The sequence below is a fragment of the Drosophila sulfurigaster genome, chromosome X, assembly GCF_023558435.1.
Source record: "Drosophila sulfurigaster albostrigata strain 15112-1811.04 chromosome X, ASM2355843v2, whole genome shotgun sequence".
Classification (NCBI taxonomy): Eukaryota; Metazoa; Arthropoda; class Insecta; order Diptera; family Drosophilidae; genus Drosophila; species Drosophila sulfurigaster.
The window spans coordinates 28,588,087-29,572,500 of record NC_084885.1 but is presented as its reverse complement, the minus strand read 5'-3'; the positions used below and the strand labels follow the sequence as shown (position 1 = coordinate 29,572,500).

The 984,414-nt window shown below is 37.6% G+C and overlaps 55 protein-coding genes and 1 long non-coding RNA gene across 85 annotated transcripts; 33 read left to right on the top strand and 23 right to left on the bottom strand.

Annotated features, from left to right (window-relative positions):
* Positions 1 to 5,805: 5,805 nt before the first annotated feature.
* LOC133848610 (uncharacterized) lies at positions 5,806 to 9,820 on the bottom strand. 2 transcript variants are annotated; one of them, XM_062284245.1, is made up of 3 exons: positions 9,562 to 9,820; positions 9,226 to 9,492; positions 5,806 to 7,195 (listed from the first exon to the last, which is right to left on the bottom strand). In XM_062284245.1, exons 1-3 carry the CDS (start codon positions 9,711 to 9,713, stop codon positions 5,989 to 5,991), a joined length of 1,626 nt encoding a protein of 541 aa, XP_062140229.1. In that variant the 5' UTR covers positions 9,714 to 9,820; the 3' UTR covers positions 5,806 to 5,988. The 2 variants fall into 2 exon arrangements, with proteins under 2 accessions (XP_062140229.1, XP_062140230.1); XM_062284246.1 differs by having other exon boundaries at positions 9,555 to 9,724.
* A 7,822-nt stretch (positions 9,821 to 17,642) lies between these two features.
* On the top strand, positions 17,643 to 20,500 carry LOC133849096 (farnesol dehydrogenase). The gene is made up of 3 exons (XM_062284971.1): positions 17,643 to 18,348; positions 19,249 to 19,389; positions 20,427 to 20,500. The coding sequence occupies exons 1-3, from the start codon at positions 17,701 to 17,703 to the stop codon at positions 20,466 to 20,468; spliced, it is 831 nt and encodes a 276-aa protein (XP_062140955.1). The 5' UTR covers positions 17,643 to 17,700; the 3' UTR covers positions 20,469 to 20,500.
* A 3,536-nt stretch (positions 20,501 to 24,036) lies between these two features.
* On the bottom strand, positions 24,037 to 27,026 carry LOC133848718 (transcription factor SPT20 homolog). Its single transcript, XM_062284375.1, has 3 exons — positions 26,623 to 27,026; positions 24,746 to 25,060; positions 24,037 to 24,679 (listed from the first exon to the last, which is right to left on the bottom strand). The coding sequence occupies exons 1-3, from the start codon at positions 26,817 to 26,819 to the stop codon at positions 24,097 to 24,099; spliced, it is 1,095 nt and encodes a 364-aa protein (XP_062140359.1). The 5' UTR covers positions 26,820 to 27,026; the 3' UTR covers positions 24,037 to 24,096.
* A 20,436-nt stretch (positions 27,027 to 47,462) lies between these two features.
* On the top strand, positions 47,463 to 273,296 carry LOC133847353 (uncharacterized). Of its 3 annotated transcripts, none has more exons than XM_062282329.1 (5): positions 47,463 to 47,537; positions 222,701 to 222,922; positions 237,262 to 237,288; positions 264,494 to 266,384; positions 269,025 to 273,296. In XM_062282329.1, exons 4-5 carry the CDS (start codon positions 264,839 to 264,841, stop codon positions 270,329 to 270,331), a joined length of 2,853 nt encoding a protein of 950 aa, XP_062138313.1. In that variant the 5' UTR covers positions 47,463 to 47,537; positions 222,701 to 222,922; positions 237,262 to 237,288; positions 264,494 to 264,838; the 3' UTR covers positions 270,332 to 273,296. The 3 variants fall into 3 exon arrangements, with proteins under 3 accessions (XP_062138313.1, XP_062138315.1, XP_062138314.1); XM_062282330.1 differs by lacking the exon at positions 47,463 to 47,537 and adding an exon at positions 222,355 to 222,491; XM_062282331.1 differs by lacking the exon at positions 237,262 to 237,288.
* A 6,840-nt stretch (positions 273,297 to 280,136) lies between these two features.
* Positions 280,137 to 284,985, bottom strand: LOC133849520 (N-alpha-acetyltransferase 16, NatA auxiliary subunit). The gene is made up of 6 exons (XM_062285657.1): positions 284,554 to 284,985; positions 283,505 to 283,993; positions 282,639 to 283,426; positions 282,139 to 282,566; positions 281,412 to 282,067; positions 280,137 to 281,344 (listed from the first exon to the last, which is right to left on the bottom strand). The coding sequence occupies exons 1-6, from the start codon at positions 284,608 to 284,610 to the stop codon at positions 281,072 to 281,074; spliced, it is 2,691 nt and encodes an 896-aa protein (XP_062141641.1). The 5' UTR covers positions 284,611 to 284,985; the 3' UTR covers positions 280,137 to 281,071.
* A 543-nt stretch (positions 284,986 to 285,528) lies between these two features.
* LOC133849521 (small ribosomal subunit protein uS14m) lies at positions 285,529 to 286,128 on the top strand. Its single transcript, XM_062285658.1, has 2 exons — positions 285,529 to 285,685; positions 285,741 to 286,128. The coding sequence occupies exons 1-2, from the start codon at positions 285,623 to 285,625 to the stop codon at positions 286,062 to 286,064; spliced, it is 387 nt and encodes a 128-aa protein (XP_062141642.1). The 5' UTR covers positions 285,529 to 285,622; the 3' UTR covers positions 286,065 to 286,128.
* A 44-nt stretch (positions 286,129 to 286,172) lies between these two features.
* Positions 286,173 to 290,244, top strand: LOC133849519 (probable ATP-dependent RNA helicase DHX34). 3 transcript variants are annotated; one of them, XR_009895382.1, is made up of 7 exons: positions 286,173 to 287,350; positions 287,405 to 287,775; positions 287,831 to 288,028; positions 288,093 to 289,018; positions 289,075 to 289,307; positions 289,362 to 290,002; positions 290,063 to 290,242. XR_009895382.1 is itself a non-coding variant. In XM_062285655.1 (6 exons), the coding sequence occupies exons 1-6, from the start codon at positions 286,258 to 286,260 to the stop codon at positions 289,928 to 289,930; spliced, it is 3,366 nt and encodes a 1,121-aa protein (XP_062141639.1). In that variant the 5' UTR covers positions 286,173 to 286,257; the 3' UTR covers positions 289,931 to 290,244. The 3 variants fall into 3 exon arrangements, 2 of the variants coding, with proteins under 2 accessions (XP_062141639.1, XP_062141638.1); XM_062285655.1 differs by having other exon boundaries at positions 287,855 to 288,028; positions 289,362 to 290,244; XM_062285654.1 differs by having other exon boundaries at positions 289,362 to 290,242.
* Positions 290,245 to 290,962: 718 nt separating this feature from the next.
* Positions 290,963 to 299,770, bottom strand: LOC133847350 (5'-3' exoribonuclease 1). Its single transcript, XM_062282326.1, has 12 exons — positions 299,550 to 299,770; positions 298,303 to 299,406; positions 297,781 to 298,101; positions 297,245 to 297,709; positions 296,642 to 296,910; positions 296,252 to 296,571; positions 294,310 to 295,206; positions 293,318 to 294,243; positions 292,437 to 293,246; positions 291,632 to 291,754; positions 291,465 to 291,545; positions 290,963 to 291,398 (listed from the first exon to the last, which is right to left on the bottom strand). Exons 1-12 carry the CDS (start codon positions 299,622 to 299,624, stop codon positions 291,330 to 291,332), a joined length of 5,460 nt encoding a protein of 1,819 aa, XP_062138310.1. The 5' UTR covers positions 299,625 to 299,770; the 3' UTR covers positions 290,963 to 291,329.
* A 75-nt stretch (positions 299,771 to 299,845) lies between these two features.
* LOC133847363 (NADH dehydrogenase [ubiquinone] iron-sulfur protein 4, mitochondrial) lies at positions 299,846 to 300,814 on the top strand. Its single transcript, XM_062282349.1, is given in 4 exon segments — positions 299,846 to 299,987; positions 300,054 to 300,335; positions 300,337 to 300,500; positions 300,574 to 300,814. Coding segments are annotated over 3 exon segments (603 nt in total). The 5' UTR covers positions 299,846 to 299,987; positions 300,054 to 300,077; the 3' UTR covers positions 300,755 to 300,814.
* A 45-nt stretch (positions 300,815 to 300,859) lies between these two features.
* Positions 300,860 to 301,780, bottom strand: LOC133847362 (arginine/serine-rich coiled-coil protein 2). Of its 2 annotated transcripts, none has more exons than XM_062282348.1 (2): positions 301,604 to 301,780; positions 300,860 to 301,540 (listed from the first exon to the last, which is right to left on the bottom strand). In XM_062282348.1, exons 1-2 carry the CDS (start codon positions 301,706 to 301,708, stop codon positions 300,875 to 300,877), a joined length of 771 nt encoding a protein of 256 aa, XP_062138332.1. In that variant the 5' UTR covers positions 301,709 to 301,780; the 3' UTR covers positions 300,860 to 300,874. The 2 variants fall into 2 exon arrangements, with proteins under 2 accessions (XP_062138332.1, XP_062138331.1); XM_062282347.1 differs by having other exon boundaries at positions 300,860 to 301,543; positions 301,604 to 301,770.
* Positions 301,781 to 302,034: 254 nt separating this feature from the next.
* LOC133847369 (protein kish) lies at positions 302,035 to 302,631 on the bottom strand. The gene is made up of 3 exons (XM_062282354.1): positions 302,482 to 302,631; positions 302,312 to 302,421; positions 302,035 to 302,244 (listed from the first exon to the last, which is right to left on the bottom strand). The coding sequence occupies exons 1-3, from the start codon at positions 302,482 to 302,484 to the stop codon at positions 302,139 to 302,141; spliced, it is 219 nt and encodes a 72-aa protein (XP_062138338.1). The 5' UTR covers positions 302,485 to 302,631; the 3' UTR covers positions 302,035 to 302,138.
* Positions 302,632 to 302,818: 187 nt separating this feature from the next.
* LOC133847349 (serine-rich adhesin for platelets) lies at positions 302,819 to 327,057 on the top strand. 2 transcript variants are annotated; one of them, XM_062282325.1, is made up of 6 exons: positions 302,819 to 303,754; positions 317,470 to 317,832; positions 317,890 to 317,966; positions 319,440 to 319,882; positions 321,008 to 325,421; positions 325,461 to 327,057. In XM_062282325.1, exons 2-6 carry the CDS (start codon positions 317,648 to 317,650, stop codon positions 326,948 to 326,950), a joined length of 6,609 nt encoding a protein of 2,202 aa, XP_062138309.1. In that variant the 5' UTR covers positions 302,819 to 303,754; positions 317,470 to 317,647; the 3' UTR covers positions 326,951 to 327,057. The 2 variants fall into 2 exon arrangements, with proteins under 2 accessions (XP_062138309.1, XP_062138308.1); XM_062282324.1 differs by having other exon boundaries at positions 321,008 to 327,057.
* LOC133847356 (6-phosphofructo-2-kinase/fructose-2,6-bisphosphatase 1) lies at positions 307,295 to 315,900 on the top strand. 2 transcript variants are annotated; one of them, XM_062282339.1, is made up of 2 exons: positions 307,295 to 307,778; positions 313,768 to 315,900. In XM_062282339.1, the coding sequence occupies exons 1-2, from the start codon at positions 307,619 to 307,621 to the stop codon at positions 315,843 to 315,845; spliced, it is 2,238 nt and encodes a 745-aa protein (XP_062138323.1). In that variant the 5' UTR covers positions 307,295 to 307,618; the 3' UTR covers positions 315,846 to 315,900. The 2 variants fall into 2 exon arrangements, with proteins under 2 accessions (XP_062138323.1, XP_062138322.1); XM_062282338.1 differs by having other exon boundaries at positions 313,672 to 315,900.
* A 3,301-nt stretch (positions 327,058 to 330,358) lies between the features above and the next one.
* LOC133847372 (uncharacterized) lies at positions 330,359 to 331,394 on the top strand. The gene is made up of 2 exons (XR_009895160.1): positions 330,359 to 331,160; positions 331,201 to 331,394. It is a non-coding gene; the product is annotated as an uncharacterized LOC133847372 (long non-coding RNA).
* On the bottom strand, positions 330,727 to 334,061 carry LOC133847361 (probable isocitrate dehydrogenase [NAD] subunit alpha, mitochondrial). 2 transcript variants are annotated; one of them, XM_062282344.1, is made up of 6 exons: positions 333,902 to 334,053; positions 333,456 to 333,542; positions 332,625 to 332,792; positions 331,998 to 332,392; positions 331,796 to 331,931; positions 330,727 to 331,733 (listed from the first exon to the last, which is right to left on the bottom strand). In XM_062282344.1, exons 1-6 carry the CDS (start codon positions 333,926 to 333,928, stop codon positions 331,395 to 331,397), a joined length of 1,152 nt encoding a protein of 383 aa, XP_062138328.1. In that variant the 5' UTR covers positions 333,929 to 334,053; the 3' UTR covers positions 330,727 to 331,394. The 2 variants fall into 2 exon arrangements, with proteins under 2 accessions (XP_062138328.1, XP_062138330.1); XM_062282346.1 differs by lacking the exon at positions 333,456 to 333,542 and having other exon boundaries at positions 333,902 to 334,061.
* A 473-nt stretch (positions 334,062 to 334,534) lies between these two features.
* LOC133847355 (REST corepressor) lies at positions 334,535 to 345,006 on the top strand. Of its 5 annotated transcripts, none has more exons than XM_062282334.1 (11): positions 334,535 to 334,682; positions 335,728 to 336,114; positions 336,179 to 336,226; positions 336,291 to 336,425; positions 336,493 to 336,707; positions 336,785 to 336,958; positions 341,276 to 341,766; positions 342,102 to 342,333; positions 342,878 to 343,168; positions 343,240 to 343,992; positions 344,061 to 345,006. In XM_062282334.1, exons 2-11 carry the CDS (start codon positions 335,835 to 335,837, stop codon positions 344,127 to 344,129), a joined length of 2,688 nt encoding a protein of 895 aa, XP_062138318.1. In that variant the 5' UTR covers positions 334,535 to 334,682; positions 335,728 to 335,834; the 3' UTR covers positions 344,130 to 345,006. The 5 variants fall into 5 exon arrangements, with proteins under 5 accessions (XP_062138318.1, XP_062138317.1, XP_062138319.1 ...); XM_062282333.1 differs by lacking the exon at positions 334,535 to 334,682 and adding an exon at positions 334,825 to 335,177; XM_062282335.1 differs by lacking the exon at positions 334,535 to 334,682 and adding an exon at positions 334,826 to 335,177 and having other exon boundaries at positions 342,102 to 342,324.
* Positions 345,007 to 346,408: 1,402 nt separating this feature from the next.
* On the top strand, positions 346,409 to 347,158 carry LOC133847364 (deubiquitinase DESI2). The gene has a single exon (XM_062282350.1). The coding sequence runs from the start codon at positions 346,573 to 346,575 to the stop codon at positions 347,122 to 347,124; it is 552 nt and encodes a 183-aa protein (XP_062138334.1). The 5' UTR covers positions 346,409 to 346,572; the 3' UTR covers positions 347,125 to 347,158.
* A 3,197-nt stretch (positions 347,159 to 350,355) lies between these two features.
* On the bottom strand, positions 350,356 to 369,162 carry LOC133848800 (ecdysone-induced protein 74EF). Its single transcript, XM_062284493.1, has 7 exons — positions 368,611 to 369,162; positions 364,743 to 366,117; positions 361,826 to 362,004; positions 360,102 to 360,209; positions 353,174 to 353,350; positions 352,998 to 353,103; positions 350,356 to 350,670 (listed from the first exon to the last, which is right to left on the bottom strand). The coding sequence occupies exons 1-7, from the start codon at positions 369,160 to 369,162 to the stop codon at positions 350,564 to 350,566; spliced, it is 2,604 nt and encodes an 867-aa protein (XP_062140477.1). The 3' UTR covers positions 350,356 to 350,563.
* Positions 369,163 to 384,660: 15,498 nt separating this feature from the next.
* On the bottom strand, positions 384,661 to 389,226 carry LOC133847352 (gamma-tubulin complex component 2 homolog). The gene is given in 11 exon segments (XM_062282328.1): positions 384,661 to 385,100; positions 385,746 to 385,856; positions 386,094 to 386,390; positions 386,392 to 386,416; positions 386,474 to 386,645; positions 386,713 to 387,460; positions 387,523 to 387,651; positions 387,718 to 388,314; positions 388,387 to 388,729; positions 388,795 to 388,950; positions 389,048 to 389,226. Coding segments are annotated over 11 exon segments (2,868 nt in total). The 5' UTR covers positions 389,119 to 389,226; the 3' UTR covers positions 384,661 to 384,881.
* Positions 389,227 to 389,742: 516 nt separating this feature from the next.
* On the top strand, positions 389,743 to 393,803 carry LOC133847351 (probable ATP-dependent RNA helicase kurz). Its single transcript, XM_062282327.1, has 5 exons — positions 389,743 to 389,912; positions 389,981 to 390,196; positions 390,256 to 393,272; positions 393,344 to 393,546; positions 393,619 to 393,803. Exons 1-5 carry the CDS (start codon positions 389,838 to 389,840, stop codon positions 393,705 to 393,707), a joined length of 3,600 nt encoding a protein of 1,199 aa, XP_062138311.1. The 5' UTR covers positions 389,743 to 389,837; the 3' UTR covers positions 393,708 to 393,803.
* A 1,798-nt stretch (positions 393,804 to 395,601) lies between these two features.
* LOC133847348 (protein pecanex) lies at positions 395,602 to 411,207 on the bottom strand. Its single transcript, XM_062282322.1, has 9 exons — positions 411,038 to 411,207; positions 410,568 to 410,949; positions 406,438 to 410,499; positions 403,725 to 405,176; positions 403,403 to 403,563; positions 402,928 to 403,327; positions 401,935 to 402,281; positions 399,105 to 401,870; positions 395,602 to 399,024 (listed from the first exon to the last, which is right to left on the bottom strand). The coding sequence occupies exons 1-9, from the start codon at positions 411,188 to 411,190 to the stop codon at positions 397,705 to 397,707; spliced, it is 11,043 nt and encodes a 3,680-aa protein (XP_062138306.1). The 5' UTR covers positions 411,191 to 411,207; the 3' UTR covers positions 395,602 to 397,704.
* Positions 411,208 to 412,100: 893 nt separating this feature from the next.
* LOC133847365 (histidine-rich glycoprotein) lies at positions 412,101 to 413,671 on the bottom strand. The gene is made up of 3 exons (XM_062282351.1): positions 413,525 to 413,671; positions 413,397 to 413,464; positions 412,101 to 413,320 (listed from the first exon to the last, which is right to left on the bottom strand). The coding sequence occupies exons 1-3, from the start codon at positions 413,540 to 413,542 to the stop codon at positions 412,930 to 412,932; spliced, it is 477 nt and encodes a 158-aa protein (XP_062138335.1). The 5' UTR covers positions 413,543 to 413,671; the 3' UTR covers positions 412,101 to 412,929.
* Positions 413,672 to 414,776: 1,105 nt separating this feature from the next.
* LOC133847310 (AP-1 complex subunit beta-1) lies at positions 414,777 to 418,373 on the top strand. Of its 2 annotated transcripts, none has more exons than XM_062282272.1 (2): positions 414,777 to 414,899; positions 415,312 to 418,373. In XM_062282272.1, the coding sequence occupies exon 2, from the start codon at positions 415,346 to 415,348 to the stop codon at positions 418,139 to 418,141; it is 2,796 nt and encodes a 931-aa protein (XP_062138256.1). In that variant the 5' UTR covers positions 414,777 to 414,899; positions 415,312 to 415,345; the 3' UTR covers positions 418,142 to 418,373. The 2 variants fall into 2 exon arrangements, with proteins under 2 accessions (XP_062138256.1, XP_062138257.1); XM_062282273.1 differs by lacking the exon at positions 414,777 to 414,899 and adding an exon at positions 414,974 to 415,244.
* A 628-nt stretch (positions 418,374 to 419,001) lies between these two features.
* LOC133847311 (transmembrane protein 198) lies at positions 419,002 to 425,479 on the top strand. The gene is made up of 5 exons (XM_062282274.1): positions 419,002 to 419,648; positions 421,682 to 422,050; positions 422,112 to 422,276; positions 423,666 to 424,010; positions 424,072 to 425,479. The coding sequence occupies exons 1-5, from the start codon at positions 419,460 to 419,462 to the stop codon at positions 424,249 to 424,251; spliced, it is 1,248 nt and encodes a 415-aa protein (XP_062138258.1). The 5' UTR covers positions 419,002 to 419,459; the 3' UTR covers positions 424,252 to 425,479.
* A 2,077-nt stretch (positions 425,480 to 427,556) lies between these two features.
* On the bottom strand, positions 427,557 to 432,476 carry LOC133849402 (uncharacterized). The gene is made up of 2 exons (XM_062285458.1): positions 432,318 to 432,476; positions 427,557 to 428,214 (listed from the first exon to the last, which is right to left on the bottom strand). Exon 2 carries the CDS (start codon positions 428,190 to 428,192, stop codon positions 427,959 to 427,961), a length of 234 nt encoding a protein of 77 aa, XP_062141442.1. The 5' UTR covers positions 428,193 to 428,214; positions 432,318 to 432,476; the 3' UTR covers positions 427,557 to 427,958.
* Positions 428,683 to 432,290, bottom strand: LOC133849396 (pre-mRNA-splicing factor 38B). Of its 2 annotated transcripts, XM_062285450.1 has the most exons (3): positions 431,980 to 432,290; positions 431,301 to 431,682; positions 428,683 to 430,500 (listed from the first exon to the last, which is right to left on the bottom strand). In XM_062285450.1, the coding sequence occupies exon 3, from the start codon at positions 430,420 to 430,422 to the stop codon at positions 429,184 to 429,186; it is 1,239 nt and encodes a 412-aa protein (XP_062141434.1). In that variant the 5' UTR covers positions 430,423 to 430,500; positions 431,301 to 431,682; positions 431,980 to 432,290; the 3' UTR covers positions 428,683 to 429,183. The 2 variants fall into 2 exon arrangements, with proteins under 2 accessions (XP_062141434.1, XP_062141435.1); XM_062285451.1 differs by lacking the exons at positions 431,301 to 431,682; positions 431,980 to 432,290 and adding an exon at positions 430,560 to 431,265.
* Positions 432,477 to 432,742: 266 nt separating the features above from the next.
* On the top strand, positions 432,743 to 433,469 carry LOC133849400 (ribonuclease P protein subunit p20). The gene is made up of 2 exons (XM_062285455.1): positions 432,743 to 433,012; positions 433,077 to 433,469. Exons 1-2 carry the CDS (start codon positions 432,833 to 432,835, stop codon positions 433,467 to 433,469), a joined length of 573 nt encoding a protein of 190 aa, XP_062141439.1. The 5' UTR covers positions 432,743 to 432,832.
* Positions 433,470 to 433,473: 4 nt separating this feature from the next.
* On the top strand, positions 433,474 to 433,963 carry LOC133849401 (transmembrane protein 203). The gene has a single exon (XM_062285456.1). It carries the CDS (start codon positions 433,474 to 433,476, stop codon positions 433,906 to 433,908), a length of 435 nt encoding a protein of 144 aa, XP_062141440.1. The 3' UTR covers positions 433,909 to 433,963.
* A 408-nt stretch (positions 433,964 to 434,371) lies between these two features.
* On the top strand, positions 434,372 to 436,521 carry LOC133849397 (beta-parvin). The gene is made up of 5 exons (XM_062285452.1): positions 434,372 to 434,576; positions 435,007 to 435,096; positions 435,157 to 435,428; positions 435,551 to 435,735; positions 435,799 to 436,521. The coding sequence occupies exons 1-5, from the start codon at positions 434,456 to 434,458 to the stop codon at positions 436,232 to 436,234; spliced, it is 1,104 nt and encodes a 367-aa protein (XP_062141436.1). The 5' UTR covers positions 434,372 to 434,455; the 3' UTR covers positions 436,235 to 436,521.
* An 81-nt stretch (positions 436,522 to 436,602) lies between these two features.
* LOC133849398 (FAD-linked sulfhydryl oxidase ALR) lies at positions 436,603 to 438,266 on the top strand. The gene is made up of 3 exons (XM_062285453.1): positions 436,603 to 437,293; positions 437,363 to 437,604; positions 437,667 to 438,266. Exons 1-3 carry the CDS (start codon positions 436,940 to 436,942, stop codon positions 437,827 to 437,829), a joined length of 759 nt encoding a protein of 252 aa, XP_062141437.1. The 5' UTR covers positions 436,603 to 436,939; the 3' UTR covers positions 437,830 to 438,266.
* A 768-nt stretch (positions 438,267 to 439,034) lies between these two features.
* On the top strand, positions 439,035 to 440,746 carry LOC133849399 (peroxiredoxin 2). Its single transcript, XM_062285454.1, has 2 exons — positions 439,035 to 439,194; positions 439,852 to 440,746. The coding sequence occupies exon 2, from the start codon at positions 439,852 to 439,854 to the stop codon at positions 440,434 to 440,436; it is 585 nt and encodes a 194-aa protein (XP_062141438.1). The 5' UTR covers positions 439,035 to 439,194; the 3' UTR covers positions 440,437 to 440,746.
* Positions 440,747 to 443,994: 3,248 nt separating this feature from the next.
* LOC133847366 (small ribosomal subunit protein uS8A) lies at positions 443,995 to 445,463 on the bottom strand. Its single transcript, XM_062282352.1, has 2 exons — positions 445,343 to 445,463; positions 443,995 to 444,656 (listed from the first exon to the last, which is right to left on the bottom strand). Exon 2 carries the CDS (start codon positions 444,652 to 444,654, stop codon positions 444,262 to 444,264), a length of 393 nt encoding a protein of 130 aa, XP_062138336.1. The 5' UTR covers positions 444,655 to 444,656; positions 445,343 to 445,463; the 3' UTR covers positions 443,995 to 444,261.
* LOC133847360 (nuclear speckle splicing regulatory protein 1) lies at positions 445,459 to 446,910 on the top strand. Its single transcript, XM_062282343.1, has 2 exons — positions 445,459 to 445,586; positions 445,648 to 446,910. Exons 1-2 carry the CDS (start codon positions 445,576 to 445,578, stop codon positions 446,834 to 446,836), a joined length of 1,200 nt encoding a protein of 399 aa, XP_062138327.1. The 5' UTR covers positions 445,459 to 445,575; the 3' UTR covers positions 446,837 to 446,910.
* A 5,830-nt stretch (positions 446,911 to 452,740) lies between these two features.
* LOC133848828 (uncharacterized) lies at positions 452,741 to 463,615 on the top strand. The gene is made up of 6 exons (XM_062284522.1): positions 452,741 to 452,978; positions 455,476 to 455,752; positions 457,338 to 458,611; positions 460,220 to 460,373; positions 461,449 to 461,841; positions 462,795 to 463,615. The coding sequence occupies exons 2-6, from the start codon at positions 455,546 to 455,548 to the stop codon at positions 463,179 to 463,181; spliced, it is 2,415 nt and encodes an 804-aa protein (XP_062140506.1). The 5' UTR covers positions 452,741 to 452,978; positions 455,476 to 455,545; the 3' UTR covers positions 463,182 to 463,615.
* Positions 463,616 to 466,679: 3,064 nt separating this feature from the next.
* On the top strand, positions 466,680 to 468,489 carry LOC133848916 (doublesex- and mab-3-related transcription factor 2). The gene is made up of 2 exons (XM_062284660.1): positions 466,680 to 467,364; positions 468,030 to 468,489. Exons 1-2 carry the CDS (start codon positions 466,965 to 466,967, stop codon positions 468,431 to 468,433), a joined length of 804 nt encoding a protein of 267 aa, XP_062140644.1. The 5' UTR covers positions 466,680 to 466,964; the 3' UTR covers positions 468,434 to 468,489.
* A 248-nt stretch (positions 468,490 to 468,737) lies between these two features.
* LOC133847717 (thioredoxin-2) lies at positions 468,738 to 469,800 on the top strand. 2 transcript variants are annotated; one of them, XM_062282905.1, is made up of 2 exons: positions 468,738 to 468,882; positions 469,047 to 469,800. In XM_062282905.1, exon 2 carries the CDS (start codon positions 469,088 to 469,090, stop codon positions 469,595 to 469,597), a length of 510 nt encoding a protein of 169 aa, XP_062138889.1. In that variant the 5' UTR covers positions 468,738 to 468,882; positions 469,047 to 469,087; the 3' UTR covers positions 469,598 to 469,800. The 2 variants fall into 2 exon arrangements, with proteins under 2 accessions (XP_062138889.1, XP_062138890.1); XM_062282906.1 differs by having other exon boundaries at positions 468,863 to 468,878.
* LOC133847714 (U1 small nuclear ribonucleoprotein A) lies at positions 469,766 to 470,813 on the bottom strand. The gene is made up of 2 exons (XM_062282903.1): positions 470,368 to 470,813; positions 469,766 to 470,306 (listed from the first exon to the last, which is right to left on the bottom strand). The coding sequence occupies exons 1-2, from the start codon at positions 470,718 to 470,720 to the stop codon at positions 470,009 to 470,011; spliced, it is 651 nt and encodes a 216-aa protein (XP_062138887.1). The 5' UTR covers positions 470,721 to 470,813; the 3' UTR covers positions 469,766 to 470,008.
* Positions 470,814 to 470,933: 120 nt separating this feature from the next.
* LOC133847713 (cyclin-dependent kinase 7) lies at positions 470,934 to 472,198 on the top strand. Its single transcript, XM_062282902.1, has 2 exons — positions 470,934 to 471,129; positions 471,192 to 472,198. The coding sequence occupies exons 1-2, from the start codon at positions 471,064 to 471,066 to the stop codon at positions 472,194 to 472,196; spliced, it is 1,071 nt and encodes a 356-aa protein (XP_062138886.1). The 5' UTR covers positions 470,934 to 471,063; the 3' UTR covers positions 472,197 to 472,198.
* Positions 472,199 to 472,343: 145 nt separating this feature from the next.
* Positions 472,344 to 473,179, top strand: LOC133847716 (uncharacterized). Its single transcript, XM_062282904.1, has one exon. It carries the CDS (start codon positions 472,437 to 472,439, stop codon positions 473,067 to 473,069), a length of 633 nt encoding a protein of 210 aa, XP_062138888.1. The 5' UTR covers positions 472,344 to 472,436; the 3' UTR covers positions 473,070 to 473,179.
* A 1,519-nt stretch (positions 473,180 to 474,698) lies between these two features.
* LOC133848091 (uncharacterized) lies at positions 474,699 to 497,689 on the bottom strand. 2 transcript variants are annotated; one of them, XM_062283481.1, is made up of 6 exons: positions 497,322 to 497,678; positions 484,749 to 484,808; positions 484,103 to 484,688; positions 483,892 to 484,042; positions 474,946 to 475,062; positions 474,699 to 474,856 (listed from the first exon to the last, which is right to left on the bottom strand). In XM_062283481.1, the coding sequence occupies exons 2-6, from the start codon at positions 484,806 to 484,808 to the stop codon at positions 474,739 to 474,741; spliced, it is 1,032 nt and encodes a 343-aa protein (XP_062139465.1). In that variant the 5' UTR covers positions 497,322 to 497,678; the 3' UTR covers positions 474,699 to 474,738. The 2 variants fall into 2 exon arrangements, with proteins under 2 accessions (XP_062139465.1, XP_062139466.1); XM_062283482.1 differs by lacking the exons at positions 474,699 to 474,856; positions 474,946 to 475,062 and adding an exon at positions 482,357 to 482,668 and having other exon boundaries at positions 497,322 to 497,689.
* LOC133848090 (AF4/FMR2 family member lilli) lies at positions 476,920 to 482,194 on the top strand. Its single transcript, XM_062283480.1, has 2 exons — positions 476,920 to 477,362; positions 479,916 to 482,194. The coding sequence occupies exons 1-2, from the start codon at positions 477,203 to 477,205 to the stop codon at positions 482,006 to 482,008; spliced, it is 2,253 nt and encodes a 750-aa protein (XP_062139464.1). The 5' UTR covers positions 476,920 to 477,202; the 3' UTR covers positions 482,009 to 482,194.
* A 20,067-nt stretch (positions 497,690 to 517,756) lies between the features above and the next one.
* LOC133847367 (GATA zinc finger domain-containing protein 21-like) lies at positions 517,757 to 588,375 on the top strand. Its single transcript, XM_062282353.1, has 3 exons — positions 517,757 to 518,247; positions 543,408 to 543,424; positions 587,964 to 588,375. Exons 1-3 carry the CDS (start codon positions 518,077 to 518,079, stop codon positions 588,139 to 588,141), a joined length of 366 nt encoding a protein of 121 aa, XP_062138337.1. The 5' UTR covers positions 517,757 to 518,076; the 3' UTR covers positions 588,142 to 588,375.
* A 1,987-nt stretch (positions 588,376 to 590,362) lies between these two features.
* LOC133847371 (neurobeachin) lies at positions 590,363 to 701,457 on the bottom strand. 3 transcript variants are annotated; one of them, XM_062282358.1, is made up of 31 exons: positions 701,013 to 701,457; positions 668,182 to 668,286; positions 647,494 to 647,620; positions 641,319 to 641,515; positions 636,759 to 636,880; positions 636,536 to 636,662; positions 635,393 to 635,512; positions 635,158 to 635,304; positions 633,810 to 634,431; positions 633,546 to 633,634; positions 629,245 to 629,385; positions 627,689 to 627,828; positions 627,405 to 627,618; positions 621,873 to 622,125; positions 621,632 to 621,774; positions 620,473 to 620,663; positions 620,070 to 620,260; positions 616,991 to 619,624; positions 616,337 to 616,701; positions 615,963 to 616,277; positions 615,766 to 615,873; positions 614,771 to 614,921; positions 612,002 to 613,231; positions 605,186 to 605,295; positions 604,608 to 604,799; positions 596,039 to 599,015; positions 595,801 to 595,974; positions 595,440 to 595,703; positions 595,147 to 595,343; positions 594,911 to 595,062; positions 590,363 to 594,732 (listed from the first exon to the last, which is right to left on the bottom strand). In XM_062282358.1, the coding sequence occupies exons 1-31, from the start codon at positions 701,325 to 701,327 to the stop codon at positions 594,642 to 594,644; spliced, it is 12,204 nt and encodes a 4,067-aa protein (XP_062138342.1). In that variant the 5' UTR covers positions 701,328 to 701,457; the 3' UTR covers positions 590,363 to 594,641. The 3 variants fall into 3 exon arrangements, with proteins under 3 accessions (XP_062138342.1, XP_062138343.1, XP_062138344.1); XM_062282359.1 differs by lacking the exons at positions 604,608 to 604,799; positions 612,002 to 613,231 and having other exon boundaries at positions 621,873 to 622,095; positions 701,013 to 701,453; XM_062282360.1 differs by lacking the exons at positions 604,608 to 604,799; positions 612,002 to 613,231; positions 633,546 to 633,634 and having other exon boundaries at positions 621,873 to 622,095; positions 634,375 to 634,431; positions 701,013 to 701,452.
* Positions 701,458 to 701,561: 104 nt separating this feature from the next.
* Positions 701,562 to 734,843, bottom strand: LOC133847358 (probable basic-leucine zipper transcription factor Q). 2 transcript variants are annotated; one of them, XM_062282341.1, is made up of 4 exons: positions 734,690 to 734,843; positions 715,614 to 717,411; positions 714,603 to 714,671; positions 701,562 to 701,650 (listed from the first exon to the last, which is right to left on the bottom strand). In XM_062282341.1, the coding sequence occupies exons 2-4, from the start codon at positions 716,780 to 716,782 to the stop codon at positions 701,647 to 701,649; spliced, it is 1,242 nt and encodes a 413-aa protein (XP_062138325.1). In that variant the 5' UTR covers positions 716,783 to 717,411; positions 734,690 to 734,843; the 3' UTR covers positions 701,562 to 701,646. The 2 variants fall into 2 exon arrangements, with proteins under 2 accessions (XP_062138325.1, XP_062138326.1); XM_062282342.1 differs by lacking the exons at positions 701,562 to 701,650; positions 714,603 to 714,671 and having other exon boundaries at positions 715,402 to 717,411; positions 734,690 to 734,842.
* On the top strand, positions 708,052 to 711,106 carry LOC133847357 (trichohyalin). Its single transcript, XM_062282340.1, has 2 exons — positions 708,052 to 708,845; positions 709,716 to 711,106. Exons 1-2 carry the CDS (start codon positions 708,156 to 708,158, stop codon positions 710,841 to 710,843), a joined length of 1,818 nt encoding a protein of 605 aa, XP_062138324.1. The 5' UTR covers positions 708,052 to 708,155; the 3' UTR covers positions 710,844 to 711,106.
* Positions 734,844 to 787,975: 53,132 nt separating the features above from the next.
* Positions 787,976 to 883,870, bottom strand: LOC133847370 (neurobeachin-like). 2 transcript variants are annotated; one of them, XM_062282356.1, is made up of 3 exons: positions 883,575 to 883,870; positions 877,018 to 877,954; positions 833,256 to 833,282 (listed from the first exon to the last, which is right to left on the bottom strand). In XM_062282356.1, exons 2-3 carry the CDS (start codon positions 877,174 to 877,176, stop codon positions 833,271 to 833,273), a joined length of 171 nt encoding a protein of 56 aa, XP_062138340.1. In that variant the 5' UTR covers positions 877,177 to 877,954; positions 883,575 to 883,870; the 3' UTR covers positions 833,256 to 833,270. The 2 variants fall into 2 exon arrangements, with proteins under 2 accessions (XP_062138339.1, XP_062138340.1); XM_062282355.1 differs by lacking the exons at positions 833,256 to 833,282; positions 883,575 to 883,870 and adding an exon at positions 787,976 to 788,489 and having other exon boundaries at positions 877,018 to 877,283.
* LOC133847908 (proteasomal ubiquitin receptor ADRM1 homolog) lies at positions 806,767 to 807,355 on the bottom strand. Its single transcript, XM_062283201.1, has one exon. It carries the CDS (start codon positions 807,338 to 807,340, stop codon positions 806,822 to 806,824), a length of 519 nt encoding a protein of 172 aa, XP_062139185.1. The 5' UTR covers positions 807,341 to 807,355; the 3' UTR covers positions 806,767 to 806,821.
* Positions 883,871 to 886,398: 2,528 nt separating the features above from the next.
* LOC133849220 (breast carcinoma-amplified sequence 3 homolog) lies at positions 886,399 to 911,917 on the top strand. Of its 2 annotated transcripts, none has more exons than XM_062285135.1 (8): positions 886,399 to 887,807; positions 893,397 to 894,505; positions 896,396 to 896,699; positions 896,765 to 897,698; positions 897,774 to 898,083; positions 899,056 to 899,318; positions 899,395 to 899,544; positions 902,767 to 907,415. In XM_062285135.1, the coding sequence occupies exons 2-8, from the start codon at positions 893,610 to 893,612 to the stop codon at positions 906,318 to 906,320; spliced, it is 6,411 nt and encodes a 2,136-aa protein (XP_062141119.1). In that variant the 5' UTR covers positions 886,399 to 887,807; positions 893,397 to 893,609; the 3' UTR covers positions 906,321 to 907,415. The 2 variants fall into 2 exon arrangements, with proteins under 2 accessions (XP_062141119.1, XP_062141120.1); XM_062285136.1 differs by lacking the exon at positions 902,767 to 907,415 and adding an exon at positions 908,803 to 911,917 and having other exon boundaries at positions 886,400 to 887,807.
* A 2,415-nt stretch (positions 911,918 to 914,332) lies between these two features.
* LOC133848953 (probable cytochrome P450 28c1) lies at positions 914,333 to 919,066 on the top strand. Its single transcript, XM_062284713.1, has 5 exons — positions 914,333 to 914,572; positions 916,129 to 916,474; positions 917,145 to 917,555; positions 917,620 to 917,746; positions 918,533 to 919,066. Exons 1-5 carry the CDS (start codon positions 914,385 to 914,387, stop codon positions 918,961 to 918,963), a joined length of 1,503 nt encoding a protein of 500 aa, XP_062140697.1. The 5' UTR covers positions 914,333 to 914,384; the 3' UTR covers positions 918,964 to 919,066.
* Positions 919,067 to 921,252: 2,186 nt separating this feature from the next.
* On the bottom strand, positions 921,253 to 925,517 carry LOC133848799 (putative uncharacterized protein DDB_G0271606). The gene is made up of 2 exons (XM_062284492.1): positions 925,417 to 925,517; positions 921,253 to 924,113 (listed from the first exon to the last, which is right to left on the bottom strand). The coding sequence occupies exons 1-2, from the start codon at positions 925,420 to 925,422 to the stop codon at positions 921,300 to 921,302; spliced, it is 2,820 nt and encodes a 939-aa protein (XP_062140476.1). The 5' UTR covers positions 925,423 to 925,517; the 3' UTR covers positions 921,253 to 921,299.
* Positions 925,518 to 937,005: 11,488 nt separating this feature from the next.
* On the bottom strand, positions 937,006 to 939,413 carry LOC133847236 (acanthoscurrin-2). Its single transcript, XM_062282139.1, has 2 exons — positions 939,303 to 939,413; positions 937,006 to 937,992 (listed from the first exon to the last, which is right to left on the bottom strand). The coding sequence occupies exons 1-2, from the start codon at positions 939,306 to 939,308 to the stop codon at positions 937,303 to 937,305; spliced, it is 696 nt and encodes a 231-aa protein (XP_062138123.1). The 5' UTR covers positions 939,309 to 939,413; the 3' UTR covers positions 937,006 to 937,302.
* A 5,698-nt stretch (positions 939,414 to 945,111) lies between these two features.
* On the bottom strand, positions 945,112 to 946,471 carry LOC133847238 (transmembrane emp24 domain-containing protein 7). Of its 2 annotated transcripts, none has more exons than XM_062282141.1 (2): positions 946,306 to 946,471; positions 945,112 to 946,207 (listed from the first exon to the last, which is right to left on the bottom strand). In XM_062282141.1, the coding sequence occupies exon 2, from the start codon at positions 946,150 to 946,152 to the stop codon at positions 945,475 to 945,477; it is 678 nt and encodes a 225-aa protein (XP_062138125.1). In that variant the 5' UTR covers positions 946,153 to 946,207; positions 946,306 to 946,471; the 3' UTR covers positions 945,112 to 945,474. The 2 variants fall into 2 exon arrangements, with proteins under 2 accessions (XP_062138125.1, XP_062138126.1); XM_062282142.1 differs by having other exon boundaries at positions 945,112 to 946,195; positions 946,297 to 946,464.
* Positions 946,472 to 946,987: 516 nt separating this feature from the next.
* Positions 946,988 to 949,384, top strand: LOC133847228 (nudC domain-containing protein 1). Its single transcript, XM_062282129.1, has 2 exons — positions 946,988 to 948,323; positions 948,394 to 949,384. The coding sequence occupies exons 1-2, from the start codon at positions 947,120 to 947,122 to the stop codon at positions 948,876 to 948,878; spliced, it is 1,689 nt and encodes a 562-aa protein (XP_062138113.1). The 5' UTR covers positions 946,988 to 947,119; the 3' UTR covers positions 948,879 to 949,384.
* On the top strand, positions 949,150 to 970,452 carry LOC133847222 (glutamate--cysteine ligase). 2 transcript variants are annotated; one of them, XM_062282118.1, is made up of 6 exons: positions 949,150 to 949,384; positions 949,841 to 950,429; positions 966,843 to 967,489; positions 967,548 to 968,662; positions 969,337 to 969,518; positions 969,582 to 970,452. In XM_062282118.1, exons 3-6 carry the CDS (start codon positions 966,865 to 966,867, stop codon positions 969,763 to 969,765), a joined length of 2,106 nt encoding a protein of 701 aa, XP_062138102.1. In that variant the 5' UTR covers positions 949,150 to 949,384; positions 949,841 to 950,429; positions 966,843 to 966,864; the 3' UTR covers positions 969,766 to 970,452. The 2 variants fall into 2 exon arrangements, with proteins under 2 accessions (XP_062138102.1, XP_062138103.1); XM_062282119.1 differs by lacking the exons at positions 949,150 to 949,384; positions 949,841 to 950,429 and adding an exon at positions 962,826 to 962,947.
* A 1,951-nt stretch (positions 970,453 to 972,403) lies between these two features.
* Positions 972,404 to 980,711, top strand: LOC133847220 (NCK-interacting protein with SH3 domain). 6 transcript variants are annotated; one of them, XM_062282112.1, is made up of 10 exons: positions 972,404 to 972,560; positions 973,167 to 973,730; positions 974,641 to 974,996; positions 975,066 to 975,215; positions 975,277 to 976,596; positions 977,339 to 977,536; positions 977,615 to 977,723; positions 978,586 to 978,795; positions 978,870 to 979,042; positions 979,106 to 980,711. In XM_062282112.1, the coding sequence occupies exons 2-10, from the start codon at positions 973,727 to 973,729 to the stop codon at positions 979,295 to 979,297; spliced, it is 2,712 nt and encodes a 903-aa protein (XP_062138096.1). In that variant the 5' UTR covers positions 972,404 to 972,560; positions 973,167 to 973,726; the 3' UTR covers positions 979,298 to 980,711. The 6 variants fall into 6 exon arrangements, with proteins under 6 accessions (XP_062138096.1, XP_062138095.1, XP_062138097.1 ...); XM_062282111.1 differs by having other exon boundaries at positions 974,638 to 974,996; XM_062282113.1 differs by lacking the exons at positions 972,404 to 972,560; positions 973,167 to 973,730 and adding an exon at positions 974,338 to 974,498 and having other exon boundaries at positions 974,638 to 974,996.
* Positions 980,712 to 982,034: 1,323 nt separating this feature from the next.
* On the top strand, positions 982,035 to 983,874 carry LOC133847230 (trichohyalin-like). The gene has a single exon (XM_062282132.1). The coding sequence runs from the start codon at positions 982,266 to 982,268 to the stop codon at positions 983,781 to 983,783; it is 1,518 nt and encodes a 505-aa protein (XP_062138116.1). The 5' UTR covers positions 982,035 to 982,265; the 3' UTR covers positions 983,784 to 983,874.
* Positions 983,875 to 984,414: the final 540 nt, after the last annotated feature.

Genomic DNA, 984,414 nt, shown 5'->3' with positions numbered 1-984,414 from the left:
GCCTTGATTTCTAGTTGAATCAAAGTTTACTTTTGGTTGCTTCAACTCGATTAATCTAACGCACAGTATAGCTGGAATTTTGTGATTTATTTGAAGAGTAAAGTTTGCAGTTGTGGTTAAATTGAGTTGCTGCTTTAAACTGCACTCGCAGTCGCAGTCGCAATCGCAATTGCCCTTGCTTGACGTTGTCCGCCATCAATGGCTGTCCATTGTCCAATGTCCCGGGCTTCGGTGGTTTTGTTGGCTGTCCTGTTCATTAGTTGCCCCCAAAATGCGGAACAATCACAAAACGCTTAAGGCCAAATGCGGGCGCGCGCGTTTCGTCAACGGATCTGATTTTGATTCTGACTCTGACACAAGCTCTGGCTCTGGCTTTGGCTCTGGCTTGGCGTTCAGCGTTTGGCGGGGAGGTGACTTGGAATCACCTGGCTTTTGCCAGGTCGACAGGTCCCGCGGCGAATTATCGCCAATCACTTGAGCAATAAATGAACCAAAAGTCGTTATGCGACAAGAATGAGTGGCGGGCGCTCACTTGCTTCAAGTTGCACTCGCAGCTTGCGCACAGTGGAACACGCCTATTGATGATTGCATAAAAATGTTATGGTTGCATATGAAATAAGTTATGTTGGCAATCACTTATGTTTATACTTTCCAAATAGTTTTGCACTCATTTTGGAGAGTTTTGTCCAGTTGTGGAGAGTAGTGGAGAGTTTTGGAAAAGTCAAAAATTACATATGCATCATGTGTAAGAGCTTTGTAAAATGTTTAATTTTGTTGAGGAGAGTAGTGGAGAAGAGTTTTGAAAAATATGAAATAAGTTATGTTGGCAATCACTTATATTCATACTTTCCAAATAGTTTTGCATTCATTTTGGAGAGTTTTGTCCAATTGTGGAGAGTAGAGGAGAGTTTTGGAAAAGTAATAAAATACATATGATGAGTGTAAGCGCCTTTTGGAAAGTTACATATAGTTGAGGAGAGTAGTGGAGAGTTTTGAAAAAGCGAAAACTTATGTATGGAAGCTATTTTTTATCACGTAAAATGCCTTGGTCTAGAGCAGACTTCTGCACAGTTGCGGAGAGTAGTGGAGACTGAAAAATTACAAATTGTGGAGAGTTCCCAATGAGTGAAGAGTAGTGGAGGGTTTTGAAAACGCGAAAAATTAAGCCTGCGAAGCGTTTTCGAATCTTTTGGAGTGAAGAGTTTTTCAATTTAACAAATACATATGTTGGAGACTCTTGGATGGTAGTGGAGAGTTTTGAAAAAGTGAAAAATTATGCTTCTAAGCTGTTTTGGTTTCACGTGAAGCGTCTTGGAGTCTTGTGGAGAGCTATACCCATTTTTGGAGAGTAGTGGAGAGTTTTGAAAATGTGAAAAAATACGTGTGTAGCGTTTTAAAGTATTGTGGAGTGTTATAACCAGTTGTGGAGAATTTTGTATAGAAGTGGAGAGTTTTTCAATTGCAAAAATTCGTGTTTGCCTACGAGTTGTGTCTCAAAAAAAAAATGTGCAAATAACTGAAAAGGCCAAGCACATAATTTGATCAGTGTAGAGTTTAACTTAGTCCAACGTAGGAAGCGTTAACTTAATGCGTTGTGCAGACCAATCTCATTTAGTGTAGAGTTTTATTGAACCAGTACTTGTGTTAATGTCTTTATGCAATTTTTGTGATGAATCACTCTTTGCAGCGGCTCCTTAAGTGTGGCGCCACTGTGCAATGCCTGAGAGCGTCCTTGACAAAGTGGCAACGAAAAATTCGTAGCACAGTTTTGGGCGCTTTGCCATTGCAAGCGCTTGACGACAACGACGACAACGACGACGCTCGAATAATGCTGGGTCATAAGTTTGCGCTGCAGGCATGATGTCTCTATATAGACAGACCAGCAGACCAAAGAACCTTTAGTCAAACAGCTGCCACGCCCCCCGTCCGTCGACTGCCTTGCTGCCTTGCTGGCTTGCGAAGTTCCATGCAAACGCACTTATTCATTTAACCTTTTTTACGGCGGGGCCAGTGAACGAGGATGCCAAACGATGGCGACGACGGAAGCGCGTTACAAGTCAAACCAATAAACTTTTGTTGTTGCCTCCCTCCTTGGGAGAGGTGAGTTTTGGGTAGTTCGGTTGTAGGTAGTTCGGTAGGTAGTCGAGGAAGGGTCCGAGGGTCACGCTAAACGATAGCACGTAGAAGCGTCAAGTAAATGGGAAAAGTTCCAGTCAAATTCTGATGAAATGAAATTAGTTTTCGCTTGAGTGTAACTTCCGTTTGTCGAATGACTGGACACAAAAAAAAACAAACACACACACACACTCACACACACAAACCGCACACACACACACACACGCGTGGAAAATCCTGCAATTTCATTGTGGAGGAGTGTGTATTTGTGAGTGCAGAGGATAATCTACGGGCGAGCCGCAACACACGCAGCATATGAATGAATGACGGCCAAGTGACATCAATTCGCCTTCAAAATCGTTATCTACTACTGTGAGTGTGAGTGCGTGTGTATGTGTGTGTGTGTGTGTGACAGCAGTAAAACCACAAGAAGTCGCTTATAAACGACATACTCTTTGCCACGAGAGCAGAGTGGAAGCAACAACAATTACGACTTCATGTTGCTATTGCCACAATGTTGGCCAAAAGTTTCAAGTGCAACGTCACCGCACAGTGGTAAAAGATATCACAAACAAGAGATCCTTTTATTATTCTATTTTATAAAAGTTTGCTTTAGTTTTGTGAAAGTTTTTTTTAATTTCAATTTTCAAAAATATTAAAATCATGATATAGCAGTCTCAACTTGATATTTTACTGATAATAATATGAAATTATTGTTATTAATTGTGGTTAATGCTTAATAATCCTTCAGTTTTGTGTGAGTTGAAAGATGTATTCATTTTTTTTTTTATTTTATATATTCAAGCAGTCATAACTTGATTTGTTTTTTTTTAATATTATTATTTCTTTGTTGTTGTTAATTTAAAAAAAAATATATCACAAATAAGAAATAATAGATTAGTATACTTTAGTATTTATATATATATTATAGAATATGTATATTAGTTAATTTGAATTTTTTTAATATAAACATAAAGGGTCACTAAATCTATAAAAGTTTTTTTTTTTATTTAATGAAACATATGTAGTAAAGGGTCTTAAGCAGTCATAACTTGAATTGTTTGTTTATAATATTATGATATTATTGTTATTAAATGTAAATATGAATGCGTTTTGGCTTTAGACAGAGATGCAGATGTCCTTAGAATTATTATTATTATCTAAGTTTGTAATATAAATCGAGGCCAAGTTTATTTTCTTCTCTAATCAAGTTTATCAAAGTTAAGCTGTTAAGGCTTTCTATTAAAAGATTATACGAAATTGTAACTACTCGTATAAATTGATAATTTGAATGAATTATAATAAGATCATGTGCCACTGTGCGACTGTCGGTTTATGAAGTGGACCACATTGATGACTCGGCACAGTAAGAGCAAGCGAAAGAGAGAAGCGAGAGCGAGAGAGACAGAGAAGGAAAGAGAGATGGGGAGAGAGAGAGAAGGAGAGAAAGAGTAGCTAGCTAGCGCATATACAAAAGTTTGAGTATCAATCAACGACAGTCAATCAATCAATCAATCAAATGTTTGGAACAATGAAGCCGCCGACGATGACGACGATGGCGACGTTACAACAACAACAATAACAACAACAACAACAACAACAAAAGGAACAAGAACAAGCGCAACGCAGCCAATGAAATTTTCCACTTTACCCGGACGCATTTTCCCCGTTGAACACTTTGATTGCTACTCAACATTGTTGTTGTTGTTGTTGTTGTCGTTGATGTTGTTTTCGTGTTCGTGTTCGTTCTCGTGCAAAATTTGTACCTTTAATAAGCGCAACAGCAGCATTAAAAATTTACAAACTCCCAACTTTAGAGATTAGAATTTTAAGATGGTCTAAAAATAACTCAAAGCAGTCCCCGAACAGTTGAGCTAATTAAGCGCGGGCGTTTCGATTTTCTTCTTCTTCTTCGTCTGTCCGTCTGTCCGTCTGACCGCAAGTGGAAATGCCGCGATCTGAGAAACTGTTAAAGCACAGATGCAAAATATGATTAATTTCAGTGTTGATTTAGGAAACAGCTCAGATCATAAATCTTGCATGTTGTAATTAGAAAATGCCAAATATAACACTGAATTGTTGCTCAATAACTTTAAATGATTCCTTTTGTTTTTTAATATCAGTTTAGTTCGAGGGCTGCTATTTATATGAAATGAAAATGCGAATATTTATCAAAAAAATCGGATTTATTGTTTGTCACAGTATTCTCCAGCAAGATTTATATACTTTTGAATGCACTTTTCCACTATGATTGAGGCACCTCCAAAACATGGTTTTTGAACGCTTTAACAGCATCATCTGACATCGAAAATCGATGACCACGCCTTTTTTCCTTGATGTGCTGTGTTGTTTTGGGCTCATAACCATTGATCCATGATTCGTCACCTGTGACAATCTTATAAATGTCTTTTGAAGCACAGGGAATTTATTTTTTTCAAAATTTCTTTGAACCAATCCACACAAGCCTTTTATTGAGCAACGAGAACAATCCTTTTTTACGACCAGGTGTTTATGCAATATCGAATGTATTCTGGTGGAAGAAATGTCAAAGGATGCCTCTATCTAACGATATGTCACATGACGATCTAGCATTATCAGTTCACGCACGGCATCAATGTTTTCTGGCACAACGACCTTCACAACCTTCGTCTTCCATCGAGCATCGTCCACGATAGAATCCATTAAACCAGTTTTTCACAGGGCTATAGGATGGCACTTAATCGCCTTATAAAGATTTAAGTTCATCGGTGCACTCTTGTCGTAATAATCCAAGTCGAAAGTTGTGAAAAATTATTGCTCGAAAGTGTTCACAAGTAAATTTGATTTTTCTGCCGAGGTAAGTTTTTGATTAATCGTTTATCGATATCAAACGTGCTCGCACATGAAAAAGTTATATGGAGCTTTTATCGATAAAAGTCCAAACTTTTTTTGGGAAATAGCCAATTTGTCCTAATATGGCTAGAAGTGACCTAGGCCAGAAACTTAAATAGCAGCTGTATACTGTTTTTTTTTTTCTTTTTCTGCAGGCAGAAATCTATAATACCTTTTTACCGGGTAGAATTTGTAGTTTACTTTAGAATTCGAATAAATATAAATTTTATATAATATATATATAACAAAATTGAAATTTTATTTTTATTACTTTTCGAGAGCATTGGAATATAGAGAAAAGAAATGCAATCACTTTTTGTAGATTACATTAAAATTGGAATACATTTTTATTGACAACGAAATTATAAATATGAGGAATAGATTAATGTAAAAAATGGAAATTTTATTTTTAGACTTTTAGGGAAAAGAAACGCAATCGCTTTTGGCATTATAATTCCTAGGAGCAGTTAAAACTTAAATAAAATAACAAAAACTAAACAAACGCCTTCAAAACGGAGCTAAGTAAGAATTACAAAATATATAGGAGTGAAGTGTGTTCGATGATTGTTAAAAAAATATAATATAATATAAATATGAATTTTATTTTTAGATAAAGAAACGCAATTGCTTTTGGCATTATAATTCCTAGGAGCTTACAGTTAAAATTTAAATAAATATGCACGAAAATAAAATAATAGAAACGCCTTCAAAACAGAGCTAAGTAAAAATTATAAAAATATATAGGAGTGAAGTGTGTTCGATGATTGTTAAAAAAATATAATATAAATATGAATTTTATTTTTTGATAAAGGGAAAAGAAACGCAATTGCTTTTGGCATTATAATTTTTAGGAGCTTACAGTTAAAATTTAAATAAATATGCACGAAAATAAAATAACAAAAACTAAACGAACGCCTTCAAAACAGAGCTAAGTAAGAATTACAAAATATATAGGAGTGAAGTGTGTTCGATGATTATTAAAATATATATATAAACTGGCGATTAACGCCAAGGTCTCGACTTTGACGAAGTTTTTGAATCGCGCAATTGCTTCAACTGTCTTTCCTCCATTTCATTGCTTCTGGTGCGCTGCACCGAACTGAGAGAAGTGGCTGCTGCTGCTGCTTGATGATGATGATGATGATGCTCGGATCGCTGCACGGTTGTCGCCGTTGTCTCCACTTTGGAGTTGTTGTTATTGTTGGCCATGCGATAGGTGAGTGCACCTCTGTCCGGTTGGAGTTTGCCAGCCTCGACCCAAGGTTTGAGTTTCTCGCGCAACTGTTCGCGTTTCATTTGATATTTGCGAGGCAAGACTTTGGTGTTTTGGATATTCTGTTGCTGTCGCAACTTTTCCAGCTGATCGTCGCGCAGTTGACGTGGCACTGGCTCATCGAGTGGATTGAGAACTTCACGCAATTCACGCACTCGCTGCGCATTCCGATTGCTCCAGATAATTGGCTTGCCACGCGGCTCCGCTAGGGTTGCATGCAGCGTCTCGCTGGATACCGACAGCCAATCAGCTTCCGGTGCACTCGATTGTCGTCGCAACTCTGGCTGCGTCTTCAGACTAACAGCTGCACCTGGAGGCGAAGCATTCAATTGTCTTCGTGGCTGCGCCAAGCGCTCAAGTCGCTCATAGTCGGGCCCTGTGCGATGTTGCTGTTGTTGCTGTTGTTGCTGTTCTTGTTGTGGTTGCTGTGGTTGTTCCTGTTGTGGTTGCTGTCGTCTGCTTGTTTGCGGCAACAGCGTTTGCCATTCGTTTGGATTGGTGTACAGCGGCGCCATGCTCGCCCGCAGCGAGTCCAGCCCCTTGCCCATCGGCACGGGGCGTGGCCTGGAGCGTGACGCATCCATCCATTGCTCCACAGCCTCCGCATTGCGTTCGCGTCGCGTACTTTCGAGCAACTGTTGCTGCTTGTCCTTTGCCTCACGCTCTTCGCGTTGCGCCTTCAGCGCAGCCAACTTGCCGCGTTCCCATTCGTTGTGTCGCTGTTGCTGCTGCGCTTCGCTTGATTGTGAATTTGTCAGAGATGGCGTTGTTTGCTGCACCGAACTCAGATCGGATTTGGCGCGTCGCATTTGCGTCGATTTCGTCACGCACCACTCTTCGAATTGCTGCGTTGCGAGACGCGCTCGCTCCGCGGCTCGTTGATCCTCCTGCTGGGCGGCAAGGCGACGATCCTGCGACTCACGCTGCTGCGCCTCACTTGCAGAGAGAGGAAAAGAGAGAGAGAGAGGAAGAGGGAGAGCATGAAAAAGAGGTAAGAAAAAGAGAGTGGTAGTGAGACAAAGAGAGCGAGAGAGAGAGAGAGAGAGAGAGAGAGATAGAGGGAGATAGAGAGAGAGATTTAAAGAGAGAGAGATTTAGAGAGAGAGAGATTTAGAGAGAGAGAGATTTAGAGAGAGAGAGAGAGATTTTGAGAGAGAGAGTTAGAGAGAGAGAGAGAGTTAGAGAGAGAGAGAGAGAGAGAGATAGAGGGAGATAGAGAGAGAGAGAGTTAGAGAGTTAGAGAGAGAGAGAGAGTTAGAGAGAGAGAGAGAGAGAGAGAGAGAGAGAGAGAGAGAGAGGGATAGAGAATGATAGAGAATGATAAGAGGGATAGAGAATGATAGAGGAAAAGTGAGAGAGCATGCAAAAGGGGTAGAGAATGAAAGAAAAATAGTGAGCGAGACAGAGAATGATAGAGAAAGAGGGAGAGAGAATGATTGAGAAATATTGGGAGAGAATGAAAGAGAGTTAGTGAGAAAACGAGAGAGATAGTAATAGAGAGAGAGAGAGAAAGACAGATAAAGATAATGACGGAGAGAGAAAGTGAGAGAGAATGAAAGAAAAGATGAAGAATGAAGAGGGATAATGAAGGAGAGCTAGTGAATGAGAGAGAGAATGAGTGAGAGAGAGAATGAGTGAGAGAGAGTGAGAGAGAGAGATAGATGGAATGATAGAGTACGAATGGGAGAGAATGAAAGAGAGGCAAATAGAGCTAAACAGAGGTAAAGAGAGGTTAGCAGCAATGAAGGTAGATTGAGTAATTAAATACCTCAATACGATCCTGCGACTCACGCTGAGAGGAAGAGGGAGAACATGAAAAAGTGGTTAAGAGGTAAGAAAGTGAGAGAGAATAAAAGAAATGTAGAGATGTTGGGAAAGAGAGGAGAAAGAGAGCAATAATGAAAACAGGAAGAAACAGAGGAAAGAAAGTTAGAGTTAGAGAGAAAGCGAGTAAGAGAGAGAGAGAGAGATCAAGAAAAACAGAGAAAAAAATTACAGAGAAAGAGTGAGAGAAAATAAAAGAATAGTACATGGAGAGGGAGCATGAGAGAGAATGAATGAGCGGTAGATAGAGAGAGAAAGAATGAGAGAGAATGAAAGAGAGGGAAATGGAGCAAAATAGAGGTAAAGACAGACAGAGAGCTGTAAAAGTAAATTGAGGCAATGAAATACTATATGACTACTAAAAGTGTAAACTGAAAGCAAGCAACAACATTGTTATCCAATGAAATGTTCATAATAAGTTTATATTTATCAGGATACTCGTAACCCATTTCGAATATAAAGCAAAACAGTGCGCAAAAATACTACAAATATATGTATAGCAAAATCTATGTTTGGTATGCTAATATACATATATACCAAAATATACCAGATTTTAAATATGGTATATTTAGATCGTCAGCCAAAGCTAGTTAAACCCCATTATAGGTAGGTTTTCCTCTTACAAAAGTTTTTCTTTGACAACTTTTACAATTTTTTTCTAATGGCATCAATATTTTGAGGAATCTTAGATACTATAGTTATTATTGTATCAATTATGTATATACTTTACGAGGTCGGAGATGCTTCCGTCTGCCTCTTACATACATTTTATGGAGACATAATGTCATAATATCCTTCTACTCTTTTGGGTAGCGGGTAGAATAAGTAAAGTTTATTGTTATAAGTAGCACTATATTTAAATTTGATTTCAAAAATTCTCACACCAATATCTCTTTATGGAATGCAACAGTGTTGTGAAAAAAAAAATGTGAAAGCTCTATATCTTATAGTCACTGAGATATAGCATATCAAACACGCGGACGGACGGGCAGCAGGATAAAGAATTTTGAAGATATATCTCTAATAAGAATAGAAAAGTGTCTCTTACTTGAGTTTGTCATAAACTGGTAAGAATATATTGTATATTTGTATATTTGCTTTAAAACGTCGAAATAAGAACAAATCGTGTGCCTCTGACTTACTTTTTGGCCGCCAGCCAGCAGTGAAAATCGCGTCGCTTTTCGGCAGGCTTTTCCAGCGACACTTTGATGGGATTAACCAGAGTGCTATGCGCAGTGATTTCGTCCGTATGCCAAGACGCTGACTCGTCAGCATTGTGATGTTGCATCGACTCCAGTTGCGGTTGCTGTTGGGTCTCGTTGCGTTCCCGCTGGGCTTCGATTATCTCGCTTGGCTCTGCATCCACAGCATAAGGATGAAAGCGTTGTCGATGATCAAAGCGTCCATCACTGCAAACAAAAAAAAAAGGGAAAAAATGATTGAAGTTGACTGGCACTCGACTGACACATACCCTGTACCTTGTGTCGGCGTCGGCATCCAACGGCTGAGATGGCACACAATTGATGCACAGATTCTGGCAGGTGGCAACTGTTCGTTTGCCCGGCTCAGGGGAGAGCATAACGCGCATTATTTCGTTGCCATGCTGATCGTTGCGTGCCACAAAAGCCATCACAAACACACACTCCTCAATCAGTCAATCACCGAACTTGTTTTCGTACTTTTAGCTTTTATTTTAAATTTCTTATTGTTCTAGTTGCTCGGCGTCTGAGACAATACTGAATTGATTGGGGAGCAAACAAATCAAGGATTACTACGATGATTTCGTATAGAAAAACAAACTCAACGCGAAAGCGACATTAAAATGTGTTAACTTAATTTAAGTCAAGTTTAATATGAGTATATAATATAGTGAGGAGGAAATAACAAAACATAAAAAAAAAATGAATTAAATACATTTTTCCTCAAAATGTATTAAATTTTGCTTTTCAAACTTCTTTTTTATTCTTTGCTTCAATATTCAATTGTTTAAGTATACATAAATACAACTGCATATAAGTATATTTATAATATAAGTGCTCTTTATTTTATATTTTCCAACTCATTTATCGCTTGGGTAATCAAGAAATGAATTCTATTACATAAAATAAGATAAATTTAAAAATAAATAAATAACAGTGGTTTTTAAAGATACAAACGGTTTTTAAATATATATTATAAATAAAAATATGTAAAAATATAATTTTTATCAAAACTGAGGTATAAAAAGATTATTAGAAATTAGACAAAAAATATTAAACGCCCTTAAAACAAATTAATAACAAATAGTGAATTAGTTTATAGTTCCGAATAATCTATTCTCATCAATTTTTTCATTCTAAATATTTGGAGTATAAGAATGCAACTTGCGGTGTTTGATGGCACTTTAAAGATGCTTTCCGCTTGCCACTTTGCTGCTGATAAACCTCATAAGCAGTTTAGCATTTAATGCACTTACTATGCAAGTGCGACCTGCATTGCACTTGCACTTGCAGCACACGAAACACGACAGCAAGAGCAAAAGCAACAACATCAACAAGAGCAACAACAAAAGTTGCCTCAACTAAGTATTTTATATGCAACCCCATTGGCAAGTTGTGGCATCACTTAAGACAAAAAAGCTGAACGAAGCAGACAACGAACTACAAATGCTCTATGAATAATAATATATATATTGAATTTACTTTTACAATTTACTTTTCACGTCATATTTATAAGTTATTTTAAATTTGAAATTTAATAAGAAAATTTGTGCTTTTGGGTTTTCTTAACATTCTATACTCACAATTTGGTTTATAATATTCTGGTTGAAAACCGAGAGCTCTTATGTATATCATAGATAACAAAATATACCAAAAATACTAAAATATACTGTGGCTTCAACGACAATCTTTTATTGCATTTGTATGCTTCAGGCTTTACTTTATGCGAGAAACAAAAAACTATAGCAAATTAATACCAAAAACACTAAAATATACTAAAGGCTACATTGTCATACTATAATACAATAATGAACAAAATATAGCAAATTAATATAACAAACATACTAAAGTATACTACATCGTCAAAATATATATTGGACTTGGATGCTTCAGATCTTACTTTATACCAGAGAGAACTAAATATAGCATATTAATATACCAAAAATTCTAAAATATACCAAAAAGCATAAACGACATATAGTATTTTGCATTTCTATGCTTCAGATTTTACTATTTTACCATATTAAAAAGTATTTTAGCAGATTAATACGAGTATACTATAAATACTAAAATATACCAAAGGCTACATTGTCATACTATAATACAATAATGAACAAAATATAGCAGATTAAAATACCAAACATACTAAAATATACTACATCGTCATACTATATTGGACTTGGATGCTTCAGATCTTAATTTATACCAGAGAGAACTAAATATAGCACATGAATATACTAAAAATACTAAAACATACCAAATCGCATCATCGACATATAGTATTTTGCATTTCTATGCTTCAGATTTTACTTTACCATATTAAATAGTACTTTAGCAGATTAATACGAGTATACTATAAATACTGAAATATACTAAAGGCTACATTGTCATACTATAATATAATAATGAAGAAAATATAGCAGATTAAAATACCAAACATACTAAAATATACTACATCGTCATACTATATTGGACTTGGATGCTTCAGATCTTACTTTATACCAGAGAGAACTAAATATAGCACATGAATATACCAAAAATACTAAAACATACCAAAAAGCATCATCGACATATAGTATTTTGCATTTCTATGCTTCAGATTTTACTTTATACCATATGAAACAGCAGATTATCAGATTAATATACCAAAAATACTAAAATATACCGAAGGCTTTGCAGTAATCGTCGTCATCATCATCATGCCCGTTTCGCCTGCGAGGTATGAGGTGTGAATACTCCGCTGTCAACTCATTAAAACATATTTGCCGTAAGTTCTTTTGTGAAATATTTAACAGGCAAGCATTTAGCACGAGACTGAGGCGAGATGGCAATAGTTACACGGCCACCGGACAGTGTCCATGTCTCTCTCTCAGTCTCTCAGTCTCTCACTCTTTCACTCGCTGCTCCAGTTCCCTTGCCCCCCAAACTCTTGACCCAGCTCTGCTTTGTTCAGTTTGTAGCGTTCATATGCCCTGCAGTGTCATTAAAAAAAAAAGAAAAGAAAATGCAACGCCAAAGTCAACGGCAGCTGCTCTCCTCACTCTTCCACTCGTTCTCTCTCTCTCTCTCTCTCTCTCTCCTAGGGGAGCTTCATTCCTGACTCTTGCCAACTTCGTTGTCTTTCTGTGTGTGTGTGTGTGTGTGTGTGTTGTGTCTCGTGTCCCGGTCAGGTACTTAACTTTTAATTATGCCGCCCGACTGAGCGACAAACCAGTTGACCAGCCGGACAGGTGTCACGATTAAATCGAGCGCGCCACATGCCACATGCCGCATGCCACACTGCAACACTGCCACATGCGGCATGCCACCACCCACTCAACTGGCCACATGCTGCGGCGCACATCTGTCCGCTGTAATTATGCAATAATAAAGCCAGTCCAAAGATTCCTCTTTCCCTCTTCTCGTTGGCAAATAACATTGCATACTTTTGTGCGTTTTCAATTCCACTTTCTCTCTGCGCTCAGCTCAGCTTGCTTCTCTAATTTGTCGCAGCAACATTCAACCGCCAAAAGTTCACAAAAAAATGCACATCTCAATTTTTGCAGCTCAACTAATTTGTGCTCCGACTGCATAAACGATCAACGCGGTTGTTCTCAATTGCGAAAATGCCAAAAAATTGTAAATGAAGCATTGGAAAATAACGAATTAATTTCGGTTCAAAACTACACAAAAATACCAAATAAAATCCACTAAGATAAGATCAAAACATTGCGGTATTATTTTTAAAATATAGCAAATTAATATACCTAAAATACTAAAATATTTATATACTATTCATTATTTTTCAAATATACCACCTTAAAATACCAAAAAAATACTAAAATATACCGATTATATCGATATAGCATTACGTTCTAAATTTACCAAGAAGAACAAAATATATCTGATTAATATACCACAAGCTATGTCGATATACTGAAATATTCTAAATATATACCAAATAAAATCCACTAAGATAAGATCAAAACATTGCGGTATTATTTTTAAAATATAGCAAATTAATATACCTAAAATACTAAAATATCTATATACTATTCATTATTTTTCAAATATACCAACTTAAAATACCAAAAAAATACTAAAATATACCGATTATATCGATATACCATTGCATTCTAAATCTACCAAGGAGAACAAAATATATCAGATTAATATACCAAAAGCTATGTCGATATACAAAAACATTCCAAATATACCATATAATAATATAGAATATAAAATATATCACGTTGTCAACCAAAGCAACTAAAACTAACATTTTTTGACTTGAATGCAAAGCAAATCACTTCACATTTAATATACTGCCTCAAAAGTGAAAACTGTCGATATACTATAATAATCAAAATATACCATAGAGTATAAAATATACCAGATTGACAATGAAAACTAATAAATCTGAAACTTTTTTTTTTTAATATGAAGCAAAGCAGTTCAAATGTAATATACTACATGAAATTTGAAAACTGTTGAAAATAATTACATTTTGTTGTTCTATTAATAAACTAAAAATAATAATTTCATTGGAAATTCTTGAAAGTAAAGTAAAATAGTATTTTTAAAATGTTTAAAATACATTTTTTGACTTGAATGATAACACTTTAAATAATAAGGCAATAAAAATGAAACCTGTTCAAAATAATGAAAATAAATTATGTAAATAAGCATAATTATAACTAATAACAATAAAAGAAAATAGCATTAAAGGAAAGAAGTATTTTGTTGAGCGTTTTTCAAATCGCCAAAGTTGCCACAAGCTGGAAGATGACAAACTGTAGTTTGCTAACTAACCACGAACACGATGAATATATTATGCTGTATTTGTATATACTGTGCACTGACTATCTAACATATATATAGACAGATAGATAGATAGATAGATAGATAGATGGATAGTAATGTATGTCGTGCATATAGTTAAGCACTTCTTCAAGTCCAGGCCAATTTGTTAGGTTGTTATGCTTGCTCTTCACAGTTCACAGTTTGTTGTTGTTTGTTTACTTGTTATGTTTCTTTTTCTTCGTTGCAGTTGTTGTTGTTGTTGTTGTTGTTGTTATGCATTTTGCATTTTCCGTTCCACTAAAAGTTGCTCATTTCATGCTCAGTTTTGTGCTGTTGTCGCATCCCAAATGATTTTCGTGGAACCCCAAAAACTTGACTGTCATTTGAGCATTGAAGTGCATTTCACTGGAATCGAGGAAGGTGAAGCAAAATGGTCGCGAAGAGGAGCTTGACGTTGAGGTTGAGGTTGAGTTTGAGGTTGCATGGGTTAGATTGCTGAGGGGTTCGAAGAAGAGTGTGCAACTGCGTCGTCGTCCCAACTGTGCATGCGGGGTCTAATGGCATAAATTCCAGCTCTCGAGTTCTCATTCTCATTCACTACTCGTTGTTGTTCTTGTTGTTGTTCTTGTTCCTGTTGTTGTTGTAGTTTTCTTCTTGACTGGTTTTCCCAGCTACTTTTACCAGTTGTAAATAATTTCGAATGCTTCTGCAACATTTTTGTCGACGTCAACTTTCGCTAGCAAATGGCTTTGCCCTTCTCCGTCTCCTTCTCCACCCCAATCCTAGTTTTGCATTTACCTCTTTCATTTGCCACTCACTCGAAAACCCACACAATGCAGCCCTGGACGAGGCCCTGGTCGAGGCCAATGGCCTATGTCAGCCTGCACCTTTCAATTCACTCCACTCTCTCCACTCTCCACTCGATGTCTGTCTCTGCCTAAGTCCTATATGGGTCATGATGTTATTCGGTTTCAAAGTGTTTCTCGATGCGAACACGACACGAATCATCAATAGCGAACATGTCGAGACACGCACAGTTCTGCAACATTGAAAAATTTGCTTCAATTGCGACAGCAGCAGCAACGATATCTCTCAAACTGAACATGTTCAACATGTTCTACTTGTCTTTCCTGGCTTACTAATCAGTTAAAGCAGCGATTCATAGCTGGCCTTAAAGACCATTTGGTTTTGCACTTGAAGATCAAATTACATTTTTATTATTTAACAGCTTTTAATAATTCAAAGTCAGCCCAACTTATTGAGTTTGTTAAAGATTAAAGTTAAAGATCATAGTTCAGAATATCTCCTATGGAGTTTGTACTCGTAATTAATATTAAAGCTCAGCAAATAAATAGCTTAAAAATAAATTGCTTTCCTATAAGGATTTATCACAAATTGACATATTTCTCTAAAGTCAAAATCATTTGTAAGAAGAATTCTCTGATGAACTGTTCTCTAAATTTCTATCTAGAACTTTTAAGGTTGCAATTTTAAAGACAGCGAATTTTCTCTTTATAAAAAAACATTTGCAGTATTTCTAAAAAGGAATACAAAACTAAAAAACTGAAAGTGATGTTGCTAAAAAGTAAATTTAATAAGTAAATGTGTTTTTTAAGAGTTTTTTTTTTAATTCGAACTTTATTTGATTTAAAAAGATTAGATGTAATTAAAATGAACACTAACACTTCGACTTGATTTGAAATTGAGTTGTTCTGATTGTCTAAGGAATTCCATCGAATTAGATTATATTTTTACCCAAAAGACTCAATTGAAGCAACCACAAAAAAGTGGAGCTTAAAAAGCCAACCAGCAACTGTTTGGCAGTCAATAAGGCAGCCGAGATGCTTTATCGACGCCGTTGTCTAGCAGCGAACACACTTCGATGATTATGTTTAAGACCAGCTTAGTCTTAGAGTGCAAGAGGCAATTTGAATGGCTTTTGCCGAATGGTAGTTAATTCCTAAAATACAAATGTCTTCTCTCTCTCTCTCTCTCTCTCTCTCTCTCTCTCTCTCTTCTTGCTCTTCTCTTCCTTCGGTAATCGTAGACAATTGAAGGACATGTGTATGCGGTAATTAAACGAAGTGAGTTGACGGTGTAGAGAGGGGAGAGGGAAAAGGGAAAGCATATGCCGCCACCGCTAAGGATGTATGCCAATTAGGGTCGTCGAACAAGAGGCGATTACCTTAGGAGTTTACCTTTAATGGTGTCAGAGCAACGCTGCCAGCAAATACACTGCGAGAAAAAAAGGCACCTTACATAAAGAAGAACGAAAGTTAGAAAAGGTTTTTAGAACAAAGTTTTATTATTTATTGTACAAACTCATTTGCAGTATTAATATCACAACATTGATTCGAATGTTCAAATTGGTTAATCATTTTTATTTAAAAATTGTGTTTGCAATTTGTTGGTAAACTTAAATTTATTTTAAATATAAAGAAGAAGAGTTATATATATATTTTATGCTCCTTTACTAAAAAAAGAAAAGTGTAATTTCAAATACACTAAAAGAAAAACCCAGTTTATAAAATCAATAAGTAAGAAAGAAAGCTATAGTCGAGTGTGTTCGACAGTGTTCACTTTGAATAAAATCAAAACAGTAATATACTGCAAAAATACTAAAAAAAATATATATAGCAAAGACTATATTTTGTACAATGATACAGAACTACCTTCAAAATATACTATAAACTACAAAATATACCAGATTGTCTAACATGTTTGACTTACAAAAGTAAATAAATATCTTAAATATCTTCTAAAGATTTTAACTGACGGCAACCAAAAACACGGATCTAGCATCTCAATTAAGCTTGCTATTCAATTTTATTCAATTTATGGGGCGCATGGGGGCGTGGCAACAATTTGAGACAACCTTACAGTGATATATCTATCTCTTATAGTCTCTGAGATAAAGGTGTTCATACGGACAGACGGACGGAGAGGCAGACAGACAGACGGACGGACAGACAGACGGACGGACAGACAGACGGGCAGGCAGACAGACGGACGGACGGACAGACAGACGAACAGACAGACGGACAGAGAGGCAGACAGACAGACGGACGGACGGACAGACAGACGAACAGACAGACGGACGGACAGACAGACGGACGGAGAGGCAGACGGACAGACAGACGAACAGACGGACGGAGAGGCAGACGAACAGACAGACAGACGGACAAAGAGGCAGACAGACGGACAGACGGACGAACGGACAGACAGACGGACGGACAGACAGACGAACAGACAGACGGACAGACAGACGAACAGACGGCCGGAGAGGCAGACAGACAGACACACAGACGGACGGACAGATGTACAAGATATCGTTAACTTCATTTACAGAATTTCAACTTTTGCTTGAATCTTCAAATTTGGATATTTTCTTCAAATTAATATTTACCAAAGAGTTTATAGTAGTTGAATTGAGATCGTTTTTCTCGCTGTGTATTGATGTTGCTGAGGCCAAATCGATATGGCTTAGACTCAGCTCAATTCAGTTCAGTTCAGTTCAGCTGAGCATTGCTCTGGCTTCCATCGCAATGGGAGCTGCCAAAGTCGAGCTGGCAACTCGCGCATTCGTTGTTCAGAGTGCAACAGCAACGCAGCAACGCAGCAACACAGCAACACAAAGCAATGGAGCGTTGGCGCAACAAAGTGGCCATCGTGAGCGGCGCCAGCTCAGGGATTGGAGCGGCATGTGCTCGAAGTTTGGTGCTCGCCGGACTCCAGGTGGTGGGCTTGGCTCGCCGCCAGCAGCGAGTGGAGCAGCTGCGCGATGAGCTGCAGACGGCGGAGCAACGTCAGAGATTGCATGCACTGCGATGCGACATCAGGCAGGAGACGGAGGTGGTGGAGGCATTTCGCTGGGCACGAGACCAACTGGGCGGTGTCCATGTGCTGGTGAGCAATGCGGGCGTCATGGCGACAACAGAGTTGAGCGGTGCTGAAAATACGTCGGCGATACGTGAGACCATCGAGACGAACATCATGGGCGGCGTTTATTGCGTACGCGAAGCATTCCAGACCATGAAGCAGCAGCGGGTGGAGGGATTGCCCGAAGGAGAGCAAGGCGAAGGAGTGGGAGCCGCTGGCGAGTTGGGCTGTGGCATGCAGGAGGGTCATGTGATCATCATCAATAGTGTGGCCGGGCAGCAGGTGCCCAATTTGGGGCCTCAGCTGCCGTCGCTCAACATTTATCCAGCGACAAAGTTTGCTCTGCGCGCCATGCAGGAGATCTATCGCCAGGAGTTTCAGCGCCACAAGACGCGTGTTCGTGTCTCGGTAAGCAAGTCACGTCGAAGCTGAAAGAGTGAAAGAGCGATAGAGAGCTGGCTTTGTAATACCCGCTACCCATAGGGTAGAAGGGTATTATAACTTAGTGCCGGCAGGAAATGTATGTAACAGGTAGAAGAAGGCAACTCCAACCCTATAAAGTATATATACTCGTATTCTTGATCAGCGTCAACAGCCGAGACGATCTAGCCATGTCCGTCTGTCCGTCCGTCCGTCTGTCCGTATGAACACCTAGATCTCAGAGACTATAAGAGATAGAGCTATAATTTTTTTTCGACAGTATTTGTTATGTTTGTTAAGTTTGTTTCAAATTTTTGCCACGCCCACTCCCGCCCCCTCAAATCAAAAAAGGGGAATAACAAGCGTAATTTTAAAGCTAGAGTTGCGAATTTTGGTATATACAATAATTATTATAGTAGTTATGATTCCTGAAAATTTGGTTGCGATCATATAAAAATTGTCGCAGTTATTACAGAAATTCAAATACACCATTTGGTATATTTTCAGTATTTTTTTAGTATTTTCGGTATATTTTGATAATAATACCGCAATATTTTGCCTTTATTAAAAATGGGTATATTTTTAGTATTTTTTAGTATTTTCGGTATATTTTGATAATAATACCGCAATATTTTGCCTTTATTAAAAATGGGTATATTTTTAGTATTTTTTTTAGCATTTTCGGTATATTTTGATAATAATACCGCAATAGTTTGCCTTTATTAAAAATGGGTATATTTTTAGTATTTTTTAGTATTTTCGGTATATTTTGATAATAATATCGTAATATTTTGCCTTTATTAAAAATCGGTAGCGTGTATCTCACAGTCGAACACACTCAACTTTCTTACTTGTTTTCTTTCATTCTTGTTTCTTTCTTTTTGGCAGACCATCAGTCCAGGTATTGTTGATACGGACATTTTGCCAGCGCAGTTGCAAGGCGTCATCAAGGAGCACATGCCCATGTTGAGCTCGATGGATGTGGCCGACGCAATGCTGTGGATACTCAGCACGCCGCCGAATGTGCAAGTGAGTGTCCAAAAAGACAGAGAGGCGAATAGCAAAGGGTGAAAGGTGGCGACAAAGTGACAAAAGGGGAACACAGAAAGACTGAACTACGCGCTGTTTAACAAACTGACAGATAGAGAAAGCTGCAAAAAACTAACTGAACGGATGCCTAGAAATATAAACAGAATCAAAATAACGTTATAACGGCATAAATAACACTTTTTATTTTTGTGTTATGTCGAATTTATTAATTTAAATTATTTGTACAGTTTTTAAATATTTGTATCTTATAAGGTAGACTGTCATTATAGCTTTGTGCCCACAGCAAAAGTATGTTAACGGCAGAAGAAGACATCCTTGAACTAAAATATTTATGACTTCTGACACTCGACTGTAGCTTTCTTACATGTTTCATTAATTTATTAAATTAAATAATTTCATTATTATTATTTTCTAACATATATTATTATATAATAATATATTTTTGCCATATTCGATCAAGTCGACAACTATAGCTTTTGACTCGATGATTGTTAAATTCAGTTTATTAAGGGCTTTATAATTCTACTTGGGTTGATCATTGAAACACGGCAAGAAATTTGTATATGGTTTTTATATAAACAGTGAGTTGCAAGCTCAAATGTATTCTGATCTCTTTTTCTTATTTATAAATGTATAGTATATTGCGTGAGTAACTGCAGATGAAGTTGGCATCATAAAACTGAGCTGAAGAAAATGAATCATCAGCAAATCGGACAAAGTTATAGACAACAATCATTAAAAAGGACATTCAATAGAAATTTAAATAGACAGACATATAGGTAGACAGACATACAATACTATAAGGAGACAATCATTTCAAACAAAGAAAGCGAAATTCGTAAATTTCTTGCCGCTGTGGGCAACACTTTATGCTTATCGATAACCTAAAATATCTACTTTTATATCGTCTATATTTATATATTAAAACCATATGCAAAGCTGCATTAAATGCGCCAGCATAGAGATAATATATCGTCATATATTTGTAACTCTCATATGCTTGTCTACTTTCGCAGGTGCAAAACATCACAATCAAGCCGCAGGGTGAAAAGTTCTAACTAGACGCAGCATCGACAACCCTTCGCAAAAACGTAAAAAAAAATAGAAATGAAGAAAAGAACATTCTGAACATTAAACGCATTTGATAAACAACTCGTCTACTTTATATGCCAGACATAATACTGGGGGAAACACGTCTAAGGTTGCACTTTCAGCTATCAGATCTGAGCTGAGCGCTTCACACGCAATTTACTCGTCTCCGTTGCGTATACTTGATGTGCGATTAAAGAGTTAAAGCGTTTTTCATTCACTTCTCTGTTTTTCTTTTTTTTAGCTCAATTAATTCGTGTATAAGCTTTGCCAATTTTTAGGTTTCTTATTGCATTTTAAGTTTCTTGTTATTATAAACTATTGTTCCACAAGTCGTATACTTGATATTGAAAAAAAAAAGATTTTTCTACTTTTTAGCTGAAAATAATGTTTTATTGTAATGTTTGTAAGGATCTGTTGTAATGTTTGTCATTTAAATTTGAAATTTTCTACGTTGCGTATACTTAATATTGTTTGGTGAACTTTACAGGTTGCTTTTGAGATTAGTTTCGCAACTAAATAAATTCTATAACACGCGATTGATTTATATATTTTTGAATAATATTATTTGTTTTGTAAATGAGAACAAACACATTGCGTATACTTGATGTGCGATTTTAGCTGCAATTAAGGGTTGAAGCGATTGCCATTTTCTTTTTAATTCGAGTCGAAGATTTTTCGATTTTGTATTGCATTTTACATTTTCTTGTAATTATAAACTTTTGTGCCACAAGTCGATGTGACAAAGATTTTTCCTCTTTTTTACTTAAAAATTATGTTTTACTGTAATGCTTACAGCATTGCTCTGCTGCTATTGAATACTATTTGGCTTGTCATATAAATATTCATTTTATCTACGCTGCGTATACTTAATATTTTGTGGAGTGCTTTAGACACTGCTATCGAGCTTGCTTTCAGAAAAAATAATAAATAAATAAATAATAATTCTTGCTTTATATATTTTTAACTGTAACTGATGACAAACACATTGCGTATACTTGATTTTTGTGTGACTAAATATTAAGCAGAGACAAGTGAAGTTAGCGTAAATTTAAGTACAATTTGGGAAAAGTTTTAACAAAGTGGAAAGATTGAAGTAACTCTAGAGGTACTTTAAATACCCAATACTGATTTTAAAGAGCGGGTAAATTAACTTTATAAACAGGTATGAAATATAGTAGATGAAAGTTAGCATTGATAATTGTTGTTTGATTTAAATCATAGCGAGTATTAAAGAGCTTTATTCATTTGTTCTTTAACTATAGTTAATGTTCGCTTTTTCGTTGCTTTTTCTTGCCTTCGCTTCATTTTTGATGTGCTTGTTTCATCTCCAATCACTGCTTCATTGATTTCAACTATAGAACAAAGCTTGCTGTCCTGTTTGCTGTGCTTTCTCTATTCTCTTCGAAGTTCTCCCTAATCACGACGATTAAATTCGCACAGCTTTGAGAGTCGACGTTTTGACTGTTGATTGCTGTTCGATGGTAATCAAATGGGCGAAACTCGACACCACTTTCGTTAATTAAGGACTGCTGATCAATGCCGTGCAACATGCGGCATGCGGCATGCCACATGTCATCGAGATCGATCAGCAGGCATAGTTTCGCAATTGGTTTTTCAAATGAGGCAGACAGAAAGATCCGTTGTCGATGCAAGCAGCTGACAAGCAGCTCATTGCATTTGCAAACAACATGCAACGTGTGCAACGTGCAACGTGCAACGTGCAACCCAAAGCTCCACTCAAATCAACTGCACCATGAGACATCATGTGTGTGTGTGTGTGTGTGTGTGTGTGTGTGTGTGTTTGTGCTGCTGCTTCTTCTGCTTCTGGCCATGTGACACACAATGAAAATGGATTAAATGGATAAGTGGGCAAAGTGAATGCGTCTCCTTCTCCATCTCTCTCTCTCTCTCTCTCTCAAGCAGCCTAGTCACAGTTTTTGAGCCCCAAAGTTGCACTCGCACATTTCGAGAGGGAGACAGAGAAAAAGAGTCAGAAAGAGAGTGAGTGCCAAAAACACAGACCCTGAATGCCTTGGGCCATCGTCTACAAAGTCACAAGGTGTTCGGCTTTTGTGCGCTTAATTGAATAAACCAGCAACTCGACTTTAAACTTGGCAGCCAAAAAAAAAACACACATTACTGCTGCAATAAAGTTTATTTTTGATTGAACTTACAGCTGGATGCATGCACAATGCCTTTTTTAATTAAGCTGCAATGCCAACAACAACAACAACAACAACACTTAGTGTCAGACTCAAAAGGTGCTTTAAAGCAGATTGCTTTTCATTTTTTGGCATTTAACATATTTTTGTTCAACTTATTTCCAAGTTGAAAGCTCGCTTTATATATTCCTTATCATCGATTTGATGTTCAACTTTTCATACATTTCCTTTTACCTAGTTTTAATTATCTTTTTTTTCATTGCTAAATACTTAATAACTTGGACACTAAAAGCTCATTAAACCAGCAGCTTTTTGAACTTAAAAAGCTCTTATATGGATTTAAATGTAATTGGCTAAACTATATTGCATGTTTTTGAGTGTAATCATAATTATTTTCAGCTGCTTCCATCAATCACTCTTTTGATTGCTTTCAAGCTATTTAGATTGATTTCAATTTCAAGCAGCACACGTTTTTAATAACTTTAATGTACTTCAGCCTCGGGTAACTTTTCTTAGCTTTTCACCAGCTTTTACTACTACTACTTTAAGCTATAAAATTTGTCAAGATTTACATTTTATAGCAACTTTTAGGAGATTTCAAAAGTGTTCCAAGTTCATTACAGTTTTCAACAGCTTTAAGTTTTTATGTAAGCTTCTAAGAGCTTTGTAGATTTTAACTATAATTGCGAAGCTTTACACTTTGAACTTGGAAGCTTTAGTTTATGAGCTTTCATGAGTGTTTAAAGTTTATTTAAAGTAAGCAAACAACTTGCCACTGTCTTCAACAGCTTTAAGCTTTGGTGTAAGCGTCGAAGAGCTTTGAGTAGTTGTGCCACTTTTAGCTGCAAAATTTGTCAAGGTTCACATTGGAGACTTTAGCAGCTTTTAACAGCTTTCAACAGCTTTCAGCAACCTTCATGAGTGTTGAAACTTAATTTCAAGTAAGCAAGCAACTTGCAACAGTCATCAACAGCTATAAGTTTTTATGTAAGCTTCGAAGAGCTTCGTAGATTTTAGCTATAACAATTGTGAAGCTATACACTTTCAACTTTCACAAGCTTTTAGGAGCTTTCATGAGTGTTCCAAGTTCATTTAAAGTAAGCAAGCAACTTGCCACTGAACTTGAAAACTCAACTTGAAACTTTAGCAGCTTTCAACAGCTTTCAGCAACTTTCATGAGTGTTAAAACTTAATTTAAAGTAAGCAATCAACTTGTCACTGTTTTCAACAGCTTTAAGCCTTAGCTTGAAATTTTAAGCTTTTAACAGCTTTCAACAGCTTTCAGCAGCTTTCATGAGTATTGCGCATTAATTTTAAGTAAGCAAGCAAGTTTGAAAGAGAATTTTGGAATTTTATTGTAGCAAAAGGAAACTGATGAAACTTGTTGTTTGAGTTGGGCATATTTGGAGGCAGGGTAATAGAAGAAGATAAACTACTTGCGACGCTGCATGTTGAGGCCATCGATGCTGTCGAGTCGCTGTCGCAGCGAATGCTGTGCCGCCGACAGCGGAACGTGCAGATAAAGCGACTCGATGCCGGCCATCGATGGCTTCAACAACGAATTCGAGCTTAATCGCTGACGATGTGGTTTCTCATTCCTCAACTGCTTCTCCTGCTGTTGTTGTTGTTGTTGTTGCTTGTCCTGTTGCTGCAGCCAGCGATGCCAGGCAAGCTGCGACAGCTGGCGGCGCAAATGATCGCGCACTTGTTGCTCGTGTCGCTCTCGATTTTGTTGCTCCCGTTGACGTTGCATCTCGAGCAACTTGCGACGCTCCCATTGCTGCACCGTTCGCTTTGTCTGCTCCGCACGACGTCGTGAAGCCTCCACGAGCATCGTGGGTGCCCCCTGTTGCAACATGTTGCAGCTGCCGGTGTTGCAGCTGCTGCAATGTCGCCGCTTGGCACGCAACCAATCCGCGTAGCATTTCTCGCTCAGCTGCTGTCGCATCTGTTGCATGTGACTCAGGCGATTGAGTTCACGTCGATCATCGCGTCGCTTTTGCGCATCCTGCTTTCTTTTTTGTTAAGTTACTCAATTAGCTTACTTTATGTTTATGGGGTATATACGTCTTCACACTTACTCTTTCAACAGCAGCCAATCGTCAAAGGTCAAGCGATGCAGCTGCAGCGACTCTCGCGATGTCTTCGACATCAACTCGGTAATGGCAAAGTTCTCGGTTGCAGTTGCACTTGCAGTTGCTATTGTGGCTGCCACATTCGGCGATGACGGCTGCTTGCGACGCGGCTTTGTCACCGCCTGACGTGGTCGTCGACTCGGAGACTTGGAGCGCGTTGCAGCTGTGGTAGCCACAGCCACAGCCACAGCAGTCTCTGCGTGCGTCGTGCTCTCAAGCTCCTCCAGGCGCAGCCGCAATGTTGGTATCACATCAGAGTAGCTGAAAAGATGAACAACTTACAATAATAAAGTCAGGAAAAAGCTACAGAAAATTTGAAATTAATAGAATAAGATAATAATACAGAAATAAAGCCAAGATGAAGCAAAAGAAAATTTTTATTATAACTTTGTGCCGGCAGGAAATGTATGTAACAGGTAGAAGGAGGCATCTCCGACCCTATAAAGTATATATAATCTTGATCAGCGTCAACAACCGAGACGATCTAGCCATATCCGTCTGTCCGTCTGTCCGTCTGTCCGTCCATCCGTATGAAACACTGGATCTCAGAGACTATAAGAGATAGAGCTAAAATTTTTTTTGGACAGCATTTGTTATGTTTGCACGCAGATCAAGTTTGTTTCAAATTTTTGCCACGCCCCCTTCCGCCCCCGCAAATCAAAAAAAAATCGAATAGCGAGCGTAATTTTAAAGCTAGAGTTGCGAATTTTGGTATATGCAATAATAACTATAGTAGTTATGATTCCTGAAAAGTTGGTTACTATCAAAAAAAAAAATGTAAATGTATGTAAATATTACAGAAACTCTAATTTAAAAAGTGGAAAAATGCAGTTTCAATTAATGTTCAAAAGTGCGGTATTATTCTCAAAATATACCAAATTAATATACTAAGAAATTACATAAAATTAAAAATTACTAAATCAAAATATACCGAAAAATGCAAAATATACCGAATTGACAGCCAAAGATACTAAAATATACCGACGGCTATATACTACTATATTTAAAATATACCATAGAATAAAAAAGTATGCCCGATTGTCAACCAAAGCTACGGAAAAAATACTAAAATATACCGAAGGCTGTTTTCGGTATATCGATTTACTATTATATTCAAAATATATCAAAGAGTACAAAATATACCATATTGTCTAGCAAAGATACTAAAATATACCTATGGCTATATTTGGTATATACTGCTATATTCAAAATATACCATAGAATAAATAATATTCCAGATTGTCAACCAAAGCTACGGAAAAAATACTGAAATATACTGTTTTCGGTATATCGATTTAGTACTATATTCAAAATATATCATAGAGTACAAAATATACCATATTGTCAACCAAAGATACTAAAATATACCGATAGCTATATTTGGTATATACTACTATATACTAAATATATCAAAGGACACAAAATATACCATATTGTCAATCAAAGATACTAAAATATACCGATGGCTATATTTGGTATATACTACTATATTCAAAATATATCATAGAGTACAAAATATACCAGATTGTCAATCAAAGCAATTAAAACTTGACTGCAGCAGTCGTTTTTTTGTGCTCTACGAGTTTTTTTTTGCAACCATTTTTTTAAGAGTCATAATAAATTTAGTTACGATTGTACATAACAAAAAAAAAATACCAACCATCTATGGAAACATGCGAGACAGCAATTTTTATGAGCGTAGCTTAGAATTTTTAATATAAGCGGACAAACAGACGGAATAAGAATACAATTAAACAGCCTCTAAAACATAATTCTAACAACTTTAGTTTGTTAGAAATGAAATATTAAATAATGCATCTCACCTCATAACAGTTTTTGCCTTGTTGTCAGCCACTTTTACGAGAGGAAAAGTGTCGACATTTTCCATTTGCTTTTCCTGTGCGTCGCACTTTTCTCGTTCCTTTTTTCTAGCCAATTGGTTGCGGGTTGTGATCGCCGTAACCGGCGCCATCTTGACGCCGCTGCTCGGCGATCTCAGCCGCTTCTCCAGCTCAGCCATGCTCTCTCTCTCTCTCTATCTCTCTCGCTCTCTTAATGTCTTTCCCAATCTTCCCCTCTCGCTCTCTCGCGCTCTTTCCCTGCTCACTCACCAAATGCCAAGTTGCTACGTTTTGTCGATCTTTGTCCGAATCCAAAGCCAAAAAAAATTACAAATAAAAACGAAATTTTTCATCCAAAAATGTCGAATTTTTCCTTGTCTCCTTAAATCAAATGTTTTCGTTTTCTCAACTCGACATTGTTATACCCTGTATTGACTTATTACATACTTAGCAGCTACTCTACACTCTTACAGTGTGTTTGTCTCCACTTTTTTTGGGAAACTCTCAACTTGACACGTTTTTACTCCCTTCTCTTATTTATGCCTTTTTTTTATGTCTCCACTTTTCGCACAAACAACACTTTATTTTGCTTTTTGTTCTTTATGATTGCTTTTATTTTAAGCTGTTCAGACTTCATACTTGAATTAATTGAATTTTCTCCATTAAAATACTTTTAATAAATTATATTTGCTCTCTTTTCATTTTCTAGTTTAATTTATTAACATTTTGTGTATTTTACACATGCTTTCATTGTTTTCTCTCTACTTTTAACTCTCAATGAACTTTATATAATATAAACCCTTAAAACATTCATTTTCATTCCTTCAGTATTTAAGACTCTTCACACTCTACACTTCATTTGTAGACCTTTCACTTTTATCACTACGCAAAAACTCTACACATTATATTTCATTCCTTTAGTATTTTAGACTCTTCACACTCTACACTTCATTTGTAGACTTTTCATATTTATTTACTCACTTTTATCTCTACGCAAGAACTCTACACATTATATTTCATTCCTTTAGTATTTTAGACTCTTCACACTCTACACTTCATTTGTAGACTTTTCATATTTATTTACTCACTTTTATCTCTACGCAAGGACTCTACACATTATATTTTATAACTTCAGTTTTTTAGACTCTTCACACTCTACACTTCATTTGTAGACCTTTCACTTTTATCACTACGCAAGAACTCTACACATTATATTTCATTCCTTTAGTATTTTAGACTCTTCACACTCTAAACTTCATTTGTAGACTTTTCACTTTTATCACTATGCAAGAACTCTACACATTATAGTTTATAACTTCAGTTTTTTAGACTCTTCACACTTTACACTTCATTTGTAGACCTTTCACTTTTATCACTACGCAAGAACTCTACACGTTATATTTCATTCCTTTAGTATTTTAGATTTTTCACACTCTACACTTCATTTGTAGACTTTTCACTTTTATCACTACGCAAGAACTCTACACGTTATATTTCATTCCTTTAGTATTTTAGATTTTTCACACTCTACACTTCATTTGTAGACTTTTCATATTTATTTGCTCACTTTTATCTCTACGCAAGAACTCTACACATTATATTTCATTCCTTTAGTATTTTAGATTCTTCACACTCTACACTTCATTTGTAGACTTTTCACTTTTATCTCTAAGCAAGAACTCTACACATTATATTTCATAACTTCAGTATTTTAAACTCTTCACACTCTACACTTCATTTGTAGATTTGTTATATAATATTTAGTTTCTCACTCTAATCTCATGTCTAATTATACTATTATATTTCATTGCAATTTATTTAACTTTAACACTATTTAAAAAATTATTGTTTTTATCTTCCTTTTTCTGTCTTTCTTCAATTACTATTTTTTGTAGCTCTATTTTCCCTACACTCAGCACTCTTCACTTTCTATGTGCTCCACTTTCACTATCTCTACACTTTTGCTATTAAAGTGTCTACACCGTAGTCTCCACTCTCCACTCTCCACACTCGTTTCGCATGCCACTCGTTGAGGTCACGTCAAGTGCTTTGGGTCGCGAATGAAGCTGCTTTTGTGTCCAGCAAAAACGGGCATCTGGACAGACATGATACACAGCGGAAAGAAGGGCGTGAAATGGGGAGGGGGTTGGGGGTTGGGGCAAGGGTTGCAGGCCAAGGGTTGCAGCACTTAGCTGCAGCTGTAGCCAGGTGAAGGTCGCTCGCTACATCCATCAAGTATTTGTCGTCGTCGTCGTCGTCGTCAACAACAAATAACAATAACAACTAACAACAACAACAACAACGAGGACAACAACAAAATGGCGACGTTGCCTGCACTTTTGTCTTTGGCGTTTTCTCGTTGACTGTGTTCGCAACAATTTGTTGCAAGCATTTGGGAGAGAGAGACAGAGAGAGAGTGGGAGAGAGGTGCAAGAACTCGCGAATCGTTTATAAAAGCGACAAAATATTTCATTGCAGTCAGTCCAAATGTCACAGCCACGCCCCCATCGCTTTCAAACGCCTCCCTTCGCAACGCTTATTTGTATTATTTTAATTGCAGCTACGCAGCGAACAGCAATCAACAGCAGCGACGTCGACAGCGACAGCGACGTCAACGCCAACAGTGTGGCGCCCTCTAGCGTCTGTTCGGAATACTTACAGTTTGATGCGTGACTGCAGCAGATCAAGTAGAAAGTAGAAAGTAGAAGGGAAGGAAAGAGATGGAAAGCTATACCCGACAGCTTAAGCGGAATTGCGACTAATAACTGAATGGCTGAAAAATAAAATCCGTCTGTCCATCTGTCTGTCCACGTGGTTTTATGTCCACTGTTTGCTCAGTTTTGCAGTTAGCTTGATGAAATTTTCGACAGCTTGTCAGTTTCGTTCGGAAGAGCAGGCTGTGATTTGTCGATCTTAGCAAAAGCTGTCGTAGTGATTATTTGTATAGGAATATTTCAATTGAAAAATTTGATTAATGAATATGAATGAGCACAAAAGTTTTAATAAAATACTAAATAAATTTTAAAGTACTATTCGAAGAAGATGATTTGGATTTGATTATAATAAGATACTAAAATAAAAATACTACATAATATTTCAAAAGTGAAAAAATACTAAAATGAAAATTCTAAATAAATACTAAAGTACTATTCGCAGATGATGTTTACATATAGTATTTTAAAAGTGAGGAAATACTAAAATAAATATACTAACAAAATACTGAAGTATTATTCAAAGAAAATGTTTGCATATGTTATGATGAAAGTGAAAAAATACTAAAATGAAAATTCTAAATAAATACTAAAGTACTATTCGCAGATGACAAAATACTAAAATAAATATACTAACAAAATACTGAAGTATTATTCACAGAAAATGTTTGCATATGTTATGATGAAAGTGATAAAATACTAAAATGAAAATTCTATATAAATACTAAAGTACTATTCGCAAATGATGTTTAGTATTTTAAAAGTGAAAAAAAAAACTAAAATGAAAATACTAAATAAATTCTGAAGTATTATTCACAGAAAATGTTTGCTTATGTTATGATGAAAGTGAAAAAATACTAAAATGAAAATTCTAAATAATTACTAAAGTGCTATTCGGAGATGATGTTTACATATAGTATTTGAAAAGTGATGAAATACTAAAATGAAAATACTAAATAAATACTAAAATATTATTTCTTGCTACCGGGTGATTTGCAGTTGAGCAGCCTCTCGACTTGACGTGTTTACTTCTAGTTTTCGGCTGCTCGCTTGACATTTGACACTTGCTCTGAACTGTAAACTGTGAACTGCGAACTGTCAAAGTGTCGCTGTCGACGTCGCAGTCGCCGTCGCAGTCGCAGTCGAAGTCAGCAGCGACGTTTTTAGTACAATAATAATGACATTTTAATTAAATAAAAGCCTCAACTACTGTTCTCGTTGTTGTTTTTGTTTTTGTATGTTTGGGTTAGCTTTTGCCTTTGACAAAACTTGAAACGAATGCAATTTTCTTTTAGTGTTGTTATTGTTGTTATCCTTTGCCCTTTGAAGCATTGCAAATGCAATTAAACAAAATTATATTGGCAAAATTGCAAAATCAACTTGAGCATTTTCTCTCCACTTTCCACTCAGACTTCAACTTCAACTGAAACTGAAACTGATTGCTTCATTTGACACCGTTTATTCTATTTACACTTGACTACTTGACATCGTTTCTATGCAAATAAAATCGCTGGATACAATTGATTACTTGACATACAACAAACATATTTATATTTATTTAATTACAAGCATTTTCAAATATTTGCTGTGAATTCATATTATTTCATTTCCCAATCGAATAAAGCAAATTCCTTTTCTAACAAACACACACACAAAATGTAAAGCTAAAGTTGAGTGCGCCCAACTGTGTGATATCCATTTGTAATAAGACCGTATTCTTTAAAGATGACACAAATATACCGCAAAAATACTAAATACTAAAATATACTAAAATATAACGATTACATTTCAAAATACACTATAAATTAAAAAATATACCAGATTGTATGATGAGAGATACAAAAAATTGATTTTAAAAATACCAAAATATAGCACAAAAAATGTTTCTATATTTATATATTAAGAATATACTATAGCATAAAAAATATACCGAATTTTTTATTATAAAATACCGACAAATTCTGAAATATACCAAAGCCTGTAGTTGGTATAACGATTACATTTCAAAATACACTATAAATTAAAAAATATACCAGATTGTATGCTGAGAGATACAAAAAATTGATTTTAAAAATACCAAAATATAGCACAAAAAATATTTCTATATTTATATATTAAGAATAAACTATAGAATAAAAAATATACCGAATTGTTTGATAAAATATACCGAAAAATTCTGAAATATACCAAAGCCTGTAGTTGGTTTAACGAGTACATTCAAAATATACTATAAAGTACAAAATATACCAGATTGATTGATAAGAGATACCAAGTATATATAAAAATACTAGAAAATACCACAAAAAATGTTTGTATATTTATACATTAAGAATATACTATAGAATAAAAAATATACCGGATTGTTTGATTAAAAATAGAAACAATATACCACAAAAATGAAAAAAAAAAAATATTTTAATAAAAATTAAAATTATTTAAAGTAAAAAAATAATAATAATAAATAATATTATAACAAAAATTAAAAAAAAGTCTCTTAATTAAAAAAAAAAGTTAAATTTATTTTAAAAAATGTAAAATAAGCTATACAAAAATTTTGTATTATTATGTTTATTATTAAGTTTCTAAATTTTAAGAAATTCAAATTTATTTTAAAAGCAATTCAAAATCAAGCAATTATGTATTATTATAGATTTACATTTTAAATGAAAGAAATTCAAATGAATTTCAAATAAAGAAATAATAATAATGTAATGAAATTAATGAAAGGCAAATTCGAAATCGTCTTTTTTCTCCTTCGAGTTGTTTGAAATCAAGCCTAAAAGTATGCAATGCAATTTTTTCAATTACAGTTCGACGGCAATTTCACATGGCTGAGAGAATGAAAAGTGAGAGAGAGAAAGAGAAGGTACAATGCAGTGCTGTTGGTGGGAAAGAGAAGGGGGGGCAGGTGAGGTGAGGAAGGGGAGGAAGGGGAGGAAGGTGAGTCTGGGAGGGTGTTGGTTGCCAACGTGGCGAATTTCTTGCTGTTTCTCCGTGTTGCAATTGCAATTGACAATTTATGCGTTTTTTGTTCTGTGGCAAGCGAACAGTGGAAAGTGTAGAGTGAGCAGAGAGTGTGCAGGGAGGGGGAAAGTGTAAAGTGGAGAGTGGAGAGTGGAGAGGAGGAATGTGTGGAAACGTAGGCAACTTCAATTTCATAAGCCAATCGATGCCGAAGGTGCGCAACATTTGACAATCGAAGTGAATTGTGAATTGAAACACGGCATTATTAAATGAAAACGAATTTCCATGCAATTGAAAATATACAATTTAAATTTATAATTAACTAAATATTCATAAATTTGTACAAAGAATGTCAAAGTAAATGATAAACTACATACAACTATATAAAACAAAGCAGAAACTAAATTTAAGTTTAATTAATCTTAACAGTGTGACCATATTACATGCATAAAAAAATTAAAAATACCAAATATTATTTAGTATTAATTATATTACAAAACTTAATAAAAAATTTTATATTTTTATAATAAAAATTTTAAATTACGAAGAAATAAAATCATATTGAGAGAAAATTTAAAAACTTGAAATTAAATGAAAAAAATTGAAAATTTAAATAGAAAATCATATTAAGCAAACAGTTCCAAAGCTTGCAAAATTAACAATGTGACCAGCTTTTCTGAAATTAATCGATAGTCAATCAAAAAAGAGAGAAAAGTTTTAAGTCGATTATAAAAAATAATAAATATTGAATTTTTGGCTAATTTTGAAGACAAAGTATTAAAATAAAAAAGTACATAAAAATATTTAAATTAAAAAACTCAATTTTATATTATTTATATCACAAAATTATCAAAAATTTGCAGAATACAAATTTTTAATAATGAAGTAAAAACTAACAAAATTAGAAAATCATATTAAGGAAAATTCAAAAGCTGGCCAAAAATAAATTAAAGTTAAAATTAATCGATAGTAAATAAATAAAAGTCGATAGTCGATTAAAAGAAATATCAAATATTTACATAAGTCAGTTTTCTTTGGCTGATTTTAAAGTCGAAATATTTAAGAAACGCCGCAAAACGAAAAAGGGAAAAGTCAATTGCTGAGGCAAATAATTTGCTGTTCTCATTGATGTTGCTGCTGCTGTTGCTGTTGTGTCAGCAATTTTTTGGGTGTTGCTGTCGTTGTTGTGTTGGTATTGGTAAATGCGTCGAAAGACAATAAACGTGGCGAGCACATGCATAAAAAAAAAATACAGACACACACACGCACACACACACGCACACACAAACGAAAGCCGAAAAGTAAAAGCGACGCCCAAATTGTCGCCAGGCGAATTCAGTGCGTGCTTTACAACAGCAACAAAAGCAACAGCAACAAAAGCAACAACAACAACAACAACAACGGCAACAACAGCAATGAAATTAAGAGGAGAACAACAACAATCTGACTGAACAGGAGTGTTAACTGTAAGCTCTGTCATAACAACATCGGACTGAAGAAGCTGAAGGACAACAACTTTCATTTCGATTTCGATTTCGATTTTCACGCTCAGTTCTCAGTTAGTGAATCGCCCCAAAAACGCCATAAAATTAAGCATATATTTAACACATTCACATATGTTAGATCTGGCAACCCTAGCAGCGTTCGTCTGGTCACACTGTCAGTAAGAATCTCCAGAGAGATTTGCAATCTACTATCTAGAATAAAACATTCTTGAATCAAGAGTATAATCTTAGAATAATATGATAATATATATGTTAGATCTGGCAACCCTAGCAGCGTTCGTCTGGTCACACTGTCAGTAAGAATCTGCACAGAGATTTGCAATCTATTTTTCAATCTAGAATAAAACATTCTTGAATCAAGATTATAATCTTAGAATAATATGATAATATATATGTTAGATCTGGCAACCCTAGCAGCGTTCGTCTGGTCACACTGTCAGTAAGAATCTCCACAGAGATTTGCAATCTACTATCTAAAATAAAACATTCTTGAATCAAGATTATAATCTTCGAATAATATGATTTTAATCATAAACTTACCATAAAATCTTAATTTAAAACTATTTTTGAACCTAAAAATCTTATTTCAAGATTGTTTCTTTTAAGATTGAAAAAAAAACGTAAATCAAGATTTGCAATATTTTTTTCAATCTAGAAAGAAAAACATTCTTAAATCTAGATAGTAATCTTAAAATTAGATGTTTTTAATCTTCAAATACAAATTTTGATTTAAGATTGTTTCAACCTAAAAATTTTATTTGAAGATTGTTTCTTTTTATAATCAAAAATATGTAAATCAAGAATTCTTGAAATAAGTTGTTTTTAGCATAATTTAGCATAAAAATCTTGATTTAAGATTGATTTACCCTAAAAATCTTATTCTGTGATTCTTCTTTTTACGATCGAAAAAATATGAAATCAAGATTTACCAACTATTTTTCAATCTAGACTAAAACATTCTTGAAATTTGATGTTTTTAATCTTAAAATGCAAATAAAGCTTACAAATCTTTATTTAAGATTGTTTCTTTTTAGAATTGTAAAAATCTTACATGAAGATGTCTCCAATCAAGAATTTGTTCTCCCAGTGTATAGTTTAATACAATCCTTTTCGAAGTTATAGTTTCTCTTCAGTTGGTTTGTTTAAAAGTGAAATTGATTTATTTCTTCAACGAAATAGAAGAAAGAATAAATGATGACAATTTGTTGAAAGTTTATAGTTTTGAATAGAAGCAAGAACAGGTTAAATCAAGGTCTGACTTTAAGCTGAACAATAGTGGAGGAGGCCATTCATCTGGAATCCGTAAATCCCACGTCCATGTTGATGTTGATGCTAAAGCTAAAGCTGAAGCTGAAGCTGATGTCCATGTTGCTGGTGTCTCAGCTGTTGCTGTCATTCAACGTGTATTGTTTTCATTCTCGAGTCTTAACAAACTTCCAGCCCATATCATACCCAGAGAAGTGGAGAGGTGGGGAAGGGTGAGGGGGAGGGGGAGGGGTGTGTTGCCACCTCCTCTCAGGTTCGTTTTTCTTCAGTTTCGTCCTTGTCGGTTCCAATAATTTCGAGTGTACGCGCTCATAAAATGTTGCGTTCTTCTTCTTTTTTTTATTTATGCGTGGCGCTCACCAGGTGAAAGTAAAAAGAAGGAAGAAGAGTGGGACAGAACAGTGGGACATTCAGAGAGCGAAAGAGAGAGAGAGAGTGAGAAAGAGGGGGAGAGAGAGAGGGGCAGCTGGAGCCACAGCGAGACAGCGGGATTCACTTGTCTGCTTTGTAACTTTATTAAAAGCATTGAATCCATCGAGAATGGTGCGTGTCCGCTGACACCCTGGGATGCCAGGGATGCCACTCACAGATGCCAGGGGTGAGTGTGTGTGTGCGTGGGTGTGGGTGTGGCAAGTGTGGTAAGTGTGAACCTCTTAAACAAGTCCACTTACACTTCGCGACGGGGAGCGAGCAACTAAAGCAACTGATATCGAGCTGAAATTTGGCAGATTTGTATCTGCTTACGATAACTGTGTTTGCTGAAAGTTTCAATAAAATCGGTTAGGAAATACAAAAAATAACAAAATTATTTCTCTTATACAAGTATTTTATCATAAATATATCGAACTGAAATTTGGCAACTTTGTAGTTCCACATACTAACTATGTTTGCTTAAAGTTTCAATCAAATCGGTTTAGAAATGCAACAAATACAAAATTAGTTCTCTTATATCATATCATAAATATTATATTATATATCGAGCTGAAATTTGGCAGATGTGTAGCTGCATATAATAACTGTGTTTGCTGAAAGTTTCAATGAAATTACTTAGGAAATACAAGAAATATGAAATTATTACTATTTTAAGAATATTGTATTCTAATAATTCCATATTTATATTGTTAAAACTATTTTTATAAGTTCAAATTAATCTAAACTGCAAAATCTTTTTATAATTTATTCTAAAAACATAAGAATTACAGTTTCAGCAACCCATCAATCAATGATTATTGCCTTGATTGATTGAAGTATAGCTTAAAAAGTTGACTCATAAATAACAAAAATAAATATTAATAACAATTTCTAATTTAATTTAAGTAAGAAACACAAATTTGAATGTAATAAAAGGTTTTCTTAATGATAAATGATTGATCTGTTGATTGATGGGCCTATTCAATTATTTTGTAACACCCTTGAACTCGTTGACTTGAAATATTCAACAAAAAACATTAGTTTCATTTTCTAATTTTCATGACAATCACGTCAGAAGCACAGATTTTAATAGAATAATAGGGTTTCTTAAAGAATAATTATTGATTTGCTGATTGATTGACCTATTGATTCATGTTCTAAGACTCTTATACACTTTGACTTTTACTGCTTTTTGTGGTAACAAACATTTACTTTATTTTTGTCTATTAATAGCCAATATTAAAAAATATACGTATTTTTTTATAACTAATAAAAAGTTCTAATCAATCATGTGATTGATATGAAATGGTGCTTAGCTCTAAAAAGATTTATGCTGCAGCAAATTTGACAATTTTTATTTGGCTTGTAAAGATTTTACTTTAATAATTTTATAGGCTCAATAGAAATCAAAAATAAAATATGCTCTTAAGAGTATCACGATTGATTGATTGACTGATTGATTGCAAAGTAATACTCAATGGCTTTAGTAGACATTTTTTGCTGTAGACAATGTCCAAATCGCATTTTATTAGCTTGTAAAGATTTGACTTTAATAATTTTATTATTTTTTAGAGTATCATGATTGATTGATTGACTGATTGATTGCAAGGTAATACTCTTTGGATTTAATAGACATTTTTTGCTGTAGACAATGTCAAAATCGCATTTTAATTAGCTTGTAAAGATTTGACTTGAATAATTTTATAATTTTTAAGAGTATCATGATTGATTGATTGACTGATTGATTGCAAGGTAATACTCTTTGGATTTAATAGACTTTTGATGTAGACAATGTCAAAATCGCATTTTAATTAGCTTGTAAAGATTTGACTTTAATAATTTTATAATTTTTAAGAGTATCATGATTGATTGATTGACTGATTGATTGCAAAGTAATACTCAATGGCTTTAATAGACATTTTTTGCTGTAGACAATGTCAAACCCGCATTTTAAATAGGATTGTAAAGATTTGACTTTAATAATTTTATAAATTTTAAGAGTATCATGATTGATTGATTGACTGATTGATTGCAAAGTAATACTCAATGGCTTTAATAGACATTTTTTGCTGTAGACAATGTCAAAATCGCATTTTAATTAGCTTGTAATGATTTGACTTTAATAATTTCATAATTTTTAAGAGTCTCATGATTGATTGATTGACTGATTGATTGCAAAGTAATACTCAATGGCTTTAATAGACATTTTTTGCAGTAGACAATGTCAAACCCGCATTTTAATTAGGATTGTGATGAGTTTTCTTATTTTCCTTCCTTTTTCGCTCTTGCTCATTTTTTTCACGACCTTCAGATTTGCGTCACAATGCGTTCCCATCTCTCTTCTTCACTTTCTCCGCCATTTCTCCGCTGTCTTTTGCGCTCCTTTCAACAAAAATTGTTGTTGTTGTTGTTGTGCGTATTTTTCTTGGGAAATTTGTCGGCGTATATTTCCATAAATTGACAAATTTTATGATGCCAATAGGCAGCGGCGTCATTGACGCTATCGACATGTCAAGCGATAGAGGGGAGGAAGGAGGAAGGAAGAAGGAGGAAGAAGAAGAAAGAAGTAGAGCGCAAAAATACAGGTAAATACGCATTAAGAACTAATGGGCTGTACCGACTTCTTGATACCCTGTAGGTAAGTCAAATATGAACTTTAAATGTGATTTCTTGTACACCACTTTTTTTTACAGGGTATATACTAGAGTAAACTAAATTTACAGGGTATTAATAAGATGTAACTGACTTTTGATGATATTTATTTCGGTTCATATTTGATTTTTTACTATGTAACAAATCTCGTTTGTAGTCTGGCATCATTTTTAACTGTGCAGCCCGTTTTACAGGGTATACGCAAAGGTTTATCAAGTTGAGTATGAACTTTAAATGTGATTTCTTGTACATTGCCCTCAATTTTAGAGGGTATATATTAGAGTGAATTAACTTTACAGGGTATTCGGGGTATTGTACTCTTTATTACAGGGTATATATTAGAGTAAACTTAATTTACAGGGTATTCAGCAGTTGCAACTTACTATTGTTAACATTTCCTTAGAGTGAACTAACTTTACAGGGTATTCGGGGTATTGTACTCTTTATTACAGGGTATATATTAGAGGAAACTAAATTTACAGGGTATTCGGCAGTTGCAACTTACTCTTGTTAACATTTCTTTTAAGTTGACACTTTATTTTTCACTTAGTGTTGCATAGTTCATTTGAAGTCTGGCATAGCCACTTGCTGTGGTGCTCGTTTTACAGGGTATTCGTAAAGGTGGCAAATTTCCGGCGCCACTTCTGTTGTCGCTGCTGCTGCTGCTGCTGCTGTCGCTGTTGCAACAATAATTGATAATTTGTTCTCAGGCTGTCAGGAAGTGCTGATATGCCACGCCACGCCCCCTTCCTCCCCCTTTCCTCCACTGATAACGCCTATCCGAGCGACCTCAGTCTGTCCCCCTTCCTCCAAACATGCCCTTTTTTGACACCCCCTGACAGCTTCCCTTCTCGCCCTATGGAAAATTCCGCTGGCAGTAACTTGACAAATTTACGAAACAAAGGCCAAGGTCTTATCTGCAAAGTAGCTTCGACACCCCTCCCCCCAAAAAACTACCCCTCCCTCCCTCTCCCTCGGCTTCATTCATATTTCGCTTTTCTTCTCTTCGCTACTCTGATAACTAAATGGCATCAAAAAAAAAATTGACAAAATGCGAATTGTTTGTTACCTTAATTAAATCACATATTGTTGTTGTTGTTGTTGGCTGTTTGACCTTGACGCATGATGTGGCATGGCATGTGGCAAGGTGGCATGTGGCAGCTTCCAATACAACAACAAGTTTCACTGTTCGCTTTACTTTTTATATTATTGTTATTTCACTATTTGCATAGCTGTTGCATGTGGCATGTGCGGCACGTGCGTCAGGTATTTGTTGCACTTACCCGCAATTAGGTGGCACGTTAGCGCCCGCTTCGATATCGGCCACAAACACACATCAGCAGCAGCAAAAAAAAAATACGATAAAATTTCATTGTCGCCACCAAAAACTTCAGAACAATGCGAAACCACAAAAGCGAGCGGATTGCACTCGACTAACAGATACCCTGTAGCATAAAGAACATACATTTTGATTAATATGAACAGTTTTGTTAACATTAAAGGGTATTGACTGACTATAAATTGACTGATTTACAGGGTATCCATGGACAGAATAATTTAAATTCCAAATATTTGCTGCACTTGTAGTTTTACAGGGTATATGTATAAGCAGATGCGTTTGGTTGCCATTGATCAATGCTTTTTCTTAAATTACAGGGTATATTTAGTCGAAATTAAATATAATGTACATTAAATCAAATAAATTCAGCTAATTTTCAGCACTTTTAAATAATTGTAATAAATTCTAAACAATTTTACTCTCATTCTAAGCTACCCTCATGCCTTATATGATATTTTGTAGGGTATAAATAAAAGAAATTCAAACCGCAATAGCTGAAATTAACATCTGGCAAATAAAATATAATAGACAAATACAAAATTTTAAATAAATGCATAAATAAAAGGGGTTTGGTTTATTACAGGGTATTAAAAACGAAAGAAAGTGGGGAAAATTATTTAATTGGCTTACTATAAAAGTTTCAAGTGTAATAACTGAAATAAATATGTTTCAAATAAGAAAATTTCACTTAATTCGGTATAAAATGCAAAAAACAATAAAGGAAAACTCCTTTCACCGTCTTGCATACCTTGTAAGATCGTGTTTTGCGCTGATGTGGCAACGCTGCGTCGCGGTGAGTGTCAAGAGCGCTCTTAGACTGAGCCTGCGGCGCTCTTAGAATGCGCCTAATGGCGTCTAATTAAAGTGTGGCCAGCTGCAGCTAAGCAATGTGCAATGTGCAATGTGCAGTGCACTCGAGCCACAAATCAAGCGGAATAACCGCAACAATTGTAACGTCTATTGCCAATTACACGGACCCATACACACACACACACACACACCCACGCGTGCATGCATAAATGCATATTCATATAATAGCATTGTTTGAAGCAGCACAGCACAGCACAAATGAAGAGCATCACAAACACCCACGCCACATTCATTTCGTTCGCTCTCTTCGAACGCGCAAAGAGAGCGAACAAGTGCTTAACAGTCCACAGCGGGCTTAACAGCGCGGTTGCAACGCACACTGTTGTCGTAACAGAGGTTCGATGGCCACAACAGCAGCGCACGAACGGCAGCCGCTGTTAGGCGTACGCGCGCTGTTAACAGATGCAAAAGCAAAGCCGAACGACGCGGACGTGCATAGTGGTTTTACGGTTGCGGTAGCGAGAACGAGAACGAGACAGCGTGTGTGTGTGCGACACAAATTCGTAGTCTAAATCGAAATAATATCAAAAATATATCGTGTAATTAAATTCTAATACGCCGGTTTTGCAACTCCATTCAACGCGAACGAAGTAAAAGCGAAAGAAAAGAAAGAAATCCACGACAAAAAAGCCGCAAAATGCGCGCGTGTTTCTTGTAACCAAAAGCAAAGTTAATTCGAAAGAGAAGAAGAAGCAGCAGCTGCAAGCGAAGCAAGCAAATCAATTCTTCAGCTGCAGCAGCATTGTTTTTTTTTTATTGTTGTTCTTGTTGTTTTTTTTTTGTTTTGAAAAGTGAGTGAGCGTTGAAAATGCAATTGAAAAATGCATAATTAATTAATACATAATTCAAAAGCGCTACAAAAAAAAAAGAAAAAGAAAAGAAAAAACGCAGAAGAGAAACAGGAGCAAAGTGGTGAAGCCCGAAAAAACGGAAAGCAAAAAGAAAAAATAAAGGTAACCAGCAAAATCCAAAACCAAAAAGCAAAATGCAATTCCAAATCAAATTCAACAGCATCGCTGCAAAGGCAAAAGTGCAAGCGTGTGTGCGTGTGTGTGTGTGAGTGTGTGCATAGAGATCGCTGTGTGTTTGCAGCGTCAACCGGTTGGACCGGTTCAGCACCAACAACAACAACAACTACTTGCGAGCATAACAAATAGCAGAAGTAGAAAAAAAACACACTATTATGTTTTGGTTTTGTTATTTACACAGTACAAGTGTACGTGTATGCGTGTGTGTGTGTGTGTGTGAACTAGTTCTCTTATGCATTTGCCTAGCATGGATCACTTGCCCTCTCGTTCTCTCTCCCACTGAGCTGTGCCTGCAGCTTAATTAACGCTGTTTAGCGCTCTGCATGTGTGTCGGTGTGTGTGTGTGTGTGTGTGTGTGTGTGAAATGGCAATAATAACGACGAAAAAACAACACAGAATGCAAAACGGGCGCAGTTAAAACAATCATTATGCTCAATACCCGGTTCAACCGGTTCAAGTAGCAAAAAACGCAAACAAGTAAAATAAAAAGCAAGCGGCGATCATCACATACAATAAAATGGCCAATTTAAAAAGCCAAAATGAATCACAATGCAAATTGCATTTGCATGGCCAAAACATACAGAAAAACGAAAAAAACAAAAACGCAACGCTGCAAAAAAAAAAACTGCAACTCCAATAACAACAACAACAACAACATCGGTGGCAATGATAACAACAATAACAAGAAGCAGAACAAAACTTGTTCTTGTTGCGTCCGCTGTCGACGTCGCCGCTGGCAGCGCTGCTTGGCTTGCTTGGGCTGCGTGTAATTGACGTTTGCCAAAAGTGAAAAAGAAAGCAGCGCAGCAGCAGCAGCTGCAGAATACGTTGACTGCGGCAGCGATGTGTGCTTAAAGCTGTCGTTGTTGTTCTTCTTCTTGTTGTTGTTGTCGTTGTCATGTTTTTGGCAAAGCAGCGAGTGTGAGTGCGAGACAGAGACAGGGACAGAGAAAAGGACAATTCCCATGCCCATGTGCTTTTGTGTTTTACTTATGTTTGTGTGTGTATGTTTGTGCTCTCCGTTAATGAAGTTGTGTCTGACAGAAACAGAAGGAGACGAAAATAAAGAAGCAACATAATCATAATAATAATAATAAGAAGCACTGCAAGCAGATGAGGTAGAAGACGAGCAAGAAGAAGCAGCGAGCAAGGTGATTAGCAGCTACAAAAAGACATGACCCCTAAATGAATGGGGGTAGGAGAAAGGTAGATGGAGAGGGGACAACAACAAAATTAAAACTGCTGCCAAGCACTAAAAATGTTAATATTCCCATGTAATTTGAGGTGAATTCACTGTTAAGCCAAATGTACAACAACAACAAGAGACGAGACAGCAAAAAAGAATTTAATGGAAAACGAAAGAAATGTAAGAAATGAAGCACAGGACAAATTTTTAAATTGGAGTATAAGAAGAAGAAGAAGAAGCAGTGTTAATTGGAACTGAAATTAGTGGAATGTATTGGAAAGTTATAGCAAATAGAAAATCTAAGAATAATATTAAATTCAAAAGAAATAGAAACTTGAAGCAAATAGAAATATATAAAAAAAGTAGTAATTAGAAAAGTTTTTCGCATTAAGAGACAATCTCAAGTTGAGAAACAAGAACAATTTGCTTTTACTCTTTCTGAAAGAATTCGCTGAGTAAACAAAAAAGATTTCACAGCCTGCGGCAACAGACAAAAAAAAAAAACAAAAAAATGCGATAATTACAAAATTAGCATATAGCGTTAATGGAAATCGAATCGATTGATTTAACTTCATGAGAAAGAGTTATGGAAAAATGTTTAATTAAAATTATGTTTCATCGAGTCTATTAAAACAATTTTCTCGGTCAAAATGTTGAGGAATGCGAAATTTGCCAATTCAAATTCAATTTGAATCACACGACTCCACTTGACAGAGCGAGATAGAATGAGAGACTGAGAGCATGATGATTAGAGATAGAGCGAGAGCGAAGATCACGATGCTTTGCAAGTAAAGTGTTGGGCAGAGAGAGGGGGAAGTAAGAGTCTCTTTTGCAGCTGCCCCAAAAAAAAAAAGAAGCTTTTCCCCATCCTCTTCTATTGTTGCTGTGTTGTTGTCCTCTTCTGCTTCTTGTGCAGCATCTTCGTGCTCGCCACTTCTTCTTCTTCTTCATCTTCGTGGTGCTCTTCAACTTTCAACTTCTTTGGCTTCAAGTCGTGTCCAAAGCTTTGGCTGCGAAATTAATGTGTTCGTTGTTGTTGTTGTTGTTGTTTGTATCTTCTTATTTTTCTCTTTATTTTACACACACACATGTGTGTGTGCTCTTAGTAATTTTAGGCTCAGGTTATCGCTTAAGCGTTTCTTCCTCTGTTACGAAAAGCGGCTGGAGCATAACACACACACACACACACACACATAGACAAACACATGTGTGTGCTTGTTATAAAGGAAACATTGCAAAAGCAAAAGCAAAAACAAAGCCAACAAATTCTAAAAGGCAGACGCTTCAGCTGCAGCGCAAAATCAATTGCGTTTATGCGTGTGTTTTTAACGCGATAAAGCATTTAATGAGATCACAATAATTCAATTAATTGCCAGCTGTGTTGGTTTAATTCAAAATGGAAATGCTCGAAAATAGATTTTATTATTTTCTATTACACTTTTTAAATGCCTTAATCGAACGTTATCTATATTATTTTAATTGTATATGCAAACTCACAACAGTCCCTTAGCAATAATAATAATATAGTAAAGTTGATAATGCTTCTTTTTTGGCATTCATAAAAAAGTTTCGCTTTTATCTAATTTTTATTACAATTTAAAGTCTATTTATGACAATTATGCCAAGTTATTTAGTTTATCTGCCAACGGTTGTTTATAGAATTTAACATTATCAATATAGTTAAAAAACTCAGTAATTGCTTTTGTGCAATGAAAAATTGACAGTCTTTTTTCGGATTCGTAAAAACGAAACTTTTATCAATTTCCTATTACACTTTAAAGTCTATTTATGATAATTATGCCAAGCTATTTAGTTTATCTGAGTAAAAAATTTAACACTATAAAAAAAAAAATTATTTATTATGATCATGCATTGTAATAATATAGTAATGTTGATATTGCTTCATTTTTGGAATTCATGCAATGTAATAATATAGCAAAATTGATAGTGTTTGTTTCGGATTCGTAAAAACGAAACTTTTATCAATGTCCTATTACACTTTAAAGAGTATTTATGATAATGGTGTCAATATATTCAGTTTATCTGCCAGCAGTCTATTATTGACTATAACATTATCATTTCAGTTAAAAGACAAGGTAGTTATGATCATGCAATGTGCTATTCGTAAAAACGAAACTTTTATCTATTTTCTATTACACTTGAAAGTCTTCGTATGATAATTATATCAAGCTATTCAGTTTATCTGCAAAAAGTCGTTTATAGAATTGAACATTATCATTTGAGTTAAAAAAAAATAGTAACACGCTGATAGCGTTGTTGTGTTTTTGTAATCATGATAAGTTCATAACAATGCTCATTATGGCGATAATTCGCAAACATTTTCAATGCACACAAAATATGCGAGTCATGCTCAACTTGAAGCGCAACTTCTCATTTCATTTCACTTTGCTTTGGTCATTTGGTGTTTGCATGCTGTCGACTGTCGACCACGTGTAAACGGCATACAAAACGGGAACATGGAAATGTTTTGTACCTCGGGCCAGCGCCAAAAATGGAGCGACAACAACAACAACAACAACCAGAAGAAGAAGTGGAGGAAAAAAAAACACTGACGACGACGACGACGAACAAAACCGAATGCAACAAGCGAACGACACAAAACTGGACGTTGGCTTCCAGAGAGTCCGATAGGAGTAAAGTGTGTGTGTGGTGGGGGGAGTGTGGAAAGGGGTGGGGGACGGAGTAGTGCAGTGGAGTTGTCAGTGTGTATATGTGTATATGTGTGTGTGTGTGTGTTGTGTGGAGTTTTGGAGTTACGCGCTAAGCCAACAACAATCAAAACTTGTTTTTGGCGATGATTAAGGCAGCGCAGCAGCAGCAGTAACGACAAAAAGAAGAAGCAGAAGAATTACAGCAACAACAAGAAGTAAAAGAAGAAGCAGAAAGAGACGTTGTTGAGTCCCAGGCCAAAGGCAAAGGCAGCTGGAAGTGTGGAGGCCAAAGCTAAACTCGTGTCGATGATGAGGCAACAACAACATTTCTTTCTCTCTTCCTCTTCTTCTCCATCTTCTTCTTCGTGTTTGCCTTTCAAACGTCGTCGTCGCTGTTGCTGTTGTTGTTGTTGCGTTGTCAGTACAGTTTGCCGTTTCTTAGCTTCCTGATCGATGACTCTCGATAAGGAAATTTTTAAAGACACCCCAAATAAGTTGAGCAAAAAGAAAACTGCTACTAAATGATAAATGTATACTATAATCTCTACATTATTATAGTATTTTTATTATTATATTATAATATATTTAAATGAAATTAAGTTTGAAACTATATTACAGAACATTATTTTGATTTCGCTGCAAATTTTCATAATTATTGTATGTATATTTGAAATTTTGAATTTTTGAATATAAATTTATATGAACTTAAGTTCAGGAAATATTAGGAACTTATTGAGCATATTTTTGTCATTTTGACATAGTATTTACTTGATAATTATAAAGTTCAGGAAATATTCGTTTATTTAAAGTTACTTTTTAGGAATATTAATCGGTTTACCAATTTCAGTTTGAATAATAGTCTATCAAAAATGTTAAATCAATCGATAAACTAATTGACAGTTGATTTGACTGCGAATTAACGGCAAAATATTTAAAATCAGCTTGTTATATGCAAAACGAGATACTTAAAACAGAATACTTAAATAGGGAATTTGAGACACGAACGTTGAGCATTTAGTGTGCTAATAAACATGCTCATCATTTTTATATATTTTTTTTTCATATAAAAACTTAAGAAAACAAAATTTTAAATGAAATTATTTGCAAAACAATCGTATAGATAATAATAAGAGTGATTAAAAGTATTTTATATATGTATGCAGAGTTCTTCGAACTGAATCAACAAAAGATTATAATCGAAATCGAGGCATTTATAGATTTCGTCAGATAAGGAAGATAATAAAACTTGCAGCAACATTTCACAAAGACAAATATTGACTAAATATAATCGAAGACAATGAATTGAGTTCGTGATAAAAACACGAATTTCTGTAGAAAATATGAATCAGAATTTCGAGTTTTGCATGAGTTCACAGCTTGGCATTTCTTTTATGAACTTAAGAGGTGTTGAGCATATTTATGTATACATATATTTTTATTCATAGAATTTTCTTATTATCTTTAGATAGATAGATTGTAAATAAATAAAGAATATATATAAAAAAAATATATATTTTTATTGAAATACATTTGTTATAAACAACATTTCATTTACTAATTTACTTATTGGCAGTTCTCAAGTAAATTACAGGGTATACTTCATCGCATAAACAAACTCGAATTTATCATACATATAAATATTGAATCATAAATCGGAATCGACGTCTTGATTGACATTTTGCTTCTCCTTTTAATTCATCTCCGTCTTTGTTGTTGTGTCTAAATTAACGCGATGCTTAAATAATTTTTTTTTTGTTTTTTCATCATTTCAATTTCAGTTGTAGTTTATTATCATTGTTGTTGTTATGCTTTTGATTCATCGCTCAACATTTTTCTTACACTCGCTGTTGTTGTTGTTATTTTTATTGTTTATTGTTCTTCTGCTGCGCCTACGCGCCAGTTACTTTTTCTTCTGCTTTGTCTCACACACGTTTCCCCCGTACCTGAATTTTTATTTGCTCTGTCTCGCTCTTGCTCTCAGTCCCGCATTCTGTTTTGTTTACTCCTTCTTTTGTGCATCTCTTCGTCTGTTACTTGCGCTCGCTCGCTCTCTCTCTCTCTCTCTCTCTGTCGCTCGCATTTCGGCGATCAATCAAACTCCAACTCAAACTCAAACTTGAACGCAACACGCAACTCGAACCGCAGCTTGCAACTCAAACCAAAAATAAGATACGCTCTCTTCATATCTTCTCTTTTTCTCTCTTTCTGATCTTTGCAGTGTTTCAAATTGTGAATCCTTCGAGGGAATATCCATGGATCGCAGCCATTTGCCATGCAAATTCTTAACAATAAGGTGAGTCATACTATAAACTGTTTTTAAACATCATTTCAATTAGGGGAACTCTTTGGGGATTAAAACGTTTCAATTTTTCTAATCCCAGCTGTATATACACAGCTCGATAAGAAAACCATTTGTTGAAACACAAATTGTTATTGGTTGAAGTTCTTTTTTTTTCCATTTTGGAAATCAGTTTATCCAACTCGCGTAACTCGATAAGACTCGACAAATATTGAGTTACGGAAAAACGGAACCAATAAAAATCCAACCAAACACAATAAATTTCAAGTACCTGTCAAAAGGGCACTCGTTTAATTGATTTATGAAAACCAAAGTGGAGAATGGAAAATGCTGAATGCCATGAAAATGATATCGAACTTCGATAACCACAATTTGAGGGTATATAGAGTTTTTTAGAGTTGTAGAAAAATGAGAGAAAAGAATTAAGTTCTTCAATAACCAAAAATATATATATCATATTTTTAGAGTTAAAGTTGTAGTAGAAAAATGTGATCATCAATGGTAAAAAGAATCAAATTCTTAATGAAATGATATCGAACTTCGTTAACCAAAATTTGAGGGTATATGTGTATATAGAGTTTTTTAGAGTTGTAGAAAAATGAGAGAAATGAATTAAGTTCTTCGATAACCAAAAATATATATATCTCATATTTTTAGAGTTAAAGTTGTAGTAGAAAAATGTGATCATCAATAGAGAAAAGAATCAAATTCTTAATGAAATGATATCGAACTTCGTTAACCAAAATTTGAGTTGTAGAAAAATGCGATTATCAATGATTAATCAAGAAAATAATTAAATTCTTCGATAACCAAAATTGAGTTGAAGTTATTTGAGGAGAAACAGAATCATATTCTTCAATAACCAAAACTTGAGTGTATAAATATATATAATATATAATTTTTTTAGAGTTAAAAATGTGATCATCAATGGTAATAAGAATCAAATTCTTTGGGGCGTTAAGAAGAAGAAACAAGTGTAACAATAGAAGAGAAGGAGACAGGGAAGAGAGAGAGAGGGAGAGGGAGCAAATGGCCCACATATGTTGAACGTTTCGGATATCAAATAACGCGAAAAAATGCCCCGTCTGAAGTGTCAGAAGTGTATATGTGAGAGTCTATAAGGGTATGAGTGTGTGTGTGTGTGTGTGTGTGTGTGTGTGTGTGTGTGTGTGTGTGTGTGTCTGTGTGTGTGTGTGTGTGTGTAAGTGTTGTGTGCGGCTATTGAACTTGAGTTTTGGGTGCAAAGGAGCGAACGCGTCAGGAAAGAAGCAAAGTGCTGACAAAGTCGCATTCAATGCGAATGCGACTTCAAAAAGACACTTCAAGAGCGCGTGTGTGTGTGTGTGTGTGTGTGTGTAAGTGTGTGTGTGCCTGTTACTCGTATATCATTTACTCATAAATTTAAACGTCATTTGACAAATATGGCGTCACACGAAATGTCTTCGATAGCGAGTGGAAAACGAAGCGGAATTCAAATGATTTATACACACACATATGAAGAAGTAGAAGAAGAAGAAGAAGTTGAATAAGAAGAAGAGAAGGTAGTGAGCACCGGAATATTTGGCAACTATGTACAAGGCAACTACAACTACACAATGGGAATGGAAATGGGAATGGGAATGGCATCTAAGCAATAATCATTATATTATTTTAATATAATAACAAACTTCAGACACGAACACACAACAACTGTAACTCTAACTCTAACAACAACAACAACAACGACAACTCTGGCAAGTACAACTCCTAACGGTAGGGAAACAGGAAAGGAATGGAAAGGAAAGGAAAACGCAGTCAAGCAGCTGGGCAACTCCTTGGGATCGCTTTTGCCTTGGCGTGCTTGGCTGTCATGATTATAAGGTTTAGAATTCACTCCTCCCTACTTCCTACTTCCTCATTCCCCCCCTCTCTCTCTCTCTCTATCAACAAGGAGGCAGAGAAGCACCCACAGTACAAATACAAATACAAATACAAATACAACTACAATACACACTTACACGTCATGTGGAAGTCGTTATGAGTGGAAGAAGCCACAACAAGAACCGCACAAGTCGAGCATTTGTTGCAAGTTGGCGGCTAACCAATAATATTGGAGACCATTTGCTGGCAAAGCTCTCCCTCCGACAAGGGAATGACAGCTGATGGAGCTCCCGAAAATGAGATGGCAATAGATAAACAGAGAGACCGAGAGAGAGAGTGAGAAAACTGGGAGAAAAAGGTAGCGAAGAAGTCAAGCAAGAGTTACGATGTCTAGGCAGGAATTGGGGACAGAGAAGGAAGTTGAAGGAGGAGAGAAATACGCAGATAGATTGAGAGAGAGCAACAGAGAGAGAGAGAGAGAGAGAGAGAGAGAGAGAGACAGATATATATATATCTCTCTAGAGAGATAGAGAAAGGTATTGCGAAATGTTTAATAGAATTGAAATATAATAAGTTAAATGATGTTGAAAGAAAGAGCTGAAAAGCACTTAAGATGTTAACGAAATAATTAAATAATTGTATTTTATTTAATAAGAAAAAATTAATTAAAGATTGTCTATGAAAGTATTCGAAGTTTTTAATTGAAGAATACTAAAAAAGCTAACGAAACAGCTTTAATATACCATATAATGCACATATTTGATAATCTTGTATTATTTGAAAGCACATAAGATTTTTTTGGAAAGAATTAAGTATTATATAATATTTCGTTTATTAACCAAAATACTTAAAAATTTAGAGATAGTTTTTCAAGTGGAAGGACGCTAAGAATAGCTTACAAAACATAGACTAACTATAAGAAAGCAGCTTCAATATATAATGTGTATTAAATATATATTACTCAAAATACTTTGATAACTTGGGAGAAATTTTCCCACAGCTTTTTCAACTTTGCAAAGAAATACTTAAGGTTGTTACAGAAATAAAACCCCATATACTATATTTAGTATATTAAATGTGTAATGGTATATTTTCACGTGTCGGTCGATGGAATACTAAAAAACGGTATATATTTATATATGTATAATATTTAATCGACTATTTAAGAGTCGTTATTGTGCTTCAAAACTAAACTACAAAAATGTTTTTTTTTAAATAATCTTAAACTATTTCCAATTTTTTCGCCTAGCATACAAATACCAATAAAATACCAAAGCAGACTTATAATTTTGTATTTAATGAACATATTTGACAGTGAGTTGATATTTAATTACAAGAATTTTAAATGTCTTTAAAAATATCCATAAATTGTTTCAAATCTTTTAGTTGAGCAATCAAAAACAAAAAATATACCAAAAGCAGACTTAGTATTTAATGAACAAATTAGTATTTTAAGAACATATTTCAAAGTGAGTTGATATTTAATTACAAGAATTTGAAATGTTTTCAAAAATATCCATAAATTGTTTCAAATGGTTTAGTTGAGTAAACAAATACCACAAAATATACCATAAGCAGACTTAGTATTTAATGAACAAAGTAGTTTTTTAAGAACATATTTGAAAGTGAGTTGATATTTAATTACAAGAATTCTAAATGTCTTTAAAAATATCCATAAATTGTTTCAAATGGTTTAGTTGAGTAAACAAATACCACAAAATATACCAAAAGCAGACTTAGTATTTAATGAAGAAAGTAGTATTTTAAGAACATAGTTGACTGTAAGTTGCTAAGCTTTTGTCTTTAGTTAGCTGTAAGAACTGTCTTTGGTAGTTTTCCGTTTCGGAGCAGACATTTAAATGAGGTTCTAATGCCCGTTGGAATCCCTTGGAACATTTGTCAGTGTCAACTTAAATGGCATTTTGTTAAAGAAGCGAACCTGAGAAGCTGTCACAAAACATATGTTGCACACTAAAAGGTTGATAAGTCTCTACACACTATTGTGTGTATTGATGAAGAGAAATGAAGATGCTTAGGGAAATTGGGGAAATGAAGACCAAAAGAAAATGTTTGAATTCAAAATGTGACTTTGATCGCGTAGGTTTTTCCTTTTCCTTTTTTCTTTATTTGCATTTTGCTTCTTCGTCGTTGAAAAGTGGAAAAAGAGAGGAACTCGCTGCTGCACTTGTTGCAATGTCTGGGGGTCCGGCAAAATGCTTTTGCTGCTGCTGTTGCTGGTCATAAATCAAGTGCCAAAACTGCAGACAGTAGCAGACAGAGGGGGAAGAGAGGGAGATAGAGAGAGAGGGGGGAAAGAGAGAGACCGTTATGTCAAGTGGCAGTCAAGCGAAGGAGAACGAACTTGAAAAACTGCCGCACATTTTTGCCTGCCACAAGTGCAACTCATATATGTATCTTTTTTAGTTGTATCTGTATCTGTATCTGTATCTGCATCTGCAGCTGCATATCTATAAGTATGCATGGCCAGCGACAGCGAGAGAGAATATTCAACCCTCAGCTTCATCTCTGGCATAAACTATTCCCCATCGCGCAGCCTTTTTGTCGCTTTGTGCAAATTTGCAGACACAAAACGCAGATATTTCCACACACACACACACACACACTTACACGCACATTTAATCATTTCTTTTGTGGCCCCAAAGCAAAGAAGAAGAAGAAGAAGAAGAAGCAACAACACCCACCCAAGAAAAATATCTCCGACTCTGGTCTCGGAGCACAATTATAATGTCAAGTTGATTGTACTCTATCCAAAAGTAAATATGAAGCATTATCTCGATGAAGCTGAAGTTCGTTCTCTCTTGTCACGATTCACATCGCTTTCTCTCTCCCTTTCTCTCTCTCTCTCTCTTTCTCTCTGGCGAAGAATGCCACTCTAAACAAGATAATTGGCCAGCATTTTAAGTGCATTCTTTGCCGAACAAAGGTTTCTCAGATCTGCAATTTATATACTATTAAAAGTCTCCAATGAAAGGGCTTTCTAAAGTTTATTTCAATTGCATTGCAGAAATTGTTTTTACAATATTTTAGAAGAATAACCTCAACAGAAACTTACAAAATGCATTATTATATTGTGAACCCAATTAATTTAAATTATTTCGGAAGAATTCTCTTTTGAAAAACTTAAAAATTGATTCTTGAATTTTAAGTGAAATTGTTCTAGAATATTTTAGGTGAATAATCGGAAGAGAAACTCTGAAATATATTATATAAAATGAATAATTATAATATTTCTCTGCTTTCTTAAATTGTTTGACAATGTTATGGAAAAATTATCTCTAAAAAGATTCTAAAAAGTATTCTTATATTTTCTAGTACATTTGTTTTACAACGTTTTAAAATTTGATTCTTGAATTTTAAGTGAAATTGTTCAAGAATATATTAGAAAAATAATCGGAAGAGAAAATCTGAAATATATAATATTATTATTATATTCTTATCAAAGTTGTTTTTTATAAAAATAACAATTCCTATATAACTCTTCTTTCTATGGAAAAATAATCTCCAAAAAGATTCTAAAATGTATTCTTATATTTTCTAGTCAAATTTTCTTACAACGTTTTAAAATTTGATTCTTGAATTTTAAGTGAAATTAATGAAAAATAATCGAAAGAGAAAATCTGAAATATATAATATTATTATTATATTCTTATCAAAGTTGTTTTTTATAAAAATAACAATTCCTATATAACTCTTCTTTCTATGGAAAAATAATCTCCAAAAAGATTCTAAAATGTATTCTTATATTTTCTAGTCAAATTTTCTTACAACATTTTAGGAGAATAATCTGAAGGAAAATTGCAAACTTGTTTTAAAATATTTTATAATAATAAGGAGGAAAACTGCTTTTAGTAAAATTGTTTTAGAATGTCGTAGTAAAAAATCTCTCGAAAAATTGTAAAATATATTCTTATATTTTATTGAAATTGTTTTAGATTATTTTAGAAGAGTAATCTAAATTTGTAATTTAAAATTGTTTTAGAATATTTTCAAAGAATACTTCTATTCTATTTTAAAGTATTTCTATTATTTTGACATCTGTAAGATTTCTATTTAAATTGCTTTTGACTAACTTCAATACTGAGTTTCAATGCGATTAGCAAATTATTTAGGAAAACGAAAATGAAGTGCCTCAACTTTCCAGTTAACTGAGTTGAATCTAAAGTGTTTTCCCCTCAATTGTTTTTTTTTTTTTTTTTGTGTTTCTTCCGTAATGTTACTTTTGCATAATAAGCTATACGAATTTTCATTGTTTACGCGAAATGTTGCCCCCAAAATGATTTTCAAGTCGAAAGAATTTGTCAAGTTGCCCGTTCGCTTCAATAATGATAATTTCCGTCGATTTTCAAGCTGATTAACGAACTGAATTTTCCTTCTCTTTTCTTTTTTGTTGTTGTTGTATTCCTTATTTTTGTTGTGTGTGTGTGTGTTTGATTGTTGAAATTTGTTTGAATTTGTCAATTCATTATTTAGCATGAAAATGGAAAGTGTGTCGCTGATTTAAAAAGTAAACAATTTCCATGAAATCGAATGAAAATTTCGCACAAAAAGGAGACGAGAAAAAAAAGGACTTTTTTCAGGCGTTAGGGGGAGGAGAAAGGCGAGTTGAAATATGTGCAAAATCAATCAATAAACTCAAATTGCGTCCGAGTTTGGCAAGCAAAATATTTAAATTGCATTTTCATGTGATCCTTGCTTGCGTTTCTCGTTTCTCGTTTTTCCATTTCCCATTTGCACATTTCTTTCGCATTGTTTTTGGTTATTTTTTGTTGTTGTTGTTGTTGTCGCTGTGTAAAATCCATATGTCAAATGTTTTCATAAATATGTATGTACTCACGCATTTATTACAAAACATTTATGAGCTTGACTTTTTATTTATGTGTTCATCGCTGTTTTTTTCCTCTTTTTTTTGTTGTTGTTGTCTGCTCGTTACTTGCTTTAAATAAATTTCAATTGTTAATCTTATCGCTCGCCGCGTGGTCTTGTTGAAATCAATGCCATAAATTTCACAGAAAACCAAATCAAATGAGTGTAAAAATAACGAAGAACTCACTTCATGGAGATGCCTTTCAAACAGCAAACAGCAGAAAGCAAAAAGCAGACATCGTGACAGCAGATAGCGTATCTTATTACACCTGGAGCCAGATTGGACTTGCCACAAATCAATGAAGTAGTTATAGTCCTACAACTCACTCCAAATCGCAACTCACAACTGTATCTTGTTTGGTTCACTTTCAATACTCTGCACTCATCAGATGATCGAATGGGGAGTGTTCAATGCAGCTGGCAGTAAAGGGTTAATGATCAAATAGTAGAAGAGAATTCTATTTTTTATTTATTTTGTATTATATATTAGTTTATATGAGTTGAAGTATTTTTGCTGAGTATTGAACAAAGGTATTATTAAATTTTAAGAGCTAAGAGTTTAGGCAATAAAGGGTTAATGATGAAATAGTAGAAGAGAATTCGATTTTATTTTATTTTTTATTTATTTTGTAGTATTTTTGCTGAGTATTGAACAAAGGTATTATTAAATTTTAAGAGCTAAGAGTTTAGGCAGTAAAGGGTTAATGATGAAATAGTAGAAGAGAATTCGATTTTATTTTATTTTTTATTTATTTTGTAGTATTTTTGCTGAGTATTGAACAAAGGTATTATTAAATTTTAAGAGATAAATGTGAAATATCAGATGATCGAATAGGGAGTGTTCAATGCAACTAGCAGTAAAGGGTTAATGATGAACTATGGTAACAGTTTTTTTTTATATTTTATTTGAGAGTTCTTTTTGTAAAGTATTGAATGCAAGTATTAATATTTCATTGGAGTAATATTGCAAAAGAATTTTCTTTATTTCACTAATTTTTTTAGTTTCATTAATATTTTATATGAGTGTTGAAGTGTTCTTCTAGAGTATCGAACAAAAGTATTAATACTTTTTTGAAGATAAGAGTTAAAGTTTAATTGTGAAATGTCAGATACCATATTTTCCAGATCTTAACGTAATTGAAAATGTTTGGGGCTAGCTAAATCGAAAGATAAGGAAACAATAACTGAAGCTTTAAATGAGCTTGGAGTGAGTTTTCTTTGAACTACAGAGATTACTTATATCATTCTATGATGGACCGGGTAGATGAAGTTATTACTAACAAAGGAGGCAGTATTCATAAGTGAAATTATTTTATTTCATTTCTTATGAATCACATATTAACACAAACCAAAAAATTTAATGAAAAAATGGATTTTTTTATAAAAAATTAAAATGCTTAAATGCATCTATTGTTTTGTCCAAGAAAAATGCTCCTTATTTTGGAGTAGCTTGAAGAAAATGTTTGTAAAACCTAATTTTGTTAAATTTGAATAATCATTTGAATATAATATTAAAATTATCATTAAATACCAAATGCATTTGCATATTCACTTTATTTCAATTCATGCTTTTTAGCTACTAAATTTGTGTATTTTCACAAATGAAGCATAACCGGTTTTCATACTCACTTTACAGGGTATCTGGTAGTTTAGCATTGTGTGTGTACGTGGTAGCACTTTTCTAGTATTTGTTTAGTCTATTTTTACGATACTTTTGTTTTATTTTTAGCTGCTTGTCTTGCTGTCTTTCGGTGCTTCAGCTTCAGCATCAGCTTTAGGTTTAGCTGTATCCATCTCTCTGGGCACAAGACAAAGCCATTGCCACAGGCATCGCAGCAGTCTGTGTGCCTCTTGTTGCTGTCTCTTACTTTGCGGTTCTTCTTCTTCTTCTGCTTCTTCTTCTTCTGCGGCATGCAACTCGCTCTTTCGCTAGCAACACGCGCGCATCAATTTTACGCATAAAAGCAAAAAAAACAGTGCTTATATGCGGGAGAAGGGGAAAGGGGGAGACAAGAAGTAAACGCTGAGAAAGCAACAATCGCAGCAACAATTTTCCCCTCTCCTGCTTCTTCCTCTTCACCCCCAACTCCATTGCCCGCAGCCCTTATCACAAAGTGTCGAGGTATCTTCAAGTGTAATGAGGCGCGGCCGTTGGAATGGCAAATGCCAAGAAGGGGAAGCGTGCCGAGAGGGGAGTGGGGAGAGGAAGGTAGTGTGTGAGAGCGTTGGAGGCGTGGCAGAGGCAGCGAAGGCAGAGTGTGGGGACAGTTTAGGGTCGTCGGCATCTTCTTTTCAATTTGCTTTTCACTTTGCTGGCGCATAATTTTTTTTCTGTTTATTTTTTTTTTTCAATTCTTTAGTTTATTTTCTTTTTTCCATTTTTATACTTTATTTTTTTTTTGGCTTTTGAAGCTTGACGACGACGACGACGTCGCGACGTTGTCGCTGATAACACAAAATCAATAAGTAATAAGATAACGGTAACCCCAAATAGCGAACTGTGTGTGTGTGTGTGTGTGTGTGTGTGTGTGCGTGTGTGTGTGTGTGTGTGTGTGTGTGTGTGTGTGTGTGTGTGTGTGTGTGTGTGTGTGTGTGTGTGTGTGTGTGTGTGTGTGTGTGTGCTGTATTTGCTGTCTGATAAGCAGCGACTTCTCGCCCTCATCTCACCTCGTCGGTAACGTGAATGCAGCAGAAGCGGCAACGTTTGCTTCTTTAAATGACAATCGCAATGAAAATGTTTCGTGGCAACACTGAAACAACAACAACAACAACAACAGGAACAACAACAACAAACCTGATGACAACAAACAGCTAAGAAGAAGCAGCACAAGATGTTGTCGATATCGATGATGATGATGATGATGATGAAGACGACTACAGACAGCGGTTCAATAATTGCGCCGCTGCACAGTGGTGTAATTGCATAGAAAACTGCACAGAAATTAAAAAAAAAAAAAGATTTGTTAAACAAAACTTGTCGATTAGCTAAGCAACTTTGCTGCTTGCATATAGCTTTATTTATTTTGCTAGGCTTCTTTTTAAGATTTATTTTTTCTAGAAATAAATTTCTTCTTAATTTATTGAAATACGAGTTTAGTACCTGCTTTGGCTGACAATCTGGTACATTTTTTACCTTATGGTATATTTGGAATGTATTACTTTATCGATATACCAAAAATAATGTTCAGTATATTCATTTAGTTAAATAAATTGGACATATTTTAAGAATAATGCAAAAGTGTATCGATATATCAAATATATATCATATGTCGTTTGGTATATTCTTAGTATTTTTGTAGTATACTAATTTGACATATTTAAATAATGTATAAGTATACTTAAATACCAAATATAAAAAATTGGTATGTTTGTATTTTTTATGGTATATTAATTTAGTATATTTTAAGAATAATACTGCACGGTTTTGGGAACAAATTTGAAGTTTTCTACACGCTTCGCAAGATTTGCTATTTTGTTTTTTTTTTTGGTAACTCTTTGTTTTGAAGATAAACTGCTTATTAAAAACAATTTTGTGATCTCTTAAGAGTGGCAAACTTTTGTAATATTTGGAATAATGCAATTGATTTGTTCTTGAATTTATTAATCTATAATAATATTTGACATTTTTTGCTAACAAAGCTTTCAATGTTCGAACTAATGCAATTTATATTTATAAATGCCATGAGTCAGTCATTAATTCGATTAGTTAGTCATGATAGATTGATAACGTGTGAAACCAGTCACATGATTTATGAACTATATATTAATTAATTAGTCATTTTGTATGCACATTCTCGCAACTTTTTGTGTGACGCATTTGAATAGTGAAAGTAAACTCATATAGTTTAAACGAAATTGTAAATTGCATTAAAACAATAGCTTTTGCACCACTGTGGCGTCAATTGCAATATGCTCGACTGCATCGCACTGTGCGTTGCCGATGATTTTGCTGTTGCTGTTGCCATTGCTGTGTTCCCGTTAACCATTCCCATTGCCCATTTTCGACGGAGCCCATTTTGGATGCTCATTCTCGTTCCCATTTCTCTTTCTCTCTCTCTTTCTCTCCATTTGAGTGCGAAGCAGAACTGAATGTCGAACTCGAGTCGGAGCCAATTCCATTGGCATTTTTCTTCTTCGCTGTCATCATCATTGTCATTATCATCAGCATCAGCATTGATTGTGTGAAGCGTTCTGTATAAAATAGTTGGCATTTATGTGAGCTTCCAACCCAACTCTTGCACAGTGTCTGCCAATCTCCTCTTACACAGTGTCTCCCAATCTCCTCTTTACCTCTTTCAATTGCTTCTTCAATTGCGCGCTCGCTTTTTACCTGTTTGTGTTGTCTGTGTTGTTTTCTTTGCTCGACTTGTCAAGAGTATCTTGTCGTCTCTCTTTGATTATGACTAGCTTGTTCCCCTTTTTGAGGTTCAATGTGGTTCGGTTCGGTTCGGTTTTTAGGTTCAGATATCGGCTTCGCCTAGTTCTGTTTGCTCAACCAGCCGCAGACACTTTTGCAAAATCATTTGCTCTGTTTACCGCATTCTCATTCTCATTCTCTCTCCCTATCTATATCACGCTTTGCCTGCACTTTGATAAGCGCTTGCATTTTACTTTGCAAAAGGTAAATATACAGTTTATTGCTCTGTTCTCGATTCTCGGTTCGCTTGATGTTTGTATTTATTTTAATGTCGCAAAATGCGACAGAAAACACTCGAAGCTGCAGCTGCAGCAGCAACAGATATTGATATAGATATAGCTGTAGATATGATTATAGCTGGATAAATACTCGACTCGAATTGAGCTTTAGAAAACACTCAATGTAACTGTTTATGTCCAATAAACAAGCAATTGTTATAGCAGTCTTGAAAGGCAACTTATTTATGCGATTTCAAAAGATAAGCATTGACTTGTAACCCTCTGCAATTTCTTAAAGTTCTTCGGTGTAAACATTTTGAAAGCATGAAGGCTAATATTTACCCCAATCAAAGATAAATGTGTTCTCGTAATATTCTGAAAATTTCATGATAATTGCATAATTAATAGGGTATTATTTTGCGACTTGAACTTGTGCGATTTATTTAATCTGGCATTTGCAGTTTATCATCCGTTTTTATTGCCTTATCAGCTGCTGCTGCTGCTGTTGCTGCACTGCGATACGAAAAGTATTTGCGCATAATTAAAGCAAACAATTTAATCAATTTTCGCAGAAACAATAATTTCTCAACTTAACGCAACTCGAATACGTTTACGTTTGCTTTTGCTTTTACCATGTTTGGGGGAGAAAGAAGTCGAAAACTTTTTGCTCCCCTCCAAATGCGAAATATTCGAATATGCCAAACTGACAATTGAGGAAGCTTTTAACTATGTTTCTTTTCCTCTCTTTCTATCGCTCTATTTTCTCTCTCTCTCTCTCTCTCTCTCTCTCTCGTTCTCTTCAGTTTCTCTTGTGCTCTCCGTTGGCCATTAAACATTGAGCAGCCATTAACAAATTAGCAAATCATTTCAGCCAAGTCCAAGAGCTGCCATAGAGACAGCTACAGATTATTGTTGTTTGCCTTCTTGTTTATTGGATAAATGTGAGAAAATTCAAGGGATAAACTGTGTTGGTTAACTGAGGCGAAGGGAAAGGGGAAGGGAAAATTGTAGGTCTGTCTCTAGTAATTGGCACTTGGAAGTTCGAGTAACATTTGTCATTCAAAGTGATTAGCAAAAGTTTAAAGTAGCGCACAAAAACTTTTATTCATTTCATTCATTTTTCTGACAGCAAAGTTCAACTAAAGGGAAATAGTCGAAAAAAGTGCACTTATTACTTAATTACTTTTAATTTTTTGGCGAATGCTTCAAATACTTAACTAAAGGAACTACCTTATGAGATATGTATAGATAGAAAAGAAAATAGTACTAAAAGTGTAGCTAAATATATATATTTATTACTTTTTATTAATCTTTTCATTATTATTATTATTATTATTATGATTATTATTATTATTATTATTATTATTATTATTATTATTATTATTATTATTATTATTATGTATGTGTATATGTATGTATTATTATTATTGTATTATGTATGTATGTATGTATGTATTATTATTATTATTGTATGTGTGTGTGTGTATTATGTGTGTGTGTGTGTATTATTATTATGTATGTGTATGTATGTATGTATGTATTATGTATGTATGTATTATTATTATTATTATTATTATTATTATTATTATTATTATTATTATTATTATTATTATTATTTTCATTGTTATTATTATCATTATTTATTATTATCATTATCATTGTCATTGTCATTGTCATTATCATTATCATTATCATTATCATTATCATTATCATTATCATTATCATTATCATTATCATTAGCATTAGCATTAATACTACTATATTTTTTTGTATTTATATTATTATTGCTATTATCACCTCTTTAGACGTTCCCTATAATTACAGGGTATCTCACGCATGTCTTTTGCAGTGTTGCACATAAGAAATGCTGTTAAATCAAATCTATGCAATGAATTCATCAAATATTTAAGCATTGAAACTTAAGTAATTGCCCAGCACAGACCGAGCAAGAGACGGACGGACAGACAGACGGACAGACAGACAGATGGAGAGTTGAACGTATTCGTTGTGTATTTTTAATGCCATCTCTGTCGCTCGTCGCTTGCTTTTAGTGACTGTTGTTATTTTTATTTATTTACGATTTGAACTAAACGCACAAAAGGCGCCTTTGCAGGATATGCGAGGACACAAATGCCTGCTCCCCCTCCCTCCCTCCCTCCCTTCCTTCTACTCTCCACTGTCGTGTGTCCTGTGCGGCGTCTCGCTCTCATTCTCATTCTCTCTCTCCCTCCCTGTGCGCCTCTCCATATCGCTGTCTGTTTGGACCTTGCCTGTGCGTGTGTTTTATCTATTGTCCTTTTAATTTCAATTCTCATGTGGGTTTTACGCTTAGTGCACATTATTCATTTATGTTTGTCTCTAACTCCCCCTGAGAGCTCTTGCCTCTCCACTTCTCTCCCTCTCCCTCTATCTCTTTCGCTCTCGTTCGTTTTTGTTTTACGCTGAGCTAATTTTTGTTTTCTTTTGCTCGCTCTCGTTTTTTTCCGCTTTTTTTTTTGCTGCTGCTGCGGCTGCTGATCGCTAATCTTATGTTAATTTATCATACACACAGCGGGCGTGTGTGTGTGTGTGTGTGTCAGTGTGTGCCAGTGTGTGTGTGTGTTGTACACTGTCAGCTGTTGGCTGTTGGCGTTTAAAATGCGACGCTCGCACATCAACCAAAGCGTGCAGCAAACGAGCTGCGCACAGCGAAACCAAAAGACACCAAAAGGAGGGGTGCTCAAAAAAATCGTGAGGGTGTCTCTGAGTGTGTGTTTGGTTTGACGGGGGAGGCGACACTCAGTAGGGACAGCAGGAGACCCACACACCAAAAACTGAAAAAGAGAAACATAAGCAAAACACGCAGGCAAAACGGCTATCCGACTAATTTATCATGGCGTTTGCCAGGCATGCACAACAAACACACACACACACACACCTCTCCTCAACACTCTGCATACACTGCGCATAAGAAATCGATGCTAAATACTTGAAATCCTTCACAAAACAAACGCAACGACATTCATTAAGTTTCACATTCACATTTCTGGCATTTTTTGTTTGCAAATGTTTCTAGTAAAATATGCTCAGCTTATTTAATGTTTATTTTACAATTTAAAAATTTGTACTTTATGGCAATTCATTAATTAAATTCAAATAATACTTTTAGCTAAATCTTGTAGTTATTTAAAAATAAAAAGTAAATTGAATATTTACCATTTTCAAGTAGTAAAAATGCAATATTTTTTGTTGTGAAATATTCCAATTAAATCAACAAGATATTTGCCAAGAGAGTGCTAACTGATTTCGTACAGTGTAGATAAGTAAATTTGTGCTTGGCTTTTCATTTGCACATATGAAGGCGATTTGTGCGACCAGACAACAAAAACAACAATCATAATAATCAGAAAGATGATGACACTCTCTCTCTCTCTCTCTCTGCCTCTGACTTCACCCAAAGCAAAGTAAACATGAGAAAGGAGAGGGAGAGAGAGTGGAGAAGGCATCTTTCTCTCTCAAGGCGTATCGAGAAGTTGTCGCATATTTTTCGCATGCAAATTTCAAGAGGTTTTTGTGCGCCTTTGGAAATATGTCAATGCCAAAGTGTCAGAGCGTTTGGGCGTTAAATCTGCATTTCCTCAGGGTTCCGTTTTAATTATAGCAGCAGCTGCAGCAGCAGCAGCAGCGGCGGCAGCTCGTTCACACTCGGTATATCAATAAACTATGATTACTTTTGCACGTATACGCAATCGACGTATACGTAATGTGAGCGCATGTATGTATGTATGTGCGTTTAAATCGATGCAATACTTTATGCAATTTTATGCAATGCATCTCAAAAAGTTTGTCGGCCATCTGCAATTAGAATAAAAGTAAAATGTATTTACAAATTCATCTACAAATTATTTCGCATTTTTACTCTTTGACTCGAAATGTGGAAATCATCATGCACGAATTTGCATTTAACATACCAAAAGTATTTTATCATTTGATTTCGTTTGATTTCAATTTCAATTCTCTTCTCACATATTTTTCGTGACTTTGGTTATTTGTTTAAGATGTTGTGTGAAAAGTTGTAGCTTTAAAATATCAACTGAACGCTTGTTTAATGCTTCTGCAATAAATAACAAGTAGGAAAGCTACTCGAGTCGAGTGTGCTCGACTATGAGTTACCCGGTACCGATTTTAAATGGAAACAATAAACAATGTGTTATTATTCCTAAAATATACTGAATTAATATATTGGAAAAATACTAAAAATATACCAATTGATATATTCGGTATACATGCTACATATTATTCTTAAAACATATCAACTGAATATACTAAAAAAATACTAAAAATTTACCGAATGCAATTTGGTATATATATCGTATATGTTTCATTAACATTACTAAATTCATATACTAAAAAATCTAAAATATACCGAATGCTACTTTTGGTATATCTATATACTATAATACATATTATATTATTCTTAAAACTTATCAAATTAATAAATTAAAAATATACTAAATACTATATGGTATATTTTTGGTATGTCGATAAGCATTATTCTTAAAATATGTCATATTAATATGGTATTTTTTGGTATATATTTCGTGTATGTTTCATTAACATTACTAAATTCATATACTAAAAAATCTAAAATATACCGAATGCTACTTTTGGTATATCGATATACTACAATACATATTATATTATTCTTAAAACTTATCAAATTAATAAATTAAAAATATACTAAATACTATATGGTATATTTTTGGTATGTCGATAAGCATTATTCTTAAAATATGTCAAATTAATATGGTATTTTATGGTATATATATCGTGTATGTTTCATTAACATTACTAAATTCATATACTAAAAAATCTAAAATATACCGAATGCTACTTTTGGTATATCGATATACTACAATACATATTACATTATTCTTAAAACTTATCAAATTAATAAATCAAAAATATACTAAATACTATATGGTATATTTTTGGTATGTCGATAAGCATTATTCTTAAAATATGTCAAATTAATATGGTATTTTATGGTATATATATCGTGTATGTTTCATTAACATTACTAAATTCATATACTAAAAAATCTAAAATATACCGAATGCTACTTTTGGTATATCGATATACTACAATACATATTACATTATTCTTAAAACTTATCAAATTAATAAATTAAAAATATACTAAATACTATATGGTATATTTTTGGTATGTCGATTATCCTTAAATATTATTCTTAAAATATGTCAAATTAATTGCACAACATTAGTATTCAGAAAAATACTAAAATATACTGAATGGTATTTTTGGTATACTTTATCAATATACTACATATTACATTATTCTTAAAATATGTCAAATTACTATAAATATATCAGATTCCCAATTCACCGAAAGTATTTCTTAAATAACTTCAATAATTTTCTTCTGATTTCCTTTGGCACAAAGCTATCATACCCTTCTACCCTAGCGGTAGCGGGTATGAAAATAGCATTAACACGGCGGCATATGGCTGCAATTGAGCGGAGCATTAAATGCATTTATTTGCTTGCATCAAATATCACAGTCCATCAGGCATTTACTTTAATTATATATGTTGATATTGAGCCGACAATTTATGCATGCATTACGCATAATATTTTTGTATTAATTAATTGCTGGCAGGTATAAAATAACTAAGTGGCAAAAAGGGATCATATTTTATGCTTCTCTTTCTTTTTTTTTTTCTTCTTTTTTTATGCCACAACTTGCACAACTCGATGCTGCCTCTGTGTGCGTGTGTGTGTGTCTGTAAAATCAATTAAAAGTTTTAATTGAAAGATTTAAGTGAAATTAAATGCGCCCAGCAGCAAAAGCAAAAGCAGCAGCTCGGGGATTTCCCCAATTGGTTGCGTCTCGAGTTTCTCACATATTCTATTGTTGTTGTTGTTGTCTATGATTTTGGCAAAGACAACTTTACAAAATAGTTATGTGTGTGTGATGTTCAAATGATAATGATCCAGATAATCATGTTGATGAGCAGGAGTTGGAAGAAATAAAAGTCGAGTCCCGAGTCTCAACTGACAAACGGAACCCAACCCAACTCAGGCGTCAGTCAAAGTCTTGTGAAATAAATCAAATCACCAAGTTGACAGCCTGACGATGACGACGACGACGACGATGACGATGCCTTTGCAGCATCTTTTGCGTGTGGTTGGAGGTTGTGGATGTTGCTTTAATTACCTAATTTAATTAACGCAAAATGTAAACATTTTGAAGACTTTTCGTGGAAATTATGTGAATTATCTTTTCTTTATTTTTTTTTGTGTAAGTTCGTTTGCTATTTCGCATCGCGTCGGTGCCATAAATATTTGATTCGCAGCGCTGTGTGTAAAACTCAAATAATAAATGCCAAAAAAAAACAACAACTCGAAGAGAGCACGTGTTGAAAGCATTTCTTCGCTGCGGTTAAAATGACAAAATCAAGTAAAGTGGCAATATTCGGTATATATTTAAATATTCTCAGCAAACACATTCATTTTAATTAAAAAAGCACACACATCTAATGTGATAATATTCCTTGCTGAATTTCCTGCTCATTCTGAGTGCAAATCAACTTCAAACTGAGCTGCAACTATTCAATTGTGAAAACCCTTCATTGAAGCCATTTTGCAGCTACAGAAATCGACGAGTTCAAGTGGCGTTGAAATATAACGTATACGCAGCGTTGCAGCTAATTATGCTCGTGATTTTTTGGGATGCTTAAAACAATGGTACAGTGGGCGCCAAATGTATGTAAACAGGCAGCAGTCAGTCAACCAATTAAAAGCTCAAAACTAAGCTAAGCCGAGCAAATGCAAGCGGGGGAGTCAAAGTGAGAGAAGGAGTGATGGAGATGGAGACTGAAGCGAGGGGAATAATTGGAGCAAACTGGCATAAAACAAAAGCAAAACCAGTAAACAACTGTGGAGAGAAAACGAAGCATGTCAGCTGTGGTTGCGAGATTATGCACAACGGAAATAAATAAATAAACAAGGCGGAACAAAACAAAAAAAAAACTATAAACTAATTTGAAGAGTTTGCAGCTAGCAAAACATTTAGTGGCGCAATGTGATGATACCCTCTAAAAAAATAAAAGAGTTTGTACTTGAAGTTGATAAGCTAACGAAAAAAGAGTAAAGCAAAGTTGATTGAGAAGAATAACGAATTAAATAAATAAAATGTGGTTGAGTGTCCGCTTCGTGTGACATACTTTAAACAAGGTTCAGCTGCAGCATGAAACATATTGCTTGTGTATCAAAAAAGAAATGATATGCACAACACCTACAACAATAAAGAAGCAGGGGAAGGATGTGAAGTGTGAAGTATGAGGGGGGCAGACAGAATACAAATGTAAAGCTTAGCCGCAAGCTTACAAAGTGGAACGCTCCTCTGACGGGTTGACGTATGGGTCTAGCCACTAAGTGGGCTTCTCAATGTGTCCATATTCCTGCCCTGCTCCCTCTTTCACTCTCTCTTTTTCTGTGTCTGTCTGCCACACAAAACTCTGGCTGTTGGGGGATACAATTGTCAAGGCTAAAGGTAGCAAAGCACACACACAGAATAAAAACAACAATGCGACAGGAATTGAAACTGAAACAGAAAGAGAAACAGAAACAGGAATTGGACTTGGTGGGGACAGAACAGGTATTAAAAGGCATCAGGAAAAACTGCTGTGCTCTCTACTCGAATCTCCTTCTCCAAGAATGTGTGTGCAGAATGTGGCATGCGAGATGCAGAGAGGTGTCAAAAGGTTGTGTCTGACACCCAAATGATTTTGCAACTGTAACGCGATTTTCGTTTTTGTGTGTGCCCCACAAATTTTTGAACAATGGAACAGTTTGTCACAAGTTGTTAAAAGGGGTTTGTTTCTCTTTTTTTTTGCGTGAAAGTCGAATAGAAACTTTTAGTAAAGAAGAAGATGATATATTTTGGATGTAATAGTATATTAATATACCAAATATAGCATTTGGTGTATTCTTAGTTATTTTTCAACTTATTAATTTTACATATTTTTAGAATAATGTACTGTAATAGTATATTGATATACCTAATGTAGCATTCGGTATGTCTTTAGTATCTTTTCAGTATATTGATTTGACATGTTTTCCGAATGTTATAGTATATCGATATACCATATGTATCATTCAGTATATTTATTATATTTTGGGAATAGTGTAATAGTATATTGATATACCAAATATGGCATTCGACACATTTTTAGTATTTTTTCATAATATTAATTTTGGTATATTTTAAGAAAAAAATGCCACACTGTTTTGCTTTTATCGAAAATGAGTAGATCCATATACCAAATATATCATTTATTATATTTTTAAGTATAATATAATATTTAAAGAATAATGTAATAGTATATCAATATACCAAATATATCATTCGGTATATTTATTTGACATATTTGAAGAATAGTGTAACATAATATTATATCTATATACCAAATATATCACTTGGTATATTTTTAGTATTTTTTCCATAATATCAATTTTGATATACCAAATATATCATTCGGTATATTTATTTGACATATTTGAAGAATACAGTAACATAATATTATATCTATATACCAAATATATCACTTGGTATATTTTTAGTATTTTTTTCATAATATCAACTTTGATATACCAAATATATCATTCGGTATATTTAATTGACATATTGAAAGAATAGTGTGACATAACATTATATCTATATACCAAATATATTACTTGGTATATTTTTAGTATTTTTTCCATAATATCAACTTTGATATACAAAATATATCATTCGGTATATTTATTTGACATATTTGAATAATAGAGTAACATAATATTTTTGGTATTTTTTCATAATATTAATTTTGGTATATTTTAAGAAAAAATGCCACACTGTTTTGCTTTTGTCGAAAATGAGTAGATCGATATACCAAATATAACATTTATTATATTTTTGAGTATAATATAATATTTTAAGAATAATTTAATAGTATATCGATATACCAAATATATCATTCGGTATATTTATTTGACATATTTGAAGAAGAAGAGTAACATAATATTTTTGGTATTTTTTCATAATATTAATTTTGGTATAATTTAAAAATAATGCTGCTTTCACACTTGTTCTTAATATAAGTAAATATATCGTTTTTAATAATGCATAAATCACATAGAAAACAAATCTAACTTGGTCTACGCTTCAACAAGAATCCCAATTAGCTATGCCTCAATTACATTTCTTATGCTTAGGCATGCATTACTTTTTTCTCAATTCTTAGAGCACTTTAAGGTAACGATGCACAAGCGACGAAATACGATCGCGTTGCGGAGCCTTGACAAATGCTGAGATACTTTCTCAGGGTCAAGTTGAATATTAGAGCACTCAAATTGTTGACCCACTGTGCACACACAAACACACACAGAAACACACACAGGCACACACACACATGCTGCTCACATGTCGCACTCTCTGCTTTATGTCTCTGATCGATCGATAGATACGAAACTGAGCAGCTGAGCGAGCTCGAGTTGTCTGCAAAGATAAAACACAACAAAAAATAAAGGAAAGGAAAAAAGTGAGAATGTAGAATTATCGCACTTGCTGGCGAGGAATATTTTGGAACATGTGCTTATAAAATATGGGCTAAAATAAACATCAAACGAAAACACGAAAGTTAAATACGAAAAAAAAAATAGAAAACGAACGTGAACCAAAATTGAAAATGAAAATGAAAATGGGAAACGGACTCGTGCAGCTATTTGCGCCTGTGGCTAACCTGCTGCCGTCTGCACTTGAAAAAGAGAAGGCAAGAAAAAGCGAGTAGAGATAGAGACAGAGAGAGGGGAAAATATTTTGGACATGGATCGGGGTAGTTGTTGTTGTTGCTGTTGCTGTTGGCCTGTTGTTTGTTTGTTGCTACAAATATTGCCGGCAGCTATTGGACATGAAACGCGAAGCGAGCAACAGCGACGCAGCTGAGAGCGCTACCTGAGCTGTGACCTTTGCCGCTGAGCTACCTGAGCCGCAGCCTGTCACTGACATGATAGAGACACCGAGAGAGAGAGAGAGAGAGAGAGAGAGAGAGCGCTGGCTAGAAGCCAACCAAGCGTGCCATGGACTCTACTCGACTCTATTTCATTGTATGGGCAACATGCTGCATGCAACATGCCACATATTTCGCTCAACCCGAGGCCAGCTGCTGGCTAGATACGTTTTTATAGGTAAACGTAGTTGGTGCCAAAACATCTGCTTCAATTCTCTCTCTCTCTCTCTCTCTCTCTGGCCACATTTTCATTAGCAATGAGCTAACTTTAGTTAATTTTAAAGTGCAGCAGCCAGAGAGTGAACCTTAAAGCACTTGCTTGTTGTTCCAGGTGCTACATCTGCAACTATATTGTATATGAGTACACTCATATGTGCATATTGTATTCACTGCTGCACTCGAGGCCATTGAAACGCACTGCAGCAGCAGCAGCAGCAGCAGCTTATCCTCAGGTTAAATACTTCCACTAACTAAGCACTAATTACGTGCAATTTTTTTTTGCTCATACCTTACCTTCTCCTTGCCCTTTTCCATTACGTTTTCCACAGTGCAAAATCGCTCATTTTGAACTTAGCTGCTCTACTCGTATTAAATCAACTTCTTGTATTGTGCCAAATCTTATCCAATTTGCTATTTTTGTGGGGCATTTCTTGTGTTTCATCTCAAATACCTTTTGGTTCATTTTGGGCTACAGCTTACAGAATTTACTGATGATGAAAGGCAACGCACAATTTTCGCCCATTTCCATTTGATTTGAAGCCTTTTTTTTTGCTACCCTCTGAAGCGGATTGTTTCTTAGTTGAGTCGATAGAAGTTTCGTTTATTTGCTGCTTTGATTTTAGAACTTGTTGTTTGATATTCCAACAAACCGTTTGAAACTTAACATCGCGTCTTTTACATGGATATAAAATATCATTAAGTTAGCAAGAAATAATATTTTAGTATTTATTTAGTATTTTAATTTTAGTATTTCATCACTTTTCAAATACTATATGTAAACATCATCTGCGAATAGTACTTTAGTATTTATTTACTATTTTTATTGCAGTATTTTATCACTACTATCATACCATAAGCAAACACTTTCTGTGAATAATACTTCAGAATTTATTTAGTATTTTCATTTTAGTTTTTTTTTTCACTTTTAAAACACTAAACATCATTTGCGAATAGTACTTTAGTATTTATTTAGAATTTTCATTTTAGTATTTTTTCACTTTCATCATAACATATGCAAACATTTTCTGTGAATAATACTTCAGTATTTTGTTAGTATATTTATTTTAGTATTTCCTCACTTTTAAAATACTATACGTAAACATCATCTGCGAATAGTACTTTAGTATTTATTTAGAATTTTCATTTTAGTATTTTTTCACTTTTGAAATATAGTATAAATGTAAATATATTTTATATAGATGTACAATATCATTAATATAATATATAGATGAACAAATATCTTTTAAAAAGATGTCAAATATCATAAAGTTATAAATAATCTTCAGTCCTGAAGCATTTAATTTTTCATAATTAATTCATTATTGTGTACATACTTTCTAATATATAATAAATATTATATAAAGGTTTATTTGTGTTTAAAATTAATACTGTAGCTTAAGAACTAGAATAACAAAGTAGGATATTTTGTGGCTTTCGATTGGGATATAAAATTGAATGCTGGGTATTTCATAGCTTGGCTTTTGAACTCCTTTGCGGGTTGTTTAAAAATTCCGTGTGCGAAACTGCAAATCAAAAGCAATTCATTACCTAATTATGCCATGTGCTGAACTCAACTCAACTCATCGATTTCTCTTTCTCTATCTCTTTGCAGGTAAGCCTAATATTTAACTGCCGCATCTGTTGATTTTTTTTTTGCTGCCTGGATCTTGAAAATTAATGGAGCATAGACTGACTCTCAGAGCGTATGTATGTTTATACTATATAAATATAGTGGTATATTTGGATCATCAAACACATGCTACGACTGAGAGCGAAAGCGAGAGTCTGTCATGTCGAAAGCATGTAAACATTTTTAAATTTGAATTACGTGCTCCGGTTGCCAAAAGCGTTTCGTTCGTTTTTCGTACTCGTAGGTAACTTTGGCTTCCAAATCGCTCGCTAGCCAGGAACAATTTTTGGTGTGCTTTTGCAAATGAGCCAAAGAGCAGAAAGTTGCGAGCTCTGAGTTTTGTTGAGGGAAGCATCCTCCTAAAGAGCCAGAGGGCCTCTTAAAGATGTGCTCTCGATGCGCGGCAAATGCTTCGAGGGGGGCATGGATAGGGAGAGGAAGGGAAGCGGGGGAAGAAGTATTAGAGTTTGGTCTTAAGCTGCGTCTTTTGATGGCAATGCCGTTGGCGTTGGGAACTCGCAGCAGGAAATAAAAAGAAAAATTACGAAATTTATTAAAGTGTTACAACACACAGTGAGCCAACAGATACAAATCAGAAAGAGAAAGCGAGAGAGACAGAGACAGAGAGAGAGAGAGAGCAATTGGGAGTGAGGGAGATACACACATCAAATGTAATTGACTCGGAAATCTAAGACAAATGTGCTAAAAATAAGAAGGAAACCGAATGCGTTGCCTGCCTGCCTGCCTGGCTTCCTCTTGCTCTCTTCCGTTCTCACTCCCTCTCCCTCTTCCTCCCTCTCTATCCGTTGTGAGCATGTGTGTGACTGTGTTGTGCGTCATCAAATTATAGCATAAGATGTTGCTTTGGCCGCTGGCGCCCCAACAAGTTGAGATGTTGTTTTCTTTCGCTGCTGCCAATTGATTCTGCAAGATGTTGAATCGGTGGTGCATAATCCACCACCACTAACAAATTTCTACCACCAGTCTGCACACACACACGCACACACACACACACACACACACACACACTTAGTTGCTGCCGCCCCCTTTATGTTATTAACCCTGGACAACCGAAGAAAACAGAAAACTGAATGCCACAAAAGCAGCGAGGCGACGCGACTCAACGACGTCGGTTGCATTGTGCAAATCGAAGAAAGACCCAGACCAAATAGTGTTCAACTAGAGAGAGTAGAAGTTGAAGCAGCCAAGAACAAGCAAAAGAAGCGGAACAAGAAAAACAGAATGCGCCAAAGCAGCTGGCAATAAGTTGATGAAGCGGAAAGCCAAATATTTCGGCCAAAACGACCAATTTGAGGTGCTACCGATGAGCGGCAAATGCAACAAAGAAGCCCACAAATAAATGTACTTCCATTTGAGAAAATATTCTAGCACTCTTGAACCGGTTCACGGCTGAGAATTGTTCTTTATAATTGTACCATTTTAAACTGGTTTAATTTATCTTACCAACTACACTGACTTCATCATTGAATTCCAAAAAAACTAAGCTCTTAAATCAAGCTCTAAATTAATTGGAATTTTTTTCCTTTTTAAAGCCACAGTGAACCGGTTCACAAACAAATAAAAAACAGTTTTTTCATGAATAAGATTTATTTATTAGCTGCACTTTAGCATACAAATTGACTAAATAACTACTTTATTATCAGTTTTTTTTGTGGCTTAACTATTCTTTCAAAGCACTGCGAACCGGTTCACTGCTTAAACAAATATTTTGGTTTAATCATTTTTTATTGATTTGTTGTGTTTAGTTCAGAATACGAAACAAGCTCTCAATTAACTGTATGTACTTTAAAGCTGAACCACGTTTTAAAGCTACATCGAACCGGTTCACTGTGTTACTAAATATTACACCACATTTCACATAATGTTTTCATTAACATATATATAATGAATATACTTGTCAAAACGGGTTCACAAATAGCTGTCACATGTTTTGGCTGAACCACTTTTTAAAGCTACATCGAACCGGTTCACACTGTAAACACATATTGAACCATATTACCCACAACGTTTTCATTACATTTCATTTAGTTCAGAATACGAAGCAAGCTCTCAATTAACTGTATGTACTTTAAAGCTGAACCATTTCTTTTAGCTACAACGAACCGGTTCACTGTGTTACTACATGTTTTCATTAACAAATGAATATGAATATGTAATAATTTTTGCTAAAACGAGTTCAACATTACTTTCAATTAGCAAATCAATCTCACAAATAGCTGTCACATATTTTGGCTGAAACACTTTTTAAAGCTACATCGAACCGGTTCACACTGTAAACACATATTCAACCATATTACCCACAACGTTTTCATTACCAAATGAGTATGAATATGCATTCACTTCTGCTAGAAAGGGTTCAATTTATTTGTTCAACACTCTACCGAACCGGTTCAGCATAATTACAACGCAATTGCATTGAACTGAAGAGCTCGCTTCGTTACGCTGTAGCGCATAAGAAATTTTCAAAGAATATAGATGGCAAAAAAAAATATGCATTATCTGGGCGGAGATCGGAAGAGGGCAGGGTTGCTTTGTCAATGGGTGGATGGTCGGTCTGCTATGTGTGTGTGTGTGTGTGTGTGTGTTATGTGGTGTACTGCGTTGTGATGTGGTGGGTGGAGTGGAGTGGTTGCAATGGCCATTATTATGTATTGAGAGGGTGGTTTGCATTGTGTGTGCGGAGCTGTTTTAATGCTGTTATACCCCGCCGCCGGCCAGACGATTGAAAATGAATGAAATTTTATATGCGACTACAATCTAAATGAATGAATGAATGAATGTGCGAATGAATGCGTCGAGTCAAGGCGAGAGACGAGACGGGACGAGAGACGACTCAAAAACTGGCCCTCAGGGGCGGCCCAATATGTTGCCCATTTTCAACACGACCAGCTGCAGATGGGTGGGGAAAGGGAAAGGGAAAGGCAACGCAAGGGAGGAGGAGGAGTCGTGAAACGGTAAAGCGACTTCATTATGCCTCCCACCCACTCTGCACTCTGCGCTGTGTTAAGACAAAACCCAAAATTCGATTTGGATGCTCGGCTAATGCGAAATTTGTATGCAGCCCGAACATTTGGCCATTTCTTTTGTTTTGGCCGTCGCTCCCCACTCTCTCCCCCTCTCCCTCTCTCTCTCTGCTCCAGCTCACGGTTCATCTGTGACTCGTCTGGGATTCTTGGCCAAGGCAATTGACGCTAGAGGAAATAACAATCAAATTAAATGGCATCCAGAGCCTGAGCCTACAGGAAATTAGGAATGCGCGCCTATTGCTGCCAAACGCGTTCTGTTTTATCCTCTCCCTCCTCCTCCTTCTCCTTCTCCTCTTCCACATGCTGTTTTCATCAGCTGTCCATTTCGCCCCCGTCCCCCCAACAGCTTCTTCCGCTTTTGCTCTGTGCTTTTTAACACTTTCAGTGCATAAATTTCTTTGGCATTTTATTGACTTAATTTGCTGGGCGTGAAAAAAATAATGAAGCAACCGAAACGAAGCCAAGAGGAGGTTGTGTGTGTTTTTTTTTTCTTCATTTTATTTTTTGTTGACCAGCCAGATACAGTTACAGTTACGGTTACGCTGACAATGGCCGGCCGCCCACAATAAAAAAGGGTTTACATTCGGAATCTCGCATATCATTTAAATGAAAAACTAATTTAAAATGTCATAAAATACCTTACGCTGAGCTCTTAAGTAGCTCAAACTGCACAACATAAATAAAGAGACGGTTATGTGAATTGTCCAGGACTTTTAAAGAGAAAAAAAAAATGTAAATAATAACTTCATATTTTACATGATTAAAGCAGAGCGAGGCATGCTGCCTCTTAAGTGATTATAATTTTATGTTTCGAGAGCGTATTTTTTTTTAAATTTATTTCATGAATTCATTTCGCACGGTTTATGAAGATGGTTTCCTTTAAAAAGAGCTCAATTTTTAAAAGTAAAAATCACATAAATTTGCAAAATTAAACATCTACCTAAATTGCTGTTGAATTGAGTTAAACATTCAAATTTGCTCAAAGTTGAATAATCTCAAATCTAGTTCACCTACTAAACACAATTTTCGACATTATCAGCGACTATGTTATTTGTGTTAATTCTTCGGGTTTTCAAGCATAACCTAGGACAACGTTGATAATGCGACGTTTGGAGAGATTACGCATTTCGATTGCAGTCGAAAGCCTTGGCTCATTTCTATTTTCTTGTGTGATTATTTTAGCCCAGGTATTTCGCGTTATCAGCGTAAGCCAAAGTCTATTATCGAACACAAATATGACACGTAATTCAGTCACAGTTATTTCAACAACAGCAACAAAAAAAAAAAAAAATAATAATAATGTGTTGCTTTTACCAGAGAGAGAGAGAGAGAGAGAGATCTTCGCGTGGCATTTCATCAGCTTTTAAGCTGATTAGCTTCTGGGGAATTATTTGATATTTTCTAATGTCTAATGTACGTATTTCTTTTGCTCGCTCGCGCATTGTCAACGCTGCTGTTCCTGCTGTGTTTCTCCCTTAACTCACTTCGCTGCTCTTTACTCACATATGCCAATTTTCGCTGACTTAATGCGAACAAAAAAGTCAAATAAGACAAAGGAAAAGCAACGCGTAATAAAGTCGCACTTTGAATGCGCTAAATACAATTTAACAGCATCCCGAATGTTAAGTGAATGTTAAGTCTTTTCTGTTAACAGCTACTGTTAAGATGTTAAATGTTAACTCTTTTCTGTTTAATGTCTTTGAATGTTAAGTATTTTAACAGCTGCTGTTAAGCTTCTTTTGTTAACAGTCAGCAGCTGCTGTTAAGCCTTTGAATGTTAAATGTTTTCTGTTAACAATTAACAGATGCTGTTAAACCTTTGAATGTTAAGTCTTTTGCTGTATTCTCTGTAAATGCGTCTGCCATAATTGGAAGAGCTCATGAATTCTGATTCTTAAGATGTGAAAGAGGAAAATATTGCATATCTTTAATTTTTGAACTCCCACTTTCCATTTTTCCTTCTTTTGCGTCGTTGTTTTTTTTTGTTGCCTGCTGCTAACGAAACGAAACGAAACTGAAAGAAGAAAAATGCGATTTTTATGCGCACAAAATTACAAAAGGCCGCGTGTGTGTCGTGGCAACGTTTTGGGACTCCGGGTTGCAGCTGCCCCTGTGTCTCAGATCTCAGGTCTCAGATCTCCACTCCACTCCTCTCCTTCCCTTCTCTACGCTTTCCGCCCACTTTTCCAGCAGCAACGGCAGCCGCTTTTGACGTGTTTGCGTCTTGTGGTTGTCAGCTTGCCATCCTGACGTCCGTTCGCCCTCTTGAGGTGTCGGTGTCGGTGTCAGTGAGTCGCTCCCTCAGTCACCATAGGCATATGGAGCGCATTTTTTTCTTTCCCTGAAACACCCTGTAAATAGAATGTTAGGGCATTTAAGTTACAGTAATTTGGGTAAGGTTTTTTTTATTCAATATTGAATAAAGAAAGTGTTAACATTTGGATTTGATTTAACTAAAGAATTTGTTTTCAGTTTTTTGCTGTGCTTAAATACCCTGTAAAAACTTCTACGTTATTGAAACAAATTTAAGGGAAACTTGATTGATATAAATTTCAATAAAAATATATGAGACCAACTTTTGAAATTTCATTTAAATGAAATAAAAATATAATTTGTCAGTTTTTATAAAACTATATAATAATTACTGACCTAAGGAAAGATCTTGGCGGAATTGTGAGTAACACGCGACTGTAATGCCAATGTTAGTTAACATATGTCTGTAGAATGTTAATGTTAATGCACTAATAACATTTGTTATCGATAGTGATGTACTTATGGTACATTCATATTATTTTCCAAAAAAAATATATATTTGTGGCCAACTTTTGACATTTCATTTGAATGAAATGATAATTTCAGCTGAAATTCTTAGATAATTTTCGGGGTATTTTTTTAAACACCCTGTAAACACTTCTTCTTTGCCTTGCTATATTTTAAAAGGATATTACTGAATTTGAGTTAGTTCAATTTGCGTGCTAAAATCTGTAAATACTTGCACTATTTTTGGCTGCAGGGTATCTGCGTAGTCGTGCATGCTGACCAATTGTAGACTGACTTCTTGTCATATGTGTGTGAGTGGTGTGGAAGATGCTGAAGAAATGAAGAAAAATCGCATTATTATGGCATGCGTTTAATTTTGCTACAAAAACACACACACACACACACATATACACCAACACACACACACACACTTAGAGAGAGAGAGAGAGAGAGAGAGACGTGATTGTTCTGCGTTGATTGCGTTCAAGTGGCGCGTCAGTTGTTCTCCTCTCACCAACTCCTTCTCTTGTTCTTGTTCTTGTTCTGGTTCTGGTTCTATGTGGGTGCCAGCTTCGTGCCTCCAATCTTTGCTGAATGCTGCTTCATTATGCTAGCTATCTGTTGCCCCCTTTTTTTCCCACCCTCTCCCTTCCCGCTAGCTGTCTTAGGCTCCAGCATTTGTGCCGTGTCTTTTATGATTTGCTTTGGCACTCATTTATTTATTTATTTTTTTCTTCTCGTTGTTTTTTTTTAAATGTGTTTTGCATTTAATTTTCCATGTATGCGGCGCACATATGTGCGAGTGTGTGTGTGTGTGTGTGTGTATTTTGCACTTTCCCTTTTTTCATTGCGTTTCGCTTTTTTGATACGTGTTCGCCCCTTTTTCGAGGCAATAGCATTGTAATAGGCAAAGGCACAAGCCGCAGATTGGCATAAGGCGGATTGTTGACTGAAGAGCGAGGAGTGGGTTCAAAAGGGGAAAGCGGGGAAGCGGGGGTTGGGTTGCTGCATGTAGATCATTAAACGGGTCGTCTAGACTTTATTTTGTGCCGTTGATTGACAGCTGCCTCCCATTCTTCCTCCTTCTCGCTGTCTTCACGTTTTGTGTGGGTTAAAGAAGGTTTTTCTATTTTTTTTTTTTGCGTTTTTAGCGTTGCTTGCGGATTCAGGGCACTTTGTCATCTCCTTTTTATGGTCGAGCGCTTCCCAAATGGTTCGACAAGCGTGTGAGGTTAATTGGCAGGCAAATCTGTGGCGACTGTTGCATACCTTGAGGCATCTTCCAAAAGTGCTCAACACACACACAAACACACTGAGAGAGCAGGAAATGCTAAAACGTACGCCTAATACCATAAATTACACAAGAGCCAGAGCTTAATTTGCTGACTTTATAGTACTGTGTGCCCTGGCATCTCGCAATTGGCATCTCGAAATAACGCCACTTGGACGACATTTTGTTGGCTGAGCTCGTTAGGCCATTTAGCCAAGCTGCGAAATGCAAAACTTCGTAGCACAAATTAAACAAAATTCTCCCCGAGATTAACTTTGTGCAATTGAACCGGTTCAAATGTGGTTCGGCTTCATTACGACGCAAGCTTATGGAGATTTATGTTGATACTTGCGCTATTAACTGCTGATATGATCGTTTACAAAAAGCTTACTAAGCTATGAGTAAATCTTATTGTTGTCATCTAGTCTTGAACCGGTTCAAAAGTGGTTCGGCTTCATTATAAAACAAGTAAGAAAGCTACAGTCGAGTGTACTCGACTGTGAGATACCCGCTACCCATTTTGCGGTATTATTCTCAAAATATACCGAATTTACTGCAAAAATACTAAAAATATACCAAATGGTATATGTGGTATATCGATATAGTACCGCATTCAAAATATACCATAGATGGCACAATATACCAGATTGTCAGCCAAAGCAACTAAGACCCCTAGTAATTAGGCGTTTTTGCCCATACAAAAGTATTTCTTTAATAGCTTCCACAATTTTCTGATCGCAACCAAATTTTCAGGGATCATAACTACTTTAGTTATTATTGCATACACCAAAATTCGTAGCTCTAGCTTTAAAATTACGCTTGTTATTCGATTTTTTTGATTTGCAGGGGCGGAAGTGGGCGTGGCAAAAAATTGAAACAAACTTGATCTGCGTGCAAACATAACAAATGCTGTCGAAAAAAAATTATAGCTCTATCTCTTATAGTCTCTGAGATCCAGTGTTTCATACGGACGGACGGACAGGCGGACAGATGGACAGACACACAGACGGACAGACGGTCATGGCTAGATCGTCTCGGCTGTTGACGAGTCGGAGATGCCTCCTTCTACCTGTTACATACATTTCCTGTCGGCACAAAGTTATAATACCCTTCTACCCTATAGGTAGCGGGTATAACAAGCTTATTAAGATTGATGTTGATAATTGCTCTATAAGCTGCTGATATGATCGTTTACAAAAAAGCTTACTAAGCTATGAGTAAATCTTATTGTTGTCATCTAGTCTTGAACCGGTTCAAAAGTGGTTCGGCTTCATTATTGGCTTGATTTATAAAGAAGTATAACGATATTTGCTTTTTAAGCTGCTGTAAAAAAGCTTATGAAATAAGCAATAAATTTTATGCTTATCATACACGATTGAACCGGTTCAAAAGTGGTTCGATTGTATTATGAAAGTATTTTAGTGAAATGCAAATGAGCCTAATAAAATAGGCATTCATCCTTATAGACATATTCTCTACTGAACCGGTTCAAAAGTGGTTTAGCTGCACAATATTTCAAAGTTTTCCCTAGAGGTTTATTTAAGACCCTTGCTATTCCTTGAGATCAAATTTAAATAGCTGTTCCATAAAGCTGTTGAATTGTAATAAGTACAAGAAAACCAGTTCAAAAATATATGCCACAAGCTAAAGTGCAAAATAAAATGCAATCACATTAGAAATGTAAATATTCAAGTGAAGTAGTTGACAGCTGTTCCTTTTTTTTTTTTGTATTTTGTTTCTTAGCCAGCTTGTTACGTTATTAAAGTGTCGCAAAAACATCAAGAATTGCAAATAGTTTTTCCCATTGCAAATGCAATTAGTCTAATGCTTAAATAGTCTAGTTGAGAGTCAACAAATGCAATTGCAACGTATTAAACTCCCATAAGCCTTTTAAAGTTTAGATCATTTTTCATTTCGCATAAAACTGAATGCTATTATAGAATGTTAATCCATTTTGGGGGGTGGTAAAGAACCGAACCGAAGAGAAGAGAAGAGAAGAGAAGAGAAGAGAAGAGAGGAACGTGCTGCTGAACGACAGCATAAATAAATGTTTATAGTTTTATGGCTTTTTATAGTTTTCATTTGGGATTGTTTTTAATAGATTTGAGCAGTGTCAAGTATGCTTGCGCGTGGCGTCTGCCTCGTTTCGACTTGTGGTGTTAATGTCTTTATTATAATCCCTGGTTTTTGTTGCAGTCATTTGGCAGCACGCTTCGAGCTGCGAGCTGAGCTGAGCTCCCTCTGTCTGTGTGTGTGTGAGTGCCATTTTGTCGTCTAAACCGCATAAACCGCAATGACAAAGAGCGTAAATGCAGTTAGTTTTCTTCATGGACTTTTATACCCTCTCCTCTTGAGGGCAATTGCCTTTGGCTTAGCCGCAAAAGGAACACAACAGCAAAAAAAAATGAAGTGAAATGAGAAATGAGGCAAAAGTTCAAGAGTGTGAGTCTTGAGTTTATTGTAGTCACACACATGAATACGAATGTGAATGTGAATACGAATACGAATGCGAATACGTTACGCATACATTTGACGCATTGAACATTTCAGCATTCACCGTACACATCGTTCAGCATTCACTATGAGCATTTCCTGTCAATTTCTTCCACAAGTTTCGCACTTCCTCTCTCTCTTTTTGCCCCCGGTGACGCGCCTCGTTTCATTCCGTTTCATTCCGTTTCGTTTCGTTTCGTTTTTATTTGCGTCCCTCAAACATTGCGACAGTTAATAATAAACGCAGCAAGTTGGCAGTCCTTCTGCCTTCCTCTCTCCTTACAAGGCTTACAATAACACCACAAAAAATGAAAGGGAGGGGAACAAAATGTAGGCGCAAAAGCGAATGAGCCCATAAAAATCCAAAAGGCTGGAGGGGCACAACAACGACAACGACAAAAAAAAACGAAGTAAAGGAAAAGAAAAGAAAATATTGTCGAATAAAAGTCGGAGCTAAATTTATACAGCGCATTTCATGCGATCAACACATAAATATTATTATATATACAGTGCGTATATTTATAAATACACATTCACAGGTTTTTTTTTTCTTTTCTGTTCTGTTTTGTGTCCTCTCAACTCTCCCAACAACGTCCATGTCCTGAGTCAATGTTCCCAGAATTGTTGCCGCCTACACTGTGCAAAAAACTCAATTCATTAGGCTCTCGGTATTTTGCATGCCTGTTTTTTCACTTTTGTTTTTCACATTTCAATGCGTAATCCGTTCTTTTTTTAAACATCATAAAGTATAATCTCTTTAGATTCCAAATGAAATTCTTTGGACGGGTTTTTTCCCTTTGTTTGTTTATAGAATGTATTACTTTGATTTTTTACTGTTTTTTGTTGAACATTTCAATTCAATAACTTATTTAAAATTGATTTAATAAAATTTTAAGTGAAAGAAATATAATTAATCTATGTAATTCATATCTTCAAAGTTTCTTTTTAGCGCTCAAATTGTGTGAAAATTATGAATGGGAAAGCAATAAAAAAATTTGGCAAAAACTTGTTAGTTCGAATCAAATTTTTCTATGTCTTCAAAGATTAGAAATTCTTTTTGATAAAGCTCAAAGTGTGTGGAAATTATGAATTAAGAAACAGTAAAGAATAGTTGTCTAAACTTGCTAGTTAAATTCAAATCAAATTTTTATATTTCTTCAAAGTTTCGAAAGGTTTCTTTTTAGCTTAAATTGTGGGGAAATTATGAAATGAAAAACAATTCAAATTAGAGATAAACTTGTTTGTTCAAATTAAATTTTTATATTTCTTCAAAGCTTATAAATCTTTTTTCATAGAGTTAAAAGTATGTGGAAATTATGAATTAAGAAACAGTAAAGAATAGTTGCCTAAACTTGCTAGTTAAATTCAAATCAAATTTTTATATTTCTTCAAAGTTTCGAAATGTTTTTTTCTAGATCTTAAAACAGTTAAATTTTAAGACAAACTTCTTGGACTCAATCAAATTTTTATAGAGCTTAAATTAAATGGAAATTGTGAATCGAAAAGCAGTGATTATTAGTTAGTTATCTTTTAATGAAACTTGATAAATTCAAGTTAAAGTTTTACATTTCTTCCAACGTTTTGAAATGTTTATTTTTAGGGGAAATTGTGAAACGAAAATCGGCGATAAGTCGTTAGGTATCTTCAAGAAATACTTGCTAGAGATCGTTTAAATTCACATCCATCATAAGCAAAGGTAGAACATATCGTTAAGCAGAGTTAATTTGTCAGGCTGCAAATGATAGACTTGTTAAGCGAATGTCTTCGCTGATAGATGACTGAGGCAGTGAAAGAGAAAGAGAGAGAGAGAGAGAGAGAGCTAGGAGATGTGGCCCAGAATCCTACATATTTCTCAGCGATGATATCTTATCTCTTGACGCTTGCAGTGTGGCTCCAAAAGGCTCGATGCTCGAGGTGTGCGTGTGTGCCACATTTTGCAGTGCTTGACGCGTGTCTAGAGTTTGCCTTGAGCTGTCCCTCTACAGTTGACAGTCGAAGGTGTGTGTTCATGTGTGTGTTAGAGTGTAAGTGTGTGTGTGTGTGTGTGATAACCACAAGGCAAATGCGTGTGTGGCACATACAAATTTGACAGGCAGGTTTTTCGTTTGCTTCATTCTTTTCTTTTCTGTTCTGTTCTGTTCTGTTCTTTTCATTTCGCTCACAAAATAAATCGACGACAGCAAACCGAAATATCCGAATGTAAGCTACGAGCTAACTTGAGAGTGTGGCAAGGGGCGGGGTCAACTAAACCTGCGCCCAAAAAAGGAAAAAAGCAAAGAAAACGAAGCCAAAGTAATAGAGCAAGAAGAAAAAAAAAAGGAACTTGCAATGTCAATGGCTTTTCTATGGCGGGCCTACGACATACAATTGCGAGTGGCGAAAATTCGGAGAAGGGGCGGAAAAATGGGAAAGGGAGAAGGAGGAAAGGTGGAAGGGGAAGGGGAACTGCAAGGGAAACTCGGTTCGGTTGGGTTTGAGAGAAGACGTAGACATAGTCAAGGATGTCAACAACAACAACAACAACAACTAGAACAGCAACAATGGCGGAAAAGCAAAATCAATTTGAATCGATAAACCGCAAACAGAGTGGGCGTGGCACAGAGGAAGAGAGTGAGAGAAAGAGAGAGAGGGAAACTGAGAGGTGTGCGATACAAAAGCAACAACAACGAAACGAAACCAAACGAAACGGAAGCAGCAAGTTCAACAAAATAACGATGGGCCATGTGTGAAGTTTGATTTGGCTGGGGCTTAGCTTTTTTTTATGATGTGGAGCGAGTGTGTGTGTGTGTGTGTGTGTGAGAGTGTGTGTGGCACATTAATACAAATGACTGTCACATGAGCGTCATAAAAATGATGAAGAGGCAACAACAGCAACAACCAACAAGAACAACGACAAAAAGGCTGATCGCCGGGCAAAGTCGAATGATGAAGTGCACGAGCACGAACGAAGCCAAAAACCTCACAGCTCACACTGCGTATGTGTAACATCAAGTATACGTTCATACTCACTGTGTGTGTGTGTGTGTGACAAGTAATAAGCGGAAATGGCAGCTAAGAAGCACCATGCCCATCGCCCTCGTGTTTTGTCCTCTCTCTTTGGCTTTGTGTTGACGCCCACGCATTTCCTTAGCCATTTTGATGCTATTAATCCATCAATGAAATATGTGTGTGTGCTATCAAGAAGGCTTAATGTCAGTTAGCTGTAGAACGGTCGGACGGGGAGGAGCAGCTTACAATTGAAACAAAATGAGCAACGCAGCGTCAAGTTTTATGGCCAACGACAGTTTTGCAATGCCAAAAATTGCACTGCCAAAGCAACGTTGACCAACTTTTTGACTACCCAATAGCCCGACACACACACACACACACGCACGCACACAGTGGGAGACCATCGTTGTAGTCGAGCTAAAATGACAGCAAAAACTTTGCAACGAGTCAAGTTTATGAATGGATTTCTGATAGATCCTGACGCCAACAGATAATGAGAAAAGCTGCGCAAATTGCGTGCGCCCAAAATGCAATGTATAAAAATCTAATGAACGAAATGACAATAGAACTTTGACTCGACATAATTAAAGCTGCAACTTGACTTGGTTCTACTACAATATACTGACCCAAAAGTCGTTAAAACTTGTGCAAATGTGTGTCACAGTGTAGAGCACGAATTGCTACTGAAAAGCATTTAAAATGTTCTTAACAAAGTCAAAAGTAGTGATCATATTAAAAGGGTGAAGTTTGGCAACCATGTACGCAGAAATTTGGCAACAGCGGAGCTAAAAACCCTTTTATTTACCCTATACATAAAAAGGGCAAAGAAATTAGTCAATTAGAAATATACAATAAATGAAATATAATATGAAATAAATATTATAAATAGTGCTTAGAAATGCGAGAAATAGATTTAACATGGTCATTGGGTATGAGTGGAAACTAAAGAACACAGAGCACACTCTCGGCAGCTTATCGACACATGGCAAAGTTTTGCGCCGGAGAACGGGAAATTCACTCACGCTTATGGCAGTGATTGAAGTTCCTCTTTTGTGGCACGCTCTGAATTAAGTTGATTACCCTAACGCGCCCTGGCAACTCCACTCCAACTCCGGCGGCAGCTCATCAGGTAATCTGATGATATCAGAGAGCGAAACGAACGAACTCGGCAACAAACTGGAGTCGCATTGCGCATACGCCCCGTGTGACCCGCTTAGTAAGTTGATTACCAACACAGCTCCATATCCAGTGTGTGATTGTGTCTGTGTGTCGACATATATTTACCTATGTGGCAAGAAGACGAACCATCAGTCAATTGACAGCAGTGGCAAGGTGGTTGCCCCAACAAAAAAACAACGAGAAGAAAATCAAACGTTACATGAGGCGTGCTGCATCGAAATACTGTTTGTGTGTGTGTGATGCCAAGCTTCTGACAACTTGGCTAATCTTTGTGACATGAAACTTTGTCAACGCATGGCAAGGACTCATTGACTACTGCCAGAGGAGAGTGAGTGACTGAATGACTGACGGACGGACAGACGGACAGACGGACGGACGGACTGACAGACGCTCTGAATGATAACTGAAATTGCTTGTGACTGCTACTTGGTTTCAGTGTCAGTTTCGGTTTCAGTCTGTGTTCAAGCTAAAATCGAAAGCGCCCACAAAAACAACAACGAATCCGCCTTTTTTTCTCCCATTGTTTCCCGGACTATTTTCGTATTATTTTTTCTCTTCTCGTTTTTGTTGCTGTTTGTTGTTTTTTTGGCCCCCTCACGATGCGCTTTTCATAGACTCTATGAAACCAAAAACTAAAAACCCGAAACGCAACACAGACCTAGTTCCCAGCCAGCGTTCAGCTCTCAGTTTGCCCAGTTTTCGAGTGTCATTCCCCAATTCCAATAGCAACAGCCGCGACCCTCAAACCTCAGTTCTCTGTGTGTCCCCTTCTCTGCGTCTCCTTCTCCTTCCCGGCCCGACGCCGTCGCTTCTGGTCCATCTGTTTTGTGGGCCTGAGGCAAACTGACTGGCAACAGGCGGAAGCCGCTCTTAATAGATTTTGGGTTGTCGTTTGGCATTTGACAGATAAGTTGCCTCAGTTGCCGTCGTCGTCGCTAGTCGGAAGCTCGCTGAAAGCGTTCGAGAGTTGTGTACATGTTGCAGCATTTTTCCTACCTCTCAGTCACCCTCTTGTCCTCGTCGTCGTCGTCATCACGGCCTTGCTTGGCTGACAAATGTGTGTCGACTGTTGATTGAAGCTGCCAACTGGCAAAGAGCCCACAAAAAAAAAAAAAAAGAAAAACCACTCACTCACACACACACACACACACGCACACAGCAAAATAAGAAGAAAAAGAAGAAGACAGATTGCCACAAATCTCAGCTTTAATAAGTGCTCAAAGAACTTGTAGAACAACTCAATTTACTTGTAAATATATGCACTTGAGTCTCTTAATAAGTACCGCCACTTCAAACGGCAACAGCAAATGGACAGCGATGTTATTAAATTGGGAACTTTTGTTGCTGCTAATCGATTTGCCACAGTTGTCTGTGCAAAGTTGGTTGGTGAAGTTTGGCAACCATGCACCAAAGCGGAAAATTGACAACTGCGGAGCTACAAAACCCTTTTGTATACCTATTGATGTCAATAGGAATTCAATATATACATATATAAATGCGCACAAACATCGTGTACAATGCATGTATTCATGCTGAAAATTGGCAACAATGTCAAGTGAAGTTTGTCAACAAAGCATTGATAAATGATTTGCCCAAATAAAAAGCAAGAGCAAGAACACAAAAATAAGAAATACGATGATATCCAACTGGGAAATCATGCGAGCCAAGTACAAATATTGAGCTGTAGCTAAAATCCACAGACATCTGCCAAAGACATTTCTCTGTGTGTGTGTTGTGTGTGTGCGCAAGGTAATAACAAAAAGAGACAGAGTGGGAAGAGTGTGGGAAGGGGATGAATACTAAATGCTAACATAAACACAAATTAATATTTGACGCCATAAATGTCAATTGAAGAGGAGAGAAGACTAATAAGCCAATGTGTATCATTCAATATGTATCATTCATGTGTGAATGACAATGTTGTGCAGCTGCTGTGTGTGTGTGTGTGTGTTCGTGAAGAGGCGGCATCGAAAACGATTAAGATAAACAATTTCCAGTATTTTGCGCTAATGGAAAAACAGAGAGAAAAATGGAAACGCCTCGCGCCTCGTGTCGTTTGCTGCGTCGCTGCGTCGTCTTTCAAATGAGGCGAGCGATGTGACACGACCACGAAATCTCAATTTCTTTCGCCCCATTCCACGTTGTGTGTCTCTCGGCCTGTCAGTGTCAATATTGAGGCGATAAGGCAAAGAAAATGCCATAAAAACAACAACAACGAAGGAGAAGCAGAAGAAGTAGAAGGAGGCAAAAAAAAAAGTTGCCATTGCCGGTTGAAGAAAAAGCAAAGAAAATTCATTAATTTATTTAAATGAGCTCTACGTGTAATGACAGTAGGCGTATGCGTATCGGCTACAGGCCTTCTGCCAGGTGGGCGTGTCTGCCTAATTAACCAGTCGATGGCCCATTGATAAGCCCACCTTCCACCTCCCATTTGGTTTGCCTTGATTTCGTTGTAGTTATTGTTGCTGTTGCTGTTGCTCTTGCTGCTGTTTCGTTTTTCGATCACAGCCTTTAATTAAATGTCGTTTGCCATTTGATTGTTTGTTTGACTCGCAGACTTGCAACGCGCTTTTTGCACGCACGACTGACGGCCATCTTGTTAAATATACCCTCTACTCGTAATGTAGCAGAGGAGGGGGATGAGTGAGGGCAGATTGCAAGGGTATTTATTAGGTTTGTTTGTGACAACAATCGAGGCAAATTGTGGCACAACGCATCGCAACTTTGTTTCCAATCTTAATGTATTCTCTCGCAACACAGCGACAGCGACTCCTTGTATACATTAATTATTTATTAGCTTACAGGGTATATCAGCTTATGGGGTATGCCAATTGCTAGCTTATAGTGTTGAGAAAGCTTTTCCGTTCATTCTTTTCAAATAACTCAACTATTTTTTATACATTTGCACTTTAATTTCCAGTGTCAAAAAATGAGAATTATACTACAGTGTATTTTATGCCTTTAGTTTAGTTTACAGAATATGCTATTTGTTAGCTTGCAGTGTTGAGAAAACTTTTCTGAAAATTCTTGTTAGCTAGTTCAGCTTTTTATTACAGATTTTCATTTCAATAAATTAGAGGGTATTTTTAAGGATTTTTGTTCAAAGTTCTGCGAACTTATAAAAGTCAATTTGCAATACCAAAAAGAATGACCCAACATTTTTATTGTATTTTCTACTAACATATTGCATTTTCATATAGTATTTGCCCGTCAAGCAGTTGCTTCAATTGTATTTCCTCTTCTGCTTCTTGCTAGTTTCTTCGGATTCTTCTTCGTCTTTCGCTTTTTGGCCGCGGTCCATGAAGCACGACGACGCAACAAGCAGACGGCAGAGTCAGCACGTGCTTAAAATTGCATTCATTGCGCTGGGCCTTTTTGAGAAGCGCTGAGAGAGGCGGTCGAGGCAGCCGCATCAAATTTCTGCTTCACACACACAGACACACACACACACATACTGAGACATAGTATATATCACAATCATGGAGCTGCTGTTGCTGTTGCTGCTTAATTCGACTTTGTAGTCATTCAACTGTGCAGCGAACGAGTTTATTCGTTTCACTGATTCATTCATTCATTCACGGCTCCGTTCTGCACGGCTCCACGACTCGCAAACTGAACTCAACTCAACTCAACTCGGCTTGGCACGCTCATCGCATTTTCAGCTTAATTCTGTTTCAATTTCTTCTGCATCCCGTTATTGTTGTTGCTGTTGCTGTTGTGTTCCATAGAGTATTGCATATCATAACACATTAGGCATTCACTTTGAATTATCTATAGTGTTGCGAATACAAGTGAATCAAGTGAGTGACTGATGTGCCCAACTGTTTGTTTGTTTGCTTGTTGAGCCTCATCAACGAAACAACAAATAGAATTTCAATTGCATTTCACAATTCCCAAGCTAAGACTTGATGATTACCAAAATTGAAAATGTGAAACTATCAAGGGATATTGTGAGAGAGTTCAAAGAAATTATGAAATTGAAATGAAAATGCAAATTAACAGTTGATTTCATTAAGATATTACTTTTCAAATACAAAATTGCATAATAATTATTTCTTAAGTCTTTCTATTCAATAATTCCCTTCAGTCAAAGACTATCCATACCATAACTCAACCCATTGAACTCAGCCGTAGTTCAAGCTATTCATTTCAACTTAATGTGCATTGCAAGTTTGGGCACTTTAGATGAACTCCACAAAATCTTTCTGGTTTGCTGTACGTAGTTGCAGAGTATACTCGATTCGGTTTGATGACTGCATGCAGACTAGTTCTTATTATGGCTGCGCGTTTGCATGGCGCATATTTCGTGTTGCCGTCGCTGCTGCAACTGAAATATTTATATGCCGAGCGCCCTAAGGCCAGCGGAATTACTTATGAGTAATTAATTATGCTTGCAGTACGTTTTCCATTTTCCGCTCTTCATTTTTTTTTTTTGCTTTTTCGTTTTTTCTTGCACGTTTTGTTGTTGTTGCTGTTATTTTTTAAATTGAGTTGCATTTGCAGTCGGCTGCTGCTGCTGAATTTTCCTCTTTTGCGCCTAGGCAAACAGCCTGGAAAATTTTATGCCGTCTTCAGACTCAGACCTTGAGTTACTGCAAGGTGATGAGGATGTTGATGTTAATGTTGATGGGAGGGGGAATGCAAGGGGAGAGAAGAAGGGAGCTACTAACCATGTCTGGCTGTGACTTATGGACCACTTTGTGGGCGCTGCCTGTGCGTGTTTGTGCTGTAAATGTTGCAGTTGCAGTTGCAGTTGCCACCACAGAAGCCTGGCAAAATATTGAAATTGGGCAACGTTCGCTAATAAAATATAAACATGTGGCAACGCCACAAATTGAGCCTTACGCTATTTGCAAAGCGTGCAACGTGACAGCCAGCAATTGACTCCATTTAACCAAATTAATTGAGTTGTTCAAGTTGTTAAACTCTTATTTAATATTATCTGCTTGAAGTCATCTCTTTACTACTCAGGGACGGACCTTTTTTTATTTTTCAGTATTAATTTAATACTGAATTCACTTTTTAGAAATAATCATTTCTTGATCGAAATTTTATAAATAATATAGGAAATACTTTTGTATGGACAACAATCTGATAATCTGGTGCATTTACCACTCTATGGTATAGTTTTAGTCTAAAGCTATATAAATATACCATATATAGCATTTGGTATATTTTTAGTACTACTTTTGTATGGACAAGAATACCTAGTTCTGAGAATCTGGTGCATTTACCACTCTATGGTATAGTTTTAGTCTAAAGCTATATAAATATACCATATATAGCATTTGGTATATTTTTAGTACTATCAATATAGAAAATTCGGTCTTTGGTATATTTTAAATGTGTTTGTGGTATATTAATTAAGTATATTTTAACATTAATACCGAACTGCTTTTAATCAAAATTGATTTCGGGTATCTCACACTCTCGACTGCAGTTTTCTTAAATGTTACTATTTAATGAACTATTTTATTATCAATATGATCTCAAGATTAACTCCTCTTTATCAATTGTTTTCCAAAATCTTGCATTCATGTTTGTAATATTTTCTAATCAATTTTATGTTCAATATTAATTGAATACAAACTCGAATTGATTAGTCATATCTTTTATTCATTTCTACCCTATTTTACTATTTTCTATATGAATTCAATATTATCTTTCATTTCTGTACTATCGCATTATCTATTTTATTTTCAGTATGAACTCTTTTTTATCAGTCATCTCTTTACAATTTTATGTTCTCTTGACTAATCCATTCTCTCCATCTCTCTTTTTGTATCTTTACAGGTAAGCTGTCAATTGAAGTATTCCACTTTGTTGTCACTAGAACAACACACAAGTGAACTCTTCCGCATGCCTTTGGCCTTTTGGACTTTTGGGTGAGATTCTTTTTGGGGGTATAAATAGCTGATGATTGTCGACGATCTTGCATCGGATGATTTATGGCTTCAATTTCTATGAAAAGCTAAACAGATGACGCTTCCAATTTTCCTCAACTTGACATGCAAATGTTGTTGTTGGCAGACCTCGTCATCTCTTTCTCTCTCTCATGCAGACACACACTCTTTTGTGTCTGAGTCCATCAGTGAGCCAATTAAAATTCCAAAGTGTTTCAGATGAAGAAGAAAAATAACAACAACAGAGAGAGAGAGAGAGATCTGCTCGATTTCTTTCTTTGTTGTTGCTTCGCTTCGAACAATTCACGATTTACGAAGGCAAAGTAATAATTTATACTCGTGTGCATCTCATAGATACTTTCTTTTTGCTCCCCCTCCCGCCGCCTCGTGATCATCATCATCTGCATTGACTGCGACTGCTCTTCTCTGGCTTGCTTTATTTCCTACTTAAAGTTTGATTGTTGACTGTGTTGTGCTATTTTTGGGAGACTCTCTCAACAGCAACCAACAACCAACAACCAGCAACCAGCAACTAGGCAAATGACTTTAGCTGTTGCTGTTGCATTGTTCCACTCCATGCCACATCCACATCCACTTGATGTGCTGGGTCAAATGAAGTGAACGGGTGCCCCCTTCCCCCCTTCCCACCTCCTCCATCCATCGCCTCTGGCGGTTCAGTTTGTGTTCAGTTCAGTCCCTGCAATTGTGCTCGTAATTGTTTATCTAAATTGACTGCAGACTGCCAAGATGTATGGGAGTGTGTGTGTGTGAGTGTGTGTGTATTTAAATTCACTCGGAGCTGAGCTAGCGGTTTTACAGTGAGCGCACTAAGTTATCGCCAGACTGCAAACTCCACAAAATAACGCAAATTCCTGACAATCACTTCCAATAGTCTGAGTAATTAATCATATATATTCTATATTGATATTAAATGTCGTTTGTCATTATATTTAATAGTCTGATAAATTATATATATTATATCTGTAAATATGTATATATTAGAACTTCCCTCTAAGAAAATCTATGAACTCGAATTGAATTCGTCTCAAATTAAAATATATTAATTCATTCTCTTCAGTGAAGTTGTTAAATATAAATTACATTCAATTCGATTCTTTAATGGACTTTGAATACTTATTCAATTTATGTTTAATGCAACTTAAACTTGTAACTTATTTTGCAATTTATAGCAGAATTGCTTTATTTTGAAATCTATACCAAATACAGCTATTGGTATTTTAAGTATTTTTGTGGTATGTTAATTCTATAGCTTAGCTTCTAAGCTTCCATTTTTAATTATTGCTTGGTGCAAATAATTTACAAAATTTCATTCTTAACAATCTTTTGTCGATAAATCTATATACCTCGATAGCAATACTCTGTTCAAGCTATTCATGAACTATCCATACCATAACTTTACCCATTGAACTCAGTCGAGCTGCAAGTTATTCATGTGCAATTAATGTGCATGGCAAGCTTGAGAACTCTAGATAATCTCTACAAAATCTTTGTGGTATGCTGCACGTAATTGCAGAGTAATTCCATTCGTTTTGCTTTCAACTAAACTTAGTTGCATTCCTAACAATCTACTGACGATATATCTATCTGGTTAGGATTATTCAATTCAAGTTGTTCGTAAATAAGATTATAATGTGGAACGTATTTAAATACAAGTTTTCTTCGCTTCTTAACTTAATTTTCCAACTATTCTTAGTCATTCAATTCACATTCTGCAAATTTGCAATCTTCGGGAAATATTCTTTTGTAATTTGCAAAACTTTTTGACATATTAACCGTGTAGTTTGCCAGCTAATTGCAGGCAACCAAACACATACTCGGACAGCTTTTAACGAGTTGCAATTGCTGTCGGCTTGTACGTAAACTTTTGACAGCAACTGTGCACAGACGACTTGTGTTTATCTTAACTCAATCGCTCGAATGGTTGTGGGGGAAAAAACAAAATAGTATGAAAAAGCATGAAAAAAAACGTGCAGACAAAACCGGGTAAACGTTGAACTATGAAGTATTGCCATGCAATAATACAGTGCAACCGAAAAGTATAGCAACAACAACAACATGAGTAGCAGCAGCAGCAGCAGAAGCAACAATAATAATAACAAATTGGTTTGCTAAGAAGTTGTACAAGTTGCTTGTGTGTGTGTGTTATGATTATAAAAGTAATTGACCCAATTTTTACAACATTCGGTTTATTTTCTGTTTTTTTTTTGTTGTCGTGGTGTGAGTTCACTTTTTGTGGTACTTCGTGGTACTTTTTCTTTTTATTCGGTTTGCTAATACCACGTAAACAGTGAGTTAAAAAAAAGAGGAGTTTTTAGGTTCGTTGTTTAAAGTTTTGTCTCTCCTCTAGAAAACTGTTCTAATTTCCCGATGCTAGGGTATTTGCTTGTTTGATTGTTTCCTCATTGTTCTCGTTCTTGTGAAAAGTAGCGAAAGAAAAGCTCATTAAACTAAACACTAAACAAACTGAAAAACGTTTCGCCTTTCTCTCCGCTCTTTGCCCACTTGATACCATTTTCATTTCCACATTTCCATTGCCATTTTCCATACGATGTTATGCTATGGCATCGCATCGCTTCGCTTCGCATCGCATCGCATGCCACATACTTTTCTTCATACTTTTGCCATATTTTCTAGGCTTCTTTTGCCATTTGCTTTTGCCTTTTGCCTCGCATGTATTTTCATTTCGGCCCCCTTTTTTTTTTGTTTTGTGTTTTTTGCGCACTTTTGCTTTGTGTCAGTTGGTTTCAGGTCGTCATCGTCGCCCACGTCTCGTCGTGTGCGAATGAAATGCAAAGTAAACAACAATTTGTAATTTCCGTTGTTTTCCCACAGAGCTCAGAACAGAAATCCAAAAAAAAGAGAGAGAGAGAGAGAAGAAAACATCGACCGAGACCGAGACCTAGAGCAGAAGCTAAAGCACAAGTTGAAGCTGAAGCTGAAGCTGAAACCGAAGCTGAATGAAGCTGAAAGCCCAGTTCGAAGTCCAACACAAGCTGAGTCCAGTTTGTTGTGCCCCATGTGCCCCTTGTGCGGTGTGGGCGTGTTGGGAAAACTTTGCCACGCTTTGTTACGTGCAATTTTCTGCTTCAACCGGGTGAAATAAATCTTTACCCTGTGGCCAAAAACCGCACCAAGCGGCCGGCCAAGCCCACCAAAAAATCTCTCATTCTCTCTCTCTTCACTTTGCCATGCATTTTTTGGCATATGACAAGCAAAACCCAACATCAAAACAGCGAAACCAAACCCTAGACACAAAAAGAAAAGCTTCAAAAATAATAAAAAATTACCCTGGAGAGGAGAGAAAGAGAGAGACTGAGAGAGAGAGAGAGAGAGCGAGGGGTCAAGTGTGATAAGCGAGGCGCCTTCTTCTTTGAATGCCAACTCAGCTCAGTTCTTCGTTGGCTTTAAATTGCATTACGTTTTTTTTGTTTTTTTTTCGGTTTTATTTCTTTCATTTTTTTTTTTTTTTTTTGTGTCTGGCATTCAAATTGCACTTTATGAATGGCTGGCCATAAAACTGTTTTTCAACACTAGAGCAGCAGTTTTTTTTTTGTATCATGCAGCTGCTCAGCTGTTCAACCGCTGATGTATGTGACACGATTTGTCAGCTATTGCAGCAGCTGGCGGCCAATGTGCTTTCGATTAATCTCAGCGCAAGCTTTACTTTCGCAAAAGAGCTTAAAGGGTCTTGTATATTTTGTATTATATTTAAAGAGCTTCAAAGCTCGAATAATATAAACAGGATTTACCTTATTGAGCGTAAGAATTCAGCTTCAAAGCTGCATTAGGATTAAGCACCTCATAAGCTTTCATATAAAGAATAGTCTATAGAAAACTTGTGTTAAATTAAGAAAGCTACTTAAAAGCGGTAATTCGATTAATCACAGAATTTTTCTATTGAATATTGAGAATAATGGAGAAGCGAAGAAAGCAGCTTAAAGAGAGTTGACAAGCTTTCTTAAAAGCTTGACTAATCTAGATCAAGATTGAACCTATTGAGAATAATAATATGCAATGCTATTAATCATCGTGCAAGTTTTAATATTGAGAATAGTCTAGGGAAAACTTGTGCTAAGTGAAAAAAGCTGCTTAAAAGCTGTTATTCAATTAATCTCAGAACTTGACTATTGAACATTGAGAATAGTGAAATAACGAATGAAAGCTGCTTAAAGCTTTTTAAAGAGCTTAAACGATCGATTTATCTAAGCAAGAATTACTCTATTGAGAATAGTCACTAACTAGCTTCCAGCTGAAGCTGACAATGGAATAATTTTGATAGAAATATACGATTTGTAATTTAATGTAACAAAACACATAAAATCTCAGATAATCTTACAGTCTTCACTTGCCCTGAGCTACTGACAAAGATTAAACTTGAAATTTGGCATTCCATTGTTCAACTGCAACTAATTGAATATTTTAATAGAATAGTTCTTGGTTTTTGTGTGTGTGTGTGTTGTGTCAGTGTTTGGGTTTGGGTTTGGGTTTAGGTTTGGCTTCTATTTGATGTAGCTGAACAGCTGCCACAGATGATGCTCTAATTAAGCTCGAGATAAGTTAAAAATGTGCATATTCCATGCACAAATTACAAAATCCAAAATTTACATTCAACATCTCAACAATGGCAATTATTTGGAAGCTAAGAATTTGTATTGATAAATTAAATGGAAAGAGAAGTGCAGTTGTCTGATTATGCACGCTATCTACACATGACTCGCAAATCTGGGTCAGTTAAATAATGCTGGCTCAATAAACGAGCGAAATCGTATGCAAAAACAACGTAATTAGCACTCAAGATGAATTAGCTGATCAAATATACAATACAACCTGCGAAGGGCCGAGAGATAAAGATGCAGAATGCAGAATGCAGTTGCATATAGTATATTCAGTTAAAGATACATAAGCAGCAGCTAAAGATACAGATACAGTTGGGCATTATTAGAGATTGCGAGTAGAGTTGACTCATTAACATGTGGCGGCTACTTAAAGTTCGCCTTGAACTGTTACTTAGTTTTATTTGCACAATTCCCTTCCCTCTCTTCTTCGTATGTGTGTGTGTGTGTGTGTGCAACAACTGAGGCGGCACTAAAAGCCAAACAATACATGAAAACTGTGCAAAGATACTCGCATCTCCATCTCGGAGCCTTTGCCATTCCATGGCCAGCTCTTTGAGCAAACAATGTAAAACGCAAGCAAATATTAACACGGCCAGACGATAGGCCATCTATCTACACTGCGCTATACAAACATGCATGGATAGAGAGGGGGAGGAGGAGGCTGAGGAGGAGGAGGAGGAGACATACACTACTATGCCATGGACTGTCCAGCTATTTCGACTTCAGGTTTCAGGTTCAGCACAAATGCTCATGGCTCGTTGCATGCTTGATGGCCGCACTATTTGATTTAGTGCCACTCAAACGATTCCATTGCATTGGCGGCTTCTTTCTGCCTCCTTCCCGTTCCCGCTCCCTCTCCCTCTCTCATTCTGTCTTTTATAAGAAGCAGCAGCATGCATAAATAATTATGCATACAACAACTTGGCCAACCACAAACCAAACAACTGCAAATAGAGCAGCAGCAAAACTGCTTTGAGCTGATTACAGCTCCACTTTGATACAAATATCTTAAAGCGGCGATAATCAAATTACATTTATTTTTATTGCTATAATTCATTGAAGAAAAGTATAAAAGAGTACAGTTTATTGCTCTTAATTCAACTTTTGAACTTGTCAAAAAAAGAAAAGAAAAGCATGGAAGAAAACTACAGACAAGTGTGCTGTAAAATAAAAATAAAACACTGCTGTGTTATTCTTAAAATATGCTAAATAATATACCAAAAACAAAATACTTAAATATACCGAAGGTCATTTAAAATAAAAGCAACACATGGCGGTATTATATCTGAAACATATCAAATAATATACCGCAAAATAACGAGAATATACCATACTTGGTATATCGATTAAATGCTACATTCAAAATATACCATATAGGTTTGAATATACCAAATTGGTGATCCAAATTTGCAACTAAATTAGCAACACAAAGAAAAATTCATGTGACAGTTAGATATTGAATATTATTTACTTATTATTATAAGAAAAGAATATATTAGGGAATATTAAAAGAATATAAAAACTGTGAAGACTTAAGAGTAGGGTAGCTTACATTAAACTTGCGACGCCTTCATCTCTGTAAATTTGTTTGATATTTAACATTAGCAAGCAATAGTTTGATTGGCATTGAAGTGCATTAATATTGATAATAGAATGGGCAATCTAGAATTGTAGAATTTTTATACCCGCTACCCATAGGGTAGAAGGAGGCATCTCCGACCCTATGAAGTATATATATTCTTGATCAGCGTCAACAGCCGAGACGATCTAGCCATGTCCGTCTGTCCGTCCATCCGTATGAAACACTGGATCTCAGAGACTATAAGAGATTGAGCTATAATTTTTTTTCGACAGCAATTGTTATGTTTGCACGCAGATCAAGTTTGTTTAAAATTTTTGCCACGCCCACTTCCGCCCCCACAAATCAAGAAAAAATCGAATAACAAGCGTAATTTTAGAGCTAGAGTTTCGAATTTTGGTATATACAGTAATAACTATAGTAGTTATGATTCCTGAAAATTTGGTTGCGATCAGATAAAAATTGTAATTGAAGTTATTAAAGAAATAGTTTTGTATGGGCAAAAACGCCTACTTACTAGGGGTCTGAGTTGCTTTGGCCGATAATCTGGTATATTGTGTCGTCTATGGTATATACAATTTGGCATATTTTTAGTATTTTTACAGTATATTCTGTATATTTTAAGAAAAATACAGCAAAATATATTTCTTTTATTCAAAATGGGTAGCGGGTATCTCACAGTCGAGTACACTCGACTGTAGCTTTCTTGCTTGTTATCTGTATTTTAGATTAAAACTTCTTGTTTGAATTTTGACATCACACAATCTTCATTCAAGATTTTATTCTTGATTTAAGCACTTTTTCTATTCTATATACATATTTTTGAGAGGCGAAATATTGAATTTTATAATTGTAAGTAATACTTGATTTATTTTGTGACTGGGAATTAAAGGTAGAAAAGCAAATAATATATTACGAGTATTTGTAAATTCGAATAGAATTTGTAGAAGCTGCCGCTTGAGTTGTTTGTGTTGAGTTGAGTTGAGTTGAGGATTTTGCCACACTTGTGGTTTACAAGCTGTCTCAGTCCGTCAGAAAGGCGTCCGCAGAGACGAAGACAGAAAGAGAAAGCAAGAGTGAAGTGTATTCTACACTTTGCACTTTACACTCTATATAGAATATATTGTGCATAGTGTCAAGCTGTCAAATAGATGGCGTTTTGTTCTTGTTGACGACAAAACAAAGATAATCTAGTGAACTTTGTGATGGACTGTTTTCAATTAGGTAAATGAATATGTATCCATTTGTGATTAATTTAACCGGAAAACTTTACAAATGTCCCAGAGTCCGACCTTCCTTCCTTGTAGCTAGCAGCTTGTTGATGTCCCTGACTGCATATTAAACACACACACACACACACACATAGGACAAAAGCTTAGCCCCAAGTGCAGTAGAGAGCTATTAACTCACACATGCGCTGAAAGAGATGGACAGATAGTAAGAGAGAGAGAGAGAGGGAGAGACGAACATCTAACTTAATTAAAAGAATAAGAGGCAACAGCTATGTGACTTTGGCCACCGCCCACGGCTGTCACATTTGTATGCAATTTAATGCGCATGGTGCTAACTCGATATCTCCTTTGGAACTCGGACTCGGACTCTCGACTGATAAAGGAGGCAACGAACGCAATGCATTTGCATGGGCTGCCACGCCTGCAAAGTGCTGCAAGTGGGAGTCAGCCACTTCATTGATTGCCTTTGAGTGTTCAGCTGCAGCTGCACTGTCTATCTCCCTCTCTCTCTCTCTCTCTCTCTCTCTCTCTCTATCGTCTGTGTCACTTTTGCCCATTGGCTTCAACTGCAGGAGACGCATTAAATATATATATATGTATATACGGTATATATGCGGTAACATGGCGTATGCGTAATATGTTAAATGCCAGCATTTAAATGGCCACACACACACACACACTCGCACATTCGCTGGCCACATTTTAGAAGCCTGAGCAGGAACACGGACACCAGGGACACACACTCACTCCTGTGTCCTGTTCCTGCTCCTGCACAGCGTATAAATAATGTATTTACAGTTTGACTCGAGGCGTAAATTAAACGCCCAGCAGATATAGCTGCAGTAACAGCAACAACAACAACAACAGCAACAACATATATCAGTATCAAGCAGTCCACATGGAGTATCAGTCAGTACTCAGTCTCTCCTCGCTGCTGTTGTTGTTTATTTGTTTGCACGGGGCAGCGTGGCCAACATTAAAAAGCAATTTCAATGACCAATGCACACGACTGCACATCCGCTCCTCTCTCCCTCTCCCTCTCTTCCCCTCACTCTCACTCTTCGTACACATGCCAATTATAAACAATGCGCTTCAGCTTCTCTGCTCTTCTCCCCTCCCCACATTAATGAGCTCTAATTGAAAGGCAGCCTCTGCCTTCTGCTTCAAAGAGGAGCCAGGTCGTCAATAGATGGACCCGACCGCATTGCGTTTTGATAAACAAAAAACAAAAACAAAAAGAAAGCAAAGCACAGCAGAGTAGAGTATAAAAACAAAAAAAAAAAAAAACAAAGCAAGTAAGAAAGCTACAGTCGAGTGTACTCGACTGTGAGATACGCGCTACCCATTTTGAATACAAGAAATATATATTGCGGTATTTTTCTTAAAATATACAGAATATACTGTAAAAATACTAAAAATATGCCAAATTGTATATACCATAGACGACACAATATACCAGATTGTCAGCCAAAGCATCTCAGACCCTAGTAAGTAGGTGTTTTTGCCTATACAAAACTATTTCTTTAATAACTTCAATTACAATTTTTATCTGATCGCAACCAAATTTTCAGGAATCATAACTACTATAGTTATTACTGTATATACCAAAATTCGTAACTCTAGCTTTAAAATTACGCTTGTTATTCGATTTTTTTTGATTTGCGGGGGCGGAAGTAGGCGTGGCAAAATTTTGAAATAAACTTGATATGCGCGCAAGCATAACAAATGCTGTCGAAAAAAAAGTATAGCTCTATCTCTTATAGTCTCTGAGATCCAGTGTTTCATGCGGACGGACGGACAGACGGACATGGCTAGATCGTCTCAGCTGTTGACGCTGATCAAGAATATATATACTTTATAGGGTCGAAGATGCCTCGTTCTACCTGTTACATACATTTCCTGTCGGCACAAAGTTATAATACCCTTCTACCCTATGGGTAGCGGGTATAGAAAAACCAAAAAATGAACGAAAATAATACTGGTAATAAAAAAGCGAACCAAAGAACGAACGTTGTTGTCGTCTGCTCGTGAACAAAGACTTTATGAACCAAGTGGATAATTAAACGATGGGCCGCCGCCGCCTGTCGAAGAAGACGACGACGACGAAGTACAAGAAGTAGTATAGTTGATTGGCTGGAGCAAAAACATTGCCAAGCGAGAAAGAGGAGGAGGAGGAGAAGAAGAGTTGAGCCAGCAGCAGGAGGGCGCTGCGGATATTGAACTTTTCTTGTAAACAAGAGAGATAGAGAGAGAGGGAGAGAAAAGCCATGTCGAAAAGGAAAACCAGAAAGAAAGACACACAGCAGCAGAAGCAGCAGCAAACGGCAAACGGAAAGGAATGGAAAGACAAGGAAAACCCAACAGGAAAATCAAAACGAATGTAAACAAAGCCATGAAAATGTCGTCGTTATGTTTTTATGGCGCCAATGGACACAAAACACCAAAAATTTTTACCCAGCACAATTCTGCACAACATTTTTGGCGCAACCAAGCAAATTGCTACAAATACCCGGACAAACAAACAAGCAACAACACACACACTCACTAGGGTACGACTGACAGATGCCCTACAAAAACAAATGCAGGGTCATTCCTCAATTCATTCATCAATTGAACTCGACTGCAAATTAAGCAAAATAACTGCGACAATGTTGAACTCTCTCAACTCTGCTTAATTGAAGTTCATTTATGCTATGCTATGTGTTAGGGTATGCTTTAGTCGGTATGTACCGAGTTTCTGAAAAGTGCTGCAAAAGTAACTCTCATTTATAGAAAAGGCACTTTGAAAACTGCCATGAATGAGTTTTTATTTCATTGCATTTCACTTAAAAAAAAAAAAAAAACGTATCGCGAACGGGTGCAAAAAGTGGTTCAAAGACAGGAGATTGAAATTTTGGTATGAGAAGTAAATGTAATGTCTCTAGTTTTCCAACATCTTGCGATTATTAATTTGTTGTTTTCATTTAAATTTGTTATCATTAGTTCAAAGACATTAGATTGAAATGTTGCAAAGTTTTGGAAAAAACTATGAAATTCACTCAATTTATTTTAAATTGAAGTTCACTATGTTACTGAACCGGTTCGATAGTGGTTCAATGACTCACCTGAGTACAATTGCTAAATTCAACAACGAATGTTATTATTAAATAACAATGTACATATATATTTACTAAATAATGAACAATCCTTCCATGATTTCTTATTGGTTTGCAAAAGTGGTTCAAAACAAACTGACAAACTGAAAGTAAATTCTCTAGGTTTCCAACGTCCAATGAAACTAGCTTGTTTCTAGTTATTTTTATTTTATAATTCTGTCTTTGTATTATTTAAATTTGATCTTGTTATTTTGCCGAACCGGTTCAGTCCCTTACTTGAGTATATTTATGACCTTTCGCTCTATAAATTAAAGGATTTATTAGCTGTTAAGGAATGTTGAATTTGCTATCCTTTTTAGAATAAAAAAGATTGCAACTAACATTTCAAAGCACTTTGACATATCAAATATGCAAAATTGTTGTTCGTCTTTGGCATTCAGTTGTCACAAAAGTAGCCGAAACTCAAGCTAAACATGCATTTGTTATGCTGTTCCACGCATGAAATTATTGCTGAAATCTTCTTTTTGATAATAATCAACAAACAAAACACAATCTGCAGAAAAAGAGCAAAAATCTCATGTCAGCATTTTCAATTTGCCTATCAAATGGCATTTAAAAAGCCGACGCATAAAATTTGTTGACAGTTTCAATTATTATCTCTGCAATGGCAAGAGGAAGAAGCATGCAACAACTTTGATTGCAGCAAAGGAAGAGAGAGAGAGAGACATAGAGATAAAATGCGATGTACTATATGTTGGATTTTAATCAATAGGTTTTTATTATCATTATAATATGAATATCGTGAGCTTTTCCATGCTGTTCCAAATACAATGCTAATTGCAGTGCTTGTTTTTTGCGCAATAAAACAATTTATACGTTTCAATTTATACGTTGCAACAACTATTCAACAACATTCAAAGTGTTCAGCGTAACAATTGTCAGTTAAAAAAAAAGCAGAAAATTACTTTATTGCAAACTCATTAAATACTTGCCCATCAAATTGTTGGACTATTTTTATGGGGACTTTTGTTGTTTTCGCTAATTAGCAATAATATTTTATTGGACACATTGCACTAGCAATAATTATGTTTTTAAGCATTATTAGCACTTAAATGCTAAATACTTTGCTGCATAATATTCTTTTTAAAAGCGCTAGCATTTAAATGGCATTTTTTTTATTTTCATTTTTATTTGTTTAACATTTGAATGTCGAAAAGACTATTTTGAATGAATGTCAAAAATAAATATTGTGAAATTTTTTATCGTCAAAAATACTATTTATAATAATTATGCTCTTATGTTCTTCTGCATTTAAAAGTTGAAAATACTCTTTTCTATAATTACGTTTATAGTTGTGAATTATTATGTTTTTAAAGTTTTGTTAATAGTATTCAAATGCCAAAAATACTATATTTCATTCAAAATACCTTTCATGTCTTCAACGCAGCTTTGAGTCTTTAGAATCGGATTTCAAATGTCAAAGAATTATTACTCAAAAATAAATGATAACGTTATATTGCTTTCATATTAATAAGATCTTTTTGTGATCCATAAATTGTAATACGAATTTTTCAATTAAATGAATATTTAAATGATAATAATTGGAACACTTCACGAAGATTAAATATACAAAAAGGAAAAATTCGTTTTTTGGGGTTTTTTGTTTTTCTTTTTAAGTAGATTTTAGATTCCTTTACTAAACAAGTAGTTGCAAAATCTCTTACATATTTAAAAATATATATGTATATGTTAATTATTTGATCTGCCGACTTAAACCTTTAAAATTTGCACTCTAAGCGCTTAAAAGTATGCAAAGGCCATAGAAAATCTATTGAATGAGATTTGCCATCATTCATTCAATTATGAGTCAGACCCCATTCAAAAGCAGAGACACGAGTATGGAGACAACAGCTGTGCCACAGACACAAAGCAATAGAGATAGAGCGCGAAAGAGTGCCAGAGTGAGAGTGAGAGAGAGAAGGAAAGAATGTGAGACAAACAGATGCAGAAAGTGCAGAAGAAGCGCTGTTAACGAGTTTTGGGATTTTGTTGCCCGACGCGACTCGAGGCGAGGCGTCGCATAACTTTGTACGTGCCTGGACCCAGGACTCTTCTCTCTAGACCCGTAGACTCCTGGACTACGTCAGTTGGCTGGCAGCGTGCAGCGATTTACGGGAACGCGTGACAAGCAAGGAATAGGAACAAAGCTGAACTCGAACTCAACAGTGGCTCACACAATTGAATTGAGAGCCGCTTAGGCCGAGCATAAAGTCCACAAGTTGTCAGCTGCTGCTCTGTTTGCCAGCTGGGGAGCTTTTCTTTTTTGGTTCTACCCAGCAAAATGTGGCAGCTAAATGGGGTATACTCTTATTGTATACCCATTTCTTTTCAATAGTTTTAATAAGTGATCAAACGAGTATTCACAAACAACACATTCGAGGACAACTTATTCAGGATAAACTTCAAGTTTTTATCGCACTATATATTCCGAACAAAGGGTCTAAGCAAGTCGAACCCTTGGGCTGCCTTTGTGCTTTACCTGTTGTGTTGGGCTCTTATTGGATTTGTTTGGCATTTCGCTTACGTTACGCTTACGCTAATGCTTACGTTACGTTTCGTTTGGTTTCGTTGCAGATTTTGTTTGCTTTGCTCTGCTCTCTTTTGTTTTTCGCTTCTTTTTTTGTTGTGTGTTGTGTCGTTTTTGGGCGGCTCTAATTAAATTGCTTGTCTCTAGGCAATTATCAAGGGCATTGTTGTTGTTGTTGTTGTTGCTAGTGTCGCTAGCTGGCACGTGACTCACGCGAAGGTCACGTAATTGACACGTGAAAAGTGTGCGATACTCGTGAGTCACACATGGTGAATGATTGCAATTAATAGTATACACCTTTCCCATGCATATGTTTTTCGTATACATAAACTATATGCTGTGGTTATACAACTATCTTGCTTGTACTCTCTACCTATAGAATTCGAAATTTATGCCTACTGGAAATACATGAGACAAGCAGTAGGAAGCATCTCATAAAGTATATGTAATCTTGAATATCTCAAATATTTTGCATATCATATTGATATACCAAATATATGTAGGTTTAGGTTATTATAATACTGTAATGTTTTGCTTATCAGTATCTAGAACATTTTGTAAATTTTGGTATATTTGCAATGGAATAGTATATCAAAATACCAAATACATATGTCAGTATATAATCTTGAATAATTGGAATATTTTGCACTCTATGGTAATGGAATAGTATATCAAAATACCTAAAATAGCTTACAGTATATTAAATTGGTATAAATATGTTGCTTGTATATATAATCTTGAATAATTGGAATATTTTGCACTCTATAGTATATTTGCAATATTGCAGTATATCGATATACCAAATATAGCTTTAGGTTATTATAATACTCCAATGTTTTGCTCATCAATATTCCTAGAATATTTTGTACTCTATGGTATATTTGCTATAGAATAGTATATTAATATACCAAATACATCTTTCAGTATATTAATTTGGTATATTTTAAGAATACCGAAATATGTTGGTTGTACTATATATAATCTTGAATAATTGAAATATTTTGTACTCTATGGTATATTTGCAATATTGCAGTATATCGGTATACCAAATACATATACCTTTTAGTTTGTCAATCAACAAACATCAATATCTGGAAAGTTTCTGTATTCTATAGTATATTAGCATATCCAAATATACCAAATATAGCATTCGGTATATTAATTTGATATATTTTATATTTAGCTTTTAAAAGAAATCTTTAAAGAGTCGTTTGATATTTGGTATATCAATTTCTTTATTACATATAAATATGCTTTCCATCACGGCAAATTTAATGCTTCGTCATCTTGATTTATCAGCGCGATTTGTGTGGGATATGGCGTCGGTTTCCGTTCGAGTCTGTGTCTCTTCTTCTTCGGTTTATTATCGAAGGGATTTTCGTTTTCTTTTTGTTGGGATCCGAGATGCCAATGACCAGCGGATAAGCCCACGAAATGTGTAGACTCTCATCGTTAGTTGCTTCAGACGTTGTCTCCGAGTCGATATCCATTCTAAGAATTTTGTAAAATTGCGTTTAAAAAAATATAAAATAAAATACAAAATAAATATAAATGTTCTTTACACGTGTAAAACTACAATGAAACTGAATAATTCTTTAAAATTTAAAAGACTATAAATTTGTTGTCTACTTTGGTAGCTTTAAATGTGGTTAACTTTGTTGGAGATTTCCCACAAATTTAATTTAGATCAATTTTATTGACAACCAACTCTCGGCATTTTTCTATGCAAATTTCATACGAAAACTCTTTGCATATTTGTTTTAAATATTTTTTTAAAATTCTATTTTCGTATTATTTTCTTTTGTTATTGGTGTGCTGATGATTTTTTGTGTGATGTTGTTGTCATTTTTTTTTCGTTTTTTTTTCGTTTTTTTTTTTTTTTGGGTAGTGCAAGTTTTAATTTGGTTGCACGTTTTTCCGACACATGCAAAAAGTTTAGCAAATTAATAAATATTTAAATAAGCACAAAAACGGAATGTACTGGCATTTATTAAGTGCTTTTTCATAATTTTCAATGAGTTTTCTTCACATGTGAACACACACACATATATTTGCCCGCATTCTGTTTTCCTTTCTTCACTGTATATTTTTGGTGTGGTTCGTATTTTATTTTTTAATTTTAATTTTTATTTTATTTCCATAAATTGTTGTTGCTCTGTTGTTGTTGCCGGACGACTTTGCAATTAAAAGTTTTTTGCATGATTCTGACACGTGACAACAAAAAAAAAAGAAAAGAAAAAAAGTTGCTCGCAATGTGTGTGTGAAGTGTGTGTGCGTGTGTGTGTGTAGGTAGATGAAATTACACACGGCACGTGAAAAAAAAAGACAGCAGCTGACGAAGACAACACAACAAAAAGGCTGAAAAAGAGGCCAGCCAGGCAGCAGAGAGATAGCTCGCTAGACTGGCAGATACCCTGTAATAAGTTTATGCTTCATTTCAATTACTGTGTTCTTCAAATGTACTATCGAATAACTATCGATAGTTTAAGCGATAGCAATAGGTAATTCTTTCAGCAAAATCATGCTGATACTTTTCCTTGGATGTGATATCGTTGCACTATCGATTGATAGTTAATTCTTTAGGCAAAATCATGCTGATACTTTTCTTTATATATACTATCGCTGGACTATCGATACCTTACGCGATAACGATGGGTAATTCCATTGAACAAAATCATGCTAATACTTTTCCTTGTATTTGCTATCGTTGCACTATCGATTGGTAGATAATTCTTTAGGTAAAATCGTGCTGATACTTTTCTTAAGATATATAAGATATCGCTGGACTATCGATATCTTACACGATAAAGATGCGTAATTCATTAAACAAAATCATGCATAATACTATCGTTAGACTATCGATAGTTTAAACAACAACGATAGGCAACTCTTTAAGCAATATCATGCTGATATGCTTAGTCAGCATACCCGCTGACAAGGTCAGTGCAGGGTATGCGAAAAAACGAAACGTAAGCTGAGTGAACGCGACAAGGACAAGCGACATGAAGAAATTGAGCTGCGGCTTAATGAAAGCGGCTTGTACAAGCGTCACAGTGCAAGCGAGACAGCAAAAGAAGAGTGAGGGAGACAGCATAAACAGCGTGTCAGTGTGTGTGTGAGCTTAGAAAGCGCGCTTAAATGCACATCAGCCGCAGATGCGATTCAAAGCAAGAGCGGAAGGATGCGCAGCAGCGTGTTGAAGAAGTGGAGAGGGGGTGTGTGTGAGAGGGAGAAAGGGAGAGGAAGAGGGAGACAGAGACAGCACAGACAGCGGCGAGTCACATTCTATGCAAATCACGCACAAGGCTCTCAATTTGCCAGCTGCGTGGGCAGAAATATAAAATGTTGATGCATTCCCGCGCCATGCGTCGTCGTCTTTCACATTGCCCCCCTCCCCCTTCCCCTGCTATTCCCCCACCATCTGCTAAGCCTTGCCTTTGCTTGCATCGCTTTTGGCCCCCAAAAAAAGTGTTGAAAATGATTCCAACAAATTCGCCAGCCACAAATGCGTCGCCTAGAAAAGCGAGTGAGTAGAGTGTGGAAACAGGGGGAAGGGAAGGGGATGAGTGCGGGGTGTACAGTGACACCTATTAAATGTCAACGCGTTTGTGGCAAAGTTTCTGACAACCTCCCCTCCCCACCCCACCCCTCACTCACACACACTCTGAGTGTGTGCTTGTGCAAGTGTTTTTCTGCTTTTCAGCACTTGATTTTATTTCCCATTTTTATGGTCGAAGGGCGGCGGCTGCCAAGCTGCAAGAGAGAAATGTAGAATTTCATCGATGCGCCCAGCAAATTTTTGCCGCATTTATATTGCAGAGAATGGGGGAGGAAGGGGGAGGGGAAGACTGCTATAGGCAGAGTGTATTTTCATAACGCAGTTGATTTTTTATTTATTATCAAGCCAGTGTTGGACAGCAGCCACAGCAGCAGCAGCAGCAGCAATGTTGCAATGCCACTTATGCCACAAACACACACGCACACACACACACACACTCCCGGCCGAAATTCTCTCCACCTCAATACATATATACTTAGTCGTATATGCATAAACATAAACCGACTTTTCATGCATATTTAAAATGCAATGGCAAAGTTTTGTGGCTCAACTTTAGTGTGAAAATTGTGCAAAAAGGGTTGGACGCAAATTCAATTTCCCAGAGATTTCAAGCCCGCTAACAGAGAGGAAGAAAGGGAGAAAGAGAGAGAGAGAGCGAGAGCGAGAGCGTGCTCAAATCTCGGAAAATGGAAAATTCCATGTCTAGCTGTCTGTCTGTCAAAGAATGTTTTCTTTGCCGGTTCTTTTTTCACACACACACACACTGTGCTAAAGCAATCGTAATGCAATTTTAAGACACATTCAAATATACTATATATATGTATATAAATATATTTATGATTTGTTCGCTGAGCAGCTTTGCCACAGATTTGGCCAGCATAAGTTATCGATTGCCCATGGCAAATTAATCTTCTGCACTCAACTCTCAAATTAAACTGCATTTTTGTTCAATTTGTCATCGAGATTTTGATAATTACTTTTTATGTATTTTATGTTTTCTAGCTATTGTTTTTGTTATTGTCATTTCATGCAAATGTTGCAAATCAATTTCTTTTTTATTCTACATAAATAATAAAAATGTTCCACTCTGTTTCGTATTTAGCTTGGAGGCATAGTCTTATTGAATATTTATCTTGATCTTTTTGCATTCAATCTTTTATAATTTTCTTCACTTTTGCCATTAGGTATGCTCCAAATTTGTTCATTCATTGTTTCAAATTGTTACCACGCCCTGAGAATTTACAATAATTAATTAAGTATTATGAAAATTTGGATTAAATAAATACTTTTGTATTTGCAATCGTAGGGTATATATTTTTAATGTGGTTCTATGTCAATATACCAAAAATATCATTCAGTTTTTTAGTATTTTTGTGTGTCAATATAATGCGGCATATTTTTAGTATTTACGATATACCGAATATAACAAATATGTATATTTTAGTAGTTTTACAGTATATTAATATAGCATTCAGTTTTTTAAGTATTTGTGTGTGTCAGTATAATGCGGTATATTTTTTTTATTTAGGTATATTAATTTGACACATATTAAGAATAATGTAATATGCAGTATACCGATATACCGAATATAACAATAGGTATATTTTAGTAGTTTTACAGTATATTAAGTATATTTTAGAAATTACCGCGCTTTTATTCAAAATGGAAAGTATCTCATAGTCGAGCACTCTTGACTCTAGCATTGTGCCTTTGATCATCTTTTAATTTTGTTTTTTCGATTTGAATTTCGATTTTACTTATTCAGAATGAATACTTCAATAAGTTTCTTCACTTTTTAATTCTTTATATTATTGAATTTATTTCGATTTTTATACATATATTTAATTTCTTAGCTACAATTTTCACTTTTGCTTTGGAGTTTCATCTCTGGTTCCACATTGTTTAAATGCAACTACATATTTATTATTTATATTTGTTTAGAGTTTCAAATGCAATTCGATTGCATTTGGTTGCGTGTTCCTTAACATTGTTGCTTCTGTGCCACTCTCCGTTTTATTGTGGCTCATCCTTGAAAGACTCGAGCTCTACTTGATTGCAACTGGTCTCTGGAGACTGCGCTCGCTTAAGCTTGCGATGCTTGTCTTATTGCCGCCTCATGGTCGGATGGTCGGATGGTCGAATGTTACCTCTAAATGGGTTGCTTTTGCTAACAAATTGAATGACAAATAGTTTCGGTTTGTCCCCCGAGAATGGAGGGGAGAGGGGAGGAGAAAAGCATTCAATTGTGTTGAGTGGTTGCAGAGCTTAGTCAAGATTTGTTTTAGTTATAGATTTTGCGATGATGTCACACAGCGAAGGAGACGCAAAAGTTTTGCGTGTGCTAAAATATCAGTAAAATGCGCTTAAATTCGCACAAGAAAAAAAAAAAAAAAGTGCTTTGACAGTGATAACAGCAACTACAACAAGTGGACATTGCCAGACTGAAAGAGAGAGAGAGAGGGAGGTAGTGAGAGGAAGACGGCGAGAGAATGTCATAAAACACAAAAAGGCGACGCCTGCAAAGTGCTTGACTAAGCAATTTTCTTAGTCATTTGGTCAAGGGAGCACAAAATGCGAATAAGGAACGAGAAATGTCCTTTTCGCCCTCTCTCTCTCTCTCTCTCTGCAGGATTCACATTTTTTTTCGGCGCTGCCAACTTGGCTCGTTTCTTGAGCATGCTTCTTCTTTTTTTTGTGTTAGTTCAGTTGTCTTTTTGTTCTGAGTAATTTGTTGCACTAACAAGCAGCTCGCTTCCATTTCATTTCATTTCTTTTGCTCGACTGCCCAGCCACACGGTGTAGAAAAGCAGAGAGAAAGAGAGAGGGAGAGGAAGGAGGGGGAGGAGCTGAGGTCAGGAAGATGTTGTGTCTGTTGCTCGTTGCTGGCGACTAATAAAAAATTATTTCATATCTGTGTGCGCTCGCTTCGTAATGCATTTGTTTTCATTGTTGTCCAGAGCAGCGCCCAACTGCGACAGAGATGGAGATATGAAGAAATACGAAGAAAACGAAAAAGAAGGAAGATGGCAAAGATCAAGATGACGAAGTGCAGGTCACGCGAGTGTCGCATTTTTCTTTACTTTACTTTAAGAGTGAGGGAAAATGACTGTTTCCCCTTGGCTGCATCATCGTCATCATCATCATCATCATCATCATCATCATGATTATTATGATAATGATAATGATTGTCATCTGTGCAAACGAGCACAAACAATGCGGCACTGTCAACGGGTTGTTGTTTGTTGGGCCTACGAATAAGCAACACAATAACAACAAATTAAGTTCAAGAGTGACTCTGGCTCTTACTGTTGTTCTTATTAAGCTTTTCATCGTTGTTGCCCCACAAATGACCACAAAGCGTAGCCGCACTTGCTTTTAGAAATAAGTCGAGTATGCTCGACTCTGGGCTATCCGCTACCCCTTTTGAATAAAAGCAAAAGAGTGCGGTTTTATTTTCAAAATATACCACAAAATACTAAATATATACCAAAAAGGTTTACTTGGACAAGTAAATAAGAGCAAAACAGTGTGGTACTCATTTTAAATATATACTAAAATGTACCAAGTGATTAAAAGTAAAACAGTACGGTATTATTTTCAAGATATACCACAAAATACTAAGTATATACCAAAAAGGTTTACTTGGATAAGTAAATAAGATCAAAACAGTGTGGTACTCATTTTAAAATATGCCAAATCAATATACCGCAAATATACTAAAATATACCAAAGCTTATATTCGGTCAAGTGATTAAAAGTAAAACAGTGTGGTATTAATTTCAAAATATACCAAATTAATATACTGCAAAAAATACTAAACAAAATACCAAAGGCTGTATTTGGTATATTAAACATTCAAAATGGAAAAAAATTTGAAAAAAAAGATTATATATTTTAAATATACCAAAGCTTATATTCGGTCCTGTGATTAAAAGTAAAACAGTGTGGTATTAATTTTAAAATATACCGAATTATTATACTGCAAAAATACTAAACAAAATACCAAAAGCTTTATTTGGTAATCATTCAAAAATGGAACAAATTTGAAAAAATATTATATTTTTATCTCTTATATTCACTGAGAAATATGTAGGTGTTCATATAGACGGACAGACAGACAGACGGATATGGCATTATCGTATCGACTGTTGACCCTGATCAAGAATGTAGATATTATTAAGGGTCTGAGATGTCTCCTTATGCTTGTTACATACATTTGATGGAGTCATAAAGTTATAATACCCTTCTACCCTGAGGGTATCGGGTACCTCGGATAAAAAATGAGAGCGAAACTCAGCTGAGTGAGTTCATTACAAAACGCATGTTGAAGTGCATAATTCATGCAACATTCTACATTCTACAGTTGTCCCATTTCGGGGGCGTGATGAATGAGTTTTGTTTTTGCGGCAACATCGCCTAATCAAAGTTCAGCTAATGTCACACAGTCAAAAGGATAAAGACAAAAGCAAGACGAACTAGCTGAAGATTAAGCGGCAAAGACAAAAACCAAAAAAAAGCATCTCTTGGTTTTCCCTACAAAATGAGCACACCAAATATTTGCATGCAATCCCAAAAAAAAAAGGAAAGAAAAAAAACCAAAAAGAAAAAACAAACATAAGATAAGTGAGCACAATGAATGGTGGCGAACAGCAAGAAGAAGAAGAAGAAGAACAAGAAAGCGTGAACAAAGACTGAGAAATTGGCCAGAAATTGAAATTTTTCCTCTTTCGCCTTGCTGTTGTCGGTATTATTCCTTGACACGAGCTTACACCATAAGAAATATGATGTATGGCTTCAGTGCGTTTTTTTCTCTTCGTCTTGTTTTTTAATCTTTCCAAAAAATTGTTACTTGAACGAATGAATGATGAATCACATCATGCTTCACTTCAACACAATGCAACTTTTTTTTTTTTGCTGGTGTCGCCTTCTTACATAATTAGCAATCAGATTTATTTTCGTATTTATTGCCAGAAATGTCCATAAATATCTTGAAGCTAATAAAGCAGCAAATAATAGAGGTAAAAATAAAATATACGAAAATACTTTTTGGCTTTGACTTTATTTATGCAAATGAAAGCCAGCAATAAGCTTCATTTTATCATCTTTTTTTGGCCTCAAAGGAATATTTTCTTTTATTGTTCGACTGCTGTGTGTAATTGCTATTTATTTGTTGCCAAATATTAAAAGTAGCAATAAAACCAAAAAATAACATATTCAATTTAAAGTCTCTGGGCAAAAAGAATAACCAAAAAAAAAAAATATATACACAAAGTTCAATTTAGTTGCAGTTTCTTTCACTTCATTTCCAATTAGTTTAAGCCCTGTTCTGGCCATTAGAATATTTGAAATTTTGTGCAGCAATTTGTTGCACTCTTAAGAATTTCAACAACAATCCACAATTTAGAATCTTACAATTTACAGCAGTACAACAACAACATTTCTAATGCTCCTATTATTGTGTATTTTTATCATTGCAGGTTAGTAGCACACACATACGAAACGCACCACAGAAAACGTCCCTTCCCCGGGCAGCAGCAATGTCACCAGGTGTTGTCTCTCTCTTCCTCTTTATCTTTCGTGTGCTGCTTGAGTGGCATTGTGCATCTCGTTCTTTTGTGTATTTTGCTTAATTTTGAGGCTCTGTCATGGCTTTAAACAATAGCACAAGCAAAAACTACATACACAGAGACAGAGAGAGGGAGAAAAGGTGAGTGAGTGAGAGAGAGAGAGAGAGAGAGCAATAGAGCAGAAGTGGAGCAAGTATGAAAAACTTGTGCTTGTCGCTTGGCACTTTGGCACAACGTGTCGTATACGTGTCATGAGGCGCTGAGAATTTGCCACACACACACACACACACGCACACACTCGACAAACTGGACACATTTTGTATGCGTGCGTGTTACACATTTTACGCTGGGCCTACGAAAATTTTTATGTTTTGTCAGCACAAAAACAAAGTGAATACCCCATTTTCCAAGCCAAGAGGAGGGGTGGTTACAAGGAGGGACGGGGGACGAGGATGAGCAGGTTACAGACAGTTGAGTTGAGTTGAGTCGTCCTTCGTTTTGATTAATCTTGTCATGTCGTTAAAATTTTTGCAAATGTCATTTCAAGTTGTATTCGTTCATTCGTTCGTTCGTTCGACTTTTGCCCACCGCACTTCTCAGTCCGCTGATGTCCTGCTGTCCGTCCTTCCGTCCGTCCGTCCGTCTGTCTGTCTGTTCGTCGCCTACTTCGATTGGCCTAAACGACGCGCTGAATGTGCACAAGTGAACAGCACAAGAGAAGAGTGTATTAAGACCAACAAATACCGTGTAAAAATAGTCTAGGAATAGGAAAAGAAAATTCGATTTGCTTGATATTTAATAGACTTCTTCATCTTGGAAGCAATTTGAATTCTCTTCACTGTGAAGAAAACACAATTCACATTGAAGAGAAAAGTTTTCTCTTATATTTGATAGACTTCTTCCTTTCAAAAGTTGTTTGAATTCTCTCCAAAATCAAGTGCAATTCGTGCATACCCTTTAACCAGCTGCTACTAGGGTATTGAAAGGAAATTCCTGAATGTTTCTCCAATGTTTCTGAATGCTTCTGGCAGCTAGTCGTCATCATCATCATCGACAGGCAGGCACCCCCTTTAGGGGGCCTGAAGTGGGGGGTGACTTCTTCCCTTCCCCACCGCTTCAAGTTGACTGGCAACCACGGAGTTTTGTCTGTCGCCAGCAATCGCAGTCGTACAAATGGCCCCTGGAATTTCTATAATTTATAGGCTTTGAAAGCCATTTACATTTGTCATTTATGCTGGGCTGACTGCCACAGGAAACCTATACACAAAGCACACAAAGGGGGTGAGGTGGCAACGGAAAGGGGAAGGGGGGGAGACGACACAGACACACACACACACACACTTCAATATACATATATTTATTGTATGTATAGGAAGTCAAGTTGGCTACAAGAGCTTTCTTTGGGGGAGGAGTGGAAAAAAGTCATAATAAAATCATTAAATGAAATTTCGCTGCCAATGCTACTGCTTCTTCTTATTCTTATTCTTGTTCTTGTTATTCTTCTTCTTCTTCATAGACAACTACTTTGGTGGTCTGGCTCTGATGTTATTATTTGAGTTTCTTCATGTTGTTTTTTTTTTCTTTCGACTCTCTTGATTTTATTATATGACAATCGTTTATTACACATAAACCCAATAACCTCTTGCACTTCAATCAGCCAATTTGATCGTATAACTCAATACGAATTTCTTTTTTTTGGTTCCATCTTATCAATTAGCATTAGACTCGATTCCTGGTCACAGCCAAATAGATTTAACGAGCCTCTCATAACTTTCATTTGTCATTGATTCTGCCTTCTTAGAAGCGTGACGACATTTCTCGATAAACGACAATTGTTGTTTGCCAAAACGAAAAGAGAAGAAAAAAATAATAATAAAATTAACAACAACTATAAAAAGAATTATTGATATCCCAATATAGCTCCAAATGCCTGAAGGATGTCTTGTGGCATTGGTCCAAGGTCCTTTTTGATTTATTCTTAGTCACAACTTGTAAGCAAACAAGATTGAATTCAGATTGAGCTCAAGAAGAGAAAAACTCTCAATTTAATCCGAGCTGAACAACTTGGGCCCAAGTTTACTTTATAATCAGACCTTCTTCGTTTGGCATAAAATATGTATTAATCCTTTTGCTTAAATACAGTTCTCTGTTCTGTGCTATTAATGGCACCTGTCGTAAGGTCAGCGTCTTGACGTTGACTATAATTAAAGAACGTTTCATAGCTGTCGATTGGGTATTAGTTCTTTTTTTTTTTGACATTTCTTTGCGTGTGATGGACGCTGAAAAACAACAAGAAAACAACAACGAAAATGGCGAGAGAAAAAAATGAAAGTCAACAATTTTGTCGGGCAAATAAATATAAATAAATATTAATAAATTAAGTGAATTACACGGCGAGAGTGGCAAAAGGCAATAAAGGACGCAAAATTAGCTGTCAATTATGAAGTAAGTTGCACACACACACACATGGAGAGGAAAAGCAACAATCGATGACCAACTATATGGGGGGAAAGGGAAAGGGAAAAAGGACGAGACAGGACGAAACAGGAAGATGTTGGCATAACACGCGATGGAGCTTACATATTATATTATGCCATATTTGTGGCTCTGTGGCCTATTACACGTTCCATTGAGGAGTCGTGAAGGGAAGGGGAAGTGAAGTGGGAAGAGGGGGATGGAGGGGAAATAGAGCAGCAACAGAAGTAGGTCCTGTGCCTTCAGTCTAACACTTCTTCAGCTGGTAAATTGCTGTCAATTAGTGAAAAAAAGCAATAAATAAAACAGCCGCCAACGCTGGAACTCGACTACACACACATACACACACAGACACACACTTAGACTACACACACAGACATACTTTACACACATGAGTGTGGCAAGTCCTTTGTGGCACAGGTGTCCTGTTATGCCCTGTCTCCTGTCGCCTGTCCAAGCTGCGTTTACTTTTTTCGCTCTTCTCTCTGTCTCTCCCTTGCATCTGTTCTGTTCTGTTCTGTTCTCTCTTATGCTTTCTACTCCATTACCATTCGACCTTTATTACATTTTTCGCCTAGTTTTATTGACATTTTCACGTGTTGTGTGTTGTGTCCTCACACAGGACACGCACGCGTGCACAGCTGCGAAAAAATGGAGAAATACGTGAACGGGCCACAAAGGGGGGTCTCGGTGGCTGTTGGGTGGGTGGTGAATACACCGCTGCCACAGGGAAAGGAAGCGGTCGGCAAGGCAAAGGAACGAAAGGGGGTTCGACTTCGTTTTCATTGTTATTGGCCGCATGCTGTAATATGTTATTGTTGGCCAGCATTTTTATTGGCTTTCTACAGGTGAACCCATTGCCATTAACGCCATCTACCGGTCAATCCTTGCCCCCCCTCGCCCGTCTTCCTGCATTTCGCTCCCCAAGGAACAGCTTACATTTTTAGTGAAGTTATTTGATTTTGGAGTCGGCAAGCGAAAGCTTACCACACACACACACACATGCCACGCCATGTGGCATTTGCCTCGTAAAGTGGCAAGCAAAAAATTGTTAGCGCTTCTTCTGCTATAGCAAAACAACAACAACAACAAAAAAGTACAAAAAAGTTTCATAAAACACCTGGCTGGACAATAAATGGCTTGGGATTAGCTTGTTGCCTTTGCTGTGGCTGTGGCTGCTGCTGTTGTGCTTGTCAGCTGGCCAAAGGGGGCAACGGGAACAGCATAGATCACCGTTAGCTGGCAGATGACTTAATGGAAATGGAGCCACTCATGGCCAGCAGAAGTGAAAGAAGAAGCTGCAGCAGCAGCAGCAAACACATGCACTAAATTATATCGAAGCCAAAAACTGACGATAACTTTTATCGGCAGTTTGGCCAACTGTGAATTACACTGCGTGAAGCCAGCTTAAAGAGCTTTCGTGTGAAAGTACACAATTAAGCTGGCAAGTTGATTAAACTAAAGGCGGCCTTAGCTTTAAGACTTTATCTTTTGAATTGATCAACTAGAGACAACATTTTTTGGGGGAAGAATTGCTGTCAGTACTTTATAAAAATTGGTGGAAGTAGCTCAAAGCTTCAAAGTACATTGAAAGTAGCTTAAGCTGAAGAAAAGAAGAAGGGCATAAAATGTAAAAACAAGATTAATTTGATTTTTACTCAATCATGTTTATCTCTAGCTTCCTTATTTGTTTCAAGAAATCAATAGCAAGTTGCTTAGAGCTTAAAAGCACATTAATAGTAACTTTGCTGAGGAAGTTTTAAGTCCGACGAATAGAGCGCGAAGTCAAGGCAACATTTTGTAAAGTAGAAGGAAATGTACAGCAAATTGCTGAAAGCACATTAACCGCTAAGGAAGTTTTGAAAGCTTGTGGTTCAGAGTGTTTCAAGAAATCAATAGCAAGTTGCTTAGAGCTTAAAAGCACATTAATAGTAACTTTTCTGAGGAAGTTTTAAGTCCGACGAAGGCAACATTTTGTGAAGTAGAAGGAAATGTACAGCATATGGCTGAAAGCACATTAACCGCTAAGGAAGCTTTGAAAGCTGTCTGGCTCATGGAAAGCTCATAAATTAATCAAATTAAAAGCACTTCAAAGCAAATCCAGCAAGGCTTGAAAAATACTCACTTGCAACTCACAGAGCAATATTTGTCGAGCTAAAAGCTGATCGTAATCAAGTTTTATGGCATGAAAAGCTCTATGCGAAATCTGCTAATTGTAAGGGAAGAAGACAAGACAAACAACATCCACAGCAGCAACAGCAACAGCAGCAGCAGCAGCATCAGCAAGAGGACATAACAATGGAAAGCCCTTGACAAACAGCACACAGACCACAGACAGCTAGCACCTCTGGGGATAGTCGAAGAAGGAGAAGGAGAAGGAGCATGAAGATGTAAAAGGTGCCAGCTGCGTGGGTGAATACTAGACCAAGTCCAGTGTAAAGATATGTTAGAGCAGCATGAAGGAAAGAGCTAGAAAGAGAGAGAGAGAATGGGAGAGTGGGAGAGATCATTAAATATGTACAAATAACTTCACTTGCGAGAGGCAAAGGCCGTTGCTAAATGGGTTGTCTAAGCGTTCTGCCAACTAGAAATTGTGCACACGAGACTTTATGAAACTAGCAGGAGTGAAGATTAGAATGAGAGTTGTGGATGGGATGGGATGGGCTCGGGAGGGAGGGAGGGAGAAAAGGGAGACATACATATAACCTGAAGGCGATGACAAACAGAGCGACAGTTTTCGGGCTCTGTGTAAACTAAAGGTAATGCACAGACAACAATCTTTCTCTCTCTCTCTCTCTCTCTCTCTTTTTATCGGTCTTTGTGTAGGTGTCCTTGTGAGTGGCATAGAGAGCAGCCCAATTCCCATCTACTCTTGTGATACTTGCTTTTTTTTTGCTGTCGCAGCCCCCCTTCACCTCGTTTTGGGGCGTGACTTTTGCACGTCTGGCGGCGACCCTTGACTTGTATTCCTTTTGGGAACTTCTGGGCCAGTCAGACGCTGCGCTCATCAAGAGCACGTTGCAACCACAGTCCGGGTACAACTGCCACAACATGTTGTACGTTGTACGTTGTAAGTTGTTCTTTGGCATACCACGCATACCCTAAACCCGCCTTCAACTTGGGGCGAGCATGATGACTGCCTCAGCTTGTTAGCAACTGATAGCCAAAGCCTTGTTTAGTCGACCACAAACACAAAACCGAAAACCGACAACCGAAAAAGTGACCGCTTAATTTTTTTGATTTATTTGGACGTTGACGTACTAACGGCAGTACCATCAAGTGGCCCAGCGATACCAAGCACGGGCTTGTTGACGCGCGGACAAAACAAAATAAATTTGTAAATTTGTTACCCAAATTAAAGCAGAGCGACAATTCTTGTCGTGTTGATGCAGCTAAAAATTAACTTACTTGAATAATGCAAATCACATAACGACTACACAAAATCATTAAGTTTTACGAAGCTTTAAAACAACATTAATTCAAATTGCAAAGTCAATGGCGTTCCTCATTCTGTCAACTCATTATTAACTCATAAGAGCTTGCTAATTGATTGCTTTAATCATTAATATTACAGAAATTGATTGACGTTAAGGCTTTACTAATTCCCTATAATCCTGAAAGCTTAGACTTTAAATTAAAAGTACAACTTGAAGTTGCAATTTCATTAAACGAATACTAAGCTCATTTAAAGCTTAATCGCACTCTTCCTTCAAAAGCACATTAAAGCTCTTTTTAGCTCTTCATTTTCAATACATCAAAATCACTTTAAAGCTCCTCTTCATTCATTGTCTATACTTCAAAAGCACATTAAAGCTCTTTTAACTGTTTAATAGTTAAATTTTCTGTAGCCAAACCATGTTGTAAATTATATAAAGCTCATTAAAAGTTCACCAATTCATTTTCAATACATCAAAAGCACATTAAAGCTCCTCTTCATTCATAATCAATACTTCAAAAGCACATTAAAGCTCTTTTAACTGTTTAATAGTTACATTTTCTGTAGCTAAACTATGTTGCATATAAAGCTCATTAAAAGTTCACCAATTTATTTTCAATATATCAAAAGCACATTAAAGCTCTTCTTCAAAGCCTATTAAAGCTCTTTTTACTTTTAATAGTTACATTTTCTGTATCCAAACCTTATTTTGCGCTTGATGTTAAACACTTTGCCCAGCTAACATTTATGTTTAACCCACTTTTCACATTTAAATGAATTGCTGTTATAAAGTGTGAATCAATTATGTCGCCTCATCAATTCTAATAAATTTTGCAATTTGCTGACATTATTGATTTGCCATAAATTGCAGTCATTTAATTGCCAGCCATTTATGCAATTTAGCTGCGTTTCAAATAAAAACCTCAATTGAGCAATTTGCTCTGAAAAGCGTATTAACTATTCGTTGGTAAATGTTTTTCTTTTTTTCCTGGGTTTTTTTTGTGTTTTTTGTGTTTTTTCTTCATTCATTTCTTTTTGAAGCAGTGTTTCACGAGTTCCATATAGTATCAGGATCCCAGTGGCTATTGGTCGCTGCCTACACGAGGCAAACTCTTGAGAGAGCAGTAAAGTTTACGACTGCATCAAAGGATTTCGATGGCACCTGACATCGTGTTCTCTACTCTAGCGAGAAAGAGAGAGATAGAGAGAGAGAGCGAGAGCGAGAGAGTGCAAATGTGTGTGAGGGAGTGAGAGAAGTGGAAGAACAACTTTTGCGGTCGCTACATGAAACTAATGAGTTGTAACAACAAGCCAAAGTACATGACAAAGCAAAGGACAGAGAAACAGAGCACTAGAAGAAAAGAAAAAAAAATCAACTACTGCATGTAGTTGATAGAGCAAAAAGGGGGAATCAAACAGGAGGAGGATAAGGAGGGTTCCAGTCGAGTCGAGTCGAGTTGAGTCGAGTCGAGTCGAGTCAGTCAACCTAGAGTGAAGTGAGCCATCGAGTCTGTGGCAGGGTTGCAAGGCAAAAAGGGCGACGTGTGGCACATAATTTAATTGTCGTTTCTGTTGTTGTTGTTGTTGTTGTTGTTGCCCCTGGCTTGTGACGTACTGCGTCCTGCGTCCTGCGTCCTCCACGCTCACTTTTGGCTTGATTTAGCAATTAGCACACGCCTCAGCAAATCCGCGACGCGAAGCGACATTCACGTTAATGAGCTCGACACCCAAACAGAGAGAGAGACAGCGAAAGAAAGAGAGAGAGAGAGAGAGCGATAGAGAGCGACTTCATTCACTTCATAAAATTGCAATTTTCACTACGATTTCGTTTCCGCATTCACCAGGGTTGCCATTACACATTACACAAGCAGAGATTTAAATGACACGTGTCACACCCAAAATGAGGAGATGAGCAAGAGAGAGAGAGAGGGCGAGAGAGAGAGAGAGCTGCGCGGTGGCGCATTAAAATCCTATTAAATATAATAGTGCAATGCAAATAAAATATGTTAATTTGCATATTTTATGTGCGATACATTTTTTTTTTTTTCACCCCATTCTTTTCATTTCTTTCATTCCAAGCGCCAATCGAACTGATTTTCCTTCTTTTTTTTTGTGTGTGTGTGCTCAATTTTTCTATTGCAGTTTCAATTAAACTTCATTTAAGCCGCTTAACTGATTTGAATGCTCGCTGATTAGCGGTTTTAAATTCCATTTACGAGCGCTTTTTTTCTCCACTTCCTATACCCTGTATTCGATTGCCAACATGTGGCATATTAGTTCATAGCTAGCACTTTCATTTACCTCCCTTTAAAGGGTATCTTTTAGTCGGCTATTCGCGTTAGAAGCTCGCTCAGTATTTGCTTTCATTCGGTTTTATATTTGATTAACGTTTGCTGGCAAATTGGAAATTGTTGCCTGATCGGGTTAATTATTTTAATGAAGTATTTAATTCTTTTCTATTTTTTTAGTAATCAAATGCGCCACATAAATTAATTGTGCATGCACAATAAGTATTGCAAAATAGATGTGCACTAAGCATCCGCTAAGAATGCGCAAAAATAATCTGCTTTTAAATGCACTTTTTCCATATTATAGAGATTACTTGAAAATTCCCATATGTATCTATAAGATACATATTTGCTAAAGCAATAATTTCGATTTCGTTCTGTATTCACTTTGGAATTTTGAAAGTGCATTAAAGCTTACCTAGCATTGAAGTTTCTATTCATAATTTAACAATTTTCTATTTATTTATTTTACATATTTCATTAATAAAATCACACACATTCGATATAGCAATAATGAAATGCTTTTTGTATTTGTTTTTATTAAAGTTTGACTTTGATGTACTTTAAAGCTTTTTAGATTGTTCAAGTACATTATAACTCACCTAGCATTTGACAAACATTTATTAAAAATAAATATATCTTTTACTTTAAAAGTTTTTGGAAGCTCAATAGCTTTTGACAACAAAACTCACTTAGCATTTGTCTCTTATTTCATATTGTATTAATTCTTTCTATTATATTACATGTTTCACTTGAATATATAAACATTTGGTATAACAACAATTTATTAAACATAAATTTGATATAATTTTACTACAATTTGCAATCAACTTTAGAAGTACTTAAAAGCTTCAAAGCTGTTGAACTACTTTAAAGCTCAGATAACCAGTAAACGCACTTAGCATTTGACTTGCATCACTTAAACTATTACCTTTTATTGATTGCTTAATCAATTCAAAGCAAACTCCTTTACGAGTATTTATGCTTTAATTGTTTCGGGCGCAGGAGACAAAAACAAATCTCGTTTGGCAAAGCTCTTGAGAGCGTTAAAGACAGCTCATCAATTGTAATCGACTTTTAACTGGTGTCATTATCGAGTTAGCCACAAACTTTATGCAATTTACTTTTTGGTTGCACAACAAAATGTGCTTTAATTCACTTTTAATCAACATTTGTCAATATTTAATTGGAATTTCAATTGAGAATGAGTTGAGCACAGTTGGAGTTAGGAATTTCGATTTGCTGCTAATTGAATGCCATCGAAGGCAGAAGAATTCGTTGTCTATTTTGTAGCAGAATTTTTTAAAGTTGAATTTTACTGTCGAATTTACCTACCACAGTAATGGGTGTGTGTGTCGAGTGGTTTTAAAAGTGGGCGACTCGAACTCCAACTCGAACTCTCGAGCTCTCGTCTGTGGCTTGTAGCCATTTGTCGCATTGTGCATTGTGCATTGTGTCGTGGTCACAAAATCAACGCCAGCTAATTAAACTACATGACAACGTGTTCATAAATGTGGATATATATTGTTGTTATTAAATATACATATAACTATATAAAGTATATAAATATATGTATGCATACTCGTATACATATTCATTCTCATATTCATGTTCATGTTCTCGTGTTCATGTTGCTGATGTCCGTTTACAGGCCCTGACATTTCCTGTCCTGTTGTCCTGTCCTGTCCTGTTCAACCCCATTGCTCAACAACCAAAACCCCGACATGCACTTTATGCACTTCATTGCGTAGACTAAGTAATTTGTGGTTCGAGTGCGAGCTGCATTCTTTTTTTATACCCGATATCCTTAAGGTCGAAGGGTATTATAACTTGGTGCCTTCTTGAAATGTATCCAACGTCACCGACCCCATTAAGTATACATTCTTGATCAGCGTCGACAGTCGAGACGATATAACAATGTCTGTCCGTCCGTCTGTCTGTCCGTCCGTATGAACACCTTTATCTCAGAGACTATAAGAGATAGAGATATCATTTTTTTTGTTAGAGTTTGTTATGTTTGCACGCAGATCAAGTTTGTTTCAAATTTTTGCCACGCCCACTTCCAATTTTGAAGGTAAAATCGAGACTTTTGATACAATAATAACCAAAAATTACTTGTGCATGGGCAAAAACGTCTGCTTACTTCGGTTCTTAGTTGCTTTGGCTGACAATCTGGTATATTTTGTTTGTAGTACAATATTAATATACCAAATATGCCATTCGGTGTATTAATTTAGTATATTTTATATTTAATACCACATTATTAGTTGCTTTGGCTGACAATTTGGTATATTTTGCCCCTTGTGGTATATTAATTTAGTATATTTTAGATTTAATACCACATTATTAGTTGCTTTGGCTGACAATTTGGTATATTTTGCCCCTTGTGGTATATTAATTTAGTATATTTAAGATTTAATACCACATTATTAGTTGCTTTGGCTGACAATTTGGTATATTTTGTCCTTTGTGGTATATTAATATACCAATAACAGCCCATTGACACCATTTTGGTATATTTGTAGTACAGTAATTTAGTATATTTTAAAGTTAATACCGCACCATTTTGATTTTATTTAAAATAGATAGCGGGTATCTCATAGTCGAGCTTACTCGACTGCACCAAAATACCCTGAAAAAGACTTGCAAAGTTTTTTTCCACACAATGACGTTTCAATTGCTGGTACTTAATTCGATCATTAAGTTGTCTCTGTTTACCTTGAATCAATATCAATATTTAGCTGGTCTGCATTAATTCATTAATTTCAATTAACATTTTCATTGCCGAAAAATCGAAGCAGCAACATTAATCAATGTGTCAATAGACATTAGAGATTATTTCTCAATTTATTAATAATGTTCATCAATTGAACTAAAATTCCAATGAAATATTTCGCTTAAATTGTGCAACGACGACGTGTGCACAAAAGTCGAGCAGTCTTAAACGCAATTTTTACTTGTTTAATCTCTCTCTCTCTCTCTCTCTCTCTCTGTGCGTTGTGCGGCCGCAGCGATAATAGCTCATGGCATGTGGTTCTTCTTCTCCCCCCCAAGCCAACAGTGCGATGTGGCATGCGGCAACACACACACATGGAAAGAGATATGTGTTGTGTGTGAGTGTGTGTGTGTGTACAAGTATTTTTACGAGCATAACAACATCATATAACATCAAAGTGTGCTCTATGGCATACAAAAAGGAAGCCAAGGACCTGACACACAGAAGTGTAGAGAGAGGGGAGGTGATTGAGGGATGGGGGAAGGGAGGACAGCATCACCTGCCAGCTGGGCACGTCCTTGTTGTTCCAGCGAACTGAACGTTTCTCGGTCGCAACGTCCTCGTCATCATCGTCGTCGTCGTCGATGTCGATGTCGAATGTTTGGCCAGCTCTCTACAAAATTTCGCTCTGTTGTTGCTCTCCTCGTTTTTCCGCCTTTTGTTGTGCCACACACACACACACACACCGTAACACGCACACAGAAACACACACACACACACATCGAATTGGTTAATTTATATTATCAATTTATCAATTTATGCGTTCGAAAGTGCTTTTTTATGGCCTCCAGTTTCAGTTACAGTTACATTTACAGTTACACATCAGCCCCCACACTTTACCTGTGTATGCGTGTATGTGTATGTGTGTGTGTGTGTGCGTTGGGGGGAGTGCGGGCACACTGTCAGTGTGGCCAAGTTATTGTCAGTTGGTCTTTGGCACGCTAACGTTTTGGGTGTTAATGTATTCCATTGTACTTCTTGTTTGTTATGTTGCCTCTTTCCTCTCTCTCTCTCTCTCTCTCTCTCGCTTCCTATATATAGATCTCTCTTTCTCTTTGGCTCCCTTGCTCGCTCTTTATGTATTGCAGTTAATTTCTCTCGGTTTTTTGTAACACAAATATGCGTTATTTATATTTATTGAGTTTTTAAACGGACTGCGTTTGTTAGCATTCGGCTGCGAAAGGGGAAAAAAAAACTCCCTCTGCCTCCCCCTCCTCCTGTGGAAATGCGCCACGCTATGGGGAAAATTTAATGGAAAATACAGAACAAACTGTACACAACAGAGCCATGCATGACTTGCCTAAAGCTTATTGAGTCATTACTAACCTATATATTTCTGGTTGTACTCTCTCTCTTCAGCAAGGTTTCGATGGACACTAACCTTAGGCAACACTCTGGGTTCGATTGAAAATATCATACTACAGAAGTATTTAGTGTTTGATAAGTTGACGATGACTGCACAACTCCAAGACAACAAACAGACTGTAGTTTCAAAATCCTAAATTAAAGATTGAGTTGCAATTTTGTTGACAGTCAAGTAAAAGTTTAGTTTAGTAACGATTTCATAATTTTCTTTAACCTAACTTACCTCAGTAAATATCTCCGACACTATAAAAGAGTCTGGCAAGGAATTTGATTTCAATTAAACTATAATCGATATAATAAAACAAACTCAAGCTCAAATTCTTCATTCTGAACCCCTCTATAGATTCAACTGAAATGTTGTAGAAAGGGTATTAAAGGCAAACATTATTTATAATCACAACAATATGATAAATGATTCCTATCCTTATCTGGTACAAAAAAAAAATTCAATTAGTATAGTTACTCAAAAAAAAATTAAAGCGGTTGTCAGTTAATATTTTCTATATTTCAAGAAACTATGGCATAAAACAAGCGACTGTCAGTTCAACTATAATTCGTACAACCAAACACACTCAAACTTCAATATTTTAAACTGAATTCCTCTATAAAATGAGCTGAAATTTTGTAGACACCTCTAAACAGGCAGCTTAGCTAAATCAGCTCAATAATCTGACAAGGTTTTTTTTTATCATTTACCTAAGCTTAATCATAACTAACACTTTGTATGCCAGCTTTTAACTCGAAAGACAGCTGACTCACGTTGCATACAAGTTGGCTTCAATCTCAACTCAATTCCCCGTTCTATATATATTCGAGAACCTAACGATAAAATCAGCTGAAATATATTTTTCTGTGTAAGAGCGCAGTTTGTCAGCATAATTTTGCAATTGTTGCGAGTTGTTGTCTATTAGGAAATATGACAAATGATAGAACATATGTTGAGCAAGAGACACAGAGAGAGAGACAGAGAGTGAGAGAGAGACAAGATAGTGATATATATCATTTGTTGTCTTTGTGTGTTTACTTGCATAGCCTTGGGTTAAGCTTGTTGTGGCTTTTTTTCTGTATTCTGTATTTTGTGTGGAGTTTGGGGTTTCTTTGGATCACTTGTAAAGCTTCAGCTTTGGCGTCAGCTTCGACTTGAGTTTCTCTGTTTTGCTACGACTTCGGTGACTAAACAGACGCACTTATCCCCTTCGGCACAAGTAAAAAACCTAATAATTCTTCTGGTAATTTGATATATATATTCTTTTTTTTTTCTCGCTACGGTATGAAAATTCCGCTGAAGTTGAAGTTGAAAGAAAGAGAGAGAGGTAGAGAGAGAGAGAGAGACAGTCAGGTAGAGATTGAAATATGCCGACAAAAGCAATTCTATGCAGCCAAAGACATTCTATTCTATTCAACGCTCTAGCTATATATCTCTGGCTGGTTTTAGAGAGAGGCAGAGAGAGAGAGAGAGATAGAGAGTGAGAGCTGATGTCTCTTGTCCTTTAAGTAGACGCGATGCGAGCGCAAATAAAGTGAAATATTTTTATTATTTACAAGAGTTTTTTGTCGCCAGCTTTTGTGTCAGCTGCAGCGCGTTCGCTCGCTCGCTAGCTAGCTGGCTGGCATTCTTTTGCAACGTGCAAATAAATTACAACGCCTTAAACGCGCCTCCCTCTCTCTCTCTCTCTCACTCACACTCTTTCGCTGTCATTTGCCATCTCTGTCTGTCGCCCTCCTCAGCTGTTGAGCCTCGATGCCTGCGAGTGGATTTCATTTTAAACAAAATACTGCACGCCTCACTAAGGGCGTGGCATGCGTGTGATATATGTGTTATATCCTCCCCTTCCCCTCCACTGCCACTCCTCTGTCCCTCCCCCTTCCTTGCACTCATGTGAGTGTGTAGCATTCTTGCTGCGAGGATGTGCTATGAATGTCAGGCAAAAAGCCGGCAAATTGTCGGCCCATTTTTGTATTTTTTTTTTCTTCTCTTTTTTGGGTAGGCGTAAGCCACCGCAAATCAGAAATAATGAGACGCAGCTGAGAGTTAGATTTGTATGTGTGTATGGAGCTAAGAATGGAGCGGGCTGGGTAAAGGGGAATGCAGCATATGGAAATACGCTAAAGTGAGGGAATACAAGATGTCTTAAGTCTTAACTTAAACATACAACATCTTTGCGAAGAATTAATGCTGCAGATCATGTTATTTAGTTTACAATATTAACACATTAGAAGCCAACTGTAAATTCTGAATATTTCATACAAATCTATCGGGGACTGGGATCAACTAATAAAAAGGAATATGCAAAGAAATACGTTCTATAGTTCTGCTTCTGTCGCACTGCTATTTTAAAGTTCACAGCTGTAGATATCAATTAAACCAATCAAAATACATTTATATTTCAGTGTTATTAGATATACAAATAATTCTTCTAGTTTCACTTTTTAATTAATTTGAAATATTTTCTTCATTTTATAGGTTGAAAATCAACCAATATTATTTCATATACTTTGAATTTATTCCTAAAATGTACTGAATTAAAAGAAAATATATCGTATTGGAGTCTTATTAGACATAAAAACAAGTAAGAAAGCTACAGTCGAGTGTACTCGACTGTGAGATACCCGCTACCCATTTTTAATAAGGGCAAAATATTGCGGTATCATTTTCAAAATATACCGAATATACTGCAAAATTACTAAAAATATACCAAATGGTATATTTGGTATATCGATATAGTACACCATTTAAAATATACCATAGACGGCACAATGTAATATGATTGTCGGCCAAAGCAACTCAGACCCTAGTAAGTAGGCGTTTTTGCCCATACAAAAGTATTTCTTTAATTACTCCGACAATTTTTATCTGATAGCAACTACATTTTCAGGAATCATAACTACTATAGTTATTACTGTATATACCAATATTCGTAACTCTAGCTTTAGAATTACGCTTGTTATTCGATTTTTTTTTTTGATTTGCGGGGGCGGAAGTGGGCGTGGCAAAAATTTGAAACAAACTTGATCTGCGTGCAAACATAACAAATGCTGTCAAAAAAAAAATTATAGCTCTATCTCTTATAGTCTCTGAGATACAGTGTTTCATACGGACGGACGGACAGACGGACATGGCTAGATCGTCTCGGCTGTTGACGCTGATCAAGAATATATATACTTTATAGGGTCAGAGATGCCTCCTTATAATACTCTATAATAATAGTTTATGTTAATCTCTACTCGTCTAGCTCCACTTTTTTATAGTTAAACATAATTTTGATTAGTTTGAGCCGACATTTTCTTGACTTTAAGGCCAAGATATGTGATTTCATACTCGGAAAGTAAAAGCGTGCTAAAACCAAGACTATGATACAATCCTAATGATGTCAAATTTGAACCAAGTAGGTTTATTCCTAAATCAAGATCGAAGTTTTATAAAAATTCGAAATTGTCCAATGTTGCAATTAAAAATTCAAGATTATAATCTTGTTTCAAGAATAGAAAAATATCAAGATTTTTTCAAAAATATCTTGAATTAAGTTTTGCCATCTAATTTGCAATCTAATTTTTTTTCCTTCTGTATATGGTTAGAACCGATTCCTAATCTATAAAAATTTGTAACGAAATAATATTATCAAGTGGCACTTTAGAAAGTTTGATATGCATATTGTATATGTATCTGTTGTTGCAGTTGTAAAATTGTATAATGCTCAAGTATACTCGTATATAAATATGAATTAAAGCTGTTCAAATGCAGTTTGTATGAAATGTATAAAATTCCATTAAAGCGACCCTTTTTGCGGTCACTGAGTGTAAAAAATGATGCAGCAACACACATATGTATGTGTGTGTGTGTGTGAAGGCGCCTCGAATGTCGCATGCCACATGCCGCATTGAGTGTTATCCAATGTCAGACATGCATTAGAAATACTCAGCAACTCGTGTGTACTTTATGAAAATAATTACATTTCACAGTCGCAATACATATTTAAATTAATTCTCTCTCTCTCTCTCTCTCTGTGTCTTTTGCAGGTATGTGTGTGCATTTTATTTATAAATCGAAACAGTTCTTCAAGCAAAGTCATCATTATAATGCGGTGCAGCGCATTTCCCTTGGGGTATGTAACGAGTACTTTGAAAACACTTGGGGGAAAGAAAATCGAAAAACGAAATACGAAAAAAACGAAAACAAATGCCAAACAAAACAATCTCGAATACAGTTTTTCGGTTTTTTGGGAAATGTTATGGAAAAGTGGGCAGATGTCCAATTCCATTGGATGCATCATAAATTGGCTGTCGCATCGAATTATGAACTAGAACTTTGCCAGCGTGAGAAACTAAACCATTAGAAAACCATTTGTCTAAGGGGAGAGGAGGGGAGGAGGCAACAAAATACCTAAGACTGTGGGGAGAAATTAAGGAAATGAAAATAAAAATAAATACAGATTTAAGACGCTTAAAATCCCAAAATGAAAAATACCAAGAATTGAGTTCACAAAACATATTCTCAATGGGCATCTCTTATTTTAAGTAAGGTGACAAAGGAATACTTGGGAAATCCAAACTAAGAAAATCGTTTTTCCGTTTTCCACGAAATGGGGAATTGTCCTGGGTCATTTGCATGTGAAAATCAAAGATCAAAATATGCAAACTTTTAGTTCAAGTTTGCATATACTTCAAGCACTGAATAAAGCACAATAAATCAAGGTTTAAAGTTGTCGACATTTTATAGAAAATTAATAATCGAATTTTTACATGTCTGCAAGGTTTTACTATAAGAATTAAAATATTATTAAAATACAGAATATATTAGGATATAAATTGTGAACAATTTTATAAATTGAAAGTGAATATTGATTAGTATTGAAATATGTATATTAAAATACAGAATAAATCAGGGTTTCAAAATGTTGAAAATCAAATAAAATTTCATAAATTGAAATACGTCTATTAGCTTCGTAGAAAGTGAATATAATATAAACTATTGTCAATAATTTTGCTACGTTTCACAATTTATCGCAACAGATTAAAATTGATAGCTTGTCTTTTTTTTCAAGAATCCATTTGATATTTGGCATTAAAGTGCGAAATTCTTGGTGAAAAGCGCAGCTCCAAAAGGTGACGAGTGACGCAAGGAGAGAGGGGAAGCAAAGTAGAAGAAGGCTCATAAATTAGGCAGCGACAGGGACTGGGACAAGGACAGGGACAGGGACTAAAGCTCGACGAGCTTGACAGTTCACTTTTCTGCTGTACTTGGTAATTCCCAGTGGCAGGCACTCGAAGGAGCAGCCCCAAAGCGAGACGTCTAATTGACTGACTGAATGACTGACTGAGTGAATGACTGACTGAGTGACTGACGGCTGATGGTCCGCATCATCATTCAAAGCGGCGAAAAGTCTCACAGTACTTAAATAAATATATATATATATATATGGGGAAAGAGAGGCGGCAATGAAAAATGTTTGTCAACTTGTAAGTTATTTCCGACATTGTCGAAAAATGCGCGTGAAAAATTGAAATTATTGTTTTCCTTCCATTGTTGGCAGCGGCTTTCGTTCGTTTCATGTTGCTTCTGGTTGTTGTCGTTGTCGTTGTTGTTGCTCTAGTTGTTGTTGTTGTTGCTGCTGCTGTACGTGCGGCTTGCAACTTGATTTCAACATGAGTCATTGCGCGATGAATCAGCTATATAATATGCAAGATACATGCTGTATATGGAGCATAAAAATTACAACTTACGACAACTTGTCAACACCATTAGAAAGGGAAGCACTCAACGAGTGAGCGAGCAAGAGAAAAAGAGAGAGGGAGAGAGAGCGAGAGAGTGGAAGATGGTGTGTGGCGGCGTCTTCGCAGTGTGACGCCTTGACAGTGAGAACGAAATTTGACTTAATGGGCAACCGCATACAAGCACATACACACACACACATACACAGTACCATAGTTGTACATACATGAGTACGAGTATTGTACTATATAGTCACACACACATACATTCACACTCACACTCATACACTCCTCGTCGCAGTCAATTCGAAAATGACATTTACAATTTTCGACACGTTGTACGCTTCAAATGTGCGTAAAAATCGGCCAAGAAACTTGAGGAACGCGAGAGGTCATGGGAACTTACTTTATTCGTTCGGGAACAAGTTACTAAGTGGGGGGGTGGAAACGAGGGCGGCACTTTAAAGTTGCTTGTATTGCTGTGCTGCCAACTTATTGGAGAAAGCGTGCTGCCAATTTAGTTGCAAATTTTGAGGGAAAAGTATTTAAGTTGCATTTTTGGAGACAGATAAATTATTAGTAATACTATCATGACATTTCTTGTATTGGTGCTGCCAACTTATTGAAGATAGAGTGTTGCCAATTCATTGCAAATTTTATTTAAAATTACTTTAGTTTTATTTTTTGATGCTGCCGAATTATGGGCAATAGTGTCTTACCAACTTGATTCTTGTATTGGTGCTGCCAACTTATTGAAGAAAGAGTGCTGCCAATTCATTGCAAATTTAATGTAAAAGTATTTAAGTTGAATATTTAGATGCAGATAAATTATTGGTAATAGTGTCTAATCAACTTGTTTCTTGTAATAGAGCTGCCAACTTATTGGGGAAAGTGTGGACATAGTGCCCTGCCAACTCGTTGACAAAATTCTCGCTTTGTTGATAACTTCCATTAACAAATTTGCAATATAAACTCGCTGCAGTTTACTAAAAACAAATCTGTATATAGATTTCTGTTTTTTCGGGCTGCCAACTTATTGGCAATAATGTGCTGAACACGAACTGAAAAATAGATCACTTTATTACACATTTCTCTGAAAATTAGTGCATTAATTTCAAATAAATTATAACATAAAAAAGTTTGTATTGTTTTTTACTAAAAGTAGTAAAGTTGAACGTTTTTGGTGCTGCCAACTGAATGGCATTTATTGCTCTTAGTTGTTAAATCTCTGTTAATTCTCATACACTGTGAACTTTACAGTGTATTTTGATATAAGCTAAAGTTGAGTTCCATATAAGTACTATGTATGTGTATATTCAGAAATGAAAAGCAACAAAGTGCTTTTTGGTGCTGCCAACTTTTGGGCGCTGGCGAGGGTGCTGAAATTGTGTTGGCACTTTTAATTAACATTTGAGTAGATTGATATGGCGAGAGCTGGCTTAAAAGTTGGCTGCGATGCGTGCTGCGAAAAACTCGTTAAAAAATAGTTGCAAATTATGTGCAGTGATTACTTTCCCCACATGCAACGACCAACGAGCTGCGAGCTGCGAGTTCTCGTTCGCTCCTTTTCTCCACTCGCTACTAACTCATGTTGCTGTTGCTGTTGCTGCTGGAGCACGATGCTTATGCATAACTTCTAATAGCTGCGACGTCGCCTTAGTTCACGTTCACGTTCACGTCGTTGTTGTTTTCTTTTGTCGTTTGTTTTTTATCATCTATGAAGCGAAACGCGTAAATCTTGGGAAGAGCATCGTCGCCCTGGTCCATGGGTCTAATCAAAAAACCACTTAACAGTCTGCCCGCAAAGCCCCCAAAAAAACAAGCTGTGCTCCAGCTTCAGTTTCGGCTCTCCAGCTTCAGCTTTAGCTTTGGCTTTAGATTTCGCTTTAGCAACGATGCCTCAGTCCAGGTCCAAGGCTCGTTATTGTGCTTAAAAAACTGAAAAATATTGTGCCACAAAATTTCATTTATGAAAAATACAACCACACTCACACACACACACACACCACTCATCCATATACATAGGGCGCCAGACGGCGCACAGCACGTCAGCAGGTTAAGTCGTTGTTTGGTTGTAGCTGGGGGAAAGCACAAGAATATATATGTATATGGTATGTGTGTGTGTATGCGTATGATAAAGCATTGTCTCATGTGCATAGACGACGACAGGCTAAGGAAAAAGCAACGCAAGTAGAAGCAGAAGTCATGTGAGCGGAGCATTAAAATGTTGTCTACATAAATGAAAGAACGCAAGCTACAAATATACACATAGAACATACATATACTATATGTATGTAGCTAGTCCGACCGCCCACTTGGGTGTTATAAGTAGCAAAAATTGACAAACTGCCGCAACGAGAGCAAAAGCGACGAGCAGCGAGTAAAAAGAACGATCTGGGCGCGACATTTTCTTTTCTGTTCCTTTTTTTTCTTTCGTTGAGTTGGTTGCTAATGTATAATCTCCCCTTGCGTTCCGTTCTGACTTTGGTCATGAAAATTAATATACAGACTATATAATAAACATATATAAGTATATATATATATATATATACGTACACATATACTTGTACTCGCTAAGCATGGGAGTCACGCATTGTAATTAATTAGGAAATGCAAACAGTCGACTAAATAGATAAAAGCAAAGGCTGGTCAAAAAAAAAAAAAAAAAACTCGGGCAGAAGGCCATGAAACATGTCTAGCATGAAAAAACCAACAGCCAACACAAAATGCTAAAAAGAAATGCGACAAACATTTAAATGTCAACACAAGCAAAGCACAGAGGGCGAGAGTGTGCTTGAGAGGGGAAAGGGAGGGTGCAAAACTCTGCCCCAAGTAAGAAATTAAAAGCCAAAAATTAGGTTTCCATATTAAAAAGTAAAGTGAAGATACTCGTCGTCGTTGTCGTCGCTGCTGCTGCTGTCAAGTCATCGAAATGTGTGTTAATCCTTTTCAAAAGATAACAAATCAACAGAGCTTAACTACAACATTTAAACAAACGTCTCATCAGTAACGCTACAAAAATAAAACAAGAGAATATCGAAACGAATTTTGTGTGATATGCAACGAGTGCTGAATGAGTGCTCAGGTTGTCAAGCAACGTGTGATAAGCTTGAAGCTGTAATCGCAATAAATCCCAGACTTAGTCATAGATTTCAGTCAACAAGCAAAGCAAAAAGTCAACGAGTAATATTTGCTAGAATAAATCAATTTATTTTAATCAGTGAGCTTTCTGATCTTAAACGACTAGCAACAAGTGGTCGACTCGTTGGTTTTCACAAGTAACGAGTAAGTAGTTAAATGAACTATTAGCAGTTGAATTCATCGTTTGATTCATCATTATAATTATTTGAAATCCTTTTACTAACACTCTTTGTTGCTTTCTTTTGCCAAATATTTGAATATTGAATGACTTTCTTGGGCAAATGAACAATTACCCAAGTCGAACATAAAATGTCAAGTCTTTTGCTTCATTCCCAGGCTTTCTCACCTTGTTAAACAAATACAAGTACACTAATCGCACACTGTACTTTCGTACATTCGTTGTAAACAATTAGCAAATGTAAATAAAAGCGTGTGAAACAAAAATATTGCCACACAGCGAGCCGAGAGCCAAGAGCCAAGAGCTTTGCATGACTGACGGCTCTTCCATCAGTTCGGACTTAAGAGCGAGTGAGAGGGGGAAAAGAAAGGCTAGAGTTGTAATGGCTGTGCGAGAATTGCGATTACCGATTTCATATTCCCATTGCCATTTGCACTTGCATGTGGCATCAGCAACGACACAACAACGAAAAAAAAAAACGTCAATGGCAACGAATGTAATATGAGTTTACAAAGCTAAACTGACTGACTTTCAGTTACCCTATTGAATGTAATGCCCAGAAAATCGTCAGCGAAGTCGTAAAGTGTATGCAAAGCTTCCCAATGATTACTCATCCGATTGCGTGGTATGCAAAGAGTTGTTTGCAAATGTGCAAAAAATGGAGATGGCCAGAGAGCCAAAGAACATTGTGAAAGCCAGCGCACAGACGGACTAACGATAAAAATTGACAGCAATTTTCAGTTTTTAATTGTTATGGTACGCAAAGTGACAGCGAATTGACGTTTCACTCGCTGCTGCTATCAGCTGCACTCGTTCGTTTGCAACTGAATGTGTCAAATAATTAATTTCAATATGCAAAGGTCTGCAATAATAATTCATAATTAATTTCTTGGGGCGCGGGGGAGTATCTTCGTGAGTGTCTGTGTGTATGTGAAAAAAGTGACGAGTTATAAGTGGCAAGTAACGAGTGACAGGCGACAGGTAGTTAATGACTTTTGAACTATACTATGAACTGTTGTTGAAATATACTTTTATTCATTTACAACAGAATTAACACTTGCGGCGAGTGACAGTAGACAATGAGGTTTAAGTTTACTGATAACTGAAGGATAAGTGTTAAAAACTGTGCTGCGAGTAACCAGCAGAGGCAAATCGAAATAGTATTTAGTTAAGACTTTAGCTTAGTAAGAAATCTCCATGAAACTTATTAGTGACGAGTACATAGTGGCGAGTACCGAGTACATAGTGGCGAGTAACGAGTACATAGTGGCGAGTAACGAGTTGAAGATAATCATTTTGGTGATAAAGACAGCACAATTGTTAAAAAAAACGACGAGTTACGAGTGGGGAAAAACACTAAACTATTACGTGAGTTCGAAATAGCTTTACAAACGACGAGTAACGAGTAGCAAATAAGCACTTACTGTGCTTGGCGCCTGGCGAGTGTGAAAAATCACTGAACTATTATTTGCGTTGGAAATACCTTTGGAAATGACGAGTAACGAGTAGCGAATAAGCACTTATTGTGCCTGGCGTCGCACACGTGCTCAATTTAATCACATTCGTGACACAGTTCACCGTTCAGCCTGCTGTTGCTGCATCCCAATTTCAATTTGTAGTCGCCGGCAACAACTTCTTGCCACACACGCGCCTCCCCTCTCCCGCTTACCCACTCACCCGCTCCTCCCGTTACTAGCGAGAACATCGTGTACTCGTCCATGGGTCTGGCCTGATCCCCTGCTGCTTTTGTCAAGGTTAACACTGCGAGTGTCACGTGACTTATTCAAATTAGCAATTTTATGTTTGCACTTTTTGTGAGTGTGTGCATGTGTGTGTGTGTGTGTTCTTCTGTTTTGTGTTGTGTGTGCTCGGTGTTTGTGTTTTGTTTTTGTTGTGCTTCTCGTTCTGTCAGCGCTTTGTCATTCGCTCTCGCTTTCACTCTCGCTCGCTATTTGCTGTCTCTGTCTGCATAGTGTGGTGGGTGGCGCGTGTGTTGTTGTCACATAAATTCTACAGCAACACCCAAAAAATGTTCTAATTTTTTTGTTTTTTCGTTGGCCGCATTTGTGCCTTGTGGCTGAAAAGCAAAGGTCAGAGTCGGAGCTCTTCTGGCTGAGATTCTACACACTACGCCACATATGTTGTGTGTGTGTGCGAGTGTGTGTGTATGGGATGTGGGTGTGTATTTATTTGCTTTCCTGTTGCCGTGTGGCGAGACAACACTGCGTGTGTGTATGTGTGTGTATGGTGGGGGAATAGCAAGCAGCATGTTGAATCTGTTAATAAGAGCCACGCGCCCATTAAGTTGACTCGCTCTCTCTTACTCTGTTTCAACTGTGGTTACTCCGCCATCCCTGCGGCTGTTTATCCAGCACCAACCACAACTCCGCTCTGCTCCTTGCAACTTGTACTCTATATATGTGTGCTGTGCTATACTACTATTCCTTTTAGCCACAATCGCTGCTCTGCCATTTGGCATTGAATGAAACTTTGTGCTGCTGCTGCTGCTGCTGCTGCTTCTGTTGCTGTCCACATGCCATAAAGAGTTTAAACGCACTTAAAGTTACCAGGGATACCGCAGAGCATAGTTTGCTCTATATATAAGCATATACTCGTATATATATAGCACACAGACTCTCCTTATATGTAGGTCAGAGGCAGGGCTAAAACTGAAGCTGTAGCTGAAGTTCAACTGAGCTGAGCTTAGCTGAGCTTCAGGCGCAGCTAATTAGCCAAACTTGTTGGCAACATTGGATGCGTTAAGTGCGTGCGACACAGTGAGAAAGAGAGAGGAGGGGGGAATGTACGGGAATGGGAATGGGAATGAGAAAAGAAATAGAGGTTGTGGCGTCATAAATATGGTGTTGCTTCTTCTTCGTGTTGGTGGCGGCGGAAGTGCCAACTTTGGAGGAAATGTTGCCAGATTGCCCATTAAGACTGGGGCGAAATGTGCATAAAACCACTTAAATCGCACATTTCTATGCTCGGATTTTAAGCCATAAAGTAGCTGTCAACTGAGAGAGCATCCACATTCACATTCACACTCATTCGTTCGAGTTCGTTCTTAAGTAATACACAGACATTCCATAAGGCAGCCAGAATTATTTATTATAACTCACTCAACCCTACCAAGAGACCGATGCGATGCGATGCGAAGCGAAGCGAGTCAAAAGAAAAACAACTTTAGACAAAACTTTCGTTCGCCCCAAAAATCCCCATCAAAAACATAAAAAAGTAAACACATTGAATAATAGTTTTGTGAGAGTTTGCTGTGCTTGATTCAAATAATTCGAGACAGCTGTCCAGCTGAGTACACAAAACTGCAAATATACCATATATATTGTATAGTATATTGTATTATTTCCCACCGTCAACTGTTGTATCATAATATATTGACATTCCACTCTATTATTCACAATGATGTGCCGCATGCCACGACACAAACTGGCTACTAACATTTACATATGTTATGTCCAATACTTTTTCTCCACTTTTTTTCGTCTTTTTGTTTTTTTTTCTGTTTTCTGTTCTTCACTCAAACCATAAATAATTGAAGCCATCGTTCGCATGACTCCACTCTCGATTCTCTCTCTTGCTCACTCGGAGAATTGTTTGACATATTAAAATGAATAAAAACTCTTGAAATTGATTGAAATTATTATTGGTATGGAAAAGAAAAACAAGTGAGTTTCGAGTGGCGTGTGCTCTGCAGCATTTTCTTCAATTTGCAACTCACTTGAGTTGTGGAAATTCAAGCTGCCATTTTCAGTGCAACATTTTGAGAACAGAACTGTATTTAAAATTTACTGACTTTGAGCATATAAATTGGAATTGCAGTTGCAAGTATGTGTTATTAGTTTCAATACTTAACTGCTGTAGTCTGGTATTTACGGTATATTTTGTATGTTTTAGTATATTGACATATCCAATATAGTTTTCGGTATATTATTTCACTTTTATTGAAAATGATTAGTAAGTAAGTCTTAGTATATCGACATACTAAATATATGCCTTGGCCTATCTTCGGAAAATGTTGTATGTTGTAGTATATTAATATACCAAATAGAGGTTTCGGTATATTATTTCACATTTATTGAAAATGGTTAGGAAGTATTTTACAGTCTAGCACACTCGACTTTTAATTTTATTAAAAAATCAAAATTGTATTTACAAAAATATTGTTTAGTTAACAAATACAGCAATTTAATAGTTTCTATTTAAAGTCCAAATTGAAGAATTACTTTTCAATTAAAAAATAATTCATAGTTTGTACATTTTGTATATAAATTATATTTATAACACAAATGAAATGAAATTGTATATTTGAGGCAAGCGTAACAAATTGTTGAGCACTAAAGTGTTTTGGGTCAAGTTACGTAACTCTCACTGATTGCCACTTTGCATTGTTCAGATATCGTTAGAGTGTGTGTGTTTCAATGCGATTCGTTGAGGTGGCGAGAAAGCACAGGAATAAACAAACAAACAAACTGTGTTTGTGCTGACCTAGCCCAATTGTGATTCGCATGGGTAAGCCGATACCTTTTTGGCGCACACACACTTCATACTAGTACAATAAACATATACACATATATATATTCAAATCAAAATCAAAATTTAATTTATGGTCAAGGGCCGCGTCATCCGTCAAGCCAATGACCGGTCAGACGAGTGTGAAGAGAGCGAGAGAGAGAGGGGCGAAGGTATACGCTTGTCACAGTTCGAGTTAAATATTTAGACGCGCCTGTTGGTTTCAGTGTTCATTGTTGATGTTGATGCTTGGTGCCTGATGCTTGATGTTGATGTGACACAAAATATTACAAAAACCATACATCATGCCTGTCACTCCTGTTACACGCGCCACACTCTCCCCCAGCCCTGTGAACTGTGCAGCCCTGGACTAGCCGGTAGTTACATGTTTTTGCTCTGTGTGATACATTCGTGTGCATTTGCTGTCAAAAGGCAAAGCAACAGCAGCGGGATGATGATGATGACATCGAGACAAGCATGTGTCGTGGACATGACCACAGCGGAGGAACAGGCTCCCCTCTCCCCCTCTGCTTCTCCACTTGGTGTGGGTTGCCCAATTGAACAGAATTGCACAGCATTTCGCACAGATTATGGGGCTCGATGAAAGCGGCTAGTCTCGACTTGCAAACACCCTGCGAGACTACGATAGAAAGTCGTGTCTACCCCACGCAAATGTTTGCTGACTCTTTTTACGACAATGCGAAAATACTCGTTACAAAAGGGAGTCCAAATAAAATTCCTTCTTCCAGGCCAAGCAATGAATGGAGCATATTGTTTCTCTCTGTCTCTCTGATCGCAGTGCGACATGTGTGACTAACAGCTCAACTGTAAACGTATCTCTTCTGCTCTGTGTGTGTGGCTAAAGCAATTGCAATGTGTGTGTGAGTACTAAATGCGAGTTGTACTCATTCCCCTCAGCGCATCTTTTACGCATCTTCGGGCAGAGTTTGTGTGCCGATTTGTGTGTTCTCTGCGTCAGCAGTGTGACAAAATCTTCTACTGGACTGACCATAAACAAGCAAATGCAAAATGTTATGAGCAGCATCAGCAGCAACAAAAAAAAATAAACCTTATCTATGTTTAGTATATTTATATATGTATCAGTTAGTCGTAGCATAGCTTCAGCTTCCTATCTGCTATCGTCAGGATACACGCATGGATACACGTTCGTGTCCGTGTCCGTGTCCATGTCCGTGTTCTAGTGTCTGTCACTTTGGTGTCGCTTTGACTGACAACACGCAAAATTCTCTGTATATTTTGTGTTTGTTGTTGGTTGACATTTTTGTCTACAGCATTGAGCAGCATCAGCAGAGTTCTCAATTGCTCAATGTTCGTTCTTCTTGTTCAGTTTTCAGTTTTCTTCTCTTATTTTTTTTTGCTTTTTCTCTTCGGCAAATTTGTTGCATATTTCATGGATAAGTTTTTTGCGTTATGGAATTGAAATCGAAGCTGTCTGTCGCAGTGCATATTAAAAATTGAAATTGCTTCGAGATGGCTTGCCAAAATCTTTTGAGTTGCTGCTTGATGATTCTGATGCGGTCCCAAAATGGAAATCACAAGGACAAAGTCATTTTTATGATGATGCTTATAAGTAAAGCGAATGCAATCGAAACAAAGAACTTGACTTAAAGCTGGAGGTAGGAACTGCAATATAGCGAACGAAGCTATTGAGATTATTTGTTACGCGTAGCCTCAATTAATAACCTTATATTGTAACGAATTAAATATAGCGAGTGGCTAGCGGCGAGTAAGCTCAAGTTAAATTTGATACTAATAATTATTACAAAATCTGCAAAAGATTATCAAGTAAACAAGCATTGAATACATATGTATATGTGGAAGATCAATTATTGCTCTTTATAAACTAACGAGTTAGTGGAACAATATGAGCGAGTGATGGAACACAATATAGTTAGATTGATGTATTAGCAGTTGTCAATAATAGAAGCAAGCCCACGACATATATTGTACTTTGAATGGGTAACGTTGAATAAACAACGAGTAGCGAATTACTCGTTACTCGTTATATTGTAATTAATATATGTTTAGAAAAGGGAAGACTTATCATATATTGTACTTTAAATGACGTTGAATGAACGTTGAATAAACTACGAGTGACGAGTTACTCGTTACATTGTAAATAATATAAACAACGAGTAGCGAGTTACTCGTTACATTGTAATTAATATATGTTTAGAAAAGGTAAGACTTCTCATATATTGTACTTTAAATGACGTTGAATGAACGTTGAATAAACTACGAGTAACGAGTTACTCGTTACATTGTATGTGTATAAAAGGGAAGATTTATCGAAATACATGGTTGATTTGCTGTCCTTAAAGCAACGCACACAGTTCACAGCAGGCGCGGCATTTGCCAGCTTAAATCCAGACGAAATGAAAATGAAACTAAGCGACTACAGTGTTTGACCAACCAGAGGCAAAATGGCCCGTCTCCAAGGCACACAGAATAACGTAAAAACTAAATACAATTTCAAGGCTCTTTGCATTAGCTGTAAATGCTGAAAGAACGAGACGCATCCCGGTTCTCCCAGTTCTCCGATTGCCAAGTCCCAGTTCCCAGTTTTTATCAGTAGAACCAAGTTGGGTGTATTTTCTGTTTTCTGTGTAATTTTTTTCTTTTGGTGGGCTTCAAAAGACGCAGCTGGTGGCTAATGCGAGACACGTTGACCAAGTGGCCAGCAGGCCAAACAGGATATGAGGCTGTATACAGAGCTATACAGAGCTTTGTATACGCCACTTTCCTCAGCTGCTCAGTTGACTACTCGTTTGGGCATTATATATCGTGCATTATTATGATATCTGTGTGCGCGACGGATTTGCTTCTGTTCTCTGTTCTCGTTTTTTTCGTCGTTTTTTTGCTTTGCATTTCGTTTTCGGTTTCTTTGCTTTTCTTTGTCTCCCTGGATATATTTTCATATTTTATATTGTTTAAACTTTTGATTAAGGGTTTTCGACAGAGGCTCAGCCTCTCAGTTCAGTTCAGTTCAGAGTCAGTCAGTCAAAGATATACACAGAGAGTGAGTGAGATTGCGAGGCGGCTGCTTTTTGCCTCTGCATTTATTATTTATGCAAATTTTTGTGTACTGTGCTTCAACAGATTCGGCTGCTGTTGCTGCCTGTTTGTTTCGGGCTTCCCTTTGAATGCAACAAGAAAAAAAAAATGTTCATGTAGATATACTATATATATACATACATACATATAATATATATAAAAAGAGTCCAACAACAACAGCGACAAGCACAACTAAAAACAGATGATGAACATGCCACAGAAGAGACAGAGACAGAGAGAGAGAGAGCGAGGCAAACAAACAAATAAATGACAAACATGGCATGAAAGGACTTTCTACGCATGGCCATGAGGGCGGCGGCGTACTAAGCTTCCCTGGTTGTGTTCTCCGGGGTACGAGGCCATGTTGATTTTGAGGTTATTATCATTTTAATAATAACCGAAAACAAAAACCAACCACACACACAGCACAGCACACAACCCCGAAAAACTCAACTCAACTCAAGCCACCCACTGCTAAAGGCATTTTTTGGGTTTTTAATTAGAAACTTTTACGAATAGAAATGAAATATGTCCCTATCTCTATTCTCCCCACATCCTCCTCCTCCTCTACACAGATTGCGGATTGTGAGTTAGCTTGAATAGCTTTCGGTTTTTAGCTTTTAAATGGCTAAATATGTATTTGGAAAATTGGAAAATGCTTAGTTGATGCTTCTTACTTGCATTTTGCAAAATTTGCAACGTAATTGTTATTTTATTTGACACAGCAAACAAAGAGGGCAATCAAAATGAGAATAGACCCAGAGTGATAGAGACAGCAATGCACAATGAGTGAACGACAGAGAGAGAGAGAGAGAGAGAGAGATAGAGAGTTGAAACAAATCTGCTGCTTAGTCACGTACAGCTTAGAGCTTACAGCTTTTTGCTCGTCTCTCGTTGTTATTGTGGCTTTTGAATTGGGTCAGTGTTAGATATTAAAATAAATACTGCACTCAAAGGTAGCCCAAAGAAACCATGAAACAAATACACAGCAATTGCAAAGGGTTCTATTTATTTGCCAAAAAAGAAAAAGCATGAAAAATAAATACAAATATAAACGAACGAACGTTAAATGAAACCAATTTGCTAGCTGCATAAATCCGAACGAGTTACCGTTTTATTTTTTTGCAGTTTTGCAGCTCAACGAGTGCGGAGAGCACTTGAAAAATTAGTTTCTTAAAAGTGGCTCGTTGAGAGCCAAACACTTTGCGTAACTAGCACAATTACACTAAGTAAACTGACGAATACGGCAGCAGCAGCAGGTGCGAGTTATGAGTATGCAACTATTACTCGTTAGTGCCACTTAAAGACTACTGAGCTTGGCTTCTCAGCCAATGAGGGTAACGAGTAGGCAGCGATTAATAGCGAGTAACGAGTAGACGTTAATGAATGCATATTATAAGATGTTCCAAATTACTTTAGCATATAAGCTAACAAAGTGACTAGTAATAGTAACGAGTGAATGAGATACAATAACAGCTATTACTCGTTAGTGCCACTTAAAGACTACTGAGCTTGGCTTCTCAGCCAATGAGGGTAACGAGTAGGCAGCGATTAATAGCGAGTAACGAGTAGACGTTAATGAATGCATATTATATGATGTTCCAAATTACTTTAGCATATAAGCTAACAAAGTGACGAGTAATAGTAACGAGTGAATGAGATAACTTACAACAATGAGTAAAGTAGCGAGTGTATATGCAGCTAGGCATTCTTAAGGCTCGATACTTTCACATTCATTGCAACTTGATGCATTTTGTAACGAGCAGAAGTAACGAGTTAAAGCATAAACTACTAGCAGCGAGTGATCCTAGTCTTTCCTAAGGCCATTCTGAGCTCGTTACATGCAAATTGTGGCGAGCAAAAACTTTACTTAGCTCTAGTTAATTGCCTGTTGATGCAATGTATCGAGCTAATAACCACAAACTTGCTCCTCTCTTGTGGCTAAACAATCGACATTAACTATTCATAAATATAGATAATTGATGCGATTGTGAGGCAAGCCAAGACGCTCAGAGGTGTCCTTCTAACCGTAAAGCGTCAGCAAATTGCTACAAACTGGAGGGAGTAGGAGTTGGGAGTTGGAAAGGAAAGGAAAGCGAAGAGGAAAAGGAAAATAGAGTGGGCAGAGCACAGCACGTGAGTGGCAATTACACCGTCATTATCGTTATTTGCCGTAACTGGCCACCGTATTGTCCCTTTCCTGCTGGATATCTCGATACGCAGTCAAACTGTGCTGTGCACGTGTGCAGCTCAGCAATCGTACTATATATAAAGAGAGTTTATAATTGCATTTGATTGATGGTATTATGCATGCGCTTAGAAGCGTCCACCACACAAGTCAGGCAGACAGCGAGACAGACAGCAGATTGATATCGGGAAAAATAGTCGAAGGCATCGAGACTATAAGTCAGCGAAGCATTGAGCCAATGAGCTGGCCAATCAATCGAGCCAGCCAATGCCATTAAACAGATTAATTAATTGTGATAAAAATAAAAAATAAAAATAAATAAATACAGGCAGCCAGCCAGTCAGACAGTCAGCGACGAACGAGCGAGCGGAAAAACGCACAACACACAAAGTTAAGAAATTGATATCCCTGAATTTGAGAGCCTACTAAATGAGTGTGTAGCTAATGAAAATGGATGAGACGAGAGTCGTTTATTTGGTTCGATGGGTAAATCGAAGCGTTCGCTTAAGGCTGATACAATTAGCACCCCGCTTTAGATGAGATAAAAGTTCATATCACACACATACAGACACACACACACTCGTATAACTAAATAGACAACTCGGGAACGAACTCGCATCGAATCGCATCGACTCGCTGGGAATTGCCCATGTTTAGTATTATGTATTTTCTTCCCTTTTTTTTTTTTGCTTTCGCATCGTTTTTATTTGCGCTTTTTCCTGTATTTTTGTGTATATTGTTTTTCCAGTTGGCTAAAAGCTTTTTCTAATTTCCAAATGCTGCTGTTTCACAGTTTCTGTTACTGTCGCTTTTGCTTTTGCTTTTGCCCATGGATATGGGATGTCACATTTAATTATGACAATTGACATTTAACACGCAACTAATAATCCGACCGACCGACTGACGGTCCGACCGGGTTTGCGATTCCAATGCCAATTTCAATTCCAATTCAAGCAACGACTTGAGCATATCCTATGTCAAATTGTTGCTTTGCACATTTGATACTTTATATTAGTTGTTCTTGTTCTTGTTGTTGTTGTTGTTCTCGTTGTCGTTTGACGATGGTATAAAAAGCAATGAGAGCATTTCCGCTTAACATTCGTCGCTCTCCTTTCACGCTTAATATTTACTTCCGTTCTATGACGCTGTCATTTCCTTCCTTCGTTGCCGTTGTCGATGCCAATGTCAAAAGTAGCTTAAATAGTCGCTTTCTTTTTGCTCGTTCTACTTATTGCCGGGCCTCATTAGGTGCGTTGCGAACAGAACCTTGTCTATAAATAGCCAAGGAATGAGCAAAAAGCAAAGACAAAAGCCACCGTAAAACGCACAAAATTGTAATAGAAACCAAAACCAAAAAAACACCGAACCTAAAAGAAAAAAATTAAATAAGCAAGAGAGAGAAAAAACAAAAAAAAAAAAGATTGAAACTGGCAAAGCATCTCTTAAGACGGTCTCTTAAACGGAATTCGCAATGTTGAGCCAAGCATGCAAAGCAAATATTACAAAGTACTGTGAATTTTCAGACGAAACTCAACAGCAGAAGCATCATCATTATCATCATTATTATCATCATCATCATCATCAACATCATCAGCAGCAGCAACAACATGTTGAATACTTGAGATTGTGTACATATGAGTATGAAAACGAGATGAAAAACAAGGCAAACTCACTGAGCTATATATAAATGTCTAGAGCAAATAACGAGTGTTTAAAGCAACGAATATGCGCAACTAGTAGCAACTGCTTAAATCCCAAATTATGCACCAACAAAAAAAAAATGCTAAAAGTTGTACTAAGAAGCAAAATAATGCAAGCACTTAATGGGAAAAGTAACGAGAATTTAAAGTTTATTTGAGCTCGCCTCAGTAAAAGTAACGAGTTGTACAATCGAGCTAACTAATAGCAGACTAATATTTTACTTTAATGATAAAACTAGTTAGAAAATAAAGAAATTAGAAACATATGATAGAAATATTAACGAGAATCTAAGATAAAAGTAACGAGTAGCGCAATCAAGTCAACGAATATCAGACATTTGACTTTAATGCAACAAAAAGTTAGAAAAATAAAGAAATTCGAAACACTTGCTGGAAATCAAGTCAACCAATACTTTTTGTAGACATAACGAGTAGCAACAAAATGTAACGAGTAACAAGAAAAGGAGTGAGTAAATTCAATAGATTCTCTATACACAAAATAGAGAACTTCATTACACACAAAATGTACAAATTAATGCACAAATGACTTTTTAGGTATGTCAACGAGTTGGTAGTGGGTTTAACGAGTACATTTGAAAAGTATATTTGTTGGCAATTATAAAACTATTAGCTGACGACTGCAGGACTTACGCATCCTATGAGAGGCTTAATGACAATATGCTCGCTTCGGTTGTGTGTGTGTGTGGTGTGTGAGCTAAGCTGTGACCTTCTCTGACACCAACGGTCACACAGCTCTCGTCGGATGTGTAGCGAGCAAAATATAGTACACACATATGTATGTGTCACTGGGCTGGGCCTATGACACTCGTAATCCTGTATGATAGTGTGAAGAGGAACGGACAACGACCCATGCACACCGTGCTTAACCCAACTTAGCCGCTGTAATCGCTTCAACAGCTTGCTACGAGTATTAAAAAAGGACGACAGCCAGTCAATCTGAAAAGCTCGAAAATTAATTGCCTAAACAACTCGCATATCGGAGTTGAATTGAGTTGAGTAGAGGCAAAGTTGGGTCGGGTCGAGTTGCGTTGCGTTGCGTTGACTTGTGAGAAGAGTCGCCTTCTGCTTCACGGTCTCATTGTTGTTGTTTTCGCTCTCTCAGCGGGTCGTCCCAAACAAAGCCACATAAGTAGTTGGCATATAAATAGATTTGCATACTCATTCAGCTGTACATATGTATGTTTGTGTGTGTGTGTGTGTAGCTATAACCTGATGTAGGCCAGAGACTTACAAGCGAGAGAGACGAAGAGCTAAACGCTGTTGATGACGATGATGATGATGATGATGGTGATGATGATGACAGCAAGCAGCGTTGAGGAGGCCAATGACTTTTAAGGATAATGACATCAAAATGCGCATAACAAATTCGTTTGAAATCCTTTTTGAAGTCACTTTGCATAAACACACACACACACACACACACACACACACACACACACACACACACACACACACACACACACACACACACACACACGCATTGTTGGTGTCCCGTTGAAGAAAACTTGGCGAGTCGAAGACAAAAACGTGAAAAGCGACAAGCTGCCTTTCGACTTGCTGCCTCGTTTGCCACCCACAGAGAGCGCGCGCTGTGAGTCAGCCTCTGATTCAGTTTCAGTTTTAGTCTGAGGCTCAGTCGCAGTCTCAGTCTCTGAACATCAGCCGTCGTGCTGCGAATACTTGCCACATGCCGTCGACCAATTCGACAACGAGGCAACGCACGAGGCACATGGAATTTGCACAACAACATTCTCAAATATTGGCACAGAATTTCGCCCAGAATGTGTGCGTTGTTCTCTACTCTGGGCCAACAAAACTATACGAGCCACCCTCGCACATTGCATGCATGCCAGTCGACTCAACGTGCCTCTCGCATGCGTTTCCCAACACTGTAACAAGTTCTTAGCTCCCAAAGCGAGCAACCTTTTCTATGTTTTTTGAGGATTACTTTTGATTTCGATACTGAACACACTAAGCTTTAAATTAAATCTGCTTTAATAAGCTGATGTTTGTTTGCTCTTACTCGCAGCGTTTACCAACATTTCATTGTCCTGAGAGCTTTGCTCATTAAAACAGCTTTTTAAATCGAGCTTTCTGATTGTTGCTAAAGATCTCTTAATTCTGTTTTTTCGTGCACATATTAAGCAACTTTTCTATTGACTCAAGCAAAAAAAAGTTTCCCACACCTTTTCGATTTTTCTAATTTTCTATTTATTTCTTCACCTATTTGCACATATCAATCAGCTTTTTCATTGACTTTACAAAGTTAAATCCTTTCGTATTCTTTGTCAACGTTTCTAATTTTTAAATATCTTTTTCAATACATTTTTAAACGTTTTCTGCACTTTGATTATTACTCAATTTGTTACAAGTAAAACTTTTACACTTTTTTACTTTTATTTCTTCAGTAAGTTCTTTGTTTTAAGCAGCTTTTGACTGGCAAGCTTTCAGCTGCTTTAAGCTCACGATTACAAATGAAACTCTTTTGAACTTTGCTCCTTACATTTTCACCTCCACCTCCATAAATTTGATTCGAACTTCGCTGCAATTTGACACTAAGCTTCGAGTTGCTGATATCAGCTATCAGCTCTCTGTCGTTTTTTGTCTTATTTATGAATCAGCTGAGCCTTGCTGCACGATTTGCGCTTGATTTCGCCTTGCGGCTGAGGTTTCAGCTATCACAGCGCGTTATCACAGAGCTTCACAATTTTAAGCGCCTTTGTCCGCGCGATGTTTGTTGTCTTGTTTCCGGGTTTTTGGTGCACAAAAGAAATATTTGCGGCCAGGCTTTTAAGAGTCAAAAGTCGTGGCTGAAACAGCAGCAGCGACTGCGACTGACAACCCAACAAAAAAAAAAAACAAGTAAGAAAGTTGCAGTCGAGTGTGCTCGACTGTGAGATACCCGCTACCCATATTTAATAAAGGCAAAATATTGTTTGGTATGTCGATATAGTACACCATTCAAAATATACAATAGACGGCACAATGTAATAGATTGTCGTCCAAAGTAACTCAGACCCTAGTAAGTAGGCGTTTTTGCCCATACAAAAGTATTTCTTTAATAACTTCGACAATCTGATCGCAACCAACTTTCCAGGAATCATAACTACTACAGTAGTTATTGTATATTATACAGTTATTTAAAAATACGTTTGTTATTCGATTTTTTTGATTTGCGGAGGCGGAAGTGGGCGTGGCAAAAATTTGAAACAAACTTCATCTGCGTGCAAACATAACAAATACTGTCGAAAAAAAATTATATCTCTATCTCTTATAGTCTCTGAGATCCAGTGTTTCATACGGACAGACGGACGGACGGACAGACGGACATGGCTATATCGTCTCGGCTGTTGACGCTGATCAAGAATATATATACTTTATAGGGTCGGAGATGCCTCCTTCTATCTGTTACATACATTTCCTGCCGGCACAATGTTAGAATACCCTTCTACCCTATGGGTAGCGGGTATAAGAAGAATTACCGAATGAAACGTAGATGGAAAATGAAGAAAATCGTAAGAATTGTAGAAGGCCAAATGCCAAACAAGTTGGCCAAATGGAACGCATATGGTTCAGCTTCCGCTCTCAACTGTGCTTTGGTTTTTTTCGGGGTTCGATGCGAATGCGTGATGTTGTTCTGGTTCAATGCGATTCGCTTAACTTCGCAGTAGTCGCTAGTCTTTAGTCTTTCTCCAGTTTCTTGACTGCTTTTTAGTCGAGTGAGTGAAGTTCGCTCAACTTGCCACATATGTACCCCTTCTCTCTCTCTCTCTCTCTCTCTCTTTTCTGTTAAGGTCAAGGGGTTCAAGCTTCTGCTTCGGTTCTGTTCTCTGATGACCTCTCTCTGTCTCCCTCTCTCTCTCTCTTTCCCTCTCTCTCAGGCATTGCATTGCGATACGCAAACTTTGGTTTAATCAACAACATTTGCTTCCATTGAAGTTTCTGTTTTTTCTTTTTCGTCCGTCTGTCCTGAAGCTATTTCAATTGCCAACTGATAACTCTTGATGAAACTTGCTTGCAACAATGTTTGTTTTTGGCCTGTGGCCAGATCACATATACATATGTAGGCGTTGCAAATGAATCAGTGTACCATATATATATAGCTTATAGATTTCGTAGTGTAATGGAGTCGCCTTTTTTGTTATGCTAAAGTTTGAGTTAGTTTTGCTAGCTAGATTAAGACAAGTTGGCATCAGATTGATTGCAAATACTTTTCTATTATTTTTAAAGGTTTCTGCATACAGTATTTGTCGCCTTATTAGTTTAACTTGGTATGATGGAAATATTACAAGAATTTTTATATTATTTTCTGAGTACATCTCTTAAAATTTCTTGCGTTATATACATAAGTAAATTTCTTGTATTACATAACAGGCCAATTGAAAAGTTCCTGGCTTATGATAGTGAAACACTTATTGTTAAAAATTTGTTTTCTCTATACAACATTATTCCATTTAAGATCGATACACTGATTATAGCAAGTCTTCAACATTTAGGTACCATTTTTGTAGTATGATACACCTCAGTTTCAACGATCACTTCATCATTCGATAAAAGTTACTACACTCAAAAAGCTAAAAACCACAAGTGATCTCAGAGTCTTTAATATATACACACATGTTTTAAAAGTTAGCACTAACTAAAAAATAATCAGGATTTGATTTTAGGCTGGGGAAAAGAATTTTTATATTATTATTTAAACTTTTCTTACTACATTTTCCAATCAATTTATAGCGTTCAATTTCCAAAATTTGTATTACCAATTTCTTGCTTTATTTTGACTTAATTTCTGTGTTTAATTGTTAGCTATGCTTGCATTAAATTTGCTTAAGAAATGCCGACTTTATCAGAATGAAATAATCATTGTATGCTTGGTATCTTGATGTGCTTGCAGTCAAAGGATATTTCAAAGTCGGGGCACAAAAGCAAGGCTGCACTTTCTTCTTTCATTTTGCTGCTGTTTTTACATGTTTCCTATTAATGCGAGTGTGCGTATGTGTGTGTGTGTGCTTGTGGCAGTTGCATGCTTCAGTCGGCAGCATCGTTGATTGGCAGCTAGAAGACCAGGCCAAGGGGCATACTAATCAATGATTAGACTAGGCGAAGGCGTTACTGAAACAATAAAAACAACAACGAGCTGGCAAAGGAAGCCGAACGAAGAGGCAGCAGCAGCATAAAGTGGGGCATGCCTCATATGTGTGCAAGTGTGCAAGTGTGTGTGTGTGCCCATTGTTGTCCCATCAAGTTGCTCTATTATTTGTAGCATGTTATAAATTTTGTTTGCCAGCATCGACAGCTCGAAGCCAAGTGGCAAGTGGCAAGTATATGTAGTAAGCACTTTTCTCTGCCTCTCTTTCCTCTTTCCACCTTCCTCTCTCTCTCTCCCACTCTCTATATATGCACATGCTAAATATTTATTTGCCAGCCAACCAAAGTGTTAATTACGTGGGCGTCTCTCTAGTCTCTCTCTCTCTCTCTATCTCTCTCTCTCTCTATGTGTCTCGAGTGTATAGAGATGCGTATGCGTATGTGTGTGTGTGTGTGTGTGTGTGTGTGTGTGTGTGTGTGTGTGTGTGTGTGTGTGTGTGTGTGTGTAGTTAATCCGCTGAGCTCATCACTTTCTCAAGGGAGCAACAGCTGCGCTTTTTTGTTTAGCATGTCTCGTCCCCTTCCTCCTTTAAAACAGCAGCCACAGAGTCAGATTCAGATTTAGATTTAGATTCAGATTAGATGACGCACTTTATTCCCCACTTGTTGCAACCAGAGTCGTGCCCCATTTGCCACAGAGACTGAGAGAGACACTTGGGGGAATCGTATAGTATACAAAACATTTGCCACATTACCTATTTTGGCCATACATTATTCAAAGGCAAGTCAGCACAATCCCAGTCCACAGGTCACGTCTGTAATCAATGGGCAATTAGACTGAGCAAGAGAGAGAGAGAGAGAGAGGGAGAGAGAGAGAAAGCAACTCATGAGCACACACTCGATATGCAATTAATGCGGAATAAATGCACGAATATTATTAATATATCCCATTAATCAAATCGCAAAAGCAATGTGTGTGTTCTTGTCTCAAATCTATTGAGATTTCCATTGCAAGAGAGCTAGAGAGAGCGGGAGAGTGGGAGAGCGGGAGAGTGAGAGAGCTAAAGTTTGGTTGCTTGGCATGTCCTAGAACACCAAATTGGAACTGGAATTGATTTAACATATCACATGCATGCCCCTTCAATCAATCATGACCATCAATCACTTAAGCCCAATGACTATTAAATATAATAAACCCAACCAAAACAAACTCAATGATGTGGTCTCGAACTACGTTTACAACATTTGCGATTCCGATTGCGATTGCGAATGCGATTACGATTGTGATTTCGCTGTCGATTTTACTTGTTTACTTCTCTCTCGAGATTAGTGCAAAATGCTGACAACTCAGCAAACGATGAAATCAAAAATGTTTCAACAAAAATCTTCGAAAAGAAACATTTCGAATAGACGTTAAGAGTTGGTTTTCAATGCTGCCAAAGATTTAAACATTAACTTAACTAAGTGGAAAAGCTGAGAGCTTAACAAATAATGAAATCAAAAATGTTTAACAACAATCAAGAAATGTTTCAATTAGAAGTTAAGAGTTAGGATTCCAGCATCAAATTGAAGAGCATATCTAAGTTGGTTATCCCATAACGTATATATGTTACATACATATTCTTCATCAGCGTCAACAGCCTAGACGATGAAACTATGTTCTCATGGCTGACAGTTTGGTATATTTTGTAATTCCTAGTATATTTTCATTTTACTACTTTATGAATATACCAAATATGGCCTTTGGCATATTTTGGTGTTTTTGTGGTATGCATCAATATACCTAAAAAATACCAAATCGTATATTTTATATACTGATATTTGGTATATGGATAAATACCATAAATATATTAAAATATAACAAAGAGTACATTTAATATACTGATACTATCAGTATGGCATTTATCCATATACCAAATATCAGTATATAAAATATACACTTTGGTATATTTTAGTATATTTACGGCATGTATCAACATACCAAATATCATTATATCAAATATAACCTTTGGTATATTTTAGTATTTTTGGTGGTATGTATCAATGCACCAAATATACCCTTTGATAATTTTGAGTATTTTTTCGGTATATTCATTTAGTATATTTTCATAATAATCCCGCAATGTTTTGCTTTCATTAAATATGTGTAGCGAATATCTCACAGTCTCACAGAACGTTCAACTGCAAGCTTTCTTACTTGTTCCTCCTCACTTCCTCCCGCTGCAGCTGTTGTAATGTCATCGTTAGATTGCCAGTCGATAGCTCAATCTAGTTTATGACAAGGTAATCTATTCGTTAATATACTACGAGCGACTCACTCATATTCATGCCACTCACTGACCACCTACACACACACATTCGCAGTTATTCATCCATTCATTCCGTCTAATGGCCATTGCAATTGTATGGAACAGGAGACCAAGGAGGGGAGGAGGGAGCAGGCCAGGAGAGGGGGAAGTGGATGGCTTTTGGCCATTTACACGACACTACACGAAATTGTTTTATGTTTCCCCGTCGCCTCGACGCCTGCGTCTCGCCTCACGGCTGGCAATATGTAATTTATAGCCGGCAATTTTCACAGAAAATTAAAATTTCCCTTTCTTTTTTTTTTTCTTTACTGCTTTCTGTGTGTGTGTGTGTTTGTGTGTGTGTGTGTTTGTTGTGTTTTTCGTTCGAAGCACGTTTTGAATTCGGCGACCGTAAATAACGTGTCGAGAAGGCTTTTTTTTAATAGTTGTTTTTCTTTCGGTATTTTTTTTTTTGTTACTGCTGCTTGTTGTGTTTTGTTTTTTGGTGTCCCTTTTTTTTTGTGTTGTTTTGGCTTTTATTAATTTAGCATTTTTTATTGCATAATTGGCAGTTGTTGGTCGAACCGTCGTGTCAAAGGTCAAAACCAAGCAGAACACTTCACTGCAGGCAAAGTAACACGATATCGCGATATATGTGACACAGATAACTAGCCATATATGTACTACATGTATGTATGTAGCCTTAGATACAGCTAGAGCAAAGGGAGAGAGCTAACGAGAGAGAGAGAGAGAAAGAGAGAAAAGGTTATGACAAGAGAGATAAGCTCAGATAAAGGTGTGTTGATAGAGAGAGAAAGGCGTGAAGTGAGCTAGAGATAGGAGAAATAAAAACACAGATACATTTAGATTAGCATATATGTAGATAGGGAGAGATAATGAGCTGAAGATACAGACACAGTCCAAGAATAATAAAAATAAGCATAGACAATTGTCTTAAGCGTTGATAGTGAATTATGAAAAAAGGTTATATATGATACATATATAATATAGTAGAAATGTAGGCGAAATACTAAGTGAAATAAAAGAACGTTTCATTTGAATACACTAAAAATATGAAAGAGATACTTAATGAAATAAAAAGAACGTTTCATTTCAAAAAACAGTTTCGAAATGGTAACTTTTAAAGCGTACACTAAAAATAAACTTGATTCCTTAAATCATGTATTTATAAAAGATTTGAATGGCTTTACAAGAGCTAATAAGAATATTTAAAGACTGCAAATCACAATATAGATCTAAAATTAAATCCAAACAATATTTCAATAACACTGTTACGTCCTCTTTTTATCTAAAGATGAAGGAAAAACAAAAGTTGATATAAGGATGGAGCAAAAAGAAAAGTTAATTTAATAAATTTCGATTTATATCGAATGAGTTTATAAAAACTTCAATGTATGAAGTGTCATATACATTATATATATATATGGTATGCATATATAGATGTATATAGAGTGCAGCTTGCTGAGCTTAAACCCTTAACGTTATCGATGTCGTTCGAGGTCTTGCTTTTTGGTATTGGTCTCAGTTTCAGTAGCAGTCGCAGTCGCTCGGGTTCAGCCTCGGTGTCGGTGTCGGTGTCATGTGGACAAAACTGATGTACAACGTGCGACATGACGCTACATGAATTGCAATCAAAGTATGAGCTGGATAGCAGCGAGAAAGAGAGCAAAGAGCAAGTAGAAAAAAATGTGTAAAGCATGCAGCTAAGCAACGACTAAGAAAATACTCTAAAAATATGAAGAATGTAATCAGCAAGTGATGCAAAATAGTAGAAATCATGCTGAAGCAAATTTATAGTTTATATATCGATATACATATATCGATAACATTTAAAGTGCAGAAATATGAAGAATGTAATCAGCAAGTAATGCAAAATAGTAGAAATCATGCTGAAGCAAATCGATAGTTTACTTACTATCGATATACATATATCGATAACATTTAAATTGCAGTAATTATCATCAAAATACGCTCTGCTAATGGCGAGCGACCTTTGCAAGGGTATCGGCTAAAGGCCACTGGAGCTCTAGGGCTTGGCTTTTGTGGGCGTGTTAAGCTTGCCGCCCCCTGATACTCATCTAAGTATAAGTGTGCCTATCTATGTGTATGTGTGTGTGTGTGTGTCTGTGTGTGTGCTTGAACATGGCGTGACGATGCCGCGTGAACCTTTTGAACCCTGCGATACGGATTACGGTTACGGTATGTCCGTCATAGATGACCTACATACACACTCAGAGTGATAGAGACACAGAGTGAGAAAGAGGGAGACTGAGGGAGTGTGTGTGTGTGTGTGTTGCCGGGTGTCCGGCCGTTTGTCTTTTGATTAAAAAGCCAATAAAAATGAAAATGAAAACGAAAAGCTATGAAAATATGTACAAGTATTACATGCTCGCCAGCGCATAGATTAAATTATTTTCCAATTTAGCATTCGATTTGTCTGTCCTCCCTCCCCCTCTTCGCTCTGCTCTAGCTGCTTCTTCAACATCGTGTTGCCCTTTCCCATAATATACCCAGCACCCGAAGTGTTTGTGAAAATGAGCATTAGAAACTGAGAAGAGTGGACAACATATAAATTATATTCTTTTTACGAAAAGGCAATTAAGATTTCGTATTAGAATCAACAATCTGGTTTGATTGCTCAATATGTTACTTATATTTAATAATAGTTTATTTCATGTTTTGCAAATGAAATCTGTAAAACTATTTGATATTTTCCTGATTAAATTTAGCTCAAAAGCTATCATTCAAATGTAAATGTCCTTAATTAACAAGCTTTTTAAATTGGCAAATTTATTAACAAATATTCATTTATATTGGGGAATGAACTGTAGGAAAAACCTACTCAAGATTTCTACAATATTTTGAGACCATGTTTTTTATAAAGTTTAGCAACTTTAATGCCAAGTTTCAGCAAAATTGCTTCATTGAATACAGAGTTCAAATAGGTTGTTCAACAAAAAATAACTTTAACTATAAGATAGAGTAATAAAACTTTACATTTTTATTTGACAATTACAGGGTATTTGCTAGTTGAACTAATCTTAACTAGGCCAAGCTTAGTACATTTTTTTTGTGCCCTTTGTACTCACAATTACCGCATCACATTCGATTTTAGGTTTTTTTTATGTATTATTTTCATTTATTTTTTTCGTGTGTGTGTGTTTTCTTGTTACTGCCTTGTTGTCGATGCCTTTAATATTTAACAATCAATTTTATTCATTCGATTTCTCATGTTGTTTTTTCTATCTCATTGCAGGTATGTAACATTCGTTGTTCAGAGTCATATTTCGAGTCGACATGTGTTTGCGTCCGTTCGTCGATGGATGGCATCGTGAGATTGAAAACAGTATGTGCCTTGTTCATGTAATCATAGAGTCTCGCTGCTCGACTATTTATAATCGTCTTTGCTGCTTGTCAATGCATTTCATTTGATTATTAGCGTCTGTCAGTCAGTCAGTCAGTCACTCAGTCAGTCAGTAGTACTTGTCTCTCCATACTTTTTTTTTGTGGCGTTCTCTGTGTTGTTGTGGCTGACCTTCAGCTTTAGCTTGAGTCCCAATTGACGGGTTAGTGATATGAAAATTGTCGACAAAAAATAAAAATACGAGTTTCAAATGACAGAGGAGCTAGCGATAATTGCAGCACATCGAATGCGAAATACGCTTAATCAGTTATCCAGAGATCGCATGTTAAACTTATTAAAAGTGATTATTATAGTAGAGTTATGTACAATCTACAAACATTTTAAATGGAGGAATATATTGACAACTTTGCGTGAATATTGGAGAATTAACTTTAGGAAAAACTTGTTCCGAATTTTATTAAATTAGCAGTTATTTTTTCTATAAATTTTTGCAACTTTAATGCTAAGAAAACTATGTGCCAAATTTCAGACTAATTAACATAGGACGTTGAATCACTTTCAATGCAACTTTAACTTTTAGAAACCTTTATCCCATACAGTAATTGTAAATCTTCACATTTTCAATAGTACGAAATAATTGACTGTTCTCAAATTTCTAGTTTTGTAACTTTAATGCTAAGAAATCTGTGTGCCAAGTTTCACTAACATTGATCCACTGAAAACAGAGTTCAAATAGGTCGTTGAGTTAATTTTGCTTAAAAATATTGCAGTTTTAACTTTAAGAAGCCTCTATGCCAAATTTCATGAAAAACGCTTCACCAAGAGCTGAGTTCAATGAGACTAGTTCAGTTAGTGCTGAAATTAAAGAAGTAAAGTAGCGTATAAAGTAAATTCAATCTAATTTCGTTAAAAAAATATTGCAGCTTTAACTTTAAGAAGCCTCTATGCCAAATTTCATGAAAATTGCCCCATCAAGAGATGAGTTCAATGAGACTAGTTTAGTTAGTGCTGAAATTAAAGAAGTAAAGTAGTGCATAAGGTAAATTCAATCTAATTTCGTTATAAAATATTGCAGCTTTAACTTTAAGAAGCCTTTATGCCAAATTTCATGAAAAACACTTCACCAAGAGCTGAGTTCAATGAGACTAGTTTAGTTAGTGCTAAAATTAATGAAGAAAAGTAGTGTATAAAGTAAATTCAATCTAATTTCGGTACAAAATATTGCAGCTTTAACTTTAAGAAGCCTTTATGCCAAATTTCATGAAAATTTCATCAAGACATCAGTTAATGTTGAAATTAAAGAACCCTCCGTGTAGTGTATAATGTTAAATGAAAATCATATTTGAATGTCTGCTGTGCTGAGCTCGAGGAGCTTCAGCTGCATGCACTTGATTCATGTTCAAAGAAAAAACAAAAAAAAAACGCAACATGAGCTTCGATTGGCAGTCGAATGTGGCTTCAACTGAATTGAGGTTATCGGATCTAATAGATATGTAGCTATATTATGTGCAAATGTGTGTTAGTGTGTGAGTGTGTGTATGTGTGTGTGGTTTGCTTGTATTTGTTGGCTGCAGTCTGGTGTTTTTAGAACAAACTAATATTGGAATCATTAGCATTAGTGAATGGGTGCTATAGTTATAGCTATTTCCATAGCTGTTGCTGTTGTTCTCGATGTTGTTGTTGTTGTTGTTGTTAGTATTGCTATTGCAATTACAATTACCATTGAAATTCCCGTTTCGCTTGGCGAGTATTATGCGAACCCATTTAATGACCAGTAAATTATACATAATAGCTCCAAACTACAAGCCATTTAGACACAAACTGCCAATGCTCTTTCTCTGTCTCTATCTCTATCTCGCATCTCTCCGTCTCTTCTTCTCTCTCTCTCTCTCTCTCTCTCTCTCTCTCTGTTCGCATAACGAAAGCGAAATTAGTTAGGGACACAATAATCTATTGGCTCGAAGCTTGCAGCTTGGAAGAGCCAGAAGCACGCATGCGTGGCGCCCCCCAAAATGGTTTATCGTGGTCGTATATTCGTGGTCTCTCCCTCACCCTCTCCCTTTCTCCTCCTCTCCCCCTCTCTCTTCCACGCTGTGTGTGGTGGGATCATCAGCAACGCTGTTGTCGTTGTCGTTGTTAATGTGGATGTCCATGCGTTTCATGTCTCGCATTCTCAATGAGCGTTGCATTGAGCGCTCCAATAACCATAAAATAAAACAACTGAATATTACTTTAAACTTTCACGAGAGTTTGTGGCTAGAAGTTACCACGGGAAAATCCAAAATACACAATTGCATTTCTAATTATATGTGGTATATATATATTTTATATGGTAATTAGAACACTTTATTGGAGTAATAAAGATAAGAAAGTTTACAACTAAACGGATATTATACATATTTCAACAAAAATAGGAAAGTAATCGTACTTAAGCATATAAAATTAACAGATTAACTTATGTATAGCAGACTAAATTTAAAAAATAATACATAATACTCATGTATTCGTTTTCTTAGATCTGAAAGTATTTTCAATTTAGTTTAGATTGACATTTTTCGACTGAAAATTATTAGTAATTTTTTAACTAAGTATTCTTTACTAGATCTGCTCAATATTTAGCAAGTTTCTATATGTTTCATTCAACTTTCCTAAAATATATTTTCTGATTACGATTTGCATACATTTCTATTTTGAATTCGCAATTCGAATATCGAAATATAATTGCTTAAAATTGTTATACATTTAATTATATTATACGACACTAAGAGGGAGGAGGAAGAAAACATACTACTATATACTCCAAAATATATCAGATTTTTAACAAAGTGAATAATCTGATCATTTTGGAATACTAAAAAGTATGTTCAATGGTATATTAATATAATTCGTATATTGATAATATTCTATACTATTATCAAAATATACCAAAGGCCACACTTGGTACCAATTATCATCATATCATTCTGTATAGTTTAGTATATTTTGGTATATACTATGTAGAATAACACCGCACTGTTTTGTTCTTTTAAAAAACTGATCATTTTGGAATTCTAAAAAGTATTTTGAATGGTATTTTAATATAATTCCTATATTGATAATATTCTATACTATTATCAAAATATACCAAAGGTCACACTTGGTATCAATTATCATAATATCATTCTGTATATTTTAGTATATTTTGGTATATACTATGTAGAATAACACCGCACTGTTTTGTTCTTTTAAAAAACTGATCATTTTGGAATTCTAAAAAGTATTTTGAATGGTATATTAATATAGTTCGTATATTGATAATATTCTATACGATTATCAAAATATACCAAAGGCCACACTTGGTACCAATTATCATCATATCATTCTGTATATTTTAGTATATTTTGGTATATACTATGTAGAATAACACCGCACTGTTTTGTTCTTTTAAAAAACCTGGTTTTCTTACTTGCATCAAATGTAATAGTATTTCAATATACCATTTATACTTATTGGTATATTTTTTAATAAGTGTTGCTCTTATTAAAAATGGGTAGAGAATATCTGGCTTTCTTAGTTGCTTCAAACAATTCTCTAATAAGCTACCCCTTTTGTCAGCAACTGCATCTAATGGGTATTACACTATTTCGAAATAAAAACAGAAGGAAAATGAATAAAAAAAAAAATAGAAATGAGTATAAACAAAAGAAAACACGACGATGACGACGACGATGTCGACGTAATGACATTCATTTGTATTTGAAGTGTGTGTGAACGAATGTGTGAACGATTTGGTTAGGTTTGTTGTCATTATTGCTGTGCGAGTCTCGTAGTTAACTGTTAATAGTCCCATTGCAAGCAATTAAGTTCATTAGCGCGACGAACGTCGACAGCGACAGCGACAGCGACAGCGATAGAGCGAGATACATTTATATAGAAATTGAAATAAACATAGTGAGGGTTCGGTTTCGGATTCAAGAGATTGGGAATAGCCATAGAATAGAAGAGTTTTTGGGTATGGGGGTAAAAGTATGTTGTGACAAAATGGTAAATGGTAAATGGTAAATGGTTAAGAGCGTCAGCCAAGCACGCATTGATCATAATCAAAAACCCAGCAGCAAACAGCAAAAAGGGGAAATACTATAGCCTCGATGAGGAGTGGAGGGGGAGTGGAGGGGGAGTTGAGCATTGCCGACGACGACTTTCATAACAAATCAATTTTCATTTCGCTGTTGTGTGTTTGCGTGTTCTGCGCTGTCCCCAATGGACGCAGTCATTGCATTCAGATCCCATGCCACGCCTCCACGCCCCCACGCCCGGCTAAATGGCTAAATGTCGTTGCTTTTATGCTCAGCACAAGCGTTCATTGCAAGCGGGTAGTTAACACAGGGATTATTCCACTTTTTTTTGTGCTAAATCAAAATTTTAGAAACAAAATAGTTCGAAATTCTTTGCTTGAAATATCCTAAAAATTTCAGCGTAATATGTTTAGAACATCCATTTTTTTTGGACTCTTTTTATACTTTATTCCTTTAAAATACAAACTCGCAAACTACACTTTTTATATTATACAATGTTGCTGGTAATACTTAGCTTGAAATATTTTGAATATTTCAGCACAATATGTTTAGAGGATTTCTTTTTTTTCGGCAGTTTTTGAGCTACTATTTTTGAGTTCATTCCTTTAAAAATAGAAATTTCAAAACTGCACTTTTAATGTTATACAAAAGTGTTGTTTATGGTTCGCTTGAAATATTCTGAAAATATCAGAACAATATGTTTAGAATTTTTCAGTTTTTGGGCAGCTTTTGAGTAACTATTTTTTCGGTTGTTCCTTAAAAATACAAACTAGAGAACTACATTTCAAATGTAAGACAAAATTGTTGTTTATGGTTCGCTTGAAATATTCTGAAAATATCAGCACAATATATTTAGAACTTTCCAGTTTTTTGGCAGCTTTTGAGTAACTATTTTTTCGGTTGTTCATTAAAAATACAAACTAGAGAATTACATTTTAAATGTAATACAAAATTGTTGCTTTTGGCTTGCTTTAAATATTCTGTGAGTTTCAGGACATTATGTTTAAAATTGTTATTTTTTTTTGCATTTTTTGTAACTACTGAATTAAAAGAGATGAAAAAGTTGTGGGTGCTTCATCGCAATGGAAAGTTAAGCCAAAGTAATGTGTATTTGATAATCTCAAACCTGGAGCTGTTTTGTTTGACAATCGATAGAGTTGTCGCTCTGCTTGGATGGTTGTTGGTTACAGGATATCATTGGGTTTGTTATCTCGCTGTCTGCGTTGTCGTCTCTGTTGTCGTTGTCCCTTAGTGCTGCTGTCTAACCGAATGTGTAATTCAAAGCAAATGCCTTGTAAATGCAACGGCTGATAGCTGCCTCCCCCTCCCCCTTCCCTCTCTCTTCATTTGCCCAGTGGGGAGCTGATGCTTTCCTCTGGCTGTGCAGAGGGACCAAAGAGAAAGAGAGACAAAGCTCTTTGTTGTTGTTGTTGTTGCTTGGCTTGGCATGCACTACATATGTTTGTTGTTTTATCTGCTCCACTTAGAAGCCAAATGTGTCGCAGCATGACGTTTGATGTGTGTCATTAAGCAACAAACAACAACTAGAGGCAACAACTGCCAACAAGCCACAACGAGAACAACGACAACATGGTTATAGATCTACAATATACTATATACTATATACTATATGTATGTATTGGTGGAAGCATTATCAATAGCATTCAACTTTGAATCAGACTCGAGACTCGTTCACAGTTCGCTGTGGTCAATTATTGTGTGTGTGTGTCGAATCGAATAATTCATGAATCATTCAATTAGAAGATCTCTCGCATAGCAGCCAGAACAGAGCAGCAACTGATTACTCATTCAACTGAATTTCCGACCATGCAAGATAAACTAATTCAATTTCAATGAGCTTCCCGCATTTTTAGGAAAAAAAAAGCATTAGAAAATATTTGCTGCAAAAGTGCAGTCGACTTTAATTCAGCAGGGAAAACTGTAGAAAATGTTTATCCTAGTGAATACGTTGTTAATTCTCTCAATCTGTTTTTGTGGCACCAGCGAAATCGATTTATGAAAAGTCAAATTAAAGACAAACTTGGATTATAGAGCTGTACCAAATCGATTGTCCTGATTAATTAGGTTGGTGTACAAGAAAGAATGGGAATTGAATTGCTCATGCAGCAATCATTAATGTTGAAATATATTTATTGTAGAGCAATGTGAGAAAAACCATTGTTGGGAGATTTGCTTTCGTGTATAGCTTGGATTCATATAAAAATGTTAAATCTTCAAATATTTGCTTAACATATAGTTTACATAAAACACATCTAATGTAGAGAAATGTTAGAAAATCTTTTCATAACACTGGTCTTTGACAATTAAGATTACATTCTACGTGAATGCTTCAATTCATGTTAATATTTTATACTTGAAAATATTTATATTTCTGAGTACTAAATGAAAAATTGTATGAGCTAAAATCTGCTCGAAGTTTCCTCTAACATTTTGTTAACATAATGTTAGAAAATATTTTGTAAACTGATTTTCTTAACAATGAATATTATATTCATGTATAGCATAGAATTTTGAGCTTACATAAGTTTCTACTTCTAAGTAGTACATGGAAAATTGTATGAACAAAGATCCAACCTTAAGTTAACATACAGTTTACATAGTTAAGTTTTAGTTTTAGTTGCTGTAAAGTTCGAAATCATATTGAAAAGTTAACATAATATTAGAGAATCTCTTGACAGTTAACATAGTTTATGAGCTCTGCAATATTCCATTTGCAAAAATTGTATTTCAATGTGATAAATGAATTCAGTTCAGCTCTTACTTTCTGCTAATATAACAATGAAGTTTTCACTGGTAAATATTTGCAGCAACAGAAGAGTTAACATTGTTAGATTTCGCTGTTGAGTTGCTTTCATTTTCATGTGCTGTGCAGAGTTCTTTTCATTTCTTGCTTTCTTGCTTGAGCTGCGCATTCCCAAAGAGTTAACTAATAGAATTAAGTGCTAAGAAAAGTGAAAAGCTTTTCAAGCAGACATTTCCTCGATATGTGCTGAGCACAATGACGGATGACTTGAAGTCATTTTTCAAAGGCTGCTCAACAACAGTAGCACTCTCCCTTTCCCTCTCTCTCTCTCTCTCCCTGTCTTTCTTTCCTGGTTGCTGGGTGTGTGAATGATAACTTCATTTCATTCACTTTTGCGTGCAAGTCTTTCTGCAAGTCAGTTCCATTTAATCATCATCATCTTGAGGAGCAGAAGTAAAAGAGAACTGCTATTCTTGTGATCATTATGATAATGAACGTCATTATCCCGATGGCAGACGGTAGAAGGCAGAAGGCAGAAGGCAGCAAGTTTTCAATGTGCTGGCGGCAGCTTCTACTTCTGCAGTCCAATCATCTTTCAAAATTAGTCTGCTCAGCAAACTTGGCTTATTGGCAAGGGACAAGCGACAAGCGACAACAATAACAACAACGTCAACAACAACAACAACAACAACTCGATGACAACGACAAATTCCAGTTGTTGTTGCCACATTGAGAATAGTCTAAAGCCCAACCCATTTGGTTGCTTGACGCTTCAAGGAAGCAGCCGCCGCACATTTCATTTCGTGCTGCAAGTATTTATCATTTTTTAATGGCAACACCTTGAGCCAGAAGAGCGTGCTGCCAGCCACGCCTACCGCCCACAGCCCAACGCCCACTGTCCCTCCAGCACATCACAAAAAGGCAAAAGCACATTATTAGAAGAGACGTCGTCGTCGTGATGACAAAACTGAGGCACAAAAAGACAAGCTACAAGCTCGTAACTCAGCCAAGCAGAAAATACTTTCCCTCTCTCTCTTTCTTTGTCACTCTCCCTTTCTCGCTCTAGCTGTAACTGTGTTATTATCACAGAGTCCGACAGAAAGTGATGTTAGTCGAGTTCGTCAAAGATGCTGTAACTAAGTACCTTTTGCCTCAAATAGCTGGCGAGTCATTACATGGCCACAGTTTGCTGTCATAACTTATTTATTAGACTTCAAATGTCAAATTTCGTTAAAAAGCAACTTAACGCAGACCAGACAAGTTGCCTCCCCCCTCCCTCTGTTCCCCCCCTCCCTCTTTGCTCCTCTCTCTTGGCAAATTGACTGCCATTTGGTGTCGCCAGATGCGAGAGAACTTTGCGCCTTCGCCATCGCCTTCGCCATCGTCGCTACTTTTATTATTTAATGTAATTTCATTTAATGTAATTACATTAAAATGTGCGTCCAAGTCGACTCAAGAGAGGGGATTGGGGAATGGGGGCGTATGTGTGTCGCCTTTGGCACGTGTCTAGAACAATAACAATAACAAAAAAAAACGTAGAGCAGCTTAGTACACAATATTATACGCTATTCGATTTCACAAGTTTACTTAATGCATTTAACGCTGAATTTAACAGATTTTCACAAGCGAAATTCACAAGCTAATCAAGTCAATGATGCTTAGTTGTTAACTTGTCAAAATTTCAGCTTGATAATTCGCATATTTTCAGAGTTTTCCAAAAATATTTTTTCAGTTACTTTGCGTCTGAAACTTTTCCAAATGAAAACTTTGGGCAGCTTAACAAATTTTACGGCAAATGTTGGCACAGTTTTAGAGTTCATTTTTGGAATAGAATTTGTTCAGTTTAATGACATATTTTTCGGTATATACAATAATAATTACAATGTTTATGATAGGATGAAAAATATCGAAATAATTTAAGAGCTACTTTTGTATGGCACAAATTGTTGACTGCTGACAATCTGGTATATTTTCGGTATATTATCTTCTGGTTGAATATATCAATATCAATATACCAAATATTGCATGCAGCATTATTTTGTATTCGGTATAATTTTAGTATATTATATTCTATATTTAAAGAGAATGGACTTTAAAAATTGTATTAAAAATGTCGAAATAATTTAAAAGCTACTTTTGTATAGCACAAATTGTTGACTGCTGACAATCTGGTATAATTTGGTATATTATCCTCTTAAATATCAATATACCAAATATTGCATTCAGTATTATTTTGTATTCGGTATAATTCGAGCATATTATATTCTATATTTATAGAGAATGGACTTTAGCTTTTATACTTGTTCTCATTCCAATATACTTTGGGACACAATCTGGTATAATTTGGTATATTCTTTTCTGGTATATTCTATTTTATTTCTTGTATTTTGTTTTTATTGAAAATTAGTTAGTGAGCACACTCGAATATAGCTTTTATACTTGTTGTTATTATATTTTTGTATGCATTTATTCATTACTGTTATTTTATTTATTTCTAGTTCTATTTATTTCTATTTTATTTATTTATTATATTTTTTTATTCATTAATTTATTACAACTTAAATGATTTACACTCCTTAATAAGTTATTTATTAAACAAATTTTATAAGTTGAATTATTGCTATCAATCAATTTAAATTACTACCAATAAATTGGGGAATTTTTTAGGACTATTCAATTTAGTTGCTTTAAGAAAGTCGCAGTTCTTTCTTTTGCCTCGCCATCATTTGATTTAACATCTCAACTTGACTTGCACTTACTTGACTTGAACTCAAATCTCAGATTTTTTTCGCTTTTTTTTTTTGGCGAATGGAATGAGAACCATAAATATTTAATAATTCATTTGCAATGTCCCAATGGTGATGCGTTGTAGCGAAGTTTGACTGTGAGAGTTTGAGAGTTGCCGTGTTTGTGTTTTAGTTTCTGATTGTACGCATACTTTTGCACAGCACTGTCTGGTCATTTGATTGACAGCACGCTCTTAGCGGTTCTTTCATTCTTTCTCTGCTCCTTGCTCCTCTCAAAGTTGTTGTTGTTTTGCTAAATTTTTATGTGCCGCATGCGTGCGTAGCCTAAAAAAAAAAAAAAAGTCTGCCCCGTTGGGCACACTGTACGGTAGTTAAAAATGCAAAACTAATTAGTTGGTGGCACCAGAAGAGCATTGGGGGACAAGGATGAGGATGAGGATGAGGAACTTTCATAGGACTCGTGCCTGAACTGGACACGACATTGGCCCTGAGGCAGACTCTGAGTTTTTTTTTTTTTTTTGTTGGCCTTGATGTTGTTGGCTTCTTTTTCACGTAATTTTTTGCTCTGATTTGGACTCGGATTCTGATTTTGATTTGGCTTCTGCTTGTCGTTTGTTTTTGGGTTTTTTTTTTTTGTTATTCGGTCAAAAACTTTCTATTTATTTTAGTTGTTGTTGCTCAACCAAATAATTATACAGCGCAAAAAAAAAAATGGAATGAATTTAATTGAAGTTGCACGAACTTAAACAAAGCACAGTCCAGTTGTCAGCATCAGAGCAACGACGGACAAAGAAGTTGGGGAAAACTCAGCGAGACATCAATAAAGGACAGAAAAGTAGGGAGCAAGTACGGAAGAAAAAAACAAACTATTTAAAAACGATGTTGTTGCAAATTTTTGAAGACAATAATGAGAGCCATTTACTTCTAGCAGGGAAATAAAAGTTCTGCGGACAATTACAAATTGCTCATATTTCATTTTTAATTCCCAATCGATTCTCAAAATAAAAAAATCTTTTTAAAATTCCTTAAATTTCGAAAGTTACAAGATTGAATATTCCCTATTTTAATAGTTTCTTAAAACGATTCTCATTACTCTTTAAGTAATAACATATTTAAAAATCTTTATAAAATCTTTTAAATTTTCGAAAATTCTTAAATCGATTCACATTCCCATTAAACTATTCAAAATCTTTCTTAAATTACCATATTTAAAATTCTATATTTTTATAGTTTCTTAAAGAGATTCTCATTCCACTTCAAGTAATATTAAAAAATGTTAATAAAATCTCTCAAATTATTTAAATGAAATCCCTATTTTCCTATAGTTTCTCAAATCGTTTCTCATTCCACTTCAAGTGATGATAAAAAAGTCTTTATAAAATCTGTTAAATTTCTACAATTAGCAAAAAGTAAGTTGAGCAAACAACTTCCTAAGTAAACTCTTGCAAACTCTTGAAGATGAATCATCTTCAAAGTCAATTCAATTTCCCATGAGAAATACTTGCGATATTTCGGTTGTTGAAAAAGTATTTGTCAATAATATTTGTGTTATTTACCACACAAGTTGTGGCAAACTCTTTTGGGATGACAATAAAGTTGTTTATGGTCCGCAACTCTTTCGGTTTCCAGTTTTCAGTGTTTGGTTTGGTTTGGTTCCGCGAATCGCCATTCGAACGATGAAAGCCAGAACTCAAAAATATGGCCTATAAAAAAAGTAAACTGTTGGCGGCATCATTTTTTATAGCCCTCTCCCAACAACGACGACGACGACTATTTAAATCAACACAAATTAGACAATTTGATGAGCTGACGACTGGGGGAATGAGAAATGAGGATTGAGCGGAGTCTTTTCATTTCATTCATAAAAACGCTTAAAAATAACAACAAAAGAGAGAAGAAAACAATTAACGGCAAATAATTTAATTTGTTTACTGCGAGAGCAAAAAAAAAAGAAAGAATGAGGGAAGTGAAGAGAAGAAGCGGCAAATAAAATTAAATTTTTTATGACTACGCATATATTTCTATTGTCTGTGCTCATCGTCTCTTCTCTGCTTTTGTTGTTGTAGTTGTTGTTGTTGTATTTGCTTTGCACACTTTTGGTTTTATTTGTTTATTTTGTTCACGCATTGCCTCAACCCCCGCCCTCGTCATCTTCCCCCCTCTGGTTGTCGCCTCTTTTCGACAGTTTCGAGTTTCCAATGCGCTCCTCTTCTCCCCTCTCGCCTCGTTCTCATCATTTTGATGCGCTTGAACGCGTCTTTGTCGTGAATTTTATTTATCTTTATTTAATTTTTAAGCAACTTTGACAGATTTATGCGTTATTGTGGCGTAAATTATTGCATACTTCTGCTTGCTGGGATGCCTCCTCTTCCTCTTCCTTCTCCGCACCTTGGGTGCCAAGTTGAAATTAGCCAACGTATTTTTTGTTGTTGCTTTTTTCATTCTTTTCTTTGCGATTTTTTGATAATGTGCCCCACACACAACACACGCAAAGTTCGTCTTCTTCATGTTGTTGTTGTTGTTGCTGCTTCTCAGTAAATCGCGCTTTATATATGGCAGCAATTTGATGCCTTAATGTTGGGTTGTGTGTTTCTTCTAGCCGCAGCACCACAGGCAATCTAATTTAATAAGTTAAACAGCCTCACAAGGCTCGGGTCATATATATGTATGTACATACTCGTATATACCAGCTGAAATTGGAGCTCGAACTGTAGATGGCGCCAGCCTCGATGCCTGACTGGCTGCTTGGCTAGCTCGATGGTCAGGTCGGGTTATTGTTAGTGCCGCATAAACGTAAAATTTACTCGCTCTAACTGCAGCAGCTGTTCAAAGGCTTTTGTGAAAGCGAGTGTACTCTGTCTGTGTGTGTGTGTGTGTGTGTTTGTGTGTGGGCGTGACCATATCTATGCGGAGCTATACACAAACATTTTACGACGTTAACGGCATAAACTGCAATGCCACGTTTTTGCCTGCACACAAAATGTACTACTAGAGAGACAGTCTTAAAATAAAAGCAGGCAACAGGAGAGGAGGGAGAGCAATATTGAAAGCTAAATCAATATATTGATAGCGAGCGCGTAAAAGGTTAGAGCTAGAGCTTCAAGCTCCTCACGCTTCCCATCACTCAATTCCATCTCCATTTCCTAAGCCATCTTTCAACCATCACCACAAGGCAAACTCGAAGTCAAGTCAAGTCAAGTCAACTTTGGTTTGGGTAAAAACCACATGCCAAAATATATGTTGTTGTGTGTGTGTGTGTGTACTGTAGATGCGAGGAAGGTAGCCTAAATCAATCAAATGTACAGCATGATATGCTTAATCTCAGCAGTACAGCCCCCACCCGCATGTTGGGCGCCAAAAGTAAATCACATGAATTTTGACACCAGAATCCCAAATCTAGGTACATTTTAAATTTCATAATACATATCTGATATTTATATATTTAAATGTATAAATACAAACAGAAATTTGGCAATTTTTTTGTGGACCGCACGTTGGGTGCCAAGAGTAAATCACATGAATTTTGACAGCTGAACACCAAGTCTAGGTATATTTTAAATTATATTCCGCATATATGATAGTTTTATATTTCAAAGTATAAATGCAAACTAAATTTGGGCATCGCACGTTGGGCGCCAAAAGTAAATCACATGCGTTTTGATAGCCGAATATGAAATCTAGGTACATTTTAAATGATATATTGCATATGTGATAATTTTATATTTAAATGTAAAAAAACAAACAAAAATTTGGCCATAATTGCGCCGCTTCATCATGTTGATATTGAGGCTGAAAGAGGATGTGCACACAGGCTCTTAAGATTTGCAATTTCCGTGTGCTCTTTCGTGAGTGTAATCGCATCACGTGCTCATCTCGAAACGCAAAAAAAAAAACCAGGCAGCACATTAAGCGTAATGCTCGAATTGCTTCAGTTCCGATGATTCCGGCAAACAAATGTTGAGAAAACGAGTGCAAAAACTAAAGTTGTACCTCGCCCCCCGGCCCCCTCGCTCTGCTTTCCACTAAATGCATATATAAGTATTATACACACACACTCGCACACTCTCACACACACACTCTTGCATATGTATCGATGAGCGGGGAATGAAATCTGGCAGAAAATTTCAAATAAAGCGTCGAAAGAAACGACAAAACAGCAAAAACGTTGCTCTCAAGATGCTTCTTCTCTAGACCTACTACTGTCACACCCCCCGCCCCTTTGTGGGTGCTCAACCTCACCTTTGGGGCGAATGCTGCAAAAGAAGAAGCAGAAGAAGCAGGAGAAGCAGCAGCAGCAGAATAAGAAGAAGAAGAAGAAGGAAGCGCGCATTGCAAAAGGCAAAGCCAAAGGAAATGAAATATGCGCATAAATTTCATATCGTTTTTATGATTTTCTGTTTCGTCTTTTGCCTTGTAGTTTTTTTCTTTTTCGTTCTTTTTTTATGAACATTTCTTCTTTTTTATACACACACACACCCATACACACTTACATATATATTTTTGTCTTGTTGCTTTACACTTTTATTGGTTTCCCAATGGGTTTTGGCGTTTTTCTTGCGTTTACACACACACACATCTTTGGGAATTGAGTATACAACGGGAAAAGAGAGAGTGAGAGAGAGAGAGGGTTGCGGTTTGTTCGCTGATTTGACGTAAATGCATTTCATTAGTGCAAAGAAGATGGAGAATATTAAGCTTTAACATTTCATTGCATTTAGCTTGATGGCGATTGGGTCGGACGCAGGAAAATTCCTCAGTCGAGGAAAGGGAAGGGTCAGCACACTGAATGTGGATGTTGGGTTCTTGCGACTTGTATTCTGTGTACTGTGCTGTGTAATCAGCCAAATGACGACTCTATTTACGGCCATTGTACGTGTTAGCTGAAGTATTCTCTTCACTCGCTGTTGTTGTGAGTGTGTCTGTGGGCATCCTTAATAGATGCAAGTATGCCATAAAAATGAAGAGCCACCTAACGGTAGCCGCAGGGCCCTTAAATGTTTATGGCCCATACTTATGAATGAATGCTCGAAATCGTTGCCACAAATCGTCGCGAGCTGATCACTAAATGCATAGAAACTAAATGCTTATGACGGCAAAAAAAAATAATAATATAAAATCTATGTGTTCAGAGGGAGAATGAAAACAATTGTCTTAATGCATGAGTAAAATTGCAAATCAAAATTAATGTGCTACAAAATAAAAAAGAAAATGCAGCTCTTTTTGGTTCACATTAATCTAGCAGCGACTGCTTAACAAATTACCATATTGTTGTTATACATCTGGCAATGGGAGACAAATAGCTATCGATTAATTTTCATTAATTGAACATGGGGATAACCCTCGAGTCGAACACTTTCAACTAGCAACGAGTTGTTTTCCCTTATTTTTATTTCTGTTTGCCCTTTGGGAGTCTGAATGTTCGGGCGAAGGACAAGCATAAGCTGTGCAGAAATCCTTAGCATACAGACAGAGAGAGAGAGAGAGACAAGACAATATGAAAACATGACAAATCTGTCAAATGTAGAACAAATTGGAAATCGATTATGACAACAACATACAAAACAAAACAAAATACTAACAAACAAAGCGAAAGCAAAGTCAACTGAAATGAATACACGCACACACAACTCCATTCAATTGACAGCAGTTAAATTGAGTTACAGGCGAACCTAATGATTTATCTTGTTAGTGAAAAGCTCAACAAGAGGAGGTACAACTATGTACAACAGTAGCGCCCTCTAGGGATGGCTGAAAGTACTAATACTACTACCAACCAGCATACAGCTTGTCCCTGAATGTGTGTATTTGAATACCTGCGTTGATGCCCCTTTTACAAAAGCGACAAACTTCCTCGAGCGTCTGCTGCTGGATACCGAAAAACTTTATAACTAATATGCCATGACGAATGGAAAAACTGCTAACTGCCAACTGCCAACTGACAACTGACGACTGTGAACTGTGAACTGGCGACTGACAGTTCAAAAGAGGGCGCATTCAAAAGCAAAGTCACTCGGGTGCTCGGTTGTTTGTTTATGAAAAATGCTGAGCATTCAATGGAGCTTGAGCTTGACTGCCAAAAGCGATGGAAGAGGGAAGAGGGGACAGGATGATGGACCACACTGAATAGGTTTACGATGCGAGTTTTTGCTTTTGATACCCTGCAAATCATGGAAATGCCTAAAAAGTCATGACCAGACGGCAGAGCTTACCTTAAGCGTTCACTACAGCGTAACGCGTTGTCGAGTCAACTTCAAAAAGGAATTTTCTCATTTACGCACCCGTTTTTGAATGATAGTGGCAGGCAAAAATCCTTTAGCTTTAGCTTTTTGCCCTAGTCCAAACACAAGCATTCATGATGTCAGTTCCCAGCCACTAATTACAAAATGCGAAAGCAAGTTGGATCGTTATCAATAATTGGCGCATCAAGCCTGACATCAATATACATACCTAGACAAATACCTTTGCCATGTGCAACGTGTAGTTCAATCTCTCTTTCTGCCCAGCAAACTGTAATAACTGTAATGCACATATGTTAACTGTTGTTGTTATTTTTGCGGTCAGCTTCTATGAATGGCGCTTGATGTGGGTATCCATCCTGCAAGCTGTTTCATTTGTCTGCGGTCTGCCTTTTTCTCCAGTCGCCATTCTAAATTGATGGGCATACATTTATCGCAGCTGGCAAATAACACCAAGAACTACAAGCAAACACACACTCATGCACTCTACGCTTCTGCTTGTTATACCCGCTACCCTGAGAGTTGAAGGGTATTATAACTTGGTGCGTCTATGAAACGTAAGTAATGATCAGAAGGAGGCATCTCCAAACCCATGAAGTATGTAGAATCCGAGACGATCTAGCCATGTCCCTCTGTTCGTCCGTCTGCCTGTCCGTCCATTCGTATGAACAATTAGATCTCAGAGATTATAAGACATAGAGATGGAATTTTTCTTCAAAAGCATTTGTTATGTTTGCACGCAGTCAAGTTTGTTTCAAATTTATGCCACGCCCACTTCCGCCATCGCAAATCAATCACAATCGAATAACAATCCTGAAGCGAATTTTGGTACTACTTAGTACCAGTATTTCTGATTCCTTTCTATTTGACTGAGATCGGATACAAATTTTAAAAGTTATGTGGTATATTTTGAAGTTGTCTGATATATTCTGGTATAATTTCCACTTTATATTATAATTTGAATGAAGTCCTACATAAGTATACCATTTGTTATATTTTTACTATTTTTACAGTATATTAATTTGGTGTATTTTAAAATGAATACCGCACTTGTTTGCTTTTATTCACAATGGGAAGCAGGTGTCTCTCTTACTCGTTAGTTTTTTCATTGTAACATATATTTGGTATATTTGAAAATAAATACCGCACTGTTTTGCTTTTCATTGTAATGGAGAGCGAATGTCTCTCCTACTTGTTAGTATTTTTGCGGTAAATTATTTAAGTATATATTTTAAAATAAGTTCCGCACTGTTTGAATTTTATTCTAAATGTGTTTGTATTTGTATACTTACTTGTTAGTATTTTCGTGGTATATTTGGTATATTTTCAAAAAAAAAAATACCCCACAGCTTTGTTTTTGTTCACAATGGGGATCGAATGTGTCTCTTACTTGTTAGTATTTTTGGGTAGCAGGTATCTCACAGTCGAGCACACTCGCCTATTGCGTTCTTACTCGTTATTAATATGCGCCGCCTTTCTCAGCGCTTCTCACACCGTCGACCTGATGACGGCGAGTGCTCTGCTATAGTTTTATTCAAATGCGGCGAACAATGAACCAAAAATAACATTATCTGCGGCTTTGCAGTCGCAGCTTTGCCGCCTTTTCTCGCCTACTTTCTACCACCGCCCCCGGCCCCGTCCCACCTTCTTACCTCCCCCACCTCGCTCGCTCGCTCGCTTTGCTGCGCTGCGCTAAGCTTCGATAATGGCCAAAGCGATTTCCGGCCTGTTATGATGCAAAAGGTAGACACTTTGTTCGTTTCGTTGGCTGCCCGCCCGACTATCTGTCTGTCTGTCTGTCCGTCTGTCCGTCTGTCTTTCTCTTTGTCTGTATTTTTTGGGTGTGTTTACCCTTCGGCAGCAGCAGCAGCGGCGTATCAACAATCAAAGCATCAACAATCGAAATGGAGCTTAGCGCATTAGCACAAATGCGCTGAAACTTCAAATAAATGCCCCTTCTCCAACACTGCCAGCTTTGCGTTTGGTCATTGTCAGTGGCCGAGTGGCAAGTGGTAAGTGGCAAGTGGTAAATGCCGAATGGTAAATAGAAGTATGCGCCTAAGACATAAATCCGCTTAGCAGACAAGGCCCTGTCATGGCACGCTCTTCCTCTCCTCTCCTCTCCTCTTCTTCTCTTTCTCTGCGTCTTCTCTTTGTGCCATTCGTTGAGTGCAAGGCTCAGCGTAAGCCGCATTTGTGCCAGGGTTGCCACCCAGCGGTCCAAGTGATAATATTTTGTCGCCTAGTCCGGCTGATTGTTGTTGTCGCTGTTGTAGTCGCTAGTAGTTGGTTGCATCGCATGTCAAGCTCACAACGTGGCGCCATATAAAACCGCAAACAAGCAAATTAAGTAACTCATCCTCCTCCACCTCTTCTCCCTTCTACCCCTCGTCAAACTTGCAACTTGCCACTGCAACTGTACTTGCAACAAAAGCAACAACAAGAGCAAAACTTTTTTGCTTTTTCTTTTCTTCTATTTTTTTGTGTAGCTGCTCCCCGCAAACCAGGTTGCTATAAAAGTGCACACTTACACCTACACACACACACACACACACACACCTACACACACACTCGCTCGCACACATTTGCAGTTGTTGAGACGACAGCGAGAGTATTATAATGCCCAGATGATGATGTTTGCATTGAGCCCAAGTTTCGTATTATTTTAAATACCCTGTAACGTTGCAGAGCAAAAGTGTCAGCAGGCCGATGAACGTTTAAGAAGAGAGCTAAAAGTAGGCAAAAAGAAAACACTGAGAATAAGATAATGAGATAAAGACTGAAAGAGCGGATCGAAAAACGTTTAAGAAGAAAGATAAAAGTAGGCAATAAGAATAAAAGAGAAAAAGCAAAGTGTGAGAGAATTAGAGATACAATAAGAAATGATAAAAAAAAAGCAAAGCAGATATAGTAGCAGTCAGTGAAACGTTTACAAAGTGGAGAAAAACGGCGATAGAGCCAAAACTCAAATGAAGACTGTAGTTAATATTTAAATAACAATATTCAAATACTTAAAATATCATAGGTAAAATAGACAAAGAAGCCACAAGCATCCAGTGAAACGTTTACGAAGTGGAGAGAAATGACAACAGAGCAAAGATTCAAATGTAGACATAACACAGAGTAACACAGGTTAAAGTAGACTGCGTGAAAAAAGCAGTAAAAAGTATTAAGAAAACAAATGCGCAAAACAAAAAAGAAGCAGTTAAGAGCTAAAGCAAACTATGGATAAAGAATAGACAAATATAATCGACGAAACGAGCTAGACTCGAAAAGGATAAACACCGAAAAGAATAAAGAATATGCCTGTGAAACATTTTCGAAGCGTAGAGAAGCATATTAAGAGAGCATATAGGATAAACAAGTGTGTAAGCTATCAAACAACATGTACAGGGTATGTGCAGGTCGGGCATGCCGCGAGTCGAGCAGCGAGCGAACTTGTTATTAGAACTGCAGTTGGCAACTGCAACGCGCCAAAGTTGAGTTAAGACAAAAGCGACAAAAGCCAGCGAAAGTTTTACTTCAAGTGCTTTGTTTAAGACAACGCAGCAAAGTCTGTGAAGGGAGACAGAGAGAGGGGAGTGGAGTACGGAATAGAGATGCGTGGGTGTTGTGTGTGTGTGTGTGTTAGTGTGTGTGTGTGTGTTAGTGTGTGCCACAAAACTTGGTGGCCGTTGGCAATACTTTTCACTTTGTTCGCGCTAACTGTCATTGCAGGCAAAACCTCATTCTCACACTTATAACGCCTCCTTCCCCCTCCTTCCCTCTGCCCCTACGTTATCAGCAATAGAGGGAGGGGTGGATAGAGGGGGCCGGGGGCGTGTTTGTGTGGCAGCCACTCGGGTGCTTTGCAGGCAATAAAAAAATAATTTAGCAGCTTTTTGTGAGGATCCCGGGGACAACAGCGCATATGAATTATAGACACAGCCTCACACCCTGTACACCCCCGCGCCACACCCCCGAGAGAGGACCACAAGTTCCCCTCCCGGTTGCTAAAGAGGGTCGACTGACTCTCTATGCATAAGTTGGTCCCCATTTTGAATTATGCCGCCAATGACATCGCTTATTTTTCGTGCGTGTACAATTTATAAACCATTCGCATTTTCCCCATTTTTATTTACAACACAAAGAGCAAGCGCAAGGGGAGGAAAGCGAACGCTTTTCACTATGTGTGAATGGGAAAGCGGCCCAAAGATTTGCCGAGATTTTCGTTTTTTATACCCGCTACCCATAGGGTAGAAGGGTATTATAACTTTGTGCCGACAGGAAATGTATGTAACAGGTAGAAGGAGGCATCTCTGACCCTATAAAGTATATATATATTCTTGATCAGCGTCAACAGCCGAGACGATCTAGCCATGTCCGTTTGTCCGTCTGTCCGTCCGTCCGTATGAACACCTAGATCTCAGAGACTATAAGAGATAGAGCTATATTTTTCGACAGCATTTGTTATGTTTTCACGCAGATCAAGTTTGTTTCAAATTTTCGCCACGCCCACTTCCGCCTCCGGAAATAAAAAAAAATCGAATGTATCAAAAATGGATAGCGGGTATCTTACAGTCGAGCACACTCGACTATAGCTTTCTTACTTGTTTTTTATATGCAACGAGCAGCCGCATATAAAAGCGTTGCGCCCAAGGTCAATGGATAAAGTTTTGCCCCGATTTGCCCCGCAAAAAAACACGAACACGAACATTTCCCTATTTTCCACGCATTTGTATTGAGGAGCTACTTCGACCCTCCTTCAAACTGCAAACGCTGTTGTTTAGCGACCTCTATCTCTCTCTCGCTCTCTGGCATAAATATTGCCCACTTTTATCATCTTTTATCTGTTTGCTCGGTCCGTCGTAAAGCTGCTTAACTTATGGGTCAGCCCGGCGGCTTCGTGGCCCCAAAAAACTTTTCACTTTATCCCACTTCGGCTCCCCCCCCCCGTCGCAAACTTGCAACAGAGACCACAATAACGTCGTGGCTTCAATTGATTTTCGACAACAAATTTCAAGTCAAATTTGAGATTTAAACTCAAACCGAAAAACTAAAACCAAATTTATATTAAAATGAAGAGCAATTGTGTTGCAGCTTTGTGCAAGAAACAAAAAAAAAAAACTTAGTTTATAACAAGCAACAAAGTTCTGGGATTAATATGCTGGAAAAGTGTAACAACAATTTAATACTATGAAATTTATAATTTCGTTGTAGCAAATTTCCATTTTATAGACAGCAATATTAATAGATCAGTTTAGGAGCATTTTAGTTGCGTCGTATACGTAATATTTACATGAAAATGTTTCACAGCTCGTATACGTAATATTTCGATTTATATTTTATGCAGCTACATAGTATATAAACAGATTATTATTCCTCTGGATAGTAAATTTTAATACCGAATATGCTTTGAGTTTTTATACACTACGTATACGTAATTTTTTGTGCTTCTTTGCTTACAATAGAAGCTAAAAGAAACACATTTTATACTCGATATAGCTAAAAGCGTATTTCGACTTAAAATTTACAACTTTTCTCGTTCTTTGTCTTCTCGTTTCTTGTGGCAAGCAGCTTTTGTTTAGCTGTTGCGCCAAAAGTTTCATAGCAAACAGCTTAGGCGCTTTATAACTGCACAAAGTGTTGATGGCTTTTAACCGACTTTTGTTGTGTGTTGATTGATGGATTTGCTTGAGCAACAAACTAACTGACTGATTGATTGATTGATGCTGCAAATTATAGACGAATCAATATACTTAAGTAGTGAATGTGCATGGCAAAAAAACTGCTGGTTGCAGGTTGCATCGTGTTGCACAAACGGTTGCTGTTGCTGTTGGTCACTCGCCACTTGCCACTCGGCCAGCTGCCGCAAGCCACTTAACCCTTTGATGGACAGTCTCCACAGTAGCCACAAATGAGAAGAGCGAACGAAACGAAGCGAAGCAAACGTTGGAGAAAGGGGCTTAAAGTACTGAACTTGTGTTGCCAAGCGAGCCAAGTTCTCGTTCTCGTTATCGTTGTTGTTGTTGCTGCTGCTGTGTTTACACAACTTTTGGAGCAACCGCAAAATCTGTTATTAGTGTCAAGTGGACTTGTGAGAGACTTTGCGACCTGACCACCATCACCATCACCATCAGCATCACCCAGCTGCCAGCTGCCAGGGCTGAAAGCTCTCTCTTACACCCTCGATCACAGCCCCAACACTCGTTGCTTCCATTCGCTACAAAACTTTTGCGAGATGTTGCAAAAATATTAAATTTGCGGTCTGTAAAATCCAAAAAAAAAAACACTGAGAACTAAAAACTAAAAGCTAAAAACTTGAAAGAAGAAGGGGGGGGAGGAAAACTGCCAACTGCGAAAAGCAAACTGCCAACTTGGTAGCAGAGTAAAAAGCAGTTGATATCAAATTGTAGCTCTCCAAGTTCAATTTAATGGGCAGCTCTTCAAAACTCACCAGTTTCATAGCAGTTGTCCAGCTGAGTTGACAGTTGATTCCTTCCTTCCAACTATACCAAAGCATCCACTCCACTCCACTCCATCTACTCCTTTTTTCTTTCTTTGTGCTGGGCAAAACTTTTGCAATTGCAATAGAAATCAATTTATGGCCAAGACAAAATGTGCGCAGCAAAACTACTGAATGGACTTTACTCGCATAAAAGGAACCTAATCGCCAGCCATTATAAATCAAAAAAGGCTAAGGAAAAAGAACGAAATTTTTACTATGATTTCCCCTTTTCAAAAGGCAGCTTAACAATCGAGCAACACTTGCTTAATTGTTGCAGGGTATTTTAAGATTGTATGTTATGTTGTAAGGCGTTTGGGCAAACAATTGTTGAGTCTAAGTATCAACGAACAACGCGTCCCCAAAGCGGATCCATAAGCTCCCAATAGAAAAATACCAAATAACAAAATACCAAAGTGGCGCATAAAAAAAGAGAAGGGAAAGAAGAGCGAGAGGAATAAGCGAAGCGAGTTGAAAGCGCATTGTGGCAGCAACACAAAAGCACTTTGCATTGAAAAGCGATTTGAAGAACAAGTCAAAGTCGGAATCGTCATCAGCATCGGCATCGGCATCGAGAGCCAAGAGCCAAGAGCTAAAAGACGACCCTAGAGCAACCGCATTCGTCTAGGCTTGAGCCGATTTACTCAAGACGTGAAGAAGAAATGCGAAACCGTTTGGCTTTGGCCTTTCTCTCCCTTCTACACGCTCTGTGGTCTCAAATGACGCCAAAGACTGTCGACGACGACGACGACGACAACAACAAGAATAAGGACATGGCCCAGGGACACAAGAAGAAGAAGCAGCAGCAGCAGCAGATGATGTAGGAGGAGTCAAGGCAGCAGACAAAGCAGCAGCAGCAGCAACGGCTTTTGAATTTATGAGCGTATTTAATTAGCCAAACAACATTGAGAGCGCAACGCCAAAAAGCTCTGGCAACACTTGCTAAAGTATACTAGAATATATATATACATATATATATATATATATATATAGAGAGAGAGAGAGAGAGATTGAGAAGGACGCTTCTGAGGACAACTGACGGCAGCTGCTTGGCTTTGATTGATTGATTGAGGCATTGCCTGAGTGGCAGCTGAAGTGTAGCATATTTGATTTCCTCTCTCTCTCTCTCGCTGTCTTTCGGTCTGCTTAGCTTCTCATGAATCTGAATACAACTCAATAGCGGAAAGCCTTCAGAGCGAGGTGTCCATTGAAATTTGCGGCTGATTTATTATGCGTTAAGACAACAGATTTGCCCCGAGTTCCGTGTACACTTATGCTTATGAATACACACAACACAACACAACACAACACTAGAGTGCACCTCGACGAAAATGCCCTCTAGCTATTTATTTATGTTTGTTGCCTAGATCAAGCGAAATGCTTATAGCGGCTGTCAAATCAAAAACAAGCAGCAAGGTGCTAAGAGAAAAGCGCTTATGCTAATGCCATGACTTCGAGACAGCAAAAGTATATTGATTGCCCAAAAAAGTATGCTACACAACATTTAAGCACATATTTTAAGCAAATCTATATTAGGGTAACTATTAGCTTAACACATTATTTGCCACTTATTAGGAAAGCTGCTCAATGTTTCTTTATATTTCGTATAATTCTTGAGTTGCTGTTGAGAGCAGCATTTGGATTTATCAAATTGAACGGAATTAACATAAATATTTAACTCACTCACAGCTGTTATTTAGATACAAATTGTAAATATTATATCTGATTGCTATGCAATCCAAATGTTTCCTCAAAAAAATTAAAGTCATCAACTTTATTTATCTTTTTTTGAGCTTGAAATGCATTTTGCATTTTAAGTGTTTTTTTTTTGCTTTTGCTCATTTTTTCTCACGTACTATTTAATTACGCTAATGAAAACAAATGGTTAGATTCGAAATACCAATTTCATTTAAATTGCATTAAAACTGAGCGATGTATACTTAATGTACAAACTATGTTGCGTATACTTAATGTGCAAACTATGTTGCGTATACTTAATATATATGAAATATACTAGGCATACTTCTTAACATATGCTTTATATCGAAAATATACTGCATATACGTTATATACAATATATAGTCTGTATACTTTATATTCAAAATATACAACGTACATATACTTTGTATTAAAAATACTTATACTTTATATACAAATTCTCTACCTACACTTTAAACAGAAAATATACTTCGTATACTTTATATATAAAATATACTGCATATACTTTATATTCAAAATATACTACGTATACTTTATCATATTGAAAATATACTACGTATACTTTATATACAAATTCTCAACCTTCACTTTATATTCAAAATATACTACGTATACTTGATATGGGAAATACATTGCGCATTTTTTGTATACAACATATATTACGTATACTACATATGCAATATATACTTTACATACAAATTACATTGCGTATACTTGATTTACTAAATATTATAAAACAAAGTATATCAAATTCCAAATTATACCAACGTTAATGTTAATATACTGAAAAATACATAAATATACCAACTGTTATATACGATATTCTTGATAGACTATTACATTCCATATATACGGGCATAATTATACCAACTGTTATATTTGGTATATTGCGTATACTTCATATGTTCAGAACAACTTCATTTGATGAATATCTATTGAATTGAAAATAGATTTGTTTGCAACTAGCTAACAGAAGTAGATGAAATTCCGAAACATTCTTGTACTCGAAAGTTGTATCAACTTTATGCAGTATAATAAAATACTGAACTTTCTGCTAAGTGGAGTTAAGCGCACTTAACTGGATGTGGAAAATCGTCGTCACTTGCACTGCACTTGAGCTATGTATTTTCTTGGCGATGTGTGTGTTGCTGCGGTTTATCTGGCCATGTGCGACAGTGGCGCTGTCCACTTGCTACCTCAGTGCTTGCCACTTGCTTGGGCCATAATTTTGTATTATTTATGTTTTATACGTGTTTAATTTATGACCGATTCCCAATACGCCTCGAAAAAGTAAAAATACGACAAAAAATACTGCTCGCTACTCGATGAAACTTTTGTGCTGAAGTTTTGGCAGGCAGCAAAAGACGCGGGGCTGCCAACTCGCTTATCTACGCGTTGCTTCGAGGATGCCTCTGCTGTTGGCAAGGTTCTTCGACTGGCGCCCAAGTCACCTCGAGTGGTGTGTATGTGTGTGTGTGTATTGACTCTGCTCGTTTTTCACATTTTTGTCAAGCGCAACAGCAACAGCAACAATAACAATAACAACGATCGGGCAGCAACAAGGTTGTTGCAAAGAGGTTATTTAAATTAATTTCTGCGGTTGCAATAAATTTGTTTTTGTCTCTTTGTTGGCCACGCTTTTTTGACTGCTGTTTGTTGTTGTTGTTATTGGTGTTGTTGTTGTTGTTGTTACTCGTTTGGCTGGCAGCTGCATAAACCGTTATTTACAGCCTCTTTCGGTTTGGCTGGCCCCAAAAGGCCTTCGGCGCCAATCTTGGCCCGAATATCTCCCACACTTTTTTTTTATATTTCTCCCACTCTCGCTCTCTCTCTGTATATGAATGAGGGACGCGTTGGTGCGAGGTGTTTGCTGTTGCTGTGCGGGTTGTATAGGTTATTACTTTATTTATTGGCTATCAATATTTAAAGGTTTAATATTTGCTTCGCTCTCTCGTGTTGTTGTTGTTGTTTGCGCTATTGTGATACATTTTCAATTAAATTAATATCATAATTAAATTTTGTGCATTATGCGGTTCAAGTGGTTGACCCAGCACCCTCCCCCCCTCTCTTCCACCTCTCCCTCCTCTTGCCTTAAGTGGCAGACAATTGCAAATGTTGCTAAGCCGCTGGCCGCAACACTTTTAATGCCATTTAATAAAGCGCCGCTTGCCCAAAGTTTAATTAAATGCAAATTAAACGCAACAACTAAAAACAAAAAAAATCCCACGCAAATTAATTACGGTTAGAACTGAACGTGAACTTTGATAAATGTTTATATATATAGTATTTATTTCATATCAAACTCGAAATATGCATTTAATGAGCCACAAAACAAAAGCTAAACAACATTCTCCCTCTCTCATCTCTCTCTCTCTCTCTTATATATTTCTCAATTGTTTGACCGCATTTGTAAATCGCTTTCACAATTTACACATTTAATTCTATTTACAATCCCTCAAGCCTCATTTTGCGGTATTCGTATTAATTTTTAAATCCATTCTGTTTTAATCATTATCGGCAGAAATACTCGTATTGAATTACACTCTCGAAGTTGTAATGTTTGCGTGTAAATGTTAAACAAATATGCGCTGAGCTCTTGACACACACACACACACACACACACACACACTCAGCTTAGTCGCATTACAAATTGATGAGCACGACTTTGTTTCTGCATGTGATTGACAATCGGGAATTAAATTTGACAATGATATTAAAATAAATACAACAATTGTATTAAATGAAACATCTTTTAAGCATTATAAATGAAATGTTGATTTTATACCTAATTTGTAGCTACGCAATTCTCATGAAATCAAGAATTAAATTCAATAATTGAATGGAAATTATGTTAATTCCAAAAAATGTATTTTTGGATTTATAAATTAAATGTTGATTTTATGCCTAATTTTTTGCTTTGTAATTCTAAATTAAATCTGTCGTTTTGCTTGTGACTGACAATCAATAATTGAATTCAAATATCAAATTAATATAAATTTAAAAAAATGATATAATATATCTTCTAACAATTGTGAATTAAGTTTCGATTTTCTACCTAATTATACCCGCTACCCATAGGGTAGAAGGGTATTATAACTTTGTGCCGGCAGGAAATGTATGTAACAGGTAGAACGAGGCATCTCCGACCCTATAAAGTATATATATTCTTGATCAGCGTCAACAGCCGAGACGATCTAGCCATGTCCGTCTGTCCGTCCGTCCGTATGAAACACTGGATCTCAGAGACTATAAGAGATAGAGCTCTAATTTTTTTTCGACAGCATTTGTTATGTTTGCACACTGATCAAGTTTGTTTCTAATTTTTGCCACGCCCCCTTCTGCCCCCGCAAATCAAAAAAAATCGAATAACAAGCGTAATTTTAAAGCTAGAGTTTTGGTATATACAATAACTACTATAGTAGTTATGATTCCTGAAAATTTGGTTGCGATCAGATAAAAATTGTCGAAGTTATTAAAGAAATACTTTTGTATGGGCAAAAACGCCTACTTACTAGGGGTCTGAGTTGCTTTGGCCGACAATCTGGTATATTGTGCCGTCTATGGTATATTTTGAATAGTAGTATCGATATAGTATATCGATATACAAAACATACCATTTGGTATATTTTTAGTATTTTTTGTAGTATTTTCGGTATATTTTAAAAATAATACCGCAATATTTTGCTTTTATTCAAAATGGGTAACGGGTATCTCACAGTCGAGCACACTTGACTATAACTTTCTTATTTGTTTGCTTTGTAATTCTAAATTAAATCAAGATACACAACTTTGTTTTTCTTGTGACTGACAATTAAGAATTGAATTCGAATATCAAATTAATATAAATTTAACAAATGAAATATCTTCGAACAATTGTGAATTAAGTTTCGATTTTCTTCCTAATTTTTTGCACTGCATTTTCAACTAATTGTGATTGACACTCAAGTATTACATTTATTTATCGAATTGAAATGAATTTCAAATTTACAATGAATCAATTTCCAATCTTCTAACAATTGCAAATGAAATTTTGATTTTCTAGCTAATTTTTTGCATTGCAATGCTCATAAATTTAATGAAACACGAATCCAATTTGCATTGTCAAACAAAAAATGCTAGAAAACAGTTCTAGTATGAATTTTGCAACTAAACCTCATTCATTTCTTTTATTTGCAGGTGAGTGAACACGACATCAACTCTCGACATTCGTTTGGTAAGCTTTTGTGGCTACGTTGGAATATTTACGTAGGCTTCACTGTAGGCAATTAAAAATGGCAATTTCAAGGGATCGAAAATGAATAAATAATATTAAATGGTGTTAAGTGCAAATGCAGTTGCAATTGATTTGAATTTGTCTAAATGGAAATTACGTTTAGTGTTTTGGTAAAAGCAAACAACAACAACAACAGCAACAACAACCTAAAATAGACGACACACAAAATGGCGAAAAGAGCAAAAGGGAAGCGGAGCGGAGGGGGAAGGGAAATGGGGGAATTAACGAATTCAAATCAATGAGAGGAAAATGCCATTCGCATAATGCAATAAATAAATGCGTAATGCGTCAATAAATGCATTAAATTAAAAGCACGCAAATTGAAATCGACACTGGAAGCCAATATAATGCAGTTATTCACACGCACACTCACACAAATACAGATACAGATACAGTTCAATACATTTGTGTGTGTGTGTGTAATTGTAATTTGTAAAGCGACGAATTTAAACAGTGCAAAAGATACAGATACAGATACAGATACTCCAGCAGATAGAGTTACAGATACAGTTTGTATTTCAGATTTTATTTTATTTACCATAATGTTTGCTCGATAGCTTCAACTTAATCTAGAGCAAACAAAATAACTTTTCCCACTTTTCTGCTTATACTTAGAAGTATCTTGAAGCCGATATTCTGTACATACAATAATAACTATATTCTTTATGATTCCTGAAAATTTTGTTGCGATTTAATTGAAGATAATAGTTGTATAAGTTATTTAAGAAATACTTTTCTATATAACGAAATAGCAATCTGGTTTGTTTTATACTCTGATATATTTGAAATGTATGTCTATATACTAAAAATACCATTCGGTATAGTTTTTCAGTATATTCTAGCTTTCTAACTTATTCAAGAAATGCTTTTGCATAGCGAAAAACGAGTGTTAGTTACTTTGGCTGGCAATCTGGTATATTTTATATTTTATGGTATTTTTTGAATACAGTACTATATCGATATACCAAACAAAAAACATTTGGTACAGTTTTTAGTATTTTTGCGGTATATTAATTTGTCATATTTATTAATATATAAAACCATACTCTTTATCTGTTATTCATAATTTGGTATATTTTGTATTGTATGGTATATTTTAAATACAATATGTCAATACACCACAAATATCATTCGGTTTATTTTAGTATTTTTTAAGTATATTAATTCAGTATATTTTAAGTATAATACCGCACTGTTTTGCTTTTGTTTTAAGTGATTAGCAGATATAGCTTTCTTACTTGTTATTTAACTTTATTTGACTTTACTTCAAACATTGAAATATCTTTTAAAATATGTTTAGAGAAGCCGAAGACGTCTGCAGTCAGTGTTGAATTTGAATGAAATCCAACTTATATATATATTTAAATTGAAGCTTTGAATTTGACTTGATAACTTTTATAAATCAGAAAATATGTTTAGAGCATAGATCAATAATTGAAATTTGCCAATCGAAAAGCTTTGAATTTCACTTGATAAATGCTTAATTTCAATTACAAAATATGTAATTAAAATTATATATAGCATACCTGCAAGTCAAGCACACCTGTCACACACACACACACACACAAAGTTGTTTTTTGTTACTTGTCGCTTTGCCATGTAATATGCAGCGAAGTAAAAAGCGTTAACAGCATTTAATTAAATTGATTTATATATAGTAAACATTTGTTCTGCATCTGCATCAACAGCAACAACAACAACAACGACAGCGAGTAGCGAGTAACGAGTAACGAGAACCTCTCATCATTGACACTGAAAAAATCGTATCGTAGCAATAAATAAATATTGTGTGGCAAATATCAACGAGGGAGAGAAACATTTAATGCGGCTTAAAAAAAAGTTTGCAAATACCCTGTAATTAAGTGGCTCTTAAGGTATTTTTTTTTTAAGTAAAATTCAGTTCAATTTTATATTGTTTATTTAATTTGAAATCAAAGCAACGAATTGTGCTGCATTTTTTTTTATTTTTGCATCTAATAATCAGTTAAAAGTTGAGGTTACATCGAAATTCCGTAATATCCAATTGTGGATAATACTCTCGCAGTTTATAAATACACGAATAAGAAAAAAATTCGTAAATGCGAAAAATGTTTCCGGCATGTTGAAATGGAATCTATTGTCGTAGTTGTTGTTGTAATCTTTTTTTTTGTGCTGTGCTGTGGCATCGCATGTGTAGCACTCATATATATTTATAGGGCTGTGGTAAAAATAATTAAGAACATGCATTAAAAGTTAAGCGCAGAGTTTTTTTTTTTTTGTTTTTTTGCTCCAAACAATTTTGCAATATTATGCAATTTTATTTTATTTCATTTCTCACGCTTTTTGCTCCCGTGTAATAAAAGATTAAAGAGGGATACCGAAAGGGAGAACGGATTTCTGTGTGTGTGTGTGTGAGTTAACTGTGACATTTTCGGTCACCCGAAACAAAAAAGAGAGAAAACAAAAACAAGTAAAAAATTAGTTATTTATGTTGCAGATTTTATTCGTGTCGCTTTTGTCAAAACTGTCAAATTCGTTTGCTGTCTATGTCAGTCTCTTTCACTCTCTCACTCTCTGTCTCTCTTTTGCTGCACGTTTTATTGTTGCTGTCTTTGGCGCTTATTAGAATTGCTCGACATTGATGGGGTGAAGGAGGAGGAGAAGAAAGAGAAAGAGAAGGCGTGGGGAATGCACATTAAATACAAGTATACGAGACAAAAGCTGAACGCACTCTCCGACCTTCTCTGTCTCTCTCTCACTCTCTCTTGCTCTGTGCTGTCTCTCCTCCTCTCTCTCTCTCTCTCTCTCTCGCTCTTGGCAGGCATCTCGTGTCGCCTGCTAAGCGAGTCTCCATTAAAATGACATAAATCGACAGCATCCACGTGAGTAGCGCACATTTTTGGCATGCCATTGAATAGCATACACACATAGGTACACACACATGCATACACACACACACACACACGCTTACACACTATCGCACACACTCCTCTACTCAGCTGACAATAGAGAGACAAAAAAACACGTACAGACAACGATAGAGGGAAAGAGAGAGAGAATGATGAGAAACACTTTTGTCTTACAGCGAACGTGCGTCGGCATTACTCAAACTAACTCGACTGCAGGTTACCCTACAAAAAACAAAAAACAAAAAACATATACATATACAGTGCAAACGAAGAAATTTATTGAATTTATTTAAAGGCACAATTTTTGTTTAATGTTTCAACATAAATCATACTCATTCATTTATATTCGAACTTTTTGTTTACTATATAAAATAATTTAAAAGCACAAAAAAAATATATTTACGTGGCATAGCAGTTGAACTTAAAACATTTTGCTATTCAAAAAAAAAAGAAGGAGAGTTAGAAAACTAATAATCAAACTACTAACAAGAAAAATTTAACAGATTCTGGCATTAAGCTGAGTTTACATATGGGTAATTGTGTGGATGAATTTGACGGAATCAAAAAAAAAAAAACGTAATCTAAAGCAATTTTAAAGTTAAGTAGAAGTTATTCTTATAGATCTAAATTATTTAGATTTTTCATTACTTTTATGATCTGCGGTTGAATTTGTTCATTTTTGCCATACTCTTAAAACAGAAAAATAGAGTCTTAGCTCTTATTCATCTTTGCTATACTCAGTTCTGTGCGTATATATACGAGATTAACATTAGAAGAACTCTTTATGATGTTTGCTCTATGCACACATTGCTGATTTGCGTTCGCGTTTGCACGTCGACTCGTTACTGTTTGTTACTCGTTACTAAGTTACTCGTTAGTGCGTCAAACCCGCAATTTGGCGAGGCAGCGTTTTTGATTGTCTCACGACTGCGAGAATCACAGACTAGAACTTTTGGCTGCAAAAGAGAGGAGCCAACCAGCAACAACAACTACAACAAAGAGAGAAAAAAAAACGGCAGTTGGAAGAGTTGAGCAAAGGAATTTTAAGGAAAGTTGAAACTCGTTTGGCTTTAGACTCCGTTTTTTTTTTTATGCATATTTTATCTAATTTTTAACACTCTCATCAAATTGCCAAGGCAACTTCATGTGGGAGTCTGAATACACACTGAGTTCTGTGTGTGTGTGTGTGCGAGTGTGTGTGTGTGTGTGTGTGTGTGTGTGCTGACTGCTTGCCTGGGTTTTAATTAAATACAGCTAACAATGTACATTCATTCATTGCAAGAGTTTTTGCTGCTAGTTGGTTACTTAGTGCCAGCCAACTTTTTACCATTCGCAACTCTAGCTGCTCTCTTTTGTCCCCCTCTCCCTCTCGTTGCCTCTCTTTCTTTTCCGCTCTGTCTCTTTCGCACTTTTTCCAGAGCCTTTTTCTTCTGCATTATGTGTGTCGTTTTCCATTAACTCGCATTACGCTACAAAACCTGCTCACTAGTTCACTTTGCTGCCACCCACACACACACACCTATTCACACCCACACACACACACACTTACATACACACCCACACACATACACACACCTATACTCATATTGCAACTGCTGCGTTTGTTCCCTTTTTGCTTCGTTGTATTTTTAATTAATATTTTCCTTACTTACTTCCTGGCCACCAGCTCACCATATGCTGGCATTTAACAACACTGGACGCCAGTGTTGTACTGCAGACGCAGTTGCAGTTGCTGCTGCAGCTTCAGTTGTAGGTGTAGGTGTAGGTGTAGTTATAGCCGCGTCCACGCTCGTAAATAGCCCATTAACTATACTCTTACCTGCATGCATATCGCATAAACAGGTCGAAAGTGCAGTTCCTAATTGCTTTATTATGACACAACAAGGCCAATATATTTTATGCATTGTGGCAGCAAAAAAAATTCTAGCGAAATAAACCGTTCACTTTGGCCAACTTATTACAAAAATCTCATACTCACACTCGTTAGTTCGCTGTTAGCCAAAGACCACTCTGGAATAGCTTCTTCCTGTCTTTGTTGATGATGAACTTTTTGCTTGGTTTGTTTTTACTCGCTGCTCGTTCGAAATTTATCACATTCGCCTGGTTCTCACATTGCTTGCATTTACTCGTTACTCTTGCGTTATAATTTGCAGTTGTTGCATTTACTCGTCACTCGTTACTCTTTACATAGTACATTTTAAATTGAAACTATCTTTTTATTAGTTTTTGTTTCGTCGTTTTACTTTACAATGTCAATATTACGCAATCGTTACTCGTTAATTGCAGTTGTTGCATTTACTCGTCACTCGTTACTCTTTACATGGTACATTTTAAATTGTAACTATCTTCTTATTAGTTTTCGTTTCGTCGTTTTACTTTACAATGTCAATATTACACACTCGTTACTTATTACTCGTTACTCGTTGCCAGCAGCTGAATTATTTTCTAGCCCACTCTTCTTTTAACAACTCACAAACTTTGTGTATTGTCTCCAGTTGCTCGCCAAACTGTTCTTCAAATTGAAAATCAATTTTTCGAGCGACATTACTTACTCGTTACTTTTTGCTTTCCTTAGTAACACAGACAACAAATATAAAGAAACTCGTTTGGTGCACTTCAAAGGATTATAAACCCTCTACCTTTTACTTTTTCAGCCATTGCTCATACACTTCACTGCTTACTCGTTAATCGTTACTCGCTACATTGTATGCCATAACTATTTATTTTATTTGCCCACACGCATTTCGTGCCAATTGCAGCACATTTTCATAGCGGTATCATTTAGTGGTTGCATGCAGCATTATGCAGCGACACTCGTTGTGGTTGCCTCGTTCACTCGTTACTTTGTAAGCGAATGATATTGAATCGTTATGCCAAATGGCCGCAATTGAAATGGCAAACAGATGAGCACCGAGATTATAGCGAGCGAGACAAGTTCTTCCGCAAAGCGAGCGTGAAATATGAAATGTCCAAAGGAGTAAGGACAAAGGAGAAAGGGGGAGGGAAACAATGTCAGTCTGTCTGTCCAAGTGTAACTGTGACCGTAACTGCGACTGTAACTGTGACTGTGACTATGACTGTGGCAGCGATTGTCACGTTTGCAACAAATGGCGCATGGCACGCAAAGTGCAAATGTAATTCGTGTATTTTACTTAATTTCATGTTACGTGCACAATCGTCCAAATCGCTGGCAATCGACTCGACTCCACCCTCCACTCCGCCTCCCCCTTATACTCCTCCCACACACACACTCTCAACTGACAGCCACTAGCTACCCTAATTTTTCGAAGGAAAAAAGGAGAAAAGGCAGCAGCTGCAATTTGCCTTTTACCTGCTGCAGTCTGCGTTTCTTCTACAAATAGTTTTCTTCTTTCTCTCTCTCTTCACACGCATTTATTAGCATTTTTATGCCGCAAATGTTTTTGCACATTTTGGCCACATTTTCGGCAAAGAGTTTTAATGAGGTTTAAGGAAGGAAAAAGGGTTAAGTCCACTTTATGGAAATTTTTGCAAACGAAATGCATTTTTCATCAGCTGTGATAATTATGCTGGCAAACAGCAATCGAATGCACTCATGAATCATTATCATTTCAGTTTTGTGATTTGTCAGCAAAAGCTTTTGACTTTTTGACTTTTTGCTGCCTAATTTGATTTGAAGTGGCACAAGTTATAAATCGGGTGCAAGTCGCATTTATGAATCGAACCGACTCATTCAAGTGTCTCATTCAGGTCGTTCATTCATTCAGGTCGCAATTCATGCAGCACAAAACGCAAATTAAGCAATTTTACTCTGCATAATCGTGTCAGCAGCAACAACAATGGCAACAATTATTTATTTGTTTGATGCGATTTGCCATAAAAAGAGTTGGATACAATTTTTGTCTCATTTTCGTTTTGATTTTGATTTGCATTTCATTTCGCATGCGTTGCAAGTCAATTTTGTGGCATTTGTCAGTTTGCCAGTTGCCAGTTGCCAGTTGTTGTTGTTGCGGTTGTTGGTTGCTCTCATTATTATTGTTGTTGTTATTCTTGTTGTTGTTGTTGCGGTTGCGATTTATCGTTGATTCAGTTTTGTTTGTTTGCTCTGTCGGCTTAGTGCATGATAATCAGCCATCAGCAATTGCCCAATCTGCTGCAAATAGTTTCAAGAGCAACGGCTGCGTGATACCCTGTAAAATCTAGTGGAAGGCAGTTCAATATTGCAATTGTTTTCACTTCAAATAATTCGTTTTTATTATGAAGAACTTAAAATGGTACAAATCAAGTAAAATTGTTTTCACTTAAAATAATTAGTTTTTATTATGAAGAACTTAAAATGTACAGTGTGCTCGACTGTTAGCTATCCGCTGTATTATGCATAAAATATACTGCGTAATATACCAAAAAAAAATACCAAAAGTTATATTTGATAAATTGACATTGACTATTACATTCAACATAAGAAGCACTGCGATATTTGCTTAAAATATATCAGTTTAGTATATTTTAGTATTTTTAGTATATACCAAAAAATACTGAAAATCAATTGAGAACTATATTTGGTATATCGATATACTATGAAATTTAAAAATACTATGCCGTGCTTTGTAGTTAATAAAATATACTAAACTAATATACCAAAAATACTAAAATTCAATTAAGAACTATATTTGGTATGTCGATATACTGTGACCTTTGTAGTTCTTAAAATATACTAAACTAATATACCAACAATTTCTCAAATCTACATAACGCCATATTTGGTATATTGATATATTATTATTATCTTCAAATTATGTGAAACAGTGCTATACTTATATGCCTAAAAATACTAAAATCGACCTAAACATATATTTGGTATATCTATTAACTATTTTGTTCAAAATATACAAGACAGTGTGGTATAATTCTTAAAATATACCAAACTGATATACTAAAAAACATACCGAGCGCTATATATGGTATATTAATATACTGATACATTTGAAATATTCAAAACAGTGTGGTATTACACTTCAAATATACTAAACTAATATACCAAAAATACCAAAATCTCTTGAAATTTATATTTGGTATATTAATATACTGATACATTTGAAATATTCAAAACAGTGCGGTATTATACTTCAAATATACTAAACTAATATACCAAAACTACCAAAATCTCTTGAAATTTATATTTGGTATATTAATATACTGATACATTTGAAATATTCAAAACAGTGCGGTATTATACTTAAAAAATACCAAATAAATAAACCGCAACATAGTACTAAAATCTACCAAAAGCATTATTTGGTATATCGATATACTATTGCATTCAAAATATACCAACAGCGGGTAAGTATAAACATACATACCCCATGGACTAAACGCTGACTTGCAGAGCATAATCATAATGTTGACATCCATTCTGTGGTCATTTAATGAAAATTAAGTCATTAGGCCAGCGCAGAGCGCAGAGCAGGAGCGAGAGTGCGATGACATGCTGTCAAGCTGGCAACACGCGTAGCTTACACACACACACACACATACACATATGTGCATGTATATATAGCACACATATACATACGTAGTTACAAATCGAGGTGCGTAAAAACTATCAAGAGCTAAGTAGACAAATTGATTTTCACGCACTTTTTGTCATTGGCTTTTGTCTGTTGTTCAATTTGTGATTGCTGTTGTCGTTGTTGTTGTTGTTGTTGTAATTGTTTTTATTGTCATTTGTTGTTGTGGTTGTTATTGCTTTAATGGCCCAACAATTTGTAATGTCAGTTGTCCTCAACCACAACACACACACACACACACACACACACAGTCGGCTATTTGCTAAAACGGATGCAAAGTGGACAAAAAACGACAGCTGCAAATTCTGTGGCTGCCACAAAAAAGGCAAACGATATATAGGATATTTATATACAAAGAGAAAGAGAAAGAGAAAGAGAGACAGATAGAGAGAGAGAGAGAATTGTAGAGAGGGGGGAAGGGAATGGGAATGGGAGAAAGCGGTGAAGTATTCACCACAGCATATCACTTTGCCATCTGTGAATTTGGGAATTGGTCAACACTCTCTCTCTTTCTCTGTCCCTCTCTTTCTCTCTCTCTCTCTCTCACTCTCTCTATCTCTCTCGCTCTCTATCTCTTTCTTTATCTCTCTCTCTCTTTCTCTCGTTCAATTATCTCAATCATAGAGCCAACAACATTTTACTTGCCTCAAAATCAATTCCAAATGGAATTCATCAGCGATTGATAAATTGTCATAAGCCAGCTGAAGATAGCTTTATTAATGGAATTATTGTTAGGGATTTCAAATGGATTGAAATTGTGACTGTCTGAAAAACGAATAAGTAAGAAACCTGCAATCGAGTGTGCTCGACTGTGAGATACGCGCTACTCATTTGAAATCAAATCAAGTGTTGAAAATTTACCAAAATTATATACCGATGGATATATATATAGTATATCGATATAGTTCTTCAAAATATACCATTTTTATCATATTTATTTATTTCTTTTTTCACTTTTTATTTATTCAGTATTTATTTTTTATTTCTTTTTTTTTTATTTATTTCTCAATTAATTTATATGAACCTCAATTCTTTTGTTGAACAATATGTTTAGTACTATTGAAAACTTATTGTAATTCGTTTTGCCTTAATCTGATGCTTTTACGCTCATTAGAAAGTTGAGATGATTTGCAAATCGCAATGCAGCCAAGGCTGTTGGCAAGTGCACATTGCGTATACGCAATTTACAATCAAATAGTAATGTAGTATTACGTATACGTAAATTAAAGTGAAATAATTTCATTTCCTGCCGCTGCTGCTGCTTCGGTCATTAGTTGATGTCTGTTTTAGGCAGTTCTCTTTCCCTCTTGGTCTCTCTCTCTCTCTCCCTCTCTCTCTCTCTCTCTTACTTTCATTTTCACTTTGGCTGTCTCTGTTTGTTGTGTCCTTATTAAGCAATGCCAAGTGACAAACGGTTAACGTTAAAGTGGGGAATTCAGCTATTACCCCTGCCAAAAACATGAGATTGTTTGTGTGTGTGTGTGTTTTAGGTGTGTGTGTGTGTGTGTGTGTGTGTGTGTGCACAACATTCCTTTTCCATTTGGCAGCAGCTTTAATTGTTTTTTAAACACATTTTAAGCGCTTTTTGAAAACGTTGTCGGCAATAAACAAAACGTCAAGCATCAACAAACACATACACACACACACCCGCACACACACACAAACACACACACACACGCGTGCGTTGGCACAACAATCTTAGGCACAACATAAGTTGGCGGCAAACATTTCAATTGCTAAGTCTTTGCCCAGCTTTTTCCTCCACCGCTTTTGCCTTTGCAATGGAAATGGAGCGTGCAACAAAATGGGCGCACAAGTGTCATAGTGTGCGTGTGTTCGTATGTGTGTGTGTGTGTGTGTGTGTGCTAGTGAGATTTACCTTGAAGTGAGCAGCTTTTTAACACTTTTACTTTTCAACGTGCAGCGACAGCGGCATTCGCAATGGCAACACATTCATTTAATTTGACGGCATCTCTCTCCCCAAAAACACTCATCACGCACAGCCCAAAAGGGGAAAGAATGGGCAAAAGGGAAGTCGAAGGGGCAGAGGAAGACGGCAGCGGGGGGGGTTGGGGACAGCAGCGAGCCCCAGCCTAATTGTCGTCTATCTCAAGTCGACAGCAAGCCGAGGGCTGAGTTGTTGTTGTTGTTGCTGCTGCTGCCGCCGTCTGTTTGCTGTCTCAGCGCAAAATGTTGCTGCTCTAATTAGAATGAAACGATTTTCATTTTGCATTTTCATGTTGTCGTTTTTATACCCTAGACATAAGCACGCAATGGGGTAGCAAGCACTACAGAGTTCTTAGTTCAAAACTGAAATTTTTGCTCCAGCTTTTATCATAGATCAAAAATGTTTACTTAAAAACAACAATAGCAAGGTTAATTTTAAAATATACCAAATATATACCACAAAAATACTACTGCGGATAGCGGGTATAAAAATCAAACAAATTTATAATGAAATTTCATTCTTATAAATACCAAATTATATACCGCAAGAATGCTGAAATATATCGAATGTCATAAAAATAAAACAAGTTGATAATGAAATTCCCTTTTATATATACCAAATAAAAAATATATCAATTAACATACCACTAAAATACTACAATAAACCGAATGCCATAAAAATAAACCAAATTAATAATCAAATTTCATTTTTATTTATCCCAAATAACAAATATACCGAATAATATACCACAACAAAATTTAGTTTTTTTTATACCGAATGGCATACAAATAAAATAAGTTGGTAATGAAATTCAATTTTTATATATACCAAATAGAATTATACCAAATAATATATCACAACAAAACTAAAAATATACCGGATGTCATAAAAATAAAACAAGTTGATAATGAAATTTCATTTTTATTTATACCAAACAAAAAATATACAGAATGACATACAAATAAAATAAGTTATTAATAAACTTATACAAACAAAAATACCGAATATATTCAAAAGGCCATATTTGGTATAAGTAAATACGAAATTTAATTTTAATGCAGTTTTTTTGATTAATTTTTTTGTAACTTACAAAGTTAAAATACATTTCAAGTTTGGTTTTTCGCTGCTCTCAATGTTCTTTACTTGTTAAAGTAGTATTTGAAAAGTATTAAGCCAGCAAAAGCAAAATCCTAAAATATTTTCCCAGGGTATCTTGCAGTCGTATAGCTTAAACATTGAGCGTGCTCTTATTTGTTGTTGCCCTGGCCCAAAATGAATAATTTACGCTGCTGTTGCCACCATCGTTGTTGCTGTTGCTGCTGCTGCTGTTGTTGCTGATGCATGCAAAATTCATAGAAATTATGCTCGACGCACAAAGATTTTCCATTTCCATTTAAATTTTAATCGCAAATGTAATGCGATGCCATGCCCACTTCATAAGGCGCAAGATGCCAGCTGATTTAATTGCTATGCCGCGTGCTGCGCCCCACGCAATCAGCAGCAACAACAGCAGCAGCAGCAACAACAGCAGCAACACCAACGGCAGCAACATGAAGCTATTGCGAGTGCCAAAAGTGAAGCTGAAAGTTTTTGTGCTGAGCCAACTTAACAGCTAAGCAGAGCGACCCACTCGCTCGCTATCTCTCTTTCTCCCACTCTTCTCTCTCTCTTTCTCTCAGTTGACCTGCATTATCTGAGTCTGGCAACAGTTATTCACTCACTCATTCACTTATTCATTCGCTTCAGACTGAGTGACTCATTCAGTTGGCCAGCAACTATTATGCTTGGTTAGATTGCTGTTGCTTCTGCTGCTGTTGCTGTGGCTGTTGCTGTGGCTGTTGCTGCCGTGGCTACTAATGATGTTGCTGTTGTAAATGTACATTTTGCATTGGCTGCCAAAAAAAAAAAGAAGAACAAAAAGCTGAGAGAATATAAATGCTATCTAAACAGTTGCTGAGAGACTTGACAGCTGCTGTTGCTGCTGCTGTTGTTGCAATTGCTGTAACTGATGTTGTTGCTATTGCAGTTGTGTTGCTGCTGCTGCTAGTTGAGTAGTTGTTGCTGTTGTTGCTGCTGCTGCTAGTTGATTGGTTGTTGCTGCTGCTGTTTGTGACGTAGTTGTTTCTGCTGCTGTTGCTCGCTTTTGGCCATGGGTCAGCAACTGGCAGCAACACACACAGCACACACAAACGCCATTGATACGATTGCTAACAGCAATTGCCATTGCAACAACAACAACATCAACAGCAATTGCTCACTATAAGCTATTTGTTGTTCAATCTGCTGGGTCAGCTATCAAATTACTCCATAAATTATAAGCAATGAATTGTGGTTGCTGTTGCTGCTGTTGGCGATTGCTGTGGGGTTGTGTTGCCTTTGGCTGCTGTTGCTCATTTCATGCATATGCAAAGTTCAATTGAATGCAATTAGTTGCAATAAACGGATTTCATTTCGATGTGTCAATTATTTATTCAGTCGCACGACTTATTTATGCATTCAATGCTGCCAGCAACTACCATCGGCAACAACAACAGCAACAACAACAGCAACAGCGAATTGCTATTGCCAATGCTTTTATAATAAATAAATTTATTTTGCTCTTGTGCGCTTACAATCTATCAAAAGATTTTCCACTGTTGCTGCGCTTCGAAATCAATTGCAGCACCAGCAACAGCAACATCTCATTTTTCAGGTCAGAGGTCTAAATGTTCATTAATTTTATCAGCAGCAACAACAACGACAGCAGCAACGACATCGTCGAGCAAATCAAAAAGAAATCGTTGCAACTGTCAGCAGCAGTAGCAGCAGCAACAACAACAACAACAACAGCAATATCTTGCATCAGCAGCAACGTATTTTATTTATTTATGCTGTTTGCAAACATAGAAATTGCATTGCCTGCCCCCTCACACATTCTCTCTCTCTGTCTCTCACTCTCTCTCGCTCTTCACGCATTTTAAGTGTGATGCAAATGCAGTGCTCAGCAACAACTTGCAACTGCCAGTGGCAGCAACAGCAACAGCAAATGTCACTCATCTGCTGCACATTGCTAATGTGTTTGCTTCCACCTATCAAGCATTGAACACGCGCCTCAAGTTTCTTATCCTTGATCCGATTTAACATGTCTTTATTTTACTTTAAGCTAAAGCTTATTAATCACTTAAAGATTTCAAGTTACTTGAGTTCTATTTAAATTAATATTATACTACATGAAAGGAAAAAAGTACATTTACATACCATATTCTATAGTATATACCATATACAATTATAATCCTCAAATTAAAGACATTTTTTTTTATATTTTCGCAAACAATCAATGTAATAAATCTTTAGTATTGCGATTGCATTAATTTACCATCAACATTGTCTAATTATTTTCTTATTTTTTCCATTCATTGCAGGTATGTACCTGATTTTCCTGACATTGTATAAAAAGCAAATGAATTGACAATCCATTTCAAGGTAACTTTATCAAAGAAATTCAATGGCATTTATACTTTTCTTTGTACAAGAATTATGTGATAGTTATTTCGATTGAGTGCTTACTGAGCATAAATACAGCGACATGCATTGCTTTTAAAAATATGTTGAGCTCTTCTTAAATACATATAATATGATATTATAAGAATAATATAATGCTGATCTGAAAAACACAGATAGAAAAAATAAAAGTCTTTCGATGGTAACATTCATAACTTAACATTCATACCTCAGCATTCTCAACTTTACATTCACAACTCAACATTCTCAACCCAACATACTCAACTTAACATTCATAACTTAATATTAACAACTTAACATTGATAGCTTAACATCAGAAACTTAACATTCATATCTTAACATTAGCATCAGCATTAGATTCATAACTAATAACTTTTCATTACTAACTTTATAAATTCATAACTTAACATTCAACACTTAACATTAACAATTTTATATTTATAAATTTATATTCATAACTTAACATAAGTTAATAATCATATCTTAACATTAATATCTTTATCTTCATAACTTAACATTCTCAACTTAACATTAACAATTTAACAGTAACATCTTAACATTAACAACTTAACATTGAAACTTAACATTTCTTGCTTAACATCAAAAACTTAACATTCATAGCTTAACATTTAAAACATAACATTTATAAATTAATATATATAACTTAACATTCATCACATAACATTAAAAACTTAACATTTATTGCTTAACATACATAACTTAACATTCATAACTTTATATTTATAAATTTATATATATAACTTAACATCCATAATTTAATATGAATAAGCTAATAATCACATCTTAACATTAATATCTTTACATATAGAACTTAACATTTCTGAGCAACAAACTGTTAACAACGCAGCTGTTAACAGCGCGTTAACATAGTTGCTTTCGGCGCTGTTAATGCTTTGTGGCCGCTTTAAGCCACTTGACCACTCTTAAGTCTCGCAATTTGCCAAGCACTTGACCCAAACCAAGAGGCCACTCTTCTAGATCTCATGCAAATGAAGCGAGCTTCGACCCTGCCTCCGTCCCCGTCTCCCTCCCCCCTCTCTCACCGTCTCCCTCTCTTTCTGTCGCTCACTTGGCGCCCCTTCAATTTGCGCAAACATTTTGCGCTTTCTTTAGCTTTCTCCTCATTTCTTGGGCCACCGTGACGAAGCCATTGAACAACACACACACACATACACAGTGGCAGAATGACCACAGTTAATAGATTTATGACATTTACATATTCCAGCCCCGCCCACAGAACCGCCCTTTTTGATTACCTACATATTTTGCTGGCAGCAATGGTTGCTGTCGTTTCGCTTGTTGTTGCTGCGCATTAAATGAGAATGTCAGCAAGTCGAGCAAACAATAAATACGACTTCATGTTGTGCTACACTACCTCCCACCACCCACCTCCTCTCTCCCCTCACGCCCTCGCAAACAAACAAAAAAAAATATGAAAAATTTGCCTATTTTTGGGCAGCATTTTGAATGGTCGTCGTTCGTTTTCAGTGCCTTTTGTGTTAATAAACAAATAATCTACTTAAGTCCAACAATAAAAAGGGAACGACAAAGTCATAAAAAGGCATAGGCAATACAAGTAGCCAGCATACACTGAGCGAAACTCAGTGTGAAAAGTCAAAATGATTTCGAGCAAATTAACTACTAATAATCCTAATGAGAATTAGTCACAAAATAATACGTTAATCAATTCAAATTGAAATAGTTTTCAATGTTGATGCTCTACAAATGTAATTTAGAGAATTTTCATCGATTTCGCACAGTGTACGCACACATAAATATGCGAACAATGCGCAAAAGAACCGAGAACATAATAAAAAAAATTATTTCCACACAATTTATTTGCACGCACACAACGCCAATCACTGCATAAATGGGCAAAGAACAAGAAAGAGACAGCACTACTAGAAGCTAGAAAGAGAGCGAGCAACTGGCATTAGCCAAAGAATGGAAAGAGGGAGAGGGGGAATGAGTGCGGACAGCATTTGTTTGGCTTCTCCACCTTTTGTGGAGCTCTTTGTGCCGTTGATTGATCGGCTCGAGGTTGCCGCTGGGACGTTAATGTGCATTTAATTGACGCTCATTAGCCAGCAGCAGCAGCAGCAGCAACAACTACACGTGCTAGCAGCCACACACAGCAACACAGCAACACGGCAACAGCAACTGCAGCCACAAATGAAGGCAACGGAAACAATGCCAGCGACTCTTAACAATGCCAGCAACAGCAACGTGCAACGACGACAACAGCAGCAGCAGTAACAAGAACAGCAGCAACTCGAATAAGTGCAACATTAACAACTGCAGCAACACCTGCAGCACCAGCAGCAACCGGAACAACACAAAAGCATTCACAGCAGCAGCAACAACAATTTAAGTTGACGCAACTTCCGCAACGCAAACTGACAATGACAGCAGCAGCAACAGCAGCAACAGCAGCAACGAGAGCAGCAGCAATATTAGGAACAACAGCAGCAATAGCGAAAGCAACACTTGTATTAGAAACAACAACTAAGATCGACTGAAACAACTACTTGAAGGCGAGCAGCAATAGCAACAGCAGCAACAGCATTGAACTCCATTGGATTGCAATAGCAACAACAACAGAAACTGCAATATCCTCAGCAACAGCCACAAACTTTAAACAGCAACAGCAACTTGATTGTCTAGAACTGCAGTAGCAACATAGGATGAACAACAGCAGCCACTGCAAAGCAACAGACAACAGACAATAGCAACAACAGCAACTGCAATATCTGCAACAGCAGCAGTACAAACAACACTGGCTGCTCCAAAAGTTGCAATATCAATAGTAGCAGCCACAAACTCAAATAGACAGCAACTTCAATTTGTACAACAGCATCAGCAGCAATGTGAGCAACAGCAAAAACTTCCACAGCAACAGATAACAGACAACGACAGCAGCAATATACTTGCAACCAACAGCAGGAACAGGCGATGTTGTAGCTGCAACCATTTCTTCAAGTACAACTAAAAAATACAACAATATTAACTAAAAAAGCAGCAATATGTTGCATTGCGAAGCTCTTAAAAGCATCTACAAATGGACAAATGAACAACAGCAGCAATAGTTGCTGTGGAAAGTGCAATAGCAACAACAGACAACAGACATTTGCAATGAGAGCAGTAGCAACAATAGATAGTATCAATGACAGTAGCAGCAACAGCAGCAATATGCTTGAAACGACAGCAGCAACAGTCGATCTTTTACCAGCAACCATCTCTTCAAGCTAGCAACATTTGCTATAAAAGCAGCAATGTGTTGCATTGCGAAGCTCTTAAAAGCATCTACAACAGCAGCAAATCAACAAACTTACAAATTCGATCACTCTGTTGCATGTTGCACGTGCCCCAGCCTCTCACACTCCATTCTCCATTCCCTTGGCTAGCTAATTAGGCGTGCGTTGTTCTTGCCACACAATTTGTTGTTGCCAGCATTTCCCAATGCATTTCTTCTCCCCCATTTGATTTATGTGCAGCTTATCACACACATGTTGCAGCACGATAAGCGACAACAGCAGCAGCAGCAGCAGCAACAACAACGGCGACAGCGACATCGACATCGACAGCGGCTTTTATCAAGCGATTTTAATATGATCAGAGCGTGAGAAGCGTCCAAAATGACGCACACGTAAAGACACCCCGTGGAGTAGCCTATCTCTGCATTATTTTTAGAGACATTTTCCGTGCAGCAAGCAGCAACAACAACAACAACAACAGCTTGCAACACACAACCAGGATATCATTTTTATGGCCCACTGATTTATGGGCAGCGATTGCATTCGCCTGGCAGTTAAATGGTTTATGACCCGCTGTTGCTGTTGCTGTTGCTATTGCTGTTGCTATTGCTATTGCTGCTGCTGCTGCTGTTTGTCGTCTGTCGAACCAAATTAAAAGCGCAGCCAAGACAAGCGACTTAAATTGTAAACGTAGATGAATTACAAGTGCTTCTCTCTCTATCTCTTGTCTACTTTCCCTGATAATGCCCGATAATGATTGACTATAAACATTTCACGATATTTGATGAGCCATCAAATCATTTCAAAATTACAACAAATAAAAATAATAACTACACAACAAGTCTTGAAGCGCATTAAAGCTGCTGCGCAAGCTTTAAGCTGCTTTTTAATTACGTCTAATAGGTGTGCAAATTTCAGCTTGATTTGCAATTAAAAAGCTTACAATTCTAATGGCTTAAGCAAACAATGAGCTTTAAGCTGTTGAAAAAGCTTTAAGCTGCCATCTAATTACGTTTAATAATTTCATAAGTTCGACTGGATTAAAGTAACTTCATTAGATGAATATAAAAGTAAGCATACACTCTTTAGTAATACAAAACTTTACACCTTTGAATATGCGATAATAAGGTTCTTAAGGCAAACATAGCATTAAAGCTATTGGGCAAGCTTTAAGCTGTTTTTTAATTACGTATAATAATGGTTGCAATTTCAGCTTGATTTGCAATCACAATTTCCCTTCAATTTGAAGAGCTTAATATTAAGTTCATATTTAAAATTAAGATAAACATGTGTTAGGACAGTAATGAGCTTTTAGCTGTAGTATGAACTTTAAGTTTCTGCTTAATTAATTTTAAGAACTTAAAAAGTTCGACTCTATTAACATAGATTCATTAGATGAATATAAAATTAAACACACACTCTTCAGAAATATAAAATGTTTCACCTTTGAATATGTCATAATACGTATCTTAATGCAAAAAGCGCATTAAAGCTGCTGCGCAAGCTTTAAGCTGATTTTTAATTACGTATAATAATGGTTGCAATTTCAACTTGATTAGCAATCACAATTTGCCTTCAATTTGAAGAGCTTAATATTAAAATTAAACACACACTCTTAAGCAATATAAAATGTTTCGCCATAATACGTATCTTGAAGCAAAAAGCGCATTAAAGCTGCTGCGAAAGCTTAAAGCTCCCTTCGCCTTAATTTGCAGCTTATATTTCCACTGCAATCGAAGATTTCAAACCTCAACTTAAATATGCCATAAAACTGTCCTAAGAGTCTATATTAAAAAAAAGAATAAAGAAAAGTTTGCGTGGAAAAACAATTGACTAAGAACACTCGTCTAAGATAGTTGCACTTTGAGATTTGAAGACATAATAAGAAAAGAAGGAAAACAATTGAGATTGCAAAAGAGCACTAAAATGGATAAGTTTGCCAGCCAACTCGCTGAAGTTGTCGAAAATTGTTTCAATTGTGATGCGACTTGATGTTTAGGACTTGTCACACAGCACAATCCACAATCAATAAAAAAAAACAAAATGCGAAGACTTTGATGGCAACCACTTCCCCGTTCCCCGTTCCCCTTCTCCTTCCCCCCCTTCGAGTTGTTCAACTGCCTTTTGAGTGTGGAATTGTGGCAGTGAAGAGAATAGAGAACTGTGGCATCAAATGTGTTTGATGCTGTTTGTTGGCTGTTGAAGCCATTTACTTTATTGTTGTGTCAAGCGAGAGAGAGAGAGAGGGAATGTGAGTGGGGGAGCGAGACAGACAGAGAGGGAGCAGGAACAAGGAAGATGAAAGTATAGTTTATTTCACTGGGAAACCCTAATGTGCAGTTAGAAGCACTTTGTCAGACGACAGCGAGGAACAGCTGGCTGCAAAATTAACTGCCACGACTACCAAATACCCTGCAGATGCAGATTTCAAAAACATTTAATACAGTGAAGGGAAATACAATCGAAGTGCATAAATGAATTGCCATTTTTCGATAATTAAGTTAAAGTTGTGCATACCCCATTTGTTCAGGAGAACCTACAGGGTATACAGACAACGGCAGCCAAGTGCGGTTGACATTTGTAACTGGGCGTGGCAGTCCATAGCAATGGCCATGGTTATGGTTATAATGGGTTTTGGCAACAGCAGGAAAGGAAAATTCCACTGGCGGGAAGGGAAGAATTCAGCAGTGAGTATGGGAGTAGCTGGGAGAGCACAAGATGAAAGCGAAACAAAATGCCCTGACAAAAACTGCAACAACAACTTTCAACTTGCAACTGCTACAGACGATGAAGAAGAAGAAGCAGAACAACTCTGGAAAAAAAGAGAACAAAAACAAAAAAAAACAAGACTCATGCAGCTCTGACAAATGTCAACAATGTTGATTTATTTGCGTTTACATTTATTTATGATATGCAACATTTTTCCCAAATGCAATTTCTCTGTTCGTTGCTGTTGCCATTTCTGTTCTGTTCTGTTCTGTTTCTTTTTCTTTTTTTTTTCGCCTCCAACTTCAGCTTGGGATCCCAGTGACAAGATGATGTTCGTTCTGCATTAAGCATTCTTGTTATGTTTCATATTTGTTGTTGTTGTTGCTGCTGCTGCTCGTTGTGTGAAGTTGACCGTCTGTTCGCTGTGCTGGCCAAGTGTTGGCATAACTCTTTTTACCCAGAGAACTTCTAGAGCCAAGAGCTGCAGCAGCAACTTCAGCTTCATCTCCATCTCCATCTCCATCTTCAACTGCATCTGCAACTGCAACAGCAGCCCGTCATTATCATCATCTTCTAGCTGCCACTTGAGCACTGAGTAAATATGGTTTGCAACTCGGCTGAACAAGCTGGGTATGCACGACTAGCAGTTAAATAGTTGCACAACTTATTAATGACAACAATCTATTAGAAATATATATTTAATGGTTTTTCATTCACTTTCGCTTACCGAGTCGACATATTTTTTTTACAGGGTATTGCTTATTATTTGTAAAATTCCAACGCAAATTCCTTTACCTCAGGTTTTCCTTGCACTTATTTGCTAATTCCTCTAGACAACTGATTTTTGTAGACAGCTTTAAGACCAACGCCATTAAAGACTTCAAAAATCATAAAGTTGTAGAAAGTTAAAAGCAATATGCATAAAATTTAATACTTTTGATATAGAAATAGAAGAAATGTAAAGTTTATTTATATAAGTTAACAGTTGTTCGACTGTTAACTTAACAGCAATCAAGCAAATGTTTAATTAACAGCAGTCGAGTGAGTGTAAAATCATAACAGTAATCAAACAACACTCAAGTGACTGTTAATTTAACAGTATGTACATTTTCTTAACATTACTTATTTTGCAGTTTAAGCAAATTGTTAATCAATCTGTTGCTTTCTTACAAACTGTGCTACCTACCAACTTTCCTATCATCAGTCCAGCGACTATTAACTTAACAGCAAAGTTAACTTAACAGCATTCAAGCAACTGTTGACTTAACAGCAATCAAGCATTTGTTCATTTAACAGCAGTCCAGTGACTGTTAAGTCATAGCAGCAATCGAACAACTGTTAATTTACCAGCGGATAATTGACTGTTAATTTAACAGTATGTACATTTTGTTAACATTACTTATTTTGCAATTTAAGCAAATTGTTAATCAATCTGTTGCTTTCTTACAAACTGTCAACTTAACAGCAACCTACCCAACATCAGTCCAGCGACTATTAACTTAACAGCAAAATTAACTTAACAGCATTCAAGCAACTGTTGATTTAACAGCAGTCCAACGAATGTTAACCTAACAGAAATCAGGCAATAAGACAACTGTTAACTCAACAGCACTCAAGTGTTAATTTCTTTTAACATAAGATGTTATTTAATTGAACTCTGTTAAGCGTGCAATATGTCAAAATATTTCATTAAAACGTTAATCAATATTTATTATAATTTAACAACAGAGGAGTGACTGTTAATTTAAAACAATAAACATTTCATTAACATTGCAACTCCTTTTGCAGTTTAATGCAGCTATTTTATTCCTTAAGCTTTTACTTATTTGTATTTTCTTCTCCATCTCATTGCAGGTACGTACAACTTTAATGCTGCATTTTCTGTGGACACAAAATGATAACGAAGCAACCGTAAGTTGAGAGTCTGCAACATGTTAGGATTCAAGAGGAGTTTTCTCACGGAAATGAAATTGGAATTTTGTCGTGCAGAGATTTTTGCACTTTACCTTTTTGTGTCAGTTTTGCTGTAGTTGTTTTTTCTTTTTTTTTGCTATTTGCCGTTTGTCGATTTCTGTTTCATTTTCCTCTTCGTTTTCGTTTTCATTTTCGTTTTCATTCTCGTTTTCGTTGATGTAATTTCCAAAATGGATTATGTTCTCCTCCTGCAGCTTCCTCCTCTCGTCCTCATCATTGTGTGTCCTGGCATCATGATTCTCTCGTTGCCTAAAATTTGTTCCATGTTGCATTTTAGTCTGTCAACATGGCTAAAAAGCCCAGCCACATACACACACACACACATATTCAAGTGGTTCGCTGTAGTACTTTAACCCCTAGTTGCCATCGCTCCTTCCACCTTAACCCTTTGGCTGCTCAACTTCGAGCTGTGCTTTTCACTAGTTATTGACATGCAAATCTCTGAGTGTGAGTGTGAGTGTGTGTGCAACTTTTTGGCAAAATGCCATTATAATTATATGTATATTGGGTTGCCTATGTGGCAGCCACATTAGTAGTAGTGTGTGTGTGTGTGTGTGTGTGTGTGTGTGTGTGTTGCAAATAAATCAAATCGCTGCGAAGCAAGGGCAAAAAACATTTTCAGCATTCCACCCAAAAAAATCGAAGCACAACTTCAAGCTCCAAACACCCCAAGGAAAAGTCTCGCATGGCGAACCTAAAGCGAAAAAATTGCTGAAATAACTTCTAGTTTCGTTAGTCCGAGAACTAAATACCCTTAAATCGAAAGTCCAGGGAATAAATCTCCTTCTTTTCTGATTGCTTATTTTTATACCCGCTACCCATAGGGTAGAAGGGTATTCTAACTTTGTGCCGGCAGGAAATGTATGTAACAGGTAGAAGGAGGCATTTTCGACCCTATAAAGTATATATTCTTGATCAGCGTCAACAGCCGAGACGATCTAGCCATGTCCGTTTGTCCGTCTGTCCGTCTGTCCGTCCGTCCGTAAGAACACCTAGATCTCAGAGACTATAAGAGATAGAGCTATAATTTTTTTTCGACAGCATTTGTTATGTTTGCACGCAGATCAAGCTTACTTCAAATTTTTGCCACGCCCACTTCCGCCCCCGAAAATCAAAAAAATCGAATAACAAGCCTTGTGAATTTTGGTATATATAATAATAACTAAAGTAGTTATGAATCCTGAAAATTTAGTTGCGATCAGATAGAAATTGTCGAAGTTATTAAAGAATTACTTTTGTATGGCAAAAATGCCTTTTTACTAGGGGTCTGAGTTGCTTTGGGTGACAATCTGGTATATTGTGTCGTCTATGGTATATTTTTTGGCCTAAAAAGTGCGACAAGAACATGAACATGAAAACTTTATTTGAATATCTATTATATAGATTAAAGAATTTTGATTTTAGAAATAGGTTTCTATTTTTCAGTGTACAAATTATATATATATTATATGGAAATATCATCAATACCATACAATTTTCTTTATATATGAAATTTTAAAGCATATACACCATTTTGTTGGACTATCATTAATACAATGCATTGATCAGGAATACATATAATATAATTTAATAGGAGCATTAGAGTTTACCTAAATGAATTTAAAAATAATAAATACGCTCTTTTGGCTTAATACGCCGCACATATTTTTCGCATTATGTTAATACCCTTTGCCGTGTGCGTGGGGTATAACACGCCCCCCAAACACCCTTCTGCTGCTCTCTTTGTTTGGCAACCGAAAGGAATAAAAAGAAGAAAAAAAAGAAGGGGAAATGTGAAACACGCATAAAAAAAACGCACGAATTTTTCGTTGGCGTCGAGCCGAAAGTTAATGACCTATTCGGCAGCTGTCTGTTGCGGTGTAAGCCCCAGCTTAGAAACGACCCGACCCGCCCCGACCCGCCCCGCCCCCCTTTCCTATCCACCCCTTTTTGCGTGGCTCGGTGGAGAATCAGTTGGCATCGAAATGCGTGTCTTTAAAATGCTGCACATGCAGCAACTCGGAGATGCAGTTGCGCCTCCCCGTTTTTATTTTTTGTGACTTGTTCTTTTCCTATCTCCCTCTCTCACTCTCTTTCTATCTCGCTCTCTCGCTCACTCTTGCTGTGTCATCTCCCTTCTTGTCTGGCAGCAACTCTCTAACAAGCGGGTCACGACTGAGTGTCTGTGATTTGGGGTCGACTCTGCGGCTGCAACTGCCACTCTGCCATTCTCAAAAGCTCTGCCACTGGCAAAGCAAGTTGCCTCCTCTCTTGCCACTCTGCCACTTGCCACTGATAGCTGCTGACATGCAAGGCATGCCTCGTGCGCCATATGAATATCAATTTCGAAGGCAAACGCTGACCAAAAACCCAAAGCCAAAGCCAAAGCCAGCTACCAGATTTCCTTTTCTCCCATTTTTATGCAATCTTCCCCATTTCTGTTGTCGATTTTATACGAATTGTGTAAACTAATACAAATTTAAATTCATTTACTTACAGTTAGAATAAGCTAACATAGTTGTTGCTTTTACAGTGCTTTAAATAACATGCTGTTAACAGCTTAACAGAAAAGTAGAAGTCCTTTGCATCTTTCCACTTTCCACTTCACATTTCTTACATTTCAAATACAAATATAAATTGAAATATAAATAATCCTTTCCATTTTTTCACTTACTTTTTCTAACATTGTGTTTACAGTTGTTGAAGTAAGATGCTGTTAAATAGAAAATGCTGTTGCTCTTTTTTCCTTTCCTTCTCTTTATCCACTTACTTTTTCTAACATAACATTTACAGCTGTTAAACAGAACATTTTCTTGCTATTCTTTGCTTTTCTGTTTTTCTATATACTATTCGTCTATTAAACTAGTATTGCTAAACTTTCGCTAAATACTTGCGATATCTTTATCGATTTGAAATAAAACGCAAGTTTTCATTGAAGCTAATAAAATGCTAGTGAAAACCTGACACCATTGGGCATCAGGAATTTCAGCAGCTGGCTGCTGGTTGCTGGCTGCTGTTTATTTTGTTTATTTCCCTCTTTTATGGACTTTAAATTTGTCTGCTATTTATTAAGCGAACTGCTCGATCAGTTTTTTGGGGGATATGCAGCCTTAGACCTTCGACTCTGGCAATAACGTTTTTTGCCATTTAGCATTTGAGCCTCGAAGAGAACCGAGAGCCACGCACAAAATTGAAAGTACTTAGTCTGGCCCACAGAATTTTGTGGCCGCGACTCGGGAGTCCCCGAGGTGGGAGAGAATGAGAAGGAGAAGGAGGAGGAGAAGGAGAAGGAGAAGCGACGACGTGGCCACAGCACGAAATGTTTAATTGCCCACAAAAACGCAGCAACTATAAAAATTATACACAATGCGATTTACATTAATCTCATTTCAGTTCAGTTCAGTTGAGTTGAGTTCAGTTCATTCCATTTCATTTCGCCCCTATATAATATATATTGTTTCATTTCATTTCGTTTCTTTTCGTTTAATTTAATTTCATTTCTTTTAATTTCGTTTCGTTTCATTTTATTTCGTTTCTTTTCATTTCATTTCGTTTCATTTCATACCGTTTCTTTTCGTTTCATTCGTTTCTTTTCGTATCATTTCATATCGATTCTTTGAATTTCGTTTCATTTCATTTCGTTTCATATTATTTCATTTTATTTCGTTTCTTTTCATTTCATTTTGTTTCAATTCATATCTTTTCTTTTCATTTTATCTTATATCGTTTCTTTTCGTTTCGTTTCATTTCATATCGTTTCTTTTCGTTTCGTTTCATTTCATTTCGTTTCATTTCATTTCGTTTCTTTTCGTTTAATTTAATTTCATTTCTTTTAATTTCGTTTTATTTCATTTCGTTTCTTTTCATTTCGTTTCGTTTCATTTCATATCATTTCTTTTCGTTTCATTTCATATCGTTTCATTTCATTTTGTTTCATTTCATTTCGATTTATTTCGTTTCATTTCATTTCGTTTCATTTCGTTTCTATTCGCTTCATTTTATTTCGTTTTATTTCGTTTCATTTCATTTCGTCTCTTATCTTTTCGTTTAATTTCGTTTCATTTCATTTCGTTTTATTTCGTTTCATTTCATTTCGTCTCTTATCTTTTCATTTAATTTCGTTTCATTTCATTTCGTTTTTCTTCGTATCATTTCATTTATATTCTTTTCGCTTCATTTCATTTCGTTTCTTTTTATTTAATTTAATTTCGTTTCATTTCATTTCGTTTCTTTTCGTTTCTTTCCGTTTCTTTTCGTTTCATTTCGTTTCATTTCATTTCGTCTCTTTTCGTTTCGTTTATTAATTGGAACGTTATGTGGTTGCGCATTTGGTTGGTTTGGAGAGCGTCAGATTTTATGGATCCCATACCCCAAGGACGTTTGTTCCTCACACGCAATGAGTCCTCGCCTCGGCTCCTGTGGCGCTTGATTACATCGAAAAATCCATAGAGCCATCAAGTGGGGCGGAGGGAGCTCCCATTAAACCTTAGCGATTGCAATCTTTATTTTGCATACTTCTTCTATATATACTTTACGTTTTATACACATACACACATATATATTTTATATATACTGGTTTCTTGTAAATCTATTATTTATGTGTCGCAACTTTAACTTTCAAGTTGAGGCCGAACTTTAACTACATTTCAATTAAACGACGGACAAGTTGACACTCAGATTAGATTGTGGAAGCGTCGTCAAATCTGGGATTTGACAAATTGCCTGAGTCGAAAATATTGTCGCCAGCAATTAATTACTTTTTATAGTAATTACATTTGCCGCACAACCAAGTGTCGCAACATTTTAATACATTAGTTTCGCCGAGTAATTAATAACTCGTTTTTTTATAACTTTGTTTATTCATGTTTTTTTTTTTGCCAAAGCAATGAATTAATTTTAAACCATTGCAGACATTATTCTAATTTACAATTCTAAAATTTACATAAATTACCTTTAATGACATTGCTTTAAAATGTAGTTAAACTACTTTTATTATTATCAATATCATCTCGATTGTTTAATGTTCATTTCACTGGCAACTTCAAGTTCTCTTTTTGCAATCCTTGCCTGTTTGTTATGCAACTTGGCGCTTGTATTAAAAACAAAACGAATTGCACTTTGCTTGGGGGCTTGAGACCTGGGTCAGAGGTCATTAATGCGGACCGTCCGTAACGAGGCCAAAATGGGGCGTCTAATGAAGCAACTGGGCTCGGTTCAACTCGGTTGGTTGGGTTGGGTTGGTTTGAGCTCTCAGCCCCTTTGGTCCGGCCTTTGTCGCGTTGTTGCACACTTTTCACTTAATAGATTTTCCGCAATATTTTCTCCAATTTTCTTGTTGTTGCTATCGTCGTTGTCGTTGTTGTTGCTGTTGCTGTTGCTGTTGCTGCTATTGTCGCTGCTGTGATTTGCTTTGCATATTTTTAGGCGTCGACAAAATATGCAAACCAGCGCCGCGTGCTACGCCAACGAAGCGCATGAATCTATATGTGTGTGTGTGTAAGTGTAAGTTCATGTGTGTGTGTGTGTGTGTGCTAGAATGAGTGTGCGACGGGGCGTGGCTATGTGTAATATTTTGTGCTATTTTGTAAATTCCAAAAGGGGGCCCAACACTCTTGTTGCTGCCGTGGTTTCTAGCTACAATTCAAGCTATTGGAGGTAACTCGCCTATTTACGAGGAGGTCGTTTAGCTTTAACTTTAGTTTAGCATGCACTCCTATATTGCTTTTAATACATTTTTAGTGCTGTCTGAACTCTACTTGTAGATTTGGTTGTGGATCTAAGATCATACTTAAGCCTTTCTGGTAACTCGCCTATTTATGAGGAGGTCGTTTAGTTCTAGCTTTTGTTTTAGCTTATACTCTTCACATGTTCATTGATCCGGCTGTTTGACTAAGACTTTAGCTGTAGAGTTGATTGTGAATCTTTGATCCAATTGAAGCCTTGCTGTTAAAGCAACTTTTCCATGGGGAGGTCGTTTAGCTCTTACTTTAGTTTTAGCTTGTACTCTTCACATATTCAGTTGTTTCTATTACCCTCAAATCATTTTTAGTGCTGTCTGAACTCTACTTGTAGATTTGGTTGTGGATCTAAGATCATACTTAAGCCTTTCTGGTAACTCGCCTATTTATGAGGAGGTCGTTTAGTTCTAGCTTTTGTTTTAGCTTATACTCTTCACATGTTCATTGATCCGGCAGTTTGTTTTCTATTTTGTTTAATGCATTATTAGTGCTGCTTAGGCTTTGGCTGTAGAGTTGATTGTGAATCTTTGATCCAATTGAAGCCTTGCTGGTAAAGCAACTTTTCCATGGGGAGGTCGTTTAGCTTTAGCTTTAGTTTTAGTCTTAGCTTGTACTCTTCAATCATCCCTTGATATGGCTATTTATATTACTTTAAATGCTACCTAGACATTAGCTTTACAGTTATAGAGTGGATCTTAGATCAAATTCAATCCTTACTGGTAAACCTCATATTTTATGAGGAGGTCGTTCAACTCAAGTTGTAATTGTAAACTGGGATTTTGCTCTGGTTTTATATTCTCATTTAACTTATATCTGCCTCTACGATGCCAAGCTTTGCTCGATATAAAGGACTACTTACAGCCTTTCAAGTCTTACCTTTCCTTTAACTTCATTAACAGTACCTATAATTGGTTATTCTTAATGCTTCACTTTTTGCCTTATATGTAGTTTAAGTATCAGCTTTAGCTATACTTCCTTCTCATTGCTTTTGTCATTAGTTCTCAAGCGACCTCCCAACTCATAGTCAATTTCAACCTTCTCGCTTTACCTCTCACTATAAATCTAGCTACATCACTCTTGCAGGTCTAGCTGCAAACTCTGTTTAGTATTTCGTGCTAAGTTCTAAAGTCTTGCTTCTTCCTCATTGCCTTTCTCATTAGTTCTCAAGCGAGCTCCCAACTCATAGTCGATTTCAACCTTCTCGCTTTACCTCTCACTCTTGCCCCACTCACATTTAACTATAGTCGTAGACCATCGAACAGGTCTAGCTGGCAACTTTGTTGCTATTTCGTGCTGAATTCTAAAGTCTTGCTCGGCAGTTCTCACTTCGACCTAAGGCAACCCCAAGTTCGTTGGAGTAGCAAACCCTTTTGCCTCGATATGCGGTCATAAAAGTCATTTGGTTTTCACCTCGAAATGTATTTATAAACAGCAGCAACAGCAACAGAAACAAGGAGGCAACAACAGCTGAGAAAAATGTTGCTATAATAACAATTTAGCTCCATCGTGTTGTCGTTCCCATTGTCGTTTGTTGTTTTTAGTGTTGTTGCTGTGTTCTTGTGCTGAAAGTGGCGCCTTGGCATGCCACGCACACGCCCCTGACCCCCTGACCCCGTGCCCCCTCTTTCAAAAGAATGCTCGACTACAGCTGCAGCCAGCAGCTCGAACAATTGCCGGGTCCGTGTCAATGTATCGGTGTCCGTGTCCGTGTCTGTGTCCGTGTCTGTGTCCGTGTCTGTGTCCGTGTCGATGTCCAAGAGCCGGAGCCGGAGCCGGAGCCGAGAGTCTGTTGTACGGTTTCAATGTCTTGAAATCCGCTTGGATTTAACAGTTTAAGCCGTTCTACTCCGCCTTCTGTTTCGCCTCCTCAGATAAACTGAGCCGCGTGCAAAGCTCTGCGGATGCTGCTGACACTCTCCTTGCCCCGCGGAAGGCAAGTTGTCCACACTCCACGTCATTCGCCCATCTTCCATTTCAATCGCGCAATCCCTTTTCATTTGCCGCCTTTTGTTCAACTCGTCCATTGACACTGATTGTCTCGCTCTCTCTCCCTCTCTCTCTCTTTCTCTTTTTCTGTAACTCTTTTTTGTTTTGGGGTGGCAGTGTGACCGTCGTGTGTGAATGTGTGTGAGTGAAGATTTTTAATGGCCTTTGGCCACTTTTGGCTTTCGGCAAATGCATTAAAGGACTAGCGACAACAACCAGCCAGAGTTGCCACCGAAAATAAAAAACAAAAAAAAAAATGAAAATGTTACATTTTAAGTGCGCATTTTTATTGTTTTAAATTTTCGGTTTCTTTATTTTATGCACATATCCACCGACCCCGCCCCCGTTTTGCCTCCCCCTTTGGGCCAATTGCGGAACATAAAATGATGCTTCCTCTTGCAGTCGCTTTAATGCTAAAAGTAAACGTGCCGCTTGCCAATCGTAAAAGTTCACGTTCAACTCAAGCGACAAAAATAATATCAGACATATTCCATCTCACTCTCGCTCTCTCTCTCGCACGCTTACTCACTTGCTATCTATCTCTTTCTATCGCTATGCCGTAAGTGTCCTTTGAGTGTTCAATTTGTCATTTGGCAGCACTGGTCACACTCACACACACACACACACACACACACACTTTCGAATGCAAGCAAAACACACTCATGCTCAGACAACCGAAATGTTTGCGTATAGCGCCATCTGGCGTTCAGGATTGCTACTCCAACTTAAGTGAGGAGTTGCTATTTATTTTAGCTTTGGCTTTTGCTAACTACAGATCAGACGGCACAGATAGAAAATGTACTTTAGAAATACCTTTAAAATGGTGTTGCAACAAAAGCAGAGCACTTAAATCGATTACAACTTTATTATTATCATTATTAACATTTTATTTCTTAACACTAAATAATAGTATTGTTTTGTAAAAATTAAATAAATATTGCAATAATAGGCTCCACAGAAATCTCACAAATTGTGTAAAGAAATTAAATATTGATTAATAATTATATCATTTCAAAAATTTAATTGATTTTCGCTGAAAAATGTTCCTTAATATTTTAAGCATATTAGGAAAACGGAATAGATATATCATTATCTTTTTAAAGTCTTTAGACTTTAGACTACATAAGTCTATAGTTAAATTTATCACTTTAGTCTATATAAATCTATAATCCTTAAACAGATTTTATTTATTATTTTTCAATATCTTTCTAGACTCTATAAAAATATTACAAATTGTGCAAAGAAATTAAATCTTGATTGATATTTGATTTTTATTCATAAATTTTAAAGCTTATTAAAGTGTATATTAAAGTGTATAATATGCTTCAAAGATTAGGAAACATTAAAAAAAAAACGAATATCTATTTAAAATGATATAATTATTATTCTATTATGATTATTTTGTTAACATGTTTAGGGAAGTTTATTTATTTTTATAGCAGCTCAAACAATATATTTTCCCTAAGCATAATTCCCTAAAAATTATTTATAAATTAAAAGCTCCTGCTTAAGATTTGCTAATTAAGCTCCCACTTAAGCGCTTTGCATTCCAATAGCCACTCAAAATAGTTACCAGATAAGATAACATAATGAACTGAGAGGATATTAAGGACCTCTCAAATAGGACACTTACTTGAAGGGCGGAAAACCTGAGAAACCTCGAATCGCTAAAACCAAAACATCGAACTTAAATGGGCATCATAATTAATAACACTTGATATCAATAAATTATTTGCAGACCTCGAAATGGGAACAAATGGGAACACAACCAAGCCTCGAAACCTCTCTCCTCTTAAGGGGGGACAAAATGTCTGTTGCTTTTGTCACCTCAACAAACTGTCAATAAACCGTTCACGCCCACCTCTCGACGTAGGCGTTAAGGGGCGGAGAGGAGAGTAGAGAAGGCGTGTCGGGTTTATGGGGAGAACTTCTAAATAACACAAAAGCAACGCTTGGCCGCTTGGGGACATATGAAAATTTGCAATTTACAACACAACTCGCAGAGTTTGGTCAAATTTTTCGACAGCCGTTCGACGTCCCTGGACGACAGGTGGCGCTTTCGTTGAAAGAGGCCATCAAGTGTTTTAATTAGCCCAACGAGCGGCCATTTGTCGGTGTATGTGTTGGTGTGTGTGTTGGTGTGTATGTGCCCCTCCTCTCCCCTCCCACCTTTGACTGACTGCCTGTCGGTTATTTATGCCTTATTTATGCACAGACATTGCGGGCGGCCCCCCGACGTGGCTACGGTTCAGATTGGCTGGGAATTGCCCTGACCAGCCGAGACTGCCCCCTCGTTTCCCTCGCTTCCCTTTCCATCCTTTGGTTTTGTTGTCCTCCCTTGAAATACCCCAAAGTGGCGTGTGCTTTGGCTGCCTGTTAATATGCAACATTGTTTAACTGATTGCAATGCCCCACAAAATAGACTCCCTGCTTCCCTCCTTCGCTTCCCACTCCTCAAAAACGCATGTGTGTCGGCAATCTTTGGCTAATTTCATATGCAATCAACTCCAAAACATAGACCCAAACTTCAGCTTAACTCCCTTGGGTGTGACCCTAACTAACTATTTCAGTCGTGTCAATCCCCTCTTTGGTTAGGTGTTGTTGGGCAACAGCTGCCATCCATCGGACATTCGGGTTGCATTCTGGGCCAGGATATTGCATGCAAAATTATGAACTTAGCTCCAAAATTGCTGTCTATCGTCTGACCCAGCTCCCGCTCTCTCTCTCTCTCTCCGTCTCTAACGCTATTAAACTTAGCATATACTATACATACATATATGCTCAAATTTAACCCCATTTATATCAAATTTTCTTGAAATTTGCAACGCAATTAAAAGTTGCTGCCGGGAAATTTGAAATAATAGGAGCTAAAATCGATATAGACTACCTCTTGGTAAATACTTTTCTTACATCTTCAAACTTTCATATGACATTCGATACTCAGCCTTCCTAGCTCTACCTGCCTCGCAGTAATTTGCTCATACTCTTTAGCATATACAACTGTTCAAATTCAAACCTCATTTAAATCGAATTTTCTTGAAATTTCTAGAGCAATTAAAAGTTGCAGCATAACAGACGCAAAAATCAATACAGCAAACTATGAAATCGCAATAATAGACTACTACCTTGTGGTACTACCGATTAATGACCCGACTCGTAAATTCTTTACTTATATCTTGTAACTTTAATACTGCACTCGCTACTTCAACTAAGATCCCAACATTACTTAATTCAGCCTTCCTAACTCTACCGACCTCCTCACTGTAGTTTACTCATTTCAGCCTTCGTAGTCGGTACCACTCAATCAACTTATAGTCGTAATTTGCTTGTTTCTAGTTCGCTTTTCACACACACACTTTTTATGTGAGAATTAGCTGCTTCCGCTGTCGTTTGGGCAACTTTTCAATCAGTTGGCAGCTTTTCATTTCAAGCGCCTTCTTCACCTTAACCTCACTTCGAGTGGTAACCTAAGCCAAAGTTTACGATGGCGACTACATTGTTGACTTTCTAGCTCGAGTAATCAGTGTTGCGCTGTTGTTGCTGACTTGATGGCCTCTTCATTTGTAAGACAGGTAATAAAAGTGCGCTAAGGAGCTGCCAACTTGCTTCAAACTGTTTCAGTTTTTATCGCCATTTTGTCGTTGAAATGTGTTCAACCCAATTACTTCTGTAGCTCGAGTTCTCTCTACCTATGATATAATTAACTATATCTACTTTTTCTAGTGCAAAAAAACCGCTGCTTCATGTTTTGCATAGCACTCGCCTCAAGCGGCATGCAGCATGCTCTTGCCCCCAAATTTGGGTGGCAAAAGAAGAGGCCAAAAGATCCGCGAAGCATTCATGCAACGCCCGTTGGCCATAAATCAAGTTGTGGCTGTTGCTGCAGCTGCAATGCTCAGCCCACGCGTTGCAAGGCCCACTCAGTGCGGCCACGCCCCCTTGTCCACACACACAGCCCAAATAAAATTGCCGTTAGGCGCAAAAGCAAACAAGCAAATGAAATGCAGCAAACAAAATGATTTCGAGACGAGTTTGAGGAGTTGCAACTCCAACTGCAACTTGTGGCAACTAACGAATGCCAGCTGCAACTGCCTCCCACCTACTCTATACTCTCTCTTCTCTCTTTCTCTCTCACACTCGCTGTGAAACGTAGCAGACGCTTTTTGCAATTTATGCAAAGCAACTGACCGAACTGACAATTTACAATGGCTCGCAAACTTTACAGTTTGATGGCCGCGATAGGACACACTTTGAGAGGCACTGCCGAAAGAAAGCAGCGAGTGTGAACAACTAGCGAATACTCTAAGAGTGAGAAAACAATAAATAAGTAGAAAAAAGTTAAGGAATGAAAAGTTTTTATGTGAAGAACTATTTCCATAATTTCACTTCCGAAGTGATATTTTTATCACCAAGCTTACTCGACTTTCATGAATATGCAACATATTCAAGGTGCATTCATACGGTATTCACCTAGCGAAGGACGCATTCATTCGCATATTTGAAACACTCACATTCGACAAATGGAATTTGACATAAAAAAAAAACAAAACAAAAAAAAAAGAAATGCATAAAAATGAAACGAAACACATTTCGATTGTGTAGAATGTGCAACTTTTTGTGGCAAGAACAAGGAATTTTTATGGTTATATAGACACACCCTGATGTACCCTTCGAGTGCACCCTATAAAATTGCAACACACACACACACACACAGGCAGGCAAACAGTGTGGCCAGCACATTTTATTATGCAAATTTCACGTAGCTGCGATTCGAGTTTGGCCAGAGGAAGCTGCTGGCTTTTGTCACACACTTACACACTTACACACACACATACACCCATTGCTTGCCACCTACATAGCTTGCTGCCACAAAACATTGCAACTTGGAATTTATTTTAATTTTTAGCCCCAGCACTCGCCAAACGCTTTTATTTACATTGCTTTAATTTGTATTTGTTTTGCACATTAAAAATTACAGCGTAAGCTTCACTGCTAAGTGTGTGTGTGTGTGTGTGTTTGGGGGTGTGGTAGGGGCGGGGAGGCAGGAGGCAGGAGGCAAATGCATTTCGTGCTGCCAAACAAAAGTCACTATGCAAATGCCTGCAACAAACTGACGACAACGACGTTGACAATGAAAATGCGCGTGAGAAGCGAAGCTGAGAGCCAAGAAAACCAGCCGGCAGGGCAAACTTGGGGACCTGGAAGGGTTGCTTTGGCATTGGGTTTCTTTTCACCTTTTTTTCGGAGGGGCACAACAGGAAGAGGATAAGTGTGTGAAGGCAACAAGGTATACTTTGAAAGCAAGCGCGGGGGACTCAACGCAAGTCCCCCCAAGTGGAGGGTTGGTAAGGTTGTGAGGGTCGGTTCGGCTTGGGAAGTGTCTCTCCTCCTGGTTCCGGATACTGGCAGCCCCCAAAGTGTAGGGAGCAAGTCCCGACCAGGTGTAGTGTTAGTAAGATGGGGAGGGTCGGTTCGGCTTGGGTTGTATTTCTCCTCCTGGTTCAGGGGAACTCATCGCAAGCCTCCAAAGTGTAGGAAGGAGTTCGCTACTAGGTGTACGATTGGTAAGGTTGCGGGGGTCGGGTCGGTTTGGGTAGTGTATCTCCTCCTGGTTCGGGATACTTGCAGGGGGACTCATCGCAAGCCCCCAAAGTGTAGGGAGCAAGTCACTACTTGGAGTGGGATTGGTAATGTTGGGAGGGTCGGGTCGGTTCGGTTCGGACTGTGTCCCTCCTCCTGGTTCCGGATACTTGCAGGGGGACTCAACGCAAGCCCCCTAAAGTGGAGAGAGCAAGTCGCTACCAGTTGTAGGATTGTTAAGGTTGTCTATTTCCTCTTGGCTCCGAATACTTGCAGTGAAGGGAAGAAGTCGCTGCCAGGTGTGGGATTGGTAAGGTTGGAAGGGTCGGGTCGGTTCGGTTCGGTTCAGGCTGTCTCCCTCCTCCTGGTTCCGGATACTTGCAGCTGTGAAATTTGCATAAGCAATTACGAAAGCGAAAGATGGACAGAGAGACAGAGAGACAGGCACAAGGTAGAAGAAGTTGAAGTAGAAGTAGAAGCTGGAACCGACGTTAAGTGTAGAGCCCCGTGAAAAGGGGACTGTAAAATAGATAGAGTGTAAACATTGTCAGCAGTGCAACTCTGTCTGTCTGTCTGTCCTAGGGTCTGGTCACATCGACACACAGCGATTTATGCAGTTCTTCCTTTGCTTTGCTTTGCTCTATCGCTAACTTTATCTCTGACCCGCTGGCATTGACATCATCGAGACACACACTCACACAGAGAGGGTGAGGTATTGCGATGTTGCAACAATGTTGCACTCTCTCACAGACAAAGGTGTGCAACATGCTGCATACAAAGAAAACTCTCGAATGATGCTGAAAATATGTTGCAATCAATAGAAGAGGAAAATACACACACACACACACACAGAGAGAGAGGATTTCAGTGTAAACAAGAAGAGACCGTGTAATGAAGTTAGTTAAGCAGTGAAAGAGTGCAAAACATGAAATTCCACGAAAGAGTAAACAAAGATCACAGTCTTTAAAAGCATTTGAGATCAAAGTTGTGATATAGTATATGTGTTCAACAAAGAACTCATACTTCAAAAAAAAAGAACAAAAATACTTTACTTTAAGCAATCGCCAAGCTAATAAAAAGCAAAACAGAAGAAAAGCACGTAAAGTTGCGCTGCACGACATGAAGTAAGACTTGAAATTAGTTCTATACGCGAAAAAAAAAAACCAGATTAAGTTCAAGAGCAAAAGCCATTAACTTTGCCACAACTCGAAATCTTAATACACTTACAGGACAGTATTCCAAATAACTTACAATATTCTCACATTATCTTCACGATTTTCACACACGGCGCAGCTGTCATCTTAAGCCACAGTTGTAGAAATTTTCATTGAAATTGTGCGACTAACAGCCGAGTTCACATAGTTAGTTTGGGTAGATTGTGATCTTTGGTTATGGGAAATAATTGTGTGCGCTTGCGTCACAAATGTCATAGAGCATGTGAGATACCTTCTCTTGTTGTTGTTGCTGGTAGTGAAATTAATTTGTGGCGTACGTACAATCGTTAAGTTGAAATCTTGAACGTCAAATCTTAACTACCATCCGTTTCGATTTCTAATGGCTCGCATTTAACTGTTGTTGTTGCTGTTGTTGTTGTTGTTCATTTAAGAACCAACAGCGAAAAACCGCAAAGCAAAAGGCAACCACAAAGCGAGAGCGAGAGAGGGAAACGAAATATTGTTTGCCTAAAGTGGAGTGAAGCAAACCTCTGCCTAAACATGATGCTAGAGCGAGAGCTAAAACACTGACCACAGTCGCATATCGTCGATGTTGTTGTTGTTGTTAGTTTTGCCCATGGGGTGATTGGAGTAGGCATTGTTTTTGTCCTCCTCTTGTTGTTGCTAGCGCAGCTGCTGACATTGCATATTCGTAACATGGCAAAAATACGAAAAACGAAATGCAACAGCAGCAGCAGCAGCTGTTAAAGGGCGGGGGGGTTGGCGACGCATACGCAGCTGCATAATATTTGCCATTGTATTGCACTTACACACACACACACACGCACAGCAGCAGCTGCACACTAGAAAGGCAGAGCGAGAGAGGGAAAGAAATACATGGGCACGCATTCTAAGTCAACCCATGTTTGCTGTACCGCTCACACGTTCGAACAGAGAGCATTTAATTGGCTGTGGCTGCCAATCAACACGTAACGTGAAACGTCTGTCGCTTTGTCGCCGTTGTTGTCGTTCTCGCTACCGTTGTCGTTGTCGTTGTCGTCGTCGCTTCATCTCATGTCCAGTGACTGAATGCACGCGGTAAGGCAATGGTCACAACAACACAACACAACACAAACACAGCAGCAAGTTTTGCTTCTGCCGTGCATGCTCCTTCTTCGCTCTCCTTGCACGCTCTCACTCTCTCTCTCTCTCTCGCCGCTCACTTGTGTCACTTGTGCGAGTCGATTAGGCGCCTAATGAGCGAGCTTTAACAGTTGCACTCAAGTGCACTGCTTGCAAATTGCAAAGCGCCAAAGTCATCAACAAGTTTCAAGTAGTTACGGGGCAGCTGCTGCGCAGGCGGCGTCGTCGGCTGGCCCAAAGTTGAAAAAAAAAATTGAATTTCGTTTCATTTAATTTGTATTTGCGTTCTGTTTAATCGCTTTTATTGCTAATCGAATCGAATCGTGAAGTGCGTGAAAATATTAATTTAATGTGTGTGTGAAAATTAGGCAAAGTGAAAAATGGCAATTCGTGTGAAGAGAAGAAGCAGCAGCAAGAGAAAAAAGAGAAGCATGGTGAGAAGAAGTAGGAGGAGGAGGAGGGGGTGAATATTTTGCAATTTTTAACGTTGAAATATGCAATCAACGAACGCAGCGAAAGCTAATTAAAACATGCACAATAAACGCAATTTCCAATGCAATTTAACGCCAATTTTATCGAATATATACAATGCACAATTTTCAACTCGTTTATTTTTTCTTTTTTCTTTATTGTATTCACACAGATTGCCATCATCGAAGCCATCAACGTTGTTTGTGTCGCCAGCTAACGGTCAAAGTTGAAAGTGAGCAGCAAAACAAAAAGCACAGCAACAACAACTACGTGCAAAAAAAGTCATCGTCATAAACTTCAACCCAACGTCAGCGTCAATATTGTACGCGTTGAATTCAATCGAACGTCAGCGCCAACGTCAGCGTCAGCGTCGCTGCAGCAGCCAAAACAGCTGGTAAGTTTCTTTCTCTACGAAACTTTTTATATGGCGTCATAGTAGTACCTCATTGCTTACACTCTGATATCGCATTATATATGTATGTATATTTTCAAAGCAGCACTTTGCTTTTAATTGCGCCCCCAAAAAACTTTGCTGTCAGCTCGCAAAAGAAAAAAAAGAACATGCACAAAAAGTGTAGAAGCAGAAACAGAAACAGAATGAGAAGCAGAAATGGCAGGCAACAAAACTTGAAAATTTCCTTACACCACTTCAGTGTGAACTTTTGATATGGTCTCTCGCTCGCACTCTCACTATTCTACGACTGGCAGTGCATAGAGCATAAGTTTTAGCATCTTATATTTGGTGTGTAGTGGTTAGAGCAGGAGAGCTGGCTTTTGGCAGTCTTTAACTAATTGCGGTTCGTTTCTTTTGCATTTGGTGTGTTAGTGAACTGTTATAACTGCGTGCAGAAGTATGAAAACTTTTATAAATATTTGTGATATGCGTTAATATAACACATGGAGTCGCTTTGATATGTGTTATATTTTATGCATGTTTCTCATGTTTCTGTTATACAAATATGAAGCGTGTGGATTTTATAATATAATATTACTGCGCTTATTCATTTTTGTAGTATGCATGAAATTGACTACATTTATTATATAAACACATATGTATTTAATTTATATCGGAGCATTGTGCCCTTCAAGCAATTCTTCATTTATTTTAACATTTTTCAGCTGTGTATTTTTGTTTTGTTTGCATTTTTGTTGGACTCTTTCCTTCATTATGCACTTTACAAAGTTCTTCAATCATTCCATTCGATTTGGGAAATATTACCCAATTGCCAGCTCAAAACTTCTGCCCTCCTCTCCTCTTCTATCCTCAGTCTGTTGCTTCTTCTGATTTCCCTTTGTTGGCACTTTGCTTTTTCTCCCATTTTGTTGTTTGCGCCGTTGGCCAAAAAGATTTTCCCAATTTATTGTGTTGTTGTTGTCGTTGTTGTTGCTGCTTTTCGCATTTAGCTTTAAATTAATTCATGCCCCCAAGTATCTTTCATAGTTTCAGTTTCTTCGTTTTTTTTTTTTTGTGTTTGCTGCTCTTTTCCTTCTTATTCTCCTCCTCTACTTTGGGGGGTCAGATGTCTTTGATGTTGAATTGCCATTCCTTGAAGACAGAGAGAACAGGAGAGTGAGCGAGCGAGAGGGCGAGATGGCGATTGTGTAATTAAAAGAATATGCATGCAATAAATAACGGCAAATATTTATTGATTGCCATCAGTTATGATTGACATGGCAACAACATCTCAATCAAAATCCCTATTCCAAGAATGGTAATTACGCACTATACGAAAAAAAAAACAGCTTACATCTGCGCACTTTGTAAATACTCTGCAATTAAACGAGAATACGCGAATTGTCGCCAGATATGAATAAAACCCGCGATTAAATAAATGTGAAAATAGTATTATTAAATGATAAAATAGTATTTCATCATATAAAATTTCAAATTTAATTCAATTTAATGAGAAGCTAAATTTAGAGGAAAGTTAATAAGCTTAAATTTGGATAAAGCGCAATTTAAATGGAGTTACCAAGAATCCTCATAGAAAAGGTATAATATTCTGCATTTATTCTAAGAGAACTGAGTGTTCTATATAGTTACCAAGCTGATATTTCAGCTATATTCAGTTATTTAAAAAGTGAAGATAAAGCAGCTTTATTTGCAGATGGTTTCCAAGAATTCGTGTACAAAAACTGTAATATTGTGCAACTAGTCTAAGTGAACTAAGTCTCCTGTGTAGTTATTGAGCTGAAATTTCAGATATTATCAGTTATTTAAAAAGTGTAAATAAAACAGTTTTATTTGCAGATGGTTTCCAAGAATTCCTATACAAAAACTATAATATTGTGCAACTAGTCTAAGTAAACCAAGTCTCCACTGTAGTTATTGAGCTGAAATTTCGGCTATTATCAGTTATTTGAAAACTGTAGATAAATCATCTTTATTTGCAGAGGCTTTGCTTATATTGTGCTTCGTTTAATTTTTATTCTGTGCCATCTCAACTCAAACTTTCAATAGTAGCTCAGCCATTCAGTTTCTATGGATATTTGTTTAAGGATATTTGTTCTTGCGGCACACGCAGCTTTAAGTTGTGTTCGTGATATGGAAATATTTTGCGCTTGGACTGCTTCAAGTTATTCAGCTGCTTATCTGCATTTCTATGGAACATGAGTTTGGGATTTCTTTTTCGATTTCCTTGCTATTTTTGTGTTGTTGTGCTGTGTTATTTTGTTTTTTGGTTCTTTACTGCTTTTTTGCCATGCTTCCTTTATTTTTTGCCCATTTTTGCGCCCCTTTTGTTTGCCTCGTTTACCCCGCTCTCTCTCGCGTCCCTTTACAGCATATCGATTGCTTTGATCTTTTCTGTTTTTTTTTTCCTTCCCTTTTCGTGTTGTTCTTGTTGGTGTTGTTGTTGTTGTTGTTGTGCACATCATTCACACGTCTCGTCTTGAGGTCCGGTTTGGTTTCGATTCTTTCACATGACCTTGCCGCCTGTTGCCATCTCCCATCTCCCACCCCCACTCTCACTTTCTATCTCTCTCTCTCTCTCTCTCTCTCTGTTTCGCTGCTCCTTCTGTGCATTTTTGTGTTTTGCTTTTGGCAGCTGAAATCGTTCTCAGCGAAGACAGACAACAAAATGTTTTATGACTCCATTCCCAGCTGCCTCCGCCTTGCTCTCTCTCTCTCTCTCTCTCCCTCTCTCTCTCTCTCGTTCCTCGCCCCTGCTCTGCGCTTTGCAAAAATGTACTGTAAAGGGAAAAGTTGGCAAGGTCAAAGCCTAAATTACGCTCATTTTCAGATTCATTTGAACACCCAAATTGTTGTTGCCAATGTTGTTGTTGTTGTTATTGTTGTTGCTATTCCGGTGCGTGGCATGCATTTAAAATATGTTCATTACAAAATGTTGTTTGCCCCTTTACACACACACACACACACATTAAAGTCGAGTTGAGATGCCATTGAATAACCTTTTTCTGTGCTGCCCACATTTTAAGGCATGGTCGAAAATATTTGGCATTTTATTAGTAAATTTATTTTGCAGTCACACAGCCCAACAACAGTTGTACCCCTAGCAACGAACCCACCCCCCTCACCCCTCCCTCTATCTACCCACCCCTAAACTTCTGTCCGCTTAGGCATAGCTTGAAAAACTATTTCCGGCATTAAATTGTCTCCCAGGTTCCACACACACACACACACACACCCACACAGACAATACCTCGCTTACTCTTCTATTGCCTTTCTCTCCTTACTTTTGCACCACATCTTTCTCCCCTTCCTCGGCTGCTCCCTTTTCCTGCACTCGCTTGCTCTCTTGTCCTGTTTTTCGGACCATTTAAATGCTTTTTTTGCATTTCCAAACACACACTCTCACATCTACATAGTTTAGTTGCATTTTCTGTGCTCAAGTGAGTGTGTGTGTGAGTGTAGGTGTATGCGCCTGTGAGTGTGTGTGTGTGTGTGTAAGTGTGTAACGCCAATTGAGTGCTCTGATTTCTGTAGCTGATTTCAATTCAAATTCAAATTGAAATTGAAATTGAAATTGGGAACAGTTTTTCGCTTCGATTTTTGTTTGTTAGCCTTTTCATCAGTTTCGATTACGAAATGCATACACACACACACACACACACACAAACACACTCATACACACCTGCACAAAGTGCTTGTCAGCTGTTGTTCTGTGTTGTAGTTGTGATACCCTGTAAAACTCAATTTTTGTAAATATAGTTGTTTGCTACACAAAATATAACTGTATTTATTATATAATTATACTAAGGATTAACTAGAATATACCCTGTACAATTATAGAGTTGCAGTTTTACCAAGATAGACTATACCCTGTAAAATTACAGGGCTAGACTTTTACCATGATTGAGTATATCCTGTAAAATTATAGAGTTGGACTGCATTTGGTACATAATAAAACTTATATTGACTAGAATGTACCCTGTAATATTATAGAATTTGTTTATTACCAATACCCTGTAAAAATATAGAGTCGGATGTTCAAAAATATAGAGTATACCCTTTAAAGTTATAGAGTTGGACTGCATTTGCTACATAATAAAACTTATATTAACTAGAATATACCCTGTAATATTATAGAATTTGTTTATTACCAATACATAGCATACCCTGTAAAAATATTGAGTCGGATTTTCAAAAATATAGATTATACCCTGTACAATTATAGAGTGGGACTGCATTTGGTACATAATAAAACTTATATTGACTAGAATATACCCTGTAATATTATAGAATTTTTTTTATTACCAATACATAGTATACCCTGTAAAAATATTGAGTCGGATTTTCAAAAATGTAGAGTATACCCTGTACAATTATATACAATTATGCTACACTATTAAACTAATATCGACTAAATTATACTTTATAATATTATAAAGTTGCATTTTTACCAAGATAGAGGATACCCTGTAAAATTATACAGATGCATTATTACCAAGATGGGTTTGACAATCTTTAGTATGAATTTAGTACAGGGTATACTGCAGTCTAAGCATTGACTGCTTCGCTTTATATGCTTACGCTTTTTTTTTTTGCCGCACCTCAAGCTTTGTTTATTAGACCAATCGATGAACTCAGAGAGAGGCAAATTCACAAGTTATTGAGGTAGACTTTGATATGACAGAGGGAAAGAGGACGAGGGGAAGTGTCTGTCGTATGTTGGTTAACTCGTGATGTTGTAATTGAGCATTTTTATGGTCAGCTTGTCAGATAATTGCCTCGGCGAGCGAGGAAGGCAGAGTGAAAAAAAATGGGAGTCAGAAGGGAGAAGTCTGATGGTTGCCGCTGTTTGCATCATTTGCTTGCCACGCACGTGCTGAACGTATTGTTCATGGGATTTTCTAAAGAAAAATGTAATTTCTTTTCTGTATTTTTTTTTTTTTGCATCACAGCGAGGGAAATGCAAAGAGACAGAAAAGGAAAAGAATGGCTGGGCAAAAGGCATAACTTATTTGTTAGCTTTATATCAATTTAAATTGGCTCAATTCATTGCGATTGCTTCTTAATAATCGTCATCGTGATTGTTATTTTTATCGTTATTGTTATCGCTTTTTGCTAGCAAAATCGTTTATTTGGTCTTTTTTCTTTACACAATTATAATTCAAAATGAATTAAAAATAAATTGCAATTTAAATGTGTTCGCATCTCATTTGCTTAACTTATTTTGTCTTTATATCAATTTGTAACGCTATCGTTATCGTTATTCCATATTCGCTTCTTCTGTTTCTCACTTTTTTTTAGGAATCATAAATACTTGTTACTGTATTAATATCGATATATAACAACTTGAACTAACAAAGGAGCACAATTCAGTGACATAATGTTCAAATCAAGGCGAAATGTTAAAGAGTTCGAAACTAAACCGCTATTCTTGAGGGTTTAAAGAACACTTAAGAGGTGAAATTGAAGCTTAAGCTGACATTGCGTTGCGTATACGCAGCGTATGCAGCAAACTTTTGCCAAAACGATGCGAGACAATGTCTGAGACTAAAAGCTGCGACTCAACGGGCTAGAGACAACAGACTAGAGGGCATAAGTGTATAACATCTACATATGATTGCTTATAAGCTCAGAACACACAGAGAAAAAGAGAGGGGGAGAGAGTAAGGGAGAGAGAGGGAGTTGGAATCTCCGTCTGAAAGTTGTTTATTGAATTCTTTGTTGAAAATGCCGCAGGCTTTTGATTTTATTATTGTTATATGAACATATATGTATTTAGATTTTTGTTCTTGTTCTAAACAATAGCCGATAAATGCATGTTTCAAATGAAATGTAGACAATAACCGAGCAACCAGAGTGTGAGTAAGCTCAAGCTCAGAGACAGACACATTCACATTCACACACACACACTTAAGTAGAGCAGCGAACCCAAGCGAACTCGACTCGAATCGCTCAACACAAAAAACACATCAAATTCCTCGCCTCGTTCTCCCTCCCCGGGAGTTTAATTTGGCGATTGGCAGCGCAGCCAATCGAGCTGAAATTTGAGATACAAATGCAGCCTGAGCTCAGGTGCAAAAAGCGCTTCAAACGAAATCATTAAAGGCCGATCCATAAGGCTTTTGTTTTCACTTAAAATTATTAAATTCCGGCAAAGCGATTAAAAATATGCGCACAAGAGACACGAACAAAAATATCACAGCTAGCAACACGACTGAAAGTTACCCTGTAAAAACAAAAAGAAAAAGCGTGCTAAAATCAAGAATACAATTTTGAATCAAAATTGTATCTCAAAATTCAACCAAGAAGGTTTATTCTTAAATCAAGATTGAAAATCTAAAAAAAATCTTTATCTTTAAATTCAAATTTTGCACTCTACTTTTCAATCTAAATTAAAACATTCTCGAATCAAGATTTTAATCTTAAAATAAAATGTTTCTAATCTTAAAATGCAAATGTAGCAAACAAAATCTTGATTTCAAATTGTTTCCACTTAAAAATCTTATTTCAAGATTGTTCTTTTTAAGATTGAAAAAGTCTTAAATCCAGATTATTTCAATCTAGATTTTTTTCTCTCCGTGTATTTATTTTAAAAGTTGGAAAAATTAACAAAAATGAAAAGTTGGAAAGAAATATTCAAAGCTACCCTTTGACCGCTGACAGTGCGGGGTATAACGATGCTTAACAAAAAATAAAAGAGTGAAACGAGCGTAAAAATAAATATTATTTAAGAGCAGTGAAAAAGTGAAAATGAAATTTGACAGGAACCAACACGAGGCGTTGCACAACGACGCTTGCTTCCTACTCCGAGTCAAAGGAGGGGAACACACACAAAGTGCGATAAAGAGGAAGAGGCGATGTGCAAAACAAAAAAGAGAGAGGAGTCAGAGTAAGAGTCAGAATCCAGTGCGTTGAGTTGCCAACTTGACATGTGGCTGATGCCAAGGCAAAAGGCATGACAAAGGGGAGAACGCAGTGAACGAAGGGATAGGAGGGAGGAGGGAGCGTGGGGTGGCGCCGCGTCGCGTCGAATCGAATCTCTTGGCCACAAACAAACAGAAACGACGACCAGGTATTCAAGTGGGAAGCCATGTGACTGTCACCATTTGTGTGTGTTGCCCTTGCCCCAAGGGGCAGGGCAGCAACAGCAACACTCGGCCTACGTGATGAGCCTTGCAACACGCACTCACAATGACAGCGAGCATATGAGGCACAATTATACCAAACAACAGCAAAAAAATACAAAAAACCAAAAAAAACACATACACAAAGGCAGTTGGTCATGGCAGCTAAACGAGTCCTTCGATCCCTCTGAAATTTGCCGAATATAACGCAAGAAATTCCAATGTGTTGGAAGCCGTGAAATTAGCGCTGCTTTTTTTTGTTTTTTCTGTTTTTTTATCTCAAAAAAACATGCTAAAATATTTCGGAATTCAGATTTACAACTCAAAACTCTAGAAATTAAGTAAATGAAATATGCTGAAATTTTGAGAATTCAAAAATCAAATCATTATTGTTGTTTAGACTGCAAGATTTAATTTGAACTTTAAGCTGATTTTTACACAAAAAAAAAAAACACCAGCATTTGTCTTAAAAGACAACAGACTCTAGAGGGAGTAAATGTGTAATATCAACATATAAACAGTTTCTGAAATCAAGAACATTCATCTTATAAATTGTTTTCTTAAAATAAGACCATTTCAAGAACATTAGTCACAAAAATATCATAAATTTAAAAACAAGGGCCCAAAAACACTAGATTTCGGTTCGAATATTCTGTTATCCATTGAAACTCCTATGAAGTTTTTATCTAGCCTTGAGTGTTTTTGTTCATAGCTCATTTAGTCGAACTTTCACGAACCATTCTTCATTGAAGTCTAAGAGAGATGGTTCTTGGATCCAAATTCTGAGCGAAATTGGAAATTGAAACAGAAATCGAAAAGAGATTAAAATGCAATGCGCTAATTTTTCTATTTATTTATTATTATATTAGCGTTTTCAGTTCTTCAGTTTAATATTTTGTTTTAACCTTATTTTAAGATTTTTGTCTTAAAACAAGAATTTTTCTTGTTCTAAATAAGAACTTGGTTCTTATATCAAATGTTCTTGAAATCAAAATGTGTTTTCTAACGTTAAGTTTTCTATATTCTTGACACACTTTTTAGATCAAAATTCTTGAATCTTGAACTTTAGAACTTTTTGTCTATGAAGAATCAGTGAAACATGTTTTTGATAAAAATTAAATTAAATTAATAAATCTTACATCAGAAATTTATAAATCGTAAGATTAAGATTCTTGAGGACTTTTTAGACCAACAAAAATTCTTAGTACTAAAACCAAAATCTTGATTTTAGAACTGTTTTTTTGGTTTTCTGTGTAGAGTATACAAATTTCGTATGTTTGATTGCTTTCTTTAGCATATTCATTGCTCAATTTTTATCGCTGGGTATTTGAATGACCAAGAGAGCGGCGTCCCAAGAGAGTTTGTTGTGTGTGTGTGTGTGTGTGTGGGGAGTAGTAGCGAGGGGCGAGGAGGAATGTGAGTTGTACGCTGAGTGGCTGAGCTTGGAAATGTCACAACTGATTCGGGGCGTGAGGAAACGCAACACCCGATTAGTTGATGTGCATGTGTGTGTATATGTGTGTGTGTATATATATATGTGTGTGTGTGTGTGTGTGTGGCAGTTGTTGGCAGCTCATAGACCCAAGGGAAACCAAGGGAAACAACAGTACCGAAAAAAAAAGAAGGAAATACAGAAACGAGGGGTCAAAAGGAAAACGGCACTTTTGGCAATTGGAATACTTTGCTTTAGTTTCGCAGCGACTGAGAATGAGAATGAGAGTGGGGAGGGAGGGGGGGGGACTTAGATTGAGATGGAGACTGTGTGTTAATCGCCTAGTCCAGAATCTAGAGGCTGCTGTTGCTGCTGACTGACCACGCTCGCATCTCTGACAACTGTCAAAGTTGCCAGAGAGACAAACAGCAGTGGAAGAGGGGGAGAACAGAGGGGGGACAGAGAGAGAAAGAACGACAGCAGGAGCTTAAAGCTGTAGCCGGAGGCTTAAAGAGAGCGCCTCCCTATGCGCTTCTCATCAGTGGAGAGCAAGTGAAGCTCAGGAAACTTATGAACAAAATTTATCACTGACACTTTTGGCAACTGAAATAAATAAGAAAACGAAGCAAAATGACAAGCGACAAAAGCGGCAGCTGCTTTCAAGTGGATTAAAGCACAACGAACGGGACAGCAACACGGCGTGTGTGTGTGTGAGAGAGAGAGAGAGAGAGAGAGAGAGAGAAAGAGAGAGTAGCATAAGCAAAGCCATCAGAAGGTGCTACCAAATCTGTTAGCAGGTAAAATCTGCTCTTAACTAATTAGCACGGCTTTGCTTTTCATTTATTTACGACACCCTCCAGCAAAGTGGACGCTCTCGCTCTCGCTCTCTCTCTCTCCTATCTCGACTCTGCGGTCATTTAACATTCTAACGTAATTGCTGAAAATTACAAATGCCAGCCGTTGTTTTTCCCAGCTACGCCCTCAGCTCACACAACTCACAACTTCCGCCCATTGCTGCAGATAGCTCAGCAAAAAAAGAATAATCTGCCATTTCCCAAATGAAGTCAATGCCCCGACACACATATGAATGTATGATGCAACTGGTCTGTTGCACGTAGGAAAATCGCATTGAAAACGCATTTGAAATACTCTTTCATCAATCAAATGTTAAAAGCTGCCTATAAAACTGTTCTTATTGAGTGTCTTTAATCTCTATACTCAATTAATCCAAATTTCAGCTACCTAGCTGCGAAAACAACATAGTTATCTATATAAAATCAAATGGACAGACGGAACGACGGATGATGATTGCATCATCAATATTACAATATTACTCCACAAATTAGCTATGCAAAGTTTAAAAAAAAGTAGCTTTATAGCTGTGAGTTTAATTTGACTATAAACAAGCGGACAGACAGCCAGCCGGATGAAGCGTTACATGTGTCTTAACTACTCGATAATACTCTAAGTTTAGTGTATAGAATGCAGTTACACCTGCTGCACGCAAAATCATCGCATTCCCTGGGGCAACAACACTATCACTATCAAATCGACAACGCCAAATGCAATGCAACAAAATCAAATGTAAAATGTGAAATGTGAAATATGAAAAGACACTAACACGAACACGAACACGCACACAAACACACTTACATGCCACATGTTGCAAATGGTGGTATTCAATGTTGCAATATGGCAAATACTTCAATCGCTGTTGACGTTGAAACACAACTGTCACAGTTTCCATTTACCATATTCCTTTCTTTTTTTTTTGGTTTTGTGTACGTTTATTGCAACAATCAGGAAAGCAACTGCCACACTCACTCCAAATAGCATCGAGCATCGTTACTGTGAGTGAATGTAACCAGGGAATTCGCTACTCCATTTGCGACTAGTGTCAATATTTACTGAAACAGTAAGACGCTGCCCTAGGGTGGCAGTAGAATCATAAGAATCTTGAAAAAAAATATGCATAAATCGTGAAAGGATATCAATATCATTTTAAAATATAAATATTAAATATCTAAAAAAGACTTTATAGCGAAAAATATAAAAATAAATAAGTTATAAGAGAGCTACATTTAATAGCGGAAGAAATATACAAAATTTTCGTTCAAAGAAACCATTTTTAAAGAATATTATCTTAAATAAACGTTAAAGTAATTAAAAAGACTTGAGATTGAAATACTTTAAATTTGAAATACGAATTTTTGAGAAATTAAAATATATATGATATAGGAGAGTAGGAAATATGAAAAATACTAGGGAATTATTTTAAAAATATACAAAATTTATGAATAGAAATGACAACTTTTAAAGAAAATTATCCTAACTAAAATTAAATACTCCATAAAAAAGATCAGTTGAAATTTGGAATAACAACTTTGATTAACAACAACAACTTTGATTTGATCGTAATTATTTTTATAAAATTATTCATCGGATTGAAAATTTATGTAAGAATATTTTCCTAAAAGGAATTAAAACTTTTAGGATGTTAGGTAAAGAAAATAGGAATGATTGGGAATTTCATAGAGTATTTAGCGTGCAATTGAAATCGTTTGACTTGTCAACAGGTTCTGAAATTGATTGCACCAAAGGCAGAAATATTCCAAGACGTACATAAAACTATATAGCATATATAACTGCATACATATGGATGTATGTATGTATGTGTGTATGTCTGTGAATATATGAGATATTCTATAACCTGGCTGTAATTGACAAGGCGCGTCCACACATCAAACAACGACAGCGACAGCGAGACAGAGACAGAGGAATAGGAAAGGGAGAGCCAAAACAGACAACTGCTATCATTAGCTCTATAAAGAGACGCGAACATAACTCAAACAACAGACACACACACACACACACACACATACACAAAAGTTGCGCTCACTTGCCATTAGTTTTGATATCAGTTTTCTATATTTGTTTCGTCGCTTGGCATTTGCGCATTCATGGAATTGTTATTACTGACACCATATTCTCCTCCTCCTCCCCATTCTCCTTCGCCCCTTTTTCTCTCCCAAAGCGATACTCGATACCCTTTTGTACGCCCCCTCCCTTGCTCTACACTCCTGCATTCCTGTTTATGTCCCTCAGTGCATTCGTTGTTGTTGTTCTGTTCTTACGCATGAAACACAAGCAACTGCTGCAAATAGTCGACTACAAACATACTCTGTATCTGTAATAGAAATATTTGCTAGGCTGTATATTGTTTTAGTTTATTTTTGTAAATTCATATGCCTATTTATTAATTATGATTTTGAAATTATAATTAAATGTTATACAACAAGTTTAATAACTCAATAAGTATCCTCGCTTGCAGGGTATTAAATGAAAAGGAGATAGGAAAATAAAAATCGAATGAAAGAAAAAAAAGTAAACAGAAATCGCTGATATTGCGCAAATAAATGGCTCGACATGGCGGATAGTAACATATACCTGACAATAAGTATTAACCCCAAGCTGAGCACAATATCGCGGGGGACACGGTGGGGGGAAGGGGGGGAATGGCAAAGAGTGCGAGAGTGCAAGAGAGAGAAAGGAAGGTGGTGGGTTAGTTCCGCTTGCCTTGTTCCACTGACAGCAAAAAAGCAATTGCAAAGCTGCGTTACATTTTGCGTGCGATTCGATTTTCAATGGATTTGTAGTTTTAGCTCTTCTTGCTTCTCCATCTCCTTCTGCTTCTGCTTCTGTTCTTTACTGTTCTTGTTGTTGTGGTTTTGTCCTGTTGCTCGTTGTCGCTGTTGTTGTTGTTGTTGCTGCTCGTTATTGGTTTATCTGTTGTTCGTGTCGCTGTCGCTTTGCTGCTGCGCTGCCTCTGCCGCTGCCTCTGTCGCTGCTGCTGTTTGTCGTTTGCTGCTGCATTTTTATCGCTCTGCTCTAACTGCAGTTACATTTCATTTTCATTTGGTTTCGCATTCGCAGTCACATTTGTATTTGTGTTTGTGTGTTGTGTGTTGTGTTTGTATTTGGATTCTCATTTATTTAGAACAATGCATTATGCTTCGACTCTGTTAGCTCTTTATTTGTTTCGAAATTTATCGATAATTTGTCAGCATGAATTATATCGAGAGTTACATGTTGCCCATGGGGCCAAATGCGACTTGCCTTTTGTTTTGTTATTGTTTACCTAAGCGCGCTTTTGTTTTCTCTCTCTCTGGATTTATATGCTTCCCCCCATTCCGGTTCACCCTCTGCTTAGTATGCGTGTGTGCTTGCGTATGTGTGTTATCGATAGCTTACTAGTCGGGTCAACTAATGCTTTTGTCTATAGATTGCTAGGCATTGATTAAAAAGGGCATTCGAAGAGCTTCAAATGCAGCACAATAAACCATTGGCTTAGCCTTGCTATCGATAACAATCGATAATCAATAAGTACCCTACCTTGAGTGTTATCGATGAACCAAAGATGCATTGCAAAATTAACAATTGTTTATATAAATGTTTTCACTTTATATACCCCAATATCCATTACATTCAGTAGATGTATCGATTGCACTGATAATCGATAGGCAATTTCGCGTTTAGTTATTGCACTCAAGCAATATTTATTACACACGCATATCGACAAATTGCCCAGGCCAAAGCCACACTTAAGCTTCTTGATGCATTATCCGATTCGCAGATCTCAGCAATCGCCTAATCCCATTCCCACACACACGCACACACACACACGCACACACACACACACAGTCGCAGGCAAATAATGTGCAGAGCGTTAAATCGAAAATAAACTTTACAACAACAAATGACAAAAAAAACGAAAAGAAAACGCAAACAAGAAACCTGAAATAATTTTTCAAATCACTTCGAGTGCAAACAAAGAAGAAGAAACAAAACCCACCAAAAAAAATCGAAACCAAAGCGGAACTGATAATAAAAAATAAGCATAAAAAAAGTTAAATGCAAAAACAGCACAGCAGCAACAACAACAACAACAACAACAATTGCGAAATACAAAAAACTTTTCAGCACAAATGCGAATTCCCCAAACAGTTTGCTGAAATCAGAGACTGAACAAAGGGAATTGGTGTGTGGTCGGCGAGGGGTGGAGAGGGGAGGCGAGGAGTGCGAAAAGTGGGGAGGGGGTGAGCGAAAGATGGCGCTGTATAAATCTAAATGAGCTTAGTGTGTGTAACGGCAAAAACAAAAAAAAAAAAAAAAAAATTACCAAAAAAGAAAAAAAAAACAGAAATGCGAAGAAAAAAAAACACAAAAAGATTTATTGTTTGATTGTGCAGCATTCGGCATGTGGCAAGTGGCAAGTGGCAAGTGTGGTAATGGCCGTGCCACACACACACACTCTCTCACACACACACATACACAAACGCAAAGCCGAAAACGCGCCCAAAAAGCGCGAATTCCCGTCGATTTTATGAATTTTATTTTGGTTTTCAAAACCATAAAACATTCAAAATACCCTTGCGAAATCCCACGCCCCCAGCCCCCAGCCCTTGAGCCCCTGCCACGCCCCCGCCTCCGCCACATCCGAATGCTGTGTAACAAATTTCGTGTGATTTTGGTGAGAATTGAATTTTTTATGATTATAAAGCCAACATCAATTTACCCACGAAAATCCCCTTGATACCACAGTTAAAACTCCATCCCCATCCCCATCCCCATCCCCATCCCCATCCCCATCCCCCAATTTTTTTGGAAGCCCCCATTTTATGGGCAGCAAGTTAAGCAATCTCATGATCTACTTCCTTATCACTCTTCTCACTCTTCACACTCTCTCTCTCTCTTTCTACTTCCAGATTAACATGCTGTTCATGCCGTAACGGGTAAGTTGACCACACTTTTCACACTTGTATATACTACGTATCCCCTCCCCACCTCTCTCCACTTTGCTCAGGGTCAGCCATTGTTGTTAATGTAACGGTTTATTGTGTGCGTGGACCAAAGAAATCGTTAATCGAGCATTTAACATTATGCCACAGCCATTGTACGCTTTTGCGTTATTGTATTTAAGTTTCACACCCAGCAGCAAGAAAGCTCGATATTTATTCGACTGATGATTATCAAATTGCAAGCAAAGAATATGTTAGCACTGAATGATTTTGAAATGATCATTTCCGAGTGATTTCAAGTCATATCTCAGGATCTGTTTGAGTTTCTTTCATTAAATTTGGACAGTAGATTATTCCAATCATATAACTTTTAATGCCTTCAGTGCAGTTCGTAGTTTAACTTTGAATGATTTCTAAAATGGTTTCCAATTGGTTCCAAGCTATTTCTAAGGATCTGCTTGAGTTACTTCCTTTAAATTTGAACAACAGATTATTAAAATCATATATTGCCTTCAATGCGGTTTAAATGAATTCAAAAATGATTTCCAAGAGATTCCAAGTCATGTCTAAGGATCGGTTTGGGTTAATTATTCAAATCATATTATCATATTATTGAAATCATATTGTAAATGTATCACAATATATCTTTTAACGCCTTTAATGCGGCTTGAATGATTTCTGAGGGGGTTCCAAGTCATATCTCAGGATCTGTTTGAGTTACTTTCATGAAATTTGTATAACAGCTCATTATAATCATATTGTATATCACAATATTTCTATTAATGCCGTCAATGCAGTTTGAATGATTTAAAATATGATTTTCGAGTGGTTCCAAGTCATATTTAGGGATCTGATTAAAAAAATTTAAAAATTTAAACAGCAGCTTATAAAAATCATATTGAAAATAACAATATGTTTGTCAATGCTAGTTTTCAATGATACTAAAAATATATAGAAGTGGTTCCAAAACATATCTAATGATCTTTTTGAGATATGTTCCTGAAATTTATCCAGCACATTTCTATAATAAATACATATACAACAGGATGTCTGTAAATGTTTGCAATGCAGTCCGTAGTTTACTTTAGTATTGCAAATGATTTCTAAGTATCTTTATGGGATAAGATTATGAAAGTAGGAAGGTAAACTTGTATATAGTTGTTTATTAAACCACAGCCACCCAATTGAAGTCCACTCATAGAACACTAAAATGTTGCATATATGTATTTAAAGAATTCTCTTCACTTGGAACACAAATTATTGCGCATTTTTCGCTGTCATGCACTTAGCATAAGTCCATCATGGGCTGCCATTAACAGACTCTCAAATGTCTTTCAAATTTCCGCGCATTCTTCGCACTTCGTTTCGAGGCATTTAACACATTTGTTTTCCTTTCTGCTGGCCATGTAAAGTGCATTTTCCAAATGATTTTCAAATTCCTTTTTTTTGTTCTTCAGACGGCAATTTGTCAGTGCATGGCGCAAAACTTCACTTTTTCGACTATTTATAGCCTTCATGTTGTTGTTTGTGTTATTGTTACTCGTATTGTGTGGTGTTGTGGAGTGTCGGCTGTAGAAATTCCATTTCGGATGGCAAAAATGTGTTGGAAATCAAAAAAAAAAAAATATGCAGCAGGAAGCATAAAAGTATTTACAGCATTGCGAGTGGAGACTTTTAGTTACACTGTCGAGTTGATAATGTAAAATACTTTGTGAAAAAAATAATCAAATCAAATTCAGAGAGATTTTTAATTAGTTTTCTTGCTCTAACATAACACAATTAAATATTGTTTGGATTGGAGACTTTATTTTTATATCTTTCACAGTTTGTTCTGTCTGCTTTAGGAATTGGAAAAGCATTTGCAGTTGGCAAAACTGGCCAAACACAGTGGCGTAAAAAAAGTGTGCATACACTTTGCTGGCATTGCTAATGAGTTGAGCCTGCTGCCTCTCGCATGTTGCACCTCTGCTTGCCACCTTCGTTGCACCTCCGACGCTGCCTCCATCTCCACCTCAACCTCAGACTCCGTTCCAGTTTTACTTGACGCGGCTCTCTTGATGCCACTTTGCATGCAAATTGCACTCGATTTGCATACTTTTCGCATGCACTGTATGTTCTACATGTATAACTGTGCATATGCAACGAATGTGTGTGTGTGTGTGTGTGTGTGTGTGTGTGTGAGTGTGTGGCACACATTATGTGCAGCCATGAGCTGCACTTTATTAAGAGGCTCAACGAGGCACTGCAAAAAGCAGCCAGAGAATAGGCTGCGGAAGACAGCGCGCGCGAAAGAGAGAAAGAGAGGTGAAAGAGAGAGAGAGAGAGAGCGCAGCTCAAGCACAGTTCAAGTCCCTTTTGCTTTTTTACCCCTATCCCTTATCACGTATACGCCACGGTAACCGATGTTACCATCAAATCGCATTGCATCGCATTCAATCCAATCAAATCGAATCAAGTCGCATCAAATCAAATCAAATCAAATCAAAACGAATCGAATCAAGTCTAGTGCCAACGAAATAAACAAAACAGGCAAACAAAACTCTCACTCGCATTCATTCTATTGATATATATTTATGCATAAGAAATGCAGCACTCCCTTACAAAACACACACACATATATAGTATATAGTATCATATTATAATGTAAACACCTCCATTATAATGTAAATAGCGCCTTCGCGCATTTCACATTCACATTCTAATATGCCAATAGCAAATCGCATTCGCTTCGCAAATAAATGCCAGCGACCGCCCTCGGGGCGGAAAACGCGTCAAATTGAAAATTATGCAATATACAATATTATTATTTATTTAGCAATGTGCAAACATCCATCAAATAATTGTGCATTGCCAGCGACTAAACAATGACTGACCATCATCATCATTTTCACTTTGCGCTTTTCATTTTTGTTTGCCCAAAAATGACAAACTTAGCAATTTAAATATTTGAAACTACCGATTTTAAGTAAATAAAACAGGGCAAAGCAAAACTGGTTAAACTCTTAAATTCAATTCGAATTTTAATAATTTACAATTTACTGCCTTGTTCAGTATTCGAATTCTTTTTTTTATATAAATTCATGATAATTTATATAAATTCCATGAACAAACTCTTAAAACGCCAGAGCTTTAATCGAAAGCACTTTTGATGAGCTTTCAATCTCTTTACTTTAAGAATCTTTGCCAAAGTTAGTTTTCCAATGCGCTGTCAAAGCTCTATGATTAGCTTACTACAAAGCTCTTGTATATATCTGTGGTAATGTGCTTTCAAAGCTCCCTTTGTAATAAACTTTCAAAACTCTTCGATTAGTTTTAAATAAAAAAGCTCGTTTACGTTTTTAAAGATCCTTTTGCAATAAGCTTTCAAATCACTTTAAAATGTTTTAAATATTATATGTGGCTCTTTGATTAGATTTACGATCAAATTTTGCTGTCGTGTTTTCAAAGTTCCTTTTATAATGAGCTTTGCAAGCCCTTCGATTAGTCCTATAGCTTAAATCTTGTTTGAATACATGTTTAGCTGCTTTCAAAGTTCCTTTCGTCGAAGCTCGTCGATCGTAACTTGGAATTGTATAATTTTATTCCTTCAAAGACAACTTGCTCTCTTTCTAAGCTTTGCACTTGAGCAAAAAGTGTTGCCTACTTTTTAGCTGATTGAATTGCTGTTTGCTTTTATTTTTGGCATTGCCAAAGTCAAAGTCACAGCCTAAGTTGTCGCTTTTGCATCCCTCCCATTGAACAAAACTGCCAACTCATTACGGACACGTGTAGACGACAGACGACGCTGAGAGTGAGAGAGAGAGTGAGAGAGTGGGAGAGATAGAGTGGGAGAAAGAGGGAAGAGAACAGTTGCGTGGCCTCGTGCGTGAATCTCATGCATATGAAACGAGTTGCGCGTGCAAACAATGCCTAAGCCATTGTTTTTGGTTTTATTTTTATTGTGTTTGCTGACCGTCACAACACAACACACCACACCACACCCCGTCGCCCCTAGCCCCCAACAGCTGCAGCTAAATTGTGGATGTTGCAGTTACCTAATCGGCTGCAGATACAGATACAGCTAAAGATACATTTGTAATTTGCAGATGTTAGTTTGTTAGTCCGATAAGCAAACACCAAGTGACTGGATGTGTAATTAAAAGTGTATTGAGGAGATGCAATATGCATATGTTTATTATTACTATCAATGCAGCGATTAAAATAGATATTAAAGATAGAGCTAACCATAGCTAGAATAGCGTATCAGTTGCAGCTGTGGATTGAGATGTATTCATGGGATACACAGATACATTTGCAGACCCAGCAGATGGATGCGTGCGACAAACGGAAATTGTTTGTTGCACATGCCACACTTCGATGCAGACACAGGTGCAGCCAAGTGTTTGAAATGAACGACTAGCTATCACCCTAGAGAGGTGCATAAATAAAGATGAAAGTGGAATGATTGTGGTATAGCTATATAGACTGATGCAGATGTAGAAAAATAAAGCAATTATGACAAATGAGTCTATCTTTGAATACATATAGACAGATATAGAAAAAGATATATACACAGATTTAAAAAATGGAAAATGGAAAATGGTACTTTAAAAGATACATAAACATTCAAATGTATTGAGTTAGACATGTAAAGATAGAAAAAGAGTTAGTCAGAAGTTAATATAAATGAAGATAGCAGAAGCGATAGTAAAATCTTTGCACTACATAAATGTAAATACATATAGAATGTAAAAAATAGACTACATTGAAGAATGAGTAGTAAAAAAGATACATAAAGACATAAATGTATTCAATTCTAAATGTAAAGGTAAAAAGAAAGACAGTCAGAAGTTAATATAACTGATATGTTGTTATGCGATACTATATACGATAGTAAACTCTTTATGCCATTTTATATTTTAATGTATACATAAAAGTATAGATATAAAGATATATAGAATGCTGTAAATTAAAAGATGAATTGTAAGGAAGATACATAAAGAAAGCGACATAGTTAAAAGTTATTATAAATGATATGTTGATATACGATAGTATAAACGATAGTAACTTATTCATTCTATATACAAGTATAGCTATGTAGAATGTAGAATATGAACTCGCAAATGAATGGGTGATGCGAAATTTAACAGCTGTAAGTTAAAGCATGAATACTTAATAATGAATCAAGTGCATTGATTAAAATGGGAGTAGAGATAAATGATGAATTAAATTTATTGATTAACGACCATCAAAATAGATAGAAACACCGTTAGGAAAGTTAATGAAATAAAGAGATAAATTGAAGAATATATAAGCATGTTTAGAACTGCATATTTATTTATTTTTAAGATAGTTATATCTAGTTATGTCTATATCTTTATATATAGTTAGATTAGTTACCTTAAAGTCGAGCTAACTTACAACTTGGGGCGCTGCTTACGCGGTGTTAGGCGTCAGCTGTCATTGTGGCTTCGTCCTGACGCTGACAATTACGCTGTCAACAACAATAGCAGCAAGGTGGCACAACGTGCAACGTGCAACGCGCCACTCACAACGCGCAACGCGCAATGTGCAACATGCAATATTCAGCGTTGAGCGTTGAGCGTTCGACAATCGACAGTCAACGTCGCATCGGTCAATAGTCAATGGTCAAAACGGTCAATGGCCATTGGCGTGATGGGGCATGTGGCATGTGGCATGTGGCATGTTGGGGGCCAATGGTCAATGGTCAATGGCAGTTCGCCGTCTGCGGTCGACTAGGAATCCAGCAAACTAATTGCGCTGCTTGTCGCCGTCAATCTGCAGGCAAAACTTCAACCGAGTTGTGAGTTCCTCTGACTTGTTTCTCTCTCTCTCTCTATCTCTTTCTGTATCTCTCTCGCTCTCCGTCTCTCCTCTTTGTGCATGTTGTGTGAGCTGTCGAGCGATGAGCGCTGTGTGCTGTGCTGTGCTGTGCGTTGCACAAGTTGCACACTTGACGCATTGAATTTATGCCTTGCCACTTGCCACTTGCCAAGACAATTTACGAGCCGCGGCGGCGCCTCGCTTCGCCTCGTTCTATTTTACAGTTGAGTGCTTTATGTCACCCGCTAGAGATGCGCACAACGCGCTCAAGAGCACTTGTCTGCATCTCTGCTCTAATGATTGCAAAGCCATGCATGCTCCTCCATAATACGCGACTAAATCAAACATCAACAAACTGCTTGGCGTACATTTTGTATTTATTACTTTGTTATTCATATTTGACATTCGATTTTTTGTTTGCTTGATTTTTTTTTATGTTTTACCTTTGACTTTTTATATATTTAATTTCTATTTGTATTGAATCGCTTTTATAATGAATTTTATAATGCGATGCTGTTTTTAGCCTTTTTCAAGCCATGTTTCAAAATGTTTGCTGTGAAACATTTCGTCTCTGATCAACACATTTCTGTTAACCACAACTAAAACAAATATTTGCAGCTGATTTCTGGCATGTTAACTACACAATTGAGAGTTTGGTGAGCAGTTAAACACGCGGACAGACAGGCAGACGGATAAAATAGCTAATATGTAGATGAGACTCACCCTTCAGTCTATTGCTTCGTGTCTAAGTCGTGCTTTGATTGACTTCTGCTTGCCAGTTTTTGGTTGATATATTTGAAAGCAATAGTGTAAGCTAATTTTTGTCACGTTAACTACGAAATTAAGCGCTTTGCAAGCAGTTCAACTAGCGGACAGACAAATGAAATAGCTAATACTAGATGAAAGTTCCTCTTCACTCCATCGCTCCGTGTTTAATTCGTGACACAAAAAGTCGCTTCTCGTGCCTTGGTATTTGCAGCTAATTTCTGTCATGTTAGCTGCTAAATTGAGAGTTTGGTAAGCAGTTAAACAGGTGGACGGACAGACAGACGGACTAGAAGTAATAGTGTTAGCTAATTTCTGTCATGTTAGCTGCTAAATTGAGAGTTTGGTAAGCAGTTAAACGGGTGGACGGACAGACAGACAGACAGACTAGAAGGAATAGTGTTGGCTAATTTCTGCTATGTTAACTGCTTAATTGAGAGCTTGGCAAGCAGTTAAATAGGCGGACAGACGGATGTAAATTGAACCAGTTGAACATGGTTAAGTATTGAAATAGTTAATAGATAAGATGTCTCGTGACACGAACAGACGCATCTCGTGCCTTAGTTTGCCACTCATCACGTGGCAAAAGGAGTTGAACCCCTGTTGTTGTTGTTGTTGTTGTTGCTGCCCCCTAGACACTCGGTGTGAGATCAGAGGCCACACAGGCTAACCAAGCTCATATATTTGCTGGCTGTCAAAGGAGTTTGCCAGCAGCCAGAGAACAGGAAAAGAGGAGGGAGGAGAGCAAGAAGAGCGAGAAGGAGAACAAGAAAGTGCAGTCACATTGTTTTGTGTAGGTTTTGTGCGCTGCCTTCGGGCCACGATGTTTGGCAAATGAACTTTTCTTCAACTGCCTCTCAAACTGTGCTCTAACTAGCTTGGGGGGGAAGGGGAGGTAAACTCTCTACACATTTGGCTAGGTTTTGGTTTTGGTAGCAACAGAAGTTTTTGTAGTGGGCTTCAAGCTTGCTGTTTCCATTTTTTTTTCCAGCAGTCAACTTCCCTTTTTTCTCTATTTTCTTCTTTTTTTTTTTTGGCGCCAACTTTGCTTTGGATTTTTTTCATTTTCCTTTTTTTTTTTTTTTGGCATGAGTCTGGCACTCATTTGTTAAGTTCATCTCTTGCTCTCGCTCTCTCTCTTGCTCTATCTCTCTCTCTCTCTTGCTCTATCTCTCTCTCTCTCCCTCTGTCAGATGTTAATGCATATGCACATAAATTGCCAGCTTACTTTTTACTCTCATAGCATATGTGTGGCAGCAGCCTCTGAAATGCCTAAATTATTGCATGAGCTGCGGGTTCTTTCGCTCTATACTCGTAGTAGAATTAGATTAAGTTTGACTTGCATTTTTGAATGGGGCTTTTGTCAACGTCGAGTTGCAGTTTTAAGGGCTGCCAGCCCTTATGGAGGCTTTTAAAGTTGCGAGGGACAAAATTTAAGCTCAAGAGTCCAGCAAAAGTCGAAGAACAAGTTTAAAAGCAGATGCAGAGGCGACAGCTTCGAGCGAAACTAATAACAAATTAAAACACTGAAACTTTAGCCAGCAAATTTCAGCTTGAACGCACTATCGACAAAATAAAAAGTGAGATGAGAGAGACGAAAAAAAAGAAAGTTATGCCAAGAGCAACAGCCGCATTAAGTATACGCCATGTAGTGCCTGCTGCTGCTCTCAAGTATCGTGTTCGACGATAAGAACACAGAGGCAACACAGAGCCAACAGCCACTTGGCCTGACAACAGTTTTAATCGAAAATTATCCTATGCAATAAATTAAAAATTTTCAACACGACAATCCCGACAGCAATCAAACTTTTTCTGTGTGTTTTGAGAGAGAAAAAAAAAACAAATTTGCAAAAACAAGAACACGAACAACAAAATAACACTAACAGAGGCTAGGTTAAAGGGCAGTGAAGTAGCAACAGGCATACGCTGCGTATGAGCAACGAAGAGAGCAAAAAAATCGAGAAGCAGAAGGTGAGCTGTTCAGTTGTCTGTGGTGTCTGGTCAATGCACCTCACAAAGACCCAAAAAAAACAGCGAGAGGGCAAAGGATAAGCGTCTGTGGCTATGGCAACGTCTGCGGCTGCGACGTCGACGTCGAGTCGAGTTGAGTTGAGTTGAGTTATTTAAGCTATTAAGCGAAATTATTTTGATGAAACGTTTAACAACGCGTTCGCTCGCCTCGAACAATTACAACGTTTACTCTATAACAAGGTATTTTCCACTCCTTTTTCTTTTTCTTTATTTCTATTTCGTTCTCTTTCTGTTTCTCTGTTGCTTTTGCTTTTTGTTTTTGGCCACCTACACAAAATGGCGCCTTTTGTCTAACGACTCAATCGTTGGCTGTTGGCTCGTGACATGGCCAATGGCTCCCAGAGCCCTCTAAGCTGTATTTACGCTTTGCTCACTTCGTCCCGCTTAGGGAAACGTTCCACACACACAACATTCTGTTCTGTACATGCAGAGAAAATACTTTAGTTGTTTAAATTCAGAGAAAAAAACATAATTAATGACGCACAGAAAAATAGCAGTGCGAGCATTTTTAAAAGCGAATGATTGGGTATTCTTTTAATCCATTAAATATATAAATATAATAAGACAGGAATCTTAGATATTCTTTTAATCCATTAACTATATAAATATAATAAGACAGGAATCTTTTTGAAATCCTTCAAACTTCTAGAAAAATTTTAGATTGCATATTCTTTTCAATAAAAATCCAAAGTTTATGCATAACATGAAATATAAATATATAAATATAATAAGACAGGAATCTTTTTGAAAGCCTTCAATTAATAGTAAACTTCTAGAACAATTTTAGATTGAATATTCTTGTAAGTAAGAATCCAAAGTTTATGTATAACATGAAATATAAAAATATAAGAAAAAAAAATATTAAAAAAATAGCAATTTTTGAGCATTTTAGGAATTTTTCCATATGGCCTTAATTTCTAGAAAAATAGTTGATCGAATGTTCCTTCAAATCAGAATTTAAAGTTTAAATATAACACTTCAGTTCAGCTTTGTGAACTTTGAAATAGCAGTGAAATGAAATATAGAGATAAGAAACAAACTAAATTCCAGTTCAGTTCAGTTTTTCTGTTATTTTAATATTTTTACACAAATGTATATGCATATTGAAGCAGACAAAAACTTCCCAAACTATAAAGGAGCATGAAATTTTTAAATGAAGGAATTAGAATTTTATTCATTTATTTGTATTTTCAAACCAAATCTTATAAGTTTTTTGACTTTAGAATTTCTAATGGGGATTTTGTATATGAGTAATCATCTGGTATTTTCTTTCCTAGTTTACTAGTTGCTGTTGTCCACAAGTTTTTCTTTATAATTCTGACTTTTTCTTTGCAAGTTTTCAATGTCTATTTCTTTAGTACGCTGATTTTCTCACAGTGTATATGAGTAATCATCTGGTATTTTCTTTCCTCTTCAATTTATGTTACTAGTTGCTGTTGCTCACAAGATTTTTCTGACTTTTTCTTTGCAAGTTTTCAATTCCTATTTCTTTAGTACGCTGATTTTCTCACAGTGTACTCACACTCTACACAGCTCTACGCTTTATAGTTCTTAAGTCTGAGCGACGCCGTCTTGTCCTTTTCCTTTTTTTTTTTTTTTTTTTGCTCAACCCTTTTTGCGCCCCTTTCTGCTGCTGCTTTCTGTGTGTTTGCTCAAATCTCGAGACAATAATTTTTATGGCATAAAATTTTAGTTCCACTTTTTATAGTTTGTTGTTGCTGCAAGAGAAGGGAAGAGAGAAGAAGAAGAAGAAGTTGCCGCTGCCCAACGTCATGTAAAACAAAAGTAAATTGCTATTTTTCTAAGCACTTCTTTTTTACAGCTGCTCAGCGGGTTGGGCTTTGGCTCTGCGCCTGTATAACAACATAAACTAGCACACACACACACACACACACACTCACATACACACACACTCACACACACACACACACTCACACTTCATGCCACAGACAGTGGCTTGCCGCCATTTGTCGCGTCTCGACGGCGCTGCTTTGCTTTGCCTTGCTTTGTTGTTGCCACAAAAAGTTGCACACTGTGAACAAAATACTACACAAACTGCAAAAGAGTTTGTTGCACAACTTCACCATAATCTTACTTTATTTTGATCAAATAATTTCAGTATTTTTAAAAGCTAAAATTGTAAAAAAAGCGAAATGAAATTAAGAAGAATTCTGCTCTTGAATTTCTATTGCAATTGCTATCGAAATGCCTCGACTTTCTATTTATATTTAATTTATATTTATTTATAATAATCGTAGATTTTTTTGCAGAGTTTAGTTAGCAACTGAAGTAAATAAATAGTAAATATTTCAGCTAGTAATAACTTCAGTATTTGCTGTGTTATAAAAGTAATTTTGAACTAGTTATTCTATACACATTTCTTATTCTCTGATGCCATATCAAACTTCTCGATTATTTTTGATTTAATATCAATATGTTTGTACAGTAATCATCCATTGATTTGTAGTCGATATCGTTTAGAAGTCAACTTGAACTTTTGGTATATGAATTTGCATAATCCAGAATAAATATCAGTAGAAGATTTTAGATTAATTTTTTAATTGTTTTCGACGATTTATCAATATGTTTGTACAGTAAACATCTATTTATTTGTTATTGATATCGTTTCATCTTTTGATATATGGATTTGCTATCGATACCGAAAATGAAGTCAGTTTTCATCTTGTCGAGACTCTTTTCAAACGGTTTATTTACACTGTCTCTTTTTTTCTGCTGCCGTCTAACAACGTCTGCTGTCTGCTGCAACTCAGCAAGCTACAGCAATTGTGGCAGCAATTGTGGCAGCAACAACAAAGCCTCGAAGAGTGGGTGGCAGCAAAGCAAGTAGCTTTGAATTTCGAGTTGGGAGTTGCCTCTCAGCTTAGTCAGCTTAGACAACAAAGGAATTCGCGGCTGCTTCTCAGATAAACGTGGCGTTAAATGCTGTTTTAATTTCACGCAAAACACTTTCCACAGACTTTTTGCTGGCGCGACGCGACAAGACAAATTTTCAATTGAATTGTTTATTGGCGCCAAGCAGCAAACGAGCGACAAAACTAACAACAACAGCAAACAAAACAGACAAAAAGGCAAAACAAAAGCCAAATACTTGGCACAAAAGACATACACAAAAAGCAGAAACAATAGACAACGAATACTAGATAAGGAAGCCATTGTGGTTGCAGTTTTTAAGCACTCACAGCTCATGAATTGCATCGACAACGCTTCCGCATTTGCTGATTAACTGCTTAAAAATAAGGCGAGGGAAGAGACAAGGATTAAGGGAGAGACCCGTTGATAAACGTTGTCATTTAATCACTGATTCATATCCATCTCAACTTTTAGTGCAACGGAGGTAAAACGTTTAAGAATATAGCTCGCAAAGAGGAGACTACGATAAACATGAAAAGAGATAGAGCTGAGAAAAGGAATAAAAGAGAAGCACGGATAGGATAGAAACTTAAACTCTGTTTTATCAATATCTCAACATCAGTAAAACGTTTAAGAATGTAGTTAAGAGGAAACTGCGATAGTCAATTAAATAAGACTTAAGGAAGAAAAATGAGTAAAAGAGAGCCATTGATAGTGTAGAGACTTAAACTCTGTTTTGTCATCAATTCAACATCAGTAAAGCGTTTAAGAATACAGAAAATAAAGCGAAGACTTCGATAGGCAATTAAAAGTAGGTTAAAGAAGAGAAGAGAAAAGCGTTAGAAGAGAAACATCGATAGAGTAGAGAGTTAAGCTCAGTTAAATTATCATCTGAACTTTAATTGCAACGTCAGTAAAACGTTTAAGAATAGAGTAAAGAGGAAACTGCGATAGTAGTGTAGAGAGTACACTAGAGTGTAGTGTAGTGTAGAGACTTAAACTCTGTTTTGTCATCAATTAAACATCAGTAAAGCGTTTAAGAATACAGAAAATAAAGAGAAGACTTCGATAGGCAATTAAAAGTAGGTTAAAGAAGAGAAGAGAAAAGCGTTAAAAGAGAAACATCGATAGAGTAGAGAGTTAAGCTCAGTTTAATTATCATCTGAACTTTAATTGCAACGTCAGTAAAACGTTTAAGAATAGAGTAAAGAGGAAACTGCGATAGTCAATTAAAAGAAGACTATTATGAAGAAGGTAGAGGCGAGAAGAAGAGAGAGAGAGACATTGATAGCGTAACGATTCAAACTCTGTTTTATTATCATGTGAACATCAGTAAATCGTTTAAGAATATAGCACACAAAGCAAGGACTGCGTTAGTCAATTAAAAGAAGGTTAAATTAAAGTAAAAACAAGGAAAGGTAAAACGCTTTGCAAAGCAAAATAAATTCAAAGCAATTTGCAGTCAGTCAGTCAGCTAAAGAAGAAGAAGAAGAAGAGAGTGCTAAATTTTAATAGCTAATTTGTTGCAATCTGATGTTAATGTCAATTTAGTTGCCACTTGAATTTGTGGCATGAAGCGAAACGAAAACAGAGCAGAGTAGAAGGAAAACGAATGTAGGGAAAGTGAGTGGTGCTTTTCCTGCCTGCGGCTTTTGCTTGCTGCTAATGAAAATGAAACACGAAAAAGCGAAAAGCGAAAAAAAAAAATGAATGGGGGAAAACGAAAAATCAAAATGAATAACGAATGCATTTTTTGGCTTCTAACGAAATGCGGAAATTAACAGATACAAAGATAAAACTGCTAACTGCTTGCTGGCTGCTTGCTACTTGCAACTTGCTACTTGCCGCATGCCACAAGCCCCACAACTGACCCACTAATTTATATCTATGGCCAAGAGCCACGCCCCCTCCTTCCTACCTTCCTTCCATGTGGTCCTTCTTGAGCTGAATGCAGATAGATGCCTGCATATTGCATTACGAGCACCAGCTGAAGCAGCAGCAACAGCAGCACGGACACGGATACAAACACAAACGCAGATACAGATACGAAAGCAATGTTGAATGCGCGCCAATGTTGAATTCGCATTGCTGCCTCGCGTTTGGCTGCCTAATTTGTGGCACGTCAGCGTAAGACACAAAAGCGAGAGCGAGGCATAGATAAATAAATAAATTGCAAACGTAGACAACAATTTGTTACAATTTGTAAATGGGAACGAATCGAAAGATACGATGGCAAACTGAACTGAAAACTGCAAACTGCAAACTGCAAATTAAAAGCGCCAGCCGTGAAACTTAATCAGGCAAATTGCATGCGAAGCGTTTAAGGATGGCCAAGCCAAAGCGGAAGCGATAAAGTAAGCTGGAATGGAGAGGGTAAGGAGAGAGGAAAAGGAGAAAGGGAGAATGAGATGAGCAAGAATAATAAAGAAAATAAAAAGTTAATATCGAAGCGTTTAAGGATCGCCAAGCCAAAGCGGAAGCGATAAAGTAAGCTGGAATGAAGAGGGTAAAAAAGGAGAGAGAGAAAGAATGAGATGATCAAAGAATAATAAAAAAAAATAAAAAGTTAGTATCGAAGCGTTTAAGGATGGCCAAGCTAAAGCGGAGGCTGGAATGGAGAGGAGGAACACAAAGAAGGAGAATGAGAATGAGAATGAGAAGAGCAATAAATAATAAAGAAAATAAAAAATTGGTAGAAAAAATGAAAACTAGAAAGAAAAAGTGAAAAAGAGAAGTGCAATCGAAGCGTTTAAGGATGGCCAAGCCAAGCGGAAGCGATAAAGCAGAGAGGGAGCAAAAAAAAAACATGAAGAAAACAAGTTGCAGGAAGAGTTTATTTAAGAGAAAACTATAAAAATTTGCAAAAAATAAGCAAAGTAGAAATCTTAAAAAACAAAGCATACAAGATTGAAAGAACATGCGAGATGTTTAAGGATGACCAAACCAAAACGGAAGTGATAAAGTAAGCTAAAGTGTAGAGAGGAATTAGGCAGAGAAAGAAGAGAAAATAACATTGAAGGAAATAAGTTGAGAAAATTATAAATACTTGCAGATAATAAAGAAACTGGAAAGGAAAGGAAAAGAAAAAAGAATAGAGAATACAAAATAGAATAGAGAAAAGATATATGTAGAATGCCAAGAGATTGTAGAAGAAAAGAAGCGACATCCAAAAGGTTTACATCAAAAGAGCGTGCAAATAAATAGTGATATAAAAATTGTAAATTGTGAAAATTTACAATGGAAAAACTTGAACTTAAAAAGGAATTTAAGGACAACAAAGAATTCAGAATTTCTGTAGAAGTTAATAACAGCAAAGTGAAGCAAATACAGTTGAAATCAATGATTAAAACTCGCAATTTAAAGTAGAGACTGTAAAAAACTAGAAGAAGTGAAGTTGAACACGTCGAAAGTCGTTTATATTAAATCGGCAAAAAGCAAGAAAGCGACAAGAGAACGTTGTAATAAATGAGCGGATGAAATGTATTAATTTCGGCCTTCATTGAATGCGGCAAACTTGACGAACTCATGCGATTGAGCCAAGCGAGAAGGAAGAGTACTGTTTGCGAAGCTTACGTGTCGTATGAGTGTTGTTCTCTGTATGTGTGTGTGTGTGTGTTCTGTACATACATCATCAAATTGGCCACATTCGCTGTGGAAAAGAGAGACAGGGAAAGAATCATTAATAAATAAATTCATAGGCCACAGCGACACCGACTGGTCGGAGGCTACTTAACTGTGGCTCCTCTTCATCCTTCGCATCCTTCGCATGCGAAATAATGTTGTCCATTTCCAATATGATATGATTGATGAACTTTTTGCCGCTGGACACTCGACGACCACAACAGCAACAACAACAACGATGGCGATGTTGCATGCTACGTGCGCAGCTTCAACGCAAACCGATCAACTGCGAGAGTGTAGAGTGAGAGAGAGGGAGGTATGGAGGGAGGGTGCTCCATCACTTTCAACAGTTTTTATTATTATGCATATTAAGCACATGTCATGACATGTTCGGCCTTCGGCGCACATGACGTATGCGTCATATTAAGCATACGCCCCACGCAAAACAAATTAAACTGTATTACAAAAAAATTGAACGAGACGCGACGCGACGAGCGACGAGGCGCGAAATGCCAACGCAATTGCGTGTAACAAACCAACCTGCTGTCCCCCTCCCTCTCTCTGCTTGCCCCTTGGCAGCTGGACAGAGAGAGAGAGAGAGAGAGGGTCGAGAGTAAATGCATCATCATAAATACATATGACCCGGGCACAAATTGTTGGCCCCAAAAGCCTGTTGACACGTTAAGCACTCGACAGGCAGCTGCCCAGGACAACGCACCAACCTGTGGGGAGGAGGGGGGATAGGGGAAGGGGAAGGGGAGCTGGTGGAATAACGGTAATTGCGCAGGTTGAGGCAGACAGTTTCGGTAATGATAGCTGATATGCTGCTGGGAGTTGCGTGCGATGCCCGCAGCTTCTCCTCGCCTACTTCTCTCTCCCTCTATATCTCACTCAGTCTCTCTCTCTCTCGCTCTCTCTCTCTCTCGCTATGCATGGCGTGCAGTGCTCATCAATCAATCAATTTAAGGAGCTGTATGTGTGCCGCATGTCATCTGCCCCAGCAAGCATCTTCATCAGCAGCAGCAGCAAAGCTGCGAATGAAACAGCTGCGTTTCCATTAAACTCTGAGAAAAACAAGAACATCAACTTAATGTCGTATGAAGACAACTAAATTAGAGTCGTGTGACGAACTCTAACAAGTTGCTAAGTAAGAGAGACAACACAGGCTTAATTAGCAGTTCAGCTGTGTGAAACTCCAGTTAGAAGTTTAAACAAACTTTTTTTTAGTTGAAAAATTGTTACTCAGTAAAGTAGTAAGTTGGCAAAACAGTTCTGCATCTAAAATAATCCTTTCAATCAAATCAAATTCCAGTCGCTCTCCCACGCAGAAATTGCAATTGAATAACTATAGACATTAAAGTTAACTTGTCTAAAATTTTAAAACGAGTTCAACAATTCGCATATTCTTCGAGAAATTCGCATTAAAGCTGACGGACAGACAGAACGACAGAATATGTTAAACTTTAACAGCACTTTTATATTAACAGCGCTGTTCTGTTCGCAGCTCTGCTTAGCAGCGACTGCATTATGTAAATGAGATGCTGGCAACGTTACTCTATAATTTCTTGAGTCGCTCTTAGACTCAAAAATTGCAATTTCAAATTAATCCTGCTAATTCGATAGACATTAAAGTTAACTTGTCTAAAATTTTAAAACGAGTTCAACAATTCGCATATTCTTCGAGAAATTGGCATTAAAGCTGACGGACAGACAGAACGACAGAATATGTTAAACTTTAACATCACTGTTATGTTAACCGCATTGTTCTGTTCACAGCTCTGCGGATCAGTGTCAGCATTATAAAAATGACTCCGAAATTCCAATTGAACAATTATACTAATTATTTTCGTAAAAAGTCAAAAGACTTTTATGATTGACTTATTTAAGTGTCAAAAGCCAGCTCAGTAACTCGCATATTTTTTGAGATATTCGCATTAAAACTGATGGACGGACAGCATCTGTTATGTTAAGCTGTTAACATAACAGTGTTGTTAACTTGAGTCGCTCTTAGACTCAAAAATTGCAATTTCAAATTAATTCTGCTAATTAATTTCATATAAATTCGATAGACATTAAAGTTGACTGGTTTAAAATTTTAAAACGTGTTCAACAACTCGCATATTCTTAAAGATATTTGCATTAAAGTCGGCGGACAGACAGAACGACAGAATATGTTAAACTTTAACAGCACTGTAATGTTAAGAATTGAATAACTATACTAATTGTTTTCTTTTAAATTCAATAGACTTTAAGATTGACTTGTCTAAGTGCCAAAAACCAGCTCAGCAACTCGCATATTTTATGAGATATTCGCATCAAAACTGATGGACGGACAGAATCTGTTATGTTAAGCTGTTAACATAACAGTGCTGTTAACTGTTATGTTAACAGCGCTGTTCTGTTTGCAGCTCTGCTTAGCAGTGACTGCATTATGTAAATGAGATGCTGGCAATTTGTGTGCGTTCAATTTGTTTGCGTTTCATCCCATGGGGGATTACATTGTCAGTGCTTTCAAGTGGGCGGAGAAATGGAAGCTGTAAGGAGTAGATAAAGAGAGAGAGATAGAGAGAGATGGAAAGACAGAGAGAGAGCAAGCGAACCATCATCACTTCATCATCAGCATCATCGTCACTGTTGCTGTTGCTTAGCTCTCTCTCTCTCTGGGGAATCGAAGAACTGGCGTCATAAATAGCTGCAATCAAAGTGGCAGCATCTTATGCCCAACACGTGCCCCATTCACTCTACCAACTGACCAAAGTTTCAGTGGCCGCTGGCCACTGTCGAGGGAGACAGGGGACAGGAGACAGGAGACAGCCAGGACAATTCCAATCAAGTCGAACCACGTACATAGTTGAGTTAAAACATAAAGCAAACGTTCCAACTGGCGACTGGCGAATAGCAGCGTTGTCTAGACAAGCGCCAAATTAAATTCAAAGTTTTGCCAACAGCACCTGGTTCTCCTTCTCTTCTTTTCTCTCTCTCTTTCTCTTGGTCTTTCTTTCTCTTTCTAGTCATCTTGACGCGGATCTTTTGCCACCCTGCGGCGGCCACTTCAATCACTCGAACTCAACTCAAACTCGGACGAGGGCGCGAACTTAACTCAAATGAAATTTGCGCAAAATAAGTTGGCAGCTAGGCTAAAACCACCAGCTAACCTCCCCTTGCTCCCCTTGCCATTCCCCCCTTCCCTAACACTCGTTCCATCATCTTCTTCATCATCCCCCGCTTAAGTGCAATGCAAGGGGAACACGAGGGGGGCCAGAACCTTCGACGAGAGTGAAAGTTTTGTCTGCTCCGCCTGTTGCTGCGACTGGGGGGAAAATTCTCTTTACTTTTACACTATTTTATACTTTACCCCGCAGCTAGTTTGAATAGGGTTTCTTGGACTGCGAGCTACAATGACTAAAACTTATACTGTGACTTGTACTCACACATCTTCTAATCTGACTTATACTTCTATTTATTCAACGAGTTAGACGACCGTATTCCAAATTGCTCTTTTACTTAGAGTACAGCAAATTCTTCTCTGTCTTACACAACGCGTTATAAAAGAGTTTATATTTTAACTTATACTCCAACTTCTACTACTGATTATTCTCTGACTTATACTGCTACTTATACAGTTAAACTACTGGCTACCAATTTAACTACAACTAATTATTCCTTGTCATATACAACCACTTATAAAATGACTTATGTTATGTCTACTTATATTTTATCTCATACGCATATGGATACTCCAACTTCTACTACTGATTATTCTCTAGCTTATACTGCTACTTATACAACGAGTTAGACGACCGTCATCAAATTAAATCGAACACTTGGAGTGTATCTACTAATTCTTCCCTATCTTATGTTCATTTTTAATATGGCTTATATTTTATACTCCAACTTATACTACAGATAATTCTCTGACTTATACCGCTACTTATGCGTGAGTTAAACTACTGTCTTCTACTGATTATGTTTTTGACCGCAACTAATTCTTCCCTGTCTTATACAACCACTTCTAATATGGCTTATATTATGCCTACTTATATTTTGCCGTATACGTATACGTATACTCCCTCTTATACTTATTTAAATTACTATATTTTCTATATATTTTATTACTGCTCTTTTCTTCTCTGTCTTATACAACCACTCATAAAATAGCTTATATGCAACTTATATTACTGCTTATTCACTGTCTTGCCCACTTTTATGCATTTGCTTGCTATATACAATATAAAATACAAAATGAATATATTTAATTTATCATTTGATGCACATTGAACTGTCACTTCTACTGCCTACCCCAGTTTCTTCTCACTCTTCTACTGGCTGCTTAACAAGTATCTGTTAGTCGAGCAGACTTTGTTATATTAATTTTTTTCGTTTTTTTTTTAATGTCTTTTTCTGAGCTTTTGATTACTTTCCCAGAGTTGCCAGCGTCGCACACACACACACATGCAGCACTTGCTGTTGCAAATTGAAAAAGGGCGTGTCCAGCGACAGCTCAGTTTTCCTCTCAAGAAAAAAAAAGAGAAAGAGAAAGAAGGAGAAAGAAGGAGAAATTGTGGATAGTGCTAGAAATTGAATATTTGATTAGAGCGCCAAAGCTTGTCGCTTGTGGCAGCAGCAAGTGCAGCAGCTGCAACAGCCGCCAGAAGTTGTCGACTGAAACAAGTTATCAAAACAGCTAGCAAAACCCTTATATTTCTAGACACAGAGAGAGAGAGAGAGAGGTTGCAATGATGATGTTGCCACAAAATGCGGCGACAATGATTGGAATTGCCAAGTGCAGCAAAGGTCCTCAAAACTGGATTCGATGGACTAGCTGAAGATGCAACATAGAAATCGACACAGAATGCAATAGATGTACAGAGGAAAAGAGATAGAGATAGAGAGAGAGAGACAAACAGACAGAGAGCGAGGGAGTTGGCAATGCAGATAGAGATAAAGTCTAGTCTATGGAGATGCAGATGCAGATTGAGATTGAGTTGCATCAGTTCTCATCAGATGGAGCAGTCTCTGCTGGTGGCATGCCACACGCCTTGCAACACACCGAGCCAGATTTCGATGCAGGCAGAGGCAGGCAGGCAGGCAGTGAGCACACACGTCTCTTCCGCTATCGCTCGCTCGTGGGAAGTTTTCAAATTTCCGGCTGGGAAATTCGGCGTGCCACCTTTTGTGGCATGCAGCACAAGCAGCACACAGATGATGCCATCAGCCATCATCATCCAGCACGGTTTGCATCCGTTTGTGTTAACCAAATCCACAGCAACACCAAAGAACAGAATGAACAAAAAAGGAAAAAAAATTGAAGAAAAAATCGAAGGTAGAAATCGAAATGTTGCAAATACAGGGGTTGAGTTACGCACGCACACACCTATAAACAATCTACCTCTCTTTGTCTCTTTCTAACACATTGATAAACTCCTTTGCACGCAGATTTTTCAATTTACGCTTCGAATTCTCAAACAGTTAAGGCAGGTTTGATTGTTTATCGTTCTTTTCATTCGTTCCAAAATGGAGTAAACGAACTAGTTCACTGTAGACAAACTAATATATAAACAATCTACCTCTCTTTATCTCTTTCGAACACATTGATAAATTTACGCTTCGAATTCTCAACCAGTTAAGACAGGTTTGATTGTTTATCGCTCTTTTCATTCGTTCCAAAATGGAATAAACGAACTAGTTCACTATTTAAAACTGATTTATTCCAAGGTGAACAAATTCTTCTTTATCGTTTATTTCGTTCGTTCCAAAATGGAATAAACGAACTAGTTCACTGTAGACAAACTAATTTATTCAATTATGTGAATGCTTTTTACTCAACACTAAATAAATATGCACAAATATGTGCGTGGCACACGCTGTTAAGCTATTTTTCTATATTTATATGGCAGCAAAAATTCATAAAAATTCAACTTAATTACTTTGCCAAATATTTTTGAGGGAAATTAGGCAATAAATAAATGTAATTGCCGTCGTAATGTTCGCCATCGAAACAATATTTTCGCAGTTAAATTAAATGCGCAATTGCAAGTGCAAATTCTTTGCAAACATTGTTTGGCCAAATATTTGATAAAAATAATTTGATTACGGTACTGTTATTCAATATAGAATATTTGTTACTTCATCCTCATAGTCAATTATAAATTTGTTCTGCATTGTGAAGTTTTAGTAATTTCAGATTATGCACTGACGTTTAGCAATTGATTTTACTATATTTAAATATGATATTCTCTTCTTCAATTAAATTCGATTTTGATTATAATAGAAATTCAATATAAAATAGTTGAGATTTCATTTCCAAAGTCAGTTTAAAATTTTTTTTTTTGATAATTTCCGTTTCTTGACTGTTATGTTGATATGTTTAGAAATTGGTTTTACTTTATTTAAATATGATATTCTTATGCTTAAAAAGAATCTTCTTTGATTAAATTCATTATAGAATATTTGTAATTTAAGTCAATTATCATTTATTTTCTTCATTGCCAAATTTCTGTTATTTAAATTTCTTAATTTTTTAGTATATTTAAATATGGGCAATTCTCTATCTAAAAAACACATAGTATAACAAAATACTTTATTATTTTGTGTAAAGATGCATCTTATAACCCTTGATTAGCAATGATTTTGAAATTATTTTTTCAGACCAAAAAATTATCGAAACCAATTAACTAAATGAATTATAAAACAGAAAATATTGTGCTATTTCAGAACTTTAAGAATAATCTTTGTTTATTTATTTCGTTAAAAAAGTTTAGCTATAATAACGATTAACATTAATCTATATTTAAATAGTGTTACCCATATGAAATTATTCTGTTTAAATCGAATCTTCCTCGATCGCCGGTCCAACAAATTCAGCTTTTGTTCAAGCATTTTTCCACTTTTTCGCTTTCTCTCTCTCTCTCTCTGTCTCTCTCTTCGGTTCTCTCTTTTTCTACACCCTTTTGAACGTTGCTTGCCTTGGGCTCTTGCCTTGACCATTGGCCATAGAATTAACCGAGCGAAACTCGGCGGCAAATGTAACATGAAACAATTTGCAAATAGGCTTTTAGCTTACAGCTTACGACTTTGTACCTTTTCTTCTTCTTCTTCTTCTTTGTTTTTTTTTTCTTTACGCTGTCGCTTCTTCTTCCCCTTCTTCTGCTAATAGTTGTTGCTGTTGCTGTGTTGTTCTCTTCTTCTTTTTATTTGGTCGTTTCAAGTTTCGGTTTCGGTTTCGGTTTCTGCTTGAACTTGAGTTTGGTTTTAGGTTCGTTGTTTGGGGTTCTTCTTCTTCTTCTTCTTCTTCTTCTTCATTGGAATGGCAATAACCATTCTCGTATTCTACGCATTGTTAAATATTTATATTGGGCAGCCATAAAAAAAATATAACAACAACATTAAAAAACAATGTGAAAAAATAGAAATATAATAAAAAGGAAAATGGCGAGTGAAGAAAGAGAAAGAAACAGAAGAAATGCGCTTCATTTGGCAACAAATTGTTGATGACGACGACGACGTCGGCGGTCAAAATGCGAATTGCAGTTGTTTGTTTGCCATTCTTGTTGTTGTTGCTGTTGCTGTTGTTGACGGTTCAACAACTTTTGACACACAACAAGAGCAACAACAACACTCTCAACAATACCAACAACAACAACAACAGCAATCGAAAGACACTTAAAAAGCAATTGGTAATTGGTAATAGCATAAAAAAAGTTATGCAACTCGTTTATGCGAGGCAGCAAGGATACCCTGTAAAAAGGGCATTAAAAGCATTGAGAATTCTGGCTTTGAATAACTGTTTTATTTGGGTTACAAGTCGAGCATGCTCGCTTCTCTCTACTACAGGGTATTCCCAATACACAAATGGACAACCAAAAAAAAAAGTAAAGGCGAAACCAAAAACCAAAGCAATTAAATTTGTTCAAATCGATTTAAGCTGACAATAGACAAGCGACCCCGCCCCCCTTTTAGCGTCGGCCCCTATGCAAAGTGCTGCGGGCATCGAGACAGGGGACAGTGGACAGGGAAACGGGGGCGTAGGGGGGCGTGACAGCATATAGCAATTACAACCGCAAATGGCAATAAAATGACAGAGAGTAGAAATGTAACAATCGTTACACAGCACTTGCTTGAAATGGAGAGGCAAAAAGTGGGCGTGTCAAACGGGCGGTGGCGGTGGCGACGGCAGCGGCTGCCCAAATGGCCGCTAGAGGGCGCCACACACACACAAACAATACACAAATTGGGACATTAGGAAAACGGGCACCCAAATCGTTATCGCAAATTGTCGCCACAATTAAGTGAGAGACAGAGAGAGAGGCAAAGCGAGAGAATGGGAACCATTTGCCACGCCCCCTACTTGCGATATTATCGCCAGGCAAAAAGGATGGCAGGACACAACAGGAAACGAGAAGCGAGCACTTTCACTTTAATACGCCATCCATTTGGCAAGTGCTTCAGATAATATTGCGTTCTCCTCCTTTGATAAGCACAACAACAGCAACCAAATTCACATTTAAATTAAGTAAACATTTAAACAAAGCTGCTCTTCTGCGCTCTCTCTGTCTTTATCTCCGTCTCTCTCTCTCTCTCCACTGGACAGCGCGACTACAAATAGACCTCTAAAAAATAAAGCAAAGAAACTAAACAAAAATAAAGCTTTTATTTTTATGATTTTCATCTTTTTATGCCCTGTAAATTGCGTATGAAAAGAATTTGAAATTGAAATAGGTTTAAAATATAATATTTATTTTATTATTGTATTCAATTAAATCTAGTTTTTAATACTAAATTTGCTGCTGGGGCCTTCGACTCGAGATTTAAATTATGTTGTCATTATTTGCAAGATTATCTTCAAGAAATAAATTGATTAGTTTCAAATCTTAATAATTAGTACAATTCTTATTTATTATATTAAGTTATTTTTATTTTAAAGTTAAAAGTTAAAGTTGTTTACTTATTGTTAAGATTTTTGGCATTCACAGTAAAAGCAAATCACAGTGCACTGAAATTGCAGCTAGCGCCATCTAGCGTGTGTAGGCTGTAAACAGGGTGTTTCGCTGTCGAGTGAATGAAATGGACAATGGAAGTAGAGGAATTAGGGAGCAGTGTGTGTGTGTGTGTGTGTGTGTTTACTTGTAAGCTATGCAACAGCAATAACAAACGAAATACACAGAGAAGTGAAAAACAAAAACGAAAAAAAAAAACGAGAAGCAAAAGGAGAAAACCATTGAGCAAATATTTAACAAAGCGCAAAATTGCAGCATTTTTCTTTTATTTGCATATTTAATTTGTTTTGAGGTTTTTTTTTGCGCTCTCGCTTCGCTACCCGTTCCGTCTCCCTTCCATTCACTCTACGCTCTTTGGCTGTGCGCAAAAACAGACAACAACAACAACAGCAACAGAAATCGAGAAAAACGCTGACACAACAACAACAAGAACAAAAAGCAAAAGCAACGACAACGGCGACAACAACGAAAAAAATCGGAGCAAAAAAAAAAAGAAGAAAAATACAGAAGTAAATGCTTGGCAATCACTCGCCGCAAAAGCAACAACACGCAGCATAGACGACTGCCAAATGCTCTATTTACTTACGACTACCCAAAAGTATGCTACACTTCTTTTTTTTTTGCCAGGCGTTCGTCTTGTGTGTAAGTTTTTGTGCGATGAAATCGATGAATTTACTCTGATGATGTTTCTGCGCAAAAGTTTACAGTTTACACTGGCAAAGGAAAGTGGCGAGGGGGGAGTTTCCCAGCCCCCCCCCCGTCGCAACTTTCTTGGTTCGCCAATCAAATGCAAACATGAAATGCCCGAGTTTTGATCAAGCAAATGTGCTTTCGATTCTCAACAGTTCCACTCTCAAATCAGACAAATCTATTTGCTATAGAGCAACATTTTAGAAGGAACCCAATGCAATTGTTTTTTAATAAACACTAACTTCACTTGGCTAAACAAATAAGAACACATTAAGTTATACAAATACAATACAAACACAGCAGTGAATAGAAATTTAAATCTATAATGAGCAAATACAAATAAATAATACAAAATACACAAACCAATACAAATAATGCAATGAATTATTAATAACATAATTAATATGTAATTTTGCATTAATTGCTACTAAAGATGAAACCCAAAACTCACTTATAATTTAATAAATAAATTGAAATTAGAACTTTGAATGGATTATAAAATACATAATGAAATGAACTCATACAAATATGTAAATAAACATAAATAGTTGAACGTGTAAAATAAATAAAAATCAGATCAATTTTCACTTCAAGTAAACTTATTTCTTATGTGAAGAAAATACTTTTAGTATAAAATATTTTCGACTAGATTTTCTGGCTGCACTTAAGCTTTATCTGTTAGCTAACTGACCCTGCATATAGCTATCATAGATGAAGAGCATGTCCATGTGAGTTCACGTATGAAGCTAACAGACACAAATGCTTGCACACACACAAACACACACACACACACACACACACATGTGTTCACGTATTTGCGGACAGAAGTAAAGCTTAACAGCAGCTTAACAGACACAGCCGCAGAGCGAAAGAGCAAACGAAGTGTCGAGTTGTGAGCGGAGAGCGGAGAGAAGAGAGCAGATAGAGAGGAGTGAAGAAAAGGCCGTTATGTTGTTTGTCAGAAAAACCGCAAGTTTCATTTGTTGCAGTTGCCTTTGCAGTTGCAGTTGCAATTTCAACATTCGACCATACTAATTTACTGTTGTTGTTGCTGCAATTGTTATTAATAAATAATTCATTTGGTTTTTGGCATTTTCATGCCTTGGTCTCTCTGCTTTTTCTCGTTCTTTTTTGTCTGACCAAAACAACAACAACAACAACAACGAGCATAAGAACGTTGTTTAATTAAGGCCAACAAACAAACAATGCAAGAAATAAATGCGAAACAAGGGGGAACCGAGAGAGAGGGGAATTTGAACGGGTCACAGATTGTTGTGTCGTCTTGTCTTGTTCACACTTTTGTCCAAAGAGCAGAGCTAAAGAGAAGACGAAGAAGAAGAAGCAACAACAACAACACAAACACAAAAGGCAGCCGCCCACTCAATTTGAAGGTTAAAGCTAGCATCCTCGCCGCACCCAGCAGGTGGGCGTGGCAAAGACAGTTAGGTACCGCAAAGTGTCACACTTTAACAGCATTTTCATTAATCAACTCACTGGCAACCTGAACAGCAGCCATGATGGGGTCGTGAGTGTGAGAGCGAGAGAGAGAGAGAAGGCAAGAGGCAATTCAAACAGAAGCGAACTTTCTTCGTCATCCTTTGTCTCTCACTTTACGGCGGCCTTTTGTTGTAGTTGTAGTTGTTGTTGTTGTTGTTGGCATTGTCAGCCGCGGTTTTGCGTCATTTGCTTAGCTTTCGTGTTGGGCCACGAAACCCACCCCCAACCCCTTTCTCACACGCTTCGTCTCTCATTCGTTCTGCTGCCGCATCATTTACTGCTCAGCACGTGACGTTAATTGAATAACGTAATGAAGTACGTAAACTGAGCTTAACGCCATTTGTCACAATTAATCAACTAAGCACGCGATACGTAACTCAAGACGTCGCGTCTTACGTCACGTAAGCAACACAACAAACGCAACGTATGTAAATAGAACAGCAAATTTGTGCATATTTCAAATTGCACTGCTTAAAAAAACAATTGTGCTGCTATATACAATAAAATAGAACAACAAAAATATAATTAAAATAAATTTAATTAAAAAAATAAATTAACTGCTCTAAAATCAATCAACTATTTTAGTATTATATTTCACTTGGCTAATTGGAAATCCCAAGTTTTACTTCTTTGACCTTTGACACATCTCTAGTCTAGTGTGAATGATATTAAACCGTTGTTGGTGCCCAGGGTTGATCCCTTTACTTTTTTTTTGCTTGGTTGGAGCATTGTTCAATTGTTCCAGGTGTTTTGGTTACCTTTTTGAACCCTAGCAAACAACTTTTTCTTTTTTTATTTAATCTCTATATGTATAAGCAGCTATTGCTGTCTCTCTCACACATATACAGACCAAAGCTAACCGCAGTTATTTCTTTTTTCTTGCTTTGTTGCGCATTTCTTTTCAGCTGGAAACTGCACTGCTAATTGCCCACAACAACAATAAGAAGGAGACGAAGAAGGAGAACAAGCGAAAACCACAACAACAAAAAGGGTTGCATTAATTAATCACAGTTTTAGCTGTCGCAAACAACAAGAGCAAGGCGAAGGAAAGCGAAAGGGAGAACACAAACGCACACGAATCAAATTAACAAAAGGATTAAAAAGCTGAACGCCAAGCGAGACAGAGAGAGAGCGAGAGAGCGCTAATAAGCTGAGATCAAGGCGACGCCCAAGCCAAGCTTTGCTTGGTGCGTGTGTGAGAGTGTGAGTGTATTGTGTTGTGTGAAGCAAAGAGAGAGAGAAAAACAAAGATGAGGCTGCCGCTGTTAACGCTGCTGTTAACGCAGCTAACAGTGCTGCTACTGCTGCTAACAGAGGCGACAGTGGGCAACACGCATCCCGACTGGATACAGAACTGCAGCAATTGCCATTGTCATTGGAATTCGGGCAAAAAGACCGCCGACTGCAAGGGCAAGAAACTGATTAAGATCCCCCAAAACATGAGCAACGAAATGCAAGTGATTGACTTCTCCCATAATCAAATGGCCGAGCTGCGCAACGAGGAATTCCAGCTGGCGGGCCTACAAAATCTCCACAAATTGTATTTGCGCAATTGCACCATTCAGGAGGTGAATCGCGACGCCTTCCGAGGCCTCACCATATTGATCGAACTGGACATGTCGAACAATCACATCCGGGAGCTGCATCCGAATACGTTCAAGAGCCTCGACAAGTTGCGCAACGTGATCATCAACAACAACGAGATCGAAGTCCTCGAGAGCGGTCTCTTTACCAAATTGCATTTCCTGTCGCGTGTCGAGTTCAACAACAATCGTTTGAAGCAGGTCCAACTGAATGTCTTCGGTCGTCTCGATCTCCTCAAATCCATTTCACTCGAGAGCAATAAACTGACGCATTTGAGCAAGGAAACGTTTGCGGATCTGCCGAAATTGAATTACCTCTCGCTGCAGGGTAATGCATGGAACTGTAGCTGTGAGCTGCAGGAGTTTCGGGACTTTACCATCGCCAATCGTCTGTACACGCCACCCACCGATTGTCACGACCCACCGCAACTGCGTGGCAAACTGTGGAGTGAGGTTCCCTCGGAGAATTTCGCCTGCCGTCCGCGTCTGCTCGGTGAGGTGCTCAACCATGTGGAAAGCAATCGCGGGAACATTACTCTTCCGTGTCAGTTCATGGGCAGTCCGCTCCCGAATGTCACCTGGATCTACAACAAGCGTCAGCTCAATCCCAGCCACAATGATCCCCATGTGCGCATCAACACCAACGAGGTGCAGTCGACGGTGCAACAAAAGTTGACCAAGATCGTTGTCTCCGAGCTGCACATCTACAATGTTCGATCCTCGGACAAGGGCATCTACATGTGTGTGGCCGACAATCGGGGAGGGAAAGCCGATGGGGAGTTTCATCTGATGATCAACGGTGATCACATGGCCATCACTGGGAATTCGGATGGTCTTAGCCTGGGCATGAGCGGTGCCATTGGCGCCTCGACCAGCGATCAACAGACGAGCATCTTTTTGTTCATTTGCGTCATTGCCACCACCGTTTTGGTGGTGCTGATATTTCTGGTATTGGGCTTGTTCTGGTATTGTCGTCACATTAAGACCTATCAGAAGGACAACACCATCGGTGATGGTTTAATCTCGTGTAAGCTGGATAAGACGCATAACAGCTCCATGCTGGAGGGTTCGGTCATTATGGAGATGCAAAAGAGCCTCCTCAACGAAGTGAATCCCGTGGAGAAGCCGCCACGACGCACCGACATCGAGAGCGTTGACGGTGGCGACGATGGACATGAGATCAAGAAGACACTGCTCGACGAGACGGCATACGGTAAGTGTTATGTTAAAAGACATCGTTATTATAATAGTAGTTGGGATAAATCTCTAATTAAGATAGGAAATTTTCATATTGCTAACAAATCAGAGCGTTTCCGACCCAAAAAAAAACGAATTTAAACAATTGTCTGTTGAATACCTAAAACTACTTAAACTTCGGTTTAATTCTTTATCTGATTTCACCATTTATGAGCCACTTCGAAGACCTAAAACAAATCGTAATCAAATGTTAGATAAATACCAATATTTGGTAAAAAAAAAAATGCCACAGTTTTTTCATACAAATGTCAGATGACTTTTCCTCAGTGTTTTTCTCGGTTTCTGCTATTTAATTCAACTAATTCAGTTTCTACAGCTTAATCAGCTGATTATAAATACACTTCAAATCAAGAATGAGATAAAACAACAACAAATTCTGCGTCTTTCAAGCAACTTCGGAATTTTCAGCTGACCTTTCAACAGCTTTTTCAGCAGCTGACTTTTGCAGTGCATATTCAGCCGCTTTGTCAGTAGTGCTTGACTGTGAGGCTGGGATTTTGTTGTGCAGTGCTTTGTAATGCGCGCGATTTGTTCATGTTGCAACAATTACAAATGCAATTACAAGTGCAACAACAGCCAAACAAAATGGTGAAGCTGCAAGCGAATTCCCTTTAGCTTTTTGTTCGTTTGCTTGTTTGCTTGTCCATCCACAATGAACGATGTGGCGACGTGTTGCCGCTGTGTGTGTATGTGTGGTGTGTGTGTGTGTGGTGTGTGCATCAGTGTAAATTGCACATTTGATCTATTTGTCGAATATTTCCAGTTGAGTGCCGCAGAGCAGTTCGACAATTCAGCTCGCATTCGCATTTTTTGTCGAACAACAGCAACAGCAATGCACTTCACTACACTACACACACACTCATACGTACTCACACACACTCACACACACTTACACACAGCCTCATACATGTGTATAGATACATTTGTATCTATTACTTCCGCCGCATTTGGCAACATTGGCCGCCAGCCCGGGTAAACACAAAGGCAAACACAACCAGCAGCCAACACCCACAACAACAACACCCACAACAACAACACAAACAACAACAACAGTTGCGGATGTTTGCTTTAAATTTCCAATTGGCAATTGCAGTTGGCAATTGAATTGCAATGACAATTGACAATTGAAAAGCCAATTGAATTGAATGCAATTGATGCACTTCATTCTTGTTTCACCTCCTTGCTCCTTCTCCTTTCTTATCTTCCCTTCCCTTCCCTTCCCTTCCATTCCCCCCACTCCTTTCTATTGTTGCTTGTTTATCCACGATTTGGCAAAAACAATCGATGACATGTGCCAAAAGCTAAGCATTCAACCATCGAACAACGAATGGACAACAGCCAATAAACAACAGCTCAATTGACAACGATGACACTGATTTATCAACTCGATTGCGAACCGATTATTGAGCCAATAATGACACGAGCTAAAAACACGAGCACAATCAATTAACAGATCAATTCGATGCCAAAGCCATTAATAAATCTTGCAGCTCAAGATTAGTTTGAGTGCATAATAATTGCAAGCGCTGACTTCAACTTAATACAATATTTCCTTCAACTCGTTCTTCCAAGTTCGTATTACAAATCTTTAACCAATTTCAAACCTTCTTGAGGAACTCTTCTAAACTCCCAGGTCCGCCTTCAACATGAACTTAAACTTCCGCTACAACTTTGACTTCTTTAGGTTGTCTTTCTACTCGTTTGCTCTCAACCTCATTCGACGTCTACCTCTACCGCAGTTTCTCTTCCTAAAGTCCTGGCTCTTAGCTCTTAGTCCCTAGAACCAACTATTTGGAAGTGTTCTTAAGTTCCTAAATGTAGGTTTTAACTTCCAGGTTCTCTATTTCCTGCTGTAAGTTATCTACAAGCTTCAAGCTTATAATACTTGACTCTTCCTTCGACTTCATACGGCTTTAGTTCCCAGCTACTCTTTGACTTCTTTAGGTTGTCTTTCTACTCGTTTGCTGTCAACCTCATTGGACATCTAGCTGCTCTACCGCTGTTTCTATTTCCCTAAAGTCCTGGCTCTTAGCTTTTAGTCCCTAGTACCAACTATTTGGAAGTGTTCTTAAGTTCTTAAATTTAGGTTTTAACTTCCAGGTTCTCTATTTACTGCTGTAAGTTATCCACAAGCTTCAAGCTTATAATACCTGACTCTTCTACGAGCTTCCCTCAACTTCATACGGCTTTAGTTCCCAACTACTCCCTTTAATCGAACTTATTCAGCACTATCTTTGTCTCTGTTAATAGGAATCGTTGCAGTTCTGGTCCCTATAACTCCCTTACTCTTACTCTTCTAAGTGACCCCAACTTAAACTTCTTGACTCGTCCAGGAGCTTCTCTATGACTAGTTCTTAGCTACTGCTAAGATCTTATAACATTTCCCTAGCTTATGCAGCTCTTTCTTCTTCGTCTGCCTCAATAGAAAGCTTAACATTCCCATTGTCTCATTTCCCATGTATTAATTAGCTCTTTTAAGGATGACCTGACATTACTTCTACGAATATCACACCTTGAGGGAAACGAGGCAGCTTAAGTTTAGCACAACCCTTAACAAATTCTCTCATTCTAATCCAATTTTCTTTTCTCTAATCAGCCAATCACTCGCGTGACGACGAAACGCATTCGGTAGCTTTATCGGACACAACAACGACGCCTCGATCACGTCACACCTACGTGGATGATACGTACGGCAATAGTTTGCCCCCGGATCTATTGGCGTTCCCGGCACGCGTTCCCCCGACCTCACCGTCGATGCAGTCCTCACAGTCGAACATCCCTGACCAGGTGCTCTACGGAATCCGTTCGCCGCCGCCGCTGACGAGTCCCGTGTACGCGCACATGACACCGCACGGCATTTATGGGACCACAACGATTGCGGCGGCCACACACAACGGATTCATGACACTGCAGCACCCGAAGTCACGCAATCTGGCGCTGATTGCCACCGCAAACAGTCGCCATCAGTTGCAGCAACAGCAGCAGCAACAGGCGCAACAACAGCAACAACAGTTGTTGCATCAGCATCAGCAATCGGCAGCAGCAGCAGCATCGCCATTTTTGCCCGCACCCGTTGTTTACTCGCCAGCCACCGCGGTAGTGATGAAGCAGGGCTACATGACAATTCCCCGCAAGCCGCGTGTCCCCAGCTGGGCGCCCAGCACCTCAGGTGCAGCGGCAGCCGCTGCCGCAGCAGCATCGCATGCTGCTGCCACACAGCTGAGCGAGTTCCAATCACCGACATCGCCCAATCCCAGCGAGACGGGCACTGCGACTACGGCGGAGTTGCAGGCGGAACCGGTTTACGATAATTTGGGACTTCGGACCACGGCGGGCGGCAACTCGACGTTGAATCTACACAAGGCACAAAGCACTCAAGGTGTTGCAACAGCATCGCCGCAACAGCAACAGCAGCAACAGCAACAGTACACGATGCGGGATCGTCCGTTGCCGGCCACGCCCAGTCTGACGTCGGTGGCATCGGCGGCGAATGCGAGCAAGATCTATGAGCCGATACACGAGTTGATCCAGCAACAGCAGGCGATGCAAGCACAGCAGCAACAGTTGCAGCAACAACAGCAGCAGCAACAGCAGCAGCAATTGTACAACTCGGAGACGGAGCCATTGTATGGAGCCAGGCATCATGGCATCACGATATTGCCGGGCTCAAGCATCAGCGGTGCTGGCCTCGGTTCGCCATCGTCCGCCTCCGTTGTATCGGGTGCTCTGGGTGGATCACCGACGCATGGAGCGCAAGGCGCGGACTCGCCGAAGATTGCAAAGATACCACCGCGACCACCACCGAAGCCCAAGAAGAAAATGTCCGTGACGGCGACGCGCAGCGGCCAAGGCAGCACAAGTCAGCTGTTCGATGATGAGGGCGAGGATGGCACCGAGGTTTAGTTTGGTCATTGCCACAAGCAATGCCACCTTACGACGAATTCATCATTCGAAATGCCTTTTTAGCAGAATCAGAAACAGAAACAGAAGCAGAAGCAGCAGAAAAAGAAAAAGAAACAGCAGCAGCAGCAGCAGCAGAGATAGAAGCAGTGACAGTAACAGCAGCAGTAACAGTAACAGTAACAGTAACAGTAACATTAACAGCAGCATTAACATTAACAGCAGCAGTAACAGTAACAGCAAGCTTAACAGCAACTGATCGCAGCTAACAGCAGAATAGCAGCTAATGTAAACTAACAGTGCTTTTAACATGGCAGCTGGAGCTAACAGCAGAATGGCAACTAATGTTAACTAACAGTGCTTGCAGCTGGAGCTTTGCAGTGTTAACAACTGCATTCTCGTTAACATCACTCGCTCTCTAACTCTCTCTCTCTCTCTCACACACTCTTTATCTATCTCTATCTCGCCCGCGCAATTAGCGTGACTTGAGTGCCAAACCGACTGATGTAGAATTTAGTAATAAACAAAAACAAATCGAAGAGTACGAATGAAGGAAATCAAGCAAGACGAACCACACACAACAAACAACAAAGAAATAGTGAAAAAATGCATGCAGTATATACTAAATATCATGTGTGGTATTTAGGCGAAAAGCAAATACATAAACAGCAGAGACAGGCAACAAGAAGAAGAAGCTGAAACAGTAGCAGAAAAAGTAAAAGTAAAAGTAAAAGAAAAGCCCAAAATACATATTTAGCACAACACACACAGTATGTAAAAATCCCATTTTAATACTAAATGAACCATATACTAATCTTTTTTTTTTTTTGTGTAGGCTAGTTAGTTTGGTACAAAATGCATAAATTACATATATAATTATATATATAAACATTTATATAAACCTAAGCAACTCTATATACAAGTATATAAAGAAATGATATATACAATTATAGTATATATTTAGAAAGTTAGAAGGCGAATAATAAGTTTTAATTCGAAACAAGTTTATTCAAAAGACGCAACAAGAAATGCGAGAGAGAAAGAAAAATACAGAAATCAATTCACGTATTTGCATAATGTTAAAAGTTTTATAAAATTGTAAATTATTTCAAGTATGTATTCACAAAAACACACATACATACATGCATATATAAATATATAAATATATATATCTAAATTAATTTAAATTACAATTACAATTACAATTAAACGGCAAGTAAATACTTAGGCATAGTTCAATCCCACAATATACATAACATATAGTATATGTATTATGTATGTAGTATATATCTTTTTTTTTTGAGAGAGAATATAATGTGTTTTTTTTTTAATAAATTAAATGAAATCGAAGCAGAAGCAGAATTATATAGAGTACATATAAATATGTATGCATTAGCTGTAATGTAATGTAATGATATAAGTGTAATGTATTATGTACTAATTTGCATTCGCAACTAAAAAACAAAACAGAAAATGAGATGGAGAAGGAAGATGGAATGATGTATGTTATAGAGATTTCTAACTACCATATGTATGTGTGTATAATTCCCCCCGCTCCCCACTCCTATTATATGTATGTGTATGTGTAAAGCAAGAGAAGAGAGAATATTAATTGCGTACATACTATATACAAACACGCATACAAAATATATATATACATTAATATACGTATGCTAAATAAATTTACATTAATCGATAACAATTACAATTAAACAGTTACAACTAATTACGATTTAAATGTTAAACGAACCACTTCATACGAGACATAAGCAAAGCATGTGTGCGACAGAGATGCATTGTATGTACTATGTCTAGGCTCTAGCTGTACAACATTACACAACACTACAACGCAACGCAACGCAGCGCGACACTACACAACACTACACGATCCTACTGCAGCAAAAAAAAAAGAAAACAGCAAATAAATGATTACAAAACAAAAGTGAAGAGAATTAACGTAAAATAAAACAAAAGAGATTAATTATTAATAATAATTAAAGTAAACGTAAAACGATTTCAATATATGAACAGAAAAACAAAAACAAAATTTTAAGAAATTAATTGTCAAAACGAAACAAAAAAAAAGAAGATAAGAAACGATAATAGTTATACTCGTACGCATAGCTAACGTAGTTACAGGTACAGTTGCCCCCTGAGTTCCACATTTGACTGCAGCACGAGACACCCTGTTCTTTTTTGCATGCGCCGCTCGAGTTAACCTCAAAAAAATAAACAACTACACATACAACATGCATTTGAAATGAGCTTAACGCACACCAGACAGACAGACAGACTAGACAGACAGCCAATTAATAATTAATTAATTTCATTTTATTTACATTATTTGTTTAAATTAAGTGAGACTCATTTAATTGGCTTAAGCGATATCCCAAGCCCAAGCCAGAGACACACACACACACACTTAGCAAAAGCTCAGTAAGGAATTTCTTTATGTTCGATCCGGGGAGGAAAGGCACTAAATAGTCTAACTGGCAAAAAGTTAAACCAATTCGTGTAGTGCATTAACAAAGTGAACTAATTCATTAATCAATTAATTAGCCCCAAACTTGCCCCCCATTTAATGAGAGTCAAAACGAAAATCCCAAAACCATGTTTTTTTTTTTTGATTCGCCTAAGCAAAAAGTATTAAATATTTTATAAACATTTTACATTTTAATTATTATAGCAAATATATTGTATTTTTTTCGATTTTCTTCGATAGTTTATTATTCCTTTTTGTATGTCAAGCTCGTCTTTGTGTAAACTAATTATTTTAGAAATTCGTTTTTTTTTTTATATGCTTCACATATATTTTTAAGTATTTCGTTAGAATTTTCTTACAAGCGCCGCACATAAAAGAAGAAAATATAGGAAGAAAGGATCTCGACAAATGCTAAAAATATTTTGCAAAGAACGAAAAAGTTGCTAAATCAAAACAAAAACAAAAAAACAAAATAATAAGAGAAAACCAATTAATTTTAACACATTTTACCTAACTGTAATCAATTACGATCGATATAAATAAAAAACGAAAGAAAAAAAAAACAAAAAAAAAAGAAAAGAAAAGAAAAAAGAAAGAAAAACAAAAAAGGGTTCTTATACATAAGTTTCATATAATTTTGCATTGTTTTCCTAACACATAATATATATATATTAAAATAAATATAAATATAAATAAAAAGACAAATTCAACAAAAAAAAAAAAAAACAACCCCAAAATGTGTTCTTCATTTATCGATCTTAATAATGATATCGAAATTTATTTCGTGTAATATCGTAAACATTTCACGAATCTGTCGCATCCGTTTCATCAGTCATCAGATTTGCAGTGATTTTCAACGACCACCACCGAGAGGGGATTACTTATTTGATGTTGACTGACAGTTTCCCCACCTTCCCCTGTTCACCTCCGCAGTCTTGGCCTGGCCTAAACGATTTGTATGGCGAGAGAGAGATTATTTGTATTCATTTGGTCTACCTCAATGGCCAGTGAACCGTAAAGCCTGCATTAAGCGCTCGGCCACTCTTATCTACATATTGTGTATGTCCCCCTCCCTCCCCCTTCCCCAGCACCCTTCCCGCACCCTATAATTTCAGGGGTCATAACAGAAGCTCATACAAATTTTTAATAAATACGCAACAAGCTTTAAAATATGGTCAAATTGTTGTTGGCAAAAAGCGCCAGAGGGCGCTGCTGTTGCTGTTGCGAATGGAGCGAAAATTTACAAAACTGCGGCTAAACACAAAAAGCGGGACGCAAGGATGATGAAGAGGAGGAGAAGGAGCAGGAGAAGGAGGAGGAGCAAGGGAAACAGTAAGAACAGCCGCAGCGATACGAAACGCGCATAAATTCATTTTGAAATCCATATTTTGCATGACATAAATTTTATGACTGCCACGCCCCGTTTACATATCGCTCGCCTGTGTGTGTGTCTATCTGTATGTGTGTGTTGTGTAATAATCAAAGTTTACTGCTTAAAATTTGGTGATGCAGCAGCAGCAGCAACAAAAGTGCCGCGAGCGCCAACAATTTTATGCACAGCAGCTGTGCGAGCCACACACACACACACACACACATTGTACACAAGGGAGTTGTCGGTGTCTGCATATGTGTGTGTGTGTGTGAGTGTCCAAAAACTGCTGGGCAAACATTGCACAGATTTTGTATCAGTGTTTTGCATGCTAAGCGGCCGAATGAAAGCAGCGCAGCAACCAGCGGCAGCAGAGCATGAGAGTGGGAGAGTGGGAGAGCGGCCAAAGATCAGACCACATACAAAACGGTAATTATTACTTGTGCCCAAGTATTTTGCAAAAGTTTGCCTCTCACAACTTCTTCTCCACTGCAGCAGCAACAAAAACTAGAGCAAATCGTTCGTACTCTCTCTTTCACTCAACACAAGGGCAGTCTATGTGTGTGTGTCCCGCTCGCACTCGAATATATGAAGAGAGGAGCATGGTAAACTTAATGTTGACCATTTTTGCGCGAGCTTCGCAAATTATTGAAGTTGCAGTCCAAGTCGAGGCAGAGGCACAAAATGTGCAAGAGAACTAGAAGCAGCAAAAGTTTGCGGAAGACTCGAAAATTGTTGCTGCCAACTTATTGAAAATGCTCGCAAACTTGTGCTAAATAACACTTACTATACATTTTTCGTAAGTAAAATGAGAGCAGCTGGAAGCAAAGAAGCCGCAGTGCATACATATGCACATACACATATTTATTAATTTGTGGAGCTTAGCAGGTAAGAGCGTGTATGCCTGTGTGTGCTGTATGTGTTGTGTACTACTGAATAGGCAAGCTCAGCTTAGACGTGTGTTAGAGCGGGTCAGCAAGCGGTGATCACGTGAGCAAGCGATGAAAGGAGTATCGAAATTCGATAATGTAAACAAAAGTTATCGATTGCAATACTCCAACTTCGATGAATATTATTTGCATTTTATCGTAGTGAATGGCAAGTTTATATTAACAAGTAAATGAGACTTGTTTAATATTAATATGGATTGGACGATAAAAGAAAACTATTTAATTGCACTTATCGACAGCTTGTTTGACGGCAATTTTCAAGCTGTTGTTCGCTCAATAAGCCCCCTGCTCCTCCCCTCCCCCCCCTCAGAAGTGATGGAAAAACTATTGAAATCAAGTGGAAAAAAAAGTTTTAGTAGCTGCCACGACAGCGTTTAATCAAGTTTGAGAGTTTAATGGCCGACAGCTATTACGAGCATCATGTTGTGCTCCGTCCACAATCTCAACACCAATTTCAATCTCAACCCGCAACCCAGCTCAGCTTGGCTGCGGCTTATTACATGCAACTTAAAGGACACAATGAGAAACTTATATTGAAATCAACTTTTCAACAAGCTTTTCCATAATGCTGCCAGTTCAGGCGTGTGTGTGTGTGTGAGAGAGCATAGGTCGCCATTTTATGCGCACGCCTAAAAGCATGCTGCGTCTTTTTTGACAACATGTTGCCCCAAAACTTTTTATTTGAGGCCTTAAAGAGATACACAAACTTTAAGCAGCAAACGAGAAACAACGCCAAAAAAAATGAATAAAATAACAAGAACAAGTTGCAGGAAGCAGAAGAGCTGAAAGAGAGCTCAAACAGCAGAAGCATTGATGTTCTGTGGCGAAAAGAGGGGAATGAAGAAGTCGTAGTAGCAGAAGAACAAGAAGAAGAAGAAGCCTCGCTCTCGCAACTTTATCTACAAATTGGACAGTTTGACAGCTCAAAAGACTTTTTCATAAACTAGCGCAACTTTTGCGTGTTGCGCCCCAAAATGAAAACGAGCAACAACAACAAGAACAACAACTGCAATAACAACCACGACACGAAAACTACAAGATGCAAGCGAAGTAGATGGTAGAAGTAACATAGAAGTGGAAGAATAGCAAACAGCAACAACGACAACGACAACAAGTTGCAACAGCGAGTTTTTATGGTGCACATTTCAAAGATTTACAACATGATTGCAACGCTTGCAGCAGCAGCAGCTGCAGCTCGAACTAATCTCAGATATCTCAATTTAAGATAGAGTATCACATGTTCAACATTACCCAATTTCCAATTTAAGATAGAGTATGGCATGCTTAACATTTGAAAATATCAAATCAATTTATTTTCTTTCTTATTTCTTCAAAGATTTGTATGTTTCTAATATCAACCTTACAATAATGTAGTTAAGAATTAATGTAATGAACAGGATATCAAATTATGATCGAATTTATGCCACCTCTTAACTGTTTTATACATTTTAATATTTTATTTCTTACTCCATATTATGTTACTTTACAAATTTGAATGCCTAAAAAGCCAGCTGAATGTCAATTAATTATCAAGTTTGCCATTCTCACAAAATTGTATTCAAGAGCAGTTTTTTTTGTGGTGTGGTGGGGGGAGCGAGGTGCTAAATTCAGTCAAACGCTAACGTCAATTAAAGAAAATTATGAAAATTGCCAGACGCGCAGATACTGGGCAAGAGGGAGAGGGTGCAAAAAGGAGAGAAAGAGAGAGAGAGAGAGGGACGTTGAGGAAGCTGCAGCAGCTTTTGGTTGGTCGGTCAGACGGAGCCACTCATTGCACTTTATGCGTTAAAAATAAAATTTCTCGAGTGCTTTTGTGGCGTCGGCGACGGCGACGTCAGCCCCCTTTTTGGTATGCAACAATTTTGTTGTTTTTGTATTTTTATTCGGCATCGTTGCAGCTGCAAAGTGTGCGCGTGTATGAGTGTGGATATGTTTTGTGTGTTGAGTGCCACTTGCATATGCAGCTCTTGGCTTTTGACACACACACACACACACAAACACACCAGCGTACACATTAACACTCGTGTGTGCAGACGCGCCACTTGAGTTGTTGTTTAAAAATGATTAAAAGCTCGAGAAAAAAACCGCAAGCATTCAAAAAACAAGTGGCATTGCCTAACACAACCACATATCCGACTAACACGTACCCTAACTTATATTTGTTGCAGTGGCAACAACAATTTTGTGCAACTTTATTTTAGATTTGATTTATTGATTTAGTGATTAAACCAGTACAGCAATAAAGTTATCCATCGCGTCGAATTACAACAAAATAGTCTCTATGTGGATCCCGAAAAAGTCCCACTTCAAGTCGCCATGAACGGCTAAAACTTTTAGTTCAGTCGGCAGTTGAAATACCAGGCGAACATAAATCAGCAGTAAGCAAAAGTGCAGAAAATCACTGCTTGCTCAAAAATGATGTGGCATACTTTTAGGATCAATGTTAATGTTAATGGCAATCAGAAATCTCTTGGGCCATCCTAAAAGTATGCAACACAAATTTGATCCTCCAAGTGAGTTTTTGCACATCTGCTTGCTGCTGATTTATGTTCGCCTGGTATTTCAACTGCTGACTGGACACTTTTCAGCCACTTCTCGAGTGGCCAACTATAAGAATACTTACATTCAAAATTTTCCAAATAAGCGCTAAAAGTATTTAAATTTTTTGTAGCATACTTTGAGGATGTGAATAGGATACTTTTTTGAAAATCCGCTATATCTCGGCCAAATCCTGTCGGATTTTCTAAGGACACATATTGCTAGAATCGCAAGGACGTCCTCTATGGATTGGCATCTAAAACTTGTAGTTCTTCTTTTCCGTTAGTCAAATGAAATATACGAAAATCATTGATTCCAGGATAACTCGAGAACCACAAGGACGATCGGGATGAATTTTTGCAGGATAATACTCCTTACGAATACGCTTTAAGTGACACAGGACTTGCAAGGATCAAAAAGGATATGGCCGAGATATACGCTATTTTCTAAAAACATTTTATTTCGGGTCCTGTAAGGACTTTCGTCCTCTTGAGTGCACCAATCAGTTGCATTTAATAAGAATTATCCTTGCACAAAAGGACATCACGATCGTCCTTCAAATTTTTAGCAATTTTCCTATACTAACCTTTTAAATTGTCAAATGTATTTTTGGCAACTTTTTCTATACTTACCTTTTGCAATATTTTCAGATTGATTATTGGCAAGGATAATAAAAATCCTTGAATGCAAATCGTTAGTACTACTTACCTTGCTTACAGAAATGTAGATCCTTACTAGACTCTTAAGGATTTGGTCGAGTTATGACTAAAAATCGAATGTTCTTTTTCTCGGCCATATGCTGTCACATTTTTAAAGGACACACATTGCTAGGATCGCAAGGTAACAACTCTATCTATTGACATGAAAATATTAGGTAATTTTCATTAATAGTCCTTCGCATTTAAATGCAAATAGTAGACAGACGGTATTCCTGACTCAAGCGAGATCCTTGCAAGGATACGTGTCGTTTAGCATGGATAATCTGCGGTCGTAGTCAGCCTAATCCTCTCTGACTGTGACCCTTGCTTAATGCTTAAGCAGCGTGGCAAAAACGAGAGGTACTTACCGGCAGACAGGACTTCATAATTTACAATCCAAGTGTGCACAGTGTCGCAAAGCATATTTGAATGAAATATTTGCGAGATGCATATAAATTAACACTTCTATAAGCTTTGCACTACTGTGCATTCAAAAGCATACTCCTGCAAACATGTTTGTTTGTGTTTTTCGGCACGTGCACAAATCATTTAGCGTTTTTATGCATTTTAAATGCTTGTATGCGCATGTTGCACCTGCCACATGCCACATGTCGCATGCCACTTGACACACCCACACCACTTGCTGCCACAAGTGCAACACAAAGAGACCACAACATTCTATATTCAGTTGCTAAATTGTCAGCAATCTTCAAAAAGAAGTAACTAAATAAACTTAGAGATCGACGGACTTCATCATAATATGCTCTGCATGAATGGAAATCATCTTAAATATAAATTACAAATTATATATCAGACATTTAACGAGTATAAACCGCTTTTGATTCCGTTTGACTCGAATTCTTTCCATAATAATCCATAACAATGTCAAGCCATTTTCGATAATCCAACTGAATATATGAAATTATGTTAACGAATGAAGAAAATAAAAAAGAAAGTTATACCCGCTACCAATTGTGATAAAATCAAAGCAGTGCGGTATTAATTTTAAAATATACCACAATAGTATTAAAAATATACCTACAACCATATTTGGTATATTGATATAGAACAACATTTCAAATATACCAAAAGAAAGAAAATTATAACTCTCTCTTATAGTCTCTGAGATCCAGCGTTTCTTTCATACGGACGGACAGACAGACAGACACTTAATGTGGTCGAAGATGACTTCTTCTGCCTGTTACAAACACAAAGTTTTAATGGGTAGCGGGTATACAAATGAAAACTAAAAGCAATATCTACATACCTCGAAGCCATTTACAAGATTTCCCCTCTGGAAGCATTTTCAATAAACTGCAATTCCCTCAAGTGGCATTAATGCAAGCGGTGTGTTGTTTCCGTTATTTTTGCGTTATAAATGGATGTTACAAAATGATTAGTTACACACTCAATCAATACTCTCAACGAGGAGTAAAAACCTATTTGAACTGCATTATACAATTTTAAGTTTTAAGCTCCGAGCTCCGAGGTTTTTCATACAACGAATAAACAAATCAATAACTATAGGCACCTGTATTTTAGCTTTAACTTATCGGCTGAAGCCTCTTTCGTCATGAAACTACACAAAGTACAAAGTATGAGTTATACGCTATAATAGTGCTTGTTAACAAGACAGTCGAGAATCGTAAGGTGCAGATTACATATTTAAAGATTTGATTTGACTTGACATGAAATTGAAACTCACATTCGATCGTTGCTGATGCATAGGAGAATCAGTCTTTTAAGTGGTTAGTTATACTATGTTATGTAGTTATTTTTGTTTTTCTATCAAGAGGAATTGCATAGTTTCTAGCATTGTTGTCAATAGTTATTGTTGTTTTGCATACGTATGTATAATTAATATTGATATATCATTATTTTGTATATACAATTCGCACATTAATATATTTAATTAAAATTGTTTATGATCTTGTGTTCTTTGCTTTTTTTTTCTTTTTTTGTTAAAAAGAAACAAAAACAAAAGGAAAGTTGTTATTAATAAAAAAATGTAAAAAGTTCTATAACAGTTTTTTAGTTTTTGCTTTTCTTTGTTGCTTTTTTTTTACTCTTTTTTTATTATTATTATTTAAGCTTTTGCGTTTTATGCCTTTCTGCTTTTCTTTGATTCTGCTTCAACTATACATAGTATGTATGTATGCGTGTGTGTGTGTGTGTGAATGTTTGACGCTGTGTTGCTATCTCGCTCGCTTAAGCGCATGCTGGCGCTGCGTCTCGCTTGCTCCACAGTGTCGCAAAGTGTGATGAAGTGTGTGATTTATGATGATTGGTGTTGATGCTGTTTTTGTTTTTGTTGCTGTTGTATTTGTATTTGTTGTTTTACATAGATTAAAAAACGGAACTATCTTCGCTGCCAAAGACCCCCAAAGTGGCATCGAAAGCAATTCTTCCAGCACTCCTCTCTCTCGCTCTCTGTCTCTATCGTTATTAGATATTTGTTTTTTGATTTTGTCTGTTTTGTTTGTTGTTTGTTAATAGTGTGTTTTTATTGTTGCTCATGCTGTTCTTCTTCTTCTTGTTCTGCATAGACTTAGGCTTACTGATGATGTTCTTGCTGTTGTTGTATACGTTTCTGTTTCTGTTGTTGCTGTTGTTGTAGTTATAGTTATTGTTGTTAGGTTGTTGTTGTTGTTTGCTGGTGTTATTGTTGTTACAGTTACAGTAGCAGTTAGGGCAGTCTCGTTGCTTCTAAGACGCTGCCGCAACAGTTGCGGGCTCGCCACCACCGACTGACGCCGACGTCTCATTCGAATCAAGATGATTCAATTGCTGTTGCTCCTCCTCGGCACGCAGCTTGGCTGCCTCCTTCTCCTGCAGCTGAGCCTCTAGCTCCTCGATATTGCGAAAGATGCGTGCGTATTGGAAACGCTCCTGGCACTTGAGCTTATATTGTTCCGCCTCCTTCTCGCAATCGCCAAACACATCGCCGTCCCGCAACGCCGTGTAAATCTTGGTGGCCTCCTATAAACAATATATATACAATTGAATGAATCAAATAGAAATTTGATATACTTAATATCGAACGCACCTCAAGCCGCAGCTTGCTCAGATTGAAATCCGTGATGAGCTTAATAGCCGCTTGCTTTTTGCTGGCATCCAGCTCGTAGAGACCACGCGCCGCTTCGTATAAATGCAGTATGGAAGTTGTATGATACTTGGCAATGAACTCATCGTTCAGCTGCTGTGGCGTCTTCTTGCCTATCAGTTCTTTGGTGGCCTTATCGAGCACCTGCTGCACATGCACATTGAACGGCTGCTCCTGCTTGGCGCTCTCCAGTGCCTTCATGAAGCGTATGATGCAACTGTGCAACACCGGATGTGAGGCATCCAAGGCGCGTGCGCGTCGTATCGATTGCAGCATTAGCAGCAACTTATTCTTGCGATAGTACACTTCAAAGGCCAGTAAATGCGTCTCGATGCGCTCTTTGGCTAATTCCTGCAGCGGTTTCAAGAAATCAATTGCCTTCTCCAGCGGCTCATCGGTGCGCTCCAATTTCTCCGGTATTAGCTCATCCAATTGTGGGGCATCGGGATCGGTTTCCTGATTTGCCTGCTGCTTCGATTTCTGATGCTGTTCCCGCTTCACTTGCGCCTGCGCCGCCTGTGCACTCTCCAATTCGGCTTTCTTCTTGGCCTTGCGCTGTTTACTGCGCAGCTTCTTCAGCTCCGATGGCGGCAGGTTCTCTGTGAATACGAATCGATTTAAATAAATATGTTTTCGTTTTTCTTTTTACCATATTTAACGTATGTCTCACCAATGTCAATCTCTTCAATGGTTGTCTCCGAGGCGAGCGGCTTGTCATACAGCCGTATGTATACCTCGATGGCGCACTTGGCTGCCTTAAAGTAAAACGGATGACGACGCAACACATCCTCGAGCCGGAGCAGACCGACATACGCACGCAGCGTCATCTTGCGCATGCAATACGTGTGGAAATCAAATTGATCCTCAATGATTTCGGCAAAATGGCGATCCACCTCGTGGCATTTCTTTAACGCCTCGCCCCAGCGTCCCATGCGCTCGTAGGCCAGCGCGCATTCGGTCTGGAACCACATGCACTGCATCTCATTCAGATTGTCCATGGCCGAGACGCCTTCGCGCGTGAACTTGGCGCAAATCTCCTCCGCCTCCAGCACCATATTGGCGCGCAGCATATACTTGGCGCACTTCGAATTGATGTAACTGCAAGAGGAACAAAAAAAGCATTAATAATAAGAAAAATGTATGGAAGAAATGTACAATATTTTTGCCTACCGATCAGCCGTGTCCATGTTCTGTGCCTCCTCGAGCCACACATACGCCTCGACAGGATCGCCGGCATGCTTAAAGATGCGTCCCTTTGTGATCAGCAGCTCAATGAGCGTGGGCGTATGATCAATGGCCGCATTGATGTACTCTAGAGCACGATCCGTATCACGCATATAATCATAGTGCTGGGCGAGAAACAGCGCTGTCCACACCAGGGCCGAGGCCGGTTCCAGGGGCACCTCTGCATCGGCATCCTCGCGTGAAAAGTGCCCCGATCGCGTCAGATTCTCAAAGTATTGCAGCGTCAGGGCCTCAATGATCGCCGTCTTTTCGGGCACCTGATGCAGCGTACGCACATTGACAAACAATGGCGGAATGCCTTTGCGTAGACCACGACGCAGATACTCATCGGCCACCTCACGGAACTCGTCGCCAACGGCAATGTCGAGGGGCAAGCGACGTGGGCAAAGGGCACGCGGATATTGCTCCTGGAATTCACGATAAACGGAGACAATGGCCCCCGATGTGGTTACCCGACGTGCGGCCATATATTGCTGATAGTAAAGCACATTCTCGGGATTGCGACGAATGAGCGACTCAAAGATGGGCACCGCCTTCTCCTGCTGGCCCAGCTTGATGTACAGATCACCCATGGTTTCGCGCACCGCCAGTTTATCGACAATTTGCGCCTCGTACTTGAGCAGATGATCGAGTGCCTGTTGCAGATGCGACGATTCGATGAGTATCTGATTCTGATAAAGCAGCAGCTCCGAGTGCCGATAATCGTGGGCCTCCTAAGCGAACGAATAAAGAGTAAAGAGTGAGTTCTATATAAGCTACTAAAACTGTTGTCAGTAGTTAGTTGTACTTACAATCGTAGTCTGCGACTGACTGAACGTCTCCAGAATGTTGTTGGCCATCTCGTAGTCACCCAGCAGATGATAGCTCATTGCGAATCCAATCCACGAGGCATGTTGCGATGGACGCAACGTGAACAGATGATGACGCGTCTCCTTGTAGCCTTCGCGATCACGCATCTGTATTTGCAGCAGCGACAGATCCTTCAATATCTGCAAGTTGTCCTTCTCCCATTTGAGAGCATTGCGATAACACTTGATCGCCTCATCGTACTTTTTATCGCTGCGCTGCAGCAGACCATAAACATGCCAGCACACATGCGAGCGCAAATCCCGACGCAATCCTAGGCGCACATACTTGTAGGCCTCCTCACGGCGGCCCAGGCCATTCAGCGTTAGACCCTTCATGGCCAGTGTTTCGCCATGTTCCGCGTACTTGGGATTTGAGAGTATCTGCTTGGCCAGCTTGAGGCCGTTTTTGTACTGCTTCATTTCGTAGCATTTCTGTTTTTATGTTTTTTTGTGTAATTGCATTGGTAAAAAAAAAAAAAAAAACGATTAATTCCAGTTACAATTTTTGGTTAGATTGTAATCGACCCCCAAACACAACCTCCACCCTCGCACGACCCCATCCACCATCCACCACCCGCTGGCCATTGGACAAGTCAGGCAATTTTGCCATTTGCCGCTTGCCGCAGACACACACACAAATGCAAAAGTTTGAGGTTATGCGAACACAATTCTCATTGTCGCAAGCCAAAACACACACACGCACACAACTCAATCAATTGCATGCGTACTCTGACTGTTGCTGCTGCAGTTGAGCACATGCTAACGCCATTTCAATTACAAATTGTCATCAAAATCCAAGTTATTTGTTGCTACCAAAAATAGGCGCAACCCGAAAAAGCACATGATGGGCATGTGTATGTGTGTGCGTCGTTCGTCTGTGTGCGTGCGCTTCTATGTGTGTGACAGCGGCAGCCATTTGACAATTTAGCCGGTGGATTTTGCTCGATTTATCCAACACGCTGGGCATATGACTGATTAATTGTGTGACTTACCAATAATTTACGAAATAATGCACCCTCCTTGGGTGGCAGTGGATCGCTGGAAGGCATTTTCTACGTTTACTGCTGCTGCTCTACTGCTGCTGTTGGTCGTGCTGCTTCTTCTGCTTCTGATTCCACTTCTTTTTCTTCTTCTTATAGTTCAGCTGCTGCGTTTTGCACCGGATTGAGAAAAATGCGTTGATTTCTCGCTATGACGGCGGGCGGAGGAGGTGCAGCACTTGTTATTATTATGTATTTCTTGTAATGTACAATACAATTGCTACTACTCAGTGTGTGAATATCAAATTTTTTGCCCAGGCACACGCACAAAAAAAAAGACACACACACACCGCGTTACAAAATATATATGTAGTGTAGTATATTTTCTACTGTGAGTAAAATAATACCCCGCGAGCGAGAACACGAGCAAACTTTTGTCGTAGTCGACGGTGAGACAGCAACATTAGCGCAATATGCCCATGCAGAGCAGCATGTGCTAGCGTCTTGCTGTGAATGGCAAAACAGGCACAATTCGATTTATTCACATCGACTACCGCGCAACGAACTTCGTTGAACGAATTGACTTCTAATTTGTTACCGTCAAATAAAACTTATTTTGAATTGTCAAAAAATTAAATAACTAAATAAACGTATAATTTATAAGCAAATTTGATTAGTTAAATGTTTTATTGCAATTTCGATTAAAGCACAAGTATCGCACAGTTGTGATACCGTCCGCGGGCCAGAAAAATAAGAAGATGCAAACAGTGGCCTCGCACTTTTGTTATATAAAACGTTTGAATTATTACTTAAAATGCTAGCAATTCATTTCAATTGTGCTTTTAATGTGCATATAAAATACATTCAAAGGTAAAACATGTGTTTTAACTACACAAATTACTGTCACTGCAGCACAATTCAAGTTATAATTGCTTACCCCAAATATTTGACATTCACACAATGCTCAAATCAGCTGTCCTATTACCAATTTAAACTATCGTAAAAACGATTGCACGACAATATATATCGAAGTTGAACAAACCCGAATCGGTAGTTCTTTTGGACAAACAGATAAAATAATATGAATTCCCTGGCCCGGTTTGGAAACTACGTTTGCCAAAGTGTGCAAATAGCTGGATGTGGCGTAAGTTAAGCGAAATTTTGCAAATTCCAAAATTTACAAATGTGCCTCTTACCAGTTGCAGCAGGTGCGCACAAAATACGCCGATTGGCGTATGATACGTGATGTGAAACGTCGCAAATGTGTCAGTGAACATGCCAAGGATCGCTTGCGTGTGAATTCGTTGCGCAAAAATGATATTCTGCCCATCGAGCTGCGCGAGGTGGCCGATGCCGAGATTGCCGCATTTCCCAGAGATTCATCATTGGTCCGTGTGCGAGAACGTTGCGCACTTACGTCACGACCCCGCGGTGTTGTGCACAAATATCGACTGAGTCGCATCGTCTGGCGCCATTTGGCCGACTACAATAAGCTATCCGGTGTACAGCGTGCAATGTGGTAGTTACTTAAGGCTCTGTTTCATTTAGCATTCGTTGAAATAAATATATAATTTCCATGTATAATAATTATGGGCTCAGCTGTTTGCTTATCGCTTAAATGTGGCTATCGATAGCCGATAAACGATAGACGCTTTGTTTACCTTGCTGCTGCCGGCTGCCAAAGTTGTTTACGTTTATGTGTTGATTTGCCATAAAATGAGCCACAAATCGAGTGGTAAAAAACGGGATGCCGTTAATTTAGTCGACTGCAGTTTTCTCGACCACAAAGCCAAACTTAGCGTTCAGCTACAGCTGAAGAGTCGCCACCAGTCAAGTCTAGTGGAGAATGTCAGCGACTTCTGGCAGTTTGTCAACAAATATGAAACGATGCTGCGCCAGCTTGGGCAGCCAACGCTGCCACCACTGCTAAGCGATGCAGAGCATTGCCAGGCACAGCCCTACCACAAGGCCAAGCACCTGGCGCTGCAGTTGAACGAGAAGCACCGGCATGACCACAACAACGATGAATTCCAGGCGCAATTCGAGCAGCTGGTGCTCATCTATCTGGACTTTAAGCAAAAGGAGAAATTCGCACGCATCAAGAAGCTGAGACAGGCGCAACGCAACCTGCCCATAGCACGTTTCAAGCGCGATCTTCGCACATCCCTCGACGCCAGCCGAGTGCTCATCGTGGCCGGCGACACAGGCTGCGGCAAATCCACCCAGGTGCCACAGTATCTGTATGAGTTTGGCTATCGCAGCATTGCCTGCACGCAGCCACGTCGTCTGGCCTGCGTCTCGCTGTCGAAGCGCGTGGCGCACGAGCTGCTCGATGACTACGGCAGCAAGGTGGGCTTCCAGATACGCTTCGAACGGCAGCGAACACAACGCACCCACATCCTGTTCATCACCGAGGGACTGCTGTTGCGACAACTGGCAATGGCCAGCAATCTGGAGCAGTACGATGTGCTCATACTGGACGAGATACACGAACGCAATCTGTTCGGCGACTTTCTGCTGGGCGTCACCAAGTGTCTGTTGCGTGCCAAGCCGCAGCTGAAACTCATCCTCATGTCGGCCACCATCAATGTGCAGCTCTTTCACGACTACTTCAAGGAAGAGGGCGCCCGTCTGCTGCAAGTGCCCGGACGTCTGTTTCCCATCAAGCTGCGCTACATGCCGCCGCCGGCACTCGAGCTGAAGGCGGGCCAAGCGAGCGCGGCGAGAACAAAGCGTGGTGGGCAGAGCGAACGTCTGGATGCGGCGCCCTTTGTTCAGGTGCTCAGTCTCATCGATCAGCAATACCCTAGTGAGTAGTAGTCAGCTCTTTAGCTTCTCCACACTCAACACTTTCTGCTTGCAGCCACGGAACGCGGTGATGTGCTGATCTTTGTGAGTGGCGTGAAGGAGATCGAAGGCATCTGCGACGCTATACGGGAGTATGCCACCCAGCAGCCGCAGTGGCTGGTGTTGCCGCTGCACAGCGGTCTGGCGCTGGCCGAGCAGGACAAGGTGTTTGACTATGCGCCCGATGGCATGCGCAAGTGCATCGTGTCCACGAACATTGCGGAAACATCGCTGACCGTGGATGGTGTGCGTTTTGTCATCGATTCCGGCAAGGTGAAGGAGATGAGCTACGACAGCAGCTGCAAGGGGCAACGACTCAAGGAGTTCTGGGTGTCGCAGTCCTCGTCGGAGCAGCGCAAGGGTCGCGCCGGACGCACAGGACCAGGCGTAAGTCATCAAAATTTGCCATCAGATTGAGATCAACTCTTAACATGTCTTCTAGGTCTGCTTTCGCCTTTATACGCAGAAGCAGTTTGACACCTTTGAGGCGTATCCCACGCCGGAGATTTATCGCGTACCGCTCGACACGATGCTGCTCCAAATGGTGGCCATGGGATTGCCCGATGTGCGTGCCTTTCCCTTCATCGAGCCACCCGAATCGGAGCGCATTGAGCAAACAATTCTGGCACTCAAACAGCACGTAAGTTGACATGTTGTTCATGCTACGGATTTCCTTTTGATGTCCTGCTTTTTGCTTTTTGTAGGGCGCTCTGACGGCGGATGAGAAGATCACACCGCTGGGCAGCTCGTTGGCCAATCTCCCCGTTGAGCTCTCCATTGGCAAGATGCTGCTGATGGGCTGCGTCTTCCCGGACGTCGAGCAGCTGCTCACGCTCGCCGCCATGCTGAGCGTCCAGAGTCCGCTGACGACGCGTGCCTTCAACGATCCGCGCTGTGATCGCGAGCGTCAACCCCTCGAATCGGATCAGGGTGATCTCTTTACGCTGCTGCGCGCCTTTTGCCACTGGCTGCAACTGAAGCTGGGACGCGAGAATACGCGCAAATGGTGCCATCGCCTGGGCATTGAGGAGCAACGCTTCTACGAGGTTTGCAAGCTGCGCTCACAATTCCAACGCATCCTCGAAAGCTGCCGCATGGCGCCACCAAGCGGTGGTCAGGCGGCGGCGGCGCTAAGCAGCTCGGAGCGTGCTCGTCGCCATGGTGAACTGCGTCAACTGAAGGCGCTGAAGCGACGCGAACGCTTCGAGCAGCCGCGTCAACGTAAGCTGCTCAAGCAGCACGCCAATCTGGAGGCACAGCAGGAGGAGGATGAGGCTGGTGAGGATATGCGTGACGTGGACTTTCGGCTGCGTCACGATGCCAGGCAATTGACGCTGCTCGAGCGTTCGTCGCGCATCGAACGGCATCGCGATGTGATGCTGCTGAAGCTGCTCCTCGTCAGCGGTTTCTATCCCCAGCTGGCGCTGGCCGATGAGTTCAACTATTGCAAGAGCGCGGGCCAGCAATTCTTTCACACGCAACTCAAGCCGTTCATCTCAATGCATCCGAATGCCCATTTCGCCCAGCACTTTGAGCTCCTCAAGCTGGCCGAGAGCGATCTGCTGGACAAGCCGGCGTATTATACGCCCAAGCAACCTCTCAGCGAGCGTCATCAGCTGCTCTGCTATCAGTGAGTAGCCTTTTGGCTTGCCTTCCGCCTCCTCCTTTATTAAGTACTCCTTCTAGATCACTGCTGGAGACTGCGAAGCCGTATCTGATGAACTGCATCCGTTTGCCGGCGGCACAAACGTTGCTGCTCTTCGGCTATGCCCTGGACACCGATCTGGGCATCACACGCATCGTCTGCGATGGCTGGCTGGAGATGCACTTTCCCCACCCCGGCAGCGGGCTGCAGTTGCTCTCGCGTGCCATTGAGTTGCAGCGACGCTGGAGTCAACGTCTCCACGACAAGCTCAATGGTTTGTAGTCCTTCCCAACACACTTTCCTAATTAAACATTTCCCCCCTTCACAGAGCTAAACAATGAAGAGAAGTCTTCGTCGGTTGTCCAGGATAAAAGCGACACGCTTTGGCATGATCTGCTGGACTTTATGAGCCTCGATGTGGCGTATACCATTAAGCGACTGCTGCCCGCCGATCTGAAGACACTTTACACACATCGTCCACCGCCAGAGCAGCTGCTGTTGGCCCTCCAAACGAATCCCTTTGCCGCCGACTTTGCCTTGAGTGTCCATGGCGAGAAAGGTGGACTCAATGTGTCCGAGCATGTGGTCTATGGCTGTCTCACGGAGCAGCCTTGGACCCTGGCCATGGAGGCAGCGTTGCAACAGCAGCCGTGGCAATGTGCCCAGTGTGGTGACTTTGAGTTGGAGCATTTCTATGTGCCCGATCAGCTGCTGCATCGTCTGCAGTGTGCGGGACGCAAACGCAAGCGTCAACGCTCTGCGACTCCTCCAGCTTCAGCTGGCAACAACAGCAGCGGAACACACGATGCCAATTATCATTGCAAGCAGTGTGGACGCTGGTTGAAACTGTCACAAATCGAGATTTTGCGACATCGTCGACAATGCATCAAGAACTGAACCGAGCCGAGCATTGCCTAATATGCGGGACACTAGTGTCTGTCGCTAGACGTGCTTTAGAGCAGTGCAGCAGTAGCAGAAATTGTGGCGGTGAAACGATTATCGATAATTGAAATTAGAGCAGTGCAGCAGCAGAAATTTGGTGCGGTGAAACGATTATCGATAATTGAAAGTAGCGCCATCTGTTGCACAAACCTATGCAACTAATTTGAATGACAATTTGTTTTGGTTGAAAAAGTCGTGTAAGAAAATTTAGAAAATAAATCATTAAACATAATTTAATGTAGAAACAAAAAATGCAAATAATTTTATTGAAATTATGGCTTATGAACCGAGCATGCCTAATATGCGAGACTGTCTGTCGCTAGACGTGCTTTAGAGCAGTGCAGCAGCAGCAGAAATTGTGGGGGTGAAACGATTATCGATAATTGAAAGTAGCGCCATCTGTTGCACAAAACTATGCAACTAATTTGAATGACGAATTTGTTTTGGTTGAAAAAGTCGTGTAAGAAAATTTAGAAAATAAATCATTAAACATAATTTTAATGTAGAAACAAAAAATGCAAATAGTTTTATTAAAATTATGACTTATGACAGTAAGCCCAAGCGAATTAAAGATCGTCTTGTTGTTTGCATATACATATAGAACTCACATTTATTGATTAAAATTCAGTTCAAATCAAACAATTTGGAAAGCTGAGATACTCGCTACCCACATCGCTGTGTTAAAATACATATACCAAATTGTAAATCAGAGCAAATGTTGGCAAAAAAAAAAGATATAGCTCAATCTCTTGCAGTGTCTCGAGATCCAGGTGTTCATACGGAAATAGCTATAATATAATTATAATGCATGTTACACACATTTATAATACCTTAATACCCTTATAGGTAGCGAGTGTAAATAAAAAGCTTCAAATTGTTGTACATCTATAAGTAGAGTCAGTTAGTTTTGAGGTTATGCTACAATATGGGAACCTCGCTTATTATCGATCTACGACTAAAAACAATGTTTTATTATTTGTATGTTTGTTTTCTTAAAGAAAGATCACTTTCGGAAATTCTTTCTAATGCTTAAAGACGTCTTTTAGTTGCATATGTTTGTTAAAATTTCATCTTTCATTCATTGTATTGTATTAGGATTGTAATTTGTTATTAATATATATTTTGTTTTGAAAGCATATATACAGTTATGTATATACTACGTTATAGACAGTTAATTCTCTACATCATTTAATAGTTGATTCGAAAAAATGCATTTTCGAGAAGGAAAAAAAAAGGAAAAAAATTGCAGTGAAAATTCAGAAATAGTTATTAATTCAATTGGAGAGTTTAACTGCTTTGTTCCAGTTCCATGTCCTTAACTGTTACTGATTATTTTTAGTCTTTTGCCAAATGCTTACGGCATATACTCTCGATCAAACTTGGCTCGAATACGCGGCACACGCGCTTTCCTTACAACTTTGGGCTGCAACAACAACAAAAGGACATCAATGAGAAAGGGAATTGCGATTTAAAAAGAAATTTCATTTACTTTGCTAGCAGCTGCTTCGTCGGCTTCATCTTTGACCGTGGCATTTGCAGCTGGGACGGACTCGGTGGTTACCGCTGGTTGCTACATTATTAAAAAAAAAAAAAAGAAACAAAACTCGAATTACATTAAAATTCCAATAATTTACAATTTCCAAAATTGATATTTACAGATATTTTCAATGTTTCGACTAGTTGATTTGTTGCCGCATCGCTTTGATCCGCTTGCGTGGTTGTTGGTGATGCGCTCGCCTTTTTAGTGCTTCTTGCTGTCTCAGTCGTCTCTGGTTTATCCTGAAATCGAAAAGAAGCATGGGGTATAAAAAAGCAATTAAGACAGGTTAAAGGCTGAGTTGAAGCGAGAAAGCTTTCTCGCTTTGTAGTTGCTTTTTTTGCTTTGCATCGCTTCTTCCTTGGCTCTAACTTTGACATTTTTCGAGAGTTCTCGTTCAATATCTTAAACTATCATCTTTTGCTACGTTGAGTGTGCTCGACTGTGAGATACTCTCTAAATATTTTCAATAATAGTAAAACACTGCGGTGTTATTCCTAAAATATATCAAATCGATACCGCAAAAATACTAAAATATACCAATGGCTATTTTTGTTATAGAAAGCGAAAGTGGAGTGTGCTCGACTATGAGATACCCGCTACCCATTTTGAATAATAGTAAAACTCCGATATTCTCCTTAAAATATACCGACTTATTATACCGCAAAAATACTAAAATGTACCAATGACAGTATTAATTTTGAAATATACCGAATTAACATACAGAAAAATGTCGAAGAATATACCAAAAAGCTATAATTGGTATATTGATATACTGCGATATTTACAATATACCATTGAGTACAAAATAAACCAGATTATCAATCAAAACAACTAAGTCCCGTCGTAAGTAGACAACTATTTCTTATTAGAAGCGCTACCCTATGGGTAAGAGGTAGCGGGTATAACAAGTTTATAGCTTACCGGTTGTTCGTCGCGTTGTACTTTCTTGGGACGATATGCCTGAATGGGCACAAAGTCCTGGATGGTTGTGACAGAGCGGCGATTGTTGTTGTTGTTGTTGTTGCTGTTGTTGCCGCCGCCGATGTTGTTGCTATTGTAGGCGCTGTTGTTGGTGGGATAAAAGTTGTTGGCATTGTTGTTGTAACGTGGATAGAAGTTGTTCGCAGCTTGTCGCATGAATTGCTGCTGTGTCAGCTGTTGTAATGGTTGTGGCAATTGCTGTTGTTGTTGTTGCTGCTGCTGTTGTAATTGTTGTGGCAATTGCTGATGTTGCTGCTGTTGCGCTTGTTTCTGTTGATGTTGTTGCAGCAATTGCTGCAGTTGCTGCGGCAGTTGTTGCAACTGTTGAGCTTGTTGTTGCTGCAATTGTTGTGCTTGCTGTTGCTGTTGCAGTTGTTGCTCCCTCAGTTGTTGTAGTTGCTGCTGTTGCTGCAATTGTTGTGCTTGCTGTTGCTGCCGTTCCTTAAGTTGTTGAAGTTGCTGTTGCTGCACTTGTTTTCCCTGCTGCTCCTGTTGCTGCTTCTGCTGCTCTTTCAATTGTTGCTGCTGCTGCTGTTGTTCCTTCAACTGTTGTTGCTGCTGCTGATCTTGCAGCTGTTGCAGTGGCTGTCTCAGCAGCGCTTCCATCAACTGTTGCTGCTGTTGATTCTGCGGCTGCTGTTGCTGTTGCCGTTGATCCCACTGCTGTGTCTTGATCAGATCCGATTGCTGACGTGCCTGTTGCTGCTCCTGCGCCTCACGCTGCCAGAACAACGGCGGCTGTGGCAATTTCTGCAAATTGTTTCGCATTAATTAATCACTTACTTAATCGGAAAAAAAAGGGAAACTCTTTATTAGCTTACCGGCATTTGACTAGGCAGTGCTGGCGCCTGGGACGGAATCATTGTTGGAAACTGAAATTGTGGTTGCAGATGCAAAGGAGAAGCTGCTTGTGCCTGCGGCAATGGAGATGCGGCTTGTGGCTGCTGTTGTTGTTGCTTCGATTTGAGGCCCAACAACAACTTGAGCGCCTGCGTTTGCGCTTGTGGCGTAGCAATTGTTGCTGCCGCTGCTCCACCTCCTCCTCCGCCAGCTGTTGCTGCTGCTGCTGCGGCGGCGGCAGCTCCAACAATTGCTGCCTCAACAGCTGCTGCTTGGGTCAACTCAACGCCGCCGGTGCTACGCTGATTCAATGGCGCCTGTTTCGATTGTGTGCGCCAATTTTGCGGCGCTGCTGCTGCTTCAGTTTTGATAGCAACATCTTGGTCTGCTGCTGGCGTTGCTGTGGGATTCACAAATTCATCGGCGACGCGTGTCTTCATTGTGATGGGATTGTATTTGGAGCCAGCTGCTGTCAGATAGCGACCATCGGGCTGCTGCTTTTGCTGCAGCTGCTGTTCACGCCAATTGTCGCGCATCATTTCCGAATACGGTTTTTGCTGCTGCTGCTGTTGTTGGCGTTGCTGACGGGATTGCTGTTGCTGTGGCTGCTGACGCGGCTGCTGTCGTGACTGTTGCTGCTGCTGTGACTGCTGCTGCTGCTGTTGTTGTGGTTGCTGTGCCTGCTGCTGTTGTGATTGCTGTGCCTGCTGCTGTTGTTGCGATTGCTGCTGCTGTTGCTTTGGTTGCTGTCGTGACTGTTGCTGCTGCTGTGGCTTTTGCTGCTGTTGTTGTGGCTGCTGTTGTTGTTGTGGCTGCTGTCGTGACTGTTGTTGCGATTGTCTCCAATTGTTTTGCTGCCCTTGATCCGCCTGCTGTTGCTGTTGTCTGGACTGTTGTCGTTCGTTCTCTACCAAAAGAAAAACACGCCATAAGTGAAACCAAGCAGTAAAAGCGACCTCTCTTCTCTACTCACCCATTGAGGCGCTGGTGACGAGCAGCGATCCCTCGGGCACCTTGCAGACTCGCTCCTCGGCAATGCCGTAGATGCTGCCGCAGTTGGGAATCGGTTTGTCGAAGAGCACCTCGCACATCGCCTCGGTGACGTTGACGCACTCGAGACGCACCGGATTCGGATCGGTGACGAAATGCACGGCAATCACAGTGCCCGTGGAGCCCATGGGCACCGAGTAGACGGACTGGACGACGACCACGCGATCGAATAACTTGACCGCTTTGCCCGTTTTGTAGGCCTCGGGCAGCGAGACGTTCGGTTTGATTAGCAGATGCGGTTTCACCTGCAACTTGACATTCTGCACCGGCTGCGATCGCACTTCGTCGACGGATGTGAGCAACAATTCGACAGTCTCCTTGCAAATGGTGCGCGAGCCGCATGTGACACGATCGGACTTCATGTGCGGCTGTTGACGCACCCAATTGGCCAGATCCTCGATGTGATGTTGGCCCACATCGTTGGGATAAATGTCCTCCTCGAACACAAACTCGCTGCGATCGTTGCTCGTGCTAAAGTAGTTGATCACCTCGGGATATTTATCGCAATACTCGGCTATCAGATCCATGGCCAGTTCGGAGAACAACCATTGGTTGTTGACGCGGCGACAGTAATCGGCTCGTTCCTCGTTCAAACGTGGAAATTTCAACTGCAGTCCAATGTTGTGCTTCGACACGTTCTCCATTTTCTGTCGTCGCGGTCCCAACACCACCCAAACAGTTCCAGTCATGCGTCCGAGGCAGCGACTGTTCATGTTCAGCTCGCGGCACACTCTGTACGCGTTGATAAACTCGCGATCCTTTTGATCCTGCAGCTGCTGTGCGGCAAACAAGTTGGGCGCTGGACTAACGAGCATGCTGACTGTGGATTGTGAAATGGGAAATGAATGAATAGCTTTTAATATTATGCTTGCTTTCAATGGATAATGGTACAAATTATGAACTGTGAGAATCCCCCTCTTCCCATTTTAAATAAAAGCAAAACAGTGCGGTATTATTCTTAAAATATACTGAACGAAATACTAAAAAATATACTGAAGGCTAAACCGTGCGGTATCGCAAAAAATACTGAAATATATACTGAAGACTGATCAGTTCGGTATTCATTAAATATACTAATTAATATTCCACAAAAATAATAATATACTGAATGCTTCTTAAATAAATGTACTAAATAATATACCGAAAAAACTACTAAAATATTCTAGATGCTAAATAGTACCGCATTATTCTTAAAATATACCGAACAAAATACTAAAATATATACTAAAGTCTAAACCGTGCGGTATTATTTTTAATTGTATCGCAAAAAATACTGAAATATATACTGAAGACTGATCAGTGCGGTATTCATTAAATATATTAATTAATATACCACAAAAATAATAATATACTGAATGCTTCTTAAATAAATGTACTAAATAATATACCAAAAAAACTACTAAAATATTCTGGATGCTAAAATTACTACAAATATACTAAAGACTGTATTTGGTATATTGAAGCTGAGACCCGATTTCATTGGGCATAATTTGTCATACTGAAGTATTTCCTAAATAACTTCTCAATTTTTATCCGACTGCTATCAAATTCTCAGGAATCATAAACACTATAATTATTATATGCATTCAAAATTCTAGCTTCAAAATTACGCTTGCTATTAATATTTTTGCAGATTTTCGGGAGCGTAGAAAAAAGTTGAAACTGTCTCTTAAAGTCTCCCAGATCTAGGTGTTCAGACGGACAGACGGACGGACGGACGGACGGACATGCCTCCTTCTGCCTGTTATAACGCCCTTCTACCTTATGGGCAGCGGGTATAAAATTGATGCTACATCTTTAGTTAGAACTAAATAATACAGATGCAGCTTTGTTTGACTCTAACAACTTGCATAAATTATATTTACCCTGTAAGCGACCGCAGGAGTAGACTAGCATCGGATCGAGGACGGTGACCTCGTTGCCGTAGTTGGGAGAACCGATGAAGAAGGCCGTGCTGCCGGCGGGAAACAGTTGTTCGATCTTGTTAAACTGCTTGCGCATGTTGTTTTGCACTTTGATGTCGGCCACAACGCCCTGGGCGGGATACGGCGTCAGCTTTGTGCTCCAGGTGTCACGCATAAAGACATTGCCACGCGGTCCGAAGTCAACGTTGCTGCCGGTGTAAGTGCGCACATAGAGGATCACATCGTAATTGGGAAACTTGATGCCCATGCGCGTCGAGAAACTGCAGAAAGGAAACGAACACGTTAACAATAACTGTGGAAACAAGAACAATAAGAATAATGTGACTCAACTGATCCTCCAGCGTAGTGCGATCCGTTTCAAAGCGTCGCGCCTCATTGGCCTTAATGCCCTGCTGATCAATAGACTGATCCTCTGTGCAAATGCGTTCCACCTTCGCCTTGATCAGATGCGGCCAGCCGATGTGCACGATCTGCTCCAGAAACATGCTCGCCACATTGAAGATGGTGTTCTCAAAGCTACGCAACTTCGGAAGCAGCACAACGCTTTGATTGCGCGAAGGCTGATCAAAGATGCGAACGCGATCCGCACGCAGCTCAAACTACAAGTAAAAAGAAGAACAATTTAGATATTTTACGACTACAAAAAGAAATCGTAAGTATTTCTAATTTAATAATAATCCAAGCGTCCACAAAATTCGATTCATTAGAATTTAAATTATGCTTCCAACTTTTAGAGTCGCTAAGTTCTACCCGTTTAAAGTGGCGGACGGACAGACAGACGGACTACAAAAGGTTACAAATTTACAAATTCGATTCTTTAGAATTTAAATTATGCTTCCAACTCGCTAATTTAAAGCGCATTTTTACAGTCACTAAGTTCTACTTGTTTAAAGTGGCGGACGGACAAAAGGATTACAAATTTCTCGCACTTACATCGAACTCGAGATGCTTCATGGTGGGAAAGCCCGGAAAGAAGACATGACGGGCCGCATTGGGCAGCTCAATGCACACCGTTTGATCCAGATTGAGTTCTACTTCTTTGGACCAACGTGCCAATTCGGTGGCATGGACATGCTGCAACGCCTTCAGCGGCTCGAGAGCTGGCAACGAACCCAACGATTTCTCACTGTAATCGTATTGATACATCGGTCCATGACGATTTCGTTCACGTTCCGCAGCCGTCAATTGGGATTCGCACTGTTGCATTGCATGCAAAAGGCGCCGCTCATCGATGAAGGGTATGAGGACAACGGCCTCCCATTCGTTCTTCTTGCCATTGAGATCGCTCTCAAACTCCTTGGGATAGAATTCGGCCAGTGGACTGTTCTCATTGAGCATCAGGTGATGATACGCTGGCGGCAAGAGAGCGCTGCTAGCGGCTGGCATCACAGCCAGTAGCTAGAAACAAGTGGGCAAGTGCAAAAACAACAATTGAGTTGAGCTGATAGCGGAGTGTTGGGAGTGTTCACCTGCTGGAACGGCAAAAACGGTTCGCCCAAATCGAATGTGACCTTCAAATTGCGTATGTTGGTCAGATCACCGATGAAGGGCGCATAATGATACGGATAGAACCAATTCCATGACTGTACGCCTCGATAATAATAGTCAAGGATCCACTGCAATGCCGTCACATACTGCAGACTCAGTTCGTCAATCAGCGAGCTGTGCAGCTCCGTCTTGAACTTGTTGCGATAATAGTTGCGTTTGTAGTTCTGAAACTCGTTCTTCATTGCCGTCTCTTCATCACTCAAGTCCACGTCGTCGCCATCCTCGAAGTCGTCCTCATAGAGCTGTAAGTTGAAGGTGATTTAATCATCAATTTTGCATGAATCAAATCAAGCAGCTGCATATATCAGCAGCTGTCTCTTTTGCACACTCACACACAGCAACAAATATGCATAAAGAAATCTATTTAAAGCGACAGTGATTGAGAGCAACCAACTAACTAAAATAAAGGGGAATCCCCTTCATATTCATGCAGTAGAGCTCACCTTCATGCTGTTGTCTATGAGCGCGGAGAGATCGTCGTTGAAGCTATTGGAGGCGCCTCCATTCTTGATCTCCTCCACATCGACATCGAATGCCTCGGTCTTGGCGTGCATATACTTGAGATCATCGTAGTGCTCCTCGAACAGCTCCAGCTCGATCTTGCTCAACGAATGCATGAACATCTCCAAGCGCGCCATATTCAGTTTGCCCTGCTCATTGATATTCCCGCCCAGCTTCGGATGCAATTCGATGTAGGCTTTGTAGAGCAGCGGCAGCGCATTCGACGAGATGTGCAGACACGGCAGATGCGGTATGAAATCGTTGCCCACCATAAAGCCCATCAGCACCCAATCGTCAATCAACTGGGCCACATCCAATGGCTTCTCCGGCGTCGAGAGCTGGGCAAACTCCAGCTCCAAATATTCGCGCAACAGTCCCAGGTGGAGCAGAAAGAATCGTGTCTCGTCGAAGGTGCCACGCTTTACATTCTTGCCAAACTTGACCTCCTCGCGCAGCACCACAAAATGCAGCTCATGCGTGCACAGGCCCAAAATGATGAGATCCGCATCCAGACCGTAGAGACAATGACGTGTGTTGGGATCAAAATTCGGTTGCGCCTTCATGTAGCGTATGTAGTCCATGATCTTGTGCTCGCCCTCGCCGGGCACTTCTTGACCGCTGAGGATCACCTGGCACTTCTTCCACAACGGATCTGTGGACACTTTGATGCGCAGAAAGTTGCGCAAACCCTTCTGCAGTTCGTCCATGAACTCGGTGCCCGGCGTAATGCAATTGCTGTCAAAGCGATCGTGTTTTCGCTGCTCGCCTCGTTTCAGTGCCTTGGCCTCCAGTTGTTCGGCTTCGCGGGCGGTGCGAAAACGCCGACTGCGTTGTTGATTCATTTTGGCACGCGGTGCAACGCCATCTATGGCAAGGAAGAATAACTTTTGTGGCTTGATCAAATAGAACAGCTTGTCCATGTAGTTGAAAATGTCTTGAAAGATTTGTGCACGATCCAAATGGAAGTGTATGTTCCCATCATCGGGATGCGAGCAATTGTGCACAATGCCATTCACATCCAAATACAGATTATCAAATTCAGGCATCTGCAAGGAAATACAAATAAGAAAAAAGGAGAAATTTCATTGCGTGCACACAGCGCCATCCAGCGGTCAATGAGAATACTGCAATGCACAGTTGCCTGCCGAGTGCAGCTTGCTTTTTTGCCAATCTCTCGCTTCACACTTACACTATGCTCACGCGCCAATTCACTGAGACACGGATAGCGTTCGCTAATATAACGAAAAAACTTTGGAACACCCATGATGATGATGAGCAAATATCGCTGTTTTCCTTGTAAACTGCTGCTGCTCTTTTGCGCGTGTCCTTGCCACGTATATTTCGCAACAAGCAACGAAACCCAACTTGTTCGCCTCTCTTTTGTTTGCGAACAGAAAAATTTGGACTTGTTGTTTTTGTATGCAGTACAAAATGAGCAGTGTGACCGGAATTTTGATTTGCCCAAAAATTCACTTCATTGCGCAGCGTGGCTGCAACATTCCGCGTATATTGTAATTTGTAGAAAAATACTAAAAACCAAAAAACAGCAGCAGCAGCACAGCTGTTTTTCGCAGCAGTTAGCTTATTGTCAACCAGATTGAACAGCTGTCAACACAACAACTTTTGCGTACGCTGCTCTCTTCCGAAATTTTACGTAATTTTGATTATAATAATTTATTATTATTCTACGCAGCGCACAGGTAAATAGCAAAAAACAATGTCGCTAATACGTCAAGTGCTATGCCGCGCTACACCCACCATGCAGTTGTAAGTGTAATTGCAAATTGCCACCCAATTGCGAAAATTCGAAATTCCAATTCGTATTTTTTTTTTGCTATGCAGCACTGCACGCTGGGCGTCTTCGCAGGACATCGCACCCATTGATCTGGATAAGGCGCTAGCCCGTCCCGAGGATGTGGAGCAACGCAACAAGTTGAGCGGCAAGATTACCGTGCCCGTGGCCGTCAATCTCAGTCCCAATTTCGGGAGTGCCCGACGAGCATGTGAAGGAGCGTCGCGTTCGCATTCACATTCCTCCAAAGAATGCGATGCAAAGCGGCACCGATAACATCAACACATGGCAAATCGATTTCGATAACCGTGAGCGCTGGGAGAATCCCCTCATGGGTTGGGCATCCACGTGAGTACAACATCGTTTTGACGACATTCAAAATGTGATATTAATCGTAGGATACATCGTTTTCTTTATACAGCGGTGATCCATTGTCCAACATGAATGTGCAATTTGGCTCCAAGGAGGAGGCCATCACATATTGCGAACGCAATGGCTGGCGTTATTATATCGACGGCGAGGTGAAGCAGAAGAAGGAACGCGTTAAGAACTATGGCGTCAACTTTGCCTGGAACAAACGCACTCGCGTCTCCACCAAGTAAAATTTTGGATATTGATGCGATGGAGTAGCAAAAACAATTACACGTTATAAAATACTTTAATGCTATATCTTTTTTTTTTGTCGCTAACTATTAAAGCCACTCTCCCCAAAAAGGGGAAAGTCAATTGTGATGTGATCTGTGATGACGGCGGTGAGAACGAGATCGGGAGCGAGAACGAGCTCGTGAGTGAGAGGGAGAGGAAGAACGGGAACGTTTCCTGCGGTGTTTCTGATGCTTGTGCCGCTTTCGACTGCGGCTGCGACTGCGTTGCCTACGCTGTTGTGGCTTGTGATGCTCACGAAAACGGGAACGATCACGGGATCGGGATCTCGAGCGTTGTCTGCGACTGTTATAAGTTGCGTGTAGTTGCCTCTGATGCTCTTTGTCTAGCAGTTGCCGTTGCTGCTTGATCATTGCCTGCATCTGCAACTCGACCAGCTGATGAAGCTGCTCGTGCAGCGTTGGTTTCGTCTTTCGATGACGCCGCTGCTTTTGATGCGCTCTTTTCGTCTCCGCGACTAGCTGCGCAAAGTTGGTATTCTCCTCGAAGCTCTCACGTTGTCGTGGCGTTCGCTCCAACACATGCTCGTAGAGCAGTAGCTTTTCTTCTGCGCTATAACTGAATTGCAAATCATCAACGCTTTTTATAGTCGTCTCTATGTGTTGCTTGCCTAGCAATTGCTGCAGTTGGCCTTCACTCAGTTGCACGCTCCGCTGTGGTGTTGTCATGCAACTGGGCGGTAGCTTCTGCTCGCTAGTTTCCTTGGATTTGGCTGGCACTCGATGCTGCTACATTTAGAAATGTAGCTGTGGCTTAATATGTTACGTCAATTTAGATATGCCAGTTACCTTTAGTACGCCTTCTTCTGTCCATTGTAGGCGATTGAGCAGCTGCTGCAAGTGCTCTTTGCTTTGGATGATGAACAGACGCAGTGCGTCCTGCTCAGCAGACATTTCAATTGGAGAACAACAACAATTAGTTGGGCGAACCAGTGTGACCGCAACTTGAGTGCTAATCTATACCAGCCGGCTCAAAATAAAATACTAAAAGAAACAGTTTAATTTGCGTAAATAAGTTAAGCAAATAATTCGCACAAAAAAATGTGTTTACCAAAAGCTATACATTTCACTTAAATTTAATTTCATAATTTCTTTCATGTAAATAGGCTCCAATTCACGAAAGCCGGCAAATTGTAATTTGGTATTTTACCAGTCACGGAAGTTCACACTACAAAATACTAAAGCTGCAAATTGTAAAAGAGGACACGACAGGCATTCAATACATTAGTAAACAAAAAAGAAGAAATGTTTATTTCCAAATAAACTAGCTGAACTTAATGCTACTTTATGCGATGCCCAATTTCCAATTCCATATTCATTATGTTCAACTTAGAAACAAGACGGTAAATGCCATTATTAAGCAGGCGGCGCCAACCCAAGGAGATTTGCGTTCACCAATGCGCGCCAGTTTATAAAATGTTCCGAGGAAACTGCAAACAAAAAAATGCGAGCAATTAGATTTGTTATTACGGTCATTCATCAAGTGGTTTTGCATACCCTTTCTTGTTGCGATCAATGATACTGGGAAACAAAGACCGCAAATACGCACAGGTGCAAATCATCAGCAGAATAACCGACAATAAGCTTTGGAAGTTGAACAGCGCACTCTAAAAAATACATAATAATTGCAAGTTAAATAGCCAAAAAGTTGCGATTTGCAATCGTACCATTGTGATGTCTTTTGCTTACAAGTAACACAATAACAAGTTAAACTAATGACGTGCCGTCTTTGGTGTGACCAAATGTACAAAAAACAGCAGCGTGACCGTAAGCTTAGATTTCCAATAAGCTAAAAATTCCCAATTGCTAAATTTTACAATCTGCATCTTTATTTTTAAATAGTTTGTGCTAAACTGTTACAATGGATTTATTTGCCACCGCAATACTTCAAACACCATTGTAATTTTACAATGGAAATTAAATCAAATCATCTCTTCCCGTTTCGGTATTTCGTTACACCACCAAAAAGTTTACTACAGCAAATTAGTATATTTTGTAATTAAACTTGCGGTCACGCTGTCCCTATTTCGACTTGTCTAATACGCTGCGGGATTTTTTTTTGCTCCTATTACTACGTTTTTTTTTGTTGTCGTAATTGTAATTTGATCGTCGTATTGCAAAATCCTTGCACATTAACGAAAGACGAAATCATCAACAAGAACCTAACAAACGGGCAACGTGCAAACTCTGTATTCAAGTTGGAAAGTGTGTCTTCCAATTGCTCCCAAATAATATGAAAAACTTTTTGCTTTCCTCTGTGTGTGCGTGTGTGTCGGTGTGTGTGAGTGAGGTGTCGGTGTGCGTGTGTTTGTGTGCGCTGCACATAGAGCGCAGCGTTCGTTTTTCGTTTGAACTTTAAAATACAAAAAAACGCAAGCAGCAAGTACAGTTATAGCTTCAATATAACAAAACCACTAAGAAGAATAAATTAAACAAATTTCGAAAAAAACGCATGCATTCGCAGCGAGCAATTTGGAGCTCGATTCGCGCTTTTTAAAATCAACCAAAAAAATATTTTTTTAAAAAACTACTCTCAAAGTGTGAATTTCGTGTTCAGTGCAATCAAAAAACCCAAAAGAGCAGCGCAAGTTGCGCGAAATACTTGCTACACATTTTCCCATCCATTATATACAACGAAAATCGGTAAAAATCACACACACGCATAATACATATGTACACATTGTTTGTTGTATATGTGCGTGCGTGTGTGTGTGAGCTCCGCGTTGCGTTTTTTGCGTTGAGAATTCTAGCCGCCGAAGACGTGTGTGTGCGAGGCGAAAACAACAACAGCAAGAGAGGAGGTACAACAAAAACAGTTTCAACTAACACAAACAACAACAACCCACACACAGTCACAATCGTCATGTTGACACTCTTACGAGCTCGGGTTGCACTTGCATAGAGAGAGAGAGAGAGAGAGTGACAGTGAGTGAGAGAGAGGTAAGTGGCTACTAAAAAATGTACAAACAAATATGAAATAATACAAGTAAAACTCTCATTAGTGCAAGGGAACAGAGCAGAACAAATGTAACTTTTAAATGTAATTTAAGTTAGGTCACACTTTCGCAATTTTTACAAAGGAATCAAAACTTATGTACATATCGTACACACACATACGCATATACTGTGTGTACGTGTGTGTGTGTATCGTCATCGCCTGTAGCTGTGCCTATGTATATAGAAGTGACAGCGGCGCGCACTGTTAAGTGTCGACTTTACAGCACAGTAACAGTCATATGTTTAGATGCATTTGAATTCATTCAAAAGCTGGTGTCACATTTAAACGTGTACAAATAAATAAATGTGTATCAACACACAAGTGTAGCTGGTATTCTAACCAAATAGGTATAACCCTCGTTTACTTGCAGCATTTAAGTATGTTACAAAAAAAAAGCTGATCGGTGTTCACTTTTTTTGGTATTTTTTTAACGAAATATACATACATTTACATATGTATATATATTTATAAACTGTTGGCGGCATTTCTTACTGCTGCTTCTTTCCCGTCTTCGTTGTCGTTGTCATCGAGCTGTGTTAAGTCGATATCGATATCTTCTCATCGCAGACATTCACCAAAAAAGTGTTGGCCGAAGCAGCAGCAACCGCAGCAACAGCGTGTTATAACAAAAAATTCATTTAACAAAAAGTGGAAAACACCCAAAAAAGCGAAGCGCATTTTTGGATATATATATTAGTAAACGAAACCTACTACTCACTCAATTCAATAAAAGTTGCTTCGATTTTTCGTGTGTGTTTAAAGTACTTAAAAAACAACATAAAAAGTGTGTGCATAAAAAAAAATTATAATAAAAAATACGACGAGAAGAGAGAATTCTCTCGCTGCGTGGCGCTGCGCCTCCTGTGTATGTGTGAGAGTGAGAGCGAGCGAGAGCGCGCCATACATTAAAAGTTTGACCAGCAGCAGCAGCAACAGCTTTTTGTCGTCGTTGTGAACACTGAACGAAGGAAAGAAAAGGTAAGACTTGCATCCAAATTCGTTTATTTTGATACACTCAAACAAACACACACATACAAAAAACAAATGCAATGCACGTATTTTTGCCAGACACATTTAAATAGAAACACATACATACATTAAGTGCAAAAAATGCATTGCAGAAACTGCCTCGTGCCGCTCTTTATTTTTGTTTTTACTTGTGCTTCTGCGTTCATCATTGCTTTGTTTTGTGCTTGCGCTTCGTTCTTTCGCTCTTGTACACTTTAAGTTAGTTTTTATCGTTACTTTATTTATGTATGTCGTAATCTGCAACATTTAACGGCTTTTACAATTTCATGAAAAGGGAAACATTGTAGCTACTAAATTCATTATGTATTTTTACGCAATTTTTTATTGGCATTTCTCTCATTTTGGGACGTGGTTATTTTTTTCTTCTGGCGCTCCCTCCCATTATTCTGCTCATCAACACGACGCAACACACACACACGCACATGCATATAACTTGTGAACTTGGAGAGAGCGAGAGAGCTTTGACAGTGTTGCATTTTAGGCGCGCACTGTAAACGCGATTCTTGCGTTTCAAATGTGCCGCTGTTAACAGTGGCCCACCACTGTTAGTTGTCGCCTCTCTTTGATGTTTCAGCAAGACTCGAACCAGTTTTGTTTATCATTTTTGTAAGCGCAGCAACAACACGACAACGGCAACAACAACTATAAACCAAATATAGTTGAAATTAGTAAACCGGTGCCAGGGGGTAATAGCCGGTTTCTAGTTGCGTTTTGCGTTGAAACACGTCGAACACAAATTCAAATGTCGTTGTCAGGATGCACTTGATGTCTAGGCTAAAATGGCATTAATATGATTTTACCTGCTTTGTAATAAATATCTCGGTAAACAAGCATTTTCGTATAATAGTATTTAAATCGGTTGTTGTACATACATATACATACACACATTGTATAAACATGGATTTACGTATATATGTATGTATATGTGAGTGCTTTTGCGCGCTTGAGGAGCGTATGGAAAATTTTTCAATAATTTCGCCATAATTAACATTTGTGCATTGCACAATTTATAATTTATACATTCCACACCTCCATTCTGAACAACTATTAAGCACAAAAAAAAGTTATCAATTGGCAATATGCATTCTTATCGATTCCGAATACTCGATTGTTGCTGCATTAGCTTAGCTGCGTGACGTCAAGACGCTTATAATCTGTATCAGATGACGAATTGAACGAGAAAAGTGCTGCCCATCAGATTGAGAGATTAACATTCTCTCATTTTTCACACACACACATACATCCGTAGAGCTGAACATCGTGCGTGGTCTGAAGCGAGAGGCAAATATAGTGTTAGGTCTCTGCAATTCGTCAAGGCCAACATTGTTGTTGTAAGTTGATGTTGTGTTGAGTGGAAAGAAGTGTGGGGAGTGAAAATGAAGAGAACTACAATTTTCGCGCTTATTCTTTGCATTTCTTATTAGAATGCTGTGCACATATTTGTTTCGTTTTCCGCTTTTTTAATAACGTTCCATGTACTATTTCATTATCGATTTGCGTAATTTGGCAAACAAATAAAAATGCCAGAAAATTAACGTTTCGTGCACAGTGGTCTGAAAAATGATGTTCAACTTTTTTTTTTATTACTCTGTTTTTGTTCGTCGATCACGATGAAAACAAATGCAAAATCCGTTTAAAAAGTCACAATACATTGTTCTAATATTATTAGAAAATACATAATTTCGATTGTGTGGTGAGCAAAAGCAATAAGAAAAGAGCAACAAAAAAATAGCACACACAAATCGTATATGCAAATGCAATTGGAATTTGAATTGGAATTGTCTTTGTCATGGGACGGAGACACGAGTTGCGCCAATTCTTATCGGTTCTCATAACGCTGCCTCGCTGCGCTGCTCTTGCTTTACTTTGCGCTTTGCTGTTGCTGTTGCTATCGTTCATAATCCACGCATTAAAAGTGCCGTTTAGCCATCGACTGCGCAGTCTACGGGCATAGCGCTGGCGTAAATGCTAAAAGTCAAGCCAAATATAGCATTTATGCGGCTGGCGCTTTTGCAATGTTCATTGTGTTCGTCACATGTGCTTTTTCCAGTGCTGCCAATCGTGTCGTCTACTGGTGTTTAATTTGAGTTTTGTTTTCGTAATTTAATAACTGCGGTAAGCTAAGCTGAATATAAGCATATAGAATATTGTGACATATTCATTAGAATTATTTATTTTTGCTTTTATTATTTTTCTATTGCCACTTTCCATTTTTTTTTTGTGGCAAAAGTTGGCAACGCTGGTCGTTTATAACATGTGCTGCTTACCTGTTTAGCTATTTGCGGCTAGTCGTCTGTTATTGCAAAGCCCAAGGGGCAGCACTGTGTTGTGACGCTGCTGCTAACGTCGACGGTCGACGTCGACAGCGATCGGCTCGCGTGCCGTTTGTTGCTGCTGCTTTTGCTGTTGCTTTTTGCTCATTCTTATTTTGACAAGCGACGTGTGCGGAACGCATTGCGCGGCGTCGTCGGCGCTCTGATCAGATTTCTTTCGTTACTTTCGCTTACCTTTTTTTTTGTTTTTGTGTGCGTACCGCGATCCAAACATACACACACTAACAGACCCCCAAATATATGTGTTTTATTTGCGTGGCTTGGTGAGCGTGTATTTACTCTGTAGTGCATGTGTGTGTGTGGATTATTTTGAACGGAAGCCGATCAAGATTCTGCAGCAGCATCAAACAAACAAAAAGTAAAATACAAGAAAATTAAAGACAAAAGAAAAAGAGTTGCGCAGCGCGCGCTCTCTGCTCGGCTCGGCAGCAGTAGATAAATAAAATGGCACAGTGCTGTGAGACAACAACAGCGGCGACAATGTCCTCACGCTTTGGTAGCGTCGCCGTCGCCGCCGCCGCTGTCAGCTCCAGTTCCAGACAGACGACGCTCCCCGCAGTTGCTGCCGCCGCCGCCTCCGCCACAGCCTCAACAACGTTGCTATGTATGTATTGGAACACTAAGGCAAACACACACGCACATACACACACATAAATTCACCCACATGAACTTGCACTTGCACTTGAGCTTTTGCTGTCGTTTTTGTTGCAGGCAGTGGTCAAAAAATTGGCTGACACAGCCAAGCTCTCTCTCTTTCTCTCTTTTCGGCTCTCCTTTTGTCTACCTGTGTCTGCTGTCTGACACACATTTTAGCTTAAATCGCGTGTTCATACAAAGTTTAATGACATTATTCCCTTTTTGTTTTTATTTTTTTTTATTTTTGGTAATTACTCTTTCTTTCAATTACTTTTGATGCTTGCTTATTGATTTACACGCAACTCAAGTATATGTGAGTGAGTGAGTAAGTGTGTGTGTTTGCTTTTATTTGTATTGGTCAATTGACTATTTTTCTGCTGCGCTCTTCATACTGTATTTTTTTTTTTATGGGCAGAGACCACATTCTAATGCACTGACTAATGTTATTGTTGGTGTTGTTGTTGTTGCTGTCGGCGTCGCTGCTCGCGTTTGTTTACGCGTCGTTGTCGTCATCATCAGCAGCAAAGCGTAATAATCATCATCTAAATGGCAGACGGAGAACATTTGTTGTTTTGTTTTGTTTTGTTTTTGTTTGCATTTTGTCGAATATATTAGAATATTCTTTTTTTTTTTTTTTTTTCTATTTTTGTGAATTTCCGCCTTCCGAACTTGTTTTGTTGTGTTATCGTAAGATTTAACAGCTTGAGAAATGAAGGTGAGACTTTCTTTAAATTTGTTGTACGCGAAATTGTTGCTCTTTCTTCTTCTTCCTCACATCGCTCTTCCGGAAAATGAAAACTTACGAAATGTTTCGACAACACAAAAATAAAATTCAAATAATAATTATCTTGACCTTGGCGTCTAGTTTTCATTTCATTCCTTTCTTCCACTAATACCTACGTTTTATTTATGCATTTGTGCAAAAACATCTCAACATTTCTTTTCTAACGAAATTCTTCGATTCCGTTGTTTTTTTTTTTTGCCAGCTCAACCATCGTATATTTGCTGTTTTTTCTACTTCTTCAGATTCGTCAAGTATTGTTTTTTTTGGGTGAAAGTTTGCACAGATCAAGCAACAGCTGTTCTACTCTGTTTCTCTCTCTCTCTCGCGCTCTTCTTGCGCTTTTACAGTTACATTGATGAGACATTGCAACTCACAAAACTTCGAGGAACTTGAATGTGTCATTCACATTTACACGACTCCTGAGGAAGAGAGATAGACAGATAATAAAGTGGCCAACGCATTGTTGCAAAACAGCACTTTAATTGACTTAAGTCATCAAAGCCCTTTATGATCAGAGTATCTATATAATTATAACAGCAAGTGAAAGCGCAAATGAATTCTGATTACAGCACTAAACTTGATTTCATCTGTAATTTTACCAAGATATTGAAAATTGCCGGTGTCAAGGTGCTTATTATTGCGAATGGCAAAATACTAGATTTTGTATTTTATTTGCCTACTAATTTTGATTTCTATATAAATAGTGTGTACAGCATTTTGCATTGATCTTGATACCGCGTAATGTGATATTTCTTTTATTATTTATCTTGTTGTTGTTGGTACTCTTGTCATGTGTATACTTCGTATCAATGCGAAATTGATTAAAATATTGCCATAATTAAGCCATAGTTTATATGTGTGTTCAATGCTGTGTTCGGGCGCATGTTATTTGAATGTTTGTTGGCGATAACAGAGCGATTAGCGATTAAAAGAGAGCTACTAAATAGCCTAATACACTACGTAGGTAGGAACTGTTTTTTTGGGGCTAATCAGGAAGTTTTATTCTATATACTTGGCTGGATTTTAATTTCATTGTTTTCTTTTATTTGTTTTTGTTGCTCTTTTTTTTATTTTGCGCCTTCTTATCAGGCATTTGGGTGTTTTTTTTTTTTGGGCCTATCGCTGTCTCTTTCGGCGTCAGTTTGGGGCCATTCATGTGAACGATAATTAACGCTGTTGTACATAAATAAATATAAATATAAATTTTGTTTTTGGTGCTTTTGTTGCTTTTTGATAAGTGAGAATAATGTGATTATCACTGGGAATAGCGACAGATTGTTGCCGCGTGCAATTTGTGACTGATGGGGGGAATTCTTCATAGATATTAAAAGTTTGCGTTTGTATTGTAGGGGGGCATCAAAGGGTTAAGCGCGAGCAAACAAGCGAAATTACGCTTTTTATCAGTGGCGAAATAATCGCATTCAAATACTTTGTAATTAACGAGTCGATAAATTTTGGAGCGACAACACTGATTATATATGTTATGTGTGCGAGTGTGTGTGTGTGTGAAAGGTGGGGTGTGGTCACACTGGCCACGCGCTTAACGTGTGATGCAAAAAACGCCCCAGATCAACTGATAAGAGGACAGAAAGAAAGAGCTATAATAAAAGGCGAGTCAGCTGTTGCAGGGGTCATGTAAACAAAAGTAAAGCTCAAAAGGATTTAAGGTTTGCAACAACCGCAATCCACACACACTCACACACACACACACACTCCTAATACAATTGATCGATAGGCGGCAGGAAGCTTGTGGACTTTGATGTTCAACAGCTGCTGCTGCTGATAGCATCCACCTTTCCTCTATCGCTCTCCCACTCTCCTTTTTTTGTGCCTATCACAGCCACAGGTCAAGTTCGTTTCTATGACGCATTTCGCTCGACGTCGTAATCTTAATGTATTTTAAACAAAAATATACCAAGTGTCTTCCATGCTGTTTCAATTGCACTTGGAATCAGTTAAGCGAACATGTCTCTCCATTCGTCTCTTTCTAACCTTCCTCCCCCTTCCTTACACAGCCAGAGAGTGATACCGCGCACTCCTTCTAACTATTTTGCATATTGCGCAAAACAGCCAATTGTGAACTAGTCCACACACACACACTCATACATACATACATTCAGAGATGCATTAAGTGGTTCACTATTTGCTGCAGCTGCAAAAGCTCAGACAGACATTTGTGTTGTTGTTGTATAGTTGTTGTTGTTGTTTTGTTGCTGTCGCTCAGCTGCCGTTGCCAATCGAAATTGAAACGAAGAAAGCTGCAATCGATTGGGCTCGACTATGAGATACTCGATAGCAACACACAGTGGGAAAACATACAGCACTATAAAACAGTTGTTTGAGTCATTTTCAATGAGTTTATGCAATCGCACTTTATGATACTGTAAATATTAGGAGCACTTTTTTCCTGTGGCGAAGATTATATGCAGACAATTTATAGTGGCACTACATTGGAATACCTTTCCTTACCAAACGAGTGCCGGGTAATAAAATCGCGCCACTCAATATTTGCGTAGTTTTGAAAAATGTTTTTCCCTTTTTTTTTTTGTTTTGTTTGCCTTCTCGTTTGTTTTTGACCTCTGGCTGTGCTGCTGCTGCTGCGACGGTTGCGTCGCTGCTCTGTCGCCGGTGTGGTTACAGTTACAACTGCGCTGCCGGGAATATTAAAGCGTCGCCGCGACAATTTGCCTCGCTTGTCTTTTTGCTGTTTAGTGCAAAATTGTTAGTATTGGCGCATTGAGCGTAGTGACTGCTTCGCATAGTTTTTATTTGCTTTGTTTCTTTTGCTTGTTTTTTTGGTTTTTGTCTTGTTTTAAACTTGGCTCAGGTAATTGCATCCCTAACACTCACTACGCACACATACACCCAAGTTCACACTTTGATTGACACCATCGTAAACACACACACACACACATGAATAAACTTACCACAGTCCAGACTTGAGCAACTGATTGGCCGACAGTCCGTCTGATAAGTAGTTATCTTCAATTGTTATTTTTATTGTTATTAATGCGCACTTGTTATTGCCGTTGTTCTTATTGTTGGTGCCATTTTACTTGTTGTTATTGGGATGCATAATTAAATGTCAATTTCCAATTCGATTAATTATCAATAACAATTACAGTGTGCATTTAAATGATATGCAAGCATTTACTCCCTTGAGTATTATTAACAAGAAATTGAATTACAAACGAATCACATGACAATTGAGTGTGAATTCAATTTAATGCGAATCAATTTGAAAATTAATAAATAATGCAAATGTTTAGACATTACTTGAGCAAATCGATTTTCTTTTTGGATTTTTCCATTCATTAGAAATCAGTGTACGCTGACTAAAAAGACGCACTGTTTGCAGCTGCTGCATCTGCTTAACAGCTGATCGATAAGCTGTGTGCAAGTGTGTGTGCATGAGTCGGACACTGTCTGCAGCTGCACATAATGTTTGGCATGTCTGGCAGCACTGACCTTGACCGAGCCAGTGTGGCCACTCTGCTGGTTTTTGTTGTTGTTATTGCAGAGACAGGCACAGACGGCATGCACAAATATGCCATTGGCCTTTACTTATCGCTCTCACTCTCTCCCACACACATGCTGCCGGCAGCACAGACACGTTGGCGATTTCTTAAGCTGCGATAGCGATAACTGATAATGCGATAAATATTTACAATTCGACTAATCCATGTGCATGTGCATGCGGTGCATTGGCAAAATGATTTATTGTTGTCAATTGTTGTCATATTACTTTATTATAAACAATGACATGCGAGCCCTTTGTGTTATTTTTATTACAGTTGTTGCATAAGTTCAGGCAGTAGAGGCAAATAAAACAAGTACATATATGTACATATACATATTGTTTTTATTTGTTTCGCATGCGTCGCAATTGTCTTCTATTGTTTCCAATACGTATTTATTTTGTATTTTCTATGCTTCTCTTTATCGCTTCTTATTTTAGTATTTTTTTCTTCATATCGTTTTGCGATTGCAACTGCGAATCTGCAGTTAAACATAAACGTGCAAAAGAGATGCCAATATAGTGTGGTTAGCAGCGTCGTTAACAGCAGTCTGGCAATAACAGCAAAGACAACAGCGGCGACAACAACAAGACAACAACAGCAGCAGCAGCCATTTTGACTCTGCAAATATTTGCGTTAATCGATCGTTAATTACAACCAGGGCTGAACTATCGATAACACAAGCAGGCAGACACACACACACTCGCAGACAAACGCAAACGTTCGTCTCATATTCATACACGCACAGAGCACATGCGCATCCCTCGCATCAGCTGTTTTGTTTTTCGTGTGCTCGCTCTTCTGTGTTGTGTTCTTAACGCCCACGCACAGCGCACGTTTTGTGGTTGTGCTTCTGCTACAACTTCTCTCCTCCTCATTACGTTTCTTGCGTTAGTTTAGCTCGTGCGTGTTTGTTTCTTCGGCTGGTTTAATTTCTTTCTTAGCTTTTATCTCGCTCTCACACTCGCTCGCTTCGTTTCTCATTAACGTTTGCGTTCTCGCTCTTCCGTTCAAGTGCAAAGAAGTCAAACATTTGGCATTCACAAACGCACACACACGCATAGAAGTACATATTCACATATCTATACATGTAGATAAACATTATTGCGGTTTTAGCGAACTAAGTTCGTGGTTAATTTGTGGCGGCTTCTTTATTGCTTCTTGTATTCTACACTTGTGTATTTCATATTTTTTTCGGGTATTGTTGTTAACACGTCTTGATTTGCAATCATCATTCTAACGCTTTTGCATACAACACACATACATACATAACTCATACTCACACTCACACACACACACATACATACTCACGCACATATTTATGAATAATATTGTTGAGCTGCTTCATGTGGAACAAACAAAAACAACAACAACAACATCATCCTCAACAACAACAAGCACATCATCAACATCAAGAACATGTTCATTATCAGCAAGCACAAGAACAACAACAACCAATACAACAACACATACAACTAAAGCAAATACTCGCCTAATTTCATGTCATACGCAACAACAACAACAACAACGACAACAATCTGCAGCGCCTACAACATCAGCAACAACAACAACAACAGCAGCATCAGCAGCAGCAGCTAGCGAGCAACAACAGTTGTCCAACACTGGCAATTCAAAGCAAATACTTTACTTTACAGCAAGCCAAAACAACAACAGCTACAATAACAACAACAACAACGACGGCGAGGACAGCGACAAGGACTTTGATGAGGACACTGTAGGCACTTTACCAACAACAACAACAACAGCAACTGGAGCCAAGAAGTCATCAAACCCTAAATCTGTGAATCAAGTCCGCAACTTGACAACCCCGCTCCCCCGCTCGAGCACATTCACCACCAACTCCTCCTCCTCCACCTCCTCCTCGTCCTCATCCACGTCCTCTTCCCCGTCCTCATCCAATTCGAGGGAGCTACTTTGCAGCTGCTGCAGCAGCGATCCAACAACAGCGACAAGCGAGTCGCTGCTGCTGCAAGAGCAACTGCTGCAAAAGCAACAGCACGCCGCAGTTGCCGCCGCCTCAGCGGTGCTAGCCAAGCATCTGGTACGCTCCGTGACCGCCACCAGCATCATGGACATGCCCTATAACACCTCGCCATCGCTACGCGTGCGCACCACCTCATTGAATCAGCTGAAGAAGACCGCCGATCTGGCGATCGAGAATGAGCTGCATGTCTGTCCCTCGGTCATGTCCGATGAGTTGCGTAAACTCCTGCCGCCCACCTCGGAAACGGTGATGACGAAACCCTTCCCCATTCGGGGTGAACGCACCATCGCGGACTGTACGACACCGCATGTAATTGCGATGGTTGGGCTGCCGGCGAGGGGCAAGACATTCATATCGAAGAAGTTGGCGCGTTACCTCAACTGGATTGGGATTGCGACACGTGTGTTCAATTTGGGCGAGTATCGGCGGCATGCAACCACCGCGTACAAGTCGCACGAATTCTTTCGCGCCGACAACGAGGAAGCGATGGCCATCCGGAATCGTTGCGCCAATCAGGCGCTTCACGATTCCTGTGAATGGCTGTTGAGTGGTCTCGGTAGCATTGCGGTATTCGATGCCACCAACTCGACGCATGATCGTCGTCAGCTCATCTATGACATTGTGGTTAAACAGCACGGCTTTCGTTTGTTCTTTGTCGAATCGATTTGCGATGATCCCCAGATCATTGAACAGAATATCCTCGAGGTTAAGGTCAGCTCACCCGATTACATCAACATGAACACCGAACTGGTTGTACGCGATTTCCTTCAACGCATCGAACACTACGAGGAACGCTATCAGCCCATCGACGAGGTGGCCGAATCCCATCTCAGCTTCATGAAGGTCTACAATGCCGGCAAAAAGGTCGTTGTCTACAACAACGAGGGTCACGTGGAATCGCGCATTGTCTACTATCTGATGAACATTCACATTACGCCGCGCACCATCTATTTGACCCGACACGGCGAGAGTGAGCACAATTTGAGCGGTCTGATCGGTGGCGACTCGAATCTCAGCTCTCGGGGACATCAGTATGCTCGGGCCCTCTCCTCGTTCATATCGCAGCAACAGATCGACGGGCTGCGTGTGTGGACGTCGTGGATGAAGCGGGCCATACAAACGGTGGCGGATGTCAAGGCGCCGCAGGAACGCTGGAAGGCATTGAACGAGATCGATGCGGGACACTGCGAGGAGATGACCTATGAGCAGATTAAGGAGAAATTCCCCGAGGAATTCAAGGCGCGCGATGTGAACAAGTTTGCCTATCGCTATCCCCGTGGCGAGAGCTACGAGGATCTTGTGGCACGTCTCGAGCCGGTTATCATGGAACTGGAGCGTCAGGGCAATGTGCTGGTCGTGTCGCATCAGGCGGTCTTGCGATGCCTCTTCGCCTATTTCCTGGACAAATCGGCCGATGAGCTGCCCTATTTGTATGTGCCGCTGCACACGGTCATCAAACTGACACCGGTTGCATACGGTTGCAAGGTGGAGCACATTAAGTTGCCCATCGATGCGGTGGATACGCATCGCCCCAAGCCCAAAATACCCGGTGATGTTAGTGAGCCGGGACTCGATGGACTCAGCGGTGAGCTGGTGGCGCCCGATGGCGTCGGCAAGGTGCTCATTGTGGGCGATGATGTGGCAACGGCAACGGCAGCGGCAACCAACGGTAACAGCGGCGGTGGCGGTGGCGGTGGCGGCGGCGGACGCGGGGAGGTGGCCCAATGACGTTGCCTTCCTGCCGCCAAAGCAGCCAAGTCCAAGACCCTCTAAACAAAAATCAGACCGACAAAAAAAACCCCCTCGCAGCAGCGCTGGACTGTTGCTGTGTTAACCCCACGTGTGTCCTCCACTTAACCCCCGTGTGCCTCTTGCCCCACATCTCCGACATCAACAACAACAACAACAACAATAATCTGCGTCCTAGTTTTTAATAAGTTTTTACTTAATTTTGATTATTCGATTGCATTGTTTTATGTATTGTTTTTTTTTTCTCGTAATCGTTCTCGTTTTGTCTCTTAAATCGTACTAAATTGTGATCAATTTACTATGCATATGTATGCGTATATCCTATATATATATTGATATATACGTATATGATGTGTGTATGCAATGTGTAACTTAAATGGAATGACTTTGACTCTGTTTTTATATATTATATATCGATGTACTTTATACGAACAACTTAAGATTGAAGATGCAAGTGTGTGAGCGTAGCGTAAGCCCAAAGTAAATATATATTACACTAGCTTTATACGCAACAAATGGAAATTAATGAAATTAACATTTATTCAAATACAATTTACATTTATACAACAACAATTTTTCGATTACAAATCTTTATGTACACACAGCACACACACACACACGCACCATTTTTATTATTGCGTCAATCAGAAGGCTTAGAAATTTGGAATTTTATATACATATGTGTGTGTGTGTTATATTTTTTTCTAAACATAATCGCAATTTTGAATATACATATATTGTAATATTTAAGAAACAATTATATGCAAACTATATTATATATTATTAACACGCTAGAGAACGCCTACGAACGGATAAAATAATGATTTCGATGAAAAGATATATCTTTAAAAGGCGTTCCTCTTTTATATTGCGTTCCCTCTTCTTTTAATTTTTACTTTTTTCTTTTTGAATATTGTATATTCTATTTAGTGTTTAGCTTGGGCTGTAATCGTTGTCTGTGTGCGTCTTATTTTCAACTAATCGGAATTTGATGCGTTTACAAAACAAGACATTATTCTTATAATTATTAAATATAGACATATATCTAGATACTTATACAAAAAGATACACACAACCAATATACATACATAAATATAAATTTAACCCAATATTGTCATGACAATTATCAATAAATGTGTTATCAATCAAGCATAAAAATAAAAAAAAATAAAAACGAACAAAAAAAATTACAACAAAACTACAAAAATACCGCAATTTTTATTCAGATTTAAGATATATGTACATAAGTCCAGGATGCGAATGGTAAACTTAGAATCGAAAGTTTAGATAACAAGAAGTATAGGAGAAAACAACAGAATATAAACATCACAATGTTAACATTATGTTAACAGCTGCTTAACATCAATGTTAGAGTTTTGCAGTCTTACTGTTAGCCTTGTGTTAACAGCTTCTTAACAGCAATGTTAGAGTTTTACTGTTAGCTGTTAGCCTTATGTTAACAGCAATGTTAGAGTTTTACTGTTACTCGCTACTTGAGAGCTGTTAACATAAGGTTAACAGCAATGTTAGAGTTTTACTGTTACTCGCCCTGCTGTTGACGCTGAGTTGAGTTGTAATTGAAATTCCCGTTATGCTTTTACAGCTACCAACTCCACATTGATATGGTGTAATCACGCATGTAACCGCACGACTAGCACAAGGACTAGGCACAGGACTCGGACTCGAACCCGGACCCGCATCAGGACTACGAACAGTAGTGTAACTTCAGACCCCCAGAATCACCCCCTTTGTCGGGGTAAGCGAAACCCAGGAGGACGAAGATGCCGCGCTTTCGCAACGAGGATTCGATGCAATCGCCGTATCGCGATGGCGACATCGTTTGGGTCAAGATACACAACTCGGAGATTTGGTGGCCCGGCGAGGTGACTTCAGCGCAGGACTTTCGCTTCGCTAACTCGGCTCGCCGACCCTTTGCCGTCGTTGAGTTTTTCAATGAGAAGACTTAGTAAGTGTTGCAGACTTAGTAAGAAAGTAAATAGTATTAATTCCTTTCTTTCAACAGCGAGCAGGTGAGCTCGTCAAAGCTGATATATCCCTTTCACTGCGCCCACAAGCGAGAGTTCATCAAATTAGGCACAAGTAAGTTTTTTTTACCATTTCGATATGCACACACATTTATTGTATTTGCTGATTTCGTGTGGATACCGGTCACCAATGAATTTAAATTGAACGCAAACACACAACACTTGATCCTCCCGCTAAGTGGACTGCAACTCATCAGCTCCCAATCCCGATCCCGACTCTTCTGTCTGAGGCAAACAGTCTCCCGTGCTTTTCTTGTCCAAGTCAAAGTCCTTCTTCTTCATATTCATCTTCAACTTGTCCTGCTCGACCTGCTCGGCAGCTGAAGAAGTCTTCGAGGTCGAGAGCCAGCGATGGCCGCAATAGATCAAAACACCCATCGATAGTCCGCCGATAATTATCGATGCTCCACGGCGATTAGCCAACACTGCTTGCTGCAGCGGCTTTAGATTATCGATCACCATTTGCAATTGCTGCTGTGACATCACGCCCAGATCAGATCCTTGCAATAACGTCTTTGATTTGAACTTTTAACGTAGAGAACAGAAATTTCACAAGCGCAACAGCTTAAACACAAATATTAACTTAAAATATATAAAATTGCCTAAAAAATTGCAAAAAACTAATTCCTTTAGCCTTGGCAATGAACACGACGAGTTCTAAAAATGAAGTGAAATGAATAAACAGCTCAATGCCCAGAGCTCAATATCTGAATTCGTCTTAGCCTGCTAGGTTGGCATGCTAAATCGAAATTGGAAACATATTTCTAATCATTCTGGCTATGCTTTAGCAATCGCTAAATTTCATATTTCAAATGTACCATTCAAAATATTAGTGTACAATCATTTAAATGTCCAATTATATCAACCCTCAATATGCAAAGTGTTCAGTACTTGAAATGGTAACATCCTAAAGGTAAAGTGTACAAAAAGGCTGAAACTGTACCCTTCAAAATGTACAACCATTTAATTTGTACCATTCCTCAATATGCAAAGTGTACAACACTTCGAATTGTACCATTTAAAATGTAAAGTGTACAATGCTTCAAATTGTACCATTCAAAATGTAAAGTATAATAATTTAATGCTTCAAATTGTACCATTTCTCAATATGCAAAGTACCATTCAAAATTCAAAGTGAACTTCAAATTGTACCATTCTTAAATATGCAAAGAGTACAATGTTTGATGAAATTGTACCATTCCAAATACAAAGTACAATAATTTACACTATACCATTCCTCCATATTCTAAACGTACAACACTTCAAATTGTACTATTCAATATGCCAAGTGTACAATTATTACAAATGTACCAATTTTAGTGAACATTTTACAAAAGAAATCTGTGCTGTGACCTCTCCAAGTGCCAAAATCCTGTCTGTCCCATCGCCAGATGGGTTCAAAAAAGACCTTTTCAAAATGAAGCGATGTCAAGAAATGAAATCAAAGCAGTTGCGTAATTTATCTTATTAAGCGACTGTTGTCAAGTGCACTAATGTGATTAATAATGTGATTAATTTGCATTAACAGGACGATCCGTTGCCCAGGACATGAAGGAGAAGTTCAACGAGGATGTGCGGCAAGCAGAAGGACGCTGTGCCGGAAAAAGCCCCGCAGCAGCAGTGACAACAACAACAACAACCGCTGCAGCTGCAGCTGCAACCTTGGCTGTGGCAGCAGCCTCCTTAGTGCCCATTGCATCGATATCGACATCGACATCGGCAGCAGCAGCTTCGTCAATTGCCACAACTGAAGCCGGTGGCGGCGGCGGCGTAGCATCGACATCAGCAGCAGGAGCAGGAGCGGCGGCAGCTTCGCGACCAGAGAGCTTAATCAAGGCGCTGTTGTCGAACAACAACAACAACAGCAACACCAACAACAATGCGAACGTCAACGTCAACAGGGTCAACGCCAGCAGTCGCAACCGAGGCAGTCAGAGTCGCAGCAGCACCTCGATGCCATCCACGATGAATGTAAGCTTAGCATATTCATTGTATTCATTTGTACCTGACGGTACCTGACGAAGGCAGCTTCTGAATATTTCTCTATCTTTCCACCATCTGGCTTCAGCTATCTTTAGAATTTACTTTAGAGTGAGCCAAATGAATTGTGAAGTCACTTCAAACAAGAAACCAGAAGCAACTTACGCAATTGATTGCGCAATTTTCAATTTAATTCGTATATAATTCGTACTTAATGTGTCATTGCTTTACAATAATAATATATTAGACGCACTGAACGAATAACGAGAGCGATGAGCTTTATCCAGCTTTATTTAAATTTGAAATAGTTTTCTTCGTTCAGTTAAGTTAAAAACCATGCGTAGGTTTCAAACTGGAGAAACTGACTAGTTAAGTAGGTAACGATACTTATTTAAAGGAAAGTGTTTAAATCATTTTACAATGTTTCATTCCAACCTGTTGAATTGTCTATGATATTTCTTCTTTAAGTTGAGCTAGGAAGCATAGCAAGTATTTCAACTAGTGCTTAGCGTAGACAGGAACCAGACGTAAGAGTAACACATAAATAGTGCAAACAGTGAGAGCAAGAAGGCTGCTTCAAACTTTATTTAACATAGAAATGAAAAATTGAAATAATTTTCCTTGACTATGGTATTTATTCGTTAAATAAGTAATCATAACACTTCATTCAACTAGTGCTTAGCATAGACAAGAACCCAAGACGGGGGAGAAGTTAAGTTAAGTTATAAAGGCGTAGATTTCAAACCTAGGTCGGGTAGAGAAACTTTGATGTGTGGGTAAAGATACATATTTAAGGGAAAGTGTTTGAATAATTTTACAATGTTTCACTCCAACCTGTTGAATTGTCTATATTTCTTCATTAAGATGATATAGAAAGCATGTAGCATGTATTTCAACTAGTGCTTAGCATAGACAAGAACCCAAGGCGGTAGAGAAGTTAAGTTAAGTTATAAATCATAGATTTTATTTGAACTTGTGCTTAGCATAGACAGGATTTCAAACCTAGATGCGGTAGAGAAACTTTGATGTGTAATAAGACTTATTTAGGGGAAAGTATATCAATGATTTAATAATGTTTCATTCTAATCTCGTAATTTATGCGCTTTCACTTCACAGGACTCGTCGATAAGGATTATGGATATCGGAGCGAAGGCTGCCGAGGGACGTCTGACGGAGCGGCTCTACGAGTGCAACATGTGCGAGTTTCGCACGAGCAGCATGAACGTGCTGCTCATCCATCGGCGCACGCACCAGGACCCCAACACCAACAGCAGCAGCAACAGCAGCGGCAGCAGCCTCAATCGCCATCATCAGCAGCAGCAGCAGCAACCACAGCAGCAGCAGCATCATCCCCATCAGCAACAGTTGCTGCAGCAGCGGGCGACGCGACGCGCCAACACATCGTCGACGAGTCGGGAGGCGTGGTCATCGCTGTGGCGCTGCCAGTCGCGTCATGTGTCCATACTGGTGGATGCACCGCTCACCGATGCGGAGCAGCGTCAGGTGGCGAACATTGCCCAGCTGACGCTGGCGAGCATTGAGCGTGTGGTGAAACCGCTGCGGGAACGCAAACGTCACAAGGAACGGGATGGCGATGTGGCTGAGGCTGAGGCAGAGGCAGAGGCTGAGGCTGACAATGGCAGCGAGGAGGTTGCTGGCGACGATGATGATGGCGATGCAAAGGGAGACGAAGAAGAGGTTGAACCGAGGGAAGAACCGAGTGCGGAGCGTGATCTCGAGCTTGTGGAGCAACAGCAGCAGCAAGAGAACGAAGCAACCAACGACAGCAACAACAGCAATGCAATGTTGCCGCTGCAACAGCGTCGCAACACCCAACAACAACAACAACAGCAGCAGCAACAACCACAACAACAACAAGAACAAAGTGCACGCAATCCGCGACGCAAGCGGGGACATCAGCTGCGATCGACGATGCCAGCGCCGCCAATTCCAATTTCAATGACGCCGCCAGCGAAACAGCGGCGTCTGACACGCGCCGCCAGCCGTCTGCTGAGTGTGAGCAACAACAACAGCTCGCTGGACTCATCCTCGCCTGCCGCTGTTTTGGCGCCGCCGCCAACGCCACAAAGACGCGGCGCCGGACGACGCTCGGCGGCTGCCAACAGACGCTGCACCATGTTTGCCAGCTCAACGCTCAGCAACAACAGCAGCAGCAACAACACCAACAGCAATGGCATTGGTGGCAGCAGAGGCGGCAAACGCAGCAGCGTCATGCGCAAGACCTTGACCATGACAACAACAAGCAGCTCTACGTCTCCAATCTCTGCGTTGCCGCAACGTGGTCGCAAACGCGCCTACTCCCCAACAGCAGCCACAATAACGTTGGCCGAGGCGGCCACTGCAGAAACTGCAGTCGAAGCGGCGCCAGTCGAGGAGGAGGAGGAGCAGCAGCAGCTGACAGTTGCCGAGAAAGAGAAAGAGTCAAAGTCAAGAACAAAGTTGGAAGTGGAGTCGCAGTCGCAGTCACAGCCAGAAAAAGAACAGCAGCAACCGGAGACGGTGACAACAGCCAAGCTCTCGCTGGCGGATGCTTCGCGTGAGCTGCAGCGCAGGTTGCTCGCCGAATGGGGTGAAGATGAGCTGGAAGAGGAGGAAGAGGAGCAACAGCTGAAGCAACAGCAGCTACAGTCTGTGCAGGCGCAGAGCAATGGACAACAGGAGACGACAAAGTCCGAGCAATCCACAAAAGCAACAGCAACAGCAACGACCAAAGCAGCAACAGTTGCTGCTGCTGCTGCTGGCGATGATGATCATGTGGAGCAGGTGGAAAAGAAGCAGCGACTGCAGGAACAGCAGACCCCGAACAATATCACAGCTGCTGCTGCTGTCGCCTCCAACGCGGCTGCGGCTTCGACTTCGACTTTGACTTCGAGTTTGACTTCCACCTCAAAGAAGCGCATACGCAACATACCAAAGAAGGATCGACGCGATGTGGTGCGTCAGGAGTTTGATGTGGGCGCCGTAAGTGAACACGATCGGGAACCCGAAGAACCCATTCTCATACAGGACAGCTCCAACGATGCCAGCTCCAACGAGAGCGTCGTCTTTGTCGACTCCGCCGAGGAGCCAGACTTGGGACTGTCCCAAGTCAAGACTGGAAGTGCAGCCACCACAGCTGCAAGCGTTGCTGCAAATGCTGCTAGTGGCAAACACAACAATTCCTCGTCGTGCTTCGACTTTGCCGAGGAGGAGGACGAGGAGCCGCCTCTGCAGCCGGACGCTGCGCCAGCGGACGGACAGAACGGCGGCGGTTTGAGCTACAGGCGACGCACCAAACCGCAACCAACGCATGTGATGATGGCGAATGGCGAGCGACAGCAGCAGCAGGAGGAGGAGGAGGAGACGACGACCGAGAATGATTCGTCGTTCAACAAGTCAACCGATGAGATTTTCAAGGGCTTCAACGAGGAGTCCGAGGTGGCCCCAGCTGCGCCAGCTGCCGAGGCGGAACTGGAGACAACCGCACAACTACAGCAGCAGCAGCAGGATGGATCCGTTGTGGATGCGTTGGCGGAAGTACTGGAGACGGAGGCGGTGGAGGCGGAGGATCAACTGAGTTTGCCCATCAAGGAGCGACAGAAACGCATCTTCAAGTCGCGCAACAAATCACAGCAAGCGGCAACAGCAGCGATGACGACGCCGCCGACGCTGACGCCCGACGATGAACAACCCGACGAAGACGATGATGAGGCGGAAGCGGAAGCCAATGGCAATCAACCGATGCAGCCAACGATGGCAGCAGCCAATGGCGATGGCAACAGCAGCAATCATAGTCAGCAGAACTTGAATCACAACAATGTGGCTCACACCAACAACAACAACAACAATACGAACAAGTTACTCTTGCAAACGGAGCAAACGGAGTTGGAATCGCAACGTCATCGTCGTCGTCACAAGACCAAGTCGGGTGGCTCCACATCGAACTCATCGAAGTCGCGACGTGCCAAGTCCAAGTCCAAGTCGAAATCCAAATCAAAATCGAAATCATCTAAGTCATTAGTTGTTGAGGAGGTCAACAACTCGAACTCCAACTCCAACTCGAATTCGAATTCACAGCTCAGCGGACTCGCCTCGCCAGCTCTGAGCAGCAGCGCCAGCAACAGCACCACGACCACGCAGAGCAGCAGCAGCAGCAGCAGCAGTGGCAGTGGCAGTGGCAGTAGCAGCATCGCCAGCAGCGGCACCAACAGCAGCTCCATAGTCTCCAACATGGCTGTTATCTCAGCGGAAGAGGCACGCGAACTTCAGCGTTCAGCGCCAGCCTTAACCGAAGATGGCGATGGCGAAGGGGAAGCAGAAGTGGAAGTGGAAGCGGACTTGGAAGTGGAAGTGGAAGGTGTTCCTGATGTGCTGGCCACGCAGTCGAGAATTATCATACTGGAGGACATCAGGTTGCCCAATCTGTACTCGTTGCCGGCGAGCAGCTTGTCAACGGACAACAGCAGCAATCAGAGTCAGCTGTTGAATAGGGACAGCAACCCGTTGGAAGAAGAGAAAGATGAACAGAAAGTGACATTCGCTGACGGAGAAGAACTTCCGGGAACTTCCGGGACCAGCAGCAGCAGCTGGAATTATCGTCGGGAGCTGAAGCTGAAGAAGCGCGAACAGGAACTGTTGCGTCAGTATGAGGAGGATTTGAAGAGCGGACGCAGTGCGGAAAAGGCACGCAAGGCACGCGAACGCTGGACGCGACCGAATCGCAGCAGTCGCAACAACAATCATCTCGATGCGGAGGATATGGCGCTGCTCGGACAAATCGTCGAGCTGACGACACCAACATGCAGGGGCGGCGTCGGCGTCGGCGGTAGGAAGCGTGCAAACAGCTTACTACCCATAGAGAATGCCGCAAATCGACGCGCGCCACGACATCAGGCATCGAATAAATCGTGTGAAGCGTTTGTCACACTGCGGGACGAGGATGTGGCCAGAGCCAGGGAGCAGTTGGTGCAGTTGCAGCAGCTAAAGCAACGACGTACTGAGGAGGCCGAGAAGTTGGAGCGGGAAAGGGAGAGGGAAAGAGAAAGAGAAAGGGAGCGGGAGCTGGAGAGGGAGAAAGAGAGGGAGCTGGAGAGGGAGAGGGAGCAAGAGCTGCAATTGGAAGCAGAGCTCGAGCAGGAAGTGGAGGAAGCTCAGGCGGACATGGTGCTGGAGTTGGAGCAAGAATTGGTGCTCGATCAAATGCACGATCAAGTGGAGGAGCACGAACCTGAAGAGGAAGAGCACGATGACGAGGAGGAGGAGGAGGAAGAGGAGGAGGAACATGAGCATGAGCTCGAGCAGCAACCTTTGCAGCCTTTGCAGGACAGTGGGGAGCTGCAGTTGCGAGAGCTGCAACTGGAACAGTTGACGCCAACAACACCGTCACCGCCATCGCAACAGCAAACCCCGACGCCGACGCTCTTGTCACCCGCCGGTGCGGTTCCCGCTTCGGTGGCGGAGGAACTGCAGCTCGATCAGCTAGCCGCGGAGGAAGAAGAGGAGGAGGAGGATGAGCAGCAGCAGCAGCATCCTCTTCAGCATCCGCATCAGCAGCTGGAGCTGGAGCAACAGGAACAGGAGGAAGCCATGGACGAGGCCATGTCCGAGCTGGAGCTGAAAGACTCGGGGCAGGAATCGAATACGGATCCGCGAATTTGTGCCGTAATGACGCATCCGATACCCGGGTATAGCAACACCTTTATGCTGTGCTCCCTCACCAACAACAACAACTTTACGCCGCTGAACAACGAAGCGCTCTACCTGGACAGCGAGAATCATCTGGTCCCTGTGCCCCTAGAGGCATTGACCGAATCACCGCGTCTCCCCGATGCCCATCCCTTGTCCGCTGTCTTTATGATCGAGGGCGAGGCCGTAGCTCAGGTTGTGCAGCCGGAATCGGCGCACGGATCACAGCAGCAAAGCGACGAAGAGGAGGAGGAGGACGACGAAGAGGAGGAGGAGCAGGTAGAACAGATGGAGCAACAACAGCAGCAGCAGCAGGTGCTAGAAGTGCAGCATGCGGCAATTGTGTTGCCACCGGATCAAGTCGGTGATCAGGTGGAAATGCTGGGCACCATGACACCGCTCAGTCAGGTGGCCGAAGCAGCGCCCGATTATGCCATCTCGATGGCAACGCAAAGGCAGGAGAACAACACCGCAGCCAACGATGATGATGATGGGAATGGGGATGGGGATGGGGATGAGGAGGACGGTGATGAGGAGGAGATGACGCCACAGGAGGTGTATCAGCTGCAATCGAATGTGCTGCAGCTGAGCGTGAACGGACACCACCTGGAGCTAACCACCGAGGTGCTGCTGAACATTGCCGAGCAACAGGACGACATCGTTATCGAGATCGATGGCGGCGGCCGGGCGATGCTCCATGCCAGCGACATACTGCAGGCGGCCAAGAACTATCTGCAGGAACGGGATCTGCAGCTGGTCAACGTCGAGGATATGTCGCTCGACGATGACGATGTCGTCGATGCTGTCGATGCTGTCGGAGGTGGAGGTGGAGGTGCGCCAGCAACGGATCTGCTTGCTGAGGCCCTCGCTGGCAGCGATGTGGTCGATGTCGTTGATGTGGCCAACGCGGGCGTTGGACTGCTTCACATTGATACGCGACAACAGCAGCAGCAGCAGCTGGTCACTGGCGGAGGAGCAAGTATCGATGGGGGGGTTGGTGCTCCCCATCCACATCCACAGCCACCACCACCACCGAGCATGGACTTCATTCATCATCATCATCAGGCGGTGGTCAATGCCCATCTGACGCCACCGATCACCGCACGCACCAACGAAACGAATGCGCTGCTCGATCAGACACCGATCATGTCAACCCTGGAGAATCCCAGCGCTCCAGGCCTCCAATTGCGTCGCGTCTCGCCGCTGGCCGAGGGCAACAACCTCGACGACAGTCTGGCCGTCATCGGTGTGACCAACGGCGGCAATAGCGGTGTGCCCACCTCCCTCGAACTTCCCATCACGGTGACCAATCCGGCCATTGCTCCACGTCCGCCCGGGGTCAACGACCTGGTCAAGTTTGTGCCCTTCCAGTAGACGGAGACGGAGACGGAGACGGGGAAACCAGAAACCAGAACCCTAGGAATAATACACCTTTAGCTATATTTGCAACTTGTAATTGCTTCTTTTTTTTTCTTTTTTTTTAAACAAATTCGCGCCGCCTTTCTCTCTCTCTCACACTCTTTGTCGTACGTTTTTTTTTTTTTTTGTTTTTGTTTTATTTTTTTTAGCATTAACGAAAGAAGTTTAAAGAGGGGACGAACAAATGTAAAATAGTTTTAAGGATTCGACAAAAACTTAAGAATTTGACATGATTTAGGTTAAGCACTTACAAATATATATATACATTGTATAATTCAAACAATGCATATATGAATGTAGCCCGTAAGAAAACCAATGGAGAACAAGAGAGACGACAAGAGAGCAAGAAAAAGAGAAGGCGACAGAGATCCGAAGAATTACAAGTAATAATTATAATAATATAATCATACGTGTGTATTTACCAGCCTAAGATATGAATGTTGTCAACTAAACAAACAAAAAACACAACTGAAAGAATTTTTTTTTTTTTGTTTTAAACTTAAAAAAAAGAATACCACAAAAAAACTACAACAAATGCCTATAAAATACAAATTGTAAGCAAATTCAACAACAACAACAACAAAAAAAAAGAAAATAAAAACAGAAAAACTAAAACTACATTTTAAACTAAAGAAATGCAATGGAAATTGCATATAAAAATAAACGATGAAGCAACTGAGAAAGACTCGTGTTTATTTATTAAATTTTTTGGGGATTATAAAGTTAACTCAACATATTCTACTTCCCTAATCTAATCTAATTTTAGTCTTTCTACATTTTTACGACAGTATTTTGTTTTTATTGCTTTTAATTCCGCATTTCGAATCTTTTTCCATGAGCAACCAGTTCAGTTTATGAGGTTTTTTGTTAATTTTTATCTAATACACTTTTATTTAGATTTATTTCCATGACTCAAACGGGGAGCAATTCGCTAGGGTCGCATTGTCAGTGCTAATTAGCTCGATCTTAACCGGTTTTGATTAACGTTATGCAAACTCAGCTCAGTTTACAAATCAAATTTGTAGCATTGTATCATGTAGTATAATAATTGGATACAATGGGGTTCAAATACTTGTTAAGAACTTTGCATCATTCTTATGCGATTGAGGGAAAAGCAAAAATAGTAAATATTCCTTTTAAAACTCAAGGTGATTTCGATTTCCAATTCTTCCAGATATCTACGCATTTTAAATGTAATATAATTATCACGTTCTTTTTTTGTTGCGGTAAATAACCTGTAATTACTTGGTTGCTAATTTAAAATATGTAAATATTACTGCCAGTTGTCACAGCGCTATTTTTATACTAACAGGTGATTAATTGCTTTCTCTTTCTCTAAAAGATTGCTGAAAATAAAAATAAATATAGTACGTGTAATATCATATAGTAATGACCTAAGCAGAAAAGAAATAAGAGAGAAGAGGACGTAGTCTAATAATAATGATATCTTTGATAATAGTTTTTCAAAAGCGTTATTTTGAAGTGTAAATCAAGTATTTAGTGCAGTATTTTTCCGTTGAAAAGCATACATATCAAATTATTTCCTTTCACAAAAATATATTCGCACAGTAACTTAAAATAAATATAGTTAATTTTAATGACCTTCACAAATAAGAAAGAAAAGAGAGGAACTTTAATACATTTTCGATATTTCAATGGAGAATTTTAGTATTTCTCTGTTGGAAAGCATAATGAGCGATTAAATAAAATTCCTTTCTCAAAAAGATTGAAATTCTTTCTGTAACTCACAATGAATTTTAACAAAGAAAAGAGAGGAGAGGAGAGGAGAGGAACTTCAACACATTTTCGAAATGCGGTATTTCAAGGTATAATTTTAGTATTTTTTAGTCGAAAAGCATAATGAGCGGTTAAATTAAATTCCTTCGTAAAAAAGATTTCAATTCCATCTGTAACTTAAAATGAATTTAATAAATTTTAATGAGCTACTATAAAAAAGAATGAAAAGAAAAGAAAGGAAAGGAAAGGAGATTCGGTATTGCGAAATACCGAAAACTACTATTAATTATATATCTGCGGAATATGAAAAGGATAATTTGAGTTATTCTCTATTAAAAAGCATAATGCTGGGAACTGTCAGAAATCGCCTTGTGACATTGTTTGAAATGCATTTTTCGATAAAATTTGTTAAACAACATTTGATGAGAACCCTAATCTTGTCATCCTTGAGATTAATGTCAATGTTGTCAATGGAAGCAAATCAGTCAAAGTGCATTCACAGTTTGACAGACAGTTTGAGCTTAAGGAAAAATTGCTGCTGAAGCATATAATCGAAAGACGAAAGAATGACGCACATCGAATGCATTTGGGGCATCTGCTGGGATGCCAATGGGGACATTTGCCAGGTGCTCGACGATCAGGGACACGCTGTGCCGCTGCTGCTGGAGCAGCCCGAGCAAGAAGTGGAGGCAGCAACCGAGGCTGATCCGCCTGGCGAAGAGGAGAAGGAACCGGAGGACTCCTCGATGGGTCTGCAGTCGAGGCTGTTGCACATGCTGCTGGAGGTGTTGGACGAGAATCCGTTGCAGCTCGATGCCCAGGAGCTGATGGAGCAGAAACTAATGCTAATTTCTGGTGGCATCAACGATCCGCTGAAGTCGTCATACGACTTGCCATCGACCACTCTCGATCACAACTGGAATGTGATGCGTCCGCTGTGCAACCGAAGTTCGATTATGGCCAAGCGTGTGTGCTTCGCCAACAATTTGCAAATGTTCGAGCCGTTGCCCAACCGCATGGGTCACTGCAACTATCGAATGCTATCGAGTACCATGGAATATGTGCCGCTCAAGTCGATGATCCTGCTGGAGTTTGGACAGCAGCAGTTGCCGCTCCTCTTTGGCGATATCCTGTGTGTCGTTCGCCATGAGCTAATCGAGGTGGTTGTCCAGTCTCGCATTGTTGGCAACAAGGAGCCGCACAGTGGCCGCAACATCTTTGGCGAGGCGACACGCATCTCGTTGTCCATCCGGGACAAGGAGATCGGATTGTCCAACATCATTCTGAAGCAGTTGACCTCTGCCCCGGACACTGAGGTCGTCTTCTTTGTCAATCCCAATTACATCTATGTGCTCGATGGTCGCACGCTGTTGGAATGCGCCGCATTGGGACGACATTTGGTGCCCATGAAGAACATTGATTACACACCATCTTAGATTAGAACGAAGAAGGGGTAGGAGAAGGAGAAGGATGGGGGGGGGGGGGATTACATACACATACAAGCTGTTATTGTTATTACACTTTCAGCACACACACATCGAATAAAGCAATTGATAATTGCAATCCTGTTTAACTATGTTATCTTTCTGCTCTGCTTTCGCTTACAACAATTACGTAAGTTTACAATGTTTGTTTGTTTGTTTTTTATTGAGTTTTCAACAATTGCATGACATTTTGTGTTTTGTTTTGTTGCTTGCACTATTCTTTGTTGCAAAATTATTACATTCGTTAATCGTTAATCGCTTAATTATCAATAACAATTGCATACAATTTAAATAGTTCAATTCACATCATCATCATCATCATCATCTCATCAGCATTATCATCGTTTAATAATTTGTTGTTTTTCTTTATTGTTATTTATTATTATTATTGTAACCATTTTCCTTTTTGCACTCAACATTATTGCGGCTTGACTTTGATTCTAACAATGGTTGTTGTTCTTGTTGTTGTTTAATTAATTCAATTACTTTTGTGTTGGGCTTAATTTGACATTTTTGTTTTCTTGTTTTTTTTTTTGTTTGTTTTGTTTGGTTTTTTTTTGTGAGGAGGGGTTTTAATGGGAGGGCATAATTTCTAAACAATTAATAAATAATTACAATTACTTTTGTTGGCATACTTTTTTTGTTTGTTTGTTTGTTTTGGTTTTGATATACATGCAAGCGTGTATTTTCAATAATAAACAATAATAATAATTAAGTAGTATTATTGGTTCATCAGGATGGCGACAAATAAATACTTTACTTTCTTGTTAACAATATCAATTTTGGACCTCAGCAAATTGTTAACTGATTGCATAATTCTTTCATTCTTTTGTTTAATTTAAGTATTCGAACATAAAAATACTTTGGGTTCTCTTTTGCATAAATTTAAATTTAACTAAATAAAAAAAAAAACACACACATTAGAAACTGTCGGCTTAATTTGAGTGTTGTAGTTGTTGTTGTTGTTGTTGTGTTGGTTGCTAGTTGTTGTTGTTGTTGTTGTATTGGTTGCTAGTTGTTGTAGCTTTCTTGTTTTCTTTGTTGCTATTATCATTTTTCTTCCTTTTTTTTTTTGGTTTGAGGCGCAAGAGTGTCCAATAATGTCATTGTTGTTGTTGCGGCTCCCAATGTGGAACACTCTGCAGTTGCGACATTTATTAGTTGCATGGTGTTCGTGCTTAGAGCTTGGCGCAGATCTCGTTCGTGAACTCGGAGCACTTGGCACGACCGCCGAGATCACCGGTCAGATATTTGCCCTCCTTGATGGTCTCGAAGGCGGCACGCTCAATTTTATCGGCATGCGAATTGAGCTCCATGTGACGCAACATCATCACAGCGGAGAGCAGCAGCGCCGTGGGATTGGCCAGATCCTTGCCAGCAATATCGGGCGCAGTGCCGTGCACAGACTCGAACAGAGCACCGTTCAGTCCCATGTTGCCCGATGGCGTCAGGCCCAAACCGCCAACCAGACCGGCGCACATATCAGACAGAATATCACCATACAGATTGGGCATCACCTGCAGATACAGAAAGATGTGTGAGGAATGGGTTTTTTGTGACTACAAAAAGCTCAACTTACCAGCACATCGTATTTGCCTGGGTTCTGCACCATGTTGAGGCACACGGTATCCAAGTAACGCTCCTCAAACTGAATTTCCGGGTACTTTTGCGCCATGTCGCGCACACAACGCAGAAACAGGCCATCGGACATGCGCCTAAACAAATGAAGTAAGAAGAGTTATTGGATAAGAGATTGCTACACCTGCTTGCACTCTGCTTACATAATGTTGGCCTTGTGGACAACGGTGACCTTCTTGCGATTGTTGTTCTTGGCATATTGGAAGGCGTATTCGGCCACACGCTTGGAGGCCTCCTCGGTGATCAGCTTGATGCTCTGCACCACACCGTCAACAATCTCGTGCTCAATGCCCGAGTACTCGCCCTCGGTGTTCTCGCGAATGGTCACCACATCGACATCGTCGTAGAGGGTCTTATAGCCCTCCAAGCTGCGGCAGGGACGCACATTGGCATACAGATTGAACTCCTTACGCAGGGCCAAGTTGAGCGAGCGATGTCCCTTGCCCACGGGTGTCATCAGTGGACCCTTGAGGCCAATCTTGTTCGTGTTCACCGAATCAATGGCAGCCTGGGGTATGCCAAATTTACCATCGGGACCCTACATAAAAAAAACACACACACATACAAATTCAAACTCAATTTCAAAGCAAGTTTTAAATGCCGCGTGGCGTTGCCACCTAAGCATAATTAGTTGGCAAATCAATCACATGCTTTCTTCACAATATCGATTGCTATCAGCTGGTCACACTAAACTAGTTAGTGCCTAGTTAGTGCGCCAACTTTTGAAATGGCTAATTAAAAAACCCAAAAAAAAAACGATATTCACTTACACGAACAGGCGTCACATCGACAGCCTCCCACTCGATGGGCACATTGGCGGCAGTGAAAATCTTTTGCACGGCGGCAGAGATCTCGGGACCAATGCCATCGCCGGGTATGAGTGTCACCTTTTTGTTGCCGGATGAATAGGCACGGGCAGCCGCGGGCGTTGTGTTCACCTGCAAGACAACAAGACAACAAATGCAAAAGCTAAGAAAACAATACAATAAACGAACAAACAGTTGACACGCAACACCAATAACAACAGTAGCTACTAACTACAATTACAATTACAAGCACAAATACGCATTTATGTCGCCAGATGGCTGCCCGACGACTCGACTGGCTGATTAGTTACATAAGAGACATCATCTGGCCTCACATGCAAAACAAACGCAACGCAGGAGGAGGCGACGGCGCTAGCAGAGCAACACACACAGCTGCATTGCGTTCGTCGTGTTCTCGTTCTCGTTCTCGTTCTGGCTTATTGTTGAGGTTAGAGCGCGCGTCTGACAGGCAATAAAAGGGTTGCCAGTACTTTTTATGCAATCCGTGCAAAGTGGCGCAGTGATAACGCATAACGAAGTATAATTAATTTATTATATATGGCCCACTCGTCGCTTCCAAATCTGATTAAATGCGATCAAGAGATAGGGGGACGACGAACGGACGGACGATCAAAAATGAGAGGCCGATTCTTCTTCGTGTCGTGTGTGTGTTATGTAAAAGGAGCAGTTTGATTTTTTCAAATTGTTCTTGCGCTGTCTCCTTGTTTTTTTTTTTTTTTTTGTGGGTGTTGATGCTTAATATGCTGTTCTTGTTGATTAGGCTGCTGCACGAACCTTGGCTTGAAGTGTCGCTCCGGCCAAGGCCGTTGACTCGGTCGCTGTCGCCGCATCACGCGCAGCATTTAAACCCAATTGTTTTAGCTGCAAATTTTTTGCGTAACGTGTTGTTGTTGGTGTGTTGGTTGTGTTTGATGTTTGCACGTTGATGGTTGGTTGGTTGGTTGGTTGTTGTTGTTATTTGGGGTTTTAAAAAGGGCAGTTGCGGAAAAACAAAATCATTGATGTTAGTGTTTGGAAATCAACATTATTCTTTTTCCCCCACAGCACGTAATCAATCGAGGAAACGCTGCTGGTCTGTGTTGGAAACAGCGGGTGACGGGGGGGGCGAAGAAGTTGAGTTTTTTTTCTTATTAAGTCATTCGCGGCACATTGTTTGCCTATGATTTATGCTGGGAAGCACTATAATATATAACTAGGCTAGTGTCCTTTGGGATTCTTACAATTTTCTGTATAAATCTAGCAGCCATTGCGTTGCGTTTGATATTTGCACTTGGTTATTTCACGTATAGAAAAAATTCGACCACTCGCACGTCTGAGACTTTACTTTGCGCCCGCCGTATCGCCACCTAGCGGAAAACTGAAGAACTGAAGAAGAGTCGACACCGATACACGCACGTTATGTCTATCGCGGCAGTTGTAGTCGTCGTCGGCGGCGGCCAGTGTTGCCCCACTAATCGATTTCCACATGTACAAAAATATATATCATTGGTTTTTTATGGATAATCTCCAACAATTATTTCATCACTTGACTATAAACGCGTTTTTTTTGTTATATTTTTATCTGCAATTGTTGTTGCTAGTAATATATAAAATTTGTATTCAATTGCGAGTGCCCACACATTATTCAATTGGTCTGGCAACGATTACATTAAATTTTTGTGAAAAATGTGTGGTTTTTTCATTCTAAATAAAGCAAATCAACGAAAATTTTTCAAGTAATATTTTTCAAAAAGAGAAATACAAGCAATATTTGGTTTGACAATAAAGACAATTAAATTTGTTTGAAAGAATATTGATATTGGCATCACCAAGCACCAAAACTTATCGTTATGGCACTCCACAGTATATCGATAATGTCTTTTACAACTCTGCGTGTTACAGCCACAGTTTAAATTAATTTCGGCTCTTGTGTGGATTTTAATGCGATTTATACAAAATATAAATTAATATTTGTTAACTGTGTATAATTGTGACGATCTAATATCTGTAATTGCAAACAAGGTAATTAATTAAGTGTGCAATTAAGCCATACAGTAAAAATATACGGACCCAACGACAGACAAAGCTACACAGCGGTTGTTATCGGCAAAAGTGTGCTGTGAACGGCCAATGTCGAATTGTCGTACGCGAGATTTTTTTTCGCGTTTCAGTTTAGGTTTTAGTTACCTGCGCGCAACAACCCCGTTGTCGCCTTGGCCGTTGTGCTTGCGTCCTCCGTTTCCAAAAAATTAAAAAAAAAACCATAAACTCAACCAAGTTGCAAACGCGCTGCTGCCAAATGTCTAAATGTAACGTTGGCCGCTTCTGCTGCGTGTTGTAATTGGTTTTTTAAATTGTGTAAATACATAAGCGAAAGCAGCCGTCGCAGCAACAACAGCGCAGCTCATACCCGCGTATTTCTTTTGTGAGGCGCTGCTCTCGGGAACGCGCGTCTTTCCTTTTTCTTTCTTGCTTTATTCATTCGCCTCTTGGTTGCTGCTACGGACTGCATTTAAGGTAAGCGCTGGACGAGATTGCCATTTTTTGGGTGGCGTTGGGAAAAATGTGCACTTTGCCTATGCATCTCTTCTCTCAGCTGCTTTGACCAACAGCAGCGGACACACATACACACGCACACAGGAACGAACACGCACACGCATGCACGCATACTCTCGCGTACGCATACAGCCGCAACAGCCATGCAAGCAGTACACACCAATACACACATATAAAACGCTGTTTGACAGCACACTACGACGCTCGTTGTCGGCAAAAGTGCGACTCGTTTGCTGTTTGCCTACTACACTCGAATGCTGCGCTGCGAACGCTGCCGAGTTTCTATTTAATACAATTTTTCTTCTTCCTCTTCTTTTCTCTCTCCTATTCTGTGCTGATTTGTAGTGTAGTGTAGTTTTGTGTTGTGTTGTGTAGTTATTGTGTGAGTTTGTATGTGTGAAGTTAGAAGAGTTTCTAATGAACTAGCAGCATTTTGATTGCATTATGTGTGTGTGTGTGTGTGTGTGTATACATATGAATGTATGTTTCTTTTTTTTTTTTTGCTTTGCAGTTTGCAGTTGTACTCGACGGCTTCTTTTTGACACGGTAGCAGGCGTGAAATAAAAAGGCATCACACTGGAGAAGCAAAATAAACGCGCTCAGCTCATACGCGACAAAATGGTGTTGTCCGAGCGCAACACCGGCGACATTGTGCGCAATGGCCGCCGCTCACGTGGACCCAGCCCCAATACGCACTCAAACGCTGGTGGCGGCGGCGCTGGCGGCGTCGGAGGCGCTGCCAATGCTCATAACGCCTCGGGCGGCATCGGAGGCGGTGGCGGCGGCGGTGGTGGCGGAGTTGGTGTAGGTGGCCATGTTGGTAACAATGCCACAGCTAATGACAAGGCAACAGCCGCACCGGGTGCGGGCACACCGGAAAGTTCAGACGATGACAATTGTGAGTGTGATGTGCGCATAAATAACTCCATCAAATATATTTAACAAACTTATCCCTGTTGCAGCAACAAAGCGAAATGGCAAATCCAAAGCCAAGCAGTCGGAATACGAGGGTAAGTTTTAAACATTTCAATTGAAGATCCTCTTGATATTAATACCTCCCATTTGGCATTGCAGAGAAAATACGCGTGGGTCGCGATTATCAGGCGGTGTGTCCACAGCTGGTGGCTGAACCCGATCGTCGTCCCGAGCTGATGAATGAACGCGCCTTGCTGGTGTGGTCGCCCACCAAAGAGATACCGGATATGAAACGTACGTTTGCTGTTTCCACATTTCCTTTAAACACGCTTAACAACAATCTCTATGTATTTGTAAATAGTTGAGGAATACATTTCGGTGGCCAAGGAAAAGTACGGTTACAATGGGGAGCAAGCGTTGGGCATGTTATTCTGGCATAAGCATGATCTGGAGCGTGCCGTCATGGATTTGGCCAATTTTACGCCGTTCCCCGACGAATGGACCACCGAGGACAAAGTGCTCTTCGAGCAGGCATTTCAGTTTCACGGCAAGAGTTTCCATCGCATACGTCAGATGGTAAGAAACATAGTTATATTGAAATTGATATTGATAATGTCCACTAATTGTTGTTTTATGAATACGTGTGCCAATAGCTGCCGGATAAATCGATAGCCAGCCTGGTCAAGTACTATTATTCGTGGAAAAAGACACGCCATCGCAGCAGTGCCATGGATCGTCAGGAGAAGATCATCAAGGCGGCCGTCAAGGAGGGCTCCGAGAATGGCAGCGAAGTGGGCAGCAATGAGGAATCTGATAACGATGACAAGGTAATTACTATCAGTTAAAAGTTAGAGCTACACACTACACATAGACACGAAACACAACATCAAAACCAACAACAACCACAACAACAACAGCAACAACAACAACTAGAATCGAAAAAGAGACTAAGCAAGAATCTCCATCCATCACCAAACTCCCGCCAACCGTCATCCTCAACAGCACATAAACCATAATACACCATGCTAAATATCATCACATAGCTCACATCATCAGCAAAGAGATCTCCATAAACACACACACACACACACGCACACCCATAAAGACTTTCAAGCATATACTTTCTGCACACACACACACACACACATCTCACAGACACGCACAGTAAATGTACCAATCACACTCATGTAGAGAGATTCACTTAAGGAATTTGGTCTATTGAGTACCAGGTATTGCTGGGAGGTTACTGCCACGCCCATTACTAAATGACAAATAGCAACCAAAATATCAACTTTATATCGTTGTAAGCCTATAACTTAAGAATATGTCGCAGGCTTCAAGAAAATTGAATATCTGAAAGTAATTTTGTTAATAACGAAACAAATGTAGCTCGCTTAACGAACACAATTCTTTTTCGTTCGTTTTTAAGTTTGTTTTTTGTTTATTTTTTTTGTCTGGAAGCTAAGCGAATTTGTGGCAGTAAATATGTATTTAAATTGATAAGTAATTATATATGTAGTCTCTTCTTGCTGGGCAAGGAGTCGAAAATGTTAATAAGCAAACAGCTTCAGTAACTTATCAAAATATTAATTGTATTCACTTTTATTAATGCATGAAACGTGTGATTGTGATTGTCTGTGTGCCTGTGTGTGTGGAAAAGTATTTGTATTGATGTTGCACATTTATTGAACACATCACAAGCGACAAATTGTTAAATTGTAGACATATTTTACACTCACAACAACAACATCTCCACAACATGCCAATGAAAACAAACACAATGTTAGGGATAATACTTACGATACTTGTAAAATAAACTATTCTAAGGTGTATATCGCTTAATGACTAAAACATTGTCATGTTAAAATGCTAAAAATGCTTAAAATGTTATTCTGTAAAACACGGGAAAACAAATGTAAACTTTGAAGCGATGCAGTCATTATATGACTAATATTTTTTTTGGGGTTCATTACCTCGGTTAAAACGATTTATGACAAACGTTTAAGCAAATAAGCGATATATATACACAGGGCATAGTTGTTATGAGTAGCAAAGGGAAATAATCAAATGTTATACATATTTGTACGATAACGATAGTATTTTTTGTGGATCCGACAATGTCCGACTGATTTTCATATACCTACTAAATATATGTATGTAAACTAAAAGTAAGTTGTCTAAGGAGTCTTAAGGTTTCGCTAATAACACACACACACACACAAATTACATAAGTATGCATCATCATCTAGTATCTAGTAATTTAGAGATAGTTATAAGTGAATCTAATCGTAACTGCTTTTGGGGAGCTGGTTTTATTAGCATTTTTTTTGGTGTGGATTAGAGTGGTTCGTTTAGCTAAGTAAAGTAAGTCGCGGGTGCTCTCAAGCCCGATATAGATCTAGAAATATAGTATAAAATCTGGTTCGTTATTTTTTCAGATAATCGCCGTGCCTGCATACCTCTCATAAGAACTTAAACTCTAAACACTCCTCACACTCACACACACACGTACACACATACACGCACACGAATAGACATATATAAACACAACACACACACACACACACACAAGTAGTTATATCGTTTGTATTAAATGCCAATACCAAAACATTGACAGCATCCTTAAGACTTACATAAACTAGAAACATACTTGCACACGTATCAAAGGAGAAGCGAAAGCTATGTATTTAATTACCATGACGATCAAGATCGATCTGCTGCATTATCTGGTTTGTCTCTGTTTTTTTTATTTTTGTTTTTTTTATTATTATTATTGTGAAATATAAATGTTAAAACTTCAAGAAAAGAAAAAAGAAATGAAAGAAAAAGCTAAAAATCAATCCAGCGTGACACTAGACGTAAGGCAAAGAGACTTTTTGTTCTTTATTTATATAGATTACACATAGATAATATATAGCATATATATAGTATATATATATTTTTTTACAAAAAAACAAAAAAAAAAAATAAGCGAGTATTATAATAGAATATACATATATTCTAGTAATTTATAAAACAAAAAATCGAGTACTAAATTAATGCGTTGATGTGTTAAAGTAAAATGAAACGAACCACAACAGTATATATCCCAAATTATACATATACTAATAGTTATACGAAATATATACTATATTGAGAGAGCGATAATAATAATGATAATGCTGATGATAATCAATACACACATAATCACACACACACGCATACAAACACTCCTACACATAATGCTAATAAATTTCATATCTTGTTTGCAAGAAGATTAAACAAAAACCAACAATTTACATGTGTTTCTTATTCCTAAAAATAAACGAGATGAGAAGAGAGCGAGAAAGAGAGAGAGAGAGTGAGTCAGAGAGAAAGGAGAATCAATACTTTTCATATATTTGGGCCTAGAATCGAATCCCATAAACATAGTACTTTTTAACTTTACTTTATCTGACTAACCCAAAACGAACATAGACAGCAAAGATACTATTCAACTATTTCGAATCCTTCATCATTTCATCATCGTCCCAATCCCAGACTCATACATACCCACACACATACACATATACATACTCTCAAACAATTTATACACTCCTGCTAGATGTAGTATTATCACATTACTAATGATAAATTCCATAACTAATACATAACACATGCCTATTGTAGTATTACTCGTTAAATTTATTGATATTGCTATTATAATTACAATTATTGTTATTCGTCTTATTGTTATATTATTACTATTATTTTTAGTATGATTCCCTATATCAGCTTCGTTTTCGAATCTAGCCTGAACAACTCTTTACACACCCCCCAAACTCGAAACTATAAAAATTTCTAGCGAATCGCTGAGCTTCACTTGTGCGACTCGTTACAATTTTGTTGCTTTGCTCACTCGTTGCGTTTGGTCCTTATCCTCTAGATAAATGTTTTTGATTTTCTTTCGACTTCTAGTTTCGTTCATTCGTTGCTCGTGTACTCGTTACTTTCATCCTTTTACTTACTCGCTGTGAGCACTGGTTACTTTTCAGATAATCGCAAGCTAACATTTCAGTTTTTATTTTGGATTTATGGTGGAATTTGGATATTTTATTTTAAGTACACACACACATACATGTAAACTCATACACATGCAATTGCTAATCCATTTTTTAAAAGATAACCTAAAAGAGTGCGAGAGAGAGAGAGAGAGAGCAAAAGTGTGTATCTGAGAGAGAGATAATTTTAAAATAAATGATTGTCGATATATTTGTGTGCATGCACATACAGTATATACATGTGTATGTATGTGTAAGTATATTGTCATATTGACTATTTGGCCCGTTAGAAAGCAATTCCCTTCTTTCAATTAACAAGTACAACAACAACTCCCACTCTAAACTAGACTACACTACACACACACATACACAAACTACATTACACTTACACAGACACACACACATGCACACACTTTGCCCATATGTGTATTCATGCGCTTCCAAGTCGAAAAAGCAGCAGAGCGCGAGCTTAAAAATCAATTAAGTAAAGAATAACAAGAAAACAAGATGCGAGGAGGAAAATACATACATACATACATAAGTAAGAAGCACATGTAAAGAGAGTTGCATTTTGTTTGATCTTCGTAGAAGGTGGGTGGCGAATGTGCTGTGTGGGGGTGCGGTGCGGTGGGAACGCGGTAGCCGTCACAAAGTGCAAACAATTCGAACTCGAATTCGAATTCGAAGTCCCATGCAAGAACAACAACAACAAGAACCACAAGAACCAAAAAGTACAATGAACAACAAGAACATTTCAAGATCAAGAAATACTTCTACCTACTCTATCTCTTAAGTGTTACCAAAGTGATCAACTAAAGCAACAACAACAATTCGTTTTTTTTTCTCTTCTCTTTGCATTTAACTGACAAATACCAAAAAACCAACCACACAAAATATACATACAAAATCTGTCCGAAACCAAAAACAAAAATGTAATTTAAAAACAAACCAAAAAAAAAACTGAAAAATTTGAAAAATTGAAATTAAACTTCGCTTGCTGCGCTGCTGCTATTTTTGCGACTGACTGCGTTGGCACTAATAACCACAACAACAACCACCTCAACCACAAACTACAACAACTACATCAAAAATGACCCCAACGACAAATTAATTTTGGCTGGGCAGAGGGCTAACAACAACAATTCCACCATGAACAACAACAACAACAGTAGCAACAACAGCAATAGCAGTAGTCACAATACTGGCATAACAACAACGACACAAGGAAGCAATGGGAATGGCAATGGCAACAACAACAACAGCAACAGCAATTCAACAGCCGATTCCAGCAATGGCGGCGGCAGCAGCAGCAGTGGCGTTGGCAGCGTCGTCGGCGACGTTACTAACAACAACAACAACGATCTGGACTCGGATCAATTGTGCGTCTATACGAATGCCCTGGGCGAAGATATGCTCGGTTTTGGTGTACCAGGCTTCGGTCTGTCCATCGATAATGGCAACGAGAACGATATCGATAACAACGGTATCGGCAACCACAGTGGCAACGCTCGCCGCAATGTTGTGGGTGGTTTCTGCAAAAATTGCAATGTTGTGTGCTACATCTTGTTCGATACGCCATTGGGTCGCATGTGCAAAAGTTGTCGAACACACTGGAGGTAGATATTATACAAAAAAACAAAAATCAATTAAATTACAAGTTGAAATTAAAAAGCAAGAAAACGCATATCTAAGAAAAAGAAAATTAACTAAATAAGTTGTTCAATCCCAAAAGTTAATGCTACGTTTTTCTCTATCTCCCACTTTTCTCTCTCTCTCTCTGCGCCTATGACCTCGAACGAAACTAAAATGTTGCCTAAAATGTCTCGCTATCAAACACATACAACACACATTTGTACCAACACACATACACGCATAAACTCACGCACATATACACATGCACACACACACGCACGCATTCATATTCGCACCGTGCGCTTTTGCCTGGCCTCAGACGCACTGGCAATCGCCGCCCCATTTCTGGCCCGGAGTCCGGCACACCCACCAAACGTTCCACGCATAACAGCGCCACGGCAGCGGCTGCCGAACGCTCGAGACGCAAGCCGCCTCGTGGCATGTACATCAATCACGATGATCTCACAACACTCGCCGGTTGCCAAAATCCATGTGAATATTTAGCCGAAGGCGATCGTAAAATTGCCGCTTTGCTGGCCGAAGTAAGAAATGTAATTTTACATACATATTTCATCACACAGCGCCTCGGTGTCCATTGTTATCGTTTGTTTGTTTGTTATTGTTATATGTAGTGCTCCTTTATCTCTCTCTCTCTCCCTCGCTCGCTCGCATTCTCCTTGTGCCCAGCGCCATCTTTTGGTGCGCAACAACAATTCCTTTGCCTCGTTAATGTGCGAATGTCAAGCTTCGATAGAGTGAAGTTATCGATAACTTGAGGTGAAGGAATGATATGGGTAATCGGTTAGGGGGAAATGAGTTGCAGCAGCTTTTGCTTTTGCTTTTGCTTTGTATTTAATTTGCATGCGTTTTGTATATTGGGCTAGTTAGTTACCTCTCTCACTCGCACTCACACTATTTACACATCGCATTCATCATCAATCACAACAAAAACAACAACAACAACTGCGAGACAATCGACATCGACATCACTGACCATTCCAATCCAAAACTCCCCATCATCAACAATTAATCAATCAATCCACACCCTGACGACTCCATTGACATTTGGATTAAATACCCGACGGCCCATTACAGATACAAAAGAATAGGCAAATGCTGGAGCAACTGGAGAAGGATTGCAGTGGCGATGCCGCCGCCGCCGCCAATCTGGACGAAAGCGGCGAATCAAAGATGGCGGCAGCCACTGAAGCCGCCGGTGCAACACAAGCAACAGCCGCAGCCGCAGCAGGTGCAACCGCAACAGCGGCGGCAACAACAGCTGCCGGCAATGCAAGCACAACGCAGCATCGGATCACAGCCCGCTGGACACAGGATGAGATTTCCATGGCACTGTTAGCTCTACGTGACTACGGCAAGAACTTTCCGGTAAGTGGTTGTTATTACACTCTCTTATCAATTTCATCTACTGATAGTTCAATTTTCTTCAATTTCGACAGATGATTGCTAAAATAGTTGGCACCAAGACGGAGGCGCATGTGCGCACCTTCTATATGAGCTATCGGCGACGCTACAATCTTGATCAGATTGTCAAGGAGTACGAGGCATCGACGGCCAAGGACGAGACTGGCAATGTGGAGCAGGAGCAGTCTAGCGATGCTGCTGCAGCAGCCACAGCAACAGCTGCCACTGGAACAACAGCAACAGCTGCAGTCGCAACAGTTGCAGCTGCAGGTGCAGCCAATGATGCCAGCAGCCAAGAAGTGTTAGCCAAAAAGGATGAGAGCACAACAAACAACAGCAGCAAGAAGCAAAAACCTGAACTGAATGCGGCAAAGAACAGCGAGAGTGCAGCTGGAGCTGGATCGGGATCTGGATCTGGAGTTGGAGCAACAACTGGAGCCACAGCCAATGCTGCTGGCAATGGAACGGCCACAGGCACGGGAGCAAGTAAAGCAACAACCATAACCATTGCGGATGAGTCGGACACGGCAACCAGCTCCAGTAGCGATGTGGTCAACAACAGCACAGCGCTGACAAATAGCAGCAACTCGACCTCATCGTTGTCGGGGATTAGCAGCGGTGGTGCGCCTGCCAAATCATCGTCATCGTCATCGACATCGTCAACATCGACCAACAACAATCACAATGAAGCCGCCGACAATAGCGTGGAAACAACAACAACAACCACAACGTCGTCGTCACTCAAATCCACACTCGCTGCCACATCAAAACGTGACAATTCCGATCTGGTAAGTGTAAACTATCGAATACTATCGATTCCTTAACTGATCCTCATTTTCTCCTTCTCCTTCATCAGAACACTGCCGATTTGCCGCCAGCCAAAAAGATGGCCTTGACTGTCAGCGCCGAGTTCCTTGCCAAGTAAAATGGGCAGCCTGAAGGAGCCTGGAGACTGCGCCTGAATCACAACAGGCACGATTTAAATGCAGCACGACCTTTATATATATATATAGCACATATATATATATTACTATATATTTAGATATATGGTGAAAGAATCGTTCGTTAGCTGTTTGCAGGCATTATTGGCATGATTGTAACGTGTGTTTACTCCCTTTAATTTTTTTTTTTAACTATCTTTTTAATAGTGTCTCTAGTTATCTAAGCTTAAATTTATTCTTATTCTTACTTTTAAACTAATTGAAGTCCAGCAAACAAACACACGACAGAATTCGTTAGTTACATTTTTGTTGGTTAATCGGTTCTTTCTTTTTTTTTTGTTTGAATTCGTTTTTTGCATTTTTCGCGTCCTTCACAAAAAAGAAGAAAAGAAAAGAAAAGATGAATAAACATGGAAGGCGGAGAATTGATAGTTGATAGCTATAACACTTAACACACTATATTAGATAAATATCTTGCAGGAAAGCGATGTGGATGCAAGCAACTACTTTTAGTTTTCAATCTCTATCACTTTTTATTATTAATCAATCATGTGTATATATGTATGTTTGCATTTGTGTGCGTCAACTCGATTTGCGTGCGTGTCCAATTTTAAATCGACTCTCCTCATGCTTGGTTTTCATCAACGAATTGAACACGAAACAGACACATCATCGTCCTGTTGACGTCCTTTAACCCTCCAACAAAACTAAAACTCACGACTCAGCGACAAGCGACATGCAAAAATGCCACAGCAACAGCAACAAAATCAGCAGTAGACAAAAAGTTACTACTACTAAATATGTATTTAATAATTATATTAAAATTAAACATTAAAGTGAATATGTATAATGAAAAACAAAGCTAAAGTTAAACGTACAAGTCACACAACAATTTTTTTTCTGCTGTAATTTAGCATAATTACAAGTACATTTTTTTTTGGGTTAAGCGCGTGTACAACAAAAAACACACAAACAACACACACATATACACAAAGAAACAAATACAGCATTGAAGCTAAGCTGTTTCATATGGTACAATTACATATACATACATACATACATTTTTTTTTTTAATATATTTCCTTACATTTCTTAATTTAATGTACGTTTGTTTCAAAATAAATAAAAACACAGATACACACACACATGAATACACAAGCACATGCTGACATATTGTATACAACCAGCGACCCGTTTAAGAACCTACAAATAAAATAAAATATTAAAATAATATGTGCACATTGAGTTTTGTTTTTCAAATGACGCGCGCTCTATGCAAACGGTTTAACAGTTATCGATATACATATCGATAAGATGCATGCAACGATTTACATAAGAATCAAAGCGAGTATACTTGGATTTTCATTGATATGCATTTGATTTTGTTTGTTTTCTTTTTATGTTTTCCTTGTTAGTTTTTCATTTACTGGCCCTGAAAACTATGCTATTAAAAATGCGTAAACGAGCTCGACCGAAAAACACATAATTGAGCGTGTTTATTTTTGGATGTTCGAAATTCGAAGATAGCCGAACGCTTTGCGGTTCTAATCTCTGTTAGGCGCTGCAAATCTTTACTCAAAAGTGCATAAAGTATCTTTCTTAAGGAAGTTAAAATTTGACGTTATTGAAAGAATATCAGTAGTGATTTCTCTATTTGTAGCTTGCAAACATGTAATAAATACTTTCCTAATTCAATAGGTTTAGTTTTTTTACTTTCCACAACTTAATATTTTATTTATTTGTTATATTAAATCTAGTATTTAATTACTACATTTAATAGAAAAGAGAAAAGAGCTGCGTCCTTTGAGTCAACTTAATATTTGGTTTGCATTTGAATGAGCTGTGTTTATCAGCTGATATTTTCTCAGTGGCGCCATCTATCGAATATTCTGGTGTACAACATTGAAGCTTGATCTATTTATTATATGTTAGATACATTGCACCTAAAATTATTTCAATCTTCCAACATTCAGAACATATGTACGTATATAATACATACTATTCATACACATATAATACATATATATATAATACATACTATACATACTATACTATACTATACTATACTATACTATACTATACTATACTATACTATACTATACTATACTATACTATACTATACTATACTATACTATACTATACTATACTATACTATACTATACTATACTATACTATACTATACTATACTATACTATACTATACTATACTATACTATACTATACTATATAGTATGTATTCTTTGGAGTTTCATTTGCTGTATTTATTTGTTTTCTTTTGTTATTTTCGATTCTCGTAAAATGTCAACAATCTATGTTGATTTTTATCAAAATCTAACTACAAAATTGTGCTAATTGAAATACGAGAAAGGAAGCAGCTAAATAGCGAAACTGTCTGGACAACTGTTGGGGATCAGAATCTACCGACAGGATGAATATGTTCTTCAGTCGCTTGCCATGGCTTAATTGCTTCAATGGACGTCGCGACAGCTGCGATGAGCTGCTGCCATTGAATGAGTACATCAACAGGGAGCCGGTGATCCTCAATGTCTACGATCTGTTCAACGTCAACGGATTCGTGGTGCCCCTCGGACTGGGAATCTTTCATACGGGCATTCAGGTGTACGGCAAAGAGTACACTTATGGCGGCCACATGTACTCCACCTCGGGCATCTTTGAGATGATGCCACGCACTGCGGAGTTTGAGTTGGGACAGCATTTCCACTATCGCGAGAGCATTCAGCTGGGCTACACGCAGTTCAGTCGCGACGAGGTGATGCGCATTGTGGACCAACTGGGAGATCAATTCACAGGGAATAGCTATCACTTGACCAGCAACAATTGCAATCACTTCTCGGACGCCATGTCACGCATACTGTGCGGCCAGCAGATACCCAAGTGGATTAATCGACTCGCCTACTTCATCGGCTGTGTGCCCTTTCTGCAGCGCTGTCTTCCCCCTGAGTGGCTGACTCCAATGTAAGGAGAAAAGATCTAGACAACAGAAAACAAGTACAATTCACATTACACTCGGATAATAATATTTATCACGAAGTATCGTCAGTTATTCTCTTAGCAACTGAATAAATATATACACATACTGAGAAATGAGTTGAGAGAAGCAAATTGTGTTTCTTATTGCACTTTATGTTTATGCTGGCGCCGTTGTGGAATTTGCCAGTCTTTGCATTTTGAAACCCTTTTGTGGATCAGTTGGCCAGTCGGACTTTGCACTCGTTTCAATTGTTTATTTAAATATTGAGAAGTCAACTCACAGCTGTCGCAGCCACGGTTGCCATTTCAATACAATTTTTTGTACAAAAATTTTGAAAAAATGTACCAATTTTAGCAAAAATGTACCATAAATTTTTTCACGAAAGATTTTTTGTATTTCACAAATTGCAATTCACAATATATAAAATTTCATAAAAAATTTAAATACTAAAACTAATACTAAAATTAAAAAAAAGTGATCCAATATACCAACACATAAAAAATGTACCAGTACATTTGTACCAAAAGTGGCAACCGTGGTCGCAGCTGTGCTTTTATTTGCTTTTTAAAAAATTGTGCTGCATACTTTTAGGATCGTTGGTATTTCAAGGGCAGTCAGAAATTTTTCCATGTCTTCCTAAAAGTATGCAACACAAATTTCATTTTCCAAGTGATTTTTTTGTTTTTCTGCTTGCTGCTGATTTCTGTTCGCCTGGTATTTCAGCTGTTCACTGGGCACTTTTTGGCCACTCGCGACGACTTCGAGTGGCCAACAACAACAATAAAATTTGTATTAAATATACGAAAATTTCATGTTTCAGGGTAACTCGAGAACTACAAGGACGATTTGAATGTCCTTTGGAACTATGGTAGGTCTCTGCAAGCAGTTTCGTTTGACATATGATTTGCAAGGATCAGACAGGATATGGCCCAGATATATGCTATTTCCTGGGCGCTATTAATGTGGGTCCTTTTTTCGAAAATTCGCTATATCTCGGCCAAATCCTGTCGGATTTTCAAAGGACACATATTGCTAGAATCGCAAGGATAAACGCTATCGATTTGAATCCAACACTTTTCATTTTTCAGTTCCGTTGACCAAATGAAATATTAAAAAAATCATAAATTCCAGGATAACTCGAGAACCAGAAGGACGATCGGGATCAAATTTTGCAGGATAATAGTGCTAAGGAATACGCTACGATTGACACAGGACTCGCACGGATCAAAAAGGATATGGCCGGGATATAGGCTTTTTTCTGCAAGCATTGTATCTTGGGTGCTGTCAGGACACAAAGTCCTTGATAACTTGAAAAGCACAAGTACTATTTGGATGTATTTTGGTTTGTTTGACATTCATTTTGATATTAATTGGCAAGGATGAATGACCTTTGAGATATAGCTAATTTTTAATATCAAAAAAGGTCCTCGAAATTCGACTGTTTAAAGGACTTTCAAGGATGTCTGTATCCTAGCGTTTTCTTTGCAAATTTAGAATGTCGCCCTTAAAAATTCAATATCCAGTCGTGTGATCTCAAAAATATATACATACATACATATATGCATGAATATAAATAGGATGTCCTTTGGAGAAAAGGATATCCTAACTCCACCGCATTCTTATAAATTTTGATCACAAAATATTTATAATAATAATAATAAAAACTGATTGTTGTTCTTTTATTAGTTTTATTTATGTTCATTTTGCTGTTTTTTGGCATAATTTGTTAAACATCTTTTGGTTTTTCGTATTTAAATATATATAGTTTATGTATTTTTTTTTGTTTGTTTTTTTTTTTTTGGTTGCAGTTGTTGCGGTTTTGCATTTTGGTTTTTATGCTTTCGTATTTAGTTTAGTGTGTGTTTATAATTAATTATTAAATTTAACTCTTGTTTATGCATTGCTTAGCTAAAAAAAATCCACTTACAATTAGTTTACACAAGTTTAAATAGTTCGAAAGTTTCGTTTTGTTTTTTGCTTTTTGTTTTGTTTTTTTGTTTGTTTTTAGAATAGTTTTTGTTTTGTTTGGATTGGATTGGGGTTTGGAGATAGCCTTTTGTATGCAATTAGTTTGCTGCTGTTGATGTTGATGTTGAACTCGATGTTCTCGTCACGGATGCGGATGTGTGATTGGTTTCGTGGCAAAAGCAAAATGACTGTGTTCAACGAATGACGATAGCAAGCAACAAATAACGAATGTAGCATGTTCTCGTTATAAATAAATAGCGAGTAACTCTGGAAAGTATATTCGTAGCGTGCTTGCGTTGAACGATAGCTATTCAATAGTAGCGAGTGACTCGCTGCAGCCTGTTTTGCCTACTCGTTGGTGTACAATTGTAGCGACTACATTGTGTTAACGAGTAACGAGTAACGAGTAACGAGTGTTGCCTGCGAGTTGCGAGCTGTGAAGTGAAGCCGGGACGGGCGATTTGTTGCCGTTATTGAAATGAATGTACAACTGAAACTCAACTCGTTACGCGCGTTTGCTGCCGCTGTAGCGAGTAGCATTAGCGTGTGGCAAAGTTTGTAGTGCTAGTCGAATCTATTCGTTTCGTTTGTTTTGTAACAATCTGTCTTATTCTATCCGCAATCTCGTTATGCTCGTTTGTTTTTATTTCGTTTTCTTTTTTCTTCGTTTCGTTTTCTTAAGTTTTATATTGTAGTGTAGTATACATAGGGTACGATGCATACGGAGAGAGAGAGAGTATGATACAATATTTTGTTGTTTTGGATTTATCTTACGTTCTTGGCTTTGGTTTTTGTGCTATTACATAATGTCACGCTAAAATCTCAATACACAATTCGCTTAGTTGCTACGACTAGTCGCCTATTACAATACAATAAATTTACTTATGCATACGATTCGCAATTCTTTATATATCATATACGTATATATATATTCGCTTAGATATCGTAAATACATACATATATGTATAATTGCAAAAAAAAAAACGAGTACACAGAAAAATATCAACAAGTCTTACAAGTAGATTAAGTATACGTATATCGGGTAAGTCACGCCCACAAAAATGTTCGAGTACGACAAATATCTTAGATATCAATACATAGCATACACACACACACACTCTCACACACACACACACGCACAGCACACTCTTAGCTAGTTGACATACACGGAATAGTTCTAGATACAGATTCAATTACAGTTACAGAGATAGATATGCTCTCTACATATGTATTTCTATACATACTATATAGAGAGATTAGAGTATGTGGAAATACTTAATCGTATTCTCTTATTCGCTTTAGTCGCTGTCCATTTGACGCACTCGCTCTTAAAACATCTCAACTCACTGGAAGGTCTTGGCACAAGGATGCGGAGCAACAGGAGCAGGAACTGGAGAAGGATGAGATCAGGGGGAACTTGAGTTGCGATCTTTTAAAAGAAGTCGTCAAAGGTCTTTGATTATGTCTGGTATTGAAGCATCGGCGCCGATAAGTTCGGATGATGTGAGCTATTCATCCGCAATGCAGATAAACTTTTATTATACCATTCGTCCTCCGGCGACATTCCTGCAAAGCAAAATACAAAAATACAAATATAATTATTATAGAAAGAATGCAAAGGCAGACAACATTTGTAATTGCTGAAATTTGGATTGGTGTTCGAGAGTGCAAATATTAGTTCACATTCCGGAGATTTCCGTGCAGCGGAAATTCATAGTCCTTGGACAGGATAACTGATAAACTGGACTCGCCTTGCGATTTATTAAGAAATTTGTCTTGTGACGTTTTTCTTCTTTTGGTTTTTTTTTTCTCTCCTGGCCGGAAATTCATTTGCTGATTCGTCGTCGCCTTTTGCTTTTTCTTACTTTTACTCATAATATCCGGTTAAGTGCTTGCTCTGCTTATTATGCACACTTTCCGCACTCCCTTCTCTCCCCTCCCCTCGTATGCCATATGTGCTCCCCCCATCCTCTCTTCCCTCACTCCTCACGAGGTTCTTATCTTTCGGTTATGTTTTGTTTACTGGCGCCCCAAGTCCCATTGAAAACATTGGAGACGTCGGCAAGACGGCAATTTTATTCCATTTTATGCCATCGATATACAAAAAACAAAAAAAAAAAAAAATAATAATAACAAAGAATAAAAAAGAAAATAAAACAAAAATCAGACAATCAGATCAGATTAATGGAGCCAACGGAAATTTACTTTCGACACAACGTCATCGAGATTTTATTTTATTAAAGACAACGCAAATTTCTCAAATCAAGCGAACAACACAAAATGATTGTGGGGAAAAGTCTGTGTATGTGTGTGTGTGTGTGTGGGCAGGAACCGATAAGTGTGTTTATAATAAAATTCCTGTTGGCGTGTTAACTTTATTGTACGAAATCCATATTTCTTCTATATTGGGTTTTTTCTTTAATACTTGAGGAGGATGCAGATGAGTAAAAATAATAAGAAGATATCCGTTTGAATAACTTTTTTGATTTGATATATTCTTTAATTTCTTGTCGTCCATCCTTATCCCCAACTCATCGCCGTTTAAGCTCTTACTATTTGTCTTTATCTGTCTATATTTGAGACTTTTTGATTGGCTTCAAAAGTTCTTCCTCATCAGTGTTTTTTTCTAAAACACATTTCGCATTATCTATTCTACAGTTAAATCGTTTGGAATCCCCTTTATTATTTATATAATCGGTTTTTATCTTGACTTCTGCTTTGCTAGCGTGTCTTCAATATCAATTGGATGTTTGTTGACTTTCTATATAGTCTATATATCGAGCTGATCTGTGCAGCCTTCATCTTTTTCTACTGTAGATTCTTGCCTTGCATTTTTCAGTCTTCAGTATCGTTTTTTCTTTTCTAGTTCACTTTCATCTTCTGTATCATAATCTGGTGAATCGTTCTCATTATCTTCAGGACTTTTTTCTGATACGGTTTATTAAACAAGCAATTTAACTAGTACAGCAATAAAGTATCACAGCAACTCATTTATTGAGAAAACTTATTCGGGACGAACCTCATAGCCATAGTATAAGGCTTAATACGATCTTCCCGACTATATTCATTAGAGCAATATTCGATGTTCGGTATCAATTGGGTTTATTTTGACATCGTCTTCTTGTCCCTGAATTTTGCTTTTTCTTTTTGAGAATTATCTATATACGCTATCTTTGTCTCATCACCTTTGAGACATTTTCTATTTCTTGGTGATATCTTCTGCTCTTTATCATCATCATGCCTTCCACAATATCTACTCCGGCATCTTTATAAAAAAAGTCAGCATAATTTGGGTTTGGGATGAGGCTTGAAACTGAAATGGGCATTAGCTAGGGAATATATCACTAATATATATGAATATTCACACATTTGAAAGAGAACTTCATAAAATACTATTCGACTGCGCATAAAGCTCGCTCTTTCGCTCTGAAGAGAGTGATTGGAGAAGGTTACTTCGAAATCGAAACAGAGCTGAGACTTTTCTTTAATCGAATTGAATTAAATGACATCGAATGCCTTTAACTTCGTCAAAGCAAATTTATGTTTAGAATGGAGTTCTGCTTATAAAAAAGCGAGTTTGCAAATACAACTTTTAGCATTGAATGTACTTTATGACGTCACAATTGCTCGCTATTGCAGAGAGTCAAAGCTTTTGAAGAGCGTGAGATCGAAACCGAGCGAGAGCGAGAGAAAGAGGAGAAGAAACTCAAAGCTTGCGATCGCAAGCATCTAAAAAGGCAAACGCACAGCTGCGACTCTTTTAGTTGTTCGGCGATAAGCGACGCGTTCGGTTTAGTAGTTGAGAAAATGAAAAGTGAGTGGTGAGGCATTGATCGATTGACAGAGCGTGAGTTATATAGATCAAGTTAGTGTTGTGCGGTTAGACGACTTACCCATCGAGTCCTGACGCACGCCCACAGAGCCCATATTTGTGCTGTGGGCCATGGAGAAGGGCTGCGTCATGCCCGGATACGATGAAGCGCCCATCTGGAAAAGATCCTACAACGAAAATATATCCAAAATTATAATCAGGTTGTATAAGTTTGTGTGTGTGAGTGTTGTGATTTACCTGAGGATAACGATTCATGGTGTTGTGATGCGGATAAGGCTGGTATCCGCGAGATACGCTATAGCCTTGGATGTTCCGCATCATACCGTTGCACGACGGAATCACAGATGGTGCCAGTGCCTTCTGCAGCTGCTTTTCCTGTTTACGGTATTTCGCACGGCGATTTTGAAACCACACCTGCAAAGAACCAGAAGAAAGTAAAAAAAAAGAAGAGATTAGTCACCGAGGCACACACAGCGAAAAAAATGTCAATTAAAGCGTTATCGGACTTTAAGTTGTTTGAATTAACTAATCGACATGCCATCCCCATAAGCCCCTTTCCTCCTTCCCTTCCCCCTCTCCCAAACCAAGCGCTGGCAATTTCGTTTTGAAAGGCAAAAAGAAAATGGAAAGCGGATGATGATGACAACAGAAGAAGCAAAAAAAAAAGTAAAGTAAATGTAAAGGCAATGGCAATAGCGAAAAGACAGGTCCCTGGTCCTTGGTCCCTGGTCCCGCACCCCCGCACTTTCCCTCCGTCCCCGCCCTCCGGCTCTTGGCTAGCTATGCAGCTTCAATATCCTTGCGTCTGTCGTCTTATGAGTGAAAAAATCTACAAAATTGAAATTGAAAATAAGTTGACGACGCTGTTTGTTGCCTTGGTCTTCCAAGTGGGGGGAGTGGAGTGGGGAGTGAGGAGTGGGGAGTGGGGAGCGATGCTTAGACATTATTAAAGATGGTCCTCACGATTGCTCCGGTTGGGAGCTGCCTCAAGCAGCAGCTCTCTTCTCTTCCTCTTGCTGCTCTTGATGGCAAAAAGAAATTGCCAAGATGAAAGTCGCGCGCTTTGCCATAGACAAGACAAGACAAGACAAGACCCCAAAGCAAAGCCAAGCCAAGCCAAGCAAGGGGGGGGGAGGGAGCTGGCATCGGGGGTTGCTGCTTATGCGATGACGAACATCAGGGTCAGAAGAGAGACAGCAAGGGAGAAGTAGTAGAAGTAGTAGGTAGATGAGCAGGGGGCAGCGGGAGGGAGGGCGTGTGTTGTGAGTGTGTAAAAATTTCCGACATTTTGAAAGCTGCTCAGCTTGCTTTGAGTTACTTACAAGGCGACGGCGACGACTCTTCGAGTAATGGCGGCCCAGACAACGCTAAGGTCGAGGGGGGAGAGCGAGAATGTGAGTGAGAGAGAATGGGGAAGGTGGTAAGGGGAGAGGGGAAAGAAGCACGTTGAAGCAGCTTTTTCTTTTGCTTTCGTCTTCTTGGACGTCTTTGGCATTTTTCTTGTATTTATTTTATCATTATTATTATCTTTGTCCATGACTATGTGTCTCTCTATCTCTGTCACTCTCCTTGCTTGTATGTGTGTGTGTGTGTGTTGGTTTTAATGAAAAATACAGCTGCGTTCAGTTCGTTGTTGGGGTTGTTTTGCTGTGCCCACTTTATGGCTCGTTCGGTTACATTTGGTTGGTAGCCAGCATAAAAATGCCATCCCAGACTAGCATGTGTGTGTGTGTGTGTTGGTATGTGTGTGTGTGTGGGTGGGTGTGTATGTATGCTGGTAAAAAATGCTCTTAACCATGAGGCATGACTGTTTGTTGGAGGGTTGCAAACACAGCGTTCGTCCTCTCGCTCGTCTCACAGTTTGTCTATCAAGCTAGTGTGCGTGCGTGTGTGTGTGTGTGTGTGTGTGTGTGGGCGGAGTAACTCAATTAAGGATCCATTTGATGGCACACACACACACACACATGCACACAACACAAATAGAACTTTGCACACATACAGAAAACAGAAAAGAAAAAAAAAATGGAAGTTGAAAAACAAATTGTAAAAACACTATAACTGGAAAAAGGCTCGACTTTGCGTTACCCTACAATAAACTGATAATTTCTTTACACAATTTCTTTATCTTTTCCATCCGTCACAACCAAATGTTGTGTTTTGCTTTTCGGGGGTCGCAATATTTAATTCCCTTAGAGCCAAGAAGTTTGCTTTTGATCTTTTCCCCGTATGCTTAATTGATTGTAAAGTTCCACTTTAGATTAGAGTCTGCCACATTCTAGATTTCTTAAATTGTGTTTCCCCATAAACTGAAGTTGACAAATATATGTATGTATATAATCTTTTCCCTTTTCAATTTAATTTTCATGTGCATTTCCTTTACTTTTCAAATTATAATATTTTCAACTTTATACTTTCAGAATTCATTTGTAATTCTTAAAGATTTCTTTTAAAACATGTTATTTTTCACCCAATTATTTCAACTCCTATTACTTTTTTTTTTAAAATTAATTTCCATTACTTTTGTGATTACAATATTCACAACTTCATACTTTCCGAAATCATTTACATTTCTCTAATACTCTTTAAACTATTTCAAGTTCTATATAATCCTGCCACTATTTACTACTTTTTTTTAATTCATTAAATTTAAATTTCATATTCTCCCTTACGTTCGAATTTAAAATATTTTTTAACTTTTTACTGTTCAAATTCATTTCTATTTTTTTAATACTCTTTCTATAATATGTTTGTTTTTCATTCAACTATTTATAGTTCCTACTTCTTACTTCTTTTGTTTTCAGTTTTTTTTTTCAATATCCATTTTAGTAAATATTTTTCATAATCTCTCCTCTATTTTATTCTATTTTTGTTTTAATTCTATCCAATCTCAAAATGTTGTAAATTTGTTTTCTTATTTCAAATATAATAAATTTCTTATTTTGTATTCCTTCATATTTAATATATTACATAAATTCAATGATATAGTGTTGTTCTTCAGACTAAATCAATTGTTTTGTTTCATAGAAAAACTGCTCTAGCATTTGTTTAGAATTGATCAACTTTACTGATGGTTTAAAACTTTCAATTACGGACCTTTCCCTGATATATATAGATGTTGTTATTGTCCTCAAAGCATTGTTGTTTTGTTGTTGTTATGGACATGTGACAATCTAAACAAGCAACTAGAGAGAGAGAGAGAGAGAGAACAAGGCTGGGAGGCAGGCAGTCATAATTAGATGAATGCAAATTATAAATACAAATAGCCATACATCAAAAATACACACACACACACACACACACACTCAGATATATGCGTTTGTGTGCGTGTGGAGTTGACGGAAATATGAAAATTAAACGTATTCAAATTTAATTTACTTTCAACATTTAATCAAATTTTCTTGCCGCACTCGCGTTCAGTGCAATGTTTTGTGCTTTTGGTTTTTTCAATTCGACTCCGTTTAGGGTTTTCCCCATGTTGTTGTTGTTGTTGTTGTTGTTTTTTTATTATTATGATTGTGTGCCATTGTTGTTGTTATCCTTGTTACGAGTTAGTTGAACTTTTGGAATTGTTGTCTGCGGTGCGTTGACCTACAAAATGGCAACTCAACCGCACGTAATTGATATTAGATTTCTGCTTTAAATTCCACCAAACAACACACACTTGCCTCCATTTTGTGGTCCTATTATTCGCTTTATTCAAATTGTGTTAACCTTCTAGTCGGTTATTATTATTATTATTATTCATTCGCATCTTTTTACTATTGCAATCCAACAAATTCCGACGGCACTTTTCACTGCTCACTTAATTATGCTAGTTTTTTTTTTTTTTGTCAATTATTCGAATCAAGTTCACATTCATTTCAATTCTTATCTATTTTATATGAATCGCTTTTCTCTTTTCTGATTTTTTTACATCTTGATTATTTCTTGATTGTGTTGCCTACTTATTACGTTACGAATTCGTCTCAATTTTTTCGTTGCTTCTCAATTGTTTAAACTTAAACTTAATCGAGACACAGATTAAATTTTACAACAAGAAAACTGTAATGCAATATGTCGATGAATTCATATCGGTACAACAAATAAATATAATCGAGGCGAGAAATCAACTCGTATTCTGAATATCAATTTTGTTTATATCATCCTACTCTACTTTCATTTTACTCAACTTGATCTACATCGCTTTGAGTCACGGATTTTAAATTCCAATTTTGATAGCTATAAAATAGTTACACATATGAATGTTCGAAATAGTTTTCAGGCATTTCTCGAAGTAATTTAAGAAACCATTTAGAAAGTGGAAAACAAAACAAAATTATGTTTTTAACAAAATTCTCAAAATAAGCTATTTCCATCAAACTAAAGAATTATTTGAGATTTCAGATATTGAGTTCTCGATTATTGAATTGCATTACTTAAATTTAAGTTCAAATTATTGTATCGCTTTTAACATGATATTTTGTTGTTGTCCATGATTTTAGAACTGTCTTCTTCTTTCCGTATTTGTGGTATATTTTAAGTGTGTCAGTATATTAAATATACTTTTCGGTATTTTACTATTTTTGCGGTATATATTAATCATATAACAGCAATGTTTTGATTTCATTCAATCGAGCACACTCGTCTCTAGCTTTCTTTCTTGTTTTGAATTGAATTTCTTAAATTTCAGTTCAAATTATTGTATCGCTTTAAAGATATTTTGTTCCGTATCTGTAATATATATTGCGTGCCAAATATATCCCTTGGTATATTTTCAGTATTTTACAGAATATTAATTTATATAAAAAATAAAATAGAATACTTCACTGTTTTGCTTTTATTCAAAAACTCTAGCTTTCATACTTTTTCCCAATTGAATTTCGTTAATTGTATATTTTCGCCTTGATTTTCGAACTGTTTTTTATGTTTATGCGACACATTTCGAATGTAGTATTTTATCAATATACCAAAAATATCATTCGGTGTATTTTAGTATTTTTCAGCACATAAAATTTGGTATATTTTAAGAAGAATACTACACTATTTTGCTTTAATTGGAAATGAGTTGCTTTTGCTTACAACTGCGTATGCAAAAATGTATATTTGAAGAATTGCATGTTTTGTTTATGCTATAACTTAACTCTCCGATTGAAGAGCATTTTAATCTCCTTGTTGTTACAATGTTCCAATCTGTGGTGCAAATCGAACATTTGCCATAATCGAAATGCTGCCTAATTATGACGGCAATTACAAGCTTTTCAGACGAGCATTTAATAGGAGTGAAGAAGGGGAGGAAAGTCACCATAATTAAGAGGACATCACATTGAGCGAGCAAACAAGTGAAGGCTAATGCAGCAGCAACATGCGAATTGTGAATTGCAATGTGAATGCCGATTCCGATTGCGATTCGCAGTGAATGTCACATTTTTGCAGACAGATGGTTGGCTAGCAACGCCTTTGCCACCAGCCCTGGACTTGACTGGCAACAACAACAACAACTACATCAACATCAAATTTGCAATAAAATGTATACACGACAAATTCTCATCAACAACAACAACATCAACGACAACAACAAAAAGAAGAATTTCGAAATTACGATGTAGACAACTCGATGGAGTTGCTTTCGCTGTTGTTGTTGTTGTCGTTGTTGTTGCTGTTGTTAAGTGAGTGCCAGAGTCAAGTTGTAAGCGCCGTGCACTCGTCAAATTACCAGCAGAGTGGCAAAGCGGAAGAGGGAAAGGAGGCAATAGGGGGATGGCACACACACACACACACATGTGCAGCAAATACGTCAGGGTTGCGGTCGCATCATGAGCTGCAGGAGTTAACCAGCCAACAGAGTGAGGAGAGGAGGAGGGAAGGTGAGGGTTGTCGTGTAAATATTTGAACATTTGTAGAAAAATATGGTTTATGCTGTGCTAATAGCTCAACTCGGTTCGTCATTTGCCTGTCATTTGATCGTCGACAGTTGTCCTGATTCTAGATTCTGGGGGGGATTTTTTTTTGTTTGTAAGCGAAGAGAGATTCAATTTCAGATCCCCGGAGCGAGATTATGCCACATTTGCAAAGTATATCAATCAGCATTTGTTTGTTCTTCTCACATAATTATCGCAGATCAGGAAATAATCGTTCTATAAACTTACAAGTAAAGCAAACTTTGTTGCTACCTAATTAATTTGTAAAAAAGGAGTTCAGTTGAAGAATAAATACTAATTTGAAGGAAAAGAAAACGAACAATTTCATTTACAATGTTGTTTGACCTTTTTAAAGACTCTGAAAATACACACTTGCTGACTGCGACAGGTTGAAAGCGAACCTTAAAATGTGGTGCGAGTTTGAAATGGAATGGAATGGAATGAGTGAGGAGCAGTTGAGTGAGTGAGGAGCAGTTGAATGTAACTCTACACCTCGAATGGCAAATGAAATGCGCTTTCAACACACACACACACACACACACACGATAAAACCGCCCCTTGAGCTAAAAAGAGAGAGAGAGAGAAAGCTCAATATACCATTAGAGGGGAGTGAGAGAAGAAAAGCTAGAGTCGGAGTCGGAGTCGGAGTTGGCCACCCGCTGCATCATTCACTTGTTTCGCAGTCACGATAAAAACTATAAATTAATTATTACCGCGGCGCACTTGAAAGCGCAACAGAATCGCTAACCAGACATACACACGGGGGGTAACACCGACGACGAAAAAGAATGGGAATGCGAAAGGGAATGGGAAACAAAAAGGGGCCAGAGTGCTCTCTATACATATGGGGGTTGACTTGCGTCTCCTTTGAAGCTCGTCGTTGTCGATAGTCCGTTGTCGGTGTCGCCGGAGAGAGCACTTTAGCGCGACACCCAAATGTGAAGCATTCAATTGGAATAATCGCACACTAATCGCTTAACCGAGATCATCAGCGAATGCATCAGCGGGATTTCACTCTGGTACTCTCTGGTAGCTACCATCTAGATGGCAATACGAAATGCCAGTTTCTTGGTTTCTTGGTGGGTGATGCGTCCTGAAATCGCATCACTGCGCAAATTACCCAAAAATGCGAAACATTTCAATTGCGGTTCGTCCACAAACAACTGTTGTAATAAAATTTCATTTTTTTCTGCCTATCGAAAGTGTTTCAAACATAATATACACAATATTATAGTATAGTATTGATATTTTTGTTGGGGGCTACTCACTTGGATTCTGGCTTCGTTCAGTTTCGTGGTGCGCGCCAACTCCTCGCGACAGTAAATATCCGGATAATGCGATTTGGCGAATGCTGCTTCCAGTTCCGCTAATTGTTCCTGAAATTAAGCGGATTTTAATTTGGCTAATTTGCTCAATGAGTTCGTCTCGCTCTCTTTCCTTCTCCCTCTCGCTTTCTTGTTCACTCTCGCATTTTGTTGTTGTGTCTCTCTCTCTCGGCATTCACATTCTTCCAGCTATTCCCAATTGCAAATGCAAATTGTGTTGTCTACTTTCGGGAGCGCACGTCAAAAGCTTTAAATTCGCCATGCCCGAAAAGCTGCTTAAAGGCTCGAGCTTACAGTCAAAGAGGTTCGAGAGAGAAAGAGAGAGAAGAGACTGTGCAAGTGAAGAAGAGTTCTGCTTTTGCTCTGGTTCTGATTTATTGCTAAACACACCTTTTAAATTGTGCCTCTCGCGAATAGAAAACATAAATTAAAACTTAATCGTTAACCGCTATAACTGCTATTTCAAAGTTCAAAACTATATTCAATAATAACTAATCGAACTAAAGTGTTCAAGTTATTCTTAGCCAACTAAATGAAGACTATTTTGTGAAGTTGCTAAATTTTATGACTTTTGATTCTAAAAAATTGCAATTAACAATAAAAAAAATTTGATTCTACTATATTTCAATTCATTTTTTTTTTGTTTAGAAACTTTACCATTGACTTTTTTTTATTATATTTTGGAAATTAATTGAACAACTTTTTGAGCTTGCTAAATTTGATGACTTTTAGATTCTACAATATTTCAATTATTTTTTTTTTCGGAATTTATGTCATATGTCATTGATTCATTTACTTTTAGAAAATTTGTCATTGATGTAGCTTTTTAGCTTTATTTTTTTAAATTTAATTAATTTTGGAATAAATGCAAATATTTTTTTGTTTGTCTTGGATTTAAATTTTTATATAATATTTTTGAAATTTGAAATTAATTTTGGAATAAATGCAAATATTTTATTTCATTTTTGTTCTCGAAAATTTGTTTTTCCATTAAATTTTGTTGGAATATATTCTTTAAATTTCATATATTTTGGAATAAATGTAGATGCCTATGTTTTTACTGTATTCTACTAAAGAAACTTTTACTACAAGTACTATGTATATTAGATTGAAGACAAACCTCAAGATTTTAGAAAGTTTTCTTTTTTATTTTTGAATACTACTATTTTGATACACATAATTGGAATTGAAATTTGAATATTTCGATTTCTATTGCTAATTACTTTTATGCGGGTCAACACATAAGTTTGTCTTCTGCTCAATGTTGTAAGATAGGCTGACTGGAGGTAATAACAATAAAAACAGCAGCAGAGATATTCGTACACGGACATGACTATATATATATATATATATATATATACATAGACACATGCACATTGTATATAGTATCTGTGCTGTTGGCAGCTTGTAACTGGAAAATGCCAAAGTTTTAATTACGAGCGTAACCTTCACGAAATTTAATTAAAATTTCTCACTACGTGCAGCGTCAGAGACACGAGACGAAGAATGAAGAAGCGAGAATGAGAACGAGCGAGACAACAGGGTGACTCGAGTAGGGTGCTGATGTAGGGTGTAGGGTGTCTAGTTAAATAGGGTGTTCTAGGTCTAGGGAAGGAGCAAAAAGAGAGGGAAAGGGACAGAGGGACAGAGGCGGCGACATCACTGACCTGTGTGAATGTGGTGCGATGTCTTCGTCTGGCTGGCGTTGGGCAGGATGCTGTGGTTGGCGTGTGGCCGGCGTGCTGACTCAGCGAGGAAAGTCCACTTCCGGGCGATGTGATGCCGGCGGAAACCGTTGACAGCCCGCTGTTGGGTTCCGGCTTCAGCTTCTTGAATGCACCTTCAGCTACAAAAAGACAGAGAGAGATAGAGAGAAGAAGAGTAAGTGAGATAGACGAAATAATTTCAAGATGAGCAACGCCTAAAAGTAGGCAATGAAAATGCAATTAATATGCGTAAAACGTTTAACCGCAACTTCGCGACCCCCTCCCCCTTCCCCGCCACCCACGCAACCAGCTTGAAAGTCCTCTGCATACAAATGTTGCATAATTATGACAACAACAACAAGAACAAGAACGACAAAGAGAGCTTCAATGGCAACCGCAGTGCGGCCACAAGACGCTGACGCAGTCGACTTCTCAGCTCTCTGCCTCTCTCTCTCTCTCTATCGCTATCTCTTTCAGTCTGTCCATTCTGTCGGCCATTTTGGAGTCAGGTCGGGTCACGTTGCCGTTGTCGCCGCATGAATATGCAATATGGGATAATTTATGCAAATTTCTGGCACATTAATCGAGCCAGAGTTTTCTGGTATCCTGGCCTCACCTGGCCAGGACCTCATGATGATCCTACCCAGTTCATCCCCTTCCCTCCCCACCTGAGCTGTCGCGTGCCAAAAGGCGGCAAATTACGGGCAAAGGTCAAAGGCAGAACGCAGCGTGCGCGCGCTAAAAGTGGCCGCAAGTAGGGACAGGACAGGATAGGACAGGACACAAAGCACAAGTCAAAGCCATGTCCTCGTACCTGACCCTGTTCCTGGTTGCTACTTCCTGGCTGCTTGGCTGCTGCTGTTGCCTCTGTTCCTGTTCCTTGCTTCCTGGGTTATGACCTCCGCTTAATTGGCGCGCTTAGCTCGTTAACAACATTTAAACTATGTATAAATTTTGGGGCTTCGCACTAATTGAATAACACGCAAGTCGCACTCTCTCTCTCGCTCTCGCTCTCTCTCTGTCTCTCTCTCTTTCACTCTCTATTTATCTTTCATTCATGACTCCAAAAAAAGAAAAGGTGGCATTTATTTATGTTAAGCAAGTTGCCGCATTGACCCCATTGCTTAAACCACCTTCGCGACAAGGTCAATCAGCGAACTAAACGAAAGTTTTGCTCTTTGCACTTTTCCCACTACATATTTATGGATATTTGCCCGTGGGAAAAGCTGGCTCAACTTTCAACTAGCATTCAACTTCTTGTGTTGATAAGAGAAATCCTCCTCTTCACATAGCTGAAGCATAATAAAAATCTACTCAAATGTTTACTCAAGAAGAACAATTTGCAATTATTTTACAGCTCTGCAGTGAAAAGCAGAGTTTTGCTTGTTGCAATAAACTAATTCTTTAGTTTTTTTTATATGATCGATAATCTTAAGGAATTTTGTAGTTTTCTTTCAGTAGCATTAAATTGGAATTTAGATTGATTCGTTCAACGTCCCGTAACGTCTAATGTCCCGTTTATACATTCCTCGGGTTTCTTTAATTCATTTCAAATGTTTAATATGTCTTAAAAGAAAAAAACTCGGTTTTTCTATCAGATACACTTTTTCGGTATGTTTTTAAATATAGTCTCTAACCTTGACTAGAAATTATTAGACTTAATATGTTAATAAGCTGGAGACTGACAATATAGAAGATATTCATTTAAGACTTGTTCATAGTTGAACATTAAAATAATAGTTAAAAAACTAAAGGCACATATAAAAGATGTTCATAGTGTTGACTTCCGATTTGAAAACGTTTAAAACTAAGAAATATGTCTATATTTGATGGTACTTTTTGCTCACAATCTTAGGCTAAAAACCTACACACAATAAATACAACTCAATAGATCGGACAACTTGTAATTCAGTCTCTTTTACCCCCAAGATATTAAAGGGTTTGCCAAAGGCTATTCTATTGATCAGGGCTAAGAGATGGTGTTGTTGATAGCTCAATTGCCTGGTCTCGGACAAAGGACAAAGTCGGTATAATTGCTGACAGCCAACAGCTGAGAGCACACAGAGTGAAATTTGAATGCGACAGTCACAACAATTGCGTTAAGCCGATTGACAAAAGGACACCAGGAAAGGAAGACAGAAGGCATTAATCCTTGGCATTGGCGCGTGGCCAGAAAAGGCAGCAAAATGCCAGAGCTCGACACAATGGGTTAAGGATACGCTGTTGTCCCTAATGCGTACGATTATACACGCATATCCCAATGAAGGGGTTTTATAACTGAGGTTGCCACCTTAGGGAGCATATATGTATGTATGTACATATAGTCATGGTCAACCTTCAGGGTGTCTATTTATTTACACTTTAGAGTTCTAGTTTTTTCGAAAGCGAAGCCATAATCTCAAAGCTAGAATGTTTTGAAGGATTTTATAAGCGATTGATAAACGTGGGCGTTCATTAAGGAACAATCTTTAACAGCTCTGTTATTCTACATTTCAGTTAAGTTGTATACTAACAGCTGTTATTCTACATTTCTGTTAAGTTGTGTAGGTTCTGTTCTTTACAGAACAGATGTTAAAGCGAAACCATAATCTCAAAGCTGAAATGTTTTGAAGGATTTTTTAACCGATTGATAAACTTGGGTGTTCCTTAAGGAACAATCTTTAACAGCTCTGTTATTCTACATTTCCGTTAAGTTGTATATTAACAGCTGTTATTCTACATTTCTGTTAAGTTGTATACTAACAGCTGTTATTCTACATTTCTGTTAAGTTGTGTAGGTTCTGTTTTTATACAGAACAGATATTAAATGGAGAATAACTAGTTCGCACACTGTTAAAACGTGTCGCGATTATCTCCTCCTGAGTCTCTCCACACTTACCCGATATGGTGTGATCGGAGAGGCGAGAGGGCGGCGTATGCGCTGGCGTATGATGATGCGAGGACGAGTCCATGCCGGGCGTGGGCAGGCCAGAGTAGAGGGCACTGAAATCCTCGGGCGTGCTGCTGCATTTGCGCTGATGATTGAGCGACGACGATGAGGATTTGTCCAGCGATGTGGTGATCGGTGAGCGTGTGTCCTGCACCGAGGTGGCCAGACTGAGCAAACGATTCTCGTGCGAGGACGTGCCACCGATGCCCATGAGGCGATTGTCCTGGAACGACATGAATTTGGTGTCCTGAGCGACGCCGCCGTGCTGCATGCTGCTCGCATGATCCTCGAGCAGTCCCTGCTGCAGTCCCAACAGACCGCCCACCAGATTCGGTCGCAGCTCGTCCATGCTGAGTTTGCCGCCCTGACCGCAAGCGCCGGCCGCTGAGAAGTTCAGCTGCCGGCTAAAGATCGCCGGAAAGATGTTGAACTGCTGCGAATCCGCGCTCGACTGCGGACTCAAGCCCAAGCTGTGCGGCGCCACGTGCGGCAGCACCGACGATCCCGCTCCCGATGTCCCGCCGGAGGAGACGGGTGCAACGGCTGCAGCGGCGGCTGCTGCTGCTGCTGCTGATGCGGCCGATGCAGCGGCTGCCGCGGCTGCTGCGGCGGCGGCTGCCGAGGAGGACGAGGAGGAAACCGTGTGACCGACGCCGCCCGACGACGAACCGGGTCCGTTGCCAATTAGCAGAGTGGGCGTGACAACTCCTACGCCTACGCCGTTGCTGTTGTTGATCAGCTGCTGCTGTTGTTGCTGCGACGCCTGCAACTGTTGTTGTTGTTGTTGCTGCTGCTGCTGTTGTTGTTGCTGCTGCTGTTGTTGTTGCAGTGGCGTTGTTACCGCCGACAACTGTTGTTGCTGTGGCTGCTGTTGTTGCTGCTGCTGCTGCTGCTGTTGTTGTTGCTGCTGCAACGGAAGCACTGAGTGTTGCAGCTGATGTGCGTGTGCCGCCGCAAGGGCGTGTGTGTGACTGTGGGCGTGGCTGTTGCCGTTCGCTGGCAAAGCTTGCTGCTGTTGTTGTTGCTGCTGTTGCTGTTGCTGCTGCTGACTGTGTTGCTGGCTGGCTGTGTTGCTGCTGTTGGTGTTGCCGACGACGCCTACCACTCCAGCAGCGCCGCCACCACCGGAACCAGGGCCGCCGGCACAACTTTGATGTTTGAAATCCAATTTGTGGCCGGCGTAAAAACGCTGCGTATCGATATACGTTTTGAAGAAGTCTATTGAATAATCCAACTGGAGGCTGTGACGCGACGAAAGCGCGCTCTCTGCTTTAGAAACGAAAAAAAGCTCCTCGCTTGCTCCTTTCCTCTCTCCTTCTTCTTGCTACTTCGTCTTCTTGCCTTCTCTACTTCTCTCTACTTCTTGCCCGCTCGCTCGCTCGCTTACGTTCACTATAAAACGCGACTGCAAGTGCTGCAAATTGTTTTGCCGACGGCTGCTTAAACTACAATTTCGCAATACAATTTCTATTTACGTATTTTTCTTTTAATTTTGCTTTACTTGCACACGCACACGCACAAACAAACACAGGCACTCACACGTCGTTGTAAATACAGTTCAAAGGCTGAAGACGACGCCTACTTGAAAGTTTTCGTTGAATTGAATTGAACTTGTCTTTTATTTTGCTTTGCAAGCTTTCTCGCGCTTATGTTAGCTTTTGCTTGCTGCTGCTGCTGTTGTTGTTGTTGTTGTTGTATTTCTTCTTGTTGCTGTTATACACACTTGGGCACATTGTTGTTTGTGCAAATGGCGACGGCACTTTGACAAAAAAAGGAAAAGAAATACCAAAAATCTGGTATATTATCGAATGGCGATCACTGGGAAGCACGCACACGCAAAAACAAAGAAGAAGAAGCAGGTTAATAATCGCTATCGTTGTTAATCGCTAATCACTAATCGTTGTCGATGATTTCGATTTCGATTTCGCTCGTTGACACGTGTGTTATGTTCAAGCCCGTTGCGTTGCAGCGACTGTTTTAGTTTTGTTGCCGTTTCTCTCAAAAAGCACAACAAAAACCGCACGGACACTCACACATACACATAGACACACACGCACGCACACACTGGCATTGGAGAAAGCGTAAAAGAAATTCGCGTGTATTGTGTGCACAAGTTTTAGGCGGCGGTCAAAATTGATATGATGTTTATTTTTCGCAGCTGCTTTGTGTTGTCGTTGTCGTTGTTATTGCTGTTCTTCTTCTTGCTTCTTCTGCTTCTTGTTTTGTTTGTCGTTGCTGTTGTTGTTATTGTTGTTGTTGTTGTTGCTGGTGCACGTTGCACGCACGGCGGTACGTATTCGCGGCCGATCAAACTTAAAATGATATACAATTTCAGGCAACATACAAAATTATAACGAAATTAAGGATCATGTGCTCACGACGACAACGACAACGACACGACGATGCCTGCTAACGACGACGACGACGACGCTGACGTTTGCCAGTGCCAACGCCAAAGCCAAAGCCAAAAGCAGAGCTGCAGCTGCGCTGCTGACGTCGCTGCTTTGGTTGCTACATTTGCTGCTGCTGGGGGTTGCTCTCGCCTTGTGGGGACAATTGCGGGCTGCGCGCGAACGATTGGTGGTTAGCGTGTGTATGTGTGTGCGTGTGCATGTGAGTGCTTGTTGTGTGTGTGTGTGCGAGACCACGAATCGTTAGTCGTACTAATAATTTGAAAAATAATGAAACTTGTGTGCTCTGCCGCTGCCCCCAAAGGAGTGAGTGCGAGTGCGATGGCATGATGGCAAGCGTGTGTGTTTGCGTTTGTGAAAGTGAAATGCTCGCTCGCTTGCACTCACTGTGAGCACGCAGCGTGAGCTATTTCGTTTCAGCAGTAGCGCAGCAGCTCTTGCTGTCTCGCTTTAACTTGCTTGGTTAATTTCGTTAGTTGTTGCCCAACGTCAACGTCGACGACAGCCATCGCCTGATGTGAATCGACATTTCTATGTGTGTGTGTGTGTGTGTCAGGTCCATATGTATGCCATGTTTCTCTTGATCCAATAAGGCTCGTTGTATTTTTTCGGCCGCCTGTTATTATTGTTGTTGCTGTTTGCTTGCTCGCTCGCTCGCACGCGCTCAATTTCCGGTCTCGAAGCCCCGGTAAAAATGAAACAACATTTATTCTATTAGACGCAAAAGTTTTCTTTCTGCCTCTGCCTGCAAGCTGAGACGACCGCCGCCGCCGACGCAAACACAGAAATGTCTGACACACTTCCTTGCATTGTAGCTCCGCTTGGGGAATTCCGATTTGGCGCTTCTTTGACTGTGACCACAATGACCATGGCTAATTTTGTGCTCAGTGCTCAGGTCTCGCATTTGCAACTTTGCCAAGCCATTGAAGGTGCGGAAATTGCATAGTTTGGCAATCATAACTGCATGCCAAGATCGCAAATTGCATTAGAAAGAGATTTCCGAATGTTTCTCAGCAGTGATCGCTAATTGAGAACTGCAAGTCAGTAATGAGCTTTTTGTAGGAATGTTTAAAGTGCTACCTCTCTCCCCCCGCCCATAATGCTACGCACACACATACACACACACAAACTGCACACATAATCCAACATACAAGAGTCATAAGAGAGTGGAAAGTCGCGTCGAATCCAAAGTGCCGTTCTACATGCTTCAAGTTGTGCTCATAAAATGAAAATGTAGCAGCCTCAACAGCAACATCGACTTTAGCTTCAGGTTCAGCAATGGCGCACACACTAACACACACACACACACACATGCACTCATGAACACACAAGCAAAGCGCACACTATGGTTGTCTCGCTCTAAAACGCGCGCGCGCTCTAGTCTCTCAGTTGTGTCGACCAATCACCGCACAGCAGATGAGCATCAAAATGGAGTTCAAGTTGTTGTTGCTATTGCTGTCGCTGCTGCTGCGCTGACAGCGCAATGAATTAGTGTTCGTTAAATGCGGCAGGCAGGCGTCGCTGACGACGCCGACGCCGATGTCGACGTTGACGCAGCTGTCGCTGTCGTTGTCGCTATTGCGGGCGCGCGCTGTTGCCAGTTTTCTTTGACAGTTTCTTTTGGACCCGGCCTGCTGTGCCTTTTTTGTGGGCGGCGTTGGGGCGGCCGTTATAAATGTAATCCTTAAAACAATACTTTTGAACTGAAGGCCCCAAAATGCTGCTGCAAACTGACTTTGGCTCGTTGCCATCGTTGTCCGCGGCCGTTTCGACGCCGTCGCTCGTTTCTTGCCGTTTAGCTGCTCGTTCTTGTCCATGTCCACGTCCACGTCCTCGTCACCGTCATCGTCAGCGTCCCCAATCCCTTTTGCTCTGCTCATCCTCGCCTCGCCTCGTCCTTGCGTGGCCCACGTCTGTCCAGCTTTCAGTCCGGCTTTGAAGCTGCTTTCCATCTCCATTGTTGCTGATTTTGCAACTCACCCACACACACACACACACAATATATATATAAATATTTATGTTGTGTATGTATTTTTGTCTGTATATTTTTGCACTCATTTTGTTGTTGTGCTTTATTATTTTCTTTTTCTTTTTTTTTGCCATCCCTCGAATTGCTTTTTATTTTATTTATTTTCGCCTCGCAATATTGCCAGGCTTTTTGTTTCACACACAAACACACACACACACACACATATGTATAAGCTTTTGGCTTTAAGGCCAGCTGGAGGAGTTTTGTCTTAAGCATCTTAGCTGTTGTTGTTTTTGTTGCTCAGGTCAGTAGGCGCAACATTTACGTTTATTTACGTTTCATCGTCTTGCGTTTCAATTTTTAATTAATGCACAAATTATATATAGTTATCGATAATTTATCATAGATTTGCCAGACAGAGAAGCAGAAAGAAGGGAGAAAGAAACAGAGAGAGAGATAGCGAGAAGTTTGCTTATCCTAAACTTCTTATTCAGTCGGTTCTATTTATGAGCTGTGATTCTAAATATCTAAGTTTCGTTTTACTGTTCCTCATCATAATATTAACTTATTTATGAGCTTTCATTTCAATTATCGTTTCAAATCGTTGTAAACGATAGTTAACTTTATTCCCACTTTATTCAAACTAAAATATATTAATTTATTTTCAATTGTAGCATAGAATTAATCAGGCTGGTAAACTAAAATATAATAGAGGTACGTTTTTGATAAAGTTCCAAAAGTCCCAGAACACTTCCATATACCTTAATTTAATAAAATTACTTTCTGTCAACTAGAGCTATCAAATGTGTTGCCAATACGTCTTCAAATTTCATGAAATTTATTTTAAATCATTGCCGCGTTCAAATCGATATAAAGCAGTAATTTATGACATATTCTTATTTTGATTTTAATCGTAATTCACATAAGTAAATCATTTCAATTTCAATTATATAATTCACTACTGTGAATTACGATTAAAATCAAAGTTAGAATATTTTATAAATAACTGTTTTGAATCTACCCAACAGTTAATCGAGAATTGGACTAACATATAGTTAACTGAAGTCAATGTTTAATGTATATTTCTATCTCTTCACTTCGCTGTCTTTGCTTTGCATTTTCAATGTGTCTATTTCTTTTTTTTTGGGCAGACCAGAAATAAAATATTTGAATGCAGCTGCTTTAAAGCAATTTTTAAGTGCAGTCACACACACACACACACACATTCATAGAGCAGAGCATTAGCAATCCGTATATGAGATATTGTTGGTTTTGTTGTTGGCTGTTCATCATCATCAGCTGCAGTTGAGCGACATCAAAAGGCTGCAGTAACCCGCATGCCACACGTACTACATATGAGGGGGGATATTATTATATATGTTTGGCAAAATGTTGTCAAAGAACGCACACCCACACTCCCCCCACACACACAAACACAAACACACACACTCGCAGATAGATAGAGTTAGTCGGAGTCTCCAAAACACAACCAGTTGGGCTATTAAGCATCCATTTAGGATACTAATTTGTGTATCATTACAAATTGTATCTGCTACACACACACACATACAAACAGTCGCACACACACACACACTCTCACACACATACATTTAGTCGCTTACAGCCATCGCTTCCTCCTCTCTTTGTGCTCACCCTGTTTGGTCGAGTCCAATTGCATCCCCCAAAGCCAAAAGCCAAAGCAAAATGGCAGCCATTGGTAACCCCCTCTTCCCCCTACCCCTTGCTCACCGATGAGTTGGCGCTGCGTTTGTGCCCTTGTCCTTGTTACTCATACGCAGCGTACGCCACAAAATGCAATATCCAAAAACCGACAAGAGCAACAACAAGCTCTTGCAGTTGTTGTTATTATTGTTGTAGTTGTTGTTGTTGTTGCTGTTGCCGTTGATGATGATGATGATCATCATAACATCAATTAAGGCTTCCATCTATCTATTCAACCAACAAAGCCAAAGCAAAAAGCCAAAACGTTCCACAAAACAAAAACCAAAACCCCAAAATGCCGACCAAACGAATGGACAACAACAACAACATGAACAACAACAACAACTGCAGCAAGGATAACAAGGACACACAGTTGGCGTCTTGCTTGGTTGCCTTTTTTTCCCCCAAAACCAAACCCAAACCCAACTCTATCTCCATCTTCTTCAACCTCAACTTGCCGGACAATCTTTCAGCTGCTCATCATTTCCAGCAGCCAAAAATTGAGCAAAAATTGCAAAAAAAAAAAAAAATAGAAATAGAAATGAAAAACTAAAAGTAAAACAAGCAAAAACAAATGAAACGAATGAAATACCCTTTCCAAATGAAGTTACCTTTTGACCTTTTGGTGTTCACATTTCTTTCTTATGTAGAGTAACGATTGTTGCTATGAATTTAGTAAATCAATTGCACGAAAATTTAAAGGAGAATGTGAAAATATCAATACTTTATATCAAACTTCGATCAATTGTCGCCATGTCAGCTATATGTTATAGTCAACCGATATGGCATTTGACTCTTTGACAAAAATACATCCTCTAAGCGAAGTCTCAACAAACTAGTTGCTAAACTGAGCCTATGCTGGGTGTGGCAAGAGATGGACGGACAGGCAGACGGATAGGAAGTTGCAGCTGGGTTTACAGCAAGCAAATACCCGACGCCAAGGGTATCAAAGGAGGTGGGAAATGGGGCAAATGGCAAATGAAAATGCCAGGGAAAATAGAAAATCGAAAATAGCAAAGTTAAAAGCAGCTAAAAATGTTGGCTAAAAATGTTAATGGCCCCGCTCAAGTGGTTGCTGTTGTTGTTTAGGCAACACACACACTCAGACACACACACATAGACAGACATACACACACGCAGCTGGCGGGCATATGCCTTGGCCCGCCCCCGTTTCTCTGCCTTCGAAAAACTTGGCACGCAAGAAAGCAAAATGTATCTCATTGATGTGGCTTTTTAACTTTTCATTATTTACCGCTAAAAGCATCTTTTAAAAAATTCCAAATAGCTCGGCGCACAAAAAGTGCACACAACAACAACAACAGCAGCCCAACAAGGACATCAACCAACAAGCCACGACTACAAAAAGTACCAAAAAAAATTAAAAAGAGACCAACATAGAATGTAAGAAAGCTATAGAAAAGTGTGCCCGACTGTGAAATACCCGAACAAACTGGAAAAAAATTGCAATGGAAATAACTTTTGTTTTACTCATATTTTCATTATTTTGTATTCTAAAAAAAAGGTAAACAAATAACCTACGTATTCATTTGAAGAATTGCAATAATAAATTTGACACCAACAAATTTGACACTTCTAGTATTTGTAATCACGAAGTTATTGCCTTTTATGTGCGCGGACAGACAGACAGACGGATTTCGCTGTTTGCCACAAACTTATCATGCTCTTCTAAGCTTTTGGGGGTTGCGGGCATAGCTAAAAAAATTGTAGCAGGCAGAAGGAAATGCGAGAGTAGACAACAAAAATGGTTGGCTGCTCACAAAGTGCCCTCCCCCCCCCCTTCCCCCTGACCGTCCTTGACTGCCACCATTTTGCCAGCGCTTTGATATCCGCAGTTCCTTCTGCCCCCAAAGCTCTCCCCTCTCTGTTTCTCTCTCTCGCTTTGCCCGTCGCTTTGTCGTCCTTCAACTCATTTAGCTGATGCCGCTGTCAAGTTTTTTTTATTTTTCTTCTTTTTTTTTGGCTCTCTCCACTCTCTTCACTCTCCACTGACAACTGTCTACGCGTTTGCAGCTCATTTCTTCTTTCGTTCTGTCGTTCTAGCTTTCTTCCACGTTTACTTTTTTCTCCATTTTGCTTCATCTTTTTTTACTCCCTCCATTTTTGTTGAGCTTTTCACATTTTTACTTTGATTGCAAAACGCACTTTTATTCTCCATGTCGCGCTTAAACGCTTTTAAAGGCCGCTGCGTCTCCCCTTAGCTTCCTCTCTCTCTCTCTCTCTCTTTCTCTTTCGCCATCTCTCTTTCTCTCTCGCTTCTCTCGCACATTCTGACTGCCTGACTGTCGTCGTCTAATTTAGCCTATTAGTTAGTAGATGCTTTTACACACACACACACACACACACACACACACATAATCGCTCTCGCTCACACGACACGCACACACACTTTCCCTCTCTTTCTCCTTTTCTCAGCAATAGCTGGGATATAATATGAAGACAACTTTAAGCGCGCACACAACGTACAACATACACTTAATAAAGAAAACTTTTACCAACAACCGAAATACTTTAAAGATCTATTCGAGGAGCAAATTAAAGATATAAAAGTATTCGGATTATAGAAAACTATTATAGCACATTAAAGATATAATAGTATTCCGCTTATGTATAACTATTGAAGAGTATTACAAATCTTTTAGAGCATATTAAAGTATTCGGATTATATAGAACTTTTAAAGCATTACAAACATTGGAACATTACAAATCTATTAGAGCATATTAAAGACATAAAAGTATTCGGATTATATAGAACTTTTAAAGCATTAAAAACATTGGAGCATTACAAATCCATTAGAGCATATTAAGGATATAATATAATAATAATATTTGTAATACTCTTTCAATAGTTTTCTGTAATCCGAATAATAGAACTATTGAAGGAGTATTACAAATCTATTACATATACTTATATGGTATATATTTCTAATGTGAGACTATGAGACTATTAATTAATAAAAGACATTTACTTTTCGTGTTCGACGTTTGAGCTTGGATTTTGCTATAAACACAAATCTGTTCATTCCTCGACACTAGAAGTTTATGCCAAAAACTACATCAAATCTACATCAATATGGTAATTATTATAAAAAAGTATTTCTTCAAAACAATTCTCTTAAAGTCTTTAATTATTAAACAAAACATTACCAAATTTTAACCAAGTTATTCTTTAATTAGTTCTTCTTGTTTTTTCCATTCTCTGCGATCATAAGTCATACGCGATTAATGGAGTAATATTTGTGCACAATCCCTTATATCAAATAGGACTTTTTTGGTCGTTAGGAGGAGATGTCTACAAGCAAGCATTTGGGGGCATTTCCTCTGAGCGAGCAGAGAAGTTTTATTTGCTTGCATTTGATATCAAATAAGATTTTTTTGCTCCGCTAGAAGGAACTGTCTACTCAAAACACGAAGCAGGGAAATTAATCAATAATTTTAAATAAATTTTAAATTTCATATTAAATAAATAGCGAACGTTTCGAGTAGTGACAACAATAGCTATGTGTTCAGATATAACGATAATTTCAACATCAAAGTGCGATTTCCCCTTTCCCCTTGCCCCTCACCATTCATATTTTCCCTTTGACACGAAAAATAAGGCAACGAATCGAGCTGTTAAGCTCGACGTTTAAATGATTTAAATCTTTCGATTTAATTAGCATCATTTTAAAAAATTCAATTTCATTTTGCATTTTGCTATATTATTACAATACACAAGCAGACAGTGAGAGTGAGACACACCGCTCGAGGAGTGAGACAGCGACAGAATGAGAAAGGGAGGAAGGGAGAGAGAGTGTGCGTAAAGAGGCATTTCAGTGTTTGGGGGATTTTGCTTTGGTTTGGCGGCTGTAACTTTACCTGGGAACCACAGTCAAATAGTTGCTGCCTTCCCTCCCCCCCACCCCCCCTGCCCCCGCCTCTCGTTCATTGCCTTTCGCTCCCCGCTCGCTTCGCCTGCTTCGTCGTGCGTCGGTCATGTCCATTAATTTTTCAATCATACAATTTGAGCGAGCGGAGGAAAGCTTAACCGAGGACCGTCGGACAACGGATCTGCCGTCAGGCGCAAGCAAATCACTCGAGTCTGCATGACTAACAGCTACCCTGTATTAAGTTCAAATTACTCATGAAAGATTTTAACAACCTTCCAAATTGTAAGGCTACTTCTTGAGGCAATGAAACTACAACCTTTTATAAAAAACGCTGTCTGTTCCTTAAGCCTACATTATCTAATCTAATATGTCTAATCTGTATCAATTTTAACCATGTCTGAGCTTTCTTATCCAGCCATACAGCAGTAGGGTTAATTACTTTCTAATAAGCATCAACTTTAACAATGTCTGAGCTTTCTTATCCAACCATACAGCAGTAGGGCTAATTATCAAAAGACCCTACAGCTGTAGGGTTGATTATTAAAGCAAAGAGTTCGACAATCTCTGATCCTAATAAAGTGCACAATTTAAATATTCCCGATAAGGAGAAATATTAATCTATTTGCAAAGCGACCTTGCGGTGGTACCTCATGATTTCAATCTAGATTTGCTGACTGACTGAGCATAATTTCGCCACACTTTAATGATGCTAGTCGATGTTACCGCTCTGTATGCGAACAGGGTATTGCCAGCAACGAGCCAGCAGAGCAGCCAAGACAACAACAACAACAGCGACACGATTATCATGGACTCTCAAACTAAAATCAAGTGCATGTCCCTTGATGCCGAAGATACACTCAAAACTCAGCGACAACGCGGCGGCGGCAGCGGCGGCAAAAAATGGGAAAAAATGTCGCCCTGCTGTTTCCGGAAAAGTGCTCGGGGCGCACATATGTCAACTTTTTGCACAGCCTCCTGCTGCCCGTCCGTCTGTCCGTCCGTTCGTCCGTACTATGTTGTCGCTCCGTCGCACACCGCGCTTCACTTTTCCTTCAACACACGCACTCGACAACTTTAGCAAGAAGTTTTGCTGGCACAGAACCAGAACCAGAACCAGAACGAGTCTCAGCTCACCGAGGAGAAGGAGAAACTCCTCGCCGTACCGGGACCTGACCGCTCTGAGCTCTGAGGCAGCGAGAGCGTACTTCAAGAGTACGCACAACTTGAAATTGGAAACTTTTGAATGTCCCTCTTATCAAAATCGTATAATTTGAATGTAATTTGCAACTGCAAAAAGGGCGACTGAGCCGACTCGAGCCAAAGACCCAGACCCGGATACGGAGCGAAGCTCAGGCCTATGCCCACACTTGAAGGCAAAGCCAATACGCTGCTTGGGTTGCCAGCCAAGGGTTGGCACACCCAATCAACAACAACTCAACTCAACTCAACTCGGCGATGTGACATATTCCAAGTGCTGCACACACACTTTTTATGGGGTGCGGGAATGTTTGCAGCAATGCGGTAAAGTCAATGAGACGACGACGACAGGTTGCTAAATGTTTAATGTACTTCGGATATGGAAGACAAAAGCTTTTAAGCGAATCCTAATGCTAATGTTAACGCTAATACTTAAGCTGCCCCCAAGTTGCCCTTCTCCACTTTCAGGCTTCCTTTAGCTAATAATTGTTTAATACAATTAAAATTATCAAAACTTTACACAATTACAGCGTAGTGAATTTAGATATGCACAACATATTTAATTTCTAAAAGATATAAAAGTGTTGAAGCTTTGGCATCCAAAGGAAAAAAGTGAAACAGTGTCAATATCTGATTAAGCTGGGATTATCTTAAGCCAAGTATGCTTGACTTTTTAATACCGATAATCCTAAAAAAAAAAACTAAAATAAAACAGAAAGAAAAATTTTAATTTAACAACTCAATTCTCTATACATAGGAAATCCAAATTAGATCATGATTAAAATACTTGAAATTATCGTTATTTTCTATATAGGGAAATTGATTCTGTGAATTTCACAGTTTTTCAATCGTTTTATAAAAAGCAAATAGTAAAACAAAATTTAAAGACGCTAGCTTTTCAAATCTCAGAGATAGACACGATTCTATAGCTGGACGGACAGACAGACGGAAGCAAATATACATTTCCCATAAATGGAAGACACATTGTTACAGCAGACTAAAAAAACCGATATCAAATATGCACTAAGCTGATTTTTCGTCTCTTTCGTGAGCGCTAAGCTAATCATTTAATTTGAAGCAAATGCGCTTTGAGTGTCAAAAGTCTGCCACATTTAGCGACTGACTAAGGATTAAACCTGCGGATTCTCCCGGCTCTATTGTTAAACGAACAGCGAACAACCCACATTTGGGCAACAACAAGAGTAGCAACAACAAGGCGAGTGACAAATGGAGATGATGACAACAATTTAAAATCCATCAAGAGCACAAAAAGGCCTCATTAAGTCAAGAGGGTGACAACGCAAATGGGCTGGGTTGGCTTCGATTCAATTCTGGTCGGAGTTTTGGGCGTTTGGGCGTGTTGCAAGCCGTATGTGCTGTTCCTGCCTGCTGCCCTGCGACCCTCGCCATTCCTCCCCGTTTCGAGTGCAGAGCGAACAAAATGTAAGCATAAGACACAATAGTAATTATTGCCTAAATAATTGCAAATGATGAAGCATTCGAGCTCGAGCTCTTGTGCTGTTCTGTGTTGTGTTGTGTTGTGGTGCCGTCGTCAGTGCAGTGGGTTGTGCTGATGCTGCTGCTGCTGCTGCTGTCGATGGTGGTGGTGGCGATGTTGGCACGCATGGTGGTCCAATTGCTGCTGCTAGCTGTCAACAAATTTGTCCAGCGGCGCTAAGCACAAGTGCAATACAATTGAGATATGTTTCGGCAGGTTTTCAAGTTGTTTCTTTGATGATGCGCGAGCATAGACGACGCGCTAAATACCCTACAGCAAATAATGAGCATAGAATTCAACCGAAGGAAACTGATTATACCCATAGAAGGGTATCAAGGATATTGTGCCAAGTCTTATTTGCTTCTGTTGATGATCTAGCATATTTTTGTGCTCTATGGTATATTTTGAATGTAGTAGTAACTATATAAAATATAGTTTTCAGTATGTTTTTTTGTGATCCATGGAATATTTTGAATATCGTAGTATAAATCAAATATACATTTCAGTATTTTTCAGTGTTGTAGTATATATCAAATATACATTTCGGTATATCAGTATATTTTTTTGCTCTATGGCATCCTTTGAATATAGTAGTACATATCAAATATACCTTTCAGTATATATCAGTATTTTTCAGTATGGTAGTATACATAAAATATACATTTCAGTATATCAGAATATTTGTGTAATCTATTATATATTTTAAATATTGTAGTATATATCAAATATACATTTCGGTATATCAGTATATTTTTGTGTTCTATGGCATCCTTTGAATATAGTAGTATCAATATACATTTCAGTATATATCAGTATTTTTCAGTATAGTAGTACACATAAAATATAGATTTCAGTATATCAGAATATTTTTGTAATCTATTATATATTTTAAATATAGTAGTATATGTATATGAAATATACATTTCGGTATATCAGTATTTTTTTTCAGTATATTAATTTGGTATTTAATATCGAGCTGTATTATTTTTGTCAAAATTGGGTAGCGGGTATCTCTAGTCGAGCATTCTCTACAACTTTTTGTGAGCTCTTGAGATTTATAACTTGACTATATCTTTTTGTACATTGAACGGTAGCTATCGGATGTATTTGATATTCCTAGCAACCGTCATTGTACAACACGATGTGCTCAATAAGCAACAAACTTCTAAAGATTCAATTATAATCGATCGATTAATAAGAGTGTTGTCTACAAATCTATTGATGTGCAAAAGATTATTAACTCCATGAGATCATTATACGTAAAAATGCGTAAAAGATAAATCCTTCAATTTGATTGCTGGCAAAGCATTAAACATAATTTAGTTTTTAAATGAAGTTCTATTTAAAATTCGATAGTTATTTGAAAATTGATTAAGAATTAGGAATTTAATTCTGTTTTGATTATGCTATAAAAAAAACTTTATACATTCATTATGCTTTTTTTATAAATAGTTGTAGAAGCAAAAAAATAAACTAAGCATGAATCCAAAGCTATTCCGAATTTGAGATGGGCATAATACGAGTCTTGGGCTAGACCTAATGCTAAAATAACTATTCAGCACTAATCCAAAGGCGCATATGCTCAATTTGTTGTTGCTCGAGAGCGGACAAAAGACAAAAGTGGCAGCTCCTCGTCATTCCGAGTGACTGCAGCGACTGTTGTCAACACCTCGGGGTGTCGCACTAAAGCGCACAGTTGTTGCACTCCTCCCACTCTCATTCTCTCTCTCTCTCTCTTTCTGTCCCTATCTCACTCGCACTTGCTTTCCCTTTCCCACTGATTGAGGGGGAGATGGATGGACAACTGCGTAAACCAGAACGCAAAACAAGCCAACAACGAACAGCAGACGAATTGAAATTTCAAATAGCTTTTGCATGCCACACAGAGGGTGGCAACAGTGCTGCATGCCCCTGCCCCTGTCCCTGCCCATGCCCCTCGCCTGCGCGGCATTCCCAAATGTGTCGATGGGCTTGTAATTCGAGTAGGCAAGGACTCTGGGGCATGAGTCCTTGCTAAGTTCACAGACTGAAAATTGAAAATAAAAAGAAAAAAAAAATGGGAAAATCGAAAATTGTAACAGCAACGGCAGCAACAGCAGCAGCAGCAACAATGCCCAATGAAGATCAAATGAATTGCTCGAATTATGCCACAACATTTGAAATCAATTTGTACATGTGTTCCACACACACACACACACACACACACACACGCAGCTTGCCACATGCCACAGCCGTGCAGTGCGGTTTATTAGTCGCATTACAGCTTAATTCAAAATTGATTAGATGCTTTTGTCAAAGAGCCTCCAGATGATGATCAACTCAACTGACCGAAACTAATTCCAAAACTCAACTCTTAACTAAACTAATTACCAAAGACATGATTGCAAAGATTCCATGTGAAAACTGAGTAATTAATCAAATTATTCCAGTTAAAAATATAAAACAATCAATTTGTTCTTATTATACAATACAAACACTTCCGACTCATATCAGTATTTTAATTCATAATCAAGTATTTGTTAGCTACCCGAATTTCAAGCTTGGAAAACGAAACGAAAATTTGAAACGATTATAATTGTAAAATAAGCAATATCAGAAGAACGAGCAAATTAAAGCTCAATTGAAAGTCTAGTCATAAAGTAAAAAGAAATTTGTGAAGAATTTCCGGAAAAGCGAAAAGAATCACACAACTTGTTTAAAGTGTTGACAGATTTGAATGCCAAGTGCTGACATTGTGTCTTAGTTGTTTGTTTGTGTGTGGCATGTGGCATGCGGCATGCGGCAGGTGTCCATTGCCACATCCGAGTGTGTCGCTCACTTGACTAAAAGTGCATGCAACCTATTCGCTTGACACCCCATTTATATTGAGACACGTGCCTCCACTTTATGAACACCCGGTTGGGCCAACAACAACAACAACAACAACAACAATGCGTTGGCGACTGAAAGAAGTCAAAAACCATGCCACGTGCCACATCGTTCTCTCTCCCTCGCACTCCCAGCGAACCGGCTTGTGTGTGTGCTAATTTTATGACCTGCCGTAGAAGCTGCCTAATTTGACACTACATGATAACCAGCCAGCCCCTTCCCTCCCTTCCCTCTTTCCTGTCCACTTTACTCCTTGACTTGTGCGAAAAGCTTTTGCCAATTTTCATTCCAATTGTGCGACATTATGCGAGTGTTTGAGTGTGTATGTAGGTCACGCCCTATATGACAAACAATCTATAAATTTATCAAATGAAAATGTAATCATTGCGTTTGTTGACAGCCACACTCCCCTCCCCTACAAGCTCTTCATATTCCACGAAATATCAAATCAAAAACTTTAATTCGATTACTGCTGGTCAGGCTGAAATATTCGCTGACTTCTCAGTCCTGTCTAGCTAGCATTTTAGAATTGCAGCTCTAATAAACAAATATTATTTCTAAATATTCTCCAAATGATCCCAAAATCTTTTAAAAATAAAAGTATTATCCAAGCATAACTTAACTAAATTTAAAATATATTGTCATCGTAAAAATGGAATAAAGTTCTTTAAAAAGTTCTTAAAATTTGACAGGGTAACTTCATTGCGAGCATTCCCAACGCTTCCTTACTTACTTCTAGTTGATTTTTTTTTATATTGTTGTTCAACAACAATTTCATATTTTATTGTTCAATTAGCTCTTACCTTTAGTCCCATGGTGTGAAGCGTATGGCGTGGGCGTGGGCGTGGCAACTTGGCCAGCCTAGCGAGTCGTGTGCCAGCTAAATGCGTTGTTTGTTGTGTATTCCATTCGTACGCTCTATAGGATGTCTATAGGAGTCTATGCTATCGTCCATTGTCCCGGTATATTGCAGATTGTATGGCGCGTCTAATTGAATATATTCATCATCATGATGGCATGGGTTGCTGTGGAACCTTCACTATTACATATTATTATTTACAGCTCCATTGTGTGCCTTTCTGTGCGTGTCCCAGCATGTTTATGCCTGTCTGCATGTGTGTGTGCGTTTGATTGCCATATTTTACCGCAGCGCATTTCCGAGTTATCGTACTGTATTATCCAAACATCAGCTAGTTACAATACGAAACCTCCGAAACTTGCTGTCGTAAGAAGTACATCCATCTATGTATCTATCGAAACCGAAGTGATCCATTGACGATTGTAGTTGAATTGGAATCACGACACTCAACTGTTATGTATAAAAATGCAATATTGAACAATAACAGTGAGTTTCGGGATCCAACTCAAATGCAATAGTACTTGACCAGCTCGACATCGGCGAACACAAAAGATATCAATTTTAGATGTCTCCATATCCAGTATTTCTATTCCAGCTCTGTGTCGGGGTATCTGTGATCACCAAGTCATAATTCCATTGTTATATTGATCGTTTTACTGTTGATATCCTTAAATATTTCATGGGCAGTTCGCACCGCCTTTGATGAAAGCGGTTCCAATGACAATATCACAATTGGATTAGTTCTCATCAATGTCTGTGCGCTGCAAAGAGCAACAAACATCAAAACAGGATAAGTGACACATTTACTTATAGTATACGTATACAGAAAGCCGATTCCAGTTCCGATTTCGCGGACATCTCATCGTGTAAACAATAGTCGCTGAGATATTCACGTTTTCGAGACGGGAAAATGGCATCAACATCAACAATATGCATTAATATTATCTGGCAACGCCAATTGCCAATTTGATCATGATGTGTGTGTGTGTGCGTGTGTGTGGGAGGCGCAGCCAACTTAATAAAATGGAGTTGGAAGTAATTGCAAAACAATGTCAATAAACATTGCGTTAATAAACGGCATGGCGACATGTTAAATGCAACTTGCTGTTCACTAATATTTAATCGGACACAAACAGAGAGAGAATTAAAATAAAAATAGTTGAACAGCTCTTGGTATTTTATGTTGTTCATATTATTGCGTTTTGTTGTTGCTGGGCCTTTCAAGTGCACATTAATGAGCTGCTTGTATGCTTTTAATTTGCATATGTCTGTCAGTAAATGCTCAATCGATAGATAGATGGGCTTTTGATTAATTAACATACACACAAACACACGGCCAGATGTGCATGTGGCATATGCAAGCTCGCCGCATACACATATGTATACACATCTATACACACATATTTATATACATACATACATACCTATATACATTTGTATGTATGTGTGCACATCCAAAACCATGTTCATGTCCAAGCAATCGCCATAGCCAGAAACCATAATTGATTGTCGATAATTCATGCGAGCTTAAATTGCCAATTGCATGTGGAGCGGCGGAACGGACGGAGCGGTGCAGGGATGCTCTTTGGATATGAGGCGCCATTGATGAGGGGTCGCTATAGTTGTGATGTAGGCGTAGGCGTAGGTGGCACTACGTCGGCTAATAGTAAACATACATATAACACACACACACACATACGTGCGCAAATATAAAATACAGCTTAAACGTATTTGCGAGGGTAGGCACAGATTATTTGACATACAAAAATTTCCGACTAAGCACAACTTTCACTACACTGTACGTTTTTCACTATTGCGCTTGTCAGTGTTACCTCCAAAATCTTTGTGCCGCCATTTTGGCACACAAAAATGTATGTATACACTGATCTTGCGATAACATCAAGCTGTGCGATAACACTGCAGTCGATTATCGATCAGCCAGCCCTCGTTTCCATGTATATTATTATGTACAAACACACATACACCGAGTCGCATGCATTGCAAAGCAAATTGGCTTTTGCGGCAGTTTGTGCTGGTGTGTTTGTGTGTGAGTTTGGGTCGTTATCCTTTCGCCTGTGCCCCCCTTACTGGCAGTTGCGGCCAGTGGCCGTGCAAAAACTGCGCAACATGATGAAAATCCATAGCAAATTAAAATTGGCACATTTTCGCACGAGACCCACACACACACACACACAAACAAGACAGCCAAAAAGGGTTCCATCATGCAGAGGGGGCGGTACGTAGAGAGAAGTTGATTTAAAACAAAGCCATCAATATACAATATTTTTTGCTGCTCTTCTGCCACTCTGCATGTGTATATCAGTATGTGTGTGTGTTTTATTTGCATTAAAGTTGTGATGTAAATTACATAGTTGCCAGATCTGTCGTCCTTCCATCATTGTCATTGGACTATCCAATTATATGGCGTTTATATTTACATGCATGCAAACTTCGCATTTCGATTGCAAAACAAAATTCTGACGATTAAGCAGAAATTTAAAGCTTTAATCCGATTTTGTTTTTTTTTTTTGTTTAATCTTTTGCCGTGTGTCCGTTTGTTTAAAGAGATTTATTTTTTTTATAGCTAGTTTGATCAAATTTGCAGTCAATAGTTTAACAAATTCGTAATGCTAATTTTTTAACATCTCAAAGCGAAGAAAATCAGATGTACTAGCATGAATTGAGGTTAAGTTTTCATGTGCTTCAATTTCGATCACAAAAATGATATTAATTCTTTGCCTTATAAGTAGCATTTGAATTGAAAGGCCCTTTTCGACTGCTATGTGCATTTTAAACTATTCATAGATAACAGTCCGAAAGGGCCTTACTATTCCAATGCTTAAACCAACAACAGCAGCAAAGAACGGCTTTCGGATATCGATAACTCGATTAAACGCAAAGCGCATCTGGTAACTAGCCGTTCCTGAAGTGTCAAATAGTAAGTGCAAATCGTTTTTGAAATGTACGATAGATTTTAATTCTTATTTGGCACATCAGTGACAGCATGTTACAAGCGAATGCACGACGACAGCCCGTATAATTGATCGAATAATTGAAATCGATAGATTGATTATGATAGCATCTAATCGGGAACTCGATTCTCCTCTGTCATGTGCATTTGATAGTTATGGCAGTGAGAGTAGAGTTAGCCAATTAGCTGTGATGCATTTGCGAATTGCACACTGATCGATATATCAATCGATAATTATCGAGCATGTCAACAGCCGTACTCTACGCTTTTGGAAATGAGAATTTCAAATTTCGGTTCCATTGCCGTTGAGTAGAGCTGCAGCCATGAAACCAACCGGTACTCTAATTGCTTAATAGCTATTTTTGACCGACAGTCTAAATGATTAATTAGTGTGATTAATGATCAATGAATTGGCCGTTTCCATTTGTTTAAAATTCCAACAGATGATCAATAAAACAGTTTTATATTAAAAAAAACAATTGTGATTTATTGGTAGACATAGTATAATTTGTATATTAAACATAGATATTAGAAAACTAGTTGAGGATTGGTTATGAAGATTGTGCAATCGAAAAGCCGATAATTATGGAAACAGGAATGATATTGTCCATCATCGACTCGCTATAATACTAATGATCTGTTCTGTCTTTTTCGAGTTTGTTTAGTAATATTTGAGCTTTGTTTTTTTTTGGAAGAATTTCATGTATTAACCCATGGCGTCCATAACGCACATTCTTTCCATTTGTTCCGAGTAGAATGAGTTGAAATTGATGCGATGCACGAGATTCATGAAACGATCTCCGGTATTCGCCTTGGCCAGATCGTTAATTTGTTTTAGGAACGATATTAGCATCCCAGTAAATTCCAAATCAAAACGCTTTACGCTCTCCGAAAACGTTTCCGTTTGAGCCATCGAAGTCTCGTCCTGCAAAAGCAAAAATATTTTAGAATATCGAAAAACTTTAGGTCTGCAGAGAATTCCAGTTTGGTAAATGGAATTTCAGTCAGTCCTCAATAGAAATTAATATACAAATAAAAAAAACGTAAACTTTATAGGAAATAAGGATAACTTGGAAATGGTTACGGGATGAACATGCAGACAAGCAAACTAAAAACTCAAGACAGGTTTTTAGCACGTGGCGATTAACTGAACCAATAATATATACAAAAATAATACTCAAATGTGTTGCATGAAATCGAGTTTTAGATAAGAAATAAACCAAAAATGCAAATCTGTTTTCGGCGCACCGAAGATTCAAATACTCTTGCAGAGTGTGACAACATTTATAGATAATATAGTTTACTAAAGATATATGATGGATATTGTTTAAATTAATAATCGAATAGAAAATAAATTTTTTACAAAACATCGGAATACTTTTACATAATAATTTCAAATAGACTGACAGGATAAAAATAAAATATTTGTAAGTAGTATATCAAATGAATAATAACATAAAGTACTCTTGATAAGTAACGAAAATCAATTAAAAACAGTTTTAAATTTAAGATCGTCTTTGCGACACTCTGCTAGAGTACAAAGGTCCCTAGAAGCGTGCTTGTGTTATACCTGTGGCCGATCCGAAACTTCCGGCTCAGAGTCAGACTGATCCGTGCTCTCATCGCTGCTATCACAGACCATTGACTTGAGCTCCGCGTCGAGAAAGAGACGTTGCGAGCGCTATATATTTTTTGATATTTTACACATAATATAATGATATTGAATATTTTTTTTTGATTTGGGTTTCAATTGAGATTCGTTTGATTGGGCAGGCAGAGAATATGCATTGGGGGAGAGAGAGAGAGAGAGAACATGGAAACAAGACAAATACATACAAAGAGGCGTTGACTTATAAATGTAGATTAAACATATCATATATCGACGATCACAGCGTGGTATATACTAATGCCATCTTACCTGTATGAACTCGCAGAAGTTGAGACAGATCTTACATAGCTTAAATATGGCACGATTCAGATGCGACGTCTCTGTCAGCATGCAATTCTTGAGGCACAAATCGAGAAAGTCCTGATGCAGATTGAGCACCTCGTCGACATTCTCCACTTTGGTCATCTTCTCGATAAACACATGCCAATTGGGCTCAATGATCTCGATCATCATATAATACTCCAGATTTTGTATGGCATTCATCATGCGCTGACGCAATGTAAACGCTGAGCGATACAGTTCCGCTGCCTGAGCCGAGAACTTTTTTAGCCATCGAGTTCTCCTTCCAGATTCTACAAAGAAAACATTTTAATATCCTCTCCTTGTTCTCGACTCTATTGAGGACTCACTTGCACAGCTGCCGCTCGACGTGCTTGCAGTAGAAAAGCTGTCGGAAGAGCATCTGATACTTGGTGATGGCAATGTGATTGAGCACCAAGGAGACGGGCCACTTCACCTCGTACGTGAAGGCAAAACACTCCAGTCCCGTCAAATCCAAGCGATCTGTGGTCTTCCAATACTCTAGAAAAGCAGCGAGCATTCATTTTAATTTGAACGCATATCTCGAAATTAAAAAAATCATATTTACCTTCTTCCTGATCCATAATCTTTGACATTTGTGTGACCAGATCGTAGGTGAGCAACTCGCAGTGCAAATCATCCTTGTACGGATCACTGCGAGCCGACGACAAACGCAACGTGAGACCAAGTAAATTCTCCAATGTCATGGGCAGCACTTGATCCACATTCTTGGACAACTCATCCTCACAGGCATCCATAAACTGGGCAATAAAATCACCTTGCAGCAGCAACAAATACCGCTTCACCGACTCCAGATGTCCCATCAAATCGTTCTCATTCAGCAGCACATCAAGCAGCTGGCGAGCGGCAAAAAAGTAAGCATCTTCGATGAGTTTCACATGCAGATTCTTGGTGGGATCGAACTGTGCATCGTTATTCTTCTGGCACGTCACACGTTTGCCACACTGACGTATCACATTGAGATATTTGCCCGTGCGCAATATGATGTCCGAGTGATTGGCCAGAAATGTGGGCACCGCATGGCTGCGTCTGGTGTAACGCTTCTCCCAATAATCATCGGAATAGTGCTCGGGCATTGTTTCGCCCTTGTGCACCACCTCGTTGTCTACAACGAGAAACTCTTCGGTGTTGTCCACAATGATACCTTGGTGTATCCACAGCTGAAGCATGCGCATGTATGGCGCTGCTGCTTTCGTCGTCAGACTGATTAGCACATCCTGCGTGGCTTTATCGCCCTCCAGCTGCTTGATGCAACGGCACAAATGCGACAGCACATCGCCGCCCTTTAGATTGCTCTGCAATAGACACACATTTGTATTTATTATTATAGAATGAGTGGAAAACGTTTAGTACCCACCAGTTGCATCTCGCCAAGCGTGCTCCAGAGACCCTCCATCACCCACATGGTCGGCTGCAGATAATACTGCAGCTTTGGCAGCGTCAGCGCCTGGTTGTCTAGTTCTGCCTCCGCCTCGGCCACCAGCAACTGCAAAACACATTAATATGCTTAGAATACAGAAAAATTCAGTGTAGATATTTTTGATTTACGTACATAAAAGTCGTGGGTTAAGTCTTGAAGCGCAGCATTCAACGAATTGTTAACCTGCCCGCGATTATTTGTGATCGCCATCACCTTCTGCATGGCCATGAAATGCGACGCCAGCGGCAGAATCTCGTGCACCATTTCCGCCAGCGCTTTATCCACACCCGGATGCACAGTGAAGCGTGTCTCGTATCGAGCCAATCCCGCGCTATTTTTGTCACGCGGCAGCGGCGTTATGTAGCTGCCACGCACACCACTCAAGCAGTAAATCAAATCGAGTATTAGCGCATGCTGTTGACTCTCCAGCGGCATGGCTGCAATCTCAGCCGGCGGTCTTTGGTTTTGCCCCTCCACCTTGCAGTAGTCCCACAGCATGTGCGTGCGTTGAGCCTCCAGCATGCCATCCTGAAAGTCCAAATCCAAATCGACGCTGCCTCCACTCGACGACAGTTGTATCGAGGGTGGCTGGATGGACGTGGCGTTGTTGGATGTAATGCCGGTGTGATTGCCGCCATTGAGGCTCAGCGAGGATCGGTTGGCGGATCGATTGTTGGTGCTTTCGTGCGATGGGATATGGGCAACGGCATTCATTACGCGTTTCTTGATCTGCAACGAAGGAAACCAATTAAGCAAGCTAAATTTAAGAGATACTTTCTGCATTTCCACAGAGGTACTCACCATACTGAGATCACCACGAGATGAGGCTTCCGTGGCCACTGAGGGGGAGGGACGGCGGGTAAAGAGCGGATCGAGGCACGGACTCTCGTCCGGTTTGCGACTGGTTACGGGCGTGGAATAGGACAAATCCAAGGACTTTCGTACTGGCGGATGCAATTCATCGGCCAAGCTAAGGGTGCTGATGCTGCTGCTCCCAATGCTCATAGCGTCGTTATAGTGGTGCGGCAATTTAGTGCTCGATGCTGGAGGTAGCTTGCCGTATTCTACACTTGCGTTTGAATGCCACTTCGCGTCCTGTGTTATGCGTTCCGTGAACTTTAACAATGCATACATGGGATCCTTACTATTAAAGAGAGTGAGTCAGAGAGTTAGAGATACACGCCTTTGGCAACTGCTTTCAAAACTTACCGCTCTAGAACATAGGTAATCTCGTCAAGCACTTGGCGGCTATTGACGCGTTTGCTGCTAATGGATTCGAGCAGAGCCAGCAGCTCAGAGTCCGTCAAACGTTTGTCAGCTGTGGCACGAAATTCACGTAGTATTTTTTCAGGCGTCAAAGGCGAACTGCAAAATAGAAATGCCCAAATTTGTGAGTCAGCAAGAAGATGAAGAGAAGATGAAATGCAGCTGGTGCTTTTGATGCTGCTCCACTTGCACTTACTGTGACTCCGCTATCAAGGCTGAGAGTACATGGCGCACTGGATCGGTTTTATTTGCCATGGCGTGTGCCATTTTATTTTGCGGTTAATTTAACGGCAAAACAAAATTCTTTGAGCTGAATGTGTACAACAACAAATGTCTATTTATTTATTGAGCTCAAAGCCAAATTGAGCGCGTTTGACAATTTTCGCACTCGCACTCGCACTCTTTTGCTTGCTTGCTCTCTTTCGCTCTCTCCCTCTCACAGAGTTGACAACGCTGTCACACAGTTAAATCAATTAGCGCCATACACTCAGCAAATTTAAATAATTTGCAAGTTTATATTAATAATTTCTTGAAATTGTGTTGTTGCAAGTGTATACGTTTTTTTACTATGAAAACGATCAGCTGCGCGATTGCAATTTTTTTGGCACAGAAAACTCGATAACAAACAGTGTATACACAATAATGGTATATTTTTAAATTTAACTGCCTTGACAATGCAAAAATGTATAGCAATGTTCGATAACAATTTGATTGCTTCAGCAGTGTGAATATTAACTTGTTTACTTTTATTTTTATTTAGCTATATTAATTTTTAACAGAAGTAGAAAACGCTTTGCTTTATTTATTTGTGCACAATAGTATATTTTAGCAGTAATAAGGTTACATTGCAGAATCAGCTTATGTTGCATGGTATTTTTTCATATTGAATGCTGGTCACACTGACGACAACAACAGCTGTCGACTGCACGTGCACGAATCGTTTATTTTAGCAAGCAACAAATGTTTACCGCCAACACAATATAAATATGGGCAAAAAAGTGTACAATGCCAAGGCGCGGCAAAATCCGCAAACAATTGTGGACAATTCCGCCGTCAAGAATGTGAGTATACCCTCGACATACGCTTCAACAAAGCCGCCTTAATCACAACGTGCAACAACACAACACAGATTAAAATCGAAACAGAAAATGTGCTGAACAGTGGAAAAGGTAAAGGAAATGCCAATTATGCCGCAGGCTACGATGAGGCCAATGCCTTGGTATTGCCTTCTCAGAAACGAGCGACCAAAACCAAGATTGAGAAGCATCAGAATGTCAAAATACTGTCGAAGAAGCAGCGCAAGCATCTGCAATCCATTGTGGACAAGAAAAAGAAGAAAGAAGGCGTAAGTATAGGAAGCTGTAACTGCAACTCGTGACGTTAAGTTCACACTTTGTTTTGTAGCGTGCACAACTCCTCGAAGATCTGGCTGCTGTTCAAATTCCCGAGGCAGAACTGAAGCAATACACATCCATTAGCCAAGTGCAGACAATTGGCAAGAAGCGGCTGCATACGCTGGACGAGTATCTGGCCAAGAAGCAGGAGAAACAGCAACAGCAATCACAGGCGCAACTCGGACGACGTGTCAACGCCATCAAGGGAGCGGGCAAGCGACGTCTGCTGGTCGAGGAGCAAGAAGCGTTGGATGCCAAACGTAAGAATCCAAATGTTGTGGATGCAGATGAAAGCGATGAGACGACAACAGACGAGAGCGAAGATGAGCAAGTAGACAGTCCAGTACCAGCACCCGCTCCTATTCCAGTTCCCACTCCGACTCCCGCTCCCGTTGTAGAGCAGCCGACAACAAGTGCGGCGGCAAAAACAACAACAGCTGCAACAAAAGCCAATCCTCCAGCCACGCCTGCGTATGTGCATAAAACTGTTTACGTGCCCGTGGATCGCAGTGATGAAGTGCAGGCCGCACGTCTGCGTCTGCCCATACTCGCCGAGGAGCAGCAGGTGATGGAGCTGATTAACGAGCATCCCATTGTGATAGTCGCGGGTGAAACGGGTTCCGGCAAGACGACACAATTGCCGCAATTCCTCTACGAAGCGGGCTACGCTCAGCACAAAATGATTGGCATCACGGAGCCGCGACGTGTGGCCGCCATAGCGATGTCAAAGCGTGTGGCCCACGAGATGAATTTGCCCAGCAGCGAGGTCAGCTACCTTATACGTTTCGAGGGCAATGTGACGCCGGCGACACGCATCAAATTCATGACCGATGGTGTGCTGCTCAAGGAGATCGAAACGGACTTTCTGCTCAGCAAATATTCGGTGATTGTGCTCGACGAGGCGCACGAACGCAGCGTCTACACGGACATCTTGGTCGGTCTCCTGTCGCGCATTGTGCCGCTGCGTCAGAAGCGCTCCACGCCGCTCAAACTGATCATTATGTCGGCCACGTTGCGTGTCAGTGATTTCACCGAGAACACGCGGCTCTTTAAGACACCGCCGCCGCTGATCAAAGTGGAGGCCAGACAATTTCCGGTTACGGTGCACTTTCAAAAGCGCACGCCCGACGATTATGTGGCTGAGGCGTATCGCAAGACGTTAAAGATACATTCACAACTGCCCGAGGGTGGCATTTTGATCTTTGTCACCGGCCAGCAGGAGGTGAATCAGCTGGTGCGTAAGCTGCGTCGCACATTTCCCTACAAGCCGGACAAGGAAGCCAAGCAGCAGCAGCCGGAAACGAAGCAGCCTGCCGTGGAGCTGGAGCAGCAATTTGAACTGAAGCGTGTTATGCGCAATCTGCGCAAATCCAAGAAGAAGTTCCTCGCACAAATCTCGCTGCCTAGCATCAATCTGGATGATTACAAGTTGCCCGGCGATGACACCGAGGCGGACATGCACTCAGATCTCGAAGGTGACCCAGAGGACGAGTTGGACGTCGACGACGACGACGACGACGAACTGCAGTTGGACGATGACCAACAGCTGTCTGCGCCGGGGACCAAGCAACCACTTTGGGTGCTTCCGCTTTACTCGCTGCTCTCCTCCGAGCAGCAGAATCGCATCTTTGAGCCCATACCCGAGGGCTGTCGTCTGTGCGTCGTGAGCACCAATGTGGCCGAAACGTCGCTCACAATACCGCACATCAAATACGTCGTGGACAGCGGGCGACAGAAGACGCGACTCTACGATAAGCTGACCGGCGTGAGTGCTTTTGTGGTCACCTACACCTCGAAAGCATCGGCGGATCAGCGAGCTGGACGCGCCGGACGTGTGAGCGCTGGCCATTGCTATCGTCTGTACTCGAGTGCCGTGTATAACGATCTGTTTCCCGAGTTCAGTCAGCCGGACATACAACAGAAGCCAGTCGATGATTTGATGCTGCAGATGCGTTGCATGGGCATCGATCGTGTGCTCCACTTCCCATTCCCATCGCCACCCGATGCACTGCAGCTGCAGGCCGCCGAGCAGCGTCTCTCGGTGCTGGGCGCCTTGGAGGCAACAGCCAAAAACTCCTCCTCCTCCACAACGGACAAAGACAAGGAACTGCCGCCCGCTGTCACGCAATTGGGTCGCGTCATCTCACGGTTTCCGGTCGCACCTCGCTATGGCAAAATGCTGGCGCTCTCCAATCAGTTCGAGCTGTTGCCCTACACGGTTTGCCTGGTCGCTGCGCTCTCGGTGCAGGAGCTGCTGGTGGAGACGGGCGTGCAGCGGGACGAGGATGTGGCCCCCGCCTCGAATAACTTTCACAAAATGCGCCTCAGTTGGGCGAATCACGGACAGTATCAACTGCTCGGTGATCCGATGGTGTTGCTGCGTGCTGTGGGCGCTGCTGAGTATGCGCATTCCCAGCACAAATTGGACAGCTTTTGTGCGTCGCATGGATTGCGATCGAAGGCCATCGGCGAGGTGCGCAAGTTACGTGTTCAGCTGACCAACGAGATCAATTTGAATGTTAGCAACGTGGAGTCGCTGTGTGTGGATCCGCAACTGAAGCCCCCGACGGAATCGCAGGCGCGTCTCTTGCGGCAAATTCTGCTCGCTGGCATGGGAGATCAGGTGGCACGGAAAGTGCCGCTGGACGAGATTAGCGACAAGGACGAGCGACGCCGGCTCAAGTATGCCTACAACTGTGCGGACATGGAGGAGCCGGCCTTTCTACACGTCTCCTCGGTGCTGAAGCAACCGAAACCCGAATGGATTGTCTATCAGGAGGCGTACGAACTGCAGCAGGGCGACAGCAGCAAAATGTTCATACGCGGCATCACGGCCATTGAGCCAGAATGGTTGCTCGTCTATGTGCCCCAGCTGTGCAACATACGGCAGGTGAAGGAGGAGCCAGCGCCGCGCTATAACGCTACCAAGGGCAACATCTATTGTCATGTGGATGCCACGTTTGGCAAGGCCGGATGGGAGCTGCCGCTCGGCGAAATCGAGATGCCGCTCAGCGAGCAGGCTTGCTGGTGAGTTCCTATTTCTGTTTCTCTATTTTCACAAAGTAAATTTCGAGCTTTTGTTGATTATTTTTGTTTAGCTACTTTGGCATGTTTCTGCTGGAGGGCAGCGTCTGTAGCAAGTTGGCGCAATTCAAGTCCAAGCTGAGATCAACGCCCGCTTCGCTCATCAAGAGCTGGTCGAACCTCAACGATTCGGTGCTGTATTTCAAAAAGGCCTTGATCAACCAGCAAATACACAGCCGCCAAACGCTGTTCGATCACTGGCAACGTGATCCCAGCTGTAAGTTATTGTTGTAATCTCTTTTCAATTGTTTCCTTCCTTGCTCATCTTTCGTCTTGCTTTGTTCTGCAGTTCTGCTTGCGGAGTATCAGCGTCTGCTCTACGATGTGGCCATCAGCGAGTTGTCCCCCTTTTGGCCACCACTGGAGGCCAGCAAATAAAACACCCGACAATATCGTATATAACATTGTAAATCGTAATATAGTCTTATGTTTGTTACTTTAATAATAACTGAAACGATTATTATAGCATCTTGTCAAGTTGTTTTTATTGTTGTCTGAAGCAACTCTTGAATTTATTTACTAATTCACGGATTTTTTTTGTATAAAGATATGAATTTTTTAATAAATGATTACACTTAAACAGAATTCAGCGCTCACGTTGATTCAATTCGCTAAAATATTGAATTTCCCAAAATGAAAAATCTATAAAAATAGTGGAAAATAGTTGTCTTGAAATTATGTTTATAATACTCGTAGTATATTTCAATTTGAAATGTTTAGGTCGCACGGACTGCTATTTTAAAGAGCACAGCTGTACATTCCATTTTCAAAAGTTCAAACTCAACGATCGCTTTAGCACTTCCACTCAATCTCAGATTTAAGCTCATCTCTCAAGCATATGCTTTAAGTTTTTTCTCTCGACCAACTAAAAACAAGTAAGAAAATTCCAGACGAGTGTACTCGACTGTGAGATACCCGCTACCCATTTTAAATAAAAGCAATATATTTTGCGGTATTCTAAAAATATACCAAATATGCTGAAAAATACTAAAAATATACCAAATGGTATATGCGGTATATCGGTGTAGTACCGCATTCAAAATATACCTTAGCACAATATACCAGATTGTCAGCCAAATAAACTAAGACCCCTAGTAAGTAAGCGTTTTTGCCCATACAAAATTATTTCTTTAATAACTTCCAACATTTTTATCTGATCGCAACCAAATTCTCAGGAATTATAACTACTATAGTTATTATTGTATATACCAAAATTCGGGCGTGGCAAAAATTTGAAACAAACTTGATCTGCGTGCAAACATAACAAATGCTGTCGAAAAAAAATTATAGCTCTATCTCTTATAGTCTCTGAGATCTAGGTGTTCATACGGACGGACGGACAGACATATAGACGGACATGGCTAGATCGTCTCGGCTGTTGACGACGATCAAGAATATATGTATATACTTTCGGTCGGAGATGCCTCCTTCTACCTGTTGCATACATTTCCTGCCGGCACAAAGTTATAATACTCTTCTACCCTATGGGTAGCGGGTGTAATGAGACTCAAGAACTTTTGCTGCTTGCTGCTGATTTCTGCTTGCCTGTTAGTTCGCCTGGAACTTTGGAGTCTTTTCAGGGTTGTGGAAAGTTCTTCGCCAACAGCTAAAAGGAACCTAAATCGATACTGAGATACCAGGCGAACAGAATGCAGCAGCAAGCAGATCGACATCATTTGAGTGTCATTTCTGGTTGAGTGGAAATTGAGTGTGTTTCTTTGCATTGAGTGTGCGTAGGACAAAAGCTTTGAGTCTTTGCTAAAGCGAACGTTAAATTTTGAAATCTTGCTAAGCGAAAGTTCAATTGAAAATTCTACTAATTGAGCGTGGCAAAATTAATTTCATAAATTCTATTTAAATTTGAAAATTGCCAAAAGTTTCCTTTCCTTTTCATTTCCTTTCTTCTTCCCAGCTAAAATTTGTGTAATGTAATAAATAAATTATGCATTGCTTTTGTATAACAAGTTTTTTGTTTTATTTGTATTTTAATCGTATATACATATATAAATTGGAACTAAATAGAATTTCAAAAAGGAACAAACCAAATCGAATATTAAACATTTAATGGAATCGGGAATTAAAATGTCATTAACAGCTAAATTGTTTCGATAGTTGTTCCAATACAATATACGTTTCATTTCATTTTTGTTTCTTTTGTATTCTCTTCATTCTTCATTCTTTTTTCTTTTATTTTCTTTTCTTGTAATATGTTGCGTGTTACATTTGTTTTTGCCTTTGTTGTTGTTGTTGTTTTTGTTGTTGTACTGTACCATTTTATTAGTTTCTGTTTTTTTTTTCGTTTTTAGTTTAGTTTTCTTGAAGATTGGCTAGTTTCAGATACATTTACTGAAAGTGGGGAGGGATGGGTACATTTAATTGCTGGCAAACATTTATTTTATTTTTTTTTTTCTTTTTTGTTCGTGTGCTGTTCTCTTTTTTTCGACTTTCATTTTTTTCCGTTTTTTTCTTCATTTTTTTGTTGTTGTTTTATAATTATAAATGTTTTTTTTTTTGTTTTTATAATATGCTTAATTTGTGTATTTGGAAAAATTATTTGGGCATTTTTCTAGTTTTTATTTTATTTGTAATATTCTTTTTTGTTTTTAGCGCATGCACATTGCACCTTGTCCATATATTACAGGGTATTTATTTAATCATTTAGTGTTTTTGTTTTTTTTTGTATTTTCATTTGAATGATATATTCCTTTAGCTATGTAAATACTCGCAACCATAATTATTATACATATTCTGAATTCATTTTTGTTTTTTGTTTCATATTTTTTATTTAATAGTTTTTAACGTGTGTCGAATTTTGAGTATATCATGTATATCTGATATATATTTATATATATATGAAAGTATATATATATTTTTTATATATATTATATACATGCATATAAACAAGTGTATGTATGTATTCGTGAGTGTATTGTGTGTGTGTGTTGTCTACTAGTGTATGTGTGTGTGAGTGTGTGTGTGTATGCGTGTGTAGAAAAAATCAGTCTAATGTATTAAGGCAACGTGAGAGCTTTACATTTTTTTTTTTCATTATCATTTATCATCATCAACAAGATCGGTTCGTCAATATGTCAATTGATCAATATATTGTAGTTGTTTTTTTTGTTTGTTTGTTTGTTTTTTATATTTATCATTCACCAACAACAACTTTTTGACTTTGCTTAATTAATTAATTGGTTTCCATTCTCAATTGTCAAATTGTTTTTCTTGTTTTTGTTTCTGTTTTTTTTTTTTGTTTTTGCCAACTTACATCTTATATAGTTTAAATACTTGTATATATTATTTATTTAGTGATAAGGTTTTGTTATGCTTTATTTTCTTTTACATTAATAATTAACAGTAAAATTTTGGTATGTTTTGTGTTTCGCTTTGTTTTTTTGTTTAATCAATAAATTTATATAAATTCTTTGTTAGTTTTCATTTGATTTTTTTTTTTTTTGTTTTTGTTTTAATGTTGTGTATTGGCTAGGAAAGCAATAGTTGTATATTAATATTAGTTTAAAGAAGACACAAGACATGGGCAAGGACCGGGTATTACCATAATAATAATAATAATTATATAATAATAATAATAGTAATAATAATTAGAGTAAAATTAGTGAAAAGCATTTTGGTTTTGAGTTGTTTTTCCTTTCATTGCGTCCTGCTCCATTTCGATATATATATGTATATATATATGAGGGCTATATAATAGTTATATATATCATTTCCATGTTTTTTTTTTTTGTTGTTGTTTTTTTAATACTAACAAAAATGTAATTTTTGCTTTAATTTTTTGTTGTTTTTCTGTGTGTCGTGTTTAGAATCGAATTAGTGTAAGAATTCGGCCTATACATAATTAATGAATTAATTAATTTGTTTACGAATGTTTTTACCGACTAAAATTTAGTGAAAAAGCTAATCCAACCGCCGTCTGCTTTCTTTCCTTTCCTTTCCTTTCCATTTCATCATCAGTTTTTTTTTATATATATGTATGTACAGGCGACAATATATAGTATAACAAAACTATAGCTAATAGTATAATATGTACTTGTTGTTGTTGTTGTGTATTATTTACATTTATCCAATGCTTTTTACAGTCGTTTTAAAAACTCTACTTTGATTACTTTTACTTGCGTATGTTACTTGGAAGTATTTTGTTGAATTCGTTATCGTTATCATTATCGTTCTAGATTTAGTTTTAGTTTTAGTTTTAGTTTTAGGTTTAGGTTTGGGTTTTAGTTTTTTAGTTGGGGCTTAACGCTGGGTAATTGTTCACTCGAATGATATAGCAAGCGCTGTCGTCCTATCAGTATCAGTATCAGTATCTTTATCTTTATCTCATTCTTATTCGATCTGTTTGTCTGTCTTTCTCTGTCTAAACTGTGGTGCCAGTCGCTGCGCTTTCCTCTTCATTCTCCGCTTCTTGCTGCTTCTCCTGCAGTTGCTCCTGGTCTACCTTTTGCTCCGGCTTTTCTTCGACCTCTTCTTGTTTTATCTCCTCCTTTGGCAACTCCTCCGTTTGCTCTTCATGCTCCTCCGCCTTTGGCAGCGTTTCCAACTCTGGCTCCTGTTTTGTTTCCACTTTTTCTGCTTCTACATCCATCTCCACTAGCTTAGCTACTGCTTCCAACTGCTGCTGCTCCACTTCTGCCGGCAACTGCTCCAACTCCAACTGCTTCTCCGCCTGCTCTGGCGGCGGTGTGGGCGTCGTTGTGATCGGCGTGCTGCTCGGCGTCGGTGTGCCGCTCGGCTCCAGCGACAACTCCTCAATCGAAGGCGGCGTCGTCGTTGTCGTAGCCGCCGCTGCAGCTTGCTCGGCTTCCAGGGCATTTGCATCGTCCTCGAGCTGTTGTAAATGCTTGCGCAGCTCCTCCTCCTGCTGCTCCTCGAGCAGCTGCTGCTGTGCCAAACGACTCTCCTCCAGCTGACGCATCAGCTCCGGCGGCAGTTCACCCGTATAATCGAAGGCAGCAAATGGCTCGGATGTGTCAATGTTGATCGCTTGCTTCTTCTTGTCCGCAATCAGTTTCCACATGTTCAGCAGCGTATTGAAATTCATCAGATCAATGCCCGGCGGTGGATTCACACCCGGCGGCAATGTCAAGACACCAGCTCTAGCTGCTGCTGTTGTGCCACCTGCTGCTCCAGCTCCCACTCCAGCTCCACTGCCAGACGATGTCACTGCCAACGCGCTGCAGCGGAGCATGTCGTCATAAACGATTGGATTCGATTCACCTTCGTCATCGTCATCGCTGCTGCTACTGCTGCTAACAGCTCGAATCTTGTGCTTGTGCGATTTGCTGCCACTGCCACTGCCACTGCTGCTGGCGCTGGCCGCAATCCCCGCCAGCTTCTGCTGCATGCTGCTGGTGTACTCGTGGAAGTCGCGTTGCATCGAACTGCGACGCGAGCCGGCGGCCATCTCCTCGCTGCTGCTGCCCAAGATTTGATTGTACTCACGCAATCCGAGCTCCTCGACGGGCACGTAATGCTCGCCGATCTCAATTAGATAGACGCAGCGATTCACATGCGAACGGAAGAGCACATCCTTGTGATTGGGCACCCAGACGTGCACCACATGACCCACCATGCCGGCACTCGGCTCCCAATCCTTCCAGCTCAAGCGACCGCCGTTGGCACGCATGTGATCCGTTGGCCAGACCACAGCATCGATGATGTCCAGACAATCGTAGATCTGTGTGAGAGTGTGTGTGTGTGGAGTGATTACAACAATGCTGGCTGCAAAACTGATGCTTAAAGCTAGCTTCAACTCACCCCTGTGTCGTCCACGATGATGACCTTTCTGTAGATCTCAATGCGAGGCTTTCGAGGCGTCGCCGCCGTCGCACTGTCCCGTCCCGCTGCTGTTGCTGCGCTGGAGGAACTGCCCGTCGTCGTGGTTGCCTCATTGGCCATGAGGCAAATGGGTCCCTTGGTCTTGCGTGGATAATCCCCTGGCGTGGTGATGATGTTGCCCACGCCCATGGCAACGCCGAGACTGCCGGAGGACGAGGAGAGCTTCGTGGCACGCGGACTGGGCTCATGCTCAGCCAACAGTTCCGAGCGCATGGGCACTGCATCCTTGCTGCTGGGCAATGCGACGACGACGTCTGAGGTGCCGCTGGCAATGGGCAAAGTAGCGCGTCGGGCGCTCGCCTGCAACTGTCCGCCGCCGCCTCCTCCTCCACCTGCTCCTGCTCCTCCGCCAGCTCCTGCACTGCGAGCTGCACGCGGTCCACTGCTGCTGGCACGCAAATTCGAACCGGAAGCCACTTGATCCTGATCCCGTTCACGATTCAACAGTCCCGCAATCAGCGTTGTCGACGTGGGCTTCACTGGCATCACGGCCAAGCCGCCGCGCACCACGGCCAACGTGTCGCTCACATAGCTGCCGCCGAGGCTGCCCGCCATGCCGTGACTCATGCCCGGCACATTGCCCGATCGCACGCCGTAGTAGCTGTTGACGGTGAGCGTGTTGTAGAGCGGTGCCGATATGAACACCGGCGCCAACTCGCCACCCGAATCGCCGCCCGTGCTGCTCGCTGTGCCCGGTGCACTGACGCTGCCTCCACCGCCTGCTGCACCTCCTCCTCCTCCACCTCCACCTCCTCCGACTGCGCCCGCAGCTCCCGTCACGCCAGCTGCACTCAGATTGCTCTGTGCTCCCGCTGCGCTGGCGGCACCACGTGTAGCTGTTGTGGCCACTGTGGAACCGGTGCCCACAACGCTGCCGCCGCTGCCGAAATTACAGGTGCCTCCCTGGAGCTGCAGGGAGGCCTCCATGGCTGAGCCGGAGCTGCAGCCCTGGCGACAACGTTCGCGTATGCGATGCCACCAATCGAGCACCGTTTGCCTGATCGTGTCCAGCGTGATGGCGCCGCCAATCACCTGACACAGCTGGCCATTGGTGTCCGCATACGATGTGGTCAGCGGCGAGACGTAGATGGGATAGCCAATGGGTTGATCACAGCTCGAGTTGATGATGTTGCGCAGCGCCTGCTTTGCATTCTGGATGCTGCCACGCTCCGGATTGCGATTCCGCAAATAGATGAGCTCCTGCTGTTGGCCGGCCCACAAGCCCCGGACGCATTCGCGATTCAATTTGATGACGCGAAAGCTGAGGAAACGCTTCGTCAGCCGGATGATGCGATACTCATCGGAGCCATCCTCCATGACGTGGCGCAGTGCCAGCAAATTGGGTGCACCGCGCAGCACAGCGCTGCGCCACACGGGATCCGCTTCGTGGGAAATGACCAGCTCCTTGGAGCAGCTGTCGATGGCCTCGTACAACGCATGGGGATCGAGGAACTCATCGGGGTTTGTGATGTGATCCTGCTGCAGCTTGAGAGCCATTTTCACAGCGGGCGCAACGACCGCATGCAGCAGTTCCATGTCGGCAAAGACCCATTCATCGCGTGGCGACGTAATCCGAAAGTCGCCCTTGAACAGCGCGTGCAGACCGTGGAGAAAGAACTCCACGCCGGTCAGCGAACTGTGCGATGCGGTGGCCAGCGAACGGCGCGCCAACAGACCCAAGGCCAGGCACAACGACACCAGTGGCGCATCCTTGGACACACTGGCCACTTTTAGCTTCAAGGCCGGTCGCTGATTCGTTGCTCCCACTCCCACTCCCAATCCCACGCCCTGCATCATGGGCATCGTGCTGGGCAGTATTGTTGTCATATTTCCATCCTGATGACTAATCCCTGTTGCTGTCGGCGCTGTCGCTGGCTGTGTACGTGGCGAGTCCTCCTTGCGCAGCGATTTGCCCGTCGTCGAGGTCGTCGCCTTCGTCAGCTGATCCATATAGACACCCACATAGCCACCCAGACGGGGCGCACTTTCCGACGTCTGTCGCGATATGTTGGCAAAACTATGCGAGCTGCTCAACTGATCGACGCCACCGAGCACACTGCTCCCCTCCTGCACCACACCGGGTGCTGTGCATCCGCTGCCGCTGCCGCTGCCACTCATTGTGGCGCTCTTCTGGGGACGCACGCTCCGTCCCAGCTGCTGCTGGGATTGCGATTTCGACTGCGGTGCTGTGGCGCCGCCATGCGACGAGAGATTCGGTGTGCTCTTCGAGTCGTTGTGGGCGGGCGTTGTATTCGCTGTTGTCGTTGCCGTTGTGCTGACACCAATCGCCGCTCCTCCTCCTCCTCCTCCTCCACCTCCGCCGACTGCTGTTGAGGGTTGCACAGTTGCAGCGGCTGCGGCTGCTGTTGATGCTGGCGCTGTGGCGGGCGTGGCAGTGGATGACGTTGGTGGCGGCGCTGCAGTTGCTGCTGCTGGTTCCTTGCCCAGCTGCAACTCCTTGCGCTTGTCCACACAGTAGTTGATCCACTTGAGGTACACATAACAGAAGCTGGAGCGTGTGATGCCAACGGCACGAAAATCGAAATCTTCATCCAGATTGAAGTTGAATATGGGATCGAGATCGACAAACTGACGACTCAGCGTATGCTGCAGTGCCTCCTGAATGGGTCCCGATGACAGCCACTGTTCCAGCTTGGGATTCTTCACCACATAGTAGATGATGCTCTACACAAATTGAAAGATATTTAAAGTGCATGTTCATATATGTAATACTCTCTTTGCTCTCTACCTTGATGTAGTAGGTGATGAGCACTTTGCGGTACTCGAAGACCTGCAGCGTTGCGCTGGCCAGATTATCGGAGATGGAGTAACCTTCGATGACATACTGGGCGGCAACCACCTGCCAGGCGAGCCATCGAGTGGAGAACATGGCGTTGGCACTGAGCAGACGCGGCAAATGGCCGGGATCACAGCAACAGCAGCCATCGTTGTCCTCCACATCCTCGGTGATGGCTTCCACCTCGCGCTGCTGGCAATAGGTGCCACGGAACTCGAGGCCACGCATCTGGAACGTGCACAGTCCGTTGCCCAGCTCGATTATGTGCACCAGACAATTCAAATCATCCGAGGCGAGCACTAAAAATAGGAGTTCATTTTTTAATTGAATCACAAGAATAAGACAAGTAAGAAAGTTACAGTCGAGTGTGCTCGACTGTGAGATACCCGCTACCCATTTTAAATAAAGGTAAAATATTGCGGTATTATTTTCAAAATATACCAAATATAATAAAAATATACCAAATGGTATGTTTGGTATATCGAGATAGGACACCATTCAAAATATACCAGATTGTCGACTAAAGCGTTGTTGCCCATACAAAAGTATTTCTTTAATAACTTCCACAATTTTTATCGGATCGCAAATAAATTTTCAGGAATCATAACTACTATAGTAGCTATTGTATATACCAAAATTCGCTTCGTTATTTGACTTTTTTGATTTCCGGGGGCGGAAGTGGGCGTGGCAAAAATTTGAAACAAACTTGATCTGCGTGCAAACATAACAAATGCTGTCGAAAAAAAATTATAGCTCTATCTCTTATAGTCTCTGAGATCCAGTGTTTCATACGGACGGACGGACAGACACACAGACGGACATGGCTAGATATATACTTTATAGGGTCGGAGATGCCTCGTTCTACCTGTTACATACATTTCCTGCCGGCACAAAATTATAATACCCTTCTACCCTATGGGTAGCGGGTATAAATACTCAACTTACCGAAGCAATCGCCCTGGTTAACATTGCCCCATCTGCCCATGAGCAAATCTCCGCACAGCGAATGTTGCAGCGAGCGCGTGAGGTGCTCATAGAAAATGCTATTTAAATTGTTGTCATCGGCGCCCAAATCGCGTTCCAGCTGCGAACTGAGCCGTGTATTGGAGTGATCGATGCGCCGTGTGTTGTAATCGCGTTCCCAGAACTTGACGGGACGCACATACGAGGTGAGAAAAATGGCGCTGCCCAGAAATGGATTCAATGGCGTCGATAACAACGCCGAGATGCCCGCTTGCAAAAACAACATGGCGGAATGCGGCACACTGAATGGCTGTGCGAAAGCATGGAACGCTGAGCCCCACGTGATCTGCCATGGCGCTATGTACGTCACTATAAACTGCAGCTGTTAACCAAAAAAAAAAAGATAGAGCTTACTTTAGCTTTGAATTATGAATATTTAAATTTATTGTCGACTTACCTTAAGCAGAAAATCACAGCATTTGCGAAAGGCGAGTGAAACGAAAAAGTAGTCAATGATGAAGCTTTCGGTGGCCATGGCAAAGTCAATGCGAAAGAGCAGGACGGTGAATATGATGATCAGGTATTGGTTTGTGGGATCCGAGTAAGCGTTGCGCACAACTGCAAAGGAAAAGGAGCAACGTTTAAAATTGATACGCATAGATGGCGCCAGACTAGCACTTTAGATGGCGCCAGGCTAGCTCATATTAGATGGCGCTATTCTATATCGATTACTTGCTATCGATTTATGGTATTTAAATACCGCTTTATTGTATACTCACATTTTATGGCGCAAACGGCAACGATGAGCGTGCCCCAGGGAACCCCAAATTTGTTGGCAATCAACTGCGAATCGGCGGTCAATGATGAGATGGCCAGCAGCGGAAAGAGCACATTACGCTCCAGGACACTCAAATAGATGTAGAACTTCTCGAACCACATGATCTGCGGTGCATTCAACACCTCAAACTGTCCGAACTCCTTCTGTCGCAACAGCGGTCGGGCGAAGCACAGCCACGGCATATGTTTGCGCATCTGGGGCACAGCATAGTGGAGGAGCACACCCAGCGTGCCAATGAATACATACAGCACCACATTGAGATCCGGCTGCAGGACCGTGAACACCGTGCTGCAATGCAGCACAAGCACACTGACCGCCAGCAGGGTCATAACAACGAGATCGTTTTTCAGCCGTGTCGTCACGGTTGCCTGGAGTTTACGCGGCAACGGATCGGGCAACTCATTGTCCAACTCGGTGTCGGCATCACCGTCCTGTGGCACCGCTGTGGCATCCCCATCGACGGCATCAGCATCGCCATCCGCATCGATGACAGCATCTGTGGTCGCTGTACCAGCGCCGGCAGTTAGCGTGGACATATCACCCGGATTGGTGGTGGAGGAACTGGATATCTTGTCATCCTGTGCCGCATCAGTCTTGGGCTCCTCATACACATGCACCTCCTGGCTGTGGCTGGGCGTTGCCTTGATCCCCTGATCATCGGCCAGCTGCTCCACCGGTTGCCCATCATCGGCCGGATCAACGCCAATCGATGCATAGGAGCTGGATGCGGTAATCGCACGTTTACTGCTGCTGATCGTTTTGCCTAGCGTTTGACTGCTGCCCAGCGACGATGCCTTCGATTTGCTGTGCTTCTGCTCCAGCTGCAGTTGCAGTTGCAGCTCTTGCTCTGCATCCGCATCCGCATCGCCATCCCCATCAGCATCGCCATCGCCATCGTCCTGATCCTGGTCCTGTTGCGCCTGCTCCTCGTCTACCTGTTGCTGCAGCTTCTCCAGCGAACTGAGCTCGATGTGCTCATTGCTATTCGCCGTCGAACTGATCAGTTCCGTAGCTCCGTTGTTTTGCTGCTGTCGCGGACGTAATAGCTCCTGACGCTTGGGACGATTCAGCGGCTGTTTCTCCTTGCTATTCCGACTGCTGCTGTTGTTGTTATTATTGTTGTTATTGTTGATGTTGCTGTGCACGTTCAGCGGATTAACGTTCTCGTCGTCATCCTCTCGATATGTGCTCACAATGCACGTCTTGATGAGACGCCACAGGTGACTGAAATCGCTGGCGGAGCGCGACAGATGATAGCCGAGCGGTATGAGCATGGCACAAAAGATCGAGAACAGTATGTTTTGAGTGCCATGATGTTGGTCAAGCGACGCATAAAGCGGTCCATAGAGCAGCATGATCGCCAGCACAGAGCGCAGCAGACACAGAAAGGAGCCTAGATAAAGCAGAGAAATGGGATTTATTTCGGTTCTTATTATTAATGTTATTTTATTGAAGTAACGAATAAAATTCCTTATTGCAATGAGCTGAACTAGAGCGATTAAGGCCTTCAGGCTACGTTCTAAAGCATCTAACTAAATCAATAGTATATAAATTTTGGAACTAGTTGAGAAACATATTTCTATATAAAATATTTTGTTATTTTCTTGTTAGTATAATCAAAGTCTTGTAATTAGGCTAATTATAATTCTTTTTCCTAGTCTTATTACTTGATATTAGAAATGTATATAGAAGCATAAAAAAACTGTATAACTTCGAGGTAAATCGAGTTCATTAAGTTTTTGCTCCTTTGCTTAAGTGTTCAATTCAATTAAATGGCCAGAAATTGAATATAATTGACGACAAATTTGATATGACCCCCTGCAATTCAATAACTGCCCTTTATTATGCTTTTGTCAAACACAATTCATTAATTAATTGGACTCAAATAACGTGCAATCTATTTTTATCGCATCCTAATGAAATCACCATAAACTAGCTGGGTTAAGCTGATGTTATACCCGCTATCCATAGGGTGAAAAACTCCTTTACTGCAATCGAGTCTTACGAGGCTTTGACTGATTTGGTATATTTTGTGCTCTGTGGTATATTTTCAATGCTCAATGCTCTAACAATATATGCCTTCGGTATGTTTTAGTATTTTTGAAATGTGATATATTTTGTAGTCTGATATATTTTGAAGTTACTACTATTTCGATTTACCAAATATAGTATTCGGTATATTTTAGTATTTTATAAGTTGCTTTGGTAGACAATCTGGTACATTTTTTACTCTATGGTATATCTTAAATGTACTACAATTGCGATTTACCAAATATAGACTCAGTATATTTTAAGTATGTTTTGCGGTATATTAATTTGATATATTTGTAGAATATGGTTTTATTGACAATGGATAGCGAGTCTCTCGAGTGTGCTCGACTGTAGTTTTCGTAATTGTTTTTTTTTTTTTATCGATTTGAGGAGGAATTTTGAAAATTATAAAATACAAATACCCCAGGAGATCTAACATCAATCTCTTATATCCCTTAGAGATCTAATTGCTAATACAAACGAACAAACAGACAGACAGATTTTTAACTATATACTAAGTATATATGTAGATCTAGTTTTTCATACAAACGAAGACAGTCAGAAGGACACGATATTAACCATATAGTATACTACGTTTTATATCTCTTAAATCTATCACTTACCCAACAAACTGCTCGCTGCGTTGCCGCCAAACAGATGCATATCGAGCTGCTCCAGCAGGTACATGAGGAACGTGTTGATCTGCGGACACAAGCCCACCGAGAAGATGATGGGAAAGCAGAGCAGCAGCACGTACAGCGATTGCAGCAGCAGCTCAACGACGCTCGCGGGCGAATAGCGAACCCCGAAGAAGGACTGCAAGGCCGGCGGTGTTTCACCGTATTCGGCATCCAAACGCTTGAGGAGCAGCAGCAAACCGCCGCATAAACAAAAGTAAATGGCTCGCGAATACGCGACGGTTTTGTTGAATCCATGCACCGGTGATGCGGCATCCGGCTGAACGCTCTTCACCAGCGAATACTGAGCGCCCGCAATCACCGCACAGAACAACAGCACACACAGATCCTTGTAGTGATTGTGCTGGAGTATGGCAGCCCCCAAGCAGGCTACCAAAGTGCACAGAACGCTCGCCAGCAACACGTGCAACCAATGAAGATCGCGATCGAAGAGTGCCAACAACTCCAACCGATCCATGGCGATCTTGAACTCATGCTCCTGGCCGCACCACTTGAAGCGATACTTGTAGAAGCTCTTGGGCGCCACCGGTTTCTCGGCAGCCAGCAGACACGGCGGTCGCCAGTAGTCGCAGTATTGGGCGAAATGTCCATCCACATTGAGCATGGGTTGGCTGCTCAGTTGCTGTTGTTGTTGCTGCTGCTGTTGCAGTTGCTGCAACTGTTGTTGCTGCTGCTGCAGTTGCTGTTGTTGATGTTGATGTTGCTGATGCTGTTGCTGGTGTTGCGAGAGCCCAACACTTGAGTCACCGCCTCCTCCGCCTCCTCCACCACTTGCCTCGCTCAACTGCTGCTGTTGCTGCGACGCCTGACGTTCGCTGCGCATCATATTGAAGAGCTCCTGCAACGCAGCCGTTGCCACCGAGCTCCCGCTACGCGATGCACTCCCCATCAGCGCCAATTGCTGCGAGTTGCTCTCTCCACCGGTTGCCACAGTGCCACCTCCACCCGAGCTACCGCTCGCTGCCGCTGCTGCTGCCATCTGTTCGTAGATCAACTTGCCATCTAGGCGCAACTTGTCGCGATTCATGCCGGCGAGCGTCATGTGCTCCACACTGCCGCCGCAAGCGTTGCCCTGCATCGTCTGGAGCATATCCTGATACAGTTGCAGGTGTGCGCTGGACATGTTCGGCGGCACCATGTTGGGATTGGCCAGCACTGGCGTCCCATCCGTCAGTAAGCCCGCAATGGGACGTCCGCGATCGTCCACCGGACCGCCATTCATCACCCAGAGCATCTTGTGTATCTCGGAGGTGTCCGTCAGGCTGATGCTATGCGTGGAGTTCGAGGAGCTGGAGTTGCGCGACGCATTCGCCGAGGGGCGATGCAGATTGACGATGTGATTGCTGCTGCTGCTGCTGGTGGCCACGTCGCCAATCAGTTCCCGATACTTCACCACCTTGGGTATGGCCCCCAAACTGCGTGCCGCCATCCGTGAGGTGCACGGTTGCTCCTCGTCCGGTTCGTGCTGATGCTGCAGTTGTTGATGCTGCTGATGCTGGATCGCTGCTGCTGCTGGCGGCAACTGCTCCATCCCCGCGAGCAATTGATCCTTCGAACTGGCGCTCACCTGTTCACAATCGCTCGAGGGGCAACCCGAGTCCGCCTCACTACGTATCAGCTGGCTGCGATGCGGTGCACCACCTCCCACGCCCGCTCCCGCTGCTCCTCCGCCTCCATTGCCTGCTGGACCTGGCTGCGCTAGCTCCTGACGCAACGCCTGCTCCGCAGCCATTTCGCGGGCGCTTTGCTGCTGCTGCCGATTGCTGAGCAGCGGCGAACGCGATCCCGTATTGTTGTCCAGCTCCTCGTCATCGGAGGCAGCTCCTCCTCCTCCTCCGGCCGCTGCCACGCCGGCTTCCTGTGGCGTATTCCGCTTGCAGGTCTTGAGCACATCGTCCAGCTGACTGTGCGTCTGCTGCAGCTCGTTGAGTATGTGCTCCAGATTGTCATCGAAATCCTTGAACACATCATCGTCATCGTCCGCCAGTATCCCGCCCACATCCGACTCGGCGCTGTGATGCGTCTGACTGCAGCCCAGGGCACGCGTTCGCCTTCGCACCGGCACATCGTCGAGCTCATCGTCATCGTCATGATCCTGATGATGATCCAAATGCTGGTGACGCAGCGACGACGATGACGTCGCCTCGTCGCCCGTCTTCTCATCCAGGTTTTCAACAATGGGATAGACGGGCGGCTCAATTAGGGCGGTGGTGGAGCCACAAGCGCTGGCGCTGCCAAAGATGACGCTGCTACAGCTGCTCCCAACTCCTCCTCCTCCTCCTCCTCCACCGCCACCGGCGCCACGCTCCATGTAGTTCTGGTCGACGAGACGCGGCGGGGGATACAGATTGAGATGAGGATTGCGCACGAGACTCTTGCTGGGCGGCGGCAGAGGATTGCGCAGCTGCTGCTGTCCGCTAATTGCCTCCACGCTATTGGGATGCGGACACAGATTCGAGACGGAGGCCTGCGGACACAGCACCTCCAGCGCAGCGCTCTTGATGCGACGCACGCCGCCCGTGCCCGCTGCCCCCGAGCCGCCACCTGAGGATGCTCCACCTGAGGTGGCGCCCGCTTGCTTCGAGCTGCCCTGTTGCTTGTGATAGCTGGTGGCATTGGAATGTCGTCGTCGCTTCATGGCCGCCGTGCTGCTGCGATTGCTTCCACCTCCCCCCGTGCCGCCTCCGCCCAATGCGTCTCCCGACTGTCCGGACTCTGTGGGTCGCGCCCAAAGCTGCAGCGCTGACATCGTGCTGCTTGGATCCTTGCGTATGAGCAGCTGATTGTGATGCAACTGATGCAGATGCTGCTGTTGCTGCTGCTGCTGCTGCTGATGGTGGTGATGATGATGGTGATGATGATGCTGCTGCTGCTGTTGTTGTTGCTGCTGCTGCTGCTGCTGGCCACGAAACGACAACGATTGCTGCGGTGTCTGCTCAATGCCCAGATCCGATTTGGTATAGCTATCATCCTCCAAATACACATCCGACGACGAGTCCAGGATCCACGATTGCAGCGCCCGATTGCAGGCATCGCTGCCCGCTTGTTGGCGTCCCAAACCCAGCTCCATGTCCTCCACATCATCCCCGGCCAGTTGCTTCGATTGTTGTTGCTGCTGTTGTTGCTGCTGCTGATGCTGCTGCTGCAGTGATTGAAACAGTCCGGCGCGACTTTGATGCTTCAGTCGCTCGTCGTGTGTCTCGGAGCTGCGATGACGCTGCAGACGCGAGGATCGCATGCTGGGCAACAGCAATGAACGCGTATCGCCACCGCCGCCGCCACCGCCAGCTGTTGTTGCTGTGCTGCTGCTACTGCTATTGTTGTTGTTGTTATTATTGTTGGTGCTGCTGCTGCTGCCGGCTATGAAATGCTGACGCGGATTGCCAGCAGTCTGTGGTCGTTGTTGTTGCGTTGCTTTCGTGTGCAGAAAACTGGAAGCAGCCGCTGTTGTTGCCGCCGCTGTGGATGCCGCTGCCGTTGTTGTCGCTATCGTGTCCGATTGATTGCGCATCAGTTTAGCACTAAATGTGGGCTGCTCCGAGGCGCCCGTATCCAGGCTGCTCTGGCGCTCCAATCGACGACGATGACGTCGACTAAACACCTCGCTGCACTTACGCGACAAGTGCCCAGTGCGTGCTCCTCCTGCTCCCGTTCCTGCCATCGTCGTTGTCGACGACGTCGTCGTTGTGTTGACTGCCTGCAAACGCTGGCTATCGCTGCTGGCATCGTTGTTATTGTGGCTGCTGCTGCCGCTGCCCGATGTTCCCCCCTCCAGCACCACCTCGGGATAGACGGCCAGATATTTGCTGAACAACTCGTTGGCCGACATATTGCTGCTCTGTGTGGCGTTCGCAATGCTGGAGCGTATCGATTTGCTGGCAATGGATTGCTGATCCTGTTGACTGCCCGTCGACAGCATCGAGGGTGCATAGAACATTAGCTCAATGGACTCGGAGCTATTCTTGCGATGCACATCAACCTTGAGATCTACAAAATTAAGAGAGACAGTTAAATGTGATCACTCATTTACAGTTCGCAACTTTGCATTTGCTCACCAATGATGCTGTTCACATTGTCGATGGACATGATGCTGTTCTCCTCGCTGGCCTCATTGATGGCCTGCTCCACGGATAGTCGCGAGCCGCCGCCAACACCGCCAACGCCTCCAACGCCGCTGGCAGCGCTTGCGGCACGCATCACTTTCATTTCAATGCCATGCTCCTCGTCACGTTCGCGTTCGCGATCACGATCACGATCGCTGCGCTGTTCCGTCTCCTTGGTGACCTTGAAGAACTGACTCTTCAGATTCACCTCGGACATGGTCTGTGCACGATCGTATAAACGATGCAGGGCCAAATTGATCAGTTTCACCATTAAAATGGTGCTGCTGGTGAGCACACAATACAAACACCATGTCAGCCAGGTGCTTGGAAAGTACTAGATATATATATATATAGGGGGAAAAAGTAACTGATAAGTACATGTGATGACTAAGTGATGGGATCGCACAACGCATTAAGCTTACCAGGTAGGCGACAAAGGGCGAACAGAGCAGGTAGAGCCATAGATATAGATGCACCACATTGCAGAAGACACCCTGATGCGGATCGTAGAAGTAGCCGCCGGTCAGTGAGGCCCACACGCCTTGGCGCAGTATCTCCAAGGTCTGTGAACCCATTTTGGCCTATACTGCATCGCTCTCTTCGACACAACAGCAAGAGAGAGAGAGTATCGCAGCAAGCAAAAGGATCGCCGTTATCGCTAGCTCACTCGCACTTGCACTCACTGCTTCTACTGTTCTGCGCTCTCTTTTGCAATTCAGTGTTGCTCTATGTTATATTTATTTATTTATTTATTTTTTTTTTTTGTAATTTGTAATTTGTATTATCGTTGTTGTGGGTGTGTGCGTGTGTGTGTTGTATGTGTGTGTGTGTGGTGAAGGGGGGGGGGAAGAGAGAGAGAGCTTTTTAAGCTCAGTCAGCCCATTGAAGTTGAAATTCGAGTGTGTGTGTCGCCTTCTCAATCAAAATTTAAAGAAAAGGGGGGAAAGTGAAGTCGAAGAAGAATTGGCACAACGCGAGAGATGCTGACTGACTTCACTTGACTTGACTTGGCGAAAACAACGCCAACGAAAAATTGTAACCGAACCGAACCGAACTGAATAACACTCGAAATGAAATAATAATAAATTTATAGAGCAAAGGCGGAAACTCTTTTTCTTTTCTTATGCTGCACTTGCACTTCGATTTCGAGATTTCAGATTACGGCGCTCTCGCTCGCATTCAACTCACATCAAATCAAATCACATCACATCGATTTCAATTTCAATTCTCTCTCTCTTGCTGTTACTACTGATTGACTGAATGACTGACTGGCTGGCTGACTGAATGCTGTCGTTGCTGCTGAGTGTTGCTATTGGTTTTGAGTGTCTTCGTGGAGATGCAGCTTGTGTGCACCGTAGAAGTGTCGAAGTCGAAGTCACTGTTGTTGGTACGTGCTGCTGCTGCTGCAGGTTTTTCTCCGTTTTCTCTTCGTTGCTTCGTTTGTTGTCATTGTTGTATGTTTGTTATCAAAACATCATCTGCATCGTTTCAGCAATTGAAATTGAACTTTTCTTTATTTGGCTTTTTGCTTCTCTTTTTTCTCTGTTTTATTTTTTTTTCTTTTTGCAAAAGTAACACTCACTCCCTATATGCTTTTTGTTTTATTTTGCCTTGTCTTCCGTCTCTGCCGTCGCTATCGCAGGGTGACCGCAATTATCATTTCAAAATATGCCTTTTATAGTTGACTTATATACCAAATATACCACACGCTACATTTTCGAAAAACGTGTGGATGAAAGCGCAAATTTTGAAAACTGCTTATTATTATGCTTTGTTTTGAAATTTTATTTTTAGTAGTTTACATTAAAACTTAGATTTGCATCAGACAATTGTTTAGAGGAACTGTAGTTTTGTTTATAAGAAGGAGGTCAATCAAATGGGCAAGTGACAGCAGCGCAAGGCAGAAAATATACCAGCATCAAAAATTACACCTCTGAAAGTCACACTGGTTGCTATGGCAAGTTATCGGTTTCGTATTGTCAACAAGTGTTGGTAAACTGCGCATTGAAATTTAAACAAATGCCGCGCACAGTGTAAGAAAATTTATTTAATTTTTTTTAACAACACCCCATTTATTACATCTAAAACTTACGCGCTAACTTATAAGCAATAAAAAAAAGGAAAAAAAAATGAATATGTTCCTAGAGCTAAATTAATACATCACAAAGTAAGTAATCGCATCATTCACTCAATTAATTACTCACAAAAACTCTATTTGGTTGGATTTTCTTTGGTTTCCTTGGAGTGTAATCCTCAGTCTACGTCGCACTCAGTGCCTGGGGCGCTGGCTGGCTAAAGCAATGACTAACTAGACTCAGCGCTCCTCACTGCTGCTCGCATCCGAATGGGCGCCAACATAACTATCCTTGTGCTCATAGTTATGATGATGATGGATGTGTTCCTCCTCCTCCTCGTGTTCGATGGGCAACTGTTGTTCGGCAATGGGATGATGATGTTCGTGATGCTCATGATGATCATGATTGTGGTGATTGTGGTGGGCATGCTCATGTTTCTCGTGGTGATGAATGTGCTCCTTGGTCTGATGGATTTGAATGGGACGATGCTCCTCGTGTATGATTTTTTTCTCCTCCTTTAGGACAATCGGCTTGTGGTGATGATGCACATGCTTGATCACCGTGTGCACATGTTTTTCGATCTTTTTATGCACTGGCACGTGGATGACAATCTTCTTTTTCTTCTGCTGGCTGTCAGTTTGAAGAAACGGATCGTTAAATTAGTGTGTACACAACACAAAAAAAAAAAAAAAAAAAAAAACTATACCCAGCATTTGTTTCCTGCACACAGACTAACATAAAGACCAGCACAGCCAAGATTGATAGCTTCAACAACTGTTAAAATAGAGATAATGCAACTAGGACAACTAGGATACACATGTGATATGTAATTACCGCACTGCGATTATCCATGTTGCTTAAACTGTTGAGGTGGAAAGTGGTTTAACGATGTGAAGGCTCGAGCAGCTCGATAACGAATGATTGTTGGCACAGTGTGGCCAAATTATTTTATATCACGAACTTCACAACAACACATAACACAACCGCACAAATGAACTGGAATGTGACGTTTGGAATGCGCCGGCGCCGCTCGGCTTCGCTTCCGTGCAGCGAAAAGCAAAAGCAACAAGCAACAACAAAAACCAAGCAAAACAGTCGAAAACAAAACAAACGTCAACACACAAAGCGCACGCGTTCAACAAGCAACAAGAAACGTGCAATTTATAATTCGCATTGTAAGCCGAAAGTGCAATGGCAATCATCATGTTAATGCTGATTGTGGGTGTTTTCTACAGTTTCGTTGCAGTTTGCTTTGCTCACATCCCACATCTTCGTTGGGCAATTTATGTTGTGGTTGCTACGAATATGTTAAACACTCTATCAAAGCAATGAATTGCAGCTTTTTAAATGCGATCTCCTAAACTCTTATACATTTTGAATTGCCGCCTTCAAATAGTTATGCTAAGCATCTTTATACTCACTCTTATACTCATACACTCGTATATTTGTTATTCTTAGCATTGCAGCATACAAAACTATGACTTCCGAGTCCTTACTTATTGTTAGCGTCCTCGTACATTTTATTATTCCGTTGTTTATATTCGGTACAGTTTGAAGTGCACTATTGTAGTTCCACTTCTTGCTTAGCAGAGCATTAAAGATTCGCTGCAATTTGATTTTCCCATCGTTTGGAATTTCCTTTTTCGGGTGGTTTCTTATTGTTATTATTATACCACGTAAACTTCTTTCTTTCTACACTTTTCGTATTACAATTTCAATTTTCAATTTTCGCACAGACGGAAGACACTTTGCTTGTCTCGGCTTGGTTGCACTTGCGCCACCGAAACTCAGTCAACGGAAATAAGTTGATGTGTGCAAGAAATGTTTTTATTAAGTGCTTACATACAATGCACACACATGCCTACATATAATAATAATATATTATATGTATAGTTATACACCTATGAAGTGTTACCTCTGTGTTACGCAAGGAATGACATGAAATGCTATTTTCTCCTGCATTTTCCCTTAACATGTATTTATGTAGCCTCTGATGTAAAGTCGCGCACATAAATTTGAATATTAATCGACTTGCACATTTGCTATCGATATACAACGTAAGCAACACTGCTGCACTGTGAAAAGAATCAACTCACAGACACACATACTTATAAGTCAGAGGAAGACGAAGAAGAAGAAGTAGCAGAGCAGCAGCAGTAAAAGAGCAAAATAAGCAAACAAAAAATTATTGTGAAAAGCTCATTTAAAGGTAATTAGAAACTGCACAATTCTAGCGCAACAACATTAAAACTCAACATAATTAGCAAACGAAGCCCAATTAATTGTGGCATTATTGCATTATCGTGCGGCTTGCGTAAAAAAGTGTGAGACGTGTTCAAGCCGTCATACAAATACACACATACACATATATACTGTCGCTCCATTACCCTGTATTTGTGTGGGTGAGTGTGTATTGGTGTTGGGAGCCAGGCTGTGCTACGCCCCTTGGCAGGGAAGAAGAGGAACGAAATCAATAGAGCTCCGCGATAGACAACAAAATTAACATAATTGGAACAACACTGAAATTTATCTGCTAAGCGGCTGAGTCATTTTTGTATAACAATCGCAATCTCATTTATTTTTTTCTATGGTATTTAGTTAAAATCTCTCCCTCTCCGCAGCCAAAAACAAGTTCAAAGCGAAGCCTCTGCCACGATGACCGATTCCAAGTACTTCACGACCACTAAAAAGGGCGAAATCTTCGAGCTCAAATCGGAGCTGAACAATGACAAGAAGGAGAAGAAGAAGGAGGCGGTGAAGAAGGTGATTGCAAGCATGACAGTGGGCAAGGATGTTTCTGCACTCTTTCCGGATGTGGTCAACTGTATGCAAACCGATAATTTGGAGCTGAAGAAACTTGTGTATTTGTATCTGATGAACTATGCCAAATCCCAACCGGATATGGCCATAATGGCAGTGAATACGTTCGTCAAGGATTGCGAGGACTCGAATCCATTGATTCGTGCACTCGCCGTGCGCACCATGGGCTGCATTCGTGTGGACAAGATTACCGAATATCTGTGCGAACCGTTGCGCAAATGCTTGAAGGATGAGGATCCGTATGTGCGCAAAACCGCTGCCGTTTGTGTGGCCAAGTTGTACGACATTTCGGCTACCATGGTCGAGGATCAAGGTTTCCTTGATCAGTTGAAGGATTTGTTGTCGGACTCCAATCCCATGGTGGTGGCCAATGCGGTGGCAGCGCTCAGCGAGATCAACGAAGCGAGTCAATCCGGTCAGCCCTTGGTGGAGATGAATTCGGTGACGATTAACAAACTGCTGACGGCTCTCAATGAATGCACTGAATGGGGACAGGTTTTCATACTCGATTCACTGGCCAACTACAGTCCCAAGGATGAACGTGAGGCGCAATCGATATGCGAACGCATCACACCACGTTTGGCACACGCCAACGCCGCCGTTGTGCTCAGCGCTGTGAAGGTGCTGATGAAACTTCTGGAGATGCTGTCGAGCGATAGCGATTTCTGTGCCACGCTCACCAAGAAACTGGCACCGCCACTTGTCACTTTGCTCTCGTCGGAGCCGGAGGTGCAATATGTCGCCTTGCGCAACATCAATTTGATTGTGCAGAAACGTCCGGATATCCTGAAACATGAGATGAAAGTATTCTTTGTCAAATACAATGATCCAATCTATGTGAAGCTGGAGAAGTTGGACATTATGATCCGTCTGGCGAATCAGAGCAACATCGCTCAGGTGCTCAGCGAACTGAAGGAATATGCCACCGAGGTGGATGTGGATTTTGTGCGCAAAGCGGTGCGCGCCATCGGACGTTGTGCCATCAAAGTGGAGCCATCGGCGGAGCGTTGTGTGTCCACGCTGCTTGATTTGATCCAGACTAAGGTCAACTATGTGGTGCAGGAGGCCATTGTGGTGATCAAGGACATCTTCCGCAAATATCCCAACAAATATGAGAGCATCATTAGCACTTTGTGCGAGAATTTGGATACACTCGATGAGCCCGAGGCACGCGCTTCGATGGTCTGGATCATTGGCGAGTATGCCGAGCGCATTGACAACGCCGACGAGTTGCTCGACAGTTTCCTCGAGGGTTTCCAGGATGAGAACGCTCAGGTACAGCTGCAGCTGTTGACGGCTGTTGTGAAGCTCTTCCTCAAGCGTCCATCGGACACCCAGGAGTTGGTGCAGCATGTGCTGTCATTGGCCACACAGGATTCCGATAATCCCGATTTGCGTGATCGCGGTTTCATCTATTGGCGTCTGCTCTCCACGGATCCCGCAGCCGCCAAGGAAGTTGTGCTTGCAGACAAGCCGCTGATATCGGAGGAAACCGATCTGTTGGAGCCAACACTGCTCGATGAGCTCATCTGTCACATTAGCTCGCTGGCCAGCGTCTATCACAAGCCGCCCACAGCTTTCGTCGAGGGACGCGGCGCCGGTGTACGTAAATCGCTGCCGAATCGTGCCGCTGGCGCTGGCAATGCTGCTGGTGGCGAGTCGTCGGAGACCGGCGGCGGTTCCGAGGCCATGGTTATACCCAATCAGGATTCGCTAATCGGTGATCTGCTGTCCATGGATATTAATGCTCCCGCTATGCCCGCTGCCCCGGCCACAACCACCAGCAATGTGGATTTGCTGGGCGGTGGACTGGACATTTTGTTAGGCGGACCACCGGCGTCTAGTCAGGAGACTGGCGTTGGTTCTGGCGGCGGCGGTGCGAGCAGTTTGCTGGGTGACATCTTTGGACTGGCGGGCGCTTCGTTGTCGGTGGGCGTACAAATCCCCAAGGTCACCTGGTTGCCAGCCGAAAAGGGCAAGGGACTGGAAATACAAGGCACATTCTCGCGTCGCAATGGCGAAATCTTTATGGACATGACGCTCACCAACAAGGCCATGCAACCCATGACAAATTTCGCCATTCAGCTGAACAAAAACAGCTTCGGTTTGGTCCCCGCTGCTCCGTTGCAGGCACCACCATTGCCCCCGAATCAGAGCACCGAGATGAGCCTGGCGCTGGGCACCAGCGGTCCCATACAGCGCATGGAGCCATTGAACAATCTGCAGGTGGCCGTTAAGAACAACATCGATATCTTCTATTTTGCATGCTTGGTGCATGGCAATGTGCTCTTCGCGGAGGATGGACAGCTGGATAAGCGTGTGTTCCTCAACACCTGGAAGGAGATCCCGGCGGCCAATGAGCTGCAATACAGTTTGAGTGGCGTCATTGGCACCACCGATGGCATTGCCAGCAAAATGACCACCAACAACATTTTCACCATTGCCAAGCGCAATGTCGAGGGTCAGGATATGTTGTATCAATCGTTGAAGTTGACCAACAACATTTGGGTGCTCCTCGAGTTGAAGCTACAGCCGGGAAATCCCGACGCAACGCTCAGTCTAAAGTCGCGTTCGGTGGAGGTGGCCAATATCATTTTCGCCGCCTACGAAGCCATCATACGTTCCCCTTAAGTTGATTAATCGCGAACAACAGCAAACATCAAGATGCGGTAATCGAAATGAAATTATAAATATTATTAATTGAGTAGTTATTTGAATGTGTTACGCGTTGCAAACTTTGTTAAAGAAGAAAAGAAAAGAATCAATCCAAATGACGATGTGTATTATTATAAAATACTATTATTACATATACTATATAAAAACTATGCATATACATATATATATATACATACATATTATAAAAGCCTGTAATTTCTGTAATTCCCCCTTTCATGTTATCGATATCATAATGTGCACGATACAATCGACAGCATCGTTTTTAAGTCGCATTCCAGGAGTGTTGTTTTCAAGCGCTCACTTGTCTCGGAGCTTTCCACGAGTTCTATTCAGGCACACGACGCTTTCCCCCCTACACCCACACTCACACACACATCTAGCAACAAATTAAAAAAAATATGTAATAAAACACTTATGCTATATACTATATATAACCAAAAAAAAAAAAAAGTTTGTGTTTTAATTATATTTACGATCTGAATTAATATACCCTTTGGCAATCATTTTACTTTCACAGGGTAGACAGTAATTGTATTTACATATTCACCTGCATTTACATACATAAATGTAAAAGAAAGCTCTACCCCACTAAGCTTTCGGCAAATGGTGTCCTCTGAGCTTTTGTGCTTTCCTCACGAGGGTTGCTGCTTGCCTTTTTCACTATTGCTATCCTCCTCTGGCCGCCACTTCTTTTGTGTGCGTGGCCCACAGCTATCAGCTATGGTGTCGGTTGTCCTTGTTGCACTTGTTCTTCGTGGAATCAACGTTGCGCGCTCAACATTGTCGTGTCGCCAATGTGTGTGTTTTGTTGTACCACAAGCAAATTTGTCTTGGCCCCGATTGTAACGTCCCAGCACACAACTGAAGCTTCAACTCCAACAATAAACCAAAAGAAATTAAAGTGTACACAATAAACATTAAAAAGCGAGACGCGAGTGTAAAATAATTTCAACAAAAATAAATTAAACAGTGCACAAAAAAAAAAAAAAACTCGAATAATGTAAAGTAAATAGTAGAAGAAATTCAGGAGCAGCAATTGGAGATTACAGCAGAAGAAGAAGAAGAAGCAGCAGCAGCAGAAGATGCCGTCGCGTGAAAACAACTCCGCCCTATTTTGAGCTGCAGTCATTGACATAGACTAAAAGTCACAGCAACAACACAACCATGTGCCGCTGCCTTCATATCCTGATCCTTGCTGTTGAAGAAGCATCAATATTATTATTAACGTATTAGGCATTAACTTTTGCACCAAATATAAGAGTTTTCAAAGAGGATGGGAGCGGGAAACGAGAGTGGCACAGCGAGCATCGCTGCCGACGTCGCTGCCGCTGCCGCTGCTTCTGCTGCTGTTGCTAAGAGCAGCGCCTTGCATTCGCTGGACAGCTATGATGTGGTCTACGATGGTCAGGAGCATGATGACACCAAAAGCGTGTCTCATCTCGATTGGCCCTTCTTAATTAAGGTGCGTAGCATTTCACTTTCTCTCCCCTTAATCTTTCTCCCTTTCTTTGTCAGCTTTCATTTGAACCTGCTCTTTTTTTTTGTGAGGTTATGTATGCAAATATGCAAGTGTTGCGCTCTCTTTCTTTTGCTTTTTATCTCTGTTTGTTTGTCCAAGTGTGAGCATGAGTGACACTGTGTGCCTCTGTGTGTGTGTGTGTTAGAGAGTGGGGGAAATGTGCATAAGTGGATGCTTTTTATGTCAACACAGTCGAGAGCTATGTTAACTGAGTCATCAATGAGTGGCCAGCCATTTAGCCAAGTGGCGCCAAGTGTGTCAGTGGCATTGAGGGCTTGAGGGCTGTTTGGCTGCTTGGCTGCCCGACTGCAATTGCAGCGCCACACAAAAGTCGTCCTTGATCGAATTACAGCACATACGCAAATGGGCGCTGTCACATCTCAGTTTCTCACTTCCCCCCCCACCCCCCCTTTACCATCCACCCTCTGCCCACTTTAACACGTAAGCATGTTTACAGTAATTGCTAAAGTCGATTGCGACCAAAGTGGGGTTAAGTTCGTTCCCTGAGATCTCTCTGCGAAAGTTCCTTAATTAAAAGTGTAGTATTCAGCAATAATTGAAATAAAGTTCTACTAGTTTAAATTAAAATTAAATTTAATAATTGTTTTACGTCTTTTTTTATTCCCAAAAATCTTTATTTTAATTTATATAAATTGACAAATTTTCATTAAATGGAAAATACATTTTATTTTAAATTTAAAATGACAAATAACTTGTATTATCTTATATCATTTAATTTAAAAATAAGAATTGAGGTCAGTTTTAAAATATGAACTTTTATTTTCAATGTTTTAATTTAAAAAAAAATAAAAATCGGGTCACTTTTAAATATAACTTAAACATAAAATCGTAGTTTCCAGGTTTTTATTTATTTTTCACCTAAATTCGATTGTTGATAAATAAATAAAGAAATTGCAGCAATGTCTCCCGCATTTTTGCAAACCCACCCATTCTATAGACTCTTGGTAAACTTTCGGTTAGCAGCGAATTTCATGAAGAGGAACAACAAACAAGGTATCAAATTGATGAGGTACAGGAAAATACTTGTTTACTTTGGCACACAATTCGCGGAATGCAGTCGATCGTTGCCAAGGCTCGCAGAGTAAACACCTGCCTGAACCACCCTTGAAATTATGCCCGAGATTCCCTCCCAAAAACAAAAAAAAAACAAGTAAGAAAGCTACAGTCGAGTGTACTCGACTGTGAGATACCCGCTACCCACTTTTAATAAAGGCAAAACATTGCGGTATCATTTTCAAAATATACCGAATATACTACAAAAATACTAAAAAATATACCAAATGGTATATGTGGTATATCGATATAGTACCGCATTCAAAATATACCATAGACGACTCAATATACCAGATTGTCAGCCAAAGCAACTCAGATCCCTAGTAAGTAGGCGTTTTTGCCCATACAAAAGTATTTCTTTAATAACTTCCACAATTTTTATCTGATCGCAAATTTTCAGGAATCATAACTACTATAGTTATAATTGTATATACCAAAACTCGCAACTCTAGCTTTAGAATTAGGCTTGTTATTCGATTTTTTTGATTTGCGGGGGCGGGAGTGGGCGTGGCAAAAATTTGAAACAAACTTGTTCTGCGTGCAAACGTAAAAAATGCTGTCGAAAAAAAAATTATAGCTCTATCTCTTATAGTCACTGAGATCCAGTGTTTCATACGGACGGACGGACAGAAACACAGACGGACATGGCTATATCGTCTCGGCTGTTGACGCTGATCAAGAATATATATACTTTATAGGGTCGGAGATGCCTCCTTCTACCTGTTACATACATTTCCTGCCGGCACAAAGTTATAATACCCTTCTACCCTATGGGTAGCGGGTATGAAAAAAGGAATAGGGCTAAAAATATAATATGTTCCCTGTGTTTCCGCACGAGAGCATATTTTACATGGCTGACTGCGTTGATTAACCATATCCTGTTTTTGTTTTGTGTTTTACAGGGAATCCTGGAGAGCAGCCAGACATGTGCACCCACCACACCGGACACACTGGCCGCCCTGCTCTGGGCAATTATCGCAGTGTTTGGCATCGTCTATGCTCTGCTTGGCTATCGCTGCTTGCGAGCCGTTGGCTTCCTCAGTGGGTTGATGGTGGGCGCCAATGGCATCTTCATATTGCAGGACTTTCAGATCACTTGGCTGGGCAAACCCGCCGACTCGGCGCTGGCCATTGTCGCCGGTCTCTTGGGTGCCGTCTTGGGCTCCACATATCCCGTGGCGTCGGTTTTAATTAGCGCCTTTGCTGGCGCCTTGCTCTCCGGTGCTGCGATGGCCGTGTGCGTTGCCACCATGCCGGACAATGAATTTGGCGTAAGTTGCAGAAATTACCGATTATCAATTCTAGATTTTATTCTCCTCTTCTCTGACGTAGTATCGCGAGATCTATGTCGCTGTGGTGGGCGGTGCTGTCATCTGTTCGGTGTTAACGCTGTGCTGTGTCAAGTATGTCACCATACTCACGTCCAGCATTGTCGGCACCGCCATGATTATTGGCGCCATTGACTTTTTCATGCACGGCCTGGAGACCATTAACTGGGTAAGTCCAAGAGCTAGATTAAGTATCTAAGGGTTAAAGAGAAATCAACTGCGAATTTATGTTTTGAATTTCATAAATATTTAGAAGAGTAATGGAAGTCTACTTTAGCCATTGGTAAAAAGGAAGTGCTTCACCTTTCATTGGATAATTGAATGTAATTACAACCCATGAAAATGTAATGCATAGTCTTCATCTAATAATATGCTATAGCTATAGTCGGTCTAACTGTGCTTACTTTAGTAAAAACAACAAAGTCTCAGAGATGTGCAAAACAAGGAAGACTGAAAGAGGACTGTATTTAGCTGCTTGTTACTTGATAGTTAAAGTTACGGTTTAAATATGCTTTAGAACATAATTCAAAAATGAAAACGTGTAAGAAAGGGATGAGCAGGTCAACTGACCTTTAGTCTATAATTGAGCTAGCAAATTAAACCATTTATTTTACCCCCTAAACATGTCCAATAAAAGCAGTGCAGTATTATATTAAATTATTATTCCGAAAAGGTGCTAAAAATGTACCTAATAATAATTGGATTAGTTATATACTATTACGTTCAAAATATACCATACAGTACCAAATATACCAGATTACTTCTTAAATAACTTCATTAAGATACAATTTTATAGCAGGAAAATGAATTGCAGTTACTTTAATATATGGGAAAATACTGCCAAATAAAGGCATAAATAATATCTTAGGTTATGTTTGAAATGGCAATATACTATTGCGTTCAAAATATACCATACAGAATACCAAATATACCAGATTATATCTTAAATAACTTTTTTAGCAGGAAAATCAGTTGTAGGTGATTTAATGCATGGGGAGCTTCTGCCAAAAAATGCAAAAGTATACCTAAGGCAAAGTTAGAAATAGCTATATACTATTACATTCAAAATATACCATATAGTACCAAATATACCAGATTATTTTTTAACTAACTTCACTAAAGATACAACTTTTTAGCAGGAAAATCAGTTGCAGTTGCTTTAATATATGGGAAACTACTGCCAAAGAAAGGCATAAATTATATGTTAGGTTATGTTTGAAATGGCAATATACTATTGCGTTCAAAATATACCATATAGTGTATTAAATATACTAGATTATTTCTTAAATGACCTTTATAGCAGGAAAATCAGTTGCAGTTGCTTTAATATATTAGGAAACAACTGCAGTCAATAAGGTTTATGCCGAGTCTAAGGCTCCAGCAGCCAGGACTCCCTTTTAATTTAGTATTTAATACTAGATTTAATACAAAAATGGAGAGATCTTATGCAGTTGCTTTGCCATGATGTGAATCTTTCTAATGAAAAGTGATTTCTTAACAGTTACATACTTTCTCATCGATTGTTTTCTCATTCCAACATTGTTTTCTCCCCACGCAGATACTTAACATGAAGCCACATCCATCGCCACCGCCTTGCTACGGCGGATTGCTGATCACCGCCTGGCCGGTGACCATTGTGATAAGCATTATGGTGCAGTGCTTCATCACCGCCTGGCGCGTGGATCATCGCAAACGCATCTATATGCGGCACCATCAACCCCATGGCGCCCATGGTCCGCATCATCACGGACTGACCCACGGACAGCCGCCGGCGCCGGGCAATCCTCATGTGCCGATGCGGCGGGCTCAATCGCGTACACGAGAAACACGCGAGGAGGCGCGTCAACGCAAGTTCCGTTATCTGTATCAGGTGCGCACAGCACGCGGTGACATTATATCGCAGGTAAGTTAATGTCTTTCTCTCATTTTAAGAGATGGGAAATTATTCTATTTTTCTTTGACAGAACTTTGTCTCGGCTCTACAGAAGCGCATACAATTGAGCGGCACCGAAACGCCATCGGAGCGTTCGATTAAGACGAGCTCAAATGAACGCAACACATTCCGCAGTGATCGGACACACTTTACGACCATTCACGATCCGGAGCTGTGCGATAAGATTGAAATTGTGCGCGACATTGGATAACAAACAAGCAATAGCTACATGTAACTATATCCGTAAGGGGGGCTAGGGAGTGATATATTGAACAGATTGGATTTTAGGGTCGGGGGCCAATTTAAAATCGATGCGAGTTTGGACAACACGGTTATACCAACTAGAAATCAACATGTAGCTAAATGGCAAACAAAAAAGTAAACCCAAAAGTGACACGACGGACAGCAGACCGACAAAATGAAGCGTAGAGGAGACACAAGCTTTAACTTGATATGGAAATTGAAAGAATACCAGATGAAGAGGACGAGTTATACTCGCGTTTGGTTTCCCGCAAAATATATAAAAAAAAGAAAACGAAACTATTCCAATAATGGGTAAATTATGAAAATACTGTAAATGTATTTGCATTCCTAGCACTTTAAGAGCATAATTATGATATTCCCCAATAATCGAAGTTAGGAAACCTTTGCACCCAAAAAAACACATAAGATAAGTGTAAAGTAAAGGGATGTTACTATAACACAAGAATATAATAATAATAAGTATATGAATACGAAAAGATAGTGAATGTAAATGTAGCCAGTGTTTGTAACAAGTTTGACTTGCGTGATTGATTGAAAATGGATTGTGTATCAAGGATTGTTTCTTCTAGTAACTAAATATTATATACTCGTATCTGGTCGAAGTTAAGTTGAATCGCGTATTCCTAAAATGCAACTGCAACTGCAACTGCAAAATGCAAAATGCACACATAATAATTATTATCAATTTACTAATGAGTTTGTGATCTGTGTTATTCAACATATTCCAAGAAAAAAAAAAAACAAAATACATATGAAACAACTTTTTCCGCTCTTCGAATACAACTTATACTATATACATATATATAGTGCATATATCTACTAATTACAACTGATGTTTCCTTCGATTTTAAAAACAAGTCTACATAGTAATCCATAGCAAATACAACAATAATATATATATATATATATATGATGTGCATACCTATTAAGTACAATAAATTTAAAATGTCCGGGAACCGAATTTTACGCCAAAATATAGCAAACGAATCTGTACAGTTGCAAAGATTAATTGATGCCTATTAGGAATTTAAATAACCGAAAAAAAAATGAACGTTATGAAATTTTGCAAAATTGCATTTAAAACAAATCCTTGTACTTGTCGTATTTATCATAAAGTTTAAGGCTAAGCTAAGGTTCTCTCTATTATTAATTGAATGAAATAAGCTCCATGCAAAACTGCAGTACAAACTCACGTTGAGGAACTGCAGATTAGACATTGACCTAGCATTATTTAAAAAAAAAAAAGAAAACGAAACCAAAGAAGAAAACTCTGTAATGAAACGTTAGTCCGTGTTAGTCCTGCAAAGGAAGAAGAATTGCTGCCGTCCTCAATCACAGCTAATTCAATCGAAAAACTACAGTCAGTCAGTCAATCAGTCATGATCGCGGTTGGGTCAATGTCTAATCGGGTTTACTTCTACTAGTCTTAAGACCTAAGTTATCGGAACCGATCTTTTTATCAAAACTGCAACAAAGATTTATTGTAGCATAGCTTCTTGGTACTTGCTACTGGCATTTAATGAACAAATGGCAGCTGTTATCTTGACAAAAGTTGCAAACTTTTGCTTATATTATATGATAATATATATATATATAGTTAATGATAATTAATGGAAATGCATATTTAACGACCTACAACAAACATATTATATACAATAAATCTATATATACAGCAGAGGCTAGATCGAGTTCGATATCGAAATCGAGCTCAAAATAAAAATAAATAATGCGAGCCACAACAAAACAAACAAATCATGTTTATTCCACAATTTGCCAAAAAAAACGGACAACTTACTTGAGTTTCAAGTTGGAGATTCTGCAAATGTGTCGTCAATCGACCAATGGCCATCGTGCTGGCCAACAGACCCCATCAGTTGGCCATGCCAGGCATCTATGCGATGGCTGTCACCAAGCTGGTGAGGGCAACCATCTAAAAAGGTTGTGATACCTCCATTTGAAATCCTCGCTCTTCTGTTGTTCCAGTGCAGCCAGGGCAAAGTGTGTTTGCAGCAGCTAAAACCCAAGGATCCCAAGAAAGTGGACAACATCGTCAACACGATGATCAACTAGGAACTACGTTAACTACACTCTTTTATTTGCTAATCAACTAACTAGCTGAAAAGTGAGCTAACTACGTTTTTTCATTTGCTGATCAACGATCAATAATTGTCAAAAGCTTGCACTAAAAACTTTTATTCTTGATTTTGTTCGTCTGCCACTTTCTACTATCTAAGTTTCAATTTAGCATGAATTCTATTGACCAAAATTAAAAACACAAGTAAGAAAGCTACATCTGTGAGGTACCCACTACCCATTTTGAATAAAAGCAAAATAGTGCGATATTAATTTTAAAATATGGCAAATATACCACAAAATACTTAAAGTATACCAACATCTATTGTTGGTATATCGATATAGTACTATATTTCAAATACACATACGTATATACAAAATACTAAAACATACCGAAGGCATACATCGATGTACATAGTACAACATTTAAAATATACCATAGAGTGCAAAATATACCATATTGTCAGCCAAAGCAACTAAGATCCTTAGTGAGGAGGCTTTTTTAGGCCATACAAAAGTATTTCTCAAATATCTTCTACAAATTTCTTCAACATTTTTAGGAATTACAAAATCTATGCACCAAGATTCGACTGTAACTTCAAAACTATCCCTGTTATTCGATTGCAGTGGCGGAAGTGGGCGTGGCAAAAATTTGAAACAATCTGATCTGCTTGAAAACATAAAAAATGCTATCGAGAAAGAATGATAGCTCTATCTCTTATAGTCTGTGAGATCTAGGTGTTCATACAGATGGACAGACAGACAGACGGACATGGTTATATCGGTTCGGTTGTTGACTAGATGCGAAGAATATATATTCTCTAAAGGGTCGGAGATGCGACCTTCTGCCTGTTACGTACACTTCCACTCTATGGGTATAAAAAACATCTTACTAAATGAGCTTTTGCTAATGTTAAATACGTATACGTAATTTGATATAGTAAAATACGTATACGTAATATCGTAGCTAATAATATTGATGACATTTTATCGCCAACGGATTAGAAATGTAACTAAACCTTTTTATGACTGGTAATCTATAAAATCGATCTTAGAGCTGGTTGAATTTTGATCACTAGAGGAAATCTTTGAGGCAGCTTAAAACACAATTTTCAGGCAGTCAACAGAAAGTCCAACTTTGTCACCAGCTATATACATATATAATCCACGCTCGATCTGTACTTTTTGTCAATTATTTATTGATTAATACACATGTTGCATACAGTTGCCTGTGTGTTGTGTTTTCGATTTTTCTGTTGTGTATCGTATTTTCTATATACCATCGAACAAATTCATCTAGCTTAGCGAACGCGCGCCTGTCTGTGTGTGTAACTGTGTGTGTGTGTGTGTGAAGAAAGAAAAAACAATACATTTTTTTTTTTTGGTTCAAATTGTAACAATTGTTGTGTATATTTGTTGTTGTTGTTGTTGTTGTTATTGTAGTTTGCGCCCCTCTAAACGTTATTCAATTTGTCCATGGTGTTTGGTATTATTTTTGTTATGCAGGTGTGTGTTGGTGTGTGTGTTGTTGTGGTGGTGTGTGTGGGCGTGGGCGTGGCGACAGGTTGCAGCGCATCCATCTTAGATGCGACCTGGGAATGTTCCGCTCTCGCGCTGATCGTCCCACTTCTCAACCCAGGCGTTGGGGCACATCGTCTTGTAGACCTTCTTGAAGTAGTTGCATGGAGCGAAATCCTCGCCACGCTTCTTCTGGCAACGATGGAAGTCCACGTACGATTGATAGCAGTAGCGTGTCACGTTCTGGTTGGGGAAACGTGGATCGAAGGGGGCGGTCTCCATCTTGTAGGCGGACATGATGTCGGCTGACGACTTATCGCTGTTTTTGTTTTTAGACATGAAAAATTGCATATATATTGACTTTAAAGAGTTCTCAAACAAAAAAAGTATAACAACAAATACACGACAAAACCAAAACAAATCATAAGCCAGGGCACAAAATTCGAGAGAGAGAGAGAGAGAGACAGACAGAGTGGAGTGAGCGAGTAAGATGGAGTACGATAAATGATATCAAAATGAACAAAATGTATAAGAGAAAAGTATTTCAATAAATTTACAAAATTCAAATTCAGAATTAAAATTAAAATTATAAATGTTTGTTCAATGTTCAATGCGTTTTGTTCAAGTTGTTTTTTTTTTTTGTGCGCGATGTGTTGCACATTAATCAGAGAGAGAGAGAGAGGGAGACATATGAAAAAAAGAGAGATAGATATAAAGAATCGATAATACGTTAGTTCCATGTTTCGATGCTGCGATCCGCACGTCACACATACAGTACAAATGTGAATTGTAGTATTATCAATATATAATATATCTGTATATATAAAGTATCATAGTCTAAAGTAGCTGTGTATATAATCTAGAGATTTGTTGCTTAATATATATCGGTATATATATATGTATACTGGCTTAAAAATCTGTACAAGCTGCGGCTTAAATGCTAAACCTAAATCGTAATACATAATTCATAATGTGGCAGCAACAATCGATAGTTGCTGCTGATCTGTTGTTTAGCTTTGTTTTTTTTTTTTTTTCGTTTCTTTTCTTTTATATTTTGTATTGTTTCGTATAACGAGCTTACATCATCAAAAATAGTGTGGCTGAGAATGAGTGTGACCATGTAATCCAAAATTAATTGCTTTTGGAGCCACCAACTGTTGTGTTTTTCATTGTTTTCTTTACTTTGCTTGCGTGTGAATGGCGTGTGTATGTGTGTGTTTGTGGAGTGTGTTTTGTGATTGTTTTGCATTTTGCGTTCAAGTTCACATCCAAAAAAAAAGAAGAGGCTTCACTTGACCAACGGCCGCTTGCCGTTGTCCGTGTCGCAGGCATTGCTCTTGTATTTATTGACCTCGGCCAAGTAGAGTGACCAAAAGTCCTTCGGATCGACGTCGCGTTCGTTCGGAGTCTTCAGCTTGGCCACCACGCCGGTCTTAAGTATTTTGCCGCCACGTCGTCGTCCCACCATCGGTGGCGGTGGCGCCGATTTGCCAGCCGCAGCCGCTGCAATATACGGCGCTGCTGCGCTGCTGGCGGCGCCCACAGCTATCGCAGGCAGTATGCCAAACGGCGATGCCACGTCAGGATGTTGTGGATGCTGTTGCTGTTGCTGTTGGTGGTGGTGGTGTTGTGGTTGATCCGACATCATGATGGCAGCGCTCGCTGCTGCAGCGGCTGCGGCGGCAGCAGCTGTTGCCGCATCGAGTTGCCGCTGATGTTGTTGTTGTTGATGCTGTTGATGCTGATGGTGGTGCTGGGGACGCTGCTGCTCCTCCTGCATCTTCTTAAAGAGCTCCATAAACGAGCCATCGTTGGCAAACACTGGATGGGATGGCTCCGCTTTTGGCGGCGGATATACTTTTCCCTCGCGAGCGAGTGTCTCGCGCAGTTTCTCCTCGATCTCGCGATGTATGCGCTCCTTGTCGAAGGGTTCATCGGTATCCAGATTGTAATAGGCGCCCACAGCGGACATGGCATTGTCCTTCTTGCCGGGCACCGATGTGGGCAGCATGCGTGGATCAGTCATTTGTTTGTGTTTGTTGTGCCCAATTCCTTGTTGCGGTTGCAGCAGTTGTTGCTGCTGCTGCTGTTGTTGCTGGTGCAGCTGGCGACGTGCAGCAGACGAAGAGGCAGAGGCGGAGGCAGAGAAAGTGGTGCCTGGCGGCGTGGCAGAACGACTGCGACTGCGCGTGTCGTGCTGATAATGGTTGCTGCTGCGTCTTCCATAGTCCCTGCTGTCCCTGTCTCGCTCTCTGTCCCGCTCCCTCTCCCTCTCCCAGGAGCGATCGCGTGAATCGCGATGATGATGACGTCGGTGGCGATCACGATCACGATCACGATCGTGCTCACGACTGTGGCGACGACGCTGTTGTTGGCGCTGCTCTACGGAGCGACTGCGACTGCGGCTGCGACTGTGACGACGACGCTCAACGGAGCGCCTCTTGCTGCTGTGACGTCCACGGCTGCTGCTGCGGCGACGCTGATCGGACGTCTGCTGTTGATAGTACGGTAATCGTGCCGCAGACATGTCGTCGTCGTCGTTGTCGCTCTTTCACTCTTCTTTCACTTCTTCTCGCAGTCTCCCAGGTCGATCTGCAATTCGAAACTGTGCCGCGTTAAATCAATCAGTGTTTGCTCTTCTCGTCACGATTTCTGTATATATACCTATTATATACACAATATACAAATGCTTTACTTTCGCTCGATTTACTTTTGACGACGCCTTCTCTGCTTTAATATTCTTTTCATTTGTTTTGTTCACACAATTTGCTTTTGTTTTGTTTGATATTTTTCAAATAGAATCTTCGCCACGCCTGCCATACCGTTTGCCTTGTGCTGCCAGACTGTCACGATCACAGAGTTGCAGCTCTTATAATGAAAAAGTTATAGCTAGCAGCTCGTTGTAAAATTGTTGTATTTGGTTTTGACATTATAACAGCTGGCCAATTGGCTCATTTATGCCCTTTTTTTTCACTTTTATTAAAGTCACAAAAATTGCAGCATGCTGTGTGAGCGTTGCCACACCGCTTTACTAGCGAAGCTTTGCTTTAGTTTAGAACACACACACACGCACGCATTGACAAAGGGTGCAAGCGGACGGACCAATGTGAAAGAAGAGCACAACTCGCGTGCACGATAACTCTCAAATTGCACTTGATCTTGTCTATCGATCGGCATGTAGTCGTAAGTAGGGACGTGAAGAGCAGAGCAGCGGCGCACAGGGCACAACAGTTGTCGGCTGAGGCTGACGGAAAATAAAGAATTATGAAGGAATATTGAAGAGCTTCAAATTCATAATCAAAAACTTATGCAATTTGCAAATTGTGGCGATTTTCTTTGCAGTTTGCACTTTTGCGGGTTTGCTTTTTTGTGATTGTATTTTTAATAAGGAATATTAAAATTTACTTGTTTCTTTTATCCCACGTTTGCTGTCGTTGTTGTTGTTCTGCCACCGCTGACCGTTGATTGAAGCTGCAGTTTGATGTTGTTGTTGTCCAGAAGGTGGCGCTGCCACCCTTTTATGTTAGCGAGTATCCCGCAGAAGGTGGTAGTGGTGCTGCCACCCTTTTTAATTATAGTCACGCAGCTGCTGCTGTTGTTCTCTTGTTGCTGTTGTTCGCGTGATGTTGTTGTTGTTGCTGCTGTAGTTGATGGTGCGGTGCGGGGCAGGGCGCGTGCGTTTTAATTGTGTTTATGTGCGCTTTGCATTGGCTTTGCGGCTTTGCATTTGATGCATTTGTATTTTTGTATAACTGAAATCGGTTGGGAGCGGATTTGTACACACGTCCTGCATGGAAAAATGAACTTGAACGCATGAATACAAAACGTTACTTGGACCCAAATACGCTGTGCAAGGAGTTTTTTTTTGTTATTATTACGTTTTTCTTTCGATTTTTTCTACTCTTTTTTTGTCGTTATGGAATAATACTTAACGAAGGGAAGTGGACAGCGGCGACAAGCCCAAAAATTAAATATTGTATTTGCAATATAACAAATTTGCGTTGCGCACACTGTTAAAGTTCTTATGTAACTAACGCTAAAAAAAAACTTATTCGATTTTTGCTTGCTTACTTTAATAACTTACTTAAATGCCGAAATAGAGAACTTTACCACAACTATTTTGCCGTCAAATTTAATTAGAAGTTATGTAATTTTCTTTTGCCTGCTGGTGCCTAAAGCCTTTTTTTATAACCAGCGGCGTTGGAAATGTATCTGTATGTGTGTGTGTAAGTGATTGTGTGAGTGCGAACTTATGACAAAATACTTTTCATTTGTGTGTATGTGTGCGGATGTATGTGTTAAAAATGTGTTGCATAAATGCAATATTTATTTTGGAGCCACTGGCTTACAACTTGAATTAGTTGCGCTTTGTTGATGAGGTTTTTCTTTAATTTTTTGCGGCTGCTGCTGCTAAACACATACCTTTGTTGTTCCGAAAGTACGAGGAAAAATTTTCAACTGATGCCCGATTGATTCTTGGCTATTACGAACACACGAAACTAGTCGGTCGACGATAATCTGTGTATTGGAACGAGTGAATCGAATAATAAATATTCGATATTATGTCAAATGTTACAGTGTGACAGAGTCGTTCAAAATTCAAAATATACTAGTTTTCGAGCAAGTACAGACACACTAATATAGCAGAGTTTCCAACAAATGCAGTTATTGGAAAAAACAGTATTAAGCTTTTAAAAAAATTGAGTTTCTTTTAAATGAGTAATTTTTGCAATAATAAATTAATTTTAAATTATATTTGATAACAAAACACGATATTTGAAAAAGCACTTAATAATCTAAAAATCGATAGCGCTATAAGTACTCGATAGCAGGGAAACCAAGTACTGTCTGCCAATACAACATACTCACTCGGCAGACTGGCAGAAAAGTGAGTGAAGCGATGGGAGATTAAATATTTCTCCGTGTTTTTGTTTTTGATGATGGACAACAGCAATCCAACAATTGAGCGCGGTGCAAAGCCTAGAAACAACAATAGAAGAAACTACAATCCCCAACGTGCCAATCCCAATCATCGTGTGGTTCGTAAACAACCTCCGCGTGTAGCTGCCACAGACAACAGGCATAATATTTACATTACCAGCAAGACGGACTTTAGAGTAAGCACAATTTAAATATATATATATATATATATGCAATTGGTAAATTGGATTTTCTTGGCAGGCACAACAGAAGCGATGCGAGGATCTGCTTAATTCCGGAGCTAAGGAAATCTATCTGCATTGCATGGGATATTCGATTACACGTGGTCTCAATTTGGCATTGCGTTTAATTCAGAACTCGGAGGGCGCTCTAAGTTACGTGATAAATACGTCCACAATTAAGCTGCTGGATGAGCTGCATCCGCTGTGTGATGAGGATGATTTAACGTTTCGTCAGCGCAACAACTCGGCGTTGCACATTAAGATATACAACAGCAGTTTGTTTGATATTGTGGTGCCCCAATTGCCAGTGCCAGCAAATTTGCCAGCTCACGATCAACATCAGCCAAAGACAAAGCAGCAAACACACCGCAAGCAACAGCAGCAGCAACAAAAGCAAAGACAACAGAAGTAAAATCATGTTTAAGCTATCTGAGCTGGTTCGTTGGCTTGGCCTCACCGAATTCGAGATTTTGGTGAATCTTTGCGGTCTCTTGGTATTCACAATAACGCTGGCCTTTAAAATTGCCGGCACATTCAACAATCTATTCCCGGAGATGATGAACGATTGGTTTAGCATCTTTAGTCCATTGTTTTTCATCGATATTTGCAATGCCTATTTCTGTGTTATTGTCGGCATACGAATGTATTTGGATTCGGATAACAAACGCAAGGCGTTGCATCGCTTTATGTGGAGCACATATTTCCTTGTTCTGATTGCCATCTTCAAGTATCTGTTGTGTCTCAAATTGTCGGGCAAAACGGGTCTTGAGTATAGCGAGGTCTTCACACCCATCTTTGTGCTGTTACAATTGGTTGCAGTACGCGCTTGCCAGCTGCCCAACTCTATTTAAACGATGTTTTATTAACTATATTGTCTATAAAAACTAAAAGTAAACTAAACAATATTGAATAACAATAACACCATGCATCAATCCGTACGTTAAGTTATTGTAAGCTAAGCTAATCTGATGAATGTGCAGAAATACAAACATATTTTTTTTGTACACAAAACATTGCGAGTTCAATTAATATTAATAGAGAATTTCAACAAGTTGACAACAACATTCAAATATCAGCTGCTTTCGATGTCGATAACATAATTATCGGTGGTCCTACCTACGCCAAACTAATCAATATATATTGAATAATAATGTCAGGCAACATGATATTACTCTAAATGCAACATTTTTGAATCCCAGCTTAATTGATATAGACACTTTAGCAAAAAATAAATACTTTTTTGCATCGATATTATATCTTTCGATTGCAAACACACCTACGCGGTTCTAGCTGTATCGATAGCAGCAACAGTATCGAGTATTTTGCAGCCCCATCACTTTGTTGGTTTTTTGTTTTATTCGCTTTTTTTGTGTTGCACCATTGTTTATTTCAAGCGAAATGTCGACATTAAATCGCCCCAAATCACCACACACGCCCACCACTATTAAAAAGGGCGAAAAGGAGGATAGCTTCTGGGATAAATTCAGCACACTCGGTCGCAAACGCGGCACTCGAGAAGGTGAGCCTCCCTCTCCCTGCCTACCTTCCTTTCAAAAGGAGAACGCAGTGAAATCTTGAAAATCTGGCCAAATATGGCTGGACAATGTGCAAGTCTTGCAGTTATTGAACCAGTATAGTGTCCAAATGATCAGTTCACTGTAGAATATATTAAATAAGGGCTTGTGCAGCATTTCATTGAGCAGATGTTGTTAAAAAAAGACATTGCGTCATTTACATTTGTGACGCATACAAACAAATTCAAAACTGATCTGTTTGCATGTAGGTGTAAGTGTATGTGTGATGTGTGTGAACACATTTGCATGTATGCGTATGTTTGTTGGGGTTGGGGTGGCCGTCTGTCACATTTGTGACGTCATCATCTATTGTTTACGTTTCCCACTCGTAATGCTTTCTCGCTCACACTCACGCACTCACTCTTCGAATTGCAGTCAAGAAAGTCCAGGAGGAAGGTAAATACGCCATCGACTCGCCCGGTTCTCCCAATCAGTATGATATCCCACCCGAAGATTATGCGCTGCGTAAGTAACCAATCAAAATAAGTGCAATTATTCAATTACATTGTCTCCCTCGCACTTTAGGCGAGCATGAACAACGCGCTGTTATCGACCCACAATCGATAATTGATCCCGAGGTGCTAAAACTGCAAAAGATTCTTATTGATTGGATCAACGATGAGCTGGCAGAGCAGCGCATTATCGTCCAACAGCTGGACGAAGACATGTACGATGGCCAAGTGCTGCACAAACTGTGGGAGAAATTGACAGGCAAGAAGCTGGACGTACCCGAGGTGACTCAATCGGAGCAGGGACAGCACGAGAAGCTCAACATTGTCCTGAAGGCCGTCAATCATGTGAGTACCAAGAATATCTTGAGAGCTAGAGACACGATGAGATTACTAAAGAAATTATGCAGCTTAGACTTATTTAAATGCTTATCAGCCTGTTTAATTGATATTATTTGCTTGTTCAACAGACACTCGGTTTTCATCAGAAGATACCCAAATGGTCGGTGGCCAGCGTCCACTCCAAGAACATTGTGGCTATCCTGCATTTACTGGTCGCTCTAGTGCGACACTTCCGAGCGCCCGTCCGTCTACCTGAGAATGTTTTTGTCACTGTTGTAATCGCCGAGAAGAATGCCGGTGTCCTTAATGCACAGTGAGTTGTGGAAACATGGCATGAATGTTATTTCGATTGTGTAATTAACGAGTTGATTCTTAGAAAATTCCTGGAGCAAATCACATCGGAATACGATGATCTGGGCATGCGTTGTGAGAAGGATGCGTTTGATACGCTGATTGATTGCGCACCCGACAAATTGGCCGTTGTTAAGAAGTCACTCATCACGTTCGTCAATAAGCATTTGGCTAAGCTGAACTTCGAGATCAATGATTTGAATAAGGACTTTCGGGATGGCGTCTATCTGTGCCTGTTGATGGGACTGCTTGGCGGTTTCTTTGTGCCGTTGCATGAGTTCCATTTAACGCCGCAGGACGTCGATCAGATGGTGAACAATGTGGCGTTCGCCTTTGATTTGATGCAGGATGTGGGACTGCCAAAGCCAAAGGCACGGCCCGAGGACATTGTCAACATGGATCTGAAGTCAACGTTGCGTGTTCTTTACAGTCTGTTCACCATGTTCAGGGATTATGCCTGAGCAGATGACCAATTTAACCATATATACATTTTTTTTTTAAATTTGTTATAAAAATAATAATTTATGGAAAAACAGTTCAACGAATGTCCTGCTAACTCTCTCTATATGTCTTTTTCGACATATTTTATGTGTGTGCCTAATACCGTTGTTGCCTTGAAAACAAACAAACAAAAAAGCTAAAGCTAACCCAAAGCCCAATTGTTAACTTGGTACGATTGCCGTAGTTGTTACTAAATGAATTTATATATACATTTGTATTAATAAAAACAACAAAATGCCAGATCAAATGCCCTTTTTTCCTCTTTTCTCTTTTGTCGTAACCAAATTGACATATGTTGAGAAATGGGAAAAAAAAAGTATTTAAATAAATAAATTATATTGTGTAATTTCGAATTATCCGTTTTGTTACAACAAAAACAAAAAAAGACTAATCTCTCTCACTTAGAGTAACGCAAAAGCAAAAGCAGCGGCAGTGTTTTTAATTCCATATTCATCATCATTTTCAAGATTTTTTTTGGCGGGCTTCATTCAAATAAACTAAAAGGGAAACAGGTTGCCAGACTGTTGCAGCACTGTGAACGGACACGGTTTGCCGCTATGTACATTAACAGCGTGTCGCATTTGCGTTGACAAGTCTCTGATTGGCATTGTAACAGCGCTGTTAGCTAAGGTAACCAGATAAGCGGAATAAACAGCTGACTGCCCATGTGGAAAGAATTCATTCGACGTCACAGCTATCACAGTAAGGTAGCTCCAAATCGTGAGGGCGCCCGATTGATAATACGCCGCTTGCAAAAGACTGTGTTACGCATCTTGCGAGATCCCGATTCCAACATGTCTAGATGGTCATTTCAACAACAACAACAACCACAGCAGCAGCCACCGCCGGCGCCAGAACCGCAAGCGGATGGTGCACAATACAATAACAACCAGACGCAGCATAACAACAATAATAATAGTAATCGAGGCGCAAAACAAGATAGCAATTGTCGCACCTGCAATGATTTCAAGTCATGGTCGAAGCAGCAACGTCTCATCTCCAACACGCAAGCAGCTAAGGTAAGTCTTGCATTAAATGTCATTTTGTTTAGTGAATGTCAATTGTGATTAAGTGATTTTGAAATGCAGGAGAAACATATGGCAAATGAGAAACTCAATGTGAGTAATGCTGGGGGATTGGCGGCACCACGAGAGGATTGTCCACTGGACAAGGTGCGACTGGGCATCTCGACGTGGGGATTGCTCCACACAATGGCCGCCTTCTATTCGGATAATCCCACGGATACAGAGAAGCGTGATATGCGCACCTTTTTCGAGGTGCTCTCACGTCTTTATCCTTGTGAATACTGCGCCAAGGACTTTCGCACCGAGTAAGCCAGTCTTTTATGATTAATTGAATAGTTCATTTATATGTATGTATGTTATTTTACAGCATCGAGGTGAATCCCGTGAATGTCAATTCGCAAAAGGATCTGGCATTGTGGTTATGCAAGTTCCATAATCGTGTGAATGACAAACTTGGCAAGCCGCTCTTCGATTGCTCCAAAGTCAATGAGAGATGGCGAGATGGCTGGCTGGATGGTTCATGTGATTAGCTCGAATCACCTCTCTCTCTCTCACACACACGCACACACACACACACACACACACAGCTCATGATGCAACTCCTCGAGCAGCAGCAGCAGCAGCCGCATTCACGTTGTGGCAAACGTTTTAAACCATTTGTGAATTGTCCAACAAAAGTTGCGGAAAGGCAGCCCACTTTAATTATATGGAAATAGCTGCCAAATTCAAGTCCAAGAACCCACCCCCTACCCGCCTGCCTGCCTCTTAAACACACATAAAACATAATTGCAAGTTTTGGATGTTTAACACTAACTCACCTACACCATCCACAAACAAAACATAATGTTCCAAAAATTTGTTGTCTGAGAGCTGTATTGTGGACAAAATTTCGTATTTCCGTATATGTATTATAATACTAAAAAAAAAAGAAAAAATATATTTTTTTCTGCGGTAAATCACATTACATTAATGAAATTCTCTGGGGAATTTCACAATTGCCCTCTAAGTTCTAGAACTTTTTCATGACTCAAGCGTACCTTGGTGACCGATTAAAAAAGAATCTAACGTAAAAACGATAATGGGGTCATTGCTGCACACGCAACTCTTCTAGATTTGTGGAAGGTTCACGAATAATGACTTAACAAATAAGTAAACCGTATTTATGCGCCCTACTGCTATAAGATAATGGGGATAAGGTTGCCCGCCAAGTTTTGAAAATAAAGACAGTAGGGCTGCCAGAAAACTCGCTTAACAGTGCCAATTTGAGTAAAGTTAAATTGCCAATAAAGAATTATAGGTACAAATATTTCAGTTGACGATTTTGTATTTAATTAATGATATTTAAGGACAGTGTGCCGATATAAGAACGCATTAATATATATATATTTTTTATGTGCGTTAACTTTTGAAATCTACAAGCAGCGTTGCCATATCAATAATTAGATGTTGCAATTTGAGCGAATTGCAATTGTAAATACAAAATAAGATTGAAGATTAAAGAAAATGGGATTTGCCATTTATTGTATACCATTAATTATAGTTGAAAGGCATACAGCATGTCCAGTAAACGTAAATAGGTATTTATTACACCATGCTATTAATGACGTCGGTAGGTTTACAGTGGCAGCGCTCTCTCCCTTTTTGAACTTTGCTCTGCCTATTCTGTACATCATTTTTCGCGCTCTCCAATTATTCTCTCAGCACATTCTGTTACGGATTTTCGTTCGTCTTTTAAAATTAATTTTTCACAAGCGCATAATTCATATTAAACCGCCGAGCCGAACAGACGTCCCGGTGCTTTTTCGCAATAAGCAAATCATAATAAAAAAAAAAGTTTGCGTCGACGCGCTTATTTAACCACATTTTGCAGCTGTAAATTGTATTAACAAGTTAAAGTGAGTTATTACAGCCCAGAACGAATCGAACCGAACCGAACACGACCTTTTAATTATGTACATTTCGCAAATAATTGACAAAATTAAAGAGAAATTGCAGCTGAGCGTAAGACACAAAATCAAAACGGATGATGATTATTATAGTTGTTGTGAAGATGATTATTTCACAAGATTTTTTCGCACCATTTCTATGTACACAGCTATACAAATGTACACATACATTTTGCTTTATTGGCACGAAAAAAATGCTCATAGACACACACACACATGTGCAGACACAAACGTTTCCGTTGTTTTTGCAAATTTAGCCGGCTGACAAAAAGGAAAAATCGTCATGGCGTCGTCTGCAATTGAAACGAATGAATTTTTGTGCATTTCTCAAATTAAAGTAATATTACACAAAGCACACGCTCGTAATAACGCAAATTCATAATGAATACTTGAAGCACGAATTTTCGTGCCATTTTGATTAAATACCAACACACAAATTGCAAATTCCAAGGTGAAGAGTCTGAGAAATTCCAATTGGAAATTTTTGTTAGTTGTCCGCCATGTTTGCTTTGTAATTTCCGCCATATTTATTGAGTGTCTGCCCGGTTTATGTACAATTTAAAATGCGCAAGTGTAACCGCAAATCTGATCATTATCGTTTCACAGATGCCCCAACTTCAGAAGCCCGCTCCCGAATTCTCCGGCACCGCCGTCGTCAATGGACAATTCAAGGACATCAAACTGAGCGATTATAAGGGCAAATATCTGGTGCTCTTCTTCTACCCCCTGGACTTTACTTTCGTCTGCCCCACCGAAATTATTGCATTCTCCGAACATGCAGCTGAATTCCGTAAAATCAATTGCGAAGTTGTCGGCTGCTCCACAGACAGCCAGTTCACGCATCTCGCCTGGATTAATACGCCACGCAAGCAGGGCGGCTTGGGCAGCATGGACATCCCCCTGTTGGCCGACAAGTCGATGAAGGTGGCCCGCGATTATGGCGTTTTGGATGAGTCGAGTGGCATCCCATTCCGCGGTCTCTTCATCATCGATGAGCAGCAGAATTTGCGCCAGATCACCATCAATGATTTGCCAGTGGGTCGCAGCGTCGAGGAGACATTGCGCCTGGTTCAGGCCTTCCAGTATACCGATAAATATGGAGAGGTGTGCCCAGCCAACTGGAAGCCCGGACAGAAGACCATGGTGGCTGATCCCACCAAGTCTAAGGAGTACTTTGAGACCACATCCTAAACTACTAAACAAGCATATTATTCGCCTTTAAAAGTGTAGCAAAAAACATAAAAAACGCCGGCTGTTTTTTCGATTGATGAAATCAAACTCACACACACACACACGTTAACAGAGGCTGCTCACACACACACATGTACGATTAACACTCACCACTAATACATAGATGTACCAAGTACCCCTCCCCACTCTACATACACAAACAACACACACAAATACATTTAATTTAAGCAAAACAGTTTCTGTTTCTTGCAACAAATACAACATAATAAATAAAGCCGTATTGAATAGTAACCAAAAAAAACCAAAACACGTGGATTTTTTTTTATATGTATTTATTTTATCTCTGCGGTTAACTGTTGCCGCCCGGCACAATAGACTTTGCCTCTTATCTGTAGTCTCGAGCGAACAACTCATGAATTGGCTCCGTCGTCGTCTAGCCTTGATTGCGATTATGGAATCTTTTAATGCGCGCATAATAAAAAATAGTACTACTCCAACAACAACAACAACTACGACAACAGCTGCAAGAACGTGACAAACGTCATCATTTATCGATGTCTGTCTCTGTCGCCCACAGCTGATGTTATGCGTGGCCCACTGCCCCTCTCTTAAAAAGTGCAATTCTCTTTTTCGTTTTCCATTTCATTTTGCGCGTTGAAGCTGTGCAATGCAAACACACACACACACACATCTCCATTCACATTGTGTATGTGTGTACGTGTCAGCTTAAGGTGCCTGCTTTCGTTTCAGGCCGCCGTATTAAAGTATGCGTCAGTCACAGGCCACAAAGTTGACGGCGTTGTTGTTGTTGTTTTTGCTGCTGCTAGCGCATCACGCGCTGTGCCATTTAAGACAAGGTCTACGTCCCCGTCTCTTTGACCAAACTAGTTTTTGCACACACACACACACTCGAGAAAACAGAACAAGCACACACATTAAGAACATTACCTCTTACAAACACAAACGCACATAAAGCGCGATCGAAGCTACCAGAAACCGAAACCCTTTCAAATGTTTTTTGCCGGCTGCTTTTGTTTAATATATGCACAAATACAGTTACAACACACACATACACGGCATGTCTGTGTGCATATTTATGTACATAATTTAGCTGAGCATGTTCGTTAACAACTTGACAGCTGGCAAAGCAGTCGACAATTGTGCAAGTGAATGTGTGTGTGTGTGTGTGTGACAGACTTGCAAAGCAGAGCTTTAAAAACGTGTGCGTGTGTGTGTACGCATGTGTATCCTACGCTGTCACTTTCCAATAGAAGCATCAACATAATACATATGCATGTGTTCGTGCATGGCACTAAAAAATTACTCAATCCCAGAGAGAATCTATTTGCAAACAATTAAGTTAATGGCTGCCGCGCTGTCGTTGCTGATTCACATTCTGCTCTACAACTATTTCAATTATCATTGTCAGCATTGCAAATGCCAACGACAAACCAACAACAAAAAATCCAATCACAATTCGAAAGCCAACTTCACACAACGCAATTGAATAAAGAAAAAAGGTTTGTGTAGCTGAAAAGCGGAGAAATGGGTAAAACAAAATAAAGCAAAAATCATCTTTGCTGTTTTTGTTCATTTCACGAATTGAGGGCATCTCTGTGATCTCTATTGCCATATTTCCAAAAGTCATGCTGCTTTCCAAAAGAGCGGTCAGAGCATCTGTGTGAATTGCAATTACTTCCATCAAGGAAATGACATTCCAATGGCAAATATAATCGTATATTAGCTTTGTGTGTGTGTAAGTGCCTATGTACATCACTTGAAACTGTCTGACGGCAATATTAAATATGATTATTATTTTTTCGCCGCAAACTGTTTATGGTTCTCTTTCATACAAATTATACTACATACATTTATATAGTATGTACAATCGTATACGGAATACGGTCAGGAACTGATAACCGAGTAAAGTCGGCTTGCGATAGACGTGCCATTAGAATTGCGTGTGGAAAGCACACCACACATACCCTATAAATGTGTGTGTGTGTGGGGCTCTGCCATTTTGGACTCTTAATAATGATAGGGCAGCGTGCACACATGCCCATCAATATGTTTAGGCGGCGGGAGTAAGTCTTTAATCTGTGATAGGTATTTTCAATTAAATATCGGGCCAATGCACACGTACATTCGAGTGCTTATGTATACTCATGGTTGTGACAAGATGATAAGTCCCCGATAGTACAAGTTTTGGGCGTGGGCGTATAGAAAAAGGGGTTAGGTCGATGAACACAAAAGGTATGTAGCCAACGTTCTTGTCCTACAAACATATCAATCATCGATCTAGACATTTTCGGAACATGCAACATAGCATTTTTGCTCAATTTATACATAATTACAGTTTAATTGAAGCTAATTCATATTGAGTAGCAAGTCCTTTCGCGCGTGACACAAGTTTAAGTGTTTTTGAATTATGCCGCGCCATTCTCAGTAGCCAAGCCTAAAAGTAGGCAACATAAACAAAATTGCCGCTCAGCTGACTTAAGTAATTCGATATTACTCGTATTTTTTTTGTAGTGAAATCGATTTATCTTTGCAAACACTATTTCTATCCTACTCTAACAAGTAAATTATTTTTTGACATTTAGAAATACTTTTGAATGCCCGCCTGAATCACATATGTACTATATTCTAATTTAATTATTGTTTTTAACGTAAAAACACCAACATTGTGAGAAAATGGTTCTCGATTTTCTGAAGAACACGCAAATAACAATGTTTTCAAAATGATGCGCCGTTTTGCACGCGTTTTTTGCAAGAGCTATAAAAGTGTAACCAGGTTGTTTACATTTGGTATATCCCATCGACGTTAATAATGTATATCGTACAAATTTTGTGGTCACACTCCGGCCCGGGTGTTAACAAAAGTTTTAAAGCTATTATTGTAAGACTAACTAAATCTTCATTTATCTAAGAGATTGTGTATATTATTTTATAATATTGTATGGTTCTAATAAATATCGATCTTGGCATCACAAACCTGTGAGAACAATGTTTTGATTTCTTATTTTTACTTCCAGCGCAATGCTAAATGAATGCCTTGCCATTCAATAAAATACAAGTTAATTTATATTATAAAATTTAGCATTGCATCAAATTAAAAATCTTTTCTATGCTTTAGCTAATTTATACACGTCTCTTCTAATTGAACAACTTCTAGCGTAATGCCAAATGAATGCTTTGCAGATGCTCCGATAAAATAAAGTTCATTAATAATACAAAATATTTTGGCTTTGCATGAAATTGAAAATCTCCTGCTCTATGTAAACAATAAGCTTAAGATTTACACACGTTTTTTCTAATTGAACAACTGGCACAAGAAAAACTATAATTGGCGAGCATACAGAAAGAGTTTGAATATATAATTGTTAACTTTCTACTATTACTTCGCATCTTAGCCTGAACCACACGTGTATTACTTGGCCAACAAAAAGGAAAAAAAAAGATGACTCAAACTACACATTGAAATGGTTTACAGATTATTTACTGCAATACAAGTCACATAAAGGGGGCTTAACATGGTATAAAACAAAAAAGTCTCAATTGTTATTAAAAATTATGTATTAATCATTTTATTTCGCGTTTTCTTAGAACATTCATCTGGATGTTGTTGTTTTGAATGTGCGTACGATGTTGTTGTTGCTTTTGTCTTTAGAGGAACGTAAAACGTATTTGTCGCGAATGGGAAATAAAACAACTTTTTACATATCATCTCAACTCCCCACACACACAAAATTTGTAGATTGTTGTTGTTGGTTGGTGTTGTTGTTCCCCCTTCGTTTTCATTGTGGTGATGAAGAAGACGGCGACTTAAAAGAAGAATCCAAGGATTTTGCCTCCCAGATGTTTTCTCCTGGCCTCCTCGTGATCCATAATACCGCCGGATGTGGTGAACACGACGTAGCCAAACTGACGAGAGGGCAGCAGATTGTTGGTCCACTTCTCAATGTCGTTGATGGGAACATCGAAGCGTGGCGAGATGACGCCGCATTTGTTCAAACGACCAGTCAGATTGACGACAATCTTGCCGGAACGATGATCGTCAACGATCTCGAATTCGCCAATGTAGCCGTGCTTCATCATCACAGTGAGGAACTTGATGATGACTTTGGAGCAGGGGCGCAACAGCACCTGACGCTTGCCGCGCTTCTCAGCATTGTTGATGCACTTAAGGGCATCAGCCAAAACGTTCATACGCACCATGGCTGCAAAACAAACGGAAAACAAATCAAAATTAGTTTACCTCGCGTGTAAATTGCAAAACAACAAAAAATGAAGAAAAACACGTGCGGTTGCCTTGCAAAATTTGTATTCCCGCATACCACAGAGGCTAAGGCGCAAGAAGGGGGCGGGGTGAAAAGTTGCCGCACAGCGCGTAAACAACAACAATGAAGTGTATGATCCAAAATCTTGGCCACGCAATGAAATCCTTCTGCGTGCTTTGCAGTAAAACGCAAACAAGCTTCTGCATATATTTTCATATTATGCGCACATAAAAAAAATATTGCATTCTCCCAGTTGTGGCAAGAACAACAACAACGGGTGGCAACTCAACTTGGTGCCGCACAGAAAAAAAAACAGTACAAAAAATATGTATTAAAAAAAAGAGTTTGGCCGTGCATTGCACGCATTTGTTTTGTACACAGTTTTGAAATTGTAAATTGTGCCGGAACGCCGCCATTCGTTGCTGGCAAAACATTGACACTTCGGTTGTCATACACAACAAAAAAAAAAGAACCATAAAAGTACGTAAAGTGGAAATATGACAAGTTTTTGCACATAATTTGCAAGGCACACACACAAAATTTGAAGCGCATTCAATGCGTTTGCTAATTGTACATTATTTATCGAGTTTATTTCATTAAATTTGAGTAAATTCAACGCGGATTACCTAAGATTTAATTTTGTGATTTTTCAACACAAATTTACACGACCGCGAACGTATCGGAAAAGAGGAAGTCCATATCGCCGCATTTGACAGCTGCGCAGCTGTCAGCATTCGCACAGCGCAGGGTTGCATGCGATAGCCCAGAGTTGCACGGCAGCGCACGATATATATCACCGGTAATCGATAGTTGTGCACAGTGCGTATCGTTTGTGGCGCACTATACAACACTGAACAAGATGTCAAAACAGTAAGTAAATAATAAATATAAATATAAAAATTGAATTTTGAATAAATAAACAATATTGTAGATTTGGTTTAATCATACCGGGTCAGCAGAAGAAGCAGCTGGCTGTAACACGACCAACACCAGCTTCCCGGCCATCGGTCTTTGATGAGAGCAGCAACAGTGCAAGTGATGAAGATGTCGCCGGTCCACCGCAAATGCGTGCGAATCCCAAAGCTGGAGGCGTTGTTGTCAGCGGGCCAAGTTTGATGGAGCGACGTGTGGCACGTAACATTCAAGCGAAAGCCTTGGCCGAAGATCCAACCATCTTTCAGTATGACGAACTGTACGACGATATGGACAGCAAGCGTGAGGAGGCGAAAGAGACGAAGAAAAAGGAACCACGTAAGGCCAAATACATCAGTCGCCTTATGGAGCATGCGGAACGTCGCAAGCTGGAGAATGAGTTGCGTATCGAGCGACAAGTGCAAAAAGATCGCGAGGCCGAGGGTGAAAAGTTCAAGGACAAAGACACCTATGTAACAGCCGCGTATCGCAAGAAATTGGAGTCCATACGACAGCTGCAGGAGCAGGATGAGCGCGATGAGTACTTGGAGGCGATTGGCGATGTCACAAAGCAAAAGGATCTCGATGGTTTCTATCGTCACTTGTATGAGCAGAAATTGGGTGGCCAACAACCAAAGCCAAAACCTCCAGCTGGGCCAACAGAAGATGCTTCGAGTTCGGGCAGCAAGCAGCGCAGTTATCGCAAGCGTCGTGAGTCAGCGGAGGAAGAACAACTACAGTCAACAGCAGAAGCAGCCGAGAGAACAGTGGGCAGCGATGCAACAAAACCAGGCAACAGCAACAACAGCAGCAGCAATGTGAAAGCGCATTTGGCCAACAACATTGATGCCGACTCCGATTTCAGCATAGACGAGTCTAGCGACGAGGAGACGGAGAAGAAAGAGGAGCAGTCTAAGGCAGCACTGGCTTCTGAAGATGCGAAACACAAGACAAAGCCAAAGACAGTGACAGAAAAGTCCAAATCAAAAGAGGAATCGCCTGCAACAGAAAGCGAAGGTAGAAATGGCAGTGGAAACAAGGAAACGGAGAAGGAGAAGGAGCAGGAGAAGCAAGAGGAGCCAGAGCCAAGCAAAGTGCCAAAGGCGACAGTGGATCGCACGAAAATCTGGCGTAAGCGCACAGTGGGCGAAGTATTCGATGCGGCTCTGGAACGCTATCATCAACGCAAACTTGCGCGACGCGCTTAAACATAAGTTTGCAATTAAACGAGCACTATGTTAATTTAAAATAGCGAGTACTTTATATATAAGAAGTGACTTTATTTATGCGCATAACTTATGCAGGCTCTTTTTTTTTTGTTTTGGTTTCTTTATTGCCAAGAGGCATTTGCATAGCCTAGAAAACAAGACGAGCAACGAAAGATATTCCATTTATTCCGTATGCAGCGGCAAGACAAAAACAAAATATCAACCTAACAAAGCAAAAGATGGTTTTCTTTTTTTTTTTTTTGTACACTCGCTGAACAGTGAGATGAAGAGTATTGTGAGTTAGTTACTGGTTAGCGAAATAAAACTTGAGGGGAAAAATTTAGGACACTACTTAAATTCACAAATTTAGATAAACTAAAGAATAATACATATTCATTCTGAATTTGTCTAGGATTGTATAAACAAGTAAGAAAGTTACAGTCGAGTGTGCTCGACTGTGAGATACCCGCTACCCATTTTTAATAGGGGCAAAATATTGCGGTATTATTTTCAAAATATACCGAAAATACTAAAAAAAATACTAAAAATATACCAAATGGTATGTTTGGTATATTGATACAGCACACCATTCAAAATATACCATAGACGACACAATGTACCAGATTGTCACCCAAAGCAACTCAGACCCCTAGTAAGTAGGCGTTTTTGCCCATACAAAAGTATTTCTTTAACAACTTCCACAATTTTTATCTGATCGCAACCAAATTTTCAGGAATCATAAATACTGTAGTAATTATACTATATACCAAAATTTGCAACTCTAGCTTTAAAATTACGCTTGTTATTCGATTTTTTTGATTTGCGGGGGCGGAAGTGGGCGTGGCAAAAATTTGAAACAAACTTGATCTGCGTGCAAACATAACAAATGCTGTTGAAAAAAAATTATAGCTCTATCTCTTATAGTCTCTGAGATCTAGGTGTTCATACGGACGGACGGACAGACACACAGACGGACAGACGGACATGGCTATATCGTCTCGGCTGTTGACGCTGATCAAGAATATATATACTTTATAGGGTCGGAGATGCCTCCTTCTACCTGTTACATACATTTCCTGCCGGCACAAAGTTATAATACCCTTCTACCCTATGGGTAGCGGGTATAAAAACTTGTATAGAATTTTTTCAATGAAAAACAAAACAGTTAAAAATTAATACCATTTTGACTTAAGTTTATTCATAAAAATTTGTTTGTATTTACAATATCAAAAAAGAAAGAATTTAATAATAAATTTGATCGCAATAAACCTAAATTTTATTAAATACTTTTTGTTTTTATAAATTTTTTTTATTATTTTAATAAATTTAAAAAATTAAAATTATAACAACCTTATTGTTTTACATTTGCAATAATATTGGCTAGTGAGTATCTTACAGTCGAGCAATCCACTGTAGCTTTCTTGTTTTATTTATTTATTTTGTGCTTCCTTTAGCCGCAAATCCCTTTTATAAATAGGTGTGTCCGCCATAAAAGCGAAAGCCGCCATAGCTCAGCTGACATGGTTAGGAGTTGTTGTTGTAGTTGTTGCTTTTGCATTTGCTATGTTATTGCAGCGCATTGCAGACACACATACACATACACACACACACATACAGTCATGCATATATAGAGCACGACTGGCAGTGGCATTTCTTTACTTTTGATGTTGTCGTTGACGTTGCTCGTCGCTCGTCAGCGAAATTAATAGCGAAATCCATTTGCCATTTGGCAATGTCTAGCTGCTTTCTCCCTCTCGCACTCGCACACATGCATTTTGGGTGTTCTCTGTTCTATGCATTCCCTCCGCATTCATTCCCCTACTCAACCACTTTCATGTCTGTCTCACTGTGTTGCTCTGTGTTGCTGACTTCCTTGCAGGTGGCGCGCGTTTTGCTTTGGTTTTGGTTTTGCCACTTTGATTGTGTCATCAATCACATGTCTCGTGTCTCTCTGTTGGTTGTGAGTTGTAACACATTTTAGGCAAATTAATATACTACATTGCACCGTTAAGCTGCCAGTTTTCCCTACTCTCTATTGAAGCTAATGCAGACGTACAAATGCTGCATGAGCGACTGAGCGAGATGGCATAATATACATATGTTTGTATGTGTGTACATACTTATGTATGTATGTATATATTGCTTCATTATCTCTTTCGTTGCCATGCTGCCGATCGTAAATATAACTTGCTGTCTCCGTCTAGCAGTCACACATTAAATTATTAAGCAGCTGCTGTTCCCTTCTTGCGGCAGCGACATCGTATTGCGACCAATTGTGCTGGCTGGTCCCTAATCAATTTGTGATCATAATTACTTTGCTTTTGCTGGTCATCCATTTTGCCAATCTCATGGCAAACATTTTGCCAATAATGTGGAGCAAAGGCTTAACGTTGTGATCATTCACGTGTAAATTCAATTATCAACAATGGCTGCGCCTTCCAAGCCCTTGTGGTCAACTGCTACCGCTCTCTTTCCTCTCTCGCTCTAAGCTGTGCCAGCGTGTGTGCTGATTTATATACATATGTATATGTGTGTGTGTGCGCTGCAGTCGCGTCCAAAAATTGCCGCTGCAATAGGCAGCAATGTGTGTGTGTGTGTGTGTAATGAAAAAGTACGCATGGTTAGAAGATGGAGGTAAGAAGGAGACAGCAGCATCGTGCTGGGATATCGCCAAGGCGACATACACACACAACCACATGGATGGGCAATATCTTTGTCGTTGCATCTCTTTGTGCATGTGTGTGTGTGGGTGGAGGGTTGCCTAATAAGCAGGAAATTAAAATGTTATATGCATTTTGCCATTGCCCTATGGCTGCCATGGCTTCATCTGGTCGCATTGTCAACTCTGATGCGGCTGCGGCTTCTGCTTCCTCTTCGTTTTTTTTCTAGCTTGTTTTATTTTATACTGTACTATTTTATTTTATTTTATGTTTTTTTTTTTCTCTTTTGGTTCATTGTGGCTGCTGCGGGACGCGCCTTGAAGTATGCATTATTTTTACGTGTCAGTGCGCATTTTTGGCATAATTGAAGCACAAACAGTGCTCGTTGCTTCACTGTGCTGTGCTCTGCTCTGCTCTACGGTGGCTCTTGCTGTGTCGCTGAAGGTCGCCCTGGCGACATGACATTGCGTGTACGCCAACGTGCAGTGAAGCGTCGTGGAGGGAGGTCGGAATTTGTTGGTTTAAGTTTTCTTTTCCGTTTTTTTTTGCAAGCCGGTTGCAGAATAGCATTAAGGCGAAAGCGCATCGAAACGTTTGTGGAACTATGCAAAAAGCAAGATGAAGCAGACAAGCAATAACAACAACAGCAACAACAACAACAATATCAATTGCAAGCGCTAAAAGTTTGCCCAAAACATTCCTTTGGCTGACAAATTTTTTTTTTAAATGAGTTTCTTCGCCGTCGTCTACTATCAATCTCCACCCACCTCCTTCTCCCTCTCGCCCTCCCCTCTTCCAAGGCTCTTGGCGTCGCGTGCGAAACCTAATTAAAAGTGCTTTATTATGCAATTAATGTCAAGATAATATCGCATTCGCATTGTGCTGCACTGCAGCAGCCACAAAGCGACAGGTTTTTTTGGGGAGCGGAAGGAAAGGGGTCTTTAAGTCTTTTTACAGTGGGTCAAAGGCAGCGGCATTTCTTCGCTTTCTTCTTTTTTTTTTTCTTTTTTTGGTATATTTTGGTTAGTCTCTCAGTCGCTTTGTCATTTGTTTGTTTTACGCTGTTTTACATAAATTTGTAGTAAAATTGTCATTTATACATGCATATATCTCCTTCTTTCCGTCTCCATCATAGTCCTGTGTCCTGCCGTCTCCTTCGCCTTCTCCTAGCACTGTGGGCGGCTGGTGATGTCGTCTCTCTTCTTGGCTCTTGGTCTTTGCGTTGGCCTGATTTATGCGCACTTTGTGTTTTGGCCCAAAAATGCGATGCGCTGTAAATGTGTTCTGGTCAGCTTTCTCTTTTCCCCTCTCACACACACACACACACGCACACACTTGAGTGTTGTGTCTGTGTTTGTCTAGCTGTTTATACGATAAAACGCAAAGCATGCTAATTTATTGCTGTTGATTTTAATAACTTTGCCAGTTTTGCAGCTATGCAACAGCGACGCCCAGATAACTATGCTAAACTTTATTGAGTCTGTGTACGCTTACCACATACATGCATGTGAGTGTGTGTGTGTAGCATTAGAAAATGCCTTTTGCATATTTATATTGGTTTTAGCGCTTCTCGAAAGCTATTAGATATACATACATAAATATTTTTAAAGCCAAACTGCCAACTGATCTGCAGCTTAAAGTGGCCATCGAATGGAGTTGCCATACTGCACTTTAATTAGAGCGTTGCCACGATTAGCAATTTGTTGGCCTATCGAATGTTGAAGGTGTCGATCAATCGATAGCAAGATCAAGGATATCGCTATCGATTGTTTTTGCTACTCGATTTTTCATAGTGATAATCAAGGATATATCGAAAAGTTCTAAATCGCTATCGATTGTTTTTGCCACTCGATTTTTCGTAGCGTGATAATTTGGAGTCTTCGTTTTGAATGGCAATTACAATTATAATTAGCTTGCCATTGTCAGCACACACACACACACACACACACACACACACACACATTGACAAATACATTGCAGAATATTGGCTGCTCCTTTCCTTCTCTTTGTCTGTCTCTTTCTGTCTCTGTCGTTCGTTACAAGGCAGTCTAGTCGTGTCCGTTGGGCAGTTTTTTTTTTCCCCAAAGTATCATAATGAACGTAATTTGTACAAATTGCCACTCACTTAAAAACTTTGACGGCTTCGCCGCTGATGCACAATGCCAATGCCAAATTGCAACGCATTTGAATGTGAAATGCAATTGTAATTCAACTTTATAAAATGTGTGCTCATAAATCGACGTAGCTATCGATATATGTACATATATACATACTTACATATTCATGCATATATCGATATACATATATACAAATACAATTGGTATTTGTATTTGTTTTGTATGCAAATCGACGAGGCAACAACAAAAAATAGTTACAAAGTTCTATTTCGAGGTAGAAGGAGTTTATGTGCGTCTGTGTGTGTGTGTGAGAAAGGGAGAGAGAGAGAGAGAGGTGGATAATGGGCAGTCAATTGAAATTTCATTGAAATAATTTGCCGCTTTTCATTATTGCTTAAAAGCGGAATGTGTCTATATGTATGTATGTCCAATTATTGTTGTTGTTTTTATGCGCCGCTTTTGTATTTACACAATTCGAATTTGTGCAATTTATTGGCTTTGACTCTTCAACTTTCTGACAGAAAGAAATTTGTTTCAATTACTCATTCGTTGTTTATTGTTTTTGTTGACCCTAATTGTGTACTATAAGGTCACATTCAATTTCACAACAAGCTAAAATAATAAATAATCTTATTGCTAGAAGTTTACTGCATTAATTGAAAAACAAAAAATAAAAATAGATTAATACATAAAATTTCTTTACTTCTATGGGACTATGTTTAATAAATGCAACGGTTTTTTTTTCCAATGCTTGGTTCATGTCTAAATAAAAGCTTTTGTTAACATATCGTTAAGTGTGGCGCTGTTAAGGACTTTCGTTAATTCGCCAAGTTTCGTTAAATTCGCACAAATTGGAATCCACAGGAGCACAGCTGAGCGTCCAACCATTCACATATTTATGGCAAGTAAGCTTTTGTCCCAAAAACGGGGATATAAACCGCGCATTTAGGTCGAAATTTAGCATGGACAATGCAAGCAGGCAAATGTGCGAAAAGGATGGCGAAGCTTAAAGCTTTGCACGCATTGCGCAGACGTCGCTGATTGGCTGGCAAAAGAAAACAGAAAAAGAGAAACGGAAAAAGTTGCAGCATGCTTTTGGGGGCTCGCTCCTTAGTTGGCCGCGAGATTTCGCCCAGCGCGGATAACGACGAAATGGACGACGCGTCAACGTGCAAATTGGCAAATTGTTGTTGTTATTGTTGTTGTTGTTCGATTTGCACGCGTTGCTGTTGCTCTCGTTATTGTTATTGTTGTTCGAGTGCCCAGCGGCATTGCGGAAATTGTTATTGTTAATAAACGCCAACAACAACAACACACAAAAACAACAAAAAAACTGTTAAATTTGTGAAGAGCCAAAAATTTTAGGTAATCAAGAAAGTTTTAACTCCAGTGAAAAGTACAATAAAAGTGTTTATTGCCATGTGTATGTGTATATATGTGTCTGTGTGTGTGTGTGTGTGTGTGTCTTTCTTCCGCTCCAATTTCGTGTTATCTTTGACATTCTTTTTGACTTTCACTTTTGGTTTTTTAGTGAGAGTTGTCTATGTATGTGTGTGTATGTGTGTGTGTGTGATGGCGAGGGAGAATGCGGGGAGCGTTAGTATGGCGCCTGCTTTAAACTATAAACTAAAACGAAAGTATTTTGTCGAGCTTTGTGACGTGACCAATACTCATTTAGTTTGTCTTGTGCCAATTGGACCAAACAACTGTCCAACTGGAAAAGCAGGTCACAGGCAGATAACAAAACAACGACAACAACAACAACAACACTTCTCTCTCACTCACTCCTTGTGTGTTTGTGTGCTCGCCTTTTATCCATTTTACATTGTCTTAGGCCTAGGCACATTTTACCTGAGTGCTTGCAAGTAGTTGTCACACTGTCCACAGTGGAATGACCTCGCAGTAGGTTAATGAAATGTTGTTGCTGTTGTTGTTGTTGCTGCTGTGGCTGTTGCTGCAAAAAGTTTCTGCAGCTACTTAGGATGTCAACCAACATGGCCGCCTCTCGCTATCTCTTTCGCACTCGCACTCGCATTCTGAGAGTGTGAGAGTGCTAAGAGCTCATTAAATGTTTATTTAATTAGAATGCATTTAAGTGTGTTGATGTATAATTAAAGGAGCAGCAATCCGAAATAAAAAAGGAAATAAACTTTTCGGTGAATGCTGCAACTCATTGTGTGTGTGTGTGTGTGTGAGGTTAAGTGGGCGAATGGGTTGCACACGTCCACAAGACGCCAACAGCAAGTGGCCGGGATTAGGCTAATGGCCACTTGGCCAAAACGAGATGATGTCAGCAGGGTTATGTTCACTCTCCCCCTCCCTCTCTCACTGCAATGGAATTAATTCGCTTTCATTTGCTTATGCACATGAACCGCAGTGTGAGAGTACGTGTGTGTGTGTGTGTGCGTGTGCGTGAGCAAATGCTTCCATTACAAAGCTGACTGCTATACCTGATCGAGTGGTGCAATCGAGCACAATCGATATCGATTACTGTCAATTGTTGCACCAAACGATAAATGCCAATTATTGTGAAAAATGAAAAGTTGAATTAACACTCAGCTAATAACAAATGAAAAGTTGAATTAAAACGCACATAAAAACAAATGTGCAATGAAATAGATGAAGTTGCGACAGTTGTGTGCAGTTTATTGCAATTGTAACAGCGGCGAAGAAAGGGGAAGAGGAAGAGATGACGACACGAGGCATCGCATAGCTTAATCATCGTTGACAACATCATTGCGTTTGGTTTGCTATGACGGCTGTTTAGTCTTTGAAGTGAAAATGCTGCAGCTTTGGTTACAAATTCAATCAAAAAACTGTCAACTGGCAAGTGGCAAGCGATAGTGAGACGTCTCATGAGGATGGGAAGGGGAGAAAGGGGCAGCACACTACAGATGAAAATAGAATAGAAACAAGTTGAGGCGAGAGCGAGATAGACAGACACCTGCCCACACAATGAGTGAGATATGAGATGATAGTGAATCGCCCGCTGGCAGCTGTAAAACGATGCTAGATGAAAGTGTTGCTCGTTCCCCCCTTCTTCCCCCTCTTCACATCCCCACATCCCCACATCCTGCTGCTGCTTTATCCTCTCCCATTGTATTGCCTTCTCCCTTGCACGCTGCGCCCGTTTTTCATTCACTTTCTGAAGAAAACATTTTGTTTTACTTTTTTGTGTATACCCATTAGCTACGGCGTTAAAGGGTCGTCTTAGTAAAAGGGAACTTTGTTATTTTGAATAATAGTATTATAAATTTATATAATGAAATTTTAAAAATTCGATAACCTCTACATATGTAGTAGTAATCAAAACTATCCGTCTGTCTGTCTGTCCGTCTGCAGAAACAACCGTAGCTTAGTAAAAAATTAGTAAAAGAGCTCCATTTTGGTGTCAAACTTTTTAAAAAACTTGAAAACATAATTAAATTGCAAGCGAAATTTGAATAGACTGTTTGTTTTTTAATAAATTTCTCATTTTTTAAATATATATGTATATCAATAATGATTTTCGATAAAGACTTTCTTAATTATTATTAAATAGTATAAATAACAAATTTCCTTTAGTTTTAAAGTAAACTTAAGTTATAAACTTATACATATAAATTTATAATGCTGGATTTTTTAAATTTTTTATACTAAAAGTATATTGGGAGGGTAGCTGAAAGTCGAGCACACTCAACACAAGTGAAAACTGTGCCAAGTGATAAAGGCGGAGGCGAAGCAGTTGCTGCACGTGCTCAAGGGGGATGTCTGTATGTCTTGTGTTTATACTTTTTGTTTGGGGGCATTGGACACAAATTGATGATGGCCGAGATTGCAACAATTGTTCCATATTTTTACAGGGTATTTTTGCAATTTACAGGAAATGCAGCACACTTGCTGAACTGAAAGGTTATCAATCAAACCAATCAACCAATCCATCACTCTCCACCATGGATGGCTCACCGATGGCGCTGACGTTCACCAGCTTGGGATTGCTTCTGGTTCTGCTGTTGATGTGCCTCCTGGTGGCATGCCACTGTTTGGGGCCACGTGCCGCAAGTTGGATGCGCATGCGTTCGCGCTCCAGCAAGGAGGAGAAGATCGGATTGTCCAAGCACAAGCATAAGCTCTTCCATCCCAATGGCTACATGGCCAGCGTGAGTACAAAATAAATTAATTTTTGTTGCACGTGGAGATAGTATTCACATTTATAAATGGTAAAAGCTAGAAGGCTGCACTTTGTGCTCAAATATCATCAATGATTTTGTATTGTTTTGAGTGTCTATGACTTGTTTACTGTTTCAATTCTAAAATGGTAATAATTAGGAGGCTGCACTTTTTTGCAGCACATAATTCATATCATTAATGATTTCATTAAGTCTTAAACTAATAGCTAAGAGCTAGAAGGCTGCACTTTGTGTTCAACTATTCATATCGTCATTGATTTCGTATTGTCGTAAATACACAGTCTTTATTTATTGCTATGACTTAATTACTGACGCAATTATAAAATGGTAAGAGTTAGGAGGTTGCATTTTTTTTGCAAAAGATAGTTCGTATGATATAAACATACTTTGTTCATTAATTGTTTTGTTATGTGAAGCTGTCAGACTGAATTATAAATTGGTAAGAGCTGGAGGGTTGACATTGTAACTAAAAATATAGTTGTTGGGCGACTGAGCGATGATGTCGTATAGACTTCATCTTACAAATGGTAAGAGCTAAGAGGCAGCACTTTTTTTTTGCAAAATATACTTCATATCATCAATGATTTTAAGTAGTTTTAAACATGCAATATAAAGTATAAAAGTATTAAGTTATATATAAAATGGTAAGAACCAGGAGGCTGAAAAAACAGGCAAAACATGATTTAAGCATACTTTGCATACAATTTGTTTTGTTATGTCTAACAGATAGACTGTATTAAAGGAATGATAAAAGTTGGAAGCCTGAAAATCTTACAAAAACTATAGTTTTTTTTTGCGCAAATCAATGAAGATATTATATAGGTTTAAAGCGCAGTGAATATAAATTTGTATGTGCTGGTTTATCTTACAAAATGGTAAGAGCTAAGAGGCTGGAATCATTACAAAACAAAGATTTTTGGGGGAGTTATTTATATTATTGATGATTTCGTATACATAATATATATATTTAGAATATAAAATGTTTTGTCGTGACTCACTAACTGACTGAATGATTAGAAGGTACGAGGGAGAAGGCTGAGAATTGTTTAGCTTTTGAGCAACCTATTCAAATCATTAATGGTTTCGTGTAGTTTTGAAAACATAGTGCAAATAAAATAGTTTATTGTGGCTCATTTACTGACAGAATTATGAAACGGTAAGAGCGAGGAGGCTGTAAATATTAGCAGATTTTAATGAGCTGCGTTATTCAGATAGTCTAAATTAACTAAATAAATGTACAAATACAAATTTTCACTTACTAACTGACTGAATGATTAAATGGTAAGAGCTGGAAGGCCGAAAATTGTACAAAAAAATGTCGGGTAACCTTTTCAAATAATTAATGAGATGGTGTAGTTTTTGTTCACATAGTGTAAATAAAATAGTTTATTGTTGCTCATTTATTGGCAGAATTATGAAACGGTAAGAGCGAGGAGGCTGTAAATATTAACAAAATTTAATGAGGCAAATAGTTTTGATTGGCTAAATAAATGTACAAATAGAAATGTTGCATACAAGTTAAATTGATTTTATTAATCCCTCGTCTCATTGACAGATTCAATCCGGTTCGGAGTTTCTGCTGAGCACCAGCGGCAGCTTCAAGCGCTTCGACACCATTGACAAGGAGGACTACAATCGCTCGCAGCAGCAGCAACAGTTGCTGCAACTGCAGCACCACCAACAGCAACAGCATCATCATCAGCAACAGCAGCCACAACAAGCACAGATGCAACAGCAGCAGCAGCTGATTGGAAATGGCGGCGAGACGAGTACGACACCGTTGTGGAATCTGCCACAAGCGGATGTCAGCATTCCGCCGCAGCCGCTGCGTCCGGCGCCGGCGCCAAACAGCGCTGGGCCAAGCAGCAAGACTGTGACGTTCTCCTTTAGCCAAATCAATGAGCTCAGCTCGCCGACAGCAACAGCGACAACAGCAACAGCGACAGCGATGGAAACGCAGCCGCGTTCGTGCTTGCGTGGCACAGTGCCACAAGCATTGGAGGCGCCACCGCCGCCCCGATTAACGACATCCGCATCGGTGACGCTGTCGGCAACCGCAATACCGCGTCCGATTGCCAAGCGGCAGATATCGCTGCAGCAGGGCATCAACAGCACGACAGCAACCACAACAGCAGTCACGACAACAACCACAACAACAACAACAACATCAGTAGTGGAGTCCGAACTTCAACCGGAGTCGCAACCGAAGTCGGAGTCCCAAACGGAGCCGGAACCGGAGCGACGTGCGCCAGCATTGAAGCGTCGCAACTCGAGCACAAATCCCTTTCTCTGCGAGTCGATGGAGCAAGCAACCCCGACTCCGACCCCGACGCCTCCTCCCCACCCCGCTGTTGCCGCACCCCCCCACAACGGCAATCCGTTTGTGCATGGCCAGAGTCTGTCCAGTCGGCTGCTGAAGCTGCACAACACCAACAATCCGTTCTCGGGTCTCACGCAACGTGTCAAAGGACCTCACATGCTGCAGAAGACCATCTCGGAGGATTATCTGTTCCGCAAACTGGGCGCCAATGGACACGCCAATCTGACCAATGGCAATGCGAACTCAAATTCAAACAACTCAACGAATGGCAATTCCACGTGGTGCTTTGGTCGCTCCCTCATGCGTCAGGATTCAAGCATCAGTTTGGGTCTGGGCCGGCGGAATAGTTCGCAAATGTCGCTCGATGGATCGATGGATGGCATTCACTTGGAGCACGGCATCTCGTGTGATTCGGTCAACTCGGATGCCTCGTCGCTGTGCCTCGATCAGCTCGATCAGCCGTACACACAGATCACAGGGTATCTATGCGTCGGTTTGCAATTCGAAAAGTAAGCAGAGTTGGTATTTTAATACACTATTTTCATTCAATAAATCTAAGTAGAGTTGGTATTTGAATATACTATTTTCATTCAATAAATCTAAGTAGAGTTGGTATTTTAATATACTATTTTCATTATAAATCTAAGTAGAGTTGGTATTTTAATATACTATTTTCATAATAAATCTAGGTAGAGTTGGTATTTCAGTATACTATTTTCATTACAAATCTAAGTAGAGTTGGTATTTTAATATACTATTTTCATTATAAATCTAAGCAGAGTTGGTATTTGAATATACTATTTTCATTCAATAAATCTAAGTAGAGTTGGTATTTTAATATACTATTTTCATTATAAATCTAAGTAGAGTTGGTATTTGAATATAGTACTATTTTCATTATAAATCTAAGTAGAGTTGGTATTTGAATATACTATTTTCGTTATAAATCTAAGTAGAGTTGGTATTTTAATATACTATTTTCATTATAAATCTAAGTAGAGTTGGTATTTGAATATACTATTTTCATTATAAATCTAAGTAGAGTTGGTATTTTAATATACTATTTTCATTATAAATCTAAGTAGAGTTGGTATTTGAATATACTATTTTCATTCAATAAATCTAAGTAGAGTTGGTATTTTAATATACTATTTTCATTATAAATCTAAGTAGAGTTGGTATTTGAATATAGTACTATTTTCATTATAAATCTAAGTAGAGTTGGTATTTTAATATAGTACTATTTTCATTATAAATCTAAGTAGAGTTGGTATTTTAATATACTATTTTCATTATAAATCTAAGTAGAGTTGGTATTTGAATATAGTACTATTTTCATTATAAATCTAAGTAGAGTTGGTATTTGAAAATAGTACTATTTTCATTATAAATCTAAGTAGAGTTGGTATTTGAATATAGTACTATTTTCATTATAAATTTAAGTAGAGTTGGTATTTTAATATACTATTTTCATTATAAATCTAAGTAGAGTTGGTATTTGAATATACTATTTTCATTATAAATCTAAGTAGAGTTGGTATTTGAATATACTATTTTCATTCAATAAATCTAAGTAGAGTTGGTATTTGAATATAGTACTATTTTCATTATAAATCTAAGTAGAGTTGGTATTTGAAAATAGTACTATTTTCATTATAAATCTAAGTAGAGTTGGTATTTGAATATACTATTTTCATTATAAATCTAAGTAGAGTTGGTATTTGAATATACTATTTTCATTCAATAAATCTAAGTAGAGTTGGTATTTGAATATAGTACTATTTTCATTATAAATCTAAGTAGAGTTGGTATTTGAAAATAGTACTATTTTCATTATAAATCTAAGTAGAGTTGGTATTTGAATATACTATTTTCATTATAAATCTAAGTAGAGTTGGTATTTGAATATACTATTTTCATTATAAATCTAAGTAGAGTTGGTATTTTAATATACTATTTTCATTATAAATCTAAGTAGAGTTGGTATTTTAATATACTATTTTCATTATAAATCTAAGCAGAGTTGGTATTTGAATATACTATTTTCATTCAATAAATCTAAGTAGAGTTGGTATTTGAATATACTATTTTCATTCAATAAATCTCTCTCCCTGCAGACACAACGGCCACAGCGAGGAGCAGCTGGATCTGACGGTCAGTGTGCTGGAGGCCAAGGATCTCATCTATCCGCTCAGCATGGGCATCGACTCGCTGGACACCTTTGTGCGCATCTATTTGGTGCCCGATCATGCCGGTGGCATGCAGACCAAGGTGAGTTTAATGCGCTTTCTGTTTGCTTAATCTCTTCTGGAAAAAAGTGCATAGAGTGAGCTTCAAGTGCTCAAATTGTGATGAGTCTGTATTTTAATAAAGCTTTTGGATGTAAATTAGTTGTGAGAAAGCTTTTATATGCTTTATTCTTACTTGAGCTGCAATTCAGATTGCATAAAGTGAGATTCAAATACATAAATGAGCCAAGAGTGTTAGGGATACATAGAGTGAGCTTAAAGGAATTAAATTGCAATTCAAGTGGGTGTCAACAAAGCTTGTGAAAACAAATTAGTTGTGAGATAGCTTTAATGCGCTTTCTTCTGATTGTAATACAGATTATACATTTGGTTATAGACAGCTTTAATCTGTTTTTAATTTTTCTTGGTTTAAGATTAAAATGCAAATGACACGAGTGTCAATAAAACTTTTGGGTGGTACAAATTTGTGTTTGGAGAGAACATTAATGAGCTTTTTCAATGCAGAATGCATGAAGTGAGATTCAAGCGTATAAATAGTGAGTCAGATGTGTTAGGAATACAAAATCGGAAGCTTTAATCTGTGTTTCGCATTCTTTAAAATGAATATGCAAATGAAACGAGTACCAATAACGCTTTTGGGTGTTGATAAAGCTTTAATGAGCTTTCTCAATGCAGAATGCATGAAGTAAGATTCAAGTACACAAATAGCGAGCAAAGAGGGTGAACAGGATATAAATTTGATGATGGTTAAAACTAAAATCCAAATATTATTGAAATAAGTGTTAAGACTAGATTTCAAAAGATAAGGAAGCAACTTCAATTCTGGAAAAATTTCGTAAAGCACATATGTAGCATACTTAAATACTTAAGCTGAACACTTTAATAAATATATTCTATATAACTTATGGTATTGATACTTTCTATATATATCAACTATTATTCTTTATTTAACTATTTAGTTAATAAGAGATTATTAGGGAGCTTTAATGAGCTTTCATCGGATATTAATCTTTAGCTTTAATATTTACCTTTCATAATCTTTTCTAAAATGTGCTTTCGCCTTCTTCTAACGCTTTCTCACTTTCTATATTTTGCAGGTGGTACAATCGTCACTGACTCCGGCGTACAACGAGACGTTCAACTTCCGGCTGAAGCGACAGCACGGTCGCCACTCGCTGTGGTTCCATCTCTATCACAACGGACCCGCTCACACGCTGATCGGCGAGGCGGAGATGGAGATTGGCGAGATGGTGCGTCCTGTTACCACATGGATACCGCTCTCCGATTCACGCAAGTGCAACGCTCGCTGGGGCGAGCTGATGTTCTCTCTGAGCTATCTCCCCACAGCGGAGCGTCTGACAATTGTGGTGGTCAAGGCGCGTAATCTGAAACTGCAGCCAGACAGCGACACGGCGGACGGAGAAGCGGAGCAACCGCCCATCAAGACGCACTCACCAAACGCGGGTGCACTCCAGCATGTGTTTGTCAAGGTGAGAGGGGAGTATAGTGAGAGAGGGAGGTGGGAAATATAGAGATAGAGGGATGAGGGAGAAAGAGGGAATAAGAATAAGAAAGTGGGAAGGAGAGGGAAAGAGAACGTGAAAGAGAGAAATGGAGGAAGAGAGAGAGAGAAATATATAGAAAGATAAACAGAAAAAGCGAGAGATGGAGAGAGTGAGAGGGAAAAAAAAGTTTAAGCTGTGAGATGGAGGGAGGGGGAGAGAGAGGGGAGGAAAGAGAGAGAGAGATAGAGAGGACGGGAGACAGAAAGAGAGGTATAGAGAAAGAGAGAGAGAGAGAGAGAGAGAGAGAGATAGAGAGAAATATACAGAGAGAGAGAGATAGAGATAGATATAGGTTAGAGAGAGAGAGAGAGAGAGAGGGAGATAGAGAAAGAGACAGATAGAGAGAGAGAGAGAGAGAGAGGGAATATGAAATAAGAGGAATAAGAATAAGAAAGTGGGAAGGGGAGAGAAAGGGAGCATGAAAGAGAGATATGTAGGGAGAAAGAAAGAAAAAGGGAGAGAGTAAGAAAGAGAGATATATAGAAAGATAAACTGAGAGACCGAAAGATAAAGAGAGTGAGAGGGAAAAAGAATAAGTTGAAGGAGTGAGATGGAGGGAGAGAGAGAGAGAGAGCGGACGGGCGACAGAAAGAGAGATGTATAGAAAGACCGAAAAAGAGAGAGAGAGAGGGAGGGAGGCAAGGAGAGAGTATTTTGTGCTATTATAGTCCACATATTGGAATTTTATTGAAAAATCTATAGGATTTTAGGAATGATTAAATATAATGATATTTTTGAACGATTGATAAGCAGACCTAATAAATTATTATTAATAAGTAATAAAATTGAAATTTCCGAAGTATATTGAATACTTTTTGGCGTAGAAATTTGAAATCTGAAATATAGTGACAGCAATACCTTCATTACCTTAATTGCAGGTCTACCTGATGAACAACGACAAGAAGGTGCTGAAGAAGCGCACTTCGTTGAAGCGTCAAGATCGCTCGCCCACATTCAACGAGTCGATGATCTTCAGTCTGCCGCCTCAAGGTCTGACCACAGTGCAACTGCGTCTCACGGTCTTTGGGGTCACGGAGGCGGGCACCTTGCCCTTGGGTCATGTCATCGCCGGCAGCTGTGCGGTGGGCAAGGGACTGCGCCACTGGCATCAGATGCTCTCCTCGCTGCGCAAACCGGTTGCCATGTGGCATGTCCTGCGGCGAGCTGTCAATCAGCCGGTCTTCGTTGGCGGCGCTGAGGCTGTGGTGGCTGCCATGCAGAGCACTTTGCAGCGAGCGAGTGCCAAGCGTAACAGCATTGTTTAGATGAAATGTTATCGATAACGATATGTCGATTATCGATATATAATAATCGACTGTTCACTATCGATTATGAAGCGTCGCGTAATTGACAGACAGGTGAAATATTTTCGATAACGATATTTTGGTTATCGATATAAAGCAATCGACTGCTCACTATCGACTATTAAGCGTCGCGTAATTGACAGACAGGTGAAATATTATCGATAACGATATGTTGGTTATCGATGTATAGCAATCGACTGTTCACTATCGATTATCAAGCGTCGCGTAATTGACACACAGGTGAAATATTATCGATATCGATATGTTGGTTATCGATATAAAGCAATCGACTGTCCACTATCGATTATCAAGCGTCGCGTAATTGACAGACAGGTGAAATATTATCGATAACGATATATTGGTTATCGATATATAGCAATCGACTGTCCACTATCGAAGGTGAAATATTATAGATAACGATATGTTGTTCATCGATAAACATAAATCAATAGTACACTATCTAGTGTCGCACAATTGACAGTTGTCTCTTAAGAGTCGACACACAATTTGTAATCGATTACAGACTATCGATAGTAAGCTGTCATCTCGATTAACGCGATGGTGGACTATCGATTGCTATCCACAGTGGAGTGTAACCAGAGAGCATTGCATTTAGCTTAGCTCAATTCCGTTTCTATTCTTCTACATACATATATGCCAAAGCCTCGCCCCCTCTCTTATGTCCTTTTTGAACCTCTCCCTCCAATTGCATTTACTCAACGCATTTTCCTACTTTTCTACAAGTTTTCCCCAAATTCGAAATGAAGAATTGCCTATAACCAGATATTACTTACTCTCTAACCGAACTTAACCTTAAAAAAGCCCCGCACCAAAGGACAAATTGAGCCTATTAGCTAGTTAATACACGCACACACACACACACACACACACACATAGACACACATACACACACACACAGACACATACACATAGCTGTTAGTAAATGTAATGATAAACGAATTATATAAATTTAAGTACATATGACATTTAAAGGCACGCACTCATTGTTATTGAATACTATTTATACGTGTTATCGATATTTATCGTTCTGCAACAACGAAAGAGGAAAGACGACTGAACGTTTCGGCACACCGAATACCAAATACTCTTGCAGCAGTAATCAAAGATAAGCGATATCTTAATGAATATTCTAGCAAATGCATTAGATTTTTTTTTTTGTAATTTATTTAATTTAACTACAGTTTGCAAGAGTAAAAAGAAACTATCTTAAGAACTTATCTAACCCTATTAAAAAGATTAAAATATGTATGCAAATAAATATATGAATAGATAGGACAATGTTTTCTGGCAATCATGATTGTTAAACTATTCAAATATGAAATTTAAACAAATTACAAATGAAACTTACAAATATTGTTGCCCATAACAAAGGTGAAGAACAAACAAGTGAAATCAGTGCAACCCTTGGAGCAATGTGATATATAATAATTGAAAAAACAAAAACAAAAAAAAAACAAAAACAATTTAATATTATATAATATTTGAATGAAAAGCAAGTATTTACGCGATGGTATTACAGCTCCATAGATCAAAACAGCAACAAACAACAAAAAAAAAGTATTTCAAGTATTAACGATATTCGTTTCACAGTTCTTGATAATTAATCGATCAATTGTGTTCCCGAAAGATTGTTGTTCGATTTCTTATTTTGTATTCCTTTTTATAATTATGAGCAAAAGACAATAACTTTGCAAGCATTTACAAGACATTATTTATCAGAATAGAATATTACACTACGAGTATAATCAACAACAAAACCGAATAGTATATGGTATAAATAATCGTTTCTTATTAAAACAAATTTATCAACAAACTCAACTCATGCAACTCTCTCTCACAAAAAAAAAAAAAAACTGCACGCTGTCCAAAATATTTCGGGTTCGAGCACATTGCACTATACTATGCTATATATATACAGACAGACAGACAGACATACTAACATACGAGTATGTTTGTGTATACCTATTGGTACAATCTACTCTATAACTCTACCTACTACTATCAATGTATAGCTCTAACTCTATATACTATATACTATATACATATATATCCACGACTAGAAATGACCAACAAAAACCTGGCACACAAAACTTTTAGCAGCTTTAATATTTGAAAATCACTTGAAATCGATAAGAATTATATAATTACAAAAATAAATTTAAATAGATAATTGCAATACATTTCGGTACACCGAATAGTTAATACCCTGGCAGAGTTATAAAACTAAATCATTGACTTCATATTCAATACGAATATAAGTCAACTTTTTCTAAATATTATGAAAATGTTCAGTTTCTTAAAAATTCAAAAAGCATTTGTTGGGTGAAATACTTTTGAAATCTTCTCTGCTCGGGTAAAATACGAAATTTAATGCGCATAATTATAGCTGAAACTCTGAATAGTAGTTAAGATCAATGTAATAACTGAATCATTTGTTTATCAGTTTTATATATACATATATACTATAAAAAGAAAAAAACAAAAAAAAACATAAAGAATCGAAAATTGTTAAAGTCGACTAGTTTAATTTCTGGCGTTGAATTTGTATTTACATACATACATACATATTTATATATACATTACAAAATATACAGCCATACACATATACCGTATATATATATATACCTACATACATACATATATATATCTATATATATATTGGATAAATGTAAATGATATATGCAAATGCTACAGATTGTTATACAAATAAATACTGAAGAAATTTCAAAGCGACAAATGTGAATGCTTGTAGTGAGTGACTTTGAGATACTACGCAATGCAAGATACAATTATTATTTTTTTTATATTTTCACTTTTTACAACTTTCTGGATATGCAAGCGTATGCTTTCAAATTGTTGTCTCGGTTTTGTTAAGGTTTAGTTAGACAGATTCGAAATTCTTGTTGAAATCTATTCAAGGGATAGAATAATAAAGTTCTTTGAGCTGTTTCATAGTCGCATTTATGCAATACGTATCTCTAAGATACTAATACTCCTTCCACTATTTTTGTGTTCTGTCGATTGTTGTCTTGGTTTAGTTAGACAGATTCGAAATTTTTCTTGAAATCTTTGCATGAGAAGGAAAGTTCTTAGAGATTTCCTAGTTTCCTAGTCGCATTTATGCAATGTGTATCTCTTAGATACAAATACTCCTGCCACTAGTTTGTTGTGCTGTCGAGGGTATCGAAAACAAAAGTAAGCAATTAAAATTGATACTTTTGTAGTGCGTGTTTGCAGCTGGACAGATGTGTTGAGATACAGATACATTTGTATCTTTGTGCGGTTTTCAATTGAATTTCAATTTTCCAATTTCAACGTTTCTCAATGATGCCAGCCAGCTGTGCCACGATTGGATCGTCTATTTTTAGTCACAGCGATTAGCAGCCAATGGCAGCGTGGCACAGACACTCCGGACGGACGGACGGACAGACAGACGGACGGACGGACGGATGAGGCAGACGGGTAGACGGGGCAGACCACTTGACTTGCCGAGGCGATACGAAAACGCCAGACTGTCTGGCAGTGCCTCTCAGTGTCGCTCAAGTGCCTCGCCATCCTGCCCCGCGCCGCGCCGCATCGTTGTTGATGCTCTCGCATCGCGTCATCCTTTCAGTTGTCCGCCAGCCGAGCTACCGATCACTTGTCGCGTCTCTTCACTCACTTCGCAGTTCTTTGATTATCATCCTCGGTCAAGTTCAAGTTTAAAGTTGCAAGTTCTAAGCCATGCCAGTTAGCAAAGAGCGACGTCTGCTGCGGACACCAAAGTGCGCCCGCTGTCGCAATCATGGCGTCATCTCGTGCGTCAAGGGCCACAAGAAGCTGTGCCGCTGGCGCGAATGCTGTTGCCCCAACTGTCAGCTTGTGGTCGATCGTCAGCGTGTCATGGCCGCCCAGGTTGCATTGCGACGCCAACAGACAATGGAAGCTTTGGAGTTGCGCACCTCGCACAGTTCGACGCCGGAGCCAAATAGTGATGAGGAGTTGTTGTGTCCAACGAGTCAGAGTAGTGGAAACAGTTCGATGGCGGCCACGCGTCAAGCTTTGTTGGCCCAGAAACGCATCTACAAGCAGCGTCTGCGCAATCTACAGCAGTCGACGCTGCACATAACCGCAGCCATGGAAGGTAAGTGTCTGACACTCTGTCTGGGCAGACACTCTGTCTGGGTAATACGAGGAGAGAGAACGAGGATCGCTAGCAGGCAGGCAGACAGACAGACGGACAGACAGACAGGCAGGCGGGCAGGAAATGCCCGATTCCACTGTGCAAACAATAACAAATTTGTAAATTTGTCAAAAGTCAAGTCTGGGTAATTGGATGCTTCTCATCTGTCCGTCCGTCTGTCTGTCTGTCCGCTTGCCTGCCTGATAATGCCTAGCTATAGAGTCAATATCTCTAGGCATCCTTCTCTCTCTATCGTACTCTCTCTCTCTCTTTGGTCGTAATGTGACACCATGAAAACGGAAAATCCTCTTCAACAACTACTTTGGTGAGCTGTTTTCCCATCTGGTTTCCAGCTAACACTGCCTGCATCCTCGCGTCCAGACAGTCTGGTGCCATGCTGTCTGGCCCTTGCGTTCGACTCAAATTACGCCCCCCTTCTCCCCTCCCCACCCCTCCCCTGCACTGCCCACTCCACTAAACAATCCTTCTTGAACGAATTGTAACAATTTGAAAGCAATTTGTTTGCAACGTCACACACAGCATAGATCAAAGAGAGCCAGCCACATGTAATTTCACAGTTATGCTAATGCCGTGCCCCCCCCTCGTTCCTCCCTCCTCATTCACAGAATACAAGCAGCGATTTCCCACGTTCAATTCACCGCTGTTGGAACGCATGCGCAAACGTCGCGCCTTCGCTGATCCGGAACTGAATTATGCCATGGATACCACGTTACTTGGCAGCACCGCCGCCTGTGCCGCATCAGCGACTCCTTTGGCCACACCGACAGCAGTGTTGGGCAACGCCTTTTATGATCTATTGGGCAATGCCGCCGCCGTCGCTGCTGCAGCAGCTGTCGCCCAACAACGCAACCAGCAACAGCAACAGCAGCAGCAACAACAACAGCAGCAAGCGGCATATCAATCAATGCCGCTCTTCACACACACGCCCACAATAACAACGCCCAGCAGCACAGCGAAGAAGCCCAAGCTGAGTTTCTCCATCGAGTCGATAATTGGCATCACCACGTAACCATGAAAAACAGCTGTCCGCAATTTGTACATAGTAATATTTTTTTTTATACATTTTTTTTTGTGTATAGTTTAATTCTTAGAAAATATAATTTTAAATGATATTGAAAAGTTACTACGCTGTTATTATTCATTTTGATAGCATTTTTGCAGTTGTCTTCAACGAACATTTGAATTCGTATGTAACTGGCGGGCAACAATTGCCAGCGTTGCCAACCATGCGAATGTTTGCGTTGCCAGCCCTGTTAGACAATCAAACTCGTCTTATCGAAAAACGATAAATGTGCGCGCCGATAAGTTGACTGTCATTAGTGTGATTTGAGTAATTCAAAATCAAGTCACCCAAGTTTTTGTTGTGTCATAGATAGATATAGATGCCACAAAACAATTTTATTTAGTTTCAGCCGTCTGGTGAAGCTGAACGCATCAAATTTACAGAAATTTTCGTACGTAAGTTTCTTTTTTTTCCTATATACTCCTGCAGTTAATGTTGTATTCGTTTCGATATTGGGATTGGGTTATATATTATTCTTGTTGCGGTTTCTTGATAAGCTTGCGGCGACTAAGTTTATAATATTATTAAACAATTATTTTTCTTTCTCTGCTGGGTTTAGCGAAATTTTCAACAAAAGAATAATAGATATATAGCAACACCATGGTTCATGTGGTACAGAGCAAGGAGGACTTTGAGCAGCAATTGTCCAATGCTGGCGACAAGCTGATCGTCATTGATTTCTGTGCCAACTGGTGTGGACCATGCAAACTAATTGCACCCAAGCTGGAGGAGTTGGCCGCCCAATATGCCGAACGTGCCGTTGTCCTCAAGGTGAACGTGGACGATAATGAGGATATTACCACCGAGTATAATATCTCCAGTATGCCCACATTTGTCTTCATCAAGAGCGGCGAATTGCTCGAGGTCTTTGTGGGCGGCAATCCGGACAAGTTGTGCAAATCGATGGAGAAGCATGTGGGTGATGCCGATGAGCCGGACGAACAGCCGTTGGCACAGCAAGTGAGTGCATCCTCGGGCAGCGCTGGCAGCGGCAACACCATGTGTGATGACGATGAGATCGATGAGGATGATGCAGGAGACCTCAATGATGATGTGCCATTGGATCTGCCACATCCAACAATCAATGATGAGCGTGTGCTCGAGAATTAACATAAATGAGTCCACTGGATGCAGTGTCGCCCATCATTAACGTCCACTCACCACTCAGGAATAACACGACAATAAACAAAGTGCTTCTTACTATTTACAGGATTGAGCGTAAACACAGATAGATTGTAACCAAATTCACAAAACCGAAAACAGAAAAAAACATTCGCATTAAACTTTGACTTGTTCGCCAACTTATCGCAATATTGAAGGTGTTTTCATCGATTCATTGGCATTTCTTTATTCTAATTTAAGTTTAAAAACGAAAAAAAATAGAAACAGTTGCTGGATTCAAGTGAAAAATCCTAGAATCAGCAGAAGCGTGTGCTATATATCCGACTGATATATACTTGTATATAAATCTTCCTATGCTTATCAAATTGTTTAATCCATGTAGTTGTGGTTGTACTGCTTTTATTTTTTGGCGAAAGTAATTTTCATAGCATGTGTTGGAGTGATCTTGAAGCCCTGCAGCGCTTCCTTGGCCGCATTGCTCTGCAGTTCGGTGGTGAACTCCACGAAGGCGATATCGTGACGATTCGGCACCAGACGCACCTCCTTGAAGCCGGGGAATTGATTGAACAGCATGGATAACATCATCTCGTTCGTCTCCTCGGGCAAATTGGTGAGGAATAGAATTTGATTTGGTGGCTGCTCCGTTTGTGTGTTTGGATTCGAGTTCTCTGCGCTCGTTGGCTTCTTTTTCTTGTCCCTGTAAAACACACACATTGGTTCAATATATAACTCGATTACATTGTAGTAGAAATACGTACTTTTTCTCTTCGGCTCCTGGTGCCGGCTTTGGTGGCTTCACCTTCTTTGGTCGCTCCTTGTAGGTGCCCTTCAATTTGGCCACAATATCCGAATCGGTTTTCGAATAGCCAATGCGCATGGGCTTATCGTAGAACGGGAATCCTTGCATCGTGCGCAATGCATTCGAGGCGCTGCCAATTTCCTTAAAGACCACAAACGCTTGGCCACGCATTTTCAATGTTGTCAGTGCCACAATGTCGAGGATTTGGCCGAATTGTGAGAAGATCGCGTACAGCGACTTCTTCAGCTCTTCCTTTTTGATTTTCTCGTTGAGATTGTTGATGTAGATCGTTTGATTCGGACGCACATCCATTTTTGTTTCCTTTAATTTATAAACGTTTTTATTTTTTTGTTGGGAAAAATGCTGGATTTGTCGCTGTCGATTTAGGGATGGTTAAAGCAATGTCGCCATGTTTGCCTTGCGATATTATATCGATGGTTATGCACATATCGATAAGACCGTTGTAGCACCACAGTTGGTATTTCGGTATATTTTGATGTGCAAATTCCAGCATGCGGCCACATTGTCGCACATATGCCGCTGAAGCCGCTTGCGTTGCCATTGCGCGCTTTGTGTTCTGTCTTCGTGTGTTTATTATTGTTTGATTATTGCGAACTACTGTAAATTGTTTGTGAAGTAATGCCAAACTGCACACATGTTGCCGCTAGGAGATGACAAAAAGGACCGCTATGCGAAACTATCGTTTCTCGGCGAGGGTCAGGTGCGTAAATTCAACTAAATTGAACGTGTTGCGTTGTGCTAAATTAATTATTATTTTTGTAGTTTGCCATTGTGTATAAGGCGCGTGATGTTGTGACCAGCCAAATTGTGGCCGTGAAGAAGATCAAGAAGGGCAGTCGCGACGAGGCACGCGATGGCATCAATCGAACAGCGTTGCGTGAAATCAAAATTCTGCAAGAGCTGCAGCATGAGAACATCATCGGATTGGTCGATGTCTTTGGCCAGTTATCGAACATATCGCTGGTGTTCGATTTCATGGACACCGATCTCGAGGTGATCATCAAGGACACCAAAATCATCTTGACCCAGGCGAACATCAAGGCATACGCAATAATGACGCTACGCGGCCTCGAATATTTGCACGTCAACTGGATATTGCATCGTGATCTCAAGCCCAACAATTTGCTGGTAAACAGCGATGGTGTGCTGAAGATTGGTGATTTTGGCTTGGCCAAAAGTTTCGGTTCACCGAATCGCATCTACACCCATCATGTGGTCACACGTTGGTATCGATCACCCGAGTTGCTCTTTGGTGCCCGCCAATATGGTGTCGGTGTCGATATGTGGGCCGTGGGCTGCATTCTCGCCGAGCTGATGTTGCGTGTACCCTTTCTGCCCGGCGACTCGGATCTGGATCAGTTGACGCGCATCTTCAGTGTGCTTGGCACACCCACCGAGGCGGAATGGCCGCATCTCAGCAAGCTGCACGATTATCTCCTGTTTCGCCACTTCACCGGGACACCGTTGCAAAACATTTTCACAGCCGCTGGCAATGATATGATCACGCTAATGCGCCGCCTGTTTGCCATGAATCCCCTGAAGCGTTGCTCTTGCCGCGAGGCATTGAGTATGCCGTATTTCCACAATAAACCAGCGCCCACGGTGGGTCCCAAGTTGCCGATGCCATCGGCCATATTGGCGGCCAAGGAAGGTGCGGCGAATGCAGCGAATGCGGCGGCACAGGAGAAGCCGGGACTCAAGCGCAAGCTGGTCGAGACAACGGTGCGTGGCAATTTCTTGCCGCAAAAGAAGAAGCTGTTATTCTAAAATACACATTTACCATTACCCTATATCACATTGTCATTACATATAATTTGCACGTTGAGTTCATTTAACTAAGTTGTAAAATGCCACACAGAATAAACGTAAGCGAGAGTGAATGGAACTTATCATGGTTGGCGGCGCTGTCATCACAACTTCACCTTCAGTCCAGTCACAAAAATTCACAGCTACACATTTTCGGCAAACGCTTTTGAAATTTCCTGCTACCTGAACAACTCCTCCAAGATGCCGCTGGGCAGAAAGTTGGCCATTGGCTCCGAGGAGGCGCGTCGCCAACGCGCCGAGCTGCGCATCAGCTATGGCAACAAGTTGTCCAACATGAATCTGGATCGTTTGCGTAAGCAAACGCAAACACAGACGCAAACGCATCCCCATGTCGAGGTCAGTCCAATGTTGTCACAGAGCCAAGCAATGGGCACCGCATCGTTGCGTCGGATTGCCTCCAGCTTTGCCCAGGTTAGCGATGTGAATTGTGGCTCGTATGCTGCACTGCCGCTGGAGGATTGCGAGGATGATGTGCGCGAGGAGCTCAACGAGGTTCTCATACGCAGCGAGCCCTTCCATCTGATTTCCGCAAAGAAGCCGCCAGCTCACATCCCAGTCCCAGTCGCAGTTCCAGTGGCCAAGGAGCTGCCAGTGATCCACCGAGAGCAGAGGAACACTTGCTGCTCGGATGCCGACCGGCTGAAGTCGCGTGCCTGCGAGCGTTGGAATCAAATTGCTGGCACTGTGTCCTCGCTGTTCCGAGTGCGTCGCTATGAACACGCTCATCCTTTGGCCGAGCTGCGACGATTGCGCGAGCAACGCGATCTGCTCGAGAACTTTACGCGGCCTTTTCTCTATGAGAATACCAAGTGAGCTGCCATGTCGTTGGTCAAGCAAATAGTCGACACTTGCACTCATATTCACAATTATTCATATTCGTATTCCAAATGCAGCTATTGACAAAAGAAAACTAATTTTATGCAACTTCTTTATCAGCTAAGGGATTGGGTTTGTCTTTCATTACTATTCACATCGATTCTGAATAGTATATGTGAATATGTGAATATTCGTATAAATATTCAAGACAAAAAAAGTGAACATTTTCTCACACCTAGTCTCTGACTTCAGTATCAGGATACCAAATGGGTCAAAAAGAATGCGAAAACTAGCCTAAATCTCATTCATATATATTCATATTCCTATTCATATTCGCATTCAATGTTTAAGTATAGACAACAAACTACAAGACTACAACATTAAAACGAGAAATGAAATTTAATTGCCATGTTCTTTGAGGCCGGATTGATTCTAAAACTATAAGAAAGTTACAATCGAGTGTGATCGACTGTGAGATACCCGCTACCCATTTTTAATAAAGGCAAAATATTGCGGTATCATTTTCAAAATATACCGAAAATACTAAAAAATACTAAAAATATACCAAATGGTATGTTTGGTATATCGATATAGTACCGCATTCGAAATATACCATAGACGACACAATATACCAGATTGTCGGCTAAAGCAACCCATACAAAAGTATTTATTTAATAACTTCCACAATTTTTATCTGATCGCAACCAAATTTTCAGGAATCATAACTACTATAGTATTTATTGTATATACCAAAATTCTCTACTCAACTCTAGCTTTAAAATTAGGCTTGTTATTCGATTTTTTTTGATTTGCGGAGGCGGAAGTGGGCGTGGCAAAAATTTGAAACAAACTTGATCTGCGTGCAAACATAACAAATGCTGTCGAAAAAAAATTATAGCTCTATCTCTTATAGGCTCTGAGATCTAGGTGTTCATACGGACAGACGGACAGACGGACATGGCTAGATCGTCTCTGCTTTTGACGCTGATCAAGAATATATATACTTTATAGGGTCGGAGATGCCTCCTTCTACCTGTTACATACATTTCCTGCCGGCACAAAGTTATAATACCCTTCTACCCTTTGGGTAGCGGGTATAATTATCTACTTCACATAGATTATGAATGGTATATGAATTTGTGAATATTCATATTCGAATTTATATTCGGAACGGAAAGATAGTATTGATCGTCATTCCTGGTTTCAAACTCCTGCATTAAACCCTAAAATAATTCAAACATAAGGTTGAAAATAGCTTTGAATCTCACTCACATATATTTATATTCATATGCGTATTCACAAACTACAAAAAAAAAAAAACAAATCTTCATTGGAATCTTCTCTTGCCTAGTTGCTGATTTTCCATTAGTGCACCAAATGATATAGAAACGATTAAAAAAAACACTTGTTACAAATTACATTCACATTCACGTATATTCATATTCATATTCGTATTCAACATGCAGCTATTGACAATACTCCAAAGAAAAAAAAAGATAAAATATTCTCTTTCTCGTTTTGGTTTCTTGTCTTCTTCTCTCGTTCTCTCGTTCTCGTTCGTGGCAAATGGGGCAGCACAGCTTTCATAGTTTTGGGTGTTTTTTGTCTCAATCCGTCTCTGTCTACGTCTCTGTCTCCATTGATTGCTGTCTCTCTCTCTCTCTATCTAGTAACAGCGACATCTATCGCGTGGACATTCGGACTTGTAGTTGAGACATTGATCCATGCAATAGGTATCGGCTCCCTCGCGACCCTCCAGCTCACCAATAGCCACACACTCTTGACTGCAAGAGAGAGATAGAGAGCGAGAAGGGAAATGTGCATGCATTAGACAAGAATAGAGATAGTGCAGAGAAAACTATAGTCTACTTACGGGCAGTGGCAAGCTGTTTCAGGGCAGTTGGGTGGATAGCGAAGGCAATTGATCTCACACCAGTTGTCAATGCCGGGCAATGCACGGAAGGGCGGGGCACCAATGCACTTTTGATCTCTGCATAATGAAAATGAAATCAAATTAAAATAGTGAAGAAATAGAAATAGAAAATAGTAATGAAATTGTAATAGCTAATATTGAAGTATTATCAAAATTCATGTATGAAAACCTTAAAAGACATAGCATTTAAAATGTTTCAGTATTCATCATAACCTCACTTTCACTTAGAATAACGTGCCAACATTGCACCTTATCTAAAAAGTCATATTTAAAAGAATATTCACATTGAATTTTATAGAATTCTTCATAATCGTATTTAGACTTATTTTTGATCATATATTTCATACCCCATCTTAGAATAAGTTTTATTGAGAATTGTGAAATATTCGTCTTAACCTCACTTACAACTCTTGTAGCATGTAAACTCTAAAAAGCGAGTATAAAACTCTTCTTATTCGCACTTAGACTTATTGTTGATCATATATTTCAAACGCATTCTTAAAATAACCTTTATTAAGAATTTTATAATATTCACCTTAACCTCACTATCACCTTCGAAAAAGCGTTTAAGCAAATGAATAGAGTGTTAGAAAGATCAAAAAAATAGTTAATTTTTTCATAATATAAACAACAATAAATTAAAAAAGCGAAATTAATAAGTAAAATGTTATAAAAATTAAAAAAAAATAGTTAATATAAACAACGATGAACCAGAAAAGCGAAATTAATATTGAATATTCGCAATTAGCCATCTTAAATTATAAGAATAATATAAATAAATCTGAAATTATAAGAACACTATATTTGTTAAAAGTCTTCTTTCGCTCTGCAAAGTTTCGTAACGAGTTTCTACTCACTTTTTACATTTTTGTTTAAAATAAATTTATTTTCATTTTCATAATTTTCTTGTTATTGTTGTTAAAAAAATTTGCAGCTACAGCGATGCCATTGAAAAAAGCCGTTGAAACATTCAATCGCCCCGAGCAGCGACGTCGCAAGTTGGCCGTATTGCGAAATGCATATGGCAATGCATTATCCGATTCGAATATGGGTCGAATGCGTGATCGTCCGGTTACATATGTGCCCCGATGCTGTCACAATGATTTGCCGTATGGCAAATTGGCAAATTCATATAGCTGGCAGCTATCGGACACATATGATGCCAGACAAAAGCCAAAGGTCATTGCTATGAGCACTTCGCAAGCATCCGATGTCTACAACATCTCGAGTGAGGAGAACGCAATCACTCGACGTTACAACGCATTGCAGCGACAGGCCAGGTTAGAGAGTTTAGCGAGGAAGGATGATAATCAAAGAGTTGAGAGTGAAGGGATCTCGAAATATGTGAAATTTCGTGTGCAGAGACCAAACTGAACAATCTTATTTATAACTCTTAGTTTTACTTATTATATCATGTAAACAGATTATGTCAGAGATTAAATTCAAGTGCTTTGATGACATCAATTGTAATCGATTTGAATAATTTGTTTAGTTGAATACGTTTTCTTAACTCATCTTCCGTCCGTCTGTCCGTCTGTCCGCCTCTTTGGAAGGACATAACTCTCTCAGTTTGGGAGTTAGCTTTATGAAATTTGGACTAATTGTGTTTCGTTTATAAATCAAACATATTACTTTGAATCATGCAGATCGTTTCACCACTGCGTTGAATACGTTTTATTAACTCGTCTTCCGCCCGTCTGTCTGTCTGTCCACCTCTTTGGAAGGACATAACTCTCTCAGTTTGTGAGTTAACTTAATGAAATTTGGACTAATTGTGTTTCGTTTATAAATTACACATATTACTTCGAATCATGCAGATCGTAACGAGACTGAATACTTTTAAGATAAGCTTTATCGTAGTCAATGTATTCCCTAAGTCAACTCTTCCATTCCATATCAATCAAATAAAATTCGTGTTTGCTGTCACATTGATTTCATATCCGGCATGGACTTCATCTCGGCTCCGGACTAGCACACATTTTTCATCGAATAGTCGCACACGTTTTATACTTTGGACTTCGTCTTAGTAGCAAGGGCAGAGCACACTCAAACACACACACGTAACACACACACACACCCAAAAACGAAATTTTGTTCAAATCACAACGTGAATCACAGATTGCCCAAAGAGGCAGTTTGACTAGTTAGATCGTTAGATCATTTCGGACAACTGGACGTCTATGTCACATTCAAGAACATGAATCGCACACGCTTCAATCATCTGCGTGCCGATCGCGAACTCGAGGGATTGCAGCAGGTGCCACAGATGCCACAGATGCCACAGCAAACGCCTCTGTCTCCGGTGCGAAAGACAACTTACACACGGGCGGAGCTGATGCAGCGTGGACCAGGAGCAGGTAAATAAGAATCTCACAAATCTTTGTTGGAAGCTTTGAATAGGCTTTTGAAATTTGCGACATTCTCAGCATTTTAGACCCTTTCATTCTAGAACGAATTGAAAAGGGGTCTAATAAGCTTCTAGTGGCATTTGTTGAAACGCTTAGATAAACCTTTTGAAACCTTGAATTTTGAATAGTGTTTGAAACTTGCGATCATCTCAGCATTTTAGACCCTTTCATTCTTCAACGAATCAAAAAGGGTCTAATACGCTTCCTGCGGGAAGTGATTCATCTTTAAATGGACTTTTGAAATGTTCGCTCTTCTAAAAAATTTACCATTCTCACCATTTTAGACCTGTTTAGTCTTGAACAAATTAAAAAGGGTCTTATACGCTTACTGTGGGAATTGTTGAATTGCTTAGATATAACTTTTTAAACTCTTCTCTCCGCTTTTGTATTTATTTTTGAAAAAAAAAAAAGAAAATGAAATGCTTCAAGCAGCCATTATTGCAAAGATCTCACGAATCTTAGCTGGAAACTTTGAATAGGTTTTTGAAATTTGCGGTATTTTTTCGAAGTATTTTTTTTTTTCCCCTTCTCAGCTTTTTAGACCAGTCTTGAAAGATTTAAAAATAGGCTTCCTGTTGCAATTGTTGAAACGCTGAGATATAACATCTTTTTACTTTATATAAATGAAATAATGTCGTTTAGGGTTTCTACATTACTTGAAGCAGCCTTTATCGTCTCTTGAATTTATGCATTTTAATAGACTCCTTTCAATTCCGCTTTTAGTCTTTCCTCTTCCTGAAAAAGTCTTTTCGGAAGTGGTAGCTAAATTGTATTTTTCCATTACGCAATTTAGGTTTTCCAATGTTCTTTTTATGTGTGTATGTTTTTCACTGTTTCTAAACTTTTTCCTTTACATAGATCGGGTTTCCTAATGTTCTAAGAACTCAATTAAATTCAATATTTTTCACTGTTTCTATTCCTATGTGGTTTACTTTCAGCTTCGATAGTTTTTTAATCAGTTTTTTCTTCAACACTATTTCAAAATGTCTGCATTCTTTATTTTCCATCAGATTTCACTATATTTGTCTCTTTCTCTTTCTGCATTCTGCATTCTTCATCTTTCAACAGATTTCACTATATTTGTCTCTTTCTCTTTCTGTATTCTTCATCTTTCATCTAATCTTGCCTTTCCTTTTGCTATATTTGTCTTTTTCTCTTGCTGTATTCGTCATCTTTCAACAGATTTCACTATATTGCCTCTTTCTCTTTCTGTATTCTTCATCTTTCATCAGATTTCACTATACTTGTCTCTTTCTCTTTCTGTATTCTTCATCTTTCATCAGATTTCACTATATTTGTCTCTTTCTCTTTTTCTTTCTGCATTCTGCATTCTGCATTCTTCATCTTTCAACAGATTTCACTATATTTGCCTCTTTCTCTTTCTGTATTCTTCATCTTTCATCAGATTTCACTATATTTGTCTCTTTCTCTTTCTCTTTCTGCATTCTGCATTCTTCATCTTTCAACAGATTTCACTATATTTGCCTCTTTCTCTTTCTGTATTCTTCATCTTTCATCAGATTTCACTATATTTGTCTCTTTCTCTTTCTCTTTCTGCATTCTGCATTCTTCATCTTTCAACAGATTTCACTATATTTGTCTCTTTCTCTTTCTGTATTCTTCATCTTTCATCTAATCTTGCCTTTCCTTTTGCTATATTTGTCTTTTTCTCTTGCTGTATTCGTCATCTTTCAACAGATTTCACTATATTGCCTCTTTCTCTTTCTGTATTCTTCATCTTTCATCAGATTTCACTATACTTGTCTCTTTCTCTTTCTGTATTCTTCATCTTTCATCAGATTTCACTATATTTGTCTCTTTCTCTTTCTGCATTCTGCATTCTTCATCTTTCAATAGATTTCACTATTTTTGTCTCTTTCTCTTTCTGTATTCTTCATCTTTCATCTAATCTTGCCTTTCCTTTTGCTATATTTGTCTTTTTCTCTTGCTGTATTCGTCATCTTTCATCAGATTTCACTATATTTGTCTCTTTCTCTTTCTGTATTCTTCATCTTTCATCAGATTTCACTATACTTGTCTCTTTCTCTTTCTGTATTCTTCATCTTTCATCAGATTTCACTATATTTGTCTCTTTCTCTTTCTGCATTCTTCATCTTTCATCTAATTTTACGTTTCCTTTTTCTATATTTGTCTCTTTGTCTTTTTGCATTCTTTATTTTTCATCAGATTTCACTATATTTGTCTCTTTCTCTTTCTGTATTCTTCAACTTTCATCTAATCTTGCGTTTTCTTTTTCTATATTTGTCTCTTTGTGTTTCTGCATTCTTCGTCTTTCATCAGATTTAACTATATTTGTCTCTTTCTGCATTTTGCATTCTTCATAGTGTTTTCTTTTTCTATATTTGTTTCTTTCTCTTTCTGCATTCTTTATCTTCCATCTAATCTTGCCTTTCCTTTTGCTATAACATATTTGTCTCTTTGTTTTTCTGCATTCTTCATTCTTTCATCTGATGTTACTATATTTGTCTCTTTCTGCCACAGCTGCCACTCGCTCGAAGCGTTTATCAACACTGAATCCAGGCAATCGTCAGACTTCGGCGTCCGATGCTGCTGCCAATCGACGCACAAGCAACATGACGCGTGCTCACTTCTTGCCACGTGTTGCACAAATGGGCACCAATAATCTGAGCAACAATAATGCATTGCTCAACACTGGCAAGCAGGGACGAGATGCCAGAAAACCGCCCAAGTCGAGCTCATATTTGCCGAGCACCTTTGGCGCCAAGTTGCCACAGCAGCAGCAACAACACCAACACCAACAGCAACTGCAACAGTTGCTGAGCGGTTGCAGCGCCAGCAGCAGCCTAAGCAACAGCAGCAACGATCTGCGTAAAATCAAACTGGCCAAAGCCTTTCGACTGCCGGATGAGCAGAATAAAAGCTTCGTCTATCTGTGCAAGCCGGTGAAGAAGGTGAAGGAGTTGCTGATGGTGCGGACGCTGCACAACAGCGTCGACAATCTGTTGCACGAATCGGCAACCGATGAGCTGAGCAACGAATGCTTCAACACGATGCAGCTGGAGTTGCCAACGCTGTTGGCGACGACGGCGGCGGCTGCGGCTGCGGCTGCGGAGAGCGACACTTGCAGCTATTGCAGCAGCCTCAATTTGCCACACGAATTGGCGGAGCTGAGCAGCGCAGCGTCGAGCAGCTATCGAGGATTGCTGGAGACACAGCTGCAGGATGTGCGAACCCGGGAGCAACAGTTGCAACAGTTGGCGGAGCAAGTGCAGCGAGAGCAGAGCATGGAGCAAAAGGAGCAACAGCAGCTGACACAGCAGCAATTGCAACAGCGATCGGAACAGCAATCACAACAGGAACATCAAGAGGGGGAGCAGCAATCAATGAATGAACAGCAGCAACATCAAAAAGGAGAGCAGCAATCACAGCAGCAATCAGAGCAGCAGCAATCACTAAAAGGACAGCAGCAATCACTGAATGAACAGCAGCAATCAGAGCAGCAGCATTCACTGAAAGGACAGCAGCAACAACAACCACAGCAATTGCAGTCGTCACCGACACAGCAGCAACATGTGTCACCACAGCAGCCAGAATCTTTGAAGGAGCCAAGCTCAAAGATCGATTACGTTTGCCACAACATACCGACGCTGCAGCGCGAGATCATTTTGCTGCAGCAGCTGGGCGAGAAACTGGAGGCGACGTTGCGTGCGAACATGCAACATGCAGTCAGTGTTGTCACTGCCACATCATCGTTGCAGCCACGCAGCTTGCCACAAAGTCCGCACGATTCACGAACTTCGTTCTATACGCCACGCTCGACGCTGACCCTCTTCGGCTGCGATGCTGCAAGGCTGCACATTCAACAGCTTGGCTGGCGGCGTGTGCAACAGCAACCGCCACACGTGTGGCAGCTGGCCCGTGTGCTCGGCACTCGATGTTCGTACGGTTGCATACGTGAGTTTCGCATCGAGACAAAGACGCTGACACAGTTGAAGACGGCCGATGAGACGGAATGCTTCTATTTGCCGCTGGCACGCGATGGCAGCTTGCAACGCACCTCGTTTCGCAAGCTGCGCGAGAATCCGAATGTGTTGCTGCAACAGTTGCGTCCGCTGACGCCGTCGCGTCCATTCAATCTGCTCGAACAGGATGCGATGTTCTTCAACAGCATGATGTCGCATGGCGTTGCTGCCAGCAAGTTGCCACGCGAAACGGGCGGCGAGCAGCAAGTGCAACTCGCGTTGCGCCACCCGCCGGACGATGTGGCACGTCGTTTGCTGCTGGTGGCCACCGTCAATGCCACCGTTCAATGTGAGTTTCCCCCGCCCCCGCCAGCTGAGGCAACAACAAATCCGGCCAGCAAATCCAAGTCTTTGGCTAGTCTCAAGTCTCGTCCATCGTTGTCGCGCTGGAAATGTCGCGTGGCTGCCATGAGGCAGCCACCTCATTTGGTGGCACGTGTGCGCCAGGTGACGCCTCTGCGGCCGCAGCATTGCGAGTTGGAGCCCCGGGTGCAGACGCAACTTCTCAAGACGGTGCTCGTCGGCATCGCTCAGGTTGCCGTCTTCTTGGTTCTCATCATGGCCTTCAGCTATCCGGATATTCGCTGCTAATCTTTGGGGTTTCGGTTTTCAATTTGTTTAACCTTTTTTTTTTTTGTTGTGTTCTTGTTTAAAGGGTTTTCCTTTTCCTTTTCTTTGGCAAGCGTTGAACCAACCCAAAAAACAAAAAGAGTAGAATAAAAGAGAATTCGCCCTTGCGTCTTGGTCAATAAGTTCAACGCTCAAACATCGCATCGGAATGTTAATAAAAATTTCATGTGTTCAATGCAGTTTTTGCTCTCTCACCGGTTATTGTGTTGTTAACGGTTAACGGTTAACCGTTTCGCGCCATACCAAAAGTGAATGTAAATTTGTTTTGTTTTTGTTTTTTTTCTTTTTCATGTTTATTGAAAGCATTTTGTTTTTATTTACAGCTAAAGTGTGTGTGCCAATTTGTGTGTGTGTGTGTATAAGCAAAGCTGTGCATGTGTGTGTATTATATATATATATGCATGTGTGTATGTGTGTGTGTAGCCATAACCGTTTGCTTCTGTTGTTGCGATAAGCGTTTTCTTTTTCGATACTCTTTTACATCTATAGCTTGCTGTTGACCTTTTACCCGTTTCGTGTGTAGCGGGTAAGCGGGTACACAAATTGCTTTGTTTAGCGGGTAAGCGGCTAAGCGGTTAAGCGGTTGGACGTTTGCGTTTGCGCGCATGCCGCGTGGCATTGCTGCGGGGGGCGGTGGAGAGGGCGAAAAGACAAAGCAAATGTTATTAATGCGTTCATTTGTGATTTTGTGCAATATGAGAAAAAGTGCGAAACGGGAAAGTTGGAAAGACAAAGTGAGAACGAGTGAGGGAAAGCGATAGTGAGTGAAGTGGATAAGAATATTTCGAAAGGGATTAAGAAAGAACGGTTAAGAGTTAGAATGTATAAACAATTAAAGGTAAAAGTATATAACAAATAAAGAAATAACTTAAAAGTGAGTTAAGTGGAGTAGAATATTTCGAAATGGTTAAGAGTAAGAGTATAGAATATAAAAAGTTATAAAAGCAGTTAGAGAAATAGATAGTATATACAAGTAAAGTTAAAAGTAAATACAAAATTAAGAAATAATATTAATAATAATACGATAATAATGAAACGGTTATACAATAATTAACCGTTGCAACGTTGATACCTGTTGTGGCAGTCCAGATGCCCAACTATAAGTATATTATGCAGTTACGTACTGTTAATGAACCGGTTATTATGCAGTTACGTACTGTTAATGAACCGGTTGCGCATCGGTTATGAACCGGTTATGAACCGATTAGGCTGTATTCGAACTGTTTTTGAGGCAAGCCACGCAAACAAGTTTGAAGCGCTTACTAACCAGCTATAAGCCGGTTGCGAATCGGTTATGAACCGGTTATGAACCGATTCAGTACCGGTTTTATTCGAATATTTTTGAACTAGTTGAAGTTAAAATCGATTACGAACTGGTTATAAACTAGCTGCCAATCGCATACGAATCGGTTATGAACCGGTTAGGTTGGATTCGAACTGTTTTTGAGACTCGCCACGGAAGCAAATTTGAAACACTTGCTATCCAGTTATGAACCAAGTGCAAATCGGTTATGAACCGGCTATTATTTTATGAATTGTTTTTATGAATCGAAAACAATGTTGAATCGATTTCAAATCGATCATGAAACTTGGGAATTCATTAAAAACCGTTTGCGAATCGGTTACGAACCGGTTATAAACGAATTTTGTGACTAGTCACATAAACAATTGCACAACAATTGCAAATCTGTTGCGAACCGGTTGCGAATCGGTTATGAACTGGTTATTGTCGAATTGTTGTAATGAATCGTCACATAAACAATGTCGAATCGATTTCAAATCGATCATGAAACCTTTGTGAATGGTTACGAACCGGTTATCCACGAATTGTCTTTGAAACTCACCGCACAATCAGTGGGAACACATTGTTGTCCTCTGGCGCCCGATAGTCGCGATAATAAAGCAGATATGGTGATTTGTTGTTGATGAAAATGGGCGGCACCCCGCCTCCCGTATTCGAAATGATCGCAATGTCCGCACAATTACGGAATGTCTCTGCAACGAAGAGAGATTAGAAAATGCCAAGAGATTCAGATTCGAAAGGGAAAAACTCACCCGCCTTGCCACAACCAACAGCCTCGGTGCCATTGGAGCAAGTGCCCCACATGTTGGCCGTGTAGTAAGTCCACTGGAGCACACACTGAGTGCAGGTCACATAGGCAGGCAAACGCACACGATAGCGGAAAATGTCCTTCTTCTTGGTGTCCCGCGGGATGAGGAAACGATGTTCGCGACTGCCCGAAATGAAGAGCGGATAGCGATCGAAGCACTCCTGAGTGGCCTCCTGTCGCGGATTATTGTTCGGACACAAATACATCTCGAAGCGACCATAATGATTGGCCGTCAGCTCGACCTCGACATCGATCTCCTGTCCGGCCGTATAGTATCGCGAGATAATTCCCTTGGCATACTCGCCACCGGCTTCATGGGGTCGTGGCGACTTCACGTGATAGGCATCACCGCAGACACCGCATCGGCCGCTGTTTTGCTCCCATTGGACCGCATAGCCGCCGCAGAAGAGCTCGTTGTCATTGTAGTTGACGGGATTCGGGTAACCGAAGCGCCACATTGCATTCCTCGCCGGCGGATCCATCAGACGTCCATGACCCAGGACGCTCAGGGGGAGCAACAATATTGTTGTCTGTCAAAAGTGGAGCGTTGAAGCGTCTGTTATAGTTAAGTCGAGACAGCAGCAACTCACCAATCCGATCAGCATTGTCCACAGTTTGACGGTGGGACCTCCGGACAAATGTCGGCGCATCTGCAAAAGAAAAAGGAAAAGGGCAAAGAGCCATCAACGACAGGCAAAAAGGGGAAAAGGGAAAAGGAACAAGGAACGGGCATCAGTAATCAGTGGGCATAAATTTGAATGTATTTGCTACTCAAACGGGTTCCAAATCGGACAGCCACAGTGGGCGCAATTGGCATTTGAGTGGTTATATTTAAGTACATCAAAAAGGTGCAGGAAACTTGCCTAAGTTGAATGTGAAATAAAAGGGTTTTGGTGGTTATGTTGGCAAACTAACTTCATAAGAGTAAATAAAGTGAATTATGACAAAATTAAATTAAAAAAATGAATTATAAAAATTCAATGCTCTTTTCAAATTCCTTATGCATTATATTTATGGATTATCATTTAATACTTTTGTAGTTCTGAATGTTGGAACACTTTTAAATTCTATTTATAAATGTAGATTTAAAAGGAGGTAATACAAATTTCGAAATATATATTTCTAAATATTATATAGAGTTTTCTAAGGAATGGAAACAACATAATATAAAGATAATATAGATTTTTTTAAAGAATGAAAAAGACATAATGTATTCATGAAATATACTTTTCTAAAGAATTCCCTTAATATAATGAAGGTTCTTAAGAGCAACATGTCCTTTGAAGGAGATCAAAATATCAATATATTTATTGATGAATATATTAATATATTTATTGATATTTTGATATCATGTGACAACATAAAAATTACTCTTAAGATTATTAAAGATTGTGGAGAATTTTCGAAAAAATGACAGAAATATAATGAATGTTCTTAAGAAAAATTTGTAAGTTTGATATTTAGAATTTCTTGAAATCAATTTAATTTTTTTTTTAAATATTAATAGCGTCAGAAAAGATTGTCATAAAAGTGTTTGATAGTAATATAATGAAAACTTTACAAGTTTCTATCGCTAGTTTCTAAAAATGTTGTAAATGTTTATTTTGCGTGATTTGCCCCACTGTGCCAAAGCATCCCGATATCAAGTTGCAAGGACGTCCACCTGATCTGCTTTTACGATTTTAACGGCTGGCCAAGTAGTTGTTGTTGTTGTTGTTGTTGTCGTTGTTGGTTTTATAGTTTATGTTCAGCATGTTGGGTCGTTGTCGGCTTGTCAAGCAAGGAGTTGGAGGCAGAGAAAAAAGCTGTCAATGTTTCTGTTGATTTTTGTTTCCTTTTTGTTGTACAATTTTATTTTTATTTTAATTTAAATTTTGTTTTTGTTTTGCTCTTTCTTTACATTTTGTCGTTTTTTGTTTTTGTGGCTGCTATGAATATTATTTTTATCATCATCTAGTTTACGCACAACTGCAAACGACCTCAAAACGGGTTTCGCCTCCCTTTCTACCTCTCTCTCTCTCTCTTTGTGATCTCTCTCTATCTGGCGCAGTTGAGACTCGACTTCTGCGACCGGCCCCTTAATATAAAGTGTTTTTTTTTTCGGGGCGTGACGCCGACGCTTGACGGTCTAAAAATATATTATGTGCTTAGGCTGAAGAACTTCTTATCGATATGCTCAGAAAGAGAGAGAGAGAGAGATAGAGAGAGAGAGATATATAGAGAGAGAGAGAGAGAGAGAGAGAGAGAGAGAGAGAGAGAGAGAGAGAGAGAGAGAGAGAGAGAGAGAGAGAGAGAGAGAGAGAGAGAGAGAGAGAGAGAGAGAGAGAGAGAGAGAGAGAGAGAGAGAGAGAGAGAGAGAGAGAGAGAGAGAGAGAGAGAGAGAGAGAGAGAGAGAGAGAGAGAGAGAGAGAGAGAGAGAGAGAGAGAGAGAGAGAGAGAGAGAGAGAGAGAGAGAGAGAGAGAGAGAGAGAGAGAGAGAGAGAGAGAGAGAGAGAGAGAGAGAGAGAGAGAGAGAGAGAGAGAGAGAGAGAGAGAGAGAGAGAGAGAGAGAGAGAGAGAGAGAGAGAGAGAGAGAGAGAGAGAGAGAGAGAGAGAGAGAGAGAGAGAGAGAGAGAGAGAGAGAGAGAGAGAGAGAGAGAGAGAGAGAGAGAGAGAGAGAGAGTCTCATTATAATCTCAAGTGTTATTCGGTTATGACATCAGATGCTGTCGACAATATTCACAATCTATAACCAAATTATTTCGATATAACATCAAATTCGCATATTGATTAGTTTTCACAAAAATAGAGAGAGAGATGCTGATGGGTATTTCATCTTCATGGGCATTGACTTCTCAACGGAAGCAACAACAACAAGAATTTGTAGAATTTGTTTTCATTATGAGAAAAGAGAACAAAAAAAATGAACGTTTTGCATGCATTTGCATAAAATTCCGCTATGCGAAATTTAGTTAAACGAAAGAATTCCGATATGATTGAATGATCTTAGTTTGGCATCTCGATGGGTTCATTAGCTTAAAATTTGGCAGTAAACTAAAATACTTAGCAGCATTGAAATAAATGTGGAACACTTTGAGATAAATTCGAATTCATAGAGAAAATCTAAAAATATTGTTTAGACTAAGCTTCAAATTCACTTAAATTTGTAAACTTGATTATAATTATAAATTGCAAATATTTAAAATTAATAATATGAGCAATTTATTTAATAGTGTTTCAGATTAAGCATAAATATGCAATAATATTAAATACACCGTTTTGAAAAGTAGTTTGCTAATCTTCATTTAAGAACTTTGTGATCAAGATTGATCTATCTAAATTAATATTTTATATTCTTGGTTCAATTTGGACATCATTATTTTGATTGAAGATTATGTTTTCTTTTTTGTAGATAATCTTTAAGTTTTTAAACTTTGAGATCTGAATTCAAGAATGGACAATCCAGGAATTTTGTTGAATTTTTATCTTCACTTAAGATGTAAACTTCTTGGTTCAATTTGGACATCATTGTTTTGATTGAAGATTATGTTTTATTTTCTGTAGATAATCTTTAAGTTTTTAAACTTTAAGATCTTGAATTTCAAGAATAGAATGGTCTACAAATTTTGTAGAATTTATAATTTCTTGATTCAAGGTTTCATTTTGTTTTGTGTGGATAATATTTAATTTATCAATTTCAAGATTCAAGATTAGATTATGATTAAAATATGATTCATGGAAAAGTTGCACAGCAAATCAAATCGAATAATAATCTTTAAGATCTTTGAGTGTTTTTGAGTGTAGAATTTTAATCTTGATTTAAGATTTTATCTTCTTGATTCATCGTATTATCATGATTAATTTACAAATCAATATCTGGCTATATATTTTTCATATTATCATTTTAAATTTGTTGAGATTACATAAAAAAGTTACACAGCAAATGAAATCGAATCATAAGCAAATTAGAGGCTGTAAAATTTGTCTGCTTCGTTTAACAGCTTCTTTTATTTGGGTTTTGTTTTGCTTGGCTTTAGCTTTTAGTTGTTGTTTTGCTGTTGGTTGTTTGTTTGTGCTGTGTTTGCGCTTGCATTAACTTTGGGCATGTAATTAGGCATGAATGCTTGTAATCGCACTCACACTGACACTCACACTCACACTCACATTCATTCGCTGTAATCGTAATCGCATTCGCACTCGTACTTGAATTTTAATTGCTTGCAATGGGCGTTGCACAGAAATCAATAAGCCAGAAGTTTGCCCAGACTCGAGTGAATTTCAGTGAGTGAGTGTGTTAAATGAGCGTGTTGCATGCTACGCAGGAGCCACACAAAGGCCAACCTCAGCTCATTGCTGAAGGCGCCGAGCAGCAGCCAACAACCAACAACCAACAGCCAACAACCAACAGCCAACAGCCAAGAGAAAAACAGTCTTCAGTCGGCTGGTAAATTAAAAGCGCCAGGCCAAGAGACCGATTAACTGCCCCAAATTTAGCACACAGTTCAAAATGGCAAAAGGCAGTCAAAACAAAAAAGAAAAATCCAAAGCAAACTTACAGACGAATACCCTAGGAAACTTTTTCAAAAGTCTTGCAACTCATTTAAGACTGTTTTCTTTGAAAAATTAGAGAAAATCCAATAAATATTAAATAAATGTCAAGGAATTATCGGTATTATTGAGTTTAAAATGTTTGCCCCTATTTCATGTTTATTTATCTCGAGAATTTAAAATCCAATTATTAAAAAGTAAAATATGAAAAAGAAGATTCTAAATATATCATTTTATTCTATGAATTTCCACTCTTTAAAAGTAGTGAAATTTTTGGTAAATTTTCGAAATATTTTAGCTTAAAATAGTTACCACTATTTCATGTTCATTTATGTCGAGAATTTTAAGTATATAACACCTTTAGCTTGAATTAACTTATATGTTTTTTAATTCTCATTCACCACACCAAATTTCAGCTGAATAGTTCATATAGATCCTGAGATATGATCATTATGTTAAGGGAAATGAAATGAACAGAACTATTTATAGGTATTATTTTATGGATTTCAACTCTTTCAATATAGTAGAATTTTCGATATTTTTTAGCTTAAAATTGTTGACCCTCTTTTCTGTTCATTTATCTCGAGAACTTTAAGTATATAACACTTTTAACTTAAATAAACTTTAATGTTTATCAATTGTCTTTCAACACACCAAATTTCAGCTGCATATTTCACATAGATCCTGAGATATGATATCAAGATTTCAACAAATTATCGAAATGCATGGAAATGACTCCAGCTTCATTACAACTCTACTGTGTTATTTATAGGGTATTTATAGCGTCGTGTCAACGTTTAAAGTCCTTGTGTCAACCGTTTATCATAATTGTCAGCTAAATTAAAATACTCCAAGTTTTTTGCATACTTTTTCGTTGGTCGTGCGTTTTGCTTTTGGCTCGAATGCCGCAAAATTGAAAATCATTGCTGAAATTAAGTTGTAAATTAAGCAAATTGCCAAAGAAGCGGCAGCTCATTGTTATTATTGTTGCCGTTGTTGTTGTTGTTGGTGTTGTTGTTGTCTTGCGTTTTCTTGGCCAACTGAAATTTATTTTTACTTCACGCGTTTATTCAATTTTTGTCGATGTTATGCAATTGACAAGTCCCGATTTACATGTTGCCCCAAATATATTTATTTTGTCCGCTTGCGCAATCGAAAATCGCCCAAGGTGGACACGAACAACAAAGGAGTGAGGAAGAGAGAAAGAAAGAGATAGAGAGAGAGAGAGAGAGAGAGAGAGAGAGAGAAATGTGGACCACCCACCTCGAAGATAAACGCTTTTTGAGATAGGTCATCTTTTGTATAATGACATAATAAATTTATCAAGCAACGAAATAATAAAGAGACGAATTTATTTGAAACCAAAAAGATGAGCACATAAGTAACTTTTGAATGTGGAGAGCAAAAGTAAAGTAAAGTATTATTAAAGAATATTAAAATTGGAAAAATGGAAATGAAAAAGTAAAGTAATGTATTATTAAAGAATATTAAAAATGGACAGAGAAAAAGAAAATAAAGTACTTTAAAAGAATATTCACAATGAGAACATAATATTCGAAATTTATAATGGAAACTCTACATTTTTGTAGAGTTATCTTTGTTATCCAATGAAGAAGAAATATAAATAGCTTAATGAGTCATTAATATATAGATTATATATTTATATCAAGACATTTTTATAATGGCATAATAAATTTATCAAGGAACAAAATAATAAAGAGAGGAATTTATTTGAAACCCAAAAGCACAGAATGGAGAAAAAGAAAAAAGTAAAGAATTCTTAAAGAATATTTAAAATATACAAATGTCAGAGAAAATGTTAAGTAAAGTATTATTAAAGAATATTAAAAATGGGAGAATTGCAGAGATAAAGTAAAGGACAGTTTTTTTTTAAGAATATTAAAAATGGAAAAATAATTCGGGAATAGCTTTGTAACATAAATATATTCCTAACGCAAATCTGTTGATATTAAACAAATAAGTAAGTAATAAGAGTACTCTACTTAATGAGTCATTAATCTATAGAATATATACTCCTTTTTAATAGTTGATGAGTAATCGCCAAATGATATATGATCATTCAAATGGTGGCGCCAATAATTCGACAAAGTGTCTTAAATGGAAAGACGTGTTTCGTGGAAGGGAAAGAAGACTTAGAAACGAGGAAAGAAATCTATAAATAATTATAATGTTTGTGATACGCATAATAATAAATAGTTAATAATTTTGTTTGAGCAAGTCACGACTTGACAAATTGTTTAACATATATGTAAGTTCTGATTTTGTCTTTCCATTTCGGTTTTTTCGGGGTTTCGATTTTGATTTTGATTTTGGTTTCGAGGTCGAACGAAAACTGATTTACAAATTCGAATTGGAATTGGAATTAGAATCGGATTTGTTTTGATTCTGTTTTTGTTGTTCGTTGTCTGTTATTTTGTTGTTTGTCTTTCTTTAGAGCGAATTATTTATCAATTTCTTTTTGACACGAGCGAATTAATTACGCGGCAAATTAAAGCGGCCCACTAATTGGGCTAAGAGCTGGGCACGGTTTTTTTTTTTTTGTTCGGGGGATTGGTTCACTGATATTTGTTGTTGTTGTTGTTGATGTTTATTTGATTTTGGCCACAACATCAACATCAAGATCAAAAAGAGAAAGACGCCCGCACGCAGAATTTGGCACAAATCAACAGCGAATCAAGAGAGCGAAATCAACAAAAACAAGTAAATAAATAAATAAATAAACTAAGCCACACAAAAATTCTTTCTCTTTGCCATTTGCATTTCTTGTGTTATATCGTTTTATTGGATCATTGAGAACCCCCCTTCCCCCCCGATAAGGTCGACTAATGGACCTCATAAGCTCATTAATAAATATGCAATAAATTAATCGAGTCGAGTCGAGTTGAAATGTCTATCAAAATCGACAGAATTGAGCTAAGCTAATCGTTATTTATTTAACACGTTTTCAACTTCTTCTTCTTCTTCTTCTTCGTGACAAACCTTTTAAGTATAGATTAGATGACTAGATTGGCATTTCCATCAGTTAGATACTCAATAATTGAATACATAATACTTTAATTGCCATAGATGATTATCGCTAATGTGGCTGACCAGTAGCTGGCATATCGCATTGCGTATCGGGTTTCAATTTGATTATGGAATTATTAAGATATTAGGGTTGGAAATGAGAAATTTAATCTGGAATCGATTATGAAACGGTTAATTTTTGAATTATTAAGAAGATTTTAGAAGTAAAGCTGAAATTTGCTTTATGTTGGATATGTTTGAAAATTGACACTGTAAACATAAATCAGTTGTAAAAAAGGTTATGAACTGGTTAACTAGTTCAATTTTCTAATTATTAAAATGTTATATCGATGGGTTTTTATGAATTAAAGTTGAAATTCACTTTTATTTAGACACATTATAAATTTGAAATTTTAACGATTAAGAATCTCTTTGAAAATGAAAAATGTAATCTGGAATCGGTTATGAAACGGTTATCTAGCTTAATTGAGATACTAATTCGAAGGGTTTTTACACGAAGTAATGCTGAAATTCGTTTTTATGTTGTGTCTGATCATAAATCAGTTGAATTTGTTTGAAAATTGGACCAACAAACGGTTATGAAACGGTTATCTTACTTAATTTGTGAATTATGAAAAGGTTTTTAAGAAATACAGTTGAAAAAGAAACTTTTAACGGGAATCGATTGTGAACGATTAATCTTTGAAGTATTTCAATATTTTCTAGAAGGGTTTTAAAAGAAATAAAGATAATGTTTGCTTTTATGTTGTGACTGACTATGAATCTGTTGGATATGTTTGAAACGGTTATGAATCGGTTAGCCTAATGCTTGAATTATTAAGATATTGTCTCAAAGGATTTTGATGAAATTAATATGAAGTGTTACCATAAATTAGAAATTTGAACGATTATGAATCAAGTTGAAAATGGGAACCTAAAACAAATTAGTTAGGAAACTAGTTAGTTAGTTTAGTTTTTGAATTATGAAGATAAAATTCGCATTTATTTAAAATTAAAACGATTATGAATCGGTTTTAAAATGGGGAACTTTGTTTATGGAACTGCGTTTATGGAACCGTTTATAAATCAGATATGAACCACTAATGAAACATTTGTCTAGCTTAAATTCAAAACTGTTATGAATCATTCAATTTTCATTATGCATAATTGTAAATGTAATAAATTGACTGAATTGTGGTAACTAGCTCATTATGTAAATATTATTTCACTTAAAATGAAGTGCGAACAATGATGAGCACCTAATGCATAAATCTTTCGGCAAGACCTTCATTCTTAACCTACTTTGTGGTCACTCTTTTTTTTTTTCTGTCTTTGTGTCTTTTGGTTGTATTGATTTGAAACGCGTGCAAATTGTGGTTCGTCATTTCGCAGTTTGCCCGAGTTTGAACTGTTCCAAAAGTGGTGCTGGGTGTTGTTGATATATATGCAGATCACGTTGGATCACGCTACATGGAATGGAATATCCATCAAACATGCGTAAATTTTATAATCAAATCGAAAAGCCACTGACATCGATTGTCGATCGTCGATCGTTGATCGATGATCGGATCGATCAGAAAACCTAATCTAATGCTTATTCCTCTCCCTCCATTCAAGGCAAAAAAAATGTGTCAATGTGTCAATTGTGTGTTTGGCAAAAGCTGCAAATAATAAATAAAAGAGTACACAAACAATTGCCAATTAATTTGCTAGCCAAAGAATTCACAAATGAACAAATTTGAAGGCAAAGAGTCGCGACTTAAAGATACCCTGTTTATATTTATCTAAATATTCTATCTTCGATATGCTCATCAAATATGCAGAGTTGACGTAAATTAGCTAAAAACATGCTCCATAAAGAGTGAATATTATGGGAAGAAAAGAGAAAGATTAAAGAAGCAAACTCGAAACTTGATTTGCTTATGATAATAAGAAGCGGCGCATCAAATTTGATAACTCCAGCTCTTCTCGAAGCTGAGTTCGTTGAGGTCAAAAGCAGGTGTAAGTTGATATATTATATATATTATATTATATACTATATAGTATAGTATAGTATAGTATAGTAGTATAATATAATATATAATACTATAAGCATAAACTTTAATATTCTATTCACTGCTTTCTTATCTATTTAAAGTTTGAATTCGAAGTTGAGTTCGTTGAGGGCAAAAGCAAAGTTGATGTATTATATACTATATAGTATAGTATAGTATAGTAATATAATATATAATTCTATAAGCATAAACCTCAGTCTCTATTCACTGCTTTCTTATCTATTTAAAGTTTAAATACGAGTTCATAAAAGCATTTCCGTTTCGCGTTTGTTTTATTTGCCATATAACAAAAAAAGTGAAATAAAATTAATTGCAATCAGCTGGAGAGCTTGACAGTCGTGGGAACAAGCGTGCCAAAGTCTGGAGCAACCAGTTGAATGAGTTGTTGTTGTCTCTGTTCCTCTTCTCAGTTTCAGTTTCAGTTTCAGTTTCAGTTTTTTTTTTTATCTGGTTACTGCTCTGACCACAATTGATGACCCTTGGTTAAGAGTGTTGGTATTGCGCATCCTTGCCACTTTTGATATTTAAAATAAAAGTTTGTGCCGACTTTTAAATGAGATGCAGATATAACTGGAACCCAGATTGACTGCTCCGATTACGGGTAAGTGCACAATTGAAGGTCAACTGAATGTGGCCAGCAACAACAACAGCAACAACAGAAACAACAACAACCAAAGACGGTTTAAAACACAACTGAAATGAGTGAAAGAGTCAGCTTATCCAGCAAACTCAACTGAATGATCAGTTAATTATGCCTCTTCAACATATCTTTTAACACATTCTCTTTGCGGTTTTATATGTAGATCAAGTTCATTTTAGAGATTTCAGATATTAAAGATTGCATTGATTTAATTATTACAACAGAATTATATTGATAGCTAGTTAAATGTATTGTTTAGTTATCTTTGGTTCAAAGACTTTTCTTATATCTCTCCTTTTATATATTTTTTGTAATGAAATCCTTCTTTTTGTGTTAAGATCTAAGATATTAAAGATTGCATTGATTTAATTATTACAACAGAATTTTGTTCATAGTTTGTTGAATGAATTGTTTTGTTATCTTTGATTGAAAGTCATTTTTGATATGTCTCTAATTGAATATATCTTGTAATCAGATCGTTCTTTTTGTGACTTCATACTTCATACAGATCTAAGATATTAAGATAAGATATTAAATTATTAACATACAATAAAATTATGCTGATATTTAGTTGAATGAATTAAAAGACTTTGCTTCTATCTCATTATTTTAAAATGCATTTTGTATTGCAATCTTTTGTCTTTGGCATTTTATGTATCAACTTACTTTTAGAGCTCTGAGATATTAAAGATAACTCATATCAATACAATTTGAATCAAACGAATCAAAAACTACACATAAAGGAAAAAAGTGCTAAAATCAAAAATAAAATCTTAAAACAAGTTTCGAATAAGATTTGTTAAATTTTGAAATGCAAATTTAGCATAAAAGCCTTATTTAAAGGTTTTTCTTATTTTGAGATTCTTTTTAAGATCGAAAAGTTCTTAATTCTAGATTTTTTCAATCTAGATTTTTGCTGCTCTGTGTAGCTTTATATTCTTTATATTCTATTTCAACAAAATCTTGCACAGTCTGTGAATATTTATTATTCATTTAATGTTTATGTTAAAAACTTGAACGTTTAGTTGAAAAGTAATTTTTGTTTCTATCTTTAGCCTTTATCTGTCTTTTTATATCTATATTAACGAATATGAAAAATATAAGTTTGTTCGAAAAATAAAATAAAATAAATAAATTAAATATTGGGATTTTGATGTACGAACATTTTTTCCCTCAAAATCTATTATTTTAGGGTTTGATTGGTTTAGATTCTTTTGCTATTTTTTTAATATTATTATTTCAAGTCCCCAATACAAATTAAGTATTACGCATAAACTAATTATATATGACAACTTCCGTTCAATTCCCCAATACAATTTCAATGTCTTTAAAAAATCGCCATTAATCGTGATGGAAAGTAAAAGCAAAAAAAAATCGACAGCATTTTCTTGCGTAATGTTCGAACATTTCCCAAATGGGAGACAAAAAAAAAACAACAAAAAAATGTTCGTTGAAATAAACAATGAAAAAATGAAAATAACTTTTGCTTTCTTTCAAAAAATGTTGAGCCCAAAACGGAGTGACTTTGCCCCACGGTTGCTGCATATCAATTGATTAGTTTGTATTTCTTTTAGTCAATAAATCGATCGAATGGTATCGTATCGTAGTAGTAGTCACATATAGTATGTAGTAGGGAGTATTACCAACATCATTTCGGGCTAAATCGGTATTGAGTCACTTTGGGGGCGAAGCAAAACAAAAGGTTTGTTTAATTAATTTGTTGGTGTGCACAATTAAAAAAAACAGCTAATTGAAATGCACAAATTGCCGCATGACTGTGCCGCATGGGGCACATAAAAAACAAATCCGAAATACGAAATCCGAAATCTGAACAGAGTTGACATCTTTCTTTATTTTACCTTTGTTGCCCTCTCTTTACGCTTTATTGTGTGTGTTTTTTTTAAAGTACTCGTAAACTCAAACACTCGTAGCATTTTGTGGGTAGCGGATTCTATTTACTGCACACTGTGTGAGTGTGAGTGTTGTATGTAAATACCTTCGTTCCCCTTTAAACCCCCCTCCCCACCCATGCGCTGTGCTGTGCATTCCCCTTGATCGCCAGAGAGCTCTTTAGTATGCCGATCGGGTCGGATCCCAAAATGCGTTGACTTTGAACGCTTTTGACAGTCGACACACAGAGAAGGTGAAAAACATTTCAGAATTCTACAGAGTTGAATAGCAGCAAACACGATATACTATATCAACGGAGGTGTCTATATCTTTTCGAAACTAGATCGCTTTTGGCTAGAATTAAACTCAAGCTGAACTGCTTTATTCAAAATATTCTAGGAAGAAATGTTATTAAATATTTTCTTGTGTTTTTAAATAATTGAAATTCTTTAGCAATTTATTATATTCTCAAATTTCTAGTCAACATTTATCAAACTTCATTCTATATGTTTTCGAAACCAGATCGCTTTTGGCTAGAATTAAACTCAAGCTGAACTGCTTTATTCAAAATATTCTAGGAAGAAATGTTATTAAAATTTCCATTCATTTTTTTCAGTGCTAAAAGTTTTTTGAGTTTTTAAATAAATAAAATTCCTTAGCAATTCCTTGAATTCTTAAATTTCTGGTCAACATTTATCAAACTTCACTTCTTGAACCGTGATTCGAACAAAGACAAAACAATATCGATGTAAGACTGTTCTTTATTTTTAAAATTTAATTCGAATATCAAAATATTCACATATCATATATAATTTATTTTTGTTGTTCGTTTGTTCATATTGTCAACAAATCACAATTATTATTAACAATAAACACAAGAAATAAATGAAAAGAAAATAAAAAAATTTTTTTGCACATTCAACTTGTCAACTTATCAATATTTTCAAGGTCAAAATTTATTCACAAGTTTCATTTATAAAAATATTTATTTTTCACGCAAGCACTTTTAGAATTACAAAAATTACCTTGAAAAGCAGCAAAGTTTTTAAACTGTTTTGAAATTTTTCACACTGTTTTTTTTTTATTTAAATATTAATGTAAAAAAAAATGGTAAAATAATTAGTATTTTAAATATTTTTCGAGCGACACTTGAAAAAAATAAAACACGCACTGCACTTGGAAGATGACGCGCTGCAATTGGAATACGTTTTGGCTCTGGTTTCGGTTTTTGGAAATTGGAGTTGGAATTGGAATTGGAATTGGGCTTGGAATTGGGCTTGGAATTGGAAGTGTTGGCGCGTGCTTTGCGTTTGCGCAGCCGCAACGTTCTGAGTTCGTTTGCCGATTTGCGCTCGAATTTCAACAGCTTCAGCAGCAGGCGACGGCAGCAGCAACAACAATAACAACAACTGTTTAAGTAAATACGCTTCCGAGTCCCGTCTTATTTTTAATATCGATACGACGCGACTGCGACTCAAACGCGAGCCCTGCCTCTGCTCAGACTCTGCCGCAGTCGCAGTCGCTGCCAACGCATAGCTTTGGCTCTGCTCGCGCTACGCATGCGTAATGCGTCGGTGTCGGTGTGCGGCGTCGCAGTTGGCGTTTGCTTTGCTCTGTCTGCTTATTGTTGTTGTTGTTGTTGTTGCTGTTGCTTTTGGCATTGGAGATGAGCAAAGCGAAACTGCGATTACAGTTGCATTACACTAGCGTACAGCGACAGCCTGTGCGTGCCAATGTATGTATGTATGTGTGCATGTTTTGGCAAAGTTCACATACTTGCGTGTCCCACTCTCTCAATTGTGTCTATTGCCTTGCACTTGTCCGTCAAATGCGCTCTCTCACTCAGTTCGGTGTGATGTTGTCGCGTGGTGCTCTGAATAATTTTCTTGCATTTCTTGCATTCTTTCTTTTACATTGTGTATTTCTGTAGTTGATTATGCGTGTTCAAGTGAAAAGTGTGTGTTAAAGTAAAAAGTGTGTGCAATTTAATTAATTAATGCAGCTGATCTACGCTTTTTCGTTGTTACCAAGGTATGTACATATGTATGTAATGCGCAGCCCTAGTTTTAAGTGCAAAGGAATCTGCTACGCACTCTTCGTCAATTTTTCTCTCTCGCTCTCTTTGGCTGTGTGCTTTTTGCTGTTGTTGTTGTTGTTGTTGTTAGCGCATTGCAAGCGAGTTTCTAGACGAAGCAGTCGACGTCAACGTCAACGTCGTCGCCTCGTTGGTCAGGCCCTGCGGCAGCTCTGCCACGTTCGTGTGTGGGTTGTGTGACGATTACATTGAGAGTGGAATTGAGTCCGTCTGTCCGTCTGTCCGCCTGTGTCTGAGTCCGGCGTTGAGGCTTGTGGATCTGAGGGATCTAGGGGTCTGTGGCTTATTGTCGACACTGAGGCTTGGCTAATTGCAAGCCTGAGGTTGACTGATTAATCATCGAACAAGTGGAGGCCACTTACATGCTACGCATGCCAAAAGGGCCATAGATTTCAGTGACAGCCTTGGCCAAGTATTTCCGCAACTCTTCAAGCCAAAGCGCCGAAGAGCCAAATCGTAGCAGAGGCGTCTGACAAGGGGGGCTAAAGCGATGGCGATTCAAATGAGGAATTTATTAAAAACATAAAATTGTATAGGCGTGTGATTTTAGTTTTCTTTTAAAATTATTGTTTAATTAAAAATATATTATTTATCTAAATATAGTTTGAGAATGGGTACAAAAATGATGCTATAATTATAAAAATAATACACAAAAATACTTGAAATACATATATTTAAAAAAAATTAAGAAAATAATATAAAAAATACCTAAAGTCAATAAAAAAATATGCAATTTTTCGAAAATTCAGTAAATAAATAATATATATTACTTCTTAAAATGTATTTTTGTAAGGAATATATAATCAAAACTATAATAAACAATAAATAATATCAAACAATTAGCAAGACTATAATAAAACAAGTAAGAAAGATACAGTCGAGTGTGCTCGACTGTGTGATACCCGCTACCCATTTTTAATAAAGGCAAAATATTGCGATATCATTTTCAAAATATACCAAAAATACTAAAAAATACTAAAAATATACCAAATGGTATGTTTGGTATATCGATATAGTACACCATTCAAAATATACCATAGACGGCACAATATACCAGATTGACAGCTAAATCAACTAAGGCCTCTAGTAAGTAAGCGTTTTTGTCCATACAAAAGTATTTCTTTAATAACTTTAACAATTTTTATCTGATCGCAACCAAATTTACAGGAATCATAGCTAATATAGTATTTATTGTATATACCTACTCAACTCTAGCTTTAAAATTAGGCTTGTTATTCGATTTTTTTGATTTCCGGGGGCGGAAGTGGGCGTGGCAAAAATTTGAAACAAACTTGATCAGCGTGCAAACATAACAAATGCTGTCGAAAAAAAAAATTATAGCTCTATCTCTTATAGTCTCTGAGATCCAGTGTTTCATACGGACGGACGGACAGACGGACATGGCTAGATCGTCTCGGCTGTTGACGCTGATCAAGAATATATATACTTTATAGGGTCGGAGATGCCCCCTTCTACCTGTTACATACATTTCCTGCCGGCCCCTTCTACCCTTTAGGTAGCGGGTATAAATATAATAAATACTTAAAATAGTATTACTAAAATCTATAATATCTTTTAAATTCATGTATTTCAAGATTCTGATGTATTAGATCTTAGTTAATTATTACCTAATCTTACATTCTTCGATATTTTTAATTCCTGTTTTTTTTGATACGACTCAAAGAACATTCCCCACCGAATCAGTTGTAATCCCTTCTTGTAAAACGCCTCTGATGAGTGAGTGTTTTTTTGTGTGTTATTTATGTCGCAATTTTGTCAAAGCAGATTTTGATTTATGTCGTCCACTTTGAGTGCTGAATATGAAATCAATAGATCGATTTAGGCTGTCGTCATTTGCAAATTGAAATCGTGACTTGAAGCTTTAGATAAGGCGCACGCCGTGATCCCATATAGAATGATCTATGTAAAATAAAGACCCCAATTGCTACTCCGACATAGCCGACATGTCGTGCTCCAAAAACGAACAACAAATAGAGTCCCAAATCCACAAATAAACAAAAAAAAAAAACCGCGCCAAGAGCTGAGAAGAAAACCAGAATGAAGTCGTCTGTGTGGAAGGTTAATGAACTGCTCAATATTTAAATGACGCGCCAAGCGTATAACAGTTTTGTTCTACGCACGCATGGGCAGCACTGGTCAAACAGCTGTGCGAGGGAGAGAGAAAGCTAGAGAGAGAGAGCACGCACTCAAGGCGCAGGACATGCACAAAGAGAGAGAGAGAGAGAGAGCAAAAGAGAGAGCACGTTGCATAACAGCAGCTGAGCATAACAGTTTAACAGAGACGAAGAGAGAGAGAGAGAGGCAGAGACAGTGAGAGAGAGAGAGAGAGAGGGAGTTAAAGTTTTGGAGAGCGTAGGCTACTTGTGTGTGTTTGTTGTCGGAGAAACATCTCGTCGAATGTCTCGCACCCTCCCAGAGGGGCCAACCATTAATGCTATTCGCTTGTTTGGTGCCGATGACTAACGCCATTTGCCACGGCGTTCTACGTTCCACGGCATGTGGCATGTAGCATGTAGCATGTGGCATGTGGCATGGCTTGCCATGCGTTCCGCGTGTCCAACTGCCTAATATGCATGACTTGCCTAAAACGCGTGCTAGCCACTTGCTGTCTTTTTTTTTTTTTCGTTCTCTCCTGCTTTTTTAAAAGGGAAATTACGCAAAAAAAAAAAATTATGAAAAAATCCAAAAGGGAAAAATGGCATAAAAGAGAGGGAAAGTAAGCAACAAAAAAAAAGGCAATCGAACATGTAATTAGCGCCGTCTAATGGGACAGTTGACTTGACACACACACACACACACGCACACTCGCTTACACACACACACACACACACACACACACACACGGACACTCGTTTGCGGCTGCATTGGCGCACTTAAGCGCCAAGCACATTACGCATACGCCCCGTTGCTTCGAGAAGAGCCGAAAAAGCAAAAAAAAAAAAAACATGAAAATGAAAACGGAATGGAAATAAAAAATGAAAGCGTGGATTTAGTATTAGATAAAGGCGTTACATGAGCGAAGGGCGGAGGGGGTGGGGGTGGGGAAGGGGGAAGGGACACATTCACTGGCAATTTACACGCTTTTTTTGCGAGTAATTTAATTTCAAATATATGCGACATTTTGTGGGCGTGGCCGGCCTGAAATTGCCGCCCCCGTTGTCAAATGCTTCAAAATGCGAACGCGTTGACGTCCTCAAGTGATGGACGATGGACGATGGGCGAAAAGTGGAAAGCGGGAGGGGTTTAAACACATGCAAGTTCTGGCTACTGGACAATTCTAGACGTGTGTGTCGGTGTGTGTCGGTGTGTGTGTGTGCTTACGTGGATTTCGTAAGTGTCATTAACACAGCAAAGCGACCGCAAAAAAGCGCAAAAGCATCTCCAACTAAATAATACGCATACATATGCATAACTAACAGTTCAACTGCGCCTCTCTCTCTCTGTATGTGTGTGTGTGTGTGCTTGTGGCAAGCGAAACAACAACAACAACAACAACAGTTGTAGCAACATCAAGAGCAGCAAGGCAACAAAACTAACAACATGCCAAAGAAAAATACATGTATAAAATGCTGGCTAAAATAAAAATGTCATATAAAATAAGGCAAAAACCTAAGAGCCAACAACGTTCTCCCTCTAAATGTGTGTGTGTGTCTGTGTGTGTGTGGGTGTGTGTGTGCTAGTATGTGTGTGTGTGTGAAGCAGGGCATGTCACTTGCGGTTGCTGAAGAGATGATACAGATTGCAAGGCATTTAGTTATGCAAAAGTCTACGTTCGTTTCCCCTCTTCTGCCTCCTCCTCAAAGTGTTGCTTAAATAGGACAAACACACACACACACACAAACAGACACACACACACACCCTTAGGGTGCTGACATTTATGACTGCGATAAGACATATTTTTATTTAAATTATCATCAAGTTACAAAAAGCACAAGAAAATGAACTGACGAGCGTTCAAGGTCAAAAAAAAAAGAAATTTGAATTGTTTTGCAAATGTTTCACACGTTTTTCTATTTTCAATCATTGTTTATTATTTAATTTCCATCTAAATAATCATAATCATCATATTTGACGGCTATCGATTTATGCTTTTTCCGGCCAAGTGTTGGAAATTGCCAAAATATTCATTTGCCACATGATTTATGCATTTGCCGTTTACAACTTTTTCAACAAATCATCGAAAAAGGCAGAAAAAAAAAATGAATAAGCAAAGCGAGAGCAGTTTTCTCTTTTCTGTTCTTACAATTTCAAGTGTGGGTAAAAGTTATGCACATTAAAAATTAAGACACTTTTGAGGGCGGAACAAAAGCTTCCATAAAAAGAGTTGGTTAATTTTCAATGAGAAAAATTAATGAATCATCTGATGAACAATTCATTAAAATATATTTATAGATTTCAATCAAAATGAAGTCTGATCTTAACTCAATCCAAGTCTTTAAAGCGTTCTTTTTAAATTGGTTTTTTGAGTTTTAGAATAAATTCTAAGTTCAGTCCGAGGTCTTTCTTTTTTATTAATGCTATTTATTTATAAGTTTAAACACTATATATATTTAATTATTTCAATTCCAAATAAACTATGTTCGAGAAGAATTTCAAAGTAGTCCAATCTTCATCTTAAGTTCACAAATATTTGTAACCAAATTCAAGTCTTTAAAGCATCTCCTTAAATTGCTTCTTAAATTTAAGAAAATATTCTCAGCTTTGTCCAAGGTTATTCCCTTTTTTTAATGCTATTTATTTATAAGTTCATACACCTCATATATTTACAAATTTTAATTTCAAAGTAGTCCAATCTTCATATTGAGCTCACAAATATTCTTAACTCAATCCAAGTCTTTTAAACATCTCCTTAAATTGCTTCTTAAATTTAAGAAAATATTCTCAGCTTAGTCCAAGGTTATTCCCTTTTTTTAATGCTATTTATTTATAAGTTCATACACCTCACCTACGCCATGTGATCGTAAAATGCCTTGCAGGGCGTCCCATTAAATATTATTTGGAATAGAATATTATCAACAAAAAAAAGTAGAATGCGAAACGCAAATGAAATGCAAATGAATGTATTTAGATTTTTAATGTGAAAACGATCAAAGCCTTTGATGATCTATCGAAGAAGAGCTCTCAACTGGCACTGATTCGAATTCAACAGTCTTCATCATCATCATCATCGTCACCAGTCTAGCAGGCTCAGCGACAATAAAAACAAAAAGGCCAAAGACAAAAGCTACGAGAAATAAAGTTGCTTTCCATCATAAAAAAAAATATAGAAGCACAAAAACAAAAACCCAACAAAGGGCATAAAAATGTCATAGGCATTATGATTTAGCTGATGTTGGCCCGAAAACCAGATCAAATTTAATGTTCGCAATATCATTTAAATACACATCATATCATAAAAGATAAAAACGAAATTTAATCAAAAATTCAAAAATCATTTATTGTTTTTTTTTGGCGTTTTGCATAATTATCGCTTAGATGGGCACATAAAAAAAAAGCGTCGTCAACTTTTTGTTTGATTTCCATTTAATTTCTCACTGATTGTTATTGTGTTATTATCAATTTGGCAGCTGGCATAGCTAATTGCACATATCGCTACTCTTGAAGTCCACGCCCACATTTGCCAAATCGTTGGCATTCCAATTACAATACAGATATCTTGAGTGCATATATACAATACATACATATATGTTGTATATATTGTTTGGGGTCATTTCACGGCGATAATTGTCCATGTGTCATATATCAACAAATCGATTAATCGCTTTTAAATACCCTTTACTTTTCCTAAAAATAGGGTAGTTTAGTTTCTTATAAACTATGTTGAAGTTTGAACTATTGATACAAGATTAATCGCTTTAAAGTACATATATATTTCTTTCTTAATTTCATGAAAGTCGAATTGACATTTCAACTACATACATATATCTTTATATCACATAATCGTTTTTAAGTATGACTTCCCTTCCTCAAAATGGGATAGCTCAGTTTCTTATAAACTGTATTGAAATTTCAACTACATGCGAGTATTTCTTTATATCGGTGAATCGCTTTTAAAAAACTGTTCTTTTTCCTTAAATTGGGATAGTTTAGTTTCTTATAAACTATATTGAAGTTTGAACTTATTTATCTCTTTCTCCTTTTCCCCAAAATGGGATAGTTTACTCTCTTATAAACAATATTGAAATTTCAACTACTTCCTAGCATAACTTTATATCGAATAATCGCTTTTGGGGATATTTTCCTTTTCCTTAATATGGGATAGTATCGTTTCTTATAAGCTATATTGAAATTTTAACTTCTATAACTTGTTTAATCGCTCTTAAATAGTATTTCCTTTCCTTCAGATTGCGATAGCTTAATTTCTTATAAGCTATAATGACATTTCAATCAATTATAATCAATTATATCGAATAATCGCTTTTAAGTATCTCTTTCTTTTCCTCAAAAATTGAAGTTTCAACTTCCTTATGGTTGGTTTTTTTTTAAATCTAAATCAGTTTTTATTGAATAATCGTTCTTAAATATCTTTTCCTTTATTTCCCAAAATGAGAACATCCTTATAGCAGTTGAAACTTAAGATAATGTTTATATCCCGTACATTTGAAAAGTATTTCACATTTCTAGGGTATTGGCTAGCTGCATGCGCTTAACTTATCTATCGGTTTGTGGCTTGTTTTTGTTTGTCTTTCATTGAGCTACCTGTTCACTTGTTCACTTGTTCACCTGTCCACCCTCTGCTACCTTGTCATTGTCATAATTTCAGATATTTCTCGTATTTTTGCTGTTGTTATTGTCTTTTCTTACCACAAAAAGCAAAGCGTTTTGTTTAGCTTCTTTGTGGCGTCGTTGTTGCTGTTGTTGTTGTTGTTGTTGTGCATTGTTTTGATTGGCGCATTCAACTTTCGATTTGGCATGAATGATATTAATAGATGTAGAAGATATATTATATATACGCACATGCATATATTTCAATAGATGTATTTATTTTTGTTTATTTATTGAACACCTGTAATACGCTTCGGTTGAACTTTTGTCGGCTTTTTGGCTATCGATTGCAATTGATTGAGTGGAATTACTCGTAATACTCGAACAGGATTAATTTGGATGAGCTAATCGTCAGCTCTCCACAATTATTGGATAGTCATTCCTTGTTTTTTCTTCTCTCTTTTTTGTTGTCGTTGTTGTTGTTGTATATCATATATCATAACATTCATTATTAATGCTTATATTCTCACAATATTGATTTCAATTAGCAAATTGTTGTGTCTCGCGTTGACAGCCCATTGACTATGACCTGGCTACCTTAATGCACTGAAAGAAATTCGTTACTGACTTATTTATAAGAAGATTTGATAAAGAATATCTTGAAATAAAAATACATAGTTGATTGTTATACGTTTTCACTGCATTTTATTATGAAATAACGACTTTGAAGCTCACTTTTGAGCATTATTATTACCTTATTACCTTAATGCACCGAAAGAAATTCATAACTGACTTATTTCTAGTAAGATTTATTAAGGAATATCTTTGAAATAAGAATTGATAGTTGATTGTAATACGTTTTCATTGCATTTTATTATGAAGTAAGGACTTTGGAACTCACTTTTGATCATTATTAATACGTTATTACCTTAATGCACTGAAAGAAATTCGTTACTGACTTATTTATAGGAAGATTTGTTAAAGAATATCTTAAAATAAGAATAGTTGATATATATTTTCATTACATTTTATTATGAAATAAGGACTTTGGAACTCATTTTAGGTTTTTTCAATATAAATCATTAATGCACTGAAAGAAATTCGTTACTGACTTATTTATAGGAAGATTTGTTAAATAATATCTTGAAATAAAAATATGTTACATAGTTGATTGTTATACGTTTTCATTGCATTTTATAATGATGATTTTAGATCACTTCTTCCTTTCCCTAATGCACTGAAAGAAATTAGCTTAGTACTTATTTCTAGAATGATTAAAGAATAACTTAAAATTTAACTAGATAGTTGATTGTGATACAGTTTGTTTACATTTCATTATGAAGTTAGGTCTTTGGAACTCAATTTTGATCTCATGAAAGAAAGAAATTTGTTAAGTACTTATTTCTGGGAAGATTTGTTGAAGAATATATTAAATTAAAAATAGATAGTTGATTGTAATACATTTTTATTATAGTTCATTATAAAAGTCATTTATAATCATTCGAATATAATAATCATAAATGCACTGAAAGAAATTATTAAGTTATTACTGCTAGGAAGATTTATAAAAGAATATATATTAAAATAAAAATAGATAGTTGAATATATATAAAGTTTTCATTGATTGTAATACTTTTTCAAAACATTTCATTATGAAGTAAGGACCTTGAAATTCTCTTTTTATCACTTGAATATAAATCATTATTATTGCCAAGATGAAAGTCCTAAATATTTATTCATAATTTGTTTACTGTCAACTGACATTAATAAATACATGCATCTAAATTACGAATAGAAAGTGCAAAAAAGTCGCATTATACGAAATGATTTTATCACAACGAAGTTGAAATACACTTATTTCAATCAATATTGTTGTGATGAACAAATTACCTTTAAAAGTCAAAATACTCCATCTAAGATTGAAGAATGTTTTATTTTTTGTTGCATCGAGATTGATGTGAATGAACCGCGAAAAATGTAAAATATTTTAATCCATCCAAGTTGTTTTCATTTAATTATTGATTTGTTATTGTCTTTATCATATTTTTGAGGTCATGACCCACAAAAAAAAACTGCAAGCGGATGTGTTTAAAAACAATAAAAACCAGTCTAACGATTAGATCGTAATAAATCATCAACAAAATATCAAAATTCAGAAAAATTGACAGCGTAAATGAATAGAAGCTTTAGTATCCGATTTTTTTACTATATCTTAATCTCTTTCCATATAGAAAACGTTTTTTTTTAAAGATTTTTGTGATTTAAAAAAGTAACAATTATTATCGAAGAACCCAACAAGTGGAGACTTTGCCAAGAAACTGTTAAAGTTGCTAGTGAAGTTTCAAACCGCAGCTTTAAAGCTGCTATAAGAAAAGCTTTAGCTGTGCTTCGGTGTTGCCGGCAGATGGCGCTTCAAAAACAGGTTGTTGGTGTACAAATTTGAGTGATTAAAGAAAGATGGATTTAGAAGACAGAGATAGACAATGCAGATGATAGCAGTTCTTGGGCTCAAAGATTACAAATAATAGTTGTTATTAAGGTTTTTATTTTTACTTTCGATTTGTAAATATTTATTTAAACTGTATTTTCTGGGAAAAAGATTCAAAGAAAGAACATTCGTCTTAAAATTTGACGACTTTAAAATCACATAAGTTTGAAAATACCAAATTCTTAAAATAAGACCAAAAATACTAAATTTAGATTATGATGTATTTGATGAATTTGAATTGATGATAAGTATTTCGTAAGTAAAAAGGTTAACATACAACTGAATAACTGAATGCGCTAATTAAATAATAAATAAAATAGTTAAAAAAAGTAATAAAATATAATGTAATACTATTACGATCTTATAAAAATATTTTGAGTCTTCAAACAATAAGATTTTTATTCTTATAAAAAAAAACTTGGATCAAATGTTCTTGAAATCAAGATGTGTGTTTTCTGACTTTTCGATTTTTATGTTCTTGACGCATTTTTTTAGAGCAAAATTCTAAGACTTGATTTTAGAATTAACAATAGCAAGTGATTTATCATTTCATTTATATTTTCACAAAAAATTTAAATTCGTCTTGGAGTTTTACCACAAATCTCTAAACATGAACAAAAGTGTTTGAAATTTTGGAATAAAATGAAATGTAATAATAATATGTTGATTATCATGTTAAAGCCAATTATTAATTAAATTGAAAACAGGTTTTACAAAGCTGGTAGACATAATTAGAAAAGTGCAAGGCAGCAGATATGCCAGAACTGAAATTGAAATAAAAGAAATATATAGAAATGTAATTGTTGAGCGCCGTCTGAAAGGTTTCTTTTACCATTACAACAATATTGTATGACTGCCAAAGGAGCAGTGAGACTGGATGGCAGCTGAAGCTGAAGCTGTAGTTGGAGCTGTAGTTGGAGCATGTTTCAACGTTTTGGCCAGCTGCATTGATTTCCATCCGAAAGGAAATTCGATAGCCGGTAACAGAGGTGACAGCCCATAAGGAGAAAATGCTGCGCTCTAGTCCTTGCCGTACTTTATGTCCTTGTGGCTTGGTTTTATCTTCGCTTCGTTTTACATTTTTTTTTTTCATTCTCGTTTTTTGTCTTTCATTTCTACTTTTGCTGTTTCTTTTGGCCATAGACGACGACGACGACGACGCCAATTGAATTATGCGCCTGGCAAACACCTGCTCACCATCCCCTTTATCCCCCTCATCCCCTGATCTCCGTTGCCATTCTTTGTAGCACTTCCGCAAAGTTCTGTTCAAATAAGTTTTCTTTGCGACCAACGTCTGGGATAGTTTGGTCTAGTCTCTGCATATTTATTTAAGCTTTGATTTACATAAATTCGCATAGATTTTCGATTTTACGGTTGAGAATGATGATTGTGATGACGATGATGATAAGGCCGCTGATTTGTAGCTGCTGCTGCACTAATTTAGAGATAAGACAGCTGGTGCTGTCATAGAAAAGTAACCGAGTTTTTGGAGGATATAAAAGACGTTTGAAAATTCCATCCATTTACAGACATTCTCTGTTAAATAAGTGGAATATTTTAGGGTATAAATTGGAAGAAACAAACAATAAAAATAGCAAAGAATTTCAGGAATAATATTGAAATTAAAATTATATTATAATACAGAAATGTGGTAATCTTTTGGTTATCGATTCGTAATCATTTGGTTATCGATTCCTTTGATAAAGTGCGCAGAAGGAGAGCATTGCAAAGATTGCCTAGCTTCGTGTGTATGTATGAGTTTATAAACAAGTTTCAAGGCATGGATAGAGTAAGCTGCAGGTAATATGTTGGTAATCGATTCGTGTGGAGAAATATCTTAACAAATATTTGAGTGCAAAAGTATTCGATTAGGCAGCAACTCAAGTTATCAAAGTGGGCATCAATTGTAAAAAAATATCAATGGACAAAAATTTTCTGGGAAAATATTGAAATTAGAATAATTATACATAAAAGTCGTATTCATTTGGTAATCGATTAGTTTGGTAAAGTGGGAAGCAGGAGAGTATCACAAAGATTTGTCAAATTAAAAGTGTGTGTGCTTATGATCAACAGCTGCTGCTGCTGTTTTAATAATTTGATGGAGCTATAGAAACTTGATTCAGAACAACTTTTCTTTACTTCTTACTTCTTTATTTTTATACGTAGTGTTTAAAATTAATTAATAATTAATTAATAACTAGAAGGGTATTATAACTTTGTGCCGGCAGGAAATGTATGTAACAGGTAGAACGAGGCATCTCAGACCCTATAAAGTATATATATTCTTGATCAGTGTCAATAGCCGAGACGATATAGCCATGTCCGTCTGTCCGTCTGTCCGTCCGTCCGTATGAAACACTGGATCTCAGAGACTATAAGAGATAGAGTTATAATTTTTTTTTTGACAGCATTTGTTATGTTTGCACGCAGATCAAGTTTGTTTCAAATTGTTGCCACGCCCACTTCCGCCCCCGCAAATCAAAAAAATCGAATAACAAGCCTAATTTTAAAGCTATAGTTTTCGAATTTTGGTATATACAATAATTACTGTAGTAGTTATGATTCCTGAAAATTTGGTTGATACCGCAATATTTTGCCTTTATTAAAAATGGGTAGCAGGTATCTCACAGTCGAGCACACTCGACTGTAACTTTCTTACTTGTTGTATGCCAAAAGAAAGAACTTTGAGTTTTATGCACTTTTTCTTTTTTCGATTCAATTTAAACATGTTTAGAAAGATTTTGGGCTGTCAATTATAGCGTATGTAATACAAGACTCATAAAAGTAAAGTTTAAATGAGATTCAAACAATTATTGTGCTACAAATGTTATATGAATATGTAATAGATTATTACAAATTTGTATCAATTGATATGTAGTTAAAGCTAAAGTAGTTTTTGGATTTATGCTTGGCCTTTGGCCACTAATTATTATAATATATTTATCTATTTACTGTCGTTGTGTTTGCAGAAAGCTTTGTTGAATTTATTGTGTGCTGCGTTGAGTTGAGGTGGTTGCAGCCACGCCCACAGGCTGCACCACTCAGGCACGCATAATCACCGCCAAGCATCCAAGCATGCCCGATTCCTAATTCCCATTCCCATTCCTCTTCCCCTTCCTATTCTCATTCCCATTCCCACTCCCTTTCCCTTACCCATTTCCATTTCCAATGCTCGCCCACTATTAATTCGGTTGTTTCGACAGCCTTCTGCCTGGGGAGAGGTTCGCACATACGCATAAATGCCGCTACTTTGTGCCTAAGTGTGTTTGGTTTGCTTTGCTTTTGCTCTTGCTGTTGCTCTTGCTGTTGCTTTTGCTGTGGTACGGGACGGTCTAAAGGTGCCGAAGCCGATGAGCAGCAGCCCAAAACAAGATGGAGCAGCAGCACTTGGCAATGGTTGCGTTGCGTTGCATACTTTTCATACCCGTACCTTTTCATAATCGTAGGGTAGAAGGGTATGATAACTTTGTGTGTGCAACAAGCTGAAGGAGACATCTCCGACCCTATAAAATATACACATATATGTATTCTTCATCAGCCTCAACAGCCGAGGCAATGTAGACATGTGGAAATGTTTGTCTGTCTGTCTGTGAGTCTGTCTGTCTGTCCGTCTGTCCGTATTAACACCTTGATGTCAAAGACTATAACCGATAGAGCTATAATTTTATTTTTTTGACAAAACTAGTTATTGCCATACACAGATTAAGTTTGATTTAGACTTTTATCACGACCCCCAAAATCAATAAAAATGGAATAGCAAGCGTAAAGCGTGAAGCTAGAGACTATATAGGTGCACTTAATCATAACTAAAGACTTTATGACTCTTGAAAATTTGATTACAATCACATAAGAATTTGTCGAAGTTTTTTGAGAAACAATTTTATGTGGCAAAAATGGGTGCTGCTGTCGGGTCTTGGGCTGACAGTCTGGTAAATTGTCAATTCTATGGTATATTTTGAATGGGGTTCTATATTAAAATACCAAATATGGCTTTTGGTATATTTGTAGTATTTTGTGGTACATCAATTTGGTATATTTTGAGAATAATACTGCATAGTTTTGCTTTTCTTTAAAATGTGTAACGGGTATCCCACAGCACATTTTGTATTCTATGGTATATTTGGAATGTAGTAGTATACAATTGTACTTTTGGTATATTTTAAGAATAATGCCAAACTGATTTGCTTTTATTAAATATAGATAGTGGGTATCCCTCAGTACATTTAGTATTTTATGGTATATTTTGAGTGTAGTACTATATCAATGCACCAATGGTATATTTTAGTATTTGATGGTATATTAATTTGGTGTATTTTGAAAATAATATATCAGTAGCGTTTATCCCACAGTATATATTGTATTCTTTGGTATATTTTGATTGTGGTACTATACCAATATATCAAATATAGCTTTTGGAATATTTTTAGTATTTTTGTTTTATATTAATTCGGTATATTTTGAGAATAATACTGCATAGTTTTACTTTTCTTTAAAATGTGTAACGGGTATCCCACAGCACATTTTGTATTCTATGGTATATTTGGAATGTAGTAGTATACAATTGTACTTTTGGTATATTTTAAGAATAATGCCAAACTGGGTTTGCTTTTATTAAATATAGATAGCGGGTATCCCTCAGTACATTTAGTATTTTCTGGTATATTTTGAGTGTAGTACTATATCAATGCACCAATGGTATATTTTAGTATTTTTATGGTATATTAATTCGGTATATTTTGAAAATAATACAGCAGTAGCGTTTATCCAACAGTATATATTGTATTCCTTGGTATATTTTGAATGTGGTACTATCAAATATAGCTTTCGGTATATTTTTAGTATTTTTGTTTTATACAATATTACTTCGGTATATTTTGAGAATACTACCCCACTGTTCTGCTATTGAATATGGTTAATATTAATATATAATATGGTATATATATTATTGAATATGGTTAAGGGGTATTTCACAGTTGATCACACCCGACTGTACTTGTTTTTGTTGTTATTTTTGTTTTGAAACTGTGATACGAATGGCAACAGCACGTGTTAATGTGTTACACGCTCGCTATCTCACTCTTTCTATCTGCATCTGCCCATCTTCCCATCTTCCCATCACTCCATCTCTCTCCCTCTCTCTCTCTCTCCCTTACTTCACTATCTATCTCTGTCTATATCCATCATAAGCCATGCATTGTGAGTGTTTTTCGGAGCAAGCTGCTGCTGTTGCTGTTGCTTCTGTCGTTGCCGCTGTTAATGGCCATCGAGAGGACACTCGCAATGCTGTCATCAGCTCTGGTTGCTGTTGCTGCAGCAGCAACCAACTCCTGGCTGCCGTCCAGCTCCAGCTCTAGCTCCAACTTCAGCTCCAACTCCTGCTGACATGGGTGTTGCGTACTGTTTGCGTTTTTATTAGTGCGTACACCAAAAATTTGTTTACTTTGAGGTGTTTTTCGTTGCTGTTGCTGTTGCTGCTGCTGCCGTTGACTGATTTGGTTTGCGTTGTTTTTCCTGGATGAGCTCTTTCCATGTTGCCCAAAAGTAGCTGTTGCTGTTGCTGGCAGTGAGGCAATTTCGTATACATTTGCTGGTCCATGTTCTAAAGGGGGGCGGGCTTCGATATTGCATGCACCAATGCAATAATCAGCAACAGCAACAGCAACAGTTGCTGTCAGTTGCAACTTGCCTGCGATGCAAATGACTTTGCGTGTGGCCTTTCTAATTTGCAAAAGCCAGAGCAGTGTGTGTGTGTGTATGGGTGTGTGTGTGTGTGTTATGCATGTTTGCTTTACCCAATCAGCAAATTCGATATTTCACAAATTGTATGTTACCCTAAAGTAGGTGGAGAGTAATGCTAAATTCTTACAACAATGGACTTTAAAGTAACAACGCTTTGTTGTTTCTTCGGCAGTTTGATATAGTTTACAACCTTTCTAAATAATTATTGTATTTGCTAAATAATAATGTAAATATTAATTGATAACTGTCTAACAATTAAATTACACTCTTTATTATTTTTATTGATATTCTATTAAAATATCGAATACAATGGCGTTCAGGCTAATTTCAGCTTTATAATATTCTGTTGAAATCATTACGAATGTTATTTTGCAAGCTGTTCGGAAAATCAAATAAACATTTTTCCTATTAATGCATAATAATTTTCCAATTTTGAAAAAACATTTCTATTAAATTCTTTTCAGGTTTTCATAAGAAAACCACAATGAAATAAATATGACTAGCCTGTATTTAATGTTGAAGATAGTATGATATTTTCAAATTTACATATTATATTTTTGTTTAGTTCTTTATTAATTTTATTCAGAAAAATGTTACGAAATAGAAAAGCTGGAAATTTAAAAATATTCGTTAATTTTCTTATATATTTCCTGACACATTTTTGTTTAATACGAGTTGGATTTTTATTAGCAAAATTCTCATATATTTTATATTATTTATACTAAATAATATTAGTGATTTTCTTGAGTAAATTGTTAAAAAATTTTATTTCAATATTTGTCTTTTTCTTGAAGTTTGCCAATTATATTATTTCTATTCATGTGCATACAATTCATTATTGTATTTAATAATCGAAAATATTAAAATTATAAAAGCATATAAAGAAATCTTATTTTAAAATTAATAAATAATAATAATAAATTTAATTAGTTGTCTTCAAGAATTTGCTAAAATGTATTAAAAAAAAACGTAAATAATTTGTGTAATATATTTTAGCAATTTCTTTAAGGCAGTCAGTTTTAAGTTTAAAGTCGGCTATTATTATTAAGTCAGCTATTATTATTGGACTATTTATAAATTTAAAAAATGGATTTTCATAGATTTTTGCATTATTTTAATTACTAATGTTGTCAATGTTGAGAAACTAATTGAGAATTTGCGTTGAACTTTCTCGGGTTTTCGTTTAATATACCTCCAAGTAGCTAAATTAAATATTGACTTTTTCGCCGAGTTTCTTTCGTCTATTGTGAAACACAATACAGTTCGTTGCATTGCACAAATATTTATTTCGTTGAGCCAACTGTCAGTAAACTATCGAAAAGTTGCATCATTAATGATGTGAATACTCGTAAACTGGTAACTCTGCGAAGTTGAATGGCTTTCGAGTGCACTTCAAGTAGATTCGAATTTTCAATTGTTTGGCTTGTAATAGATAAGTATTTTGCAATCAATATCCTTGAAATTGAACTGCCTTTTCAGGGGGATTTGCTTGAGCTGCTCAACTCTCGAGTCTCGACTCTCGACTCTCGACTGATAGCAATGCCAAACAAATGCTTCGGCTCAAGTAAAGAAAGAGATGCAGAATGCTAGAGAAAAGGAAAGAGAGTGTGTGTGAGAGAGAGAGAGAGAGGAAAGATGAGAGCATTTTCAGCTGTGATTACCATTCGGGCCATTAGTCTGGGACCGGGCAAGTTGATGATTTCTTTTTTTTTTTTTTTATTTTTACCATTGGCAAGTGACTTTCCATGCAAGGCCCGCATAAGGATCTTTGCTCGCCACTTGATGTCCTTTCACATGCAGCATCCGAAAGCAAGCGAAATATAAAATACGAACAAAAAAATAAAGTGAAGAAATTAAAGCAACAAAAAAACAAAAGAGCCAAAAGCGAGAGCGAGGCGCAAATGTAAACAGCCTGCAAAATGTGGGTGACTGTCTTATACCCTATGAAATGAGTTCAAAGAGGGTATATTAAAGTGCATAAATAAAAACAAAAAATAAAGGGAAAAGTACTTAATTTTTAGTCTCGCATAATAAGAAATAATTGAAGTTCTTTAATATTACAGTATTAAATTTTTTAAATTTTAGAATGAGAGTCCAATTAAAAGATCAGATATGAAATAACTCAAATATTGAAAGATTTTCTAATATTCGTTATGAATAATTATATTTTTTGTTACTAAAACCTAATTGAAAGCGAAAATAATACTAGTTTTCGATATTTTCGGGTTCATCACGCATTTTTCACATTTTAGAAAGAAATTCCTTAAGAAATCTGTCATGAAATATCTCAAATTTTACAAAATATTCTTACAATTTATATTTATAATTTTTTGTTGTTGATAATTGGGTTTTTAAGATATTGTTTGGTTTTTTTTTTTAATATTCGTTATTTGTCAATATATTTGTTTTATTACAACTGAATTGAAGAGCATTTTCAAGAAATTTCAAAGGCTATTTTCGAGTTCATCATTTTTTGGTAACTTAAGCGCAGAGTATTTGGAGATTAAATTTAAAACTTTTTCAGCAAAAAAGCAAAGCAAAGTCTTTTGCAAATGTTGAGAAATTAAATAAAAATATTAATGTAAATTAGTGTAAAATGAAGTGAATCACTTTTAAAACAATTTCGAATTAAGCGACTTAATTTACTGCAGATAATTAAAAATGAAATTGAAATCGAATGACTTTTTGTCTTGTTAGGGTAACTGTGTGTCTGTCATTTGCATTGAATATGCGCATAAATTCTTCTTGGTTTTTGTGCTGCGCTCGCTTCGCATTCCCGTTAATTGTTGTTGCCAGAAGCCACGCCGTCATGTTGATGCTCCATTCGTGATGCTGGGTTTGAGTTGTTTGGCGGTGGTGGTGTTGCTTTTAACTGCTTAAATTGATACAATTAAGTGCCTTTTGGGCTTGTTTATTTGCATTCGCATTCGCATTCGCTTTCGCATTTTTTTTCCTCCCATATTCATGTTGTTGTTTGCCCGCCTTATTTATGTGTCCGGGATAACAATAAGTGAAGTGTTTGCCCTTTTTCGGGCGGCTTTTCCATTTGCCTTTTTCTTTCTTTCACTTTGGCCCAGATCCGTTTGCTTTAATGCTAATTGATTTATGACGGCACCACATGGTGGCTCGACATTCACCAGAACCATGGCCAGCTGACACCAGCTGCTTTTGCCAGCCTGAAGCCTGAAGCTCGATGCTCAAATTTGTCAAGCAGCGCAAACAGAGAACACACAGAGAATGCGGGATCGAACGCGTGTCGATTTTCACACAACGAAATCAAATTTTAAATTGATAAACTCATTGATAACACGCAATACTCTTAGTACTATCTATGCCCCACTGAGTCCTGTGCTCTGCAGGACTCTTTGAGACTCTCAATAGTCATTGCCACGGGCAAGTTCTCTACATTGGAGTTTCAACTTTCAATACTTTATTAATTATAACTTCAATTGCGGTTTACATTTGTCTTCAGTGTGAATATTGAGTACTGCTAAGAGGGAGATTAATAAACTCAGTCAGGAATACTTACCTTCTTAGCATGATTTTCTTTTGAACATTTTTAATAACATTATTTATTGTTAATTAATTAAAATTACTACTACTAAAGGTCTTAAGGTTTATTTTAAATACATACAACTTAATAATACAACAACATTGCATATAAATAATAATATAACAAAATGGTAATTCAAAATGAAATATATTTTTTAGTATTCAATCAAAATTTCAAATCAAAGAGTGACAATATAATTTGTTAGTCTGTTTTGTAAGTACTCTATATAAGTACAAATTTTGTATATTTGAAATGATAAACAAACAAAACAAGCATAGAAGTATTTTTTAATTTGTTTTAAATAAAAAAAAAATACTTTAAAATTTATTTTAAAATATATTTATCGGCAGAAATATGTTTTTAGTTATGTTTAAAATAAAAAAAATTATTCAACAATGTTTTTATAGAATACAAATATTTCATTTGCAATATTAGGCATATTTTTTGATATGTTTAAAATCAAATTTAATGATTTTTAAATGTATTTCAAGCATCCTTCTCTTATCGCAACATTAATCAATAATGTGAACGATTTAAATAATATTAAAATGTTTTTTCCAATATATCTTTCTTTAATTTTAAAAACTTTCTTTTATTTCAGTTTATATTATATAATCAGCTATATAATTTGATATTCATAAATGTGAAAATGTGTTTTTTTTTAATGTGAAAAGAAATAAAGTCTGAAAGTGAAAAGTGTAGAGTGAAAAGTGTAGAGTGTAGTGTAAATATTGATGAAAAGTTTAATATTATTTTTTTTTGTTTTTTTTTTTACAAAGTAGAAAATTCTTAAAGTGAAAAGTGTAGATTGTAAAGTTTGAGTTTGATTTTTTACTTTTTGTTTATAAAATGTAAAGTCTTAAAGTGAAAAGTGTAGAGTATAAAGTGCGAAGTGCAAGTGTATTTTAAAAGTGTCAAAGATCAATCGAAATTTCGAACCACGGTACAAAATGCGTGCCCAGTTCGTCGTGTCGGCTCCACTGTGCATGTGAAAGAGCGGCTACAGCCGCAGGCTAAAGGCTTTGATAACCCGCTGGCTGCTATATGGCGGCATTATGCCGTTGTTGTAGGCCAAAATACATTAGTGAAATGTAACAAAAGCGTCTGAAATGGGAGCTGAGAATTAGACGAAACGTTAGCTATTAGGCCAAGCCAGCAACGCACAACAACAATAAACAGATGCAGATGGAGTCGGAGTTGGAGTTGGAGATGGAAAACGAAAACGAAAACGAAAAGGCGAGCATTAGCAATGAGAAGTACAACAACAACAACAACAGCAACAGCAACAATAATGGAAACACAGGTCATAATGCGAGCAGTTCAAACCGAGGCACAATGTGGCGCCCCTGGGTGAGTTCAATTTCTTTTCATCAGCGTGCGAGAAATGTTGACAAAGAGTGGGAGAAACACGGGGGGAGAAAGCGTTGGAGTTTGAGCTATAGAGAGGGAAGAAATTGAGAATCCAATGGCACAGTCGTCGGCTAGATATGGGCAAGTGTTTAGGCTTTAAAGTTTAGAGAAGTGTGAAATCAGAATTTGATAACTATTTCTCTACTATTTTGGATTTTTCATTCTTATATAAAAGTGGATTCAACTGATTTCTTCAAGGTAGTTTTTACAGCAGAAAATAGTTAATACTAATAATTTGAGATTGCCTCTTTTATAGAGGAAAGAAAGTGAGAGATAAAGAATATTACCATTACCATTATTTGGTATTTAATTTAGTATATTTGTGTATATTTTAAAGTAGCCAATTATGATAAAATACCAAGCACAGATATGTTGTCTTATTTGTTTATTTATTGAATTTGTCTTAAGCTCGTCCGATTATCTTTTTATTTGGTATTAATAATTTCCACATACTGATTGATTATATGCAATAATATGCTATAAATACTAAGCACAGCAACACACACATTTTTATGAGCTTTATATTCTCATCACTATCGATAAAATCATTATTTAGTTTTATATTTAATTGACTCTATTTTGGTATTTTTAAATACTATAAATTATATAAATAATATATATACTAAAAATACTATAAATACAATAAATACCATAAGTACTATAAATACTGTAACTACGATAAATACTATAAATACTATAAATACAATAAATACTATACATACTAAAAATACTATAAATACTACAAATATTATAAATACTATAATTACTAAAAATACTATAAATACTGTTACTACTATAAATGCAAAAAAATACTATAAATACTATAAATACTATAAATACCATAAATACCATAAATACTATAAACACTATAAATACCATAAATACTATAAATACTACACATACTATAAATACTAAAAGTACTAAAAATACTATAATTACCATAAATACTATAAATACAATAAGTACTAAAAATACTATAAATACTATACATACTATAAATACTAAAAATACTAAAAATCGTAAAAATACAATAAAAACTTTACATACTATAAAAATTTTAAATACTATAAATACTATAAATACTATAAATACCATAAGTACCATAAATACCATAAATACAAATATGTGGCCTTGCTGATGCGCTTTATATTCTCCTAATTTGCTAAAGCACTGTCGATAAAATTTCGCAGCAAATAATATTGCCATTTCGTTCGGTATTTAATGAACTCTATTTTGGTATTTTTAAAGCAGCCGCATACTGATTGTTTACAATGAAATACTAAGCACACATGTGTTGCTTTATTTATGCGCTTTACATGCTCATAATTTGCTCTTTCGATTATTTGTCGAATGAAATGCAAAAAAATAAAAATACTAGATTTACTTGGGGTTGAGTTCAAGGGTTTTGCGAGTTTTTTTTTTTTTTTGGGTTTCGCGCTTTTGCTCATTCATTTCAATTTTAATTTACAATTATTGGTTGGTTGTTTATTTAGCTTGGCTTGAGTACGGTTTGGGTTTGGGTTTGGGCTTGGGTTTGGGGTTGAGTTCTGGGCTCAAATTGAGTTGGGTAAGAGCGAGAAAATATCTCGCAGTGTCAGCTAAAGAGCGCACGCCGGACAACACACAGACCGGGCAACAAAAACACCCATAGCAAAGGCAAAGGCAAAAAAAAAAAAAAAAGGAATGTTAGGCCCAAAGGATTCATGACCCAACTGGGCCAAAAACTTTTGCCACAACTGATGCGCAAGAGGCGGGTCAGGGGGAGTGAATGGGTGAATGGTGGAAAGAGGAAAAGGGGGAAAGAGGGGGGAATGGGTTTGTGGATGCTGCCAAGTACATGACCTATCCAAAAATTTGCCAACTCGAGTCGACGCCTACGCCATGGACACGGACATGGGACGCGACTCGTCGTCGTCGTCGTTTTTTATTTTTGGCGTTGTCGTGTTTTTTAACAAACATATCATTGATATTTGTTCTTGTTGCCGCTGCTGCTTGTAAATGAAACTTTTTGCCAGTTATTTTGTTGTCGCAACGACATTGAAAGTAACGAGGCAAGCCCTTCAATTTGAAAATCTCTTTTTTTTTTGGGGGCGTTTTTTATCTTTCTTTCTGCTCTTTGCTTTTTGTTACATTGCATCGCAGTCGAATCGAACGAGTTTTGGATATTGGTTTAAATGTTGACAAGCTCAATGGGCTTTCAATTGTTAAAGCGGCTTTGAAAAGGTAAACAAATTAAGTAATTTATGGCAATAAGTAAACTTTTCAGCAGATGAAAGAGTTCAACACACACACACACACACACACACACATCAAAATGACCTTCATAAGATTTAAATTACATTTGACATTTCACAGCATATTTCTTCAAACAGCATTTATTTACATTTCAACAAAATAGATAAGTCAATCAGCTAAAGTAATCGCTTTATAATGGATTCTTCGACAATTTCATTTTTAAATATTGGATAGCTCTTAATTTCTTAATTCTTTTATATGTTATGCTTTTCTTTTACTGCTTAGCTCTAATAATAACAATTTTCCTATTTTGTTTTTGGTTCTTTTTTGGCTGCAGCTTTTTTCTTTTCTTTCATTTTTTTCTTTCATTTTTTCTTAGCTTATCTGTGCTCACTTTGTAATCTGCAGACTTATTTCATTGTTTTGTTTTATGTTTGGCATTAAATTTGTGAACATGTTCGCTTTTCTTCTTAGTTTGTTTTTCAATAATCAACTACTTCTCTAACATGCTTCTGCCAAGATTTTGCTCTATTCTTTGCTAATTATTGACACACATTTTTGTTTAGGGGACTGGGGTTTATTTCCTTTTTTGAATTCTGCTTCTATTCTACTTCAAATCTTTTACTTGACATTCAACAGCTTCTGCCACTTTTCAGCCAAACTGTGTTTAGATTCTTTGCTGAATCTAGATATTCTGTAGCTTAAAATTGTATTTTAAATTCTTTTGTATTTACTTTTTTGGTTTTCTACTATGTATTTAGAACTTTTAGTTTTTTTGGCAGCCAAAATACAAGAAATTAATTTTATTCAATTTTCTATTTATATTTTTAAATTTAATTCCTTCACTACTCTTCTAATTTTGGTGGTAAATACTGTCAAGCAATTCTTTAGTTCTTCCGTAGGTTAATCTCAAAATTTTCTCATGGTTTTTACCTGGTTTTTATTAGTATTTTTCTGCTGTTATTCTACTACTATTCTACGATGCTTCTGAATTTAAAGTGTTTTTTTTTTTAATATCATGTATGTATGTTTTCATTCTTGATATTCTTCTGTAAAATTAACTGCTACATATAGTCAAAAAAATACTAAAAGCTTCTCTTCTTTTTCTGCAATTTATTTACTATGCTTCCACAATTCTTCTGATACTTGAAAGGAAAGTGTTTCTTATATATTTTTCGTTATTCCTTAAATTGTCTTTGAATGTTTTTATATTTTCTACATACATATATTAAATTTATCAATTTATTTATTAGTCATATGCCATTATTCAGACACTATCTTTTCTTGCATTAAGAAATGTTTATATATATTCTTGAGTGTTTTTACTTTCTAGAATTATTCCTATATTTATTTACTATTCTTATAGCATTCTTCTGATACTTTCTGTTAAATAATTTGCCAAATATTGCCAAACAATCCTTTAGCTCTGCTTTGGTTTAACACTTTCCTCCATGGTCACTTTTTTTGTTTGTTGTTGATAGTCTAGCAAATGCATGTAAATATCTTCTTTAACCCTTGGCATTATCTGGACTTTGTCGTAGGCGTCTTGTGTTATGCTTATTTGTTAACAATCGCGGCTCACACACATTCTCCTCGAAGAGGAAGAGAGAAAGAAAGGAAATGAAAGGCTGTTAGATGGTTATTCTTGTTGGGTGGTGTCTCTTTCTCTTTCTCTCTCTTTCTCTTTCTCTCTCTTGCTCTTTTGCTCTGTGGGTGGTTTGTCGAAGGAGGCATTTGGCCGGAGAGTTTACCACATTATTACCAGGGTGCTTGGGCATGACCTAAGGTCTGGCGCCTCCCGTTGTGGGGCTTATTACTTTGTAGCCCCGTTCAGCCTGCTGCTGCTGATGGCAACATCCGAGTGTGTATGTGTGGGTAGTGTGTGTGTGTGTGTGTGTGTGTGTTGGCATTGGCTTGGTTCGCTTGGCCTGTGGGGTCGACTGCTTCTGAGAGTTTTGTTCATTTCATTTTGTTTTTGGGTTGCGTATGTGGCCGGTGCTTATTAAGCTGCCCTTTTCAGTTCCTGCTGAGTGTGTGCGTGTGTGTGTGTGTGTGTGTGCACATTTAAGCGTCTGTCCGCCATAAAAACAAATTTAATTTACGTAATTTTCAGTAAATGTCTACATCAGTTTCAGTTTCAGTTTCAGGTTTGAAGTGCGGTTGCCTCAAGAGGGAGATACAAGTGTGTGTGTGTCTGAGAGAGACAAAGAGAGAGAGAGAGAGAGAGAGAGAGAGAGAGAGAGAGCGAGTGTGAGAGAGAGCGAGCGTGTTTGTGTGTGTGTGCGAGTTTGTAGTATATAAATAAATGCAAATTTTTGATTAATTTTTAATAATGCTCATCAAATTTAAACAATGTTGTTGTTGCTGTTGTTGTTGTTGCTGCTTGTGTTTTGTGTTTGCCAATTTGCCAGCTGAACACGCACGCACACACACACACTCCCATACACACATGCAAACTGTCTATCCCTGGAAGGCAAGCGAGAGTTTTGCTTTTGCTTTTGCTTCATACGCCCCCGTTGGCTGCGCTGCGGCTTATTTGGTCGCACACCCTGTGTGTGGGCAATAAAGGGGTAGCAGAAGGAGGGGTAAGAGGGGAAGAGGAGAAGAAGCTAGCGAGGAAACCCTTGAATTGCCCTGCGATTCCATGTGACTTGGCTCTGAGCTGGTGTCTCAGTTAATTGCGCTAATAGGCGACAATTTGATTTGCCTTTTTGGCAGTCTCTCGGCGTGTTTCCCCCGCTTCCCCCCCCTCGAGTCGAAAGCCAAAGCCAAAACCAAAAACACGCCCAACGCTCCGTCCTTTCTTCTTCTTCGTCTGCCGTCTTTCCACTTCCACTCTTCGCCTTTTCAAGCTAAAATCAAAATCAAATCAAGCTGAGAGCTCAACTCTCAACTCGCCTCTTTACAGAGTTGTGATTTTTCTTCCTGTTCAATTTTTTTTTTTTTCGCTTTTGCTTTTGCCGTTTTATGTTCATTTTTAATAAGTAAAGTGCTCTTTTAAAATTGTGCTGTTAAAATGTTAACAGACTGCCGTTCAATTGCTTTGGCAGCTATCAAATAAAACTATTCAATTAAAGACTTGTGGTCAATAAATGTATTTCACAAGTCCGATGCAATAAATGCCAATTAGTTCATTTTTTATTGTTGTTTGCTGTGCAATTTTAATTTAATAAACTAGCTGGCTTTTTCTTTAATTTTCATGTTTAATTTATTTCATACCATTTACTTGACAAATGACGAGAATTTTAATTAAAAAATCAAACGAAATTTACTTTTTATACTAAATGAGAATAATGCAATTCAAGTAAAATAAGAAGATGAAGTGTAAAGGAAAATTTGATTTTGTTTTCCTCATAATTAAAACATAAAATGCAAGCAAACAATTGAAATAGCAGATAGTAAAATAATAACTTGATTGAGCCTGAAAATTTTGTTTACACTTGTTGGCAGCTGAAATGAGATATTATTATTCTATTATTATTCCAAATAACGCTTTTTGGTATATTTGTAGTATTTTTTGTTATATATGTGTGATATATTTTAAAAATAATATCGCTCTGCTCACTGGTTATATTATATCAATATACTAAATGAAGCATTTGGTATATTTCAGTATTTTTCTGTAGATTAGCTTAGTATAGCTAGCGGGTAATAAAATATGAATATATCAAATAAAACTGTTGGTATATTTTTAGTATATTTTGTTATATGAGTGTGGTATATTTTTTTAGTATTTTTTGTTATATGAGTGTGGTATATTTTAAAAATAATATCGCTCTGCTCGCGGGTTATATAATATTAATATACCAAATAAAGTTTTCGGCATATGTCAGTATTTTTTGGTATATTAGTTTGGTATATTTTAAAACATAATAGAAGAAGTAATATAAGTTTTAAAAGGTAAATTTGTTAACTAAATCGATGTGCTTAGCCATAAAATTTACTTATTATCTTTAGATAGATAGATTGTAAATAAATAAAGAATATAAAAAAAAATATATAGATGTGCTTAGCGCTTAAGTTTCCTATTTCCAAGAGCATAAAAGTATGAAATAGAAAGTCTGCTCTCAAGTTATAGTACGCTAAGCTCGCCAGTGATTTGTAGCCTCTATTTTCACTTATTTTTTTTTGGTTTTTTGCTGCTCTCGCAATCGCAATGTTCGTTGTAAGCTGCAACTGCTTGCACATTGTTCATACGCCGCGTGCGCCCGACGTAAACATCAATAACATAAAGTTTAATTTCTTTTCTACTGCTGTCGCTGGCAATTCAGCCTCAGCTGTGTTTATCCCTCTCTCTCTCTCTCTGGCTCTCTCTTTTTTTACTTGCTACTTCACTTCATTTTTGTGTCGCTCTGTTGTTGCCCCATTTGCTACGCCTAATCTGAGCCTCTGCGTTAATTTGCATGCATCGCTTTGTTGCTCGTTGTTGTCGTACTTGCTGTTGCTTCCCTTGTTGCCGTTGTTGCTGTTGTTGCTGTCATCGCTGCATCCTTCTTGGCTCCATCTGCTTGCCGCTTCCACTTGTCGTTCTTTTTTGCTTGTATGTAGTTGTTGCTGCTCTATCTTTCATTCTTTCTTCTGCTGCTTTTATGGCTGCGACGCCATTTTATTTTTGCATTGGCTTAGCTGTTGCTGTTGCTGCTGCTGTTGCTGTCGTTGTGGCTGCTTCTGGCATCGCTTAAAACTGCTCGCAACTTCAATTTAATAATACAAAAAAAACAAGATTCAACAGCAGCAACACAAAAAAGAAAAGAAAAAAAATCTGCACTCTTATTATGCCATCAACAATAAAAACAACGCTGACGTCGTCGACGACGGCCGCGCAACAATAATAGCAACAACAACAACGACAACAACAACAACAACAACAACAACATCAACCGACTGGCTACAAAAAAGTTTTGCCGCTCAACATTTTGCACCGCATTTTGTGCAGCAGCAACTTAATCATAAAAAAATATAATAAAACACGCAAGTGACAGTTAAGTACCCAAAGCCCGGCGATAAGATATCCTACAATGGGGATTACAATTTTATCAGCTAAACTTGACTTTTCCCCATAACTATTTAAAGCCAAGTTTCACATTTTTTATAAAATAAATTTATTTAATTAACAAGTTGTACATACATATATGAACAACGAAATGGGAATTAATCACAGTATGAGTTTCAAATATTTACAGGCATATTTATATTTACTATTTTACAACAGGTTTTAATTGTTTTGTCTGAAAAGCTGGTATATTTTATATTCAATGGAATATACCAAATTTAGAGTTTGGTATATTGTAGTATTTTTGGCTAATAATCCGGTATATTTTGAATGTATATTTTAATATGAATGACAATCTGGTATATTCTATAATTAATGGTATATACCAAATTTTGACTTACATTCGGGCATATTTAGCATGTAGCTGTACTATCTCAATAGATTGAGCAACTGGTATATGGTATATACCAAATTTAACTTTTAGTATATGTCAGTATTTTTACCTAACAATCTAACAAATTTTGATTGTAGTTGTACTACGCCAATATATTGAGAAACTGGTATATTTTGAGCTCAATGGTACATACTAAATTTAGCGTCTGGTATTTTTTAGTATTTTCGGCTGCAAATTTGGCATATTTTGAATGTAGTACTATATCAATATACCAAATATCACTTTTGGTATATTTTAGTATGACTGAGAAACTGGTGTATTTTGTACTTAGTGGTATATATTCAGCGTAGTACTATGTCAATATACCAAATATAGCTTTAGGTATATTTTTGTATTTTTGTGGTATATTATTTTGGTATATTTTCGAAGAAACAGTGAGATTTCGCTTAGCTATCTTAGTTCTTTTTATAAAATATAAATGTATATTTTTTTAATTCCTACAATCCATCAACTCTCGTTGCCAATCTACCCATTTTGTGCACTCGAATGTAGGGTATAATATAAGAAAAACATTTGGAGACGCCGCGATAAACTTTGCCAGCAGCGTTGCCGCTGGCCGCATCAGCTAAGCATCAACAGCAGCAGCAACAAGAACAACAGCAAGAACAACAACATGAGTACAAGCAGCAACAAATTCTCTGTGGGCGTGGCAAATCACCTTGCGCCTCCCACGACAGTAAACAAAGTCCAGAGCACACAGTGTGCGATGTTCATTTGTTGTGCTAGATTAGAAGATATTCGCATAGGCGAGTCCAAACGATTATTATGAATACTTGCACTTAATATTAGTGCCAAACATCTTCATAATAAAAGTTAATATATATACTCAATCATTATTCCTTGATTTTTGACCACGGTACGGGAGGAATTCTAATAACTATTTCAATGGGAATCTAACTAACTTCCTAATCAAGCTAACTTCCACTCCAGCTGTAGCGGAAATTATAGATATTACAGTTATTTTATATATAATACAATTACATTCATTGTTGTCTAGTCGATAATTTCTCATACTTTAGTTGGCGCTGAAAATCTGGTATATTTGTGAACTCTATGGTATATTTTGAATGTAGTATTTGATGAATATACTAAATATAGCTATCGGTATATTTTACGATATATGTGGTATATTAATTTGACATATTTTATGAATTTGCTATATTTCAGGAGTAAGGAAAGAAGCTGGAATTAAAAAAATTAAATAAAAAAAACATAACTGTTTATTTTTAAGAAAATATACCAAAATAATATACCCCAAAAATACTAAGATATACCTAAAGCTATATTTGGTATATTGACATAGTACTACGCTGAATATATACCACCAAGTACAAAATATACCAGTTTCCTAGTCATACTAAAATATACCAAAAGTGATATTTGGTATATTGATATATATTTATATTGTGCTTCTATCGAAAATTGTATTATTTTCGGACTATACTTTCTATTTGAAGTGTTTCCTTAATACATTCTTCTTCGAATATTGTACTGCCTTTTTCTGACATTCTTTAGTAGGTATGGCAGTTATTTGTATTTTTCTTTTATAGTACTTAATTTTTGTAGTATGCCATTGAAAAACTTCTCTGAATTTGCATTTTTCATATAATATCAACGCTGTATTTGAATTTTATTGCTTTTCAACGATTGTCTTCAATAATTGTTCTATAAAATACTTATTTCATTAATACTCTTTCGTATTATTTTGTAAGCTTCTCTTTTTAAATTTTGTTTATGGAAACTTCTAGTTTTTTTATTCTTAAAATAGTGAATTAAAGTTCTTTCTGCGTACTTTTATTTACTGCTGTTTGCAATTTACTTTTTAAACTTAACTTGCTTTAAAATGCTTATTATGATATTCCTCTCAAAATGAAGTTAACTGCAATGAACTCTGACATTAACTCGTTTGTCTTTCATCTATTAAACTTAGTTAAGTTGGCTGTTCAGTTTGAATTTGATATTGAAGCAGTAAATAAAGTAAATAAACGTGTTCAGTACGCATTTTGCTTATCAAATTCTCGCTTTTAAAGCTGCACGCTTGCGCGTCTAGCTTCGAGTTTGGAGCTTTGCAATGCAATTGATTTGACTGGCTGGAAAAAGGGTTAAGATGATGAGACGATTGAGCTGTGACGTCAGGGCCGCGGAAGTTCAGTTGCAAGTTGTAAGTAGCAAGTGGCATGTGGCATGTGGCAAGTGGCAATGCAACGCAACGCTGCGCTGCTGACTGTTTGTTGATTGCTGTCCCAGTGACCCACTTGCAAAGGCTGCGACTCCAACTGCTGCGATTGCTGATGGCAGCAGCAACTGCTGCTGTTGCTGCTATTGCTGCTGCAGCTGTTTGTGGCAGCATCGCCGCAAGACAATTGCAACAAAGAGCGAGAAGCCGTCGCCGTCGCCGTCGCCACAGTTGCCATTTAAATGCAAAACATATTCGTTTTTGGGGCTGGGCGCCAAAGTCAAAGGACTGCGAACTACGCCACAGAAGAGCGAATGAATTGCAGAGAGATAGAGAGAGAGAGAGAGAACGAGAAAGAGAGAGAGAGAAATGCAGAGAGAGAGCGAGAAAGTGCGAGAGATTTCTCGTCTATTCAACATCGTGTGACTTGCGCACTTCAACTGAAATTTGCTCATTTTCGTGGTGAATTCGCTGTGGTAAAAGCTTCAAAGAGCCAAAGAGCAACACAAAGTTAAGAGCAAAATGCTTAAAGCAGCAGCATTGCTGTTATTTCCGCTAATTAAACACTTTTCCCTTTTGAGTAACACACACACACAAAAAAACAGCAACAGAAACAGAAAGCAGCTAAACACAAGCTGAAACCTAAAGAACCACAAGACCCATCAAGGACTAAGAACGAGAACGAGACCAAGAGCAAGACATTGACTACGACCTAAAATCTACGGCGGCATTCTTCGTCACATTTTTGCTCCAAATTGAGACATAAATGTTGCTGTTGTGCCAACATTGAGTAGGGCGCAAAAATGCTTGAGACAGAAGCCATTTTGTGACAAATTTCTGCTTAAAGTTTCAACTTAATCTCATCCATAAAGCAGAAACAAAAAAAAAATATAAAAAACAAACATGTCTTGGCAATCAAATTGAATTGCAATTGCATTTGAATTTGTTTTTAACACCGATTGAAATGGATATTTCATGTATTGAGCTTTGCAAAGTTATGCAGCAAAACGATATTGACAAGACAACGCGAACATTAACATTTTTCAATTTTCATATCAATTTTTTAGAAGATCTTATAAAGAACATAATTCAATGATAATATTGAAATATTTTCAATCTTGGAAAAGTAAGTAACTGTAATAAAAAATGCCTCAGACTAAAAATACTTAATAGCTTATTGAAATTACATACTTAATTATTATTATTATTTATAATTATTAAGTCAACAGTCGAATATAGCTATCACAATACATAGATAGCTATTAACAGAGATTTATATTTCACTATTCAGTATATTATTCAGTATTTTATTAAGCATCTTCATAAGATTGCATGCTTATTAGTTCATTTTTTGTTGTTGCTTGTTTTACCTATTTTATTATTATTATTATTTTATTTATTATATTAAGAAAGGTTTTTTCACTATTCAGTATATTATTCAGTATTTGATTAAGCGTCTTTATTGGCATTCATTTTCTTATTCATTTTTTTTTGTTGTTGTTGTATTTTCCGTGGTTTTCTTCAAAGCATGTTATCAAAATTTTTGCACACGTTGCCTGCAAATATATTCGCATAAAAGAGATTCTTAATATTCGATTCTTTTGATTTTCAATATTCTTATTGTTTTAAGTAATTTATTTATAGATTTCTGTTATGTTTGTTATCAAATTTTTACTAATACGTAGTAAAAACTTTGAACAGACTTTTATCAAATTGAAGAGTGCGAAAAGAAGGAAGGAATGAATTTTAGTTTTGAAAAACTAAATAATACAGAATTTTGTTGGCTTCATATTTAGTGTTATTAAGTTAGTTGAATTTTGTTTTATTTTGGCCATGGCTTTGGGAACAGTTTGTACAACACTTAATTAGCAGTTTTTGTGGAAAATTATCAGAATGTGTGGCAGTGACAAGACTTCGTCTTCGTGAGTTTAACGAGCTGTCTGGAAAATGTTCTGCTACGTGTTCTGTCCACCCCATCTGGAGCATATTCGAACAAAAGCAACCCAAACCCGAAACCCAACCCCAACCCCAAACCTTGCAGACAGCAACTACAATTCCAACTTTAGCATGTTTGTTATGGCAATCATTGTCGTTGTTGTTATTCTAGTTGTAGTTGTAGTTGTAGTTGTAGTTGTAGTTGTTGTTGTATTTGGCAAGCTGTTTGTTTATTTAAAGCAATTGAAAATTAATTAATTTACTTACGTAACCGAAACTGACACAAAATAAATAAATGTGCATACACCGAAAATTGTCGTCTATCTGCTGCTGTTGTCAAGCGAGCGATGTGAATGAAGATGAAAATGAAAATGAAGTTGTCGATTGCGTTGCTGAGATGGAAATAAAGATGAAGGTAAACTAGAGAAAGAGATGGAGATAGAGTTAATAATATAATATATGTGAGAATGCCGAGTTCAGATAGCTTTAGAGATGGAAATGAAACAAAAAGGTGGAGATGAAGTTGCGAATGTAGAGGGAATCAGATGAAATAGCAGATAAATATGGATTGGGGTAGAAATATAAATTAACTGAGATAGTGATATAGATATGAGATGAAAATCAAAAATGAAATTAAGAGAGATAAGAATCGAAATAAAGCGATATGCGGAAATTAAGATGGAGATGGAGATGAAGATAAACATGAAGATATATATATATATATAGATGAAGATAAACATGAAGAATATATGTTATGTATATGCAATTGGAGATTAAGATAGAGTTGTAGACAGTTGTCGAAAGTTGGAAATCAAAATATAGATAGATGTAGATATGGAAATGAATAAAGACTGAGGCGGAAATTGTAGATGCAGATGAAGCTGAAGATGAAGATGAAGCTATATGTATTTACATATAGATAGATAGAGTTGTAGACACCGAAAATAGAGGTAGCTATATAACATAGAAAGAGATCAAGATTAAAATAGAAATAAAGTTGAAAGTACAAATGAATATGGAGAACGAAATAGTTTTATAGACAAAGACAGATTTAGATATATTGATGGTGAGGAAGATTTAAATGAATATATATAGAGAGAGAAATACATATATATTTAGAGATAGAGATAGAGTAGTAGATAGAGATGGAAATAGGGAAAGAGATGAAAATCGAAAGATGCAAATAAAAATGGAAATATTTGGGGATATGGATATAATGGTTATAAAGACAAAAGCGGATATTGAGTTGCGGATATCGATGGCGATGGAGCTTTAAATGAAGATATACATATATATAGAGATATGTATATAATTATGTATTCAGAGGCAGAGATAGAGATAGAGATAGAGATAGAGATAAAGTAGTAAAATAGTAAAAGGAAATGGTAATAGAAAAGGTAATAGAAATAATATAGGAGCGAAATTATATATTGGGACGAAATCGAGGTTGAGTTGAAGATATGAATGAAGATGAATATCGAAATGGAACTAAAGATAGAGATAGATATAAGATGCGGATAAAGAAAGAGAAAGAAAGAGATATGCATAAAACGAGGCGGGAAGAAGGAGAATGAGATGCACAATTACTATATGCTTCTAATACTGACAACGAGGCGTTCAAGTTGAAGTTTCGCAACAACAGCAACTGCAAATGGTCACAAGGCCGAAGTAGAAAGAGAAAGAAGGAGCAACAGAGGGAGAGAGAGATAGAGAAAAGGAGAGATAGTGAGAAGCAAAGTGCGAGAGTGACATGAATTGTTTGTGTATGTCTGTCTTTAAATTATAATAAAGCGTAAAAGCAGCAGCAACAGCAACGGGCAACAGCAACACTTGCAGCTGCAGCTGAAACTGAAGCTGCAACAGCTGCCGCATTAGCTGAGAATGAAGTTGCAAAATGATGCGTCAACTGAAAAGTTGGCAACGTTTAGTTGTGTTCATTGTTGTTATTGCTGGCAAAGTAGTTTATGTTATTGTTGTTGTAGTTGTTGTTGTTGCTAGTAGTTGGTTGCTGGTTGCTGCTGTTGGCAGCAGGTAATGTCGGAGAGTCGCTTGGCTTGCTGCACTTTGGCGTTGCCTGCAAATGACATGCATCAAATTGAATGAAAACATTGTAAAGTGCAAAGTCTCAACAACACACACACACACCGATACACATACCAACACACACACATACACACACGCACACCAACACTTTGACAGTGAGTGTGGCAGACAAGCGGAAATGATTTTTGGGGTTGTGGCAATTCGGACTTTGTCGTTGACCAAATAAGCCAATGAAATTAGTTGTCTCTCTCTCTCTCTCTCTCTCTCTCTCTCTCTGTCTATCCCCATCTCACTCTATGTTTTGCACTGTGCAATCATAAATTTTTGCATTATGAAATTAAAATTAAGAAACCACGCGCACAAAAAAAAAGCGAGTGAAAACTTTTGCTGCTGGCCAACAGCCAACAATTGACAACAACTTTCCACAGCAGCCACAACAACAACAACAAGAACAACAACAACACTTGCACTGTATTTGCATATTTCAAGTAGTAAATTAGATTTTCGCTTTTTAACTTGGAGGGGCAACAATTTGCAAAACTTCTGCCACACACACAAACACAATTGAAAATGTTGAAAGCGTCTTCGATTTGAGCGAATTCTGACAACCATTATTTCAAATTGAATGCTTCTTTGCAAAATTTACATTTAGCTGTTACGCTTTAAAATAAATATGCAGAGCCATGAACTTTGCCAAATTTCAAATAGAACAAAACAAGTCTGAGTTCATTCATCAGAACATTTGAATTTAGTAAACAGTTCTGTGATATTTTGAGAAGCAATTGTTTTATCTATATAAAGTGATTGAAAATAGAATTCTTAATTCATTCCCATTCTCATTCTCAACAACGATTGAATTTATGAAATAATTATTCTTTATATAATATAATACTTTAATGCTAACGATTGAGTTTTAGTAAACAAAGGAAATCTTAGATCACGTTTGAATTTAGTAAACAGTTCTGTGATATTTTGAGAGGCAATTGTGATTGAAAAGAGAATTTATAATTCCTTCATTATAACGATTAAAGTAATGAAATAATTATTCAATATATGACAAAGAGCTGAGATTAGTACATAAAATGATAAGCTAACTACTTTAGGAAATAGTAATTATTAATATGAAATTTGCTGTCATTTGTATAAATACTCATTGTTGGATAACAAGTTTGACTGTCATTACACAAAGTTTTCAGACAACTCTGGTGACCTTTATGTTTTAATAATACGCACAAAAAAGATCATATGCAAGTTTGTATGAGATTGAAAGGTGTTTTTCCCTCTTGCGCGCAATTCATCTTCATGACTTTCACTTTTAATAATTCACATTCAAATTTAATGCCAATCATTTGGCACAAATTCTGCGTGTGTATTTTTGTTTTTCATGTGATTTGCTTTGTTTTCGTTGCTTGAGGGAAGGCTGCTTAGGAAAGGACTGCGACAGATTACGTATACGAGGCGTTGCGTTTAGCCCACGTTTATTTGGCAAGCGGCGTGGCAAAGCGGGCAGGCAGCCAAAGGCAAAACAGTGTCAACAACAGCAAGAAGAAGAACAAGAAGAAGAAGAAGAAGAAGCAGAAGAAGAAGAGCTGTTTTCAATTGCTGGTAAAAATGTTGCTGCAACTTTGTTGCTGACGTGATTGCTATTGGCAGCGACAACAGCAGCAACAACAATGGCAACAAACTGTCGCAGCAAAACAATAGATAATGATGACACGTCAGCTTTTGTCATGTGACAATAAGCAGAGCAATAACAACAACAACAACAACAACAGCCATAGCAACAACAGCAACACATGAAGCTACTCGATGTCTGTTGTCAGCAACAGCAGCAACAGCAGCAACAGCAGGAAAAGCGCGCAAAAGTAACAAACTTGAATATAGGCGATATAGCAGACTATTGCCATCGCACTCTACTCCCCCTCTGCCTCTCTCTCTCTCACTTTTCTCTGCTGCTGTTCGTGCTGTGACAACAACAACAACAACAACAGCAATAACAGCAACATCGTCTGTAGCTTACAGTGGATCAAATTTGGCCAAAGCGCCAGAGGCAGCGACAGTGGCAAAGGGAAAAGGACAGTGAAAGAGTGGAGGGGGAAGGGAAAGGGAAAAGAGAAGAGATGCTTGCCTATGGACAGCACAGACATTTGGTTAGCTGGTTAAACAGGGGGCGTGGGGGAAAGCAGAGAACACTAGCTGGATGGAGATGGACTGTCTGGCTTGGTTGGTTGGTTGGTTGCCTCGATGGTTTGCTGGAGTTGAGTTGAGTTTGAGTTTGAGTACACGGCACCAACTGCAGCGGAAGTCAATGTAAAGTAACGGAAAAGCAACCACAAATACTCAAACGCGATACACGCACACACACACACACACACACACACATCAGAGACAGCATACACATGGCGTCTACTTATACATGCACAATATGTAGAACCAAGTGATGCGCGGCAGGCGACAAAAGCTGTCAAAAGCAATGACAAACTCAAGTGATTTTCATAATGACAGTAAAATGGGAGAAGTTTTAGGAATGTATAGGGAAATCACAGGAAACTATCTATAGAAACATATTTGAAAAATAAAATATTTTTTAATTCTTGAAGTGATTTTAAATAAGTAGAATAAATAAAATTGCTATGATTGATAGTAACGTATACTTTGTACTATATGGTATATTTTCGACGTAATGGTATATCATTATACCAAATACAGTGTTAAGTATATATTGCTATTTTAATAACATATAATATAATATATTTTGCATTTTTTGAAATATTTAAAATGGAAATTCTAGAATTAAACCAAAGAAATTAAAATATATGGTATATTTTCAGAATTTTATTATTAGATATTTTACTAATTTAAAATCTTTTTACGAAATACGCAACTGGTATTAAACCACCAAAATATAGCAGATAATCAAGTAAGGCACTGAAACAATTTAGAATTAAAATTCTTAGAATATATCAAATATATAGTATATTCATTTGGTATATTAAATTTTTTACTTATTTTAAAACTTTTTAAGAAATCTAAAATATGATTTTAAGATATATTCTGAACTCCATATTTGGTATATTGATGTACCATTACGTCCAAAATATACCATATAGTAAAAAATATACTAGATGATCAATGAAAGCACTGCAACAACTGCATTACAAATAGTAAATCTAAATCTAAATCTTGTATATTGATATACCATTACGTATAAAATATACCATATAGTAAAAAATATACTAAATGATCAATGAAAGCACTGCAACAGCTGTATTACAATAGTAAGTCTAAATCTGGTATATTGATATACCATTACGTCCAAAATATACCATATAGTAAAAATATACTAGATGATCAATGAAAGCACTGCAACAGCTGCCTTACAAATAGTAAATCTAAATCTAAATCTGGTATATTGATATACCATTACGTCCAAAATATACCATATAGTAAAAAATATACTAGATGATCAATGAAAGCACTGCAACAGCTGCCTTACAAATAGTAAATCGAATGCTTAAAAAAGATGTTTGGTTTGCATGACTGAATGTGACGCGTTTGTCGCCTGGACGAAGTTAAAAGGAAATTGCCATAATGTGTGTGGCAGCTTCACGAGTTGTGTTCGAGCTCAGTTTGAGTTGGAGTTTGAGTTGGAGTTTGGGGAATGGGCATCGACTTTGGTTTGCTTCCTGCTGGCAGCGCAGCGCAGCCCAGCGCAGCGTTATTCACAGTATTCACTATTCACACACTCGCTATTCATTTCCTTTTATCTGTCGCTGTCGTTGTTGTTGTTTCTGTTTGTGTTGTTGTTGCTGTTGTTGTCGTTGCTGCTGCCGTTTTTAATTTAGTTTGGTTGCTTGCTTGGCTTTTAGTTAGTCAGACAGTTAGTCAGGCAGCCACGAATGAGTTGAAGTTGAAGCCAGAGACAGAGACTGAGACAAAGACGGAGGAAGAGTGAGAGAAGCTGCAGTTGAATATGATGCTGAGGCTGAAGCTGAAGCTGAGACTCTGCCACTGACAAGTCGACAGTTGGCAGTACGTGACCCGCTGAGATCCAGTTCCATAGAGCGAACTTCTCGCTCTCGTTCTCTCTCTTTCTCTGTCGCAGTTCTCAGTTCGCAGTTCGCAGTTCTCACTTGGCAGTTGAGAGTTGAGTTCTCTGACATTTGACGTTCCACTTTTGCTCTGGTGCGTGCCTCAATTGTCTCATTTCATTACTCTTTGTTGTTGTTGCTGGCCAAGTTTTGTGCGTGCAGCATGAGGGAAAACTATAGGAAAAGCGCAGCACACACACACACTCACACACACTCTCTCTCTCTCTCTCTCTCTCTCTCGCACACACACACTCGCAACTCAACAAAGCCAAGTCAATTTAATTTATTTTGTCATTTTTGTTGTTTGGCAATTTGTTGTCATCAGTCACATTGCCACTTCTCTCGCTGTGTCTCCCATCGACTTATTACACACTTCTATGCCACTGACTAAAGCTGCACTGTCACCCCGTCTCTCCCCCCTCACATCCCTCGAGTGACCCCTGACCCGACCTCATGCTGTTGCTGCCCTTTGTGTTCCATTTGCTGACGCATTTAAATTTCTGTTTGCACTGAGCACATCGATGGCGACTGCTGCCAACGTAATTGAGTCGACCTCGACACGAACTCACACACGCACACACGCACACTCGTACACTCACACACACACTCACACACTCAGCAAGTCAGTTACATGCGACTCTTTCAATAGTTGCCAATTTTCGCATAGAATTTCCAACTTCTGTTGACGAATGAATGGCGAATGTGTACGAATGTTTTTCTTTTTTTTTTCTTTTGGGTGAATCATTCGCGTTTTATTCGCATCTGTTACGCTTCATTCATAACATTAGCGAAACTTGAATTTAGTTGTATGCAAAAGCATTTATAATATCGAATTTGTTCGAACATAAAACTATTTTTCATGTAATAAGCTATTTTTGGTCAAGTCAAGCAGCATGACAAATAAATGAATAATTCATTACGTATACGCAATATTACGTATACGCATTATTCATTTGCTAGTTGACAAAACTTGCGTATTTGTTAGGCAATATATTACTATCTTTTTGTTATTTTATTAACACACACATGTCACATCAAAATATTTATGTTTTACTTTTTGCAAAAAAAAAATGTAAAACGATGGTTATGCTTGGCAGTTTTTTACTGCTTTCAAAAATATGCAAAAGCGATTAAGTTTTTATGTATTTGAATTATTTAATGATGATTATGTATATACGAGTATTATGAATATTTGTGTTGTTTTCTCAGTTATTTCAGCACTATATAAAAGAACAAAATCGAGTTGAAAGAAAATATACCAAAAACAAAACAACAAAATATAGAAAGCTAGAGAGAAATGTACTCGACTGTGAAATATCCGTTACTCACTTTTAATAAGGTACATTAGTGCTGTATTATGTTGAAAATATACCAAAAAAATACTAAAATATACCGACAACTATACTTTATCGCTATACTGAATATAGCCAACTATAGTTGTCGCAATATTTTAGTATTTTATAGCAAAATAATATACCAAAAATTCTATAAATGTATATACTATATATACTAGTTATATTTGGTATACCAATATACTAATACATTCAATATATATTTCTAGTATTTTGGTATAAAAATACTAAAATATACCGTCAACTATAGTAGTAATATAATAAATGTATATTGATTGCTTTAGTATGTCGATATACCAAATACAGTCATCGGCATATTTTAGTAGTTTTGGTATATTAATTTGGTATATTCCACTGTTTTGCCTTATTGCATATGGGAAGCGCGTATTTGAAAATATACTAATACAAATCTTATACTTTTTGTAACAGGCCTAATAAATTATAATGAAGTAACAATAAGATTCGTAAAGTTTGCAATTTAAAAATTTATAAAATCTGGTAAATGATTATTAAATTTAAAGCAAAGCGTTAATTCAACACTGATTTCAACTATTATTAAATAATGACAATATTTATAGAACTTGCAATTGAAAAAATTATAAACCGATTATTATGTGCATGTTAATAATAGCATTGCATAACCGTTTGACTACCGTTTGACCCGCTGCGTAACCGATTTGTAACCGGTTCAATTATGTTGCCTGGCATTTTTCATTTGCTGTAGCCGTCTTAAGAGCAGCTGTTGTGCTTTCCTCTTTTCCTCATTGCCTCTTCCCTTTTCCCTCGCCCATTTCCCCCACATCTGCCCTCTTCACGCCCGGACTGTTGCTCAGCACTTTTTTGCATCGTGGCCATAATTCCGCTCATCATGTCCTTGGCCAACATAAAAAGCCCGAAATGAATGAGCGAAATTAAGCGGATGGCGAGCAGGCGTCATTTGTTGCATGCCCAACGAGGAGGAAACTGCTTAGGGGTGGTGAGAGACGGGGAAGGGGAGGGGAGGATGGTAAGCGGAGCTTGGCCAGTCGAGTCAGTGGTTGGACACTGGCGCAACTCGAGCGCTGCATTAATGCAAAAGTTTAAGTGTTGCAAATGACGTTGATAATGGGCAAAACGATGAAGAGCAGCAGCTGGCTGGAGAAGAGAGGGTGAGGGTAAGGGTAGAGGAGTAAAGAGTGAGGGAGACAGAGAGATAGAGCGAAAGCTCTTTGCTGCTGCTTCTCGGACTCCATTTATTTGTCTTCCCCTTCCGACTCCCTTTGCCAGCTCGCTCTCACTGCTGGAGATATGTGTCCTTGTTGTCCTTGCTGTTCTCTCTGGTCGCTTAATATGTAATTTATAATTTTGATTACGCTGCCAGCGTCGCCGTCGCCGTCGACGTCGCTGCACTTAATCCAAGCAGATAAATGTATCTGCTTATTAATAATATGCGGTCGCTGACTGCAGTTCTCCCTCTCTCTCTCTCTCTCTGCCTGTCTCTGTTACACTCTTCCTATCTGGGCTGAGTCAGCAGTTCAAGTGTTTGCATTAGCTTGACAGTGGGCGTGGCTGTAGCAGCATCAGCAGCGCCCACTTTCACTGAAGGCATGGCTGCGTCAGAAATTAATGGCGCGTAATTTATGAAAATTATACAATTGCTTCGTCTCTGACACTCTCTGTCTGTCTGTCCGTCCGTCCGCCTCTGTCGGCCACGCCCAGCTGCAGCAAACAAATCATAGACAGCACCAAACAGCAGTCGACTGCCATTTCCATTTCCATTCTCCTTCCCATTTCCCCCTCAGTTCTCAGTCTCCTCTTCAGCCGGCTGCAGCCTCAAAATAGGCAAAATGCCTTTCAGCTGCTCTGCTTACTTTGCCAAAACTTTATATGAAGAAAGTTTGGCACAGCCGTCGACAGCGTGACGAAGGCAGGGGGTGGAGGGGGGTGGAGGGGTAGCGGGTGGCATGTGGTGTGGCAGCAACATTTTATTAACAGGCGTCGTCTATGAAAAGCTTAAAAAACAAAAATTAATTTAAATTACATATTTGCACAAAACAATGCGAGCTGCAGGCCAGATGAGTATGAGGATGGCGATTGGAGGTTTGCGTGTTGCAGAGGCGGAACCCCCCTCCCCCCCTCCTCCATCCTCTCCCTTCATCCTCCCCCGCTTAAACCCACTCTTACTTCCTGTGCTGCGTCGTCGTCGTCGTCGTTGTTGCTGTTGCTGTTGTTTGCCCAAAAACCTCAAATTATACAAATTTACGATGTTTCGCTGAGCGGCTCTGCCAAAAGCCAGCAGCAACAACAATCAAGGCGAACAACAGCAGCAGCAGCAACAACAACAACAACAACAACAACTTCACGCACAACCAACACAGCAACAACAAAGTCAAAAAAAAAAAATACAACGGAAAAAAACCAAGCATAAATAGAAATGAATTTTTCAAAGAATTCGAGACGAAATTGCGTATACGCTGCAGTTGAGCTGAAGCTGAAGCTGAAGCTGAACGATGGAACAAAGCGTAGAAGCAGAGAGTAAGGGAGAAGGGAGAAGGGCAGCTAGAGCTAGGCGAAGAGATAAAAAGTTGGAGAAAAGCATGTCAAGCGGAAACAGGTTGAACAAACAAATACAAATGCTGAATAAAGAGGCTGAGATGATTAAACAAGTTACAGAAGTTGTAGAGCCTGAGATGAAGAAAGATCTGGAAGAAGGAAAAAACTATGAGGAAAAGAAGGAGTGAAGAAATTTATTATGAGAAGAAAAGAGAAAGCAATGGAAGGAATATATAAGAAAGATCTGGAAGAAGGAAAGACAAATTAGGAAATAGGAAAAGAGAAGAAATCGAGTAGAAAGAAGAGAATTGCGAAAATACTTAATTTATATAAATATGATAAAGAATTAAATGCAAAACAATAATATAAATAAAGGATACAAATTATATTCATAAATATATGTAAACTAATTAAAACTTAAATAGAAGTATGTACACATAAATATAGCCAAAAAAAAATTGATGTGAAGTGATTAAAATTTTGAGAGATGGAGTTAAAAATTACTAAATCGAATTCAAGAAAAATCAAGTATGTAAAGTATGAATGTAAAGCATAATAACAAAAAAGAGGTTATAACAGTGTGACCATACACTTGGAATTTAGGGATTTTTATTATGTGGGATTTTTGATAACAATACATGAGAGAATGCGGGAAAGAGAGAGAGAGAAAGAGAGAGGTAGAGAATTGAAGAGAAAGAGAGAGAAAGAAAGACAGCGAAATGGGGAGAAATATAGAGAAAGGGATAGACAAATATATATAAATGGAGAGAAAGCGAGAGAAAGAGCTAGAGAGAGAGCTAAAGAAAGAGAGGGAAACAGTGACAGAAACAGAAATATAGACCCAGATGTTATTGGTTATTTTATCGCTTTACTAGATTTTATATTTGAATGTAAGGCATAATAACAAAAGATAACTTAAAACAGCGTGCCCATGCGTTTGGAATTTAGGGATTTTTATTATGTGGGACTTTTTTTTATAACAATACATTAATGATGCTGCATTAGAGATGTGACATCTCATAATATTTGTTAGCAATTTAGGTAAGAACGTTACAAGCTGGCTGTGAGAACTGAGCGACTGCATTGAGGTCGGCACTTGATGCGTGTAGGGTGCATTAAACAAAAGCCAAAGCCCAAACTTTTGTAGCGGAAAACGGAAATGTTTTACATGCACGCGGCGATGGCGGAAGTGAAGAGGGAACTGCAAAGAGGGAGAACGAAGAGAAAGACAGAGACAGAGAGAGAGAGAGTGCGAGAGTGAGAGAGGTGAGGGGATGGCGACTAATGGTGGCATGTGTAGGTGGCTGATGTTGTTGTTGTTGTTGTTGTTATTCCTGCTGACGCTGAGGTGTCTGGCGGTGGTGGCGAGGGCGGTGACACGCCCACAAAGACAGCAAGCAAAGTCATGTCAGTGTTGGGTAATTTTTCTTAACAAGCGACGCGACGCCGCAAAGTATGCAACGTAAAAAAGTGTCTTTAACGCCTTCTCTCTCGCTCTCTCTCTTTCTATCTCGTTCTCGTTGTGTGCGGCAGCTTAATTAGTGATTATTCACACACGGACACGGACAGCTAGAGTGCAAGAGAGAGAAAGAGAGCGAGAGATACACGTGTGTGCAATTTTAAATATTTAAATCGCAGCTTTTGGCTGCGTTGAAATTAAATAAAATGTTGCACAAAACCACAACAAACGTGGCTCAACGTTGCCAACTTTTTTGTGTCAGCAACAACTACAGTAAAGACAGACAGACAGAAAGAGAGAGAGAGAGACACATATTGAAAATTAATAACAAAAAATGGCAGACAACAAAAAAAATGAAACGTTGATGGAAAAACCCCAAAAACCAAAGCTCAACTCATTCAGAATCTCCTCAATCACAGTCAGAATAGCAAATCTCTCATGCTCAGCACTCAGCTCTCAGTTCTCAGTTCTCAGTTCTCTCAGTCCCTCAGCAGTTGAAGCAGCTAAACAGCTAGTTGCCGTTGGCCAAATGCGCCAGTTAATTAGCTCATAAAATATGCACAATGGCAACAACAATTCGCACCTTGGGCCACAAAGGTGAATGTTGAGCGCTGAACGCGTCGGCGGCCCCCAATGAAATAATTGAGTGCCAAAGCAACAACAACAACAACAACAACAAAGGGTGGCAACAAAAATAACGACAGTGTTGGCAAATTTAAATAGAAGCAGCACAACAACAGAAAAAATTCTGTTACATGATGAAATTCCTGAGACGAAGCTGAAAATACTCTAGGAAACTGAATTGATATCAATTACTTTATAAATATGTGTAATATTTCTCTTTCTTACATTTTAGTAAGCATCATATTACGTATGCGTAATATTTCCCATCTTATTTTATTATTATTATATTAATTTCTATTTAATCAGCCCGATTTTATAATAATGGAAAATAATATAATTATACTAAAATATAAACATAAGAAAATACATATGTATATAGGAAATATTACGCATACGTTATATGATGGTAACTGAAATTAAAAAACAAACTTTATCTATTTTTAAATAGGAAAATAAATAAATAGAAAATAATATAATAATTTAATAATACAAAAATACAAGAATTATTATAAACTATGGAAAAGAAATATAACATATTGCGTATACGTAATATTAAGTTTACTAAAGAACACAATAGATTTTTATCAGATGTCATATAAGTAAAATAGCATAAATAGGAAATAATAAAATAATACTAAATTACATAGATTTCTAGAAACTATCAGAAAATAGATGGAAAATATTACGTATACGTAATATGATGTTTACTGAGATTGAAGGAGAAGACATATTGTTTTGCCCAACGATTAGAGAAATTGGTAAATGGAAAGAACACAAAATACTTAAGCATTTAAATTATGGTTAATGTTTCGAATTCAAATGAAGTCAACACAATGAAAGAAATGAGCTTAAATAAATGAATATTTATTTGCTGAATAAATTCTTAGTTCTCAATTATGTTTTCATCTTTCATCTTAGAGAGATGTAAGGAAATATTAATTTAAAAAAATTATTTATTTTATATTTTTCTATATATCTCTAAGACCGATAAAAATCATTTAATGAATTACTTTAATTCTCCTACTAAATGCAAAATTACTAGTATTTACATATATAAAATTTCTTTATCTCTCTTTATCAAAGTATAATAAAAATCACGTAATTAATTAATTCAATTATCTTACTTACTGTATAATAGTTAGTATTTTTAAAACATAATCAAATTCATGCTAATAAATTAATGTATTTCTCTTTTTTCTCTTGCAGCCACTTAACACAACAGAGTAAGTAAACACACACAATTTCAATATATTATTTGGTGTAAAGTCAAGATACATTTTACTTGCAAAATGTGCTGCATAATTGAGTTGAAGAGAAGTGCTGCTGTTTTTTTTTTTTTTTTATTATTATTTATTATTAAAGTTTTCATGTTTAAGTTGGGAACAGAAATATATTAAAGGTTCTTTGTTCGTATAGAATAAATTTGCAGTATGAAGGTTACAAAACGAACGCCAAGCTTAGCATGCTTCAGAAATAATTAAGACTTTTGGGTATTACGCCAATTGCAAATCAAGTTACGGGTTGTCCTCGTAGTTGATGTTGTTGGTGTTGTTGTTGGTGTTATTATATTTTTCGGTGTTGTTCCGGCCATGTATTGCAGATGAGCGTATCTGAAGTTTATGAACTTTGTAATTACACACTTTATTAATTTATGCGCTGCGGGGGATGAAATGGAAAACTTGTGCCAGCTCTTTCACTTCACGAGGACAACACAAAAATACTTTATATAACCGAATATAACAACAGAGAAATGACTCGAGATGCTCAAAGCAGAGAAAGAGACAGACAGAGAGAGAGAGAGAAAGAAGTCTAGAGCAATTGTGGCAAAAAGACAAAAGCAGAAACAGAATCGAGGAACAGAGACGAAGAACAACATATTAGCGCTTTATGGGCCAGGACAAAGGAAAGGTAGAAACAGAGAGCGAGAGAGTGAGAGAGAGAGAGAGAGTGAGGAGAGGAAGCGTGTTGTGGGTGTCAGAGACACAAAAATGATGACAGACAGGGTCTTTGCTTATAAATCTTATAAATTAGCCAGATTTCTGTCCCCAGCGTACAAATTTTAAATAATGCCTCGAAATTAACCAACGAAATGTGCGCAAAAGGCATCCGACACACAAAAATACGAGTACACAAAAATTATTTACCAAAATGTGTTTTTGCTTTGTGTTCTTTCGATTAGAAATTGCACAGCAACATCAACAGCAACAACAAAAGCCAAAATGGAATTAATTAAAGTCAAGAGAATCAGACGGCCGAAAACATAACTTAAAGCCAAGACATTTATTTTTTAATTCTTGTTTTTCTGCATTCGGGACTGTAAAAACTAAGCTCGCTGAGCTGACAGACTTAAGGTTACAGCTGGGGACTTGTAAAATGTGTTGAAAGGATAATTACCCGAGCGAGACATTTCGCTGTCTGGGAGATGACTCGGATTTACTTTTTAAGGGGGGGAAGGGGAGGAGGGACTTAATAGCTCTGCATTTTGAATGCAAATAAACAACTGATGGGCTTGAAGATTTGACAGAGACTGCGATGAGATTTATAATTAGAAGTAGCAAGCTTGTGATTTCTATTTTCTACCTTATGGTATATTTCGAACGTAATAGTATATCGATATACCAAATATGGACTGGGATGAGAATTGTAATTGGAAGTTGAGTTGCGAAAGTTTTTACATCTAATAACTATATATATTTTTGGAATGTATACCGATATACCAAAAAGTGAGATAGTAGCGGTTAAAAAAAAAAGCTAAACTGTACGGGATTATTCTAAAAATATACCAAAATAATATACTGAAAATTTAAAAATCCACTGATCACAAGTATATTTTGAAAAAAAAAAATAAAACAAAATCAGGGCTATACAGTATTTTTCTGAAAATATACTAAATATACTAAGCACTCGTACATTTTTGTATTTTTTCGATATATTAATACATTCTGAGCAATGGTATATCTTTTGAATTTTTTGCATATTGTACTAAAAACTAGTATATTTCGGTATTTTCGGCATATTATACTGATCACTAGTATATTTCAGTATTTTCTCGGTATATAACTTTGGTATATTATATTTATATTATTCTTTATACTGAATACTAGGTTATTTCAGTAATTTTTCGGTATATTTTATTTGGTATATTTTTTAGAAATATACCGTAGTGTTGTGCTTTTTTCTCACATTCAATTTTTAATTTCCTTTGCAGCTTTCATAATGAAAGCAAGTGTTTGATTATTTTTATTTTATAGTATTATTTGTATTTTATAGTCAAAGAAACTTGAATTTTTCGTAGTTATTGATAAATTTTTTTTATTTACCTTGCAAGTTGCTCATTGAAAAAAATACTGCTCACATGTTTTAGTATTTGTTTTTGATTATATTGCTTACTTTAGTTATTCATTCGCACGTCTTAAAACTCTTTTATTGAAATGCAAATATTGAAATGGTTCGCTTGCAGAATTTTGCTTATATTTGCTGTGCAAAATGATGCATAAATTTATGATTATTTCAGCTAAAAAAAAAAACAACAACATTTCATAAGAAAATTGAAAAGTTCAACTTTTAGGTAGAATATTGGAAAAAATGTTAAATTGTAAATATGCATTTGAAAAGAGAGAAAAGAGAAAAGGAATGTAGCACGTTAAAGGCAGAGTTTATTTGCACTGTGGCATTGTATTATACAATATACTTTTAATTAAGATACCGTAATTCATGAAACTATTCGAATATTTTGAATTTGCACTTGTGAATACATTTAAAATTGTGAATAGTCTGTTGTGGTTGTGTCTGTGTGTGTGTGTGTGTTGTTTTTATGAGAAGAGTATTTCAAATAACTGAATGCAGAGAAAGTGGGAAAACGATGTCTCAATTGAAAATTGAATTTACAGTCAGCACAGAATACAGAACACAGAGCAGAGCAGAGCAGAGAGAAATTTGCTTGTGCAGCCAGCCGGCTATGAAATGTAAATTCATGTGCGTCAATTTATTTGATTTCAATTTCCACCTCCCTTCCCCCCTCGATCCCCAGCCAGCATCATTGTCGATGGTCATCAACGACAATGCGAAAATATTTGCAATTTAATTAAAGTGCAAATGGCAAAAGTAATGTCCAAAAATATTCCATAGTCACATAGGGAAATGTTCTTCTCAGAGTGTGTGAGAGAGAAGAAGACAGAATAAGAAAGAGAACGCTGTATAACAATCAAGTCAAGGGGCCAAGTGTGAAGTGTGTTTATCTTGGAGTTGCGAGTTGCCAGTGGAATAATATTTTATATGCTCTTTCCTTCACTCTCTCTCTCTCTCTCTCTCGATCCCCAACCTCAGCGTCAAGGTGTCGCAGTGCTTGCTCAGAATATATAATGGCCCATAAGGTTCGGTTTCGGTTACATACATCTCTCTATATATAGTATAGTTGCTGACTCTGCTCCTCTTCCTTTTTGGGTTTCGGTTCGGTTCGGTTTGGTTTGGTTTGGTTTTCTGTTTTGCATTTGGCAAACGCGGCGCGTGCTTAAAACTCTCTTCAAGCCAAGTGCCAAAGTGCCGGGTGCCGGGTGTCGAGTGCTTTTTCGTCTTTTGGTCCACTCTCCTTCAAAGTTCATAACTTATGCATGTGATATGTGGGAGTCGCCTCCCCCACCCCCACCATCAAAAGGAGTTCGAGTCTGGAGGCGAGAAAGAAGAGCATAAAAATTATGGCGCCCAAATGGCGAACAACTATTTTCGATGCGACATTCCTTTTCGCCTCTTCCTTCCTTCCTTCCTTCCTCACTTTTCCGAGTGTGTTGGGGAAAAGTGCAATAAAAATGGTCAAGTTATTATTTACCGGCAGGTGAAAAAGTCACGAACGAAACAGAGACACAAACACACACACACATACACATGCACTGTGGTATAAAAGCTATTTGTGAAGTGTGCCAAAAAAACATAAAAACAAATGTTGCTGTTTATTTAAAACGCATGACTTTTGCTGTAGTTTATTTAAGCGTCTGATAAGGAGAGCTTCAAACCATCTTATTTCTCAGATGCCAAAAATGGTGAAGATATCAAAATTGTGGTTTTTCTTAGCGTTGCGTAGAGAAAACAAATAATTGAGCGTTGTTAGTAAACAGAAATTTTGAGTTATGAACGTAGCTTCGAACTTTTTTATTACTACAAGTCATTGGCAAAATTAATTAGTCTGTATAATAAGAGAGAGGAAGAGAGAGAAAGGGAGAGTATTGAGAGAAAGAAAGAAAGAGAATACGAGAGTGAGGCAAATAAAGAGAGGAAGAGAAAGAGACACAACCAAAAGGTGAGACAAAAGACAGGGAGAGAGAGATAGACACACAGACAGAAAAAGAAAAAGAGAGCTAGAGAATGAGCGAGAGAATCAGAGAGAGAGAGAGAGAGAGAGAGAGAAAGATACTGAGAGACAAAGAGAGATAGAAGGAGAAAGAGATACAGTGAGACAGAGCAAGCAAGAGAATGAGGGAGAAAAATAGATATATGGAGAGAGAGAGAGAGAGAGAGACAGAGAAAGAAAAAGAGAGACAGATGCAGCAAGGGGGAGCAGGAGGAGAATGAGAGAGAAAGAGACAGAGTCAAAAGGTGAGACAAAAGAGAGGGAGGGAGAGAGAGAGACACACACAGAAAGAAAGAAAGAGAGGGAGAGAGAGAGAGAGAGAGAGAGAAAAAGAGCAAGAGAATGAGAGAGAGAATCAGAGAGAGAGAGAAATATACTAAGAGACAGAGAGAGAAATAGAGAAACAAGAAGAGAGAGGCAAAGTGAGACAGAGCAAGAGCGAGAGAATGAGAAAGAGATAGAGATAAAGAAAAAGAGAGAAAACGCGAGTGAGGGAAATAAAGAGAGGAAGAGAAAGAGACAGAACCAAAAGGTGAGACAAAAGAGAGGGAGAGAGAGAGAGACACAGAGACAAAAAAAGAAAAAGAAAGAAAAAGAGCAAGAGAATGAGCGAGAGAATCAGAGAGAAAGGTAGAGAGATAGAGAGAAGAGAGAGAGAGAGAGAGAGAGAGAGAGAGAGAGAGAGAGAAAGATACTGAGAGACAAAGAGAGATAGAAGGAGAAAGAGATACAGTGAGACAGAGCAAGCAAGAGAATGAGGGAGAAAAAGAGATAGAGAGAGAGAGAGAGAGAGACAGAAAAAGAAAAAGAGAGACATACAGATGCAGCAAGGGGGAGCAGAAGGAGAATGAGAGAGAAAGAGTCACATAGAGGTAGACAGAGGCAGCGAGAGAGCGAGAGGGAGATAAAGAGAGTGTAAGAAAAAGACAGAGAAAAAGAAAGATACAAAAATTGAGAGCTTGTAGCTCTTCTCAATTATCATTTTTTGGGGTTAGTTTAAACAATCTAAATTTTAGACTTTTCTTTTCGGCTTCAATATGGCATATTCTTAAGAATATACATTTTTGAATATCAAGAATCATCATCATCATCAATTAATCTACAATTATAGTCGAATTTTGATCTTGATTTAGAAATTTATCCCCTGAGTTCTATTTTAACATGATGATTCAAGATTCTATTGATAATAGTACTTATTTTCGGTTGTAAAAAAAATGTTGCTCTTACTCATTTTACTTCAGCAACAAGTTGGGGAAGAAGAAGTTTTGAACTTGATGAGGCTAATGGAGCTACTTTATGTTTGTTTTCTTTTTGTTACACACATCAGATTGTCGTTATCTTGTTGTTGTTGGTTAAACCCAAAAGATGCGAAGAAGCAAATGGCTGGCAAATGAAATGCAACCCTTTAAATTATTTCTACAACATTTTATTCAATTTTCCATTGGTTTGGCATCGAATCTAGTCGAGTCGAGTCGAGTTTGGGACATGTGGCGTATACGCTATAATAAAATATGAATCATTTATGAATATGTGCGAGCACTTATGCATCTGTATGTGTGTGTGTGAGTGTGTGTGTGTGTGTGTGTGAAGCAAGGTGATGTGATGTGTGTTTGGTTGCTGCTAAAATCATATTGCAAATCGCATTTTGTGTTGTAAAATTTATTAAAGCGGAAATTATTCATTGCACGATCGAATGAGCTTCATGATTGCCACTCACACACACACACACACACACACATGCGCAGCGTGTATCTGTGTGAGGTAATCAAATACACATTCACGCAAATGTGTATGTGTGTGTGTTTGTGTGAAGAGCCTTGATTAACGATAAAGTTACCGTTGATGTGCCATAATTAGCCAGCAATGTGGCAATAAAATGCATCAAGTGCAGAAGACGATTTAAGCATTAAGCACATCACTCATACGACACGTGTGACAAGCCAAAGCTTCTCATTTCACACATTATTCTTTCACATTTATTTACGTCGCATCTCTGTGTCTGTGTGTGTGTCTCGCATTTACGAATATGACATTTTCAATTAGCCAGCCTGGTCAGCAGGAGATGCTGCACTTTATGCTGAATGAAGTATCAACAATTGTACATACCCTGTAAAATAATGTGGTGTTGTTTAAGCTATGTAAATTCAAACTACAAAATACAACGCAATATAAATGGCAAATCTTTATTCATATATGACAGACTATTTGATATACCCTGTAAGCAGCAGAATGCTAGCGGAGCATGCTCAATTTATTTGTGCTTTTGCGAAGTTTCATAAAAACAAGCAATGTGATGCAGTCGAAGCAAAATTAACTTTTTAAATCAGTAAAGAATCCATTAACGGAATTATAGATTATATTTTGTTTCTAAGCAGTTTCATAGAAAAGAGCAGAAGTGTTTTTGCATGCCCAACTTATTCTATCTTTTTCTTTTTCGAAACACATAAGGTGCTGCAGTCTAAACTAAATGAACTCATTTAATCAGTAACTTTTATAGAATACGTTTTATTTCTATACTCTGTAATCAGCTTGCCTAACCTAAGAATTCTTTCTAAAATTAAACTAATAATGAAAATAAATGCTGCTACATAGATTTCAATAATTCGTTTCAACTCTCAAAGTATTAATGCAATTACAGGGTATTTTTTGCAAAAGTAATTACCTAAAACAGACTATTTGCTATACCCTGTTAGCAGAAGAAAGCTTGTAGAGATTTTCTAACCAATAAGTACATTATAAAAGAAAATAATTCGAATCAAATTAATTTTTAGCTTACTTGAAGTATGAGTTAAGATATTACTCTGTAAAAAGCAGAATGATAGCAGAGCATGTTGAGAAATGATATCCATTATAAAATGAGAAGTAGTTTAATAAATTCTTGCAATCCATTAACTGAAAATGTATATTTTGTAATGAGCATTTTGTTGAATATTCTTGCAAAAATCAATGAAAATCTATGGCTGCCAACATTTCTTTGTTGTGAATATTTTTCTTAACAGCCTTTTAAAAGTCAATTACAGGGTATTTTTAGAGCTTGCGCCTTTTCTTACTGTTGAGGATAAAGGCAGCTCTCGCTTTTGATATTCCTGCATTTGCAGTTGCAGTTGGCAGCCTCCGCCTGCGGCTTTTTTTGATTAATAAAAATTGACATTACGCTGGCATTAAAATTGAGTCCAAGTGGTTGACTGACTGACTGAGAGACTGAGTGACTGTCAAAGTGAATGACGAACTGTTTGCTTGTTGTATCAATATTTAATATTTAGTGGTATTTATTTATTGTTCTCGCTCTATTTTCAATCGCTCACTCGCTGGCTGCAGCATATTAAATTCATAATATTGTAATGCGAATAATGCCAACTGACATGACAATGACTCTGGGACTGGGACTGGGACTGGGACTAAACCAACGGCCTGAGGTAGATGTGTTGAGGGGTAGAGAGGGGAGGGTTGGAGGTTAGCGGGGTAACACACACAAGGGAGAAATGAACAATAAAATGAAATGGCATGGAATGAAACGTAAAACATAAAATTGTGGCTGACATTATTAATATATGCACACTCATACACACATATACACATCGAAGCTGTGGTCATTCGTTTCAATTAAAGTGCGCACACACACACATACACACACACACACACACACACACACACACACACACACACACACACACACACACACATACATATAGTGCAGGCAAACGGAATTGCTACTCAATCATCGTAACCATCCCATGAATTTGAACAATACTCCACAGAGGCATGAACCACACAATAGATGCCACACACATTAGTCTACGTGTGTGTGTGTGTGTGTGTGTGTGTGTGTGCATGTGTCTAGTTATAATTGAGCAAATATTTGATTAGTTTGTGAACTGGTCTTTGCTAAGACAATCAAATATTATCATTGCATCTACCCACAAAATACTTTGAGAGTTGCGACAACTTTTGGCCATAAAGTTACTGCTCAATCGGTCAATCACTCAATCTGATTGATGCATTCGCTTTAAAACATAACTTCATTATGCATCACTTGTTTTATACTATATAATTGATATTTCATATTTGCCAAATTGAAATGCATCGTAGATGAACTAACAAACTTGATGAACTTAATATCGAATTTCGCTGTTCATTTGCAACACAAATTAATAATCTGACTAATATTTGCTCAATAATAATTACAAAATTATTCGAGCCAGTTCCACATGTATTAATTGGTAACGAATTTAGTTTTGATACGGAAAGAATTTCACAGTAATGAAATTAATAATCTAGGCTTAGTTAGTTAATTGGTATTATGTTTTCATTTTTGATTAACAACTATGGTCTGAGATGTTGTGAACTATTTAAAACGAATGGAAAATAATAGTAATAATAATAATGATAATGATAATGATAATGATAATGATAATGATAATGATAATGATAATGATAATGATAATGATAATGATAATGATAATGATAATGATAATGATAATGATAATGATAATGATAATGATAATGATAATGATAATGATAATGATAATGATAATGATAATAATAATAATAATAATAATAATAATAATAATAATAATAATAATAATATAATATATATATATATATATATATATATATATATAATATATATATATATATATATAATAATAATAATAATAATAATAATAATAATCATTTACTACATTCCATTCATGCACATTTCAAGTATAATCTAGTTCAGGAATTTTGTTGTTACTCGTATTTAGCTGTTGAATGTCTGATTGATTAGCTGTAGTGATGTAGCTATAACAACTTCATCGATATGAGATTGATGGAACTGGATTCTTTCAGCGCATTGGGGAAAGTAATTGACATATCTCTCTCCCAGAGAGATGGAGAGACAAAAGCGAGCGAGACAATTGGCATTTAATATTGACAGTGCGATATGTATATATGTATGTATGTGTGTATTTTTGTATGTGTGAGTGGAGCGATCTCTCTGTCTATTTCGCATCTATTTTTTTGGTTTTGGCTTTGGAGTGACAGCTGACAGGAAGTGGCAAACAGCTGCAGTTGGCGCGAAGTGACTGAGTTTGTCGTCGACGTCTTTGCTTTGCCTTTTTTTTCTCTGTGTGTGTGTGTGTGTGTGTGTGTGTGTGTGGCTCAAATGACGTGCTGGCATCGCATAAGATGGGAAATAGGATAGAATAGGAATATGCTGCGAAAGCAAAAGCAATCAAAGCAAACGAAATGGAACCCTTAGCATTGGAATTTCAATGAACCTGAAGCTCTGGCTTCGCCTTAGCTTAAGCTGTAGTTGAAGTTGAAGTTGAAGTTGAATCTGATGTTGAAGCAGTTGCTGAAGGCGATGCCAAAAACGAAAAACGAAAAAAAACAAGAATAAGGGAAATAAAAATAAAAATGAATAACACAAAGCGACGCATGACTGAATGCCAGCCAATGAATGTGCCACAACGCGGCGCTATGACTAATAAAAAAAAAAAACAGCAGCAACAACGAAGAATATAAGAAATGGGGTTAAAGTAGAAAGCAAAGACGCGGTCGCGATATGGCAACGAAAACGAGACCCCAGCTATAACATTCGAGTGGAAATGCTTATTGTTGTTCTTGCTTATTGTTGTTGTTGTCCGTTGTTGTTGTCCGTTGTTGTTGTTGTCCGTTGATCCCCAGGACAATTTGAAGCACATGGAGCCAGTCCTTAGCTCCTTAGAGCGCTGAGCTAGCAAACACACTCCAAAGACGATTCTCTCTGCGAGCTTGCCACTTGTATAAATTGTAGCCAATCATGATTTAATAGATAAAAAACTGAAAGAGTTCAAGTGGATAAAGCATAAAGCGTTATGCACAAAAGGCCACGACAAGGTGGCAAAAGCGACTTGCAGTTTTCTATGGCATCTGCATGAGGCTGAAGGCAGAGCGAAAAAGCGAAAGGCGAAAGGCAAAAGGCAAAAGGATTGGCGACCGCTTTAACAGCTCCCCCAGGATCGATCTGAAGCTAAAGCTAGGGCTAATAATGGCCAGATGCTGCACCACGGATGGCAAAGGCCATACAAGTTATGCCACCGCCACCGCCAACAACAACAACAGCTTCAGAAAAAAAAAACAAAACAAAATCGTTCTCTGAAAATGAAGACAAGTTGTATTGTTTGGCACATGGCGTCAACGACTGCCAAATACTCTTTACAGTGCGAGCTATTATTATTATTATTTGAAATTAATAATTTGAATACATTACAAGAATAAGTTAAGTACAAACATACATAAATTATTTGATATTTGATTTATTAAAAAAGGTTAGATATATTTGACATTATTTCACTAGTTCTCAAGCAAGGACTGCAAAACTATTCGGCTCATATTTGATATGCTTTAGTAACTTTTTATATTTCAAGTTTGATGGGATTTATATTTAAAATTTCGACAAGTGTTAGAAGAATTTACTTGCTTTACTATATTATGAGAAAAAGTTAAGAAATTAATAGAAAAACACAATTTGGCATAGATTATTTAACATTTATTTAATGATTAGAGTTTGCTTAAGAATGAAATATTGAGCATTTTTTTTTGCAATTGCTTTTTTGGCTGGCTACAAGAAGCTTTAGAATATTATAAGTGTTAAACATGTTAATTGAAATTGCAAACAATAGTTTTCAGATTTTCTATATGAAATATATTTTTCTATGTGAAATATCAGAAAAATGTTTTCAAATACGTTCACAGATTTTCTATAATTCAATTGGTAATAATAACATTACTCTAAAAGATTAAAAGCTCTTTAAAAGTCCCAACAACTTTTTCACATTTATATAAAATGTTAATTGAAATGTTGAGCATTAATTTAACAGCTCTTTGGATCTTTAAATATTCATAAGAAAGTTCTATATACATATGTGTCAAAACGTTCTATGAAATTGAAATGTTAAATTTATTTCAAGCTTTTCAATAATTCAGCTAGTAAAATTCTGAACGTTTTCAAATTCTTTAAAAATTATAAAAAGTTGTGTTCAACTATTTAAATTGTTTTCAAATTTTTGAGCTCTTCAAATATTCATAAGAAGTTTTTACACATGTGTGAAAATGTTCATTTCATTTTCTATAATTCCGCCAGTAATAATAATATTAATTTAAAAGCTTTCAAATTTTGTAAAAATTCTAAAAATTTTATTTATTTTTTATTTTTTATTTTTGAGCAATTATTTAATAGATTTTAAGTTGTTCAAAATTTCATAAGAAATTGATAAACATTTTCAAAATGTTTATTAAAATGTTGAGCATTATTTTAATAACTTTTAGGCTCTTTGGAAATTCATAAGAAGATTGAACATATTATATGTCTAAAAATTAATGTTAAATTCATTTAAGGGATATTCTATATTTCAATTGGTATAAAAGTGACATTGTAGATAACCTAATGAAAGGGAACTTGTTTAAAAAGAACACCAATGATGATGAATACTTTGATGTGAAATTCTATCGAGTGTGTTATATAATTAAGCCTAGAAAAAAGGACAACTTATAGCAGTACTCAAAAAAGAGGCGACTTTGCTAAACGATTAGTCGGTCGTGCAACTTGTGGCAGAGTCTGTCAGCTGCACAACAACTTGTGCTACACAATTGAGGCGGCAGTTGCTCGATAAGGGTATCGAAAATGAAATGCTGAGAACGTTGTTAGGATGGCAGGCAAGCAGGCAGGCAGGCTCGACAGGACGCGCGGCAGGATATGCGCTGTACAACGACACTTGACGCACGCTTGCGGCAATCGGCAAAAGGATAACACACACACACACACACACACACACACACACACACACAGTGGAGATGTCGAACCCAAAAGACCCAAACGCAAAAAGCAAACGCAAAAAAAAAAGAGGCCCAAGTTTTAGACTAGCAGTGAAGCAATCCAATTGCGCTGAAGCTGAAGCTGAAGCCGAATCTCAAGATGTGAGAAGTGGAGAAATGGAGAAGCAGCAAAAGGAAGGACAACAACATTGATGCCAGCGTCGTCGTCGTCGTCGTCGTCATCGCTGCTCTTGATGACGGAAATTGATAAACGCGCAAAAGGGGAAATCTTGTTGTTGTTGTCGAAGCGCGCAATCAGTAAAGTAGAAGCTGGGGGAGGGTGAGGGGAAGTGGGAGGAAGGGGAAGGCAAACTCACAATAACCAAAATCAAAATCAAAATCAAAATCAAAAATTGAGCAGCTTTTGATGACAGCTCAAGTAGCGAGCAGCAAAGCAATACACACGCATCTCTCTCTTTCTCTCTCTTTCTCTTTTGACATTTCTCAGCATCACAGTTATCGATTACCAACGTTTGTGTGGTGGGAAGGGGAGGGGAGGGAACGTGGAGGGAGGCGCGAACTAGGACTTCAACCTGACTAAGCAGGGGGAAACGTGATAGATGTTTGTTGCTGCCTCGCTTTAATTGCCACTGCAGGCGCGTGGTTGCCGCTGTTGTTGTTGTTGCTGCTGCTGTTGCTGTTGCTGTTGCTGCTGGTCGCTAGGTTGGCATTTAACCCAAGCAACGTGCAACATAAATTAATCAAATTGCAAAATGTGGCAAGCAGAAAAAATACGGGAGGAAAGAGAGAGAGCACAACAAAAAGAAAATTCTAGGGACAGCAGCAACAAATGTTAAGCGAATGTTTGCGATTAACAGCAAGAAGAGGAAGACAACAAGAAAGTAATGCACACAAATGAAGCAAGTCGAATAGCAAATACTCTAAAGAAAAAGGTTTTGACTATTAATACTACTATATATTACTTTAAACGCTTTTAAACACTTCAAAAATTCTAAAAAAATTTTTGAATTTGTTTAATCGCTTTTAATTATAGTTATATGTACTTTTAATTAGTTATGGGGTAATTATAATAATCTATAATTTCAAAAATATTTAAAAATCTAAAAAAGTTCTTAAAGTTTGCGTTTAAATTGAATCTTTAAGTGACGATGTTCAACTGCAGTTTCAGATTAGATTTCTCCACTTTGTCGTGATACATTTAGGTAAACAGAGTTTGGGTAATACGGTCACACTGATGTTTGATCAAGAAGAGTAGAAAGTAGACTAATTGGATTTTCGCAATTTAATTTTAATTTCGTATCTAAGTAGTCCTATTAAAAAGCTAAATGTCTCGATAAGATTTTACTACTTGATTGTGACAAATTTAGGCGAATATAGGTTAGCAAATACTGTCACACTAATATATATAATTGCACATTAGGTTTACAGAATGTAGCATTTCGCATAATATTCATTTAGTTCTATCGAAGTTTCTTACAGCAAATAAAATAGACATAACTACAAGTCTTTTTAACACTTTGAACTCTATTTACTATGAATAAATAATAAGAATATTTCTAAGTTCCTTCCCTCTTGCAATATTTCGCTCTCTGCCTGTCTCTCTCTAATAGATTTGATATCTGAAAGAGTAAAAAGAAAGATTATTATTTGCGAGCTTCATCACATTTTCGTTAGACCCGCAGCAAGTGTATTGCCAGGGAATGAGAGAAGTGTTCGTTGTGGCTTTGCTCGGGGAGTCCCCGGGCAGCGACGTTCACTAATGAGCAAAGCAAAGCACAACACAAGAAAAGTACAAAAAAAAAGAAAAAAAAATAATATAAAAGAAGAAAAAAATAGATATATGTATTTATATTAAAACAAGCAGGAAAACAATGCAAAATGCGACAGCAAATAAAATCTTAACTTGAGTTGAAAAAATTACAAACAACAAGCACAACAAAAATTGAAAGTACAAAGAGAGAGAGAGAGTGAGTGAGAGATGAAAGAGAGAACTGCTCTGCGAAGCAGATTGCAATGATGCGGCTTAATGAGTTGGTTATTATGATTAATTGGTAGTCAGAGCAAGAGATGGCCAAGAGTCAGAGATCGTAAACCACGCAGCAAGCCAGCTGAACAAGCTTTGCTCTCATCAGCTGAATTAAATGAGCTGCAAATTATGAGACAGCCAATGGAAAATGCAATCAAAATCTGTGACAAAAGCTGCGAAGGGAGAAAGAGAAATATAATTTAGGTTAATATTGTTTGTGATTATGAAATATTTGGAATTTAAAAGTATTATTTAGTATTACAGTAAATAGAGTTTGGAGTACTAAAGAGAGTTATACTTAGTTATTGTCAGTTCAATATCAGATTATTAATTACTTTGTTGAATTTTATAGCTTTCAGTTTAATTCAATGTATTATTATGACATATTGCTAGTTTAAATGTGTTTCACTGATTAGTTTCGTTCAATTTGAAGAGCGCTTGACCGAGTTGAATATCTAATTTGATCAGCTTTAACCTGCTTTGCTTGCTTGAAGCTCTTAAGCCGCTTTTGATTGCAACTGGTTACAACAATGGCTATAGTTAGCTGCTTAGTCTGATTATGAGTGTGCTGAGGCAACAACAACAATACAAGTAGTCGATTATCAATAATCGCATTGCTCATACGCAGCGTGCGCCAGCGAAGACAACGTCTAATTGCAATGCGTGTCGCTGCTGGGGGTTAAGCAACAGTGAGCTGCAGACAGCTGCCAAGACAAATGAGCGAAAAGACTTGGGCTACGATGTCAGGTTGAGGTAGGCTGACAGGTGGCAGGACGAAGGACGCACGATGAAGAAGAGCAAGAGGAAGACAGACAGTTGGATATGTGTATATAAAGCTGAAGGCTGTTGAATAACATGATAGTTGATGGCGAACACAGGCAACGTACACGCGTCTGTTGTGTGTTGTCCAGCTCAACAATTTTGTTAAGAGCGAGAGAGAGAGAGAGAGAGGGGAATAGTGCGGGAGAGAGGGAGAGGCAGCGAGAGCTAGCTGAGTGTGTGTGGGAAAAATGGCAACATTTGTATGCAAACTGGCAAACTGGGCACCTCTTGTTTTGTTGACTTTCAGTTCTATTTCTAGGCTGACTAGATCCATTCTTTGTTCTTTTTATACCCGCTACCCGTAGGGTAGAAGGGTATTATAACTTTGTGCCGGCAGGAAATGTATATAACAGGTAGAAGGAGGCATCTCCGACCCTACAAAGTATATATATTCTTGATTAGTGTCAACAGCCGAGACAATATAGCCATGTCCGTCTGTCCGTCTGTCCGTATGAACACCTAGATCTCAGAGACTATAAGAGATAGAGCTATAATTTTTTTTCGACAGCATTTGTTATGTTTGCACGCAGATCAAGTTTATTTCAAATGTTTGCCACGCCCACTTCCGCCCCCGCAATTTAAAAAAATCGAATAACAAGCGTAATTTTAAAGCTAGAATTGGTATATACAATAATTTATATAGTAGTTATGATTCCTGAAAATTTGGTTGCTATCAGATAAAAATTGTGGAAGTTATTAATGAAATATTTTCGTATGGGCAAAAACGCCTACTTACTAGGGCTCTTAGTTGCTTTGGCCGACAATCTAGCACATTGTGACGTCTATGGTATATTTTGAATGGTGTACTATATCGATATACCAAACACACTATTTGGTATATTTTTAGTATTTTTAGTATTTTCGGTATATTTTGAAAATAATACCGCAATATTTTGCCTTTACTAAAAATGCGTAGCGGGTATCTCACAGTCGAGTATACTCGACTGTAGCTTTCTTACTTGTTTTTTGTTGTTCTCGTTGTTGTTGTATTCGCTGTTGTTGCTCTCGTTGTTTTTGCTGCTGCTCGTTCTCGTTGTTGTTGTTCTCGGTGTTATTGTTTTCGTTGTTGCTTCTGCTGCTCATTCTCGTTGTTGCTGTTGTTTTCGGTATTGTTGCTCTCGCTGTTGTTGTTCTCGTTGTTGTTGTTCTCGTTGTTGTTTTTCTCGTTGTTGTTTCTGCTGTTGCTCTTGTGATTTGTGTGGCTTTCAAATTGCAAAATTCGCGGAAGCTGACATTTATTCAACGGCAACTCGAATGGAGAAAAGCCAAGCTCCCTCAGGAGACAGCGAAAGAGAGAGAGGGGCAGTGAGAGCGAGAGAGAGAGAGAGAGAGAGAGGGAGGAAGCGAGAGAGCATTCTATTGTGTGTTGGCGTGCTTGGCCTACATCAGAGATATACACAGACAGACAGACAGACAGACGAAACAAACAAACAAACTTACTTACCACTTGCTGCATATGCATGCAGTTTGCGTGTGGCATGCCACCAGATGGGGAAGAGGTGGCAAGTTTGATGGCATTGACACCTACGATTTGCTCGCTGTTGCTGTGTTGCTTATCGAGCGCTGAAATTGCGATTTGTTGCCGTTCTCGTTGTCGTTGTCGTTGTTGCTGCTCTCGCATAATTTAACTTATGCACACCAAGTGGGCGAGTGTGCTAGTATGTATCTATGTATGTGTGTGTGTGTGTGTGTGTGTGTGTGTGTGTGTCTCGGGTGATTGCCATAAAGCAAGCGCAATATGCTGGGAATTGTTTGTGCGTGATGAAATGGATAAGAGCACAGAGCACAGAGCGAGAGCGAGAGCGATGCCACAGCTTACAAAAAGGAAGCGAGAAAGGGACAGAGAGTGCTAGTATATATATGAAAGGGTGTGCGAGGGGGAAGGGAGGAAGAGGGCACTGCAGTGCCATGTTGATGGCACTGTGTGGATGCATCGTTAGTTCGTGTCGAAGGTTATGCAATGTTTAGATTCAAAGCGAATGCCAACCATAATGACTCGGCTTCATGTGGCTCATTGATATTGATGCCTGTCTATAACTAACACACACACACACACACACTTATGTGTTTTTGTGTGGATTATGTGAATATGTCTATTAAGCAAACCTGTGCAGAGGCAAATCCATTGAAGCATGCACTAAACGACTTCACTCGACGTTTTGCTGCTGATCGACTCAGCTTGGATTCGTGCTGCAAACTTTGTTAAATCTATCGAATTGCCAGAAACCAGATATGGTACATGCAATCCTCCTCATCGATTGATAAGCCATCAAAACGCTCAAACATTGATTTGTGCAACAAATTATGACTGAACATTTTTGTGATTGAACACCGCAATACTCATTTTGATATCGATATTTTGAATGTTTTTTATTTTCAATTTTATATTTCATTATTTTTTCTATTACAAATATAATTTTACAGTATATATAACTTATTATTAAATATTTTAGTATTATTTAGTATTTCTTAAAAGCAAGTTAACACTTGTTATCCAGCTTGACTGCTTTGTCTGGCTTACTTAGATGCCAACAACATTTTTAACGTTGATTCTTGGCCAACTTGAATGCTTCGATACAAACAAACAAAAAAAAACCAAACTTTATTTATTCCGAAATGTATTTGTTAAATTAATAGCTTCAGCGACTGTTTTGAATGTGCATTAAGAAAATATAAAATTTGTATAAAAAGAATCTCGATCTTGAAAATACAGATTTTTGTTAAGCTTCTACTCTATGTTTTATATCAATTCTTATTCAAAATAATTTAATATAAATCATAATATAGGTGAATTTGATGACGCCAAGTTCGTTTTATTTATACATGCATGCATATTTGAAAACATTGTAAATAATTGAAGAGATATGAAAATATTCTTCAATCGAAGTTTATCGAAATTTCCATATTTTGTTTCTAAAATTCAAGTATAGCGAAAATGCATTTCTCATGTCATTAATTGTGTGATTGCTTGTTAGATTGTTTTCTGATCAGCTTCATTTGAGAATTCTTGGCTTTCCTTCTGCTCTTCGTTGTCATCGTTGTCGCTGTCATTACGAATGCGAGATTCCAAGCGGAACATTGGGCGCATGCGTGATCTTAGCATTTTATTGCGTTTCCTTAGAATGCTCATGGACACAAAGTAAGGAATGCCTTTTTTCTTGTACAACAAGTTGCGCTTTGCAATGCCCATAATGTTTTCTGTTTTCTGTTGAGCCGGAAAATTTGAATAGATTCTTAACTTCTTGAACAAAAACTTACCTAGAGTTAGGATTGATTGTTTAGGATTGAAGAGCAATGGAATACTAAACAATGTTTAATTTCCTTAGCAAGACTTGACTGAAGCTGTCAGTTGACAACTTTCGCAGTGTTTACTTGATAGCTGAAAAGTTTTGTTAAAAACATAAAAAACTTAAAAAAAACTACAGTCGAATAAAGGCAAACAAGTGCGGTACTATATACAAACATATATGCGTATATGTATATTGTATATAAATATACGTATGCAAAAATACTAAAATATAACAATTTCCATAATTGGTATATTCATACTACATCTACTTACTACGGGTTTTAGTTGCTTTGACTGACAATTTGGTATATTTTACACTCCATGGTATATTTTAACAGTAATACTATATAAATATACCAAATGTATCATTCGGTATATTTTCAGTATAAAAATATACCAAATGTATCATTCGGCATATTGTCAGTATTTTTTGTTATATTAATACGGTATATTTTCCATTGTATATTTTGATAGTAATGTTATATAAATATACCAAATGTATCATTCGGCATATCTTCAGTATTTTTGCGGTATATTAATATGGTATTATTTGATAGTAATATTATATAAATATACCAAATGTATCATTTGGAATTTCTTCAGTATTTTTGCGGTATATTAATTTGGTATATTTTGAAATTAATACCGCACTATTTTGCTATCATTCGCTCGACTTTAGCTTTTTTACTTGTTTAATAAGAACTTATTTTAGGCTCGAAAATTGAAAATAGCAAGTTCTCCTCGGGTAATATTCTGACTGTTTAATACTTTAATACCATATAATCTTGATATCTTCATCTTCATGTGGCCTGCGTGAACTAGTGCGGAAATTATAATATATATTCGGTGGCAAGTTGATTGAAAAAAGTACGCGTCTATAAATTGAATATGCATCTGCTTGGCCAACTTGAATGCTTCGATACAAAAAAACAAACTTTATTTATTCCGAAATGTTTTTGTTAATCTTTGAACAATGGTTGAAAAATGTTAAATTAATAGCTTCAGCGACTGTTTAAAATGTGCATTTAGAATATATAGAATTTGTATAAAAAGAATCTTGATCTTGAAAATACTGATTATTGTTAAGCTTCTACTCTATGTTTTATATCAATTCTTATTCAAAATAATGTTGTATAAATCATAATATAGTTGAATTTGAAGACGCCAAGTTCGTTTTATTTATACATGCATGCATATTTGTAATATTTGTAACATTGTAAATAATTGAAGAGATATGAAAATATTCTTCAATCGAAGTTTATCGAAATTTCCATATTTTGTTTCTAAAATTCAAGTATAGCGAAAATGCATTTCTCATATCATTAATTGTGTGATTGCTTGTTAGATTGTTTTCTGATCAGCTTCATTTGAGAATTCTTGGCTTTCCTTTTGCTCTTCGTTGTCATCGTTGTCGCTGTCATTACGAATGCGAGATTCCATGCGGAACATGGGGCGCATGCGTGATCTTAGCATTTTATTGCGTTTCCTTAGAATGCTCATGGACACAAAGTAAGGAATGCCTTTTTTCTTGTACAACAAGTTGCGCTTTGCAATGCCCATAATGTTTTCTGTTTTCTGTTGAGCCGGAAAATTTGAATAGATTCTTAACTTCTTGAACAAAAACTTACCTTGAGTTAGGATTGATTGTTTAGGATTGAAGAGCAATGGAATACTAAACAATGTTTAATTTCCTTAGCAAGACTTGACTGAAGCTGTAAGTTGACAACTTTCGCAGTGTTTACTTGATAGCTGAAAAGTTTTGTTAAAAACATAAAAAACGTAATAAAACTACAGTCGAATAAAGGCAAGCAAGTGCGGTACTATATATAAATATACGTATGCAAAAATACTAAAATATACCAACTTCCATAATTGGTATATTCATACTACATCTACTTACTACGGGTCTTGGTTGCTTTGACTGACAATCTGGTATATTTTACACTTCATGGTATATTTTGATAGTAATACTATATAAATATACCAAATGTATCATTCGGTATATTTTCAGTATAAAAATACACCAAATGTATCATTCGGCATATTTTCAGTATTTTTTGTTATATTTTCCATTGTATATTTTGATAGTAATAATATATAAATATACCAAATGTATCATTTGGCATTTCCTCAGTATTTTAGCGGTATATTAATTTGGTATATTTTGAAATAAATACCGCACTGTTTTGCTATCATTCGCTCGAGTTTAGCTTTTTTACTTGTTTAATAAGAATTTCTTTCAGGCTCGAAAATTGAAAATAGCAAGTTCTACTCGGGTAATATTCTGACTGTTTAATACTTTAATACCATATAATCTTGATATCTTCATCTTCATGTGGCCTGCGTGAACTAGTGCGGAAATTATAATATATATTCGGTGGCAAGTTGATTGAAAAAAGTACGCGTCTATAAATTGAATATGCATCTGCTTGGCCAACTTGAATGCTTCGATACAAAAAAACAAACTTTATTTATTCCGAAATGTTTTTGTTAATCTTTGAACAATGGTTGAAAAATGTTAAATTAATAGCTTCAGCGACTGTTTAAAATGTGCATTTAGAATATATAGAATTTGTATAAAAAGAATCTTGATCTTGAAAATACTGATTATTGTTAAGCTTCTACTCTATGTTTTATATCAATTCTTATTCAAAATAATGTTGTATAAATCATAATATAGTTGAATTTGAAGACGCCAAGTTCGTTTTATTTATACATGCATGCATATTTGTAATATTTGTAACATTGTAAATAATTGAAGAGATATGAAAATATTCTTCAATCGAAGTTTATCGAAATTTCCATATTTTGTTTCTAAAATTCAAGTATAGCGAAAATGCATTTCTCATATCATTAATTGTGTGATTGCTTGTTAGATTGTTTTCTGATCAGCTTCATTTGAGAATTCTTGGCTTTCCTTTTGCTCTTCGTTGTCATCGTTGTCGCTGTCATTACGAATGCGAGATTCCATGCGGAACATGGGGCGCATGCGTGATCTTAGCATTCGATTGCGTTTCCTTAGAATGCTCATGGACACAAAGTAAGGAATGCCTTTTTTCTTGTACAACAAGTTGCGCTTTGCAATGCCCATAATGTTTTCTGTTTTCTGTTGAGCCGGAAAATTTGAATAGATTCTTAACTTCTTGAACAAAAACTTACCTTGAGTTAGGATTGATTGTTTAGGATTGAAGAGCAATGGAATACTAAACAATGTTTAATTTCCTTAGCAAGACTTGACTGAAGCTGTAAGTTGACAACTCTCGCAGTGATTACTTGACAGCTGAAAAGTTTTGTTAAAAACATAAAAAACGTAATAAAACTACAGTCGAATAAAGGCAAGCAAGTGCGGTACTATATATAAATATACGTATGCAAAAATACTAAAATATACCAACTTCCATAATTGGTATATTCATACTACATCTACTTACTACGGGTCTTGGTTGCTTTGACTGACAATCTGGTATATTTTACACTTCATGGTATATTTTGATAGTAATACTATATAAATATACCAAATGTATCATTCGGTATATTTTCAGTATAAAAATACACCAAATGTATCATTCGGCATATTTTCAGTATTTTTTGTTATATTTTCCATTGTATATTTTGATAGTAATATTATATAAATATACCAAATGTATCATTTGACATATCTTCAGTATTTTTGCGGTATATTAATATGGTATTATTTTGATAGTAATAATATATAAATATACCAAATGTATCATTTGGCATTTCTTCAGTATTTTAGCGGTACATTAATTTGGTATATTTTGAAATAAATACCGCACTCTTTTGCTATCATTCGCTCGACTTTAGCTTTTTTACTTGTTTAATAAGAATTTCTTTCAGGCTCGAAAATTGAAAATAGCAAGTTCTACTCGGGTAATATTCTGACTGTTTAATACTTTAATACCATATAATCTTGATATCTTCATCTTCATGTAGCCTGCGTGAACTAGTGCGGAAATTATAATATATATTCGGTGGCAAGTTGATTGAAAAAAGTATGCGTCTATAAATTGAATATGCATCTGCTTGTTATCTACTCTATACACACATATATATATATCAATATATTAATGCACACACACACACATACACACTCTTGTAGCCAGCTTCTTGGATGTACATTTATTTCTTTTGCAATTTTATTTTATAGTATATATTATTTTTTTGCTTGCTGCTTGCATTTATTTGGCTGTCTTTTTATTCGTCGTATTTTTTGGGTGCATTGGCAAATCCAATTTGCTGCCATTTCGTGTGTGTGTGTGTGGCAACCACCCACAGCAGCAGCAACAGCAGCTTGCCGCTGCATCAATCTCAAGCCCAAAAACCCAATCAGAATCGCATTCCCAATCCAAATGCAAATTGGCCGCAGGCATTCAACCAAACATCTCTCTCTGTGTCTGTGTGTGTGTCGGTGCTGGTGTGTGTGTGTGTGTGTGTGTTGGTGTAGGTGTGGCACATACATGCATCTAGAATTGATTAAACAAATATTTGCCATTGAGCCACACAGCGCAGCCGATGGGCAAATGTGTCTGTTTTTCCCTCTTTTATTCCACTTTTTTCGCCCTGCTTTTTGTTGCCAGCTGTTGGACAAATCCTTGCAATTACCGTAATGCCAGCGGCCTTGAAAGTGGGCGAAGGAAGAGCGAGTGTGTGTGTGTGTGTGTGTGTGTTGTTGCTGCACTGCATGAAATTATTGTTGCATATGAATTTTGATGATGCCGCATGGTCAGTTGCCAGTTGCCAGTTGCAAGTTGCCAGTTGCAGGCTCTGCTTGCTGTTGTCCTTGTCGTCCTTGTGGCTCTTGTTGTTGTTGCTGGGTTTCGCTTTAGCGCTTTTCACATTCACTACCTCTCTCTCTCTCTCTCTCTCTCTCTCTCTCCTGCTCTCTCTTTTCCGCTCGTTCGCCGCATGGCCTGGTTTCCATTTCGAGCATGTTAATAAATTGCTGTGTAGTTAACTTCACATCTCGCTTCCAATGCCTGCATTGTCATTCTAGCTTCCCTCTGGCCCCCAACTGCTTTCTCCTTCTACACTCTCTCTCTCTCTCTCTCTCTCTCTCTCTCTCTCTCTCCATCTCTGTGCTGCTGCTGGTGACACACTTAATTTTGGGTTTCTACACTGCGTCGTGGCGACTCATGAATTTACTTCATCAACGCACGTCCCCGCAAGACTAACAACAGCACAACACTCACTCCATGACACCAACTTCGACTGCGACTGCGACTAGGAGTAGGACTAGGACTAGGACTACGACTATGACTAGGACTACAACTATAGCTATAGCTATATGACAATGACTAAAGCTATGACGTTGCGGCTGCGGTTGCTGCGGGGAGCTCAGCGGGAAGCTTGCTTCGTTGTTCAACTTTTTATACCAGCTAACAATGGGGTTAAAGGGTATTACAGCTATGTGCGTACAGGAAATGTATGTAACAGGCAGAGGGAGGCATCTTCGATCCCGTAAAGTAAATATATATTCTTGATCAGCGTCAACAGCCGAGACGATACAACACCTAGATTAGATAGATAGATAGTTAGTAAGGAAATACTATTGTATGGCAAAAAAAAGTCTGCTGAAATCGGGTTTTAGTTGCTTTGGCTGACGGTATGGTATATTTTTAACTATTTAGTATATTTTGAATGTGGCTTAATTGCGATAATTTGGTATATCGATAATCTGATATATCAATAATGCACTTCATTCAAAATTTACACGAGCTTTGGTATATTTGAGTATTTTTGTGATATATTTGCTTTGGCTGACAGTTTGGTATATTTTTAACTATTTAGTATATTTTGAATGTGGCTTAATAACGATAATTTGGTATATCGATAATCTGATATATCAATAATGTACTTCATTCAAAATTTACATGAACTTTGGAATATTTTAGTATTTTTGTGGTATATTTTCGGTATATTTTTATATATGGTTATATTGAAAATAAGTACTCACTTTCGAGCTTTTTTGACAAAGGCGTTGGTATATTTGAGTATTTTTGTGGTATATTTTCGGTATATTTTTATATATGTAGCTTTGGTATATTTAACTATTTTTGTGGTATATTTTTGGTATATTTTTATATATGGTTCTATTGAAAATGGGTACTCACTGTCGAGCTCATTTGACAAAGGCTTTGGTATATTTTAGTATTTTTGTGGTATATTTTCGGTATATTTTTATATATGGTTCTATTGAAAATGGGTACTCACTGTCGAGCTCATTTGACAAAGGCTTTGGTATATTTTAGTATTTTTGTGGTATATTTTCGGTATATTTTTATATATGTAGCTTTGGTATATTTGAGTATTTTTGTGGTATATTTTCGGTATATTTTTATCGAAAATGGGTACGCACTGTCGAGCTCATTTGGCAAAGGCTTTGGTATATTTTATTATTTTTGTGGTATATTTTCGGTATATTTTATATATCTATGGTTCTATTTAAAGTGGGTAACGGGTATCTCACAGTTAAGCACACTCGATTGAGCCTTTGGTATATTTTAGTATATTTGTAGTATAATTTTGGTATATTTTTAATATCAATGGTTCTATTTAAAATGGGCAACGGGTATTTCGCAGTCAAGCACACTTGATAAAGGATTTGGCATATTTTAGTATTTTTTAGATGTATATGTTTAGCATATTTTATAAGTATGGTTTTATTAAACCTAGGTAGCGGGTATCTCGCAGTCGGGCACACTCGACTGTAGCTTTCTCACTTGTTGTATGCGAGGCGAACTGAATTCGCTCGCTGGGCAACAACTGCAACAGCAACACGAATAATATGGAATAGAAGCAACATCAAAGGCAACAGCAACGACATTAGAAAGTGGACAAGTGCAACATTTCAGACATGCCGCAGGCCAAGGATGCCGAGTCACAGAGATGCCGAGTGTTGTTTTTTTTTCTTCCTTTCTTTGTGCTCGACATTCAACAAATGTGGTGGCATGTTGCAGAGTCAACAGAAGTTGCAGAATTTGTGAAATTCTTACAGAAATATTCAACACCTGTATCACTTGAATTTCGTCACACAATCAGTCGGAAATTTCTTTCATTTTTCGCCATCATTTTGTATTTTTCTTAGCTCGCATTTTTATAGAAATATTCACATTTGATAAAGTGATTCTGCGCACTTATTCTTTATTATTGACGTTAAAAAAATTAAAAATTAAAATCTAAATTATGTTAGCGATAAGTTTTTGTTGCTGCCCGAAACGTTTCAAGCTTCAGCCTTCCGATGTATGCACAAAAAGTGTGGAAGGTTGCATTTATAATTAAATATTTGAAAGAAAATTTAAATATAAATAACTAAGAATTTACTTTTGTTAAGACTTTCTATTTCCTGCTCAAAGATATAGAAAAAGAAAATAGCACAAACAAATAAGTGTTATTGCTTCGGCAAAAATATGGTATATTTTGACCTCAATAGTATATTTTGAATGTAGTACTTCAACGATATACCAAGTATAGCCTTCGGTATAATTTAGTATTTTTGTGGTATATTTTAAGAATGATACAGCACTGCGTTGCCTTTATTCAAAATGGATTGCGGGTATCTCACATTCGAGAGCATGTGATGTTGAAGATGTGTTCTGGAATATGTGTTGATGGAGATATATAGAAATAACATATATCGGAGACGATATTCCGAAGAAGATAAAGCCAGGTTGAAATCATCCCTAAATAGTTCTTGCTGCAATTCAAGACTTGTATGCTTGAAAGTTTTGTAAGTCTAACTAACAATGTATCAAGCATCTCTAATTTAACAGAAGACTAGTGAGAAAAGTAGTGAAAGAGAAGAGAGAGAGAGAGAGAGAAAGAGAAAGAGCACTAGAGATAGAGTGAAGTGTTTGTGCAATTGCGACATGTGTCAAATGTTGTAATTGCAGTTCATTTGCTGCTGCTGTGGCTGTCAGGATGAATTGCAACTGCCAGCAACAGCTGCTGCGAAAGGAATTAATGCAACAAGAGAGATGGATAAAGGTAGAGAGAGAGAGAAAGAGGTGGAGAGATACAGGGACTGGGGCAAACCGCAGAAATCGGCGTGTCGAGGCTGCAACGACAACAACAAAAAAAAAGTAGAGAGAAAAGAGGAGATGAATTAGGCCTACAAATGAATATAAAGTGCAGCTAGGGAAATGGCAAGAGCAAAAGCTGTGCGTAGGAAGAGTGGAGAGGGAGAGTGGGGGGATACGAGTACCGTTAAAGGAAAGAAATGCCTCAACACTGTCAGCTGCATGCTGAGCCTGTGGCCAACCAATTCCATGACGTCCTCGTCCTCGTCGTCGTCCTCGTCGTCTGCTGCTGTCCATTTTCCATTTTCCATTTTGAACGCGTTGTCGTTGCGCTTTTTTTTCGCAGCCAGTTTGCAGCATTTTGTTCTAGCCTCCTTGCTTTTTTCTTCACGCTCGTTTTTTTTCCTCCTCCTTCCATTTTTTTTGTGGCGTTCTTTGTTTGGCGCCCAAATTATGATGAATGGCAGTTGCCACTTGCTGCTGCCCGTTCGTTCTCTCGTTTGTTCGTTCCGCCTCTGCCACAATCTGTAACTGTTGCAACTGCCTCGACGTTGCAGGCACTGCGAATATTCCTGTATTGCTGTCGTGCGGCACGCGGCACGCAGCACGAAAAAACTGGCGAAATACCAAAAGGAATTACGCAGAGTTGAGAGAACAAAGTTCGCGACTTTTGCTATTTTGCCCTACGACAAAGTCTTTACGCTTGCCCACAAAGAATCGAGTCATTGGGCCTCGAACAAAAGATCGAAAGTGTTGCCAGAGTTGAACTAGCATTATATATGATAAGATTAGATTGAGTTTCCAATTGTTTGCTATAAATTATACTTTTTGATAAGCACTTTTTATTCATTCTTAGGCATTATGTTTGATTTTAATTTTTGACATTGAACGAAAGACATAAAATTTATTGCATAAACATATAAACTTATAGTGATTGCGGTCTCTTAGTTGACACTGCATTTTATTGACATGCAAGTGGAATATTAATTTGTAATATTTAAAATATGGAAATATATTATTTTATATATTATTTGCATGTTAATAACTATGCTTATATTAACATATTATTGAATGGTATTTTAATACATTTCAAACATATTTTCAACTCAAATTTTAAAGCTCAAGCTATTTGGTTTTTAAGTTCATACTTAAAGTAAAGTTTTATGCTTATTCACTCATTTAAAGTGAATATTATAAATTTCAAATACATTTTAAACTCAAAATTTTTAAGAATGTGCCATTTATTTTCAAATTTGATACTTAAAGTATATTTCGTAAATTCTAAAGAAGCATAAGCTTAAAGTTTGATGGTTATTCAATATTCCTGCTAATTTTATCATTTTATTAAATTAACGTTTAAAGTGAACATTCTAGATTTTAAATACGTTTTCAACTCAAAATTTGTAAGAGTATGCCATTTATTTTCAAATTTGATTCTTAAAGTATGAAAAAGGCTAAGCTTTCTTTTATTTCGATCGTTGCTCAAGTTGCTAAGTTGAAGTTTAAATTTTGAATGCTTATTCTGCAAAATTTGATTATTGACTGCCTCGAAGCATTTCCTTTAGAAATTAAAAATACTTGGCGCATTTATCGAAAATATAATAATTTATTAGACAGAGTTACTTAAAACAATAGAACAAATTTGTATCTGCAGCATTCTTTCTTATTTGTTTGCAAAACTAATTTGAAATGTTTGAACATCTTCTTCATTGAAATATTTTATTGAACAGGCTTTCTGTTACCCTTAAGAAAGTTTTGTATTAAGAAAAGAAAATATTGACATGATTAATTTTCGAAATAACAATTTAAATATAAATACGAAATGCGAACTTATAGAAGATATTTGCGGCAATTATTTGCTGCTTAAATGATGTATATGGAAACTAAATCGAATATTGAACGTATTGCAAATATTGAAATTTGATTTGGCAAAGCAGCAAAGTTTGTTCATCTCTGCAGATCTGAAGTGAAGCGTAAAATTGCGTATCAAGTTTGTCTTGCAATAATTTTGCGGGTATCGTGAATTATAGAGAGAGAGAGAGAGAGAGAGAGAGAGAGAGAGAGAGAGTTGCAGAGAGCGCTTTCTGCCACATATGCAAGCAAATACATATGTATATGAGTGTGTGTGTGTGTAGATGGCGGTTTTATGGCAGGTTCCGTGGGGTACATACTTTATCATCAATTTATAATACCCTCTGTGAGGCGAGGGCATAAAAATGGCAAATGAAAAATGGCAGCTTCGCAAAAATTTCTCGGTGTATGTCGAGTTGAGAGGCGGCTCTACGTTTTTGGCAATTGCAGACGCAGTCAGTCAGGCGACAACCACACACACACATACACATAACCACAACCACACACACACTAACACACACACACACATTTGCAGGATAAAGGTGCCTGCCCCTTTGGCACCTGCAACGCCCCCACAAAAGATGTTGCTGCTGTTGGTTGCTGCTGCTGCTGCTGCTGCTGTTGGTTGCTGTTGCTGCCACCAAATTGGAAAATATGTCAGTGCTTCAATTTGGCGTGTGTTTTTCTATTTTCCTTTTATTTCGCAACGAGTTGTTGCCTGATGCTTGACTCGTTGTTGTTGCTGTTTGTCAAGCTGCAATTTTGTTGCCATATTTCTTGCTGGTTTGCTGCGTTCTTGATCAGACAGAAAGCGAGCGAGCGAGCGAGCGACGAAAGCGGGGAAGGGTGACAAAGTGTGAGAGAGTGCTCGTTATATGCCTGCGTTTTGCCTTTTAAGGTTAACTAGAAATTGGAAAATTGCACTCAGCTAGCAGCAGCAACAACTAGGTGACAAGTAGAAGAGCCAAACGTGCCAAAGATGCGAAAACTGCAAAAGCTGCAAGAGAGGCATTCACACACACACACACACACACACACAAACAGACACATAACTTGACAAACAGCAACACTAACAGTTGTTGACAATTGATAACGAATGTCCGAAATGGCCAGTGACAATTGTCACCAGCAACAACAACAACACCAACGAGAGCCAGTCAGCTGCAATTGTAACTGAAACTGAAAATGAAACTGAACTGAACTGAACTGTGTTCGACAGCCACACACGGCAAACATTTTGGATTAGAAACGTTTTTTGTTTTTATGGTAGCTTCAGAGAGAGAGAGAGACACACAAAACATACCAAAGTTATAGACAGCTGAAAGATATAGAAAACATTGCGAAGATATAGACAGACACAAAAAATACTGAAAACATTGCGAAGACGTAGATAGACAAAAACATGTGAGAATGCTACAGTTGAGTGTGATCGACTGTGAGATACTCGCTAGCTTATTCTCAAAATATACTAAAATAATAATTATTCTCAAAATATTCAAAATATACTAAAGTACAAAACTAATTGTGTGATTATTCTTAAAACATACCAAATCCATATACCGACAAAAATATTTGGTATATCTGTAAACCAAATATATCCTTAAAATTATACCAATTATGGTCTTTGGAATATTTTAGTATTTTTTGGTATACTACTGTATTCAAAATATACCATAGAGTCAAAAATATTATTCAAATTTTATTCTCAAAATATACCGAAAAAATACTGAAATATACCAAGTGGTATGTGTATAGTTCATTTTAAATATAACATAAAGCCCAAATACTTATTTTATTATTATGCTCAATATATATATAATAAAATAAATATACTTAATTCAAATACCAAAAAATACTAAAATATACGAAATATAATTGTTATCTCTAATTATCAATTATATCCTTATACACTATTTATAGCCGTTGGTATATTTCATTATTTTGTCAGTATACTACTACATTTAAAATATACCGTAGAGTATGTTAGAATATTGTTCTACTATTATTCTCAAAATATACCGAATACATATACCGAAAAAATATACGAAATATTGTTATTATTATTTTTATATTATTGTTATTCTCAAATATACTAAATTCAAATACCAAAAAAATACTAAAATGTACGAGATATAATTGTTATCTCTATATATCAATTATATCCTTATACACTATTTATAGCCGTTGGTATATTTCATTATTTTGTCAGTATACTACTACATTGAAAATATACCATAGAGTACAAAATATACCAGACTATTAACCAAACTTAACATATGATACCCTTCTACCTTTCGCTTGCCGGGTGTAAATACTGTCAGACAGTCAGTCCGATGCACAGGTGAATAGCTTGGGCCAGATAAATATAATTTACGAGTCTCAACTGAATTTATTGTACAATTTCCGAAGACTCGGCTGCGAATTTAGCTGCTATAAAACGAGGCAACGAGCCAACGAGCTCAAGTTGCAGCTGCGCCTCAGCCGCTGCTGTTGTTGCTGTTGCTGTTGCTGCTTCTGCTGCTCTTGATGTATCTCATCAGCTGCTGTAAAAAAGTAACTTTAAGATTCACACACACACACAAATACACATAAAGATACTGCGACGAAAGATAAAAGGTGTGCTGTTAGAGATAAATGTATCTATTAGAACAGCGAGGAGGATGCGAAAAACTGTGATGTGAAGACAGCAATAAAGACTGTTCAACATTAAACAGTCAACAGAAAGCAGCAGAAATGTCAAATGATATTAGAATAATTAAGGCGCCACACACATGAATGTCAGCAATTATTGTTGTTGGTTGTTAGAATTCATTGCTGACTGAAAATGATGAAGTGAAGAAAGAACAAATTTATTGCAATTGTATCGAGTACATAAACATGAAGAAATATCTTTGTGCGATGCAGTTTATTAAATGTTAAATTGTCTTGCTTTGTGTGTTGCACTTGGCACTTTAAACAAGTTAATATTATTCGATATATTAATATAATTTGAAAGTTAATCTTTATCTTTAGAAATTCATTACTTCAACTACTTTTTCTTTGCGTTATGCTGCATGTCAAGTCTCGAGTAAAATAAGAAAAGTGTGACCATACGACAAGATCTAATTAATAATAATAATAATCTAATATAATAGCATCATTTTAAAGTTATTCAACGACATGCATAAATAACTTTAGCAATTTATTTTTATTCCATTGCTTCAACTATTTATTACTTGCTCGTGCTTAGCAAGTAAAATGAAGAAAAGTGTGACCATCTGTAAAGATTTTATATTTCCGAATAATAATATGGTTATTTTAAAGTAACGACAGCAATGACATTTATTAAGAAGTTCAAATTGTGATTTGAAACAAGAAGATATTTATTTGTATCTTTTAGCTACATCAGGCTTTATTTATTACCTGAAATAACTTTAGCTTTCGTCACTCTTTTTACATAGTGCAAGAGATTTAGCTTTAAATTTTGCCATTGCATCTTTAAGTCCAACTGACAGAAAATATATGTAGAGACCAAAAGGGCAAAAACGTCGTTTACTGGCCGATTCAATCTGGCAATTGAAGTGTAAGTTTATTATGGCGTCTCTCCACGCTGCTGCTGCTGCTGCTGGCAAGGATCAACTGCTCATTCCCACCTAGTTATGGTTAGGCTAGGAAATGCGCTTAAAGCGAGTTGGCAGCACCAACTCCGATTTCGATTCCGATACGGATTCACGTTGAAAGTCCTCCGTCTCCTTCGTAAGCCAAATCGATGAAGTCCTTTTGGCTCCATTTGCTCTAATTTGGCAGCCATCGACGTGCTGAGCAGTAAAAATATGCAGCAGCCAGGATTAGGAATGACTTTAGTGCAGTCAACAGCGAGACAGTAAGTGGAGCGGGGCAGGCAGGGGAGAGGTACAGAGAGGGGGAGATTGCCGAGTGCCATTGAGAAGTTTCAAGCGACGTCGACGACGATGGCAAAAAGTTGGCTGCAGAGTTGCACTTGGGCCAAGTGGCGGGCGCGCCCATAAAACAAACAACGTGGCAGACACACACATACACCTACAACTAGTGAGAGAGAGAGAGAGAGAGAGAGACAGGGAGAGATACCTGCGTCATTGTCGTTAGCAAATATATGGCCAAAGAGGATCAAAGAGCGTTCCGCTGCAGCTGCACAAAATAATTGCTGTCTGCGGGACTTTTGCCCGGCCAAAGGACACAGCAGCATAATTTCTTCACTCTCTCTCTCTCTCTCTCTCTCTGACTCTCTGTGTCTCTGTGCATTCGCTTTGAAAGTCAAATTCCAATGCGGCGTGCTGATAGCTAAGCCTCCTTAATGTCATTTGTCATCTCTGGCGCAGCAGCAGCCAAGAGTTTCAACTGCAGTTTGTCTATTTTGCCATTATGCAAATATTATTTCGTGCCAAAGCAGCGTCAGCTGCACGCCCAAAACAAAAACACAAAAACACTGAAATGGGGAAATAGAAAATAAGCACAGCGACTGACCTCTCTACCAAAGAGCAAGAGTTGAAACGAAAAGATGAAGATGGCGCAACGTAAGCCAGCAAAACTTATCGAGCGACATTGAAGACACACAACTTCAACTTTTATCGGCTGACGAAGCACAGCAAGGCGATTGCCAATAGCAGAATGGAGGGAGAGTAAGAGGGGGAAAGAAAGAAGTTGGCAGTCAGGTCAAAGCCTGTCAAAGGCATCGCCGGCAGTTTGTAGACTTTAGCTGTGACTCAATCCAAATGCTTGCACACTCACTCGAAGACTGCGACGACGACGACGACTGGCAAATCCGTTGAGTGCTTCTGCTTCTGCTGTTTGCGTTGCATGTTGCACGTTGCACGTTGCTGCGAGTGAAGCTTTTGAAGCCTTGCCGCTCAATGGCAACGAAAAAACAAACAAGCCGCCGCACATCGTACACAATTTTTCCTGTGCCAACTGCCAACTGAGAACTGAGAACTGCGAACTGCGAACTTGCAACTGCCTATGCTGCCAAACTGATTGCCTCTTGCCACGTGCCACGCGCCACACGCAACGCGCCGCAAGAGAAGCCATTAAACTTGCGCCAAACTATTAAAAAGATGCTTGATGACGAGCCAGATTGAGCGTCAGATAAAATGCACCCCAAACAAAACACTTAAATAACCTAAGCTCGCCACGAGAGCTACAAAATTTCTTTTGAGCTTAGCCCGAAAAGTAAAACTATTAAAAGATACTTAGACAGCGCGAGTGCTTCACAATAGCCACGAGAGTGTTTTTGCTCTCTGAAGTAAGCTATAGTTTTTATTAGAAGAAATTCATTTCTTTGCATCATAACTTTTAATACCCGCTACACATAGGATAGAAAGTATTTATGGGTAATTCTTTAGAAAACAAGTAAGAAAGCTACAGTCGAGCACACTCGACTGAGATACCCGCTACCCATTTTAAATAAAAGCAATATATTTTGCGGTATTATTCTCAAAATATACCAAATATACTGCAAAAATACTAAAAATATACCAAATGGTATATGTGGTATATCGGTGTAGTACCACATATACCTAAGACGGCACAATATACCAGATTGTGAGCCAAAGCAACTGCGACCCGTAGTAAGTAGGCGTTTTTGCCCATACAAAAGTATTTCTTTAATAACTTTCACAATTATTATCTGATCGCAACCAAGTTCTCAGGAATCATAACTACTATAGTTATTATTATATATACCAAAATTCGCAACTCTAACTTTAAAATTACGCTTGTTGTTGATTTGCGGGGGCGGAAGTGGGCGTGGCAAAAATTTGAAACAAACTTGATCTGCGTGCAAACATAACAAATGCTGTCGAAAATTATAGCTCTATTTCTTATAGTCTCTGAGATCTAGTGTTTCATACGGACGGACGGACAGACGGACATGGCTATATCGTCTCGGCTGTTGACGCTGATCAAGAATATTTATACTTTATAGGGTCGGAGATGCCTCCTTCGACCTGTCACATACATTTCCTATCGGCACAAAGTTATAATACCCTTCTACCCTATGAGTAGCCGGTATAATAATTCCAAGGTCAGGTAATTCTTAGCTCTAACTAAAGCGATAATCAAGAGCTTAGTATATGATTCATTTTTATTGAAAAATAAAATATGGTTTGATATAATTATAAAGAGAATTTCCTATATAGACTTGATAAGCTTCAACAGCGGAGACGAATTATCTAAGTTATTTAAGAACTAATTTGATATGGCAAAAAAAACAGCTGCTGTAGTTGGGGTTTAGATGCTTTGGTTGGCAATCTTGTATATTTTGATATATTTCAAATGTAATAATATATAGGTATACCAAACATAGTCTTTTGTATATTTCAGTATTTTTGCAGTGTAATTTGGTATATATGTAGATATACCAAATATAACCTTCGGTACATTTCAGTATTTTAAAATTCAAATGTTTATTTTAGTGTTTTTTTCTTGGTATATTTATTTGGTATAATTCAAAAGTTATAAAAATCAATTAAAATATTTGGTATATTTTAAGAATAATACCATATTACTGGTATAATATTGTAGTATATCGATATACCACATTTGGCTTGTGGTACTCGAGAACTTTCTTTGCATTTAACTGTGCGTTTCAAGATTTATTTTAGTTTCTTTAATAGAAATTTGTAAAGCAAATTGAAATAGTAAAATACAAATTTTGCAATTTGCATATATTGAATTTAATTAAGTTAAAATATTCGGGAATGAAATGAATTCAAATTGTTAAATCTTAAGTTTTGCGACGTCTAAAGAAGTCAAAGTCAAATTCGATTCTCGATTCATATGTTCGTCTGAGCGCATTCGTCAGTGTCTTGTGGCAAGTGGAAGAGGTACGAATGCCTCCTGCCTCTGTCTGTGTGGCAGCCAACAGCTGTGTGTATGTGTGTGTGTGTGTGGCAGCAACTGTTTTGCAGACAATTAGTTTCGTAAGCAGTTTCCAATTCTTTTGAAGTTCAAGTTTTGTCAGCTGCGTTTTCATTTTCTATGTGTTCTTCCATTGTTTTCGCCTTTCTCTTTCGCTCTTTCACTCAAGTTGACTTATCAGCATGTATGGCACAATTGACTCACTGACTCACTGACTGACTGACTGATTGACTGATTGACGGCAACGCACACATGCTTCCCCGACAGCTGTTGCTGTTGTTGTTGTTGTTGTCGTTGTCGAGCTGTCGTGTTTTGTGAAACAATGAAAGGAAATTGATTCGCCAACTCGTTTTTTTTTTTGTTCTTCTTTGGTTTTTGGGTGAGCGAGGAGAGAAAATGTCAAAATGAATCGAAATGAAATGAAACGTGACCGAATTTGGCCACATGTCAATATGCTAATGATGATGTGCTGCTGCTGTTGCTGCTGCCAGCAGCCGCAGACGCTTTGCCACTCCCCTTCGCCTCTCTTTTCCCTCCGCCTCCTCCAGTCTAACCAAGGCTCTGGGCTAGCGATGATTTTGCTGATTGTTTTGCAGCCTCGTTTCGCCAGCCATGTTAAAGGGTTTAAATGGCGCAAGGAAAACACACACACAAACACACACACACAAACACACACACATGGCGTTGTGGCTGCTGCTTGAAAATTCAAAATTTGGGCCATTGCCATGAGCTGCTGTTCTGTGTAATTGGCGGCCGAAAAACGAATTGAAACGGGAAATGGCAAATAAATTGAATGAAACGTGTCGCAAGGGCTCGCAGATTGGTCACTCATCTAAATGTGCCACTCACTCTCTCTGTCCCTCTCTCTCTGTGTCTCTGTTTATGTTCATTTGTATGTGTGTGCGCTGCTGTTGACCGCAAAGTGACGTTTCCGTTTCCGTATCCGTAACGCATGTGTGCCCGCATCTTTCTCTCTCTTGCATTTGATATGCACAGTGTGTCGCTTTGGCGTTAAATATTTGACTTCACTCTCTCTCTCTCTCTCTCTCTCTCTCCTTCTCTTCCTCTCTGTTACCCAAAAAAAGTGAACGCATTGCCTTTGCATGCTGGACAGCAGCAGCTGCCACCTGGACAAGAATTTATGCAGCCGCGTTAACGCATATTTCTCTATAGAGAATCTCGCTTCGCTTCTATATCTCTTCGCTACCCTTTTGTCTCTGTGTGTGTGTGTGTGTGTTAGTGTGTGAATCTCTCTTTTGCGTGCAATGAAATGAAATGAAAATGCTTTTTATGCCGCGCGTTGCCAGCGAATCGAAATTCAAATTTTCAACTGGCCACCGCAATAGTTCACTCTGCTCACAATCGAGTCTGTCAGCCAGAGGCAGAGGCAGACACAGACACATAGGCAAACAGAGCAGCCAGAGGCAGTGAACAGTGACAGCGAAGCGACTCTAAAAGATGGAGAGAGAGGGAGAGAGAGGGAGAGGGAGATAGAGTTGCATTTGGTATGCGGTGCATGTCGCTTTGTTCTGTGTTGTGTTCCGTTGCTTTGCCTTTGCCTTTGCAACGAGCAAAGCAGATGAAACAATGCACAAAACACACAAAATCGAGAAAAAGGCTCCATGAAAAGAGTCGACGACTAGCGGATGCCCTACAAAACGGCGGGAGATAATACATATATTATGGAAAATTACAGAATGCAAAGTATTTCCAAATTATCAATAAAAATATCAGTCGAGATACCGATTTTTAATAATATTCTAAAAATATACCGAAAATATACCAAAAAATACTGAAACAAAGAGATGCGTATTTTTGGTTTATCGAAATATATACCAAAAATATATAGGAAAGCTACAGTCGAGCTATTTTAATAATATTCTGAAAATATACCGAAAATATACCAACAAAATACTGAAACACAGAGATGCGTATTTTTGGATTATCGAAATATATTATTAAAAATATACCATATGAAATATACCGCATTGTCAATCTTAAAATATACCAAACATATATCCCAAAAATACTAAAATAAACCACATCGTACATTTAGTATATTGAAATGGTACTGCACTCAAAATATACCATAGAGTACTACATTAAAAATATACCATATGAAATATACCGGATTGTCAATCTTAAAATATACCAAACATATATCGCAAAAATACTAAAATAAACCACATCGTATATTTAGTATATTGAAATGGTACTGCACTCAAAATATACCATAGAGTACAAAATATACAACATTGTCAGTCTAAATATATACCAAAAATATACCAAAAATATATAGGAAAACTACAGTCGAGGTTTATAATAATATTCTGAAAATATACCGAAAATATACCAAAAAATACTAAAACACAGAGATGCGTATTTACCATATGAAATATACCCGATTGTCAATCTTAAAATATACCAAACATATATCGCAAAAATACTAAAATATACCGCATCGTACATTTAGTATATTGAAATGGTACTGCACTCAAAATATACCATAGAGTACAAAATATACAACATTGTCCGTCTTAAAATATACCAAAAATATACCGCCTCTTTAAATTATTGATAATAATTGAACTATGTAGTAAATTGAATATGGAATAAACTGAGTTTTAATGGAATAGACAGTTTAAATTGTATTTAAATAAAGTTTCAAGGATTTTATAAAGCTTTCTCTATTTTCTCAGCAATTTCTTGAAATTGTAACTCTACACAAACTTGTTAAATTGCAATTCAAATATTACTGAAACTATCTAATGAAAATTTAATAAGAATTTTAATGAAGTAAACAGTTTTTAATTCCATAAATCTCATTGAAAGCTTTCTATTTAATGAAATTAAATTATTATGAAATTAAGAAGCAAATGAATGCATTTCAAGATATTTATCAATTGTTAAGGAAATTCAACAAATTCTTTGCTAATTGAACTATTTTGTGTATTATACAAAAATGAGGCAACTTTGAGGCAAATTTCATTAGCAAAAAATCAGTGTTTCTTGGAGAACTCAATCCACTCGTTGAAATTCTTTTGTTGTGCATTTAAGTCTTTAGTAAATTTGATATTGTACAGCAGCTGCAGCTGTAATCAGCTTTCTATCTAAGAGACAGAGAGAGAGCATTAATGAGGGAAATTTGAAAAATGTTTGCAGCACTTGTTGTTGTTGTCGAGACACTTAAAGCGGGGCAAAGGCAAAGGCAAAACCTTGATCAAGTGAATGCTTTACTATTAGCATTGTTTGGCTGCAACTACTTCTTCTTCTACTGCTGCTGCTGCTGCTGCTGCTGCTTTTCGTATCCTAGAGACGTAATTCCATTGAATCCTTTAGAAGAGATTGAGCGAAAGTCTTGCTGTGAGTTGGCTTAAGAGTCAGCTTCGACTTCTTTTCTCCTTTTACAAAAGCAGCAGCAGCTGTTTCTCAGCAGTGTTAGTTGCCTTGCTTCTTCCCTGCACGTCTCCAGCTGCTAGCAAACAAAGTGCAGTGTCCGGCACACACACACACTAACACACACACACACATACGTCGCAGTGTTTTTTAAATGACTTTCAACGATTGTTGCTCTTGCTTTTTATATTCATTATTTTCGATGAATGAACAGCTGCAGCAAACGAATGACAAAGAAACGAAGGCAGAGAGTGGAGGGAGTGTGGGCGGAAAGGGGGCGTGGCTGGGGAGGACAATGCAAGAAATTAATTCTCACAAATGCGTTTACAATTGCGTAATAGTTGAGAGTTGCGTCGAGTTGAAGTCACTTGATTTGCCAGAGGAGTAAGTGAAGAGGGTGGCGGTAGGGGGGGGAGCGGCAGCTGTGTGTGGCAGGCATTAAGCCGTAAGCTGCAACAAATGAGGTTTGCAAAAACAAACACAGAGAGCGAAAGAGAGAGAGAGAGAGAGAGAAGCTGTCATTGTGCAGGCAACGACAGCTGCCCAAAAAAGTATGCTATGATTTTAATAACTGTCGTTTGCTCTGCTTTATGAGCGGGTGTGTGTGCTAGTGTGTGTGTGTGTGTGTGTGTGTGTGTGTGCAGCTGATGTGCCATAATGCCCAGACGTATATGTAATTTGCATTGTTTTGTGATGATGTGCTGCCCTCCTTTTTTTTTCGCCCCCTTTGCGGTTAACCTAATTTGCTTTAATTAACATGTTGCATATTTAATTTAGCAAACATTGCGACACACACACACGCACACTTGCAGGTGTGTGTTTAGTTCGTTTTTCAATTAAGCTGCCGCACATTTCTTCTCTTTATTCTCGCTCGCTCTCCTTTCGCCTTTCGCTTTTCGCGCTTTACTTGGCGCGTTCTCAACTCATCATCGTCATCGCTTGTCAAATGGTTTCTAATTACGCACCCATAATATGTGTGATACATATGTGTGCCACGCCCCCCGTCAGCGTGCAGCCGCCCACTTGACTGGCTGACTGACTTAATTACAAATTGCATTATTTATCTCTCGTGCAACAAAGTTCGTCAAACTGCAGTCTCCGAGAACCGAGAACCGAGAAAGAGAGACAGAGAACGAAAAGTTTGCACTGAGCTGAGCTGAGGATAATCATCATTTCGAATGTGTTAATGCAATTTGTGCATACTTGCATCTCTGTGTGTGTGTGTGTGGGTGTGTTAATGGCTCTCTGTGTGTGTGTGTTGCTGGTAGGGAAGGGGAGAAGACAGGGAGCAGGCGAACGGAAGCTGACAGCAACGACATCAGTGGGTCGCATCATCAAATATTCTTTTATAGTATGTGCAGAAGGATAAGCGAACAAAAACAAAAAGGGGAAAAGAGTTGCAACTGTGCAACTGGGACGAATGAGTTGTGTGTGTGTGTGTGTGTGTGCAATATTACGTATACGCACTGTTGGTTTCCTGCCACCGAGTGCTCACTGTGCACAGCAGCAGCAGCAGCATGCACAATAAATATTTGCACAGATTTGAAAGGGTTGTTGATGTCGACGGGCGCCAGCCGCAAATGTCACAGCTACCCCGAAAACAGTTAAAAACTCACTCAAACACACACACACACACATACATACAGCTAAACATGCAAATACATATGTGTATGGGGGTGTGTGTGTGTGTGGAGAAACGTTTGTGGTTGAGCCAAGTTGATTAAAACTTGGCCCGCTACTCACACACATAAATTCTTCTTTCTTTGCCAGAGACACAGGTGTCTTTCCATCTACCAACTCTAATGCTCCCTCTCTCTCTCTCTCTCTCTCTCTCTTTCTCTTTCTTTCTCTGTCTATCTCCCTTGACTGCTCTTTTGCTGCCCACTTGCTGCTTGAACAGTGACCCAAAGGCAGGGCTCAAATGAAAGGCAAGAAAAAAACAAAACATAAAAATATAGTAAAAGGAATTGCAGCAAGCACAAACGCTAAAGCAAAAGCAAAAACATTTCTTTCTCTCGCCTTTGTTTGGCTGCAATCAAACTCAGAATTTTTCGTTTACAACCAGCAATTGAAATAGACAGTGGAAGCGCTGCATAAAGTCCTTCAAGACTACTTCTTTGATGTGACTCGCTTTTGGCAGCACACAAAAAGTGATGTGTAAAATTAAACAGTTTTACTGCAGCCTCAAAAGAAACGAAAATTGTGTGTTTAAGTTTGTTGAACCAAAATTTAGCTGCAATTTTTTTAAGGGGAATGTTAAATTTATTAACCAGTAACATTAATAATTAGTTTACCTTGCTGAACCGGTTCACAAGTAGCTTAATTAGAATAAAACTATATTTCATATGTTATATAATGTAATGTAAATTATAAGAAAAAAAATTACTTAATTACTTCATTGATTAGTTTTGTTTTACGACAAAGACTAGTAAAAGGTTCGGCATAACAATAGCTTCCTTGAACCATTTTTAAGTTATTTTCAAAACGGTTCAGCGATGCTCTTGTAACATCGAACCATCCGCTAATCTTCGTCAATTCGGCTCACACAAACTTGAGCGGGAAAAAGTAACAAGAAATTCATTTATGCAAAAAGTATTGCATTTGAAGCGAAATTTATTGAATGTTGGTATTTAATTCGCTGAACCGGTTCAAAGACAGTTTTGTAATGTATCAGCGGCAAAATATAAAACAAATTAATTAATAATAATTATTGCATATAAAAGTAGTTGAAGGAGGAGAAATGAAGGCAGTGTTGATATTAAATTAACTCCGCTGAACCGGTTCAAAAATGAACTACGGCTGCTGCTTACAAGCTTGTAGCATATTTGGATGGCAATGTTGACATCCTTTTGAATCAGTTCACAAAAGTGGCTCAACAGCTGTTGCAATTATATTGCATTTGCATTTAAATCATTTGAACCGGTTTAAGCGAAGTAAAAGGAATGCAGGTATTCCATTCGCTGAACCGGTTCAAAGGCAGTTTTCAAGCTTCCGCATAATATGGAATTAATTCTAACTAACTATTGCATTTAAGTCAGATGAAAAGGGAAAATTAATATTAAATTAACTCCGCTGAACCGGTTCGAAGGTGACTTGAATTTGGTTCAGCATCCCAAGAACCGCATGAAATGTAGTGAGCTTGGAAGTGCTGTTCAAATCAGTTCACAAAAGTGCTTTCCAACAGCTGTTGCCCAATTTACAATTTGCTATTTAACCGCACGTAGTAAGTGTAATTTTGTTTCCGCTGCGCTAGACTGAGTTTGATTCTGACATCGCGAAACAAATGAGCTTCTGGCACGTTGAGCAGCAACTGGAGGTCACCTTAATTATGGCCACAATTAACAGTTTGATATGCGCACCAAGCGCTGCATTTGGCACACTTACATCTACATGTACGTTCATGTCCACTTCCACTTCCATTTCCACATTCGCATTCATACTCGCATCTCGTCCAGTTTCCCTCGCCTTCAACATAGTGCGACACATTTCATTTCATTGGCCCCGACACAGTGACTGAGTGTGTGTGTGTGTGTGTGTGTGTGCGTGTGTGTGTGTGTGTGCGAGTGTAATCTCATTACAAATTCAAATGCGCCGTGCCTGCTCTGCTCTGCTCTGGCCTGGCCTCGGCCTCTCGAGCTCAACAGCTTCTGTCCTGCGCTGCTTTTGCCTTTGCCTTGTCGAGGCCTGCTTTCCTTTTACGAGTGTGCGTGTGTGTGTGTGTGTGTGTGTGGACATGGCAAATGCTCTAACCGCGTTGTCACTCAATTATGTGCCATGTGTGCGCGACATAGCATACTTTTCAGCGCTGTCCAAAAGACGCCACACGTGCAACAGACAACGCACAACACACAACACACAGCTGCAACAGCAAAAGCAAAAGCAGCAGCAGCATAGGATGAATAAGCGTCAAAGTGAGAGACACAAACACGCTCTCAGATGGTCAGACAGACTGAAAAGTGTGCAGATGAAGCTCAGCTCTAAGAAGTTCAATGGATTTGCTAGCTAAAAAAAACAACTGAAGATAAAAAGAATATATATTATCTATCACCAATGTCGCAAAAATATTTGCATATTTTTAATTTAGAACTTTATGTACATCTAAGTCAAATATGTTTGGTTAGTAAAAGAATAGAGCTTAGAAGTACAAAATAAATGTAAGGAAATGCGTTAGATTCCTACATTTTACCATGAATTGGAAGCTGATATTTTAACCTATAAACAAAATACAGAATAATATAAATGTTAATCCTATGAAATTGTCTATAAATATAAATAGTTCTGCTGAATTATAATAAAGTGTTTTAATAACTTTGTTGCTAAAAATATATGATTCTTTGGAGTTAATAAGCATTCTGATATGCTATCTTATGTTAGGTTAGGTGAGGTTGGGTGAAGTTAGGTTATGTTAGGTGAAAGTTAGGTTAGGTTAAGTTAGGTTAGGTTAGGAGAGGTTAGGTTAGGTTAGATTAGGTGAAAGTTAGGTTAGGTTAGGTTAGGTGAAAGTTAGGTTAGGTTAGGTGAAAGTTAGGTTAGGTTAGGTGAAAGTTAGGTTAGGTTAGGTGAAAGTTAGGTTAGGTTAGGTGAAAGTTAGGTTAGGTTAGGTGAAAGGTTAGGTTAGGTTAGGTTAGGTTAGGTTAGGTTAGGTTAGGTTAGGTTAGGTTAGGTTAGGTTAGGTTAGGTTAGGTTAGGTTAGGTTAGGTTAGGTTAGGTTAGGTTAGGTTAGGTTAGGTCAGGTTAGGTTAGGTTAGGTTAGGTTAGGTTAGGTTAGGTTAGGTTAGGTTAGGTTAGGTTAGGTTAGGTTAGGCTAGTTGAGTTGAAGTTGGGGTTAGGTTAGGTGAAAGTTAGGTTATGTTAGGTTAGATTAGGTTAGGTTAGGTTAGGTAAGGTTAGATTAGATTAGGTTAGATTTAATTGTTAGGTTTGGTTAGGTTAGGTTGGGCTAGTTGAGTTGAAGTTGGGTTAGGTTAGGTGACATTAGATTATATTAGGTTAGGTTAGATTAGACCGCCAGTCGCAAAAGAGAGAGAGAGAGAGAGATCATAGACCAATATATAACCGTAAAAAAACGAATTTAAAAATGGCAATAATAGACTTCAAAAATAGAGTAAATCGTTACCTCTTACCTTTGTTTTTTGCCCCGCACTTTTAATGGGCACTGCAAATATAAAGTGGAGTGGAAAAACATAAACTGCATACACAAGTGAAAAAATGTGTGCGCATAGCCAAACTATTAGGAAGTCACGTATTTTTGAAGCGTGAAGTTAAGGATTAACTTATGTGCTGCGACGTCATATGATCAAGTGTGCCATAAAGTTAAAAATGCAACCAGACCGCAGATTTGACTAGCACTCAAATTGAATTCAATGTGCTGTTTGCAGTTGTGGCGTTGAAATATCACTGAATGTCTGTCACATTTTTTACATTCATTTTTTTTTTGAGTCGTTTGTGGTGAGTGGAGGCAGTGTTTGTTTTCATTTGTCAGGGATAAGGATATGGATAAGTTGAGGATGGCATCGCATTGCATTGCGAGAGCGTCATTCATGGCACTTGGCAGCTTTATGTCATTGCTGGTTAAGCGATGCGTCTAATTTGCAGCTGTTGCCGCTGTTGAAGTTGCAAGTAGATGCAAAAGAAGGCGAAGAACGCGTCGCGAATTTGCATTTCCTATCCTCCTGCTCCTCCTACTCATTCCCCCTCCACTCTCTCTCTCTCTCTCTCACTCTCCAAGCAAGTAACGATGCAGCCAGGAGCTAACATTGCCTTGGCTACCTTCAGCTCTCGTTCTCTCAGTCTCAGTAGAGACTGAGACGCCAGCACTTTGTGAGTGGAGACCGGCTGCTGCGTTGCATGCTCGTTAATTTTGCAGCATTTCCGCAAGCAATTTGGTGGCAGCTTCGTCGCTGTCGTCGTCTAGTGGAAATATTACGTATACGCGGTGCAAAAAGCGCCAACCGGAAATGCAGGAAGCGGATATTACACGCTCCAGAAAACACAGAGCATACACAGCGCAGCAGCAGCAGCAGTCGAATAATATGCATAGAGATATGACTTCTGATGACAAGCTGAGTGGGCGAAGGGACACTAAGAGAGAAAGGGAAGGAGACGAAGATGCAGTCGCAAAATGGTGACAGTTTTCCTTATTGCTGTTGTTGTTGTTGCCAGTGCTGCTTTTTATGTATTCTTTGTGTTTAGACAGCTGGCCAATATGGCTCAAGCTGCATCAGTTTATGCACTTCTCTTGCTTAGTTTGCATACGTAGCGTATACGTAACTTTTGATGGTGCTTGATTAACAACAACTTCTCTTTCCACTACACTTTTTTACAGCGTATCTTTGCGGCGACTATTTCCAAAAGTGCGGCACGTTCTTCCTGGTTTTATTTTACTCAGCTATCTTGGAATTGGAGCGCACACAACAGTGCGAAGAACAAGAGAGGACAAGCGCAGCAGGAACAGCAGCAAAAGCACCAAAAGCAGCAACTGCGCGGAGTTGGGGGCTCTTTAATTGCTTGGCCCATTGAATATCCGTTGCGCCTCCATTCAACGACTGCTGTGCAATTGTTGGTAGCATTCAATTATTTCAAGTCAACAGATCAAAGGCATTGGCCAGGATAAGCATACAGGAAATAACTGTGTGCAATCTGAAATCTCAACCTAAAAGTAATCGCAACAAATGAAGAAAATAAACAATGGCTTACTTCAACTAGCCATGGATTTTAAAACCATAAAGCATTCTATTTTTGGGTGGGTTCAAATAAACATTCAATAAATTCTAGTAAGCATCAACAATGTCAAATGTATGGGAATTTGTAATTTTTTGCAATTGTACAGCAAAAATAAACTAAAATTAAAAATGAAAAAATAAAATTATATTTTAATTTGACCGAATTTGTATTTTTTGATGGTTGCTTTCAAATTTGTAATTTGAATTTGGCGCGCAGAAATATTAAATTTATTGTAGCATACTTTAAGGTTGCGCCAAGTAACTTGCAGACAATTTGTTTTCTTGTCATATCTTTGCCAAGTCCTTATGGATCTGTCAAGGACATACTATTTTGCAATCAGGATAACTAGTACTCTTAATTTGCATTCAAGGATTTTCATTATTCCTTCAAAAATAAAATCCACAAATTTGTCAAAATTTTCAAAAAACTCGCCTTACCTTCGCCTTTTGAAAGACGATCGGCATGTCCTTTGCCACAAGGATTTCTCAAATACACCTAAACTGATTGGTGTACTTAAAAGGACAAAAATCCTTACAGGACTCGAGATAAGAAGAAAATTTTACATGCAGAAAACTGTGTATATCTCGACCATGTCCTGTCTGATCCTTTGGAGTCCTATGTCAAGTGAAAGGTATTTATGAGGACTATAATCCTGCCAAAGGACATGCAAATCGTCGGCGTAGTTCTCGAGTTATCATAAAACTTATCATTTTCGTGTATTCAATGCAAATGTTGTTGTTGTTGTTGTTGTTGGCCACTTAAAATCGTCGCGAGTCGCTAAAAATTGCTCAATCAGCAGCTGAAATACCAGGCGAACAGAAATCAGCAGCAAGCAGAAAAACAGAAAATCACTTGGTACTTCAAATTTGTGTTGCATACTTTTAGGATGACCCTGAAAATTGTCTGATTGGAGTCCGATTCACGTTCATCCTAAAAGTATGCCGCACATTTTTTGCAAGTAGTAGAAAATCAGTGATTTGGTAGATAAAATTTGTGTTGCATACTTTTAGGATGACATTTAAAACCGGCAAATATTCAACTAAACTTGATTCTAAATTTTCAAATTTTTGCTTGCTGCTGATTTATGTTCGCCTGGTACTTCACCTGCTGACTTCACACTTTTTAGCTGTTCATCGCGACTTGAAGTGGAACAGCTTGGAATCCATGTAGATACTGTTGTTGCAATTATACCCATTGGAGGTTAAATTTTGGTCGGTCTCTCCTTTTTGAGCCTAACGTCAATTGTATATCAATCGAAGCGTATTCCCAAGGACTATTATCCTGCCAAATTTGATCCCGATCGTCCTTGTGACTTTCGAGTTATCCTGAAACTTATGATTGTCGAAAATTGCATTTTGCGAACGGAAATGAAATTTGACATGTGTTGAATGCCAATCGATAGAGAAGGTCCTTGTGATCCTAGCAATATGTGTCCTTTGAAGATCGGGCAGGATATGGCCGAGATATAGCGTTTTTTCGAAAAAGTACTCACCTTGCACCCTCAAAGTATGCAATAAAAAATTCATTTTTTTTTAGCGCCAATTTCAAATTTGAAATTTGAGAATATCTGAAATATGAATCCCAATCCACCAAACCAATTAAAACATATTTCATATTTCGTGTAAGATTTCTTTGTTTTCTTTATTGAACATAATAATTTGTTGTTGTTGTTGATGTTGGTTTTAATGCTTGCTCACTTGCTTGTTAAATTGTTGTTTTTTTTGTTGTGTTTTGTTTTGTTTTGTCTTACTTAATAATTAATTTATTTAAAATTAATCATTTTTCCATATCATTTCATTTTATTTATGTTTAAGTTTTATTTTTGTATTTGTTACTTTTAATTTTATTTTTATTTGTATTTTTATTTTTGTTAGTTTAGAATTATAGCGTATATCAATATGCATAAATTGTGGTTGTTGTTTTTAGGTTTTTTGTAAAAAAAAACATTTTGTTAGCCATAATAATGAACCATAATTTGTTAGCTTTGAAATGATTTGGCTGTTATTATTATATTTTATTTTTCATTTTGTTTTTTTTTTGTTTGCATTTGTTAGTTGCTAATTAACATTATTGACAAAATATATGTTCAAGTACAATATTTATAATTTTCATATTTTCTTTCTTAATTCTTTATTTCATTTTTTAGGCTTTTAACGCACAGTTTTTCATGTGTTTTTTTTTATGGTTTTCAGTAAAAAGCGCCAAGAAATGTGTTTCATTATTTTAGCTTTGTTATTAAATTTACGCTAAGGTGAATGTCGTTTATCTGTGTGTGTGTGTGTATGTGTGTGTGTGTGTGTGTACATAAATCATTTTATTTTACTTGTATTTCATTAATATTTCATGTGTGTGAGTTTTCTTGTAAATAATTTATATTAAATAATTTGCACGTGCATGAATAAATTCTTAATTATTTTATTTTATTTTTAATTATTTTTTTTTTTTTTTTGCATTTTCATCATCATTTGTATAAATTTAAAATTGTCAGCCATTTGTTGTTCTTTAATAAAAACATTATGCAAGTAAGTTTCTTTTTTGTTTTTGCTTTTGTTTTTGTTTTTATAATTATTTACTACAATATGCCATGCGCTTTGCTGTATTTATCGTAATTCTCTTTATCTCTTTATTCTTGTTGTTGTATTTTTGCCATTTGTTAACTTCTATAAAAACTGCATAAATTTAAAATTGTTTGGCGCTCGCCCTTTGTTTTTTTATGTTTTTTTTGTTAATCATTTATGTGTATTTATGCCATTTGCTGTCAGTTTATTAGCTAAACATTATAATCTTACAAAAAAAAATGTATTTATATTTATATATTTAGTTACTGCTTTTGCATATCGATATAATTATAATATTTTTATTCTTTATTCTTTTTAGGCTTTTCTGTTATGTAAATTCTGCTTTGCTGTATTTATTTTTGTTTTTTTTGTTTTTCATTTCGTCATCTTTTATCTTCCGCTTTGCTTTCTGCGTATTTTGGCTGTTTAGTTACTTTGTTTAGGCTTCTTGTGTAATCAACATAATTTCATTAAAATTAAGTACATATCTTTAAGCTAGCTCTCGATTTATGTACAACATTTAAGTTACTAGTAGTATTTGTTTTGTCAATCATTAAATTGGTTTTTCTTCTTCTTTTTTTTCGTTTAATTAACTTGCCCAAAATATGTGAACTCAATTATGATGTTTATTCAATAATTATTATTAATTGCGTTTGTATTTATTTTAATTAGCTTACGTCGCTTTCAAATTATTTACATACGAAATGATGTGCCTCTTGCAGTTGCATATATGTATATATGTTAAATGCAAAAAAGCAAATCGAACAACAAACAAAAAGCGAGAAAAATATGTTTTAAAGTTCACGTTTTTTGTCATTTGGTTATAAAATATTTATATAATTTTGCCGACAACAAATTAACATAAATTATCCACACACACACACACACACACATGCACACATACACATACAATACACATACATACATAATTAGGTAATAAAAACAAAGTATAAATTGCAGCATAATTGTATTTTAATTATAATAATTGATTAAGTTTTGCATTTTAATATTATTTTTTCGCCATTGCATTTTTGCTGCAATTTCAAAGTTCAACTTTAAGTACATAAATTTTGGATGGATGCCATTTTTAGTCAGTTGATAAGTCAAATACATTTCTACACATAAAAAAAAAAAACAAATAAACAGTAAAAAAAAATTTGAATAAGAATAAGATAAAATAGCTAATTAGTCAGCTTCGGCAAGCCGAAGTTTGATTTTCATTTTAATATTTTATTTCTTTTTTTTTTTTTTTTGCCTGCTACACAACACAAGAAACATTACGAATTTCGTGCTCTTATCTTTTGTCTTTTTTTTTTTTTTTTGGTTAGTTTTATGTTCAGTAAAGTTATCATCATTTTTCGTTTTTAAGTTTTTCGTTTTTAATATTCTTTTATGGGCTTACTTTGATTGTGGCCTTCAGAATTTTTGTTTGTGGGGGGCCAATGTTACAACCGAATGTTCATGTTCTACTTGAAGTACTTTGCGTGTGTGTGTGTGTGGAGTGTATGTGTGTGTGTGGAGTGTATGTGTGTGTGTGTGTGTGTGTCCTAGTTGTATGTACAAAACTAAGCAGTAAGTGCAAATGGCGACTTGGATGGATTTCTTTTTTTTTTGGGGAAATATACTTGTATATATGTATATAGCATATGTCTTTATACATAATATATATATATATATATATATATATATGTATATGTATATAATATAATACGTTCATCATTCACTTGACTAAATAATAGTAATAATAACAAGAATCAATTGATGATATGCGCCGCCTGCCTTAGCCAGAGGAAGACCAATTGCATTTCCATTTCCAATTGCCAAATTGCAGCGCTCTTCTTTCTTTTTCTCTTTATCTTTATCTTTCTCTTTCTCTTTCCTTTCTTTCTGTTCGTGTGTCTTACAGACACACACCATAAGCATTATATAGCATAGAGGGGGACATCGATGCCGTGAGCTTGTATAAATATAAGTTTTGGACGTACGTGTTTAAGGTTTTCAAGGAAGGTTTTTCTTTTTTTTGTTGTCTGAAACGTGAAGCAAACGCAACGAATTCAAAGCCACAAAAACAACAAAAATCAGTTCGTTCGCGTTTTCCTTCTCGTTTTGATTTCATTCTTTTTGGACGCAATTGAAAAAAGTGTAGCAAAAAAAATGGAAAAACATGTAAAAAAAAATTTGGTTTTTGTTTGGGAGTTTTTGCTGTGCTGTGTTATGCGGCGTATGCGTGTTATTTGTTAACATTATACTCTTGCATATGGTATTTTTATATTCTCATATTTGTGTTTAATTTATTTTTTTTGTTGTTGCGTATTATCTCTGCTTTAATATTTTGTAATTTAGCTTTTAGCAGTTTTGATAAATTAGTTTTGTTTTTTTGTTTTGTTTTTTTTTTTTTAGCTTGAGTTAGTTGCATTTTTAACTAGTTTTTTCTTTTTGTTGGTATCATTAATGCTTTCATTGTTTTTTTTTCTGTTTTTTTGTTATTTGTTTTATATTAAAATATCGCGTATTCTGCGCTAGTCGCTAACTTTTCACCTCGAGTCGAGTTCGCTTGTCTTTTTCGCTTCGCTTCTCTTCTCTTCTCTTTTCTCTGTGTTCTTTCTTCGATTTAACATTTATTGCGTTGGCATTGTCTCTTCTTCTTCTTTTGGGTGTCTGTGTCTTTTACTTGTTTATTTGTTAAGCTTTCTTCTCCATCCGTTTTTTTGTGACGCAAGCATAGTTAAAAATTGGCTTCTTCTTCTTATTCTTCTCTCTTTCTCTTTCATTTGGCCGCTTAGTTTCATTTTGTTTCGTTTCGTTTCCGTTACTTCTTTTCTTCACTTCAATTCGTTTCATTTTGTGGTTGTTTATCTATAATTTTTTGTGAGAACTTTTGCTACGTTTTCTGTTATTATAAGAAATACCTTTTCTGTGTCATCATAATTTTTAAGCAATACTCGCATTATGTTAATTTCATTAGTTTATTATCATAATTGTTATTATTTGTGTATCATTTTTTTTTTTGTTTTTGTTCAGTTTAAGTTTATTGCGCTTATTGCGTTTTATAAACACTAACTCGTCGCTTCTCATTCAATATTTATTTTGTTGCATTAAAACTACTCAACTTAAGCCGCGGGAATTGCTTCTGTGTGTGTGTTTTTTGGTTTTTGTTTCTCATTTTCTCTTTCGACATCAATTTCCATTAACTTTTCTCTTTAATTTTTTTCTTATTTCGTCCGTAACTTAATACATATACTACACGTCGTATAACTAGTAAAAAAAAAAGTGTTTTTCTTTTGACTGGCTCACACCAAACATACAAGTACTAATTAATATGCTATTATCATAAGTAATGCTAGACAAAAAAAATATATATATTTTGTTAGGTTTTTGTTTTTGTTTTCTTTCTTTCGCTTATAAGCCTAGTATTTGTAAATGTCTATCGATAAGAGGGCAAAAAAAAACAAGTTTAAAACATATAAAGAAACAAACAAATATTGAACAACGAACGTTCATTCGTTCTCGTTCTCGTTCTTATGATCTCGCGATTTCTTCTTCTTCTTCTTTCTGCTGTTTCACTTTTCATCGGTTTTAGTTAAGTACATTGTTTCTGCTCGTTTACTTGCCTGCACTCTCTTTCTCTCTCTCTGTTTCTGTTTCTCACACATTTTTTTGATTTCGCTGCACTGACATGGAACGAGCGAGTAGCGAGTGGCGAGTAGCGAGCGACGAGTTCTCTAGTAACGCTGCTGATACTCGTGATGCCAGCGATTGAAGTCAATGTGGAACACAATTATCGAACCAGTTGACAAGCCAGCCAGCAAATATCTGAAAGAAGAAGGAGCAAAGCAAATGGGATTCGTTAGCTGAGACTCGTTCTAAATACGTAATATATATTAAGTTAAAAGAGTGTTTAAGATCCGTAAGAATTGAAACTTAATAAATAAAAGTATTTAATAGAAATAAAGGTAATATTGAAGTTCGAGTTTTACTACTCGCTACTTACTTCTGATCGTGTGTGAGCGAGAGCGAGCGTATGCCCGCATTGCAGGCGGGGAAGGCATAGAGCGGTGCCAGATTAAAAGTGCGCCACACTTCGACAATGCCACGATCGCCAGCTGTCATCAGATACTCGCCATCGCGCGACAGCAGCATGCACTGCGAAAGAGAAAGCAAAAATAGCGAGAGCGCGATGTTAATATAACGAGTGAAATTTACTCGCTACTTGTTACTCGTTCTTACCTGCAGATTGTCGTTGTGCGTTTCGTGGCGCAGCTTCTTGCCATTGACCGTGTAAGCAGCCACATTGCCCTTGTCGTAGTTAATGACTATGAAGCCCTCACGAGACATTGTTATCAACTCTGGCGAGTGGAAATCAACGGGTGGATCCAACGAGCGCAGCAAATCGCCGAATGTTGTGTGTATCAAAACGGGGCCATCTAACATAAAATAAAAATAAAAGAACAAAAGCGATCAAAATTAAGTAAAAGTCCAACACTCGCCACTCGCCACTCGCTACTCGCTGCACAACTTACTCGTTGAGCCAGAGACAACGAGTCCCAGCTCGGCGCTGATGACCACCGAGGTGACAGCCTGCTCGTGACCCGTCAATGTGGCCCGCGGCGTCGGCACATCGCCCTCGCCGACAATGCTCTGGGTGCGTGCATTCCAATGCCAGAGGAGCACAGTGCAATCAGCCGAACCGGAGGCAATATAACAGTCTGAGGTGATGTTGCACTCAGAGCGTGCCATGCACGTGACGACGCCAAAGTGTCCGAATACAATTTGCACGATTTTCGCTGCAAAAGAGAGGGAGGAAGGGAAAACGAGAGAGAGAGAGAGGGAGGGAAAATTGAGGTGTCTGGTGGCAATTAAAGCGTCGAAGCGGATGCTTACCCGTTTCGGTGGCAAACACACGGAAACTGTTGTCCCAGAAGCCGCAGGCAATCAGAAAACGGCTGTCGACGGTGGTCACAAAGCAATTGGAGCGTATTTTCAGCATCTGGCTAAAGTTATCGCCCAAATGACGGCGACTGACCGCATTGCTATTGTTGTTGGTGCCATGCACAGCTGCAAGAGACGCAATATTAAGCAGTTAGCTCTAGTACACACCTAAAAAGTGAGAAACACCTACCCAACACTGGATCGATTGTCAGCGGTTGATTGGAGCCCGGCGTTTGTGGCGACTCCGCGTAGCTCGGGCTCTGGACGGATGCGGTATAATTGCAGTTCCATCGATTCACGGCAAACTGATGTCCCGCCGTCACCGTGACCACCGAGGGCAGCGACAGCTGCGGATACGTGTTCGCCGAGATGTGGATGACCGGCGAGTTCTGATAGAACTTAAGCATCTGGCACAGATCCTCGGGCATTGCGCTGAACATCATCGGCGACAGATGCATCGCCGAGCTGCGCGGCGGATGCGGCTCCATCAACAGTTGGCTTGGTGTTTGGCCAAAGTTACGGATTTGATTTTCGACCGCTTCGCGCATCACCGGATCCAAGACACCGTCGAGATCGACGCTGCCCTCGTAGGTGAGGTAATAGAACACGTTGGTGGCCCTAATGGCTTCGGGACCGCGCTGCTTGTAACCGAATATCAGATCGATCCACTGATGCAGCTGGCAGCTGACAAACTCCGATTCGAGTGCCATGCGATTGATGCGCACAAATTCCTCCGGACTTTTCGCCCACGGCGGCAGCTCAATGTCATCAACGAGAGCGCCATCCTCGCGATGTCCCAACCGATAGCCGGACGCATTGTAGAACATCTCGGGCAGGAAATACCATTCGGGTATCAGTTCCTTCACATCGGACGTGTCGCGCTGGCAATTCTTCCAGCTCAGCGAGACGGAGGAGAACAGCCGATCCGGATAATCGAATTTGCCGCCCTGCAGGGCCAGGAACATGGTCGTAAACGGTTCGACGCGCACCAACCAGTTGAGGGTGAAGGCCGCCGTCGAATAGTGTGTGCCATAGTGGAATGGTGGTATGGTATCGCTGTCCCAGCTCTCGTAGCGTTCCTCGAAGTAAGCGCGCCTCGACGGATTGAGTGCACCAATCGGTTTCGAGAGATCGCGATAGTTTGACGGCAGACTGAGGTCCAGGTCCTTCGAGTCGTAGTTGGTCAGCACCCAGGGGAAGATGGGATACTGATTCAGATCGTTGTAGGTCCGACCGGCGATCGTGTTGAGGAACATCAAGTACTCGAAATTGGAGATTTCGCGACGCTGCCACTTCTGGGTCATGTTCGAGTTGCGCATCAGCTGACGAGGGGACATCATCGAGGCGCGACGCGTCTGCGGTATGCCGTACTTGATGCCGACGCCGACGCGAGGCAGCGCCTTGATCACCTTCTTCACCGTATGCTGATCGGGGAAGGCGAACAGTATCGAGGTGCGGCTGGCCAAGAAGATCTCGAGGGCCACGTTCTGCAGCAGATAGCGACGCGAGAAGATCGCACGCACCTCGGAGAAATACCATTTGCCGTGTAAATGATCGCAATACTTCAGCACCTCGGCATCGATCTTATGGAACTCCGGGTGATCCTCATCGACCTCAAAGAACATCTCGGTGCTCGTTATCGACACAGTGCCCGGCGCCACAAGTCCAGGCGCTATCAGACGCGCCTTGGTGCTGATGTTGACGGGTCCCGTTAGATCCAGATCCAATTCTCGATCCTCGATGAGGAGCTCGGCATCGTCGAGCAGCTCGCTGTTGTGCTGCGACGAGGGATGAGCGCGCGACACAGCGATCTGAGTGTGGAACTCATCACGAGTCTGTAGAATGGCGTCCTCGGGTCCCCCGTTCTCCAGGGCCGCCTTCAACGTGGCCTGGGGATGCGAAGATCCCCGGGGATTCTGCACCATGCGCTTGCGCCGACGAGCATCGTCCTCCCACGCATCCAGCTTCCAGTAGGTGCTCTTGTGCAGCGCCAACTGCGAACCCATTACCGAGCCATTACTATTTCCATTTCCATTTCCAGTACTGCCATTGGCCTCGCCCCAAGCCCCATGGCGATTGCACATTATATTCCTGACCTTCTCCAGCAACCGGCTGGCAATCACATTATCCCTACGCCTTGCCGCAGTGATCAGGTGATCGCACATGCGCTCCTCCTCACGGCGCTCGAGCAACGTTTGGGCGCACTGTGACTCAAAGTCAGCGTGCTTGAGCACATCGTCGGCCCGCATGCGATTCAGTATGAATTCCGCCTCGTTGGCCACGCGCACAATGTGATCCTTCATCGCATGCGAGAGCAGACGTCCCTCGTTGATCAGCTCGATGAAGGCGAGACCCGCATGCTTCTGCAGACTGTTCTGCCACTCCTGGGAGCACAACAACATCACCAGCTCGACCACCGAGTGCGAGTTCTTGAACGTCGTCAGACCCTTGCCCTCCATCAGCAGCTCCTGGCCATGCGAACCGACGAGCGTCTTCGAGAGGAACGGCGCAAAGTCGACCATGATTTCACGCAACAGCGGACAGACGGGACCGAGGGCAATCTCCAGCTTTTGGGTGAGACTCGCCTCACGCGACGGCGTCGTCAGCGGCAGCTGGGCAACGAGAGCTGGCGGCTTCATTGGCAGCTCGTCGGGTCGACTGCGCTGCTGTTGTCCGCCAGCGACACCGACACCAACACCAACGGCACCGCTGCTGCCATTGCCGGCTGCATTGTTGCCAGGCATATTACCACCGCCACCGCCACCGCCGCTCACATTGCCAGCTGACACGGCGGCGCCATAGCCATCGGGCACACGCACCACCGAGATCTCCGAGTCGGGTTTATCGCCCCGCTCCGATCCTCCCATCATTCCCATACCCGGACCTTGCTGTTGTTGCTGTTGTTGCTGCTGCTGTTGCTGGCCATGTTGCTGATGGACATCGTGTTTGTTGGCTGCATTGCTGCCATCGACAAGTCCCACAACGAGTCCGGCACTTGCGGCCGCCTGCACAGCGGCGTCTTCGTTCAGGTTCACATCCGTCCAGCTCTCGTCGTTGGAGTTGCTCGGTTTGTGCTCGTCGGCGAGAATGTCGCTGGATGACTCCACCTCGACCACTTCGTTCTCCGTTGAGTTCATGTTCAAGGAGCCCACATCCGAGTCGACGCTCTGCACGTTCACGTTCGCCCAATATAAATATGAAAACGGGGGATGCACAGAATACAAAAAAGAAACGAGGTCAACAAAGAGCACGCATAAATTAGACAACACACACAAAGAACAAAAAGAAGCAGAAAACAGAAACGAAAACGAAAACTAAAACACATTACGATGGCCACAAGAGAGAATGTGATGTTGACCGACAACAAAACAAAATAAAAAAAAATTGGAAGCAGAATTCTCCTAGACAAAATACCCTTGCTGAAAGTTCAACTGAATTGCTGTGAGGTTCGTTAGGATTATAAAAGTGAATGCGAAGCAACATTCAACTTGTGTAGTTCATACATTTTTAGGTAAACTTTTTGAATCGGACACATGCAAAGTTTTTATTTATATCATCTACCGATCTCTATGAGTTTCATAGACTTTGCTTCAACAGTAACTCTATGTAAATTTTGTATTTTCTCTAAATTAAGTTATTAATTTGAAGAATTCACTTCCCTTCAAAGTGTACGAATCAATTCTTAAGTATGATCTTTAAATATGAATATGGTTCATTAAGTAGACAAATATGTGGAACATTAGATTGCTAAATCATAGAATACAACTTTCGACAAGAAAGTTTCTAACCAAGTTTTTTTAAATTAACTAAATTTGCGATTATATTGCAAATTATTATACAACAAATTATTCTATACGCACTTTTATGAGAAGTATTAGTGAAATTAAGTTCTCTTATAAATTCTTCTAAGACTTCATTAAAATAAAGTGAAGTCACTAAATAAAAATAATAATAAATGAAATAGATTTGATTCCCTATTTAACATGTTTTGCACTTGTGTCACATTGAAAAGTATAAAACAGTTTTTCAATAAAGAAACACAAATTGTTTTCATAGGAATTACTTGGCAATCAATTTGTATTTTTTATTGAAAATTAGTTTTGTATTATAAGGAAATATATATTGATTACTAAGTAGTAAGTAGTAAGTAATCAATTTATATTTCTATAGCATATTACTGAGTAATCAATTTATATTTCTTTATTATAATGTGATTTTAGTGCAACTCATTATAAAGAGAAAATCAAAACTTTAATAAAGAAACACAAAATGATTACCAATTAATTACTAAGTAATCAATTTGTTGTTATAGATACTATATACTAACAGCAAGGGTATTTAGACTTCGGCTAGCCGAAGATGATTCTTAGTAAGATTTTTTGGATTGTTTGTTCTTGCTGGTTTTTGTTTTTGTGGCTTTTATCGATGGCCTTTCGAGTGCGTTATACATCAACTTGTGCGTTGCGGGTGCGGGTGCGGGTGCGGTGTGGTGAGGGGGGCGTGGTAGGTCAATGTGATATGTGCACTATGTGTGTGTGTGTGTGTGTTTGAGTGTGTTGTGTCACTGTTTGTGTGTATGGCGTATCATTTTCGCATTAATTATGCACATTGAACAATAAATCAAAATTTCTAGCTCGACGCTCGTCCTTTCCCACCCCAAACTCCCCTCCCCACATGTGTATGTGTATGTGTGTGTGTGTGTGTGTGTCGACACATGCATTTGTCAACGCCACGCACAAAATGTTATCTTCAGATCTACGCATCTATGTTTGTGTTTGTGTGTTGTTTGTATGTGCTGAAAGGACTTTCAATCTCCTGCTTCCCCGACTTCCCCTGCTGAGCGTGATTTGCATAAAAGGCAGACGAACGTTGAACCGTTCAATGGCTAGCTGAACCGACCCTCTCCCTCTCCCTCCCCTTACCCTTCCCCTTCCCCTTCCCCATCCCTTTCCCCACGAGTTGCTATCGCAATCGAATGGCAAAACTTGCCATGGTCGAGAGCTGAGCTCATCTGAAAGGCATTAGGCCAAATGTTCAAAATGTTGCCAAGAGCGGGGGAAGGGGGAAAGGACAGCAAAGTGGAGAGAGTGGAGAGTGGAGAGCGGAGAGATTGTGTGGCAAACGGGTCGTATGACAAATTTTGTTAAGCGTTTGACAAATGTCAACTGTCAAATACAACAAAATGTCAGCTGTTTAGGTGTCAACGCAGCTCGCACTTTGAGTGTTTGTGTGTGTGTGTGTGTGTAGGTGTGTGAGTGTGTATGTGATTGTGCATGTGTGTGTGTGTCTAGTTGAGTGTGTGTGACAGCTGTTGCGCTTATGCAGATGCTGCATAAACCGAAATCAATTGCAAAGTTCACACAACTCAAATTTCAGTTTCACAGACAGTTGCAGCTGTTAAGTGTGTGTGTGTGTGTGAGACTTATATGTGTGTGTGTGATATTTATGCGTGTGTGTGTGTGCGTCTGCCTGTGCGGCATATATTAATAATGCAAGAGCAGTTCATTAAGCAACTAAGGATGCGAACTGTTCAACGTCATTCTTCTCCACATGTTTGTCTTCTCCTCTCTCTCTCTCTCTCTTCTACTCCCTTTCTCGCTGTCTGTCTCTTTCTACAGTTTGTTGCCACTAATTGCTTAACATACACAAATGCATTAGCGCACATTAATCACAGCACACACACACACATGCAGACAAATCAAATGTCGCACGCATTTGAAATCTAATGCTAAATCAACTTCTTGTGATTTGTGTGCATTGATTTAAATAAATCAAATATCGATATCGATTGTAAAATGCCAAGCTGTTAAATATTTCAAATGCAATTTTGAATGCAATAAATTCACTCTTAAAAAGTGAGCTCAAATTTCTATCGAATAAGAAATTTCAAAATTCGAATTTTAATACTGAATTCCAAAAGATCAAATATGTGACTAATGATTAGTTTAACATTTAACAATGTTAAACAAAGAAATGTTGCATTAAGTATACGCATCGTATGTCGCACTTTGTTTAGTTTTTAATGCAAAGTCAAAGACAACGTATTTATGTAATGCATAGTTAACAAAGAAATTCATTTCCCTACACAATACACCTACACCTTTGATTGTTCTCTCCCATATTTACTCAGCATTTCTTTCTTTTGCGAAATGTAATTTTAATTGCAACTCATTTGGGACACATGTCGCAATTGATTCCAATGAATGATTCATTGAATTTGCATTGATTGCATTAATGTTCAAAATGCGTTTGATTACTTGATGATGATGATGATCTTTCGTTTCATATTTCAATCGAATTAAAAATCAACACAACATATGCATAACACATTCACATTTACAATGGACGACAATCGTAGTTGACAATTCACAATTTGTAAACAAAACGTGTTCTCAATGACTACGCTAATTAGCTTGGACAGACACAACACACACATCCACACCCACACCCACACACACACACACACACGCACATATATTCAATTGTCAACAGTGTAAATGAGTTATCATATGATTATCGCTATTATTATACTCGTAACCTTGCAGAGCGCAGGCGACTAATCAACTGTGGCATTAGTTATGCAACTCTAAATTGGTGTATTCAATTGGAACAATTGGAGAAAGCTGCAGTCGAGTGTGCTCGACTGTGAGGTACCCGCTATCCATTTGCAATGAAACCAAAACATTGCAAAATATACTTAAATATACCGAATGTTCTACTTGGTATATCGATATACTTTCACGTTATACTCTATATATACCCTCCACACATGCTTTACTTTTGCAATGAAACCAACGCAACATTAAAACATTGCAAAATATACTTAAATATACTAAAATATACCAAATATTATATTTGGTATATCGATATACTTTCACGTTCAAAATATACCCTACACACGCTTTGCTTTTGCAATGAAACAAAAACATTGCGGGATTTAAATACGGAAAAATACTCAAAATATACCGGATGATATAATTGATAAATTGATATATTTTATATGTTCAAAATATACCACATACCCGCTAGAAATTTGCAATGAAATCAAAATATCATGGTATTAAAATACTGAAAAATACTAAAAAAAAAAAAATACCGAATTCGTTAATTTCTATGTTATATACCCACTATACCTTAGGAATGAAAGCAAAACTTTGCGGTATTAAAATACTAAATGAAATACTGAAATAGACCGAATGCTGTAAATGGTATATCAATAAACTTTATGTTCAAAATATATGCTACAGCCGTATTAAAACCTTTTTTGGAATAATCACAACAATTTTTATCTGATCGCAACTAAATTTTGAAGAATCATAAAGAATGTGGTTATTATTGCATGACTACAAATCATGATTTTTGGCGTCGGAAGTGGGCGTGGCAAATATATAATATAAAAGATAATAGCTGAATCCATTATCTAATCTCTGAGATCTAGACAGACAGACAAGCGGACAAATTTCTGCTTCCTTAGACTATTTTATGAAAATCTTTCTCTATGCTTCTTGTTGAAGATATTTAAAAGCTTGTTTCTAATGCTGATATTTCGCTTGTCTCTGCTAGGGTATTGAAAAGTTGGTCATACCCGTCTTAACACAATGTTCAACTCTTTAAGTATTCTTCTATTCTATTCGATTATATTCGATTATATTCGATTCTATTCGATACTATTCGATTCTATTCGATTATATTCGATTCTATTCGATTCTATTCGATTCTATTCGATTATATTCGATTCTATTCGATTCTATTCGATTCTATTCGATTCTATTCGATTCTATTCGATTCTATTCGATTTTATTAGATTCTATTCGATTCTATTCGATTCTATTCGATTCTATTCGATTCTATTCGATTCTATTCCATTCGATTCAATTCTATTCGATTCTATTCGATTGTATTCGATTCTATTCTATTCGATTCTATTCTATTATATTCGATTCTATTCTATTCGATTCTATTCTATTATATTCGATTCGATTCGATTCTATTCGATTCTATTCGATTCTATTCGATTATATTCGATTCGATTCTATTCGATTCGATTCTATTCGATTCGATTCTATTCTATTCTATTCTTGTTCTTTCACTATTATTGGAGAGTGAAGAGTGTGGAGAGTTGTTCAAATGTAACGCTTTTTTCTATCGTTGAAGTCTCCCTTCACCTTCCCTTTTTCTTTCACTGTTGTAGAGTGTGTAGAGTTGTTCAAATGTAACGCTTTTTTCTATCGTTGAAGTCTCCCTTCACCTTAAACTCTGCAAAGGGTATTTCTCTGTTGCTTAAACCCGGTTTGGAAGATGTCTTAACACAATGTTGAACGCTTTAAGTATGCTTTACTCTATGCTTTTTCGTTCACTGTTGGAGAGTGTGGAGAGTTGTTCAAATGTAACGCTTTTCTCTATCGTTGAAGTCTCCCTTCACCTTAAACTCTGCAAAGGGTATTTCGTAGTTGTTCATACCCAGTTTGGATGGTGTCTTAACTTAATGTGCGTGGCTAATACGAATATTGTGAGTGAGTGAGTGAGTGCAACAATTAGTTTAGGCGTGATGTGAGTGAGTGTTTCTTGTGGTTGTTTTTGTTTTTGTTGTTGTTGTTGTGATTGGTAGCGGTACAAAAAAGTTGTTTGTTCTTCTTGCTGTACTTGTTCATCAAATTACTGTTGCGTGTGTGTAGGTGTAGGTGTGTGTGTGTGTTTGTGTGTGTGTGTGTGTATGTAGGGTGTTCGGTATTTGCCGAAATTGTTTTTGTTTTTTTTACCTTTGGCAACTTGAGTGGGACCATTGGCTTTGGTGGTGACAATGGTTGTTGTTGAATTTTGATAGTATCTTTGCTTGTTGTTGTTGTTGTTGATTTTACAGTTGTTGTCGCTGTTGCAGTTGTAGTAGTTGTTGTTGTTGTTGTTACTGTTGTAGTCTTAGTGTTGTTGTTGTTGTTGTTGTTGTTATGAGCCTGATTGATTTGCATTGTTTTAGTGTTTCATTCAGAATACATGCAAATGAATACATTCATATTCACACACTCGCTCATTCACATCAAGTTGACTTTCGACTTAAACGTTAGTTAGTAATCATTTCAAATGTATTATATATATATATTATATATTTGATGGGTGTTGAGGTTGGTCTCAGCTACTCGGTAAAGTGACATTCGAAATTTCGTCATGCAAAGTGCTCGAAACTTTAACCTCCCCTTCACCTCTTCACCTCTTCACCTTCGCCCCTGCACCAGCACTCGAGAGTTTAGCTACAACTTCATCTTCTTCGTCTTCGTCTTCTTCTCTATCACTCACTCATTCATGCGCTCTCTTTCACACACACTTAACACCTGGCACTCACCTTAATGGATGGTGGACCACTCGAGTGGGAATCGTTGTCCGCCAACACGGAGGGATTGTTCTCATCGACAACGATAATCTCATAATCACTATCCTGGATTTGACGGCCGCCTGTATTCGAAAAAGAATCACAATTAGTATTGGGGGTCAACAAGGGGTTAAGCGCAAATGCAACTGTTTCAACAACTCTCTTACAATACAATTAAATATCTGCTGAATAAGTAGAAATATGTATAATAATTAAAGAACGTACATATCAATTTTAAGAATATAATATATTTTAAATAATTTCACTCGCTTTTACAAAGCGGTGCACACGATAAAAAATCAAGTAACAAAATCAAAATGGGAAATTAGAGGAGAAAAAGTCGGAACAACAATTCAGAAAGAAAGCCAAATTTGCTATAGAAACAAAGAAGAAGAAGAGTAGAGATTCAGACACAAACACACAAAATCTGTAGATGAGAACGCGTTTTAAACATTTCGAAATTCATTTTAAATTTATGTTGCACTTAAATTCAAGTTTTCGGCAGCAGTTACTTTCAACATCGCTTAACTAGACTTTTCTATGCGATTTTAGTTATATAGGGTCTTATTTGCTTTGGCTACCAGTCTGGTATATTTTGTGGTATATTTGGTATATTGATATAGTACATCATTCAAAATATACCATATAGTCATACAATACCATTTTTGAATGCAGTATGACTATATGGTATATTTTGAATGATGTACTATATCAATATACCAAATATACTATATTTAAAATATAGTACTATATCAATATACCAAATACAGTAAGCTTTGAATGAAGTACATTATATCAATATACCAAATACAGTATATTTTATATAACATATAACAAATATGGTATATTTTAAATGAATGCACATAATAATATACCAAATATGGCATATTTAAAATACAGTACTATATCAATATACCAAATTTGAATGAAATACTGTAATAATATACCAAATATGGTATATTTAAAATACATTACTATATAAATATACCAAATTTAAATGAAATGCTATATTAATATACCAAATATGGTATATTTGAAATACATTACTATATAAATATACCAAATATAGTATCTTTTGAATGAAGTACATTATATAATTATACCAAATACAGTATATTTTATATGTAGTACTATATCCATAGAAGGAATATGGTATATTTTAAATGAAGCCACACATCAATATACCAAATATGGTACATTTTGAAGCACTTTATCAATATACTAAAAAATAGCCTTAGATTCATTTTTAGTATGTTTTTGTATATTCATTTGGTATATTTTAAGAATAATACTGTACTGTTTTGCTTTTACTCCTCACTCTTCTATTAAGTTCATTTATTTTGTATTTATGACACAATTTGAGCTCTTAATTCTATTCTATAATTTATATAAATTTTCTATCTTTCTATTTGTAATTTTTCTGTGCAACATTTAATTGAATTCTATAATTTTAATTAAGCTGCGAAATGATGTCACTAGAATTATCTTTAAGAAGCACAAACAACAAAATAAGTTCAACTTAATATTTTGTATTTAAAGTTGGGTCATTTTCAATGTTGTTTGACATTTGAATAAAGTATGAAAATTGGTTGTGAATAAATTTGAAATGGATGTTTGCACATTCTACTTCTTCGTAGTTGTTTTGTTTTTGAGAGATTATTTTGGCCAACAGCTGGAACTGGGCAAAAAGAGAAGCACACAGAGATAAAGATAGAGAGAGAGGGAAAGGGTGTGAAAATTGTTTGACTTTTGCATTAATTAGTCAAATGGCTTTGACTGCATGTAGACGAGAGCTCAAGAGTTTAAATTTACATATCTAAGCACCTAAAACACACGCAGAGAGAAAGAGGCGCACACACGCAGCAAGGACACAAAAAGTTGACCAGAAAGAGACAAAGAGACAAAGAGAGAGAGAGAGAGAGAGAACTCTACACAATTTGCGTTTGCTTTGCTTTGCTTTGCGCTTTGCGTTTCTATCTTGCCATCTTTCCATCGTTTTTTTTTTTCTTGTGCTTCTTTTATTTTTTGGCATGTAGAATGTAAAATCTAATCTCAAACATTCTGGCAGCCTCTCTCTTTCTGTCTCGTGCACTAATCTGCTGTTTTCATTGTGCACACACACACACACACACACGCAGCGCAGCATCAGAGCATGTTAAAATTTGAATAACCAAGCTCATGTCCAATTTCTCTTGTGCACCAACTGGTTTTAGTAATTTTGTAATTTGTAAAGCTTTTGCGGCTTGTCTTCTCCTTTTACTCTCCCTTCTCTGCTTCTCTTCTCTCTTTCACTCCCTCACACACACACACACACACACACATAGTACAAGTGCCATACAATGTGCTTAATACGCTCTCACATAATTAAGGCTACAAAAGCATCTCTCGCATTCACATTGTACTCACACAGCACTCACACAACACTCAAACACTCACACACTCATACACTCGGAACACACTCATAGTTGTATTCGCTGCGCTTGTATATCTCATTTATAATGATTCAGCGCTGCTTCATTAGCCAATTGCAAGCATGTTTCTCTTGCGAAGGAGCTCGATTGTCGTTCGTTTTTCTGTTTTTCTGTTTTCTGTTTCCTTTTTTTTTTTGTTCTGTGTGTGGTTTTAAAGGCTATTAAGCTTGTTTTACAGTTGATTATCGTTTTAATTGATATTTATGGCTTTTACTTGTATGCACTCGCCTCGCCTCGCCTCGCTTTGCCCCGCCTCTTCTACCTTCGCCCATAAGTATGCTACACTTTTTTTTCGGCTCGCTCTTTTACTTCATTCGCCTACTGTCTCCGAGTGTGTGTGTGTGTGTTTCATTTCATTTTTTCTTTTTTTAATTTGTAATAATTTCCCAGTGTGGCCGTTTTTCATGCGCAGTCACGCCTGCAGAGAGAGAGTGAGAAGGGGAGGGGAAAGCGGCCGCAAATTACTTTTTGTACTCGTAGAACATTGAAAGCGTGTTATCGGCTTTTACAGCTGTACCAACTGCTCTTCCCCCTCTTCCCATCCCCCTTAACACTCCTCACTTCCCTTTCAGCATTTGGCAAATAAATTATGTCGTGTTGTTTTTGCTGCTTCATTTTCTTTTTTGCTTGCGACTAATTTACATTTTTGTCGCTGCCATTAATTTCGTAATGGAAACTTTTTCTCTGTGTGTGTGTGTGTGTACCTGTGTGTGTGTGTGTGTGTGTTTGCGAATTTTAAACTGCAGGCAAGTTGCTTTTATTTCCCATTTCTCTTTAGTTTGTTGAATTTTCGCATTATTTTCATTTTTCATAGCCATGTGAAATTAACGAATTAGATTTTGCGACAGGAGGCAAAGTCTATGTGTGTGTGTGTGTGTGTTGAGCAAATGAAGATAAATGAAATGAAATTTATGCTGACAGCACATGAAAATGACGAGTAAAAGCCTCCACGTGTTGCCCCCACACCACTTTTTGCCCCTCTTTCACTCTTCCCTTTCCTACACTCGACTGTGAAGCTGTCAAAAATGTGACTCGTCATTGTGGCTGCACTCAGTCTATGTGTGTGTGTGTGTGCGTGTGTATACGTGTGTATGTGTGTGTGTGTGTGTGTGTGTGATGTATACGTTTGTGTGCGCTTCTAGTTACAAAGATAGATTGCAGTTTTTAAAAGCATAAATGGATAACATTTTCCCACATGACCTCACAAAACAAACACACAAACAAAAAATTGTTGGCTCGGCTTCGCTAGTTTCACTCTCTCACACACTCACACATACACTCTCACACGCACACCCGGCGTATACACAATATTTCGTCGTATTTAGTTTGCCTTCTTATTTCTGTTTTGTTTTGCTGTCAATTGCAAATTAGCAAACGTCGCTCTTCAAATCAATTCAAATCAAATCAAAAACGTATTCACTGCAAATATTACACACAAAAATATCTGCGCACATCGCAACTGAAAAAACATAAATCAATTTGAACAGCAAACTGCAAATAGACGAATGTGCAATACACTAACAAAAAAAAAGGTGTGTATATTAAGTGGCTGAAAAATACTCGATTTCTGAAAATTTCTGTAGTCAATTCATTTGATGATATATCAATTATTAAAGCCTCAGGCGAGAGAGACAGAGAGAGAGAGAGAGTGTATAAAAAACTGCATCAAAAGGCCAATCAGAAGGCATTATTTTATAACATGTTTGATAACAACAACAAATACCGAGCTGCAAATCAAATAATTGCTGATTGGCTTTTGGGGGCATCAATTGCGTAACGAGCAAGCGCAATCAAATGCGAAAAACTAAACAATATCTAACAGTAAAAAAATAAAGAGAATGAAAATTGAAAATGAAAAAAATGAGAACAAGGCAAAATAAATTAACAAATGTGCATTGTGTGCAACAAAATGTTTTGCAAATAATATTTGTATATATATCGTGAATATGAAGTAGAAAACGCAGCTAACAAATACTGTAGTAATGCACATTCAATGCCCCCAAGCTCCCTGTTAAAACACTGTGCAACAAAATGCAAATATTTTCCCCCCATTTGTGGAGTTTACAGCGAAAACAACACGAATTTCTAGCAGCAATTTAGGAATGTTTATGTTTACACTGATCACATATTTGTTTCGGTTTTTTATACCAACTACCAACACAAAAGGCAAAAACGAGTCTAAGTTGGTATATTTTGCACTCTATGGTATATACATATATATGAAATTTAGTACAATATCAATATACCAAGTATGGTATATTTTACTGCAAACGAGTCTTAGTTGCTGTGGCTGATAATCTGGAATATATTTTGTACTTTTTTGGTATACAATACAGTATATAGTATACATACATATATGGTATATGTATATGTATAAGAAATTTAGCACAATATAGATATACCAAGAATAGGCTTCGGTATATTTTAATGCAAACGGTTCTAAGTTGGCATATTTTGTACGGTATGGTATATACATACATATATATATATAATTTAGTACAATCTATTTGGTATATTTTAAACTCTATGGTATATATATGAAATTTAGTATACTATCAATATTCCAAGTATGGTATATTTAACTGTAAACGGGCCTTAGTTGCTGTGGCTGATAATCTGGAATATTTTGTACTCAGTGGTATACAATACAGTATATATATACAATACGGTATACATAACATATGTACATACATATATGTGGTATATAGTATATAAGAAATTTAGCATAATAAAGATATACCAAGAATAGGCTGTGGTATATTTTTTTTACTGCAAACGGGTCTTAGTTTCCCGTCTAGTATATCTAGTATATTTTGAACTCTATGGTATATGTTTATATTGTATATAAGAAATTTAGTACAATATATATACCAAATAATGTATACATTTAAGAATTTATATGGTATGTTTTGGTATTTTCTGGACAATCTGGTATATTTTGTGCCTTATTGTATATATGATATATATGAAATTTTATACGGAATAGAGAGATATACTAAGTGTATGCCTCAGTATATTTTCGGTATAATTTCGGTATATTTTTAGAAACCATTTCAAGCGTACTCGACTATAGCTATAACACATTGGAATTTAAATTGTTTGTGTCAACCCAAAGTACATAGAAGCGAAAGAACTGTTTTAAGAGCTCAAACCCAAACTTGGCTGCAGAGTGTAATTACCATGAGTAATTTACCGCAGCGCATTACAATCGATTTGCGATTACGCTAATGGGATTGATAATAATAGTTTTGGAAACGCATCGATTCATTCCCGATTTGGGTTCTATTTTTGCTGGGGTATTATATGCAGATTTATGCCAACTGATTGCATTTGCATTGATTTGGATTGGATTGGCTTTTTTTGCATTTTATTTATTTATTTATTTTTTTTGAAATCATTAAATAACAATTAAGCCGAAAAGAAAGCAATTGAAATGGTAGTTTTATATTGATGGAGCCATAATTAAAAATATATTAAAAAAGAAGGAGGAAAAACAAGACGGGGAAATGAAAAGCGAAATGAAAAGCGAAACGAAAATATCGAAATAAAATAATTGACGAGTGCGCGAAATTATGCCAATTTACACTGAGAAGCAATTGCCGGCAATTGTTTTTATTTATATAAATATGTACATATGTGCATAGGGCATTGATGGATCAGCACACACACATACACTTTTATACACACACACGCACACAGAGAGAGAGAGAGAGAGAGAGAGAGAGAGAGAGAGGGACAGCAAGTTAGGCAAATTAAAAGCGCATTAGCTTATAAAGAAGAGAGCGGCAAAGATAGACAGAAAGCTAGAGACAGAGAGAGAGAGAGAGAGAGAGAGAGATAAAGTGAGAGGCAGAGAGAAAGAGAGAGCAGCTAAACACAGAGAGAAAAGAGAGAGAGAGAGAGAGAGAGGAGTTGGAGGCAACTACAGCTAAAGCTAAGGACAACATTTGTTCTATTCTTATTTGGTTGGAATGAAATGAGCAGAAAACCAAGCGAAACGCAATGGAATGAAACACAATAGATAAGTATATGTAATGCAACGCAACGCAACGGAAATGAAACATTAACGGAAACGCAAACGGAAACGGAAACGCAAACGGAAAGAGTGAGCAAACATTACTACTTAAGAAAGAGAGTATGAGATTAAAGACTAAAGTTCAAGTTAAAGTTAAATATATATACAATAAGAGTTAAATACTTGTAAAAAAGAGAGAGAGAGAGAGAGATTGATAGATAGATAGATACACAGAAAGAGATATAGTAGATAAAGAGAGAGCACGTGAGCTAAACTACACTACACACTCAATACGAGCGATACCTGTTCCGGGGCCAGCATTGCGTCCATTGTAGCGATAATTGTTATTGATGGCATTCGTTTTATACGCGGCGCCTCCATCGTGCAATCCAACGCCCACATTGGGCATGCCCATGGCCATGCCCATATTCATGGCCAGGCAACCTCCGCCTCCGCTTACGCCTCCGCTTACGCCACCGCCACCGCCTCCAGCTCCGCCAGCGGCAGCAGCAGCAGCAGCCGCAGCAGCCGCTGCTTGTGTTGCCGCCGTTGCGTTCGCTGTGGCTGCTGCCGCGTGTCCATTGCGTAAGTTGCGCATGTTGTTGTTGCTGCCATTGACATTGCTGTTGTTGCTGTTGTTGCTGGTGTTGCTGCTGGTAATGATGTTGCCATTGTTGTTGCTGCCATTGCTGCTGGCATGACCATTAAGCAGGCTACCAACACCACCAACAGCAGCAGCAGCTGCAGCAGCATGATGATGTTGCTGCTGCTCCTGGCCAAGACCATTCTGTGGCTGCTGCTGTTGTTGTTGCTGTTGCTGTTGCTGCTGTTCACCGTTCAGTGCCATGCTGCGCATGTAGCCCGCATGTGGATGCTGATGATGATAGCCAGCAGCAGTGTTGCTGCCATTCTCATAGTGGCTATGCTTGCCATTGTGCAACTGTTGCTGCTGCTGCTGCTGTTGCTGCTGTTGCTGATGTCCGTTGATTAGCGCATAGTGCGGCTGATGTGGATGATAGTGTTGCTGCTGCTGCTGCTGCTGCTGTTGATGCTTGTGCAGCTGTTGCTGACGCTGTAGTGTTGCTGTTGATGGCAACTGTTGCTGACTCTGCGAGGCGAGCGACGACAGCGATGAGCTCGAAGCTGGCTGCGATGTGGCTGTCGAGCTGGCCGACGAACTTGTCGAGTGTGTGCCCATTGGTGGCGGTGGTGAAATGTTGCCACCCAGCTGTTGCTGTTGCTGCTGTTGTTGCTGCTGCTGCTGTGCGTTGACATGTTGCTGATGCTGATGCTGATAGTAGGCAGCAGCCATATGATGATGACTGTGATTGTGTTGCTGCTGCTGTTGCTGCTGCTGCTGCTGATGTTGTTGCTGTTGCTGCTGATAGTAGTGTTGCTGCTGTTGTTGTTGCTGCTGTTGCTGCTGCTGTTGCATGGAGGCGGCGGCAACGTGATTCTGATGCGATTCGGGCAGAAATTGCGGATAGACGTGATGCGACCATTGTGGGAACAAAGGACGCGCACTGGCGGCATCTATTTTTTTTTGATTTTTTTTTCGATTGCATTTCGTGTTTTGCATTGTTTTGTCCATCGAGTCGATCGGTATACATATATGTATATATATTTACACACACAAATATAGTAGTTATATATATATATGGGGATATATATGTTGTTGTTGTGGGGAGAGACGTGGTGAGGTTGTTTTTTTTTAATTTTTTTAAGTTTTAGTTGGTGAGACGTGGCGAGCATTTTTGATAACGTTTAATATTTTGTTGTTGTTGGTATTTTAGTTACATAAGTTTTGTTTGGTATTTTTTTAGTTGGTTTTTAGTTTTGATTTTTGGTATTTTTTGTACAATAAATCCGAAAAAGCAGCGTGAAATGAAATCAATTAGAAAACGGAACGAAGAAAAGAAACACGAAAGAACTGAATAGTATCTCCACAACAAGATGGACAAGATGAATGTTCTTCTTTTTTTTTTTGGTTTACTTACAAGCTAATGATAAAGTTTTGTTGTTGTACGATTAAGTTAGTTTAAAAACGGGGCAGTGAAAAGTGGTGGAACAGGAGAAAAGGGTGAGGGGGCAGGTGTGGAAGGCTGTGGTTGAATGGTGTCACTTTGGTGCAACGTGCGCCTTTCTTCTTATTTTTTTTTTTGACGTGGTGGGGATTTGCTTCACTTAAGCTACACACACACACACACACTCTCACGCACACACACTCACACTCACACACACACGCGCGTGGGAAGAAATGCACTAGACATGTGGTGGTGGTGGTGCTGGCGGTGGTGAAAGTGGTTGTGGTGCGTGGTTGGTGGTGGGTGGTTGGTGGTGGGTGGTTACTTGGTGGGTGGTGCGATGGGGGGTTCTAGTGGGTCGGCAGTGAGTTCAAGACTACCATAAACATAGTATTGTATGTAGAAGAGAGTAAAACTCGTTGAACGGCTGTGACAAACGAAAACGAAATGCAAAAGCACAACACAAAAAATGTCGAAAAATCGAAACGAAAACGACGAAACGCAATTCGAAACATAAAACAAATGCATAATTTAGGAGAGTATTCAATTTCAAAATTTCAATTCATTTAAGTTAGCATAAGAGATCGATAGTTAGATAGCGAGTTAGAGAGGGAAAGAAAGGCTGAGAGATTGAGAGAGAGAGACAGAGAGATAGTTAGATAGAGAACCAATAAACGATTGTGTAGTTTTTGGTGCAGCAAACAAAAGTCCAAGAAAACAATAGAGAAACCAAAACGAAACGAAATGAAACGAAATGAAACGAAACGGAACGTAACGAGACAGAGACAAGCGATAGACGCAAATTAGCAATGCAAATGGAACGCATGAAAAATGCGAATCGCAAAATCAAAACCATAACGATAACGATAACTGTAAAAACTTGTAACTCAAATCAGAACCCACCCGAGCACATGTCGAAACCAGGATCAAATATATATAGATATATAGTATATGTCGGGCAATATCGGGAAAATGCCACGACTCGATTATCGCAACTTATTCTCATAACTCTAGGAGATCTAATCTAGACTTTTCAATTTGAACTTACCGCTTGCGGAACTGCGCTGCAGCACTGGTGATTGACGCTGTATTTGTGGCTCTGCTGGTGGCTCCAATATGTCGCGATATTTCGATACCATCAGCACCGATATGAAGTAGACGATGGCCAGCGATAGGAACTGCGCCTGTTTTGTTTCCTCCTGTAGTGTCACAAAAATAGAAGACCACAAAAATGAATATGTGATTTAAGTGACTATCGATAAAGTTATCGATTAACATTTTACTTAGAATTGACATTGTTTATATTCAATTAAATGGTGGTTGATAAATATCGCTATTTACTATCGGTAGTGTAAACAAATGACTATCGGTAAAGCTATCGATTAATCTGTTACTTTGATTTTACATTGCCTATCTTCAATTAAATGGTGTCGCTTTCTACTATCGATAGTGTCAACAAATGACTATCGATAAAGTTATCGATTAACATTTTACTTAGAATTAACATTGTTTATATTCAATTAAATGGTGGTTGATAAATATCGCTATTTACTATCGGTAGTGTAAACAAATGACTATCGGTAAAGCTATCGATTAATCTGTTACTTTGATTTTACATTGCCTATCTTCAATTAAATGGTGTCGCTTTCTACTATCGATAGTGTCAACAAATGACTATCGATAAAGTTATCGATTAACATTTTACTTAGAATTAACATTGTTTATATTCAATTAAATGGTGGTTGATAAATATCGCTATGACATACAAATGACTATCGGTAAAGTTATCGATTAATCTGTTTCTTTAATTTGACATTGTTTATATTAAATAAAATGCTGTTTCATTAGTATCGCGTTTTACTATTGATAGCTGCTCGATAACATAACGAAATTTAAAATATATCAATATGCATTTATCGATATTATTTCATGGTAATCGAATGTCGCCAAAAACATGTGAAGTAAAGTTGCGTTTTTGTCATCACTTCACAGTTATTGTTAACTACTTATTGATAAAATTTATAATTTAAAGCTCTGACTTACCACATCGCGATAGATGACGGCGCGCAATCGATTGACATCCATGTCCTGCAGCAACTTCTCAGGATCCTTGACGGGAGATAATTGACCGGTAATAGACTCCACAATGTTCTAAACGAAAGCACAACAAACAGAAGAGAACAGACGCAAGGGGGTTGCAATAAAAATCAAGAGAATAAGGAAGGGAAGAGGAGAATTACCTTTGGGGATGCCTGGGCGCCACGAATGAGCGCCTGAAGGTGTGCGGCGCCGGGAACATCGCGAGCCAGGGCGCCAACATTGTAGCGAGTGCGCTCCTTGCACTCGAGACAGTTGCGCACGGCGCAGGTGCAGACGAGTCGCAGGCATTGGCGCAGGATGCCGCCGCTGGACATGTTCTTCTCGGCCTCGAGTTCGCCAAAGTTCAGCGAGGTGGCAAAGATGAGCACATCGGCCATGTTGACGAGTCGCTGCAGAAACGAGACGGCCACCTCAAGGGGCATGCCCTGTGTGGGCTCCAGCACATCGAGTTCCGACTGCACCGAAGGAAAAGAGACAGTTAATACGCGAAGCGAAGGGAGCGGGAGTCTGCTGCAGGAAACTTACGTTGGGGGGATGTGGCGCTGGCGAGCAGCGGTAATAGACCACCGCAAGCAATGATTAGATTGTCGGCCAGCTGTGATATCAAATGCACGGTGTTCACCACAAAGATGGCATTCTCGCTGGAGTTGACAAAGTCAAGGACACTCTTGGTGGAGTGGCTGCGCCACACCTGAATGTCCGTCTCCAGGGAGAAGAGCACATCGCTGAGCAGTCGCTGATGGATGTAGGACCACTTGAACTCCGGTATACGGAACGGCGGACGTGTGGGACCCGGACTGAACATAGGTCGCGTCGAGCCGGACTTGGAGCGCTGCTGTTTGCCAGCCTCGGCGCCAGCACCAACTGGAGCACCACCAGCTGCAGGTGGGGAAAAATCAACATACTATTAGCAACCCTTACTCTATCTTCAGTTCAGTATATATCGGTTACAGTACTTGAAATAATTGTACTAAATAATTAAAAGTCTTTGAAGTGCAAGGGATTATTGTGAGCATACAATTGAAATGCAATTAAAATAAAGGGTTGCTTTGATTGGTTTTTCAAAATGTTGCTTAGATAAATCCTATTAATTTCCCAATTATTGCCCTTGAAATTTCATCGTATTTACTTCAGTAATAATATAACATAAAATGTATTTTCCACTCACCGTAGTGATTACCCTCGAGCTGCGTGGCTCCCTCGTTGGCCACAGCTGCAGCTGTTGCCTGTGGCGTCTGCACGACGTAGTCCTCGTCATCGACTGTGCCCTGCACATCGTGAACATCCTCATCGACGTCTTGCAGCTCCTCGAGCGCCTTGTGTGCATCGGCCTCGTTCTTTGGTGTCGTCTGCGTGGTGGAGTCCACCTCGGTGGGCTTAACCCGCACAGCAGCTGCTCCAGCTGCTGCTGTCGCTACCTCAATGACCTCTGGTTGATCATCGGGAGTGGGCGTGGTCTGTGTGGTCTGCTCGGAGGCGACGGCCACAGCCTGAATGGTTTCATCGACCAACGTGTCGAGCACATCGTTCACTATCTCCGACACTAGCTCCTTGCTCTCCACCTCGGCGACTGCAGCTGCAGCTGGAGCGGACGCAGTTTCAGCTGGGACTTGAGCCGCTTGCTCAGCTGGCTCAGGGATGGGAGAGGACTCTGCTGTGTCTAGAATTGGCGATTGAGCCAAGTCCAGAGCCGCCTCAACGACTTCTTGTATGATTTCTTTGGCTGCCTCAGCAACGCTCTCTTGTTCTGGTTCTGGTTCTAGCTCTGACTTTGGCGACTGATTCAAGTCCTCAACTAACTCCGATTTGTCCTTGGACTCTGAAGTTGTATCTGCAATTGTCGCTGTCGCTGTCTCTGCTGCTGTTGCTGTTGCTGTCTTTGTCTCAGCAACTGTTTCTGTCTTTGTTTCTGCTGTTGTCTTTTCTGTTGTTTCTGTCTTTTCTGGCTGCGTTTCGGCTTCTTTCTGTGGCAACTCGTTGTTGTTGGTTTCCGTTTCCTTTACGGTCTCTTTCTCGGTTTCGCTTGTAGTGTCCTGTTTGGCTTCCTTCTCGGCAGCATCGATGACCTTGTCGATCAGCTGCTCAACAATGTCACGCACTGCTGTGGCAACCACATCCTCGGGCTGTTCATCGAGCTCGGGCTGCGGTTCGATGGAACCTTCCTCGGGACTTTCGGGAGTTAGGCAGGCTGTCAATTCATCGCTGCTGCTCTCAATGGTTGTGCTTAGCGATGAGCTCAGCTCCAGCTCAACGGGAGCGGGAGCGGGAGCTGGCGTTGTCTCTGGCTGGCTGGCCGTGAGCTTCTCGTTGTTGTTCAGCTTGTTGGCCTCGGCATCTTCAGTCTTTTGATTGGTTGCTGCTGCGGCTGTGTTCGACGTCTCCGTCTTTGTCTCTGCTTCGGGTTTCTTCTCCGACTCGGAATCCGTTTCCTTCGTCGTCGTCGTCGTTTTCGTCGTTGTTGTTGTTGTAGTGCCCAGACTTGGCTGTTGTTCGCTGCCAACTTCATTGGCATTCACCTCGGTTTCCGGTTGCTGCTGTTGCTGTTGCTGTGACTGTTCTTGCTCGCTGGGATTGTTGTTGTTGTTCAGCAGGTTCTTGCTGTTCAACAGACTCACATTGTCCTGGGCGGTCTTCTTCTCGCTCTTGAGGACACCCTGGACCACTTCATTGACGGCCAGCTCGATCTCCTCGTCTTTGAGCACCGACGATGACTCTTGGAGCACATCATCCACGACCATTTTACAGTCATTCAATGCCGCTTCGGAGGCTTGCAGCACACTCGCCACATGCTGCTCCACATCGAGCGCATCCTTGGCGGTGGCCAGCTCCAACTCCTCGAGATCATCGCCCAGCTGCAGCGTCTCCTTGAGCGCTGCCTGACCACCAATCGGCTGCTCTGGCTTGTCCTCGGGACTGGGACTAAGGCTGCCATTGCAGTTGGCATTCGCTGGTGTCGCCTGCAGCGCTTCATCCGTTTTGATTTGCTCGTTGTACACATCCGAGATGTTTGCAATCACCGACTTATTACCCGGCTCCGACTCTCCACTCACCGAGGGAGCAGCAACGGTTGCGGGCACAGCTGTTGTCTCTGTGGTTGTCTCCCCGTTGGCTGCACACGACTCGCAGGACTCGCTGGTCACATCGCTGGGCAGTTGCAGTTGCTGTGGCTCCACATCGATGCTCTCCAGCTCCAGTTCCTCGGCCTCTTCCTCCTGGACGGGCGGCACATCCTCGAGCGAGGCTATCGACACAGCGCCCTTAATAGCTGGCACCTGTTGCTGTTGTGGCTGTTGTTGCTGCTGCTGCTGTTGCACAGCTGGAACCGGTCCGTTTTGCTGTTGCTGCAGCTCCTCACGCTCCCAGCCACTGATTGTGCTAATGGGACGTGCCTGACGCAGTGCTGGATCGGTGATGTTGTCGGTACGCTGACGCTCGTAATGTTCGTACATTTGGGCAAACTGCAGTTTGAACTCCTCGTAGGAGACCTTCGAGTGCACAATGGCCAACGTGTCGACCCAGACTCGCCAGCCGCCGTATTCGTGCTTGATGGCATGATGCAGCAGCATGCGGAACAGCGAATAGACCATGTCGCTAATCTTTTGCTCCTCGGTGTTCTTCGGATGGATGTAGGCCATGGCAATGAGCCACTCTTGCCACACGGACATCTGGAGGACGGTGCGACGATTCTCACGATTGCTGTTGCACAGCAGCGTCATGTCCTGCAGGAAGAGCTTCTTCACCTCGATGAGGGATTCGGTCTGCTTCGATTGTCGTATCAGCGTGGCGACCACTTTCAGTATCACTGTCATTTCGGAGGGAGTAATCGATAAGCGATTATAGTAAGGTGCGGAGTGGGGATAATTAAAGGGGCTGGGTTAAAGACAAAGCAAGACTTAGTCAGGGATGCAAAGCGCATTAAGAAGTTGAATCTAAGCATTAACAAACCCAAAGATTTTGCTTTCCTTAACTTATATATTAGAATGAGAATAACATAAATAGTAGAAGGAAATACTAATGAAGAATAATATTGTTTTAAATTACTTTCTTGCAGTAAGAACCGAAGTTAGGCTTAGCATTCGGGTTCGAAGACAGACTGAATCATAGTCTAGACACGAACCGACGCTCAATTTAAACAACCCGAACCTCAGTTTGACGTTCGGTTTTAAAACACGAACCGAAGTTCAGCGCAGGATTCAACCTTTAAACTCCCCGCAGCTTGCAGCCCTGTACCTCAGAAGTTTACTTACTTGGATTCTCGAGGCGATAATGACTCTCGGGCTCCGGATGACGCGTGTAGAGTATCTGCTGTGATATGTGCTCCGTCATAATCTCGTAGAGCACATTGTATGTGGGCAGGGACAGCGACTCCTCGTACAACAGCAATCGCTCCGCCAGCAGTGTGTACAAATTGTGCGGCGACATGACATCGTACTTACGCCTAAAGAGCAGAGCAGAGGAAAGAGAAGGAGTTGTGGCGGATGAACGATGGCGCGGCGCAAACAAAAAAGGCATAAGCCAACAATTTATGAGTGTATGCATTACGCGGCAGTTTGTCACAGAAAATATGACTAAGGCCAGGCAACGAGTTAAAGCCCATTAATCCCCCTCCCGGCCCATTTTTTAAAAGAACTGGAATGAGAGTATACTCACTTGTGTGTGCTGCGAGAGAGGAAAAAGCCGAGCAGCTTGAGGGCCTGGAGGCGAATCAATTGACTTTCGGCCGCCAGCAGCTTGAAGATGCTGCGCACACCGTGCTTCACATCGAATGCAGGTACCATGGAGCTCGGGTGCTCCGACATTAATGAGATGAGCATTTGCAGCACATCGTGCAGGTTCTCGTCCTGTTGAATAAAGTAGGAAGACGGTTCGCTTAAATAATAATTATAGACATTCTTTCGTTATTTAACTTCAACTGAAGTCGACTAGAATCTAGGAACAATGTGAAGGCTATAAATTGCAAAATAAATAGCTACAGAGTGAAAACAAGTAAGAAAGCTACAGTCGCTACAAAAGTATTTATTTAATACCTTCCACAATTTTTATCTGATCGCAATCAAATTTTCAGGAATCACAACTACTATAGTTGATATTGTATATACCAAAATTCGCAGCTCTAGCTTTAAAATAACGCTTGCCATTCGATTTTTTTTGATTTGCAGGGGCGGAAGGGCGTGGCAAAAAATTTCAAACAAACTTGATCTGCGTGCAAACATAACAAATGCTGTCGAAAAAAAATTCTAACTCTATCTCTCGTAGTCTCTGAGATCTAGGTGTTCATACGGACAGACGGACAGACACACAGACGGACAGACGGACATGGCTAGATCGTCTCGGCTGTTGACGCTGATCAAGAGTATATATACTTTATAGGGTCGGAGATGCCTCCTTCTATCTGTTACATTTCCTGTCGGCACAAAGTTATAATACCCTTCTACCCTATGGGAAGTGGGTATAAATATATGGGAATGGATTTCAAGTAAGACATACAAATATATGCTAAGAAAGGTGTATTATTATACTTTCACTCATATTCTACGCTACTGTATATGAAACATATCAGTTCAGACTTCAATTCAAGAGAGGAAAATGTATGGGAATTAAAAGTGAGACTAATCATATACCCAATGTAAAATAATTTTAAAATAAATGAAGTCTAACTATGATGTTAGGGACACATTTTCGAGGTGTTTTTTTTCCCAAACATATTAGAGGGAATGAAGGAAACATATTAATTTCCATTATCTGACTTTCCACTACTGTATATGAAACTTATCGCTTCAGACTTTAATTCAGGGAACGAAGACCTTACCTCATGCATGGTGGTCAGATAGTTGAGTATGCTTTGCAATTCATCCTCCTTGACTCCATTGCCGATCATGATCAGCTGCTTGAGGAAGAGCAGAATATAGGCGCGTATGGCCAGAATATCCTTCTGAGCCGGTCGCGGTCCATCTAAGAGAAGAAGAGAGAGAGAGAGAGAGAGGCACAGAGAATTCCCCCACATTAAATGAAAATCGAAAAGTTCCCTTCCACGCAAATGTAATACTTACCTAAACCCTTGGGAATGATGCCGCTCTTGGCGCGTGGATTGACGACCCAATAGTAATACTTGAGAGTGTGAACCGTTTGGAGAACGGTGCTGACTCGTCGCACATTGCTATAGATCTGTGTATCGCTGAGAAACTCGGTGGCCAGATAGGAATAGAGACGGGCCTGGACATTGGCTGGCGTATAGATCCACAAGGCCGGATTGAAGAGCACGTGATCGAGCAGCTGCCACGTGAGAAATGAGAAACAGAACAACTGCAAGGAATTAGTCAAGTAACTTATGCTGTCCTCAAACAACTCAGAAGGCGGTCAAGACGAAGTCATAGATGGGTGTAAGTGTGTGAGTGTGTGAATTTATATATTATATATAGTAAGTGTGAATGTGTGAGAGTGTGTGTGCGCGTATGAAGAAAGATTGTTCAAAGGATGCAGATAGATAAGTGAGTAGTTAAAAAAGTTGTGGTAGCAATAAGTAGAGTATTAAGAGGGAGGAAAATTGAATTGAATTGAATTATATTTTGTTTCGTTTTTTTTGTATACATACGTTTACATGAGTTTCATGTCGATTGTTGTTGATTGTTGTTGATCATTTTGGTTTGATTTGATTTGGATATTGGACAGGGATTCGTTTTTTTTTTTTGTTCATATACATATAGTATGTTGGTAGTAGTTTAACACGGGATTCAAACAGTTTTTATTATTTGATTTGGGGGGGTTAACACATGCAGCAAACAGCAAAAACGGCAATCAATTTGTCATAGATTATTGGCAACAAACATAAAACGAGAAATGAGAAACGAGAAAAATCAACGTAACAAAGTAAACAACATTTTCATAATTGGCATTCCCAAACATAAACGATTACTAAGAGGACGATTCTCTAGGCTAAAGCTAAAGCTAAAGCTATAGCTAGGGCTAAGCTTAATTAATTACGTATATACGCTATGTAAATTAGTATAATTATAGTTATATATATTTTATGTTTATAGTATGTTTGTATTAAGTAGAATGTAGTTTAATGTTTTAAGCTTAGTTCCAAATATGAATATTGAATGCTTAAATTAAGGGCAGCAAAGCGAATTCCCTGAAATACTTAAGACACGGACATAAATTCTCACAAATTCAATCAGCAATAAGTAAATGCAAAATGCAATTAGCAAGCGCGGAAACTAACTGAAACCACAAGTGGAAATGTGTGGAAAAGCCCGGAAACCAACGCAAAATGTGAACGGACGAATGTTGTCACTCATGTTGATTCCATTAAAATTGTAATCATTGTATCAGAATTGAATTTAATTTGCATTCAAATGCATTCCGCCTTGTCTGTGTCTGTGTTGCAAATATTTTGGCGAAATTTTAATTGTTGAATTGTCAAAAAATACCCATGCCATGAGTGTGCGAATACTACGAAAAATATGTTCACACATGGCTCGGCTTATGAGGGACGCAAAACGCCACTCGATTCGATGCGGAGGCAAAAAGTTTCGTTGTTTTCACTTCGGAGGGGTTTTTTGGTTTTATGGCTTGTTTCTGCTGTCGATGCCAGGCAGCAGCAAGCAAAACAATGCAACACAGCAACGACCACACACACACATCCCTTTAGATGCCAGCTCGTGCCTGGCCAGAAGTTTCCCAATTAAAAATTGTGCACGAGTGTAAAATAATAAGGGGACCACGGCAACCGGCAACAGCAATAGCAACAGCAATGGAATCCCCAAAAAAAAAAAAAAGAGTCCGAAACAGAATCAGAGTCAGAGTCGAGAGCAACATGGGAAATATTTATGCGAAAACGAAAAAAAAAACGAAAAAAAAACCAAAAAATGTGTTGGGTTAAAAGTTTAGTTCACATGGAAATTTATTCATTTTTGTAAATATGAATGTCGAACGAGAGTCGCTCGCTCAACCCCTTCAAACGAAATAGAAATAGAAAAAGAAATAGAGAGAAAGGTGAAATGTCAACTTTGAACTGAAAACAAATCGAACTTAAATTAGAAAACTTACGACTTAGATCGATCGTTGATAACGAAAACTACCGAGTGAATGGTGAATGATGATGATATACGACACGATTATAATATAATATTATGTCTATGGAATGAATGAATCCTAGAATTTACAAAACTCGAATGCAATTGAGATTGTCTGATCTGAAACTACAGAGTATACGGGGATACTCTCAAACTAAGCTAAACACACTTGCGAATGTATATTACAATGAAGATGGAACGGATGGGAAATGAAACAACGAATGAGGCAACTGTACAAGTTAAAGTTAAAGTTACAAATCTTAAGGTAAAGACACAAAATACAGACACGCACACACAGTAGTTATATATGTTATTTAGATACATAGAGAAACGGAACGGAACGGAATGGAACGAACGGAACGAAACGTTTATATATAGAGAGATACAGAAAGAGAATTCAAGTAGTAATACAATTTGTTTTTTTTTTTTGCTTGAGAAATTGAGAATTGAGCTTCACCTGGTAGAACTGTTGTAGATATTTTGATATATTTTTTTTGGTTTAGTTGTTTTGTTGGTTGGTTTTCGTTTTTTGTGTGTTGATTAAAGCGTTTTTTGAAGATGAAACAATTTGGAATTGAAACGATAAACGAGTGAATAACGGGCGTTAAAGGAATATGAAGCAAAATCGAAATGCGCGAATCAATCAAATGAGAGCGAGAGAGATAGAGAGAGAGAGAGAGAGTTTGAGGGAAAGGGAGAGGCAGATCGTGAGTAAGAATGTTGTGTTGATTGTGTGTGAGAATGTGGGAAGTGAGCAAGGAGAAAACAGAAAACACACAAGTGTGGGAGAAATCGAGAGAGCATAGAGAGATATATATATAGAGAGAGAGAGAGAGAGAGAAAGAGTGTGAGAGAGCAGACAAAGTAGAAGAAAGTAGAATTTCAGTTTAGTTTCAAGTACATTGATATATAGTAAATATTTTGTATATAGATTTCATAAGCATTATTTTTGATATTTTGGTTTCACATAATCTTTTGGTTTTTTTTAGCTCTATGATTTTTGACGGATTTGGCTTGGGTAACGAAAACATTTCAATTTCGATTAATCATGACTTGGACGCAAAACAAACAAAGCCGAGGCACTTTTGAATTTATTCTTCTTTTTTTTGGTGCAGAGAATCAAGGCAAAACTCATAGCAAACTTTGGTGCAAAATGAAAGGATCAACACAAAACGGAAACATATTCGGTTGGCCAATTAAAACTGATGGCATTCGGGGGGTAGGTGTTGGCAAACAGTGCCACACAACAAGCATGCAACAGGGAAGGCAAAATAAAAGAAAAAGAAAACACTTCCGCAATCACAACGAAGCTAAGCACAACACAAATATTCCTCTTTCGTAGCTTGCTGCAAAATGTCGATAAATCGAAAATCTAAGAGTTATTCACACTCACATTCGGCAGCCAAATCTGGTTTTAATTTTGAAATGGAAATTCGAGAGCATATTTGAGCAGCAATCGAAAGTGAAGCTCCACAAACTTTGCAAATTAACTGATGGCTCATATTTCTTAATCTCAGTTTAATTTGAAGACTTAAAGCTGGAATTAAATCCGTAAAGGGCTTAAGCAGAATTTCTATCTCTTGGATGTATTCAAATTGTTCGAAATTTGTATTTTGAAAGGTAAGAAGAGTTCAATTATAAGTATTTAAATCGATTATTGAAATCGGTCATTGAATCGATTATTAAATGGAAAATTTGTATTTTTAAAATAGATAATTAAATCGATTATAAAAATCGATTACTAAATTGATTATTAAATCGATTATAAAAATCGATTACTTAATTGATTATTAAATCGATTAATAAATCGATTATTAAGTCAAATATTAAAATCGAATATTAAATCGAATATTAAATCGATAATTGTAATCGAATATTAAATCGATTATTGAAATCGAATTTTAAATTGATTATTAAAACTGATCATGAAATCGATAACTAAAAGTTGCATTTAAATCGATTGTTTGAATCGATTACTATTAATTGAAGATAAGTATCAAACTGTCAGTTGTAGACTGCAGAGACGAGCACAAATCAAATATTATATGAATCGGGAATAAACAAAGAAATTGATTCTATATTGCTGTGATTGTATCGAATATATATCTATCATAAGAAAGCAGAGTGTTCAGGATAAGTATATATATGTACGAGTATATCGTGTGTGTTAGCAGAAGCAAAAAAAAAGAGAAGGGGAAAAGGGAAAACGTGTAAATAACTTGTGTGTATACGTAGAACAAACGTTTTGTGTTTACTTTTTTGAAAGGATTACGCAGGCCCGTGTTCAACTGTGTTCAACGTGTGCCATCATATCAGCGGGAACATCAACAACACACACCGAAAAAAGAAAAAAAAGACAAAGCAAAGACAAGAGAAACAAAGTGAAACGCAAAAGAAAAAACACAAGAACAACACACACACAAAAAAAAGCAAACACAGTGCGAATGGCAGAAAGAGACAGTTGTTGTAGACAGAAAGAAAAAGAGAAAGAGAGAGAAATAGAAAGAGAGAGGTATACATTTAAATATATGTTGATAGACAGAGATAGCATTTAAATATTTGTGTTGTTGTTCTTCTGCTGCCGTTGCATATCATTTGAAAATTGTTTGTTGAGGCGTTAAAACATGCCACGGAAAATTGGTGAAAAACGTGTGCTGGAAAACATTCTTTGATTTTGTTTCTAGAACACAAATATCCCTCCCCGCCCCCGCTGTCCACTTGGGACGCTTATTGGTATAATGCGAATGTAGGATGTTGGGACGAGAATGAGACAGAGAGAGGGAGAGAGAGGGAGAGAGTCTGTCTATAGAACATGGACTGAGGATTAGACTGAGAGAATGATGAACTGAAACGAAAGTTGAAATTGAAATTGAAATTGAAACTGAAAATTGGAATTCGAAAAACCAAGTGAACTGAAAATGAGAGCGAGGCTTCTGGGCATGCGACGAGAGATATTAAGATAACTTATTTCATACATAAACTTATAGCATAGACATAGAGTTGATCAATATAAATATATATATATATATATAGATAATTATACATACGCATAGCAGGATTAATCGTACAGACATATGTACAGACATACGTGTCAAATTTGAAATTACGATTACGATAACAATATTATTGAAAAACAATTGAAATGTAAGCATGCTTGCCAAGACATTGCGGCCCTCAAATGTCAATTGCATGCTATCGATTAATCGTTTAAATGGTCTATCGATGCTCCAAGTGAGTGTAAGAGCGATATATTTGAGATTATCATTGATTTTCTTTTTCTTTTCTTTTCTTTTCTTTTCTTTTCTTTTCTTTTCTTTTCTTTTCTTTTCATTGCTTTTCTTTTCTGTTTTGTTTTTATATAATCTTAATCACTAACATAGAGCGGCAAATAATGACTAAGTCGATTATCGAACGATTTTGTTATCGACTCAGACAGAGAGCGACAGAGAGATAGATCGATCGATAGAAAGAGAGAGAATTGCCAGATTGGACCTTATGCCCACTTACCTGTTTCAGCAGCAAATCACTGTTGGCCGAGAGGCACGTGACCAGATATTTGGTCAGATTGAGAAACGATCCAAGGACCTCGAGGGTCAGATGCTCGCGCGACGATCGCTGCAGCATAAAGGATATCACCAGAAAGCCACGATTCTGTATCATGTGCTGTTGCACCGTCTGCGATGTCTCCACCAGCTCACAGATGAATCCCAACAGCTTCGAGCTGTAATCGCAGTAATCGATTATATCGATAAATCGATTTATATCCTTTCTTTTGTGCAGATTTGACTTACCAGAGCGTCGGATCTCGTTTGATGTCGCTGATGCCCTCGTGCGCCATGTCCAGCTGTGAGAAGAGCGGAAACAGCACCTGAATGCCGCCAATCGAGTTGAGGGTGCAGTGTATCGAATGCGTGACCACAGCCTTGACATCCTGTGAAAATATCCGAATCCGAAGTTATAAACAAAGTCTATGCAATATAAAAACTCCACAAATTCATAGTGACTATCATGTATAGCTAAATGCTGACAATTGTGGCTCAGCTCAAATGAGATAGTACTTTGAAGCTAATATCGATAATATATCGATACATTTTACTGAACAAACTGTAGCTGTTTTCGGTCTCGCTGAGTACTAGCATTAAATATATTTATCTTCTATACAAAGAATGGCTTTAAAAATCACTTCGATAATTTATCGATAAGATAAACTATGTTAAACCTGCTGAACTTGAGCTTTTATGCATCTTTGTGGGTCTTTACATTCTTCGTTGACTTTTTATATTCATTCAATATTTTTGTTTCCATTAAAAAATTGCTTTAAAAACAAAGTCGATAATTTATCGATAGGTTGGACTGCACAAATTGTCGCTATGTCTGATACATTAACATACTAACAGCTATTACTTTTTCAATTTGCTTTCAATCAGTAAGAATTTTTCGAAAAATACCGAAATAAAGACCCTTTAATGGGAAAGAATGCTATTAAATTGCCATTAATCGATAAACATATATTGGTATCGGTAAGTATTGGCACCCATCAGCATTCGCTTTAAGCTGTGTGTGCCTAAATTTTGGTTTCAATGCTACGGAACCAAACAAAACAAAAACTAGTTTATTTTTAGTGCATCAAAGGAAATAAAAGCCGGCGGAAGATAATCGATTATCGATTTATGAAATGGAGGAAACTGCCTTTTGGGCAATTTATCATTTGCTATTTATCAATTTCCATTTGGCTAAATGTCTATCAAATTTGATAGCATAAATTGCTGCTGAGCTGCTTCTCTCAATATTTATCGATTAAATTGCGTTTTTCTTTCTATTTTTTTTTTAGTTAGAGGGGGGGAGAGTGGTTTCTTCTCCCCTGCTACTTTGCCACATTATCGCATGCAACACTGGCTCGCCTTTGTCGGTCACTGTTCGCTATTGTTGTTGCGCTCGCTCTCTCTCTCTCTCTCTCTCTCTCTTTATGATTTGTGTTGTTTGTACAAGAAATTACTACAAAATTTATTGAATAATTTTGTTGGCAGTCTTGGCGAGTTTAGCCCAGGACGAGGGGAGAAAGCATTGCTGCTATCCTCGATAAGCAAGGCAGACATGGGAGCATGGGGCATGTGGCATGGAACACAGCAAAGATTGTACCTAATAAGAAATGCCAAGGCATGCGCTTGAGTCGTAAAATGCTGCCTGAAATTTATGTGCCACTCTTTGGGAGGGGACTGAGACTAGGCAAGGTCTTAAACTTGGTCTCGCAATGGACTCAACTCAACTAGCCAAGGCAATGTATATAAACGTCTATATATATGAGAGAGAGAGAGAGAGAGAGAGAGTGTGTGTTTTGTTTACTTACCTGCAGCATCAGTGCGTGCGGCGTGTGTACAAAATATGAAACATTTCCTTTGGGGGAAGACTGCAAACAGAGTTGACCATCGGTTGCCACTGGATTGTACATGAAGACAATGGCATTCGATAGTTTGCCATCGTACAGCACCTGTTCCCAAGAATAGAAAGAGACAGAGACAGAGAGAGATAGATATAGAGGAGTGTGAGTGAGTTTCAGGATTAGGCATTGCTTTCAACAAGTCATCTCAGAGCTCTTTCAGCAAGCCGGCGAATTGTTTCCGGTCATGCTTACAATTTACTTTTGTTTCTGTGCTTTAAGCTGAGTTTATGTGTGTGTTTATATTATATCTTATAGCTATACATATATAGAATATACAATATATTAGTGTGTATACATCGATCTGCTTATATGCTAGAGCTCATACATAAGCTGCTTTTATGTACACAGCAGACGTTGAACAATTGACACACATTGTTGTAATTAGCAGTTGTTGTTTCTGTTCTTGTTGTTGTTGTTGTTGTTGTTGTTACACATTAGCCATGACACAGCATTGTTCTTGTTGTTGTTGTTGTCGTCGGTCGTTTTTGGTTTTTTCGGGTGCACTTTTTTGTTGTTGCTAACCGCCGTCATATGGGGCGTATGCGCAATATTCTTGCAGCAGCTGCTGTGCGTATAGGCAAAAACACAACATACATTAAAGTGTCTCAGTGTGTGTGTGTATGTGTGTTTGTGTTGTGGTCGTTGGCTGCATAATTTGCTGCTAAAAATACTTCTTTGCGTTAAACAGAGAGAAACTAAAAATGCCAAAAGAATGCAACAACAAAAGGTATGCAAAATAACTTGAAAAACAAAAAAAGAAAGAGACTGTGTAGAGTCGAGTGTGCTCGACTGTGAGACACCCGCTCAACATGTTCAATGATAAACCATATTTTTTTAAATATACCATAAAAATACGAAAAATATACCAACGTATATATGTAAACATATGTGGATTGTGCAATACTCGCTACTCATTTTCACAGAGAACTCATATTTTTAAAGTGTACCAAAAATATACCATAAAAATACTAAAATATACCAAAGGCTACATGTGGTATACCAATATTATACCACATTAAAAATACGACATACAGTATGAATTATACTGGATTCTCAATCTTTGAATATACCGAAAATATACCATAAAAATACTAAAATATACCATAGGCTATATGTGGTATACCGATATTATACCACATTAAAAATACGACATAGAGTATGAATTATACTGGATTCTCAGTCTTTGAATATACCAAAAATATACCAAAAAAATACTAACATATGCCAAAGCCTATATGTGGTATATATTGATAATGTACTTCATTCAAAATATACATTAAACAGAGCAAAATATACTAATATATACCAAATTCAAAATATACCAAATTCAAAATATACCATAAAGTTGAAAATATACCGAAATGTCAGAGAAAGCAACTAAAATCCGATTGAAGTATACATTTTTTGCCATAGAAATAACTTCGACATTTCTTCAAAGTTATAATACCCTTTGAACCCTAATAAGTAGCGGGTATAAAAATGCATTTAAAAGAAAACAAAATGCGAGTTGAAAGCAAGTTGAAATAGTTTCTCGCTTAAAGAGAGCGCAGAGGAAGAGTTGTGGCCAAAGCCGATTAAAGTTGCCGAGCGAGTAAGCTGTTAATGCATTTGCTCTTAGCTCTTTTCACATTAATTGCAGCCTCGTGCAACGTGTGGCTGCATTTAAAGAGTTGACTAAGAGTTGAATAAGAAATACAAGTAAGTAAGAAAAATGTTGAAGCACATTAAATTCGAGTTGGCAGTAAAAATGTTCGAATAATTTCTAGAGTAAAGAGGAATAAATTGGAAAACCATTTCACCGAAGGCCGAGTTAAACTTTGTTTTCCATTTGAAACATATTGTGAATTGTGAAATGTAGTTTCGAGTGTACACACACACACACACACACACACACACACACACATACACATTGAATACATGTGAGTGCAGAACTCGAATGCACTCAGTTTAGCAGTTGCTTAATATCTTGACCCATTTTGTTGAGGTTCACAAATGATGCTAAGCCGATATGAAATAACTTTCAAAACTAATGCACTCGCTGCTGCTGGACAACATAATAATAATAATAATAATAGTAATAATAATAATAGTAATAGTAGTTGAAATGAAAATGCAAATGCAAATAATAATAATAATAGTGTGTGCTCAACAACTGAACTGAGTTGAAATGGATGGAAGAAACCTGGCATAGAAATGCGCTAAAATATGAAACATGCCTGCCACGCCCCCTTTTTTGAATAAGTCCTATATGGAGCACACACACACACACATACACGTATTCTTAACAATCGTTAGAGGAGGGGAAAAGTGTTGTAATAATACAACAAAAACAAAAACAACGACGTCGACAAGATGCGAGAGTTCTACATTCGCATTCGCATTCGCCTTTGTCTGGGATTCCAGGTGCGCTCTAAAGTATGCAACATTTATTTCTATGCCGAGCAGTCGCATTGTTGCCACGCCCACCACCACCTCCACGCCCACTTGCAGAGCTATGCCTTTAATTCGGCGACTTCGACGCACTTTAAAACGCGCTGCACAAAATTACAAACATTTTCATAATTACAACAGCTCAGTCTGCTTCCATTCGCGCGTGTGTGTGTATTTGTGTATGTGTGTGTATGTGTGTGTGTGTGTGTGAAGTGAAAGCAAAGCTGCGTCTAGCGGGACGCGGGTGGAAGCGGAAGGCGAAGTGGAAAATTCAATAGAGCAGCGCAGGCTGCGCTTCAATGAATGGGAACATTTTGATTGGCTTTGAAGTTTAGTTTTTCGGCTAGGCTGAAGAAGAGGAAGCAGCTCGCTGTGTAGGGGGGTAGACGCGGCGGAGGAGGGGGTGGGGATATTCAAAACGTTTCGTTGCGATTTGATTCGATTTGATGCGATTGGTTTGCGGATTACGTGGATATTCAATGCTGGCTGCTGGCGACGCAGCCAACTTTTTAATTGGTGCCACGCCCCCTCCTCCCAAAAGAGGGCGGAATGGGCGTGGCTGTGCTTGCCATTGCGATTGTGTGTTTGCAGCGGTTTAGTGACACAAAAACTTTTGTGCTGAGCCCAAAACTAGCAAACTGGCAAATTACGACAAAAATTGCGACATAAATCAATTAAGAAATCTGCATAAAATTGGCGACAAATTGCGACTTCGAAATGAATTAAAAGTAAACAAAAGTAGAGCGAAAACATTATTTGAATAATGAATGAATAAAATTACTACAAATGTGACACAAATAAATTAAAAGATTAAAAGATTGGTATGTACATTAACTAGATTTGTAAATAGGATTGAAATAATAAATTCAAATTAATAAAGTTAATATGTAACTTGAATTGTAAGCAATATTGATATGAAGTATGAATTGAATAATAAACTCAAATAAATTAAGAAATTAAAATTAAGTATGCAAAGTGCTTAAAAAAAAAAAAAGAAAATACGTAATTCAAATTATTGGCAGAACAAAAATGAAGTAAACAACGATTTAATTAAGCTTGTGGACATAATTTCGACTTTAAAAGTAAAGTAAATAAAATGTAATAAAAACTGAAAAATATCAATTCGTTAACTATATAAAAACATTATTAAAAATATTGTACAAATTTAAATAGTAAACATTTTTATATTGCAGAAAAAAAAAAACGTAGAAAAGAATTAAGATAAGCGAAAACTTAAATATTATAAAAATAATGAATAAGAAAATTATTAAAAAAAAAAAACAAAAATATTCAGTATCGAAAAAATGCGAAAAAATTAATAGGGGAAAGAATAAGTTAAATTGTATTTATCTCATTTAAATAATAAGCTTAAAAAATAATAAAATAAATTAAAAAAGGAAAAAATTCGTAGTCAAAATAAAAAAAACTATTTGAGAACTTATAATTAATGAAGTAACTGAAAAAATACATAATTTGAAAAAAAAAATAGATAAAAATAAATGAAATTGTATGCGGAATAAAAATAAATTAACAAATGAAAAAAATTCGGAGTCGAAATAAAAAAAACTGCTTGAGAACTTAAAATTAATGAAGTAACTGAAAAAATACAAATTTTGAAGTATTAAACAGAATTGAAAAAAGTAGATAAAATTTAATGAAATCGTATGCGGAATGAACACATAACGTAATGTAAAGTAACGTAATGTAACGTAATGTAATGTAATGTAACGTAAGGTAACGTAACGTAATTGAAAGGGAATTGAAAATAGATTGCTTACAGCTTTTAGCTGGTTGATTTCCTCAGTGTCGGCGGCGCTGGCGCCCAGGGAACTCAGGCTGGTCACACTGGACATGCGACGCAGTTGCTCTGCGTTATCGATAACGATAACACAACGATAATGCGACACGTTAAAGCGATCAACGAGGAGTAAGCAAAACAGACGAGACGAAAGAAAAAAACCGAAAGAAAGAAAAAAAGAAACGGAAAAATCAATAAAAATGCAAAATGAAATCAAGAAATGAAATAGAAATCAAATAAATACCAAAAGAAGCATTTCCAGTTGGCAAATGGCCAAGTGGATCATCCGTCGAAGTGTTGTTGTTGCTGTTGTTGTTGTGGTTGTTGTGGTTGCCACTCGCTGCCTGCTGATCGGTGGGCGTTGTAGGCGTGGCAGCTGCCGGTGATGTTGTTGCCTCGCCTTTGGCAGCTGTTGTTGTGGCTGCTGTTGCCGCTGCTGTGGTTGCAGCAGCAGCAGCTGCAGTTGCTCCCGTGACGGCAGCCAATGCCACCGCATTGCGTGCGATGAGCACAGCGCGTATCTTGACGAATGCGGCACTCAAATCGAGTCGCTCATCGGACCAATCGATGGCACGTGCCTCTTGCTCGGCGGCAAGTGTTTGGAATTGCAATTGCAGCTGCAACTGTTGCTGCTGCTGCAGCTGTTGCTGCTGTGTCTGCTGCTGCGATGTGGCACCCGTTGTGGTGCCTGAGGCAGCAGCGTTGTTGTTGTTGTTGCTGCCACTGCCACTGCCACTGCCACCGATTGGGGCAGCGACGTCGAGGCTGCCGGCACCGCCCAAACTCGTTGTTAGTTGAAAGTGACTCACCCGCTTGTGATTGTCCGGCAGATTCAGATAGCACTCGTTATCGAAGCGGAATTGCGACTGCGTTATCGATATACGTGCAGGTATCGATTGTTCGGTATATCGATAGCAGAGTGTCAATTTGTTTGTGTGTGTGAATGTTGTTGTTGTTGATTTTGGACAATCACGTTGTTGTTGTTGTTTTTCCGATTGTTATCGATTAGCAGTTATCGATTTATCGATTAGCGTTTTGTGTGTGTGAATGTTGTTGTTGATTTTGGACAATCACGTTGTTGTTGTTGGTTTGCCGATTGTTATCGATTAGCAGTTATCGATTTATCGATTAGCGTTAGCGTTGTTGTTGGTGCCATTTGGTGCAATGTTGTTGTTGTTATAGTTGTAGTTGTTGTTGTAGTTGCAGTGGTGCACAATACAAATAGAGAGAAAGAGAACAAGAGAGAGAGAGAGAGAGAGAAAAAGAGAGCGTAAAAATATGGACAACAAAATAAAAGTTACACAAAAACACATTGCATTATTTGTACAATTTTCACAGGAGTTGGTTATTGTTTTACAGGGTGGGGAGAGGGGGGGACAACGGTCACAGGACACGGGACACATGGGACACAGGTGCTGGGCGCGGCTGCTGTGAGTGCTGTGTGAAAGGCGGTGCAGCATTTTGTGGCGAACTCTTTATATGGTTTTTTTTTTTTTGCTGGCTTTCGCTCAGTGGTTCATGTTGCTGGGTGGAAGGGGGCGGGGGTTAAGGGAGGAGAAGCGAAGTGATGGGAAGAAAACGAACACACTTACCTTGTAGCCCGGCCCCAGGCGATGCATGGCGCAGATCTGTTGCGTTGTCAGCGCCTCGCTGAACAAATAAATTGCCGACATTTGGCCACAGAAGACGCGCTCCTCGTCCAATTCCGGCGTGGCGCCAATGTAACACTTGTCAAAGGGCTAAAGAGAGAGTGGGAGCGAGAGAAATATATGTATAGGTTAGGTTGTTCTCTTCTTGTACTCTCTTCTCTTCTCTTCATGTACTCACATCGTTTGTGGAAACAAACCAGGCCATTTCGGTTGACGACGCCAGCTGTCCATTCACGAGGCACTTGATTTCGCTCTTCGTCCAACGATTGTATATATACACTATGGCAATCATATACCACTAAGAAAGAGAGACAAGGAGAGAGGATTTCGAAATCAATAAGAGATGACAATCAAAATTGCAAGCAATAAATGTGGCAAATATTTAAAGCAGCTGCTTCTTCTGCTTGCCTACCAACTCCAATCAGTCAAAAGCTTAAAACTGACATGAAAATTAACACGATTTAATTTTAATAAATGCCACATACACCAATTACGCGTGCGTTTGCAAAATGCAAGAAAAATACACTAAGCAGAGAGCAAAATGAAACTCGAAACGCATTTGCAAAAGCGAGTGCGCAATAGTCGATTGTCAAAACAAACCCTCTCTGATCGTGTCTGTCACACAGACGCACTCTCATAGAAGTAGAAAAGCAAAAGCAAAGAACACATCTTAACAACAACTATGTATGCTGAGTGAAAGCAAGCGCGCAATAGTTGTGCTGATCGTGTCTGTCACACAGGCGCAATCACACACTTTAGTTGATGTCCAGCTGCACTTGCAAGCAAAGCAAAGCAAAGAGCAAATCTCAATAACAACTGTTGCGAGTGCAAACAGGTGCGCGATAGTCGGTGGGCAAGGCTAGAATTCGCTGGTCGTGTCTGGCACACGGACATGGTAGAGTAGATGCTCATTTGCATTTTCAAAAGCAGAGAGCGCACTTTAACAACAACTATGCTGCAAAGCAGAGAGAGTGGAAAGGTTCTCTCTTTTGTACACGTTTAATGCTTGCTTGAAACTTTGATGTTTTCAGTTGTATATTAATTGCAACTTAAATTCTAACTACAACTTTGCTTAAATAAAATCAAAATGATGCATTTTCAGTTGCAGCAAATTGAATTGCCGACCCAATTCGATTTGTTGGCTCAACGAGCTAAATTCTCAAACTGCGAGTAAATTAAATTAGATGGCCAGGTAATTAGGCGCTCACAATGCCACTGTTAATTAAACTCTTTGTGCCATAAATTCACAAAGTTAAGCAATGAATCGAACTACATACATATACATATACATATAGAGATAAGTGGTGGGTTAATGTCTTACCTTGCGGGGCTGGAATTCATATTTGACACAATGCTGAAAGCCCTTGCCCTTGACCTTCATGGATGTGAGAACGAGACAGTTGCCCACAAAGTGAGCCGTGTAACCGACGCCCTTCGATGTCTTGAAGCTGTTCGCAGGGGAATACAAACATAGAAAGAGAGAAAGAGATGAAGAGAGCAATTAGTGTTTGGCAATTAGGAGCGTCAAGTGTAGAAGAACTTACCAGTAGAGATACGGTTTCTCGCGCTCAATGTTCACCGAATTAATTGGATCCAATCGAAACCAGGTGGTGAAGGTAAATCCATTCTCATAGGGCCACTTGGCCAGCGGTGGCAGAACCATTGCCTGTGGAATGCAGTCAAATTGAAAATCACAATTAGTTGCAATTGAGTAAGTGCAGGGGAAGGGAGAGAGAAAGAGAAAGGGAGGAAAGCCAACACGCAAACAACAGAAACTTATTAAAAGCCAATTAGAAGGCAGCTTCAGCTCGAACAATCAACTTAATAAACCTCATAATACGTATTTAAGCCAACACAAGGGGGTGGCAGGCAGTGGTGGGGCATGCAACACATGGTCAAAAGCAAAGCCAGAGCCAAAGCAAAGGCAAAGGCAAGTTTCAACCTAACCTCAAACTCAAACTCAACCTCAAGCCGAGAGAGAAACCCCAAAAAGGAAACTTAATTCAACTGAACTCAAACCGAAGCCAAGAACTCGAATATAAATCAAAGTTTATAGCACATTTCGAATATTTTTGAATGAGCTTCGAAACACAGAGAGAGAGAGAGAGAGAGGGAGAGAGAGGAAGAGAGGGAGAGAGTAGAGCTTGAAATGAAGTGAAAATCAAAAAGGAAATGAGCACATTTGATTTATCATGAATTTTGTGGCTTTACGGCTATGCCAAACGGATGGACAGACTTTTGCTTAAAGAGTGAAAGAGTGAACGAGTGAGAGTGAGAGAGAGGGGTGCAAAGAGAGAGGGAGACTCGACTGCAACTGCTTCTGACGCTGTGTGTTTACTTTTAGTTCATAAATTTATTTCCCTTTCAATGCTTCATAACGTTCGCAATTTATGTTCTTATAATGTTTATACAACTGAACTCTTGCCACACTACCTCCTCTACCATCCCCCCCCCCCTCCCCTCCCACATCCATCCTTTTAACCACTTGCCACACAAATTTCATATCCGTTTAATTATCTTAATTTTTGGCATTTTCGGCCCGAGTTGTTTCACTTCAACTTTGAAACAACTTTCGGGAGTCAACTTTTCTCTCCGCCTCTCTCTAATTGAGATATTTTATTTAGAAAATTTCCCCTTTCGAAGTCAATCAAAAGTTGTGCGCTTGATTTCTTTGCCAATTATCAAATGAATGAAGCTATGAATTCTGGCAAATTATGGATAGATATATTTCGAAATATATCTGCTAAATTATCTATTTTCTTTAGTTTTCAGTATTGCAATAAATTAGTAATTTCATTCTACAATTTTCAGATTTGTCTTTTAAATTTAAAACTTTACTTTCTTTACATTTTAGATTGCAATAAATTTTTAATTTAAATTTGTGATTTCATTCTACAATTTTCAGATTTGTCTTTTAAATTTGAAACTTAATCCTAGTTTACTTTCTTTAGATTTTAGATTGCAATAAATTTGTAATTTAAATTTGTAATTTCATTCTACAATTTTCAGATTTTCAAGTTGTAATATAAATTTGTAATTTATTTCAACTTTTCATTCTTCAATTTTTAGTTTTGAATTAAATTGATGATTTCAATTTTTCAAATTTATTTCAACTTTTCTTACGTCAATTTCAAATCAGTTTTGCAATTTAAATTTTGAAATCTATTTCCACCTTCCTTTTTTTTTTGTGGCTTACTTTAAATTTGTTTTATTGCGCAAATAAGTTTTGTTTGCTTTTTATTTGTTGCTGTCTGCTTTTTACGACACTCCATTAATATTTGAGAAGATACAAAATCTGACTGGCAAACAAGCAATAATAATAACAAAGCCCTGATACATGTGTGTGTGTGTGTGTGTGTATGAAATGGATCAAAAACTAATTTATATTCATTGACAATTCATTGAAGCATTCAATAGCAAGAGGAGCTCAGAGAGAGAGAGAGGGGGAAACCCTTTTGTTTATGACAATCGAAAATCAACTCTCGACAAGGAAGCGAGCCGAAAATGCCTTTTGAATACGAATAAGTATACGACGCGTATGCACATACGAGTATTCGAGTATTCGCATTCGTATTCACTTTCGTATTTGCTGTGTACTTGTTATTCATTGAGCATTGAGCCTACACACAAGGCTCAACTTGCATTCATTGTCAATTGAATCACTACTCAGAGAAAGAGAGGAGAGTCTCTCCCTCTCCTTCTCTCTCTCTCTCGAGTGATTCACTTAAAATTTATAATATTCATTTGGCTTGTGGGTTGTGGCAACAAAGTTGTCAACTCATTTGTATGCATATCGTGAACAACGGACATTGTCTTTCTTCATCGGCATCGTCGCAATTGTGCAACAATGGTGCAGCATGTGGCATGCCACAAGATTTAACATTGTTGCCACGACATCTATCTCTCTCTCTCTCTCTTTATCTGTGCGCACATTGCAAAGTGTGGCCTAGAGAAAATCTCATTAGTGCAGGCTAAACGAGTGCAGATAGCATCAAGCTGGGAATTCCCCTTAAATGAAAATTAAAAAAAAGTAGCAAAGAAATGTCCATAAAAGACCTGAGAAAGAGAGGGGGAAAATGTTCAAGTATCGAGGGGAGAGGAGGAGGAGAACATGGCCCGTTTATTGGACATTTTGTGACAATTGCGTTCGAGTCTCGTTTCGTATCGTTTCGTGTCGCATTTGACTTCCAATTCACTTTATGGCACTTTTTATGTGTTTATGGCATAGACAAGATAGCACACACACACACACACACACACACAGACACACTTACACACACGTACATAGAGTGCACATTAAAGAGAGTGAGAGAGAGAGGGAGGGGAGATTTGTGCCACATGCCCCTTCGGACAGCGCCACATTACGAATTCGATTTAAGTGCGACGCAATAAAATAAAAGCCTGCCCCCCCCCCTCCTTCCCTCCTCCCCTTTCTTCCACTTCTGATGGGGGGGGGGGAGGTAAATGCTCAAAGTGCCGTTGGTCATTTCAGTTGTCAGTTGTCAATATGGCCGAAGGGCGTGGCGTGGGTTAAACACATCATGCAACATGGCCAAAAAAAGTACAACAAAAAAACTCAAATAAGAAAATTACAATCGAGTGTGCTTCACTATGAGATACTAGCCCTAAAATATACACAATTAATATACCGAAAAAATACTAATATATGCCGAAAACTATACTTGGTATATAAAAATACTGTTACGTTCAAAATATACCTAATAGTATAAGAAGTACCATGTTATATCGAAATACAATCACCCTAAAAATATACTATATAGTATATACAAAATATACTATACGTTAAAATTATACCAACATACTAATACCAATTAGTATATCGAAATACCATGAGGCTAAAAATAATCCATATACTATGGAAAATACTATGAAAATATACCATACCATACCATATCACGTTAAAAATATACTACATAGTATATTAAAAATACTATCACGTTAAAAATATACCGTATAGAATATCAACATACTATTACGTTTAAAATATGCCATATAGTATATGGAAATATTATGAGGTTAAATGTGATATAGTATGGAAAATACTATATATACTATATGTATATAAAAATACTCTAAGTTTAAATATATACCATCTCGTTTAAAATGTACCATATTGTATACAAAAATACTATTACGTTCAAAAATACCATATAGTACAGAAAATACTATACAAAATATACTAAATAGTATATGAAAATAAAATTACGCTCAAAATATAACTATATGGTATTTTTAAAAATACTATAACGTAAACAATATACCACATAGTATATACAAATACTATTACGTTTAAAATATACCATATAGTATATCAAAATACTATTACGTTCAAAAAATATCATAAAGCATATCAAAATACTACGTCGTTGAAAATATACTACACAGTACATCATAAAGATATACAAAATAGTATATGAAAATAAAATTACGCTCAAAATATTACTAAATGGTATTTTTTTTAAAATACTATAAGGTAAACAATACACCATATAGTATAATATATACAAATACTGTTACGTTTAAAATATACCATATAGTATATCAAAATTCTATCACGTTAAATATATACAGTCTATAAAAAATACTCTTAGTTTAAAAATATACCATCTCGTTGAAAATATACCATATTATCAAGCAAGACAACTAAGCCCGGACAGCTGACGCACAAAATTATAATACTCTTCTTCTAGTCTATAAAAATACTATCACGTTCAAAATATACCGTATAGAATATCAACATACTATTACGTTTAAAATATACCATCGAAATATTATGAGGTTAAATGTGATATAGTATTGAAAATACTAAATATACCATACAGTATATAACAATACTCTTAGTTTAAAAATATACCATCTCGTGTAAAATATACCATATTATCAAGCAAGACAACTAAGCCCGGACAGCTGACGCACAAAATTATAATACTCTTCTACCCAAGGGACAGCCGGGTATAAAAAAAAGAGACGAACAAGGAATTGCTTATTGTTCGTTCAGCTTTCCCCGCTTCTCATTCCCCCTCCCCCCCCACGACTTTTAGTTGTGTTGTTTATTATCGTTAAGAGAGGAGATGACGACTTACCGATCCCTTGCGTCCAGGGAAACTGAAGAACACATCCGGCCCATTGCGATGCGGCATTTGCCTCAGCACATTCAACAATTTGGCCGAATGACGCGGCCATTTGCCATTGTTGGCCTTCATCGTGCCAAAGAGCAGTTTGAGCTCCTTAACCGTTATGCTGTAGCTCGCCAATACGCCCAGCATCTCGATGAGCAAATCTGCAGAGAAAGAGAGAGAGAATGACAGAGTTAAAGAGTGAGAGAGAACATTGTTATGCTTGTTTGCTGTGTGTGTTTAATGGATATGAAAATGTTGCTGATGCCAGTTGACAGCCAACCAAATGGCGCAAAGTGCGCAAATTCATGCAAAGTGCAGCGTGCAACGTGCAACGTGCAACGTGCCACAATCAAGTGGCAGGTGCAAACGCCACACACACTCACACACACACTGCTCGAAAAAATAAAGAATGTAAATGAAGACTTTTGGTGAATTAATAACTCAGAAGTACATTCATGTTTTGCAGCTGGCAACCAACTGAAGTACTTTACAAAATAAATATACTGCAAAGCTCACTTTCATACATGAGCTCAAGAGCTTGCTCTTTTAATTAAGCGAAAAGCTCTTTAAGAAACAGCTTGTGAATACCTTACAATATCTTAAACAGAACTTGAGCAAAATTTAATGTTTTAAAGGATTTCAAAATACGTTAATCTGAACGAACTTTAAAGCACTTCGGATAATGGACGACTAAAGCTACTTGTTGCCTGAAAGCCCATTAAAGCTTTTACCGTTCACAATTTATCCAAAAATCGTGTTTTCACAATATCTTAAACAACACTTGAGCTAACTTCTATGCTTTTATTTCGCAGAACCAAGAAAAGACTTCAACTTTAACATAATTTATCTTTAACAATATTTCAAATACTTCTCAAAATATACGCCGTATGCCAATTGTTGCCTGAAAGCACATAAAAGCTTTCCACATTCATAATGTATCCATAAATCTTTTTCCTGTACAGTATTTTAAACAAAACATGAGTTGAACTTAATGCCTTTAGCTTACAGTGCCCAGAAAACACTTTAACATAATTTAACTTCAACTAAGTTTAAGGAACTTCTTAAAATGTATCCTTAAAGCACACTATTTATTGCCTGAAAGCTCATGAAAGCTTTCAACATTCATAGCTTATGCAAAAATCTCTTTAGTTTAGTTTATCAATATTCAAACAGTATATAAAGTAAAGCGAATTATAAACAACTTAATGTTTAATGCAAGCTGTTAAAGACTTTAATGTAAATTGGATTATAGCTTGAATTTGCTCTTCTTTTTCTACAAGCTTAACAATATATTTATACGATAAAAGTAATATACGGAAAATGTCTAAATAAAATTTAATAAACAATTATTCCAACAACTTTTTATAGAATTTTAAGATCTTTCGGAAAGATCTCAATTCAATATACACTTAATTCCAACCAAATAGTTACATTTTATTTGAGTTTCATTGGATTATAGGGACAACCTAAGCACCATTTTTGCTCAGTGTATCTGCAAATTTGAAGCTGAGGAAGAAGCAGCAGCTGAGCAATCGGTTGCAAGCTGCAAAACGCGCGTGCAGCGATGTGGCAAGGACGCTCTTAAAGCATTTGCCACAAGCGAGCAAAGATAGCGGAGGAGGAGAGAGTGAGTGAGAGGCGTGGCACATCAAGGTCAGTTAGTGAAGCGAGCTGGAAACTGCGTTCGATCTGTCCTCGACAAAGTGAAGAGCAAGACGAAGAGAGGAAGAGAGGAAGAAGGAGCTAAAGAGATAAAAGGAGAAAAGGAGAAAACTAAAACTGAAACTAAATATTAAATTGATTGAGTGCTGCACGTGCTGCCAGTTGGTTGAAAATTGCATTGCCGGTTGTTCTTGCGGCGTTGCCAGACTGGCACGTTTCAACCCATCTGCTGCTTCCTCTTCCTCTTCCTCTTCATACTTTGCCATTCACCCTTCCTCGTTCATCGTTTGGCTCGTTGCGCTATTCCCAAACTTCATTTGTAATGCACACTAATTGAAATGGGACGCACGGGTCGTTTTAATGCCTGGACCTAGCAGACAGCAATAGAGCGAAAGACAGAGACAGAGAGAGGGAGAGAGCGGAAGAGGAAGAGGGAGGGAGTGAGAGGAGAAACTTTTGCCCAGAGGAGTTGGCCAAACTTGCGACAGTTTTGCTTCGGTTCGAGGAGCTATGACATCAGAGCAGAGCTCCGGTTTCCAGTTCCAGCTTCGCCTCCGTCAACACGTTTCGGGTTGCGTAAATTAAGAAATTGAGTAACAACGCCAAGCACTCACCCATTCCCTCCCACATCCCCACATCCTCCTTCCCCACCCATAACCGAGTGCATGTCCCTGGACGACAATGTCCAGGGGCCCATTGGCCCCAAGTTGACGTTGCCTCGAGTATCAGCATTTAATTACACACACACACACACATCTCTTTTGGACCCTTCTCCTCCTCTCTCCTCATGTGTTTGTCGCATGTCCTCTGCGATTGCTTAGAGCAATGACAATGCCAGCGAGAACTCTTCAGCTGCTCCTGTCTAGCTGCCACTCTCTACAGTCTCTCCATCCTTCCATCTGTCTGTCAATCTGTTTGCCCGTCTTTCCGTCTGTCCGTCCGTCTGTCTGTCCGTCCGTTTGTCTATCTGTCTGACTGTCTGTCTCTTAGCCTCAGTTAAACTTTAACTGCTCCGGCATCTTCTGCAGCTCATAAAAAAAGAAATACACAAACACAACAGAAACAAAAACAAACTGCGAAATAAAAATAATGAAAAGTGCGAGAACTTGTCAGCTTTTTATGGCTTTGACAACTCGGGAACCCGTAAAGTCGCAAAAAAAGCAGTTTGCAGCAAATAAAAACGAAAAATTTTCCATCTATCTGCATATAATCAAGTTATTCTAAAAAGTCTAAAGCTTGAAAGAAAAATTATGAAAAGAAAAGCTTAATAAATAGTCAATACTAAATACTGAATAATATAGTATATATTAAACTAAAAATACTAAATACTAAATTTGAAAAACAAAATACTAAATTTGAATGTTAATACTAAATAAAAATACTGAAAATTGTTATATACAAAAACTAAATATAAAAAAAAAAACTAAACGACATGTTAAAGTATACTAAATAAATAATTTTACTATGATTATATTAATTATTGTATTTTTGTTTCTAATAAAAATATAAGTTAATTTTATAACCACCTAACTCTAAAATTTGTAGTTTCTAATTAAAATATAATCACTTAATTTAGTGCAAACTAACCCTAACATTTTTAGTTACTAATAAAAGAATAATCACTTAATTTAATAACACATTTTTCTTTATAGTTCTTTCGAACGAATGCGAAACACTTGTGGACAGACAGACAGACAAACGAAATCGCCTTGTTTATTGCCATAAAAATTGTGATGATATATTAAATAGGAAGTTTCGATCTGTCAGATAGCATTATCTTTATGCTCGAACTTGAATACGTGACAAAATGCGTTGAGATTTCGTCTCTCTCTCAAGTTCATAATTTAAACAGCAAAACCTTTGGGGAAAAAGTGTTTTTGGTCTGATGTTCTGCTTTTGGCATTTAAAGTTCTTCAAATAGTTGCGTTGCGTGCCATAAAGTTTGTCATTATCTCATTTCATATTCCTCTAGCTCTTCATTCTCATTCCGATTCGAGGATTCAGCATTCATTTTGTCTTTTTTAATGCGAAAAGCAGCAGCCGCAACGCAGTTTTCCATCTGGCGACGTCGTACACAAGTTTTAGCTTATCTAATTTCTTGGCAAGTGTCACGTTTCGACATTTGTCAGGTGACACGCACACACACACACACACACACACACACACACACACACACACACTAGTACACACACACACACACACTCGCATACATATGAAATTATAGCTCGAGTTGTGTGAGAGGAGGGCTCAAAAGTCAGCGACTGCAAATTGACAGCAGTTACAGTTCGTTAAATGCCGACAGACAGACAGACGGACAGACAGACAGACAGATGTAACTGGCAGCAGGGTTAGGCAGCTTGAAGTGAGGGGAGGGGGGGAGCAGCTTAGGGGCTGGGAGGTTGGAGGGTTGCCAGACCGCAGATGTGTCATTGACTTAATAAAATCAAAATCAAAGCCAAAGGCACGCACACGCTTTGCGGCAGCGGAGTCAAGGGAGAGCGTGAGAGAGAGGGGAGGGTAAGGAGAGAAAGGGGGCGGGGGGAATGTGTCAGACGCTTGCACGCTAATGAAGAGAAAATTTGCTGCGCTGTTTGTTGTGCTCAACATTCTGGAGCAACGAGCAACGAGACATGCCAAATGCTGGGCATCAGAAGAATGCTTAGCATACATTGCAGGGCGCAGTTCAACGTGAAGGGAGGAGAAGTACCCGAGAGGCAGGGAGAGAGAGAGATAAAGAGAGGAGGCTGGAGGGGGGCGGTATGCGGACCAGTGGGCGTATCACGGCCGCTGACAAGCGTGAAATTAATCGAAAAGCAATTCGGCGGCCACTCGCCGACGATTCATTCCTTCCTCTCCTCTTTCCTCTTTCCTCTGCCCTGCCCTCTCTCCCCTCCCCACCCCTTAGCTCTTTAGTCGTGTCCATGATCCACGATTTCGTTGGACACATGCCACATGGCAAGAATCACAAAATAGCTTCACTACTCCATGGACTTCGGGGCGATTTAACTACTGCAACTTTGATTTATTTCGAGGCGTTTTTTTCTATCGCTTGCGAAGTGACAGCGAGCCGAACTACCACATACCCTATAATAATTGCAAAGTTACATTTTAAATGAAGAGAGCTCAACTTAAAGTAAGGCATGATGTTCTTAGCAAAACTTGATTCAAAACAATGATTGAGAGACTAAAAGATAATCACCATCCAAAAAAAAGAGCACTATTATTCTTAAAATATACGAATTAAAAATACTAATAAAATACTGCTATATACTGAATGCTATTTTTGATATACAAATGTACATATGTGTGTTTGTATGTACCGTGTGATATTATTCTTAAAATATACTGACTTAATATACTAAAAATATACTAAAGTATACCGAATGGTATATATGTTTACTGTGCTTAACTGTGAGATAACCACCCACCATCCATTTTGAATAATACTAAAACCCTGCAATATTACTCATAAAATATACCAAATTTCTTCTTCACAAAAAATACTAAAATATACCGATAGTTGTCTTTGGTATTAAAATATACATATTTATTTTAAAATTATACTGATTTCAGATACTAAGAAATACTAAAATATACCGAATACTATATTTGATATAAAAATATACGATTTCAATTTAAAAATATACTGACTTAATATACTAAAGTATACCGATAGTTGTCTTTGGTATTAAAATATACGAATTTATTTTAAAATTGTACTGATTTCACATACTAAGAAATACTAAAATATACCGAATACTATATTTGGTATACAAATATACGATTTCAATATAAAAATATACTGACTTAATATACTAAAGTATACCGAGTTGTCTTTGGTATTAAAATATACGAATTTATTTTAAAATTTTACTGATTTCACATACTAAGAAATACTAAAATATACCGAATACTATCTTTGGTATAAAAATAAACGATTTCAGTTTAAAAATATACTGACTAAATGTACTAAAGTATACCGAATGCTATATTTGGTATAAACACATACATTTGTATGTGCCTCTCCTATTATTCATAAAATACACCAAAGTAATGTACTGAAAAAAAGACATTTAATATATCGAATGCTATAATTGGTATATAAATAACGCTTGCTTTTCAATTTTTTCAACTTACGGTGGAGTAAAGTCTAAAACAAACTTGATCTGCGAGCAAAAATTACAAATGCTGTCGAAAATTAATTCTAGCTATATCTGAGATCCAGTGATTCAGACGACATGGCTATATCATTTAGAAGAATACTTTTTTTTATAAAGAATAACATATGAAAACTTTAAGGGATCGGGATTGTCTCCGATTGGAATCTGTCTGTAACGGACATTCATTGGAGGCGTATAAAAACGTTGCATAAATATGAGAAGAATTAAACATTTAGTTGGCATGTTTAACCGGCTCCATAAGCGATTGTTTATGTGGAAGTGCAAGTGTTGCAAGTAGCTAGTTGAGCTTTACTTACCTGCCACAACGGTCTCGGAGCGTTGCAGGCGGACGAGCACATGCTCGATGAGTCCAACGTCTGTGCACGCTTGCAGATTGCGAACGCTCTTTCGCAGAATCGCAATAAACACGCTCCAGATCTCGGCCTGAAAGAGAGAGAGAGAGAGAGAGAAAGAAAGGAGGAGAGATGGCATTAGTAGGCAGTCGAATGCATAGCAAGTAAGCAATTCCCAAAGTGTTGTAGTCCCAAGAGGCAAGCAAAGAGAAGGCAAAGCCAAATGTATTACGAAATCAAAGAATTGACTTTGAATTGCTGTTGTTGTTGTTGCTGCTCCACAGTCTGCCCAGTTCAATAAACAAAGTGAAGTGGCAAACACACACACACACACACACACGGAGAGATACACACACATCATCCCTGTAATGTGGCAAAGTCGAAAAAGCAAGACCGAGAGAGAGAGAGAGAGAGAAAGAAATAGAGTGTGTGTACCTAATGTAAACAGTCATTGAAATAAAGTAAAATAATGGAAAATAATGGCAAAATAATCGCAAGCTCAAGCCAAGGAGATGCTGCTGATGTTAGCTACTTATAAGCAAGCAACCAACAGCAACAACTCGAGTTGAAGGTGCCTTCACTTGGATTGTATTATTACCCCAAGGCAGCCAAAAAAAAGCAGAAAGGAAACCAAAATGCTTTGGCGGTTTTTATGATTATTGCCTGGCAAACTCACACACACAGAGAGAAACAGACAGACAGACAGACGGACAGACGGACAGACAGACAGACGGACAGACAGACAGACACACAGCAAGACAATCAAAAGATTGCACATTGAATTGGCCATTGCATAAACACAAAATGAATATAATTTTGGTCTCATTGCTTTTGCTTCTCTTTTTGCTTGGTTGTTTGCTTGTAAATGACAAAATGCAGAGCAATAAAAATGCAAAAGGTACAAGTTATTTTTCGTATCTTGGCACACGTTGCGTATGCGTCATATTTCAATTTTGAAGCCTAATACAGTTGCTGCTTGCGGTTCGATTGCGGTTCTCTCTGCTGTGGCAGCTTTGTTACTTTACTCTGGCAATTGCAATTGCTGTTTGCCTTTTGCCAAAGTCTTTTGGGTTGCGGTTGATTTGCAAATCACATTCGAGATGCGATTCGAATCGAATATTAAATGCAATTACTCTCGACAGTCGATGCATTTATAATCGATTACGAAAGGGAGAGAAAGGGAGAGAGACAGAGAGAGACAGCGACTCTTATTTAATTGTCGAGCAAGTGAAATTTTGAAGAAACTTGCAAATTGAAAATCAAAAACGAAAGCTGCGTTTAATTTTTTTTTTGTTTTTGTTGCTTTCTCGCTTTTCTCGTTATCTGTTGCTCAGCTCGTTTTACGCTTCATTTCAGTCACCCAAGCATCCGCTGCCAACGTTCTCGTCCTTGTCCTCGCCTTGTCGTTGTCCTTGTTACTGTCGTTCGCTTCTTATCTCAAATGCTGTTCGCTGTTGTTTTTTTTATTTTGTGTGTGTGTGTGTTTTTTTTTAATGTACTGCACGCATAATTTAATTCGTCGATTCATAAATTGCCAACAAAAATTCACTAACTCGACGCCCTGAGTCCTTGTTGCTTGTTGTTGAAGTCCTTCTGCCTCAGCTACTGTTTTTCAGCTGCTGCGAGTCCTTGAGCTTAAGACTTTGCCGCTTTACAGCTGTCGCACCAAAAGCGGCTTTTGACTACACAAACACGCATTTACATAAGCACACACACACACACCTTCGCTGCGACTGCGTCTGTATGTGTGTGTGTGTGTGAGGGAGAGTGTGCTTAAGGTTTGGAGGTGTGCAACTGTACTGCTTTGGTAGTAGATAATTTGATCTGTCCAAGCTTCAATTGCTCCACGAAAAAGTACTCAGAAGATACCCACAAGGCACACAAACACACACACACACATATATACACACATACTCACACACACACACAAATACACTTCAGCTTAGAGGCGAATCGGAGCAGTTCTTTGACTGAGTCCAAGTTGTTGTTGCCCTCGGGGCATTTCTAACGCTCAACATATTTTATACCCTATAAACAACATTTTGCTAGTATATACTGAAAACTGCAGAATATACTGTAATTATCAGAATATACTAGAATAATTTGTATTGTACTAGTAACAATAGTTAATGATTTATGAACATTTAGTGAAGACTTCAGAATTTACTATAATATTCAATAAGAACTGCTCGAGATTTATTCTTTTATACATAATATTATATTTTAGTATATACTGAAAACTGCAGAATATACTGTAATTATCTACATATTTAATATTCCAGTATATACCATATGAGTGCAGAATATACTAGAATAATTTGTATTGTAAGAATAGTTAAAGCTTTATTAACATCTAGTGAAGACTCCAGAATTTACTTTAATATTCAATAAGAACTGCTCGAGATTTATTCTTTTATACATAATATTTTAGTATATACTGAAGACTGCAGAATATACTATAATAATCGATAAGAATTGTTAAAGATGTATTCTATTAAACATTAAATATAAAAGTTTCTGGTTCTTAAATTTAACAGCAAAACAACAAACTTGCAAGATTAATTTTTTTGACCTTTTTGAAATGTTTTCTCATATTTCTATTCACTTTTCATTATTTATATAAACCTTTCTTAATTGATTTGCAATATCAAATACTTTTGTATAATTTTTAATTATTTTCTTTTTCTTTTTCTGGTTTTGAATATTTGTGTATCTTTAAGTTAAATAAATGTTTTCTTCACACATAAAATCCAAATATATTTATAACTTTTTCTAGGGCATCGCGTAGTCCATCAGTCGCTTATATGGATGACTTTTATTTTGTGTTTTATCTGTTAATGTTGCTCATAGCAAAATACAAAGTTGATTTGACGCCGTGGCGTTTTGTTTTTACAGCATTATTTCTTAATAAGCGCCAAGCGGGCAATGTTTGCTTTCCCCTTCCCTGCCCACCCCTCCCCCTCAGAACTTTTCACTAAGCCTGCCGCATAAAGCGTTACTACCCCCTAGAAGAAAGTTGGCAACACAAAAACGAAAAGCGAACAACGAACAGTGAGGAAAAAAAAAAAACAACCGCACCCAAGAAAGTAAGATGAGAAATGTGGAAAAATCAGGAACGACGAAGCGTGGAGAAGACAAAAATTAAATAATAAGAGAGCAACTTCAGTCAGATTTTATTACGTAATTGGGTAGCAATTTCTGCATGGCACAACAACAACGAGAACAACAACGAGAACAAAGTCCACTGAGCACAAATTAAATTTTTGGCCTTTTTTTTCGGCAGTGTTAAATCTCCTTCTCTCTGCATTTCTATCTCTAGTTCTATTGCTATCTCTGTCTTCCCCCTCTCTCTCTCTTCTTCGCAAGGCTGTGGAAAAGGAAAAGCGAGATAGTAGGCACTTGCTTGGGAAATGAAAGTCAGCAGCAGCTGCGTCTGCTTTTGGGACTCACTGAAGCGTCGACTAACCTTGTGCCTCATCTCTCTCTCTGCTTCCTATCGCAATCGATGTTGCTGTGGTTGTAGGCTAAGGTTAAATTGAGCAAAGTCCGCAGCAAAGTCAAAGCATTGAACCCAAAACAACACAACACAGCACAATGAATTCTAATTGTTACAAACACACAACAAAAAAATTACAAAATAAAACCGAACAAAAAAAAATTCAAAATTAAGTGCATTTTCTTTTCAGACATTTTTTAGCCTCAAAATATGGGCAAAGTTTAATTGCCACACGGCATTTGGCCTTTGCTTTTGTTATTATATTTTGGGCACAGATTTAGGTGCAGTTATTTCTCATTACTGATTGCGATTACTTCATATTAATGAAAGTAAGAGAGCGGTAGTCGAGTCGAGCGTGCTCGACCGAAAGATACTTAATAAGGACAAAAGAAATACTCAAATATTCCAAAATATATCAATATACTAAATTCAAGGCCTGAAAAATATACCAAATATTTTATTTGTTCAAAAAAGATAATAAATTCAAGTACTTTGAAAATATACCAAAAACTACAAAATATACCAAACATTTTAATTCTTCAAATATGTTCAAGAATCATTAATACTGCAAGTAAAAATACTGAAATTTTTCATGAAGGTCTTTTGCGGTATTATTGTTAACACATACCAATTGAAAATACCAACGATATACTAAAATATACCAAAGATTATGTTTTTCTGTCTATATAATAAAACTTTTAAAATATACCAAAGACTGTATTTGGTATATCAATAAGCTAATAATTTTGAAATATACCAAAGATTATGAAATATACCAAAATAACTAATTCGTTAAACAGGTTTAGGAATCATTAATACTGCGAGGTCTTTTGCGGTATTATTGTTAGCACATACCAATTGAAAATACCAACGATATACTAAAATATACCAAAGACTGTATTTGGTATATCAATAAGCTAATAGTTTACCAAAGATGATGAAATATACCGAAATAGTTAATACTGTAGTTCGGAATCCCACAATTGGTCAATACTTTTGAAATATACCAAAGATTATGAAATATACCGAAATAGTTAATTCGTTGAAAAGGTTTAAGAATCATGAATACTGTGAATCGGAATCATACAATTTGTCAAGAGGATTTTATGAGAACTCTTTCACCTTCTGTTGTTAGCTTTGTAACTTAAATTGGATTTAAATTTGTCCTCATTGCCGGGTATAATGCAAGTCGTGCGCACAGTTTTGAAGCCTTGAAGCTGAAGTTGATTATATCTCTCTTGGCACTTTGCATTGCTTTAGCTTTAACTTTGCCTGCTGCTGATTTCGCTTCCCGGTTATTTTGCACTTATTTTCCACTTTATCAGCGATTTGTTTGTCACCCCAAATCGTTTTCCCGGTTCTCGCCTTCTGTTCTGTTCTTCTTCTCCAGTTACACCCTTTATTTTTCTCATTCCTGCGCTACGAGTTTTTTTTTTCATTTTTTTTTTTTGTCGTTTTGTGTCGCATGGCGCAGTCAAATCGTTTCGTTTCAATAGAATTTCAATAAATTTATCAACGTGCCGCCGCCCGCTGAGCGACGTCGCGTTGCCAGTCAAAGTCTTTTGCCGGGCAACGCGTCGTATACTTTATCAGCCAAATGGCAAAGGGGAAAGAAGAGAAGAACGCCTCGCGTCGCGTCGCATCGCATCGTTTTTGCATGCCACAGCAGAGCAGAGCAGAGGAGAGCAAAGGAGAGAGCCAGAGAGTTGCCCCCTATTCAATTTCAACACCCGCTCGCCTCTATCTTTATGTCATCTTTTTAGTGCAACCTTCGTCTTTGCCTGCCAATCTGCTTCAGCTTCAGCTTCAGCTTCTGCTTTTGCATTTGCTTCTCCATCGTCTTGTCTGTGATGCCGTGCAATGCGCTTATACGATATGCTTCCTTCCTTCCTTCAGCGCCATTTGCCTGTGCTTCCCCTCTCTTTTTCTTCTTCTCCTTCTCCATCTCCTTCTCTATGTCTGTGCTTTTTTTTGCAGCTCTTGCCTGCTGCAAATCTGCTGCAGCTTCTCTAACGGAAATTTATTATTGACAACAGCTGCCGCTGCAATGCAAACAAGCGGCAGGAGATGCTGGAGGAACGCTTCAAGGCAGAGTCATGGCAGGATGTGCCACACACATACACACACACACACACACACACACACATATGGCTAAAAAGTGGCAGCAACGTCAGCAGTTTGCGGGTTAAGTAGCGTGGCCTCTGTCTCTGTCTCTTTCTCTGTCTCTGGCAACTGCAACTGCAACTGCCACTAGCTGGTGGCTTTCTCCTTACTCTCTCTCTCTCTCTCTCTTCGCATCCTAAAACCCAAGGATGCTGAATGTCATTGGCGTTGCTGATGTGCATAACATTGACACAAAGTGCAGTGGCAAAGGCAAAGGCAAGTCACATGTGACGGAAGCAGAAGCCAAGGGACGGAAGACGAAGACGAGGCACATTCAGGCCATTTACTTGGGCCTTCATCTAAATGCTGACAGGCGACAAATTTGTCAATTTGCCGGCATGGAAATTGAAACAAGCGACGGCAAGAACAATAAATTCATCGCACTGCAATATTGCAGCTCATTTAACTGCAATCAATTGCGCATTTACTCCACACACACACACACAAATTGATCAATAAATATTTGGCTCTTCTTTTTCTTCTTCTCTTCTTTTTGTTGACTATCACTCAATGCTTAGAACATATTTCAAGTTGGACAACTGAAACTTATATATCAACTGATGGGTGTGGGTAAAACAAAGAAAGGGATAGAGTAAAAAAGACACCCGAGTAAATGGAATAAACTGAACTGAAATGCTGGAATGGAACAGCAAATAGATTCACTACGAAATGAAGACGGAAACAGCGAGAAAAGAACACGAAATTAGTCAATGAGCAGCAGCAAAAATATGACAATTTACAGGTATTTGCAAAATGGAAAATGAAACGCTGCAAACAAACACTAAAACTAAAACAAATAGTAGATGTAAAACTAGAAAAATGTAAAGTTAAATTAAACTAGGGAACAGTAAAAGTAACACTAACAAATTCGGTACACACTAGAGAAAGAAACAATAGGAATGAGACACAAGTAGTAGAAAACAAAAATGTGACAAGTTTGTGCTGGAATGGAACACTTAAACTAGAGGTAAATCAAGTTACAGTAATTAACTGAGCTGGAATGCTGGAATGGATCACAAAACTACAAGAAAAAGTTTCAATATCCATTATAGAATGAAATAATGAGATTGAAACATGAAAATAATCGTTGAGTAGCAACGAAAACATTGCAAGTCTCTTCACAATGGGGAACTGAAACGCTGGAATGGAACACTTAAACAAGAGGTCAATCAAGTTACAGTAATTAACTGAGCTGGAATGCTGGAATGGATCACAAAACTACATCAAACAGCTTCAAATGAGAATGAAACTCAAAAACATCCTCTCAAAAATTGATTTGCTGAAATCATTGCTGACTCATTTGTCACCTGGCTAAGACTGATATGTCTTGCCTGATTTGTTGTTTCAGTAATGATGAAGTTGCCGTGCTGTTGTCAAAGGCTTGAACCGGTTCCCAACTCGCAGTTTCGCATTTGAGGGAAACGTTGTGTGGATGCTTCTGCTGATGATGTCAGTTACTCAAGTGGCAACTGACAAAGGGCAATCACTTGTGACCGACGCTGACCTCCAGGGGCATAGGTAACTTCAACTCCCCTTTCCCTTTCCCTTTCTCCTTTGCCTTCCCCAACCCCTCCCCATCCATTAGCTAGCTATTCTATGCTGCATCCACTTGACGCCACAAAGTTAATTACGTTGCACTGTCGAAAGTATTTTATTTCAATTTATTTTTGGCTAAATTTTAATTTATTTAATTAATTTCAACCGCAAGAGCCGGCAACACTAATGGCAAGGGTTGCCACCCTCCCATTTATAAAGACAACTCAAACAGCAACAAAAAAAAAATCATTATCAACATTCCCTTCGTGCCATTTGCCATTGTTTATATTTTGCGTTTGTTTTGTCCTTTGACGGACGCAACAAAACAAAAAAAAGAGTTGAACTTTAATTATTTGGTATTGCAGGTTCGCTTTTTTTTTTTTGTTGTTTGCAATTTTTTTAATGAGGCGTGGAGTAAGTCAAGAGCAATTATTTGCGGCCTTTGAGCCCCCGTCAAACTGTCCGACTGAACTCAGAGTGAGAGCTCTGATGATGACTCTTGTGTGATGACTTTTGGAATACCCTTAACTCAGATGTAATAAAAATAACGAGTTGAAGTTCAGAAAGTTCTTCAGACAGGGTAGCGATAAGTTGTGCTCATCATGCTAGCGAATGCTCTTAAAACATATTTCCCCTTTTTTGCTTCTCTGTTGCGACAAATTTCACAAATTAAAAGTTTTGACACAGGGTTGCTTGGAATAGATACAATTCCCCTTCGTCCTCTTCTCTGTCTGTGTGTGTGTGTGAGGAATTCAAATGTAACTGAGGCTTCAACATCAATTCCCAAGGTTTGTTTTTTATACCCGCTACCCATAGGGTAGAAGGGTATTCTAACTTTGTGCCGGCAGGAAATGTATGTAACAGGTAGAAGGAGGCATCTCCGACTCTATAAAGTATATATATTCTTGAACAGCGTCAACAGCCGAGACTATCTAGCCGTGTTCGTCTGTCCGTCTGTCCGTCCGTCTGTCCGTCCGTCCGTCCGTCCGTCCGTCCGTATGAAACACTGGATCTCAGAGACTGTAAGAGATAGAGCTATAATTTTTTGTTGAATGCGGTACTATATCGATATACCTAACATACCATTTGGTATTATTTTAGTATTTTTAGTATTTTCGGTATATTTGGAAAATAATACCGCAATATTTTGCTTTTATTCAAAATGGGTAGCGGGTATCTCACAGTCGAGTACACTCGACTGTAGCTTTCTGATTTGTTTTTTTTTTTGTCACTCTTTACTTTATTTTTTGTTGCATTTCTTTTTTTATTCCATGTTGAAGAGCTTTGGGCGGGTGCTTGGCACGTTTCTAGGCCCACTGAGGCGTGTAGGCGTTAGAAATCGTGCGCGAGTTTTGGTGAAAAACGCGTTTTAAGTCGCGTTGGGGGGGGAAGCAATGTTGCCACTTGCCACCTGCCACTTGCCACTTGCCCCCCAAGTGAATCGGCATCAACATCAAACCTTTTGATGCCACAAAAACCCGTGCCTTCTAAATTGAATTATAAAAAAAAGGTGTCACAAAAGTCAACAGCTGAGTGGGCTTGCAAAAGTTGCTGGGATGATGTGGCAGGCAATGTGGCATTGAGAAGGGTTGTGAAAAGGCAGACATAGAAACTGGGAGACTGGAAACTGGAGACTGGAGAGTGAGGCTAATATGGGCCCCCATATCACTTAGAGTATGCCATCTAGATTGATGTGATTTTAAGCTGAGTGCGAATTGATTCAAGCATACACATTCAACTCGTTCGTTCGCTCGCTCGTTCATATGCCAGAGTTCATTTACACCTTTTGAGTGAGTGTGGCAAATAAATCCCAGCTGAAATCTATTAAAGGATTGAACGCAAAGAAAACGACAAAAATCGATTAGACACCATTTCCATTTCCACATTTATTAAATGTGTGTGCTTTGCAGCAAAATTACAATTTGTGAAATATTCTTCGGCTTAAGAGGCAAAAGATTGAACAAGTAAGACAGCAACAGTGAGATACCAGTGGTATTAAAATATACCAAAAAAATATACTTCAAATATACTAAAACAAGTAAGATAGCTACAGTCGAGTGTGCTCGACTGTGAGATACCAGTGGTATTAAAATATACCAAAATAATATACTTCAAATATACTAAAGGCTATATTTGGTATATTGTAATAATACTGCATTAAAAACATAAAATGACAATAAACAGACATAATAAAAAAATACCAAATGTTATATTTAGTATATTTATATGCTACTACCTTAAAAACATACCATAAAATATACCAAATTAATGTACCGTAAAAATACTAAAATGCACATAACATTATATTTGGAATATTGATAAAGTACCACGTTCTAAATATTCCATAGAGCTAAAAATATACCAGATTGTCAGACAAAGCTATAAAAACCCGGAGTAAGTTAGCTTTTTCGCTAAATAAACGAATTTCTTAAATAACAATTTTTATCTGATCTTCAGCAATTTTTCAGGAATCTATAAAACTATAGTTAGTATTGTATGTTCCAAAATGTTCAACTATATCTTCAAAAATACGTTTGTAGGAGGCGTAAGTGGGTGTGGCAAAAGATTGAAACAAACTTGATTGCGTGTAAACATAACAAATGTTATCGAAAATAATTATATCTCTATTTCTTATAGTCTTTGAGATCAAGGTGTTAATATAGACGGACGGACAGACAGACATTTATAATATCGTCTCAGCTGTTGAAGCTGATTAAGAATACATATGGTATATACACTTTAGAGGATTAAATATAACTCCTTTTGGAAATTGATTTTTCTTGTTAAATTTTTAAATTTCCTGCAAATATTTGTGTGAAGGAAGAAGGAAGTAGCATTTAAGCTGGCAAATATACATTTAATATAATCCACACTCGCCTCTTAAGCCTTTCGCTTGAGAGTTGTAAAAGCGCGATTTGCGCGCGAGCGTTTCTGAATTAATTTATATGCAAATATTTGGCGGAAAGCAAATCCGATCTAAGCCAAAATGCCACGCCCATGCACTTGAGTGCGCCTTCTTCCGCATGTGTGTGTGTGTGTGTGTGTCAAGATTTCAGATTTGAGATTTCAGTGAATTGAAGCCAATGGAAATCGCATTAAATATTTTTTCGCCTGGCAGGAAAGCAGCGAACACACACACAAATGGCAAAAACCCAAAGCAAAACAATGAAAACTTTTAGCCAATAGGGTGGGAAGGAGTGGCAGGAGGGGGAAGCTGCGGTGGTCATGTCAAACATGAAATTCAATTGTGTTTGGAATTCGAGCCGAACCCAGCGAAATGGACGCACAGCATTCAAGAACGTGAAGCATATGCGTCTACTCAAGCGGGACTCTTGCTGCCCAAAGGCGTGGCTGGGCACAAGCGGGGGTCAAAAGAGTGTGAGTCCAGGGGGGGAGAGAGAAAAATGCTGGTAGCTTTGAAATTTGTGCAAAAGTTTCACGTTGACATTTCCATAATAATTTTCTTTCATTTTTTTTTCTGCCGCCTTCCTTTTTTGCTTTCTCTTTTTATTATATATATTTTTTTGAGTGTTTTTTTTTGGGTTTTCTTTTTTTTTTGTTGAGGGGTTTCGCCCACAAAAAGTTTGCATTGCTTTTGACGCACGGCTGACTAACGGAACTGTGTGGCCCCGAAAACTCTTTTGTTGTTGCCAAAACGCAAAACTGGCTCACTGAATGCGTTCCAAATGCTCTCTCTCTCTCTTCCCCTTCCCCTTACCCTTTCCCTCTTGCCACTGGCAGAGGAGAGCAGAGTTGCGGCTTCTTTTTTGCATATTGATGAGTCAATGATGCCAACGGCCGCCGCTTCACAAGTTGATGCCTAGACAGCAGCCTAGGACGAAGCGTGTTCAAATTGAATGACAAAACGCATGTGTAAGCATTAGAGAGAGAGAGAGAAAGAGCAGGTGGCAGGAGGAAGACACACGCTGACAGCATTCAATCCTTTTCGTAGCAATAGAAAGAGAACGAGAGAGAGAGAGAGAGAGAGAGAGAGAGCGAGCGAGTCTCGAAGCTAAGCCCGCAAGCCAAAAATGCAAAGCAGCTTCTAAAGTATTCCAAACTGTTTTCACAGCGTACCAATCTCCCTTCCCCTTCCCCTTCCCCTTCCCTCCCTCTCTCTCCTGCCCCCGCCCACATCTTTTTCGGGGGTTGTCTGCCACGCCCAGGCGCTCATGTGTGGCATGTGTGCTGCCTGCCCTTAGGCCCATGGTATTTGTGTCTCTCGCTCGCATCGCGTCAAAGCAGAATTGTTAGCAGACCTTTATGCATATTTCATGTCTGATGACACTGAACCAACAACAACAACAGCAATCAGTGGCGACAACATCAACAACAACAACAACAACAACACAAACTTGTTATTCGAGTCTGACTTTGACTGCAACACATTCTAATTGTCATTGGGCTTGCGTTGCAAATTTACAAATTTCTCTTGGATTTTTCCAAATCAACTCTTTCTGACCAAATGACATTGGCAACTGCAACTGAAGCTTACGCAAATCAAGGCTGCATAAATTCAACTTCAAATAGAGACAGCAATAGAAAGGGTGGGAGAGAGAGAGAGAGGGAGAGAGAGATGCAGAAATTGTTGCAAAATAAATTCTTGAGTTTTCATTTCCTTCTCTTGAACACTTTGTTTCTAACATAGTTCGATTCTTTATTTTTAAAATGCTACTGAAATGTCTTAAAAAAAAGGAAGGCAAAGCTTTATATGGATCATTAACGAACAAATAATAGTAACAAATGATGAACAAATAGAGTTCTTCCAAGTAAAAAATATATAAAATATATTTCTATAAGTTTCAATTTCAAACAATTAAAATTAAAAAAATGAGATTTACATTTTTCGTTTAACTAAAAGAAAAATGTAATAGATCATACTTCAAATTAAAATTGTTTGGAATTTCAATTAATAGAAAAATATATTTGTATTTTCTTACACAAAAATATTGTTTTTTTTAATGTATGTTGATAGAACAAATATAAATCTTTAATTTACATTTAAATTGATGGAAATACATATATGTATATTATATTAAGACAAAAGTATTGCAACTGCAAATGAAGCTTATAATTTTTTTTAAATACAACAAGATTCTAGAAATTTTATGTATTATTCAGCTTTAAATTCTTGTGAATTTGTATAAAAAAAAAAAATAATTCAGCTCTAAATTGTTAAATTGCAATTAGCTAAAATCTTTCTTAAACTTGTTTAATTGAATATGCATTAAGAGACCCGCTTTCTTTCTCTCTCTTTTCACAGGGTATGCGCCCATTAAAATGTTTGGCCAAATTTGTATTGGTCCATTAGAATCAAATTATGCTGCACTTTGGGCATTTTATTTGTACTCGTATTGTTGTTGTATTTGATTTTGTGTGTATTGGAATTGAAATTGAAATTCTCAGTCGCAATGCTTAAGTTAATTTTGATTTTATGGCTTGTTGTATTGTAGCTCTCTCTCTCTCTTTTTTTTCTTTCTCTTTCTCCCTCTCTTTCTCTCTAGCTTGTATTGTATTGTACTTAAAATGCTATTAACTCGGCAAAAATTTAAAACTTGTGCGGCTTTTTTAGCTTTACGGTCTCTGCTGCTTCTATTTCTCCCATAGAGTGGCTGCCCTTTTTTTTAAGGGTGGTAGGGGAGGCATTATGAGGGGTGCAGGGGTGGGGAGGGGCTGTTTTTAAGCGTCTACTTAAAAATACATTTACACTTTAATGGCGCGACAAAGCGAACGAGAGCGAACAACCAACAACAAAAAAAGAAGCAAATCAAAAAGAAATTAAATGACCTTTTCACATTGCCGCAATGAACGCGAGCAAACACACACACCAACACACACACCCATACACCCATACACACACACACACCAACACACCAACACACACCCTTGACTTGGCAGAGCTTAGTCTATTGGCCTATTGGCTTCTCCGTCTAAGCTATTTGCCTCTGTTTCTGTTTATACCCGCCACACATAAGATAGAAGGGTATCAGCTATCTTTGAAATGGTATATTTGGCATTCTATGGTATATTTGATACTGTAGTGGTATATCGATATACCAAATAAAAGTATGTGTACATATGTAACAGACAGAATTAGTCATCCACTACTTAATCTGATATATAATATTTTTTACTGTAGTAGTATTTTGTTCGGCAGTAGTATATTAATATACCAAATTCGCTATAAATGAGTATGTGTGTATGTAACAGACAGAAGGAGACGTCTCCTCTCTCAGTATGGTATATTTTGTATATTTCGAGTTAATAATCGATATCTGATATATTTTGTATTCTATGGTATATTTTGAATATATAGTATATCAATAGTATATCGATTTCTGGCGTAATTCGGTATGTTTTGAGTATAATAGTGAATCGACATCTGGTATATTTTGATGACTCTATGTTATATTTTGCATATAACAGTATATTGACCTATGGTATATTTTGAGTATAAAAGTATATTCACATCTGGTATATTTGGAGTATAATAGTATATTCACATCTGGTATATTTTGAGTATAATAATATATCGATGTCTGGTATATTTTCTAACAGTATACAGATATACCAAACCTTTAGTATATTTTGTAGTATTTTTTGTCAATATAATACTGCACTTTTATAGAAAATGGGTAGCGGGTATCTCACAGTCGAGCACACTCAATTGTAATTTCTTTTCGTATTTGATTTTTTTCGTCTGAGGGTCTACTACGTGACGCCGTTGAAAAGGCCAAACACAAAATACAATACAAACACAACTCTTGGCCAATATTCAGTGTGTCTGTGTATGTGTGTGTGTGTGTGTGTGTGTGTGTTGCTTTGTATGGCATTCAGCGTTCGATTGGTCTATGACAAGTCATTCATATTTAATGTGCAACTCAAATTGTTTAGCTTTGCCTGACTGTCTCTGCAATGTGTCGACGTGTTTACATTTGCCACAGCTGTGAGTACTCTTCGAGCTCTCGTCTCTCTCGTCTCTCTCTCTCTCTCTCTTTCAACCTACCTCCCCTGCTTTACCTTGAGCAAACTATGTCAAAAAGGCAAAAAAAAAAAAGAAGAGATGTACCAAAAGTCAATTGTTGAATTTTGCTTTAAGGCCAACAAAATGTGAGCAAAGCTCTTTATTATTATTACAAATAAATGCTTCTCATATTTATTACTTCGATAACGAAAAACAAATAAATTCTGGCTGCAAAGTCATTGTTGCAAATCGAAATTGTGTCAGCTATTGTCTGAATTGATGTTTGCAACATTCTTTACCTAAACTGAACATTTATGCATTTTATTTATAAATGTTCAGTAATACTTCTGAGAAAGGCTTTTGCTCAATTCGAAAATTCATCAAATATATTTGGCAAAATAAATTAAACAAATGTTGAAGGCAGTTTACAAATGAGAAGAAGAGATATTTAAGCTCCAAATATCAAATTGATCACATCTGAGAAATGTTTATGCTCAATTCAAATGCACAAAATATATTTCGCAAATTCAAATAAGAAAAGCTTAAGGCAATTGCCAAATATATATTTAATAGTTTGCGAATAGCTCTTTAAGACTCTAAATATTCTCTCAATGTTTTCAGTTTTTTTTGTGATGCTTCAAAATATAATACAAATATATTTCAAAGCATTCAACCCTGAAGAAAAATGTTTACGTTAGTTTTGTGATTATTTTCAAACATAATTATTAAATTCAGAGAAATTTCCAAGCAGCTCAAGTAATTTGTCGTGGATTTTCTCAATTCAAATTATGACTAAAAATATTTAAATACTTCAAATATATAAATAGTTGAAGTTGATAAAACTCCAACTTCATTTGAGTTTTGCAGTTAGAATTTAAATACGAAATCAAATAAAATATTATATAGAACACTGAACGCTGCGCATGCTGAAATTCACACGAGTGTAGAAAAACGGAGGCCCAAAGGCTATTGGACTAAAGACTGGGCGTGGCAGGCAGTGGGAGGGAATGAAGCAGAAGCAGCATTCGGACAGTGTTTGTATGTGTGTGTGTGTGTGTGTGGGAGGAAAGTGGGAAACTTATAAAATATCTGCAACGAATACAAATTCAATTCATGAATAAATTTTAATGTTGTGCCTTTGGCTATTGCTGTTCTAGCTGCCTCTGCTTTGCTTTGTCGATGTTGAAAGTTGTTGCTAATCTCCCGCGGGTGTTGCCCCACGGTGGCATAGATAGAAAGAGACGGAGACAGAGAGAGAGAGCGAGAGAGATATTCGCATTTTATAGATATCCATCGCTGGATTTGTTTTCCGTTTTCCGTTTGCTGTTTTTTCTCCCATTTTCCCCCATTTTGCATTTTCGCATCTCGCATTTTCTGTTTGTGCTGCTGATTTGCCACACTCTCGGATAATTACAGCGCTCGCTTTGAACTTTAAATTCAACCAGCAGAACAGCGCTTCTTCTCCCTCTTCCTCTTCTACTTCTGCCTCGTGCCTCGTGCCACTTGTGCCTATTATGCCACACTGTGGCATGCGAGCATTTTTCGGCTTTAACACGCCGCTAAGCTGCAGCTAAGCCGCCGCTGAATGCCGCCATTTCCAAAAGTTTAGTCATTCCTCCTCTGCCTCTGCCTCCACCTCTCCCTTTTTCCCTCTCTCACTTGGCAACATAATCACAAGTTAATCCCCCGTGTAACTTTAGAGCTTGCAACAGTAACAGGGACAGGGACAGCAACACAAGCTGAAGTTGCGACTTCACAACGAAGACGTCACTGTTCGAACGCAGATAAGCAGCTAAAGCCAATGGCTCTTCTGCCTCCCTCCCCTTCCCTTCCCTTTCCATCCCTGAAAACTGTCACCCCCTGGCATACTCAAACTCTGTTTTGTTTTCATCCTCTTCGTTAGATAAGCAATAGCTCAAGTTCGTTGCAGCGAATATTACAGGTTTTTCTCTGTTGCTTGCGAGAAAGAAAGAGAGATCGAGAGAGAGCGAGAGACAGCATGAGAGAGAGAGAGAGGGAGATAGAGAATATGAGAACCGAAGCAGTCAAAAATCCTTTCACTTCATACAAAATAATAATATTATAAACTACCAAAGCAACTTTCTTAATGTTAGACAAGAGCAACTATTGAATCAGTTTCTTTAACTAAAAATCTATGAATATGATAAATGTAACAAAACAAATTGTTAACAGTTAAATAACGCTTCTAGACTATGTTAATTAAAATTTTTGAACCAATGAGTAAGAAACAAAAACGTAATGCAAAATAAGAGAGTGTCAGAGACGGAAGCAATAGATGAACAGAAAACAAGTAGGAAAGTTACAGTCGAGTGTGCTCGACTTTGAATTACGCTTGTTATTCGATTTTTTTTATTTTCGGGAGCGGAAGGGGCGTGGAAATAATTTGAAACAAACTTGATCTGCGTGCAAACATAACAAATGATGTCGAAAAAAAAGTATAGCTCTATCTCTTCTAGTTTCTGAGATCCAGTGTTTCATACGGACGGACGGACAGACGGACAGACACACAGACGGACAGACAGACATGGCTAGATCGTTTCGGCTGTTGACGCTGATCAAGAATATATATACTTTATTGGGTCGGAGATGCCAAAGAGTTCATCAACAGGCCAGAGAATACAATAAGCTAGAGGCTAGAGAAAATGCGAATAGTGAAGAAGAAAAGCAAGTGAAGCTCAAGTTGCATTAATTTGACATGAAATGTTGCATTAATTTGCAATCAAAGAATAGAAGAGAAAAGGACATACATGAATGAAGGCTTTGGCGATGCTTCATGCAAATCAAAGTCACTCAGCAAACTTGATGGAAGGTGAAAGCTGTTGACCAGCCAGTAACTGTGACTGTGACTATGTTTTAGGCCAAGCTGGTAACGAGTGAGTAACTGGTAACGAGTCACAAGAAGTGAGAGGGCAGAGGGAAGAGGTTACATTAAATTGCTGCGCTGGCAAAGGCTGTAAAATTTTATTGGGCAGACGAAAAAGGCTTTGTACTAAAGAGTGAAGAAGAGGAAGCGAGAGGAGGCCAAATATGCGGTTAGCTGTTGCTAACTGAAACTGTAACTGTAACTGTGACTGAAATGAAGATGGAAGATGGAGAAGCAGCTGGCAGCCATAACGTGGCTTAATTTTGAAAAGACGCTTTGATTTGCGCGAACTGAGCTGAAGCGAAGCGACTTGCAAATTTATTGTCAAGTATAAAATGTAACGACCACGACGAAGAAAATACGGGGGAAGGGAAAGAAAAGGTGAGAGCTGAGCAGGTGTGTGTGTGTGAGTGTGAGCCATGGGCCATTGGCCGGGTTAACGGCTGCTGAGCTGAACTGAAACAGTTATTTGCACTTGGCCCGGTTACGTGCCGAATCAATTGAGTGGCTCCTCCGGAGAGAGAGCGAGAGAGCTGGATAGAAACGCTGCTGGTAAACACATAAATCATTTAAGTATTCCCAGTTACAGCTGTATAGGTGTGTGTGTGTGTGTGTGTGTTGGTGTGTGTGTGTGTTGGTGTGTCAGCTATGCAAAATTGTTTGGGCTGCCATTTTTGGCATTGGCTTTGGGCCCCCGTTAACTGTTCCCTGTTGATGTTGTTCTGTTGTTGTTGCTGTTGCTGTTGCTGTTCTCCCCCCTCGAGGCAATAAAATGGCTGTAAATTCCTTTTTATTTCGACTTGCCACGTAAAGGGGCATGCCACCAGCCACCAGCCACGAGGCAGCGACTGCTGTGGCACCTGCTTGGCATGCCAAATTAAGCCAGCCAGCCGAATGTTGGAAATTCTTGTAGCTGGCGCCTAAAATCACACAACGCTTTTTGCGCCACTTCAAATGATGCATATTTGATGCGTGTTTTACATATGCCAACAACAACCATGCCACACACACACACACTCACACACATACACACCAATGTGTGTGTGCACACATTTGTCAGTGACAATTTTCATTAATTTAAAAAGCTAAATAAATTTTCGCTGGCAGCAAGCCGCAACTATTTTGTGTGTTGTTCAGCGACAAGCGAAACTCGTGTCGAACACACACACGCATACACTCACACACACACACACACACACCTACACATACACTCTTAAACACTTTGAAGCTTGGCGCCGAAATGCGGCAAGCGGCATTTTAATGGCTTGCATATGTAAGTGACTTTAAATGGATCGACCACCCACACACAACAATCAAACACACCCACACACACCCACACACACACACCTACATAAACCCACACACATATAAACACACACCTACACACTTGCTCGCACCTGAGCAGAATTGCCTTTCATTAAAGACACGCCACAGTTAAAAGCAAATGCTTCGCTTTGGAGACAAGAAAAATCAACAAAAAGTTTGCTTCGCATTTCTCAATTTTTTTTTTTTTTTGGTTTTCAGCCACTTCTGCTTTTTGCACTTTCGCAATGCAACAAATTGCCGCAAGACAATAAATTTTATCTGAGCTGCCTTAGCGCGTTATCTTTGTGCACTTTTCACTTAAATATTTATCTACCTAAAAGTTGCCTGAGCAACGCAAAATATATCAATATGATCTATATCGTTTATTTATTTTCCTTCTTTTCCATATGTGATAGTATATTCATATACTAAATATAGCATTTGGTATATTTTGGTATGTTTTAAGAGAAATACACTACTGCTTCTATTGATAATGGATGTACTTTCTTATATATTTTATCTACGAAATATTTGGTATGAAAATTATTTAAACTAAGCCAAAAGTAATAAAAAATCAATTATTTCAAATATAATTTAATATTGAACTTTCTTTGCAACAAAGATGTGATACTAGTTCGTATGAAACAGTAGAAATATTATATATACCATATATAATATTTGGTATATTTTAGTATTTTTTGGTATATTTTTAAAATAATACCGCGCTGCAATAAATATATAAGAATAATTCGTATGTACATATGTACTGTTATCCATATACCATATATAACATTAGGTATATTTTAGTATTTTTTTGGTATATTTTTGGTAAAATAATACCGCGTTGCAATAAAGATGCAATTCTAGTTTGCATGTTATAGTATATACATATACCAGATATATCATTTGGTATTTTTTTTTAGTATTTTTTGGTATATTTTATGAATTGTACTGCACTGTTTTGCTATTACTAAAAGTAGATAGTCGATCACTCTTGACTATAACTTTCTTAATCATTTTATTACAAAATATTTGGCATGAGATATCTTTGAGGTGTACTAAAAACTGGCAAGCTAAATAAATACACGTAATAAATATGGAATATTCACTATAAAGTATTTCATTTGTTTCAATTTAACTATACTAAAAACTAATTAAATATTAGCAATAACGTTTTATAAAGTTTTCTAGGTTTTTAATAAGCAGCTGTGTAACTATTTCGCTCTGCTCAAACTCTAATTGGCAATTTATGGAATTTTGTTGAAATTCATATGTCAACGCGTCAACTTTGAAATGGGGGGGGAAAAACATTTTTGGTCATAGCTCGATGCTTGACAAATCAAAATTGAAATTGAAACAATTAGTTTTGCGTGAAAGTTCAAAATTGCAGCGAGCAGCTGTTGTATGTTTTATTTATTAGATGCATGAGACACAAAGTTGAAACAAACTCATTAAGCGACAGCAACGAGTGTGTGTGTGTGTGTGTGTGTGTGTGTGTGTGTGTGTGCGTGTGTTGTATGCTGTCACGGTTACTCAACTTCCGGCGTCTACTCTTTCACACTTTCGCATGCGGCTGACAGGCAACCTGTCCTGTCCTCTACTCTCCACTTCTGTTTGCTGTCGTATTCTATCCCGCAGCGCAATTGCAATGTGTGTGAAGAGAGAGGGAGACAGCACACACTTCCTGCCACACACACACACACACACACACACACAGAAAGAGACACAGACAGACATTAACATATACGTTATATACGTGTCCGGGAGCCGGAGATCCTTTGCCAGCATTCATGCTAATAATTTGTTGGCGCTGCCGAGGCGCAGTGACAACGTCAGGTGTAAAATATTGCTTAACACGCACACACACCCACACACACACACACACACGTACGCACAACAGCTGAACGAGTGACGGAGACAGACATATATATTCATATGCAAATCAACACAAAAAAAAAACAGAGAGAGAAAACAGCAAAAGTAAAAAACAGTTGAAAGGCATTTCATGTTGCGTTTTCATTACGCCCAATTTGTAGGCAGGCAATGTAAACCACGCCCCCCCCCATCCCCTCCGCCGCCTTCTCCCACCTGTCTTCATTTTGTCGCTGGTTAATTTGCCTTTGATGCGGCACACACACACACAGCATGCTGCAAACATTTTGATTGAATTTTGTGCCATCGCGCAATTATATTTTGTTGTTTTTTGCCTCGCAAAGAGTTGAACGATAAAAAAGAATGTAAATATATGATATATATTTGGATCCCACCAATCAATTATTTAGTTACCACGTATCAGAGACTCACCTGCAAATTGGGCGGACAATGATCCAGCAGCTCGAGCATATGTTTAATATTCTGCGCATCCTGTATCACAAAATTCAATTCCATATCGAATTCACCGCCGACCAGCTGAAAGGAGAACAAAAAATGGAAGAAATTGTTATAGTAAATGAGTAAAAAAGCTACAATCGAGTGTGCTCGACTGTGTGATATGAATATGATAAAAATATACCAACTTAATACACCAAAGACATACCAAAGTCTATATTTGGTATATCTATAGTAGTCCTAATACTAGAATAAAAATATACCAAATTAATATACCAAAGACATACCAAAATATACTGAAGTCTATATTTGGTATATCGATAGTAGTCCTAATACTAAAATAAAAATATACCAAATTAATATACCGAAAACATACTGAAATATACTGAAGTCTATATTTGGTATATCGATAGTAGTCCTAAATAGAAAAATAAAATGAAGGTTTTGTTTGGTATATTCTCGATTTGGTATATTGTAGTGGTATTATTGTATATACTTCAGTATATTAGTATTAGTATCAGTATAAAATATGCCATACATACTATATAATATACCGAAAAATACTTAAATATAGTTAAGTGTATATTTGGTATATTATAGATTTACTAAATATAGCCTTCGGTATATTTTAGTACATATTTATTACAAATTATACCATATAATATTCCGAAGGCAAAAATACACTGAAGGCTATGGTATCGATAAACCAAATATAATAATACACTGATAATTTGGTATAACTATAGTATATTTTAGTATAAGTACAAAATATACCATGGAGTATGAGATATGCCAAATTGTCAGCCAAAATAACAAAGACTCGTAGTACTATAAGTAGACGTTTTTTTCACATACAAAATTATTTCTACAATTTGTATCTGATCGGATCCAAATTTAAAGAAATCGCAAATACTAATATAGTTATTAATAAATCTACCAAAAACTCCTTCTGCCTTTAACATACATGTCCTGCAGGCACAAAGTTATAATACCCTTCTATAAAAATTTGAACATATTTTTGATTGGCTCTTAATAAATATTGTGTGTTTACATTGCAGTTAATTTGTTGTTTGACATTTATTGTGCATACAAAACTGTGTATGTTTATCGCTTGCACAGTTGTTGACTTCAAAATGCACACAAAGGATTATCAGCAGGTCATTAAATTAGTTGAAAAGCACAAAATGCAGTTTGTGATAAATCGTTTGATAATAATTGTATGATATTTATTTAGACATTCATGCGTGACAATTGTTATTAATTTGTGCTTCAGGTTTAGGTTTTTAACTTTTCAAGTTGAGAATCGAATTTAAATTTAAAGAGATGCCCAGATGCTGGCTGAGATTGGGGATGGGATTATCTTTTGCTTTGGCTGGCTGAAAACCATTTTGTTGCCTCGAAACATTGTCGAGCTTAAGCTAAGTACTCATCATAGGCCTACGCATTTCGTCTATCTGTCTGTCTGTCTGTCTGTCCGTCCGTCTGACAAAAGGGGGGTCCAGTCCATATCCTGGCAACGCAATCAGCGCTCCTTTCACAACAAGTAGCGAAATGTCACATAGCAGGCGTATAAAACTCAATCGGAGTAGTAAAAGTGAAGAAAGGTTCTAACTTAATTACGAGAGACGGAGCAAAACACATTTCCCACACTCGCTTCGCTGTCTTCTTTTTATTTGACAGGCAATTGAATCGGCAATCGAATTCGTTGTTGTCCCGCTTGTTGTGTGTGTGTGTGTGTTATATAATATTTCCCCTCTTCCCGTTGGCCACTTTGGTGGAATCGTCTTTGGCGGATTTTGTGTCAATTCATTTTATGCTTTTTGCGCGCTTTAATAAAATCAGCAAAATAAATTCAATAAATTGATTAGAGCCAACTTTAGCGCACAAGTGTTACAAGTGTTTTGGCGTCTGTCTTCCTCTCTTCCTCTCTTCCTCTCCTTCTCTCCCATTCCCTTTCCCACTCTCTGTCTGTATTTTGCTGTTTTTTTTCTTCTTGCTTTTTGTTGGGGGGCTTAGCAACATTTTGGCTGGCGTCCGCCAGCTGGGCGCCAGTCACATCCCTTTCTTCTTAATAAGAATCCTGCGCAGTTTCTCTCCCTCTCTCTCTCTCTCTATCTCCTTCTCTGTCTCGCACTCCCACTATCTGCCTTGATTCTTTGGGGCTGACTGCACTTGAGCTGTTTGTTATGGACAGCTTTATAATTATGCGGCCTTAAATCCACAGCCTTTGCCTCTGCCTCTGCCTCTACCTCTGCTGCTTCGGGTTGCCACAACCACAGCCTAGTGGCTGCTGTGGTTGCCCCCAACTCAGCCCGTCTCACCGCCTTTCATCATCCTTTTGGGGCTAAAGCTCCCCGGCTCCTGTGCTGCTGTGCAAAATCCATTGTGGGCCTGTGATTTCTTATCACCTGATTTTGCAGCGAAATCAAAGCCACAGCCGCATCAAGCAGCTGCTTCAACAATGGACTATGCTTGGCTTGCAAATCAACTCGTATGCCTTTAAGTGCTTTAAAATACTTTATGAAAAGTGTTGACGAGTGTTTAAAGCGCAATATTTGGTATTACATGCTGGCTTCCTTTCATTTATAGAGATTATTAGAACTGTTATACAGTCAAACAAATGCTACAAAACTGTTATACAACTATTGTGCAGCAATTACACTGTTAATCATAAACTGTTATACATGTATTATACAACTGTTATACCACCCACATAAATGTATTACTGGCTTCCTTTCATTTATAGAGATTATTAGAACTGTTATACAGGCAAACAAATGCTACAAATGCTTTTATACAACTATTGTGCAATAATTATACTGTTTATCATAAACTGTTATACATTTGTTATACAACTGTTATACCACCCACATACAAATAAATTGTTATACAACTAACATACAGAAGCTTTGCAACAATTATACTGCTTGTGTCAAACTGTTATACAACTGTCATACAAGTGTCATAAAAGTGTTATACAAGTTCAATACAAATTAATTTATTATTTCATGCTTGTAATACACCATTCTTAAAAACTGTTATACCACTGCAATCAATTTATTTTTGTTTTCTTCAATAGTATTGTTCAAAACTGTTATACAACTTTGACGCAGTTACCTTTGTTATTCCCAAAGCTCATGCAAACAATGCCCGTTAGTTGGCCAAAGTTTAAATGTCTTGCAATTTCGTGAATCAATTTCAAATGACAAACAACAGTTCAACCAAATTGAAAATACAGACGCAAAAAATGTGTAAATACAATAAAAAATTTAAATAAAACGAGTTTCATGAAATGAGAATGCCAGCGAGAGAGACAGCGAGTGAGAGAGAGACAGCGAGAACTGTTCTTATTCATATTTAAATTAAACTTTGCGGAAAGTTTTTAGCCTTCACGGCAAACAATTAAGGCAAGTTGGTTCCTAAACGCCGCTTAATTATATTCCAGCTTGGGTTCTTGCAATTCCCCAGCGAGTTTTCCCATCCCTCCCTCCTCCTTCGCCTCCCCTCTCGCAATCATCACGCACCTTTTCCTAGCACATTTAGTCAATTTTGAGTTCATTTAAAAAAGGTTTTTTCTCTCTCGCTTCGTGTTTTTTTTCGCACATTTCTTCGCTTTTATTTCATTTTATTTTTTATTTTTTTTTTTGCGCTGTTGTCTCCTTCGTTGGACAGAGAAGCTGTCGCTGACGTTTCACTGCTGCTTGTCACCTCGTCTCGCCGTGTCCCTCCCCCTCCTTTCATCTCCCCCTCCCCCTTCCCCTCCCCATCGTGCCATCTTGCCAACGCTTTTGTCCTGAGAGTGTTTGAGTTTGCTTTCGCTTGTTTCCTTCTGTGTTTCTGTCGCTTTGCGCTTATTTAAAGTAAATTGAATTTCTATTTTATTTAAAATGCGCATTGAGACGCACTAAAAGTTCTCAAGTGGCAACGTTTTGTATGCCACACGGTGTGTGGCAGGCAGCATGGACCAAAAGGGGCAGGAACAGTTACAGGGACAGGGACAGAAGCAACAGAGGAGCCCGGTTGTCGTCAAGGGGCTGCCAGCTGAAAATTTAGCGTGAAGGTGTAAAAATTACACTTTACACTCGCAGTCTCAGCAAATAGAAAGCGTAAGAGAGAGAGTGAAAGAGTGGAAAAGGGAAAGGGGAGAAGGCAGAGGCCATTGCCTTTGTAGCTTTTATTCTATTTGACTTTTCTCATTGAAGCTTGTTGCCGTCGCTTTTTTACTTTTGTGCAGGTTGCTCGCATTATTCTTGTAATTCAATTTCATTTTGCAGGTGTCGAACTCGACTCAAATTACGTCGACGCCATTGTCAAAGATGTGTGTAGTTTGCGGTGGATGGAGAGAGGGAGTGAAATGAAATGAGAGGAAAAGAAAGGGAAAGAGAAAGAGAAAGAGAGAGGGGGAAGGCACTGCGACACAATGAAGTATATAATAAATCGCTTTAAGTGAATGTTTATGAAAATCTATGCTGAGTATTCACTTGTTAAGACCCTTTTACACATTAAAAGGTGAGTTTCAACATTGATTGATATAAAATTCATCCAGTATTTCACTTTGATCAAGAATTTCACTCAATGAAGTGCAATAATATGAATATCTATGCTGAGTATTGACTTGAGAAGACCCTTTAACACATTGAAAATCAAAATACAAAATGAATCAATATAAAGTTAATCGAGTATGTCACTTTGCTCAAGAACTTCATACAATGAAGTGCAATAATATGAAAATCAATGCTGAGTATTGACTTGCTAAGACCCTTTTACACATTAAAACAACATTGATTAATATAAAGTTCATCCAGTATTTCACTTTGATCAAGAATTTCACACAATGAAGTGCAATAATATGAAAATCCATGCTGAGAATTAAATTAAAGTACAAAAAAAATTTATATAAAGCTAATCAAGAATTTCACACAATATAATAAGTCGCTTAAAGTGAATGCCTATGAAAATCTAAGCTGAGTATTGACTTGAGAGGACCCTCTAACACATTGAAAATGGAAGTACAAAATGAATCAATATAAAGTTAATCGAGTATTTCACTTTGATTAAGAATCTCACCATAATGAGACATAATATACAAATATTTGCTGAGTATTGACTTAAAAAGACCCTTTCACACATTACAAGGTCAAGTGCAACATTCATTAAGAATTTCACATAATGAAGTAAGAAAGAAAATGCATGTTAATGAAAGTATATGTTGAGTATTGACTTACAAAGACCCTTTCAGATTAAAAGAGGAACACGAAGAAACTTATTAAAAAACCAATTCCACTCAAATGATTGCACTGCCTGCGCGACTTGGGAATACCCTGTGAACAATGCCTAAGCTTGTGAGCAAGAAAGTGTTGGCTTCATTTGGATTGCATTTGTTTCGACAGCACCTCAGCAGAGAGAAATTCCCGATTGGTTTTGTAGGGGGCACACACAGACACAAGTGAAACTGAAACAATGATCGCCATGACTAACTACTCCCACGAGGAGTTGAAATTTCCGTATTCCGTATTCCGAATTCAAATGCACACGAACAACAACAACAACAAGTACAACAGCGGGGCAAAGAAAATAAAATGCAAACAAACCAAACGAAACCAAAAAAATAAAAAGACAAAATCTCTGGCCCATTTCCCATGAACATTTCCCATTTCGACATCCTTTCGCTGTGTGTGTGTGTGTGTGTGTGTGTTATCTGCAGCAATCAACTTGCCACTTGCCCCTCAACACTTTCTCTCTCACTCTCTCTGTCGCTCTGTGGCATGTTTGCCTTGCGTATGTGAAATGCTTTGCTTCATATTGTGGCATGCCCAATGCTAATGCCTCGACTGCTTTATCATGGCGCTTTATCATTGTCGGTTACCAGTTCCCACAGCGACTCATCGCAGCAGCACCCACTATACCTCTCTCCCTCTTTCCCTCTCTCTCTTGCGTTCTCGCTCTGTCTCTTTCGCTATTTTCGGGGGGCATTTCATCTCGGCTTTTGTGGCATTTCTTTTCGGAAGTGCTCGTCATTAGGGAATATTCGCAGTTTTTCGTGGTTAAGCTTTTAAAACAGTTTTTGAAAAGTAAACGCATTCCCCAGGCTTCCCTTGCCCCTTGCCCCTCTCCCATCTGCTCCGCCACCTTGTCCTCCACTTCTTGTTGCCTATTTTTTTCACTCTTTTTTTTTCTGTGGGCTTTTCTTTCATCGTCGCTTATTTGCAAATGCTCTTCGCTCAAACACTTTACTCAATTTCTTTTCTTTCTTTTACTTTTTCTTTTGCCACTACCTTCTCTCTACTTTCGCTGCTTCTTATTTACACTCACACACACACACACACACACTCACGCACTTTTGCAAATTGCTCGTTGGGGAAATTTTCGCTGTGGAACTTTTTATTGTTTTTTACGCTGCTCCAAGTCTCTCTCTCTCTCTCTCTCACACACAATCTCACTCGCATATGCTGCTCCTTCGAGTAGTGTTTGCGTGTTGCCCTCATTAGACATTTTCTCAGACGTTTTCAAAATTTTCTTGGCTGCCGCATTATTGATGACTCTGATGACCTGTCCAACGTCCCTAAACTGGAACCCAAATCCAAACCGAAACGAAAAATAAAACATAACATAGACCTGAGCTTAATGAATTTCATGGTCATTCCATGTGTACGCCTACGACCACGCCCCCCACTCCTCCCCACCTCTCTCTTTCCCATTCTCTACTTTGCTATTCTTATGCTCTGCTCTGTGCGCTGTGTCCATCATTTATCATCGCAAACAATTGCCGCTGGCTTAGCATGCCCCATAATTATTACACACACACACAAAGAGACAGAGAGAGAGGGAGAGACATATGTGGAAGGGTGCGGGAGGCGGGGGGAGGGGTGCACGCCCACGCTTGTGTGGTGAAATGATAAAAGGATTCCTGACTGACAGACATCAATCAGAGATTCTTCTACTACAATTCAAGCTTTGCCATTTGGTCTGCCAAAGGGATTTCAATCAAGTGTGCGTCAGTGGACGGGGAAGAGGGGAAGGGGAGAGGATATTTTGTTGCCTTGTGATGAAGCCTCGGCTCGTCTTTAATCTACTCGCTATTTTATCTGTACGCTTTGCTATGCCTTATCAATATGCAAAGTTTTTTGGCTCTCTCTCTTCCTCTCTCCAGAGAAAAAGGCGCATCCAAAACTTTGACTAGGCCAAAAGCTGATTGAGTGCGCCAAAAGCAGAGAGGAGAGAAAGCGGAGGAAGTGGAGGGGAAGAGGAGGGAATGTGGAGGAAGCGACTCTGCTGCAGTGGGAATTGTTAAGCATAAACATTAAAATAAATTTATGCTATCAAAAAATACAAGAATAAAAAAAAGGGAGAGACAGAGAGAGAGGGGGAAACGTGTGGCAGGGAGAGGGGGGGAGGCGTGGCGCAGAAAAACGTTGAAAATTGTTTATCGCTATGAAAAAGTTTTCAGTTTGCAGTCGCTCTTGTTGTTGCTTGTTTATTTTGCTATTTTTCCCATTGCATACTTTCCAGCGCATGTGGCTCTCTGTGTGTGTATGTGTGTGTAGGTGTGTGTGTGTGCGAGTGTGTTGGTGTGTGTGTGTGGTGTCTGTTTTGAGTTTTGAGTTAATCGAAAAAGTTAATCATCGAAGTTTTGCAACACGCTAAGCATAAAATGAAAGCCCTCCACGACAGAGCTAAATAGATACGAGACAGAAAGAGAGAGACAGAGAGAGAGAGAAAGAGAGATCTCGAATGTGCATGGTCATTGAAAATAGAAAAAATAAATCAAATATGGCATCAGCCATTAAATAAGAACTCCCTCGTCGAAACTCATTGAGACACTCGCCGCAATGCAAACCAAAGTTTGCCACGAGAAAGAAATAAAAAATAGAAAAAAAAAATGGGAAATAGATGTGGAAATTGCCATGGAAATGTGTAACTGTAGCAAAGACAGCGACGGATTGCAAATGCCAGTATAAATACAAATAAAAACAAAATTGAAAAAAAAGCATATAAACAGAAAAGCAAATACTTTTATTTGCCAACTTTTGCCAGAGAGAACAAGAAACAGAGAAAGAGAGAGAATGAGCTGAATAATCTACTCGAAACTGTTTATCTTAGGCGCAGCTGCATTGCTCCATTATTTCCGTTTAAGCGAAAAGAACAATTTATTGAAACTGCTTGCAACAAATACAGCTAAATATTTATATGTTTGTTGAAGCAATTTCCGTTTAACTTGGGAGATACGTATACGTAATATTATGCTTGAAGCTTTGAAGCATATAAAAAGATGTATCTTCATATTACATTTAAGAATAAATACGACTAGCTACAAGTTGCATTCACTTTTGTTTCAAAATAAATGTAGAATAACCAACGAAATATATCTGTGTAAAAAATACGTATACGTAATATTGTGCTTGAGTTTTCAAACATATCCAAAAACAAAAAAAAAGTGAATCTTCATATATTTGATCGAATTCAGTTTTGTTTGAAAATAAATCTAAAATAACCAACGAAATTTATCTGTGTAAAAAATACGTATACGTAATATTGTGCTTGAGTTTTGAGGCATATAAAAAAATGTATATATTACATTTAATAATAAATACTATTAGCTAAAAGTAGCATTTACTTTTGTTTGAAAATAAATCTAGAATAAGTAACGAAAGTTTTCCTTATAAAGAAATGCGTATACGTAATATTATGCTGCCTTGCTTTTCATATATATTAAAAGTTACCATAAAATCCATTTCAAAATAAATATTAAATGAAATCAAAACAGTGCGGTATTATTAAAATATACCAAAATATCAAAAATATACAAAAATATACCAAAAATATCAAAATATACCAAAATATACCATAAATATACCAAAATTGTACCAAAATTATACCAAAATTATACCAAAAATATGCCAAATATACCGAAATATACCACAGAAATACTACAATTTACCAAAGTCTATATTTCATATATTGAATAGTGCTGCATACATTCGAATAAACATTTCTTTCCATATTTGAAATCAATTTTCGAAATGAATTAAATTCAAATATAGATTGCACTTTAATGAAATTAGTTTTCTTGTATTTGCCATTAATTAAATGAATGTTTTTGAGTATTATTTATAAAGCTGCCCATAGCTCGCTCTTCAATTATTTAATCAATTTCTGTAGTTCGCTTATAAATTCCAGTTTAAAATCTTAAATCCCAACGCCCAAGCATTTGGCTCTAAGCCGCTCGCCCACATTTTCGCCGCTCTAATCTTTCGCTGTTTTCTCTCTCACTCTCTCTCTCTCTCTCTCTCTCTTTTCTAGGGCTTTTTTGTGTGCTCCAATCCAATCCAATCCAATTTGAACTTGCAATCTATTACAAAAACTTGCCATAATCTCGACAGCATAAAATAATTGACCCCTGAAAACGGATTCGTTGTTTCATTTTGCGAAACAAGTGACCAGTCACCAGGCACTTTAATCCCCCGCCAACTCTCCAACTCCACCTCCCTCTCTCTTTATGCCTGCCTCTTAGAGACAATGACAAGGCAATAAGGCAGAAAAGTCTATAGTAAATCCCTGACACTCTGTCGCACACACAATTACTTAGCTCTCTCTCTCTCTCTCTCTGACAAATATTATTTTGCAGGCTGAGGGAAAGCCATGATGCCACATGCCACATGCCGCATGCCACACGCCTCCGCAGTTTGCGAGTGCGGCAAACATTATGGACACTTAAAAAATTTTCAATGCACATTATTTGCTGATTGATTGAGTGATTGATTACGAAGTAAGAAGACGACGTCTCTCCCCCATCGCTTTAACTTTGCCTTCATCATCATCCCAACGGACGACTTGGCGCGTGTGCTGCCCCACAAAGTGGCTGTCATTTGTGTGTCTGCCACACACACACACACACACACACATACACAGAGAGAGGTCCTGCCATCATTTTGTAGGCTTGCGACTCTTCGTCTTCATTGAAAGCTTTACAAATTGTCATTTGAGCACAGCAGAGCAGAGCGAAGCGTCTTTGGCCGAAAAACGGGATGCGTCGAGTTACGAGTATTAAGTGCAAAATGGCAGAGCCTACAAGCGTCCCCTCCCCACTCGCCTCTCTCTCCACCCTCCACTTCAATCTGATGCCGAGGGAGCGACCATTAGTTTGTCATTGTCTGCTGACGTCGACTTTGAGCGTCAATAATTGAGCGTTAAATATGATTTAAAAACGTATAACAAAAATGGCGACACTCAGCAAAGGGAACGAAGGGAATGACGAAGGGAGCGAGGGATGGCAAAAGGTGGCAGATTTATAGCCGAGCAATGACTAGCGTCTGCACTTGGCTTGATTGTCGAGACTTCGCTTGACGAAGCCGAAGCTAAAACTGAAGCTGAAGCTGGAGCGGAAATCAAGCCAAAAATTCCCTCGCTGCGTGGCGACCCAAGAGATACCATGTAAAAAATACACTGATAGCTTACAATGGGCGCACTATGCGTATGCGTGATCAAGTATACAAAGAGTAATCAAAATTTAAGAGGAGTAGAAAGATATTTAATTACATTTAACATGTAATACTAGATAGACTATAACAAATAGATAATACTTAATAATAATAATACCATATGACAGTTTGACTATGCCAAGGTGTAGATAATAGAATAAGGAATTAAGGAGATAGAAAATAGATAGATAATAGAAGAGTAGGCTAAACTAAGAAATATACATATATATATTTCTTAGTTTAGCCTACTCTTCTATTATCTATATATTTTTTACCTATCTACCTATCTATTTTCTATATCCTTAAGCTCTAGTGTTTGCCGAGTTTTATTGAAGTTCTCATAATTTTATTTTATTTTATTTATTTATTTTATTTTTATTATTATCTAAACAACTCAAGACTCTTCTCATTGATCGTAAATGATATTTGATTAATTTCACCCGATACCATTTGTTCAAATGGATTAAAATCCTCTTGTTTTGCAGATAATACAAATTATTATAAGTGCCTCAAGGCACTCTTGTGTATTAAAAGAAATCGAACTGTGATTTGGAATTTATTACAGTAATGAAAATAAAGTTTACCATGGAAATTAATGAAATTAAGTAATCAAAAGATAGTCCCCGGAAATTACTTGAAGTTGCTCACAGAAGGCAACAAAAGTTGAGAAACATGGGACATCCGCTTTATGCACTTCCAGGGTATACGAATAATGTCGTGTATATATAGTACATATATTTCAACCGCTGTTCAATTTCGAAATGCGCAAGAAAATAGTGGCAGCCAGCAAGGTGAGGTGCTCGACTGCGCTTTTCAATCTGCACAAAAGGGCAACCTGCTGGAACTACACACGCACACACTCAGAAATCAGAAATGAGGACATCAGGAGGCAAGGAAGTGAAATTAAGAAAATGGAGACAAAAAAAAAAGAAAAAAGAAGAAAACTAAAGTATAAAAGTAATGAAAATGCGAGACAGGTCGCAAGAATGCCAAAGACTTTGAATGATGCAGCTCTAAACGCAACTTGCACTCGGGCAATAAATCAACGAGGCCAAAGAGCGAGAGCAGACAACGACGATGGCAGGACGACTTGGTCAAAGAACGGCCAAAGAAGGGCCAAAGGGCCAAATGGCAATGCAATCAAGTCCGCATTAAGCGACAGGATATTAATATGACACTTCATCCACCCCCTCTCCATCCCCATCCACCTCTCACCGTCGTCGCTCGTTCGTGATCTCTTGCAAACTTCGAATCTGCTACAAATTGAACGCATGTCTTGCGCCTTAAATGGGATTTCACATTGTTGACCCGCCTCGACTTCTTTGTTACTGCCTCAACTGCTCGAAACGCCGAAAAGTGAAGGCGTTTAATATTGATGCAGCTTCGAAAGAATTACAATTTCGATTGGATTTTGAGAGTTTGATTTTTAACTTCAATTTAATCACTTCGTTTCCATATGTTGATAATAATAGACTTAATGAGTGGAGAGTAGAAAACTAGGGTCGAAGTGTATTATAACTGTATGGCAAAAGGAAACGCTTGTAATAGGCAGATTCAGGTAACTTAGAACTTGTAGACTTTGCATCCTATGGTATATTTTGTACTGTGGTAGTATATCTATATACCAAATATACATTTCGCTATAAATTAACATTTTTTGGTATATTAATTTGGTATTCTCAATATACCAAATATACTGAGTATTTTTCCGGTATATTAATTCAACATTTTCAATATACCAAATATAGTACATTTTAATACAAATGTGTATTTTTTTTCAGTATATTAATATGCTTGTATATACTTATACAAGTATATATATGTATACTTTGCACTCTATGGTATATTTTGTACTGTGGTAGTATATCGATATACCAAATATACATTTCGCTATAAATCAACATTTTTTGGTATATTAATTTGGTATTCTCAATATACCAATATATATATATTGGGATGGGATGGCTTTCATTCGTACAGAGTAAAGTTTCTGATTGCGGTCAACTTGGTGGCCGCCAGTGCGATCTCTGTCTACGAATGATTGCAAGTTGACACACAGCCTCCTCGTGGCACCTCCTGGGTAGCTATCTTAGCATCCGCTAGATAGCGAGCTAATGTGTGCAGCGAGTCATCCGGACGGTAAATGGTTGAGCGCAGGGTTTGGAACCCGCCTCGGAAAAAAGAAGCCCAAGGAAAACCAAAGCGAAAGCCTCGGAAAGGATCCCCCCCCTTATGTTGACGACCACCGCAAAATGAAAAAGGACTACGATTTAAGGATATGCACCTGGAATGTCCGAACCCTTAATTGGGAAGGTGCCTCTATCCAACTGGCGGATGCCCTCGAGAAATTAAAGGCTGACATTACCGCCATCCAGGAAATGAGATGGACAGGACAAGGTTGTTCCAAGCGAGCAAACTGTGATATTTATTACAGCTGCCATGCGGAGAGGCGCGAATTTGGATGCGGATTTGTAGTAAGCCGGAGACTTCGCCACCACGTCTCCAATTTCACCCCAGTGAGTGAACGGCTGGCTACAATCCGCGTCAAAGCTAGATTTTTTAATCTTAGCATAATTTGCGCGCACGCCCCGACGGAGGAGAAGGATGATGCTGCTAAGGATGCATTCTACGCGAGACTCGAGGACACATACGACCGCTGCCCAAACCACGACGTGAAGATCATCCTCGGGGACTTCAACGCAAAGGTTGGGCGCGAACGCATCTTTGACCGCACCGTCGGTAAATTCAGCCTCCACGAGACCACCTCGAACAACGGTTTCAGGCTGATTGACTTCGCCGCGGCGCGAAACATGGTAGTGAGTAGCACCAGATTTCGGCACCTCGACATCCACAAGGCCACATGGCTGTCCCCTGATCAGAAAACGCGCAACCAGATTGATCATGTTGTGATAGACGGAAGGCATGCCTCAAGCGTGATGGACGTGCGTACGTTCCGTGGAGTCAACATAGACTCGGACCACTATCTTGTCGCAGCCAAGATACGCATGCGGTTAAGCCGAGCGAAAACGTACGCCCCATCACGCAACGAAAGCTTGACGTCACTAGGCTGCGATCACAACGGACAGCAACAGCCTACTCCACTCACCTCTCGGAACTGCTCCACCAACCAACCCCTCTTCCTGTTGACGCCGGCGGACTCCGGGCGCACATATCCCACTCCATGCGAGCTGCCGCTGAAACAGCCATTGGGTTCAAGCGCCCACCCACACGGAACCAATGGTATGACGAGGAGTGTCGCGTCGCAGCTGCGGCAAAAAACGCCGCCTACAGAAGAACGCTGCAGTCTGGCGCAACGCGAGCTACGTGTGAACGTTACAGGGAGAAAAGGAAGGAAGAGAGGCGGCTTTTAGACGGAAAAAACGGGAGAAAGAAAAGCGAGAGTGCGAGGAACTCGAGGTGTTGCAGGACAGAAATGATGCTCGAAAATTTTACCAACAAGTCAACCGTCTGACACATGGTTTCAAGACCGGAGCATCTAACTGTCGAGATGAAAACGGGATTCTGGTTACAGATACGCAGTGCACGCTGAGGTTATGGAGGGCGCATTTCTCCAAGCTGCTAGCAGGCGATGACGGCACCAATCCCGCCATTGGAGGAAGCAACCCGATACCACCAATCAACGACAATGTGGATATACCACTACCTAGCCATGACGAGGTCCGAGTTGCTATTATGCGACTCAAAACAACAAAGCAGCCGGTGCTGATGGACTGCCTGCAGAGTTGTTTAAGGCCGGCGGCGAAGAGCTGATAAGGTGCATGCATCAGCTCTTCTGCAGAATATGGCTAGAGGAAAGCATGCCCAACGATTGGAATCTCAGCGTCCTTTGTCCTGTGCTGAAGAAAGGCGACCCGACGATATGTACCAACTACCGGGGAATTAGCCTGATTGCCATCTCATATAAGGTCCTATCGAGCGTAATATGTGAACGACTGAAGCCGTATACCAGCACACTGATCGGACCTTATCAGTGCGGCTTCAGACCTGGCAAATCCACCATAGACCAGATCTTCACATTGCGCCAAATCCTGAGAAAACCCACGAAAATGGAATTGACACACATCATCTCTTTGTCGATTACAAAGCTGCATTCGATAGTCCGACACGAGAACGCCTATATGCCACCATGTCTGAGTTCGGTATTCCTGCAAAGCTGATACGTCTTTGCAGGATGACATTGAGCAGCACCATCAGCTCTGTCAAGGTAGGAACGAACCTCTCCGAACCTTTCAATACCGTTCGAGGTTTCAGACAAGGCGACCCCCTGTCGTGCAACCTCTTCAACTTTGTGATGGAAGGGGTCTTGCGGAAAGCCGGTGTGCATCGTGCTGGCACTATATTTTATAAAAGTGTCCAGCTCCTTGCTTACGCGGATGATATTGACATCATTGGCCGCAGCAAGCGTGATGTCACTGCTGCATTTTCCGCTATCGAAAAGAGTCAGCAAAAGTGGGTTTGGCGGTAAACGAGGGCAAGACGAAGTATATGCTGTCGACAAGCAGGGAGGCGCGGCGACTAGACTCCCAGGTGGTAGCAGACAACTATATGTTCGAAGTGGTCAAGGAGTTCACATACCTTGGCACTGCCATCAACACCAAAAATGACGTCAGCCTGGAGATCAAGCGAAGAATCACACTTGCCAATAGGTGCTACTTTGGTCTGAGTAGGCAAATGTGCAATAGAGACCTCTCTCGCCGAACAAAATTAGCACTCTACAAGACACTCATACTACCCGTGCTCTTATATGGCGCAGAAGCATGGGTAGTGTCAATGACAGATGCAGCAGCGCTTGGAGTGTTCGAGAGGAAAATTCTTCGCAAGATCTTCGGTCCCGTTCGGATTGGGGACGACTTTCGCATTCGGATGAACCACGAGCTGTACGAGTTGTACGACGACGTGGACGTGGTCCGGCGCATCACGATACAACGTCTGCGCTGGCTCGGACACGTTGTGCGTATGGATGAAGAATCTCCAGCTCAGAATGTATTCGAAGCGAGAGTCGACTACGGGCGACGACGAAGGGGACGACCAAATCTTCGTTGGAAGGACCAAGTAGAGCAGGACCTTAATCTGCTGGGAATTTCCAATTGGAGGAGGCGCGCGAAGAGCAGAGGCGCCTGGAGGGAGACGCTGAGGTCGGCCAAAACCCGAAATGGGTTGTAGTGCCACCTAATAATAATTCTCAATATACCAAATATACATTTCGCTATAATTGGGTATTTTTTCATACTAATTTAGCATGTGCAATATACTACACATACATTTTAATATAAATGAGAAATTTTTTTTAGTATATTAATTTGCTATTTTGGATATACCAAATATAGCATTCGACTTAAGTATTCTTCCTTTACATTTATTTAGTATATTCGATATACCAAATATACCATACCATATTCTTAGTATATTTTTAGTATATTTCATTGGTATAATTTAATGATAAAATTAAATATTGTTTTTTACTTTTATTCAGTATATTTGATATACCGAATATAGCATGAGGTATATTCTTAGTATTTGTTCAGTATTTTTATTCAATGATTAATGATTTATTAATTGAATCGAATACTTTGACTTTTCATTTCTTAAGTATATTCAGTATACCAATATAGCATCTTAGTATTTTTTCTGAATACTTATTTGTTATATTTTAATATCGGTTTTTGATTTGTTTTGCTTTCATTGCAGTTTTACATGTTCTCTATTCATTTTGTACCATAACAAGTAATGGAAATCTCTGAATAACATTGTTTAGAACATTGTATCATTATTTTGAAATTTTAATCAAAAATTTCTTGAAATTCCTAACATTAATTATTCTCTTTAAATTTGCATTTATTAGTAATTTATTCCATAATTAACTGCTTCTAAATTCTGAAGCTCTTATTGCGTTTCTTCCCTCAAAATTGTTGTAGGTAATTATGCATTTACAACTCAAAGTAAATACTCTTAAATTATTGCTAAATTTTGCACTTATTTTGCTCACGACACGCGTGACTCACGAACGCATTTAATTTCATTAGCTATGCTATAATTTCTGTCACTCTTTCGAGTTGCAATTCTGACGATGCAAACAAAAGAAAGAGGAAAATGCGTCAATTTTTATGCTCCCACTTTATTCTTTATGTTTTTTCGTGCTGTGGCGCGTGACACGAAAATGCCGAAACTTAATGCGCAGTAAAAAGTGCAATGTGTTTTTGTGCTGCAACTCTTTTACTTCTTTTTTTTTGATATAGTACTTTTTTGTTTTTGCAATTTGTTGCATGCTTTTAGAGCTCGTTGTTGCCGCATGCCGCATGCCGCATGCCGCCTTGCTACAGTTTTCCGGTTGCAGTTGCTTTATGTCTCACGAAGTAGTTGAGACAAAAGACAGAGCCAAAGAAATTAAATATTTGCAGACAGCATAAGAGAGAGAGAGGGAGATCGCTAGATAGTTGTGGCAGGTATGCTGTCTGTGTGTGTGTGTGTATGTGTGTATCGGTGTGTGCACTCATAAAAGCCAACGACCTGGGCCGTCACTTTAGCAAAATTAGACAAAATTAGCAAAAATGCTGTCAGAGCAAAAGAATGCGACAGAAAAGTGAAGAGTGGAGAGTGGAGAGAGAGAGAGAGTTAGGGAGCGAAGTGAAGCGGTTGAAAAGAGAGAAAAGTGATGGGGGGGGGGAGGCAAAACCAAAAGCAATGCAAAACCAAAAGCCAAAAGCTGAAGCTAATGTTGAAGGCGAAGCAGCAGCAAACCAAAGCCAAAGGAAGAAGAGTGAAGCCAACTCAAGGCAAAAGCAAAGCCAAAAGCCCAGCACAAACTTGGCCAGCCACTTTGCTTAATTAAACGCGTCAGTTGTTGTTGTTGTTGTAGCTGCTGCTGCCACTTGATGTTGTTGTTGTTGTTGTTGCTGTTGCAGCGTTAAAAAAGATGGCAGGAGATTGAAAACTGTGCCAAGTGGCTACGACGAGTCAAACGAACTCTCGGCACAAAGTTTGTGGCAATTTTTAATTTAAATAATTAAAGAAAGACGTCGTCAGACGACAGACCGGAAACGGCGCAGCGTTGCCAGACTGCGGAAAACAACATCCATGCCTCATCATTTGCACACTTTCTAGCAGCAACATCATCAGCACTTTTCATTTTAGCACCTTTCAGCAATAAAATTTCTGCAAAACTCGACAATTTTGCCGCTTTAGACAAAGGTAACAAAAGTCAACGCACACATCTAGAGAGAGAGAGAGAGAGAGAGAGAGGGGGGGAGAAGGGGAGAGTGTGTGTGGGGCAGTTGAACTCATAGCCAAAAGATCTGCTCGTCGAGATAGGCGCACACTTTTAATGAAAAGCCAGCAACAGGAACAACAAAAACAACAAAAAAAAGTGCTGAAGAAAATCTAGAAAAACCCCAAAAAGGCGTCGCCAACTTTTCTTCTTACGCTTCACTTGTGTGCGTGTGTGTCAGTGTGTGTGTGTGTGTCCGTGTGCGATGTGTGCTTTAGATAAGACGCAATGCATAGAAGCGGAAACGATGGCGTTGCCAGATTAAGCGACTGTTGGAGACTCTAAGACGAAGTTGTCCCCAAACCTCTTTTCTCTCTCTCTTTGGCTTATCGCTCGCCTCAAGTCGAGTACTTTGAGCTGTGAAAGGCTTTGCCCTCGCCTCTCCATCTTCCTTCTCCCTATCTTGTGGGTCAATCAGTGCAGAAGAGGTTGCCACAATGGAGCTGCAATAGATCTGGCAACGCTGATAACAGACAACAGTTTGCTGCCGTGTCAACACAAAAAAAAAACGAAAACAACGAAAAAATGCAAAAAAATGCACTTTAGAAAAGCTAAACTATTGAGGCGCAAAGTTTAACAATGAAAAGTAGCATGAGTAAAAATATAGCCTGAAATGCGTTATTTAATGTTAACTCAAATTTATTGAACAAATAAGATTGTTAAAATAAGATTAGTCAATATATGTTAAATAATTGAGGAACGAAAACTGTTTATTGCAATTTTTATTTGCATTTTTTTAGTACATAGGTAAAATTAAATTCAAATATCATTAAACCATTGAAGCTTTAATTTACAGATATTTTGATTATTATTTTATTAAAAAAAAGCAACTAAGAAAGCTACACTCGACTTTGAGATACCCGATAGTGATATTGCATAAATACTAAAATATACCAAAGGCTACATATGGTTATGGCTTTATATTGTAATAGTACTTCATTCAAAGTATACCATATTTGGTATATTGATATAGTACTGCATTTAGAGTATACCATATTTGGTATATTTATAGATTGCGACACTCTAAATATACCATATTTAGTATATTGCTGTAGTAAAAATTCAAAATATACCATAATTAGTATATTGCTATAGTACGAAATTCAAAATATACCATATTTAGTATATTGATATAGTACAAGATTCAAAGTATGCCATATTTAGTATATTTGGTATATTCATTCAATACTACATTATCTTATTGGTGGCGAGTATAAAAATGCAAATAACAATTTCAATAATTTCATTCATTTCATTTATTCATTTCACTCAGCAATTCACTCAGCTGAGTATAAAAATTAGACACATAAAAAACATTGTAGTCTAGAATTTCTGCTGCATTTAACTTTTTTTGTGTTAAACAAATTTATAATTGAATATAACTAAATCAAATGTAATCAAATATTCAGCCACCTTTGTTGTTTTGTTAATATTTAATGAACTATTTCATAAATTTAGCATTTCTCTTTTTTTTTGGTCTTTTTCAAAATATTTCGTAATTTTTTGTCTGTGTTATTAATGTGCAATTATTTAAAGTGAATTTCAATGAATGTGCCACAAAAAAAAACAGCAATATTAATCATTTAATGCAACAAAGCTGAAGCCAAGGATTAATGCAATTAGTTTGCAATAATTTCGAGGTGCCTTTAATTTGTGGTATTTTGTGTATTTGTTGTGTGTCAAAGTGAATTAATGTGAGAGGTAAACAATTTGACCGATTGGCAGTTGCATAATAATTCGAATAAATGCTAAGTATAATAAATATATAAATATTTGATTCAATTCATGCCTGTCAAATTGCGTTGCCATTTGCAATTACAATTGCAATTGCTAATCGTAGTTGAAATGATTTTGGGCAATTGCAATTGGCAGCTTTGCAAATGAACTGACACCAACTACAAAGAGAGAGAGAGAGAGAGTGAAGCGAGATTTTGTGGGCATAATTTATGTGCGAAAGAGAGAGGAGAGGAGAGGAGAGAGGAGGTGAGCATCTGCATAATAAGCAACATTATGGTCTAATGCTGCGTTATTTCCATATAGATTGTGTATTATAATTTTGCCAAATGCCACACTCAATGATCTAACGCATATCACATGGAATGAATGAATGCTAATGACATGCCACACGCAAAAGGACAAAACTGACTTTGGAATGTGGTTTGGGTGATATCACGAGTTAATTGCAGAGCCAGAGAGCGAGAGAGGGAGATAGAGAGAGAGAGAGAGAGACGAAGTCACTGCGAGTGCCTTTTGCATTCAACTCACTGAAGCGCAAACAAAGTAAATTTGCTAAATGAATACGCACCCACACACACACACACACATAGAGACGCGCACACACACACACACACACACACATACAAATTGACTAATTGAATGCGCTGGGAAAAGCCAAACGTATTTTCACAGTTGAAATGCGATTGTGAATTGAGTTAAAGGTGAAGTCGCAACAAAATTACACTCAACTAGCAGCTCATGTGTGTGTGTTCGTGTGTGTGTGTGTGTGTGTGTGTGTGTGTTGGCTAATTAGGTGGCCAAGGACGTGCCCCGCAAAAAGAATGCTCACAAATTATATAGCATACTTATTGGGGCGGGCAACAGCTGCGGTTAAAGTCAACGATTAGCTAATACGTCGACGATGGCAATTGCAGATGACGAAACTTTTGGCTTGGCCACTTTGTGAAATTGTTTGCCATATTTGCTGCTGAAACTTTACTCAATCACACACACACACACACACACATAGATGGAGTCACCCACTCACTAATCAAATAAACAAGCGAAACTTGAGAAGAGCGCGAGACAAGGGAAAGAACTCAACTTATTCTTGTTGTTATTGTTATTGTTGTGTGTGTACAAGCGTGCGTGTGTGTGTGTGTGTGTTTGTGTGTATTGAATATGGAATATGCCTCTGTCACAGCAACAACAACAACAACAACTTGCCGTTGAAGAGCGCCTTTTATTAAGTAAGCAAAGCGTATCAAGTTACACACTCAGCGTTGTGACCAAAGTTTACAAGACAGCGACTCTCTCTCTCTCTCTGTTTGTCTCTCTCTGTCTCTCTGTGTGTGTGCGTGACCACTGGCTGGCTAATTAATGAATTGGCATAACTTTCTTACTAACTCGCCAAAGCAGCAGCCAGCCAACATCAGTTTCTCTTTAGCACTCTATCGTGCTTTCAATTTAGCCGCCTTTCGTTTACTCCTCTCTCTCTCTCTCTCCCTCTCTCTCTTTCTCTCTGCATAGTTTGGCAAATTGCTTTGGCTTTTGTTGACTTGTCGCTGTCCTTGTTGTTGTTGCTTCATTTAGTTTTGTTTAGCACTAACAACAACAGCTGTGTACACAACATAAATGTCACACACAGTGAATTAAGAGAGTAGGAAAATACAAAAAAAAACTTTTGAAAAATTACTCAAGTTATTTAAAAAGTTGTCACAACAATTGCGGCACTTTGCATACATACATATTTTTTGGTTAACTCGAAGCACGTGAAAATATTTGACAAGCAGGTGCCAGGATTCAAAATGAAGCACATACATTTGAGTGTCACACGAAAGTGCTTTGAATACGAATGAGAGAGTGAAGCGAAGAATAGAACTAATAATAATAATAATAATAATAGTTGAGCAAGAGACGCATTAAATTGATGAACTTAAACTTAGGGAAAAGGCTAAAAGTTTCGGCATTAGTTGCCAAACTTTTGAAAACCGAAATCAATTGCAAAACAAAAATGTTTGTGACAAGCAAATGGCAAACAATTAGCAATAACCGAGGAGGTCGGAAATTGGGTATTTGATTGGTTTGCTTTAAAAGACGAACAATTTTATTGCCAGAAAGGTGGTCAAAATGTGTAGAAAACAATTGGCAATATTTTGTATAAAATGTTTTTTACTTTCCCCATTAATAATTAGTGTTTTATGTTCACAAAAAAAACGCTCATTTCATTCACTCATACATAGTAGATTCTGACATACACTGATACATTACACACGTGTCGTACTTTTTGTAATAAATTGTCACTGACAAAATAGTCAGTCTTATTCTGTTCTCCAAATAGCACTGTCGTTTTATTCGTAAGAATTTTTGCAAATGTCACTGGACTGACTGTAGAGCGCGAGCGATCTCATTCAAGAACCCATAAATCGGTTGTTCATTGAGAAACGGTCGACAGTTATTTGCACGCATATGGACAATTACAAATTACAATTACAATTCAGACGAAAGACAATTTTTTAGTGAAGAGACAGAGACAACAACATCCATGCCCGCAGTGGGATTCGAACCCACAACCGGATAGATATTTTGATAGAGAGAGCAGACGAGCATCTCTACCGATTACACTATCCAGTCGGCGAATGTCTGTCGAATTAAATAGCATTTTTAAATTAAGGTAGGTTGAAAAGGAGTTATAGGTTTGTGTCCTGACTAGTCGAGATTCGAATTTCGAATCTAAAGAGCCTAGAGCCACTGTTAGTTACAGTTATCTTAAAATGTGAAAAACAAAATTTTAAAGTTCAAACTTTTTTAAATAGAGTTTTAAAAAGTGTTTGCAAAAAGGAATTACGATTTTATTTTAATATTTAAATGTGATTAAAAAAAAAAATTTGATTTGTACCCCGAGCGGGCTCGAACCCGAGTCCCCCGACTACCACAACCCTAATATGCTTGCACTCTACCAATAGAGCTATCGCAGTGCCTCTTGCATACATATACAAATATAGAGGCGAGCATGTATATACGTATATGCATACATACAACACATACATAGAAGGCGTTTTCGCCCATACAAAACTATTTCTTTAATAACTTAAACAATTTTTATCTGATCGCAACCAAATTTTCAGGAATCACAAACAACAGTGTTATTATTGTATATACTAAAATTCGCACGTACAGCTTTAATATTACGCTTGTTATTATTGATTTGCAAGAGCGGGAGTGAGCGTGGCAAAAATTTGAAACAAACTTAATCTGCGTGCAAACATAACAAATACTGTCGAAAAAAAATTATAGCTCTATCTCTTATAGTCTCTGAGATTTAGGTATTCATACGGACAGACGGACAGACGGACATGGCTAGATCTTCTCGGCTGTTGACGCTGATCAAGAATATATATACTTATATACAAAAATTTGTATGGGATGAAGCATCTATGTATTGTATGGTAGAGATGATGGCGGTCAATGAAAGCAAACAAATGGCGTAGCATACTTTTAAAATAAACTGTAGCATACTTTTAAGCGGCAGCCGGGCCATTTCTTTGATGCTCAACTACTGGCGCCATCAAATTCACAACAACAGCAACAACAAAGCGAAGCCAAGGGAAAACAACACGGTACCATAAAAGAATACACACACACACACTCACATATGTGAAGCGTTGCTCTGACAACAACAGCAGCGAAAAAGTAGAAGAGAGTAGAAAAAAAAGCAGCAGCGGATTCGCAACAACATTTTACGTTGTATTGTAAATCTAAACCGAAGAAAGGACATTAGCCGCATTTTGTCTTGGCAACCACAAGGAGGGAGAAGAGAGAGAGGGAGAGAGTGAGGGAGAGAGAGAAAGGGAGAGCTGCTCACTCACACATATGTCCACTTGTGCATGCCGTGCACGTAGCAAGCGAACGCGCCGCTTTCTACCTTGACTGTGTTTCGTTTGGTGGTTTTTCTGTTTTCTCTATATATTTTTCGTTCGTTCTTTCGTTCGTTCGCTGTTGTTGTCTCCCTCCCTCTTGTGCGATTCATGTCTGGTGTTTTGTAGCTAGTTTAAATGCTCAACGCCATGCCATGCTCATTTTTTAGTGAAGTTTTAGCAAAAGTAGAAGTCTACGACATGTACGTGCAACAATACAAAACACAGACAGACAGACAGACAGACAGACAGATAGAAAGAGACTGAAAGAGAGTGGGAGAGAGACAGAGTGAGGCCTGAGCATGTGCTCAAGATAACGTTGCCATTTCAGCTCGTGATGTTATTCTAGTTGCCTAGCAAAGCGCGATATCCATTTAGATAGATGATGCTGCAAACCGAAAGGCACACAGAAAACAAACTCTGACACATGCATGTGGCATTGCAGAGGCCTATGAATGAGTGTGTGTGAGAGAGAGAGAGAGAGAGAAAGAGAGCACCTTAGTCCTAGTTGCCACACACAAACACACACAGACAGGCGTCTCGTAGCTGTAAACTAGCGAAATTGTCAGGTTCCTGGCATCGTGTGTGGCATACAAAGCTGTTCCTAGTAACAACAACAACAACAACAACAACAAACACCTCTAACAATGTTCTGCTCTCTCTCTCTCTCCTCATTCGTTTGCTTTTCATTTGTTTTTTTTTTATACTTTTTTTTTTTGCATTCTCATGTTGAACAGGCAATGAATTTCAAGTGCCAAAATTTGGGCACAACGTATAACTAATGCTATTAAAATACACACACACACACACACACACACACATGCATGATGAATGAAAATGGAACTTCGCAGAAGAATGGAAATGAAACAAAATGAAAGAAGATTGCATCAAATTGCCAAATATTGAAACGAATGCAGAGTAAAAGAATTTGATGTCACATTGATAGCAGTAAATGGAATAGAATACATAAAATAAAATGAAAAGGAATGAAAGGAATGTGAATAAAGTCGAAAAACATATAATGGAAATGATATTCAAGAAATAATAAATGATAGAAAATGATTAAGTTTTAAAAAGTAATAATAAATTATAGAAAACCATAAAAAAATATAAAGAAATGTCATAAATATTATGGAATAATGAAATTAAACGAAACTAAGTGGAATGGAACACAAAATGTTTGATGGAACAACATGGAACCGATGAATACGCGCCAATGGAATGGAACACACTAAAGTGAATAAATTCTGAAGATATCAGAAACAAGTCTAAAGTGGAATGAAACAAAAATAGCAAAATAAACTGGAATCATTTCACTCTCAAGTGGAATAGAACACAATTCATTTCTATTACATTTGATACTGGAATTATTTTAATGGTGTACGAAATGGAATGGTACACAAAATGTTTGCTGGAACACTGCAATGGAACAATGAATAATATAAAGAAATGGTTTAAATAAAACAAAGTGGAATGGAACACAAAAAGTGTGCTGGAACACTGCAGTGAAACAAAATGGAAAAGAGTAAAACTATTTAATAGATTGAAACATATTATGAAGATGAAAAAGTGCAATAAAATAAAATAAGAAAAATGAATGGGAATTATTGCACTCTTTAATGGAATAGAACACAATTGCTTTGAAGGTGAATATGAAATTAATATATTTGAAAAACAAAGTATAATGTGTTCGTCATTGTTTCGATAATAAAGATAAATAAATTAAATATTTGCAAAGTATTAAAGTAATACGCTCGTTGAATAAATGCTTTCTGTTCATTGTATTGCAAATTGTTCGAGTTGTTCAAATAAATATTAAACTATATTTTCGAGCGATAGACCAGAGAGTTGGTCAACCAATAGAGGAAATGCATGGCAAGCAAAGGATTCGCTTTTATTGACTCAAAGATGCAAATGCAGAAGGAGATGGAGATGGGGATGGGTATGGAGATGAAGATGACTAAGACTAAGCAACGCAGTGACAGGACAGTAGAGGAGAAGACTCTTGAAAGTACAGTTACGCCTGCTTGGATGAGTGTTGTGGCCTGTGCTTAGGAATTTAAAGCGCATGCAAAAAGCAGATGCCACACGCAACAAAGCTCAGCTGCAGCACAGCTGCCAATATATTTATTTTTTCTAGTATAATTGAAAATGAAAGCCAAGCTGCCCACAAAGTGACACGTACGAAAAGGAAAGAGATAGAGACTAAGTCGAGTTGTTCATTCCGTGTGTCCTTTGGCCGTGTAATAAGCTGATCCACAAACAGCCGAGAGACCAACAGACGGACGGACAGACAGACGGACAGACAGATATAATGCCATCTCTGAATAGGTTTAAGTATCTCGAACGACATCTGCATGCTGCACAACTGTATCGCCAGTTGTATCTGCATCTGCATCTTGGCTCTTTATTTGTGTCTGCATCTTCTGTTTATAAACTGTTTAAGTTTTCAAATGTACAAAGCTTAGCAGCAGCTGAGCTGACGTCGACGTCGACTGCTCGGCCAGCTCATTGTTCAAATTGTGCCACAGGGCGAAATAGATAGAGAGAGAGAGTGAGTGAGATAGAGAGAGAGTGAGTGAGACGTAATGCGTGTGCAAGTGGCTTGCGTCTGCAGAAATGTATCCTCAAGTGCTGCTGCGTGTTTGTGCATGTTTGTGCATGTCTGTTGTTGTTGTTGTCGTTGTTGCTGAAGTGCACACAAATTTGCATAGATTGGAGCTGAGCAGCTTGCCTTTCAACATGCTCGCTTCCACACCTGTCATGTCTCCTCATCCCTCTGCATCTGCACACCGAGTGTGACCAGAGTTGTGTAAAAATAACAGCTTAAATTTTGCGGCCATTTTCTGTGCAAGTTATTAAATTAAATTACTGCAAAAGAAATGTATAAAAGTTGCAGATTATCTAAAATTGCAAATGTTAAAAGTTTGCTTCAAGAGCAGAGAGCAAATAAAGAAAAAAACTTGAGAAAGAAGTGCACTTATTTCGTTTAGTTTTCAGTGCTGCGCAGCTAAGCAAACATTTGACTTTTTCTCCAACTAGTTTTCGCTGTTTTAGTAAATATCTTGGGTTTATTCTATTAATAAAAGTTCTTGCTAAACACAGCCATAACTTCAAGATGCGTTCATAAAGAAGACATCAAATGGTGTTGTGGAGAGTAGAGAGGGAGAGTGAGAGGGAGTGAGAGAGAGAGAGAGAGAGAGAGAGAGAGAGAGAGAGGGAGAGAGGGAGAGAGAGAGAGAGAGGGAGAGAACGAGAGTGTGTTTCGCAGTAGTTTTATGATTATTATACAAGTGAAGTGAGAGAGCGAGCGAATCTTTAGCCATTGTTATTGCCCTCAATTTCTCTCTCTTGCTTGCCAATCAATGGCAAGAGCCACCCATTAGTCATTTTAATTAGTGTAGGGTATTGTGTGAGTGTGTGTGTGTGTTGTTGACTTGTTGTTGTTGTCGTTGGAAGTGTCGTCAAGTGTGGGGCAGGCAACAAGAACGGGCAGCAACGGACAGCAACGGGCATCAATGTTGGGATCGCGTCATAATTATGTGTAGGGACACTTGAGCTGCAAATTAATTACACAATTTGCTGCGCAAATCGACGAGGGAACGCAGCAGAGTTTGCCGAGTTGACAGAGAGTTGGCGATGCCATTGACGATGACGATGATGACAACGATGACGATGATGATGATGATGTTGAGGGGAAGTGCAGAGCGTGCGCTGTGTAGCCACATTAATTAGCGTTCATCAATCATGTTTGACCGTAGCCATAGACGGTTCGCTGGCAGTTACAAGGACATCAAGGCATCAGGCACTCAACGCAACTGAACTGAACTCAACTCAACTGAAGTCGAGTCAACAGCAGCAGCAGTAGCTTCATCTCCTACATCTCCTTCATTGCCTTCCTCACTTCGAACTACATCTAACAACAACTGGCTTCCATTTTATGCTCCTCGAGAGCATCATTTGCCATCTCTACTGTTTGCGGCTTGCGCTGCAAATATTGCGCAATTTGTCGTCATTATACAGGATATTGAACCTCATAATGTGCGACGACATCATCAATTCCAAAATGTTGACGTCTGCCCAAGAGCTGCAGCATAACGCAGCCACAAGATAGATAGCCAAAGGTAAATACTATCAGCGAGAGAGAGAGAGAGAGAGAGAGAGAGAGAGAGAGAGAGAGAGAGACAGAGAAGGAGCCACATTACTGTTGTGTACTTCAAATTTATCGATTTTCATCAACCTTAATCGATCACATTTTGGAGTTATTAAAACAGCAAGCACACTTCAGGAGGAGCTATAAAACATTTAGCTATTTCATAAAACCTGTCAAGCGCTGTGTGGCAACTAATCTTATTTCCGCTGTCGATAGTAGCTGTGAGTGTTGTATGAATAAACGATAGTATTGTTAACATAAATATGTTTCTACTTTCGATAGTATAGAAAAATGATGGCGTTGTTATAGAAGTCATTAACGACAATAAATCCTAAGGATTTGATTTAGTGTATGTTGCCAAATTTCTGATATCGATAGTAATTGTGAGAGTGTTGCATTATTAATCGATAGTATTGACAAGTAATATTTGTGCAATCGATAGTAGCTATGAGAAAGATGTTTAAATAAACGATAGTCTTATTCGAGATGTGGTTAAAGAGAGAGAAGCAAAGCTATCAAGCTAAGATTTATCTAATATCGATAGGAATTCTGAGAGTTTGTCTTAGTTGATATAGCAAAAAATATATTTCATATCGATAGCAGTTATCAGAAGATTGCATAAATAAAAAAAAATCGATTGTACAATGATGATTAACGATAGAAAATCTTAAGGAAATTTGTCAAGAATTAATTTTCTTACTATCGATAGTAAACGATAGTACAGTTTGAAAAGACAAATAATACATCCGCTATTGATAGTAGTTATAAGTGAGTTCTATAAATTAAAGCGATTATGCTTAAAGCTGCTTTTAATGCCAGACAATCTAAAAGAATTGCTATAAACAAAAATTCTTTAGAATTGATTTGCTACTATTACTATCGATGTATCGATTTGTATTCTACTTTTTGTTTGCTTTGCATTTGTATTCGGTTGGCATTGTTTGCGATCTCTACACTCATCTCTAATCGATTACACAGTCCTGTGAGTCGTTGAGGCCTGTGTTTGCTTCCACTTCTTATTTTTTTTTTTTCGCTGTTTTGTTTGCTGTTTATCTGTGCTGTGCTGTGGTTCTGTGGTTTGCTTGGCGACTGACAGGCTGACAGGAAGGACAGGCAAAGCATTGACAATCATTTTACACTTGGCGGAATATTATGTAAATTGCTTTTCATATTTGTGCAACATTTAAATTTACACGCGACAAACGAAAGAGAGAGAGAGAGAGAGAGAAAGATAGAGAGAGAGAGAGTAGTAAGTAAATCACGACTGCGGTGGTTGCTGTTACTGTGTTTCTTTTCTTTTTTTTTGGGTGGTGTTGATGTCAATGTAAAAGGCCTACGAGGCAGACATCATTATAACGCCAGACAGCGCCAATGGCTGATTGAGTGAGCGAGTGATAAACTGCATGTGTGCGACAGAGAGAGCAGTACTTAGAGAAAGATAGAGAGAGAGAGCAAACCATCTAGATATGCGGGAGAATTGTCGCCAGGCGTTGAGTTGTGTCTACGGGGAGAAATTAACGATGCGTAAAAAGTCCTCTCGTTTGCTTTTATTAATACATGTGTGTGTGTGTGTGTGCGGGTGTGTGGGAGTGTGGGAGTGTGGGTGTGCCTTGGCGGAATTATTTGATAGCCCCATGTGAACTGAAATTGCAATGTGTCAGTTTTAATGGCGTTGCAATTGCTTCCAGCGCTTAATACACAACTCTACTCTGTGTGCTGTGTAAAATGCATAAAATGAAAATGTTAAAAGCAGACAGCAGTCGCTTGGGAAGCGCAGTGTCAAGTAAAAAACGATTGGGTGTTAAGTGTGCTCAGCTCAGCACAAAAATTGATGCATAGAAATCTGGCGAGCATGCATGACTAACAGATACTTTATGATCCAGAAAATTGAATAAAAATAATCGACGTTGAACAAATTTCATTCATGCCAAATATTTCGTGGCTTTAACTCTTTTACTCTCCGAGATCAGCGCATTAAAAGTGGCGGACAGACAGAACGCAGGATAAGCTGAAGGAAAGACAATCAATCCACTTGAATATCCGCTTAAATGGCAAAAGAAAACCGCCAGCTCTCAACGGTTTTATTGAACTTTTTAAGCACCTCCCCGCAGCTGAAGCAGCGAGTAACGATAATAAAGAAAAGAAAAAAATGGCAAGAGAAACATGAAAACGTGCACGAGAAGAGAATTGCAATTAAAATGAGCCAAAAAAAAAAAACGGCAACGAGAAGTAAAGAAAACAAAGTTGCAATGCGACAGCAAAGCGTATGCAAATAAATATTAAAACAGTCGATAAATCGAAATGCGAATGCAACTTAATTAAGGAGTCAGTGAAGTGGACTGCCAACTGAAGAGAGAGAGAGAGAGAGAGAAGAGAAATGATAAAAGAAAAAGCGAGAAGACCCGGAGTAAATCAATCAAATTCGCAAAGCCAGCAAAAGTCAAACGCACTATCAAGGAAATTGAGTTATAAACACAACGATTACACAGCTCGACAGTAGCAGACAGTCAACTCTAGCAACACAAACTCGATATTCATTTATTTACAAAAAAAAAAAACAAAAACAAAATTAAACCAAAATGAAAGAGCAGCAATGCTGTGGATCAAATTGCATTAAAAGCATCGGAAATGCAATCAAAGCGATGCGAAAGTATGCAGCAAATATGCATAAAAGTGAGCTAAATATGATATATCGAGGCATCTCGGCTATTGACTTGCTAACAGACCACAGCAAATAAAGCAACTTTGAGAGTATTCATGGCAATTTTGATATAAATATCAGAGGACAACATTAGAAAGCGATTCTTTTCAACTTTTTATAGAATTTGCAATGCAATATAAGGGATGTTAGTAATTTTGGCTGATAATCTGGTATATCTGGTATATCTGTATGGTATATTTTGAATGTGGTACAATATCAATATACTAAATAGCGTGTACTTTGAATTCAGAATATATCTTTATTCTATATATATTTTGAATGTAGTATTATAGAATATTTTGAATATGGGACCATATTAATATACCGAGTATGGTATATTTTGAATGTAATACTATGTTAATATACCAGATATGGTATACTTTGAATTAAGAATATACCTATATTCTAAATATGTTATATTTCAAATGTATTACTATATAAATATATTAAATTTGGTATATTTTATATGTAGTACTGTATCAGTATACCATATACGGTTTATTTTGAATAAAGTACAATATCAATATACCAAATATAATATAATAAAAATATAATACTATGTCATTATGCCAAATATAGTATATTTTGTATATAGTACTATGGTACATTTTGAATGTGATACAATATCAATATACTAAATAGCGTATACTATGAATTCAGAATATATCTTTATTCTATATATGTTTTGAATATAGTATTATAGAATATTTTGAATATGGGACCATAATAATATACCAAATATGGTATATTTTGAATGTGGCACTATGTCAATATACTAAATATGGTATAGTTTGAATTAAGAATATACCTATATTCTAAATATGTTATATTTCAAATGTATTACTATATAAATATATTAAATTTGGTATATTTTATATGTAGTACTGTATCAGTATACCATATACGGTTTATTTTGAATAAATTACAATATCAATATACCAAATATAATATAATAAAAAGATGATACCATACCAAATATAGTATATTTTGTATATAGTACTATGGTATATTTTGAATGTGGGACCATATCAATATACCAAATATGGTATATTGTGAATGTGGGACCATATCAACATACCAAATATGGTATATTTTGAATGTGGCACTATATCAATATACCAACTATATCCTTTGTTATATTTTTAGTATTACTGTTGCATAATAATTTGGTATATTTTAAGAATAAATATCGCATTAGGTATCTCACAGTCGACTGCAGCTTTCTTGTTTCCTTTTAATGTTTTCTAATATGCTCCATATGAGGGAATGACTTAAAGCATGTTTTCAGAAATTTTGCCTTAGCCTTAGCTTTTATAATACTCGTATTTAAGAGCTTTGATAGCATAGACAGACAAATGAACAAATGTTTAATAAAAACAATTCTTCATTATTCCGACCACTTTTACTTGAATGTTTGGCTGAACACAATTTTGAAGCATTTAATCGGTTTTAAGGACTTGGAACCGACAATCACATAATGCCCGACTTCACTTTAATAAAGTGTAAACAAAGAGAAAGCTAGCTAACTGAGCTCTTGTTAGCTGAAATAATGTATTGCATTGAGCGACAATTTGTGAGCCCGAAATCTTTAATGCAAACTGAATGTGTGCTTAACAACCTGCAATTAAAGTGTGTGTGTGTGTGTGTGTCAGAGAGTGTGTGTACTTTGGCCACGTTAAGCATTTGCTTTTAATTAACTTGAATCTTGTACTCACAAAGTGCCAGCAACTAAGGCATGTGACAGGGGTTGGTTTCATTTCGTTTCGTTTCCTTTCGTTTTCCGGACGGGGGGAAAAAAAAGGAAAAACAGCAGCACAAAAAAAATATAGAAAAGACTCACCTGCAAAGAGAGAGAGAGAGAGAGAGAAAATGAAGAAAATGTGTTAAAAAATATGCAGACAAGTTAAATTTTATTATATGAATATCGGCTTATGGCACATGGTTAGTACAGGCAGCACAGGGGGGGTGGAGTAGGGGGAAGGGGAGGAGGAGAGCCTAAGGGTTCGGGCTCACTGTAAATGTAGTTATAAAATTCATATCAAAGTGAGTTCACAAGCCAAAATCCCAAAATCAGCTACACACAAGAAGAAGAAGAAGAGGGACGCTCTCCACTGTCTGTGTGTGAGTGTGTGTGTGTAGTGTCCATGTGTGTGAGGGTGTGTGTGTGTCTGGCAAATGTATTTGCCTATTTACAGCCTATTGCACATTTTGATGGCCGTTACATGGCAACTTCCAATGGGGCAACCAGCGAAGAGGCAAACAGCAAAAACAGAAAGAGAGAGAGAGAGAGAGAGAGAGAGCGAAGTAACTGAAAGGGAGAGAGTGGAGATAGGGAAGGGCAGGGGAGGGGGAAAAAAAAACTTACTGAAGCGCAAACCGAAAACTAAATTGAATTTTGTGCAACATGAGATGAAGCTGAAGCGAGATGGAAACGAAAGAGAAACACAGGAAAACAGAGAGAGTTGGCAGATATCAGATTGAGTTTTGAGTCGACTTTGCCTAACACACACATACATATATGTCAGTGTAGTGGTGTGTGTGTGTGTGTCCCACTTACCGAGAATGCTTTGAGAAATACCAAACACTGTATGATGCCCTCCATGGTGTCGCCGGTGAGGCAAAATGTGCCGGTCAAATGTCGTCCCTTGCGTCCCACTGTCGCCGCCGCCAGCGAGGCGTGGACGAGGGCACGCTGCTGCTGTTGGTGCTGCTGTTGCTGCCCTGCCGCCATGCTGCCGGCGATGCCAACGCCAACGACGCCCTTGACGCCGGCAGCGGCGCTGGCAGCGGCAGCGGCGGCTGTGGCCACAACGCCGCTTGTCAGCATGCGGGGCAAGGGGGCGGCTCGCATTAGACGCTCCAGCGAATCCATTTTTTGTTTGTGTAAGGTGTGGGTGTGTAGGTGTGTAGGTGTGTGTGCCTATCGGTTATCGGTTATCGATGCAACCGATGCAACCACTGACGATTAACTGACGACACTTGTTTTTCGCTGATTTGATATTTTTCGATTTTTCCTTTTGTTTTTCTTTTTATTACAGTTTGTTTTCCTTTTTCCTTTTTGCTATTTTCGCATTTTTTTGTTGTCGTTGCACTTTTCTTTGATCGTTTTTATTCGATTTTATTGTTGTTGTTGTTAGTTTTGTTTTATTGTTGTTTGTCTTTTGGTTCTTGATTGCTGCTCACACATTTCCTCAACTGCAAAATGTGTGAGAGAAAGACGGGGGGGTTTTTTTTTTTGGGGTGGGGGTTGATTGACGAAAATGTGTTACAAGCAAAACAAACTCAAAAGAATTTCGCCAAAGCACGAACCCAACAACACAGTACAAATAAAAAACACAACGAAATGAAACGAAAAAAAAACAGAGATAAACAGGGATAAACAAATCGAAGACTGACTGACGACTGATTGCCTGGATTATTGCCTCTGACTGTGCGAGCCGAGTGTCGAACAGCAACTGAACTAGTTCCAGTTCCAGTTCCAGTTCCAAAAACGAACTGAGATTGAAACTGCAAACAACAAGAAGAACAACCGAGAGGCAAGCAACCACTATCAATAAACTGGAGCACAACTAAGACGACCCAAAAAAAAACGGAGGAGAAAGAAAAGAAATGGAAGTGAAGTGAAGAAAAGCAAAGAGCAGCAGCAAACTGTCATTATGATGACTGCCAGACAGAGACAGAGACAGCAGCAACAACAGTTCACTCTCTCTCTCTCTCTCTCTCTCTCTCTCTCTGTCTCTTGTAACTCTTCTGCTTTCGACCTCTGGCTAGGGACTAATAAAATGCAAGTTAAATGTTTGTTAAAAATGTATAGCTGAAAAACTCGGACTCAGAAAAGAAGACGAAAGACGAAAGACATTGCCACAACAGCAGGAGTGAAAAAGATAAAGAGTGAGAAGAAGACTAACATCTTTTTGGCAGTTGACCAGGCGACAAAGTTAAACACACCAAAAGTGCAACAAGAAAATCGTAAATGAATATTGTTAAGCATTTCGATGCGACGGAAATTCAAGCTTAATTTTTTAGAGATCAAACTTTGAACCGGTTTTCGACAAAACTCAATTGTCGAAAGAGGAGTAGATCAGTTTAAGAGCAACACTCTATATGAAAAGAATTCTAAAAAATGTGTATAATTTTCTAGTGAGTTAAAGATAAAGGTTTGCCGAACCGGTTCAAAATTCATATGAGAACATAAAATTCCGAACCTCAAATTCTTCGAGATCATTTTTGAACCGGTTTACCATGGTATGTGTTGTAAAAACTGAATTCCCCAAAAGGGAAGCAGAGTAGTTTAAAAGTAAGACTCGAGTTGAATAGAAATTGAAGCATCGGTTTGTTGAATTGCTTCGAAAATTTAAAGAGATTAATATTCTTTTCTTTCGAATCGGTTCGTTCTTCTTTGTGTTCTTAAAGGTTGGTTCCGAACCGGTTTAAAAGAATATATTAAATTCCAAACCGATTCATCAAGCTTTATGTTCCTTCAACTCAATATTGCTGCATACATTTTGCAGCTTTAGCTTTGCTTAGACAAACATTTACGAAAACTTCAAACCGCACTGCGAACCGGTTTTTCATTTTTTTGTTTTTAATGGGTTCATTAAGCTGTTGGTCTGCCTGCCTGCTGCTTGCTGCTTGCTGCTTGCAATTCAATAAGACAAACACAGTGGGAAGAGTCGTTGTCAATGTCGTTTGTGAACTGTGCAGAAAGCAGTATGTTATTTATGTCGCCTGGCAGCAGGACGACATGCGAGTCCTGTGTATTGCAGCAGCTAACAGTTGAAGAAAAATAAGCATACACTCGCTTCGCAGTCAGTCGACAGTCGACAGTTGGCAGTTGGCAGTCGGCAGTCTATAGACCTTAGATCCTGTCACAGTCGCTTCGTTTCTTCGTCTGTCTGTTTGTGTAAATGTAACTGTGACTGTGACTGCGTCCTTGTGTCCTCTTTCATCCTTCTGTTCGAGCTGCTGGCTCTTCCGCTTCCATTCGCCAGTCGCTTCAAGCGTAATTTATCTGCTGTGTGTGTGGCTGCTGCTGTGACTGTCAACGAGGACAACACAGAGACAGAGACTGAGACTGAGACTGAGTCTCGGCAAAACTGGCAGTAAAATTTATGCAGGCCAAACGTATGGCCAACAGTTGCCAGCACACATCCACAGATAGATAGCGAGAGAGTGGAGGAGGGCGAACCGAGGGTAGCTCGAGTGTATTAACTGCAGCTAAATCAAAGTTTTGAGCCAAGTTATGAATTATTTGCCATTGTGCAGCATGCGAAACATTTCTTTGTCGCTTTGTCGTTGCCTTTTCTGCCATTCTGCCTTGTGGCCAGGAAACGACAACGGCACGACCTTTAACCCGCCCCCGCCCCCCGCCCTCGCTTCCTGCTGCTGCCCCTCCTTTCCCTTCCCCCCATTCAACATCCGGCCTAGGCCACTGTACTTGGTACCTTTTTGCTACCTGCACTGTCATTCTGCTGCTGCCTGTTGTTGTCTGTTGGCCGTGCCAAGTTAATTTGAACATAAACAACAGCAACAACCACAACAGCAGCATCTACACACACACACACACACACACACACACACACAATATTTTCATAGCATACTTTTTGGGGGCCAACGAGAAACGAATTTGTATATAAAATAAACAACAAAAAATGCGACCGAAAGAAGAAAGGTTTTCTTCGTTTTTTTTTCTGCTGCGGCATTTGACTTTCTGGGACAGTCGAGACACGTAAAATTCATAGACAACAACAACAACAACAACAAGAACGTTGTTTGGTCGAGAGGCAGCAAACGAAAACATTGGCAACAAAAAAATTGAGCAGGGGAAGAGAAAAAAATTAAATGAAGCACAAATTAAGTGAAAATAATAAACCCTTGGGCAGCAAAACAAGAAACAACGCAGAGATACAGAGATACACAAACAAACACACACACACACATAGAGAAGAGGGGAAGAAGAAGAGGAGGAGAATGCTTTGTAGTCGCCTTAGAGCATTACACATGCATTAAGCCCCTTTGGCGCTTGCCTTCTGTTCTTCTTCGTCCCCGTCCCCGTCTTCGTGTCTTCCTCTTCTTCTGCGTCCGGATTCCTGCATTACAGTTAATTAAAGCTTGACCTTGCACAGTGGAGCAAATGCGTTGCGGCAAGCGCTCAACTGAGCCTTGAATGTCCCAGCGAACTATGTGCTAAGTGCGGTCAAACACTGCGTATACTTAATGTGCTCCTGGCTAAGCAAGCTTTAACAAGAAATACATTTTGAACGTCTCTCTTAAATTGTGCTTAAATGTTTAGTTGTTAAAACTCTTTTTTTAGACTAAACTACATAAAACAAACACTGCGTATACTTAATATGTGCTATGCTTTAAGAATTTGTTGCTTAAACAAAAAAATACATTTTGAATTGAGTTGAATATCGTCTCTTTAAATTGTTGGTAAATGCTTAATTATTTATACTCTTTTTATACTAATTTAAACTTTGTTTTAAACACTATAAAAACAAACTCTGCGTATACTTAATATTCCAAGTCTTTTAAGCATTTGTTGCTTCAAAAAAAAAATTAATTTTGAATAGTTTATTGATAAATGTTTAGTTGTTATAACTCTTTTTGTACTAATTTAAACTTGAATTTGGAGACTATAAAAATGCACACTGCGTATACTTAATATGCGCTGTGCTTTGTTGCTGCCTGCTAAGCGAACTTTAACAAAAAATTCGTTAGTTATTAAGACTTTAATTTGGAGAATATAAAATATTTATAACATAGAAAAGAATTAAACCATAAAGCAGCTTTCTTTGTTAGAAAGTTGTATGTTCATTGTTAGTCTTTCGTTGAAACTTTGTCTGCATTAATCTATTAAATTTAGCTTTTTATACTCGTCTGCAGTTTGTATCTTATTTTCATGTTTCGCTGCCTCTCATTCTATGTGTGTGTGTTGCGTATTCATATCTCAGTTATATCTTTTGTCTAATGTCTCGCTATTCTTCTTGTGCCTATTTTATGCTCTGACATTTGAGCTTTATTTCTTGTATTCATTTACGATTTGTGTGTGTTTTTATCGCTCACTCGCACCATTGTGAAGCAACTTATCGAACAGTGTCTGAAATGTTCTATTTCATTCTTTTTCTTTCTCTGTCGTTGCCTTTGCCTAGCAGGCATGAGGAGGAGGAGGAGATTCAAACTCTGGAATCCTTGCAAATGAATGGCCGGGCATTGAAATAATGAGCCGTATTTACATTTCAAAGCGTAGTAGTACAACAACAAACAGCCACAACAACAATGAGTTGAATTTCAAATGGCAGACGACAGACGACAGAAGAGGGAAAAGTATAGAGAGAGAGAGAGAGAGAAAGTCTGTTCGCATAGAAAGTCGGACGGAGGCCGATTGCATGCAATTTGTTTTATGGGCCGGGGCATGCACATTAAATGCGCACTTAATCACACGCACGGGGCGTGGCTAACCGTCGCACCGCCTCCCACTACTACGCCTATTATTCCCACCCCCCCACACAAGAGGTTTATGTGTGCTAGTGTGAGAGCGAGCGGCGACAAATCAAATTGATTTCGCTTGCTTTTTTGCTTTTGTTTCTCCGTGTTATTGCTGTTGCTGTCGTCTCGGGGCTTTAACGCAGCATTATTAAATCACTTTTATTGCCATTGAAATGTGCAAAACTTTTGCTGGGCAACAAACACAAAAAAAAAGAAAAAGAAAAAGAAAAAGGGACAAAAGCAGTCGAGGCGTATGTGGCGTATGCGTAATATAAGAATCCAAATGCGTAACTCATATTTGTGGCTGCTGGCGACGACTGGCGACTTGGCTCTCAGTTCATTGCCAGTCAACAGAGCGAGAGAGAGAGAGTCAGGGTGTGGGAGGGAGACAACGCATAGACAGAGAACACGTAGAGGCAAGTAAATTATATTTGTTGTCTGTAGCCGCTGCTTCTGGCCATTGGCATGTGTGACTGACAAGACAAGACAACAACAACAGCAACAGCAACAGAAACAACGACAGCAACAAATAAACAACACAAACAATGCGACTTTGGGGCACTTGAGGCGCCACAAACAAGACACGACACGAACAAGAGAAGCGTCTGCCCTGCAGATAAGCAAGTCTCTCTCTCTCTCTTTCTGGCTATCTCTTTTCTTTATAGATTTAAGAAGACAACCGCATGACGTCAGTCTATTTGACTTGCAAAAAGACACAGAGACACAGATACAGAGAGAGTGAGTCGCTCGTTATACAAGTAGTATTTTGATTCAATCAAGCAGCTCATAAAGTGTTTGCAATATTCATAAACTGAGCATCGACACTGTGTCAAAGTGAAGTGTGATGAATGGGCTCAACTGTGCTCAGCACACACAACTCATAAATTTCACAAATTTTATGCCAACTTTACAACAACAAGTACGAAACTGGCCAACGCAAAATTGCCAAGCATTAAGCCCAGAAGCACAATAAAACATTGATCAAAGCTCGCATTGTTTACAGCTCAACAAATTATTTATCCAACTTGCGGCATTTTTCAACGTCGCTGAACTTTTTGCATAGACTGTACCGCACCGCTTACGGCAAATGCAAAGTGAATAATTCAAAGATTTTCGCTATATTTTCTTGCTGAATTTATTACCCAAATGCTGTGCATTATCATACGATTTCATTTCATTTCTTTTTATACCCGGTAGCTACAGTGTGAAAGGGTATTATAACTGTTTATGTAACAGGCAGTTATGTTCGACCCTATTAAGTCGGATCTTAGCTGCTTTGGTATATTTTGCATGCATGAGTATATTGATACACCAATTATTGACTGCGGTATATTTTAGTATTCCTTTGATATATCAATTTGGTATATTTTGAATGTTTTAGTATATTAATATACTGAATATAGCATTGGGTAAATTCTGTATCCTATTTGGAATGTCACAAAATATATCAAAATATCGATATATCGATAGTTTTTAAACAGTAAATATCATCAGTAAGATATTTTTGCAAAATCCAACAACCCTACAGCCTATGGAATAGAGATACACCAAATATTAACTGCGGTATATTTTTAAGCATTCTTTTGGTATATAAATTTGGTATATTTTGAATATAGAAGTATATTGATATACCAAATATAGCCTTTGGTTTATTTTGGTATTCTTTTGATATATCAAATTGGTATATTTTGAGTGTATTAGTATATTATTATACCAAATATAGCATTCAGTATATTTTGCATCCTATTTGGAATGCCAGAAATATATCAAAATATCAATATTTTTTCAACAGCAAATATCATCAATACGATATTTTAAATGTAAGAATATACCAAAATACAGTACTTTAGTATACTTTTGATATATTAATTTTGGAATTTTTTTTAGAATAATACCTCACTGTTTTACTTTTACTCAAAATATGCAACTGGTAACTCAAAGTCGAGCACACTCGCCTGAATCTTAATTGTTATGATAATATGTATTTATATAGTATTTCTTGGCTCATTGAATTACATAAAGTTGCATTGAAGTAGAAATGATTTGGCATTGAATTGCCTTCAAGTAGGCTGCTCTGAAAGTAGATTTTCATTTCGAGTCACACTCAACTCAATCACACCAAGTTATTCACATCAAACACAACTAATTAAAAGGTTTTAAAACACAAACCGAAGAGAGGAAAAGAGAGAGAGAAAGAGAGGGGAGCACAACAATGCCCACTTCAATGCCTTGCGTGACTCGAGCCAAGCGCTGCTTGCATCCCGATTGCTACGATCGTCTCGGCCGCAAAGTCGGTCTCGAACTGGAACGCTCGAAGCGTCCGCTGAAGCAGCAGCTGCTGCCGACGTCGACGGAGCAGCGAGCAGCCAAGCAGCTGCGTTTGCGCATCTGCGAGAAGCAGCAGCAGGAATCGTTGTTGCAACAACAACGCGCTGTCGGCTTTGAATTGTCCTCGGGCACCGGTTCAAAGTCTCTGCACAAGCCGCGTGCTCTGCCACCTGGCACAGTGGCGCCACCTGCCGCACGCAGTGTCATACGCCCGCCGGCGAAGCCCACAAAGCGCAAAGGATGCGGTGGGGAGGCAACCTACTTCCATGTGCTCGGTCAGCCGTGGGAATCGAAGGGATTCGCTGAACTGGCCAAGGAGGAGGTCGATCGCATGAGGGCGGCGCGTCCACCGACAGCCGACGAGTTGCTGGCGGATCATGAGCGCCATCAGGAGGAGGAGCGACTCAACAAGGAGGAGGAGGAGCGAGTGCGCACCTATTACCATGAGATCGATGAGGCCAGGCGGGAGCGAGAGCTCGAAGCGCAGCGAAAGATCGATGCGGAGGCCGATGACGATGATGAGGTGAAGGCGACAGAGGCGAGGCGTCTCATGGTGCTGCACAAGTCGCTGCAGGTGAGCCTCATATATCGATAGTAATCGATAACCAGCCCAGCTTATTTTACCAAATGCATCGATCTCGCTTGCTATCGATAACTATCACATTTTAAGCATAGATTAGCTGACACTGTTTGAAATCCACAGCAACCGATAGTCTGTTAATCGAGTGGTTGCCGATAACAAACGAATTCGATAACTTTTCTAAAGCTGCACAGTGATTGTCGCATAATTTAATCATTTATTAGTATTAATTATTATTACCAATCGAAAAGTAAATTACATTGTAAAAAGATCTTTAAAATAACTGCATTGCCAATTATCGTTTATCGATAACATGAAATTCTGATCCAATAATAAAACTTCATAAGTGATAGGTGGTAGAAACTTAAAGAAAAATTAGATTTAGTGGACCACATTAAGCCATAAATCAAATCTTTCATAAATTGTCAATAGATCAAATTATCGTTTATCGATAACATGTGCTCTTATTCGGATAGGTCATAGTAACTGGCAAATTAATTGAATTACTACAGCTTAACCAGATGTAATACACACGCAGATCGCTTGCACAATAGATAGTGTTTAGATAATATCGATTATTAATCGATAACATTTGCTTCATATTTCCATTAGATTTCAAGTCTAATTTTGAACTAGTTAAAGTTTATACTTAAAAAAGTGATATTATGCGAAACACACCACTTGAATTCAATGTATCGATAGCTCAAATTATCGCTTATCGATAACAGTCAAAATTTAAGTTAATTAGCAGAAACTGACAATTTAATAGAATCAGTAATACAGCTAGTTAACGATATTCACAACGCCCCTTCAATAGCAGGGCGGACAAAGAGTTATCATTAATCGATAACATTTCGATTGTAGGCCCGCTATGCGACCGATCAGCGTGTGCAGACTGCAGATAGAGCAATTGGCGCCGCCAAATGCAGCGCCATGTGGACAGCTCAGATCGAAGAGCGGGCGATGATCGAGCGACTGCAGGAGCAGCACGACGAGGAGCAGGCGAAGAAGGACACCGCATTCAATGAGTCCAAGTGGGGCACGCTGCCGCATCAGGAGCTGCTGGCGCACAACAAGCGCCTCGAGTTTGGCGCTGCTGTGCGCCAGCAGATCAACGATCGCCGGCAGCTGCGCCACCTGGCCGAGGAGCGTCGCCGCGAGGAGTCGCGACAGATGCGCGACGCGTTCGAGGAGTTCAAGCGCTTCCAGACGGAACAAGCGCAGGCGAGCGGCCAACGGAAGCGGGACTATCGCAAGGAGCTCTTCCACTACATACAACTGCATCAGGACTTCAGTCGCATGCTGTGCGAACAGGAGCGACGCGACGAGCTGCGTGCCAACGACTTTGTGCTGAAGAAGGAGCAACAACGCTTGGAGCAGCGACAACAGAAGGCGGCCATCGAGGCGGACAAGGCACGCAAACGTGATGCACTCTATGTGATCCAACAGAAGATCCTCGATGCCAAGGACAATCGCGAGGAGATGCGTCTGCTTGCCGAGCACGAACGCCTCGAGCGCAAGTATCGCATGGAGGAACGTCAGGCTGTGGAGCATCGGCGACGTCTCGTCTCCGAGCTGCGTCTGGGCAATCGTCTGGCCATGGAGCAGATCAACAAGCTGAAGGCGTGCTACTACACACAGCGACAACGTGAAATGGACGAGGTGAAGGAGGAGCGAGCCCGATACGAGCAACAACAAAAGGTCGAACAGCAGCAGCGACTGGGCAAGAAACTGAGTCTCCATCACGGTGTCACAGCGCAAATGGAGGAGCACGAGAGGGCGCGACGTCGCGATCTCGAGCAGGAGCGTGTGGCGAGCGAGCGAGCGCGTGTTCTGGAGGAGCAGCGACAGAAGGAGATCGATATGGTGATCAGCGTGAAGCTGGACGAGTTGGCCAAGAAGCGTTGTTTGCCCCACAATGCGATACAATCGCTGACGGCGCGTGTGGCCAGCGGTGCCAGCAAGAAGCTCTCCAATCACTTTCAGCCTTAAGTGAGGAGGTGGAGAAGGGGAAGGAGGCGGAGGCGGAGGCGGAGCAGCAGGGGAAGAAGCGAGCGAGAAGTTGTGTTATATTTGTTGATTCTGTTTATTCAGTTTGTCGTTTCTGAGTTTGGTTTCTGTGGAGTGGCAACAGCAACAATACAACCACAACTCACAATTGATGGCACACACACACGCACACACACACGCACATACACACACACGCAGACAGCGAAGCGCGGCATTAAAACTTGAAGCATACTTTGTGGCGACAATTTGCTTTTTTTCTTTCTTTTTGTTCTCTGCCAGCAGCGAAAGCGAGTGCAGGGGGAGGTTTGAGGCTGTCAACCGCAGACTTTTTAACTCAACAAGTTTCACAACGCACACACAAACACACACACAGACACACACACACACACACACACACACACACACACACACACACACACACACACACACACACACACACACACACACACACACACACACACACACATGTGCAGCTCATTAGGAAGAACATTGGGAACAATCATTAAAACCAAAACTAAACTCGTCTCAAAGAAAACGTCGCAACCAAAACTTTGTTGCCAGGTATGATGGAGAACAAGAGTAGAAGAGGGAGAGAGTGGGAAAGAGACAGCAAATGCGATAGAGAAGGGGAGAAATTTCTTGGCAATTTGTATGGCCTTCAGTTAGCTGTCAGTTTGCGCAAAGTCGAAAGTCGCTGATTAATTGAATTGGATTTGCGGATTGTCTCAAAGCTTAAGCTCAGCTTTCAGATTTTTAGCTGGCATCCCAAAACTTGCAGCTAATATATCTTTTTTGTTTTTTTTTTCCTTGTTTTTTTGGAGATTAGATTAACCCATCACTGTGGCAACTTTGGCGATGCCTAACAACTGTGACAAATCTGTTGAAACCAATCGATAGAGAAAGCAAAAGCATTGGAAGCGATATAATAATTAAATATATGCCTAATGGAATGCCAAATGTTTTAAAGCAAAAAGATTTGTTAAAGGAAATACTCGGAAAATAATGTTGCCTTGCCATTAAAATCTTCAATTTTTTCCAAGCAAGTATTCAGGCAACAGACTGAAGTAAGATGTTAGATGGGGCATGTAAAGCTTTTCAAATCGAGCTCAGGTTGATGACAATTTCCGCTTTGTATCTGGGAAACGTTCGCAATTTGTAGCGTCAGTTGAGGCGAAGACAAAGCGCAGACAACAAAAAAGGAGTAAAGAATATAAAAGAGGAGAAGAGGAGAAGTAGAAAGCCAGTCTTGGGGGTCAGCTATGGTCTCAATGCGTAGCCATTTGTGTTGTGGCTTTTGCTGTGTTTTGCTGTGCGGCCTAATGATGTAGAAGAATATTACCCTTGACTGATTTGAGGCATTGCAACTAAGTCAAAGTGGTGGCAAGATGTTCTTGCTGCTCTGCTCTGTCTCTGTCTCTTGCCTTTGCTTTGTTTCGCTTCTCGTTTTGTTTTGTCTTGTTCTTGTTCTTGTCCTTGTTTGTTGATTTGTTTGTTGATTCGCTTTGCTGCAGTGATGAAGCATTTATGACGCTGCGTTGGAGGCTGAGACCGAGTCTTTTTTTTCAGCTGTTATGAGGGGAGATTGACAGTGCTAAACTGTCATGGCAACATAGCTGCCTAACACACACACTCACACACACACACACACACACGCATGTAATATAATTGCCACAGAGAAAAGAAGCATAGCATACTTTTTAGCGCACCATTGTGACATATGTGTGTGTGTGTGTGTATAAAGGAATATTGCTGTGGCCAGAATGATGCCAATCCGCCCACTGAACCCAATCAGTACGGCATCAGCTAAACCACAGCAACAGAAAGAAATAAAGAGCGGAAGGGAGAGAGAGAGAGAAAGAGAGAGAGCTGCTCTGATGGGCAGCAAAACTACACACAAAGAATATACTTCTCTTGGCTGGAATATGTGTGGTAAAAACAAACAATAGTAAAACTGATTAAGTCGGAAAAACCACATCAAGCTAAACGATGATGAAGAAAAGACCAAAAGATTACGAACATTGAATGCAAGAGGGGGGCAGGAGGAGAAAGAGAAAGATGGAGGAGGCACGCGAGCGAATTGTGAACCACGCGAAGTCCGTCCGCACAATCGATGGCAGCCCGCACACACTCTGTGTGTGCAAGTGGAAGGAAATGAAAAATAATGCGGGTCTTAGGGCTAGCCATATAAGCAAGTATATATAGATATACGTGTATGTGTGTGTGTGTGTGTGTGTGTTGGCCACAAGAAATGAAAACGAAGCAAAAGTTGAGGGTTGAGCCGAAGCATGAAAATGAAAATGAAAACGAAAATGAGAATGAGAATCACAGAATGGCAAAGCGAAGGCAAAGCAAATGCTCCCACATATCGTATCGAATAATTGAAAGGCTTCGCACAAGCTGCGCACAAAATGATCCAAGTGGCCAGGCGCAAAAAATTCGAAGGATGAGTAGTGAAGCGTGTGTTGGGTTTGGGGGTTGTGGCACTTTCAAGCGACAATTTGTAAGATATGATAGTAATGCTCTATGACAGCAGCGAAGCAGAGCCAACAATGACAGCAAAATTAGTCATTGTGCCGCATTCACATCGCATCGCATCGCATCGCATCGCAGCGTCTCGACTCGCCTCCTCCATCCACGGACTTATCCACAGCTCGCCGCACATTTGCATATGTATGTAGATAAGTATACTTATGTGTATTGTGTATACATAACATACCAAGAGAGAGAGAGAGAGAGAGAGGGAGTGCTGTGTGTGCCCCAGTGCCTGACAATTATGTACAATTTACTTTGCATAACACTCGAGAGCGCAACATTCAAGCTTCAAGTTGCCAGGCTACACAACACAAGCAGCTACCAGAGCTTGTGGCTTAGCCAAAGAACCGGCAACAAGGGCACCGAAAGAAGCGCACACACACACACACATTTATAGTAGAAGGGAGGGGGAATGTAGTTGTCAAGCTAGTTAGCATTTTGTTGTGAGCGAAATCTCGAAAAAGCAAAACTCAAAACAACGACGAGTGAACTGTGTGTGCTGAAGAGCTCTGAATATGTTCTGTTCGCAGTGCTAGAACTGGGGAGGCAAAAGTTATGAATGCAAGTGGCATGCCACATGTGTACAGTTATCATTATCTCTCAGTTACACAAGTTTTGCAACTTTGATTTCATTGACTGACATTAAATGCAAATGTCGAACGAAGCAGTCACCAGATCAGTCTTCATATGATTCAGTCAGCCTCGAGTTGCACTATTCTGTTTTAAAAGGAAAAATCAGTTATTGGAGATCTTACGTTCGGCGCCATATTACCCAAATACTCTACGGCGCCCAACGTGAGTCACAGATGTCGTAGAAATATAGCTAAGAACAGCTAAGAAAGTTAGCAACGGCTATGGCGCCCAACGTGCTTACAGCAAACTATCTCACACCACTTAAAGCAACTGGTACAGCCAGTCGAAGCAGTCAGCAAATCAGTCTTCATATGATTCAGTCAGCCTCGAATATCACTTTTCAGTTTCATACGATTTGCAAAAGGGAAACTTAGTTATAGGAAACCCACGTTGGGTGCCATTACAGTAGCAGAAAATTTTCTATGGCGCCCAACGTGGGCTAGAGGTGTTGTGGAAACATCGCTACGAATTAAGAACTCGCTCATGTCAGACTATCGCATTGTTAGCAACAGCTAAGGCGCCCAACGTGCGTAAATCAAACTATTTCACACCATTAGAAACAATTGGTAAGCTTACTAGTAATCAGGAGATACCATGCGAATGCGTGTGCAGCTGTTGTGTTGGGTTTCGGTTGCACCAAAACGGCTGGAAGAAAATCATTTGGAACAAGTTGTTTTTTTTTGTAAGCATTAAACGCTAGGCAAATCGACAAACGGTGAATATGGTGAAATATGGTGAAAGTGGAAAGAAACAAAAGCAAAAAATAAAAAAATACTATAAGAGAAAGAGTCAGTGGAACAGTGGAAGCGACGTCTAGACCGTGAGCGAAGTGAGGTTTTTGGCTTTTGTGATTTGAGGTGAAATTCTATTTAATTGTTAGGTGAGAGGCGAACTTGAGGTGAAGCGTGTGGCAACAATTGTGAACGTGAGCGAACGTGATACCAAAAACAAAAGAAACAAATTAAAATATGATTTAAATGAGCTGAGAATGCAGTGCAAATTCTATTGGCAAAATTCAATTTGATTGTAATTTATAATTGGAATTAATTCGTTTTTTTTGTGTGTTTGTTAGTAGAAGAGGACTACAGCTCTTAAGTCTTTCAGCTTACGGGATTATATATGATCTTTTTTTTTTAGTTTGAATTAATTTTGTAATTTTTCTTTTTGCTGTAGCTTTTTTGATGTTGTGCTAACCTTGTGTGGGGTATTTCGCATATGGAAATTTTGTGATTTTGCTTGCATTGTTTTTGAATTGAAATTTTGGATTTTGATTGATAGGCAGAGATTCGATTTGATACGATCCGATTCGATTGATGAAGTTTTTTTTTTTCGATTTTGATTCGATTTTTGATTTTGATTGCGATTTTGTGGTTGATTTTGTTGTTTGTTTTTTCTTTTTGGTTTTTGCTGGGGTGCAATGGTGAGATCTTTGCGCTTTATTTGATTTTTGATTTTGGTTTTTGCTTTTTTTTTGGATTTGTACAGAATGAGAACGAGTTGAGTTTTGCGATTTTGATTTGGTTTTGGATTTGGATTTTGATTTAGAACTTTTCCGATATGCTATAGATGCGCTTTACGCTCACGCACTTGCGTCGCAGTCGCTCGCACTCGATCTCCCGAAAGTCGGCGTGCGAACTGGAGCTGGAACTCGCTGTGGCCAGGCTGTGACTTGCCTCGCCACTGGACGCTGACTGTCCACCGATGCCGCCGATGCCAATATCGTCGATGGCAATGTGATGAATGCGCGGCAGCTGCTGTGCAACTGCGGCAGCCGCAGCGCAAATATTCGGTTCGCTATTTGCGGCACCAGCTGGTGAGTTGCACGAGTTGGAGTTGTTCGAACTGGAGCCGTTGGAACTGCTGCCACAAATGGATAGATCGTCTTCGTCGTCGTTGTCCTCCTCCTCTTCGCACTGCGGACAAACGTTATCGTTGTCGTTGTCGCTGAGCGGTTCTTCGTCCTCGTTGAAGTGCGTCGACTTCTGTTGCTGTTGAATGCCGTTGCAGTTGTTCGTGCTGATGATGGCTCGCTTGAGTTCGAGCAGCAGCGGCGAACCGGGCAGCAGTGGCACCAACTGTGGCTGGCAATCGAAGAGGCCCAAGCTAGCCACCGATTCCCCAGCGACTGGCAACGGTTGTGTGGTAATCACCGCCGATGCAGGGACACCCAGGACACCGTGGGCGGCCTCGGGATGGATGCGATTGTCGGAGTTGGTGGAGGAGAACTTTGAGAGCAGCGACTTGGAGCTGGCCTTGTTCTTCAGCTGCTGCTGCTGCAGATAGTAATAGTCGCGTGGCAGCGACGATGTGGCATGCAACGGATCCTCAGGATCGTAATAACCCAGAGCAGCGGGTCGAAACAATCCCGGAGTGCTCAACGAATGCGGTTGCTGTGATTGCGACTGCGATTGGGACTGCGATTGCGATTGCGATTGCGATTGGGATTGAGAGTTCTCTTGTTCGTACGAATCACTGATGACGCTCGCCGTGGAGGCGGTGGGCGTGGTGCTGCTGAGCGTCGATTGGGAGCCAGCGGCAGCGGCGGCTGCGGCGGCAAATTGGGCGCCCAGCAGTGGAGTGAGACCGGCCAGGAATTGTTCCTGCTGCTGCTGCTGGCGCTGTTCGTCGAGTTCGCGGCGATAGGCCTCGATTTGGTCGCTCGGTGAGGGCGTGTTGCTGTGTATGCAGCCTTGAAAGAAATCCAATGCTTCGTACAGGATAAAACACAGGCCCAGGACAAGAAATGTCTCCATCATAAGGAACTGACAGCCATTGGAAGTGCAGCCGAAGAGCGAAACGGAACGCAAACGGAACGCAAACGCAACGCAAACGGAACGGAACGAAACGTAATGGAACGCAACGGAAACGGAACGCAAATGAAACGCGACACTCACACAAAATGTCCGTCGACCGTCACTTTTTCTCTTTTTTTTTTTTTGTCACCCGCACTCGCTGCTATTGCTGTCTCTTTCCTTTTCGGTTGCTATCTTTTATCTCTTTCCTTAGACTTTTCGTTGTTTTTTCTGTTGTTTTCTTGTTGATGTCGTTGTCGTTGTTGTTGTTGTAGTTGTTCGTATTGTTTAACGCTTTGCTATTTTGAATTGAATTCTTTTTGCTTGACACTTTTTGCACTTCATTTTCATTTTCATTTTCATTTGGCTTTCCATTTGGCTTCACATTATGCTCCCCGCGCCAGTTTCCCTTCTTTTGTTATGCAACGCAAATTAATTTCGAATTTGTTTGCTGTCGCTTCGCGTTGCTGTTGTTGTTGTGGATGTTGTTGTTGTTGTGGATGTTGTTGATGCTGCCTTTTGTGCGCTTTTCATTTGCATAAATTAAATGCCGCTCTAACTCGCTCTCTTTCGCTCTCGCTATCTCTCTATCTCTGATAGATAGAGATGCATAGTTAGATATACACATACATATAGATATATACAAATATACAATTAGTACTATTTATATATAGTACACAAACACAAACACATACGCATACGCATACATTTAACACATAGATACAACATACACATAGAAAGATTCGGAAAAACTTTTTCTTTTGTTTGCTTTTGCTGTGCGTGTGTGTGAGTGTGTGTGAGTGTGTGTTGGTGTGCGGAACGTGGTGAGAATGAAACAGCAGGCCAGCCAGCATATATATATATGTGTATATAGTATATATTTACATAGATCGGTACATAAAGATTGCGCTTTGAAATGTGTATTTGACTCGCAGCCCAAAAGTATGCAGTGATTTCTTTTCCCTTCTTTTATTTCACTTGCAACACACACACACACAAGTGCTGTGCGTACGTGTGTTTACGTGTGTGTGTGTGTGTGTGTGTGTGTGTGCGTGTTTATAACGCGCATAAAAACCAAAAGTAAAATGTAAAAACATAAAAAGAAAAAAAAAAAGAACGAAAAACAAAATAAAGGCAAACAGGAAGCTAACAAACAAAATGCGGCAACTTTGTTGCCTTTGGTGGCGTTGTTAAGCACAGCTTAGAGATAAGGCTGCCCTCCTCACCTCCCTTCTCCATCCCCTTCTTCTTCTCCTTCCCTTCACACACACTTCAACTGCTCAGCCCACACTCTCCGTGTGCTGTGGCCAAGAGCCAGAGCTCATAAACTTAACAAACAGCTGAGAAGCCCCTAAACAGCCGTTTCGTATGCTTCGTCCGTATAGAAATGTGGACCACAAAATGCCGAAACAGCTAAGCACAAACTGTAGAATGAAAGTCACGTCCCGCTCTCTCCCCCTTCCGAGTCAAGTTGTAGTTGCGGCGACCAACATTACTTGGGGAAAAAGAAAAAACCAACACTAACCACTCGCCAAGCTACAAACAAGAAAATTTAATTACATGGCTTAGGCACATATCAAATTATCTAAAATCTCAAATGTATTTGCCTTTATTATTTTTGGAAATTGTTTTAAATTGCTTATTTCTTTTTTTTGGCTTCAATGAGGCAGCAGCACTTTAATTTAAATAGATATTCATTTATTGCCTCAACACAATAAATATTATTTACATGGATTAATTCGAAATCATCATTATCATCATCATCGACTACAAATTGCAGCAATATTTTCATGATTTAACATGTGGGCGCAATAAAAAAAAAATATTTGCCAGACAGCAGCCAATCATAAAAACGAAATACGTGTAGCTAAAGACAAAAACCCCATAGATGGAAAAAAATGATAGAAATTTTATTTGAATTCTGCCCATGCAACGAACTCGTTGCATTTCACAAAGTTTCCCATTGTCTGTTCTGGCCGCTTTTGAAAAGTTCGATGGCCATTGTAATGCCTATTTGTTCACATGACACACAACACAAATACCAACAACAAAAATCAGACACACACACACACAGATAGAGACAACAAAGAGCCTTGGCTAAAGGGTTAGACCAATCATCTAGTGTTACGAACTGGCAGGAAAAGGAATTTTGATGGTTTGCAATTTGCTGGCTGCTGTGTGTGTTTTTGTGCTCTGCTGTGCTGTGCTTTCACATTATTTGGGAATCCGAAAAGCACAGCTTGACAGAGTCATCACAAAAAAAAAGAAGAAGAAAAGCGAAATATGCATATGAGAGAAAGGACTCAAAAACCAGGAGTCGAAGACTTGCTCCATTATTATTATCTTTGCTCAGCATTTGCTTCTTTATTTTGCAAGTACAATTGAGTTTTGGATTTCTGATTCGAGTGTCTATTAAAACATCAACACAAACACATTTCAAATTCACAATTCTTTGTGTGTGTGTTGCATAAGAAAACCTCAATTATAACATCACAATTGTGCTCGAAAAATCATAAATTATTATCAGCATTTCTCATTATTATTTCGTCGATTCGAAATCCATTGAAATTTGTTATTGCCTGATTTTCAATTAAAAACAAAACACAACAATTGTGTGCGCATATGAATTGAAGATGCTAATTGAAATAATAAATGGGCCAATAACAAAGAAAAGAAAAAAAAAATGGCATTTCAAATCGAAGTGCAACAATGGCGATTCAAGCGAGCTCTCTAATTTGCATATTCGCGCATAAATATACATTAAACTATTTTGCACATTCCATTGGGCCACAATATTGATAAAATATGAGCATGTGCACAATAAAAATTGATAGAGATAAACTTGCTATTTAAATTATTCAAATTGTTGCGAATATTGCGTACACTTTAATGCCCAAATACGAGAAATCTATTTGGTGGAAAAAAAAAGAATGACAACAAGTAGGAGAGCTGCAGTCGAGTGTGCTTTTGAAGGAAAGAAATATACTGAAAAATACTACAAATAATACTATATTTGGTATATGGAAATGATATACACAAAATTAGTATACTGATCAAATACATAGATATGCTGAAAGCTATATTTGGTATATCAAAATACTATTAGGAGTAAATTATACCAAATGAATATACAGAATGATGTAGTTGGTATATCAAAATACTGTTCGGAGTAAATTATACCAAATTAATATACAGAATGCTGCATTTGGTATATAAAAATACTTATAGTTTACAAATATACTGAAAAATGCTGAAAATATGCGGAAGGATATCATCGTATTGATATACGTACTATTACATTTAAAATATACCGAATGAATATACTAAACATACTAAGATATGCCAAACAGTAAGGTATATTATACTAAAATTTTCAAATTTGTAATATTTAGTATATCGATATATTATTATATTTAAAACATACCGAATGAATATACTAAATATACTAAGATATGCCATATACAGTACGGTATATTATACTAAAATGTACAATATTGATATATTTACAATACCAAGATATACCAAATGTAATATATAGTATATTGATATACTATTACATTTAAAATATACCGAATGAACATACCAAATATATTAAGATATACCAATCAATGCGGTATTTTATACTAAAATTTGCCAAATTATTATATTGAAAATACCAAGATATATCAAAGGTAATATTTAGTATATCGATATACTATCACATTTAAAATATACCATAGAGTTTAAAACAAACCAGATTCTCAGCTATAGCAACTACCTATTGCCTGTTACATATGTACAAGGTAATATCTTTTAATTCCAGAGAGAGAGAGAGAGAGAACGAGAGAGTATAGAAAGCAGCAAATAACTGACTATACAAATAAATCGAGTTATATAGAGCTTAGACCCCAATTATTTGCTGATGGTTAACTGCGAGTGTGTGATTTGAGCAACATTTGGATTCAGCTCAAGCACCGAGTCCCGCATATGTAATGCATACGAGTATTATGGAATCATGAATCACACCATTGAGAGTGCCTGAATGTATGATAGCTCAGAGCTCACATTTGGCTCAGTGATTTTGATGGGCGCAAAACGCAAGGCAAATGCGGCAATTGGATATGCAATATGAATGAAGCATCTAAAGATATTTACAGCAATTTGCAGCCATAATAACAATCTCAACAAAATGAAAATATTGACGAAAAAAAAAAACAACAAACCAACACAGAAGAGAGGGTGAGAGAGAGAGAGGAAGATAGAGCCAAAAAGAAAGCTGAAAGTGAAAATGAAAACACTTTGCGAAAGGAAAATACAAACGACGCGCAACGAAGCTCAACCCAAAGATGATGTGCGTGGTTTTTTTTTTCTCCACTTCCACACGCAATCGATGATGCGGAAAAGGGTGAAGCAATCACAGTCACATAGTGTGGCCAACACCCCATTTCCTTTACTCCCCCCTCTCACTCTTTCGTCACAGTCACAGCCAAAGCTACAGCTTGAGCATCCGCTTTAGCTGCTTGCTTCTGCTTCTGTTGCTGCTGCTGCTGCTGCTGTTGCTGTTGGTCACATCAAAATGCACAACGTGTCGTTATTTATGGCTTTGGGAGCAAGCTGCGTTGCTGCCACCGTTAAAGCCACAAATCGAAAGAGCAAGGTTGTCGCTCCCTCTCTGTCTCTTTCGTTCGCTCTCTCTCGCTCTCTCTCTTTCACTCTTTGACAACGCATAAGCCACGCGACGACGAGGCCAGGCAACAGATCAAGCTGGCAAAGCTGGCAAGCTGGCAGCAGGCAGTCGTTGCTTTCCCCCCTCCCCTTCTCACAAGCAAGCCATAAACTCTACACACACACATGCACAAGTGGCACACACACACACACACACACACAAACACACCGTTTTCATTGCAGTTTGGCGGCTGTAATCTCCCAGCTATCGCTTGGGCTTATGCAACTCGGCAAATTGCTGAGCTGCCGTTGACATTGCTGTTGCTGTTGTCATTGCTGCTGTTGCTGCCACATGAACACACAACAACTGCTTGTCTATCCCCCCCCCGCACTCTCCCCACTCCCCTCTCTTCGCACGTAACAAACGTTTCGTGTTTCAACTCAATTTGCTGGCACAACTTTTGCTCGATTTGTTTCGATTTTCAATTTGATTTCGTTTCCCGCCGCTCTTCGTTGGTTTTTATTATTATTATGCAAGGCACTCTAATTAAATTTTTAATGTGCAACTGTGTGTGTGTGTGTGTGTGTGTGTGTGTGTGTAAAAAGTTCTTTTTGCTTCTGCTTCAAGCAAATTCCAAGTAATTGCACATTGAAATTGGCATCGGAATGAAAAGGACGAACAGAACATTGAGGAACAACGGATGCATTCAGTGGAAAGCGTGGAAATCTTTTTCTTTTTTTTTTTGCACGTTAACTTTACAAGATTGCCGAGACTGTCCAAAGTGCGATGGCGCAGAAGAAGAGTTGCGACGGCAGTCAAGACAATGGACAGTCAACTGACTGACTGACTGACTGACTGACTGCATTTGCAGTTGTCTCCACACAGCAGCGAACAATCATGGCAAACATTTGTTATCAAGCGCAATTTAATCATTAGATGCAAAGGCAAATAATTGCTGAAGTTGTAGCTGAAGCTGTTACTGCTATTTTGTTGTTCAGAAAATACCCTAGGAAAGATGACAAATAATAGAGTAAACAAAAAGTTTGTTATGAATATTTAATATGGAGTTCTATAAGTTTGTTCATTGTAATAATGAATTAAATTGTCAATCAACAAAAATATTTCTATATTTCTTAGTTATTTTATAAAAAAAAGAACTTAATTGTTAATATAAAAATATTTTCATATTTTATAATCTTTCTTGTTTATTATCCTCTAAATGAATTCAAAGTTAAATTGTAATTTTATATTCTCAAGAGTTTTTCTTAATTTACCAAGTTTGCTTTAAATCTATTTGGCAAAAAACTTCTACGACTGTTGATATATTTTGATCTTCATAGTATATTCATATACCACATTTAACATTCAATATATTTCAGTATTTTTAGTATATTAAATTGATATGCTTTAAGAATTGTGTAACTTTTAAAATTCAAATTTATGCAGCTAATATATTTTAGCGAATTTAAGAGTCATATAATCAACTATTAAATGTGAAACTTTATTACTCTGAAACTTGAAATTTGCAAACGGTATTACTGAGTATCTCTGGCACAAATAGTTGAATTTTGGTTTCATCAAAGCTTTTAGCAGCAGCATCAGCAGCAACATCGTTTGCTATGCGTTTAAAATACATCTTCTTCATCGCTATGTTCGCTCGTCAACTATCTCTCTCTCTGTCGACATTGCAGACTACAATCAAACAAGTGCGAAACAGCAACGTTGACAACAAAATACCAGAACAGCAACAGCGACAGCAACAGCAATTGCGACAGCAAAATGTACAAAAAAGGATGTCCGGGTAAAAGCATTAATTTTTGCCTTTTTTGTTATGAAATTAAATTCCAAAATATTTTTGCTCGTCGTTTTACATATTTTGCATAGCATTTAATTAAAGAACAAAGCACAGCGTACGGGCGGATGGCGACAACGATAACGACAGCGACAGAGAGAGAGAAGTATACAGCTAGATAGAGACAGCAACAACAATAGAGAGAGAGAGAGAGAGAGACAGCAGTTAGCTGCAGCATGTGTTCATGTCATGGTCAACAGGCTACACAGAGCCAATAAAAGATACAGCGCAACATGAGAACGAGACGAACATTAGATGCGCTTCAAGCTGGATTAAATTGCAGCAAAAATGCGGGTGCAGAAAAATCGAGAAAATCTATAGGAATTTTACAAGTAAAATAAAGCATCTATTCAAGCCTGAAGCAACTTAGTTTCATAATGTTTTTAAATTTTAGCATTTCGATATATTTTTGTATATTTTCGGTATAATTACTTGGTAGATTTAAGTGTCTTGGTATATTTGAAAATGTTTCGATAATAATTCAGTATTTGTATATACTTAAGTATATATATGCATTTTAGCGTTTTGGTATATTTTAGTATGTTTTCGATCATCATTTAGAATTTCAGTATTTTGCTGGTGTGAATACTTGGTATAATTAAGTCTTATGGTATATTTTAGTATATTTTCGATATAAATTTAGAATTTTTAATTTGATTTTGCCAGTATAAATACTTGGTATATTTTAGTGTTTTGGTATATTTCAATATGCATCGGTAGTAATTCAGTATTGGTATATATTTTAGTATATTTTCGATAATCATTCAGTATATTTTATTCTCCAGTATTTTTTCGGCGTGAATACTTGGTAAAAGTAAGTCTTTTGGTATATTTTAGTATATTTTCGATCAAAATTTAGGAGTTGTATATACTTTAGTACGCTGTCAGTATAAATACTTGGTATATTTTAGTGTTTTCAGTACAGTATAATTTTAGTAATAATTTGATACATTTTAGTGTTTTTGGTATATTTTAGTATAATTTGGTAAACTTTAGCAAAAATACTGCATTATTTTACATTTATTCCAACTTTTTATATGTTGAATGTAATTTTTATAGAAAAACGACGTAACAAAGCCAAATAAGTAACAATCTGTGCACTTTAAAAATCACTCATAAGAATATTAAAGCCATAAAAAGCGCATATTAAGTTACCCAATAGATTTTAAATAATTTCCCAAAAAATAACCGAAATCCACTTAATTCAATTTTAGTATATTGTTCGGACAACAAAAAGTCGGAAAAATAATGTCAGAGCTGCTTGTAGTAGAACTTGTCACTTCATATTCGAAGCAAAGGTCAACTGTCTGCTGTAATTACCTGAACACACACACATAACTACATAAAGTTTATTGCGTTGCCTGAAACTCGAAATGAAAAATACGTAAGTCACACACTAAGTGTGAGCAAATGGAGCAAAGTGGATGCGGTAGTTATCATGACCCTTTGGCATAGAAATGGAAATGGAGAAATGGAGAAATGACGAAAGCAGAGAGCTTGCAGTGCACTTTTAGGCACTGTGACCCCCGCAACAGCCACAGCAAGAGCAAGAGCAACAACAACTGTTGCCAACTGTAGAGCTGCAGTTGCTGCTGCTGCTGCTGCTGCCAGAGACACTTCATTTTGTCAACTGCAGCTGTTGTGTGTGTTGTGTCCATAGTTGAACTTTGCTGAAAAGTAAACCAACATAAGTGTTGCGACGTTTCCGTTGTTGTTATTGTTATGCTACAAGGCTGAGGAGAGAGAGAGAGAGAGATCTTTTTCTGTGCCTGGCCTGAACCCATGTTAACCTCTTTTTCCTGCCCAACTGCTGCAATGCTTTAAACGACAGACAGTTGTTGTTCTTGCTGCTGTTGTTGTTGGCCTTGCCTGCAGCATAAATTTTTAAATGTGCCCCAAATAGTGGCACGCCCCTTGCAAATTGTTTGCTGCGGCTTGTCAACTGCAGCAACCTTCACCTTGTTGCATGGCTGCACACACACACACACACGTTCAACACGCCTCCGACAGCAGCAGCAAAAAAAAAATGATGCAGTAAAAACAATTACAAAATTTGTTGCAATTACAAACAAATGAATTGCATTATGTAATGCACTTTGTTGTGGTGGAAGAAGGAGAGGCAAGCAAGAGGTGCATCAGTTTGTGGCAACTAGCAGTTGACCGCCAAAACCATTGAATATGGTCATTATGCCACGCACTTTTGTGGTCCACAGTCCATCTACATACACATACATACATATCCACATTCCGATGTATTTATGTATGTATGTATATATATGTTTGGCATATCTGTGTCTCTGGCCGATCTGGCCACAAGCACAAGCCTCAGCAGCGAATGCATTTTCGAGCACTTTGAACCGCGCAACTGTGGTCAGCTCAATGGACGCACCATTAGCATATTAAGTTCCCATTCTCCCTCTCTCTCTCTCTCTCTCTCTCTCTCTCTCTCTCTCTCACGCTCGCTCGAACTCTGCGTTTAAAGATGTCAATAATTGAATAGCGAAATTGTTGTCAGATAACCGCAGCGATTCTACCTTTTTTAAAGAGTTCAAGTATGCCCATTACAATATTCAATAAGATTGTTCATTGGTCTATACCTACTTTATTTCCACCATCGATACCTTATTCGATAACGTAGAACATTCATATGAATTCATTTCAAACACCAATTTTGTATCTTTTTTCACCAAATCAACAAATTCACACATTGTTCACAAGTTATCTATTTTCAACAGCAGCAAAATACATTTATCAAATTCGATAACTTATTCGATAACTTAAAAAATGCATTTTTATGAATTTGAAATGATAATTTTGTATATGCTCATGATTAAATCAACAAGTTACCTAATCACATATTAGTTAATGCATTTGGCTAGGCTGATAATCTAATCGATAAAGTATTCGATAAGTCACGAAATGTGTTAAATTTTTGGCAATGCATAACTTTAATGAATATGTATGAATATTTATTAATTCCCAATGCGTGACAACTATTATCAACAGCATTTCATACAACATTACAAGGTCGAATATAATTCCTGAGCAACTAAGGCATCAATTAAATCCGTTCAAGAGTTGCAAATAATTGCGCAAATTTATGTGTTTTCTGTTTCAAAATAATGTCCAAAGAAATCGCCAAGAAATTCTATAACTTTTACAGTCACTGAACTATTTAAAACATCCACGCCAACTGCATCATCAATAGACTTGAATATATAACGTATACGCACCATGCACATATTTCAAACACTAACAAATTGATGCTCTCAGCTTAGTGTGTGTGGCAAGAAGTCAATTTAGAAAGTTGCACGAAAATATCAGCTACAAATACATTATCGATAACGATTGTAACGAGACAGATGAAGTGAGTAAACGCATAACTCAGCTCGCAACTTGTCTTTCTATCTCTCTCTCTCTCTCTCTCTCTCTCTCTTAGCGCATTTCTTTAGCTGGTAACTGGTTGTCTAACATGCATTCAAGTGCCTTAAAGTGCCCCATGCAAACTTTGAAATTGTTTTCGTTCAATTTGCAAACCAAACAACTCAAACCATTAAGGGGCATTCCACGCTCAGCCAGAGGCAGCAAAAGCGAGCGCAGCAAAAAGGGTTGCGCGATGTGGAGGGGGAGCGGGGGAGCGGGAGGAAAGAGAAAAACTTGAGCGGGAGTTTTGCGGTGGCTCTTCGAGCACATTCTTTTGCGCGCACAAAATAATTAACCAGCAAATGAAATACATACAAAAATAAAGAAAAATCGATGCCAAATTTGTAAAAAGCCAAATCGAAAAGTGCAGCACTAAAATGATCGCAGAGCAAATGCGCTGGAAAATATTTTATAAATATTTCAAACGCTCTTGAATATTTGAAATAAATTGTATTACAATTAAATTTCTTTAAGTTGTAAGATGTGAGCATTTTTTTAAGGTTGTGATTAACGTTTTGCCAGTCACTTTTAAATATTTGAAATAAATTTTATTAAATTGGAATATCGTTAAGCTGAGAATTATGAAAATTTCTCAATGTTGCAATTAACGATTTTGCAGTCACTGTAATTACACTCGAGATATCTGTGGCATGGCCTTCACAGGATATGCAGCTGGATAAAGCGAGACTCAAAAGGAAACGTTTGCTGCATGTTGAATATTTGATGTGCGGAATATGTTTGTTTGTTGTATTACTATTTATCTGTGTATATAAAATACATATATGTATATACTGGTATATGAAATGAACTTTTTTGCATATAGTTTTCAATTTTGTGTGTCTGTGTGTGTGTGTTTTTTTTGTATTTAATTTCCTTTTGAATTCATATATTTTTCGCTTCTCAGATTATACATATTTGTATGCATGTTGTTTTCAGTTATTTATTTATTATTATTTCCTTTTTTTTGTTAATTTTTTCGGCGAACATGCGAATGTTTGCTTTCAGAGCTTTATGAAAAGGAACCGAGAATGCCTTTTGTGGCAGCTGAAATCGTTGTTGTTGTTGTTTTTGTTGTTGTTGTGATGGTATTGACTCACTGGCAGTCATTAAAAATATGAAATTTCATGTAAGGACACCCAGCGTGAAAGCCAAAGGCGCGAAGAGTCGGGAGTTGTCATATGGCAAAGTACTAAATGAATTACGCTGCTGATGCTGCTGCTGCGGAGTGGAGAGAACATTTCATATTTATCGAAAGGCGGACCATGTTTACATGAGAAGGCGTGGCAGATATTGAACTCATCGAAGGAACGAAAAGTGGAGGCTGGATACGTAATATGTTTGTCCATTTTCGGTGCGTTTAATAATCCTCCCGATGAGGCAATGAGAATGCAGCGAGCAAACAAAAATGTAACGCAAAAAAATGTGGGGAAAAGAGAAAAGGAAGCCCATGAAAAGAGCGAGAGAAAAAAATGGGTGGAAAATGTGCAACACAAACACAATTGCAGCAGCATATCAATTGTGTATAACATTTATGTATGTGCTTCTACACAAACACAACGATGAGCGCTTATCTGGCAACTGGTGTGGCTGTGGCTGCCACATGCACCTGCAGCATCCGACACCAAACACTGGGCAAACGGCAAACACACACACACACACACACACAATTCATTGTCGATAAATCAGAGCAAGCCGATTAAACTATCGACACAATTCGATTGGCAGAGTCGAACGTTGAACGTTGAACGTTGAGCGTCGAGTGCGGTTCGCTAACAACTCGATGTGTAGGGGGAGCTTAAGCTAAGCACAAATGCGGCAGCAGCAGCATTTAATGTGTTATCGAGTATGTAATTATTTCGTATTAAGAACTTATCGAGTGTTCGCATTCGAGGCTTACTCAATGGATTTGCGAGTGCTATGCATGCAGTGTGGCATGGCATCCGTACATAATCCCTAAACACTTGGCTAAGCTAATAATGTAATCGATTAAATATTCGATAAATAGCGCAATTTTCTTTTACTAACGGCAAAATGCACATTGTTCATAAGTGTTTCATATGCACTTAATTTCAACTATTATCAACAGCAGCATTATCCATTTTTCTTAATCGATAACTTATTCGATAACATAGGATATGCATTATTTCGTTTGAAATAAGAGTTTTATATATTCATTTCATTAAAATAACAAGTTTGTTAATTGCACATTAGCCAATGCACTTGGTTAGGCTGACAATGTAATCGATAAACTAAGTCAAGATAAGTCAAAAAATGTGCTAAACTTGAAGCAATGCATAAATTTAAATAAGTTTATGAATAACTTTTAGTTGCCAATGCGTGACAACTTTTATCACCAGCAGCATAGTACATTTCATGCAATCGATAACATATTCGATAACATCAAAAATGTAATGCAATGCATTTCAAACACAAATTCTGTAACTACTTTGCCTTCAATCGACAAACTGTTTAATTAAACGTTGATTAATGCACGCGATAACATTTGGCCTGCATTTATGTGTGAGATATCGAATGTCCGAGGCATCATTTGCAACACCGTGTGATCCTTTTGTGCACATCTTATCTATTATCGTTCGCAATCCCGACTGCTGACAGCACACAGCACACAGCAACAACAACAAACTTTGCTACATCCTTTGATTCGAACGCCAAAACAAAAAGGCAAGAAATGGATGAAGGGAGGAACTTTTGACAATGGCCCAAAGGAGCTGTCAAATTTTGTGCGTTATTACATTTAACGTTGTTATCGAACCGAGCCAGGGGAGAGCGGGGATGGAAATGGGTCTACTTCAGACACACACACGCCCATTTGAGTGGTCGAGTGGTAGGGGAGGGGAGGGGGAAGGGAGAGAATAGAATACAGAAGAACAATGCGTTAAGCAAAAGTTGCACAAAATTGACAAAATATAAATAAAATATGGCACAAAGCACAAAGCGATGTGCGAAAAATGACAAAAACAGACGTCAAGACAGGTGAACACAGCCTGTCCAAAGGGTAACAAATAGATGTGAGCGGAGACATGGCAATAAATAGATATATTTGATATGAAGCGGGACAAAAGGTGAGCGAAAGAGACAGCGAGATAGAAGCGATTGACGCTAATGTTGTCTGAAAAGTATTGACACAAGTGGCACACGGGGGCGAAATCAAGGGCAATGCTTAGAGTTGAAGTTGAAGTTGAGTTGGAAGAGGGAGAAGGTGAGGAAGAGGGAGAGAAAGAAGAGAATGCTACTGCCTCATATCCAATTGGCGTTTAACAATGATGACGTAATTGATTTTTAAGCAAATACACTTTGTCAGCGCAATCCGAAAAAAGATTTCTCAAGTGAATGGAAGCAAAGTGGAGAACAAGAGCGAAGAACGGAGAACGGAGAACGAGTGCTTGTTTAAAATCTTAGCTAAAGCCCCACTACAAAACTCACACACACACACACACACACACCCATACACAACTGGCACACAGAAGTAAGTAAATCAAATAAAAGTAAAGAAACCAAAGCAGAGAAATAATAAAAAATAAAATACATACGAATATATATATATATAGAGAGAGATGTGTATAAAAAAAACGAAGAGAATCAAGTAAAATAAACTAAAACGTGCGAAGGCTGCAGGTGCCACTCGCCCTCTGTATCTGTAATTGTGTGAGTGTGTGTGTGTGTGAGTGTGTGAGTGTCTCTGTGTGTGTGTGTGTGTAGCCACTTTTGAGTGCTGCTGCTGCTGCAGCGAAACGAGCCAAACGGGGCATTCTTTATTTACACTTGGCCATACATCAACACACACCCACACACATACTTTAACACACACACACACACACACATAGACACTCTCGCACACACACTCTCACACACATACAGTCCGTACGTGTAGAGAGCAAACAAATGTCACCTAAAGACCATAAAAAAAGCGTGAATTAAACTCAATTTATTTGCAGCTAACCGAAGCTTAAAATACACTTCGCAAACCCAAATGCAAAATACACTGCACAAAAATGTAAAGCACAACCTGTGGAAAGGTGCAAACTGCCATAAAATATAGCTTTTAATTGCTTAACGAGCAACAAATGAACTGAAGTCCTAAAATTACTTTATAGCACGCAGAGAAATAGAAATTTTTGTGAAGTAAATTTCAAATATTTTCGGCTCTTTAAAATGGTTAAATTCAGCAAATTTTATCAGCAAATTGTTGACTAAAATGTTGAGAAAATTAAACGTTTATATTTTTTATTTGAGTATTAATTTAATACCAAATAAATAGCAACATTTTATGGGGTAAGTTTGTCTGACTTGCAGCGATTTGTAACAATTCTTTTAATGATGAATATATCGCATTTTTTTAACTAATTTTCTAATATTTTCGGCTAAAAAGTTGAGGAAATTAAATGTGTAATATTGAAATTAAATTATCTTATTAATGGCAACATTTTAAAGCAGCAAATAAAATTGGAAATATTTGAAATTTACTTATATTCACTTTGTGATTTTTAAAGTAATTTTAACATATGATATTGAGAATTTAAAGACGAATAAACAGCAAATTCCGTGGAGTAACAATTTGTATATTAAAAGCAAATGAAATTGCGATTTTCCTAACTACTTGAGTGACCACAAAACTGAAATTTGCTGTACAATTCAACGGTATTCGCCAAGCTGTTTGACTTTGGGATCAATAGAGAGTTATGAGCATGGAAATGATGTCGTATACATAAAGTTAAATTAAAGATTTCGCTCACACTCGACTCGTCAAAGTTTCAGTGAGTTTGTCAAACAACAACTTGAGCAGCAGCACATAAAACATAAAGCGATCTAGCTAAAGAGAGCGAGTGCTAAAAGCTCTATTGTATGCATTTCTCACAGAGTTTCTGCTTGACTTGAACTGCAAACTCTTGAGAAAACTTTCGAAAGAAAATCATAGAAAAAACTCGAAGCAAAACAAAATGAAATGAAAGAAAAAACATTTTTCACTCGCACGCTTTTGTTTTGAAATATTGCAATGAAACATTTTCATGGGGAAGCGCAAGAAATCAAAGTTTTAATTATGTAAATGAAGCCAGAAAAGTGTAAGTGAGTGTAATCGTAATTATAATACTATATATACATATAGATAGATAGTTGGTGAATGAAGCTTACGTTAAAGTGTGGCAAGTGCAACAACATGCACAAATTTGTTTCAATGACTTATTTTAACTTGAATCGCTTAAGTGGCCAGCAACAACAACAACAACGAACAGCATTAAACAAGCAATCAAGAAGGTAAACAACTAGTTAGAATTGTTGTCTATGGTTTTATCAATCAAATGAATATCTCATAAATATTGTGAAACATTTGAATGTGTGTGGGGAGCAAAAGTTGAGAGCCAAAGTGCATAAAATATGGCATGTGAAATAACAAAATGAAAGGCGGATAATCACAAGCCTCTTAAGTGCACAAGCTACTTATAATTGAAGTGCTTGCTTGTATACAACTGTTTACATGTGTGGCATGCGGCATGTGGCAAGCGGCAAGCGGAATGTGTGGCAAGTACTTTTGCCTCCTCCGCCTTCGACTGAGCCACACACATTAAGCTGCTGCTCTTTGCAACTACAACTTTTTGGCCCCTGCAATGAATAAGGCATAATATACTAAAGTACATATTTAGTATATATTTTGTATACTATATAACTGAAGAAATGCGGTGGCTTCTCTAGTTCAAAAGGAATATCTCTGCGTCTATTGCACAACCAAAACTTCTAATAACACTTGAAAGTGTTTACATTTTGGTTAAGGCTTTAAATGCGAGCACAAGAAAATGGAATTCGAGTGAGTAAATTAATTAAAGTTAATCGCAGAATTAATAACGAGTTTGCTCGTATTTAAGATATGCGTTACTCATTTGAAATTGAGGCACAACAGTGCGGTATTTTTTTTAAAAAAATATACCAAAATAGTATACTACAAAAATACTAAGAATATACCAAATGGTATATTTGTTACTACATTATTATACTTGTATGTAACAACAGTGCGGTATTTTTCTAAAAATATACCAAATTAATATACTACAAAAATACTAAGAATATACCAAATGGTATATTTGTTACTACATTATTATACGTTCATCTCTTTAGTATCAAAATAATATACCACAAATATACTGCAAAAATACTAGGAATATACCGAATGACGAATTTGTTACTACATTATTATACGTTCATCTCTTAAGTCTCAAATTTATATACCGCAAAATACTAAAATATACCATAGGCTATTTATGGTATATTAAAAAAGTGTTACATTTATTCGAACTGTAATTGTATGTATATCTATTGAATCCTCAATAAATATACCGCAAAAATACTAAAATATACCATAGACTATACTTGGTAAATTTGGTATATCGCACTAGATTGATTCGAAAATGTATAAATACTAAAATATACCGAATGCTATATATATAAAATATACCGAAGGCAATAATTGGTATATTAATATAGTATGTTCGATCAAAATTATGTATTATTATTTATACAAAAAAGCCTACGACTCTTGCTATTTAGAGCATATAATATACAATCCTTAAAGCAAAACTCTTAATTGTTAGCCACAAATATTAACAACACTTCAAAGTGTAAGTTAACTTTTAAATATGAATTGAATGCCAGAGCAGGAAAATGAAGAAATGTGGCTTAAATGCCAGAGTAAGAAAAGAGAATTTGAATATTATTTGCAGTAAATTAATATGTTAATCGGAGAATTAGAAAGAGGGAGAAGGAAAACTGAAATCTAGAGAATAGTATATGCATATCTGAGAAACTGAATTAGCTCAAAAGAATTATCTCTGTGACTGTTAAACTAAAATTCCTAATTGCCAGTCAGAAATATGAATAACACTTCAAAGTGTAAGTTTACTTTTAGTGTTCACATTAAATATGAATTAAATGCCAGAGTAAGAAAAGTGAATTTGCATATTTCATGCAGTAAATTAATATGTTAATCGGAGATTAGAAACGGGGCAAAGCAGAAGCCAAATTGCCAACACTAAATCAGCTTAACATATGCAAGAGCTGCCATTTAAATGGAAGCCCATCAATCAATCAATCAAACAGAAATGAGCGAAAGCACTCAAGCATATTTAGTAATGAGTGCCAGAATGCAGCAGAGCAGAGTTTCAAGCCACAGAGATTTGCCTAAGCTGCAATTAGACGTTGCGTATACGTAATGTGCAGGAGAGATGGAGTTCTCTATATTCTTCTAACTTTTTTTTGTTTATGAAGTGAAGTGAAGATTCACTTTTATTTGTTTATGAAGTGAAGAGAAGATTCACTAGAAAAGCGAGTGTAAAAAGCGAGTGTAAAACATATTTCGCACTCTGAAATTATGCTGTCAACAACGCTGCTCAATACTCGAGCAAATATATCTATGCATATAGTTAGCTGTATTTTTTCTGTTGCTTTCGATGTTGTTTGAAAACTTGGCGAGTCTCTAATTTGCATATTGTTGTTATTAACAATTTGCATATGAAAATAAGAAGAACCAAAACAACAACGAGAGAAGGAGCAGCAAAAAAAAAAGCAGAAAAAATGTTGATGGCGACTAAAAGTTGCAAGTTGAGTTCGAGTTCGAGACTTGTTCGTTGATTTCTTGCATATCATAAAATAAAATTCAAAATTGACTTTGTTATGTTTAGCTTGTTGTTGTTGTAGCCTATCTAATATGCTTTTGTAGTTGTTGTTGTTGTTATTGTTTGTTTGCTGAAGCTGAAGCTGACGCTTTGCTTTAGGCTGAAAAGCGAATTGTTTTTTTTTTTTACAGCTCTTTCAATTTTTGCTGGCAGTTTAAGCAGCCACAAACACACACACACACACATACTCATCAAACAAGCTCACACACACACACACACACACACGCACATGCTTTAATTAACCAAAATTTTCGCTTGTTTTCATTTACCGCCAAACTTTTTCTTTTTCTTTTCTTTCGCTTGCTTATCAACTAAATCTCTACTCGTGATTATTATTATTATTATTTTTTTTTTGTTTTGTGTAATATTATAATTATATATATTTCAATATTTTTTTTTTAAGTTACACTTAACACGCACAAAAAAATTACGTTATTTCTTTTTTATTTAGTTTTTGGCCTTTGACCAATAGAACCGAAAAAAAATGGCAAAAAAAATTGTATTTTCTTTTTCTTCGCTTGTTGTTGTTAATTTGTAGCACAGTTTTTAGCGCGCGTTGTCGTCGGCTTTTGTGTTTAGTTCAATTATATTTAAATGCAATTTCTATTTAAATTGTTATTGTTATTATTTATATTTCGTGGCGTCTCTTTTTATGCGAAAGGCGCCGCCTTTTAATAACTCGTTGTTGTTGTTGTTGTTGTTTTGATGTTTCGCCTCGCTTCAGTTGTTGTTGTTTGTTATGCTTGTTGTCATTTGATAACGTTCTATTGTTGTTGTCGTTGGTACTGTTTGTTGTTGTATTTTCTGTTTCTTGTTTTTTTTTTTGCCGTTTTTTGGGCCGTGCTCGACGACCGCTTGACGCCCGTATAGAAAACAGACTGCGGCTCCAGACTGCGAGATTCATCCCATGAAGATAGTAACAGTCACACACACACATACAGTAGGGCACCACACAGACACACACACACACACATACACAGATAGAGAGACGAACGTGGCACACGAAGATGGAAAAACACGAACACGATGAGGACGACGCTCAATGTTGCAAACAGTCAGCATCCGCTGTGAGGTGTGTGTGTGTGTGTGAGAGAGTGTGTGTGTGTGTGCGCGCGCAGCCGATTGCTGTCAGCCGAAGTTCAAGTCGAAAGCCGGGCTAAGAGCAGCAGCAGCTGGAGCAACAACAAAACGCAACGCAACGCCAACGCTCTTTTTTCCTTTTCGGGGGTCCCACGCAATAAGCGTGAGGCGTGTGTGTGTGTGTGTGGTGAGAAAAAAAGGACAAGGCACAACAATAACAGGCAGACAGAAGAGCAACATTCACAGCAGCAGCAGCAGCAACAATAGGGAAAAAGCTTAGAGATGCAGCACAGCACAGACCAAGATCACGTATACGCAACGTGGCGCCGGTTAAGTAAATAAAAGCAGCAGCTGCAACTCGTGTGCCAAATTGTTGACAAAACTGAGCAAACAGCAGTCGCTAAACAACAGTTGATAACTTCATCATCTTCAGCAACTTCATTCATACATTTTTATTTGCTGCATAATTAAGCTACACTTCACATATTTTTGTGGGGCATATCAAAATACATTTTTATTCAAGTATTCGAAACGTCTTTTTATTTTAGAAAATGCCAACGTCTTGAGCAATTGAGAACTCTTAGCGTCTTAATGTCTCTTTCGGGGTCATCAGACAAAACTGCTTGAAACATACTCAAAAAGCGAAGCCTAAAGCCCAAAAAGAAAAGTGAAGACAGACCTCTGGCTGAACTTGACCTTTTGAGTGAAGAGCTGCTTTCATATCAATGCAGAGCAACTGCCAAACGTTTTTAATCTTAATACAAGTGTATATATTTTAATTAAATTTGAGGCTTATCTTTACATTATTTCTCTTCACTGTTGTTTTTATTTTAGCATGTTTTTCAACGCTTTTTTCGTTTAATTCACTTTTAAGTTGCTTAGCTTTATTAAGCGGGTTTCAAAGTAAGTATTTACATTCCTTTTTCTAATAATATATACTTCAAATTAGCCCAAAAAATACTCTCAAACTGTTTTTTCTTTTTTCTGTTTTAGTATTATAATTCTTTTTATATCAAATTTTTCATAGTTAAGCTTGAACTCTCAAACTGAATTCTCACAAATTATCTCTTTTGTATTTACTTACAATTTAAATAATATGTTATTTCGCTAAGTTCAACTTCTACTCTCATACTGTCTGTCTATTCAAATTATTTTAATATATAATTTGGTTTACTTAAACTCTCAAACTGTATTTTTTTTTTTTGGTTTCGGAATTAAAATTCTATTAATATATGATTTCGCTTAGTTAAATTTCTATTCTCGAACTGAATTTTTGTTCTTTTTGTTTCGGTATTAAAATTCATTTAATATATAATTCTTCCTATTTAAACTTCAATCTTTAAACTGTATTTCTCTGATTTTAATATACAATATTTTTTCAGTTAAGCATGTGCTTACAAAAAAAAAATCTTCTGTTTTTATTCACGTATGTTATCTCAATCAAATTTTTCCATTTTGTTGTTTTCTTTACTATTCATAATCAGAGATATATCACATTAACATACTACTTATTGCCCTCCCGCCTCTTCCTCTTCTTTACGTTCTCGCACAACGCCAGCAAAACAAAACAAATGCCAAAAATGCCGCCCAGCGACGCTCTCTTAAAACCCACACGACAAACTTTGCTCGCTCTCTTTTGAAGACGCACTCTCTTGCTCTCTCTCTCTCGCTCTCGCTCTCTCTTTGTGCTTCTCTTTTGCTTTGCAAACTCAACACAGCGCTGAAACTCAACATGGCGTCGCGTTTGTCGACAAGTGGTGGCGCCATCTAGCGGCGAGCTTAAAAGCTTGTCGGCTTTACGCCATGCGATTTGCAACAGTTACAAAATGCTTAACAAAAGCAACTGAAGTACAATTGACCCTGCTTCGGGTTCCCCTCTCTCCTCTCCTCCTCTGTTCTTTCCCCTCACCATTTCCTCCTTCTTTCCCCTCACTATTCCCCTCTTCTTTCCCCTCCCTTGCCACCCACTACGCTGCAGTCTCAGGCCATTTGTTGACCCACTGCCAGCAATTAAACACAGACGCAAAACGCTGAGCGATTTCCGTGTGCGCTAATGACAGGCGGCCAGCAGAAAGAGTGGGGTAGAGTGTGGGAGGGAGGCAGCTGCACATGTTACATTCCATAGAGGGGGAGGGAGCGAGAGGGAGCGAGAGGGAAACACTACTCAGTGGGCAGTTTTGGTTCAAGCTAATTCGAACGAAATTAAGCAAACATTTAATGAAGCAATTAGCAAATGTTGGCAGCTGGCCACACAGCCACAGCTCCTCTAAAAGTGCACCCCATACACACACACACACACACACACACACAAGCATACACACACACACACACACACACACATATAAGCTGGGAGTCACTTGAACCCGCTAACAGCGCTCAGTTTGCGGTTAATATCCTGTGCGAACTCTCATACATTAGTAATAAAGTAGTGAACCCCCCTCCTTATGGCTTCCCCTCCCTCCCTCCTTACTCCTCCTTAACCAACCTCAACAGCACTCACGTAATGAGCGGCATCAAGTAATGGCCAGCGACGTAGTGTTTATGTGACGTAATTCAGTTGCAGTAAAAAGCGTAAAAATCCATTAATAGATTTTGGCATTTGTATTTCTTGCTTGAACTCACGTGAACTGTGAAATCTGAGCTGAGGAGAATTCTTATGTACTAAGTATGTATGTATTGTACTACCTTCGGTGCCTTGGCCGTACATCAAAAGGGATTTCACTTTTACACATCAATGTGTTTCGTTTCACAGAAAAATTGCGTTTACTCACCTGTAAAAAGAAAGAGAGAGAGAGAGAACGTTAGTAAGCACAAAAGGCAAAGAGCGTTGGTATCATCATCAACAAACAACAACAACAAATAAAATACAAAGATAAAGATACAGTAAAAATAATACAAATAAAAATAATATAATATGTACATGTGTGTGTATAAAAATAACAAGAAATGGCAAAAATATAGACACCAAAAATAAACAGGCAAAGTTTTCGTTGTCGTTTCCCATTCCCATTTCTCTTCCCTTCTCGTTGATGTTGTTTTGCCAAAATATTTTCATAGGCTTCCAAATTGTAGCCGCCCACCTTCCCCCCTCCCCTTCCCTCGCTCTCTTCACCCACAACTAGCACGCAAAAAGAGAAGAAAAAAGTTTGATTAGAGCAAACAATGTGGCAAAGTGCAAAATACTGTTGCATACTTTTTTGGGCGTCCAGCTACGTCCCACGCTACGTATGCGCAACTTTTTGCATAGTTACTACAACTACAACACAGCCAGAAACTGGTTTAAGAAATTGATAAGTGATGCCTTCCCCAACCCCAAAATATATATTACATTACGTATTTTCGTAATCTCGAGTGTTGATGAGGCACACTCAAATAAAACAGATAAACAGCTGCAATAATTTATGAGCTGTGAGTTTAACTAACATGTTTTCATGTTCATTGTTTTGCAATGAAACCAGTTTTAAACACTTTTCGAAGCAAGCGCAATTCAATGTTTTTACAAACGTTAAGATTTCCGGTTTCGTATTGAAAGAGTGAATTTATCGATAGTTATATCGATAGTTTAATATGAATAATTTAGTTAATATAGATGTTGTTTCATGCCTCTTTAATCATCGATTTTTGTACTTAAACCCATATCAATATTTATGTTAAATTATATTCATTTTATTGCATGATTTTAAGAGCTGAAATTTAAAAACAAAATACTTATTTATAAAGATTTCTTTGTATGCCTTTCATAAACATATAAATACATTTCATGTTACTTGGAATATTTCATTTAATTTATATGTATTCCCTTTGCTATCCACTCAATACATCTGTCAGTTATTGTGAATAGTTACAAATAGAAATATTCTCAACTATTCACCATTCATAGCTCAAATATTTTCGGTTGAAGGCAAAGAGCACACACAAAAAATTAGCTTCATTTATCTAAAGATTAAATGCCACTCGTAAAGAAGGTATGTCATTTTGATTTCAAACGAAATTCCACTCGAAAACAAGTTTGGGGGGGTTGAGAGAGAAGCGAAGAAGAGGATTGAAATGTGACTTATCCATTTGACGGCAGTCCCGCTTCCCTCCGCTTTCCTTGCTACCCCCTTTTAGCCATCGTCTCAACTCGAGTGCTGCCAACTCGTTTAACCTTCTGTCCATGCCTAATCGTTCTCAGGAAATCTTCTTGTTCAGCGTTTAAGCCTCATATGCCATCTAACCTTTGCCTTTCCCGTTGCCTCGGCCTGACACGAAAAAACAACAACAACAACAACAACAATAGCAGCAGCAGTAGAAAATGAAAAAGCTTTGGGCATTTTCAAGGCCTTTGCCAGAATTATGTAAAATAAAAGCAACAAAAACGAACACAAAAACGAAAAAAAAAGAAGAAAATGGTTCAACATTCTTTTCTCTCCCAGTTTTGTTTTTTGTATTTTTGTTAAGCAAAAGTAAAGGCGATTAGAGCAAGGCATAGAACAAAATGGTTCAAGCTGTTGTTTTTCTAGTTTGTTGTCCTTTTGTCGTTGTCATCGTCAACGTTGCTGCTGTTGTTGTTGTTGCTGTTGCTGTTGCTGTCGTGGTTGTTGGGTTCATTGGTCAAGCATTCGGTAAATGCGACAACTACAACTACAACAACAACAACAACAAGCAGCATAGCTTTAAAATTATCAACAGACAGCGCAGAAAAAGCTATCAAACTCTGCACAAAATTTGTCCCTTTTTAATACACTATTTCCATGGGATAGTTGTGCTCAATGCTCGAAGATGAATTGCCGAAAGTCTTAAGTGAGAGCCATGAGCATATTTAAAGCGTATTAACTCTATGCGAGGCTTCAAATTCATATAGAGTGAGTGCTTGATGGCTTCAAAGTCTGCTTAAACATAATTAATACAAATTTATGCTTGCAAATATGCTTGAGAGCTTTAATGTACTTGTTGTACTTGATGGTTGTCGTCATTTTCACAGCTACAAACACATTTCAAAGTTGTAAAAAGCTTTCAAGTAACTTTCGGCACTTTTAAGAAGCTTTAAAAAGTTATAAGCATATGTCAAAGCTTTGAAATATCATTAGAAAAGCTTTGTCTAACTGGCGACCTTTTTAAACCTTAGTTATGAAGAGCTTTAAAAGTTTTTAAGAAATTTTAAATCTGCTTTCGGCACTTTTAAGAAGCTTTAAAAAGTTATAAGCATATGTCAAAGCTTTAAAGTAGCATTAGAAAAACTTTGTCTTGCTGTCGACCTTTTTAAACCTTAGTTATGAAGAGCTTTACAAGTTTTTAAGAAGCTTTAAATCCGCTCCCAAAGCTTTCGAATCTTTCAAGCAGTTTTCGTAACACTTCAATTAGATAATTTATATTTTGCTTAGATAATTTTCGTTATGCATGCTTACAAAGCTTTAAAGAACGTTTTTAAGCAGCTTCCAAAGCTTTCACAGTAGCTTTACATTTTTTAAGGAAGCTTTGAAAGCTGTTAAATAGTTGTCTTAGCTTTTTTTAAACTGTAACACGTAGAGCATTTATGTTTTGCTTCGAGAATTCTTGTTCTGCATGCTAACTGATGTCTCCACTTTTTCTTATCTGTGCTTACACTGCACAACAGTTACGCCCTTAAGCACACACACACATATACATACGAACACATGTATCGACAAGTCATAGAGGGGGCAGAGGCACCTGAACTGGAATGCCACAGAGTGCCACAAATTTTGCGATGTCTCGATTGTGGCAGAGGCAAACAGCAACAACAATGCACACAAAACTACAAAAGCAGAGAAGTTCCAACAAAAAAAAAGAGAGAAATGGCAATAGACAGAAGAAGAGAGAGAGAGCGAGAGCAAAAGATTGATGATGTTTCAATAAACCCCATTTGGAGATTGCGGTGCCTGCAATAATAATATCGAAAATGAATTGGCTATTTAAGTATTTATGTCGATGCTGTTTTGGCTCGTGTTGTGCGATGTTGCTGCCGTCGTTGCTGCTTCCTCTTCTTCTTCCTCTGTCCATTGTCGTTTTGCGTTGGCCTGACAACCCTGGGCCAGGGTTGCTGCTAATTGGTATGAAACTACTCTCACAGCAGCAGCAGCAGCAAGTTTTTTGCCACTGGCCTTCAAAATGGCTGCCAGAAAATATGAATCATGGCCAACTAACTGTAAAAATTCATTATGGCAGCAGCAACAACGACGGCAGCAACTCTGCTTGTTGTCCCCACTTCACCCCACGAAATAAAATAAAATAATAATGTTGGAAAAAAAAAGAACAACTTTTTTTAATTTTTGTGTGTGGAATTGAAATTCCATGACAGAATAACAACAACAGAAACGGAGCAACGGAGAGCTGAATATTTTCAGAGCGAAGCCGTTTCGGACCCTTCGAACCTTGATGACCTGCGTCACCTCACCGCCCCGCCCTGTCCCACAGAAATAAACGAACGACGAACGACGAAGGAAGGAAGGAAGCAGTCGCTTTTAGCTTTTTAGTTGGCCGCACAATTGATTGTCGTCGTCGCCATCTCCTTAGCCTGCAGCCTTTAGCCTGATGTCTGCTCATCCTTAGGTAAGTTATTCACCTTCAGCCTGTCTCTCTCTCTCTCTCTCTCTCTCTCTCTCTCTCTCTCTCTCTCTCTCTCTTTCTCTGTCTCACTCTCACCCTCTTTTCTCACGCCAGTCAGTGAAGTGTTAAAATCGATTAAATAAAACTTTATAGCTAAATTGCTAACTGGCTAAGCCTCTACTCACTCTCCCTCTCCCTCTTCTTCTGCTTTTTCTCTCTACTCTACTTGATCATTTGTTTCTTATGAAATTTTCCACTTTGAAGTTTTCCTCCCCTTCGGAACTTCTTGCTTATCTTATTGTGCGCAAATTAGTCGCATATTTTGCTGGCCTTAATTTGTTACATACTTTTTAAACTGCCCTCTCTCTCTCTCTCACTCCTCTGGCTAATTGAGTACATTGAATGGATGTTGGGGTGGGGAGGGGGAGGGGAGGGGAGGTAATAATGTATAAAGACTTTTGCGAGTGCTTTGGCATCTCAATATTAAACTCAAATATACGCAATGAGGCGAGTTAGTCGCTAATTAAAGCGACAATGGAGAGCAGCAAGTGGAACTGTTTATTCTCCAAACAAAAGCATCGAAAATGACAGCAAATATATACCCAGAGAGAAAGAGAGAGAGAGAAAGAGAGAGCGAATAAATTCCCCCTCGATTTCCTTAGAAGTCACACAACAATAGTTAATTGGCATGGGGACACAACACAATATGGATTGCGTTGCGAGATTCCGAGATTGCGAGATTGCGATTGCGAGATTGCAATTAAAGTGACCATGGAAATGGCATTATATTAGTTAGCTTATTACGCACAGTCAAACGCGTTTCCTTCTAACGACGCCATTTTGTTGTTTAGTTTATCAAATAATCGAGCTAAAGAACAGTTAACTTTGAGGTAGACTTAATGAGGAATATGTTAGGAACTCAAAGCAATGAATACCAAATTCAAATCATATTTTAGAATCATTTCTCAAATGAAACATCTCAATTTAAAGATATATTAATATAGTGGAACAAATATATATTCAGAAGGTAAATAAATTTAGAAATCTAAATCTAAAAGAAAAAAATTGAAAAAAAATACGTTTAGTTTCAATCACATTTTCATAGCATTCATTTCATTATCAATTCAAAGTCAACAAAAAAAGAAAAATCACAATTCTAAGCTTTATTCAAATAGTCAAGAAAAAACGAGTCTAAAAGTTCATAAAACTTTTTTTAAATATCCCTCACATTTCAGAAGTATTTCTTAATCTTTCAGTCTCAATTTCAAAATCATATTATAGTAAATAAAAAGTAAACAAAACGATTTTTGATTCGTCTCATATTTTAGTATATTTTATAAACTTTCAAATTGCAGCAAAATAGAGAAAAACCTTATTAATATTACACTACAATTAAAGTCATATTTTAATATCATTTCAGTCACAACAAAATAGACAAAACCGTAAATAAAATCAGAGTAAAATAATTTTGCAATCTTTCAGTCTTAATCCAGTCGCAACAAAAAGTGGCATTAAAATTTAACTTTATGTTAGCATAATTTCAAAATCTCCCTCACTCTTAAAAGCTCTCTCAACTTTGAATGTAGTCAACAATCTGCAATGGAATAGTAAGAGATTAAAAACTCTGGCTAAACTGCTTCATCATGTTGAGCCCAATTCGCAAAACAGCACACGACCCAAATCCCATTACTGCAGGTGGCAAGAAAAAACCAAAAAAAACAAAACAAGTAAGAAAGTTACAGTCGAGTGTGCTCGACTGTGAGATACCCGCTACCCATTTTTAAAAAAGGCAAAATATTGCGGTATTATTTTCAAAATATACCGAAAATACTAAAAATATACCAAATGGTATGTTTGGTATATCGATATAGTACACCATTCAAAATATACCATAGACGGCACTATGTACCAGATTGTCGGCCAAAGCAACTAAGACCACTAATAAATAGGCGTTTTTGCCCATACAAAAGTATTTCTTTAATAAATTCCACAGTTTTTATCTGATCACAACCAAATTTTCAGGAATCATAACTACTACAGTAATTATTGTACATGCCAAAATTTGCAACTCTAGCTCTAAAGTTACGCTTGTTATTCGTTTTTCTTTGATTTGCGGAGGCGGAAGTGGGCGTGGCAAAAATTTGAAACAAACTTGATTTGCGTGCAAACATAACAAATGCTGTCAAAAAAAATTATAGCTCTATCTCTTATAGTCCCTGAGATCCAGTGTTTCATACGGACGGACGGACAGACGGACATGGCTATATCAAGAATATATATACTTTATAGGGTCAGAGATGCCTCCTTCGACCTGTTACATACATTTCCTGCCGCCACAAAGTTATAATACCCTTCTACCCTATGGGTAGCGGGTATAAAAAGAATAAAACGAGGTAAATGCTTGGCCCCAAAAATGAAAACTGTTATGGATAAGTTAACTGCACACGAGACTCCAAATCCAACTGTAGCATGGCAAAAGGACACTTTACAGCAGTTGACAATTTGCAGCTAATCCTTGGCCTTTCACTCACATCTGTCTCTCTCTCTCTCTCCTGATAGTCTCCTGACTAGTCATTGCCTCCTGTCAGTCATCCTGCTGCTGTCCTGCTGCTGTCCTCTGTCTTCCCCTCTTCCCTGTGCCATAACTGCAAATTGTTTGATTTACGCCCCTGCGAAATCTTAAGCTGCTAAACTGTTGGCTAGCTCTTAACCCCATTTTCGGATGGAACCCTTTAGCAGCTGCTTTATACATACGACCGACACCCTTCTTCATTCCCTGCCCCTCATTCCCTTGTTCGGTTTTTCCTGCCACCTGCCAGGCACTTCAATTTACTTTTGCCCCCATCTCAATTCGTCTCGCTCGACGTCGTCGTTGAAGTCTGTGACCCTCGCCTCAGTTTTCAAATTAATACTACACAACATTATTTTCACATTTTCCTTTCCTTTACTTTTTTTTTTTTTTTTGGTTTCTATTTTCCCCTTCCAGGATTTCTATTTTTTTTTTTGTGTGTGAAGCACACTTGAAATTAATGAAAAGCATTTTCGATTGTAATTATGTATTCGTGCTAACGCGCCCATTGCCTGCGGCAACAGTCATCAGCTCTCGCTCAGCTCTATTCCCCATTCCCCACTCTTCGCTCTCCGCTCTCCCACGCTGAATTAGCGCCTTGGGGGGGCGGGGGGCGTGGTGAAGTTGGCTCAGCCCTTCGAGGCTTCGAGGACGCCCTGGACTCAGCTCATTAGGCATAATTTGGTAAGAGACGACGGCGTCGTCTCTCATCATCAACCAGAGCAGAATTCAGTTGTTAGGGTTGCTTTATGGCACACAAATGGAAGGTGGAGAGTAGGGAGTGGAGAGCGGAGAGTGGAGAGTGGAGACTGGTTGGCGCTGTAGGGCTCTGCATTTAATTGACTGTAAATTTGCTTCACTCCAAAAAGCTTCAACTACTCATTAAAATAGCAGTCGCAAAAAAAACGAACACACACACAAAAAGTGACATCAACAGACGGTTGTGCCCGACCAGCTGTATACCCTGTAAAGCCAAAGCAATACATATAGTACTAAAAATTTTAAATGCCTAAAGCTTAAACTTCTCTGCTCTGCATTAATATTTCAAATTGCTGTCTCGAAAAACAAAAAAAAAAACAAATCAAATATTGAAATACGAATAAATGCTTAATTGAGTTCCGCGTTTTTTACAGGGTATAGCAAAGAGGCAGACAACTGCGAGTTGAAGAAGAAGAAGAAACGCCGGAAGTAAACAGTTGCGTTTTGTGATTACGCATACGCTCTGTGTGCCCGCACTCTCTCTGTGTGTATGTTGTTGTTAATTGGTGTGGGGCTCGGCGCGCATAGAAAACTACTCGCACATAGAATAGAGAGAGAGACCTGGCTATCCATTATCTGGCAGTTTTACGGTCTAAATCCATTTCCACACACATACGGACAGACAGACGGACAGACAGACGGACAGACGGACGGACAGACGGACGGACAGCAGCTGTAATAACATAATGGCTGCCTTAAAAGCCAGGTAAGCCACGTACGTGTGTGCGAGTGTGTGTGTGTGTGTAACAAAAGTAAAAGCTGCCAAAAACAACAACAAGAAGAAGCAAAAGGCACACACAAAAAGCAAGAAGAGGACAAAGCCTGAGAGGCGAAGCGAAGCGAGGCTGCAACTGCGAGAGAGAGGCTACAAAGTAGCATAGCATAAATAAATAGAGATAATTAGACCATAACGACGACAACAAAACAAAGAATGAAAACCAAAATGAAAAGCACACACACACACACACACACACACATACTAACACACACACACACATATACTAACACACACACACTCGCTTAATTTGCAGCCCCTTTTGTGTAGCTAGGAAAATCCTTCTTCTTTCATTGAGCTCGCGCTTTTAGCATTTAGCCTGGCGCATTTTGTGCTCTTTCCCAAGCTTTACTTTTAATTGTAGCTAAAAAATGTTGACCGCAACGTTGACCACAGACAACACAGACAACGACAACAACAAAATATAAAAAGAAATTGGGGTGAAGGTAGAACAGAGGTACAAAAAAACGCCAAGCGCCGAAAAGTTCACCATAATCTAGTTTTCATGATGTCCAGAGGGGAGCGAGGGGAGTGAGAGAGAGAGAGAGCACTCAAATTAGGTGAAGGATATGACATCCAAAAATTTGCAACGCTATAAAAGTGCTACAAGTTTTAGGTGAACACACACACTAACACACACGAAGTTATTTAAATAAATAATACAAATTGTGGCTCTCTCTATCTCGGTTTTTTTTTTTTTGGGGGAGTTCGTTTGGCTGTGCGGCCAGATAAGGGACACACACAAAAGCTGCTGCCATCAAATTTAGTTTTTTAAGCCAGCTAAATGAAGTTAGTGAGAGGAAGAGAAAGACACAGATCGAGAGAGAGAGAGAGAGAGAGGAAAAGAGAGAAGCGAACGCTTTGCGAGATTCGTGGGCATTAAGGAATATTTTAAAATCACAGCATGCGCTCAAAACTATGCTATGCTTTTTATGTATTATACTCTGTAATTAAACTGCAGAGGGGTATGATAAACAATTCTGTTAATGGAAGAGTTAAAGCAACTGAAGCTGAAACTGAAACTGAAGAAGTTAGAGTAAACGAGGTTTAAAACCACAAATATAAAACTGTTTTCTATATATTTCATACCTAATCGGTTTAAATTGTGAAAATGAACTTCGAAATAAGTATATAGAAAGTAATAAGGTTGAATTTCATTCAAATACATTTTCTTTAGATTTGTAGATTTATTATGTGATTGAAACAAAAGAAGAGTTATATTATGAAGTTTATTTATTAATTTTCCTTTTTACTAAAAATAGTCTTTGGTATATTTTAAATAAGATTTATATACACTTTATTGCTCTTATTGAGAATGGGTATCTTTCTGAATTGTTTGTTAACAATCTAGCATATTTTGCACTCTATGGTATATCTGTATTAGTATATCGTTTTAGCAAATGTAGCCTTTGGTATATTTTAGTACACTAATATGGTATATTTGAAGAATATTGTGTGTAACGGACAAAATTTTAGTATTTTCAGTACTCTTCGGTATATTTTAAATATATTATAGTATATCAATATACCAAATGTAGCCTTTGGTATATTTTAGTACACTAATATGGTATATTTGAAGAATATTGTGTGTAACGGACAAAATAGTAGTATTTTGAGTACTCTTCGGTATATTTTGAATATAATAGTATATAAATATACCAAATATAGACTTTGGTATATATACATTTTTTTTGTGTACTTTATGAATAATATTGCAAAGTTTTGATTATGCTGTTAAAATGAATGTTGAAATTCAAGCTCTATTGCTAGCTAATTCATAATAATTAATAATTTTGTATATATCCCAAATTCGCACTAAATCATAACTTAAAGTCAGTGATTTTTGGCTACATCCTGGCCCTCTGATTTCAGTCTGCAGTCGCACATTTAATGAGGCTGTGTTCAACTGCGTCCTGGACACACAAGCGAAGCTAACGATTGCCTGCGGCTTTGCTTTGTTTATTGTTACAACGACAATAAAATTTAACATTTTGCAGCAGCGCAAGTTGTTTGGCAATTGTACAGAGAATTAGCATAGTTATGGCCACAAGTACATAAAGATTTTCCTTCTTTTTTTTTTTTTTGTTGCGAGTGAATCACTCTTGAAGTGCATGACGAATACTTAAGCTACTCAATGAACTGTGACTCAGAATTGATTGGAAAGCGAAACGAGTGTCGACAGCAAAGATTGATCGCAAAATGTGTCAACAGATTTGAACCTTTGGCCCCTAAAGTGCATTCATAATTCGATCAGACTCTCTTCACCTTGTTCAGGTTTTTATTTGGGCACTTTTCGGGTTTCCATTTATCTGGATTGCCAGTTAAAAAATGCAACTGAAAAGAGATTTTCAGGAAATAAAACAAAAATAGAGCTCACTTTTCGTACTCTTTTTCTCTCCCTCTCTCTCTCTCTCAGGCTCATGTGCTCTGGTTTTCTCTGGCTTTTGTGGCGCATTCGAGTGGCCCATTAAAATGCAAAACTCTTGTGCAAATTAGCGAAGGCGAAAAAAGGTGAAACATGGAATGGAAACTGAAACTGAAAATGAAAATGAAGCCAGCGGAATTTCGAGTTGCGAAAATTCGAGGAAAACTGTTTTGATGCGGGACCAAAACACACAACACACACAAAACAAAACAACACAACAGAACACGTGACCGCTGTTGCATGCCACTCAATCAAAAACAAGTTTGCAACATTTGCGCTGCTTTCAGACCAAATCTACCCTGTAAACAATTTGGGCAGCTCAATGGGATGTGATGAACTGAAAGTTACTCTTGCAACAATAGAAATTACGAAGTTTAGTTTCATATTGGGAGTGAAGCAACATCGTTTGAAATTAACTTTAAATCACTAAAGAAATATATTTTTCCATTTTTATAATCAATGGAAATTCATTTTTAGTTGGGCAATCAAAATTTGCAATCAATTAACATAAATAAGCTATTTTTGTTTGTAATATTATCATAATAATTTATTAAGTAAATACATTCTTTTTCCACATTAATACTCAATGGAAATAAATGTTATGTTGGGCACTAAATATTTTTTGTTAAGCAGAAACAATAATAATAATAATGGAAGTCAATTTAATAAATGGATTTTTTAAGAAAATATTTTCAATCATTACTTCACAGAATAATTGATTATTTCTAAAAATGTTCCTCATTAAGTTAATAAAAATATATACTTTTACACATTTATATTGAATGGAAGTAAATGTTTTATTAGGCTATGAATATTTGCAATTAACTAACTAACATAATATTGAGTCACATAAATATAACATATTTAATGGTTGTCAAGTTTTGTTTTCAGATTCATATTTTAAAAGAGTTGCAATAAACAGAAAAATGTATTTAATAAAAGTAAGTTTTAGATTTAAATTTCTATTTTATGTCATGTTATGCAGATTCAAAGAAACAATAGTAAATAATGGAAGTCAATTTAATAAATGCATTTTTAAACTAAATATTTTCAATTATTACTTTACATAATAATTGATTATTTCTAAAAATGTTTCTCATTAAGTTGTTTATTTATTTTTCAATTATAATTGTTTTTTGTCTATTATAATATTTTTTATTTATTTCCCCAGTTTTCTCTCTATTTAGTACAGGGTATTTGATCGTTCGCATACGTTCTGTGTTATTTTTGCGGCTTCAGCTGTTGCCTGCTATCAATCAATTGAAGTCTTTTTGGCTTTGGTTTCGGGGCAACTCTTTTAACCTGAGCAGAGTTCAATCAATTACCAAATCTCATTACTGCTTAATAGAGCATGCCAAAGCACACACACACATACACATACTGACACACACACACACACACACACACACACACACACACACACACACACACACACACACACACACACACACACACACAGACATACGTTGGGTCAAATTGCAACATTTTGTTGTTTGGCGAATTCAATTTGCAGCAAATAATCAAATGAGCTGCAAAACGTAAAGCGTACGTTACGCATCCGCCCCGTATTCTCCCGATTTGCACTTTACCTTTGTTGTTTATCGTTTATCGCTGTCACAATCTCATTCTCTCTCTATCTCTCTTGTTCGTCTGTCTGTTGTTTGCTATCACTTTTTGCCCGCAACTTCATTAACAACGCTGCCTACAAATTTGTAGTTAATTAATTGATTACGCAAAACGCTTCAATGCATTTCGAGTTGATGCTGCAAACGTATCTCTCTGTGTGTGTGTGTGTGTGTGTGTGTGTGTGTTGTATATACTATTTATCTATATATATGTGTATATAGGTGGATGTGTGTGTTGGTAAATTTAGCTCCCTATAATTTGTTACGCTTGCCAATTATAACAGCAACTCGACAACAACTCAAAACACTCGACGTGAAGCCAGATATTTTGACGTAGCAAATTTTCATTTTATTATACACTAACCGAGAGAGTCCATTAAATGTCTGAAGGCACAAAGTAAAATAAGGCTGAATTAATAAATGAATAAGAATAAGAGAATTATCTAAATAAAATGCCATTTTAAATTTTCATAACTTTAACTTAAGATTTCTTCTTTGAATTTCAACAAATTGTTTTAAAATTGTGTTCTTCCATTACATTCATTTCATTTTGTAACAAAAGCTAAGAAATTATCCACCGAATATATTAATTTCTATCTTACTGACTTAACTTATTTAAACTCTAATTTTCAACTGATAAATTTATGAAATTTTTATTTAAAATATGTTCGCCTTTGACTTTACTTTCATTGAAAAATAAAAATATGAAGTACGTAAATGAATTTCCAAATGCAAACATAAGATTTCTTTATTGGAATTAATAAAATAGAACATTTTTTAATACAGATTTCTTCTATTATTTTTAATTGAAAACAAACCTAAGATTTCTTTATATTTAAATTTAAAAAATTGATCTTTTTAATACTTTGAAATTCTCTTCTTATTTTCATTTCAAATCTGGCAGTGTATTCTTAATTCTGGTTAAGCGAATTTCGAATTTCTTCTGCACGTTTCTATTTCTATTTATTTATGGTTTTTCTATATTATTTTTTTCTTTTTTTTCTGCTTCTTATATCAATGAACAAAAGTTGAAGAACTAATTAAAACGGTAACAAATTGAGCCACAGACAGACGTAGTAAAGTGCTGCTGAAGCTGAAGCTGAAGCTAAATCTAAAGCTGGAGCTGGAGCTGCATAGTATCTGTATCTGTGGCTCTGCAACTGAATTGGTTTGGGTTGCAAGTTGGCAAGGTTGCAAGTTGATAAGAGTTGGTAAGAGTTGGTGGCTAGGTAACAAGCGACAGAAACAGTTGAGACTCTGGCAATCTGGCACAAGGCTGAGGCATACATAGCTGAACAGTAGAACCAAAGTGATTAAATCAATGTCAAAATTGTACGGAACAGCGAAAAAGATAATAAATTATGTTAAAAAAATATATATTGTATTCAAAACTGTGTTGCAATAAAATATAATATATTATATGTGAAATATAAAAGAACTAATCACTTGAAAAATTAAATGGAATATTGAAATACGAAAGAAATTATCTTCAAAGATTAACTATGTAAAGATGATGTGATTTGTTTATAACAGAGTTTAAAATTGACGTATTAAAAGTATTCAGCTTAATTACATTTAGTTGAATGTTGAATCGTGAACACAACTTAAACAAAAGAACTCTAATATCAAATAGGCTTGTTTCAAACGTTTTGCAATTCAAAATATACTTTTTTTTTGTTGAGAAATTTATGTGTACCTTAAAGTGTTTCTTTTAGTAGCTTGGCTTGCTTTAAATAATGCAATCAAATGCAAAGCGTGAAACATGCATCATATAATTAATTTCACATTGCGCTTGTTGCATCCCACTGGACTTGCCGGATATTAAATAAAAATTGGCATATTAATAATTGCAGAATGTGGTTGATTTAATCTGCGCTCAGCGTTGCCAGAGCGCTTTTAATTAGTCGCCTCAACTGGCTGGCAACGCCGCTGGGCTTAAGATGATGCCATGGTTGACCGTATATAACTTAATAAATAAGGGATGGAGAGGGAGAAAGAGACGGAGATGGAGAGAGAGAGAGAGAGAGAGAGAGAGAGAAGGAGATAGAGTGTATACCCAGGACGATGATACCGCCAACAGCCATTGAGCCAGACAATTTACAGACCAATTAACTTATTAGTGCCCACACTTGACGCTGCCTTCCCCTTTCCCTCCCTCTCTCCTCTATAGCTCTTCCCTTTCTACTAACTAATACCTATGACCAACAGCTGCCAGAGAGGCTAAGCAACAATACTGAAGATGAAGATGAAGATGAAGAAGTAGAACAACAAGAAGTTGTAGTGGAAGGATGCAGGACAATATGATGTGGCAGGACCTGCCCTGGGGCTAAAAGTATCTACAAGATATCCAAAGATAGATAGAGAGAGAGAGAGAGAGAGAGAGAGAGAGAGAGAGAGAGACTGCACGACTTTGCCACTTGCCACTTGCCACTTGCCACCGGCACCTTGTGCAGCAGTCGCGGTCATAACTGTTAACTTTTAAGCGGCGGCAGTGTCTGCACAACTTGCAACACAACTTTTCCCTTGCTCAATTCTTGAGTTTTCTTTTGCCAAGTTTCGCTGGGTGTGTGTGTGTGTGTGTGTGTGTGTATGTCGAGCTTTGACTTTAAACTGTGCTGACTTTGGTCGAGCGAGCGGTTGAGTGGTTGGTTGACTAGTTTGCCACAGGGCCAAAACCCAACCATTGAGACGTCCAAAAGTCTACGAAACTGCAGCAGCAAAACAACAAAGCAACAAAACAGCAAAATCGAAAGAAGAAAGATAAAAAGAAGTGCAGAGAAGTCTGCCCAATCTGTGAGCTCTTCTCAATGAGTTTCAAATTCGAGTTGAATTTTTGTTTTATGCCCACAAAACAATTGCCAACTGCAAAGGACAACGACAACGACAACGACAATTGCAATGGCAATGCCAATGGCAACAAATATTGAGCACAAAGAGCGTTGAACAAACAACAACAATTTCAATTGTAATCCCCCAAAATCGCTTTTTCCTCTGAAGTGGCCATAAGACCAAATGAATCTCATGACAACTTTGTTAAGACAGTTAAGCTGCAATTTGATGGCAGTCTCTCTCTCTCTCTCTATGTCTGAGTGTGTGTGAGTGTTTAGAAAGTTGCAGTTTCTGCATCAACAATATTTCATTGTAAAAATAGATAATTAAATTGGGCAAACACTCGATCTGGCAACGCCAAACAACTAAGCTCATAATGTCAGCTCGTAAATCTGGCAGTAGCATTAGAAATAAATTAAAGCAATTTGAGAGCTAAGCCAATAATCCAGCTGCACTTTGTTGTAAATAAGGAAGGCAGCACACGCATTAGTTGTTGATCCAAAAACGGTCTCGAAACGTTGCAAATTGTTAAATAAATATATTCAATGGAATTTGAGAGCACAGATTCATTGACGTGTTAGGTTAGTTCTAATTTACAACATGTGGCAATGCCAATAATTCCAACTGTATGGCAACGCTAAAATTCAACTAAATGAATTATAAACTAAGCTAGTTTTCTAAGGAAACACAAATTAGTTTATGTGTAATGCTAAACTAATGATCTGGTAGTTTCAATTCAATCAATGTGGCAACGCCTGTAACTGAAACTGTCTGGCAACACTTTAGATTTTTAAAATTATGAAATACATGAAAAGAATTCGAGAGCTGAGCCAAAAAATTTAGCTAAAGATAAGATTAGTCTTTGATTTCATTCAATTGATGTGGCAACACCAAAAATTTCAGCTGTCTGGCAACAGTAAAGAAAAATTGATTGACTTAGAGAGCTTAGGAGATTATTTAAGGCCACACAGATTGGTTAATGTGAATGTAGTTTAACATGATCTGGTTCCAATTTAATACATGTGGCAACGCCTGCAATTCAAACCTGTCTGGCAACACTCAAGATTATAAAGATTATGAAATTAATGAAAACATTTGCAAGCTGTGCAAATAAGCTAGCTATGGATAAAATGTGGCAACGCCAACACTTTAAGCTGTCTGGCAACGCTAAAGTAAATTCAATTCAATCCCATGTGGCAACGCCTTCAATTAAAACAGTCTGGCAGCATTTCAGATTTTTAAAATTATGAAATTAATGAAAAGAATTCCAGAGTTGAGCAAATAATTTAGCTAAAGATAAGATTAGGCTTTAATTTCATTCAATTCATGTGGCAACACCAAAAATTTAAGCTGTCTGGCAACGCTAAAATAAATTAAACGCGTCATTAAGCTAAGCAAAAACATCGATTAGTTGATGTGGCTATTGATCTGGTAGTTCCAATGCAGTGCATGTGGCAACGCCTGCAATTCAAAACTGTCTGGCAACGCAAGAACTTATTAATACTTAAATCCTTATTGAGAAAAGGTCTCAAAAGCCATTTGCATAGTTGGAAAGTGAAAGTGACGAAGCAATCCAGTGCGATGCATGGTCAGCAAGGACATTCCCCTAATTATAATTAATTCAAAAGGTAAGACAAACGCGAATAACACTCTCAAGAAATATGTACAATGGCAAACCACAAGAAAGTGCGACGCGTTTTGCCTTTTCACATGCCTTGCTATGAGTATAACTAACATGCGACAGGCCATAAAAGCGCAGCCTCATTCTCTCTTCTCTCTTCCCTGCCGCCTTTCCTTTTTGCCTTTTTGCCAACCTCAACTTGTCAGATGACAAAACAAAACTGGCACACAACAAAAGTAAGCACAACATCACATCGTATGCGGACATTAAAAACAGCGCGAAGGACGAGAAATGTTTTAGAAATGCAAAAGTCTCAAGCCTCAAGACATTTCATGTGGCATGGTTAAGATTTTAGTGCAGCCACACAATAGCAAAATGTCTAGGCTAGGGTGCTGCTAAAAACAATTCACAGTTGAAGAATGACTAAAAAACAAAATGGCTGCTTCGAGGTCGAAGAAAGAATTGTGGAAAAAAAGCAAAAAGTAGCAAATAAATAATTGATTATCAATTTCCAAATGCATTCTAATTAAAATCGCAATTTAGGTACAAATCCTTTTGTGACCACACTACGTATACGCAATGCAAGGCAACAGCAGCAGTGAAAACTGTACTGAAAATGACATTGGAAAATTGCCAACTGTCAAACGCATAAAGTAAATTGCATTAAGCGACTATTGCATTTGGTTTTTTGTTATCATTAACATATTGGCTCAATGTATATGTGAAAAATTATTTATATTAATTGCATATTGCATAGTTTGCGGCACTTTGTGGCATTCATTTTCAATTTCAACTGACCGACTGCATGCATATTAATCTTGTTTTCTTCTTTTTTTTCGTTTTGTATTTCAATTATATGCAATTACTTTTGCTTTTTGTGTTTGCGGACTTTCAATTTATTAACCTGAGGGTTAAGTGAATGAAAATCGACAAACAAATCGCTTCAACTTTTTGTCACGTAATTGTAATTTCTCGCAATCGAATTACATTTGATTTGCATCTCGATTTACAAAAATAAATTAAGGGTATTTCGTTAGCGACTTTGGCAACGAGATTTCAATGCTATTTTCTTGTTTGGCACTAATTTGATTATCAACTTGGTGTCAAGTTTAATTCAATTTATTGCATGCGTTCATTTTTATTGCGCATTGTTTTGACTTTTCCCCGTTCGTTTTGTTATTAATGTCGCGGTTCTTGTTCTTGTTGTTGTTATTCTTGTTGTTGTTGTTGTTGTTGTACATATTTCAAATTTCATTCCGCTTGACTTCAAATGCAATTAAGCGCTGTGCACAACAACAGCAACAAATCAAACCACAAAAACAAGAAACAAAAAATTATAAACACAAATAATAAAAGTTTTAATGTTTTTCATAGCTTTCAAGAAAATTAAAGTAAAGTTTTAAATACAAAAGAAACTAAATATTTCAGCTCAGAAATGTTTCTTCAATATTTCGATTTTAACAAAAAATGTAAAATAAAGTTTTATATGAAAAAAATAAAAGAATAACTCATTGTTTGTTAAGATTTCGATATTTAGCTCTTAACCAAAGAGTATTTGCTTTGTTTGCTTTTCCATGTTGTTTGTTGCTTATTGCTGTTCAATTCAATTTTAATACAGCTGGACATGCATGGACACGCACACTCAACAGACACACAGACACAGGCTTAAAAAACAAACACACGAACACAGAGAGAGAGAGAGAATGGCAGGAAGTTATGTGCATGTAGCTCATAAAAAACTGTGAAATTATCAACGCTTAATAGATTTTCGAACACGTGCAATGTACATGGCGTTGTCAGACAACACACACACACACACACACTCGCACACACACACACACACACATGCAGCAAATGTGCCAATTGGCAATGCATCTTTTTGTGTATGTGTGTGTGTGTTGAACATTGTGATCCCAAAATGGCCCCAAAGCCAAGTGAACCGTATAAACAATTTATAGCCGCACCCACAACAACATTTAGCCAACAACATCAACAACACACACACACACATCGACATTGGCAATGCCTGCTCGTAAAAATGCAAAATGAATCAACAACTACAACAAACAACGAATTGCTGCAAGCTGCGTCCCATGTGTGGTTGCATCCACTGAGCGGCGAGTGAGGGAGAGGAAGAAGGTGGAGAGAGGGAGGGGGGAGTGGCATCATCATAAACCACTTATTTGCGCTCCAAATGCAACAACAGCAATTTGATAAATGTACGCACATCCCCATTATTCCCACAGCTCCCTGGCTCCTGGCTATCATAGTAACTGCCCTGCAAAGTATGCTATAGTTTTTTCATACTCGCTGCCCTGCAAAGTATGCTATAGTTATTTCTCTATCTCTCATATTCGCTGCTATTGCCTTTTAATTTGTAACATTCTTATGCCATTAGCGTGTGCAAAAAGCGCGTTAAAAAAGCATATTAAAACATAGACAAAACTTTGCCATATCTCATATCTATGCAAATTTTGTGTGCGAGTTTGTTGACAGTGTAGATAAAGGGACAAAAATTGTGTTTTTATTTAAAAAAAAAAAGAAGTTTCTTATAAAACAAATATACAAATAAATATAATTAAACAAACGAATAAGCTGATTAAAAAGAATAAAATATGTAAATAATCAAATAAGCGAATAAGCTCATTATAAAGATGAAAATTATAAATAAAATAAAATAAGCAAAAAATGTAATGGAAAAAAAAAATACAACAAGAAATACAATCAATTAAATCAGCTTAGTATTAGTGAAAAAAAATAACATATATAATAATAAACGAATAATCTTATTACGAAGAAAAAAAAAACCTAAAGTCGAGTGTTATTATTCATATAATATACTAAAATAATACTATATACCGCAAAACCACAATGCTGTATTATTTTTCGAATATACCAAATTAAAATGCGATCAAAAATACAGTGCGGTATTAATCTGAAAATATACCGAACTAATATACCACCAAAATACTGAAAATATACCAAATGTTATAATTGTTATATTGTTATAGTAATACATTCAACATATATAATTTCTATTTTGAAATATACCGAACTGATATACCACCAAAATACTAAAAATATACCAAATGTTATAATTGGTATATTGCTATAGTAATACATTCAAAATATATCATTTATATTTTGAAATATACCGAACTAGCATACCACAAAAAATACTAAAAATATACGAATGTTGTAATTGGTTTATTGATATAGTAATACATTCAACATATATCATTTCTATTTTGGAATATATCGAACTAACATACCACAAAAATACTAAAAATATACCAAATGTTGTAATTGGTATATTGCTATAGTAATACATTCAACATATATCATTTCTATTTTGGAATATATCGAACTAACATACCACACAAATACTAAAAATTTACCAAATGTTATAATTGGTTTATTGATATAGTAATACATTCAACATATATCATTTCTATTTTGGAATATATCGAACTAACATACCACAAAAATACTAAAAATATACCAAATGTTGTAATTGGTATATTGCTATAGTAATACATTCAACATATATCATTTCTATTTTGGAATATATCGAACTAACATACCACACAAATACTAAAAATTTACCAAATGTTATAATTGGTTTATTGATATAGTAATACATTCAACATATATCATTTCTATTTTGGAATATATCGAACTAACATACCACAAAAATACTAAAAATATACCAAATGTTGTAATTGGTATATTGCTATAGTAATACATTCAACATATATCATTTCTATTTTGGAATATATCGAACTAACATACCACACAAATACTAAAAATTTACCAAATGTTATAATTGGTTTATTGATATAGTAATACATTCAACATATATCATTTCTATTTTGGAATATATCGAACTAACATACCACACAAATACTAAAAATTTACCAAATGTTATAATTGGTTTATTGATATAGTAATACATTCAAAATATATCATTTATATTTTGAAATATACCGAACTGATATACCACCAAAATACTAAAAATATACCAAATGTTGTAATTAATGATTGATATAGTAATACATTCAAAATATATCATTTATATTTTGGAATTTGCTTCATTTATTAAAAAAAAAGCAAATAAGCTAATTATAAAGCCAAAATAAACCCTTAAATATGTTTAACATATTTGCATAAATCGCAGCAACATTTCATGCCATTTGAGATGCATTTGAATGCAATATGATAAGAGGAGCAAACTATACAAATTCGAATCTCTTTCAATATTTGTATGAAAGGGAAATATGCAACAACCTATTGGAGTGCTTTATTTAATGTGCTTTAATGTGCTTCCTTTTTTGCAAGTAACTCTGGTCTATGCCAATGTCAGTCAGAGTCATTAGCCAATGTTGTTGGGGAGGAGGAGCTGAAGCAAATCCCAAAGCTGTTTGGCTGTTGGTCAGCAGCAGTTGCTCTGGCAACTGGATGCTGTAAATCGCTTTAAACATGCGCTAGCTGGAGATGAGCATGAGAATGAGAATGAGGAGCGGAGAGCGGAGAGTCGAGAGTCGGCGACAAAGTCCTGTGGCTATATCCCAGGCATTAGCTGCAAGTTTTGTGCGTTAGTCAACAAAAACATTGCCGCAGTGACCCAAATTTTCATATGACCATAACAACAGCAGGCTGGCAGCCAGGCAGGCAGCTGTGCAACAACAGCAACAGCAAGTAGTAGAACAAGAAGTGCACAACAACAACGAGTTGCCGCAGCAGCGTTGCATTTTTTATTGCTGTTTTTGGTAGGCACAATGTTACCAGCGGGTGGCATTGCCTGGGATGCAGCCTGGTTGCACGCAAAAGTAGCAACATAAAACTGACAGCAACAGAGGCGGCAACAACAACAATCTATACAACGACAGCAACGACGGCAACTGCAACAAATTAAAACAAACGAAACAATTTATTTATGTCGTTGTCAGCAACAGCAACAGCAACGGCAACAGCAACCGACACAGACTCGACTCTAAAACAAAAGTCAAGGATGACAATAAAAAATTGTTGCACACCAAATAATTTACAACAATTTTGTAACTACAAATTTATTAGCAAGCCTCGCTCCCCCCTCCCCCAAGGGGGTAAAACACAGCAACAGCAACAGCAGCAACAGCAGCAGCCACAGCCACAGCGGCGACATCAGACAAGGGATCGACGACGACAACAACAGCCATTAAATTCGACAATTTTGCAAGTTTGGCTTTCTGTTTCGGCATACTCTATAAAAAGTAAATTCATATTTCAGATTACTACAAATAACATCTCTTACAGGGTATAACTTCAACTGACTTGTTGCATATCCAAATGGTTTTCACGTTTTATTGCCATTCAAACATTCGTTCTACTTATTTCTCTTTCTATTCTTTCGTCCTAGCTCTTCCTCTCATAAAATGTTCACCACGTTTTCCAACGTTGCCTTTTTTGAAATGTGTTTCAAGTTCATGCCTGCAGATGGCGCTTTTGCGCTGTTGCCATAAACACAAAAAGCTCAGGACATGCGCAAGCTTTATAGCCAGGGCGAAAAGCTTTCGCATGCAGCAGTTGTTATGGCAAAGCTTTCAGAAACCTTTTTATGGCATGTTTTCTCCACCTTGGAGACTTATGAATATTTGTACTGAGCAATAAGTCTCCAAAAATTAAAATAGTAAATAGTTTCTCAGTTGATAATAAACTATTCTCGCATTTTCAAAGGTGCATTGGAAATGTTAATAAAATAAATGTAAATAAAGTTGGTTCCAATAAAGTTTTGGTATTTTAATTGGTATTTTCGTGACGTAGTGATATTACGACTTGTATTATTGCAGCCACAATTAGCCGCCATTCATTGCTTTGCATTGACCTATGAAGAATTTACATCTAAAATCAACCCAAGCTAAAACTTGTAAACAATAACACAATCACGAAATGGCACAAGTTTTGCAGCCAATGACTCGCAGATACCCTGGAAAAAGTTATGAGAAGGATATATCGCTCTGTGATATGAAATAAGTTTAAAGCAAGTTTGAACTTGAGTATAATTCAGTATAAGACTATAAATTGTATTATTTATCAATTATTTCAAACTTTTCTAGCCTCATTATTAAACTTATTCTTTATATTTTTTAACTTTATTATTGTTTTTTTTTTTTAATTTGATACTTTTTATGAAATTTGCTAATATAATCAAATATTTATTCTAAACTCTTTTTGTGTAGAGCGTCGATATTTGGTATATTTCTCACAGAACTATATTAATATACCAAACATATAATTTGGTATACTTTAGTAGTTTTTAAGGTATATTTATTTGAATACTTTGTAATATTAATATATATTAAAACATTTCCTTATTATTTTTATTAATTTATTAAATATCAATATAACGTTAACAATTTATTTTCATCTTTATTTTTTTATAGTATTATTTTATTTTATTTTCTTTTATTGAATAGTATTTTAATTTTTTATTATATTAATTTTAATATTAGTATTATTACATTTGTAATACTCATTCCCGCTTTGTTTACAGGGTATTGAAAAGTGCGCAATGTTGCACAATAATAATGTTGAATGGCAGGATCCTTTAGCTAACCATAAATCACACACAATACACAACAGCAACAACACGGATAACAACGACAGCAACAACAACAACAACTAGACTTGCAGCAACAGGAAAAACAATAACAAAAGCAACGCGACGACGACGACGAACGTTGCGTTAATTGTTAATAAAAAATAACGCAATACGCTGGCTGCTGCTGCTGTGGCAAAAGCCCCGCAGTCCTCTCTCTGCTTTCCCCGCCCCTCCCTCCTCTGTCTACCCATTCGTCTATCTATCTATCCGTCTGTCTGTCTGTCCGTCTGTCCGTCTGTTTATCTGACGCTGGTGCGAGTGCGCTAGCAACATCCTTTGTTGCATCAGAAAGCCGGAAGGACATTGTTTGCTCAACGCCCCAAGCATTGTCAATAAATTGTATGTGAGATTTATTGTCTCTGCCTACCGCTAGAGAAATGGCCCAAAACCGGACAATGCGCACTTCCCTCTACCCTCTCTGGCTCTTTATCTATGTTATAGTTATGGTGGCACTTTTTTGGCAACATTTTCCAATTACAGCAAACGAGAGCAGCTTAAGGGAAAGTCAAGATAAAAGCTACACCTTATCGCAGTCATTTGGCTTTTAATCTAAACAAATTGGTTTTGAGCAAAAACCTAAAGGGGGCGAACGAAAATGCAATGGCAACAATTGAAAATGTTAATTACAAATATCAAAGAAACAAAATCATCAACTGAAACGAGTAAAAGAAGCAAATACATATAATAAAATCATATACAAAAAAAAAGAAAAGAAAGGAAATTAAATGAAATGAACGGAAATGAAAATAATCAAGATGAATTTTAATAAATAAATGACAGGCGAAGGATAAGTACGAAAAATCGAATGGAAATCGAAAAGAGAAACACGTTAAAAGTGACATTAAAAAATTACAACGCTCTCTTGAAGAGAACGCGATTGCAGTTGCTGAGAGTTTCCAATTAAATTTATGCTGCTGCAAAAATTCGCACAGCACAAAATTGAAATCCGAAAGGCACAAACATAATATTGTTCTAGTAAGCGGCATAAATAAATACGCGTGGCCACATTCCAAAAAACCAGAAGTCGAGTGAGTTCAACTGTGGAATACCCGCTACCTATTTTGAATAAGATCTGAACAGTGCTTTATTATCCTTAAATTTTACTAAAAATACACAAAAAATACTTTAATATATTTGGTTTTTTTAGCTGCTTATTTTTAAAAAAGCAAAACAGTGTGGTATTATTATTAAAATATACTAAATATATTGGCTACATTATCCACATAATACAAAATAGTATGGTATCATTCTTAAAATATACTAAGCACACCACAAAATACTAAAAAATACAGAAATTATAATATATTTGGTATATTAACTACCTATTTTCAATAAGAGAAACACAGTTTGGTATTATTCTTAAAATATACTGAATATACCAAAAATATTACAATATACTGAAGTTGTATTTGGTATATTGGCTACCTATTTACAATTAAAGAAGAAAACAGTGTGGTATTATTTTGAAAGTATACCAAAAATACTAAAATATACAGAGGGGGTATATTTGATTTATCGATAAGAGAAAGAAAAATACTAAGATATACCAAATGTCGATAATAACAAATGAGTTCGGTTTTACTCATAAAATATGCCAAATTATACCGAAAATACTAAAATAATACCACAGGATCGATAAGAAAAACAAATATACCAAATACCTTAATTGGTATATCGCTAAGAACAGAAGAGTTTGGTATTATTCATAAAATATGTCAAATTAGTATACCAAAAAATACTAAAATAATACCACAGGATCGAAAAGAAAAACAAATATACCAAAATATACCAAATACCATAATTGGTATATCGATAAGAACAGAAGAGCTTAGTATTATTCATAAAAGATGACAAATTTGTATACCGAAAATACTAAAATAATACCAAAGAATATACTTGGTACATTGATTTAGTACTACATTCGAAATACACAATAATGTACAAAATATACCAGACATCGTCTCGGCTTTTGCCGTTGATCAAGAATATATATACTTTATGGAGATGTCTCCTTCTGTCTGTTACACAAAATTATTATACCCTTCTTCTCCATGGATAGCGAGTATAAAAAATGGTAGCGAACAGCGTTGAAATTCAGATTCGCGGCAAAATTGAATACGATATTTGAAATAATAATATTATCGAATATCATGAATACATTTGAATTTGAATTACACAAAATAAAATTGTAATTACCGAAAAGCAAATTAAGATAACACAAAATACGTGGCACGTGAAATCGAATACGAATTCGAAATGGAATTTGCATTTGCGAGTTGCGAGTTGTGAGTTGAATGTGTTTTGGGTGCCTATCAATTAAATCGCATCAGGGGCAAAGTTTGAGGTGAGCTCAAGTTAAATGCAGACACAACAACGAGCAAGTGTGCGAGTGTGCGAGTGTGTGCGAGTGTGTGTGTGGCATATTAGTTAAAGGCAATCAAATGCAAAAGTTAAAGGCAATTTTTGTCAATGGATTTGTGTTTGAGTTTCCAGTTTCGAGAGTTTCGATAGAGAGAGAAAGATGCTGTTGATGCTGCCTCGAGTTGTGTTGGCTTCGAGTTGTCGCACAAACTTGTACAACATGAAAATGACATGCTGGGGAAATAGGCTAAAGCCAAAGCACACACACACAGACAGTAGACAGACAGAGGAGCAAGGACTGAGGAGGTAGGCTCATTAACTTGGCATTGTATACACCGAATGTGTCGCATGTGTGCTTCTAGATTTTCAATTGCTCGCTCTCTCTCTCAGTGTGTGTCTCTTTAGCCAACTTTGTTTCTAGTTTTCCCCCCTCTTATATACATAACTAAGCGCATATACATATCTAGTTTTTTGCGTGTATTTGATTTGATTTGCCGACTGTGTTTTGGCAAAAAGTCAGCAAAGTTTTTCTTTTTTTTTTTGCGAAAAGCCCGAAACAAACTTTACTAATTAGAAATAATGCCGCCACACAGAACGACGCTTAAACGCAGTAATATACATTCGAGGCTTGAGTACTTTGATCCTCTCTGGATAAAGTAGTTAACCTCGCTCGCTCCCCTCACATTCCCTCCTCCTTCCACCTACAACCTACAATCGGGGTGCAGGTGACAAAAATAAAATAAACAAACATAAAAAGTCGAATCATTAGCTGACAACAACTTCAACTTCAACAACTTCTTCTGCATAGCATTATCATAACAATTTCCACAAAACTTCCACACAAGAATCTAAAGCTAATTTAAGCGACAAACATAAATAAATATATACTTTTCCACTGTATATATTTTCAGAAAGAGAGCTGTTAATGGAGCTCTGTGAAGTACATTTTGGCGGTCGCATATTTAATGAATTTTATTTACTCAATCTCTGCACAAATATTGAGAAAACTTAGGATATCAAGAAATCTTGTATGAGAATAAATACTAAAACTATTTATGAGATTCGACATTATATTAAATATTAAATAAAATATATTTATGTTTAGAAATTTCAAAATGTATCTTATATAAGAATGCTATAATCGAGTTTGCTGGACTATGAGATACTCGATACCCATCTTGAATAAGAGCAAAACAGTGCGGTATTGTTTTTAAAATATACCAAATTAATATACCGTATATGGATGTAATATTACATTTAAAATATACCAAAAAGTACTGAAATATACAAGATTGCAGATATAATTCTGCATATTTTAGTATTAGTAGAAAATATAACATAGAGAATAAAATATACCATATAAAATATACCAAGGCATTTTTTTTGCATACAAAATTAATAACTTTTACAACTTTTATTTGATGGTATCGAGGACTGAAATATTCTAGTTATTTTTGTACCAAAAATCGTGCGGTATTGTTCTTAAAATATACCAAATTAATATACCGTATATGGATATAATATTACATTTAAAATATACCAAAAAGTACTGAAATATACAGGATTGCGGACATGGCTATACAATAATTCAGCATATTTTAGTATTAAATATAAAGTATAAAATATACCACATTAAATATACCATATAACAAGGCATTTTTATCTGATGGTATCGAGGACTGAAATATTGTAGTTATTACAAAATTACTGATACAAAAATAGTAAGACTTTTTAATTTATTCGTCGAAATATTTTGTTTCTAGGTTGTCAAGACTATCAGTAACTTCTATGCCAAATATCACATCAAAATAATTATTATGTTAGTGTTTAATATATGCTTGTTCTTCTGAAGTATAAAAAGTGAATTTCTTTAAATGAAAATAAAACTAAGTTTTTATTTTGGACTCATTGCGAGTTAAGTATTAAATTAAATTTGCATTGAAATTCTGAATTTGTAAAAATATTCAAATGTATTTTATGCAATATTATAATATAATAATGTTTATATAATAATATGTATCATAATATCATTTCTTTTGGTTAATTAAATATCACGCCAAGAGTTGACAACACTTTCGTCACATTTGTCGCCTGTTTGTCTGAATCACATTTCCATTTGCCTGCAAAATGCAGATAGAAAATTTTTGCGAAATTTCGCGTTGAATTTTTCCTAGTTTTTTTTTTTCGTCCTTTGCCGTTGCATGCAACGTAATGCGGCAAGTGCAGGCGCCTGCATAGGCGAGTTGTGCACACACACACACACGCACACAAAGGCACACACACACACACACACGCAGACGCAGACGCAGACAGAGATCGAGTGTGTAAGCGCGTGAAAATAATTCGCTTGCTGCGGCAGTAAATCACGAGGCCCAAAATGCAATTAGACGCATTAGCGTGGTTCCCCAAAGGCGAGAGAGAGAGGGAGAGAGAGCGAGGGAGAGAGATGAGGGCCAGCAGAAATATGAGCAAAGCAGGCGTATGGGGGCGTGGCTAAAGGCCGTCTAGTACTGGGTCACACACACATTTAGGGAGTCAATGTTATGCATAAATTGGGCGAAAGAAGAAAAACTTCCATTTGAGGTTTAATTAAATCACACAAATGTCAATCACAAGCAAAAGGAAATCAAGTCCTCACAAACATTGTGCATTGAGGGAGAAAAGCAGAGAGAATCGAGAGTGAGAGAGAGAGAGATAGGGGGGAAAAGCGAGGGGAGCAGCCACAAATAACATCGTCTAATTAGTTAGCAAAATAATAAAAATACAACATGAAAAACAAACACAGGACAAAAACGCAGCATTGATCGAACTCTAAACTACCCTTGAAATTTCATATTGAAATAAAATAAGTATTATATTAAATAAATTTAAAATATAAAATTAAGTGTTGCTCAATAAATAAACAAAATAATAGAGAAATACCAAAATAAAATTACAGTAAAATATAAAATTGAATAAAATTAAATAACTATTAAAATAAATCAAAAATTGAAATTTAAATTAAATTCATATTAAATTAAAAGACATAAAATATAAAATTGAATATTGAATATTGCTTTTAACATAAAATAATTTTGTATTTATATAATAGTAATACATATCAAAATAAATACATATTTAAATTAAATGCATATTAAAGAAAAACAATTAAAAATATAAAATTAAATATTGCTTCATAAATAAAATAAATAAATAGTGAAAATTAAAGTTCAATAAATATTAATATTAAATGCAATACATTTTCATTTCTCGGAAAGAAAATTAAAAGTTTCCCAAAATAATTGTTGACTTATTGGCATTAAAATGTAAAATCTATTTTGTCTGCTGCTATTAAATTGAAAATTAATGAAAAAAATATAAATATTTAAACCAAATTAATGTTAAAATAATATAAAATTAAATAACATTGAAAATAAATACTAAATATATGTATGTATATTAAAAACTGTGAATGAAAATTTAAAGTTTTCCAAAAATATTTGTTGAGTTTTATTTACTCTAAAAATATTTAAGCTACTTTGTCTGCTATTAAATTGAAAATTTATGAAAATAAAATAATTATTTAAAGTAAATGAAAGTGAAAATAATATTAAATTAAATAAAATTAAACTTGAATATTAAATATATATTAAAATCTTCGAACTTTAAATTGTAAAGTTTTCCAAAAATATTTGTTGAGTTATATTTACTCTACAAATATTTAAGCTACTTTGTCTGCTTGTGACTGCTGTTAAATTGAAAATTTATGCATGTGAATTCATTTAATTTTTTTTTTTGGTTGCTTAATTTGATTGAAAGCTCATTTGGCGTCTCTTTTACAGGGTATATAAATACTACACTCAAAGCGTAAGAAATAGATTTTTGTTTGCCATTTGCATTTGATTTTGATTTTGGTCGCAAATTGAAAAATTCTGCGCCAAAGCCATGGGAAAGCAATCAAATTACGACGCCAACTGGCTGTTTGACTAGCTGTGAGGGTGTGGGGAGTGAAAGGTGGGGGAGTAAGGGAGTAGGGGGAGTAGCATAAGCCAGCAGCAGCAAAAGCTCCCGCCACGCTGAGCTTCTCATTCCCAGCCGGCGGCATCAAATATTTATGTCACTCACAGGGAGAACCTAAAATCGAAATCAAAATCACAATCGTCAACAGCAGCAGGAGAAGCAGGAGGAGGAGTAGGTGGAGGAGGGGGAGGGGCAAGGGGATAAGGATGATGCGGGAGAGAGGGGCGAAGAGCTATCTGGTTGCCACTGGCTGCGTTTAGTCAGCCTGCAAATTAGCTGACCAATTGCCAATGACAATGCCAGCACAACAACAACAGCAACAACAACAGCAATAACAACAACAACAACAACAGCAACAACAACAATAGCAACAACAACAAACAGCATCAATAATACAAACAACAAGAACACAAGACACATTGGCGCCATGGGAGGCGTTCCAGTTGGGGCCTCGAAATGACCGCCACATCTCTTCCCCCTCTTCCCCCTCTTCCCCCACTTCCCCCTTCTCCAGACCCCTCCTCAATCTTGTATAATGACCATGTGGTGTTGCCAGCGACTCCGGCAGGCCAAACAGACCATGAAACAGCGCTCAACTGAACTGAACTCAACTCAACTCAACTGAACTGAACCCAATCAGCACAAAACTTCTTTAAAGTCAGCTTTAGCCTTAGCAGCTAGAGGTGGAGAACTATCGATAGTCTGCAGCATCGATAGATATCGACAATAGCAAGCAAAATCTATCGTCGATAGTTGTTGATAGTGCAGTAAAAGAAAATAATTTAATTAGTTTTTGAAATTATCCATATGTATTAAAAATATGAGAGAATGAAATTGGTTTTCTAATCTTTATCTGAAAATAATAAATAATTAATATTCGAATAATATGATTTTTATTTTTTAGATTTACCTTAACTGCTATTTATATATTTATTTCAACCAATAATTTTGTACGCCTATTTTAAACGATTTGTCCTGCTTTAGTGGAGACCCTTTCCGATTCTACGGAGGTGGCGGGTAAACAAAGATATTTAAAACAAATATCGACCACTATCGACGATAGCCTATATCGAGAGCGTGTCGATAGTGGACAACCATCGATAGTCCCGATAGTGCCATCGATAGTTCTCCACCTCTATTAGCAGCCTTTCATTCAGCAGCATTAAGCGTTTTCTTATTCAACTTGAATATTCTCAATCGAAAGGAATTTACATTTCAAATATCTATGCTTAACTAAACTTTGCAATTATAACAGACAATACTTTACATTGTACAAATTTATTTATATAGTATTTATAAAATATTTATTAATCATTTATACCTGCAAAGTATTTTGTACTCATTCAAAACAAATGTGCTAATGGAATGTCATATCCTTATACCATATATAGCTTTAGTATATTTTATTACTTTTACAGTATATTTTAAATATTGTGCAAATTTTAGTAGACAATATTTTACTTTCTAATAATGATTATTAAACTTGTATTTACTTATCAGATTTGCCAGATAAATGTGATACTATATCAATATACCAAACATAGCCTTTTGGTATATTTTAGTATTTTTGTGGTATATTTTTCAATATGTATAGCTGTTGTGTATCTCACTAGAGTTAAAACCAGCTTTCTTATTTGTTTTTAGCATTTTTAAGCTGTTTAACTAAAACAGCACAAATTTATTTGCATTTTTTTCTACTCTAACTTCAACATATTCATTTGAAAATGTTTTCCTCATATGGTATTATTCAAATAATGAGTTACAAATTTTATTAATGTATTATTATTCATAATAATATTTCACATTTTTTCAACAGTACCTTAAGATTTAAAAACCTTTCAGTGCAAAAAATATCTTGAAAATATCTTGAAAATATCTGAGCTACAGTTTTATTGTCAGAAATCTTTAAATAGTATTTTCTTTTAGTTCTAATTATTTTCTTAGTTTATCAAACGTGCTTTTGTCTGTATTTTAGCAATGACTAAGTGTTATCTAGCATTAGTGTCCTATTTATTTTCATTCTAAGAGATTCTTATCAACTCGTACTCAATGCAATTGAAACTAAGCAGCCGCAATTTCTAAACAACAAAATAATTATTTAGCTTTGTTTAAAAGTTGTCATCTTCCTATCCACATATTTCCACCTCAATTTCGAAGCAATTTGTTTACTCCCTCAATTAATTCGTATAGCTCTGCATTAAGACAACACTTAATAATAATGCTTGAACAAATTCAATCCAAAAATACAAAATGAGAGCAAAAAGCCGGGCAAATTGATAGTGAAGACAAAGCTTCAATTGAGCCATTAATTTGCTCGCAAAACGGCTGAAATAAACTGGCAAACGAACTGAATGCGAAATATTAATTATACGCCGTGTGGCACACTTTAAGCTTTCGATTTGTTGCACTTTAAAAAAGGAAAAAACAAAACAACTGAACAACAAATTCTGCAAGTGAGCGAACAAAATTGGCAGCCGGACCGAGGCTCAATACGCTTCAATGCATCGCATAGGAATTGCTGATAGAAGAGCAAAAGAGAGAGAGAGAGAGAACAACAAAAAGAAAGAAAGGAACAAAAAAGAGGCATTCGCTTTGTTGTGGCCAAATGCAAATTCAAGTGCGCGGCATAAATCCAAAAGTCCACTACAAAAATGAAAAACGAGTGTAGGAGGAAAATGCGAAAGTTGGGCTTTGGGGACAACGCGGTGGCGATGACTGCACTTTGTGGTTTATTTGCGAACAGAGAGAAAATAAATAAATATATCTACATATACGTATATATATACTCTATATATTTGATTCTACTCTGCAAGTGAAGTTGAAATTGTAAAAAAGTTGCGGCCTGTTGCAAAGTTGAGGGGAATGAAGAAGAAGGCAACAAACGGGCAACAAACGGCGGACAACAGAATCGAGTCCGAGTCGGAGTCGGAGTCAGACAGTGGATGGAGTTTTGGGCTGCAATTTGTTGTAATTACATTTTATATATTGCCCGAGACCCTTTCATCATCTTCTGCATCATTAGAGACGCCGCTGCTGGCAGCCACATTTGTGTATGTGCAACATGCGGCAACTAATGAGCGAACCAATGAACGAACGGAGCGGAGCGAAGCGAGAATATTTTGCAATAAAAACGAAAAAGGCAAATTAAAAATTGCTTCAACAACAAACAGCAGCTCTAAAAGCCGCAGCAGCAACTGCAGAGAACAACAACAACAGAACAGCAATTGCATTTTGAAGTTGCCGTCTCAAGTGGCAAAGGCATCCCAACATTTGCCGCAGCATTTCCCAACTCAACCGAGTTTTGTTTCTCTTCTGTTCCCTCTCTCTCTCTTTCTCACTCTTTCAGCTTTCCCCATTCACAATGACTAATGGATTGCAGCGCTGCTCTCTCTCTCTCTCTCTCTCTTCAGCTTTTACTGACCGCACTTTTAAAGCTACAAAATCAAATTAGAAAATCATTTAAACATGCTCGCATATTAAATTTCACGCATTTCACAGAAATCGAACTCTTTCGCAAAGTTCGCGCATAATTAATTGCGAAATTCAGTTAGCAGTTCTCTCTCACTCATTACACACTCATTATTATGCCCTGCACTTTTCTCATCAGCGAATCATCGCATTACCAGCTTAAACAATATTTATGCGAATTAAATTCTTCATCACTTTTTTTTTGTGCAAAACTTTTTATCGCTTGACAACTCTTTGCGTATATTAATAAATATGATTATTTACTTTTAAACATCACTTTTTCGACATACAAAAAAAATGCAATTTAAGGCAACAAATTATCACTTCAAAATTCTACTTTAAAGTTTTTGCAAGCTTTTGGTATTTTAATATTTATTATATCTATATAACTGATATTATATATAACTTATATTTATCCTATTTACATAACTGACATATTGATCAACACAACTTCAAGTTTATACAACTGAATGATTAATTTCAATCAGTGATGAATTACCGAAAAAGTTAAACTTTCAAAGCTTATTAAAGCTTTTGTTCTTCAATCTCTAATATTCATATATTTTGCTGATGAACATGACTTCAATTCCATTTAACTGAATGATTAATTTCAATCAGTGATGAATTACCGAAAAAAGTGCAACTTTCAAAGCTTTTTTAAGCTTTTGTTTTTTAATCTTTAATATTTATATATTGTATTGAAAATTCAGCATATTGATGAACATGACTTTGATTCCATTTAACTGAATGATTAATTTAAATCAATGATGAGTTACCGAAAAGTCAAATTTTCAAAGCTCCTGAAGTATTACATCAAATAATTTGTCAATTTGACAAGGCTTAGCCACTTTAAAGTTTGAAAAGGCAGCTTAAAACAACAGCTTAAAAAATAATCGGAATACAGTTTGCGAAATATCGGCTCAAGTTATTGAAATCAACGGCGAAACTTGCAAAGCGTCTGAAAGCTTTACTCCTACAATTTTAAATATATAAATTAAATATTAATCATAATAAAAATATTGACAACTTTCATTTAAATCAACGATGAATTACACAACAAAAATGTAACTTGCAAAGCTCCTTAAAGCTTTAGCATTTGAAACTTATGCAAATATTAAGCAACATTCGATTAGCAACTTTAAAAGCTTTGCTGCCTTAAAAGCTCATTGGACAGCAGTAAGAGCAAAACTGTGAAATGTGCTCTTAATAAAAGCAATTAAGTGCAATTAAAGCTCAATCAAGCGGCAAAAAGGCTGATTAAATGCATTAAGTGTATTTAACCACACAATCGACTTAAGGTTAAAGCTTAACACGCCAATCAGCAGCAGCAGCAACGGCAGCAGAAGCAGTGTTGTAAAACACATCAAGTTACAATTAATCTACACTATAAACACTTTACAGCCGTCAACAAGTTTCCCGTTGGGTGCATCTAAAGTCTTAAAAGGTGCTTAAAGTCAAGTTGCAAAGAGAAAAAACGCATGGGGCAGTCGACAGCAGTTGATGCTGATGAGGCTCATTTAAATGAGAGAATCACATTGCAACTTTGAGCAAGCGAGCGCGTTGTAAATTTTTTAAATCAAACGCAAAACAGCTGCAATTATAAATGTTTAACAATGGCGCCCTGAGAGAGAGAAAGATAGAGAGGGAGGGAGGGAAAGAATAAAGGAAAATCCCAGCACTTCTCATGGGAGCTGCAACTAACTATGTGTGTGTGTGTGTGTGTGTGTGTGTGTGTGTGTGTGTGAATGGTTTGCCAGTTGCATGCACTCATTGCCAACGATTATGCAAATGCCAAAGACACAAAAATGGGATGGGAGACAGAGCATGGAGCAGGGAGCAGGGAGCCTGGGCACACCACAAACCAATGAGACTCGAACTCGAAGGGAGCGAGGAAGATGGCGAGAAGGGGGAGGAGAAGGAGAAGGGGCAACGAGGAGCAACGGCATGTAAACGAGCCGAGCTCTTGCGCCAAACTTTACATGCGTGTGTGCGAAAAGTTATAAATATAAATTAAGCAAATGTGTTGTATAAATTGTTGTTGTTCCGCTTGCTGAGGTGTGTCCACCCCTCTCTCCCTCACTCTCTAAGCGAGTGTGTGTGTGTGTGTGCTTGCTAACGACAAAGTGGCAGCAAAAATTACGAGCTACAAGTACAAGAAACACAACACAACGCAACGCACAACAACAGCATTGGCATCTGCAAGAGCAAAGCTCAGATCCCAATGGCAACTAATTGCCTGACAAAGTCGCTGACTAAGCAGCCACATTTTCATGCCATAGACGTGTATCTTGTCTTTGATGATGATGCTAATTAAATTGTAAGTAATTTAATAGAAAAATTACAAAATTTGAATTGAATTTGTAAAAAATGTTTTAGAAATGAAAGACTACAAGAATGTAGGCTAAAAAAGATTTACTTTAATTCCCCATATGAAATACAAAAGTGTGTAGCAGAAAAATATATATTATATATATAATATATTATATGAATACCTCGACGTTACTCTGATTACCCAGATACTTACACTTCTTAAAATGTAATTTCTACTATTGATTCATCAATTTCATTACTAGAAATTTTTTTTTTCTATAAAAATTTTATTCAATATATTCTAAAAATATTCTATATTAACTTCAAAGTGAAATTTGTCATTTGTCAATGTTATCAACATTGTTCGCCAAAAGATTTATTTTGATTCCCTAAACTTGCCGAAATATTTATTTTGATTTCCTATATGAGAAAATATATAAATTGCAGTGCTTAAATATATTACAAATATTCTAAAATAACTGAAGTTTGTTCTACAAACATTTATTTTGATTTCCCAAGCTTAAGATATAAACTAAAATATTCGAAAATAAATCCAAAGTGAAGTTTGCTATACAAAATGTTGTTTGGCAATCGATTTATTTGGATTTCCCAAGCTAAAATATGTTTGAAAAATATTCTAGAATAACTTCGAAGTGAAAATTGTTTGCCAAAAGAAGCATAAACCACAAAAGTCTTAAACAAAAATTGTAAAAGTATTCTAGAATACCTGGAAAGTGATTTAACATATAGGAGACAAAAATTGTTTGTCAACAGCTTGCTTTAAATTTCCCAAAGACAATTTCACAAATGTTGAAAGTAAACAAATAAAAACACTGACAATTTAAACTTATAAACCTAGCATTTAACTGAAGATAAAAAGTGATATAGAAAATATAAATAATTGTGTGCTTTGGCCAATTAAAGTTTGGCTAAGCTAAGCTTGGAGAAGAGAAAAAGCCGCAAGAGCTAAAAGTGAATGCGAGGAGTAGAGCAAAAGTTTTGCCATTGGGTTTGGCAAATGCAGGCAATTTAATGCGTGTGTGTGTGTTAGTGTAAGTGTGTGTGTGTGTGTGTGACTGCACTGATACCACAATATTTGCATATCATATATGCATAAACACACGCGACATTCCGGGCAGACAGTTGCAATTAAGTTAGAGGACGCGACGACGAGTTGCAAGCCAGAAGAGACACACACACACATAGCGAGTGTGTGTATGTGTTGCATGATACTATACAAATGACACACAACTACAATTGAGTACAACAAACAACAAAGTCGTCAGTTAGCGTCTGCCACCTGAACTTAGTCAATCAGTCAACAGAGGCGATGACACAGCAGCAACAGAAACAACAGAAGCAGCTCCCGGACAAGCTGCCAGGCATTTGCTGATGTCTTTGCTTTAGTTAAATATGCACATGTATCAAACACACACACACACAGACAGACAGCACACACATCATAAGCGAACGACACATTCGATGTGGCAATTTGCATTGCCTACTTTTAGGCTGTGGCAATTGAACCGAATCGAAGCGAAGCGAAGCGACGAACATCGACAGGCGACAAAAATGAGTGACAGATGGTCTCAGACAGTAAATGAGAGCAAGACACCAACCAAAAAGAAAGAGATAGAGATAGAGATAGAGAAAGAGGGAGAGGGAGAGAAAACGAGATGGAAAAGAAGGCCAGCAATGAGATTAGCTTTATGTGCGCTTAGCAAACGATTTGATTGCCATTCAATCGCATTTGATTAAACGATTTGTCGCATTTGCCACTGGGCATCATCAAGCCCATCGATTATCGATCTGCATTTCTAAAGTAAATACACTAATGGGTGCAAACAAATTACACGTAATCAGTTACTTACAGCAAATTTACTTCATCGAAGCATCGCTCAAATTCTGCAATGCAACTCGAAACTACAACGACTAATTATGCACAATGCTCAATGCAACAATGTGTAACGAAAATATATTCTTTAAGATTGAACTTGATTTATACTTTAACAAATAACAATATATTCTTTAAGATTGAACTTGATTGATACTATAACAAATAACTTCATTTAGATTAGTTAAATCATTTTTTAGTTCAATCATTTTTAGTAAATATTTTCAGACGCTTTTCATTATACTAAGAATAGCAAGTAACATATTCTTTAAGCAACATAGCTTACTATAATATTAAATATTAGTACAAGCAATTTCAATTATTTTAGTAAAAACTATCGATTGATTTATGCTCATGTTTCAAAACGCTTTTTAGTCAACAGAAAACAATTTCATTAAGCAGTATATCTCAAGATTAACTATTTTTATAAATAATTTGAATTAGTTCAGCTCAACTAATCGATAAATTTAATATTTTTAAAATGAATTTCACAAATGAACTATTGATACTTATATGTTCATATTTCAGGAAGCTTTTCAGTCTACTAAAATGGAAAACAACATTTTGTGAAGCAGTTAATCTTAAGATGAAATTTGTTTACAAACAATTTGAGTTAGCTTAGCTCATCTATTCGATAGTTCAGCTAAACTATCGATAGTATTTAGTCTCTACTTCGATACGCTTTTCAGTCTACCAAAGATAGCATGAAAACATATTCTTGAAGTAGCACAACTTTAATTAAATATTGGTCTACGCAACACTATCGATAGTTTTAAGTTTACTATCGATAATTTTTAGTACACTGCCGATAACAGCTTAGTAAGCTGATGAAATCCAAGGGAAAGTTCTTTTGTAACTAAGGCAAATACAATTATTCTCTTCTTCTTTAAGCAACATAACTTAAGATTAAATATTCGCACAATAAATTTCAGTTAGTTGAGACTATCGATAAATCGATTTGAAAGTCCTTTTGTAACTAAGGGAGAGACAACTCTTGTCTTCTCTAAGCTGCATTGCATTAGAATAAATATTGGTCCAAGCTATTTTAGTTAGTTGAGCAATAGTGTTGTTCTGATAGTGAAAGTTCAAAGTTTACTATCGATAATTTTTAGTACACTGCCGATAACAGCTTAGTTAGCTAATCAAATCCAAGGGAAAGTTCTTAGTGTAACTAAGGCAAATGCAATTACTCTTATCTTATAATGAGAGTATTAAGAGAAAAAGTTTCCAGTTCCCCTCTTAATGTTAAATCAGATTCGCTTCGCAAAATTCTTGAGCTAAAGCAGAGGGCGACCATCAATTCGCTTATCTCTCGCACTGCACATTGAATGATATCGATTATTCAGTTTTGCCTTGTCACGCTTATCGTGCAGTTAATGATGGAGAGATAGCGACCAAGATGGATGAGGAGATGAGGGGATGGAAGGGTGACTCGATGGCTGACTGGATGGATGGATGGATGGATGGATGGAAGGATGGATGGATGGATTGATATGCGCATACTTTTGTTGTACATGTGCATTATAATGGTTGATTGTCTGCTTGCTTATCAGCAAATTCACTTGTACTCGCATCCCCAATATCTCTTCTCTCTCTCTCTCTCTTCCCTCCCTTCTCTCCCTTCTCTCTCTTTATGCTGACGTCTTTCACTTTCCCTTAACACACAGGGGAAAACCCTCACAACACGTTGGGCAAATACAATTGCAATTTCCGCTACTTCATTGCTGTGTGCACTTTTCACTTAATTGCATTCATTCACACTCACACTCACACACACACGGTTCGTTCGCATTCGCATTCACACTCGTATTCACTTGCCCAACTATTCAAATCATAAAATTAGCACACTTACACATACATATGAACACACACACACACACTTTCGAAATCAATTAAAACACAAAAGCGCACGTTGCTCGTGAACGCAACGAAAAAAAAAAAGAAGAACGTGAGCGTAAAAAACGTGCAAAAATGCAGCTAAAACCAAATGATAGACGCAGCACATACTCTGTAAATTTGCAAATCAATTATTCAAATACAAACTTTGTTTTATCGAACTCAATTCAATTTGGAAAACTCAATTCTTGCGATATATGTTTTTATCAACAAATTTGAAGTTAATCTCTTTTAAATAATCTGATTATTCTTGATTTCTAATTAAGTTTCTTATCAATAAAATGAATTAAAAAATACCTTCGAATATTTACTGGTTTTATTATTATTACTTATTTCCACTAAATAGCAATGAAATTTTCGTTTTCTTCTTGCTCTGAAGCATTAAACATCCTGCCTAATTGAATTGATTGTGTATTGTATAATACTTTATTTATTTTATATGGAATTGTTTTTAAAATACTGCGATTATCAGGGAAAATATGTTAATAAGCATATTGAATTTAAATTAGTTTTAAATTTCGCAATTGTATTTAAAATTACTATAATCGCAAAATGTTCCTAGGAGCATTATATTTTTATAAAGATATAACATATATTGTAGACCTTTTTTTAATAATTGAGTCTTAAATAATTTTGTATAGAATGAAGTATATAAAAAAAGATGAAAATATTAATCGGCTCGTTATTTGAGTTTTAATAATTGTTTTATCAATAATAGTATTTCTAATTTAAAAGTACTTCTTTCATTTACTAGGAATTGCGTTTAAAATTACCATAATCGAAATATGCGAATTATAGAATATGTTATTTGGCATAAAGATATAAATTGTATTATTATATTTTATTATTACATTATATTAAATCAAAGTTTTTAACTTTTAGCAATACTCGTTAGTGATAAGAGTTTTGAAAAGTTTAAAAAACAAATTGAGCATCAAATAAAACAATGAAATTCCATAAACATTGTAGTGATAAAATAAGTAAAGTAAAGTGAAATAAAGTCAGTTAAGTTAAGTTAGTTGAAGTAAAGTAAAGTGTTCACTTAACTTTACGTAGAAAATAAAATTACTTTACTTAAACTAACTTGACTTAACTTCACATTGTCTTACTTATTTTATCACTACAATTTTTTTATGGAATTTATTTGTTTTATTTGATGCCTTTATTCGATAACCTCAATTCAACAGCCGAAATCTTTCAACATTCTTTTGAAATTTATTCTATATTAAGAATCAATAATATTTGAGTACACTTAACCTTATGTAACGTTTTCTATATTCAAAAAGTGGTTAATATATTCTTCATAAATCCGTTATGCTATGCTCAACACACATTTGTGTGTGTGTGTGTGTGTGTGTGTTCCCCCTTTGGAAACTCATTATTAAGGGCCGGGCATCGAGACTCCCGCATCTGATTTTGCCATTTGCGTCGCCTTTCAGCAATTTGTTGGCCGTGCAATATGCTCTCAACTCTCTCTCTCTCTTTCTCTCTCTCTCTCTCGCTCTTTCGATGGCAAAAGGTTCTTTTTTTGGCAAAGGGGGGGGGGAGCTGAACATGGTTGGAAGTTGAAGCAGCGGCAGCGGTAGATGAGGATGCGAATGCGAATGCGGGGCGCATCGCATTTTTGTTGCATAACTTGCGGCGCGCCTGTGGCCAAAACACCCGCGTCGTGTACGTGTGCGTGTGTGTGTGTGTGCAGGTGTATTGGTGTGCGCTGATATAAAATGCAAATGCTTTAATTAAAAGCTTTACAGCTTCGCTAAAGCACAACGCCAAAGGGCGAGGCGACGTGGCAAACGAGCAAACTGATGAGGGGCACGACAAACGAAAAAGTGAAAAAAGAAGAAATTGGGACAACAGCGGGGTGGCAAGGGGATAGGGGAGAGGGGAGACAGGTGAGGAGGGCAGCTTAATATTGCATAGTTTTTAAAGTTGCGCTGCGTGTCGCCATTTGGCGCCTTTGGCAAGGTTCGTCGGCTAGGCGCCAACAACAAGGCCAAGTGTATATGAAACAGGTGGGCTGACTGTCATCGCAGCCACGCCCACACACACGAAGGGGGAGGGAGGATGAAGAGTGGAAGCTGCGGCACATGTTTGTTGTGATTTTTATTGCATACTTTTATGCGGCCGAGCAATTTATGCGAGATTTCCCACAGTGTTTTCAGCTTTTTCGCCTGCTACTTTTTCTGCTCTCCTCAGCATCATCATCATCATCATCATCATCGTCTTCATCATCATCATCATCATCATCATTGTTGTTGTTGTATTTGTGCTAGATATTGTTGTTGTAGTTGCTTTGTGCCTTGTATTTTTGCCGTGCTTTGCATAAATTTCCTCTTAAAGTTACACCCAAAAAAAATATGCGATGATTACAAACGCCCCCCAAACAACATTTTCTCTTCTCTCCACAGGTGTGCGAGTGTCTGTGTGTCTGTGTGTGTGTGTGTGTGTGTGTGTGTGTGAATGTCTTTACAAAATACTCGCAAATTTGTTAATCATGTTGCGCATCTATAAGTTTCATTTTACTTCTCTTTCTTTCGCTCTCTCTTAGTCTTTGCTTTCTACGTTTTTTGCCGTCTGTGAAAATTCCACTTGAGAAATGGGAAAATTGTTTCCATTTTCAAGTGAGTTCATTAATGAATGAATCACAGCAGCAGCAACAGCAACAGCAACAGTAGCAACAACAACAGGAAATGAGTGCTTAAAAAGGTTTCACAATTCACAAGACCCCAAACAAAAGCGTCGCAAACTTTTACTGTCAAACAACGCGCTGGCATTGAGAAATTTGATTGCCAAAGTGGAATTTGAATGAGAAATGAAAAATGAAAAATGAGAAATGACAAAAAAAACAGAATACCATGACAACAGGCAAAATTGTTGGTTCAAGATTGTTGATTGAAAACAAGAAGAGAAACCTTATTAAGTCATCTCCATTTCCAATTCAATTTCTCAATCTACAAATTCGTATTTCCATCGCAAAATATCACGCTAAAAATGATATTAGATATCGAAGTACACAAAAACTTGAATTGCATTTGATTAGCTTTTAGTTCGGCAAATGAAAATGCTTAATTCAATAAATTGCTTTAAATGTTTTATGTAAAAAATGTTTCATAATATTGCAGAATCTATAAAGAAACTTAAACTCAAACTTTTAATTATCAATTAAACATTATTTCAAATAGTTGTTCATCTAAGAAAAGCTTACTGAAATCGTCTAAAATGTTTATATATGCTTAAAAAGTTTGCACATGTTTTTCAGCAAAAGCTCATTAAAGCTTTCTTAGAGACTTGCATGTTTATTTTGATTTTTTTTTTATTTATTTGTTGTCATTTCCAGCACTTTACGCTAAACCTTATAAATTCATCATTTCAACTTCAAAGCTTTTACTATGCATGAAACTGTTATTCAATCGAAAATTTATTTTGCCGCTTTCCTATCAAAGCGCCTTAAAGCTCCTTTCAAGACGCACCATTAAAAATCATGAACATGAACTCAATTTGCATTAAAATTTATAGATAGCTTTTTGACTTGCAAGTGCCACAAACAAAACTAGCGCTGAGGGAATGAGAGAGAGAGAGAGAGATAGAGAGGGAGAAAGCAATTGGCTTGCCGCACAGCGTAAAAAGACAACAAATCACATAATTAATTAAGTGCAACTTGATACCAATTTTATGTGTTTGCTTCACTTCTTCCCTCTCTCTCTCTCTCTCTCTCTCTCTCTATTGCTTTCGATCTTACTCCGAAAGTGAAGAAGTGGGCAAAGTTGTTAACGTTATTGGGCAACTTTATGAGTTGCCCCGAAACTGCAAAACACACATACACTCAACACTTAAGCTGTGCATGGATGTGTGTGTGTGTGTGTGTGTGTGTAGGTAAATCGCGCCAAATGAGCTGAAACTGTGCAACATTTTTATCATGCTCAACTAATTGCAGAGGCGAGCAGCCAAAAAGGCGGAGAGCGGAAAGTGGAAAGCACAGCAGGACCTTGCATATATACATATGTGTATGTGTATGTGTGTGTGTGTGTGGGTGTCTCTCGTATGCCATAACATAAATTCTCATAAGCATAATGCTTTCGAAATTGGAGCAAAACTCGCAAACTGCAGAAAGGACGAAGAACGAAGCACGAAGGACGCAAACTGCACGTCGTCCTTCTTTTCCCGCTCTGCTGGCACTGAAACTGAGTTATTGAAATTACAAGTTTTATGCACACACACACACACCCAACACACACACACACACACACATAGACACACACACTCACATAGACACACACTCGTTCGCTTTAATGAGCTGAGCGCGATTCGCGCGCCTTTGCTGGGCACAGCTTTAACTAAATTAATAGAAATATGTCATAAAGCAAAGAGAGTAAAGAAAAAACATATAAGAAAGCTGCAGTTGAGTGTGCTCGACAGTAAGATACCAGATCTGGTATATTTGAAATATTATAGTATATCAATATACCACAAACTATATTCGGTATATTTTAGTATTTAACTAAATTAATAGAAATATGTCATAAAGCAAAGAGAGTAAAGAAAAAACATAGAAGAAAGCTGCAGTTGAGTGTGCTCGACAGTAAGATACCAGATCTGGTATATTAGAAATATTATAGTATATCAATATATCCCCAAAAATTACATTTTGGCATGTTTTAGTATTTTTGCAGCATATTTACTTTACTATGTTGTAGGAAAACAACAAAAATACAAAGCAAAATATAGTAAACTGATATACTAAAATGCTGAAATATACCAATATACTGCTTTTAAGAGGAAGCAAAACAATATGGTATTATACTTAATACATACCACATTGATATACTGAAAAATATACCAACATATACAAATCTACATAGAAAATACTTAAATATACCAATATGCCCATTTGTAATACAATTTAAAACAGTGCAGTATTATGCTTAAAATATACCAAAAATTCTGGAAAATACTTTAATTTAGCAATTTTCCCCATTTTCATAGAAACTATGCCGATTTATTTTTAAAATATACCAAATTTAGATATCGCAACAATACTTAAATACACCAAAGACAATTTGTGGTATGTGTATATACCATAGCATTTAAAATATACCAGATAACCAATCAAAGCAACTAAGACCCGATTGCAGGCGTTTTTTTTTTGCGGGTATTATGAAGGCGAGCAGCTAGAGTGCATGTATTAGCGTGTGTGTGTGTGTGTGTGATGATGTGGAAGTGAGTTTGTATGTGTGTGTGTGTGTGTGGATACAGAAGTCTGTGTGTGTGTGTGTGTGGACAGCAGACACATGGTCGAGACTTGGAAGCCAAGTTCATTTTGCAGCGTTCTCATTTTGCCGCTCGTTGCTGCTTCTGCTTGTTTGTGTTGTTGTTGGTGTTGATTTTATTATAATAATAATGCTGCTGAAGCGCGCCTTGTGCACAGCAAAAAACAACAACAACAATGGGCGCAGCAACAAAAACAACAAAAAGAAGCGTAAAAAAAATGAGAAGCAAGCACGAAGAGCAACAAAAATCAATAACCACCCGAAGGCGCTTGCAGCAGAGGCATATAAAATTTACATACACCCAAGCACTAGAAGAGTGTCTATGTGTGTGTGTGTGTGTGTGATGAGTGTATGTGTGTGTGTGTGTGCTGGTTGGGTGCTGAGACTCAAGGTTGTGGCACAGCTGAGAGACAGCGGCAAAAGCAGAGCCAGTTAGTCAGACCGACGACGACGACATGTTGCCATTGTTATTGTTGCTGCTGCTGTTGTTATTGTTATTTGTGGGGCATGTGTTGCCACACACACACACATACACACAACAGGCACACCCACACACACACAGTGGGCGACTAACTTGATATCGGAGCAAGGGCAAACACAAAAAAATTGCACAATAAGCAAATCGAACGACAACTAAACAAATTGCAAACAACAGCAGCAGAAATACACACACACACACACACTTGACACACACACACACACACACACACACACACACACTTAACACTCACGATTGGCGACGCCTCGTATCGATTGTTCATTTTGCATGGTTTATTGAATTCAAATTACTTAATTAACTTGGCTTAAAGCGTCTGCTGTTGCACACAGTTCAAACACGGAGCACAAAACACAATATTTTGCGTCAAATTGCTTGTAAGCGTACACACACACACACACACACACAGTCAAGCACACACACACACTTGAAAATGGAGAACAAACAGTCAGAGAGACAGCGCAACTTATTGCTATAACTATCGCTGTCAAATTGTGGACAGCAAACACATGTACGATAAGTGAACTTTCGACATCGAAACTATATTAATGAGACAGCTAATTGATGGCAGCTGCCACGCCCACTCCCACTCCCGACCGCCTACCACCTCACTCGACTTCTATAAGCCACATGCAGTTCAGTGACAAGGGACAAGAAATGCACACATTGAAGTACCCAAAAATTGTGCCAAATAGATTAATCAAAATTAGATCACAAATTGGGAAAAGAAAGCGCGAAAGCATTAAAAGTGGTATATTTGGAAAGCAATGGTATATTTTTAATGTAGTACTATATTAATATACCAAATGTGGCCTTATATTATTTTTTCGGTTTATCCTTGGTTTATTTACACTATGGTTCACTATCTGGTGTATATTTTGTATGTAGTACTCTGTAAATATACCAAATGCACACAACCTTCAGTATATTCTAAGACTTTTTCGGTATAAGCATTTGGTATATATTGAATGTAGTACATATATAGCATTCAGTATACTTTGATATATTTTCGGTATATTTATTTAGTATATTTGTATGTATGACATAGAAATACACAATATGGTTAACTATCTGGTATATTTTTTATGTAGCAGTCTTCAGTATATATTTAGGACTTTTTCGGTATATGCATTTGGTATATATTGAATGTAGTACATATATAGCATTCAGTATATTTTGGTATATTATAAATGTAGTACATATATAGTATTCAGTATATTTTAGTATGTTTTTGGTATATCTATTTAGTATATTTGTATGTATATGTCAATATACCAAATACATAGTCTTCAGAATATTTTAGTATTTTTCAGCATATGCATTCAGTATATTTTAAATGTAGTACTATATTAATTTTTCATATATAGCACTCAGTATATTTTGGTATATTTTAGGTGTATTTATTTAGTATATTTGTATGCCACTGTCGAGCGTACTCGGTTGTAGCCTTCATTCTTGTTTCGATCTATGTTATGAATTATATTTGATCGGATTATTCACTAATTTAATACAAAAAAAGTGAAATTCGAATTTTGAAGCCTTCTTTTTCTACTCCACTAATAAAGTGCTGTAATTATTATGATTATACCACATTTAATATACAAGAAGGGTCACATAACGAAAAAAAAGCTCACAAATATAGATCAATAAATGAAAAATGCAAGACTTTAATGGAAGACAAGCGATTAAATCCACTTCTCATTCGCATCGCTATAATGCTGAAATTTCCGCATGTCTTTTATGGGCTAATTGCACTTGGAAAGTTCTATAAAATTCGATTGCAGCCGCTGGAGAGAAGAGGAGACAAAAAGGGGACAAATGTGGCCGATGGATGGATGATATCAATGGCAGGCACAAACAATGGGAAATTTGTGCACATGTCTAAAAGGTACTCAATAAAAAATTGATAAACTAAGCGAACGAAGCGAGTGAACAAAGCGGAGACGGGGGAGGGGTTCCCCAAAGATGGGGGTCATGGGAACTGGTAACTGGGAATATAACTAGCACACACGAAAAATAAAGCACGTCATGTGCAGGCGTTCACTTGGTAAATTATGAACTGAAAAGCTGAAAATAATTGGCGATTTGCGCATGGCCAAAGCAAAAGGCAACAATTTGAATGAGTGTGTGTGTGGGGGTATGAATATGAATATATGAATATATGGTGAATACATGAATAGAGACAGACAATTGATGTTGTGAAATTCAATATGAATGCAATTTTGTTGTTGCTCGCTCCTCCTTTTGCTGCTGCTGCATTTGTTACAGCTTAAGCGATAGCGTTATGCTCGAGCGTAACGTAACGTAACTTCAGTATATATATGTATGTATATATATATAGGGAACGGTATAGTAGAGTCAAGCATATATCACGTAGCACGTGTGCAGTGCATTTCACATTTATTTATTGTGTATTTGCATTATGCGAACAACTCGAGCGTGAAAAGCAATGAGGACCACACACAAAAAGAGGCAGCAGTAAAGGAGAGATGAAGGGTCATCAGAAGGGGCAAGCAGTGGGGGACAAGCAGTAGGAGGCAAGCACAAAGGCGAGGTTGAAGGAACAGCCATCAATGACCATCTACACTAGAGCACATCAGTCAAACTGGAGGCAACAACTGAAACACACACACTGAAGGGCATAACTGGCTGACTAGCAAACTGAGGGCATGACTGACTGACTGACTGACTGACTGACTGACTGACTGACTGACTGACTGACTGATTGAATGCCAGACTGACTTCGACTCGACTCGACTCAACTGGCTAGTTGGCTGGCTCAGACTAGCTGACATGTCTTTTGTCTTGCCAAGAACTCAGACTCGGACTCGGACTCGGACTCGTCCTCTGCTCCTGGCCACGTGTGGACCTCTCCCGCTGCTTCCCTTCGCTTCCCTCCCTTCTCCCCCACTCGCCACCCCATCCAAAGCTCAGTCTGTGCATTATTATGTATCGGCAACTTGTTTAGTTAGGAACTTCGTAATTTTGTTATGCCAGAGCAGGCAGGCACAGAAGGCAACAACAGAGTCCGAGAGCAGCGCTCAAGCGTTACGTGAGGAACGTCTCTATATGGCACACACACACACACACACACACATGCTGATGCTATACTACATATATATATTTTTAGATGCTGCATTTTATACACAATTACCAAAGCCATGTCTGTGTGTTTGTGTGCGCTTGTGTCCTTGTTTGTTTTGCTAATAGAATCATACAAATTTAATATTATTTTCATAGCACGAGCTTTCATGCTCTCTCTCTCTCTCTCTCTCTCTCTATCTCTCTCTCTGCGTGACACGCACGACAAAGCACGACGATAACTAAAAGCAGTTTCTAATTCGATTACCCAATAATATGCAATACCTAACTACACACACAGGTAAAAGAGATTCTGGCAACATCTTTAAGTGGATTAGCTAATGGAGCTGCTGCCTTTTTTCCTGCACACACACACACACACACACACATTTTGTAATCAAATTAATTTGTTTCTTTCATTTAAACAGCACATCAAAAAAAAAAAAATACAAAATTAAAGGTGCTTCAACTGCGCACAAAAGAATCAAATTAGCTAAAGTTTTTCTTTTGCCGTTCGTTGATGAATGAACCAATTATTTGGATTTTAATTGATTACCGTATGATCGATATTTTTTTGTTCGTTTTTTTGTTCGTTTCAACATTTTTTTCACAAGAGAGTTGCGATTTTTAGTACATACAATACTACGAACAGTATTTATGTTTCGTACGGAACTTGTGATCACTTAAAAGTGGTATAAGTTATTTAAAAAATACTTTTGTATGGCAAATAACGCCTTCTGCAAAGGGGTTTTTGTTGTTGAAGCTTACTATTTGGTATATATTGTACAAAGTATTAATATACCGAATACCCACAGCATTCAATACACTTCAGTATTTTTTCGGTATATGTGTGTGGTATACTTTGAATATTATATATTATTTGGTATTTGGTATTATATACCAAATATAACTTTCAGTATATTTTAGTTTTTTTTATAATATACCGAATATCTACAGCTTTCAATGCATTTCAGTATTTTTTCGGTATACGTATTTGGTATACTTTAAATATGGTATTTTATTAATATACCAAATATAGCTTTCACTATATTTTAGCTTTTTTGTATAATATACCGAATACCTACACCATTCAACACACTTCAGTATTTTTTCGGTATATGTGTTTGGTATACTTTGAATATTATATATTATTTGGTATTTGTTATTATATACCAAATATAACTTTCAGTATATTTTAGTTTTTATAATATACCGAATACCCACAGCATTTAATACATTTCAGTATTATTTCGATATACGTATTTGGTATACTTTAAATATGGTATTTTATTAATATACCAAATATACCTTTCAGTATATTTTAGCTTTTTTGTATAATGTACCGAATACCTACAGCATCCAATACACTTCAGTATTTTTTCGGTATATGCATTTGGCATATATAATATATAATTGGTATATTCGATAAATCCACCTTCTAAAAATATACTAAAATATACCTGATGTCATATTTAGTAAATTGATAAAGACTACATTTAAAAAGAAAATACTGTACAAAACATACTAGATTTGTTTGTTTGGTATATGGATATAGACTATATATTCAAAAAATACCATACGAAATATACTAGATTGTGAGCCATTGAAAACAAGAAGCTGCCTTATAAGCCAATTTCTAGAACTATTTGAATTCCATCCAAATGTTGATCTCTAACTATTTACACCCAATTTCGAACAAGTTTTCATAGCAATGAAAAGTATTCGTCTTTAGTGAATGCGAATGCTGTTTGAATTAGCCGATGCCAAGCTGACAAGAAAATAGAACGCAGCAGCCTCAAATTGGCATTAAGTAGGAAGTAGGTGCATGGCAAGGACATGTAAACAGTCACCTACACAGATACAAATACATATATGGATATATATAGATATAGTATATATTCAACGTCTCACAGAGCCACTAAGACTCTGACTGCGACTCCGTCACTGACTTTGACTTCGACTGCGACTCGTATATCAACATTTGTTGATGGGGAGCAGCAAAAAAGGAAAAAAAGACAAGCTGACATGTGCGCAAAACCTTCTCCTCCCTCCTCTTTCCCAACCACCACCCCTTGAGGTGAGGGTCAACATCAAACAAATTTTTATTTTCTGCTAGAGGTTTTTCTCGCTCTCTCGTTTTTTTTTGGCAACAAACATTGGCAAGTTTGACAAGCCAGAAGATTGAGTACGTGCTGCACATTGACAAATGAAACGCGACTGGCAAACAGAGCTTGAATTCTACATGAGAAGTAGTCGCAATGGTATTAGTATTAGAGGGAGAAGACGAAGAAGAAGAGCTCGAAATGATGGAACTGTTTTTAGGGTGGATGCATTTATAATGCCAGCAACCAGCAAGACTTACCCACAAAAAGAAAACAGAAAGAAACCAGAAAATTGAAAATGCCAAAAGTAGTAAGCGACTCACCTGCAAAGAGAGAGAGAAAAAGAAAATCGAAAGTTAGAGTTAACGAAATATGTATGGCATTAATAGAGATGTTTTTCACCATTTTTCCCTCTGAGTTTTAGCATTTTCTCATTTTCATTTGCGTTGCTCTTGTGCTCGTCTTTTGCAACCCAACCAAGTGCAACTAAGGTCATTGCTGTGTGTCTTCAATCGCAGCGTTACCCACACACACTCCCTCACACACACACTCACTCTTGGTTCATCCACACTCAACCATAAAGCTTATCATCCCAAAGGTATGCTGCATAAAGTGCAGCAAGCGGAACATCAACAAATAAGCATAGAAAGCAACCGTCAGAGTGTGCGAAGCTGCATGCGAAACGGCAACTTTTGCGAGGGCTGCTCAGTCAGTTCCCCAAAGTATCAACTCCATTATGTAACTTTAATTTTATGCTATTTAATAATCTACTAAATAGCCAAGAATAAAATGAAAGCTGTTCTTAACAAGTTATTCCAATCATCATTATAAGTTTTGAGCTCTCGCTTTTCAAAGCTCTTAAATAAAAATAATAACAGCAATAATTTCATTGTTATTTTTATGTAAAGCATTTTTTTATGATATTATATATTTTTTATTATTTATATTTATTACAATTAAAAAATGTATACATTTTATCACATTAAAATAACATTTACTTTTTTGTTATGCAATTATTTTTGTTATAATATTTTTTTATTGTTATATTTTGAAAACTGCACATTGTTGTTTTTCTTTAAAATATTATTTATTTTTATTTTATAATTTTTATTTATATTTTAATTTGTTGTAATATATATTTTTTAAATTTTTTTTATTTATTTTATATATGTATTTTGTATATTTCATATTTTGAAAACTGCAAAATATACACAGCATATTATTTTTAAATGAATTCCTAATACATTTGAAAATAACTCAATACACTTATTTATACTTTTCTTATGTTTGTTCTATTAAATATATTAGAAAGAATTCATAAATTATATTATATTGTAATCAATTTTTCGCCAATAAGATGAACTTTATAAAACACGTTGTAAAGATAAGAAAAAATCACAAAAAAAGGAATACCAAAAAATCATTAATAAAGCTTATCAATACTGAACTTGTTTATTAAAAAGTTCAATAGTGGCATCTCTGGTACTACTGTGCGTATGCGTGACATTAATAGAGCTATGATTTTGAAGGAAGTTGTGTGTGTGTTTTAATTAGTCATTGGCTGTCGCTAAGCATTGCTTATCGAATAGCAACGGAAGCGTTTTAATTTCGCTCAGCTAATTGGTGTACTTCGAGATAGTCAGAAAAGTTTGTGCAGCATGCTAGACAAAGTTTAATTAATTGAAGAGAGGTGCTCTCGAACAAAGCTGTGCGAACTGTGAATTGACCCTCGTTGGATGTGAATGAGGAGTCAAGGCGTCGTCGTCTCACATTGACAAAAGCAAAAAGCATTCACCGTCTCAGTTGTCGGCTTGCAGTGGCTTTCATTCCCTCTCCCTCTCCCCTCTCTATCTCACTCTCTCTCTCTCACTCTGTCTTGTATGCTTGATGCCTTGTTGGTTCAACTCAACTTGGCCGGCTTATGCTTTCATGCACACGCATTCAATTCGCTTACCATTCAGCGCAAATTTTGCGACAGACGAAGAGACAGAGAGAGAGAGAGCGAAAGAGAAAGAGAAAGGTAGATGGGGAGACATATGTCATGAATTTTTAAGTTTGCGACAAGCGATGGCTGAAGTGGGAAATCAAATGTTTGTAATTAAAATTAAATATTCTATTAAAGGATCAAAACTGTACTCTGCAAGGCTAAAAGGATGCAGTCAGCCAGTAAACAGCAATCAAAAGCAAATGTAAGTACACCTACACACACACACACACACATACACTGTGTACAGAGAGAGAGAGAGAGAGAAAGAGACGGAGACGGAGAAGCAATCAATAGACAGTCTGCCTGTGGATTTATATCATAACACAAATGTTTAATCAAGAAACTAAAGTCAGAGTGTGAGAAGCGAGAGAATATAAGTAAATATCACCAACGTCAATAACAAATTTCAAAGTCATTTACCGAATTTTGTTGGGAATTAAGTGGAGGAAGGAGGAGGCAAGGGCGATTTTCACAAGTGGCTTCGCAAATTGACATCCATCGCTCTTTGAAGCGTGAAAATGTCAAGTTTTTGCCTCACAAAATTCTCCGTTTTTAGTTAGTTTGTCTTCCTTTAGTCTAAGCAAATATTGAGCCATTGATATTGATAACTCTTCTCTACCAAAATGTCAATTATCAACTGCTTTTGTGTGTGGTCAGAATAATAATAAATACAATTTCCGTAAATAAATCGACGCACAACATTTTTGCTGCAACAAATTCCAAATTGAAGTTTGCAATTTTACAGCATATTTCTTTAATCAAATGCGATTGAGATTCGCATGTGTAAATAAACAACAACAATTTCTTGAAAGTTTATTATGAAAAAAAATGAAGTCGCAAATTCCAAGCAAATTTCTCGATTTTCCAAATAAAATATGAATAAATATTTATGAAACCAAAAAAAAAGTCAATTTATTTATGCAAAATCAATGTTTACACACTATTTATGAGTGCTTTTCTCTTTTTTTTTTCAAGCTACTTCAAATTAGTGCTATCATTTTCTATACGGGTTTAATAAGCCGTAAAACAAACAAATTAAGTTTCAGCACATTATTACCAACTTTTTTCTATATACATATATTCTATCTATTTCGTTTAGTTAGTTCCAAAAAACAAACATTGATCTGAAGTGCAATTGATTAAAAACAAAAACGATTGACAGCTGCTTCATTAGTTTGAATCGCGGCACGAAAAAAAAAGAAAGAAAGAATGAAAAAAAATTATTACTTTACATAAATGGCGGAAAATTGAACGCTGCAAAAAGCGCGAATAAACATTTATTTATGCCATTAAATTGACACTTGACTTGCAGTTGTCGACGGCCAAATACCTTGCATTCTACTTAATTTACTATATATATATTATAATTTGAATTTTTAAGTTTTAAATTTTACAGTTTAAATTTGTTGTTCTTTACCTATCTTTTTATTATTTATTTGCTTTTTATGTATTATATTTTGTTATATTTTATAATTAACCATTTGTATTTTTGGTATATATTCAATATTTTACATTTTAAATTTTAAATATATTTATTTTTATATATTTATATTTAAATTTGTTATTTATATACTTTATATTTTATATTTAAAATTTTAGATTTATATACATATTTAATATTTTACATTTTATGGTCTTTAATTCTATATTTTGTACATCATTTATATTTCATTTTATATTTATTTTTAGTTAATTTTATATATATTACATTTTATATTTATGTTGTAGTTTCATAATCTATATTATTATATTATATTATATATATATATATTTATTTTATATTATATTTATTTTATTTAAAATTTGATATTTGATATTTAAATTTTTGAATATTTTATATGTCCTACTTTCCTATTCCACTTTTAAATTTTACATTTTCTTTTGTTGTATGTTTTATATTTTAAATTGTATATTTAATATTTGATAATTTTTTATATTTTATATATTATATTTTAGATGTTACATTGTTATTTTTTGCATTTATCTTTTCATTGAATATTTAATATTTTATTTTTATATTTCATATTTCATATTTTAAGGTTTTTATTTCTCTTTTATCTTATATGCAATATTTCATATTATATTTATAAGTTTGTAATGAAATGTTGAATAGTTTTTTTTTTGAATACATTTCATATGTATTCTTCTTCTGCATTTGAATTTATTTAAAAGCTTATGCAAATTATAACCTGCATAACAAAATGGCACACACTTGGGGCCATAAAAAAAGGAATGAAAAAAAAGGAAAGTGTATTACGATAATTGTATGCAATATGAAATAATAATAATAATGCGCGCAAATATTTATCACTTTGAATTCTTATTGAAAACATTTGCTGATGATTTAAGCTTAATAACGCAATGCAAAAACAACAACAACAAGAGAAAAAAAAACCGCCTGTGATAAATGCGCATAATTTAAGCAATGCAACCACAAATTTAATGCAATTGCAAATATTGAAACAAGTGTTGAGTGTGTGTGTGTGTATGTGTGTGTGTGTATGTGTGTGTGTGTATGTGTGTGTGTGAGTGAAAGCGAACGAAGTGTAGCTTTGATTATGTGATAAATTGATTTTGAATTGAAATAAATTTTTTGGTTTTGCTTTTTGTCGTTTCTAATTATATCGGTTGACATTTGATTGAAGGGTTTTACGTGCGATTGTGTGTAAAACTCTATTAAGCAGCGAGGGTTGAATGATTGATTGATGCCAGGGGGAAAAAGAATATCAAGGTTTTTATTTGATGCAAGCATCATTTATGCACAAAAAGCTTGCGTTAATTGTATCGCTTGTTTATGTTTTTATACCCGCTACCCATAGGGTAGAAGGGTATTATAACTTTGTGCCGGCAGGAAATGTATGTAACAGGTAGAAGGAGGCATCTCCGACCCTATAAAGTATATATCTAGCCATGTCCGTCTGTCCGTCCGTCCGTATGAAACACTGGATCTCAGAGACTATAAGAGATAGAGCTATAATTTTTTTTCGACAGCATTTGTTATGTTTGCACGCAGATCAAGTTTGTTTCAAATTTTTGCCACGCCCAATTCCGCCCCCGTAAACAAAAAAAAATCGAATAACAAGCGTAATTTTAAAGCTAGAGTTGCGAATTTTGGTATATATAATAATTATTATAGTAGTTATGATTTCTGAAAATTTGGTTCAGATCAGATAAAAATTGTCGAAGTTATTAAAGAAATACTTTTGTATGGGCAAAAACGCCTACTTACTAGGGCTCTTAGTTGCTTCAGCTGACAATCTGGTATATTGTGCTGTCTATGGTATATTTTGAATGCGGTACTACACCAATATACCACATATATTTGGTATATTTTTAGTATTTTTAGTATTTTCGGTATATTTTGAAAATGATACAGCAATATTTGTGCCTTTATTTAAAATGGGTAGCGGGTCTCACAGTCGAGCACACTCGACTGTAGCTTTCTTACTTGTTTTTTTTTTTTTGAGGAGAGAGTGGAAGAGTGGAGGAGAGAGAGAGAGAGAGAGAGAGAGAGAGAGAGAGAGAAAGTGATGGCATTATGGCGAGAGATACTTGGCTGGACTTTGGCGACTAATTGACTTCGTGTGCTGTGCTAAAGAATATTTATGTTTGTTTGGCTTTTTGGGCTCGGCTCAGATTGCAACGACAACGAGAACGACTTCAGAGCATTGCACTCCGGCAGCCAGACGGCAAATTGCGACCTGTGGCACACCCACACACACACACATACAAGCACACTCATACAGTCGCCTTTTTGCTGTGCTTTGTATCCTGTCACTAACTGTCTGTCGCCCCATCTCTCAGCCGTCTGTCTGTCTGTTTGTTTGTTTGTTTGTTTTCGCTTATTTTTATTGCCACGCATCCTTTTTATGTCCTGCTGTGATTTCCAACCGCCAACGTCGTCGTTGTCGTTGTCGACCTCGCTCCATTTGGCTGCTGTTTGCATTGCCAACCGCACTGTTTTGTCCCCACTGCCACGCCTTCATACGCAAGCAACCTTCCACGCCTCCTTCACATCTCGCTTTTTTTTTGGCGAAGCAATTGCAATTTCACGTTGATTTTTCAGCCAAACTCCAACGCTGTCTCCGCTTTAAACTGCCCCTCTCTCCACTCTCTTTCTCTCCCCAGTCTCTTTCTCTCCTTCACTCCCATTCCCTCAGTTGTCCGGCAATGTCCGTACATAAATATGAAATTTATTAGTGAATGTTGTATATCCTTTTGTGCGTGTCAGTTCCGGCTTGGCTTGGATTGCATTTCAGCTCTGCTCATTTGGCAGCAACCAAACAACAGCGACAACAGCGACAACAACGACCACGAGGACAAGCGTATGAATGAAATGACCATATAGTCCTATAAATGACAGACTTCTGGACAGACAGATCGGTGCATCATCAGCTTTATTATCGCCTGCTGCCTGCGTTGGCGTTGGCGTTCGACTCGTTCTGGTTACTATTTTAATTTGTTAAATGCACTTGTGTCATGTTCATTTGGCCCCGAACACCATGTGGAGACGGCAGCCCACGCTGTTTAACCCTAGAGTGCCGCCAACGTCACAAAGAGATAAACAAGATTGGCCCTATAATAAAATATATAGTATACAGATGTAATGACAAGGCTCGCAATTAAGTGACTCTTTCTGCTATTTAATTGCTATTTCAACTAGGTAACAACTTTATTATTACTGTTATTTTATTTTAACATCGAATACAATTCATTATTGCATTGAAAACTAACTAAAGCCTTAGACAAAGTTAACTTCGCGCATTCATATTTTGTCGACAAATTAACCCAATGATATGTCTGATCCTTAAAGAACATTTTTCTTAACTTTATATTTTCATGTGCTTGTCTATTTTGAAAACTTGCAAATATTCTTAGTCAAAAAAACTTTAACAAACTTTGAATTTGATTTTATTATTTTTAGCTGCTGCTCCTCAAATACTCAAAAAAATCATTTAAAATTGTACAAAAAATATTACAATTATTATTGCAGTATTTTTATATCAACTATTATCCATAAAAATCATTTTCATTTATATATTTCATCTAATATTTAAATATATGGGTTTTTTTTTATATATTTTCAGTATTTTTATATTTTATTTGATTAATTTGTGAACTTGATATATTTTGTGCTCTATGATATATTTTAAACGTAGTTATTTGATTTATTTGTATACTCGATATATTTTGAAATCTATCGAATATAATGAATGTAGTGCTATAACGAAATACAATACATTTTAGTATTTTTTTAGAATTTTAATTCGGTATATTTTGAATGTAGTGCTAAATCATGATAGAAAGATTCCCTTTATGTATACGGTATATTTTATCTTTAAATCGAAAAAACTTTGAAGCTTTTTTACCCATTTTAAATTTGATTTAATTTATTTTAATACTTGGTATATTTCAAAGTCTATGACATATGTTGAATAAAAGTATATATATTATATACTAATTTTGTATGGTAAGTTTTACGACTAATACCGCACTATTCTTTTTTATTATGAATTGGGTAGCAGGTATTTCACAGTCGAGCACACTCTGCATATATTTGTTTTACTTTCAACAGTCTTTAAGTTTTATATTTGAATATTTGATATGCTATTTTTCCCACATTCAAACTAATATATCGCTGAAGTCTGAAAGTCAAACAAAAAAAAAGAAGAAAAATAAGCACAATCACCTCTGTGCTAGTTTTATTGGCAGAGCGGTGGCTTTATGTATTATTGCTGTTAATCGATGGCAATAAATGCTGTCATTAACTGAATTTATTGGCCAACATTGGCCACCAATCGGACAACTGCAACTGCATTATTTATGCTGCTTTTACCGACTTTGTCTAGAAATTTATTATGAATTATTTTTACCAAGAATTGTTTAAAGGCCTGCCACAATATTTCACCCTCTCTCTCTATCTGACTTTCTTTCTTTTTTCATGGCTTTCCTTGGGTTAAGCTTGGCATAGCCACGGACACGCTCTGTTTGGCCTATTTGTCAGCATTTATTTGCCTCTTTGTCGCTCGCCCAACTTTCATCCCTCCACTCACTCACTCATCCCATGTGCCATCTCTTTCGCACACATTTTTCTGGTCTTGTCCGAGGCTTGTTTGGTGGCCGTCATAAGCCATAATCCAGAATGCCGTGAAATATGAAATCAACTTTTATGTCAACTCAATGGCAACAATGGCAAATGGCGAACAACGAAATATTCTTTTTTGCTTTACTTATTTTTGACAGCGCTTTCGTTTGTTCACTTGAAATTTTCATTAATTACGTTTATCAATTTCATTTGGGGAATGCTGCAAACTAGCGTTGCCAAATTACAATTGTTTGCTGGCTTTTCACGTTACACGTTTCGCATTTCAACTATTTGACTTTTGAAATCTAGCCAGCAAGTGATTTACCCTGTTTTAACATATGTATATGTTTGAATATGATAGATAAAGAAAAACTTTAATATTTCTATAGCAAAGTTTAAGATTATTTGATTTAATTTTTTTTTTTATTTGCTTTTAAAATAAATACAAAATTCATTTAAAACATTAAACATCGCATTTATCATTCATAATTATCATTATTGTTAAAGAGTTCATTCAGTCTTTAAATTTATGGGATTCCTAAAAATGTTCAGTATTTTTTACATTTTATTTGATTTATTTTTGTATTTGGTATACTTTGTATGTTATGGTATATTTGCAATGAAGTATTTTCAGTATTTTATATATATTATTTGATTAATTTCTACACTTGGTATATTTTGTATGTTATGGTATATTTTCAATGAAGTATTTTCAGTATTTCTATATATATTATTTGATTAATTTTGCACTTGGTATATTTTGTATGTTATGGTATATTTGGAATGTATGATAAAGCACTATCGATCAACCAAATATATCCTAAGGAATATTTTAGTATATTGGTGCGGTATGTTTTAATATCTTCAGTATTTTGTATACTCTATGCAATTTAATTTAAAACACATCATCAAGACTTAGTTCAAAGTAACAACTAAAATCATCTTTCTTGTTTTCTATGTTTGCATTCAGTATACACTTTACAGGGTATAACTGACGTTCATCATCATGTTGTCTTTTCTTTTTGGGTTACGCTCTGTGTGTGTGTGTGTGTGTGTGTCGCCAGCCATTGTGTGTCGACAAGTTTTCGTTTGGCGCCTTGAAGCGAATGGCAGATGGAAACTGCAAACTGCAAACTGCAAAACTGAAAACTGCGACACAAAAACTAAGCAAAAATTTATTCATAGAGCCAGAAGCAGCAGCAACAACAACAACTGCAACAGCAGCTCAAATTGAAGCTGCGTCAGCAACTGGGTTAACTTTTGTTTGATTCTTTTCATTCTCTTCTGTATTTTTTGTTCCTCACTTTTTGGCTGCTTATCTGAAACGAACGAAGCGAGGAGAGAGGGGGGCGCGCAGCTAAAGGGCAAAACCATTTTATTATTGTACATTTTCACATGCTGCTCGTTGATTTTTCGGTTTCCATGTGGCAACAATTTCTTTTTTTCTGTTCTTTTTTTTTTGCACTTTGCGCCATTATTTGATTTTTATTCGAGTTTTGCGCCCGGACGCTCTGAATTATTGTCCGAGGCGCAATGCTTAAATTGCAAACTAGGCCAGGATACGGATGCGGATACGTTTATGGCCCGGCAATGAACAAAAGAAGAGATAAAGAAGGAGAGTGAGAGGTGGAGAAAAGTCAGCCAGAAGGACGCCTCGACAAATTTCAGTTCAGTTTTCTTTTTTTGGCAACTGTCGTCTATTGCATACTTTTCGGCGCCTGCAATGACAGATCTGGCTAGTGTAAAATTTACTGTACATTACACTCTCCATCTCTCCATCTCTCTCTGTCTGTCTGTCTGTCTTGCTTTTTGAATGTGTTTATTGCTTGGCTCCTGTACAGGACATGCTTGAGGCTAGTGACGTTTCCTTTATGCGACAATGTCAAGTCCAGCGCTCGATGGCTTCAAAGCATTTTTGCTTGTGTGTGTTTAAAGATGGGCGCACTTCCGCTTGCCGGATACTAGATTTAATATCCGAATATGTACACAGTACAATATACATACATACACATACATACATAAGTCGCAGCTGATTGCCAAATACATAAGCATAACTGTATTTGAGTTGTCAGTTTTGTGAGTTTGAGTTTCAGTTTGAGTTGTGAGTTTCTCGAGTTTTGTGGGAAGGTGCAGCTGTGGTCAACTGACAGCTGCCCGGTTGTCCCCTCTTCTCTCCGCTTCTCTCCTCACCGCTCTCTCTTCCCTTCTCGGTGTCCTTTTCATCCTCTGTCCCAGGCAGCTAAGCTCCCCAGTTACCCCCAAACGCACTTGACATTGACAATTATGACACGTGCTTAGCTTCTGCGTTTGTGTGCGGTTACTCTCTATGTCTGTGAGTGTCTCTGTGTCTCTGTGTGTGTGTGTGTGTCTGTGTGTGTGTCTCTTCCTGTGACCATATTTAAGGTTCCCTTGCCATCGTAAGCTGTGTTAAATCTCTATTGACCTTAGCTTAAATACGATTTAAGCACCAGTTTTCTCCTCTTCCCATGCTCTCAATTGTTTGCCACAAATGCGACTCGCAGTCATTCACAAATTCGTTTATAAAAACGTATAAAATAATATGATTCTCTGGCTATTTATATTTCAATGCGTAGGCGTCTTTGTAAACATTTTTAAAAGCAGCATATTTTTTTCAAGTTTCGTTTTTTTTTTTTCTAGCTCTATCTTTGAAATCTTTTATTCTTTTTTGTTATCGTAAAAGAAAATTGCATTTTTCTAATATGAATGAGGTTTTTTTAAACATTTATTTTGTAGTATCTTTTATTTTGCTTCATCACAAAATGTTTGGCGTATTTTAGTATTTTATTGGTATACGATAATACTGTTTTTGCATTGTGTTGATTTATTGATTCATTATAAATTGTTTGGTATATTTTTGTATGTGTTGGTATATTTATTTGGTTTATTTCAACGAAAATATCATTTTGCATTGTGTTGATATATTTCTTTCTTATAAGGTGTTGTATATATTTTAGTATTTTATTGGTTTATTTATTTGGTATAGTCAAAAGATTATACCGTGTTCGCATTGTGTTGATTTGTTGAATATTCATAATAATAATATCAATAAAATATACCAAACAAAATACTAAGGTATAACATACCAAACACTTTGTGATAAAGCAATACAAAAGATACTTAAAAATAAATTAATGAAATACACTCGATTCTAGCTTTTTTTTAGCATTTACTCTTTTATTGCATTTTTTTCTAATGGTTTTAGTATTTTTTGGGTATATATTCGGTATATTTAAGCAATGCAAGCGTTTTTGCATTGAAAATGAAGAATGGCATTCTTGATAAAAATATACCAACTAAATTTACCGAAATAATACTGAAACTGGACAGTAACTTTATTTGGTATTTACTCTTTTAATACATTATTATTTCAGAAGACACATTTTCGTAATACAATTTTGTATTGTAGTATTATTATCAAGCCTGTGTCTTTTAATGGCTGCTTCTACGCATTTTCAACAATTTTGCTTCTCTTTTACAGTACTTTGCTTTCAACTATGTTTAGTATGTCTGAATTGTTCTGAATTCTTTGCTTCTTTCCCAGACATTTTCCATAGTTTTTCTAAAGCGCAACTTAAAGTTTTCCACGCTATATACATATATATTTTTTTATGGAATTTCAAGCACTTGGCAATTAAACCAAGGGCGCTGCAGAGACACAGAGAGAGAGAGAGAGAGAGAGACAGCGAATGGGAAAGAGAGCAAAGGAACATGGTAACAGGTGTAGTTAGTTGGTTGCAACAACAGCAACAACAGCAACAGAAGCAGGGCCAAACCTTTTGGCCAAAAGTTTTATTTGCGTTGCCAGTGTGTGCGTATGAAAATTTGCTTTGAACCTCGAGTGCAACGAGAAAAAGCAACGACAACAGCAACATCAAACAACAACCCAGCTGAATGTGTGTGTGTGTGTGTGTGTGTGTGTGTGTTATGTGTAGTTAAGATGCTTTTGCTTCACCTTTGACTACAACAAAACAACACACACACACCAAAAAAAAAAAAAAAACCAAAAACAAAAATGCCAACAATTTGTCGGACTTGTGTTGCTGCGTCTGTTGATAATCAAGCTCAAACACAGAGCAAACTACTTTTGTGCCAATTGTATGTAATGCGTGATAGCAAAAGAGAGAAAGAGAGCGAGAGTGAGAGAGAGAGAGAGAGATAAAGCGAGAAAAGTACAGATGTAATGGCAAATTTTTGAAATTAGTATGCAACACGCATAGCATCAGCTGCAGAGGAGGCAAATGTCAGAGGGATGTGTTGTGGCATGCTAAGGAGTCGTGTCAACAAAGTTGCCCACACACACACACCCACGCACACACACACACACACACACACCCACACAGCAGCAGAGCTTAGCATTGTTATTGCTGCTGTTGTATGTAGCATCAATAAGCGGCATATTTAAGCTGCTTGCAACGTCGTCCCCTTTATTGTTGGCTGCTTTTAAGTAATTTTAATAGCAGTTCTTGTTGTGGCTACGCATTAAGCACCAAATGTGCCCCGCCCCCGCCCCCGCTCTCGCCACGCCCCCACCTTCACTGCTATATTAGCTTGCAGCTAAAGCTGGCCGAGCTTCTTGCTTAATACCAACTTAGCAAATTGCCTGCTTTACTGCTTTAGTGGGAATTCCTTCCAGGAATTCATACCTCAGCAGTTAGTCTGCGGAATTTCCGTGCAAAACGTAAAAAAACAAAACAAAAAACAAAAGATGTGAAATGCGAAATGCAAACTGTGAAAATGGAAAAGGAGTAGAAAAGTATTTCGCTGTTGTTGCTGCTGTTTTTTTTTATGCCGACAAAGTTTCTCAAGCTCATCTCAAATACTTGATGTAATCCAAAGCGCAAATACCAGAAATTTTCATCAAATCAAACAAGCAGCCATAAACATGTTAATTATGAGCTAATTAGCTAAGCAAAAAGGAAGAATTACTACAAACAGCTCATCAATAATACAAATTCATTTAAGCCTTAAAGTAAAGTGTGATAAGCTGCAAATTAATAAGTAATTTAATAAGTAATTTAAGTTAAATAAATACCAATAATTATGGAAATGTTCTTACAAAAGATTCACAAAAATTGAATATAATTTGAATTTATTTGAGCTTTTAAACTATTCTCGATAAGTTAACAAAAAAATACTAAACTGTAAATAAATAAATAATGCAGTAAGTAATTAAAGTTCTATAAATACCAATAATTATGTAAATGTTCTTACAAAAGCTTCAGCATTTCCAAAACAAAATTTTTTATATTTCGAATGAAATAAAAATGTATTTGAACTTTCAATCAACTAAAATTATAAAGTCTGCAAGTTGCCAGAGGTAAGTCATATAATTTAGAATTATTTTCCACACAATATTAATAAATTGATTCGCCAATGGACAAGTTAAGAAGCTTGCCAACAAATACAATTCAATTTGCATTCAGCATCAACAATAACAATTCCAATCGGAAATAAATGCAAAATTTGCAAAGCAGCTTAACAGCAAAATCCTAAACAATTTTATCACCTTCATTTTTGTGTTTTTTACTTTCCAAAAACAAACAAGTAAGAAAGCTACAGACGAGTAGACTCGACTATGAGATACCTGCTACTCAGTTTCAGTTGAAGCAAAAGAGTACGGTATTAAAATATACCAAATTGATATACGACAAAAATATTAAAATTACTGTTATATTTGTTTTTTGTTATATAAATATATTCAAAATATACCAAATTAATATACCAAAAAATACTAAAATTTATTGTTATATTTGGTTTGTTGATATATTATTATATATAAAATATACCAAATTAATATACCGAAAATATACTAAAATATGCTGTTATATTTGGTTTTTGATATACAAATATATTCAAATTATACCAAAAATACTGAAATTGCTGTTATATTTGGTTTTTGATATAGTAATATGTTCAAAATATACCAAATTAATATACCGAAAAAATACTAAAATTTCCTGTTATATTTGGTTTTTTGATATATATATTTATATTCAAAATATGCCGAATTAATATACTGCACAGATACTGAATTATATCAAAGGCTGTATTTGATATATTGATTATATACATTCAAAATATACCATATTAAAATATACCAAATTGATATACTGCCAAAATACTGAAATATACCATACAAAAGTGTTTTTTAGATAACTTCTACAATTTTCATCTAATCTCAACCAATTTTTTCATAAATACTATTATATGTATATTTATTATTGCATGTACCAAAATGAGCTTCAAAATTAAGCTTATTATTAAATTTTTTCTGGTTTGAAACAAATTTCATTTGCATGCAAACATAACAAATGATGTCCAACAAAATTATATCTCTATCTCTTATATTCTCTGAGATCTAGGTGTTTATAGAGACGGACAAACAGACAGACAGACAGACATGGCCACATTGTCTCGGCTGTTGATGCTGATCAAGAACGAAGATCTTCTGTCTGTTTATTCACTTCCTGCCGGCACAAAGTTATAATACCTTTCTACCCCACAGGTAGCGGGTATAAAGACAAAACTTTGACCACACGGACAGAAAGAAGTGAACAGCATGGCATCAACTCGTAACCCACAACTGCATCACAATTGGACGAGCGTGAAATCAAAATGAAGAAGATGCCGAGCGAAGAACAACTGCCAAAGTCGTTCACGAATTTCAATTAGAGAGCTCAGCAGGCAATTGCCAAAGTTTTGACAAAAAAAAGAACCCATCATAAAAAAAAAAGGAAAACGCAAAACACACAAACAAAATGTGCTGCTGCAAATACATTTGGCGTCAGCTTGGAGTCCATCTAGACGGTGGACGGTGGGCGGTGAGCGGTGGGCGTGGCAACGAATGAGCGTACGAACTGTCCAACTGGGTTAGAATTGCTTTGTGGCTATTTGGCCAACGGCCAGAAACAAAACTCAGCAAATCTCTCTCGAGTATTTTTGGCCATAAAGTTATTGCCAGTTTTGGCAACGTTCGAAAATGCAAACGGAGGCTCTGACTATGCATTCAGTGCATGCCAAAGGCTCTAACGACACCACACACACACACATACTATCACACACAAACACACACACACACACCTAATCAAGTAAATTACAACTAATAATGCGTTTGCATTTGGCAAAGTTGTAAATGGCTGGAAAACGCCTTCGGCTCTGACACTTGTGTGACTGCAACTCTAGCTGTCTCTCTCTCTCTCTATCTCTTTCTCTCTGTATGTGTGTATGACAGCTTGTGTATTTGTATGTGTGTGTGCCTTTGGCTTGCAACAATCACAACAAGCGCAACAACAACTTGCCACTTTGCCGTAGTTCAAGCGTTTTCATTATGCAGCAATTTAAGCTGCAATATTTGTGTGTGCTCTCGATACCCTGTAAAAAACGAGAGCAACACAACAAGGCTGCTCGACTACGCAACTTAAAGTTAACTCTTTATTGCATGCAAAGAAAACTAACTTCAAAAATAATATCAAATATAATAAAAACCAACTAAAATTGAATTTCACAAAAGAAAGAAAAAAACATTAAACTGCATAAAGAATATATTTAAAATATATATTAAAAATATAAAAATAAATGCAAAATTAAATAAATGATTCAAATAAGATTAAATTTAATAAAAAAAAACAACATAGGTTAAATAAAAGTAAAATACAAAGAAAATTAAAAAACATAAAAATAAATAGGAAAAAGAGGAACAAATTACCTAAACTACTTATACTCTCATATCAACTATTTACAGGGTATCTACTGCGTTGTTTACTTCCAACACAAATTTACTTTTCGTAGTCGACTTTTTGGGCATGCACAAAATTTTTCTCATTTTTTTTTTGTGCTCTCTTTGCTGTTGTTTGTTCTGCGCGCTGCGTTCGCATTTTGCCAGCACTTTAGACATTTTTTTATCGCCTCCCCTCCTCTCCACCCCCCTCATAACACCCTGCGACCCGCTGACCCCGGTGGGAGCCACTGGCCCTGTTTTGCCATTACCCTTGTGAGCAATCCTTCCACTCACTTAGTTTCATTTGGGCACAAAAACAACAAATGGCAAAGACAAAAACAAAAACAAAAAAAACAACAGACAGCACAAAAATTTGCCGAAAAATAGAAAAATAAAACAACCAACCAAAAAAAAAAAACAAAAAAAATCCAAAGCAAAGCGCAAAAAGCTCCCGCAAATGATGCAGAGTCAAAAGAAAGGGGGAAAAAAAACGAAAAAGATATGAAAAGAAAACAAGAAAAATACCATAAAATTTTGCTGCTGTCGCATGCCTAGCAATGCAATCCATACATCCTCCTCCTCTCCTCTTCTCTCTACACTTCCCTTGATTCCCGATAGCCGACCCTTTGGCTTACTTTGCACTTTGCAACTATTTTTTAGCAAATTTCTTAACGTCACCAAAAAGAGTATTCATCTTAGGACTACAAGTATGTAACAAAGAAAACCAAACTCTAAAAAGAAATTATTTAATTTGAGATAAATTTAAATAAATACAATTTTTAAGTCAAATTTGAAATGAAAAAAAAATCTTGAAGACTTCAAGTTTTCAAGAATTCGAAATTTAACCGAAAATTATTAAATTTTTAGTTTTATCAAGTTTAAAGATTTCTTCTTAGCGTTTTTTTGTAATTTTGCAATAAAATTTAAAATGTGGAACTTGATTTTAGTCATCGACATTTCTTAGTTTAAAATTGTCTACAAAAAATTATTATTTCAATCGCAATTCAATTGATTTTTATGCTTCATTTTTTGCTCGTTATCAAGGGTATCAAATCTTCGTTGCAGCCTTTGGTTTTATTGCTTATATTTCTTCTGGCATGTCATTTTTTTTTTTTTTTTTTTTTGCTGCCTGCTTTGGTGTCGTTTGGTGTCTTTAATATCAATTTTAAGTATTTTTATTTTTTAGTCGTCTGCTTCCTTTCACGTCTTGTGCTCGAGTTGTCGTCTAACTTATGCCATCTCATTTATCTTCGTAACTTCGCTTGCCAGCCATTTTTTTTCCCCCTCTTTTCTAGTTGCATCTTTTGTTTTTTTTTTCGGTTCTTTTGTTTTTTTGATGGGTGCAACGGGCCCTGCAGATACTTTGAGGCAGTTATTGCATTTTTTGTCCTGTTTCTTTTTTTTTGTGTGGATGGCGTTACAAAGTTTTAAGCGCCACATCACAATCGAAATGCATCACTGAGCAGCACGATTTACTTTATATTGTTCTGTCTCCCAATACATTCGATACTTTTTGTTTTTTTTGCTGCTGCCTGCTGTCTTGATGTTGTACTTCAACTTTGTTGGCTTTGAGCAAATAGAAAAGTGCAGCAAGTGTGTTTTTATAGCTATTTTATGGCAATAAATGCGCATAAAGTTTAGACGCAAGTGCACAGATGTGGAATAACTATCGATAAATTGTTTGTACACTTTGTATTTTCACTTATTTGATGCATCATTAAAAGCAATATAAATATTGAATACTTATTGTTAAATATTCGTCCACTTTCTATGTCTTTTTATTGCTCTTCGTTCGTTTTACATGTAACGATTTATGACTCCGGTATATGAAAATTACTATCGATTAATTTTACACACTTTGTATTTTCACTTAGTTGATGCATCATTAAAAGCAATATAAATATTGAATGCTTATTGTTAAATATTCGTCTACTTTCTATGTCTTTTTATTGCTCTTCGGTCATTTTACATGTAACGATTTATGACTCCAGTATATGAAATTACTATCGATTAATTTTACACACTTTGTATTTTCACTTATTTGATGCATCATTAAAAGCAATATAAATATTAAATACTTATTGTTAAATATTCATCTACTTTCTATGTCTTTTTATTGCTCTTCATGCATTTTACATGTAACGATTTATGACTCCGGTATATGAAAATTACTATCGATTAATTTTACACACTTTGTATTTTCACTTATTTGATGCATCATTAAAAGCAATATAAATATTAAATACTTACTGTTAAATATTCACCTCTCTATGTCTTTTTATTGCTCTTCGTTCGTTTTACATGTAACGATTTATGACTCTTGGATATGAAATTACTATCGATTAATTTTACACACTTTGTATTGATGCATCATTCAAAGTAATATAAATGTTGAATTCATATAGTTAAGTATTCACACAATTTACATGCTTCTCAATTTTACACGTAACATTTTATGACTGGTATGTAGAATTACTATCGATAAATTCGATAAATGCTTTGCACTTTGTATTTCAACCTAATTATATTCTTTTCATATACTCAATTAATTAAGTATTTTTGGCTCTATGTTTTAAATCTAGCAATTTATATCATTTCTGTATATCGGCGTTATTTTAGAGAAGAGAAGTAACTATCGATAACAAATTATAATTTTATTTAAAATAATAAGTTAAAAAAATGTTCTATTCATAAATTGAAATATTCATGAAATTGTTAATTTATCATTCCGAATATTCCAAGCACGTGTTTGTTGCAGATGTGTAATAACTATCGATAAAATCTAAACACTTTGTTGAATTCGACTTCCCTTTTATTACTCTCTGGCTGTGTTACAACTAACAATTTATGACTCGGACTGCTTCAAATTGGCACCTTTCACCGACTTGAGCGAATAATCATCATCGGAATTGGTGTTTGATCTGAGCAGCTCATTGACCTGGGCACAAATCTCAGCATCGTGCTCGAATCTGGGATCCTGCATCCAAAAGAATAAACGATTCGGCGATCGTCGAAACTTGAGCACATAGATGCGACCCGTTTTACACGACTCGACGCGATGGAATTCCAAAGTGCCCGGCGATACAATGATATCGATTTCGACCGCCATGCGTCGACGATCCATCCAGCAGAAATGCAAATCGTAGGCCTCATCGCGATACAGATAGATTAGACCCTTGCGATTGTCTGGCTCGACCATTTGGGCACCTTGAATCATGCGCCCGGCCTTGAACTCAACCAGATGCCCATCAGCGTCAGCCGAATCGCTATCCAGTTTGAATAAATCGAAAGAAATGTGTGTGAGAGAGAGAAGAAAAACTATCGAAATCGAACTTGAAATCAGAATTTTGTTCAAAGATTTCATTCGAGGTGTCGTCGCCTGCTGCAGAAGTTCAGTTCAAATATCAATTAGAAAACACGTGTGCATATATGTAAGTGTGTGTGAGTGTGTGCAGGTGTGTGTGTGTGTGTGTGTTGTGTTCGAGTTTATAGCATACTTTGGGGCCACCTTCGACTGCAATTGACCTTTAATTGCGCACTTAAAAGCACATAAAAACGTGGCCAGCACATTGCCAGGACATGTCCAAACATATGTACAATATACACACAGCCACTTGCAATGCATGTGTGTGTGTGAGGGCAGAGGAGGTGGGCGTGTCTCGGGTCGTAAGTGCGGCCAGCTTAGCCGTGCACAATTAAATTAAAGTGATGACTTATATAGCTTAACGTGCATCGAATGGAATTGCCCAACTAAAGTGAAGCAGCCGGAAAGCAAATGACAGAGAGAGAGAGAGAGTGAGACAAAGACAGAGAAAGAGCAAGGAGCGAAACAGAGAGAGATTGAGAAAAAGAGAGGCAACTCAGTTGTGCAGTTTTGTGTCGGATAAACAGAAAGCGCACTCGAGCGCAACAAAAGCAACTTGTATTTGCAACGAACACAAACTATCGATAACACTTCGAAAACTTATCGATCTTAGAGTGCTATGCATAATTTGTAAACTAAATTTGTTAAGGCGAGAAGAGATAATAAAAAAAACAGCATCTTTCTTTAAATATTAAATCATTCCTTTAGAAAAAGTTACTTAAATAATGAAGTTTTATTTACAGACTTTAAATACAGCGTGTTTAAAAATTTGCATATGAATTTAAAGAAAAACTACATAATATATTGATTACTGTTAAATTAGAAATGTTTTCAATTTTTGTCAATTGATCACAGTAAGAAAACCAGTTTTAAAACCAGTAAGAATGAGATACGCACTACGTCTCAATAAAAGCAATCGTAAAATATACCGAATTAGTATAACGAACAAAATACTAAAATATATCTTAGGCTAAGTTCGATATATATTTATACTATATATTTATAATATGCGATAATATTTTTAAAATATAACATATTAATAACATAGAAAAGATACTGAAGTATTAGAAATACTATGTTTAGTATATGATTGTACTATATATATTTATTTAATGCGATTGTATTCTTAAAATATACCAATATAACAAAAAAAATACACAAATATACCATAAGTTTTATTCATCCTATGCAGTAGTATTCTTAGAATATACCAAATGTATAAAACTTAAAAAAATCTAAAATATACTGTAGGCAATATTTGGTATATTCTTGTACTATATAATCATACTATGGGTAGTATTTTTAGAGAAAAATACTAAAATATACATTTAGTTATAAAATATACCAACTGTATAAAACTTAAGCAATTCTAAAATATACTGTAGGCAATGTTTGGTATATTCTTGTAGTATATAATCATACTATGGGGTAGTATTTTTTAGAGAGAAAAAATACTAAAATATACCTTTAGTTATAAAATATATCAACTGTATAAAACTTAAACAATTCTAAAATATACTGTTGGCAATGTTTGGTATATACTTGTAGTAATCATACTATGGGGTAGTATTTTTTAGAGAGAAAAAATACTAAAATATACATTTAGTTATAAAATATACCAACTGTATAAAACTTAAGCAATTCTAAAATATACTGTAGGCAATGTTTGGTATATTCTTGTAGTATATAATCATACTATGGGGTAGTATTTTTTAGAGAGAAAAAATACTAAAATATACATTTAGTTGTAAAATATACCAACTGTATAAAACCTAAACAATTCTAAAATATACTGTAGGCAATGTTTGGTATATACTTGTAGTATATAATCATACTGTGGGGTAGTATTTTTTAGAGAGAAAAAATACTAAAATATACCTTTAGTTATGTTTGCTATATACTTGTACTACATACTCATTTCTCATATGCTTGAAACAATTGTAAATTGCCATTTCTTAAAGTCTGAATTAGTTCACCAAGAAGACAGCTCTTTAAGACACCCAAAACCAAACAAATGTAAATGCCTACAAAAGTTAGCAAAGCTAAATGCATTATTCAAATATATAAATAATACAATAGCTCAAGTTGCAAAGGAGGCCAAAACAATTTCAATACGCTGCTGGCCTCTGAGGACATGAAGAATATGAGCGCACATAATGCGACTGCAATTATAAACTAATTATAGAAAATGTAAATTTAAATCTCTCTCTGTGACTCTCTTTCATGTATGCATAATATATATGTATATATGTATAGTAACTAGTGTATATCGAATGTTGTTCGCTGTCTTTTCTGTTGTTGCAAAGATGTTGTTGGCATTAGTTAAGCTCCATGTTTTCCGGCTTCTTCGTTTTCCATATATGGAAAAGTGTCGTCGTATATAGTGCAAAAGTAGCGCAGCATCTGTATGAAGATGTGTGTGTGTGTGTATGTGTGTGCTGCATCATTAAGATACATATATGGGGTATATATATATCTTGTGTATAACAAGCCATATAGCATATGTCCCTGTTCACCTTGTGTGTGCGCGTTTTAATGATGCCAAGGCGAGTCCTGGAATCATTGCGAAAGAGAGACAGAGAGAGAGAGAGAGAGAGAAAGTCCACAAAGCAGGCAGTAGCCAGGCTTTTGCTCCTGTTCCTGCTTCTGTTCCTTTGGGGGCAGAACGCCGTTCGAAAGCAATTACAATTTAAGTATTTAATTAGGGAATTACGTGAGCAAATACACACGCCCAGACACGAAAAAGAAGAAGCCAACGAAAACCGAGATGACGTTTTTTTTTCTTTCGTTCTTTAGCAAAATAAAATAGCGTAACGTAGTTGCCACAATCGAGAGAAAGTAAAGAAAAGAAACGTTACAAGGCGCAGTCGAAAGTCACCTGCTCCCAATGCCAATAAAAATGATGCCAATTTCTGTAGCAGCAAAACACAATTTACAGTTTACGCTTTACGCACTTTCCATTCACATTCACACACACACACATACACACAGAGCATCATTGGCTTTCACCTCGGCATCCCCTCGGCGCAATTTTCTAAGCACATGAACAAATAGTAAATAAAATCAAGAACTATAAAAAAAGAAATGTAAGGGAAATAGGTAAAAGCGTCAACGTTGTGCGAGAGCATTGAAAATTGTTAAATTGCTCAGCGTTATGTTGACAAATGCTTAAAACCCTCAACGCACACACACACACACATACACATACAGAGAGAGTTTTCCTTTCCCTTTTCTCGATTTTCTGGTCCATAATCTACCCTCTGGCTTTGACATTGACGCAGTTTTCTTGTTCAAAATTTCCCTTATACGAGTATTTTTTTTTCTGTTGTTGTCATTTTCATTTTTATGCTTTTATTTCTCGTTGAGTATCAATAAATTTCCCGTTGGCTAAAGCAAACAGTAAAAGGAGGGAAAACAGGTAAACACACCTACGCAAACACCTACACACACACACACACACACACTCCTACGCTTACACATACATATACATATATTAATAAGTACATTTGAGCTCCATCAGAACGATTGTAACGCCATCAAGCATCCGAGCTGTTGCCATCAATATCTTTTATAGCTTTCATTATAAGCCAAAAACAAAAGAAAAAACTTACTTAAAAGTTTATTTATTACCATAAGCAATGTGCGTTTTATTCGCATTTAACTTTAACCTTACGCTTACTATTGCTTTTTTTATTGAAACTGAACATGGCGAAAATAAAAAAGTTGGAAAAGTTCTGACAGCTATATAGATTGCATTACATTATATTTCTGCCAAAGTTATTTGGTTGTGAACTATAACAAATTTTATAATAATTAAAAATAACTTTATGATTATCTCTTATTCATTTTCTTAAAGTTTTCCTTTGCATTTTATGTTTATGCCGAGTCTTACAAATATTTCATTTATATAAAGTCATTTCTATAATGAAGGATAAATTCATTTAATGATAATTGTATATACTACTTTGTTTATACGAAGTAATTTCTATATATATAATATAATATAATAATAATCTATATATCAATTAATTAGCTTTTGCTTGCTTTATTCTTTACTTATCTGGGCGATTGAAAGATAAATCAATTCATTTACCATTGCTTACTTAATTTGTCAATATAATAATCATAAATTCTGCCTACCAAATTTTTCAATATTAAAATTGTTTCATTTAAGCTCAATTTATAAAACAAATTTCTTTAGCTCATTTCTATATTGAAAAATAAATTGCTAAAGCTAGCAAGCTTTATTTATATTTGGTAATTTCTGTATTAAAATATAAATGAATTCATTAACTGAATTCTCAAATTGTTCACAAAAAATATTCATAGATTCTGCTTATCAAATATGATATTTGTATATTCAAATTCTTCTAGAGATTTCATTAAGCATTATAAATACGCCCCCTTATTTGATTGATCAAATGTCGCAACTGAAGTGAAAGATAAATCAATTAATTGCATTTTGAGAGAGAAGAAATCAGACAAGAGCTGTGAATGAAGAACGCGTGTTAATCGTAAAAGTGAGTAAAGTGAGTTTTCATTACGAGTTATTGCATACTTTTAGGAGCAGCTACAGCGAATAAATGTATGAATGTGTGAGTGTATGTTTGTCTGTTTGTGTTACACGCCAATTGGCCGTCAAGTTGCATAAATGAAATTTTGCGGGCTTAAAATCTCGCATTTTACTTGTTGTTCGTTCGCATTTTATTATACAACACAGGCCGAAGGATAATGCCGCCTTAAATGCATATGTGTGTGTGTGTGTGGCAGGCATTAATGAAGTGTTTGTGGCATGTTTGTCAAGCCCTTATATACATATATGTATATATATGTATATGTATATGTATGTCTGTATTTATGTATTAACCAAAGTGAGCCGTAGCAAGTGGATTATAAATTCACGCAATGCTCGAAATAAAACGTAATACCTTAAACATGAATAAAGCTATGAATGCCAACAGCCATGAATACACTTATTAAGTGAATGCTTTTGAATACTTTGCCGGCTGACTTTAAGTGTTCACAGACGCAAACGCAAACGCAAAATTGATTGAATAATTTACGCAATTTTGAAGCCAGACAAGCCAAATTTCAATTGAAACAAGCGAGAAAACTACAGTCGAGTGTGCTCGACTGTGAGATACCCGCTAGACATGTTATATATACGGCAAAAATACTAAAATATACCAAAGATACCCGATACTCACTTTGAATTAAAGAGACCAGTGAGGTATGATTAAAGTATACCAAATAATATACCACAAATATACTTAAAATATACTAAAGGTTTTATTCGGTATATTACTATAGTAGTACATTCATTAAAAAAATATGTCTGTATCTCTTAAGTCTCAAATTAATATACCGCAAATATACTAAAATATACCGAAAGGTATATTTGGTATTTTAAAATAGTACTACATTCAATTAAAAAAATATATATGTATATATACCGCAAAAATACTAAAATATACAAAAGATACCCGATACTCACTTTGAATTAAAGAGACCAGTGAGGTATGATTAAAGTATAGAAAATAATATACCGAATAATATACCACAAATATACTTAAATATACTAAAGGTTTTATTCGGTATATTAATATAGTTGTACATTTGTTAAAAAAATATGTGTGTATCTCTTAAGTCTCAAATTAATATACCGCAAATATACTAAAATATACTGAAAGGTATATTTGGTATATTAAAATAGTACTACATTCAATTAAAAAAATATATATGTATATATACCGCAAAAATACTAAAATATACCAAAGATACCCGATACTCACTTTGAATTAAAGAGAGAATTAAAGAGAGTGAGGTATGATTAAAGTATACCAAATAATATACCAAATAATATGCCACAAATATACTTAAAATATACTAAAGGTTTCATTTGGTATATTAATATAGTAGTACATTCGTTACCGAAAAGGTATATTTGGTATATTCAAATAGTACTACAATTAAAAAATATATATATGTATATCTATCTCTTAAGACTCAATTAAATATATCGCGAAAATACTAAAATGTACCAAAGGCTATATTTGGTATATTAATATAGAAGTACATTGATTAAAAAAATATATCTGTATCTCTTAAGTCTCAAATTAAAATACCGCAAATATACAAAAATTCAATTAAAAAAAATATATATGTGCATATATCTATCTCTTAAGTCTCAATTTAATATATCGCGAAAATACTAAAATATACCAAAGGCCATATTTGGTATATTAATATGTTACTAGATTCGATCGAAACATTATTCTATCTCTATTTCTTATAGTCTTTGGACTATAGGTATTTCACAGATGGACGGAAAGATGAAAATGGCTTGAGCATCAGATATTGACGCTGATCAAGAATATACATATAACATATACTAGATGGGTTCTGAGAAGATTCTTTCTGCCTGTTACATACATTTCGTTCCGACACAAAGCTATAATTATTATTAATTGTTTAGGGAATAAACCAAAATTGAATTAAATGCAGACTTAAGTTAAGCTGATTGCAAGAGTACAAATCGAATGAAAGGTAAATATTATTCATGTACTCCGCAAGAATATTTATGAATGTGAATGAGTGAGTGAGTGCATGCTTGAATGCACTCATTAGGCAATTAGAACTGCATCAGTCTTGGGTATATTCATTGAACTCATGTTACTAACTGTCTATCATCGTCTGTCTCTTCTTCCCAACAACACACACACATACAGAGACACACACACACACATTACACTATCAATTTGTATGCTCTCCAATTAAGCTGAAAATCCAATTGCAATAAAGTAACTGCAACTCGCAATGCAGTTTCAAATCGAATTCATCGCTTGGCACATTGGCAATTCAATAAAGCAAGAAAGAGAGAGAGAGAGAGAAGGAGAGAAATCAAAATCAATTAAACTTATTGAACTACATTTCGTAGGATAATCCATTTTTGAAAGTGCATTTGAAAACCTTAAGCATTGTGTTATTGGCGAGGCAACATTTTATTTACAATTGATTCAATTGCATTGCAGTTGCCAACGTTGCTGCCTCGAGTTAATTGACTTGGCAATTTATTGATATTTTATTTAGTAAAAATAGATGCCTAAAATTTGTATAATTTACAATTATATTTCAAAAGTTGCCATTTATATTTACAACCTTATTATTTCCTAATTTGTTGAAATGGGCTTTTGCTGAGAGAAGCAAAGATTAATGTCTTCAAATGATTAACAAGAAAATTAGAATTATCAAACAATAAAATTTGACTAAAGCGAATATTAATAGAAAGATACATTGAACCCTCAATTTGTTTTAATAATTAGTTTAAATAACTATCCACAATCTAACAAAGATTATGAAAAGAAAGATTATGAAATATCAAAAAATAAGCTGATAGATTATTGTTGATTTGGAAATATCAGTGGATACAACAAAGATCTCAAGCTACATTTGCAAGTTCTTATTTAATTTTAATTCATTTTTTTTCAGTATTACTAATCCACATAAATAACTTATTAAGAAATTCATTTCTGTTCAGTACTAGGAACAATTGAACAAAGATTAATTCCTTCAAATGAGCAACAGAAATAATATGTAATACGTAAATAAAGCGGAAATAAATATTCAATAGATTATTGTTGATTATTTTCAACTATTGCATTGCATAAAGAGCTCAATTCACAATCGTAATATAAAGCAAGCATATCAATATGCTAGCCAATAAAATGCCAGCAAATTGCGAAGAGCTGAGAGATGCGAGACTAAAGATTGGCAGTGAAAACAAAGCCAGCAACAGCTGTAACCATTAGGTGGAGACGATGTTTCACACACACACACACAAACGGAGAACGAAGAAGAAGAAGCTGCGTTACGCTAGCTTATAACCCGAGCAACCACATTACGTATACGCAACGTTGCGTCGCGTTTCGAGTTCGAGTTTGCGTTTGCGTTTGCGTTGAGTGGGGAACTGTGTTCGAGTCATTAATTCATGGGCATGAAGTTGATTGCGTTTTGTTTGGTTTCATTTTAGTTGCTTGGCGTTAAGTTGTGTGCACAGCCAGACAGGCCAATTAAATAGGCGCAAGGAGTCAACTTCATATTAACACATACTTAGACAGCAGCGAACAGAAAGTGTGAGTGCTGTGTATGCGTATGCGTATGTGTGTGTGTGTGTGTGTGTGTGAGCAACGCACAAACGCTGCGTTGTAACCCACGTAACCGGTAAGTTTATGAATTTCAAAAATGCGCCCCATTGCCTAAACTAATTTTCCTGCACACGCAATCGCTCACACACACACACACACAGTGTGTGCTTTTCAATTTCCAACCCACACACACACACACACAGGCATCCCTTTTTTTATACTTCCTTTGTGCGTATTCGCGGCGGTTGTTTAGAGAGGCGTCTGTCAAAGCAGCGTCCACAAAGCAAAAAGCAAAACACGATGAAAAAAATGTATGAAACAACAAAAACGAAATGCGAAAAAAAAACGCAGACCACGCAAAAGTGAAAATCGCCAGCAGTTAGGCGACTACGCAGATAGCCTTTAAAATGTTTAACTGAAATTTCATCAATTTTTGTTAACAACTAAAATGTCAACATACTCGATAAAGTCTTAACAGAGAATCTCTTTTAAAATAGTTGATAGTAAAAATATATATGAATACAAAATACAGATAAATTCAGATAAAGAGAAAAGACAAAAAAAGATAAGTTACAATAGTTTTATAACTTAATAATGAAATTCAACTGTAAAACTTTTTACTTAATGACAAAATACAAATATAAGCTTAATAAAATATTAAATTTATATACAAAAAAAATATATTAACAAAGAGCTAATATATATTTATAGATAATCTATGTATCTATAGATTCACATATATCAAATATATTTTAGATCAAAAAATGTAAAGCGAATTTCTACTAAATAGACGACTAAATGACAAATATAAGCACAATAAATTTATTTATAAACCAAATAGATTTCAAGATAAAATGCAATACCAAATTTAAAAACGATTTCAACGGATTTTTGAAGTAAACAACATAAAAACAAATATATTTCCATATTAAATGTAAACAATATGTTAGCTCCAAAGCTGTAATTAACAAATGGATTTTGTATTAAATTAGGGAATGCCATTTGAATTGTGTAATAAATATTAAAATCTATTGATACACTTGCGTGCACTTTAATTCAATATAAAAACGTGAAACGCGAGTGCCAAATTTCAACTATATGTTTGCAGCTTAATAAACCAATTAAAAAACAAAGCGCTCAGTTTTCAAACACAGTTTTCGCTGCCTCTCTCTCTCTTTCTCTCTTTGCCTCATGGTCAGCAATGTGATTTTGAAATAGTGGCAGCTGCAACTGCGGCTGTGTTGCATGCAACAAACACACACACAGAGACAGACAGAAAGGAGGCGGGGCATCAGCTCGAAATGAACTATCGCTAGCAGCGCTTTGGCTTTGTTGTTGTTGTTGCAGTTGCAACATGTAAACGCGGTCTTGCAACAGCAGCAGCTTGTTGCCGAGCCGCCTTTGTGGCCACCATTGTTGTTGCCTCGCGCCTCTGTTAGTGAGCTCGTTAAAAGTGATTCCTTTTGTTTTTGTCGCGAAACGCGTGCGAAAATTGAAAAACGATCCATCAAGGTGCGAGAAGCAAAAACTCAACAAAAACGCGAAAACCAAACGCATAACAAAAAAAAAAAGAAAGAAGCAAATCTAAGCAAAAATTTAATGTGCAAGTTGAAAGTTGACAAAGCAAAGCAAAGCAAAGCAAAGCTTTTCATATTTAATTAAATATGAAATTTGTTTAGCAATATTGCAATAGTTGTGAAATGCAACTTGAATATAGAAGAGAACTTTATTTGCGTCCGCTTTCGCATAATTATTTATTCAACTTATTATCATTATAAAGTCAAAGTGGCTTGGCAATTTAATGCAGACTTTTTGCTCAAAATATGCATTAACTATGCTGATAGTTCAACTTTTCAATTTCGTTAATATTTCAACTCAAATTTAATGCAGATTTTAAATATCAATATATATGAATATCAAATAAGAATATTTCGTTAATGCAAATTTAACACAGATTTTAAAGAAAAATAACTTTGCTCATAGTTCGACGTTTTAATTTCATTTATATTTAAGCAAATTTAATGTAGATTTTCAACAAGACTTTTCGCTGCAAGTGTACTTTAACTTTGCTGATAGTTCAAAGCTTCAATTTGAACATAAATACGAATATTTTAATACAAATTTAAGTCTGATTTTCAAGCACAATTTTTGCTGTATTGTAAATTTTAATAAAAGTATTTCCTTAATAATTCAGTGCTTTCCTTTGTATTAATATTTAATCAAACTATTATTTATTTACGAGTATTTATGAAATTAAATCTCAAATGAAATACTAAAATTAACTAATTCGTTTGATTAAGTTCATTTATAATAAGCATAGCTTTTTTTCAAGTCAAAGAACTGTAAAATTTCATTATTTATTTGATTTATGTATTTGATTCTAGATTTCATTTTACAGAAAGGGATTACCTACTGGGACCTTCGATTCAAAAATAACTATATCATAAATTAACTTTATCAAATTAATTAATTTATCTACTTGCACTTTTCTCACTTTATTTTTCCTGGGTAAGTGTATATTAAGTGCAGCTACCTAAATTTACTTTGTCAGTTTTGTGAACCCGTTACACAGACACACACACACTCACACAAAAGCACACTCATGATTGGCAGCAGGTTTTGTTAATTTACGTATTTTGGGGTAACCTTTTCTTCATTCTTCTTCTATTTTGTTGTTGTTGTTGTTGTTGTTGGTTGGGGCATCTATCCTCGATCTATGCGCTCGGGTCTATTCATCTTTCAGCCAGCCTTTTTCGCATTGTTCCACGTTGTTATTGCCCCCAAATACACACACACACACACACAGACATAGTCACGCAGTCGGGAGTGCGTGTTAGATAAACTGACAGTAGCGACGGCGTCTGGGGCTTGCGTGTTTTTATACCCGCTACCCATAGGATAGAAGGGTATTATAACTTTGTGCCGGCAGGAAATGTATGTAACAGGTAGAAGGAGGCATCTCCAACCCTATAAAGTATATATATTCTTGATCAGCGTCAACAGCCGAGACGATCTAGCCATGTCCGTCTGTCCGTCTGTGTGTCTGTCCGTCCGGCCGTATGAACACCTGGATCTCAGAGACTATAAGAGATAGAGCTATAATTTTTTTTCGACAGCATTTGTTATGTTTGCACGCAGATCAAGTTTGTTTCAAATTTTTGCCACGCCCACTTCCGCCCCCGAAAATCAAAAAAAATCGAATAACAAGCCTAATTTTAAAGCTAGAGTTGCGAATTTTTGAATATACAATAAATACTATAGTAGTTATGATTCCTGAAAATTTGGTACCATTTGGTATATTTTTAGTATTTTTAGTATTTTTGGTATATTTTGAAAATGATACCGCAATATTTTGCCTTTATTAAAAATGGGTAGCGGGTATCTCACAGTCGAGCACACTCGACTGTAACTTTCTTACTTGTTTTTTTTTTTTTTAGAGCGCTTCAAGAGCAGGGAAATGAGATGAGTTCAGTTGAGTTGAGTTGAGAGCGGAATGGTGGGGGGGGGAAGGGAGATGGAGTGTAGAGGTGTGCGCCAGCGGAAGGAAGCGACAGGAAGCGCCGCAAGGGCAAGCGGATGTGTTGCCGAGCCCTTGGCAATGTATCCCCTCCTCCTCACTCCTCTTTCCCACCTCCTTCCCAGCAACAAAAAAGCAAACCAAAACTTCTCTTTCCACAACTCTTTATCCCAGCGTCAACCCTCTGAATGTCCCGTTAGGCGTGCGTCGCGCTATTGTTGTTCTTGTTGTAATTTTTGGCAAGCCTTTGACGTTACCAGCACAGCAACAACAGCAACAACAACAACGATGGCAACATTGCCAGGCCAAAGTCATGGGCGGCATTTTTGTGGTTTTCTTGCTCTGTGTTCTCTCGTGTGTTTTTGGCGCTTTGATTTGATTTTTTCCATTCTGTTTTCTTTTTTCTTTATGCTACCTAATTTTTTTGCGTTTTTTTTCTTCGTTTTTTTAGTGTTGCGCCGTTAACCAACACTGGCAGCGTGTGTGCGTAACAATGCGGTCAGATCTCAAAGACCATAAAAGCTAGAGTCAGCGAATTTCCGAGCACACTTAGGGTATACTATATACAAAGCATTATGCCCGGACTATGACAGTGTTGTTATCGATAACATAATGCACCCCATCAAGGCCGCGATAAAAACAAAATGCGACGAACACTTGACATCCAAGTTGCTTACTGAGCAGTCAAGTAAAACGTTTTTGCCTCCTTCCTATTCACTATTCGCAAATTTGTTGCACATACTCGTATTTTAGAGCTATCGATAAGGGAGATCCACATTAAGTGTACAACAAAGCGTATACTTGATAAACCCAGAAAATTTAAATTCACTGAATGTCTTTACAGTTTTGTTGTGACAACATTTGCTATTGAGTTTTGTATACAATAATACTGAAATAATAATGAATATCTATTAGAATTTTTGTATTTATGTAAATCAATTATCAACTATCAAAGAAATAAGTTCAACACAGCGTATACTTGATATACAATTAGCCAAAGCTGATCAATTTACATTTACATTTTTACTGTAGCCAATCTCATTTTTATTTATGACCTTCCCAAAAATGTTCACACTACGTATACGTAATATTTACCCTATTCAAATACTACGAATAACTTTCAACTGTCTCAATATATTTCCAAATTTTCATCAGTTTTATAAAGATGACAACATTTTGTATAACATTTTCGAAGTTTACATAGTTCAATATAAAATTAGCAATTGAATTGAACGTATACGTAATATGTATATAATATAGCAGCAGTGTGTAAACTAATACAAAACGTTTACTGTTCAGATCTGAGACAAGCAACTGCAACTTGAATATGAAACGTACACCAAAGAAGCAAAGAAGGCAACGTGGCGTATGCTTGATATGAACAATGCAGAGTATTCAGCAGTCAGTTACACGCGCTCTGTCAACCGCATTTTCATTTTTTTGTGGTTTTATGTTTCGGTGGCGCGTCATTTCAACTTTAAAGTGGCCATCAACATGAAAAGCGCAGCGACAGCGACAACAACAAGCAAAAGCAGAAGCAAAAGAAGAAGAAGAAGAAGAGCAATCGCGTTTGCTGATGACGTTCACAACTTGAGCGTTGTTTGTACAACTGACAACAACAACAGAAGCGAGTAACAACAATGGATGAATGAATGACAGCGCGCGCATTTAATAAACATCATTTAATTACAGCCACACGAAAAAAGGGGGCGACAAACACATAATGTGTATAGGGTTTTAGTTGGCGAGTGGCAAGTGGCAAGTGGGCGAGGGGGGGCGTGGCGCATGGCTGGGCAGAACGCCTACAACAAAAACCCCTTGGTAATTTGTGTAACTTTTTTAATTATTTACTTTCGCGGCTGCCCTTATTCATCTCTTTCCTTTCTCTCTCTCTCTCTCTATCTTTCTCCTTTGGGTTCATTTTAAACAGGCAACGCGGCCAAACGCTCAACAGCTGTTGGCAATCAAAAGCAGGCGGGGGGGATGGAATTTCGCCTGCAACCTGCTGACAAGGTGCTGGCTGAGTTAACGCTTAAACTAGTGATAAATGTGATAGCCTGAGAAAAACTTCTTGGCCCAGCGCGATAGCAGAAATTTGCACGACAGTTCGAAGAAGCAGCCACCAGGCAAAGAAACTTAAAAGAGAGACAGAGATAAGAAGAGAGACACAAAAAAAAATAACAAGTAAGAAAGCTACAGTCGAGTGTGTCGGACTGTGATTTACCCGCTAATTGTTTTCAATTAAAGCAGTGCGGTATTAAAATGTGAATATACCAAGTTAATATACCGAAGAATACTGAATTGTATAGTTGGTATACTATATATATTGTCATTTTAATATACTGAAATGTGGTAAAATGTATATTTTATATACCGTATAAACATTCATATGAAATTGTCATTTAAATATACCAAAATAATATACCAAAAATATACTGAAATGTGCTAAAATGTATATTTTATGTAGCATATTTACAGATATATGAAATTATCATTTCAATATACCAAGTTAATATACCGAAAAATACTGTATTTTATAGTTGATATACTATTGGGTTGCCCAAGAAGTAATTGCGGATTTTTCATATAGTCGGCGTTTATAATTTTTTTAACTGCTTGTGACTCTTTAATTGCCTTCTTTCTTTTGTCAGTTATTAGCTGTCACTATTAGCTTGCTTTAGAAAAAAAGTGCGCGTAATTTTGTTTACATTTGTTTGATTGGCGCCCTTTTTAATATGGAGTCCACAAAAGAGCATTTTCGTCATATTTTACTTTATTATTTCCGTAAAGGAAAAAGCGCAGAGAGAGTTGCTAAAAAGTTACGTGATGTGTATGGTGATAAAGCCTTAAAAGAAAGACAGTGTCAAAATTGGTTTCGCAAATTCCGTTCTGGAGATTTTTCACTTAAAGATTTTGGTGGGATTGGAAGGGTTTGGTATATTTTGAGCTGCTTCCAAGGAACCAAACGATTAATTCGGATGTTTACTGTCAATAACTGGACAAATTGAATGCAGCCATCAACGAGAAACGGCCAGAATTGATCAATCGTAAAGGTTTCATTTTCCATCATGACAACGCCAGACCACACACATCTTTGATGACCCGGCAAAAACTGGGACAGCTTGGCTGGGAAGCTTTGATGCATCCATCATATAGCCCTGAATTTGCACCATCAGACTACCATTTATTTCGATCTTTGCAGAACTCCTTAAATGGTAAAACTTTGGGCATTGATGAGGCTATAAAATCACACTTGGTTCAGTTTTTTGCAGATAAAGGCCAGAAGTTCTATGAGCGTGGAATACAACATTTGCCGGGAAGATGGCAAAAGGTTATCGAACAAAATGAAAATTATATATTTGATTAAAGTTCATTCTAAGTTTGATTAAAAATTCATTTACTTTCTTTTAAAAAATCCGCAATTACTTTTTGGGCAACCCAATATATACATTATCATTTTAGTATACTGAAATGAAATGAAATATATATTTTATATACATATGGTATATACATCCTTAACAAAATTATCATTTTAATATTCCGAAATATTATATTAATATACCGATATTATAATATTATATATATATATATATATATATTATATAGAATACCGAAAATATACTGAAATACGATCAAATATATATTTTATGTAACATATATACATCCATAATATAATTTTAATATACCAAAAAATATGAAGTATGTATATTCTAAAATGTATATATGATATACCATATATGTACATATCCGCACACCATATGATTTATACCAAAAAGCATACTGAAATATACTGAATTCTATATTTGCTATATTATACTAGATATTGGCAAACATTAAAAATATACCAAAATTCAGACCCGACTGCCATTTTTTTACTATTATCAAATTATTTCTCCTGCCTGTTTTATACATTTCCTTCCGGCATAAACTTATAATACCCTTCTATCCTCTAGATAACGGGTATAAATAAAAAGAGAAAGAAGTTAAGTTGCAGCTAAAGTTCCAGCTAAAGATAGTTCTCAATGAGTTGTAGATGCCGGCTGATAAGTTAAGCATAACAAGTACTTAAGTTCGCTGTTTTGTAGTTTGCTAAACTTTGCGCTAAAAAAGCGCGTTGAATCTAAATTAATACTAATAATAATGATAACTGCAATGCCAATTGAAATTCAATTTAATTGCCAACAAATAATATTTCAAATTATGCAAGGAAACGAAACGACAATGCGTTAATCTATTTGCCAAAGTGTGTGACGCACATTTCTTAGTAAACAGATTAAAACGATTTGTTGATTTGTTAGCCACAGAAAATTGATGAAAACTTTTGCCAGCCAAATGTGTTTATCGCAGCGCATTTAAAGCATTTGCCTGTCACCCAGCTGTCTTTTGCTTAAATAATAATTTAATCTTCATTTAAATTGTGTGCTCCCCACGCGATTGCAAACTACGTGACACACATATCAAATTAGTTCATTCTCATTCTCATTTCTTACTCTCTCTCTATCTCTGGAGAGGAGAGTTGACAGCAAGAGTTGACAAAGCCACAAGGGAGAAAAACGTTGTCAAAAGCAAAGTTGACTTTACTCTCGCTAATTTGATTGCACGACAATTGCAACTAATCGATGACGATGCTCATGTAAGACATACTCGTAAATAAAGTGAGTCGAAAGAAGTTTGCTCCATAAATTGAAAGCGTATAAATCAGGCACATAAAACGGACCCCCGAGCTCTATAATAATAATGAGCTTTGCGGATGACCATTAAGTAACATTTAAAATGTCACTGCGGTTACAGTTTGCCTTTTGTCAACTAAAACTAGAGAAAACGAGAGAGAGAGAGCAAGAGAGAAAGAAAACCACACACACACACAAACACACACACACATATACTCGCGCGCGTGTCTAATGTGAAAAGAAATTAAATGGAAAAGCCAACAAGGCAGTAAATCTCCAAGCACAACAAACAACACTCGAAAGCAATTTAGTTTGTGGGCTTCTCCACAGAGCTGTGTTGGCTTCCAGTTGCAGCAGCAGCAGCAGCAGCAGCAGCTGCAAGGACAACCCGACTTTGCTTGCGGTTTTTGGTTTTCAATCACGGCACACCAATTTGCCCGAAACCAGAGAGAGAGATTGCCAAGTGCTTGCTGGCTGCTAGTGCGCCATAAACTTTTAGCGCACAACCGCAAGATAAATAATCAATTAAAGTGTGCGCTCGGGCCGATGCGGCGTATGCGTAATGCGCGCACGTAAATCAACCTAAGAGGACCGAGGACCGAGGACGAGGATGAGGACTGTGTCTCAACGCCTTCGCACTAAATGCAAACGCGAACGCACTTACATGCAATTGCACAACCTCAATGCGATTCTTTTTCCATACCCTGTACTTATGCCTGTCCTAGTTCCCCTTTTTCCTTCTCTCACTCTTTCATTTTGTGTTGCATACTTTGGGGCGCCAGCGACGCGCCACAAAAGCAGCAAAATGGCTGACATTGTTCAAGTCAAAGCCAGCTGCAACAGCAACAGCGACAACATTACAAAACGCAATATAAACATGTTTATAACAAGCTGTTCGCTGCAGAGAGAAAGAGAGATTCTCTATCTATCTATCTGTAGCATTGCAATGTCACTGTGGACAAAACCACAAAACTTCACACAAATTTCACTCTCATATCGTGAGCGTCACATCTTTAAAGCAAGAGAACGAGGCAAGAACAATAAGAATAAGACTTGCACTGGAAAATGCTTCGCTTTTAGAAATATTATCCTTGTGAATCAGAAGCAAAGTTAAACTTCTAATTTAATACAACAACAAAATATGTCTTTCATAATTTTCAAATTTTTCTTATGCTTATTTTCACTGTATGAATTACATAGTACTAAAATAGTTATTTTAACAGTAAAGATTAACATATTCTTAAAGCACTTAATTTAGATCTAAGATTTATTTTAGGTAGGAACTTTTCTATTTTACCATGAAAATACATTTCATTTTTTGTTTTCGTTCATTTTTTAGGTCTAATCAAAAGCAATAATAATAAAAAAGAAAATTATATTATGGTTTGAAGTGGACTGTATACTGAAATTCGGAACTGGAGTGAAAGAAGAGGCACCATATTTTATTTATGAAAAAAAAAGAAAAACAAATTCAATTCCTTATTACTTAAAAAGTGTTTTCGCAAATGTTTTTTTCACAACATTTTCCTTCAGAGAATTAACCATATCCCAAATTTGTATATTCATGTGAATATAATATTTAATGTATCATTAAATACCAAATGTTTTGCATATCACCTTCATTTCAATTCTCATTAAAATAACAAATAGTAACTTAAGAGTTATTATATGAAATCTTTGGCTTTCTGGGAATTTTCGAGCACTTTCTAGTGTAGAGACCACTGTGCATGGCAGACACACACACTCTCACAAGCACACACACATACACACACACAAGCTAACACTCACTCACACTCACACACTCACACACCCATACTCACACTCATAGACAGAGGCAAATACACGTAACGCTTATTCAAGCGCATTTTGCTCGCATTTGCTTCTAGATGCACGCAAAGAAAAGTGCATTCAAGCGCAGCCAACTCTGCCCCCAGTCCCCCCCAACCCCTCTCTTTGCCTCTTGTCCATGCTCATCTTCCGTCTTCATTCTCAGTTTGCCTTTGGCTCCTTCGCTTTGTTGTTGCTGCTGCTGCTTCTGTTCGCCTGCTGCTTTTGGGCTGTCGCCGGCAGCCATGGCGATCTTGTCGCGACGTTCAGTCAACCAGCCAGTCATTTATTCATTCACTCAGGCACCCACATTCACACACTCACACACGCACACTCACACTCACACCCATGCACTCGCTTTGCTCATTCATTCATTGCAATGGCGCTGCTTTTGTTGGTCGCTCATTTTGGGTTCAGTTGACTAATGTTTACAGCTGAACCTTGAGCATAAATATACACACACACACACACACACATGCACACCCACTAACACATACAGACAACAGCACTTATAGACATGAGACGCGTCATCGACTTGTCTCAGACACGCGCAAGTTGATGCCAAATAAAAAGAAAATATTAGAAGCAAAATCTGACGACTTCAAGATGATGCCAACAGGAAGCTGCACAATTAAAAATATGTTATGTATATGCGATTATGCAGTCGCCATCTACGAATGTAGATGTATATGCATATATAATTCTTGAGGCTTCTAGAGAGTAGTGAAAATACAGTCAAGTGGACAATGCACTGAGGCAAATCAACAATCTATTTTAGATAGTTGAAAATATATTCATTTTGTTAAAGTAATAACCAACAAAATGTTTGCATGTAAAGGCCAATTTTGTGAGCATCATTTAAAGAGCAAGATTTTTATAAATAAATATGAAAAAATTCAACAAAAATTCTACCAAATCATAATGCACATTTGATTTAATTTAATCCATACAAAAAGAAAAAACAAAATCGTAAAAAAATGAATCAATGTTAGAGCACAGAAAATCCAACTTTTTAGAGTAATCTAACTTATGCTCTCTCATCTCTGTACTTCCGACTATATAATTGAAAGCAAAGCGCTAAGTCTTGATCGGTAAACTGAATAAAACAGAAGGAAAAGACATTTTACAATGCATATTATTTAGTTCATCATTTGTCTCCTATATTATTGAACTTCTTTAGAGTTCTTCTTTAGAATTCTTTGATTAAATATATCTCGTATATATTTTTATTTTATTAGTGTTGCTTTCGTTCAAGACTTCCGGACTTAACTGTCTTTAAATAGAGCTTATCAATAAACGATTCAATAAACTATCGCTTAAGTACACAGATTTATATATACTAGCATAAGTATTTTAAACATCGATGCAAAATGATTTCGAACAGAGTTTGACCGAACAAATTCATAACAACTAAAAGAATAAAAAGTACAGATTGCAAAATCTATACAACTATATTCTATTGAAGAAATGATTTTTTTAATCATTGAAATCATACATATAGAATTTGTAATATCTTTACGAATTTTATAATCATTGAAATCATTTAAATTAAAGTAATATAGTATATTATTTTATTCCAAAGTTTGCTTACAATATTTGTTGAAGCTTTGCCCCATTTTGTCGCACAGTGCAGAGCGACAAAACTGTGTGTTTGTGTCAAGTGTTTAATGCGACTCACACCGAAAAATAAGTGCGCCTCTGTCTCTGTCTCTCAGTCTCTGAAGCCAACCCCTCGTATGTGTGTGTGTGTGTCTTTAGTGCGCCTTTTTGTTATATAATAGAAAATCCTTAATAACATTTTCTTTACAATTGTGCACACAGTCGAGTCAAGTCGAGTCGAGTAAGATGTCGAGTTGGAAAGAGAGAGAGAGAGTGAGGTGGCTAGTAAAGAGGATAAGATTTGTGCTAGACCAACACACACACACACACACTCGCACACACACACATGCACACACCAGCAGTGAGTGGAAGACACACAAATCTTTTTACGAGTCTGCCTCTTGAGTCGACATCGTCACTCGCTCGTAAACATTTCACGCTTTGCCAAGCAATAAGTTTTCTTTTTCTCTATTTTTTTTTTTGGTCCCCCAAACATTTCTTCCTCTTGCCATCTCTTTCGATCTCACACTCTCTCTCTCTCTTTTCCTTTCGCTCTCTTGTTTATTCTGCCAGTTTACGGTATTTGTTTTTGGGCAGGCCAGGACTTCTGGCTTCCGACTTGACTCCATCTTCAGCTTCAGCTCGAGCTTCATCTTCCTGGTCCTGGTCAGGTGCTTGCCACTAAAGTCAAGCTGCCCAACAGTCATAAAAAGCAAACGAAATAGTCGAGCCAAAAACAAAAAGCTACACAAAAACAACAAAAAAAAAGCCAGAAACAACAAACAAGCTAAAAGGGGTGAAGAACAAGCCAAATTCCATAGCAACTGATGCTTAAACGCATTTCTATAACCGGAACAAGGATGTTGCTAACTTGGTTATGGTTATGTCTGGGGCACACACACAACGAGTACACACACACACACACACACACACACACACACACACACACTCACACACTCACACACACACTCATTCGCAGACGAGTGCACACAGCGTGTCAGAGTTGAGCCTTAAGTGAATGGTCAGTTGACTGTTTATTTACTTCTCGACGCATTGCAGTTGTTCTGTGTTCTTTGTTTAGCTTTTGTGAATGCGAATACGAATACGAATGCGAAGCCGAGTTAGCCAAATGAATCAACTGAATGCGAGTGCGGCAAATAACACATTCATTTTACGGATTATTTGACCAAGTACAAAGCATACGCGGAATAATGCTGCTAAATATTACCATCATTGAGTCTCGAAATGAAATACCAAGTAGTGAAGGTAGATCGTAATGTATAGAGAGAATGTTGCTATTTGCTATATTTGGTATATTAAAATACTACTACGTTTTAAATATACCATAAAGTGCAAAATATTACAGATTGTTAACAATATTCTTAAAATATATCGAATCGATATACTACAAAAATACTAAAAATACCGATGTAGTAAATATGGTATATTTCTATTGATAGTACTACATGCAAAATATACCATAGAGTACAAAATATACCAGATTGTCAACCATACTCTTAAAACATACTGAATCTATATACTACAAAAATACTAAAAAATACCGATATGGTAAATATGGTATATTTCTATCGATAGTACTACATGCAAAATATACCATAGAGTACAAAATATACCAGATTGTCAACCATACTCTTAAAATATACTAAATCTATATACTACAAAAATACTAAAAATACCGATATGGTAAATATGGTATATTTCTATTGATAGTACAACATCGTATAGTACTAAATATACCAGGAAATTGTATCTCTTCCTTTTATTGTCTTCTTGTCTTGTCTTTTATTTGAGATCAGGTGTTCATACAGACAGACAGACGGACAGACAGACGGACAAACAGAAGGACAGACAGACGGACAGACAAACGGACAGACAGACGGACAGACAGACGGACAGACAGACGGACAGACAGACGGACAGACAGACAGACGGACAGACAGACGGAAAGACAGACGGACATTGGTATATCGTCTCAACTGTTGACGCTGATCAAGAATATATATACTTTATGAGATTGAATATATTTACATTAACATTACATACATTTCCTGCCGGCAAAAAGTTTTAAAACTCTTCTACGCTATGGGTAACGGGTAAAAATATGCAATAAAGAAATACAAAAAAAAATACACTCACATACCCAAGCGAATATACTCATGAATACTTATATCTTAAAATGATTATTTTCCTTAAACAAATAAAGCAACACAAATACTAGAGTAAACATACTCATCAATGAAAATAATTGTATGTTTCTTTAAAAGATTCTGATACAAATAACGAATATATTCATAAATACATTCATTAATTCACATATTTTAGAATATTTCCCATGTTCGTTCTATTTATAGAGCGCGTTATTATGCAAACATAATGAATTGCGTTCGCTTTCAGCGTGAATTGAGCCAGAGAGCAGAGCTTATCAAATTTTGAGTGTAATTGCATTTGCAAGACCGACCGGAACCGAGTCTAGGCTGCGTATTAGGCAGATAAATCAAGCTAAATGTGCGCTAAATTTGAGTCCAAATAGCCCCTAAATGGGGAAGGGGGAGTGAGGAGAATGAGGAGACCACAGAAACCAGAATCGAGCGTCCAATCTCAATCGAAATCTCAACTCTTGAAGAAGCAATTCAACAACGTATGGAGAAGGGAAAGGAGACGAGGTTGCCTCACTCTCAATGGTTGCCCCACGCTTGTCATTGTTCGTCGTCATTAGGCGATAAATTGACCTTCACGCATGCTGCGATTGAATGGGAATGGGGAAGGAGAGAAGGAGAGAGGGAGAGGGCGTGGCATTGTGGTGTGATGATTGCTTGCCGCATAAACCGGGCCACTTGCCTAAATATCCACACACACACACACACACTCGATTGCTTGCTTGCTTGGGTTGTGCCACAATTCCACATTTTGTAGGCATGCTCAAGACGTCAGCGCTTCGTCGCTGTCAATCTACGAGACTAAATGAGTGTGTGAATGCGTGTGTGTGTGTGTGTGTGTGTGAGTGTTTGTGTGAGTGTTCGTGTAAGCTACTCGTACAGAGACTGAAGAGCAATATGCTGTTGCCCTTAGTTTCGCCACCTAACCAACTAATCCTTGCCTTTGCCTAATGCTTATTTGATAATCTACCTGTTATTGACCTCATTTTTCTATTTGCTATTCTCTCACACTCTCTTTCTCTCTCACTCTCTGTCTCTCTCTTTCTCTGTCTCACACACTATGCAATTTGTTTACTGGCATGCGAGCACTCGAAAAAAACACTCACTAACCGTTCTTGAGACCCAAACAAGCTGCTGAGTTCCTTCTTTCTCTATCTCTCTCTTTCTTTCCCTCTCTCTCGCTCTCTCTGAACCAAATGCACCGCATAGTTATTCAGTTGAATTGCAAAGCGTTCGCGTATTCATGTGTATACGAGTGTGTGTGTGTGTGCGTGCGTGTGTGAATGCATATGAATGCATGTGAGTGTATTTGTCATTTCTGCACGAAAGCTTTTCAATTTTCTAATGGGTTTCAAATACACATGTTCTGTGTTACATACACCCAAAAAAAAATATAGAAGGTAGTAGTAAACAGAAAGAAGAATTTGGCATCGTTTTTTTTTTCTATCACTTCAACATTTATTGGTTGCAATTCAGTGTAGAAATAACCTTAAGGTTATTTTAAAGTCCACAGCAATTCAACATTATATTTAACTACAAAAAATTTGCCCAAATTTTTGGGTTGATATTCTAGACATTTCTAAGCTGCTTTAGCTGATAATCTGGTATATTTTCGACCTCTATGGTATATTTCCCATATAGTACTTCAACGATATACCAAACATGGCCAACGGTATATTTTAGAATTTTTGCGGCATTTTATTTAAAACTTCATTGATAAACTAAACGTGGAATTTGGTATATTCGTAGTATTTTTGTGGTATTTTAGTTAGTATATTTAAAGAATAATACCGTACTGTTTTGTTTAAATTTAAAGTAGGTAGCGGGTTGCTTTGGTATATTTTTAGTATTTTTTTTGGTATATTTTCAAATATAGTACTTCAAAGATATACCAAATATATCGAACGGTATATTTTAGAATTTTTGCAGTATATTTTTTAGAGCTTCATCGACACACCAAATGCGGAATTTGGTATATTGTTAGTATTTTTGTGGTATATTTTCAAATATAGTACTTCAAAGATATACCAAATATGGTTGTCGGTATATTTTAGAATTTTTTGCAGTATATTATTTAGAGCTTCATCGACACACAAAATGTTAAATTTGGTATATTGTTAGTATTTTGTGGTATTTTATATATTTAGTATATTTCAAGAATAAAAACGCACTGTTTTGCTTTTACTGAAACTAGGTACCGGGAAGCATTGGCATATTTTTGGTATTTTAGGGGCATATTGTTTAGTATACTTTATTCAAAATGGGTAGCGGGTATCCAACAGTCGAGCATACTCGACTTCATTAATTTTCCTTAAATTCCAAACAAAAGTATAAATCATAATTGACTTTTGCTTTTCGAGGGTCAAAAAATCTTGATAATAAAACAGATATGGTAATTAAAAAAATCCTCGAAATAACTCGAACAATTTATATTTATTTATTTATTTGAAAACATTTTTATTCGTTCGTTATAACTAAACTTAATTTCTGCCGATTAGCATAAGAAAATGAGTTTTTCATTTTCAAAGAAACTTTGCTATTGTTTTGTTCTTCTGAAGTGCAGACCACCTAAGCTCTGAAACTAATTTATGAAACCTCGCATCGATTTCAGAATTTCGCACACAAATCTTATTAGACAGCAGACAAAGTGTATTTCCCCCAAAAAAAAAATCAGACCACAAACGAGAAGACCAACACGTCTAATGCTTTGGCCAGAGGAATTTTATGTTTTTTTTTTTTCTTGGCAATTTTTGGTTCTTTGGTTTTACCATTTTTGACGTTTAATTGATTTTGGAGAATTTTGCAGTGGAAATGTGAAATGTGAAATGTGAAAGTATGATGACGATGCCAGAGAAGAGCAGAGTAGAAGAGCTTAATGTTCGAGTGGCAAAAGTTGCTGGAGTTGAGTTCATTTTGTGTGTGTGTGTGTTCGTTAGGAATTTAATGCAATGAAGCTGGCGTGACCATATGCTTCACATTAGCTAGCAAGAGTGTGTGTGTGTGTGTGTATGTGTGTGTGTTTGTTAGATAGTGTATTTGTGTGTGTGTGTGCGTGTTTGTGCGTTTTGTGTGCGCCTTTTGTTCAACAAGGCTCGATTGCAACAATTACAACAACAATGGACGCTCATTCGCCCATTTGCAGCACATGTCGAGAGCTCTATGTGTGTCTGTGTATGTGTATATGAACAATAAACTCACTTACAGACGCTTACACACAGACACCCACAACACACACACACACACACAAACATAGAGAGAAGTAGAAGTTACACTTGGCCAATGTGCGTGTTCAATGGCAAACACAATGGAGCCAGCCAAGTGCCGTTACATTCCCCATGATGAAATTGCATGTGGCAAATGTGCAACAGCCGTGACCCCCCCTTCCACTTCCCCCCCCCTCCCCCCACTTCGCACTCCTTTCCTAGCCACACACTCGTCGTCACTTTTCACCTTTTCAGTGCAGTTTTGGGCTAATTTCACTTTTTCCCAGCCAACTCGCAGTTTGAGCCCTATTTTTCCCCCATGTACCGAAAACTCATTTCGCCAGTCTTTTCCCCCTCCCTTCCTCTCCCCCTCTCCACACTCCACACTTCACAATGCTTGCCACACTACTGAAATTCCTCACTGATTGCGCGCGCTGTCGCCTTTTGCAGCAGTTGGCTCAAACGAAAATGTGTTGCATACTTTTAGGACTAACCTACATCGCGCGTCGCGTATACGACGTGTTGTACACGCTACTCGAAAACTGGATGTGTGTGTGTGTGTGTGTGTTTGACATCTAATTGGGAACGCGGGGCAACATATTGATTTTCATTTGACTTTATTACATTTGCTGCCCCGTCACTTTTGTTTATATAATTAGCTCAAATCATTTGGGTTAAGGTTGCGCCCTCTAAAATGTATTTTTGTTTCGTACTGAATCTGATAAACAATTGTATATAATTATTTTCATATTTAACTTACGACGACACAACATGTTGGGAGACAAATAAGTGATCAAGAACTTACCTAAAATGAGAAGAGAATGGAGAATAATATTAGTAAGGGCAATATAAAATATATAAAATACTTTAAATTAATTTTTAAAATATTTGTTATATTATTCAAACTTTTTTTTTAATATTGGAATATTTAAGAATGTCAAATTAAGTATACGTCAATTTAAATATATCAAATTATGTATACTTAAGATTACATGTACAATATGAAGTATAAGTAAGCTAAAAATAAAAGGGATATACATAAGTTTACAAATGTAAAGTAAACTTAAGTTTATTCATAAGAAATTAAGCAAACATAATATAACAAATTAAGTATACGTTACTCTATATATATCAAATTAAGTATACGTAAATTTAAAATAACAAATTAAGTATATGCAAGTTTTTGAGTATCAAATTAATTATACGTAGGCTTACATACATCAGATTAAGTTTAGAACTGTGTATCATATTAAGTATACGTAACTTTTAAAATACAAAATTAAACAAAAATTAACTATACATAAGTTTATATGTAAAGAATAAAGTATACATACAAATAACAAATTAAGTATACGTCACCAAGTCGTTTACATTTTATGATCAAGCTGGTAAGTATTGACATTTTTTTATTTTTAGAGAGACCTTCTCATTTTCTAGAATCTTTTGCGAATAAATCTTGCACTAAAATTTACAAAAATTTTTTCTCATTTCTGTTTTTTTAAGCAGCACTTTCAACATCAACTTTTTGCTAAACTTGTATTCGCTTGATTTGAAATTCAAGCAACCGTCAACAATGTCGCTCAAAATGATTTAGCTAAGCACTCGAAAATTGTGCATTCATTATACAAAATGCATTTAAAATTGTGTGCAATAAATCTTATCAATAGAACTTTAATGCCCTTCCGTGTGATGTGTAGAGCAAAATGCGTCGACCATTTGAATGCCACTCGAAGGCATTTGGCAAAGCGCACTTGACGACATCTGGACAGCGAACAGATGCCACATACTTAGGAGAGAGAGAGAGAGAAAAGTAACAAATTTTGCAATTATTTATTGCACAGGCAGAAAGTTAAGTTAAATAGTTTGCTTAGGCACACAACTTGACACATTCAACGAGCACTTGATATATTGTATGTATGCCCAGCAATTGTTACTTTGAATCGTTGGCATATTTCAAGTGCGAGTGCGAGTAATTCTCACTTTTGAATTAGATGCAAATAACTGCAAGATATTCATTTCGTTTGGCTTGCGACTGCTTATGGTTATTGTTATGCAATGCATGGAGAAAGAGAGTAAGACTGAGAGGAGCGAAACGAAACGAAGCGAAGTGCATAAGTTGTGGCAATGTAATTGAAAATATGTTGCTGCAGCTCTCGGGGTATTCATGCTGCTGCTTCTTATCCTTATTCATTCATAGCCATATGCCTTGCACTCTCTCGCTTTCTCTTTACACAGTTACTTCCACTTCCTGCTGCTGCTGCTGCCCGCTTTTGAGCAGTGCCAAGGGCAACAAGGCAGCACGACAGCAACTCTCCAACTCTCTGTTGGAGTATGCCCAGTATATTGAACATTCTCCAATAGTACAACAAACAATGGCAAGAGCCAACGGCAACGGCAATGGCAACAACAACTACGACGACGACGACGACGACGACGACGACGACGATGACAACAAAAACAACAGGCCGCAACAATGCAAGCAATAAGTGTTGTAAACTAACGGCAACAGTTTTACACACACACACTCGGGCAAAAGTTGGTTGGAAAACTTTGATTTTTATACATACACAAAAGAAAAACCCACATCCACATCCAAACCGAAGCGAACCCAAAAATTCCCTTATACGATTTCCGTATTGACAATTCCCAGAACCACATAAAATACCCAAAAACCACAGCTACACAGTGCAAATATGTATTCTTATTGTAAATTTTCAAGTGATCCGTCGATGGGAAGCGAAGCCCTGACAGCAAAATGGAAATTTTAGCCTTGCTTTTTTCAATTAAAGATTATAATCATAAGTCAAGAAAGAGACAGAGAGAAAGTATTATAAATTTGTACTCTCATATTGTGACATTATTTTGTGTTGTGTGTCATATCATCGCCATCACCATCATCATCACCATCATCATCATCATCACCATCATCATCATATCGATCCAACTGCTTCCTTACACTTTGAACTAAACTGAGCTAAATTTCTGTTGCAGCTCCGAGTGTTTGCATTGTGAAATCAGTATTTACATACTTAGTATGTTATGTGCTTACAATTAGTGCAATTTGTGTCGTCTAACATTCAACATAAAATTGTTGAAATTACTTTGCACTCTCTATTGTGCTAGTATTATACGTTTGAGCTAACAAAATAGTTCTCTCTAGAGTAACTTAACCATCAATTTGAATAGTTGCCATCTTTCTTGTTTGTTGACTTCAAATTGTTGTTTATATATTAAGCTAACTATTTTCTGGAAACGCCTTGGTAAGAATGGTGAAAGTTATGCAAGAAATAGTTGTATATGGTATATCTTGTGTTCTATGGTATATTTTCAATATAGTACTATATCAATATACCAAATAAAGCCTTCGTTATATTTTTGTACTTTCTCTTACTCACTTTCTTAATTATTTTTATTATCTATGGTATATTTTGAATGTAGTACCAAGCAATATACCAAGCATGGCTTTCGGTATATTTTAGTAATTTTTCTTACTTTCTTTCCAAATTGTTTTTATTATTTACAAAATCTCTCCAACTCTAACTCTCGACAGTCATTAAATTTTTATTTGGTATATTTTGAAGACTATAGTATATTTCGAAGTACTTCATACCAAATATGGGCTTCAATATATTTTAGTATTTTATTTTACGTACTTTTTTAATTGTTTTTATTATCTATGGAATATTTTGAATGCAGAACTGTATCAATATACCAAATATAGCCTTCAGTATATTTTAGTATTTTTTCTGACATTCTTTCTTTATTGTTTTTATTATCTATGGTTTGGTATATTTTTAATATAGTATATTTTAGCATATTAGTATATTTAGTATATTTTAGCATATTTTACTTTCATTCTTATATTTTGAATGTATAACTGTATCAATATACCAAATATAGCCTTCGGTATATTTTAGTATTTTTTTCTGGCATTCCTTCTTTATTGTTTTTATTTTCTATGTTTTGGTATATTTTTAATGTAGTACTGTATTAGTATATTTTAGTATTTTTACTTTCATTCTGATATTTTGAATGTAGTACTATATTAATATACCAAATATAACCTACAGAATACTTTAGTATTTTTTCAACTTTCTTTCTTCTTCTCTAACTCTCCACAATCACTATATATTTTTAGTATATATTGTTATTTTTAACATCTTACACATTTTTATCATTCCTACAACTTTTCTCTCAGTGCAGCCAACATCTGTCTCTATATTGTTTGTTTGTGTGGTGTTCTATATGTATGTGTGTTTTGTGTTTTTTGTATGTATCTTTCTATAAACTATTTTTAAGCTTCATGTATGGCTGCAGTTTTATTTGTGCTTTGTGGTTAGTTAGCTATGCGTTGAGCGATTTTAGTGCGCTTTTGGTTCAAAGTATTTCCAAGTGGTTCACAGCGGGCAGCGTTCGAAGGGTTCCTTTCAACTGGATGCAAATGGGATGGATGGGAGTTTAGTGTTTAGTTCGTTGCCTGGCAGTTGCATCCGTTTGGGCGAAGAGTATACAAAATGCATAAAGTTTATGAAAAATCCAAAGCATTGCAATAGCAGCAGCAGGAAGCGCAGACGGACAGGCGGACAACGGAAGGGCGGTGTCCATTGTCGAGTTGTTTGGCTTTTGCCAGCGGCTGGCTGCTGGTTCCTTTTTATGCAACCACGCTGCACAGCTTCTTTTTTTTTTGTTTGTTTGGTGTGAGAGCATAAAAGACAAAGATAATAACAAAGCTGAGGCCGAAGCAACTATTCTTCGCCTCTTTTTTTTAACAATTTGTGAATTCAATGCAAGAATATTGCACTGAGATTTTATTTGCCACGTCTGTCAGGCATCAGCTGGATTAAAGGTGAGATTGCCCACCAAAAAAAAAGCAAAACAAAAGCCAGTATAGTATTCAAAACTGTGCGACAAATATGCACGAAAATATTTGCCTTGCATTTGTTGCCGATTCTCTCGCTCTTCCAACACTTCTGGCCAGACACAGACACAGGGCAATAGAACATTCTATAAAGTCTTCAAATTCTTTGGATTAACAAAAAAATTCTCCAAATTTTCAGCATTTCCATGGCGCAAAAGAGAGAGAGCGAGAGAGAAAGGGAGCTGACGAGCAATTGTGTATGAAATGACTTCAGTTAAGCCCAAAAGTTGTTAACTTTTTAATGCAATTAGCTCAAATGAACAGTAAGCTGGTTCACTAATTACAAAAACTCATCGCTAACGAATGAACACAATATGCTCCTTGATTGCCGCACACAAACTATTTCGTAGTTCTCTACGTGTGCGAGGCACTAGAATTTCGCGCGTGCAACGAATGAAACCAACTCAATTGAGTTAAGAACTTGCAATATCAAAGTTGAACTAGTTCAGATGAACTTAGTATATACTTCGTCTGAAGTGTTGGAATTTAAACTCAAAATAAACCAGTTCAATAAAACCAAGAAGCTTAAATGCGTGAAACCAACTTAAATGAGTTAAGAACTTGCAATATCAAACGTATATCTTATAGAGTAGTTGAACTAGTTCAGATGAACTTACTTCGTCTGAAGTGTTGGAATTTAAACTCAACATAAGCCAGTTCAATAAAACCAAGAAGCTTGAATGCGTGAAAACAACTCAATTGAGTTAAGAACTTGCAATATCAAGCACATATTTTAAAAATTAATTAAACTGATTCACATAAACTTAGTATATGGTCAGTCTTAAATGCTAGATATTCTCAAATGAACTAGTTTCTTAGAACTAAGAAGCGGCAACGGGCGAAAACTCGGCAATTGAGTTAAGAACTTTCATTTTCAAACATATGTATATTGAATTTATAGTAGAATTTAAAAATCATTTGAGCTAGTTCAGATGAACCTACATATATCAAACTAAAATGAACAAGTTCAATATAACCAAGAAACTTCAACTCAAACATTGATTTTATGATATATTATATTATTTTCCAACTTAAAAAGCAGTTGAGTTAGTTCAGATGAACTCATATCAAACCAAAATGAACTAGCTCAATATCTGCATCAATATTACGCACAAATTTTATTCAATGTGAGATTGCAAACCAATGAAGTAGTTCATTTGCAAACACAAAAAATTCCCCAAAATAATAGCAGTGCCGATAATTCATTTCAACTTGCCGAATTTATTTAATTTCGAAAGTAAACTTTAATAACGAAAGAACTAAAACACATATACCCCACTAAGTAATCTCTCATTGTGCAGGGTATTCGTAGAGAGCAACTGCAATACATATTTGACATGCTGCAGGTAAAAGTGACACAACGTCATCGTCGTCGTCGTCGTCGTTGTCGTCCACTGGCCACTACTAGCTCAACTACATTTGAATTCCTAATGAGTTTCGTTAGGTTGTCCCAAAAAACTAAAAAAAACAAAATAGAAACTAACAGGAAGGAAGCAGTGGATGGGAAGGAGGAGGAGGAGACAAGGACGAAAACGAGGAAGTTGGAAGAACTTGAAACAAGTTTCAACAGCAATTTGTTATTTAAAATGTTGAAGGAACAGAAACTTGTGTTGGGTTGCCTCGTTGCTTGTGTAGTCCGCACAACACTTGTAAGTGCATGCATATTTTATAAATACCCAACAAATATTTCGATATGACTGTAGAAGTATGTGTATGTGTGTGTGTGTGTGACAGGTAAATGGTTCTCTTGGGACTTGTGCTTAACGACTTTCTTGAGCTGACAAATTCTATTTGATATTTATGCAACAAAGACACCTTTAAAATGTTTTTTTTTTTTTTTTCTTTTTTTGGAGAACAAACAACAAATTTTTGAACAGCAACAGGTTCATGTCGCATGCCCCACACAACAGTTAAGTTTCAATAAAGCTATATTGCCTTTTGTTTGCCAAAATATTGTCTAAGTGAAAGCCTCGTCTCTGTCACTCTCCACCTCCTCTATCACTTCCCTTTTTGGCTTTTAAAGCCGAGCTAAGTTTTTGGGCAAACTTGATGGCCCAAAGTCATGGCATTTTTAATAATTTATAAGAAATACACACAAGTCTAAACAAACGAAACGAAACGAAACGAAATGTTAGAGGCAAGAAGCCTCAAATCAACCAAACTAGATACGAGCACCAAAAGACTCTGTCGCTATCTCTCTCTCGCCCTCTCTCTCTCTGTCTCTCTATGAAAAACCACCCTCTCGGCCCCCTTTTGGAAAATTTTGTTGGCAGCACAAGGAAAACATACACAAAACTCAAATGGAAGTTCACATAACTTAGAACATGTTCCGCCTATTTTATATGCTGCACACACTTCTTGCAACGAGGGTGCTTCGATTGTTTCGCCCATTTTGTGGCAGTTCAAAGTTTTCCACACAAACTTTGTGCCAGTGCCAGATGTGTTCGTCAATAAATTGACCGTCTTAAAAACGCATACAAAATGTTTTCTAATAGATTCCAAATGTTTTCTAAAAACTCTGTTGACAGTTTGTTTTTCAACTGTTGTTTTATTTTTTTTTCGAGTAGTTTGTTGAGAGTCAGTAAATTAATTAAGTCTTTCTTTGAGTAACAAATAGAGAGTAAACAGATGATTATTAAACCAGTTTTTAAAGTAATAGAAAAATTGAATTCACTAACAATCAAAAGTAACAAACTGTAACTAGAAATATGCCAGGCAAATTAAAAATCTTTTGGTATATTTATATACTATATAATGAACTAACTGTCTTCTAATATTTTCGACTTATTTATATATATATTTTACATTTATATACCATATATTTCAGTTGGTTTTTCTTATTATTTATTTCTCTGAAAACTGTAACTAGAAGGTTATATTCAGTTTTAGTAGTTCAAAAATATTTTAGTATATTTTTATACTATATGTTTTACTTGCTGCCTCTTACTAATTGCTCTGAAAACTGTAACTATAAATATGCTAGGCAAATTAATGTTACATTCAGTTTCAATAACTTCAAATCCACAACATTTAGTATATTTATATACTAAATGTTGCACTTACTGTCCACTATTCATTTTTTGTGTAAACTGCAAGTGAAAGTAATCCAAGCAAATAAATGTTATTTTCAGTTTTAGTTATTTACAAATCTTTTAGTATATTTATATACTATATATAACAATTGCTGTGTTCTATTATTTTCGACATCTATTAGTATTATTATGTACTAAATGTTGCACTTGTTGTCGCCTATTAATTTCTCTGGAAACTATAACTGAAAGTGTGTCAAGCAAATTAATGTTATAATCGGTCTTTGTAATACAAAAATGTGAATTTTTTAGTATATTTATATACTACAAGTTTCACTCTAAAAAGTCTTCAACTGCTGTTAACTACAATTGTCTTAACATTAGCTTGCTTGTTCTTTTGCTGTAATTATCGCAAAATCTTTTCTTTTTGTGCAAAAAAATTTTAACAAATTTCTATTGAAGACGAAATTCTTTATTCGTCGATTCATTTATGTTTTTTGTAAGGAGTGAGGGGAGGGGTGAGGGAAAAGACGAAGCAGATGAGAATCGTTAAACTCTATAAAGAGTAAGTGCATTGCAACTATCGTAATCCCATTGCGAAAAGTTTTGCCTCTTTCATCGACTGATAGAGATAGGGAGAAGAGGTTGAGAGAGGCAGAGGGGTGGAAGAGGGGGTGGAAGAGTGGGTGGGGGAGTGGGTGGACAAGCGGATTGAGAATGAGTGTTCATCCTCAATCCTCAATGCTGAATCCTTGAACTGATGCTGAAGCTCATCCCAGCCCGCCTTTTTGCCAGCCTGCTCTCGTTCTTTCGCATCAGCTCCTTTGCAGCTTATCTGCCACACACACAAACACACACACAAACACACACACTCTCGCATCGAGCATAAAGTTCGTTATTTTCGTTATATTACGAACTGATGTACCTCCCTCTCCCCCCATCTCTAGCCATCTCTCTGTCATCGTCGGCGCCTCACGTAGCCGTAGTTTAAGAGGCAGCCCGAAAAACTACGGCATAAAATTTCCAATTTGCTGGCGCTGCTTGACTTTTTGGTTTTGCCGGGGCCGAAAAACTTGGCCCGTGTCCGGCGCCAACATCTATGGCGCATATGGGTGCACTTTTTACCTCCCAACTCCTTTCCTCCCCGTCCCCTCTCCTACATTTTTTTATTTTTATTTTTCAAATTTTTCTCTTTTTTTTTTCGTTGTCTTATGAAACGTTGCGCTTTGAGTCCGAGCGTATTGAATTTTGAGCAGCTTCTCTGCTGCTTTACGATTTTCTACGTTTCGTTTCGTATTTTTTTTTTTTTATTTTATATGGTATATATATTTTTTTTTGCGGGGAATGAATGTTGTGGGGTAGTTGCTGCTAATTTTGCGCAAATAAAAACGCTGAAACACAATTTTGGGCCACTTGAGCGTCTCATTTTGAATTCATGCGCCGCTGGCTGCCAGTTTGCCACTCGAGGAGAGGGGAGTGCGGAGTGGGGAGTGGAGAGTGGAGAGGGAAAAAGTCTGAGTTGTGTTCAGTGTTCGGTGTTGAGTGTTCGGTGTTCAGTGTTTTTGGTCGTTGCCTGGGTTGCCAAGTCTAAGCAAATAACTTTGGCCATGTGCCTTGGCAACTGGTTTTCATCTCATCTTTTGTGTTGTTCTTGTTCTTGTTGTTGTTGTTGTTGTTGGCCGCCTTTTCACCTTTCTGTCGCAGCAACAGCAGCAGAAACAGCAGCAGCAATAACTTTAGCCACCAAAACTGCCCTTTCGCCTGCTTTGTGTGCTTGTGTTTTGTGTTGTTCTGCGGCTTCGACTTCCACAGATGCTGAGGCCTCGCCTCGCCTGGCCGCTGGCCATGCTTCACAGCGTAATTGAAAGGCTGCCCCCGCCCCCGCCGCCGCCGCTGACAAACTATAACGAGTCGCCTCATTCTCTACTCTCCCATTCAAGAGAGAGAGAGAGAGTTTTCCCCAGCGCCTGCTGCTTGGTAATTAAAAGTTCGCCTGCGCCAGCATTGAGCTGAGCTGTTGTGGCAACAATACGTCAGCCAGTCACAAGCCTGGTCAATGGCTGCGGGGCCATCTGGCTCAAAAGCGTAGGCACCTCAACAGGGTGGGGGCGGAGGTCGGTCAGGCAAAATCGTCATTCGCCACATTTGAAATTAGTTAAAGTTGGCCAGAAGTTGATGCAGCTTTTTTTTCCGCCACAATCTCTCTCTCTCTCTTGGCCATTTTTCTTAAACCTTCTCAACAACAACAACAACAAAAAAACACGCAAAAAAAAAGTTTAATTAGTGGGCGTGGCGGGCGGGCATTGAGGGGCGGGCAACGGTGAAAATTAATTAAGACTCTGGCAATGGCGACGTGGCTCATTATCAATTCAAGGAGCTCAGTCGAGCAAGCGCCAAGAGAGAGAGCGAGAGAGAGGGGGAGGAGAAAAGTCTTTTCTATAAAGCAAATCGAGAGACAAGCGTTCATTCATTGGCAACGTCATTGCATCATTCCATCATGTGGCCCTCGAATCAATCCATCATTTTGCCTGGCATCATTCATCAATGTCATCTGTTTGTTTTTCACTTGCTTTCAGTTTTGTCAGAGAGCGAGAGAAGTTTTTGCGTTTTCGGTTCGGTTTCGGTTTTGATTTGATACTTTTACAATTTGCTCGTGTTTTGTTTGCCCTTCTCCTTCATTTGCCGTTGCTTCCACCACGTCATGTAGGAAATCAAAGCAAATACGCATAATACGCATATTCATTGGCTCTTGATTTATCTGCAACAACAACAACAACAACATCAACAACAGCTAATCATCTGCAATTTATGTGGCAGTTCAATTTATTCTACACATTTTAACAGATTAATTTTGTAATAAATATTTTGTTCAATTATTTGCCTTCTCGCTTTTTTTTTCTGTACGCATTTTTTGTTGTGTCTTTATTCTCGTGCTAAATTAAATATTTGCTTTTGCTTTGGCCTGCCGGGCCTCGTCTGTCTAATGCAGACTTTACCATAAACATCCTCTACGAGGGGTGCAATTTGTGTATCATGTTTTGTTTGTTATGAAAATCACACAATTTTCAAAATACACAAACACATCGCCCCAAGTGCTGTAGCGTTAGAATATAACAGTAAACTATGCTCGCTAATTGCTTTACTCCAGAGAGAATATAAAGAATGACCAATTTTAGTACTATCGAATGTGCTATCGATAAATGTAAATGTGTTTCGATTATGTGAATGGTCAATTACAACATCAAATTCATTTTGTTATCCAATTTTCATATTTGTTCATCGTTCATTTGTAAATGCAGCATAAGCATTAATTCGATAGTATTGAAAATCGATAAAATGGTACTAAATGATCAATTTTAGTACTATCGAATGTGCTATCGATAAATGTAAATGTGTTTGGAATTTGTGAATGGTCAATTACAACATCAAATTCATTTTGTTATCCAATTTTCATATTTGTTCATCGTTCATTTGTAAATGCAGCATAAGCATTAATTCGATAGTATTGAAAATCGATAAAATGGTACTAAATGATCAATTTTATTACTATCGAATGTGCTATCGATAACAGCATCTTTTTTTATTATGTTAGTTTTAATATATAACCGTAAGCTATGCTCGATAATTGAGAATACTATCGATAGAGAATACTATCGAATGTTGTGTACTATCGAATGTGCTATCGATAACAGCAAATGTTTTTTAATTATTCGAATGGTCAATTATCTTATTTGAATATAATTTGAATAATAACGATAGTATGTAATATCGATAAGTGTAAATATTACTATCGTTCTTATACCATCGAATCCCCCATCTCTCGTTAAATGTGTTTTCTTGCAACCTAATACTATTTTAACTTTATTCGTCTCCATCTCACTTATTTTTTTTTCTTCTTTGTCTCTTCTCGCTTCTTTCTCTTTATCTTTTCCCCCATTTTCTGCAATTGCCATAGATTTTATAATATTTCAAATACTTTTACAATTTTTCACAAAAGAATTCGTCAACAGTTTTCTTATTTTTTTTTTGTGCTTCTGCTCTCTACATTGTTTTTTATTCTTTTGGTTTTTATGGGAAAAACCAATTTTCAGTTTTTCTTAAGTTTTTCAGCTTAAGTTGAATGTAAAATTCCAACTGTTATTCTTGTGTACATCGTTCTTTTATTTTACTTGATTTTCTATTTTTCTTTCTTTTTTTTGTATTTTTTGTTCGCATCGCGCTCTTTTCTTTTTGAATAAATTTTAAGCCAAGTTAAGCCAGTACCTCTGCATTTACTATCCCCCTCTCTCTCTCTTGCTCTCTTGCTCTCTCTCTCTCTTTCTCTTTCGCTGCCTGTTGTGCGAAATATATGCGAAATGGTGGTCTTGGTTTTTGGCAATGTCGCTGCCAGGACATTGCCATTTTGCCAGGATGTCGACTGGACGGACGGACGGACAGACGGACGGACGGACGGACAGACAAGGAAAGTAACAGTAGCAGTTACCAAGCGACTTCGGGCTTCAGTTTCAAAGCGCTGCGCTGACATCTCACTTGGCAGCCGAGAGTGCTGGCGCAAACAGTGCCAGGAAGCGACTGTTGCCCGGCATAGAACACGGCATACTTACTACACAGGCAGAAAGGCAGGCAGTCAGGACACTGGCATCCAACGCAGGATACCAGAGCATCATAGAGCATCACAGAGAAGATGAGGGCATGAGGCAACGAGATGGCGACGACTCGACAACTTTGGCTCTGTCTATTTCAACTTCCTTCTTTATTTCCGTAATCATTTATATGCAAATCGTCTGGCTGCTGCTGCTGCTGCTTCAATACACGCACACACACACAAACACACACACATATACACTCGCTTACACACGCATAGTGTGGCACACTCAGTCATTCAGCGGACACGCCCACCAGCAAAACGCCCACTTGAGTTTGCTCCTTCGATTTGCCATCAAAACTCGCTTGAAGTTTTCTTCAGTCTTTGTTTTTATTTTCCTTTATTTTTGTACTTTTTGGCATAGTCAAGTATGGATGTGCCTGTATATGTGTGTGTCTGCATGTGTATGTGTGTGTGTCTGCATGTGTGCGTGTGCGTGTGTGCGTGAGGCAGCTTAAGCGCCCCACTGACGCTTACAATCTCAACTCAACTGTCAGTTCAACTGGCTTTCGATACCCTTATCGCAACAGTCAAATGGGTATGCAGCTAAGCTCATGAAATTTGGCTTCACGTTGCTAGTGATGTTACCAACGTAATACCCTGTAAAACCTTGAAATTCTTGCGGCATATAGCAAGCTCGAAGACAAAACAGTTTTAAATGTAATAAAGATGTGAACCAGATACTCGCTACCCATTTTAATGAAAGCTAAATAGTGCAGTATTATACCTAAAATAAAGTACCTAATTAATATACTGCAAAAATATTAAATTATATCAAAGGTTATACATATTTGGTATATTGTATATATTTGGTATATTTCATTCAAAATAGACTTTAAATTACTAAAATAGCCAAGGCAACTAAGACCCGTATTTCATAAATTTTTTATTGGATTATTAAAACAAGGAAGAAAATTACAGTCGAGAACACTTAACAAGACACTAGGGTATTATTTTTAAGATATACCAAATTAATATACTGCAAAAATGTTCAAATATACCAAAGGCCTTATTTGGTATATTGACATAGTTCTACATTTAAATATACCTGATTGTCAGCTAAAGCAACTGGGATCCATAGTAATTAGGCGTTTTTCCCATACAATAATAAATATGTAATAAGTATACGACAGAGCTACTAAAATATACAAAAGAATACATATTTGATATATTGACATTGTGGTACATTTAAAATATACCACACAGTACAAAATATACCATAGCCGTTTTTCTCATACAAAAGTATTTAACTTAAAAAACCTTTTGTCGTTGCAGCATATTAAAAATAAAATTTAATTGAAATTCTCCATATCCAAACAATTTGAAATGTTGGCTAATATTTAGATTCATGGATTTCAGTATAAAGTAATATCAAATACTATAAATATCACATTTAAATAAATTTCTAGGGTATATATCGACTCTGGTTGTGATTTGGCTCATTTCATTTGCCATCAATAAAGAACAGAAACAAACGTTGCATATTTTTTTTGAGGCCATGTGTGTGAGTGTGTTTGCGTTCATTTTACAAGTTTTTTTTTATTTTCATTGGGTCTCATTAAAATTGCACAACACTTTGATTTGCATACGTTGCCTCCCCTTCTCCTCCTCCTCCATCTCTGTAAGCTCCCCGTTCTCTATGTGTGGCAAAAGTTTGTTCTTTTTACTTATTTTTTTTTTGGCGGGAAGTTCCCTCGAGGCCGTTGTGCGTAATATTTTGGCAAATTCGAGCATTTTCGTGGCAATTTTGTGCTCCAGCACAAGGTCATTATCATTACCATTATCATTATCATCATCATTAGAGTTGGAAGCTGCCGGCTGAACATTATAAAAAATTTACATTTACAACAACAACAACAACACGAAAAAGCGAAAGAGAAATGTGTCCCTGAACACAGCGACGACGAGAAGGAGGGGAAGGAGGAAGAGGAAGAGGAGAGAAGAGTGTCATTTTAACAGACTGAATCATAACTTTCAAAAGTGTATTAGCAACAACTGTGCATATTTTGCTTTTTTGCTTCTTTTTTTTTTTTGGTTGTTGTGAACCTTTCTCTATAGCATTTCAGTCGAAATATGCTAATCCACAAATAAGATTTCCAATTGCCTCAATCAACTGAAGTGCTAAGCACACGATGCATAAAATATCCACAGAGTTGTGAAGGTGTCATCCATATATATTTATCACACAACTATATTAAGGTAGGAAATTCTAAAGAAAATTGTGCTGAGTCACTTTACATCAATTATTTATTTTCGTTGTTGAAGATGTTTCTGAATTTAAGCGTATTGGAAATTACTTGCATTCGAATTATTTGATTGCCAATAAAATATATAAAATGAACTTATATTTTCATTACACGCTGCTGAATGTGCAAACAAAGATAGAGTTAAGATGAAGTGTGACCATACAACAAAGTGAGGGATTTTTAAAACTAAATACGGGCACACTTCACACAGATAATAATCATTTTATTCATTTTGAATTCTTTTGTTTGCTTTTAATTTAGTATTCCTTACATTTTGTATTGCAAAATACCTTTCTTTAATTAGAAATTTAATATGAATCAAAAATGCATTAAGCATGCCGTCGAATTTTAATCGTAAAGCTACTAAAACCAAATTGCATTAGCCGTGTTATAAAATGGCATTAGTTAACCTAACTGCTAAATATTTTGCATAAAATAAAGCAGCCAATATAATTGCATTCTACACGAATTATGCAATTCTTTTTTCCCGTGCTTTTGGTTTTTTTTTGTCATTTTGTGGCCACCGTTTTTGAAAAGCGTTTTTACACATAAATTAGAAACTCGTTTAGCTACTGGCATCAAATCTAAAAAGCCGTCTGCTCCCGTCCAACAAAAATGACACCGAAAACAACAAAAGCGAAAAATGCTAAAAGCTTTTCCAAAAATAACAACACACACAGAGAGAGAAAAAAGAGAGATTGTGTGTGTGTGTGTGTGTGTGTGGGAAGTAGAGTGAAAAGGAAAAAGGAAACTGAAACTCATAAAACATATTTGGTAATTGAATTTGTTATAATTTTTTATGTACAGCAGGTCAACAGCAAAGAGAATTATGTGTGGTGCACACAAAGTGTGCGAGCGAGATGGTAAGAGAGAGTGAGAGAGATGGAGAGATGTTGTGTATATTTTCATTGTATTTTCTTTGACAACACAGAACGTTAAATAAATAAAAATGGCGCACACAGAATTTTAGACACACACTCACACACACACACACACACTCATGTTGTTTTTCTTTTTGCTTAAATGACTTGTGGGCTTTAAAGCAACAGTAAAAGCAGGGGCGTAGCATTGGCGGGGGGGCGTGGCATGCGCAGCGTGGAGCATCCATCGACCATCGAGGCGACATCGCACAAATTTCATTTGATTTATTTGCCAGTTTTCATTTCCCTTTCCCTCGTCTACGTTTTTTTTTTTTTCCTTTCTGTTGTTACTTTTATTTTGCCTCGATTGAGCTACGCTTTTGTTTTTTTCGTTTCTTTTTTTTTGTGTTTTAGGGGCCACAAACCCATTTGGCAATTTACTGTAAATCACATAAAAGCGCAAGAAGAACCAAAAGAGAGAGAGAGAGAGAGGGAGAGAGAAACACAGAAATGTTGCATACTTCAAGGCGGGGGCAAGTCTGCAAAATTCCATTGAACTTTTCATTAGACTGACGTACTATTCGACTGCTTTGTCTGTCTGTCTGTCCGTCTGTCTGTCTGTCCGCCATCAGTGGCCATTTCTCTAGCGTATATTTCGCATTGTAATCGCCACATTCCACGTTTCTAGTTTTGCTCTTCTCGAAAACTCATTTACACTCGCATTCGAAGAAGGTTGAAGAAGGAGGAGGTGGAGGTGGAGATGGAGAGGGAGAGGGAGAATTCAGAGCACAGCTGCTTGACTACATAGTGCGCACCTTAAGCCCATTTAGTGGGCCAGTTTCTCACTGCTTAACTCAATTAAGAGGCACTTTTACAGCGAGTCTACCTTTAGCATAAGCTTCAACCAACGAATGAACGAACGGACGAAGGAATGAATACACACACACACACAAAGTCTGCACTTAATGCCAATTACAAATTATGCTGCATACTTTGAGGCGAATTTAAATGCAGTAACAAGTCGTAAATGCAAAGAGAAATTCGCAAATAACATTTGCATAAATGAAGCAAGCATTCGATTTGTGCCTTACAGTGGCATAAATCGATTAAAACTAAAGTTAAATAATTCACAGTATTTGTGAGGTTCTCATTTAAGATGTTAAGACTTGACTTGAGCAAGAGGAACAAAATTATTTTGATAAATTAATGAAATAGTCATAAAAAACGAAGATTTTTTGTGTATTTAAAAATATCTCAAACAAATCAAATCATTAGCTATCCATTATGAATAGAAAGACAACAGTGCGGTATTAATTTCAAAATATACTGAATTAATATACCGCAAAAATACCATAAATATACCAAAGCCTATATAATAGATAGAGCTATCATCGATTCAGATCATGTTTAAAGCCTTTGGTATATTTTAGTATTTTTGTGGTATATTTTTAGTATATTTGTAGAGCATGGTTAAACAAATCAAATCATCAGCTATCACTTTGGAATAGAAAGACGACGGTGCGGTAGTAATTTCAAAATATACTGAATTAATATACCGCAAAAATACTAAAAATTATATTAAATTTTATAGATGAGAAATAGAGCTATCATCCATATCAAGTTTAAAGCCATTGGTATTTTTTAGTATTTTTGTGGTATATTTTTAGTATATTTGTAGAATGTTGTTGTATTTTAGACGAGTAGCAGGTATCTCACAGTTAAACACACTCAACTGTAGCTTTCTTATTTGTTTTATGGCAACTTAATCGATAAAATCAAATATGCATCAAAAGTTTTGAACAATGAAATTTGTGTGAGAAACACTTGTACTCATAAATATTTGCACACCAATAATTGAATAGCATTATATTACATTATTCATTAATTCAAATTCAAAATATATTCCATTGCCTGTAATTTGAGCTGTTTTCTCGATGTATTTATTTGTATTCTTATTTACTTCATTTAATTAACAACAAATCCTTCAATAAATTCAATATTGAGATGCCATCAATATTAGTGTCAATTAGGCAAGTTTAATGTATGCTTATTACATTTGAAATTTGGCAAAATATTCCAATGGAATTTATTGAAACTGATCGGCTATAAATTTAGGCAAAAGACAAAGTCTTAATCAAGGCATTAATTACTCAATCCATATATTTTATTCAAACAGTTGTCCATTATATATAATATATATGTATATATATTGGTTGTTGGTGTGTGTGTGTGTGTGTGTGTGTTGGAGTGCTTGTCGTCTGTTGTCTAACTCAATTTCCATATGCTAACTCCACTAATTGTTCAAGTTACTTTTGCTGTTGCTGCCCGTTGTTTTGCGTTGATTAAGTTTGCTGTTGGGGCCTAAGCTCATTATAATTAACCAATCAATGAGTGTGTTTGTGTGTGTGTGTGTGTGTGTGCCAAATGCAACGGAAATACACGACCTAAACAAAAGCAGACAGACAATAAAGCCACTTGGGGGCAACTGTGGCTAAAAGTTACTTGGCCCACGGCTGATTTATTTACTGAAAACAAAACAAAAAGAAAACAACAAGGAAAAAAATAAATTGAAAGAGACCCACACAATACATGTTGTTGTAGTAGTGAGTAGTATATATATCTATATATATTTGTGTGTATGTATTTATGCGCTGTCCGAAAGTAAAGAAATCAGCCAGAAGAACAACAAAAACAGCAACCGAGAGCGAGTCATAATAATACATAATAATGAAGAGCTCGTTGCGTAGAGCCCAATGGGCAAAAATCGCAAGGAGAGGGAGAGACTGGGGAGCGAGGAGTGGGAGGGGAGCGGAGCACACAGGAAACGGAAGTGAGCTCAACAAGCAATGGCCAAGCGGAAGGCACGAAGAAGCAGCAACAGCAACAGCAACAACGAACGTGGAGACCTCGCCTTCTTGGCTGGCAAAAGTTCTCAGGTAATTATGGCCTAAAAGCGCCATTTTTTCTGCTCCAGCTCACACACATACACTTATACATATCTATATATGTGTGTGTGTGTGTTTATTGACACACGCACGAGACGCGCAACTTTGTGAGTTCTTCTGGCTGCGTTGTTGTTGTTGTTATACTTAATGTAATTAGACTAAATTGCTTTTTAAGTGCGCCGTGGCAGCAAAAAGTAACAAAAAAACAACAACAACAACAACAGCAGAGAGAAAGAAGCAAGAAGAGAGAGAGAGAGGAAGAACTAGTGTGCGAAAGCGAAGGCAAGAGAAACAAGACGAGAAATCTTGGCAATGTCTTGCGCTTTGCAGGTAACAAAACACGGCAACAGCAACAATCATAACAAGAACATTAACAACAGCAACAACAATAACAGCAACAACAACAACAATAGGAAGTCAGCACAACAACAACAAGGACAACGCGAGGCAACGACAGTTGAAAGTTGCTCAGGCAAAAGTTACATTGTCAAGTCTCTTAAAACGAATGACTGTCACACATTAGTGTGTGTCTAAGTGTGTGTGTGTGTGTGTGTTAGCTAGTACTTCTGTCAGACAAAAGAAAATAGGTGTGTGTGTGTGTAGAAAAGATGTTGCGTTGACTTACGAGTCAAAGCAATTGCAACTGCAACTTGCAATTGCAATATCAAATGCCAACTGCTACACTGAGCGAAACGAGTGCACAATACATTGTTGCCACACACACACACATACACATAAATTGCAAAATGAAATATTCAGCATGCAGCATAAAGATGATGAAGCCAGCGACATCAATTTGACAAGTTTGTGACAAACTTTATGACAAAGTTATTGCGCCTCAAGTCTGATCAGTTTGCTTTTCCTGCCGTCCGTCCGTCCGTCCGTCCGTCCGTCCGTCCGTCTGTCCGTGTGCTTACGTGCATGCATCTCAGACAAACTTCCAAAGCTAATGACAACAACAGAACTGCAACTTGCCGATTCTTATATACATACATCTACAATGCTTGCAAATTCGATTTGCTTGCAACTTTTAATAGACTGCGCTTGAGCTTATGTCTCTACATTTTGCCAATTTATTCGACATACATTTGCAATCCACATTAAAATGTTAAACGTAAACAAGGAAGAAAGCTACAATCGAGTGTGCTCGATTGTGGGATACCCAAGTCATATAAAACCATATTCTAAATATATACTAAATAAATATACCGAAAAAATACTAAAATATACCAAGTGGTTTATTTGGTATATCGATATAGTATTTCATTGAGAAACCAAATTGAAATAAAAACCATATATTTCCAATATACTAAATGAATATACCGAAAAAATACTAAAATAAACCGTATACCGAGGGTGTATCTGGTATATCAATATAGTATTACATTAAGATACGAAAGTTAAATAAAAACCGTACATTAAAATAAACTAAATTAATATACCGAAAAAATACTAAAATATACCAAGTGGCATATTTGGTATATCGATATAGTATTTCATTGCGAAACCAAATTGAAATAAAAACCATATATTTCCAATATACTAAATAAATATACCGAAAAAATACTAAAATAAACCGTATACCGAGGGTGTATCTGGTATATCAATATAGTATTACATTAAGATACGAAAGTTAAATAAAAGCCGTACATTAAAATGTACTAAATTAATATACCGAAAAAATACTAAAATATACCAAGTGGTTTATTTGGTATATCGATATAGTATTTCATTGAGAAACCAAATTGAAATAAAAGCCATATATTTCGAATATACTAAATGAATATACCGAAAAAATACTAAAATATACCGTATATCGAGGGTGTATCTGGTATATCAATATAGTATTATATTAAGATACACAATTTAAATAAAAGCCTTACATTAAAATACGCTAAATTAATATACCGAACAAATACTATACTGAATGGTATATTTGGTATATCGATTTAGTATTTCATTGACCTACCCCATTCAAATAAAACCATGTACTAAAAATATACTAATTTAATATACCGAAAAAATAATGAAAAATACCGAGAGTACATTTGGTATATCGATACAGTATTACATTCAAAATATACCATAGAGAGCAAAATATACGAGATTGTCAGTAATCAATAGAGGGTAGAGAAATTGGCAAATATTAGAAAATTCAAATTCTTGTTGCTTGACCTGCGAAAAATCTGTTGAAACTTTTACACAAACCTCAAAGCAAATCAATCATTATTTCATGCACTTACTCACGCTTAAAGCACACACACCGACACACTCGCCAACACACACCCATTCTTGCTCATACACAAAGGACACACATAAAGCACTTAAAAGTATGCCACAAATACAAAGGGAATAACAACACCCATTCGCACTTCACACACACACACACACATCCCAACACTCACACGCAAACACACACACACATATACTCACACACACACACACACACACTCGCCCTTCTGCTCGTTCGCAAAAAAACTATGCAACAATATTTTTCCAACTTTTAGTGTTGTTTTTTGGCCCCTTTTCGTTCGTTCTTCATCGTCTGTATTCATGTTTTTTTTGCTCCTTTTTATTTTGGCGCCATCTGACGGCAACTGTTGGCCTTTTTTGCCCATCACGCCCCCTCCATCCATGCTTTCGATGTAAGTAATTTGTTTTAGTTGCGTCCGAGTCGAAACTTTGTAATTAACAACGCCAACGCCAACGACGTCCGTCGACCTTTTGCGTAACAATATTTTTATTATAATTAGCTCGATGGGGCAAAACTTTAAGCGAGTGAGTGTTTGGAACGGTTCAGCTGGTTCAACAGTTCAGCTGGTTCAACAGTTCAGCTGGTTCAATGGTTCAAACCAGTTCAAACCGGCAACAGCTGTCAGCGGTTAAAAGTTCACTTTTGCTTGCTTGTTGCACAGATTATGAAGTTGGCAATTCCCAAGAAATTTGCTGCTGCAACAAACTATGATAAGTTTTTGTTAATGCGCTGTCGAAACACGGTTCGATTTGGCCAGAGAACCATGAAAACTAGCAGTCAACGCGCTTGCTTAAATTATTAACTATGATGAGTGCAGACAAGCGGAAGTTTGCGCTCAGCAAACTAAGTATTTTGCTCCAAAAAAAGAGTTGTAAATAAAAAAAAGGTGCATTCATTAAAAGTTATTCAATAATGGCACAGAAAGATGAAAACTACAAAATTAAAAGAAAAGTTATAATAAATTCAATTAAAAACTGTTTCGAAATGAAATTTTAAATATATTATGAATATATTGTAAAATTCATAACAAGAAAATGTTCTAAATTTAATTAGGCAGAAAAGTTATAATAAGAAAATATGAATACTACAAAATTAAAAAAAAAAAAAAGTTATAATAAATTCAATTAGAAACAGTTTCGAAATTAAATTTTAAATATATTATGAATATAAAATTCATAATCTGAAATATTAGGTAAAAGAGTTAATAAGAAAATATGAATTCAACAAAATTAAAAAAATAATTATACTAAATTCTAATTTCAAATGCGGTTAAAATATATTGTGGTTACAAAATTCATATTAAAACAAATTTTCTTTATTAAATATGAAACGTTAGATTGAAAAGGTATAATAAGAAATTTTTTAATTTTTTTAATTTTCTTTAAGCATTTAATTTACATTCTGTTAAGTTTTTGTTACTTGCATCCTAAGTATTTTGTTTACAATCAGCTTTCTGCTGCCTAATCAGATTTCTTCAATAAACTTGGTTGTCAGTTACAAATTGCTGGCGATTGTCAAAAGTCATAACTAGGCAATTGAGACAGAGCCACACATTTGCAACATTGCAGCACTTTCCGCATGCAGCATGCCACATGCCACACAGGTCTTTTCTATCGCCATTTCGGGGAATGCGTTAAACGCTTCTGCACTGACAAATGCAACAGATACAAAAAGCCAACCGACTGACTGACAGTCAGTCCTGGAGCAGACAAAGGCCCAATCCCAATCCCTAGTCCTAGGCCAGAGACAGGAACAGGGAAAGGGAGAGGGCCTAGAACAGGTCATTAGAAGCAAGTGAAGCGTCGCTTAGAAAAACCAACCACAACAATGGCAGACGATGGCTGGACACACGAGACAATGGAGAAATGGTCAACCGACAGCTATGGAAAATAAAATAAAGCGAATGACAGAGAGATGGAGAGAGAGAGAGAGAGTGAAAGAAAAAGCCTGCATTTTTTTATTCGGCAAAGTGTTGAAGCAAAAAGAGCAACCACAACAACTAAACAACAGAAGCAGCAGCAGTTGCAACAACAATAACAAAAAGTGAAATAACAACATGACATTGACGTTGGCGTTGGCGTTGGTAAAAGGATAAAGCGTAAATGAGTTGCCAACCACAAAACTACAATAAAACCAACAACAACAGCAGAGCAAGAACAGCGACAAACAACAAGAGACAACAAACACATGAACAAAACCATTAGAAAAACAATTTAGTTAGCTGACAGCGTTCGAAAACAGCGTTCATTCGACTGTCAGATGCACTTAATTGATAGTTTTAGTTTAAGTGTCGCACTTGAAAGTACACTTGGCAAAATGCATTGCTTGGCAACGCTTTGCTCATCATCAATTTGCCATTCACAGCGCAGCGTCTTAAGCTTTCTTTCAAAATCACAGTTCGCTGTTTTAATGAGTTTACAGCGACCTTTCGAAGAGTAGTTTCTTTTGGTATCACTGCTGTCTTTAGTTGGTATATGTGAACAGCTTTTTAGTACACTCTAAATGTGCTTTTAAAATGCAGAACTTTAATTAGCTTGCTTTAATCAGCTTAATCAAATTCATATTGCATAGCTTAAATGAGCTTTCGAAGAACATCTTTTGCTATCACTGCTGTCTTTAGTTGGTATATGTGAACAGCTTTTTAGCACACTTGGTACTAAATGTAAGCTCACTTTAATCTGTTTTATTAAAAGTTTATTGCTTAACTTTAATGAGCTTTATAAGAGAATTTTCTTTTGCTATTAGTGCTGTCTTTAGTTGATATATTTTAAAAAGACAGTGCTTTCAAAATGCTTCGCTTAAATTACCTTGCTTTAATCAGCTTAGTCAAATTCATATTGCAAAGCTTTAATAAGCTTTCGAAAAGCATATTACTTTGCTATCAGTGCTATGTTTAGTTGGTATATTTAAAAAGTTTTCAGCACACAATAAATGTGCTTTCGAAATGCAATATTAGAATTAGCCTCCTTCAATAAACTTTTCAAATTCATATTGCATAGCTTTAATGCGCTTTCAATGTACTCAATTTCTGGAGAATTTTATTTATCATACAATACTATAAGTACTGTCCTTACAGCTAACGTAGCTAGTATTTCTAAGAAGCTTTTAACGCACTAAAAATGTGCTTTTAAATGCCTGAACGATTTTAATAAAGCTTTAACTGCATTCTGCACTTTTTGAGAGGAATATATTTTGCAGTCAACTACTAACGAATGTAGTTAGTACACTATAAATGTGCTTTTGAAAAGCTTACTTGAAGTAAGCTTGCTTTAATCAACTTTTCAAAATCATATTGCAAAGCTTTCATTGCATTTAATTTCATTTGGCACACAGCATTGTAAGTGCTGTCCTTATACAGAGCTAACGAAGTTAGTATTTCTAAGCAACTTTTAACGCACTACAAATGTGCTTTAAAGCTTTAAAGAGCTTTCCCTGCATTCTACATTTTCAGAGAGCAATTTAATTTTATATCAATGCACTTTTAATAACTAATGTAGTTGGCAGGTTTCAATAGTTTTTTTTTCATACTTCAAAAGCGCATATTGTAATTAAATAACTAATTATTTATATTTGTATTTGCTTCTGACTAAAATATAAATCGATAAGTAGCTCTCGTAGACAAAAATGATTAACCCAGTCAATAGAGCTCTTAAAGTCTCAAATCAATATTAGTATTTCACATGGAAAAAGAGCTCTCTGATAGCGATTTTTGAATTGTTAGCAAACTGATGCTTTAACAGATTAACTAACAATTGTATTGCCTAACAAGTGAGTGCTTCAAACTTTTTGACCAGCTCGCTTTTGGCCGTCACACGTAATCAACTTTATGCAAAGCCACGTTATTTTTTTTGAGCCACACCGAATATTTCAGGTATTGCAAAACGGTAAAGTTAATCACGTGAATCATTCGCTGCGTTTTGTTTTCGCTGCTGTTCGATTGTAATTGTGATTGTGATTGTGCAATAAATAAATGAAAAACCCAATTAGCGTAGTATGCAACTTTAATCGGGTCAATTAAAATCGTTATTAAATATTCAAAGACACCAGCCGAGAGTCACCTGAGATGGCCATCGATAAAGGGAGCGGGAGCGAGGTGCGAGGTGCGAGGACAACAGACAACTGGGCTGGGCTAAAACTAAAACGCAACTCAAGTTATTAATTACTGGCCAAAAACTAGTGTATGCGATATAAATCTGTCTATATATATTATATGCACCATGTATTGCAGACTTAATATAGTAGATGAGAGTGTGTGTGTGTGTGTTTGTTGTGGCCATGTTGCCCTTTGAGGACGCACCCAACGAACAGTCGGACAGCAGGACAACAGCAGGACAACAACAGGACAACAACAGGACAACAGGCGACCAACAGTCGACGGGTGTCTGCCACCCCTTTTTTTCGATGTGCGTGCGAGGGGTTGGCAAAAGGGGGAGCGGGTATCAAAGTTGGGTATTTGGACACGGCAACACAATGGACACAAGGCAACACACCTTTTTTTCTCTTCACTCTCCACTCACTCCTTTCCTCCCCTGTTGTTGTTGTGTCGTTGTTCATGTGGCCAGCTGACAACAACATTGCCCCATGTCTGAGCAAAACGGAAATGTACAGCGGATATATTGATTGTCAAACCTTGTGTGGGCGACTGCCAGTCTCTTTCCCTCCCTCTCTCTCTCTCTCTCTCTCTCTCTCTCTCTCTCTGTCGACCTTTTGCATAAACATTGAACGACAGCCCAGAGCCAAAGCCCAGCCCATATAATTTGATATTTATTTTCATATTATTAAATGCTGCACAAACACAGACACACACACACACACATAGGCGGGGTCAAAGTGCATTTGACAGCGCACTTTAAAAATCGTTTTGCAAACTTCATTTGGCCCCCGTTAAAGTGGCCGCAAATTTCCACATTTTCACATTTTCACATTTCAAATTACATACCGAGTTCTCAACTCAAGTTGACTCGAAATTGACAATTTGGCCACTCGAATCATTGATTAATAATTACGCATTGCAAATTTAACTGCAATTTAACTCAAATCGAATCCCATTTAATTGTTTGTTGTATTTAGCATTCGAAGTCGAGTGGGTTTTTTAGTATTAAAATATTGCAATTTTCACGAGTTGCTGCAAAATATGTCGATTAAATGCATTTTTCTGCATTTCATCTAACAAAAATCCAATTTAAATATTTAAATCAAATTCATAATTTTAGTTATTTTTAGAATACATATTTATTCGTTTGTTGCAATATAATTCATTTTCATTAATACCATTAATTTAAAAACAAATTTGAATTTTGCATATTTGAAGAGCATGCTCGACTGTAAGATATCCATTTATAATGAAGGCAAAATAGAGTGGGAATAATTTTACAATATAATATAATACTGTAAAAATACTTTAAAAAACAGTTCAAAATTATGTCTGCTATTGCTATGTAAAATACTGTAAATATACCAAATGTTGTATTTGGTATATTAACAAAGCTATGCCTGCTGTTTAATTATTTTTAAATATACCGAATTAATATACCACAAAAATACTGTAGGGCTATAATTGGCATAAAATTCCAAATTATACCTGATATTCAATTTTTAATATAACAAATCAATATACCGCAAAAATACTAAAAATATACCATATGCTCACTTTGGTATATTATTAAAATAATTCTCGTTATTCAATTTTTGCAATATACCAAATTAATATACCCCAAAAATACTTTCAACCTATATTTGGTGTAATATTTAAAGTTATACCTGTTATCTATTTTGTAATATACCAAATCAATATACCGCTAAAATACTGAAAAATATACCGAATGTTAAATTTGGTATGTTGTTAAAATGATTCCAATTATTCAATTTTTTATATATTCCACGTTAATATACCACAAAAATACTAAAAATATACCAAAAACTACCCTATGGGTAGCGGGTAGATAAATTTCAGCAGCATTGTGATTACTATTTTTTATTTTTCATCAGTTGAAACTTATTTCTTGTCTCTATTGCATTCTCTCTGGCTCTCACTTGCTGGCAGCAATCACAATAGATAAGTCACGGCTTTAACTTGGCCATTGTGCTGCAAACACTTTGACTTTGGCTTATTGCTATATTCAAATTCATATTCATATTCGCATTCATATTCATATTCAAATTCGCATTTATATTCGCATTTTATATCATGTTGCTAATCCGTACAAATTCGTGGCAAAACAACTTTCAGCTGCCAACGGAATCCAGCATGCAACAAAAAACACACTTAGAGAGAGAATGAAAAAATTTGTAAGCATTAAAGCTCTCGAAATAATTTATGTACTGGGTCGCATTCATATTTGATTTTATTCCAAATTAGTTTTGTTTTTACGACACAAATCCCTTTTTTTTCTGTTGCGTTAGTTTTGGCTTCGCTTTTTTTTTTTTGTCTGTGTGTCTTCTGTGGAAAATTCCCTGGCACATCGTTGCGTATGCGTAATGCGGCGGATAGCTTTGGTCCTTGTGCATGAACTCGGGATTATTATTAAATTTACAATGTTATCCCCCAAAGTGTTGTCAAGCTTTTCTGCTAAAGGATTGAATGTCCTAACAACAACAACAGCAACAGCAACTAAAAAGTATAAATAGAAAATAGAGAAAAGGGGAAGGATACAAAAAAGAAAACGAAACTTAAACTTCGAGTCCTGTCATATTTCGCATATTAATGTTGTTCATTAAAGTTGTATAAATAATAAATGATGCAACATGGCCCAGAGAATCGCATGACCATCACTCAGTCACTTTGCCCATAGAAGCAACACTTTGATGAATAGATATAGAGGACATAAAGTGTGTGTGTATGTGTATGTATGAGAGTTTCCCCTTTTTATGATGATTGTATCCTTTTATGAACACATTGTTTGAAAAGTTATGCGTTGTGAGCTGTCATCTCTCCCGTTTAATTGGCAACTATTTACACTTTATTAAAAAGTCTATTAACCAAACTAAACAACTTGATAACATAATAAAGCAGCGCTTGAATAATAAACTCTAGCTCTTTAAGGCAAACTTTCATATCAAAAGTATTTTAATAGATTTTTATACCCGCCACCCATAGGGTAGAAGGGTATTATAACTTAATGCATCCAGGAAATTTATTTAACATGTATATATTCATGTAATATGTATTCTCGATCAGTGCCAAAAGCCGAGATGATATAGCCATGTCTGAATAATACCGCATTTTGAATATATCAATCAATATACCAAATAAAGCCACTTTAAATATTTTGTGCGGTATATTAATTTGCTATAATTTCGGAAAAATACCACATTTTGAATGTAATATTACACCAATATACCAATATATAGCATACGGTATATTTTTAGTATTGTGTGGTATATTAATTTGGTATATTTTAAGAAATATACATCATTTTTAATGTAATACTATATAAAAATACCGAATATAGCCTTCGGAATATTTTTAGTATTTTGTGTGGTATATTAATTTGGTATATTTTAAGAAATTTACCTAATTTTGAATGTAATACTACATCAATATACCAATATATGGCACTCGGTATATTTTTAGTACTTTGTGCGGTATATTAATTTGGTATATTTTAAAAAATTTACCTAATTTTGAATGTAATACTATATAAAAATACCAAATATAGTCTTCGGTATATTTGTAGTATTTTGGGAGCTATATTAATTTGATATAATTTAAGAATATATTCATTTTAAATGGTGCACTATATCAATATACCAATTACAACTTATGCTATATTGTATTATTTTTGTGGTATATTTTTTTAGTATACCTGTGTAGCGGGTATTTCACAGTCGAGCACACTCGACCGCAGCTTTCTTACTTGTTTTCCTTTATATAATTAGATGCCGAAGGCAGCTGCTTGCTGGCGATTTTTTGGTTGTCCTTCTTCCTTCAAATAAAAATGAGCACATAAATGCGCACTGCGATTGAGCGCCAAATAAATGTGGAAAATCTCGCCAAATTTGGTGTGCAAAAAAAGGGAAAAGCGGATAAACTGAAGAGCTGAATGAAATCTTGAATTGAAAGACACTTGAGGGCTGAGCTCCCAAACAGTTGCGTTAAACAAGGGAAGCGGAAGCGCTACAAAATTGCTTAGCCAGGATTTAATGATGACACACAGCCACCAGCAGCAGCAGCACATCCCTCTTCTCTCCCTTCGCGCTTCTCGCTTCTCCTTTCCCTTTCCCTTCCCCTTCTCCCAGCCACGCACACACCGAAACTTCCTGCCTGCGTTTTGCAACAGCCATTAAAAAGCAAATTGTATATTTTTATATGTTTATATGGCGCATTTTTGTTTTTTTTTTTTTTTTTTTCTTTAGGGACGGTGGTATAAAACGCCGTGTCCTTTTCCCATGCCATTCTGCGCATTGCGGACATTTGATTTAAGGCCATTTTCCGTGCTTGCCAAATCTTGACAATCGGTTTGCTAACGCTTTTCAAAATCTGTTGTCGAATGCCATCATTTTGCCACAAACAAACAACAAAATACACGAGACCATAATCAATATTAATTGTCTGCAAACAAGAATTTGTCATAAATCGCTTCAAACTAAACCAAGAGAAATTACTTTACTGCAATCGAATAAATAATATTTTGAAAGTAATCTACAAGTTAACAAGGAAATTCGAAAAAAAGGTTGCTTAACTAAAAGTAAATTCAAATTTTTTCAATTGTTTCGTTTCCTTTTCATTTCAAGTAATCGACAGTTATCGATAGGTATTCCTTAGAATATAGAAAATACAATTAATTTTAATGCATTTTACATTATTAGCACAGAAGATTGTTTAACTAAAAGTGCATTTGAGATTTCTTTCTTTCATCCTTTGTTTCTTTTTTCTTTCATTGAAACATTACAACACTAAATTATCGACCGCTATCGATAGTTATTCCTCAGATTATTCTTATTCTTGCCAATAAAATAATAATTACTTTTAATGAATTTTCCATTTTTATAAAGAAGAACGTCAATAACACAAATTTGGCGCAAGCAAAATACTAAACTATCAGCGATAGTAAACAACTTAACGATAGTAAAGCATGATGATTTAATGCTATCGATAATTAGTTGACGACATCTGTTTACTTCATTGCTGTCAGCTGTTGGAATTCAACACACACACACACACACACACACACACACATACAAACATATAACAGTGTAGTGTTTGAGAAAAGAAGAAAACAAAAATAAAATGCTACTCATGGAAACCCAATGGATTTTGCATTACGAATTCTGTTTGCATGCCTGAATAATCAGCAGCTTATAGACAGCTGTGACTGTGAAAAGGAATGAGCAAGAGATAGGCTTGATTTGACCCAATCATCGCCATGAAGTTAAAGCTAAACACAACAAAATAGCAAAAGTTTTTGCGCCAAAAAGGAAGTCAGTTTTATATTGGCGCCAAATGACAGTTGTCTGTTGTTGGCTGAAAGGCAAAAGCAATAGCATATTGGGTATTGGGTATTGGGTATCCAATTGCCAATACCTAGAGCAATGGATATGTTCAGTGGAGGGTTTTTTCGGTTATTTTTTTTTTTTTGGGTGTTTTCTGGACTCCTGGGTTGACAACCCTTGCGTATCGAAGGCAATCGCAGGGCGTGCGGATTAACGCACACAGCGTAACGAAGACAACCAGCTCATGACAGCGACAAAGTGTGAGAAAGAGAGAGAGAGAGAGAGAGAGAGAGAAAGGGGAATATAGTGAGAGTAGGGTAGACTGTGGCCAGATGCTTTGGTAAAGGCGATGACAACAACAACAACAACAGCAACACCAAAAATTGTTTCACTATTGACCTTGGCGTTTTGTGGCGCCCCTGTCAACGCCTGCTCTTCTGCTCTTCAACGTGTGGAACCCACGCAGCCCTTGCAACGACGACCTATTGCCACATAAATAAGTCACAGCAACAAACTGACACACAGACATCCAGATAAATACATACACACACTCGTATATAAAATCTCTCTCTCTATACTATATATACATATATTTTTGTATATATATAAATAAATAAAAAGCCGTCAAGCAGCTGGAATTAAAACAGATTTCAGTCCAACTGTCAACCAGTCGACCCTTCCACCTCCTCTTTCTTTGAGTCGACTCCCCGCTGCTGACAGCGCCCCTTCTCCTCTCCTCTCCTCTCCTCTTTCCTTCACTCTTTGTCATGTCTTGCCTTTGCCTCTTTCCTTACAGCAGCAGCCACAGCAGCAAGTGCCAGCCATAAAAACGTTTGGCGCTCTTGCCTTCAATTCAATTTTATTGATTTTCATTTTATTATACCCTCGAACCATTAAAAATTACTCAAAAGGGTAGCATTAACTACTGCCAACAGCATGTAACAGCTCATAAAAACGCAACGAACAACCGTCCATTAAGATCTACAGTAATTTGTGCTTTAGTGTCTAACCGCGTTCGCGGTGAAATGCGTTTCCAAGTCTCAGTTCTTCCACATTTTTATAATGTTTGAAAACTTTCTGTATTGTAAATTGTTGAAGCTTTTAGTTTCAGCCTTCACATTCAGAGAGTTTAATATTTCTAGTCAATATTCTGAATATTTCATAACGATTGCTGGTTAATTCTTGATTGTTTTTCCTCAAATTCTTCAGTTCTTCAACATTTTTTCAACTTTTACAAACTTTCTCAATCGCACATTTTTTAAGCCTTTAGTTGCTGTCTTTAGATTTTTATAGTTTAACATTTATAGTTAATATTCTGAAAATTTCATAACGTTTGCTGGCTAATTTATAGAATGCTGAATATCTTATACAATTTCTTGTTTTTCTTTCAATTTTTCAACATTCTTATAATGTTTGTAAACTTTCTGTATTGTAAATTGTTGAAGCTTTTAGTTTCAGCCTTCACATTCAGAGAGTTTAATATTTCTAGTCAATATTCTGAATATTTCATAACGATTGCTGGTTAATTCTTGATTGTTTTTCCTCAAATTCTTCAGATCTTCAACATTTTTTCAACTTTTAGAAACTTTCTCAATCGCACATTTTTTAAGCCTTTAGTTTCTGTCTTTAGATTTTTATAGTTTAACATTTATAGTTAATATTCTGAAAATTTCATAACGTTTGCTGGTTAATTTATAGAATTCTGAATATCTTGAATAATTTCTTGTTTTCTTCCAATTTTTTAAAACTTTCTGTAACGAACATTTTCCAAGACTTTACTTTCTACCTTCACATACTTAGAATTTAACATTTCTAGTGCATATTCTGAAAGTTTCATAACGATTGCTGATTAATTCCCCGAATTCTGAGCATTTGTTTTCAAGTATCTTCAACACATTGCTTCCTCGACTTTTACAGCGTATTTGTTAGTCAGGTTTTTGTGTTGTTGCCTTTGGTTTTTTTGCACTTTAACATTCTTTGGTTTTTTGCTATTTCGCCTCCTTTTTTTTGTTGTTGTTTGCGCTGCTTCGACATTTGTCGTCAACGTAATTTCCAGTTACACGCCCCGCACAGCTGCTCCCATTAAGGGCAATCCAACACCCAAAGAACCCATCCAAAAAAAAATAAAGAAAGAAAAAAAAAACCCCACTAAGGTGGCTTTTTGCCACGCCTCTCTTTTGGTGCAGTCTTTGGTCGATGATGTTGATTCATTTCTAAACGTAAATTTATATTTTATTTTAGGAGGAAAACGTATAAAAATTTAAATTAGTTCAATGCACTTTTTGCAGTCACCTAGAAAGGGGATGTTGGTCGCGGAGTGAAGTGAAGCGGTGCGGCATAATGATGTTAATGAAGTTGCCGCAAAGCAACAACAACAACAACAACGAAGAGTCTAAAAACTGGAATAAGAAATAGAAACGTTGCTCATCTGTTTGCCACGTAACGACAAAACGTGGCAATGTCCATAAATGTGTCACGCCTACGGTTCAACTACTCCCTTACCTTCCCCTTCCCCTACCCCTACCCCTACCCCTACCCTTCGCTCACTCACCCATCATCATCCCCCACCACTCACGTGGCACACACACACACACACACACAGAGAACGCAGAGGCCACGCAATCAAACAGCCGTTGAAATGGCTACCGGTTACACATAATGCGTCCGGCGTCAGTCGCCACTGACGTCGCTGTCGACGTCGCAGTCGCAGTCGCAGTCACACACTCTCTGTGTATGTGTGTGTGTGTGTGTGTGTGTCCCGCATGCGAATCCCTTCAGCGTCCTTAAATAACATTGCGTTGTTCTTTATTGGTCGTTAAATCTCTTGCGGTTGTCGTGTCTTCGCTTTGAGCCTTACCGGCACCATCATCTCCTTCGCCTCCCCTTCGCTCCATCTCCCCTCTCTCCATCTCCATCTAAACCACCACCAAGCAACATACAACACACACATACACTCTCATATAACGTCAGCTACCCTGCTCTGCCTATTAACGGCGCCAGCATTGCCACCGCCGCAGCCACAGAAACTGCCTCTGCTTGAGCTTCTTCATCTACAGCTACAGCTACAGCTTGCCACCCCCGCTGATGACACCGCACCCTTGGCATTGGGCCCGAGGCTCAACTGAATTTCGAGTTTTGCTTCACGATCTACTACGTGCCCACAGTGCTCTGCAAGCAATTTGCATGCGCCCAAAATCTGTCTACAACTTTCTTTACCATAAACTGAAATCACACTGTAAATTGTCACTCAATAAATAAAATATAAAGCTGACAAATCTCACTTAAACTTGACATATATTTAACTTACTAAACTATGATCATTCAGCTATTTTTATGCTATTTTAAAATATAAATCTAAAAAATATGAACAACTTAAAGTATGTAGCAAACATTTGATAAATAGTTTACTTCTTCCCATAAAGTATGATCTTTAAACTCTTTTTCTTTATATCGCTTTTCAATTTATAATCTTTTACCTTCTGTATGCTTTATCAATTCTCTCACAAACTAAATTCCCACTGTAAATTTTCCCCCAATAAATAATTAGTAAATTGAGAATGAGCCCAAAATGTATCTACAACTTTTTCACCTCTTCATTATTACCACTTTAAATTGAGCACTCATAAATTACATATAAAAGTTAAGTAAATTTAGTATATAATTAACTTGTTAAACTACGATCAGTTTTTTTTTCTTACATTATTTTTCAATGTTTATTCACTTAACATAGGTATATTTCATCAATTCTCCTACAAACTACAGTGGGAATTGTAAATTTTCCCCCAATAGATTATTAAGTAACTTACATACCTTTTGGTATATATTTTACTTCTTCCAATATTATTATTATTTTCCAATTTGTAATCTTTTAGCTTCTGTAAATATGTTTTCACTTATCAAAATTTGGTATATTTTATTTTTTTATCTATGATCTTTGAACTACTTTTCGTTTATATTACTTTTCAATCTTCAATCTTTTAACATCTGTAGACATTTTTACTCATCAAATTTCTTCATCAATTCGTAATTACAAGCTAAAGTCCCACTCTAAGTTTTTAACTGAATAAATTTGGTATATGTTTTCTTAAACTATGATGATCTTTGTACTAGTTTTCTTTAATATAATTTTTCAATTTTTATTCATTCAACTCCTGCACACAGAAAAAGTTTTAATAAAAACCATCAATATACCAACAGATCAGATAGTCAACTATATTTTGCATTGCACTTCAACCACTGTGCGGTAGCAAGTACTGGCTTGTCTCTAGGTTTTACGTGTTATGTGTTACTATCATAAAATCGACCAAAAATTGATAGAATCACAAACATCTAAAGTCATAAGAAATTACAATTATAACACTTCAATTGTTCATTCACTTTATAAATGCAACGCATAATACATTAAAATCCCTTCACATTCTCATTGACCCTCGCCCCACTGTGCGTTGATAGCAGCCACTGTAAATGTCTGTAGATGTCTCTGTTCTTTTTGTAGCTGTTGTTGTTGCTACGGCTGCTTGCCAGCGGCGAAAGTGCGCGAAGGCAGCCGCAACCAATTCGATTTCGTTCCATTTCATTCCATTCCATTCCATTCCATTCCATGGCATGGCGTGGCAGAAGCCAAACGAGACAGGACACGACAAGACGAAACATGACGGGACATGCTGACGCCAATATCCTGGCGTTCTGGCGTCCTCACGTCGTCACAGTCGCTCTTACTCTTCTTCTTCTTCTGCTTCTGCTTCTTCGTTGTTGCTTTATTTTTCATTTAGGGTTTTGCCAGAAGAAGAAGAAGAACATAGCACACAAACACACACTTGCTGTTGAGCTTGTGTTTGTTTTTTGTATTAATGTCATTTCTTTTCGTCATTTTTTCCTCGTTTTGCCAAAAAACAAAAAAAAATATAAGAAAACAACGACAAAACAGAATGAAAGAATATTCAAGAAAAGCCGAATTCGTGCCGCGTTTTCCCAGCGAAATTTTCCCAGCTGCATTACAAGTTGATGCGCCTATTTTCCTACATTTTTTTATACCCGCTACCCATAGGGTAGAAGGGTATTATAACTTTGTGCCGGCAGGAAATGTATGTAACAGGTAGAACGAGGCATCTCCGACCCTATAAAGTATATATCTAGCCATGTCCGTCTGTCCGTCTGTCCGTATGAACACCTAGATCTCAGAGACTATAAGAGATAGGGCTATAATTTTTTTTCGACAGCATTTGTTATGTTTGCACGCAGATCAAGTTTGTTTCAAATTTTTGCCACGCCCACTTCCGCCCCCACAAATAAAAAAAAAATTGAATAACAAGCGTAATTTTAAAGCTAAAGTTGCACATTTGATGATATATACAATAAATACTATAGTAGTTATGATTCCTGAGAATTTGGTTGCGATCAGATAAAAATTTTGGAAGTTATTAAAGAAATACTTTTGTATGGGCAAAAACGCCAACTTATTTAGGGGTCTTACTTGCTTTGGCTGACAATCTGGTATATTGTGCCGTCTAAGGTATATTTTGAATGCGGTACTACACCGATATACCACATATATCATTTGGTATATTTTTAGTATTTTTGTAGTATATTTGGTATATTTTGAGAATAATACCGCAAAATATATTGCTTTTATTTAAAATGGGTAGCGGGTATCTCACAGTCGAGCACATTCAACTGTAGGTTTCTAACTGGTTTTTTGTTGTTGTTGTTGGTTTTTTGAGTTGTCCGCTTTGTTGTCTACGATTGTGTGTGTTTGATTCCTTTTTGTGCCATTTTTTTATGCTCTTATCATTTCACTTTTTACCCCCGCTTTCCCCCGCTTCCTTCTCGGCCTGTTCTTTTGTGTGAGTTTCTTCACTTGTGACTTTGGCATTTGGTTGCTTTGTGGCCAAGTTTTTTGGCCCCACCTCTGCCGCTATCTCTCTCTCTCTCTCTCTCTCTCTCTCTCTTTCTCCCCCTCCCCCCTCAGGATGCCAACAATAAGGCCCATTTTTATTGTTTCCTTTTTGGCACTCGGAACAGCTGACAGACAGGCTAAAAGCGACGTCAACTGCGACTGAGACTGCGACGCCGACAGCGACTGCGACTGCGACGTCAACATTAGATTTCGTTGGTGAGGTTGCGTGGCAAAGCACGTTAATTAAATTAAGTAAAAGTAGCTAAATATGTTTGCATTTTGTTCCAGCTGCCTCTTCAAAGAGAACTCAACCAGCTGCCGTCGACTCTGCGATAACAAAACAAGGGGAGGAGGGGTGGGGGAAGGGGGCGTGAGGTGCGACGAGGGTTACGCAGGTTACGTGTTGAACCAGGGTGGAGGTTAGAGGTCGGTCTCTGTGGGGAAAGGGCAACTAAACAAAACGTTAATAAGCTGCTTCACATCAAGTCTGGCCACATCATTATTGTGTGTGTTCGACTTTTGCATACCCTGTAACCCAAATTTAGCTGACGTCAGAGAGAGAGCGTAAAGCAAAAAAAAGGGCAGCGCATTTTAAGCAGTCCTCATTAATCATCAGTCATCGTCGCTTTGCTTTTTGGTCAGGTGGCAATCTAAGGTCAGCAGAGGTCAAAATGTTTTCTGTTTGTGTTTTACAACACTACACACACACACACACACACACACACACTCAGCTGAAATGCTATTTTAAGCTGTCGTAAATTGATTACTCAAACTTTTCTGACAAATTGTACGAGTCTTGTTGCCTTGCAAATTATTTTCAAGAGAATTTGCAAGCTACACAAATAGTTTTATTTCTTAGGAAATATCCTAAATAGTTCCCAACAGTATTTTACTTACCAAATATTCAAGTCAACTCCATAAATAATTGAATTAACTATGTAACTACACTGATAAAAATCAGAGCAGTTTTTTAAATCAAAAACATTCGTCTTAAAAGTTGTCTTCTTCAAATAAGACCACTTTCAGAACAAATTTCTAATACTAAGAATATTAGTCTGAAAAATACCAAAAATACTAGATTTAGTTTGCAAAGTTCTGTAATCCATTGAAACTCGTATATATAGTAATATAACATCAGTATAATATCATAAAATTGCTTTCTTTCTTTTAAATTGTAATAATTCTCAACTCATTTAAGCTCTTTTCCTTCAGCCTTCCATGATTAACCAACATGATTTCAATATCCTTATTCACACTGATTTCTATTTGCAGAACTTCTTTATACACATTGTCTAATGCAAGTAATCCAACTTTGATTTACCATTCCATTCCACGTTACCTACGATGTCACAAACTCAACACACTCGCTGCCGCTGTTGATTCCAGGGTCTCGAAATGTTCGTCTTAGTAAATCCGATGGAAAATCTTTTCCAGAGTTAAATAAATTGGCAATTTTATGTTCAATAGTAATATTACATTAATATAATATCTTTAAATTGTCTGTTTACATCTAAATTGTAATAATTCTCAACTCATTTAAGCTCTTTTCCTTCAGCCTTCCATGATTTACCAACATGATTTCAATAGCCTTATTTACACTGATTTCTATTTGCAGAACTTCTTTATACACATTGTCTAATGCAAGTAATCCAACTTTGATTTACACATTCCATTCCACGCTACGTACAATGTCACAAACTCAACACACTCGTTGCTACAATCGATTACAGGGTCTCGAAATGTTCGTCTTAGTAAATCCGATGGAAAATCTTTTCCAGAGTTAAATAAATTGCCAATTTGATCTTCAATAGTAATACTACATTAATATAATATCTTTAAATTGTCTGTTTACATCTAAATTGTAATAATTCTCAAGTTATTTAAGCTCTTTTCCTTCAGCCTTCCATGATTTACCAACATGATTTCAATATCCTTATTTACTCTGATTTCTATTTGCAGAACTTCTTTATACACATTGTCTAATGCAAGTAATCCAACTTTGATTTACACATTCCATTCCACTTTACCTACAATGTCACAAACTCAACACACTCGTTGCTACAATCGATTACAGGGTCTCGAAATGTTCGTCTTAGTAAATCCGATGGAAAATCTTTTCCAGAGTTAAATAAATTGGCAATTTTATGTTCAATAGTAATATTACATTAATATAATATCTTTAAATTGTCTGTTTACATCTAAATTGTAATAATTCTCAACTCATTTAAGCTCATTTCCTTCAGCCTTCCATGCTTTACCAACAGGATTTCCTTTGATTTATATATGTACATTCATTAACATTTGGAGAACTTTTTTAAGCCAATCGTTTAATTTGATTTACCATTCCATTCCACATACTTAGCACACTCGCTGCTGCTGTTGATTACAGGGTCTCGAAAATGTTTCGTAGGTTCGCCTTGGTAAATACAATGGGAAGGAAATCTTTGCCAGAGTTATGGATATGACAAAAGCAATGTCAAGATAAATACGAACATGTATTATGTGAAATGATACGACAATAGCATTTAAGGAGACACTGACTGATGCAGGGGGAAAGGGGCAGTCATAAAAGGGTTGCCGCTTTAAGGGTTGTCGCTCAATTTTAATGTAAAGTTATTAAAATTATACGAGTGTATGTATGCATAAGTCTATATAGATCGCAATCGCTTTGCATCCTGTCTGTCTGTCTGTGTGTGTGTGTGTTTGTTTGTTTGTTTGTACATTTTGTTTGTTGATTTGTTTGTGTTGTAATGGCAAATGTAAACACAAGGCCAAAAGGGAGCGAGAGAGAGGGAGAGAGAGAAAGAGAGAGGCAGACGGCAAACAAATTGAAAATTGTTGGGCTCAGCCTCTTTGTTGTTGACTTCATTTTGCAATCGGTTTTCAAATCGTTAAATTTGTTGCTCAACTTCTTGTTGTTGTTGCGAGTTTGTGTGTGTGTGTGTGTTTGTACATGTTTGTTGCTGTCGATTTGCATTAAGCGTTTATTTTTAGTAGCAAACATACATTTTTAGCTAACGACGAAAGACGAAAGGCAAATCGATTAAAGGCTTTGCCTCTTTGCACGTGACACGGCTTTGCCTCTGCTCTGTTCGAGGAGAGGGACGCAGAGGGGGTTGCAGAGCAAAAGAGAGAGAGAGAGGGGAGATTGTAGTGTGTAGGTTAAGGGTGGCTCAATACTAAATGGGCCGAGAGTACCACATGCGCCACATGGCAAATGACCATAATTGAGCTGTATAACAAGGCCCAATGACCGATTAAGCGTCGTCCACAACTGAAGTTGCCAGTTGCCTGGTCCCTTTCTCCTTTCCTCCTCCTCTCCTCCACACACAAGAGGAAAGAGGTGTACGCCTTTTGCATAAATGGGGAGCCAGGCTTCGTTGAGTAATGTTGGCCGAGGCAAGACAAGGCAAGCTGTTGAGCTATGAATCAATCAGCAGAAGAAGCAGAAGCCGAAGCAGAAACAAGAAAGCTACAGCTGAGTGTACTCGACTGTGAGATACCCGTTACCCATTTTAAATAAAAGAAATATATTTTGCAGTATTTTTCTCAAAGTCAGGAATCATAACTACTATAGTAAATATTGTATATACCAAAATCGCAATTATAGCTTTAAAATTAAGCTTGTTATTCGATTTTTTTTTGATTTGCGGAGGCGGAAGTGGGCGTGGCAAAAATTTGAAACAAACTTGATCTGCGTGCAAACATAACAAATGCTGTCGAAAAAAAATTATAGCTCTATCTCTTATAGTCTCTGAGATCCAGTGTTTCATACGGACGGACGGACAGACAGACAGACAGACGGACAGACGGACGGACAGTTCGCCTCGGCTGTTGTACTTTATAGTGTCGGAGATGCCTCGTTCTACTTGTTACATACATTTCCTGCCGCCACAAAGTTATAATACCCTTCTACCCTATGGGTAGCGGGTATAAAAAATGCAAAAAAAAAGGAAACAGAAAACAGAAAACGCATGAAAAAACATGCAAATGGCGGAAGAAAATGGAGAAAAGTAATGGAAGCAAGTAAACGAGAGATGAAAAGCAAGTTAACACAAAATAACAGAAGCAACTAGACCAAGAAAATCTATGCATAATTTCCGAATGAGAACTCGAGGAAATTATAAAAGAAAAGCGGAATCGCTTTAAAAAGCAAAAAAAACCCTGACGACAACAACAAAGATCTATCGCGTTAACAATATCGATTAATAGATATTGCGATAACAAGCAAATAATGTCTGCCTAGAGATCATTAATCATATCGCTATCAGTGCGCAACAACAAAACCATCCATTAAATTGTATCACAACAAAAAAGAATAAATAAAATATCACTTGCTGAATTCCTATGGAAAACCTAGAGACCCATAGACCTACAATGATAACGCGGCGGTTAAATAAAATGATTTGTGCTATCTGTTGTAAGCAAGCGGGCATGACAAACAGCAAAAATCCCCTATACGGTGGGGGTATTTAGAATGTTTAAACGCTGCAATCTCTGGAGTTACAAAAGCTAAGCTGCTCAAATTTTATACACCGCTGTCCAAATACCCTATAAAACCTCACGTATGCCATGTTTTTAAATAGTCAGCAGATTTCTCGAGTTTTTAAGAAATGTTTACAAGTGATTTTTTGCAATGTATTGCTTTTCTATGGCAATTTAAAGTCACCTCGTGCACTTGTTAAGGAATTATATCTTTTTTCGCGGTCAACCCCAAAAAAAGAAGAAGATTCCAAGGTTCAGGCGCTGCAATCTCTGGAGTTACAAAAGCTAGGCTGCTCAAATTTTATACACCGCTGTCCAAATACCCTAGAAAACATAATTTATAACAATTTTTTAAATAGTCAGCAGATTTCTCGAGTTTTTAAGAAATGTTTACAAGTGATTTTTTGCAATGTATTGCTTTTCTATGGCAATTTAAAGTCACGTCGTGCATTTTATTCACTTGTTAAGAAATTATAACTTTTTTTTTCGTGGTTGGAACATCTCAACCCCAATAAAGAAGGTTCAGGCGCTGCAATCTCTGGAGTTACAAAAGCTACGCAGCCGAAATTCTGTTGACGGCTGTCCAAATACCTTAGAAAACCTCACTTATGATAAGTTTTTAAATAGTCAGCAGATTTCTCGAGCTTTAGATAAATGTTTCAAATTGATTTTTTGCAATATATTGCCTTTCCAGGGCAATTTAAAATCACCTCGTGCATTTTATTCACTTGCTTAAGAATTATATCTGTTTTTCTTTTCGTGGTTTGAACACGTCAACCCCAAAAAACGCCACGCACATTCTTTTTTTTTCGATAATTTTATTATTGTGAGTGTGTTTTTTTTTTTTGTATTTTCTATTCGCGCTTATCAGATTTGTCGTATAATCAGGCGAAAATAAGCGTATAAAAATGAACAGCAATGTGTGTGTGTGTGTGTGTGTGTGTGTGTGTGTGTGTATTCCACCTGTCTGAGTATCTAGCAAACATATTTTATATCGCTCTCTCAGTTGCCAACTCGCTTGCTCTCTCACTCTAGCTAGTTGCTTATCTTATCAGTGAGAGGAGCAAAAAACGACAACGACGACGACGATGACGAAGAAGACGACGAACTTCAATTCAATTTCTTTTCAATTTCTTGCACACACACACACACACACACACACACACTTAGAGCACCTGTCAAGCTGTTGCTCCCCGTTCCACGTTCCCCTTCGCCTTGGGTTTTGGCTTCTTCCTTTTGCCATTGCTTTCATTTTTTTCGCTGAGCAAAATCTCAACATCTCGAGTCATAATGATGAGCGACGGTGTCGTGTTTTCATTAAGCACCTTCAACACACACTTGCACACACACACACACACACTTGCACACACACACACCTACACTCTAAAGCTTAGCCCGCCAAAAATGTAAATTTGAAAATCTTCTCTAATAATAATGTCGTGTAATAATACAATATGTATGCAGGCATATTGTCTGCCAGCCAAAGTTGTGCCAAGGAGGCGGCAGTTGGCCTGGCCTTTGATCTAATCACAGCCCTGGCACACACACACACACACACACACATACACAGTGATTTTTTGCTAGGTGTTCTCTCTCTCTCTCCCCCTTCGCAGATGTTTCGCTCTGCGGCTTCCAGCGAAATGTTAATTTTGTGCTAATGAAAGCGACGTCTCACTCGCACTCACATCCGTTTCCCCCTCTCTATCACCCTCTTCCACTTCCACTTCCTCTTTTCTTCCGCTGTGCTGGCATTCCAGCCCCACCCCCCGCGCATCCATCATTAAACTTATTTAGACGCCATTTTGTCAGTAATGAAAATTGCGCCGTCTAAAGTAAAAGATTTTGCATATGCTGGCGCCATCTATTGGCCACATTTAAATCGCTAGTTGATATTGATATTGAGGATTTTTATCTTTCTTTCTCTTTTTTTTTTGGTGGGGGGACTTTCTTTCATGTCTTTGACATGACATTGAAAGGATTAAAGCGGCGATTAATCAAGTGCAGCTTCAGCTGTGCTTATTTAAGTTAATCTCTTTTGTCGCTCCCCAAGATAAATTTAGACAAACTGTAAACTCATTTAAAACAGTCTCACAAGATAAATGAGCTTTGCTCGGGCGGTGAAAGTGTTTATTAGAAACTAACTAACTCATATTTGATTAAATTTTATCTCTTGCATTCTCTTAGATCATATTTGATCAAAATAAGATTCAGTCGAAAGCAAAACTCTCACCTTCAAAATGGATGTACGTTATTAATCGTTATACTATCGATAAACAATGCTTTACCTTCTCATAAAACAAATATGAACGTTTGAGCCTGTCGAATTTCGCTTTAAGATGCATACAATCACATAAAGAATTTACAACATGGCTACACTTGAAGTCAAAGCAGTATCAATTGTTATCTTGGTTGTATACTATCGATAAAACTAACAATAACGATATTCTTGAGACATTCCAAATGCTAAGGGCAAAACTAAGATTCATAGCTGATTAAATTTTATCACTTTGCATTCTCTTAGATCTAAATTTGATTAAATAATAGCAAAACTCTGCATGTTATTATCGTAATACTATCGATAAACATCGTTTTATCTTCTCATATAGCAAATAAAAACATTTCAGCCTATCGAATTCAGCCTTAAGATGCATACAATCACATAAACAATTTGTAACATGCCTGCATTTGAAGTCCCAGCAATATCAATTGTTATCTTGGTTGTATACTATCGATAAAACTATCAATAACGATATTCTTGAGAAATTCCAAGTGCTAAGGGCAAAACTAAGATTCATAGCTGATTAAATTTTATCATTTTGCATTCTCTTAGATCCAATTTGATTAAATAATAGCAAGTCAGCTCTATCCAAAGCAAAACTGTGCATGTCATTATCGTAATACTATCGATCAACATCGTTTTACCTTCTCATATTTAAAAAAAAAATGTTTCAGCCTATAGAACTTCACTTTAGGATGCATACAATCACATAAACAATTTACAACATGCCCACATTTGAAGTCACAGCAATATCAATTGTTATCTTGGTTGTATACTATCGATAAAACTGTCAAAAACGATATTCTTGAGAAATTCCAAGTGCTAAGGGCAAAACTAAAACTCATATTTGATTAAATTTTATCATTTTGCATTCTCTTAGATCAAATTTGATTAAATAATAGTAAAACTGTGCATGTTATTATCGTAATACTATCGATAAACATCGTTTTATCTTCTCATATAGCAAATAAAAACATTTCAGCCTATAAAATTCAGTCTTAAGATGCATACAAACGAATAAATAATTTATAATTTGCTTTCACTTGAAGTCATAGCAATATCGATTTGTATTATGATCGATAAAATCGATCAATAATGATTTACTTGCTCTGTTGAAAACAAAACTCTGCAAGTAATATCGATAAACTTCGTTTCACCTTCTTATAAAGCAGTAAAGATCATTTCAGCTTATCAATAAGGATTTGCTTGATAAATTGCAAGTTGATACTGTTATCGATAAATGTACTTGCTCTGTTGAAAACAAAACTCTGCAAGTAATATCGTTAAACTTCGTTTTACCTTCTTATAAAGCAGTAAAGATCATTTCAGCCTATCAATAACGATTTGCTTGATAAATTCCAAGTTGATACTGTTATCGATAAATGTACTTGCTCTCTTGAAAACAAAACTCTGCAAGTAATATCGATAAACTGCGTTTTACCTTCTTATACTAAAGCTGAAAAGATCATTTCAGCCTATCAATAACGATTTGCTTGATAAATTCCAAGTTGATACTGTTATCGATAAATGTAAAAGTGCGTGGAGTACTTACCAAGTGTAGAACTGTGTTGACCACCTCCCGATTGGTCACCTGGCCCACCTCGATGAGGCCGATGAGGACGGCAAATTTCAAATTATCGGCGGTTGTCATTCTGACAATTTCGTCGGGCCGCTTAATTTCACTAAACGGCGGACGCATGATGTCCGCCATTTTTGTTGGATTGATTATCGGATTATCGGTTGTTGTTGTTGTGTGGGTTATCGATTGTTGTGGGTTTAGTTTTGTCGTATTTTTTGTTTTGTATTGATTGTTGTTTGTTATCGTTTGCAATTATTGCACATAAACAAATAGCAATTAATTAGTTATTTGTCGTTAATTGTTGTTATCGAATTATCGAATTATCGAGTTATGTTTAGATTAATGGATGGAATGCACATTGGGGAAATAAACACACACACACACACATAATCACACACACAGAAATGCATGAGCACATACATACATAGATATACGATATATATATATATATATTTATATTTATATACTTTTCTGGATATATATATTAAACAATAAAAGATTGATTTGATTTCTTGGGGTATTAACAAAAAAATTATTATTACTTTTTATCGAATTGAATTTGTAACTTGATTTTTTTTTTTTTGTAGGATTTTGTATTTTTTTTTTTTATCTTTTTGTAATTTTTTTTTTTTTTTGAAATTTTTAATTTTTGTTGCACTTTTTCTCAGGCCTTGGCCTAGAAATTTCAATTGTGTTGTTGTTGCTGTGTTGCATGTTGTTGTTGCTGCTGTTGTTGGTTGTTGGTGTTGTTGTTGTTGTTGTTGTTGTCGTCGTAGTTGTTGTTGTTATTGCTCAAAAGCTCATATTGAGCAACTTTGTTGTTGTTGTTAACGATTCTTCTCACATTCATTTGCCTTTTGTTGTTGAACTTTTTCAATTATTTTCCTTCTTTTTTTTTCTATTTTGCACACTTTACAATTTTGTTGTTATAATTATTAATTCGAGTTTTTTGTTTTTCGGATATTGGATGGGGTTTTGTTGGCATTCAAAACGAGAAAGAGAAAGAGAAAAAGAGAATTGGATCATGAGTTCAAATGCAAAAATTAATTAAAAATCCAGATGCATGGAAACTTAAATATACATTTATTGTTAAAACTAAATAAAACTCTATCATTAAACATTTAAAGCTTCAACTTTTTAATCAAATATTTCAAATATGAAGCATGAAGAAATATTCTCAAATATCCAAAATAAAACTGTTGAAAATATTATTTTCTTTTTACAAAATGAAATATTTCTTAAATGCTTAAAGAGTACAAATATTTAAAGAGTTTAAGATTTTAATCAAATATTTAAAATATGAAGCAGAAAGAATTTAATATTAAAAATAAATAAAACTGTTTCAAATATTATTTTCTTTTTACAAAATGAAATATTTCTTAAATGCTTAAAGAGTTTAAGATTTAAATCAAATATTTAAAGTATGAAATGTCAATAAATATTGTCTGATAACCAAAAATGAACACTAAATATAATATATTATTAAAAATAAGTAAAACTGTTTAAAATTTTGTTTTTTATTTAAATATTCCTTAAATGCTCAGAACACAATTTTATTTAAAAGTTCTCATCGAATATTTAATGTAAATCTATTATTAGAAATAAGTAAAACTGTTTAAAATATTATTTTTTATTGAAATATTCCTTATTTCGAGTTCTCATCAAATATTTGAAAAGTTGAAGCTAGTAATCAAATATTTAAAGTATGAAATGTGAATAAAATGAACATAAAATGTTCTCAAAGCGAGATTATATTTTTTTGTATAATAAAATCAACTATAAAATATGAAATATGTTTGATGACAAATATAAATAAAATGCAGATACAAAACTATTTCATATGCAAAATGTGTGCGACAAAAATTTGTCATCTATTTTCATTAGTAATTGTTTGCTTTAGTTTATTTGTTGTGCAGGTCACACACACACACACACAAACATACACATAAATAACTATAAAATTTTAACTATTTACAGCAAATTCAAAACTGAAATTGAAAAAACCCTTCTCAGTCATTTATATTTATTGAGCCGAATAAAATCATTTAATCACCAGACTTAAACTTATTCCACTTTAAAAAGCATTTGCAGTTTTTTTTTAATTTAAACTCTTAGCAAAAGATTAATTCATTTAAAAAGTAAACTTTGCAACTGGTCAGCTGTCAAGTTAAATCACTCTTCAGCTCTCATAATAAGCATTAAAAAGTTTCCGATGCGACTTAACGATATAAATATTTCGAGTTGAGGACTTTTTCTTCACTTTAAAGCGACACAAAAAACACAAAAATAAATGCCAATAAAAAGTGAAAAGCAATTAAAGCTGGCTTTCAAAGCAGTTTGTACTGGATTTAATGCTTCCACAATTCTGGTTACGAAGGAAGGAAGGAAGGAAAGTATAAAAGAACTCTTGGAAAAATGCATAAAACAAAACGAGCTATGAAAATCCAGCACGAAAATTCATTAGATTGAAGATTTCCTATGAATAAATATAATAGTTAAACATAATATTGTCATTTTGAAGAGAATTTCAAAGATAAAAATTATATTGTCTTATGATTTCCTATGAATAAACATAATAGTTATGAAAGAAAAAAGCAGATGATTATTATATTTCATTCCTTGAAGAGAATTTCAAAGATTAAAATTATATTTTCTTATGATTTCCTATGAATAAACATAATAGTTATGCAAGAAATAAGAAGGAAATTGTTATATTTAATTTCTTTAGTCCCTTTTGAACGACAAAGACTTAAATTCTGTTTTTGCATTAGCTTGAACTATAATTTAGAAAACAAAGCTATTGAAATGAGAGCTGAACCAATATAATAATGAAAATATTCCATATATATTGGATAACAAAGTTCTTCAAATGGAAGATAAGCCAACAGATTAATGTAAATATTTCATTTATTATATATATTGGAAAACCAAGTTATTAAAATGAGAACTGAACCATTAGAATTATGTAAATATTACATATATTGGATAATGAAGTTCTTCAATTGAAAGAGTAACCAATATAATAATGAAAATATTCCATAGATATTGGATAACAAAGTTCTTCAAATGAAAGATAAGCCAACAGATTAATGAAAATATTCCCTTTATTACGTATATTGGAAGACAAAGTTATTAAAATGAGAACTGAACCATTAGAATTATGTAAATATTACATATATTGGATAATAAAGTTATTAAAATGAGAACTGAACCAATATAATAATGAAAATATTCTATATATTATATATTGGATAATAAAGTTCTTCAAATAAAAGATGAACCAATATAATAATGAAAATATTCCATATATATTGGAAGACAAAGTTATTAAAATGAGAACAGAACCATTAGAATAATGTAAATATTCCCTTTATTATATATATATTGTAAAACAAAGTTATTAAAATGAGAACTGAACCATCAGAATAATGTAAATATTCCATATATTATAAATATTTTCGATAACAATGTTATTAAAATGAAAGCTGAACCAATAGAACAATGTAAATATTCCGCATAATTTCTTTAGAATATCTAGCGCATGGTTATCAAGAACTTGAGAACTTTTTATAGGCCCTGTATGACATCCCAGATAAAGCATAACTATTGTTAGTCTATGCTTTCTCTCTGTCCTCTCCCATTCTCTCTCTCTCTCTCTCTCTCATTCACAGTCGCAGTCGCCACCATGTTTTTTCATTTCTTTTTTCATTTTTTCATATTTACTTTAATGCTTAGCCCTTGAGTGAGGGTTTCTTGAGTCATGCAATTGTTATTGTGCCTTGGCATATTAAAAGAAATTAACTTATGCATGGAGGTAATTCGTCACGCACTGTCGATAACTGTGCCACAAAACTTTGTGACTATGCAACAAAACTAAACTCGAGAGAAATACGAAAAATAATACAAAGTAGAGAAATTGTTATCAACTAAAATCAAGTAATAATTACCGATCAAATACTGTTCTACGATCGCGTAGCACAGCTTAACGACACTTTAAGTGCAGTTTGACGCCATCTTGAAATATGTTTCATAATAAGTGTCATACTTGGCTGCAGTTCAATTTACGCTTGCATTATTCTGTCTGTTTATCACAAAAAAAAAGAAGAAATCATTTTTTGAAATTTACACCTTCCAAAGTTGGATGTTGAAAAACCGGCGTGGCACATTTAACAACAACGTCAGCGACAGCGACAATGACGTTCAAGTTGACGTTCGAATATGTTCAAATGTTGACGAAGTAAACGAGCGCGCTATCAAACGTAATTATCGCAGCACGCTACGTAAAATGAAGTGCGCTTACGCTTACGTGCGACACGTAAGCGGCCGGTTTTCTGATTTGCACTGTGTCTACTGTGTGTGTGTGTGTGTGTGTGTGCGTGTGATAAACTGTGCAGTGGAATGAGCAAAGCGCAAACGAACAGCAGAGAGAGGGAGAGCAAGCGAGAGAGCGAGAGCAGCTCACACATAAAAATAAAGGTTGACTTTGCGTGCCCCATTGGAGCAAATGCAACTTGTCTAATTGGAAAACGATCGCTCGCTTTAAGTGCTGAGCGAGGGAGCGCAACAACAACAACAACAATAGAAGCTCCACCTGCTATCTCACTACATACTATGATGAATGATGTTATCTAAAAGTGTTAATCTTCTAACATAGCAACCCATTGAAAGAGAGCGAGGGAACGAAATTTGATAAATATATGTAGTATACATTTTGTACACACATGCTATTTGTTAACAATTAGAGCATGTGCATTAACTAATATCAAAATATGTCTCATTATATTCAATTTTGAAATGTGTGTGTTTATTACCAACAAACTTTGGCATTGGGTTTGCAGTCTTGCTCTCTCGCTGCCTCGCTCTCCCTCTCTCTGTCAACCTCTCTTGTTCGCTCACTCGCGCTCTCAATTGCTGCGCTCTCTGTTTATACCCGCTAGCCTAAAAGGGTGGAAGGGTATTATGATGAAACCTGTTCAAAACTTGAACGGTCTACAATTTGCAGAAAATCAATTACATTATTTCATTATTTTTGAATAATATTTCAATAAAGGTTGACTTTGCATAAATAATAAATTTTATATATAGTATTTTATCATAAGAAGTTGAATTATTTTTGTATCAAAATGCAAATGTGTTTCCAATGATTCATAAATTTGATTAAATTAAATAAATAAAACTAAAAAATGACCTGACATTTAAGCTTTCTCTTGATTATTATATTATATTTTATGAATAAACAATAAAAATTTAACTTTTATATAGATATGAGACATATAAAGTATATTTTGTTCTAAATAAAAGTATATTTCTAGCATAAGTCAAGTTGTCTAGCTGGTATCTCGCAGTCGAGTGTACTCGCGTTTATTTTTTCGTGCTGCTTCGTTTTGGTTGTTGTTGTTGTTGTTGTTGGTGGTGGCCAAAAGCGGCGCTTGTTCAATTTTGAGTTTCGGGTGGTTGCTTTGGCTGCTAACGCGTTTTTTCTTCTCGATTCCAAAATAAAATTAACAACAACGACAACAAGAAGCAAAATTATAGTTTTAAGCGAATTGCGCAAGCAGCGAAGGCAGCAACAAATTGCGCTCACATTCTTGTTACGGGCCGAGTTATTTACACTTTGGCCTAACATAACCTCCAACTGCACAAACATACACAAACACACACACACACACACACACACACACACACACACAGAGAGAGAAATGCTTATGAAGTTTTTCCTTTGTTTTCCTTTTCGTTTCACACGCGCTCTCTCTCCTCTCTCATTCCACGCATTTCACCTTGGTTTGCTCCTCTTCTCCATCTCTCTCGCACTTTGTCACTCTCTTGCACTTCCGCCCCCAGCCATGCTTTGCCATCAACGATCCCTGGGCCACGATGACAAAGTGGAAAAATCAATGAATGTCAGTGAGAGAGAGCGCGCCTGAGTGAGAGCCACATAGAGAGAGAGAGCGCGTCCTGCTCCAGTACACGCCACCCCGCCCCCACTTATTCAAACACTCACACACACGCGCGCACACGTTGAACCTGAACACACGTCGTCAGTTTGTTAACTTATTCTTATTAGGTTGCTACCACGTTCTACCACACACGTATTCTCTCTCTCTCACACAGTCAAACACGCACACACAGTCGCTCATATAGACGCTCTCGCAGTCGCTCTCTCTCGCTAACGCGCGCTCTCTGTGGATGTCAACGTCAGCGTTGCGGCTTTTCTGCTTCTTCTAGTTACGTTTCGTTTGGTTCGCTTTTTTTTTATCATGTTATTTTGCAGCGCTTTGTTATATTTTTCATTCTTATAAGACCACACACACACACATACGCAAACACTAATTGGCATTGCCCAAAAAAAAAAAACAGAAAAATAAAACAAAAACTACACGATTCATTATTGGAATTGCAAAGCAAAAACAATAACAACAATGATACAACAAATTATTGGTATGAAGCACACACTCAAACAACAACTCAAAAAAAAAATGAAAGGAAACACAAAACAATTACAACAAAAAGCCGACAAAAAATATATTTACGTTGTGTTTTGATGTTGACGTTGCTGCAGTTGTTGTTGTTGTTGCTGCAGTTGTATATATTTAAATTATCTTTAGCAATATTTGCAATATACCGGCCACTTAGCACTCATCATTATTATGTATGATTTGAATTGTTGTTCCCGAGTAACACGCACATCACCAAAAAAAAAATCGCAAAAAAACGATGCATAAATAAATCAACGTTCACGTAACAACAAAAACACAACCATTTTCGTTTACGTCTTGCTGCCTACTGACGTTAACTCTTACGCCGTCAAACTGGCAATGAGCAAGCACCACGGCATGGACAACAATCCCAATCAGAAATGCCTGTTTATCGGCCATGTTCTCGTTTAACAGGCAGCGCACAGTGGAACACATGCGTGCAGTTAACTTCTCCAGCCAATTGATCAATATTTTTTTTACAACCATTCAATTAATACAACGATATTGTATTATTTTCGTAATTTCATTGTAAATAGTAAGGGTAATATATAAAAATTTTCAATTAAATGCTGTGGAAAATATCAAAAGGACGCTACTGTAAGTGAGAGCATATTAACTAACAGCTGTTAAAGGATAACCACATCTGTTAGCCACTGTTAATGTTAACTAACAGTTGAGTACTCTCTGAGCGCGGATTTGCGCTACGCGCAGCTGAGAGGCATGTTGCTGTTGCTGTTGTTGTTGCCAGTCCTTGGACAGTGCTGCCCAATTCTGGCGCTTGTATAACAGTTTTCAAAAACCCATTTACTTGCGACATTATACTTGCATGTATTGAAATAATGTGTATTGCTGCTTATTTTCAATAATTAACCATTTTCTATCGAATATGTCATTTTAAATTTAGTTTTTATTTACTTTTTGCAATATTTACAAAGTGCTTGTTTTTTATACCCGCTACCCATAGGGTAGAAGGGTATTATAACTTTGTGCCGGCAGGAAATGTATGTAACAGGTAAAAGGAGGCATCTCCGACCCTATAAAGTATATATATTCTTGATCAGCGTCAACAGCCGAGACGATATAGCCATGTCCGTCTGTCCGTCCGTCCGTATGAAACACTGGATCTCAGAGACTATAAGAGATAGAGCTATAATTTTTTTTCGACAGCAATTGTTATGTTTGCACGCAGATCAAGTTTGTTTCAAATTTTTGCCACGCCCACTTCCGCCCCCACAAATAAAAAAAAAAATTGAGTAACAAGCGTAATTTTAAAGCTAGAGTTGCACATTTTGATATATACAATAAATACTATAGTAGTTATGATTCCTGAAAATTTGGTTGCGATCAGATAAAAATTGTGGAAGTTATGAAATAAATACTTTTGTATGGGCAAAAACGCCTACTTACTAAGGGTCTGAGTTGCTTTGACTGACAATCTGGTATATTGTGCCGTCTATGGTATATTTTGTATGGTGTACTATATCGATATAGCAAACATACCATTTGGTTTAATTTTAGTATTTTTTTAGTATTTTCGGTATATTTTAAAAATGATACCGCAATATTTTGCCTTTATTAAAAATGTGTAGCGGGTATCTCAGAGTCGAGCACACTCTGACTGTAACTTTCCTACTTGATTTATTTAATTGCGGACCAATTTTCTTTCAAATTAAACATTGAATTTTGCAACACTGAAATTCGGCTTTTACAGCACTTTACTATTTACTCAGCTGGAAATATCGATAACGATTGCTTAGCATTGCATCAAGCTGGAAATTAAAAATTAGCTTTAAATACCTAATGTTTTTGAATAGTGAATTTAGTATTTTTTAGTTTTACTTTAAGTTTCTCTCAATGGCCGTTGTTTATCGGAGATACGTGAAGTATCAAAACAGCTGTTAAGTGACTCATATTGCGTCTCATTATTGCGTTAACAGAACTTTAAAAAAGACTCGTTTTGCGCTTACTATTTAACGGTGCACAAACTATTTAAATAGAGTGTTATTAAAAACGCAATTATGGAGTGCAATAAGGTTGAACTAATGACAGTTCTAATGCATATTTTATGTTTTTCATTTAAATTTTAAGTAAATCCCGCCATTGCGAGACAGTAAACTAAATGCCATAATTTTGTTGGTATAAAAAAATACTGAAAAGTAACAAAGGTGTTTTATGGAATTATTGAGCTTTTCCAATTTTCGCTTGGCCGCCAATTTTATGAAATAAAAGTACCGTTACTCGGAAATTTCTCAATCTTTTATATTACCGAAACGATACATTTTTTTTATTAAGATATTCGGGTCAGCGGGGGGAAATAAAATGGTACGTATCATGAGAGTTACTCGCAATTTTTTCAATCTCACATTTAACCGAAAAAATAACAATTTTTATTACGAAAATCAGATTCATGCGAAATGGATACTTGAATGAAGGACTTATAATATTTTAAGCTACGTCACGTCATTTTTAAAAACTGAAATTAACAGCGTAAAACGTCGCGATTTTTCACTCGCGTTTCGAAAACGATGTGCGCTCTGCATAGAAGTGTGACCAGTTTACGATACTCAGCGGTCTTGCATTTTGCCATTCGCATTGTCGAGCAAAAAATAGTTTTCAGTCAAGTTGTGGTCACACTCCGAAAACTGATAACAGCATGAAATTAGCCCATTTATAAAGAAACAACAATCCCAAATTTATTTTAATTCATTCAAGATATAATAATTATTGAAATTCAATTATTTTTATTATTTATAACTTCCAAAAACCATCGATGATGTCCAAGAAAAAATAAATCGATGTTTTACAAAAATGTGAAAACCATCGATGCATCGATTTTCGCCATCGATATTTCTCCATCTCTAGCTTTGAGCAAAATAAATAGCAGCAACAGCAGCAACACGACGACAGCGCCACAAACAACAACACACAACAGAATTAATTTTTGTGTACAGTGCAAAATATATTACAAAATAAAACAATACGACGAAAGGTTGCAAGCAAAAAAAAAAAAAAAATAATTAAAAAGGCCAAGCAAATAAAATTGCAATATTTGTGATTGTTCGAAGGCTTATTTGTTTTTTTTTTGGTTTCGTTTGTTTGTTGTTTTGTGTTGGAGCAGCAAGCAAATATTATAGAAGAAGAAACTGAGAAGAAAAGTGAAATCGATTAATAAACGCAATAGGCAGCAGCAGCAGCAATAACAACGACAACAAGAACAACTCAAAGACTTGGATGGAAAAAGAAAAAAAGAGTAAAAACAAGCTCAAAATAAAAACAAAACGCAACAGCAAAGCAGAGATTTAATTTAATGTCGCAGTTAATTTGTGTGCTAGCAAGAAGAAGCAGCAGCAGCAGCAACAACAACACCACCAGCAGTAGCAGCAGCAAAAACAACAACAACATCATCAGCAGCTGAGGCAGAGCAAAGCAAAGAAAAAGAACGTACGACGCAGACGTCGCAGCCTGCCTCTCTCTCACTGCTGTGTGAGTGCGAGCGTGTGTGTGTGCGTGGGAGAGCGAGCGAGGCAGCAGCAGCAACAAAGGAGAGAACAGTGTGTGCGCTCTTTTCGTTCGTTCGTTAATTTTTTTTGTGTTTTTTGACACAATTCAAACAATCGCGAGCGGGGTGCGAGGTGCGGAAGCTTTGCACTTGAAAGTTTGTTTCTAAGCTCGACTTTGTGTTTGCAGCAGCGCGTCCCTGTGCGTGTGTGTGAGTGTGTGGGCGTCAACAGTCGACAGCGAACGATTTGGGCGGTGGGCGTGTCATTATTGACGCAGTCAAAAAAAAAAAAAAAAACACGACGGAAAAAAACGCAAGACGCAGTTTGTTTGTTGCCAGCCAAAAGATAAAAACAACTCGAATTTACTGTTGCTGCTGCTGCCGAATGCAACAACAACAACAACGAGAGCGAGAAGAGGAATAAGAAGAAGAACAGCACACATAATAAACACAGAAACAACATAACAAAAAAAAAAGAGCAGCAGCAACAGAAGAAAAATCTGCAGCAGAGGACGCTAACACGACAACAGCTGAAAACATATGATTTTTGTTTGTGTTGTTGTTTTTGTGCTCTCTCAGCAGCAATAACAACAGCAACAACAACGCAGCAGTAATAATAATAGGCTAAGTCAAAGCTGTGGAACGAGTGGAAGAGGAACGAGTTAAACCAGTCGGTTGTTGTTGCTGCTGCTGCCTAAAAAAAAAAAACAAAAAAGCAACCAATTCTCAACTGTTTCTTGACGTCGTCGTAACAACAACAACAACTACAACAGCAGCAGCGTCAAGTGGTAAGTTTCTAGTTGTGGTTGTTGTTGATATTATTATTTTTTTCTTTCCTTCTCTTTTTAACTTTGTTTCGTTAACGCTGAGGCGCAAAACAAACACACACACTTTGTCTGTGTGTGTGAGTGTGTATGTATAGAAAGTCAAATGTAATATTTATGCAATTTATTTTGTTTATCTGACGTTCGTTTTCGAAACTATTTCAAGTACACACAAATACACATGAAGACGAAATTCATTTGTATGTTTGTGTTAACTATTACATACATGCATAAATAAATGTATATTCTCTATATGTGTGTAACGCGATTTCATAATTTATTTAATAAATTTTTGCATAATAGATTTTGTAAACGCAGTGAATATACAATATTTGCTCTTGTTTTGCTTTGCTTTCAAAACCACACACACACACATACACATAAATATACATAGTCGACATCACTGCTCACACACACATACACAGAGAGAGCTGTATATATATGTATGTGCACGTACAGAAGAGAGACGTATGTACATAGTGTGCGTTAGACAGACAACGACAGCAATAACAATACAGCACAGCGAGTAACTGAAACGAACTGATAGTGAAACACACTGTTACAGTGCTTCAAGAATGATGGAAACTTAGCGAAAAAAATTCATAATTAAGTGTATGAAAACAATAAAATTAAAATCATACTTTTCTGTTTATATCATAATGTGTGCTTAAATTATTAATTAATTGCTTTACCTTTAATGTATTCATAATTGAAATAATCTAATATTTGAAATACAAAAGTTAGTGAAGTACATATAAACATCAAAATTTCATTTTATATTATTTTTTTTTGAAATATTTATTATAATAATTGCTTATTTCAAACTCGCTTTAATAAGATCATTTAAAATATTTCCAAGTAAATGTTCTTACTCCTTTAACAAATGAATGAAGTAAATTTGTAATATTCATAGATAAATTTTGTTACTTTCTATATGAGACACAATTATTTTTAAATCTAAAATATATACATATTCAAGTACATGAAATTTGCTAAATTCCACATGAAATACATATATGTATAATGAATATTTTTGTGAGCACTCATTATAACAGTACTTGCAATATAGACAATGACCTAATGCTAATACACATACATATGTGTATACAATGTACTGTTTATTTTGATTGAATGCTTTGCTAGTACTCTTAGACCACTATGCGCTCTTCGTTAGTCTCACTTGTGGAGAGATATTAGACAAAACAAAAGAGAGAGAGAGATAGAGAGAATCAGAGAAGAGCAGATGAAACAACAACATTTCGGTGCAGCTGATTTTGTTTTGTTTTCTGTTATTTTTATTTATTTTGCTTTACTGTTTTGATAATTACTTTTCGGTTGTGGGGGTCTTTGTCTTTGTTTCCAAAAAAAAAAAAAAAAAAAATACATACATATACAAAAAATTTATTAGCCACAGCAACTAAAAATAAAGCAATCGAAATACAGGACAGAAAAATACAACAACAAATTGCATTGATATGACACCAATTTGATTGTTCTTCATTTTTTTGGTTTTCCGCTGCCATACATATTTACATATATTTTATTTCGCTTAATTAACGAAATTAAAAGCGCACATCAAGAACGTTCAACGACCATTTTAATGGATTTTCGTTCTGTTTGATATTGAAAAGTGCAAAGCGCATAGATGCAGCATCTCTTTCCCCCTCATACTTTCATGATCGCTCTCTCTCTTTCGCTCCTTGTTATGGGTTTGACTAGAAAATGTTTGCCAAATATTTTTGGTGAGTGGGTGTAAAATAAATGTTTGTCTGCGAATTGAGAAATATCTGAGACAATTGAAAACATAAATAAACACAGCAGTCTTCTCTTTTTGATATTCTATTTGCTAGTACTATATATTTGTAAAATGCGCATGTATTTGTGCGCTTTTGTTTTGAAAAGCTCCTCAAGCTCGCTATGCAGTGCTTTCAGCTTACACTAAGCCCAGTGTGCGTGTACCTTGGTACGTGATCAGAAATGCAATGGGCCACTTTGAAAAATACAACCATACCACGAATGTCGCAATAACAAACAGCTCAGCATTCCATTGTATTGTTTCCTTGCATTTACAAAAAAATACAACAAAAAAAAGTACACTTTATGATTTGGAATTTAATGTAGAAAAAATTATATAAATTTCATATTTTATTTTCGTTTTTGTTTAAAATAATTTCAAATTCCTTATCATAAAACCCACTTAATTTTCCAAAGTTAAAGGTATTAGATAGGTTGTGTTATAATTCAATATTTTCTATTTTTTAATTTTTTTTGTTGCAATTTTCCAGTTTAGTGACAAAAGTTACGGAAAGTTTTATCATATTTCAGCTATCATTCGTTCTATCAAAATTATTCTATAGAAATAGATAATTCTATTCTTATTGCATTTTAAAAGCTGCCTCCAATTGACTTTGAAATACTCTCGAAAAAAATGATTAGATTTATACTGATTAAAATCAATTTGTGCAAGCTTTTAATAAACAATAATTAGCGCACATTGCAAATATGAATAATAGAAAAAAAAATAAACATTTTATAGCTTTACGTTAATTATGAGTAATTCGCACGTGTAAGACAATTATCATTTCTGATTGATGATTGAAAACAAGTTTTTTTTTTTTGTTATCCATGCATAATAAACTAAACAAAGAATGCAACACAATTAAATACAGTGAATTTTCATTAAGTCTTTTTGGGTTTCATATTTCATGGCGGTGAACACTTGAGGTAGTAATTTCCACAGCAATTTTCTTCGTATCGATTACAATGAAGCGAAATCCTTTTGAGCAGCAATGCTTTTTGTCCAATGATGACGCACTTTGCCCTTAACACCCACACCACTGCAGTACACAGTGCACGGTGGTACAAGTGTTTATAAATGGGACTTCAAATTGCATGGCTATTTGCGTCCGTTCTCTCGCTCTCTTTTTTTTCTTCCTCTCTCTCTCTCTGCTTTGTGCGTGTGTGTGTAACACCTGTTATATTCGTATGTGTGTGTGTGTTGCGTTTTGTTGTGGTTTTTTCTTTGTCCACCCAAAAAGCATATTGCTTAGCGTAGATTTTGTCAAGTGGCTTTGACAATGAACACACAGCATAAACAATAACACGCATAGACATACATAGACATGAACATACATATGCACATATACATACGTATGTAGTTTTGTCTGTGTTGCGTGTGCACAAAGAAATCGAACGCTCAACTTTTGCTGACTGACTGGCTTATTAACATTGACACACACTCACACACACACACACACATAGTGTGTGACACACAGTCGAAACTTTTGCACACTAACAAAAGCTCTCACACAACGGTCAGCGATTGCTGCGCTGCTGCTGCGCTGTTGCTGTTACTGCTCTTGTTGTAGTTGTTGTTTCTTTTTCGCCTATCGTAAAAACAAAGACAAAATGCGTTGCGGGCCTCCGTTGACTGCATTAGTTCTGGGTGGCTGCATGGCACTGTGTGTGAAGGGTGAGGAAAAGCAGATCCATTGTCTATACGTATGTATGTGTGTATGACATTGCTTTTAGTTGCTGTTGCTATTTTGTTTTGTTGCGCGTGTGCGCAAGTCAATTGAAGGAATGCAACGTTTCTCCTCACTTTACAGCACAAAGAAATTTCTACCCCCGCCTTCCTCTTTCACTTCCCTTCGTGCCATCCCCCTTATGTGCTCCATCGACATCACAACATTAACTTTGCATGCGTCATGCGCTTTGTGAAATAGTTTTGGCTTAGCCTTAACCCCTAACTGGACTCACCTTTCCTTCCCCACAAATATATAGATGTATGTATATAATCGGACAATAAAGTTGTGTAATTGCATTATGACACATTCATTCATAGCTGTCAACACGCAGTCGATACAATGTTCTTCAAGTTAACTTTCTACATTTTAATCGATTGCGTTACTTCACAATGTTCGCTTGCAAGCGCATTGCAATTTTACCACTCTGAATACATTTGTTTTTCTTTTTTTTTTTGTAATTCCACAACAAATTTAATTCGAGCTGAGCAAGCAAGTTAAGTGATTAAAACAATCCATATACAAGTACGTGACCCTAAGCACTTACAATGTGATCCAAGCTCGGTGTTGAATTTGTCAACAGTCTCTTGTGAGTATTTTCAGCACATCTCTCGTATTTTTTGCGATATGTATCGCAACAACATTTTTTAGTTATGCACATACATTTCAAAGCGTTGATCTTTGACTTTTGAGAGACACTTTCGAGTGTTTGTTCCATAATTAGACCTGATATATTATTTATAAAGCAAAACACTATTATAACAAGTATTCAATTCACAATTTGTATTAAAATTTATTAATTGAAAATTAGATTACTCAAATTTCAATTTATAATTTTATTATTATACATAAAGAAAATGAAAATTATCTTAAATTGTAAAATTAAAAATTTTTCTTAAATTTTTTAAATTTAAAATTAGTTAATTCTAATTTCAATTTCTAATTTTATTGTTACCAAATTTTATTTATTTCAAAATGTAAGCCATTTCTATTTGCTTTTATTATCGGGTTGATAAGCTAAGAGGCTATGAGCGGGGGGCTTCGATAAGCGATAACAACCGAAATCTGTTTACAATTTCACAATAAGCGTAGCGTCTTAAAAGCCTTTAACCTTTGCCAGCTATCAAAAATGTTGACTTGCATTTCCATGTGTGTGTCGAAAATATGCACGTGGCCCGCACATGGGTTAATGTTACTGTTGCTTTTGATGCATTTTGCATTGTGTGTGTTTTTGCTGCGGCCAGCTGTTGCTCTCCTGCTCTCTCTCTCTCTGACTGTCTCTCCCCCCACTTACTCTCTTTTGCTTATGCTCTTGAGCCACTCTAAAGCTTGGCTCTGCTTTTGCATTGTTTCGTTTCTCATTTCGTTTCGATTTGTGTGCTCGCTCTTGTTGTTGCTGGTGGCCTGATGATAACTTTTTTTGTGTGTGTGTTTTCGCTGTTGTTTTGTTTTGTTTTGTTGTCTTGCATTGGTCGACGCGTGTTAATAGTTTTGATTTGGTTTTAGTAGAATAACAAAAACAAGCTTAAAGCACGTTACAAATTTGTTTACCAATTTCGTTTAGTTGGCGTATTTAGCTTGCTTTATTAACGTTTCAGTGTGTGTGTGTATTGTTTTATTGCACTTAATTTACGCCCCATGGAATGGTTGTCGCCCCCTGGCGTGCAATACATGCAAGCAAATAAGGCACGCGTGATTGTGTGTGTGTTTGTGTGTGAGAAGGCAAAACTACACGTAATACGCTAATAAAACTTAAAAGGGGTGCGGGCCATGTGTATATGTGTGTGTGTGTGTGTTAGTGGAATAGCGGAGGTTGGTGAAGGGAATGGGCACGAGTGAGCAAAGATTAAAAGCATTTGATTGAGACAAAGCAAAAGCGACAAACGAACGCAACGCTTGGAATTGAAATGCTACACATACACACACACACACATGCAGAGAAGAAGAACGCAAGAGAGTGAGAACGTTTAACTGTATTAGCTTGCAGTTTGTTTATTTATTTTTTGCTATGCTTTCTTTCTCTTTGCAGTTGACAACAGCTGAGCAGTCGAGACAGTCTGTCTCCAACGTGAGAGAGACACACTCACTCACATCGCTTGCTCTCTCTCTCTCGCACTTGCTGCGCCCGTCTGCCGTTCACTCCCGTCTCACTTTAGACGGAGAGAGGGAGAGGGAAAGGCGAAAGGCAAAAGGCGGAAGGAAACATCCCCCAAAAGCCAAGGCATCGTCTTAATACAGAGTAATGTCAGCAGACTCGCCACGGCGCCATCATCATCACAATCATCATACAACTGGCGTTGGCATTAGCGTTGGCACAGGAGGCAACAGCGGAGGCGCAGGCGGCAGCAGCGGCGGCGGTGTTGGAGGCGGTGGTGGTGTTAATTTGGGACTACGCGGTGGTGGCCACACGATGCCCGCCATTGTGCCACCCCAAGCAGTGAGCGATCGTTCCATTTTGGACTCGGCGATTGGTTTCATCAACGATGTGACATTGGTGCATCAACCGCTGCAGGATCCCAAGGACACAATCACCTGGGCCCGGTTCGAGACGAGCGCCGATGTCAGTGATCCTCGCTTCGGCGATGACTGGGAACTCGAAGGCAATGCGGCGCCTCCCCTACTCCTGATCCTCGGCTACGGTCTGGGTGTTCAGGTCTGGGCCATACCCGCCAACGGTGAGGCTGTGGAGGTCTTATCCTGGCGTCATGGCGTCGTCACCGCACTCCGGGTGCTGCCCACACCGACCACAGCCGCCTCGGCTCTGGATGAGACCGGACGTGCGGATGAACCGATCGATGCATTCGCCGAGAAGCGACCTCTGGTTGCTCTCGTCGATGGCGGCAGCGCTGCGGCCAGCAATCTGTTGTCAGGCGGTCCACATGGAGGTCATATGTCCGGTGGCTCTGGTGCCTCCGGCGGAAATCTCTCTGGAGGTGGCTCGTCGCACTTCAGTGCCGTCAATTTCGTGTCACTGAAGACGGGCGCCCAGGTGAAGACGATGAAGTTCAAGAATCCTGTCCTGGACATACAGGCAAATCGATCAGCAGTGGTCATTAGCTTCCACGAGTGTCTCGCTGTCATCGATGCCCGCACGCTGGAGGATCGCCTAACAATTACCACCTGCTTTCCCAGTCCGGGGTGAGTAAGCGCTGAAGTTTTCCTCTTTTGATCAGCATAGCAAGCATAACAACTTGAAAAGCGCATTAAAGCAAAAAGCACTGGAAAGCTTTATCAGACTACGAAATACAAAGTAAAAGCTTATTGGTTATAATTTGTAAGCTTAGGTTTTAATTTTGTTTTATTTTTCTCTTGATGTAAACAAAGCCCAGCAACTTGAAAAGCTCTCTGCAGCTGTCAAACTATGATATATCAAGAAAAAGCTCATTAATGCTTAAAGTTCACTTTAAACATTAAGTAACTTTAACTTATACATTAACGATCAGTTCAGTAGCTTTTAACGCATAAGCTTTTCAAAGCTTAGACATTCAATTAACAAAGAGCAGATAGTCACAGCTCACATTTACAACTCCTCCGTTCGATCAAGTGCGCAAAAAAGGATAACAGTTTGGCGAATACAGCTAAAAACTCAAACGACGTCCGATATGAGCTCTACTTCAAATGAATAATTACATTGACCTTGGGATGCTGGCGGCTATTGCATCCTTGGTCTGCATTTCTATGATGATGATGGCACGAACTATTACACACGCTTGGGAATGGTGTACGCTTTTGGTTTTTGCTCGGGTCAAACGCTCGGTGGTCCACATTGTTAGCATTAATCCGGCTATTATTATGACTGCACTCACAGGAACATTCGTGACCTTTGCTAAGCAGGGCAAATATTTATATCTTGGTGGAATGTTGGTCAGCGTCATCAATTGCATGGCATTGCTGAGTCTCTTCAACATGATATTTAAGTTTACTTTATTTTGTTCAGATTACTTAATTGTATGATTACTTACTTTATTGTATACGACACCCAGAACATTGTGGAGAAATGTCGTTTGGGTAACCGCGACGTAGTTCAACATGCATTGCATCTCTTCTTCGACGTTCTCCTCGATCGTCACAAGTGTAAAAGTAAAATGCTGGATGGATTTTGTGACATATATCTAATATTTGTTTAGGTTTAAATTTGGAAATGTGAAACACAAAAAGCCATGGTTGAATTTTGTTTAGGTTTAAATTTGTAACTTTGAAACACAAAAAGCCATGGTTGAATTTTGGATTCAAATTACGAAGGTAGCCTGATAAAAAGAAAAACATTTTTTTTTTAAATTCGTTAATATTTTATTTGCTTAGCGTTTTCTGTCAGCTGATTACTGTGAAAGTTTCATGCGGTTTTATCAACACTCGTATTCATATTTGAATTAAGCATTCAAGCTTGCAAATCAAATCTTGAACATCCAATAAATTTCCTCCCAATAATCTTAGATATTCGGTAACATTGTGTGTTATATAAATTAGTCCAGTCAACGTATCATATATATGTGTGTCCTTTTGTAGAACTTATTTTAGTTTGCAGTTTCAATATTTATTGTGTAGAGTAATTAAATCACATTGAAGATGATTCAATAAAATTAATATTCTCTTCACATTCTCAATTGAAAAGCTTTAAAATCGCATTATTACACTTAATAAGAAATTTAAAGACTTAAGGGTTCAATTTTGAATTCTTAATTGAATAGTTTTAAAAGCGCATTATTACAGAAGCTTTGAAAGCATCGAAGTTCTCAATTGAGTGGATTTAAAAGCGCATAGTGTCTAAAGCATAAGGATCTTTTCAAAGCTTATACATTCTCAATTGAAAAGCTTTAAAAGCGCATTATTACACTTAATAAGAGATTTAAGGGTTTAATTTTGAATTCTTAATTGAAAAGCTTTAAAAGCGCATTATTACAGAAGCTTTGAAAGCATCGAAGTTCCCAATTGAGTGGATTTAAAAGCGCATTATAATGTTTAATAAGAACTTTGAAGACTCGTAGATGTATTAATCATATATTACGTAATTTCTTCCGTTACCATCAGCATCAATCCGAATCCCATAGCGCTTGGTCCACGTTGGCTGGCCTATGCGGAGCACAAGCTGCTCCACACCAAGCGCAGCGGGGGCGGCTGCGATGGCGAGGGCGTGCCCAGCTACACGGCAACGGTGCTAAATGCGGCCAAATCCTTTGGCAAAGGCCTTCGGGAGCTGGGCGAACAGGTGGCCGCCGGATTGACGGGCACAAGCGCCGGAAGCGGCAACAGCTCGAAGAGCAGCAGCTTCGACTCGGCCACCGGCGGAGTGGATGCCAAGCAATCTGGTGTGGTGACCATCATTGATGTCAAGGTGAGACTAAAAGCCAGTTAATCCATTAAAATAAGCAACTTAAATGAAATGAAATTGCTTTGCAGCATCCCATCAAGGACTACAGTCCAACGACGGGCACACCGTCGTCCCCGAGCAGCGGAGATCCAATTGTGGCGCATTTTGTGGCACACAGCGAGGCGCTGGTGGCCATGGAATTCGATAGCTCTGGGATGCTGCTGCTGACGGCCGATCGTCGTGGCCATGACTTCCATGTGTTTCGCATCCAACCGCATCCGGTGGGCTCCAGTCTGGCGGCCGTGCATCATTTGTATGTGCTGCATCGTGGCGATACCAGCGCCAAGGTGCAACACATTGCCTTCTCGCTGGACTCGCGTTGGGCGGCAGTCTCCACGTTGCGCGGCACCACACACGTCTTCCCCATCACGCCCTACGGCGGCGCCATGGGCGTGCGCACACACACCTCGCTGCATGTGGTCAATAAGCTGTCGCGCTTCCATCGCAGCGCCGGCCTCGGCGCCGACGGACGCTCCAGCTCACCGATATCGCACTCGGAGAGCACAACGTTTGTGCAATCCCTGCAGCCGTATCATAATCCCACATTGCCCCCATTTCCACGACCCGCTGTCGTCCAGCCGCTGGCCCAACTTCGGCAGCCCTTCACGCTTGGCTCACCGCCTGGAAGTGCCACGCTGAGCGGCGTCGTCTCCGGCGGGAGCGGACATCATCATCATCATCAGCATTCGCATGGCGGCAGCGGAGGTGGCGGAGGTTCACATGGCTCTCATGGCTCTCATGGTTCGCATCAGCGTCAGCGTTTGTCCTCGCTTTCCGATGACAGCGGCAAACCGTTGAGTGTCTGTGCCACGTTTGCCAAGTCGCGCTCGTGGCTTCTGGAGCCGCCGACGGCGACGCGCGAGGCACCGCATCGAGTGCAGAGGAAGGCGGTCGATTCGCTCTTTGTGATGGCCGGACATGGTGCGCTCATACAATACGATCTGGACACGAAGTTAGCCTCAAGTGGGTGCCAAAATTTGAAAGTAATTTCCATTTCATAATCGTTTTCTAATATGAAATTCGTTGTCATCTCCTTAGATGTTGCCAAAGAGAAGATTTGTGATGATACGCCCATTGAGCTGGAGGTGGAGGCCAAGGCACAGTGGAATCTGGGTCGACGCAAGGATGGATCTCAAGAAATTATACCACCGCTAGCGCTGGACAATTGGCTGATCAAGGATCGCCATGCCAGCCTGCTGATGGACAGCGCTCATCAGTTCGATGAGCAGGATGAACGCGCCGCCGAAAGCTGGTTGGCCCAGGTCGAGATTATCACGCACGCGGGTCCCCATCGTCGTCTCTGGATGGGGCCGCAGTTCGTCTTCAAGAACTACAATACGCCCAGCGGGTAAGTTTCACAAAGAAGAGTTGACAAAGCATGCAAATTATCGCATTTGATCGATGCTGAGGGAAATTAGGAAAAACTAACTCAGAGAACTGAGCATCTAACAGAGTTAGACTGCTGAAATTTGGTAGTTAACTGTTTTAAAGCTTAACATATAAGAAAATAGTTCGATTCGATAATTTTGTACTTTAATTTTTGTAATAAATCAATTTTTAGCCCAAGTACTTAGATCAGTCAATAAACTTTAGAAGTAGGAAATTTAGTTATGCTGAAAATGTTTCAAGACAACATCAGAAGAAATTATATGTCTAATGTTTTATATAAAAGTTGAAATTAGAAATTATAAGCTTAATTCATTATTTATTAGTTCTATCGTCATATGAAGGAATTATTTTATCAAATCTGTATGTTCTTAAATTCTTAGTGCAAAGTAAAGTAGAATAGATCAATTAAACATTCATTTACAAATAAAAAAAAACAAGGAAATTATAATAATTTATCTTTGTTAGTTGTAGCTTAGAAAGTAAAATAAAAACTAAAGTTGAAATATATTTTCAAGTGATTAACATAGACACAAGAATAATACGAGTCTATCAGAACATTATTACAAATTTTTATAATTTTTTTTTTGTATTTTAGCGAACTCAAATATGTAGCAGAATAGTACAAATTATAACATGGCTCAGACTGAAATAAACAATTTAGTTATTTATGTATTATACCCACTACTCATAGTTTAGAAGTTTATTATAACTTTGAACTCAGAATGAGTCATCTCCGACCGTATAAAGTATAGACATATATTCTTCTTCAACAGTAGTTGAATGTTGTACTATATCAATATACCAAATATTATGTATATTTTAAAGCTTAGCTGAGTTCAATTCAGTTCTAAACTGGAACCTTTACTTCATAAGCAATCCAAACTAATTGAAGCTTCTTTATTTCCCCCCTCCCCCTTCCCCTCCCGCTTAGCTCCAATTTGAATCACGTGGATGCCGAAGCTGTGGAGATTGGTGTGACGAAGACAACGACGACAACGTTGCCCTCAACGGCTGCCGCATCGGGCGCCTCGTTGACGCCAGGAGGCGGCGGTGGCGGCTCCGTTATAACCGCCGTGGAGCGTTCCAGCCCCTTGAATATGCCACTGGGCGGGGCAGCTGTGGGCAGTGGCAATGCCACAGTGGCAACAACTGGACGTTCTTCGGTGCCAGTGCTCATTGAATCGGGTTCGTATAGTAAGTAGGCGAAATCATGTCCAAATTGTAATTCTTTCTTTATCATCGCGTTCGTTGTTCGATGTTGCTGTTGCAGGCAGCATTGAGCAGAGTCCCAAGCTGATGGATCGCTTCCGTCACGGCCACTTGGACTCCGATTATGGACACGGCGATATGCGTCTCAAGGAGGATCTCGCCGATGCCATGCGAGAGTCTCCATCAACGGCTGCGGCGCGTCGTGAGACGGGTAAGTTTCAAACTCGAGCGATCCATTCAATGGCAGACTATTTTCTGTGTTTAGCTTAACTAACTGTGTAGAACTCTGAGCATTGAGGTATTCAAACGTGATTTAAGAGGCATCCAGCAAAATATTGATTCCATTTTCCATTTTAAACTGTCTTTGTGAAGTTAAATTTAATTATATCAATTGTAATTAAACAAAAATTATTCCATTTTGTATTTTAAAATAACTTTGCAAAGTTAAATTTGAATATAACTAAATTGTAATATATATAAACAAAATATTGATTCCATTTTGTATTTTAAAATGTCTTTGTAAAGTTAAATGCTATTACATATATCAATTGTAATTAAACAAAATTTATTCCATTTTGCATTTTAAAATTACTTTGCAAAGTTAAATTTGAATATAACTAAATTCGAACTAAAAAACAAGAAAAAAAAAGATTCCAGCTTGTGTTTAAAAATAACTTTTCAAAGTTAAATTTTAATATAACTTAATTGCAATTAAAACAAAGAAAATAAAATAGTCCATTTTGTATTTTAAAGTTATTTTGCTAAGTTAAATTTTATTATAACTTAAATTGTAATTTTGAAAACAAAAAATGGATTCTACTTTTAATTTTCAAAGAACTTTGTAAAGTTAAATTGATTTATAACTAAATTGAAATGTAATAAAAAAAAAATTGATTCCATTTTGTCTTTTAAAATAATTTATAACTAAATTGTAATTGAAAACAAAATGGATTATATTTTTAATTTTTGAAATAACTTTGGAAAGTTAAATTCAAATATAACTTAAATTGTAATTTTGAAAACAAAAAATGGATTCTACTTTTAATTTTCAAAGAACTTTGTAAAGTTAAATAGATATATAACTAAATTGAAATGAAATAAAAAAAATTGATTCCATTTTGTCTTTTAAAATAATTTTTCAAAGTTAAATTGAAATAGATATAACTAAATTGTAATTAAAAACAAAATGGATTCTATTTTTAATTAAATAACTTAAATAACTTAATAACTTTGAAAAGTTAAATTCAAATATAACTTAAATTGTAATTTCGCAAAAAAGGAATGGATTCTATTTTTAATTGCAAACAACTTTGTAAAGTTAAATTAAAATTGTAATTAAAAAAAAAAAAATCCTAATTGCATGCATTGAATCACGTTTGAACTCTTAAGCTGTATCGTTGTTGTTAATTCTAGCAAATGATTTTCGTTTGTCGTTAATTGTACAATTCATAATATAATTTCTTGATCGACTCTTAAAACGTTTGCCGTTTTACGAATGCATCTTTTATTTGTTGACGGTGCCTGGTTACGAGTTACGAGTTTCGTTTTTGTTTTCTTGTTTCTTTTTTTTTGCTTTTCTTGATAAACATATTTATTTTTTTTTTACGATACATACGCTTTATGGAAACTTTGTAAAATCCAAAATTAAGAAATGGTGATATGATATTGAAAACACCACGAAATTGGCATTGGTTCTTAAGTTTGTCCGCCCGGCAATTGCAGTGCAATCAGCAATCAATCAATCAATCGATCAATCAATCATAATCCATTCAAATCCATCCTCTTCCACTCTTCCCGTTCAGTGCCCTTCCTCCTCATGATGTGTGTGTGTGTGTGTATGCGAGTGTGCGTGTGTGTGTGAATAAACAAAAATTCAACTTGTATAAAATTTTAAGCAACTTTCTTTATACTTACTTGTGTTGGTGTTTTTGTGGTACGGTCACACTGGCTGCGGGTTTCACAGCGCTTACAAACCAAAAACAAAAAAAATTAATCTATAATCTCTTTTAATAATCTAAGTTTAAGCTAATCAAAATTTTTACCACAGCAATTGAAATCACAAAAATTTACACGCAAAAAAAACACACGCACACTTCCCTTAAATTGGCTTAAAAAAAAAAAAAAAAATATTTCTTCTTTCTAGATTTTTCTTTATTTTGCACTGTGAATTTTAATCTCTGTTTTGCTTTATTTTCTCCTTGGGGTTTTTTCTTCTAGAAACTGTACTTAATTTTACCCTAAACACACACACTGAAAGACACACACACACACACAAACATTTGTGCTTCTCTTTCAGCTAGAATCACCGAACTGAACCAAAAGAAACACTTCCCAAAATCTTCCTCACCCCCCTCAAAAAAATTTCCGCTCTTCCACAAACATTTTTCCCACTGCAATTGCCTTTTATTTCGAGGCGGTTTTATTTGTGTCTTCTCTGCTGCTTCTTCTTCTTCTTCTACTACTTCTACTTCAGCTTCTTCTTCTTCTTCTTCTTCATCATCTTGATCTGCTTTTTCTCCCTCTTTTTATATTGGGCTTTTCCCTCGTTTTATGCTTTCGTCGCGTCAAAATTTTCCAAAACCAAAAAATGCTTTTATGTGTGTGCGAGTGAAACAAAGACAGAGTGAGCGAGAGCGAGAGAGACAGAGTGAGAGAGAGAGAGAGAGAGAGAGAGAGCGCGAAGGAGAGAGGGAGCGGGCGAGCGTGAAAGAGAAAGAGAGAGAGAGAACAGTTGAGAAGAAAGAGCACATAAACTATTTACATTGAAACTTGAATAAAAAGCCAAAGCCATATAATTTCGTTAAAATCTATCTACAACAAAGAAAATCTAAATTAAAGAAATGCAATTCTTTAATTTATATTTTTTTTCCTTACGCATTTACGTTTTGTTTTGTTTTTTTTTTGTTAGTCAATTTCCAAAAAGCGCTTTTACTTTTTACGCTTAAAAAACTCACTCAAATAAAATTAAAAAAAAAAATACACTTAAAAATAAAAATAAAAACTAGTAGCAAGCATTTCACTTTAGCAAATCAAACAAAACAATTTATTAAGCAAAAGCAAAATGTACAAAAAAAAAAAATGCAATATCAAAAATTATATATAGTTTCTGTTTTATACTTTTCTTTTTCTGTTTGTATTTTTTTCTGTGCATTTTGCCCAAGTTGTTATCGAGTTATTGTTGAACTTTTTATGCTTACAAAATAAGTAAAAAATAAAGCAATTAAAATTATAAAAACGAATATTTGCAAAGTAAATAATTCGCCTTTGGCTTTTTGTTTTCCAAAATTAAAAAAATTACAAAAAAAAAGCGCTTTTTTCATAATTTGTTTTCTTCTCTTCTTCTCTTCTCTGTCCTGTGCCCGTGTCTGACCGTCTGACCGTCTGCCCGTCCGCCCGCTCGTCCTTTGCCACACCTCAACCTCAACAATGACAGGCGTTGCAATATCCGAAACAAACATCAGTTCAGCATCATCATCATCAGCAGCAGCAGCTGCGGCAAATGTGGCCACAAGTTGCGACAATGCCTGCTACTATGATGCGCTGGCCGAGCACGATGCGGCGGATTGCGATGCCGATGAGCAACAACAACAACAACAACAGCAGGATAACAACAACGAAACCCTCTCGACATTGGCCAGCGTTTTGCCCAACATCTGTAGCTACGATCAGGCGCCAAGCAGCAGCAACAGCAACAGCTCAGGGACAGCAGCAACTTCGACAGCAACCACGCGCATCGAGAAGATTGTGAATCCGTTGGGAACGGTGACCGATGTGCATGCGGGCATCAGCGGTGAACTGCAGACGGATATGCTGGATGAGGTGGTCGGACAATTGGCGGCCGAGGATTGCGTTATCCATGAGAATTGCGATGAGGCGCTCTTTCGTCCGGTGGTCGCCATATTCTGTGATGAGCTCGCCGAGCAGCGCAAGCATGAGTTGCAGCTGCAGCAGCTCGATGAGGAGACCGCGAGACGGGAGCGTGAGGCACGTGAGGAGCTCACGAAGCCACCCGTTGTGCTGGCCAATAAACTGATTGTGCCGGTGATTGCCAAGGAGGTGGATGAGGTGATTGTGCAGAAGGAGAAGCAGTTGAAGAAGAAGTCGTTAAAGTCCCAAGCAGCTGCCGAGGATGCGGCGCAAGCTCAGCGTTTTGCCGAGCTATCGCATCTGAATAAGCCAGGAAAGCAGTTGCTGCAACCGGAGCAGCAGCAATCGCTTAATAAAACTGCCAGCCAATTGAAGCCACAAGCAACAACATCATCATCAGCATCAGCATCAGCATCAACTGGAACAACAACAACTGCCAGCGAGGATGAGACATTTGAGGAGGAAATGCAGACATCGATTAGCTCCACAGTGTCGATAAAGTCCAGCAAAAAATCAAAGGCCAAGCAAAAGCAACAGCAAAAGGCGGCGGCAGCTGCCACACAACAGCAACAGCAGCAGAAGGCCAGCAACAAGAAAGACAAAAAGCAACCACAGCTAGAAAAAGAAAAAGAACCCGATCCGGATCCGGCTGACAGTTTGCTGGAGAACAAAGAGACAATTGCAGCGGTTATGATGAGCAGCGCCAGCGCTCAAGGCTTAGCGTTGCATGTGCAGCAGGATGAGGAAGCTGAGGAACCTACACAAACGGAGAAAGTAAAGGAAATAGAAACTCAGTTTGAACCCAAACCCGAAGCTGCACCGGAGCCTGAACAGGAGCTGAAAGCGCTGAAGCTCAGCAAGCTGAAGCCGCTGGAACTGCAGGCGAAGAAGCAAACCGAGAAAGCAGAAGTGCCGAAGGAAGATTTTCCACTATTGAAGCCAAGCAAAACCAAGCACGTTGAACCCGTAGATCTCGAGGAAGTCAAGCCCGTTGAGGCAGAGGAAAAACAGGAAGTAAAACCGCTGAGGCAAGGCACAAACAAGACCCAAAAGTTGCCGGCTGAGGAGCAGCTGGAACAGCATGAAGTTAAGAGTGTCAAGAGCAAGGCGCCTAAGCTCACCGAAGAGCAGCTAGAGGTCGTCAAACCTCAGGATGAAGAGTGGGATGAACCGGAACAAGAAGAACTAAAACCGATAAAGTTTGCCAAGAGCAAACCCCTTAAGCTTGAAAGGGAGGAAGAGGAAATGCAGCCGCTGAAGGTCAAGAAAAGCAAAGCCATAAAGCTGGAAGAATTTTCCGAAGTAAAACCTGTGCTGGGTAAAAGTAAAGCTCTGAAACTCCCGGAACAGACGTCAGAGTCGGAGGAAAAGAAATCGGAGGAACTGAAGGATGAAGATTGGGATGAACCGGAACAAGAGGAAGTAAAACCCGTAAAGCTGGCCAAGAGCAAACCCCTTAAGCTCGAAAGGGAGGAAGAGGAATTGCAGACGCTGAAACCCAAGAAAAGCAAAGCCATAAAGCTGGAAGAATTTCCCGATTTAAAACCTGTGCCGGGTAAAGGTAAAGCTCTGAAGCTCCCGGAACAGACGTCAGAATCGGAGGAAAAGAAACCGGAGGAACTGAAGGAAGTCAAGACGCTCAAACCACTCAAATTACAGGATGACTGCGACGTGCCGAAACCCGTGAACCCGAAACAGCAGTCGAAAAGCAAACCCCTCAATCTGCAGGAGGAGCTCAAGAGCAAAGCCAAACTCCTGCCCAAGGAAATGGAACCCGAAATCGGGAAGTTAGGAAAGAGTAAGCCACTCAAGCTAAGCAAAGCCGACGAGCTGCCCAGCTACTGTGTGAATGTGCTTGAAATGCCGCCACCAGCTGTGCCACCCAGCAGCATGTGGAAGAGTTTCGAAAGCAGCAGCAACAGCAGCACCGCAGCAACAACAACCGCAATCGCAGCAACCGCAGGGAATGATTTTCCCGACTTTGATGACTTTCTGCTGGCCGCATTGAAGCCGTTGGAGGCGTTGGATGCATTGCCGCCGCTGCCAGCGTTGGAGCCGCTGCAAGTGCTGGGCGAGGAGCAGTTGGCGGCCACACCGGAGAGTCTCATCAATTTCGAGAGTCCGCTGCAGGAGAATGTGGCAATGCCCCGCAAAATAACGCCACCGCCTCGCGGTTTCACCGAACGCAATCTAATCATGGCGCTCTGTGGTTCGCTGCACTACGAAAATGAATATGCGCAGCTGTTGGACAAGACAACAACATCGAAGACAGCAACTGTTGTTGTTAAGGAGGCGGAGGAGGAGGAGGAGCACAACAAATCCACATCCACATCGAACAATTCATCGGGCAGCGAGGAGCTGCTGCTCATGGAGGAACCCAAAAGCAAGAGCAAGAAGCACAAGCGTGCCAAGACGTTGGCCAAGGAGCAGCCACAAGATGACGACGATGACGATGATGATGACGATGATGATGATGAGGAGAAGAAGCAGCAGGAACAGCAACAGCAACAAATGGATGATGAGGAGCTGCGTCCGTTGATCAGCATCAGCATGACCCAGGAGGATAACAATGACAATGACAATGCGCCACAAAACAAAACACTGCCCGGGGGGGACAACAACGACGAGGATGAAGACGAAGAAGACGATTTGTTGCACTTTGCACGCAGAGGTCGAGGCGGCGGCGGAGGGGGAACAACCACAGACAGCGACGGTCCGTTGCCGGCAACCACCTCCGATGATGGGATCTATGCCAGCAGCTGTTTGCCAACAGCGCCGCATAAGCTCAAAACCAAAAAGCTGGAGCATAAAATCAATTTGATTGCTGCCATCGAGGCGGCCACCTCGTCATCCACTTCATCCGCGGAGGAGAGCAGCGTGGAGACCACAAATGTGACCGCCGGACTAACCGGAGCAACCGAATTGGAATTGCCAGCGGCATCGATTTCATTGCCCGTAGCAAGTGTTGCCAGTGTGACGCCAGCAGCAGCAGCCAGCACGCCAGCAACTGTTGCTGCTGCTGCTGCTGCTGCTGCTACGGCAACAACTGTGCTCGGCGTGGGCGTGTCCGGAGGTCAGCCGAGTGCCACAAAGAAGAAGACAAAGCGTCGCAAGAGATAAGAATTAGCAATTTGTTTGTTGTGCGTGTTCAGTCTGGTGGTGCTGTGGCATCTCTATGCCAACAATCCAGCCACCGATGTCGTCGAGTTGCCACGCGCTCAACAGCTGCAACTGCAACAGCCACAACCACAGCAGCAGCAACAACAGTTGCAGTCGCAGGAGCAACAGTTGCAGCCAGCTCAAGTGCTGGAGCAGCAGGAAACGTCGATGCACAGCAGCGCCACCTAGCGCAACAAACAGTACAACACAACAACAACAACATCCCTCTCTCTCTTTCTCTATATATATCTCTATCTCTCTCTCTCTCTCTATACGTGCCCCTCACTCGTAATTTCAAAAACAAAACAAAATGTTTATAAACAAAACAAAAAAAAAAAAAAATATGTGATTTTCAACAACAAAAAAACAAACAAAAAATATATATTATAATACGCGTATTTAGCAACTCGTTTAAACTAAAACAAAACAAAAAACCAACAAAAAAAAAACTATGGCTAACAATTTTTAAGTGCAAAGGTTATATGATGATTAGCGATTAAAAAAAAAAAACAAACACCCACAACAACAACTCAATACACACACACACACACACTTATAAATATATAATATTATATTAAACTATAAAATATTAAACAACTAAAAACTCAAAATTAATTTTTTAAAATTGTAAATAAACAACAACACTTGACACGCAATTTATGAAATGTAAAAAAAAAACAACAACAACTAAACAGAATACTGATTGCTCACACACAAATACACGGACAACAGCCAGGAACCCAGCTTAAAATAAAATTTAAAACAATTTTTTAAAATACAAAAATAATACAAAACATGAATATTAATAAACAGAAAAATAAAAATAAAAGAAAACACAAGTACTGTCCAAAGCCACAATCGTTCTCTACACTTTTTAGAGCCTGCTTTCGTTAAGTTTCGTTAAGTTTTTATAATGCCAACTATAAACTGCACCACTAACAAAAACAACAACAACAAGAAGAACAACAACAACCATTCACACAAAACTCTGCACCGCAACAATAAAAACGCTCTCAAAAAATAAATATAGAAAAAAGCAAAAAAAAAAAAACAAAACCAATAAAAAAAACACCTTCGACTCGTTACAATTTTTTTTGGCGCTTTTTATTTTATTTTTTTTATGTTTATTGTGTTAATTTATTATATAAAAATCAAATTGTATATCTATATTTTTTTGTCGTCTTATAAGGATTTTTTTTATTGTTTCAACTTTGGCAAAGCTTTCGAAATGTTGTAAAGAAAAAAAGAAACACAAAACACTTTAAGCAAAAAATGTGCAACAACAACAAAAAATGAAGTAATAGTTTTTCTGTACATATAACTTGCAGTATTTATGATTTTCAAACAAAAATATTGAGTAAACAAAAAAATATGAAAAACAAACAAACAAAAGAAAACTAAAAATTAATTAAATTAAATATGTATAATTAAATAAATGCAATTTTAGTTAAAACTACCATAAAAATGTGTGTGTTATTTATTTTAGAGGCGAAGAAAGGGGCAAAGAATTGAAATTAAGAATTGTTTTTCTTTTTATGAATAAAGATTTTATGCTCGGAATTTATTTGGTTTTTTTCCATGCATTATTACATATTAGGAATAAACTATTTAATTATATGTTTGACATTTCTTTTTAGAGTTAATTAATTCAATTGCTTGATTTTTAATTTTTCCTAATTTTTTTTTTGAATTTTGATTCTATTGTTTTTTTTTAATTTTTCAAAGTATTAATATTTATTTTAAGTGTTCAGTCAATTTATTTTGTTTTTGTTTTTTCTTTGTATTAAGGTTGCTTTTAAATTTTTATTCAATTGATTTCTTTTATTTTTTAATAGTTTTAACATTTCTTTGTAGTGTTAATTCAATTGATTTTTTTTTTTACTTTTTCATAGTATTAAAATTTATTTTTACTCTTTATTCTATTGATTTGTATGTACTTTTTTGTTAGTATTTTTTTTTGCAGTGATTTTTCAATAGATTTTCTAATCATTTTTTTTTTACTTTTTTATAGTATTAACATTTTATTTTTTATCTAGACTCTATTAAATTTTCATAGTATTAACATTTATTTTTCGACTTTATACTTGAGGATCCTTGAGAACTCTCATCTTGATAGATGAGATATTGATATTTATTGATTTTTAAATTATTTTTTTTTTACATCATATTTTTGTATTAAATTTTGTTTCTGTCGATTTTTTTAATCATTTTTTTTGTATTATATTTGGTGGCTGTCGAAAAACTTATTAACATCTTGATGGAGAATATTTAAGCATTTATTTTTCAATCATACATTTTTTATATCATATTTGCGTGTTCAATTATCTTAATTGAAAATATTTATAAATTTCTTTTTTTAATAATATTTCTTTTCAATTTTGCTGTTGGAGAATATTTATATATTGATTTTTAATTGAAATCCTATTCAAATCTCAATTCACAGGCAACTTCTTTGGCATTGATCAGATGGATGGACTGCAGCAGATCAGCAACAAGATTAACAATAATAATAACAACAATGTGACGACAAAGGCAACAGCAACCAGCCAAGGCAAAGGCAATCGCCAGCCAAACAGCAGCAACATGCAGCCAGCAACCAATGCTGTTGTTCAACGACAACAACAACCGCAACCAGATTTACGCGAAGTGGAACCAATGAGCATCACACCGCCACCGCCACCGCAGTCGGCGGCGCCACTGGCAACTATTGCTCCACCATTTGTCAGCAACAGCAGTAACATTGCTGCAACAGTTGCTGCCAAGGGGGTGCACAGCAATCTGGCTGCTGTGGGCATCGATGGCGAGCTGGCAACTGTGGTGAACATCGATGTGTTCGACGATCAACTCAGTCTGAGCAGCATCAGCACCAACAGTCGCCTCTCGCTCGAGGGTCCGCCCTCGCAATCGTCGCCACCTTTGAGTCTCTGCAATGGTCTCATCGATACGAATCTGATGCATTTCAGTGAAAGCGCCGCTACAGTTGCTGTTGTCGACGATGATGTTGCTGTTGGCGTTGCAGCTGCTCGAAAGCACATTGATTCCGATGACGATGACGATGATGACGACGATGAAGATGATGAAGGAAATGATGATGATGATGTTGGACGTAATCGTGTTGGTCGTCGCATTGCTGGCGATTTGGAGGCCGGTGAGAGCATGCCAAAGTTGTGAGAGTTAATTCAGCGGCCGTCGGCGACGCGTTTAATGCAACGTGCAACGTCGATTGGTGACAATTTTAATCTGCGGCGCTTTTGCGCTCAATTGTTTAAACACACAACAGCTACAACAGCAGCAACAACAACAACAACAACCACAACAAAATCAACAGCTACAACCACAATTACAACCATAACAACAACAACAACATCAAGTGAAAGTGCACACGCAAATCCTTAAATCCTTCCCCCTTTGTAGCTCCTAGGTGCTAGTTTTTTTTTAATTCTATATAAGTTCCAAATGACACAAGCTACAGCTTGACACTTAAGCATTGAATTAAGCAATGCAATTTTGTATGCTTGAGCACTTTCAGCTAAAAGCTCGTTTAAAGCCTGAATATTTTTTGAGTTTCACAACACTGCTAATGGTCAGTGACACTTGTTTTCCAACACTTGACGTTAACTATACAATTATAATTTTACTAATTTCAAACCGAAAGCTTTCTGCTAGCTGAAAGCTCGTTTGCTCAACTAAAGCTCATTAAAGTTTTAGCAAAGCACATTTAAAGTTGCAAACATACGTTTAAAAAGTGATTGTAAGCATTAAAAGCAATAATAACTTTCAAAAGAGGATTTATATTTATGCAATATTGTTTTTTTATAAAATATTTTTTTTTTGGTTTTTGTAATTAATCCAATGCTTAAGTGTCAATTTGAAGTCGCTGTCGTTTTCATTTTATCAAACGCATTGCTTAGTTCAATTTATTTCTTTTTCCCCCATTTTTTTCACTCTCATTAAAGTAAATTGTTAAACAAAAAAAAAAACAAAAGAAAATCGCATAGCACAGTTCATAAAATTGCAGTAAGCAAAAAGTGTTAACAGAAATATTTAAAAAGTAAACAAAACATAAAAACAAATAGATCAGATCAGACCTCAGCTGAATGCCGTGATATTTAAAATAAAATTTAAACAAAAAAAATAAATAAACATAAACAAAATATGCCTAAAAAAAAAAAAAAAACAAAATACAAACGTAAAATTACAAAAAAAGAAAAAAAACTAAATAAATATATATATATATTAGATATATGCATTGAAAAGGCGATCGATACACGCATAAACTATTAAAGATTAAATATAATTATTATTATATAACTAAATCTATATACGGTACATACTTATATATATACATACATACATATATACACATACATATAACTTGTGTGTAAAACGTGGGCATGTTGAGAATCTATCCTTAACATTTTTAATACCATAAACATATTATCTTGTATCTTTTTATTTTTTTCTTACTTATTCATTCTTCGTTCCGTTTTTTTTGCTATAGTTTTACTTAAGACTTAAAAAAAACAAAAACATAAAAAAAAATACACTTTTGGTACCGAATTTTTTTTATATATATTTTATACTATATGTGTATACCACAAAACTACAAAAATACCAGTTTTCTATTGAAACAACATAACAATTGAGTTCAATTCATTCCAAAAAACAAAACAATGTAAGAACAACAAAAATAGAAACATATCCATATACACATAGATTGGTCAACAAGATCCACTAAGAGATGAAATTATATAGCATGGGCTGAGCAATAATACTAAAGAAAGAGAAAAATACTAAACTACCAGAAGCGAGCATATACATAAATATATATTTTTTCATATATATATATTATATATTGCAGAGTTACATAAATCTAAACAAAATGAAAGAAAGAAAGAAACATATTTAGATACGATCATACTAACAGAATAAATAAGAAATGCTGAAAATAAAAAAAATAAAATAATATACCATAGTAGAGAGCCCATGTGCATTAAGGTTGCCACTTGATCCTGATCCACCAAACACACACAGAACATAAGTCTCATATATAGTTAGATTCGCTTTGGACAAACTGCTGGACAGGAACTTAAAATAAAAAAAAGAACGAAACTAAATAAACAAAACATATTTTTTATACCTGTCATCGAACGTCTTCTCCATGCGCATGTTAATCGTAAATCGTACTTCGATGTGAAATGATTTATATATTATATACTTTATATACATACATATATACTATATACTATTATACTTCTTCAATACAACAACAACAACAAACAACTACAACAAAAATATATAGTTTAGTTTAAGTGCTGATAACTGAGCATATACAATATACAATACAATATATATACACTTACATATATTTAGTGGTCTAAAGGATCTTACATAGTATATATATATGTATGATATATGTTTGTATATGTGTGTGCTTCTACATATATTAGTTGAATAAGTACAACAATTGGCATTGCGATTCGAATTAGCTAACTAGCTTAATTGCATAGTTTACTTAAATTATGTTAATTCGATTGATTTCACCAAACACAAAACAATAGCAACAACAACAACAACAACATCAATTTGTATACTTTCAAGTGTCATAAATTCATGAGAAGCTAAATGAAAGGATTTTATTAAATAAAATAAATACTTAAACTACAACTGAAGCAACGTGTTTTTTTTTTCTTTTTTATAAATTAAAAAATATGTAATTTTTAAATTTATAAATGCAATCCTATACTTATATAAACTATGCAGTATATATTATAGTATATTTTTTATAATATAGTAGGTAAATATACTAAACTATGGTAAATATACTATACTTATGGTAGATAAATATACTAAAATACATACTGTGTAGTATATTGTGAATATACTAAAATATATACTTTATTGTATATAGTATTCATTACATTTATATAGCTAAGCAGTGCGGTATTGCTCTTCAAATATACTAAATATACTGCAACATAATATATACTATACACTATATAAATATACTATAGAGTATATCTGATACATACAAAAAAAGTATATGAATCATCGTTGTAGTTTTTTAATTTTGAAAATTGAACCCTTTAATAAAAAAATACTACAATACATACCATACTATGTAAGTACATATACTATACAGTATATTTTATAGTATATTTATTTAAGTGTTAAATTTTACAAATTATAAAACTACAACGATGATTCAACTACATTTATTTATAATATATACTACTTCTACACTTTTACTACTATATAAATAATTTACTTCACTTTGTTGAGTCACGTTCGGTTGATCACATTACGTATACGCACGGTTGTAATCCCCAATAAGCTACACAAGCTGCTCGTCGACTTTCAATAGCAATTCCCGCATTGCCACGACAGTTAACGGTTCAATTGGTCACGCAGCGCGAACAATGTCAATGTCGTCGCTGTAAAATGGGGATTATCTGCATGTCTGACCTTCTAATGATGCCGTTGAATGCGAATAACCTGAACTAATCTGAACTTATGAACGTCTAATGATTTATTATGTCAGCTGCCGTCTGTGAGTCTGTGAGTCTATGATTTAAATGATTAATCGATTGTTAAGAGCGGAACCAAATTGGTTCACGCGCAACTGATTGAAACTTTAAAGAGACAACGAAGAAAAAAACAAATAAGCAAGGTACAACCAATTGCTCGACTTTGAGATACCCGCTATTCATATTCAATAACAGTGCGGTTAATCTTAAAATATACTAAATATATCAAAGAAAATTAAAATATAAATACTTATGGTTATACTTGATATATTAGCCAATTATTTTCAATAACGTCAAAATAGTATGGTATCATGTTTAAAATATACTAAAAATACTAAAAAAAAAATATATAAGAATATATTTGGTATATTAGCTGCCTATTTTTAATAAAACCAAAACAGTGCGGTATTAATCTTAAAATATACGGAACATACCGAAAAAAGAACAAAAATATACTGAAGGTTATATTTAGTATATTAGCTACATATGGAAAAAACCAAAAGTTCGATATTCTTCTGAAAATATACTGCATATATTGAAATAGTACTACAATATATACCGAAGTCTATATTTGGAATGAGACAAAACCGTGTATATTGTCTTAAAATATACCAAATATGCAAAAAATACTACATTTTTTAATGTCGGTATTATTTTTAAAATATACTAAATATAAAAAAAATTAAAATATAGAGAAGGTTAGATTTGGTATATTTTCAATAAAAGCAAAACAATGCGTTTGCATTTTTAAAGTATTCTAACTATACTAAAAATATTACAATATACTGAATATTATTTTTTGTATATTGAATGCAGTGCTATCACAGTATAACATGAATGAATAGGGCGGAAGTGGGCGTGGCAAAAATAATAAGTACTGTCAAAAATAATTACAGCTTTATTATATCTGTCTGCCTCTCACATGCATTTGATGTAGCCACAAATCTATTATACCCCTCTACCCAACGTAGAGCGGGTATAAACAGAGACAAACCGAATGTCATGTTTCATTTAATGGCTGAATGGAGAAATCAACTGCACACCGAGCACACGAATATTTCACAAGCACTTAATATTAATCGATAATTAAACTGCTATTAATTAATAGTTATCGAACAACGTTACGTATACGCAACAATTTTATGGTTCACTTCTGTTATATTCTAATGGGCTGTTGATAGACTTTTTTTATGCTTTTCGATTAGATCTGATTAATTGATGCATTTGTGTGATTAATCATTTATTAAAATGTATATTAAGTGCTATTTTGTTCTGCTTGACATGTCGCAACATGCCCACTTAACATCTAATTCGATAATGGCATCCAGCAACTAGCGACATGAAAGCTTTCGTGTTGCGCCATTATGCAATACACACAACACTTGACATGGACTCTGAACCCGCCCCCCCTTCCCTCCCACGCATTCAAATTGTCCAGAATTGAGAGAACATTTTGTCAGTCAGTCGTTGAACAACGTTACGTTTGCACACACACAACATGTGGCAATGGCTGCTGCTGTTCCTCGTCGGGCTGATCTCGCTGATCTATCAGTTTCTCGTCTGGAATTTCGGCCATTGGCGACGTCGTGGCATTCGGGAGCCGAAAGCATTGCCGCTCCTCGGCTCCTTTCCAAACATTGTGTGGCCACGTCAGCATTTCACCAACGATATGCGGGATATTTACATGTGAGTGAGGGAAAAGCTGCTAAATATACAAATTATCATTTTATTTTAAAAGCAACTTGAATATAATACATTAAAAAAGCAAAGTATATAATAATGATTGCTGAAAGTAAATGAATTAATAGCTAAAAAAAATAAATATTAAATTAGGTTGTGACTTCTCAATGAAAATACAAAATTACTAATTAGTTACTTGGAAATTTTTTAATTGAATTAAAAGTAGTACATTTTAAATTAAACAAAAAAAAAAAATAATAGGCAATAGTTTAGGCAGAGCACAGAACATTGGAGGTCCGTAGCTGTGCCGGTATAAGGTATCTACTATACGTCTCAGAAGTCCCACAGTATGGATGCATTATAGGTAAAAAAACAAGTAAGAAAGTTACAGTCGAGTGTGCTTGACTGTGAGATACCCGCTACCCATTTTTAATAAAGGCAAAATATTACCAAAAAATACTGAAAATATACCAAATGGTATGTTTGGTATATCGATATAGTACACCATTCAAAATATACCATAGATAATGTACCAGATTGTCGGCCAAAGCAACTAAGACCCCTAGTAAGTAGGCGTTTTTGCCCATACAAACGTATTTCTTTAATAACTTCCGCAATCTGATCGCAACCAAATTTTCAGGAATCATAACTACTATAGTAGTTATTTTATATACCAAAATTCGCAACTCTAGCTTAAAAAATAGGCTTATTATTAGATTTTTTTGATTTGCGGGGGCGGAAGTGGGCGTGGCAAAAATTTGAAACAAACTTGATCTGCGTGCAAACATAACAAATGCTGTCGAAAAAAAATTATAGCCCTATCTCTTATAGTCTCTGAGATCCAGTGTTTCATACGGACGGACGGACAGACGGACAGCCTGACAGACGGACATGGCTAGATCGTCTCGGCTGTTGACGCTGATCAAGAATATATATACTTTATAGGGTCGGAGATGCCTCCTGCTACCTGTTACATACATTTCCTGCCGGCACAAAGTTATAATACCCTTCTACCCTATGGGTAGCGGGTATAAAAAGCCAACAACATCTTGGGTGGTAGTCTTGAAACGTCACGCAGAACATTTAAGCATTTCGATTCGAAGGAGAACACAGAGGAGATGCTTTAGTGTTTCTTTAACTCCGGACTTTACCGCATGAGCAGCCGTCAAATAGTTAACAGACCAGTTAAAATGTCGAGCATTAGCCTGCAGTCTTTCCTTGATTACGTATTTGGTTAAGCTAATGCTCATTGAAGCACACATCAACCTTGCATGAGTTAATAGATCAATAGACTACTTTGTGTTTACTTGTTTAATAAGAATTATTATATTGCAAAAATATATATCGTAGATTTGTAATCATTGAACAATTTTTTAAAATGAATAAAAATATTTCAAATAATAAGAAATGTTTCATCAGCAAATTTAAAATAAAAAGAGAACAAAACATATACAAAATTATATGATTAATTGATAAATACAATAATAAAAAAAAACTAATGCTCGTCTGTTTCAATAAAATAATATCGATCACTAAAAATATTTGTTTCTCGTCGCCTCCAGGAAGTATCGTGAGACAGACAGCTATGTGGGCACATTTCTGTTGCGATCACCAAAGTTGCTCCTGCTGGAGCCGAAATTGATCAACGAGGTCTTCGTGTCCGCCTTTCGGCACTTTGAGAACAACGATGCGTCACGTATGATTGACATTAGCAAGGACAAGCTCGTTGCCTGCAATCCATTTGTGCTCGATGGCGATGAGTGGCGACAGCAGCGCAGCATCTTCTCACCATTGCTGACCAGCGGGCGTATACGTAATGCCTACTGCAACATGCAACGCATCTGCGGCAAGCTCTGCGATTACATCGACGAGACTTCGAGCAGCGGAAATCCTTTCAATGGCATGGATGTAAGTGTGTAGCAGAAACTGTTGTTGGTTGAAAGCCCATTAAAGCTTAGAGTTTGCTAGAAAGCGCAGCCTTAGTGAACAGGAAAGTTCTTGGAAATATAAAAAAGCTTTTATTCATTAAATTACATATATGGATGTAAGTTTGGAGCTGAAAAAGTTAGATGAAAGGTCATTAAAGCTTTCAGTTTGTTAGAGGGCGCAGCCTTAGTGAACGGGAAAGTTTTTGAAATTATAAACGATAGCTTATTAATGATATTATTTCAAATATTTAGTTCAATGATTATTTTAAATAATAAGATTTTTGGTAGCTTCTTTTATTATCATACTAATTTTAGTTGCTTGAAATAAAGCTCTATTTTGATCATAAGTTTGGATAACGCGACATTTTCTAAGCTTTAAAAAAATCTCATTTTTGAAAGCTCAACTATTATAAGCAACTTTTAACTAATAAATCTGAACTTTGTTAGCTTCCTCATTTTTTGAAAAATCTATATTAAGCAATAACTTTTAAAAATCTTTTTATGATAATCTTAGATAAAGCTGCATTTCGTTATATTGCAAAAGTTTAACAATTATGTATAAGCAACTCTTAACTAATAAATCTTAACTTTGTTAGCTTACACTTTTTTGTTTTATAAGTTCAGCAATAATAAAAAACTTTATTTTCCAGCTAGGATTGCGCTTTACCAGCGAGAACCTCTTCGACTGTGTGCTGGGCATTGAGGCCCGAAGCTTTAGCGAGTCGCCGCTGCCGGTGGCCAAGCACAACAAGGAGATGTCCGAGGATAATCGTGGTCTCGCCTTGGCGGGCGCCCTCAACGGTCTCTTTCCCCATCTGCCGCGTTGGCTGCGCCCCAAAGTCATTCCCCAGTCGTATGACAATTTCTTTTCACAGTTGGTGCTCGAAGCTTTTCGTTTGCGTCGTGCCAAGCGACTGGAGCGCAACGATTTCATCAATCATCTGCTGGACATGCAGCAGGAGCATCAGCTGAGCGAACAGCAGCTTCTCTCGCATGCGATGACCTTCATGTTCGATGGCCTCGACACCACGTCCTCAACTATTGCTCACTGTTTGCTCTTGGTGGGTTTGAATATTTCCTTTTAAAGAATGTTTATGCTTAATAAATCCCTTTTATTCCTTACAGCTGGGTCGCTATCCCAAATGCCAGCAGCTGCTGTGGCAAGAACTGGACAAAGTCTGCGCCAAGGATCAATTGTTGCCCGACTTCGAGGTGCTCAATGAGCTGCCCTATTTGAGTGCGTGTTTGAATGGTGAGCAAGAGTGATGGCTATTTGATTTTTAGCCTTTAATTACTAATGGAATGTTGGGTGCCATCTCTATTATGTCATTATTCTCTTTTGTGAAATTTCATTCATTTCTTTGTTTCATTTATTACGACTTCGCCTCTCCCATTTGCTTACTCCCTCGTCATCGCTGCATTTTCTTCATTTATAAGAAGAAGAATATCCTCATACATTAATACTTATTTTTTGCCTCAACATCTTTTCTTTCTTTAGTTGCACCTTATACGTTCTCTTATCTTATTTTTTCGTATGTCCTCTTCGTACTCTCTTTCGTGAACGTTTCTATAAAGCCCTTATATTGACTTTCTGTTTTTTTTTACACTTTACTATTTTCTTTACTCTTTCTCTTTTATTTTGATCATTTTCATCCCAACTGTTATCCTAATCTCTTGCGCTCTCTTCCGTAAACGTCCTTGTCTTCACTTTTTCTTATGTCCTCTTCGTACTCTCTTTCATGAACGTTTCTATAGAATATTCATAATAACTTTCTGTCTTTGTCTCTTTTCACTTTACTATTTCTTGTAGTCTTTCTCTTTTCTTTTCATAAATTTCATCTAATCTTATTCTTATCTCTCTGTACTCTATGCGCTCTCTTACGTAAAGGTTTCTATACATTCCGTATAATTATTCGTCTTCTTTTGAATCTCTATTGTTTGATTTCTTCTCTTAGATTTTTTTTCTGTACTATCTTGCTTTTTTGTTATTTTCATTTTCCTTATTTCATTCCTTATTTGATTCTATCTCTTCTTGCAGAGAGTCTGCGCATCTATCCCGCTGGTGGTTGGGCCTCCAAAACCTGTACCACTCCGTATACCTTCCATGGCAGCCATCACAAGAGTCCGCTGCAAATGTATCCCGGCGATAACGTGATGATACCGATCTATGGACTGCATCACGATCCCAACTATTATGCCGAACCACACGAATTTCGACCCGAACGCTTTCTCAATGGCGGTTTAAAGCGTTACCAGCAACTGGGCGTCTTTCTGGGCTTTGGCAATGGACCGCGACAATGTGTCGGCATTCGCTTGGGTCTAACACAGACGAAGGCAGCGATTGCGGCGATTGTGAGACGCTTCGAGGTTCGGGTAAATCGACGTACACTCCAGGGCATTCAACTAGATCCACTCATATTTGTGGGCGCACACAAGGGCGGCATTTGGCTGGACTTTAAGCGCAGATGAAGCAAATGTGATCAACAAAACATTAGTATTATTAACGGGGGAATACAAGTAAACCATAAAAACTATTTTAATAAAAGGAAAACAACAAATATCATTATCGAACTGCAGGTTTATTTAATACTAATATCAAAGATCTCTTTGTACTTGAGCTGGAAATGGACACTTTAGAAATCGTAGTTTTGGTCCGATTGTAAAAATTCTGACAGTTTAAAATAAAATGTGACTAATAATAGAAGAATTTCGAAAGCTTTTAAGATTCGTATCAAAGACAATTTGATTGATTGATTGACTAATTGACTGGCTGATTATCTGACTAATTGAGTAACTGATTGACAGTCTGATTGAGTAACTGACTGCTTGAGTAAATAATTGATTGACTGATTGACTGAATAATTAACTACCTGATTGAGTGATTGACTAATTGATTGATTGGCTGACTGTCTGATTGATCGCTTGAGGGATTGACTCATTGATTGACTGACTGTTTAACTTATTGATTGATCGGCTGTCTGACTGATTGATTGATTGACAGACTGACTGATTGATTGTCTGATTGATTATGTTAGTGATTGCCTGCTTGATTGACTGACTGTTTAACTGACTGATTGACTAACTAATTGATTGATTGATTGACAGACTGTCTGATTGACATTGCTTGATTGTCTTTTTATTAACTGACTGATTGAATGGCTATCAGACTGATTGACTGACTGATTAGATGATTGATTGGCTGACTGTTTTACTGAATGGCTGTCTCACTGATTGACTGACTGGTTGATTGACTGACTGCTCGACTGACTGATTGCTTGACTGACTGCTCGACTTACTGATTGATTGACTGACTGTCTGACTTACTTATCAACTTAATGGCTTACTATTCAAGCACCCACTTTGATTGACTGACTGATTTTATGACTGAACTAACAACGCGCAGATCAAACGCGTTAAAGCTAACAGAATGCGTGCAAGGTTGGGTAAAAGTGCTGACAATCATCTTAACTTAAGTCCATTGTCAATCCCCTTTGCGAGTGTCATCTAGTTATGTCAACGATTGGCCAAGCCATCAACACAACAAAATGTTGCCACCGATCGCCCATTTTGATTGACCTTTTGTTGTTGCACGTTGTGTAGGTAGGTTTTTCATTGATTTTCCATTGATCGACAACACACACAAAATAAAGTATACGAGTATAAAAATCAAATCACCGCCCATTGACATTTGGTTTTCTTGAAGCCACAACTCAAAACGATTCAAGTCGCTTTAAGCATATGCAACTTTCACTTGGCTCATCCGCCTCATCCGTCTGACTACGTTTTTGGCCATCTGTCTGTCCGTCTGTTCGTCTGTCCGCTTTGGGCCTGGCCTCTTAATCATTGCTCTGTCTGTGTGTGTTTCTGCGTCGCACAGCAGCCAAATCGAAATCAAAGCCGAAACCTTTTATTTTGAAGGTCACAAATATAGTATGCAATAGTTTGGGTTTTTTTGTTGTTGTTGTTGTTGCTGTTGTTGGGTGATTTTTTAATTTCCTAAAATTTATTTGACATTTTTCTTTTGTATTTTAATGAGCCATAAAATGAAGTTGATGCGTTTTAAACAGCGTGCAAAACGCCAAAGCTATTGATAAAAATTTGCATGCTTGATTATCGATAACGATATGTTTGTGTATCGTCAACTGATGTTGTATAACACCCTGAGAAGTCGTGAGAAATTTCGTTTTGCAATAGCCGATGTTCGATTTACTTGTCGTGAGAGTCGTGAGAAGTTGGAAAAGATTTGGAAAACTTAGAAGAATTAGAAAGGTTGTAAATTAAATATTATTAAGTATCATCTTTCTGACTTTCATCTCCAATAAATTAATAACCCGCAGAAATTTGAGCACACTCCCCATTTAAGTGATATCAGTTTGCACTGTTTAACGTCCAAGGTCGAGGCAACTTTACACCATTCACCAGCAACGATTCAAAGGCGTGTCGATTCATGTTGCGGCATGTTGCGACGTGTTATTTGCAGTGCTACGCATCTTGGAAAGTCACCATGAATCAACAATCGCGACTGCATAATCTATTTGCTTAACTTCCGAAATAGTGAAAGAGAAAGAGAGGGAGAGGGAGAGTGAGACAACAATTTATGTACATATATAAGTAGTATTTTATTAGGTAAGACATCGTTTTCAAGCGTTTTCGTTAAGGCTAAAATGATAAGACTCTCCCATTGAAAACGAGGCAAAAAAATAATCGAGAAAAAAAAATATAACAAATTGTTGATGAATGACTTTTTTTGTTGTGGTTGTGGTTGTTGCTGTTGCGTTAAACTCTAATCAGTGCTAAATTTAAATTTAATGCCTGGGCACAGGCAGCAAACGCAGCGTTCGCACTTTGCTTGCCTCACGCACGATGCGCGCTCGTGGACGTGCCACCGTTGGTGGCAAGTAGCCGCCGCGTGTCGTCGTCGACGTCGTTATTGGAGTTGTTGGTGGCGGTGGCACATACTCCTGCTGATCGTCGTAGATCTTGACGGTCTGCACATGATTCTCGACACCGTTGTGGGAATCCTGTGTCACCACCTTGACAATGTGATGTTGACCCCTTGGCTGCTCGTTGCTGGTGCCCAAGATTTTGATTGTCTTCACGCCAGCAGCATCCAAAGTTTCGAGCACCTTGAACGTACGCACTGCATGCGGCTTCACGATTTGCACGGTTCGCACTCGAGAGCTGCCACGTGGCACAGGCGCTGCGGCAGCAACAGCCACATTGACGGCCATTTGCATTTCGCGTGGCATGAACTTTTGCAGCGATTGCTGCGCCTGGAAGTTGAGCGTAGCGCGTTGCTGCTGCACTTGATGTTGCACTTGCTGTTGCTGCTGCACTTGACGATGTTGCTGCTGTTGCTGTTGCACGTGATGGATGTGATGATGCTGATGGTATTGCGTGGGCAACGCATTGCGTGCATAAGACATGGCTGGCGCATAGAAACGTGGTCGCTTCGATTGCTCGCGATACATGGGCGCAACTTCAACGATTTGTGGTTGCTGCTGTGCCACCACCACACGTGGCTGCTGCTGTGGCTGTTGTGGCTGGCCGTAGCGTGCCAATGGCTGCACCGTGTTCATGTAGCTGCGCAGCGTGTGTATGTGTGTGTGTTGTGTTGTCGGTGGCGCTGGCAATGGAGCAGCCACGGGGGCGGGGACGGGGGCAGCAACCGCAATGGGACGTGCAACAGGCGCTGTGGTTGTCAGCGTGGCGGTTGTTGGTTGCTGCTGCTGTTTGGGTGCGCCGTAGATAATGTTGCTGCCTTGCACGGGACCAACATGTCGTGGTTGCTGCTGTTGTTGACGCTGCTGCTGCTGCTGCAGTTGCAACTGTTGTTGCTGCTGCTGCAGCTGCAATTGCTGCTGTTGCTGCTGCTGTTTCAGCAATTTCGTTTGCGTTTGCAGGCTGTGCAGCTCGGCAATGGCGGCCTCAAAGTTTTCGGGCTTGGTGAACTCGTAACCTTCGGGCAATGCGCCAGGATGAGTGATCTGTGGTTGCTGTTGCACCTGTTGCACTTGTTGCTGCTGTACCTGGACTTGTTGCTGTTGCACTTGCACTTGTTGCTGCTGTACCTGGACTTGTTGCTGTTGCACTTGCTGTACTTGCACTTGTTGTTGCTGTACTTGTTGCTGTTGTACTTGCACTTGTTGCTGTTGTACTTGCACTTGTTGCTGCTGTACTGCGACCTGTTGCTGCTGCACTTGCTGTGGCTGCTGCTGATACACAATCTGTGGCTGCTGTTGTTGTGGCTGTGGTTGCTGCTTGACCTCTTCGTAGCTGGGTGGCAAATAATCTGGTGCACGATATTCGCCAACTGCTGGCTGCTGCTGCTGCACGGCAGCAATCGTCTGCACAGGCGCCAATGGCAGCTGATCGGGATTGGCAAACTCGTAGCCAGGTGGCAGATAACCAGGCGCCTGATACTCGGTTGCTGTTGCCGTGGCTGTTGCTTGCACTTGTTGTGGTTGCTGTTGTACCTGTTGTTGTGGTTGCTGCTGCACAGCTTGAGGCTCGGCATTGCCAAATTCATAGCCAGGTGGCAAGTAACCAGGTGCCTGATAACCCGACTGACTTGAGCTGCTGCTGCCGCTGACAATGTTGTGGCTGCTGGCGCTGCTGCTGCTGCTGGTCACAATGCTGTTGCTGCTGCTACCGATGTTGTTGCTGCTGGGTGGCAAATAGGGAGGAGCGCGATAGACTTGCGACTGTTGTTGTTGCTGCTGCTGTTGTGCGTAGCTGGGAATGGCTGCAGCTGTTGCTGTGGCGCTGGTTGCTGTTGTTGTGCTGCTGGTTGTTGGCGGCAAATAGTCGTTGCCTCTGTAGGCAGGCTTGCTGATGAGTTGTTGCTGCTGTTGCTGCTGCTGTTGCAATTGCACCTGTTGTTGTTGTTGTTGGTGTTGCACATGTACCTGTTGCTGTTGCACCTGCTGCACCTGTTGCTGTTGCTGCTCGATGTTGCTGCCGGTGGGTGGCAAGTAGCCAGGTGCCTGATAGCTTTGTGCCTGCTGTGTGAATTGCTGTGGTGCAGTCGAACTCAAACTGGAGCTAACAGCAGTTTGATAAATCTGTTGCTGCTGTGCACTGGGCGTGGCAACTGTGGGCGGCAAATAGCCGGCTGCTCGGTAAGAGACAGCTGGTTGCAGGCGCAACGGTTGCTTGCGTTGGAAATCATGCTGATAGTTCGAAGGGAAAGGCACAGGCACCGACACAGGCAATGGTTGCTGCTGTTGCTGTTGGTGTTGCTGCTGGTGCTGCTGCTGTGGCACGCTGGCAACTGTTGCTGGCACATGCAAGTGTCCGGCATCGGCAAAACTCAAAAACGACACATCATCCTCATCATCAACAGCTGTTGTTGCCGTCGCTGTGGCTGTTGTCAGCAACTGTTGCTGCTGCTGTGGCTGCTGATGAATGTGTATCTCTTCGTGCGTGGTCTGCGTTTGTGCTGGCGGCAAGTAGGCATTGTTTTTGCCCTCATAATGATTGTGCACCTCAAAGATCTGATAACGCGAATTTCCATAGCTGCTCTCTTCGAAGCGAGGCGATTGCTTCAACGAGATGTCTGCTGTTGCTGGTCCACAGGAGCAACAGACGGCGACGAGCGCCAACAATGCGACTGACAACTGCAAGAGAGCGGGAGCGGGGGAAAAGCAAAGCAAAATCCAAATATTAATTCAATTAATCGATCGATAAATAATTCACAAATATTGTGACAAAAATAATTGACTTAAAAAGGTTTAACAATTATTATGGAATTAAATAATTTTAATGTAGCAAGTTAAAGTTTAAACGTTTTCCTTATGAAACTCAGTATTAGCCTAACAAAAATAGAAAATAATATTTTGTATATAATTAAGATTAAACATAATTAAAAATGCTTAAATCGCAAATTAATTTCTGTTTAAAAGTCATCAGCAAACTTGATAAAAAATAATTTTAAAGTTGTACAAAGCTTTTAAATAATTTCAAATAAAAATGCTTAAATCGAAAATCTTGTGATATACAAATTTCAAAATAAATACAAAATTGAAGCAGCAACACGAGTTTTGAGCAAAGTTTAAAAAAAAAGGTGAACATTATTAAAAAAAAAATAATAATTAATTAATAATATTCAATTTAGCAGAATATGTAATCCTTTTGTAAATTATGTAACTAATCAATGCCAAATCGAAGCAGCAACACGAGTATTGAGTAAAGTTTTTGAATCTATTAAAAGAGCAACAAAATAAAGAGGTGAAAACTATTTTTAAAAAAATTATAATTAATTAAAAATATTCAATTTGGCAGAATGTGTATAATCCTTTGTAAACGATTTCAGCAAGCTTGATAAAAATAGTTTAAACATTTTTAAATTATGTAAACTATAAATTAAAAAAAAATGCAAAATCGAAGCAACAACTCAAATTTTTGCCAACGTTTTTGAAATCCATAAAATTTGTAGAAAAAAAAACAACCATTTAACAACACTTTGTTTCATTTAGCCAAAGTTCAATTAATAATAAATTGATAATCATTTCAAAATTTAATGCACAGCACGAAATCAATTTCATAAAATTGCTTCAAAAGACAAAAAAAAAGTGAATAAAAAAATCCTTGTATTCAGTAGCACACACGAAAGTATTCCAGCAAAGTGTTAAAAAAATAGATAATTCGCAATTAAATTATTAATTGAGCGCACACAAACAAACAAAAAATAAAAATAAAAGAAACACTAAAGTCCTTCAACGATTGGATTTCAATTTGATGTTGAGTTTTTGATTTGATATAAATTTTCAATCACTTTTTGGCACTTGTTAAAATTGGCGATTTGAGTGTTGTTGTTGTTGGATTTTGTTGCTGTTGTTTTTCGATGTTGCTGCTGCTGATTGTTGTTGGTTGCTGAGTGTTGGTTGCTGAGTGTTGGTTGCTCGATGTGGTTGCACTTACATTCATCTTCACGTTGGTCGTGCTTAAGCCCTCGATGTCCAACCGTTCAATGATGGCCCAGCTTGACCCGGCCACGCATTTTATACAAGGGCGCGCATCAGTTCGACATTTTGGCATTAGTGTGCGTGCACAAGCATGTCTGTGCGTGTTCGCATTTGTGTTTGTGCTTGCGTTTCAGTTTCGAGCCATCCCAAACAGTGCGACGGCCTTTCATTAATTCATCGGCGCCTGCGCAACAATTTTGTTTCTCTTTTTTTAATTTTTTGGGCTTCACCTTTATCAGTCTCTGACTGCGTCTTCCACCTCCGTCTTCCTCTCTCTCTCCTCCTCTCTCTCTATCTCTCTGTCTGCGCTTGAAATGCAAATTGTTTATTGAGTTATTATAGACACTTCGTTCGTAATGCTCCGAAATTCGACACTACGCGAATAGGCAAAACTATTCGCACTGCGGATGTAATTAATGCGCCTGCCTCAACAGCAACAACAACAACAACAACTTCAGCTAATATAACTATAACAGCAACAACAAGTTGAACTGCCTTCCGCTCGCTGCTCATCCTCAACTAATTTATGTGTTCTCTTTACGCCACTTGCATAATTCCACGTGTTTGGAACTTGTTTTTCTTTTCTTTCTATCCATTTTTCATGCTCACAGTTTTGCATTTCTTAATTGAAAAATTGCTATTTAAAATGCAGTTTTATATTAACGATTTCCTCTTAACCTTTTTAACGTTTAAAACTTTTGAATTCTTTAAATTAAATGTAAAAAGTTAAGTATTACAGTTGTAGCTCAATTAGATTTTATTTCAAATACAGATTTCCTATTACGTTTTTTAACGTTTAAAACTTTTGAATTCTTTTAAAGTGACTCTTAAAGTATTTTGCATTTGCAGCTCAATATAAATTATTAAGTGATTCTTCGATTTTATTTATATGTTGTTCTATTTCAAATATAGTTTTATATTATAGATTCTATTTTCTTTTTAACGTTCAAGTCTTTTAAATTCTATGGCACTTTAATTATAAATTAATAAGTAATTTTCAATACTATCATATTTAATATATAATTTTATTTCGATTTTATGCTTGTAATTTCAATTTTATTGATCTTAGATTTTGTACTTATAATTTAAATCTTATTGGTTTGGTTAATTTACATTTTACACATTTTCAAAACACTGCCTTCAAATCATTTTTTGCATTTATATTCGTGCAACTCTTTCAATATAAATTACTCATACGCATTGTGAAACTCATAAATGATTTTATTTTTGTATTTAGCATATTTAAAATATAATTTATGTCTTCGTTACTTAAGTTCTAAGTGATTCTCTGAATTCATTTATGTATTTAAAAGCATTTACTTCAAATCCTTTACAAATTACGCATACGCACTGTGTAATTAATAAGACACGTTTTATACTTACCATATTTAATATGCAATTTTATTGCACTCCTAATTTAAACGTTCTAAAATATTATCTAAAATGCAAATTATTTGCATTTATATGAGAGCAATTTTTGGAATATAAATTACTCATACGCATTGTGTAACTCGTAAATGATTATTTTGTATTTTGGCATATTAAAAATGCTATTTTATTGTACTCGTAATTTAAATCTTAAGTGATTCTCTTAAATCATTTGTACGTTTTAAAATATTACCGTTTTGACATTTATATTTTTGGATTATAAATTACTCATACGCATTGTGTAAATCATAAGAAATATTTTGTTATCCATATTATAGAAATTGTAGCTCTAATTTACATCTTAATGATTCTCCTAAATCATCTACGTATTTTGCATTATTACTTTGTAATCATTTGCATTAAGACTGCTCTTAATGCAATACAAATTACTCATACGCAATGTGTAAATCATAAGTGCTTGATATATTGAATATATTGTAGAATATCAAACTAGAGCCGATTTTAATACATGCAATAATCAATACAGTATTAAAGAATCGGATAAAAATAGTAGAAAGTATAATATTTAAGATATAATTTGTATAATATATATTTTGAATGTAGTACAATATCGATATACCAAATATAGCATTTTATATTTTAGTATTTTGTGTTATATTTTTGGTATATTTGCGGTACATGGATTTATATAAAATGGGTAGCACACTAGACTTTTGCTTTCCTGTTACAGTAAACTTAAATTACTCATACGCATTGTGTAGCATAAAACGATGATTTTATATACATATTTACTGCACGCTCTTAATAGCTAGCTAAAAATGTGAGAATAAGTTTATATAAAATTAATGCCAATTGAATTCCAAACCATTTATTTTATAAATTTCATTTATGCCAGTTTAAGTGGATAGTTTAATGAGCTTCCCAAGTCAACATTGGCAATTTAAAATATATTCTTTAATTGATTTAATTTCCAAAATTTTCTTAAGCAAACTTTTAAATTTTGGATTTTTTAAGTAGTTGACTCAGCACAGCAATAATTAGTACTTTATACATTTTTGGAAAAACTTATTCAGACCGAACCCAACTTCCATATTATCTTCTCCTTAAATGTCTCAATAATACAAGTAAAATATTATAGTCAGCATGATTGAATTTGCATTTGGTTTTAATCTTTAGACTACTAATTTTAGTAGCTAACAAATTTATGAACTGCGTATCGCCATCGTTATAATCGAAGCCATCATCCCCCCTTGGGTTTTCAACATATGTATTTTCCATATTAAATAGGCGTCCACTGAGATTTCTACTCTGATTGAAAGTCTTACGAAAATATTTGCTAAAATTTTCTGTCATTGATTGCCACACGAATGGCAGGCAAAATTATTATGTCATTAGCAGATGCAGTAGAAACAGAAGAGGGAAGAGTGAAAAAGAGAGGAGGGAAGAGGGAGAGGAATGATATGTAGTAGCCGAATTAATGTTTTAATACCAGCCCATTAATTATGTGCTAATAAACGTGTCGGCTCATTAGGGAAGTAGATAGCGACGCTCAAACATTATTCGATCCCATCTTTGAGCTTCAGTTCAAGTTCGCTTCGTTTTTCGAACTCCCATCTCTGGGTGTGTGGCTGCAGGGCCAATCGACAATCGACAATCGACAAAATATATAAATATTAATGAATGAATGAAATTTCATATGCTATGCATTGGGCACAAATACTACGCTGTGTAGATTATCTAATAGATCACTCGTAATTTCATTTAATTTATTTTAATTAATATTCACATATCTCTCCTGACACATCCAACTAATAATACTACTTACGTGTATCTCCGTATAAATAAACACATTTTGTATCTACAGGTTTTTTTACATTTCTCATTCACAACTTTCTTCAGTTTATTTTTTTGCTTGGCCAACTTTTGACAGTGATTTCTCATAAAGTTGTTCTATGATTTCACTTTCATTTCGGCATGTTTGTGGAATTTTTTAAACCATCTTAACATTATCATATTTTGGAAAAAATTTATTTAATTTCTTACTTAATTTCGTGCAGAGAAAAACTAAAAGTTATTACTACAAATTTCATATTACAACTAATAATAATTGGTACATTAACTGAAGAGTTAATATATTAAATTAGTATTTAAAATAGAAAACAAATAATAGAGAACAATAATAAATAAAAAAAAGTTAATTTAGAAATTTGATATTAAAATTAAAAATAATTGATACTTTAAATTTAAAGCTTGATTTTACAAAACAAATATATTTAGAAATATTTCAGTGTTAATTTTAGTTGTATTTAACCTTTTTAAATAAAAAGTAATTATTATCAATTCGTTACTAAAATAAAAAAATAAACTCTAAAAACAATAACAACAATAATAGCAAGAATAATAAAAGAAAATATAATAAAATAGTAAATAATAAAAGCAATAACAACAGTAATAAAATTTGTATTTTTTAAATTGATTATTCAAAAAAATTTAATTCGATTTCCCATCATGGATTATGATGTTTTAATAGCTTATAAAACATAGCAAAGAAAATGCTTCCAATCTGTGACAATAGCACATAAAAAGCTTACTGTCAAATAAAATATTAATGTCATTTAAACAAGCAACTGGGCTTCGATACAGGCAAGATTTTGGGACATTAAATATTAAAGATATTAGAAAGCATGACATGTGATTCAAATAAAATGTTTGATATTCAAATATTAAACACTTTTAGTATTAAGCAAATAATTTTAAACGCATGTAACGCTTTAAAATATTCTTAGTATTTAATGTTAATAATATTTGGTAATAATGCATATTTGCCATTTTTACTGAAATGATATTAAACAAGTAAAAAAGCGAGTATGCTCGACTGTGAGATACCCATTTGGCTTAAGAGCAAACAAGTGCGGTATGATTTCGAAAATATACCATATAATATACCACAAAATTACTAAAACAAAATATATACCAAAGAATATATGTATGTGGAATATGTTTATTCCGCAAAAATACTACTAAATACCGAAGGTTGTATTTGGTATATTATTGTATCTTAGAAATACTTAAATACATTGAAGGCTATATTTGGTATATTATTATATCGCAAAAATACTAAAATATACCGAAGGCTGTATTTTCATACCGAAGGCTGTATATTATTATATCGTAAAAATACTTAAATACATCGAATGATATATTTGGTATATTATTATATCGCAAAAATACAAAAATATACCGAAGGCTGTATTTGATATATTCATATGTCGAAAAAAAATACTAAAATATACCAAAGGCTATATTTAGTATATTTATATAGTACTTCATTCTCAATATACTATAGAATACTTAACATACCATATTGTCAGCTAAAGCAACTAAAACACGTAATAAGTAGGCGTTTTTCCTATATAAAAGTTTTTCATTAATCCCTTCGATATTTTGATCAACCAAACTAACTTTCAGGAATCATAAAGACTATATGTATACTGTACATAAATATGTATTGTATTCGCGTCTGGCTTCGTATAGCTTCAAAATTACGCTTGTCATTCGATTTTTGTCGGTTTGCGGGGGCAGAAGTGGGCGTGGCAAAAATGTAAAACAAACTTGAACTGCGGTGCAAACAAACATAACAAATGCTGTCGAACAAAATTGTTATTTGTATCTCTTATAGTCTCTGAGATTTAGGTGTTCATACGGACGGACAGACAGACAGACAGACAGACATGGCTATATCATCTCGGCTGTTGACACTGATCAAGAATACAAATACTTTATGGGGTCGTAGATGCATCCGTCATCCTCGAAAGTTATAAACGATGCTTAAGCAGCAATTATGTTGTTTGAAAAAACCTCATTGAACCACATTAAGTATACGCCTAGTTAGTCAGGAAAGTAAGTTAATTTGTGTACTATTTAGCCAAAAAGCAATATTTTACAGCAATAATTATTACACAGTATACAAAGTAAGCGAAAATACCTTTGCAAATTGAGTTTAGTAGGGTACAAAACACGCGTAGTTCCGTGTCTCACAAAATCGAACACGTGTTGAGCATGCGCAGTTCATCTTTTTGGCTAAATCGCTTGTCGAACTATGCCAATGAAGGTGAAGGCAGAAGGCGCAACAAACTGGAGCAAACTACTCACAAGTGATTTGTATGAGTATTCAAAGCGTATTCAATCGTATTCACATTTCATTCACATCTCTCATTGACTGTGACCTTTAACTTTGAATGCTGTGGGAATGCAAAGATTTTTCACACACTCATTATGGGATGGCTTTCACTTTCATTACGATTGAAGTAAATATTTTCAAATATTTTCCATCCCAACGAAAATTCAATGTCAATCGAATGCAAAGCAAAGATGCGTAATTTTCAGTGTGCTTGCTTTTATCATTTCAATCAATTAACCTTGGCCCATGTTGTTTTATGGTCAATAATATCGTAAGTATGTGTTAGCGCATCTATCAGACAATCGTTAACGAGTTGGCCAACACACACACACAAATGGGCCTCCCAAAACATTACAAATTAAATAGTTACTGACCACCCCTAAGGGACAACAATTTTGTTTTTGTGTTTCTTTGTTTTTTGTTTTGAGGAAAATTACACAATTGATTTTCTTGCATTGATAACGTTTCGTTCGCTTTGTGTGAAGATTCTATTGAATTCGAGAGTTCGGAATTCGAGTTTAAGATCTATGCATATGCAGAGCTATAAATAATGAAATATATTAATACAGTCTTGCCACAAATATTACAAATATTGACCCAATCTACATACTGAAAACATTTGTTGGCATTCATTTTTTAATTTTTATGCGTTTGTATCGATTTTTCGATTTTGTTGTCTTTGTCATTTGCATTTACAAGCCATACGAGATTGTTGTTTGGCTATTTATCAATTTCTAAAGAGTGTGGCGTGGAAATGTCATACGACAGCTACTCTACCCGATGGCCCATTGTCTCTATAATAACAACCAATTCCCAATTCCCATCACCCAACTCCTCATGCCCTTGCCCTTGCCTTTGTCCCAACAAAAAGGTAGCCACAATGCATATAAAGACAATAACAATGTTGTTTAAACAATATATTGCCGGAGAGCGCAGACACAACAAAACCCAAAACCAAAACCAAACGACAAAACACAACAGAAACAACAATAAACGAAGAAAGGGAAAACATCAAATGTTTACCAAAATTATTAGCGAGGTGCGATGCAAAGTTATTGAAAAGTTTTGATGTAAAAGTTTACTAAAGCTTCTCACTTTGAAATGTAAATAATACTTTACATTATTCGAATGTTATTTAAAGTTGTTAAGTAAGACTTGATAATGTAAATGATGTAAATACTTTACATTAATTGCACATTTGATTTATTTACAAAATTACATAAAGTACAGGTACGGAAAATATTCACAAAATTATATACTGTATAAAATAATTGTTCTTTTTATATAAATAAATTAAATGGCTACTGAAATTATTCTCTTTTTATAATTACTAATTTCTCTAATTTTCAAATTAAATAATGTATTGATAAAGTCAATTCAAAATACTTCTAATTACTTACATTTTATTTTTAAAAGAACGTTATCATTTGTGATTAAATAAATTACAATTTACTAATAGTTGCTTTATCATTTGTTTCATTTCTTTATGGTCATTTTAATAATGTTTGCTTCATGATTTCTTTTTTCTTTATGGTAATTTTTGTCTATTTATTATTTATTTTTTATATTATATTATATTATATTAATTTTTAAATGATTTAAATTTGAAATATTGTATTGATAAAAACACTTCAATATATTTTTAAGACAACGTAAGCCTTCAATAAGATAAGTATTATTTTTATATAAAAACAATCCAAATTTATAGTTTAAATAATATGCTTATTATTATATATGTTAATTTAATATATTTAACATTTGAAATATAATTATATTGATTTAAGTATGATGTTTGATTTTTCTTTAACTTAATTGAAGAATTGTTTCCTATATATGCATGTATATTAACAAAAAGAAATATTAAAGCATATTGAATGAAAAATGTAATATCGTATAAATAGTTAATATCAATATTATATATATTTTATATTAAAAACAAAAGTTGTTAATGAACATGAAAGTAAAAATATTAATATTTAATATATTTAAAAAGATGCGCACTTTCATTTTCATTCACAACTTTTGTTTCGCCCCTCGCTTCCACCTGTTCAATCGGCATCGCATAGCTAGTCAGATGAATTACTGATGTGCTCATCTCTCTCGCTCGCACTTGCTGTGCAACTGCATTGCTGCTCCCTCTCTCTTTCTCTCTCTATCTCTCTGTCTGTCTGTCACTGACAGATAGCTAATTGATACATAAAGCAGGCAGCATTTGCCACGACAACGGCAGCCAAAACGGCGGCGACTGCGCACCCAACAACAATCATCATATTTTTCGGGGCGTGTTTGGCAAAGCAATGGGTGGCTGGGAGGTTTTTTTTTTGTTGGCTTTGGGTTTGGGTTCGGGTTTTGGAAGATTGGTAACTGGAGATGAAGATGAAGATGGTGCTTCATTGATTGGCATCATCTATTATGCATGCCATGGGATGCAAATCTGAATATGAATGTGGAAATAAATCGAAAATGAAAAATGACAAAAAACCAACAACACAAACGAAATCGAGTTTTGACCCGGGACGCGATACCGAGACCAACATTAATGGTCTTTTAATGTGGCAACACAACGTTAGCGTTCGCATTCGCGTTTCGGCCAGCATCTTTCTGACCCACTGTGGCCAGCTTCATACATTTTCATATATGTTACATTGTGTCGTACGTTGTGTATTCATAATTTGGCATGCAAATTGTGCTGGCAGTTTGATTAACCCCAATTACATCAATCAATCGCATCAATTCGTTTTTATACCCGCTACCCAGAGGGTAGAAGGGTATTATAACGTCGTGCCTCCAGAAAATGTATGTAACATGCAGAAGGAATGGTATATTTATAATGTTATAGTATATCGATATACCAAATATAGCATTCAGTATATTTTAGCATACAAATTTTGTATTTTTTAAGAATAATGTATGTAACAGTCAGAATGAGTGGTATATTCTGTACTAATACTAATAATAATGGGACATCGATATACTAAATATAGCCTTTGGTATATTTTAATATATTTTCAGTATATAAATTTGGTACATTTGAAGAGTGATGTGTGTAACCGGCAATAATAATACTATATACTGTATATCGATATATGGTATATTTTAGTATGATGAAAAAGTGGTATATTCTGTGGTCTGTGGTATATTTTCAATGTAATGGTATATCGATATATGGTATATTTTAGTATGAAGAAGAAGTGGTATATTCTGTGCTCTGTGGCACATTTTCAATGCAAGTCTACAAAGATATACTAAATATTAGGTATATTTTAGTATTTTTCTGTCCTTTGTGGTTTATTTTCAATTAATTAGAATATCGATATAACAAATTAAGCATTAGGTATATTTTAGTATATTAACTTGGTATATAATAATGTGTTTAATAGGCAGAAGTAGTGGTATATTCTGATCTCGGTATACTTTAGTATTTTTAGTATACCAATTTGGTATATTTTAAAAATAGGTGTGGTATATTCTGTAATCTGTGTTTTATTTTCAATGGAATAGTATATCGATATATGGTATATTTTAGTATGAAGAAGAATTGGTATATTTTTGTGCTCTGTGGTATATTTTCAATGCAAGTATATAGTATAATTATATACTTAATATTTGGTATATTCTAGTAGTAGTATATCGATATAACAAATGAAACATTAGGTATATTTCAGTGTATTAATTTGGTATATAATAATGTGCTTAATAGGCGGAAGTAGTGGTATATTCTGTACTCGGTATACTTTAGTATTTTTTAGTATTATACATATTTAAAAAAAGGTGTGGTATATTCTGTAATGTGTGGTATATTTTAAATGTAAAAGTATATCGATATACCAAAAGTAGCATATGGTATATTTTTAGTATTTTTGTCAATTATTAATTTGGTATATTTTAAGAACGACTCCGCACTATTTTGTTTTTATTGAAAATGAGTAACAGGTATCTCTAAGTTGAGCACACTCGACTTTAGCTTTCTTAGTTGCTTTGTTTTTCGCTTTGTTCATTTACACATGTCCTTCAGACACTTGTGGCCAATTTTTTTTGTTTTTTTTGGTTTTTGTTAGCTTTACCTTTGCCTTTCACCTGCTCTGGTCTTCGTGGAAAATCGACGTGTGTGGCCGCACAAAAAAAAAATTAAAGCTTGCGGCTAAAAAAGCGACAACTTGTTTTTTTTTTTAACATTGTTTTGCGTGTGTTTGTTTCTGTTTCTCTTTTTTTCCTTGTTTTTTTTTTGTTGTTGTTTGTCGAGTGTGTTATTTGGCTAAATTAGCATTGATTATTTGTTATTAACAAATTGAGCAATTTACAATGCGAGCTCGAGCTACTCAATGAATGGCGTCCGCTTGTCTCGCTCAAGCCAGGGACAAAGCTCAGTCAAGACACGCGTCAGAATGCTTCAGGCGAATAATGTCGACTCTTTTGCGACATTGTGGTTAACTAGACACAGCGGCAGCTTGAAAGCTGAAGAGCTGCGATATAAATCAGCTTAGCAACAAGCGGACAGACGGATTAAAATGATGCCGCTTAGCTAAAAAGTAGTGAAATTTTTAAAGTACGGAATAGTTGAGGTATGTTACTTATCTTTCGACTTTAATAACTTTAGTGGAACTATGCAAAGAGAAATGACCAAGGCACAATTGAAATATGGCGAAGCATCTGATGAATCAACAAAAAAAGCTCAAAGTTCAATGCCAATTAAGACTATTAAAGTATTACTCAATACAAATATTATTTACAGATTTATTACAATAATATTTATAAATAATATACCATATTTACTTAAATGTTTTCATAATTTTGAATTATCATATTGATTGAAAAAAAATATAGAAGAAAGAAGTTGATCACTTTAAACGTCAACTTAATGCAGGGTATAATAAAAATGTCAGCTACATTCAAGTGGGCTCGACTATGAGATACCCACTGGGCATTTTCAATAACAACCTATTCTAAAAATATACCAAATTAATATACCGAAAAATACTTAAACATACCAAAAGTCTATTTTTGGTATATCGATATACATACTTTCATATTTAAAATATACCAAGTATACCGAAAAGTCCTAAAATATACTGAAGGCTACATTGGCAAAATACCATATAAAACAGAATATACCATTCCTTCTGTTGAAGGCCATATTTGGTATATCAATATACTATTACACCGGAAATATACCATCGAAACCAGCAAAACATAAAAATATATCAAATTATACATTTTGAAGTACTTCATTCAAAATATAACATACATTACAAATTATACCAGATTGTGTAGTCGAAGACCTTAGTTGTCATTTATTTTTTATAAATTTGTGTGTACTTTATAAATAAATAAATAAAATATACCAGATTGTCATATAAAGATACTAAGACTCCATTTCTGTACATGTTTCCTTTTTTTTTGCTATACTAAAGTATTTCTTAAGTTACTTTTAAAATTTGTATTCGATCGCAACCACAAGGAAGAAAAATCTTGAGAGAGCTTCACATAAAATGAATTCATATTTCACTAATTAATGAGTATACATACATATATATTTAATGAATTCGATAAGAACGGAAGACAAATTAAATAAAACAAATGGTATTAAAGATTAAGTGAAATATTAATGCGTTTCATAAATAATTTATTATTTTTTTAATACACAAAATGGTGAGAATACTTTTTCCTTTAGGTGAGTTATATATTGTGTTGTTTACAGGGTACCCTCCATTCGATATTTCATTTTTTTAGCTGACTAAAACAAAAGCAACGCTGTCTTTTCAGCTTCCGCTGTGGAATGTCTTTATTATGCGATGAGACAATGCCAAGAAGACGACGACGATGATGATGATCAAATCCTGATGATTCCGATTGGGATGCAATGATGAGCCAATCGATTTACAGAGAGATGAAAGATGAATGGAGGCGACACAACTCAATCGAGATGAAAGAGTTGACGCCTCGAGTGAAGAAAAGATTTCAATACGATGAATTCAATAAGATATCAATAAGATTTATTGTCAATGAAATAGTTTTGTTTGTTGGCCAAGTTATTGCCCACAAACGATTGTGTGTGTGAATAGTTTTTTGTTTCTGTTTTTGTTTTTGTTTTTCATATTTTAAACAATGCCAAATATACGATTATACAATTAATATTATGTCATTTGCACATTTCACACAGGAAGTTAGAAGAATACAAAAAAAAAAGTAGTTGATCTTTTTTTGTTTTTTGTCTTTGTGATTTGCAATTATTTACAGTATTTACAGGGTGTTTTGAAGGGATATGCACGACTCTTAGGCCCAGCCACCAGCTGGCTGCCAGCCACCGCCGCCGCCACCGCCACCCGATGACCAGCCGCCACCACCGCCATGACCACCGCCTCCGCCTCCTCCTCCACCGCCGCTGAGCTTGATGATCTTGATGACTTTGGTGCCGCCGCCGCCGCCGCCTCCGTGACCGCCACCGCCGCCTCCTGAAGACCAGCCACCGCCTCCTCCGCCACCGGAAGACCAGCCACCGCCTCCGCCGCCGCCCGAGGACCAACCACCGCCTCCTCCGCCTCCGCCATGTCCGCCTCCGCCGCCGCCAGCGCTGCCCAGACTAATGATCTTGATCAGCTTGATGTCGCCACCGCCGCCGCCGCCATGTCCACCGCCTCCTCCTCCACCACCGGAGGACCAACCGCCGCCGCCACCTCCTGAGGACCAGCCACCGCCTCCTCCGCCTCCGGAAGACCAGCCACCGCCTCCTCCACCACCGCCATGGCCACCGCCGCCGCCGCCGCTTTCTGTGATCACTTTGATGACCTGGACATCGCCTCCGCCGCCGCCACCACCGCCGCCATGGCCACCGCCACCGCCTGACGACCAGCCACCGCCACCGCCATGACCACCGCCTCCGCCACCGCCGCCCGAAGACCAGCCACCAGGCTTAGGCTTAGCTGTAACGCTGGCAGCGCCAATCAGCAGAAGACACACAAAGGCCTGCAGGAGAAGTTGTGGGGAAGAAATGGAGGGAGGGAGGCAGGGGAAAAGGCGGGAGAGGAAGGAGATAAGACAGAAGAGAAATGAAAGGAGTCGGGAGAGAAAGGAAAGAAGACAGTTGAGTAGGGGAAAAGACAGGAGATAAAGGATGAGAAGAAGTCCAGGGAGAAGTCCGAAATTTGTGGATGATTAGAAACGAATTCAAGGATTAGGATGAATGTTGAACAATGAGTTAAAAAGGTAGAAGAGAAAGAAAAGAAAGGAAAAAAGGGTCAGAGAAAGGAAAGAAAGAAATGAATTAGGAGGAAGGTTGACGAAGGTAGGAAAAGGTAGGAAAAGGAAAGGAAGTAGAATATATAAGGGAAGAAGGGTGAGAAGGAGAAGCGAGTTAATAGTAAAGGAACACAAAGGAATTAAAGGATTCGGAAGAAATATGAATTGAGAATAAAAAAAGTTGAAAGAAAAGATAGGGAAAAAGGATTAGAAGGATCAAAGGAAGGAAAGAATGAAATGAATTAGGATAAAGAATTAAAAGGTTGGCAAGAAAGTTGAAAAGGATGAGAATGAAAGCGAGTAAGTAGAAGAGGAATACAAAGGAATCAAAGGATTGCGATGAAGGTGAAATAAAGTATACAAAAGGTAAGGGAAAAAGAATCCGAAGAAGGAAGGAAGAAAAGAAAATAGTAGAGGAATACAAACGAAGTCAAGAATTATGATGCATTAGTAATAAATAAAACAGAAGGAAATGAATGAAGAAGAGCAAAGAAAATCAAAAGACGGAGCAGGAGGCGAAATCAAGAGAAAGTAAAAAGGGGAAGGAAGAAAATCAAGTTAGAGTGTCAGCAAAGTGAGTGAAGAAAGTGAAGTGAATGGAAGATAAGTGAAAGGAAGTGAAAGCAGAAGATGAAAGGATGAGGAAAACCATTTGAAGAGTAAGAAGAGAAAGGACAAAATAAGAGGAAGGAGTAGAGACAAGAGAAGGAACAGAAGGAAAGGAAGCAAAAGAGCAGTAAGGAGAAGAGTCAGGAGGAGGAAAGGCAGCAGAAGAGTCAGGATCACAAGGAGTAAAGTCCAGGCAGCGTTGATGTATTCAAAAAAACAAAAAGAAAGAAAAAGAAAAGTGGAAGAAAAAAAAAAAGAAAATAAAAACACTTTGTTAGCAACGCGCACAATGAAACACAGTAACAAAAAAAAAAGCAAAAAACAATGCAACAAAAAAAAAAAAGTTAAACTCAGAATAGAACGCGGCGTATGCGCAATATGCGCAGCTCGAGCACAAATATCGCGTATACGACGTGGGGACGACGTACTTTCATCGCTGGAGGTTTGTCGTATGTAGTGATTAATCCTGATGATGCTCCGATCACACAAACACTGTGTTGCGAGTTGGCGAACACTGAACACTGACATGACCAACGCTGGCAGCCAGCACATTTTATAGCTGCCAACCACAAAAAGCTGCATGCAACAAAAGAGTGCAAAAAAAAACAGCTGCAACTTTGGTTAGTCTTGTGTGTGTGTGTGTTTGTTTGTGGCACATTAACCGGAAAAACGCTGAGCTGAAGCTGAAGCGAATGCAGCAGCTACAGCATCGAAGGAGCAGCTGAAGGGAGAGCGACGTTTTTTCCCGCCGTTGTCATGATTATTGCTGCTGCTGCTGTTGTTGCTGTGGTTTTCTGCTGCTGCTGCTGCTGTCTGTTTGTTGCTGTCTCACGGACAATATGGGCCAAATGCTGCCGCATCATTGCCATTAGGCGAAAGTGAGACTCTGGCCAGACGCAGACGCAGGCAACTTCATCTCCATCTCCATCTCCCTCTCTTTTGGCACTCATAACATTTTGTTGTTGCTGTTGTCGCATCTGCAACATCTGCAGCGTTGGTGGCGACTTGTTTGTGTTGTGTTTGTGTTGTGTTTGTGTTGTGTGTTGCATCCGCAACAACACAGCACAGCACAGCATCAATAGCCAGTCGCAACTGCACCTTTCCCATTACATAAGCTTTGCGCTCTTCGCTTGCAACTTTTTTGGTTTTTTGGTTTGATTTTATATTTAATGTTTTTTTGCATTTCATTGCTTGATTTACATCTGCCAGCCTGTACGTCACTTCAAGCATGCTGCACTCGACTCGACAACGTGGCGCACGTTGCGTATGCGTAATGCGATCAAGTATACGTCGCAACATTCGCTTCTTTTGTAGAACTTCAGTGCATCATAGCACAGCCTTCGGGAGTTTAACAACCTTCGGCCTGGTCAAGCAACTTTTGTGGCGCTCATCAATTTAGCTTGTCTTTGGCCCTGAGACAAACAGCTGGCCACTAAAATTACTCAAATTATAATGTCTACAACAGCAGATAAATGTTTATTACTTCATTTGGTCTCCTCACTTATTTTCTATTTCTATATTGTCAATGTTAATTGCAAGCAAACCATTTTTACAAATGGCCTCAAAAATTGAATTTCATTTATTGTATACAGTATAAAATAGAAGAATTAAACCACATTTAACAAAAAAAATGTAGTTTGTCAGCTTTTCAGTTTACTTAAATTAATGCCAAATATTTTTGAAAGATCTTAATAGATGAAAATTGAATTTAGTTTATTTGAAATGTAACCAAAAATAATAAAAAAAATTAATAAAACTTCAGAAAATCATTCAACAAGGTTTTTATTTAAAAAATAGCTCTTAATATAAATAGTTAAACTTTTCTAAAAATGTTTAAAGCTTATATGACAACTTAAATTGATTCTATTGTAAATAGCATAAAAAGAAAAATTAAAAAACATTTAACAACAAAAGTTTACAAGTACCATAATTTGTTAGCTTTTTAGTTTACAAATTGAATAGTAAAATAATAAAATTTATAAAACTAAATAGCAAATAGTTTTGGAAGATTTATACAACAAATTTTAATAGATTAAATCTTATAAATTGAATATAATATATTGTAAATGTAATAACAAAACCAAAAAAAAAAAAAGAAATAAGAAAGATTAAATAAATCGTTTAACAAAGTTTTCATTTAAAAAATAACTACTGAAAAAATAGTAAACACTTTAAAGATTAAATCTTTTTTTTTTGTCTAATAAAACGATTACAAAATAAGAAGAAGGATTAAAAAAACAAACAAATTGAAGCCACGTTAATGCTATATTAATATAGTACTATGCAAAATATACGAGATTGTCACCTGAAGACCCGTAGTAAAAAAGTGTTATCGCTCACATTTCTTAAATAACTTCTGTAATTTGTATCTGCAACCAAATTTTCAGGAATCTTAAATACCAGATTATTCTATGTACCAACAAAAATTTGAAACAAACTTGGATATGCCTGCCAACTTAACAAATGCTCTCGAAAAAAAAGTATATCTCTATCTCTTACAGTCTCTGAGATGTAGGTGTTCATACGGACGGACAGACAGACAGACAGACAGACGGACATGGCTATGTTGTCTCTAGAGGTGGAGAACTATCGATGGCACTATCGGGACTATCGATGGATTACTTTAAGAACTAATTAAATTAAATTTTCTTTTACTGCACTATCGACAACTATCGACGATAGATTTTCATTGCTATCGTCGATAGTTGATAGTTTATGGAAACTATCAATCACTATCGATGGCTCAGACTATCGATAGTTCTCCACCTCAAATACAGACTATAAAAGGAGATGACTCCTTTTGCCTGTTACATACATTTCCTGCAGCCACAAAGTTATAATACCCGGCATAAAGTATAGTTGGTTGAATTTATAAGTATAGTAAGTTAATTCAAATAATGTTAACATTAAAAAAAAAAACAAAGAAATAATAACAAATGAATAAAATACCAAATTTTTAAATTTTTTCCTTATTATTAAAGCAACTTAAGTATTTATTTGTTTTAATTCCTAACTCCTAATTTCAACATTTATTAACGTAATCATGATTTCATTAAGTTGTAAATAATGCATATTAAAATACGACGTACTTGAGCATCTAACCGAATGTTGAGAGCGTCTCGTAATTTAGTTAAGTGTCACTTAGTTCAAGCACTAAAATGTTGATAAGCTTTTAACGAGATAAGATAAGTTGAAGTAAAGCGAGAAGCAATATCGAAACAAAATATAAAATGCAAAATAAGCTAAGGACCAAATGTAAATTTTTCTTTGAATGATAATTTTTCACAAATTGAAAGCAAAATTGAAACGAACAAAAATGAAAAGTCAAAAACCAAACTAAAATTGAAATAAGAATGTATCAAAAGTAATTTAAATTGCCATAAAATAAAACAAAGATAGATAATGAAACTGAAATATTGCTGAAATATTATTGGTTTAAACCAAATTGAAAACGGGAAACTGAGGGATATAAAAAACGATATTTGGTGTTAAAAGTCAAATCATTTTTTTTATAGTACAAGACTTTAAATCAACCAAACAAAATATTGAAAGTAAAAGTTAATTATTTGTTGTTTTTCGATATTTTGGCATTTTGGAAATAAAGTAAAGAAAATTAATTGAAAATAGGTATTAGGTATTTTTTGGCATTAGCCAATTTGAAATTGTTAGTAGCCCTATTAGTAGTAAAGTGGAAACTATTTGCTGGGGAATGTCGCAATTAGAGATGTCTACGCACAATGCTGGCGAAATTGTCGCCAGCGATGAATGCGAATGCAATAATAAATTGCAATCAGCGATGAGCTTACACAATCCCCACATGCAAGATGACTTACAGGCTGAAAAACAGACAGACGGACAGACAGACAGACGGACAGACAGACGGACGGACAGACAGACAGCCGGATAGCCCAACTGACAAAGTAAATAAAAGTCAAATGAAGTGGGAGACAAGCCAAAGAGTCATCCCGACTGACTAATGTCAGTTGCAAAAAATCATTAAACTAAGCTAAGTGCATGCAGGCAAACGAATGCTGTAAAATATCCATGTTATATGTTGTATGCCACATAATATGCGCAACTTCATCAAAATGCAACAATGCAACAACATTTGCCACAGCGTCCGCCCCTCACGTGGCAACAACAGTCAATGCCATAATGATACACGTCTGCACTCAGTACAATGGCAACAAATCACCGCACCCGTAAAAAAAAACAAACGCCACTTTCCCAGCTTCAGTTTTGAATCGTTAAGAGTTGAGTGTCTATTTTTTGTAGTAAAATGCAAAATATTCATCAATTGTTGCTACATTTCTTCAACTTTAGTTCATGAACAGCGTCATGACTAATTTGAGCACTGTAGCTTCGGTAGTTTCTCAGTTCACTGAGGCTGTTTGCGTTGTAAAATATGTAATTTACACGAACTACTCAATATATATTTTTTAAGTAGTGTTTAGTACAGCTGCATGCCAATTTTGATGAGTCGAGCTGTTGTAATTCCCGAGTTCGGTGGGAACTGGCTTTATAAGGTTGTTTTTTTTTTTTTGTGTACTTACAACATTTCATTTTCACAAATTTAATGAGGTTATTTTTTTTGATTTTTTAATTTATTTTCATCAAATTTTTTAATTTACAACCTTATGTAATTCTTTATATGCGAGTTTCATTTTGACAATAAAAAATAAGATATATTATAAAACTTTGGAATTTTTACAATTTACAATTTACATTTTATAAATTTAACAAATTTAATACAATTTTCAACAATCTCACATATTTTGATGTAATAACTATACTTAACACAAATTAAGTTTAGTTTTTATTATAAAATTGTAAAATTCCATTATGTTTTCCTTTGAAGGATTCAGTATCAAATATATACAAAACTACAATCCTTACAGGAATCTCCCAATATGCATTATATCATAATGTTAGCTTAAATTGCCTTAAAACATTTCATTTTTCTTAGCTAAGACTTACACTCACCTGGAGGCTTTTTGGAATACTTTAATATCTGCAAGGATATCAAAAAGCCATAAAGTAATTCGCTGTGAAATTGACAACTTAATCATGATCCATTTTGCAATATAATTTTTTAAAAATTCCAACCATTAGCACTTGGCTCAAGGCATATTATAATATTATTGTCAGCTATATCAAGATAATGAATGCACAAAAAAAAAGAGTAAAAAGAAAAAATAAAGGTATTGCATGGCCGGCGAATTCAGCCCACGGTGCGAGTTGGTAACGAGGAAGCAGCCAAGAAATCGCGACAACCTCGACCTATGTATTACACACACACTCACACACACACATCTGCACAAATGCCTACCAAATGCATGTGCAAAGTGTTTTTCTATGTGTGAGTGTGTGTGTGTGCAAGTGAGCGGCAGCTGCTTTGGTGTAGTCTAGTGGAGCAGCAGGTCAGCTCAGTGCAAAGCGTTGCTGTCGACGTCGAAGCCGCTGTCGTCGTTTCTCATTTAAATGAACGCTGTCGCTGTTGTTGTCGCTGTTGTTGTTGTTGTTGCTGATGCTGCAAAGTTTTGGCACAAAACGTGTTTTGTTGTTGTTGGTTTTGTTTTGTGTGTGCTTTTGCTACAAATTGCGGTGAACTATGGAGGCTGCAAAAACAAAAGCAACTGACAAAATTGCCGCATCGAATTCGCCGCCATTCGCTGCGAGGCGTCACACACACACACACACACACATTACTCCGCTTGTTGATACAGTTGTTATGTTGTTGTTGCTGTTTGTTTTTTCGTTTAAATTTCGTCTGCTTTTTTGGTTTTGTGTTGGCCCTGTGGCTGGCTGTGGCGTTCGTTGTTGATCATAAATGAAACGAAACGTTGATCAAATTTCGATGATGATGATTTTTCGTTTTGTAAATGCCACGGCAACAAAAAAAAAAACACCAAATGTAAAACAACTACAACAACAATAACAGCAAAGATGTAACAGCTGCTATCTTTGTCTAGCCTTCCGCCTATTTCGTAATGTGCTTTGCTTCCTGCAAGCGCGCGTTGAGAGCGAGACAGCGAGAGAGCGGCGGCATCCTCCTTTGGCTGACATAATTTATGGCAAACGTTTATGGCGCCATTCTCCACGCTTACGAAACTGCAATACAAATGATGCCATAAATGAACTGAGAGACATTCTTCAAATTTTGTTTTTGTTTTTTTTTTTGTATTTTGTTTTGTTTTTTTCGTGTTTTTTTTTGTTTCTTTTGTTTTTTTCTTTCGATTTGTTGGTGATGAATTGAGGGGTGCGTGGCAGGATATTAAAACAAAATTGGAATACAAATTTCTTTTTTTTTTTTTTGAGGAGGTAGCGAGCAAGAGATTTAACAATTTCGCAATTAATCATAATAATTATAATAATAATAATGTATATTTATATGTATTTATATATATATTTAAAAAAAAAAAAGGAAATGTATGCAAGATGAAACTAGAGGAGATGGTTTTCATTGTTTTTCATTTAATGTTTTTTTGTTTTTGTTTACGTTCCAACTGCGACTTCCACTGCAAAATTCCTAGTCCGTCGTTTGTCTTTCACTCCTCGTCCTCCTCCTCCTCCTTCGCCTTTGCCGCCGCTTGCCTCCTTCTACAAGCGTTCGTAACGCGTCTGACTCGGTTTACGATCCGTGAAGAAGTTGCGCAAAATGAGAATCTGGACGAGACCAATCAAAACCACCGACGCCGTTTCCAACGATGCCCAGACCATGACACGTTGATTGATAAGCTCGGCACGCTTGAATCCCTGCGCCTCACGCAAGCGATGATGCGTCTGCGCATCCAAAATATCGTTCAGCCCCTTGTGGATGGCCTGCGACGATGTCTCCATCTGTGTCAACACGGTGGCATGCTCATCGACGCCAGGCAACGCTTGCTCCTCGCCCACCTGAAAGTCCACGTAGACGATTTTGTGCGAGAACGCTGAGAATTTGTTGCTGAAGCACGCCGTATACACGCCCGTCGTTTCCGCCGTAAACTGATGACTATCAAAGGTGGCACGATCCAGTGAATAGATGATCTGATTGTTGGGATCCTTTAGCACCACATCGACATCGAGTTGTCCGCCCGCCGACACTTGAAACTCAAAGTAGGCGCTCGTATTGCGTTTGATCTCCTCGTAGAAACAATCTTCGGCATTATCCGCTAAATCGAACGTGAATTCCACCGCATTGCTGCACTGCAGCAGCGTCGTCAGCAAACCGAGCAATACTATTGCATTTATCATGCTCCTGTTTTTGTTGTTGCTTTGGTGCTGCAGCATATTCATTATTTGGTATTTGGCTAAAATCGTTGAAATCTCGTTGCTGCTTCTCCCCACACAACTGCAATCCAAAAAAGAGAGATGGAAAAAAAAAACCGAGACACGCATTAATTTTGTATTGTTGTTGTTCGGATGCTAATTAATTATCACCAAACTCACCGCTTTGCAGGTCGAATTTGATTGCTGCCTGTCTCGCCGTACGAAATAACGCAACAATTGTTAAAGCGTTTAATTAATGCTCGCCAAATACAATCAAAAAAAAAAACTTCTAGCCAAATTGTTCTGTGTGTGTCGTCAACGTGTCAACACTTTTTTTTAGTTTGTTGGTGGTTTGGTTGCGTTTACCAGCACTAGGCGGGCAGAGTTGCAAAGAACACGTATGTGTTTACATACAACCAAACAGCCGGCAGCAATCAGCTGTTATGCCCCCAATGACACCCAAGTTAACAGCTGTTCTATCAAAATTATGTACTTCATAAGAAAACATTTTCTAGGACACGATATTTATATAATAAGTTAAATAATTACGTTCTGTGTGTTATTTTGCGATTAAGCGCTAATTGGCATATGACGATTGCAACAACAGCTGATTTGCTATTGTCGATTATTGGCTGCTGTTATTGCCGGCGCATGCAAGCAGGTATTAACAGTGTCAACCGAGTAATGCATTACACTTAACAGAGTTTATATGCAAATACAGAAGTGTGGGCCTAGTCACAGGCATACATTTAATTATCTATACATACAACAACAAACTGTTATTATACTTTACAAAAAATGATGAAAAAACTAAACTTGCAGTAAACTCAGCTGGCACTGCTAGCGTCAGCAGCATTTAACATTAACAGACACTCGCCGACACTTTGCAACACTACACTTTAAAATTGTAAATTAAAGCCGCATTTGTATTACTTTCTACTTTGGAAGTTATCCTTAGAAAGTACAAATTACAAGCCGACAAACACCACGCAAAATGTCGGTGGTGGACTTGCAAGTGAATCGGAATCTGCTCTGCCCGAATTTCGATGGCTACAAGCTCTCGTTCGATCCGGTTCCAGTGCTGCGACAATCTTTGGATTGCTTCGCCTTAAAACGGGATCCACATGCAAATCAATATTCGCTGCTGCACACGGAACTGTTTGCCAAGCACAATCTGCTATTCAGCGATCCCTGGGCACGCCATCAATGCTACTACATCAACATCTCCCATGAACTTGTGCTCTGCTCCTACAACGAAGCCGATGGACAACCGCGTCCACAGCGTACCGTCTATCAAATGCCCCGTTGGGATCATGGCGATGGCCAAAATGTTGTCGGCGACTACAACTATACGCTGCGCTTCGTCTCCGAGAAGCTGGCCGTACTCTGCGACGGCACACTCACCTACATGCTGCTGGACACCGGTGATCGGGAGCGTGCCGCAACGTGGCAGCTTCTGACACGTTCGCCAGTCACTCCGAATGGTGATCAGCGTGGCTTTGTGCTGCACGATGCACGCCTCGATGTGCTGCAAGAGCGTAAACAAATCTCACTGGCTGCCGCACACATTGCGCGACGTCGCGAGGAGTTTGTCACACAGCTAACGTGGTCACGTTGGAGCTGGCAGCAGGCAGACGCAAGCACAGCTGCTAGCTGGACGTATGAGCTCTGTCAGCCATCGCTGGCCACCAAGGGCAGCGTCTACTATTGTGCCTTTGAGCCGCGTGCCCAATCCTTGATCGTGTGCTCCAATGGCGATCTGCAGACGCCGCAACAGCATGAGGCAGCTCGAGAAGCAGCCGCAGCCCAAGCTGCAGAGGATGCAGTGTCGCCTTACGACTGGCAACAGACACCGCAAGATCTTAGCTTGCGTTTTACGCTCCCAGCGGATGCTAAACGCGATGATCTCAGAATCGAAAGCACTTCGACTCGTCTGCTGGTTGAATACAAGGAGCAACTGCTGCTGGACGGCGCCTTGTTTGCGCCTGTGGATGAGCAGCTGACTAACTGGACACTGGAGGCAGCGGGCAACGAGCTGCAGTTGCAGTTGCAGTTGAGCAAAACGGAGGAGAAGCAATGGCCAAGTTTGCTTGCCGAACAGGAGCTTCCGGCCGAGCCGTTACCCATTCCCAATCTGGAGGACCCCATTGAGGATTGTGATTTGCCGCTGGAGGCGAGCGACAATGACATCAAGATGGGCAAGTTATTGCACTTGATAGTGAAACTAAGCTTTTTGTTTAACTCGAATTCTCTTGCACATATTTTTAGTCCGCTTCAATTTGGCCCAAGGCTGCATTACACACACCATCTTTCTGGGCGCGATGCCTCCGCTGTTTGGCACCACTTTGCGTCCCGGCTTTCCGGCTGCCTTTGCCACACGCCACGACGTCGATGGTGCCATCTGGCTGCAGCAATTCCAGCCGTCGCGACCCGACGAATGGAGCGTGCGACACGAGGGACACTTGAATGCCTTTGGCTATGTGGTGGCATCGAAGGAGCAGCGCAAATTCGTCGATTGCTGTCCGCAGCTGGACTATGCTGTCATCTGTGAGAGCTATCGGCATGTGTTCATCTATAAGCCGCACAACGAGGCCGCCGGCGGTTTGCGCAATCGCAACGGACCACAGATCGTGATTGGCAAACAGCATTTGGTGACGCTGCCTGATGATGTGGGCGAGGTGTTGGGTTTGGTGACAGCGCCCAAAGTCATTATCATATTTACGGAGCATGCGATGCTCTATTTACAAGTTTAACTTTGTATATACGCATCGCTTTTATTTTGTACATTTTTTAGCGATAGAAATAAATACTTTGGAAAATTTTAAATATTTCAAAACTTGGCGCGCATTTTGCAACACTATCAGCTGTGTGTGCTGCCATCTGCGCCTGTACCGCATGGCAGCACATTAGCACCATCTGGCAACGCTGCACGCTAAATGCGTACAACTTTTTTTACATAAATAGCCGCGCGCAGTGGCAGGTTTTTATAGTTTTTTTTTTGGAATTTTTGTGTTAACAATCGTCGTGCTCGTTATTTGCGGGTAAATACCAAGCAACCAATCAACAAAACAGATAAAGCAAAAAAAGTAATAACATTTTTCGCAAGAACCGAAATTTATCCAAGTGTAGCATTTGATAGAAATTTCAAATGCAAATCAAGTGAAACTTCTAGTAAAACCGAAAATTGTGTGCATATTTTAGTGGAATTGTGAAATTGTTGGCTGCGGCACAACCAAAAAAAAAAAAAAGAATCAAATAAGTAAGCAAACACCCATACACGCATACACCGTCAAATGCAGTTCCCATACATTTGCACCCACTTACACACACACACACATGTAACGCCAAGCAGCGCGTCTTCTAATTAGAGCAACACACGCACACAAACTTGCATTACACATTAGAATAAAAACGAATTGGAAGAAAATCCCCTTGATAATTTGTATTTTTATTTATTTTTTTATTGTGATATTCCTACTATAATTAACAAATATTAGAAATTGCACATTGCTATAACGGAAGTTGCATAGTGCAAAGCAATTACAAATAAAAAAAAACACGCATACATATAGAGAGAATATAAAATTAAAACACGCGGGCCGCATATTTTGTTGTTTTCTCACACACATCAACAGACACACACACACACATACACTTTGAAATAGATGCTGATAATGTAAATGTATGTATATATGAATTTCTTTTGTTTATTAAGCAAATTGTGAAATCGTGGCAAAACAATTCAGCAAGAAGTGCAAATTACAAGCAGACGAAGCGGCAGAAAAAAATACTAATCAAAGAAATACAGTTGATATAAATTGACGTTGGTCAGTTGCCTAAGCGTTTGATTGCACAACCAACAAAAACAACAACTACAGCAGCAGCAGCAACAACAACAATAACAATAGCGCCAGCAATTCTGAATCGGGCATTAAAACGTGTGTGAAAAAAAACATCAGCACGCGGTCACACAGACAAACGCAACTCATTACACAGACACCGTCAGTGTACATGTGCATGTAAGAGAAGGAGAGAAAGAGAGATAGCCAGTAAGAGCGACGCTAGCAGCACCAACAACAAACAGGTCACTTTTGTTTTGCGCCTTAAGCCAGCCGCGACAGCAACAGAGAAAAAAGCCGCAGCAGCAGAGCATCGCGTCTTCAGCTTCTTAATATTGTGAGAGCAACAGCTGAGCGTAGCCCAACTCCGCTTAGAGCAAACAATCTACGAGAGAGCGAGAAAGAACTTACGTTTGTTGTTCTTTTTCCTACGAATATTCATTCTTCTTTTACTGCATTTTGCCGGTAAGTTTATACTTATACATAGGTATGAACGATAGTACATTCGTACTTAGTATTAAACACATTATAAAAGCTGAGTCGACATTTTTTATTATTAAACATTGAAAAGGAATTGTGAAGTGCGTAATTTCCAAACTAGCAGCAAGTGTTGGGTTTTTCTTTTCCTCTTTCTTTCTTGCCCTTTTCATTGGTCGGTCAAGTATTGATTTTTGTACTTTGTTGAGCTCATTAATTATATGACAATTAGATTTACATCAAGCCACTGTTGTTATATTCTTATTCTTATTCGTATTGGAGCCACTGTTCCGTTCCGTTCCGTTCTCCCTGCCTAACCTTGACATTCGCCTTCCATTCAAATTAATGTGCATGCCAATATGTGTGCGTGCGTGCGTGAGTTGTGTGCATGAGCAAGTGTGAGTGTGTGTGTGAGAGAGCAGAGCGAGTGAAGCGTGCAGCCGGTATTTGTCCAATTGAAATTTCAGACAGCATGGCCTTGACTATTTGGTCTGGAAACTTCTAATTTGATTCTTTTAATCAATTTCACATACACACTTACAAATTAGCCGGGAACATTCTCTAATTACTGTGTGCTGGCGTCGCATTTCTGTAAAGTCATTCACATGCTTCGTTTTCCAATCCGATCAGTAATTAGTTGATAAAAAAACAAGAAACAAAAAACAAACGCCTTAAGACAAAAATAAACCAAAAATGATAATCATAAAATTGCGTTGTGACGTCACAGTTACTCATGCACAAGTCGCGTGTGAGGCAAATTCATAAGAAAAAAATCACACAATATTGAAACAAGTTTAAACAGCGACAATTAACTGAAGTGCAAGTTGTTATTGTTGTGAAGTTCAAGGCACTCGCGCACAGTGCGTGCGAGAGACAGAGAGAGCGAGAGAGAGAGATGTAGGAAGATGTGAGAGTGCAGCAGAGACGAGAGTAGTGCCATCCCTCATTTGCATATTGTTTGTTTGGGGCTGCAATTTCACCACAACTGTAGATAACAACAACTAGCGAATTTGGAGAATTAGCATATCATGCTCGGTTGGCAAAGCAAGATCATCGTGACTCAGCACAAAATATCCTAACGCAACATGACTCACGCTTAGGGCACGAGACAAAACAGCACGACACGACACGACACGATTCAATGGAATGGTCTTTGTGGCCTCGAGATGACACAATTGCGCACAAACTCGATCAATTGTTATCGAAACGAAAAAAAAAAAAAAAAAAAATAAAAGAGAAAAGAAAATAAAATGTGAGCCGTGTGCCATGTGTGCGTTATCGCACAATGCGACTCACACACACATTAATAGATAATTAGTCGAGCACGTGCATGTGTGTGAATGTGTGTAATATCTATTATGCCTGTATGTGTGTGTGTGTGCTTTGCTTTGCTCCGACCTTGGCATTTAATAACTCGTTAATATCAGCCTCAATGCCCCAAAGCGTTAAACGCCTTCCTTGGGCTAATCGCAATGTCAAACGAGTGTGAAGTAGAAAAATAAAGCATTACAATGGAGCAAATACCCTGTAACTGCTACAGTGCGCACTCACTAACGCAAACCCATTTGAGCTCATTTCTATAAATAGAACTATATCTTTTTTATATATTCTTTCATGTTTACTTTTCGTTATTATATCACTTAAGTAAACACTATATAGAGTATGAAGTAGAAAAATAAAATACCCTGTAACTGCTACAGTGCACACTCACTAACGCAAACCGACTTGAGCTCATTTCTATAAATAGAACAATATCTTTTTTGATATTCTTTCATGTTTACTTTTGGTTATTATATCACTTAAGTAAACACTATATAGATAGATAGATAGAGATACAATGAATATCTTTAGAACCGTCCAGAGAGGGTGTTTCGTCTACCCTTTATCCAATTATCTTATCCATCGTAATTGTAAGACTTTTTTCCCCAGCTCAGCACATTTTTTTGTTGGTGCTATCTCAGATAAGCTGATTTATCATCCAAACACATCTTCATCAGCATTGTAGGAATCGTAATAGAAGCTTCAAAAGCAGTTAACGTATTGCTCCAGATTACAGCTAACTACTTGGAATGTTTTGTAGTACCAAACAATTCACACCGTACTTTGCTTTGATAGGGAGCAATACCCTCTTGCTCTTGCTTTTGCTCTTCCTCTTGCCTTCGTCACCTTTTACAACATTTGCGCCCTTGCTAATTAAATGTCGTCGCAGGCAAATGAATTATCAAACGTTGCGATAACTTGTGGAAACTTTTCCGCATTGCTTGTTTTTTTTGTTTTTTTTTTTGTTTTTTGCATTTTGCCACTTGCATCATATTTATCACATTCATCGAAACATTTTAGGAAATACTTAAGAAGTGTTCCCAAAATAATACAAATGCAATATATCAAGTAGTTTTCTGTTATTGCTTTTCTTATTATGACTTTTATGAGATATGTACATATTCAAATTTTCAATTTTTTTTTTTTTTTTTTATTACTTTTATGAGATATGTATATATTCAAATTTTTAATTTTTTTTTTTTACTTTTATGAGATATGTACATATTCAAATTTTTAAGTTTTTTTTTTACTTTTATGAGTTATGTACATATTCAAATTTTCAATTTAATTTTTTTTTTTTTTTTATTCTGCTATAAAATTTAGTTTTAGTAATGTTTTTTATTTGAGATTTACATAAAAATTGGATTAAGTTAAAGTTTCATATCAAACTACTTAAATTTCCCACATTCCTAGGGTATTTAAAAGCCCAGACTTTAAATTGCGCAAGGTCAACATATAGTGAGATATTATTTCAAATTACGTATGTATTTACCTCAACTCTGTTGCTTCCGTATGATTTGTCAGCTCAATTTAATTCCAGTTGTGTAACCGACCGGAGGAAGGCAATGCAATAAATCCGATATAAATACAAATTTAAACGTTATACGTAATAACATCTGGGGATGGGAATGGGAATGGGGATGGGGAGTATCTAATATCATAATGAGCATGATTATTACTCTCCTCTCGGATCGCATATTCATAATGATCCAATTGTGTTCTGCAATTATAGACAGAGAGGTGTGTGTGTGTGTGTGTATATATGAGAGTATTTTTCAAGTGCGTCATTCAAAGGGCTGTTGTTTCATTTCACAATTTACGCAATAGCGCAACGCAAATGACAGTAGCAGCAATTAATAATTGGCTCGTCTAAAGCGTGCTCGACCATCAGATGCCCTGTAAATGGGATCGTGATGAAATTTTCAGAATTACAAGCAAAGATCTTTATCGATTGTCACAGATTGAAATGATGAATATTTCAACATGTTGCAGTATTTTCAAATACTAAAGGGTATGCCAAGCATTGAAATCCCCCTTCGCTTGGTTCACTAATTAAAACTTGGTTAAATAAATTGTCACAAAAGCAAATAAGCGAAACGAAACAAATTGGCGATGACGACGACGACGCTTCATCGTCATCATCGTCATCATCATCATTTGCATTTGCACAAGTGCTTTTAAACAATTCGAATTCGATATCATATTCGATACATTATTTGGCAGGTTTATTATTATTAATAACAGAATAACAACGAACAACGAAATGTAAACACCAAATGTTGTATTGTCGTCAAGCACGTGGTGCCGTCACTCATTCAATGACTAGGGGGGATTTATTTCGCATTTATTTGTGCATAAATAAATAACTTAATAAATATTTGTGCATATGCGGAGTAGATAAACAATTGCCAATAAACAGCATCTAATCAATCTAATTATTTTTACCCAAATCAAGTCCCATGAGTTTACGATCTAAACGGAAGTCTTTTTGTATGTTCAAAACTGGATTCTGAATCAGCTTTAGCTTATGTTTAAAATATTGTTTATTATGAATGTTTTCAATATCGTTCTCAGTATAAATTTCGAATATTGTTTAGTAAAAAAGATTTTAATATCATTTTCAGCATAAATTTAAAATATTGCTCAGTATAAATATTTTTTGTATCATTTTCAGTATAAATTTCAAATATCGTTTATTATATAAACGTTTTGAATATCATTTTCAGTATAAAGTTTTAATATTGTTTATTCCTTTCAATATCATTTTCAGTATAAATTTCAAATATTGTTTAGTATAAAAGTTTTCAATATCATTTTCAGTATAATTCTCAAATATTGTTTAGTATAAATGTTTTTCAGTATACATTTTTAATATTGTTTATTCCTTTCAATATAATTTTCAGTATAAATTTCAAATATTGTTTAGTATAAAAGTTTTTAATACCATTTTCAGTATAATTTTCAAACATTGTTTGGTATAAACGTTTTTAGTATCATTTTCAGTATAAATTTCATATATGGTTTAGTATGTTTTCAATATAAATTTCAGTATAAATTCGTGTAAAAGTGTTTTCTCATTATTTTTTTTTTTGTTTTGACTAATCATTCGTTTGGCTTTGGGCTTTGCTTTTTGCTCGTTTTCATCAATTCGCAAATGAATTCACAGAATTGCTGCTCAGAATTGACAGCTGCCAACGGAAGACCATACGAGTACTCAAATATACCCCGAGAGAACACACACATCTAACCATATATATCTTTTTTTTTTTTGTGCATATATTCGCTTGTCCAATGGGTCCTAGGTATATATAGCATATATGTATGTATGTATAAATATGTTTGTTTGTCGACTTTGTAGCTATGTTTGCCTTCTCTTCTTTCTAGACTGTCCTACATTTCTATTACGTCGCAATTTTGTGCCGGCAGCAGACACTTTAATTCATTTATACATACATCGTAATCGTAATCGTAAAGGGTATTATAGTTCAGCCGTAAAAGATGTGACGCTATATAGTCACAAAATACAAAACTGCCCAAGGTCAGTTAACTAACTGAACTTTTGAGTAAACGCTCGTTATAAACTATAGTTGAAGTTTCTATGGCAATGAACAATCCATAGCAAAATCGAACTACACGAACTCAGCTCTCAGTTTATGTTGCTGTCTTTGAATTCTCCCCAACATTAGCTGACTATCTGAACTCAGCTTTTAGTTGAGCAAAGCAGCTGAAATTTCTAAAAGTTGCTGTCTTTAAACCATCTTGGAGTTGTATCCACCAATGAACACTCCCTAACATTAGCTAACTATCCGAACTCTGCTTTCAGCTGAGCTAAGCTGCTGAAATTTTGTAAACTTGCTGTTTTTCAGCTGTGTTTGAGTTTTGGCAATCAATGGACACTCCCTAACTTTAGCTAACTATCTGAACTCAGCTCCCAACTGAGCTAAGTTGCTGACATTTGTTATAGTTGCAGTCCTTAAACTGTATTTACGTTTTGTCAACCAATAAACGCTCTCCAATTTTAGGTAACTATCCGAACTCAGCTCTCAGCTATGGTAAGCTTCTGAAATTTGTTATAGTTGCAGTCTTTAATCTCTATTTACGTTTTGTCTACTAATGAACACGCCCCGATTTTAGCTAACTATCTGAACTCAGCTCTCAGTTGAGCTATGTTTCCAAAATTTGTGGTAATTAATCATATTATCGAACTATATAACTAAATGTAGGTGTTGAAAGCAGAATCAAGAGCTAAGTTATCGAGTGTGCAGTTCATTAAATCTGTTTAATGATTCATAAGTAATACTGAATGAGTATTAAAAAGTCGTCGTCACTTGACTGAGCGATGCGGTTGCGTTGTTTTTATTCTTCTCGATTTTGATGTGACTTTTTTGTTGTTGTTGTATTTTTATTTGTATTTTATTGTTTTGTGTTGTGTTTTGTTGATGTTGTTGTTGTTTTATGAGTCGTATACGTAATCTCGCCGTAATCTTGTATGGCGTGCAATTATTTCAAGTGCAACGACTGCAATTTCCTATTGCCTATTCGAAGCAGCAAACTGCAAACTGCAAACTATAAACTGTAAACTGTGTTTTGCCATTTGTTTACATTCCATTGCAGATAAAACCTTCGCCTGGCGTTGTACATGCATCTTTATGTACTATCTCTCTCTCTCTGTGTATCTTTAGCTGTCTATGTGGATCTATCTGTGTATCTATCAATAGACTTTGTATGTTTTCTATTTCATTTGCCTACGTTGAATGGCCCTGAAAAAGCAAAATCAGACATACACAGTATTGTTGTTGTATGTATTTTGTATTGCTTCTTTCCGCATTTGATTTGTGCGATTTTCGTTTTGAGTCGGAACCTTTTTTGCATATTACGTATACGCCGCATGTGCATGCTTAATGCTTGCCATTGAAAATTGCCAACAACAACCTGCTGCCGTTGCTTGTAATTCTCAACGTTCCAAGCATTGTTATCAACGTCATGATGAAGTTTTTAATCAATCAAGTGCATACACACCCCCCACTTCACACACACACTCACTCGCACATTATCGTTATCAGCTGCTCTTACTGCTGGCAATAATTTTATTCGAGAAATTACCAAAAATATGATGAAACTGCAACAGTCGAGCGTAGACGACACTTAACTGCCCTGTAGAGAGCTCGAAATGTAAAAGTATTGAAATATTTGACAATTGAATTCAACTTTTTTTTTTGTATTTAAAAGTATTCTTTAAAATAAAGAAACCTTTGGCAACTAAATTAGACTAAAACATAGACGAACAAATTAATGGATATTGACTTTCAAAGTATAGAAATATTTAGCAATTGAATTCGAACAAATAATAAACGAATTAACTTTTATTTTTTCAAAAAAATATTCTTCAACTGAATGTGAACAAAAAATAATTAAAAATTTTAAATGGAATTGACTTTTATTTGTATATAAAAATATTCTTCAAGTTGAATTTAATTCGACCAAAAGATACTCGAACAAAATAATTTGATTACCCTTTATTTGTGTATACATAAAAATATTTTTCCAAGTTAAGGAATACTGAATACGACCAAAAGAATTGAATTGACTTTGATTTGTATATAAAAATATAATATCTTATTAAAGTCTACTCGACTAGAAGCAACACAAAAATATCTCCCAGTAATTGTATTTTATTTTGTTCTTATTTCTGAGCGCATTATGTGTTACAAGATAAGATTTTTATTTTTGGGGATTTTTGTTTTCATTTTAAATGAGGGGAAAAATTCCAAGATACGCGCTGCAAATAAATATTTATTTATCACACGCATGTGACGAAGATGTGACTCAGAAGTTTCCACAAAAGCGAAGCTTATGCACTCCGAAGACTAGGAAATGCAAATAAAATACTGGAAATATAGTTTGTATTATCTTTTTCTTTCTCCGCGTCATTCTATTCAACTGCAAAGGCGGCAAGTGAATCATTTTACGCACAGTCGCTTTACTTAAGCTATTTTTACGGTTTACACACTCAGAACACACATTCAAACACACACACACAGAGACACACACACAGCTACAGTTGGCAATTGTCTTAAATGACGGCGCAGAATTTGAAGATTTTTATGCTCGCCTTTTTTTGTTTGTTGTATTTTTTGTCAAAGCAAATCGCATTGCGTGGGTCAGTTGCTGGCAAAGCATATACAATCGAGCTACGCTACAACGAATTGGATTAGTTAAAAATATAAATAAATACAAAAAAAATAGCAATATGAATTGGAATAAGAATATGAATAGAAATAGAAATAGGAATGAAATAAGAATAAGTATAGGAATGGGAATAGGAAAGAGAATAGGATTGGAAATAGGAATAGGAATAAGAATAGGAATAGTGGTAGGAAAGAAAAAGAAATAAGAATAGGGATAGGGATAGGAATAAGCATAGGGATAGGAATAAGAACAGGATTAGGAATGGGAATAGGAATAGGAATAGGAATAGGAATAGGAATAGGAATAGGGATAGGGATAGGGATAGGGATAGGGATAGGGATAGGGATAGGGATAGGGATAGGGATAGGGATAGGGATAGGAATAGGAATAGGAATAGGAATAGGAATAGGGATAGGGATAGGGATAGGAATAGGAATAGGAATAGGAATAGGAATAGGAATAGGAATAGGAATAGGAATAGGAATAGGAATAGGAATAGGAATAGGAATAGGTATAGGAAAGAAATAGGAATAGGGATAGGGATAGGGATAAGCATTGGAATAGGAATTGGAAAGAAATAGGAACAGGAATAAGAATAAGAAATAAATAGGAATGGGCATAGAAATAGGCATAGGAAGAATAGGAATAGGATAGAAATAAGAATAGGGATAGGGATAGGAATAAGCATAGGGATAGGAATAAGAACAGGATTAGGAATGGGAATAGGAATAGGAATAGGAATAGGAAAGAAATAGGGATAGGGATAGGAAAGAAATAGGAATAGGGATAGGAATAGGAATAGGAATAGGAATAGGAATAGGAAAGAAATAGGAATAGGAAAGAAATAGGAATAGGGATAGGAATAAGCATTGGAATAGGAATTGGAAAGAAATAGGAACAGGAATAAGAATAAGAAATAAATAGGAATGGGCATAGAAATAGGCATAGGAAGAATAGGAATAGGATTGGAAATAGGAACAGGAATAGGAAATAAATGGGAATAGGAATAGAAATAAGCATAGGAATATGAATAGGATTAGGAATAAGAATAGGACTAGGAATAGAAATGAAATAGGAACAAGGAAAGGAAAAGGAATAGGATAGAAATAGGAACAGGAATAGGAATAAGAAATAAATAGGAATGGGAATAGAAATAGGCATAGGAAGAAGCAAAGGAATAGGAATAGGAATAAGCATAGGAAATAAATAGGAATAGGGATAGGAATATGACTAGGAAATAAATAGGAATGGGAATAGCAATAGGGATAGGGAGACGGAAAGGAAGGAATAAAATTAAACAAATAAAATAAGAAACTAAGAAACAAAAAATCAATACACATAAAAGAAATAAACAAATAAAAGAAATACAAGAAATGTTGTCTTGCAACGAAGCTTGACTGTAGCGAGTTTGTCGTGTAATTCATATGCTTGTAAAATGTAGAGTATTCTACAATAAACATTTGGCACATTTTTTTTTGCTGCTCTGCTTTTTATATAATTGCTAAATTACGCGCCACCCACCCAATGTCATGTCTTATCTCATTTCAACAAACTGCTATTGCTTTTGCCTCATTTTGTTTTTGATCTAACTATTGTACAATATCTATATCTATAAGTACGTTACATATTCCACTCGCAATTGCGACTGACACATGACACATGTGTGTTGACTTACACGCGATAACAGAAGAGACATAGACAGCGACAACGACAGCGACAGCTCAAGCCAATAAACATGTAAACAAAGTGCGCCAAAAGTCAGACTGAATGCCAAGGACTCGATTCACAACTTGATTAGTATCTAGCATTTAATTTCCGCCCTCTGCACATGGCAAATTCCATTACAAAAACAAAGAAACAAAAAATGTGCAACACACAAATGTGCTCGGGGATTTTGCTGGATAAACAAATTTGGTATTTCTGGAATTTTGTTTTTTTTTGATTACGTCTGTTGTCAGCACTTTTTTCTCCTTTCGCTGCATGCTTCATTTGTTATTCATGAAGTTTTCCCCTTACACTATCTTGTTGCTCATTAGCAGATTGAGAAGAGTTATTCACAAATAAATTGCTTCACGTTTTTCGACACTTTGCTGTTATCACAACTATGCAGATCTTGAGTTACAAAGAAAGAGATTCAAATATTGTAATATATGTGTACAAATCGAATAATCATTAATAGTTTATATATTAATCGACTGAATCAAATTGATTAAATACTTGAAATTTACATTTTTATTCATTTATATTAATTATTCATGAATAATATTGTATAAATTTGCATTCTTGGTATTCAAAAGTATTTAAAATTATTTATAAATTGGAGTTTTAAATTTAAATTCATTCTTTTTAAATATTTCTATAAATATTCAAATTAAGTTAAAAAATGATAGAATTGAAGTTTGTTTTACATTTCTCTAAATTTGTACATTTTTTCAATTTCCAAAATTTTTCCGATTTTTATATTTTTTCATTTTCCAAAATTTTTCCGATTATTACATTTTTTCCATTTTCCAAGATTTTCCCGATTTTTACATTTTTGTATTTAAATTGAATTGAAATTTGTAGTGTTTTATCAAGATTTATGTAAAGTATTTAATTCATTTGACATTCTGTTTAATCGCTCGGATATCTTTCATGTCAACTTCTGTGGATTAACCTCCATTTATGTAGCGTATCGTATTTCCCTTTAAAAAAAAAAAAGTTGAAACTGGCAAATTTTTGTAATTTCTTGTAATTGCATATTACATGTGACTTTTGTTTTATGAGCGTATTTTTGCTATAATTAGCCCCGAGTGGTTTTGTGTTCAAGTTGTTTTGTGTACAATCAACCTCGATATAACACATTTCTCAGCGATCTTTTGCTGATGCATATTCCAAGTAAAGTTAACTCAATTGTAATGCAATCGCTGCTGTGTAACTTTGTTTTAGGGTAATATAAACCTCGACATTTGATACGAAAATTGTAAACTTACACTTATTCCCCAAAATGCCAAATGGCGAGAATATCGTTCAAGGTTCGTTTACAGCCCAGATTTGATCAAATAAAGTAGTAAAGCAATCGTCGTTGTCGTTCTCGGTCCCGGTGCCAAGTGCGAAATGTGCGAATATTTGTTTTTTTTTTGCTGCTCAGATTGTGGATGGTACTGCTTTGGATGGAGTCGAGTTGAGTTGAGTCGAGTACCCTTAAGTGCAGGCATATTTTAATTTCTTTTCCGCTTTAAATATTGCAACTTGAGTTGATATACAATGTGTCAACAACCAAGAGTATTTCACATTTTATTATATTTAATTCGAGGTCAGTTCGAATAGTTCAGCACTTTGATAGTGGCATGAGATAAGAAAGTTCTTCTTGTTTTATAAATACTTAGTATTAGAATTCGTAGAATTCCTGGACAAATTTAAGAGTAATTACTTATATAAATGTATATAACATTTCGAGAAACTTTATCCATAAAAAGTTTTACTAAATTATAAAGGTTTGCAGAATTTTCAAATAAAATTCGCGGAATCATTTTCGATATTTGTGTTTTTTCTACACAATTTATAAACTCTTTTACTGAATACCAATTTTCGATTATATAATTCAGTTTAAATTCTCAAAATTCTTCAATGTATAAACTATTTTTATAGATCATTTTTAATATTTGTAATATACATACATATATTCTTTTTCTTTTTGTTTGTCAATGTATAAAATTTCTCAAGAAACTCAAAATTAAATTAGATAATTTATTTTCAATTCTCAAAATTCTTCAAAGAAGAACAATTTTTATAAATAATTTTTCAATATTTATGAAATATTTTTTTTCTGTATGATTTGTAAAATTTTTCAATATTTATAATCTGTTTTGAATTCGGCTCTTCAAATAATACAAATTTTTATAGATCATTTCCAAATTTTTTTGATTATTTTTTTCTCATTGCTCAATTTATAAAATCTTGCAAGTAATAACAATTTTGATTATTTAACTAAGTTTAAAATCTCGAAATTTTTTAATGAATTAAAGTGTTTCAAGATCATTTTCAATATTGAAGAGATTTTTTGCTTTTTCAAAAACTTCTAATAAACCAAAAGTTGTTTGAAAAAATCTCGTATTTAGTTGTATTATGCGATTGATCAACCCACTTCACATACAATTATATACGTAAATATATTTATGATATTGAAGGTAGTGGAGCATTAGCTAGTGGCTACAGAATTACGACACCGTCTAATTATAATCTTTATTGTGTTGATAAATCAAATCGAATAGCTTAAATCTATAAAAAACACTCAGGAACCCAAATAAGAAAAGAAGCAAAAAAAAAAATTTACAATAATAAAAATTAAATGGGAGCGACAACGAAAAAGATTTGGGCACTTGAGAAACGTATTTTTATTTCTATTATTGAATAAAGTATATACTACATACATAATAAATTACATAGTCCAAAGTAATTATAATACATATGGGCAATCAATAGATTCTCAAGTGGCTTGCCTACCGACATCCGCTCCTTTATAGATATGGATGGATGGACGGATCGGTGGATCGGTGGATCGTTGGATCGATCGATGGTCAGAGAGTTGTGCTTCCCTTAGCCTCCTCCCAATATATTTATTTTTATTGTTATAGTTCGGTTCGCTTCGCTTTGCGTCGCGTTGTCAACCGATCGTTGTTTGACGCGATCCGATCGCGATCGCGATCGCTCGGTCGATGACTCGTTCAGGGGGGCAGGTGGTGTGACGTTTTTTGTGGTAACGCAGCAGCAGAGGGTGGAGAGGGGAAGTAAGAGGGGAGTAACCAACCATCAACCGGTGCCCGGTGCATATTAAGCTGGAGTCTGGCCGCGAGTATATTTAGTTGTCGTTTAGCCGTGAAGCAACCAAGTTCTATTCAGTATTCTTGATTCTATATATATATATATTTTTTTTTTTCGTGTTTTGTCGTTTAACCGACTCCAGTGCACATCCTTTAACTTTAACGTGTGTCCTTACTCTCACATATATTTTTAAGGTAGTTTTCTTACTTTATTCTAACTTTGCTTTTTTTTTTTTTATTCCTAATGTGAATTCGGAATTGGTTTCGGGAATTGAAATGCAAATTGTGTGCAATAATTATTGAGTTTCTCACGTATTTGTTAACAATGTAAATAAAACACGAGTATGACGCAATTGAAATGTCTCGCAGTTGTTGTAATATTACACAATTTCCTATTCATAAAATGATAATGATCGTCGTATATATATATATGTGTGTGTGTGTGTGTTTGTGTGTCAATTGCAGCATCAGTCATTGCATTGCTCAATTAAATAATTCGCAGAATTCTTAGTGCTTAAAAAAAGCTAAAGTCGTTAAATAAACCAATTGATTTTTATTGTTTTCTTCACAAGAATTTGTTGTAACTTTTGCATTTCAATTTTATTCGTTTAGCTACTTTTAACAAAGTTGTGGCAGTTGTAAAAATTTAGTGAAATTTAAACAACTTTCTTCCGCTTAAAGTTTCTTCAATTCATTAAGCTGCTTTAATTAATCTACAAGTATTTTAATATATTAATTTATCGAAATATAATATTCAAATTCAGTTTATTTAAATGCACATTTTAATCAAAGTTTCTTCAATTCTTTAAGCTGCTTTTTATATGCATCTATTATAAAATGTTTGCAACTGTTTCATATATTCATATAGTGAAATATAATATTAAAAATTAGTTTATTGAAAAGCATATTTTAATAAGCTTTTTTCCTCTCAATTTTTGAAATTCTTTTAAGATTCATCGATTGCAAATTGTTAAGATAAAGCTGTGGCAGTTATTTAATATTTAAAATGTGCTAAAAGTAAACCTAAAATCATTAAATCTAAACAATTGATTTTATTATTTCCTTTACAATACTTTTTTCACTTAAAGCTTATTTTATTGTTTTAGGTTCTTTTGTGAATTGTGTTTAAGTTATGACAATTGTTCAATACAATAATTTATAGACATATAATATTCCGATTAGCTATTTCTTTATGATTTGTGATCTATTGTGAATTGTTGACAGTTATTTTGAATTAGTATTTCAGTGAAATGCAATATTTAAATTAATCTAAAATTCATATTACATTAATTCCTCTTGCAGTTTTTCAATACTTTTTGCTAAAGCTCTGGCAATTAAAATAATAGTGAAATAAAATATTCCAAATAAGTTGATTTCAATGCAAATGTTAATCAACTTCTTCCTCTTAAAGTTTTTTTTTAAATTCTTTTAACGGCTTTTAAGATTTATCTTTTGTGAATTGTTATTTTCCATTTTAGCTAAAAGTAAAGCTAAACTATTTAATTTTATTATTTGCTTTTCAAAATTTCTTTGAGAAGATTCCGATTTTTCTATTGTGAATTATTGAGCTAAAGCTCTGGCATTTAATATAATATTGTTTAGTGAACTGTAATATTCAAAAGAAGTTTATTTCAATGCAGATTTTAATAAACTTGTTTCTTTATAAAGTTTTTCTAGTTGTTTGTGCTGCTTTTGAGATGCATCTATTGTGAATTATTGCGATAAAGTTCTAACTGTTAATTTATATAATAGTTTTGTGAAATATAATATTCAAAAGAAGTTTATTTCAATGCACCGTTTAAATCAACTTTTTTGAATTGTAGAACTGCATATATAGTACTACTTTTTAGAAATTAGAGTAATCAAAAGTGATAATTTAAACAATTGCAATTGCATCATAATATCGAGCAGCAAAAAGTGAACTTTTGAGTTAGTCGAATTGCACAATTGATGGAAGCAAAGTTGCTGCAATTGTGGCTTAGATTGATCTTACAGCTGACTGATTCTAATAACTGTAATCATATGTCAGAGACAGAGACAGAGACTTTGTAACAGTTTCTCTCTTTGTCGTTGGTATTTGGAATTTGGTTTCAATTACAGTTTGTTGTTGTTTCCTGCTGCTGCTGCTGCTGACAATTGAAGTGGCCATAAATCCGCGTTTAACAAGTGGGACAGCAACACAAACTAAACACACTCCTCAGTTCAGTTCTCTCTCAGAGTCTTGAACGATTCAATCAAGCGATTCAATTCGAAACTCGAGTGCCGACCAGTCCGATATAGTAGAGATACTACAGTCCAGCGCCAATAAATCGCAAATAAAAAATAAATATTTCCTCCGCTCTCTCTCTCACTTTGTCAGCCACTCAACGCACATATCAAAATATTGTTATCAATAATTTTTATTAATTCTATTTTGTTATTCATAAATATTTGTACTTTGTGGCGTGTTATCGATTACTCACTTCTGTATTTTATTTCATTTTTTTTTCCTCTGACCGATTAGCATCAGTCGAAGTCAAGTGGAGTCGAGTCGAGTCGGATCTTGACCATTATCATTTCTCACAAATTTCATATTATTCCGTCCAATTGAGTTTTCGGGGAAATAACGCAAGACAAGTTAACTTAACTTTATTATTGATAGCACTTCAATATACTTGCTATAAATACCTACACATGTATTTTGTTTTTATTTATATTCTCAAGTTGTACTCAACACACACACACATTTCATCAGCTATGGAAAATTTGTTTAATTTTCGTGCCTGTTCGTGTCACGACACACTCACGCGCTCGCAACTATAAATAGCTGCTGAACTGAACGATTAGACGATCAACCGTGAGACACTTTTTAAATCATTTCGTCTATAAAAGTGTAAAAAAAAAAAAACAAATGAAACAAAATCTAGACAAAACAATTTGACGAAACTCGTGCCGCACAGGCGGAAATCGCGTGAGGCAAAAAAGTGGCAAAGCGATAGTCGAATTTTGAATGCACTTAAATATTATTCATAGAATGAAATATAAAAAGTTTGCTACTTTGGTAATTCTGTTCGATTTCGATTTAAAGAAAAACGGAATTATACTAAAAACATTCAAATATTTTGAGTTAACTTTTGCATTCGATATGAAATTTATAAAAGAAAAAAATCTACAAATTATACTAATATATAAAATAGTATTTAACTGTTTTCATTTATGAAAAAGTTGTCTTCAAAAAATACAATTATCTTAAATACTTTTTAAAAGAAGTTTTCATATCGTTTCTAAAAAAATAATAATATTTCAAAAACTTAGAAAGCGTTAAGAAAACATATTTAGAATACTTTGTAAAATATAAATAACTAGTATGTCAAATGGTTTTTAAAATAAACTTTAATATTCATAAAAATAATTTGAAAAACTTAAAAAAAAAACGAATGTCTTAAATACTTTAAAAGAAGTTTTCATATTGTTTTAAAAGAAAACAATTCTTCAATACTGCAAAAGTTTTCTAAAAAAGTTTTTATATTCATAAAAGTTGTTTCCAACTAGAATCAAATCTTTTAAATACTTGTTTCTTTTGCTACGCAGTACTTTAATGCGAGCAGCCTCGCTTTGGTAGCCAACTACAATTGGGAGGCGCAACTGTACACAACTGTTGTGGAGGAAGCAACGCAATTAGATAGACAGATAGGCCAATATATATTGGGGATCATAAACAAAAGTTGTGTTCATATTAATAATCTAGCGACTGTAAGAGTATAAAAATAATTGTTATAAACAATGTAGGAATATATCACTTGCTGCGAACTAAATTGTTGCTATCGCAGTTGCTGCTGCTGTTGCTGTGTCCATAAATGGTACAGACAGAGACTTTCGCTCTCTCCCTCTTTCGCTTTCTCTCTCTATCTGACAGTTATCTGAGCGATTATTTGACATTGGCTCGAAAGCTATTTTAAATGAATGCGATTTGAATCTCAAGTGCTTTATTAAACAGGAAAATTTTCTGTACACAATTTATACTTAACATATATTATATATTTGAATATCTAAAAATTTGAATTTGACAACTCAAATTTAACACCCGCTCTCTCTTTCTCTCTCGCTACAGAATTCTCTTGTAAGCACACACAATGGGTCTATTGAGCGAGGGCAATCCACTCTCCTGGGAGGAGACCAAGAAGCTGGCCGATCATGTGCGCGAACATGGCATCAATCAGTTTGTCAATCTGTATCACAGACTCAAGGATCGCCAGGGCGATATACTCAAATGGGGCGATGAGGTCGAGTACATCATCGTCAAGTTCGATGACGAACACAAAGTGGCACGTGTCGCCCTCAAGGCCCAAGATCTGCTCCACAAACTCAACGAAAAGGAACACGCCGATCCCAAGGGCGTGAAGTCCCTGTGGCGTCCCGAATACGGTGCTTACATGATCGAGGGTACACCCGGTAAACCGTTTGGCGGTCTGATGGCCCATTTCAATTTGGTCGAGGCGAATATGCGTTATCGTCGCGAAGAAGTCACCGAGCTGCTGGCCAGCGATGAGTGCGTCATGTCGATCACAAACTTTCCGCGCCTGGGTGCGCCCAATTTTACGTATCCGCTGCATCAGCCACGTCCCGAGGATCCGTTGAGCTCGGCGCGTTCGCTCTACTTTCCCGATGAGGCTATTTTCCCCGGACATCCGCGCTTCAAGACGCTGACGCGCAACATCCGCAAGCGACGCGGCGAGAAGGTCTCCATCAAGCTGAAGGGTAAGCATAAGGAACATAAATCCCGAATAGGAATTAACAAACTCTCTCCTTCGTGCAGTCTTCAAGGATGTCAACACAAAGCTGCCCGTTGAGGGCGCTCCACCAGGTGAACCCGATGTTGTGCTGCTCGATGCCATGGGCTTTGGCATGGGCTGTTGCTGCCTGCAACTGACATTCCAGGCCTGCAACATTACCGAGGCACGTCGCCTGTACGATCAACTGGCCCCGCTTTGTCCCATCATGCTCGCCTTGACCGCTGCGTCGCCCGTTTACCGTGGCTATCTAACCGAATCGGATTGCCGCTGGAATGTGATTAGCTCCTCGGTGGATTGCCGTACGCCCGAGGAACGCGGTCTTGAGCCACTGAAGGATAGCAAATTTCGTATTGCCAAGTCGCGTTACGATTCCATTGATTCGTATTTGTCACCCGAGGGTGCCAAATACAATGATGTGAAGCTCACGTACGACGATGATGTCTACAATCGTCTCATCGATGGCGGCATCGATCATCTGTTGGCCCAGCATGTGGCGCATTTGTTCATCCGCGACACCGTCTCGCTGTTCAGCGAGAAGGTCCATCAGAATGACAACGAGGACACCGATCACTTTGAGAACATTCAATCGACCAACTGGCAAACGATGCGCTTCAAGCCGCCGCCACCAAACAGCTCGATTGGCTGGCGTGTCGAGTTCCGTCCGTGCGAAGCGCAGATCAGTGACTTTGAGAATGCTGCGATCGTGTGCTTTGTCGTCCTGCTGACCCGTGTCATCCTCTCCTATCAACTCAATTTCCTAACGCCCATCAGCAAGGTGGATGAGAACATGCAGACGGCTCAGAAGCGTGACGCTTGTCGCAAGGAGAAATTCTGGTTCCGCAAATCGTCCAAGTCACCGGAGCAACGTGCTGCCAAACAGAATGGCACCGCCTCCGCTCCGACCACAAATGGCACAGCCAAGGCAACTACCAATGGCAGCGAGGAGGAGGATGAGCCGACAAAGCAGCCACAGCTGAATGGCACCGCCAAGATGAATGGCCATAGCAATGGCATCACCAATGGCACCACCAATGGCCATGCTCACAATGGCGGCGTCGATAGCGATCACACCGATACAGATGATGAGGAGAACGAGTTGTTCCAGCTGCTCACCATTAACGAAATCTTCAATGGCAAGGTAAGTTGAGTTGTGTTGTGATGGCATTGAACAGCAATGCTGTTGAGAAAAAAAAGCTGATTTTGACGGGAAGAACGATGCAAAAGAGCTGAAAATTTGAAAAAAAAAACTCTAAAAAAAAAAGCCATTTAAGTAAAAAAAAAAGCCAAAATTCCCGCTGCCCGCTGTTTGCATTTTTTTCAAGCAAATGGTATTTGAAAAAAAGCCAATTTTGACGGGAAATAAGCGACTCTGGCAATGTTCTGTTTAATGAACAGTTCAATTCAAGCTGTTAAGCCATTGCTGCTAGCTTAACAGACTGCTGTTGTAGTGCACTGCTGTTAGCCTTACATACCTCTGTTAAGTTGTCGCTGTGCAGTGCTGCTAGCTTAACAGACTGCTGTTAACTTAACAGACTGCTGCCGTAGGGCACTGCTGTTAGCCTGACAGACTTCTGTTAAGTTGTCGCTGTGCAGTGCTGTTAAGTTGCCATAGTGCAGTGCTGCTAACTTAACAGATTGATGTTAGCTTAAGAGACTGCTTCCAGCTTAACAGACTGCGGTTTGCCTCGCACTTACTGTTAAGTTGCCCTAGTGCACTGCTGTAAAGTTGCCTTAGCACAGTGCTGTTAGGCTAAGCGACTGCCATTAACATGAGCAACGTCGGTTATTAACATGATCTTCGTTTGCTTGCAGCCCGGTGTATTCCCAGGCCTGGTGCCACTCATTCGCAGCTATCTGCAGTCCATGGAGGTGGACACGGACACACACTGCACCATTGAACAGTATCTGCGCTTCATACAGAAGCGTGCCGCCGGCGAACTTGTCACCACAGCCACCTGGATACGCGATCAGGTGCTTAGCCATCCGGACTACAAGTGAGTTGGCAAATTGTAATAATCACACACAAACACATGCTAAATTCCAATCATTATTTGCAGACAAGATTCGGTGGTTAGCGAGAGCATCAACTATGATCTGTTGAAGTGCATTCAACGCATCCAGGAGGGCAAACACATTGAGCCGGCGCTGCTTGGACAAGGCAATCATTCCAAGACGAAAGATTTCATTCCGCATGCGCTGCAGAAGCAGCTGGCCAAGAACGGTTGCTGCGAGGATAAATGATCGCGCTGAGTTCGCAAAGGGAAAGCAAGAAAGAGCACACAAGAATCAACAAAGAAGAGAAATGAAGAAAACAAAGTAAACACAATACAACAACAACAACAACAACAACCAACAAAAATCCACAACAAATTACAAGCAGAACACAAAATATAACAACAAAACAATCTCTCTCACACACACACACACACATACAAATCTATGCATATATGTGTATCCTGAATATATGTATCTATAAATATTGTGTGTCAAGATGTGGCTGGGCAACACAGTTGTTGCTGCTGATGCTGCTACCAAAAATCGGGGCAGCAGCTCAAATTGCAATGGACATGTAAGTGATGAGCAACACAGGCAACACACAACATGCAACAAAGTGGCAACTGCAATTGCAACTGCAGCTTGCAAGGATGCAGGAAAAGACCAGTCGCCGAATCGATGGGATAGATGATAGATGATGATGATGATAGAAGGATCAAAGGAAGGAAGGATGAACAGATTGAAGGGACGCAAAACTAGCGCACATTTTCGGGGCCCCGGCAACATTTTCAATATTACTATTTTTATAGCATAATTCTAACAAAAAATTTAACCAAAATTAGCCCAAATGCACCTAAACAAAAAACAAACAAACTGAAGAAAACGCATAAAAAAAAGTGTTTGGGCGGCTGTGGCAAAAAAAAAAAGAAACAATAGATGATGTCGAGGAATCGAGGAAGGAGTATAAAGAATGGCTGTAAGGCTACGACTAGCAAATGGATGTGGATGGATTGTGGAACAGATAGATGTTTGAAAAAATGCTAGTTGAAAAACCAAAAAATTAAAAAAAAAAAATACAAAAAAAGTAAACCAACAAAACCTATTACACAATACAACTAATTATGGATATAACTACTGGCTACTTATTATTATAAATACATATATATTTTTTATTATTATTATTTTTTTTTTATTAACACTATTATATTTTTATATATATCTATATAAATCTGTATGTTTTGTATTATTATCTCTATTGTACTATTACGTAAATTGAGTAGACCCAAAAAAAAAAGAAAAAAAAAATCCAATATAAATTCAATCTCTCAAATCAACTAACCATAACGCAAATAGTTCAAAATATACAAATCTATTATCTTTTTTTTATTATTATTATATTCTTTGTTTACTTTATTATTATATATATATATCCATTATTTTTTTGGCCTGCTGTTATTAAATTTTTACACGTATTTGATAAACAAGCAAATTGTGCTATTATAATTTATTGTGTATGTATATGTAACACTATTACTATTATGATTATTAAATATTATTATATTACAACTTTATTACTGCGGTTTTTGATGGCCGCAAGCCAAGCTAAAGAAAAAAAGAATAAACAACAACAAGAAATCATTAAAACAAAACTATTGTTGAATATTGTATATTATACGTTGATTCCTTGTGCCGTAAAAAAAGAAAGATTGAATGAAATGAAATGAAATAAGAAAATTCTCATTTAAAGCCGTTGTTCTATAATCAAAGCATATACATACTTATATAGTATATATACTTATACACAACAATTTATATACATATTTATATATAACTGTTTACTTTTTTACATACATACATACAATACATATGCATGTTCTGAACGATCGAAACTTTTTTGATAAAATGCCTTCTGAATGAGAAAACAAAAAAAAACAAAAACAAAAACAATGATGAAAAAATGATTAGAGATGATGTACTTATAATGTAGTTATGAACAAGTTTAAGAAATGAATTGAAAACAATGAAAACACGAAATTAAAAAAAAAAAAACGATAATAGAGAACAGTTAGGGAAACAATGGAGAATTGAGCGAAGTTTTTAACTAGTTTAGCGTAAAGTAAATAGAAAGAATGAATTTGGGCATGATCAGAACGTGCTGCATTACTACTATATACATATACAACCAATTGACTTGCTAAAAAAAAAAAACTTAACAACAAATTCACATTGTACTTATACAAGTAGTTATACACAACCCACACATACATATGAACGAACAATGAGGATGAAAAATGGTAACCAAAAGCCACTTAATTCGTTCAAATAATATTTTTAGCCAATTTAAATGAAATGTATTGCACTTGAACAATTGTCTTGCACATGGCGTGGTGAGCACAGCATTTAAGTTTATATTAAAAAAAGAAAACACAAAAATGTATGTTTGAATTTGATTCATGTTGATTTGCCAGCCCTGGCCATGAGCGTGTAACAGTATTTTGTTGACATCAAGTGCATATTATTAACTACATATGTATACCAAACACAACAAGAAAAATTGCAAATAAAATGAACAATGTGCAACAAAAGTTTCCTAATGAATTTTTATTGTATGCACATTCGAAATAACGATGACAATCGCAGTTCACTTTTAAATTACGCGCCTTGTCATAGCCAAAATATACCAATATACCGCATGAAGTGTAACCAGCGGCAATTATCGCCTGTGTTTTTGGTATATTTCACACCCCAATCACAGCTGTTAATAAAAAGCTCACAGCGCAAGCTTTTTAAAGTTTGTTGAAACTTTCTGCAAAGTTGCGACGCTGTAGTCTCTTTTTGTTTACATATTGAGCCTCATTAAGATTCAATATTAAAATACATACATACATATATTCTTTTTTATTTTCGGACGATAAATTGTGTTCATCAAGTGTTCTTTTTTTTGTTGGTTATATTCAATGGCTAAACGGTGCATACAATATTTGACATTTGCCTAAGTGAGTGATGGATGTTCGACAGAGTGCGGCGTGCAATGAGTTTAAGTATGCAATTTAATTCAGTCGAAACAATTGATTAAATAATAAGGAAGAGTTATCTTTATATGTGCACGTGTTTGCGGCAAGTGTATTTATTTTATTAAAAGTCACATTTTGGCATTTAAGAATCTCGCACTTAGTTTGACTCATTGCATTCACAGACATACATACTACATATCGATGTGTGTATGTATGTTTGTAATTTGTGTTGTGCTTCACATACCGCTTTTCGAGCAAAACAAACACGAAAAATACCGTTACACCGCCAAGTGCGCCGACGTATGTGTGTGTACGTGTGTGAGTGCGCTTGGGTGGAGTAGATGTACACACACCTACAGACATACATACATACATACAAGCGATGCTCTGTGTTGAGTCCTTTGCATTAACGCTTCCGTGTTTTAGCATCACGATTATATGAGGCGTGTTTGTGTGTGTGTGTAAAGCATAAAATGAGAGCATCATTAGAGATACACGGAACTGCGAAATGAAAAACGTCAAATATTGCAATTCCATTAAATCAAAGTTGGGTGTGACAAAGTGGGTGTGAGTGTGTGCGTGTGCTTGTGCGTGTGTGCGTATTAAATTTGTGCTTGTTCGTTCTTCTTGCAGGCGCCTAAGGGCAGGCAACAACAAGTGATAAATAAACGACAACTGCATCATACATACATACATACATACATATGTATGTATGTAAATATGTGAATATAGATACATATTTATGTATGCGGATATTTATGAGAAATAGCGAAACACGCCCAAAGCGATAGCAATAAAGAAGTTTCGCTATCGCATACAAAAGACGTTGCACGACAATTCCTGGCAAGGCGAGCAACCGCAAACACAACAACAACAACAACAACATCATCATCTTCGACAACAATAAACAACGCCCATCAGCAGCAACAACAACAACAACAATAGGAGCAGAAGCAGCAGACAGTGTTGCCAAGTGGCGTAAAGACAAGAGACAAAAACAGTCGGAATAAACGTAACGTAAACGTCCTTGGTTAACGGCAAAACGACAAAACTGGAACAGGCGTAAAAAGCACAATACGAAAGTCGGACTGCACACACACACACACACACACATACACACAGCCAAGCGCGCTTTGCTCAGAGACAGACATAAACAAGTGGAAAGACAAAAACAGTGTGTGCTACAAAAAAATATGGGTAAGTGGGTTGTTTAACTTTTTCGACAAATTTGCACACACTCATGCACACTGCACGTGTGTAAGTGTATAAGTGTGTACGTGTGTGGGTGAGTGCAGGTGACAATGGTCGCCGCAGTAGCAGCAATTGACGGTTGAATTAGTTAGATACAACAAAAAATAACGAAGAGAGCAAATTAGGAAGAGAGTGAGTGAACGAGGAAGACAGAACGAACCAGAGAGAGAGTGAGTGAATGGGGCGCGTGAGAGCGCGCACAAGTGATACGACGTCCTGTTTTGAAACATTGTCGTTGCCGTTGTCGCGTTGCCTTTGCCTTTCTTTTGTTATTTTCAGCGACAAAGCGACAGAAGCTTTTAGCGGAGCCTCTGTAAGTGTGTGTGTGTGAAAGGCAAAACAATGTATGCAAATGCTGTAAAACAAAAAAAAAAAAAAGAGAAATATGAAAATTGCATTTTTCCTGTGCGCGCTCTATTGTAATTTTTGCCTTTGCTGCAGGCGTCATTCCTTTCTTCTATATGCGCTCTCACACTCACTCGCCTCGCTCTCTCACTTTCTCAGTGTGTGTTCTACTGTGTGTGTGTGTGTGTGACCAGGCATGCCAACAGTCAGCAGTTTTGGGGCCCTCGGCAGTGAACTTTTTAGCGCCTGGCTGCCAGGAAGGGCCTTAAGCACAGGGCACAAAATAATAAAAGAAAGAAAGAAGCAAAAAAAAAAACACTAAAGAAAAGAAGAATTCGCTTCGCTGCGGCATTTGTTTGGCCCGCGTGTGTGTGTGTGTGTGAGTGTGTGTGCAATTGTGCTTATGTGTGTGTGCTGTTCACGCCCCTTTTACAACACTATAATTACAAGCTTTAAAAGAGAGATTTAATCAAGCAAAGGGTCACACTTATTTGTGCTTACGTTACAGCAGCAGCAGCGCCAGCATCGCCTACAGCAACACCAACAACAACAGCAACAGCAGTAGGGACAACAGCATCATCGACTGCAGCAGCGGCGTCGACGTCAAGTGAGCTTGGAGCTGGCGTTGGTGGAAGTGGAGGTGGACAAGGTGGTGCAGGTGCTATCGATACCTCATCGGGCAACGGCATCGAGATGCTCAAGGCACTATACGATTTCCAAGCGGTTTATCCCAAAACGATCAGTTTCGATGAGGGCGAATATTTTATACTATATCAGACATCGGCACGCCAACGTAATTGGTGGCAAGTGGTTAGCATGAAGGGCAACATTGGCTTTGTGCCATCCAATTACGTAATGAAGATTAAGGTGAGTGCTCAAAAGGCAAAAATGAGAAAAATGAGTTTGAAAAAGAGTTTGCAACTAATCGATTTGCAGGTGGAGCATGATTTTCTCATCAGTTTTCTCAACTCATCGATTGAATCGCTGGAAAAGTGCACGGATCCGGAGATCAATGGCATTATGTCCAAGGACGAGCTGCTCGACCGTCTGCGCGAAAAGAAGCACACCATGGAGCGTCTCTATGCCGTATGCATACAACAATTTTTAATCATTTTAAGTGCATTCAATTGATATCCCTTTTTTGCAGGAGAGTTCGGAACGTGACGGAGACTCATCGTTGTCCTATTCGCACAGCTACAGCGACAAGCAGCTGAGTGGCAGTCACAGTCATTCGCATCGCCATTCACACTCGCATCCACACTCTTCGCACCAGCAACAGTTGCAGCACCAACAGCAGCATCAACAAGCGTTGCAATCGCAACAAAACAGTCCGCCTGCCACAAAGCGTCTGGACATGAGCAAGAAGAGCATGTCGAGTCCAGCGGTGGGCGTTAGTGTGCCACATGCCATGCCCGAATCGCCCAGCATGGGCAGCATGCAGCTGCAGAGCAGCAGTTGCACCATACAGACACCGCAGCAACAGTTGCAGCAGCAGCAACAGCCGCTGCCAGCTCCTCCTCAGGTGGCCAGCACATCAACAGCAGCAGCAGCGGCAACCGCAGCAGCAGCTGCAGCGGCAGCGGCGGCGGCAGCACAGAAAGTCACAGCCTCGGAGATGGCACAGGATAATAGCATCACCTCGGAGCCATCGGAGACAACCACAACGACAACGACGACCAGTGAAGATGTGGTCACCACATACAAGGAGACCAGTCAACTGAGTGCGGCCAACGGTGTTGCGACTGCGTCAAATTCGGCAACGCCAGCCAACGGCAATTCAGCAGCAGCGGCCAACTCATCGTCGGCTGCTTCATCGTCGGCAGCAGCAGGAGCGGCGACGGCGTCGTCATCGACTCGGAAACCAACGCATGCTGAGCCACAGAGTCTGAGTCTCAGCCAGGGAGCGGAGGATAAATCGGATGAGGCGAGCGATGAGGATGATGATGTCGATGTCGATGATGATGGATGCAATGGCTGCACAAATCCGGCCATCAATAGTGCCGACAACAGTCAAGCGCTAGACGACAGCATCGAGAGTCCATCGCCATCGCATCGTCTCGCAGCTGCTGCAGCAGCAGCGGGAACAGCGGCAGCGTCATCATCGAGCAATGGCCGAGGTCAGCTAAAGGTGGAGTCATCGGATGTCTATCAAATTGTCGATGCACTGCGTCGGAATACGAATCTCAGTTTCGATTTGTCGTGCGAGGCATTGCGTGTTGTGTTGACCAGCCTGGAGCAGTTGTACAATGGCGCCATCAATCCGTATCTGGAGGCAGTTGCTGTCCATGTTACCGGCAAAGTGCCGACGCCCAAGGAGCTGCTGGGCATCACACACGATGCGAAGCGTTTGCAGTATTTGTTTAACCAGTTGGCCGATTGCAAGAACGATACGGAGCAGCGGACTTGGATGCTCTACGAAGATGAGGAGGATATTATACAGTTTCTTGAGGAACTTGTCGAAATACTGGTGAGTGAAGCTACATCATAACTTTTGCACTTAACGGCCACATCTGAAATGCACTTAGTGGCAAAGTTTACTTACTTAAGGGTCAGACAAGAAAGTTAGAATTGCACATCAGTTATTTCCCACTTAACGGCCGCTCCTAAAATAAATTTAGTGACAAAGTTTACTCACTTAACGGTCGAAATTTAGAAAAAATTGCACATCAGTTATTAGCGGCCACACCTAAAATGATTTTAGTGGCAAAGTTTACTCACTTAAGACTCACACAAAAGCGTAAGGACTGCACATTCCAAATTTCGCACTTAACGGCCACAACTGAAATGCACTTAGTGGCAAAATTTACTCACTTAAGGGTCATACAAGAGAGTTAGAATTACACATCAGTTATTTCGCACTTAGCGGCCACTCCTAAAATGCACTTAGTGACAAGGCTTACTCACTTAACTGTCACAATATAAAAAGAATTGCACATCACACCCTTTGCGCTTAGCGGCCACTTCTAAAAAACACTTAGTGTCAAAATGTATCCACTTAAGCGTAACACAAGAACGTAACGCATTTAGTGGCATTTTTTACTCACATAACTGAAACATAAGATTGAAAAAATTGCAAACAAATACACAGAAATATGCTGTTGCTTCACCTAATTTTATGGACACTATTTTGGCTGTTAAACGAAATAAGCTTATTTACCTTTTACTGACTTTGTTTTTCGCTTTCTTCTCTGTCTTCATGTGCTGCACAGAACAATGCGGATGAGAACATCAGTTGCTATGAGATGTCGTGCGATCAGTATCAGATGTTCATCAATCTGGTGCAGTACTATCAGATGGAGACACGCTGGTCCATCAAACGCCTCCTGCTTCAGACCTTCACAGCTGCCTGTCATCTTGATCACATTATCGTCGACATTCTGCTAACTTCAGTGCTGCCACTCGAGATTGTAAGTTGCACTTTTTATTCATATATATTTGCTATGCAAAGTGATCTAATTTGTGGTCAAAATTTCAAATTTCTTAAGGTCGAAGACATGAAGGCACACTTTGCCAATCTGGATCGGTTTAAGCAGCTGGTCAAGATGCTAACCATAATATTCTCGCTGGGCCAGCTGATGCCTGTGAATCATCAAGGTGAGCAAATTACATTTTAAAGCAGCTTTCAATTGGAATTACTAGGTTATTTGGGGAAATACATAAAAACCAGTACATTGTCTCTGTGACATTTCATTTAATTTGGAATAGAATCAACTAATTCGTTTGTCTTGATAAACTACTTTTGCATTGACTAACTAAACTATCAAAATTTGCTTTAATCTACTTACAAATATCGTACTTTAACAATACTAAAACACTAATTGCAAGTTTAGCAATCATTAAAGCATAAAGTGTTGTAGCTCTTAGCTTTTGTTTGTCAGTAAATTCTGAACTTCCCTTCTCTGCGATTCTCAAATTGTTAACGTAATACATAGCTCTGATTGTGGTTGTTTAACTTATGTACAAGTTACAAATTTTTATATGGGTAATTCACGGACAAAATTTGTCACGTGATATTTACAGTGAAAAGACATAAACTGAAAGAATTTTCAAAATAAGAAAAGGGTATTTTTTATAGCTCTGGATTAACACTTTTATTAAGAGCTAAGATTGATCTTAGGAAGTTTTTTTGTTTTACTATAAAATACATAAATTCATTATTTGTTTGGTTTGCGTTCATTTCGATAATGTTTGCAAAAGTCTTAAAACAGAAAAAAGATTCGAAAATTATTCTTGGATCTAATAAAAGTGCTAATCAAGAGCTATAAGATTTATTTTTACTTAAAATAAAAACATGTTTTGTTATATGTTTTATTGTCGCATGCGATATTTTCGTCAGAGAATTTCCAATATACTATATAATCATAAAGTATTACTCGTATTTTGCAGATAGATTAGTACATTTTCAATTATTTTATTCACTTACATATATCTAATAATTTGTACTTAACTTTTGCAGATTATTTGGGCGTGCACTTTGCCAGCTTTCTACTGGAAATTGTCGAGGGCAACAACCCGGAGGTGCTGGTGGATATGGTGATCGCTCTGATACTGGCATTCAATCAACAGTTTAGCGAGCATGCGGTGAATGTGATCATCGAAGCCATGCAGAATCTGCCCACAGCCAAAGTGTTCACCGAGAAGCTGTTGTTGCTGCTCAATCGAGAAGGTAAAGCCAAACAATTTGTACTTTATTTTATGATTACTTTTACTAAAAGTGAATTTGATTTGAATTTGACTTAGATGATCCAACGCGACTGCTGAAGCATCACAATGAGCACATGAACACGGTGCTGCGCATGTTTATTGACATCTTCAGTCATCCGGATACGGCTGGCATGTTTTATACAAACGATATTAAGGTGCTCATTGATATTGTGGTGCGTCAACTCTCCGATCTGGATGCGGGCAATGTGGTAAGTAATAATGTATAATATGTACTATATATATTACTTTTTACTAACAATTTTTTATGTTAGTTACGTCCGTGCTATTTGGAGCTGTGTCGTCGCATTTTGCGCAACACAAACTATCAGGAGCATCAGCATCGCAAGCACGATCTCATGAAGATCTTTACGCGCATCTTTTGCGAGGAGACCGAATGCAGTGCATCCGATCAGCAGTTAGTGCGCGAAATCGCCAACGAATTTCCCCAATTGTTTAAGGCATAAGAAAGTGGTGGAAAATGGAAAGTGAAAGTGAAAAACACACAGCCAGAATATAGAATTGCAAACAGAAAAAACACAACTCCTAAAACCAACTAAAACCAAAATAAATACCAATCTAAAGCGTTGCTAGTGAGGCTACCAAAGCGAGCCAACCAAAAAAACAATTTCAATTTTAAATTGTATAGTTTACAAAACTGAGAAATCAACAAAAGCAGCAGCAGCAGCAGCAGTTAAATAACTTTTCGGATAGCCTTAAACAAATGAATCAACTGCATTTCAAATCTTATTTATTGACCTAGTTTTAATTAGTTTAATGTTTTCTGTTATGTCCTGTCCTGTCCTGGTCTGTCTTTAAGTTAACCCAAATCGAGTCAATATTTGTATCTATTTAGATGTATTTATGCTGCGGCTTGCCGTTGCGCTAACTCTGCTTTTAATCGTTGCAGTTTTATATAGATCATTAATTAATTAGAAATCATTATCAATATGATTATTATTATGATAGTAATATATATTTTAGTTAACGATTAAGTCGATGTCGTCGATGTGGTAGAAAGCCAAAGAGAGAGATAAAAAAATCAGTTTGGTTTCGATTTTAAATCTTATTATGCAAAAATTATGAAATGCAGGCATTTTCAGTTTTTAACTACATTATGATATAGAGTGGCAAAAAAAATATACACATTACATATATATAAACTGTGTATTTTTTAGAGATGAACAACCAAATTTATAGAAAGAACAAGACACAAATTTTACATCAACCAAATTTATAGTTAAACGAAAAAGTAAAAGAAAATGAAGCAAATGAAGTACGAAAAACGAATATGAGAATGAAAATGAAAATGGCATGCAATTGATTTATTTAGCAAACAATAAATGACAAAAAAATTAAAAAGTATATAGTATATATAATATATATATAGGAAAAGGAAACGAAAACGAAAAAGATGGGCAAAGTAAATTCACTAAGCAAATGATATTTATAGAGAGTAAAATACAAGAACATAAATGTTAATTGCAATCAATAATACAATGATATTTAATCAAATCCAAACTAATGAGCATAATGTTAAATTTGTTTATATAATCTATGAGAAACAAATCCCAAATACAACCACAAACACACACACACACACATAATTACGAATACGATCGAAAATCGACGACTGTTGTTAAAGCTCAGCCGCAAAATGGCATTAAAAAAAAAACCCAAACAAAAAAAAGAAACAAAACACAATTGTAACAACAAAATCAAATAATTATTAATGCATGAATGATAATAGACAATTATACAAAATTTGTTGAGAACATGAAAAACACTTTCGCTCTCTCTCTCTCTCTATCCCTCTCTCTTTCTCTAACACATACACCTTCACTCTCGCTATCTCTATCTAATCAAATCAATAACAAGAAATGAAAATGCAAAACAAACAAAAACTTTTGGACAAATGCAATTTTATATACTATGTGTTTATTAATTTGTAAGACGTTTTTAATTGGTATTAAAGTTTATAAACATATTAAGTTTATTGTTAAACGATAAAACAAAACAAAAAATCCCCAACAAAAAAAAATAATTGTTAAATTGAATTGAAGCAAAGAAAACACAAAAACAAAAAAATGTACAAAAGAATTTTTAACAAAAAGTTTATCAAGAAAACAAACAATAACAAGCAACAACAATATAGCAAAAATGCTCACGAAAAACAAAAAACGAAATAACTTAACTAATTGCAGAAAAACAAATTAATAAGCCGCACATTTCAAAGATCAAATATACAAAAAAAATCATATTCTCAAATTGCAAACAACAAGAACAAAAGTGAAAGCAAAATGATATATTCAAAAAATCAATCTAATTACCAAATTTAAATTCTTTTTTCGAAATACACTCGATTTACTCTTTCGAAATGAAATTAACTAACACACACACACAACAATAATGACCACAAACAACAACAACAACAGCAAACAGTTTCAACATTTTAAAACGATTATAAAGAAAGCAAAACGAAAAATTAGTAAAAACGTTTTTATTAACTTTGTTAATTTTGCTCATTTTAAACCAAATGGAAAATGAAAAATGGAAAATGGAAAAAAGGCAACGCAAAATGCATTGAAAATGTAACAAACAATGAAATTGCAATAATTGTTAAGAGTAATAAAGAAAATGGTATAATAACAATAATTATGAAAATTAAAATAAACATCCAGAAAATCGACTAAAATGTTTGCACTAAATATTACGTATACGCATGTTGAGACGCAGATGAGTTGTAAGTATAAATTGTTTAAGTTTTTAAGTTTTTTCATTTATTTTAGGAATAAACAAGCAGCAAATGCCAAAGGGATTCGAGATAAATAAGAGAGACTGTTTCAGTTTTTGCAACTAATTTTTTCCTTTTAGTTTAGCTGTCAATTTACTCTGGATTCGAGTCGATTAAGAGAGAGACAGTTTAAGTTTTTGTACCCTAATATTACGTATACGCATGTTGAAACGGCGCTGAGATGTACTATAAGTATAAATTGTTAAAGCTTCGAAATGATTTTCATATTTCTTTTCATTTTAGGAATCATTCTACCCACGCAGCAAGTGTTAATTGAAATCGAGGCAAACGAAAGAGACAGTTTCAGTTTTGAAAACTGATTTTTTCCATTTATTTTAGCTATCAATTTACTCTGGCAGCAAGTGTCAAATGGATTTGACTCGAATGAGAGAGATCCTCAATGTGTCGGCACTTTTCGTTCAGTTTCAGTCAGACACACACACAACTTGGAAATTAGTTCAGATGATTCGAGAAGGAATTAATACATAACAAAAAAACACACACAAAACATAAACCGTAAAAACGATTTTCCCCACGCGACTTAAACAACGCGAGAGTTGTGGATTAACATTTTTATTCATTCGAGAGTTCCCGATTAACGATTTTATTCAATTCTAGGCAACACACTTTACACACACACAATGTCTGGTCGAGGACGTCGTCAACATGTGGAACCGGCGCGCATTCAATACGGCGCCTGGGATGATCCACGCGTCTCGCTGTTTGCCACTGTGCCGCAGGAGCCGCTCGACGATATGTTGGGACGCATGAAGCGCTTGCCGGAAACAAAGCGAAAACGTGACATGGAAGCGCTCGATGCGTCACCTTTGGTGCTGGCGACGTCGCCTTCGACGAATCGCCTTTATCGGGAGGTGAAATATCAGGTGCAGCAAATAGCCGATGATCGCAATCGGAACTATCATCCGATACAGGAGCGAGAGCGTCAATCGGCCATGATTGCCCAAACGATGGCTGAGCAGAATCGTCGTGAGTTCGCCGAGGCGATGCGACGCCAGCAGCTGAACGTGAATTCGCAGAGATTGCGCGACCTGCAGACGGAGATCGATCGGGCGAAGACAACGTTGAGTGTGGTGAAGCGACGCAACGAGAACGTCAAGTCAATGGGCAACGAGCGGGAGCGGGAGCGCAAAGAAGCGCCAGCGGCACAGGAGAAGGTCCAGAAGGAGAAGCTGGCCGAGCAGCAAGCTGTGCAGCGAAAGGCGCGTGACTACAGTCAGCAGCTGGTGCAACAGATACGCAAAATAAGATCAGAACGGGAGGAGAAACAGTTTACGGAACGTGAGGAGGGCAGACAGAAGCGTCAGAATGATGAGTTGGCATATGCCGCCGATTTGCGGCAGGAACTTGAATGGCGTCACGAAAAGCGCATCGAACTGAAGCGCATGCTCGATGAGTACTCGACGTTGAATCGCAACTTACGCGACAAAAAACCCGCAGAAGCCCACAAACTGGATGTCATTGTGCTGGAGGCCATGGGACCGGTGACCGCCAGCTTTTTGCGTCAAGAGATGCAGCGACGTGCCGATAGCATTGAGCGGCGTCGCCTGATTAGCGACGATCTGGGACAGCAGCTGAATGAGAAGCACAACCAGCAGGTTGCCCATGAGAATATGATTGCCGACATACTTGTGTGTGAGCGAAAGGCACGCGAGAAGAAGCGTGCCCATCAGGAGGTGCAGAAGCGTCACGAACGGAAGCAACAAGTTGCCATCGATCTGATCAATCAGTGCAAGGAGCATCGTTTCTATGCCGAAAAGGATGCCAAACTCGGCCAAATCACACGCGACGCGACCAGTTTCATGGAGCGACAGTATCAACAGGCTGCCGATCGAGAGGCTGCCAGTCGTGCCATCAATAAGGCCAGCTACGACGCCATTGCCGCCGACATGGTGTCCAATATGCGACTGCGTGCCGCCGCTGTTGAGGAGGAGCGCATGATCATGAAGGCGCTGCAGGACATGGAGCTGGAGATGGAGCGACGTGTCGATGAGGAGCGAATGCGTGTGCTGCACGCCCAGGCCAGGGACATCATCGAAGAGGTGCGTCCCTGCAAGTTGTCGCATGCGGAGCGTCAGACATTTGGGTTGCCCGCTTGCAGCTTGCACGACGATGACAAGCACAACACTCACACGACTTGAGCGATCATTTTAATTTACCATTTGTTGATTCATCCAATTCCGCGCACAGAGATTGCTGTTCAGACTCGACAAAAATATATTTGTTTACGCATTTACCTCGTTTCATTTATTGTAAAAGCTGTGGCACATTTTTAGTTAGCGCAATTTTTATTAAAAGGCATCACAAATTCATAAACTGCGGCATACTTTCAGGCTGAGCAATAAAATTGAAACCCAAAAACTGTTGCATACTTTAGGAAGGCCAAAAGAACTCAAAGCTTAAGCTCACACTCGAAGATGTTCACTCAATCATTTTTGATGCGGCTCAAACACATTTTTCGCTTGCTGCTGATTTATGTTCGCCTAGTACTTGGCTCTTTAATTTATCCCTAGCTCAACAAATGCGGACAAACTAGCCATACATACATACACACATGTAAATATGTATGTATGTATCCACATGTAAATATGTATGTGTCATGTAAATATGTATGTAATCGTAATTAGGTTGTAAATCATAATCATCATACACGCCACACGTCAGCGCGAGCTGTCAAACAGCCAAATTTCCAGGTGAAATACCAGGCGAACAGAAATCAGCAGCAAGTGGCTGCACTAAGTGTCACAGTTTTAGAGCAACTGGTTCATTTTT

Coding starts and splice junctions, on each gene's coding strand:
- LOC133847358 (XM_062282341.1), bottom strand. CDS start 716,782: ATGATGGAGACATTTCTTGTCCTGGGCCTGTGTTTTATCCTGTACGAA. Junction 714,672..715,613: donor TGCGAGCGACTGCGACGCAA/GTGCGTGAGCGT, acceptor ATTTTCTTCCAG/CCGTTTTGGTGCAACCGAAA.
- LOC133849220 (XM_062285135.1), top strand. CDS start 893,610: ATGTCAGCAGACTCGCCACGGCGCCATCATCATCACAATCATCATACA. Junction 894,506..896,395: donor ACCTGCTTTCCCAGTCCGGG/GTGAGTAAGCGC, acceptor CGTTACCATCAG/CATCAATCCGAATCCCATAG. Junction 899,545..902,766: donor TGCGGCGCGTCGTGAGACGG/GTAAGTTTCAAA, acceptor CAACAATGACAG/GCGTTGCAATATCCGAAACA.
- LOC133847357 (XM_062282340.1), top strand. CDS start 708,156: ATGCCCACTTCAATGCCTTGCGTGACTCGAGCCAAGCGCTGCTTGCAT. Junction 708,846..709,715: donor TGCTGCACAAGTCGCTGCAG/GTGAGCCTCATA, acceptor TTTCGATTGTAG/GCCCGCTATGCGACCGATCA.
- LOC133847355 (XM_062282334.1), top strand. CDS start 335,835: ATGGTGTTGTCCGAGCGCAACACCGGCGACATTGTGCGCAATGGCCGC. Junction 336,426..336,492: donor AGAGATACCGGATATGAAAC/GTACGTTTGCTG, acceptor ATTTGTAAATAG/TTGAGGAATACATTTCGGTG. Junction 336,708..336,784: donor TCCATCGCATACGTCAGATG/GTAAGAAACATA, acceptor GTGTGCCAATAG/CTGCCGGATAAATCGATAGC.
- LOC133847370 (XM_062282355.1), bottom strand. CDS start 877,176: ATGGCGGACATCATGCGTCCGCCGTTTAGTGAAATTAAGCGGCCCGAC. Junction 788,490..877,017: donor TCAACACAGTTCTACACTTG/GTAAGTACTCCA, acceptor CTCTCTTTGCAG/GTGAGTCGCTTACTACTTTT.
- LOC133848828 (XM_062284522.1), top strand. CDS start 455,546: ATGGATGGCTCACCGATGGCGCTGACGTTCACCAGCTTGGGATTGCTT. Junction 455,753..457,337: donor CCAATGGCTACATGGCCAGC/GTGAGTACAAAA, acceptor TCTCATTGACAG/ATTCAATCCGGTTCGGAGTT. Junction 458,612..460,219: donor GTCGGTTTGCAATTCGAAAA/GTAAGCAGAGTT, acceptor CTCTCCCTGCAG/ACACAACGGCCACAGCGAGG.
- LOC133847350 (XM_062282326.1), bottom strand. CDS start 299,624: ATGGGTGTTCCAAAGTTTTTTCGTTATATTAGCGAACGCTATCCGTGT. Junction 294,244..294,309: donor CGTCACCAGCGCCTCAATGG/GTGAGTAGAGAA, acceptor TTCTTTTGGTAG/AGAACGAACGACAACAGTCC. Junction 291,399..291,464: donor ACGAAGCAGCTGCTAGCAAA/GTAAATGAAATT, acceptor TTGTTGTTGCAG/CCCAAAGTTGTAAGGAAAGC.
- LOC133847311 (XM_062282274.1), top strand. CDS start 419,460: ATGGGAGCGGGAAACGAGAGTGGCACAGCGAGCATCGCTGCCGACGTC. Junction 422,277..423,665: donor GCCTGGAGACCATTAACTGG/GTAAGTCCAAGA, acceptor CTCCCCACGCAG/ATACTTAACATGAAGCCACA. Junction 424,011..424,071: donor GCGGTGACATTATATCGCAG/GTAAGTTAATGT, acceptor TTTCTTTGACAG/AACTTTGTCTCGGCTCTACA.
- LOC133847716 (XM_062282904.1), top strand. CDS start 472,437: ATGCCGCTGGGCAGAAAGTTGGCCATTGGCTCCGAGGAGGCGCGTCGC.
- LOC133847351 (XM_062282327.1), top strand. CDS start 389,838: ATGGGCAAAAAAGTGTACAATGCCAAGGCGCGGCAAAATCCGCAAACA. Junction 389,913..389,980: donor ACAATTCCGCCGTCAAGAAT/GTGAGTATACCC, acceptor AACACAACACAG/ATTAAAATCGAAACAGAAAA. Junction 393,547..393,618: donor CTGGCAACGTGATCCCAGCT/GTAAGTTATTGT, acceptor TTTGTTCTGCAG/TTCTGCTTGCGGAGTATCAG.
- LOC133847371 (XM_062282358.1), bottom strand. CDS start 701,327: ATGGATTCGCTGGAGCGTCTAATGCGAGCCGCCCCCTTGCCCCGCATG. Junction 627,619..627,688: donor AAACGAGATCCGACGCTCTG/GTAAGTCAAATC, acceptor CTGCGATTACAG/CTCGAAGCTGTTGGGATTCA. Junction 621,775..621,872: donor CATCATTCCCAAGGGTTTAG/GTAAGTATTACA, acceptor TTCTTCTCTTAG/ATGGACCGCGACCGGCTCAG.
- LOC133849397 (XM_062285452.1), top strand. CDS start 434,456: ATGTCGACATTAAATCGCCCCAAATCACCACACACGCCCACCACTATT. Junction 435,097..435,156: donor ACCCGAAGATTATGCGCTGC/GTAAGTAACCAA, acceptor CTCGCACTTTAG/GCGAGCATGAACAACGCGCT. Junction 435,429..435,550: donor TCCTGAAGGCCGTCAATCAT/GTGAGTACCAAG, acceptor CTTGTTCAACAG/ACACTCGGTTTTCATCAGAA.
- LOC133847365 (XM_062282351.1), bottom strand. Junction 413,321..413,396: donor GTGCAGGAAACAAATGCTGG/GTATAGTTTTTT, acceptor TCAAACTGACAG/CCAGCAGAAGAAAAAGAAGA.
- LOC133847713 (XM_062282902.1), top strand. CDS start 471,064: ATGTTGCCGCTAGGAGATGACAAAAAGGACCGCTATGCGAAACTATCG. Junction 471,130..471,191: donor CGTTTCTCGGCGAGGGTCAG/GTGCGTAAATTC, acceptor TTATTTTTGTAG/TTTGCCATTGTGTATAAGGC.
- LOC133847353 (XM_062282331.1), top strand. CDS start 264,839: ATGAGGCTGCCGCTGTTAACGCTGCTGTTAACGCAGCTAACAGTGCTG. Junction 266,385..269,024: donor GCTCGACGAGACGGCATACG/GTAAGTGTTATG, acceptor TTCTCTAATCAG/CCAATCACTCGCGTGACGAC.
- LOC133847369 (XM_062282354.1), bottom strand. Junction 302,245..302,311: donor ATTGATCGCAACAAGAAAGG/GTATGCAAAACC, acceptor TTTTGTTTGCAG/TTTCCTCGGAACATTTTATA.
- LOC133849520 (XM_062285657.1), bottom strand. CDS start 284,610: ATGCCTTCCAGCGATCCACTGCCACCCAAGGAGGGTGCATTATTTCGT. Junction 283,427..283,504: donor GTCAGTCGCAGACTACGATT/GTAAGTACAACT, acceptor TCGTTCGCTTAG/GAGGCCCACGATTATCGGCA. Junction 282,567..282,638: donor AACATGGACACGGCTGATCG/GTAGGCAAAAAT, acceptor TTCCTCTTGCAG/TTACATCAATTCGAAGTGCG.
- LOC133849401 (XM_062285456.1), top strand. CDS start 433,474: ATGTTTAAGCTATCTGAGCTGGTTCGTTGGCTTGGCCTCACCGAATTC.
- LOC133847714 (XM_062282903.1), bottom strand. CDS start 470,720: ATGGATGTGCGTCCGAATCAAACGATCTACATCAACAATCTCAACGAG. Junction 470,307..470,367: donor CCAGGAGCCGAAGAGAAAAA/GTACGTATTTCT, acceptor TGTGTTTTACAG/GGACAAGAAAAAGAAGCCAA.
- LOC133847222 (XM_062282118.1), top strand. CDS start 966,865: ATGGGTCTATTGAGCGAGGGCAATCCACTCTCCTGGGAGGAGACCAAG. Junction 967,490..967,547: donor GGTCTCCATCAAGCTGAAGG/GTAAGCATAAGG, acceptor TCCTTCGTGCAG/TCTTCAAGGATGTCAACACA. Junction 969,519..969,581: donor CTTAGCCATCCGGACTACAA/GTGAGTTGGCAA, acceptor CATTATTTGCAG/ACAAGATTCGGTGGTTAGCG.
- LOC133847348 (XM_062282322.1), bottom strand. CDS start 411,190: ATGGGTTCACAGACCTTGGAGATACTGCGCCAAGGCGTGTGGGCCTCA. Junction 405,177..406,437: donor CGCAGCGAGCAGTTTGTTGG/GTAAGTGATAGA, acceptor TGCTTTATCTAG/GCTCCTTTCTGTGTCTGCTG. Junction 401,871..401,934: donor TCATCACCTACTACATCAAG/GTAGAGAGCAAA, acceptor CAATTTGTGTAG/AGCATCATCTACTATGTGGT.
- LOC133847366 (XM_062282352.1), bottom strand. CDS start 444,654: ATGGTGCGTATGAACGTTTTGGCTGATGCCCTTAAGTGCATCAACAAT.
- LOC133847908 (XM_062283201.1), bottom strand. CDS start 807,340: ATGAAATCTTTGAACAAAATTCTGATTTCAAGTTCGATTTCGATAGTT.
- LOC133847228 (XM_062282129.1), top strand. CDS start 947,120: ATGTCGGTGGTGGACTTGCAAGTGAATCGGAATCTGCTCTGCCCGAAT. Junction 948,324..948,393: donor CGACAATGACATCAAGATGG/GCAAGTTATTGC, acceptor ACATATTTTTAG/TCCGCTTCAATTTGGCCCAA.
- LOC133849519 (XM_062285654.1), top strand. CDS start 286,258: ATGAGCCACAAATCGAGTGGTAAAAAACGGGATGCCGTTAATTTAGTC. Junction 289,019..289,074: donor CATCAGCTGCTCTGCTATCA/GTGAGTAGCCTT, acceptor TACTCCTTCTAG/ATCACTGCTGGAGACTGCGA. Junction 289,308..289,361: donor TCTCCACGACAAGCTCAATG/GTTTGTAGTCCT, acceptor CCCCCTTCACAG/AGCTAAACAATGAAGAGAAG.
- LOC133847717 (XM_062282905.1), top strand. CDS start 469,088: ATGGTTCATGTGGTACAGAGCAAGGAGGACTTTGAGCAGCAATTGTCC.
- LOC133847367 (XM_062282353.1), top strand. CDS start 518,077: ATGCAGATGGAGTCGGAGTTGGAGTTGGAGATGGAAAACGAAAACGAA.
- LOC133847364 (XM_062282350.1), top strand. CDS start 346,573: ATGAATATGTTCTTCAGTCGCTTGCCATGGCTTAATTGCTTCAATGGA.
- LOC133847349 (XM_062282324.1), top strand. CDS start 317,648: ATGCCGCGCTTTCGCAACGAGGATTCGATGCAATCGCCGTATCGCGAT. Junction 317,833..317,889: donor TTTTTCAATGAGAAGACTTA/GTAAGTGTTGCA, acceptor TTCTTTCAACAG/CGAGCAGGTGAGCTCGTCAA. Junction 319,883..321,007: donor CGATGCCATCCACGATGAAT/GTAAGCTTAGCA, acceptor TTCACTTCACAG/GACTCGTCGATAAGGATTAT.
- LOC133848718 (XM_062284375.1), bottom strand. CDS start 26,819: ATGGCTGAGCTGGAGAAGCGGCTGAGATCGCCGAGCAGCGGCGTCAAG. Junction 25,061..26,622: donor AAGGCAAAAACTGTTATGAG/GTGAGATGCATT, acceptor TCATCTTTTCAG/CTACTCTGATGTGATACCAA. Junction 24,680..24,745: donor GATTGGCTGCTGTTGAAAGA/GTAAGTGTGAAG, acceptor TTAACAAAAAAG/AAAGCAGGATGCGCAAAAGC.
- LOC133849096 (XM_062284971.1), top strand. CDS start 17,701: ATGGAGCGTTGGCGCAACAAAGTGGCCATCGTGAGCGGCGCCAGCTCA. Junction 18,349..19,248: donor AGACGCGTGTTCGTGTCTCG/GTAAGCAAGTCA, acceptor TCTTTTTGGCAG/ACCATCAGTCCAGGTATTGT. Junction 19,390..20,426: donor GCACGCCGCCGAATGTGCAA/GTGAGTGTCCAA, acceptor CTACTTTCGCAG/GTGCAAAACATCACAATCAA.
- LOC133847220 (XM_062282111.1), top strand. Junction 974,997..975,065: donor ATTACGTAATGAAGATTAAG/GTGAGTGCTCAA, acceptor ATCGATTTGCAG/GTGGAGCATGATTTTCTCAT. Junction 977,537..977,614: donor CAGTGCTGCCACTCGAGATT/GTAAGTTGCACT, acceptor AAATTTCTTAAG/GTCGAAGACATGAAGGCACA.
- LOC133847361 (XM_062282344.1), bottom strand. CDS start 333,928: ATGGCTGCTAGATTTATACAGAAAATT. Junction 332,393..332,624: donor TCGATGTGACGCCTGTTCGT/GTAAGTGAATAT, acceptor TTTTTTATGTAG/GGTCCCGATGGTAAATTTGG. Junction 331,734..331,795: donor CAGGCAAATACGATGTGCTG/GTAAGTTGAGCT, acceptor CTGTATCTGCAG/GTGATGCCCAATCTGTATGG.
- LOC133848090 (XM_062283480.1), top strand. CDS start 477,203: ATGAATCGCACACGCTTCAATCATCTGCGTGCCGATCGCGAACTCGAG. Junction 477,363..479,915: donor GCAGCGTGGACCAGGAGCAG/GTAAATAAGAAT, acceptor TTTCTGCCACAG/CTGCCACTCGCTCGAAGCGT.
- LOC133849399 (XM_062285454.1), top strand. CDS start 439,852: ATGCCCCAACTTCAGAAGCCCGCTCCCGAATTCTCCGGCACCGCCGTC.
- LOC133847362 (XM_062282347.1), bottom strand. CDS start 301,708: ATGTCTGCTGAGCAGGACGCACTGCGTCTGTTCATCATCCAAAGCAAA. Junction 301,544..301,603: donor CAGAAGAAGGCGTACTAAAG/GTAACTGGCATA, acceptor TTCTAAATGTAG/CAGCATCGAGTGCCAGCCAA.
- LOC133848953 (XM_062284713.1), top strand. CDS start 914,385: ATGTGGCAATGGCTGCTGCTGTTCCTCGTCGGGCTGATCTCGCTGATC. Junction 914,573..916,128: donor GATATGCGGGATATTTACAT/GTGAGTGAGGGA, acceptor CGTCGCCTCCAG/GAAGTATCGTGAGACAGACA. Junction 916,475..917,144: donor ATCCTTTCAATGGCATGGAT/GTAAGTGTGTAG, acceptor TTTATTTTCCAG/CTAGGATTGCGCTTTACCAG.
- LOC133849402 (XM_062285458.1), bottom strand. CDS start 428,192: ATGTCCGCCTACAAGATGGAGACCGCCCCCTTCGATCCACGTTTCCCC.
- LOC133848610 (XM_062284245.1), bottom strand. CDS start 9,713: ATGGCTTTTGTGGCACGCAACGATCAGCATGGCAACGAAATAATGCGC. Junction 9,493..9,561: donor GATGCCGACGCCGACACAAG/GTACAGGGTATG, acceptor TTTTGTTTGCAG/TGATGGACGCTTTGATCATC. Junction 7,196..9,225: donor TGCTGGCTGGCGGCCAAAAA/GTAAGTCAGAGG, acceptor TCTCTCTGCAAG/TGAGGCGCAGCAGCGTGAGT.
- LOC133849400 (XM_062285455.1), top strand. CDS start 432,833: ATGATGGACAACAGCAATCCAACAATTGAGCGCGGTGCAAAGCCTAGA. Junction 433,013..433,076: donor CCAGCAAGACGGACTTTAGA/GTAAGCACAATT, acceptor TTTTCTTGGCAG/GCACAACAGAAGCGATGCGA.
- LOC133849521 (XM_062285658.1), top strand. CDS start 285,623: ATGAATTCCCTGGCCCGGTTTGGAAACTACGTTTGCCAAAGTGTGCAA. Junction 285,686..285,740: donor TGCAAATAGCTGGATGTGGC/GTAAGTTAAGCG, acceptor GCCTCTTACCAG/TTGCAGCAGGTGCGCACAAA.
- LOC133847238 (XM_062282141.1), bottom strand. CDS start 946,152: ATGAATATGCTGCAGCACCAAAGCAACAACAAAAACAGGAGCATGATA.
- LOC133849396 (XM_062285450.1), bottom strand. CDS start 430,422: ATGTCTGCGGCACGATTACCGTACTATCAACAGCAGACGTCCGATCAG.
- LOC133847230 (XM_062282132.1), top strand. CDS start 982,266: ATGTCTGGTCGAGGACGTCGTCAACATGTGGAACCGGCGCGCATTCAA.
- LOC133849398 (XM_062285453.1), top strand. CDS start 436,940: ATGTGGAAAGAATTCATTCGACGTCACAGCTATCACAGTAAGGTAGCT. Junction 437,294..437,362: donor CCAACACGCAAGCAGCTAAG/GTAAGTCTTGCA, acceptor TTTGAAATGCAG/GAGAAACATATGGCAAATGA. Junction 437,605..437,666: donor GCCAAGGACTTTCGCACCGA/GTAAGCCAGTCT, acceptor GTTATTTTACAG/CATCGAGGTGAATCCCGTGA.
- LOC133847356 (XM_062282338.1), top strand. CDS start 307,619: ATGGCACAGTGCTGTGAGACAACAACAGCGGCGACAATGTCCTCACGC. Junction 307,779..313,671: donor AGCCTCAACAACGTTGCTAT/GTATGTATTGGA, acceptor CTACAACATCAG/CAACAACAACAACAACAGCA.
- LOC133848916 (XM_062284660.1), top strand. CDS start 466,965: ATGCCAGTTAGCAAAGAGCGACGTCTGCTGCGGACACCAAAGTGCGCC. Junction 467,365..468,029: donor CATAACCGCAGCCATGGAAG/GTAAGTGTCTGA, acceptor CCTCATTCACAG/AATACAAGCAGCGATTTCCC.
- LOC133848091 (XM_062283481.1), bottom strand. CDS start 484,808: ATGCGCCGACATTTGTCCGGAGGTCCCACCGTCAAACTGTGGACAATG. Junction 484,689..484,748: donor GGACAATGCTGATCGGATTG/GTGAGTTGCTGC, acceptor CACTTTTGACAG/ACAACAATATTGTTGCTCCC. Junction 484,043..484,102: donor TGTTGGTTGTGGCAAGGCGG/GTGAGTTTTTCC, acceptor TCTTCGTTGCAG/AGACATTCCGTAATTGTGCG.
- LOC133848800 (XM_062284493.1), bottom strand. CDS start 369,162: ATGGAGATGGAAAGCAGCTTCAAAGCCGGACTGAAAGCTGGACAGACG. Junction 366,118..368,610: donor TGATGCTCATCTGCTGTGCG/GTGATTGGTCGA, acceptor AAGACGAAGTAG/CAAGAAGAAGGAGAGAGGAA. Junction 353,104..353,173: donor CCATGAATCGTTATCCTCAG/GTAAATCACAAC, acceptor TTTTCGTTGTAG/GATCTTTTCCAGATGGGCGC.
- LOC133847310 (XM_062282272.1), top strand. CDS start 415,346: ATGACCGATTCCAAGTACTTCACGACCACTAAAAAGGGCGAAATCTTC.